The sequence below is a fragment of the Alligator mississippiensis genome, chromosome 12 (genome assembly GCF_030867095.1).
Source record: "Alligator mississippiensis isolate rAllMis1 chromosome 12, rAllMis1, whole genome shotgun sequence".
Classification (NCBI taxonomy): domain Eukaryota; kingdom Metazoa; phylum Chordata; order Crocodylia; family Alligatoridae; genus Alligator; species Alligator mississippiensis.
In genome coordinates, this window is record NC_081835.1 from 51,802,014 (window position 1) to 52,884,130 (window position 1,082,117).

General features: G+C 45.1%; 6 protein-coding genes across 25 annotated transcripts; 4 read left to right on the top strand and 2 right to left on the bottom strand.

The window, feature by feature from the left end:
* Positions 1-2,706: 2,706 nt before the first annotated feature.
* EHMT1 (euchromatic histone lysine methyltransferase 1) lies at positions 2,707-155,958 on the top strand. 8 transcript variants are annotated; one of them, XM_019475728.2, is made up of 28 exons: positions 66,212-66,313; positions 77,001-77,088; positions 77,998-78,193; positions 87,734-88,290; positions 98,966-99,143; positions 101,260-101,396; positions 102,101-102,289; positions 103,022-103,102; positions 105,328-105,448; positions 107,631-107,762; positions 109,808-109,953; positions 113,806-113,949; positions 116,774-117,000; positions 117,952-118,116; positions 120,018-120,100; positions 121,664-121,770; positions 122,330-122,452; positions 124,970-125,071; positions 126,459-126,563; positions 129,716-129,870; positions 131,062-131,229; positions 131,613-131,757; positions 134,628-134,705; positions 135,864-135,979; positions 138,347-138,433; positions 143,779-143,857; positions 151,728-151,903; positions 154,171-155,958. In XM_019475728.2, exons 4-28 carry the CDS (start codon positions 87,745-87,747, stop codon positions 154,352-154,354), a joined length of 3,774 nt encoding a protein of 1,257 aa, XP_019331273.1. In that variant the 5' UTR covers positions 66,212-66,313; positions 77,001-77,088; positions 77,998-78,193; positions 87,734-87,744; the 3' UTR covers positions 154,355-155,958. The 8 variants fall into 8 exon arrangements, with proteins under 8 accessions (XP_006273913.2, XP_006273916.2, XP_006273917.2 ...); XM_006273851.4 differs by lacking the exons at positions 66,212-66,313; positions 77,998-78,193 and adding an exon at positions 2,707-2,789; XM_006273854.4 differs by lacking the exons at positions 66,212-66,313; positions 77,998-78,193 and adding an exon at positions 33,886-33,909.
* Positions 155,959-206,315: 50,357 nt separating this feature from the next.
* On the top strand, positions 206,316-681,394 carry CACNA1B (calcium voltage-gated channel subunit alpha1 B). Of its 5 annotated transcripts, none has more exons than XM_059715542.1 (47): positions 208,826-208,926; positions 218,288-218,427; positions 385,091-385,182; positions 388,491-388,643; positions 398,123-398,310; positions 440,828-440,931; positions 460,693-460,808; positions 474,502-474,558; positions 477,580-477,669; positions 484,780-484,989; positions 512,617-512,729; positions 517,923-518,035; positions 522,429-522,560; positions 524,153-524,225; positions 529,483-529,600; positions 539,622-539,689; positions 544,925-545,031; positions 551,988-552,050; positions 562,163-562,984; positions 566,249-566,466; positions 571,449-571,575; positions 575,917-576,046; positions 584,949-585,008; positions 587,126-587,232; positions 599,783-599,879; positions 601,773-601,933; positions 603,367-603,504; positions 605,204-605,405; positions 607,232-607,396; positions 608,291-608,401; positions 608,562-608,645; positions 619,094-619,210; positions 624,040-624,105; positions 626,054-626,145; positions 629,381-629,531; positions 634,698-634,825; positions 644,535-644,631; positions 657,274-657,382; positions 659,617-659,724; positions 661,168-661,280; positions 663,715-663,842; positions 664,891-665,029; positions 666,560-666,670; positions 669,274-669,309; positions 673,167-673,374; positions 673,674-673,885; positions 677,941-681,394. In XM_059715542.1, the coding sequence occupies exons 1-47, from the start codon at positions 208,834-208,836 to the stop codon at positions 678,478-678,480; spliced, it is 6,807 nt and encodes a 2,268-aa protein (XP_059571525.1). In that variant the 5' UTR covers positions 208,826-208,833; the 3' UTR covers positions 678,481-681,394. The 5 variants fall into 5 exon arrangements, with proteins under 5 accessions (XP_059571529.1, XP_059571525.1, XP_059571528.1 ...); XM_059715545.1 differs by having other exon boundaries at positions 677,946-678,038; XM_059715546.1 differs by lacking the exons at positions 551,988-552,050; positions 669,274-669,309 and adding an exon at positions 206,316-206,799 and having other exon boundaries at positions 208,821-208,926.
* Positions 681,395-686,674: 5,280 nt separating this feature from the next.
* COL27A1 (collagen type XXVII alpha 1 chain) lies at positions 686,675-914,659 on the top strand. Of its 6 annotated transcripts, none has more exons than XM_059715547.1 (67): positions 686,675-686,891; positions 762,751-762,898; positions 765,805-765,963; positions 767,796-767,991; positions 769,742-769,888; positions 810,772-811,641; positions 826,439-826,483; positions 828,316-828,435; positions 840,958-840,996; positions 842,368-842,421; positions 843,251-843,304; positions 851,587-851,694; positions 853,606-853,659; positions 855,597-855,650; positions 856,375-856,419; positions 856,958-857,011; positions 858,063-858,107; positions 858,951-859,004; positions 859,123-859,167; positions 859,932-859,985; positions 861,588-861,632; positions 862,921-862,974; positions 865,193-865,237; positions 866,767-866,820; positions 868,143-868,250; positions 872,979-873,032; positions 876,130-876,183; positions 876,757-876,801; positions 878,295-878,348; positions 879,143-879,187; positions 879,925-879,978; positions 881,277-881,330; positions 882,506-882,559; positions 883,791-883,844; positions 884,711-884,764; positions 885,457-885,501; positions 886,901-886,945; positions 887,259-887,366; positions 890,049-890,102; positions 890,972-891,025; positions 891,416-891,469; positions 892,360-892,467; positions 894,004-894,057; positions 894,403-894,510; positions 895,540-895,593; positions 895,754-895,807; positions 896,362-896,415; positions 897,446-897,499; positions 899,313-899,420; positions 899,809-899,862; positions 901,092-901,145; positions 901,564-901,617; positions 902,202-902,255; positions 902,676-902,729; positions 903,111-903,164; positions 903,902-903,955; positions 906,052-906,105; positions 906,196-906,249; positions 907,199-907,252; positions 907,767-907,784; positions 909,011-909,064; positions 909,199-909,261; positions 910,026-910,191; positions 911,681-911,787; positions 912,492-912,572; positions 913,140-913,328; positions 914,188-914,659. In XM_059715547.1, the coding sequence occupies exons 1-67, from the start codon at positions 686,690-686,692 to the stop codon at positions 914,335-914,337; spliced, it is 5,697 nt and encodes a 1,898-aa protein (XP_059571530.1). In that variant the 5' UTR covers positions 686,675-686,689; the 3' UTR covers positions 914,338-914,659. The 6 variants fall into 6 exon arrangements, with proteins under 6 accessions (XP_059571530.1, XP_059571531.1, XP_059571534.1 ...); XM_059715549.1 differs by lacking the exon at positions 686,675-686,891 and adding an exon at positions 687,225-687,356; XM_059715548.1 differs by lacking the exon at positions 903,902-903,955.
* A 4,196-nt stretch (positions 914,660-918,855) lies between these two features.
* On the bottom strand, positions 918,856-941,735 carry LOC102560488 (ER degradation-enhancing alpha-mannosidase-like protein 3). Of its 2 annotated transcripts, none has more exons than XM_014608199.3 (20): positions 941,630-941,735; positions 940,293-940,338; positions 938,260-938,360; positions 936,662-936,701; positions 934,334-934,446; positions 933,730-933,883; positions 932,942-933,076; positions 930,522-930,627; positions 930,122-930,219; positions 929,017-929,142; positions 928,037-928,120; positions 925,992-926,075; positions 925,396-925,520; positions 923,997-924,201; positions 922,775-922,932; positions 922,548-922,668; positions 921,770-921,958; positions 920,688-920,853; positions 919,903-920,091; positions 918,856-919,401 (listed from the first exon to the last, which is right to left on the bottom strand). In XM_014608199.3, the coding sequence occupies exons 1-20, from the start codon at positions 941,656-941,658 to the stop codon at positions 919,238-919,240; spliced, it is 2,433 nt and encodes an 810-aa protein (XP_014463685.3). In that variant the 5' UTR covers positions 941,659-941,735; the 3' UTR covers positions 918,856-919,237. The 2 variants fall into 2 exon arrangements, with proteins under 2 accessions (XP_014463685.3, XP_014463686.3); XM_014608200.3 differs by having other exon boundaries at positions 924,036-924,201; positions 941,630-941,734.
* A 2,605-nt stretch (positions 941,736-944,340) lies between these two features.
* Positions 944,341-963,904, top strand: SLC31A2 (solute carrier family 31 member 2). Of its 3 annotated transcripts, XM_019475960.2 has the most exons (5): positions 944,914-944,929; positions 958,190-958,256; positions 960,273-960,463; positions 960,958-961,147; positions 962,505-963,904. In XM_019475960.2, exons 3-5 carry the CDS (start codon positions 960,400-960,402, stop codon positions 962,671-962,673), a joined length of 423 nt encoding a protein of 140 aa, XP_019331505.1. In that variant the 5' UTR covers positions 944,914-944,929; positions 958,190-958,256; positions 960,273-960,399; the 3' UTR covers positions 962,674-963,904. The 3 variants fall into 3 exon arrangements, with proteins under 3 accessions (XP_006271323.2, XP_019331505.1, XP_019331506.1); XM_006271261.4 differs by lacking the exon at positions 960,273-960,463 and having other exon boundaries at positions 944,341-944,929; XM_019475961.2 differs by lacking the exon at positions 944,914-944,929 and having other exon boundaries at positions 960,372-960,463.
* A 4,642-nt stretch (positions 963,905-968,546) lies between these two features.
* NIBAN2 (niban apoptosis regulator 2) lies at positions 968,547-1,065,164 on the bottom strand. Its single transcript, XM_006271264.4, has 14 exons — positions 1,065,019-1,065,164; positions 1,019,303-1,019,433; positions 1,001,059-1,001,187; positions 1,000,142-1,000,247; positions 996,523-996,690; positions 983,612-983,727; positions 980,902-981,006; positions 978,836-978,998; positions 977,795-977,982; positions 976,772-976,927; positions 975,937-976,053; positions 974,408-974,515; positions 973,833-973,944; positions 968,547-972,920 (listed from the first exon to the last, which is right to left on the bottom strand). The coding sequence occupies exons 1-14, from the start codon at positions 1,065,071-1,065,073 to the stop codon at positions 972,100-972,102; spliced, it is 2,475 nt and encodes an 824-aa protein (XP_006271326.3). The 5' UTR covers positions 1,065,074-1,065,164; the 3' UTR covers positions 968,547-972,099.
* Positions 1,065,165-1,082,117: the final 16,953 nt, after the last annotated feature.

Below are 1,082,117 nucleotides of genomic sequence, written 5' to 3' on the forward strand. Positions count from 1 at the left end.
TTTCATTGATGTTACCCCACCGATTTGAAATGAGCTAATGCTTGATTTATACTGGTGTAAGATCAGGATTAGATCCAATGAGCCATTACAATTGTTAAGTTTGATGGTATTTATCCCCCTACATACAGAGCCTGAAGTATCTTCTTCTTTGTCTTTGTTTTTGTCAAGGCTTGTAAAAGAGTTAATTGTTTCACATTAGTGGATTTACAATCCTGTGTATTAGGGGATTCCTTTCAGGTACTCCCAGAGTGACTGCAGTGATTGTGGCCTTCCACGTTTTGAAAAAGATAACAAAGGCTGATGTAAAATCTTATACAAAACCTAGTCAGCCCCTATATGGTGTGATTTTGTTTTTACTCAAGTAGTTAATCTTTATTTAAGAAAGGCTATTAACACATTTCACCCACGCTATAAAAAATGTGGGGGAGGTAGAAAGCTGAGGTAATGTTGCAAAGGATAAATCCTCTGAGCCTTTGACAAAAGGAAGAAGGAATGCTGAACCCTAAGAGAGATTTTAATGGGTGTTAGGTTTTTCAGCGGCCACTCGTACACTCTTTTGAGCATCCTCAGCCAAAACAATGGCTAACAGTAGGGAATCCTAATATGCTTTTTTTAAATTTTGGAGACCGTAGTTAGGTATGGATTAACATTTCTATTTGGTTAAGAATGAATGGATCTTCCCACCCCCAGCACATATCACAATGTTCTCTACTTTATCGAGGGAATATTCTGAGTTTTAGGATGAAAATGTAAATATTTGCTTGTTATAGGCTTCAGGCATTAAATGTAATTGTTTAATTTTAACATAAATCAACCCCCTACCCACTGAATACTAAAATTCTACTGTGTGTGGAAGCCCTGTGACAAAACCATAGGAATCGACATTTAGGATTTTGAAAAAATAGTAAACCTATGAATGTGCACTATGATTCTGCACATTCTCTTGGTTTCAGTTTTCTAGCTGCTTCCTTCTATATTTTATACCATCCTTGACTTCATTGGGAAGCTGCTGGCTACTCACCACTTCTGAAGATAGTCCACTCAATGAAGAACCAAAGTACAGATTTGGGAGCCTGAACCAAAAATCTTGGCCCAGGCTGCTCTGTAGTGCTCGCAGGCAAAGCAGCAGTAGCAAGCATCCAGAACTCGAATCAGAGCAGTAATTGCTTCATGATTAAATAACAAGGACTTGCCATCTTTGTATGAAAAGAAAAGCTAATGCGATTTGCCTGGAGACTGTCAGAAAGGATCAGAAGAGGCACAACTGCTTAGTGCTCTCCACTGTAGCTGTAGCACATGGCCTATAAATGTCTTCAGCAACTGATATAGTCTAGGTTTCCTCTGCTCTTTTGATTATTCAGAGCATGGAAGATCTCACGAGGGAGCGGCTGGCTACAGTGCTCTTGCTGCCCATTGCACAACAGTCTCGCTGTGGCTTCCTGCCATCCCAGAGGGAGCTGCTTTTCCTGGATAGTTTCTAAGTGTTTTGGGATGCAGCAGGATGAAGGGCATAATATAATCACCAGTGGGTTTATTTACACGTATAATTAAGGTGAAGAAATAAACTTTGACCTGGAGTGAACTGCTCCTGGGTGCAGCGTCTACATGTGTGTCCAGGACAGCAGCAATTTGAGGCAGGGTGGAGCATGCCTGGGCTGGCAGGAGGTACAGGGGAGGGTCATGGGGGGCAGTGTCAGGCTGTGAAAGGACTGACTGGGGTGTGAGGGTGCAGAACCTGTGGGGCTGTGTGGGTAGGTTGCAGGCGGAAGCCTGGTCCCTTACTCAGTCACCATCTACATGTGCATTTCAGTGCAGTTACGTACTCTACCGTAAGACGTTGGAGACAGTACTATCCTACGGCAGAGGTAATTAATTTACTGCATCCTAATACTGGTTCATGTGTAGACACTGATGCTTCACTGTGCCGTTAGTCTGCTCCACAGCAGCGAGGGTGGCGCAAGTACCTACTCCGAGGATCTGCAAAAGGAGACTGGACACACACCTTGCTGGGGTTATTTGACGCCAGCAGTCTGCAGAGCAGGGGGGCTGGACCCGATGATCTCCCGAGGTCCCTTCCAGGCCTATACTTCTGTGACTCTGTGAACACGGCACGACGCACCCAGGATGTATGCAGCAGTGGTTCTCAACCTTTTTAGACTCAAGCACCCTTCCTTAAACTGGAAGTGCTCCTTGGGAAAATCCCAGCTCTTATTTGCATTTGTTTATTGACCATGGAAAAATAGGAAGAGAAGGTTTCCTTCTGCAATGGCCTCCAGGCCGGTCAGGATGTATTTAACACTGTGGGCTCCTTGAAATCTCTGGGCTGAGTTCATGACTCGTCTTTGCCTCCTAACTGTGCTAAGTGGCGCAGCATCCTGGGGCACTCTTAACAAGATCTCCAGGCACCCCAGGGTGCTGCAGCACTTTGCTTGAGAATTGGTGTGTGCGTGTGCATGCGTGTGCGTGTGCAATTCCACAGAAGCCCTCCAAATGCCTCTGAGCTCCATCTGTCCGCATCCAACCTGGCCCAGGATCCTGGTTCCCCTCCCCCCGCAGCAGCGGCACGTGCTCCTCGCCGTACGGACCGCGGCTGCTGGGCGCCGCCATGACACTGTACGGACAGCGAGGCGCACCGGGCGCCGCCATGACCCCGCGCGCATGCGCAGGCGCCGCGGGTGCCTCTCCATTGAGAAGAATGAGGGGAAGCAGGGGGAGGAACAGGCGCGAGGAGCCGCCGAGGGGCGGGGCTACGCTCCGGGGCTCCGGCCATGGCCACAGTGGATGCCGAGGTGAGTGAGAGCGGCGGCGTCCATCTACCCCGGGCGGGGGAGAAAGATGGGGGAGCGCGCAGTGGTATCGCCCTGGGCCCGGCAGGTTCCGTGTGCGCCGGGAAGCGGGGCGCGCCCCCCCGCGCTGTGGTTCAGTCCAACTCTTCTGGGGAAGAATGCGGGCTCTCCTGCCATTGTGTGCGCGGGGGGGGGGCCCGGGACTCTGTATAACTCACACCCCTCCGCGGCTGCCCAGTGGTATGGGCCATGCCGGGGCCGGGGCGCGCGCCGGGAGCCCTCGCATGCAGGTTCCGGGGTTCCGCCGGGTGCAGGCGAGCCCAGCCGAGCCGGAGAGGGGCCCGGGCGCCCCCTAGCGAGGGGCGGGGGCAGCGCGCCCTGTTGGCCCATGCAGGGTCCGGGGCTCGCCGGCTGGCATGAGCCATGCAGGCTGCCGGGTCCCTCCCACGTGCGAGGGGCGAGCCATGCAGGGGCCCAGGCCCGGGCCCGGGCTGGGGCTGGCCATGAGCTATCCAGGGCGGGGGGCTGCCCCTACGTCCCTGCCCAGCTCCCTGGCCTGGGCGACACGTGGTTGTAGGCATGTCATGAGCCATGCGCCTCGGACTGGGTGCTGGGATGTGACCAGGGTTTTTTCTTGCCCCCTCTTCCCCTCTCGCTTGCAGCCAGGTCTAGGTTAGCACTTCCCAAACTTGGCCTGATTCTGGTGCCACGTCCTCAGCAAGGCCCCCCTCCCCAACCCCCGTGCCTGTGACCCCCATCTGCCGATTTATAGATTCATAGATGCTAGGGTTGGAAGGGACCTCAATAGATCGAGTCCGACCCCCTGCATAAGCAGGAAAGAGTGCTGGGTTCAGATGACCCCAGCTAGATACTCGTCTAACCTCCTCTTGAAGACCCCCAGGGTAGGGGAGAGCACCACCTCCCTTGGGAGCCCGTTCCAGACCTTGGCCACTCGAACTGTGAAGAAGTTCTTCCTAATGTCCAATCTAAATCTGCTCTCTGCTAGCTTGTGGCCATTATTTCTTGTAACCCCCAGGGGCGCCTTGGTGAATAAATCCTCACCAATTCCCTTCTGTGCCCCTGTGATGAACTTATAGGCAGCCACAAGGTCGCCTCTCAACCTTCTCTTGCGGAGGCTGAAAAGGTCCAGTTTCTCTAGTCTCTCCTCGTAGGGCTTGGTCTGCAGGCCCTTAACCATGCGAGTGGCCCTTCTCTGGACCCTCTCCAGGTTATCCGCATCCTTCTTGAAGTGTGGCGCCCAGAATTGCACGCAGTACTCCAACTGCGGTCTGACCAGCGCCCGATAGAGGGGAAGTATCACCTCCCTGGACCTATTCGTCGTGCATCTGCTGATGCACGATAAAGTGCCATTGGCTTTTCTGATGGCTTCGTCACACTGCCGGCTCATGTTCATCTTGGAGTCCGCTAGGACTCCAAGATCCCTTTCCACCTCCGTGTCACCCAGCAGGTCATTCCCTAGGCTGTAGGTGTGCTGGACATTTTTCCTCCCTAGGTGCAGCACTTTGCATTTCTCCTTGTTGAACTGCATCCTGTTGTTTTCTGCCCACTTGTCAAACCTATCCAGGTCTGCCTGCAGCTGTTCCCTGCCCTCCAGCGTGTCCACTTCTCCCCATAGCTTTGTGTCATCCGCAAACTTGGACAGAGTACATTTGACTCCCTTGTCCAAGTCACTGATGAAGACATTAAAGAGTATCGGTCCAAGGACCGAGCCCTGCGGGACCCCACTGCCCACACCCTTCCAGGTCGAGACCGACCCATCCACCACGACTCTTTGGGTGCGACCCTCTAGCCAATTCACCACCCACCGGGCTGTGCAGTCATCCACATCACAGCCTCTTAACTTGTTCACCAGTATGGGGTGGGATACCGTATCGAAGGCCTTCCTGAAGTCTAAGTATACGACATCCACCCCTCCTCCTGTGTCCAGGCGTTTCGTAACCTGGTCATAGAAAGAGACTAGATTGGTCAGGCACGATCTGCCCGCCACAAACCCATGCTGGTTTCCCCTCAGCATAATTTGCCCTGCCGGGCTCTCACAAATGTGAGCCTTGATAATTTTTTCAAAGACTTTACCAAGGATGGAGGTGAGACTGACCGGCCTATAGTTGCCCGGGTCCTCCTTCCTCCCCTTTTTGAAAATGGGGACCACGTTGGCCCTTTTCCAGTCCTCCGGGACTTGGCCCATGCGCCACGAGCATTCGAATATTCCCGCCAGTGGCTCTGCAGTGATGTCGGCCAGTGCCTTCAGCACCCTCGGATGGAGCCCATCCGGGCCTGCCGACTTAAAGGCATCCAGTTCTTCCAAGTGACTCTGCACCACCTCAGGATCTACGTATGGAAGTCTGGTGCCTTGCTGCTGCCTCTCTACAACCCCAGTGAGAGACTTGTCCTGCCCCTCGCTTAGGAACACTGAGGCAAAGAACTCATTGAGGAGTTCAGCCTTGTCCCCCCTATCTGTCACCAATTGTTTCTGCCCATTTAGCAGGGGTCCTATTCCTCCCGGGGCCTTCCTTTTACTCCCAATATATCTAAAAAACAATTTCTTGTTGTCTTTTACTTGGGTTGCCATCCTCAGCTCCATGGTAGCTTTGGCCCACCTAACTGCCTCCCTACAAGCACGAGCAGAGGAGGTATATTCATCTTTAGTGTTCTCACCCTGTTTCCACTTTTTATGTGCTCCCCTTTTGGCCCTTAGGCTGCCCTGGATTTCTCTGGTCAGCCATGGAAGCCTCCTGGCCCTTTCCCTTTTTTGCCTCGCTCAGGGATCATCTTGCTTTGTGCCCGAAGGATCGTTTCCTTAACGCACAGCCACCTTTCTTGGGCTCCCATCCCTTCAAAACTCCTACTCTGCAGTGCGTCCTTGACTAATCGCCTGAGTGCATTGAGATCAGCTTTCCTAAAGTCTAGCACTTTCACCCTACTAGTTACCTTACCCACTCGACGTCTTATGTTGAATTCTATTATTAGGTGATCACTGTCTCCCAAATGGCTACCGATCTGGAGGTCCCCTATCATGTCATCCCCTGTTGCCAATACCAGATCCAGTATGGCATTCCCCCTAGTGGGACCATGCACCTCCTGTGTCAGGTGGAGGTCCTGTACACAGGTTAGAAACCTGCGTGACTGATGGGACCTTGCTGTCTGCATCTCCCAGCAGATGTTGCAAGCCCATTTGGGGACTGCTGGTTTGGAGGTGATTGTGTTTCCACTGGGCTCCATGCGTGGGGCCGCAGCGTCGTGGGGGATGCCCGCCCGCCTGCCGGGTTCGGGGCCTCGCACTCGAGGTGGAAGAAGGATGGATGTGTCCCGTTCGCTGCTGGGAGCGGAGACCTGCACGGCAGTGGGGAGCGCTCATATCCGCTGACCGTCGCCGCTCCCCACGCAGTCAGGGACAGCCCGAACGCCAGCAGCTGCCTGGGACTGGCAGGTCAATATTGCCAACGAGTAGGTGGGAGGGTTTTGTGCCAGTCCTCTTCTGCCTCCTTCCCCTCCCCCCCCCAAATCAGCCTCATGTTTCCCTTCTTCCTCAAGGTAACCACTGAGTGCCTTATCAGACTCGTTAATCAGGCAGTGATGCTTAGCTACTGCCTCATTTACCCTTCTTACAAGGCACCTTGACATTTTGGAGGGATTTTTTTTTTTTTAAATTTGAATCCAAGGCCAATTTTTTTTTTTTTTTAATTTGTATCTGAAGCCAAATTAGGCAAAATTAATTCCATATCCAAGGGTCCAATGGCCCTACTACCGGCAAACATCCTCCACCTGTACCTGGGGCTTCAGATGTTTCCAAAACCTTTGGTGGGCATCCTACTTGCAGGCCCTTGGGGTTCGGATACCCCCAAGTTTTGCTTGCCCTTAGCTATAGGGCCGCAGGAGCAAGCAAGGGAGGAGAAATTTTGGAGGGATACACTTAAATATAAAACCAAACCTCCTCTTTCGTCTCAGTCCAGTAAGCAAGTTGGAGGTGTTACAAAGGAAATGCATTTTCATTAAACAGGTAGTTTCTAAACGACGCAGAGGAAAAGTATCTCCCAAAAAACCACCAGAAGTTAAAACCTTGCGCTCAGACGTGGGAACAATGGGCTGCAGGAGGAGAGAAGGCAAATTTTCCTTTAGTGAGAACAACTTTTTGGGACCAAGGGACTTCAGAGATTAACAGGAAGCTTGCCTTTGCAGGCTGGTCTCTGTTGGTTGAGAGTGCATCCATTGGTGTTCCTTTCACTTTCCTTTTGCCTACTTGGCAGAAATGGGTACAGCAACCACCCCAGGGTGAAGCTGATCAGGGAAAGGAGGTTGGGACACGCTTTCTGTGGGAGGTGGAGTACACTGCAACTTTTCAGAGATCTGTCAGTGCAGTTGGACTGTACAGCTTCCAGCCACTAAGCTTTTATTTCTGCTCAAGGTTCACATGGATATAGTAGTTTGAAACGTGCTATTTCTGGAGGGTGAAGGATTATTTGATCCAGAGCAAAAATCCCTGAAGAAAATGGTGTTTGCCAACTTCCCTGATCCCATAATGGCAATTAGTCATATGATGCATAACTCCAGGTGTCCCCAAAGGTTATAAAATGAAGCTCAAGGTATCCCATTAAAGAATATAAACATCTCATAGAGCTCAGATGCCTTTTTGCTTGCTTGCCATCTGAATGAAAGCCTACAGCTTTCTGAACGTCATTTCAGAATGTGTTACCTTTTTGTACGTCCACATGCAGATTAAACAGTAGATTGCAACAGGTTGAGCGGAGACCCTTCACAGGCCAAGAACGCCACTGTATATATGTGAACAAAATGCGCATAACGGTTGCATACTGATAACTCCATAGCTACTGAGTGCAGTTAATGATCAACATCCTCCAACAGGTTGGCTGCACCTTGCATTTCAGGTACACAGGAGGATAGGCTGTCACCTTTCTCAGCTTGCTATTCTAAAATTTTGCATGCAAAATGTTATGCGGTGGCAGAGAAATTTCAGCTACAAGTGAGATGAGCTACACAGATGGAAATGTCAGCAGATCTTTGTATAGCACTTTGAAGGTACATCCTGAATTTCTTTATGTAGGCAGAAGTCTCTTTGATTTCCGTGGGAGTTCTGCTCAAGGGAGGATGCTGTGTATTGGATTCAGTCATAACGGCAGTTCAGGGCCTGATCCTACTACCATTGCTCTTGTATAGCAATGCCTGTCAGGGGGATGTGGTATTAATCATGCTGTGTGACATAAGAATTAGCCTATGGGCAATTCCATCCTTTTATCTGCCAGCTCTGTGTTGAGTTGGTGCTGCGTGGTTGCAGCCAAGGCAGAGGTCTATTCTTAACACAGCAACTCTCAGCACACAGGTTAGTCTTACAAATACGCACATGCACACGCACACACACATGCTATTTTTAGGGGAAATCTCCCAAGGGTCTGGCTGAGGTCTGTTCCATATGTAATTTTCTGAAGAGATATTGAGAAACTTTGGTCTAAGGATGCTGGCAGTGGAATTTGATGGGAGGGAAGAATCATGAATTATTTGGTGACTTTCAGATCATCCCTTTCTTGCTTTTCTACCCCATCTCAGTTCCAAGAAATTAACAGACCAGATTTCACTCTCATTTGTACCCCAGGAAAACACACTGAAGTCAGTAGGGTTGCAGCGGCTTTAGTTCACAGCAGAATATGGAAAACTGATGCAGCTCTGGTGTAAATATTCAGCAGCTGAAATAGTGAAGCAGAGACTGGCATCCTTTGATCAGTCTCTATGACTAGATGAATTGACAGAGAAACTGGGTAGCATTAGGGAATGATGTTGTATGGTCAGAAGAGTCAGTCCCTTCCTTTATCCAGAGCTCAGTGTGCTGGATAGAAGGTGTTTCTACCTCTGCCCTTGGGGGTGGAGGGGAGGGAACAAATGTGTACCTGGTACAGCTGTGGGAAGTGTCTACACCAGCTTTTATGAGCCTGTCCATTGTCTTGAGCTATTGATGATCTGTTAATTCCAGATAAAAATGCCTTTAACCTGTCCTGCAGCTCACACCTGCTAGGGAGGTGAGGATCGTAAAGACAAGGTTCTTGTCCAGTGATTGTTATCTTGTGTCAAGTCATTCAGTTTTGTGATGCGGCAAGTAGACTGTGCATCCCAGTGAGTGGTTGAGTTTCCAGTTGATCAGCTATCCTGTGAGTGAATAGCTGGACTCTCAGCTGCTTCTATTGATGATTTTTACTGGTAACAAGTGCTTGCATGAGTTCAATTTGGTTCAAGTGACTAGGATAATAAAGGTTAAAGTTTGGGGGCTTGATTCTCTTTGACTTACCCAATATTAAATTAGTGTAGCTCCATTGAATTTGATGGTGGTGTTCCTCATTTATATTACCATGGATCAAAGAATCCAACCTGGGGTTTGGGCACCTTTTAAAACAGTAGTTTGGGGTGAGTTCTGTTGCAGTATGCCGGGCCCTCAAAACATTATGGCCATGTCCCCACAAGCAGGAACGTGGGTTCCCCAGGGACAGATAGAAGCTGCACATATTTGTGCCACTGCTAGTTGTCCCTGGGAAATGCCCCTGCACTGGTGCATAACAGGCTGCCCCAGGTTGGGAGCCAGCAACTTGGCTGGCCCTAGCAGCATTACCTGGGGTCCTGTGAACTTTGCTGGGCTCCAGGTACGCAGGGCCTGGCTGGCAGCTGGAGTGTGGCTCTGGCCGGCCAGGCTCTGGTTTTGGGTGATGCACACTGTCACCACATGCACCGTGCCGCTTTTTTCTGGCGTGGGTGTTTTTTGACACCAGGATCTCCCAGTGTCAAAAAAACCTGCTGATTAGCAGCACGTCATCCACCTGCATGCGCAGTAGTTTGTGGCCCTGAAGACAGGGCCACATACCGCATGTTTGCTCATCTGGACATGCCCTATTTGTGTCCTTAAGGGTCTCTGTGATCTGGATTGCATCATAACCACAGTGACTCTGGAGTGGGTACATCCCTCCCAACATCTATGCAGGTCTGCACTGGTTTGCTCGTCAAAACATGTTTCTTTCAGGTCTGGTGATGACAAGCTGGTGGCCTGCCTTTTACGGTGTACCGTCACCAATAGGTTCTGCAGTTTTTCCATCTCAGATGAGTGATTTTGATGTGCGTAAAAACAAGGAGATTCCAAGCACTTTCTTCCAGGCCCCAGTGCCTAGCTACAGAGCGTAGAAGACGCACAGCTTTGAAGAAAGCAGCTTTTCTTTTTTGACATGATAATGGATTTTTTTTGTCGTTTCCCCCTCCCATATCTGTCTGATCTGTAAAATCCTGTTCCTGCAGATGCAGCTTTTCCCCTGTAAGGTGAACAGATGACAAGACAGCTCTGTAGGGCCAGATTTCCCAGGGTGCACTACCCAGAGTTGGGGCCAGACCTTCCAAAGATCTCAGCACCTGCCAGCTCCGAATGTGGCCCCGATGGGCAGATTTTCAATAGAGAGCACTCAACACGCTGAGCAGTTCTGAAAATCTGGCTCATGGCGCTCACACAGCCCTGGCTTTGATTCCTGCTCTCATCTCCTTAGCCAGCTGGTGCTGGGAGATCTCTGTAGGCAGGCCCCTGTCTTGTATTGTTAACTCCCTAGCAGATTAAGGGAGCCAGCTGTAACTGGTCCCAGTGAGCTTCCTGTTCACTGGGTCCAGGCTGGAGGGAGGATGCTGTGGTAGGCCCATAATGGGAGGAGCTCTGGGCTTAATAAGATATGCTCCCGAGGTATCATTTTGTAGTTGATTTTCAGTTCCCCGCCTTTTCATTTTTGCAGGTGACATGATCTGCTGTTCTTTTAGTCTGCCCTGTTCTGCCTCCTCTCTCACTTACACTTGCTGGCTGGTATTATCAGGATCAGTGAGGAGTGGGATAATTTGCTTTCCCAGTGCCATAACTTGGGATAAGTAGGTTGCTTCAGGGTTCGTTAAAACATGAACACCTCTTTCTTTTCCTCATGCACTTGAAGGCCATGGCTTGATGGCCAAGGGGGTGTTTTCTTCCGTTTTGCTAGTTCTTTAAATTAGATAAACAATACGCCTATTTGAGCTCATGTACACAGATTTAAAAAAAGATTTTCAATTCATTTGGCCCCACTTCTAGGATAAAACTTGGCCAGGGAATCTGGCTTCTAGTGTTTCAGCCATGTACTTTTCCTTCCCGGGATGAAAGGTAGATTTTTTTTACTATGTGCAGGGAGGCATGTCATCTTCATTTTAGCAAGTTTAAGTAAACCCTAAACTCTTTTCCAAGGCTCATTTTGACCTGTTAACATATGCTAGAACGCCACGCTTTTTTGTTGACAGTAGGATTTTACCAAGTGTTAACCAACGTGATAAAAACCCCATCTTTTCTCCTACCATGAATCAAGCCAAGATAGAAAAAAGCATCTCTGTGCCATCAGGACAGCACCTCGGGCTTGGTCTACACTAAAAAGTTTTACCAGCATAACTTTAGTCTAGGGTGTACTATTATTTTACTGTATAGTGGTAAAAGCCCTAGTGCAGGCATATTTTACTAGAAGGGAGGTGAAATGCTGCTATAGTTTATTCTGCTTCTCAAACTGGAGGCTTGGTCTACGCTTGACAGACTCAGCTATGCCAGCAAATCTGCTAGGAGTGTGAAAAAATCACCTTACAACTGACATCACTCTGTCAGCAAAAGCCCTACTGAAAACATAGTTATACCAGCAAAAGAATACTTACTCCATTCAGGGAATGGGAGCCAGCTGAAGTTATGTTAGTAAAAGAACTATTTTGCAAGTATAAGCGACATCACCCTTAGGAGGGTTTTGCTGGTTTAAATCTGGCACAAACCCTTTAAGTGTAGACAAGGCCAGAATAAACTACTAGTATGGGTACTTTTATACTAGTATGACCATGCCCATGCTAGGAGCTTTTTGCTTTAATTAATACTTTCTAGTAGAGACAAGCCCTAAGAAGGACTGTTGTGCCCTCTCATCAAGTGAGAAACACTCCTTCAAAGGACTGCTTGTATCCTTACAAATACTCCTGGGCCCTGCCACCCTGCAGTCTGCTTCTGCCCCAAGTGGTTTTCTTCAAGTCTAAATTTGAATGTGGTTTAGTTCCACTGGGTGGTTTGTAGCACAAGAAAATGTGTGTTACACTATATGGCAACTACTGCATGAGGTGAGCAAGTATGGCAGGGGCATCAGGTATTTGCATGGTTAAGGAACTGGGCTGGCTGAAGATGAGCTGTTAAATAATAAATCCCACCCCTTTCAGTTTTTTATTTCCTTTGCAAAGGGTATTTCTCAAGCACAGTGGCAAATGGTGGCAATTTAGGATAGAAGGGGAAGACCAGTGGGCCAGGATGTTAGAGCCTGTATATTTAGGTCTAGGTCTCTGCATATTAATAGTCTCAAAGAAGCAGCATGCAGTAAAGGGGAGGAAAAAGGCTGAGAAAGTGGTTTTCTCCTTCCTCCTAAATTAAATTCAGATTGACTTTGATGACTAGGATTATAGTAAGGTAAGTGGTTTATGCCATCCGTATAGACCAGTGTAAAACAATGCAAGTAGGAACAAAGGTGCAAAAAGGGATTATGGTTTTTCAGGTCAGATAGGGCAATGGAGAGGTCGTGCATTTGGGGTTGATGGTGGATAGAATCGCCAGAACAAGCAGGATAGCATTCGGGGCAGAACAGAGGCATCTACAGGCACATTTGACAGCCAAACTTTGGAACAGCGTTTAGGCTGTCATTAACAAAATTAAGGGGACAGCCAGACTTCTGTGCGAGGAAAATGAAAAGGAGTGGGTAGCCAGAATTACTCTAATTTCAGCTGGACCAGAAGCTTAGGGTACACAGGAGTGGAATGGGGGCATCTCAGGGAGCAGCTCATTGTGACTTAAGGGAACTCAGAAATACTCTGTACTTTGGGCCTGCTTTGGCTGGGATAAAGGATATTCGTGAACACAGTAGCATTTGTGTTCTAGCTAACACAATTAAAACTGGTGTGTGCAAGGCAAATTGCACGTTAACACATGTCAGAAAGGAACCCTAATCTCCCTCTAGGCTTCACCTTACTCTGCTAATGTGTTACAATGCAGTTAATGGTGTGATTAGCTCTTGTAGTATTTGGTATTTTTTTTCTTTAAGCCTGAGTTTCTGGAGTCACACAAGAAACAAAGCTGCCAGCTTCTTTTATTTCAAAGTAAATTTCTAGCTTTCCTAGTTTGAGAGAGAGCTCGAAAACGTGATCCTCAGAAGCATATAAAACCACACCTTTAAAGCTCTAATTATTTTTAAAATGATCTGATTTGCCGAGTGTTGTGGGGGACAGGGACAGACGGGGACTGATTCCTGGTTTTTGGAATAGAATCATAGAATCATAGAAATTAAGGATACTTGGGGTTGGCACTGTAGAAATTGTCCTTTCTACAGCAGAGTTTCTACACGTTCATTACAACATTTTAGCTAACAGGTTGAATCTCAGTCTAGATAGTTTCTGAAAGTGTGTCAGTGGCAGTACTAAAGATGTGTGAACAAAACTGGGATTTTTCAGATGACCTAATGGGTTGAGGTGCCAAACTCCCTTTGATTTAAAGGGTGTGTCTTCAGTGTAGAGTTATCAGCCCCAGGGTTACCCTAGGGTGGGTGTGAACACCCAGACCCAAGTTACTGGGTCCTCCATAAATTGTCCTTCTGGGCATGTGGGGGGAAAAAGTGGGATCATGGGAAGGCATTGGAGGGACATCAGAGCTCAAGTAGACCTAGCCTCCATCCTTACCAAACAGCGGATGGGTTACTAGCCTAAATATAAGCACAACCTGGACTGTAGTCACTGTCTGAATTTCACCAGAAAGCCTGGGTTGAAAGCACCGTTGGATTAAGAGGGTTTTGTGCTAGTGGGAGGGCCGTTGCGGCAACACTCGGTGTGAACCCATGCTAACTTTGTTATGAACCCTGGATGGGAGCTGGATGCTCAACTCCCTTAAGATTATCAGAGAGGCTTAAAGGAGACTGGGGATAGGAAGTTGATGGGTCTTTTATGTACAAAGGATAGATAACAGATTGCATACTCCACCCACCAAAGGCGGCCAGTGTGAATGGTCTTTAAAAGGTGTTAAAGTAGTATGTAGTGTCTAGGAGACTAAATTGTTGAAGGCCTGACTGCTGTGTACCTCTCTTGTCCTCTTATTTCTTATATAAAGATGTTGAGATTACTAGAATATAAAGCTAATTATAAATAATGTATCAATTGAAGACCGTTGTTAATAATTGATAGATTGAATCCACATCTAACTGGCTTTGTAGAGAGCACCAGGACAGGCTGCTGAATTGGTGACTATGGTGCGAGGAGGTTTTAATTGCATGCTAATAAAACTCAGGCTAATTCACACAGACTATGTCTTAAGTGTTAAAGGAACATGACTGTCTTGCATATTAAACTTGCGTAGTGGCCTCAGGACCAGGTGAAAGACATTTTAATGCAGTCAAGTTGCTCTATTTCAGTTTGGTGCTGACAAGACACTTTAAAAGTAAAAACTCTCCAAACAGGTTGTTCATAAGGTATCTTATAGGATTTGGAGACTTCACTTCAAATTTTACTTCAAATATTTCAACTTCCCTCCAAAATACTGATGGTTAACAAATAACACTTATTTAAAAATGGACTTCATCTGTATGAAATTAGGTTCAATATTTTGCTTTTCCTTCTGTCCCTTCACATGAAGATGAATATTATCATTGACATAGTAACATGCTGCCAGTGTATCACCAAGGTGCTGCCTTAGAGCCTCTTCCCTTTGCTGGCAAAGCCTGTGTCCTAGAGGTTTGTGTACTCATAGGGAAGGAGAGAGGAATGGGCAAGTTTTCTATTCCTTTGTATTCCTTCTTCAACTGAAACAGGAGGCAGCAGCACTGCAAGCAATCTTGCATTAAGTATATTAGCTGGAAACATTTCTGCTTTTGCTGTGAAGAGTGTGTGGAGAGGTTAACACAGTGTCCAGGTTGCAGCATTTGAAGTAGTGGGGAAAGGGGATTTATTTTTTTTCTGTTTTTTCTTCAGTCCCTGGCAATAGAGCTCCTTGTCACTTATGAGTTGAATTGAATCACAGCTGCAGCCCCAACAGATCTGCTTTCTCTTGGTGCAGTACAAAAGTGGTGCTTTCTGCCTCAAACTTGGAATTAGTTCGTCCAGGATTTGTATGGCACTCCCTTCTGCACAGAGTACTCTTGGTGCCAGTTACCTGACAGGTCTGAGCTCCTTTTTGTTGTAGCATGATGCAGGTAGCAGAGTGCTTTCACGGCTCTTTTTAGCACACATTGAACTGATTCCTTTCCAAAGTCTCCATTACTACACCAACAATATAGGAAAGCTGTTTACAGATACCTTTTATGTTTCTCATACACCCTGAAGTATTAGACCAGAAGTTTACCAGTCATCAGAGGATCAAGGTGCTGTTTACTAATGCACACTAGTAGGTGTACATATTGGTAGTAGTAGTAGTGCTGTGGTTGGTTGTTTCCAGAGACCCCAGTCAGTGATTAGGACCTGCTGTGCTAAGTGACTACCTAAAACATAAAGATGGTTCCTATTCCAAAGAGTTTGCAGTGTAAATATATGACTTTATGGTCCTATATTATCACCAGTACAATCTGGTTGTAAAGAAAAAGGTTGCACACTTACAGTTGTTACCTGATTTACAGGTGACCTGATGGGTTAGGTACTGATAAAAGACAGAAGACATTGGTTAGCAGTCTGCCCTTTTATGGTTTACAATCCAGGACACAAGAACAAACACTTATGCCGGTGACCATCTGGCTACCCACAACAGGGCAATTAGTAGTTTCTTATCTATGCCTCCTGATGGGACTCAGGAGTGGGAAAGAGGCTGGTACACAGACTGGCAGCAGGTTTTCTTGGATTTGCTGGGTTTTCCCATTTTTACTCTCTTCTCTATACTCTTTGTTTATACATGACTTATTCTAACAAACATTCTCTGGTTGGTTTATTTAAATGTCTTTGTTGAACTGATACTTTGGGAACCAGGCTGAACCAATTTTTTGCTGGCCTCCGGAGATGGAATCATAGAAAATTAGGGTTGGAAGGGACCTCAGGAGGTCATCTAGTCCAACCCCCTGCTCAGAGGTGTTAATTCAGTGGGATTTATGTCCTCATGAAAATTAAAATTCTGGAAGGCAGAATGTCTTATCTCCTTCCTTTACCATCTTGGAATGCTACTTGTCACTGTCGTGTCTTCACCTTGGCTTATGGTTATCACTGACACACATACACACTATAGCAAAATTACATCTAATACGTTTGCTCACCTCAATTACTATTGCTAACATTTTAAAGATAAAGTTATGATATGGTATATTTGGATGATCTATTTTAATCAAATAGATTAAATAGATTCTGGTGGCCCTCCTGCATATTGTCTCCTTCTAGGCCTTTTGCTCTGTTTAATTTGATCTTATTACTGGCTTAGCTGCATGTATTGATTGTTTTCTTTACTTTGCTGACCAGGCTAGTTGTAATGTTTGCAAAAAAGGTTCACTCTGCAGTCACTTGGAAGCAGGCTTTGAGGCCTTTTGCTTTAGCCATGCTTCTGAAACTTTGTCCAGGCCTCTTGAAAATGGCCAATGCTGGCAACACAGGTTTGCTTTACCTTAACCAAGGTCTCATCTTCACTACAGATTTCTGTCAAAAAAGCTGTTTTATCACCATATGTTTGCATGTGTTTGTCAACCCATAGAATCAGAGGAGGATTGTTTAGTTCACCTCCTTGCACAAATACAGGATATACTGTTCCTAAACCATCCCAGACAGCTGCCTCGGTAGCCTGTTCTTGAAAAGCTCCAATGAAGGAGGTTCCACAGATTCCCTCGAGAGCTACGCTTCTTATAGTTAGGAAGGGTTTTTTGAGATTTGATTTAAATTGCTTTGTTTCAGTTTAAGCCCATTTCCTTGTGTCCTGTGCTTTGTGGCAAAGCCAAATAACTATTCTCTCTTTTCCTTATGGCAGTCTTTCAGACAGTTGAAATCTGCTGTCATGCCCCCCTGCCTTAATCTTCTTTTTTCCAGACTAGATGTACTGTACCTTGTAACTTCAGCCTTTCCTGGTGCTACTTATTTTCCAAGCCTTTTATCGTCATTGTTATTTGCCTCTAGAGTAAAAGAAAGGCAGACCAGAAGAACCTCCCCTTCTGGTTGCTGAATAAAGACTCCTCCTCTGATGATACAAACTCCCAGTGAATGTAGAGCAACTGGCAAAATGCCATTGTGGACACACTCCAGCGATGAAACAGTGTTGGCAGCTCTAAATGCTGGGCTTCTACCCATAGTGCACTGTGTCTTTTGCCAAAACAGTGCTTTAAAATGGGGATTCAACACTGGCAAGAGCAGCCAAGTATGCACCGGTCCAGTGATGTAGCAACGTTGGCAGCCCCTCGCTGACAAATTTCCAGTGGCAAAATGGCAGGGGTGATCTAAGAGCCAGGGGCACAGGCAGCATCATGAGACATCATGATATGCCAAGCACCCATGGGTGCTTTAAATGTTTGGAAAAATTGACAGATGCTCCCCTGGTCCCAGGAAGCCTAAAACTGCTGACCCCCTCCTCCCCCAATTACTTCTAGTGCAATGATATTTTCTTCTATAGGGAAGCCTAAATTGTGATATGCAATCCTTTGGTTTCCATGTTATTTCTCTGAGGAGTCAGGTGTCTTACCATGCACTAGGATGACAGTGCTTGTACTGTCCTTGTTTGTAAAGCAGGGAGCCCAACGAAGGAGTTACATAATTTCCCTTCTCTTCCACCCCCACCTTCTATTTATGAAACTTTTCTCCCTAATATATTATTAATTGACCTCTTATTTCTATAGCGCTGTAAAGATGGCTGTGCTCACTTCCTCAAATAACTTCTGGCCTACATATCAAGGAAAAAAAACAGATTTTCCTTATTTCTATGAGTAGATATCCAGCTTCAGGCTTGACCAGTGCTGCTGGGTGCAGACATGTAAGAAGAACAAGGAGCTGCAGATTCTCTCTGTGCAGGCCTGTCAGGGTGAGTTACCTGGAGTTATGTGCAGGGAGAGCTTGCAGAGGGTTACCCTGCCTGGGTTTGCCAGCACAGGTGGCACGTTCTTGATGTCTGATCCCTCAGCTCTGAAGTCAGTAGGAGGTTTGGCATAGACTTCATTGGAAGTGAGATTGACCCCTTTGCGTTCTTGTGATGCAGCATGTAACAGCTTACAGCAGCGTTTGGCCTTTTTCTCTTTTCAAGTTCTATTGCAGAGGTCTCATACATTTCTGAGAGATCTGTTGGATGAACCTGATTATGAGCTTTAGAATTTGCCTACAGCTGTGTCCAAAATGACTTAATAGACTTGTTAAATCCAACATTATCAAAATTCTGCTAAGTGGCCTTGCTTCATCATTGAATGGCTTTACTCTGTCGCAGAGAAAAGCCACTCGTATGATTAGAGGCCTGAAGAGCAAGCTGTACGAGGAAAGGCTGCCAGACATGGGACAGCTCAGCCTAGAAGACTTCAGTGGTGGGGGGATTTGGTGGCAGCTTACCAATATATCAGAGGAGAGCATCAGGGGCTAGGCAAGCAACTATTCACCAAAGTGCTCCAAGGGAAACCAGGAGCAACAGTCATAAACACCTAGAAGAAGGTTTCAGACTGGATATAAGGGAAAACTTCACAGTTCATGTGACCAGACTGCAGAATAGACACCCAGCAGGGCTGGTGCAGGCACCTACCCTGAAGATCTTCAAAAGGAGACTGGCTGCACACCTTGCTGGGGTTATTTGACCCCAGCAGTGTTTCCTGCCCAGAGTTGGGGGACTGGATCGGATCTCATGAGATCCCTTCCAGCCCTAAACTTCTGTGAATCTGTAAATACACACACTCTTGACTGTCAGAAGGACGGCATGTCTGAACTGCAGTGCCCAGACAGTGGCAAGCATATTTGTAGATCAGGGAGGGATGTGCCATCTTCCTGAGTAACTGCTGTACCCAGTGGATATTGTTAGATTTGTTTATATGTTTTCAGGTGTACAGGGCCTACTTGTGATTTTTCTAGTTCTGTGAGCACTGACAGGCATCTTCTCTTTGACTTGTACCAAGCCACTTGAACTCTTCTTTATTAATGTGAAGCAGAGGTATGCACAGAGGATAGAGTCATGATCTCTGCAGATATAACCTCATGGGTAAGGCATGGGAATGGTCACCAGGTGCAGAGTGGAATTCTGTTCCCTGATCTGTCACAGAGTTTGGGCAAATGATTTAATTGTTATCTCTGCCCCACTTTGCTATCTGGAAAATGGTGATAATGCTGCTAACTCACTGCTTGGAGACAGAATGTGAGACAGAATTCATTAATATATATCAATTGCTTGGCGATCCTGTGAAGCATCATGAGGGTGACATACTTATCATCTTTTCTATGTAATTGATGATAAGTCATTTAGGCTAGAATTTTAGCATGTGGTTACTTATTTTTTATTTTGTTTTGGTTTGTTTTTTTTTGTGATGCAGATTTTATCTGCTGAATTAGACGCATCTCAGACCTGACTTTCCAACAGCAATCAGTGGCCTTGCCTTGCATCTAGGTCAGTGGGAGGTACAGATGCTGAGTAATTGTGCAGGATAGGTTCTTGGGGTCAGAACTTAAGTACTGAAGATCTGAGCTACCTAAAATCAGAGCCTTCTTGAAAATATTTACTTTAATCTCCCTCATTTTCAGGGGGATAATGAACATCCCTGTCTAATAATACTCTGAAGGGAGAAAGAACTTTAAGGCTAATGATTCTTCCTTGTTCCTTCATTTATACATAATTAATCAGTTTCCCACAATCATAGCCCCCACTGCCTGTTTTTATGTTTCTCGTTAACAGTAAAACTTTCTTTGCATAGAATTAGCTTTGTAATTTTGTCATTGTTTATTACATTAGCTTGTAAAACAATGCATTGAAAAATGATACTTGAATGAAAAATATTAAATTAGTTATTTCCTTACCGTCAAGGTTTCAAATGTGACTTTCAAAGAGCATAACAATTGCATCGGAAGACCAAACTATTGGAAGAACGCTGATGTGCTACTAATTGATCTAAGCCTTGGAAAAAAAGGCTTAATATTTTTGGCCTGAATTCATAGTACTTCCTTTTATTCAATATATGGCAAACCTATACTTTACATAACCTCATGTTCAGTGTGTGTGAAATAATGAGGAGAGTACCATTATGAATCCAATATAACATAAGATTTATGTAAACCTTATTCTCATGTCACCTATGTGTAGGCTTTACTGTGGCCAAGAACACCTGGGTGGTTTCCACCTTTCATGAAGTAATATATTCCCTTTAACTGTAAATGCCTGTTAAATCACTCAAGTAAAGGGCCTCTTATCCTAATGTTACTTTGATATCTATTCATTAGTTATGTCCTTGGGTTTTCAGCCAGATTGGCTTCTAGCATAGCAGTCCAAGGAATGTCAGAAGCAAGCTACCTTTGGGAGCCCTGTGTTCATTCTGTACACAGATTTTAAGAGGTAAATCATTTCCCCAGTTCTGCTGTACAATTATATTTTGAGTCAAAGTATATTTTTCTCCCAGTGGACTTCAGGATGGTGTTGTCCAGAGCCTAATCACAGAACTAATTTATTCACCCAGATCTTATTCCGTGTGTTGTTTCACTGTACTGTATGCTCACAGCTGCATTGTGGTGTTAATTTTGCAGCTGGAAGGATTGTCTGTCTTTGAAATCAGAAAGCTATTCTTCACTGGATGCCAAAGGTGGGTTGGTAACATATTGAAGAACCAGTTATAGCCTACACCTTCTGCAGCAGATTTTGTGTGACCCCTCTGTGAAAACTGCAGGTTTTTCTCAAATGGGGAACCCAAATTCATTTTATTTTAAACCATCTTCTATGCTATCAGCACAGCGTGGTACCTCCGTCATGATTCAGCCATGTGGCCTGTCAGTGGCCAAAGACTTCTAATGACAGCACAGCTAAAAATGGAAATAAAACTGGCTTAGCTGTTACCAAGCTACGCTGTAAATCAGAACTGGGTGGGGGGAAGGGATAACTCGCATACCAAAATATTGCTAGAGAGCTAGGGTCTGAACCTTGCAAGCGTTTAGTCATCGGAGTTACAGTGAGTAATGTGCTTTAGCATTCATTGGATTAGCACTGGAGAAAGCTCCAAGCTCCAGCAGCCTATTGGCTACGGCTATGTCTACGCTAAGCTACTTCTGGTAGCAGACAGCAGCCACTACAAGCTGCTGGAAGGCATACACATCCGTCTGCCTCCAGCAGCTCTGTGTGGCTCAACTTGGCAGCTGTGCTGCTGGAGCACAGAGTGTATCCTGGGGAGTCACCAGCCAAAGAAGGTCCCTCGATAGCTGACTGAAGGCATTGCAGTGTCTGAAGAGACCTTCTTTGGCTGGCAGCTGAGCAGCAGTAGCCTTGCTGAACTTGGCAGAGGGGGATTCACTTTGCTGGCAGAAAGGAGGGCTCTGCCACCGTGGAAGAGCCCTGCGTGTGAATGCACACGTCGTTCTGCAAACAGAGCAGGAACTGCTGGCAAAACACTGTAATGCCAGTGTGAGGCACTGGATTCTTAAACCTGGGGCTATGAGATCAAGTCCCAGCTAGCCATGTAGTGGAGTCTGTGCCTGCACAGTGAGCACCTTGCTGGTGTGGTACAGTGCACTGGGAAAGCGCTTCTAGTTTGGTTGCAGCTCTGCAGGCACAGGACCATTTCTCATGAATTACGCAGGCACAGGACCACTTCCCATGGTATCAACCAGCAGTTTTCATGGCAGGACTGCACTGACACTAAAAGGCTGCTACTGGCACAGCCCTGTCGGTCAGCTTGCACCCCTTCCGCCCTTGCATGTAGACCTTTCTGGGATGCTTCCAGCTACAACCTGGCAGCTTGCAACTGCACAGTGTTGGGTTTGCACCCTGGAGACGACGATTAGATGTTCACAGTAGATGATCACCATGGCTCAGACTTTAAAATTTACGAGCACTGGGATTATGACCAGGTTAAAAGTGAAGGCTTGTTCACACACAGTTGTTTGTTATGATTTAACTGAATTGGTTTAGAAACTAATAGAAATATACCTGCATAGCCCCTGCTGGGGTTACAATTGATGAACTTTTTTCTTTAGATACACAGGAATAAGCCATTTTGACATTAAGCATATATATGTTTGCTTAACTGTGTCCATGCTAGATGGCTGTCCCAATACAAGTTTTTGTTATAAAATCACCCCACCCCCTCACTGAAATAGGTACATTTCATAGGTTCAGAGATTCGTAGATGCTAGGGTCAGAAGGGACCTCAACAAATCATCGAGTCTGACCCCTTGCCTGGGCAGGAAAGAGTGCTGGGGTCAGATGATCCCGGCCAGATGCCTATCCAGCCTTCTCTTAAAGACCCCCAAGGTAAGGGAGAGCACCACCTCCCTTGGAAGCCCATTCCAAATTTTGGCCACCCTTACCGTGAAGAAGTTTTTCCTGATATCTAGCCTAAATGTGCTCTCTGTCAGTTTGTGACCATTGTTCCTTGTTACCCCAAGAGGCGTCCTGGTGAACAGAGCATCTCCGATCCCTTGCTGCGTCCCCCTAATGAATTTGTAGGCAGCCACAAGATCACCTCTCAGCCTTCTCTTGCAGAGGTTGAAGAGGTCCAGGTCCCTCAGTCTCTCCTCATAGGGCTTGTCTTGTAAGCCCCAAACCATATGAGTAGCCCTCCTCTGGACCCTCTCGAGGCTATCCACATCCTTCTTGAAATACAGTGCCCAAAACAGGATGCAGTACTCCAACTGCGGTCTGGCCAATGCCGCATAGAGGGGAAGTATCACCTCCTTGGAACTATTTTTCATGCATCTGCTGATGCACGATAAAGTGTGGTCAGCTTTGCTGACCATTTTGTCACACTGATGACTCATGGTCATCTTGGAGTGCACTATGACTCCAAGATCCCTTTCCGCTTCTGTGCTGCTGAGAGGGTCATTCCCCAGCCAGTAGGTGTGCTGGATATTTTTGCACCCTAGGTGCAGCACTGCACTTGTCCTTGTACTGCATCCTGTTGTGTACTGCCCACTTTTTTTAACCTGTCCAGGTCTGCCTTCAATTGTTCTCTACCCTCTGGAGTGTGCACTTCACCCCACAATTTAATATCATCCGCAGACTTGGACAGAGTACACTTCACACCCACATCCAAGTCACTGGAAAGATATTGAAGAGTACAGGTCCAAGGACCGAACCGTGCGGGACCCCACGACCCACAGCCTTCCAGGTCGATACTGACCCATCTACTACCACTCTCTGGGTGTGACCACTAAACCAATTTGCCACCCACCAGACTGTGTAAAAACTACTGCTGATCTAATGAGGTTGAACTCTGATTGGACTTCCTTTTTAGTTCAGTCTGCCTGCCCAGGGTCTTTTTTTTATTTCTCCTTTTGCCAATTAAATAGTGATGAATGTTTTTTGAAAAGCATGTAGAAGGTGGAGCCCATTTCATTGCCTTTTCACCTTACATGCTGTGTGAAGGGTGTACTATTGTTGAGTAAAAGAGGGAAGCTCCCAGAACATGGAGGAAGCATGAGCTCCATTGGAGGTGTCTTTGGACTGTAAGCTTTAAGGAGCACTTAGCCTGCACTTTGTTTGCCCCTGATTTTCCGTTGTACAGCGTCTTGCATGTTTACAGCATTACCTAAATGAACGAGGAAAGGTACTAGGGCAGTTACTGCTATCATTAGTGGATTCTTTTGAGGGTCTTGATCCCAAGCCTGTTGAAAGCAATGATAGCTTTTGGATTAAGCCCCAGGTAAGAAGATACACAGATTCACCTGGAAGGGACCTCGTGAGATCATCGGGTCCAGCCCCCCTGCTCTGGGCAGGAAAGATTGCTGGGGTCAAATAACCCCAGCAAGGTGTGCATCCAGTAGGCCTGTGTGAAGCGGCTAGTATTCACTTTGGATTCGGATTTGGCCGATTTAGGGGACAGTGGTTTGATTCGGTGATTCGAATCACTGTCCCGAATCGATTCAGCCAAATCTGATTTGGAGATTTAGCCGCTGCCAATTGGCCATATCTCTGAATCAAACAGGCCCCATCCCCTGCCCGCTCTCCCAGCCCTGTCAATGGCTGCCTCGCCCAACCCCAGCATCCCAGCTCTTAAAAAAAAAAAAAAAGCAGCGCACTCATCTGTTCTTGCCAGGTAGGGGGGAGGGGGCTGTGATTTCCGCTGCCCCACACTGCTGCATGGGAGGGCTCTGCCATGAGCCCCCAGAGGCCCTGATGGCCACTGCAGCAGCTGGTGAATAGGAGCTTTTTTTTTTTTTTAAAGCGCTGAGACGCTGGGGCCAGGTGGGGCAGATATTGACAGGGCTGGGAGAGCAGGCAGGGGTTGGGGGGCACCTGGGGGGGCTGGGGGAGCAGGCAGGGGATGGGATCTGGCGGGGGTCCCGTCCCCCTCCACACCCTACTTACTGGCACAGAGTCTGGGTGCAGCTCCCTGTGGTGGTGAGCGGGGACTGCCCGAAGCTCTCTAAAGTTCTCCGAATCTATTTGGAGACTTCAAATTGATTTGGACCTTTTTTATTGGTCTCCTGATTCGATTCAGATTTGACTGCTGAATCGGGCCGAATCTCCTCTGAATTGAATCAGCAACCGAAGCTTTGCACAGTCCTAGCATCCAGTCTCCTTTTGAAGATCTCTAGAGTCTTAAAGTTTGCGCCAAATCCTGCAGTTGGTATTTAGGTCCCAATCCCCATGGAGTTCATTGGGAGATGCAGCTGTTAAAGACCATAGGAAGTGGTCTTTCATGTTCCACTTCCAGTGTTAAGTGGTCAGTCAGTTTCTGAGACCATAGGTAATTTATTTAATCTCTTTGTTCCTTTTTATTTAACTGCAGGACAAAGTAATAAGGTCTGCCTATTTCACTGTTGGCATTGTCTGTAATGGTTTAGTACCATGCACATAGGGCTTTGAAAACAGACAGAACTCTCTAATTGCTCAGTAATGTTATTAGTGTGAGATATGGATAACTCAGAACAGAGCTTCAGCACTTTCCTTCCCAGTGCTACACTTGGTGAGCCACCAGTCCATTTGACGAGCCTAGGTGAGAGAATTTACTTTCTCCAAGCTCTGATAAACCATGTGTCTAATGCTTAAGGGTGCTGTCCTTTTTTTTCCCCTCCATTTACACTGGGGTAATCCAGAGACCTATTTTGTACTCCTCTTACTTCACACAAGTCAAAGGAAAATGCTGCTCCAAGATATATTTTTTCAATCCTTTTTCACTCAGAAGCACCATCAACTTAATCTATGGCTGTTCTCTTTAGAGTCAGAAAACAAAGTGAGGACATTTGTTATTATGGGGTGGGGGGGAGGAGTGGAAATCCACGTGTGTTATGAAGTCCATGGATCATCTCGGCTCTTCCAAATTTCTAGAGCTGAAACAGTTATTACAGACAACATGCCACAGTGACCTCGGCCACCACGGACTGATTTTAGCCATAGGCCATAACCTTAAAATGTAATCAAATAGTACAGATCTGTTATTACAGCCCTTCCTTAAGCAGTCCAATAACTAACTTTTCCAGTTGAGACATAAATGCACCTTGACTAATCTTACTGGAAGGGATTGTATCAGCAATGCATAACTCCTGAGTCAGCCTGCATGATTAATAATCTACAAAATGCCCCTATTCGTGCCAAGCAATTGGATCATCCCATTAAAAGAAGAACCCTGGCAGATGGCTGTGATATGGTTGTACCTGTGGAGATATTAGTATTGGCTACCCTGCCTAAAGCACTGAGTGGAGCTAGGCCAAGGGTGGACAAAATATGGCCTGCAAGTTGCATTTGGTCTACCAGAAGATTTGATCTGGCCCTCAGGTCCACGGCTGAGTGTTGGGGTTCCTGGCAAACTACAGCTCCAGTCAGGTTCTGGAGAGAGAGAGAGAGAGAGAGAGAAAGAGAAAGAAGAAAAGAGACAGAGATGGATGTGGCCCTTGACAGGTCACCAAGACTCATTAAGTGGCCCTCCAGTCAAAATAATTGCCCATCCCTGGTTTAGGCCCGGCTACAGCATTTCTGTAAGAGATACTTAGACAAAATTGCCCTCTGCAAAGATGACCCCCACAAAATCCAGGAAGTAATCTGCACATGTATGCTACCAGCCCTATGTGTTACAAGCCATGATAGTCTCTCCAGGTCTAGCACATCCAAATGGGTCCCAGAAGGGTGCAACATATAGGACAGAACAGTCCAGAGCAATGGCAAGAAATTCCCTTGTGATGCAGAGCTGTGTATGACAGGGGGCTGTCCCCGGGGCCAGTCACAGCATTGGCCTGGCCACCTGCCTTTCCTACCACGCCTTTGTTGTAATAAAATCAGTAGTTGTTTGTAAGGTGGGAGGCTACCCATTTTCTGTCCTGATGCCAAGGGCATTATACATGGCTCTGACCTTTCCTTTACTGTGTCCCATGCCTTGCAGATAACATCCAAAGTACTCCGAACTCTCCCGGCCCCATTGCTGGGCTGCACTTGGCCTCTGGTCCAAACTTGGCCTCAGGCATCCGGAGACTTACCTTGGCCACTGGGGCCTCAACTCATGTTCTGGTCTCTGTGCCTCTCTACAGGCTTCTAGCCCCTTACAGTCTACCTCTCTCTGGGGTCACAACTTCACCCCCTCACTGGGGCTGCATGGCCTTATACCCTGTAGGCCTCAGGTGTCTGTCGACATGCCTGGACCTTGCCTCTAGCCCCACTCAATGGGCCTGGGCCCCTGTGCTTTTCTGTTGGAGTGTGCTCCTCTAGCCTTTCCTCTCCAAGGGGTACCTGGAAGGCAGTGGGGGCTGAAGCTTTCTGGTGCCCCATACTTGCCCTTCATTAGGGAGGCACAGGTGTGGCATTTCCTGGAAGCTGCCCTGCCACAAGCAGCCCCAACCCCAGCAGGGTGTAGTTGTAGGTCATTCCCCAGGACCAATGCAGGCCTACTTGCCCTGGTCTTTCTTTGCCCCTATGGGCGCCTGGGTGTTCTCCCTGAGCTACTCACTCCGGCACTCTATCGCAGCCTCCCTCTTGTAATAGCACTCCTCCTGTGGCCCATCTCTCTCTGACCCCTTAACTCAGGGTTGTCAACCGGGGATAGGCATACCTCTGGGGGTACTTGGGAAGGTCCCAGGGCATACACAGCAGCAGCACGGAGAAGCGGGGGTACTTGGAAAGCACCTATGCACTGCTGAGCCACCGTTGCGGTGCCACCGGTTCATGTTTGGCCACTGGGGGACCCCCCCCTGCTCCATGTCTGGAAGGGGGTACCCATCAGGAGAGGTACCCACCAGAAAGGGTACTCACTTAAAAAAGGTTGAAAAACCCTGCCTTAGCAGGTACCTCCTATCCAGAGGCTGTGTCAGCCTCCTTCGTCACAGCTTGCCATCCTGCTAAGCCTGTCTTTCCTTTGGCAGTGGTGTCCCCCCCATGAAAGGGACCTGCAGCCCCTTTAGGCTCTGGGTCTGCCTCCAGGCGAGTCAGAGTGCCAGATAGCTTTCCGCAGCCGTGGCCTACCCCTCATGGGGGTCTTACTTGCCCTTCGGCCTTTCAGCCATGGCCCCCTTGCTTTGACCAGCCGGGATTCCCTGGCATCAGTACAGCAACAGCTGACCTTCTTAGATAGCAGGGGTCCACACCCCACCATAAAGCCATCCTTTGATTGACTAGCTTGGTGCCTCAGAGGTCTTATATAAGGTAGCTTTTCACTCAACTGGGCTCATCTGAGTCCCTGCCGGTTCTAATCAGGGACTTGCCTCGCTATAAGCCCCTTCCTAGGCTGGCTTAGCTTGTCCTTGGGGCCAAAAACCTTATCTTCAGGGGCTTGGGACCCTGCTGGATCCCTAGGAACCTCCTCTATCCCCACAGTTCCTCCAGATGCACCTGGGAGCAGAGGAGCTCCAGCTGAGCAATGTTAACTTAGCAGCATCCCTACAGCAACTGCTGCTCTACTTCTCAGGGCCTGTTCTTATCCTGCAGTTGTATAGCCCTGCTCCAATCAGGCAGTCTTCTGATGGCCATGTGACCCTCCCTGATTGTCACTGCAGTCACCTGCAGGCTGCCTTGCTACCTGCTCAAGCCCTTAAAGTGGCAGGCACCAAAGGTGCACTGGCACACTATGCTGCCACGATTTCATATCTCCTAGGTTAGAGCTGTTAAAGTTCTTAGCATTTGGGCATTGTATGCCACGTGGACTGCACCAACAGGGGCTGCATGTTGTGGGGGCCACACCAGTGTAGGCTGTGGGCTCCCTGGCTCTTCCCTGTTGCAGTGGACATGTGCTCCCCTTTTTCCCCCTTTGCTGCTGTACTGTGCACATGGGTGCAGGTGCCTCCGCTCTACCTTCAGCTCCCTGGGTGCAGGCTCCTTTGCTGTGCTGTGCTGGCATCCCACCCCATGGGCTTTCCTGGTATGGCAGCCAGAGTAATGAGGGGAGCTGTGGCCAGGTTTACAGGCCTGGGGACTGTAAACTAACTGGAAGCCTGCAGGCTGCCAGTTGGACAGCTCTGTCCTAGATGATGTGCTTCCTGTCTTTATTAGCTGTATCAGGATTGTCATCACCACCAGCAAATCCATCATGACTGATGGATGGGCCCTTTCCATGGAAAAGTAAAGGTGTTTAGGTCTGGGCAGAGTGGATGTAAATCATTGCCACGACTGAGTTGTTCACTTGCATGTGCCCATGGAAATGTTTTGCATCTTCTTTGTGCTTTAAATGACTGCCCAAATTTCAAGGCAGTGGGGAGTTGGGTTCACGAGTCCTACCCAAACCTTCCAACACATAATTTTCACTGTAGTGCACAGTGACTTTATCTTGCTCTGAAGGGAACAACTTGTCCCCTATTTAAAGTTCCTGATGTCGTCTCTGTACATTCTCTGCAAGCCCACTGCAGTGCTCAGCCAGGAGCTTTTTCCCTTTTATTCACCACTTCCTTTGTTTAGAGATCAATTTTGGGATTGCCTGGTCAGACAGAGAGAGGAATGGCTCTCAATGGTGTTGGAAGTGGTTTATCTAAAAGAAAGTAAGCAAAATACTGTAGGGGCAAGAACACCCTTAGGGAAGTGCTGTGCAGTCAGATTAGAAGAAAATATCGGGTATTCCACCTCCTGGGCTTTTGAGCTGAAGAAGGGCTATAACAAGTACATTGATGTTAAAACCCAGCTGTGAGTGGGACCCAAATTTCTGTGGCGGACAACCCAATATGACTGAGGCCTTGCAGCTGACCAATTGGAGCCAGCACTTGGTAAGAGGATTAACATCTTTGTGAATCACTTTTTCCAGTTCCACATCCAGTGAAAGCTCTCATCCAGATAGTTTGGAGATAACTGTCACAGCCTTGAGTTGTTATTCACTTGACCTTTTATTGGAAAAAAATAGAGAGTTTTACATCAGAAAAGCAGCAGATATTCTGTGGATTGGTCACATAACCAAGGAGCTTGCTACTGTTGTGTAGTGTGGTTTGTGGGAATCTGTCATCTGGTTTGGCATTTTGTGGGTTTGCTGTAAAAGGTGGCAGCAGCTCAATACTGTAAGTGAATGTTTTGGTTTTTTTTCTGAGTGCTCCTGTGCTATGGTGTGTTAAAGTGAAAGGGCAGGGTCAGGTTGGATAGATGCCATTGCAAAAGTTCTGTGGGTAAAAGGAAGAAGAGAAATCCTTGCAGATTTTGGCATGCATCCCCACAGTTTCCTGTTATCCCAGGCCATGCCAAAACACAGAACCAAAAGCACTGCATGTAATAGTGATGAAGATTTAGTAAGTTCAGCTTTGCAGCGACTGGTTATAACGGTTTCACATAGGATGATCCAACTCTCAGGGGTGTTTGTGGAGCGTGATGCAATCATCATCTGCTTTTGTGCATCCGGACATTCTTCCCACAAATATGCGAGTCACTTAAAACTGAGACTGCAAGGTATAACGCACACCATTAAATGCTTGCATTTCGTTGGATGACTGATCCTGATGTTGCATTGAGTAAAGAGGCCAGAATAAAGTATGGGTTATAATAAGGACACAGCGGCTGCGTCCACACGAGTGTGGCCATTTGTTTTCCCGGGGACAAGAAGCAGTGGCACACCTTGTGCCGCTGTTGCTTGTCCTTGGGCACACGCCCTCTGGTGCATGGCAGGTTACCCCAGTTGGTGTAGGGGAGGCTGGCCCCAGCAGCCTTACGTGAAATCCTGGGGAGTCTTTTGGGGCTGCAGCAGTAGTGATCCTGCCACTTGGAGCCTGGCCGGCAGCTGGAGCATGGCTCTGGGTGGCCAGGCTGTGGTTTTGGGTGGCATGTGCTGTTGCTGCATGTGCCGCCCCACTTTTTTTTTTGTGGATGGGTTTTTTGACCTCGGGATCTTCCAGGGTCAAAAAAACCTCCCGCGCTGTTACCTTGAAGCGTGGAGAACAGCTGATTGTGTGGTATGTGGTGCGACAGACCTGTCTGCTGCGCCACATACCGCACGGCTGCATGAGTCTGGATGCTGCCAGAGGGATCAATCCTGCCTCCACATTAACAAGCCCCAACTCTTGCTCTTCATCTTCGCCCATTGAAGCCCCTGGGGCTGTCATGATTCAACCAGACTGATTTAGCCCTTAACATTACAAAAACATTCCTTGTTGAGAGGAAGCACAAGTGAAGGAAAAAGCTTTCTTGGGCTCTGTTATTCTGGAACTCCCAGGTTTTGTGCCACCCCTAAAACTCACAGGCCCTCTTCCCCTCTTCCTCTCCAGCAGTAGAACTGGGCACAGCAGACAGCAGCTTGTCAGATGGTGTCGTTTCCTTCAGCAGCAAGGGCAGAAAAGGGGTAATTGAGGATCTGTTACGGTATTATTGTTTCTATTGCAATACCACCTTTTGGCCTTAATCATGGATTATAGTAGGTACTATACAAACACATTATTAATATTTATACTTAAGTAGTACCTAGCAACCTCAGTCAGGAATTAGGGCATCATTGTGCCCTTTCCAGTGGCTTAGTGCATTGCAAGTCATACAGACCTTTCCTTGCCTTTGTTCTTTGAAGAAGTCTTTTGAAAGGTGTCTGCATTTTAATAGCATAACAGGCACTTCTGAATCTTTGGAGTGGGCTGTTTCTCCCTTTGCTTGTACTATGTTGGCATCAGTGTCATTCCATTGACTTCAGCGACATCACTTTTGATTTTCATTGGAGCAAGTGAGAGGAGTCCATGGTGTTCATATTTCTTTTATATAAAGCCCATGAAAGAACAGAGAAGTGTGTTTCCATCAGATGAGCAGGAGTATTGAATTCACTGGGTGTAAATGGTATTTAAATCTATTGAAGAATTTTAAGAAGGAAAAAGATCTTATTTTTGCCGCCTTGCTGCTAGTAAACACACCCCAAAGAATTGATTTGCGTGTCATAGATTCATAGATGCTAGGGTTGGAAGGGACCTCAACAGATCATCAAGTCCAACCCCTTGCCTCCTGAAGGGTTAAAGAAGTCAGAGCAATCCAGACATTTGACAAGGCTGCTTCATTCTGCTCTTGCCCTATAACTACCTATTTCAAGGAGAAGCATTTGGTTTCCCTCTCTCTCTCTTTTCCCACCCAACTGAAACCTGCATGGTACTGTCCCAGGTGGATTTCATTGTCTATAATCTTTTTTTTTTTTTAATAGAATTTTTTTTGTGTTCCAAGCCAAATCAAATTCAAATCCACGAGTCAGGCCAGAACCATAAGTGGCCCTACAACTGGCAAACATCCTCTACCCTCCTCCAGATATTTCCAAGGTCTTTTGGCAGGCATCCTACATGCAGATGCTCCCTAGTTTCGCCTGCCGTCAGCCATATGGCTGCAGGAGCAAGCTAGGGGGAGCCTCCCATTTCCATAAAGTGGGCTTTAAGCCCCAACACCTTGAGGGGTACTAAACTACGCCAGAAGAACAGTTATCCCCCGAGTGCTTAAGGAAAACCGTCTTCATGGACCCAATACATGGTTCTTCCCCTGCCACAAGGATAGACTAGTACATCCCATCTGAATAAGATATATTTCATTGTCTATAACCAACTCAATTTGGCAAATGAGTAATATGTCAGCTTTCTCCTTTCCTGAAATGTTGCTGGCTCCCTGATTCCTTTCAGACAGGTTTCAGGGTGGGTGTTTTTGTAAATTATGGTTAAAATGGTGAGCAACAGTCAGCAAGATCTGTGAATCCAGTTGTCTGGGCTGGCATCTGGAGATAAAAGCCTGTAGAATAATTGCTTATTATTGACTGATTGCCAGCTTGGGCTGTTTGCTTGAAGAAAAATCAATAGCAATCAATCTTCAAAGCCTAAACTTTCAAGGAATAGGAGTCCTTTCTAAATTGGGAGTGACAGGTCAGGATGATTCTGTATCTGACATCCTCACTTCATATTTGGGTGTAATCCCCTTGTGAAGGAAGAAGCACAACACAAGCTCTTCCTGCACCGAGGCTTTCACAACTGCCTACATTAATGCCTGGGATTTCCCTTCTGTTTCAGGGCTAGATCGTGGACAGTTCTAATCCTTCCTGCAAGATGCAAAGCACCCTCAACTCTTGGCGATCACGGGTGGTCAAGGGTGCTCAGCAGTGAATAGGATGAACACAGCCCCGATTTTAATAAATTGCAAAAGCATAGAAGAAGGAGGGGTGGGTGAACAGCCTGTGCTATGACACATCCAAACCAACCAGTTTGGATGCTTTATAAATAAAACAAAATCTCTATTTTAATGCCTGGTAACAGAGATTGCCTTTCAGTGGGTGAGTCTGTTTAGGTGACAACAGAAGAAAATATCCAATGTCACCATACGCTTTATCATTCCTTATGGATACTGTCACTATGGTTAGTGTTCATTTCACAAAGCAGGCATCACCCTTATTTAACACTCTCATGGCACATTGCTGCTTTAGTACCGTGTTGTGCACGCAGTCTGAAGCAGGGTTTGTGATGCTGTAGAAGTACAAGATTCTCCAAAGCACTCAGATATTTGGGATTAGGCGGGGAGGAGCGAAGGTTGGATTCTGAGCTCGCATCTCTAGCCTCAGCTTAGCCCAGATTTACATCAGAGTTCAGAGACCCAGACCTTAGCCCCTAAATCTTCTAGACCGAAGCAGCAGTTACAGCCCTGAAATATGAGCATTTATGGGGGAGGGGGGAGGCTTGGATTCCTATCAGCTGTGAAGAGTAATTAAGTAACAGGCCATAAAATAGATCAGAGGAAAAGGGAGGGAATGTTTTTTCCGTTGATAATACGAGAAGATGAAAATGGGAGAAGTCTAGAGAATGTATTTTTCAGAGCATAAAGCTTGGTGTTCATTCTCACCAGAGAGGCACCGTGTTTGAGGTGAGGGAGCAAGACTGAAGTTGCTCTCTTTAAGATATAATGTGCAAGGGCCTGGACTCGGTTGTTTCAGTCATGTTTAGATATTGGATTTGTTGTCTACTAGCAAATCCTCATTTGCATGGGCCCTTAATCTGTAGAGTTAAAAGCATCTGTTGCCTACTGTGCTGCAATATTGAGAACTCAATTTTTAAGCTGTTACCTTTGAATGCAAGCCTTTCCACCCCCTCAGATCTTCCGCCCAGATTTTTTTCTGAAAGCAGAGGTGAGCCAAGAAGTGGTACAAAGGAAAAATCTTGCCACTGTTTTGATTAAAGCTTCAGTGAAGAACCTGTCCACCACCCTGTAAAGAGAAAGCCAAGGGCAGACATTTAAGCCTATGTGTCTCAGAGTGAAACCATTAAAAAAAAAAAAATCTCTGAAAATGCATGTTAGTCTGAAGGCTGTTAAAGTCATAGAAGGTAAGGAGTTGGACAGAGACCCTTGCTAGGACTTTAGAAAGGCATTAGCACTTGTTTATGGGGCTGTTCAACTTTGCATGTAGTCCTGAAATGGCATTTCCTCATGTCTGCAGCAGCCCTCATTTCATGAAATGGATGCAACTGCTGAAAAAAGATCTCGCGTGAGCATGCTCACTGGAAGATTAATCCTTTAGAGGGAGTTGGAGAGTTAAGCTACTGTAATTTCTCTGCAGTTGGCTGCAGTAAACAACTGCTCTAAAGACACGAGGAAAAAAAATTGACGGAGGTACATGGGACTAATGTACATATCTTTTTGTATTTGTACTTTAACCTAGAGGGTTTGATGATGGTTTTCTCTGTAGAGATCTGGGGAAGAGGGATCTTTGTTATGATTTTATGGGTGACCTTCATGTTGTGGGTTCTTTTTTTTTTTCCTCTAGGCCAATGTAATCCTATTTCAGTGCAAGGCCATGCTGAGGTGCTGGTTTACTGTGTAGAAGTGGGATAGAGCACCATTTTTTTCCTACATGTTGAGCTAAATGAATATACCAGTTGAGGCCTGCTGCACACTGAGCTGTGTTGGCAGCAGGGAGCTGATAACCCCTAGCACTTTTCAGTTGTGATCATAACCCAGTGCAACTTTTTTTTAATTTTTAGATATCATGAATCTATCGAAAAGAACAATGATAGAGTGATTAGCTTTGATTGCTTACAGAATAATTCTCTCTTAAATTCTTTTTTCAAATGCATTGAGACCTGCAAAGCTGTTGTAGCAGATGGGAAAAGATCAGTGAGATATTTTAGCTTTGGTTTAAAGGGCAATCACTTTTACATGCTGAGGGGAGAGTGCCTTGTCAGCAAGGTAAGTGTTGTGTGCATGAGGGCTGTGTCAAGGTGAAACCAGGCCATTTTATGTAATTTTTTTCAATTGCCATTTTGTGGGTGCCGGCTGGAAGAGTGCAGACTCCTTGTCAGTGGAAGGAAGGCATTGTACCTACTTCTCCCCAGAAAGCATGGATGAAGAAGAACCTTATTTACCACCTTTGATGTCTTGATTAACAATATAATCAACAAGAAGCTTAAGACTGTAGAACAATGGCTAGATTGGGCCCTGTTGTAACTTCATTGAAGTCAAACTCTAACCCAGTTTAATTTATTTCTGAGGCTGCTTTAGCACCGTGCGTGAGAGCTGGGATAGGCAGAGCTCAGTAACCCACAGCTTGGGTCTTTGCCATTTAAAACTTCAAACTAATCTTTATAGAGGATGATGAAACTGAAGTGAATTGGTTGTGAGTGAAGCATGCTGGGGGATTTTTTTTGGAGGGGTTGGGTGGGTGACTAGCATTGATTATTACATAACTAATAATAATTCACTTGCCTAAAGTAGCAAGATTTTTTACCGAGTGCTGCCTACTATGTCTGTTTCAAGGCTGTATTTCTGGAACAATAGGTTAAAGCAGTACACCCCTCCTTTTTTGGGGGAGGGTGGGGGGAAGCTGAAGTGTCTTGAAATTTGATGATGAAGATTGAACAATATGCATCGTTTTTTGTACTGCCTATGTCACTGAGAAGCCGTGTTGGATAACTATAATGTTAGACCTGGCATGACCCATTGTTAATGTATTTCCAACAGCAGCAGTGTGTGTTTTCAGTGCTGTGTATGGGGAAAATGACTACTTATTTCCTTGGTGGTGGTGAGAAGGGGATAGTGCTTTAATGGGTATGCAAATTTCATTGGCTTCTACTAGATTCTTCCTGTGATTGCTGTCAGTTTATACACAATACATGGGTGAACACTAATACTGTCAGATGAGTTCAAAAGGACATCACTACTGCAGACTGTACTGAGCTGGAGATGTATTTTTATAGAAGATTTTGCCAGACCTGCATTGAGTTTCCTTGGTTTATTTTTTGCTTTGTCCTCCTTCCTTCCCTCCTTTCCAAAAGCTCTACCTAGCACAGATTGCAAGCGTTCTGTGGACATTTTTAGGAAATACTGATGGGTGTGTGCATAGGGAGTATAATTAGCTACAAAATGCAAATGGATTGCTTCTTACTGTTTAAAATACGGTTGTAATGTTTATGAGGTCGGTTTGATTATGTCTTCATTTTTTTAGGGCGTGAGGAAAGATATATATATGGGGATGAGCATTCATTTCAAAATCCGTTTTCAAATGTGAAAGAACAAAGACTTATTTGTCATCTTGGAAGAACGATAGTTCTGCTGGGATCCAACGGTTCTGCATATTTATCAATGTGTATGTGTATCTCCTAACATGGAATTTTTTATTTGATGTCTGATGCCAGTGAAGGATCTGCAGACATTAGAAGGAGTTTCATTGTGAGAACCACTGCAACTCCAGTGCCCGTGCAGCTGGCTCACGAAAAGGTCTGAGTTTGGTTTTAAAAAACAAAAAGCAAATGTAAGCAAGAAAACAAAAGTATAACTTAAAAATATATATTTTTTGTGGGTAGAACAGCCATCCAGCATTAATCTACCATAGGCAAATGCTAAAACATCTTGCAAGTATAGTATTCATAGGTACCATGGTACCAATGCTGTGGACTGTCCTATGAAAGAGTTTATTGTGTGTATAGGATCCATACTGTCCCTGGGACTCTCCAAAAGAGCAAACAGTTGTTTCTTCTTTTTTGCTGAAGGAGATTTTACAGACTCTGGACCAGGGTCTTTTGCTCCTTCATTTATCTCAGCCTTCTCCAGGTACTGCGCAAGAATTAAGCTCTTCATTAAAAGAAATCCAGATGTTCATCTCAAGACACCCTCCAGTCTGGGCCCCCCTTTCTTTTGTAGGTGGCCTGTCAAATCTGTAACTGGAAAAAAGGAGAAGAGTCAAGAAAAGGAGAAACACTGTACTGCCTCCTTAGTGCACCTGCCTTTTGGCTCAGGACCTCTGCTATGGCTGGCCCATGCAGTAGTGGGATTTAAGCTTTCTCAGCTTTTTAGTTCAAATGAAAAGGAGAAACTAAACAGTTTCTGAGAGCTTTCAGTAGGAAGTCCTGTCCTTTGGTGTCACTAAGCAGTTAGCTTTCCATGGTCTTTGTGCCTTCTGGTCAAAGCTTGGCCTGGCTTCATCCTGGAGGACTTCATCCTAAGAGAGCTACTTCCCCATCTATGAAGGACACTTGGTTTCTCAGTAAGACGGTGGGGCAGCTTCTGCATGACGGGCAGAAATCCTGGAACCAGGGATTAATCGCATCCCAGTCTAATTTAGGTTTCATCTGGACTAGGATTCAAAGACATGTTCTAGAAGCATTGGCTATCACATCCTAGTGAACCCAATCTGTGAAGCCTAGTGTGGACAAAGCAGTGAGGATTTTAAGATGTGAAGTGAAGCTTAGGCCTTCAGAGTAGCTGTGCTGTCAGCACTGTTACGAGAGGCAGACTGCCAGAAGCGTTTTAGCCACAAAGCTATCTCTACCCTCCGAGCAAGATTAGATGACACGATTTAAACACTGGCAGGTGGTCTAGAAGCAGTTCTCTCATTGGTGGGGAAGAAAGTTTTGGGAAACTGCTAAAATGCAGCATAGACAAGGCCTTGATGTCCTTAACTAGTCACCCACTCTGGAATTTTCAGTGGAATCTAAGGAAATTAGGTGCCAAGTCAGGGGGCCCCAAAACTATATCTTGCAGGGGGCCCCAGAAAATTGTGGGCTGGTCTTGTCTGTGTCAGGACATCAGCCAGTTGAGTATATTCAAAGCAGAAGAAAATGGACTTGACCATCCACTGAGCTGGTTCTCAGAAATGGTATTGGGCTATAGCAACTATGTAAAGGAAAAAGTAGAATGCATGGCAAACCCGCTTCAGTCTTTCCTAGTCAAATAATGTCCATAAGAGACCCATTGCCTTTGCTTCAGTGCCTTAACTCCTTCAGGCAGTCATTAACCAATTGGTGAAGACCTTACAATCAGACATTATGGCTTAAGCATTGTAATTATGCACTTTGAATCCTTTTTTTTTTTTGGTCTGAGAAGCCATGTGCAAGGGGTTTTTTTGAAACACATGGAGCCTGTCTGTGTTTGAGCCTCATTGAACCTTGCTCAAGAAGCAGAATTGTGTCCCAGTGTTTCCAGACGCATGTCCTGGATTGCTAGCCACTTTGGAAGTCGGTTCCTGACTGCACGTTGACTTCTCAAAACTGCTTTTGGCTCCTAGCTGCTTCAACTCTCCATGCTCCTGCAGCATTGCTCACTGCCATTCAGGTCCTGCTGTTTTACTTGTGTCACCTGGTACGAATCACTTCCTCACCTTCTGTCAGCATAGAAGGGAGCGTAGAATATCCTGGGGTGATGGGCTAAAAGGCCCTGTGCTGTATTGTAATCTGCCAGCAGAGTTTTGGCCTGGGGGGACAGGAGGGGAGCACACTCGCCCTCCTGGTATAACTTCACCCCTAGAAGTGGAGGGAACAGGAACTACAGTGGCTTAAAAGGAGCATCACCTGGTCTTGTCAAAGCAGATAGATGAAGAGACCTGTACTCTGAGGAAGTGTTTTGTTTTTTTTAACCCTTCTTGCAATGAGGATAAAGCCATCACAGTGGAGGAGGAGGAGGAAGCTTAATTAATTAATTGACATAGATAAAGTGTGTTCACATTCCTGGTGAAAAGGTATTACAGGGGAACAAGGTGTTGCGATTGTCCATAAGTTATCTTTGAAAGCAGTATACAGTGAAAGGGAGGAGAGGGGGAGTGAGAGCACTTTAGATATGGATGTAACAACTTTCAGGGGAAGAATAAATGAAGCATCAGAAGAAAAAAGTGGAAATGTAAATGCTGAAATTGTGAGCATACTGCTTACAAGGAGGCAACAGTGGAGTACTGGAGATAGGAAAGATGTGTAGGGTTTTGAATCAAAAGCAGGAAGGTTTTTAAGGTAATATTTTAAGGCAGGAAGTAATGTAGCTCATGAAAAGGAGGAAGTGAGCTTCAGACCATTCTTAAAGCATGATTTGATTCCTGACCTGCCTGCCATCAGTGGTTTACAATTAGAAAGGGAAACAAAAGAAACTGGAATTCTCCTTAGAAACCATAGATCCCTGTATGCATAAGGCTGTGAACAGACCTCACCCTTGTGGCTACACAAGAAGTTTTTATGGCAGGACAAAACACAAGCACATAGGCATCTTTGCTGCTTGTCATACCACAAATGCTCAAAACTGTTTGTGCAACAGTACCTCTTAACAGTTTGCTCTTCTTTATCACTGGGGAAGTCTATATGGTTATGGTGCATTAACTGAATTCATTGTTCGTTGATGGGTGGCAGTGCATCCTCCGTCTGTGGTGCACGCATCCCTGGATTAGAGAGCCAGTCCCTGATCCTGGGGACTCTGCATGCTGGTGATGTCTAAAATCTGTGCATGCAGCCCTCCTGGCCTGCACACATGGTTTTTAAATGTCCCAGTGCATAATCAACAATCAGCTGATTGTCTGCCCCAGCCCTCATGGCTAGGGACAGACATTCAAAAAGCCTGAGCCTGAATTTATTCAATCTTTGCAGGTTAGTCTAAGTTGGCTAGGCTAAACCGGTTTCTAATTGCACAGACATCCCCTTTGGACTGAAAAAATTCAGGCATGTGCCTGCAGTGGCTCAGGCTAGAAACCAGGGTGGGGGAGTGTGCTAGAGCAGCCATCCCTTCCCCTACAAGGGGCTGAGCTGAGGGGGGCATGGCCAGGCCCAGGCAGGATGCTCTGTTCCACCCCTCTCCTCTCCCAGCAGCCCAGCAGGGAATGTTTATCACCTCTAACTCAGTGTTTATCAACCCATTAAGAAAACAAAGCCTCTCTCCATTAGTTCAAACTCTTCTTAAACAGCTTTTCCAAGGAAAGACTTTATCAGCTACCTGTTGATTAGCTCCAAAAAGCCTGTCTGCCTTTGTCATTTCTTACAGCACAGACTGTAGCCAGCATGTGGTGTGCTAGCTAATGCTGAGAGGTGTAAGGCAGAGGGGTGGGGGGAATAATCTCTGTTTAACAGGGAGAAGCCAGGCAGATGCCTGCAGTCTCTGCCGGAACTGCAGCCAGGAAGCAGAGAGGAGGGGCCAGCCCTGCTGTGGAGCAGAGAGCCCCGCCCAGCCCAGAAAGCATGCTGGGGGAGTCTGGTTTATCTTAAACCAGCAAGGGGTCTAGGACAGACGTTGCATAAACCGGTTCAACCCAAATTAGTTAAGTCTGATACTACATTCAACCAGGTTTATCTCAAACTGGTTTCAGCCATTCTCAAACTAGTTTATGTGCACTGAACATCTCTTCTGTTACAGGTTTAAACTAGTTTCTGATCACTTAAACCAGTTTATGTGTTATGTCTGTTCCTAGTCCATGTGTCAGAACTGTTAAGAGCTGCATGTGCAGCATCGCAGTGAGGGAGATCCTGGGGTTCTCATGCACCAGTGATATCAGAAAACGGCATTTGTAGTTGGGTTGCACATGTTGTTGTTTTTTTTAAGTCCCAGTGCATTGGAGTGGGGTCAGCAATCAGCTGCTATTTGGGGTAGGGGTGGGGGATAGGGTGGGGGTGAGGGGAGCCAGAGCCGAAAAGCTTCCGCTCCTCCTGGGGACTTTAAACCCTGCACTCAGCAGTTCTGGCTGGGTTGTGAAGGATCAGAGGCTTCTGGCTGGGTTTAAAGTCCCCAGAAGGGGAAGCCCTTTGGGTCTCCCTGTGCAAGGAGCTTTTAATACTCCATGCCCTGGCCAGACCCAGGGTTGTCCCTGCTGGAGTCACCAGTCAGCTGATTGTCAGCTTACCACACAGGCACCTCCTCTTTAAACTCACTTCGAAAGATGATGCGGACATGCCAGTCTTCATCACAGGACGCTGGCACCAGGACAACAGCAACATCTGTTTTTAGACTAAGAATTCTTTAGCAGTCAGCGTCCTTCTTCACCAGTGCTGCATCATCTTTAAGGGGAACGGATGAGACCAGACATCTGGAATTTACAGAGAACCCTCAGGAGAAAAGTAGAATAATAAACCCAGCGCCACACGTTTCTTCCTGGTGTTATGAATCACGATAGTGGAGGACAGCACTGGAATCCTGAGAGCAGGCTCAGATTTATGTACCAGCTTCAGTACACGAGTCCCTTACACGCAAGGGTTGCTTGTTCCCTGAGAACGACACAGGGCGTCACCTAATTGATCTGCCTGGGGGTACAGCTCACCAAGAAACGTTACAAGCATTAGCAATTATTCATCCCTAACCTCCTTCATAATCTGCTGCAAACCAAAAGTCTGTTTCTCCTGCCTCCGCTCCTTCAGGATCTTCCACTAACTTGATAACTCTTAATCTTATCTTATTTTCCAGATCATCAATTTAATTTCTCCGTGCTTTTACAGTCCTTAGTGTTCCTTGGACTGTTTGTGTCCATCAGTTATTATCTTAGTGTCTTTGGGTTTTTTCTCGGGTCCTTAGGAACTGTGAACAAAAGTTCCTAAACTTTTTTAACATACAGGCAGTTTATAAGATGAATATTTCAGTAATGCCTATAGACTTCTTACCAGGTCAGCCTGAGCAAGTCAATTTCTTCTTTCTTGCTGGTATAAAGCATAGTCCCCATTTATGTCTCCTTCTTTCCCCATTGGAGATGGGGAGTTAAATGCCAGGTATTTAACAAGTACTTATATGTGAATTGACTATCCAAAGTATTTGAAACAACCTACTAACTTGATCCATTCCAAAAACGAGATCCAAGTAGTATGAACTACCATTAGATATTTAAATTGAACAAAGAGCAGCAACTTTCTTCTCTGCATTCACCAGCAAGCATTGTCTGTGTAACCTTCCTCCTACACTTAATTTAGGAGCAGATTCAGAACTCATCCACACTAGTATAAATTTTGTCCCTCGGTTCTGGGAAGTTACTCCAGATTTACACTGGTACAAAATGAGATCAGGATCTTTTCTTTTCTTTTCTTTTCTTTTCTTTTCTTTTCTTTCTAAATAGCTGCTTATAAAATGGTAATAATAGAGTCTGAAATGGCAGTCGTCTTTTCTCCCTTCCTCCAGATGATCACCAATAGGGGAATGGCAGGAGTTAGCTCTCTAAGGTTATTTACCTCTGAAAGTTCTGTAGTCATCTTGAAAACCAAGAAATCCAAGAATCTTTTCATAGGAATGAAAAATGCAAACATCCTGTTGTTTTCCATGTTGCAAATTGTGCTCTTGTCTAAGCTGATTATTTTATTTATTCCAATAATCCTCTCTTCCAGAATAAAAGAAAATTAATTGTCTATTTCCATAATGATTTGCCCTTCAGACAGAGTTGCCAGGCAAAGTGCTTAAAACCTGGGCCGAAAAGATGTCTGATTGTTTAAAATCATTGAGCTGCTATAGGAGAGGGTTTGGATTTTAATAGGCTGGTATTCAAGTAGCCCCAGAGAGTACCATTTGCTCTGTGTTCTGTAGGATTATGAGGGTTTTTTTCCTTCTACATATTAAAAATGGGGTCATGCCTGTTGTGGTAGATAGTGTGTCTTATGCAGGATTTTGCTAGCAATATGGACGGGCTGGAATTGAAGTCCACAAAATTACACAGCATCAAATACAAAACGTTTTTTTAAATGAGGAACATTGTCCTTGCGCATTGTATGTGTTTGCCAGCAAGTTGGTTAGCTGTCTTAAACTGCCTGAAAATGGTTAAAGATCTGTTTCAGTGCAGCTGTGATGGGACTATGAGACTCTTATTGCATATCGCACCTGGCTGTTTAGATTGCTAAATGTCACTTGATTTTATTTTTTGTACCCAGGGAGTGTTACTTGGTTAATAGAGCAAATGTTGGATGGCTTTTTCACAATTTCGTATTTGGTGATGACAGGAGGTATTGGAGAGAGAGAGACAGGTCAGCATGTATGTGCCTGGTGAAGAGACAAGTTCATCTCTGTCTCATGTTGTATTATCTTTGATCCTAGATGAAGCATTCAGGCCCATTCTTTTTACCCTGGGATTTACACCAACACAACTCCTTAACATCAGTGGACTGACTCCAGATCTAGACTGGTGCATCTGAGACAAGAACCAGCCCCTTCGGTTTCCCTGCCAAACTACAACAGCCATGTTTCCCTCATGCTTCTGCCACAAATCTAAGTTCAACACAGGACAAAATGGCTTATGAGCTGAACAAACAGCTCCGCTACTAACTGGCAGACGTGGCTTCTTGTGGCTGATATGATCAATCTCCTGCCCACCACAAATGCTAAGTGCTCAAGCCTATGTTGTCCCGTACACAGGTCATGAATGTTTTAGCTTGTATTCCAGTTCCAGTGCTGATCCTATTATACATTCAGGAGTTCTGCACAATTCGAATTGCAGTGAGCTTTGGGGATTACAAAAGATCTTCAAATCGTGAATACAGGCAAGCCCAAAGCATGATTATCGTGTGGGCAGAAGGGAAGAAGGCATGATGTGCTATACCCAGGCATCTTCCTGAGCAATGAGCGGGAGTCTTTTTGTCCCAGGTCCTTTACTCTATCAGCTTGGCATGTAGTGAGCCAATTCAGACCTGGTATAGGTGGATGCATCTCGACTTATTCAGTAGAAATACACTTGCTTATCTCCTTCCTCATCTTATTGCATGACCAGAAAGCATAAGGACAGGTTCTTGGCAGTTCCAAGGCAGTGTTTCAACACAGAAGGTTAGCAAGAAACCACTTGGCAATAAATCACCAGTATCTGTTGTATGTGTTTCCCCTTTCCTTATTGCTAGGGTGTCCCAAAAGTGCTGGAATAATCCATCACAGGAATGAGAGGGGTAGGAGTTAATTCAATTTCTTGATCTTTCCATAGCGCTTAGTCCAGCTAGTAGTAATTGTCTTACCTGCCAGGTGCAATAGTCCCATAAGGCACTCACTGGAAACAGGCTCTGCACAAAGGATCAAGGACCCAAGTGTATTTCCATCAGCCCAACAGTACAGGTGATAATCGTTTCTGTTGCCATCTAGAGTTTGGCACTGACTCCCCTTCTAGGAGGGTAAATCTCCATCCACTTCTTCCAGCATTGATCTTAGAGTGGTCTTTTAGTTTTATTTAAGCACCATAAAACTGGCATGACAGTTCACTTATGAGCCTCCTAGTAGACTTCTGTTTTGCCAAGGAGCTATTTAAAATCAATCTCCATTGCATGTTACAATGGAATGCTCTTTCTTTCCCACTCTGAAGGCCTCAGAGGACTTCCAAGGACTCCCCTGTAGCATAAAACTGTCCAATTATGTTTATTGTTTCTGCTGTAGATTATGATTATTATTACTTGTTGATGATGTGCTTGGCATTTCACATGCATCCAGGAGGATATTCTCCAAGCTCTAATGAACTTGCAGTCTGGTGGCCTGTTCCTATTCCCTTTGATTTCAGCAGAAAATCTCCCATTGACTTCAGTGTTTTAGGATCAGTCCCTTCATTAAATGTAGGGCAAGATTCATAATTACAGTAACTCAGTGTAGTTCTTTTGGAGTTAATGGGGCTATACTAATTTACATTCTCTGATAATCTGACCCATGCACACTATATTCCAGACATGCATGTAGGGGTATACCAATAAACATTTTCTTGGCCAATACCGATAGTTGATGATTAACCGACCATATTGGCTGATGCCGATCTAATAACTGATATTTAGTAATAGTGCAAGGCATTTTAAACTACTGACATAAACCTTTTTTATTTGTTTGTTTTGTATTTCTCTCTCTGTCTCTCTTACACACTCACATACACACACTCACACACCCCTACCTCCTGCCTGCCCTCGATGTGGAAGGTGTCAACTGCCTTATTCCCATGCATGTTGCCCTCTTGCCTGTAGCTCCTACCCACAGCTCTGCTCCCCATGCTGCCAGGCGGGGTGGACCCTTGTATAGGTAGCAGTGTCGCATGAGTTTGGAGGTCCCTGGTGCCCATTACCGCTGCTTGACAGGACCTGTACTCTGCTGTGGGCTTGGGCCAGTGGCAGGGCATGGGGACTGGACTACACTTGCCAGGTTGCTCTGGTCATGCAGCCATATTTATTCGGCTACAATGACCAAGAAAAGCTGATTGCTGATAACGTCATTCCTCCTTTTATTGGTGCTGATTTGATAGCCAGCTGATATATTGGTGCACCCCTACATGCATGGCAAATAGAGAGAAATCTAAATCTAGGAGTCATGCAGGGTTTTAAGTATATCTGTTCTTTCTAGGTTGCTGCCCAAAAGTTCACTTGAATAATTGGTCTTTTAAGGGAGGATCATGACCGGATGAAATGTCCAAGGTTGTGAAATGCTCTTTAAGGACCATGATAGGATTATTTGGACATCTTCCCAATAAAGAAGGGGGAGAGAATAGGTGGCAGGCACAAAGGTTTGCAAGGTGCTGTAGGCCATCCCAGGATGTTGGCTTATGTCTCTTTCAGTCATCTGGAGCCCAGTGTTTTACAGGTGTCTCTCTCTCTTTACCCTGAATTTTTGATGGTACATCACTGCTGTATCTATTTTAGGCAGCTGGGACACATTACTAGTCTGCTGGAGAAATGGTAGCCCCATATGCTAACATGGCTGCCTTATGACATTTCAAATTCTCTGGCTTAATGTCTGTTCCATACTCAATTGACAGTTCTCGTTCTTTCTAGCTCCCCTGCCATCCACATTCAGAAGACTTGTTTTTAATGCTTTTGCACATGCTAAATTCTAGCTGATATGAGAGAGGTTAACCATTGCTGTGTGCTCATAAGTACTTCCTCTTGGTCTTATGGTTGGAGCTCATGAGTCATTCTGTTCTGTATTGAACTTAGATTCATGGCAGGAGCAGAACATGGCTGTTGTTTTGGTTGGCAAACTGAAGGGTCTGGTTCTCCTCTCATACGCACCAGTCTAAATCTGGAGTCAGTCCACTGATATTATGGAGTTCTGTTGGTGTGAATCCCAGGGTAACAGAAGGGGCCTGCATGCTTCATCTAGGATCAAAGATAATACAACATGAGACAGAGATGAAATTGTTTCTTCTGTTTACAGTCTTGACACCTCTTGGTCTAGGGGACCACATTTTGCTCATGTGGAGGAGATGATGTTCGGGATCTAATAGATACTTTCCATCCCTGACAACTAGGATCCTGTAAATGTGTTCTGTTCTGTCTCCCTCTACACCCCACAGATGAGAAAATGATCAGGCATCTCCACAGAGAGAGACATTTGCCACTGCAGTCTTAGCAGTTCATCTTTTTGGTGAGCAACGAGACATCCCTTTCTTAAGGTAGTCAGTTCTGCGTTTGTGTAAGGCCCATTTCAAGCTTGGTAGTCAGGCCAGAAAATTCTTCTGCTATGTACCTTCTTAATGAGCTCCTGTGTTATAAGAATTAATACATTCTAAGACATTATCACAAACTTCAGATGATGCAGAAAGTGACAGTGTTAGACAGTTTTTTCCCCTGGTGTGGGGACATGCATCCCCATGATTTTCATAAATTGTGTTGATTGCTTTTTTCCTTTTTTTCCTGGTTGTGGCTCTGTGTGCATGTATGCCTCACAGTTCTGATCATGAAAGGACCAGCTATAGAGTTGGAGCCAGTGAAAGATATGGTATGGGGTGTTGCTGACAGCTGGTTAAAAATCAAACTGCTCTGTATCCCAGTAGCATTTGAGTGACAGCTGCTTGCCTCTCAGTACTTTGACTTTTGAATTTGGTGGCTTGCATATGCCCTTGATTCTGCAATCTGCTCTGGGCTGATTGACTTTGCTGAGACTCTTGAGTGGGCCTGTGGCACAGGGCTGGGACCTGCCCGTATGGCTTGCTTTACAGGTTGGTGACCGCAGTCATTTTTAATGCCAAGATACTGCCTGAAGATTTTCATTTTCTTTTCTGTTCCAAAATCTAGGGCAGCGAGCTAGAATAATCATTAAAAAAAATATCACCCTCAGACTGACCGAAAAGTCTTTCCTTTGCTTGAATCTTCACTGCAGTTTAAAGCAGGTGGAAAAGTTGGAATGGCTAGGATCATGGCTTTCTGGCCTTTTTCAGGCTACTAAAGCTGGGGTGGGGGTTGTAGAGGGGGTAGGGAATGGATTTTCTGGATGGGGGAAACAACCTGTAATGTTTCAGACTCTTCCCCCTTCTTTCCCAAAAATGTGCTTTTTAAGGAATTACAAATGCATGTTGGCATAGAAACTACAGAATCTGATTGAACCATGCAAATGTAAAAGGAGCTTTTCTGTGTGAACCACATAGACTGAGCCTCAGAAAAAGCTGGGTAAAATCTTTATCAAGGCACAGAGTTGTCCAGATGTTGGTGGAATTAAAATGGCACTAGATATTTCGTTTTTTTTAATTTGCACTGAAAATTTGAAAAAAGCCCTAATGTAGGGAATACAACTACATTACCACTGGTCTTTTCTCCCCCCCACACTTCCCCGCCCTTCTTTTGAAAGAATTTATGGTCCACAAATATTGCTAAAATCTGTTTGGCTTTGAATCGTGCCAAATCCTCATTAAAACATGTGGCTAGTTCTGTGGTTTAATCTGTTAGAAATGCATTCAGGATCCAGTTATGTTAAATTAAGCAATAATATTGGCCTGGATGTTGCTTGAAATAGAAAATGTGACAGTCTGATCATCAAGCAAAATGTTTGCACATTTTAATCACATCATTTTTTTTTAATTTTAGTCCGGAAAATGATCTTAGGGCATTCAGAGCATTGTCCAGGTCTGTTCTTCAGGGAAACATTTCCTTCCTTTGCCCTGCAAAACCCAGAGTCTGACGCTGTATCTCCTGCACCTTGCTTCCATTCACTTCCTCTTGAGCTAGGGAGCACAACTGCAGTGCCATGATCTGAATGAAGCTGTGGAGCATTGTAAGAAAGCTCCCACTGAGCATGCTCCTCAGCACCTACTGTGGGCTTGGGACTCATGGACAGACCAGTGTAGGCCTCTGAAATCCTCCATGAGAATCTGTAAAACCAGCACAGCCAAATAGAGGTATGGATCATGTCGGGTTTTATTTAAGAGGTTTTTACTGCTGATTCTTTAGCCTTTTGGGGTTTCCTAAAGACTGCCTTAGAGAAAATGCCTCCCTAAACTTAAATGGCTTAGCAGCACGTATCAGTAGTTGGTAGATGTTTTATCTCCTCTGCTGAAGGCCAGGCTACTGTTCTTGTGGCATGGAACCTTTGCACTGTTCATTCCTGCTGTGTAAAGTGCCATTTCGAAGGTGCTGCCTCTTGCTTGCACAATGCTGCCGTTGGAAATGTTTCCTTTTTCATGTGTCACTTCAGAACAGGTAAGGCCACAGATTGCAGAGTCCGCTGATGTTTCCTTTATTTATTTATTTATTCATTCATTCATTCATTAATTGCCTGTGCAAAGTCCCATCAAGCTTCTCTCTCTCAAGCGTGGCAGTATTTAAGGAAATGCCTTGTTGTTTTGAATGTCAAACTAGGTAGGCAAAAGGAGCCATGAAATGCAGCTTGCAAACCACAGTGCCTTGGGATACATTCATAATGTATAATAGGGAGAAAAGATTAGTGCTGAGTGGATTTGTTGCATGGCATTTTGGGGACTATGCACTTTGTCTGTTATATTTTTCAGAGTTCAGAAACAGTTTTCTATCTCATTTTTGCTTTGTTTTGATTTTTTGTTTTGTTTTGTTTTTTTAAAGATAGCCGTCGACAGTCAGCAAGTAGATAAACCTATTTAAAAAAAATTTTTTTTTAATTTTGTCTTAGCTTTTTACCTTGATTTTTTTTTTTCAGGTTACATTGTTTTAAAACGAGCACCTAGCTGAAGAGTCTGCAGGTTTTCAACTGCATGGGGGCAGAGAAATGTTACTAAACAACCTTGTGTTGCCGGTACCTCCTCTGTGACATTCACGCCCCTTCAGTTGCTTGCTCGTTCCCTCAGCCTTAAAAGGGGCATTGGTTGGGAGGCCCAAAATTCAGCTGGATTTTTTTCTCAACCTCTTTCTGAAAAGTCTGTGCATTTTTTTTTTCTATTGGATTAAAAAAAAGAGTTTCAGTGCCGTTCCTTTTTTAATTAAAACACTTGTATTAGTAGCCTAGCTCTCATGAGCAAATCAGGGTGCTTAGTGATAATGCTTAAAAATCAATTAGGGTTTTTTGGGATTTTTTAAAATGGTAATGGTACCTGGCAATGCATGGCATCAAGGAATTTTTTTTTCTTATAAACTCTACAGCAACAACAAACCCGTGTACTGTGAAGGAGAGTCAGGGAGTCACCTTCAGAAGGAAGCAGGCCTCAACCTTTCAAAGGGTCAGCTTTAGGGCTGTGAAATGCACCTTGTGAGCTTGCTTTTTAGCACTGGTGGTTTCTTGTCACTGGAGCAAGGGGGCTGGCTGAAATCATTTCTCCCAGCCTTTTCACTTTTCCTTCTTCACACCATACAAAAACACAACCAAGCTTTGTGTAAGGAATTTTGCTGAGGTTGGGGATGGTGGAACAAACCCATCCACTCAACATGAAGTCTGGATTGATAAGGGATCATACACCTCTTACACCCTGATGTGGGAGTAGTGGTCACTGCATCCAAGTGCCAATGTAGAGCCCCCCAAGACATCAAGCTCGGACCTGCATGGTGCTTTTTCTTTTGGTTCCAGTCCTTCAAAATACTTTAGAGTTGCCCAACTTCAAGTAGGTGTACCCATACGCTTAGAGTGCTTTGTTGGAATCAGAAGATCCAGAGAATATAATATAAAAGGGACCAGTTTTAAAAAAGGCTTCTGGGGCAGGAGCGCTACCTTTGTGTGTGCGTGTGCCCACCTGCGGTGTACTGCGCATATATGTGCATGCACACATGCATAGGCTTCTATTTTGACACTTAACAGGGAATCTTGCACATAAAATGAGTTTGGGCCTAATCAGCAGCTGGCTGGAAGGAGCGTGTCTGCATTCATTCAATGGCAATTGTGGAATTTTCTTTTGGTTTGTCTTTTTTTCTTTTTTGAGACAGGGATTTTTTTTTCAGTTTTCAAGGTCACACACTTGTGGAAGGCAGCCTCTGCATATGAACTTTTATCATCCACACTCCCTCCAGAACCCCGTCCTCACCTGCATTTGGCATGTGGACAGGTTTGTCTTCCAGTCATCACCCCAAGAAGAGGATCTTGAACAACACGTGTGAGCGGGCATGCAGATAGATTTGTAGGATTATACTGTGGGCTCATGGATAAAAAGGCTGCATTATTCATGTCTTCCCAGGGTATGGTAATGAGCTTGTTTTTCTCTAACCCTATGAAAAGACTGTATCAGTCTTAAGCTATCTTCACTGCTAAAAGAGGTGCATGTTTTACATCAAGATAGTTTAGCTGAAATAGCTATCTCAACATAAAGTAGCGTGGAGGAGATGCGGTGCATACGCCCTTCCAACCTTGATGTAGCCGGTCTAGATCAATGCTGTCCTCTGTCCAGGTGTTTGCTTCAGTTAACCACACTGAGGCATAATGCTGTATTGTCGCCGTATAGTTTTGAGACGGCTAGCTTCCATTAGCTGTCGTGGTATAAAAACACCCTTTATTCCTGCTGTGAAGATGGACCTGATTTTATAACCTTTCTCCTGAAGAGGTGCTCCTGATATCAGTGAGTGGAACATTTACAGAGGATTTTGTGACCCATGCAGTACGAGAGTTAGAGAAATTTGACATTGATAGGCATTTTGAGGTAGGCTGTGGCATGATACACTGAAAATGTCTGCTAGTGCTGGTACAAAATGAAACAATCTCTGCAATGAACAGTTTGACTTCCACCCTTCTAAGCACATTCTATAAATCAGACAAAGCACCTGGCTTAGTATTTTGCATGACAGGATGTGGAATATCATTGGGCAGACTAACCTTAAATCCATAATATTCTTGATGTAGCATTGCCATGGACACAGTCCATTTGAATGTACATAAGCAAAGTGACAGCCGCTGCTCCCCCTTCCTTTTCCTCAAGTACAATAAGAGACTCCTTCCTAATTGAAGTGAATAGCAGCATTGCAAGGGTGAAAAGAAATGCCTGTAACAGAAAAATGTTCTAGAAATAAACAATTGAAGGAAAAAAGCTACTGGCCTGTCTCAGCTGGTTAGCATGCACATGAGTGTCCTCCATCCACCATTTAGATCTGAGTGGAACATCTGATTTATGAGCTCCTCTAACTGCAGAGTGAGCTTTGCTTTATAAACATGTGGCATTCACATTACTTTACAGGCTGATGCATATGAATCATGTTGTTGTAGGGATAAATATAAAATATATTTTGAGCTCTGTCTCTGATGTATGGGATGGATAGGGGGATTGCTTTTTTCATATAGTTTCAAGTTAAACATTGATTCATGACATCCATTCCAATCTCCTTAGGAATGGTGCATATTTAGATTACTGATGTAATATACAGCACTTAATAGACACTTCTGCAATGGTTTATTCACTCCAGAAATGGGTGAAGAACATTACCTTTTATTTATTTATTTTTTTAATAGCAGGCATCTTGAGTTGCTTCAAAACTGATCTTTCAGACTATTATTTCCAAAGAGGGATTAAAAAACATGGAGCTTCAGGCATGTCAGTTTATTGACCTGTAAATATTTGCCCTTGTGGGTTTCACACCAATATCTGAGACATGTCAGGAAGGGGGAATATCGCAAGTCTTGCTAAAGTAATGACAATGCCCAAGGGTTTTTTTTTATTATTATAACCATCTGAGCTAATATAGTTATTATCATGACCTACCTGAGTGGGCTTTTTTTTTTCCTGAAAAGGGAGAAAGGCATAAAACCACTTTACAATCCCTCCTGTAATTGCACAACAATTCCCTATGAGCAGTTGAGGTTTAAGATGCATTTGCATTTACATCAGATGTCAGCTGATCACTGAAGCCCTGACCCTGCAGAAAAATCCATGCAGGCATTGAGCAGACCCATTGACTTTGGTAGTGCTCTAGGCTGGTTCAGGGGCCTACATATGTTGATCTTCTTGCAGGATCAGGACCTCATTGAAAGTTTGTACTGTTAAGTGCTCATGAAGGTGGAGTGCTCCCACAATTGGGGCAAAGCTTGTATGTACAGAAAAGAGTAAGGAGGGGTTCAGTTCTCTATGAACTGCATGCTGCAAGGCCTCTGCCAAGTAGCTTCTTAGTTTGAAGTAGCCCTGTAGATTTCAGTGGGATTGCATAGCGGAGGAGGCTGCAGTGAGCTTCAAAACCCAGAGAGGTGGTTCCCTTGCAGATGTTGGTTTCTGGTGAGACCTAAAGACACCAGGGGTACAATAAAAGAACTAAGTTATGTTTGCAAGGTGATCTACCACTATTTAGCTCAACAGTAACCTGTCTGGGGAAAATGATCAATCACTCTGCAGACTATGCTAAGCCTTAATGATTGTGCGGTGGTAATGTTCTCATCGCACTTCCTTGAAGATGTGTCTGGTTTGCATGTTCTCTGTTGCTGACTGCTAAGAGGGTGACTTTTCCTCGCTATCTTTCTTACTGGGCCAAATCCTGCCCTTAGTAATTGTTCTGTCCTTGCTTACAAACCATGTAATGCTAAAATTTAACTTTAAGTACAACATGAAGCAATTGGATCCAAGGCCTGCAGATATAAACTGGCAAACTGTTCAGTGGTGAGCTGAGTCAGAAATGTCCTAGCTAAGACTAATACTGGGGTGTTTTTTTTCTTTGTTTTTTTTTGTTTTGTTTTTAGTCAAGAGCAGGGCACCATGTGACAAGAATGATCTGACTGCTATTAAGCCTCCTGGAAAACTAGAGTTTTCACTCCACAAATAGGGTGTGTTACACAGCTGTGGGAGGAAAGTAAGATGACTTATGCAGTTCTTGATTTTGTTTAGCTGAAGCTGGAGTGAGCAAGCTGTTGACGACAACTGAAAAACTGAAGTTTGGTTTCTTGTCTTAAAGTATCTTGGAACTTTTTTTTTTATTGCCCAGGCACTTTCTGGGGTCATACCCATGGCACAGTGGGCATATACTTTCTCTAATTAGAATGGTCACATTTTACATCTTTACTCTGGCATAAGTATAAAGTGCTTCACAGTACTTAGGGAAGCAGGGAATCAGACCCCTTGGCGCCCTTGATGCAGGCTTGTACATCACTAATGGGCACATCTACACATTCATTAATGTGCGCCAATTATGGTACCATAAGGTTAGTTAGTACCTGTAATAATTACAGGTACTACTGTAATGCGCCATAATTGGCGTTACTGTGCATTAGTCACAGAGCATGCTTTTTTGGCGATGCTAATGCGTAGTAGACTAATTATGCTGAGTGTTAGCACAGGTTTTGCCTGCCACACTAATGTGCAGTAGAATTAGTCTACTGTGCTCAAAATGATGTCTTGTGTAGATGTGCCCAATGAGTTGTAAAGCTCAGCACTTGGGAAGCTAGTCTGAGCCTTGTATAAAAATCTGAAATGTCAAGCTCTCTGCTTTTGCACTTTTCTGGACGCATGAAAATAGGACAGCATTTTCTAGGATAGATAGGATAGTTTCTTTCTCTGGGCTAAGCTGTTCCCAGTCTATCTCTTGACTTAACTGCATTTACATCAAGAACTGATTTGGGCCGTTATGAGTGAAAGGAGAATGACAGAGAGGCTGTTTGCTGAAATACTTAAATTTAACCTTCTTGCAAGAAAAGTGGCCTACTTGGGCCAAACGAGCAATTTGGAAGCTGCTCGTAATAGTATTAATACCTTGTATTTATCTAGCACCTTTTACCTTAAGGTCTGAAAATCTCTACAGTTGCTAGGCGTCTGAAGGTCTTTACAGATTAAGCTCCACATCAACCTGGAGCACTATCAAAGTCAATGGGGTTCCTCAAAGATGGTAGCCCACATGGTTCTGTATGATTACAGAAGGGATTGTGAAGTGGCTTTAACTCCTTTAATACAGGGTGCAGCTATGTATGTCCTGAGGACTGGATCTGGAGCTGGAAGGCTTTGCCTATGATTGAGCCTGTGCTGGGACCCAGCTGTGGGGAACTGAGCTGGGCTGGGTAGTTTCTAGTTGCACCTGTGCTACAGCTGGGAGTGGGAGGTGGCAGGGAGACAAGGCTCGGCAGTATTACTGCTTCAACACAGCTCCCTTCTGGCTGGAAGTTGGGCTCACGTTCCAGCTGGGGAGCCAGGAGCTGAGAAAAATAAGAGCAGTGTGAAGGCAGCTCCAACTGTTGGCAAGGCCACTTTCAAAAGTAGTGGCCTAATTTGGGGCATCTATCTTTTGGAAGCACAACCTGAATTTTTCAGGGCCTGATTGTTAGTACAGCAGGCACAGCTTCCATTAGCATCTGATGTTGGACACCCAAGATCAGTGAGTACTTCTGAAAATTTGCACATTAGCCCCTGCCAGAATTAGGAACAGAACCTAGATTTGAGTTGAGAGGTGGTGATGGAATAAATCTTTGTCATTTTAAACTATGGAATATTTTTAATAGAAAGGTTTTATGATTTGGCCAGTAAACCAAATGCCATGACTACCTCCCCCCTTTTGAAATAATACACAGAAGCCTCTAGGAACACAAGTGGCCCCAAGCCTGCATTCTTTGTCACTTAGGTATTTATAAGCAGCACACAGTGGGGCACTAGCAAGGGTAGAAGGAAAGAAAGGACAATGGGAGGCAATTGTTAAACCTGTTAATAAGCAATATAATCTCACTACATTTCTGCAATATTACATTGTTACTTAAACATGTGTCATTTCATTTTGTTAAATCTTCACCAGCAATACAAAGTTACAGTTTGATTATCCTTACCTGACCCTTTGGGAACTGTATCCCTGCCCTTCCAACAGAGAAATCTTTTTCACTTTAAAAATGGCTTTTCTACTTTTGAGGTTACTGCCATTGGTGGTCAGTTTACAGAAAAATGACCTTTTGTGACACTGGCTGGATTGTATGCTAACCTACCAGGTTCCTGTGAGGTTAGGTATCCTGCTATGTTAAGTGCTGCTTTGACACTACTGTTAAAAGAAGCACAGTGATTGTGAAAATATGCCAGTTTAATTCTGTCTTCCCCTCTCACTAAAATATTTTTGGGTGGGGGGGGAGAATATTTAAGTCCATATAATATAAACTAAAAAAAAAGATAGTTGCTACTTCTCCTTGTGAATTTTTATTATTTTTCTAAATAATTAAGGATGGAATTTTCAAATGAGTTTGGTGCCCAGTCCTGTTCAACTTTGATGACAGGCCCAAGGGATCTCAAACTGGGCACCATATTTTATTTATTTTGGCTTAACTGATTTGCCTGTGGTGATGGAATGAATCGGTAGCAGAGTCTATAGTGAGTCCCATGAGTGAAGTACTCAGTACAATAAACAAAAGCCACTCTTGAAAGTTTTGGCCTTCATACACCATGCCTCAGTTGTTTCATCTGTAAAATGGGAAGAGATACTTTTCCATCCATCTTGAAGCACTTTAGCACCTAGGAGTGAAAAGTGTGAAGGACTTTGACCATTTATTGTTGGGATTTATTTAAGCAGACTGTAGTGACACCTATCTTTAGGTGTTTTTTGGGGGGGGTTTAAAATGAGGGTTTGGGCAGTAAATCAGCCCTGTTTGGTTGAAACAGAATGAGTTGTTCTCCCTTGATCTTTCCTCACAGTTCATTATATCTGGAGAAAAAGTCAAAATATCTAAAAAAATCATAATATCAGTTTGGATAAAACTAGTATCGTGAGAATGAGCCACAGGAGGTGAGGATGAACATATGCAGGGACTTGTCTGGGGAATTTGCCTTTGGGATCACAGTACTGGACAACCAGTGGAAAGCCACACGACTCCAGGAAAATGCCATTTGCTATCAGTTGAGAAGTCAATGTACTGCAAATGGATTCACTTTTGAGATAGGCCTTCAGGCTCTAGGGCAAGTCCCCTCAAGGCAGTTATGCTTGACACATGCAGGTTTTTAATTTTAAGTTTACCCTCCAGGCTATTGTATTGGTTCTACTGTAAGCACATTCCAGTGGGTTGCAAGGTTATTCTAGCAGTAAACTGGCATTTGCAAGTAGAGGGCTTTGTCCAAAGCCCTTGGGGAGACCTGACGTGCAAGAGCTATGGGTCTGATTTTTCAAAAGTGCCAAAAATCCTCATTGCATGTTAACTTCCTTGGAGCTGAGGCCAAACAGCACCGGTAAAAACCAGACTCTCAGTGGACAGGAGGAGGACACAATATCTTACTGTTCATTTGCAACAAGTAAATATGGTTTTGCTGGATTTGGTTGATGGATAATGGCCATGACCTGGGGGTCCATAATCTACATAATAGTAAATTGGGCAGAATGAGAACTTTAAAGGTGGTTTATTTTGGTATTTTAAACCAAGGACCGTTTTGATGCTTAACTTTAATACTGAGCAGTTTTAAAATAGAACAAAGGTTTGTATGTTGAAATCCCATTCCCCTTTCTCTTCAGTTTCTGTATTTTCTAAGACCCATGTTTCCTCCTTTGTTTGGAAAGAGTACCTAGAATACTCTGTATATTGCTGTTTTCAGGATAATTAAATGAGGTACATGGACACTGATGCTCCTTTCACTTACATCGGCTGACATAAAGCTGCATTGATTTAATTGGTGTCCTTGTGGAGGGACCCAGGTGTGAGTGAGAGAAGAATCGGGCCCACATCTGTTTGATATAAAGATAATCCACTTTAACTGAGATTGCAACCTGTCCTTGAGTCCAGGCTTGTTGGAAGGTGAATTCTGTGCTGAGCCAGTTGTCAGAAGAATATATATAAGGACCCATCGCTTTATTTGCTATTTTTATATATGTCCATATCCCCCACCCCCAACACGTACAGATCACAGAGGTGCTGAGTACTCCTAACTCCAGAGGAGGCGAGTGGGAGCTGCAGGTCCTGAGTATTTCTGCAAATCAGGCTCCACATGACTCAGCCCTGACACTTACCATTTCTCCCTCCTTGCCCTCCCTATCTGTCTTGTCCACACAAAGAGGTTATGTGTCATCACCAGAGGATTTATAGTCTTCAGCTCGAGGACCTTTCAGTGTGAGCAAACCCTCTGAGAAGAATTATGATTGCATATAAAAGCTGCCTGTGCTTGTAAACCCTAATGCATACCCTTGACTAAAAATTTTTGTAGATAAAATTGGAAACAAACCTGGGAAAGGTTATTGCTTTTTACTGGGTGCATATCTGCTCCTTAGACTGTATTGGTGGCAGGTATATTTTGAACTGCGTTAACATATCTTTTGGCGCTATGTAGTAAAGGACAATACATGGCTTTCCACTTAGCCTGCTCATCCACTGGAAACAGAGTACTTAGTTTAGGGTAAGCAATTAAATCTTGATTTCCTTTCTTTCGTTTCTCTTCCCCAAGGAAGCAAAGCAAATACCATTTGCCTTTAGCCTGTATCTACTCAAAAGGAGATTTTTATGTAGGGGCAAGTCTTTTCTCTTAATGAATTGGTTTGCTGCACTATCAGAATATGCTAATACTTGTGCAACAATCCTGATGATATGTGAAACGGCTTTAAGTCCTTCGTATCAACAAGAGTTCCAGGTTCATCTTCGTTATGTTAGAAAAAAAAAAAAAAGAAAAAGAAAAAAAAAAAGAAGAAGCAATGCTTACAAATGGGTCTTTGTTTCCAAGGTAACAAACTTGACATGCTTGAGCTGTGCTAGTTGCAAACATTACATTCAGCAGACGTACCTCATGATTATATGGTCTGAATATTATTTTTAAACTGCCTTTTGATTGAAAGGCATGAGAAGAGGGAGGGGGCTTGAGTTTGTTGGCAGGGTTTACCAAGCTGTGCTTTGTGAAAACCAGTTTAGTATATTAGGTTTCCTAATGTGGTGTAGAGAGAATAGAGTCCTGCACTGAAAAGTGGACAAACCTACTAAATATTCCCACAGAGAAAGTGCTACGGGGCCAAGTGGCTACTTCAGTTTGTGACTACTGGTGATGTCATGTAAGGCTTGAGTAGACACCATCATCCTATTATTTTTACATGGCATATTTATCATGCTTTGTCATGGGTCATGTTATCAAATGTTTTATGTTCCATAAAATCCTCCTGTGAAATACACCTCACTGATTCTGTGCTGAAAAAGATGGTATTCAGAAGTTAAATGTGAATGTCGTTATTTTTTGGGAAGTCATTGGCAGCTCTTTGAAACCTCTGATAATTTGCTTAAAAAAATCAGTAATGGGATTTCCAGTATCGTCTTAAATTTATGGTTATCCGTCTATGGAAAGAGAATGCATGAAAATGCAAATTTGTGCGTTTCCTGCATACAAGGTATAAACTTCCTGTGAAAAATGTGCCACTTGATAGTTACTCTAGATTGATGTCAACACTGACTGTATCTTGCTTTTTTACATTAGATATATTTAAATTCAATTTTTATCATTTAGAGGGATACAATTGTCTCCTACTTAGGTCATAAACACACATCTTTTTATACTATCTGTCAACTACTTCAGAGTTTTCTTGAAATACTATGCAGTGAATATCTGATTTTTTTTGTTTTTGAGGGATCAACATATTTGCATTAAAGTAGAAACTGTCCATGAACTCAAGAAGCATTAGTCATGGGATGTACAGAAAAAAAAAAAGTATCAAACTGTGCAGCCTGTGGACAGTTAATGGATATGAATGCCTAGAGCTTTTCTGATAAGACCCTATACATAGATTAGGTGTAAAATAAAATTTGTTGGGCCTACTGGTTACCCTTATGATCATTCTTACAATTTTTTGCTTATGTGAGTTGTATTGTGAACCAGGGTGACTCCTGACTGGCTAATGGGTGCTTACATGAAAGAGGGTTTCCAGGAGTTTTTTAATCTGTTATCACAAGAAGCATAATTTAGAAGATGCTTGTATATAATCTCTGCTTGTGAAAATGCCCAATGGACGTCAGCATTCTTTGTGCATATTTTGTCATTTGTTAGAAAAAAACAAAAAGCACTGTAGAGGGGAAAACAAAATTGTTTTCTGGACTGGTTTTCCTCTTTTAAAGAAAGCAAGCATTTAACAACAGAAGGACTTTATAGCAGAATGGATTAAAAAAAAACAAGTATTTTTTTTTCTTTGTTTTTTCTTTGTTGTCTTAAAAAAAATAATTCAAAGTATACTGTAAGTCCTTTTTTCCCCATGTCAGTCTTTCTAACTTTCTTGTGAATTGAGTAGATATATTTTTCTAGCTCATTGAGAATAAATGAATGTAGGTTTAGTTTTAAGAGGGATGGAAAGCACTATTTGCATAGGCCACTAAAAGTATCAGTTGAAGTCTTCTGTAAATACATTTTTAATGACATTTGATGAAAATCTTCTCATTTGTAGAAGGCCTAGGGTGAAAGTATGCTAGTTCTGGTGTCACTAGTAAATGCTCCTTTTTGCACAAGGTTTTCCAGAGAACAAAAAAAATTGTTCTCCTTGCTTTTGGTCTGAAATAATGTCTGCATTCTGCATATTGAAAGATTCACCTGGATGACAGTGGATGGAAACAGTGAAGTTGGCTGGATCATGATGAATTCTGCACTTTTTTTTTTCTTTTGCTAATGACACTTCCTTATGCTTACATTTCATTAAAGCTCTGAAATGGCTGAAGATCAGCCTTTACTGAGCATGCTCCTGGGTTGAAGCTGCACCCATAGAGTGAGATGGATTTGTGGCTGAAGGAGTTATAGGCCTGAAGTCAGGATCTGGGAGGAAACAGCAGCTGTCTTCAGACTGAAGCAGAGGTAGGGGAATTCTGGAAATTTCATTCACATGCCATGGGGCTCCCGTTGGGATTTGGACTTGGGAGTAAACAGGCCAGATAAAATGGTTCTTGAAGTAAAGTGTTGGAATTGATTCAAAAGCAGCATAGTTAAGCACTGACACGAGATGACTCCAAACTGCTTCCTGCTGATCTGTCTGGAAGATTTTAAAATAATAACCTTTACTGACTTGAAAACCTATATAAAGAAAGAACCTGTCTGATGTTAGGGTTATGACATGAAGTAACAACAGGCAGGCCGCTCAGAGACAGGTCTGGCAGCAAAGGCTTTGGGCTTGTTTGCTTGTGCCTTCATATTGGAGAACATGTGATTATACTATGATCCCGCGTACTCGGTTGTTAACTGTTGGTAATTTTAACACGCAGAATGGACAGATGTGCATTACAGTTTAAATCCAAATCTGTTGGGGGTTGTGGGAATGCAAAAGAATGTAAAACATCCATCTTTCTTTTTCATCTCAATACCAAACAAAATAACAAAATAAAATGTGCCAAGTCAGTTGTCGTCTTAATTTTGCAAGAAGTGAGTGTGTTGGGGGGGAGGGGGGAATGGGGATGTATTTTGTGTAAGTAGTCAGCCTGGAGCAAACAATGGTTTAGTATGTTGGTGAGTAAATTTCGAGGTAAAGAGCAAGAAGCTGTAACCTGCATTGATTGGGCTTTTGCACTGGGTATGCAGTTGCCAGCTTCTTCCCTGGATTTTATAACTATGTACTGGCAGATATGTGCTGTATGAAGTGACTGGCTTCAGTTGTACTAGCAAGCTGCATGGTAAACTGCCAATAAAACATTTGCATTGGCTGTCAATGTTTGTCTTAGGGAGGTGTAAGGAGGATTTGACTGTGTGGAGAAAGGCGAGAGATTGGTGATTACAGAATGAGTGCTAAGGTGGTGGATAGATCCTGTGGGGAACATTTTCTTGGGTGATCAAATTCATATCAACATGTCTTTAGAAAGCGATTTCAATTGACTATTTGGGACATTTGTAAAGACAGGAGCATGGCCTTAAAGTTGGTGTATTTTGCTTCTCTCTCGTTAATAGAAGTCTCTCTGATGTACAATCTGTCTTTAGTCTGCGTCAAGTAACAGATTGGTTCTTTGGAAGAATCTTGTTGCTCTACATATCATAGATCAGCGTGTGGTTGGTTAAGATCAAAACTTGCAGGTTTTCATTTTACTGCTCAGTCCCAGATGACTGTCTTACATAAAGTCAATCTGCTTGTTGAGTCAGTTTATTACCTAAGTAAACTTGCATATTTATTGCCCAGTCCTGCATTTGTTGAACATCCAACACACCCATTGCCTTCAGTGAACTGTGAGAGCAGAAGAAAAGCAGGATCAAGTCATTAAATAACTTGTTTAATGCAGCAACTTGGTAGCAACTTTTTGACCAATTTAAAATGCTTTGATAAAGTCTGTCTAGAAGCTGAGGTGTATGCCTTAGACTTGGATGTATAGAATTTCTAATTAGTAAGAAGTGTTGGCTTGGTGGTGGATAAATTCATGAGAAAAGCAAATGTGAATGTGAAATGAAGTGCATTGTAACAATGCATGTAAAAGCAAGGTTTTGATTTTCATTGGTTCTGATGTGGGCTGTATTAATAGCTTTCAGGATAGAGCTCACTGGCCTTTTCTCTGTCAGTGTCTCTGATGTTAATCATTTCAGCCTCGAGTTGTATGGTCAAGTTTCCTTGATGAAGAAATTTGACTTAAACAGTTTCAGATGCTGAAACTCATGTGATAGTTTCCTATTGTGTTTGTGTGAAAAGTAAGGTAGTCTTAAAGACCCACTGCCACCTCATGGCAGTTACTGAAAAGGAATTTCTTTAGAGATATCATGCTTTCTGTATTTCTCTCCCCTTGTTACTAATGCTGTTTGCATGAAGACAGGATCTTTTTTCTTTTTAGGAGTGCCTCTCCTCCTTCAGTTCCTTACACAAATTCATACTGTTGACAGAATCACTTATAGAGCCATCAACGCTTCATACTGCAGTCTGAAGTTCATGGTTTTGGGGAAGGAATAAAAAGCATTACGATCAGACGAATCCAAGAAACAAAGAACCTATTTTCATATGGATGTCTGTCCATAGTATTACAAAATTGGGTGGGAGGCCAGGAAAGGGAAAGACCATGAACTTTACCAGCAGCGTCGTCTGTAAAATGATCTCCAGCGTTTCGATGGAGTGTTGCAGCAGAAGTGAGATTGAATGTAAGCAGCCATTTTTACTGCCTGCTTTCCTGGCAGAAGACTATGATCATGAGCAGTATGGCTTTGCACTGCGCATCTACTGAAATGTCTCTGATTCCTACCCCATCTGTCTTTTTCCAGGTGTATAAAAACAGTAGCAACACCAACAAAACAAACTGTTGCTGTCATTAAAGTAATAAGCTTGATCTCTGTTCTTGAAGATGGAATATGCTTGATACATTCAGCACCCTTCTCGGGCAAAACTTTATTTGTACAGTAGGAGCTCTTACGTGCAGTAGTTGAATGAAGAAGGGAAGAGGTTTCAAAATGGAAATGCTGACTGCTAAGTTTACTATGTGTTAAAGCTGATGGATTTGGTACATTTGCACTGTGAGGGATACAATACCTTCTAAGTTACAAACCTGTCAGCCTATTAGAAAGTTAACCAGTTAGTTCTGGGTTACTGTATCAATGCAATGAACACTTGATTAAAACACAGGACCATTTCCTGAAAAGCTTGTATCTCACTACCTGTTGCCACTGTGTAGGTTTGTGTAACATCCTCTGTGCAGAGTCCCTTGGCATTTTTGCCCTTCAGACTGGCTTAAAAACAGCATTTAACTTTGTTGTAGTTTTGGCTTAAAATCTTTGAACAGACCCAGGTTTCAGATTGTGAGGTAGAACATGAGTCCAGGAGCCTGCTCAGTACATTTCAGACTGGGGCTTCTCGCCCTGCAAGGTGTTCAATGGGCATTTGGTGTCTCCAGCATTGGGAATTGAGGGGGATTCAGCACCTCGCAGGAACGTACCCCCCTAAAGATTCATTGAGGGAGGAAGGAGGCATTTTAATAACTTGTTGTGAAGCTGATGAGTAATTTTTAACAACAGGGGAAAAATATGAAAGCTCCTTTTGGAATCCTAATTTATTTTTATAGACGGTTTCTCTACCCCTTAAACTCTCCTGTTCACTATGTTTTTAAGATAGCCGAAAAGAGAAAAAGCAGCTTCGGTGCTGGGTAGGGTATGAAAACAGCAAGGGAGGCAAGGCAAAATCAAAAAAACTCCTGTATTTTGCTGGACCAAATATTGGTCATCTTCTGACAGTAGAAACATTTTCCCTTCCCTCCCACTTTTATTTCTTCTTTAAAAGAAGCTGTGAAAATGACACATGTAATGGTGTAATTAAGCAAAAGCCCTTAGGAACCATGTGTGCTTTGTTGAACAAAGGTTGTCGTTCTGCTGTCTTTTTCTCTCTTTAAAATGTGAGATCCTAAAAGGATATTCAAGCCTCGAATCTCAGAACAGGCCAGAGAGCCACGAGTTTAAAAATATCTGCTAGTTTTAAGGTCCTGGGCAGAACACATTTTTAAAAAGCAAAGTGATACAGTGTCCCTAGCAAGGCAACCCACACAAGATACAGTTTGATGATGACCTTGCTTGGGTTAATTTGAGAGAAGGGGGAAAGGAAACAAATCTTAATTGAATACAAATGGCTGGGTTTTTGGTGTTGTTTATGTGCTGGTTCATTCCACTAGCAACAAATCCTTAGGAAGTCCACCTCGGTCATCTTCATGACAGCCTTTCCTGGCAAAGGTGGGGAGGAGAGATCAATGCAACGTGATTCTACTTTTCTGAAGTCACCGAATAGTTAACTTGTGTAACCATCTTCTTCCCTGGAATGTCAGTTTTCTCTTTCCATCCGTGCCTGTGCGTGCGTGCACATGTGTGTCTGTGGGGATATTTGCGTGTGGGGTACAAAAGATGGCTCCTTTTAATGTCTTGCAGGATCTGTTTAAAAAGAGGTTGTATCTGTGCTCTCCCTGACTTCCATGAAATGGCTGCAGTTTCCACAACACTAAGACGGCTGAAAGGAAATGGTCTCCTCTCTGAGCATGCTTACTGTGGCACACGGACCTGTAGAGGGAGCTAGGTCATGTGGCCAAAGCAGGACTGTTGTTCATGTGGACCAAGTAGGAAACAGAGCAAGAAGCACTGTAGCTTCCATCAAACAGTAAGCACCTTAAAACACGACTACAGCTTCGTCCTGGGCATTAAACAGTAACATGACAGCATTTGGGTCTGTCACGACACAGTTAAACTCAAGAGCTGCGAACAAGTTTGTTGTTCAACTTCACTCCTAGGTATCGTAACTGATTATCTCCATGCGATTTGCAGCTTTCCATGAAACGGTTTTAGTTCCAAAAGAAGAGATTTATTTTTTTTATTTTTTTGCTCCTGAAGCAGACATGATGCACATACCAGTGTCGCTTTAGGAGACTGGCCTTTGAATGGCAGTGTGGTGCAGCTAATGATGTGTGAGATTTTAAGGGCTGCTTAGGAGCTCATTTTTTCTCTTTGGACTTCATAAATGTAAAGAACTTGACCATAACCTCAATAACTAATGCACAAATCATGTTGGTCCTTTTGTACAGTGTCACTGTGACACTGTGAAATGTGCCTGGTAAGATGCTAATTGATTGTTTTGCTTGAGTTTTCAGTGAATTGTTGAAGTGTCCCCAATATGCTGTTTGAAAATGTGTCCGTCTGTAAGGCTTGGGAAAAGATGCTTTCAAAATGGAGGGGAGACTTGAAAAACAAATTGGCATCTGCATTAACTTCTGTTTTCCATGTATTTTTAACTTTAGCAGTGAAAACATTTCTAGCGTTGAGCTGCAGTAAGAAGTGCTGTCTTTGTGAGCCTACTGAAAGAATGAATACTGTAACATGGTTTGAGAGAAATTTTAGCTCTAAAAATGTTTTGACTATATTACCTCTTTTGCGTTTGCAGTTGTTATGAAATTCGTTGTATCCCCTTCCATATTTTTTGATGTTAGGTTTATAAATTCATGCTGCAAAGAGGGATAACAGTAGACAGACCTATTTTAGGGCTGTCTTTGGTTAGAACTACAGTATTCCTTTTGTTGCAGTGGATAATATACCTTTGTCTGTCTTGTCAGGTTTTGTTGTTTTTTGGGTGGTTGTCTTTTGCGTTTTTCCTTTTTTATATTAAAGAGGTTACCGTTACATTTCCAGTGATTGAAATAAAGGCCAGAAAAAAAATCCCATTGATATGCCTTGTAACTTAAAGCTATTTTAGAAAAACAACCCAGGAGTAAAGGTGATATCCTCACTTCCTTCTGTCACCTTAAGTTTCCTTGATCAATTTTATCCTCTCAATTTTGCCTGGCATGCTTTAACCATTTGGTAGTGAAACGTGTCTGAAGTGCTTGGAGAGAGGAAAAGAGCATCATTTTAGTAGATGCAGTGCTATGGAAGATTGCTGTTGCTGTTTTAACCATTACCACTTTGCAAATGTCTATGTGCAAGATGGTGAAGTAAATGCATGGGGTGGAGAAAATTGATATTGCTTGTTTCCAGTGTGTGATAATAGAAGATCATGACAGTCTCTTGCATTGCTAAATAAAGGGAAGAAGGGCAATCTTGTAGGATTCGCTTCACTGTGAAAACTAGAATTTAGTGTACTTGATTCTCGTGCATTGTCTAAAAGATGTAAAATTGGGCTTTTCAGCTTCTCACTGTGAATTTTCATGTGTTTTCTCCCTTTGTGCAGGCCAGGCTTTCCCTCTTCATCTCAGTTCATTGTGATGCAATATGTTGAACTAGTGGCTATTTTAATGTTGAGCCTTAAAGGGAAACTTCTTCCTCAGTCCTGCTTTGTGGGAGAATTGCATTTTTCCATGTTGAAGAACAAGCAGGAGGTACTTGACTCCATTTAAGAATTTCCCTTCTTTCTCTCTTCTCTTCCATCCTCCCTTCCCCCTTTCTTGTGGGAGGTGCTCCAGAAAATATTAAACATAAAGAAACCCACGTACGTTGGCATTGTGATAAATATGTCACTTTTTGCATTTGAATCCAGTCCAGCTGATCTCTGCTTACAGATGTTCCTGCGAGTTGCTCAGGCAGTTTTACTGGGAGCTATAGCAGATATGAGGGTTGCCAAGACTTTGTGCTTAATTGTGAAACGGAACAGAGACAAACTACTTGTGATTTTGAAGCTAAAATTTCTTCTTTTATCCTGCTAGCTGGGCCAGTTGTATCTTATGGTTCGACATAGGCTCAGCTCAGGAAAGTATTAGGTGCAGTACTTCTATCAGTTCATTCGCTTTTTTTTCTTTTTGATGATTATGTTTCTGATACGTTTTTAAGGTTGGTAACGTAAGCTCACATTGTATTATAAATCTCTGAAGTGAAAAATTGACGGCCCTTCAACTCAGCGGATCAAATCTCAAATTCACTTTCAGTTGGACACTGTACATTTGCTGATTGACCCACGTGCATTTATCCCAGCATTCAAAAGGCGCACAGTTTTATTAAGCAGAATATAATTAGCACATGCGCCCTCAAATGTAAATGCTAATAGGCAGCATCTCTTTTTCATAGGCAAGGAAGGGCTACTCTTGAAGGCCACTGTAACAGAACACATTGTTGCATGGTTTTTAAGGGGGGTTTTCAGGCTATGATCAGTCTTAGGCTTGGCATTGTGTCAGAATGTTGACAGATTATCTTTATTAACTGTGTATTGTACCAGGACAGACGCTGTATCCCTCTGATGCCTTAGATAACAGTTGCTCCAATGGAAGCCCTTAAGTCTGCAGGTTCTCTGTGAAATGGCTGCAGCTTGGAGTGAACAGTGAAATGGTCTCCACTGGGCATGCTCACTCTGTAGAGGGAGCTTTTATCACATGAGCAGAAACTGAATCACTGTTCATGAGGATCTGGAATATGCAACTCTTTGAGTCTTCATCAAAAGAAGACAACAGATGTCTGCAGGTACAGTAACTTGTAGTGTCCATGCTCCATATGTCATAAATAGCAGATTCCCTCAGGTTGTGTCCGCAGACAGACTATTGTCAGGTAGAAAAGGAGAAACCTTTGAGAGGAGGAAGACAGTTAAGATAATCATGGCTGGATTTTGTATTTATTTTGTTGTCCTATGCAAGAAAGAACAGCACAGCAGAAATGTGTGTATTGCCTAGTGAGACAGCAGCGTGCAGGATGGGGTGTGGGCTTTCTTTCAAAGGAGGAGATTTAGAGAGTGGCCAGGGCAGGCGCATGCTTTGCAGACTTTCTGGCTGCTGTGATGACTGTTTTGTTCAGTAAACTTGTACACAGTTCTGAGTCTTAAATGATATGTGTCTGTCTAAGGAAGCTGGCACTCCGATTCTACAAATCCAGTGAGTGTCTACCTTGTCTTTTTGTTTGGAGGGGTGTTCCTGTTTAGCATGGAGTCTCTTTCAAGTGTTTGGTTCTACCTAGGGCTCCCCCTGCCCCTCTTTTCCATTTCATATTGGAGAAGGGGGGGTCTTTAAACTCTGGGAAGACCAAGCTTTCAAAGACAAGAGAGGGCCTGCAGAAGCATTTCACCTGCTTGCTAGAAACAGTTTGACAGCCTTGGCTGATGCCAAGCAAGCCTACAGTTCAGTTTTTGGGATGGCAGGAGGGCAAAGGTAGCCATTTATTCGGAGAGGAGAATCCTTTCTTCATTAGCCTGTCATCCAGACGAGGGACTGAGTGAACCATTGGGATTTTCTTTTATTTCATGGCAAAAGCTGCCTGCTGGCAGGCTATTTAAAATGTTGCTTAAAACTGTCACATCTCACTCTGCCATGTTGCTTTCCTGTTTACATTCTATGTTAACAGCCTCCTGGTCCTGTCTGTGATCGACAGAAATAAAGACCTTCTGAGCTAGGGTGTGTACTTCAGTCTTGACCTTCACTGTTGTCCCTTGATTATTGCAGAGCTGCCAGAACTGTGGGTGATGCTACCACCCCCTGCTGGCCTGAAAAATTTAGGCTGGAGTCTCACAGTTGTTGGTTTTAGAGAAAGCTTTTACTGTTACTTTAATAGATATTAATTTTTTATCTACGGGGAAGAAGCAAAAATGCCATCAGAAAGTAAGGGGAACGATGAGAAAAATGTCTGCCTGCTGGACTGCAAATGCTATCATGAATGTTGTCTTGCGAGTGCAGGTTGAAAGCATGTATATCAAAAATGACGGTGAAGAAACAAACAGGGTTTCTTTTAAAAACTATTGAGAAAAAGCAAATTCCTTGTCTGAAATCTTAAGCTGTAAGTTCCTTTCCAGAAACCTTGAGGTTTGAGTTGCAAATGGGCTTGTAATAAAGATGCTGAGGCAACAGAGATTACCACTGGGGCAGACATGTGTCCGTATGATATCATGACTGTAGCGCTATCAGCACGATAGACTATTCCTAAGCATTTTGAGCAGTCCAGGCATACAGACTGACCCCTGGTAAATGCCTTCAAAAGATGCTACCGTCCATCTTTATATATAGCTTTAAAATTCTGGGTCTGTCTTCAGCAGCATAGGGGTTAATAGCCATAACCTTGTGTGTTCAGGTCTTCATTTGTCCCTGTTATTTGAAACTAACCATTATGCTTCTTTTGTGTAGTCATAATGCATATGGCCTACAGTAGCCCTTCAAAAGACATGGAAATTTACTAGCCCAGATGCAATCTATTTGACTGTCCCTGTCACCGTTATACTAGGAGGACTGGGGAAGAGGGGTAAATTACTCTCAATATTTTTTTGATTGTCCCCAAACCAATGGGTAGGTCGAATTTTTCTAGTCTGATCTGTTTGCATTTCTGTACTGTTCTGTGGAAAACGCACAAAAATGTAATGCTGTTTGGTTAGATGTGGAATTCGGGATGTGCTGGAGGATTCAGCTGAATTTATTTATTTTTTAAAAATTTTTTTAGGGCATTCAGGCAACTGATTTGCAGAGGTGCTCAGTACCTGCAGCTCTTGTTGCCTTTATCTTCAGTTGAATGCTCAGCATCTTTCAGAATCATGCCCTCCATAATCAAGACTTGTCTGCTGACATTGTCACCCGAGGGTGGTCAGTGCCCTTAACTCTTCATTGAGCCAAGGGCAGTCCTCATCTTGCAGGATCAGGCTGGTTCTGCGTCTGGATATCATATGGAACACGAGCATTCGGGCTGGTTGTATTGCAGTGCTCATTTATTTCCTCTTCTCCCAGGATTTGAAACCTACCTAGTAACACTGGTATGCTGCAAGAATCCCAATGCCAGTGTGACCTTTCTTGTGTGGTACCATCTCCTAATGACAAAGGATCACATTCTTTTTGTACAATGGAAGGGAAATTTTTCATTCAGACGAATAAGGACATTTAGAGACCCTCTGCCCTCATGACCAGCAGGTTTGTGGGGTAGGAGGCAGATGGTACCTTTTTTTTTTTTATTGTTCCTGCTTTCCGCACCCCCCCTCCCTATACATTTCTTTCCTCCTGTTTCTGCTCCTGATACTTGGAAGGGTCAGACAATCAATTTGGAGACTTCTGTCAAACTGGAATGACAGAATAACCTTGCCTTTCACTTAAGGGCTAAATACTTGAAGTACTGAAAATCATATGCTAACTGCTGCAGTAGGCTTGAAGCTTGTGTTCTTCCTGTGCAATCTACCATCAGCAATTTAGAGACAAATCTCACATGTCACCCTTGCTACCTTTTTCAGAGCTTTTTTTTTTATTACTGAAAGTTTTTAGGGTTTTGAAATCAACTTCCCTTAATAGAGAAGAACCTGGAAGCTGTAACGTGATCTTCCCTTTATGTCCTGTTTCCGTCATTCTGGTATGAATTCAGCTCCCCCCCACCTCCTCCTCCCCTCCATGCTTTTTATTTGAACTTGATTTCTTGTTCTAGCACTTTTATGGAGTACCAGGCTGGTTCATTTGCCTCTGATGGCTATGTGGAAGTGGGGCTGGTGTGTGGAGAGGGTGGGGGGAATGAGAAGGTAGGCTCAGCGTATGGTAATGCACGTCAGAACTTAGAGTAGTCAGTAAAGCAGCAGGAGTGAGGCACATACTGTACACGCTAACAGGAATGTGTAAAAAAAAAAAAAAAAAAAAAAAAAAGTTGCTAGCAAGATGTTTTTTTCTGATGCTCTGGGAGCCATAATAACAGCTGTTTAGGAAACTCATTCCCTCTCCTCATATCCAAGGCAATTAGTTTTTCCTTCAAAATCCATCAGAAAGAAGAGTGGTAGAAGATGGGGGGAGGCAGCGTGGGTTCAGAGCATCTAACGGGCAAATGCTGCCATACTGTGGGGCTGAGCAATCGTCTGCCTTGCGCAAGGGAAGTTTTGAACAAATTGTCCTTGTTCCAAGGGTGAGGAAACCGATGGGTTTTCTGGCGTTTGTTCTCCTCCATAATGTAAAGCTGCTTTCACCTGTAAACTATGATGTAAGACATAAAGGAGAGAGAGAGAGCTGAAATGCAGAAGGACCCGAACAACCTTGCAAGGCTTTTCATGGAGCTCTTGGTGTTAAATGGGGAACTTTTCTCCCTCCTTCTCCTCTCGTTTTCCTGTGTGCCTGTGAAAATACTCTGGTTTGCATTTAAAGGAAAAACTGTATGTGCTGGGACTACGCCAAGTTGTTTATTCAAGGGAAATACCATCTTCCCAAGCTTTTTTTTTCCGAGGGAGCAGCTTGACAGAGGATGGCACGGTGGGCTGAATATTAGATTTTTGAGGTGACATCGAAGCACGGTTGTGATTTGAAGAAGCTAAAATCCCGGTTGACATTTTCCTTTGAAGTCCCTGCTCTCTGTTTTCCCTCCACTGCCCCCCAAAAGGGTTAACTTGTTCCTGCTAGATTGAATTTGTAGAGCAGGTGGTTTTTGACCTAAAACAAAACCCCACCGTGTCAGAATTTGCTCGTTTCCAGAGTTTTTTTTATCATTCTTTTCTTCATATTGGATTTTTATTGCAAGGCATGAACTTGACTGCATCCTGGTTGTAATGAGAGACTTGGTCTGAGCAGGGCTGTGAATTAGCTCTGGCTGTGAGAGGCACTAGTGTTGCAGATAGTAGCTTCTATTTTACTGTCAAAAAATGGCAGGTCACTGTGTGTCTGTAAACAATGCAGTTATGAAATGGCAGTAGAAGGCCGAGCTGAGCATGCTCAGGAACAGCCTGTAGGGGGAGGTGATCAGAGAAAGATGATCTAATTCAGTGCAATTCTTGGGATTGAAGGAAAAGATCAGGCTCCATCCTAATGACAGAGCAGAAAGAATACTTCTGGGACAAAGCCTGTAGGCCATGGCTGACAGACTCTGAGGATCTCCTACCTTTAGGACTTTGGCTACTGATCAGTGCTATCTTGCTTGATCGTTTTCAGGAAGAATAAAGTCTTGGTGAGGTTTGTCTGTAGATATTAGAGACAGGCCCTAAACTGCAGTCTTTTTCCCTCCCTTCTCCCTGTCCGTGTCTCAGTTTGCAGGAGTTGGTGTTTTGCTGCCTGGCCTGCACTCCAGCTTACTTGCAGGTAACCTGAAGTTTTGCTTGAAGAGGGAGCGATAACCGAACGAGGCCTTCTGAACTCCAAGAAATCGCACGCTCAGTTGAGCTGGGGGGGCAGGGAGAGTATTTTTGTGTGCCTTTCCCTCCTCCCCCCCCACTTCTCCCCGTGCCCTTGCACTCTCCCCAAACCTGGCTTCTGAAGTTGGAAATGCGAAGCAAAACCCTGTCTGCAACTTCCTCCTGGAGCTGTGAAGAGCTGAGTGGAAGAGAGAGCAAAGTGCTGTGATGGATATGATGATTTTGGGCATGAGGGGAGCCTCGCAGGTTGGAGAAGTGCTTCAGGTCATTTTAATGAGGACTACACACTGGACTTGGTCTTCGAAATGGGTCTCGTTTGTCCGCCATGGGCTTTCACAATCTGCTTTGCTTTGGGCACCCTTTTCCTGTTCGGTTGATATTTTCGCTAATCTTCTAGGGAACTTGAAGTTCCTCCAAAGGATGGTTTGCAGCCAGTGGGAGAGTTTTTAGCTTTTGCTACAGATAATGATGGGTTGCCAGGCTTTCTTTTCCTCCCCACACCCTCCCAGTGTTAAGGAGGAGAAGGCAGCAGCTGTGAATAATGGACCAGTACTTCTGTAAACCTCAGACTGTGTGAGGAGGAGATGCCTTTGTATGCTCAGGGTTTAGGGCCTGTCTATACATACCGGGTGTAGTGGTTTAACTATGCTGGGATATGGTTAAAGCAGTACAACGCTCCTACTGTGGACAAAGCTATATCAGTATGAAGTTAGACAAGGAAAGCAAAAAAGCTGTGGTATAATTACATCCAGGCTAGGGGCTAAGTTGGTGTAACTAGTCTGGTAGAACCATTGTTCCTCTGATTGAGAACGGTTTTTCTACAAAAATTGCAGGAAGACCAGGGTTAGTAGGAGGTGCTGCCAAAAACTTGTTTTGCATAAAGACTGAAGACCATCATCACAGATTTGTGTTGTGAAAAGTCACTTGGACTTAGGACCTTTCACCTTCCATGCCCATGTCTCTCTGTTCCTGGCTTTTGCATGCAGAGACTTGCACCTTCCCTTGTTTGCTAGTTGAGTGATTATAGCTGAATATTTAAAAACTCTGAGTGTGTGTGAGGGGGGGAGAGAGCAATACTGTTGTTTTATAGGAGGCAAGGGAAACCGTGCACTGAACCCGTCCCCTGAATTGCTTGGTTAAAACAAGAGAATCACAAGACTAATCTGGTTTGACAACAAACTAGAAGGAGAGTGGTGCTTGTTTTGAATATGGCATATTAGCCACAATTCACATGATTGCTAGAGGCTCCTAAGGAAGTGGCCTCAATCTTAAAAGGAGCTTTGAGAATGGAGACTGCTTTGTAGGCCAGGTACATTGTTGATTGCATTTCTTCCACTTCCTGAATGAAATAATTCAGCGGCCGTGAGGCCAGCATCTCCCCAACAAGGTTTATCCTAGACCTAGCCGGTGGACAGCAGGACATGATCTGTGCATAGACTTGAAGTTAACACTCTTCACATGTCAACAGCAGCAACAACAGAAAATAGAATCTCTCTTTCCCCAAGTGTTTTCTTAATCACTGTTTCCTAAATAACTAGCTGCTAAATGTCTATCTTTTTCTTTGTAAGCCAACGGATATTATTAGAAAGTTGATTTTCAGGAGGAAAAGGGAGAAAAATAAAGGGTGAATGAGAATCTGCTGCTGCTGGAATTGCATCATTATTAAGAGCTTTGCCTCTCTTTCTTGCTACAGTACATATTGCATACCTCGCCGCCGCCTTGCACAGTAGGTGAAATACTACTTTGTTGAAGTGCTTACTGGAGGTTTGCCTAGGAGTAGAATTTGATCTGTTGGGAGAGCTGGTTTTGTGGGGGTGGCTGGGTGGCCTGTGGGGGGAAGAGTGGTGTCACTGGCATGGAGAAAGGAGCTACATATCCATTGAGTTTTGAAGCTTCTGGTTGTAGGCTTTGCAGGCCATTCAGAATCATTCCTCTCTCTTTCTTTCCTAGTCTGCAAACAGATGTGTTGATGCGGCTGGTGCCCTGAATGTTAAATGTTAAATAATAGCATTTTCTATAGTGCACTGCATAGTTGGGGAAGAGAAGGGTTAGTCTTCTTTGATTGTTTCCCACATGCATGCTTCTTCAAGCTGACCTGTTTTAGCTGCATTTTTAAATTAGAAAAAGGTTTCTTCTAAGTCTCAGGTTCCTGGACAGTTCATTTTAAGACAATGAGGAAAAACCTGGTTGAAGGTAGACATCTTAGTATATCTCTTTTCATTGTCTGCAATTTAGAGAACTCTGGTTCATGATGTAACTCGCTGATCTCTTGGGGGCTTGTCAGCTACAAAATGCTGGATTAAAGTTTAGATATGCATGTGTTGTCTTTTTGCACAAAAGCTTTATCGGAACCACGTTGCTGGGGAATGAACCCAGCTGGCTGGTGAAAATCCCAAAGAGAAGCTTCTTTCTGTTCTTTTAGCTTTATTTTTTTCAATAATTATTAAGGAACCAGTTTAGCTTCTAGTTCTGTGTTTGGAAATGCTGCAGCCCCTCTGCTTGCATCTTCTTCCATTCCCTTCTAAGCTTTGAAGTAGCTAAGGAAGCTTGATTTCTTATATTCGAGGTGGAGAGGGGGGGAAAAAAAAACCCTAGTGCTAGCTTCATTTGGATTCTCATGGTTTTTAAAGTCCTTTCAAAGACCTACCCAGTCTCTTTTCACATGCAGTAATTTTTGTTTCCCTTGAAAGCAACAAAAAAGAAAAAAAGAGAGAAGGAAAAATAAGGCTTCATTGGTTGTGGGGCATAATCTTTGTGGAGGCTCCAGTGACTGAAGATTAATAATCACTCTGTTGTAGGCAGAGGAATGGAGACGGACGGCTGCAGGAAAGGGGGAAAAAAAGAGTGTGTGAGACTTTTATTCTGAAGCCGGCTGTGCTTGGCAGTTGGCTTTTGTTGGGACTGCTGTGAAAGCAGACATTTCTCTGCTAGGAGGGTGGGTATAAGATTTCTCTGCCAATCAGGAGCCGACAGATTGGGGCATGGTGGAGTGTGAGCAAAAAGGGAAGTTTGCTTTGAATTTAAGGGGAAAAAAATGGAGGTATTGACACTTACAACAAAGTTGCTGCTAAAAAGTTTGGGTGGGATTGTGTGCTGGATGGAAATGGATGGGCAGCCAGAATCCTGCTGCTCTGGAGGAGGGAGTGTGCGTGGTGGTGGTGGTGTGGGTTGTGCAGGACTCTGCTTCTGAATTCTGTCTTCAGGCTGCAAATGTGTGCCATAAACTTGATGCAACTGACTGTTGAGAGACCAAGGAGGGGGGGACTTGCCTCCTCCTCTGGTTGGATGGGGTGCAGGCTTCGAATGCTTTGCAGCAATTCTCCTTTTTTTGCTGAATGTGCTTCCAAATGTGCAGTGGTCTTTGCCCCCTCCACAGGGCTGAAGAAGCTTTGGACTGTTTTAGATGTTGATGTGCAGTGCATGCTGGTTTGGTTTTTTGGTTTTTTTTTTTATAGGTGTGGGCGCTGATTCTTTTAATGAGAGCCATTTGGATGTGGTTCTGAAATATGGACCACGTGAGCCTGTCAGAAGCAACCTAGAGTAATCCTGTCTTGTGTTTTGACAGTAGTATGGGACAGAAATGATATTTAGCTTCTGTGGCAGGGATAGGGATTCTCTTTAGAAAGTGACTTTTGTTTGCCAGCTTCTGGGCTGCCAGGTACTGGTCATGGCAGTCCCGGAGAGCGCAGGTCCGTAGGCAGGTTGCTGGGGTCTGCTCAGTCTTCAGGGTTCTAGCAGTGGCTTTTCTTTCAGGCCTCGTCACTTGAGCAGCAGCATCATATCCTCTGTCAAGGTGAAAGGGGGTTTATGAATGACTATTTGTGGCTAAGGACGTCACATTTTGTAATCCAGAAAATGTAGATCAATTGAACAAAAAAAATTGGCTAATCTGAAAACTTGAAGCTTTCAGTTGGAATCAGTTTAAAGGTAGGAGCAGGAAGAGATTTATTTGTATAACCTAAAGGTCTGAAAACAAACTGGCCACTGTTAGAGGTACTGAGGCTTTTTTATTTTATGTCAGTCACTGCTGCAAGGGCAAGGTTATTCATTCTTCAAGAGCAAGAGCCCCTGTGTCTGTGTGTTTGCATAGATACAGTGGGCCTGACTCTACTCTCATTTGCAGTAGCCTTCACCAGAATAATTCCATTGACAATTCCAGTGAAGTTGTTATTCCTGATTTACACGAAGGCAAGAGAGAGGAGAGTTGGCATTCATACATGCAAGTGTGCCCCACAAATAATTTTTTAACTCTTAGCTAAACAACGATAAGGTTGACCTACATTTAGTCTTCAGGCTGCACTAATGATCATTTCATGATGGAAAATCTATGATGCCTGTCCTTGCCATAAGCTTGTCTCATCTAAAACTGTTCAATCATAGGACTAAGCTGGAGTCTAAATCACTTTTTAAAAATATTTCTATACCTCTTAAAATTTGGATGCATTATTTTCAGTGTCTTGAGTTTCCTTTCTAATTGGGCCCTCATAGACATGCATCTTTGCAGTTTGTTTATGTCTATGGAAGAGCGTTTATGCATGAAGGGGGAAATGGGACATGCTTTACTTATTTGAGGCATGATCCTCTAAGATGCAAAATGTCTTCAGCTCCCCATAGAAGGACCTGCCCCTTGTTGGTTCATTTCTTAGATAAAAACAGAAGGTTTTCCTAGAAACTTTAACAAGTAGAGTTCCTCAAACCTGTTTCCTCTGCTTAGCTTAGTTGTTCACTGGTTTTCAAACGATGACAGCATTTTTTTAACCCCCTACACGGTGGCCTTAGTGTTTCCTGAGCTTTCCTGAATAGCCTGCTGCCAGTGATGTAGTATGGGTTGATACAGAGGACTTGCTAAACAGACCAGGAGTCTGTTGCAATACATAAAGGAAGGACCCTGCTGCTGTAAGACCTAAAAAGAACTTGGCAGTGCAGCTGAGTTTATATGGAAACAAAAATTGCAGAGTGGCTTGTAACAGTAATACCAGGATCAGCTGGGCTGCTAGCCTTGGAGCATTCAGACTTAAATGACAATAGGAAGGGCAATGTGCAGATCCTTGTTTGCATGGAAAGAGTTTTTAAAGCTAATGTGCCTGGCTCACATAAGTCTCAGTTCCTTTTGCTTGCTTTCTGGGAGATGGGCAGGTTTTCTTTACCCAGTGTGTTTTTAAACCTTTTCATTTAAATGGCTGCAGGCACCATCTGCTCTCTGTGTTGGCCTACAACAGTTGGCTTGACCTAGGCTTATTCTTCTTCTATGATTCACGCAGCATGAAATGAACTCTTTCCCCTCGTCATTCCCCAGCCCTTACGATGGATGTTCCTGTAAGGACAGCTTCATTGTAATAATGCAAGGCGGTCGTCATCTTTTCTTTTTACACTGGCTTGTCCCTTTAAACAGAGAACTGTGTCAAAAAGGCCTTCCTCCTACAGGATTTAAAAAAAACAAACCCTTTCTCTCCTCTGACTGTTGTGCTTTTCTTCATGGCCACGCATTTATAAATTAAGCAGAAAAAACACTGACCCTAGATAGGAGCTTGATGCCAAGTGTCTCAGTGGCAGAATAATATAGCTGGTGTTTATTTCTTTAAAAAAAAAAACCACTGTAGAACTTAGAACTGAGATTTTGGTGAGAAATGGCTGTCATAAATGTAGCAGTCTTAAATGATGAGATTTGAAATGTAGCATGTTACGTTTGAACAAACTGGAGAAAATACCTGAGTTTCTTAACATTGCTAGGCTGAGATCTTCAAAACTCGCTGGTGACTTTAGGGTGTCACTTTGTAGCCCTGAATAGGGCACCCGAAGTCACTGTTGAAGCAATCTTGGCCTGAGTCTTTACTAAGAAGATATAAATGACAACTGCAGAAGAAAATGCACACTCGAATAAGATGGGCTGGCAGGTCTGACAGGCCTTAGAATTTTTGATCTTTGATCAGGACCTTGCTGATAGTTTCCTAGAGGAGTGAGTTAGCAATATGCAGCATGTCCATGATGTTAGAAGAATTTTTCTGTAATTTGGTTTTGTTTAAATGCATATAGTATATATGAATGTTGGGCTAAACCCTGCCTATTTCTGTCTCTCTTCCTCCCCCGCCCCAGCAAACAGTGCAGAGTAAGGGAGAAAGTAGGAAAGACATCTGCATGAAGACTGAGCTGCTGAAAGATATCACCAACAATAAAGAAGAAGGTAAGCATGCTCTTTGATCATAAAGGAGACTCTGAATATCATGCATTTAGAAATAACCTGGTGGGTTAGTGATAATATGCTGTGTCCATTAAGGACCTCAGTTCTGCTCCCACTGAAAATGGTGGCACAGTGTTCCTGGGGGTTCAGTAGCACTAGGAACACACCCCACAGGATGCAAATGTGCTTCTCATTCTCTCTTTCTCCACGCGTCAAGATAATTATATTTACTTCTCACTTCTGCTTCTGACCAGGTTAGGAAACAGGAAGGAGGTTGAGTTACTTTGACCTCCTCATCCCTCTCAGGGTTAAACTGATGAAGTTTGACCCTTGGTTTCCTTATTTTTGTACTATTAATGGCTATAAAACAATGGACTCAATGGATTCCGATATCAGAAGAACTATTCTCATGCAAGCACAGTGAGCAGCTACTGCTTTTTGGCTTTTGTTGTTGCCTCTGCAGGGACTGATATACTTTGCCCTACTCAATAGATTAGGGGTTTAGAAAAGCACTGAACTGGCATCATCGAAATATTTCTGGTCTTGGCTAGACATGGAATATCAGATCTTTAAAAATTCACACCTTTCTGAGTACTGTGTTTCTTCTCTTGTCTCAGTACTCTGACACCATTTTTAAAAACCACTTCCTTACAAGACTGCTTTAGTTAGAGGCTAATGCCCTTGCCTAGCAAGCAGCCATGTACATAACTGTAAGCATGTGAGCAGCCCCCCTTGATGTCAGAGTTACACATATGATTAAGATTTGGAGGACTGGAGGTGAAATTCAGATGGGTCTGATTTGGTGTCATCTGCATAACAGAGAGGAGAATCTGACTTGGTATCTTCTGTTTGCTTAAGCCTGGGATATTAGGCTTCTTTAATATGATACAAACCATTGCTTTCTCACTCTAGCTGGTCTCAAGACAGCAGTCTCTGGAATCAGGTGGGTTAAAAAATCGTAGATGATGATCAGAAGAGAATGATACTTTGGAGTCTGACACCTCTTGACTGACTTGGACTAACAGCATACAGTGTGACATAGGGAAGCTGAGAATCCCAGCTGTGCAATGATATAAAGCATTCATTTCCAGTCTCAGTGCTTCACAAGGTATTGGACTTCCAAGCAATCCCCCTTCTTTCAATCTGCCAACTTTTTTTTTTTTTTTTTTTATTAATGCAATTTTCTGAGACATATGAAAATAATAAGTCCTGGAATCCAAGCTGTGTAACTTCCATTCCCTGTTGCAGAATAATATTTGTATTATCCTATATTTTTTTTTTTAAACATGCCTGACTATGATTTGCATGATGATTGGATTGTGTGGCGGTATACATTGTTCTTATCTGACCTTCATTTACCAACTTTGTCTGTCACAGGAGTTCAATTAGTTAATGTTCACCAGTTCTATTAACAATAAAACTTAGCACTTATATAGTGATTTATGTTTTCAAGTGTTGCCCAAACATTAAATTGTTACAACTGCCTGACAAGTTGTCATGAAATGGTTTCCTTAGAGACCACACAGAATGTAGCAGTGGAGGCAATGCACGTGGCTGGGAGGTTTGGTGTTCGGTGAAACATCCCAAGAACTGGACACTTCTCCAACCTATCAGAGTCTTTTGGGTCTGTCGAAGAATCTGCAAATCACCTAGGAAAAAAATTCCATGTCAGGTTTCTGATGCAGGTGGCTTTTGATTAGGCCTGAGACAGCTTGGGGTTGGGTGGGAACTGTCATCTGCTACTTGGACCAAGAGCTGACCAGACTTTGTTGTTTTGCGAGTATTCCCTGGCCTAAGTTATGTGCAAGGAGTGCACCCAGGATCTAAAACTCTGAGCATTGAACTTTTGATTGAAAAGCCTGAGATTTTACTGTTTGAGCTAAAGGATGCTACACTTCCTCATTATATACTTCCTCACCCCTCTCCCTGTAGTAGGAAAAAGTTCTGAGCACTTCAGAGATTGAGCTTAGACAAAATTCCCCATACAGGCAGTCATTGGTAACAGTCTACCTAGATGTCATCCACCTAGAGGTTAAAAAGGCCTTCGATACAGTATCTCCTTCTGTTCTTGGAAATAAACTGTGATGTAGATGATTACACAGTCAGGTGGGCAGCAAATTGGCTTAGGAGTTGCACCCAGAGAGTGATGGTGGACGGGTCAGTATCGACCTGCAAAGATGTGGGCAGTGTAGTCCCGCAAGGCTTGGTCCTTGGACTGGTGGTGCTATTCAGTGTCTTCACCAGTGACTTGGACGAGGGTGTGGAGAGCACCTTGTCCAAGTTTGCAGATGATACCAAATTAGGGGGCAAAGTTAACAGACCAGAGGGTAGGGAATGTATCCAGGCAGATCTGAACAGGTTGGAAAAATGGGCAGAAAGTAATAGGATGCAGTTCAGCAAAGACGAGTGCAAAGTGCTGCACCTGGGCAAAAAGAACCACCAACATGCTTACCGGCTGGGGGAGGACCTTCTCAGCAGCACAGCGGTGGAAAGGGATCTTGGAGTCACAATTGACTCCAAGATGAACATGAGTCGTCAGTGTGACGAAGTGATCAACAAGGCTAACCACACTTTATCATGCGTTAGCAGATGCATGACAAACAGGTCCAGGGAAGTGTTGCTTCCCCTCCTAAGCCAGTCCTGCCACAGACTTACTGCCTGATCTTTTATAAGTCATGCAACTCCTTGGTACCCAAGTCCTGTCCAACTGTAAGATGAGCTTGAATATTACCTACCTCACAGGCTTTTTGTGACACCTGATGCATTGAATGTGTTGAGTTCCTCGACTAAAAGATAATGTGGAGATGTGCCCTTTTTGTAAGGTAGCAATTGTGCACTGCTTGCTCTGGCATTACCAAGGAGTGCAAGAATGAGAAATAAATTAAACTAAAACCTTAACTTACACCGGTAGAGGTGAAATGTTCAAGTGTGTCTAGCGTTTTAGTTTCTTTTTCTGGGAATAATAGCTAGGCAAAATAAAGCTCAGTATTAGTTGCATGCTTTGAATAAAAGCTCTGTTTGATCTAAGATTGCACCCATTATAAAACCTACAGGAGACTAGTACAGTAGTGAATAGAGTGATATTTCCCACAGCCCTGGGGAAAGGTGCTAGTTTTGTTCTTTATGGGGAAAAGTTTAGGTCAGTTCCTGGGGTGGAAAGAGGTGAATGAAAGAAAAGTTGCTGTTGCATTTTTGAAGATTGTGTTGTATTTCGTTTGTTGCTGTGAGTAGCTAAGTAACGAATCACTTCTTTACAACTGAGTGACTTAAATTCTTCTGCTAATGTCCACACCGGAGACCTCCCTGCTACATCTCACTGGTTCTTTCAAAGCAGGCTGCTGCACCTGTTCTGCTCAGCTCAGCAAGTGGAAAGTTTCAGCTAAGAAGCTAGTTGCAGAATGAATGGGCAGAGAAGTGCGATTGAAAATGAAGTTCTCCACTGTGCTCAACCTTTCTGTGACTGCTGAGGCAGCCATCTTGTGAGAACGATAGCAAGGGATTCTGGTAGCAGAGGAGCCCGGAGCCCAGCGTCATCTTACAGATTTACAAATAAGACTCACTTCTGCTTTTAAAAGAAGGTCAACCTTAAACAGTTCTCCTACGTTATTTTTCTTTTCAGATGGGTTTCAATGCTGGTGGGAAAGTGCCAGTACAACACTTCTTTGTCAGAAGCAGGTGCAGCGTAGGGGGCATTGTCGCTACCTTTGTGCCTCTCCCCTTTAGAAAGGGAGAGAGGGTTGTTTGCTCTCCATGGCTCGGTTCTCACCAGTGTCCCCTGCTGTGTCTGTGCACAGGGAAGCCAGTCAGAGCAAGAAGTCGGTATTTATTTGTGGTAGCTGCAGCTACTTGGACGATGCCTCCCGGGTGTTCAAGAACAGTCCTTTCTGTGATGAACTCATGAACTAAGAACAGACAGACTAGTAGTCCTCTGTTAGGGGTAGGACAGCAATAGAAAACTGCTGCACAGATCAGCTCAGGGCACGCGGTGGTGTGGACAGTGAGGGTCTTGGGCTATTTCCCATTGGAAATAATCTCCCGCATTTCAGACAGGCCACCGAATAGGGACAATTTTCAGTCACTGTCATGGTTTGGTCCTGGCAATTGAAATATTAAAGCGTTTTCTTCTTGTTTGATTATTGATCAGTCTCTGAGTAGATTGGAAATGGTCTCTTACATGGAGACTTGACACCGCAAGTAGATGGCCAGATTCAGGGCCTGGTGTCAGCTGAGCATCTGGCTCAGAATCGCCAGCTCTGTTTTACCGCCCGACTTTGAAACTTTCAGGATCTTGGCTTGAAAAAATGGGTGGCAGCTTCTTTTTAAAGTGACTACAGAATTACTGTCTGCAGTTTTGATGCTAACTGGGAACCTTTCAACTAGTATCCCTCCTTCGGGTTTTCAACAAATTATTATTTCAATTATTATTTCTCTGCTTTCCCATTTCATTTTTTTTTTCTTTTGAGAAGGAGGGAGAGCTGTTCGTTATGACAAGCCATAAGACCCACAAACCCGATCAAGTGAACTGATGTGTTTGGGGTTCCTTTATTTCCCGCTGCAGCTGAAGATCTCCTTGATAAATCTGAGGAAGCACAGCTGTGTGCACTGTCTCTGTTTGAAGATGCCATCAAACCTAGAGAATAACCTATCAGATCGAAAGAATTGGGAGTCCTGTCTCCAGCAGCAGTCCATGTCCCTGTGGTTCAAAGGAATGTGTAAAAAAACCCATAATAGATAACTGAGCATTCACTTTCAGCAAGATTTTTTTTTTAAATTATTTTTCCCCCTTAATCCCAGTGACCGCAGTTGGCTTATGCCTTGAAGCAGGAGGGCTTGTATCTTTTATATTTTTCTGGCCTGTGCCACTGGGGATGGGAGCGTGTCACTTTTCCAAGGGGTCTAAAAGAATTAGGTGCTTATCTGAAGGCTGAGAACTGAACTGAAGGGGTATAAGTCCTGGTGGCCTACTCATCCCATTCTGTCAGTACAGATGCAGTACAGTTTCCCTCTGGCTGCAGTTTGAGCAGCTGGCATGAACCATAGTTCATTTGTCATACACAGTCTGCTTGGGGGCGGCTGTTGGCAAGTTGACCAGTAGAATGGAGCAGCTTTGTAGCAGCGGAAAAAACTAACGTGAGTTTTTCAAAAAGATAAAAATCAAGGAAAGCCAGAAAAGGAGCATAAACTACAGCAGGTGGGGCTGGGATATGTGGTGACTTGTATCTCAGCCCCTCTCTCAATATTTTCTTGTGTTCTTCAGAAATTCCACTTTCATTTGATTAAAAACCAGTTCCTAACGGTTATGGTTGAAAAGAACACTTCATAAAGGCCAAGCATGTGAAAGTGGTGCAGAGGGGGCCTGGCTGAGTCTGCGGAGAGCCAGGAGTGATAGCTGGGCGAATACAGAGACCCAGTGATGGTCGTTTACACGCCAACTTTGTTAATTGTTTAATTCCTGGTCTTAGAAAGGTGAGGGGGTGGGGACCATAAAGGTACACAATTTTCTGTGGTTCTGTCTGAGTTCTGGAAGAGGGACACATTCTTAATGTTAGTTGAGAAACGTTGAATGTTAAAAATTCAGCAGGTCCTAATGAAGCTCAGCGAGTGGACAAACAGGAGGACAGCAGAGGATTTTTTTTGTTGTGTAACCACACTGCAGGGTTCTTAATTAACCACTCAGGAAGGCTGGTCTAGGCAGCACTGTGGACAGCTCAATTAAAACCTCCGTTTGGTGTGTTGCAGGGGTCAAAAAAACAAAATGCATCACTGCTTAAGGAAAGGAGTACAGAAAAATAGTGAAAATATTAGGATGTCACTATAAATTAAAGGTTTACCCTCGCATGGAATAATGCACTTTGGTCTGGTTGCCTTATCTTAAAGCAAACAGACAAAACAAAAAAGCCCCAAACAAACAGATGTGGTTCTGAGATGGGTGAAGGAAATGATTGAAGGCCTCAGAAGAGTTCATGCAAGAAGAGACTGAAAATATGGGACTGTCTGGTGTAGCTGGGAACAAAGAAAGCCAAATATGATAAAACATAGGATGCATGTTTCTGTTCTGCATGTGTCCTAATAGAAAAGCAGAGAGACATTTAATGAGACCAAGAAAGACAACACACTACAAAATTTAAAAAAACCCTCATTTTTATGCTCTGCTTAAGGGCATTTATGGAACTTATGGCTGCAAGATAACTGTTCAGACCAAGACTGTAAGAGCGTTGAAATAGTGGCATATGATAGAAGACAGAAAAAAATTATACGGAATGGGAACGCTCATGCTGTAGGGCAGCGGTGACCAGAAAACAGCCTGTATGCCATATTCATACCACAGGGTTCCCCATGGGCAAGGAAATTTGGTGTTCGGGGGTCAGTGGTTGCATTAATTGCTGCAGTTCCTGGAGCTGTGACAATAATACTCCTGCTTTTCCTGTACCAAATTTCTTGGATCCATGGGGCCAGATGAATTGGGCACTGCTGCTTTAGGCCATAAATCCTAAATTTAATTGTCTGGGGCTTGCAAGGACCTTGTGCTATTGACTCCTTATTCAGTAGTTGTCTTTGTTTATGGGGTTTCCTGCTCCTCCCTGTGAAACATCTAATCTTGCCCTCTATCAGAGGTCTCAGTTCAGCAAAACATTTTATCACATGTTCAAATCCATCTCCATTCAGCAAGGCATCCAGCCACACTGTAAGCGCAGGATGAGGATTCCCAGGTTTCAATGATGCTTAAGGGTGTGCTTTGCTGGGTTGGGAGAAAGTGCAACCTAGCCAGAGGGGGATACCAGACCAGATGGACCAGCAACCTGAACTTGTGTGGCAATTAATATGTTTCTATCACCAGGTCTCCCATAAAAGGTGACTAACCTAATTATTTTACCATGTCTTAAGTAGTTTAGGGATGGACATAAAGTAGATCTTAGAGGGGGGTCTTTTTAATTAGATGCTCACGTAGCATCCTGAGAAAATCTATAGAGATTCCTGAATACATTCGTGCTAGACAGTCTTGGTGCATCTCATAGGGGATCTGTGCAGTGTATAGAACAACTTTGTAGGAACTGGTCAGCTTTTTCTTATCTAGGCAATACGTTATTAGTTGTTATCATTTTGTGCTGATGAAAGATGCCAGATTGACTTTCTCCCCTCACCCCAGAGCAGGTGTGTCAGAGGCAGCTGCAATACAAGCTTTCTCCCTAGTGTGCCTCAAATTTGACTGGGGGATCAGGGAGGGTTTTAATCTCCTTTCATATTCAGTCCTACACTTCTCTGTTAACATTACCAGCAAGAGAAACAAGTTGTGGCAATTTTTTGTCATGTGGACAGGTGTCCACTAGAAACCAAATATTGAAACCCTGTAAATTTGCTTTGCCTACTGAATGGCAGCAGATTTGAGATGAAAGCTCTAAGGGTCTGATTCTTCTTCCATTTCCATGAATTCTGTGTAGTCAGTTAGTCCAGGGCAATTTTTCTTTGCTTTGCTTTGTAAGATTTTTCAGTCATGGGAGTTTGGAAAGTTTTTTGTCTTTTTATAAAGATGAATGGCATTGCACAACCAATCGGATTGCAGTTACACATTTACTAGAAGTAGGAAATTGTAGGTGGCTTTTTAATGTTAGCTTAGTGACTTTTTCATAATGTGTCCATGTGCTTTATGGAGCAAGGCAGCTACTCTTTCCCCTAATGCAGCACTCTAGTCTGTCTTGATCTGGTCACTGTTGTGGCAGTTAAATTGAATGAACAGAGAACAAAATTGTTTTATCAAATAATCAGCTGCAGAAGCTATTGGACTGACTTGATGGGAAGCCACAGTAGCTTAAATCCATCCTGTGTTTAGGGTCTCGTTTTCCCTGGTGCCAGATGCCTCCCACAGATCCTCCACAATTCAGTATTCCTTCCAGGGCTAAAACAACTGAAAATGAAGAATGAAATAACTCTTCCAACACCTTTATTTAAAATGCCAGATATGAAATATGAGAAGTGAGAAGGGAATATGCATGATTGTGTGTTGTTTTTTTTTTCCCCCCCGATCTTTAATTTTAAGTTTTCCCTGAATGATTTTGTGAACAGTTTAAAAAATAATCTTTATTCTTCAGAGTCATTCTGGTTAAAATAAATACTTGTGCATTGTACTGTAGCTTCTATAGGTCAAAATGCATCCGTGGAAACTGTCCTGGGTTACTTAAGGTGGCAACCATTTGTGTTGCTCTGACTGAATCCTACTTGGAGATCCATTAGGCTGCCTAACTGAAGCATGCTTTTGCTTCTTCCCTCCTGCATAGTCTCTAGAGAGTATTGGTGAGCTATTTTTAAAAGCTAATCAGCTGTCCATAGTTTAGACTGGCAGTATGCACCTGGGGAGCTATAACAAGCCTTGGCTGCCTCTATTTGGGAAGGAAGGGTGTTACTGATGGAAGTTCCTTGCCAGGTAAAAATGCCAGTGCTGGGTCCCAAGAGGAGAGCTCTGTACTGCTTGCCATCAAAGTATAAAAACCCTTTCCACATCAGATATCCATTGATTTAATCATGAAACGACCAAAAGGGTGGCGGAGGGGTTGTTTTTTGTTTATTTGTTTTGTTTTTTTGGGGGGGGGTTAGGTGAGGCTGGCATGGTGCAATTATGAGCCATATTATGGCTAGTTTCATGCATCAACCAGTGGCAAATAGTGCTGATTCTTATGGAACAGTGTTTCTCTTTAAATCCTAGCTGAGTACTAAACAGAGTGGAAGTTCAGAGAACAGTACAAGTGCTAAGTTGGATCTTCTTTGGGGGAGGAGAGTTTAACTATCAAATATTGGCATGAATCTCTGTGTTAAACCTGTTCAAGGCAAAGTTGAGCTGAATGCAGAGCGTTTTAGAATCAAAAGGAAGAATGAGAATCTTTTATGGGGTCCCAAAATCCTGTTCCTACCACTGTGCTTTATATCCATACCAATGCTGCTCCAAGCAGAAGAGTGGGCATGTTTTTTCTTGGCCAAGGACATGTGAGCAGGTTAATCTGCTGTGCTGAGTTCAGTTATCTATTATGATTTTTTTAAACAATTTTTTTTAAAACCTGTGGCCACATGACATAGCCCTTGAGATGCCATCCTGTGCCAACAGTTGCAAATTTATCCCTGCACAAACTGGGCTATTGTCTCACTCTATCAAATGCACAGCCTGCTTGGTTGGGCACAGCTGATACATTGCAAGTTGTTCCACGTTTATGCTTCCAGCTCTGTCTCTATGTTCATGTGTCCATAGCGTAAAGCAGGGGTTGAATGGATTTAAAAGGATTCAGAGCAGCCCGATACTTGGTGTGCTGAGCTGTGTTGACATTCCAGCCCCTCCCCTGGGTTATGAGCCCTTCAGAAAATTCCAGGTTCAATTCACAGATATATACTTTGAATCAAGCTCTAAATTAGACCCACATAGTCTGACAGCCTAACTAGGCAAAGCTTAAGCTGTTTTTTTTTGTCTATACTTCTGTTCCTGCCTGGCATCTGGAAGGAAAACAATATGAGGAAGCCCTAACTACAGTTTGATTTAATCATTCTACAGAATGTGCCAGTGAATTGCTATCAGTTCTGGTTGTCTGGAGAGATGCTGGTTTTGCTTGGTAGAAACTTTTCTGTCAAGTTCACATTTAGATCTTTTCTGCCTGGGGCTGAAAACTCTTTTTTTTTTATTGGACCAACTGTATAGTTGGGAGAGATGTCAGACAAGGGAAGAACTTCTTACATTAACACATCCCTTCCTGTTTTGTCTGTAAATGAATTTACAGTTCAGTCTGTTTGCATTGAATCTCACTGTAATTTGAATGGGATAAGTGTTCCTAGCCTAGAACGGTGCTTAAAGTGATTTAACCTCATCCTTACTCAAATGTGATCTCTTCTATGACACGATGGTTCTTAACCCTTTGTTACATAGGCAAGACAAACTATCCCTGTCTAGGTTCTATCCTAAATTTTTGCAGTAGAGCAGTGTTGGCTAGGTTGATGAATTTTTGCTCAGCCATAAAAGGTACCAAAACAAAAGTTCTAGCGTATACGTAGTTGTATTGGCAAAATAATGTATTTGTCAGCATTGCTTATTTCACTTACTGAACAAGTGAAGCGGTGCCAGCGAAAGATGCTCTTTTGCCCTATTACATCTATTTTAGGAAGGTTTGTCAGTACAACTACCCCAGCAAAACTTTTCTATTAGGAAAGTGGCCTTTGTAGAGAAATCTTTGCCTGAGATGGGAATGCAGTATTGGATAATATTGTTTGACATGCAAGGTATTGATGGATGGCCCCATAAATGTAGTTATGAGAAAAACTGTAAAGTCAATTTTCACCTTGGCAATGTAGTTGGACGAAAAGGACCAGATCTGAGGCTGATTCAAATCAGCGTGATTCTACTTATTCCAATATAGCTATACCAGTTTATACCAGCTGGTGATCAGCCCCCAGTAACCAAGTAGATAAAGTGGTGACCAATTGGATAAGTGGCAACCATTGCTGTTGTTGTTGTTGTTGTTGTTATTATTATTATTATTATTATTATTATTATTATTATTATTATTATTTGGTGGAGGAGGGATTTGTTCTGATCTGCCTAGCCTTGTAGTTAGGCATGCCTGCCTTTTTAAGTCTCAGTAATGTGTGTAATAATTCTCTCTCCCTCTTTCTCCAGGGTTTAATGCCATGGCTGCAGATGAAAGTGCCACAGAAAAGCAAGTAGGGGAACCAAAAATGGCAGTAGATGGTGAAACGAATGGCTCCTGTGAGCGCAGCGAAGCTGGTAGCCACCCAAATCCAGCTAAAAACACTCAGGACAATACAAAAGTGAGCCAGCAGGACTCCAGTACTAAGTTAAATAGGATAGCAGAGAATGGCATTTCTGAGAGAGACGGTGAGACTGGGAAACAAAACCACATGAAACCTAATGACTTCACACAGACTTCTGTAACTGGGAGTAATGGATATATTTTAACTAAGCAGATGGCACAGGAGCAGCCACTAAGGACTACCAGCACCTTTGCTTCTCTCACGGGCCATGCTGCGAAAACCCTCCCAGGAGGGGCAAGCAAAGGGAGAACTGTGGGCACCTTTTCTCAGATGCAAGCCACAATGCCAGCCAAGCTCGGGGAGGGAAGTAAGGATGTGGATGCTAAGAAAGCCACCCCTGCTAATGCAGAAATCAAGGTCCACAGAGCACGGAAGACCATGCCTAAACCCACCCCTAGCCTGGTAATGTATATGTACTGCAGTCAGTTGTACTGCAATTGCACTGGGTTTTCTATGTATTCAACTTCTAGTGGGTGGTAGGGTATAGCCTCAATATGTGTGTATAAGTGTCATTTGGAAGTAGCCTACTGACCAGAGTTTCTTCCTCCTCCCAAGAGGCAGAGATGTTAAAATGTCCCATGATATGGGGCTGCCCCTTGTGTTTTCAAATGCATCATTAATCAGTTACTTCTGCCAGCAGATCCATGAGGGAAATTTAATTGCCTTTCTTTCTTGCCTGTTTTGTACCTTAAGCCCATCGCTGAAATCCAAAGGGCTATTTCTGAAACATGTCTCATCCTTGCAAGTTCAACCCAAAGATAAATCATGTACGACTAGTGAGATTCCAAGCCTGATAGGAATCTTTACATAGCAAGAAGTTCCTATCTTAGGACTTATTGCTATGCATCACTGTTGCCTTCAGCTGTCTTAACCAGGCTGGTATTCTCCATGTTTCTTACTTATGTTAATATAATGGTCTTAATCATAGAAGGTGCCCTTTGGAGTGAGTGCATGCCTGTCACTTAGTAAAGGATATAGGTCTGCCTTCTTCCAGATGAAAAATGGAATTGGGGTTAAGGGGAACATTCCCTTCCCATCAGTCTTGCTCCTTCCTCCTTTGTGCAAACCCCTAAGAGCAGAAATGGGCCTTGTTTTATGACATAAATGTTGGTAAGCTCTGGCTCTATTGGACCAAGTAGATGAGTGGTTACCAGACTAGAGGGCCTGGCACTGCAGATGACTGGCCTCCAGCCCCTCAGTGCTGTAAATCTAGGGGCAGTTAGCTGGGTCCCCAAACAATCTTCATTCTCATAGCTGATTATAGGGGGAGGGATAGATTCTTTGCCAATACCCAAGTCAGAGGAGTTTAAAAGCTAAGTTCAGCATTTTTAAGCCCAGCCAGAAGGAGTTAGAAAGAGAGGATAGCTGTTGAAACACTGGTGAAGTATTTTCTCATTGGGTACCAACAGTTCACAGACAGAAAAACTCTAAGTGATCCTCAGGCATCATTCCTATCACTGCAACACAACAGTAATCTTTTTTTTTTTTAGAGGTTGCAAAGATATGGATCACTGTGGTGAGGTAAGGATCAGAAAAACAGGTCCCAGGCACTTCGCCAAACACAGATGGCAGAAGGTGCTCTTGGTTGCCAACACCACCTGTGCTTCCGGAAGCAGGTGGGAGTCTAAAGAGCATTTCAAAATTATGAACCTCTTGGGTGCTTAGTGTCGGCAAAAGGGCAGAAACCACCCCTGCCATACCTTCAAGATCATTCCTTCAAACCACTAGCTTCCCCTCTGCCTTCCCCTGATTGCACTTCAGTTCGCTTGCTCTCACCCCTGTTCCCTTTTGGGCTTTTGACTAGGGAAGCCAGATGCTGTTCATGCAGGTGTGATGAAAGTGCAGCATCAAGCTCTATGTTTTCCAAGCAAAGAATTGCAGTCAGAAGTGCTCTGCAGTCTGCTACTGTGGCCCCTTATACACTTGGATTAAGGTAGGGAACCAATGCAGACCCTTGTGAATCCTCACAGGGAGAGGTTCCCCTGAGACAGAGGAACATGGAGTCGGTTTTCCTTTTAAAAGACTAGTACTAGGTGAGGAGACAGGGCCTCACATTTCTTGCCCACGTTGTTTTTTTTTCTTTCTCATTTTACTGTGAATTAAAATAACCTACTGTATCTGACTCGATAGGGTTGAGAGTCTGTTTTAGAAAACAGCCTGCAACATCTGCCAGGAATGCCATGGCATATTTACATGTACAGAAGATGTTGGCTTGTGCATGTGGCTGTTTTGGACATTTACATGCACACTTGTTTCTCCGCCCCCAAATAAGCAAGCAGTTGTGTGTACCACGTTTTCTGTAATCGTATCCCTGACAATTCAGTGTCCATTCTCCTTTTGGTTTCAGTGGGGAGAGAAGTAAAATACACAGTTCTGCCAAGATAAGCATGATGTTTAAGCTACTGTATTGGAGTCTGAATCCTGGATTTTCAAATGTTGATTTTGTTTCTACAGACAGTGAAATAACTGCTCTGTTTAACCTTCACGATAATTACTTGTCTTCCCCTTCTTCCCCCACCAGCTTTTGCCTTCATGTAATTCTCCTTAGGATAGCATAAAACATAACTGAGAAACTGAAAAAACATGAACTAGTTATTCCTCTCAAGCTACTTACATGACCCCCTCCCCACAGTATGTCAGCATCTTTTAAAGCATCAGACTCCACATTCACACCTGCCTTTTCCACTTGATTAAAGTAAAGCAGATGGGTAGCAGATGAAATATCCCAGGAAATAAGTGTTTACCCTTTGGAGATAACCGTATAAATTGGTTGGTCTTTGAGAGGCCCAGGAGAGGGTGGGGATAGTTTTTTCTCACAAGTGCAATTAGATTGAGTATTTCTCTGCCTGGGAACCTATTCCAGAAACAGCTGAAGATTTTATCATTAGAGCCCTAGTTTGAGGTTGTATTGAAATAGTGGCCTTTGTTGAGGTTTTGCATCCACTTTGATTAGGCAAGGTAAGAACACAGAGTCAGTATTGTCCGTTCATGTTTTTCTCCAGGTGGGGAACACTGTTGCTCTTTTCTTTAATGTTCAGTCCACTTACAACCTTGTCAAATTGCCTGAAAGCCCAAGGAAAGAAGGAAATCAGCAAAAAAAGGAAGGGTTGTTGCATGTTTTAGGCTCTGAAAATGCTTCTGTTGCTCACAGGCTTTCTGGGGAAGAGCTCCGTGGATGAAAATTTCAAAACTCCAGGGGGCTTAATCTCAGGCTGACATCTCTAAAAGAGACAAAAAGCCTTGATAACAAATCCTTCTCATACTTTATGTCCTGAAGCACAGGATGCAGTGTTGTCTGGTGGTCAGATCCAGGATGCTAAGTAAGGAGAAACAAGTACTGTTCATGAAACTGGCTTACTGAGTGATCTTGGGCAGGTCACTTTCCTTTCTTGTCCCATAGTTTCTTCTTCTTTAAAGCTGGGATGATGGCATAGGTCACTGAAGGTTCCCAGACAAAAGGTGCTCCTGTTCCTGCATTGGTTCCTGCATTGTTACCAAGTATTACTGCAGCCATGTGCTGAACCGGTTCCATGCTGTGCTGTTCAATGCACATGCTCAGAGTAGAGAATTACAGACAAGTGGCTAGTTAGACTCTTGGATTTTCCAGCATTCTTATATGCTCTGATTTTGCTGGGGATGGAGCTGAGAGAGTACAGGACATTTTGATTAAGGAGGTCATCTGTCTTTGCAGGTGGAACACTCTGTGAGAGCAGAGGGGTGTTCTCTCCTGTAAGAAAATGAACTGTATGTAACAACCCTTCTACCATGCACACATCTTCCCCCCCATCCCCATCCTGTTGTAGAGAGAACAGACAGGGAGGAAAAGGTGATGCCTGATTTAAAATCCTACGAGGCCTAAGTACAGAAGTTGCACCAGCTTGACTTTAAGACTGTACCTAGGGACACTTGGGGAAGTCAAAGTGAATTAGTAAATTGGGTGAAGCCAATGCACATAGGCTAAAGCACAAGAAACGTCTGTGTGAATGTTTCCACTCAGTTGCCAAGTGCTCTTAGCTCACAATAGTGTTGGGCTCATTGGAGCAGTTACTTTGCTCTAAGCCAGTTTGTGAATTTACAGTGCATCAGCTACTCTGCTTTAATACCCCATGTGGAAGTGGCTAGTGTGCAGGTAGTTTCCTCTGTCTTCACTTTGCAGTCATTGCTAATACCTTCAGTTCATTCAGAGGTGTGATTGCAGTACAGATAGCCATACAAAGCTTAGCTTTGATCTAGCTAGTATGGGTAACATTAGCAGCAAAGTTGTGGTTACAGAGGCTTCAGCGCTGGTTACACATCAGAGTTTATATCCAGGGACCCTAACAAGCATGTATATAGAATCATAGAAAATGAAGATTGGAAGGGACCTCAGGAGGTCGTTTAGTCCAACCCCCTGCACAAAGCAGGACCATCCCCAACTAGACCATCCCAGCCAAGGCTTTATCTAGTCGAGTCTTAAAACCCCCCAAGCAGTATCCACCACCTTTCTGGGTAACCCGTTCCAGTGTTTTACTACTGTCTTAGTGAGAGAGTTTTTCCTAATAGCTAACTTAAACTTCCCTTGCTGCAACTTGAGACCATTGCTTCTTGTTCTGTCATCTGCCACCACTAGCAGTCCAGCTCCATCCTCTTTGAAACCACTCTTCAGGTAGTTAAAAGCTGCTGTTTAATCCCCTCTCAGTCTTCTTCATGTACTGCAGTCACCCCTCTGAGTGCAGTGTTGAAAGAGCCCGTCAGGTTATGAGCTCATTTAAGCTTAAACACATGGAGCTTTTTGCATGGTCACTCTTTTGCTGGTTTAAACATGTCGTGTGTTGGTTTGGCTTGTCTGACAGACTAAACCAGCATAAATCAGGTTTATACAGATGTGTGTCCACATACAGGTCTGTAGGACTCTACCAAAATGCATATATAATTGCACCTCTGTGTAGATCAAGTCTAAGAGTGCCAGTGCTGTGGTTTGTCTGGTATGGCCAGAGGTCAGAACTTAGTTTGTGTTGTAATATTCTTGTCTATACAATTACCAAGTTTATATTTGTACCCATGTCAAACCTTCCCCGTCATGTTTGAATTTCTTTAAATATAATGGTATTTCTATGCCAATCCCAGCTTAAGTGTGTAGTTCTAATACTTGTCTTCCTGCTTTGGAGAAAGATTTTTTGATGCAGTTGAATGCTCATGATGAATCAATATTTCACATAACTCATGGCAAAGTCATTTCTCAGAGGCTGATAAAGTTGGGGGCTGCTTCTTGTGAATGGTTAGGTAGGAATCACCCTGTTCTTCCGTGTCACAGTATCTGGGAAATGAAAGGAGATGGGCTCATTATTGAGCGTGGTCTCTGGACTTCCCTTATTTGGCTATTCGGGTGAGTCTTTGGCTAATTTGTGTTCTCAAGGCCAGGACTAGCACAGGTTTGAGTGAAATTCCCTGAAATATCTTACTTCATTAATAAATGGGATGTGCAGCACAGTGTAGAAGAGATCTCATACTAGTAAGCTGTAGAAAGCCATATTGGATGTCAGGAATGAATGACGGGGTCCTGCTGATGAGTGCTCTAAAGCTCCTCTGTTATTAAGTGATGTGTGCTACAGGAGGCTTGCCAGTATGTTTTCACTAACAGAGGGATGTATTTTTGGTGTAGTGTTCTTTCATTGCTGCTAACGTGGTTGGTAATGAAGGGCCTCTTAATTGCCGTGTTATTGGCAGAGGGCTATGTGCGGTCTGCCACACTGACACAGAGCTTAATTAGCCAGGCTTTTGCCTCTGGAAATATGCAGAGTATTCCATCTTTGCCATCTTTAATAACTTCCTCTACTATTCTAAGGGACCTACATGCTCATAATAAATGCACAGTCGATCCCATTAAAGTACGGACAGCACTTGCATTCAGCCATGTAATGAATCTTTAACTGCAAATCCCTTAAAAAGTGTGTTTCTGTTCCAACTTAAGTAGTTTCCTCAGCTGGTCTCCTGATGCGTACATTAAAGATCTTTGTAGTCCTGCATCCTCTGTGACTAGACAATGGGTGTCTTGAAGTCCATGTGTGACTTTCAGTGTATTGCTTTGACTTCCTGGCTATCTTCCACAGTCCTTTCCATGAAAGAGTAAATTTGTAGCTCTTCTTACAAAGTAACTGATTACTCATGAGTAACTTTCTTACAGAAGTTAGAAACCATTTTCCTTCCCTGTCCTTTTAGTCCTGTCCCTGGTATAAACCCCGTGGACTTTAATAGATCCTGGGGCTGTTTTACAAACTGTAATCCTTGTGTGGTGTTAGAGAAGACCTGATGTTTAGATCTGCCCCAACAAGCTAAATATCCAGCCCAGAATTAGTGTATTATGAGAACAACCTGACCATTGATCTTGAACTGTGAGCTCTACATGAGGACAGAGTCAGATTTATCCGCATGTTTGTTACTCATCTTTAAGATAAAGCCTGTTGCAGAAGAATAATAAAAATGGAGTAGATTCAGTACAGTTCAACTCTACTGGCCTATTTCAGTCCTATTTTGTACTAATCCCCTGCCTACACAGGATTAGGTTACAGTGTGCAAAACTTTAAGTGAAGTGGGCCACTTGATGGATAGGTGCCCTGCAAAGGAGGTACATGTTTCCCTCACCAACCACAGTTTTGCCAAACACGGTTTTGAGTATCCACGGTTAATATGCTGTATATCATTTTGGCTACCACCGTATACAGTTTTGAGTACCCATGGTTTTCCATGGCCATGCATCAGCCTGCCAACTCCCTGGTCCTGCTTGTGCCTCTCTCTTAGAGGGATGTCAGGGTACACTTGTCCTCAGAAAAACCAATTAGTAAGTGGTCCCTGGAGTCCAAGATGGCTTAAAGGAGAGTTCTTCCAGAACGTGGGGAAGACATGTTGCAACTGGTTTGGTTAGTAGCTAGTCCCCATGTACATGTCCTGCCTGTTCTGCAGTAGAAGCCTTTATTGTCTGAGCATGTTTTCCCACAGTAGTAACTGTAGTTGAACGTCTGAAGTTTAAAATCGGCTTTTCCCTCCAAAATGTCCTGGAATGGTCTCTGCTTTTAGCCATAACTGAGAGCCATAGTGTCTCTTCTTTGATCAGAAAGAAAGAGAGAGATGTACTTATCTGGTACAAAGCCTTGAATAATGACTTTCACAGTTATACTCAGGAGCGCCACAGTGTGAGAGATGCAGCTCTGTTGTAACAATAGAGAGCCTCCAAAGAAGAAGAAACCTGTGCAATAGTGGACAGGAAAACCCTTGCAAAGGGGTTCCCAGTATAGAGCTACACATGGCCTGATCAGTGTTGATACCAGAGAAGATAGTCTGAGCAGGGCAGAGGAAGGAAAGGGTAAGAAATTAGTAGGTCTAGTGCTAGTCATGGCTCAGGACACAGAGCTTCATCCACAGAGCTTCCCAGTCATAGAGATCTGCCCCCACACCACCAAGGATAGGTTGATATTCCAGTGGGATGCATACTGCTACTTCTGTTCTCTGCTGATAAGCTGTGTTGAGTTAGGAAGGAAGATCTTCTCTGGTAGGATCATGTTGCAGTCTCTCCTTCCACCTCCTCTCTCCTTTTTTTCCCCCTCTCTCTAACAACTCTGTCCATTGTTTTCCAACATAATCCAGACCCAAATTGACCCCATGCTGGTCTCATTCTTATTGCTTCCCTCCCCCTGCCACACTCCTCTATTAAGCGAGATCAGTTTAGCATGCGCAGTGACCAAGCATGGTTGTGGCTGAGGCAGTGAAGGATGCACTGAAATAAGTTTGCGGGGTAGGATTGCAGTTTTGCTTGAGTATATCCTGGAATAACCAGATGAGGTTAAGGATATTGTAAGCTTACTATTCAAGGAAACTCTCTAACAATGAAATGCAACAGGCTCAGAAAATCTTTGCAGGAAAGGCTTTGTAGCCTTTATCTAGAAACCTGGACTGGATAGAGAAGAAGAAACTGCTCTAGGGTACATGCCCATGTTACTGGTCTCTGGTAGATGAGCTAGATGTGGATTTCATGACGTCTATGTAAAGAGTTTGCTTATTAGTTTTATAAGGAGAGCAGAGGATGGCACGGTTTCAGTTGCACGTATCCTCCTAGTCATCTGGCTGAGGTTGGGAAGAGCATAAGGAAAGTGTCCCTGTTTTCAAGCCTGGTTCCAACCTTTTAACACAGACCTTTTCTGTGTATGATGGTCCTCACTGAAGGGCTGCTGAGCTCTTTCTTACTCCCTCAGGCTTCAAGGGAACCAGTAGCACCTGTACATAGAAATCCTTTTTACGTGTTCAGCATCGCTGCACAAGCCTCCATGTATCAGATTCAGGGACTTGCATAGGCTCTGGAATGACATGACTTCAGACCTAATTCAATCTCCAAATTGTTCTGCAATGGTTGCTACTGAAAGTTGCTGTTTACCAACAGCTTCCATGTATCAGGAGGGACCTGAGATCTGATTACAAAAATATGTAGCTAATAGTATTTTTCTGTCTTTATTGAGCCTGACAGTGCCTTGCCTCACTTCCTCAAAGATCTGGTCACCAGTTCTCAAGGGTTAAGGGCAAAGAATATGAGCCGTACATGCAGGCTTTCTGTGTGGTGGGGGACTCTGGTGTGGGAAGCAATGATTTTTTTCAATGATTTAGGAGTTCTTATAGGAATTTTCATTGTGATCCTGGGTCTAAGGATTAATGAGATCCTTGGGATGTATAAGCAGGGGAATATCAAGTGGGCATATATCACATTGCCAAGACTATTATTGGAACACAGACAAGTGCTGTTGTCCATATTTTGGATGATAAAGGATGGTTTGGAAGGATCACGGGATTTATTTGAGGCCTAGAAAACCTGCCTTTAGAAACTACAGCAGTTCAATCTGTTGAATTTATCAAATAAAAAATTAAGAGGTGACATGACTGTTGTCTGTAAGCACCTATGCCTGGAGAGTATTTTTGATGATAATGGGATATTTACTTTAGCAGGGAAAGGCATAAAACATCTAATGTTTTAACAGAATAGTTAATCATTGGAACAGCTAACTAAGAGAAATAGTACATTACTTTAGCTTTAAATCAAGACAGATATCCCTCTAAAGTAGACCATTTAGCTCATTCTGAAGTAATGGGCTTGATGAAGGGGAATGGCTAGATGAAGTTCTATGGCCTGTTTTATTTTTTATTTTTTTTCAGGATGGTTTTGAGGATTATAACACCTGCTTCTGGCCTAATAGGTTATGGCCAATGCCTAGCTGTCTACATGTAATACTCCTCTGGCTGGCCAGATGTTCTTTTTCCATTTTTTTCATCTGGTCACATTACTTGAAAGCAGTATCTGAAGATGGATCCCTGATCCAAGTCTGGTGGGGGTGGCGGGGCGAAAAGTGGGCTTAAAGTCTCTCTCTCTCTCTCTGTCTGTAGCTGTTTTCACCTTTTGTTCATAATTCTTTGTTTCCCATATGAAACAGCCTCAAAACATTGTAGCAATCCAATAACAGGGCTGTAGGATTTCTGTAGCACCTTCCATCTACCATCTCCCTCTCTATGAGGCCATTTGATATCAAGCTCACTTGACAGCTGGGTAAACAGAGGTACAGCAGGTTTGAATGGGCTAAGGTTAGTGTAAAATGCTGTCAAATCAGAATGGCATTTGTATCCTCTCTGCCCTGAGGTCAATAACTGCATAGGTTGTAGGACCTATTAGGGATACTGGCTCTAAGTCTCTTCTGTAAGCATTAGAAAAGTCTTTGCAAATCTTACGGATGTACTTGAGTTAGCTGCAAAGTAACTACAGGAAATAGTAGCCATCTAGCCATAACAGCACAGTGCTTGGTTAAGGTTGCAAAATCAGCCCAAGAAGCTGGGCACATACTTGGATGGTGTTCACAGTCCAACCTGAGCTCTGCCCTTCTACAACTAGATTGCCACAGGTATCCAAAATACCTCCTATATCTATATTTCAGTGCAGCCATAGTAGATGGAGCACTTGAGATGTGCTCTTAAGAGTTGCATACAATGAAGATGCCTTATTTTCTTCTATTTATATTATTTATATTGTGGTAACACCTAAAAATCCTAGTTGTTGTGTTAGGCATTGTACAAACATAGAAGAATCCTTTCGCAATATTATGCATCTTCCTTAAGCCCTAGTAAAATAGTTCTGTGGGAGACTGTTGCCTTTCTGAATTCACCTTCTAATGCAGTGGTGCTCAACTTTGTTAGACTTCAGGCACCCCTCAGAAACTCTTTCCCTCATTTTTTTTTAACTACAGAAAAATAATAAGGCAATTCTTTTGTTGCAGAGAACTTAGAAAGATCACAAGAAATCAGAATGTATGTAAACATGGATTCCCATTTGAAATCTCTGGGTTTATCTTGTGAAATGTGTTTGCACACCTAACATAGCACTTGTGTTGCATAGTACCCTGCAGCACTGCTGAAAGGATCTCAAGGCATACATGGGTGCTGTGGCACACTTGTTGAGAGTTGTTGCTGTAGTGTGTCAGCTACACTCTGACTCCATTTCAGGGAACAGGCAGATGCGTTGCATTAGCTCATTTCTTCCAGAGGTGATCAAATGCCTGTGTATCTACTCAGACAGGGTTCCTTGGGTGAATCTGATATCTTTTATTAGACCAACCCAAATACTTGGAGAGTAGTTATTAAGCTAGCTTTCGGGTTCAAAAACCCTTCGTCAGGCTAAGGAAGTTTTAGCAGTCGGTGTGTGCTCTTCCTGTGTATCTACTCTATTTTTTTTTTTTAATCTATAGTTGCTTTGGATGAGCTATCTCTTTTCTGTACAGTCCTATGCTTTAAAAGGAATCCATCATCAAGGGACAAGTGGCTTGAGAGAATGTTGTAGGCATTAGACAAAGCAATATTGCATGGATATGACAGCTAAGGATGGAAATCTAAAATATTTACTTCTGGATACACACTCTCATCTTCAGCTGTGGGAGTGTGTGTTTGTGTGTGTGTGTGGCTGGGTGGGATTAAATTGGTTGCCTGTTTGTTTTTGATATATCTAGCAACCTTTAATCTGGATGCAAGGACTCATTTTAAATATTTTAATTTTCTTCTTCTTTCCTCCTTCCAGCATGCAAATAGAGACCCCAAAGAAGGGAGAGATGCCAGAGATCAAAAAGAATCAAAGGAAGAAGGCAACAAAAGTGTCTTGGAGTTTGGGAAGCCAGCGCCGTTGCCCCCTCTCCCAGGCCTTCATCAGTTGCTACCTCAGAACCAGAGCTATATGGCCACCACAAAATCACAGACGGGTAAAATGAGGAGAGCTAAAAAAATATCTCCTTTATTATATGTGAGAAGAGACAACTGAGGGCTGAGTCTTGCTATTTTTTCTCTGTAAATTTGCTCTTATAACTAGCATCAGCAGCAGTAGTAATGGAAATCAGACTCTCATGGATGCCAATTATTTAAATAATTTTACTTTGATTCTCTCTGAGTTGCATTTGTTAAGACACCTGTAGCCTGTTGACATGACTGCTCCTACCTTTATTAGTAGAAAGTGGAGTTGCAATAGTGGGAAATTTTTAGGGGAGAGAGCCAACATAAATGCGTCTTATCTTCAGTGTTGTAACTGAGCCTTCATTTACATTACAGATGCTAATTTTGTAATCAGGATTGTGATCAGACTATATTAGAATATTGTTCATTTGCCCTGGGCTTTGTAGGGAGAAAAATGTATTTGCTGTTAAAGAACCGTGTTTTTCCCTAGCTGGATAACTATGGTGAGATTCACTGGCCCCCTTAACACAAAGGAAAGAGAATAAACGAGGCCCTAAAAGCCCTGTATCTGGCCAGGGGAAAATTCCTAAATCCAGGCAAGAAAGCTGCCCTCTGAGGAGCTGGAAACCCCAGTGACCCACTTGGAAGAGCATGTGGAAGTGGAGACTCTGTCTCCTGCACTGTTGGTCCTGGACAGTGTGATTGTTCATAGTGTGAAGCTTCAGGAGGCTGCTGAAACATAGACAAACCCTCTTGATGAAGCAAGTCACGCTGGAGATCTTAGTACCTGCATCAGGCCAGGACTGGGATTAGAACTGCTTTAGTTTACCTTCTGGGTTCTCACCTTAGGCTGAGCCATAATTATAGTATATATCTTAATGCCATCATAGGCATGTTGGAACATGATTCAGCCATGGTTAATTGATTTTCTGATATAACTAGGGCCTAGAAAGACTGTACATTAAACCATAATTGGAAAAAAGTTCTTGGTGGCCTCCTTAGGGCTAGAATTTCTCTGCACATTTACTGCTATACTGGAGAAAGTCCCTGGATTTCAGTGGCTTCACTGTATTTACACCAGCATTTGAGAGGTGGGAATCTGGCCCAACGTGCTTACGGATTTACATTTAGGGGTGGGACTTTCAGAGGAGCAGATGTCTCATTAACTGTTTGTAGGAACTTTTTTCTTTTGAATCACTTGAGTATTTTTGGAAATCTCAGTCTAATATTATTTTAGCAGCTGCCAGTTTGTTATTTACAGGTTTGTAGGCATTACTGTAAGTATAAGTGGGTCTCATTGTACAGGGTTGGAATGAAGTTTCAGTTCCAAGTCCTAAAGTGAGAACCTTAGTGCCTAAGAGAGCTAGATCCAGTTGTCTTTACAACCCAAATTCTTATTGACTCCTCAGGTAGCTTTGGAGTGAGCAAGGCATTTCGGGCTGGGCCTTTATATTACAAGGATGAGGCTGTTTTGCATCCCGAGGTCAATTCTGTACCACTGGCCACCAGCCTGTGAATTTTGGATAGATAACATATGACTTGGTCCTGAAGCCCTTACTGAAGATGCTCCTCTACTCCCACAGACACTGGTATTATGTCTATATAAGGAACTAGATTTCTGAGCCTTTACTGGGAGGGTGTCAACTTCATTGGTTTCAGGCTGAATGAAGTAGTGGCCAAGAGCAGTTTTTATATGGAGAAAGATATTAAACTAGGCACATCTACGAGATGCTTCATGTGCAGTAGACTAAATCTACTGAGCATTAGCATGTCATAGCAAAATCTGTGCTAATGAGCTGATGCACAGCAGAATTAGTCACAAAAAGACGTGTGCCTTTGCTACTGCGCATTAGCGCCAACTACACATTTATGTAGTACCTCATATTAGAGGTACTAAACTTAATGCACCATGGCAAAGTCACGTTAATGCATGTGCAGACGTGCCCACTGAGTAGGTGAGTGAAAACTCTTTAAGTGCAACCTATCTGTAGCCTCTGCCTTCTAGAGTCTGTACATTTTGGTAAATATGGTAACCTGACCATACCTTGGGTGCTGAAGACATTAATAGGCAGACATTTGATTTACTTGTTTGCTTACCCGTCTTTTCATGCTGAATCTGCTTTATTGGGGTTTTTTTCCTTTACACAGCTGCTGCAGTATCTCGGAAGAAGAAACGAAGGATGGGAACCTATAGCCTGGTTCCCAAGAAAAAGACCAAAGTGTTAAAACAGAGAACGGTGATTGAGATGTTTAAGAGCATAACTCATTCCTCTGCAGGTGCTAAGGTGAGAGATGAACTAATAAACCCTTTCCAAGCTTCACCTTTCACGTTGTCAGTGGTTTGCATGCATCTGGGGGATTCTTAAGGGGGAAATGCTTTTTTTTGCCTTAAAGTCTTCAAGACAGCCATCCCAAGTGTTAGTATTTGAGGCTACAAAGCAAAATGGCAGACATCTCTAAAAGCCAAGGGTGGCATTCACAGCAGCCCAGGAAGTAGAAATTTTGCCTTTGGGTGCAATTAGCTCAACAATGAGCACTTTGGAAATCCTGCTTTTTTGTTTTGTTCCTTTTGGAGAAACCCTCCCAACAAACTCAGTTTTAAAGTAGATTTGGCTTTTTGATTGAGTATAAAAGTAGATGCTTTAATTGAACTAGTGAGTCTTCACTCGTGAGTTTTACTGGTAAGCAGTAGGGCTAACTGGGAGCCCAGTCAGTAATGCTCTGTACTGCCATGGTGAAGCCAGTGTGAGTAATTCTGGCCTCTCGTTCTTCAGGCTGGCCAGGTTAGATCATACGTGGCAGTCCTGCAGGCTAAGTTCATTGCAGCATCATAGGCTCTGATGGGAAATGCCTCCAACTCTCTCCAGGAGTAGACTTAAAAGGTGTCCAGGTACAAAGAGGGATAAGGTCATTTGAGGTTAGATTTGATTGTTTGGTAAAATGAGTTGATGCTGCTGCCTTTATGGTTTACTTTTTTTGGGTGTTTCAGAGTGAAAAGGACCTAAGTGATGGCAGCCCTCATGTGAATGGGGAGAGCATTGAGGTAGACTCTGAAGAGGAAGACTCTGATGAACTGGAAGAAGATGATGAACATGGAGTTGAACATCCAGCTGCGTTTCCCACAGAGGATAACAGGATTTCTAAAGAAGGTGCATCAGATGCCGACAATTCCAGAAAGGTATGTGCATGCCATCAAGTGACTATAAAAGAGCCAGAGGGAAGATTTTTATGTATGGAGATAGGGCAGGGAAAATAGAGATGAATAAAAATGCTATCAAGAGGGGATGAGCTTTCTTGGGTTTATCACTTGAGATGGCCTCTTTGGATGCCACCTGCTGCTGCTACTTGCTTGCAGTAACAATTTTGAAATTAGAAGCATTGTCCTACTGTGGTGTCCTCACTCCAAATAGTGGCCAAAACCAGTTGCTTTGTGGGTTGGTGCAAGCACCCTCTTCCTAACCTCCTTCACTTGTAGGCTTATTTATGCCCTGAAGCATAAGGGTTTCTGTTAAAAGCAATTAAAAGATCCCAAATGAGCCATTCATTCTTTATAACCCCTCTAAAGTTGCTGGAACACCGTGGACTGTAGGCAAACAGGTGGCATAGGCATGGAATGGACCTGCTTTCTCAGTGATTGCTAAGGCTTTAACTCTCACATAGAGGTAGAAAGGTTTTCTTTCTGTATGGCAGACCTTTTGCCCCTCAGTCTGTCCCAGTGGGGATATGCAAGTTAGTGTGTTAGTTCTGTCTTTGGGAAGCAAGTTCTGTTTACACTCTGGTTGGAGCATGGGATAATGCTTGATGTGTTGCAAGGAAATGACCAACACCTTACGAAGTCTGGGAAGGTAGTTTTATTTGAAATACTTGCCATGCCTGATTCTTTCTTTTCTTGGGTGAACATTGACTACAGATGGAAGATGGTGAGTCTGAGGAGGATCAAGAGTCTGGAGAATCTGGGGAGGAGGAGGAAGATGGAGATGAGTCTGACTTGGTAAGCCAAGCAGCAAGATGCGCCTTTGCTCTGGTGGCAGTGCATTTCCTTTCACAAGCTGCCTGAGAGAGAGAAGCACCATGGTTTCCTGTCTGTTTGACAAACTCATGCTATGAAACAAAACTGAACCACCTACACAGAGACCAGTTTTTCATAGGTGCTCTAACCATTATCTGTGATGAAACTAATTGCCTTCTAATTCTAATTAATGAGCTTTTGTTTGTTTTCTGTTTTCAACAAGGTGTCAAATCCTTTCTGTTTAATTTTAATGTTAGTAGGAGCATTTGATGCTTGTTCTCAGGTTCTTCAAATACAGAGTCAGCAGGCGTTGAGTCTGTAACACTTTTAATAAGCTGAAAGTGAGCCTGCCTTTTCAGGCACAGTTGGAATTGTTCACCAATCCACTGACCCAGCCACAGTGTTAAATTCACATTTACTTAGCATTCTACCTCACTGTGCCATGAGAGGCTTGCTATCTCATCGCAAGAGAGGTTTATAGATTTAAAAATGATAGAGATGCAGCCTGGGGAAGGTGAAGTGTTTTTCAGAAGCTGAGGACTCCTGTTTTTTTTTTTCTGAAAATCAGGCCCTTTTAAGATATCTCTGGTTGAGGCCCCCAAAAATGAAAGTATCTAAAATCATTAATCACTGATGAAAAATATTAGTCTAATTTTTTTCTTACTCTTTCTACATTGGTTTTCTTGGTTTCATTTGAAGGCAAAACAGATTGATCAAACAGATCTGTGATGACCTGTAGAATTTGGGAGCTGGCTGTCTGAGAGACTGCTGTTCCACCCAAACAGCCATCAGCACAGAAAAAGCAGCAGACACTCTAGAGCTGCAGACGGTCCTTGTATTTAAGCAGCTGGAACGCAGTATTGGCAGCAAAGAGCTTTTGACTCGAGCTGATTCCTGTTAATTGGTCAGCTGATGTCTGAATCTGCCCCAGAGAGCAAAGGTTCAGCACCAGATTTTGCTTGAATGGCTTCAGTGCTATGGTAGAGACTGGTACTAAGTATTTTGGAGAGGATGCTGAGGAAGATAGAAGCTGATTGGCTCCTGTTCAAGACTTTTAATTAATTTCAGTGAGAATGGGATTGGTCTTCAACAGACTGTTGATTTAAGTTTGAATATGTCCTTAGACCAGGAATGGCTGAACTTCCTAACTCTTCAAACTAAAATCTGTGACTCTCAGCCAAGTCCAGGTCATAAAACTTCTGAGATATGTAAGTCCCAGAGTCTACGATATGCACGCTGAACCCATCTTAAATCATAATTTGTTGTTAAATGACTGATTACTAAATCACCAGCAAGAACAGCAGAAAATGAAAGAAGAACTGTATTTATTTAGCTTCCTTGCTCTTCATGAACCACATTTAAACTGCCCAGGAATCTCATGCACTTTATCCCTGGCCACCCCAATTTAGATTAGGGATTACACCCTGGCCACCCCTGACTTAGATTAAGGTTTACAAGGCTGCCAAAAGGATCTGGAAACGCAGCTCTTGATGGTAATGGTAGCTTTGAAAACCTAATGTGGAGTTTGGTGGATACACACATTTTGTGTGTAAAATAAATCATTCTGGATTTTGTAGATGTCACTGAAGAGACTGGCCCCCAGAGTGCCAGATGCTTTGGCTGTAATGAATGTGATTAGGCTGTGTGCACAGCCAATACTTTGCATCTTCTTCAAGGGCTGGCCTGATACTGTGGAATGAAGTCCCCTGAGAACTGTCACAGAGCTCACCACCTTCTACTCCAAGTGCAAGGCATTATTCTTTGACCTTGCTTTCTCTAAAATAATTATATAGCAACATATTTATAAAAAGAAAAGCAACAAGCCCCACTAAAAACATGACACTCTACTGCAGATGTTTATCCTGCTGGGGAGAGGACGAGCAAATAGACACGTGACTGATTTTAGTCACATTATTCTTGACTGCCAGAAGGATCTCGGAGACTGTGTTGTGGGTGTGGCATAAGAACCTATGTAAAATAGAAAGTGAAGCCTGTGCTGTGGAAATGACAGGAAATGGGCCCACGTGTGTCTTTCTTTTACTAAGCTGTGGAGACTTCTTTGCATCAATTTTGGTTTCAAGCCCTGAATCTTGGGTATAAAGGCTCCTACACACTACTGTGGTAGTGGGATTTAAATGGGTTCAAATGACTGTCAGGCCACTGATACCAACATGGTTTGTGCACAAACGGCCTTTCTGGTTATTCAGAGCTCTGAGTCCAGTCTCAAGAAGAAGCTGCTAAAGAGGAAAGGAAAGACGGACAGTCCATGGCTGAAACCCACCCGGAAAAGGAGGAGGAGGAATAAAAAGAAACAAGCCAGTGCTTTAGGTAATCAATTTAATTTTTCTGATATCTATCCAGAACCAATAATGATAGTCAGTTTAATCGTTGTCTCTGTTCCCATTGTCTTGAACACTTGTGAAGGGAAGGGAACATGTTGAGGTAGCAGCTGTCTTTCATGAAAAGCCATTGCAAGTTAAAGGCTGTTCTTTTATCTGTGAACTGGCCATGGTAATGTGCACTAGCATTGCCATCTATTACTTGCCACTGAAGAGGGTCCATTTAGGACCAGGTTATGCTGGTTTTTTAGCCAGGTTCAGAAAGTTTGTTCCTACTGCGTTTTACGTATTGTTCCATTTTCAGTGTAGACAGAACATTAACTTTACCATCAGCTACCCACAAAGCTTGGAACTGTTTTGGGATTTTTGGAACCTTTTGGGGGCCAAATTGGACCGTGGTGAAACTGGGTTTCTTGACATGGCTGCTTTTGTGGATAGACTTTTAAAGTAAGCCTTCTGAGCCTCAGAACCCTGATGGTTGTCTGTGAAACACTTGAGATAACTTCTTCCTTTTCAAAGGAACCATCATATTTTTCCATAGGCAATATGGCAGACCTGGGACTAGCCTGTAGTATTGTTCTTTCTCCATCACAGAGAAACAATTGCATGGGCTTTAGGTAGAAGAAGATGGGGTCAGGTTGGCTGTTGCTCCTTCTTTGAAAGCCTCCCACCAGCATTCATAGAACTGTTCTTTTAAATGCCTTCCCAGTCCACAAGAAGAGGAACCTAGTCATATTGTTGAGAAGAGGGGGCTCCCCTCTAATAAAAAAGAAGTGCCAAAACCCACCTACCATGAACTCCTACTACTTGTGGGGTGAAAGGCAAGGAGACTTGGCTTGCTTTCAGAAGGAAAATGGGGATGCTTTGTTGTTTCTGACTGAATGCTAATCTGGCGATGTGGGACTTGTGGGTTGTCCATGCCTGTTCTTGAGTGACCCTCGTCATTTAGAAACATTGCAGTTTTGGAGTAGTGTCCTCTTGATACTTCCACAGAGAGGGCAGAATTCAGGGTATCTTCATGGCTTGACCTAAACTTTGCAACATACTAAAGAGCATAGCCTATCTGTCCTGCAGAGTGGAGATTTTGAGGGGAGGGTGGAAATGATCAGATTTCTCCCCTGCAGGAGGACTAGTAATGACAGTAAAAGATGGTGACAGTGTCCCATAGTGGAGCCTCTCAGTTAGCCAAGTTATTAAAAGTTCACACTTCTTTGCCAATCAATCAGATTTTCCCAATGGGTTTAGGTCTTCTTTCTGCAAACAGACTGAATTTATCAGCCCATTTGTAACTGTCCCAACACTAGTGAATGCATCAGTCCATGGGTTGATTGCTGGTGCGTTAGCTCCTGGTATTTCTGGTGTTTGGATGACTGAAGCTTTACTTATGGGCAGAGATTGCTTGAAGGGCAGAGAGCTAATATTTCATTTCAGACCCAGATCGCTTTTCAGGCCAGCAAATACAGAGACTGCTGTAAAAAAAAAACAACAAATGTGTTTGCTAGGTATTTGGGCAAACAAAAGCCCGTTGACACTAATCTTAGTGGGAGGAGCACGCAAAGGAGGAGTATAAAGATGGATAAATCTGTAGAGTCAGAATGAACTAAAAGATTCGCAGACATTCCCTCCATCTCTTCAGAAGCAGTCTTGCTCATTTAAAGGCAGGACCTAGCTTCTGACACTTCCCCACCCCCCATTAACTTGAATGTCGTCTGTCCCATTCCCTTCCACAGTGCTTTTATTGCATGTTATTGGTTAGTGTGCACTGCCTGGCTGGAGTGTACCTAGGGCCTTTCACAGCAGGTTGGAGACGGAGAACGTGGAGTAAGACAGGGCAAGCTAAGTTTCCATCCCTTTCTCATGCCATTTATGCTCCTGCTGCTGATGCAGTACAGCAGCAGACAGATGTGCGTTTGAAAGGCAGGACTTATTTGTGTCTCATATTCTTTTTCGTTACCTAAGTGGAAAATCTGGCTGCTCATACAGAGCAGGAAATAGGAGATAAGAGATCAATTGCACCCTACGTGCCCAGATGTTACATTTTCATTATTCTTTGTGCATCTGTATTTATAGACTCTCTCCTAGGAGCCTGCATACTGCCTGCTTGTGATAAATGTGGCCTTTACATACACACAATTTTTTTGCTATGTAAATATATGTATATTTTAATTTAGGTGCTGAAGCGTATAAACCACCTTTGGGAGGCAGAGAGGGAGCTGGGCAGGAGAATAGTATGGAATACATGGAAGTGTCTCTTGATTCTTTGGATCTCCGAGTAAAGGGAATTCTATCTTCACAATCGGAAGGTGAGTGTCAGCTTTCTAAATATGGCCATGTACCATTTTGGTTCTTTGTTTCCTTGGTCTTATCCTCTGTATTAAGATGATGCCCCCTGGTGGCTACTAATAAGAGAATTTGAAGCTATGTTTCAACTCCTAATGTAGCAGATCACACAGAGCACAGGGGTACAGGTGATGGTACTGTTGTCCTCAGGGAACTAATAGGGTGCACTTTGGGGTTCATGGGAGGGAACCCCATTTAAATTTGGCTCCTGTATTTTGGTGAATGTTAAACTTGCAATGCACCTGGCTTAGGATGCAATTTTCTATTCAGTGTTTTTTGGCTAGGTTTTTTTTTTCCTTCCTAGCTCTTCCTGGCAGTCTACCCAATTGTACAGCTTTTTTTTTCTCCTTTAGCTAGCTCTTATTTAACCAAAAACAAACAAGAAGGAAAAAAACATGGGATTTTACTGTTGTAGACCCAACACTGTAGTATGACACTGTTGCATGATGCAGTGCTTTGGTTTGTTTCTGTAAGTACTTCCTCAGAAGCATAGGTTCTTTTTTCACAGAATGGCAGAGTCCCTCAGGAGTCAGGGCCACTGGTGTGCAGGAGGTGCATATAAGAGGATGCAAGTACAGGGCCATCTCCCTGTTGGTTCCAGAGAGACTTTCTTTAATGAGAAGGCTGCTGTTCCCAGTGCTGAATTTGTCTTGGGTCCAGTGCTTCATTGTGAACTTGACTCTCCCCCACACTGTGCTTTCACTTTCAAAGTTTGTCTTCATTTTTTGATAATGATGCCATATAAAATTGGTAGGAGTATCCACCACTAAGGTACAGGCAATTTTTTTCTTGTCCCCCGCTTTTCTCCACATGCTGGTGATGTGCCATAGAAACAACAGCTTGGAAAGAGAGAAAAAAAAGCGGTTTTTTTTGGTTTTTTTTTTTTTTTTGCTTTTTTTTCCACTTTGTGCTCCTAGAAAGAACTCATTTTATTACAGCCTTTGTAGATTTACTCATAAGCTTTCAAGGGCCTTCATCCCACTTATATAATTTGAACTATAACATCCCATCTTTGGGTCACTCTTACAGCTGGTTGATTATAGCAAATATAAACTTTATCTTTGAATTGTGGTGTTGCTTGAAACTGAAAGCCCATCGTTTACAAGGTGAAAATGTGGGGTTTTTTTAACTCATTGTGCATTATCCACAGAGAAGAACATTAACTTCACATTGACAGCCATAGGGGAATCTCTACCAGAAACTGATTGATCTATATTGATGTTTTAAATTGTGCAGACAATGGCCAGAACCAAATTACTTCCCTTTTGAAGCCTTTAACGATAGTAGCACAGTTGCACCTCATTGAGACCTAAACCCTTACTAGTCTTGGCTTTGAGGAGCAAGCTAGGTTTGAATGCTCCAAGTGTGAATATATAGGAGCTTTAGAAAATGTATATGAGTTTCTGTAACTCAAAAACTTGTAAGGAAAGCTGTTCAGATTGAATGAAAAACATTTTTGCTTTCTTAGTAAAATCAAATTATGCCAAGGAATATTTTTTCAACCATGTAATAATTTTCATTGCAAACCTCTTTTTGAAGAGATGTTTTCTTCACCCATGCTTCAGACTTTGGACTGCAGTTGTTATCCTCCAAATTCTGGGATATTTAGGGTAGCATGTGGTGGTCAGGACTCCTGAGTTTATTCTCAGCCTCTGATGCAACCACGTTGTATAACCCTGGGCAATACAGCCATGCGGGATAAGATTAGATATTTTTTTTCGGTTTGAATGAAAGATTTTTCAGTGGCAATAAATGTAGACCAGTGCTGGGCTCCTTTGAAAAATCTCACCCTAAATTCTTTGGTTTCCCCTGTCTGTCGGACAGGGATAAGACCAGTGACATACCTTTATTTCAAGGTATAATAAGTGCTGGTAAAGCATTTGAAAACCTTGCATGCAAAGTGCCAGGGAAGGACAGAGCTATCATTAACAGTTTGTGTCCTTTCCATCCATATAGGCATTCCCAGAATGTAACTACAGAGCTGATCAATTTGTCTTTTGTGCTCTAGGTCTTTCTAATGGCCCTGAAGCAATGGAAGTAGATGGTCTTCAGGAAGTGCCTCTCTGTAGCTGTCGAATGGAAACACCCAAAAGCCGAGAGATTACCACACTAGCCAACAATCAATGCATGGCAACTGAGAGTGTGGACAATGAGGTAGGAGCCCTTCTTAAAGACCTTGCTCCTCTGGATGGGTACCCCTCTGTGTTTCCTTGGTTGACAACTCTTCCCTCTCTTTTTGGGGGAGAGAAGATTTATAACTGCGAACTGGCTTATAGCAGATTTTCGCTCTTGACTTTGACTGCACGAGTCTGGGAAGGTCTGTAGTGAACTTGTAAACACACCAGTTCTCAGTCCAGTGGCATTTCCCATAGGCAGGAACACAGACTGGTCCAGACAGGGGAGGGGCTGGAAGTGATGACCACAGAGAAAGCTGTCCAGCTCCTTAATACAAAGTTATTAGGCAGACAGATGGGTTGTCAGTTGTTTGAAAACCATCTGCCTTTCTTCTCTACTCCTTCTTTGTGCCTTAAGTTCTCCAGGCAGGTGGCTCAGCTGCAGGAGTATGCGTCCCCAGTGCACAGGGGTACAACTGGACTCTTTCTCCTTAGAGCATTTAAGTTCTTGGTGATGGAGGGATGAAGAGGGGACAGAGAGAGGGGAAAAAAAGAAAGAAAGAAAAAGTGCAAATGTAGTGAAGAGTTAAAAATGGAAGAGGGATAAACCAGAGGTAACAGAAAAAAAGAGAGAGAGAGAGGAAAATGGTGAAGTAGATTAGGGTAGCAGATGAAGAAAGTACAGTTCAGGAATTCTCTCTTAGGTCTCACAGAGGCTCCACCATGGGAAGTGTACTCCATCCATCCACTGCTTTGTGTGAGCAGCACGTCATCTCCATTTTCTCAGCTGAGAGCTCCAGTTTTCCCTATCCATGCCATATTTAAGGAGGAGATGAACTACTACACATCAGGCCACTTCAGCCCTAGGGGGTGGCACTTATTCGGAGAGTGAATGGAAGGAGCCTGGCAGGTGGTTTTATGCACTTCTTATAGGCTGTGCTGCTGAGTTGGCTTGTTAAAACAAATATGTTTTGAGCCATGTGGAATAAAATATTATGGCATGTGTCAAATTGGGAGAATCCAAGCAAAGGGAACATTGGAGCTAGTTTCCCTTGATTACCTGAGCATCAATACAGTCCTTTCCACAGCCAGTTCTTGAGAGATTCTTTTTTGAAACTGCTTGCTGCTTATCAGTTTTTTTTCTTATACAAGTCCCCACTACATTAAGTTTCTGCTACAAAGCTTCTAGTATCGCTGAATCCCTGTGCTGCCTCCAGGTTCATTTGACAGAAAATTGCTGCACTTAGGACTTTCAGTCCACTACAGCTGGGCTAGCTGGGTTCTAATGGCTGCCAGTAGCCTGGAAGTAAGTGGCAGATTGATTCCCTCCTGGGGCTTGGAAGGTACCACTTCAGGCAAGAAAACAACTCTGTTCAGTCTCTTTTATGCCAGAGGGCACTCATATTTCTTTCAAGCTTCAGTTGGGCTGCAATCACTGTTGTATAGGTTTGTAGTCTTCTAGTTCAGGGATGCTCAACCTATGGTCCATGGCTAAATCTGGCCCACAGCCATGACATCCAGTCTGCAGAAATCCCTACAGGTTGGAACAAATTGGCAGCTGGGGAGTGGGAGAAGCTCCATGCAGTTGGATCCACTGCCCAGGCCACTGCGGCATAGCAGGATCAGGGCTGGGCCTACTGTTTGCCTGTCCAGATCAGGCCACAGTGCTCCCCACCCCCTCTGTCCAGCCCCCCACCCTTCCTGTGCATTTGACTCAGGGCCAAGCTGCTCCCCTGTGGTGTGTCTGAATTGGGATTGGTCCTGCCTCCAGTCAGTGCATCTGGATCAAAGACAAGCCACTCCCCCCCACTCTCACTGTTGGGGATCAGGACGGCTGCTCTATTCCCCCACGTGCCTGTGGATGGATTAGGGTTGAGCTGCACATCTTCCTCCCATCTCCCACCCACCCACCCAATCCTGTGGTTGGATGGAGCCCCCTCGCCAGCCCCATGTGTATGAGCCCACCAGCCAGATGCAGCCTGCAGCTGGACCTGGCACTGCAGCCCATGGGGTGAAGAGGTTGGGCGCTACTGCTCTAGTTCTTTGGGGTCTGGAAAGGACTGAGAGAAGGAAGCAAAGAGAGTGGAAAAAAGAATAATTAATGGCCTTTCACAGACTATCTCCACTTCAGTGGCTTGCATCTGGGTGTGCCCCACAGAAAAGAAATTCCTGAAACAGAACAAGTTCTCATTAAGGGAGAACTTTCTTAGAGCCTTGATGAGCAAAGGCCTGGAATCCCATTGTTCAGGGTCCCTACATGGTGAGATGAGTATGCTAACAAAATCCCTTTCTGCTAACAAAATCTTTTTCTGTTGAATAGTTTTGTAGGAGCACTCTTTCCCCAGAAAAATTAGAAGGGAAAAATGATGACTGACTTTATGTTAAGATTTCATTTTAAAAAGGGTTAATAAGTAGTTAGGAGATATTAGAAACATGTTGCAGATGTGACTAGCAAGTATTATGGATGGCTATCATATCGCTGGATGGTGTTACAAGTAACCTGTTACGTTATTTATTTATTAGCAGTATAGATACCATTAATTTATTAGCTCTTTAAAAGTGGACTGTAAATGAAACCTTAATATTAAGTGTAATCAAAATAACCCAGGAACTCCTTAATATAGACAGGCCAACCACTTACATGCGTGATCAAATCTGTTACATTTATAAGTGTAATTTTTACTTAACGGCCGGTCCTGCAGTGGGATCTGACCATGGTAATCTAGTCTGTTTCTAGCCTACACATCTTCACCAGAAATACACTCTGCAGTCAGAATTTGGGTGACATTCTAGTTTGTGACTTTTTGGGTCATATGTGGCCCAAAGAAACTACAGCCAGTTCCTTCTTCCATAGCTATATTGACTGTGAAGGACAAATAGAATTAAAAACAACGCAGCCAAAATTTTTATTACAAAAGAAAGTACATCTTATCTGGGATGCACACAGAGAGCAAATCTGTTCAGTGAAAGGGTGCCATTTTTATTAGTGGCTCTTACAGCCAGAGCAGCAGTATAGGCTGTCAGATACGTCATCTTCAGATGTTTTGGATTTTATAGGGAGTATTTTTTTTCAGTTTTTTTAGGTGGGTGTGGAGGGAGGATTTAATTAGGGCCTGGGAGTTTTGGAAACCAGAACAATGTTACAAGGTTGAGAATGCAAAGGGAGAAACACTTGCTCATCCAGCAAAGCAAGCAGTGTGGGTGGTGAAAGGTGAATCTGAATTATAGATAATTATGACAATTGGTCAACAGTTGGAGGTGGTGGGAAGGAACCTAAGAATTTATTGAACCCTAACCAGTAGGTTAACTGCTGCTAGAAAGTCATATTTTCTTTAAAGAACCCAGCACCTAGTCTCTGTCCAGTGTACTAAATGCTTGTAAGAATCCAGCCGTGCGTTTGCATGGTTTGTCAAGGTCCACTGCTGGAACAAGTGCAAACCGTAACAAAAGTGGCAATCCAGTGCAATTATTTTCCCTTCATCTTGCTACGATTTATTTACTTTCAAATGGTAATAAGCAGTAGCACACAAGGTCTTGTCTCAGTCAGTGGCACCCTCTGTTCCTGGCAAAATAAGAGTGTGTGCATTGACGCAAACCCAGGGGACTGCCCAGGCGGCTGTTGCTGGATGCTTGCATGTTTCCAGTTATAAAATGGCCTGACGAGGAATGAATTACTCTGGTACGCATGTATGTTAGTAAACAATGCGTCTCTTCCTGGGAGAGCAGCTTTCTTGGCTTCCTACTGCACAGCTAATGCTATCTGGCATGCATCTGAATTGCTGTTAAAAGGCCAGGTCTCATCAAGGCAATGTGCAAAATCTTCCTCAGCACAAGCAAGAGGGGGTGTTTTGGTCTCTAGTAATTGCATTTCCTTTCATTCCTCCCATGCCAGCTGGGCCGATGCACAAACAGCGTGGTGAAATATGAGCTGATGCGTCCGTCCAACAAAGTCCAGCTCTTGGTGCTGTGTGAGGACCACAGAGGGAGAATGGTGAAACACCAGTGCTGCCCTGGCTGTGGATATTTCTGCACTGCAGTAAGTTCCTTGTATTAATCTGGGGATCGGGTCTCTGTTGTAGTAACCAAATAGACTGCAAGTGGCTTGATAGCGTGGTTAATCCTATCCAGCTGACTTTCAGGGTCTTGCTACACGTTTAAATTCATGTTGGATAGAAACCAGCTATAGAGTTGTTACACATTTTCAAGCACTAACTTTGGAGCTGGTTGGCTCTTTTTATAGCTGGAAAATCATTTTTATCCTGTGCTAATTACTCTGCAGATGTGGCTGGTCTAAATTTATTGTGTGATAAGTACTTTGCACTTATGGCTGGTTGTGTGGTTGCCCTACATTTATTGCGTGATTTGCCAGTTAACTGTGCGATAAGCATTTGCACTTACAGCCAGTCATGTGCCTGGTCTACGTTTATTGTGCAGTTCACCAGTGAATTGTGCAATATGTGTAATGTGTAGCAAGGGTCTCAGTGATCCAGTTCATCTCTTTCCTCCCTCTCACTGTTGGACAGTGCTGCTTGTAAACAGCTATAAGCTGTTTGCCGCAATAATTCTTAACCAGGGTGCTGCGAGATCTTTTTAAGAGTGTCATGCAATATTAGCACTGTTAGGTGTATGAACATGTATAGATGACTTGCAAGATAAACACAAAGATTTCAAATAGGAATCCATAGTGTCAAAAACATTCTGACCTGTTGTGGTCTTTCTGAATTCTCAGCAATAAAAGAATTGCTCTGTTATCTTTCCATAGTCAAAAAAAAATTAGGGAAAGCTACAAGATGGCATTTTCTGAGTCAAAAAGGTTGATAACTACCCCATTTACAGAGACAAAAAGGGAGCATATCCTTGGCCTTCACAGATGACAATGAATGTTGTTGACTGATCCTTGACAGCTTGCCCAGAATAGAGGCTTGGTCTTGAAATTTCCAGAGGAATGTTGGTTTTCCCCTGTTCTCACACACCGATCCCCTGCAGGGGCCCTTCACAATTTACTTTACTGAGTCAGTGAGTACTTGTGAATTCTTGAACCCTATCCGTAGTGTTTTCTTTAGACTGATTTATAGAGTAAACTTGTAAGTGATGTGGTTGCAGCAAGACACTGGGAGGTTGCCACTGAGGCTTTATGTGGCCTTGGCCCAGTCACTTAAGTTGTCTGTACTCTAATTTGCCTATTTATAAAGTTGTCATAACAGCATTTACCTGCATCACAGGGTGACTTGGAGGCTTAATTGACTAATGTTTGCAATGTCCTTTAAGATCACTTGGTGAAAGATGCTATACTAAGTCCAAAGCATTCTTATAATTGCAGTAAGTGGAACTATCATGAGTTTCATGCTGAGTTAAAGATCATTTAAAAGATAAAAATTCTTCGAACGCTTAAAGGCAAACTTCAAAGGCAAAACATAGATAATTATGATTCTTGGAAGGAAGATGCGTTCAGCTGAAAAGTAAGTTTTAACTACTCTGCCCTTTGATGTTCTTCTCACGGAGTGGCACATCCTGGTTCATAGATGCAACCCATAGGTGCTTCATACTGTGCCATCACCAATAAGCATAGGCATCCAAAGGGCTTCAGGTAATACTGATGTTATAGAACAATGAATTCTGGGATTGCTCCAGTTAATCAGGAAACACTGGAAAATTTTTTAGGCCAGGGCTGTCAAACCCATCTGACTCACTGGTTGCTGGGCCAGTCTGCAGGTCAGACCATGACTGACTGCTTGGGCAGCACCTGTGGCACTGGTTCCAGGCCATGTACCACATGCAGCACATGCTGGCTCCAGGGCTTCCTGTGTACGTCAGGGCTGGTACAGGGTTATGCACTGCATGCGGTGCCTTTCCATACCGGCCTTTCATGCTGGTTTTGGCAAAGCCTGATCTGGACTGGCCTCAAAGCCAACACTTAGCTGGTTCAGGGCACTACATGTAGCATGTCCATGCTGGGCCCCTGTGCTGTGTGGAAGGTGTGCGGCACCAGGTTGAGTCTTCATATGGCATGGAGCACTTGAGGCTGGGGCTGGCACGTGGGGTTGGTCCAGCAACCCATGGGCTGGATCCGATGTCATCATGGGCCAGATATGGCCAATGGGCTCTGTTTGACACCCCTGTTTTAGAGGGAGCAAAAAGTTTAAGAAAGGTAACTTGCTTCCACGCTGAATGAGTCTGGCAGCTAGGTTAGTGGAGTGGTACATTGTACAGATCTAGGGGCTTGTCTAAATACAAAAGCTGAACTCATTTTAACTAAATTGTATTAGAATCTAGTGAAGTTTTATCAGTGTAACCAGCTTGCATGAAGACCCTTAAGTCTGCCCGAAACAAGCCAACAGCATACCAGGTTGTATTAATAGAAGTGTCACTTGCAAATCAAGGGAAGTAATTCTGCTCTCTTCAGCACTGTTGAGGCTCCCCATCTGAAGTACTGTGTCCAGTTTTGGGCCCCATACTTTCTGAAACTTGTGGATAGATTGGGGAGTCCAACAGAGAGCGACAAAACATTATTAGAGGCCTGGGAAACATGATTTACAAGGAAAGGCTGAAAGGACTAGGGTTATTTAGCCGGGGAAGAGAAGACCGAGAGGAGATTTGATAACAGTTATCAAATACCTGAAGGGTGATTGTAAAGATGATGGAGATTAGACCTTTCTCAGTGACCTCAAGGTACAGCAAAAGAAATTTAGGTTGAAGATTAAGAGGATCTTTCTGAGTACGGTAGTGGTTAAGCACTGGAAGGTCTCAAATCTCCAGCCTTGGAAATTTTCAAGTTTAAGATGAAGCACAGTAAACAGAAGGGTGAAATTCATTGTTGTTCTTGACCAAATGTGGGAATTTCCTCTCTGTGACTTCTCCAGGGCACTTTCATGGAATGTCAGCCTGAAAGCAGCATCTCCCACCGTTTCCATAAGAACTGTGCCTCCCAGGTCAACGACATGAGCTATTGCCCACACTGTGGGGAAGATGCCTCAAAGGCAAAGGAGGTGACGATAGCTAAAGCAGACACAACCTCCACAGTATCTCTGACCTATGAGCAGCAAAAACCAGCAGCTCTGGAGGGAAGGGCAGACACTACAACGGGAAGGTGAGTCACTGTTCATGGGAGGCCTGATACCCTGCCATGTTGTATATCTGCAACCTTGCACTCTAAATAGTTTGCTATGACAGGCCAAGCCACACCAACAAATAGAAACTCAGGCCACAGCGGTGATATACTAAACTTTCACTTCTGTAAACCTGGCTTCTCGTGTCACAAGTGAAATGCATCTGGTGTCAGTCCAGTTCCCATCCTGATTTGCCTGCATCATAAAATTGCTGCACAATTCAGCCTACCTTGCAACATGTTCAAGCAGGGTCCACTTCAGCAGGGAGGGATTGAAGTGGAGTGGCAGATGTGAGAGTGGCGGCAGCTGGGCCTAGAGTAACAGTGGGTGATTGCACGTCAGAATTGAGGTTGGCAGTTCTGGTCACAAGACGTGGAAGCTTTCATAGGCCCTGCCCACAACACACTTGATTAACCAATCAGAAGTTGTGCATCGGGAAAATCAAAGCCCGTGCAGGGAAAATCAAACTATTATCTGTGCTGGAAGATCCTTCATATTGAACAGCATTCAGGAGAGAGCCTACTTCTTGACATCAGACTTCAAGAGCAGGTTAGACAGGCCCTTGGTTGAAATGATTTTGTCAGGGAGGATCTTGCCTTGAGCAGAGTACTGGACTAGATGGCCTTGTGATGTCCATTCCAATCCTGTTTTACCATGATCCTATGATTCTTTGTTGTTTGCTGCGCTGCTCTTTCTCAGCATACTGGGTAGTACCATCTGCCCCATTTTCCTGCAGTATTTGTTGCATGGTGCCAGTCTGAGTCTGAAGGCAAATCCCAGCTGAAGGAACCATGAAATACATTTGTTTATTTCTCAAATTTAAGGCCATTTTGTATTTAAAATTCTTTTTCTTGCCTCATTTGGCATAAGATGCACATATTCTTGTCTGTTTTTAATGGCTATGTTTGTATGTTTCCTTTTTTTCACTTTAGTGGCACCGGAATGCGGTTGTCAGAGGAAGACAAGCCGGAGAGTTCAGCTGCTGAGGGGTTTGACATGGCTGGGTCTTCTGTTTTTGTGAAGCCTGCCACTGGCCTGACCCAGGGACCAGTTAAAGAAACCTTGGAAAGCGCCTTGATTGCCCTGGATTCAGAAAAGTAAGAACTGGTCTTGAATTCTTTTAAATGGCACCTGGTTTTGTTGAACTGGAGCAAAGCAAGATTTAGTGTACCTGAATATGAGTCCACTTGAACATATGGTGTGTTTCTATTTAGGATGGTCGTTCTGCAGGCACTGAGGATTATGGATTTTTCCAAACAGTTTCTGCTTTTAACCTTTTTACTGATCAATTTGCTAGTGGGGAGTAGTTTGTCCTCCTTACCACTAAGGTTGACCTGTCCAGGCGTTCTCATTCACAATATTAACACCCCAGAGGTTCTTAGTCAAGCATCAGTGCCTCAGATTTAGCCCCCTATGAGCAGGTGTCCTTCTTTTGGCTTTATTTGGAATTATTTAATCCCATTTACCTCACTACCAGGCTGGGTTCATTGTTTCAAATTGAGAAATTGAAAATTTCCAAATATGTATTTTCACACAAGTATGTCACAACTGATTTTGGCTGACTGTGTACCCACAGCATCCTGCTCTTTGCAACTATCTCACAACATTTTTTCCATTAAAAAAAGAAAAAACCAAACAACTAGAAATCAAGATTTTTTCAGTTTGCTGTACAAAGATGCATCTTCACATGGGAACTTGAGGTTTTTGCTGGAAGATGGTCCAGTTTTCAAGGGGAACCCACACAACACAATGTTTGTGCTTTTTAACACCACAAATAAACATTCTGCTTGAATGCGTCATGCACGTGTACACGCATTATCACTTTTCAGTGTTGAGTTTTCCCATTACAGGGCTGTTGTAGTTTAATGCTCCTGAGTAAGAAAGCTAAGTTTCCATGTAAAATGGGATTTTGCCTTCTTCCCCTATAAACATGTCAAAGAGATGCTCTGCCCTGGTGAGCTTAATAATCTAAGCAAGCGCAGCACATCCAGGTGTAGTTGTAAAACATGATCTCTTGGTGACTTCCCAGTTAAAGATTACTGATTTGAGTGGCCAAATTTTTTTTTCCATTAGCCCTGCTGAGCCAGCAGAGCTATGGGAGAATGAGCTGAGTTTTGTTCCTCCTGTGTATCACCAACATAATTGCTTGCTAAAAGTCCAAATTGTTTATACATATGCCATACCAAGGAAGGCCACAGATCTGCCCAGTTACCCTTTGAAGGGCTATGGGGATGCACACATGCAGCAGAGTGCAGGATTTGTCCTGAAGAACCTTTCATTACTGGTTGAAGATCCATAAATTAGAGAGAACTCAGCTTTGGGATTCTGGCTTGTTTGCAGTGCTGCCAAGTGGGAGACACTGAACATCTTTTTAACTCATAGAATAGTGAAGAAAACATAAGCATGGAGCCCCAACCTGTTTTAAAGCCGCCTTACAGAGTAGAGCTCTGTAGAGCTTTTGCATGTTTCCAGCTCTGTAGAGCTTTTGCATGTTTCCAGCAAGGGTGAGCACCAAAGACAAGAGCGTATTATATCTAGCTGTTTTGAGTGTCTGCCTTCAAGCAATTATCTAAATACCTGTCCACCAAAGGGGCATCTAATGCTATCCAGGAGGACTCTGAGCACCTTCAAAACATGTTAACTGCCTCAGGTTAGCAAGCATGGCAAAGGTCTGTTCAGAAACTGAAGCACATGGCATGTTCTCACTAAAGGAAATGCTAACGAAGCCTGAAGGGTGCTAACTGCCTCTAATTTGTGTGTGCGCGCGTGCACATGTGCGCTTGGGAATACTGCTGTCCCAAAGGCGAATGGAAGCTGTTAGTTCAACAATGTCCTTCAGGGAAAGCAAATTCACTTTGGATGGTCCTGGACAGTCCAGATGTCCTGTATGAATAGTCACCAAGAAAATGGCTTTTGGTAATGGCAGTGAGGAAGGGATACATAGGGTGCTGAGAACTCTTTAATGACTACTAATAATCCCCTTTTTCTATCACAACAGACCCAAGAAGTTACGATTCCACCCAAAGCAGCTGTACTTCTCTGCCAGGCAAGGGGAGCTCCAAAAGGTCCTGCTTATGTTAGGTAAGTGGATCTTTCCTAGAATGGTACTAGTTTGGCTGTCCTCCCAGCTCCTGCTAGTCTGTTGCGAAAGTCCAGACTTGCATTTGAACCAGGCATGGTTTTATACAGAGTCCCAGAGTCCTATGCCCACAGATATCCTCTGTGTCATTTTCTAGTCTGGCAAAATTTGCCTGTCTGCATGTTGGGTATTCACATAAGGTGCTGACAGATGTGGGGGGTGGGGGGGAGCACTTTACTGGAAGCAGCAGTGTGTTACTTCGACTTGGCTCCGCAGCATCTGTATAGATCGAGTGCTTCGGTGGGGCTTTTTGGCACTTTTAGCTAAAACTGATTCAATCAACTGTTAGATAAAAGCGCCAAAAAAGCCCCACTAAAGCACCTGATCTACACAGACACTGGGAAAGCCAGATGCAAATAACGTGCTGTCTCTTGTGGACATGCACTTGGCTCGGCGTGGGAATGCGCCGAGTTTAAATAAAGCATCAGCTTGTTTTTTTTTTTCCCCATGTCTGCAAGCAGCTATGCTGTACAGAGGGTGTTTAATTAGGATGGTAAGTGGGTTTGCAAAGAGAGGAAGTTCTTCCGAGCATGAAGCATTATTGCAGGGAGGGGGCTCAGTAATATGCAACCAGAGGATAATTTTGAGCTACTGATGTTGCTTTTATCACTGATCACATGAGAAGGTATGCTCTTTTATATTTTTTCTTTTCAGGGACATTGTCAATAATTTTTCCTACAAATCTTTTTCTTTCCTCTCCAGTAGTGTGTAATATGTTCTTGCTAGTCTTTGAGGCTTTTCAGTGACTAAACATCTTTGCCTTTCTGGCAAGTATTAACTTCATTGTCTGCATCTTCAATACCACTAAAATTTGCTGCACGAGTATTTATTTAACTCCAGCTTCATCCTATATAACATGTTGTTATGCCCAGACATCTTTGCCTGGGCGCCATCCTCAACTGTCAGTTTCCACACAGCTGTGAGAACCCTTGGCCAGATCTAAGGTCGCGGTAGTTGAAGTAGCTCCATTAACTTCAGTGCAGCCTTCTTTTTGCAGAAACAGAGATGAAGGACCAGTGATCCAAAAATTATTTGCTGATAGAATGAGATGGTGATGTGGAGTTTTTCCTTCCTCTTTCCAGCTTCTATATTGCATTAATAGAAGCCACAATTAGATTTAAATAACTTTCCTCTTCACTTTTCCCTGTCAACAATTGTCTTTGCTGCCATCGGGATGTGGAGAAAGTGACTGGTGTAATTTAAAAAAAAAATCTGAAGAAAGGCATTCACAAAACGATTTCTCATTTAATAGTTAGCTCATATTATGTTTGAGAAAACCCCTGTCCTTGAAATAGCCACTTGTAATACCTTTGTGATTTGTAACAATGTGGACTTTTGAGTTGGGAACTTTGTAACAAGTGTAATAAATAAGTTAAAGGAAATTTTGATGCTGCCCCAAAAATATTCAGTTATCTCCCCTATAAGCTTCTTTTAGTGATGGTTTCCTATTATGCTGTCAGAAATCTTTGTATTCCAACTGGACCAAGTCTCTCTTTGTTTTTCAGTGGATGGAATTGACCCCAACTTTAAGATGGAGCATCAGAATAAAAGAACCCCTCTCCATGCAGCCGCAGAGTCTGGACATGTAGACATCTGCCACATGCTGATTCAGGTTCATCTCCTCTTATGTTCTCCAAACCAAGAAGTTTCTTTCTGTGCCTTGTTCTCCTTTCTTCAAAACTGAAAAACATTTGGGAATTTGTTTTTCGAACTCTCCTAACAACTCCTTAAAAATCAGGATTTCAGTTTCTTTTGCATTGCAGATGTCCTGCAGATGAAAGGTTTAATCTGTTTCTGGGCTATTGTGTCTTAACTAACAAGTCCAAGAACAAAGTTTGTCTTTCTAGAATAATAAGGATAGAGAGTCTTTTCTCTATTAAATTATACAGATGATGTCCAAAAAGCAGCTGTGAATGTTACAGCAGCACAAAATATGCAACTGTCGAGTACCACATGTGCTCAACAGTTCCTTTGTGAGCATGGAAGAGAGTGGCTAATGAGACTCTCTGAAGAAGAGATCAGTTTTGACCTCTCCTTTCCCCAATTCATCTTTATGCAAATGAATGTTCTTTCTGTGGATGACCTGGTTGTAAATCTATATATCCTCCCACTTCCTATTCTGAACACTAATAATAATAATTGTTTTTCTATTTGCCTTGGCCACTTAACAGGCTGGTGCTAACATAGACACCTGCTCAGAAGATCAGAGGACCCCACTGATGGAAGCAGCAGAAAATAACCATCTGGAGACTGTGAAATACCTTATCAAGGCTGGAGCACTGGTAGATCCTAAGGTAGTGAGCAGTTCCTTATTTGGTTCTTGAGAAGCCTTGGTGAGCCTCCCTTTCCTTTCTTGATGGGAGGCCAACTCTGGATGCCAGAGTCCAGTTCAGAGGAAAAGGGAGCCTCTTTCATTAGTGTATACACATTTGTGAAGGGGCTGATGGGTAATATCATTTTTTTAAAATGATTTAATACTACCTAGATTTTTAGCTCTCTGGGGCAAAGCCTTTCTTTTACTATGTATGTATGTGTACAGTGTCTAGTACAGTGGGGATCTGATCCCTGTCTGAAGCCTCCAGTTGCTTCTGTAATAAAACTAATTAATAACAGTGGGTTCTGAACAGCATGAGTGCAGGGAAATGATTTCAAGGGTTTTATTTTTTCTACCTCTGTGTACTCCATTACCTCAGAACTAGGCTTTTGGGGGAACATTTCTTTTAAAAGGCCTTTAATTAGGCACCTGTAAATCCACTGAATTGAAAGAGGGGAGAATTTAGATGTCCAAGTATTTGACATGCAACTGGTTGCAGGGCCTCTGCAGGGGCAAACCCAGAGGCAGTTTAAAAAATATTGCCCTCTAATTTAAACCAATACGATAAAAAAAAAAAATGGCTGGCTGTTTGCCCACAACCTGGTCTGGCTGTATTGTACTCTTGGAAAATACACGGATCATTTATTAGTCTCATAAATCAGATGCCATTTGGAGCTCAGGAGCCCCCCCCCGCTACGAACTTCATATAGTTACAACCTGCTCCCTTTGGCATGCTCTTCAAGATATTGCTAAGGAAAGGAGCAGTGGAACAGTGATGCTCTGCACATGAAGGAGCTGGTCTGCGCCTGTGAAATTATCTTGCTGGCAAACTCCTAGGTACCAAATGCACACTGGTGTTAGGCCTTTGACAATTCCCCAGGATCCCTGTTCCCCAGGATCCCTGTTCATGGAGGAGCATGGGGGTTCCAACTACCTGGTGTCAAGAGCAAAATCCAAGTGTGTCTTGTTTGATATGTTAAAGGTAGGGTACCAAGAGATTTTTTTTCCTTTTTGTGAAGGTGACGGAGAATAAACATGAACTAGCACAAGCAAATTAGTACTGTTAGAACCACAAGGCCATTATTGAAATAAAATAACTGGAAATCTAGACTAGTTTATTATTTTAATTAGCTTCTTGTAACAAATTAGTCATCTTTGAAAGGAGCAGCAATGCACTAATAAATCAATTGGGGTGGTTTTGCTGAGAGACGTAAAGATTAACTGCTGCATGCCTGCTTTTCCTCCTTGCTGGGGTAGGAGGATGATCTGACAAGATGGGGCGTGGGGAAAATTGTGAATTTCACTAATTGGGTCTGTGTCTACGACCCTTATGGGGAAAAGTTGCTGATCTTGTTAGTGTGATAGGTTAGGAGCCTAAACCTGGTTCTGTTTAGGTAAATGAGAGTTGAAATTACCTCCTCTCTCTGGAGCGTTGAGAAGCCGCAGTTACTCCATGAGAGCCTTGCCAGAGGAGTGCTGTGCTATTGGATGCTTGTGTCAGGCATTTTAAAGAGAGAGCAGAAACATCCTCTGCCCCAGTCAGCCCCTTACAGTGTTATTTATCTCTTTTCTGAAACTTCAGGCCCCTATGTGATTTAGATCATACCATCTACTAGGCATAGATGCTGTCTAAGCTCAAGACCTATGTGGGGTATGGCCTGCATCCCCTGACATGGAAGAGGTGTCTTTTGTGTTTTATGTGGAGCTCACTTGAAGACATAGCTTGGTTCTTCAGATTTTGTAATTTGCTTTCAGCCCTTTGGGGATTTCTGTGTTAAGTGTGTGTGAGGTAAGTTTAGATTTATCAGACCACGGCTGATTCCTGAAGTTACGCTGTGCATCTCCCAATGACACTCAGGCCCCCAACCCTTCCATTATGTTGAACATGTATTTTAAACCTGCCAGCAACCTCTTCTCTTAGGCAAGTGTAATCTGCAGTTCTGCTCAGCCTTCCAGGCCCTTGTGTGAGACCTCATGTCTTGGGCATCCATAACAATACTGCCCTGCTATGATGTACTGGCCAGCTTTATTTGAATAGCTACTGGTGTTAAAGAAAGTAAATGTAGACAGTCTTACATGTACGGACAAGACGGGCCAGACTCTTGAGGTAAGGCACAGTCCTCACAACATTACCAAGATGCCTGATGGGCAGGGATGCAGCACCTGGGGAGAGTTGGAGAATTCCAGACTCCGGCGTGATGAGCAGTAGGGATGGCCCTTTGAGGGTGGAAATGCCATCAGCAGTATGGGGAAGTGGGAGCTGCTAAGTGTCGACTCTCTGCAAAGCTATCCAGGTCCCCATTTCTGTTCCTCTTTCCTCCTGCATCTGTGCTCTTCAGTGGTTGTCCTTTGGGCTTCATTTAACAGCTCTTTGTTCTCTCACTCCTGAGCAATGGCTGTGGCTATCCTCTCACTTGATAGCCACAATGTGCAATATCAAGACTTTTAGTTGGGAAGCAGTTTTCCCTGAGTTATTCTATGTTTGTTTGTTTTTCAGGATGCAGAAGGGTCCACGTGTCTGCACTTGGCTGCCAAGAAAGGGCATTATGATGTCGTTCAGTACCTTCTCTCCAACGGGCAAATGGACGTCAACTGCCAGGTAAGGCTCTTCTGGACGGGGCACGAGTAAGATGGGTTGCTTTCCCTTAATCAGGAACTTCTTTCCTTGGGGCCCAATGTGTTAACTGCAGTGTAAATACTCATGCACTCAATTTAAAGCACCATAAAATGGCAAACCAGCCATAAAACTATTCCATATGTAATGTGAGCAGTTTTTGGCTGGTTTGTGTGGCACCTTAAATTGAACATGTGTCTGGGCTGACAATTAGCCTGTTTTTGGCTCAGTCTGGTAACTGCACCCAGGTCTGGAACTGGCCCCAATGTGGTCCCTGGTCTGAGCCAGAAATCGACTGATTGTTGACACCAGCCCCAGACCTGTGGGCACCCAGCTTTCAACTTACCAGTGTAAGGGCAAGGGAGATTATGATCCTGGGCTCCCCCTGCACTGGCAGATAGGGTGTGCTTAGGATCTGATCTCCAATCCCAAAATCATACCTCTTGCCATGCAGATGTGGTACATTTAAATGAATGTCTGCCAGGGGCCTTAGAATCACAGCAGTTATGCAAATACATGCTTCTGCAGGCAGGAGGATTTAGAGGAGCAAAGTTGCTTGGATAAGTGGGCCACAATCCATTTGCTGTTTAAATGTCATTTTGCAGCTTATAAGGCCCGTTCAGGGAGACCGTACTTCTCTCTCCCTAGCGGAAAGCTTCTAAACAGCCAGGCTATCTCATCAACAAGCTGCCTCCTGTAGTGCTTTCTGCCTTTTCTGACTGATTCCTCTGATTCACTGCTTTCTCTAGGCCCACTTCCTCCCCAGCCATGAGGCCCTTTTTCCCAAGGATCCCATGAGCAAGGCCTTCATCTTCCCTTGCAGATGAATCATTATCTCACTTCCCAGCAGCAGAACTACTGGGGGAGTTCACCTGTGGCCTAAAGTAACTTTTCTGGGAAGGGAGGATAGGCACTCAGCAGCCAAGCCATGTTAAATGGAGCATCCATCAATAAAAAGTGAGACAGCACTGCATTAGATACAAGAACTCTGGCTGGTAGCCTGGTCTTGGCTGCCTGATGGCCCTTCAGTCAATGTATTTGTGGTGCTGTCTTGACCTGCGAGCCCTGATGCTGCAATCTGAGCTGCACTGGCAGGCCCTTACTCCCACTAGGAGCCTCTGACCAGTGTGTGGAGCTGCACAGGAATGCGAAAATCAATCCAGGTGGATAGTTTGGAAACGCACTGTGCTGTACATGCAGCACAGTAGGACGCTCTTCCCAGCAACGTGCATTTAAGTGGCAGTGTGAGCCAGTCCAGTGGCTTCCTTAGTGATGGGACGTCTCTCATGGGTGCTGCAGGGCTAGGAGACAGTAATGTAGACACAGCCTTGCCTATTCTGTGTGCCTCATGCTTTCTTTTTCCACTCCCCAGGATGATGGAGGCTGGACGCCAATGATTTGGGCCACCGAATACAAGCACATTGAGCTGGTGAAGCTGTTATTAGCCAAGGGGTCGGACATTAACATTCGAGACAATGTAAGGCACTTACAGGAGTTTGTTTATTTAGTAACCCTCCCCACAATTCACAAAGCAGATTCCAGACCCCTGGAAAATACAGCAAGGAGCTGTGGCCTTGGGAGGCAGTGCAGTATGGGGGAAAATGGCTGGTGAGGGTTTGCTAAGGGAGCTCCCCCTTTGTTTGTATTTAGGTGGAACTGTGCAGGAGTTGGAGGGCTCTCTGCCCCATGTATTTCCTGTAACAGTATGGAAGAGTCCTGTACCTAATGTGGGCATATCTGTTGCCTTATGTGTAGAAGGAAGCACTACGCTGAAAAGGTCTTGCAGGTGTGAGCCTACATAAAGGAAGACAAATTCCAGGCTTCGGAGAATTGCACCTTCTGTGTGCTTGGCTGTCGGAGATGCTGAGCCCCTCTGACTTCAAGGGAAAGGCCACACAGTACCTCTAGGGATCAGGCCGTGAGAGCCCAATTCTGCAAACTCTTAATTATACGAGTGATTACAAATGGGACCACTTGCCTGTATAGGGGCTAATTCCTTGATCACACTTACTGCTAGAGAAGATACGTCATGGGTACTAATGAGGGACTTAGGAGAAAGGAGAGAGAGCATCTAGTCCTCCTCTGAGGAGAGGAGGGGACACTATGTATGACACTAAGATGTGGGGGGAAGTGGGTATGCTAGTAGGAAGGAACAGGCTGCAAGCGGATCTAGACAGGTTACAGGGGTTGGCCGAAGAGTACAGGATGGGGTTCAACACTGACAAGCGCAGGGTAATGCACCTGGGGAGGAAGAACCAGCGGCATACCTACAGGCTGGGGAACTCCCTTCTTGCCAGTGCTGAGACAGAAAAGGATCTTGGAGTCATCATTGATGCCACAATGAACATGGGCTGACAGTGTGGGAACGCTGTCAGGAAGGCCAACCATACCTTGTCGTGCATCCACAGATGCATCACGAGCAGGTCCAAGGAGGTGACCCTCCCCCTCTACGTGACACTGGCCAGGCCGCAGGTGGAGTACTGCATCCAGTTCTGGGCACCGCACTTCAGGAGGGATGTGGCTAATATGGAGAGGGTCCAAAGGAGGGCCACCCGCATGATCAGGGGTCAGCAGGGCAGGCCGTACGAGGAGAGGCTGAGGGACCTGAACCTGTTCAGCCTCCAAAAGAGAAGGCTGAGAGGGGATCTAGTGGCAGTCTACAAACTAGTCAAGGGGGACCAGCAGGCATTGGGAGAGTCCCTGTTCCCCTGAGCAATCCCGGGAGTTACAAGAAACAACGGACACAAGCTAGAGGAGGGTAGTTTCAGGCTAGACATTAGGAAGCACTATTTCACTGTCAGGGCAGCTAGGACCTGGAATCAACTTCCAAAAGAAGTGGTGCTGGCCCCTACCCTGGGGGGTCTTTAAAAGGAGGCTGGACAAACATCTGGCCGGGGTCATTTGACCCCAGTACTCTTTCCTACCATGACAGGGCGTCGGACTGGATGATCTCCTCAGGTCCCTTCCGACCCTACTAACTATGAAACTATGAGAGGTATCAGCCCTACCACCACTGCTATTTTTGGCAGCATGTCTCCCATTTTCCCTCTTTCCAAAGGTCTTCTGAGTCCCATGGATGTATGAAGCCATTTCCTGTTCATCTCCCCAGATGCTTCTTTCTGTGTCTGTCAGATGCTGGCAGGGATAGATGTTGGCACATTTACCTCACTGTGCTCAGATTGCCTCCAGCTGTTCTCTGCCTGAAAACCCTCCTCTGTTGGACCCTCCATTTATTTGGTAGCTGAAGTTATTCTCCAAACAGGTGTTGGTCTGACAACAAATGAGTGCAAGAGTCAAAGTAAGAGGGGGCTTTCCAGATTATTGCGATTAACTTCATAGGCATAATACCAGCTATGAACAAAATGATCCTTTGTTTGATCTGTGTTAAAAGCCTCCAGCTACCAGTCTCCCCATGATCACTTATTAAACTAGCGGTGAAAATAATATTAGTCTATCCAACAGTTTTTTTGCAGGGCAGCTGCTTGGCACATATATTAGTTTGTCCACAATTCCAGCATTTGCTGGTGTGTAGTTACTTAAGAGCCAGATCCAGCCAAGCTTACTCATACTGAATAGCTTGAGAAGGACTGCTGATTTTAATGAGGCCACTGCAGGAGTAAGTTGCTATTCTGTGAGGGTAAACAGGGCAGGATTTAGGTGGATGTTGGTACATTGTTTTTTGTAGCCTGATAAGCAGTAGGTGCCCTGGTGTTATTTGCTGTATCAATCTTCTTAATCTTCAGAACTGTGTGGGGTGTTGCCACTTATTTCTACATGTCAGGGAGTTGAAGGTACGTGTGGAATGTCCCCCTGCACCTGAGCATCTTTTTTTTCTAAAGGGTAGATGAATTTACAGAAGCTATAAGGTAGGAGGTGTTTGCTGTCTATGAAAAACACCATGTTAAATAGTAATCATCATCATGTTATCATAATCAGCATCTTTAGTTCTTGTCATGCCAAAGAATTCCAAGGTGTGCTATAAATTACATAGTAACGAAAATAGGTATTTTAAAGTGATGATCCTATTCAAAAAAGAATACTGTTTAGATATTTCTAGTGATTCAGTGAGAGATGATGAGCATATACAGTAGTTAAGAGATACCTGAATTGAGACAGTTTGCTCTCTCTCTCTCTCTGGCCAGTGACTTGCTTTCCAGCACCTTCTTACTCCAGAGAATGTGATCTGCTTGTTCCCACTGGGCTCTTTCTCTTTTGATGCTGTAGCTTTGGGATACATGCTAGTTTTGCTACATGTCTGGCTTGGATGGCTCAGCTTCCGGCCCCTGCCAGTGTTTGCTGGTGTCTGTCACCTCTCCCTGTGGATTGATTCAGATCACTCTGTGGCTTAGAGACAAATGACTCATCTGTACATGCAAGGAAAGTGATGCAAGAGTTTGTGTGCAGCCTCCCCATCTGCAGTAAGCGTGGAGGTGGTTGTGGTGAGAGCTCCCTGCGTGTCTCTGCAGAGAGTTCCTTGCTTGTCTGTGGTAGGGTGGTGTTCTCCAAGCTAAAATGAGAAATCCCATGAAAGGAGAAGGTAGGCCACATGTTGGAGGCCAGAAATGCAGAGCTAAGGATGGTGAAGTCCCAAAGGCACTAAGCAGCCTCTCCTGTGTTTTTCCCCTCCAGGAGGAGAATATTTGTTTGCACTGGGCAGCTTTCTCCGGCTGTGTTGACATAGCAGAAATACTGCTGGCTGCTAAATGTGATTTACATGCAGTAAACATTCATGGAGACTCACCACTGCACATTGCAGCCAGGGAGAATCGTTATGAGTGCGTTGTGTAAGTATAGCTCCTGCCTGCTCTGCCTCCTTTACTACTTGTTCCCTTCTCTGTTGAACCCTGAATGGGAAGTTAAGAAATGCTTTCCTCTTTGAAAGTAAAACAAAAGGGGGATTCACCAGTGCCGTGCACCTGAGCAAGGTAGTGTGAAATGTATGGGTCTGCTGCCCACATACACTGAGGGCATGCTATGCCACTCCGGTAACACAAAGAGTCTGGAATTTGGAATTTGGATGTACGTTTACCATGCATCCATTCTAAAGCATCTTTCAGCTGGCAGGGAACCACATCCTCATGTCCAATGTGGTAGCACTTTGCAGGCACTTTGCACAGGTGTCAATGACAGCACAAGGGACATGGCAGGGGGAAACAGGCCCTTTTCTGCAGCCAGGCAATTAGAGCATGTGATAGCTCCTAGCAGTGAACCCGTTTGTGGAGAGCAGTGCCATACCTTTTTAAAATGGTTGCAGGGAAGTCCTGATTGCATGCTACAATCCAGGTAAGAGAGGGAGAGAGCGCATATGGCATCCCTAAGGTGAAATTCGCTCCAGTGCAGCACGGGATCTGTCTCATTCTAAGCTCTGTTTATACTCTCAAAATAGGACTGAAATGGTGCATAGACCTCCTGCTGGGTCCTCTGCATTAGCATGTGGAACATCCCAGAGCAAAGCTGGTGTGTCTAATGCATCGTCACTCGAAATGGGCGCCAGCCTTATGGAGGTTTTAAATTGGTCGCTGTCGTTAGTGAATTCAGTAGGTACGGCCATAAGGAACTGAGAAGTACAAATTAGAGCCCAGAATAAATCTGATTTACCTGCCCTTGTCTCTACCACTCCTGAGCTGTGGTTCCAATCCTGTACTTCATGGGCCAAGAGGGTTTTATGTCCACTTGAATCTAGGCTTGTTACCAGCAAACTCCTCTTCATGGGGCAGGGTGTGGGCCCAGGTCTCTGGCACATTAGCCTGCCAGTTCTAACCTACTGGCCTGCCCACTTTCTAGTTAACCTCTATAAGTATTGTTCAGCAAACCTGCTTGTAGAAATGAAATTAAGGTCATTGCTTGCTTCTGTGGATTCTTCATCATAAGATTAGTCCTGCTAAGATTACCTTGAGGGGCATCTCTACAATGTCTGGTGCTTCCTTTTCTAATGAGCTGTTTCTGGGATTGCATCTTTTGTTGCTGTTTTGCAGCCTCTTTCTGTCCCGTGGCTCAGATGTCACCCTGAAGAACAAGGAGGGTGAAACTCCACTCCAGTGTTCAAGTCTCAACTCTCAGGTGTGGGTGGCTCTACAGATGAACAAGACCCTCAAAGATTCATCTTCTGACAAACCTGCCCAGATAGAGAAAGTAGTGAGCAGGTGAGAGTTCAGTTCATTACTCCAAGACTGAGGACTGAAGCCTTGATTTCAACTCATTTGGCTTTTTAAACTTGTGCTGAAGTTGAATGGAGCTCAGGGAGAATTAAGCACATGCTGATCAGGACTGCAGTTCATGCACTTATTCACATGGAACTATCCTCAAGCAAGAAATAATTCATGAGTCCAAGTGGGAAGAAACAGATTCGGGATCAAACCAAGTACCTTTCAAGCAAAATTACTTGAAGATCAAAGGCAGGGCTTTTCTCCCTAGGATGCTACTCAAGTTGCATAAGAAAGTTCTTTATTAGTTGTCACCTCATTTTTGGAAGTCTGGATATGTGTATATTAGATCATTCTGTGTCTTTTCTTTCCCTTTCTGACAGAGACATTGCCCGGGGTTACGAGCGGATTCCTATTCCATGTGTCAATTCAGTGGACAATGAGCCTTGTCCCAGCAACTACAAATACGTTTCCCAGAACTGCGTGACCTCTCCAATGAACATTGATAGAAACATCACCCATTTGCAGGTTTGATGTACTCCAGCATGTCTTCTCTCCTGTCCCAGTGTGGAATGTGGTTCTAGAAGTTACCATTCCCTCAGAAATGCAAAAATCTAGAATTCGTGGTTCAGAGATGATATCTTTTATTAGATCAACTGATAAATTGCCCAATCTTCTTCTGCAAGCTTTTGGGCTCACACACCCTTCATCAGGCTCAGGGAAAGTTAAAATGGTAAAAAAAAAAAGTCCCCATATGTAGGAAATAAACTTCATTTTTGCACAGAAGAAGCTGAAGCTGGAAATCTGTCCTCTGGGTCCATGAGAGTGTCTTGGTGAGGTGCTCTTGCTGTGCAGATCAAGCAGGATTCCTTCCCAGTTGGTATCAGATGGCAAGCAGGGAGGAGTATAAATGAAGTTTATAATCCAATGTTCCCTAGGTGGTTTCAGAGGATAGTGTGTATGCTGCTGAGAGAGTGCCTGGGAGAGAAGGTGGCATGTGTCTGGGTGGGGTCCAGTGATAACAAGCAAACATTGTGGCGCCATTTGATTGCTGGCTTCTATCCCAGTGACAAACTTGTTCTGTCCACCAATATCTTCGTGACGGCAGGGCAGAAATTTCCCTGCCCTTTTCTAGGATTTGAGAGAACATTTTGTTTCATGGCCATTTTCATGCCAAGATGAGAGGGAGTTGTGATGCTGCAGGTGCCAGTTTAGGGATGAGAGTGAGACCCTGGTCCACTATCCTGATTAAATTCTAGCTCAGGCACTGGAACTCTGATTCCCTCGGTTTCTTTAGCTGTTTCTTAGATGGAAGGTTGTGTTTTACTTCCCTTCCCAAACAATATGCTGCTTTTTATGTTGAATTTCACCAAAGAGTGTTGCATTTCAGTGATGGTTGATGTGGTTCCCTTGTACCCCATACATACCTCCTGTTGACGTTCGGGAACTTGACTGATTGATTGTACGTCTTCAGATGAGCAAAAACACATTTTGCAATAGTATAATTAATACAATTGGATGTGGTGGTCTTTGTTGTGTTTCAAAATTCACATGAGGGCAGTGTGCTGAGCTATCATTAGTAGCAGTCAGGTGTTCATGACCTCCTGGAACTGATTTATTGCCATTCATTGCATCTTGGAACGAAGCCATGGGCACATAAACTCTCCAGTTGGTACAAAACATAGCAGCCAGTTTGCTTAGCAGCATAAGTTACCACAGCCACTAAGTGCCCGTTTTCCAACTGGCACCACTGTTCCCCAGTGAATACTAAATCCCTACAATAGACTGGTACTGAGTAACTGGGACATTGCCCCACCATCTGTGATCCAGACTTCCCAAGTTAGTTGCACTTTACTGGAGTGGTGGCCCTGCTGGCCAATGAATTGGATCATGAGTACAGGAAAGACTTTCACAGAAGCTGGAGCAATCCTGTGGACCTGACTCTCGTGAGACATCATAAGAATGGATATACAATTCTGAGAACTAAACACAATACTCCTTGTTTTGATCTAGGTAAAATTGCATATGCCCTAGGGCTGTGCGAAACGGCACTGTTCTGATTCGACTTGCGTTTTGACGGAACAGCGTTTCATTTCGAGTTTCATATTGATTCGAAACCGCTGTTCTGTTTCGTTTAGTTGAATTCACTGTTTCGACGCTGTGTCAACGTTTCGCCCGTAGGCTATAATGGGGAAGCTCAAAACAGCCTATAATTTTGTCATTTGTGGCCTGATTTGGATGAGCCTTGCAGGAATGGTAGCCCCTTCTGAGGGCATGAAGTCTGCCAAGTTTCAGGGAGGTAGGTTTAGGGGCTTCAGGGAAAATGCACCTCAAAGTCTTGAAAGCAAAACTCATGTCACGTGTATGTGTTAAGCTACAATGGGGTCAAAACTGCAGGCATGCTCTAGCCCCTGCTGAGGCCACAAAGCCTGCCAAGTTTCAAGGAGATAGATGCAGGGGTTTGGGGGAAACTGCAGCTCAAGCTGTGGACAAGCAAAACTCGTGACATGGATGACACTGTGTGTTAAGGCGCAGAGGGGTGAAAGCTGCAGGAATGGTAACCCCTGCTGAGGCCACGAAGCCTGCCAGCTGTCAAGGAGATCAGTGCAGGGCTTCTGGGTTCTGGGGCCCTGCACCTCTAGCTGCTGACAGGCAAAACTTGTGACATGGGTGGGTGACACTCTGTGTGTGTGTGTGTGTGTGTGTGTGTGTGTGTGTGTGTGTGTGTGTGTGTGTGTGTGTGTGTGTGTGTGTTCAACTGACGCCAAGGCAGAAAGCAGGGCAGTTCAAACAATGCTGCCTTTTATGCAGTTTTTCCATCCCTCCCCCAGAGCACAGGGATTGGAAGAGACCAGAGGAAAGTATGACAGTCACTGGCCAGCTACACAGTCAATAATGAGCACTCCTCCCCCCCTCTTCCCCCTCCCTCTCCTTACTTTAGTTTCTGTTTCCCTGCAGACAAGCCCAGCTCGAGCTTCGAAACTCGAAACATTTCAAAACGTTGACCAAATTTAGAAACATTTCGACTTGCCCCGTTCCGTTTTGAGGCTGTTTCAAAACTCTCTGTTTCGTTTCAGTTTCGCTGTTTCAAGTTCAAAACAAGTCAAAACAGCATCGAAATGAAACTGCCGGCGAAATTTCGCACAACCGTAATATGCCCTGCCCCACTCGACAATTGGCATATAAGTAAAAATCCTTGAAACCAATGAGGCTGATTCTCCTGGAGGGAGGGAAATTCCTGTTTTTAAATCCTTGGAAGGCACTCTGGTTCTAGGTGACTGTACTGGTGATCAGTAAATAACCAAGTCTGCAGTTTGTTTCCTATCTGGCTCTTTAAAATAAGTTACTCTTTCAGTTGTGCTTGCCTGAATTTGATCTACTGTCTTTTTCTCTTCCAGTACTGTGTGTGCATAGATGACTGCTCTTCCAGTAACTGCATGTGTGGTCAACTCAGTATGCGCTGCTGGTATGATAAGGTGAGGGCTCTGCCATTGTTAGAATAGGCTGACAAGCTCTGAATTTTGCCAAATCCAGTTTGCTTAAAAATATCTGAGATTTTTCTAAACTTTATTTTATAAGATTAAAGTCTAGGCTTCCAAATATATATATGGCAAGTCACAAAACAAACTCAAGACATGGTCATGTCACTTGCATGCCAGTTGAGCCATTAATTAAACCCACATGATACACAGTGTTTAACAATCTATGCCCAAAATAAAGGCCCCATGGTAGGAAACAGAGTGAGCTGTTCAGTCCTCGAGTGGTTCTGTAATTTATAAATGAGGGGGAGGTGATAGTAATGCTTTTCTTGTCTTTTATTTATTGTGATTTTCTGCCTATGGAGGCAGAAAAAATGTATTTTAATTACAGCATTGTTTGATGCCTCATGTGTTCTTGTTTGCATGCCTGAATCCTCCAGGGAGGTTTTGAGGTTAATCCCTGGGCAGGTTCTACTAAGATCAGATGTTCCCTGAATCTCTGTGGGCCTCTCCCCTGGGAACATTGCTATTGTCTCGCTCTGCCGTGTATTCATTTTAATAGTGCATTAACAGGATTTGCATTCTGAAATGGCTTCACTGAATGCATCCTTCAAACAATTATGGCCAAATTTGTTAAATATGGTGTACTGTGCGACTGTTACTTTATTATTCCCATGCAGTTAGTGGATACTTGAATGTTAACTTTTCTTTATGGGCTCCTAATGAGAAGAAATGCGGCCTACTGGGTAGTGCACTGACCTTCAAGCCTATTTTATTCTAGGCTCTGCTAAAGCCTTTCTGTGTTTTTCCTTCTTTTCTTAGTTGCAAAACAAGAATAATGTTGCATGCCCATTTGGCAACATGGTTTGAGATCTACAGGTGGCTTGTACTGCATGCATGTGAAATATTGTTTGTTTTAACAATTTTATATAAATGCTGCAGTTCAGAGTAGGAAGAGGTTCAGTCAGACCAGCTATGAATTATCTCAAATTCTGGGAGAGTCAGAGGCATGAATCTGAGCTTGCTTGCTGCTCTGTCTTAAACAAGGGAAATTCAGTTCTGGATTTGCAGTTTCCATTACCAACCTAATCTCTGATTCCAAAGCAATTTAAGGATACATAATTAATCCACTCTTTGAATGCATCTCCTCTTCAGGATGGCCGACTCCTACCCGAATTCAACATGGCTGAGCCACCTCTGATCTTTGAGTGTAATCATGCTTGCTCGTGTTGGCGAACCTGCCGGAATCGGGTGGTGCAGAATGGGCTCAGGTGAGAGGGAAGGCTTCTGGCTTGGACTGCTTATAAAAGGAAAAAAAAAAAAAAGCTTCCTGACGTTCTGGGCTCAGCCTGTCTGCAAACTCACAAAGCAGAGATTTCCAAAGAGGAGGGAGAAAGGTCATGGTTGGATTGCCATCAAAACAGAGTAAGCCTCTATTCTGCTGGTGAGAAGCAAGCAACAGCAGGATTGTGAGATCAACTGGTATTCCTGTCCTGCACCTGGCTTTGTTGCTGGGAATCCCCAGCGTTGTTCAGACAACCTGACTGCGTTAAATTTGTTAGCTTCTTGGTTTTCCTTTAGGGAAAAAGAGGTACTAATTTCACTGACAACTCAATTGTAGTTAAGCTCCATAAAGAAAGGAGAATAAAAATCAGAACCCCCCCACCCCGTAGTTCATTATACTGAATAAAATGTATAAGTTAGTGGTTCATAACTGAAATACAGGCCAGAATTTACAGACTTTGCTTCCTACAGTTCTGTATAATTAGTCTGATTTTTATTTTAGGGCTGTTTAGCACCAGTTGAATTCAGTTCCATTTTTATTTTGGTGCAGAAGTATGGTATAAGTGCCTAACTTGAGGCTGCCCATTTGAAAATGTTGACCATCTGATTCAAGTAAGGAACAGCTGCTTTGGAAGCTTATAAATGAAACTGATAGTGTTAGTGGTTTCATTTTATTTGCTTTTCAAAAGAGTGAGAACCTTTTATTTTACCTTGCATTTTTTATAACATTCTGGGGAAAAGAACGTCAGGAAAATGGCAAATCAGTTTGGCCAAAACTTTTCCCTGTGTTCTTCAGCAGGTCTAGTGCATGCATGAGCAGGGTTGTCATAAAGTCTTGCTGTGGAAGGTGGGATAGCTCTGATCCCCAGGAGTGAGATGGAGGAGAAAGGCCCTGTGCATCACCTTGCAATGTCAGATGTTTCTCAAAGCTGTGTCAAAGGCCATCTTACCAGGAGTCAAGGAGGACTTGTGATTTGTCTGCCAAGTGACTGCTTAGAAATGACACTTGGGTGCTCCTCCTTCATTCTCAATGGTTCCCTTATTAAGTTTGTTCCAAATTAACTTTACACAACACTGCACATGTTTCTGTCTGGCAGACTTACCAGCTCAACATGGTATGTGAAAAATCAAGCCATAGTCCTTCCTTCTCCTGCCCCAGGCCTAACAACAGAGAGTCTGTGATCCAAGCTTAGCTATAGTTGTCTATTTTGCTTGTGATGAATGAAGCAAAGCAGAATGTGGCTTCCTCAGGTCTGAAGCTCAGTGAGACCGGCTTTTCTGAAACTGGTTCTGCTAATGAAACCATATGGGCCTTGCTTCATGCACCTGTAGATGTCTGTAGATATTTAAAGGATACATGGTATGAAGGAGCCAGAGGAGTTATTTTAACATAATACAATGCAAAGCAGGTATCAGAAGCAGTGATGGGTGAAGTTAAGGAAAGGGAAATAGAGGTTGAGCATTGGAATTCTTTTTCTTGTACTGATAAAAGTCAGTGTGGTTGGATTTTGGCTCCTGAAGGAGATGATGAGGGCTCCCCATTTATAGGACATCTTCAACATAAGCTTCTCTGGACCGCTCCATTGCTGGCTAGGCAGTAATCAGGTATTCTCTTAGCCAGATTTTATGGGCTGCACCAAATTCCACACAGGGTATGGAACATCTAGTAGTTTTCCAATTACAGGCTTATCTTCGTGCTAGGGATTTGGGTGGAAGTGAGCAGGAATTGCTCAACTTTCCAGTCCTCTGTGGATAGGGCAGGAGTATCCATGTTGTGACCCATTGTGGACTTAATATAGTCTCCAGCCTGCCTCTTTTCCTGTTGTGGCTTACTTTTGAGCTATTGGTTTCTGACTTCACCTTTTGTCCAGACAAGGAACAGCTACAAGGAACAAGAATCCTACTAGCTGACAGTCATGTTCCATATTCTCTGTAAATGCCCAGAGGTGTAAAGGGAGATGCTACCTTGGAAAGCATCCAGTCCCACAGCCCCCATCCTCCCAGGCACAAAGCCTAAGCCTCATAGTACGTGGCAAAGAAATTTATGCAGGATCAAGGTTGATGATAGCTGTCGCTTCCCATCTTTTCCATACCCCCTGAGTTTCCACTTGATTTTCCTTCCTTCCAGTCATATTAGCAGAGGAAGCATGCAGGCCTGTGACAATCATGGTAGGAAAGGAACTGGGATCACATTTTGCTTAATTTTGATAAACTTAGAAATTGTCTTTTGAAATGTTGGATTTTCCGTTCTTAAATTTGAAATTTCTGTGTCCTTCCCTCACAAGAGCTCCCATCTTCCTGAGAAATGCCACATCTGTTGCCATTAATTGAGGACTCTATTTCCTGTCTTTCAGGACTCGATTACAGCTTTATCGGACACAAAAGATGGGCTGGGGTGTGCGGACAATGCAAGACATTCCATTGGGAACTTTCGTGTGCGAGTAAGTCTGTCAGCTTTGATTAGTTCACATGAGCTCATCAACTCCTGAGCTCTCATGGGGCTGCGTGTCGTACATCAAAGTGAGAATGCTCCTTTTTTAGCGAGGTTTGCATTCAGTTAAAAATGGCTTCACACACAACCATTTATCCCAAATGGGAAATTTACCACTTCCACCGTCTCTTGTCTTTTGCATTTTTAAGCCTTCTGCATCCCATCCCATCCTGTTGGGGTCTTCAGTCAAGTCCATTATTCACCTTGGATTTATGGTCTCATTGTGTCCTCTTGGAACAGTTGTGGTGTTAAAAATTCAACTCTAGCTGCAGTTTAGCAGAATATCTCAGCATGCCTCTCAGTCCCCTGAACTTCAATAAGATTTAAATACACAATTTCAGCAAATCCAGAATTGGATGGGTCTTATGCGTTTATGGGCTTATGACTTGGTCACAGCCATTACTGGAGTTGGAGCACTGACTGACAGAGAAGCTGGTTTGTGCTCTGAACTCTTTCTTTAGTCACTAGAAAGGGAGGGAGGTGGAGGGAAATGGAAGGATGTGGGAAATGAAAGACTGAGGCTGGAAAATAATCCACTTAATTTGTATGGGAGATGTGTTTAGACTGGAAACTTCACAGCTGGATCTGGAACAGCCTGATGTTGTGAGCAATTAAAGGCCTGTCTGGTCTCACCATTCTTGGTCAGGCCCTTCTGTAGTCATTGTGATACAACAGACAGTTTTCTGTGTTATCAGTTCTGGTTTTGTACCAGGATGTAGGAAAATGGTAAAATCATGTGACCTTAAGCACATACGTAAGTTCTAAATGAGACCAGGGTGCTTTTCTTCACATAAAAGGGGATGTCTTTTTCTTAGTATTTTGTCACAGGTGCTCTGTGATATTGTTGGGCAGAGGCAGGGAATTAATTTTAGGGTTAACTAAAATTACCCGTTTTGCCACCTCTGCATTGCTGCCAAACCTCATTAAGAACCTCAAGAGCTTTGATGATGTTTTCATGGTTCAGGCCCAAAGCCAGGCTATGACTGGAGGGGGTCTTTAAATCCATCTTCAGGCCAGGCTGTTGAATGGAGCTGATAACCATGAAAAGTTCTGTATGCCTAGAGTGAGCTTGAAATCCCAGAACTAACCTAATGCCTGGAGAGGAGCTCTGTCTAATAAGGAAAAAGGCACTGACTTGTCAAAAATCAACCTAAAGAAATCCCTAGATTACAAATAAAAGAGAGAGTGAATTGACAACAGTTACGTGAAGAATTTAATTTTAGACAGGTGAGTGCACAAAGACTGGGAAATTCTAAGTTGCAGTAGAAGAATAATAACAATGATCATGGTGGTATAATTCATGGGACTTCAGAGATGAGCATAGTAAGACGCTTCATGCAACCTTATGCCTGCCCCTTTATCCTTGTTGATGTCTCATGACATCCTTTTTACAGCACATTCCTCATTACCAAACTGAGCCGAATATTAATGAACTCTGAGAAAATACATATCAACTTGAATGCACTGCGTGTCACCAGCGCAACCAGAGACCTTCCTTCAATTCTCCTTCCTTTGAGCCAGTTAGCTTCTTACCTTTTAACTCTCCATTTGCAAATAGTAGACATTATTATTGGTACTTCTTGTCTCCCCCGCCTCACCTTACTCTCACCAAAGTGAAGAACCCCTATGTAGGGCTTGTCTAAACAAGGAATGAACTAGAATAGCTTTTTGTGGCATAAGCTACTTCACAGCAGTTCTTCAGGATTGGGTAGACACTTTCTGGTCTAGAACAAAGGTTTCTTTATTCTAGAACAGTTCCTCACTTTGAATTCCTGAATAAAATTTACTTTCATACCAATGTAGCACCATACAATGACTGGTTCTAGAAAAGGTGCTGTAGACTGACGCATTCCCCCAAAGCTGTTCCAGTAATTTTCACAGTGTAGATGAGGCCTTTCTGCACATGAGGCTGCGACAAGTTCCAACTTGGCATTTACCATTTTCTTTTCATAGCTGAGATCAGATCTTAACCACACTCTGCTAAGTACCTTCCTGTGTTTTGTCTTTTCCTCTCCCAAATTTATCATCAGCATTGCATTTTCCCAGCTTTGGAATATTTATTTATTTTTATTTAAAATGGTTAAAATATTTTAAAATTGCTTTGTGCAAAGAAACCATGTCTCAAGAATCATTTGAAAGCAGAGTTTTTACCTCCAAATGGGAGAATGCCAGAGAATTCATGAAGCCCACTAGGGACAACTCCGGGTGCTATCGATTTGTAAGTGAAATGTGCTTGGACACTATAGTGATGATTGTCAGTATAAAGTCCTGAGATGTAGATAGATGTGTATTCATTTGCCAACAGAAAGCTGTAGAAGATAGGGAGACATTGCCACTCCCTAGCAGTGCATAATATAGGGACCTGATTCTGCCACTCTTTCACAAAGTGCCACTTAATTCATGTGAGTTTTCCCATTGATTTCTGACCTTGGGAAATCAATGGGACTGCCTGCAAGAATAAGCCTGTGTGAAAATGGAGAAGAGTGGCAGGATTGGGCCCTAGAGGAATATACGCTCTAACCCACAACTTGTGTAAATGAGGGCGGGGGGTGGGGGAGTTGGTCTGTGAATTGCATATTAAATGTCCATCACTAAGCTGAGTGCCTTTCCGTGCAGTATTATTTAGCTATTCTTTAACTGCCTTTTGGTTTTGGCTACCGTGTGACTGATGTAATCTCTCACCATCTCTGGCCATAATCCTCTTTTGGTCACTAATGATTTTGTGATTTCCAGTAATGCTGAAGTCTTACAGGAGCAGTTAATAAATAACAGGATGATACAGTGTGGGGAAGACCATAGAATTCCACACGGAGACAGTGCCCTAGTTTTGATATAGCAGCTTGGTGCCAGACTCTGGAGTCAGGAACTGCATCTAAATGTCCCCTCTGTTACGGAGCATTTGGTGGCTTTCAGGGTTAATGCTTCAGCCTTTCATCCCCTGAGCCTGAGGTCAAATGGTAGCTTGGGTCACAAGGGGAAATGCATGTGGTTTGTTAATGTTTGTAAAGTGCTTGGAGGCTAAAAATACTGTTATAACTGCTGCTTGTATTACTGTGGAGGACTTTTTCCCCTTAGAGGACATTTAGTTGTACTGCAAACCCATTGCATATTTTTTTTAAATCATGGTAGCAGCTAGAAGTCCTGCTCATGGGTCACTATGAAGTTATCTTCTTGTTCCCTTGTACCCCACTGTCCATCTCCAGCTGTTGTCCCTTGCCTTATACCTAGATTGCAAACTCTTTGGGGCAAAGACTGTCTTTTTTTGCAAGGTGCCTGAAAAAAGATAACTGATAGAGATGACAAATTGGGCTCAGGGCACAAGAAAACAGACAGTAGCACCAGGGGATTCTGGGCCATGATTAAGGCACCTAGATACCACTGCAGTACAAATTAATAATAACTGCACAAGCATGGAAGGGAAATTGACTATATCGGAAATCAGCCGGGAGTAGCTGATTATTTGGCCGATAAATGCCTGTGTGTGCATGTAGCTCCAGTGCAACGTGCAGTCAGTGAGCAGCACAGCCTGGCAGCATGGAGAGCTGCTTCCAGCTGGTAAGTCTGGTGTGGTGGAAGGGGAGGGGGAAGGGTGTCGGGGGGTGGGGAGGGGCAGATCAATGCCCTCTGCTGTGAGGGAGGGAGTGGGGCTGGGGTAGGCAGCTTGTCGGGGGTGGGGAAGCAGTTCCTGCCACTGCGCACCACTCAGCCAGGAGCTGCTCATCTGATGGCTCCCGCCACTCATCTAGGAGGGCAATGGGGGGGGGGGGGCATGTGCCCCCAGATCTGCATAGGCCAGGCTGCAGCTGCGGGATGGGACATCAGGCTGCAGCTGCAGGATGGGGCAGCTGCAGCCTACCTCTGCTCAGGGCGTGTGGCAGCAGTGCTGGGAGGGGGCTATGGGGGGGCTACAGCAAAATTTTAAGTGGCTGCTGCCTCTTCCTACCCCCCCCCGTAGTCCCCCTTCCAGTGCCACCTCCGCCTGCCCCAAGTGCAACATGGCCCCCAGCCCACAGCTTCAGCCCAGCCTGCCCCTGCCTGTGCCTTCCTGGACCAGTGGCGGTCACAGAAGAGCCATGGCTCCATCCCGCACCTGCCCCGCCCCAGCTGGGCAGTGCCTGCCCCAGGCCCACTCCCTCCCTCACTCAGGAGTTGATCTGCCCCCCCACAAGCTCCTTCCCTCCCCTTTCACCACAACAGACTTACCAGTTGGATGCAGCTGTATCAGAAATTGGAGTGGGGGGAAAAAAAGAGGCTCTGCAAAATACTGAGGTTGCAGATGCACAGCATGGTTACTATAGAGTAACTTGCTTTGGTTTTTACAGGGTGGTAAATTTACTCTGTATTAAGGAGTGGACACATGGCTAGCTTTCTTAAATTGACTACCTGCAGTAGGCGCTATTACAATGCATGGCCACTAGATGGTGAGAAAACCAATTTAAATTGTGCAAGCAGCTCTCCTCCCCACCCCCGATGAATTTGTCTAGGAGAGCAGACACCATTGTTACATCAGTGTAACTTACACTGGTATACAGTTACTCCTCTCCTTCTCAGGGGTGACTTCACCTTGGAGTCAAGTGACTTATGCGAGCATACGGCTGTATGTCTGGATCCTTCCTGATTTCTGTTGCACCATTTTTATACCAGTGCCGTTCCATGGACTGACTTTATTGGAGCCAGATTGGTTTCTTCTGGTGTGAACAGGAGGATGGTGAGGCTAAGTGTCTTAAATGCACATCCAACATCAAAGTTGTGTTAAGACAAGAACTTTACTTAACTTGCAGGTCTAATTTGTAAAATGCATCCTGACTTTATGCGTATTCCAAAGCAAACAGTTTTGTGTTGGGTTGTAAAGTTCCCTTAAAATATATGCAACCCAGCCATTGCAATAGGTACATGAGGACTAGAAAACAAAGGTGACAGTAAAGACAAACAAAACAGATTAGCCTGTTACTACTTGCTGGCTCAGAGAATTGCAAACGGAAATGGAGTTTGTTGGAGAAAGTAAATTGTTTTTAAATTAAATTCATTATTAATATTCAAAAGCTTTTTCAGTAACATGAGTAAGGGATTTTGGAGTGGGGGCTTTTTGGTTTTTTTTTAATGGAGCCAGTCTCAGCTGCTGTGAATTGTCATAGTTCTACTGGATGTACCTGTGCTGATCTCCACTAGCCCTATGGCTTTTAATCTGGAAGTGTCCCTTCCCTCTCACTTCTTGTGTATAAGAGGTAAGGTGTTAAAATACCAGCTGGCAGCAGCACAAGCATCTGATTGCTGCATTTCCTGTTTATCCTGCAGGTATGTTGGAGAGCTGATTTCCGATTCAGAGGCAGACGTACGTGAAGAGGACTCCTACCTCTTTGACCTTGACAATAAGGTAGTGTTTTGAAGGGACTCCCTGACAAAGCAAGAGCTGGAGCTTGCTGCTGAAAGGAGTGAAAAGAAAATTTGTCCCCATCTTTTGATGGGCAGAGCAATCTCCAAGCCTGTGAAATGGGAGGCACTTCTCACCTCATAGTAATGGAAAGCTATTCACAACTAGAGTGTGGGCTATATGGCTCAGGGGATTGGTAATGGAGCACAAAAACTGACTGTACTAGGTCACTAGTTTGAATGCAGCCCAGGTTGATAGCCACTGCACGTTATTCCACTCTGAAGCTGTTTGGCCTGTATGAATTAAATTGTCAGTGTATTTCCAATTTCTGGTGTCAGTATAGCAAATCCACCCCTGCAGCCTGCATTGAGCAACAGTCTTCTTAAAGAGCTTACCGGTACAGTAAGGGAGCAGGAAGACTGAAATACCAGCTTACCTGTAAATTACTTTTCAGGCACCTTGGCAGAGCAGTGTGGAACTGTTTATGTGGCTGCTACATGTTGAACACCTGTGCTGTGGGAGCCTGATGTCCCTAGAGCAGTGCCATCAAAGGCTTTAGGTGAAACTATTACATTGACTATCACTGACAAGTGTGCAGAAAACTGATAGAGACTTCAAGTGAATGAGGGGATTCTTCTTAGGGGTCTGTATGTCAGCTGACAATCACTGCTCTAAGGGGTAGGCCTCTCCAACCGTTTCAGAAGGGTTCACTGAGGAGCCTGGTAATCTCTGCTCTGAACACAGAAAGATAGAGGGACCACCCTCTCATCAACTTCAGTTTAATGCCAAGGATCACATGCACTCATATGCAGATCAGCTAGCAAGAAGCATCCTGCATTCCTCAAGGGCCAAGCATGTTGTTCTCTCCCTTTTGTATCCGGGCAACATCTGCCTAGCTGTGCTAGCAATTGGAATAGGGCAATGTGCAACTGCACTAATACAGCACAGTACTGTTGTGGAAAACAGAGTAAAACCATGCCTGAAGCAGCATGGTTAGTGTGGAGACTCTGTACAATGGGTATTTACACTGATGCTGCTTGATTCAGGTTTCTAGTGTAAACAAATCCTGAAAGATTTTCACATTAAGTTGGAGGCAGCCCAGGTGTTTACCTGGCAGATCTCTGTAAGTACGGACACGAAGGTAAGAAGTTCTCTGAGGCAAGATCAGGCAAGGCCCCACAGTGCCGTATGGCTAGAGAAGGTTCTTTTCCTAGAATGCAGGTCTTTCCAAATGCACAAAGGATGGACCTAACATCCCCTTCTCATGAGGGACTGGCTCTGATGTGCACAGATTCTGGAAAAGACAGAATATCTTTACCAGCCTCACAAGCCCCTGGGGAACCACAGAAGCAATTCCAGATGGAAGCTCACAGCGGTGATGTTCCTTCTCAGACGCTCCTCACGTTCCATTTCCTGCTTCACAGCGAGTGTCCTTTGGCAGGAGAAAGGCACTTGGGATTTCAGTTGGAGCCCATGTATGGTACAAAGAGGGGACAGTAGTTGCAGAGGATTACAAGGCACTTAATACTACCAGGGGCCGGGCATCCTGCAAATAATTTTAGCCTCTTCCAGACCGTGGAGTAAGAGAATATATAATAGGAACTGTTTATGTCTAGCGCTCCTGTGTAGAAGCTGGAGAGCTATGTACCCAACTGGAGCGACTGCTGGCCCTTCTCCCACCCCCAGCTTTTTGGGCAGATGGAGGCTGAGTGGAACTGGTCATGGAAACTGGATGAAAGTCACCTGTGGTTGTGTTAATTATTACTGGGCGAAACAAAAATGTAATCTAGAAGTTCCTGGAGAAGTAGCTGAGATGTCCTCAGGGTTGCATGTTGCTGATGCAAGGTAAACACCATCAGAAAAAATGTCAGGCAGAAAAAAAGGAGCAAGCTGGGCTTTCGCATTGTAGAGCAGCATTTCCTCCTTGCATAGCTCTGTTTGAGGAACTAACCAATCCAAAGGCAAACAGTGCAGTCTGAGGCTGCATGCCTGTTGTAAATCGGCAACAGCAGACAAAGAAATTATTATAAAGTGACTGTAATCCCAAGGATTGTGATGGAGATAACCAGCTGGTGTAAATCCCTGCAGTGTGCTCTATGGGGAGAAACTACAATTGTAACAGAAATGCCTGGGAAAGGAGAACCCTAAAGATTGTCTGGTAATAAGCTTGGTTAATCACCTGGGCTGCAGCTGATTTGCTAACAAAGGGCAGAGGAGCTGTAGGCACAAAGGGGAAGTGAATGTGCACAAGTGTGTCCTCAGCCTCTGCCATCTGAGGCTGCTTTGAAACAGCCCGCTAATGGAGCGAGACAAGTGACTGCTGTTTTTGCAGCCCTTAATGAAGAAGGTTATAAACCTTTTGGAAGCAAGTGGCAACATCCTCTTGCTTTTCCTTAAAATGGAGGCACAGTGTGAGTCTACACCTAAAGATGGAACTCTGTCTGGATCTCAGGGAGTACTGGTGACTCCAGATATGATGATAGGCATGATTAGAAGAGAAGTTAAGTTGGAAAGGGGTCTAAAGAGGAAGTCATAGGGCCTAGTCCAGCTCTGGTATAAGTAACAGCAGTTTCACTGGAGTCTGCTAAATGGGAAGCAGAAAGTGGGAGTAATAAGTAACGCTGCAGGGTCCTGCTGGGATGATTGTAGACTGCAAATCCCAGAGACATCAGGAGCAGACAGCACAGCCCAGCCCGAGACTGCAAAGTGTGGTGGGATGCTGGTGGACTCTGATTTAACTTGAGCTAGGAAGGAGTCTAGGACAGGAGTTTCATAAACTGGTTTGACCTAAATTGGTTAAGTCTGATAGTACATTCAACCAGGTTCATCTTAAACTAGTTTCAGCCATTTTGAAACTGGTTTATGTGCACTAAACGTCTGTTCTGTTACAGGATTAAACCAGTTTCTGATGACTTAAACCAATTTATGTGTAACTTCTGTCCCTTGCCCATGTGTTCATTCTAGCACCACCTGGATAGAGGAAATGAGGTTGATGTCATATATTTGGACTTCAGAAAGGCCTTCAGCCTAGTCTCCTACAATATCCTCATAGTAAAATTGGGAGAATGCAGCCTTGACTACGGTAGTGGCTAGGTAACTGGCTCCAAGGTAGGACCCAGAAAGTATTAATAGACTGAACTGAGTCAACATCTGAGGGACAGAATCCAACTAGATCTAGACAGGTTACAGAGGCGGGCAGATGAGAATAGGATGGAATTCAATGCAGACAAGTGCAGGGTGCTGCATCTAGGGAGAAGGAACCTGCAACACACCTATAGGCTGGGGAACACCCTTCTTGTCAACGCGGTGGCAGAAAGGGATCTTGGAGTCCTTGTTGACTCCAGGATGAACATGAGCCATCAATGTAAAGAAGTGGTCAGTAAGGCTAACTGCACCTTGTCGTGCATCTACAGATGCATCTCAAGCAGGTCCAAGGAGGTGATCCTCCCCCTCTATGCGCCGCTGGTCAGGCCGCAGTTGAAGTACTGCATCCAGTTCTGGGTGCCGCACTTCAAGAGGGATGTGGCTAGCATTGAGAGGGTCCAGAGGAGGGCCACTCGCATGGTCAGGGGGCAGCGGAGCAGGCCCTACGAAGAGAGATTAAAGGGCCTGAACCTATTCAGCCTCCACAAGAGAAGGCTGAGAGGGGATCTGGTGGCCATTTACAAAGTCACAGGGGGGAGCAGTGGAAATTGGGGGAGGCTCTTCCCTTGGGCACCACCGCGGGTTACTAGGAATAACAGCCAGAAATTGTTAGAGAGGAGGTTCAGGCTGGACATCAGGAGACATTACTTTACAGTTAGGGCTGCCAGGCTCTGGAATGGGCTCCCAAGTGAGGAGGTGTCTGTTCTGTCTTGGTCTTCAAGAGAAGGCTGGAGAGAGATTTGGCTGGGGTCTTATGTCCCCAGCACTCGTTCCTGCCTGGGGCAGGGGGTCGGACCTGATGATCTGTTTAGGTCCCTTCCAACCTTAAGCACTATGAAACATGGCTGAAGGTGACCAGTGGCATCCCTCAGGGTTCAGTATTTGAATCAGTGCTTTTCAACATCAATGATTTGGATTTGGGTATTCAAAGCGTACTGGCAAAGTTCGTGGATGACACCAAATTATGGCGGAGTGTGGTCATGCTTGAGGACAGGCTGGCATTACAGGTCAACCTGGACAGGCTTGCGATGTGGGTGGACCTCAACCTGATGTCGTTTGATTCAGAGAAATGTAAAGTGCTCCATCTGAGGAGAAATAATCCGCAACACACTTACAGGCTTGGCAGTGCTACGCTTGCCAGCACTACAATTGAAAGAGACCTGGGTGTCATGATAGACCACAGAATGAACATGAGCCACCAATGCGATGCTGTAGCTTTCAGAATGAATCAAACACTGGCATGCATCTACCGATGCATCTTGAGCAAGAGTAAGGATGTCATCCTCCCACTGTACTCACCTTGGTGAGACTGCAGCTGGAGTAGTGTATCCAGTTCTGGGTGCCACACTTGAGGAAGGATGTGGAGAAGCTTGAGAGAGCCCAAAGGAGGGACACTTGCATGATTAGAAGCCCTAGAGACAAGGCTATACAAGAAGAGATTGAAAGACTTGGGACTCTTCAGCCCAGAGAAACGAAGACTCAGAGGGGACTTGGTGGCAGGGGCTTACATTAGGGCCTGAGGGAGCATCTGTTCACCAAGGCACCCAAGGGGAAGACAAGAAACAATGGGTACAAACCAACTGAAGATCAGTTCAGACTGGACATAAGGAAAAACTTCATTACACGTTGAGTGCCAAGGGTCTGGAACAGACTCCCCCAGAGGAGGTACAGTCACCTGCCCTGGTGATCTTCAAAAAGCATCTTGATGCCCATCTTGCTGAAGTCATCTGACCCCAGCAGTCTTTCCTGCCCAAGTGCATTGAGGCTGGACCCAATGATCTTGTAAGGTCCCTTCCAGCCCCTAACATCTATGAATCTATTGTGTTCTTCCTTACAATAGCCCTAGGAAGTATGGGAGAGATGTTAGTCTCTGTGTGTCCTGTCTGGGAAACAGGAAAGCTTTGAGCTGTCTGCAGCATACACTGTCCACATTGCCAACAGGGTGATAGGGCTCTGCATACAGGAGCAGTCCCTTTGCAAGTGTCTTCAGAGTGAAACCGTGGGATTTCACTGCATCATCCATGGAGTAACAGACCCCAAATTGTAGTCATCAATCTTAGAAGGGAAACCTGTCATGCAAAACCAGACAAAGGAGGACAGTAGACAGTCAGGTGAAGGCAGGGAATGGAAAGCAAGCTTCTCTTGGCTACAGAGTGCTTCAAGGACTGAGAGGGTGGGAAGCCAAACCCAGCCAGGCGACAGCCTCACAGAACCGTTATTGTCGCTGGGGGCCAGCTGAGATTAAGTTTGCACTGTAGCACAATGGAGTGAAAGGGATGTTATTTTAGGCATCTTGATTGTCTTGATTTGTCACTCCAGACCATGTGGGCTGTGAATCACTTAATGCACTGGGTCCTGGATGCATATCCTATTTGCTGTTTGAAAGAGGGCAAACATTTGTTGAACAGTCAAAATTCACTGCCACTTCTGTCCTTTCAGAGAAGATGTAGTACAGATGTTTCTGGGCTTTCTCTTTCAAAGAGACAACCTCCTCATGGCTGTAGTAGTGAAATGTGGAGAAACAGAGAGAGAGAAGGTTAGCAGTGTTCTCTCCTCAATCAAAGCAGGCAGCTTTAATAAAAAATTAAAACGTCCCCCACAGCCTTTCATGTGGAAAAAAAATCAAAGCACTTCACAAGCACTAGGAATGAATCACTTTTACAGTATCCCTCTGACATGTATGGCATTGCTTGTTACATGTACAGGAAACTGAGGCAAAGAGGGCTTTCCAAAACACATCAGCTAATTAGGTATAGGACCACAGCCAGCTAACATGCTTTAAATACAGTCCTTGTCCACACAGCATTTTGCAAGATGTTAGTTTATATATTGCAACACAGTGCTTGTGAAGTGCTTTCCCAATGCGGACCTGCCAGAGATTGCCTAGCTAATCTGTCTCTGGCAGAGAGATTACAATCCTTACTTGGCAACTTCCAATGATGTTCCTTGCACAAATCCATCCTTCACTCCATTACTGAATAACTAAGTTTTGGTTGAGTTCTGGGTGTTACTGGAAATCACTTGCCACTTCCCATATGCGCAACCAGGTCTGGTAACTCTTATCTCCAAATTTAATTCTGCTGTAGTCCATTGGAACCGCTTGCCCATGTTCCTAACCTCCTGATGTGATCTCTTTACCAGATCATCAAGTCATCAGCGTGGCAGGGATGTTGGCAGGCTTGGTGCACCCAAGAATCACCAGAAATTTACCCTGTTGCTATTTTATTGCAGCAAAGCCAGGAAAAGAGCTGTGTGAGGGGAAGAGTAGAGCCTTTCCACCTTACTAACCAACTTGCAGGATAAACTAATAATAAATCACAATTTTGGCCTTCATAGTCCTTCTAATGTAAACAGCTAAGGACTTAATGTGGGGGACAGTAACATAGGGATGTTTCCTAAAGCCCTCTGCCCACGTCTCATTGTTCTGTTCCCTCAGTCGTGAGCAGTAAACTGCTAGCCTGGAATTCCAGTTTTATAGCCAGTGGGCTCCTCCACATGGGCTGAGCCACAGCACTCTCACTCATGTTTCCTTCCCTAGTACTCAAGACTGAAAAGACATGCTTCTTGGTATCATGGTTTAGAGACTGCTGCCCTAAAGGATTTGTTGTCCTTAAAATTCCTGTAAAGAATAACTATTTAGGATGCTGATTTAGCAATGTCTGGCCAGTCAGTACCACAGAGTGCAGAGACTTCTTCAGTGTGAGATGCTTTTCAACTTATATGGTGGGGCTGCCAGATATTTTGGATGACAGTTGTTGATGCCATGGAATCCAAAAAGACGTGGAGAGCTGTGAGTGGGGAGGAGTGTGATCTGGACTTGCTACCATGAAAATTATAGAGCTTGTAGCAGATAGCTCTGAATAGCTCCAGCCAGATATTGCTCCGCTCCATTTCTCTTATCTTTAGAAGGTTTCTTCCTGGGCTTCCCTGTAGTAGATACAAGGTGGTAGATTTCTGGCAGAGCTTATCCATTAAAGAGTGTGAGGTGCTTGCCCAGAAGGAAATGTGAACTCTGCTAATGGATCCTTTTCCTTTTGGCCTCTATGTGACTGAAATTATCTTCTGTAATTAAAGTCTGCTGCTTGCACAGTCATTCTCTACTGGAATAAAAAGCCCTGAAGGTGTGTGGGGGGTGTGTATTTTATTCTTAAGGAAAGCAAAATATTACCAGAACTGCTGTTCAGGCAACAGAGAATTTCTGAGGGTTTCTCTCTCTGTATCCCACTCCCTCACTTGAATCTGTAGGAAATGATATATCTTTTGTAGGCTCCAGCTTTGCACTTTTCAGCTGTCATGTTCAGTTAGGAGGACAGGAAGAATACTGTTTCATCCATTCAGTGGCCTTTACCCACAAGATGTTTGTGCTCATGGAACTGAAGTCCCACCATACCAGCTTGGTGTCTTAGTAGAATAGGTCTGTGGAGAGCAAGTGTGCCAGTCCAGCTCCACATATCACTGCTCTGGTCCGGAGCATTCAGAGCAGTCTCTGGGCACATCAACAGAGCTGTGTGAAGAGAAGACCTTTTTGTATTGTTAATATAAGGAAAAGGGTTGCATGTGTTGTCCTTTTAAGCCTTCCAGTAGATACCATGCCCTGATCTGCCTTCCCCTTGAAATTCTCCAGTGTGCTAACTGTGAAGTGACCTGTATTTCAATTGCTTTAAAAAAGCAACAATAAAAACATTAAAACAACTACATCTAATGAAATATTCAATGTTCCTCCCTCTAGGATGGAGAAGTGTACTGCATAGATGCTCGTTTCTATGGCAACATCAGCCGCTTTATAAACCATCTCTGTGAGCCAAACCTCATCCCTGTGCGAGTGTTCATGTCGCATCAGGATCTCCGCTTTCCCAGGATTGCCTTCTTCAGCACCAGGCATATAGAAGCTGGAGAAGAAATTGGGTATGTACTGTCCAAGGGGGAAACTGTCCCCAGATGCACAGTAGCTTCCTTTGCTGCTACCATTTTTAGTGGGGCTTAGGGGCATTCTGAAGTTTGAAACTGAATAGCAAGAAGCAACCTCTAAAATGAGCCAACAGCTGTGAAGCTACATCAGGAACACAACATGTTGCTTGTCTTTTAAAGGGGAGTAGAGAGGGAAAGATGGCTTGAAGGGCCAGATTCAGAGGTGATTTCAACAGTGGCTCAAGTGGTCCAGCTGGGATAAATTGGCCAGAAAATGGTGGTGACAAAATAACTGCAACATATGTGCAACTTGCACCAAAACAGTATTGAGGAGGAATCACATTCAGCCCTCAGCAGAACATGCTGATTCCAGATTCCTCTTAAAGTCAGTGAGCTGGTTTTGCTCCCACTTGCTGTAGTTTAGTGTCTGTGGGACTCTCCTGACTTCCATGGGGTTACCTCCGATTGGCACCCACAAAAATCGCAACAAAATTGGGCTTGGCTGAGGTTGCTCGTGAATACTTCTGTGGACCCAGAAGTGTTTGGAGATCTGCTACTTCATTTTGAGCCTTGTTGATTTACTTCTCTTGCTTCTGCCCCTTTCATTCTCTCTATAAGTAGATTAAATGTGCTGCACACACCTAGAGAACAGCAGATCCAAGCAGGTGGTGATGCTTTGTCATTCATGTATTTTGTGAATGGTGCATACCACCATTTGCATCTCTCCTGAATGTGTTAGTAGAAGATGCACCCATTCACTCCAAGCTGTCCCTTCAGCCTCTGTGTTGAAAGGCTACAGAAATCCAGGTGACATCCACAAAATAGATGCTATTTTATCTCTGTGGTGGAAGGTACCCTACCCCACCTGGGAGCCAGGACCTAGAGGCTGCTGCACAAGGATTTCCCTTGGGGCAGTGACAGCCTACAGCCACATACCAGACTCCAAGGTCCTGTGTCAACCCCCTTCCCTACCAGCTATCAATGCCAGCAGCTCATTCGCTTTTATTTGTGTTGAGTTTGGTTTCCAGAGGTTTTTTGAGAGCTGCTCCTCCTGATAAGTTGCATTTCTCATCTACAAGAAGATAAATGTGTTGTGATTAACTAAGGAAAGCTAGAGCCTGCCTCTGAGGCTTTATCCTTCAGGAGATTGACAGCCAAGACTGCAGATGCTTTTCCGTAGAGGGAAACAATTCAAAACAAGTTCTAGCCATAACTTGGAGTATGTAGGGTTGGGTGCTTTTGGGAAACTAGATGGCTCTGGGCCTCAGTGACAGCATAAGGGAACTTTCCACCAAAAAGCATCTCATTCAGCTCCCTCCCAAGTTAACAGAGACTGAAATCCATTTTCACCTGACATCTGTTTGACAAGTTTTTTCTGCCGAATTGGCGAGCCTCAGTTCAGTTCATAGTGATCCAGTACCAACTCACATTACAAATGCTTGTTGCTGCTGGGGCAGCATTCCTGTCCTGCTGTTCCTTCTGGCTCTGATGGCTTCTACATCTTGCAATGATGCAAGAGAGGGACGGGGACTGGCGTTTCCTGAGCTTCCCTCATCTCTTTGGCAGCATCTTCATAACAGTGGAAGAGAAGGAGTGAAACTACAGTGTAAGAAGCACTAACCCAAGAATGTAAGCAGAGGAGGGTTCCATGGGGCAGGAGGAGGAAGACCTTACAAAAGCGGAGAGAGATGCCATCATTCGTGCTTAGTGAGCTCAGAGATGCAGAGAGTGTCAGGGTTGTTTCCTTTAAAGGGTCCTACAGCTGCTCTAGAGGAGCATTGGTAGCCCTGGAAGAAGGACAGGAAATGACGACTCAGTTCACCAGGTTTACCTGAGATTAAAACCTAGAGGCCTGGCAGCCTAAATCGGGTGCATGTCACACCCTTGCTGTTTATTCCATGATTAACACATTATTCACAACATAAATGTAACATACAGAGGGGGCCTTAGGAAAGGGTTGGCTCAGCAGACATATATTCCATAGGGCAGGAAGCCAATGAGAAAGGAGGAAGCAGTTCTCCCCTCTAGGTTTATTTGTTAGCATATTTTATCCTTCAGTTTTCTCTTCTTAGGAAAGAGTACAAGCCCCAGATGCTGCTTGCTGCTGATTCTTTTAAGCTAACCCAGCCAGATCAGGCTGATGCATCATTCCTATTCCTTTAGTTCCACCTGCATATCTGTGCTCCCCTACCAGATCTGTATGCATGCCCCTTCCACGCAGAGCTCCAGTGACCAAACATTCCCCTTTTTTCTCTCTCCTTCAGCTTTGACTACGGAGACCGGTTCTGGGACATCAAAGGCAAATACTTCAGCTGCCAGTGCGGTTCACCCAAGTGCAAACACTCGAGTGCAGCGCTGGCCCAGCGACAAGCTAGCACATCCTCCCAGGACGCACAGGAAAATGGGCTCCCTGACACCAGCTCTGCCACAGCAGCCGGCCCTTTTTGAGGCTCCGCTCCCCAGAGACTGACTTGTTTTAACCCTATAGATTCACATACTGTTTGAATTCCCATTTAAAGAGAGAACTCCTTCGAGGAAAGCTAAGGGTTTGTGACACTTAGGGCTGTACCGCCGACTGTTACTTGAGGAATAAGTGAAAGCAAATCCTGACTTAATGTTGTTGTTTCCCCCTCTTCAGCCCTGGAAAGCTGCTGGTTTCACAGTGCGTGCGGAGGGGTGGCTGATGCATTTTTCCATGCAAGCTGTCCTAAGCCTCCGTCTTTTAATGTCCTAGGTGTTGTCAGAGCCAAGGGAGTGTGTCCCTTCCTCCTCTGAATATTATTAATTGAATAGAACGTTCATGCCAAGTCATCTCCAAGTCACTTGTAACAAACTTTGAATACTTGACGAAACTTTCTTATCAAAAGAGGGGAGCGGAAAAAAGATTCTTGTGTGTTGGTTTACTTGGCACAGCCCTGGGGCAGGTCCTGCCAGTCATTTAAACCATGAATTTCTCCTGCCTCCTGTCAGACGTTGCAGCATGGTCTTTCCAGGTCCCATTGCTGGGAGTTGGAGGGTGGTCACTTCTAACAGATGCCTGTCGGTTACCAAATCCACCCATTTATTATTCTCTCTTATTTCCCCTAAAAAGGGGGGAAGCTCCTTTTCCTTGATACCCTTCCAGTTCCTGTCTCTCTTCTAAGTCTGCCAGAGATTCTCTCCCCACTGCGTCCTGCTCCCTACCCAGCTTTCTCCGTTAAACCAGCCCTCACCCCTGCCTGTGGTTGGGCTTCTTACTGTTTCAGTGTTTGTTTCACCAATGGAAGGATTTCTCTCTCTATCCCATTAGTGATTTCAGAGAGGAAAGGTTGAAGGGGATTGTACAAGACACTAACTTCTTTTAAAAGAAGCAGATTGCTTTTTTAAAACAAAAAATTAAATGATCTATATTCTAGAGAACCTCTGACTGGCATTTCTCAGGAGGATGCTACAGGCTGGGGCAGACATCAGACAGGACATGTCACAGCGAGAAGATACAGACGCCACCAGCTCATCTGTACCCATCACTTTTCTCAATGCTGGGCACCTTCGATTAATTTTTAAAGCCACACGCTACGAGGTTTAAATAAACTGATTTATTTTTTACCATTATTAAAACATTGGGGACTAGCATTAAAAAACAAACAAACAAACAAAAACCACAAAACAAAAACGGTGCTGATTCTGGTGTGATTTTTACTCACCACGTGAATATAAACTATCAATTGTATAAAAAGAACAAAGTGATTTTAGTATAAAAATGCAGGAAAAAAAACAAAACCTTTTTTAAATTGTTAGTATTGTAGTGTGAATAAATTTGTCATCACCTTTTGTGTGATGGCTGGGCAGGTCATTATCTTAATTTTTTGGCATATATCTTTAAATACTGTAATTAGTGCAGTAACAGTTTTTTTTTTTTGTGCATCTCTTCTAAAACATTCATAATGCCGTCATGTTTATTATTTTTTTTTCTGTTAATGTTTTTGACAATTTTAAAGGAGCAGTCTTTTGGCTCTGGTCATTTTCTTGTTCTGTTTTCAATGAAATCAATAAAAAAAGTGCTTTAAAAGTGAGTTTGGTCCTTTTATTTGTGAGGCAGCATTGCCAACTCTCTGAATGTCATCACAAATCTCATGATATTTGGGGGGCAGCGGTGTGCGTGTGTGTGTTTTGGTTTGGGGCTTCATTTACTTTAAATTAACCTCTAGCTCCAGGAGTCATATGAGAATCTCAGCTAGTTTTTGTCAAGGTGATATTCTGGCCCTTGTATGAATGTGAATAAAATGTGAATTCTGATTGTTCCAAAACTAGAAAACAAATTAAAAGATCATCAAATGCTGCATGGCTGTTTTTTCATAGACTGTAATTTCATATTCACATACTGTAATTTTAAGCCAACTTTATGATATTTTGGGGGCCTGACATGATTTTTGTTGCTACTTGAGGTTGGCAGTACTGTTCCAGGGTGATCTGCCCCCACCAGTCTTGGCAGAATGAATTAGCAACATTTTGTTGAAAAAAATACCTGTCATTTGTTTAGATAGTTGTGCCCACAAAGAGCCCCCAGACTTCAGTCTACCTACTAGATCACGGTGCAGAACTGTGGCTGTAGTCGGGAAAGTGACCACCCCTGGGATTAAAGCTATTTATTTGCTCTTCAATTAAATAAATAGTTGCCTGGGGGGAAGTGGCTATAAGAATTTTGCAATACTGTCCTGAGAGTGCCCTGAGGGTATATCTACACCACTTCTCTGGTACGCTCTGCTCTCAAGCATACTTCATCCACCTGCCCACACTTGCAGGCCTCAAACCCTGAATTGAAGCAACTCCAGGCAATGCTTCCCACTGGAAGCATCTCAAGATTTTGTGAGCAGTGTCTTGATGCACCAGAAACTAGTTTCACCAGCTCATTGCCAGGTCTGGCACTTTGGAAACAGTGGTGGGTGAGTGCAGCATGCTTAACAGCCTGCCTCAGGAGCACTGAGGAAGCCATGCAGACATACCCAATGGCACTACTCCCATACCAGCTTGTTTGGGTCATCTGGGATCTCTCATTATTCCAGATTACATTGCCATGCCCTGGAGCTTTTGTGCCTGTCTTTACTTACGTATGATGTATAAAGAAGGACTTACAGGGTCTTCATACCTCCACCCCCGCAGCAGTCTTTTAAAAAGGGTCAGAGAAGGTATGGTGTTGGTTTCCTTTGGAATGGCATAGGAAGCTGGTTAAAAATATCAGGAGTGTCACCTGTGGGATTTCTGTTCTTGCTCAAGGACTTGCTGAATGACTCAGAGGTCAACTGGGAGCAGCCTCAGCCTGAAACGAACGGCTGAGTGGGGGTGGCAGAGAATCCCTAGCACAGAGCTTTGCACTCATGAGCTTGAGTTGAATTGGTGTTGGCAAAACACAGTATTTCTAGCCAGTCTGGACAGTAATTGCTTCCTTACCCAGTCCAGGTTTCTGTTCCTGCTTTGTCTCCACTCTCAGAATCCTGCTAGTTCCCTAGTGGTTCAAACAGTCTTCCAGAGTAAGACAAAGCCTGAATTTTTAATGCGAGAAATCAAGTGGAAGGGAAGGAGATAATGATATGGGGAACGGGGAGAAGAGCCCATCTCCAGCTCAAATCAATAACCTTTTTCCTGCTCACTTTTAAGATAGCAACTCTGAAGTTCCTTCCTTGGGAGCACCTGATTGAGAGACCTCCAAAGCAGAAGGGTGACAATGGGTCCAGAAAGAGGAAAAGGTGTCTGTGGTCAGCCCACATGCTTGATTTTTGAGGTTGCCTGCTCTATATTAAACATCGACCTGTGAGAACAGAGCCCTTAGGATCTTATGAGAGGGCAGTTCTGGCACCTTGAAGATAATGGACTCTTCCTTCAAAGTCCTGGTTCGACAGTGCCCACTCAGCTCGAGGTCACTGCTCAGACTCTGGCAGCAGGGGGAGAAGGGACTTCGATTCCCTTCTTAAGAGGGATTGATTTGGCTCCAGCAATCTGTGGGGGTCGAGAAACCCTTAAATCTCCCAAATGACTAAGCACCACCGTTGAGATTTGTCTCCATAAATCTGCCTTTGAAGACCAATAACAAACCCTCTGAGTCATTTGCAGTCAATATCTCATAAAAATATTCATAAATGGTAGTAAAAACTCAGCCCGACTCCAGCTGGAAAGATAAGGGGGAGGTTAGGGTTTCAGCCGCGTTCGTTCTTAGCCAGACGGCAGGAGCATTAGCTGACCTTGTCTCCCCTGCGGAGAGAAGGATCCCCTCCCCCTCAGTTCAAGGCTCTGCAGTGGGATGCAGCTGCCATCCTTTTGTAGGAGGATTGTACTGGATTGCCTCTGAAACTCCCTCCATCTCCCCCTTTGCCTAGAGCAGTGTTTTTCAACCTGTGGGTCGCAACCCAAAAGTGGGTCGCAAGAATATATGAAAGGGTTGCAAAAAAACTTTAAAAATGGACCAACAGACTTTAAACATGGATTCTCTTTTAAAGGAGAAAAATGTAGGAAACTGGGTTTTTCCTTACAGGTTGGCAGAGTTCGAGCCTGCGAGGGGGTGTTTGGGCCCCCTCTGTCCCACACATCCACTCCCTGCCCCATATACTGCAGGGCTGGGGCTGGGGCAGCAGCGAGTAAGGTTTGAGGGGCACTGGGTCTGGACTGACCATCAATGTTTACAAATGGGTCCTGGTGCAAAAAAGGTTGAGAACCTAGTGTGAGCTGGTCAGTATTATCAATCATGCTCTTTGGGACTTGTTTAGCCTTTTTCATTTTCAAGGCACTTGGTTAACAAGTGGCACAAATCAACCTCTATATCAGTGGGCAAGTAAATACAGCTCTGAGGGGGAGGCAGAAGCAAGGAGGCAAGAGGAGACTTCCCCAAGATTGGATAGACCATCCCTAGCAGAGGCAGGATTAGCAGGCCATGAGCTAATTGCATTCAAATGGCTGGACCACACTGCCACAAAACACTCTGCTCTCCCTGTTCTTGGAGTTGACATGGGTTGGCCCTGGAGTAAGGGACCAGAAAATAGAATTAAGCTAGTCTGACCTCAAGGCTTTTTGAGTCAGACAGACAAGCAAAAGGCACAAGAAAGAAATGTTTCACAGGGCATCCCTTCCCCAGCCAGCTTCAAGAGTGTGTCCAGCCCAGCAAGCACCTTTGATGCTCTTTCAGTCTGAATTTCTAACTGGGTCCTCTACTAGGCAGCATTTTCCTCGCCTACCAGTTATGGCTGTTCTTCCTCCTAGCCATCCCAGTTCCCTTCTGCTATTTGGGAATGGAGGGCTGCTACCCCTTGCTTTTGTCATTGCTGCCTCAGTACACATCCTCTGGGCAGCTGAGACTATTAACTATGCAGCTGGCTTTTTCCAGCTAGTTGTCCATTTGGAGGCCTTGGGGGAAGTGGCTGCATGTGTGATTTGTCTTTGGCCATCTTCTTACTTTCCATTTCCCTTGGGCTGCTTATTAATCGGTTTCGTCAGGAGGGCAGGTAATTAAGTCTTGCTAGTAAGCTACTGGTTGCACTTAGATGCCGAGCAACTGGAAGCCTATTATCACCTCCTAAACAGGGAATTTAGGGCTCCTCACATTTAACTTGAAGAGAGGCCTGTGATAATAAATACACTGGATAGCCAAAGGGACCTGGGGAAGAAGCAACTGCTTCTTATTAATAGCAATGCCTGGAGGAAATATGGAAACAGAGCATAGCTGAGACACCAGTTGGAGCTTTAAAGATAAAAGGGAAGAAGTGACATTGTAAGAGAATTCAGAGGGCCAGTTCCTGATCTGCCTCCCATTCCTGTCCTCATTCACATTGCTCCATGGATTTTGGTAGAGCTCCTCCATGTCAATGCTAGCACAAAATTTGTCCCACAGCAACAAGCCAAGAAACCCCTCCCCACACTATCTACTTTGCTTCACTTTAGTTTGTCCTCTGCCTACTTCCAAATATAAAGGACAGGCAAAGGATGTCTCAGGACAGACAGGGATGGGGGAGCACTTATTCGTGCCCAAAAATGACATCCAACTATTCAGGTAGGATTATATATGCGTCTTTATAGGGATTTGGGAAGAATCTAAAACATATGTATATGTATATGCATCACTTCTTCCCCAGGTCCCTTTGGCTATCCAGTACAGTATATTTACTATCACAGGCCTCTCTCCAAGTTAACTTTTAGGAGCTTCAAAATGTAGGAGGTGACAATAGGCATCTTCCAGTTGCTTGGCACCTACCAGCAGGTGCATAGAAATGCCTTCAATTCTTCCCCAATCACCAGGAACAGTTTGGGCTGGGATGAAATTTCATTCATGGATAGAAAGAGAACAAACTCCTGGGCTGGGAGAGGATGAAGGCTGTTCCTGGAGTCTGTTCTCTTTCCAGGCACTTTTCTGCTAACCAGTGGAGTAAGACTTTAAGCTTTTTGAACCTCTGAAGAGGCCAGCTGTGAGTCAGGGCTATTGGACAATTCTCCACAAGGCTCTGCTGGGATGCCTGAGCCCAGTGAGTCCTCAGAGGGATTCAGTCTCTTATCTCTGTTAAGTTGGTACTCCTCAGCCTTGCTCAGCTCCCAACACCCTGTCGGCAGTCTTTTTTCTTTTCTAGCCTCCTGGCTAAATAAAAAAATAATAATTTAGACCAAATGCCCTAATGAAGATCAGGGACTAGAGGGTGTCTATACAAGTGCTCAGGGTGGGGAGGGGCCGTTTTAATTAGAACGGTTCACTGACACCTGCTGTAAGTAAAATGGCTCAACATGATGTTTGTTAAGTCCCTGGTGCTGTGTGTCACCAGAAGAGGAAGCCCCTAGCAGCAATCCCACAGTCCTTCTGGCTCCTCCACTCCACTTTCTGTCTCTGCTGTCTGTAATTAGAGCCACGCACAGAAGGAGAGACGAACAGTGCCTTGCTGGTTCCTGGAAGAGCTTTGCTTCCAAGGTGAGGTAGCTACAAGGTAGGCTAGAGACAGGGAGAGGTGACTGATGTGACGTTGGTTGGTTGACAGGCATATGGCATGAGTCAGAAAGGGGCCAAAGGTCTGCCCAAGCCTAGTGGCCATTGTGGGTAAATTGCACCAATTCCTATAGCCAGCAGCATGCAAGAGGGTGACATGACTACCTCAGATAGTACCTCAGACAGATAGCTGCCTTTGAGTCCCCAGTCCAAATGACTATTTACAGATGGCTTAACTGGGAGCAGCCTTTGGTACCAGCCTTGGATGAAACCTCTGGAGTGGTTGTGAGACACCTTATTGCCTTTGCATTACACACAGACTGAGTACAAACTGCAACGTTCTTGCTTTAGCCAGAGCTGGAGTTGTATATGCTACAGCTATTTGGACTTAAATGGTGTCTGTGCCTTTAAAATTTAAGTAAAACACTTATTCGCTTTCAGTTACAGACTTCCTAATTTTGTCTCCTACCAAAACTCTGAAAACAACCTCTTAGAGCCAGAAGTCTGTCTCTATAATGCCTTAGGCTAAATCCACTCCTGGGGCCCTCTCAGGCTGTTATAACAAGGGACTATAGGCCAGGTCCAGAATCTACTTTCGGTATCCATAAAACTCATGGCTGAGTGGGGCCCAATTTGCAAGCTATAATGAGGGACCATAGAGGTTTAACACACTGATCAGCTGTCCACTAGCTGCAGTGAAGAGAGGGAATAAGTGTATGAATCTCTCACCCCTAACTCATCTCTGCTGGTACTCAGTACATTTCTAAAACTAAGCAAGCTTGAAGAAAAAAGAGGTGAGAGAAATTAGTTAGGAATTGCAATCTAGGGACTGCACTAAAATGGGGATTTGAATGAATAAAGACAGATGAGAAAAGTTTGGGGCCTGTTGTGTACACAAGTAAATTTGGTTTCTTTTTGGTGACAGGTAAGAAATAAAACCTAGGTCCAAAGCAAAATCTAAATCTCCTCCCATTTACACTGGTATAAAATAGGAGTAATCCCAGGTAAGTAAATGGAGTCTAATCCATTGGGCCTTATAGAATTTCACCTCTTAACTAACTTGTAGACTTCAAGGCTACATACAGACAGTCAAAAAGCCCAAGGCTGAATCCATTCAATCTTCACAGATTAGTCTAAACTGTGTAGACTGAACTAATAAGCAAGTGAACAGGCATTCACTTTTGATTCTGGAAATGCAGCCACATGCCCTCAGTGGCCCAGGCCAGAAGCTGGGGGGTGCTAGAGCATGTCTCTATGCTTGACTGGAGCAGACAGCTTGAGCCAAGCTTTGTGGGGGGAGGTTGCAAGGGAGCTGCAAAGTATCTTGGGATGCTGGGAGACTGAGGGTTAACTTGAATCTGGAGGGGATCTGGGATAGAAGTTCAATAAACTAATTTAACCTAAATCAGTTAAATCTGATACTACATCCATCAGGTTTATCTTAAACCAGTTTCGGTCAGTTTGAAAGTGGTTTATGTGCACTGAACTTCCATTGTGTTACAGATGTGAACCAGTTCCTGATCACTTATACCAATTTATGTGTAATTTCTGTCCCTAGCCCAAGAAAGGAAGACATATCAGCAGTTCTTCATTACATGCTCCAAAAGAATTTAAACCTACTATAAGAAAAGATTTCAGTCTGCTCAATTATTTCAGGTTTGAGAGCCATTTTTATGGACTCTTATTGGTTTCAACTTTAATAAATTCTTTGGGACTTCTCTTAACAGCTGCATCTTTTTCTTTAAATGTACAAGGTCAGATGCAGCATTCATGTAAATCACTCCACCGACTTGCAGCTAAATTAGTTGACACAAGCTGGCCCATTAACTTCAATCTTACCTTTCCAGGAGTCATTCTGGTACAAAGTGTCTTCCTTCCTTAGGTGGGTTTTTTTGTTGTTTTGTTTAAATCAACTCTAATTTTGAATGTCTCTAATTCACCTCTTCTGGTCTATAGTGGGAAGAACAGCTGTCACCTTGACCAGCTCACCTGTTAAAACTATATTCTCTGGATTTTAAAAAGCAAACAAAACCAATTGCTTTCCTGGCATGGGGGAACCTTTAAGCACCTATGTGAAGGGATGATTTTCAGAACTGCTTAGCAGGCCTGTGCGAAGCAGCTAGTATTCGCTTCAGATTCGGCCAATTCAGGGGACAGTGATTTGATTTGGTGATTCAAATCACTGTCCTGATTTGATTCGGCCGAATCTGATTCAGAGATTTGGCAGTAGCCAAATCTCCAAATCAGCCAGGCCAGGCCCACCCCTGCACCTCTCCCAGCCCGGCAATGGCTACCCCCCCTGCCCCAGCTCCCAGCACTTAGGGAAAAAAAAGCCCTGGCTCAGCAGGTGCTGCTGGGCAGGGGGCGATCCTCACTGCCCCACGCTGCATGGGGGGCTCTACACGAGCCTGCCCATGCCAGCTCTGGCGCTTTAAGAAAAAAAAAACCTGAAAAAACCCTGGGACTCACCTGCTGCTGGCAGGGGGTGATCCCCGCACCACATGGGGGGCACAAGCCCCCGAAGCCCCGAGGCTGCATCAGGAGCGGTGAGTCCTGGGGCTTTCCTCAGCTTTTTTTTTTCCTTCCTAAATGGCCAGAGCCCCAGCAGGTGGGGCAGCCGTGGGGTGGGGGAGCAGGGTGGGCACTGGAGGGGAATGGGAAGGGTTGCTCTATCCTGTTAACTGCAGGCACATGGAGCAATTGCAGACCTGGAGGAACTGGAGTCTCCCTGTGGTTTGTGAATCTACTTGTCACTTTGGTGACTGTCACAGGTCACAACCCCTAGTTTTCTCCTCCTCTGTAAGAGTCGTTTCAACACACTCTGGCTTCAGAGAGCAGAAGGCTAATTGATCCAAATTCACTTTCCAGGTTTGAGAAACCAAGCTGGGGATGGGAGATGGGAAGGGCTTCCTGTTGACTGTTGCTGGTAATAACTGTGAAAATATGAGAATCCCCTTAGCAGTCTCTGTCTTCCCAGAGGCAATGGGGCTTGCCCCATTGTGAGCTTTTAAATATGTGTCATGATAATTAATTTTCTAAAGAGCTTCTTGCAGTCTTAAGGCCCTGTGCCCTTATCTATTTAATTATCTTTCAGTCATGTCTGGATGTTTGTAGGGAGGACTCCAAGGACGCTAGTGAATAGCCCACCCGGGCCTGCTGCTTTCCTAGTCCCTGGTATGGCTGTCTGTAAAAGTTTCTGTACAGCTGCTTACCTTGAAATGGGGAGACATTAGGTTGTGTTGGATGATTAATATAAGGGCAGTTTGGGGCTCCTATCCGTGTTCTGCTCCTATTATTAACTTCAGTGCGTAATGGCTGCATATGCCCCCCGGCTGATGGGCTGTTCTGCTTCAGGGTGGTTGAAATGCTTGCTGACCTCTTCACCACATTACCCATTTGTGAGAAACGATGTCAGTCTAGGAAAGGTGTGGCATGGGTCTTTAATCCTGTGTCCTTAGCAAGACCTCTTCCATTCTTCACCAAAACTCCCCTTTGATACTGATGGGCTGGGTGGACAGACTTGGGACTGTTGTGAGTCCACCTGCTAGCCAGATGCATCATGAGTCGGGAAGTCTTTGGGATGGAGGAGAGAGGATGAATTGTGACTGGTTTGGGGCTCGGTCTTGTCTGCCTGCTCTTTCTTTGTGCTTGGGCCAATATTTTCAAAGTTAGGCATCTAAGACTTTTGTTGCCAACAGCTGTATTCTGGCATCTAAGTGGCCAGATTATCAGAGGGCCTTCAAGTCAGCATGCTGCAGTGCACATTATCTGACACGAGGCCATACTTATTCATGCACCCAGGTTGTAAGGTGGTGTCTTAAAAGACTGCAGGATGCCCAAGTGGTATGGCAAGAGCTGTCCAATAAATGTATGAATGAGCAATACATGCAGTTATAACGTTTTCCTCTCCCCACCTCCCACACACAGTGGAACACAGGGCATGTTCACGCTAACCCACAGGGGCGTTAGGGAGCTGTGGTGAGAGATATCAAGCTTGCTCCACACACTAATGCCTGAACTCAGTGCAGAACTGGGTGCATGCCAAGAGCCTCTTCTGAGAAGCTGGACTCATTGGTATTCCTAGTGCTATACTAAGTTGGCTCACTTACTTGCAGGTCAGGCGGCAATGTGTGCAGAGCAGGTGTGTCACTTCTCATTGCAGTGCTTCCTAGCACTGTATTGGGGTGGTGTAGCTGTGCCCTGAGGGGGCTGTTTGGGAGACTAGCATACCACCACCATCAAGATCAGCAGCAGGAGAGCAAATTATATCTTCACATATATAAGATACAAACACACATAAAACTCTAATGAAGAGACACCATTTAGAAATGGCATGGAACTAGCAAAACATATCCGTTAAAAAGGAGAGGTGAGGAAGAAAAACCCCAAGGATATCTGGCTTGTGAACACAGCCCTGGTTAAAGGATCATTCCCTGTCAGCGAGTGCACAAGAAACCGGGGTGGGTAGAGTCAGAATTATCTACAATTAAGTGCCAGCTGCTCCCCTTCCTCAGACATCTGCCCGTATCTCAGATACTAATGGAGGAGGACACTAGCTTGATGTTTCTGCCATAAGTCCACCATGAGAAATATTATATAATATTGGCATTTCAAGTCCCCTCAGCTCTTTCTGGAGTTTGCACAACTCTGAGGGAAAGGGAGGCAATTCACACTGCTCAAGACACTGTCTCAAGTCGGCTGCAGACTTGACATAGAAAAGTGCTTTGGGCCATTTTGTAAAGAAAAACTCCATGCTCAAGCTTCAGCAGTCATAATTGTGTGAAGGACCTGGAAGCCAAGGTGGTTTTGAAGGAGGGCATGCATGAGCGGTGGGGTGACTGTTGGGAACACTGGAGGTGCTTAGATCAATGGCATGAAGCTGAGGCTGGGGAGGGAGGAAAAATGGAGGGCCAGGTGCTGATCTTGGTTAGACTGGGCTGGCCTACAGAGAGCGGTTAGGAGATGTGATACTGAGAAGCTTCTAAAAGATGATGAGTAATCAGAGGCAGCGAGAGTCCATCAGCAGCTCATGTCCTGAGAAACAATTACCCGGTAATCAAGGAAGAATAGCTGGTTCCTTTCTTTGGCTGAGACTTGACTGATGCTATATGTGTAATATGCACTAAGTTTAAACAGGTGATAGAAAACCTGAGGTTCGCTGTCTGGCACCAGTGCGTATCTTGAAGCATTAATGCCTGTCCGTAACCCTCAGGCTAGGTGCTTTCTTAGCTCATGGAAAGCACATAGGCAATCTGGAGCAAGTGTTTCAAATAGGCATCTAGGTCCAAATGTTGTCACTAGTTTTTACTTTATAATGGGTTGGGCTAAAAGTTTGTAATACCTCCAGCTGGGGGGCAATCTGACACCAGGTTGGAACTGTGCAGCTTAGAGACCATCTATCTTGTTATCCAGTTAGAACATAAGGGGTTGGGTCAGTTCCCCTCTGTGCGCCTCAATTTCTCCATCTGCAAAGTAAGACTAATTCCTATGTTCTAGGGGAAGTTGAAAATTCAAGGAGTAATGCTTATAAAGCATATCTTCAGCTGAAGCAGTTAGCCAAGGGCAAAGTATCATTACTTTTTTGCCATTAAAATCTTGAAGCTAAAAGCCCCCTCCCTTTCACAGCTATAGTATCAATCACTCTCTGACATCCAGCCAGTCAGCGTTCTCGGTGCGACGGAGATCTGAAGCTTGGCACCCTGGGGTTAACTCTACGATGGAAGGTTCCTCATGAACAGTTTGAATTAGGTGCATGGTCTGTCAGCAAATGAAAAACCTCATAAAACAATTAAATGAAGGCAACCTTCAGGCAAGTGAGACTGACTATGCAGGGGGCATTTAAAAAAAGAAAAAGCAGGCAAAGGTCTTGTAATTTTTTTCCCCTTTCCCATTCCTGCCTCTTTTCCCCCAACCTAAATATGATTCTTCCAGGTCAGGTAGTTAGTGTGATGTTCTGAAAGTCCACCACCTCCTCAACACAGACCCAAAATTTGGTGCTAAGTTTTGGAACAAGTGCCTTCCTATAGGATGTAGCATAATGCAGTCTCAATTTTAGTCAGCACTTAGCCCTAAGCACTGCCATAATAAACCTAATAGCTAGCTCTTAATAGAAACAGCCCTGAAAGTCTGGCTCAGGTTTTATCCCAGCTCCAGTTTAGAGTGTGTAGGATATTCAGGAAAGTTCAGGGAAGCAGGAAGCTGTGATGAATGTGTCGTGTACCATTGCTAAAAATGATGATGCCTTTGGTTTTCTATGCCAGGCATTGACAACATGGAAGTGTTTTGTTTTATATATAATGTTTGCATATTTATAATGGGCTAAACTAAGGTCATATATAATGCTTCAAAATATACAGATATGAAAGGATAGATGGAGAATGGATGTCATGGAAAAATCAGTTCTTTGAAGTATTGTGTGAAATGTGTTTGCTGGTTGCAGGGGACTCGTGTATTCTAACGAAGTAAATTTTATGTATACTGTCAGCAAGGACGCAAAGGAGATGATGTGTGCAGTCTCTTTAAATCTGTTGCTTAGCACCCAGAAAAATCAGGCTGCTCAGTAGGAAGGTATTGGTCTGGCATTTAAGGCACTGAGCTCTCTTTAAAGAAATGGATGGTCAGTCCCATGCTCTGCTCCAGATTCCATGCGCGTCCTTGGGCAAGTCACCCAGGCCTAGATTCACACAGGAACTCAGATGCTGCAATGATTAACTTTCAAGTACCTGAAATCCACAGGTAAATACACATCTCTGAGTGAGTTGTCTGGGCTCCCTGTATAATAGGGTGACTTGGACACCTAGGAAGCGATCCACAAGAACTAGTACACTGAATGGGGAGTCCCCTAAGCTAGCTAATTGTGTGTGCCTTAAATTCTGCCCTGCTCTGGAGCTTTAATGCCTTGCTCAGTGCTATCAGGAAGCACCTTCCCTCTCTGGGGATGGACAGTTAGAGAGTCATACTCTTTCTTCCCTTTCTTGATGGTGCAAAGAATTTTAAACTGCTCTCTGCAGAGTGTAAGGGCTTCAGAAGATGAGGGAATGAGATTGCACATACCTCTAATAGCTCAGGGCTCTCTCCTGGGAGAGGGGAGATGAATTCAGGTGTGTTGCATTTTGGGTGAGTACTATCTGTTGAGGTATTGAGGCACCTAGGTTTTTTTCTGAAAGAGGACAAATGCAGAATTTTAAATCCACAAATTCTTTGCTTTACTAAAAGTAAGACTGTTTGAAATCATATTTTGCACAAAAAGGTATTCCAGGTGAAAAATGGGCCTTTTTTTTAAATGACCTAAACCTTTTGTAAAATATATATATATATTAATGTTATCCTTACTCTCTGTTTTTATTGTAGTTTTGTCTGCACTGTGTTAATGGAGATTTTAAGTGTACCAAACCCCTTATCTTGTTAACAAAGTGATTTTGATAAAAATTTTAGTATAACATTTATTATTTAGATTTATAATACTCAACTATTGCAGAACAATAGGTAGCAAACCGAGGTAAAGCCATTTGGAACCACACAAAACTAAACTAGCTTGGACTTTTTTTTATAGAATCCCTTTCCTTTTTTTCCTTTAAGCTTGCAGCAAGAGAAGCTGGTTTCCTGATTGCATTCTACCCCCTGCATATTTTTGCTCTTTTTTATCTATATCTCCTTTACTAGCTTGTGATGTTCTCTAAAGTTTACTAGACTGAGTGTGTCAATTTAGTAGTAGATTCTTAGCCCACTGAAGAAGGCTTATGGTAGGACTTCGAGCACCTAATTTGGTTGAGTATCTGTTATTGCTCTGTGAGGGTATGTGCATTGGCTGCAGAGCTCCGAGGTTCAGCCTAGGCATGGCAATGCAGGGCTCTGTGAATGCTCATCAAAACAGAGAGCTCCATGCTGTAGCAAGCACAATGTGGGTTGTGCGTGTGTAACCCATGCTCACTCAGTGCGCTGCTCTGCCCTACTGTAGTGTCGGGTAGGCAACATGTAAAGGTTGATGAGCTTATTATAACATTGGCTAACAGTACTGAATATAGGGGCAGCAGGTGTCAGGCTTTATGTTGTGATCCAGGTCATGAGTTCAGTCCCCATTGCAGATGACCTTTTCATTGGAATAGACTGACACGTGCTTTTCTAGATGCTTATAAAGTTAACAAGAACTTCTTAATTTATCACAAGCTCATTCCATTAATGAGAAGTTCAATGGCAAAGGTGGGCCTAATTCTGGTTCTGCCCTAACTAGACTCAAAATTGGATGTGGATAATAGACCATGCAATGTTTCTCCTCTGCACCTTGGAACTGCTTGGCCACCATGGCCGGAAAGAATCTTAAATCTGTGACATCCATCTGGCCCTGGTCTCCCTTGAGGATGTTGGTTTATTGAAACACTATATTTGAAAGGATGCAACCATTTTAATGCTGATATTTTGACTCACAGCCTGGAGCTTAGTTCTCACGTAGCCAATCAATGATTACTTACAAAATCTGGATCTAAATCCCTAGCCACAAACACTCTGTGCTGTTTGGAAGCATAGGAAGTGTTTGTGGTGATTGTTTTTGTTTAAAAGATATATATTAAAAAACATTATCAAGCACGTCTGATTGGGGCTTTGCTCGAAAGCTGCCATCTCTGATCCTCTTCTGTGTGAGTTACTGGTGCCAGAGGATTTTTTTCCTTTTATTCAACACCAAGTAATATGCAGCCTTTTCAACTACAAGGCGCTCAGACTGGCCTATTAGCATTTCTGTATTAGGAGATAGTTAAGCAGCCACTGTCCCTCAATATTCCCCTCATATCTGCTTAAGAAACAAACAAGGTTTAAATAATTCATTTGTTTGTTATGTGCATTTTGGCACTTGATGTATAACACTTTGGATTTTCTATGCCCTCCCATGATCGCAGAGTGCTTTAGAGAGATGGGTAAATATCTTCATCTCCATTTTGCAGCTGGAAGCAACCAAAGCCACTTGCCCAAGGTCATGCAGGAGGTGAAAATCAGAGCTGGAAATAGGACCCAGGTGTCCCAGTGCTCAATCAGTGGCATAGATGCTGCACTGCACACTGCTGGGAAGCACTTAGAGGATTAGCGCTCTGGGCTTCGCTGCACCCAGAAGTACTGCAGATTTTTTTCCTGTATCACTTCTTAGTGAAAAATGTCAGTGAGTAGATTAAATAGGACTGTTAGAAGGGTCATGGGACTGAGCAGCGGGGAAAATTAAGGCCTTGGGAAGTAAGCAGCTGATCTATGGAAGATAGAGCTTAGAGCTGAGGGGCCTGAGGAGACAGATAAAAGACAAGGGAGCTGGATAGAGCAGAGAGAGTGCTGAGGAACAGGATTAAAAGGAGTGCCTTTGGGGCTCTGTCCAGGGTTGAAGAGAAAGTTAAAAACCACAGATGTCACGAGCCTATTGCTGAGATTAGATGTCTGTCTGCCCCACAGAGCAAGACGTGGCAGTGCAGCTGCAGGAGAAGGAGGCGGTGGCTGGGTGGGTGGGTGTCCCCACCCACACAATCCTTGTGTAGCCTGTGTGGCCCAGCCCCTGTGCCACAGCATGTCTTCACAGCTGGGTTTCCACTGAGCTTTGCCTTGTCTTACATGACTGGGAAAGGGCTAAAGAGGCCTTGCCAGTGTTTATAGGGGAGGAAACCTGATTACACATAACGAATAGGGAAACATCTCTTTTCCCTCCACGTGCAAGCTAAGTACAGACAGTCAAAAAGCCCGAGGCAGAATCGATTCAATCTAGGCAGCTTCCTCTAAGCTGCATAGGTTGAACCGATAACCAGCTGAACTGATGTTCAGTTTTCAATTGGGAAAGGCAGGAGGAGGCCTGCACGGACCCAGGCCAGTAGATGGGGGGCACGAGAACACATCTCCCAGCCTGTGGCTATTGCCAGCCCAGCCAAGTGTCCCCAGTTGGCCCCCCAGTACATGCTCCCAGCTGTCCCCCCACAGATGATTAAGGAGCCCCTGTCCAGGTGCTGGCCCACCTTGGGGTAGCCTCCCCCCTCAGGAGGGTCCCCCCGCCTGGGGAGCTGAAGGGAATTCCCCCCTGCCCCTTCCCTGCTGCTGATTGCTGTAGCCACTGCCACAGGAAGGAGGAAGGAGTCCTTTTGGCTGGGTGCCTGCCCATGCAGCCCAGCATGGGGGCACTGGGGAGCCCCCACCCACAGCCCCAGGGAGCTGAGGGGATTCTTCCTCTTCCAAACCCCAACCCTGCTTGTCTTAGCCCCTGTGAATCTCAGGGATAGCCCAGGGCAGCCTCAGGGAGTGGAGGGAAATTCTTCCACTCCCCTGCACTAGTTTTGCCTCAGACTCGCAGCAATCGAGGCAAAACCAGCTGCGGAGGAGCAAGAAAATTCCCCTCCACTCCCTGAGGCTGCTGGGGACTTGCAGGGCTAAGATGAGTAGTTCCGGGGTTTGGGAGGGGAAGACTTCCCCACAGCAACCTGGGGCTGGGAGACCCTGGGCTGGGGTGGGGAAGCTCCCCAAGGCCCCGGCTGGAAGAACTCCTTTTCCCTCCCTGCCATGACAGCAGCTGAAGCAATCAGCAGCTGGGAAGGGGGAGCGAGGGGGCAGCCAATGGTCAAAAAGCTTCCACCACTGGGGCTTTCTCTTTTGCCACGTGCTGTGTAGACCCTGGCTAAGCCTGGGGTCTACTCCCCCCACCCCCGGTCCCTATGGGCTGACAGACCCAGGCAGGAAGCAAGCTAAGGGATAGAGGGGCAAGGTAGTCCTTGTTCTACTGCAGCAGACAGCACAGCCCAGGGCTGCAAAGTATCCTGGGATGCTGGGAGACTGTGAGTTAACTTGAACCAGGAAGGGGTCTGGGACAGAAGTTATATAAACCACCTTGACCTAAATCAGTTAAGTCTGATATTACATTCGTCCAGGTTTATCTTAAACTGGTTTGGGCCATTTTGAAAGCAGTTCATGTGCACTGAACTTCTGTTCTGTTACAGGTTTAAACCAGGTTTTGATCACTTCAACCAGTTTTTGTGTAACTTCCGTCCCTAGCCAAAAAGTCTCTCTTCTCCTTCCCCTCCCGCCACCTCCATATGCGTTTACCCTGTCAGGCCTCTTTACAAGTGCAGTCGCCGAGCCTGGGCAGCACAGCTGGGGTTGCAGGCCTGGACTGGAGAGTGTGAAATATAATTTCTGTGGTAATTCAGTTTTGACATCCCATTTCTGTCAAGCTGGAAAATGCCTCCATGTAGAGAAAGGCTAGGAGTGCCTGGAGTAGGTAAAAGGCAAAATGCCGTGTGGTGTGAACAGTATCTTTCTAGGAGTGCCAGTGTCTCATGCCATGAGGTGAATAATAGGCCAGGGCAAAGCGGCTAGGATTTGGATTCGGCCGATTCGGAGGACAGTGATTCAATCCGGTGATTCAAATCACTGTCCTGAATCAATTCAGCCACCGCCAAATTGGCTGAATCTCCGAATCAAACAGGCCCCACCTGTTCTCCCAACCCTGTTAATGGCTGCCTCGCCTGGCCCCAGACTTCTGGTACTTTTTTTTTTTTTTTTTAAAGCCCAACTCATCGGCTCCTGCCAGGTGGGGGGACGATTCCCACCCCCCCCCCCACTGTCCCATGCTGTGTGGGGGGGCTCTGCCACGAGCCCCGAGAAGCCCCGATGGCTGCTGCAGGAGTGGTGAGTGCAGGGCTTTTTTTTTTTTTTTTTGAAGAGCCAGGAGCTGGGGCCAGGCGTGGTGCACTTGGGGATGCTGGGGGAGCAGGCAGGGGATGGGGCCTGGCAGGAGTCCCCCCATGGTGTCCTGTTTCCCTGTCCCCCCCAGCCCATGACTTACCAGCATGGAGTCCGGGTCCAGCTCCCTGTGGCGGCAAGTGGGGACTGCCCAAATCTCTGGATCTCTATGAAGCTGTCTGAATCTTTTCCGAACCAATTCAGACCTTTTTATTGGTCTCCTGATTCGATTCGGATTTGGAAATTTGGCTGCTGAGTCTCCTCCAGATCGAATCAGCACCCAAAGGTTCACACAGCCCTAGTGAGTAGCTCTGTGTGCATTCACAGTGGACCCTGGCTTCGGGTGGGTGGAAGTGCATTAGAACAAGGGCATCTTTAAAAGAAAGAGCACAACAGAATACTGCTTCACTGGCAGGGAGCAGGGGTGTCTGCATCCTCCTCCCACAGCTGTGCACCTGGCGAGGGCTGATTTGTTTTGACGAGAGAGAAAAAATATAGGGCTAGGGAAAGGTGCTGGGCAGAAAGTGGACTGTTGGAGAGGAGATTGTTAGTCCCAGTCCTGTGGAGACTTACATGAATAGTCCACTTTGATTGGGACTTGCTGTGTATAGAGGGTGGAATTATAAACCACTGCTGATGGCGCTAGCCTGTAACTTGGAAGCATAGCCTCTAGTTCTCTGCCCTTGCCTTCCTGTGTGACCCTAAGTAACTCACTTGTTCGGGCTGTACCTTGGTCTCTTCCCCACTCTTTCCAGCTCCCCCCACCTCAGTTAATGGGGATAATAAAATTTCTCAACTGCCAGAGGCCTCTTGTAAAGATAGATGCATTAAAAATTCATTTAATCCAGGAAGAGCACACACCAATTGCTGAAACTTCCTTAGCCTGACGAAGGGTTTTTGAACCCGAAAGCTTGCTTAATAACTTTTCTCCAACTATTTGGGTTGGTCTAATGAAAGATATCGGATTCACCCAAGGAACCTTGTCTGCCTATGTCCTTAGACCAACATGGCTACAACCTACACCCCTTAAAAGTTATGAGGAGTTCAGATACTTTAGCTGTGGCAGCCTTATCTGTAACATACATGAGTAAAAATGAGCAAATTCCCAGTTTAAAATTAATTTAAAAATTAGTTTTAAACACACAGGGTCATTAAAAACAACACATGAGTGATGATATTTAGGCAGTGGGCCAGTCTCTTGACTGGTGTAATTGGTGTTACTCTGTGGACTGGAGCAAAGCCCTGCTGGCTTACATCATCCAAAGTAAACTGGCATAATTCTGCTGACTATAAAAGGGTCACGTAGGTTTCTATCTGTCAGTGTCAATGGGTGTGCTCTCTTGACTACACTGGAGCCACGCTCACTTATATAGGCTGATGTAAACTGGCATAAGTCCACTACAGTCAGTGGAGCTCCATCGATCTATGGTGGTTGAGGATCTGATCCATGATCTTTACAGGCAGAATGCCTCTTTCTGAAACACTGCTGAACCCCCCTTTGCAAAAACCTGCACATGAGTGATGATCATCTCAGACCTCAGGTGATATGAGGAAGGGGCAGGAGAGCAGATAGAGCTAAGTGTTCCACAGGTAAAAGTTATTCTATATATATATAATATTATATAATATAATACTACATATTATATATAGTGTGTATGTATATATGTATGTATGTATATATATATATGTTTGTGTGTGTGTGTGTTATATACACACGTGTGTGTGTTATACACACACACGTGTGTGTGTGTGTGTATATATATGTATGTATGTATATGTGTGCGTGTGTATACACGCACACACACACATATATACACACGTGTGTGTGTGTGTGTATACACGCACACACACACACACATACACACACACACACACACACACACACACACATATATATGCATGATATCGACTCAACTCCTTACTCCCAAAGCTTTTCCAGCACTGGAAGAAATATTAATTTATCTTGCTGATAATACATAGTATTTCATCTTCTGCTGGAAGAATTCTACTATCGCCTTTTTAATTTCCTTTTTAGCCATGCAGTGTGGGCATGTCTAGTGTGTTATGTACGGGAAACCATGGACGCTATCTCTGTCAGTTAGGCTGAAAACCCTAATGTCTTGAAATTTCAGTTATGAAAGGTTTAGACACTGATCAGCTTGAAATTCACATGCCACCAAAACTTATTATGTCCTAACACTAAGCAATGGATTTGTGTGTGTGTTAAGCATCTGTGACAGACTTCAGGGAACATCTCTGCTAGTATAGCTTTCTCTTCTTTTACTGGGCCAAATTCTGCCTTTGGATTACATCCATAGAGTCTCATTTATTTCAGTACAACGGAAACCACTTAAGTCAAGGCAGCTTCTATGCCTTTGGGACTCTAACTTTATTCTCTGAAGAGCTCAAAGCATTGTATAAACTTAAACTTATAAAGCAGAGATTCATGTCCAGGAGATCCAAGAGTTGATCGATTGCAAGTGCAAGGCCTTTTGTGCTTGTAAGAATTACATCAATTCCAAGCAAAAGAAATTGAATCGCCAGCAAGCCATGGCAGAGGTTCAAAGGAGGACCCATAATATGAAGGACAGATGATGGAAAGACAAGGCGAAGGAGATTCAACATTTCATTGACATGTATAATATGTGTGGTTTTTTTAGTGCCACCAAAGTCATCTATGGTCCGAGCACTCGGGGACCAACCCCCATGAGACCTAAGAATGGAGGAGACCTGATCAAGGAAAAGGGAGCCATTAACACCTGTTGGAAGGAACATTTTGAAGACCTTCTCAATTGAGACTCTGTTGCTAATGAGAGTGCTCTCAACTCCAACCTGCAACATCCAGAGAAGATCTCGGAATCGGTCCATCCCTTGACAAGATGAGGAAAGCTATCAAGCAGATGAAGAATGATAAAGCATCTGGAGCAGATGGAATCCGCACCAAAACCGTCAGGCAAGGGGGAGAGGAGCTCATCTCACAGCTCCACACCCTCATCTTAAGGATCTAGAATGATGAGGAAATCCCAGATGACCTTAGGGATGCCATGATCAGGGCAATCTATAAAAAGGGAGACAGTCTGACTGGGAATTACAGACACCTTGCTATCCACCACAGGAAAGATCACTGTGAGAACCCTCTTGAACTGTCTCCTTCTACTTGCTGAAGAAGTCAGTGTTGGTTTAGGGCATTAAGAGGCACAACTGACATGATCTTTACTGCTTGCCAGCTGCAGGAAAAATGCCAAGAACAGCATAAACCTTTCTATGTGTCCTTCTTTGACCTCACAAAAGCCTTTGACTCTGTCAACTGAGAAATGCTGTGGAGGATCTTTCTGAAGTACAGATGCCCACTGAAATTCATCACCGTTCTTTGCCTGTTCCATGATGGTATGCAAGCGATGTTTCTCAGTAATGGATCTATCATAGATCCTTTTGAGGTTAAGATGGGAGTTAAGCAAGGCTGTGTCATTGCTCCAACACTCTTCTTGATACTTCTTACTGTGATGCTACATCTGACCATTCACAAGCTTCCAGTTGGAGTTGAGTTAAACAACTGAATGGATGGTAAGCTGTTTAATTTTAGCCTAAACAAATTTTAGCCTGAACCAAAACCATGACCACCCTCACCTCAATCATTGAGCTCCGGTAGGTTGATGATGCTGTGGTATGTGCTTGCTTATTAGCAGACCTTAAGGCAATCTTCAGTGTCTTGACCGAGGCATACAAGAAAATGGGACTGACTCTTAACAATCAGAAGGCAAAGGTCATCCATCAACAAGCTCTTAATGAGCAGTCCCTAGCTTTGGTAATTCAGATTTATGGTGAGAGTCTGGAGAATGTTGAGTATTTCCTATACCTACGAAGCCATCTCTCGCAGAAGAACAACATCGACAAAGAAATCTAACATTGCCTTAAAAATGCAAGTGTAGCCTTCAGATGCCTGAGGAAACAGGTGTTCAAAGATTGTGACATCCGATCCACAACCAAGGTCATAGTTTATCCAGCAGTCATGATCCCCACCTTACTGTACGGAACTGAAACATGGACATTGTACAGGAGATGCTTCAAATCACTGGAGAAGTACCATCAACACTGTCTGTGGAAGATCCTTTGAATCCAGTGGGAAGATATGTGCACCATTAGCATCCTCTCACAAGCAAACACTCGAGCATCAAGGCAATGATCATCCAACAACAACTTCCCTAGGCTGGCCACATCTTTGGGATGTCTAACTCCAGACTCCCAAGGCAAGTTTTATTCTCCCAGCTCAGTCAAGGTGTATGCTCGAGAGGAGGGCAGAGAAAGCACTTCAAGGGCATCCTGAAGGCCAACTTGACAAAATATAACATCAGCATCAACTCATGGGGAAAATATCACTCAGGACCACCCGAAATGGAGGAAGAGTCTGCTGCAAGGATCTTAATACATCCAAATGTTATGATGACAACAGGAGATGGAAAAGGGGGAGCAGCGGAAACAGTGTTGTGGACTGAATCAGGAATCCAGAGCCACCCACCCCACATGGAAATACATGCATGAGTTGCAACAGAGTCTGTCAATCCTGGATCAGCCTCATCTGCCATCTTTGGACCCACAGATAAAGCAGTCATAGAAGACAACTCATACTTGACTGCAAGGGATTGCCGATAGATAGGTTTTGTCTTGTTAAGATCTTGGCTTTTGGTTCATTCCTTTAAACAGGCAAGAACCAGCTGTAAGCGTTGGATCAGGTATTTTATGCCTCATTGAGGAGGCAGCAATTCCAGCAGCAGAGCACCTGCCAAATTCACATGGAGCTTTAGATTGTCATCATCTAGCTGGGGACAGTCCTGCCTCCTGACTCGGGAACATCACTTCTATGTCACCCAGTTTCCCGTTGGTGCTGTACTGATCTGGCTGAGAGCTGCTGAGGATAACAGGCTGTAAGTCTTAAATGTAATGGGAGTGCTGCTCGTGCAAGTCAAGGGGAGAATTAGACCTCTACACTGGGCTGAAGCTGCATTGCCAGCAGTCTCTCTCTTCCCTTTAACAAGCAATAACATTAACTGAAAGAGTAAACAGAAGAACTGAATATTGCTTAATGGAGGCTGTAAGCAGAGGTGAAACATTACAGTTTTAATTGGGGGAAAGAGGTTAAACAATGTCACCCTAGCTACTAGCTTTGTTATTCAACTGTCTTTAATTTGTGTTCACCAATATGGAGAGCTGGGACTTTGAAAGAGCAAAATAACAACACATTAAGCAACTGCAGAACTTGCTGTGACTTATGGGAGGACGAGGGCAAGGGAGCAAACTTGAAAGAAGATATTTATACAAAAATAGACCCACTTTGCTGACTGTCCCATAATCCACACTTGGCAAAGATGAAATCCAACCCTATTTAACTGAATTTTTGTTATTGAACTCCACGACTGGGAAGCAGTAGGAAAACTATATAGTTTCTCTGCCTCTGTTTTAGCTGGGTACTTGATAAGGAGACCAGCTGCCTCTGTAAGAACAGTGAGAGTCCATGTTTCTCCCCCCTTGCAAAAACCTTGCAGAAATCTAAGAGTCACAGTCCTTGCTGGTGAAGTAGGTCATATTATCACCATCTTAGAAGGAGAAACTAAGGGAAAGAGCACTATCATGATCTCCAGTTATTTTTCTTTCTTTTTTTTTAGTCCCTTACCTGGGTATTCAGCACCTTTAAAAAGCTGGTCATAAGCGTCAAGTTTGTTTTCAAAGAGGTCAAGAAACAGATTTCTAAGTTCTCAGAACTCACAATTTTAAAGGTGCCGAGTATCCAATGTGCTGGGAACTTGAATATCTGGTCCCAAGAAACTTGAGAAAGGTAACAGAAGCCAGCACTCTCTGCCAGGCTTGATTAGTAGCCTCAAACCCATGCTTCCTTTCTGAAAGCTGCTATTAATATGAAGGGTTTGGATGTCCTCCAAAGAACTAAAGGTAAACGGTGATGCCCTGCTTTTGTTTTTGGACAAAAACAGTTCTGTCTTCTCTACATCTGCCTCTCCTCCATGATCCTGCTGTGCTATCAAGGTTGTGCAAAGGACATTTTTCCCCTGTTGCCTAGCTGGGCCTCAAGCGCTACAAATCCATCATTACAAATGAACTTTTTCAGATGACCAAGTAGGAGTTGGGATTTCATAGGCATTAGGGCTGGAAGGGACCTTGGAAGATCATCGAGTCCAGCCCCCTGCCTGAGGGGCAGGAAGTCAGCTGTGGTCATAGGATCCCAGCAAGATGAGCATCCAAATTTCTCTTGAGGGCGTTCAATGTAGGTGCTTGAACCACCTCCGATGGCAGGCTATTCCAGACCTTGGGGGCTCGGACAGTGAAGAAATTCTTCCTTATGTCCAGCCTGAAACAGTCTTGCAGAAGTTTATAACCATTTAACCTTGTCATCCCTTGGGGCACTCTGGTGAACAATCTTTACCTCAGATCTTGGTGAGCACCCCTGATAAACTTATAGGTGGCCATCAGATCACCCCTGAGCCTGCGCTTTTCCAGGCTGAAGAGTCCCAGGGCTCTCAGCCTGTTGTCGTAAAGTCTGTTTTCCTGACCTCTGATCATGCGCGTGGCTCTCCTCTGTGCTCTCTCAAGCTTCTCCACATCCTTTTTGAATTGTGGAGCCCAAAACTGGATGCACTACTCCAGCTGCGGCCTCACCAAGGCCGAGTACAACAGGAGAATGGTATCCTGGGATTTGCTTGAGAAGCATCTATGGATGCAAGCCAGGGTTTTGCTCGTTTTACTAGCTGCGGCATCACATTGAAGGCTCATGTTCATCTTGTGGTCAATCATGACCCCCAAGTCCCTTCCATCTGTAGTGCTAACCAGTGTAGCACTGCCGAGCCTATAAGCACGCTGCAGGTTTTTCTTCCCAAGGTGGAGAACCTTGCATTTTTTGGTGTTGAACACCATCAGGTTCTCATCTGCCCATTTCCTGAGCCTGTCAAGGTCAGCCTGGATCACCCTCCTGTCCTCAGGTGTGGACGCTTTACCCCAGAGTTTGGTATCACCGGCGAACTTGGCCAGTCTGCTTCTGACTCCAACGTCCACATCATTAATGAAGAAGTTGAACAGTATAGGTCCAAGAAAAGAGCCTTGAGGGACCCCACTGGTCACAGGGCACCATGACGATTGACTTCTGTCAACTACCACCCTCTGGGTCTGACCACGGAGCCAATTCCCCAGCCAATGGATTGTGGTGGACCCGAGGCTGCAGTTGGCCAGTTTTGCCAAGAGGTGATCATGGGATACCAGATAGAAGGCTTTTTTGAAGTCAAGATATATGACTTCATATACAAGGATGGACTAAGTGAGCCAACTCTTCATTTAAGTACTCAGAGCTCTGGTATCTAATACACATGACAGGATTAAATTTTAGAAAAGGCTTGCTATTTTAATATGCATCCACCTGAAGGCTTTCCAAGCTGCAAAGATCCTTCTCTGATCCCTGCACTACAACTGAAAGTGTTTGAGGCAAGTATGTCTTATGTTTCCAAATAACTTTTGCAGGTGAATGTTATGAAATGTATACAGCATGTCTGTGCGCAGACAAGGCTTGATTGGAGGCCTCTTTCCTGTGAGGCAGTCACTGAATGGATGGGGCTGTGATGTCCGTAGATGCTTTCCAGGTGAGAGAGATTTAATGCAGGATCCTGAAGTGGGGAAAGGTCGCAACTGTGTGTGGTCATGCGGGCCTTTGGTGGGAAATACATCTGGGTGGGGAACGGCTGGGGTGAGTTAGACTAGACATTTCACAGTGGCAGTAATCCCAGGAAGTAGCTCAGGTAGATAGTGGGAATGTGGTGAAAGGCGAAAACATGAAGAGCTGAAAAAACTCTCAGCTCTTGGCTGCACAGAGTACTCCTTTTGGGTAAACTACATCAGAGCCCAGGCTGCTGAAAGACCCTTTGGGTAGGCCTGACAGCACCGTTGCTGGGAAAGTCTCTTGTTTTTATCATGTGTGTGGTGATGTCCAGGGGTCTTGGACAAGACTGGTGCTCTGTCATACAAACTCATAGTAAAATATAGTCTTGCCTATGTAGACAAGGCAGATGGAGGGTGGGCAAAGAAACAGAAATCTAGTGAGGTGAAGGGCCTTCTTTGGTGCCAATTGTAGAGTTCAGACTAGATCCTCTTCTTCTGCAAGCCAGCTCATTGGCACAGGTGTAGATCCAATAAAAGACATAGGCACTTGCATGTTAGCAATGCCTAACCTTTAGGCACTGTGTCCCATACAATGAAACCGAACCTCAGAGCTGGGCACCTCTACTCCCTGTCCAAGACATAGGAAGAGTTAAGCATCTCAGAATGATGATGATTCAAAAAACTGAGATGCTGAGCAGGAAGCTGCCTCGAGCTAGCCCAGAGGAAACTTTAAGCACAGGGGAAAGTCTGAACTTGTGCTCTCTCTGGAGAGAGAGAGTCGCTTCCTCCTTTTTTTTTTTTTCTTTTTTTTTTTGCATCTGCTCACACTGTCTCTTGCACCGTGGATTTTGCATTCCTTTCGACATCTTGGAAAAGCTTCAACTGGAGAGGAGAGGGATATTATCTCACCCAGCCTAGCTTACAGCTTAGTGGCGAGCACTTTTCTGGGAGGTGGGAGAGGCTGGTTTGAAACCTCTCAGGTCATGGCAGCATTGAGCCTTCATCTCACACTTCCTGGCCAAGTACTCTAATTACTAGGCTATTATACATGAGGTGGGTAGCTCCTCCTCAAGCTGCATTTTCAAAAGAAAGCAGCATTTCTCAGGAGCCTGATCCTCTCGGTATGCTAGGAATGCACATTGGACCCCTCTTAGAGGGCTTAGGTACACCCTTCCTCAGTCTGAATCCCCAGAGGAGTTGGGCATGAGCTAGCCATAGGGCTGTTCCAGCTGGAGCAGTTCTGCACAGGTGCATCACCATCAATGCAAGTGCCGAAGAACCCCTCAAGCTGAATAGGAGCTACCTAGTGAATTTGAGGCACCTCCAGGATTAGGCATCCAAGTCCTTTTTTTGGACCTGGCTTTTGGTCACTGGACCATATGCCCTTGTCTCCTGTGCATACCAGAAAGTTAGATGCATAGAAGCAGGGGTATTTATTGTGTGGATGTACCAGAACACAGCTCCCCTAGTTTCTTGAGGATTTTCTCTCTGAGTTTTCAACATAGCACAAGTTCTGATGTTATCATAATGCATTTGTTTGTGTGTGTAATAAGCTTTAAAAAATAAGCAAAGCTTGTTTGAAATGGCAAGACCATATACAAGGGAATTATTGATTTTTTCTTCTGAAAACATGCCATTAATGACATTACAGGTGATGTGTAAATAATAATGTGCTTCTGCGTGGCTCAGTGTTGACTAAGTTGTCTCATGCTAAGTGTGTTATAAAATCCCTTCCATGCAATGTCCAGTGTGCAGAAAACAATTCACCTGAGCAGGAGCAATTAGGGCAGCTGGCTTTATCCTTGCTGCACTCTGTTCCACATAGGCATTATTCAGAACAGCCAATAAGCAGATAAGTCTTACCCGAACTTAATGAGACAAATATCCTTTTCTTCCGCCTCTGCTGGGAGGAAAGTTTCTCTCCAGTTGTGCAGCTGTCAAAGGAAAATAGCTGGAATAAATTGCTTAGGAATTTGTGAACAGCAAATGTGGCTTGCAACATTAGCAAAATTGCTGATATAAATGAGTAAAATGCTTGGGAAAAATATTCTCATTTATATCATGAATGTCTCTTAAAGAGGGGCTTGTGCTGGGGCAAACTTGAAGAGGGGGAACTTTGCTGGCATGAAAGCATTTTTACTTTGCTGATGATCTTCTGTGGCAAATGTATTTTCATTTAAATTGAAAGTATCTTTTCTGCGGGCTGTGTGCAGACGTTGCGCTGAAGTACCATTGGCTCTCTTAAGCAAAATAGGCTCAGCCCAGCCACTGGAAGGGAATCCTGAAAATTTACACCTGCTTGGGGGAAGTAGTTAGATGCCGGTTCCCTCTGAATTAATGCCAAACTAGTGTACTCATACCCATGTTAGTGTTTAGGAAGCGTTTGCCTCCTGGGAGAGGGCAGGCAAAAAAGGGTTTTTCCTGCTTGTAACTATTAGTAGGGGTCTACTTAACTCACGGTGAGACTAAACAATTTTCACAGCTTGGTCGCGGCACGAAGAGCGAATTTCGTGGGTATTTCCTGGCAGCCCCGCCCCTTGCTGTTGATTGGCAGAGAGGCATATACCATATAATTAATAGCAAATTCCACAGAAAGTAAATTATAGCATATTTCATAGATTCATAGATTTCATAGACATTAGGGCTGGAAGGGACCTCTGAAGATCATCGAGTCCAGCCCCCTGCCCAAAGGGCAGGAAGTCCAGCTGGGGTCATAGGATCCCAGCAAGATAAGCATCCAGTTTGCTCTTGAAGGTATTCAATGTAGGCACTTGAACCACCCCTGGTGGCAGGCTGTTCCAGACCTTGGGGGCTCTAATTGAACATATTATAAATCTAAATATTAAATTTAAATCTAAGTTTAAATATATTATAAATGTATATACAATATAAATTGTAACTTGTATCATCATCATGTATTATTATATGTAGTTTCTACAAAAAGTTTAGAAATACTTATTAATGCTAACCATAATAGAAACATTTTCACTTCACTGACTGGAGCTGTCGCTTAATCTACGACACTAGCAGACAGTAAATCTCAATCATGTGACGTATGGCTGCAGTAATTGTAGCATTGTCTTTGTATTGCTGTAAGCATTGGGAGATTCTAAAACAGGGTAGCGTGAATAATATGCGCTTTTTTTTAGGTTGATTTTTATGGGAAATCTTGGCCAATGCAATATTTCCTGGCAATTGCAGACAACACATTTTTTCATGGTTTCCACGAAAACCACCAAACCGCAAATTAAGTAGACCCCTCCATATTAGTTGTATCCATTTTACCCAAGATATCATTGCAGTTTTTATAGAATCTCTGGCTGCTATATTTATATAAACATTTATTAATAAATCTGAGTGGGATTTAAAAAAAAACTTCTAACATGCTCCTAATTCATAGAGGCTTTGAAAATCCCATTCTTAATATGTATTTAAAAATAACTATAACTCAACTGGAGGTAGAGAGACACTAAAATGGAAAACATAGACCAGATTTGCAATGATATTTAAGCATATAAAGATAGATACTTAGTGGTACCTGAGTGCATGTGAAAATCCCACTAAATGACTATGTGCCTCTTATGAGGCTAAAAATCTGGCCTCAAGTAAATATGAAACTATTTTCTTTTTTTTAATAGCAAGTTACTGTCATGCATTTTATTAATCTGCAGGAGGAAAGGGAAGATGGTGAACAGTATATTGTTTTGAAAGTGAACATTTGTTTTTCAACTTCTCCTTGCTATCTCTAAACTAAAATGCAATTTAATCATTAGCAAAAATATAAAAAAAAAAAAAAATCTATGTAGTGTTTTGTGGTTTGATTTCAGCAGTCCAGTTATACATTATAGATTTATTTGTTATCATGCATAAACAATACATTGCCACGTTATCTTATTCCTTTCCCGAAAGAGATGCCTTTCTGTGTGGAAAGACAGCTCCCATTATGGTTCATACACTTATTCAGTAGAAGCAGATGGTGACACACTTTACTGATAATTTGCCAAGTCAATAAGGTCAACTGCTACTATCTCCTTTCCTAAAGCCACCTTGAAGTAAAAAGATTTCTGCTTTAAATAGCAGATATATCGAACAATCTGCCAGTATGAAAGCCCCTTTTTAAGTAGACTGAAGCCTTTCACCCTTCTTATGTTGGAGTTTTATTCCCAGATGCATGGAAGATGACCATACTGGTTATGTCTCTAAGAATTGGCTGCCTGTGCATTTCTGAACTATGATATTTCTTGAAAGAACCCTTGGCAAGATGATCATCCTTACATGGGTATGTTATTTACTGCCACTCCATTTGCCATGGTTATGCATGGAAGCTTCCCCTGTAGGTAAAATGCATGATGTGTTGAATGAAAATTCAATGCTAATAAACCTCTTGAATCAGACTCTAAACAATAGGAAAATAAAAACTCAGGCTCAGGTTTTTCAATGGGCACCTAACATCCACGTTATTTACACAACACTGAAAATCCCAGGCTAAGAGCAAAATGCATGGTGGTGCTTTACATACCCCCAATTTAGGCATTGCAGCACCCAAAATGATGTGTCTGGCCTCAGCAGGGTGATTCAAAGAAATGGAGGTCAGGGGGCCTTGTTACTTTACAGTTAGATGCCATCAGAAGGTGAACTATAAAAACCCTCATGCTAAACAGGGAGCTATCTAGAGCCAGCAACTAGGGAATGTTGAACTTGGGTATATCTGAACTCCTGCCTCTTTCTGGAGCTGGGCCCCTCTATCCATTTGGTATATAGACCTTAGAGTTGTCTTCTGGGAGTCCAGGCCAAGTTAAAAGTCCATTTCTAACTAGGTCTGGGGGTGGCAGTTTGATACCTTCCCCAACAGGTGGGAGACTTAGGTCCTAGACACTCCTCAACCTGTGGGGATTTGAATCTTGTAGCAGAGTTTCCTAAACACCAGACTATAGAACAGACTAGGTAATTCCACATCTACCCTTCCTGTTGCAGTTAGCTACTGTGCAGCCCAACAACACCAAGCACCCTAGCACCAAAACAAGATCAGGCAAGAGAGTGCCTGTGTCTGTAGCCTTGCAGTCAGAGCAGTCAGCTGAGAGGGTGGAGACCATCATTCCTGTCCCTGGGATCAGGATTGCTTGTGCATTTTACATTAGACAGTCAATGAATTACAAACCTCCCAAATAATCCTGGGAGCATGGAGGAGAACTCTTAATCATGCTCTGAGCATGCCTACTGATCTGGAGCTCTCTAGGGACCTGATTGCCTGTACCTCTTATCCCAATTGTAATAGAGAGTAAGCAGGAGTTGGGTTCTTAGCTGCTCAGACTGAGGTGCTTGTACATGGAAGCCTGAGTTTAGGTGCTTTTGGAAAATTTGTAGTCAACAACATAGGTGCCAGGGAAATATAGGGATCTACTGGGTTTTGTGAGTGATGCCCTCTTAGGGGCTGTTGGAATTTGCATCGAATGTAGATGCTGAAGTCCAATCTGATGCACCCAAGGGGCCTCTCTAGATCTTGCATCTTTTTTGGGCTACTTAAATAAGATTTGCATATCTAGTAAACAAATATTTTTTGTGCCTCTATCTCCAGAGCTTTACACTCCATTAAGCACAACAGCTGGAATAGACTGGCTTGCAGCATAAATATAATGGATCCACATCTAATAGAGTGGAGAAAGGTGTTTTAAAAAACAATAATGAAAGACTCGCAGGAGGCAAAAATAAGTGTCACCCCAGAGGGGAAAAGCTCAGTGATAGCAAATTGCAGGTACTATCTACCATTCAGTCCTGGGATGATAGGGAAGGAAATAAAATAAGCTTGGTATCTCTGGGGAGCAGGTTTGACCTGGATCTGCCTGATTGTGAGTGACTCTGCTTAGCAGCAAGTCATGGCGTAGTTGCTAGAAGAGGGTGAAATAGCCAGGCATGTCACTGAAGTTGTCTGAGCAGAATGAGGGCCTGACCAGCAGGTAGCAGAGTGGGGCTCTGATAGGGCAAGAATCCCACCCCAAATAGAACCAGTTGCTGGGCACCATCTCATTGACTTAATAAGCCAAAGGATTGCATCCCAAACTTCCCTGCTAGTCTGATCAAAGTTTCCCTGGTAGGGATTCCTATTTCACATCTATGTGGATGCTGGTACAAAGTAACTCAGTCAAAGACCCTTCTGTGCTGGAGGGTATGACGCCATCAAGCTAGCGGACCTTTTTCAGGACCATTGTCTTTTGTCCTTTTTATCCCCCCAGGTACATACTTACAAGGCTCCTGGGGGAGGGCTCACAAAAGCAGGACGGATACTAGTTAAAGCATGGGTGCATCTAGAAGGGGGAGAGCACATATGAGAACGCAGGAGACCTGAGGCCACTTTCAGGGGCCTTGGGTTTAGCAAAAGATGGGGGAGGATGCACCCCTTTATCTCTCACTTTTTCCATGATGATGGGCCAAGGGCTTGGAGATTGGCGGGTTAGAGCTATGTGAATGTATCTAGTATCCACTGCTCTTACAGTCTCTTATATTTACTAAGATATATTGTGAAGTGGTTATGAGGTGGCTATATCTTTGCTGAGGACTAGACTCTTTCTAACTGTATCCAGAGCTGAATCCTAGCTTCCTGAAATGACTCTGCTGTAGCTATTGGGAAACAATGTGATGTAGTGGTTGGAACACAGGTAGGGTGGCCATCGAGGTACCTCGAGAATAGAGGACAGTTGCATTTAGTGCAACTGTCCCCACCACCATGAATGTCACGTGCCTCCTGAGGCTGGGGAGGGGTATGGCGAGCTCCTGCAGGTGGTGCCAGCGGTGGCATCGGCAGGGGTGTGGTGGCGGTGAGCAGGGAGCTCCCACAGGTGGTATCGGCGGCGGGGTGAGGGGAGGCCAAGCAGTGACAAATAGAGGACATAAAGGCATCTGGTTTTATATCAATAGAGACCAGAGGACCAGAAAACTGGACTGTCCTCTATAAAATCAGACGAACGGCCACCCTAAACGCAGGGCTGCTTTCATTACCATTCCTGTTACTGCTCTGCTCTGGGTCCTTGGCCGTCTCCCGTTACCTCTCTGAATCTGTCTTCCCTATCACTGAAATTCAGATACTGCCTATTAATTGATCTCTCCTGAGAAGGCTATGAGGACCAAATTAACTAATGTCTCTATGGTGCTTGGAAAACGTAAAGCTCAATGGGAAATGGCCTCTGAGTAAGAGACCATTTTGAGAAGTGGTGAGGTAGGAAAAAAAGTGAAAAAGATAAGGTCTTGGACCAAACCCTGTCACCTTCCATGTGCAAGAGGGAAACAGTAGGTTAATATATAATGGGCAGATAATGACTGAGGAAAAGAACCAGCCGGAAGATGAGAGATGCTCTGTGTCTGTGGATGTTTAGCAGACCTCTGCATAGCCCTGCTCCCAGGAATGGAAATCTTTACTTGCAAGTGACTTCCAAAGGACAAACCCCAGACTGTGTCTGTGCTGGTGCTTGCTTTCTCCCTGCCTTTTTTTGCTCAGGTGTGGATAGAGACAAGGCCCAAGTTCTTCCCCCAGGAGTGGCTGCCTGAGTTAAAGGCATTGTGGGATGAGGCTGTGCAACTGGCTGTGAAGCTCAGCTAGGCTGTGCATGCATTTCATCCTTTTTCTCCACAAACAGTTACTTGCAATTTATTCATAGCATTTTTCATGAATTATAGACAGAAAAAGCCAGACAAGTGACCTGTGGTTTGTTTAAGCACCAGTTTCCCTAGCCCTATAGCATGTGAAGAAATAAACGGCTGCTGGGATTGATTAGATGCCCAAGGGAAGTTCCCTAGTACTGTGCCTTCTTCCCCTGTGGCTTTTGCTGTTGCTGCCTGCATGATCTCATTGTCTGTCACTGGACCATGAATCTAGCCTGGAGGAAATGCATTTCAGCAGTGCCTGGCTTGAGTTATAATAGGGCAGGACTGACGTAGCTCAAGAGCTTTGGGAAGAAGAATCAAATGGAAAATGGGATCATTGAAAACTACTCCATCCACAAACCTCTTTGGTGATGATTACGTAGACTTGAAATGCTACGTTTTTCTGGAATAACAAAAGAATTCAAGTTAGACAATGTTATGCTTGTGAAAGTTATGTTTGTGAAAAAAACAGGTTGGCTAAATAACTTCAATTAACCACTCCAGACCTTTCTCATTAATGTGTCTGAAATCAGTGGTGTTTGGATTTAAAGATGCAAAGTCGACTCCCTTTGCTGCTTTGACTTCAGTGGAGTCAGTGTTGATTTCCTCTAGCTGGGGATTAGACCTAATGATGTGAGACTTATGTATCTGCAGATTCAATCACCTATAGTAAAATACAAATATAGAAATGGAATATTTCAGGCAGTAAAATACAGATAGGTATGATAAGTAATAATAAGAACTGACTATATAAGATTTAACTTGGCATGCTTAAACTTTAACTCACTGGTAATTTAAAATCAATAATACTTTGTAATTCAAATAGCATTCAGAATTAGTCACTGGCTTAACCTCATTCTCACATCCTGGGAATACAATCTGTATCCAAATATGGCTCTGTAATACAGATACTTCCTGTGGTCAGTCATGCTTATGTCAATTAGTGTTGATCAAAATTAACTTGCTAGCAATGGAAAATGATTTGAACAATTACTTAATTTTGTTTCATATTGATAGTATAAATAAGTGTCCAACATGTTAACAGACATGAACCACAGTTGAGCATTGTTCTTTTTCTTTTCATATTCCCTGCTCTTAGATAGGATTTCTAGGCAAAAAAAGCATTGTAATCCCAGGAAAATCAGAACTAAACTTAACAAGAAATTCAAACATTTGAAGGCATGGACATGTACAGTTATGATATCCTAACACACTTGACTTTGCCCCTCAATAGCACTGTTTTCCCACCTTCCCCCTCACTGCTTTTCAACTTCTCTGATTCTGCTACTTATGCATGAGGCATCCTTCCCAAACCTGGCATTAAAACCACCCTCTCTTACTCCTTCAAATCCCTCTTGTGATGCCTGTAAGAAATGGGCGATGGACAACAGCTAACTGAAAAACTGGTGGGAGTAGTTGGCACTTTTCATTCTTTTGAAGTAATTGTTTAACAGGCTGGGTCTTTCCTAGTCACTCATGCAAATGCATAGTACTTGTGTACTCCCTGTACTCCCTCCATTTATTTGTTAAACACTTATTGCATGGTGTCTGTAATTTGTTTGTAAGTGCTTTGGGACCCAAACCATGGTGTGGGAGTTGATACATCGAGGGCAAGCCTAGGACACTGCTCCCAATTACTGCAATGCAAATAGCAAGGATCTGAAAGACATAATGCAAGTTGTAGGATGTGTTGTATTTCTTGGTTTTTTTCAGCATGCAGAGGTTGGGGCTTTCCTGTTTGATGGGGCTTTCTCCTTGGATCTTATCACCTTTTGAAGCCTGCAATATTATTTGTTGCTCACACATGTAGAGCTTTTCTTGTATGCATTCTGCTACTGCAAAATCTCTGCTAGGCCTCAGTAGTTATTGGAAGATCAACAGTGTTGATTCCTGTACAAAGTGGAAAGCATGACCCGTGCCCAAAGGATCTTAGAGCCTTGAATGCACGATACGTTCTAGACATGTGATTAACCCAGGAGATGGGCTGATTTACCGGTAATGTACAGTTTTCTTTTTTCCACCATTTCAAATGTAACAAAACTCTTTTTACTGGGTTCATACTTTTCTGCTGCTGGAGAAATCCAGGCTTTCTGGCTGGGAAGCTGTCAGGACAGCTTCTTTCAAGAGCACTTAAAAGAAAATTCTGTATTGGTTTCTGAAGAGCAGATGGGACTTGTGAAGCTGTTTTGTTTTTTTTTTAATCTTCACTGCTTGTGTGTAGGCATGGTAGGGGAAAATGGGAATCTTATAAAGTACCACACATACAGCAGGAAACCATGAGCGAGGCCAACACTTGGTAGGATGAAAATGAATTCAAAAGCAGGATCTTAATTAGGTAATCTTAATCACTGCAGTGCAGGGAGATCTAGGAGGGAATCAGATGTTGTTATATTAACGATCTAGGAGAAAGGGCTCCTCGGCATCAGAGATGAACACAGCCCCCAGCTGAATATTGTTCTTCCCAGAAACTGTCTCGGAGTTTGGAGCTGCCTCGAGTACTTGTGCATTTCTTGTTGTGAAATGAGTGCTGTTGATATGCACATGCTGCCATAGCATAGGTGGGTTTTGTAGAGCTCCAAGCAGTATCAAGCTCCTAGGCCACAGATCCCTGCCAAAGGGATGAAGTCCACTCTTCTCTCAAGCAGACAGCTATCCACTGGCCTACTTATCCCACGAAATGACAGGCCAGACCAGACCAGACCAGGGGAAACCTTCTAGTAAATTCAAGAGCTACTGCTGAGCCCTTTCTGTGCAGCATTCTGCAGGCCAAAGTGACCGAGTTGGGGTTGATGGAAGGTAACATACTTGGCATCTGTGCCGAGGGGGTCTGCCATTCCCTTTTCATTGCATCCTTTTTAAGTCTCTCTCTCTCTCTCTCTCTCTCTCTCTCCAACCCATTAATTCCCATCCCAAATCTCCCAGAAACACCATGTAGCTCCTTCCAAGACCTGTCATCACCTGTCTGGATCTGGGCTGCAGGAGACAATGGACCATGCCAGGCTTACACAAGGTGCTTCCATCCTTGGGGGACCTGAGTGCTTGGCAGCATTTCCTCTTCCACAGGGACCAATGCAGCATGTGTATCCTGTCTATGCAGAGTCAGGCCTCAGCCAGGATTCCTATTATCCTAAGAATTGGCTTACTGTAGCATCTGGCTCTGCTGTCTCTGCTTGGGCTGTCAGTGGCAGGGCACTTGAACCCCTGCTTCTAACTAAGGCCTGATTTCAGGCAGATTCAAGTTACACAGCAATGGAGAGAATCACAACAACTGGGCAGGAGATCTCCTGAGAACAGCTACTTCGATGATGTCTGATTTGTTCCCTCTCTGGCAGAGCTGGAAAAACTCTTAAGAAAGTCTTATTCTTGCAGTGCTTCCAGTTCTTCCCAGCCCAAAGTGCAAAGGACTGAAAATATAATTGGGCCGACGGGGGCCAATTAACCAACTACTTTGGAACTTTCCAAAAGCTTGTGGTTCTTAAAATAAACAGGGCTTTTTAGCCTTTTCTGATCTGGTTCATCCTCCCTAGTTTCAAATGAGGTGTCATTTTTGGTCTTGGCTGTGCTGACATAGCAAAGAAAAAGAAAAAAAAAGGCACTTATTTGTCTTTTGTTGCTTCTCACACCCAACTCATTTCTGTCTCTCTCACTGCAGAAGAACTCCAGGAGTAGATGCATCAGAGCAGCTAGGAAATCTTAGTTACAACTGGGGTTCTCAAATGAGAAGAATATGGGTTGTTATGGTAGTAACTGTTGGTAGCATTAGCACTCGGCGCTCAGGAAGTAAAGGGGATCATCAGGGCCATGCTTTGAGGTCTGAGCTCTTTGATTCCATAGTATCAATTTGGTTTTGTTAGCAGAGGAAAAAGCTAGTGGTAGGTGAGTGAATGGACAGTGTTTGTAACTGTAAATTATTGTTTGCATTCTGGTAAGGCAAGGGAGCTGTTGTACAGAGCTCTTGAGTTGTGCTAATGGAAGCAGATGTTTCCTTTTAATATTTGAATATCCTTTCACTGATTTGCATTTTTATGATGCCTTTTATCCTTCACAAATACAAAATAGAGGTAGAGATGACCTGATGCTGAACTACATCCATTCTGCAGATGAAGCACAGTGGGTGTTCAGTGAACAGCAATGCTGCGTAACAGCGTGGAAAACCAAGGGAAGAAGCATACCGCTGAACCCCAGGGCAGGGGACTGTAGGTACAGGAGGCAGAAAGCAGATAGCTGAGTGCGGATTTCCTCAAGCTATTAGGGTTAATTCTGTTCCTCTTTTGAAATGTGCCCTAGAACCCATCACAAGCTCAAGACTACACAAATGCAAGGTTTTATATCTCATTCAAAAGGTGTCACCTCCAGCAGGATGCCCCCTAAAGCAAGACTCTGGAGAAAAGATCACCATCTACTGAATTTCCAACATTTTCAAAGGTTGGTTGGTTCCCAATCCTGGTTAGCTTGGCAGCTGAACTTGGACAGGTTTACAGCCCAAGGTGATCTGTCTGCAGCCTAAATTAAATTACCCCATGGGAACATGGCTTGGGGGAGCACTGGGTGCTATACTAACACTCCACATGCTCAGGTTTATTTCATCCTATGCTGCTCTTCTTAGTTTCCACATTCCAGCAGAAAGTGTTGAGCAGGCACCTAACTCCTTGTTTATGGACAGAGACCACGTATGTCCCTTAAATGTTGGTGAACCCTAATGATGATTTTTAATTTGCAGCTCTCTTGACATTGATAGAGTTGGCTGTACATTTGTATTTCACCCAGATATAATTTGAAGAGTGAGCAACATAAGTTGACAAGAACCTGAAGATGTTGGGGGGAGGTGGGAGGGCAGGGGAAGGAAATAGGGCAGAAAGTTGCTGGCATATGGAATAAAACTGACCAAGGGAGAGAGATGGCCTCTGTGTCTAGCCCAAAGGTCCCCCATTACTTTAACTGACAAGAGGAAATGTTTGATCTGCTGATCAGATATTCTTCTTAATGTTAAAGAAAATATCAAACAGTTTGGCATCAAAGGCAGGCTGCTAGTATGGGCTGACTTTGCCTATGTCTGATGTGAGTGATGCTGGCTTTGAGTCACCCAGTTTTACCTTATCCATAGCAGGACTAAATGCCCCCAATTTACTTTAATGGGAAAGAGAGTGTAATGTGAACTAATCAAACGGGGACACCCTGGTGCGTGTTTGTTTAGATTCTGAAGGCTTTAAAGGGCGTCCTATATATTATGTTGTTGTAAGACCTAGAGCAACTTATGAATCTTAAACTAACACAACCATAGCGCAACAGTGCTGTCTGGAGTGGGGAAGGAGGAGCTCAGGGGTAGAAAGTGTACCATGAGGTCACCTGTCTGTAAAAGGGAACAGATCCCAGTACTGTCCTAAGCTATCTGAACCTGCATATTACTCAAGTCCCTGACATAAGCTTAACCAAAGGCTCTGTAGTCCAAACACTTAAAGAAGCCATGCAGGTGATTTGCAAAGGTTGAGCCCAGTGGCAGTTTCCTGCATAAAACCCCCATGCATCTCTGGAAGAACAGAAGCTTACACAGATGATTAATGTATAATTCTGTCTGTGCTTTTGTGCCCCTGGGCTATGCCAGATGAAGTACTCAGTGAGGGACAAAGACTAAGGTTGGGGCTCTTACCTGTTTACAAAGTTGTCAAAAGCTACCCTCTTCCTGTGCGTTCTGACAGCTCTAGTGATAGAGGCATCTGCATATTTTCCCTGTTCAGCTGGAGTTTTGATGATGTGAAAGGTGAAAAGGAGCTTCAGTACCGTCTATGCTGAAATAGAGGGCACTAGAGTACAGTAAAAATACCAAAGCCGCAGTGAGCTGTTTGCCAGATACACCAACTCTTTGAACAGTTCCTCATAGATCACTCCTAAAAAAAATAACAACCCCAAAACCTGAACTGGGGTATCTGAGACCTGGGGCTAGGGATGAGAGTTTTGGGAAAAAGGGGGTTTTGCCTCTTGTCCATTAGTGACATGATTGTGACTCAGTACTATAGGCTGGCTGTTCAGTAGCTTATGTGGAATGAATTTGTCATTGCGGGTTCACGACTGAGTGGGCAAGCATCTTCCTGACAAAATCCCAGCCTCATCTGCAACACCTGTTTTTGGCAGTCTGAGAACAAAGGAAAAGGACTGGCCCACAAACCACAATGCTGCACATGTAGTCTGATGTAGTTGACCTCAGTTTTAGCATTTTAAATTACCTGAGCAAATTACCTGTGGTCCTGAGCAAAATTGGAGGGTCTCACAGACGACCCATAGTCCAAAAGCCACAGGTTGAGTATGACTGTTTTAATTCATGTTTACTAAAGCATACTGGGAGCCTATGTTCCCTCTCTTGAGAGCCACATACAGTAATTGTACCCACTTGGGTATTTCTAAGGTACCTGCAGTTATGGAAAATACCCATTCACAAGATGGAAATTTTCAGTTCCAGCTGCTGTGCTTCATTCAGGTCATCCTTTCCACCCATCCTGTTGACAGCCAAGTGCAGCATCTCTCAACGCATAGGTCGTGATCCAAAAGTGGGTCACAAGCATATATGAAAGGGTCACGAACAAACTTTAAAAATGGATCAACAAGCTTTAAAAATGGATTCTCCTTAAAGGAGAAAAACATGGGAAATGGTGGGTTTTCCCTTGCAGGCTGGGAGAGTTCCAGCCTGCAAGAAGTTGCTTGGGGCCCCCATAACACCCCCCCCCCACACACCTACCCCCTGCCCCACACATGGGGGGTTGGGGTCTGGGGGGCAGTGGGTCAGGAGCAAGGGGCACTGGGTCTGCACTGGCCATCAATATTTATAAATGGCTCCTGGTACAAAAAAGGTTGAGAACCACTGAGCTAAGGATTTGCCCCTTGTCCAGATCTGGTTTAATTGCAGCTCTGACTCTTCCATGACTGGAGCAAGTGCATCCCACTTAGGTGTCTTCTTTCTTGGTGTAGGGACTTGGGCTTCTCACCCTCCAGAAAGGAGCCTGACACTGTAGACTTTTCAAAATTAATTGAGATTATCTCAGCTAAAGATTATTTTAGTTTGGGGCCTGAAGTTGTGGTTTCTCTTTCAGGGGCAATGAGAAGGCTTGCAGGGACCAACCAGCTTTCAGAAAGCAATGTGCTATCCATTTGGCAGAAAAGCATTAGAAAAAACTGTCATAAACCAACAAACAGCTTGCATTTATGCTTATCTTACTTGGCAGTCAACCAGCTTCTGCATGGAGCCTCTCATAGGTCCAAAGATTATCAGTCCCTCTCATTGGGCCTGACTCTCTTGGCCACAGTCCAAAGTCTTCTTAGCTCCAGGGTGACGGTCCCCCTCCCTAGATAAGGGCTGTCATTTCATACTGTTTCTGGCCTTCATCTTCCTACTAACTTCAACCTAGATCATACTGGCCTGTGCTTTCTCAACAGGAGGGGTTGAAATTTTGAAAGGCACATTGATTTAGCATTGGAGGCTTACATTAATAATCCCAAAAGACTTCAGTTCCTGAAGGAAGCATACCTGTTTAGCATACCTATACTGACTTACCTGTATTTAGCTTCATGTAACATTCAGAACCTTAACATCAGAGTCTCTGCAGTCTCCTTCTTTGCAGAGCACATGTGGCGTCTTGATACAATGGTCTTGAAATATTCCATGCGTCCATCATAGTGCATCACACTTTTGTTAACCTAAGGGAGGACTTTCAGACCTTAGTCTGTCTGCTACATCTACATTACTTTTCTCTTCCAGCTTAAGGCTCCTTCCAGGTGTTCCCAAGAGCTTCTCTCTTCTTAAAAGCAAATGGAAATCTTAAAAGAATGAGGTGTTTGAGTTGCATCTTCTTAAAATATCAGCCTCCATTCATCCCCCAGGCTTGGGGGAAGTGATGTAATGAAGAATCAAATTATTTTGCATCTCTCTCTCTTCTCTTTTAAATTTCTCTTTCCACTTGCTACTGTCACTCCTATCTTCTGAGGCCTGACGTGTAGCCTTCACATGTAGCAACTTCTGGAGGGTCTGGGCATTTGTTGAAGGGAGAGAACAAAGCCATAGTCGTTTTGTAAAGGTCCTTTGGCCAAAACTTAGGTCAAGAATGTGACATTTCTGTTATTTTCTATGGCTATAAGTGAGGGGAAAAAACCGTAGAGGAAGATCTATCCCTGAAGGTGTAAGTGCCAGTTTTCTTGGTCTGTGCCTTAATTTTATTATAGTCTTGTGATCCTGGTGTTCTTTCATCGGTGAAAGAAAGGGAAATATCTAGTCCTCTGTTTTACTGTTGACAGGAGGTATGCTGTATGTTAAATGATTAACCCTACCTCTGCCACTGTTTTACTTTCATGTTTTAACCAACTGTGTGATTAAGATGGAAATTGTTGTCCTGTAGGTAACCACTAGAGTTTATTTAAATGCAGAGTCCTGATTACTTGGGTTTAGGATGACTGACTGAATGTGCCTTGGAAAAGAGCTCAATATTTAATTTTATATCAGAGTGAAGGCATAATTGCTATCACTAACTATATAAATGATGAGCATCAAATCTAAACATACTGGGTGCTGAATAGGTATGCCTTTACAAATGCAGCTAGCATACTGTGCAGGCGCAAAGCTGGCCTTTGCCTCACTGAGTGTTGCTAATGGTTACAAGACAGAATATTAGTAAGGGGATGACTGGGGGTGGGGAGACACTTTTCGGTGCCTCTTTCCCTCTTAAGGCTGGGGGATTCCCTGACTATTCCTGACTAATATTTAGCTTTCAGTCCACTTATCCAAGTGCTAGTCATCTGCATATCGGTGTGAGTTGAAAAGAATGAAGGATGTATTCACAGGCATAAAAACCCTAACTCCCACAACACGTCAATAGCAGTAGGACACCTAGTTCCTAGTTTTGCCTTTCAAGATCTCCCCCTATAACAGTAGTAAACAGTGAATGGCAATTTGTAGCTCCTGAGCATTTCATTGCCATGTCCTCTTCTACATATGTACATGAATTAACTTTCCAGATGTGAGAAGGCCTAAGGGTGAGATTAAATTTATTGTCCCATAATTCTTTATTTGTTGTGTAGCTTCTCTTTATCGGACTCTAATCTAAGTAGCAGTGCCCATTACTTGTAATGCATCTTTTGTATTTCCTGTGGTAATTAATATTACAGTATTATGAGAAGCTCCAGCTGAGATTGGCATCTCACTGTTTGCACACTGTACTTGCACATTGAGCGAGACGGTCCCTGCACTCTAGAGCTTACAGTCTAAAAAGACAAAATGTGAGTCAGAGAGAAGTCTCATCATCCCCATTTTATAGATGGGACCTGAGACAGAGGCTAATTGCCCAAACTAGCTGCTTTTATCCTCCATTGATTCTACAAGGCTTTGTGTCAGGCCTAAAGCAACTTGCTCAAGGGCACTATAGGACTCTGTGGCAGGGCCTGGAATGGGACTCAGATCACCTTAACCACAAGGTGATTAAAATTTTAGTCCCTTCATGGCCATACAAACTTTTGCAGCTAAACTTTTGCAAACAGTTTTGGGCAGGGAGAGAGGGAAGTTGCTACTATATTCACTTTGTTTTTGTGTGTCTAAAAATGGTCTTCCCACTAAAATAAATCTAATTAAAATGTCCTTTATTTAATACAATTTCTGTTCACTTCTTTGTACACTTTAATTTTAAAAAAATATTGTTCCCAGACCATAAGAATGACAGCAAGAGAAGTGGGCCATGGGATGAGTAGAAGGATGTGATATTGATCTTTTTATTTTCCATCATTTGCCCAGACTGCACTAAAATTGTAGTTCTCCCCATGTTAGAGGGCAAAAAGCATTAGAAGAATCCTGAAATAATGAAGAATAACACTTCATCAGTGGAAGGGTTAAGATCTCCCGGGGAACACTTTCTTGTAAAAGCAGAATGAGGACGAACACAGCATGTTAGGTTAGATCTTTCTTAAATTGTTCCCAGTTAAGCAGACCCTTAAATTTCCTACCGATGAGCGTAGGGTGGGAGATAGACAGCATTTAAATTTTTATGGAAGTCTTGTAAGGTGATCATCAAGAATTATTGCCCTAAGAGGTGAGTATTGCCTTGAATGAATTAGAGGATATGGTTTAAGCTGAAGGATAATAAATCTATAGTTTCCCAGCACATGAGTTTAGTTAACTATTGAATATGTTGTTCACGTCTTTATTAGCAACATCCGTGAATCTCTGGGCAATGTAGGGGCTTGGGGAGGAAGAAGGGCTTTGTTTGGACATAACACATATGTGATATGAGGTGATGATGAAATTAGAGTTTAAGAAATTCTAACTTTCCCATCTGAGTCAATCAGCATTTTTAAATGTAAACGTGCTGCCCCAGTCTGAATGCTTGCACATGTTGAAGAGAGCCTAGGTTGTCCTGCTGATTTCAGAGGCATTGCCCGTGGAGTAAAATACTACTCCAGACACAGGCGGCAGAAGATGGTGCTGAGGGAAATTTGTACCTAGCACAGCTGCAGCAGAATGGATGCAATGATTGCATATTAGTTAACTTGCCTTCATTGCTTAGTCTTGTTTTCTGGAGAGGTTAACTTCTTGCCTGAGCCCAGGATTGTTTTCAGGCACTCTAGAACCAGGAGTCATTTATTATATGTAAAAATAGTCTTTATACTGGTGGTGCTAGAATGATGTTTGTTATACTGCACTCATAGAGCTTAATCCACAGATGGGCAAAGTCAGGCTGGGTCGGGCCCACAGCAGACTCCATTTCCCAGCAGCCCCTGCAGTGCCATGGCAGTGTGGAGACCAGCCCCAGCAGCACTGGCAGGGCATGCAGCTGGGCAGGGAGCTGTTCTGGGGCTGAGACCTTGTGGTGACAGTGTGGTCTGGAGCAAGGACAGAGCTGCGATCCGCTGCCCACATGCCCCAGGCAGGAGCATGCAGGCAGCAGATCATGGCTCTGCCCGAACTCCAGACCACACTGTCAGCACTGCAAGACCCTAGCCCCAGCCACAGAGCCCCTCCCTGCCCAGCCGCACAGCCTGCCAGCACTGCTGGGGCCAGTGTCCATGGAAACCCTGGCCCTGCACTGTCATGGGACCACCACTGCTGGGGTCTGCATGGAAACCAGCTGCAGCGACACAGACACAGGCTGCTGGGAGATGATGTCTGGCTGCTGGTCAGATCCGTCATTTTGCCAACCCCTGACCATCTTCACCCCACCTACTTGTTCTAGGCATGATACACCTAAGTGGCAATGTAGCAACCTAACTTCTAAAGATGAGCACCAGCAGCATTTACTGAAGTCAATGAGAATTGCAGGTCTTCAAAAACCAGGCTATCAGTCTTTTTGTTCTTAGAGTCTCAGTTTACAATGTGCAGATCATTCATCTCCCAAATGAGGAAGGAGAGAACTTGAAGATCTCCCTCTGTTTATGTAAGCTCCTTATAGTCTCAGGTTCTTTGAAACCTGATAAAGGACCTTAAGATTTGTCCTTAGAACTGCATCCGGTCTTCAGATTTTTCATTCCAAGCTTTGGTATCAGTAAAATCAGCACCATTGAACTATTTGTTCCAATATCAGGTGCTTTCTCCACAGCCTTGGGCAATCTCCTCTTTGCTCCTTTAATGCATGAATGCATTTTCTTGCCTATCGCTGAGAAGAGGATGAGTCATAAATCCATGATCAGTCTCTGTTCAGTAATAGGGATGAAAATAAATTAGGCAAAATGTTTCTCTCTTCCGCTGTATAACATTACACACAAGTCCTAAGTAATGGGAACCTCACGAAGTTCACAGGCAACTTCTATTGTGGACAAGTTCATGTATTCCTGGTGATGCTAGGACAGTGCGTAGAGAAGCCGGTGCTATGTAAGTGACTTACTTCGGCTTACTTTGCACCTCAATCCTGATCTGGAATGACTTAGTTAACCCATTTCTGTCCCCCTGCACCTTTCATAATACTTGAGTGTTAAGGGATTTTTTTTTTTTTTTTGGACCAACTGTTTAGTTGGGAGACAAAGGACCTCAGATAGGTCCTAAAACTTGTCCAACTTCTCTCCTAACTATACCATTGGTCCAGTAGAAAATATCAAAGAAAACACCCTTGCCTCTCATACGTTTCCTGAACCATCACAGCTATAGCATCTCTTCAACCCTACTACTTTGATAAGACTCCTTATATGCTGCACCTACCGCTAGGCTAGTCAGAGGCCCATACATGATGCTGCTACTTCAGTTAAGGCCAATTTTTCATAGAAATCTACAGCTGCATTTTAGAATCTAGAGGGATTTTCAAACATGCCTGACGAGGTTAGGCACTTAACTCTGATTGATTTTACTGGGACTTGGCTGCCTAATGTGCTCAGGTACTTAGGTTCTAGGTTCCTAACTGCAACTATAAATATCTTTTAACAAATCTGGCATTTCTGTAACTAATTGGCTATGTCCCACTGCAACTAAGGAGGCTTTTTTTTTTTAAAAAAAAGCTAGATATTAGGCTGAGATCCAGTAAATGCCTCTCACTTGACCAAATTTCACATCCAAAGAAAGGTCTGCAGAGGCAAAGAAGGGACTGTGTTATCCTAGCCTGTTACTTTTTCTCTTATGGCTGCCAAGTCTGAAAAGGGTGAAGCACTTGGTGAAGGATGAGCTTGGAGATGCCAGTGAAAATAAATGTACAAAGTCAGAAATAAAAATAGCAGAGCACATTCTATTCATCATCTTGTACAACACCCATCACTGTGAGCACCTAGATGAGTGCAGGCAGGTGCATCCTCACCTGATTTAAGCTTCACTTGGCATCCACATAAGAAAAATGTAATCAGTGTCACTGGGGCTAAGACATTGGCATAGTAACATTCTAAATGGGACACTGGACACCAGACAGAAGGCTCCTTGCCCATCTTTGCCACTCAGTAAATATTGGAACAGACAGCATTGTTTTATTGTGCCGTTTTATATAGTAGTTATCCATCACTGTGAATTTTTAACACTTTATCATCCAATCACTGGCCTTCCTGTCCAAAGCATTTACCAAGCTGGCTGCCTGATTGCTTAGCTGTTTGAACCTTTTGCTCTAAGGTGTATGCAGCAGCATTAGATGCATTTAAACTGGCTTTTTCCACAGCAAAGGAATTAACTGCAAAGGGGTTTCTTGTAAAGTGTGTGAAGTGCAAAAACTGGGACTTAAGATTTGTGAGGTCTATTGCTGATGGTCACTAACCTGCTGTATGGCTTTAGGCAAGTCCCTTCCCCTCTCTGTACCTCTGTTTCCCCTCCCACTCATTGTGTATCTTGTCTATGTAGATGGTGAGCTTTTTGGGGTAGGCACTGCCTTTGCTATGTGTGTGTAGAGCAGTTAGCACCAAGGAACCCCAAATTTCCACTGGAGTTTCCAGGTGCTATTGTCATGCAAATAATAATATATTAATTAAAGCTACAAAACAGGAATAGTATCATCCAAGGATTTTCCTTTTAATATGTTTGATATTTTATTCTAGTCTTTTTTTTTTTTTGCTTGATACTATCTTAAAAAGCTGTATGGATCCTTCCATTCTGCCTCCCTCATCCTTAGCATTAGGCAATTATGCATGCTCTGACAGATCTCAGGGGAATCTTGTTATACCTAAGCAGTGTAGCTCTTCAGTAACAGTGTGTCTGAAGGACTATCCTCAAGTACAGTAGATGACAAATACATACACAACAGTTAAGAGCATAGTTTTACCCAAAAACACTTGGACAAGCCCTTATTCTTACCCAAAGGGTCATCAAGTCTTTTATGTGGAATGTAAGAGGTTGGCTTTGTGTTGGAAAGCACTATTGGCCTGGCTTTCAGAAATACTGAGCTGTTGGGAGCTGATACGTGGCTGATGTGTATCTAATAAAGCAGCTGCGGAGCCAGCCTCTGATAGATTGTAATACAGTTGTTGGTCTGTTTCTTGGCTATGTACAGCTCTGTGGGCATTTATCTTGGGTGGCAAAGAGGGCAGGATTTACCTGTGGCCTCTCTTGCCTTGTCTGAGTCCAGGTAGGGTATATACCAAGAGACCTTCACCTTCTTTCCAAACAAGCATTTAAGTTGTTGGCCAGTCCTTTATAGGAGCTTTCAGAATGCCGTGGCCTTTCCGTCTCTCTTAGGTTTGTGTATGAAACACATTTTAATTTCTTCCTTTTCACTTTTGCAAGGACCTACCTGCTACACTATAGTGTTGGTGGCCAGGCCCTAGGACATATTGGTGAGATGCCTCTTTACCTACAGACAGAAGATTGATATCAGGCCCCTAGGGCATGCTGAGCTATAGATTACCGTGGCAGTTCCATATAGTTCGGCCAAAGCCTAGGCATAGCATCTAGCCTTCATGGGTGTTTTCCTGAGCTCTCTTGTGATGGCTTATGGTATCCAGTGGCATTTTGCATTGTATAAAACGGGGGTGGGCAAAATGGTGGCTGCAGATGGACTCCATTTCCCAGCAGCCCCTGCCCACATTGCTGTGGCTGGTTTCCATGGAGACCCCAGCAGTGGAGGGGCCATGACAGTAGGGGGCCAGGGTTTCCCTGGAGACCAGCCCCAGCCACTCTGACAGGGCATGTGGCTGGGCTGGGGCTGGGATTTTGCAGCTGTGACAGTGTGGTCCAGAGCCAGGGCAGAATTATGATCCACTGCCTGCATGCCCCTGCCTGGGGCATGTGGGCAGCAGACTGTAGTTCTGCCCTGGCTCTGGACCGCACTGTCACTGCCCCAAGATCCCAGCCCTGGAGCAGCTCCCTCCTCAGCTGCATGCCCTGCCAGCACTGCTGGGGCCAGTCTCCATGGAAACCTGGGCCCCGTGCTGTCATGGCCCCACCACTGCTGGGATCTCCATGGAAACTGGCCACAGCAATGTGGGCAGGGGCTGCTGGGAAATGGAGCCCACGGTGGGCCTGATCCAGCCCCCTATATAAGACAACATCCCCTTTTAATACAGAAGGCCAGAATATTACCTCACCCTCTTCATTACACAAGAATTCTGCTGTCAGCCATGGATTGCTATAGGAACATAAGCTTTGCCATACCAGATCAAATACGTCATCAAGCCCACTACCCTTTAAGGCAGTGGCCAATGCATGCCAATTCAGAGAGAGACAACATTTGGTACCGTGCTTGGCTGATGATGCAGTGTTGTTCAAGGCTGCAGCAAGAGGAGCAAAAAATGAACTTTTTCCCTGACAGCAGAATTCTTCTTTGATAACAGCTGGTGCCATAAAAGCATAAGATGTGTTCACCAGCATTTTTACATGGCTTACTAAAAAAAGCTGTTCATAAGATGATCCAGTCCACTTTTACAACCAGCTGTTTAATGATTTTTGCCTTCCTGTAGTGATAGATTCCACAATGTTTCAAATGTTTTTCTTATTTGTTTGAAATACTGCTCCTCATTCTCCTTGTTATCTTCTTTAAGTGACCCTGTGGTTAGATGAAGTGTAAACCTAATGTTATTTTAGTCTTTTCGTAATCTTCAGCAGCCCAGTTAAATCCCTGTGCTTCAAATTTAAAAGCAAAATAATCCTAGTTCTTGCAATCTTTTTCTCCTCTTTAAGACTCTTCATGCTTCCTTGCTGCCTTTAGAATATCCGCTTAATCATTCCTCAGGTGTGATGGAACTGAGCCTGTAGCTGCAGTGAACAAGTAACATGCTATAGCTTATACCTTTTTGGCAGGTGTGTCACAAATTAGTCCCGCAACCTCCCCAAGTGCCACACTCATCCCCTTCCCCTACCCAGTCTGATGTTCTGCCCTCTGCTCCCAACCCAATCTGCTGCTTTGCTTTCCACTTTTCACCCTACCTGCTGCTGTGCTGTCTGTCCCCTCCCCAATCTGTCACAGTCCACACACAGAGGCTGCCAGTGCCACTTGTAGCACTCATGACAGGGTTGGTCACCGCCCCTGGTTTATACAATGCCACTACGATGGATACTGTATTGTTTTCTAGCCATTCTGAATGCATCAGACATCCTGTTTCTCATATTTCCTGCAGGTCCACAGTGGGCAGACTTTGGGAGAGGCAGCGTGGTGTACAGAACATGCCTAAAAGGGGGAACGAGGAAGTCAGGGATTCTAATTCTGGCTGTGGCACTTTGAAGTTGTCCTGATTAGGACCAGGTAAGATTTGGCAGAGGTGGTACACACCATTGTTTCTGCTAACGGCTTTGGGAACGCATCGAGAAATTAACACATACCTACAGCTGGCTGAACATTTTCAGTTACACTATTTTAATGGAAAATAATGGGGCTTTGTTGAAAATGCAATGGTTCAGGAAAAACTTGCTTTTGATAAAACAGAGTCAAATGTCTGAGTTTTTCCCATTTAAAAGGTTTTTTTGTTGAAACACAGCAGTTTTGCATTTATTATGTTTGTAGGTTTCTGGCAAGAAAGGGCTAGGTGAAATTCTGAATTTATAATAAAGAAACAAAAGCATTCACATTTTTGGGAGGAGGAAGATGAACAATTTCTTGACCGCACTTTCTTTATCCTATCTTTCTCATATGTGTCAGTTAAGTGATACTTGCAACCTGAAGATTTTAAAGAGCTATATAATTACTTACTACTTTTAAAGCTACTCCTGAAGGCTCTTAAGATTTCCTCTTTAAGGATTTTACAGAATCAAAGGAAGTCAGCACGTATGACCTGAAGGTATTCTTTGTCAGTTAACATGACTTTACACTTATCTACATGGAGAAGGAGGGGGAGATTGCTTCCAAAATGCTATCAGAACCACGCTTTTTTCAAATACCGAATACCCACAGCTGGGGCCACTGGGAGATGGAGCAGCTTGATGGCAGATAGAGTTTAGGGCTATATTTTCCAAAGGCTTACTCTCCATAATCAGGGAAAGACTTTTTAAAACAGGTAAGCATCTAGTATGCACCCAGGATCCCTGTCTTCTATGAAAATCTGACCTTGATCCTGGGTATTGAGCTCATTAGAAAACCTCTCTAGATTTCATATCCCAGATGCCTCTCGATACACGAATTCTCTTGAGAATTGCACCATCTCTTTGAGTAGAGACCTTTTATCACCCTTCTCCCTATAGACCTTAGAAATCAGGTCGATATGTTTGTGTTGGGTTAATGTCATGTTTGCCTTATTATGAAAGCAGGATATGACATCACTCATTTATTACATTTTTCCCCTTTTGGTTCCCTTGTTTACCTTGGTAACAAAACAGTGTGTTGTCTGTGATTACCAAGCCTCCATGCAGCTATAGAAGAAAGATTGCCTGATTCCAAGGCCCTGCAAAAGAAACCAGTGTCTCTTTTGTAATGCCACCGCAGGTCATAAAGCTTCTTGTTCCTCCAGCTTTCCAGATCCAGCGCTGCCATGCTCTGTCGCTGCGTTGGATACTGTCTCTCTCTCTCCCCACATTTTGACTTGGCTTGGCATAATAGCTAGGAAGTTGAGAGGGTATATAGTTAAAGTGAGGTCTGTCAACAGGGGGGACATTTTCTCTTCTCCCACAGAATTCAGGCTTTCAGGTGTTACCAGACACCATCTGACCTTACTTCTGAATATACTTTTCTGTCTTCCAAACCCAACAGCTGTTGTTGCTACGGACTTGTCTTATGGGTGGGTTAGTTTTGAAGCGAGACAGCTTGCATGACTAAGGCAAAAATACGTTAGCTGCTGAATGGAGATGAATCCAGGATTTCCTTCTGTGGGAGAAGAGAAAATGTCCCCCTGTTGACAGACCTCACTTTAAAAATATACCCTCTCGACTTCCTAGCTATTATGCCAAGCCGAGTCAAAATGTGGAGAGAGACGGACAGTATCCAACGCAGCGACAGCGCACGGCAGCGCCGGATCTGGAAAGCTGGAGGAACAAGGAGCTTGATGACCTGTGGTGAAAGGGGGACTAAGGGCCTGTTGGACAAAAGGGTGCTATTCATAAATACAGCATTGAAGACACTCAGTTGTCCATAGGGATCATGCAAACCAAGGGCGAGGAAAGGTAGTCGTTGCAAATGGAGCAGCAGACGGGGCTGGAAACCGGTCTGTTTAGAGGCAAGCAGAGCCCTACCAGCATGTTTTCTGGCTCAACTGATCCCTCCGATTCCTCCCAACCCACTTCCCCCAGCGAGGTGCAGAAAGCCCAGGCCCCTCGCTGCTCTGCACAGCTCCCTGTACCCCGACACAGAGCTGGGGGCCCGCGGGCTCCAAAGCGGGGCTGCTGCTGCGGGGCGGGAGAAGAGGCTCTGGGCGGAGGATGTTATCCCCCCCACCCTCCCCAGCACAGCCCTGCCCTGCCCTGCCCTGCCCTGCTGCTCGTGCTAGATGCGCTAGCAAAGCCGCGCGGCTGCACCGGGCTCGCTCCCCTGCTCCGGGACCCGCGCGGGGAGGCTCTCCCGGGGCATCTGCTCCCCCCGCCGGGGCTGTCCCCAGGGGGTCTCCGGGCCGGGGTGGAGCGGGCGCCGCGGATTGGCTGCGGGCAGTCACGGGGCTGCGCTCTTATAGGGGCGCGGGTTCACACGCGGCGGCGCCGAGCGCTCTCATTCGAGCGGCTGCGGAGTGACTCCGGCTTGCCCGGGCGCGCCGGCCGGAGGGCGGGGGCCGGGGCCGGGCGCTGCCGGCGGAGCCATGCGGACCAGCCGCGGGGAAGGCGGCCGCGCGGGGAGCTGAGCAGCGGGAGGGAGAGCCCGGGGCGCTGGGATGCGTCTTCCCCCAGCCTCGGCCGCCACTGGGGATTGCAGCGCCCGGCTCCGCGCCTCGCCGCGATGGCTCGCTTCGGAGAGGAGCTGCCCAGCCGCTATGGAGGCGGAGGTCCGGCCGCGGCCGGCCGGGGGAGCAGCCGGCAAGGCGGCCCCCAGCCCGGCCAGAGGGTGTACAAGCAGTCCATGGCTCAGCGAGCCCGGACCATGGCTCTCTACAACCCCATCCCCGTCAAGCAGAACTGCTTCACCGTCAACAGATCCCTCTTCATCTTCAGCGAAGATAACATTATACGGAAATACGCCAAGCGAATAACCGAGTGGCCATATCCTTTCTGGGGGGTCCGTGGCAGCCAGGACGGACCCGCCTGGGTGCCCGGGTGGTGAGCGAGGGTGTGCCCCGGTGTGTGTGTGTGTGGGGATGGTGCAGCTCTAGGGATGGGCGGAGATGGCTCTGCGCGTGTGGGGAAATATTACCCTGTGTTTCTCCTACGACCAGGGTGCGTGTGTCATGTAATGTGCGTGTGTGCGAAATGACAGGCATTTCCCTCTGTGGGTGTGGGTGTGCGCGCATCCAGAGATGCGTACGCCTACAGTAGACGAGCGCCTGTGTTTGTATTTCGTGCCGTTGAATCCGAGAGGACACCCGGGGTAAATCACGGCTCTTATGTACAGAGCGTAACCTTTCCGCTCCTCTGAGGGAGAGAGAAAATGTGGGGTAAAATGGTGACACCTTGGCAGGCAAGCTGTATTAGTCCAGGGACACCAGCAGTCTCAAGGTACCCTTACTGACATCTCCATACACAGTTGTTGCAGCCTGTTTGTGTGTGCTTTTTATTTTCAATACACCACCTTGCCCATACTCCTTCATGTAGAATCGACATTAGCCCTTGTCATTTTGAATTGGGTACCAAAAATACCCTTGATCAGGAGAGCTGGAGGGGGTAGTGCCTTTTTTTTTTTTAATTATATCGTGGGGGGAGAGTGAGGCAGTAAATGAAGAGAAGGGCCATCATTGTGTTGTGAAAGGGGCAGATGCTTTTAATCTTAGAACCAGCTCCCTGGCCAAGTGATCTGCAGAGATCTTGCTCTGAAGGGGACTCTGCTTCTGTGGTGATGCATGCAGCAGGGATCCAAAAGCTTGGCAAAGGGAGCCAGGTTCTTCCTCTAAGATTAGTGGGAGGTTGCCAGGGTGCGTGTGTGTATTGGACAATGTGCACCAGCAGGAGTACGTTGCACTGGGGATCTCAGGGGAGCTTGTTGTTTTCTTTTCATTTGAAATCACACACGCCTATTAATCCTCAGCTAACAGCAGCAAGGCCTCTTCACAGCCTCCTAGCAACATTTCCAACTACCACTGAGTCCAGTTCCTGTTCACTCCTCCACAGCATTAACTTTGAGGGCTGGTGGTTGTAATAAGGGGAGATAAATCCATTTGGAAAGCGTACATTTTCCACACTGATTTCCCTGTGTAATATTATAAGAGCACAAAAATCGCTTTGCTTCCCTGTCTGTGCCTACCTCAGGGCAGCTGCAATGAAGTTTTGAATACACAAACAGCAAAACCCCAGTGGCAGTTATAACATCGCATTTTGTGCATGCCTAGGTGCAGCCCCCGGCCCTCTCCATCTCCCTGCCAAGGTGTTCGGGGTGAATTCAGTAGCTTGAATCCAGCAGCACTATTGCAATAAAATTGGCAAAACTGTTAGTCAGCGCCTAGCGCTTTCCAAGGTGCTGAAAATCTCATTCACCTCCTTGAGCTACTGTTTAGTTCTGGGGTCAGGCAGGGATATGCCCATGTGCGTGTTGGAAGAGAGAGCAAAGGGGAAGATGCATTTACAATAGGTTTCACTGTGATGTGTAATTAGTAAACATTTTCCCTTCAGCAGCCATACAACCCTGTAGGGTACACTGAAAATATTGTTCGCTGTAAGCTGGAGTTGCAGTTCACGTTTTGGACTCTGAAACCTTGATTTCCAAACTATTACTTATTTATACAACACTCATGACTTCAATTATGTGGCATCACTGAACAATATTTCAGCCAAGGACATCTAATTTTACTATCCATTTTGGGACACTTAAGTGCCTTAGTCTTATTTAAAAGCTGAACTCCTTGGCTTTGAGGGGAAGAAAACCGCCTCAATTTCTAGAAGGGAAAACCCCATCAATTTGTATTTTCAGACAACCAGTGTGATTTTGTTTGTTTGTTTGTTAAAAATCTCCTGAAGCCTTGTTAGAAAGGAGCCAGGCCTTAACCACAGGGTCTCCATAGTACATGCATGGGATTTGAATGATCAACTTCTGCAAGTGTTTAAAGATGTTTTCTTTAACCATTGTCCCCCACTCCATTTGAATACATGATTTTAGCCACCATTATAGCCAACTGTATTGTGCTGGCTTTGGAGCAGCATCTACCAGATGGAGACAAGACACCCATGTCGGAGAGACTGGTGAGTTTCATTTATTTATTTAGATTTTTCTCTCATCTTTGGAAAGCAAGCACCCACCCACCCAGGGTATCCTTAACTTTAAAACTACATCTTATCAAATAATGTCATGACTACGCACATCTGACACAAAACTGATTGCAGCTCCTCAGACCATCTCCAGCAGAATTCCACATCACACCACACCAGCCCGCCCAACTTATCTTCTTAGAGTCAAAGCAGGAAAAAAACAGATGTTACACCATGTTTTGAAGACCAGAAAACTCAAGCTGTTAGAGACTAAGGTAGAAAGGGAATTCTAAAGTCTTCAGGACTGTATGTAGAACTGAATGACCCTCTTAGGTGTTTTCCCAGGAAGTTGTAGCATATAGTAACCTTCTGGCATTCTGTGTACTTCATATTGTCCTCTTACTGAGGGATACTGGAAACTCTTCAATGGAAACTTATTGGATTGGACAAGATTATGTTCTTACCAAAAAGAAAACAGTTTTACAAAGAAAAATAATTTACCAGCAGGCTTTATGGTAATGAGTCCAATTACCTTATTTCAAAAGCAAAAACAAGAATAGCTTCAAAATGGTTCTTTCATTTGTCATCACTCTAGGGGGGATAAAAGCAATATTTGGTTTATTTTTTGTTTCTCTTAACAAATTGGAACATCTTCCAGGCCAGAATGAATAGAAATTTTTGCTTGCTTGGTTTGAGACTAAATCTGAATCTACATGTGTTTTACATGTATCAATTAAATTATGCAAACTAAAATAAGATTAGGCTTAAAGCCAAAAACTGAGAAATTAAGGAGCCCCTGTTCCATTGTTGCTGCAATTTCCTAATCGCTGCAGCTTTCAATGTTCAAAATAGTCTATGGCACTGGGCAAGGTTCAAGAGCCAAGTAATTCTTTAATAAAAGATATAAAGTAGTAAGTGCTAGGAATGGAAATGTCTCTCCAGTCATTTATTTTGCACCTCTTGCTTGAGTGAATGTATCTTAGTGGTGCCCACTAGTCTCCTAATTTATATATATTCTTCTTTCCTCTGTAAAATATCTTTTGTTTAAGAGTGGAAAGTAAAAGTGGGAACTTGCGTGTAAGTATATATATGCTCAATCTTTTTACCATTATATGGCAGTATATTATAATGGGTCTTAATATGTCTTAATTGGAGAAGGATGGTTTTCTGATTAATGCATAGGCTGGGATGCAGGAGTTATGACTTTAAAGGGAGTTTTGCCTCTGCACAGACCAAGGACTAGTAAATTTTTCTTCTGTGGATTTTTCTTCTGTGATCCTTATAAGTTTGAATGAACAAAATGGCTTCGTAATCAGTCCTGACCCTCAAACACTTCAATGGTGGATTATTTCAAGCCACAAGCATCACTGTTAGCAAATCCCGTTTGTACCACTATCATTCTCCAGATTCAACAGGAGTGGATGTGGGTGGGGGAGAGTGAACAGAGTCCTGCACCCAGAATCTGAAGGTTGGAGGAGAATTTCTTTTTTGGTCCCTTCCTGTATTGCTTTAACTCTGTCCTTTAAAGCTGTGTCTCACAGATGCTGTCTTATAAGGGCTCCTTTCATTTCCTGTCAGTGTTACTCTTTTACTGAGTCAGAAAAGTCACCGCTGAGTGATATGAAGCACACCCAGTTCCTTTCTACCCCACTGTCGGTTCTTCCTATTGCTGGAGTAAGAATTCACCCCCAGGCTTATGACTCAGTGGCATTCTAAAGCAGTGTCTCTAAGCCAGCCCTGATAAGGCCATTTTCCCTGTAGCACTACTAGAGTCATAATAAAGATTGCCTGTGTGTTGCTTTAATTTCATATGATATTTCTGTCTTCAAAGTGTGCTGCAAAAAAAACCCCAGTGTTGCTAATGAGAAATATTTTCTGTTGACTTTCAACAGCTCCAAAACACTTTCCTCTTTCCCGTGTAAAGTGTAAATTATTTCATTTTGAAAATGGTAAGAATCCACAATAAACTGCTGAGTGGGAAAAATCCCAGTAATTTTCACATACATTGGAACATACCCTAATTCCATTCAAATCAGCAGGAGTTCTACTTTTGACTTCATTAGGACTAGAAATTGGTCTTTTTGGTTTAATGACTTTAGGGCTTGGCCTGTGTTTGCTAAAAACAAATAAATAAATTTTAAAAAATCCAAATAGGTGGTAGCCATTGCCTGAAGACAGGTTCCAAGAAGCTCGATTTGCGTCTCACCACTTTCTGGGGAATGCAAGAGAGAGATGATACTATAAAGGGATAAAATGGCTGTCCAGTTATCTGAAAGTCCAGTGGATCCTTGTACAGCATGAGTACAGTTTCTAGAGCTGGTCAAAAAGGTGAAGTGGGGAGTGGGGGAAGAATTGCAAAAAGTTTTACAGGATTTCTTTATTTTTTGGTCAATATTTTGTTGTTGTTGTAAAAATAAAGGCATAGCTCTTATTCCATGTCAAAGAGATCTAAGTGCCGGGTATGCAACTTTAAACATCTAAATACCTGCACACAGTTTCATCAAGCACAACAGCTACGATTCTGCTAAGGTGCCAAATATCTTTATGCTCCACCATCTTGTCCTGAATATATTGCTAGGTGAGCAGACTGAGGCTACTACTGCATGCACTCAGAGACAATCCAATATGGCCACCTCAGCATTTAACTTCATTTCAATCTGTTGTGATCCAGTTCCACCTGGAAATGCACATTAATATTTAATTCCTTATCTGGAGAAAATCTATGTGCAGAGGCTGTATTATACAAAGGTAAAGCATGGTAATACAAAGATAAAGCATCATGGTGGTATCACACATCTTCAGTCAGATAGCCCCATGGTTAAGCCACACCTGTCCAGGAACTGGGAGATGTGGATTTTAGGCTGAGCTCACTTGGAAGGGCCAAGATGAGAGCATGTCCCACTCTTCTTGTTGTAGTTGGGCCACTGGTCAACAAGGAGTGCAAAGTCACAGAGCCAGATGCAGAGCAAATGAGAGTGTCATTCTCATCCAGTGAGGAGGGGCATGGCCCTTTAGGAGTGGAGCCCTGTTCTGGTCCCTGCTGCCAGGAGAATTTCTGTTTTATAATCGTTGATTGTTGAATATAAAATAACAAACAGTGCAAGAGGGAGTGTTTTTCATAGATTCATAGATGTTAGGGTCGGAAGGGACCTCTATAGATCATCGAGTCCGACCCCTTGCATTATGCTTATGTTATAGCATAATGGTTAGGGCACTCAGCTGGGGGAGTCCTGACTGCTAGTTCCTCCTCTTAGGATTGTCTGTGCATATTGCATTAAAGTTATTAGATAAAATGGTTAAGGAATATTGGGAACAGGATCCAGAAGCCAGGTCTCCCTCCCATGGCAGTGCCTACCTTGCTGCGCATTAGGGAGTCACACTCCATCAGGCGTAAGTCACAGTCCGTTTTGCTTGGGGTCTTTCTGGTTATGTAACAGTTGCATTCCTTGTTTCCCAGTGGTCTAGTTTTAACAGGAGAGGTGGAGGATGCTGTCAATTTTGACTAGCCTATGGCCTGGGTATTTGGCTACTGTCCTGGGAAGCAGGAGATACGAGTTTGTCTCTAGATTTTTTGGTCTCCCACCTCATGGGCAAATGCTGTCATCATTAAGCTATTGGTCAAAAGGTGGGTAGCATCCCAGTTTCTCCTTTATATATGGCAGTCTGTACTATCAGTCTGTTAGAGGCACTGATAGATGTCCCCTCTGAGTTAGCTGGATCACAACACGATGCCTCCATTCTTAGCAAGTTGGATCAAATTGGATGTTGACATGATGTAAGGCTGCCCATAGCTCTGCTCATGGCAAAACTGGAAGAGGCATGTGCATATTCCTGGAATGAATAATATTATCTTCTGGAACGTAAGACTACCTGTTGCCCATTCTACATGATGCTGCAAGGGGGGAATAAATTGTCCTCTGGGAATACACTAGGTGGTGATTTGAGAGAATGGGACAGGTGGAGTGGGACTGGTTTCCTGAGGGAGATGTGTAAGTTTTGGGCAATTGAAAGCCAAGTCCTAGATGCCTGTATAGGTGGAATAGCTTCTGGGCCAGATTTCCACCTAGCTATAGTTATTCTCAATTTAGAGGAATACCAGTTTCTACCACCATCACCAGCCCCGCTGACTGTGCTGTCTTTGGCTGCATTACTCATCCATGGTCACAAATCTTTATACAACACATAGGAAGAAGTAATTGTGCACAGATTGGCATTTACATGTGCAACATTTCAGCGTAACTAAGGCTTTTGAAAAAAATGGAATAATGTGGACATGAAGGATCTTCCATGATGTCTTCTGTTGACGGCATACAATTTGTGTTTCTGCCATGCAAATGGTATGCAAAAGCTGGAGGCAGTTGCATGGTGGCAATATGTCATTCTTACTTGTTATACTTCTCTGCGTAGCCTTTGCAGGCTCTTTTGGGCATAACACATTGGTTTGCTTTCTGTTGTGCCAGACAAGAGAGTGGAGCATATGGGCTTCAGTGTTAATATTGTCCACACTGGTTGGAACCAATGTCCACTGGTTGGAAATTTTCCAATAAAATTATTTTTTGTTGGGAAATACTGATTTGTCAAAACCAAAATGTTTGTGCAGGATTGTTCCTGTTCTAGAAAATCTTTCATCAGAAATGTCTTTCATTGTTTAAAGACGATATTTCTGATGCAATCTACCCCTGACTAACTACTAGGCCAAGTGGGTGAGGGACACAGCTGAGGCATGGGTGATCTGGGCTCAAGTTACTACTTTTCCTGATTCAGACAAGAGACTTACAGCTAACTATCTTGTACAGCAGGTGAATGCCTCCACTCTTGTGCTGTTGGTTAGACTGGCATAGGAGTTCTCTCATATCTTTCTTGTTGTAGTTGTTTCACTTTGTTCTATTAATCAAATATTTATTGGAGAAGAGACTTGAACCTGGTTCTCATACTCTAGCTGAGTGTCCTAACTGTTGAGCAGTAGTGCCTCTTTCTTTGGCCAATACATATGCAATGATTTATGCGAAGTGGAACAACTCAAACAGGAAAGATCTTTCTCTTACCTCCAGTAGCCTTCCGCTTACGGCAGTCATCTCAAATGTAGAAGGACAACTGAGTGCCCTATCTGCTGGGCTTTGCTATTGCTGAGGTGGGATTGGTCTCCCTGGTTTTTTTTTTCATGACAAGGTTAAAGTTTTGAATTTTTTGCAGCATGCAATGTGAAAGCTTTTGTTGTTGTCGTTGTTAAATGAATTAACTATTTGTTGCAAGACTGGGAAGCTATTTATTGCCTACCACTGGTCCCTATTCTGTTTTAAGATGCAAGAACTTTCTATATTTTGATGGTTTGTGTACTGTTTTAAAACTCTAAAAGGTTGACTTTCCTGGATGTTTTTGACATGTAGGAGGGGCATAGGCAATTTCCTAATTATTCAGCATGACAGCTATTTCACTTGGCTAATGGATTTCATTCTTTATCCAAGCCACAGGTGCTCAATGCAGTCATATGTGAGCTGCTCACATTAACCTCTGTTTGAACAAAGCTCTGGTTTGCCAACACACCCAAACCTATTAGGTGTTTCATCCTAAGCCCCAGGAAAGATATAGGCAGTAGACTTGGAATAGTAATGAAATAACACTTAAAATGGGAAAACATTTCCAGAATCATAAATGTTTTCCCATTTGAAATTTTATTTCTTAAAAGGGTCTGGCCCAGTCTCAAGCCTGATTGCAGCCATAATTAGCAGCCTGCTGGCAAAGCTTATACAGATGGTCATAGTGGATTGTCATCTCATAGGGGAAAGGCTGATTAACTGGGGCTGCATGATGACCTGAAGACTTCTCCTTGAGTGACAGCAGCATTCCTGTTGTCAGATAGGAGCAAGAGAGAGGTCTCATTAGACCGACCCTGTGGCATTTGATGATAGGGAACTTGGAGAAGGCAACTTCCAGCAGTTTAACCCAGTCCTGATGCTTTATTTTCTTTCTTTTTTTAGGCAAGTATATTATTCTATTGTTGAATTTTTTTCTGTCACTGGAGCTGGACTTATGTCTTCCTCTCCCAGTTTGGCACTGTCTTAGCCGTGGGAGCAACTTATTCCATAAATTCCTGAAGTACATGCAAACATTCCAGCCTAGTGTATCTCTTCTGAGCTCTGGTCCCTTTAAACTAGGCCTTATGGTCAGAAGGGCACATGACTCATTAAACATGTGACTGTAGTAAATTTTATATGGCTTCCTGCTCATGAGGAAGCAGTTAGGACAGTGCCAGTTTGGAGATTTTGTTGCAGGAAGTGGGTGGAAGAGATTTTGTACTGGAGAAAATTTAGGATGGCAGTCTCCAAAGTAGTGAGGCATATGGAATTCAGATTTTGAAGGGGGTCATGGGACATTCTTGAAGAGCAAGAAGATGTTGTTTATTTGCTAAGTTTTTAGACAAGGAAGCCCTTTCTTCTGGGAGAAGAAAGGACTAAGCCCAAAGGGACATACAGGGAGGGTCATTGGTGACCCCGCCATCCCTGCTGCACAAAGAAGACAGAGAGTGATGTGGCAGCTTCATTTCTTGTGTCCCCATTGTGACTCCCAGATGATTGTGCATCCTGCTTCTTCCACTTACATGGGTCAAAGCTCATTCACATCATGGGTATGACTTGTCCTCCATCTTGGTTTCTTATCCTCAAACAAGCATAGCTCCTGTTGGAGAGAGTTGGTTAGAAGGATGTTTCTTTAAATCATAGTTTCTCACGCTGAGGATTTTGCAGTCTGCATCCCCTACTTGCAAAGGGATGTCAGTGTTTTCTCATATTGCTAGATGGGTGGGGGAGAGCTTGTGAGGTGGTTCTCAAGTAAAAGAAGGAAAACACATATACACTACAGCAAAGGAATCATGGGCTTTCTGCTTTAAAGGAGGAATAATTTGTAGAGTGCATTGGGGGCTGGAAGAGGTAAAGGCTGCAGAGGCGGGTTGGGCACGGAGCATAACTTCTGTCTAGTCTGCTCTTTCTTAAATTATGAAAGCAGTTAAAGTGGGGAGGAGGGAACCCCAGGGTAAAATTTACATATTATGTCTTCAATCTAATCCTAGAGGATATAAATGGTTAATTCCTTTTATTTCCATTGGGTTTTAGTCTCCAAATCCCTTAATTGTGTTGGAAAACTGCAGCTGAATAGGTCTTATCATGTAGAAGCTTGAGATTCCTTCGAAACTTGAAACATTTGATGCCCTTAACAACAGGAACTGAACACCCATCTGTGTGTGGATTATTTCTTTATGGGTAAAGGGTGGAGAGGGTGCTGCATACAAGTTTGAGAGTTTCAGGATTTTTTTTAGATTTAATTGCTGTTTCCAAAGATTTGCAAATTTCTTCAGTGAATAATGTGTTGGGCACAGATTGTTATGAGAAGTTTGCTGAATGTGGGTGCATGCTAATGCTGCTTTTGTAGCTGTTGTGTATGTCTGCTTGGGAGGGGTATTTTTTCCATCCTCCTCCTTTGGTAAGAACAAGGCTTTTGTAGTATGTACAATATAAAAAGTGTGAGCACATGTAGAGGGATTAGGTTGGCTACCTGAGCCAGAATTACCAGGCTTGCAAAGTCCATTTTTGTATTAAATTCACTTCCTTATTTTTTATCTTTCAGTCCTAAAGTGCTGTTGTTCCTGCCCAGAATATACTGAGTCAGATTTTACCACCAGTGGAACTGCACTAGGGTTTGATGACACTGCACTAGGCAGGAATCTGACTCACCGGGCACATCTACTTGAGATAATGCGCAGAAGACTAATTCTGCTAATCATAAGCACAGCTGGCAAAAACCGTGCTAATGTGCAGTAGATTTAGTAATTCACATTAATGTCACTCAAAACGTGTTCATCTGTGCTAATGCACAGTAGCGTCGATTACGGTGCATTTAGTACCTGACATTACAGATACTAAACTGAATGCGCAGTAACCATGGCACATTAATGAATGTGTAGATGTGCCCACTGGATACAGTGTTTTAAACTCTCTTAAAGACTTAGGAGCATTAAACTTGTGCAAAGTCAGTGAGACAAAGATTCTTAGGTATCCAGGACCCAGATTTTTATAGGTATTTTGGTGTCTCATTCCCATTAAAATCAGTGGGTTTTAGGCACTAGAATGCACAAAGCAGCGTGGGCCTAAGCCACTCAGAAAATGGGACAGTTGCATAGCTTATACGAATGTTTTTACTTTTGTTCCCTTTTTCTAACTCCTGGCTTATGTCTTAATTCCAGCACCAGTCATTTCTATTTCACATTGAAGATAATGTTCTGATATACAGATGAGTTCAGAGTTTCTCAAACTGAACTATGTACACCTTTGGGAGCAGGCAGTAAGCTTCTAGCAGTTATGTAAGATTTTAGAATCACTAGATTAAGATTCAGTATTGGCAATGCCACAAATATATATAGTGCTTAATAAAATAGAGAATAAAAATGGTCCCCACCCCATGAACTGACAGTTTAAATCCATCAACAAACTCCCTGTAAAGATTTCAGTCTTGTGGTGCTGGATGGGGCAAAACTCCAAATAAAGTGAATGGGAATTTTGAGTCACGTGTCAAGTCAAACAACAATAAGTGAGGGGCAGTTTTTAGGTAATGGAGACAAGGAAGAGAAGGGTAATGAGGAAAAACTGAAGGAATACATTATTTTGATGGAAGGCAGAGAAATTATAGTGCAAGAAATGGGGAGGTACTTCAAAATCCAATACAGATAAAAAATTCACCATGAATAATTTTGGTTGCATTTGCCTTAAAATTGTTAAAATCAATCATTTATTCTCAGGTCATAATTCTCAAATTATTTCACAATTAGAAGTATTTGCATCTTTCTCCAGAATAGGTTGCAATCAGTAATTCATTTGCCGATAGTTCTTAATCCCCGTTTGCGATCCATGCTGTACTGTCTGGTTGTGTGGGTCTTAAGCTTTTGTTTCTGTTTCCAAAATAGATGGCTTATGAAATTCACTAACATCAAAAGAACTTCTCATATTACAATTAAATCTCAAATTTGAAATTTTGCTTTTGGTAAATATTTAATCTTAAATTCTTTTTTTTAATGAGAATTTTTGCTTCTAAAGCTTGCATGCTCAGATGTTCATAATAAAAGAAAATGAAAGTTTCCTAAACATTCAAAATTCCATATAGAGAACATTGGAATATTTAAGAATATTTTTAAACTCAGATCTAGTAAACATAAAAAGACATGGATTTCCCTGTAAGCAAGAAATTGTAGGAGGCCTTGCAAATTGAATGTGTTATTGTTGGTTGCACAGAACTTGAAGCCAACACAGAAATGTTATTTCCTGCATGTGTCCTGATGGGTTGTATTTTTTTCTTCTCTCCTTTGCAGGATGACACTGAGCCGTACTTTATTGGAATATTTTGTTTTGAAGCTGGTATAAAAATCATCGCTCTGGGGTTTGTTTTTCATAAAGGCTCTTACCTCCGAAATGGCTGGAATGTGATGGATTTTGTTGTGGTCCTCACAGGGTAGGTGACTTCTCGTTGCTTTAAGTTTGCTAAGGGTTTGCTAAGAGTTAAGTTTGCTTTGTTTTGTATCATTCTTTAATTATGGCTTGGAGGAGGGGGTAAGGAGTTACTCTAAACCATTTGAGAAGATGCGTACTCTAAATTTGTGCATGGCTGACCTTATTGTCTTTAAATAATGGCAATTGTGTTGAATGAGTCATTTTTGAAGCATTGTTTGAACCACACTAAAAAGAGGTTTTGAGGACACTTATTTGTAGATATGTTGTCATGCATCTTACTCAGACACTATGAGAAACTTTTCCTTTTCTCCATGTTCTAAATAGTAACAGGTATTCAAAAGATATTTTAAATAAACCCTCCTCCAAAATTGCAGAAGTTTCAAAAGTAAGCACATAAAAAGCTCTTGGTTCATATAACCATTTTAACGCTGTTTCAATTCTGTGAAAGTCAGTGGAGTTTTACAAGTAATGAATTTAACACACTACAAAATCATAACTTAAAAAGAAGTAAAAAAGAGTGAGATTTTTGAGAGCTTAGTTGAAAATTCTGTTTTTTTTTCTTATATAATGTCAAGTACCAGATGTCCGAACCGGAATACAGCTGCTATTATGTCAGGGAGACGGCTATCATCTATGGTGCTTAGGTCATACCTTATAACTTGTCTATCCGCGGGGCTTTATGAAGTGTTTCCTTAAATTCCAAAATAGAAGTTAAGGTTTCTGAAGATCCATTTGAGAACCTTTATGCTCCTAATGGGAGCTTTGCTTACAGAAGATTATAGAATTGGCCCTTTGCATTGAATAGTTCCTCTTTTCACACATCCCTCTAGTCTATGGTATAGAGGGGAATACAGATGGGGTCTAAATATTTTGAATTGTCTATATTCTGGCTTGTGATGTGGAATAGAGTGCTGTTAAGAAATTCTGTGCATACTTATACAACTGTATTTATTGGATGCATTATCATTATAATTCTTTTGTATTCAGAGTCCTGTATTGATGTGGTTGTCAAGATGCTGAAGGGAATTAGTTATGCACTAAGATGAAGAAAATGAATACATAGGGTTTGATTCTCCTACCACTGGCATTCTGCGTAAATCCAGGGTAATTTGACTGAAGCCAAAAAGAGAATATGGCTCACATGCTAGGAATTTTAGGGGTTGAAAGCTGAAATATAGAAATTGCTACAACCACTGAAGATGTTAAGATGTTTCACATCCTATTTCAGAGTGTATCCTCATTTTTAAAAAAATGATCTGGAAAACATGTAAGCACTTACTTTAAGCACTTACTTAAACTTATCCTCATTTAGCAAAGTACTAACGAGTGTGCCTAAGTTGTATTGACTCACTCCAAAGGTAGTTAAGCAGGTTTTTAAAAATTAAGCCATATGTAAGTGTTGTTGTGAATTGAAGTAATGTTTTTGTTTATGTAGGAATGTTTTAGATTTAGCGTGGGGTGTTTTTTAAGGGCATGAAATGCAGAATCAAAATACATTGTTTTAAATGGTTCCTATTTGTGACACAGTTGTTCAAAGTTTGGCCACAGTATATGGATTACTTGTATATGTGCATCATACTTACAGAATTATAAATAAATGTGTAATGCCACATGTATGACATGGACATTTTATTAGTATAATATCTATCTGCAAGTATTTGTAGTGCTGTTTGATCTCTGAACATAGTTGTAGAATATCAGTTTGAGTAGGCAGCTGTAATTAGGAACCCTGTTGCCATCTGCAAACATGCATATTCTTTTGAAGTATGATCCTGTTAACGTCAAGGCTTCTGGTTTCCAATGGTGACACTAGCTGGGTTGTATTGAAGTTGTCTTGTACGTGGACTTCCTACCAGGCAAGTGATGCAGAGAGGACTTAGTATAAACTGAGTGACGTTGAGTACAAGAGCCATCTGTAGTGAAGAAATTCACATCATCTTTAAATACTACAATTTATGGCCTGGATTCAGCAAGGAAGTTGAGTACATGCCTAATTTCAGGCACATAAGTTGCAGTTGAGTTACTCATGAAGTTAGGTAGATAAACATCTTACTAGAGCAGGACCTGATTTTGCAATACTAGTAATGAGGAGGAGGAATCTGCTGGGACAGAAGTGGTATTGAAAGATCTTCACCTCCACACAGGGGATTAAATTAGTATTTTCTCTGATGCCTGCTGTAGTCTACTCTAGATTTCCTTGACTGTTAATAGGTTTGTAGTTTGCCATTCTTGCCACAGGAGCCCTAGACTAGGAGACAAGAACTCTGTGGTTGTTTGGGCATCCATGGCCAGTCAGAAATAGTTAATGTCACCCACTTTTCCTCAATAACCTGTGTGCGCAGGAAGCCTTGAGCAAGGCCATTTTATTACAAAGAGATATCATCATGACATCGCAGCAGCAAGGCTTTAAAGAAAGGTCACGGAGGGAGAATGTTTACCAATAACAAACCTGATTATTTCTCCAGGGAAGATTTTGCTACTTGGTGACATGAATGCAACTTTAATTTTCTTTTCTTTGTGTGTATATATCAGATCAGTTTATCTGAGAGTACTTGATCATTGTGTGTACGTCTGTGTATGAGAGAGACCCGTCAGACCATAATAAAAATGACTGACAGTAGTAAATCTGCATTTCAGGAAGCATTCAATCTGTATATGGAATGACTGCTTCAGTAATATTATCTTACTACACTTATGTTGCAAGGATCTCTGTTGCCAACTTTTTTCTTTACCATATGTACATCAACTCCCCGTGTAAAGGCTACGTAGGCATGTATTCCACAGCAATGGAGACAGACTCATTGAATTCTCCAGCATAGAACAAAATTAAGTTTCAAAAAACTGAAATATCACACATTGATTTTTGATTTCTCATGTTTTCTGCTTTATGTGACAACATAAAAACATTATGGGATACAGAAATTACTCTATACATGTACGTGTGCATGTGTGCGTGCACACAGAGTTTCTGTTAATCCTGTATTTTTTTGAAAAGATAAATGATGAACACTAGAAAATCTGATCTCAGTTTCAGCTTTCAGCTAAAATGCAGGAAAGCAAAACGTGGATTTGCTATCTCAGTTGCTTCCATAGGGAAGGGGCTAGTTTGTGTAGGAGAAAGGGCTGTTGTTATCAAATCTCTATTCCTTATGTACATTTTGACACAATCTGATTGCCTGTCTCAAAAGATATTCTTCAAGATGTTTTCTCTCTCATCCATTTTTTTCCATCCTCTTTTCTCACCCAAATCCAGATCCTGGAGTTTTGTTTTGTTTTGCTTTGTTTTTTTTTCGGGGGGGGGGGAGGGAGGTTGTGGTTGCCAGCAATGATAGACATTTTGTCTGTCAAAATCAGACATTAGAACTTGTTAATTAGAAAATAAATCACAGCTCTGGTATCTTCAGCCAGGATCAATATCCTGTTGAACTAAACTGGAGGCTAATAGATTGTGGCTAAAATGGCTTGTTTTATTGTTCCAGAAAGCACTCACTCAGTTCCTTACCACAAAAATGCTGTGCTGTCTGTTTCTCATTTACTTTTAGGGAAGCCTGCTGATTTGTTTTTAATGGAAGCAAAGGAAACAAATGTATTTCTGCTCTCCAAAAGATTTTCTTTCCTCTTTCTTTTCTTTTTCTTTTTCTTTTCTCTTTTTTTGGCAGGTCAGGGAAGGGGATGTGAGGTTGGGGATGTACCAGGATTTATTTTAAACACTTCCAGTTCCAGATGAGTAAAAGGGAAAGTTATATTGTTGTGATGTTTGTTGCTAGCTTATGTAGAACCATAAGTGTTTTTAATGATGTTTGCTTTTATTTTCATATTTTTATTGGCTTGCATTTAACTCTAGTGACATTACTTCCCATTAGCGGTTGCTAACTGCAAGAAATGCAGTTGTCCAACTGGGCTGGAACTGGATACGTTTGTTAGCACTCAAAAAGTGTAGCCCAGGTCCACCTGTATGTCTGTATTGTACCTTGTGATGGCAATGAAATGCTGCCAATTAATGTAATGCAGTCGTATCAGTCCAGGAGCTAAGGTTAAGGGACCTGGCCCTTAAATAACTGAAGTTAGTAGAAATGTTCTGTTGACATCAGTGGGCTTTGGATTAGGCACTCGGTGAGCGAGGCATGGTAAAGGTCCTCTGTTCTTTGTAAGGAATATTTTGCTGAACCTACTGCAGTTCCTTGCAATAAATAATAAGCATTAAGTGATGGCCATCACATTAGTGCATTAGTGTTGGGGCTTGCTTACAAAGTTAAGCTGCAAGTACTAAAAGGAAATGTAGTCAGACTAGCTTTAAAGATAACAGGGTCTACTGAACTTGAAGCAGCGGCCAACTGATTTCATGGGCAGATCCCGGGGCTGGCACTCATTTTTATGGACTGTGTGTGGCCTCCCCCCCCACCCCCATGCTGCTGATTGGCTACAGGGACCTGGTGCCCCCTTCCCGCCCCTACTGATTAGCTACGAGGGCTGTCCATCATATGACTCTGCCTCTTGCCACTGATTGGCTGTAAGGGCTGTCCTTCATCAAGCCACAAACTTTGCTGCCAATTGGTGGAGAGGGGCAGGGCTGTATGATGGATAACCTTGTATCCAATCAGCAGCAAGGGGCTGGGCTGCCAGCCACCTTGCTATGGTGGCAGCCCCCCTCTCTCCTCCCCCCCCCCCCCCCCCCAGCAGGCTGGGTGGCTGGGCTGCAGTGGCCACAAGGACTGCTGGCTCCCCAAAGGGAGCCAGCATTTTATTTTTGGTATGTATTTTTTTTTTTTTTTTTAGGGAGCCCACCAAAAGCACAGAACCTGCACTTTTTTCATAGAGCTCACCCGAAATTGTGGTTTCTGTAAAAATTGCACCATCATGACTTCGGTAGGTCCCTAGTCATTATAGCTATTTCGCGTAACATAATGTAGCCAATATAGGGCAATAGGACTGCACACATCTGAACAGTTCACCTGCAGAGGGCAATGCTGCTCATACATGTGGTGGGAGGACAGAAAACTGGAGACCCCTGTATTCCAGCAGAGCCATTTTTATCTCCACTGGCAAGGCAAGGATTGCTCTAGCTGTCAAAGTAAGCCCAAAAGTAGTTTGGACAATAATTCTTTCTCTGACCCTAATAAGAATCTGAGCATCCTTGGTGTGAACCAGGATAGTTACCAGGATTGTCCTAATGGACAAGCAGTTTGATAAATTACTCTAGTGGCAGGACAGGAAGAACAGTGGCCTCTGCTTCTCTGTGGTATCAAGTCCCCAGCAGTATTTGTCCAAGTACAAGGTAAACAAGAGGCAAGAACCTAGTTAGCTGCAGAAGGTAGAAGATGAGGATTAATGCATGGATTTCTGGCTTTACTGAGGGTCCAAAAACTGATTTTCTTATAGGTTTACTGAGTTTGACAATTGTCAGGAGGCAGGTGCATGTATTCTCAATAGAAATAATGTACAGCAGCATCTTAGAGCCCTGATCTTGTGAGAGTTATCTCAGTGTGGTCTCATGCATGCTCGTTAGCATGGGGATGATGCATATTTGCAAAGAGGTTGTGAAAAGAATGAAACATGAATCTCTTGATGTGTACGCGTAGGCTGGGATTTTTAAAACTGGCTTGCAGATTTAGACTCCCAATTTCTGTTAATTTTCCTTTCCCCACATGTCTCAAATCAATCAGTGCCCACTTTTGAAAGTTCTGCTGTGGGTTATATGCTCAGCATCGCTTGGGAGCTCTGTAGAGGAGGCAGAGGTAAAATCTAGTTCTTCACCAGACAGTCTACTCTCTCAGTCCTGAAATCTACCTTTTTCTTTCTGTATTCCCCTGCCTCAGTCACTGTACACCTTCCAACTTCTCCAAGGAATTCATTCCCAGAGCAGGTGTATCCTGCCTACTGGGTGGGGTAGAACTACAGAAGCAAAACTAGTAGATGATCGATTAAAGACTGTATCATTATATATAGGCACAAAAAAGCTAATTTAAAATTGCACAGGCAGCTCTAAGTTTGGCATTTCCTAACTTTTGGATGATTAACTTTGCAACCTTATGTCTTTTTCCTTTTTTAATATATTATTCATGTCAAAGGCTCTTTGATATGTCCATATATTTTGCGCACCTTTCATTATAGTCCTGATACTTTTGATGGTATTGCTTTGTGAGGTAGTCCTACGATGCTGAGTTTGCAGGTTAACATTTTAAAAAGATGTTTGACCAGGTTCTTAAAATTATGCCTGCAGTGTTTTCCTGTGTATATTTTCCAGAATGCAAAAAATTAGACTCACTGGTATATGTTGGACTGCTGTTGCAGTAACGTAATTAGGAATGGGTGAGCAGGGCACCAGCCCTGGTCACCTCTTTGGAGGGGTTGTACAAATGACAGCCACTGCTGCTGCCCAGCATGCAACACTTCCTAATTATGCAACTGTGCTTTTGCTTAGGTGTTTGGGGTTTGCATGTGCATAAAAAAATAGACTCTAAAAAACAAAAGTGTAGTTGCAGAGGCTGCTTTTGAAAGTATCTTCCCAAGTTGAATTTTAGACTCCAAATACTTTTGGGGGTGACAAGGCCCAGGGAGGAGAAATGCAAAGTTGTCTCTGAATTTTATGTTTAACTCTTTCTCTCTGTACTGCAGCAGCAAAGCCAAGCATCAGTAGAAATGGATACTTTCATGAGGACGGGCTTAATCTTGATTAGTTATTGGGAAGGAAGTGAGAGAACTTCTTTGAAATCACTGTACTGTGTATATGATGGTGGACTAAGGCTGATTGCTATTAATGTCGTGCATGAGTCACGCTGAGAATGAAGCCTCTATAGATTTTAATAGATCTGATCCCTTTTTCCAATTTCTTTTATGTTGCAATGATGGATGGTGACTTGCTAGCACATAAGAGCTAATGGTACCTTGTGAAATTAAATTGGATAAGAAGTGCAACAAGGTAAAGGGGCGTTATGCAATTTGTAGCAAACAATGAGTTAACTGTAATTTCAAAGCTCAGACTGGTGCTTGGATGGGAATAATGAAGCAAGACTGGAAAATGACCTAAAGAAAGCACAGAGAACCTAGGAAGTCCTTTGAAGCCAGTTGCTGGAGCGCTAGAGATGAGGAGGGTGTCTGAGGAGGCATAGCTCCATTCTCAGGAGCTAAAACAATCTCATCATTTTGACCTTCTAATGCTGTGCCCATCGCCCTGTATCTGAACTTCTTACATTTTCTGACACAAATCCAAGAAATGTGAAAGGCAGCATGGTTCAGTAGGGAGGGCTGTGGACTCTGAATCAGGACACCTGGGTACATGATTTCAAGTTTCTGTGTTTCCCCTCTTGTCCTTTGCTTATAGTGTTTTGTCTTCGTTTAACTCAAAGCCCTTTGCAATGAGCACTCCTTTTCACTCTGTCCATCCTGTCCCTGGGGCAGCAGAGCTCCTGTCTGTCTGCACTAGCGTAACGGAGAGAGTAATGGATGTATTTCTCTTTTCTTCCCGCATGCTGCACAGAAGCTTTTGTGGTTTGAAATATACCTTTTTGGTGGGGGCTAATGAAGGCAGGCTGGGTCAGGCAGGTGGGTTTTAATCATATGGCTGAGTTGTAAATTAACATACGCTTCTTCTAAGCCCTGTGCAGAGGGAGTCTCAGGAATGCAGCCAATTTTGTGAGAGACTTCCCTTTTATCTTAGATCAGATGCCCTATGTCAGTCTGCTAGACTGTTAGACTAGGTCCTCAGCTGATATAAAATGGTATATGATGGTTTAATATTTTATTAAATTTCTTATTTAATTTAATATTTATTAATAAGTATTATTCTAGGAACACCTAGAAGCCAGTGAGTTCATTGCTGATTGTGCTAGGTACTGGACCCACACAGAGTTAGCTCCTTTTGCCAGTGGAGTGACACTGATTGACACAAAATGAGGACCTGGTCCTGCCTGTCTGCTCTGCAGTATGACACCTCAGTTAATGAGCAAAAAGTATTCTGGGGAAACACCCCTGAACTATGACAGCACAGGTACTGATCCTGCATCCTCTTTGCTCAATGTCATTGGTGTCCAAATTGCTCCATGTAGGTGCAGGAATCCAGCCATGGAGGTCAAATTGCAGATTCGGGCTTTGGCTTGGACCATCCTTTCTCATGGTGCAAGGAGGCTTTAGATGATTTTTTGGATTCTGAGATTCCAACCCTGGAGTTTCTGCCTCTTTTTTTTCCTACTGTGCTAAGATACGAGTTCTAGGTGACAGTGTCAGAAGGGAATTAGCTAATGAGGTGAAGGTGCTTCTGATTTGCCATGTTAGCCATGAATATGGCAGCCTGTGACTACCTGGGCTGTGAGTGGATAAATAATGGGTATTATGCAACAACAAGCAAGAATGACGAGGTGTATGACAAATGACTCTTCTCCAGAGAGAGTGAGGAAACATGACAGAAGCATTTTTCAGATTTTCATCTCATGCTGATTTCCATGTTTAGTGCCTGTTAACAACTTCTCTGAAGCTTTTTATGTTAGCACAGAACCCCCCCGCCCCTCCCCCCCCCTGTCATTTCAGCTGTGACATTATTGGAGAGCTGCCTCCTCCTTCGCCCACGGCCCCTGCAGTTGGCTGTTGGGGAGAAAAAAAAAAAACTAGCCATGACAGCAAGTGAAATGAAGGTATACTTCCCATAACAGGAAGGTCATTATCAGAAACTGCCAGGATCATTAATCCAGGCAGTGGCTTTATACCTTTCATGGCATTAAGAAGGAGGTAAGTAACAGTAAAATGCTGGAATCAATTATCCAAAACATATGCGACAATGAAGGCTTGGGTGTTGATATGGTGAGGAGGCAGGCTGTGGTCTGTTCTTTAGTGAGCAAAGGAGCTAGTATTTACTAGGGCTGGACAAAGCTTTGGTAGCCGATTCGATTTGGAGGGGATTCAGCCCAATTTGGCAGCCAAATCTCCGAATTAAATCGGAAGACCCATTGAAAGGTCTGAATCAAATTGAAAGCCTCCAAATTGATTCAGAAAAGATTCAGTGCCGATTCAGAAATTCAGTCATAGACTAAACAGGCAGCAGTCCTCGGGGATGCTGGACACAGCTGCCTCCAGCTGGTAAGTCGGCTGTGGTGGGCGGAGGGGGTAAGGAAGGGGCGTTGGGGGGGGGCAGATCAATGGCCCCACATCAAGGGAGGGGCTGGGGCTGGGACAAGCTGCTCAGCCGGGGTGGGTGGGTGTAGGACCCGGGGAGAAGGGTTCCTGCCATTGCACATCACCAGTCCAGGAAGGCATGGGAGTGGGTGTGTGCCTCCAGATCTGCGCGGTCTGGGCTGGGCTGCTCTCCAGGAGTCTAGCCCCCTTCCGCCCAGAGCGAGCCGTGCCTGCATCGTGCCCCCCCTGTACCCCCACCCCAGTTGGGCAAGTGGCAGCAAGGCATAGCCCCTGCTCTCAGCACTGCTGTGCCCACATCCCGTGTCCCCACACCCTGGCTGGGCAAGCAGCAGCAGGGCATAGCTCCTGCTCCCAGCGCTGCCGCACCTGCATCCCACGGTACCGTCCCGGCTGGGCAGCTTGTCCCAGCCCCAATCCCTCCCTCGCTCCCTCATTGATCTGCCCCCTCACCCCGCTTCCTTCCTCCCCCCCTCTGCCCACAACAGACTTACCAGCTGGAGGCAGCTCTGTCCAGCATCCTCAAGGACTGCTGCCTGTTTAGCCTACGGCCAAATCTCCGAGTCGGCACCAAATCTTCAAATCTGATTTGGCCAAATTGAATGGGGGCAGTGACTTGAATCACCAGATCGAATCATTGTCCCTCGGAATCGGCCAAATCCAAATCTAATATTTGCCACTTCACACAGGCCTAGTTTTTACCCCAGTGGAAGAATCCAGTCAGCTGACAGTTGTTCCTCAAGGGACAGACTGTGTTGCACATCTAGCTGTTAATATTACTATATATGCAGTTTCAGGGAGGGAAGATACCAGGGCCTGTTTCCTCAAGTGCTAAAAACCCATCTATAATTCCAGCTGAATCAAAGGGGAACTCTAGGTGCTTAGCACCTCTGAAAACCAGTCTTCAAAAAGTGGGATGGTAATACTTAGGCCTACAGCTGATCCTGAAGGTTTTATGGTCCTTGGGAATGCTCTTCAGCCTTTTCTGGTGGATCACAGCCAGTATGAGTCTACACTACAACACAACTACAAAAAGGCACATGAGGTTTGGGAATGCATCGAAAGAAGCATTAAGTGCAAGACACAGGGAGTGATGATGCCTCTTTGTGTCACTGGTTAGATCTTATCTAAAATACTGTGTGTAGTTTTTGGGCTCCATGATTTAAAAAGGACATGGAGAAGTTACAGAGTTTCCAAAGGTGGGTGACACAAATGATAAAGGATTTGGAAGACAAGCCATGTGAGGAGAGGTTAAAGGAAATGGAAACGGTGTTTAGGAGAGAGGACATTGTAACAGTCTTCAAGTATCTGAAGGGTTATCATAAAGAACAGGGAAAACACATTTTCTCTCTTTCTGCAGAGAGCAGGACATGGACCACCGGCTTGAAATTGCAGCAAAGTAGGTTTAGATTAGATATTAGGAAAAACTTCTTCCCTGTTAGAACAGTGAGGCAGTGGAAGAGACTGTCTCAGGAAGCTCCTGAATCTCCATCAATGGAGGTGTTCAAGAAGAAGCTGGACAAGCATTGGTCAGGGATGATCAAGTAGTAGTTATCCCTATACTATATTATGGATATTTCCCAAGATCTTGGGCTTTACTGGTCAACACATGGAGCTAGGAATCTTTTCCCCCTCCCCTGTTGCTTTGGGTGTCAGGTTTTTTTGCCTTCCTCAGAAGCACTGGGTGTTGGCTGCAGCTAGAGCTGGAGATTTTGACTGGGGTGTGCCAGTGCTCTTGCTGGGACTAAAACCCAGAGCTTCCTGGCCAGAGAGTCTTGCCCCTCCACTCAGGGTCAGACTGATTGCCACGTTTGGGGTCAGGAAGGAATTTTGCCCGATGGTCAGGTTGGTACAGACTCAGGGGTTTTGCCTTCTTCTGTAGTAGGGCATATTTTAACAACCCCTGCACAGCAGGACACTGGTTACTATTGTTCTGCTGTTTTACCTGTTGAAGGTTAGGGTGCTGTGCCTTTTGATTGTGTGACAGTGTTCACTGTGCAATTTTACTAACAGGTTAAACAAGGATTTGTGTAGGCTGGATTGGATAGAGATGATCGTGCCTCAGGCAAGGGAGTTTGACTAGATGATCTCAAGTGCCTTCCAGACCTACTTTTCTATAATTCTATGAAATGTGCAGAGGCATAGGCAGCTCTTTCAGCGTTCAGGGCAGAAGTGGTAGGGAGCAGAATATGCTGACTGTTGGAGAGCGGGGCAGAGGGGAGAGGAAAAGGAATCTTATCTGCCCCAGATTTCCTCACTTGGGCTCCAGTGGCTGCTGCCATAGCAGCACAGGCTTGGGCTGCTGGCACTGGAGGACAAGCAACTGTGTGGACTCAACTCCATGCACTCAGGCCCATAGCCCCATGGCATTGCATGGCAAAGCTTTCCCAGAAGGAATGCCATTTCACCCCTCCTTTCCTCCAGATATGCTATGGGCATGGGGCTATGCCTACTTGGCCCCTATAGCCAGATTGTTCAGGACTGTGCCTGCTGTGGCAAAGGCTCCTGGGGGAGGGGGCCAGGCTGGTGCCCTACTCTCCCCCACCCTAGTTATGCTCCTGGAATGGGGATGATGTGCCAGAGAATGTCGGTGCATAGGGAATGCTGACTCCTGTTGTATTTGTGCCAGACTCAACACCTCTTAAGTTGTGGAGTGTATAGGCATGAGATGGGTCCAGTCTATGTCAAGAAGCCTAGGTTTGTGGAAAGTTGGGATACAGGGAAATAACATAATGGCTCTGGATCTTCATGTAAACATCTTGGGACTGTCTCATGGATCTTAAGTGACTTGTCAAATGCTCTGCTGTCTTCAGGCTATATTGTTCTTCTGATTTATTCTGGGCCACATGCATCTATCTCTGTAGATGCTGGAGATCCTCAGATTAAGACTTTAATGGGGGTGTGCTGATTCTCCTGCTAGGAGCAAAGCTGGAGGTTCCTGGCTAGAGGCTATTGCCCCTTCCCTCAGGGTCAGACCAATCACTATATTTGGGGTCAGGATAGAATTTTACCCCATGGTCAGATTGGTATGCATGGTGAGGGTTTTTGCCTTCCTCTGTAGTGGGGGCCATGACCCTCTACCTGCGGCCTCTTGAGTGTATATTGACAACATTTTATAGAAGTAAGACTGGCTGCCGTGGTTCTCTTGCTTTACCTGTGGCAGGTTAGGGTGTTAGGTCTATGCTGTGTCAGGGTAGTTTTATGTAGAGTTTAGATTATGGTTGTATAGGGATGATCCTGCCTCAGGCAGGAGGTTGGACTAGATGACCTCTGGAGGTCCCTTCCAGCTCTATTTTTCTGTGATTCTATGACTCTATAAAGGCCATGGCATAAAGGCAAAGTCTAGCTTATGTAGTAGTAGTGTAAACAAAGCACCGCCATAGTTCTTTGTGCTTATTTTTTACTTCACTAAATGTGAAGTCTTAGAAACACCATTCCAGTGGTGTGAAAACAGTAGCTCAAGAAGTATTCTCATCAAGCTCAAGACAAGAATCATCTGTTCCCTATCAGTGACATGTATCAGGCCTATAATGAGACCTGGAAGAAAGTTGGGCAGATTATTCCATGGTTGTTCTCTATCAGGTGTCTTTAATCTTCTGGCATTGACTACTGCCAGAGACAGTATTGGCACACTGGTCTAATCTGGTACAGCAGTTCCTTAGGGTGTGTACAGAAGTGCTCTGTGCATGTTTTACAGCACTTAATTTGGAGTACTTTTAATAGCACCATAAGGTCACAGAGCTCTTAAACATGACAGAAGTGCAGTGTTTGGTGGTGGCAGTGTGGTGGGGGGGGGGGGGGTGCTTTGAGCCTCCCTGTACTTTCCAGGCTAGGAAGCAGGGGGCACTCTGCAGCCTTCTGGGGCTTCTCTGTTGGTCAGAAGTTTGACCAGTGTACAGAAGTTATTTAAAGCTCTGTAGATTGTTAAAGTGCTGTAAAATATAGTGCTTCAAATTTAATGCCACATTTATCAAGGGTTAATTTAGATCACTGTACTCATTTATTGAAGTGCTGTAAAACCATCCAGTTCTGGTAAGTTATGGCAATAAAGCACATTAAATGGAGAAAAAAGCAACTTCTGTACACATCCTTATTCGTGTAAACTTAATACACATTGAGTGCATTTATACATGATATTAATGCGCCTGAATAAACTCTGATGCAGTTTGCAATGGAGTTGATTGCTCCTGGTCTCAGCATTTACATGTGTATTACATGCATTTACATTTACATGTGTATTACATGTGTGGTCCCCATGGGACCACAGTGCATTGAGCTGGGGCAGCATAGCTCCAGCTGGCAGGGTGCCCATGGGATTAGTCTGCCAGACCAGAGCTGCTCCATCCCAGCTCAGTGTGCTGCGGAGGGGCTGGCACGAGGGTGCTAACAGTGTGGGGCTAGCAGGTAGGCAGCCCCCACATTGTATCACTCCTGTGCCACAGTCAGCCCCAGTCACTGTCTACACATGCATTGTAGCACACTCAATATCTTCGCCATAGAATGGTATTTGTGTCAGGCAGGACTATCTTACAATGGAGTTGATTAGTTTTACTGCAGCATAATAGTGCTGCATGTGTAGATGGTGATGCTTTACTGCTGAGCTAATTAGTCAACTCCGCAACAAAATGCATGTATAGATGCGTCCATTGCGGATCATATTTTATTTTCAGATCATGAGGAAAGTTTTCTGTACTGTAAGTGGGTATTGCATGCTTCATTGCTCAACATCTTTAGATCAGGGCTAAATATCTTTCAAAAATATATGCTACAGCTCAAAGAAAAATTACAGGCTTGATGCAGGCATCATTGTGTTAGATTTTTCTGGCCAGGGTTATATGGGAGGTCAAACACAGAGATCACAGTGGTCCCTCTGCTTTTAAAGTCTGTGAATCTCTGTGAATCCTGGAGGACAGATATTGTCCCCAAAATTGTGACTCATTCCACTCAACAGTTATTATGCACCCTCAGTTTTTTCCAGTTGTATGGAAATAGCTTATGTGCAAGTAGCAGTGGGGTGTGGTGCACAGACCAGAGCTCACCCTCCATGGTGGGAAGGCAGGGTTCTGAACAGCAGGAGGTGCTACAGACTGCCACCGGCTCATGCGTGCAGTAGGCTCTCCTTGCCTTTTTGTGTAATGTTTAAATAATAACGGTGTTGCTCTTAATACAAGCTCTGTGTGCCTTTAGAAGAGCAGCAGCACAGCTTCCAGTTCTGTTTCTTCCCATGACAGAGCATTGCCTCCTTCTCATTTCAGATGTCAAATCCCTTCTGGTTTAGTTCATGGCTTTTCTATGACTTTTGACATGACAGCAGCACTTTGATGCTGGGAACCTGTAAACTCTGCACAGAACCTGGCAGCCAGACACCCTTCTACCCTGGGATTGTAGAAGGGAGGACAAAGTTGCCTGAGGTTCTGCCCTGCTGCAACTCAGCAGATAGCCTAATTGGAAAACAGAAAATGCTGGATGGGAGTGTCGACTAGCTGCCTCCTTAATGCTGAGATTAAGATCCTTATGGTAGCCTAAGTCATGGCATAAATAATGACGTACAAAGTCCATGTGAAGTGGCATTAAGCCATTTTCTAAGACGGGACCAAATGACACTAAACTATTATCCATGAGAGCACCAAGCATTGACAGGCCATCTCCAAAGTTAATGAACTTCTTCTCTGCATAGAGAGAAAATGACTGCCCTTGTTTGTTCGTCGGATATAAAGATAATGCTGTTCCTGGAATTCAACAAAGTTCCAGAGAAAGGACAGTTTCACAGTGATGAGCCTTGTTTAAACAAACATGTATATATGACCAAAAGTGCTGGAAGCCTTTTCATTTCCAGTTGCAGTGGATGTATGTACTGTATCTTCACAGAGATTATGTTGGGGTCAAAGACTAGAGTCCAAGACCCCAGTTTAGCAAATCCCCTAAGCAAGCTCTTAAATTCCATTGATTTTAAAGTGGTTTAGGTTTATGCTCAAGATTAAGCCAGCATTTGAGTCCATTGTTGAATCAAAGTCCAATATACAAATTCTGACGCATTTAGTGGGCGGTATTTGTATTCTGTTTGTTAATTTATATCACATGTCTCTAATATCTGACACAGAAGGAGACTTGACAGAAACATTGTGCATTTCTCATTCTTCTTTCCCTCCTAAATGCATTTTATCACTGCAGCAATGCAGAGACACTTTGGTGCTGAAGACTACTGTGAAGTCCTGTGACTGGAACTCAACCCAGGACTGCTCATCTAAAAAAGTTGTGCTGTGCAAATCCTGAGCTCTTTATATAGTCTGAATTCCCCATTGAATAGTAATGAATAAAGTGTTTAAATTGGATACATGTAATTTAAGAGGATTTGGGAATACTGAACTTGACTATCAATTGTGGAAAAAAATAAAACCACTACTTGATCCACTAAGTCCATTATAAAAATAATACCATATTTTTCCCTAGGTTACAAAGTTAATGATAATTATACCAGGTATAAAATTAAAGCAACCTATGATTTGATACAAGGGGTGCAAAGAGAGAAAGGACTCTTGGCATGATTTGATTTCCCCATTAGAGTTGGAATGCATAAAAGCAGGTAAGTCTATAACAGCAGGTAATCCTGTGTACTCACAGTGAGAGATGCAGGATATGAGTTTCCTTTGACGTTGTCCGTGTAGCTGAGTGTATTGTGGAACAGAGTCGAATTCAGGTGTCTTGGTGTGGGTTTTCACCTCTGCTCTTCACCTGCACTGTTCTGTGCCTTGGTTTCCCCACCTGTAAAATGGAGAATTCACGTTAAGCACTTTAAGGTATAATGAAAAAGAACTGCTGTTTAGCTGAGTGATGTAATTTTAATGTTCCACATTATTATTTTTTTATAAATAAAGATGCTGAAACTGAGCAGGGAACATTTGAATCTGGTCTAGAGTACTTGGCAAGAGCAGTCTTGTATAAGATGTACGTGGTTGCTCACACCAAGTGGGAGAGTCTTCCAAAGAATTCAATGTTTTTGTATTTCTGGGAACATATTAAAGCCTATAGAGAATTCAGCATGATGCAAGCATGTAAACCTGGATGAATGTGTGTCAGCTTTTTGCCCATTAGAAAGTCAGAGCGAGGGGCAGAGGACTGGTGGGGGGGGGGGAGGGGAGGGGAGGGGAGGGAGTGAAATAAATTATTGAGTCATACTCGTCAGAGCTTCAGTTATACACTCGTTAATTTGCCAGACCAGAGCAAAAAACTGTTGAATCAGAAGAGATGAGGTTTCATAGAAAAAGAACAGTCAGCCAGGAAGAACTTGGTTTTAAGGGTATTGTCCTGACATTGAGTAGCTTGAAATGCAGGTAGATTTTGAAGATATATGGCTAATAGCTCTATAAAGGGAAGAAATAAAAGTGAGATTGCAGGTGTCCTTGCCAGGCACCTTTTTCCAAGCAAAAAGGACAGGAAAGCTATATTTGTTTACTGCTTACATAAGCCTTGATAGAGTGCTGCCCTGAATCCATTGTGTACAATTATTTGCCAACTTCGTGCAAGTCTTCAAATGCTTTTCCAAGAAACTAGCCAGGGCCACTTTAGGTTCAAGGAACACTAAGATATAAGTGTATGATGGGCATATGTTTTTGCAAGCAGAATCAGTTAATTGATGGTAGCTCCCTTCAAACATGTACCAGCTGATTACTTTGGATGGTAGGACAAAAGAACGTTTACTGGGAGCACAGTGCTTCATGTGTCTTCCATTAGCTTGAACTCCCAGCCACTAGCTTTGGTGGGATTAGCAAATAGAAATATGCAGCCACATACTGGGATGTTTTTTCCCAATGCCTTCCCATCTTCACCACTCCCATGTCATCCCCTCTGTGCAAGAGAAAAAGGCTTCCAAAGAAGGAAGCTGTGTATTGTTATAGGGGAAGAAGGGTGGGTGAGGCTTTATTTCAGTTTGTCTAATAAGCCCGTTAAAATCACCTTTCTGAAAATGCCATTAAAAATCAATTACATTAATGGGGCTCAGTTGAAGATTTTCTAAAGCGTGTTTATGGTCAGAAAAGTGAGTTTGCAAAATTGGCCCCTTGGCATTGCAGATATTTGCTTCATAAAGAGCTCCCAAGTCATATCTGTGCATTTTACAGACAAAACCCAGTTTTTGTTTTTGTCCGCTCTGCAGAAGCCAACATAGCTGCTTGACTGCAAGCTTTAAATCATATGCTCCAGGGTGTCAAACCATCATCTTTGTGGTCAGGAAGGGACCTTTTTCTCCTTGATTGTTCTTATGCATATCACACCAAACGTGTGCTCAGTCATTTACAGAAAGAAAGAAGGCATCATTCCCAGTCCCCAAGAGCTTGCAATCTGGCCCTCTTCTGGCAGACTCTTACTTCAAAGCAAATGAATGTAGTCTAGTGCAGTCCCATTAAATTAAGACCTTTCCGTTTTTTTTTTTTTAATTTGCCTGTCTCCTAGGTATTTTCTAAAGTGCTTATCACTGAAATATGTGTTCTGTCCTTTGGAGACCTCTAGCACTGGTGTATAGAGTTGGGAAATTGGACTCATTAGCCTTGTAGTCTGATCTGGTATGCCAGATATTTCCATCTTGATTATACTCTTACACCTATAGAAAGAACAAAGAGTAGGGCACCATCATTAGTCAACAGAGGCCTGGATTGAAGTTTCTGGTCTGTTACAGACTTCCTACATGATCCTGTGTGAGCGACTTTCTCTGTGTCTCAGTTTCCCTGTCTGTAAAATAACAATAATGATACTACTATCCATGTGCTGTGCTATCTGCTAATGAACAGTGCTGTGGAGGGGAGAGAGGTGTTACTATAAAGTGTTTCATGCAGAGAGCTCTATGCAATAATAAAGGGACTCCATTTGGACTGTAGCAACTTGAATCTTCACTAAAGTGCACTGCAATCAGTGCTGCCACTTGTAGTCATGTGGCGCATTGTGTGCTTAGAGCTGTTGTGCAATCCACAAGCATGTGGAGCTTCCTGAATACTTCCTAGTGTCACCCTCCAAATCATCCCCCCTACAACTCTTGTTCCCGTCTGCAGGGAACCTGCAGGCTGTTGCATGGAGTAGCAGTGAAATGAGTCTTTGAAGGTCCCTACTGGTTTACACTGTATACATAACATTTATCCCCAAACTAGGGGAAGGGGAGGTCAGCTGCTGGCCAGAAATCTTTCCAGGGAAAGGTCTTTCTCAAATTTGAAGGGCCCCATATTAGGTTCATAGAATGGGACCATGAATAACCAGTGTTCCTAAAATCTACCTTGGTATCTGTTTATTTTCAAGCTGTTCATGTTCTAGGAATGTGTGTCCTCCAGAAAACCATCTTACTCAATTCCTGAGATCTCCCTTGCTGGTGTTGCAGTGCCAAGAGGGGAAAGATGCTACTTAATGTGGCAGGCTGGAATCCTCAGTGCGTGCAGTTTGGGAAACCTTGCTTTGACTTACAAATGGAGGGAACATCCTGTGGAAGTCACCAGGGAGGGAAAAATACATCATAATGTCATTTTTAGAGCTCCATTTTGACCATAACTGCCGTCTAATTTAGCTTTCCCTGCTCAGCAGCCATGATTTGCTGCTTAGTGGATATGTATATTGGCTGCTTTTATGACTAGGCCAGATGCAATTAACATTCATTCCTTTAACACAACGATTTAATGTAACTATTTTTAAGGCATCCATTACGTGAAGAAAATAATGCAGTTACTGGAATGTATGTCCTTCGAGTCTCATCACAGGTGACATGTGGGAGTTGAGGCTTTTCACGTGGTGTCCTTCAACCTCTTGTATTGATCATAGGAGGGAAGCAAAACTTGCCCACAAGAGAGTTTGCCTAGATAGGGCAGTTTGAACTACGAATGGCTTGCATTTCAGTGAGAGTTTCCTGGTGACCTACACTTTCTTGAAATGCCATTGAATTGTACAGCATGTTGAATGATCTGTTGCAGCTTAACCACCATTAGAAAGTGGAAGTTTTTAATGAAATGCAGTGGAGATGAGAAGTGCAGCTGGTACAGGCACCCTGTGGTAGCCAATTCTTTCATTCTAAATTTGGTTTATTTTTTCCTCTCCGCTAGGCAGCAGATGTGTATATAACTGATCTGAGATGGTGAGGAAGGAAGCTGCTAGTTTTGGGCGAGTGCAAGAGGGCAGCTGAGCAAGAATGGAAGATCATTTGGCTTGTTTGATAAACAAGTTAATAGTATGGCTCCTTTTTCCTCCATGGTCTTCTTGGCTAAGTACAGACAGCCAGAAAGCCTGAGGCTGAATCAGTCCAGTCTTTGCAGGTTAGTCTAAGCTGCAGAGATAAAACTGAGAAATAACTGGACACACATTTACTTTTGATTCAGGAAATGCAGCCACATGCCTGCAGTGGCTCAGGCCAGAAGCCAGGGGGCACTAAAGCATTGCTGTCTGGCATGTAGCCAGCATGGGCTGTGTGTTTGCTTCCTCTTCTTGCTGCCCCTGAGGCCGCTGTGATTTTCAGTCCAGAATCACAGCAGCAGGACTCTGCAGGGTTGCTCATCACTTCTTTTTCCTGCTTTCAGGTGCCTCTGGGATTTGTAGTCCCATCTGAAAAGATGTGTATTATGTATTCATTGGCTGAAGCAGGGCTGCAAGGAATGGCAGCCTCTAGAACAGAGGTTCCCAAACTTTTTCTTATTGTGTACCCCCTTCCAGATTTACCAGCTGCCTGTGTACCCCTACCAGCATATATTTTATATTTTAACCCCTTAAATGTGAATTGTAATGACAATTAAATCTGCCATTACACAGTTTCCCCTGTGTACCCCCCAGAGATGTCTTGCATACCCCCAGGAGTACATGTACCACAGTTTGGGAACCCCTGCTCCAGAAGACTGCTAACCAAATACCATTTCACAAAGTTGTCTTCTACATCAAGAACAAAGGCTGCTTTAATGGTTTGTTGCCCTGACTATTTCAATCCTGAAATCCAGGAAGGCATGTGAGGTTTTTCCAGGCAGGGCAAGCTTTCCTCAGCAGTGATGAATTCCATGTGATGCATGCAGTCTGCAGATTAAGCAGCACTCAGCGTAGCTTAGTTGTGTTAAAGGCCTTGGGAAGGTTATTTGGTGGATGTGCCTGTTGAAATCCCCAGGCTTTTCTTTTGCAATTCAGGGTCAGATCTCTGCACTTACAGGCAGTGTGTCTTGCAGGAAAAACAAACAGGGAGCCCTAAACTGGGCATAAGCAGTCAGCATGTGCAGCAGCATAGGGGTAAGATGTGGAGTGGGCCAAATACAGATCCTTTTGGACCTGTGCCTTGATAAACATTAAATAGGGAAAAAACCCAGCTGCTTCAGCTCTCTTATCAGACTTAACCCTATTCCCAGCTGCTGTGGATGTGTGCATGTTTGTATGTGAGACCTCCTGAGTTTGAGGGATGCTGAACACTCACCAGTAAAAATGAATTGAACCTGATGAAAGAATAAATTCCCTAGTGGAAAGGTAGCTGCTTTGGATTAGCTTTAGTGAGGTAGACTTGTGTGAGATATTTGGAGAACTTTATTTCTGAGCCTGATTACAGGACTATGATTCTGGTATTCCCTTTGACTGCCCAGGGCTGTTACTTTCTCCCTAGCACCAGTGCTATTCCTAGAATATTAGAGCTACATGGAAGAGACCCCCTCAAAGATGAAAAAGAAAAGGCCACCTGCCCTTTTCATAAAAGAGCATTGGTTCTCACTGTACAGATCCAACTTAAAGCCTTAAGTTGCAACTTAAAACATTAAATATGTCAGACCACACATGTGACATTATCCAATCAGAATGATAGGCAAGTGAATGAAAGATGACACCAAGCTGGGGGGAGTAGTAGATATGCGGGGGGGTGGGGGGACTATGATTCAGAGAGACCTAAAGGACTGGACCAAAAGAAATCTCATGAAGTTCAGTAAGGACAAATAAATGCAAAGTCCTGCACTTAGGACAGAACAATCCCATGCACCAGTACAGGCTGGGGACTGAGTAGCTAAGCAATAGCTCTGCAGAAAAGGATTAGAAGGGTACAGTGGACAATAAACTGAATATGAGCCAACAGTTTGCCATTGTTGCCAAGAAGGCTAATGGCATGCTGGGCTGCATCAGTAGGAGTGTTGCCAGAAGACCAAGGGATATGATTCTTCCCCTCTATTTGGCACTGGCAAGGCTACATCTGGTGAAGTACTGTGTCCAGTTTTTGGAGTCCAACAGAGGGTATGAAAATGGTTAGGGGGCTAGGACACATGACTTGTGAGAAGTGGCTGAGGGAACTGGTCTTATTTCATCTGGAGAAGAGAAGGCTGAGAGGGGATTTAACAGTAGCCTTCAACTACCTGAAGGGTGGCTCCAAAGAGGGTGGAGCTGGGCTGTTCTAAGTGGCAGCAGATGACAGAACAAGGAGCAACTGTTTCAAGTTTCAGGAAGAGAAGTTTAAGTTGAATATTAGGAAAAACATTCTCACAAGGGGAGTAGTAACGCACTGGAATGGGTTACCCAGAGAGGTTGTGGACTCTCTATCCCTGGAGGTTTTTAAGACCTGGCTAGGTAAAGCCTAGGCTAGTTGGGGATGGTCCTGGTTTGAGCAAGGGGTTGGACTAGATGTGACCTCCTGAGGTCCCTTCCAACCCTCATTTTCTATGATTCTATGAAAGAATTGTAAGAAGAAGGGAGAAAATATACAGGGAGCTTTGGTTTTGGTTCTGATAGGAAGGGTAAGCACCTTTCTGTTACCAGGTTTAGCCACTGCCTCCATATCCTGCTGTTAGATGGGTAATTGAGTCTTCTGACAACTAAATTAACGCATCTGGTATGAGCACTCCAGCTGTTCAAATGACCAAGTTTTTTTGTGGTTCATTTGCAGTGGTAAAAAAATAGCAATGATGAATGTTTTGGGTTGATCATCTATCTATCTATCTATCTATCTATCTATCTATCTATCTATCTATCTATCTATCTATCTATCTTCTAGTTTTTAGAGAGCTGAAAATAGGCAAAATGATAAGATCACAAGTTTGTTTGTTTTTTAAAGCTGATTAAAAAAATCTCTTGGCTAGCCTTGTTGTGGAAAGTGGCTTTCAAATTATTTTGCAAAAAAAGTTCAGCCTGGGCAGACACACCGCACAGACAGTTTTAACTTAAATAGTTCAGGAAAGTTTATAAGCAAATGAGAACAAGATCTGAAAATGGGAAGGTCTGCGCAAACTGTAGCCATGGTTTTCTTTTCCCTCCTCCCATATATATGTTTGCATATTGAAAATGTAAGTAGAAAGGAGCTCATGATTGTGTATAGTGATATGGAAAAGTCTTATTGACTGAGTTTAAAGATACAAGTGAGTTTTTATGCAGACCATCCTAAGTGAGTGCTCATACGAAATGTTATGTTTCTCCAAATTAACATGTATCCAGTATGGCACATGTTAGTGCAAGGTGATTTCTGATATATCATTAGAATCCTAGCTTTAATTTATTTATTAGTGGTAGTATTTCTTTAGCCTGCATCTATGGGTGCGTCTACACATGCAAGCACGTGCGCTTGCAGCAGCTCAAATAGAAGCGGTGCAAATTTGATCCGGGGCTTTTTGCTTCAGCACACGTGCTCGGACATGCACTTTGGTATGGAGCAAATTGTGCCACTTGGGGCAAAATGACCCTGCCTGGCTCCTCCTGGATCTGCAGCTGGGGGAGCTAGAGTCCGGGGCCAGCACCTGTGCTGTCCCCAACAGTATAAAAAGCTGCCCTGTCCTGGCCCCAGCAGTATAAAAACCCACCCTGCCAAGTAGCTCAGGACTATTGGCCTCAGGAGCTACTGGGGCCCAGCCAATTGGCACTTGGGGACATTACCCTTTGTGCCAGCTGGACTGCTGAAGCAGCCCTGAGAGTTCCCTGCACCCTCTACCCGCTGCAGCAGTCTGGCAGTGGGGGTTGCTGCCTGGCTGTGAGCTGCTGTGCACCTGCCAGACCCGGATGGGGACTGCATAGCCAGTAGAGGCATCTGCCCCTCTGGGACAGCTGCCAGTGGGCTGTGGCTGCAGGGTTGGCCTCTGTGTGGCACTACTGCCACGTGTGCCCCCTGCCCAGCCATCTGGGCAGCTATGGCCCGGAAGATGTTCTGGGTGTGGTAGCCTGCTTTGAACTGTCTTTGAAGGTCAGCCACAGCCAGCTGGGTCCAAGGTGCCAGCTCTGAGCAGGCAGGGTCCTGCCACTGGCCTCCCTAGCAGGAATTCTTGTGTTCCCTATTGGAAAACTGAAAAATCCATGATTAAAAAAATCCCAAAGTCAATCTGTAAAATACCCACAAGTCCATGTTCCTCCACAAGTAAAACAAAAGACCACTACAAAGAGAGAGTGAGATGGAGACAGCGGTCAGTTGGACAATGTTTTATTGATATATCTTACAGTGTTAAAGCATGTCTCTTATAATAATAAATTGAACTCTAAATACATGTTTCATGAATACATATTTTGCTGCCCTCCCACAGGGGCGATGGCCCCCACAGAGGGGTTATGGCTCCCCAACAGGGGGTTAAGCCCCCACACAAGGGTTACAGCCTCCCAATAGGGGGTTTGGCCCCCACACAAGGGGTTTGGCCCCTCAACAGGGGATTCAGCCCCCCAACAAGGGCTACAGCCCTCCAACAGGGGATTCGGCCCCCACACAAGGGGTTCGGCCCCCACACAAGGGATACAGCCCCCCAACAGGGGTCAAATGGCCCCTGCAGGGGCTACCACCCCCCTGCAAGGCCCACATGCCCCACCCCAGCCCCCTGATTGCTGCCCCACCTGGCCCCATCCCCCACCAGCTGCTGCAGCCCCCCCAATGGCTGTCCCACCCAGCACCACCCCCTGCTCCCCCAGACCCCCCAATTGCTTCCCCATCCAGCCTCACCCCCCAATTTGCACCCCCAGGCCCCCATGCCTACCCCCACAACCCCAGGCACTGTCACCTAAAAAAAAAAACACCCAGGAAAAAAAACAGAAAAAAAAATGGGGAAAAAAAAGCCTCTGCTTACCTTGGAAGCAGGGGTGGGGGGCTCCAGGGCAGAGCCACTCGGGCAGCACAGGATAGCAGTGGGGGGGGCTGCAGGGCCCGGGTTGGGGCTGCTGTGGCTGTCACCCTGCCCCGCTCTGTGTGGGCGGGGCCCCAGTCAGCCAGACTGCAGCCAGACTGCTGGTAAGTGCCAGGGTTTGGGTGTTTTTTTTAAAACTGGGGGTCCAGGGATTGGGGGGGCTGGGGCTGGCCAGGGCAGGGGTTGGGGGGGCTGGGGGAGTGGGCGGGGCCATCAGGGCCCCTCCCCATGGTCCCCTCCCCCCTCCTCCAGCCCCCCTGACCCCTTACTCACCAGCACTGGAGCCCTGGTGCTGAAACACGTGGCCTGGCTAGCCACGTGTTTCAGCACCAGGTTGAGGGGCCAACCATAGAGATGCTCTGGCAGCCAGAGCGTCTCTGTGGAGGACCCAGCCTCTGGTTGCCTCAGGACATGGACCGGGACTATGCCCTGCTCCGCTTTTTTAAACTTTGATTTTTTTAGATCCCTGGATATCCAGGGGTCTAATTTTCATTAATGCATGTGCCTGTTGCCCCACCTCAAAGAGGTTCGAGGTGGGGCAAGAGGCATGTGCAGGCTCGTCTGGATGTGCCCTATGTGCTTTTGGATGCAGTCATCCAGAATGCTTGAGACTAATTTTTCTGTACATTGAGATCTAGCAGATTTAAGTTCTGAGATATTCTGAAGCATAAAAGCTAAAAACAAAGGGCGTTTATCATTAGAAAGCCTAGAAACTCACCTGGATAAAGCCTCTGGCCGAGATTCTGTGCTGCTCCTCTTGGAGCAACGGGAATCAAGGAGGAAGGGCAAGTATGGTTAGTAGTAGAGTGGGGCAATTTTGGGGGGGCATATTCTACTTGACTGAAACAGTTTGTGGCTTTGTGTTGAACTGTTTGGATGGGGAAAAAATCTTTAAAAGGATTTTGAAAAAGTTGAAATGTTTCCATCTAATAGTCCCAAGATAAACCATTTTGATCTTTTGCTTTGAAATGAGGTTTTGGTTCAAAATTTAACTAAATTTAATTTTAAAGGGTTAAAAATAATTAAAAAAAATGTTTGGCATTGTGATCTGAAGAGTATACTAACTTATTTTGATTTGGCAAAACTACCTGCTTGCTGTATCTCATTGCTTCTCATTCCCAAGCCTAGTCCTTGTGTCAAGATTTGTAAGACGGTTTGTAGTATTGGGCTGTGGGTAGGAAGCATTTGTAGTGCCTACACCAGAGGAGTTATCTTTGTCTTCTTGTCCAGTGCCCACTCTATACACTGCTGCAAGCCTGTGTGTGAATGCCAGGCCGGCGACAATATCTTTGCTAATCCTGGTGCTTTGCCAGGTATCAGCCCTTAAAACAGTTTCTGTTCTAGGAATGACTAGGTCAGGTGTTATTTTCAACCCCTGCAGCCTGTTCTCTCATACCGAATATGAGTAAATCCCAGAGAACTCAAATAAAAATGCTTATTTTCCATGGCAGGTGAATAACACACTCTGATTTTAGCATGAACATTTGTGAGGGGGAAAAAAAAAAGCATTTCTTTATTGTAGGTTCTTTTAAAAGCTGATCAGATTTCCTCCTGCTAGGTTGAGTTAGAATTGCAGGTACGGGCACTACCATTACCATTATTGTTAGTTGTTAACCTGTATAATAGATGCTTCTGTGGATTCTGTACTTCTGCTCTCAGCATTAAGGGCAGTAGTCCTTTTCCTTAGTTTCCCTACTGATGTTAACATCCAATGGGCAAATATCCCTTTGATTACTTCCTTCCTAGCACTTTTTCCTCTGGAAAATCCACTTCGCAGTTCGCTGTCAGCTATTTATGAAGTCCCAGAACTCAGGAGTGCGTTTAAGCCAGGGGCGGGCAATTATTTTGGGCGGAGGGTCACTTACCCAGTTTTGGCAGGCTGTCGAGGGCTGCATGGGTAGCCCTGCCCTTTGACAGGTGCCCTGCCCCCTGGTCACCATCTTGGGACCAATGTCGCAATGTTTCATAGTTTCATAGTTGGTAAGGTCGGAAGGGACCTGAGCAGATCATGAAGTCCGACCCCCTGCCACGGCAGGAAAAAGTACTGGGGTCAAACGACCCCAGCAAGGTGTTCCTCTAACCTCCTCTTAAAGACCCCCAGGGTAGGAGCCAGCACCGCTTCGCTTGGAAGTTGGTTCCAGATCCTACCCACCCTGACTGCGAAGTAGTGCCTCCTGATGTCTAGTCTGAATCTACCCTCTGCCAGCTTGTGACTGTTATTTCTTGTCACTCCTGGTAGTGCTCGGGGGAACAGGGACTCCCCCAATACCTGCTGGTCCCCTCTGACTAGTTTGTAACAGGCCACTAGATCCCCCTCAGCCTTCTCTTGTGGAGGCTGAACAGGTTCAGGTCCCTCAGCCTCTCCTCATAGGCCCTGCCCTGCTGCCCCCTGATCATGTGGGTGGCCCTCCTCTGAACCCTCTCAATAATATCCACATCTCTCCTGAAGTGCGGCACCCAGAACTGGATGCAGTACTCCAACTGCGGCCTGACCACTGCTGCATAGAGGGGGAGGATCACCTCCTTGGACCTGCTTGAGATGCATCTGTGGATGCATGACAAGGTGCAGTTGGTCTTCCTAACCGTGTCCCCACAGTGTTGGCCCATGTTCATTTTGGCATCAATAATGACCCCAAGATCCTTTTCTGCCTCTGCACTGACAAGAAGGGAGTTCCCCCGCCTGTAGGTATGCTGCTGGTTCTTCCTCCCCAGGTGCAGCACCTTGCACTTGTCAATGTTGAAATCCATCCTGTTCTCATCCGTCCACTCCTGTAATCTGTCTAGGTCCAATTGCAGCCTTTTCCTCCCTTCTAGTGTGCCCACATCCCCCCACATCTTAGTGTCATCAGCAAATTTGAATAGGGTGCTTTTTACCCCCTTGTCCAAGTCACTGATGAAGATGTTGAACAGATGTCTTGGGACCAACATCCCAGGGCCAGCACCAGTGGGGCCCAAAGTGGGGCACAGGCTGGTAGGAGTCTGTGGAGCTGGGCTGGGCTGCGTCAGCAGAGAGAGGGGGGAGCTGGCCCAGCTCCATAGAGCCCCAGCCGGCTGGGACTCCATGCTCCTGCCACCCTGCTCTGGGCCTCACCAGCACTGGCCCGGGGACACCGGTGCAGGCCCTGTGTTCCTGCTGGCTCCCGCGCCCACTCACACTCAGTGCCCCCCAGCACCACGGTACAGGTGGGGAGCAGCGCACAGCCCCAACCCCCTGCTTGCCGGCAGGGAAGAAGCTGGTGGTGAGTGTGGGGAAAAGTGGCCCTTCACCCACCCCGTGGCTGGCACTCCCTGCTGCAGACACTCACGGCCCACATGGGGTTGTCTGGAGCAGGCACAGGCAGCCCCACGTGGGCTGCAAGTGGCTACAGTGCAGGGCACTGGCCATGGGGTGAGCGAGGGGCCACTTTTCCCTGGCTCAGCACCAGCTTGTAACCTGCCTCACTGCCAGCCTGGGCCCCATGCCAGGTCCGGGCTCGCCTGTCAGTGGCAGCAGCTGTGGCTCCCTGTTTCCTGTGCCGGGCAATGTTGGCTGCTGCTGCCCACCTGGAGCTTGTGTGCTGGGCAGCCCAGAGGCAACGGTGGCAAACATTGCCTGGTGTGGCAAGTGGGGGGGCTGCAGCTGCTGTCACCATGCGCAGCCCAGGCGGTTGAGGCCAGAGCTGGCACAGGGCCCAGGCTGGCAGTGTGGCTGGGTTACAAGGTAGTGGTGAGCACGGGGTGGGGGAGGGGGGAAAAGCGGCCCTTCGCTCGCCCTGTGCCTGGTGCTGCAGCTACTCGCAGCCCACCTGCAGCTGCCTGTGCCTGCTCCGGACAGCCCTGTGCAGGCTGCGAGTGGCTGCAGTGCAGGGCACTGGCCATGGGGTGGGGCAGGGGCCACTTTCCTCCACGCCAGGAAGGAGCCCGCGTAAAAGCTGAGCACAGGGAAAAGTGGCCCCTCGCCTGCTCCATGGCTGGTGCTCTCTGTTGCAGACAGGCTCACGGCTCGCGGGGCCTGTCTAGAGCAGGCACAGGCAGCCCCAGATGGTTCCGGTGCTGGGGCAGCCATGTGGTCCCAGGCCAGAAACCCCTGCTGGGGCTTCCAGTTGGGGGGGGCTGCTGTTGTGGGAGCCCTCCGGGTGTCCTCTGGGTCCTACTGCCCTTGGTTCCTGTCATTTTTTACAGGAACCAAGGGCAGATAAGTATTAATTTTCTAAATTTTTTAGGGGCCCTGCAGGCTGGGTAGAATGGCCTTGCAGGCCAGATATGGCCTGCGGGCCGTATTTTGCCCACCCCTGATTTAAGCAGTCCCATCTCTAGCCCTTGCAGTGAAGTGTTGTCTGGCTTCAGTGAAAGATGCACCTTGCCACTACCTTCCTGTTACTTTACCGAAGTTCAAATATATTTAAAAAAAATACTATGGACTTTTCCCAAAGAAGCCACATTTGCATGCCTGAGAGAGATCAGCAGTCTCTTTCAAGGAAAGAAATGTGCAATTATTTTTTTCACAGAGGAGAAGTGTTGATAGTTTTCTTTAAAACTAAATACTAGTGGATGGGTTTAAAAAAATAAAAATAAATGGGGGAACAAATCACTTTTCATCTGAAACCAGCCTGGAAAAATTTCATCTGGAAAATTTCTGTCTAAAAGGAGAATATTTCAGGAAGTGATAAACAGTTAAAAATGGGGTTACCACTTTAACCAAAGCAGTCCCCATGAAATGAATATTATTTATACTGGAGAAGAGAAGCCTCTCTGAAAAAAAACAAAACTGCTTTATTCTGCTTAATGAAAACAGTGGGCAAATGCCCTTATGTCCTAGGATCTATTAAGTTTATTTTAAATAAGCACATTAAATAAATAAAAAAGACTGTAGACTATTGTTCTTAATTTGTACTTCAAGTGAACTCATTGTATGTAAACATCACAGTTGCAGGTATTGTATACACTGGGGCATCAAGAGCATAGGACTAGTTGTATGTCTAACTGGCCATTTCTGAAACAGATCTTTTTGGTGCTAATGCAGAATCCTCTTTTCTCATTGGAGAGGGATTAGATGCTCCACATTGGTATTTTAGTAGACCATTTGATGCAGCAAGCTGCGTGTATCTCATGTTAGTGCCTGGTCATTTCTTGTTGCAGAGGGAAGTTGCAAGCCCCAGCTAGCTTGCATAATAGATGGACTAGCTCAGGGCTCTAGTGGAAGGTGCAGGTGGTGGGTTAGTCTCCCTTTTTTCCTTATGCAGTATTGTAGATGTCACAGTCCTGCTGTTTTCTGCTGGTGCTGGCTCTGGGATTCCTGCTACAGGCCCATTTGTTGCAGAGGCAAAAATACTCAGGCCGCTTTGTTTCATTCAGATGCTACTTAGAGAAAAAGGGGAGAGAGCTACTAATAATTCTCAGGCTTCCAAGCCCATACATTCATCTGTATTACAAGTTTGTACAACTCTCTTATGTGTTTCCAGTGGTGCTTTCACCCATCCCTTACGTGGTCCTTTCTGGTATTGCTTCTGATTATATACCAGCTAATAGCCCCTTCTAGCCTAATGCAGAGCCATTTTATTTCTGATGAATAATATATACCTGGTGAAAGGGAGTAATTTATTGAAAGATGAAGAAGGGTGCCTATATCACAGCAGTTTTGAGTTCTATTCCCAGCTCTGCCATTGCCTCCCTTGCACACCCTTGGTCCAATCTGTAACCTTAACAGGTGTCAATGGTTGTGTTAAGTGGTTGCCTCTTGATGTTCTTCCTTTTTGTTGGTGATCAGACTTAAAACCTTTAGCTTGTGCCAAGCTATTGTGTCTTCTGCATGAGCTTGAGCAAGCATCATTGAAGTCAATGACAAAATGCCACTAACTTCTGGGATGCAAGATTGGGCCTTGTAAAGAAGTCTTAACAGTATCTCTGTATTTCACCCCAAACATCCACTGCCATTCTGCTGAAAGGCAATGTCAATCAGGTTTTCAAAAATTCCTTTCCATGCTTCCTCTGTTTGTACCTTTAAAACATAAAATACCCTAATATGCATCAAAACAGATGTATTTTGGATAGCCCGGTTTGTTTAATTTGGTTTGGGGATTTAGAGCTAGATTCTAACAACCCATTCTAATAACTCATTGACTCCTCCCAAATCTGGCTATTATTAATTCCACAAAACAAATCCAGGAAGCCAAACATTGTCTTGCAGCCTGAACACAACTCCTTCATACAATGTGGAGGTAGGAAGGTATGCTACCTTGTCTTCTACTGGATGTATTCTTTTTCTGGTGTTTGTCCCAGGAATTATGTGTAGGATACCCAGCAAAGCTTGATGGATCTGTTGCACCCCACAGTATCATTCTTTGTGCAGTAGTCAGAGTGACAGCTACAATATTTTCTATCTTTGGAATCACTTTTTCTTAAAATTGATGCATCTTTTTATGCTCATAAAACATATAAAATATATTTGCCATTTTGTTTCAGCATCACTTGTGTAAATTTGATTCCATCACTTTGAAATGATATCTTTGCAAACAGGGTGCAGAATGAATAATGGAATGGCTTGAAGCCTTGCAATTTCAAAGTAGTATCCATTACTGCAGAGTAATTAGTACGCCATAAACTAGGCCTTTGTACATTTGAATAAGGCTTTCCATCTTTCCATATCACAGAGTCCTTCAGACAAACCATTTTAACTTGTTTTGAACCAAAAAGACATGTAATCTCACAGGCCTCACAATCTCAACAATTGTATTAATTAGCTTTGTGAAATATTTTGAATTTGGAAATATTGCCATAGTTTTGATTTGAATGACCCTGTCCCAGAGACCAGCGTACATTGCAAATGTGCTATTGCCTTATACATCTTGAATACAATAGGCCAATTTTTCAGTTTACTTTTGACCCAGTCAGAGGAAATATAAGGGCTTGTTGCAGATCTATGTCTTCTGTTGCAAATATAACCTTGCTCTGTCTTTGATTCTGTAACTTCCAGGAATGCCTTATGATGAGATTTATTTTGATGATGAAAATTGTAAAACAGTAATGCCAGATGTATTTGGGTGTCCTTATGTTTAATGCAGTGTCCTTCCAATATATCCACAGTGGGCTGGATTCTCAGCATAGCTCTATCAACATCAGTAGTTGAGAATCTGGTCTGAAATCAGTTCAAGTTTGGCAGTTTTTAGTTAGCATCTTCCAGTGAAAGTATTTTCCCTATTTTACATCTGTTTTGCCATTATTTTAACTGAATTCTGAAATTGCCATCTTAGTTTAGTGAAATCACTATTCACAATATCTAAAAAAGGGCATTAGCAACACAGAATCCAGGCTTCTGTTCCAGATTTGTGCTAACTTTTAGCCTATGAAACAGAATAGGTTTTTCCCACATTTTGATCTCAATTTTGGTTTTGTTTGAGATGACCCTGACTTTCTGAATAAATTAATGTGCTGCCGTTTGGCTATTTCATCTTCATAAGGACCATTTAGCACTCTTCTATTTTTTCTTTTCATATGAGGGAGCTTTTCAAAGTAAGGGTCAAGGAACTTGAAGCAGACAACTGATTCTATCCTTCCAGCTGTCCTTGCCAGCAGCCCAAATTTAAATATCTCAAGTGGCATTGTGCAGGACTCCAGTAAACTAACAGATCGCAAGCAAGCTATGAGAATCCAGGGCAAATTGAGATCTATGTGTTCATTTAGAGACTGTAGTTGATGTAGCTGGATGAGCATGAAGCTTTAAAACAAGAACTTGTCCTGACAGGACACAGGACTATGAGGATACGGATGAACATACACCTACATTTGGCAAAGACCTTGTGAGGGAGCCCCTTGAGAGGCTGGACATCCATAAGTCAGCAGGTCCTGATGGAATGCACCCAGGAGTGCTAAAAGAGTTGGCCAACATCATAGCTCTACCATTGGCATGGATAGTTAAGAACTCGTGGCACTCAGGAGAGATTCCTGAAGATTGGAAGAGGGCCCATTTGGTGCCTGTATTCAAGAAAAGAAGGAAGGAGGATCCAGGGGTCTACAAGCCAATCAGTTTGACCTTGATCCCTGGGAAGATCTGGGAAAAAATTGTCAAAGAATCAATCAACAATAGGCTGACAGAAGACGCCATTCTAAGAGACAGCCAACACAGCTTCATTATGGGTAGGTTGTGCCTGACCAACCACATCTCCTTCTATGACCAGGTGACATCATCTGGACATGGGGGAGAAGTTAATGTCATTGACCTGGATTTCAAAAAAGCCTTTGACTTGCTCTCCCATGATGTCCATATGGCAAAATTGGGGAACTGCAGCCTCGACAACCTTACAATCTGCTGGCTGGGGAAATGGCTTTGTGGTTGGACCCAGAGAGTGATAGTCGATGGAATCAAGTCAGCAGGGCTGTGCGAAGCTTTGGGCCCTGATTTGATTCAGTGGAGATTCAGCCCGATTTGGTGTCCACATCTCCAAATCCAGATTGAATCGGGTGACCCTTTAATCTCTCCGAGTTGAATCAGAACCCTCCAAATCAATTCACAAAGATTTGGCGATTTGGACACAGACACAGCTTTAAATGTTTTTTCTACATACCTCTAGGTAGCAGGGGCTCGTGAGTGCTGCGATGCTGGGGTGCATGGAGTGTCCCACAGGAATGTGGGGGCTCCCCAGCGCACTTGGCACCAGACCCAAAAGTGGACCAGCAGCACTTCTGGTCCACTTTCAGGTCCACCGGGGAGTGTGCTGGGAGGGGCCCCCTGCATCCTCCCGGCTGGGTGACTGGTGCCTCCTGGGTCTGGGCCCCCCCCTCCTGTGGGAGACTCCATCTGCCCCACCATTGCAGCATTCATGAGCCGTGCCTGTACTTCCAAGTATGTAGAAAAAACATTTAAAGCTGTGTCTGTGTCCAAATCGCTGATTCTCCGAATCAGCATTGAATTTTCAAATTCGGATTCAGCCAAATCGAATCAGGGACAGTGATCTGAATCAACTAATTGAATCACTGCCCCCGATTTGGGCTGAATCCAAATTGAATGGGGCCCACTTCACACACCCCTACAAGTCAGCATGGTGTATGGTAACCAGTATCGTCCCTCAGGGTTCAGTACTCAGACCAGTACTTTTAATATATTCATTAACGATCTGGATTGGGTGTCAGAAGTGGACTGGCTAAGTTTGCAGATGACAACAAACTATGGGAAAGTGTGGTTACACTGGAAGATAGGCAGGGGATTCAGACTGACCTGGACAGGCTCGCAAGGTAGGTGAATATAAACCTGATGTCCTTCAACATAGAGAAATGCAAGGTGCTCCACCTCGGGAGAAAGAATGCACATCATACCTATAGGCTCGGCAGTGCTACACTCACTAGCACTACATCTGAAAGAGACTTGGGGGTCAGGATTGACCACAAGATGAATATAAGCCACCAATGTGATGCTGCTGCTGGCAAAGCAAATAAAATTCTGACTTGCATCTACTGATGCATCTCAAACAAGACCCAAGATGCCATTCTCCTGCTTTATTTGGCCTTGGTGAGGCTGCAGCTGGAGTACTGCATCCAATTCTGGGCTCAACACTTTAAAAAGGACATGGAGAAGCTCGAGAGAGTCCAGAGGAGAGTCACACACATGATTAGAGGTCAAGAGAACAGGCCTTATGAGGAGAGACTGAGGGGCACGGGACTCTTCAGCTTGGAAAAGCGTAGTCTCAGGGGAGACTTAGTGGCAGCCTACAAGTATATTATCAGGGGTGTACATCAGGATCTGGGAGAACGTCTGTTCACCAGGGCTCCCCTAGGGATAACAAAGTCCAACAGTCACAAACTGCTGGAAGACTGTTTTAGATATAAAAATGACCATTTGGGACATAAGGAAAAACTTCTTTACTGTCCAAGTCTCCAGAGTTTGGAATAGACTCTCTTCAGAAGTGGTGCAAGCACCTACTCTGGACATGTTCAAGATGCGTTTGGACAATTATCTTGCTGGGGTCGTCTGACCCCAGCTGACTGCCGGCCCTTTGAGCAGGGAGCTGGACAGGATGATCTTGCAAGGACCCTTCCATCCCTAATGTCTATGCAATCTATGAAATCAATCAACTTCAGCAAGCTAATACCAACTGTGACACAGACCAGCCCCTGCCCTTCTGTGACCTTGGGCAAGCACTCTCTGAGCCTCAGTTCCTTCATCACAGGTGATGTGTTGGGATTAATTCATGTTTGAAAATGAAATGTGCCTTATAGGTGTTAGTCTGTAAGTTTTTTGTGGGGGACAGGAATCATCTGTCTGCTCTGTGTTTGCACAGTGCTTAGCACACTGAGGTCCTGCAGTACAAATAATAGTGCCACCGTTATAGCTGTCAGGTGCAGGGCCCAGGAGGAGAAGGCAGACTTTTCATCTGCTGTGAGTCATGTGCCAAGTTCATCTGGCACCATAAATGACGTACTGAACAGTTACTGAGCAGTCTTCATCATGTTTTATGTTGGAGGTAATAATGCTTAAAACTTGTACAGCACCTTTCATCTGAGGAGCTGAGAGCTGTCAGTAAGTACTACTTTATTAAGCCTCACTTGAGATACTGTTAAGTAAGCATAATTATCCTTACTTTGTAGATGAGGACACTGAGATAGGGTGACTGTGGTAAAGGGTCCACACAATGACTTTTTGTGGTAGAACACTAAAAAACAAAAAAAAAATGGGGACCTTGATTCCTGATCATAAAGCTACTCTATCCTCTTCTATAAGACGACGCAGAGTGATTAATCCATGATGGAGAGTGTGAAATTCTGTTTGCTGCCTCTTATAAGATGGAGGCTAGAAGGAGCCTAACTGAGGAGAGGAAAGGGAAGGTGAAGTAAAAGAACAACCTCTGGCAGAAATAGAAATAGACTGGAGACCGTTATAAATGTGCTTTCCCTATAATCCAGTGTGAAGTTCATCTTAAGCAGCTCATACGAGGAAAGGCTGAAAGACACGGGACTGTTCAGCCTGGAGAAAAGAAGACTTAGAGGGGGCTTGGTGGCAGCCTAGAAGTATATTAGGGGCCTACATCAGGGCCTGGGGGAGCATCTGTTCACCAAGGCCCCCCAGGGGAAGACAAGAGACAATGGCCACACATTGATTGAAGATCGCTTCAGGCTGGACATAAGGACAAACTTCTTTACAAGTCAAGTACCGAGGGTCTGGACCAGGTTCCCCGCAAAGGAGGTATAGTCACCCACCCTGACAACCTTCAAAAAGCATCTTGACGCCCATCTTGCTGGGGTCACCTCACCCCAGCAGTCTTTCCTGCCCAAGTGCATTGAGGCTGGACCCAATGATCTGTAAAGTCTCTTCCAGCCCCTAACGACTATGAAACGATGACATCTTTGGGACCTTTCTTATGGAGACATAAAACTAAGGCCCTATCTGCATGTTATACCTGGCCACATATTCAATCAATTAATAGCATGATAAAAAGAGGAATAAGCTACAAAATTATTCCACAAAATATGAGCAGTAACTTCATAACTGCTTCCTAATACACCATTAAGTGAACATGTAGTCAGGGGCCCCTGTGCCTAGGAGCACAGATCTCCCAGCTGTGGAGTGCATGGGGCACCCCTGCCAGGCAGAGGGGTGTGTGCTGCACCCCCATGGCTGGGATTCCTGGGAGCTGAGGATTTTCCCAGCCACAGTAGCCTGCTTCTTGCTGGTGCAGGGAAGTCCAGGATTGGGTTCCCCCTGCACTGGCAATAAGATGTGATGGTATCTGATTTATGATCTCACAGGGTAGGGACAGACATTACACACAAACTGGTTTAAGTGATCAGAAACTGGTTTAAACCTGTAACAACATAAGTTCAGTGCACATAAACCAATTTCAAAATGGCTGAAACTGGTTTGAGATAAACCTGGTTGAATGTACTATCAGACTTAACTTATTGAGCTCAAAGTGGTTTATGTAACTTCTCTCCCAGACCCCTTTCTGGTTTAAGTTAAACCAGAGTCCCCCAGCATCCCAGCATGCTCTCTGGGCTGGGCCATCTGCTCCTGGGAGCCCCTGTTCCTTCCTCCCTCCAGCATCTGGCAGAGGGGACAGGAGGGAGTTTACCCAGCTGCTCGCTCCCTACAGGAAGCAAGCAGCAACAGCGGTCAGGGCTGGCAGACCCTACTGTGGTCCACTGGGGGCAAGGGGGGAATAACCCCACTCCCTGCCCCCCCCCCAAGGGGGCCGTGCCGGCCAGCCTCTGGCCCTGCCCCTGCCCTGGAGCAGTAAGGGGGGAGCAACCCTGAACAGGCCTGCAGCCCCTGTCATGGTGTCCTGGAGCATGAGCCTCTTCCTAGGGGGGGGCATGCTGCGGAAAGGGAAAGCTGCCACAGACTATGAAAAGTGAGTAGTGGCAGTGGCGACACTGTGGGGCTTGGGGAGCTATGGCCCCTTCCAAGCCCCAGTGCTGCCATCCACCCCATGCAGTCTGCAGCGTCTCTGACCCCCCCCCCCCCCCGCAGCCCCCTCCCTTCCCACCAGGAAAAGCCTCATGCTCCCCAGACACCAGGACGGGCTGCTGCCCTGTCAGGGTCCTGCCCCCCCTCACTGCTGCAGTGGCTAGGGTTGGGGCATGGCCAGAGGCCAACCAGCAGGGCCCCTTAGGTGGGATGTAGGTGGTGTCTGGCAGGGGGCGCAGGGGGAAGCTTATCTTGCCCCTCTGCCCCACGCAGAGAGTGAGTGTTGGCAGTCAGGGTGGGCAGACCCTGGCTGCGGTCCCTGGGGGGCAGTGGGGATGGAGGTGGGGGAATAACCTTCCTCCCTGTCCGCCCCCCCCCAACCTCAAGGGCTGTGGTAACCGGTGTTTGGCACTGCAGCAGTGACGGGGGAGTGCTTGGTGGACCCTGGCCCAGGTCCGTGCTGGTGGGACAGGAAGGGCAAAATTAAATCCCTTCCCTGGCCATTTCAATCCAGGCTACTGCTGGGGCTGGCTCCCCCCAACCCAGCACAATCTCCCTGCAGCCGAGTGCTGCTCTAGCACCCCCCAGCTCCTGGCCTGAGGAGCTAGAATTTCATGAATATGTGTTCACTTGCAAATTGGTTCAGTCTAGGCAGGTTAGACTAACTTGCAAAGATTGAATCAATTCAGGCTCTGGCTTTTTGAATGTCTGTCCCTAGCCACAGTCATGTCTCCTGCCCTGCTCATGTGGTACGGCAAAAGGTACGATTGTGTGGATCATGCATTCGATTTTATTGAGCCCTTACCTGCACGTGTAGCGGGGCCCTAAATTCCTCCCTGGGGTGATGAAAGCACTTTCCATAGCACTTTCCTCAGTGTTGATACCAATATCCTGGTTGAACCAAGAGTTTTAGAGTTTTGCATTTCTGGTTAAAACGCAACATACATTTTATCTGCTTAAATTTCCCCTGCACTTTAAACCGTATCTGGTGTCTTAACTTCCTATCTTAAAGTATTAAACACCATTACAAACTGCAAAATAGCTGCTGCCTTCTACCACAGGGATGGCTACATCTGTGCGATGGATGAAATAGCTTGTGGTACCTACATTGCTTTAGGAGGATTTCTTATGAGAGGTTCAGTATAAATTTGATGATGATGGTGAAGTCTGGGGTGCCTTATTGAACAAAGCTTGTTTCTGCATAAAGCCAATTATAATTCGGATGGCAAAAAAAATGATCCGTTGCTGGATGAAAAAAAGTCTTTGGCTCTTGAAAAGCTCCATGCTGTGGCTGGCAGCTCCTAGTTATCCAAATTGGACATTCTAAGTAAAGAAGAGGAAATGTGTTATCTGACAGAAACGTAATTTATTTCTTCTTTACAGTCGTTGCACACTTGAACAATGGTACTGTCTGTGCGCTACAGAAACACAGGCACAAGCAGCTTGTATAATTCCCTGCTGCCTTTACAGAACGCTACCCAGTTTGGGAAGAGGAAACAATTCTATAAAAATAACGGCTAACAAGGGCAAATATTTTGGTGTTACTCTTATGTCAGTGCAGGAGATCCAAATCTTAATGCCCTTGTTCCCAAGATGTGGCTGTATCCGCCATAATCAGTTGATGCATTTGTTCCTCATGGTGGATTTCATTTTTTTTCTTAAATCTTTCTTTTAAATATGTATTCCCTACTCTGAAAGATGGAGGTCTGCCTCCAGTCTCACACTCTGGTGTAAATCACTGAAGTCAGCAGAGTTATCCCAGTAAGAGAGGTCAGAATCAGATCATGGTGCATAAGTTCCATAGTTCATTCAATCGTATGAAAATGATGGACTTGGTGAGGGGCATTGGTCGCTGCTGTATGCACCTGTTGCCTCTGAGGTGCTGCTGTGTGCCTGGATTTGTGTAAAAGAAGGAGCCTGTCTCTCTATATCCTTGAGTCGTTTCACTCAGCTGCATCAGCCTAATACTGAGACTTACAAAAAGCCTCATTTCACTGTATTATTATAAATTCAGGAAAAAATCCAGGGCTGCTTCATAGTCCTCTTATGCAGTGTGAAGGATGTCTCCTTTAGATTCCTTATCTCCCAGGGTCCTGAGCCATTCCTTTATCTGAAGGGGGAAAAAGCAATGGGCTGAAAATTGACATTTTTATGGAAAGGATTGGCTGCTATGTCTTGGTGGTCACAAATCAGAGACATCTCTGGTGGTTTTTTGGGGTCGGACACAGCTGGGTAAAGCAGTTCTGTTCTATTTTAAGAGAGTGATTCTTTTACATGGGAAATCTGAAAGAGATGGCTTTAGATCTCTCTGCCAAACCAGCCAGGGAGGATAGAACAGGAGCCAGGTAGTTAGTAATATTGCCAGAAGTGTCATGCATATGAAGATGGTGGGTGCAGATGGCATGACTGAAAAGGAACAATGAAGATTCAAAGCCAATGAATATTTATAGATCATGCTGCCATCCCTTTGCGGTTAGTGCCACTGTATGAAAGCTGGGCGGGCAGGACTCTACACAGCTCTTTTCCCCTGTAGAAGCACCTTGTGACTTTTGAGGTTGGATGAAGGGTTATTTTCTTACCCAAACTCAGGAGGGTGCAATAGGAAAAGAGTTTCTATAGCCATGTGCTTTGATAGAATATGGCGCTCCCAGATGAAGCATCCCACAGGAGTGCAGGGGGCCCCCCATATGCTTGGCGGCAAACCCGGAAGTGGCCGGAAGTACTTCGGGTCCACTTCTGGGTCCACTGGGGAGTGTGCAGGGGGGCCCCCCACACCCTCCCCAGCTCAGTGATCAGCCGTGGAGGGACTCCAGGTGCCCCCCCAGACCCAGGAGGCACAAGTTGCTGAGCCGGGGCAGTATGGGGGGACCCCCAGCGCACTCCCGGCAAACCTGGAAGTGGACTGGAAGTGCTCCAGGTCTGCTGCCAACTGCGCTGGGGAGCCCCCCACACTTCTGTGGGATGCTTCATGCGCCCCAGCATTGCAGCGTTCATGAGCCACCTGCTACCTAGAGGTATGTAGAAAAAAACATTTAAAGCTGTGTCTATGTCTGAATTGCCGAATCTTTCCAAATCTCTCTGAATCAGTTTGGAGGGTTCCGATTCAATTCGGAGAGATTAAAGGGTCCTCTGATTTGATTCGGATTCAGCCACCGAATCAGGCCGAGTCTCTGCCAAATCAAATTGGGGACCAAAGCTTTGCACAGCCCTAATGGGTATTATTCCCCCACCACTATGAACAAAGAGCGGGTCCAGATTACAGAAAGTCATGGCCATGTAAGTGCATATTAACTGTTTAAAACAAACTACCAATGATGAGACTAGAACTAGGCAACATTTATCTAACAAATAAAAGCATTCACTGAAAAATGGAGGTTCAGAGGAACTGAAACTATTTGTGGGGGGGGGTGTTAAAAAGGTTGAAAATATTTGTTTTGGATATTTGTTTAGACATTTTAAAAAACCAAATGTGTTTATTTCAAAATGGCATTTCTTCTTTACAACTGATTTAAAAAAAATATTTTTTTAAAGAAGGTAAATAACTCAAAAGAAACGAACCATTATGGGGTGAAACTAAATGTTTTGGATTGACCCCAAATGATTTTTTAAAATTCAATCAAAAAACTCTGAAAATTTTCAGGTATGACTCCAGCTAAATTTTTCCCCACAGTTTGATCACCGAACCAAAAAATCCCCTACTTGGTTGGCACTAAAAATCAGCTATTATTTGTCCAAACCTCACCCTTGAACAGTTTGGAAATCTTATTCCCTCCTGAGCTACCCAGATCTGGATTCACACTGCCTGAATTGCTGGTCTCTATCTGCCTGTCGGCTTTGAGTTAAGCAGACAGAGCAGACCAGATCAAAGAGGTTTGGAAAAACAGGATAAAACTTCACAATTTCAGATTGCTTTCTCACACAAGAGCTCCAAACTGCTATTTGGTGAGAATCGGTGTTTCAGTGTCACCTGAAAGCAGGAAGTTTTTGTTCTCGATGGACTGTTGAGGGGGTTGCCCAGAAAGACTGTATTCAATAATTGTACAAGTTTCACAAATACTTTTGATACAGATACAGTATGTAAGGCATAAAAATACTGTTGAAGCAAATTCTTCAGTTTGACATTTGGTTGTTGCTGGAGTTGACTTTCAACTGTTAACATCCAGTTTAGAATATCTGAAGGATTTAAAAAATAATTCAGGCCAAAAACCAAAGAAACAAACCAGGAAGGAACTAGAAAGTTCAGGAATCATTAAAGAGTATCTTCATGAATATCTTTGGAAAACATGGAGTGTTACACAGGAGCTTTTGCATAATGAGTGAAATGTCGGAAGGTCTTCAACTGGTTGCAGTCTAATGGGGTATATAGTCAAGTAGAAGATGTATCCAATCAAGATGAGAGTTGTAAAGATGAGTCTCTGAACAGTGTCCCTGGGAAATAAAAGCGAGACTGGATTTGCACCGTGGAGACTACTGAGCCTTTTATTCTTCTTCAGTGTTTTCATCAGGAAGGCATTGAAATGCTGCTCTGATTATTTCAAGTATAGGAGTTTTAGAAGAGGGCAATTTATACCATCAGACTTCTGATCCTCAGAGGGAATATGCATGTAGGAGAGCACTTCAATGGTTTATCTTCCTCCTTTCCCTGCTCATCTCTGCACTGATGGAAGGAGGGGTGCAGGATGACGACACCCCCTCTCTCATGTATTATACATTCTAGTGGACTCATGAGGAGGCAACCATTGGATCCTCAGGGGTTTCTGTCTTATTTTGGACATGGTATTTTAAATACTTGAAGCCATTCTTAACAGATTAGCTGCTTGCTTTGTAAGTTAGGGGCACATGGAGGAATGGGTGAAATAATGACCAAACCAAACTTTCAGAGGCTTGGCAAACCCAAACCCTGTACAAATAACCCATTATTTTAAAAACAGAGATGCTTGTGGAAGTAGCATTGCACTTTGCAGGCACCACCCAAACATTGTCTTTGTGTGCTTATCTCCCTTTTTCATGACTACGTAGGCTATAAGCTTGTCTGTGCTGCGTTTGTCTTTGTGTTTATTTGTTCTTTTATTAGTAGCACATAGCACCATGCAGCCCGGAGCCAGTTCCAGAGTCTAGTCATTATTATTAGAAAAATGATCACAGACAATAATAGCATTCCTAGTATTTTTACATTTACAAATAATCCTTAACAGCTTGTCAACCTCTATTGTCATGGTTGCTTATTTAGAAGAAGGAGCTGAAGGAGGCACCTTCCTGTGTCTTTGCCCAGAACTTTGGGTCAGGAATTTGAAAAATGGACCAATTGGTTTGGGTGCCTCAGTTTTGAGATGTCCATCTTGACTCCTCACAGGAGCCTGATTTCTTGGGGGATAAGAGCTCAGCATGTCCTGAAAAAACATTGAACTTGTTTGTGATGAGATGCCCCTAAATATTAGCCATTCTTCAAAAGTGTGGCTTTCATTATTTGTGGCATGGAAGCATCTTGTGATCATTTTAACATCAGGCCACACGTGCTGCACAATGTTTCCATCGTGTGACAAAAATAGCATCTGGAGGGGGTCTGCGTCCCCACTCCATCTTGTCTTGCAGTAATTGTCCTGCAGTAAGGTGGATACAAATCTACAAGACTTATGCGCTGTCATCCCTGCTTAATGGTTCAGAAACATGGACTATATATGCTAGGCACATCAAAAAACTGAACAGCTTCCTCATGAGATGCCTGTGTAAGATCTTTTAAATAAAGTGTGAAGACAATACCAAACATGGAGGTACTGGAGCGTGCAGGACTTACCCACTAAGAAACCACTATCAAGAAGAAAAGTTTGCAGTGGATTGCCCAGGTCAGGAGAATGGGACAAGACCGTATCTCCAAGAATATTTTGTATAGTGAGATTTGAGATGGCTCTAGAAAGCGGGGTCGCCCTCCGTGGCGGTACCACCACACGTGCAAAAATTCTATGAAGTCGTTCAACATCAACCTAGAAAGCTGGGAGGAGCGCGCAGAAGCCTGTCCGATCCGGAGGGCACATCTGGCACTGGGTGCAGCTCAGCATGAAGCGGCGTTGATCCAGAGGATGGAAGCAAAGTGAGAAAGAAAAAAGCGACGTGCTGTGAATTTAGATTCCAATTTAGGCAACACATGGCTCTGTGAAACTTGTAACAAGCTGTGTCACTCTCAAATTGGGCTTGTCAGTGACAAACGGATTCATCAGGCATCTGACTAGACCTCTTATGTGTATACCATGATCCAGAGGATCGACGGTTGCCTACTAAATATTAATCATGCCTCAAAATTGTCGCTTTCATTACGTGTTGTGAAACCTTAGGATTCAAGCAGGAATAATTGCAAAGGTGTTGGAATCACAGCATCCGTTATGTTATTTAACACCAATGAGTGTTAATTTTTTCCCATCTCTGAGCCATGCTCCCCACCCCCCCAACACGTTTGTTTGTTTGTTTTGGAGATGTAGAAGGACAAGAAGTGCGGTAGATTTTTTTCCTTCCGTATTTTATCAACACTTTCAATTTCCTTTTATTCAGTTTGCTTTAGCAGCTGCAGCCCCTCAGCCTATGAAGCCAGGCAGTGAATATGTGCATTGTGATGTCACAAAAGAAGGGGAAGCTTCAAATCTTGGGGGCAACTTGATTTTCCAACTATATTTTCCCCCTAAGCTAGAAAGCTGCTTACTCCATTAAGTCCGAGGGTTCCTTAAATGCCAGGTTAGATGTTTTCAAAGTTGAACCATTTTTGAGCTATTGCAGTAGAAAAGTATCTCTCTTTGCCTCCCTCCAATCTCTCTCTCTCTCTACATATGGATTAGTATATATGAGTGTATATATATATATATATAGAGAGAGAGAGAGAGAGAGAGAGAGAGAGAAAGTCTTAAACTTAACCTAAGTTGTCTTTTTCTTTCATTCACCACTGCTAAATCACAACAAATATATTAAAAACAAAACAAAAAAACCCCAAAATTTAAAAACAACCCCCACCAAAAAAGGTCTCCAAGCAGAGACCAAATACGGAGAATTTTAGCCTTAGAGTAGAATGCACCAATATTTTGAATATGTACAAAGTTATTTTTATTACTTAATGTTTATGTTATTTGTTATTTGTATTGCTTCTGTTATGATTCAGAACACTGTTCTCCTAGGTGCTGTACAAACACAGAGTAAAGATGGCCATTTATAGTAGCATCTACAGCCTCAGCTAATTAGAGAGAGTACAAATGTAATAAATGAGAGCCCTTTCCTGCTATTATAGACTCTGGTTTACAACCTTAATAAAAGTGGGCAACTTATGGTGCCTACAACATTATAATTGTTACACAGCTCTGTCTTGGCTGGGAAGTGGACAGGGGACTGGGGAGCATTAAGATTATGCATGACAGTACGTATTTTCATACTTATAAGCATACACAGGATCTATTCTAGAGCTGTTGTTGAATATATTAGTGGGCTAGGAAGCGGCTGAAGAGCTGAGGATCAAGTTTTGGAGTTGAGACATAATTAGAGGTGTGGCTATGCCAGCAATTTACTGCAAAACAAGATGGATTGGGAATGTAAACCCCCTCTAGATGCTATATTTGTTGCATGATGGAAACATTGTGAAATGTGTGGCCAGGTGTTAAAATGATCACAAAATGCTTCCACACCATTTCAAGGAGCACCTTCTCTGTGGCTGATCTTCCATTTTTATCCAGGGATAAACTTGTTTAATGTTCAGCATGTTACGATTTGTTGCATGATCCTCACATAAATCCTGAGACAAATGTGATGTCTGAAGTGAGCCTTATCTGATCCTTACCCCAGGGTAAAAGTGTGCCATGTGTACTGGAAATTCACAGGCTTGCTTACCTCATAGTAACTTGCTTATGTAGCCATACCTGAGGCTAACTAAGACTAAAGAGTTCAGAGGGATCTAAATCCCACTCATTTCAGCACATACTTAATTGCTTTCTTGTATTAGAACCAGTTATCAGATACTAAACCAATTGGAGCTGTGGTCTAATTCAGGATAGTACCCATCACTATTTAATCGTACTTCTACAATAGCTTACAAAGCCGTTGTAACTGCATGGCTTTGCTGCCTTTTCTTCTGAGCACTCGCTCTAACGGCTCTGAGGACAGGGTTTCACAGATAGTGAAGGACCTGCGATTGGAGAGATTCAGTGCTTTGAAAAACTAGTCAGTCATTGTAGTTGTGATTGATCACCTAGCGTATCAAACCCTGTCCTGTCCTGTCCCAGCAGCCACAGAAGGATGTGTGTGTGTGTGTGTGTGTATTTGTGTGTGTGTGTATATATATATAATGTGTGTGTGTGTGTGTGTGTATTTGTGTGTGTGTGTGTATACTGTGTGTGTGTGTGTGTGTGTATGTATATATATATATGTATATGTATGTATATATAGATCTATATAGATATAATATATATATATATAATATGGGCATCATCTTGTTTAGATATGGCACTTAACTGGTTAAAGTAGCAAAGGAGAACGGTCATAGGAAAAAGATGCATCTAAAACTAGAGGGCTACTGGGGAGTGAAGACATATGTCCAGATCTAAAGTAGAATTTCTTGTTCCTTCAGGTCTCTGTAAAGACTCCCCTTGGCAGATGTCCGCTTTAGACTGCTTCCAGGGTGTGTGTTTGAACTACTCCACCTTCGAAGACGCACCTCATGAAAAGGGGACCAGCTCTATTCAGGGTGTGTTGATAGCCAAGGTGCCCTGGGTGAGCTGAAGTGCAGCATAACAACAGTAACGTCAGGAAAGCTGCATCATGGAAGGGCTGGTGGGAGGCTGGGACGGTAGCCTGACTGCAGTTAAAAATAAAATTGAGCATGATATCCCTCTGCGTGAAAGGGAAAAAAACAGCCTCTTCCCTCTCCACTACCCCCATCCAGCCCCCTTCTGCAACACTTGGGTGGCGTCTGTGCTTCCACCCTGACCCACCACACCCTTGTCCGCCTGATGTGGCCTCTCTGCTTGCTGTCACATTGAAAGTAGCTGGGGAGAGACATGCCATCCATTTCCTCACATAGTTTCTATGGTGATATTCCACTCAGCTTCTTTCAGCCGGTCTGAGTTTATTTCCCTGCAGATAAGGCAGCCTATGGTAATATACTGCAGCCTGGGCTCTATAGCTTGGCATGTAGCCGAGGGCTTGTACCACTGGAATTAAATGGTGCTAGGTGGAATGTATTTCACGCTGGCTTTGGCAATAGCCTGTATTATCTTGTAAAATAATATTTTGATTGTTTACCGCTGCTGTTTGACACTCCAAGCTGGAAGGCTGGGAACCACATAGAAAATGTGCAGTCTCGTTTACTCCCTCCATGCCCAGGCTGCCAAACATGCAGGAACTGTTAGCAGTGGCTGGAGCTACCGTGGTGAGATTAGAAGCACGCAGGGATGGAGAGTTTAGGGACTGGTGGCAGAGAAAGAGGACAGGAGAATGGCCATGCAGTGTCTGGTGATAATTGTATTACTTGCATTTATTGAATCACTGACAGCCCTTTCCCTTTGTAGCAGGGTCTGGAGTGGCTGTAGTGCACCCCAAGGCCAGTCTGTAGGATTTAGGGAAAGGATCCTTTTGGGATTTCTTATGGGAAGCATGAGTGTTTCTGGCATATTTAAGGGAACAGGAATGAGTTTGTCACAGTGAGCAGAGGCAGTGCAATCTTCCTCCCAGCTCCTCACGCTGGTGACTCTTGATATTCCAGAACAAGAGGCCTTTTACAAGGAGAGGCCATCAACTGGGGCTGTTATCCAACCTGGAGAATTGGGGCAGGAATAATTTTCTGGCTGCGTAGCAAAAATCCAGACTTTCCTGGGGTGCAAAACCAAAACAGGACTTAATAGCACCTCTGTCACATGAGGATTTCAATCCTGCACACACATGGACTTATTCTCTGCTGGCTAGGGAAAAAGCACAGTCATTTTACAGGTCAGGAAACGGGGCCAGAGAAAGTGAAATAATGCTACCCAAAACCACACTGCAAGACAGTGGCAGAGTTGGCCGAGGTGTCCTCTCTCCTGGTTGGGTAGTATATTTTAACTATCCTTGTACTCACAGGGCTTGGACTTCTTTTTTGTCACTTCCTTGGGAGGTAGGGTGCCACTTCCTGGTCCATCTAAACTCTGCAATCAGTGTCTGAGTCCACCACTCAGTAAGGGGGTCCTCAGTTTTCATTGGTTTAAGTAAGGATGTTGTCAGATGTCACTTAGCACCTGGTAGGACCAGTCCTGCTGTTTGGATGCTTATGCTTACATGAGAAAATACCTGTGTTGGATCAATGTGTTTGCCAGTAGATCCAGGGAGGTGCTTCTCCCTCTCTATTTGGTTTTGGTGAGGCCACAGCTGGAGTACTGTGTCCAGTTCTGGGCACCACACTTCAGGAAGGATGTGGATAAGCTCAAGTGGGTACAAAGAAAGGCCACCCATATGATTAGGGGCCTGGAGGACAGGGCCTATGAAGAGAGACTCCGGGAACTGGGCCTGTTCAGTCTGAGTAAGAGAAGACTCAGAGATGATTTGATAGCTGCCTACAAGTACGTTAGGGGTGAGCTTCAATATCTAGGGGAGCAACTCTTCAGGAAGGCACCTCAAGAGAGGATGAGGCTCAATGGGCACAAGTTAATAGAGGAAAAATTTAGGCTGGACATAAGAAAAAACTTTTTTTTCTGTAACGGCTACCAGAATCTGAAACACTCCCAGTAGAGGTGGTGCAGTTGCCCTCCTTGGAGGTGTTCAAGATGACACTGGATAAGCTCCTTGTTGAGCTCGTTTGAGCCCAGTAACTTCCTGCCCGTAGCTGGGGACCAGACTTGATGATCTTGCAAGTCTCTTCCGGTCCTTCAATTCTATGAGAAAAATGTAAGTTTCTAAATCATAGTGCCATTTGCAGTGATACCTGCCACCTGTCCCTGAACCCCGTCAACACATTTGAGAGCGCTGATTGACATGCAGGCCCTTGCTCTAGCACCATGAGTCAGAGTACCCTCTGACCCAACACACATTTGCCTGCAGGGGAGCAGCCAGCCAAGGAGCACCTTGTCTCCCCAGCCGCACTCTCCCCTCCCTCCCTCCCTCCCGACAGGTCTGAGGCTGTCATCGGAAAGGGAGGGAGGAGGGGAAAGCCAGAAGCAGTGATCTCCCTGCTGGGATTTGCCCAGCCTGAGCTGGAGGGGAGGATCTGGGAGGGGGCCCCTCTGATCGACCTGCACCCACCCCCAGCTCAGGTCAGGCAAACCCCAGCCAGCACCTCCCTGCTGTCGGCTTTCTCCTCCCTCCTCCCACTCCGTTCCTGCTGACAGCCTGGGCACGGGGCTGGGCTGCATCAAGTCCAACTCTGAACACTTGATAAATTAACTCTAAGGCTCTCTAAAGAAGAACACCTTCATTCGATACTTCATTTGATGAGGGTTAATTCTTTGTGCAATTGGCCACTTTAAAAGTGCTCTTCAGCCATGCACATGTGTCATGGCACAGCTGTAGAGTGCTTTCAGGGGGCCAGTCACATGGAAAACTTGACTTCAGTCTGTGCTCTGATTGTTATTTCCTGATTGTCTACATGGCACCTTCAATGTTGCTTAACCACCCCATCCCCAATGATACATTTTTTCCTGTAGCTGCCAAAGGAACTGACAGGAAAAAGAAAAATTCTTCCAAAACTTGCTACACGCTCCCATTTCTAGAACCCAATGGACCTTTCTGTAAGTTCTCAAACATTTAGATAATTATTTTAATTACCTAGTTATAATTAATAATTAGATAATTAATTTTCTACACAGATGGGGTAAGCATGACTGGCAGGAAGAGCCTTGCATGTCCCAGTGGATTATGCAGTAGAAACGGAGACTCTGCTAAAGAGCATGGCACTGCTCTGAGCAGGGATGGGGTGGGTGACTCTCTCCAGAAATAAGAAGAACTTGCAGTAGAAAAAGGGTGGGAAGGACTCTGCTCAGGTTGCAATGCTGATGAGTCTTGGACTCACAGTAGGGGTGAGATCAGGCTTGGGGGGAGATTTTCTCAAGAGGTCTAGTTTTCAGTGATATGTAACTCCTAAGTACTTTAAAAGTAAAATTTCTGTAATTGTATTCCCTGCTTTCCTAACCTAAATACCTCTGAGGGAGTGTGCATAATTAATTGAAGAGGTTTCAGTAGGCCTTAAACTCATTTTGGGATGTAGGATAGCTGAGTAGTTTTACGCCATGTTCCAAGGAAGAATATCAGATGAGATCTTGGGTATCAGAAGTTATAGACCCAGGGATAGAAACAGTGGCTGGACCCTACTCAGACCCAGTTGGCTTGAAAACACATGAGGAACAGACTGGTGGTTGTATGGGGTCTAGAAATGACAGCATGACTCCAGGGACCATTTAAAATGGTATATCTTGAAAACCATGTTACTATAGTCATAGAAATCCTTCAACCTCCAGCTCACATCATGTTTGCCTGTTGGTCTCCGGGGGGGGCTCTGGCAGAACCATTCTGCCTTTGCCATTACTTAAGGAAGGCTTGAGTGAAGGGATGCACGTGAAGAAGGCAAATTTCAGGCATATCCCAGATTCCCATGCTAATGAGCTTTCCAGCTGAGGGCCTGTTTCTAGTTATTGAGCATAGCCCCCAGCATCATAGCTGCGGTGACGGTGTGTAAAGAGTCTGTTGCAGGTAGCGAGAACAACACTGTGTGCTAAGAGATTTCAGAGACCTGAGTTCAGCTCCTGGTCCTAGGCTTACTGTGTGCCCTTAGACAAGTCATGTCACCTACGTGTGCTTTAGTTTCCCCACCAGTAAAACGGGGGCAATAATTTTGCCTTAAACTATAGGAAGGTTCCAAGGCTGAAGTTACTAGTGTTTGTCAGATGTTCCTATGCTGAATGCCATGGAAACACGACAGCATATAAATAAAGTGTCAGAGTCCTGAGACTGCTCCTTTACTGGCTCGGGAATTCAGAGGGGTATGATCCTGGTAGTCTGTGTGACCTACTATACTCCTCTCCTTGGACCATAACCGTGTCGTGGTGCAGAGGCTTGTGTGTTCCAGTGAACCTCAGAGCTCCTTGTATTCCTGGTCAGGTCTCTCCTGGAGAACAGATCTGCGGTGCAGTCCCAGACTAAGCATGGTCCAAACTCTGGAAGACCCCAACAGTGGAACAAGCATACTTGAGGACCTGCTGGTTCTGTGTGGCCGTGAAGGGAGATGAGGGCGGCAGCAGGATGGAGTGTCTTAGACATCCCTGCCACTGGGTTCAGGGCTCCCTCCTGTCAAGCCCGCGTGGTTGTTGCTTGCGCACTTGCTTCCCCATGTTAAAAGATGTCATGCGCAGGCCTCTGCCAGGGATGTTAACATCTTGCTCAGGAAGCCAAGAAATGGCAGAGGAGGAAGGAAAGCACACAACATCCTGACCAACAGCTGTGCTCCCTCTCCTCCCCCCCAGGCACCGCTTGTCTTATCTGTGGAAAAACTTGCAGAGCATGGATTGGACTCCTCAGCCACCTTAAAACTCACCAGTAATCCCCACCCTGGAAGACATCATCCTTGTCTTGAAGGATAGTCCAGCATTTCCAAACTGATGTGCCACGGCACACTGATGTGCCATCAGCCACGTCCAGGTGTGCCGCAGAATCTGGGGCTCCAGGGGGGCATGGCTAGAGGCAGTGAAGCCATCGCCGCCTTGGCTGGCCCCGTGCTGAGACCCCCCTCCCCCTGCTTGGTGTTTGGCTGCTTGCCACCTCCCCCACCCCCTCAGTGTTTGGCCAGTGTGCTATGGAGTGGAGAAGGCCGGGTAAGTGCGCCATGGGGCAGAAAAGGTTGGGAAACGCTGGGATAGCCGATGATTACTAGTATACTGAAATTGTTTCCTCTTACCAAATTTACAATATTGAAGAAGCAGCCAAGGCTTTGCAATTTTGATCAGATGCATTGGTAAGTTCAGTGGAGCCAGAATTCTGCTATGGTTATGGAGGAGCTTAGATGATCCCCTCGTATTCTTGCTACACAAGCCAAGGCTATCCCCAGATATCCTCACTACTTGAAATACATAAATGTCTCTCATCACTTTAGGAAGTGAGGGTCTCTCAGTCTTTAGTACATTTGTCTGTATGACGGTGCTGTGGGACAGGAAAGTACAACTATCCCTCTTGTTGAGGTGGGGAGCTGAAACAGAGGGAGTAAGCAGTTTGTCCACGGTCACACAAAGAGTCTGTGATGGAACAGACAGGGTGTTTCAGGATCTAAGCCAGTTAGCACCCTAACCCTAACTACTGGACCATCCTTCCTCTCTGCTCGAAGCACAACTTCTGTCTTGTGCATTCCAGATATTTGGGCCCAAGTTTGCTCAGACGTTTCAAGAACCCACCTGAGGTTTTAGCAAATTCAGTCACAGACTCAGGTACATAGGTCCATTTGAAATGGAAAGAGCATTGGCCAGCTTAGTGTTTTCCTAGGAAAGTTTAGCTTGGTTCTTGTGATGGCCATTGAGCTCCTGCTGACTGATGACCTGTTCTGGAGCTAATTTTACTGCCTGGGTTTATTTTTGGCCTTTGCAGACTAACAGCTTGTATGTCTGACAAAAATCTCTTTTCCTTTTCCCCTTCCAGTGAAGAATTATTAATAGATGAGACATCAAGAAAGAAAAGACCATTTGAGAAATAAGATAGGAAAAAAAAAAAAAATCCAACAGAAAATCTCCATATAAAACCCTATTTTCAAAAAGGACATGAAAAAAGAATACTTTTTCTCTCTCTTTTACTAGGTATTTCTATTCCCCATTGTTTGTGATTCAACAAGCACCTCTGCCCCCTCTAAATACTTTAAAATCTGAATGATTTTTTTCTTTCCCTCACAGTAGAGCGATTTTAAGTTAGGTCAGATGTTGACTCAAAAAGCCTTGACTTGAATTCCATTTCCTTTTATCACTCCTGTCTAATATTAGTCTGCATCCCTTCAGGCTCTGAATAAACAGACTCCAAACATAATCAAATCTCATGCTTCAGGGCATTAGTTGATTGCTTGAAGGATCAGGAAGGAATTGTTTTCATTCTTCTACGTATACAGCCTCCTAGGTCCATTGTGTGTTTTTTGGTGGATGACAAGATGGTGATGGTGGCTTCCTCAGATGCAGGAATATTTGATGGACCAGTTCTCTGATCCAATGTGACAAAGTCTCGACCTCAGAATCAATTGTGAATGACTTGCCCCTTAAACGTTGGAAGGAAGATTTTTAGAAGCAAAGAAAGGTTTGTACCCCATGTCCTTGAGCCCGGTGGAAGTCCTGGATTCAGGCCTCCAAGATTTGGATCTCCTGGGGGGACAGGAGCTCCAGGTATCTGCAGAAGCTGGAAACACTCTGCATTACTTCCTCTTCCTGAGGGGCAGAGGTACTGTTGCTGCAAAGCTGGTCCCAAGAGCAGTGGCAGAAAAAGAAAGGGTGATACTGTCCTTCAACCTTCCCTTCTTGAACTACCCTATGCCTGAGGTTTCCTCCACAGTGGGGAGAGTGCCACTCAGCTCATCTCATCCACAGTATCCTCTCTGCAGCCCCTGTCATTTTCCTTTGGGACTAATGGGGAGGCAGGGACACAGAGGGCACGTCTACACAAGATGTTTTACTGTGCAGTAGAGCCAATTACTGCAAAGTAAGCATCACTTTCTACACGTGCAGACCGATACTGCACAGAAATTTGCTCTACTCGGTATTTAATTTGCTACCTGCAAATTCAAGTAGCAAATTAACTGCTAAGTAATTACTGTGCAGTATGGCACATGTAGATATTTGCTCCCAGTTAGCTGGGCAGGAGGTTGTTCCCTGTCCCTGGGAGCTGCCTGCTGATGGAGCAGGCTCTGCCCCTGGAGCCTGGATGGGCAGGGAGCTCCCAGCCCCCACTCCACAATCTCAATCCTGGAGCTGGGGCTGGGAGATTTGTTCCCAGCCCCAGGTCCGTGATCATGGAGCTGGGGCTGGGAGATTGTTCTGCAATCGGTGATCGTGAAATGGTGGCTGGGAGCTCCATGCATGGGAAGAGTTCCCCTCCTGGCCTGCAGCTGGCTGGGTCCTGCCCCTGACCAGGACTGTTCCCAGCCAGACCTGTGCTGCATGGGGAAGCCTGCACATGCAGCCTGGAGGTGGCTGGGAACTGTCCTGTTTTGGGCAGTCCCCAGCCAGCTCTGGGTTGCATGTGCAGACTTCCCCATGCAGCCCGGGGCTGGTCAGGAACCAGTCAGGGTCAGGTCCCAGTCCTGCAGATTTTTCCCAGCCCATGCCCTTACTGGGTGATCATGGCACAGGACTTGGAAAGAGCTGCAGGGGAGGGGCAGGTCCCAAGCTCACTGCTTGCTGCCCCACCAGCAGATCGGGTGGGACCTGCCCCTCCCCTGCAGCTCTTTCCAAGCCCCCTGCCCCAATCGGGAAGTCAGGACTGGGAGCTCCCTGCTGCCAGGGCAAGGGGACATTGTCCCTGGCCAGGCTCTGCCACCAGGGCCCACCCCAGCAGCAGGTAGCTCCCAGGGGCAGAGAGCAACCTCCCAGCCCCCACCAGGAGACAGCTGTCTTTCTGGCCTTGTGCTCCCTGCCAGCCCCTGGCCTAGCACCCCGGGGGAACCTAGAGCTTCCCCTGGCTGCTGCAGGGGGCCAGTGCAGGGCCAGAGGAGGTGGGAGCTGACTGCTGCCAGGAGCAGCAAATCTGTTCCCAAATTCTTGTTTGTGCAGATGTCTGCCCAGGGTGGGTTTATTCTAGAGTAATTTACTCTAGAGTAAGCCCACCTCTGCAGCGTTTGCATGTGTAGACATGCCCAGAGAGTGGCAGTGATTAACTGCAGTCATGCAGCAGGTGAGATTTTGTTCTGGAAATAGAACCCAAGGCTCCTGATTCTGCTTCATGGAAAAAAAAATCTATATCTATATCATTTATAGATATATGTATAGGACTTAAACAGTGGGCTTGCAGCTTTCTAAATGTCCACGTGACAAAGGCAAAATGTGTCACCAGCTGGTTGGAACAGAGACTCTATTATCCCATTTCCACAATTTTTTTTATAAATGCCAAATATCTGTATAATTTCAGACTCCTTTGAAAAGAAGCTTATTCTGGACAGGACATAAATGTCTATTAATGGGGATAAATTACTCTCAGGATTACTCTGTGCTCCAACCTCTAATAGCAAAAGAGCACAGTCAGTTCAGCCATCAGCGGTGCTGGCTTGGAGGTTCATTTCTTTCTGTCTGAACCCAAAGCTCAGTCTGTTCCTGCAAGTGGCTGACTGGCCTCATCTCCTACTGAAATCAGTGAGCACTGACAGGGCAAGTTCCTTAATAAGAGCCTTGCACTTTCTCAGGAAGCACAGCTGTGTGTTATCCCCATGCTACAGACAGACGTGGATCTGATGCATAGAGAAACCATGAGCCAGATTTACAAAGGTATTTAAGCACTCAACGTCTAAACAGGACTTAGACACCTAAGTACCTCTGTGATTTTTTGGGAGCTAAGTGACCTGCGCAGAGAAGTATGTCCTGGATCCCCTGATTGAATTCAGGTGTCCTCTGCCCAGGCCACTAACCTGGGCTGTTCTTTTTTCTGTATTGAGCAGCTGCTTGTTCATTTCCTGTAAAGTCTGCAGCTGGGAAACCCCCTCCCCCCCCTTTTCATTGGAATTTTTACGCTGACAAGCCCAAATTTGGGAATTCTTGCCCAATTCCAACCAAAGTGCTTTTTATCACACTCTGTCCAGAGACTCTCTGTACATATGGGTGATTGATATAAAGGGACAAACTTATTGAAAGCAGGACACAAGGGAAATTACTTTATCCTTGATAAGTCTGGGATTGCAGGGAATGGTTAGGTTCCTTCTTTCTTTTTTGATCTCTCTGGAGCACACACAGCCCTGTAATGCTGTCCCGTACCTGCTCCTAGGGTGTAATGTGGTCCCCATCCTGCTTCCATGCAAGTGTGATTCACATCCCCAGAAACGTACAGCACTTCCTCAGAGTGACGGGAATTTCAAGTCTTGGCCACTGAGCTGAAAAACTGACTGGGGATTGATAGATATGCTCCCTACTGTAGAGCCCTGGTGTAAACCGGGCAGAGTGATCTAGTGATTACAGCATGCAGGAGGAGCCAGGAGTCCTCAATTCTGTTACCAGCTTTGCCATTCCTTGCCTTTAGACAAGTTACTTCTTTTCTTCGGGTGCCTGCCTGCATCCGAACTGTTACATAACAGCTTTGCAAAGAGCTTGGGGATTTCGATGAGACATGCAACATGCATGAAAGCCATTTAAAAACCTGATTGTTACCTCTAAAATTGCTCCTTTCCTTTCATAGCCTCCGCCTCTGAATGCTTCAGTCACAGTTGCCGTGCCCAGGGGACTGTTATAGGAATACTGTATCATCGGCCTCTTATTCATTTATTTTTTACTGTAACAAAGGGATCTCTGGTGGTATGGGTTTGTGCTGAGGAAGTCTGGATTTCTGGGGACTAGAGAGACAGTTCTGGGAAAGGGCATCCTCCTTAGGGGTGGCATGTATCCCAATGAAACGTAATTTGGATGCCAAAAGTCTTGGGCTCCAACTTTGCAACCTGCTTTCAGAAAGTGGCAATCACAGGGATGGCTGGAAAAGATGACTTTACATAACCTTTGTAGGCTTCTGTATGCTGGGCTTGTATAACTTGCAACAGTAGTCACAAGAAGCAGGCTTAGCCCTTCTCTGGCAATGGCAAAGAGGCAGCAGACCCCGTTATGGGCATGTGAATAGGGCTGGGTGAAATTTTCATGGGAAGTAGTCAATTTGCCTAAAAGTGTGGTTTCTTGAAACTGTGAATTTTACTTAAACTCATCACAGTTTGGCTTGGAAAAAAAATATGAGGAGGAGAGGAGAGGGTTGAATCATAAAATGAAATAAGGAAGCAGAAAGGTCCCCTTCTGTCCCTTTCTATCAAAGGCGTTCACAGAAGATGCCAGAGAACTGGTTTCAATTCTTTTCTTTGCTTGCTGGATTATGAGTTGAGAGAGGTGAGATGTGAAAGAAGTAGCTAGCCATGTTAGTTTGAAGTTACTCAGAAGGCAGGGTAGATATGCACCTTTGTAGACTAAGTAAGAAAGGTATATTATATACATAGAACTGTGAATCCACATTGCCCATTCCCAAGGAGAAGTACCCTAATCATCTTTGATTTCTCCTCTTGATGTTCCGTTTTGAATAAATAATTAATTTTCTACCAGAACTGGAGTCCAGGTGTCCCAGGACCCAATAAATGTCCTAATCACTAGGGCTGTGCAAAGCTTCAGGTGCTGATTTGATTTGGAGGAGATTCGGCCCGATTTCGGTGGCCGAATCTCCAAATCCAAATCAAATCAGGGGACCAATAAAAAGGTCTGAATTGATTTGAAGCTCCCTGAATAGATTTGGAAAAGATTCAGAGAGCTTTGATTTGGGCAGTCCCTGCCCGCTGCAGCAGGGAGCTGGAGCCGGACTCAGAGCTGGTAAGCAGGCGGGAGAGGGGCGGTCTGGAGGAGGGGGGAGGGGACCATGGGGGGACCCCTGCCAGCCCCCACCTGCTCCCCCAGTCCCCACCACCCACTCCCCCAGCCTACCCCCGTGGCTGCCCTGCACACCCCAGCTCCCAGTGCTTTAAGAACAGGCCCGACTCACTGGGTGCTGCTGGGTGGGGGGGCGATCCCCGCTGCCCCCCGCTGCCCCCCACTGCCCCATGCTGTGTGGGGGGCTCTGCATGAGCCCCCCGACCCTGCTCCCCCAGCCACCCCCCAAAGCTGCCCACCTGGGCCAGCTCTGGCCCTTTAAGAAACCCCCCCCCTGAAAAAACCCCGGTCTCACCACCTCCTGCAGCAGCCTCAGGGCTTCAGGGGGCTCGTGGAAGAGCCACCCATGTAGTGGGGGCAGCAGGAATCGCCCCCCACCGGTCAGGAACCAGTGAACCCGGAGTTTTTTAGGGTTTTTTTTCCTTAAAGGGCTGGAGCTGGGACAGGTGGGGCAGCCATGGGAGGGGCTGGGGTAGCCGGGGGGTGGGGTTGAGGGGCTCATGCAGAGCCCCTCATGCAGCGTGGGGCAGTGGGGGGCAGTGGGGATAGCCCCCTGCGCAGCAGCCCTAGGTGAGTCAGGGCTTTTGTTTTCCAAATGCCGGAGCTGGGGCGGGCAGAGCAGCCATTGCCGGGTTGGGAGAGTGGGCGGGGAATGAGACTGGGTGATTTGGAGATTTGACTGCTGCCGAATCTCCGAATTAGAATCAGCCAAATCAATTTGGGACAGTGATTCAAATCACCGAATCGAATCACTGGCCCCCAAATCTGCTGAATCCAAAGTGAATACTAGCTGCTTTGCACAGGCCTGCTAATTACCAGGCTAGAGTTGTTCTCACTCCATGGAATGACTCTCCAGCTAGAGAGGATTTCCATGCTAAAAGGGACAGCTCAAACAGGAGAGGATGAGGGATCCCTACTGCAGAATAGCATGTAGTGTGGTGGTTAGGGCACTTGGCTGGGGGATAGGGGATTTAAATTGAGATTTATGTCCTCATTAAGGCAAAATGTATCTGGAAACAAAAGGTTTGGTTTGGGCTGAAAGAAGTTTGTCACTTGTATGAAAGAGAACTTTTTTCATTTTTCTGTTTTAGCAAGGAAAAAAACCCAACAAAATCAATTCAAATTCTGTTTGATCGAAACTGATATTTTTTTCCCCTGATATTTTGGTTTGGCCGGCTGAATTGAGAAACCAATTATTCATACAACACTAGTTACTAGGATACTCGCAGCTTATTGGCAGATCCTATATATTGATGGCCCAAGGGGCAGAATTTGCCTGTCCTCTGTGGAATGGGTCTATATACAACCCACTGTTCAACATAATTTTAATTTTAAAAAGCCTTAAAAGAAAGAAAATAAAAGGAGAAGGAAAACATGCTGCAATTTGGAAACCAAAATGTTATTGCACAGAAGTCAAGAAACTAATTTTCAATATCTACAGAAGTGCATTTAGCTTCCATCTAAATATTTATATCTAAACTGACATTGATTTCTCTTCCAGGAACGCAGGTACTAAAGTTAACAACGTATTCAGTTATACCAAACACTGCACACGTAAGAAGGGGGTCTCATGTAACAGTTGCTGAGGGATCCACAACTTTGAAATGACCCATTTTTTCCTGCAATTAAATTCTCAGCCTTATTAATAATTTTATTTATAAAGTGCCTCCCACGAGGCAGCTAAGGTGTTGCCAGACTACTAAAGTGCACTAATAAAGAAAACAGCCTCATAAAAAAACACACAGAAACAGTAGAGAAATGAAGCAAAGCACTAAAAATGCAGCATCATAAAAAATGGTAAGTGTTACTGTTTATACATTTATGTGAAAAAGAGCACTTTTCCCTTCAGTTTAAACAGCAATACCTTGCCGTTATGTATTCAGATCCTACAGTGATGGGTACATAATAAAAATCCTGAACTGATAGGACAAGATGGAAGAGACTAAAATAGAATTCTGTCAAATCCTCAGTTCTGAGGATTGCAAATTGCTATAATAGAATGAATTAATTATGTTTTGCAGTACCCTGAGAGGTAGGTAAGTGTGTTAACCTACTCTTGTACACAGTTAAATGCAGGGCCATGGATTTTCAACAGGAGTCAGATGCCTACTTCTTTTAGGCTCCTTAAAAAATCTCAGCCAGAATTTTTAAGTGACCCACGGCTACATAGGAAGTTTGTGGAAAAAAACCCAGAAATTATATGGGAGTAACATGTAGGGATCCCATTGATAGAACAGGTCTTTTTTGTGGCAAGTTGTATGTGAACTAACACTGCTTGTGTCTCGGGTCTTAGAATCATCTTTCCCCTTAGGTACCTAAGGCTTGCATGTAAGACTGCAAGTAAACCTACATCTTTATTACAATCCTGTGCTTTAGTGACTAAAACCATCCTTCCCCCTATGATACCTGGGGCCAAGATAGTGGATTGGTACTAGTCAATACGAAGAAAACAGCAAGAATGTGATGATGCTCACAATCAAATTGGTTATATTAAATATAATAGCAAATGTAGCATGTATATGTATTTGCATGTGTATAATCTTTCTACTCTGTGTCTTTAAATTTGCCCTTAACTGTACATTTTGTGTTAAACTGTTTACTTGCAGCGGGAGATGTGTGCATTTTAGATGTTTCCTCCTTGCCCTCCTCAGTAGCATCAAAGACTCCCATACTGCAGAGATTTGCCGTGCAGAACATGGCATGGATTCTTCCCTTCGCAGAGTTTAGACTGAAGCTTTGAAATGCTGCGTAATACCATAATAATGTCCAGTCCTGTAATGCAGCAAATGTTGACTTGAAAAAACAAAGTTCTTTTTTGGGCACCAATTGCTGTAAAATTTCCCAGATAGGGGAATAAAAGACGCCCTCCATCTACTTTCCCAGCCCCCAGTATATTCTGCCTATTCTATTTTTAACTTGGCATAGTTACTGGGAGAACACGATTAGCAACTGATCATTTATGTTAATTTTTGGAGTGCTGAAACATCTTTCATTAAAACTGTCATTCATGAGAAATGTTAAATTGTGCGTTCAGTTTCACCTCATGCTGTGACTATGGATGCAGCTTCTCTCCATGTCTCAGCAATTGCAATAGAAAGCTCTTGATACCTATGTTACTGCAAATCCCCTAGGCCCATAAGAAAGATAGGGACTGATGGCAATCTTGTGTGCATGACTGTCAGGCTCCTTGGTGTGCCACCAATGGCTAATCCAGAGTAGAAATGAACTCTTCAGATCAAAGCCCTGTATAATAGATGTAGACCTCCCTGCTGTGACAAAGATGTAAAGAAGGATGCATCCCCTGCCTTGAAAAAGCCAAGGACTAGATTTTCATCAGTGCTAAGCACTAGCGTCCAGTGCTAAGTTACAAGCAGATGTGTGCTCAGCACTTCTGGAAACCATGTCCTAATTACCATTCAAAGGCTAGGCTGGGTTTCTATCAAGCATAAGGCCAAGACTGGGGTGGAGGCGGGCAAGCAGGGTGTGGGATGGAGCTGCGAGTGGCTTGTTTTGGGGAGTGGGGGGGCACAGGCAAGGGGATGGGGCAAGGGCGGCTCCCGCCACTGCGCGCACTCCTGGGCAAGCATGGGGGGTGTTCCCCCTGGATCTATGCGCAGGGCAAGGGTGGGCTGCTGCTGTGGGCTTTGCCACAGGCGCCAAACTTCATTGCTACGGCACTGGGCATGAAGCTAGCAGAGGTAACACAGTAAGAGTTTCTAGAAAGGTTCTCAGAGCTCTCGGGAGATGTGCAGTATGTACAGCCACACATGCTCAGCACTTTCCTCCATGAGCAGACATGGCCTTGCCAAGCAAACATGGCTGGTCCTTGCATCAGGTGTGCGTAGACTTTGGTCCTTAGTGTAAATTGTCTCAAGCTCTGTTGAATCCTGGTCTTCCAGGCCGAGCCTCCTTCCCCCTGCTTCTGCAACAGCTCGATTGTTCCAGCTATGGTGCCCCACACAGCTTGCCCATGTATGCCCTAGGCTGATATTCTGCATACTTTGCTGTTCCAGTCCTTAGTGGGGGCCCTGCTAAACATAACTGGGAAGCAGATTGAAATGACCATGCTCATTCCACTTGGAACAAAGGCAGATTTGTATCCAGGGCTGAGGAATTGAAAGGCTGGTGCAATTACCCATCCTGCCTCTTGACTGTTTTCCCTGAGAGCTCCATTTTGATGTACACTAGCACTGGCAAGTGTAGCATTACGTACTAGTGCTTTGATGTTCAGAGACTGAAGTATGTTGGCGGCAGTGTAAAAATTGCATGTAATTATGCTCGGCCTTAGTCTGCAGGAGAAAGCAAACATCAATATTGATGTGTGACAGTTTTTTCCCTATGCAAGTACATATATAGATGCTTCTCTATATTCTACAGAATCTTTTGATCACTGCGTATGTGCTGAAATATTTGGGTGACAGCACTAGAGCTGTGTTTACCTTCCCAAGCTGATGCCCATTGGCTGAGGGGCAAAACATTAATCATATCTTCAGTGTCTTTGAGCAAAGGGAGCCAGTACCCTGGAATTTCAAGAGGCTGGGCATCTGGTCTCTTTTGGGCCTAGCTTCCTCTTTCCTGGCTGTGCTTTTGCATCTGCCCTGACATCCAATGAATAATTCAGAATGAAAGATGGAAAAGAGACCATTATGTTTGCTCACGACATAACAGAGGGGGAGGAGATGGTAAGGAATGAGCACTGGCAGCCCTATGACAGCCAGGATATTAAAAAAGACTGAGATTAGGTAGGAGTCTTTGAGAAGGGAGATGTGCAGAGCTGCGGGTGCACTGACATGTGCACAGAGACAAAATGGAAGCCAGTTTTACTTTTAGAGACAGCTGGGTGTTGATGCCAACAAGAGGAAAAATTCAGTTGATTATACCAAATGTTTAGGGGAAGAGGTGGCTGATTGGTGTAGAGGGAAGGGATGGAAGAGTACTGAAGGGCAATGCAGTGTTTAATTGCCACTGAACTCTCCCAAAAGATGCTGCTGCTCTATTTTAGATCTTACTTATTTGTCTTAAATCACAAATGCAGTCGGTTCAGCTTCTTTCATCACTTTCTCCTCATCCAGTCCAGCTGGTGCTGTTTTCTTTTTTTGGTTTCCTGGGCTTTATAGTGGTATGGATCATGGCTGGACTGCAGTACTTAGTATCCACCTGCACAGAAGCTACATAATTTTTACCCCTCCCCACAACCTCCTATTCTGTTTGGATCTCTCTTGAGCACAACAGCCTTACCGTTCCTCATCCTGACTTCTGGCCCCTTTGCACTCCCTTTCCTGCCTCTACAGCCTGTGATTAGAGCCAAGCACAGCAGGCAAGGCAAGTAGTGGATAGAATGATTCTCCTACTCCAAATCTCCAAATCCAAATCAAATCAGGGGACCAATTTAAAGGTCCGAATCGATTAAAAGCTCTCCAACTCTGGCCCTTTAAGAAAAGAAAACTCAAGAAAAGCCCCAGGACTCGCTGCTCCTGCCATGGCCTCGGGGCTTGGGAGGATGGGCCTGGCTGATTCGGAGATTCAGCAGCAGCCGAATCTCCAAATCAGATTCAGCCGAATTGAATCAGGACAGTGATTCGAATCACCGAATTGAATCACTGTCCCCTGAATCGGCCGATTCCAAAGTGAATACTAGTTGCTTCGCACAGGTCTAATGGATAGCTTTGTTGTGGAATGCAAGATAAGACAGGAAGGTCTTGCTTGGGCTGATTGAGGGAGATCATATGAGAGAGAGAAAAGGCAGAGCAGATATACACCTTATAGATTAACCAAAATGTGTGTGCATGTGCTTGCGTGTGTTTGCATCTATAGGGTTGTTGGTTGTAACTGTGTTGGTCTAAGGACATAGGCAGACAAGGTTCTTTGGGTAGATGTGACATCTTTTATTAAACCACCTAAATAGTTGGAAAAATTGTTCTTTGCAAGCTTTTGGGTACAAACGCCCTTCTTCAGGCATACAGGCTAGGGACAGACATTACTTATAAACCGTTTAAGTGATCAGAAACTGGTTTAAACCTGTAACAGAACCTAAGTTCAGTTCACGTAAACCAGCTTCAAAATGGCTGAAACTGGTTTAAGATAAACCTGGTTGAATGTAGTATCAAATTTAACTGATTTGGCTCAAACCAGTTCATGCAATGTCTGGCCCAGACCCCTTCCTGGTTTAACTTAAATTAGACTCCCCCAGCATCCTGGCATGCTCTCTGGGCTGAGCTCTCTGCTCCAGACAGAAAAGCTGGCTCTGCTCCCCTGCTCCCTGGCCAGAGCTCCATCAGGGTCTCCCTGGTTTCTGCCTCCCTCCACCCCTTTGCTGCTCAAGCAGGGATCCAATCCTCCCTCCCTCCCTCCCTCCCTCCCATCTCCCACAGCACAGACCCCAGCCCCAGAGAACCCTAGGCATGTGGTATGCTAGCTAATGCTGAGAGGTGTTTGTGTCTCCAATTTCACTGGGATAGCCAGACAGAACAGTGTCCACTTACGGCTTTTTGGAGTTAATCAACAGGTCAATTGGTAATTCCTTCCTTGGAAAAAGCTGTTTAAAAAGAGCTTGAACTAATGAGAGAGGCTGTTGTTTTCCTAATGGGGTTATAAACACTGTTATCAGCCCTCTGCTGGCTTGCCCACCTGTTAGTTTGCTGCAGATAGTATAAAGAAGCAGGAAGGAAGATTGAAAAGCTCTGTATTCTCAACAGATGCATGTATTACACCCCACCCCCTTGCCTCAGAGTGCTAGCCTGGGGCTGGCGGCTGGCAACACTTCCGTCCCTTGAGCAGTCAGCGGGGAAAAGCCTGGGATGGTGCAGGTAGACATCCCTAATCAGAACGTCTTGCCTGGGCCTGGCCATGCCCCCCGCTCCCCTGCTTAGTACTGTGGAAGGGAAAGGAGGGCTGCTTTAGGCCCCTCCCGCCCTTGCTTCTAGCCTGAGCCACTGCAGGCATGTGCCTGAATTTCCTCAGTCCAGAGAGACTGTCTCTACACATACAAACTGGTTTACCCTAGCTAGTTTAGACTAACTTGCAAAGGTTGAATCAATTCAGGCTCAGGTTTTTTGAATATCTGTCCCTAGCCATAGAGAGTTTTTTCAAGGTTTTGGGCACAAACACCCTTCTTCAGGCATATAGAGAGTCTCTGTATACCTGAAGAAGGGTGTTTGTGCCCAAAACCTTGCAAAGAACAATTATTTTAACTTATTTAGTTGGTCTAATACAAGCTATTGCATCTACACAAAGAACCTTGTCTACCTGTGTAGATATATGTATCTATAGATAGATATACCCATGTCTCTCTGTCTCTCTATATAAACCTATCGTCATCATTGGCAATCCCTCATAGCTGAGGATACTTATCTTCCATGATTGCCTTATATATATCATATGTCCACACACACACTATATATGTGTGTATTTGTGTGTGTATATAATATTATATAATTATATTAGTACAAGCTTTTGTGAGCTAAAGCTCATTTCAAATGCTGTGAAAGGATGTGCAGAATCAGAGTATAAGAAGGAGAAAAAATAGAATACAAAAGACAAGTGAGAGGGAGAGAGGCATGTGGGGGGTGGGGCGGGGGCAGTGATGAGAGAGACAAAGAAACAAGCAATAAAACCACCCTAATATCAGTTGAGACATACCTGAAGTTACTTGAGTGTGGCATGCAATAGAAGAACCTGTATAGAATAGAATGGAAAAGGACTAGCTAGTTCTTGTCTAGTTCAGATAGAAGTGAAGTTGGTTGGTATAAGTGTGTTGTAGGAAAAATGGATAAGAAATGGGCCTGTGGTGTTTGCTGTATTTGGTATAGAGTTGGATGCACAGACCCTTTGTTGCTGTTTGGAAGTGGCCCTGCTTGGCCAAACAGCAGTAGATAGAAGTAGCTGAACGCCTCTCCCCCAGGGGTTTTCGAAGTCCCAGCTGGAGAATGCTGGGAGCATGAATGCTCCGAGCCAATCTTGGTGAAGCTAGAAATGCTCACAATCTTAAGAAGAAGAGCCTGGGTGACTCTCCTGAGATAGATAGGGAAAGGGAAAAATGGTGGGGGCATTAAATATTCAAACACCATGAAAGGGAACTGGAAAGACAAGGGAGCTGCCTTTTTCATGCTAATGTATGTATTTATGGCTTTGAGCTGTATACAGGGAGGGTGAGAGGTGGTATTGGAACAGTGGAATTTGTCGATCAGTCTGTTGTCTCTTATTGGCACTTTGCTATAGCATTGACGAGGTTTCCAAAAGCCCAATGGCATGATAGCTTTTGTGACTAGGTCTAGCTGGAGGCAACTAAACTTATTTCCTCTTATGACCGAATCTAAACTAGCTCTGTAAGGGGTGAATTATTAATCCTAGTGTGCTGGGATCTTGATAATGGATGCTGGTCATGTGGAAAAGAACCTGATATTTATCAATGGGGACAAGGTTGGTAGGACAGTAAAGTGAGCCCTGCTGGAGCTATGATACCCGAGGTAAAGACAAATGGTGACTCATGGATGTGTATGGGGAAGGATGTTGGTTATGCAGGGCTGTATCTTTGATTCCTAGAGGCATTTATTTGTGCCACCAGACCTGATAAAACTGTCTGACTGCTGCAGATGGCATTAGCTTTGCTCTTAAGGTGGAGGCAGATGGTACAAGTCAGCACTCTCCTTCAGTTTGGCTACATATGGCACCTGACCTAGGCCGCTCCAGGATAAAGAGTGCTGGGATGTGCCAGGAATGCAGGCCAGTTACATAAATCCCAGTGTTTGTTTGGTTTTATAAAATGCTTCATGCTTCTTCTTTCCCCCCGAAACAAGATGTATTTAGAAGAAAGTGAAATGTTAGTTAGAACACCTTTGAATAGCTAATATTTAGTGGTAAAGGCTGAACTACCACTTAGATAAGATTAGGTAAACTTGGCTAAATGAACTAGGTGCAATTTACTCCTGTGCAGATAGTCAAGACAAAACACACTTTAGTCCTACTTAATCCCTATTTTGAGGCTGTAAATTTTGCCCAGGCCTTTGGAGAATTGAGTCCATTATGCATAAGCATATCTGAGAGCCATTTCTGGCCCACTGAATATATTAAACTCAAAGTATTTCACCAGCTTGTTCCAGCTAAGACTCATTATACCTTACCCTCCATTCCTCAGAGAAGTGATTGGCAAGAAATGCCATTGCTTTGTTATATCAGAATAGTGAAAGGTGCTGGCATCTCTCCCAGTGAAAGCTGCCATGTTGCTAATATTTCATCAAATTTGTCTTCCTTCTTCAATGGGGAGAGTAAGCTACATAATCATCATCATGAAAAATACCTCATGACCACTATACAGCTGTCTGTCCCCTCATTCTAGTGTGGAAATGCATTTCCTGTGCCTTAGTTTACTGTGGATTATGTGGATTGCATGTAGGTACTACTTATAGTGAGTATATAATATCAGACCTCAGTATTCCACATAGAGTCTACAAGGTGTACCTGGGCAACCATATTTCTTTATATAAGGACAAAACTGGCCACAGTGCATCATTAGACTATCCAGGTGACAGCTTCTACTTATTTATTTTTTCTTATTCCCAGTAAGTTATTAAAATTTGTTCTTGTGCAATAGTAAGTATTTACATTCATTTAAATGTCCTGTCTATCACAGGGTTGTGTTCTGCTAAGTAATTCTGTAAATACGATAGCATGGGGATCTCACTCTTTACTTCCATGTCAAGTCAAAAGTGATCTGTCCCCTATTCAGTAAGCTCCATGACATCCACAGTTTTTGTGTAAATAATTAGGTAAAAAGGTGGGTAAATAATTCACAAATATACAGGGCTTTGGTAAAAAAAAATGTCAATAAAAATTGCAAATATATCAGTTAATTGAGCAATGTTGGGTGGTATCTACAGCATGTCTTTTCATCTTACTGTTCCCAAAGAATGATTATTCAATGAGAGTGTATTCTGAAAATAAAAAAGTTCCTAGTATTTTATCATTTGAGTCTCATTGTATCTTATGAAATGGATTTGGGAGTGGAGTTTCAGTAGACAGTCATAGAAATCAGGTGCTGTTTCATGGACTTATCTGTGTATGTGGAACTCTACTGTAACTGTGACTTGAGTAGAGTTAAACAGCATTAGAACAAAACTTTTTTTTTAAATGCTTTTTTCAATTAAAAAAATCACAAATAATTTTCAACCTTGTATTTTTTCCATGATGATTTAAAAAAAAAATTGATATATAAATCTATTCAACTAGTTATCAACATTTTTATTTACAAAATACCATGCGTTTAGTAAACATTTTTAGAACATTTGAATGTTTCAATGTTCAAAAATAGTTTAAATCAATTTTGGAAAAAGTGTCACCAAAAATTATGACAAATTTTAATAATATCAATCAATTTCTACCATGTCAAATGAAAAGAATATTGATTTAAAAAAAAATAAAATTTCAGTTTTCAAACAGGTGCAGAATTGAGAGAGACATATTCGCTCACCCCTAGTTCTCCATCTGGAGTTTTCCCTCTCCTAAGGATTCTCAAAAGCATGCAGGATCATGCCACTATGGTTAGCGGTGGAGTCTGATGTTTCATTTTTGACTGACCTCATGAAGTATTGAGCATGATCCAGACTCAGTGGTAGATATGTAGAACCATTAGAATCAGCTTATTTGTTTGCCTGATTGTTACACTCTGAGAGCATGTTCATTGGTGCGATTACAGCTTGTGCAGTTTAACCAAAGCTAGCTTTCAACTAACTAACTCTGGTACTTCTAGCACTTCACAGCAGCAGCATGGAGCTCTGTGCAGTTGAAGTGTCCGAGTACTCCCTTGACTTCTTGGGCAGATTTTCCAGCCTGTGGTGTTCAATGCTAGCTAGCTAATTTAAAGCTAGGAGAGGGTGTGTGTGCACAAACTGTCACAACAAAGCCTAGAGTGTAGACATACCCTGAATATAGGTTAATTTTTTCCTTTCCAAAGGTAGTTCTGCCCTATGTCTCTATTAGTTTCTGGACAGTGTTAATAGAAAATGTATTGTCATCTATTTCCTTGTATCCAGAGGCACAACAAGCAGGGTGTATGCCCTGGACACACCCTGCAGGAACAACTGGGGCGGGGAGTGGGGAGGAGAGGGAAAGAGATGCTGCTGTGTATTGGAGGGGTGGAGGGTATGAGACTAGGGAAGGGGGAAGGGAAGGGTGCAGGAAGCTTACCTATACCAGGTACTCCAAAACAGTCCCCGGCTGCTTCTGCTGCTGCATGGTCTGTCTGCCCTGGCTGTTTCTCTTAAAGCAGGAGCTCAGTGTCTGTGCACTGGCTGTTGCTAGAAGAGCAACACTGGGTGGCTGCTTTTTGGTGCGTGTGTGTGTGGGAGGGGGGGTGATGCTGGCACCCCTTCTAATTTGGTGCCTGGTGGTAGCACTATGCTCAGTCATCCCTCACTGCTTCTGCCATTTTCTGCTGCAAACCATTCATCGCATATCACAGTATCTGACAAAGTAAGCCATTGCCTACTAAAGCTTGTACCTCTCTGAACTCATTAGTCTCTAAGGTGCTGCCCTGTCCTGCCTTCTTTCTGACTTCAGACAAACATGGCTAACTACCTCTCTGAAAGCAACAGTGACACGTGGTATGGATTAAGTCAGGGTTGGGCAAAATATGGCCCTCAGTCAAGATCCAGTCTGCCAAGAGATTTTCTCCAGCCCATTGTGGGTCCCTTGGTCCCCCCTAGGTGAGGGGGGGCAGCCTGTGAAGCCCAGTCCCACTGCTCCAGGGTGCACAGGAGGTCTAGGGCAGCGTGGTGGCCAGACTGTCTTCCCAACAGCCCTAGCACCTACCTTCCCTACACCTACTGCACTGCTGGGGTAGGACCTGCACAGACAGGGCACACAGCTGAGCAGGTGGGGTGGGGCTGTGGACAGGCAGGGAATGTTATCCAGTAGCAGGACAGGTGTGCAGGGCCAGGATCATGGGGTGGTGACAGCACGGGGCTTGGGTCTGGGGCAAAGCCGTGATCTGCTGCCCACATGTCCCTGCGTTGGGCACTGGTTCTGTGGGCAGGAGCGTGCAGGGAGTAGATTGCGATCTGCCCTGGGCCCCGGCCCCATGCTGTCACCGCCTCAAAATCCTAGACCTGGCCCTGCCTGCCTGTCCTGCTCCTGGACATTGCTCCCCGCCTGCCCGTGGTCCCATCCCATGTGCCCAGCCACGTGCCTTGTCTGTGTGGGTCCTGGGCTGTCTTCATGGAGACCCCGGGATGATGTGGCAGTGACAGCACAAGGTCAAGGCCTGGGGCAGAACTATAATCCACTCTCTGTATGACCCTGCTCATGGAACTTGTGCCCATTGCAGGGGTGCGTGGGGAGCGGACTGTGGCTCTGCCCTGGGCCCTGACCCCATGCTGTCACTGCCCCACAATCTTAGCCCCAGCCCTGCCTGCCCATCCTGCTCCTGGAAGCTGCTCCCCAGCTGCCTGCAGCCCTGTCCCAGCTGCCTGGCTTAGTGTGGAGCAGAGATGCTTAGGGAGTTTTGGTAACCTGTTGTGGGGGTGAGGGAGCATGCTGACTTGTAGAGGTGTGTGAAGCAGGCCCTATTCGGTTTGGATTTGCATTCGCATTTGGCCCGAATCAGGGACAGTGATTCAATTTGTTGATTCAGATCACTGTCCCCGATTCATAGACATTAGGGCTGGAAGGGACCTCGGAAGATCATCGAGTCCAGCCCCCTGCCCCAGGGACAGGAAGTCAGCAAGGATCATAGGATCCCAGCAAGATAAACATCCAAATGTCTCTTGAAGGCATTCAAAGTAGGTGCTTGAAACACCATCGGCGGCAGTCTGTTCCAAACCTTGGTGGCTCGGGCAGTAAAGAAGTTCTTCCTTATGTCCAGCCTGAAACAGTCATGGAGGAGTTTGTGACCATTCGATCTTGCCATCCCTTGGGGAGCTCTGGTGAACAAACATTCCCCCAGATCCTGGTGAACACCCCTGATAAACTTATAGGTGGCCACCAGATCACCCCTGAGCCTGCGCTTTTCCAGGCGAAGAGTCCCATGGCTCTGAGCCTCTCATCATAAGGTCTGTTTTCCTGACCTCTGATCATGTGCGTGGCTCTCCTCTACACTCTCTCAAGCTTCTCAATTCGTCCAAATCCGAATCTGAAGATTGATGCTGATTTGGAGAATCAGCGATTCGGACAGAGACACAGCTTTAAAAGTTTTTTTCTACATACCTCGAGGTACCAGAGCGGCCTGTGATTGCTGCGATGCTGGGGCGCATGGAGTACTGGGGACCCTCCACCTGCTTGGCAGTGACCCAGAAGTGGACCGGAAGTACTTCCAGTCTACTTCCAGGTCTGCCGGGGAGTGCGCTGGGGCCCCCCACCATGCCTCCCTGGCTCGGCAATCAGCTGCAGGAGGACTCCAGGTGTCCCCCCCAGACCCAGGAGGCATCAGTCACTGAGCTGGAGGACTTGGGGGGCCCCCCCTGCGTGCCCCCCAGCAGACCCAGAAGTGGGCTGGAAGTGCTTCTGGTCCACTTCCGGGTCTGCTGCCAAGCACGGTGGGGACCCCCCCGTGCTTCTGTGGGACGTTCCATGTGCCCCAGCATCGCAGCATTCATGAGCCGCCTGGTACCTTGAAGTATGAAGAAAAAACATTTAAAGCTGTGTCTATATCCGAATTGCCAAATCTTTCCAAATTTCTCCAAATCGATTTGGAGGGTTCCAATTCCATTCAGAGAGATTAAAGGGTCCTCTTATTCGATTCAGATTTGGAGATTTGGCCACCGAATCGGGCCGAATCTCTGCCAAATCGAATTAGGGACCAAAGCTTCACACAGCCCTACTGACTTGGTGTGACGGTGTTGGGAGGGGAAGCGGGGTTGACCTGGCCCACGACAGCTCACCAAAACTCCCTAAATGGCCCAGATAATTGCGCAACCCTGGATTATGTAGTCATTTTGCAGGTTTGTTATTGTGTTGCAATATAATATATTGCTAATCCAATTAAGTTTTCACACAGTACTTACATTGTCACTGCAGGGTTTTTTCTGGTTGTTTGTTTGCTTATTTTTGAAACTCCTTAGTATGAAGCCCTTTTACTAAAACCTTGAGAGACTGGAAATACGTTTATCTGATAAGAGTTAGAGATGATAGGAAAACCTGTAAAATGGAGGTGAGCAGGCTGAGGCTCCTGTCAGGGCAGGTGACTCCAACAAAGAGACTTGAGTGAGGGTGGAGAGGAGTCAAATTGAGGAAGCTCGGAGGCTCATAGCTGATTCATAATGAGATCTTCCTCATCAGAGGGTTTTCTTTATCCCTCTTCAATCGTTCCTCCCTCGCATTAAAACACAATCCTTGATTCTCAGGTTCTTTTCAACTGGAGTGGCAGTTGCTCTATCAGCACATTCTCTGTATTTGCAAACACAGCATCTGGTTTTCTTTTTTACAGTCCAAAAGATAATTACTGGTAAACTTGAGATCCATGGAAACAGTGTTACCAGAACTCAGTAAGCAATTCCCAATGAATATTTTAGTAGTCAAAGTTTAGTTCTTTATCCTTTTTGTCAGTTCTTCGATCTCCATCCTCACTTGTTTGCTCTCCTGAGTCATCAGAATTTTTGCTGCAAACACATTTTACTCTCCATATGCTTGTTGTGAGTATTCCTGCCATCGTTGTTTATTCACTATTCACTCTGCCTGATCAGTCGCTTAAGTCAAATGATGCAATCTCTGCTCTTTAATGGGGTAACCTATGGTTAGTGTACCAGAGGAAATTGTTGTAGGATAGACCAGAGCCTGTTCTGGTTTGTGAAAGCAAGAGATGAGCAGGTCTAGGGAACATTAGAACATTTTAAAAGCTTTTCCTTCTCCCTCATGCAGGCATTATATTTGGTTGGGAATCTGATTCCCATATTTGAAAATAAATGGGCTCTTTCCTGAACTAAAGGTATGGAGGGAGAGAAAGGGGTGGGGGTAGGTTTCTTGGCTTGTTAGCAATTTCCTCTTGTCTCAATGATCCAGTATATTTTTGCACATATGTGTACAGTTTTTCTTTGTCTTTCCATGAGGACTGACAGTATATAGTGCCAGGGTCTGGATAGGAGGATCTCTCATCCCACACCCTGCAAGTCACTTTGTAGAATGGAGAAACTGAATTTGACTTTCTCTACTTGGTAGCATGTTACCAACTATTAATGAGATATGTGTTTAAACCCCCCCTTAATGGATTTATCTCTGGCCTGGACCCAAAACCTCTGGATCTGAAAGAATGACCCTCCACTGCATGCGCTGAACAACCAAGTCTGCTAATATGGAAGGAAAGAACAGACTCCTAAACCTCTATGCATTATTCAGCCAGTAAAGGGGAACAAACAACTTTGCTAGCTCAGTGCAGGTTACACATATATTGTCCTAATGACAGATAGTCAAACTACCCCTTAGACTGGGGACAGACATTCAAAAGTCCAAGCCTGAATTGATTCAATCTGTGCAGGTTAGTCTAACCTGCAAAGATTAAACCGATTTGTAAGTGAATAGTCATTCCCCTTTCATTCTCGAAATGCAGGCATATGCCTGCAGTGGCTCAGGTCAGAAGCCCAGGGGTGCTACAGCAGCCCTCCCTTCCCTTCTACAGGAAAGCTGAGCTGGTGGGGTGGGGAGGGCATGACCAGGCCCTGGCAGGCCTGAGTAAGACTGAGGAGGAGTTTAAGCCTCCACCTTGGCTTGTGGGGTTCTGAGGGTAGGGGAAGAGGGAGCCTGGTCAGACCCCTGTGGCAGGGGAGGAGGAGGAGAGCTCTGCCTGCCCCAGCAGTTCCCTTACTGCCAGGAGCAATCTGGGCAGCGTGCCCAGCCCCAGAGGGGGACTAGAGGTGCTGTGGGGGCTTATGGATCTGCAGTGAGCCCCCGCGGTAGGTGGCTGCTGGGCTCCAGGCCCGCTGGTACCTCCAAGCCAGCCCAGGTAGCTCGCTGCCAGGCCAGCTGCCGCTTGTGAGTGCCAGTCTAGGCTGTGCTCATGGGCAGGGTTCGGCTTCCCTGTCACTGAGCTGCAGCCACTTGGGATGGCCTGGCCCTGCGGCCTGGCCTGACCCCACTGTTCAGCTGCCTTGGCCGGGGCTCATCAGGGCCAGGCTGGGCTGTGGGGGTGGGGCCATCCCAAGCAGCTGCAGCTCAGTGACAGCTGCTCCCCAGAACAAGGCTGGGCCAGGCTGGGCCGGGCAGTGCTGCACAGAACCACCCCTCTCCAACCTACTGGGGAAGAGGGTTGGAAGGGGATGAGTCCCTTTAACCTGGTTAAATGTAGTATCAGACTTAACTGATTTGGGTCAAACTGGTTTATGGAATGTCTGTCCCAGACCCCTTGCTGGTTTAAATTAAATCAAACTGTCCCAGCATCCCAGCATGCTCTCTGCTCCATAGCAGGGCTGCGCCCTCCCCTCTGCTCCCTGGCTGCAGCTCTGGCAGTCTCTGCAGGGGTCTGCCTGGCTTCTGCTCCATCCTTTCCCTCCCCACTCTCTGCTAAGCACCATTCCACCATCCCTCAAAGACACCTCAGCATTAGCTAGCAGACCACATTCTGGCAATCTCCCAGCTGTGGCACACAGAACAAAGGCAGAATCAACAGATAGCTGGTAATGTCCCTCTGTTGTTTTCTTACTGAGCTGATAAACACTGAGTTAAGGGTGATAAACATTCCCTGCTGGGCTAGTCAGGAGGGAGGAACCCCTCCCTAATCATAGCATCCTGCTCCGTACTGGCCACACACCCCTCAGCTCAGCTCAGCTCAGCTCAGCTCTGTGCAGGGGAACGGAGGGCTGCTCTAGTGCCACCTCCCCTCCCCCCGGCTTCTAGCTTGGGTCACTGCAGGCATGTGCCTGCATTTCTGGGATGTCTGTCTGGTCCAAAACTGATTTAGCCGAGCCAGGTTAGACTAACCGGCAAAGGTTGAATCAATTCAGTCTCAGGCTTTTTGAATGTCTGTCTCCAGCCCCAAAGTTCTGAAGCATGAGATTTAATTCTAAGTTTTGAGTTACTGTGGATCTGCTCACATATAATGAACATATTCATGGACCAAAAAGGAGGAGGGTGGAAAGAGGGGTTTCAGCCAGAAAGAAATGACAATCTCACCTCCTCTCCAATGCACCCAGATGCTATGTTTGCACAACCTTGTTAATTAGCACCAGCTCTCACACCCCCAAGTGTCTTTGTTTTGTTTTAGTATTTCTTTAAAAATGTAAATAATAAGCTCATTTGTGGAGGGAAAAAAGTCAATAGGGCTGGGATGCTATTGGGAAAGCTGATATGTTCTGTAAACCATCAAATAAACTTTTGAAAGGGGGGTTGAAACATGCCAAATTAACTTAGCAGTGTTTGTGCCATTTAAATGAAGGGGGTTTTCAAAAGTGCTTGGCCAATGTACAAGCAAGAGTCCTGGTGACTTTTCCTAGGGCATGTACTTTTAAATCATGAAGGTGTTTCTAGAAGTCCCACTTTGCATTACTAGAACCCTGATTCAGCAAGGCACTTGCACATAATCTTGAGGCTCTTCTCCTTCTATGAGATCACCATTGCATAGATAAAGTACAGTTTTATAACTTTGTTCTCTTTATTGGGACAGGAATTAGCTGTCAAAGGGAATGCCATTAGCCATGACTTAGACCCCCAGAAGGGTGGTGCAGGCACCTACCCTGGAGATCTTCAAAAGGAGACTGGGTGCACACCTTGCTGGGCTTATGTGACCCTGCTGGACCTGATGATCTCACGAGGTCCCTTCTAGCCCTAAACTTCTGTGAATCTGTGTGTGGGTAAAATGCAGCCCAGGCTTAACTTCATTCCCGTTGAGTAAAGCACTTAATTATTCTTGCCTCTGTATTTTGCTGACTCTGTCTCAAAAATGATAAAATTGATAGTTGTCCATACATATTGTTTTCCAGAACCTAAAATCAGTGAACACAGAAACATTACCTTTCCTTTTTCCTTGGTAGCTAGAGATTTCCATTTCTCTTCCTTCACTTTGTTTTCCTGTGTCTACCCTCAAGCAACTCCCAACAATCCAAGACAAGGAGGCAGTCTCTCGTTTAAAACAGCTTTCTCTGCTTAGATATTTACAACCATGCAACAAATCCAGTAGGGTTTTCTTTAAAAAAAAAAAAAAAAAAAGCTTGACTCTTCAAAATCTGTGTAGTGGGAGAGAAGGATGTGTGACCTACAAAGCACACTTCTTGCCAAGAACCAAAAATAGATAGCTGCTTTACGCTTCATTCCAGAATTTGTTCTGGCGTGGCTGCTTTCTTTTTGAAGTTTCACCTATAGTGCCTGCACCATCCTCTTTGAATATGAGATACAGCTAGCCTGAAAAGAAGAAAAATCCTGTTAGGAACAGAAGAGAGCAAAGCTGAGTTCCAAACTGGCCCTGTTTTGTCATTTAATTCACTTTCTGTTTGTGGTCCCACCTGATCATGTCGGTGGTTGGGGTGCTGGGCACTGAGGAGCAGGGGTGGTGCTGAGTGGTTTCCTCCTTGCATGGGGGCTGCTATGAGCTGTTGCTGCTGCAGCATGAGTTCCACAAGCATGGCACGGGAGGCGGTGGCTGGCAGTTGCATTCTGCAGCTCTCACTAAATTGGTGCCTGGGGCCTATGCCCTTCTCACCTGACCCTAGTTATGCTACTGTCGCTTATCGGATGTTGTGGCTGGCAGGAGAATGGAAGGGAGTGACCTTCCCTAGTTTGGTTATTTCTAAGAAAAAACATTGCGGTTAAATACCTTGTTCTCTTTGGCCTCATCATCTGCAAACATTTTGAGCAAAAACATGATTGCATCCCACTTGTTTTCCTGCTGAGGTTTTTTTTAAGAAGTCAGTCCCATGGGCTGTGTCACACAACGTAGACAAACAACTCCCACTCCTGGACAACATGGTGAAGACAGGTAAAATTCGGAAGTACTTTGTGCCTCTTAAGGACCCACAGTTCTTGCAGCTTTGCCCTATTTTTTTTTTTTTAATGCTTCAGATATTTTTAGATTGTGAACGACAAATATAGCTAATGCATTCAGTACTGACGTCAAACCCAAAGCCAGTGGTTGACGGGAATAGCTAACGTTTTATTTAATCATCTTGGTAAGCAATTTTTCCCTCCTTTCCTTTGCACTAGAGAGAGAGGATCTAGAATGTCAGTATGAGCCAGGCCAGTTCCTCAGTAGCCACAATGAAGTTTTTTTCCTTTGCTCTTAGCTACATTGGGGCCTAATGTATAGTCATTTATACCACAGCAAAGTGACCATCACTTTGGAAGTCCATCTGCATTGGTCTTATTATATCAATGCAAAAATCGCTCTGTGCACATAAGGCCTTTGGTATCAAAAGCAGGAAAGATAAGGCCCAGTCTCATAATATGTGATCCTTCTTAGCTGGGAATTTGTGGTGCTCAACACTGTTAATGCAAAATCATTGAATGATGAGGATGAAAAACAACAAACACGCCCGTAAAAGCAATTGCACCAGGCCTGGAGAGTGTTGATTGACACATTTGGAATTACAGGCTGTAAAACCACTTTATTTATTTGCTTTAATGAGACAAACATCTCTGAAACTTCCATTGTGCACCAAGTGGCAGGGGAGTGGTACAGGATGCCGAGCCTTTTCTTGTGGCTGGCATTGTCACAACCGGTTTATGCGTTCTGTTGCAGAGTGAGGAGCTGGTGGGGGAAGAGTCCCAGATGGGAGTGCTGGCTTAACGAATAAGTGATACAGAAGGATGGCGCTGTGGAGGCGGGCTGCTGTGTGGAACCACCAGCTGAATGACTTGCATGTATGCAGAGAAGTTCATCTCAATATCTCTGCAAATGGCTGGGCTGGTGACGCTGTTGTGGATTCATTATTCTAGAGTTTCTTTCTTTCCACCCTGCTAACCCTCTCCTTCTCCCTGCAGCCTGTCCAGTTCTTGCTGCATCTTTGCTGTAACATTTATTCTCTTTCTCCTGCCTTAGCCTCCTCAGTAGCTTTGCAACATGCCTGTCATCAGGCATCCCAGCCCGGAAGGGGCTGCCATGTCACATGGCTGATTTGGGGCAGAGCTGTACCAGGAAAGGGGAAGCTGTAGCACAGGAGGCTAGATACAAGGGGGTAGGTAGGCATGCTGTCTGTACTCGCAAACCATTGGGAACAGGTTTTCAGAGCATTGCTCTGGGATTTTCTGTGTCTGTAAAGCCAACCCTGGGGAAAAGGGTCTTGGACTAAATGTCATCTGGAGCCTTTTTTTTTAATCTTTTAGTTTATCTGTTCTTACTGGCTTACCTTGCCTTTTCCTTATTCTCGTCAGTGCTCAAGCCCATCTCTTCTCTTACTCTGAGACTCTCTTACCAGGCTTGGTCAGGTCTCATCCCTTGCTGTACTATACCATGCCATGTTGCTGTTGTCCCAAATGTTATTTTCCCAGTTGTCTTTCTCTTCAATTGATCTGAGCCTTCTCACCCTCCTCAAATCTCTCTTGGCTTTCAGGTATCTTACCATTTCGGCTTTGGGCTCCTTTACCCTTTCCCTATGCTGATGCCTACACTGCACCGGAGGGCATGATTCCACTTGGGCAGCCATCCCTGGTGTGGTTCTCTCTCTCTGGCTAGGGACAGACATTACACACAAACCAGTTTAAGTGATCAGAAACTGGTTTAAACCTGTAACAGGACAGATGTTAAGTGCACATAAGCCAGTTTGAAAATGGCTAAAACCGGTTTGAGATAAACCTGGTTGAATGTAGTATCAGACGTAACTGATTTGGCTCAAACCGGTTTATCCAATGTCTTTCCCAGACTCCTTTCTGGTTTAAGTTAAACCAGACTCCCCCAGCATCCCGGCATGCTTTTTGGGTTGGACGGGGCTCTTTGTTCCACAGCAGGGCTGACCCCTCCCCTCTGCTCCCTGGCTGCAGCTCCAGCAGAGACTGCAGGTACAGCAGGGTCTGCCTGGCTTCCCACTGCCCTACCCCCCCCTCACTGCTCGCTGGGCAAGCAGGCCCCCCCCCCGTCTCCCACACTAACCCCAGCCCCACAGACTCTAGGCATGTGGTATGCTAGCTTATGCTGAGAGGTATCTCTGTGTGTGAGTGTCTCCAGCTTCACTGGGATAGGAAGACAGAACAGGAGCCACCAAAGTCTGTGCCTGCTGAGCATGCACTGAGGTGGAGACTCATTCCTTGCTGAGAATCTCCTGCAAGAACATGGCATGCCCACGTTGTTACTAGTGATGAGAAAAGCAGCTAAAAAATACATGAGGTTCCACTCTCCCCAATCCCTGTCATCTCTTCGTAGAACCTCATGTGCTTTATAGTCCTGAAATGTTCTGGTGAGCTTCTGAATTGTTCTGTGTCTGATCAGGGCTCTACAGGGCTGCCCTGAAATGTCATAACAAATATCTGCTGTCTTGTTTCTAGTCCTATTGTGTAGAACTGGGTGATCAGTAAATAACTAACCACATTTTTCAACATTAAACCATACCAAAGAGGAGCACAGAACCAGTTTAGTCATTGTTAGTGCACCAGATTTCAGTGAAAAATGAGTCTAGAAACCTTTAAAACTCACCTTGTTTGTGTCGCTGTGTGTGTGTGTGGGGGGGGAACCTTACTGCATATGGGAGGCTAAGAATCTTCCTGCAGGACCTTTTGATCATACTGTAATGTTTCTAGAGAGCTGCTGCTTCTCAGAAGCGTCCATGCTGGAACTCTGTATTTCACAACACGAATCAGACAGTTATCCTCTCTCCTAACTAGCAGTACAGGAAGGACAGAAGTGTCACAACCCCTGGTTATATCATTCCTCGAATAGAAGGTTCTAAAAACGTGAGGAGTTGTAGTTATTTCCCCTTCCCAAATAGGCCATCGTTTGGCCTTAATGGCCAGGATGTTACACTAGGTTACCCATTCTGGACTTAAAGTCTGTGAATCTTCAGAGTTTTCAGAATAATTTCTATAGTATCCTATTGACTCAGGCTGAAATGTTTAAAGGTCCCACCTATGTCCCATTGACCTTCAATAATTAGCTGCCAATGAAAATGTAAGCTTTCATGCTTATTCTATTCAAAAGTTTTCCATTAGAGTCTGCTTTCTACAGATGTTATCTATATGTAGTCCTGCTCTGTGTTTGATCCAAGAATATCAAGTGTTAATTAATTAACTGCACAGCCCTCTAGTGAGGGTCAGGTGAGTTTAATAAATGGAGAAATTGAAGCGCGCCTAAATGGCTTGGTAGCAGAATAGAAGCTAAAAGCTGAAATTCTTGGGACCCCACCATTTCTCACAGCTTGCTGCTACCTCTATAAATTATTCTGGTTTGCCTGGTTTTGTTTCAGTTTGTTTGACTTGCTCCTTTGCGATGAGACTGAACAATCAAAGCTTTAGCTGATGCAGTTTCACAAATGAGAATACCCACCTAAAACGCACGCTCCAAGGAAGAAAATTGAAAATGCAATAGAAGTAATTGTTTTCTGTACCCAAGGCACTGGAAAACTCACGTATGAGGTATCTCTTTTTAAACAGAAGGTGAAAAATCTACAATCTAGCATCTTTTTAAAAAGGGTAGATTTAAGAAACCCTATGTTATAGTGGACTATTTAAAGGACTGGGAATCGGGAACTGCTGGGTTTGAGTCCCAGCCCCTGGCCTGTCAAACCTTTGTGGCCTGGATAAATCCCTCTCTCCCTTCTGTGATTAAGCTGAGGAATGGGGACAAGGATGCTTCCTGTACAGGGCTGTTGTAAGGAGCAAGTAAGTGATTTGAGATGCATCGAAGCTAAAAAGTGCTCAGCAATTAATTGAATGCCATTAAGATAAAGGCATATAGGAAATAGGGGAACAACTGAAACTTTGGTACACATAGGTAAGGTACTTATAGGCCCTATAATACCACATTGCAAGCACCAGATAATGCTCCTGTGTGTGTGCACATAAAGATCATTTTTGTAGGGTTTATAGAATACCAGCATCAGTTGAATAAGATATATGGAAATGCTCATAGAATTGTTAGTTCTGTTTGCATTTGGTTAGTTCAGGTTCACAGAATAACACTGTAGAGAGCATAGTAAGGGTGGAGTGGTGTTGTAGCTGTGATGGTCTAGGAAATGAGCAAAGCACTGAGGGTTGTTCTGGGGTTTTTTTAAGGACCAACTGAGTTGCTGCAACTCATATTTCCTGCCTAGTCCTTGCTTATTGCTCTGACACTTGTGACTATCAAACGCCTATGTCCAAATATCATTACTTTGGGTTTTCATAATAATTACTCAAGATTTCTCTTCTACTGTTGCTTCTCCCTGGCGCATTGTCCCCCTTTAAAAAATCCTTGTCTGACACTGCTCCTGATTCTTGCAGACTTAGAGCTTACCCATTTGGATAGGAGCCACCGGAGGCTAGTAGCAGAGAGCTTTGCCTAGTGCTACTCCAGTTTCAGGAAGAAACAAGGCAGGAGCAGAGCCCAGCTCCCATGCTATGAGGGGAAGGTTTCCCATGCCCTAAGAACCATTGTGACATCTCAGCAAATGCTGGGGAAGTGGGTTGTAGGTAATTATTAGGGCTGTGCGAAGCTTTGGTCCCTGATTCGATTCGGTGGAGATTCAGCTCGATTCGGTGGCTGAATCTCCAAATCCAAATCGAATCAGAGGACCCTTTAATCTTTCCGAATCGATTCAGAACCCTCCAAATCAATTTGGAGAGATTCAGACAGAATCAGCAATTCGGATGCAGAGCCAGCTTTAAATGTTTTTTCTACATACTTCTAGGTAGCAGGGACTCTGAACTCTGTGGTGCTGGGGTGGATGGAGCATCCCACAGAAGCACAGGGGGCTCCCCAGCGTACTTGGTAGCAGACTCTGAAGTGGACTAGAAGCACTTCTGGTTTACTGGGGAGCATACTGGGAGGCCCCCCTGCGCCTCCTCCCCCGGGTCGGTGACTGGTGCCTCCTGGGTCTGGGGGGCACCTGGGGTCCCCCTGTGGCTGAGCCGGGGAGGGGTGGGGGGCGCCCAGCACGCTGCCCAGCAGACTTGAAAGTGGACTGGAAGTAGTTCCAGTCCACTTTTGGGTTTGCTGCCGAGAACATGGGGGGCCCCCTGTGCTCCTGGGGGACGCTCCATCTGCCCCAGCATCACAGCGATCACAAGGTGTGCTGCTACCTCAAGGTATGTAGAAAAAACTTTTTAAAGCTGTGCCTGTGTCCAAATCACTGATTCACCAAATCAGCATCGAATCATCAGATTCGGATTCAGCCAAATCGGATAGGGCTCATTTCACACGCCCCTAGTAATTTTCCATCTCAAAATTGTTGCAGAAGGGCATGATGAGCCTTCATACCTCCTGAAGGGAATGGGGGTTTGATCCCTTGCTGCTCTTTTCATAGATCTGGTGCTACAGCATAAACCAGTCTTGCCCCACTTACACCTTCAGTACTTACTACATTAGGACTCATTTATTATTTAGGGAGAGATGTCTGTAAAATTGACTCAGAGACCCACAGCAGGTACCTCCTGGCTGTTCACCAAGTTGTCCTATCTTCTAACCATTGCCCAAAGCAACCTGTCTTTCTCATGCCCCTTTTTCTCTTCCTGCCTCTGTCTCAGTGCATCTTATTTCTGACTTCTCTCCAGCTGCATCCTCCAGGTAACAATGTTCTTTCTCCACAACAGTAAAACCAAACAGTTTTCTTAATAGAAATGTCTCTTTATGCTATTATGTGGTTTTTGCTTTGTAAACAAAAACTGCTGCTCCCTGGATTAAAAAAAGTTACATGCAGCAGCTTTGAGATTTAAAGGGTCAGGCTTCAATGTCAGCTGCAGAGGGTATGTCAATCCAGAGAGGGGTTACTTTACATTTACATGTGGTGCAGTCAAGAGTGAAGTCTGGACCTATGCCCTCACATTGATCAATCCACAGGGCAGTGATTTTCTGTTCTAACTCAGTTTCCTCATACATTTATGTTGTACATTATTATGGAATGCAATCTAATTTATGAGGTTAGAGAGATTAGTTTAGAATCAGGCAAGGACAGACAACATGTTTGCATGTGTAGTCATCATTGTACCCATGCAAAAAAGTAGAAGACATGATGTAAACACCCAACCTGGGGAAGTTTGTTCAATCAAGCCCAATCATTTTCTCAGTCAGAAGTAAGAACTTACTCTTGTAAATTATACTGGTTTAGGTGTTGTCTCCCCATGTCCATCTGGAAGAAGCCATTACCTGAAGGCAAACAGGCTGTTACCTGCTTCTCATCACCTTGTGGTGAGGTATAGTAATAGTGCTTACTGTATCAAGTTACCCCATGATAGCTTATAATAGCTCCCCTATGATAACTGCGGGTCTCCTGACCTCGGTATAATATACATTGGTATACAAAACCATCTGTCCATGCCCTTCATCTGTTAATTTGTCTAATTGATCCAACCTGTGTATGCCAGATGATAAAAGCATATCTCTCTGTTTTTTTGCCCTAGTCCTAGTCTTGTAGTGGCTCTGAATGTCCTGTTTAAAAATGAAGGATATTCTTAACTGTACACACCAGGCAGCAGTAACTCTATTTAGACTGTAGACTTTTAAGGCAGGGCAGATGTTTTTCCCCCCAGAAAGGTTCCTTATTGCTCTTGGGAAACCTTGAGTTCCTGGGAGGCAATGCTAATAAATAATTATCCATCTAACAGGAAATTTGAAAGAGGGAAAGGTCAGTTTTGTACCTTGTACTTGGAGTGATATTTGTGGGATTCGGAGCAGAACTGAACTCATCCTTTTAGTTTAGATGTAACCAGCTTGGCCAAAAGGACATGTCTTAACCATGCTACAGATACTAAAGAAGTTACATAAGCAACTCTATAAATGTGCCATAGAGTTGACACCTCCAGTTCTTCTGCAGACACCCTCTGCCATGGTATTTATAGTGTACCTGCTGGTGGGTGGTGTGATTCCTTTTTATTTTTTTTTTTACTTTCATTCATGAGGGATGATGCTGCACATCCCACTCATGAATGACACAGTCATCCTGAGCTGCTGCAAAACATAAAAGCTCAAAATCCTGCATGAGAGTGCCCACTCAGATATCCTGTGCAGGGCTCTGATCAGAGAGACTGTGGGTGCTGCTCAAGGTATATGTTCCGGCAAAAGGTTGCTGCCCCAATTCAGCTGGATCTCTCTCAGGGATTGGTGTGTCCTAAGGAGCTCTATGCAGAGCTGCTTTCCGGGTTCTTATGGGAGACCTGATTCAGCTCCCCTTCTTTGCCTGGCATCCTGTCTTCTCCTCTGCTGACCCAGGCTTCCTCTGACAAGTCTCAGCCTCCTCAGCTCCCTAAAGCCAAAGCAACTAAAGATATCAGATCTCCAACATGAGATAGATACCTGGTTATCAAAAAGTGCTGACCCACCTGCCCTTTAGATATAATGCCCCTTTATTGTAGTATTCAAAACCCCTAGTCACTTGAGATAATCTTACCTAATCTTTGCATTAGCAGGGACTGCTGTTCTACCTGCATGTCCCATCCCTGACATATTTTAGCACTTCTGTTCTTCTGCTGCATCCTCCTTTCCTTTTCCCAACAGGCCTCAACTCCCTCCCTTGGTACCTTGATATGAAATAGTCTCTATCTTCACCAGTCTCTCCTGAGGAAATACTTTTATTTTCATAAAGGTGCTTTGGGTAAATGTGATATCTTTTATTAGACTGACTAAATAGTTGCAAAATTGTTCTTTGCAAGCTTTTGGGCACAAACACCCTTCTTCAGGCATTTGGAGAGCCTGCTGGTGAACTGTGTGCTCTCCTGGGTAGAATAGAAGCCAAAATCTATTTTCATATGAGCTACTCACCCCCCTCCCCCCTCCTCAATCTGGCCTTTGCCCCTTTCCACCATCATGCCCTGAGTATGTCTGAGAAGGGAGTGGAGATCTAGACGACCTTTATGATTCTCAGATGGAATTTCAGTGTTTTTCAGAGGTTCTTTCTTTGCTGTGCATTTGGTGTTTTTTGTGGACCTTTGTGAGCAGCTGAGGAAAAACACACAAGATACAGAGACAGAAAGTAGAGAATTGAAAGCAATGACTCTTTAGAGAAAGGTGCCAGACTGAAAGCCCTGGTGTCTGAATGCTTCCATCTAGCCACAGAACAGGTGCAGCATGGGCAGTGCAAGCTTTCTTGCCAGCAAACCTCAAGGGACCCATCTCTATTCAGCCTGGCACCTGTTCAGCCCTTGGCATCTCTCCCAAGAGTGCCAACAAGGGAGCTACTTGTGGCAGTGACTCTGAGAAGCATGGATAACTGCCCACTGGGAACTGGACCAAGACCAACAACTCATTTCATATCAGCCACCAAACAGCCATCAGATGGTAAGTTTTGATCCTTGCTGCCCTGGGCTGGATTCAAACCAGCAACCAAATGGCTAGGTGAAATGCTCTCTGGCTTGGTTATCCATTCCCTTAGCTGTTTGGTGTCCTGGCAGACTAAGTGCTGCAAGGTATATGTGCCTATGCATTCTATACCTAAATGGCTACACTCTGAGCAGAGTAGCATAAAAGTACCACGGCAGTATTTTTTGCCATGCTGCTTTATGAATGTGAATGTCACAACAGTAAAATCCATTTAAATGTCTAATATGAGATTGAACACCCTTGGAGGATAACAGCATTCTGCAGCCATTTATACAGCTGCTGAGGGTTTGGGGGCTTTCACCAAGAGGAGTGGAGGAGAACAGATGAAATCTGTTAAATGGCTACAGCTTCTGGGTACCAACTGGTCAAAATATGAAAAGTCCTGGACACATTAAGCAGATAAATCCATTAAGTATGCAAATCCAATTGTAAGTCTCTTCCCTTTTGCCCAGTGATTGAACATACCAGAAATGAATCCTGCCTTGGAGCCTAATAAAAGAAAACAGATTTTAAAGAAATATAATTAAGTCAGTTAAAACAGCATGTTTAAAAGGCTGCTGTGCTTATGGCTCTCCAGTCCTTTCCCATTTCTGCTGTCAAGAAACCAAATAAGAACAAATGTAAGATGCCCTTGGAACAAAGCTGAATTCGGACTCTGGGTACTTTCTATGGATTCTTAGCAAATATGTCCTGGGGCAGGTTTCTCTGTCATATCTTAGTGAAATGGGGTGCAAAACTGTTCATCCTCACATTGAGGACTCGCAGGTAGAAGCCCACACTGTTTGGAGAGCAGCATTCTCAAATGCCCTGTTACTACTTCATCCTTCAAAAAGGTTCTTTGCCCTCGCATTTGGAGGGTGAGCAACTGGACTTACAGTCTCCATCCCAAGAGAGTGAGAGGAAAGACAAGAGGCAGGATTTTTGGAGAGAGGAGAGATGGAAAAAGAAAAGTGGAAGAAGGAAGAAATACGGGGTGGGGGGCAGGGAGAAAGGAACAATGAAGGATTTTTTTAGACAAAGAACCACACTGTTGAACCACTCTCAGTGTCGCTGCTGTCTTTCTTGAAGAGAAACCAGGCTCTCTGCTTGGCTGATGGCCTCTGGGTCCCTCCTCTTATTGACAGCTAGTGAGGAGGCTCCCTCATGAGATATTATCAGTGTCTGCCCACTGAACTCAGCTCATTGTTCTTGCTTGGTGTTCATTTGTGCTCCTTTTAGAATCATTTGTACCAATCCTAAGTGGAACGATAATACTACCCAGTTGAAATGGCAGCAGCCCCAGCCCCAGCCTGTAGCCCCTTTGCATTGCTGTAAGTGCAGTATGGGTATACAGCAGGGACGGGCAATTATTTCAGGCGGAGGGCCACTTACTGAGTTTTGGCAAGCCATTGAGGGCTGCACGACAGGCAGCCAGCGGCAGATAAATATATATTTTCTTAATTTTGGGGGGGCCCCGCAGGCCAGATAGAATGGCCTGCCTGGTGGGCCACATCTAGCCCCCAGGCTGCATTTTGCCCACCCCTGATATACAGCATAGTGAGTACTTGGTTTGCCCGGACTGGCGGCAGACCTGATTGAGGTCCCTTTTGATTCCCAACCCTGACACTGTCCAACCAGTAGGGCTTGAGGTGGCCACCAGCTGGACATCTTAACTCGTTCTGACTTTGCAGGGGAAGTGGGGAATTAAAAAAGAGAAAATAGTTCCTGCCTGTTCCCTCTCCCATGCTCTGGGGAGAGAGAAGACGTCTCCAGAAGGCTGGAGGGAGAAGGTTGCCAGCTGTTCTGATTTAACCACAAGTCTTCTTATATTTTTATATTGTTTTCTATAAAGCTCTGGCTCTTGGGCTTGGGAGTACATGATAATCTTTTGCGTTTTTTTTAATATATCCCTGGTCCTTGCGACTGGAAAAAGAACAAAAATCCAATAACACCCCCCACCCCCATTCTATCCTACAAAAAACCTTCACAACAGAATTGCTGGATGCTGCGAAGAGCAGAAGACAATCCCTCGGCATCACTTGATTTTTTGAGTCAACCTCATGAGCTTTCTGGGACCTGATTCTTTAAATTCGAATGGTTGGGATTGGCAGTAGAGCCACTGTAGGCCCAGAACCAAGCCATTAAACTTCACTTTTAATTGAATTTCTTAAATTAAAGACACTAAATCAGGCATGTTTCTGCCTGGAAGTGCTAGACCTCGCTCCCCTATTAATAATGCTGTGATTTGGTATGGCAAATCCCATGCCATAAAAACATGATTAGAAAAGAGACAATAAACAGAACAGCAATCATTAACACCACCTAATGCCTTGTATCCTTGACAATATTTCTTTTTCCATTTCCTTTTCTAATTTCTAGTAATTGAGCTCAATGAGCCTGCTTAGAACTGATTTCTTGATACAGTTTTCTTTACATCTACTTCTGATTTTTGGCCTTGCTCCAGCTTCTTGCTTGATGGTGCATTTTATTTTAGCTTCTTAATTTCCTGTTAGAGTTGTCAACAACATGAACCCTCCTTGCTGTTTTGCCTTTCCCTAAATACAGCAGATATAGTTCTTGAAAAAGTTAACTACCTGGCTGCTGCTAAGCCTTCCAGGTACAATCAGGTAGAGGGCACCTGCTGTCTGGGTAGCATGCTGGCTACACCGAGGCAGAACGTACCTGCTGCACTATTGAATGTTCCATGTACAGTCGGGCAGAGAGAAAGCTCTTGCTGTGCAAATGTATTCACTACGCACATCCTCACATTCCTTTGATTCTAGTGGCACCGTAATATAATTGAGAGTAGAGCAGTTGCATCAGAGGACCGTGAGCAAGGGGCTGATGTTTCTTTCCCTTCCAGAAAATCGTACATTTAACAGAAATATTATGAACTGGAAAGGAAACCTACATAGACACTGCCATTAAATCTAAGGGATGAATTCTCAGCTCGTGTAAAGAGACATTGTTCCAATGATCTCATTAAAGCTATGCTTATTTATGTCCACTTGGAGCCTGGCCCTCTTTCATTCTCTTTCTAGTTAGCCATTGTAATATAAAACACTTTTTTTGGTTTGTTTCTATCCAGGAACAGCAGAAATGGGGTTTGTGATACTGAGGTAATACATTGAAAATAGAGACAGGCAGAAGCACCTTTTGGTGATTTTCTTGTTCTCCCTAACTCTCCACAGCAGAGGGATATGCCATTTTGTAGTACATTTTCTGCTCTGAGAGCTTTTTCTTACATTTGCAAAACTTAGCCACTACAATCCTTAAGAAGCTGTTTTGTAGTTTTCTCCAGACATATTTTCTCTTCTTAGTTCTGTTTTTTTGCTGATAGCACACCATAGTCTTCCAGGGACAGACTGCTCTCCCAGACCTACCTGGAATATCCCAACCTGTGTGTATGTGCTGCTTCCTATATCCTGGATTTGATGCGTCAGTCTTGTATATGTAATCACTTCTGAGATGATGGGGCTACTTTTTATCCCACTAGATATGTAGGTTTCTTTGAGCTGGTGGTCATGTGATTCATTCTCAATGCCTTGTGCATGCTGTTGTCTGGTGGAACATGATGTCTGAATGTAGCCATTGCTCATTCTGGAGTCATTGTAATTGAGGAAATAAAACGTATGTTTTAGATTGTTATTCGAATGCTGATCCACTTCTTCAGCTGAATCCTCTCCCACATGCACATAATCATTGTTTATTGTTTACCTTGCTGCAAAAATTAACCAGCAAGTGCCGCTGCAGAATAGAAAGGAAAAAAACAATAGTTTAACCTCAATTATGGTAAAGATCTTTTAGGGTCTTCATTGCTGAAGACTATAGTGGGTATCTTAGGCAACATGTGCATCCACCTCCAAGTGAAACGGTTTGGTTTAGCAGTCTTTGGATTGGAGAACTGGGGGGACCCCAATATAGCACAGCTAGTGAGGGCTTGAGTAGGTAGTTGACATAAAACTGGAGCTCAGACCATTTCTGGTAATCACAGACAACAGGCATTTTTTTTTTTTGTAATGCAGATAGTTGTACCTAGCTCAGGGATCTTCCCAAGTCTTCTCCCCTGCCTCTCAGGAACCTGAAAACCACTGGAGACTTGGGAGGCTTCTCAGGGACAGAGTTGTCTCTCAGGGCTTAATACAAGGATGCCTACCTCTATCCCACTGGAAGGCCACATGGGGCTTCAGGACCAGGAATTTTTACCTGTGTGACTCAGTGGATCCTTGCTGAAGATGTTCCAGCTCTTTCCTCTGCCTCCAGGATTTTGGATAAGGTGAGATGAAGAGGCCGAATGCAAAGTTCTTTCTATAGCTGGAAAGGAGACAAATAAATGTTCTCCTTGCCTGTGTTCTTTTTCAATACTAAAATAGTTACAGAATATTAGCCCTGTGTGGGTCCATAACTCACCTTAGCCTCCCATTTTTAAAACACCTTAGTAAATGTAGTGGGTTTTTTTTATGCCGTTCATTTTAATAAAACCAATTCTGTGTCTTGGCCTTGGACCTACCTACCTGTGATGCTAACTTCTACCATTTTAAATTTTATTCTACTGTCCCATGTTGTGTTCTTTTTCCCCAGGCAGAGTGGGCTAGTTTTATGACTCTAGCCCAGGGCTAAAAAAACAGTTGTTTTAAGTTTCTGCTGATTGCCATAGAGTAACTATATGTGGCTTAGAGCATGTACCTTAATAGCTCTGTTATGATTCATCTTTCCCACGTATAAAGTGAAGATAATGAAAATGAATGAGTTGCTGGGAAGGAGTGCTGGATGGGGAGGGGGGTTATGAGGCTGAATTATTTAATTTAGCCTCATAACTGGTGTTATGTTAACTGGTGTTAAAATGGCCTTGACTTTTCAGATGGAAACTACTGTGCTCTTGCAATTTATTATGAAGTTGGCGGGTTTCTCTGTGGGTGCAGGGGTCAACCTACATGCTACAGGTTGGGGATATAATTACCCCCACAGATGCCCAGCTTGGCTTATAAAATCTGGTAGGGTCACAGTGCAGGGCAGGGGAGTTGCATGCCACAGACCATGTGAGCTGAGGTCAGTACTTACGTTCTTCTCAGGATGCACTTAAAACTATTTTTACATCCTCAGGTAAAACATTAATACTTTTTGGATGGTAAATTTTCACATCAAGTGTTCTGGAATTTGGTTTCAGGGCAGAACCAGGAAACGCACGTAATAATGGAGGGCATTCCTGGTTATGTGAGAAGCAAAATCTGATCCAGCAAGGCAGTGATCCAAGAGAAGCTCAAAATTTTAATGATACCAGGCACCTAATTCTAAGATGGCAATGAAATATCAAATATTTGAGTTCAGTCTAGAATGGTGACTTCTCTTTTTAGACAGATTTGGCCACCCCCAGATTAGGTTTTATGTAGCTTCTTGAATATTACACTACTTCATCCCCCTCCTTTCAGAGATACTAATTCATTCATAAATATACACTCAAACTCACTCACACTCACTTGTCCCCATGGCGTCATCCCACATGCTCAGTCATTTCTACTCAGACACACATACACACATGCTTTGCCAAGTTTTCAGCCCCCTCTTGACATGAAAAAATAGGAAGATAAATAATTGTTCGTGTTTTTTAGCACATTTATTTACGTCAAAGCTCCCCACCCCCACTCTGGCTCCATATAAAGGCATTCTGCCCATAGTTACTACTGAAAGGGACAGTATGATGCTGCTGAGTTGCTTCTTCTCTGAAGGGTAATTAAACTGTATGAGCAAATTGCTTTGAGCTACTTTTCTGCATGGAGCCCTGTTAACTTCAGTGGGGCACTATGCCAGCACAGCAGTCATAGGATGGAAGTATATCCACTTCTCTCTTGGGTTGTGCTAGAGGGGATGGTGGTGTGACATGGTGCTGTTCCTCAGAAAGGCCTTGTTGGGTGGTTTCAAAATAGTTGGTACTGGGAGGTGGCTGAGGGTCTCATCCTATTGTATTTTGGAAATCCCAAGATACAAAGTAGAATGAAGCCCGTGTAAACCTGTTACAGCAAATGGGACTAGAGTTAGGCCAGTGGGAACACTTTTGAAATTTAGCGCCAGCAGCAACAATGGTGATGCCTGAGAGTCATGTCATTCATATCTGTTCCATGAGATGATTACACCATGAAAAGGGAGGTGTCAACATATGCCACCTAGTTGAGTGAATGCTTTTAGAAGCTGATATGTATTTAAGGAGCTCTGAAGGATTTTTTTGGGGGGAGGAGGAGGGGGACAGAGGAATGGGTTGGAGTTTGTGCTTGCAAAATGTTTTAACATTTTTTTTCAGAGTTAAAAGTTTCAAGCATCCTTTCTGTCCCTGCCAAAAGCTGACACTGGAATACTCAATCCTGTTTTCCATCAAAATGGGTCTGATTGGCTGGAAATGCAGTAAACAAATTCTCTTCTTGCTCTCCAGATACTCTTTTGCCTCTTGTGCCTCCATCATTTCAGGCAGAATTACTCATTTTTGTTTAGGAGTCACTCACGTTCCATACAAATGTGGAGCTGTCTGTTATCATTGAAAATTATTTACAGCAGAAATAAAGAATCAAAAGGCACTCATGTACACCAGGCAGAGGGGGAGGAGGGTGGATTTCACTCACTGCATAAATCCTTCATAAATAATTTGTGCGTGCCCTCTCTTTTGGGGTTTTCGTTCTAGCCCTATATCTGGACCCGACCTGGCTGAGGGTGTGAAGCTCCATTTTAGGGGAATCATAACCAGCGTCAGCAGGTTATAGTGAATAGGTAGCAAGTTTATTTGTTTAAGGAAAGGAGACTTAATTTTTCTTTTTTCTCCCTGTGCTTTTGCAGAGAGCAGAGATTAAACTCTTTTTGTCTGCTACACAAATAATAGGGCCGTACAAAGCTTTGGTCCCTGATTCAATTTGGCAAGGATTTGGAGTGTCCCACAGAAGTGTGGGGGACTCCCCAGTGTGCTCAGCAGAAGATCTGGAAGTGGACCAGAAGCACTTCTGGTCCACTTCCGGGTCCACCGGGGAGCACATTGGGAGGGCCCCCCTCACTCTCCTGCCTCAGTGACTGGTGCCTCTTGGGTCTGGGGGGGCACCCAGGGTCCCCCCATGGCTGATTGCTGAGCTGGTGGGGTGCAGGGGGCCCTCCAGTGCACTCCTTGGTGTACCTGGAAGTGGACTGGCAGTACTTCTGGCCCACTTCTGGGTTCACCGCCAAGCACATGGAGCCCCCCCCCCCCCCCCCCCCCCACTCCTGTGGCACGTTCCATGTACCCCAGCACTGCAGTGTTTACAGGCCGTGCTGGTACCCTGAGGTATGTAGAAAAAACATTTAAAGCTATGTCTATGTCCAAATCGCTGATTCTCCAAATCAGCATCAAATCTTCAGATGCGCCCGAATTGAATCAGGGACAGTGATTTGAATCAATGAATCAAATCACTGTCTCTGATTTGGGCCGAATCCAAATTGAATAGGGCCCGCTTCACACACCCCTAATAAATAACCCTCAGTTTCATACAAGTTATTGTAAATATAATGTAAGATATTAGTAACTTTTCTTCCTCTTACTTTGCTTTTGTAGAGTGCTAAGCACATCAGCAGTGCAAATCAAATAATTAATGAAAACTTAACTCTGTGGGAACAGGCTTTTAGAGAGATCAGGCTGGAACAAAGAAGAATCATAACTGTGCCAGATGCCTCCCAGGGAAGCCTGCTCTCATGAGATCTTTCACACTCTAGAGGTTGAGAAGCATCCTAACTGCTGGAAGCAATAAGGAATGAGTCTTTTCCTTGCTGATTGTTGTATGGCATGCCAACTGCTAACCCTGTTCTCTGGCAGTTTACATAGGAACTCGGGGCATTTGTAGACAACACTTTAAAGCAGGTCAAATGCCTTTTGCACCTTTTTAATGGCATTGCTGTTTGCACATTCAGCGGCATATTGCATGTTAATTCTAGCTGCTGTAGCACATTCAGCAGCGTAATGCGCCTTAAATGACTTCGGGACGCAGCAAATGACTTTGGTGCAGTGCAAAGTAAAACACCTGTGAGGAGTTTTAGTTTCCTACCTACAGCTGCAGAGGGAAGCAACGGGCTCCGTGTGGCTCAGGGGCTGTGCAGGCAGACCATGCAGGCAGCCTGGCAGCAGCCCAGGAAGGTAGGCTCCACAAAAGGAAAAAAACCAAACAGCGGCAATCCTGATCTCCCCCCACCCCCACCCCTGAGCCTGCTTGCCTACCTGAGCTGCGTGGGGGCCCAGTGCTTCCCTCTGTGGCTGCGGGGCCCCCTGGGTACTGCCTGAGCTAGGTGCCTGCGGGTGGGTGCTGCCTGGGCAGGGGTGGACGCTGCTGCTTTGGAGGGAGGCACCAGCCCCAAGCTCAGGGATTGCTCTGCCCACCAGCAGCTCGCTTTCCCCTCCCCACTGCTGGAGAGGCAGGTGAGGATTGGGCTTCAACACAGATGTACACTAAGGCTGTGTGAAGCTTCAGTCCCTGATTTGATTCGGTGGAGATTTGGCCCAATTTGGTGGCTAAATCTCCGAATCAGAATTAAATCAGGAGACCCTCTAATCTCTCCAAATCAGATCAGAACCCTCCAAATTGATTGGAAAGATTCGGCGATTCGGACATAGACACAACTTTAAATGTTTTTTTACATACCTCTAGGTAGCAGGTGGCTCATGTATGCTGTGATGCTGGGGCAGATGGAGCATCCCACAGGAGCGCAGTGGAGTCCCCAGTGCATTCGGCAGCAAACCCAGAAGTGGACCAGAAGCACTTCCTGTCCAGTTCTGGGTCTACTAGGGAGTGCACAGGGGGGCCCCCCTGTACTCTCAGCAGTGGAACAGAAATACTTCCTGTCCTCTTCTGGGTTCACCGCTTAAAAAAACACTGCTTCAATTTAGGAAGAATTAAACCCCCATGTCGTGTACAAACGCTCATGGAGTGTTGGTGTGCTTACACCACTTGCCCTGGTGTTATGAATGAGGCTATTGGATCTCTCAGAGATGCCAATCTTTTCTCTGTATTATCTCTCTCTCTGTTTTTTCCCTTTTCTTTAAAGGCACTTACAGCATTATCAGGAATCAAACAGTTCTAAAGGTTCTGGAGAGCATCTCGGTGCTTTTATCTTGTGCCTAAAGCATTACTTTTTTTCTCCACATTTTTAATAATTGCTTTTTTCTCCACCCAGAGTCCTATGCTATCTCTGCAGTGGGTGGTCAGACCCTTGGTGCCACCTGTGGCTAAGGACTGGCACATGCTGCCTTTTCAAAGGGAATGTGAAGTTGGGAAGACATGTTAGTAAGCATTGAGGAAAGGAGATAGGGACTGGAGAGATGAAGTCTTCTGGCTGACTTAGAAAAGATGGACTTACTATCTGCACCTAGGAGAAGCTATTACATCATAGTCCATCTGAGGTGCTTTAAGTTCCAAAGAAGATAACACTGATACAGTGGCTCCTTTCTGAGCCTTGGCAGTCTGTGCGTTTCCTGTCTGGCAGATCAGGGCACTGCTGAGATAGCAGCCTCACTGCCAGTATCTTATAGACAAAGTACTTGGCATTATCCTTTATATTCAGCATTGTTATGTTATTTTTCACATTAAAACCCCTTGGGAGAGGGAGGGAGGGGAGAAGGGAGCTCTTGCACTGTGACTTTGGATCCCAAGTGGGTTTTGCAGTCCTTTTTGGTTTCACTCTGCGGGCACAGAAAGAAGCATGTAAAGTTCCTGTGGAATATTTCAGTTTAATGAAATAAACCAGGTAACCTGATAGGCTGTAACTGTGCTAAACATACCCAGGTTTTAACTATAATAATAGCAATGCACATATTTAGCCCCTTGAGATACTCAGGGGTATCTCAAAATGCTTTAAAACATTACTTACTTTATGAAAACCACAGTGAGAGAGGCCAGTATTGTCATCTTGATTGTACAGAAGGGAAAATTGAGGTACAGAGATTAAAGAACATGGTCAAGGCTACACAACAGATCAGTTGCAAAAGAATGCAGGCGTTCTGGCATGGAGCTACTTATTCTAAATGCTCAGTCACACCTGATGTCTTGCCTGGTTCTTCCTTCCCCCTCTTTAAATCAGTCATAGGTTCTGCACTATTTAGAGATTGGTACTGTAAATAATTGATTGCTGTCATTTTGTATCACTTGCTATTACACTGCTAGGATTGATGCACTGTTCACTGTGTCACTGTGATGGAGCGTTACATAAATGGAGGCAATGGATTGTTAAATATTCAAATCAGACCTGCCACTCCTAACGTGACAGACACGCAAAGAGCAGATTCATTTGCAACCTTCAGCTGAAACATCATCATCACTGAATTTCCATCTTTTGCTAGCAAGTCTAATTAAGAGTCCTTGGATTGGGAGAGCCAGAGCTCAGAATGCCTGTTCTGCCATTCTCCCAGTAATCTTAGCCCTTCCCTTCTTGTCGGAATAAGGTAAAGGTCCAGGAGCCATCTAAGATCCCAGAATGGAAGTGATCTTTTCTTTGACTGTGGTGGAGCTCTTGGGATCAGATAGCCATGCCCTTGAGATTCCAAATCCAGTGTTTCCCTCCTCCATCCTTTGTCAGCCCATCCAAAGCAAAAGAAACAGCTGTACAGTAGACACTCCCAGCCACCTTCTCACACTGTGCCTGCGCTGTTGTATTTGCACAATTTACGGTTACACTTCTACAGCAGCAGCTGTGCACACAAACCAGGCCAACTTCTGCATATGCATTTGCCACAAGTGCATCTAAGCCTGATTCAATAATTGTTATATCCTACAGCTGGCCAGCTCACTTCATCCCACAAGGGAGAGGCTAAAATAGCAGTGCAACATGTGAAGACTAGTTTTGCAGGCAGCACAAAGTACCTTCTGAGTGAGATCTCTACAAGATGACTCACTTTCCTTAGGGAATCAGGGGGTCAGGCCACAGGTTCTTCTTTGTAGCATTACTTCCTTTACTCTTTTTGGAAACAGATGCTAGGTTGGGTCACGTTCCACATTGTCCCTTGGAATGAAGCCCCATGTGAGATGGTGCAGAAGCAGTGGTCAGGTAGAAAGAAAAGACAACTCTTTAATCCTTGGGTGAAGGCTTAGATGTTTTAGAGCTCAGTCTGTGTATGCAAGCAAGGGATTATGTACATGTAAATGATTATTCATAGAGCAGATACAGGTTTAGACTCTGTGTATACATTCACCCCAACACAAAGGCCAAACTAGTCCCTAAACTTTAGAGGCAGATTTGGTGAGTTTGGCTTTTGTGTTGGGGTGACTATATACACAGAGTAAACAGGAATAAGTGTTGACTGCTGGTTGTACTTCAGCTCAGAGCTGTTGCTTGGCTTCTCATGGTTTTGCATTTTTCATGTGTTTTGCATTTTCTTGTAACATGTATTTGGCTTCTTTTGTTTCTTCTGATATACTGTTAATCTCTTCTGTTTGGAGTCAGATCAGGCCATGTGGCAGCAGGAGGTTTTAAGGGCTGGGCAGTATGATACTCTCTCTCACTATTCATATGGTAGAATGATGTCCTGGTACATTTCTCTTGTTAATCAAACTAACAGGTTTGAGGAATCCAGACAGGAAGTATTTTGTCAACCTGACTAGCCAGAGGAGCAAGAATTATAGGTCACAGGGTTAGAGACATTACGTTCCCAGCTGAGATGCAACTATTGTATAAGGGCCATGCTGGGAATGCTACCAAACTTTGGTTTTTCTAGGGTGTTGTAATAGCCTCTTGGGGTAATAGCTAGTTGGTGGATTTCAGGGAAGCCCTAAAGTTGCTCCAAACCAGGGGTTGGCAACCCTTGGCACACGTGCCAGAGTGTGGCATGTGAAGACATTTTCCTTGGTATACGCACCTTGCAATGTGGACCTTGACAGAACAAGGAGCAATGGTCTCAAATGGCAGCAAGGGAGATTTAAGTTGGATATTAGGAAAAACTTATTCACTAGGAGGGTGGTGAAGCACTGCAATGGGTTACCTACAGAGGTGGTGAAATCTCCATCCTTGGAGATTTGTAAGGCCCGGCTCGACAAAGCCCTGGCTGAAATGCTCTAGGTGGGGATGGTCCTCCTTTACATGACCTCCTGAGGTCCCTTCCAACCCTCATTTTCTAAGATTCTACGATTCTATGGGATCCATGGCAGGGGAAACATGAGGGGCCCAGTCCTTGTTGTGGCCCCTTTCCCGCTGTCTGCCCTGAGGCATGCATGTACCCACTGCTGGCAAGAAGCTGGACTGGGGATCCACGAACACCAGTGTAGCTTCTTGCAGCCTTTCCACCACCTGCTGCAAGCAGCCTGGGCTCTGTGGCGGGCAGCATGGGCCTATCCTGAGCCCAGACTGGCTGGGACAGGCAGCTGGGAGGTTGCAAGCGGCTGTACCGGGGTCTATGGAACCCCAACCTGGCTTGCCACTGGTGGTGGGTGCACACGTGCTTTGGGGCGGACAGTGGGGAAGGGGCTGGGGCTGTGTTGCCATAACAAGGATCAGGCCCCTTGCCGCTCCCCTGATATCTGCCCCTGGCATGCCAACATCTTACAAATTGAGGTTGTGGGGGTTTTTCGCACTGTGCCCAAAGATGTTGTTGACCTCTGCTCTAAACAGTGCAGGAGCTGAGGCCACTACTAACATTTCCTCAAGATCAGGGAGGTACAACTGTTTCCTCTTGGCCTTCCCCCAACAATTTGATTGTGCCCCAGGGATAATGAATGCAACTAAGGCTATAACCCCTATGTCTTGAGAAAATGGTTAAAGTCAGGAGATTCTAAACCAATACATATGGGGTGTGATTTGCAGTTTAAAAACCAGAGGTCACTGCAGCGATCGTCTGATCTGACCTCCTGCAGAACAGACCATCCCACCCTATAATTTTCATCTCACAGGTAGTCAAAAATCTGTCATTCACCTTGGGTGAGCCTCATTAAAAATCCTCCCATCATGTTGCTCTTTGTTTTCCCATCCCATGACCGGCACACCTGTAGGTGGGCGGGCAGGTAGGCTGTGGAGTGTGACAAGGGAAAGGCTAAGTTTGCTTCCAGGGTCTGAGCCATCAGAGACAAGTAGTTGTTTGGCCATCACTGTTGCTGGCACCTGATGCTGACTTAAATTTACACAGCAATTTCTGCTGCTGAAATTCCTTGTGTAGGTTTTAGATTGTCACAGAATGATTTTAGAAGGTAGAGGATGTTTAAATAACGCTGACATGCCTGAGAAGGTATATATATGTGTGTCATCTATATTTCAATCATAGAGACAAAAAGATATAGTGTTTCATCTTGGCTGTTTTATTTAACTGTAAATCTCAAGCTCCCTGGATCATTTCTGGACCTTTAATGTTGTCTGAAAATTTAACCAAAGCCCAGCCAGGGCCCAGATACCAGGGAGAGCAGCTTCACTGAAGAAGGGTGCTCAGGGTGTTAGCGGGGATCTTGGTTTTATGTATCTTTCAAAAGACGGTGCTTCCAAGAGGATAGTAGCCCCCACCTTAAAGTCAAATCCTTTCCTATCCTCTGCTGGTGCTTAGGACCAGTGTTGTTCTGCTGCCCGAGGTAGGAGATGGAACAGGAACATCCATTGCATGTCATGGATCAAAGTGGGTGTGGGGTCCCTTCTAAGCCAGCCTTCCTCGGTGCTGGAGTGAAGAGGACCAGTGGATTCACATCTTTGTAGGTCCACCATTTAATCCCTCCCCAAAAATGAGTCTTAGCAGGCCTTCTGTACTTGGCACAGTTTTTTCCACTCAGTGCTATAGCCCCAATTCAACCTTGACTTATATTTTGGAGGCAGCATGTTCCAGTGAGTCAGGCATTCAGGAGATGGGAGACTTTGATCCTTTTTCTGATTCTGGCACTAACCTGCTGTGTAACCTTGGGCAAGTCATTTCACTCACCTGGTCCTCTGATTTATCTTCTTTCCATCATACACACACTTCTCCTTGCCAACTGGATTGCAAGATATCTCATACAGGGGCTGTTTATAAATATGAAATCTGCCACAATGGGGCTCTAATTTTGGCTGGGGCCTCTAGATGCTACTGTACTAGAACAATAAATTGACCTGTGTATTTCTCTGGCTAAAGGTGAATAAGTATGTAAAGGAATATTGTGGATTGGACCTGCATAGGGGAAGAGGATATTTCAGGCTCACATACACTACTGTGGTACAAAGTACTACAGGCTAGTCAGCCTCCTAATGGTTAATATCTATTAAAGTTTACAAGTTAAGTAATCAAGCAATAATAAATCACACCGTGATGCATGTAAGTCTGGGAGAAGCTGGGGCTATAGTGAATTAAACACTCAGAAACCACTCTCCTATCATGTTCATCAGGCCCAAGGCTAACCGCCAGTCAGTATGTGTTACATATCCTCTTTGCTTCTTGATCGGCAGAGAACACAACCCTGTTACAGCCACCAGCTACAGAGTCTGGCTATAGAGAATTATGCTGTTCGCTCTGGTGGCCTTGGTTTGATCCCTGCTGTTTGGCCAAGATGGCAGCTGTTATACAGACTGTTCCCATTTTATTCCTCAGCACCAGCCCAGAAACCAGGTTGGGAAGCATTTCTGCCCGGCATGGCTCTTTAATTAAAGTCTGTCCCTCTCTCCCCTTGAGGAGGTCCTTCTGGAGCTGGGTTGAAGTACATTTGCAGGGCAGTACGTGGGAAGCTTGCACTGTTGCTGATTGTGTTGTACTTGCCCTGTAGAAAAAGCAGAGGACCTCAATCTCTAGGGCTGTGAATCCAGCCTTTCACCAGCATAAAATGCACTTAATGAGATTTTGTTTTTAACTGTCCCCTTCTCATGACAAGCAGCAGTCAGTAATCAGAAAAGGGAAGCGGACCGTTTTTCTAAGACTTGGTATTATTAACTCCTGCTGCCCTTTCCCAAAAAGCCTAGATCAAATTCCACAATAATGTCTAACTGGTTTGTGTCTGTTGTTAATATCCAAAACAGAAGATGTTGCAAACATTTCTTTAGAAGCCTAAAATTGCTCTGGGAAGATAAGGAGAATGAAGACAAAGATTAGTTAACTTGCTGCGTCATTGTGACTACACACGCTTTAGATCCGTCTCAGTGGAACATTGAGGTTAGTGATCAAAGTGGCTATTTCTTTCAGTTCCAAAAGCCAAGAAATCATCATCTCTGAGAACAAGTTTCTGATTGCCACAGCTGCTTCTGCACTCCCCAGAATATTCCTCTGTTTGGGAGTTAGCTGGGGATTACTGTTTCTCTTGTGATATTTCAAAGCTGGCCCCCAGTGGGCAATCAGATCTTAGCAGTGTATTTAGGCCTGAGGCCTGTCTTTTGTTGTCCCGTTGTCATTCCTCTTCTTGGTACCAGGTTTCAAAGATGGCAGTGATTACACAGGAGAAGAGGATTTGTCCTCCTGCATCAAAGCACCTTCAGCCTATCAAATCCTCCTCCTTGCCTTCCAGGTGCTGCAGTAGACGGCTCTCCGCAGAATGGCAACTTCCCATTCAGTGTAATGCATCCACCTAGCTGTGCAGCACTGTGCGTGCGTGCGGAAGAGCTGAGGACAAACAGATTACCTGTGGGGGAACATTTCAGGAGTGAGAATGGAAATGAAAATTGAAAAAGAGCACCAGGGAGCATTCTGAAAAGGCTCATTATGAATATATTTGGCTTGCTTACCACTTCCCATATATCCTAACAGGGGTGCAGCTGACACGGAGTTGGCTCTATTAGTTTTGTGCCAGAAAGGGGGTGTTCTGCTGTGTGAAGGGGACCTCACCACAACCTACTTGTGGCCAGAATCTGTATCAGGGCAAAGGGGCAAGCCAGGATCTGGCTCTGGACCGCCTACGCAGCATACATGAGTAAGGGGGTTCCACTGGGCTGTATGTAATAGGACTGAAATGCTGTCTCTGCTAAAATACAGTGAGTAGTCCAGTTTGGATTAGACTAAGAATTCCCTCCCGCCATCACTGGGATTACCCCAAACCTTTTCATGAGTTTACTATTGAACTGAAACCTCTGTGGAGATTATTTCCTCTCCTGTTTCTTCTCTCCCAGGTCTCTCTTCCTCCTCTCCCTCATTCAGTGCTAGAAGACCCAGTGTCACCTCTGCTGCACTCTTGGGCACTGCCAGTCATTTTGCTTCACAGGGCTCCTGGCAAGCCCCAAATTAGCAACTTCAGTGCTCTGTGCACAGACTGGGATGCTCCTGTCAAGGAAGGCCCAGAGACATGACATTCAAATAAAGGCAGAGCAAGCCCGGTAGCAGCATCTGATGTGTCTGCCAGGAGAGCTGTGGAATTTTCTTTCCACAAGGATCCCTGTGGGTGCATGTGTGCTGGGTGTGTGAAGAAACAGCTGGGGTATGTAGAGGGAGATGACGATCTGTGTAACCAGATGGAGACACAAGAGTTTTGTGATATCTTTTTTTGGACCAACTGTATAATCGGGATAGATGTTGGACAGGTTTTCAAGCATAAAGTAACTTTTTCACTGTTGCTGGCTAGGAGAAATAACCAATCTTGCTTCCATTTCTGTAAGCAGAATTGAGTTTGTCCTGCTTTAGGACTACAGACTCCAAACCCAGTCTCTGCCTCCTACTCTGAGGAAGAAGAGGACCTGTGTATATAACAGAAGAGGTAATCCACATACCCCAAGACTGGGTCCATACTAAGTTTGTTGGCTTGGGACCGGCTCTTTTTAAAGCATCTGGGATGCTGGGGTTAGATATACTCTCATCTTTGTTCAATTCTGCCCACTTGTGGACTCTGCTGGAACCTATTAGCCAAAATACTTTGAGAATTGAACTGGTCTGTGACCTCTTCAGACTGTTCCAGCAGCCAAACATCCTGATTCTTATTCTAATTGATCCCAAACACGGACTTTCCTCACCTTCTCCTATTGATGTACTGCTCTTATTGATTGCAATAAATGATATGGATGAGGATCATCTTGTTTCCTTGGTCATGTGCATTTAATGGTTGTGGTAATTTCCATATACTTTTTATGTTCTGCACTCTCCCTGGTATGGCTGGGATCTTGGCCAGGTAGTCCATGCTTTTGATTCTTCCTTCTTTGGTGGAGCTGGGATCCTTTTGCCACAATCCTAAATTTCCTCCTTTTTTTCCCTACAAAAAAAAAACAACAAAAAAACTTAAAAAATTCTTGGGGGGAAAACACAATTAAAATGTCTGCTATAAGAGACAGACTGTTCAAAGGGAATAGTTCCTGTGCTTCAATAAAATCCTGCTCTGTGGCCCAGACCCCTTTGAGTTGGAACCTGCTAAAGGGCTAAATGATCCATCAGGGTAAATCTCCTATCCTATATGGTGCTGTTGACATTGGATTTTAGGAACCCAGCCCTTTACCTTTGTTCCGGGCGGGCGCAACCCTCAGACCGACCGCACCGTCTGCCAGGTGATAATAGGTGAATTTACTGATACAGAGTGATAACAAAAAGCAACAATACAAACGATCAAATGATTTTATATCTACCAACCCTAGGGCTGTCATCAGAGTCAAAGTATGTCTGAACAGGATGCAGGCTGCACTCTGAGGCTCTCTCTTAGGTGTCAGCAGTCTGGAAGTGGGATGCCAAGGCCCAGAGCCCCCCTCCAATGGGGTGCATGAGCCGGGCTGCTGGGGTGCACCCTCTGTTCATGGTGGCCTCGGGGACCCTTCCCAGGGGATGGGATGGGAACCCCCCTCAAGGAAGAGAAGGTTAAGAGGATGACAAGGAGGGATGGGAGGGACAGGACAAAGGGAGGGACAAGAGGGACAGGGAGGGATACTTTGTTACTCTCAGGTCTCTGCTTTTGTATTCTCCTTCTCCCTTGATGACTCCTGATGACTCTTCATCCCTGACTATCTTTGGTTGATTGTGTCTCTGTTGTCACATGTCGACGTAACCTTTCCGGCCATCTCCTAATTTGGTCTGTTCCCCCAAGACTGGGACTTAGGCCCCACTGCTCTCTGAGGCCTTGTTGCTGATGTCACTTGTCTCGTGTCATGGGACAGTATGGTACGTACTTCCTTTGGTGCCCGGGCTGTTTTCTAGACTGTGTCCTTGTTGGCCTTGTTGTGTTAGACAGCCTGTCCGCCTTGAAGGCTGTGATCTTGTGTTATGGCATGCCCCCCGTAATTCTCAGGCTGTGTCCATCCATTGGCCTCATTGTGCTAGACAGCAGGTCTGCTTTCAGGGCTATGAGAAGCTGTGTGTGTGTCTCCCAAGCTCTTTAGAAATCCATTTAACCCCTGCTGCCCATCTTGACCCCTTGTAATACATATATCTATACCTATAAGCCAGTTCCTTAAAAAACAGGCCTTTAAACACCATTTCTAAGCCAACAAGCACCTTGAGAGCAATGTGAGAAAAACAAGAGCCCTTTTAGAAAGCACCTTAGATTCTGGGAGATGCACCCCTTGACTTGGAAGCAATTTTGTAGATTGTACCTCAGCAAACTTGCCTCCAGGTTCCTTTTGTTCTTGGGTTTGTGCTCAATTCTGGGCGAGTTTTGAAGAATATGCATCTATTTTAGTGTGGTGTGGCTGGGGTTTATTCACCTGGTAAACATTACTTTTCCTGCCATAACAAGGTGTTTATGGCAGGAAACCATAAGAAAGAAACCTACCATCATTTAAGATGGTAGGTTTTCTCAAAACCTTAAGAAAGAAACCTACCATCTTTTACGGCAGATGATGGAAACTCTCCTTTGACAGCAGTATCACCTTCTAGATTTTCCAGGAATAGAAGAAAGAGTCACCAAAGTGGGAGGAAATGACCTCAGAACAGGAGTCTGGCGATCGGGGCAAAAAGCCTCTCCTGAATTTTAACTAGTTTTAATGCCCACAGTTGGCATTGTGCGGGCAGGGTGTGCTGAGCAGGGTGTGCTCCTTTTCCCCTTTATAGTAAGGAAGAAAGCTGGTTCAGGATGCTTCTTAGCTGGTCTCACTCAGTTCAGGAGATGGCAAAACGTTTTCCTTGCTTGCAGCCTTGTTGGAGCATGGGACAAAGCAGTCTGTCACTTCAGTCTTGGTCTACTCTGACAGGTCCTGCATGTATTTTGCTTTCTAATCTTGGCTCTCAAGCAGTGATTTTAGGGATACAGGATCCCTGCTCTGTGCCCTGGATAAATGCTTTTTTAATACTTTAGGCAGAAAACAGGCCACTTAATTCATGCCCTGTGCTAGAATTTAAATGCAAACAGATGAAAAGCAGGGGCATTAGTGTCGTTTCCTCCTCACTCAGTGGGGATGTCCCTGGTGAATGCTGGAGAGCCTTATGCACGGCACTATTGCAGTGTAACAGCAGTAATAACAGAAAATCTGGAAGTACCTGTCTGACAACAGACAGGCAGAGGAGCTCAGCATGAGACACAATTATCTGTAGATTAGCTTGGGTTCATGTCCATTTTAGCTGAATATATTCCCCATTTCTTTTTATTTAATTTCCTCTTGGACGTCCTCTACATCCTGGATGGAACCTTGCACATCACCCCCTGTTAGCAGCTTGGCCTACAGCCCCGGTGGTGTTAGCCATGTCCTTGCTAATGAGAAGAAACCACTTGACTTGGAACTCTTCTTTGAGGTTGTAATGTGTAATTTATCCTAAATAGTTGTGTCTATGGATACTCAAATAAAGCAGGAAAAAACAAGTTCAATATACTCAGGAACGGTAGAGGGAGCTTGTGAGTAGGTGCAGAAATCCAAGCTGGTAGAGCTGTTATGTTTTGTGAATTACCTGAACAAAGGGCTCCGGGCCAGTCCTCCCAGGAGTGCTCCCTTCCTCTGGGAGCTTGACCCTCAGTCTCCCGAAACAAGGGGGAGTAAGGAACCGGCCTTTTGTACCTGGAATGTGGCTGATTGAAGCTTCAGCATTTATGAGGCATTAGCCTGTATATCCTTATTATCCTGCTTCAGGGATGCACTTAAACACAGGCTTCAGTTCATTCCTCTTTAGCGGAGTGTTTAAGCACAGACTTGACTCAAAGGGCTCAAACAGAAGTGACAGTTTTCTCCCAATCTGGTCCCTGAAAACACTCTACAGCCATAACCCAAACACAAGTGCACAGCTGCAGAGCGCTTTAAAAGGACTCAGTCCCATGCCAGTCTCATCATGTAATGAGGGTTCAGACGAAGACGCTCCAAAGCAGAGCACCTTCATGAACTGTGTTTGTACACACCAGGAGCAGGGTTGGGCTGATGTAGCCCAGTTCTGCTTCTAACACTGTTTTTAAAATGGGAAGGGAGGAAGGGAGAGGAGGAAGCTCATACTGGGGGTTGCCCAGCTGGCACTGGATGGTGGGTTGGATGGATTGGAAACCCCTGAGGGGTGCAGGTCTCCAATCCACCCCCGCCCCGCTACTCCACCACAAGCTGGATCAACCCCAGAACAGACCTCCCTTCCCTGCCTTCTCCCCCTCCCATCCTGAGACAGCACTGCAGGCTGGGAGGGGTGAGGGGGCAGGGCTAGGGGAAGAGGCTGCACAGACACAGCCTCTCTCCCTGGATCAGCTCCAAATGGAAGCTTGATCCCCCACCCTCCTGACCTGGTCAGAAGGATCACTTTAACTCATGCAGCTTTCTGTGAAGCACCGTGAGTTAGACTGGGGAGCTGCACTTCTGTCTGCACCCTACGTCTGTACTGAAGTGCTCTGCTGAACAGGGATCCTTTCTGGAGTTAGGGTTTGAAAGAGTGGGGAAGCACTGGTGAATACAGTAGGACTGGCAATAAATGAGGCTGTGTGCCCAAGTTGATCAACAGTAGTCTTGGGAGCCTGAGCCCATGGATTCTATTTTCAGGTTTGGTAGCGACTTTGTTTTGTGGCCTTTGGCGCATCAAGTAATATCTCTCAGGCTTGTTTTTTCCCAGGAGTAAAGTGGGGTGAATAGAGCTTTTCTACCTTCAGAAGCAGCATTTTGCTTCACAGGTAATGAGTGGATTACAAATGCAAAGCAGGTGGATTATTGGCTAAGCACCATCAGCGTGCTTGAGTCAAGATTGAGAGGTAGCTCTTACCTTGACTCTCACAGATGAAATTATTGTTTTCTGTTTTACACAATATTAGCTACAAAGCATCATGGTGTATTGTTGAAAATAAAAGTTTGGTGATTGTTAGGAACAAAAGAAAGGCAAAGCCTTAGCCCAGGGTGTTTTATTTTTGTTAATATCAGAGACAAAGGAAATGATGCATCGGAGAAATGGCTCCATGCCACGCTGAAGCTGATAAAAACACTCATTTTCAAAAAAGATATATTATATTGTCCCTGGTATCGGTGTTTGCATAGTTCATTTTTTTCCCTTTTCATTAATCACTTCAGATAGTTCTCGTTATAGGTCTCCTGCTTTGCTTTAGGATTGAGAAAAAAAAAAAGAGTTGGTTGGTTTTATTGTTTTTATAACATAGGTGCTGTCTAATCCCTTGGAGTCTCATTAAACCCAAGCTTACTCATCCAGTTACTGAGCTGCAGTAACTTGGAATTCATGCCCAACATCAGCAAGCAGTGTGGTTAGCTCCACAGATTTAACAAGCTGTTATTAAAGTATATAAAGCCCTATCTTGCTAAGCAAGAACGGCATTGTTGTAACCCATCGGTGAATGTGTTGCCTGTCCCTTTCACTGCCTGCTATGTCTTTTTCAGATCCCACCTGCACAGGCTGTGAGTCTGTTGAAGCCTTTCACTGCAAAGTCTAGCTCTTCAGCTCAGATTACTGAGATAAATATGCTTTTAGCTCAAGAAGTTAAGGGTTTAATCCATGGCTCTGGTCATATAGTGGCTGAAATCACACTTTCTTTCATTGTGTTTGCTTCAGCTCTATTAAAGCACATTTAAAAAGAGGCTAATATATTTGAAGTTCGTATGTGATCATACTGTAGCCCAGTGGGCAGTACAGACAAGCACAAAGTAAAATCCCGGTTCCAAATACTGAGAATAGTCAACAGTGATCTGAACGTTCGTGGCTTGTGCTTGCCTCTCAAACTCAAGCAGAACAACACTCCAGCGTGACTAAGCTTAACTTGCAATCTGACAGAGCAGCAGCGTATCTTTATAGCAAGGGCCTTTCATGTTTGTATATGGCTAGTAAGCAGTTATTTAGACCCCAGTTATGTCATTTGGTTCCCTCATATTCATAATGTTTTACGAAGAGCAAAGAAATGACAGTATTTGCCTGTTTTATTCTGGCATGATATTGCAGTAGTTTTACAGATGTGCTGAGAACACCATGACTAAAATAAGTGCTTTTCAATGTAATTATGAACTGAAAGAAAATAAACATATTCAGAACGTAAATGGAGGAAACCAAACAAATATCAAACAAAATTGCACAACAATTAAAAAAAAAAAAGACAGGAAAGGAAAGAAGATAATGAACTATAACCATTCAGGGTATATATAGAAGTTACATTTAGATCAACCTAAATGCCTAACTGTACAGGCATTCAGGGAGGTTAAATTGGGTGAAAAATGGCAGGTCAGGTGAACTAACTTAGATTGGGAATGGGTTAGCCTAATCTATTGAACACTTGTATAAGTTCAGAGCTCAGCCTTGGGGCTGAGCAAACCCAGCCACTCGCACCGGCCATGGGGTTGTGCTCTTCTGACCCCCACAATCCTAACTGGGCTATTCCCTCCCCCCCAGCCTGTGGACCTGCCAGCTCCCCCCCACACAATCCTGCCAAACTCTCTTGCAGACCTGCTAGCCCCCTCCCTTGATCCCCAGTGCTGCTTCTGGTCTATGATCAAACGGTTTAAAGTGAGACGCATGTATGTAGATTGAGTGCGGTGAACAACTATATACACCCTCAGTGCTTAAGTTTCTTGGCATGTAAAATGTCAAAATTAATGTTCTCTGGACAAAGCAAGTTGTCATGAGTCTCAGTAAATGTTTGCAAGGGCCTTTAAAATTTTGGGGGAAAAGTGCTACGGAGGTACAAAGGATTTTTAGGAATGGGTGAGATCAGACAAAATAAGAAGTGACTTGAACTTTGCCCCAAAACTTGAACTGAAGTGAAACATTTTCCAAAGACTATTCTGTTCCCATCTGTTTCTTTTCTCCATCTAACCACTGATTAGCATTGCATTACTGCGACAAGGCTGGAGCCTTATATCCACATGAAGCATTGCTAAAGTTTGTGAGATTATAAAGGGGCCCCAGGGTTATGCCTACCTTGATAAAACTTCAGACAAGCTCCAAAATGCAGTGAGGAAGTTTGTTAGGAAGGTACTTCCAGCCCGCCACAATCAGGAAAGACCACATCCATCATGAGAATTCTTGTGTTTGTGCCACTCAAAGGGCAGTTTTGCAGAGTCCGGGTTTGGAAAGAGGTTGAGTTTCTAAACCAGAGTCCATTTATCAGAATAGACCCTATAAGCCTTCAGCATGAAAAGTACAGTGTCAATGCTAAACATTACAGGGGAGTACATTAGCATTGGTCAACACTGAAGAAGGATTGGATCCAAACTCTGAATCTGAACAAACCATTGGAGTAAATAATTAACTCGGGGGTGGGCAATTATTTCAGGCAGTGGGCCACTTACCAAGTCTGGCAAGCTGTCAAGGGCCTCATGGGTAGCCCTGCCCCTTGACAGGTGCCCCGCCTCCTGGTTGCCATCTTGTGACCAAAAGTCCCACCCCCTCACCCCTGACCTTTGCAACCAAAAGTCCCTCCCCTTGCCCCTGGAAGTACTCCTTTCAGCAAGGGGTTTTGCCATCTCAGAACCAGCAAAATACCAAATTATATTCTAAAAATTGATCATCTAAAACATTCATTAATTTGATTTAAAAAAATATTTTTGTCCTGATTTACATGTGTTTGTGTAGTGTACATGGAGGTGATTGCACAATAGCTTCCCTGTTGTGGGGGGTGGGTGGGTAGAGGTTTGTGGGCTATGTGGGGTGTGGGTGGGTATGCAGGGAGGGTGGCCGGGGTTTGTGTATGGCAGTGCGAGGGGAGGCATAGGTGCATGTGTATGGAGGGGTGTGCATGTGAGACTTACCCTATGAACACACACACTCACACTCTGCCCCTGTGCCTGCACACACACACACACACATTCACACTCCTATCAGCGTGGTCCCATGCTCAGTGGTCTGGGGATGCAGCAGCCAGGTCGTACTGGAGCAGGGCAAGGGCGGGAAAGCAGGCAACAGGCTGGGGGTGGGCGGGGCTGGGCTGCTCAAACCTGCAAGCCTGCTGAGGGCTTCCTCTGGGTCCTACTGCCCCTGGCTCCAGGCAGCTTTGACAGGGAGCCAGGGCAAATAAATATTCATTTACTAAATTTTTTAGGGGCTCCGCAGGCTGGACAGAATGGCCTGGTGGGCCGGATGCAGCCCGCGGGCTGTTTTTTGCCCACCCCTGAATTAACTGATAAGTGTCAGGAATGTGACACTTATTGCCCACGGTCTTGAATTTTTGTTAAAAAAAATTACAAGCTAATATTTCAAAAGAATTTGGCCGCTTGCAGCCTGACAGCTCCAAATCTAGGCTGCAGCCTGCTCTTGCTGATGTGAGATTCACCACCTAACTCCCATGCTTCCTGTTTTCTGATTAGACGTGTTACATTTTAACAGGTTCATGGTACAAAGGCACATGCACAATTTGAAATGGGCTTTCCATTAAAAGGCACATCTTAGTCCCACAGATTTTTATGCAGAAAGGTAGGATTTTGCAAGGGATGGAATTGATTTAAAAGTTAAACTGAAGGGTTTACAGAATTTGCACACTTGGGATCCTCATCACAGGGCTTAATCAGTGCTTGAGCTGAGCAAACAATGGAAGAAATTCTGTTATTCTGAAATTTGCTTTAGTTCTGGAAGAGAAGGAAATGCCAGCCTTTGTAATTTTCTGTAAAATTACATATTTGGTTTTGGGCCAATTGAAACATTTTGCTCATTTTGATTTGTATATTACGCAACCGCTTGTAATGCAAAATACAAGCAAAAACAAGCCTAATTTCGAAGTGAAGAAGCTGAAACAAATGATTTCAACCTGATCAAAATGAATAACTTCAATTACTTTTCTGAACAAACTTTTGTTGAAATCAGCATGTTCCAGCAGAATGTTTTGATATAACAAAACTGGATTTTTCCTTCAGAAAACTTCTGTCAGAAAATCTGTGGCCAGTTCTGATCTGTACCTGCCTTTTTTGCCCAAAGGGTACTTAGTTCCAAAGTGCTTTGGCACGGTGCGTGTGCGTGTGTGCGCACGTGCACACATGCATGCATTCTCTCCTCTCGATAACATAAAATGGGAGGTAGATTTAGCTTCATAAAAGCCGATTCTCTCCTGCTGATCCACCTCCGCCTCAGCTTGCTGAGCTAAGCAGACTTTGCCTCTCTTTGATTAGACAGCTCCAGGGAAGCTGCAACATCTTGGAGCCTCTGCTAGTCCCAGCTGGTGCTCTATCTAGAGTCAAATCTTGTAATGAATCCCTCCTGGTAGCCTATGCAAAGCCCTCAAGAGCCGCTCAGAGCGATTGTTCACAGCCAGGTATTTGAGCTTGTGCTTTGCAGCTTTGCGAGCTGCCCACTCATCGGAGGAAACTTGCTTAGAAACGGCAGCGCAGAGTGACTAGGCAGAGGGGGAGCGATGAGTTGACAGGGAATGCTTGATCCCAGAGTTCCTTTGCGAGCAGGAGCAACTCAGTGTTGCTGCACTGTTAAACCTCAAAGAGTCGTGATCTGGGCTTGTGTGTTTTCAAGCACAAAGAACTAAAGGTGAAAACTGTTTATTCCCCGCAAAGTAACTAGTGTCATGTCAAACACAAAGCACATTTATTGCCTACTATGGTGGCACTGTTAACTCTGTGAGCCAGTTACAGACTTATGGAAGCTCCTCAGTTCCATGGGCGCTATTTACACTGTGCTTGTGTAAAGTTTACAAGGGGTGAGGACATGCTCGTTGCCTGCAAATTCTGTTTTGATGGTGGCCGAGAGAAAGCTGGTTTTGCTCCAGGGATGGGCAGGCCAGGCTAGAATGGCTGGGAGGGTGGCACCTGACCTAGCCTTTGTTGGATGGATTTTAAAGCTGTCCCATTCCCACTTCTCCACGAGGGGATGCAGACACCCAGGCTTTCCTAGTAGGTCAAGCATTACGGCTTCTGAACTTTCAGTCTGAAATAAATCAACGCATAATTGCCAATAATCAACGCCAATAATGCATAATTGGGCATGTACAAGTGTGTCTGGTCTAAAGTGGCGGCTGGATCTATCTCCTGTGGGGAGCAGGGGATGAGATGAAGAGATGTGTTAATGCCATGTGAGGGAAGGGAGATGTTTTAGGGGGTGAGGAGCGAGCGGTTAAGCTATGCTTATGTCATAGCTACCATCTTAATTGACACACTGGGGACTGAACGGTGGACTTCAGAACTAAGAAGAACGAGCTGCTAAACTGTGGGTTTGAGAGTCGAGACTGTCTAGCTAGCACGAGCAGCAGATTCATAGGTTTTATGGATTGGGCATAGCAAGGAGAACTTGCCTGCAGCTTACTTTTACCAGAAGAATTGCGACTGTTTGGGGACGAGATGTCTTTGCAGGGAATGCAACGGTGGGTGGAGGGGGAATCTGTTTGCTTGCTTTTAAGGGGTGCAGTGAGAGTGTTTCACAGGTTGTGACCAGGAGACAGAGCAATGGAGAGGGTGTAATCTCGGTGCCTTGCACAGGCAGAGTATGGTATTTAGAACAAATATAAAGTCTCTAGCCACTGGGTATTTCTAGGGCATGTCAGTCCCAGGGCAGCACTCCCAATTAACACATGTTCACCTGCCATAAAGTACAGTGGAAGGACACATCACCACCACATTAATGCCAAATCATTTCCTTTTGATTAGTGTGATTGCAGCGCAGTGAGCCTCAGCATTTTGGGCTCTTAATAGGAACAGATGTTTAATCATGAATTTGCAACCAGGCAACTACCCAAAGAAATACAATGCAGTGACTTCTTCCTTGCACGATAACCCCTTGCTGTTATCTTATTGCTCACTAGAGCAATAGAGGCAGATTAACCTTTCTCCTATTTGAAGCTAATGTTGGGTAGAAACAGGAATCCCTTTCAGTTGACTAGAATTGAAATCCATGTTATGTCAAGATGCTATGTCTAAGCAAGACAAGTTTTGAGGCTAACAGGGAAGCTGAGTCAAACAGTGTGCATCTAACCAACTCGAATCCTGGTGTACTACCACTCAGGTGAATGTCCTGATGACCAGGCTAGGGGATCATACTTGCTCTCTCTGTCTCAATGATTGTTTAGGTATTTTATACAAAGAGGAATAGTTCAGCAGGAAGGAGTGAAAGCACCCTGCCCTAACACATTCAACTGCCCAGTGGTTAGCACATTTGATCTACAGTCTCCCAAAACCTGGTTTATTATTCTAACCCCTGGATTAATGAATACAAGGGGATTATACTATCTCCTCTTGTAGTTTTGAGAATCTAGCGTGAGTTTTTTTGCAGCTAAAACTATTAATTGAATTCAACCTGACGTTTCAGATTGTTCAGGGATGACCAAAACTAGCTTTTCAGCAAATTCACTATTTGTCAAAAAAATTCACCCATCTCGGCTCACCCTGATTTCATGTGTCCTGCTGCTTGAATGCCAGATCCTGACAAATTGTAGAGACACAACATGTGGGTGGACAAGGCTTTCAGATCAGAAATGAGAAAGGGGTGGGTGGGGCTTGTCAGTATCTATCTTGAAATATTACTTTCCTTTCTCGGAGTCTCTGCAGCTCTGTTCATTCCCTGTGTGTGCAGAACCACCAGATTATGCTTCCTGCCTAAACCATGAGAGGGCCCCATGTTCTTGCTGTGAAATACAGTACTGCAAAAGGAGACTGCAGCCCCCTGCGTTACCACAGAACGGGGAGTGGCTTTGCAAACCTCACTACCTTGCTTCCTCTTTGGCATGGTAGGACCACACCTCCTAAAGCAAGAATGCTGCTCTTTATGCCAAGAGCGGTAATAGCATTCAGCTTCTATAGTCCCTCCATAGCCTTTCAGCGGATGCTACCAAATTGTCATGTAATTTTTGTGACGTGGACACTACCCTGCTAAAAAGAGACCTGTGAATCATCTCATATAGCATGCTGAAGCAGGTTTCATGTGAGAATAGATGCCTAGCACTGTGGGCTGACCTGAACTCACAAGCTGCAAATTAGTTAGTACCCCTGTTATCTATTGGCTATCCCAATAAACGTCTTGTTCTCTCTCTATTGTTTATAAGCTCTGTGTAGGCCAATGCACCAAATTGCTAGAGGGCAGCAGCCTTAATTTGCTGCATTTGGTTGTGCTAATCTCTTGTGTCTGCATAAGCATCTCTGTTCCAGAACATGCTGGTGATTCTGCTAGTTTATTTTCATCTGCATCCTTTCTTCTTCTTTTGTTCCTCTTGTTTCTGCTGTGACATGGATTCTAGCCTCTCTTCAGATGTGCCGTGTCTGACAGATCAGGTCAGAGCAGCCTGTGGTGCTTAAAGGCATCCTCTGGGCAGCTGGTCTGGTTGTGAAATTGTGTTAACAGGCTTGGAAGGACAGCCTTGTTTTTGAGACTCTGGGAGTCTCACTTGGGTTCCTGGCTCTGCTACAGACTTTCTCTGTAGCTTTGGGCACACTGCTTGATTTCACTGAGCCTCAGGTCCACAGTTATGAGCGATCAATTTTTTTTCCTTTTGCTGATACGTTTTTTCCGCATACTGAATCTTTAAGAAGAAAAGCACTTGTCTGGGTTAGCCCATTTTTTTTCTTTTAGTTTCATCATTAAAATGGAAATGAGAGAGGTAGTTAGCTGTGGTAGTCTAAATTCAGGAAGAAGTCAGGGCTGGGTGGCACCTTAAAGGCTAGGGAAATAAGTTGCACATAAACCAGTTCAGGTGATCCCAACCGTTTTAACCTATAACAGAATGGTGTTCAGTGCACATAAACCAGTTTCAAAACAGGTGAAACTGGTTCAAGATAAACTTGATTGAATTTAGTATCAGATTTAACTGATTTAGGTCAAACTGGTTTATGAAACTTGTGTCCCAGCCCCTGCCTGGTACAAGTTAAATCAGTGTCCCCCAGCATCCCAGCATGCTTTGCAGCCTTGGGCTGGGCTGTGCTGTCTGCTTCAGAGAGCAGGGCTGGCCCCACACCTCTGCTCCCTAGCCAGAGCAGTGAGGGCTGGCTGAGAAGGGGGTGGGCGTGGGGCAGCCTCTGCCAGGTTATTCCCCTCTTGAAGCTGGAGCAGAGGGGTTGGGGGGTGTAGGGCAGGGCTTGGGGGGGCAGGAAATAGCCTGAGAGGGACTGCCCCTCAGTCTCTGCTCCTGGAACGTATCTGCTGTGCAGAGGCTTCCCTCTCATTTAACCAGGCTCTCTGGCATGTAGGCTGCATGAACTGTGTGTTCATTTCCTCTTCCTACTGCCTCTGAGGCCACTGGGATTTACAGTCCAGAATGACAGCAGCAGGACTCTGTAGGGTTGCTCATCACTTCCTCTTCCTGCTTCCAGGTGCTTCGTAGTACACAATCACAGCCAACAGGACTCTGCCAGATTGTTCCCTTCTGTTCAATACATGCTCATTTCAGAGAGGACTATTTTTGTTCAAGTTTTTATTAATTCAATGCCACTGTCATTTCCGCCCCTGCCATTCCCTCAGCCTGGCAGGTGCTGCCCCTGCCCAGGCAGACCCTCCAGCTAGCTCTAGGCTGGGGCCTGGTCACACCCCCTCTGCTTGAGCAGGGACGGGGGAAAGCCTTGGAGACGGTCGGCTGGGAGGTGTGACCTAGCGTCTCCCAGCTTCTGGCTTCAGCCACTGCCAGCATGTGCCTGTGTTTCCTGAATCAAAAGTGAATGTCTGTTCACTTGCTTGCCAGTTCAATCTTTGCAGCTTAGATTAACTTGCAAAAACTGAATCAATTTAGCCTTGGGCTTTTTGACTCTCTCTACTTAGCCAACAAGTACTGGTAACTCATTCAGAAAGGCGTATGCCTTCCTACGTGTTAGCCTACTTCATCAGATGCTATGAATGGATTTGCAGATAATATGGGTACTAAATAGAAAGGAGCAAAGTAACTTAAATACAAAGGATCAATGCAGAGTACATTATCACTGGACCAAACACAAATAACATCCAGGCTTCATTCACCTGCGCTTCTGCCAATGTCATATACACCATCAGCTGCTTACTGTGCCTGTTCCTGTCTACATTGAACAGACGTGGTGATCCCTACATGAAAGAATGAATGGACAATGATTTAAATTGGTCTGTTCAGTACCCCTGCTCTCTGCAAGTCCATTCATAGCATCTGACCAAATAGGCTATCACCTACAAAGGCTTATGCCTTTCTGAATGAGTTAGGTTTCTAAGGTGCCACCCTGTTGTGCTTTCAAAATGGGAATGAAAGTGTGGTTTGAGCTAAACAAAGCGTTTTGTGTGGTCCGCACAAAACATGGTTTTATTTTCAGATGTATAAACCCTTTTGATCCAATGTAAGATTAAATGTTTGCATTCTTCAAAAGGAAAATGTTATCTTAAAATGACAAATCAAAATATTTTGTTCAGAATATGTCAAAACAAAATGTTTGGCCTTTCCAATATTTTTTTTCTGGCCAAAACTGTTCACCAAATCTGCAAGTTGTTTTGGTCTCTCTTGAAACTGGTTTTTGTCGTTGTTGTTTTTTAAATAAACTATTCAGTCAAAAAATTGCCTGGTTCCACTCAATTCCAGTTTTTAATGTGAGGCTAATAATATTTCTGAAGCTCAGAAAGTTGTTGGAAGGAAAATTCCTCGTTGGTCATGACGTGATGATGGTGATTATATAAGTACAGAAACAGAAGCAGCTGTAGCACATGTGAAGAGCCTTTCTTACTGTGCAGATACCCAGCGTTCATGTGGAAGCCAGGTATTTGCATATGCATTTGACTAGAGCCTTACTAGCTGTGCATATGCATATATGGCATTACTTGATTTGTACATGTACAGTGAGTTTCTCTGTAAGTAAGGCATGTGGAAAGTATATGTGCTGTTGCAACAGCTTAGACTTGAACATCTGTGCTTAATATTTTATGCAGCTGTAGAATTAGTTTTTTTGTGTAACTAGCATTGAGCTTAAATCGCACAGTTGGGTTTTTTTTTTTTTCATTTCAACTTTTACTGGGGTAATTACTATACAATCATCCTGGGTCTGCACTGTTTGGACTTGTATCAACTAATTTGGTTTTCCCTAGGAGTAGGGGAATGGTGGTCTCTGCCATCTTAGGTACATCGTGTAGAAATACATTCTCAGCTTTCTCTGATGTGCTGCTGTGATCAAGAGACAGAGGCAGAGAAACTCTTTTTTTATGGATAGCTTTAATTGAAATCCATTTACCCAACAAATGCTACAAATCTCAAAAGACCCCAGCACTCATTAGCCTTGGTGCACATATTTATTTTGTATGTGAGGGAATGCTTGTAGGTTTGTTGATTTAACCCTCTCTAGGCAACTGGTGTGTTAGGAGCAGTACAGGCTGTAGCATTGGCTAGCTACTTGGGGAAGATTTGCATTGAAGTCTGGGCAAACTCATTTTGCCTCACCCTGACAAAGTGGGGAGTTGAGTGTGATCAGATGTGAGGAAGGATGCTTATTTTTCTTTGGACAGGCTGAAAATAGACCCTCTTGCTTGTTGGTATGGCCTTTGCTGGTATGGCCTTCTGGCTAGGGGCAAGTGAGATTAGGGGGCATCTGAACCCCAAGGCTTGGAGCGTGCATGTAGGATGCCTGCCATGGATTTGAAAGTATCTGAAGCATCAGGCTGAAGAGTCTGGGTGGGAGGATACTTGCCGTTGGTAGCACCACGCAGACTTGAACGATTGAGCTCTGCGCAGTCGAAAGAATTCAGGACTAATTTGGCTAATTTTGCCTGAGATACAACAATTGAAAAAAAGATGCAGCAAGAGAGCAGAAGAGATCCAAGTAACCCATACAGGGAATAATGGAGCAAGAGAAAGAAATGTCAACATGGAATAATGATTGCAGATTGTATAGTGCCTGCTTGTGCCAGCCTGTACTTTGGGGAAAGGTGAAAGAGACTCCCCATCTGTGACCCAGGACACAGACTGCCCTTTGACCAGGAAATACGGTTTCATAGTTTCATAGTTGTTAGGGGCTGGAAGGGACCTTACAGGTCATTGGGTACAGCCCCCCTGCACTTGGGCAGGAAAGACTGCTGGGATCCAATGACCCCAGCAAGACTGGCGTCAAGACATTTTTTGAAGATCACCAGGGTGGATGACTCTTTGTTTTTGAATGAGTCCCTCTTTGGCCATCCAATACTCTTTAATGCCAGGAAGAAATAGTTGTGATCCAAAATGGCCATGCCATCTTCAGAACATCTGGAGTGATTACCAGACCCTTTGCCCATCTCTCAGCAGGCCAGTTCCTAATGAAGTGATTCCCAAAGGGTGTGCCATGGCATACTAGTGCCACAGGAGCAGTGGATGCATGCTGTGAGAAGTGCTACTTTATACGTGTCAGATCTACCCCAAGATGCGCGCACAAGTCACCACCATCATGGAGCTGATGCCGGAGCTGTGGAGCCCAGAGCAGTGTTTGCAGCCTGCCCACTGCTTGCTGCAGCTGCCCAAAGCCCAGGCTGGCTACAAATAGCTGTGCTGGGCTCTGGAGCCCAGTCACCAGCTCTGTGCCAGTAGCAAGTGAGAGACCGGGGTTGCGCTGACTCAGGCCGTTCCCCCACTGCCTTCTCCAAGGTGCACGTGCACGCAGCTGATGCCAGGGCACCGGAGCCTGGCGCAGCAGTTTGGAGCCTCCCGGCTGCTGCCAGCTGGGACCCCGGGCTGCTCCCAGCAGGCAGCTGGGATGCTGCAAGCCATGCTGTGAGCAGCCTGGGCTCCAGCAGCTACCCAGAGCTGGGGTAGCTGCTAACAGCCACAGAGCCTGGGCTGAGGAGCAGCTGCTTTGGGTGTAGGGCACAGGGCAGCAAGGCTGGGTGGCAGGGGCTTTAGGTGGGGGGGTAAGGGGCACAAGCAAGGCATCCTGCCATGTACCCCCTGCCCTCATTTTCTTTTTCTGGCTTGCTGGCACTCTGGCACTTTCCAAGGTAGGCATTATGGTGTTTTTTGGCACTCAGGCCAAAAAACATTACCTGCCCCTGTTCTACCAACACCCTGACACAAATACCATGCATCTTCCTTTTGTAATACACTGTTTGCAGCACGGTCCCTTGGGGAAATGCATTAATCAGCAGTGAGAATTACTGGGGAGGGTAATTATACAAGTTCCTCCTAAAGGAGTCCTCCAACTCCTATATAGAAGGCTCCAAACCTTTAGCATTGCCCTACAGCACAAAGGAAAGTGAGATGTACCGGCTTTATAAGCTACTTTCATTAACCCTTTGGCTCCCCTCCTTCTTAATGTACTTCAACTCTGTAGGTTGTCGTGACATTATAATGGTGTTCTGCCTCAGGTGTTTCAGCTAACAGACCAGCTCCTCCCAAAATATTTGTAGTTCACAGTTGCAGCCAGCAGTAAGTTTGAGCAGGGAAGGGGTATTTAATCCCCTTCCCTTGACCCAGACCCCAGCTGGGGTTTCCCTGGGGGGTAGTCCTCGCCCCTGTAGAGTGAGCTGCATCCCCAGCTGGGTTTGCCCTCCCATCAGTCAGCCCTCATTGCTTGAGCCAGGGAGCAGAGAGGTGGGGCCAGGTCTGCTCTCTGGAGCAGACAGCATAGTACAGCCCAGGGCTGTAAAGTATGCTGGGATGCTGCGGGGCTGTGATTTAACTTGAACCAGGAAGGGGTCTGGGACAGAAGTTCCATAAACCAGTTTGACCCAAATCAGTTAAGTTAATTCAACCAGGTTTATCTTAGACCAGTTTAAGCCATTTTGAAACTGGTTTATGTGCACTGAACTTCTATTCTGTTACAAGTTTAAACCGGTGTCTGATCACTTAAGCTGGTTTATGTGTAACTTCTGTCCCTAGCCAGTGTGTCAGGCTGATGTCATTGTCTGGGATTCCTACACCCCTAGTTTGTCTTTGAGTGTCTAATGATCACACTTTCATTTTATATGTGCATTGAGGAAGGTTATGTTGTGAGTTGGATTTACTCTATGCAGGGAGCAGATGTTGGCGGAAGCAAGCAATAAGGATCTCTGCAGAAGTAATCAAATAGACTTTATTTTCAGTGTCAGCCTCAGGCTTGCACCCATTTGCACTTGCTCATATTAGCATTTGATTGAAGAGTTAGCAGGTGTGTGCATAAGTGCTTGTGAATGTGTGTCTATCTGGATAGGGCTAGTACAAGGCCTGAGCTCTGCTCCAAACCCACTTCAGTTGCATGGCCTTAGACAGTGCAATGGCCATGTGCCAATCTTCTGCACAAGGGTGAAAATCAACTATCTTTAAGGAGTTTCGGGAGACTTTCTGACCTTTCCATGCAAATTTGAGGCCTCTTTGAACACAATCTATAGTTGGATATTTAGGAGCCAACCCCAATGTTTGTGCAATGCTACTTTTAGAGCCAGAGTGTGGTGACTGTATGCAAGTAAAGCATAGAGAGCCCTCTCCATGGCTCAGGCTTGGACCACTGCTTGAACTTCTCTTTGGTTGTGTCTTTCTCATTAGCAGGAGTCTTATCAGTAGCTGTTCTATACCTAGGAGTGTTGACACCTCATTTAAATAGGCATTGAGGCCTCTTTTCCCTTGTGCACTGTCATTCATTCCTTTGCAACCGTATCTTTTAGCACTGGGATGAGTTTCCAGGGGAACTTGGGCCCCATAATAAGGGCTAAAGAGAAGCCCTGAATAGACAGGAGCAGTGCCTGCCTTCACCCTTCAGTGAGCTGAGAATGGTTGAAAAAGCAGAAGGATGAGCAAGCACAGAGTGTATAGACTGGAGCCACACTGGATACTCCTTGGAATGAAATAATTGTTTTTGCATGTCAAAGAGGCTGCACTGGAGTTGCTGGTGCCTTTCCCCTTGTCTGTCTGTCTGACTGCCCATATCTATCTATTTTCTGACTTCAGAGCATGTTGCGGTAGCTCCCGGCAGTCTTGCAGAATTCCTCTCAGTTGTGCAGCCATGGCCAAAAATCTTTTGACAGGAGAGTAAAATATCATTTGTTTTTTCGGTCTGCTTCCAGCCTCATGGTGAATGGCAACTAAAGCAATTTTGCATTTGGGCTGCCCTATTCTCATGACAGTTTTGCAAGGTTGGCTTACTGTATCAGCTGAATTATCTCAATCCCAGGATGTCTATGAAATCTAGAGTGTCTATACACATGCTCTGATGTGCTCTCCTTAGAGCAGACTCAATCGAGTCTGCTGTGTTCTAATTCGCACGCTCTAGCAGCGCTGCAGTGTCGTGTATACAAGTCCCTGTGGGTTTAAAAATAGCTGCTGGGGTGCTTTAACTAAAGCTTGCTGCGGTGTTTTAATTAGAGCAACTCCCCAGGAACTGCTCTAATTAAAATGCATTCCCCCCCCCCCCCCCACACTTCCCCAAACGTGTGTAGGCACCCTAGTAGTGTCTGGTTACTAAAGAGTTTGGGAATTAGGAGCAGTCTTTTCTCTGCCATGCAAGGTCACTTCTTTAAAGGCTGCAGGAAGACCCCACCTTGCCCAATCACTTTTACCAGTTTCAGCTAGCCTTTCTACCAAGGAGGCAGAATTATCTTTGTGAGCCCCACAAGCCATATGCCTTGGCTGAAAGCCTTGTTTTACTTTTGGAATCAGTTTTTCCCTGTCCCAGTGGGGATCTTAGTCCAGGCACTGCATTTTCAAATGTGCCTTTCTGAAAATGGTACTTTCATCCTTACGTCACTTGGGTACTTTGGAAAAGAGTACCTTAACTTGGTGAGCAGGTCGGTCGGTCAGTCGATTTGTCTGTCTGGTGCTGTTATTCACTGGGAAAGCAGTAGATGCAAATCACTTTGCCCCTGGAAATATGAGGGCTGGGTCATCCTGCTGGCTAACATGCACACAGTTCAGGGTTTGGGGAAGATTTTTTGAGGAGATTCAAGTGCCTTTCTCCTGCTGTCCTATAGTTCAATCCTGTAATGTTGCCCCATTCCAAGGCAGTTCGGGTCTGTTGATTTACTAAGAAATCATCATAATAACTGTGGCCAGTCTTAGCATCTAGGCTCTGTGGGCCTTGCAAGCTGACTCGGTGTGCGAGAGAGGCCAGTGCACTGTGGAGTTAGGAAGGGGTAGAGAACACAGAGCGCAAGACGCTGCAGAATTGGGCTGGGTAGAAAGGCAGTGAATTGTGGGATCAGACACCAGTAGAAAACTAGTGCGTTGTTGGATTGGATGGGGTAGAAAGGCAATGTATGTTGGGTTTTCTTACAGGTAGGGGCAGAGGACTGGTGGACGTAGGACATCCTTTTAAATACAGATAATGGATTAGCAGAGGAAATAATACCCCTTCGTCTTCTCCCAGTCTGCGCAGTGCCTCTCCCTAATCTCCAGAAGCTGATGAATGGGCCACGGGGATCATTTTTCTTTGTTGTGGAGGCAGAAGGCTGTGCTGTTTCCCTCTCAACAGAATCCTCTTTGTTGTGACAAGGAGGAATAGTCACTGCTGGGGAGCGTGGAAAGGGAAGAAGGGTGTTTTGTTTCCTCATTGTGAGGAGCTTCCTGCTGAAGACATTGGGCCTCTCACCACTTACTATATGGCAGTGAAATATGAACGGGCAGCAGAGGCTGCTCATTAAAGTCCATTAATAATGAGATCTGGAATCCAAGCAGAGGCTTGTAGTAAAGAATTCAGAAGTGAGTCTAGTAACAAATGGGAAAGATACAGGCAAGATTAATATCATTCATAAGCATGACTGTTTGCATTACAGAGGGTGGGGAGAGGCTGCCCCATATGCTTGACCAGACTCTGTAAACATCTCCAAGCCCTCTTCTGGACTCTCCTTTGCTATAATGCCTAGAGAAACCTGAGAACAGCCAGGCTGTTGATCACTGCTCATCACGCTGAACAGGAGTCTCTCACTGTCTTCTTGTACTTGGCTTGTCTATCAAGTTATTGCCCCATTTCTTATACAGTACTTAGATTTTTAAGGTCTTTGGGCAAAGACTCCCTATGTTTGTACAGCAGCTAGCATGCTAAGTTTCTAATCCATGACTGTGGCTTTTAAGTGCTATAGTTAAACCAGCAACAGTAATAATTATGTAATATGGTTGGAGCATCGTACCCATCTCACTAGGAGGGTAGTAAAACACTGGGACAAGTTACCCAGAGAGGTTGTGGAAGCTCCATCTTTGAAGGTTTTTAAGACCTGGCTAGACAAAGACTTGCTTGGAGTAATCTAGTTGGGGATGGTCTTGTTCTGAGCCAGGGGGTTGGACTAAACAACCTCCTGAGGTCCCTTCCAACCCTCATTTTCTATGATTCTGTGATCCAGGACATATGCAAGGATAAAGGGGGTTTTGGTGGTATCTTCTATTAGACCATCTCTCCCAACTATAGAATTGGTCCGATAACAGATATTACCAAAAATCCCTTGCTCCTTTAATAGGAATAGTAGCAGTAGTTGTAACAATAATAAGGTCTTCTATCTGGGTTTTCATGACACAGAATCACCTTGCCATAACTAGGATGCAACAACCCTAATGGGACTCCCTGAACTGTAACTTTTTGCAATGGTCTAGAAGCAGGTGGAGTCAAAGGAGATGTTCCCCCTGGGATTTAAAACTATTTCAGTGCTGATGCAGTATTGTGTGGGTGAAGATGAACATTCAAGGAGGAACAAAGCTGAGAATGAGCATTTCATCCATACCCTTTCTGCATTTTGGCATAGCTTGTCATTGTATTGTATTTGGTCTTCTGTGTAATTAGTGGGGTTGCATCTCTTGAGGCTAGGAGACCATTGAGTAGGGTTACCATATGTCTTGGTTTTTCCAAACACGGCCTCGTTTTGGGTCCTCCAATCTCTGTCCAGGTGGATTTTTGAAATTTGAACAAACGTCTAGAATTATGTTCTGCTCCTCTGGCGGGAGCCAGGGGAGGGGAGGGGGGAATTGGAGACAGGGGCATCATGTGCTCTGCTCTCATGGATGCATGTGGCCAGTATGCAGCCTGGCAGGGTGGTGGGAGCAGCCCCAGCAGCTGGATGCAGGTAAGTCTATGAGGAGCAGAGGTTGGAGGTAACCCTACCACTGGGTATGGCACAAATTGCAAGGCACTGGCTCTGTAATTCTGATGACGACAGCAGTAGCCTCTGTACTGTTGACTTAGACCCGGTGTGTCTCTGTTGTGTGACTCTGATGAGTGGCATTTGGGCAGATGTCTGCCTTGGTCCCAAGCTTGGTAGTCCTCATGCTTTTGTTTCATGCTTGGTTCTTGGCTGACAGCATTTATCTGAGCCAAATCAGCTGAGGGGGGAAGGTGGGGTAGGGGAGCTGTGGTTTCTTATCATGGTGTTACTTTTAAAAGGTGGGCCAGATATGAGACTTCCCAAAGAGACAGGCTGCCCAGGAACACTTTGTCCAGCTCACCCAGCACACCTCAATCCCACAGAAAATGAACCATTCATTAAAGGCTTGTGAGGACAAAAGAACCTGCCTCCTTGCTGGCTGAGGGAGGTAATGTAAGCTTCCTGATGACACACAAGTTATTAGCACTCTGAGTCATGGCATCACCTGTTGATGACCAGGTCTGGGGCAAGCTAGGAGCTATTAAGGAGGCACTGGATTTTGCATCTCCTCTGGGGAATTGTACCCTGAGACTTTAGCATGTTAATCAAGTACTGTCTTACTTGATTATTAACTTCTGGATTCTGATTCTTAAAAATAAGCAGTCTCAGTTGTAACTATAAGAGCCCAATCTCCAAGTTAGACAGCTTAGTAAATAAATTTGAATGGACATGCTTATGTTGGCATTAACGGATAAGACATCTGAATGCCCTAGACCAGCATTTCTCAAGCTGTGGGTTGTGACCCGAAAGTGGGTCGCAAGAATATATGAAAGGGTCACGAACAAACTTTCAAAGCTAGATTCTCTTTTAAAAGAGAAAAATGTGGGAAACTGTGACTTTTCCCTTGCAGGCTGGGAGAGTTCCCCCCATGCCCCATGCACCCTCTCCCTGCCCCACACACTTGGAGGCTGGGGCCTGGGGGCAGGAGGGGCAGTGGGAGTGAGGGGCAGTAGGTTAGGACTGGCCATCGACGGTTACAAATGGGTCCTGGTACAAACAAGGTTGAGAACCACTGCTCTAGTCAGTGCAAAAGTAGTGACTTAATATGACTGCTCCAGCCAGTCAGGATTCAAAACACATCAGGAAAGCAGACATGGAAAGAGTTGGAAATGACCAGATCATGTAGAAGGCTGTGTAAGTTGTGGGGGTGGTGGTTGTGGAGGTGTGGTAAGGTGGTACGTGTTCAGGTGGTGCGTTGTTGGTGAGGGCACTTGCACATATTAGAAACAGAAGAGCAGCGTTCAGATTGTAGGGATGGCCATGTGCCATGTGTGTAGCTTGTGTGCTTGGTGGTGTGTGTGCTTTGGGGAACAGCGGTGATATGGAGAGGAGGTGGTGATACTGGTGGTGGTCTGATGTGTGTGTGGGGAGCATGGTATGGTGAATGTCAGGGCCTCCCTGACCTGAAAAGCTTTGATCCCTCTCACTTTTTTGTATCGCATGAGGAGAAACTGAGGAGCTTAGTTATCTTCCTCTCTCCCGAAGTCTTTCAGGAAACTTTCTGGGGAGCTTCTTGGCATGGACTCCAAATCCCTTCCACTCCTTTGTTTGATAAAACAAGGCATGGGGGGAACCCCCCTACTATCTCCAATATTCCCTCCAAATGCCCCTTAATTATGACCTACAGCTCATCTAGTCCTGCGATCCCTATAAAGAAACCACTGCAGTTGTTACTCAGTCCTGGCTGGCAGGCCCCATTTATCCTTCCAGTTCTGGTTTCTCCAGGCTGTGCTTCTGATGTCCCTCTTCCTCAGCCCCACAACCTGGTGTATTCCTTGCATATGCATCTGTCCTTGGCCCCCAATCCCAGCCCAGCCCAGTTTCATTTCTTTGGAGGTGTTTGTCTGCCAGAAGGAAGGAGGAGACCACATATACCCATTTCATCTTCGGCATCGGCAGAATCTGAATCCAGATCTAGAAATGAGGCTAGTGCCTCAGCCCAGTCTGTCTCCAAGACTCCTGTTCTGCACAGCACAACCTTGAAGAAGTGCAGTGACAGGAGACCGTGTAATGCTCTAATTACGAAGCTTCTCTACCCAGATATTTCATGCTCCTAATTACTGACACAGGTTAGGTCTGGATGTTTTTTCTCCTCCTGCTTAATAAATGCAGGTAAAGGGTGCTCAGGTTTTGCTGCAAAGTACGGTGACAGATGTGCAAGAGATTTCTGTAAATGCTTTGGCTTTCTCTTCTCATTGATGCACTCAAATCAAGGGGAGGAGGTGGGGCTGACTGAGATGGCACAAAGCAGCTTGAGTCTTGAAGGTGCAATTTGACTTAATCTTCCCAGTGGTGGGGAGAAGCAGACATCCTGCAGATGAGCCAATTATCTGGGCTGCTGGCAAATGCTAGAGTCCCAGCGACCCACAGGCTGAGCAGTGGAGGAACAATTTGCTGACCTTGCACCCCATGGAGAAGCTGCATATTGCCATGGAAGACGATCTGTCATTCACGTGGGGAGGAGGGGAAAACTGCTGCCTTTGGTGCAATCCAGTTCAGCTTGCTAGAGGGGAGCAATCCAATTACAAGGGAAGCAGTGGGGTCTGTGGGGAACAGGGCCCAGCACTGATGGAAGTAGTGCTGGGGCAATGGATGGGAGCCAGTTAGGTTTTGTTAACCTTGCAAATGTTGATGCCCCCTGTGCTGCATAATTACCGTCAAGCTGATGAATTGCACTATCGTGGCGGTGCTGAAGAGATGAGATAACTCTGCTCCTGACCTCAGCCTCTGTCTTCCCAAAGCAGGGTTGAAAAATCAGGAGGAATTTCCAAAGAGCAAAGGGCAAAAAAAGTATTGAATTCCTTATGATTTAAAAATAAGTTTCCTAAATGCTGAAATTGATGGCAAGTCTAGTCTCTGCCCTTTCTAGGCCATACATTTTACCTGGTTCTGTTCTGACACCCGTTCAAAGCAGGGACATCTTCACCACAGCCAAAGAGCTTGTGCTTCTCTGACGTCTGTGCAAAGGGGGAGGAGAATCAAGCCTCTTAAACCCCTCTGAATGTGATGCTTGCAGGTGATCTCTCAGGTGTGCAGATGGGTTTAGAAGGAATGGTTATAACAGTATGACAATATAACAGTGTATGGAGGGGGCGCAGGTGAGCCAGTGGAAATAACACTGTATTGACTGTATTGAGTTCCTCTGATTTTATCTGGCTTTAGTTCTTTCCTTCCTGCTTTATGCCTCCTTGAACTGTCCATCTGTTCCCATAAACTACCTGGGAGGGTGCTTATTATAGCTTGGTATAAGTTTCAAAGACAGCCACCTCGATGGAAACACCCCAGCTCCCCCCTCCCAGCAGCCCTCTCTCTCTGCTTGTCTGCTGGAGCTCTGCAGCTAACTGCCTCTCAGGCAGTTCCTGGAATTAGCTGGCTGGAGTTTTGAAAACACTTTTTGCAGAGCCGTAAACTGCCATTGCTGGAGTTCTGCGTTGTCAGATGATGTTTCAAGAGGACCAGGTGCTGGAGGAGGCAGGTGTTTACTTCCCGCTGTTTCCCTCTTTGGATTTAATTGTCTGCATTCTCTATCTCGTTCCCCTGATTTAGCTTTGGTTCTGCAGATTTTACACAATCACTCATCATGGGAAAATCATTCCTCTAGACATCTGTTTGCTGTGCAGTTCTCTTGTGTCCAGCACACGTGGGGGTAGAATGGTGCATTTGCTGGTACAAATGGATATGACTGCAAGTTGCCTGGGGCAAGCACCATGCCCATGTACATATGTGTGAGGCTGGTTACAGGTACAATGAGATCCTGATAGGAGTGTTGGGAATGCTCCAGCTGTTATTAAATATAAATAATTATCAAGGGAAAATACAGTATAATGTCTGCATCTCTCACAGCAGGGGTGTGAATCCAAATGCAGCAGTACTTGGTGGCCCATGAATTCTGGTGCTGCGGGAGGAAGATTCCAACTTCAAGATGAATAAAGGGGAATAACTATCAGTATCGTCATGCCTTTTTATAAATCCATGGTTTGTCCTTATCTAGAATCCTGTTTTAGTTCCCACACCTGAAAAAGGGTATAGAAGAATTAGAGAAAGGCAACAAGGATGTTTAGTGATATAGAGGGGCTTCAATACGAGGAGAGATTAAAGAGGCTAGGCCAGGGGTAGGCAAAATATGGCCCATGGGCCAGATCTGGCCCACCAAGGGATTTTGTCTGGCCTGTGGTGGGTCCTTTGGCCGTGTTCAGCCCACGCGCGGGGGGCAGCCTGAGCCATGGTATGTACGGCCAGTCCCTTCATCCCCAAGTGCACAGCAGGGCTGGGGTGGTGCGGCAGCTGGACTTGCTTCCTGGCAGCCCCAGTAGTGGCAGCTCCTTCCAGCTGCTATTGCTGCCAGACCCAGCCCTGCTGCCTGGGCACCCTGGCCAGGCTGCCCCAAATGCACTGTTGGGGGTGGGACTTGCGCAGGCAAGGCGTGCAGTCAGGTGGATGGGCTGGGGCCATGGGCAGGCAGGGAGCAGTGTCCAGAAGCAGGATGGGTGGGCAAAGCCAGGATCTCGGGACAGGACCATGGGGTGGTGACAGTGCAGGACTAGGGCCCGGGGCAGAACTGAGATCCGCTGCCTGCATGTTCCTGCGACAGGCGCCGGTTCCACGAGCAGAGGTGTGCAGGGATCAGATAGTGGCTCTGCCCTGGGCCCCAGCCCTGTGCTGTCACTGCCCCATGATCCTGCCCTGTGATCCTGGCCCCACCTGCCTGTCCTGCTTCCGGACGTCACCTGTCCATGGCCCCATCCTCTATGTCTGGCCGCATTCCCTGTCTGCTTGGGTCCTGGGTCAGTCTCCATGGAGACCCCGGGATCGCAGGGCAGTGACAACACAGGGCTGGGGCCTGGGACAGAGCTGTGATCTGCTCCCCACATGCTCCTGCCTGCAGAACCAGGGAATGGATGGTGGCTGTGCCCCAAGTCCTGGGTCCCAGTCCTGTGCTGTCTCCGCTCTGCAATCCCAACCCCAGCCCAGACCTGCCCTGCCCGCCTTCCCCACTCCCGGACACTGCTACCCACCTGCCCACAGCCCCATCCCAGCTAGTTAAGTAGTTTTAGTGAGCTGACCCACCATGGTGTGGGGCGGAGGGGCAGGAGTGGGATGCTGACTAGGGCTGCAACAGCTCACCAAAACTCCCTAAGTGGCTCTCGGACCCAAACAATTGCCTAGCCCTGGGCTAGACTTATTCCATTTAGGAAAAAAGGCACATGAGAAGAGACATGATAAGGATTTACAAAATACTAAATGGCAAAGAGAAAATAAATAGGGATTTATTTTTCATTCTCTCACAACACAAGAACTAATGGTCACAACATTAAACTAGTAGGTAGTAAGTTTAAAACTAACAAAAGGAAGTTGTTTTTCACACAGCCTCTAATTAAAGTGTGGAACTCATTGCTACCAGGTGTCGTGGAAGCTGACAGCTTAACCAGATTCAAAAAAGGATTGGACACTTTCTTGGAGGAGAGGGGCATCAGTAGCTATTGAGCGTGGGAGTTAGGGATAACAGCCTCTGAATCAGAACTTCCTAGATCTTAAATGCTGGAGGCTGCAAGTGAGAGGAAAAAGTGGAAAAAACCCTGGATAGACCCAGTTCCCTCTCCCTTTCAGAGAGTGACACAGAGACTGGGCAAGAAGGACCCATGGTCTGATCCAGTAAATAGCAATTCTTATGTTCTAATCAGTGAGTTAGATGCAGAGGATAAAGGGAAGCTGATGTGGGGTAGGAGGGATATTTTGAGTAAGCAGCGAAAGGAGGCTTTCTCGTTTGTCTGTGGAAACCACTAGATAGACCTGGTGTCTGGGAGTGCCTCCTGCACGTTGTGATGCCCTTTTCTAGAGAACCACTACAACATTTCAAGGAGAGCTGTGCTGTTGTTATTGAGGGTAGCATCCGCAGGCTCCCAATAAGGTCACGGTCATGCTGTGCTAAGTTCTGTTTAGATACCTTGTGACAATCCCTATCACAGCATGTCTACATCGCAGGCTTACTGTGCTAGCCAGCAGCATCATCACACATGCTATGCTGCTCTGTGTGAGCTATCTCCTGAACCAGCTGTAGTACAGCTGTGGTTATGTGGCACTGTGGATGAGCACTGCTGAGTGAGAGTTGCACGCTCTGGGAATATAGATCCACTGCTTCCTGTTCAGTAGGTAGCCTACTTGGAGCATATTGGAGGGTGCTAGTGCCTGGCACAATAAGCTTGGAGTGTAAAAATGCCCCATATGAACTTACAGCCTAAGTAAAGAGTAGAAGGGGAAACGGTGGTACAGAGGAGAGATAGAGGTATAACTACCTGGTCTATGCTTTGTATGGCGGGGGCCGGGCAGATTGCAGCAGTGGTGGCACCTGAGCTGACTGTGGCACTAGCTGCAGTTCTTGCATCTCCTCTAAGTAGACACCTGGGGTTGGTGTCCTGGTTGCCCACCTCTCATGCTGCTGAGGAGAGACGACTGTCTAATGTCACAGTGAATCAGTGGTAGAGTCAGGAACAGGGCTCAAGTCTCTTGACACCTGGTGCAGCTTATTTCACCATGCTGCCTGCCCTCAGTCCAGGACAGTGGTTCTCAGCCTTTTTTCGACTTGATGCACCCTTGGATAGACTCGGGGCATCTTTGTGGAAAGTGCCAGCTCTTAGTTTTCTCACGCCTTTTTTTGCCTACAGAAAAGTAATGAAGTAGTTTTTCTGTTACAAAGAACTCAGAAAAACCACCACTGTGGATTTCTATTTGAAATCTCTGGGTTTATCTTGTGAAGTATGTTTGTAAACCTAACAGTGCTAACACCCACAGCACCCTTGAAAGGATATAAGGTTGAGAATCACTGGTCTAGCAGGTAGTGTCCAGTATTTGGGCAGGTTAGATGCCAGTCAGTTTAGCAGTATGGAGACAGCTCTAGAGAGTATAAAAGGGATTAGCGGGATCTCGTCACTATTTCTAACAGCATACACTTCCCCTTACCTCCTGAATTCAGTCAGGGTCAAAAACCAGTTTAACAAATAGATCTTCAAGACAGCCTTTATGGGGTATTATAGTCTGTCCTGGAATGGGAGAGTACCAGAAATGTGCACTGGTTCAATATCACCAAACTTTCAGATCAGTTATGGAGACCCAGGATATTTGGAAATTTTGATGAAACAGCTGGGATAAAATCCTGGTTGCCCTAGTGTTGATGCGAGCTTTGCCAATGAGTTGAGTAGTGCCAAGATTTCATTTTTGACCTTTTAGGATGCGTTTCAAACCATTAGTTGATCATATATTAATAGGTAGAAAGTAGGACAGGGTGGCACCTTAGAGATGAATTGGTTCAGAAAGACATAAGCTTTTGTAGGTGACAACCTACTATGTTAGATGCTAAGATGTGAAGTACGTTGTTGCCTATGAAAGCTCATGCCTTTGAGCCAGTTAGCCCTTAAGGTGCCACTCTGCCCTACCTTCTGCCTGACTTCAGACTAATGGTTACCTGTGGCAGGGTAAGAAGTATAGCCTGCTCTTCACCGTGTCTCGTGACAAATAGGTCTATTGGAAATGGCAGCAAGGAGCTGTCATAATCCTTCATTTCAAATATGGAAAGGAGGTTGGAGGAGACATTACACAGGAGATCATGTGGTCAGTTACTCATAGGTACAAGACAATAAGTATTCAGCATATTCTGAAAATGAATATAATTAGTACAATTAGCTGCCTCAGATGGTAATTTATTCCTCTCAATAATAGTCCAAGGAATAAAAAAGAACTTTTCAAACAATAGGTCCAACATATGTGAGCCAGCATCTTCATATCTTGATATGCATAGCATTTGCTGATTCATAAATATAATTATCTTGATCAGTTCCAGAAAAGCTGTTTTCTATCAGAAAAATAGATTTAATTGTACTGAGCTGGTTATGGCTTTGGACAGGCAAACACATACCATGGTATAATTTACATGTGTGTATATGCCAATGTAGATTACACTAGGGTCTGGAGTGGACAGACCTGCAGTTTTCTCAGGGTAGCTGCAGGCAGTAGTCCCTATTACAATACCTGATCTGTCTGTCCAAGTGCTAGGTAGACACAAGTGATGAAGTCCTGAAGGTCCAAAGTTTCTGGCTGAAACTGACCCAAAAGAGGTTGGTTTAGTGACTGTCTGGACTGGGATCCTGCGGGGCCTGACTTGCCTTTGGCTACAAGGTGAAACAAAAATGATTAGGAGCCTGGGAAGCAAGATTTAGGAGGAAAGGCTGAAAAGAATTTGGGTTATTTAGTCTGGAGAAGAGAAGACCAAGGGGGGATTTGATTACAGTCTTTAAATACATGAAGGAAGGTGATAGAGAGGATGGAGATGGGCTTCCCTCTGTGACCATAGGGGACAGGACTAGGAGTAGTGTCTTCAAGATGCAGCAGAGGAAATTTAGGTTGGAAATTAGGAAGAACTTTCAGACTATGAGGGTAGTCCAGCATTGGTACGGGCTACCTAGAAAACCTGTGGCATCTTCACCCCTGGGAATTTTCAGGAGCAGATTGGACAGACGCTTTGGGATGGTATCGTCAGGGATGACCCTACCTTGAGCAGGGGGCTGAACTAGATGACCTTGTGGGGTCCCTTCCAGCCCTACTTTCCTATGATCCTGTGTGCTTGCTGTGAGATCTGAAACAAGTCATTTCACCCTTCTGTCTTTCCTTTTTCACTTTTTACATTTCTAAGTAGATTGTAGAAATGTTGCCAAATTCTGTGATCTTTGTAGCCTTGCAGGATTTGACTTATTCTTTATAGATGCCAGGATCAAAAGATGGCATGAAAATCTTAGCTTTCATTTATAAAATAGTGAGTGTATAAGAGAAGATTCGAAAGGGAGAAGCCTAAAAAGTCAGAAACCCAAAGGCAAGGGTAGAGATTATGATGATTTAAAAGTGTTTTAACTTTGAAGCCAATTTCATGATTTGGGGTCCTGACCCTTGACCATTGAAAGCTTGGAGTTGGCAATACCGATTCAATCTCTGCTGTGGGGATTATTTCTCATTGGGATTTGCGCAAAGGGGTCCTGACTTTCGTTCGGGCCCTTTACCATGCTGCAAATAACTACATAACCATCAGCAGCGAGAGAAAGGCTCTGACTTGCTCCCAATTTGGGGCCTCCCTCTGCCTTTTCTCCTTTCCTCAGTCTTCTGCTGGTATTTCTTAAATGCTAAACAGTCAATTAGCTTTTACATTTCCCAATGATTTCATGGTGGCAGGCCCCATTGCTGCAAACATTAGCTAGAAACTTAGTTACAGAAAGAGGAGCGCAAAGTCTTGTGGAAGAGGAGATAATTACTTTTCTAATATAATTATGGTCGGGTTGGTGATCCTTTTATTTCAATGCATGTACCTCAGGTGGTAATACAATAACAGGCAAGGATTAAAATTTACTAGGTTGTTATCAGTTGCCTGTAGCAATCAGAACCCATTTTCCTCTCAGTGGAGAGAAATTTGTCAGAGGAGAGCACAGGTTAAACATTAGGGAAGGGGAAGGTTTAGAGGGGCGTATGGGGGGAAAAAAGCCTGGTAAAACAAAATACCAAGGAGTTTAGTTGGCTTTGATAACAAGATCAGATTAATGGCACTTTAGGAGTAGCTGGCACCAGCCTGGAATTGGATACTCAGCCAGGCAAATACATTCCTCTGTAGTTTGCAAGCACTTGCATGGCAGACTGACAGACGCATCTTACATTCCTTGAGTGTGCTGAACCTAAGCGGTCCAAAGTTTTGGTCACTAGTCATCAGTGATCATTTCCCAGATGCAGTGATTTCGGGTTCCCTGTTCTAAAAGGAAATTAATGCAATTGACTGAATACTTCACAAGACAGTGGTTTGCTCCCCAACCCACCCTTTGCTGTGTGCTTTAGATGTGAGGGCACAGAACCAACTGTGCTGACTTTTCCCTATAGTGGGGACAGATCTGGTTGCAGCTCCTTTATGAGGAGGTTTGAGGGCAACTGGGAATCAGGTCCAAATTCTAAAGAGATAAGCCAAGGAGACAAACTGAAGAGGTAGGGGAGGATGTGAAACGGGACAGAGAGAATGGAAAGGGTGTTAGCCAGAGAAGAGGGGAGAGATGAGGCATGGGCCAGGGTATTGCAGTGCCTTCCCAGTGAGTGACAGGGACTTGTTCCTACAGGAAGCCTGGGATGAATTCTTTGTGCAGGGTTTCCTGGAGCATGGTTGCTCTCAGGCTGCTTTTCCACAGATGTTTTTCCATTCACTTCTGCATAAACATTTCTGATGTACGCTGATGTGAGTGAGTGCCGAATTGGGCACTGGGTCTAGCGCACAGAGGGGATCTTTGCCAAACAGTGGGCTTACATTAGAGCCTGGGCAAGGCTGTCATGTTGAGCTGAAGTTATCAGCCCACACTTGTCACCATGAATCAGCAGTAGATGCTTTCAACTCCTACCCTCATCTTCTAACAGCATTGCTTTCTGAGAATGAGGTTACTATGGTTATAGCTGAGTCCAGGAACTTCTTATGCCCCTGACTCCTTTTGCTCATCTAATGTCTTGCCCTCACATTTTCACGTCTCTCTAGCTGCTTCCTGAACATCCCTATACTATACCACCCCATATCCCCTAGCTCCAGTCAGCAACCTGCCCTCCATTTCCACTTGTAGTCTCACTTCCAATTCCCCTCCATCTCTATTGGGATTCTCCTCCCACGGGCAAGGGAGCACTTCTCACCCTGGGTACAACATGGGCTTAGTTATAGCTCCTGAAGGGCAAGTGTCTGCTCTGCTGCTGGCTGAAGGATGACTGACACCCGGCATAAGTGATTTCCACGCCAAGGGTTAAGCACGACACTGCCTGTCAATGCTCTCCTGCTGCCAGTTCTTTCGTGACAGCCTAGCATGCCAATCAATCCCTGGAGGTGCAGCAACAGGCTAGCTAAACAAGGAAGAGAATAAGTCTTCCTTGGATTGGGAAAGGAATCTGGGAATTTAGGAAGGATTCGTGTTCTGGAGGTGACAGCTGGGAAGTGGACTCCTGAGGCATGTCCTCACGAGCAGGAATGTGTGGTTTGTGCTGCCTCAGAGCCTTTTAAGGAGCTGCAAAATGCAGGTGGTATATGTGAATCAGTTCACCTTGCTGCATATTTGCACCACAGGGGCAAAATTAGATGCTGGGAAATCCTGTAATCTAAAAAAGCTACGCCAAAAAAAAAAAAATATGGCGCGGCACACATGGCAGCAGCATGCACCACCAGAAACCGGAGCCTGGATGGCCAGAGCCATGCTCTGGCTGCCAGCCAGGTTTCACGTGCCAGATTGCCACCACCGCAGCCCCAGGAGGACCCCAGGACCTCAGGTAAGACTGCTGAGGCCAACCCAGTTGCTGGCCCAAGCCTCCCCTACTGCCCCCGATGACATTTTGCATGCAGGGGCATGCCCAGGGACAAGTAGCAACAGCACAAATATGTGCTGCTGCTAGTTGTCCCCAGGGAAATGCACCTTCCCGTTCATAGGGATACGCCCTTGGGTACTATACCCAGGCATGACTTGCGGACTGAGAGGTGGGGGGAGGACAGGATTCTTACCTTTCAGTCCTCCAGGCCCCCACTGACCTGAACATGTGACTGCTCCAACCTCGATCTAGCACTAATACCCATCAACTTGTGTCGCTCACAGTGTAATGTGTAACAAGGTCTATAGAAAGGCAAGATACTATAACTTGATACCCCTCTAGAGGCCCAGGTCTCAGTTTCTGTTTTCACGTTCTGTGATATCATTGCTGACTTGACCACTTCTTCTTAAGCAGGGCACTTAGGAGAGGTGGCACAGAACTCGGAGCCTGAGTCCAAAGCTCTGCAATGTATTCTCTTCTGAGGTCTGTGCTGAAAGGGAAAAGCAGGGCTTCCTAGCCCCACACACTCTGAAAGGCAAGTGGCCAGGACCCTGTAGCCATTTTACTTCCTGGTTATTCTGCACTTTCATTATTTGCCCCCTCCTCCTATTTTTACCAGTGGATGAGGCTGTAAAAGGGAAGAGTGGCTGTGGACAGTCAATCAAATTATAAACCATTGAAAAGGTCAGAGTGGTACAGTTTACTGTTATCTTTCACAGAACATAAGAGGCATTAAAATTCTGCTGTCTCATTCTTGTAACAAGGGATAAAATTGTAACAAGAAGAAAATGGCACAAAGAAAAAGCCCCACACCTCCTTTCTAACTGTTGAAGCAAGCACAGAAAAATGGTGCAAACTTAACCCTTTGAAGCTTCAGTCATCACTTCAAAAGAGTAGGTTTGGGTGGTGATTTCCAATTCCTGCCATTGATTTCTGCCCTCCCAGCTCAAAGTCTTGCCTCTAGAACAGGATACTAGTGAACTGTATTGGGTGATGTCTGCAATCACTTGGTTTTGTTTTGCCCACTTCATTTCATCAGAGTCTGTGCTCGGAGGGGCTAGAGTCAGGACTCTTAGGTGAGAAGTATGGCAGATTGGTTAGGAAAAACTCAGGACTGGAATATCAGAAGGTGTGGAAAGTTAGCTATGGAAGGAAGGGGAAAATGGTGACAACGCTATGAGAGATGTCCAGGACTGGAATAGTAGGTGTCAACATAAATAGTATAGATAAGGAGGCACAGGGAAGTACAAAGTGCTTTAAGACAGGACTGAATGCATAAACCAGTATATGTGCTATAATCCTAGAGTAGAATGGCCAGGGTGCTCCAATAGGGAGGAAAGTGGCTGAGCTTTACGTTGGGATGGATTTTACACTATGTCAGATCAATGCCACAGGACTTTGCTTTCAAACCATGCAAACTGCAGTGGAAAATTGTCCCTTCTCCATTAACAAGCAGAATCTACCTAGGCTGTGCCCAGAGCTCGCATTTGTGAACCAGGCACAAATGGGTCTTACAGGGTGGTAACCATTTCCTCTTAATAACGTCATTGATTCCATTGGTTCTCTTTGTTAGTGATTTTGGAGTCCCTGGAGGAAAAGCAACCCCTTATTCTCTGAAGCAAAGCACAATCTAAAACCTAAGTTTTAGGGTCTGGAAAATCCAGTTCCAGATTTTACAGCTCTAGTTACATTGTATGCTCTTGGCAAACACACACACAGTTGATTTGTCTGAACCTGTTCCTCCTGCTCTGAATCTTCTGTATTCATGCAGAATCATTTCTGGAGGCTCTCAGCTTGAGTGTATTGTGGCTTACATAGTCTTAGAGACCTGCTGTCTGGGAGGAGAATGCAGCTTGCTGCTTGTATTCCTTCTGAACTTTTGTTGCCTGCCTCCGGACCTGCATTTACTCAGTTACTTGCTTGGTCCTGCCCTACAGAAGCAACTTTGAATCTGTGCTGAAGTGCTGTTTGTTTCTAAATGAAGTAGGTTAGTGTTTCCCTTGGTGTTTGACCACTCTTCCTCTCCCTGCCCTCTGCTGTGCCTCAGGTCAGGTTGCCTAGAAAAGCAAAAGGCAGCTGACAGAACCCCATATAAGTTCTTGCCTCTTAGTGCCCTGCAGAATGTGGACAAATGAAGATTACTGTGACAAGTGGAGCACTTATATAAATATCAGAGTACAATCAGTTATGATCTGGGCTGTCGACAGCTAAAGAGGCTGAGTAGGTTTCCTTGAGACCCCTCTCACAGTCCTGAACAGCCTTGTACAAAATCAGGCTGAGAATCATGTCCACATAGGCATACCTCTGGTACCGAGATCTCTCAGCAGGGTGCAGCATGCTAGCTGGGAGCTTTCACATCTCTGATGTTGCTGGTGAAAATGAAGTGAATATGCAGGGATAAAAAAAAATGTTGTCAAATATGTAAAGTCCTAAAGTGTATCCTAACTTAGAGTCACTCAGCAGCTGATGCAGGGACGAGCTTCCTTTGGGATTTTAAGGATTGCTGTTGGAAAGTCAACATTTTCCCTGTGAAAAATGTTATAATAACTCTAGGTTCAACATTCATTTTCTTTCAAAAGATGCTGGTTCCTCCTTCACTCTCCCCCGTTCCCAAAGTTTCAAGCCAATTGACTTGAAATCTAATTTGTTTAAAAACAATAACTTTTAAAATCAAAATGAACAATACCACCCCCACTACCAACAAGTATTTATTGTCTACTGGAAAACTGAAATAGACATTTTCCTGTGAAAAAAATTCTATTTGTATGAACCCGTAAGAGAATTTTCTTCAGAAAAAAAAATCTTAAGTATAATAGGGTCATAGAAAATTAAGATTGGAAGGGACCACAGGAGGCCATCTAGTCCAACTTCCTGGTCAAAGCAGGACCAGCCCCAGCTAGATTACCCACCCAAGGCTTTATCTAGCCAGGTCTTAAAAACCTCCAAGGATGGAGATTTCACAGCCTCTCTGCGTAACCTGTTCCAGTACTTTACTACCCTACTGGTGAGAACATTTTTCCTAATATCTAAACTAAACTTCCCTTGCTGCAACTTGAGACCATTGCTCCTTGTTCTGTCATCTGCCACCGCTGAGACCAGTCCAGCTCCATCCTCTTTTGAACCCCCTTCAGGTAGTTGAAGGCTGCTGTTAAATCCCCTCTCAGCCTTTTCTTCACCAGATTAAATGAGCCTCAGCCTCTCCTCCTAAGTCATGTTCCCCAGCCCCCCTCCAACCATTTTCATTCCCGTCTCCTGGATTCTCTCCAATTTGCCCACATCCTTTCTGTAGTGGGGGGGCCCAAAACTGGACACAGTACTCCAGATGTAGCCTCACCAGTAGGGCTGTGCCAAGCTTCAGGTGGTGATTTGATTCGGAGGAAATTCAGCCCGATTTGGTGGCTGAATCTCTGAATCCAAACTGAATCATGGGATCAGTAATTGATTCGAAGCTCTCTGAATCCTCAGAAAAGATTCAGAAAGCTTCAATGATTTGGACAGTCTCAGGTGGCTGCTGCAGGGAGCTGCACCCAACTCCGAGCTGGTAATTACTAGGGGTGGAGGGAGGCGGGAGTGGACCATGGGGGGACCCCTGCCAGGCCCCAGCCCCCCGAGCCCCTCCTGCTTCCCCAGCCCCCTCCATGGCTGCCCTGTCCGGTCCTAGCTCCTGGTGCTTTAAAGAAAAGCTCAGACTCACCAAGTGCTGCTGGGGGGAGGGGAGCGATCCCTGCTGCCCCCCACTGTCCCACGCTTCATGGGGGACTCTGCCATGTGCCCCTTGCGCCCCCTCCTCCTGCAGCCTCCCCCACGGCTGCCCCGCCCACCCCAGCTCTGGCCCTTTAAGGAAAAAAAAACCTGAGAAAAACCCTGGGACTCACCACTCTTGCAGTGGCCTTGGGGCTTCGGGGGGCTCATGGAAGAGCCCCCCATGCAGCGCAAGGAAGCAGGGATTGCCCCCCACTTGAAGGGATAGCGAGTCTGGTGTTTTTCTTGGGTTTCTTTTTTCTTAAAGGGCTGGAGGTGGCTGGGCCAGCCATGGGGGAAGCTGGGATAGCAGAGTGGGGTCACAGGGGCTCGTGCAGAGCCCCCCCATGCAGCGGGGGGCAGCAGGGATCACCCCCCCTTCCTGGCACCACCCAGTGAGTTGGGGCTTTTTTTTTCCCCCAGGGCGGGACAGCCATTGACGGGCTGGGAGACCGGGCGGGGGAAGGGCCTGGCTAACTCGGAGTTTCGGCAGCAACCAAATCTCTGAATCGGATTCAGCCGAATCGATTTGGGACAGTGATTTGAATTACCGAATCAAATCACTGTCCACCAAATTGGCCGAATCTGAATCCAAAGCAAATACTAGCTGCTTCGCACAGGCCTACTCACCAGTGCCAAATAGAGGGGGATATCTCAGTCTGCTGGCAACACTTCTGCTAATGCAGCCCAGTGTGCTGTTAGACTTCTTGGTAACAAGGGCACGCTGTTGGCTCATATTTACCTTATTGTCCCCTGTAACCCCCAGGTCCTTTTCTGCAGAACTGTTGCTTAGCCAACAATCCCAGCCTATACCAGTGCTTGGGATTGTTCTGTCCTAAGTGCAGGACTTTGCAGTTGTCCTTATTGAACCTTATGAGATTTTTTTTGGTCCAGTTCTCCAATTTGTGGAGGTCTCTCTGAATGTCAGCCCTACCCTCCAGAGTATCTACTACTCCTCCTCAGCTTAGTGTCATCTGCATACTTGCTGAGGGTGCACTCCATCCCTTCTTCCAGATCGTTGATGAAAATATTGAACAAGACAGGCCCCAGGACTGAACCCTGGGGCACTCCACTTGATACTGGCTGCCAACTAGGCATCGAGCCATTGAGTAGTACCTCTTGAGCCTGACGCTTCTGCCAGTTTTCTATCCACCTTACAGCCCATGCATCCAACTTGTACTTCCTTAGCTTGCTTGCCAGAATGTTGTGGGAGACCATATCAAAAGACTTACTAGAGTCAAAGTATATCACATTCCCTGTTTTCCCCACATCCACAGAACCAATCATCTAATCACAGAAGACAATCAGGTTAGTCAGGCATGACTTGCCCTTGGTGCATCCATGCTGATGGTTCCTAATCACCTTCACCTTCTCCTCCAAATGATTAGAAATAGATTCCTTGAGGACCTGCTCCATGATCTTTCCAGGGACTGAGTAGAAGCTGACCAGTCTGTAATTCCCCGGATACTCCTTTTCTTAAAGATGGGCACTATATTTGCCCTTTTCCAATCATCCAGCACCTCTCCCGATCATCACAAGCTTTCAAACATAATGGCCAGTGGCTCTGGCTGCCTGGCTCTTTGGCTTAGGGCACCCTGGTAGGGCTGTGCGAAACAGCACCATTTAATTTTTACTTCCATTTTGCCATTTTGAAGGGACAGTGTTTTGTTTTGCTGTTTCGAAGCGTTTTTCTGTTTTGTTTCATCAAAACTGTTTCGACGTTTCTCCCATAGGCTATAATGGGGAATCATAAAAATGCTTATACGTTTGTCATTTCTTGCCTGATTCAGATGAAAATTGCAGGGGTGGTAGCCCCTTCTGAGGGCATGAAGCCTACCAAGTTTCAAGGAGATAGGTACAGGGTTTTTTGGGAAACTGCACCTCAGGCTGTTCAATGAAACTTGTGTCACTTGCTGGCAGCAGCAGCCTGCAGATCTGGGGGCCTGCGTCCCCTGGGAAGGCTGCAGGGCTGAGCCAGACCTCTCCCAGGGGCACAGGCCCCTGGATCTGTGTGCAGGATCTGCAGTGGGTCCGAAGATCTGCATTCTGGTTTTCAGCCGGCTGCTGCTGCAGGCTGCTGAAACCCTGCACATAGATCGGGGTCGGCACCCCCCAGGAAGAGCTGGGGAAATGATTAGAGGGGTGCGGGAAGTGATCAGAGAGCTGGGGAATTGAAGAGGGAGCTAGATGTCAATATCAGAGCTGTCCATCCTTCCCTCTCCCTCTCCTTAGTTTCAGTTTAGCTGCAGCAAGCCCAGCCTTGAAGCTCAAAATGTTTTGAGAAACGTTTTGAAACATTTCGAGTGCCCTCGTTTAGTTTCAATGCTGTTTTGAAGCTTTTTGTTTCATTTTGATTTCACTGTTTTGAGCTCAAAAATGCATCAAAACAGCTTTGACACGAAACACCTGTCAAAATTTCACCATGCTGCTTGGCTTTCTGGTTTAGGGGGTTGTGTGCTGAGTCTTGAGCCAGAAGGTTGTCAGTTCAAGGCTGGAGGTGGGCCCAGAATGCTCCCTGGACCTGGGCATGTCACATTTTGTTTTCATAAACTATCTGGACACGGGTGTCAAAAGTGGACTGGCCAATTTTGCTGATGACACCAAATTTCGAGGAAGAGTGTCCACACTTGAGGATAGGCTGGTGATCCAGGTCAACCTAGATAAGCTTGTCAGGTGAGCGGATGAAAACCTGATGGCATGCAGTACAGAGAAATGCAAGGTTCTCCACCTTGGGAATAAAAACCCACATCACACTTATAGGCTCTGTAGTGCTACACTCACTAGCACCATGACTGAAAGAGACTTGGGGTCATAATTGACCACAAGATGAATACGAGCCACAATTGTGATACCGTAGCTGGCAAAACGAAAAAAAAACTCTGGCTTGCATCTACTGTTGCATCTTGAGCAAGACCCAAGATGTCATCCCCCTGCTGTACTCGGCCTTGGTGAAGCCACAACTGGAGTACTGTGTCCAATTCTGGGCTCCACAATTTAGGACAGATGTGTAGAAGCTTGAAAGAGTCCAGAGGAGAGCCACATGCATGATCAGAGGGCAAGAGAACAGGCCTTATGAAGAGAGGCTAAGGCATGGGACTCTTCAGCCTGGAGAAGCACAGGCTCAGGGGAGACATGGTGGCAGCCTATAAGTACATAAGGGGTGTGCGTCAGGATCTGGGGGAACGCCTGTTTACCAGAGCACCTCAGGTGATAAAACAGTCCAATGGTCACAAACTCCTGCAAGACTGTTTTAGGCTGGACATAAGGAAAAACTTCTTTATAGTATGAGCCCCCAACGCCTGGAACAGACTCTCCCCAGAGTTGGTGAAAGCGCCTGCTCTGGACACTTTCAAGAAACATTTGAATGATTATCTTTCTGGGATCCTTTGACCCTAGCTGACTTCCTGCCCCTTGGGCAGGGGGCTGGACCCGATGATCATACGAGGTCCCTTCCAGCACTAATGTCTGTGAATCTATGAATGTATCCCTCAGCACCCTTTGGTGCATTGCCCCTGGCCCCATGGACTTGTACATGCCTGGCTTTTCTAAATAGTCCCCAGCCTGTTCTTTTGACACTGCTGGCTGCTCACCTCCACCCCAAACTGGGCTACCAAGTTACACTAGTTTGGGAGCTGAACTTGCCAGTGAAGACTGAGGCAAAAAAAGGCATTGAGTACTTCGGCTTTTTCCATATCATCTGTCACTAGGTTGCCTCTCCAGCATCTGTGGTTGTAAACATTTCCTATGAATAAATTGCCAACTCATCACACGAAGCTCCAAAGAGGTGTTACAATCACCTACCTTGGAAATCTTTAAAAAACACTTGATGCATACTTTGTTGGGGTCATCTGACCCCAGCAGTCTTTCCTGCCCAAGTATAGGGGGGCTGGATCCGATTATCTTGTGAGGTCCCTTCCAGCCCTAACATCTATGAATGTTCATGTAGATTGAACGCAGAGATGCTAATGAAAAAGTCCATATGACCTGTATGTTATGCAGGAGGTTAATTACCTTCTCTGACCTTAAAATTTATGTGCAAGTCCTTTAAAAAGGATACTTGGCTATTTGCCTTCACTCATATCTAGCAGCCATACATTATCCAGGTACCATATTTAAAAGTAAAAGCCATGCAGTGCTAAATCATTATCTCTTCTCTTGCAATGTAGGGCTCTCTCTGTAGTTCTAGAATATGCATGAGACTGTTCATGTCTGGTTTTCCATCTGTGTGCTTTAGAAAGTAATAATTCTAAAAATAGGGCTGCTGTCTGGACAGATTAGGGCTTCAAGTTACTTCTAGCAAAAGTACTGGGAGAAAGGTCCCGCTGGGTACCTTAGGTCAGAATCTTGGATGTGGGGCTATAATCCTTCAACTTCTCTGAAAGACTGTGGCTAAGGACAGATGGTTAAAAAGCCTGAGGCTGAATCAGTTCCATCTTTGCAGGTTAATCTAAGCTGCATAGACTGAACTGATAAGCAAGTAAGCAAGCATTCACTTTTGATTCTGGAAGTGCAGCCATATGTCTGCAGTGGCTTAGACCACAAACCAGGGGGCACTAGAGCATGCTTCCCTGCTGGGCTGGAACAGACCACTTGTGCCAAGGCTAGCCAGCCTTGTGTGGGGGAGGTTTGCAGGGTGGTACAAAGCATCCTGGGATGCTGGAGGACTGTGAGTTAACTTGAATGCGATTGGGATCTGGGACAAAAGTGTCAATAAACCAGTTGAATCAGTTAAGTTTGATACTACATCTATCCAGGTTTATCTTAAACTAGTTTTGACAATTTTGAAAGACGTTTATGTGCACTGAACTTCTGTTGTGTTACAGATTTGAACTGGTTTCTGATCACTTATATTGGTTTATGTGTAATTTCTGTCACTAGCCTATAGGTCTCCCCCATCAGTCTTACTGTGCAGTGGAGTCTCTTAGTGGCTTATGTGCTATGTAGGCTGTAGAGTGGCTGGCGTGGGGGGTGTGCTATTTAAATATAGTGTTGTGGAGAACTAGGATACAGATGCATTGCTTTTCTTGTTTGCCTTATTGTCAAAAGGAGCTGTTCTTCTGGACATCTGGTCTGAGTGCTGCAGCTTCATGCCTTATGTTGCAACCACCTTTCCAGACTAAAGGGTGTCAAGGGAGGATGGAATTTACCTACACAGCTCTCTAATGGCCCAGGGTTTGGAGGTGTGAGTTATGGGGTGGGCTCTCCTCTTCCACCTTAGACACCTTGAGTTCTGCCTCCGTATTATTGCTCTGGACTATTTATTCATCTGTGTTTTCCGATTGCTTTGGCACATGAAAAGAAGCAACCCCCCTCCCAAAAAAGAGTAATATTTTTTCCCTATCTGTGGCTCAGTAAAATTGGATATCTATCACTCATTAGCAAAGGCTCCTTGTCCTTGTGTTTACTGAGGCTACTCATCAGGGCTTTATGGCCAGGAACAGGTTAGGCTAGGAGGATGAGGACCCCAGCAAGACCACAGGTCCTTGTAGAGGCAAAATAGTAGCAACAGGCCACACTGTTCATGCTGATCCATACACATCTGGAGCTGCCTCCTCCTAGTGGTTTCCACGGTTACCAGAAGAAAGAATCTCTGCTGCCCAAAACTAGAGGAAAGTAAATGACTAAGCAAATGTCAGAAATGCTTACTGTGAAAATAAAACTTTACCGCCATCCTCTTATCTCCTTTGCCTCCCCTTTTTGAATTTAATGCTTCCTACACTAGTCTCTGCTCTATGTAAATCCTCAATTAACTCAGGCTGTTAGACCAGAAAGCTGCTAAGAGATGCCTTTCTGCCTGGGTGTTAGCTGAGAATGCAGTTTCAGAGCAGCATTCTCTATTGTTTCCCTTTATTCTTGGAGAGCTGCTTGCCTAGTGAAATATTTGCAGGGAGATCTTAACAGACTTATATTGTAGATGGGGACTTGGAGACTCTTACATACAAATCCTAGCTATGACAGACTCTGCTGCAAAGAGTGTATAATCTTAACAGACAAAGCTTACGTAGGGTGAAAGGAGAGGCAGAGAGAAGAGGAGAAGAGAATTGTCCCCTGTTATCAGATGATGAGTGGCTGAACTGAGTCCCAGAGTTCCTTTGTGTCTTTGCCTCAGTTTACCTGCCTTTAAAATAGGTATAATCCCTCATACATAAGGGATGTGAGTTAATTTGTGCAGTTCTATGCAATGGCAGAATATCCTTGCTAAATATTTAAGCTGTTTTACATTTTGTTACACACTTGAAAACGGTTCAGTTTCACTGATCAAAATCATCAGGGCTGTTTGGAAAATATCAGCCTTACTATCCAAGGCCTTGTCTGTGCTAGAAAATTCCACAGGAAGTTTTACTGCTATCATAACACTAACCAAATTGTTTCTGTAGAATACATCCCTGTTGGCACATAATAGTGTTCCTACTATAATAGTTTGTATCAGCAAAGAGCATGTCACACAGTGGGTGCGTCTACACGTGCACATTTACTGTGCAGTAATTTTGGTTACTGTGCAGTAACTGAAAATTACTGCACAGTAGATATGGCAACTTAAGCCAATTTCGGCATAAATTTGATAGCCTGCATCATCCAGGTTATTAAATTTATGCCTAATTAGTTACTGTGCCATAATGCACATGTAGATGCCTTACTGCACAGTAACACTGTGAGTGTGGACTGACTTGGGACTAACTTTAGTCCCAGGGCAGTCCACACACATGTTACTGTGCTTTAACAGCTGCATGTGTAGACACTGGCCTAAATCGTTTATGCACAGCAAGTTACTGTGCAGTAAATGCACATTTAGATGCACCCAGTGGGTAAGGTCTTTTTCCACTGCCTTGTGGGGAAGCTGCAGTGTATTGTGGGATACTGGCATACCTCTCAGGGGATTATGGGATTTGCAGGACAAATGCCAGCAATTCCCTTTGTTCAGTCTCATAAATGACTGTTTTTGCATGCCCCTTGCAAACTTGTTGGAACAAAGATGAATTTGGTGCTCTTTCCCACTGTAAGAATGGGACACAGCCACGTTGTGTTTGCTGAGACTGCAGCCAGTCACAGAAACTGGTCTGAGGATGACTGGTCAGTGAGCTGAAGCTCTGCTGCTACAACTCTTTGTGGAACAACTGATGTAAGCACAAACCTGCTCAGAAAGCTGCAGACTTTCATATCTTTTCTGCAGGCTTGTAACTTCCAATGGGCCCTCAGGGACTGCTCAGGAAATTTGGAAAACACAAACATTTGCGGCTGCACTGGGACCTCGTGTCAAGTTTCAACCAAGAGTGTATTTTTTTGCAGCTGAATTATATAGCCCAGAAACACAGCGCTTATGATGAAAATGCTGCTGGACTTTTATCTACAGCAATTCCAGCATTTGTAATAGCCCATGAGAGAGCAAAAGCCTCTGTTATTTGAACTCCGGATTAATTTAACCACATTCCCTCGCTCTGTTACAAAGATGCTTCCACTATGCAGCAGTGAAATTGCACTGGCCTCAAAGAGAATGAGATAAATAGGGATGGAGACAAGTCTTCAGAGGATGCTTGTTTGCAGTCTTTGGTCAGCAAGAACACCCTGCGACATGGTGTTGGTGAAGGCAGGGGAGATGAGGGTACTGCATCGCTCTGCTACTGCAACAAGAGAGTAGTAGTTGAGTGCTACACAATCAGTTCCTTCTGGAAGTCAAGTCCCTGGTAGAAACTGTGGCTGTCTTCCTTTTTGGATGCTCAGATACTGTGATGAAGAGGCCTATGTAAGTACCGAGATGGACAGCTGAATGAATGGATCAGATTAATATTAATATTTTGTCCTTTTCTTGCTCTTTCCATATAAGTATCTCTCAGTATTTTAAAGTGCCAGTTAGTTAAGTCATGTCGCACCTCAAAAAAGTAGCCATCGTCTGGAATAATTCCTTCTTCACTGACACTTGCAGGGCTGGTAAGAATATTAGTAGGATATAAGAGACTCCGGGAAACATGATGCCTTAAGCCAATACTATCTCCCACCTATCTGGGCCTTCTTGGAATTTGTCCCACGTCACGGAGGAGGCTAGTTCTATATGAGGATGGAGCATTTAATATTCAAAAGATGGTGCTGCTTCCCAGCTAATCCTTCACAGACTGCCATAAACCACTTTAAACATTTGACTATTCTTTTGTCCATCCAAAGAACAGACTTTGCATACACTCATGGTTTTGGGACCTTTACCTATTGTATATAAGTGGTAGGAGTGCTAGGATAGATAGGGTGCTGGCTTTTTACCCCCTGTACCAGCGGGCTTCTAGATGTTATCACAGTGCAACGGTAACTAATCATTGTCATCCAGATCTTCCTTGCATCGATGAAATAATTTGAGAAAATACCTGAGCCAGATCTAAGAGCCGTAACTTTCTAAGATTCAGCCATTATCAACTACAGTTCCCAGAATGCACATACACAGTTGCTAACATGGCTGAATGATCTTAACACGAAAAAAGAAAGATTCACAGTTCCTTGTTCCATCATCAGCTGAATCAATTTTGACTTTCTCATGTCAGCAGCCTTGCTTGCAACAGTTTTAAAGCACAGCAAGGGTGGCTTTACAGTTATTGCCAACATCTATTCATTATATCAGATAAGGCCCTGAATTTATTTAACAGAAGCAGATGGAGGGAATACATAATATTTTAGACATCTTGGCAAGCTGTGTCTTTCTTAGAACAACATTACATATTTGCAGTAGTGGCTTTGGCAAAAAAAAAATCACCATCTGAGAACAAGAGAAAATATAATCTTTTGAGGGCTATTAAGGTGAGTGTTAAAGATGGGAGATCAGATTGGAATCAGTGTTGCCAACTCTTGCAATTTGATTATAAGTCTTATGACTTGTAGGTCTTCCTAGTGTTCACCATAAAGCCCCAGCTTCCCGATTCATGTAATTAGAAGAGAATTCCAGCCTTTGTTATAAAATGTACTACTAGATTTGCTTCTTGCTATTTACTAACCCTCAGGTTTTCAGAGCTGTGTGTGAAAATGTGACCCAAGTGCTTTCTGAAGGCTCAGTGAATAGAAGGCCACTAAACAGAATGTTTCTAAATATTATCTGTTTAAAAGTCATATAACTTTTAAGCCAATCTCACGGCTCTTGGGGTCCTGATTCATGGTTTTTAAAGGCTTGAAGTTGGCAGTGCTGAATCTCCGCATAAGAGGCTGCTTCTCCTGATGATGCAGGATAGAAAAATGATGGTTGTGCTTTGAGTCCTTTAAGTTGGCAGACTGGAACACAAGAGGCATTAGGAACATATGGGCCTGCCTGCTTGCTCAGTCCTTTTACTGGTCACAAAATCCCCTCTGGAATATAGTTATTCTCAGGAGGCCCTGTTGATATCAGCAGCTTGAGAATGGGAAGTAGAAAAGTTCTTGTCAGTCATCATTGGGAACAGAAAAAAAGTTTGCAGGTATGCTTCCACTACTACCTTCCATGCTTCTTTCCTGCACTCTGACAGCCCTTTCCTATGTGGGGTACTATCCTGGGGGAGGAGGCAAAATCTGGTTGGGGAAGGTAGGAAACATTGACAGGACAGGAGGTGGCTGAGGGTCCTGGTGATGGGCAGTAGAATGATTTGGTTCTTACTGGATATAAGACTCCAAGAGATGAACATCTGAAAATAGCCACCCTGATAAGCTCTAAAGAAAAGAACCCCAGTTCTTTTCTCCCCTCCTAAACAAGGTCATACTTTGTTCTCTTTACCTTTCTTCCACCCAAAAGTGTATCAAAAAGGGCTTCTGTAAATTCTCCATACAGTGGACTTCTTAGACACACCTTTCTTGCCATCTTACTAGGTTCAGGCATGACCCTGCTTACCAGGCTGAGCACTTCTTCATAGGAATCTGCCCAGGGTACATTCCCTGGATGAAGTTCCAAAGCAAGAAGAGATTTCTGTGAGCATCTGGTCTGACCTCCTGCATATGTAGGCTATAGCTTTTCTCCTTTCTCTGAATTAAAACGGATTTTTAGAACATCAGTTTCCACATTATTTTGCATAGCAGGTCACTGTCCACACTCAAAATACATTGGAGACCACCAGAAACTGTTTTATATTATCAAAAATGAAGGTGTGTGGGGTCTATTATCATCTGCAGACCACTTACCATGACCTCATTGACTATCAGGTACACAGACCATACTTTGGGAACCCCTGTTTGAGAAAGAGAGAGAACTAATTCTTGCTTTAAAGTTTTGCAGTGAATAGTAAGCACACCACCAGCCTGGGGGCATTTGTTAGAACATTTAACTGTCCTTGCTGCTGGGAAGTTGCATCTCAGCCATAGGACTGAATTTGTCTAACATGTATTGTGCTTTTGTCTGCAAAGCTATGAAGTCCCCACCTCCCAAAAACACTGGGGTTTCAGACTCAGACAGGCCTAGTGCTTGAGGCAAACACAGCTCCTCCGGATATTTGATCTATATAACTGTCATCTATGTCAGTCATATTGTTTAGCTTACTTTCTGCTGGTCACAATTTACAGGGTGCTCTCTGTAGTCATTGCAATAGTAATAGCAATAGCATGGAACAAAGGGAGAGAGGATGAATTTTCTCCATTCCCCCTTTTCATTCGGGAGCTCAGGGGCTGCATTTGTGGAACTTCAAGCACAGGCAAGTAGCATGTGATGAGCAATGGATGGAAGCAAGGGAAGAGGGGCAAAGGGGTCATTGGTGAAGCATGGTACTGTGACACCCTTCTGTAAAAAAATAACATAGCGACTTCCATTTCTCCTATCACTTCTCATCCTCCAAGGATGCCTGCAAATGCTTTACAAACTATAAACAAACTGCAGGGTGAGATTACCTCTTGTGTGGAACAAGACAACCATACAGCAGTGCACAGCTTCTGCCTGATATACAGTCCATATCCATAAGGACAGAAACAGAAGAATATTTTACAGTCAATTCTGCATGTTGGGAGGAAGAATACTAGGAGGTAGCCAGAGCACTGGGATTCATGTCCTTACTTTGCCAAAGAAGCATTTTGGGATTCCTAATCTGAAGGCTAGCACCTCTAACAACATGAAGCAAGTGCTTTCCTTGCTTGGACTCAAAGGGAATTTAATGAATAGTTAACCTGATTTTGTTCCTATGTTACCTACTGGTTTCTTGCAGGTCTCCCTTCCAAGAAGTGACTTGGCCCAACCTAGGTATGTGTTAGGTTGTGGTCTGATTTCATCAGATTTCATAAGCTACCATGTCTCAAGTGACAGGAGAATCTTCTACGTACTTATTTCAATTTATCATTTAACAGTATTGTACACCGAATACAAGAGCCAATAATAATATTCTTAAGATGAAGTTCACATTCTCATCCCCATGACTCTCCGTTGTATTGCTCAGCACTAGGCCATGCAAACAGCACTAGTCTGTTTCATAAGAAATCTGTTCCTCCATGAAAGACCACCTTAGCTGATTAGGATTTTGCTCCAGGTTGGGGAAGCATTAGATATTCTTCCCATGGGTTGGGGATAGTGACTGAGCTGTCTCTCAGTTATTGTAACGAAGTGTTAAAGGCATAGCTTCCCTGTGGGTGCTGGCTGTTTCACAATCCAAGAGTCCTACTTGGCTCTCCATTAGACTGGCAGATTAGAGCTCCCCGCTGGTCTTTTCTCTTGGAAAATCAACTGTATGTGACAGCTAGCGAGGCACGAGTTGCCCTCCCTGGGTACAGCATAGCCCTCCATGTGCTTCCACTGAGAGGATGACTGCAATGACAAGGCAGGCAGGAGGAGCTGTTGAATGACGTGCCTATGGCAGCAAGGCCCTCACAGTTCATTCTGTACTTGCTATATTTGTGCAGTGCAGGGGCACTATGCCAAGGTAGTCTGTGTGCAGGGGCGGACTGTGAAGGAGCTATTTCCAATGGAAGTCTAGTAGGAAGTGAAAATAGACAAATTAGTTGTAGCAAATTTGGCTTCTTTTTCTGCTTATGGTACAAACCAGGAACAGATCAGGGCCTGACATGTATGTATGCTTCATTTTGTTTCAACTCTGGAATGGCTGGGAATATTTGGAATTCCTGTCATGTACTTTGGCTCTGATTGCTCAGATCAATCACATGGTATTCTTTCTGTTACTTAATTGGCTGAGTGTCCGAATGCTTCAGAGTAGGAATGACAGTATTCTGCTTCTGCAAATCCTCACTCATGTATCTGTCCCAGTGAAGCTCGGTTGATTGAATGCTGGAGGAAAGCAAATGTAAAGGTGCCATGAATATTGTTAGCATAACTGAATTAAAAACCAATTACATGTATATTCTTGGCCTTTATTTTGCATTCTCTGCTCAGCTTGAGGCAAAGAATCAAGAATCTGTAAATGTAAATACCATATTGCAGCAGTGAGGGGAATGCATCCGTTACTTCATAATGGCAAAATAGTCTTCTTATTAATACTAATTATTTAATTTGTTATATTATACAGGGGCCTCTGTGGTGCATTAGGTTCACATTTATTAGGTGCCAGCTAACCATAGTGTAATGTGTGTAACACAAGGTAAAACCAGGGGGCAGTGTGCAGAGCTGTGATGTCTGTTAATTTAGACTGCAGCTCCCAGAAACCCCCATGGGCTGGGGGGCAAGGGTTTTGCCTTGAGGCTGTGATAAGGTGAAGAGAGAGCAGCGTGCATGTAGAACCTGGGCAGTCCTACGCAGAGGAGTTCGCAGTTGAGTTGGAGATCTCACTGGTTCAGTCAGTCAGGACTGAGAACTGAAGGAGCTGGACTCAGACATGGGGGCAGGTGCAATCTGCTGTTTGAGCACTTTGCGGACTAAATGCTTATGTAGGGACACCTCCAGATGTGTAGAGGAAATTAAGGTGCTGAATATATGATACCACAGTGTTGATATTACTTTACTATTTGCCTGTTCCCTCCTTTTGGCCCATTGTATTATGACCCCTAGGATTTTGTATATAAAAGTGGGAACTCCCCCTTGCTTCTTGTGCCAGTTTCTGGGGCTCCGTGGTTGGCACAATAGAAAAGAAAGAGGATCCTTGTCCCAAAGAATGTTCAATCTAAATGATTGTAAAGCCTTTTGGTGGCCTGTTCCCCAGGGTATCACATGCTGGGATAAGGGAACAGAAATAGTAGCTTGATGCCTTCTCCATGGTTTATCTCAAAAAGCAGATTTCTCTGGGAATAGGACCATTGTTTAGTGGACCTTTTGTCCAGTCAGGAAAAACTATTATCTGGAGCACAGTTCAGCAACAGTGAAGAAATCAGAAGAAGAATCCAGGAGGGAGCTCACTGTTACACATAGAGGAATAAGAGCATAATAAGTGGAGAGAAGAAGGAGAATGGATATATTTGGCTTGTTAGGAGGGAGATGGAATTATGTATGGGCAAAGCACAGGGCAGAGAGAGCTGTAAGTTAGATGATGATCGGTGGGGACTGCTCCTCTGCCATCCAGGCTAGGGACATCCAAAAAGTCTGAGCCTGAATTAATTCTGTCTTTGCAGGTTAGTCTAACCTGGCTAGGTTAATCAGTTTTGTAACCAGACAGACATCCCAGAAATGCAGGTACTTGCCTGCAGTGGCTAAGACTAGAAGCCAGGGGGTGCTAGAGCAGCCCTCCCTTCCCTTCCCTAGTACTGAGCTGAGGGGGGGAGGGGGCGTGGCCAGACCCTGGCAGGATGCTCTGATTAGCCCAGTAGGGAATTGATAACAGTGTTTATCACCCCTAACTCAGTCTTTATCACTCCATTAAGAAAACAACAGAGGGACATTACCAGCTACCTATTGATTCTTCCTGCTGATTCTACCTGTTGATTCAGCAGGGACCGTAGCCAGCATGTGGTCTTCTAGCTAATACACAGACATCTCTCTGCAAGGCAGAGGGGAGGGGGGAATTCCTGCCCAGCAGGGAATGTTGAGCGGGGAGGGAGGAAGCAGCTCGCAGTCTGTGCCAGAGCTGCAGCCAGGGAGCAGCCCTGCTGTGGAGCAGAGAGCCCTGCCCAGTCAAGGGAGTATGCCAGGATGCTTGGGGGAGTCTGATTTATCTTAAACCAGCAAGGGGTCTGGGACAGACATTGCATAAATTGGTTTGAGCCAGAGCAGTTAAGCCCATGAGCAACTGGTGCCTCCTGAGCCGTGGGGGGACTGGTCCCCCAGTGGCTGATAGCACTGACTGGGGGGGGGGGGAGAGGTCCCCCGCAGCCTATCGCACTGCTGGCACTCCCCCTCCCAGCTACTTGGATCACCTCTCCTGGCACCCCCACTCCTTGGCTGGTGCTCTCAGGGGGGGCCCCCTGCCCTCCTGCCTGTCACCTAAGTGGGGAATGCTGGCTGTCAGGGGGTGCTCCTGTGCTCTCAAGGAGTGCATGTGCACCCTTGTGCATCCCCTACACATCACCATTGGTTAAATCTGATGCTACTTTCAACCAGGTTTATCTCAAACTGGTTTCAGCCATTTTCAAACTGGTTTATGTGCACTGAACATCTCTTCTGTTACAGGTTTAAACCAGTTTCTGATCACTTAACCCGGTTTATGTGTAATGTCTGTCCCTAGCCCAAAAGACTAGGAGCTGGTCTCATTTTTTGAAAATAGAAAGAGTCAAATCATCCTGTGAACCAGTGCAGGGAAATGATGGCCAAAACAAATCCTCTGTAAAATGGAAATAGCTTTGGTAAGACATGGCTGTTATTTCCCTCCTCCATTTTCTCATTTTAGTTTTTACTTTCTCTTGTGATTTTATAAGGGTTTACTTTTTTGTGGTACTCTCTCATGAACCAGCTCCATCCCTACTTATTCTGTTCACTCTCTCTGCTGCTATGTGTCCCCTGTCCAATAGTCATCCTGCCAACCAACAGGAAACTAAATTACCTTTAGTTATCCTTCTGGTTTCTTTCTGGGATGAGGATGTGGAGTGTGTGCTGAAAAAGAAGCAACCACTACTGGCTGAGAGCAGAAATGATAACCCTATTAGATGTATGAAATACAAGTGCTAAGACCAGGCAAAATTTTCATGAAAATAATTTATATGCAGAAAAATAAACTGTTACCATATTTGCAGTTTTAGTTTGACTGGATGTATCTGCAAATGTAGGTTGAATTTGATTTTTAAAAGTTTTTCCCAGAAAAAAGAAAACCAAAAATAATTGTTGAGAGATGTCAGAATGTTCCAGTTAAACCTTTAAAAATGAACCATTTTGATTTATTTTTTTGAGGACAGGTTTTATTTAAAAAGGTAATGGGCTTTAATTTAAGTAGCTGGTCTTAATTTTAAATAAAAGGTAAAACAAAAAACCACCCCAAAACTAAATGTAAATGTAATATTTTGTTTGACTTAAGTAGGGGTGCACTGATAGAGATTTTTTGGGCTGATACCTCTAGCTGATTTTTAAGGAGGCATATTGGCCGATAACGATCTGATTTCTGATACAGCTGTGTACAGCTGGTAAGTCTGTTGTGGTGGACGGGGAGAGGGAGGGAAGAGCTGTGGGGGGTGGGGGGAAGATCAATGCCCCCTGTGGTCATGGAGGGGGAGGGGGAGGGGGCAGGGGCAAGTGCTGCCCAACTGGGTGGGGGGGGAGGCAGAGCTGTGGCCTGTTGGGTGGGGGGGGGGTGGCTCCCACCACTGCTTGCAGCCTGGGAGGCCACAGGTGGGGGGGTTGCCTCCAGATCTGCGTGGGGTGGGGTGGCATGGGGTGTGTAGGCTGCAGCTGTGGGCTGGAGCCGGGGCTGCGGCGGGCTGTTCTTGGTGGGGGCTGGGCTCAGGAAAGGGGCTATGGAGAGGGCTGCAGGCACCCTAAATTTTGCCGTAGCCCTGCTCCCAATGCTGCCAGAGCGCAACCCCAGCTCTTCCCGGCACGTGGGTGGAGGTCCGGCATTGAGCCAGGGCTGCACCAGGTGTGTGGCGGTGCTGGGAGTGGGGCTACAGCAAAATTTGGGGTGGCTGCAGCCCCCTCCATAGCCCCCTTCCCAAGCCCAGCCCCCAACGATAATAGCCCGGCGCAGCCCCAACTCCAGCCCACAGTTGCAGCCTGCCTGCCCCTCCCCCCCCCCGCGTGCAGATCCGGGGGCACACGCCACCCCCCCCACCCCGTGCCCTTCCAGGGTGCAAGCAGCAGTGGGAGTCGTCCCACCCGCAACAAGCTGTGGCTCCGTTCCGCACCCTGCTCTGCCCTGTCCCTGATGGGCAACACTTGCCCCTGCTCCTTTCCTCTCTCACTGCGGGGGGCATTACTCTTCCCCCCCCACACCCTTTCCTTCCCCCCTTCCCTTTCACCACACCAGATTTATCAGCTGTACGCAAGTTCTCCACGCTGCAGGGCTTGGCTCCTTGCTGCCTGCATGCTGCGCTGCGGCTGTGCACATGCATGAGCATTTATCGGCCAAATTATTGGCTGCATCGGACCCATTTCCGATGCAGCCAATTTTCTTTATATCGGTACTGATCCAATATCAGACTGATGTATCAGTGCACCTTTAATACTAAGAACTAAATCCGCTGCTATGTCTAATTCTGAGGTGGGAAGGCAGCTGTATCTCCATTTGTAGTGTTAATCTAGACCCAACAAACGGACCTAGACTGCTGTAGGAGCTGGACTGTTCTCAGTGGTGGCAGGTGACAGAACGAGGAGCAATGGTCTCAAGTTGCAGCAAGGGAAGCTTCGGTTAGGTGTTAGGAAAACCTTTCTCATTAGGAGGGTAGTGGAACAGGTTACCCAGAGAGGTTGTTGAATCTCCATCCTTGGAGGTTTTTAAAACCTGGCTAGACAAAGCCTTGGCTGGGAAGATCTAGTTGGGGATCGTCCTGCTTTGAGCAGGAGAGTGGATTACATGACCTCCTGAGGTCCTTTTCAGCCCTAATTTTCTATGATTCAAATCTAATGATACTCAAACTAGATGGGGAATGACCTAATTTCCCATGAGACCCAAATTGCAGAATGGTTTTATTTTCTCAATGCTTGGTTTTCTTGATGTGAACTCAGTGAAATATGGCTGGCACTTAAGTTTGTCTGCCAGCTTTCTTCATATTCATGAGAAGAGAGCACTCCGTGATACTTCAGGAGCTCCAAATATTAGTCCTGTCTTGTCTGGTATCAAGCAAGGAAAGATTATAACAAATACATCGTAGCACCAACACGTCCTTCTGGCTCCTAAGTAGCAGCTTTGCCCCTGGGTTTCCAGACATTGGGCATGTCTACATGAGATGCTTTACTGAGCAGTAGAGCTAATTATTGCATAAGAAGTGTCCATGTCTACACATGCAGGGAGTGGGAGCAGTCTGCTTCTAAGAGCAGCACATCTGCTCCTGCATCCTTGCACATGGAGATGCATGCCCGGGAGTGTTTACTCTTGAGTAGTTTGCTTGAGAGTAAACCACTCCCAGATCTTTTGCACATGTAGATGTGCCCACTGTGTAAAATTTCACCAATTGTGTTTAAAAATAGGATGTTTTATAGTTCTTATGGCTCTTGCTCCCATGGAGGGAATTTATGTATGTGGGTGTCTCCCCAAGAAATGAAGCCTAGTTCAGAAATTGTGTCTCAAGAAACTGGCTTTGGGTAGCTTCTCTGGGGGTATTCAACACAGATGTGGATCTGTTGTGTCTTTTCCTAAGATGCCAAAGCATTTTTTTCTTTTTTTTTCTGCACTGGAGTATAAAGAGGGGTTTGGGGGTAAATTTTGAAGTCAGCTATCCCAGTGTTGATGCCTCATGTTAATTTGCTAACATATGTAGCCAGGGATTCAAAAACTTGCCGACCCAGAATGTGTAAGATGTGTAAGAATTCAAAGGAAATGGGTTGCCGGTGAACAGGAAGCAGAGTAGCTCCTTCCCCAGATTGTTGCTGTCCCTAAGTGGTGACTCTTTTGACTCTCTGTACCTCTTCTTTTCTCCACTTTTGTCTATATAGTTTGTAAGGTCTTTAGGGTAGGGACTGTCTCTTATCATATGTACAGCCCCTAGCACCATGGGACCCTTAACTCAGCTGAGACATCTAGGCACTGATGTAAGGCAGTCATAGTGCTAAGCAGTGATAACTGCTTCATTATTGCAGACCGGTGGTTTGAGTGGCGAGAGTCGGCTTCAAGGATGTGGTAGCACAGATTTTTTTCATCTGGTTTTGCAGGCTCAGTTGTTAGGCTAGAAAGCATTGAGGAAATGTTTTGAGTCCAATGTGTAACGTTATTGTTATGCTTGGAAGGAGGAAGAAGGAGGAGGTAGAGAAGTAATGTGCAGTAATCTGTTTGGTTGCTCAGATTCCTTTATGTCATTCATCACATGGGGATAGAAAGAGCTGGCAAACTAAGTGCTTGCATGTCAAAGGGTTACAGAGGACAACAGATAGGGAGGTCTGTAATATGGAGTGATGGAACCAATAGGTGAAGCTAGTGATGCTATAAATTTTACAGCCATGATCAGCCCTCTATATCTATTTGTCTGCCTGGGTTTGGTGTCAACTGTGTCCCTTCTGCAGCCAAGATGAAACCCATATACCGTGAAATCAAATTGACTAGAAAGGGCATCTTTCCAGTGTCTACAGTCAGTGCGCTCATGCAGATTTGTGATGCAGCTGGGAGAACAAGAACAGAAGGAAGAGCCAACCTGACAGTGATGCCATCAGAGTTCAGAAACAAAGCAGCCTTGCAGGGCTGAGCAAAGCTGCTGCCAACATCTGACAGTTCCATTCAAGAGCCCATGTCCTGGCTGGTCACCTCTGCTGAACTGCCTTCAGATCAGTTTTCAGGTCCCAAGTGCTGAAATTAGTTTCACCTCATTAAGAGCCTATTTGCTCACATCACCATCTCTTCTTCTCTCACAGTTTGTGACAGTGGTGGATGACTCAGCAGTCTCATTTTAAAAAACTAAGCCTGGAATAAGAGGGGTTAAATATATTTTTATTTATACGTGCTTTGACTGGAATGATGTAAGTCCTGGGCATGATGCTGGAGCACCGTAGATGGAAGCTTGGAAATTTCATACATAGGGCACTGCAAAAAGCACGGCTGGTTTGACGGGCAAGCGTGGTGGTTCAGATGCTTCTAATTCTGGAGTAGTTGGGATTGTTGCAAATCAGCAAGACAGAAGGCCTGATTTTGCTGCTACTTATGAGGTCATTAGAAGTAACTCCACTGAAGCCGTTGGGATTATACACACCCAGCGTTGCATTAAATAAAATCAAGATATTGTGTAATAAGTTAGCACAGTATCTGAACACAAGGGGGTTCAAATTATTGTCATTAGTCCTTCTTTTTTGTGAGGATCATTTTGGATACTGTGAAAAGTTTGTTTTCCTGTTTTCTTTTTTTCTGGATATAGGCCTGTCTCTTCTCTAATTTTTTTCTGTATGCATAATAGTGAAGGCATGTTCCGAGCTGGGACAAGGGGGCAAGCTTACTGTTTTTCAGTAAGACAATTTTTCCAAGCATAGGGGACAGCATGGGATAAAATGGGAAAGCGCTTGTGGGTGATGACAGATTCTGGCATGAAGTGTAAATAGATATAATGAACAGAGCGCAAACTACTTGTGGTCTGGAGATGCATCTTTAAGCTAGTCAGCAAATATTTATGAAGAAATAATACACCTGACAGAAGTTGGAATGGCTCACAAATGAGTCACAGACCAACAAGATGGCCTGCATATGCCAAACATACTTTTTAGCTGCCTCTAGTTAGAAGCCACTCAGATTTTGCACTGGTTTCAGTCATAATCTAGGAGTTGTAGGTCACAGCATTTAGTTGTCTAGTACATATGGATTCAAAACTTGGTTTAGCTGCTCACTTATTATGTTACTTTGGGCACAACAGTCAGTTCTTGAGGCAGATTTGCTGCTTGGCAACTGAACATCAGTTTTTGGGTGAGGTCCTTAAAAGAAGGATTTTCCTGCATGTCATTTGTGCCCACCTTTGTTCCAGGACTGGTACACATAGGGCGTATCTACACATCGCCATACAGTGACATTGCTCCAGCACTGTGCTTTAGTACAAAAAATCATTGACTAGATATAAACATTGGATTTATGGCACATTATAACCTGCCTGCCAGCTAATAACCCCACACCTGCATTTTATGTATTGGTTTCTGTTTTACCCAGGAGAGCACACAAAACACCAACAGACTCACCCTATTCCTGCAGAAGGGTGTTTGTGCACAAAAGCTTCTAAAGAACATTTTTTTTCAACTATTTAGTTGATCTAATAAAAGATATCACATCTAACCAAAAAACCTTGTCTGCATTAAGAGTACCTAAAACTCATGCCAGCGTTTTCTCCTTCAATGAGAAGCTGCCCAGTACAGTACCACTCAGCATGGGAAAAGCATTATTCATTATTAATATTCCTTATTTTCAATGGTTTCAGCTGCAGTTCCCCAGAATCTCCTTACCACACTCCTCCAAGCACATATTGAATTGGCTGAACTTTTTACAACTCTAGTTCTCGTCTGGAGATCTCTCTTGGCCACTTCCACTGTAACTTTCTCGTTATCATCAGTGCCCCAGGAGATCTGACTGATTAAAACATGCTATATCATCTGTAGTCTAATATTTCTCTAACTGGTTCTGTCTGATTATTCTCTGTTGAAGTAGGACTTAGGGTATCATTGTCCCTTTTTAGGCACCCACAGAAAACCCATTATCTAGGATCATTCATTTCTTGTTCTTAACTCAGAAAGTCTGCCATGTTCGTGCTCCCCCTTTTCCTCCTCTGCTTGCCTCTAGAGAGATAGAAGAAAGCCTTTGTCATCTGTCCCCAGGAGATCCTATGGAAAAGATAAATTAAATCTGCTAACGGGCTGTAAATACAAGACGATTGCAAGATAGGAACAGTTCTGAGGAGCAAGGTTAGCTTTGCTTCAACCCTTTAAGCTTCTGGATTGAGAGATCTGGGCTCTGTTTGAATGAATTCTGATGCATTTTCTTGTAACTGTCTTTGATCAGCATTTCAGTAGGAAGCTATGAAATCTGTGGCATTAGGTGACATATTCTTACTGAGTGAGCACAATTAAAATAGTGTCCTCATGAACAAACAGCGGTTGATCTCTGATTATTTACCTTGGGCTTTTCTTTGCCTGATTTTTATGCCCATGACAAATAAGCTTTTTTATCTTATTCAAGGTTCCATTAGAACAGAACATGTTGAATATTTATCATAAGTGTGCTCTTGTTCTTTGGGAAAAGAAAATATAGGCAGAAAGCACATTACTGAAGGAGAAAGTATGGGGAGTTTTGTTTAACCAACCTATACTACAACAAGGTGACACAATGCAACACTATTGGGTGGTGGCACAATAATTTACAATAATGTATCTTTGGTTGTGTGGGTTAAAAAATACCTTGGTTTACTGGAGAGAAGTATTTAGTCTTTCAGGTCTGCTCATGCTGCACAAATAGACGCTGGAACTCATTGCAACAAAATGCTACTGTAGCTGAGAGTTCAGCAGAATTTCAAAAGAGATTAGACATTTAGGCGAATCTTAAGAGTAGCTAGGATTGACAGAGTAAATAAAACTGAACAAGGGTTTTAGAAGAGATTCAAATCTTCAAGCTTCAGGTCATAAGCCAGCCTTTGATTACTGAGAGGGAAGGGTCTCATAATTCTGCTTCTGAAACAGCAGGGTATTGTTCATTGTTGCAGACAGGATATTGAACTAGATGGACAGATGCTACAAAATTCAAAAGGCTTTTCTTGAATTGGGCAGGTCTTGATCTATGTAAGTAGTTCAAAAGGACTAGGTTCAGACATTCAGAAAGCCTGAAGTGGAATCGATCTAAGTTACACAGCTTTCTGTAAGTGGCGTAGGTTAGATCGGCAGTGAACAGAGCACACTTTTGTGGGGGAGCAGGAATCGTAGACCAGGTTCTGCCATTTTTAAACCAGTGCCAAACTTCTGTCCTGTTATGGGTGTAGACCAGTTTCTGATCACTTATACTAGTCAAAGTGTAATGTCTGTACCTGGCCAAAGTGCTCTAACACTCCGCAGAAGCTGAGAAATGTGCTGCATAGTATGAGAGTATGCCTCACAATAATACAAGGTTTTCCTTGGGGTGAAGAATGCTGGTATTGTTTCAGCCTGACTAAACTCTAGATCCCTTATCCTTAATCATGTGCACTTGAGCGAAAGCTCCTCCTGAGAGAGTGCTTTCACAGTCCCACTAGTTTTCCTGTCCTCGAGAGAGTCCTCCATCAAAACCATGGAAGTCAAAAACTAATATTTTTTAGGTAAAAGCAAACAGGAAGAAAATCCACAAAACCTACAAACTTTTCAGACTTCCTTATATCTTATCAAGAAACACTGGAGGGTACAGATTCAATTTTATTTTCTTCTTTGCTGGGTCAGCTGTTAAAAACAAGTTTTCCTCTATTTTTATGTTTTACCATCAGTTTGCTTCTCCAGCTCTGGCTGTTCAGTTACTTGTTCTTTGTTCTCAATTGTTATGTGAGCAGACAGGAAAGCTTCCGCAGGATTTTCAAGTCACACTTGTCATCTCGCTCCTTTGATCTTTCCCTTTCCCTCCATTTTTATTAATCATTTCCTCCTTGTTCCAGCATTGCTCATGATGGGCTCTGAGAGCTTTCAGCTGGAGTGCAGGGGGAATGGGAAAAAATAAAAAAAGAAACATGGCACTTCTGTGCATTTTATAAAGTTAATTACTGTCTTCCTTCATTAGGGGATCCACGTAAAACTGCAGAACAGTGTAGTGACAGGAATTGTCCATAGAAATGCTGTCAGTTATCATGAATTTATGTGGGATAAATGGCATTGTTATGGCTCTGGGAAGGCTCCCGTGTCTGGACACTCACCAGAACATTTTAGGCCCTACAAACTGGGTCTCTGGGTCTTTAAGCCTCTTTTGCTCCTTTGTCTAGGCTGCAGCGCCAGCTTTCTCCCTGGCCTCTCTGGAAGTTTTGATCTCTGAGTCTAGACCCTCTGCATACCAGAAATGGGATCTCAGAGCCTAGTGGTCCAGATCCCCAGAACCAATTTTGATCCTTGAGACAACCTCATAGCTAAGTCCTTTTCCAGAGTTTCCCTTTTGGTGTACTCTGGGATGACAGTTCATGTCTCCCAGGATGCGTGCTTCTGGAAGCAAACAGACACAAGCTTTATATAGTCTTCCATAACCAGTCACTTTGTACTTTTACTAGCACAAGAAATATATAAGGACCTAGAGAAAAGAAAACAATAAAGCATCTGTTTGTCTTTGTTTCCTCATTGCTCTAAATTGTTCTCTGCAGCATAGGCAGCAGCACCACTCTCAAGCCTCGAGGTGAATGTGGAGGGAGGCTTCACTGCCTCATTTCCAGGATTGCCACGTGCATGTGTGCGGAGTGCTTGAGAGCAGTGTTCCTGGAAGTGCTGCAGAAGATATACTCTAAAGCAGGACTCAGCAACCCCCAGCACGCGTGCCGAGCATGGCATGCAAGGTCATTTTGCTCGGCACACCACCGCCAGCTCAGGCTCTAAGCAGCTGCTGCCAGCCACGGAGCCCAGGTTGCTCCCAGCAGGCTGCAAGCCCTGCTGCAAGCAGACTGGGCTCCTTGGGCTGGCTGCAGCAAGGAGGCTGCAAATACTGCTCCGGGCTCTGGCATGTCAGCACTCTGGCACCTTCCAAGGTAGACATTGTGGTTTTTTCAGCGCTCCGGCCAAAAAAAGGTTGCCTACCTGTGCTCTAAAGTGTCCCAGATATGCTTCCCCCAGTTTATGACTTCTTTGCTACCAAACCCCCAATGTTCCTTTCTATGACCCCAATCTTTCTTTGTCTCTGAGCATCCCTCTGCATTCCTCCCTTGAGTCACCTGAGCTCTTTGCTTTAGCAGCCTGTCTCTGCTCTCCTGGTAAAGGGTTTCCCAGTTCCTTATCTCAGCCCCCTGTGGAGAAACTGGAGAAAAGTGACTTCATGCTCTTACTCTTTGGATTTTCCCTGGTAAAATTTGTTCAGGTAGAGAACCTTGTCTGCCTTTAGGTGCCGATGGTCTTTAATGATCATGATAGGGGAGAGGCACCAACAGTGCTAACTCTTCAATGGAAGGACCATGAGGCTATACATAGCAGAAGACAAGCCATAGGTCATAAGGATACAGACAGTTCTTACTGTCCAATTGAAATACATGTTTCAGGTTGACCAAATTGTCTAGAGCATTATCCCAGAATACCGTGAAAAGTGCCTTCCAGAAATTGTATTATCCTACACTAAGGAAGGACAAATGGCATTAACAACATGGGGGAGATGAATCACCGGGATCCTTGACTAGAGTGGCTGAGAGAGAGAGGGATACCATAAATCAGGGTTTGGTTTTGTTTTTTGTTAACTTCAAACCTCTTAAGAACTGGAATGAAGAGCTGCCTCTGAGCGGCAAGACAGTCAACACTGCCACCAGGGCACTTATCAGTACCATGGGACTAATTGTCTTTCTTGCATTCACTCCTGTGTTTTCTTCAACAAGTTTGGAGGCAGAACTATGGGAGTACAAGGGCTCCTCCTCTCAGCCTGTTCCACATAGCAAAGGGCCGGGTTACTGACAACACAAATCTATCTCGAAGCCACTAGAGACCAATCATACCTTCATCAGGAACATCCGAGGTGAACATTTAAGATTAAGTTTCAGTTTGAAGTGTGTGCTGCTCCCAAGCTGCAAAGGTTTTATAAATGAGCAATTAAATTGTGGTAGGGGCTTGTGGGGGAGAGAGAGAAAAAATGTTGGCATAAGCATAGAAGTTTTAAATTAGATGCCTCTGAAGTTCTTAGTTTAAATTCTCTTCAGTAGCTTATTTCCCAGCTACAGTAATACATACTTTTCTTATTCTTTTTTGATTGCTACATGAATCTGTTACTGATGAAAATGTAGGGCTAATAATACTGAGCAGAGCCAGGTTTAGTATAGATAAATGCTTTATTTCCTAGCCTAGCTTTCTTCATTCAGCCACTGCTACATCTCTTCTGGACTATTTTTCAGCTTTGAAGCTTACATATATGCTCACATTTTAGCCCCTCATATTTAGCCCCTCCTGATATTTGCATCCAGGGCTCCCTACACATCTATGCTAACATACAGTAGCTCTTCCTTTTTCTACACTTTTATTAGACCAACTAAAATAGTTGGAAAAATTCTTCTTTGCAAGCTTTCGGGTATAAATATCCATCCTTTGTCAGGCTGAGGAAGCACCGGCAGTTGGTCTGTGCAGATGCTTCCTCAGCCTGACAAAGGGTATTTATATCCAAAAGCTTGCAAAGAAGAATTTTTCCAACTATTTGAGTTGGTTGAATAGAAGATATCCGATTTAGGCAGACAAGGGTCTTTGGGTATGTCCTTAGACCAGCAAGGCCACAACCTATACCCTTGTTCTGCACTTTGCACACAAAGCTGTTTTAGGCAGGGGTGTGACTCTTATCAATATAGCTTTGCTGGCAAAAGCCCTAGTTTAGATGCAGTCATAAGTGTCCTTAGCTGCATGTGCACTAGGATATACCTAAAATTGTTTCTAGATCAGACAGAGCCTAAGTCCTTTGATGTCCTTTGCTGTTGTTACCATGGGATCTTTTATAGCAGGGGTGGCTAACCTGAGGCATGGGTGCCACACGTGGCATGGGCAGTAGGCCTGTGCAAAGCGGCTAGTATTCACTTCGGATTCGGCTGATTTGGAGGACAGTGATTCGATTTGGTGATTCGAATCACTGTCCTGATTCGAATCAGCTGAATCAGCCAGGCCGGGCCAATCCCTGCCCCTCTCCCAGCAATGGCTGCCTCGCCCACCCCAGCTCCCAGCACTTGGCTCAGCAGGTGACCTAGCTCAGCAGGTGCTGCTGGGCGGGGGGCAATCCCCACTGCCCCACGCTGCATGAGCCCCCGACCGCCCCCCCCAGCCTCCCAATGGATGCCCCACATGGGCCAGCTCCAGCCCTTTAAGAAAAAAAAAACCCTGAAAAAACCCTGGGACTCACTGCTCCTGCTGGCGGGGGGTGATCTCTGCTGCCCTGCACCACATGGGGGGCTTTGCACGAGCCCCCGAAGCCCCAAGGCTGCACTAGGAGTGTTGAGTCTGGGGCTTTTCTCGGCTTTTTTCTTAAAGGGCTAGAGCCCTGGCAGGCGGGGCAGCTGTCAGGGGGCTAAGGGGGGGGGCGAGTGGGCTTACGCAGAGTCCCCCATGAAGCGTGGCGCAGTGGGGATCGCCCCCTCACCTGGCAGCACCCAGTGAGCACCAGGGCTTTTTTAAAAAGTACCAAGCTGGGGTGGGCGAGAGCAGCCATGGGGGTGCTGGGAGAGTGGGGGAGGGGGTCGGGGGCTGGCAGGGGTCCCCCCATGGCCCCCTTGCCCCTGCTCCTAGTATTTAACAGTAGTGCTGTGCGAGGCTTCGGACAGAGCTTCGGATCCGGAGAAGCTTCCGATGCTTCGGGGTCGAAGCAGCACATCCAGGTTGAAGCACTGCGTTGCTTGGCTTCCCAAAGAGCTTTGGAGCTGCCTTGGAGATCTGGCCATAGGGTATAATGGGGAAACAATACAATATCTATAACTTTGTTGTTTTTTGTTTGATTTGGATGAAATTTCAGAGGTGGTGGACTCTGCAGAGAGGATAAAGCCTGCCAAGTTTCAAGAAGATTGGTGCAGGGGTTTGGGGGGGAACAGCAACCCAAATTATTGAAAGCAAAACTTCTGTCACTTCTGTGTGTTACAGCACAGGGGGGTCAAAACTTCAGGGGTGGTAGCTCATACTGAGGCCACAAAGCCTGACATGTTTCAAGAAGATCGGTGCAGGGGTTTGGGGGAAACTGCCCTGCAAGCTGCGGACAAGCAAAACTGGTGCCACGGGTGCTGTGGGACTGACTGTGTCTGGCGTGGGGCGGGGAGGGGAGACACTACTGCAGGCCTGGCTGCTGAGCTGCTGTGTTCCCAGTTACCAATCAATCACTCATGATTCACTCAGGGACCAGCTCAATACACAGGACCCAGCTACTACCTAACGACTTAACGAGCATCAATTAGCACCTACAAAACCAGGCTAAGGAGAGGAAAGAATCAATACAGACAATCAACTGCCCCAGGACAGGCACAGTCTTGGCACAAGTTTTGCCTGTCAGCAGCTGGGGGTGCAGGGCCCTAGAGCCCCCCTGCACCCATCTCCTCCACAGCTGGCAGGCGTCGCGGCCGCAGCAGGGGCCACCATCCCTGCAGCTGTCACCGTGCTGCGCCTTAACACACGCAGTGTCACCCATGGCACGAGTTTTGCTTGTCCGCAGCTTGAGGGGCAGTTCCTCCCAAACCCCTGCACTGATCTTCTTGAAACTTGGCAGGTTTCATGTGCTCAGCAGAGGCTGCCATCTTTGCAAGTTTCATCCAAATCAGACAAAAACCAACAAAGTTATAGGTATTTCATTCATTTCCCATTATACCCTATGGCTGGATCTCTGAGGCGGCTTCGGAGCCACTTTGGATGGATCGAGGCGGAAACCTGGTCCGGATCAGATTGCAACCATCTGAAGCGGCTGGATCCGAAGCCTGAATCGGATCGCTGCCGGCTCGCACAGGCCTATTTACCAGCTCGGAGTGGCTGCAGCTCCCTGCTGCAGCCACTGGGGAACGTCCATATCATCAAATCTCTCCAAATCTTTTCCAAAGATTCGGAAAGCTTTGAATTGATTCGGACCTTTAAATTGGTCCCCTGATTTGATTTGGATTCAGAGATTCAGCCACTAAATTGAGCCGAATCTCCTCCAAATCGAATCACCACCCAAAGCTTCCCACAGCTGCAGGTGGCAGGTTGAGGAGGGAACAGGCAGCTCAGTGGCAGATAGGGTACCAAGCAGAAAGCAGAGCAAATCAAGTGGGAATCACAGGGCAGGGAGCAGAAAGCAGAGCAGCAGCTTTCTTAGGGAGTACAGAGCTGAGTTCAGAAAAGCAGCAGATCAAGTAAAGGAAGGGGATTGGAATGGCACTTGGGAGAAGTGCAGGGCTAATTTGTGGCATGCATGCCAAAACTATTTATTGGCTTTCACTGTTTTCCAGCTTTTCCCTGACTGAAAGCCCATCCACTATACGTTATTACAACCCCTGGATTTGCCAACGCATTTTAATGCTGATTTGCAACACCCTCTGCTGTTCTACGTGTTGCTGTTTATTTGTATTTAGTTCTTGGGATTGAGTATAAACTTTGCTGTGTTACGTAGTGGGCAAGTGTCTAGGAATGAACTAGAATGGGCCTCTCTCAACAGAATCACAGATGAGAAGTTTAGAAAAAGCATCTTATTTTGAAGGGTTCAATGCTTTGGTCAAACAAGACACTTATGGTGTTTATAGAGGTGCTCCAGGAGGTGGGAGTCACTTTAATTAGCTAATTAAAGTGCCTGGAGCATCATGTGTATCAGCATCCCCACGCTGAAAAATGGTGTCAAGACACTTTGAACTCAAGCTCATTGAACGAGCTTTAGTTTAAAGCACCTTACCACCATTTTTCAGTGCAGGGACGCTGATACATGTGATGCTGGAGCGTGGTAATTACAATTAATCGAGTGTGCTCAGCACATTGGAACAGTCTCCCTGCGTGTGTATAGGAGACCTTATAGTGCCTTTGCATGTTTAAACTTAATTTAGCTCAGCATATAGGCAGTTGCACTGGCCACCTGTCTTTGTGGCCAAGACGTCTTTACTCTAATTGTTGAGTTTATCTTTCCTGAGGCAAGATTTGAACTCATCTTTCCAGTGCCCAACTATAGCATGTTAGCATATACAGCTATCTTGTCATTTTTCATGGCATTCTGCACTAATGTCTTGTGGAGCTCCTGCCTTCCTTTGTGTCACTGTTAGACCCCTGCTCTGCATAATGCTAAGGCATTCTGCTCTATTGACTTTTGCAATATCGTGTGCATTAGAAGCAGACAGCGATGGAGATGATGGCTGGACAGGCAGGAGGAGGTGGTGGCTTATAAGGGCTACATCACTGCAACATCAGTTCTTACGGACTTCATTGACAAGCCTGGTTCTTCAGCACCTTCCATTTTCTCCTGTTAAATTGGTCTCAGAACAAACCCATAAAAAATTAATGGAGATTGTTGACTCTAAATTGAGTGATCAATAGGGAGCCAGCGAGGGGCTTTCACTTTGTGACTGGTTGACTTGGTTAATTTGTGTTAAAGGGGAACTTTCTGAGGTCTTACTTTGAAGCATCAAAGGAAGAGCTGCAGTAATTATTGTTGCTTAATAGATAAAAGCTTACAGGGGGTCTGTGTAGGGATATTGTGTTTCTAAGTTTGATGGCAGAGGGGATCCTTGCTCAGGGAAGGTTATATTCAGGATGCTTTTTAGAACCAGTGGCATATTTTTTTTTTCTTTTCCTGAACTCTGGATAGTCAGAAATGATGAAGACTTTTCTGTGTATGAGACCTTTTACTATCTAAGAATTGTGCCTACCTCCACAGATGGAAGCCATTTTCTTCTTGCAGTTATTGCAGGTTGTTACTGAGAAAAGGCTCACAGTCATTCTCTCTGAAAGAGATGTATTGTTTTCCTTGCTCTAAAGTAAGATGTTTTGGTCTGAACTTAGATTTACACGTATTCATAGCAGAAACCTTACTCCTCAGCATTGCTGTGTACCTAAACAAGTGTTTCACTAGTGCGTGCTCTTGCTTTATTAGGAGATAATTCCCAGGGATAAGAGGGGTATGTCTTCCTTTCACCCTCACCTCACTAGGAAATGACATATGGTTCTGCATCTGTTTGGAGCACACTGTTCTCGACTGCATGGAAACAGGATTGCTCTTCTCTGTGTCATAGGCTCCATATATCAAACAGATAGTGGAGATTCCCCTTTAGTTTGAGTAGTTGGGGTCTGTGACTCTGATGCAGTGTGTGTTCACTGAACACTTTTACAAAGAACACCATATGCAATGTCATGGCAATTATAGAGTGTGAGACCAGTCTGAATTTGTAATAACTGTTCATTTATTCATATTGTAACTCAGTCTCTCTTTCTGTCTCTCTTCCTCCCCTTCATCTCCCTGCTCCCCCCCCCCCCCCCCCCCCCCACACTTATTTTAAACAGAATTCTAGCCACTGCTGGGACTGATTTTGACCTACGGACCCTGCGAGCTGTCCGAGTATTAAGACCACTGAAGCTTGTGTCAGGAATCCCAAGTGAGTGTAACATGTGTCACTGCAACATTATCTTCATTGTCACGTTGGCTCCATGGCTTTTGTGGCACTGCATATTTGGTGCTATCACTGTTGAACGATGTATTCGTCCCCCTGCTTCTTGTCACTGGGATGCCCTTGCTTTGCATCTTTGGGGCTTCATTCTCTATTGACTCATGTCTTGTTGTCAGTGGGCACATCTACACATTCAGTAACACTCCGTAGTTACTGTGCATTGTTTAGCACTTGTATAATCGTGTACTAAATCAATGGACAGTAACTGGTATTACTGTGCAGTAGTACCGGCACACACCTTTTTAGTGAAGCTGCTGCTCAGTAGCCTAATAATACTGTGCAGTAATCTATTAGCAGTAATCTATTATCTGTTTCTGCTGTGATGTGCCACTGTGCAGTATTATTAGGCTACTGCACATTTAGCACCTCATCTAGACACACCCAGTTAGAGCCAAAGAGAGTGCCAAGTGCTACCAGTTTGGAGTGGGTCTTCATATGTGTGGTGGTAGGAAGTTATCCCCTGGAATTCTTTGCCTTGGAACTTAACCTGTTGACAAAGGAGCAATGATTTTCTGGATGCCAAGTTTGTTAACCTATAGGCTCCTTAGGGCTAGACTTACCAAGGGAGATCCTTAGTTTGATCCAAAGGGAGCTATGATGATTTACATCAGTTAAAAATCTAGTTTGTCTCATTGTTTAGGCTTGCAAGTAAAAAGCAGGTTAAAGCAAAGCCCAGGGAAGGCACAATCAAAAGATAGAGCATGCACAATCAACCTTTCTTCATGAGCAACTCCATATTTCATGTGTGTTAGTCTGAAGTACCCAGATGTTCTGATATTGGGTTACACAGCAGTACTTTGCAGGAGGCCAAATAGCAATCTTTCTTTATTTGTTGGTTAGCAAAAGATCTCCAGAATGGCAGATTAAATGTCTAAATGTAGAACGAAAGCAGTTTCAGTCCAACATGAAACAGTGAGAAGAAAGCATGTTTCCTTTTTAAATGAGATGCTCTTCTATGAAGTTTAGCCGTTCACTTGGATTAACTCATTATTAGCAGTGCAGCCCCTTCTATTCTCAGGCAGCTGGCTGGAGTCTCTGCTGTGTAATTTATGGCTGCTTGAACTCCAGAATCCAAGGGATTTTATAGATCTGATGATTAGTTTTTTCACCTCTGAATATTCAAGATAGCTGCATCCTTTAAGGAAGCAGGGATTATGTCTGCATTTCCCATTCAGAAGGCAGCTCAGAGCTGGGCTTGGGAAAGGATGGCATTTATTTATAAACATGTATTTGTAATTAATAAGTCCTAAGGGAATGCCCTGTTAAGTACTGACAGTGTTCCTGTCTGCAAAACACAATTTAAACAAACAAGACAGAGAAGGCATGAGAGGGAAAATTTAAAGCTTAAGTGAATTGCCAAAGGTCACCTAGTAGGTCAGTGGCAAAATGCTCTGCAGTGGACCCGGAAGTGGACCGTAAGTGCTTCTGGTCCACTTCCGGGTCTGCCACCAAGTGTGGTGGGGACGCCCTGTGCTCCCGTGGGACACTTCATCCACCCCAGCATCTCAGCATTCACAAGCTGCGCCTGGTACCTTGACGTACATAGAAAAATACATATAAAGCTGTGTCTATGGTTGAATTGATTAAACTCTCCAAATTGAATTGCAGGCTTCCAATTCAATTCGGAGAGATTCATGGGTCTCCTGATTCAATTCAGATTCGGAGATTCAGCCGCCGAATCAGACTTAATCTCCTCTGAATTGAATCAGTGACCAAAGCTTTGCACAGCCCTAATAAACAGTAGAGTCCACTCTTCAGGAATCTGAATCTGGAAACTTTCACTATCATGAAACTTGCATGAACACCCACAAAAAATAAAAATAAGTAAAATAACCATGACACCCAATACCCCTAAGGAAGGCAAGGTCACAAATATGCACACTTCCTACAGGAGAATTCACCCTCCTCTACAAATTAGACATCTCCATGTAGAGAACTCAGCACAAGGTTGTGCGCCATGTGAGTCCAATATAAGCTTTAATGGGAATAAAGTGGCACATAAACCTTACAAGTTGCCCTTTGCACAGGGTGAATTTCATCATGCTGTAACCAAAATCCAACATATTCCATTTAACATTGTAAGGTGTCACTCACTTTTCAAGACTGATTACGTGGGGGAGGTGGAATTTCCCACTGTGATGATATTTCTGGTATAAAGAGACTGTCAGATTTCCCTCCATGTGTATTTGTGCCTTTTGGCAAGCTATATTTAAACAAATGTTTGTGAACATCTTCAAACCAGAGAGCGTATCCTTTCTGCTAGAATCAAACTTTGGTCAGCATCCTAACTGTATAATAGGGTGGCACTGTAGATTAAAAGCATAGCATAGTTCTGCTAGACATTTTAAATGCTGCTACGGAATCTAAGAGCTTTATGACTATGCCCTCCACCCTCAATATGAATGACTTAGTCATTTACAAATGTGCTGCACGCTTTTCTAATATTCTCTCCACCTATCTCTTTTATTTTCAAAATAGATAAAAGTTCTCCAGTGCTCATCTGTTTTGACCTCAGTTACATTTTACAAGGGAGTGGCACAATGACATTCTTTTATTCCTAGCATGGGCCCCATAGCCAAGATAGCTTTAAGCACTTGGTTATCACTACATTGTTTTTGTTATGCATGCCTGCATAAATTTATCTGAGACCTCTACCCCTTGAGCTTCTCTTATCTCACATATTTTAATTGAAACTGAATTTTAGTGCTGGTGAAAAGACTTAGATTGACAGCCCTGGAGATGGGTGTTTGCTGTTTACCCACAAGTTGGGTACAGCATGGATAATGGCACTGCTGCCCTTCTGTATGTCAGTTCACCAATGGGTCAAACTCTTGCCCTGCAATAAAGTCAGAGGATTAGCTTTCTGTCTGTGAAGCATTCCATTCTTGGCCTTTCTGGGAAATGAGAGTCACAAATTAGTTGTGGTTGTAGGAGATACCTTTTTGTATTTGCGCACATTCTCTGGTGATTGGCTTGGCACCATCAACACACTTCATATATACTGCTGAAAAATCTTTAGGATTGATTTTGCTCCTGTTGAAGTCAGTGGAATCCAGATCAGATTTTTAATCTCTGCTGGGTCTGAAGGAGTTCAGAATCACTGACTTGGAAGAAAGAGGCATTGTAGGACTTTTATCAGTCCTGAACATTTTTTTAAAACCCAGACTCTGCTACCTTCCAAAATGTCCATTGGTTGGTTCCCAGTCATGCCTACAACAGTTTTCTCTTTTCAACAGGTTTACAGGTTGTCCTCAAGTCCATCATGAAGGCTATGGTGCCCTTGCTTCAGATTGGGCTGCTTCTATTCTTTGCTATTGTGATGTTTGCCATTATCGGACTGGAGTTCTACATGGGGAAGTTTCATAAAACGTGCTTCTCCAATGAGACAGGTGAGATTAGGTTCTCTTGATCAGCGATGTTTGATCTAGTAATCTCATATGCACATGTACATACATACGTACTAGGCACTGGATTCTCATCTTGCTTATGCCTCTATTCTAACTTTGTTGACTTGGACGGATTTGCTTCCAAGTTGCATTAGTGTGATGTAACGAGGCTCAGGTCCTCAGTTCTCGTGTACATCAGTTTTATATCATAAATGTTGACTCCACTTCTTGGCTACTAGGTGCAATAACTATTTTGTTTCAAGGTGTGATGAAATCCTATTCCAGCCTCCTCCTCGCTCTGGGGCTAGCCTTTGTCCCCCTCCCTAAATCTCAGGTGTCTATCACTCTGGTTGCTAAGCAACCAGCTGTGCCTATGTGACTGATGGGGAGGGGAGAGCTCTCTGTTGTGCTAAGCAGTGACCTCATGGCGGAGGGGAAGTGGCTCAAGAGATGTCAATCTCTGAGTTGACCAGTGATGCTTTTTAAATTGGTTGGTTAGCCTTAAACAACACCTGCCTTGATTGGACCTGGAAGGTATGGTCAGAAAAGTTTATTTAAGAGCCCCTTCTTCCTTGAAGGAGGAGAGGCATATTGGGGAACATGTGAGTAACTGACCAGGCAGAGAGGTGGGGATTTCTTTTGAAACTCATGGACACACCATGAACTGCCAGCCTCCAGAGGAAAGCTCAATCAGCCTCTGAATGATACTTGTGAGTAACTTACCTAAAACTTATCTAGAGATACAGCTTGCTGTAAAGTAGATGTGTGTTCAAAGGCTACCTAGCCACACTGCTTGCCCTAAGGTTATTCTGCGAGACATTGCTATCCTGTACCCTTCCCCAAGCCTACTCTCTGTAATCAATAAAGTTCTCCGTTGTACCAAGAGTGGTGAACTGGCTGGGAGAGGGAGAGAGGCGTGCTCACATGTCCCCTGGTCTGGCTGACTAAGGGAGGCTACTTTTTGTGCTTCAGACTAAAAGAAACACTCCAAGTTTTCATAGGGGGTCAAGCACCCTCAAGGTCTACAAGGCCTGTGTACCCCAGAAAGCACAGGGCTGAAGACCGACCATACCCCTGATTGGTGGCAGCGGTGATCGCAGGCTTGTGGGTGTGCTCCAGGAAGGGGGTCAGCCAGATGTGATGCACCCCAGATGTGATGCACCTCAGGGAGGTACTTGGAGCTTGGTAGGTGGTTGGGCACAGTGAGGTGCGTGGCTCAGTGTAGGAGCCACCACACAAGGAGGCTTGAATTTTGATGAGCAGCTGTTTTCTTGTGAAATTCCTGTAAAGCTGCAGGGGCAAGCCACTGGGATAAAAGAGAGGACTATACCATATTGTAATGTGGTGCTGGTAATCACAGCACTGACTCTGGGCATCCACTCAGGGCATCTGAATGGCAGCTGTTGCTTCTGTCAACTCAGCTACTGCTACTGCCACAGCTGGCCTGGCCCCTGCCTCCACCCCTGCCACTGCTGTTGCCCAGGGCACATACCCTGGTTGTTATGTTTCTGCAAGGTTAAATATTATGGGAGGGGAAGGAGAGAACAGGAGTCAGGAGTGAAAGATCTTATAAATGGAGAGATCAGAGGAGGGATGGTGCTTCAAGAAAAGGAGGCCAAGAGGATGGCCATGGAGGTGGGTAGGAAAGACAGTCCAGAGATAGTGAAAAGGAAGAATGGGAAAGAAGCTAGGTGTGAATGATTTTGATGTGCTGATTGAAATCACCAGGAACAGGGAGAAGGACAGGGAGAAATCAAAGTCACAGAGGAAGAAGGTCCAGAGAGATGTTTTATAACAGCCACCTGTCTGAGGAAGAGTAAAGAGAGGGACTAGAGAATAAACAGCTCATAATAGAGGGGTGGGATATGGTAAGCTAGAGAAAGGAGATGCCCCATCACATCATATGTGTAAAGGGAAAGGAGAGGCCTAGCAAAAGAAAGCCAGAGGGAATTGCATGCAGTTTGGGAAAAGTATAACAAAGGCTGGTGGAATATGGCAGGGATTGCCTAAGTGCAGTCTTGAACAGCATAATTTCTTCTAAAGCAACGTGACAGTGCCTGTTGGGTGCTGTATTAGCGTTTGTAGTATGTAGAACGTATGCAGTGCTGTGTGCGCCATACTAGGAGGAATGCTCACAGCCAACACCAAGAAATATATGTGCATGCCGACCCTCCCTGCTGCTGCACTGCTTCCATAATTCCCCAGGGTAGCTCTGCTATTACATACAGTATGCTCAGCAACACAGCAGGTGTGTTTAGAGGGAGAGCTCTAGCAGTGTGTTAATAAAAGACCTGATAACGGATAAGGATAAAACCTGGCAGTTGCCACAAGAAATGTCGCAGCCAGGAAATTGGAAATTGTATACTGCAGTATAACTGACATGTGTCTGCCTGCAGATGAGTTACAACCCCAGAAAATAGATATGGAGGGTATCAATGCCTAAAGATTCTTAACTAAAGACAAGATGTGATTTCAAAACAGCTGCTTTTTCTCTATCATTTTCATTAAAAAGAGTAGGCAGTTTTTTCCACTCGATTCTTGTTTGTAATATTTCTATTTAAAGTAGAAGCATGCTGTAGTGGGTGCTGTAGAAACACAGAGTTAGGAATAGTGCTTCTCATGGCAGAGTTTAAAATCTGACACAGAACACAGTCTATTGCAACTGTTGTGTTTTCAGGGATTATTATTAACAGTCATTTATGCAAATAGTATTAAAAGTCCAACCAGATCAATTCTCTGGGGTATCCTTTGTAGTGTCTTCTAAAAAACACACTACAATAATATAACACATTAAGTTTATACAGGGGTTTGCAAACGTGGTGTGAGAGTTTTCTTATCTCAGGGATTAATGTGTATGATAAATAAGAAATGGCACAATGGTTGAGCTAAGAAAGTGTGTGGAGATATGAGGAGAGCAAAAGGATTCCTGGAAGAAATGGATTTCAACAGGGGATTTGTAGGAAGGGAGAGGGTTGTTTGAACTCTGTGAAACTCTGTTCTGTGTTTCTAGCATGATGGGGTCTGGGGCCATGACTGAGGCTCTTTGGAGCCCTCCTGGGGTGTTTGGTGGAATCTTAATATATGCCAAGTTGATGGTGATATGACTGACTGATTTGTAGGGTAAGCAGCACAGTTTTTTCATATATTTTGCTGGAGGGAAGCAAGGACAGCACCAGGGTGTTGCTCATAATCTCTGTAAAGCTTCATACTTACTGGCATAGGAAGATGGTCTCTGTTAAAGGGAGCCACCCAGCTTTCTGCTCAGCAGTTAATGCATTCATTTTCTGATAAATTATAGAAATTGCTTCCACCCAGTTTCCTCTCCTCCCTCCTCCACTCTCTCCCTCCACTAAGAAACAGAGTCATGGTATTTCTGAAAAGGCAGTGGGCGAGGTTTCCTGGATCTGGAATCCCTTGTGTGAGGGAAAGCAATGCATCCTGCTAATCTAATCAACCTAGCCTTTTAAACCTAAGTACCCATAATCTGAAAAGAGGTGCATTAACAAGTCCAAGTCCATTTGTTCAATACATTGACTTCACTGTAGAAATATGAACCCCTTCAAGGAGATAGATACTTCCCTGCAAACAACAGCAGGGTTGTGGTTCCTAAGCAAGGAAGGAGATACGGGATTGGTTTTGTTTTGAATCTCCAAAATGCTGCTATGTTTTGGGATTCTTATAGAAGCTGAGAGTTGAATAGCAGTGATTCAGGAAAGTGTTCCAGGTGAGGCTGGTGGGATCTGAATGGAAGTGTCCTGGCTAAAGTTGCCACAGTATTAATAATCTGACTGTAGAGAGGAGAGCAATCATTAAAAGCAATAACGAGGATGCAGGGGTTTGTTTTTCTCTTCTCCTTCACCTTCCCAAATATATGGTGGAAGTTTGCAAAGGGACTTCTGAATTTGGCACTGTAGGCTCTTCTGTACTTGCAGAAGCTGCTTTTTGTTTTGATGGAAAAAGAAGGCAAAAATATGAGACAAATCTATGCCTTGGTGTGCATTTTTCAGTGAATATAAGATTTACTTTCCCCTCCTCCTGTCCTCAGTGCTTTTATGTTTTGCTGACGCTGAAAATTATTTTTATGCACAGCCATTTGCACACAACTCATCCTCCCTTCCCCACTTACTAAGCACAGGTGCAATGAAACCATCTTGAGAGAGGAAGTCACTGCAGCCATTTCTTTATTTTTCTTGCAGCAACATCTCTCCTTTAAAAATATGCATTGGAGATTTTGAGCCAGTTTTTCTCTCTATTCCACCAGAATAAAAATATCCAGGATAACACCAGTGAGTTATTCTGTATTGGGATTTGCATCACTGAAGGTGGAAGCAGACGCTGCCTGATGTCTTATTTGTGTTTCCATAAACCTTTTTATGGTGGCACAAATGGTGAGCAAATAGACATAGCTACCCTTTGTCATACCACATCAAAGGAAAGTCAGCGGCGCAACAAAAGATGGTAATAGATTCTGCTGCTTTATTGTGGCCATTGTCTGTTATAATTGTGGCCAAACAGTACAAGTAGCTTGAGTTACTTGTACTCTCCCTCCATCCTGAGCACATACTCTGGGGCCACTCAAGACCCCAGAACCTGCCCTCTTTCGCTGCTTATAGAAAGGCACCCTTGGGAATTGTGGGATGCCTTTCCTCCATAAGTGGGGAAGTCGGGGTTCCCCATTCACGCAGACCCATCTTCTGCAATTGCAGGGAGTGGGTCTGACTGGGCAGGGAAAAGCTCAGTCAGAACTGAGTCCCTCAAACTCCCACATTGGTTCCACCCCCATGCTTGCAGGGCCAAACAGGGAAATCCCCTGCAGAAGGATTTCCCAGGCTCACCTGCAAATGCAGAGGGGGTGCAGCAACTGGGGGCATCTGTTTCCAGCCTGAGGTTTCTCACTTCGGATTTGTGTACACTGATTGCCTGTCAGTTCAAGTTACCAGTAAGTTTGTGAACAAGTAGTCTGCATGTGCCACAAACCTTTTTTTGGTTTACCTGCATCTTGAAAGAAGCATTTGTGGTATGGCCAGACTAACATTAACAGAAATAGTACCTAGCTTGAGTCACGTAGCAGCCCCCATTATGCTTGTAAAGCACCTAGCACAGAGAGCCATGCAGAGAGCCCCTGATCTGCAATGGGACTTCTATGCACTACTCAAATACAAGTAATAATCATGATTTTATCACCTCAGTTTGCATCATTAAACAAACAGCAAGTGGAGTAGCTAATATCAGTTCCTTCACCTGACCTTACTTTTCTGCAGGCACTTAAAGACTCTATTTGTTTCTCATGTTTCCTGGTTACATGCTAATAAATGCATTTAGTAATAGATATGTATTGCATTTGGAATGGATTATCTGGTAACAAATGGCCAGACCTCAGAAAGCACACTCTTTGAAAGTACCCCTGGAGTATAGACCTCAGGGACTTTTTTGTGTTATTTTTGTGGACTTGACTCACTGAGTCACAGAAGCTATAGCAACCTATACAGGAACCTAAGAAATATGGTGTATGCTAAGGGGTTGGGAAACAACTGGCTACACAGACATTATTGCACAGTATCACAGAGCCAGGCTGACAGTCTTGTTTTTCCCTGCATGATTCTTTCTAGGCATTATTATTATTAGGCCTCTGCGAAGCGGCTAGTATTTGCTTTGGATTCGGCTGACTCGGGGGACAGTGATTCGATTAGATGATTCGAATCACTGTCCCGAATTGATTTGGCCGAATCTGATTCAGAGATTTGGCTGCTGCCGAATCTGAATCTCTGAATCGGCCAGGCCCTGCCCGCCCCAGCTCCTGGCTCTTTGGGGAAAAAAAGCCCCGACTCACTGGATGCTGCTGGGCAGGGGGGAGCCCTGCTACCCCATGCTGCGTTGGGGGATCTGCATGAGCCCCCCAGCATCCCCCCTTGCTCCCCCAGCCCCCACACAGGTGCCCTGCCGGGGCCAGCTCCAGCACTTTAAGACCCCCCCCCACCAAGAAAACCCCGCACTCACTATTCCTGCCAGCGAGAAGTGATCCCCGCTGCCCCCCACTGCCCCGCACCATCTCGGGGGCTCTGCACAAGTCCCCCAAAGTCCTGAGGCCGCTGCAGGAGTGGTGAGTCCCGGGGCTTTTCTCCATTTTTGTTTTGTTTCTTAAAGGGCCAGAAATGGCCCATGCGGGGCAGCTGTGGGGGGAGGGGGGAAGTGATGGGGGGGTCAGGGGGCTCGTGCAGAGCCCCCCACGCAGTGTGGGGCAGTACGGAGCAGCAGGAATTGCCCCCCTGCCTGGCAGCAGTGGGGCTTTTCTTTAAAGGGCCGGCAGCTGGGGCAGGCGGGGCAGCCATGGTGGGGCTGGGGGAGCAGGGGTCGGGGTTGGGGTCGGGGGGGCTGCCCCCTGGTCCCGTCCCCCAGCCTCCCCTCCCCCGCCCCTAGTACTTACCAGCTCTGAGTCCAGCTGCAGCTCCTTGCTGCAGCCACTGGGGACTGCCTGAATCATCAAAGCTCTCTGAATCTTTTCTGAAGATTCGGAGAGTTTTGAATCTATTTGGACCTTTTAATTGGTCCCCTGATTTGATTCGGAGATTCAGCCACTGTATTGGGCTAAATCTCCTCTGAATCGAATCACCACTTGAAGCTTCACACAGCTGTAATTATTACCCATTATTATTAGCACTGATTTTTTTTTCTCCTTGGCGAATTTGGAAGCCTTATGTCTCATTTACACTAAAGCCTCATTACAGTGTATCACTGTAAGATCCCTTTGCACTGGCACAGTGGTGTAAAGGGATCTTAGGGTATGAACAGACATTTGTCCCTTCACCAGTTGGGCCTGTGTTTGTCCTGGAACAGAAAAGTCACAGGATTGGCATGTACATACATCACCTTCCAGTCAGGGTTTAGTGAGTGGCTGAATAAACTGCTGCTTTTCTGCCATTGATCCAGTGATGTAATCCTGGGACATCTGTTCAGATACTTTTTGTTTTGTCACATTAGTGAATTTTATCCTGCAACCCTTTTTGGGGTCTGTACAGGGACAATGGAAATAAATGTATGAAACATCAGTTTGTCCTAGGAGAAGATGAATCCTCTTGAGACGCATGTAATGTCTCTTCATAGCCCTAGTATAAATGAGAATGTAGCCCAATGCACTTAATGCACCTATACACGAGCTGGAATTCCAGCAAATCGGAGAAGACTTAATTAATCAAGCCTGCTGGAGTGTGGCAATTGCTGTGCTCCAGCAGCCTCCTGTGTCTTGTGTATCAGTGTCCCCATCCTTAAAAATGGCAGTGGGGACTCTTGAACTCAAGCTCATTCAATGAGGTTGAGTTCAAGTGCCCCCACTGCCATTTTTAAAGTTCAGGGATGCTGATACAGGAGACGTGGCAGTGCCTTAATTAGAGCAGCTCTCAGAGCCACTCTAATTAAAGCATGGCCCACTCCACCCCTGGAGCACATGTAAAGTGCCTTTATTTACTTGGATTTCCAAAACATCTCTGCTGATTGCAGTACAAACCACCAATGTAGTAACAGGATATCTGCAGTGAGTGTGAAAATGAAGAGGAATATGGACCTAAAGAGACTTTAGTTGTTGGTTGGAGTGGAGGAGGTTTGAATATCCATCTGGCAAATGCTTAGTTGCTCTTTGCTCAGTCAGGAGAACAAATGGCTATTTCTGATCTTGTTGAGATGCAGCTTAATGAGACTTCACTCACCCTGAGTTTTGATACTTCCACTGAGGTTTTCACCAGTGGTAAAAGCCTTTAGTTTTGCCTTCAGTGGGACTGGAGGTCACTGACCATAGGGTGCAAGCTAGTGTGTTTCTTATCAAGATAGTTTTACAAGTGAATTAAGTGTTGGTCAGTACTGTAGTTATAACTGAGGACATTGCTAATGTCATCTGTTGTTAATTATTTGTCGCATGTGTGTGGTGGCACCAAGGGGTTGGGGCCATATTGAGCCTGGCAGTATACAAAGATGTATCTGAGACTTTAATTACCCCAAAAACATATAGTCCATTATGGGAATGTCTACCTTGCAGAAAAAATGTGTTCCAGCTAGGGTGGCCATCATAGAGGGCAATCAGGTTGTCCTCTGTCCTCTATTGATATGAAACCAGACACCTTTATGTCTTCTATTTTTCTCTTGAAGAGAAAACTAGAGGACATAAAGCCGTTGGGTTTCGTATCAATAGAGGACAGAGTAGCAGAAAACCAGAATGTCCTCTATGATGGCCACCCTAGTTCCAGCCCAGATGTCTCTCTAACACGGCCTGCCCACTCTTTTCCTCTTGCATGCTCTAAACCCAGAAATTCACTGCTGGGGATGTTCTGGGATTGTTCCCAGTGGCTGTTCTTGGGCACTTTGGAGACTCGGGGCATGAGAGTGGCTGCAGAGGGAAGGCCTGGAGAGGACTGATTAGTGCATTTCTGAGTTTGGTGCATGTGAATGGGTGTGGGTGAACAGGGTGTGCTCAGGGGTGTCTCAGCCAAAGCATGCTGCTGCCATGGTGTCGACTTGTGCTGTGCAGTCAGAGGCTGCCAGCTGTGGACACAAAACCCTGTTTTGATGAGAGAAGTAACATTGATCAAGGTGTGCCGGTATACTCTTCTCTCTCCAAAATGTCCCTTGGGGGCAGCTGTTAAATCCCTTTCCTCAAGGGCTCAGTTTAATATATCCCCAGTAGATGCCATGTGCAGCAGTTCAATATTGCCCTTTTGCTGCAGTGAGCTCTCTAAACTGGGGACCAGTGCAAGGCTTGCTGAGGGCCCCGAGCACCACTGCCTTTTAACCCACAGGTGAGCATGCTCTTAAATGAGCCGTGCACACTGTGGTGTCAGGAGGCTCTGGTTTGTAATCTGAAGTCACAAGCTTCAATTATACACTCTATTCAAACAGGGGTATAATACCTGGCCACAGCAGAAATTAAAGCTGTCCAAGAACAGTTCTATCATAAGCCATTGGCAAAGAACCAGTCCTATAGCTGTGATACAATAGGCCTACTATGGTAGTGTTAATATAAATATTTAGCACTTATTCCTATTATGACATGTCTGTGACTCAGATCCAATGGGTTTTGATTCCATGGCCTTTCCACTTTATGCCACTCATTGCCCTGCATGCTGTGGCATTAGGGCACAGCGTGGGCTCTGCAGTATTCTGAATGAAACGCTGGCTATTAATACCGCAGAATGGATTGATCAGTTGTGGCTTCAGACGCTGCACTAAAACTGTTGTAAGCTCTGCAGCTTGGTTGCTAAGGGCCTGATTATTATTTACGGCTGACTACAACCCTCTTCATGCCATCATGGCAGTGTGAAGGGGGCTCAGGTGGATATAATCTGAAGTTAAATGTGGAGCGACATAAAAGCTTTATACATGTAAATTAAAATGAGGCACTCGGTTCCCTTGGGCCAGTGCAGGAACAACTCAGTGACACCCACCTGCTTGGAAGTCTTTGGTTGATAACTGTTTCTCCCCGCCCTCTTTTTGCACAGGTGAGGAGGTGGGAGATTTTCCCTGTGGAGAGGAGCTTCCAGCCAGGCAATGTGAGAGTGGAAGCACATGCAGGAAGTACTGGCAAGGCCCCAACTATGGAATCACCAACTTTGACAATATCCTGTTTTCCGTGTTAACTGTCTTCCAGTGTATCACCATGGAAGGCTGGACGGACATCCTCTACAACGTGAGTGAAACAGTCCTATCTGTCAAGAGTTCTTTGCATGATGGGTGACTTGTATTCTTTTATGTCACTGCAGGGGGGAGGGAGGGAAACAGGGGTGCTGTAGAAAACTAGAGACAATGAGAAATTTGTTAGTAGTTCATTCTTCCTAAGAGAGGATTGAATTCTGGCCTGCGCTGAGAAAAAAAAAAAAAAAAGCTGATGGATGTTTTGATCTTCATCCACCCAAGTTTCAAGATTGTTGTCACCTTCTTCTGGGTGGCCCTGTGAGGATTGTATCTGTAGAACATTTTTTGAACGCTAGTAATCTTCTTTAGGACTTGAAAATAATCCTGGTCCAAAGGTCTTTGGTCTTTTGAGGCAATAACCTCACATTACTAAAATGTGCATCAGTGACTTAATACGACATGATGCTGGATCAAAATGCTGTCAACTTGTGTTGCAGCGTGCTGATATGCTTTTGTGCAGGGTAGTTACAAACTCTGTTTGAACCCATTGTTGGGCCTGCATGGCAAACTTATGCTCAGGAACATAATCTTCAAGCCATCCTCCTGTTGTAAGTGGATGCCTAAACTGGAATATGTGCAGCCACATCTAGATTAACTAGAACTACCTAGCACTACTGAGTGACCATGCCAATTAGTCTGCCCTGGCACTACACCGACATGGCTATATTGCTTCTGGTCTAGGAGTTAGCCCATTGGAGCAGTGCAGCATGCTTGAGGGCACTGCTCTGGATCATTATACATTTATCTTATACAGGACCCATTTTATCAAAGGTCTGAAGAAGAGCGGCTTCAGCAGGAAAGAGCTCATATTGGTCTGCAAACCCAGACCAGAAAATGGGGTAAATATTTGGACAGCTTTTGCAACCCCCACAGGACTCAGTGCTGCTATAGCAACTTTTCCTGAGCCACTTGTTGAAGGGTAACTCAGCTATACAGTTTAAAGTCCTATCTGTAGCTGCTGCATGAACACACCAAAAGGTGTTTTATATTCAAATAAGAGTAGCCATGACAAGGAGCGTACCAGTGAGAAGTTTCTTGCATGCTGTGAGTAGCATTATACAGGACAAAGATGAAATTTTTTACTTAAACTACTCAAGCTTTGTGACAACAACTGTCATGAATAGGATCTGGAATGTTTCATTGCCTGTTATAGAGTGGAACTTATACATAAAGGGAAGAGTCGGACACTTACGTTTGCTAGGCATTATTGACATAAGCTTGCTGCTGCCAGTAGCCAGTAAGACTTCTGTTGTGTTCAGGTCTAGGCCATTTCATTATTAGCTGTATATCCCCACCCCGTTTACAGCCCAGGAAGCATGTTTATATGGCAGCTGAGCAACGTGATCAAGCACAATAAAATCTAAGGTATAATTCTACTGTATTTAAAATCATCACATCTGGTTTATTCTGTTCTTTCTTTGTCATGTAAATCCTCTAATAATTACATGTCTATTTAGAGAGGTGGTTGACCATGTTAGTCTGAAGTCATACAGAAGGTAGGACAGGGTGGCACCTTAGAGTGCAGACAGAAGTGACAACTTTCATCGGATCTGGCCACAGAAAGCAGCTTATAGCTGTGACCAAACACAAGCGCACGTCTGCAAACAGCTTAAAAAATGTCCGATTGGGTGAAAACCAGACCCTGCATTGTATGAGGTATCAGATAAAGATTTTACAATATGTCGTGTCTTTTGTAACTTGTGCCTGTGGAGCTCCCAGCATGTTGCTCCTTTTAGAATGGGGGAGGAGGGGAAGGGAGCAGAGGGAATGCAGTCTGGGAGTTTTTCAGCACTCCCCAGAGGGTGGGGTGAGTGTATTAGAGATTCCCCTCAAGGTAGGGGGGCTCTAATTCACCCACCCTACCCTTCAGTACCAGCTGGGGAGCCCCAAGAATGAGCTCTCTCCATTGCCTTTCCCTCCTCCCATTCTGAAAACAACCAGCACTGACAGAGAGCCGTGGCTGTTGCTCTGGGAACCTGGTTGCAGGCTCCCAGCCCACAGCTAGATTCCCGTCTTCCCCTGGAACCAACAGTGAACTTCTGTTTGGTCTGGGGCAATGGTGTAACTCAGAACGCTTTGCAAAAATCATTCCGAGTTACAGCTGGGAGCTGCACTTCTGTCTGCACCCTGGGGCCATGCGTAGACAAAACGAGAGGGGTGTTTGCACGGCACTTTAAAGCGGGCTAAATGTTTTTGCGCTGCTTTAATGGTGTTGGTGTTTGTACGCCTCGGCGGTGCATTGCGCATTCCAGCCGCTGTAGGAAATTCGGCAGCATAGTGCGCCTTAAATGACTTGGGGGCAGCAAACTAAAACTCCTTCAAGAAGTTTTAGTTTCCTGCCCCTACAGCTGCAGAGTGAAGCACCAGGCTCTGTGTAGCCCCACGACTCTGCAGGAAGCCCTGCAGACAGCCTGACAGCAGTCCAGGAAAGCAGCTCCATCCAAGAAAAGCAGCGAGCCTGATTTTTTTTTGTTTCCCTGCCCTGGAGCCTTCCTGCCTGCCTGAGCTGCATGGGGACCGGTGCCCCCCTGGGACTGCCCGAGACAGATGCCTGCGGGTGGGTGCCACCTGGGGGTGCTGCAGCTGCTGTGGAGGGAAGCACCAGCCCCTCCCCCTCCCTCTGCAGCCCAGGGACCGCTCCGCCCGCTGGCAGCTCGCCCTCCCCTCCCCACTGGAGAGACAGGTAAGTCAGCAGGGTGTGTTTATGACACGGGCGTTTAATCATCCCTAAATTGAAGCGGTGTTTTTTAAAACCCACTGCTTTAACTTAGTGCCCCTGTTTTGTCTATACATGCTCTTAGAGATGAATTAGTTCTGAGAGTCATGAGCTTGCATAGGCAACAACCTACATCTTCAGATGCTATGATTGGACTAGCCATTTCCACCTGTCCATTCATAGCATCTGATGTAGGTTGCTACCTATGAAAGCTCATGCCTCTCTGAATTGGTCTGTAAAGTGCCACCCTGCCTTTTTTTCTGCGTAAGCATTTTGAGTGATAGCAAGAAGTTGCAGCTGAGTTGTGAAGGTAAGGCCCCACTTAGTTGTTACATTCCCCAGCTACTCCCTCTTCGTTCCAGCACATTACCATTCCCCTCAGACTCACTGAATGCTTCTGAACCTTCTTCCCACAACCAGCAATCATAAGGAAAGCCCATTAGGCTCCTGGTTATGATTGATTAATCAATAAATAGCATATTAGATCATCTTCTCCCTGCCTGCCTTTTGTCTCGTGTGCAGAGAGCAGAGCTGGCTATTGGGGGAATTGATTCAGGATTACTTTGAAAGTTATTAGGATACCATTTTTAAAATGTCCATTGCCCTAATTGGACACAGGTACATCAATCGGCCGCACTGAAGATTGAATGTACTAATACTAAGCCTCAGTTGAAGGCATAGATGGAGGTGAATCTCACCAGCAACTATGCAATTCTAGTCATGACCTCAAATCTAGCATGTTGTTTCTCCAGCTGTTAGGGTGCCACCCCTGAAGGCCCCTCCCATATAGACATTTTAAAACTAGAGGTCTGTTTCTTCCCGCCTCTGCCCCCTTTCTAATTGTTCTTAGTAAGACTAGGTAGGAGAGTAAGCCTGCCATCCTGTCCTATTTCCAATCTGTTTCTTAGCATTATCTGAGGTCCGTTTGCCTAAAACAGGACTGCTGATGCCTAAAGTTAGATCACAACAGTCACCTAGCTATCTAGAGTCAAGCAGAATGAGGTTTCCCACTCCTGTCTTTGGTTCATCACCCGTTTCCTTCAGACATTCCACGTACTCACCAGGAAGATGTGTTCTTCACAGGGTAACAGCCAACACAGGGAATGAATGGGAGGGAGAAGAGAAGGGAAGATCTATTCCATGCACCTCCTTGACCTTTGACAACTGCAATTATTTATTATTTCACAGTTTCTTCTTCTTCATCTTGGTTTTTCCAATAGCCAGGGTGTGTTTGTATTATTAAAAACACACGAGTGACTTTATGCGCATCAGAGCAAATGCTTAGTGATGTATTTGTTAGTTCTTATCATTAAAGTAGCAAAAGCATGACTAGTTTCCAACTTACCCAACTAATCTTAGATTTTGCTGCCTGCACTGGCTGGTTCCAAATGCAGAGATGAAGCAGAAAGATATTGTAAATTGTATTTGCAGGTATCAGGGCACTGTACTCAAAGCGGCCTCAAAGGTTGGGAACAGACAGCGCCATAGCAGTGAAGTTTGGAGCCCGCAGCGGCAGCCTGCTCCTGCCCCATGCACAAATCTGGGTGGCACATGCCTCTCCATGCTTGCCCAGGAGCGCATGCAGCAGCAGGAGCTTCCCTTCCCTTGTCCCTATGGCCCTCCCCCAGATGAGCTGCCTGGGGCAGTCGCCTCACTTGCCTCCCCTTGCTACAGCACTGGGAACAGAGCTGGGAATAGAACCAGTATAGTTCTGTGCTCAGCCCAGTAGACCCAACTACCTCTGTGGCAGAGCACAGAGTCAGAATTAAATCTATGTTTCCTATGTGCCAGTCTCCTACAAAATACTGAATTGGGCTAACTGTTTTCCTCTAATTTCTCAATGACTGATAAGCATTTAAAACATGTACTACTACAGGCAACCCCCACTTAGCGCTCTTAATTGGTTCCAGAAAAACTGAGCGCTAAGCGAAAGCACGCTAAGTGAAACCCATTTCCCCATAGAAATGAATGTAAATATAGGTAACTGGTTACCACTGCTTCTCACTGCCACTGCCTTTCCCCATTAGCCTGCTGGTTGCTACAGTCCCACATGCCACCCTAGGCCTGCATCCCTGTTGCCTCACCCTGGGCCTCCGCCAGCCCTGGCCCTGGGCACCAACGCAGGCCCTGTGCTAATGCCTGTCCCCCCACCCGCTGCTTCTTACCGCCACCGCCTCTCCCCATCCACCCGCCGGTCCCACATGCCAGCGTGGGCACCAGCACTCCTGCTGCCCTGCTCTGGGCATGGGCCCCTGCCGGCCCTGGCCCCAGGCCCTGCACTTCTGCTGCCCCACCATTGCTACTACTTGCTGTTAAAATGGTCAGTCCTAGAGTGGGAGTTGTTGGTGGAACAAAACCAGTATTGTAGTGTCAGGCAATCTTGGACTCAAAGAAAATAAGGGAAAGGTTGAGGTTGCAAAGCTCTTGGAGAACTGTTAGCGTCCTCCTGGGAAATGAGGCAGTTGGTTGCTTCATTGGCTTGGATCAACAATGCTTTGTTACTGTTCATATTTTTCTGGTATGGCTATTGCTACTGGGCTTTGCTGGGGCCGGGGGGTCACCAGGAAGAATTAGTGTTTTTTGTCAGCATAGATCATTGTTGGAGTTGCTCATAAATCCAGGAGAGCAAGAGCTCCCAACCTGGATGTTTAGCCAGTTCATGGCTATCAAATGCAACTTTGGGGCTGCCAATATTGACTGTTTCAGTTGTCAGGGCCTAGGCTTTGGTGTTGAGATTTAGATGTGTACCTTAACCCTGAGGCTTTTGGCTGTGTGTTATTGGTGTTTCAAGAGGTGCTGAGTATGTGGGGGCTGAGGGCCTTGGCCCACCCTTGGGAAGAGGGCTATCACTTGACATGCGTAAAACTTTCCACATGTCCATCATCTTAGGGCCCCTATGGCAAAAATTAAAAGTTGGCACCTATGGTTCATCTGAGCTAGTTGGACAGATGAGCTTGAGGTGCAGTATTGGGATCTGAAGTTGAAGTTTACCAAACTTGTTTCATGTTCGACTCATTGCAGACCTCCCCAGCGTTCAGGAAAGGGTGAGCTTGTGATTTGTTGTATAGGTTGGGCTTGGCTCTTTAACAAGGAGCTGTTTAGTAGTAGCAGCCTTTTCCTATAGATTATTTAATTGATTCTAGAGCTGCCTTTAGATGTGACACGTATGTGACCTTCCCATTGGTTATTAGAATAATGCAGCAGGCAGCAGAAAGGGCTTTGCAATAGATAAGACGGATTTGGAAACCATTATACCCCTTGGCATCTCCCTCTCTGTGATAATAAATTAAGGAGTTATAAAGGCAAGGAAATCTTATGTTTTCACAGAGTTCACAAACTTCCCTCCCATTTGGCTTTGCTCATCTGCCATTTATGCTTTTGCGGGAGTTTCCCTTTAATTGGAGCCTATGAAAGCTTTCTAGCAAGACTTTATCTGAAAAGTGATTTATGCTTGAGGCAAAGAGATTAAAGCATCAATCAGGTAAAACGCTTCAAGAATAAGTTAGGGGAAGCTCATTCCTGAAACAGTAGCACAATAACATCAGGGTAATTGCTCCAAACAAGCACTTCTGCATGTGGCAAACTCATCAGTTGCAGCTTGCATCCAGCCAGAAAGGTGATGTAGATATGAAGAGTAACAGGTGATTTAAACAGTGTCCCCATCTCTTGTATACAGTGCAAGGGGAAGCATCCTTTTTCTTTTAGATGGAGTGCAGTTTGCTCTCAAAAAAGACCAAGGCTACAGCACAATTTGAAAATCTGATTAAAACATAGTTTGATCCCATCTTCAGTATCACGTTTGAAACATGTCAGCAAACTGATGTGTTGTAAATGCTTTCCTGGCATGATAGGGCAAGTTTTCATGTGCAATAGCCACCCTTTTTTTTCTTTATGGCCAGTTGAACAAAAGGTTCTGAAATGTTTTGCTATTGTGATATGGGGAGGTCACATAATGGAAAAGGTTAAGAACAACTGTGAAGAGCATTGCAGTGTTGAGGACCCTACAGAGATTTCCAGCTCACCTGCTAGGGGCTATAGCTACCCACTCAGCCAGGTAGCTTGTGTTGAAGCATATGTTACATTGTGCTAGATAAATTTGAAGCTAGTGTGGATATACCTCTTCTCTGATCACAGTGCAGGCATTGGGTTTGTACACAGTAGTAACTTTATTCAATGAGTTGCCCACTGCAGGGGGAAAGGAAGGCATTGTGCCCTGGACTAGGGAAGTTATAAGCCCTTTCTGTACATCAGAGATGTCTCCAAGTAATATACTGTAAATTGGATCTAGCACCTCAACCCTCAACATGTGCCATAGAATTGGAGTGAACTTGGGAAACAACAGCAGTGATTAAGCAGCTGGAGGGACTGACTGAAGAAGGATTAAAAGAACTTTACTGCACATAGCTTGACTAAATGATTGCTATGGGGAATTAGGAAAACCACCAAGAAGTGTTTATAATAATTTACATAGCTCTTTTCATCCTGAAGTGCATTGCAAATTATATATAGGACATAGCATACAGCAGCTCTGAAGTGTACCTCCTGTAGGGTAGAACTTGATAATCACCTAGTAAACAATTAAGGAAGGGGAGTTTTGGACAAGGACATTTGGAGAAAATACCTACTTTTTCTAACTGTTCTTTAAGATGTTTAGAATGGATTATTACAATTATTCATTAAAAATGGGTGGGGTTGTATTGAAAGAGTGTCTATTAGCTCTAGTCAGACATCAGAACACAATAGTGCCAGGTGCAGTATTAAAAAAAAAAAAGGCAGACCCTGTCCTAAAGAATGTACAATATGAGCATACGGCAAGAGACATGCTCATATACAGGCTGGTGGATGGGGGAGCACAAGGTAACAATGGGGTAGTGTTCATTAGGATTGGCAGTGGTCTCTGCACACTGACAGCCTAGCTGATGTCAAGTTTTTTATAGTTATAATGGCAAAGGAAAATTTTAAGGAGGGTTTAGAGGGAAGATAGCAAGGATGTTTATGGAGAGCTGCTCCCTGGAGTAAGGGGTAGAAAGAGTTGATGCGCCGTGGACTGTTCTGTGAATCTCATGCACAGTGAGCTCCCTGGGACTAACATGAGATCCTGAGGATCCAGGCTTTGAGAACAAATGTCTCCGTTGAGGGTTAGGAGTCAGCAGGACCTGGGCCTGCTTGTGTGTTCTTAGGCAACTCTCTTCACTTCTCTGTCTCTGTTTCCTCATCTGTAAAGTAGAGATAACAACAGCACTGCCTCTCAAGGGTGTTGTGTGGCCTAATTAGTGAATGCCTAGTGCTTTGAATAGGCTAAGTATTATTATACTGTGCCTGTCACCATGACATGTAAGTATGTGCTATTTGACATCAATCCCTTTTCTCTAGTGTTGGAAAAATGAAAATAGTGAGAGGAAAGAACTGTTTCAGGGAGGTCCAAGGGACTGTAAATAAGGGAAAGGGGATAAGTGTGGGTAAAAGAAAAACAGTTTGAATATCAGAAAAACGCCTTAGCAGGGAAGGCAATAGACTAGAAGTCTCCTAGGATGAGGAGTAGCATGTTTGCACTGCAGCTTACATGGATAAACCTATAAAAGCTATCGCTAGCTTGGGTTTTGCCAGCATTAGCATGGCACTAACTGTATTAACACGTGCTCAGCTTCTCAGGCCAGTTTTGCAACTCCTGCTGGGTTCTGTACTGCCAGGGTTATGCTGCTAGCAGTACTGGGGGGTGGCTAGTTGAAAGTTAACTTGAGAGCATTTACATGTAGACCAGGCACATCAAATGGAGCCAGACCTGGCCAAAGCAATAAATGCCAAACCTGCTAACTCATCTCCATACCCCCATGATGAATACCTTCACAACAAAATCATCTAAACCCAGGGTGCCTGTCACAACATGTAACAAACTTGTCCAAAACACTGATTACCCTTGCAGAAAGTATGTGAGAGAAATGAAATGGCCACTGCTTCAAAATGAAGCCCCATGGAAAACTGATAAAAAGACAGATGCATCCTGTCACCAGAAGGAGAGCACTTCTCACAGAGCAATCAATTTATCTCTAAACTCACAGCCGTTGTCCTTCAAAGAAATCTTCAGCAGGTGGGCCTGGGGACAGAAATCCATTACTTTATTGGTCTCCAAAACCCATGGATTTAGGACAGCCTTTGGCTTTATGGCTCGTTATTATTTGCCCATCACCTCTCCCTCTTCTAATTTCTCTTTGCTCTACAGGTGATAGCCACCCACTTTTCTTTCAAGTGATCAAATTCATTAACATAATAGGTTAAATTAAAATAAATTCTCTTGCTTGTACTTAACTTGGACTATGACCACTTCTTTCCTAGACTGGATGAAGGACACTTGAAGCTTGAAAGCTTCTTGTCTCCTACCCCTCTTGATTATACAAGTTGGTTTGATATAAGATATTGCCATATTCACAGATCTGCTTCTCTCATATCCCATGATCATGATGGCCCCTTGAATAATATTAATACAATCACACATTTGTCTGCAGGGTAAGCAGACCCTGAATTGCTGGGGCTTTGGCAGTGCAGTCACCCATCCTGTAGGAGGAAAGCAAGTGGGCTCATAGCCTCACCGAAGCCAGTGGGAGTTTTACCACAGTCTTCAAAAAAAAAGTTAGGGTTTTACTGTGTACCTTTATTTTAAAGGAGCTGAAAGCTGGTCACTGGAATTTGCCTTGCAAAATAGGGTATCTTTGCAGGAAAGGAGACACTTTGATACACACACTCTATCTCTTCTCTAATGATGAGAGATTTTAATGTTTCTTTTGAATACATCTGAGAAAATGTGTTTTCTCTAATACTAGTGTCCAATGGGTATTCCATTGCTCTGAACTAAGGCTAACCTAGTAGGCTAATAGATATGTTTCTGTGATTGAAAAAAAAGTAAAAATTGACGCAGAACTTGATCCAAACCTGAAAGTAACTTTTCCTGAGGTTTAGGACAGCTTTTGATTAACTTGGCATTTTTCTTGCCTCCCATATCTTTGAATTTTTTGATTGTGGATAGAAATGGAAATGGGAGAGCAAAAATATGATGGAAAAAAAATGTTTTTCTGTTTTAACCCTAACCAGAAGGTCTTCAGGGAGAGATGCTGTTCTTGTGAGATGTTAGATGCAGTTATATCGGAAGCTTGCCTTCCACTCTTTAGAATCATAAGCCCTAGAGTCTGGGGGTGTTGCTGGGATATTTGTCAGGAAGGATTTGAGCATGACTGACACAAGCTGGATGACCCAGGAGATTTTTATCTGAGAGAAGAAAAACTGCCCTCAAAGGGAAGTGTAGGCGGAACGCAGCTTAACATGGAGCAGACAGGAGAAGGGAAATAAATTATGTATGTAATACAAAGCTATACATCCCTCAGGCTCAGAGATTCAGAATAAGGGTTTCATCATTGCTTAATGGCTGTTGGTGAGACTCAGTCTTGCATGGACCACTGTTACACACTTATTTAGGCATCACTTAAGTCCTCCATTTGGAGCTTAAAGGTGATGTAAGTGTCTTTTTTGCTGATTCTTTATACAGGGATGTATTTCATCCTGAAGTTCTCTCTTTGGCCCTGCTTCTGTCTTGGGTCCTACTTTTCTTTAGCTACAGAAGGAGCCAGCAAACCCCCTGGGATTCTGAGAAAGTGGCTTTGACATCACAGTTCTCCTGTAACACACCTATAATACCACCATCTGTTGTCCATTAGAAGCAATTGTAACCTCCAGAGTGCATGAAAGCACAAATCCATAATTGTTAGATGCTGACCTGGGCATTGACTACGTGAGGCTTCATTTACACTGATATTTATGTCTGCCTGAAGCTGGCTGACTGCAGTGACTGACTGAAAGGATTTATGATGGGTTCAATATCTTGCACTTGTGTGTGTGTGTGTGTGTGTGTGTGTATCAGCTCTGCTTGTTCTACATTAACATATTGAGAAATAAAACTGTTTAGCCAGCAAAAGTATAGACAGTCAAAGAAGGAAAAAATATCACTTGGCAAAAGGGCTGCTTTGTATAAAGTCAGCAAGAAGAAGTAGGAAAGGTTTATTTACCCTGAGTCCCCAGTACATTTTGAAGGGTTTTTAAATTTGTTTTTAAAGCTACATTCTTTGTTCTGTCCCATAGGCAGAGTTTGCTCCATTTGAAAGCAGGGTACCATGAGTCAGGATTGAAGAGGACAGTAGAACTCGCACAATGAGCCAGGGAACCAACGTTTTGGAAGTACTATCTTTGGGACACTGCGGCCCTGAGTGTTTGGTGGTTGCTCCACCGTAGCACCTACGGCCACTCAAGTGTAACACAAGCATTGTGCAGGGTAAAAATATAGATGCCTTGCCCATCTGAAGGTATGCTGATGATGTGCTGGGTAATCTGAAGCTTCACTGCTTCCTTGGGAGTTTGAGACATAGCACAATTCATGCTGCCAGGACCTAGAGAATGGGCTGAGGCTTTGGATATTTAGGCATATTCTGTTGGAGACCTAATGGTGCAGTATGTCCTAGGAATTAAGTGGAGAGGACAAAGTGTCAGAATAGTAGAGGAGCTAAAAAGTCAGTCAGTCTCACCTCCATCCTTGCGTCAGTCTCACCTCCATCCTTGGTAAAGTATTTGAAAAAATTATCAAGGCTCACATTTGTGAGAGCCCGGCAGGACAAATTATGCTGAGGGGAAACCAGCATGGGTTTGTGGCGGGCAGATCGTGCCTGATCAACCTAGTCTCTTTCTATGACCAGGTTACGAAATGCCTGGACACAGGAGGAGGGGTGGATGTCGTATACTTAGACTTCAGGAAGGCCTTCGATACGGTATCCCACCCCATACTGGTGAACAAGTTAAGAGGCTGTGATGTGGATGACTGCACGGTCCGGTGGGTGGCGAATTGGCTAGAGGGTCGCACCCAAAGAGTAGTGGTAGATGGGTCGGTCTCGACCTGGAAGGGTGTGGGCAGTGGGGTCCCGCAGGGTTCGGTCCTTGGACCGATACTCTCTAATGTCTTCATCAGCGACTTGGACGAGGGAGTGAAATGTACTCTGTCCAAGTTTGCAGATGACACAAAGCTATGGGGAGAAGTGGACACGCCGGAGGGCAGGGAACAGCTGCAGGCAGACCTGGATAGGTTGGACAAGCGGGCAGAAAACAACAGGATGCAGTTCAACAAGGAGAAATGCAAAGTGCTGCACCTAGGGAGGAAAAATGTCCAGCACACCTACAGCCTAGGGAATGACCTGCTGGGTGGCACAGAGGTGGAAAGGGATCTTGGAGTCCTAGTGGACTCCAAGATGAACATGAGCCGGCAGTGTGACGAAGCCATCAGAAAAGCCAATGGCACTTTATCGTGCATCAGCAGATGCATGACGAATAGGTCCAGGGAGGTGATACTTCCCCTCTATCGGGCGCTGGTCAGACCGCAGTTGGAGTACTGCGTGCAATTCTGGGCGCCACACTTCAAGAGGGATGCGGATAACCTGGAGAGGGTACAGCGAAGGGCAGCTCGTATGGTCAAGGGCCTGCAGACCAAGCCCTACGAGGAGAGACTAGAGAAACTGGACCTTTTCAGCCTCCGCAAGAGAAGGTTGAGAGGCGACCTTGTAGCTGCCTATAAGTTCATCACGGGGGCACAGAAGGGAATTGGTGAGGATTTATTCACCAAGGCGCCCCCGGGGGTTACAAGAAACAATGGCCACAAGCTAGTAGAGAGCAGATTTAGACTGGACATAAGGAAGAACTTCTTCACAGTTCGAGTGGCCAAGGTCTGGAACGGGCTCCCAAGGGAGGTGGTGCTCTCCCATACCCTGGGGGTCTTCAAGAGGAGGTTAGACGAGTATCTAGCTGGGGTCATCTAGACCCAGCACTCTTTCCTGCTTATGCAGGGGGTCGGACTTGATGATCTATTGAGGTCCCTTCCGACCCTAACATCTATGAATCTATGAAAGTGTGTCCTCAGGATATGTAAAGGATCCTCAACCTCATGGCAGGGTACAGTTGCAAAGGCAAACAGAGTGAGCAAGAGTAATCATGTGTTTTCATGAACTCCCCTCTCTTCCATTATCTGAGGGGAAGATTTCCTAGGGCCTCCTGAGTTCACCCAGGTCTAACTTATTGTGACTGTGAGGTTGGATTTATTATGTTAAATTACTGAATGCCAAGAGATACGGAAGAGAAGAGAACGGCAGAAAACACAGCAGTTGTATTAACAACCATTGTAATGAACCCTGGAGGTCATGAATGTATTGCATATGCTAAAGGCTGATGGCTGAATACCAGTGTGTGCCCTCCATAACCTATGTTGGAGAGAGATGGCCTGTGCTGATAATACCCTTCTCTTTTTCTCTAGTTTATAGCCATGACAAGTCAGCTGAATGCCTGGGGCAGCTGAGATGCATGGAAGCAGCAGTGACTTCCAGCTGCTGCTGGTGTGATTGTGTGGTTGTAGTGACAGCTGCTATTTTTTCATGACCCCCTCCTCAAGTCAGCACCTGAGGCTGCTGCCCAAGTCACCCTGCTGCCATTACACTGTTCTAATGCAGCCAAAAATGTAACAGCCTTCTCAGCCCTTAAAATTATTAATATCAAATATCATCCTCTATTTGATTAGGGAGACTTTCATTTGTTAAAGAGAAGCAGCTATCACACACACAGGCACACAAAGGCAATGGCTCCCAGCCATTGCCACCTACGGTGGAAAGCTTTTGGATTCCGAAACCTTAGACAACAGCGTGTTCAAACCACACAGCAAAAGGAGTCACTGCTGCCAAAAACATAGCTGGATTGTTAATAAGCAGTGGATGGTGACTGCAGTGGTACATAGTGACTGCATGTCTCACTCATGGTGCACATGGCACTTGTTAACCCTTTCCTGCTTTGCTTATGCTTCCAAATGAACAACCACTTATAGTAAAATGGGGTGGTAGAGGAAGGATTAGGAGAGAAGATGCAAAAACCTAGCACTGCTTTGAGTGTGACATTAGCAAGGTGGTGAAAAGTTGTAGGAGAAGGGGAGAGACTTTTTTTTCTGTTACCATGAGTGGTTGCACTTGTGTGTCAGTGCTCACGCGGAGTTGCCACTGTGGGATCTTCAGTAGGTTTGACTGGGGAATCTCACAGGGGTGAGCAAGGCAGTTGAGCAGCAAGATAAGTGACCCAAACTTTTGCCTAACATACAAGATGGAACCTTCTGCCTGTAGCACTGAAAGGTGTGAAATTTGGCCCAATGAAAGGAATGGCGTGTACATCACTTATGTCTCATATGAACCATCTTTCAACCATCATATGAACCATCTCATATGAACCATAAGAGCTTTTGAGGTTTTGTGCTGCCCTCAGGTATGACTTTCACTCAAACCTTCTCTCCCTTGTCCTTGACTTCTCCCATGATATCACAATAAACATTTTGCTTCTGAGTGGCAGCTCAGGCTGTCATTGTATAGACAGCTAAACCTCTTGAATCAAGAGGTATTTAGATATTTCCTAGTATTTATCAAAGATGGTCCATTTGATGCTCTGGGCACCTTTTACAGTCTTTTGAAAATACATTTATGAAGAAATGGACCTGCCAGTTTCCTCAAAATCAAATCAAGTAACTCGGTGACAATATAAATAGATCAAAATTAACTAACTGCCTCACAAAATCCCCACTAAATTTCATAGCCTTATTACTTTGCTCTCCCCCTCTATGGGAAAAAGGAGAAAACAGCGCATCTTCCAGGATGCACTGAATTCCAACAACTTTAAGTTGTTACAGACTTAAATAGGGGAAGGCTATAATAGCAAAAGAACAAAATCCTTTCGTCTTTTAGTGCACATTGTCCCACTTTTTTTAATTTTTAGCCAAAAGAAATCATTAATCATGTCATAAAAGGAAGAAGCGCACTTTTTTTTTTCTCCAGGACTTTAATTGCCAGAACATCTTTATAGAAAGTGGGAATAACAACCTTGTTAATTATGGTCAGTGGTTTGGTATAGAAATTGTTGTGCATCTGCTTATTCCACAGCAGAATTTCTGCATGCAGTGGGTTTGATTTTTTTTTTTCCCCCCCATGACATGTGATGATAAGAATAGCAAGTGATTAACAAAATATAGGGATAGAAATAACAGAAGCAGGCTTTGTTTCATGAGGTTATGAGCATGACCAGTCTAAATTGTGTTGTTTTTATTCCGTTCCTATGGTGGCAAAAATCTGATTGGCATTCAGTGAAGTTTTGACTGAGTATGAATAGCATTGCATTTTGCAGCTGGCTCATTATTGTACTTTGATACTAAGGTGATAGGCCTTTAGAAATACCTGTGATACATACATAGTTGCTAGAAATAAAAGCCAGTCAAGCATATATAATACAGCTCTATTATTGGTTGCTCTATCTACTGCTTGGTTTCTGTTTTAGCTAAGGTCAAACACCGCTACTGGTTATTTGGATGATTAATATTAAACATTCAGAAACACTTTGAGATCCAACCACCACAAACTAGCATCACAACATTTACCTGTTTATTTAAACTTTTCTGGGGGCGTCAGTGGGGGAAAAAACCCTCTGACAAGTTGTGAAATTGATGTTCAACTTAAGAATCATGTGTGAAGTTATGAGCTTTCTGTATGCATCTTTGCCATGCTGCCAACTGTATTTTGAATAAGAAGCTTTGCCTTCTCTGTTGTGTTAGTACAGAGCTAAAAATACGCTATACCCTTTACATGTGGAGACTAAATGGAAAGCTAGTTGTTATTGGAGACAACTGGATTGTTGGAGAGTTATCTTGGCAATGAAGTTATGTGACAGAGGTGTGATTACTTGGTAAGAGACAGATCGGGAAATCTCTTGACAACGGTTCTGAAAATGTCATGAAAGGAGCAGGAGCTAAGTGATTTAGTGATTCAGTCTCTTTGGCTATATTCAGCAGTTCATGCTGAAGGGGAGCTACCTCTCTCAGTATTCCCAAAGAAAAAGAAGTCTTATGTTCAGGAAACTTTTCCTCCCCTAGAGATATGTTAATCCTTATGTTTTATCCTTAAGCAAAGTAATGATGTCATCTGAACCTCTGTACATAGCTTTCAGAGCCTCTCTGCTTGCTTGCGTCTATCATGGGCCTCTTGGAGGGTCAAGCTGTCAATGGGAAGGCTCACACCTTTGATGGGATTCTGGGAAAGGAACTACAGAAGTCAGGACTGAGGACAGGCCACTGGTCTGTGAGTTCCAGCTTTCAGGGGGGTGGAAGTGCTAGACACAGTACTCTGAGACTGTGCCTAAAGGCTTCAAGCCTGAACTGGGTCTAGACACTGGTTCTGAGTCCAGAGACATGAAACACCTGTGAACCTGGGGTCCCGTGATGGCAAACTAGTCAGTGGCTACAAGTGTGTGTTCAGCCAGGTGAAACAACCCATTTGAACCCAGAAGGTAAAATTTTAGTCAACAACAATGTTCTAATGGACTTCAGTGGTATGAGGATTTCATCCGTAACTTTCAAAGCTACCTAATTTTTATCATCTCAGTAGAAGTGTAATTTAGTTTTCTTTTTGGGCCAAAATCCAAGGTAGGCCTCTTTTACAAGATCCTTTTTTCCCATACCCATATTAAGGTCCAAATTTTCAAAATGATTCCCTGATTCTAGATAGTCAACTTGAGATTCATAGCATCTCACTTTAAACAGTGCTGAAATCCCCAAATCTCATGGAAATAACATGTCGTTTACCATTCTGGAGTTCATGATTCCTCCTTTAAAGGCTGTTGCCTGTATCCAAAGAAATAATAATAGTCATAAATTTGGATTTTGCCTGTGGCTGAAGCAGCCTAGAAATACATAGCTTCTAAGACATATCTCAGATCATGCACCACTAGAAATCTGGCTGGGAGCATGGGCTGTCAGAGACCTGATACCCAGATGGAAATGGTATGCTTACATATGTCTCTGTCTAGCTTTCTATGTCTGTTTGTCCGTCTATCTCCTGATTTAGCAAATTATTCCTATTCAGCAAAGCAGTTGACCAGATGTTTAAAGTTGAGGAAGTATTTCAGTGCTTTGCTAAACCTTCCCTTTATTTACTGTATCAGTGATTGTGTGTATGGCAGTTACATGAAACAAAATTACTGTGAGGCAGTCACCCTACAGGTTTTATGATGTACAGTAAAGGAGTGACAAATATGCAGATTCCTTTTAAGCAGAGCAATTGCTCTTGGAAAAGAAACCCAAATCTCTGCAAACAACAACTTAATCATTGATGCTTGCCAAGAAGCGAAAGCTCAATCTGAAGAAATTCTGTTGCAGCTTGACAACATTATCACATCTAGGGTACCAGCAGCGCTCTCATATGCCCAACAATTGGTTTCCTGCATGGGGAAATAAAGGCAGCTGCATGCTTTCAAAAATATGCCAGCCTGCTAATGCCTTGACTGTTACATCTGTGATTGTAGTGGAAGGAAAAAACAGAACACTTAGTAAAACTACAAAGCAAAAACTTTATGCACCCTTAGTAGATCTGACAGCAAATATGAATTCACAGGGCTAGATTCTTTGTGCAGGTGACTGAGTTTTGGCCAGAGGTTTACTTATGGAGGTATCATAGCTGCTTCCTCAGCTCCCCACCTTCTGCATCACTGATGGAAAGGAAGTGTTGGGATAGGGTCAGGAGAGGTATGGTGGAATATAGCTCCATTGTGCCTAGCCTGTTGGCATAATTCACTTGAGAGACCTTTGCCAAGTTCTAAGTTAGAGTTGCCCTTTAGCAGTATGGGATCAAGGTGCTGCACCCAGTTCCCTTCAGCACAAGCTGAGATTCCAACTGGTAGGTTTTTTGGAGATCCTAAAATCCATTAATGGTCAAAATACTCTCACTTGCAAATGTGAAATCTCCAGGGGCTGATGGTTTTAACAGCAAATCTCTCAGTCTTTTTCAGGAGCTTCTAATACTTCTGATATGTTAAATATATTGCTACTACCTAATTCTTTTGCCATTTTTTTAATGTTACTACTACCTAAATTTTTGTGTGTGTTACTACTACCTACATTTTTTTGCAAAAATCTAGTTGGTCTAATAAAATATACTACCTCTACCACGCATTGTGATTTCTTTTTACTACTACCTTGTACAAAGAAAACTGCCCATTTTTCTGTTTGGGAATAAGCATAGCTACTCTGAAAAAAGATAAATATTTAGAAGACTGGAGATCATACCAAACAATATTACTAATAAGTCTAGTAACACAGTGCCAAAGCCCTGGCACTTTATAGCTGTCTAGACAGGTAGATAGATATAACCAGGGATGCTGGTTTTCTGTGATCCATGATTTTCTCTTTTAAAAGAGAGAACCTGTGTTTTTCTCCATTAAAGGAGAAAATTGACGTTTTCCCACAGAAAATGGAAAATCTGGATCCCTGGTTATAACTATGCAGCTATATTAGTATAAAGGTTTTTATACTGGTATTCCTGTGAATTCACCAAAATAAGCTACATTGGTTATAGCTCCAAAATAAGTGTAGCCATATGAAGAGATTTTGCTTATTCAATTATGTCTGTTTCTGAGCCAGCTCATTTGAATGATACAGAGTATATAGTTTAGCCCTTAGCAAGCTAGACATCTCTCACTCTGGCTCTGCTAATCCAGCTGATCCATCTTGTTCCTAGGGGTGATGCAACTAGCTTGCTGTTTTGCAAATGCTGATCATTTAGGCCATGAAACAAATAAGTAAGAATAGCTTTCTTCTAGCATTATATCTAGGGAAGGTATTTGATAGGGAATTTTTTTGGACTACCATTTAGTATTTCTGGAAACATACAAGTTCAGTTCTTTATATACTGTCAGGTATTCAAATACCAACCAATCAGATAATTTCACTTTAAAAGATCATCCCTTGTGACCTCTCGTGTTTGCACTCTCCATTTAACTTCTTGCACTAGCTGGCAGAGTCTCCAGAGATTCAGACCATCACAGTTCATGATTAAGTAACATAACATTGCTTTTTATGCTCATGCATATCTCAAGGTACATGTACAATGAACTCAGATGTGCGACTACAATTTATGTAAACATGCCTAAGCCAGCTGTGACATCACTAGTAGTATAACCCCATGGAGTTCAGCAGCAGATGTAAAACTTATCAGAGAAGCTGAATGTGTACTTAGGCAGGAGGTTCATGCTAAGGTACATTGCTATTACTATCTGCACTAACTATGTCTACATGAGAAGCAGTTGCACCTTTGCAATGAAGGCTTGCCTTAGAATGGTCCAGCCAAGTCAGTCCTCTAGCCACTAGGACTGCTGGGGCACCTTCAGTGCTATAACAAGCCTCCTCGGTTAGATGAATTGCTTTGCATTATTGGTGGTTCTTTGGGCAGAGTGACCTGGTGGTACCCAATCCCATCTCCTCTCCAGGTATGGATTACTGTTGGCTCATCATTGACTCATCAGCCCTTTGATAGGTCTTGTTTTTAGTCTTGCTGGGTGTCCACACACCCTCCTTGCCCAGGTTAGCCCAGGTGGGGGTGCCGGTTTAGTTGCTGACACCTTGACCATGGAACAGGCTGTACTGGTTTACGTGGTATCAGAGATCTGACCAAGAGAGACCTGGGCTGACAGGACTTAGAATGCTTTAAATAAGTCTTGAAGGCTGTCAGTACTGTATCTGCCTTTTGTATTTAAATGATCAAATTAAAGGCAGTACCCTTAGGCCAGACTTCATCTAGGGCTGCTTTAATTCATTTTCCATGTCAGTGGACCTGTTGAAGAATTTGAATACCTGGCGGCTACAGATCTCACCCAATTTAACATAACCAGTAATGTTCAATCTGTAACTCCTTGTCAAGGTATTCAGCAGTAATATAATTTACAATTATCTATGTTTGGCCAAGTTGTCTAGAGAAAAATTAACAGCTTTCCTGCCTGTTATACTTCCTACAAACCTACCCAGTGCTTCTACCTATTTATTATAATTTACTTATACTAATATAATATATTTTATACATTAATATAAAGCAGAAGAGAACAAGATAGATGGGAGGGGGGGAGGGGGAAGGTAGCAATGTGGCTACAAAATCCTGTAACCCACGGCAGGGATTTGCTGATGTGAATGTTGCAGTCTGAGATTATTGCTTAAGGGTTTCTTATAACATATTCAGATATATGTCTATCCATTCTGGCCAAAGGCATAACTAGGAATTTTGGTGCCCTGGGCAGAACTGCCCAGGAGTAGCAGTGTGTGTGTGTGTGTGTGTGTGTGTGTGTGTGTGTGTGTGTGTGTGTGTGTGTGTGTGTGTGTGTGTGTGTGTGTGTTTGGGAGAGAAGGGGACAGTTTGCTGAGTTTCAGAGTCTTACATGGCACAAACTGCTGCTCCTGCTCTCTCTACTGCCATGGCACAGGTGGGTTGCACTGGCAGGTTATTTTTCTCCCTAGAGCAGAGCCATTTTCACTTAAAAACAAGGGATACCAAAGGACTGTTGCTTTTTGGAGACTTTGCCTAAAACCAGTGCTAATGGAGTTTGAAGAGACCAGAAACCAGCTCAGACTCCCTCCTTGAGAGCTGCGTACACATCTACAAGATAGATCTTTCCCGCATGTAGTTACTGAAGAACAAATTTCACAGTTACAGGACAACTAGAGCCAGCAGGAGTTGGGCAGTGGCCTGGCTAAATATTCTGCCCTCTATCTATACATTGCCTTCACAGAAGAACGCACCCAAGGGTGGTCCCAGTATTCCATAATTTAGACCTTAGACTCAAGGTCTTAATTTTTTTTTTATCAGAACCTTTCTGCCATTGAATACTGCTGGATGTTTTTCTTTGTATCTCTTGCAGGCAAATGCAGTACTTGGGGTACATAAACTTTTATCCTTTTTGTTCATTTTCAAGCAGAACGAATCTAGATTACATTTAAGATGTTGCAAATGTAATGATCAAGCCCATGCATTGTTCACAAGGCTGTCATTATACACAATGATTTTTAGGCATTGATCCATCATTTCATTAGTTCACTGTTGGCAAATGACTGAGTATTTAATTCTTTGTTAAAGATTCTGGGAATTGGCCCATAGGATCCACTCCCTGTCCTTGTCGTAGGAGTACAGAACATAATGGTTATGGCAGGGGGAAAAAAATACATGCTAAATCTATAACTAGACAAAGAAAGCCCACATTGCAGTCTAGTCAGTCCTTAGGTAGAATCACCACGCAACATCACGAAGACTGAGAGGCTTAAAAAACTAGTGTGTGTGAATGTATATGTATATTTTCATGTTCACGTGCTTGTGTGGACCCCCCACTTGTCCTTCGGGCACCAGCATTGCCTTTCTTATAAATTATAGCAGTTCTTCAGCACCTTGCAGGTTGTCTTCCCAATTTAGGAGAAATTAAATGCATGGATTCTGATATGTTCTAAGTGTAATTTGCTTTTATTACCCTGCATACAGCAGTCCTGCAGTGAGATGGTCACACAGGGCACGCCTTCATTCCAGGAATCTTAACCCAGCACCGATACCCAATCTCCAAGCAGTACCTCTTCCCCAAGCATAAACTCTAATCAAACCCCAAGTCTCTCTGATCCCTCTGCCAAAACTGCAGCTGAGCACAACAACAACACATCATGTCTCCCCAAGACTCCAAATTTGTTCACATGCTAATAAGCAAAAGAACTTGGAAGACAGCGGCACTTCGTGATGATGATACGTATACGTATCCTGGAACTTTCATAGATTCATAGATGTTAGGGTCGGAAGGGACCTCAATAGATCATCGATTCCGACCCCCTGCATAAGCAGGAAAGAGTGCTGGGTCTAGATGACCCCAGCTAGATGCTCATCTAACCTCCTCTTGAAGACCCCCAGGGTAGGGGAGAGCACCACCTCCCTTGGGAGCCCGTTCCAGACCCTGGCCACTCGAACTGTGAAGAAGTTCTTCCTAATGTCCAATCTAAATCTGCTCTCTGCTAGCTTGTGGCCATTTGTTAAATAATAAAACAATCGATAACCCGTATACAGTCTCAAGACAGCCAAGTTGAGTTTAAGTTAAGCAATCTGATTCCCAGCGTGCACACATTTGATATTTAAATTTAAATTGAATGTTTAAGAGATGCAATGGAAAGTTTGCTATTTATATTTTTATTTTAAATATTATGGATTTGGTGAAAAAAAATACAAAATGAGGCATTCAGGTATCCATCCACTGTACTCAGTTTCCAACGAACAGTTGGTGTTTTCCAAATCTCAGTTAGTGTCCTTCTTTTCAGGCTGTTTTAGAGCGAGCTTTGTGTGCTGGCTACAGCTCCAGTTTCTTGGGTTCTGTCTGCAGCGGTGCCACTGACTGGCTGTGCAACCTTGTAAAAGTCACTTCTATAAATTCTGCTCCATGCAGCTTTTATGGCATAATTGATTGGATATTGTTGACATTATGGACAATCACCTGGATGCTCTAACTCATTTATGTTCATAATTCATAATTAAAGTCTAAAGTTGTTTAAAAATGGGGAGGAGGAGGAAGATTAGCAAAAGTAAGAGTTACTTGGCTAGGCTTCAGTTCTTGACAGTGAATTAAAGGTTTAACAATGCCAGGCAGGCAGGCAAGCAGCTGAGCTCTCTCATGAATAAGGCAGCTGAGTGAGTCCACACTAGCACAGGAACGAATGAATTTTTTATGATGCAATCCTGTTAGCATATTGACTTATTGATTTATTAGTGCTATAAACCTTCAGATCAGGGCATGGAGTATCATATTTTTCTCTCTCTAGGTCTGAGTTGCTGGGGAAAATGTGGGGCCAGAGTATAGAAAGAGAGAGTAACAAAATAAGGATTTAGGTCCTGTTTACACTGTGTGCATCATTTAAACATGTATTTAACTAGCAAAATCCTAGTACTTCATTGTTGCCAGCTGTCAAGATTTTACCAGTCTTGTAATATTTAGTGGTTTTTCTTGTTAAGTACCGGCTCCTAGAATTATGTAATTACATAAGATTTGCAGCTTTCTTTCTTTCTTAAAAAAGTAACTTCTAGCCCTTGTGGTTACAGAGAAAATCTCAGAAACATGAACTGTAAAGTTTCAAAAATCAGAAGGCAAATTATGTATAATATATATATTTGAATATTTGTGAGAATCTTATGATTTAAACCTAATCTCATGGTTTATCACACAGCAGGTTGACAGTATTACACATATCTTGGTCAATCTGGATAGGGAGTAGGCAGCTAGCCTGGCACCCAGGAGACCTTTAATTACCTGCTCTACCACAGACTTCCTGTGTGCCATTTAAGTCTTGGGGGGTTGTAGTTGGTTGGTTATTTAGTTGGTCTAATAAAATATATCATCACATCTACCCAAAGAACCTTTCCTGCCATTTAGGTCTTGGTTCATTTAGGTCTTGACTCATTAAGGTCTTGTACATACCATAATGGTGGGATAGGCTGACCATGGCTGACCATGGCCACCCACCTGGAGTTGGAAGTTTGTCAGGGACTTTCAGTCTCCACCAGGTCTGAAAGTGGTCACTAGGGATGAGTCTGGAACAGATGCACTGGAGGACTTCTGGCTTTGCAGCACGTCTGTGGACACAGGTGAGAATGGCATGCTTGGCACTGTGCTCTCCATGACATGCTGCTGCTGCTGCAGTGTAGACAAGCCCTTAGCCTCCAGGTGCCTCAGGTATGTCTGTACCACATTGGTGGCACCCTGCACTGCACGTACCACTTGCTGATAAATGTTGTGGCGTCAGGATTTGGCATATGTTCAGAGACGCTTTCACTCGGCCATGTTCCTGGGAGCGGTGCTGGGTGTGCCCAGCGCTGCTCTAAGGGCTTTCGCACAATATTTTTTCAGTGTATGTTGCAAGTGCAGCAGGATTGAGGGAGGCTGCACTTGCAGCACAGGTGCTGCTGTCTTCCAAGTTTCTTGGCAATAGACTCCCTGTTGCCACAGAGGCACAAGCCTTCCACCTCCCATCTCTAAACTGGAACGAAAGCCCTGTCCTACCTCAGAGGGGGTTGCAAGGGCAAACAGTAAATTTTGTGAGGTGCTCCGATACCTCAATGCAGGAGTCGAGAAAGATCCCAAGATAGGCGGGGATGTTTTTTGAGAATGAAATTCTCTGAACAATGTGCTGTCACCCTGAGCTTAGTTAACAGTGTGGTTTGATAATAAAGGTATAATACCTTCTTTATTAAAAAAAAATAAGAGCAGAAACACAGCTAATGATGACCAGGGCTATTCTGCTAGCAGCAACTTTGTTTAAACTCAGCTGTGGCAAGGCAGGAGCTGCTGTCTGTTTGAGTGTGCAGCTTCTCACAAAATGGAGGTAACCTTTACTGGAGGGATGGTTTTGGTGCACCTTACTTCATTCTCTTTCTCCCCTTAGCCTCATCTTCCCTTTTTAATTTATTGGCGCAGCTGGCTCCTTGGCAAAATTAAATCTCATTAATGGGATTGATTTAGGGACAAGGAGCGGTAGCCAGGCTACAGATAGGACAGCATTGACAATGCCCTAACCATCACCATCCCTTTAGAGATTTACAGCTGTGGGTTTTTCATACCTGATTCAATACATGTGTTTGTTTGGAAATTTATAGAGCTTGTCTGTGTACATCAGCTGTATTTATAAAATGCTGGGCATTGACACTATTAGCAAGTGCTATTTTCTGCAGACAGATGCAGTGCAATCTTGGGTCACACTTTATTTATAAATAGTTAATAACGGGCTAGTAAAAGATATATAGATGTTTCTGTCAATGGTCAATCAGTTGTTATGCATCATTAATAGAGTCTGATGGGGCAATAAGTTACCATGGCTTTGCACTGTTTATAACAACTTCTACTGATGTGCTTAGACCACCTGTAAAATATTCTCCCCATGCTTTTAATGTACTTATAATATCCCTCACGCATTTTTAAAAGGAATTATCCTAGCTGGTACAATCCAATCACATTTGTAAGCAAAGCTGGAATAGCCAGAACTTCTTTTATAGTATTGTATTGTATTGTTTTGTTATTTTATTGTTTCCAATGTTTGGAAACTGTTAGAAGCCTGATATAATCAAAGGAATCAATGGCAGTTTTGGCTGTCTCCTAGTTACTACTCCAAAGGTGGAATGGCCTGTAAGTGCGTTCCCTTATAATCCTGGGGTGTGGGTTGGTATGCATTGCTCAGCCTTCTGGTGACTCTGAGTTATATTTCAGGTAAACCTGAGCCAGGTTAGGAGTGAACCAAGAGGTGGTTTATATTTTGTGCTAAATTGTACTCCCTGCCCCCAAATATTCCCTTGTATATTGGCATCAGTTTAAATTATCTTTCCTTGCCATCCAGGCTGCAGCCTCTATGGGGTTTTCATGTCTGGGTTGTAATGACTTAACTGCCCATGGGCAAACAGCAATATGGGAGGAGGAAGGAGAGTGTTTCAGTCTTAGCACCCAAACTGGAAGGCGCTTAGAATTAGGGACCAGCATTCAGAGAACGCTGCCTGTGGATCTCTACCTCCCTGACTGGAGCTGCATATGGGGTTGCTTTTAGGTTAATTCCAAAAGGTTGCTTTGGGGATATCCCCAAAGAGTCTCTGAGTATCATGAGTCAATCCCATGTCATCCCTGCCTAGAGCCTCCATTGAGATTGCCAGGCAGTTTTTAATCTGCATGAAAGCCTGGTTCTATTTCAGATTCAATGACTAGTGCAGGTTAGTTCTTGCTGCTTGGCCTAATGCTTTTGCAGCTATCAGGTGCTGCCTGCAAGCCACTTGAGACTCTTAACTCTTCTCAGTAGGGCCTTTGGGGAGAGAACACCTGCTCTCCCTGTACCTGCCATTCAATGCCAGGCTGGCATTGCAGTAGCTTTGCTCTCCTTTGTGTGTGAATCTACCCATTCCATGCTTGCTGGTTGGTTAGGCCTGGTAAAAGCTTTTCTCTGCTTTAATGCTGTTATTATTGTTTTCTTCCTATTTTAATTTTCCTCTTATTAGCTATTCCTAGATTTTAAAAAAATTAGCATTGAATGCATCGCTGCTCATGTTCCTTGGGCATGGGAAAAACAAACAATAGTGAGAAAGTGATGTGAAACATCTTTCACTTATATCCCCATCCATTCAGACCCAGCCTGGAGTTGCCTTTTGGTTCATCATGTCTCTATTAAAACTGGGTGATCAGTGTTAGGCAATAGGAAAATAGTGGCCAACTGTTGAGAATTTTTCAGGACCAGCCAGAGTTTTGGAGTTGGGTCATGGTATCCCCAAAGAATCTCTGAATGGGATTTTTATCCAACTTTGGAAAATTGGTTCTGGATCAGCAAATCCCCTCCAGTTATTCTCATGGTGCAAGGTAATGTTTTGCAAATGCATCAGCAGAGAGTGTGACAGTACTTAGCACCATGGAAATGTGACTATTTCTTTGTAGTGTTAGCATGATATTGTAGCTGTGACAGAACGGGAATTATGCAAGAAGCCAGGTTTTTTTGGATGATAGCTTTTATTGGCCCAAATGTATAGTTGGGATAAAGTTAGACAAGCTTTCAAATGTAAAGCATTCTTCTTCAGGTCTGAGGAGTAGGAGTCAGAATTTTAACTTCCCAATTTTCATTTGTGCCCCCGTGGATAAAAAATGGGAGTGAAGTGAATTACAGAGGTTCCTTCTTGGAAAGTCAGTCTTCTCTGAGATCCTTCTATACTCTGTAGTCTGTAAGCAGCTCTAGAGACCTTGCATTGAGATACAAAAGGTACTCTTGAGATCAGAGGCTATGTGGCTCAACTGGAGATGAAGAATACATTTCATCTAACTTTTTTGGTACATAACCCTCCATTTTTTCTATTATTACTTTTCATGTAATACAAAAACATCAAAATGGAAACACATTCCTAAGTACCACTTGATATGAGAGAGATGACAGGGAGGAAATTATGATGTTGAAAAGCGAGGAGGAAGGGAAAAGTGGTGAATACAATCTCGCTGAACAACCCAACCTTCCTGCCTTTCAGGTCTCTATTTGGTCTTCCCATGGTGTGAAAACTTACATTATTTGGAGTCATGGAAAGTCTGGAATTGCTAAACAGAACGCTGCCAGACATTTGTAAGAAAACCCAAAAGCCAGCAGAAGGAGTGTGACTTGGGGTTGTATTTACTGGCCATTAATTTCATGAGCTGATGAAAATCAATCAATTTTCACTGTATCCTTTGCAACCTCATGGACGGCCATCAAAATCCTCTGCCATTTCTTCTTCCTTTACTATACAATGGTGGGAGTTTTTCAGCATCTAGGCTCATTCCTTGCATATTTTATTTTGCTGGGAAGGGTCAACTGGTATCACTCCTCCCCAAACCATCATGCCCGAAGAGAGCTAAATACCAGATGCTGCCCATGAATGGAACTTAGAATTTGAAGAACAATAACCAGAGCATTTGACTGGGCCTATGCCAGAATTATATATAAACTAGACTGAAGAAGGAAGTGTGCAAGCTGCTACTCTGTGATTATGACTGGCTTTTATACAACTAGTTTAGTGGTTTGAGCAATAGACAGGAACTTGAGATATCTGGGTTGTGTTCTCAGGCCTCCCAACTGTCCTGTGAAGAGACTTTGGGTAAGCCAGTTTTCCTCTCTCTGTCTCAGTTTCTCCATCTGTCAAATCATGATACTGAGAAAAAATCCTGAAGTGATTTGATAACTATTGGTGAGCAGTGCTTTACAAGAGCTAGATGCCTTTATTACTGTGGCATTGAATGTTATGTTGAATTTACATCCACTTGTTGATACTGGCTGTGTCACCAATCATGTCTTTGGAAGCAGGAGATAGCGAGGTAAATTCTTTGTGACCATGACCTATTGATCTGGGCAGAGCTCCACAGGGAAGCACCTCTGGCTTTGCAAAGTCTTTGGTGAAACAGTGTAAAGCAAATGGGCTTTTCTGCCTGATAGCTCCTGAGAGCATGTTATATCTGCAGACACGAGCACTTTCTTCTATTTTACTAGTCATTGTAGTTTGTTTCCATTAAGCTCAGTTGAAAAAGGACCTATACTTCTATTTGTAGAGGAATGCTATTACAGCACATTTCTGTAAAGTATGGAACAAGAGGAAAATATGAAATATGAACCACATCCAGCATTGCCTATCTGAATTCACTGCTAATGTGCCCATCACTGACAAAGACTAGAAATCAGTAGAAGCTTTTCTAAAACTCAGGTCTCTTCTTTAAATGTTTTCTAAGTAAAAAAAAAAAAAAAAAAAAAAGCCCTTTTCAACAGAAAAATAGTATGTTTTCTATGTTCAACTGCTTGGATGAAATTGGAAAACAAAATATGTGGTCTTTTTGGCCTGTTTGCTTGCCTCTTCTCTGTTTCTAGTACCAAAGAGGCAAAAACAATTTATAAAAGCGAGAGAGAGGAAATGAGAAGAAGAAAAATTGAAAAAAAAATCACAACTGAAATTTTTCAATACTTCTATTGTGAAAAATATGAAGAGCAAAAAATTATTCTTGCAGAATGAACTGACTGCAGGTAGCTCAACATTGTATTAGCTGTGCTTCATTTGAGGTATCCGAGTTATCAGACGTAAGTTAGACAAAATGAATCAAGCACTGATCAATTCAGTGTACTTGCACAGAATAGCCATTGTTAGCTGAAACCCTGCTGGGGTTCCTAGAAAAATAGGGAACAGACTTAAAGATTCATGGATCAGCTGACCCGAACTGATCCAAAGGAATTAAGAAAATGATTTTTCTGGGCTCCTGAAGATCATTCCCAAGATTATATCTTGCCTGTAAGCTTGGTACAGGAGCTTTTTGTCCCGTCTTTGTACTGGACACATCACTTGGTCTATGTTTGGGGCCGTAAGCACAATAGAAGCAATAGTGATTAATAATTTCTGTGTAGAATTGGACCTGTTATTCTACAAAGGAGCTTATCACCATCAGTTTTTTTTGGAGTGTAGCAAAGAAGAAATGCAAAAGTGGGTGCTAGGTGTCTTCTCCAGTATTCATGCTGAGGAAGAGTTAATAGGCTGCTGGCAATTTGCATCCGATTAAAATTTTGCAGCCAACCCAAAGAAATAACTATCTAGATGTCCTATTAAAAGCAAGAAGAACAGATTATTGCATAGGCCAGTTTAGGGAACAAAGATAATAGAGGAAACAAAAGCTCTAATGAAAGGCTTTGTACACATGCTTCTCTTCTAGCCAAAAGGGATAAATTCTCAAAAAAGAACATTTACATAAAAGGCTCCCCTAATAACTACTTTGCCAGCAACACACATGCCATGTCCAGCTGCACCCCTCCTCTGAAGTTCATTCAGAACCTTTACTAGCAAAGAACGTGCTCCAATTATCTCATTTCACAGAAGATGCGAGATGCCTGAGAGGTTGCACTAGCTTCCAGTTTTTTTCTGGGTTGAACTCAAGGTGTTAGCCTGTAGAGCTCTGTGCAGCAGCATTGGCTGTGCAGTGGTAGGTGGCTGGGATATGGAAGAGTTCCCTGCTCTTCCATGGATCCCTTGTGTGAGTTAGGTTTAGTCGCTTAGTGCCTCTACATATGCCTGAGTCTGGGAAGGGGGGGCATTTTAATTAGAGCAGTTCCTGGACAGCTACTCTAATTAAAATGCCTTATTGTCATGTGTATTAAGGCCCTGTATGTTTAAAAATGGTTACAGGATGCTTTATCTAAAGCTTATTTGACAGGGTTTAGATAAAGCGCACCATGGCCATTTTAAAATACGTGGGGGCTTAAAACATGTGACACTGTGGCAATGCTGGAGCATTCTCATTAGAGTGTGGAGCAGATTCAATTAATTGAGTCTACTCCAATGCATTCTCATTAGAACACTGACAAACAGTCTTAGGGCCAGATCCTATAACTGAGTTAGGAGTCTACAATTTAATCACTGTAGTGCCTACATTTTACATACCTATTTCCAAAGTCAAATCCAAAACCCTGGATTAGGTACTAAGCCTGGAGAACAAATGGACTCTGACTGGGGAGGTGCCTGGTGCTAGCCAGCACTGAGTCTGAACTCCTGTCCCTCTGGAACTTAGGCCCTTGACTCAAAGCTGCAGGGGAGACACCATCTTCCACTCAGGACGTGGCACTCGGACCCACCCCGAGGGCCAGCACCTTCGATAGAACTGAATAGGGCTCATTCTTTGTAACACACAACTGCTGCAGGAGGAGGAGGGACCCTTTGCTTAGTTTCCTGGTCATTAGAGCAATCAGCTAGGAGCTTTCTTATGGAACTTCCAGGTCAACAAGGGAACCTCCTAATGAGGTCAGGTTCTCACTGGGTGGGGCTTCTTTGCATCACAATTTTGGACATCAGTTGCTTAAAAGTCTGCCTAAGTCTGTTTTGGGATCTGGACCATAGTCTCCCAGTAGCTCAGTTCCTTACCTATAGGATGGGTGTTGTGAGGACAAAGGCGTTAACGATTTTAATGCTTCCAGATGCTGTATCAATGGAGCCCGCATCCAGATCTCAGGTGGTCACTAGCTTGAGTTCTGGTTGGTTCTGTAACTGACTCCATCCTTGTGAGAGATTGTAAGAGGTGCTCAGTTAGTAATAGCTCCATGGATTTAACCAAGACGCAACTTTGGCAGTGTAGGGTGTTTAATTACCTTCCTCTCTTGGCTTGTAGAACCCCTATTTGTCCTGTTGGAAAGGCTGTTGCTCCTTCTAGGATTGAAGGCTCAGTGGATGCAACAGGTCCTGGAAGAAATTTGTTTGGGTGAAGAGATCAGGGCACCATGTGGACATTGGGCCAATCTGTAATGTGCTTGCATTTGATTTTGCAGCTTGTATGTGCATCTAATGCTATGAGTAGGAATAAATGGGAATAAATCAACCATAAATTGCTTTGCTAATTAACAGAAGCAGCAAAGGAGAATTGTGAAATTTAGATGAAAGGTAAATGGAGTTCAGATCTGTGAGATAGTTGGGAGTTTTCCTGTATGTGAAAGCACTTCTGTAAGGGAAGATTACACTTTAATTGCCCCAAATAAGTCAGCCTTTGCCAGTAGTTAAATTAAATAAAATGGAGTCAACTCTGGGCGCATCATGTGTTTTGTTAAAACATACTAAAAAGCTAATGGCCTGTGCTTATTTCCACCTCGGATATCTCTGTCAAATTAGATCTCTTCTCCATTGAATTCTTCTCCAGATACACTTACACACATTTTTGCTAACTTCCAAGTGTGCTAGTTTTCATACAAACAGAGCTTGCTACTCTGAGCAGCACAGTGACTATACTCCTTCCCTAGGAAATGCGGGGGCATTCAGGTCAGGTTTTCCATGCCCTTCAGAAAACCAAAAAACATGAAATGCATAAACCACTGTGAAACTCCTTGGGCAGAGATGCAGGGATTCATTTTCCTCTTAATCTGGAGCAGACCAGGAATAATGTTGTGAAAGTAAATTCCATCCTGAGGGAACAACTCAAGCCCACTTCATACATATACAGAACTCTAGGTCTGGATCTGCAGACAGAAACAGTAGGAAGAATGCTAATGTTAGATGTTGGAGTATTCTTGAACATCAGGCCTAAATTAATTTATACTAGGTTTGGACTTGGAGATAAGTCCTCAGACCTGAAAATGAATTTTTACTAGGTTTGGACCCCGAATGCTGATACAAACTAGCACAGAAGTGAGACTCCATCATTAGAGTTTGGCTGTAGTTGGGGGTAGCAGACAGAGGAAGTGATGCACATAAATGTTGGAAGTCAGATCCAGACTTATTCTGATTATTCTGATAAGAATGTGCACGTGTAGGTTTGCAACATTTTAATTAAACCATTACAAATTTGTGTACAGATAATCCTGAACATTATTCTTTCTTCTCCAGAAACAGAAGTAAGGGTCTGCCAATGGAGATAGTAAGGTTTTTGTTGGGATAGAGGGGGCATGGAGAATGTTTGTGTTTTGACTGAAAGCTGGGAATCCAGGAGCTTAAAAGAAAGATAAATATGGCTTTGTTCAACTATTCTATTTATTGTTTAAAGTTCACCACAGCATGACTGTCCCTGGAAAGGGAATTCAAAGTTGTTGGCATGTGCCACCCAGCATCTTCCAGTGGGGAGCCCTTTTTTTTGTTCTTCTGCCGTTATGTTCTCAGAGAGGATTTAATAGGCTCAGCACAATGTTTAATCGGTTATTTGAATACGTTATTTAAACATGTGCTGCAATTCTGCCTGTGCCATTCAGGTCTTGGCCTGTGTGAAATCAAGCTGTGGTACAGGGAGAAAGGGGCAGCAAGCATGTTGTTTCCACGGGCTACAAGGAACTGTGAACTCCAAGCTAGAGAATGGGGCTCCTCAGAGCTGTGGATGCCCTTGAGGGATGTATATAGAATCATAGAAAATGAGGGTTGGCAGGGACCTCAGGAGGTCATCTAGTCCAACCCCCTGCTCAAAGCAGCACCATCCCCAACTAGATCATCCCAGCCAAGCTTTGTTTAGCCGGGTCTTAAAAATCTCCAAGGATGGTGAGTCCACAACCTCTCTGGGAAACCTGTTCCAGTGCTTTACTACCCTCCTGCTGAGAACATTCTTCCTAATATCTAGCCTAAACTTCTGTTGCTGCAGCTTGAGACTGTTGCTCCTTATTTTGTCATGTCACCACTGAGAACAGTCTGGCTCCATCCTCTTTTGAACTCCCTTTCAGCATGAAGGCTGCTATTAAATCCCCTAAATAAACCCCATTCCCTCAGTCTTTCCTCATAAGTCATGTCTCCCAGCCCCCTCACCATTTTGTTGCCCTCCGCTGGACCTTCTCCAATTTGTCCACATCCTTTCTCCAGTGGGGGCCCCAAAACTGGACACAGTACTCCAGATGTGGCCTCACCAATGCTGAATAGAGGGGAATAATCATTTCCCTTGACCTGCTGGCAGCACTCCTACCAATACAGCCCAGGATGCCGTTAGCTTTCTTTGCAACAAGGGCACACTGCTGGCTCATATTCAGCATATTGTCCACTGTAACCCCCAGGTCCCTTTCTGCAGAGCTGCTGCCCAGCCAGTCATCCCCCAGCCTGTACAGATGCGTGAGATTGTTTCGTCCTAAGAGCAGGACTTTGTACTTGCCCATGTTGAACCCCATGAGATTTCATTTGGCCCAATCTTCCAATATGTCTAGGTCACTCTGAATCCTAGCCCTACCCTCCAGCGTAACTATTATTCCCCGCCCCCAGCTTGGTGACATCTGGAAACTTGCTGAGGGTGCACTCTGTGCCATCTTCCAAGTCGTTGATGAAGATATTGAACGAAACCAGCCCCAGGACCAACCCCTGGGGCACTCCACTTGATACCGGCTGCCAGCTAGACATCAAGCCATTGATTATTACTCTCTATGCCTGATGCTCTGGCCAGTTTTCTGTCCACCTTACAGTCCATTCATCCTTAGCTTGCTTGCGAGAATGTAGTGGGAGACCGTATCAAAAGCCTTGCTGAAATCAAGGTACACCACATCCCCTGGTTTCCCTGTGTCCACAGCGCCAGTCATCTCACAGAAGGCAATCAGGTTGGTCAGGCATGACTTGCCCCTGGTGAATCCATGCTGACTGTTCCTAATTACCTTCTTCTCCTCCAAGCGCTTAAAAATGAATTCCTTGAGGAACTGCTCCATAATTTTTCCCGGGACTGAGGTCTGTAGTTCCCTGGATCCTGCTTTTTTCCTTTCTTAAATATAGTCACTATGTTTGCCCTTTTCCAGTCATCCAGGACATCTCCTGAACACCATGAGTTTTCAAAGATGATGGCCAGTGGCTCTGCAAAAACATCAGTCAACTCTCTTAACATCCTTGGGTACATCCCATCTGGCCCCATGGACTTGTATTTGTCTATCTTTTCTGAATAGTCCCTAATTTGTTCTTTCACCAGTGTTAGCTGCTCACCTCCTCCCCAAACTGTGCTGCCTGGTGCAGTAGTCTGAGAGCTGACCTTGCCTGTGAAGATTGAGGTGAAAAAGTAATTGAGCACTTCAGCCTTTTCTGCATCCTCTGTCACTAGGTTTCTTCCCCAGTTCAGTAAGGGACCCACAGTTTCCCTGATCTTACTCTTGTTACTGACATAGTTGTAGAATCCCTTCTTCTTACTAGGCTTGTGCAAGTAGACAGCGGTTCGATCCAGCTTTAGATCCAGCTGCTTCAGATGGCAGTGATCCAATCTGGAGCTCCAGACTGGGTTCCCACTTCGATCTGGCCGAAGCGGCTCCGAAGCTTCGGAGATCCGAGCATATGATATAATGGGGAATCAATGAAATATCTATACCTTTGTTGTTGTTTCTATGATGTGGATGAAACTTGCAGGGGTGGTAGCCTCTGCTGGGAGCATGAAGCCTGCCAAGAAGATCGGTGTAGGAGCTTGGGGGAAACTGCACCCCAAATTCTTAAAAGCAAAACTCATATCACATCTATGTGTTATGCCACAGGGGGGTGAAAATTGCAGGAGTGGTGGCCCCTGCTGAGGCCACAAAGCCTGCCAAGTTTCAAGAAGATAGGTGCAGGGGTTTGGGGGGATCTGCACCTCAAGCTGCTGACAGGCAAAACTCGTGACACAGATGACCCTGTGTGTGTTAAGGTGCAGTGGGCTGAAAACTGCAGGGATGGTAGCCCCTGCTCAGGCCACAAAACCTGCCAGTTTTCAAGGAGATAGGTGCAGGGGTTTGGGGGAAACTGCACCTCAAGCTGCGGACCAGCAAAACTCGTGACATGGGTGACACTGTGTGTGTTAAGGCGCAGCAGGGTGACAGCTGCAGGCCTGCTAGCCCCTGCTGAGGCCATGAAGCCTGCCAGCCATCAAGGAGATCAGTGTGGGTGGTTCTGGGTTCTGGGGCCCCGCATCCATGGGAGCATGATGAGCCCATGGTGGCCTGGGCACCCCCATCCATGGGAATGTGCTGGGCCCGTGGGGCCTTGCACCTCTAGCTGCGGACAGGCAAAACTCGTGACATGGGTGCTTGTGCAACTGACTGTCTCTGTCTTGGGGCAGTTGATTGTCTGTATTAATTATTTCCTCTCCTTAGTCTGTGGTTTTGTAGGTGTTAATCCTTGCTAATTAACTCATTAACACCTAATTAACACCTACACAACCAGAGACTAAGGTGAGGAAATAATCAATACAGACAATCAACTGCCCCAAGACAGAGACAGTCAGTTGCACAAGCACCCATGTCACGAGTTTTGCCTGTCAGCAGCTAGGGGTGCAGAGCCCCAGAGCCCCCCTGCACCAATCTCCTCGACAGCTGGCAAGCATCGTGGCCTCAGCAGGGGCCACCACCCCTGCATTTTTCAGCTCACTGCACCTTAACACACACAGGGTCATCTATGTCACGAGTTTTGCCTGTCAGCAACTTGAGGTGTTGTTCCCCCCAAGCCCCTGCACCTATCTCCTTACAACTTGGCAGGCTTCATGACCTCACCAGGGGCTACCATCCCTGTAGTTTTAACCCCCCTGTGGTGTAACACATAGACATGACATGAGTTTTGCTTTCAAGAATTTGGGGTGCAGTTCCCCCCGAATCCCTGCATTGATCTTCTTGAAACTTGGCAAGCTTCATGCTCTCAGCAGAGGCTACCACCCCTGCAAGTGTATCCAAATCAGACAAAAAGCAACAAAGGTATAGATATTTCATTGATTCCCCATTATACCTTATGGCCAGATCTCCAAGATGGCTCCGAAGCTTTTCCAAAGCGGTTCAGAAGCTCCGAACCACTTCGGAAAGCCTAAAGAAGCCAGTGCTTCAGCCCGGACATGCTGCTTCAGATGCCGAAGCGTCCGAAGCTTCTCCTGATCCAAAGCATGGTCCGAAGCCTCGCACAGCCCTACTTTTTACCCTTCACATCCCTTGCTAGCTGCAACTCCAATTGTGCTTTGGTCTTCCTGACTTCATCCCTGCGTGCCTGAACAATGCTCTTCTGCAGGTTTCCCTTGCTTTATGCGGGTTCTGTGTGTGCAAATTCACTCTTATGCGATGACCCTTTTTATACCAAAAATTTGTTATATGTGAGGTAAATTCACTGTTATGTGATTGGCGTGTTGGAAACCCACGGTCAGCTGCTTTGTGCAGTGCATTGTGGGAGTGATGTGCACCAAAATATAGTCTCTTGTGTGGATCTGTGCTCCTTGCTCATTGTCTGTGACATGCGTTTCTGTAGTTGCCATCCCCATTATAATAGTGCCCTGTGCTTGTGCATACTGTACTGTCCGCTGTTGGTGAGTCCAAAAATTGTCTTGTAAAAGTGCTAGAAATGAGTCCCTATTCGTTACATTGTAAAGTGGGTTCCCTTTATGCGAATTCCAGTTATGCGCCATTTCCAGGAATGCATGTACAGTATAAAGTGAGGGAAACCTGTACTCCTCCCTAGTTGTTTGTCCATGTTTCCACTTCTTATAAGGTGTTCAGCTTTCTTATTAGTGTTCAGCTTGCTGGCTTCTGGTAGGTGAAATTATGTGTACCTGGAAATTCAACTTATTTTGTTCCATAAAAAAATGCACCCTTGGAAACCTGAAAGGGTAGAGTGCAGAGCAGTGCTTGTATCCAAGGAGCATTTTCTCCCATGGTATGTTAGTGCAGGTAGTAGCTGCTCAGTTAGCTCAGGCATTAGCTGCCCTTTCACAGAGACTGGGTCTTCTCTCAAGTATAGGATATTAGTCTCCTCTCACCACTATCAGCTGGTTTCTTTTGTTTGACCAAATGACTTGTCATATATGACTGGACACTTATTGTGCACCTTTATTTTCCTGGAATTCTGGCTTAGCTTCTGAGGCTAATGCAGAGAAGCACTTTTGAAAAACGGAGAGCTCTGGCAGTATGTGAGGTTTGTTGTGTGATCAAAGTAAAGGGACTGTGGGGTCAGCACTCCTGGGTTCTCTTCTCTTCTCTTGCACTAATTCACCTTGTGAGTTTATAGAAGCCTCTTAATTTTCCTATGTGGTGATTTTGCTATCTGTAAAGAGGGCTTAATCCTTGCCTACTAACAGAGTATGTGTGAAGCTTAATTAATTTATGTGCATTAGGAACTTCAGGATCCTTAGAACAGCGGCTTTCCCTTCATGCAGATTGTGATTAAGCGTCTGCACGCAGCAACTACCAAGACCTCCCCCTGCTGTTTGCTGCTGGGTGTGTTGCTGCAGGAAGCTTTTTGCAGCAAAACCTTCGTTTGTTAATGAAGGCATATTTGACAATGGAGGCTAAGTCTTTGGGAATGTTTATGCGCTGTCTCTATACCAGTGTTGGCGTGCGCTCTTTGATCATGGCTGTTTTGAAGTAAATGGAATATGGGATTTAGCTGCTGTGCTGAGATTCGTTAAGCTTCCCAGGTGTTCCCCTCCACCAGAGGAAGTACAGAACTGGAAGTAGGCAGGGTCCCTAGAGGGAAAACATTTCCTTGTCATGACATACATGGAGTAGGGAAGATCAGATCGAGCAGGCAGGTCACTGCTGATCTGTGTTGGCTGGAGAAGAAATCCCATCTTATGCTTGTTGGAACTGGGTTGAACTGAACATACCCGTCACTTCTGCTTAGCGGCAAAACACAGTGGTAACAATGACAACCTCCTCTCAGCACAGCTGGATTTGCGGGTTCTGTCTTCTTGCATTTTCTGTGTCACGGAAGCACCAGTGGGGTTGTGTCCAAGAACATGCTCAGAAAAGCCAATGGCACTTTATCGTGCATCAGCAGATGCATGACGAATAGGTCCAGGGAGGTGATACTTCCCCTCTATAGGGCGCTGGTCAGACCGCAGTTGGAGTACTGCGTGCAATTCTGGGCGCCACACTTCAGGAAGGATGCGGATAACCTGGAGAGGGTCCAGAGAAGGGCAACTCGTATGGTCAAGGGCCTGCAGACCAAGCCCTACGAGGAGAGACTAGAGAAACTGGACCTTTTCAGCCTCCGCAAGAGAAGGTTGAGAGGCGACCTTGTGGCTGCCTATAAGTTCATCACGGGGGCACAGAAGGGAATTGGTGAGTATTTATTCACCAAGGCGCCCCTGGGGGTTACAAGAAACAATGGCCACAAGCTAGCAGAGAGCAGATTTAGATTGGACATTAGGAAGAACTTCTTCACAGTTCGAGTGGCCAAGGTCTGGAACGGGCTCCCAAGGGAGGTGGTGCTCTCCCCTACCCTGGGGGTCTTCAAGAGGAGGTTAGATGAGTATCTAGCTGGGGTCATCTAGACCCAGCACTCTTTCCTGCTTATGCAGGGGGTCGGACTCGATGATCTATTGAGGTCCCTTCCGACCCTAACATCTATGAATCTATGAAGATTCAGGTTATAAAGGGTAAAGCTGAAGGGTGGCATAAAAGGGCTTCTACTTGCTGCAGCTGACTGCAAGGAAGAGTAACTTGTTTTCAAGAAAATTATTTTAAGACATAATTTTGAATGAATTAGCAGTCAGACAGAGACTGCCATCTTGCCAGTGGAACAAGGCCAATGATCTAGTGGCTATAGAACAGGTCTGGGTGATAGGAATGTGTGAATTTTATTTAATTCCAAACTTTCTTTGATATCAGTCAAGTCACCTGGGAGTCATCCTATACTTACTAATCAACTTCAATACTGTTTTTTGTCAGTGGGGGAGTCAGGTTGGGACTGTCTTCGATCAGCTTGACCTCCTAAACTACCTTTCTCTTGCTGTGGCATAGTTTGTAGCCCGTACCAGAGTCACCCGCATTGTGATTCTTATATTTTGAGCATGGTACTAAAATGTATCCCAGGATCCCTTTCAGTTATCTTCTGTGAATTAGTTTGCAAACTATTTCTCTCTTTTTCTGGGCCTTTCTCTACTTATGGGCTGTAGGCAGAAGAAGTGGAATGCAAAAGTCCCAGATGTCAAGAGCAGGGAATGGTGGGGTATCTGTAAGCAGACTTCCTGTGTTTCCTGCTCACCAGGGTAAGTTCTAGACAAACTGCAGAATGAGGCGAGGTCATCTTAACACCCTGATGTTCAACAGAGCTTCCAGGGTTAGGACATCCTGCTATCAGGAGTTGAGCATAGGGCTTACAGGCTAAGTACAGATGGTCAAAAAGCCTGAAGCTGAATCAGTTCAGTCTTTGAAGTTTAGCCTAAGCTTCAGAGATTAAACTGAGAAGCAGCTGGACAGACATTTACTTTTGATTCAGGAAATGCAGCCACATGCTTGCAGTGGCTCAGGCCGAGAGCCGGGGGGGAGGGGGGCACTAGAGCATGGTTCTCTGGCATGTAGCCAGCATGGACTGTGTGTTTGCTTCCTATTCCTGCTGTCCCCGAGGTCTCTGGGATTTGTAGTCCAGATTTACAACAACAGAACTCTGCAGGGTTGCTCATTACTACCTCTTCCTGTTTCCAGGTGCCTCTGGGATTTGTAGTCCACAGCTGCAACCAGCAGTTTAGCAGGGCAGGGCAGCTCTGTACTCAAGGGAAGGAGGGTTTAACCCACCTTCTTGGCCCCAGATCCCAGCCACGATTTGTCTGGGGGGCACAGACCCTGCCCCCCTTCTCCCCTCATAACTCTTTTTTGCTGGAGTAGACAGCACAGCTCAGCCCAGCCCAGCTGGAAAGCAGGCTGGGATGCTGGGGGACTGCAATTTAACTTAAACCAGGAAGGGGTCTGGGGCAGAAGTTTCATAAACCGGTTTGATCCAAATCAATTAAGTCTTGATACTACATTCAGCCAGGTTTATCTTAAACCCATTTCAGCCATTTTGAAACTGATTTATGTGCACTGAAAGTTTGTTACAGGTTTAAATCAGTTTCTGATGATTTAAAGCAGTTTATGTGTAATGTCTGTCCCTAGCCACAGAGTAGATGGTCAGCTTAGATGTTACCTGTTGACTGTTACCAACGTGCTTAGATCTGCATAAAAGGAAAGAGGGAGAATGTTGCTCTCAGGAATTTATTACAGATAACGCAAAGAACTAATGAGCGGAAGGTAAAAATCTACTCCCAGTGGTGCTGGCTGGTTCAAGCAGCACTGTGGTCAGTAAATGGCAAGAAAGGAGAGGAAGTTAAGGGGATGCTGACCTGAGAGAGAGAAGATCATTTAGGGTGAATGGCAAAAATGGTGGAGCAGGAAAACATCTGATTTGAATTAATAATGGCAGTTCATCTGAATATCTTTTACACACTGAATGAGAAAGCTGTGCCTCAGTTTCCCATGTGAATAATGAGAATCAAAGCAGTTCTTTCACTCGAAGAGGCAGTATGACTACAAGGTGTTCAGATCTCTTGTTGGCGAAGGGTCCATAGCTTGGTAGGCACATAAGGATTATTCAAATAGTACTCCTAACATGCTATATCATTGCTGCAGAGGATGTGAGTATCGCAGATGTTTGCATGTGATGAGGATGCTGTGAGTCTTCCATAAGTTCCCTTCTGCATTTTGATATAATACTGTCACATCATTAAAAGTCTTTTATTTCCAGCTCTTCCCTATCAAGTGAGATGCATGGCTGGGGCTGTGCATCAGAAACAGGCAGCCAAACATTAAACTAATAAAGTATTTTAGCTGGAACCATAAAAATTGATTTGATCTTTTGGCTTCCCCCACTTAATGAGCAGGACTGGAGCCGGGATGTGAGGCAAGCCCAGCTGCTCTGCTCATGGAGCGATGCCCTTCTCTGCTCAGCAATCTCAGATGTGGCTGCAAGGTTACAAAGTGTTTTATTGAGGGTTGGCAGTTCTGTTTTTCCTGGCAGTGCAACAATTTGATTCATTAAAGCATATCACCAGGGCAGAAGAGGTGCCATGGAATGGGTTCAGACTCAAGTAATTTTGGAGCCACTGAAAAAATATATTCTGCTTACAAGAAAAATCTACCCTTACAGGGGAAGATTCCTAGAGTACGTTGTCCTCTCTCTTGTGTAGTTCTGCCAGCACCTTGAGCCCTTTGTGCATGTGACAGCACAGAGCGAGATCCAGCCCAGCCCTGAGCATAAGGTAACTGTGCAAACACCCAGAGGAAGATGTTTAATTAGATCCTTTTCTACATGTTCTGCTTTAAAGGCTTTGATCATGGAATTGAAGCATGGATCTGTCACCAAGCTTGTGCTTCAAATGAATAAATAAATGATAAATGATCATTTGGCAGCACTGTAACCTATCATGCACTCTCCATATGAGTTTATATGGATTTCCTTCTGCCATCTGTTCCTTTCCTTCCTGCTCCAGCTTCTGCTCCCCCACCCCAACTCACCCCTTTTACTCCTGCCTGAGTTGGGCTGAGTAACTCCAATTCCCAGCTGTGGCCTGCCATTGGGAAAGAAGTCACTCTAGGTACAGCTGCAACAGTTGTCATGTTGGTCAAATGGGACCTCCAAAGGAAAAAACATGAGCTTCTACAGCTTGGGCTAAAGAGCCAAAGTTCTTTAGCTTATGCTGTCATAGAATGATGTTTTGCTATAAATGCAGCACAAGAGGGGACTTTTAATACTCTCTCGCCAGTCACTTACCGTTTAATATCAATACTAGCAGCATAGCCAAAGCATGTGGGAATAGAAACTTGAATAATGATGTAAGTGTTTGCACACCTTCCTTGTGTGCTCAAAACAATTTTGTGTAAGGGCAGGGGAGAAAAGGGGAGGAGAGCTGAAAAGACGGAACTAAACGCAAAAAAGAGGAAAAGTGGAGAAAGATAAGAAAACTGCAAAGGAAGGGAAAATACAGGGCAGCAAGAAGCTGACATCTGTTGGAAAGGGCATGTTTTTAATTGCTTTTATGGTTGGGACAACTGGTTTGTTTTATTTCTGCTTCTCTCTCTACCTGCTGCTGCTTCCTGTCTCCTTTCTTTACATTTCCCCTCCTTCCTTCCGTCCTTCCTCCTTCTGTCCTTAGAGGGTCTATGTCAAAGTGAATTAAGGGGTTTTGTTCAAACCAGCAGTTGTGTGGACACTTTTGTGAAGTAGCTGGCAAGTGCTGTTTATAGGCCATCGGGCATTTCAGCCCCTGTGTTAGAGATGATGGAATTGTTATTCTTTAACTACTGCAGATGGACCGACGCAGATTTCCTATGCTTTTTACCTTTAAATGCCCAATAGGCTGATTCTAAAGTTGCTGCATTTTTCATTTACAAGAGAAAAAAACTGAAGTTTTCCAGGACTTGGCTTGGATTGTGGCCACATGGCATTTTATTTTTCAGCAGTTCCTTAAACAACAGCTCCCTTGTGATCAAAGAAGGCAGAAACTTTGCCATAAACTAACTTTCCTTTCCAAAATACATGTAGTTGCTTATGCAGAGAGTTTGAAAGCCTGGGTTTGATGACAGAGTTCCAAAGTGCTGAGTAAGCAGGTGTGAAGCTGGCATTGTTCTGAAGATCAAATTGACCTCATTTTCTTGCAGTCTTTCTGTCAACTTCTCTTTTGTGGATATGTGTGAATTCTGGGCACCCTGCTGCATGCTGCATTAGTTGCATGCAGTGCATAAATTGACAGAAGACCGCATCTTCCTCATCTTGTTTTATGTTTTGATTCAGATGTAACATCGGGTAACTCAAGCGTTCGGTGGAAAGGGGGGATATTGGAATGGAGGGACTGTTTCTCCATCCCCAAAAAGGGGAATGACTGGATTAGTTAATTTAAGTGGGTATTAAGCCTCAGGCTTATGGTCCTTTCAATCAGAGATGGCTCTTTTTTTCTGGAGTTGGTAGTAGTTGTGTGACAGGGACACTTCATGCACAGTACAATGAGAACTAAGCCAATGCCGTTTGCTCAATGAATTCTCTTACTTGGATTCCAGACTTCATTTCAAGTCCTGCACATAGAAAAGTGCTAATTAATAATGGCATGGGGTGAAAGCTATCCTGTGGAAGTCCACTGCCTCTTGCACTGCAGGTCTTTTATGAGGGATGTTTGACTTTCTGGGAACTTGATTAAAAACTACTTTTCTTTCTGTTTCCAGACCAATGATGCAGCAGGAAATACCTGGAACTGGCTCTACTTCATCCCTCTCATCATCATTGGCTCTTTCTTCATGCTCAACTTGGTGCTGGGCGTCTTATCAGGGTAAGGCACCAATGACTTGTCTGTCTCTACCTGGAGCAAGGACAGTTTTACCAAGCTGGTTTGTGTGCTGTGTGCAGGGATTGGGGTAGAAGAGAGCAGAGGGGTGATGCATCACATTCAGTACATTGCTTGGGTTTCATGCACTACCCCTTCCCTTTTGCCGGTGATGGTGGGACCCTGTGAGGCCCCATACAGTTGAACTTTTAGGAGAGCAGATAGGTTGTTGAAAGATTAATAACTGACATGTTCCCAAACTGTGCTGTGCAAAACCAGACTCAAGAGTTAAGGGGCTTCCTAAAATACACTGCCTTAACCCTAGCCAGAAAGCACTTGTTTTTATGTTCTTAACTTTAAGCTGATGGATAACCCTGTTGAAGTGAATGGAGTATATCAGGCACTTGGTGCTGACAAACATGGACATCCCCCCCACAGTGTTTTACCGGAAGAGGCATTGCATCAGTTTGACCTGGCTTTCCAGTGTCTGTATAGCTCACATGCTGCAGCAGGTATCCAGGTTGTAGCCATATTGGTCTAAAAGAAAAAGCAGTCTGGGCTCATGGTAGAGGTGTGATTATCTTTTATTAGACCAACAAGATTTTTGCAAAAAAAAATCTTTAATTTCAATCAGTGATTCAGTTCAATAGATTCAGTCAGCTTTTAGATAAGTGCCAAAAAGCCCTGCTGAAGCACACGTGCTATACAGACACTGGGCGAGCCGGGTCAAACTGACACGATTCCTCTTCTGGGAATGTGCTACACTTGGTGTGAGGGCATGCCTAGCTGAACGTAAAGCTCTGGGTGTGGGTTTCTCCCCACATCTGTAGGCCACCCTTGAAGTTAAGCACAAGAGTAAGCGTTTGTAATGCATCTGATTATCTCCCTCTAGTGACTGACTTGTGTGACAGGAAAAGCTTCTTACACTCTATAACAGTGCTACCACTTTAGCTCATGCGGTGATAGTGTATTGAGCATGGAATTGCACATACAGTAGTATCTATGGCTGCGTCCAGACGAGCAGGAGCACGCGCTTGCAGTAGCACAAATTTGTGCTGCTGCTTTGTGCCTCAGCGCACACTCCTGCATATACCCTTTTTTGCAGGCCATATCCAGCTCCTCCTGACCCCCAGCTGGTGAAGGGGGCTGGCTGGGACACAGTGTGCTTCCGTGTGGGGCTAGCCAGCAGGCAGCTCCCACACTGATGTACCCGCACCCCAGCCAGCGGGGGAGTGGCACGCGGAGATGGGGGAGCAGGTAACCCTGGGCCGCCTGCTCCCTCGTCTCCACGTGCCTCAGTGTGGGGGCTCCACAGTGGAGCCCCTGCACTAAGGCATGTGGAGACAGGGGAGCAGCATCCCAGGGCTGCCTTTTCCCCTGTTACAAGGCACACTGCCCCCCAGCCAGTTGCTCCAGGGCGGGTTGAGGGGCAGTGTGCCTCAGCCCAGGGGCTCAGCAGTGCGCAGAGATGGGGAAGCAGGCAGCCCAGGGCTGCCTGCTCCCCTGTCTCCGCATTTATCCCAGCACGTGCAATTTTTGCATGCTTTGCACCACCTTTTTTGGGGGGGGAGGAAGGGCTACTACCAGGAAATCCCAGTAGCAGATTTTGCCCCCGCACCTCTTTCAGTTTAACGTGCATCACTTTCGGTTTGTGGCACCACATGCTTGTACATCTGAATGTGACCTATATGTGTACAGCCGCCAGTTTACAAGCTCTTTAAGTTTTAATGTTGAGTTTTTGGGCTTCTCTTAAGTCCTAGCTTCTGGAGACGTGGTTATATGAGAATCTCAGTTCACATGAGAAAAGGGACTATTTTAGTATGCACGTTATGGAGAAAAACAAGAAAATATGACTCCTAAAGACTCAAAAAACCAGAATCAAATGAAGAAAACCTAACATTTACTATTTCTGAAAATCCTGGGATGTTTTAGCAATTATCCTGATTTTGTGCGGGGTGTTTGACCCATAGGTATGGAACCCCTGGGGTTGGCAGTACTGAACCAAGGGTACAGGGGTTCACTGCAGGTATTTTAGTTTGGCCTATTGTAAATGGAGACCTGCCGTGGAGTTTCAATCCTAACCAGAACTTCCCCAGCATCTGTGAGTTTTGCCTCTGGGTTTATCATCCAGATCCATTTCAGTAGCGCTAGCATTCCTGCTGTGCATGTCAATGGATTCCTGAAACCTTTTAATTACATACTGGGTGTATAGGTGCAGATTATATTTCCCCTAATATAGTTGATGTAAATGCCATTTAACATTGCAGTCTTTGTTCTTTCTCTTTCTTATGTTGCCAGGAAAATAAACTGGTTTTCAAAGTATGGGCCCATGCTTAGCTTTTTTTTTTAAACAGCCTGAACATCCATAGGTCTTCCAGTTTTCAAAGCAGATTTGGGCTAAGGTAGAAGTGGCTTTATGTGAAGCTTAGAAACACTGCCCTGGTGGGTCTGCATTCTGAGGGAGGAAGAGTACAGCTGACACACGTTATTTGAGAAGGTCACAAAACAGGCTGGTGTTTTGTTGGCTGGAGAGCTCTGCTTCTCCTTGTTCTTGGATATGTGGTCAGAGCCAATGACATTCTGTTAGGGTCATTGGTAAAATGCCCTATGATCTCAGAGGCTTTAGAAAAGGGGAAGTTCATATACCTACCCATGGGCTACATAATGGAAAGCACTTTTACAGCGACAAGGGCTGAGAATGCTTCAATGATCCTGCATTATTCTCTGCCATCTTTTATGTATTTGTCCTCACAGTGCCACTAGTGGGCAGAGCTGTTTTCACCACCTCGCCTTCCTGGGGCAAAGAAAGATTAAGTGTGACTTGTCAAAGGTTCAAGAAAATTGGGAAAGAGTATGGATACCAAACCCAGATCTCTCTAGTTAACATCCTAACCATTGTACCAGTATTTCCTATGGGGACAGCGCTTCTGTGATAGTAGGCAGACAAGGTTCCTTGGGTGAATTTGATATCTTTTATTAAACCAACCCAAATAGTTGGAGAATATTTATTAAGCAAGCTTTCGGGTTCAAAAACCCTTTGTCAGGCTAAGGAAGTTTCAGCCGTTGGTGTGCGCTCTTCCTGGATGGAATGAAAAGTCTGTGATAGTAGTGCACTCATCCAACATGCTACATTGCCATGTATATCAAGCTTTTACAAATTATTGTTTAGATTTCTAGCTGTGCAGAAAGCTTCAGCATGTCACCATCAATAATGTGGACAGACATGGAATGGGCTTTTAATTAAACAGCTTCTAGATATTTATCATTGTTACTGGTTTTTAACTAATTCTCCTCTTATGCTTGAGTTAGTTCTTTCTCAAAGTAGCAACGGAAAAGCGATAGATTTTTGGCATGTTTAAAGAGACACTGTTGTCTTAAATAAACATCATCATCAATAATAATAATATTAAACAGACAAAATCACCCATGTTCCTAGCAACATTGGAGAGTATAAAATAGTACAGTTCAGATGTATTTCTTACCATTATGTCTGGGTTTCTCCTGCTTGTTACCTATTCTGTGCTCATTGCCATCATATATGAGTACCAGGCTCTCTTCCTGAATAAAAGTGCATTAGAGATATTTGCATCACTGTCAATATATTGATATAGTGACCCTGGGCAAAATTCTGTGTTAAATTCTGTGTTAAATATGGCCAAATTCTATGCACCAATGTAAAGCAAAGTTTTTACCATTTCATGAAATGGGTAAGCACGGTTTTACATAACTGCACTACAAACATGAGTTGTGATTGTAGTATGTGTAGCTATACCCAAGTTACCCTAGCTAACTTGGGTAGCAGTACTTGGAAGCTACAGCAGCCTAGGCAGTAGCATGGACTGTACAAGATTATTAGAAGGCTGCAGGTTACCTGGGTAGAGAGCCTGACTTGAAGTCCAGACCATTACAACTTGACTACTATAGGTACCCAAGTTAGCTAGCCCTTGGTCACACCTTTGATTGACATGTGGATACAGGCTGTGTCAATGCAAGCATATGGCAATGGTTTTCAAACTTCCTAAATCAAGGGTGGGCAAAATGTGACCTGAGGGCTGAATGGGGGTCGCCAGGCCATTCTATCCGGCCCGCAGGGCCCCTAAAAAATTTCGAAAATTAATATTTATCTGCCCCTGACTAGCTGTCATGTGGCTCTCAGTGGCTTGCCAAAATTCAGTAAGTGGCCCTCTGCCCGAAATAATTGCCCGCCCCTGTCCTGAAGTCATGGAACCCTTTCACATCACTTCTTCTGCCATGGAAACCCTACCCCCTGTCTCCATGGGCCAGGTGACCTGGTCTGGCTGTGGTGGCACATTGCTTCCCAACTTGCTTCACCATTACCTCCAGTCTCTTTGCAGAATGCCTGTTGGAGCACAGTTGGGAAACCACTGTTCTCCAGCTTAGTTCATTGACACTCTTTATCACCTGCTCCCTCCCTGTGGTGGAAGTCGGCATTTTGTTCTTTTCTTCTTTGCTTGAACAGTGCAAATAGACTTGCCTCTTTCACATCCAAGTTCATGTGCACTAGCAAAATTTGGCACTGTATGGGTTGTAAACATTGTAGGAGGGAGGTTTTTGTTTTGAAATAATGATGATAACAATTGCATCCTCCTCCCTATTTCCATTAAATTTAAAATAAAAACTCAATCAGCAAATCACGGGAAGTATTCTCTGGCTTTTAGGTGGTAGTAGAATCGTGACATAAAAATAACTCTAAATATTGGGCCACAGTTGATGTGACAGTGTCCCTTGAGTGTATGGCTAAAGATGTAATTAAAAGCATGTTGGCTCCATAATTCAGATTAAATTAGACTCTGCCTGCTGTACAGCATGCTTCACCCCCCCACCCCCCCACAGGCTGATCAAAGCGCTGCCAGTGCTCTTGTAATCAGTTAATATTTAAATATCCTCCTTGAATGGCCTTCTGTTCTCTTCCAGCTGAAGCGAGTGGCTGCTTTCCCTTCCATCATACAGCATTATGGGCCAGATTGTCGAAAGAGCCCTGCTCTCATCGCAGCCCCAAAATAAGCAGCCAGATTTTTGGGTGGAGCTCAGAATATTGGGTGTTGAATTCTTATGCAAATCTGGCCATGGCTATTACAAATTGAGTCGCTGGATGTTGTTGTAGCTTTAGTAAGGACAGCGAGTCAAATGGAGACTCTAGTCATTCACCAGGATGTTAAGGGTGTCTGTATAATTGCCCAACTTAGTACCAGTTTGCTAGCAGTAGCACAACCTGCACATATCTTAAATTGATAGCATAGATGAGAGTTTGGTGTTTTACCACCCTGGCCTGGATTTTCATAGCTGCACTAATGGAGCAGAATTCTAACAGTTGCTGAAAGCAGATGCTACTTTTGCTAGTATAGACAAGGCATAAGTATCTGCAGGTGGAACAGCTAGTCTACTCACTGCATTGTAATAGCTGAGAGCATGTGCATTTGTTGCTTTGGCTTTTCCTAGCTCTCTTGCCTTAACATTTGTGATTTTTGTCAGGAAAAGATGGCACTGCTAGACTCCAGTGCCATGCCTTTGTCACAGAGAGATGTTCTTCTCTCGCTGCTTAAATGCATATCCCTTCCTTGGACTGCAATGATTCATAATTGTTTTTAGTTTCACTGGGTATCCTATATGCCTCTTTTGGAGCCCAAGGGATCTTCACCCATTCATCTCATTTAGTTGCCTCCCCCATGGTCACATATCATCGGCACTGTCCCTCTGGCAGAGTATGAGTTGGGTAAGAGGCATTTCAAAGCCTGCTGATGCCAATAAGTCATATGGCTGGCATCTCTATTAGTGGGCCAGCCCTCCCACACATAAACAATAGTAGATTGCCCACTTGATCAAGTTGGACAGATAGTATGAGCCTTTGTCCAGCCATGCAGCTATCCATCCATCCAACCATGCACTAGAAAGCTCATCAAGCTGGCTTAAAGTGTCAGCATGTACTTCCCAGTTACAGAGATATAATAATGGTATTTCACAGGGGAAAATATCAGTATTAAAGAAACCAAGTTAAGAGTTTTAATCAAGTTCAAACCAAAGTTCTCATGAATCATTCAGCCAAGTCTACCCAAGTCTGAGTCGCTCAGGCTTTGTGTACCATAGAGAATTGGACTAGTTTATCCAGTTCAACCATAAATAGATTAATGTGTTCACACAAGCCTTGTGCCAGTTTAAATGCAGCCTCACATCCAAGTTAATGATGTCTTAAACTGTTCTAGTTGCAAATGTCTGTGGATACCTGTTCTGCAAGTCCCAGCATAGCTCCCAGAAGCAGCACTTTCTGGGACATCTCATGAGGCTACCAGTGAAATGTGAAATAGTAGCAGGGTCGGTGGAACTATTCTACTTGATTTACATCTGTACTGACACTGAGTCAGTTAAACTGAAACCTTTTTTGCAGCTTGCTGATACATGCATGCTGCTGTTATTGCACCATTTGCAAATCAGTTGTAGGTTGCTCGGTGGTCCCCTTTGTGCGAACACGGGCCGTTGATAGATATTTCATTTTCCTAGGTTTAATCCAGACTGCAGCCATTGCTATATACATTGGACGTCTGTAGTCCAAATTAAAGTTGGTGCCAGACTGAATTAATTAGTCCTCATTGAATGAGAATTAAAGTTAATGCAGACTAGGGCAGTCTGAGTTAGGCCATTTAAACTCTATTAATTAACATGTATACACAGCTTTTAGGAAAAACAGTCCTTACGAACTCAGATAAGTTTTCCTTAGCAACACAGATAAGCATTGCCAATATCAATCCCCTCAAGGGAAACTCAGTTGGGTTTTTGCAACACAACTGAGGGAGGCTCTCATCAGGCCCAAAGTAACACCTTTACAAAGTCAAATGTGCCAGCAACAACTCACTGTGACTTAGTATCAGTATCCTGACTCACCCCCCAGCCCTGCCAAAGCACATGGGCTACTTGTCTGTGAAGAAGTGGGCAAACTCCCTTGATCATCTATTAACCCTCAATTTAAATTGAAATTTGATTCAAATTGTGCGATGCGAATCAGTTAACATGGTTTAGAAAATCGTGAGTATGTCTACACAGTGTTTTATATGCTGTGTCCTATTCCTACAGCTGGGTGTGACTCTAAGTGTTGTGGTCTGATAAATGCTTGGTAGTGTGCTAAGTGTGTGCTCCGAGCTTAGAAGTAAGGTCTAGAGGCCTTTGAACTCAGGGATCTTCAGGGTCCAGGCTTTCCTTAGCACCCCAAAACACTTGCATGCTTCATAAGAATAGGAGGCCTGATTGCTGCCAGAAATAAAACTGAGAAGGTAACCAAGGCCTGCTGCCTACCTCATCCTCAACCTGTTCTATTATTCTTGTAGAATATTTTTCTATGATTCTTGTAGGTAGGACTTCCCTTACCAGGGCTGGTAGGACTTATGGAGCCAGATCTGCTGCATACAACAGTGGGCAATACCAGTGATAAAAAGGCCAGTTGCCGCAGAAGCTTTGTTTATTCAGCAATTCTGATGGGCACAGCAATAAGAAAGGATGCCGGTGTAGGCCAGGCTTCAGCCCTAACACCTTCCACTTCAGATCCAAGAAAAGTCTGAAGAAAGAGCAGATAGTCCATCTTTGTGACCATGAGAGAACAGGATGTGCTCACAGCCAGACAGGCAGCTTTTGCACCTAGCAGACAGGTAAGGAGTCTCCTCTGGCCTAGAGGGCTAGCTAACAGAAAATAACACATCCCAAACATTTACATAGGTAACAGCTCACATTATGCTGGCTCCCAGGCACAGACTTTGGTGGATTTTGGTGGATTTAATGAGCTTGTCTCTTGGGCTTGAACTAGTGGCTGGTGATTTTTCTTGGAGAACTGCAGCTTTCACGGTTCACAGGGACAAGCCATCTTAAGCCCTCTCAGCCATAGCTCATTCGGAGCCAGTTACACCCTGTTTGTGCAGAACTTTTATTGCAGCCGCCTTCCATCTTCTGATGTGTTGCCGGTGCTGAGGGAACGTGTGTCCTAGATTATCACTGCCTCCCACCTCAGACAGCCTCCCCAGGGGCTTTTTATTTTCATTCCTTACTGTTGCATGCAGGGTAACTGTGACTGCCAGGCTGATTAGTACAGCTCACTGAGTGGAAGCACAGAGGCACATTCAAACCCCGTCGACTCGTCTGTCTTAGTGACTTGATTTGCTAAGTTTTGTGACAGGTTTTCCTGTTCGCAGCATTCCTGCCAGATTGATATCATAAAACTTAAACTTGCAAGACATCCGGAGATTGGAGAAAAGTGAAAGACTGATTAATTTAGAATAATGGCAAAAAAATTCTCTGTCCTCCTTTTCCCTCATTATAAAGGACAACTGCTCATTTTCCATCCAGATTTGCTTCCATCCCACGCTTACCTGCTATGCTCTCACTTTGGCTGTTGTTAATTATTTGCATCAGGATGGCTGCGTCATGGAAAAAGACAAGTTCCTGTTCTCTTGCTTTTTGTGACCATCACTGTGGGTCGTAGCCCAACTTGTGTGCCACTGAAGATCAAACATAAGATATGTCTGCTCTGTCCTGCCCCATGCACTTTGTAACAACCCAGGTGTTGCAAAAGTCAAACACACCACTTAGAAAAATGATGGGTACTTCCAGTGGAGGTTTGAAGGAGAACAGCTAGCCAAAACCCAGGCCTTACTCAACTGAGCTAAACTTCCTTACCTAGGTAATAGATCCTTTATTCTACATGTTTGGGCTACCAAAAGCTATTAGGAGTCATCTATTAGTCACATTCAGTGGAACAACAGTTGAGGACAGACCCTTTAGTATATGAACCAATTTGAGGACCCATGTAAATTAAACTCCGGGGTTCTCCTTAGAGACTGTGATGGAGATCTGCTAGTTTTTGGAACAGTTTATCTCAAGCCCGTCTTTGATTTTCTGTAGCAAGTTGAAAATGGTACTGGATACTTTGTGAATTTATAAGATTTTTCCCCTTCACCTCCATCCCTGGCTTCCCCAGCCATGACTTGTACTGAAATAATAATATTTGTAATGCTTCCTATTGGACAGGTTAGCTAAGAATGAGACCAGGGCCAGCTGAGGATAAAGACAAGGAGGTCAAAGAGACATTCGAGGCCCTGCTTCTGAGCCTTCCCACTTCCCCATCTCCAAGAATACTTGATATTCTCTGTATTTGCTTCACATTTGAAACATCCTTGCTGCATGCTCCAGTGATGAAAGTGGCTGTAAAGCCTGGATTGAGGCTGAGAAATCTGTCTCCCAGTAATACTTTCATCCTCTTTCAGCTAGCTGAGAAAGAGCTATTTTTTTCTACTGTGCAAGCAATGAGTGGGAAGCAGCAAGAGCAGCAGTAGACCTAGCTGAGAAGGATTGATCAAGCTAGATCTTGGCCCTTTCCATGATAAATGTTGGCTGTTAGCAACAGCTGGTGCGTCAGCCAGCGAGGCCTGTACTGCCCTTCAAGTAGTCTTGTTAGGAAAGAATTGGGCTTCCTCACACACACAGTGTAACACAGACAGACTCCAGCTAGACAGCCAGATGAAGCTGGATAGCATTGGGCTGTCTGAGAATTTCACAGAGAATAGAGGAGCACTCGAAGCAGAGTTGCAGCGGCGTGCTCTGTCATCTTCACCATCAAATTGCACTCCTTCCTCCTGCTCCTTTGAAGCTTTCAGTTAACTAGCTGGAAGGCTTAAGTGTCTGAGTCACTTATTTGTGTTCTCACCAAATTGCCTTTGTGGTTGAGAAAAGGAGACCCTGATAAACAGCACTTGTTCACTTGGCACATCTGCCTCTCATGTCTTTTGAGCCCTAGCAGTTTATTGGTGGCAGTGCTACTTGACAACTGTTAATGTAACAGAGACAGGGCAGCTATGGGGCCAAACAGCTGTTGCAGAAAGCCCTGAATGCAGTGGTACTAAGAAGACACTGCTGTGTAATGGGGAGTGTGAAGTATGAAGAACCTATGCACGGAGATAGTGTATTGTAATGTTGAACTCTCTAGCAAATACATTCTCTTCAGGATGATGAGCGGTGAGGTAGCCTGGGTGGAGGGAGGTGCAGGGGCAGAGGTAGCAGAGCCAGTGCCTTGAGGATCCATCATTGTGCAGCAGCAAACGTAGAAACTCCCCATGCCCAGGGATAGGGATATGCCCTTCCCACCTCCCAAACGCTATGCAGCTTCCCTATGCTAAACCCTTTTAATGAGCTGATCTATCCCTTTAGCTGCCAGTGCAACTCTGGACACCAGCCTGAAGCTGGTACTTAAGACACATAAATCTGCTGCTCCTGATATTTGTTGATCTCCCTTCAATTTGCTAAGATCTTTTTGGTAACAAGGTACCAAAACAATATTCCAGCCACAGCCAGACCCAAGTCATCTAGAGATGGATCTTTCCTGCTCTGTACCACAATGAATTTGGTACAGGCAGCTTAAAATTGCATTGGCCTGTTTGTGTCCCATTATCACTCCTAGATTTCACTCAGCCTCGCTGTCTCCTGGACCTCTCCTTCCAATTGTATATGGACCTCTGATTATTTTTCCCCATGTTAGTTTTTTCCTAGCAAAATTTTGCTCTCTTCTATGCCTGGATATCTAACCTCTCAGCAGCTGTTCGGTTCATACATTGAAGAGACTAATCTTCTCTCCTCCTTTTCCCCAGCCTCTGTCTCTTGCATGCTGCAATAAATAATTCAGGCCCTCCGGAGCCTGCCTTTGTTCTTTTCATGGAGGAGCTTTAGTGAGGAACAGCAAAGGTTGGCAACTTTGAGGTGGCAGGGCCATGGCTGACACGCTGGGCCTTGTGAAGGTTGGAACAGCAGGGGTGTCTGTTCTCTCACTGCTGTCTCCCTGACCTGCCATTTTAGTCTCTCAGAGGTCTGCAGCAGTGCGGGGTGGATGCATGGGCCACTGCCTGAATTATTCAGCCTCTGAGAGATTTCAAAGTGTCACTGGCCCTGTTTTAAGTGATGCTTCCCCATTAAAAATAGATCCATGTGGAGCTAAACAAGCCTACAATCAAAGGGAAGACAGAGTGTGGTTAACCCTGCTCTGGTTGTGAGCCTCACTGCTGTGTTTTAAGTTCCCAGCATTTTCTTCCACTGCCTTTTCTTGCCTCTCTCCCTTGTCTCCCAGCCACTCTTTTCCCCCGTTCCTGAACTCAATCTTGTGGCATGCTGAGCACTCGCAGCACCCAGAGTAGTCAGTGGAGTTGGAGACATTGGCAAGTAACTGGCATTTTGTTAGCAAATGCCATCTGTACTGGAGGATGCTAGGCACTCTGCAGGCTTAGTCTCCTGTCTTCCAAATATTCTTTCCTTCTCATTGTCCTCTTCCTCATCTCTTCCACATCTTCCTCCTTTCCACTGTTGCTCTCTCCCTCTTTCTTTCCACTTTCTCTCTCTTTCCCTATCAGTTTTCTTACGGCATTCTTTGTTTTGTGTCTCTTTTAGACCAAGTTAGCAGGTGATAAAATGGATGTTTAAAGTCACCAAGGGTTGGTGTCCATATGTATTTTAGCTGTATAAACAGTTAGAATCACAAAGATGCTGCTTTTTGCTGCAGCTGGGAGGCAACTGCATGTTATAAAGGATTTACTGTGTTCCAAGAAGGCATAAGACTTTGCTATGAACCTGCAGAATAAATTCTTCCCCTACAGCAAGAATCTGCTTTTCATAAACACTAAGATGCGAATGCAGTTATGGAGCGAGGCTTAAGAATGTTAACGGGATCAGCTTCCTGGTGAAATGAGCTGCGGGAGATTTGAAGGACTTTGTAGCTAAGTTTCACAGAAATGTGCAGGAGAAAGGAGGGAGCTAGGTTGGTGCACAAAGGCCAGATTGGCATCCCAGGCCTTGATGAGCAGGCTGACAGAAGCAGCATAAAGCCAGTATTGTCATCAGTGGAGAATTACCGTAGAAGAAGCAGTTTGAACAGAGAGAGGCTAGAGAGGCTGAGTTCAACAGGGAGCAGCATCAGGCACAAGCATCCCCTGGGTTGGTGCAGTTGGCTGCAATGGAGGGACATATGGACTGCAGTGTTTTGCGTTGCTGGCCAAGCCATGCAGTTGTGCTGATGATGATCTTAGACAGGGTGACGCATCCCAGCCCTCAATGGCTTTCTGCATTACAAATGAGGTGGTCCCAGAATGAAATGGAAGTCTGAGCAAGACTTGCTGCTGCTCTAGTCCCACCTTGCAGGGTGAGCCAGGTGAGTTTTGGGGAACCAGCTCCTGTCCCATTTGGGCAATCAGATTCAGCCCCTTGTGTTCACAGGCACTTACTTACCCAAGGAATCTCCAGAATTGCCCCTTCAAACCCATATTTGTGGATATTGCCTTGATGTGGAAGATACCTTCATTCTCAGGCCTTGGGGAAAGGGTTAAAGTTAACCCTGAGAAGAGAATTAGTTAGGACACTCCCAACATAATGACTGGGTCCAACATGCTTCTCACTGCCAAAATAAACCATGTGGGAGTCCATCAGGATTTTTTTTTGCATGCTAACTTTTGTGATATCAGTTGCCAGGATCTATGTTTTAATCTAGGTTTATACTGACTAATGGAAAATATCTAATAGCTTCCTTGGGTACATCCACCCTGCCTCTGTGTCTACATTGTACTTACTAAATATTTCAGATGCCCCTATTCCAAAACACTCTTGTGTCTTTGTAAAACCTAAGTTGGTGCTTTTAGGGATAAGTTTCTGGGTTGTTCTCAAGTCCTGTTCTGGAATACTCAGGGATGTCATGTTTATCCTTTCTAAGGTAGGAAGGAAAATGTTGCCCTTACAATCTTAGTGGGCGCATCTATGCAAGATGCTACTGCACAGTTGTTACTGCACATTTATTTAGTACTTGTATTAGCAATACTAAATAAATATGCAGTAACTGGAGTTACTGCACAGTGGCACTGGCAAACGTCTTTTAGGTGAAGCTACTGTGCAGTAGTCTAATAATACTGCTCAGTAGCACTGTCCGCACTGTAGCATGCTACTGTGCAGTATTTTTTGGCTACTGCGCAGTCAGCATCTTGCGTATGTGCACCCACAATCATGTAATTGTTCACAAGCTCCTGCCAGCACCTTTTTAATTGCTCTTGGTCCTTCAATGAAAATGCATTTGATACAGCTTTCCTCCCTTTTCCTTATATCATAGCTCTTCCTCCTGCCACTCCTACTGCACCAGTTGTAATTATTTCTCTGTTCCATGCTTCTTCCTGGACATGACAGGAAGCAGAAGTGTCATAATATCACAAAAAGACTCATTCTTGAAGGCTTTCTAGCTCAGTTATGCAAGTCCTGAAACTTCCGGAGAAGATTATCAGAAGCAGCGAGCATCAGAAGAACTCTCGTGAGCCAAACTTTCTAAGGTTCCCTTATCACCGGTCACAGTAGGAGTGGCTAGAAGCTAAGTGTGTCTCCGATCCACCAGAATTTGGAGATGTTTCTCACTGAACTGCTCTGCTGCTTCTCCTCCTCTCAGATGATTTTTTTCTGTTCCATGCACTTCCCACATGTAGAGAAGATGAAAGGGAAAGTCAGCGCCTGCAAAAACATACTTCAAAAGTTGATCACCTCAAAGTGAGGAGCAAACCCAGCTACATCACAAACTACTGCTATTGCCTTGTATTACTCCACTGCAGAGTATGCATGTCCGGTATGGGAACAATCAGTTCATGTGAAGAAACAGACCCAGTTTTAAATGACAATTGTTGTGAAATAACAGGGTACCTCAAGCCAACACCAAAGGATAACCTATACTTACTAGCTGACATTGCACCACCTGATCTCAGAAGAAAAGTAGTAAGCCAAAAAGGAAGATCACAACAGATAGAAGACCCCAGGAAGACTCTGTGGTCACACAGAAGTAACTAAATGGCTTAAAAAGCAAAAGAGTTATATAATCAGTGTTGCACCATTGGACCTGATGGCTGACAGGTCATGACTAAGGTTATAGAAGGAAAGATTATGTGCAATCAGGTGTTCTTAAATGGACCAGGAACCCCATGAAGACCTTCCAAGAGGGGCAGATCTAGATTAACCAATATGATGCTGACCGTGCACACAAACCAGAAGATCGAAAACAAATATGATCAAATGGGGCTACTCTAATGATATGAATATATGCAAATACGGTGAAGTGCAGACTATGGAGCACATGTTCATTTGCTGACTCCTTAATGAGACCTGTATGAAGGATGACCTCACTACAGCAATGGAAAGAGCCATCGTTTGTGCACGATTCTGGAAAAACATCTAGTTTATGAGGAGGACACAAGAAGAAGAAGAACTTCCCACAAATGGTGATCGCCTTTCTCTCACTCTTCAGTCCTCAGTTTTCCTGCCAGCTGAGGCAACTTAACATGAGATTGTCTGGTACCACTCTGTTAAGCTTTGCTCAACCACCTGGTGCTCTAATAGATTAATTGCCACATCTGTTCTCCCTTCTGATTATGGGACTCACACCCCCAGGAGCCAAAGTCCACCTCTTTTTATCAGCCCGGATGACTCCTCAGATGTCATTCTCTCAATGCTGCTTAACGACACAGGTTGTTCAACATGCTACTGTTCAGTAGCAGTTTTGTTCTTGGGCACTGTCCTACTTTCAGCAACAATTGCTTCCAAATTTAGCCACTGCAGAGCTCATCCTTCTCTCTTGGCCTAATTTATTTTCCCACCTGGAAAATTCGGTTTGGCCAGTGACTAACTCAGATGAAATATCTGCTTGGTTTCCCAATTCTGGTGGGAAGGGTAACTCTTCCAGGAGCTGTGTTTATTGTGTTTATGCCATTGGAAGGATTATGCTTTTTCATGCAGGACTGTTTCCCATCAACTTCCACATACCACAAAATCAACGTAGCCCTTCATTACTCCCCTGCTTTTGTGAAGTGGCTTGAATCATAGGGCTTTAGAATAGAATTGTCTTTAACACAGGTTCTTTTTTTTTTGTCCAAAATGAAGGGGCCTTTGCAGGCTGCTAGCTCACTGCGGTGGATAGTGGGTGGTGATGAAGCTCCTTTGCTAGATCTACGTTTCATTTCCCTCTTTCTCTTGGCTTGCTTTCTGAGCACTGTTTTAAATTCAATGGCCTATCGCTGTAGTTCTATTTTAGGAGTCATGTTCTGATAAGTTATGTGCAGCACAGCAATATGCTTTTGAATAAGAAGTTAATTATATATAATAATAATTAAAAATAAGCAGTTCATTTATAGCACCTTTCATCTGGAATGGGTAAGAATTAATGTGCCCATTTTACTGATGGGGGAATGACACTTGGGGAGGTTGAGTGACTTGGTTAAGATCGCACAGGAAACCAGTAGGAGCATAGCCTGAGTGTATGTCTCCATGGCAGCAGTGGCAAGCTCCAGCTGGGTCACTCCCAAGTATGCTCCCTCTCTCCATTCCTGCTTGCATGCTCCAAATGTGGAAATACCTGGGTGCAGATGCTCTAGAGGTTGACTGTTCTTTTCTGTCTTTTCCAAGCATTGCATAAGATAGGCTTCTACCTTCCCTTCCCCTAGTATACCTGCCTGCCTGCTTAGGAGCACACTGAGGCAGGAATCAGTGACTGCTTTTCATTGCAAGTATGGAGCTGCAAAGATGCGCAACCCCAGAATGTGATCATTGTTGGGTTGAGTATGTGAGAAAGGAAGAGATGTTGTCTGGGGGTGAAATCCTTGAAGCCACTGGGTGTTAGAGCATTCACTGGGTCTCTTGTACTTGCTGGCACTGCATTTGTGGCAGTAGGTAAACAAGTTTAAGCAAAATTAATTCTGATGAATTGTATTTATATTTTCATCTATACTTCACCATTCTTATATGTAATCAATAGGCTGGATGTATACTGATGGTGCCTCTGTTGTACATGAAGGGGCTTATTTGCCTTGATGAAATTTGGAAAAGAGATATGAAAGACTAGAGAAACTGTAGGTATTGTAGTCCCCAGAAATCATAGGAAAGCAGAGCTGGAAGGGACCTCACAAGGTCAGCTAATGCTAGATCATCCCCAGCTAAATCATCCCAATCAAGTGTGTGTCTATCCTGTGCTTGAAAACTTCCAAGGATGGAGATGCCTCAGTTTCTCCAGGTAGCCTGTTCCAATGCTTGACCACCCTCATAGTCAAAAGGTTCCTCCTAATCTTCAACTTAAATGTTCCTTTACTGTACCTTGAGGCCATTGGTCCTAGTCCTGTCCACCATTGGCTAGAGACAGAAATCCATTTCCATCCTCTCTATAATTGCCCTTCAGATATTTGAAGACTGTTATCAAATCCCCCTCAATTTTTCATCTCCAAAGTAAATAGCCCTGGTACTTTCAGCCTTTCCTCATAAATCTTGCCTCTAATCATTTTTGTTGCTTTATGATGGACTGCTTCCAAACAATCCACATCCTTCTTGAAGTGTGGGACCCAAAACTGGACATACTACCCAGGTAAGGCCTCACCAGTACTGAATAGAGCAGAAGAGTCACTTCCCTAGTTTTGCAAGCGACGCTCCTCTGTGTGTTGCCTTTCTTTTTTTTCCAACAAGAGCACACTGTTGGCTCATATTCATCTTATAGTCTACTGCAGGGGCGGGCAATTATTTTTGGTGGAGGGCCGCTTGCTGAGTTTTGGCAAGCCATTGAGGGCCTTATGACAGGCAGCCAGGGGCAGATAAATATTAATTTTCTAAATTTTTTAGCGGCCCTGCAGGCCAGATAGAATGGCCTGGTGGGCCGCATTTTGCCCACCCCTGGTCTGCTGTAACCCCTAGGACCTTGTTTTCAGTACGGCAGCCCAGCCAGTCATTCCCCAGTCTGTATTTGTGCATGCAATTATCCTGTCCAAAGTGCAGGACTTTACCTTTGTCCTTCTTGAATCTTATCTGATTGATTGTGAACCATTCCTCCAGTCTATCTAGGTCATTCTAGATCCTAGCTCTACTCTGTGGGGTATCTGCAACTCCACCCAACTTGGTATTATCTGCAAATTTGCTAAACGTGCACTTGATCCCATCATCCAAATAATTAATGAAGATATTAAACAATACTGGACCTAGGGCAGGCTGTTGGGGAACCCCACTTGATACCTCCTCTCAACTAGACATTGAGCAATTGATGACTACTTGTTGAGTACAGTGATCCAATCAGTTATGCAGTACTTTAATCTAGTTTGTATTTCCTTAGCTTGTTAATAAGAATGTTGTGAGAGACTGTCAAAAACCTTTCCAAAGTCAAGGTATATCACATCCACTGCTCTTTCCCATCCACAGAGCCTGTCACCTTATCATAGAATAAAATCAGGTTCGTCAAGCATGACTTTCTGTGGTTGAATCTGTGCTGGCTATTCCTGATCACCTTGTTCTCCTCTAGGTGCTTCCAGTGGATTCCTTGAGGACCTGGCCCATGATCTTTTTAGGTATAGAGGTCAGACTGATTGATCTATAGTCTCCTGGATGGTTCTCTTCAGGACATGCTAGAGAGTTGTTGCTGGAGAACTGCAGTCCATACCGATTTCATTCTTTGGACAAAAACAGTGTTTCCATCTCCAGTTCATCTTCCTGCATTAGAAGAATAAAATTCATAATATAAGAAAACAAGGGAAAATTTTCCCTCCCAAGTTTAGAATCTAAGTAAGAAGGGCAGCCAATGTCAGGGAACAAGAGGCCTGGGTGGGTAGTTGGTCTGACTCTTGGATGAGGCAGTGCTGTGGCATTATAATCTTGAGAAGACATTTATTTTTTATTTGGTTGCTCCTGGCAAGGGTCACTATAACTTTGTGTCTGCAGGGCCTGAGTCTGTGATATGTGCTTATGTGCAGCGTACTCTGTCAGGCACTGTTGGCTGGAGCTTGTAACAAGGTCAAGCTTGATGACTTAGACTGACATCCTGCTTATATCTGGCTTGGTTCTTTTAACATTTTATATCCTAGCACAGTTTCTGCTTCATTTTATTACAGGGTCTCTCCAGGTCGATAAGGCAGGAGTATATTTAACCTTAATTAGAATTTGTTCTTAATTCCTTTGGGTCAGATTGTGTTGTATATGCAAGGAACCTCTTTGTCTAGGGTCTGGGGAGGCAGGGCTATAGTTCACATATGTGCTTCCTGCCTGCTGTGTATTGTGACTGTGCACCCATGCTGTACTGTATGGAAATACAATTCTTCATGGAGTTCTTCCCTCAAGGGCATTGCCTGACACCTATGTCTGGCACAGTCTATCCCTATATAATTTGCATTGCAACACTGTAGAGCCCAGCTGTACCTCCATGCGTGGTAGTTTTATATGCATGTTGTCACTTGGTCCTGTCAGATCGCATTCCTCCTCTCTCAGAGAGAAATCAAATCTGAGTGGAGGGCTTGTGGCCCAGACCAACAGGCACTGAACCAGAAAGGAGAACATTAAAAAGAAAGAATAAAGAAAATCAGTGTCCAAGTTGACATGTGCTGGGTTTTGGATCACAAAACAGACAGATGCTGAATGCCAAAGCTGGTGCTTGGTGCATAGCGTGATACTTCTGCTCCTCTGCCCAAAGAGCAGGGTCACAGGTCATGTTTGATGGGGAAGAGGAGACGGCAATCGGAAAACTGAGATGATGGGGCCAAAAGCAAGGGGCAGCTACTTCACTGAGGTGTCATTCTGCAGAGTCAAGCCCCCCTCTACAGACCCTTCTTAACAGGCTGGACAGTTCCTCCAGATGAAACAGAAGTGTCCATTTTGGCAGATGAAATGAAGATCATGGACATGATACGAAAGTGCCTCAGGCACCTGTAACCCCTTCCCCCCCACTCTTCCTGGCTTTAACTGTGGCATATGTTTGGACATTGTTTGGATGCTTCACATGGAAATACAGAAAAGAAAACAAGATTTAGCTGAAGGGCTGCAGGGACTGAACACACTGAAGAATGACTGCTGGGGTGGGGAGAAGAGAACCATCTGTAGGCATTTGCCTTGTGTGAAAACCAAGGCTCTGATTGTGATCTCCTTTATATCAGTTTTCATAAGCGTGTACTCCACTGGCTTCACTGATGTTATTTTGGATTAGAGCTTAGTGAGATTGAAATTTAGCCACTGAACATAGGGAGGGACTGTGTTAGACTAATGTAAACCTCTGTGACAGAGCCAATGATGGGCTGAAAATCAACAAAGGAAAATTCAGGTTGACTATCAGAAGCGTTGTAGAAGTGGAGTTGAACAGGTTGCAGAATAGCCCCATAGGGGAAGAGGTGGAGGCACCCGTATCATGGTAATTTAAAAGCAGGCTGGAAATATAACGTATAATCATTTTCTTGGCCAGAGGATGGATGAGATGGTTGACAAAATGGGTCTTTCTGTTTCTTGCATCTGTGATTTGGGTACTTCCTGTCAGCATCCTCTTTATGGTCCTGCTTGTAGTAAGCTTTAAATGTTCATATACTTCTCTCCCATGTAACTAGCACACAGCAGGCCCTTCCTCTTTGACCATAGATGCAAAGTGCCTGTCATCACTCATGGTTCAAGTTCAACTTGCACTTGTGAAGCTCAGCACAAGCCTAAGAAAACCCATAGACTAAAAGGAAGCAATAGAGATAAGGATAAGGCTAGAGATAGCAAGCGGATAGAGAGAGGCCTGCAGAGGAGTTGAAGGAAACAGTGAGTCAGTATTACATAGCATGATAGGCAGTAGTTTCAACATGCCAGCTGTGTAACCATTAAGTATTTTGTAAGCATCATGAGCTTTAAGAAAGGGTTTGAAGAAATGCATTGATGGAGGAAGGAGCTGTTTGCCCTGACTTTGTTTGACTCGCTTTCTCACTCTTTCTATCTCTCTAGTGAATTTGCCAAAGAGCGTGAGAGGGTGGAAAACCGCCGAGCCTTTCTGAAGCTCCGTAGGCAGCAGCAGATTGAACGAGAGCTAAATGGGTACTTGGAATGGATCTTTAAGGCAGGTAAGAAGAGAGCTCTCTTCCTGGTTTGTCTCAACATGTTTTATCGTTTATGCCACCTTGTGATGGTAAAGAATATTATGTCCAAGAATTAGAGCTCAGTGGTGGTGATAATAGTAATGCATAGTTTGTATGCAATACTTTTCATCAAGAAATTTCAAAGTACTTTATAAAGGATGCCCGTATTATCCCAGTTTACAGGTGGGGATATTTGACCATAGCAAAATAACATAACTTGTCCAGTGTTTGCCAACAGACTAGTGGCACACCTGGGAATAAAACCCAGGTTCTTACACTGCCAACCCTTATTGAAATCCATGCTGACACATGGGGCATGCTGTCTTAACAGTGCCCTATGGCGCAACCATAAAATAGGTCAGAAATTGTCTGCTGAAAACAAGCAACCACATATCCAAAATAGGCAAGTGAATGCAGTCTCATACTCCATGCACTTGTACATACCTGTGAACTTGTGTTCATAACTTTATGCCTGTGTTGAACATGCACAGTTTAGGACCAGTAGTTGAAAAAAACAGCCTTCCAGATCTCCAGTTGTTTCCTTTCCCTTTTTCATTGGATTTCTCTGCCCTTCTGCAAGCCCATCAGTCATAGCTCTGCCTCTCTATGAATTTCTCTGTGGGCTTTCACATGTGCTGGGATTTGAAAAGGAATTTGCAGTAGTCAAGACATGATATGATAGTGACTTGGATGGGAATTTTGATGGCTAGAGCTTTGAAATGTTAAATAGGAAGAAGCAACATCAGTTAATATATGTCCACCAAACCCATTATTTCACATAATACAATGTAAAGGGGCAATCAAAAGCAAATTGCATTGACCAACCTTTATTGAATGTAACTGCTCAACAGGAACTGTCCTCAATTAGTTAACCACATTTTATCTCCCTTTAATTCTGTGGTTCCCTAGCTTTCAAGAAAGGCATCATTCACATTATTTTCCATTTATGAATTGTGTCTTAATTATTTAGAAATTTTTACTATTCCAAATTCAAATTAAGGAAAGACTTAGCTAATAGGTAGAGCAAAGGATGCCTTGGTTTTAATCTTGACTTTTGTCACTATCTTGTTTTAGGGCCCTGTCACATGGGACACTTAGCACATGTTAAATGTACTTAAAGCACTGGTGTCCGTGTGTTCAAGCAGGATAACATGTGCTAAGTGATCTCCTAGCATACTGTATTGTAATAAAACTATGCCTTTTTGAGTGAGAAGTATCTCCAGTTTATATTAAGTAGCATGCACTGAGCTCATGTTGGACTGCTCCAGAGAGATAATTGTGGTCCTGGAGCTGGGACCTACAATCCACTGACTGTGGTTATCAGCTCTAGGACTGCATGGGAGTCCTGAACTGGCTCTAGTGCAGTCCTGGGGCTGAGATTGGCAATCAAATGATTTTCAGTCTCAGCCCCAGCACCTCACCACAGATGGTTCAAGATTCTGGTGCGGTGCAGGGGCTGGGACTGACAATCATCTAATTGTCAGTTGAGCCCCAGCCCAGCACTAGAGCTGGTGCACGATTCTGGTGCTGGGTGATGGCTGAGACCAACAGTTCTCGATCGTAATAAGCATTACTGTGCGACTGCTCTGAACGTATTCTTACTTTTACTACAAAACACAGTAATGCTTATTACAATCTCAGATAAAACACATGCTAAGTGTCCCATACAATTAGGCCTTAAGGATAACAGTGTTTCCTCTAGGGCTATGTGAAGCTTCGGTTCCTGATTTGATTTGGCGGAGATTCGGCCCAATTCAGTGGCCTAATCTCTGAATACGAATTGAATCAGAGGACCCTTTAATATCTCTGAATTGAGTCAGAAACCTCCGAATCAATGTGGAGAGATTTGGAAGATTCAGCGATTCGGACATAGACACAGCTTTAAATGTTTCTTCTACATACCTCTAGGTAGCAGGCAGCTCGTGAACGCTTCAATGCTGGGGCAGATGGAGCATCCCATAGAAGCATGGGGGGCTCCCCAGCGCACTCAGCAGCACATCTAGAAGTGAACCAGAAACACTTCCGGTCCACATCTGGGTCCACTGGGAAGCATGCAGCGGGGTCCCCCCGCACCCTCCCGGCTTGGCATTTGGTGCCTCCTGGGTCTGGGGGGGCACCTGGGGTCCCCTGTGACCAATCACGGAGCCAAGGGAATGCAGTGGAGGCCCCCCCAGCACACTCCCCGGCGGACTTCTGGTCCACTCTTGGGTTCACTGCCAAGCATGTGGAGGGCGCCCCCCCACACTCCTGTGAGACACTACATCCGCCCCAACATCACAGCAATCATAAGCTATGCTGCTACCTCAAGGTATGTAGAAAAAACTTTTAAAGCTGCATCGATGTCCGAATCAGCGTCGAATCTTCAGATTTGGATTCAGCCGAATTGAATCAGGGACAGTGATCAGAATCAATGAATTGAATCATTGTCCCTGATTTGGGCCGAATCCGAACCGAATAGTGCCAGCTTCGCATACCCGTTTTCCTCCACTGTGATAGGGGGTGGCTCTATGTATACTGGTAAAAAGCTTTGACATGTTATACTGAAAATTTCTCTGCGGCTGTTGTTAGTGTTTATTGTTTGAAAATGGAGATGCGTAAACTGCAAAACGTACAATGAAATCCATTCCTATAACTTTGCATACTGCATCTTCCGTCCCCCCAAGGGAATGTCTGACTGTTGCATCACTTTGCACCGAAATGCTGCAGGAGTGTGTGGTAGGAATTCTACAAAATGCTTATCTTTTTGTTTTATCTAATGACACAAGATCCAGAGGGACATTTAGAACTGCAAAACTGAAAGAAAGTAGCTGAATCAGGGAATAATAAAACAGTCCTACCAGGCAATGTTGAAATACAATAACAATATAATACACTCTCCTTGTGCTGCTTGAAGTAAGCTGCAGACAACTCAGAAACAAATCAGATTAATGAACGGGTATTGAAGTTTTGCCATTCACTTTACCGGGGCCAGATTTTCATGCCAGGAGTACATACAACGATAGGAATTGCCAGGCCAGATCATTCCAGTGTTTTTTTTCTAGTCCAGTAACCTGTATCTGATGTTAGCCAGAAAAAGCTGCTTCAGAGGAAGGCAAGCATGCCATAGTGGACAGTCATGAGCTATACATCTTGTAAGGGAAGTCTCTTCTTATTGTCCCAGTGATGATAAGTTATGCATCTTATTCATGAGACCTTGTATTCCAAGTAAGTGTGCATATATGTGTATATTTTGTTATAATATAACAGCCAGTATTCTCAATATTCATGTAAATGTCTGTATTTTAATTTTGCTAATCCTTTTGCCCTCAGTGATATCCTGAAGCAATGAGTTATACAGATCAGTTATGTATTGCATAAAATATTATTTACTTCCATCAATTTTAAGATTTGCATTTCAGTGTGGTTTTCTCTTTCCCCATGTGGGAATGTCAGTAGGAACACCTGATACCTTCCTTTTATACCATTCTTTATTTGGTATATTCCTACCACATTTCATCTGATTTGGCCTCCTTTTAAGCAAAATAGCCCAAGTATTTTCAGTCTCTCTCCTTTTATAAAAAACTCTCCAGGTTTCTAATAATTTTTATAGTATCCATCTCCAAGCACTTCCTATTTTTTCTGAGATAGGTACGAAGAAGCAAACACAATTTCCCATGAAATAGCATAGTGGTATTATAATATTTTAACACTATATTTAATTTGATTTTTTTTCTGCATATATTGTTTGTTTTGAGCTCTGCTGCCCATTGAATAGAGATTGTCATTGAACTATCTGCAGTAATGACCAAGTCTTTTCCTCAAGGGCTACAACTAATTTATAACCTAGCAAGATATCTGAATAGCTGAAATTATACCTTCCCATGTACATTCTCTTGCATGTGTCAATGATTAATTTCCTCTACCATTGTGGTGCTCATTCACTGAGCTGTGTTAGAGGTCTTTGAAGTTCCTGATAGCTCTCTCTATATTAACCTAAGTAATTTTATACCATCTCTAAATATTACCACCTTCCTGCTTGTCCTTTCCCCCAAATTATTGATAATTACATCAAAATAGAGGTTTACTTATCATTTTGCATTAAACAGAATTTTGAGGAATCCTATTATTAGCCTTTTGCCATAATGCAATTCAAGTGCTTTATCCCTCATAAAATGAAAGCAGTAAATCTTTGCTTTCTGTCCCTTGCCATTTTCTGACACCAAACAATACCTTATCTCTTATCCTGAACTAATTACTATCCTTAATAGACATTTGTGCATTAGAAAATTTAACTTCACAAATGTCTTGACTCCTCAGTAATTAACTTTTAGCCTAAATCTTTCAAGGATTCTAGTTTTTTTGCATTTCATTTTCCTATGTTAAAATGAAGGAATTAAAGCAAAGAAATTATTGCAATCATTTAAAAAACTCTGAAGAGTTGCTGAAGTAAGTGCTTCAGCACTATTAAAAGACTTCAAAGCTAACTGATTGTTGCTGAGTCACTAAATAAGTGCAACTCCATCTGATGCAGAAGCAGACCTAACTGAACCTACTATAACTTAGGAGTCTGTAGCATGGGCAGAGGCATGTCTAGCCAAAGCATCAATAACACAATCATTTTAACTGGTGGCAACTACTTATGAAAGTCATGCATAATACAAGAAGCCTTAAGGATTTTAGGTGTAAAATTGAGGACTATGTGGATGGTGGGGAAAAAGGACTTTGAATCAGGACTTTGTGTTGGGATTTTAAGAGCTGCAGTCTTGGGGAAAATACCCTGCCCTAGCTAGGAGTTATCCCTATAACAGCCTATGGTGCAGCCACTGAGGGACTGATAAGAAAAATAGAGAGGTGGCATTCATGACATGTTACCCTGGCTGTCAGAGGCAGTTGCAGCCTGCCAACAGCATATAGGAGCTCTTGGGGAGATGTACATACGGAGAAGACAGGCTGATTCAAGGAAGGCATTACATATGTAAAGAGGCGTTATGGAAGCAGAGTCTAAAGCAGGGGTGTTCAGCCTTTTTGAATGTGGGGCCGGATCAGGAAATATTTATCACCCAGTGGGCCGGCGAGCCATATTCAAAGACCTCACAGGAAGTGGTATCACATCAGGAAGTAATGTCACGTGACCTTTGGAGCCGATGAAGTAGCAGGAAGTGACAGTGAAATGGGTATAAATAACCAGTTCAAAACTCTCCCTCTATAGCATCCACCTGGGCCACTGTTTGGGACAGGATACTGAGCGGGATGGACCATGGGGCTGACCAAGCACGGCACTTTTTATGCTCTTACGTTCAGAAGCTCTTATGTTCTTTGGCTGAGCTTCCAAACTATGGCTGAGATTTGCAAAAAGGGGTAGATAGGCATGTTACAAAGTTGTCATAAAAGATTTGGAGCCCTCTAAATCCCATTCATTTTAACAGAAGTTGGCCTTTTGGCTCAGCTTTGAAAATCTCAGCCCAAGGTGCCAACCAAATAAGTCAAAATATATTTTGCATTTCTATGCAGTGCATCTATGTGGGGCTCTCCAAGCATTTTACAAACATGAAATGAACCTCAGGACGAGCCCAGCCGGAGCAGCAGGGGCTCAGCTGCACTTTCCCCCTACCTGCGCTGGTCAGTCCCGAGTGGCACATGGCTCTGCCGCCACTTCTGCTGGCTGGTGCCGACCTGGGCGGGTCTGTCCCATCCAGAGCAGCACGCAGCTGAAGCTGGCTTCCCACGTGCTACTGGGGATGGGGGGGCTTCTCCCCGCCCCAGCAGCACGTGGGAATCTGGCTTCAGCTGCATGCTGCTCCGGATGGGACAGACCCGCCCGGGTCGGCACCAGCCAGCAGAGGCGGTGGGGGAGCAGCATGCCGCTTGGGACAGACCAGCGCAGGTAGCGAGAAAGTGCAGCTGAGCCCCTGCTGCTCTGGCTGGGCTCATCCTGTCCTGAGCGGCACATGGCTACTCCTCTTCTCACACACACCGCATTGGCAACGTCAAGCTGATGCGATGCGCGTGGGAACCTTGTCCCTTCTCTAGCCCTTCAGCAGCCATTAGGAAGCAGTGTTTACTTTCATTTCCCGTTGCAGGCTGTATGTTGGACGAGCCTGGTCTAAAGGTAGAAGTGACTGATGTTTAAGTATGATCCTCCTCTCAAATGTTATTAATCTGGAGTGTCTAGGTTCAGGTCAGTAGAGTTACTTTAGGGTTAAACTAATGTGAGAGGAGAACTGACATATAGAGTAAGGTCAGAAGGAAACCTTTAATCAACTCATCTGACTTCTATATTGCATATGCCATAGAATGTAACCTAATGATTTGTACATCAAACCCGTAATCTCTGATTGGCTGTCTCTTTTAGAAAGAGAGCTCGAATAGCAATTTGAAGCCTGAAGAATGATAGTTATAAACTTAAATCTCTATAGAAGCATCAGCACTGCTGAAATGTAGGCACCTACGGGTACAAATGCCTGTACATTGCATTGGTTTATCCCTTACCCTACAGCTGCAAGTCTCTTAGCAAGTGTCACATCCTGAGTGCATTCAACAGAAAATTAAGTCTAGGTGGAAACCTGTAAATTTGTTGTTGTGTGGGAATATCTTCACTGTCTCACTACAAGATGGGGAAGGGTATTTTTTTAATTATTATTTCTATTTTGGCCAGAAGAGAAAGCAGAAAAGAGTTGATTTTAAATTGTCCCCTGTACAGAAATTTAGGAGGAGCATTGAGGAGAGACTGATGATGCAATCCATGAAAATGATCTTGCCACTGTTTTGTCATTTAACTCGTGGTCAGTAGCACCTGTTAGGCTGTCACAGTGCATTTCTAAGGCAGAACTAAAAACTAGAACTCTGTCTAGAAAAAGAAAAGCACTCATAAGCCCCCAAATATTCTTTTGAAGATGCTTTTCTTATCTTACATGAACATGCATCATTTGAAAACATTTGGCTGTGGAGACTGAAAGTCTTACAATTCAGAGCAAATCGGGCTGCTTGCATTTTGCATTTTAATTCCTTTCAAGTCCATTGCCTTCTCACAGTGCTTCAGCATCAATTCCTCTGTGTGTTTCTTTTCTCCCATAGTAAGCAATCATAAGGAAGTTACATTTAACCTTCTCTTCTGGCTCATTGTTGCATGAACATCATACTTCTAGCATCATGAAATTTTTAAAACATCAGGAGTCACTCTTTGTGAAATGCACAGAAAGGAAACCATTTCTTTGCACAGTTGGAAAAAGAAACCCAGGTTAATTAGAGATGAAGACATATCATAGATCAGGTAGGAAGGTGTTCACATAATGGGATAAATTGTGTGCCCTCATAATCGTTTACCGAGATTCTTTTTTAGACACACTTTTTTGTCTTTCCTATCTTACAGGTTTGAGCCCTAGCAGCATAATTAAATTTTTATGCTTGTTTGTTTTTCTATTGCATTCAAATATGTAATAATTTCAATAATCCATCCTTTTTCTGAGGACATAATGTCCTTTCTCCACATGTCAAAGACAGAGAAGTAGCAGTAGTTTCTCTGTTGCAGGGTACATACTGCGGGCTCTTCAAAAGAAAAACTATCTTTATTTTCAGTCCTGTGCTGTTCTAAGCCTGTTGTCAGTGCTTAACTAGGAGCAATAAATCTAAACTTGACGGCACCCATCACTCTGGTCTCTACGTGTGGATTGTAAGAGACTTCCGTGGACCCCTTGAGAACGAAGGGCAGAGGTTACTGATATAACATTTGCTCTTTTTCACCCTCTCAGTTATTCTCTCTGCTTTAGAAATATCACCTATCTCCCCTCCTCTGTAGTTTAGAGATTGCTTTTTTTTTATAGATCACCCAAGCCTTTTCTTTCAATCATTGTATTTCATGATGATCACTACAGGCAAGTCAACTATTAATCACTTGTCAGGAATTGCCAGGACGGTGGATGGAAAAATAATGCTCATAACAAGTGACACACCTCTTTGGCCCACAGCCTGTCAGTGAGCTTTCAACCTTGCATAAAAGCATTGGGTATGGACAGAAGAAACAGTTACATCAATTTTAAAGCGGGAGAGAGGGGAAAGACTTACTATGCATTATTTACTCTGCTATAACTGCTTAGTTCGTTCACTCCTTCCTATGGTCAGTGGAAGCTAAACTGTGGTAGTTTTTCCTTGAATGAAACACCTGCTAAATGATTATAGCTTAGGTACTGGAGAGACAAAACAATCATAGCAGATCTGCTTTCTGTGCAATAAGCCACTTTTGAGCTCAGTATAACTGTTTGGTTTCTCGTTACCTTCTGATGTGTTGTGTCAAAAATAGTATGTGACTGGTAGTGGCTGGAGATAGAGCAGGGGTGGGCAAAATGCGGCCTGGGGACTGGATGTGGCCTGCCAGGCCATTCTTTTGGGCCCACAGGGCCCCTAAAAATTTTAGAAAATTAATATTTATCTGCCCCTGGCTGCCTGTCATGCGGCCCTTGATGGCTTGCCAAAACTCAGTAAACGGCCCTCTGCCCAAAGTAATTGCCCTCCCCTGAGTTAGAGGAAGCTAGGGAGCTGGGGCTGAAGGTACTCTGAATGGAAACCCTAGTGAGAGTCAAATTTGGGTTGGATGTTTTGCTTGAAGATTCCTTTCTTCCACTTCAAGTTGTGGGAGCAGTCAATTCAAACCATGTTCGGGAATTCACTCAGGTCTGCATGCTCTGAGGAAGCAGAGTAAGGACCCGGCCAATTATTAATTCGTTTTTGAGAGAGAGGATGTATGACGTAGGTGGAACACATCTGTAGTATCACATAGCCCCCACTACATCTATTTTAGACTGGACATTAGGAAGAGCTTCTTCACAGTTCGAGTGGCCAAGGTCTGGAACGGGCTCCCAAGGGAGGTGGTGCTCTCCCCTACCCTGGGGGTCTTCAAGAGGAGGTTGAATATACATCTAGCTGGGGTCATCTAGACCCAGCACTCTTTCCTGCCTATGCAGGGGTCGGATTCGATGATCTATTGAGGTCCCTTCCGATCCTAACATCTATGAATCTATGAATCAGCATTTATAATTTTGAGTTCTGAACCCTCCTGATTGGGATTCACCCTGTAGTCAGCCTGGCTGATTATCTGTCATGTTGCGATATTGATATACCGGGTGGCTTGTTGTTGTGACTTATTGGCTGGGGACAGAAGTTACACATAAACCAGTTGAAATGATTGGAAACTGGTTTAAACCTGTAACAGAATAGAAGTTCAGTGCACACAAACCGTTTTCAAAATGGCCAAAACCAGCTTAAGACAAACCTGGTTGGATATCAGACTTAATTGGTTTAGATCAAACTGGTTTATGAAACTTCTGTCCCAGATCCTTTCCTGGTTCAAGTTTGCTCGCAGTTCCCCATCATACCAGGATGCTTTGCAGCTCTAGGCTATGTTGTCTGCTCCAGTGGAGCAGGGATTGCCTCACCCCTCTGCTGCTTAGCTTGCTTCTTGCCTGGGTCTGTCAATCTATGGGGAAGAGGGGGAAGAGGGGAAGAGAACCCCCCATGCCAGGGTCTACACAGCACATGGTGGGAGGGAAAGCCCCTGTGGTGGGGGCTTTTCAACCTTTGGCAGCCCTCCCCACTCCCCCTTCCCAGCTGCTGATTGCTTCAGTGACTGCCACAGGGGGGAGGGAGAAGAAGTCCTCTCAGCTGGGTGCCTGAGCCCCCCAAGGTGGGGGCTCCCTGATGCCCCCATGCTGGGCTGCATGGGCTGGCACTCAGTCAAAAGGACTCCTTTTCCCTCCCCCCTGTGGCAGCAGCTGCAGCAGCAATCAGCAGCTGGGAAGGGGAGGAGGGAATGCCCCTTGGCTCCCCAGGTCTGCCTGGGCTGGGGAACCCAGGCTGGGTTCCCCCAAGGTGGGCCAGGACCCAGACAGGGGCTCCTTAACCCCTTGTGTGGGGATAGCAGGGGGTTGGGAGCATGTGCTGGGGGTGGGGGGCGGGGACAATTGGAGACACTTGGCTGGCCTGGCAATGGCCACAGGCTGGGAGATGTGCTCTAGCACACCCAATCTACTGGCCTGGGTCCGTGCAGGCCTCCCCCTGCCTTTCCCATTTGAAAACTGAACACCAGTTCAGCTGGTTATCGGTTCAACCTACGCAGCTTAGAGGAACCTACCTAAATTGAATCGATTCTGGCTCAGGCTTTTTGACCCTCTGTACTTAGCCACTGTGGCTTTTTTCACAATGTTCACATGGCCTAAAAGGCCATCCTAAGACTTGGAATTGTCTTTCAAGTGATACCCAAGTATGATGACGAGCCTTTTGAAAATCTTACCTATAAACTCAGTAGACATAAGCCCAAGGAACCAAGGGGGAAGTAGGAGGTTTGGTTGGGTTTTTTTTCCTTTTCTAAATCAGTATAAATCCACTGTAGGTTCTTTATGGGGTTTCAGGTCAATCAGATCTGGGGCGGGTGGAAGGGAGGGGACGGCAACAGGACTGCAGTATGTAAATTAGTGGATTCTATAATAAAATAAAAAACAAGGTTGCTCATAATCACAGAGCGTTCACTCTTCTAGGCCTAAATCTGATTTTCCATAAGCACATGAAAACTCACAGAATTACGGTTACTTGCAACAGGTCTGAGGCTGGTCTAGACTGACTGTCCCTTGAGTCTCACCATTTTCTAGCTCAGTATCTGTAGCATTCACCCTTGTTGGCATGTCAGGGGTTTATTACCTGAGGTCCCACAGGCACAATTTAATCTATTCTAGTCTCTTTCCTGGTTTATCAAATTCAGATGTTTGAATTTGTGTTTTCATTGTTGCTTACATCTATGTGGCAGAAGTTATGGATAGTAGAGGTGTGTGAAGTGGGCCCTATTCGATTTGGATTCAGCCTGAATCGGGGACAGTGATTCGATTTGTTGATTCAGATCACTGTCCCCGATTCAATTCAGTCATATATGAAACTGAAGATTTGATGCTGTTTTGGAGAATCAGCAATTCAGACATAGGCACAACTTCAAATATTTTTTCTACATACCTCAAGGTACCAGTGCAGCTCATGAATGCTGCAGTGGTGGGGCAGATGGAGTGTCTCACAGGAGCACAGGGGGCCCCCCCACACGTGCTTGGCGACCAACCTGGAAGTGGACTGGAAGTACTTCCAGTCCACTTCTGGGTCCTCTGGGGAGCATGCAGGGGGCTGCCCCATGCCTCCCTGGCTTGGCAATTGGCTGCAGGGGGACCCCGGGTGCCCCCCTGACCCAGGAGGCACCAATCACTGAGCTGGGGGAGGCATGGGGGGCCCCCCTGCGCACTCTCCAGCGAACCTGTAAGTGGACCAGAAGTGCTTCTGGTGCACTTCTGGGTGTGCTGCTGAGCGCACTGGGAGCCCCCCACGCTCCTGTGGGACACTCTGTGCACCACAGCATCACAGCTTTCATGAGCCACCTGTTACCTAGAGGTATGTAGAAAAAACATTTAAAGTTGTCTATGCCCGAATCACCAAATTTCTCTGAATCAATTCAGAGGGTTCCAGTTCGATTTGGAGAGATTAAAGGGTCCTCTGATTCAATTTGAATTTGGAGATTTGGCCACTGAATCAGGCCGAATCTCTGCTGAATTGAATTAGGGACTGAAGCTTTGCACAGCCCTAATGTATATAGGAAGACCTACAGTGTTAAGGTACATAAGCCATGTTTCTGCTAATACAGGATTGCTCAGTATTGCATGTTTCCTAGGCTTTTGCTCAGGTCACTTTTGAATGGGCAGAGTGATAGGACCACCACCTTTTTCCTTTTGAGATTTCAGAATTATTCACAATTCCCTTACTCAGTTTGTCCCAGTTCTCCTGATTTGTACTGTGTACAATTCTGAGTTGTTCTGCTTTCAGTTTGGACTATTTTTTTTCTATTTTTCCCCTTCACTCCCAAATAATTTTGCAGCTCTTCTCTAAGCTGCTTTTTGTGTATAACTTTTGGATACCAAAGTGATTCAGAAATGAATACGCTACCTGATTAGAAATGCACCTGTGCCATTTAGAATAACGGTTTCTCTTTCTATGAACCTGGTGCCTCTGCAAATGTTCCCCAATTGTATCGACCTTTTTGATATCTTATATAACAGCAGACTGGTGTATAATTTGCTTTTATCACATGTAAGTCTCTTAGCACGATTACTTCCCAAAATTCTTCTTCCCATTGATGATATGTCTCCCCCATATTTTTACCATTAGATGCACTGGGTTTGCATTTTCCAAGTTGGGTATCATTTGCCCTCTTCTCCTTACAGTTCTAATCTCTCTCATCCCCTTTGTGCTACTTCTCTGTCCTTTCAGTTTAGTGACTTTTCATTAATGTAGCATTTACTACTTCTCCCAGATCATTAACAAAGATGGTAAGTAAGATTGGTTTTTAACACCTCTTCCTTTCTAGACTGATTCTTTGGCACCAGATTTTGATATTTAGCATGTTTCTTTTGCCTGTCTTCACTCTAAACTGATCTTTTTTTTTTATTCCCCAAGCAAGATTTTAGAAGGATTTTGTATCACTTAACAAAAATCCCAGTCAATACTGACATCAAGAAATGTGAAAGGACGTTGTTGTTTACAATGATGCAAAGTCACGTGTGGTTCAGCTATTAGTGATTTGGCACTGGAGATTTCTAGGTTTTCCTTCTTAAACATACCCTCCCCCTCAAAAAAAAATCACTATTTGACAGAAATACATCAGAACATTGTAGACCTGTTTATCTGAATTGTACTGATTTTGGAAGTGCTGCTATAGAATATTATGTAGTGTAATTTCTTGTGAATGAAACAGCAGTGTTTTCTTTTCATGTCCTTATGATATTTGTCCTACTGCCCACTCAAGAAAAGCACAGCAGGTTTCATTCTTTAGATTCGGTCAGTACTAAGTTCATACGTTGTAGGAAAGTAGAATTACTTATGCTTATTTTAGCAACAGTTTGTATAAATATGGGGAGGAAGGTGTGTGCCAAGCTATTTTATAGGAAATACATAATTTAACTAAGTTGCAGTGGCTGAACTGTCGAGCCGATGAGAGTGTAGGAGTTTTGCTGTTGATTAGCAGGGCCAGGTTTTCACCAGTTATCCAGCTGGTGACATCCCAAAGCATCATCATGTACAACTGTGTGTGGCAAGGGTGGCTTGTGTCTCCTACTGAGGAGGGGAGCCAGTGACTAACAGGCTAAGGTCCTGGCACTGACAACAGGGTGGCTTGGAGAATAAGATTGGCACAGATCTGAGATCTGCAGAGTGAGCACTTTCTTGCTTTCAATCAATTTTAAGCCATTGCCCATGAAGTGAAAGTTGCTGTATCCCATTACAACTACTCTGGATGTGCTTTTCTGCAATCTGAAGGGTGGAGACTGGGCAGAAAGGCATAAGTAGGGCTTTGGCTCAGCCCTTTTATTTGCCAGAATAGGTGGTTTAATGTGAGGGGGGAAGCAAGTTTGTGAGCAGGGAAATAAGAGTCAGTCTTCCAAGGTTTTTAATAACTCACTTCCTTACCTGAAGCAGGAGGAGAATGAAACCGGGGTGGGAGGGAGAGAACAGAATTGTGACTGAGGCTTTTACTCAAGACAGTATGCAAAAGCTTGCAGTAATTATGTGGTATGGCAAACTGAGATTGGTGAAACCTGTGGTACATGCCCACCCACACTCCATCCCAGGCAGTATGGCAGTGCAATATTTCCAAGGTTGAGCGCTTGCTGTTTCCCTTTTGCAGAAGAGGTGATGCTGGCAGAAGAAGATAAGAATGCTGAAGAGAAGTCCCCTCTGGATGGTAGGTCATTTTACCTTGTACGTTTCCTTTTGCAGTATGTGAGAGGTTCTTGTGCTGTATGCTGATTTGTTTTTTGTTGCGACTGAGAGGGTCATAGGCACTGTACCTTTGCATGCACTTGAAAACACTCATCCTAGCCTTGGAGGGAGTCCAGCTAAAAATTCCCTTTTCCTATGCAGGGCCTTCTCGAGCTTCCATGTGGATGATCAGTGGTTATGTGATATGTTAGTCTGGAAAGGGGATCCACGTTTGAGATCTTCCAGAGTCCCCATTCTAATTACAGGGCTATAGTATGAATGGGGCACCTATCAGTCTATGGATAGCACAGAGGAATGTGTCTATTTGTAGCCTTGAGATAAAAGCTTCAGTGTGGATACCAGCAGCGAAGAAGTAAGGGTAAGAAGGCAGGGCTCTAAATCTAAGCTTCCAAATGGATTTGGTAAACAGACTATAAGACCCCTGTTACTTGTAAGCAGTAAGACATAACAGGGTGTGGTGATCCTATCTAATGTCTAGTACTTGTACAGCTCCTAGTGGTACAGTGTTCGTAGGATGACTCAAGATATTGCACTGTTCAGCACAGGTGCAGTGAGAATATGGAGACTGTTCTCCCTGTGCCTCAGACACCGACCTCTAAGGAAGTTACAGTCAGTGAAACTTCAGTTAAAGACTCTTCCCTCTCCCTTTTCTGACAATCTTTCGTCCTCCCATGTCTCCTCCTCTTCCCTTCCCTCCCCTCCCCTTCCCTTCTTTTTCTTTCTCCTCCCATTCACTGTCAGGGAGGGCCGCCTCCGAAGGGCCGATTCAACCAGGCACGGCACCGGCGGAGACTAGCGGCGGCAGCAGCTACAACAGTGAGTGGATTGAAAATCAACAGGGGTTTAGGTGGCACAGTGGGTTAATGCTTTTCACTTGTGGCTTCCTGAGGAGATCTTGAGTATCAAGGTCGCTGGTTACAAGTGTTTGCTGGGATTTAATCCTAAATGACCACTGATCCAACATATACACTTAGCCTGAATTCTGGCAGGCCTTGGCATGTCTGGTGATCTGTGCTTAGAAGAGGCCCAGGAATGGAAAAGCAAGGAGTGCAGCAGTTCAGAAATGAGGCAATTTTGGGATGGTGAAAGTTTTTCATAGCACTTGGATGACACCAGTATGACCCATTCCTCTTTTTAACAAGTATCTGTTTGGGGGTGTGGATGCATATCACATTTACATCAGTCTAACTGACCTTTATACCAGTGTAAACCAGGAATGGACAAATGATGAAAACCTCTGCACCAGGGTAATGTCACCAAAACCAGTGTAAAATTGCTCCTGAAAGAATCAAGTATAAAACTACACCAATGAGGTATAGTAGTACATTGTAGACACACAAATGGCAAAGTAGCCATTTGCTTACTGCAAACAGGCTGTTATTAGCTCCCCTGCTACCAGCTGACATGACACATTAATAGCAGCCTACAGTCTGCTACCCTGGTATAAGATGCTCAATTGTCTTCCATAGACCTTGGAGTAATTTACACCAGTATATAAAACACTGGTGTTAATGTGTTGTTTGTCCCAGCTTTTCAAAACCCAGTTTGAAGAGAGTGGAGTAATGTAAATAAAATCAAGATGGGCTTAGGCTGCAGAATTAAGACCTAGACCTTACATGACCCAATGTTGGGAAGAGTTGGGGTCTAGGTTTGTTGTTTAGTTCATAGTAGTTCATGGTAATGTGTTTGCAAAAATTGTTTTCAGATCACAGTTTAGGGGATCCTTCCACCTCTAGCATTGTGAGGCTTATGGATCTGGGAGTTCTGCTTGGTCCTTTCTCTAAATTGAATCATGCAACAGTTATGAGAAGATGTCAGATACTGATGAGGTGGTGCACTTCTTGCTTAGTCATGTCAGTGTAGTTTGCTTAGGATAAGAGTCTGCTTTTCACATTAGTCTAAACCTTGATTATCCTGAGTATAGTTTTATATGTGCACTTAGTGGACAGTATGTATCACCACACCATGGAGTGTCTTACTGCTGTTATCAAGCTGTATTTAATTATTGTATTGTTTTTAAACTGTTACCAAAACTGTATAATTTTTTCCTGGTAATTCTCACAATTCCAAGGTAGGTAGTCTAGGGCTATAAACAATATGTAAGTGTTGACAGTGTCGGGGGACAACTCTGCGCCGCCACTCCTGCTGCTGCAGGGCCCTGGCTCCAGCCAGGCCCTACTATTGGCACAGAAATCTGGGGTGCATGTGCCCCCCTATGCATCACCTATGTGTAAGGCTCAGAATAGTGACTGGAAATCAGCACTTCCATTATTTTCATGGCTTCACTACTGATATGTGATGTGTCCATGGGCAAGTCAGTAAATCTTTGTGCTTTGATTTCCCCATTTGTGGAATGATACGGTAATAGAACTACTGTCCTACAAAGACCGTTCTGGACCAGGTTGATGTTTTCAGTGTCACAACATCCCCAGTTGGAAGATATCGTACAGGAGGAGAAATTCACAATATCTTTAGAATTTGCTTTTGTTGTGGTATTTCCAAATGATACAGGGGTAGAAAAACATTGTTGTTTTTTTTTTAAAAAAGCTACATGCTCTAGAAAAGCAGTATTAATGTTTTTAATAGATAATAGAGCTCCTGTTTCATATCTTGTCACAGCTCAGAATCTTTCCATTAAGCAAGAGCCATCTCTCTCCTACTCAAAGAAACCCATTTGATATGTTTGCTCTCCCCATCTTCCCACTTCAGTTACAATGAAGTGTAGGTGGGCAGAATTCTTTCCTGGCAAGCCTTCAAGATCTAAAAGATTAAATAAATAATGACCCTGACATCAAAGCATGCGGAGGCCCCAGTGCAAAGCTGTAGGCTGATCGATTTGCTACAGCTTATCCTTGTGCAGCAGCTTTAAAATGGCATTGGGAAGTAAATACAGGTCCTAGAGAGTGAGAGGCAGAGAAAGCAGAGAATCCACTACAAAAAACTTATAGTGCTTGGCTTTTTTTTTTTTTTAATTTGCATGCAGTGTTGAAAAGAGCTACGATAAAGAAGAGCAAAAATGATCTGATTCATGCTGAAGAAGGTGAGGATCATTTCACAGACATTTGCTCTGTTGGTGAGTACTGGCTCCATATTCATTTGCTGTGAAAATTACTTGGTCTGAATTCTTAACCTTGCATTCCTCTGAGCTGCTGCTTTGTTTCCACAGACTGCCCTTAATTGCCAGAGCCTTTGGGAATTGCTTGTTTCGAGCATACCAGGAGCTCTCCTTTACCCTTTGGCATTTCTAAGTGAGAACCAGATGTCATCGTAGTGTGAGGGAGTACTCAGGCTAGAAGACAGAGGGTGCTAGAGCAGCCCTCCCTTCCCTTCTACAGTACTGAGCTGAGGTGGGGCATGGCCAGGCCCTGGCAGGGTGCTCTGATTAGCCCAAAAGGGAATTGATAACAGTGTTTATCACCCCATTAAGAAAACAACAGAGGGACATTATCAGCTACCTGTTGATTCAGCACGTACTGTAACCAGCACGTGGTCTGCTAGCTAATTCATAGGCACATCTCTGCAAGGCAGAGAGGAGGAGGGAATTGCTGCTTAGCAGGGAGTAGTGGTGGTGGGTGGGGGGGCAGGGAACAGCCTGAAAGTCTCTGCCAGAGCTGCAGCCAGGGAGCAGAGGGCAGGAGCCAGCCTTGCTGAGGAGCAGAGAGCCCTGACCAGCCCAGAGAGCATGCCAGGATGCTGGGGGAGTCTGGTTTATCATAAACCAGCAAGGAGTCTGGGACAGACTTTGGATAAATTGGTTGGAGCCAAATCAGTTAAGTCTGATACTACATTCAACATGGTTTATCTCAAACCGGTTTCAGCCATTTTCAAACTGCTTTATGTGCACTGAACAGCTGTTCTGTTATAGGTTTAAACCAGTTTCTGATCACTTAACCCAGTTTATGTGTAATGTCTGTCCCTAGCCCATGGGTTCTCACCCAACTCTAATGCCTGGTTAAAGTGGCCCTGCATATAGAGTTGCACGCTGCACCCTTTAAATGGGCCATTCCAGAGAAATTGGAGGTGTCATGGCTCCCTTTGGCGCACACTGGCTTTTGAAGGACCTGTTTGGTGAGTTCTTATTCATGCAGATATGCCCCAGATAGGGCAGTCTCAGCTCTTCTGTGGTAGGGAGGAGATGGAGTGGGCAAAGAGCCAGTCACATCTGCCGTAAATGACCAGCATTCCTTTGGGATGCATTGCAGATTTCATTAGAGAATGGCTTGTAACCAGGATGCTCACAGAGAATCCCTGGGTTTGAGCTGTGTGCTAACCTTGTGACACTGGCCCCCTCTACATGTGTAGATAAAGGCATGATTAGATCTACTGCATGCTCCACACAATTGCGCTTCCTGCCATGCCACACGTATATGGCAGGAGGCACAACTGTGGGATCGCATTTTAGATCCAATTGTGTCTTATTGCCAATGCAGGGAGAGCCCAGGATTGGGTTCCCCCTGCACTGACAACAAGCAGGCTTCCATGTCTGGGAGCCCCCAGCTGCGGGATCACATGCAACTGGGACTGAGAGACTTGAGTGGGCTGTAGGTTTCACACACCCTCAAGCTTTAGGGATCATGGCAGCCACAATCCCCAGACCTTGGGGGTTTCATGCGGGGTGAGGTGCATCTCTGCAGCTGGGAGCCCTGTCAGCTGAATAAAGGTTGAAAGCAACCAGCTATAAAGTTAGTATGCATTTTCGAGGTCTAAATTTATAGCTGGTTGGAGCTAGCTGTCATGCGATAGCTACTTTGCAGGTATAGCTGGTCTTAAGGTAATTGCACAATTAACCAGTTAGTTGCATAATACTGTTAATGTGCAGAGAGGGCCACTGATCCTACTCTTGTGTAACAGATTTCTATGTTGCTAAAGTCACATGTGGAGATTTGTGCTCTGCACCACACTCATGCCCATATACTGAGAGAAGAGTACACCATGATTCATGCCTGCCCCAGTTCTCTGCCAGGACCACACAATCTTAGGCAGGAAGGTAACAGAACTCAAAGGCTCTGCTTGTTCTCCAGTGAACTGGGGGCAAATTCCTTGCCTAGACCTCATAGTTGTATATGGTAGAACAATGAAAAGGGGTGGAGGCTGCAATGTCGAGCAGGATCTCAGTAAGAATAAGCACACTATAATGGCAGCCGTTATGGAGCCAGGAAAGGGAAATACTTACACATGGTAGATCTCTTCCTTCAGTGGCAGTGAGATTACAGCCCAAGCTGGGGAAATGTATTTTCTAGTAAATCATTTTTTTCCTTCTCTCCCCAACTGAAACCTTATGAGGAGAGTTTGCTGGTTAAGTTACTATTATGCTTTGCTGCTGAACCAGTGGATGCCGTCATCCAGCTTCGGTAAATGCCACGGTACTGCAGTCACCGCAAAGCACACAGTCTGTGCTATTCATGTGTGATGTGTGAGCACATGTCGGTGTGCGCACACCAGTGTGAAAGCATGACGGACACACTCTACTCTCTGGAAAGGTGGCACTTAATCTTTAGAAGAGTTAAAGGGTTCTTACATTGAAGAGATGTTTTGCTGGGATTGAGCTTGTATATCATGCTTGACACTGTCTGCCACCCATGTCATATTCCTAGCAGTCCCCCCCTGACTAGCCATAAAACATGCCACCTGCTTAAACTGCTGCCATTGGTAAGAGTTTTCCTGCTGAAGGGGGAAGAAACTACCGTTGTAATGTGTTTTCTTTCCCTTCCCTGAGGGTATTTTGCTTGCTGTGTGGGTGGTAGGTAAACCATGCTGCTACAGTGTTTACTTATTGCCAGGATAACTTGTTGGGGTTTTTAATTCATGCCACAGTCTCTTCAGATACTAGCTGCTCATGCCACCTAACCAGGTCTCTGACCCTAACATTTTAAGTGGCAGATGCCAGGGACACAGAAGGATCTGGCTTCTTAGATATTCTGTTGAGTTCAGATCATCTGTGGATCATATGTTCAGGAAAATATCAACAGGCCTTTTTTTTCTGCACGACTGGCTCATCCACAAAGGAATATGTTCAATAATGTGTGGAAAATGGTGGAGAAGAAGAAACAAATACATTAGAGAGAAAACAGAAAGCACTGCCGGCTTTGAAAGGGAGACTCTCCCGTTCCGAAGAGAATGAAACTCTGCGTAGCATAATTGATCAAAACGTAAGGAGGATCGTGTATAAAGGGAAATTTTTTGGATGTTTTCTTCATGCTATCTGAATGTATCTCTGAATGTATCTCTGCTGTGTTCATAAGTATCCTAGAAGAACTAACAGTTTAATTGAAAAGTGCCAATCGAATGCACAGATCAGGGCAGTACATGCGTTGACAAGTCTCCTGCTGGCTGTTTCTTGAATAAGGTGCTTTGTAATTCAATTAAAAGTGACTCCATGAACCTTATAACCACACTGTAAAGCTCTATAACTATTAACATTACTTACAGTGTGTTTTCTGAGATAATTTTTAAAATCCACAGTTTGCTCCTATTCATCCCTTCCCTTTCTGTGCTATAAAGTCCACAGCGGTTGATGCAAGCTACCTCATTTCAGGCACCTCGAGTGCTGGACTGGAAATATCGGCATTGGAGTACTCTGCCAGGCAGTGGACTATGCAGCCCTCCAGGTTTCTGATTGCTTGAATATCTGTTATTGTTTTCCAGATGATAGGTAAAATTCTACTCTCAGAGCTATATTTCATATCTGTGATTTCCTATTGGAAATAGAAAATACACTTGATCTGAGCCAAAAGCTAGTGTATATTCAAAAAGACTTAATTTTCTTCAGTGAAGTTCTTCCAGATTCTGTTTAAGTGAATGCAGAATTTGGTGCATTTGTTTACCTCAGAAATCAATGCAAGTCAAGAGAGGTGAGGTTATATAGACAGTGGAATATCGCTGTGAAGATGTTTTCTGTGGCTTTGAAAGTTCAGTGTTGCTGTGGGTCCTTGAGAGGTCTTTATTTATAAAATAAAATGAGAATGCCAATGCAGCATCCTTCTTAGCCTGTGGTTAATTCTGTTGCTTTGAAGGACAATAGGACAGGGGAGTACCAAGGGCACCCATTGGGGTGGGGGGACTTAGGTGCCTCTGTACTATTGCCAGCGGCATGGAGAACAAGCAGGAGGAACTCGTACTCCTGCTTGCAAACAAAGACTTTGACCTGTTTGGGTTAACAGAAACGTGGTGGGCTCATACCCACAATTGGGCAGTAGGCATTTTTTGACATGGAAAAAAGATTTGGTCCTTGGCTCAGTGCTGTTCAATATCTTCATCAGTGACTTGGATGAGGGCGTGGAAAGCACTCTGTCCAGATTCACAGATGACGCCAAATTATGGGGCAGAGTAAACACACTGGAGGGCAGGGAGCAGATTCAGGCAGATTTTTCATAGATTCATAGATGTTAGGGCCGGAAGGGACCTCAATAGATCATCGAGTCCGACCCCCAGATTTGGACGGGTTGGGAATGTGAGCAGGACAGAATAGGATGCAGTTTAACAAAGGTAAGTGCAAAGTGCTGCTTCTAGGGAGAAAGAATCACCAACACACCTACAGGTTGGGAGGTGACTTTCTAAGCAGGAGAAAGGGATCTTGGAGTCATAGTGGACTCCAAAGTGAATGTGAGTCATCAATGTGATGAAGTGAAAAGTAAAGCTAACCACACTCTTTCATGCATTAGAAGGTGCATCACGAACAGATCCAGGCAGGTGATACTTCTCCTCTCTGCAGCATTGGTGAGCCCACAGCTGGAGTAGTGCATCTAGTTCTGGGCACTGCACTTCAAGAGGGATGTGGATAACCTTGAGAGGGTCCAGAGGAGGGCTACTCATATGGTTAAGGGCCTGCAGGTAAAATCCTATGAGGAGAGATTGAAGGACCTGAATCCCTTCAGCCTCTGCAAGAGAAAGTTGAGAGGTGATCTTGTGGCCATCTACAAATTCATCCGGGGTGGGGACAGTAAAGAATAGGGGGTGATCTGTTTACCAGGGCGCCTCTTGGAGTTACTAGGAACAATGGCCATTAACTGATGGAGAGCAGATTTAGATTACACATTAGGAAAAATTTCTTTACAGTGAGGGTTGCCAAAATCTGGAATGGGCTTTCAAGGGAGGTTGTGCTCTCCCCTACATTGCAGGTCTTTAAGAGGAGACTAGACAAGCACCTAGCTGGGGTCATCTGACCCCAGTGCTCTTTCCTGCCCAGGGCAGGGGGTCAGACTCGATGATCTACTGAGGTCCCTTTGGACCCTAAAAATCTATGAAACATATGAAACACTGTGATTCCTCATTACCAAAGGGAGTTTTATGAAATCAGTGATAATAACAGTTCACCACAGCTTTTGGTGAGATTACTGAATCTACAAGGCCAACTCTGCATTTGAAATGCTGTGGCACTACCGGTGGAGCAGTTGGAGTGTGGGCCTCAGCATGAAGCTTACTGTCTATTGAGCAAGTCCACACATAACACTCCAGTGTGGTAGTGAGACAGGGACAACACAGTGTTGCTACAGCTGAAAATGCAGTCAGTTCAATATGTGCTGTGTTCGCATGATCAAATGGCAAGATAAGATTCCCACCACTAAAATCCTTAACCATTGCCAGGTGTTTGGCACAGAGCCCGTTCATAAAAGCTCATCTCTGATGGTCTGGGCATCTTGTTTGTATAGCCAACTTAGTAATAACTGAGGGCATGCTTTATGATCAGCTAAACCAAAGTGCCTCTTCCTAAAATATTCAGTACAGATGGTATAAAGTTATCTTGAAATCCATCTCAAAAGCTTCCAGGATGACCCCCAAAGTTGGGGAGAAACAGTCCACAATAGAGCATGGTGGCAGCCAATTTATAATGTAGCCATAAATCAGGGGTGTCAAACTCATTTGGCCCCATGGGCCAGATGACTCTTATGGAACTGGTCTGTGAGGTGCATGAATGGTGTGGGGGCTGGCCACGTGGGCTGGATTGGGCCCAGGGACTGCTACCCCATGCCAGATCCTGCACACATGGCACTTGCTTCAGCTGGTCTGGGACCAGACAGGAAGAAGCATGATATCCCATGGACTTGCAGGAACAAGCCATGGTGCCAGGCTTCTTTTCACAGCGCTGCTGGGCTCCAGCACTGCAGCTCTTGCCTGGGTGCTTGGCTGCTGCTGCAGGAAGATCCCCAATAGAAGCCAGAGTCAGGGCTTGCAGACTGGATCCAACCTGCAGGCTGTATGTGTGACAGCCCTGCCATGAACCATTTTAAAACAAGGAGTGCCTGTAGACGTGCGGGGAGGCTGTTCTGACATGCTGTAATTACGGTGCATCGGAGCAGACTCAATTAATTGTGTCTGCTGAAGCATACTAATTAGCATGCTCTAGCAGCTTCCATGTCTCCTGTATCAGCATCAAAGCATTAGGAGAGGAGATTTGCTTCTATACTGTGCACCAATCCACAACTTCACAGGTATTCAGCCTACCAAGCTAAAAAGAGAGTCCAGGGCTCTTCCCTTGTACAGGGTGATGCTGCTGTGGGTAGGAAGCACTAGATGAAGTGACACACTTCCTTTTGTAAAGGAGCAGTAAATGCTCAGCATAGCAGTCCAGGGTAGTGATGGGGAACAGAGAGAAAGTCTTGCCCATTTTCTGTCCCAGGGTTTCTGGCAGCCAGAACTGAGTTCCCCAAGGAAGGTCACCACACAGTGCTGGGGCTTGGCCTGTTCCTCTTTCTCTGTGCCACAGAACCAGCTGTACGCGATGCTAACCATGGTATGCAGGCTAGCTAGTGAAGGGACAGCGCAGTAGACCTGCCCATACTTTTAGTTCAACCAGTGAGGGAGGAGTTAAGAGTGTAGGCTGGGACTTTCAAAGTTCTTTAACAGGTTTAGGTGCAGGATATCCCTGTTAGTGCTTTTTTATGAAAGAGATTTAATCTTTTAGGAAGGCTGGGACAAGTGGGTCTCTTGGCCCATTCTAAATGCAATCAGATGCGTGCTTAGTTGTATTTATTGTCATCAGCAATCCCTCCATTTGAGGATGATCTCTACCACGGCTCATGGATGAGTCTTGAAGTGGCTTAAGAATCCAATCCTTGAGCCAAAATCCATCCGCTGTATTTACGGAGATTGGAGAGGTTCTTCGTTATGAATGATTTCAGGTGCCCTCACCCCTCTTTTCTTCATGGGTTTAGTGTGATGACTCTCCCCTCTATTCTCTGTGCAGGGTCTCCATTTGCTCGTGCCAGTCTGAAGAGTGGAAAGAACGAAAGTTCCTCATATTTCCGGAGGAAAGAGAAGATGTTCCGGTTCTTTATCCGGCGCATGGTGAAAGCACAAAGCTTCTATTGGATCGTCCTCTGTGTTGTTACTCTGAACACCCTGTGCGTTGCCATGGTGCATTACGCCCAGCCAGAGAAACTCACCACTGCTTTGTGTAAGTGTTGGGCATTATAACCTTATTCCATCTAACCCTTGCTTTCCTGATTGCTCTGAGCCCTCAGTTCATATTTTCACTGTCTGCAAACTTGAGGTCTTTTTGCAGCTTCCTGCATTTCATCCAGAAATTTGCATGAATATATTCCTAAGTGCCCCTCCAAAACACTATTAGAAAAAGGGTCACATCCAATAAAAAGTAGTCCAGGATGCTTTATCTCATTGTTGGTAATGTTGACGTTTAATCTAGGCTCAACCCTAGACTTCAGGTCTGAACACCCACAAACTTGATGAACATTTTGGGGGGTTTGTATGAGGGTGGGGGAATGAGAATTACCTTGGGTAAATGTAACTTGATGATTTTCTCCAGCAGTTTTCCTTAGCAGCTGTCCAGGTAGCCTCCTGGATGCAAATGTCACACTAGAGTTGATAATTTGCCTTTGGGATTCTTCATGTTCTGGTCACTAAACCATTTTTATAATAAACATAAGACAGACACTGAAGTCCACATGCACCAGAAATATTTTTCCAGCCACCAACATTTAACACTAACTCAATACAGTTGTACTAATTTATACAAAACCCTCATAACTATGTGCTTTCACGGAAGTGTCCTTCCATGAGAGCAGTTATCTTAATAAACCAGGAGTGGTCAAGAAGGATTCATATAGTAGTATCCTTCTGTGAAAATATGTCTCGGGCCCCATAGATATGTAAGTCATAGCACACAAGAGTGCTGTCTGTTGGTTTTGCTTTAGGCTGATGCCTTCAGTCATCCATTAGTGTGAGCTTACAATACTACCTAAATGCTCTTGAAGTGTTACTGCATGCTTTGTTAAAACATATACAGTTTTATTCTGAAATGAATAGCCAACAAATCCTGTTTTCTGCAACCAAATCCATTATAAAGCTGCACCCTGTCTCTAGTGATTATATTCATGCTTTCACAATACCCTTTGTACAGAAGTCGGTACAGTATTTACTACAACTATGTTTATCTGAAGGCAGCAAGGCTTGACCCAAAACTTTCTGAAAAATGGGAGTTTGCACCAACCACATATTTATAAAGAGGTATAGTGATACTTGGTGTTTTTATTTACCTGCTGCTGAGCACTGACTTGATTTGTTAGTAAAATGTGCACAGCAACACCAAGATCTCTTTTTTTTTGTGTGGTAAAAGTTAATATAGAATCACCTCATATGTGTATTTGTGGTTATTTTTCCCTATGTGCATCGCCTCACACTTATCATAATTGAGGTTCACACATTATCCATCTTCTGTAATTGAGCTCCCTTGTGCACTGTTCTGTGTCAAGACTTCCAAGATCACTCCCCATCTTAGGAGTTCTGTTAAGAGGGAAGTTGTATAAATGAACCCAAAGTATGGCAGGCAGTGAAAACTGCATGATGCACATTTTATTATTCCTCCTGGATCCCTATCCCTGGGGAAGTCAACTGCAAAACTCATATTGGGATCGGGCTCCTAGTCTTCATTGGGGTTGCAGTAAACAGAAGGCATCAGCTGAGACCTGGGATCAGGTCGTTAATACAGGCAGAACTCCATGCAGGCACTTCAGAAAGTGGCCACGTATATCAAGCAGCATAGTGTGACAGGAACTCCTCTCCTTCTATGTATACAGTTTGAACTGGAGTGTGTTGTATGTAAGAAAATCTATTGTCATTTTTAGGGCCATGGAAGTCCATGACAACATCCCCAAAGACTTCAGTGCCTAAGATTAAACATGTGCTTAAAAGCTTTGCAGGCCTGGGCCAGAATGCTTAGTTTCTTACATCTCAAGCCTTTGGACCAATATGCAAAGTTCACCAGTGGCTGCTGGATTCAGGATCTGGGGGCAATTTTTCCAAAACAAAAATAAATGAGATAGAAAAGTAAGATAAGAATTAAACAAAATATTTAATTTAAAGCACCATAACTTAAGAACAAAGTCTTACTCCCTTGTAATAAGGAAAAAAGCTTAACTTCTAATGTCTTTCCTTTTAATTGACCTGGAAGCTGAGGCCACTAATTACTGGGCACATGTACATGTGTGCTCGACTGTGCAGTTGTTATTTAGTACGTGCTTTAGCTTTAGCAAGTACTAAATGACTGTGTAGTAATTGCCGTTACTGCACAGCCCCGGTAGCACATGGGTCATTTCCAACCCACAGTTACGACTGCTACAGCTCATTGCTGCTGCACAATAGCTTTGGTGTCACAGTTCATGCCCACTGATGCTACATTGCTGTAGCTCCTCACTATGGCGATGTAGTGTCTCATGTAGATGCGCCCACTGTGACTTCAAGAAATGTCTCTATTAAGGTTTACTAAAATATTTAATAGTGTCAGGTAACTAAAGCTATAATGAGGGATTTGTGAAAGGGTGAAAAATGTTTTCAACTCTACTTCTCTTGAATGACTCAGAGTGGAAATAGAGACAGAACACACAGGAAAATTAGCCCTGCCTATTCATTTCCTAAGTTAAACAGTGGAAATAATAAGCTAGAGTGGCAAAGTAATTAGAAATCTAAGCATTAGGATTTCTTGAATTGGGGCTAAGTTTCTAGAAAAGTATTTTAAGTCTTTCATCACTAAAACTTTAAATTTCCTAACTTGCTTTCTTGGAACTCACTAATGCAGTAACATTTCTAAGAGAATGTTTAAAAAGTCTGTGAGCTAAAATCCTTCTCATTTAGGAATTGAAGTGGATGGTGCAGGGAATATTCTTATTAATTAGAACACTCAATCCCCAATCCAAAGACCCACTCATTTTGTGGAGGTACTTTGTGTTCCTAGTATTCATATTATAAGAACATGGAAATATTGAACATGGAGAAAAAAACTCTGTCCATTCAAAATGAAAATGTAGTTTCTTTTGATTTGAGCCTTGTGCCATGCGCTAGAAATACCAGTGGTTTGGTTTGATGAACCCAAAGATTTAGATAGAATGCCAGCTAAATTCAGGTCTGATTGGTCAAGTAGGCTAGGGACAGAAGTTGCACATAAACTGGTTTAAGTGAACAGAACTGATTTAAATCTGTAACAGAACAGAAGTTCAGTGCACACAAAACAGTTTCAAAATGGCTGAAACTGGTTTAAGATAAACCTGGTTGAACAAACTGGTTTAAGATAAACCTGGTTGAACATAGTATCAGATTTAACAGATTTAGGTCAAACTGGTTTATGAAACTTCTGTCCTAGACCCCTTCACAGTTAAATCACAGTTCCCCAGCATCCCTGCATGCTTTTCAGCCCTGGGCTGCTCAGGGCTGAGCCATCTTCTCCAGAGAGCAGGGTTGATCCTGCCCCTCTGCTCCCTAGCTGGAGCAGCGAGGGCTGGCTCACTGCCTCCCCCCAGGCAAACCCTGGCTAGGGTCTGGGGCCAGGGAGGAGGTTAAATTCCCCTTCCCCCAAGTACAGAGCTACTCTGCCCTGCTTACTAACTGTTGGTTGCAACTGTGGACTACAAATCTGAGAGACGCCTGGAAGCAGGAAGAGGAAGTGATGAGCAACCCGGCAGAGTCCTACTTTTGTGATTCTGGATGGCAAAACCCAGAGACCTTGGGAGCAGCCGGAAGAGGAAGTAAACATACAGCCACGCTGTGTTTATAGTTCTTCAATTTATACTACTTCAGAGAGAGAACTATTTTCGTTCAAGCTTTTATGAATTAAGTGCCGCTACCTTTTCCCCCACCCACCCCCTCCTCAGCCTGGCAACATCGCCTGCCCAGGCACAGCTTGGGCTGGGGCCTGGCCATGCCCCCTCCACTCCAGCAGGGAGGGGGGAAAAGTCGTGGAGAGCTTGTGTCTTTCCTTCCCTTTGGCAGTGGCTGGCAGGCTTGCTCTAGTGCCCCCCTCCCCCCCCCCAGCTTCTGGCTTGAGCCACTGCAAGCATTTGGCTGCATTTCCTCAATCAAAAGTGATTGTCTGCTCATTTGCTTATTGGTTCAATCTTTGCAGCTTAGACTAACCTGCAAAGACTGAATCAATTCAGCCTTGGACTTTTTGACTGTCTATACTTAGCCATAGTGGTTAACCTTTTTTTATTAATAATTTTCATTTGCTTTTGGTTAAGAACAGGAGGGAAATAGCCACCATCTTGACTGAGAGAAGTCATTTGCGGTGGAGGTGATTTCTAGCATCTCTCTAATTTTAAAACAATAGAAATCGCATGAAGAAAATTGTTTTAAAAGTTTCTAGACTGAGGAGTTTGTAAAAGCATCCAGAAATGTAGAAACAAATTTTCCCAAATATTAAGTATTATCAGATTTATCATTTCTATTCTGGCCTGTCTTTACGCTGAATCATAGGCACTTTGAAGTCTTTGATTATCCTCACCTCTAATGGATTTGGGAACACACCCTATATGTAGGAGTCCTTCTTGAAGTCTTATAAGTACAATGCTTATAAATTTTACAAAAGCAAAGTATTTTAAGAATATCATTGAAACAAGTAATAACTTCTTTAGGCACAAGATTGAAAGACTTTAAACATGATTACAAATTGCTCCAGAGGAGGAACACTTTGCTGGTCTGATGGAGAACAAGAGAAATTCAACTGCTTCTAATTATATTGTTTCATGGAAAGTACCTATAATCGAACTAGAAAGCAGCCTTGTGAATTGCAGCAGGCAGGAGTGATAGGGGTGGAGTGGAGTCAAGGAGGGGCTGCTGCTCCTTGAAACTCAACCCAGGCACCCTGTATTTCAATTATGCCTGTCTCTCTGGGAAGCATTTAATTAAGTTACAAATGAATTTTCCTTGGAGAATGGCTAGTATGAATCTGTGGGTTTGCATTGATTTGTTTGTCCTTTTCTTTTAATTTTCCCTTTATTGAAATGTTCTGATTTACTTTTCTCTGCATATTTCCTATTGTCTCAGCTGCTTTGTTGAAGAAACTGTAGGCGCTCTAGGAAATGAATCAGAACATATGCTTATTTTCACTGTAGTGTCTGTGCCGTACCCTAATCTGTTTAGGTGAATTCTTGGGGTATAGTTCTTCAGTAAAGAGCCATAGATACCAGTATACCCGTAAGAATCAGTGCTTCACTAGTTATTCTGTTTTCTTTCTCAGTAGAGGAGGAACACCAGTTCCACCTGTTCTATGAGTCTCTGGGTCCCATTGTGTAGACCAAATTCTGTTCTTCAAAATAAAAACCTTTGTTCAGTCACATTGATTAAATTAGCCCCTGGTGGTAGGCGGTCTTTATACAACCATTCACCATTAGGGCTGTGCAAAATGTTGCCAGGTGTTTCATTTCAACGCTGTTTTGACTTATTTTGAGCTTGAAACAGCGAAATTGAAATGAAACTAAAGGCTTTGAAACAGCCTTGAAACAAAATGAGGGCAATCAAAACGTTTTGAAAAACTCGAAATGTTTTGAATGTTGAAGCTGGGCTTGCTTGCAGCTAAAGAGAAACTAAGGAGAGGGAGGGGGAAGGACTGCTCTCATATTGACTGTGAAGCTGGCCAGTGACTGTGATCCTTCCCTGAGGTCCCTTCCAATCCCAGTGCTCTGGGGGAGGGATGGAAGAACAGTTGCTCCTTAACTCACGCACGCACGCACGCACGCACGCACGCACACACGCACGCACGCAGTCATACGTCATGAGTTTTGCTCTGAACAGTTTGAGGTGCGGTTTTCCAGAACCCCCTGCACCTATCTCCTTGAAACTTGGCAGGCTTCATGGCCTCAGCAGGGGCTACCGTCCCTGCAGTTTTCATCCCACTGTGCCTTAACACACACACAAAGTCACACGTCACGAGTTTTGCTTGTCAGCAGCTTGAGGAGCAGTTTCCCAGAAAGACCTGCACCTATCTCCTTGAAAGCTGGCAGGCTTCATGGCCTCAGCAGGGGCTACCACCCCTGTAATTTTCACCACACTTACAAGTGACATGAGTTTTGCTTCCAAGACTTTGAGGTGCCCTTTCCCAGAAACCCCTGCACCTATCCCCTTGAAACCTGGAAGGCTTCATGCCTTCAGAGGGGGCTACCATTCTTGATGTTTTCATCCAAATCTGCCAAGAAATGACAAAGTTATAAGTAGTTTCATGCTTCCCCATTATAGCCTATGGGTGAAACGTTGAAACAGTGTTGAAACAGCGAAACATTTTTGACAAAATTAAATGGAACAGCACTTCAAAATTAAATGAAACTCGAAACGAAACACTGTCCCATCGAAATGTTGAAATGGAAGTCGAAATGAAACAATGCCGTTTTGCACAGCCCTATTCACCATTGCCTGTTGGTTACTATTGTTGCTGGCATTCTCAAGAGAAAGAGGTTTCTACTAGAAAGATCACTCTTTAACATTGAAATGAGATGTGGTGGCTGGAAACTACCAGTAGAAAAACTAAAAACAGTCTAAAAATGAGATGCATGTTCTTAACAGTAATTAACCTCTGCAACAACTTACCTATGCAAGTAGTAGATTTGCCATTGCCTTTTTAAAAGATAAGCAATAGCTAACAGAAGATATATGTTTGATGCAGAAAATATTAGTGGAGGTTCTATAGCCTGCTTATGTAGGAGATTAGATGAAATATTCATAATGACCTGGAAACTTATAAATCATAGAAAATTAGGGTTGGAAGGGACTTCAGGAGGTCATCAGTCCAAACCCCTACTCAAAGCAGGACCACCCCAAATAGATCATCCCACCCAAGGCTTTGTTTAGCTGGGTCTTAAAAACCTCCAAGGATGGAGAGTCCACCACCTCTCTGGGTAACCTGTTCCAGTGTTTTACTCTCCTGCTAGTAAGAAAATTCTTCCTAATATCTAACCTAAACTTCTCTTGCTGCAACTTGTTCTGTCATCTGCCACCACTGAGAACAGTTGATCTCCATCCTCTTTGGAACCCTCCTTCAGGTAGTTGAAGGCTGCTATTACATCCCCCCTCAGTCTGCTCTTCTCTAGACTAAATAAGTTCAGTTCCCTCAGTCTTTCTTCATAAGTCATGTCCCTCAGCCCCCGCACCATTTTTATTGCCCTCCACAGGACTGTCTTGAATTTGTCCACACCTTTTCTATAGTGGGGGGCCCAAAACTGAAGACAATACTCCAGATGTGGCCTCACCACTGCTGAATAGAGGGGAATAATCACACTCTTACTGATGCAGCCTAGTATGCCATTATCTTTCTTTGCAACAAGGGCACACTGTCGGCTCATATTCAGCTTATTGTTCACTGTACCCCTGTGGCAGAAGGCCACCTCTGTTTCTCCCCAAAAACTCTGCTCTGTGACAATTTGGTTAAGATGGGCCCAGCGGAGGATATATACCTTACCCTATCTTTTTAGGTAACCTGAGCTGGATACATTCCTGAGGGAGGGGGGAAACCTGCTCCCTCTGCCTACATGACTGGCATCACATACCTGGGTGAGGGGCTTGGGCTCCCTGGGGAGCTAGAGACTGTCAGTCTGCCAAGCAACTAGTGATGCATTTCAAATTGGTTGCCTGACAGCCAACAGGTGCTGGCCTCCATTGGACCAGGTAAATGAGGTCATAAGGGCTATATAAGTTAAGGACTGCCCAGGAGCAGGGGGCAGCAGCCATGAGGAAGACATAGAGAGAGAGAAGAGCTGGACCATTTGAAACTTGCTCTCTCTCAAAACTCATGATCAAGAAACTGCCTGCCTCCAGAGGGAATCTCCACCTGCCTCTGGATGATGCTCGTGAGTAAGCTTCCTGAGATCTAACTAGATATATAGCTTGCAGTAACTCAGATGCATGATCAAATGCTACCCAGCCATGCCAGTTTGCTCTATGGGATTTCTCTGATATTGCTCTACCCTGTATCCTATTCCAACCCTACCCCTTGTAACCAATAAAGTTATCCTTTGTACCTAGCATGGGAGACTTATTGGGTGTGGGTCTAGATTATGCCTTGGAGTCCCCTTGGTTCAGCTGACTAAGGGAGACCACTACTTGTGCTTCTGACTGAGGGAAGCACCCCCAAGTGCTTGAAGTGAATCAAGTACCCTTGAGGGCTACTAGGCCTGTGTTACCCAGGGGAAGTAGAGCCAGAATCAAGCCCAGCCCTGGGTGGTGGCAGTTTTTACCCCAGGCTAGTGGGTGTGCTCCAGGAAGGGGGTCAGCCAGACATGAGGTGCCCCCGGGGAGGAACTCGGAGCCTGGAAGGTGGTCAGGCACAGTGAGGTGGGTGGCTCAATGCAGGAGCACCCCCTACTGGCCTGCCACATGCCCCAGGTCCTTTCCTGCAGAGCCGCTGCTCAGCTAGTACTGATGCACAGGATTGTTCCATCCTATGTTCCATCCTCCTACAAGACTTTGCACTTGTCCTTGTTGAACCTCATGAAATGTCTTTTGGCCCAATCCTCCCATTTGTCTAGGCTCTGAATCCTAGCCCTACCCTCCAGTGTATCTACTACTCCCCCAGCTTGGTGTCATCTGCAGACTTGCTGAGGTTGCACTCTATGCCATCTTCCAGGTCACTGATGAAGGCATTAAACAAAACTAGCCCCAGGACCTACCCTTGGGGCATTCCACTTGATACCAGCTGCCAACTAGACATTGAGCTATTGACTAATATCCTCTGAACCCAATGCTCCAGCCAGTTTTCTATCCAATGAACCTTCCAGTTCATTCATCCAGCCTGTACTTCCTTAGCTTGCCTATGAGAATTTTGTAGGAGACTGTATCAAAAGCCTTGCTAAAATCAAGGTACACTACATCCACTGGTCTCTCTGCATCCATAAAACCAGTCACCCTATCATCGAAAGCAAGCAAGTTGCTTGCTTGCAGCATGACTTGCCCTTGGTGTTAATCCATGCTGACTGTTCCTAATCACCTTCTTTTCCAAGTGCTCCTCAAGGATTCCTTGAGGATCTGCTCCATGATTTTTTATAGGGATTGAAGTGAGGCTGACTGGTCTATAGTTCCCTGGATCCTCCTTTTTCCCTTTCTTAAGTATGGGCACTATGTTTGCCCTTTTCCAAACATCTGGGACCTTTCCTGATCACCATAAATTTTCAAAGATGATGGCCAATGGCTCTGCAGTCTCATCAGCCAAATCCCTCAGCACCTTTGGGTGCATCCTGTTTGGCCCCATGGACTTTTATATGTTCAGCTTTTTTAAATAGTCCCTAACTTGTTCCTTCACCAGTGTTGGCTGCTCCTGACCTTCTCCCTAAACTGTGCTGCCCAGTACAGTAGTCTGGGAGCTGACTTTACTTGTGAAGACTGAGGCAAAGAAGGCATTGAGCACTTCAACCTTTTCTACATTCTCTGTCACAAGGTTGCCTTCCCCATTCAGTAAGGGACCCATACTTTCCCTGCACCAGGAAGTTGTTCCCAACACTTTCCAAAAACTTGCTGGAATGCCTTAACACTGCTGTATTCCTCTCCCAGCAGATGTCAGGGTTATTGAAGTCCTCAAGGAGAACCAGGGCTTGTGACTGGGAAACGTCTGCTAGTTGTTTGAAAAAAGCCTTATTCACCACTTCCTCCTGGTCTGGTGGTCTATAGCAGACCCCCACCACAACATCACTTATGTTGCTCTCGTCTCTGACCCTAACCCAGAGACTTTCAGCAGGCCTATCTCCAGTTTCATACTGGAGCTCTGAGTGATCGTATGGCTCTTTTACATAAAGTGCAGCTCCTCCTCCTCTTTTCCCCTGCTTGTCCTTCTTGAACAGTTTGTACCCATCCATGACAGTGCTCCAGTCATGCGAGCTCCCACTAAGTCACTCTTATTCTAGTCATGTCATAGTGCTGTGACTGTGCAAGGACTTCCAATACTTCCTGCTTGTTTCCCAGGCTCCGTTTATTCATGTACAGGCACCTGAAGTAGGGGTGTGTGAAGCGGGCCCTATTCGATTCAGATTCGGCCTGAATTAGGGACAGTGATTCGATTAATTGATTCGGATCACTGTCTCTGATTTGATTTGGCTGAATCCAAATCTGAAGATTCGATGCTGATTTGGAGAATCAGCAATTCGGCCATAGACACAGCTTTAAAATTTTTTTCTACATACCTCAAGGTACCAGCACGGCTTGTGATTGCTACAATACTGGGGCGCATGGAGCATCCCACAGGAGTGAGGGGGACCCTCCATGTGCTCAGCGGCAAACGCAGAAGTGGACTGGAAGTGGACCAGAAGTACCAGATGGAGTGTCCCACAGAAGTGCGGGGAGGTCCATAGTGCATTCAGCAGCAGACCTGGAAGTGGACCAGAAGCACTTCTGGGTTCACCAGGGAGCATGCTGGCCCCCCAACTCCTATGCCTCCCTGGCTTGGCAATTGGCCATGGGGAGCCCTGGGGGCCCTCCAGACCCAGGAGGCACTGGTGGACCCAGCTGTGGACTGGAAGTGCTTCTGGTTCGCTTCCGAGTCTGCTGCCGAACACACTGGGGACCTCCCCACACTTCTGTGGGATGCTCCATCCACCCCACCGTTGCAGCACTCATGAGCCGCCTGCTACCTAGAGGTATGTAGAAAAAACATTTAAAGCTGTGTCTATGTCCAAATCTCTCTGAATCGATTTGGAGGGTTCTAATTTGATCCAGAGAGATTAAAGGGTCCTCTGATTTGATTCGGATTCGGAGATTCGGCCACCAAATATGGCCAAATCTCCCCCAAATTGAGTCAAGGACTGAAGCTTCACACAGCCCTTGTAACCAGTTGATTGTCCTGATTTCTCAAGAAGAATGAGAGCACCTCCCCTGTTGCCCTCTCCTGCTTGCTCTTTCTCCGGGTCATCCAGTCCCCCACTTACCTCAGGGCTTTGGTCTCCATCCCCCAATGAACCTAGTTTAAAGCCCTCCTCACTAGGTTAGTGAGGCTGCCTGTGAAGATGCTCTTCCCTCTCTTCGTCAGGTGGATCTCATCTCTTCCCAGCAATCCTTTTTCTTGGAACAGCATCCCATGGTCAAAGAAGCCAAATTCCTGCTGGTGACACCACCTGCACAGCCAGGTATTGATCTGCAGAATGCACCTATTTCTGCCCAGGCCCTTTCCCTTGACTTGAAATCTGTGAAAGAAGGACAGAAGATGAATGTACTGAAGAGACTGAACTCTTCTTTTCCCCCACTAGGTGACCTGGCAGTTGGACAACATTCCAGGAAGCCTTACCTTGCTGTTACTCGTACTGTCTTTCCCTTTAGCTGCTATTCCCCCTGTGGGAACTACAGGGGGATTTCCCTCCTGTCCATTGTGGGTAAGATCCTGGCCTGCATCCTCCTGAACCACCTTCATCCCATCGCTGAGGAGATGCTTCTGGAAATCCAGTGCAGCTTCCAACCATCCCGGGGTACTGCGGACATGTTTTTTGTTGCCAGGCAAATCCAAGAAAAATATCAGGTGCAAAATCAAGAACTTGCCTTCATTGACCTGACCAAGGCATTCGATACCTTAAATCATGAAGCTCTGTGGACCATCCTCCAATGTCTTGGCTACCCTCTGAAGTTTGTTACCATGCTGATGCTCTTGCATGATGATATGATTGCCACTGTCCTGAGTGGAAGATCTGAAACCAACTCCTTCCACATCCGGACTGGGGTCAAACAAAGTTGTGTGATTGCCCCACCCTGTTCACCATCTACCTGACCATCATCATCCACTTCATCTGAGATGATCTACCATCCAGCGTCAGTATCCAGTATTGACTGGACGGGAAGCTTTTCAATCTTGGGCACTTCCGAGCAAAAACAAAACTCACCACCAAGGACATCCATGACCTTCAGTTTGCAGATGATTGTTGCGTGATGGATCACTCTGCACAGGATGTGCAAGCAACCTTAGATCTCTTCAATGCTTTGTATAAGAGACTTGGCCTGTCCTTGAACGTCGCCAAGACAGAGGTTCTCCACCAACCCTCCCCAGGCCAGCTGGACATCCTTTGCACTATCTACATAGATGGGGAGACTCTGGAGTATGTGGAGCATGTTCCATATCTCAGCAGCCACCTCTCTCAACAGGCTACCATCGATGAAGTCCAGTGCCAGGTCAACTGCACCAGTGCTGCCTTCTTCAAGCTGCAACAGTGTGTTTTCAAAAATAGAGCCCTTTGGAAGTTGACGAAGGTCCTGGCTTGCAAAGCTGTTGTGCTGACCACCCTTCTCTACTGCAGTTAAACCTGGACTGTCTACTGATGCCACATTAAGACCCTCAATAGCTTTCACCAATGGTGCTTGTGACGAATCCTGGGATCAAATGGGAAGACTGCCAGATGAGTGCAAGTGTCCTCCATGAAGCTGTGTCCACCAGCATCGAAGCCTTGCTCTTGAGAAATCAACTTCAATGGATGGGCCACTGCATCCGGATGTCTGAGAACTGCCTCCTTCACCAGATTCTCTTTTCCCAGCTCTCCGTTGGCCAGTGCTCAAAGGGCAGTGAAAGGAAACAGTAGAAAGACACACTGAAGGTCACCCTCAAGCACAGAGGCATCGACACCAACAGCTGGGAGCAAGCTGCTGACTGTTCAGTGTGGCGCCACCTGGTCCACCAAGGCGCACACCACTTCAAGGCCCAGTGACTTGATACTGAGGTGGAACGGCCACAGTGGAGGAAAGAAGAGATCAGACTGGGGCTGCAAATCCCACTTCTCCACACAACAACATGCCCTCTTTGCCGAAGAATGTGTGTATCCAGAATTGGTCTTTTCAGTCACCTGAGGACCCAACAAGCCTGATGGACGTCATCCTTGACTCCAAGGGACTGCCGATGACAGTTGATAGAGTTGACATTCTCCAGGACACTCCATCTAGTGCAAGACACCCTGGCCTCAATATTATTCAAAAATTAAATTTTAAAAGTATAAAGATAAATATTTTCTTTGAGTGCCTACTTTACACCTGAAAATATGAAACTCGATCTAGATATTTTGGCCATAATGGTCTGAGAACTTATCTCTTCTCTTGTGTGTGCTGTACTATGCAGAACTATTTGCATTATGCAGTTAGTTTCTTGATGATATCATGTTTGCCTTTGAAGTAGAGACAAAGTTCCCTCTGGATATAAATATGCAACATTTGCAATTGAGAAAAAAGTCTTTCTGAAACAAGTATGCTTGTTTATGTCAACTGAATATTCCAGCCAGTTTTGTCAGAGGAGGGAGGTTTAGACGTTTATGGGATTCCTTTCTTGGTCAGACTTTTCTGTACGTAGGAAGAGCAAAGAAACCTGTTAGCAATATCCTCAGTGCCTGCTCTCAATGACATCAGATTTCAAGACAGTGCAGAAATGGAATTAAACCATTGGTGACTGACAAAAAAAGAGCCACTAACTACCTAATTCAAACATATGGGGCAAAAAGATACCAGTGTGGCCTTTGCCAATAACACAAATTTTAAATTAAATTAGCTTGTTTATATCAAACTTTTTTCCCTTAAATTGCATTACAAAATGCTTCTGTTTAAGGTAGATTAAATTAAATATGGGGCCTGAATACCAGGAGGTCCAAACAACAAAATTGCATTTTCAATTATATGGGCAGGGCCATGTCAAAAAAAATCCTGTTTCTGATCTGTCAGCTGGAGAAGCTGATTCATTCTGAGTCAGTCTTTTGCGCTTGAGGACTTTGGTTGTTCTGTTATTTCTTCATTCTTGAGTCCATCTTTTCTTGCTGCCCTGTGCATTGCCATGAAGTGCATGGCCAAAACATCTAATACAGGGGTGGGCAATTTTTTCAGCTGGAGGGCCACTTAACTAGTTTTAGTGAGATGTTGAGGGCTGCACACACACAATCTTTTAGAAAATATCATTTTAACAAGTTATAGATTAAAACAAGTCATATACTAAAAAAACCAACCCATCTACTGTAACATATTTTAATTTTATTAAAAAAAATATTTTTTGTCCCAGTTTTTTGAGTAGCATATATAGAGGCAATTGCATAATAGGTCAAAATATATCTAACTTGTGTATAGTGTGTGTGGGGAGGGGGCTGGGTGTGGGGGAGCATGGGAGGTGTTGGGGGGGGGGGGCTGGCCATGTGCTAGATCCCAGGAGCTGGCTGGGGGTGAAGGGAGGGAGGAGGGGCAAGGGGTGCATGCAGCAGAGCTCACCAGGGCAGTGCAGATGCAGGTACAATCCTCCCTCTCCACCCATCCAGCCCACAGCACTCCATGTAGGGCTGAGCCTGGCCCACTCCCTCTTGGGGCACCCTGCATTTCCTGGAGGGGTTGTTTCCAGTACAGCTGAATTGAGGACTGTGTGGCTTCCCCTGCTTCCAGCAGCTCCTCCTCCTCTTCCTGATGCTGCTGTGACACTCTGGGTGTGGGGGAAATGGCAGCCAGGCGGCTCCAGCTCCAGCTCCCGGCTGCATCCATACACTCCGCCGCCTTGGCATGATGAACAGCCACCTGCAGGCAGCTGAATGGGGGATGGCAGCCAGGATCTGGAGCTGGATCCCTGCATCGTGGGGCACGAGCCACCCAGGTGCAGCTCCCTGCCTTGCCTAACTGGGCATATGATGCCCAGCGTGAGTCTCCATGGCCACTGTTGCTTCCCTACATTGCCTGCTGCTTGGAGCAGTGCATCAGGGGCAGGAGAAGAAGCCACTGGAGGCATGGGGAGCAGAGCAGTACCTGGGGGGCTGGGGCTGGAGCAGATGGGAGCATAGTGCAGGCTGCCTCAGGTGGGGACGGGCAAGGCTCAGCCCCTTGTGGAGCACCGTGGGGGTAGCCATGGGCAGATCCAATCAACTGGCAGACACCCACCCTCAGGCCAATCAGTTGGTGGTCTGGATCTGTCCTGCAGACCCTATTTTGCCTGCCCCTGAGCTAATAGTATGTGTTGGGATACGGTTACCATTATCAGTGCTGAACTCCATTCCAGATGTAAGGTTCATCAACTCTGAAATGGTACATTGGTTTTCTCCTTCTGGGGTACATGGAGATGTAGGGTAGGCACTCAAACTACTTGGATGTCTCCTTTTCTTCTAACAAATGTCATTGTTTATTTTCATTTACCTTAAGGAAGTCAATCTTTCTCTTTCTCTTTCTCTTTCACATATTGTCAAGGGTTGGCTGTTTGCATGCATGTAGTACTGGACTGGGACTTGGGAAGCCTACGTTGCGTTCCCAGGTTTGCCAGTCACCTGCTGGGTGTTTTGGGGCAAATCAATTTTTTGTGCTTCAGTTTTCCCACCTATAAAATGGGGATAATGTTATTGGTAAAGTGCTTTGAATACTTGGAAGTGCTTTGCTGAAAAGCACTAGGTAAGAGGTAGGTGTGCTACTATTATCTAAAACACAGAATAATCCCATACATAGCTCAAGTTTATCTTCTGTACTGATCTTCTGTGTCTACTGTGGAACATAGCCGTTCGTTGAATTTTATAGGTGAATCTGGTTCTCTTGCATGTAGTAATTTTATGGTACTAGCTAGAGGTAGGTATAAGACAGGCAGATGCTACTCAGACATAACCTTTGCAGTACAGCTCAGACCTCACCCGCAAGGATCTTTGCTGTTATGGGTCTTATCCCCTCCTATTTTGGAACTGCTACCTCTGTCAGAGTCTCTGCTATGATGTGGACCTAATTTTTCTGTAAGAATGAAAGGGTTCTATCAAACCTTAGGCCAGATCCTTTGGTCTGTTTGAGTTATGCTAAGTGCAGGATCTGTGGTGGGAGAGCAAGTGTTTTGAAGCTCCTTTTGTGTTTCTCTGATCCTGGAACCAGATGTGAACCAGGATAATCAGCCCCTGGAGCAAGGTAGGGCATATCTACATGGCAAAATTCAGTGCTGTACTGAAATACTTAAGCTGGCTTCAGGACCAGAAGCAGTAGAGTTGCATCAGCTTGGTGATACCTTGGGTGAATTAACTCTGCCTGGTCTGGACTAGTTCAAGTGTCTCTGTCTGTCATTGTGTTGTGTAGACATAGCATTAAAGCATTGTCAGAGCTGGCTCAGGTTATGCCGACACTAACAATCCCAGATCACTGTTGTGCTGTGTCTGCTTCTGTTAGTCCTGGGGTGGGGAACAGGTGACTTAACACCAGCAAGGATTTGCTTTTGCAGTGGATATGTCTATTTGCTTTGTTAATGTCGTGGAAACACACGCAGCATACTTTTGGGTCATGTCAGCAGAAGCTTTTATTCAAAAGAAACTACAGCTCTGAGGGGGATTCCAAAGTGACATGGATTTCCCAAGCACTTGGAAGGGGTCCGTTCCCCCCCCTCCCCCCCCAAGAGCAAAATCAGGAGGCTTATATACTTTTTAACAGTCGCTTACAACTCACATGATCATATAGTGAAATTAGCTAGAAAAGCTGCTATAAACATTACTTCATTACTTCTTTGCTGTTATCAGGATGAGAATTATGGAGGAGACAAGGGAGAAATATCACTCCCTGCCTGCACCTGGAAATCAGAGTTGTACATACTTTTTGCTATCTTCAAGGCCAAGGTGAGCGAAGCAGTTGCAGAGGAGTTACAAAGAACAAACACTTTCCCTTATCTGTTCTACTGTACAGAGCCAGCAATTCTCCACAAAGCGGTTATGTCATCTTATAACTCAGATGATCAAAGTTTAAGGCATTTGTTTTTTTCAGATTCCACAGTCCCCCCTTTGAGACTGTTTAGTCTCACTTTAGCCTTAAACTTCCATTTTCATGAGCCCCTCTATTTCATCATGCAGCCTTTCATGTTTTCTTTCAATCTGCTCACATTTTTGTAACACCATTATTCTAGACTCTGCCGTGGGTTTTCTTGCCTTGCTAAAGCTTCTCCTGCTGGCTTTCACGCAGCAGAGGATCAGTTGCACTAAGACATAAAACATTGTCAGAACTATCAAGACAAACAATATTCCATACAGGATTTTCTTGCCAAGGGCCCCAAAATCTGGGAGCCAGGAGGTTAGTCAAGACCCATTTCTTCTAGACCCCAGTCAGTATTTTTTGAGGCCACTTGATGTAGGACCCTTAACTGATTTCGAATTTTACGAATGTCGGTTTCTATTCACATGTCCTGATTGACATAGACCCAACAGGTGGAGTTTACTAAGGCACATACTCCTCCCTGGAATACCAATAGGTAATCTAGGGCTATGCGGTGTTGTATAGTTACTTGTGAGAGCTGGGAGATCTCTTCTTGCAGAGCCTGAGTTGCATCCACAGTGGCATTTCCCATAGCTTCCATTGTGGCTGAAATGTTAATTATGGCTAATTCCAATTCTCTTATTCCAAGCCACGGTATGAAGGTTCTCACAAATTGATGGAACCCTGTGTTTCTGGTAGCTAAGGGGTTAACCCCCCTTTTCATGTGATGGTTGAAATTTTTACTTGTTCCAGATATATTGCAGTATGCATTTCGAAACCAGGGATAACACGTCCAAGAGTGCATGCCCCCACCCAATTCCAGGGCAAGATTTTATGAGCCCTGTTTCCGTAGAGCCAGTAAAGGCCTGGGGCAGAAAGGGTACTCAAATCTCGACAGGTGTTGTGCCATATCCGGCACTTTCGATTGACATGCATCGTATAGGACAGACCACGTTCGGCTGCTATCCTGCTGGACCAAGATATGTTACAAGAAGTAAAATTGGAGTGAATGTAAAATTCCGATCTGTTTGCAATGAGAGCAACATGAGGTTCATTAGGAAAGTTGCAGACCATGAATCCTGTACAAGTGAGAGGGTACATTACCCAACAGGAATCCACTTGTGCTATTAGGGCTATAATCTAGAGTAGTTAGGCAATGAGGGTAGTGTCCTACAGGTGTGGCTTTATTATAAGCTCCGGTGTTGTTGGATCTGTAACAGAAAGGCGCCTCTACTCTTGAGGAGATTATCCAGTTAGCAGGGGTGGCCCTCCATTCCTTAGGAGCAGACCGATGGGCAGCTAATGAGTAGGGTCTAACAAAGCTGCCGTTTATTTTTCCCCTTTGCTGGAGGGATATTGGTACTCCGATCATTGGGATTCCTTGGTGTAGGTGCGCTGGGCTGTGAGAGCATATCCAGCAGTCACTTTTATTTCCAGCTTGAGTCACCGTAAGGGAGATCTGCAAGTACAAATTTTTCTCCCACCCCGCTTGGGTGATACTAAGATACCCAAGTGTGATGTATAAGGATATCAGTGCCATTTTAGAGACAGGAGGGACAAAGAATTTCAACAACAAACATAACCAGCACCAGTAAGAAAAAGAACACTACCAGCCAAACCCAGGATGGCAGCCAAAGTCTTCCTTCATCCTCTGGGCTCAGGTTACCTAAAGGACTGATAACGTCAGCTCTTGGTCTTGATCAAGGTGGTGATCTTCCGAATGGGAGCATTCACTTTCTTCGAGGCTGGAGATGATATCTTCGTTCTTCAACTGATGAATCCGGCTGGGCTGAGGTGTTGGGTTCAGGGGAGAGGTTATTAGCACTTGCACCCTGATGCTCCTCACTTGCCTGAGTGAGGTCCTGAGGGTCTTTGTCCTTGGCCTCAGGGAAAGGTCCCAACCTTGGTTGGAATTCAGCTGCTTCGGGGTCCAATGGAGGTGATACCTTCTTGCAGTGTGAGGCGTGAGTCCACGTTTGGTGACCTTGGCAACGAACAGCAGAATTAGTGGTCAGAAGTACCTGGAAAGGTCCCTTCCATCTGGGTTGAAGTGCGTTTTTCTGTTGATAGACCTTTACGTAGACCCAATCTCCTGGTTCGAGGTTGTGACAGGGAACATCCAGTGGTTGAGGTAAGGCTTCTTGGACCTGTGAATGAACAGACCTGGCATACTTCATTAATGCCTTGCAATAATTTAGTACAGTTTTATCAGTTAATTGTAGGTCTGTTTGGTGTGGGGCAACAGGTGGTGTAGCTGGCATCCTCATGGGTCGTGCCATGAGTATTTCATAAGGGGTTAGGCCATGTTTTCTGTTAACAGCGTTTCTAATGTGCATAAGAGCAATGGGCAGCGCATCAGGCCATTTGAGGCCTGTTTCAGCACAAATCTTCGAAATGCGCATTTTTAAATCAGAGTTTTTACGTTCTACAGCACCACTTGATTGTGGATGATAACTACAGTGTAGGTGTTGCTGTATGTTGAGTGCTTGGCAGATGTTTTTTACTATCTGTCCTGTGAAATGGGTGCCGCAGTCACTATCTATTGTGAGGGGCAATCCAAATCTAGGGATGAATTCTTTGAGCAATTTCTTTGCTACAGCGATGGAATCAGCATGTACGCATGGGTAGGCTTCCACCCATCCAGAGAACACATCAATAATAACAAGAATGTACTCATAAGAACAGCACTTAGGTAGCTGCACGAAATCAATTTGCAGATTTACAAACGGTCCCCATGGAGGGGGATGGGCTGCGGGTGTCGTTTTTACCCGTTGCCCAATGTTGTGAGCTAAACAGATGGGACAGGAGCTACAGTACTGTTGTGCCATGGAAGGAAAATTTGGGGCAAACCAGTCTCTTTGTACTGTAGCAATCATCCCCCCTTTGCTCGTATGGGCCACAGAGTGGGTTAAACGAGGAAGATGTGGCAAAAGCTCTCTAGGCACCACCAGGCGGCCGTCCGGGGAGTGCCAGAGAGAGTCCGGGTGCAGTGAACATCCTGCACGCAGCCAGCCATTTATTTCCTTTTTTGGGGCCTGATTTTGAAGAAGGGCCAGACTTGAAAGGCTAGCCAAAGGAGACTGGTCTGCTGAAAAACAAACAAAAACAGAGTTAGGAGCCTGTGGGCCAGAAAGGGCCGTGTTTCTGGCAGAACGGTCTGCCAGATCATTTCCTCGTGTGACATCATCAAAGGGTTTCTCATGAGTTTGCATTTAACAATAGCAATAGCAGAAGGCAATTGAACAGCTTCTAAGAGCGCTTTTACATAACAACCATGACTGATTTGGGTCCCTGATGAAGTGAGGAACCCTCTTTGTTTCCAGATTTGTCCAAAACCATGAACAACACCAAAAGCATACTTAGAGTCAGTATAAATGGTTGTGGTTTGATTTTTTGCAAGAATGCACACACGTGTTAAAGCAATGAGTTCAGCAACTTGAGCAGAACGAGCTTGGGGTAAAGAATAGGCTTCCAAAACAGCATACTGAGTGCATACTGCATATCCCGCAACTAATTTGCCTGCATCATTTCTAAGACAGGAACCATCAACAAACAAAACAAGGTCAGAGTTCAGGATAGGAATGTCCTTGAGGTCAGTTCGAGGGGTTAACAACTGAGTTGTGATAGACAGGCAATCATGAGGCTCACCATCAGAGGCAATAGGCAGAAGTGACGCAGGATTCAGAATTGAACAGCCATTTAAGGTTACATTTGCAGCTGACAGTAGAAGTTTCTCATATTTAGTAAGACGGGAATTGGAAATGTGCTGAGTTTTGCCCTTGAGAAGAAGGGCCATCACAGCATGTGGAACTGCAACGGTTAAAGAGTGTCCCAAAACTAGAGAATCTGCCTTTTCAACCAACAAGGCAGCAGCTGCAACTGAACGGAGGCAAGGAGGAGTCCTGCAGCCATGGGATCAAGGGCAGAGCTGTAATACGCAATTGGGTGATGCTTTTCACCATGCAGCTGAGTGAGTACTCCTAAAGCGATTCCTTCCTGTTCATGACAAAACAAGGTAAAGGGTTTCTTATAATTACGGAGTCCAAGAGCGGGAGCAACAGTGAGGGCTTGCTTAAGGGCCACAAACGCTTGTTCGACTTCAGGAGTCCAAGGGAGGGGTTCCGGGCTGGTATCATGAGTAAATGCTTGCAAGCGTTTTGCAAAAGCAGCATAACCCAGGATCCACTGTCTACAATAACCTGTTGCACCTAAGAATCCCCTCATCTGTTTTCTAGTCATAGGTTTGGGAATGTTGAGGATAGCTTCAGCTCTACTAGGGGAAAGGTGTCGTTCTCCTGCTGAGATATCATGCCCTAAATAATGTACCTTAGACTTGCAGAGCTGCAATTTAGATTTTGAGGCCTTGTGGCCTTTCTGAGCTAAAGCTGTGAGGAGTGTCAAAGTATCTTGCTTACAGGCCTCCAAAATGGGTGAGTCTAACAACAGATCATCAATATACTGAACAAGGGTAAACCCCCCCTTTGAACATGATAGGATCCAGATCCTTTTTTAGGATCTGGGAAAACAGGGTGGGGGACTCTGTATATCCCTAAGGGAGTCTTGTCCAGGTATATTGGAATCCCTGATAAGTAAATGCAAACAGATACTGGCTATCATTATGAACGGGGATAGAGAAAAAAGCAGAACAAAGGTCCACTACTGTGAAATATGTAGCATCTGAAGGGATACAGGAAAGAATAGTGGCAGGGTTAGGGACCACGAGGAAAGCAGATAAAACAGCGGCATTTACAGCTCGAAGGTCTTGCACAAAGTGATAAGTATCTTTACCAGGTTTCTTGACAGGTAGGATAGGTGTGTTACAAGGGGAGCATATTGGGACAATAATCCCTTGCTAAAGGAGTGAGGAAATGACAGGCTTGATCCCTTCCTCAGCTTCCTTTGAGATAGGGTACTGTGGGACACGAGGAAGTGGCTTGGCAGGGTTCAAGGTGATACGCACTGGTTCAGCACTCAGCATGTGCCCCATTTCATTTGCATGGGTGGACCACAGCTGTGGAGGTACTCGTGCCAACAGTTCCTCTTGCAAGTAGGAAGTGTCGGGATCAGAGTACTCCTGGGTTAGCAAAGCCACAAACTCAGTTTCCCTATGTTCCGGTACCTCAAGGTAAACACCATCTGGGCTACAATAAATCACACATCCCAGTTTACACAGCAAATCCTTACCAAGAACGTTGACAGGTGCACAGGGGCTAAGAAGAAAGGCATGATTTTCAGACAAAGGGCCAATAGAGATGGAGACAGGTTCAGAGACAGGATGTGGGATAGGTTGTCCGCCTATACCAACAGCATTTACAGTTTCAGGAGAATGAGGTAGGAAAGGAAACTCAGCAGCCTTTAGCGTGGAGTGGGACGCTCCGGTATCAACAAGACAGGAGACAGGTTTACCAGAAATAAGGCATTCAACAAATGGACCAGATTGGTCAGTAGCAAGCAAAGGAGCGATGATGTCACTGTCCCTCAGGCTGTCCTATTCAACACTGGGAAGATTGACAGGAAAAGGAGGTGGGGGCTGAGGTCTGGGTCCTTGGCCGGGGCGGTTGGGGCATTCTGATTTCCAATGTCCTTCTTGCTAGCAATAATGACATTGGTTCCCATAGCCTGGTTTTTGTGGGCCCGAGGATCTATCTCTTCCCCTGAATCTACCCAGGCCTCCCCTTCCCCGTCCTCGTCCCCTTCCTCTACCTGGACCCTGCAACTGAGAAGTCTGTAAGGCCATTAACTTAAACTCGGCATTGTCTTTAGACCGTTCGAATTTGTTATGAAAATGGTTAGCCGCAGCAAGGACTTCAGTCAAATCTTTAGTTTCCCAGCCAATAATTACTGCTTGAATTTTCTCAGCAATTTTAGGGTTAAGTCCCTGGACAAATGCTGCCACTATTGCTTGTTTAGCATTTCCGACCGGGTTATCCATTCCTGAATATCGTTCAAATGCCTGTTTGAGGCTTTCCAAATAGTCACTGGGGTGTTTATTTTTGTTTTGTTTACAGGTATTTATTTTGGTCCAGTCTGCCTTTTTTGGGCAAATTGTGAGAACTGCCCGAACCAGAGCGTTTCTCTTGTCAATAAAGTCTTGGCCAATCACTGGGTTTTGATCTGGCCAAGTACAGGCAGTGTACAGACATAGCATAGTTTCCTTGGGCAAAATGGATCACATGAGCTGATTAATGTTAGCCCATGTTGGATTATAACAATTTATAACAGTCTGCAATTCTTCCTGAAATTTTTCTGGGTCTTCCCTGATTTTTGGGAATTTTTGAGTTAAATTGTAGAGATCACCTGGAGTCCAGGGTGCATGCATGGTTACTATATTTTGTCCATCGGTGCCAATGCCTGGCATTTGTCTTAGGGGGTAAACATGTGCAGCTCGGGATCTAAGTTTGATGGGAGCTCTTTCTGTGCCTATTCCCATTCTTCTAAATACACCTGTGGTGGGTTGTGACCCAGGAGTAAATTGCCACACTGGTGATGATTGAGTGGCAGGTATGGTGGATGAGTCCGGACTATTAAGCTCCATGGATGAATTGACCAAAGGAGCTTCAGCTAATGTGTTAGTTGCCTGGGCTGCAGCCTGATGTTGAACCAGTTGTTGCTGATGTGGGAGTCCCAGGACAGCAGGGTTCGAACAAAGGTCAAGGATGTCCTCTGCTGGCTCCCACGGTGGGGGTGCCCCGGGCAATGCTGGATACATCGGAGCGGTGGCCAGCATGTAATTTGGAGGAGCAGACAATTTCTCCCGAACAGCTTTTAACTGCTGTTTTAATTTTTCTTGAGAGTCTTTTAGACTTCTAGTTTGAGATTCTGTCCGCCTTTTGGACATCTCATCATACCAATAAAAGAACGCATTCCACTGGTTTTGTGGTGTTTTGGATCCACAGGACTCTAAAGCCCCTCTTAAGTGCACTATTTTATTCTGATCAAATGTTCCTTCCTGTGGAAATTGCTTCATGGGATCACCCTTAGTATACCAGTTCCACTTATCCAGGTACTTGCAAGCCTCGGGAGAATAGTATGTGTACATGAAGTACGCCGGAGTCCCCTTAGGGGGGACGGGAACTTGTTTAGACTGACTTGTTCCCATTTTCAGTCACACAGGGAGACGTAGAATAGGCTTATTTAGGATGTCCAGGCCGCTCAGTGCCTTGCCCCGCAGCTTTTCACCGCCCAGACAAAAGGCTTCTGACCTGACACCGGCTCATAAAATGGAAATGGGGAGGGAAACACAAGAGGGATCCTTTCATTCCTGCTCTCGGCAGAAGCTACTAGGACAAGGGATTTGGAAAAGACAAAATCACTCAGACGCCCTGTCCACTGGGTCACAAAGTTTCAGCTGGGCCCCCTTGCTTTCGACGCTACCTTTTTAGGCAGAATCGGGGTGGCTAGACCCAGCCTTAGTCCCAGACCTGGTCAGTGGCTTGTTTTTCTAAATACACTCACTCTGAAGCCCTGTCCACTGGGTCATGAGGTTCCAGTTGGGCCCTCTTGCTTTCAAAACTGCCCTGTCAGGCAGAATTGGGGCGGCTGAACCCAACCATAGTCTCAGACCTGGTTAGTGGCTCATATTTCTAAATACACACACACGCGCATTCATTCAGTCACCCAGACCTCCTCCCCCACACCGCCTTAGTTAATTAACTACAAGCCCGATGTGCTGTTGGATGAAGGTGCTTCAAACAGTTTCTCCCTGAATAAAACATACATTATCAAACACAAAATGGGATCCTTTACCAGACAGAAAATTTTAGCCGGCAGTAAGGTTCAGACTGACCTGTTTTAACAAGGTTCAGATCCAGTTACCATGGCCAAGTTGGGAGCCTACAGGCAGTCCTCCTCCGAAACCCCAATAGAGATTTTGAATTAGGCCTCTTACCTCTCAAGTTTGGCACCTCGGGGTTTGGAGGGGGGGCAGTCCATGGTCCTCCTTCCTCAACACGTGTTCTGGATCCAAGTCACAGCACCAGGAATTGTCGTGGAAACACACGCAGCATACTTTTGGGTGAGGTCAGCAGAAGCTTTTATTCAAAAGAAACTACAGCTGTAGGGGGGACTCCAAAGTGACATGGATTTCCCAAGCACTTGGAAAGGGTTCCCCCCCAAGAGCGAAATCAGGAGGCTTATATACTTTTTAATAGTCACTTACAACTCACGTGATCATATAGTGAAATTAGCTAGAAAAGCAGCTATAAGCATGACTTCATTACTTCTTTGCTGTTATCAGGATGAGAATTATGGAGGAGACAAGGGAGAAATATCACTCCCTGCCTGCACCTGGAAATCAGAGTTGTGCATACTTTTTGCTATCTTCAAGGCCGCGGTGAGTGAAGCAGTTGCAGAGGAGTTACAAAGAACAAACACTTTCTCTTATCTGTTCTACTGTACAGAGCCAGCAATTCTCCACAAAGCGGTTATGTCATCTTATAACTCAAATGATCAAAGTTTAAGGCATTTATTTTTTTCTGATTCCACATTAAGTACCTCTCCATCCACATCACTCCTCTCCCACAATACTGAGGGGACAGGGCAGATGCCAAGGAACTGACCTTCAATCTACATTTTGAACCTAGACCTCCAAAGGACCCAGAACTACCGTGCAAACTATTAGCTTTTATTTTGATTTTAATACCATTTAACCAAGGCAGTGTTTCTCGTGAGGACTCTTTCCATGTCAGTGGAGTGTGTATTTGCTTAAATTTTCTATTTGAAAAGTGTATATTCATTTTCTCTCTCTCGCTCTCTTGCTCTTTTCAAATGTGAAGTATTTACCCTTTAGAACCCCTTTAATTAAATTTCCATCAAACCCCTCTGTAGCCACAGAACTAGGCCCAGACGGTGTAATCAATACTGTCCTTGTATTTCCCACTCTGTATTGCAAATCTGTAGTCCACCACTGTGACAAGAACATTCCCTGAGGCTGCTCACTGAAGGGTTAATGAAAAACTACTTAACTCTGTTGGATTTATAACTCACACCACACGTGCAGTGTCTCACAACTGTCTTTCATTTAGAGTTCAGAATCCCCTTTATTGTTTGATAATTGAAAACTGTATTTTTCAAGTCGGCTTCAAAAGACACACACAACACCATGAGATGGATGATGGCCAAACAAATTCCCTAGTCTGTGTGTACAAGACAAGGGAAGTGAGTCCAAGCTATGAAAGTAAAAAAAAAAAAAAAAAAAAAAAAGTCTTTTAAATCAGATTATTTCAAGAAATGTGCAAACCAAGTTATCAGTTGATAAATACACCTTGTAAAGAATCTAGCATTCAAATACTACCCATGCAGCTGCCATTCGGTATCCAAAGCTGAAGAATCATGAAGCTCACAGTGCCGTTGTACCCAGAAGAGTGTCTACAAAAATGACAGTCAGGTTCTACGTTCTGTTTTATAGAGTTTCAGATCTACCCTCACCACTGTAGCATTTGGGTGCCTTCTAGTAGTGCCTTAAGCAATGTGATTAATCTTTTGCTTCTTCCTCTCATCCTCTTCCCCAGGGGACAATAGTGTGTGTTGTATAGCGTTTTGTTTTGGTAGGGTTTTAGTCTTTGAGGCTTTTATTTTCTCAACATTTTATAGTTATTCCTGCATAATGACCCCCAGCTTCAACTTGCTCAATTTACAAAGCAACTGATAGCTTTTTTATAACTATAAGGCCTAGTCTGGGGCCTGAAAAATCCAGCTGCACCCCTACTGCCCCTTATATTGTCTTAATAATAATTAAATCAAACCTTTGTTGGCAACTCATCAGGCAAAATGGAAACTAACTTACTCTCCTATAGCTGACTAGGTCGTGCGGCACTTGTAAACCTCTCAGCTTTGTACCACGAGTAAGTTTGGCATCTCTGAACACGCAGGGGAGCAATTCTATTGGGAAAGGAGGAATCATGTTTACAAAGGGCAAATGGAAAAATGTATATTAATTCAATTTTCAAATGTTCCTATCCCATTTAAACACCCAAGTCTCACTGACTTTCAGAGGGCTTTCAGCTTTTTGAGTGACTTGGTTTATTGTCCTTGTGGGGAAGTTAGGGTACAATAATTTACAGGAAATAACTACTCCCCAGTGACATCATCTGTTGGCGCTCTAAGACATACTAAATGCAAGGTAGCTTGCTCCAGTTTAGTATCCACTAGTAATGTCCACACAGGGAATTTGCACAGAGTGTATGCATCTACACAAGATGTTAAGAGTGCAGTAGACTAATTCTACTGTGCATTAGGACTTCACAGTGAAAACCATGCTAGTGTGCAGTAGATTAGTGTACTGAACATTAGTGTCACCTAAAAGATATGTGCCTGCACTATTGTGCTGTACTGCCAGTTACAGTGCATTAAGTTAGTACCTCTTATTACACGTACTTACCTTAATGCACCATAATTTCAGCACATTAATGCACGTGTAGACATGTCCAGTAAGTATTACCTGTAAATACTAGCTTACTATACACCAACCTTCCCAAGTGGACAAACCCTACATGATTTAAATCACTTGGGTGAAAGCCAGTGAAACTTATGTGCTGAAATGACATGGATTTTTTTAAAAAATGGACTCTGTGTACATGCTATTGATGCTTATGATTACATCCGTTTGCATATTTGAGTAGATTGAATAACTGCATCAAAACACCCATTTGGAAGGGCAGTTGGCTAGTCTGTATAAGCTTACAAAGCAGCTGTATCCAGAAGAGTGACTCTGTAAACATGACAGACAAGTTCTGTTACAGTCTATAGAGAGTAAATGCTATAGATGCAATTAATTTGAGTTAGTCTATTAAAAGATATCAGATTTACCCAAAGAAACTTGTCTGCTCATGGGTGCAATTAAAAATCTTTATGAACACCGTTAATCCAAAATCTCCTTCTCAAATTCCCTTTAAAGAGGTCGTTGCTATTTCTTACAGCAAACTTCCAACACTAGAACTTAAAATGCTTCCACATGTGCCATGCATGATGAGCATCCCATACACATGCAGAGAAACACTTACATGAAGCTATGCTAAATTAGTTTACTTCCCCTTTGCAGAGAAGACAGCCTTGTGCTGTGAGTAAGTGACAGTCTGTCTTAGCCTAGCTAAACCTCAGTAACTGATTCACAGCCTCTTTTGCTGGTTTCTAGATTTTGCAGAGTTTGTTTTCCTGGGTCTGTTCCTTACTGAGATGTCCTTGAAGATGTACGGACTGGGGCCAAGAAATTATTTCCACTCCTCATTCAACTGCTTTGACTTTGGGGTAAGCTGACATCAGCTTCACAGGCTAACTGTGAGTGTAAACTTTCTTTATTGAACAATGGGTGATTGATGGTGATGGTGGGAGGGCAAAGGTGAATCAGTTACTATTCTTTGACTGCCTTTTGTAAATCAGGTACAGCAATATACAATAAGAAAACTTACTAATCACAAAAGCATGTCTAAATAAACTTGCAGTAAGTATTTTCCTTTTAAGAAACCTGATAAGGAGAACTAGTTTCCTCTGTAAATTGTGTAGTAGAAGGTCACAGGGATATTCTCATCAGCAGTATCAGTAAGTGCTCTGGTTACTGTGAGATACTCTCTCCATTTAAAATGGAGGTTTTCTTTTTAAAATAATATTTCCCTTTTTTCTGTTCTCTACCATGCAATCAGACACCTGCCATTTAAGATAGTTGGTGGTGATTTTCAATTTTGAGTTCTCAGTGTTAAACACACAAACCCATAATCAGGCATCACTAATAAAAGTAGTAGGATTTGGGGGGGAGCTGCTGAGCATATGACAATGATTTAAAGATTGGTGCACTGCACCTGTAAAAATCAAGCCCTTGTTTCGGTGTCTAAATTATTTTGGATGGATTTTAATGCTTGTCTTTAACCACTACAATTTAAAAGTTTAGGAAATAAATACCCAATGATTGGGATAATTTGACTAGGGTTTTGAAATGATCATGTGGTATAGAAGGAGAGTCATGAATTTAGTCCCCCAGCAAAAAAATCATACATATTTAACAAAATCTACGGCAGTCTACACTGCTTGCAACGGCTACTGAAGTTTTGGGGGCAATTACTGAAGAATACTTCATGTTCTTTATGATGTTGGGGAATAGTTAGTTAATCATCTATGAAAGCAGTTTTTATTGTTTACTCCTCTTTATTTACAATTAAATGTAGGGCCTGATTTAGCACTGGCTGATCCTCACTGTATTTACACTAGTACAAAACTGTAGAAGTGCACTGACAAATCTAGCTCAGATTCCTCTCCCTCTGGTAATCTACTACTTCACCCCTGAAGCCAGTACAGGAAGATACAGTGATATCTGAATGAGTACATGGCTATGCAGGATGCAGTCATTGCTGTGCAACATGCCACAGTTGCTCAGAACTTATGATGACAGAGAATGTAACACTCAGATCCCTGTGTTTCAAAGCCAGAGGTCCTGTCCCCCTTCAGCTAAGGGGTAATCTTGGTTACATATGAACAGTATAAAATCCATGACCCATAGTTAAGCCATTTTGATTCCAGTAAAGACAAGTCTGTGCTGGCAACTTTTGCTTGTTAAGTTGGGCTAAGCTGGCTTCACAGGGGTTCACACAACTTCTGTCATCTTTAATGAGAATTGTGTACCTAAATCCAAACCCAAGATCTGTCTGCAGTATTTCCTGTCTTGTACACTAACTCTGAAACTCAAGGTGCAATTGCCATTCTCTCCACAATCATGGGCTAGGGACAGACATTATACATAAACCAGTTTAAGTGATCAAAAATTGGTTTAAACCTGTAATAGAACAGATGTTCAGGGCACATAAACCAGTTTGAAAAAGGCTGAAACTGGTTTGAGATAAACTGGTTTGACCCAAATCCATTAAGTCTGATACTACATTGAATGATTGAATGTAGTATCAGACTTAACAGATTTGGGTCAAACCAGTTTATGCGATGTCTTTGCCAGACCCCTCCCTAGTTTAAACCAGGCTCCCCCAGCATGCTTTCTGGCCTGGGTGAGGCTCTCTGCTCTCTGGCTGGAGCTTTGGCAGAGACTGCAGGTGTCTGCCTGGCTTCCCCCTGCTCCTCCCCTCCCCTCACAAATCCTTGCTAAGCAGGGATCCCCCATCCCCTTTGCCTTACACAGACACCTCTCAGCATTAGCAGAGCACATGCTGGCAATGGTCTGTGCTGTGGGAGACCATACAAAGGGAGACAGGACAGGCTTAGGGCTCTTTGGTGCTAATCAACACTCCTCCCCCAGCTCAACATTGTGGAAGGGAAGGGAGGGCTGCTCTAGCACCTCCTGGCCTCTAGCCTGAGCCACTGCAGGCATGTACCTACCTTTTGTCAGTCCAGGGGTGGATGTCTGTACAGTTACAAACCGATTCAGTCTAGGCAGGTTAGACTAACCTGCAAAGGTTGAATCAATTCAGGCTCAGCCTTTTTGAATGTCCGTCTCTACCGTCTGTCCCCAATAAGGGTGGGAGGAGATGACCTAGGGCATCTCATTTCTTTTTGTCAATTCTCCTGGGTGATGGTCTTTAGACTTGTGCACACTGATAATGGTTCCCTTTCCCCATTGACCGACCACGCTATTTTTCCACTGCTTTCAGAATCTCAGAATTGTGCTACTAGATCGCATTTTGCTTTTGGCAAGTGCACCCCCTCCCTGTCCCCCAAATTCATCCTCATAGCTGACATTACAACTTGGCATTCTTTGCAGGGAGACCAGGGATGTATTAGGTTAATGATTTGTTCCTAGAAGTTGTCTTTGTAGAACTAAATGAGGCACGGTCAGGGTCAGTCTGTGTGAAGCATCAGGTGTGTCATCACTCTCATGTGAAAAACGTTGCTCTGCAGGGGTTGTGATCCATTACCTTTCACTGCTTCTTCAAGGAAGAGGAAAATAAACCTTAGTCGAGCATAATATCTATTTTGGATTCTAGGTATCGTTCAGGATACACGGTGCTTAGGACTAGAGTTGCAGATACAGCTTCACAGTTTTGCAGCAGCAAACTGCAGCAGAAATGATTCGGGGTACAATATTGCATCTATAGTCACTAGCACACCTAATATAAAGGGTGCGATATTGCAGGATGCAGTCACTAGCACCCATAAGGTAAAGATATCTGTGCCCTCCCTTTGGAGCATAATTCAGGAAGGTTATCTAAACTAAAGACACCAGGTCCTTGTAAGTATAACTCTGAATCTGTAAGATAGAAGACCTGACAAAAAACCTGGTCAAGGACACACATTGTGGCTGAGATTTTTCAAAGACAGCTACAGAATATGACACCCAACTACCATTGAAAATAAATGGGAGTTAAACACCCAGCAACCTGACTCTTTTGGAAATCCTAGTTGGGGTGAGCTGTGCCAAGAAAATTAGTCAGATTTTTAAGACTTATAATTAGGCATTTAATTTCTTTGCTTCATTTTTGCCTTATATTCCATCCTAGTGAAAGGTGCTCTATTCACAAAAGAGGGACTGCTCCATAAGGTCAGGTTCCCTCATGATATCTGCTAGATTCCCCTTCACATATTTCATAAAACTCATTATTATTCACAATGCTGCATCCACAAGGAAGAGACCTTGTACCTGATCTTCAGGGACAGATGATTTAGGAATTTTATAATAAACACAGAACAAATCCACTGGGCCCATCTGCTTTCCTTCCTGCCTTACTCAGTGTAGCATTGGTAATAAGCTCTGCAGACTGTGAGTCCCCTAAGGGACAGGGGGCTGATCTTTTTCTAATTCTTCTTCTAAAGGAGAACCTACTGGGAGCCTATATCTAGCTGTGTGTCTTCCCCTCACCCACCTCGCCTCCCCAAATTAATTCAGTTTCTTCAGCCTCTTTGGAACAACACACAATTCTCTAGTTTGACAAACCATTGGGATGAAATAGTTCAAATGCAAAACAGAAAAGCAACAAAACAGAAAGACATCGGCCCCGTGAGGAATAGCCCCTGAGGGTCTTTTGTGGAATTATTCCCAAGAGGTCATTTTAATATGGCACACAAATTAACTATGAGTTTGAAACTCAGATCTGAGGGAAGTTATTTACTGATACAAAATGGATCCCTGAGACTGGTACATTATAAAGGAGCGGAGAGTTTCTTAAATCCTTTGATTAATTCTAATGGTAGCAAGTGGATGAGTGATTGGGTTTATACAAGAGGCAGACAAGGTTCCTTGGGTTTATACAATGCCCTTTTGTTTGCAAAACTTCTTGAACCAAGGAATTATTGGGTGGCATTTCCCTTTCCCTTTACCTAAACCAGTTTTAGCTTATCAGCTGAGTTTTGCTGAAAGGGAGCTGGAATTTTGTATCCAAATGGGGTGTCCAGACTGTTGACAATCTCATACCATTGCTCAGAATGTAGTACAGGTTTTTTGTCTGTTCATTATGGTTTTCCATAAAAATCCATGGATTTGGTATAACAACCCTCCCTCTTTCCCCCACAAAAAGAGAAAATGATAAGAAATGTCCATATTATCTTACCATCTAAGCAGTGACCAAATTACTTTTACCGGATTTACTTGAATATAAGATGACCCCCAATAATTAGCTTCTATATAAGGAAAATTTATAAATTTGTTATAATTTTTCAGGTGTAGAATCTAATTATTGGGGGTTTGCCTTGGATTAGTCCCCCTCCAACTGCTACAGCACAGAAAATCAATCGGGGCGGGGGGTAGCTCACTTATCCTCTGCACCACACCCTACAGTTCCTTCCCCCTTCCTCACTGTTACACCCTGCTCTCCCTAGGCACATGGAAGTGAGGTCCAAATATGAAAACACTGACCTTGAAATAAACAGACTTGTAGTAATTCATATATAAATAAATGATTACAGATACCCATAGACTTGGTTCATCTGGAACTCTTGCATTTTAACTTTCTGGAAACTGCTGCAAATTTTAGTACAGGTACTCCATAAACACACTTTTAAGCAGCACTTTTTTACTAACTTATATGCAGCACAAAATATACATTTTTAAAATGTTGTTTCCAAGGCCAAATCAGTTCTGAATTAAGTGCAATCCTTTACTGGCCTCTCAGCCTTCTAGAGCCTGCATAGTATGAGTTGTTATGACAGCCTCTGCTGAGCTGCTAGTCTGATCCGGGTGGGCTGCAGCTGAAATGGGGAGAGTCTTGGCTCAGCTTTTAATACGGTGGCCAGTGCACTAGAGCTGGATATTAGTGCTCCTGGAACAGTATAGCTATGGATTTTGCACCCTTTCAGGCTGGATTGTAAAATTACAAAGCTAAAGCTATTGTCTCTGAGAGTTTAGGGTTTTTCTTGCTAGTTCCTTGGGTATGCAAATTATATTGGCAGTCCCCATTAGAATCCCATCAGACTTCACAATCTATCCCTCTTTCAGTCCCCAGTCCCTGGGGAACCAATGCCGTGGCTGGTTGAGCAACTGTTTTTCCTTCTTAAAATGAATTATTCTTGCAGGTGATTGTGGGAAGTATTTTTGAAGTTATCTGGGCTGCAGTGAAGCCTGGTACCTCATTTGGCATCAGTGTATTGAGGGCTCTTCGACTGCTCAGGATTTTCAAAGTAACCAAGTAAGTGTGGGATTCCATTTACTCCCTTTGGATATTTAACGCAGTGTGAATATTCACATCATTACCTTATAAGCAGCAGTGTTCCCTGCTGGCCTTGCATACTTATAGAGTCATTCAGAATATTGGTCACTGTTGCTGTCCCAGGCTGCCTTGTTGCCAAACTGGAACAAAAGCAGCATGTCTGATGCAAGTCTTAACACTATCTGTGGCTAGCATACTAGGCCATCAGTGCTACAGCTGTGCAGGCCATGCTGACTAAGATACCCTGCTACTGTAGGATAAGATTAGGTTGCATTGATGCCATAGCAAAGACACTTGCGTTGCCTCTGCCTCGTAGGAATGTCCTGAGGTCCATAGTTTCCAAGTAAAACTTGGTGGCCAAAGCTTTCCACTTGTTCTTTCTTGTGTGTCCAATTAATGTGCATTGGAATGAACCACACACCTCTTGGGGAATGTATTAATCTATTTAGAGCAACATGTGCAGGCTGTTAAAATTGTTACTATAAAATTAATTGTTATAATTACTTCAAATATTTGGGTGGTCATGCTGGTTTGGTTTTTTTCATCAAATGAATTTACTCATCCCTTTCTTCTTTTTAATTATCTATTTGTTTTAGCAGGAGGAGAACATAGGGATTTACAAAGGGAAATCTAGTTTTTTTAACTTGGTCAGATTCTGAACTTGGATGCTTAAATTAGCCAACTGGCGCATATAAAATTACCACTGACGTACCCATATACTTCTCTGGCCATTCATGTGCACAGGTCTGATATCCTTTACGCCAGGGGTGGGCAAAATGTGGCCCGGGGGCTGGATGCGGCCCGCCAGGCCATTCTATCCAGCCCCCGGGGCCCCTAAAAATGTAGAAAATTAATATTTATCTGCCCTGAGATATCTGTCATGCAGCCCTCGATGACTTGCCAAAGCTCAGTACTCAGCCCTCTGCCCAAAATAATTGCCCACCCCTGCTTTAGGCCCTGTAGGATTAGCTGAATTAACATATATTGGTCACTTTGTGGAAACAGTTTTTAAATAAAAGTGTCTGATGAACTCCAAACTTTCATACATTGTCAGATGATCAAGAGATCAGGAAAAAAAAATTAAATTATAAGCAGACATGTCCAGAAGGTACCAAAACTTGTCTCATAGAAAGTGCTTAGTCAAACCAAAATTCTGATAGCCTGTAGGTGAATGATTCCACCTGTCTTAATAATTTTGTAGCAATTAATTACCAGCAATGAAGTTAGCCCAAGCCCACAAGAGTTTATAAACTTTTTTGGACTCCATGTAGTGCTTTCTTTTAAGAGTTTTAAAGCTATTTATAAGTTAAGATGATATTTCTACTATCTTTCACCAGCTTTGAACAATTGAATATTTCAGCTAAAGGTGTGATTTTACACAACAGAGAGAAGAATCATTTCACATATTGTCAGTAGAATCATTTCACATATTACCAGAAAGTCAGATACCCTGCTGTCTTGCAGCATACTGGCTGAAATCAATGTCAAAAATCCCACTAGCTTAACTGAAGCTAGGATCTCACTCAGTATCTTAAAAATTCCTGCCTAGGAGCATGGACCTGTCACTGTGTAGGTATTGGACCTCTTGGATTGGTTGACGTTTCGGGTGCACAGTCTGGTGTCTGACTGGCCATGTTGATGAGGAGGCACTTCCCAGGTCCAGCACAGCTGGCTACAGGATAGTTTAAAAAGTTAAAAGAGAAAGAGATACAAAGACTGCATTACTTCTATCCAGTTCTCATTACAGTTTCTCCAATGAAAGCAGCTTCACCCTGTGCAAATTCTTTCCTTTTTCTCTAGCTTTGACTGCAGACTTTCTCTGATGCATCCCACCCTTGGATTTTTGCCTCTCATTTGTTCAGCAGAAGGCAAAGGCATGCCATCCTGCTTTGAATAATTGGGGGTATTAAGCCTTTTGATTCAGAGGCCTATTCCTCCGCTTAGCACAAGCAAGGAAGATTGCAAAAGGCAGAGCAACATGATGGTTAGAAAGTTAAATTACAGCAGGCTGAAAAGGTCACAGCAGGATGGCACATCACTACAATGAGTGGGAATACAGCCGAAGAGGCATTGAAATTCAGAGAGAGGAAGATGAAAAAATAGCTCAACATAATTTCCTCCTTGTCATGACAGAACTGTAATGGTAACTGGCAACTGTAGAAATTTAACTCCTAGTTAGAGCCTGGGGGTCTATAATCAGCCATGGAGGGGTGCTGAAATAATTGATGTGTACTGAGGTGTTTCAGGATAATCTGGCACCTGTCCTATGTATTTGGTATCCAGTGAGGTTAACTGAGATATAGCAGCTTGGGCATTGACCGAGATTTGCTTGGTTCATGTTGGTGCAAAGAAGCTGTGGAAAGTCCCATGGAGTACTCCTGGACCACCTCTCTCCCTCATGTAAAACCAGTTCATCCCTTTTTACTATCAAAACCTGGCCAGGCTCAGTTTCAGCTGCTTGAGTTGTAGAGGCTCTGAGTCTATGAAGTTCTCCCAAAAACCCATGCTGCTGTCTGTGTGGGGCAACCCACTTCTTGGGGACACAGTGGGGATGGATGAAGCACAGATGCAGGTTCCTGTTGTGTGGACAGTTAATAGTGTGAATACTCAGCTCTATTTATGTTCACTTCTGTTCACCTTTGGCACTTTTGAGACTCGCACTGGTGCAACTCTCAGAGCCACATGATGGGACAGAAGGTGGTATTCTAGGAAAAGAGTGGGAAACCTGAAACTGAGAAAAGACATGGAAGAGCACGTGAAACAGAGTCATTATGAGCATTTATGGAAGCCAGCTTCCCCTGAGAAAGCTGCTCACAGGTGCTGAAGAAAGGGAGGAGATGAATCTATGGGCACCGTTTATCCTCACATACAAGCAGCTGCTCTGCAGTGAGGGCTTCACAGCCCAAGCCTACCCCAAACCCCAGCTGAAGGAGGTGCAGGACAGAATTGCTGGGCAGGTTGCCATAGATACTGGGCTCCATATGGTAGCTTTCAGGTCTAGATTAGGGAGGTGACAGAAGTAATTGGACAAAAAGAGTTGGGAGAGAGAGAGATCTGGAAAAAAAAATCCTGCCTAGGATCCTCTACTGATCAGAAAGCCTTTCACAGTCAGCATATAAAATGGCTCTAAATGACCATTTCGCATTGTCTGCCCTAACCGTGTTGTTTCTCAAGCCTGTCTGTCTAACAGGAGATTGTTAAAAGGAACTTGTGCTTTAATAGCTCTTTCTGCATTTTCTGATTCATTAGTTTTCCTAATATAAATGCTCCCTGCTTCTTCTCAGCAGGGCAATAAAACAAAGAGAAAGTGCCACTTCTGAGCACCCTCTCAGGACCTCCATTATTTAATGTGCCTCTCTGCTCTGTGTGTGTATGTGTGCATGCACGTGTACGCTCAGAGTTGTAAGGGATGGGAGCAGTGGTGGAGGGCTCAGCGGGGTAAGAACAGATTGAGCAGCAGTTTCTGGTCAGGTGGAACTTTACATGTGCAGGTCAGGTCTCAATCTAGGTAGTTTTCCTTCCTCCCCTTTGGCTTCTTGTCCAGACCGCACAGTTATGATGCAGTGAAGTTAATGCTCAGTCATGGGGTGCCTAAATAGGATGGGCAATCCCCCATAAATGCACATGCCATATGTGTAAATGCCTACTTCCAAAACCAGTTTAAGTGCTCTAATGTGGGATTTTGAGGCCTGTGACAATTGGGCTCAGTTCATTAAACAAACGAATGCAAGTTCATGTTTAAACTGTGTACAAAAGGACCTAATGGCTGGCTGACTGGCTGGGGGTTCAGGCTCTTATGGGAGTGAGCCATTCAATCCTGGCTTGTGTCTTAGAGAAATGCATTGTTTACAGTCACCTGATTCGTTCTCACCTTCACATCATAGACAAAACCCTTGTTCATGATATGCCTAGAAGTTGAAATGCATAGTACAGGACATGACAATACATGGAGGTATATGTTATATAGAACAAATTAAGGGAGGTAACCTCCAAAAATTCTGTTTTAGAGGATTTAAAGCAGGATTGGACAAAGTGCTGGGGAATTTGCTGTTTGTCGCAGTTCTCCAGTGGACGGCATACACTCAAGGTGACCGGTTAGGTGTTTTCAGTCACTGGCTTCTTGGATTCTGTACATGATTATGTTGTGGCATAGAATCAAATGGGCTGTAGTATGCCATTTGCTGGCATCATACCAGTTGGAGAGTTTGATCCAGATGAGTTTAAGGCTTTCTAATTTAGACTGTCTCCCACTGCAAATCCATCATCACTGTTCATCACTTCTTTGTATAGGGGATAAATTACCTTAATCTTTCCAGGGGAAGATGCCTCACTCAGTAACACCGTTTGTTTTTTGCTTTGATTTACAATGTAGATATTGGAACTCCCTGAGAAACCTGGTGGTGTCCTTGCTGAACTCCATGAAATCCATCATCAGTTTGCTCTTCCTGCTCTTCCTGTTCATCGTGGTGTTTGCTTTGCTGGGGATGCAGCTCTTTGGAGGACAGTAAGTTAAGCAATTACTCCTTTAACAATCATTGAATAGCATACCTAATGGTAAAGCACTGGCCCTTGGCAAAAGGCCCAGGAGGGACAAAATGGCTCTGAGTATTTGTAATGGGATACAGAATCTTTTGAATCTAGATTGATTTTGTCTGTTCTCTGCCCTACAAGAAATGAGTTGCCAGTTTCGGTCTCCTAAATGAACAGCAGTGCAGGCAGAAGTTTATTGAAGATGCTACATTTCAAAACGTCTTCATCTGAACCCTCATGCGATAAGGGTTCAGATTTTTGCAGGATCGGGCCCTTTTTAAAGAGCTTTGTAGCCATGCACTTCTGTTTGGTCATGGCTGTAGAGTTCTTTCAGTGGCCAGATCAAGAGAAAACTGTCACTTCTGTCTGCACCCCAAGTGTTCACAGTACAAAAGGAACCACCAGAATGGGTCAAGATAGGTGAACTACTCACTGATAAGTTCTCCTTTATGAAGTAAATGTTTAGGCTGAATAATAAAATGGTGTGGGAAAACTTGCATTGCTGCTGACAGGGTTGTATGTAGTTTATGGATAGATGGAGGACTTCACACGCTCAAGGGCTGTTGACTTAGCATCTTGAAATAGGAATGCATTCGTTTTCCTTTTTTTTTTTAAGAAAAAAGAAAGTATAATGAGCATTACGTTAACTTTACCAAGTAATTGCATTTGGGTCTTATGCAATGTAGACCTCCTGGATAGTGCACTGGATTGGAACTTGGGAGATCTGGGTTCTTGCCCAGATTTTACCAGTGACTTCCAGGCTGACCTTGAGCAAATCACTTTGCCACTCTGTATCCACCTGTAAAATGGAATTAAGGATACTTAACTCTCTTTTAAGAAGCTTTTGAATAGAAACTTCTATAGTATTAATCTTGTTTCTGGGTACCACAGTCCAGTAAGTATTGTGGCATTGTTCCATAATCTGGAGGCAAGGACATAGTACCAACTTCTCCTCTGAGGAGCCAGAGAATTCTTTCAGTGATGACTAAAGCTAAATCATTTTTCTCATGTGGAATTTTTGCATGCTGAAAAATAGGGTTTTCTCAAACCTGAATGTTTTAATTGGGAAAATATAATTTTTTTATGAAAAAATTCCTTTCTCCGTGAAGAAATGTAAAAAAAAAATCAGTTTCAAACAGAACTTTTGAAACTAAGGACACTTCTTATTCCATTTCAATGTAAACTATCATTTAATGAACCCCTCCCCCCCTAAAATAACAGTTATGTTGAAATGTTGGTTCAGAACTTTATCTGGAATTTTGACATTTCACATTTGAAACTTTCTGGCCTTTTTTGTGCCACGAATTTTACAGTATTTTCCCATTTTCATTTGAAATGGAAACTAATTTCAAAAGGCCAACATTTCTGTGGCACAAACATATCTGTTCATTCAAGAGCTGTACTAAATATATAACAAGTGGAATATTAACATCCTTTTGAATCTGACTACATTATTACTGCCATGTAAAACAAATATTGTCTTTTACTAAGGGTTTAGAATATTATGAGAGCATAAAAATGTATTAACCGTGCCTTTATTTTTACTTATTTTGTGCTACTCCTTAGGTTTAATTTTCAAGATGAAACACCTACCACAAACTTTGATACTTTTCCTGCTGCCATCCTCACTGTGTTTCAGGTAAAGCTGCCTCTTTTATTGTGTATGCACTTGAAGGACACCTTCCTGAAATCTTTGTCTGTTCCATTAAAACAGAGATGTCTCATTAAGGTATTTGGAATAGGAAGGTGGGAACTAAGTTTTGTTTGCCCATAGTCTGCTGTTCCTTAGAGAAGAATATCTATCCGTTGGATAATATATTGTTACCAGTAAAATTACCCATTAATCTAATGTTGAGGAATTTAGAATGTGGGTATCAAGAATTCTTTTACTGTAAAAATCTATGTAAACCAGCAACTCTATTGAATGTTCAAAGGACCATTTAAGGCCTTTTGGCATTCTTCTCACGGCCACTATGCCATAGTAACACGGGTCGCTTGTGACACCCTGCCCTGCATCTATTTATTGTAGCACAAAGGATCAACTGAACATGTAAGACCTACTTCCGCTTCCTCTGGCATTTACTGACATTTAATGAAGAAAGTAACCTAAGTTTGGCCCAAGGCAATGAAGAAATAATGTAGCATTTTGCACTATAATGTTTGCAGGATAAGAGAGTGCCACATAAGAATTAAAATCAATGGGGGGGCAAGGAAAGAGTCATCAGCTTTAGGCAACACAATGTGATGGTATGAGAGAACAGCAGTCCTGGGAGATTTGTAACTTAGATTTTAAAGGCCTGATTCTGCCACTCATTGACAACACCGCATCACTATAACAAGCACTACCCGAGCCTAGCTTTAGAGCCTGATCCCAGCACATTTTCTGTTCTTTCATACAAGGCAGTGAGCCAACCTACTGGTCAGTGTATCAGTGATACTCCAATCAGCATTGGTCAGTTGATCCCTTTTTCCAGTAATGCATTTATCATTCAAGCAGATCAACAACAATTAAAACAAGTAGATCCATCCTGCCCCTGGCACCCTTCAAAGGCTTTTATCTTGGGAAGTGACTGATGATAACTTCCATCAGATCTTACCTGATGTAAAAGCTCCTCCCTCCCCCTACCTTTTGGCTCCTGCTGAAACTGGCTCCCTTCAGTTCTCCCTCTGAACTTAGGCTGCCCTTTTCTTTTGTGGCTAGGTCACAGCTTTCTGCTATGGCATCCCCACAGATTATTCCCTACTTCTGGGAAAATGGCCTGGTACAGAGTATATCAGACTCCAAACTGTTACAGGGCCAACTTCCCTTGTGACAATCATGCATCACCGCTGAACCCTTTTCCGACTCGTGGGACCAGAGAAAGCTTTTGTGAACTGAATGCCAGGCATTGTATAGGGGAATATTATTTTATGGTAAATTGCTACATTTCTTTACACCAGTAGTCATGTGGAAAGCTGCTTAGCTCAGAGTATTTACAACCTCCATAAACACAGAGAAGCTGTATAAACTAGAAAGATATCTATTAACCATATATGGTCCACTACTTGAGAGCTGGCTGCCACTAAAACAATTAAATGCTGCCAGCTGCTAAGATGTAGGTCTGATGCTTGCCTGAAGGGATGTGGGATGGTAGAGGTGGGATGTTGCTGAACTTTGGTTCTGAGAAAGAACATACTGTTGAGCAGTTCAGGTCTGAGAATTCAAACCAGTATGCACATTAATGACCCTCTGCTTTTGGATGAGTGAGCTGCATTCTTCTATGAAGGGGTATTGCATAAATGGCTGATGCTGGCTTTAAATCATTTTGCTTTCATTCAGGCCCCAGTTCAGACAAGCATCTCCATTCAGGGTAGCTCTTTAACCATGTGCTTAAATGCTTTCCTGAGTTGGCATCCTATCTTTGATGCTACTAGCACACTAATTAGTCTATTAATATTATGGAACAGATCTTAAAAGCTATTTTAATTCCATTACTTGATGACTCTTCAGCCAGCAGTAGTATTCAATGATGAGAATTCCTGGACAAACTATTCACCAAAACCAATCTGGACTGTTTAGCCCATTCATCTTCTGAAAATGTTTCATAAGGCAAACAATTATTTTTATTACTTGGTTCTGTATTCAGTATGATATAGCAAAAAGTTTATATAGCCTACAGCTTGTTCATAAACTATTCAGTGCAACTCTGGCTTGCGTATTTACTGGCTGAAATTTGGTTTGCAACCTGTGATTGATTCCCTAAGTTACAAGCCTTCCCTGCTTTCTGAATTAATGGATCCCCAAAATTCACAATGGGTTTCCTATTGACTCTTGAACACTTCAAGCTTTAATTGTCATGCTTATACCTATGTATGCAAATATTTGAAATGTTTTCTATGAACATTTGTGAGAATAAAATCTGCTCTATGAATATTATTGGAAAGCAAATTTGGGAGCAGTTGCAAATACGTGCAATTCATTTGAACAAATGTTTGTGAAAATGCTTTTGCATAATTCATCACATACTAAAAGATGAGTGGCCAGATTCATATACACAGTCACTCATGTGTAAATACATAGCTGGGAATTATTTCAGATTTATATTGGTCTATAACCATAGGAGACCCTTAGGAGTCATTAGGATCATTTTACTACACTTTACCTACTCTTATGTCATCATCAGCATCACCATCATACCAGCAGCTAGAGTCATTTCCTCTCTCCAAGGAATATAGGCTGGAATTTGTGACCGTTTCTAGCATATTGTTTGCACATGCTACTTGATTGCTAACAGTGCACTAGACTTCTTTTTTCTCTTACAGAATATAGACACAACTTCCTGTTTAGAAGTCTGAATTCCAACAGCAACTAGAATTGACCATGCAGGGCAGTCAAAAATGAATAGATTTACTATGGAATAAGCAACCAATAATTGTGATGAATGTTGTTGTTATTCATTTACTTATTGTTAGTATGTTGTCAACCACTACAATGCAGTGGGAGCTGCTCAGTTGGGGAAGGTGGTTTATTCTCCCCCCCTGAAATGTGAAAGACAGTGTTGTTCAGAGGATGACCCACAGGACTGGAGGTTGGGACACCTGGGTTCTGTTCCCAGCAGGTTGCTGCTTCTGACTCTTTCAATTCTGGCAGCTCTGAAAACAGCCACATGCTGGCGGGAGGCTGGCTTCTGCCTCTTGCCCTGTCCTCCCTCCAGACCTCAGGGCTGCACCCAAGAGAGGACCCCTCCACGGCAGCAGATAGAGGGAGCACAAACTCTTTGCAGACTGGGTGGTTCTCTTCTTGTTTGACTAGGGCAGCCAGGTGTGTTGCATCTTGTGCAGCAGTAAAACTATGGCAACAGCCCGGACTAACTCGTGCTCATGTGGCTGGACTGTTGAGTGGCCGAGGGGAAATTCCTTGGAGTTGTTCCCCCCAGGGTGCTCTTGTGTTTCCTGAGCAGAAAGCCGGATGCCCTTTATGCTTGCCTTCCATCCTGATCTCACAAGTCATTTGGGAGGCACATGACAGCTGAGGTGAGGGCAGTAGCCAGTGAGGAAAGGGGAGGGTTTCACAGCTGGACTGTGTTCTGCCTCCATCACCTACCCCTAGGCTGACCAAAGGAAATCCAGGACATTCATCTGGGACATCTGGGACACTGCATCCCCCTCCCATTGCACTCTCACAAGTTGGCAGGGGTGGGGTGGTGTGCTGGGTAGTCACCGGTGCCTGCCTGCCCACCTGCAAAGTGCTCTGTGCCGCTCCACCTCCCAACCTGGACCACACCCCACGCTCCTGAGTTTCTGGGACACCTGTTATAATTTTCAGCAGGCAGCCAGGACCAGCCTCTGAAATCTGGGACTGTCCCAGCTAAACTGGGACATATGGTCACCCTCCCTATCCCCCACCTTCCCTAGCTACCTCCCTGTCATCCCATGCACTTCCCAGTTCCCTGTCTAGGATCCCAGCTATCTCAATCATGTCAGCACCTCCCAGACACCCTTCAGTTAAATCTGCTAAACTGCAGGTATCCCTCCAAACCATCAACTCTCACTCAGGATAGGATCCCCCAGCTTCCCCAGACACTCCTGTCAGCCAGCATAGGTCCTTACCAGAAGGCATCTGCTTGCACACAGAGAGGCCTCTAATATCTCCCTCTCAACTTTGGCAAAGGCAGGTTCTAGATTTATTCCACACGTTCCTTCTTCTCTGCCATGTTCTCCCTGCAATGCACTAATGTAGGGGGTGGGCTACCAGGTGTCCCCTTAGAAGGGAGCACAAGAACAGCAGCTGCTGCCACTGCCAGTGGAGAGGGTGATAGTTAGCATCTCTGGTGGAATGAATGGCTGTCAAGCTGGAGTTTGAGTGATCTGCATACCTCCTCTTCTCTCCCCTTCGCAGGAGAGAAATGAGAAAGGAAACACAGAGAGAAGCAGTGTTCATAGCTTTGGCAGCAGTTGCATGCAATAAATAGGGCTTCAAGGGAATTGGGGGCACAAGGAGTTTGACTCCCTGTGCTGTGTTGGGATTTTTACCTTCTTTGCCCAGTCAGGGCATTGGGTTTGGAAGTCGGTGACTCTTGTCCTCCTACAGGAAAAGTCACATATGGTGCTGCAGAAACCTTGGCCTGTGTGACAGGCTTATAGAAAGGAGCGGGAGATTCTCAGGGTGGTGCAGGCAGGGATGTAAAGGAGGCCAGCCCCTACCACTTCAGCATGCTGGCTGTCTGCACCTGGCACCCAGTCCTTAGTGTCAAAGTACAGATGCTACCAGACAGCAGAAAGCAGGCGGCTCCAGAAAGAAGGAAGAATCTCTGAGGTGGGACTAGAGCCACCATGAAGTGGTGCTGCTAGTTGCGTCCTGCCCAGTGGTGCCTGCTTTGGTCCTCAGAGTAAACCACAGCTGTTTCTGTTGCTTTTTTGGACAGTCAAATCCTAATTTTCTGGTTCCTGAGGTTTGGATGGGTTGATCCCTTGATCCGGATTGAATCCCCTCTGTGCCCCCACATACTGCCTCAGCTAGCTGGAAGGTACTTTCTGTATCCCAATATGTAATATCTACTTTCTCTTCTGAATCTCCTGAAATCATGGCATTATTTTGGTTTTATCTAAGCTGAATTAGTTTAGGCTACCTACGTCTGGAAATGTATTGTTTGGAGTTCTCAGGAAGGATCTATCCCTGTGCTGTTTAAAGGATGCAGGAAAAGATGCAGCCAATTCTGGGCAGAGAAAGGGCTGCAGAAGTTACAGATACTGGCTAGGCAAAAGAAGACTGAGTGACCAGAATGCTTGTCACACATTTCTACCACATCCTTTTCCCATAGTTTTCTCCTAGGAGAGAAAGCTACATACAACCGATGTTTCAATACTCCAGTCCTTGCATCAGCCTCTCTTCTCTTTTTTCTCCAATTACTCTGCAGATACTGACTGGTGAAGACTGGAACGCGGTGATGTATCATGGGATAGAGTCACAGGGCGGTGTCCACTCAGGAATGTTCTCTTGCGTTTACTTCATTGTCCTGACATTGTTTGGTAACTGTATCCTTGCCATTTTGAAATGAATTTTCAGGGGATGTCAGGCAGTCTCCTCACCAGCAAGTCAAGCATACAAGGTGCCTCAACCTCCTGAAGCATGAAAGACAACGCAGTGCAGAGGGATAGCACATAGGGCTAGGAGTCAGGACACCTGAGCTCTATTTCATTTCTGCTGCTGGCTCTCTGGATGACCTTGTGTAAGATCCCTAGGACTTGTCCCTGCACAGCCATGCTCTAAGCACTAACTAGACTAACACCAGGTAACTCTAATAGTAACTACTGCAATGGGAGGTATGATTGCAGCACAGTAGTGTGAGTAAACTGAGCAAGCTTTTATCTAGCTAATGTGGAAAAAAGTGTAGTGAAGATGCAGTAGTATAAGCTTCAGCACAGGGGGGTACAAACCAACCAGAGATCATTGGTACCTGCACAAGTGGTTGAAGCTTGCATTGCCTTGGCTTGGCTCCTGCTGAGCTTGTACGAGCAAGATTAAGCTGGCTCCAGTATGTCTACACCTGTAGTATGCACTGCTCCCTACTGCAGTGCAATCAGAGCTTTAATCCATGTCCATTCACATCTTTTTTTTTCAGTACAAAGTTGTGTGTGGACTCTGTTACATCAGATTTAGTGTCTTACTTTGATTTAGCCTAGACTTGAGAAGAATCATTGAATATCATTTGAAATGGGACCCTCTTAATCTGCCCATGCACATTTTGCACTGAAACACCGAATAAGTGTGAACAGAACCATTTTAGTTATACTGGTACATGCTTAGGGGTAAACTGGACCCCAGTTTCTCTGTACTTTGGTTTGTTTCTCCATTTGTAAGGCAGGGATAAGAATGCTTATTGTTGTAAGGCACTTCCAGATATGTGCGTGACAGTCTATGTAGAAGTGCAAAGTAACCTTATCAGACTAGTCAGTCGCTCCCACCTGAGAGACCATTGGGTTCAGCAGCCTTCACTCCAGTTCAGCAAAGGGCTTTTCTGGCAAATCCTGTTAAAGGGAGGACTGGGGAGAAGAGCAGCCTTGAGACATAGCATATAGAATCATTAAGGCTTCCACTTTTGAAGAAAGGTAAGAAAGCATGGACTCTGTTGTATATTTATCGTGCAGCATCACTACAGCCCTTTCCTCTTGCATAGTCCTCCTTATTCTGTGTGAGGAATTATGACAAGGAGCCACAGATAATATGGCACCCAAGTTGTACTTGTCATTTAAGTGGCTCTCCTCGGAATTACCCAGCTCTAATTCACTCTGTCAGTGAGCAGCAGGAGCTACTACCCAGAGACAGACCAGGTTTCTGCACTCAGGTATCCACCTCATGCAGTGTAGTATGCGACTCTAGAAATGCAAAAACCAGGACAGCAGGTTGGGGCAGTGGGAGGACAGAAGAATATCCCTAATTCCTTAGGGCATGGCATTTGAAAGTGAGATTAAACTATAATTAAGTTGACTGAGAGAGAGAGAGAAAGAGACCCACTTTTAACCTTAAAGAGACTGAGTTCTAATGTTTTTTTAAAAACCAGACATAGATTCCATTGCTCATTCTCTCATAAAAAGGGTAGTTTTTATAAGGTTTGAGTCTTCGCTTCTACCAGTGCAGGTGTAACTCCACCAAACTTAGTAGTGACACCAGCGTAACACTTCTGTAATGGGCAAGTGAATCAAAACCATAGTATTGTTTCCAACTAAAATCATTCAGTCTGAAAGCAACTGGGGCCAGATTCTGTCATTTGCACCATTCCCTTCAGTGCAGTGCTGGTGAAGACAGGACTAGTTCTTGGAAAATTCCCCCAGCCTTGACCAATATGAGCAGGTTTCTGAGACAGAGGTTGCTAGAGGCAGCAGGGGATGTGGTTGGAGCATTATGCTGTAGCTATTTGTCATTGCAGACAGCTATACAAAACCACTGAAAGTAAGAGCAGCTCTTGAGCCTAACTTAACATGCATCTGGAGCTGCTCTAGTCTTTGGAGTAGTCCAGGACCAGGCAGGTACAAAATCCTTAGTGATTCTGCAAACTATCAAAGAGCTGTCCTCTTTTCATGCTTGGGAAAAGTCCTTCCCTTTATGTAATGCTGTGGGGGCATGTGCCAATGAAGAAAGGGAAATGCTGATCTTCTCTTTATTAATGCTATTTTTGCTTCCATGCTACACACTCCATCAGAATCACAGTCCACGTATATTCTGGCCAGCCTTCAATATCCCTTTGTAAGAAGGCCCACTCCTTACATCTCATTTCCTTTTGCTGTCAACTGTTCCTGATATGTATCTGTTCTTCCACTTCCCTTCCACACTCTCCCAGAAGCAGACACCATAAAGGGATGCTTTGAAATGCTTTACCCTGTCACATTTTTATTGACGTCATTTAATCTATGAAATGTTTTTTTCAAGGTGCAGGACAAATCAGATGGGAAAGAGATAGTGTAATATAACAGTCATTATATCAAGTACTTGAACATGATCAGCTACTCTGTTATCAGGATGGACTGAGTACTCCTAACCATCATAGTTTTGCATATAAAGAGGACTTCATGCTGTGGAACTAAACTACTCTTAAATTAAAGTTCCATTTTAACTGGCAGAGGATTCCATACGGAGCTTACACTTGGGGGAGAACATTTTTAAAGAAATTTTAATAACTCACTCTTTCATTGTATGGTCTGTGCATTAGCTAGTTTTTATTACTTCCTTTTTTGGTGTTTGGTAATAAATGGGACTACAGTGCCCTCAGGGTTCAAAAGTTTATATAATCGCCCTTGCAGCTTATCCGAGAGAGAGACACCAACACTTTGCTTCATTTTTCTATTGCCCACAATCTGAACTGCTTGTGACACACCCTGTAATGAAGACAGAGGGATCCTTGGGCACTATATACATTTGTCAAGTTAGATATGTCATGTGTAGTCTTTAATTCTGTGTGAATACTGCAGATGAAATGAGTTCACTGCAGTAGAGGTTCTGCATGCATGAACTACATGGAGAAAAGAGCTAGCTGGATAATGTTTATGACATTAAGAAAACTTACTGTAACAGGTAGCAGTGCACCAATACATTGGTCCCATGTTGGATCGGCACCAATATAAAGAAAATTAACTGTATCAGCAATTGGCTTTTTTGGCTGATGTGGCCAATGATGTGGTCAATGTGGCAGTGCAGCACAAAGGCAGTCAGGAGCATAGACAGGGGTATGTGCAGAGGCGGGGGCTGCCCTTCCAGCCCTGCACCCCCTGGACGAGCCGCTTGTGGCTCTATCCTGTGCCCCACCCCGGCTGTGCAGAGCCTGCCCTTGCCCCAGCCCCATTCTCTCCCTCACCATGGGGACCTCAATCTACCCCCCTCCTCCCACCCCTTCCCTCCCCATCCCCCACAACAAACTTACCAGCCAGACGTTGCTCTGCAAGCTGCCCAGCTACATATCATCTGTCGGATCAGTATCGGCCAATGTGGTTCATTAAAAATCGGCCATCGGTATCAGACCAAAAACTCTCTATCGTTGCACCCCTAGTAACAGGGTTAATTCATCCTAATGAACTTCTTGACCCAAATTCTGATGTTAGCCCCCAGCGGCTGTTGTGAATTTGGAGGAAATCTGTTCACCTCAAAGGAGGTTCTCCAGCTCCACACTGGTAAGTCGCATCAGGATCTGACCTGTTTGGTCAGAAATCTGTGACCCAAAGTATTTTTGATCAGTATAAAGTAATACAGTAAATTTGGAATTATCTCCCTCCTGCCCCCACCCCCCGAACATATGACTTTCTCCCCAATTAACCTTAATGAGAACCTGTACAGAAAAGGGACAACAGGCATAGAATTGCTTTAAAACATTTCCCCCTTGATTACAATGACAATAGCAGTAGTAAATCCATTACTACTCATGCTGATATTTCAAAGAGAATTGCAGCAAGGTCGCTGCTATCTCTGCCTTTCATTGAGTGGAATTGGTAATGCTGACAGTATGCAGAGAGCATTCTTTTCTTATAAGAGGGGAAAACAGAACCATACAACTTTCAAATGGCTTCAACCATCAATTCCTGTCAGGCAAAACATTATTAGAAATGTCTGAAAATGAACTTTAAGTTTAGTTTGCAAAAAAACAACCCTCCCCCCCTCCAAAAAAACCCTTCTCACCCTTTTGTTCCACATTAAACAGTTAGTGGTACAAGTGTGTTTAACCTGCTATAACAGAATAAAGGCCCTTTTATACATGCAGGTATAGGTGCAATGGGATCTAATGCATGATCCACACAATTGCGCTTCCTGCCTTGCCACATGTACTTGGCAGGAAGCATGGTTGTGGGATTGTGAATCAGATCCCATCACACCTTATTGCCTGTGCAGGCAAAGATTAATCCTGGGCTTCCTCTGTGATGGCAAGAAGCAAGTTCCCACATCTGGGAGCCACCTCAGCTGATGGGGTTCCCAGCTGTGGGAGCACACTATGCCTCTCCATGCCGGGAGACCACAGCAGCTGATTTCCTTGTCGCAGTGGTATGTAAATTGCCCCTACAGCTAAGAGATCACAGCACCTACAGTCTCCCAGATGCAGGGATGCATGATGCTCCCCTGTGGCTGGAAGAGTAGCTGTAGTCTCCCAGGCACAAGGGTGTATGGGGCATCCCCATGGCTGGGAGCCCTGCCAACTGATGGGGCTCTTAGCTTCAGGGGTATGTGCTTCTGCAGCTGAGAGCTCCCAGGCTCAAGGGTGCACATGGTATTCTTCCCCCCTGTTCCCCCCAGCTGGGAACTCCAGTCAGCTGAGGGGGTCCCATCTGCAGAGGCACAGGCGACACATGCAAATTAAAGCTGGAAGGAAACCAGCTATAAAGTTATTCCATTTTCCAGCAATAACTTTACAGCTGGTTGTACCTTTTTAAGGCACTATACTTAATTTGCACATGTAACCAGTATTATTCGTGCAATTAACCAGGTACCATATTTCATGGTGAATAGATTGAGTTTTGACATCCAATTTTTAACTCTTAAAATTCGACCTCGACTTATCCACTGTATCACCATCCCCTGCAAGTGGCACCCTGCAAGTGGCACTGGGCTCGGCACTCAGCTGGCATGGCCCAGGCAGCGCCGCTTGCTGGGGATGGGGCCATGCCAGCTGAGCGCCGAGCCCAGAACCGCTCTTGGGATGGGGATGAGGACGGGGCCAAGCTCAGCTGGTGCAACCCCATCCCCTGTGAGTGGAGCTGCCTGGGCCGCACCAGCCGAGCATCTGCTGCACGCAGCGCTGCTGAGCACCAAGCCCAGCCATGCCAGCTGAATGCCGAGCCTGGTGCCACTTGCAGAAGACAGGACTGGGCTCAGTGCTTGGCAGCGCCGCTTGCAGGGGATGTGGCTGGGCTCAGTGCTCGGCTGGCACAGCCCAGGCAGTGCTACTCACAGGGGATGGAGCTGTGTCAGCTGAGCCCTGAGCCCAGCCCCATCTCCGTCCCTATCCCCTGTAAGCAGCGCTAGACTTGGCACTTGCTGGCATGCCCTCATCCCCTGCAAGCAGTGCTGCCTGGGCCATGCCAGTCAAGTACCAAGCCCATCCATGTCCCTTGTGAGCTGTGCTGTGGCACGTTTCCAGCCCCCAGGTGCCTGACCTGCAGTGAGGGTGCACAGGGGGACAAATAAGTCGCCCCCATATTTCTGATCCAAAAAGTTAGGAATTTCATAGATCTGGTGTATAAGTCGACCTAACTTTTTGGATCAGAAAAATGGGGTCAATTTCTATACTGCATCGTCCTATACACTCAAATACAGTAATTGTGTAATACATGTAATGTACAGAGAGAGACCTAATATTAATGCATGGCAAAATGGAAGGAGGATACAGTTATATTTGTTAGCCTGAGGCTTAACTTCCTAAGGAAAGCCCCATTCCTTAACAGATTTGAAGCTAGATTGGGTAGTGTATTGTAGAATACCCTTCAGAAAACAATCCTGCACTAGCTGAGTTATGGATTAGATGTAGCATAAAATGTCTATTCTGTTCCTAATTCTTGAGTTAAAGGGACGCTGACAATTATTTAAAAGAAAACCAAACAATATTTACCATTACTTCCCCCCTCTGTCACTGTAATACCTACATAGAAACTTGAACAGACTGCTGCTTTTCCAGTCTGAATTTTTCATTTGGCAAACAGCAATTTGCCACCAGCCTGTCTTGCATGGACTTTCACTGGAGCTGAAATTTAAATGGTCCTGCTCATTTTTCTTACTTGCATCACTGATATCAGACCAGCTCTGGGAATTGATTTTCTTAGCTCTATCTTGCTCCATCTGGGAGGCTGCGCAGTGGCAAAGTGAAAGACCTGGCAGTTTTTCTGTAAGAGGAATTTATGTTCTGTTTCTCAGTATTTGATAAGTTCCTGTTTATGACAAGGAGGTTTAAAAGAGATGGACTAAATGGTGCTCTCATTAGACTAGCTTCAGCATTTTGGGATGGGCCTGCAAAATAGTATTTTGGTGCTGCCTGGCTTCCTTCAAACATAAGGAATTGTGATCCTTATTCGTCTTCCGGGGTCTATTTTGACAAAATTCAGGTGGATTTCTCCCCAGCCTCTAACAGCATAAATCGAGTCCAGTTACTTCTTGGGATCACTTTATGGTTTTGAGTCTTTCTGCAAGGAAAAGTATAAGAAATTTGTATGCTTAAAACAAAAAGAGGGAAACTGAAGTTTTCCTTGATTTTTTTAGTTGCACAAAATCCTCCATTGTTCATAGGCCAGAAGATACTTGTCTCAAATAATTCTTAAGGGAGGTGGCATAAGTGGCACAGGAGCAGAATTGGGCTTGATATTTGGTAGTTTTTTAAATCATGTAAAAAGATTCTCATGGCTACAGCTGTACCAAAATGCACCAGTTCAAAGATGGAGCAGCTCAGCAGAGTCCGTTGTTGCAAGATACGTTTGCAGGGGTTGGGATATTTTCTGTGTGGATAGGCGTCAGGGACAGGAAGCAGCTTCATTATTTAGTTTCTTAGTCTCTGTGGGTTTTTGATGGGAATGCTTGGAGGCATTTTAAAAGCAGTGGAAGCACTGGAGTGGAAGAGTCCAGATAGTCTTTGTCACTCAGCACCAGCTAACAAGGGGTATCACAGCGTGTGCATCTGCCACTCCATGTTGTAACATTAGGCACTGGGTTTCAGTTGGCAGTTAAAGAACTGAGAAATGTAATTTCTCTTAAAAAAATCAAAAGTTAATGGAACTCACATTTCTGTCAGAAATGCAACCATTCAGGAGGCAGCAGCCTAGGCAGGAAATGGTGGTTTCAGCAATTTTATTTGTCATTGTCTGGACTCAGCAGGAAGGATATTCTTGCACCTCTGCTGGCTCTACCTGGAAAAAAAGAAAGAAGCAATTCCTATGGATCATACTTCAAAGAGGTCTCTGTGCCAGAGGGAACAGCTCCGTATCATAAACGCTACTATCTCAGGTGACTTAATATGTTCAAAACATAATGGGCAACTTTTTCTTAGTCTGCCTTGGCCTGGAGATGCCCCAGTGACTCTTCCCCTATCCCTTTAAAGTTGCTAGTGGGCAGAACACCCCTCCCCCCCATATGAATTTAGATATTCTTCATGTTTGCTGGTGTTCAAGTGATGCTGTAGCCATGATGGTTCAGGAAATATGCAGGAAGTGAGGTTTTTTGCAACTGAAATCTTTTATTGGCCCAACTGCATGGTTGGGATAGACAAGGTTTTGGGTACCACAATACACTTCCTCAAGTTTCTGGGAAAGAATCAGTAAAAGTTCCGATAAAAGATATCACCCACAAAAATCCCTTTTTCTCACATATTTTCCTGACCATCACGGTGACAATTTCACTTCAGCACTACCAGAACATGGACAATGTTGAAATTCACTGTTTGCGGTGGAAAATCCAGAACCTAAAGAAAAAAAGAAGTCTGGCTGCACATCGACACCTTCCTAAACATGCACTGCTTCTTTCCCAGAGATCTGAGAAAGGGTACCGACCACGCTACAGGTCCTTTGTCCTCTCCATCCTCCCTATATACTGCTTTTACTCTTTCTTCTGCATTGCTTTCTTCTCTAAATGTCTTTCCCACAATACAGTGCCCTGTGCATCTTACCAAGTGCACAGACCAAATCAGTAGTTACAACCTATGTACTCTTTATGAGATCAATTATAGTCTGTCTAAAATTCCCTAAGCCATTTCATTTGGCTGTGTTTATATCTTCTTTTAGTCCTAAACACTTGTGCCACAGCTACTCTCTTTTGGTTAGAATAATTGCTATACATATATGTATACCATAGTGCTGTAAAGCCCTTTGGAAGCCTTCAGTGAAAGAACACAATATATATGTATGAACCTCTAGGTTCCCTTTGGGCAGAGACATCACAGCTAATTATAGACATTTGGGGAGGTTAATCGGGTACAAAATGGCCACCCAATTTAAACTTAGCTCTTCCTGGTGCCAACCTTACACTTACAGACCTAGTCTATGACCAGATATCAATTAAAACCTGTAACGGTACAGAAGTTCAATGCACACAAACTGGTCTAAAAATTGTGGAACCTGGTTTAAAGTAAACCTGGATCTATGTAGTAACAAACTTACTCAATTTAGGTCTAACCAGTGCATGGAACTTCTGTACGCTTTCCCTGCACAACCCGGGAGCTGGGAATACCCAGCTGCCAACCCCCAGCCCCAGGGCTGCGCTTTTCATGCCCTCCTCTCCCGCACCCTGCACCAGACTATTTTTTGCACCCCAGTCTCTCACCTCTCCCCAAAGCAGCCAGCCCCCCACCCAACCCCCAACCTCACAAGCTGCTCCAGGCGCCACCACTGCTGGAGCCAAGCAAGTACCACCGCTGCTGGAGCCCACTGCTCCTGGTTGGGGGGAAGGATGGGGGGGTATAGGTTCATGGGGAAGGGGGGAATTGGAGCTAAAAAAAGGATCTGGGGACTCCTAAGGCCCCCCATGAGCCCAGAGAGCCCCCCTGATCGTGCCAGACCTTCCCAGACCCCAGCAACACCCCACAGATCACACCTGCCCCCCATCCCCTGATCCTCCTGTTGGTCAAGTCTGCCTGCCTCACCCCACCTCTAGGTTATACCTGTCCCCCCCCCCATCCCCTGGTGGACCTCTGATTCTCCCCAGCATGCTAGCCCCCTGCCGCACCTTACCTGCTATCAGGCAGCCATTTTAACAGATTTAACCCCCACCCAAATCCCACTGAATCTCTGAATTTAGTTCACCACACCCATGCAGCCATCACAGACTGTCTAGGTGTGAGCACCTTATTGCAGATGTATATCATTTACAACAGCTTGGTGTTCTTATTTTTAATTTTCTCTTGGCATTATTGCAAACTAGTAACTAGAATAATCGCAATAAAAAGATAGAAAGGGACAAAGAATAGTTAAAATCAAGACAAAAATGAAAATGTTCCTGCTCATAATAAATGAAGGAATAATAATACTGAGACCAGTTATTTAGTGCTAGGGAGAAAAGAAGTAATATTTTCATTGTCATGTTGACTTTGTTGTGATAAATTGTATTTTCCTTTAGTTGATATGTAAATATTGCAGTGAGATAAATTTTACCTGGAAAGATTAATATTTCTTTTTTAATGGCAACCACTGTATGAGAATTGTGCCCAGTCAGACTGTTTTTCAGTTTCCTGTTCAGCTAAAGGTTGATCTTTAACTAACTTCTAGTAAATGAGGCCAAAAATTGCATATATGTGTGTTTGTGCTGTGGGTTTTGAGTAGAGAAGCTGGGAGGGCATGGGGGGCTGAAAAGGTCACATCTGTTTTCTTCCACTGGAAGACACAAGGTTGGTTAATTGATAAATGGATTGGACAAAGCACTAGAAAATATTCAGCCAGGGAGTAATCCTATATACTGGCAGAAGAAAAGAGTTCATAACCTCATAAGATTTTTCCTTTTCCAATATCTAGCATGCTCTGTGGGTTGCAAGATGGAGGGACATGGGTGGAAGATTATTTAACTCCTTGGTATACAAAGATTTTTCCTTAGCTACTGTCTAAATAGACACACTCCTGAATGTCTTCCTGGCTATTGCTGTTGACAATCTTGCAAATGCACAAGAGTTGACAAAGGTATGTATGAGACATCTGGCTCTTCAACATGCATTGGTCTCTGTTCTGAAGAAGTAACTATAATTTCCTATTGGACTCTCACACCCTATCACCTTTTCATTTTTTATATGTCACAGCAACTGGATCTGAATTAAACCACCTACTTCCCCAAGCTTTAGTCACCTTAGGATACGTTCCTCCATTTCCCCCATTTTCATTGTAGCAGCCTTTAGTTCAAGAAGTTTATTTGATAGTCCCATTCATTTCTCCTTCATAACAAAAACTCGTTATTGTGCAAATCTGAATAATGGAACCTTCCATATTTTCATATGTGATTATTATCATCATCATCATCACTATTATTATTGTGTGGGCAGAGAACAGAACATTTTTTCACGTTGCTGTTGCACAGATATGCACAAGGACGTCTGGCATTAGCTGGCTTCAGGGCCACAGGTGAACCAGTTAAAGGTTTTCAGATGATTCAGTAGCATATTTGAGCTCATACCTGGGGAAATTCAGTTGCCAAATTGTTTCATGCTAATACTTCCTCTCTTAATGTAGTTTGGTACCAGAGAGTTAAAAATTTTCAATCAGCCCTGTGGAAAGCTGCTTGAAAGAGGCTTTTACAGGTTTTCAGGCAAGACATTAAAACCTTCCTGCCTCAGCAGAAGCAAGAGACATTTGAGACAAGCCAGAGCATTGGCAGAATGCCACAAACTGGCAAGAGCTTCATACAAAGCCAATGTAGCTTTTCTGTATACTCAGGTTTACACTGGAGGGTCCCTGGTGGGGAAAAAAGACATACCCTAGTAATGTACGGGACCGATCTGAAATGCTAGAGCTTACCCAGGTGTATCTCTACTGTTCTAGCTCTTTATTGCAAGACAGTCATCTTTATGAGGCACACTGTTGTTTTTTTTAAAGCGGGGAATAAAATAACTCCAAGCCAGTCACATTCCCACTGCTGTCACTCCCAGTGATCTACAGATGAAAAGGCAGAGCCATACCCTTCTGGGCAGTTATATTTTACAGACTTATACAGGTTGTTCCTTACATGGCATGAACGTCTCTAATCCTTGTGTTTATTGTACTCATTATCAGGGTAATTTTTTGCTTGAAATGCTTATAATAATGCTTGTGAGGAGTTCAGAGATACATACAATCCTAATAGTTTTTGAAAAAAGAAGCCAGACTAAAGTGAAGGTTTTCTATTCCAGCCCAAAGGCTGCCACTTGAATCCCAATGCAGTTAACTGCACCATAGTAAAATCCAGGGCTGCTTTATGGTTGAACTTTTCTCTTACAGTATTTCTTTTCTATTAGGCAGCTGCATTACTGCCTTTAGCCTACAGATTTGAATGGAGCTTTGTTTCCTGAAAGCTGATGTATAACATATAGAAAAAGAGAGGGATAATGAGTCTCAGGTGTACCATAAATGTTCCTGTTTCTGAGAGATCATGCATTCTGCCTCCCTTTTCTATAATAATTCATTTGACTGGTGAATTTAGGGGATGTTCTTAGCTTTATTGGGGAAGCTTTTCCCTTACAGAAATTCAGGGTTTTTTTCTGTGCATTGTAAAATCAACCAGACTCTTATCTCAGAGATTTATCATCTTCTCAAAAGTGTTTTAGCTTCACCTATCAGGATTTATGGCACTCACTTGGATGCAATGAGAAAAGAAGAGGCCCCTCAGACTTCTTGTGTAAGAAAGTTCATCCTGTTCCTTTTTAATCCTTTTAATAGTCCCATCTGAATATTTCAGAAGCTGACTATGATGGCTAGAAAAATGACTTTGTTAGTGTTTATGGAATACAATTAAATATTGATAGACACAAAAGCCTTGCCAAATCACAGAACTTCTTTTGAAACTCTCTTCACTTGAATTCATTTCAAGGATCCAAAAATCACTAGGGCTTTCAAAAGAGGAGGAAAAAGATAAAAAGTAATTCAATTATGTGGCATACCTAGAGAATGGGAGATTTATTGCTAAGTAAACATGATCATGCAAAATTCAAAATGACCTGGAGATATAATTAAGTTAGGAGCCAGTTGACCTCAAGAGACTTCCTTTGACAATTACATTTTACAGCTAATCTAGATCAATGCTGCATACAGCGTCATAATACTCAGTAACCTGTAAATGCCTCCATTTGGGAAAGTCAAAACTCTTTCTCCCCAACCTTGATGCTTGCATCATTTCAGCCAGCATTACCCAGTTTGGGCGTCAAATAGGATTTGGTTTGTCATATTCACATTTTTGTGGTAGCTTTAATCAGTGAATTGTCACTGATGGGAGGGAGGGTGAGTACAACAAACAAGCAAAAACAAAAAATACCCAATGAAGCAATTACATTAAACTAAAAACCTTCTCCCATTGCTGCATTTTAAATTAGTGTATTAAGCATTTTAATTTACTACCTTTACAGTCTTATCGTGAGTAAAGAAACACTTGACCCTCAAAATGATAGTACTAATAATGGTCGTTTTCATCTATGGACTCCAGGCATGCTTTATAAAATATTTTTCTAAGGAGATGTTGTGAACTGAAAAACAGCTTCAGGGAAAGAATGATGGGAGGTGGTTGAGAACACAGGACTAGGAGGCAGGAATCCTTTTTTCTCTCCAGATGTCCTCAGTGACCTCCTGCAAATAACTTACCTCTATCTTACATTTTCCATCTTAAAATTAAAGGAAATAATACAGCTCCTCTTCCTAGACCTGCCACTACCATTAGTATTATTAAAACTGGTTCTGCTATTAGGATTGCAGTACCACCCGAAAGAGTCCGAGTCATGTACCGTCATCCTGTTGTTCCAGGTAGTATTCAACCACAGAACAAGGTACTCTGTGTCCGAAAGAAATCTTACAACTTGAGTAAAAACCAGAAGTTTAATGAATATTTACATAGTGCTATAAGATTCCTAAATAAAAGATGCTACACTAATATTGTGACTGGGGACTTGCATACTGCAAATTTGTCAATACAGTATCAGTCTTCTGCTGTTATCTAAAGCAACAGAGCCTATCAGAGAACACAGTCGCAGGTCTAAGAGTAGATTAAGGGAACATTTTAGAAGGGACAGTCTAAATGCATGTCTAGTGCAAGAACATTTGAACCTTTGCAAATGTAACAAAGCTGGCTAGTCCTTGAAAGAAGAGACGGTGATGTGCAGTCAATAAAACCAAAACCTCCTTAAAATTATAGTACTTTAGGTTTTTATTTCTCCAAATGATTAATCTTCCACAGAATGAAGAAAATACACTTGGCTTATAGTAGCTGTTCAAGCCATTGATAAATTTACTGGAAGCTGGCAGTTGAGAAATATTGACTTTGTATAATTGTTTAATGGAGCATTTTCATCTTGGCCTGGATCAGATTGCTTCTTTATGAGCTACAGTGAAGATTTGCTCAGTGTAGATTTGCTAATATCTGGAGAGAGAGAGAGTAAAAAAACAAGCTTGAAAGCCTAATGGTTTGGGTTCATCACTAAAATTCTTTGTACTTTTTTCCTGGAAAAGAAGGGAAGAAAAGCAAATTTTCAAAACGAGTTTAATGTAAGTGAAGTCAACTATATAAAGACCAGGTAGTTCTTTATGTGTATAATATTCAGGGTGGAGAAATCTGTGAGTTCCCATTTTAGAGAAAGCCTTTGTATTCTGTACACTAGTTACATTTTGTATAAGAATAATATCTTACAAGGTTAATTTTCAACATTAAAGCTAATCAAATGTTGTTGCATGGAGTTCCATATAGATATGCCTGTTTTTTGAAGCTTGATTAGGTCCTGAGAAGTGATGCTTTAAGTGACATCATAGGACTCAGTGTTTATCCTTTCATAATTCTCCTACCAATTCTGAGTAGTTTGAAAGTTAAAATGGTGTTTCATCAAACTATCAGAACTGTAGCCTGACCTTAGGATTTGAGTCAGATTTGGTCCTTTGGTGCCTTATTACCTGTAATAAAAATCATGCAGTTAGAACTTAATTAACAATTCTGTTGATAATACACATGCTAGAAGCTAATAGATCACACTTCTACAAATGTATGGGCCCCTGCAGTGTTAATAAGAATAACAAGTAGTAAATCATTATATTTTTTTTAATTGAAAAAATGGCAGACATGTTTCTGCATTCGTAATGGGGTCAAATCTAATGACTAAGAAGGGGGAATTTAAAATTATATAACTGAAATAAGTGGAGTTATATGGGTATCAAGCCTGTATTAGTGAGATCAGAATCAGGTCTTCCAGTACAAAAAAATCACTTTCCATATAATTAGTGGAATATGGCCTCCTTTTACTTACAGTGTTATATTTCTTATACATTCTTTCCACGCTCTGCTACATCTTGCCTGACAATGGTGATGACACATAAATGGTGATGCTCTTAGAGATGACAGGTAACAGACAGGGCACTGGAAGAAGTGATATCTATCATGTGATCAGCCCTTGAAAGCACTTTACAGCCGTGTCCTGACAGAAGTGCACGGCTGCAGAGCACTCTTAAAAATGCTCAATCATGCGACAAATTAACTCTCATTTAATGAGGGTTCAGATGACCGTGCTCCAAAGCCCAGCCTGCACTTAAGGAAGGGGGTTGTGGTATGGTGCAGGCTGGGCAAACCCCAGACTGGAGCTCCCTCCCCTTGCCTAACCTGCAGACAGCACCAGAGCTGGCAGACACAGCTCCCAAGTGGAAATTGAGCTCCAAAACATGTCCCCCTTCCACCAAACAGCAGACTTCTGTTGGGTTGGGAATGGGGCGGGGGTCTGGTCATTGTAACTCATGGTGCTTTTTGTGAAGCACCATAAGTTACAGTGGGGAGCTGCATGTCTGTCAGCACCACAGTGTTCCATCTTGGCCAAGGCAAGAGGGCATTCAGTTCAAGATAAAACCTTGCGTTCTGTGTTTTCTAGCCTTTGACAGCCTGTGGCACTAAATTAAAGATGAATAGAGCTGCAATCACCTGCACATTTTACATGATAGCTGCAGTTTTCAGATTCCTCATAACTTTCCAATATGACTGTAAACAGGTATAGCTCGTGTGCCCTGCTCACAAAATATCCTATGTCAAATCAAATCATGCAGTATATATTTTAAAACAAACAAATGCAATTTTTCAGTGTTTTAACTGTTTTAGTTAAATGTGGCTACGGCAGCCGTGTCCATTGGAGAGTTCCACTGATTTTATCCCAGGGTTTTGGCGAAACGGTAAATGATATAATTCTGGATATGACTTGATGTTTGAAACAGGATGAAGAGGAAATGGAAGAAGCTACAAATCAAAAACTTGCTCTTCAAAAGGCCAAGGAGGTAGCAGAAGTCAGTCCCATATCTGCTGCTAACATTTCCATAGCAGCGTAAGTGTTATTTTATTTACTTGGGAAATATTATCAATTTGTTTCTGTTTTTCAGACTCGATACAAGTCTGCTCTATTTCAGTACCTAATACAACTTGTAAGCCCTGCCATAGAGTACAAAGGATTAATGGGCTTTAAATTGAATACTTGGTGTTAGTTGCTTAACCATGTGTGTGATTTAGTTTTTTTTGTAAATTATTTTTGTTTGAAATGTCATTGTCTGAAAAAATATGCGTTATCGAGGATTTTTTTATGTTGCGTTAGGAAAGACTTCACCAGGTGAACTGTTAACATTTCACTTAAGATTTTCAATGCTGAAAGGTGGAAATATGTGTGTAATATACATGATATTGTTCAGTTACAGTGATCAGTGCTTTCTGAATTAAAATGTAAAGACAGCCTCCTAAACTGTAGCCACAAAATCAGCTATGCACATTCTTTGCTTGCTCTCCCAAAAGTATTAGCATAATATAAAGCAGGGAACTTGCATATGAAAACAGACACTCACGCACACCTGGGGTACGTTGAGAAGCATCAGCTTGCAAATAAAGACTTTTATGCATGGACGTGGACATACACATGTATTTTGTTATCTCAGTTTGGAAGAAAAATTCACTCTTGGGGCCAGCTTTTAAAATAAAGAAACTTAACAGCTGTGGGTAGAAATAGATGTCCTCGTATCTGTGAGGTTAGCTGCAGTTTTACTAGAGTACGGACTTCAAAGTGCTCCCTTTTGGAAAGTGCACATTTTGTTTATGCTACTTATGGTCTGTGTTTGAAAATCTCGGCATCTTGAATATAAGTTCATACTTATGAGCACACATTCATTTGGGAATATTATGAAATTCCATGAGGGAAGTTTGAGAGTGTTAACGCGAAAAAGACACTATCCACCCTTTTGCTAAGAGCTGCACATATTTCTGGACAGTCTCCAGTCATAAGAAAAGGGCAGCTGGAAACAACTCCAAGGACTGGGGAAGACTAAACCTATTAAGAGTAATTTCCTGCTCAGTTTTATTCCAAAATATTTAAAGCCTTATTTGACTACTCTAGTCAATATATTTCCCTCAGTGTAAATTAATCTCAGGAGGTCTTGGTGTGTATTTAATGAAGAATTGCATTATTTTAGTGAGCGCATGCAATAAGGCAAATGAAACTGATTCACTGAATGTGAAAGAAAGTGAAATGGATTATGCATAAAAGGTAATCATTGTATTGCTATTATCATTTTTGTGCAATGCTTATTTTAATCAGCTACTACTGTTGGAGTGCATATTTGGTTGGCTTTATATATAAATATGCCCTTACAATGATTTGCCATTAGCCTTAAATAGAATCCACATGAGAAGTTATGCTCGTTTTTGACATACTTATTGTACTAATATTTAAAAATGGAAGGTGGTGTTGGTATTTATTTTATTTTTATTATTGTTATTATAAAATGAATATGTATTTAAGAATAACTTAGAAGCCCCGTATCCCATTTACTCCAGTGGGTCCAAGATTTCATATCAGCTTCTTACTTAGTATAATTTTATTCCACAATGTTTCATTGGCCTTTAACCTGGTTTTCAATATCTCTGGTCCAGTTTTGTGACCACAATTAAATGTAAGTACTAAATTGAAGGTTCCTTTTTATTTTGTCTGCCATTATGTCTACACAGACACTCATGTGCCTGTTTTGGAGGTACATTCAAGCAGTTAGGTTGACAAATGAATGCAGCTGAAGGTGCAGTACATTTTCCCCGTGTTTAATAGCAGCAGAAAATTGTGGAATACTAGAGGCCATGTTTGAACATTTAGGTCATCTTGTATGAACAGTGTGTCTCTAAAGCAGCTATATCTGCAATATAGAAGCCAGTGATATTTGCAAGTCAACTATAAAAAAAAGAATGTATGCATGAGTGACATTAGGTTAGGAGACAATTTAGGAGAATACAAGCTGAGGAGTTAAACAAGTAAACATAAATACAGAAAGATTAATGGTAAGGAGGTGGGTAGGCTGCGTGGATAAATTGTTGTTTGATGTAGGTCAGATGGTTCAGCAAACCTCTGAGTTGAGGTGTAAATCCATCCCTGAAGTTCCTTCCCTCCCTCCCCCTTTCCGACATTGGCTCATCTCTACAAAGGATCTTGGCTATTGCAGGGCTCAATGTCACAGCTCCTAGCATTCAGGTAAGTTGGTCTCTGTAGTAATTTAAACGTTTTCAGTGATAGCGTTGATGTTAGTATGCTTCTCTGCACACCTTTTAGTGGGACTCTTAAATGGTATTACTAATGTAGAGACTGTTTTTTTGAGTTCTGAGAACTTACAAAGGTGGCAAAACTGACCTGGTACAGTAGTCATTCCTTTTTTTTTCCCTTTCCCTCTGTTTAAGAGTAGGATGCTGTGCTTGTTGTTTTGCTCCTGTCCGTGGTTATTTTGCACAGTATAAAGGAGAAAATCTTGTATACTTTCCTGCTCACTCCTGTTTACTCGTCTCAGCAACGTCTCATTCGAGTTGCACTTTTGACGCTACTAATTAAATATATGCAATGTAATGCGTGGTGCTGCCTCCAGGTTTTCTGCCCTTTTGTGCATTGTTGCTATATGTATATATAGTATGCTTTCATTTGCATGTGGAAACATATACACATATCCATATACCTGTTACTTGTCTGTCTTAAGTGCTGCTGTTCTTCTGTGAAATATTGCCCTGCTGCCCTCTCTCCCCTTCTCCCCCCAACAACCAGCAAGCTCCAAGAAAGGCTCATTGTCATGTATGTTAGGTTACTTATTTAGTATGCCAGCCTGATTTCAGTGTACTGATACTTTAGAATTTTGCAGGTGCATAGGATGCTGCACGAGCCAAGAATTATTTGCAGTTGATGGATGGTGAAGTCCTACTACTGAAATTTGAAACTGTTTTAATAATGCATTGATTACTGCAGTGAAGTAAGGATATAATCTGTCTTATAACTGACTGAGAAAGCGCTTTCTTATAATATTGCATCTGTAACTGGAAGAAGCCATGAAGTAAGCTACTACACTTTTTCAGTTCCCGGTTCATTGCTTTCTGTGGTCTAACTTATGCTCTGCAAAATAGACTAATAGAAATAGATTGTTTTAGCTAAGGCTTTGCTTTTTCACCTGGTGAACTCTATCCTGACTAGGCTTTTTCTTTTTCAGGATCAAAGCTGTTGCAGGACATTTTTTTTCTGTTGCAATGTTTGTTTTAAAACAAAATATTTAATCTCTATTTTATTTTACATTTTAGTTTGAGCTCATTGTTACATTCTGGTTTTGTGATTTTGTTTTTTCTGTTTAGCATTTTCCTTGCTTTATTGTTTCTTGAGGTGAGTTCGAGTTTGTTCGGTTTCAAACATCCAGCTTTGTCTTTTAAGGCCCTCTGTTTTGTACAGCGTTTAAATTGCTCAGCCTTTGAACTGAGTTACTGTACTAACAGATTGGACTAATCAATAAGCCATTGGTGCAGCTTCCTTGGTGGTGACAGTGGAAGCAAGGGGGAAGTACAACTTACAGGAGTTCCCATTTAATTGTAAGGCTGACTACAAGTTAGAACAAGATATGGGGAGCTAGGAGTTAAGGTTTTGATCCCTGCTTTGCCACTATGGCCCCAAGAAGTCAGGGCAAGCTATTCCATGTTTCTCATCTAAATGGGGAAGAAAGGAGGATTAATTATTATTCTTGTTAAGTGTGACATGTAGTCAATGAATGCATGATGTACTGTGAGATGCTTATAGGAAAGGCACCAGGGAAGCTGATACCATCAGAATTGTTCATATTATGCTATAAAAAACCTTATTTTTAAATATAATTTTTGGTAGAAGACTTTGACTGTTCATAAAACTTCAGTCCTAAACTCCTCACTTTTGAGTTCCTCCTCTGCCTCCTCTTTTTCAGCCAGAGATGCACCAATGTCATGTACAAAAGGGGCTGCTTTAAATAGAAACACACACAAGCACCTTTCACAGTTCAATAGACTGGTCTGATGGGCAAGCTATGATTTATAAAGGAATTTGAAGCCCTGCACACACATCCTATTCACCACTCATGTTTGTAGAGTACCAGTGCTGAACTTCTATTTAAAATAAATCACCTTTTTACTTGTTTATTTGGGTGTTTCCCAGTGACCTGTCTCAAACTGTTCTTAGGAAAAGTCTTAAAATAGCCCCTGTAGCAGTAAAAATCAAATGCTAAATTTATACGAACTACAAATTTGTAGTTGAACTATTTGTAAAAAAAAAAATAGTTGTGACTATCATGCTAGTAAATGTCCTTGTTTGACAGTGATAATGGTTTTTAGTTGTAGCTAAATAAGCATATAGTCCAGTAGGTTCCCAGTGAAAGATTTAGATAGGGGATGAAATCCTCTCTTGTGATGGCTTAAGACTAGCAAATGGTAAGGTGACAGTTCACACATCGTATGCATTCAGTCCTGACTAGGATTTATCTACATGACTGACCACTTGACTGACCTCTTTTTGAAGTAAATCCATGTGGTTTCCAACTCAGTCTTATTCAACGTTTTGATAAAGGCTCACTTTCTGATTTTTGCTGGTCGCTTATATGGTCATTCAAGGCCATTTTGTCTATGATTTGCACACCTAGCTCAGACCTCCTGTTCCCATGTATATAATACTTCTATATTGATAGCTCTGACACAAAGGAGCTGTCAACTCATTTAAAGTGGCCAAATAAATATTTGAGACTGCAGACTGGAGAGCAAGTACAGTAGCACCTTGTCTTCACAAAGTTCTTAATGGTCCCTTTTGTACTGATTTGGGGTTGAAGACTGGGAGGGTCATTTTGTTTCCTCAAGGCATTGTCTGTCTCAAAGATTTCATATTTCCTTTTGTCTTTGGGATTTTTTGGTCTGTTCTATAAACATTGTTGGGCATGGCTGTTGGTCATCAGTCGAACCCTGCAAGAAATATGTCTGAACACCTGGCGGCTGACAACTAATGTACATGGTGATCCAGACTAGAAGAGGTGTTCTCTATATCTTGCTAGCTTGCCACTGTTTTACCTTCCTTTTTTTCCCCTTAAGTGTATTGGTATGTGGGTTTTAGTGACCTCTTCCTATTAGTTTGCCTTTTTGCCCGTGCTGTGGTTAACTGTGAACAAGCAAACAGCCTCCTCAATGAAAAAAAAAACCTCTTTCTTGTCCTTTCTTTCTTTGTCTCTCTTTATCTCTTTGGTAAGTAGCACCAAGCAAAGGACAAATACCTCCCCTATTTCAGTTCGAAAAAGCAGGCTGTTTTTGCTTTGTGGTTTTATATTGTTTCGCATCAGTATGGTATTAGTTGGTTGGTATTTAACAAGAAGGACTCTGGTAATGATACCAGAGAAATGAACATGAACTTCTGCAGAACTTGCATAATCTTGTTTGGCCAAGTGCAGGGATGTTTTGCAGCATCGCAATAGGGATCTCCATCCTGCACTGCACCAAGTGAGGCTATGATGAACACGATACATTTAAGTACATTGTCAAGGGGTTTTGAGATGTGCTTTCAGAAATAAAAGGCAAAATTCAACCTCTGATTCTTCCACAGGCACCTTTGCACAGTGCTGGTCTTTTTTTCTCCCCTCTGAATCGCCAGTAAATTAAGCCAGATAAGTACATTGTCCTCCATCCTGAGTTTCCCCACCTATTTTACTCAAGCTGTTTGTTATGTGTAGTTAAGATATTCGTGCAGTTTTAGTGTCCTGTGTTGCAGGCTTTACTTAGCATCCCGTGGATACCACATCTAGACAAATCAAAAAATGAAAGGAGTCACCAGCAGAGGTGACCCTCTCAAACAGTAATTCCTTTTTGAAACATGAGAATGTATCACCACCAACAGGTTAAATACTTCATTTGTTTCAGGGCAGGATGTTGCATAGTAATTGGAAGTCAATGCAAGATAACTTTATAAGACTGTTCTTTAAGTTTAGCTATTCTAAGCAAAACTAAAGAAGTATCTTTAACGATTGATCTGGCACATGGGTCATCTGAGGCCCTGTGATGTAGCATTCATGTATATCCTCTGCCTTGGTCTACTTTACTGTTATAATACTCTGCTTATTAATATCCTATTTTGGAACATATATATTTAAAACTCCACCTGATCATTCTGCTGTACACTGTCCATCTCCTCCTTAAAGACAACATGATAGGACTTTTGGGCTTTATAGGACCAATATTTAGCATGTATATCTATATAAAATTAGAACTGAAGCGTCTGCTAACTTGCTGCCTTAAGAGGAACAAGCCCCATCTCAGTGAAGTTCAGCTGTTTCTGCATTTAGAATTCCCTCTCTCTGTAGAGGCACACTATGCAATCACAAATGTTGAATGGAGGGGAATCTGCCAAATGAAGTGCAGATCAAAATAAGCTCCTTTAAATGCACAAGCTATTTCTTCAGCAGAAAGATAAACTCTTGTTTGAGACGGACCGTATTTCCCTGGTTGCCCAGACAGCTGGCATGTTCTCTGGGCTAAGCCATTTTTAACTAGCGTCGCAGTAATCTGAGTTAGCATTAGTAGGATTGCATCCTCAGTTTAGAATAAATCTTGGCGGCATATTCCATAAATGCAATCTTTACCTGTCTCTGGAAAAGCCTTTGCCAGGAGGCCCTGAAGGTGGCTTTCCTCAGAGAACTTTCACTGTGGGTGTACAGCATAATGAGGCATAAAGTCTTGGTACCATCTTGTGGCTTTTGGTTCACCTTTTTAATTTTTCTTTCGGTTCCGTTTTGATTCTTCAGTTGTTTTCCTTTAACTAGAAGACGGTGTCTCTGTGGCTTCTGCACTTTCTGAAGCTTGCCTGGGTTCCATCCAAGATGCACACGGCCACCTGCATTCGATAGGACACAGCCTGTATGAGTCTCCTCCCGATGTCTCTTATACTTTCTCTTCTCTTCTTTTTTTTTCTCACTTTTTTTTTTGTTTTTTTGTTTTTTGCATGTGCAGTTTTGTAAAGCAAACTCGAGGTACTGTATCTCGCAGCTCGTCAGTCTCCAGCGTAAATTCACCGTGAGTTGCTCTCTGTTACAATATTCAGTAAATGGATTTATGATATATATCGATATATTTATAAACCTCCCTATTCCTGACCTTCCTGATGCCTTCACCCTTCCCTTTTTTTTCAAAAGTCATTCACATCATTTTGGAAAAGCCTCCAGGCCAAGATACGGTGGAAAGGCTGGAAGGTGTGCCACTTTGCCATAAAATATTTGTGATTTGGTCATGAGCAACTCTGTAGTGTTTTGTACATTGAATGTGAATTTCTCCCACCTCCTTCCCTTTTTCTTTCTCTATTTTTCCTTTATTCTTTGTCCTTTCCTTTCATCTTATTTTTTCCTCCCCTTTCCTCTTGCTCTCTTCACCTCCTTTCTACTGTCTTATGGCCAATCTTGTTCTCACTTGATATTTTTTTTCCTATAGCGTTACGCACTGGGCTAATGGCTTTGATGTTCCACCAGTGTTTGCACTTTTTGTTCATATAAGAGAATGGGGCCTACCGTGAGCGTGCTCTTTAAAAAGAAAGCTGGAGGAGGAGAACTTCAAAGGGACCTAGCTTCTGGAAATGGGGCCAGAGCAAGACAAAATTTGAATGCTTTGCATAAGTAACCTCAGGAAATTTGTAATAACAAGAGCATCAATCAGTCATGCGCCCTCAGCCCTCTCCGGGCTTTGGGTTTAATGCTACAATATCGGATTGTATAAATGAGGCATTCAGCCAACTTCGCTATATCTTAGAAACTAGCAATACAGTGGGAGCCCCTTCAACCATTCCACCCTCCTGCAACAAAAAAATCCCATCAGCCTCATTGTGAATCACAGGGTCCCTTTATAGCACAGGTGCAGGTTTGTAGAAAATGCCTTTGTTCCCCATTGAGTCATGCAGTAATGCTTGTCATTAATCCATCCAGTGCCTCTGCTTTGAGTTGTATTTTATCACTGATGTTTTCGTTCTACTTTTATGCTTTTGGGAAGACAAGGAAGTACAGTTCAAACATGCTAGGCCAGACCCTCTTAAGGACTATTACAGAGTTTGATGCACCTGAGGAATTGGAAAACAAGAAGCTTTCCATCACCTTTCTGTCCTGTACCCACACTCCCTGATTCCCTGGGGGTCCATGCCTGTCAGGAAGCTGTGGCCAGGTCTACACAAGTAGCATTTTACTAAAATACTGTACTGTTAGTGTGGGTTCATCTTATGCCACTAAAATTATACATTTTGCTGACATGGCTTATTCTAGTCCTCCTCCAACCCTGAGTAAAGTTGGTTACACAGTTCTGCAAGTACTGGGTAGCACTAGGCCCATGCAAAAAACCTTTTGCAGGCAAGGCTATGTCCTTGCACCCTAACCAGCATGGTTATGCCAGCAAATACTTTGTAGTATAGAATTGGCCTTAGAGTAGATGGATCTGTGTTTACTTATATGGCACTGGAGAATTCCCTCCATGTATAGAGAAACTCTGTTGGCACAAAGTTGGTGGAAAGGACTCTGCTGTCTCCTAAACCTGCCTGACATACTTACACTAGAATAGAAGGAGGAACAGATAGCAGAGAATGAGGTGAGGGGTCACTGGATGGGCTGGAGCAAAGCAGTGCTATGCTACTCTAGAAGTGCAAGTTACAGTTTTCTTGGTAGGTATTAACAGAGCTTTCGCTTAGCAAAATGCTTGATTGACCAAACAAATTTCTTTGATCCTATAGGCACTTGTCACTGGGCACGTCTACATGAGATGCTAACTGTGCAGTAGCCTAATCACAGTGTGCAGTTGCATGCCAGACAAAAACCATGCTAAGATGCTCCTGTGCAGTAGTATTAGACTCTTGTGCAGTAAGTGTCAATAAAAACCCTTGTGCAGGCACTACTGAGCAGTACTGCAAGTTACCGTGCATCGATTTAGTACTTGGGTAACTAAATACTAAGTAGTAACTGTGGCACATTAATGAACGTGCAGACACACCCACTGACTGTGTTTAGTATTCAGGTTAGACCAATAGCATTCACTCAGTGCCTCTACACAAGATGCTATATTGCCATAGCAATGAGCTACTGTGCTGTAACTCATTGCTATGGTGACATAGCGTGACCGGGCACAAACTGTGACCCCAGCACTACTGCACAGTAGCAGCTAAAAACAACCGTGTGACAATGGGACTGCTGGTTACTGTGCAGTCATTTAGTACTTCCTTAAGTACTTAATGCTTTAGCACTTGCTTAAATATTAAATGACTGCACAGTAACAACTGCACGGTCCAGTGCACATGTATATGTGCCCACTTTGATCTAACCTATTAAGATCCTGATTTCTATTTATTATATGTTCTCTTATACACAGTCTTTATAGTATCATAACAGTTGAGGATAAGGATGATTTTGGTTTCTATTGAAATATTGTATTTATTCAATTCCAAGACAACCCACCCCCATTTAACATTTATAAATTTCCCATGCATAGAATCTAATTATGGGGGGTCGTCTTAAATTCAGAGTCACCTTGGATTTGGGTAAATATGGTATTTAAATTAAAACAACCACTGCAGTATCAATACAGTTATATGAGTATAAAGATGCCTTTAACAGATATAGTCTATTGCTCTTCCCTGAGGAACTTTTGATATTGGTATAGATACTTTTATATCAGAATACTTTCATCCACACTATGGGGAGTCTTACTACTATAACTATACTGGAATAGCTAAAGGGTTCACTATTTTTGTGTGTGGACAACTCTGAGATCAGGTTTTATTTATGTAATGTGCTAACATTTTATATTTTATAACCCAGGTTCATGTCAAATCAGATGTTTAACTACATAGTTAGACACCTAAATAAGATTTTTCTGAAGATGCTGAGCACCTGCATCTTCTGGTGAAGTGAGTGGCAGAGGTGGGTGTGCAGTCATCACATTTGAAAATGTTGGGTAAAGAGCACTTCCGCTAACCATACAGATACAACAGTACTAGTGATAAAGGGCACTTTTGTAGTGGATTTATATACATACAGTACCTAAAAGAGAGAAAGACAGGGTAGCCATGTGTATGTAGTGCAGTAGATAATGGAGCACTCTTGGAAGGCCATACAGGAAATTATAGCCATTACTGTTTTGTGAATGATGGGACAAATTCTGTCCATGGCGGCAGGCAGTTCCCACCAACGTAAAGAAATGTTGGTTTTCATGGATCAGTTACTTCCCTGCTTACAGTTCTAACACCATAGTGTGGCATCATCCATCCAGCTCATAAAAGAGTTAATATCTAGGAGGAAAATAACAAAGTTTAAATATCCCTTATGGAACCTATTTCCTTGTTTGCACCAAAGCTTTCTTCGTCCACATCACCTACTTCACTGTGGATTCAAAATCTGTCTTCTGTTTTATTTCCATTCTCATAACAGAAGGGGCTTAGCTTCATGGTGCTAATGTGTCTTGTCTTAGTACTTATATCAGAAGCTATGAGTTCATACTGGGAGCTAAGCCATAACACAGTTTGGGCTGTACTATTACTGCAGAATTGTTGAAATGTCTTACTGAGGTTATAGCATGAGTAATTTAGAGATAACAACTCATTTGGAAGGAAATGCCATTTGATAGGATTTAGGAAGACTTCTAGGTACTTAATGGTTCAATGTGTTTAAGCTAGATGTAGGTTTTTGTTGAATCAGGTTTAATACACTTGCATTTCGTTTAAAAAAAAACAAACAAACTAAGCAACAGCATTTTTCACCCTTCTAATTTTTTGCTAAATATATAATTGCTGTTCACAGTTCATAACATTGGTACCAGACTCTTGAGGTCTAAAAGAAGTTCTATTAACTAGTGGCATCATGTAATGCCATGGAAGTTAATAAATATGTTTCTGGAAATTTCTCAAGACTAGAAGTTGCTAAAAGTAAAAGTCTTTTATAAGTTTCCAGTGTGTAATCAGAGGATTCAGTTTAATAAACTAATAAGGTGTGGTATGCCTGATTGGCTATTTTATTGGCTTAAAAAATTGTGCAGTTTTTATTGAAACTAAATTTCCATGGATTACAACAGAATTTTTGCTTGAGCAAAAGCTTCAGGCTTCAGCACCAAGCGGCTGTACTACCTCTTTGGCTGTCTGAGATCTAAATAAATAGATGATGGCATCATTCTTTTTGATGTTTCAGGTGCTAAAAATGTGCATTGCAAAAGACTGTATTGCTAGTAGAATCCCTGGGATAGTTCAGTGAATTGGTAATGAATTATCAGAGTTTTCCTTTCTAGTTTCCCAGGTCATATTCAGCTCAGCCCTGCAGCGACCCAAAACTATCACCAGCACAAGGCTGTTCACTTCAGTAGCTTGCATAAAATACATTAACACTTTGTTTCCTTTTCCAAGTAGGCAGGTGTCAATATGAGATGGATTGGATTGCCTCATAGGTCTTTGTTTTAATCTTCTCCCACAGTGGGACAGTGAAGTACTACAGGATATCATCCCTTGTTCTAATAAATTAGTTGGCTGCATCTAATCATCCAGTGACCGTAATATAATAATTAAATGCCTTTCAGCCAATTGCTCCAGGCACAAGCTGCTCCAATACCCTCCAGCTATCCCAGAGCCTTTCTCTGCCTGGACAGAGTCAGGAGAGAGCAGAGCAGCATATTCACTATTTAACAAATTCATCAGAGTGACCTCAGCTGACCTCTTACTGCTCAGCTGATTCATCATGATACCTACCTTTTGTGAAAATCCTATATCAAACTGGCACAAGTGCTCACATTTGGCAGGTTCAGCTCTGTTGGAAGGCAGTGTAGGGGAGCCAGCATTTGGTATTTAGATGGATGTCTCCAGCTGCCAGAAATATCAGCAAAATTGATACCTTTCACCAGCACTACAATCAGTCCTTTTTTTATTTTTTCAAAGCGAATGAGATGGAAATGGAATTTCTATATGAGAATAATCATAATAAAAAGTTAGACTGCCAATTTTATTGCATCTTATTGATCTGCGAAGTTGATATCAGTTACAAATGTAAAGCCATTTCATAATTCAGTAATAAGCATCCAAAGGTTGTGTTTCTATTTTCAACAAATATTCTATTAGAATTAAAGCTGGTCAGAAGTTAGAATTTCCATATCCCAGGTTATTATAAGATGTAAAAAAATTTTCTTGCAAACTTGCAGCCCAGAATACAATACACATCTTGTTTTTGAAACGCAGAGAGAAAAAAAAATCTTTCCTTGTAAAAAGTAACTGAGTAGCAGCAGCAAGGGAGCTGAGCCTGCTCATTGTTCTTCTCCCTGTGGATCGCTGCAGGTGTTACTTTTTTGGTTTCATCTAGTAAGTGGCAGAAACTGCTTTCATCATATTTCTTGCATATAATACACATTACAGTTTCCAGTAGCTATTTTGTTTAGGAAAAAGGTATGTGTTGTATATGGGAGAAGATTTTTTTTTCTTTTTCTTCTTCAACTGTAACAAAAAGTTAAAGTGTCACAATTTTTCACAGAAGAGATATGCCATTATTTGAGAAGCTATCCTTCTTTTATGATAACAGCCACGTTAAATCTCACATGATGATCCATGATGATGGCACTCCATTGATGCAATGTGGTCATTTAACCATTTGGGAGACTACCATACGTCACAGGAGAAATAATTTAATCAAGTAGTCTGGTCCATAGACGAGAAAATGGGCATATAAAACACCCAACCACAGCTTTCAAGAAGTAGGTCAAAATCTGAACTAGAGATTCATATCTGACTGTCCTGAAACAAGGTGTTGTAGTTTGCTTTGACAAAGCACAATGCATTAGTTAGGTCAACCCTAGTGAAGCTAATTAGTTTTTCCTAATACAACTTGAAGACTGCAGCAAAATCTAAATCTAAATCAGAAAATCATTTTTATTTCGGTTGTGTGGGTATAGCATTTTATGTTGCAAACAATGCTTCAACAAAAAAATTCCATACCAGCTCCAGTCAGAAAATAGTTAACTATCATAGCTAGAGTCTGATATATATTGGATCAAATTCTGAACTCCTTCCTCAGCATTTCTTCTGTCTTTATTTAAATGAAAATCCTATAGACTTGAGAGCAGATTTTTAAAGTTTTTATTTATATAATATATTAAAATAGTTTTGGAAAGTAATGTGTGAATATTTAGATGAAGTGTTCTAAATTAGCCTGATTAAAATTCCCTAGCTGACAAAGAAGTTGTTTATACTTAAATGTACTAAAAAAATGCACCCTATTTTCTTGACTAATCTAGACTGATTAATTAAGGTATTATTTATAAGATTTATAGTTTTTAATGAGAAAATACAGATTCACTAGTTAGGAAACCAGTATACTAAAATAAACCCTATCAGTACGCTATTTGTCTTAAATGGCTATTTACCTTAATTGGTTAGACTAGAGCATGGTGGTGATAATACCAAGGTTGCAGATTTAATTCCCTGGTTGGACTAGATGATCTCTTGAGGTCCCTTCTAGCCTTACTTCTCTATGAGACTGATGCAGTGTAAGTTGTGTATATAATAAAGCTGAGAAATATAACATTTACGCACTGGTTTATTATCTGGTGTGTTAAGTGTCTTATCCCAAGCAATAGTACCAATGTCTACCTTGATATGTCAGGCCTGGGAAGAATTTCAACTGTTGTGTTGAACAACAAGGCAACAGGGAGAAAATATTTTTTCTTGTTTCTTTCTTTTCTTTTTCCTAAGAGAAATTAAACTCAGAGTACATAGATGATGTTCTCCCTAGCGCACACCAACAACAGATTATGGGCCATGGATTGGAGGTGGTCAGCACAACTTTTCTTGGTAGTCTTCAGAACAGAATATTTTGAGAACCAAACTATCCATCCTGGAGCTCTGGAAAGGAGGTGGATTCTTTTCTGCAAAGATATCTGAAGAATAATTAATAAAGGGAGCCATTGGTTTAAAGAATGAAATCAACAGTACCAACAAAAGGCATACAATCCAAAGGCTTATGGTTGTACCTCTTATTATAAAGGATTTACACCCACTTCAGACCTGACACAGAAATATTGTACTGTGCTGCTATGTGCCATATTTCGTATTCTAAAGAGATTTATGGTTGCCCTGTTACCTTTGAGTAATTGAAAACTGAACTTGGTAGAGCACTGGGGAATGCATTATAGAGAATAATCTCATTATAACTGCATTTCTCTGATCTCGTCTATGATTTTTGTGTGCAGCACACATGAACTGTCCCCTCCTATGCATGTAGTTAAATAATACTGTTTTCCCTTAAGTGATGCCCTTGTGATACCATTAATAATGCTGGTGAGTATGTTCAAAAGCTCCTTACTCCAAAGAAATTACAACAGCAGAGAAGAAGCTATTGAATGTGTCTGTGTTCCAGTTACTGTGAGAACTTGTAGAAAGCAAGAGTCAGCTAAATTTAATTGGACAAGCAGAGTACATGTTCCCTCCAGTTCCCGCAGCTTTCACTCTGAAAATCCCTAAATATTGTCTCTGGAAAGATCAAGCTGTTCTATTTCTTTACTTCCATTTTTCAGACAAGACTCTGCACACCATGAATTACTTGTGTTGTTCTTAGATAGTTTGGATATGATAATTAGCTGAAGGCATGCTTTAATTCTGTGGATTTTATCTTTACTACAGTTTGTATCTCTTTGTCCCCTTCTTTTTTATTTAACAAAAGTGTAATCATTACTTGCAAACATCACTGCAAACTAATTCTCTTGCTCCTTCTCCTGGGCTTATTAGTGGCTGGGAAAGCTCTTTTTTATTGTTTTTGGAGTGTCACCCTGTGCTAAATGTGTCACTGTTACTGTTGTGATGTTAGTATTTATAGATTCTGCAAAGCTTGGTGAGTCTGTAATTTTGCTGTCTGTGTTAAGGAAGCAAATTTTGCAAAATAGGCTTCATTAATATGCAAATTACTGTGCTCCTATAGGCCCCCCTCAGTAGTGTGTGCGCTTAGCAGCAGCTTCAGCTTTCAGTTATCTGTAGTCCAATAACAATAGAGCACTGCACCTCTGAGATAATTGCATTTTTAAATGGCTAATTTGTGGTCTTAACATGTGAAAAACAGATGTTTCCAGGGCAAATGCTTCCTGCACTGGTAGGTCAATAGCCGAGAACTGACATAAGAAGACTTTTTTATCAGAAGAAGCAGTCCTTGCTCCACAGGCCTCAAAAGATAACTATTATCACCCAAACAAGAGCAAGTTTAGTGTACACATTAAAGAAAAACTGATTGTGTACAAGCATACCCCAAATCACAACCAGACCTTATTTTCCCTGAGCTTGAGCATCAAGGGCCAGACTTTTTCCCTACCACAACCCAGTCTATAGGCTCACAACAGTTACTAGATGCCTCCAGATGAGCAGCACAGACGAATGAGCCCCCCTGGAGAGTTCTGAGAGCTGGGGAATGCTTATACAGGCACTGTATGGATTTTAGGTGGTGCAAATAGTCGGTGGGCTTTCCATGCTTTCCTTTAGTTCCCTTTAAAAGCTTTAACAAAATGTAGTAAGCTAATCTGAAATTAGCTCTCGGGCCGTGCTCTCTACACAGTAGACAGCTGTGAGAACAGGAGACTTGGTATTTGAACACAGGTGTGTTATTTCTGATTTTGGACTTAAATCAGATTCCTCTACATCTGCTTGAATGCCCTCCTCCCATCCTTTGTGAGCATTTAGGAACATTTTGGCCTCTTTAGCAAAAGCAGCCAACAGCATCCTGAGTAAAATGAAGGAACATGGCAGATATCTGAAATAGAAAGCATTTTGGACAGTTCCCATGATATGACATGACATCGTCTGAATGTTGCTTCCCGATGGGCCCAAGGAGGATGACAGATACTGCCAATCTGAATCGGTGTGCATAACCTCACTGCTGGTTTCTTCTGTCACTAAAGGAAACTGGAACGAATGTTGGTATTTTTTTAAAGAGTCTGTTTTCCAGGCTCTACTGCCTCTTCCAGTGTTGAGCAAACCTTGCAGATTTGCCATCCCCTTTCAGGGTTCATCTGCCTGTCAGGACTTACTAGGACTGACTGATACCTTGGTGCCCTAAATAGGAAGAGGTTATGGAGTACTACATAAGGGTGGGGAGGGGAGAGGGCTTTTTCGTGTGGAGAATCCTAGGATGAGCTCTGTTCTCGTTTAAACTGTTGTATATCCAGAATAAAGTCTTTGAAGTCACTGAGATTACCTTGGCTTTACCATTGCTGTAAATGCAAATTTGACTCAATTTTTTAGGATGTCTCTTTAAAGAAAAGAGAGCAATAGGAATAAAAACTTCTCCTCGTCTAGTTGGTTAGGCAGAATCCTTATTAGCGTATCATGATCAGAAGCTAGCATCTTGAATGGTGCCTTAAGTGGCTAAAAACCAAGGCATCAAGGTAGTGTCAGTGGAGAAGACCTTTTCTTACTTTTAAAAGGAAAGAGTAGAATAAGTCTCAGGGGCCTGGGGGAGGAGCAGTAAAGAAGCTGTCATCAGATCTGTGGGCATGCGTGTAACTCTTCAGATGCCTGTCACTTCTAACAGGTGTGTTGAATAGTTTTTCCTTTTCATTTACGCCTTCGCACAACCATACACCGATGGGACAGTTCAGCTTCTCTGAGATGCTTGAGTGACCCTTCCCCAGTTTAAATAGGAGGGTAATAGTGTCAGGGCACTTGGGGAAGGGTTCTCATCTGTGGATTTTACTTCTTGCCTCTTCACCACCAAAATCTATTGAGCTTCAGGTTGAATTATTTAAGGAAATCATTCACCCAGGCTTTTCCTAGTGAAAAGGGGCAAGCTTTTGGTTGAGGGTGTAGTCTGGGTTACTTAGTAAGTCATAACTGTTGTTTAGGATGTTTACAAGCAGTGGTTTTAATTATGCAATTGTACACATGACTAGAACATAAATAAATTAGTACAAAAGCTCTGCTAAGTAGTGCTGTTCATGTGTGGGGATGGGTATCCCACTGGCTTTATCTTCTCATGTGTTTTTCTGCCAGTCATTCTATCCTCATTCCTCTGTTTTCTTTGGCTCAACCCTATAGTTCCCTATTTCAGGTGAAAAAAATCTCCATTTTATTACATTTATTTTAGAGAGGTGGAGCAAAACCTGATCCTAACTAGCTACTGATATTTGTTTTTTCCTCCTCTGTTCTGCAGCAAGCAGCAGAACTCCTCCAAATCCAAGTCTGTTTGGGAACAGAGGACCAGCCAGATCCGAATACACAATTTCCGAGCCAGCTGCGAGGCACTGTACAATGAGCTCGACCCAGAGGAGCGGGTGCGCTATGCTACCACCCTACACATCCGACCAGACATGAAAACTCATTTGGATCGGCCTCTGGTGGTAGAGCCAAGGACTGAAGGTCGGAACAATGTCAATAAGCTAAGCCCTGGAGATGTCCAGGACATTGAGCAGACCAAGGCCATCTCTGCTGAGTGTGCAGAAGCTCCACGGAAACATCACCGGCATCGGGATAAAGACAAGACAGGAGAACAAGAGAAGAGTGACATGACCAAGGATGAGAACGGGGAATCTGGCACAAACAACAAAGAGGAACGACATAGGCAACACAGGAGCCGCAGCAAAGAAGCGGAGGGGAGTAGCAAGGAAGGGAAAATTGAGCGCAGCAGAGGCCAGGAAGCGGGGAAGAGGCATCATCGTCGTGGGTCAGTGGAGGAAGGGGCCGAGAAGGAGCACCGGAGGCATCGAACTCACCGGCACTCAGCTGAGCGGCAAGGCAAGGAAGGCAACGGAACAATCAATGGTGCCAGAACTGAGCGGCGTTCACGTCACCGAGGAGGGTCAAGATCGGGGAATCGAGAAGGAGATCCAGGCTCAAAAGGAGAGAATGGGGAAGAGCCTCACAGACGGCACAGATTTCGGAACAGAGCTCTGTCAACCTATGACCCAGTGGAGAAGGAGAATGGGGAAAAAGAAGGAGATGTTGGGGAAAAGGATCATAGGAACCATCAGCCAAAGTAAGTCAGCACTGCTCTTGTCGATGTGCCACCCGTGGGGGAGGAAATCCCCAAATACATCCGAGGAAACAACTTCCTCACCTTTTAAATGTTCCCTGTGGTTACCATTAAAATACACTGTACCATCCCCACGTATTGGCAGTAGCAATGTCAGCTAAACATTACTGAAGGAAAACAGCTTTAAAATATGGTGTGAGCTTTACTGACCAATGCAGTCTTAAAGATGTCTTGTGCCAAAATACTCCTGATTCAGCCCCACACAGTCCTTGCAGAGTACTACTCCTAGCAGAGTACTACTGTGACCCTGCTCTTTGGCAGACTTACCACCATACAACACACATAACAAGGGTTGCAACAGCAGAATGAATTGAGCATAGTAGCTTTTCACTGTGTTTTGGACTATTCTTATATTATATTGTAAGGTTTATTGGAATAGTTTTGTTTTTGTTTTCCAGCTTATGCATTTTTGTAGGGCTTTTCATCACTTATAAGTAGGTCTTAAAAAGTATTTTACTTCAGGATTTCAGAATCATTTATCCCCATTTTACAGAGGCAGAAACAGTTTCTGAGGTCTGATTAATTAATGTTTGCAAAATACTTGGAGACTGGCAAGCAAGGTACTTCACTATGTACCTGCAAATTATTGCACTTCAATGGTGACACAGGAAGAAAATGTTTTAAAAGAATGTGAAAATCCAACATAATCCTCGAGGAATGGGATACTAGTTATATTTAACTCTTAGAGTGCTTTCCAGATTGTCATTTGATGGGGTGCATAGAAGGATGGGCATATTCAGAGAGCCAGTTTCTAGGCTTTTTTCCTGGCAGTTGCACATGGATTGTAGTAAGATCTCCTAGATCTCTCCAGTGCAGGGGTAGGCAAAATGCGGCCCACGGGCCGGATGCGGCCCACAAGACCATTCTATCTGACCGGCGGGACCCTCAACATTTAGAAAATCAATAGTTACCTGCCCCTGGCTGCCTATCATGTGGCCCTTGATGGCTTGCTGAAACTCAGTAACTGGTCCTCCATCCGAAATAATTGCCCGCCCCTGCTCCACTGTGTAGTGAAGGACGGTACACACTGGGATGGAGTTGTGCTTCCATTTTTCTATTCCTCCTGTGTTCCCCCAAGGGAGCAGAGAGGGACTAGAAATTTACCTGGGTCTTACACTGACCCATAATGTTGTTGGGACCTTTGGTTAAAGCACCCGCACTGCCATTTTTCAGCACAGGGATGCTGATACATGTGACGCTGGAGTCTGCTGGGTCACAATAATTACCATGCTCCAGCAGACTCAATCAAGTCTGCCCCAACGTGCTGTAATTACAGCACATCAGAGCAGCCTCAGTGTACATATATAGGTGCCCCATTGTAGTATTTAAATACAAAGTAATCTCCGCTATGTCCCTTCTGTAGAAACTTGTGATTTATCCTAGTGACCTATGGCCAGAATCTGTCCTTGCATGTCTGTTGTATCCAGACGGGTTTCATGCCCTGCCTTATTTTACTGTATTGTCATGATAGTGATGTGCATTTCCGTGGTACTTTGTAAATTAATGTAACTTTGTAAATTAATGTAGTTGAAGCTCAGTATATGAGAGTAAGCAGCAAATACATATTATCTTGACTCCATCAGATTCTGATATCTCAGATTGTCTTTACAGGTAACTTACAGAGGGATTAAAATACATGTGATTGATTGGCTGGACATTTATGCCTCCCTCAAGCTTTCACAGTTTACCATAGAAACATGTTATAGCACTTATGGAGCCCATGTGGTTTTGAGCTTGCAGTAGAAATCTCTGCAGGCACTGACTTCTTTACAAAGGCAGTAGCTACAGTTTCAGCATTAACCATTTCTTCAGCCTTTTCTCTCTAACTGTTTTTGATCCATTGGAAATAACCCAAGAAATATCCCAGGCACAAATGTCTCTTGTGGTGCTAATTAACAACACAAAGGAGCACTGGTAGGGGAAAGGGGGGAAACTTCCATAGACTGCCTGAGGCTTGAACTTGCTTCCTCCCCCCAGGGTGAGCATACTTAATTTTTATCATTCCCTGGGAATAAATATAGATTTTGGCTCCTAAAATCCTCTTGACCCTTGGCTGTAACAGGTTAGAGATTTTTGAATTGCCCTGAATTCTGAAAGTTAATTTGAGAGTCACTTAGAGCATATAACAAATAAATCAGCATGGCTTATTGGAAAGCATTTTCATGTGTAATGCTTCTACGACAGAGTAGTACTGAGTGAATAAAGCTGTGTAAGGAGTCAGACATTAAAACACAATCCCTTTCTGCTTGATATTCAGTCAACAATTAAAGTTGTGGGAAACTAAGTGTTCTGCCTAACTTTCACTAAAAAAAAGTTTCTGCAGCACAGTCCTGTTCCCAGTGAAGTCATTTGCAAACCTCCCATTGATTTTAATAGGGAAAGGATGAGCCCATTATGCCCAGAGCTATTAGTTGGCATGCAGTGGATACCACATTCATTTATATAATCAATATATTGTTATCTCAGGGGCAGCAAGTGAGTGCACAAACAAAATTTATTATATTATGTTTAACTGTTATTGGAGTGAATGGGAAAATTAATAACCATGACACATTTAGAATATTTAATAGAGAAATAGGGATAGAAGACAGAATTGGCTTTACAGCTCTAATAATGTAATTTTAAAGGCTGCAAATCATTGGCATAGGATGTATCTCACCAATTGAAATCCTGGTTAACAGAGGTGAATTGACATATTAATTTTACTGTTGCACCTTTTATTCAAATGGATCCCAAAACACTTAACACATTTCATAGATTAATCATTCACACAGGGATCACTGTGTTTCTCATTGAAATACAGCCAATTCTGAAGTGCAATGCAATAGCTATTTAGCTGCATACAGTAATGTTATACAACAGTTTAAGATCGGAAATGCGGCATGTCATGTGAAACTTCAGGGAGAATGTAGGGGAGATGAAGGTAAACACCTAATCCAGAATGTGGGTGATAAAAAAGACTAACGTTACTACAGCTGTACAAGAGTCATGTGATCCCCACCTCATGGGACCTCAGTTTTATGTCTCAAAAAAATGGGGCTTCCAGCTGCATATAGCCTCCTCACATCATGTGTAGATGTTGGCACAGTAGAGAGAAAAAGTCGCTTCCATTACACTTTCTGCAGTCTGTAGGTTTTCCATAAAGGTCTCCCATTTACAAATGCCTTGGTTTTGAATAGGTTTATGATCACTATTCTTCCTTCTCAGGGAAAACCAGTGTGAGATCGAGGCTGGGGCGAGTGTCAGTGTTGTCCCAGTGCAAACCCTTCCCAGCACATACCTGCAGAAAGTGCCTGAACAGCCGGAAGATGCTGACAATCAGAAGAATGTGACTCGGATGACTCAGCCGCCGCTGGACAAAACCACCACTGTGAACATCCCTGTTACCATCACTGCACCACCGGGGGAGACCACTGTCATACCAAGTAAGTGTCTTGAATGGCCTCTCAGCCCCAAGGAAAGTTGCAGACACAAGTCTAGAGTTCCCAAAGAATTCTGCTGAGTGGGAGCTGAGCTCTTTTGAAAATATGAATGTATATTGCCATGTACTAGAGCAAAGGACCTTGGACTGATTTAAGTTGTAATAACAAACATGATATTGCTAGTGTGTATTTTCTTCCTTGCAATACACTTGGGCAGAGGAGTTGTCTTTCTTTCTACTTTTTTTATCTTTTTTTTTTTAACCAGGCTCAATCTCTAGAATGAGATGAAAGAGATAGCAACAAAAACGGGGAGAGGGGAGAAATGGCCTAGAGAAATGTCATGTCAAGTCTGCCTCTGCTTTCTGATGTCATTAGGTGACAGCTTTGTGTCACTCTTAGTTCTGAATTGTCTGAGGAGAAAGTCCCTGGCTTCTGCATGAAAGAGGAGATTTTTTTTCCCTTTTTCTCCTTTAAAACCAGGCTTTCCTAAGAAGCTCCTGGATGATGAGAGACTTGTTCAACCATTGAGCATGTTCGCTGTTCAGAGTGCACCTGCCAGTGCCCAGAAGCTGAAATACTAAGGTTTTTTTCAGTGTTTAGATGAGGGGAGAGGTAATGAAGTCTTCTTGATTCTTTTCACAGCTCCGAGTCTTGCTTGGTGTGTTTTGTTTATCGTGGACAAGTCACTTGGGGCCTGATCTTCAGAAGTTTTGAATGTTCACAACTCCTGCTGAAGTCAGTAGGTGCCTTGGCGATGCTCATCGCTTCTGGAAATCTGGCCCTTTGACCTATTAAAGCCTCTGAGTGAAAACTAAGAAAAATGCTTGCTTTGTAGCTATGTCATGAGCCTTATTTAATTCATGTTTGTCAAAGGCTTTGAGAACACCCGAGTGATACCATATGTTATTAAGATTAATACACTATTTCGCCCATTAGAAGTAAATAAGATTAGCCCCATACGGATACATCTCTATCAGGAGTATTAATATGGTTAGACCGTGTGTCTCTGGAGCAGCAGCAACTTTAAACTGGTAAAACTGTGTACCAGAAGAGTTCGGTTTATGCAAAACAAGTGCTTGTGGGAAGTTGTGAGCAGTTTGATTAAAGGTTGTCACTAAATGTGTTCTAATTAACAAGGACTCTTGTGACATGTCTATACTCCCTCATTATGACTCATATGAATGGGAAATTGGTGGTTAGTTCTTTGCCTTGTGGACTTATACCCTGGATATGTCCAATAAACACCTTTGCTGAAGAAGGTAAGAAAGTTCCTTCCACTAATACTCTAAATATACCTTTTTCTTTGTCTTGTTTACTTTGTTTTACATAATACCAGGTCCCGTTCATTCCTCCCCTCAGTGTATAGAGGATGAAATCCTCACCTAGAAAATACCTGTGGCATGGGACTGGGCCAGGGATAGAAAGGAATGTTTTGGTGGCATGGCTGAAGAGGCAAAAGGAGGATCTGTGAGAAGGGAGGAATGATCAAAAATACAAGTACACAACAGGCGACACTTAGCTGGATGGCAACACTACAGAAAATGATCTGGAAGTCTTAGTAGATCACAGACGCAATATGAGTCTGCAGTGTGATGCAGCCACACAAAGGGCAAGTGCTGCTTCGGGATGCATCAGTAGAAGCATTAAATGGGAGATATGGGAAGCAGGGGTGCATCTCTACTCAGCACTGATTAGGCCTCATCTACAGTATTGCGTACAATTTTGGGGTTCACGTTTTAACAAGGACCTGAAAAAGAAAGGCTCCAGAACTTGACAACAAAAATGATAAAGGGCTTGAAAGGCAAGTCATACAAGGAGAGGCTGAAGGAAATAGGCATGTCCAGCTTGTGGAAAATATGCTTAAGAAAGGATATGATAGCAGTCTTTAAATACCTGAAGGTCTGCCATAAAGAAGAGAACAACACCTTTTCTGTCACTGCAGAGAGTAGGACAGAGATCAATGGCTTGAAGTCACAGCAAAGTAGATTTAGATGGGAAAACTTCTTCACTATTAGAAGAGTGAGGCAGTGGAATAGATTGCACAGGGAAGTTGTTGAATTTCCAGCATTGGAGGTATATAGGAAGAGGTTGAACAGGCATTGGTCAGAGATGACCTTGGCATAGGTATGCCTGTGTTCTACTATAGGTATTTCCCATGCTTCTGGGCTTTGCTGTTTGCCCCATGGGGCTGGGATGGAGTTTTTTCCCCTCTAGCTGCTACATTTTCCTCAGTAACATTGGGTGTTGGCTGCAGCCAAGACTGAGAATTTTGAGTTGGGTGTACCAGAGCTCCTGCTAGGACTTAAACACAGAGATTCCTGCCTAGAAGGTCTTGTCCCTCCACTCAGGGTCAGACCAAATGCCATATTTGGGCTCAGGTAAGGGTTATACACCATGGCCAGATTGGTATAGACCATGGGGGCTTTTGCCTTCCTCAGTAGTCCTCTTCCTGGGATCTCTGCATATTTTAACAACCTTTGCAAAAGCAGGATGTTGGCCACCATGGTCCCTCTGCTTTATCAATGGCAGATTAGGGGGTTATGTCTTGTGTTGTGTCTGGGTTGGCTGTGTAGTTTTGCTAGGAGAGTGGACAATGGATTTGCATGAGATGGTTTGCAGAGGAGTGATTCAGGCAGGGGTTTGGACCAGATGACCGCTAGAGGTCCCTTCCAGCCCTACTTCCCTGTGATTTCCTTAAGTCCTTGTAACTGAGAGAAGCTCCTGGAGCAGCTGCATATTTTGCAAGCAGAGGCTGATCAGGAAACCAGGAGGTGCAAATTTAGGAAGCATGGCTCAGACCTGGCATCTTTTCCTCTTTAGGCTCTTGACCATATGAGATTTTTAACATTATTACTGTATTCTGATACCTTTGCCCATCAGTCACAATTTACCAGAGTCTGACTTTCCGTGCAACTCTGCCATGTATCTAACCTGAGAAATAGGAAAGAATTTTTTTTTTCAAAAAGTATCGAGCCATTCTTTTTCACTTATACTGAGCTATCATTTTTTGGGGAAAAAAAAAGTTTAATGCACAATAATAAATGCCACTGCTGAAGCATTGTAAAGAGAATGGACTTTTGGACATATCAACTGCCTACACAACTTCTATTTATCTAAGAGAAGAACCTGAAGCATGGACTAGTTTGCATGTCAAATACAGGGTATCATGGTTCAGTAAACGTATTAAAAACTGCTCAGGGATACATTTAAGTTGTAAATTAGAAGTTTTCTAATCCTCAGAGCAGTGAGGTTTGGGAACAGTTTCACAACGTGTAGGGGGTAGAGCACTTAACTAGCTTAAGATGGAGCTTGATCAGTCTATAAATGAGATATAATATGATACAGTTGCCTGTGAAAGCAAGGGATTGGACTCAGTGGGCATGTCTACATATACAAATGCTGTGGGGTGGATAAATTATTATAGAGTAAACCCACCGCAGGCAGGTGTCTACACATGCGGGGATGATTTGCTGCTCCTGGCTACAATCTGCTCCCGACCCCTCCAGCCTTTCCCTGGTCCCCTGCAGCAGCCAGGGGGAGCTCTAGGCTCCCCCTGAGTGCTAGCCCAGGGGCTAGCAGGGAGCGTGGGTCCAGGACACAACTGTTTCCTGGTCGGGGCTGGGAGATTGCTCCATGCCCCCAGGAGATGCCTGATGCTGGGGCAGGTTCTGCCACTGGAGCCTGGGTGGGAACAATGCCCCCCTGCCCTGGCAGCAGGGAGCTCCTGACCCTGGCTCTTTGATTGGAGGCAGGGGCTTGGAAAGAACTGCAGGAGAGGGGCAGAGCCCAGCCCCTGCCCCGATCTGCCAGTGGCGCAGCTAGCGGTGAGGTCCCAGCTGGTCAGTTGGGGCACAGGACTGGGACTTGTCCCTGACCAGGACAGTTCCTGGCCAGCCCTGGGCTGTGCGGGGGAGTGTACATGTGCAGCCCAGAGCTGGCTGGGAACTGCCCAAAATGGGGCAGTACCCGGCCACCTCCAGGTTGCACATGTAGATCTCCTCATGCAGCCCAGGGCTGGCCAGCCAGGAGCAGATCCTAGTCAGCTCCAGGCTGGGCAGGGAACTCTCACAGTGCAGGGGCAATCATCTCCTAGCCCCTGCTCCGCGATCGTGGAGGCAGGGAGCAATCTCCCACCCCTGGCTCAGCCATCTACACATGCCATACTGCACAGTAGTTACTTGTGAGTAAATTTGCTACTTGTATTTACAGGTGGCAAATTTACTCACGATTAGAGCAAATTACTATGCAATAAGTGTCTGCACATGTAGATGGTGAAGCTTACTGCACCAGTGGCATACTGACGGTGGTGGGGGCACCACCATGCAGGCATTGGCTCCCGGGTGCCAGAGGCCCACAAGATGTCACTGTACTGCACAGTAATTTGCTCTAATCTCGTGTAAAGTGTCTCGTGTAGATGTGCCCAGCAAGTCAGGAGCTCACTTCCGGAGTTCTGTCTCTACTTCAGAGAAATGTGGGTTTTGTGAAAAATCATCAAACAAAGTAATAGCTTGCTCATTTGAGTGTTCAGGTCTATTCCTGATCTTCATTTACATCCCATACAGCAGAAGGCTCGGGAGTATGTTGCCAGTTAGCTTAAGTATACAGCCCAAGCTGATTCACAATCCCAATACAAAATTGGGCAGATAAATGTAGCAGATTACAGAAGTATCTAGTAGTTTAGGATAGGGTTTCGGCCCTTATCTTGCCAGATCTTGTATGATAAATATAAGATTTCTTTGTTTATCTATGCTGGGCATATTAAAGTAGCTAAGGAATAATTTAATTGTTTTGTGTGTTATACTATAGTAAATAGCAGTGCTAATAATTAACCAATAGGTTTATCATACTTAATCAGCATTTTTGGAAGCGATTGTTCTGTATCCCACCAACATTATTTATATGTTTAATTGTTAAAAAAATACTTGACTACGGAGTGTGCTTTTGTGGCCTGTTTGATGCCTATTTCCTTCGATTTTACAATGTAGTGAACAGCGTTGAATTTGAAAGTAAAACTGAAGAGAAAAAAGATGTGGATGGTGATGACTTGACAAAAAATGGGCCGAAGCCAATCCTGCCTTACAGCTCCATGTTTATCTTGAGTCCTACAAACCCGTAAGTCTTCTGGCTGTATAACACCTCTTCCAAACTATGTGTATGTGTCCTATGAGGATGTATATGCAGAGAAAAATGGTGTACTTTAAATTCATTTAGATATTCTCTGTTTAAATATATTGGAAAATTAAATACAAAGGTTGCCTGGGTTGAAGAGGAGATGCTATGTTTGACCTGGACTTTGCTAGAAGAATAGGTTACCAATAAAAAAAAAAATCTATAAAGAGCCAGACTAGTAGCTCCATATCTCTGCAAAACCTGAACTTCTAGGAAAAAATTGTCAGGATTTCTTCATTTGCTCAAGCTGAGTAGAATACATAGGACCTGTTGGGGTCATAACACTTTCTGCTCATGGTGTCTTTGTCTCCTGAGGAGCTTTGTACTCAGACTGCAAATACAGAACCATGTCATCCCAAAATACTACAGGATTAAACAAGGCATAAAGGGCTTTGAGTCATTTCAAGAAGTAAATCAGGGTGGTAGAGAGTGTTTGGAATCTTTGCCATCCCAGAGTTTTGCTTGCACTAGTTGTCATTTAAATCCTAGTGCTCTGAATTTAAATCTTAGCTTATCTGTGGTCTGTATTCATACAGTCCAAACTGATCTGACTATAAGCATATATGCAGATTGGATATACTGTGGAAAACACAAGTTATACATGCATATGGAAGGGTAGATAGTCCCAGATCACCAGTGGTCTCAGTAGCCTTTTGGAAAATGAGATGGGTGCTCAGTTCAGTACCGTCTGGAAATATGGGCTTCTTCACATTGGTAACAGGAGATTTGTATTCCATCTGCATCTTTGCGGTCTGTGCCATCCACTGTTCCAGCAACAGATTTCATGAAGATTTAAGGTATCTGATTAAAAAGCCCACAACTATTTCTGAGATTTCTGTGAGAATGCAGTGATCATATTGTGCTAGCCCTAATAGTAGTTTCAAATACAACAACATATCCTTTGATGAAATGGATAAAGTGCAAGGGATATGAGGGAAGGGCTTATCTGATATGATGCACAAACAGAATAGCATAAAAGAAAGATGAACGGTTTGAATTATGGAAGCATTTGAATTATGAGTCTCAGATCCTGGCTGACTTGATAGTAAACATAACAGTGCCTCTAATTTTGGCAGCCCATTCTGCTTTGTATCATTCCTGGGTTGACTGCCTAGAGCAAGGATGCTCAATATCCGGCCTGCAGGCCAGATCCAGTCCCCACACTGGGTCTTCCAGCCTGTGGGGCTCCCAACGAGTACGTGTGGAGCCCCATGGTTCTGTGGCTCTGCATGCTGGATCCTGGCATGGCAGAGGTGGCATGGGGCGCCGGGGTCCTAATCATAGTGCATGGGGGTGGGTGGAGGCAGCATGAAGCCCCAGAACCTGATCCTGGCATGTGGGAGCTGGGCAGGGCTCGATCCCAGCACACACAGTCTGGTTTGGCCCATAGACCAGTGCCACTCCTGCAGGGCCAAAATGTTGAGCACCACTGACCTTGAGTGAGTGCACAGCTACAAAACCACAGGTAAAGCTACTAAGCCACAAAGTGGCAATAATATCAAGTCCTGAGCTAAGAACAGACTGTTTCTCACTTGTACAGACCAGTTAGGGGCATAAGTGCCCAATCTTTTTTCTAACCCACCTTTTCTTCAGTCATTTCCTCTTGCAGTATTCCAGTATCCTTTATGCTCTTTCAATCCCTCCTCTCCAAAAAGGAAAAACAGCAAAAGATGTAATGCATAGTTCATTGTATCATATATGGGCAAAGTAGGCATTAACATGCAGGACCATGCTGTCTTCAACTCTTTGAGGGTGCAAAAGATGAGGGAAGCTTACAAGAAGTCTCTCCAACTTCTGTTCCCATCTAAGGGCCAGGCACAATACCTATAGTAAGCACTAGGGGGTGTGCGAAATGAGCCCTATTCAATTCGGATTTGGCCCGAATCGGGGACAGCGATTCGAATCACTGTCCCTGATTTGATTCGGCCAAATCCAAATCTGACAATTCAATGCTGATTCGGTGAATCAGCAATTTGGACACAGACACAGCTTTAAAAGTTTTTTCTACATCCCTTGGGGTAGCAGTGCGGCTGGGATCGCTGCGGTGCTGGGGCAGATGGAGTGTCCCACAGCAGCGTGCGCATGCTCAGCAGCGAACCTGGAAGCAGACCGGAAGTATTTGGGGGAGGGGGAGTGGGGGGGTCGGTGCGATCCTTGGTGGACCAGGAAGTGCTTCTGGTCCACTTCTGGGTCTGCTGCCGAGCGTGCTGGGGACCCGCCCCGTGCTTCTGTGGGATGCTGCATCTGCTCCTGCTACCTAGAGGTATGTAGAGAAAACATTTAAAGCTGTGTCTACCTCTGAATCACCAAATCTGTCCAAATCTTTCCGAATCAATTCGGAGGGTTCCGATTCGATTCGGAGAGATTAAAGTGTCCTCTGATTTGATTCAGATTCTAAGATTCGGCCACCAAATCAGGCCAAATCTCCGCCTAATCGAATCAGGGACTGAAGCTTCACACAGCCCTAGTAAGCACGTCCTCCGGTCCCTGCAAATATTATGGCTGGTTCTTTGTACTTGGAATGAGGAATTAGCCAGGTGTGGGGGGGAAAGGAGGGAAGCAGGGGCAGGAAGGGCAAGCAGGTGCTTCATGCACTATAAGAGCAGTGTTGTTACCTATGAAACATGCTTCTCCCGAGGGGAGCCAGCCAGTTACTCCTTGACCACCACACATTAGAGGCATTGTAATCTTTACTATTAAGTCAGCCAGGATCTGAGATTTATAATTTGGGCACTTCCTGTCTGCTCCAGAAAATTTGTCTTTATTTTATGAAAGCTTTATCTTTCTTTAGTGCAGTACTGTCCTTTGGCACATCCTATTCAGTACATCCTAGCTGTAAGGGTAAGGATTTGGCTCACAGTTTGCTCATCATCCTTTAGTTTTCCTTCCTCTTTTCTGCTTTGAGGGCAAAACACTTTACCTCCAAATGGGCTGCTGCTTGGTTGAAGTTGCAGCACCATTGAAGTTGGATAGGAAGTGGGACCAAAGATATAGAGAGAGAGCAGGAGGGAAATGTGTCTCTCAGAAGGCTTGGGTGTTTGTTTAAGTCTTTGGCTCTTTTTCTTAGAGTAGCTCTTTCTTCTTTCAAAGGGTAGGATGTTTTTCCTAATATCTTTTTCTAAACCATTCTCTTTCTAAACACTGGAGGAAAATTTGCCTGAGTAATGCCAAGAGTGCAAAACATTTTTGAACAACTATAAATACAGGATTTTTCAAGAACCAGCTTTGAAAAAATAAATGTGCATTTTAATCGCTTTATCAAGAACCACTAGTAATTTGCAAACACTACTGCATCTCATTGACTGCTATGAATGATTATGAACCAAAAATAGCAACTTGTTACAAGTCCAAGTTCAGTGTGTGAATTACAGTTACAAATATTATTGGTAATGTTACCTCTCGCTTCTTTGGACTCGTACAACACCAGGATATGTAACAAGAGTTTGGGAACACCACAAAACATTTCCATTACCTTTAGTTAATAACAAATTCCCTTTTGCTATTTCTCTTCCTTGTTTATGTTCATTATCCCCTAAGAATCTGTTAGACAGGAATTACTTAAATATTTGTAAAAAATGAATTTTAAGGTAAACTGCTCAAATATTGTAACTGCATTATGCATTCACATAATTTAGGGCTGTTGGTTACTTACATACTGCATCCAGTTGGGGAAGGAGAAAGAAAAAACAATTATAGAACTAGCACAGTGTATTTTTATATTTACATGTTTGAGAACTGTATGCAGGCCAGGAAGTATTTGTTGTAACAGTTTGCTAGTAGTTTTGAATAAAATAGAAATTCAAGAATTTTACACTTTTCTTGTAAACACTTCAGGAAGGAAAAGTCCAGGTTAAATTGACCAAATAAATTACTTGTTATAAATTATTTGTTTGGTTCTCAAAAATTGCAGTAAACTATACTGTAGAGATGCCTAGAGAGAGATTTTAAAAATAATAAATTCTAGTAATGATTTTTTTAGACTAAGGATTTCCATTATCTAGCAAATGATATGGCCTCCATGTTTCATAATTTCAATGAAATTTTTGCATAAGAAAGTATTATTTTATGACCTTGGGAGGTGCAGAAAAGTGTGGTGACTTGCCCAACATCTGACAGTAATTCAGTGGCAGAACAGGAGTCTCAGCTCTCAGTTTCCTGATCTAACCATAACACCCTTCCTATTCGTATCTCTTCTAGGCAAGCCCTCCCACAGCTACTATGTTATCTGCACTGACAGACCGTAGCAATGGTAGCTCTTTCACATGATTTTTTTTTTCCTCCCAGAATCCGACGCCTGTTTCATTACATTGTGAACTTGCGCTACTTTGAGATGGTCATCCTCATAGTCATAGCACTAAGCAGCATCGCTTTGGCAGCTGAAGACCCTGTCCAAGCCGAGTCACCAAGGAATGATGTGAGTAGCGATCAAACAGAAGCACAGCACTGTTGTTCATTCTTCTGATCAGTCGTGTAGACAGCAGCACAATTCTGTTTCAGAGGATAGTAATTCCCCCACATGTTTAATTGACATCATCTTGTCTTATGGAGTGGGTGATTCTGGGTTTGGGGGTGCATTGCTAGTAGCCAAATTCTTTGCAGAGAAATGAACCTGAAAAGGGGCCCATAGATGCAACTGATTTTTAAATGTCTTATAGTCCAGCATCCTGTTTCTACAATTTTTAGGACTAAAGGTTTCAGAAAAGGTTTCAGGCAGTTGTAAAATATATTACCGCCAGGGAAAGCTTCTTCATAATCCTTACTAGTCGGAGGCTAGTTTATGCCCTTTCACAGGGGCGATTTCCTATCCATTCCTTACACTACTGAGATGTTCGCAGTACAGTCATGAACTGCTGGAGCAGGGCACGCTCATTTTGGGGCATAGGGAGATGAGCAAAGTAGGAAAGGGGTTCCAAATATTTTGACGAAAAGTGTATTCATTTTACCATTTTAACCCTGCTGGGGACACATGCATACAGATGCAAACACATGCAGAGAATATTCTGGCAAAGGTTTAAAACAAATTAACTTCAATTTCCCATATTTCCTCAAATATAAGATGAGGTTTTTTTCCCCCAGTCAGCAGGGGGGAAGCCCCTCATTTTACATTTGCATACAGGAAAACCCCTGTAAATACATTGCCTATCATTTAACTGCTGCCAGAAGCAGCATGGACTCAATCAAGGAAACCAACTGTGAAGCTGATTAAGTGCAGCCTACACTGAGCATGACTATAAAACACATGGCCCACAGAGGGCAAACATACTGATGAGAACCCTATTTTTGTGTTTTTTTTACAAATTTTATTAAAAAACACAATGTTTCATCCTACCCTTTACCAAACTTCACATATTAAGCATCCTTGTTTTACCAAAATGTTCTATTGCAAAAACAACTACATAGCAAAATTAAACCCTTAAACAACTTGCATTAACTTTCCACAAAAGAGCCCCTTATACACCTCTTTTCTTCATACAGAAACCCATGAAAAATGATTACCTCAGTAACCACATGAAACTTTACACCCTTCCCATCTGTCCTCTCTTGGTTTGTTGAAACAAGTGTGTCCAGTCCCTTTTTCTCCACTTTTTCTCTGCTTCTTCTTCTCCTCCAATCTCTTCCTTGTCCTGACTGATGTAGAAATTCAGTGCCCCCTCTTCAGGCACTCTCTTTCTGTGAAAGCCAACCCCTTAAAAAAAAAAGAGGTTTCTTGCTTGCCATAAACTAGTTTTAAAACATGTTAATGAAGTGCTTAATAACATTTCCTGGGGTCCCTTTGGTATGAGTCGATATAGTACCATCTCCCACGCTAACAACAGGTTCATTTTGGTGACACTCAGAAAATGGCAGACCCTTTCCTACACCCTCTTTGCATATGTACACTCCCAAAACACATCCCACCATTTCATTCTTGCCTGCACCCCTCCTTGGGCACCTAGATGAGCTCGTTAGGCCCCAAATGGGGGATTGACGAGCTCATCTAGGTTCATTTGTGTTGTACCTCTCTCGCTGGCAGGATATTTTTTACAACCATCCACACTAGGTCAGCTTGTTCCCTTTTTTGTTGTTTGCCCACCACCGCTCCCCGCACCCTCTACTTGTCCTTCTGCAAAGTGTCCCGCTGCTGCCATTCTCTCTCTTTCCCTAGCTCGCTTTCAGCAATTTCTTATGATCCTTCAAGACCTCCAGCCTTACCTTCCCAATTTCATACCTCTGCATGACACCTTCCGTCCTGATGTAAGGAATTGGTGGTTGCCAAGCCCATGGATTGGATTCAGAGAGGTCTGATATATGGATTCAGAGAGGTCCGATATATTTCCTAGAATTGCAGTTGTGTGAAATCAGGTGATACCTGCTGCGTGCCCCTCTCCCTCCATTACCGCCTTGCATACCACATGTACATATTTCACATCCATGAACAGTCACAAGTCTGGCATCCCCCCATCACCCATCTCTCTTGCTGCGTACACTTTAGATCTAAATAACCGTTCTCTTTGGACATTCCAGAAGAACCCACATATTTCTCTCTGTATTTTTGCTACCAGCTGCCATGTCGGTAGGAATACAATTCCCATATATAAAATAACTGTCAGTAGCACAGCCTTAACCATTGCCACTTTTCTGGCGTATGACAGCGTCCTTCTGGACCATGACTGAAATAATTGCTGTATCCTTACTGTCACCTTCCCCCTCAGCATCCAGCGGATCCCTAGCACTCTAATTTCACTCTCTCTTATTTGAAGGTCCAACTTTTCCAAGTCCCTCCAAATCCCCACTTGCATTATGGTGCTTTTCAATCTATTTAGTTTAGCCCCTGTTGTTTCTCCATACTCTGATGTATGCTTTAGCAACCTTTCCATTAAAAGTCTATCTCTAACTACAACATTTATATCATCGGTGTATAATATGCATTTTATCTCTCCCCCTTCTGGTATCTTTACTCCACATATGACCTTGTCTTTTCTTTTTCTTTTTCTTTGTGCTAATGGTTCCATGCCATACACAAATAGTAGTGGCAACAGGGGGGCACCCTTGCCTCGCTCCTGTATGACTTTTAAAGGGTCTGCTTAGATGCCAGTAATTTGGACTTGACTCTCCACTTTTCTATACAATAACCTTATCCAACATATAAATTTCTCTGGAAACTCCATTTTTCCTAGCACCTTGATTATTTAATCATGATGCACTCCATCATATGCTTCTTATAAACCCAGGTTTGTTATAACTGTGTTTGTTTTCCTCTCTTGGATGTGCTCGTACTAAAATGTTCTCTCTTGTTTTCCTTTTAAATCACCTTTCTATCTCTTGTCTTGTTTCTTCTAGTTTTTCTCATACCTGTCTTCCTTCTATGGCTTCCTTTAGCAGCTCCTGCATCTTTCTCTGTACCTCTCTCAGCTCCAGTTCTTTTCTATGTGGTTCTTCAACCTTCCTTCCTGAAGATTTCTCCTGTCCTCTTCTTCACTGTCATCCACCGTTCTCTTGTACTCTTAAAATATTTCTTTAGTATTCTCCATCCCTCATACTGACTTGTATATCCTTGACATCTCCTTATCTTGTATGTTTAACTTCCACACTCTCCCTCCCCTTACAGGGCTCTTGCCAAGACTCAGTTTTGCCTTCAGCATCTGGTGATCACTAAATGCTACACCTATGGTTTCTTTCTTCCTTATCTGTTTCTTTTGTTACAAACACAAAGTCAGTTCTTGATTGTTTCTTTCCACTGGGGGCATTTCTATTGAAAACTTTCTCCCTTGCCCACACATCTCTCATTGAGTCTTCTTTAATTATATTTGTTAACTTTCTGGATGAACTGTCTTAAGTTCTGCCTCCTCCTTCCCCTGTTCTGGCACCCGCTTCTATTATGCAATTGAATCCCCCACTACTGTCTGCGATCTCCCTCTGACTACATAAACTGTAGGCCTCTGCAAAGCAGCAAGTATTTGTTTCAGATTCAGCCGATTCAGAGGGACAGTGATTCAATTCAGTGATTCAATCACTATCCCGATTTGATTCGGCCAATTCAGATCTGGAGATACGGCCATAGACTAAACAGGCAGCATTCCTCCACGATGCTGGACACAGCTGCCTCCAGCTGGCAAGTCTGTTGTGGTGGGCAGAGGGGGGAGGGAAGGGGCATGGATTGGAGACAGATCAGTGCCCCCACAATGAGAGAGGGATTGGGGCTGGGGCTGGGACAAGATGCCCAGCCAGAGCGGGGGAGCATGGGACTCAGGGAAGGGGACTCCCGCAACTGTGCACCACTGTGCGCTGCTGGTCTGGGAGCTGCTCTTCCAGTGGCTCCTCCAGCGGCTCTCATTGCCAGTCTGGAAGGGTATGGGAGCAGGCGTGTGTGCCCAGATCTGTGTGGCTGGGCTGGACTGTACTCTGGATGGGCAGTGGAAGGTGCTGGGAGCCGGGGCTATGCCCTCCCGCCGCTCGCCCAGCCTGGGTGGGGAGGTGTGGGACAGTGCCACTGCACTGCCTCGGACAAGCGGTGCAAAGCAGTGGAAGCCACTCCAGCCTCCCCGCACCTTCCAAACAAGCCGTGGCTTCGCCCTGCCCTGCCACAGCTGGGTGAGCAGTGGCAGGGCATGGGGGCGAGCGTGAGCACCTGGGGTGGGGCAGGGTCGGTGGCAGAAGCTGTGGGGAACTTTAGGCTGGCTGCAGCCCTCCATAGCCCCTGCTCCACTGCGCTTTGTGGGGCAGGCAGAGCCAGGGCTGCACTCCAGGCGCCAAGGCCCCGTGGCTGGGCTGCGCTCTGTGGGGCAGGCGGAGCCAGGGCTGTGCTCCAGGCTGTGGCTGGGGCTAGCCTCCCAGAGAGCAGCCTGGCCCAGCTTGCCCTACGCAGATCTGGGGGCACACACCTGCTTCCATGCCCTCCCAGACTGGTGGCAAGAGCCACTGGAGGAGCCACCGGAAGAGCAGGTCCCAGACGGGTGGAGCACAACGGCACGCAGTAGTAGGAGCCCCCTTCTCCGAGCCCCAGCCCCAATCCCTCCCTTGCTGTGGGGGCATTGATCTGCATGCCCCCCATGCCTCTTCCCTCCCCCTTTGCCCACCCACCACAACAAACTTACCAACTGGAGTCAGCTGTGTCCAGCGCTGCGGACGACTGCTTCCTGTATAGACTATGGCCAAATCTGAATTGATGCCGAATCTCTCTGAATCAATTTGGACGCTTCCTATTCAATTTGGACCTTTTAATGGATCTCCTGATTTGATTCAGATTTGCAGATTTGGCTGCCAAATCGGGCTGAATCTCCTCCAAATCAAATCGGTTACTGAAGCTTTGCACAGCCCTAATAAACTGCTAGATTTCCAAGCAGAGCCTTCCTCCCCTCCCGCTCTGTTGGTGCATATACATTGAAAACTTCTAATTCTAATTCTGCTCCCCTGACTGATATTATCTGCAGTCTGCCACTATGATATCTTCTATGTGCTGTGCTTTCACCTCTGGGTTCTTCAATAGTATTGCTGCTCCAGCTGCTTTGCTCTCATTTGTCCCTGACCAAGATGGTCTGCATCTCCAGCTCTTCTCCAGATATTTATAATCCCACTCCCCTGGTATGCTCCATTCTTGTAGGCCGATTGTGTCTGCCTTTGTTCTTTTAACATTGGTTTGACCTGTTTCCATCTTTTCCTTGTTAAGATACTCCTGACATTATTTAAAGCTATGATATGTGCAGTTGTGCTTGTGTTAACCGAGTGCATCTGTCCTTTTAAGGATCATCTGTAGCGCTGCTCTTGGTGTCCGATTCTGCTCCCTCCTCCTCCCCGCTTCACCTGCCTGTTGCACTTGCAAGCTGCCTGATCCCTTTTGTAGCTAAGAAGGCTTCTGTTTTCCCACTTCCCCACTGCTTCCTGCCCTATGTCCTCCCCTGCTGGCTGGAGCCATGAGGAGTTAATGACAGGAAGATGCTCTCTAGCTCTGACTTCGACTCACCTCCCTCTTTATCAGGTTTCTTTTTCCTGACTTTCTCTCCAGGGAGGTGCCCCAGGGCTAACACTCTCTGTGCTGCCACTGTGTCCCAAGTGTCCCTCTGCTGCATGTGCCCTGGGTGGTATATGATGAGTTGTTTGTGCAGTCTGACCCATTTTTCCCTGCTGCTGCTGATCATCCTGGTGTCCTGGGCACACCTGCGCTCCTGGTTTGGGACTCTTAGTGACAACGGTCCAGGGGGCAAGCCTGGGCTGCACCCAGTGTCCTTGGCCTGCAGTGTGCAGTGGGTTGGCACCTAGCCAGGGCCCTTTTCTGTGAAGAGCTGGCACTTCTCGTGGCCATTTCTCATGGTGGGATCTGGGGGTGTGGAGCTGGTGAGGAAGCCACTGGCGGGTGCAGCAGCTGAGGAGGTGGGTGGGACGAGGTGCTGAACACCTGAGGGCCCCTCCTCCAGGGAGGTGTCACCACCAGAGGGGTCAGGGTGGGACGGGGGTTTGGGCAGGCTACCCCTGCTGATGGAAACTGCAGGGTTGTGGCCTGGGTCCTGGAGTACCAAAATGTTGGTCAGCTGCCACACAAAGGGCATGGTCTCATGGGCACGACCAAAATGATGATTGTGGTCAATCATGGGCAGCCACTGTGCCCAAAAGGCCTTGATCTTTATGTGGCACTGCTGTGCCATCCAGGAATACCCTTGCTCCTGCCTGCCACCTGACAGGGTCTCATAAATATGGGTGTTTGAGTGCCTGCCCTGTGTGAACTGCCTCTGAATCTCTGTACCCTCCCGAGGGCCACAAGGTCACCAATCTCCCCATCTCCTCCTGGCTCAAGTTGGGGTCCTGGATGTCAGGCTCAGGCATGCGCACCTGGGTGGGGCTGGTTCTCAACAGGAAGGACATGGTGGTGCATCCTGCGCGGGTTCTCTGAGCCCATGTGGCTGTCCCTGTGTGCCTGGCCCTGGACAGTGCTCAGGAGCGCTCAGCAGAGGGGAATGGCCAGGGACTAGGAGCCGCATGGCAGAGGCAACTGTGCCACAGCAAGTGCTAGCCCTGCAGCCAGAGACAGCCAGGCCACAGCCCTGAGGAGACCTCAGGGCTGGGCAGGAGGTGCAGGAGGCTGCAGCCCTTTGCAACACTCACCTATGGCCAAGCAGCAGCTCTAGCTAGAAGACAGGACTGGCAGAGGCAGCCTGGGTCCTATCCTGGGGGGCACACGAGACCTGCAATGCGCCAAGGTCCTGGCGTGTGTGCACAGAATGGCCACAGGCTTTTATAGCCTGCAGCTAGGGGCTGCCACAGAGCATCCCAGTCCTGGGCCAGGAGACGCACCCAGCCAGGAGCCCTGGGGTTGGACTCAGGGCAGCATCCTAGTGGCTAGGCAGACCCAGCACTGAAGTTAGTGCTGGGTCATGTCTACACGTGTGTTACTGTGTTTTAACTAATCATGCCTAAATTGTATTCCTGCATTTTCAGGTACCAAATTTAGTCACAGTTAGCCATTTTCACTGTGCAGTAAGGGTGCTCGTGTGTAGACACACGCCTGTACTGTGCAGGAAATTAGGCTAAGGTGCAGTAAAGCATCTTGTGTAGACGTGCCCACTGTCGTCTTTTCTCTCCACTTTTCCACCTTTATCCACTCTCCTTCTGTCTTTAGTCCTTCATTTTCACTCTTCATATCTCTTTCCACCTCTTGATTATCAGTCACCACTGCCATTGTTTTGGGCTTTGGGTTTTCCTCCTCCACTCCTACCACTCTGACACTTATTCAGTCTTTCTCTGCCCTTAAAGCATTGTTCAGGCTTTCTGCTGATCGCTCAATCTTAGCCAAAAGGCCGAGATGCTGATGGGAACCTACCACAAAGATAGGTTAGTGCAGAATAAGACATCAGCATACTGATGAGAACCTGACATAAAGCTAGGTTAGTACAGCCTATCTGAATAAGATAAATTCTCGTTATGCTCAGTCCTCCTCAGTGCCGACTTGTTTTCCACTCATAGCGAACCACCACATCAAATACATTTTGACTTCCTCTACGCTCCCACAGCTGAGCTGTGCCTTTCTTTCCCATGTCCAATGATTCTGATTTCTTCACCAGCTTTAAAGTCTGGCAAACATCACTAAACTTCAATGTAGATGAGAGGCTCTCTCGGTCTGTCACATATGACCAGTGTGACCTCATCCTCCATAGGGTGGATCTGGATCAGGCAGCTGTGCACCTCATCTGCATATGCATTTTTGGAGGATCCCAGGTCTCATGAGCAAGAACAAGAAGTTCCAGTCACAAATGTGGGGGAGGGGGGTAATTAGCACCTGGATCTTTTTTGGCGGGTATCTGGAGTACACACACATACTGAGTTGTGCTGGGCTTTGGGGTCACCACAGCTTGAAGTGCTGTTGACTCTGCTGGCTCCCCAGCCCAGTGAACTATATGATAAATCATGAGCTTTTTGGCTGTGGGCTAATATCATGCCCAGGTTGAACTATGTATAAATAGGTACAAAAGTGCTCCCCAAAAGTGAATTTATGGACTCTCTGTGCTGAAATGTATAGCAGTTTGCAACAAGTTAAAAATGATCAATTTTGGATGAACTAAGTCTGTAGGTACCTATAGTGATTTGCATATATGGGCGTGTTTAGTTTAAAGTCAGTGTCTTTCAATCCCTTATATTTCAAATTAACAAGGTTTCCTATATAAAGGGTCTCCTGCTCCACCATCTGATTGTCCTCTGCAGCTTCTGCCCCCCTTTCCCCCACCCCACTACTTCTCCCCTGTCCTGTCCTGTCACATGCAACTCAGGGCCCAAGCAGCGTATGAAAGTAAGGCAGGCGAGGGGAGATGGGGCAGAGGCAGAGACTGCAGGGAGCAGGGGGGAAGGGGAGAGTAGGAGGGAGAGACAAAGACTATGGGAAACTGGGGGTGGGGGCGTGTTGGTGGCAGGGGGAATGGCAGGAAGTTTGCAGGGGGAAGAAGTGGGGGGAGCAGAGAGCAAGGGGGCCATCTGACCCTTCCCAACCACATGACACCCCCACCCACTGTTTTCCCTGCTGTAGCAAGTGGGAAGGGGATGAACTCAAGAAAACCCTCTGATAATTAGATTCTTTACCTGGAAAATTGTAACAAATTTATACATTTTCTGTATATAGAATCTAATTATTGTGGAGTCATCTTAAATTCAGGTTCATCTTAGATTAGAGTAACTATGGTAGTTGAGTCAGATTTGGATCTGATTTAACTGACACCCTACAATGAAATATTTATTCTTCACTGACAGTACCATAGTGACATTGTTGCTTTCCTCACACCTTCATGTACTGTTATTACAAATATCATCTCTGGGATTCTGTACTTGTCCTTCAAACACACATTTCTCTATTTTAGGCTCTCAAGTATCTGGATTACATATTTACGGGGGTCTTTACTTTTGAAATGGTGATAAAGGTAAGAATCTCTCCATGTGTAATTGTTCAATATTTCAGATTTACTGTGATACATTTCCAGGAATTTGGAGCAAAGGATGTGAGCAGAAGAGAAATGCAATTGATGCTCATAATAAAGAATAAGAAGCAGTGTCTATCTCAAAAATAGACAGTACACGGGCATATGCCATACTAGCAACTGGCTTTAATTGCTATATTGTTCTCCAGTATATCAGTTATGGTTATGAAGAAAATCTCAAAAATGTAAATGAAGGGCAACATAGAAATGTGTGCATAGATCCAGAACTGTCTGGACCGGTAGTTCTGACAAATATAACTTGTCCCCTTCGTGTCAGAGAGCGGCTGATTCAGAGTTCCTTTTATGACAGCTGGAATATCAGCATCGTTAACTATTCCTTCTCTCACAGAAGAACAGAGGGAGGGAATCATCTGTCTGCACCATGTTTTGAGTAATGTCTTGTTTTTATGTCACTAACTATTTAAAGAAATCATTGTGAATGGGAAACCAAATTCAAAAAGCCTTTAGGTACCAAATAGCATGCACAGTTGTACCTTGAATCCCTGAACAGTCTCCTGTGACTGACTGAATCATTTTGCTCATTCACATGGGTTGGAGATTATTTTGTGAACTGAGCATGAAAGTACATCACAGTCTTTTCCCCCCTAATTTTAACTTTCACGAGCAATATCTTTTTATTTCTTACCTGGCATTTCTACATTAACCTGACTTCATTTAATTAAGGGCAGGACTGTGCCGTGTAGACACTGCTGGCATAACCCATATAGTGGGGCACCTCTCTGCCTCTGCAGGAGCTCCAGAAGACATTATGTTCCAGAATGAATGTCTTAGGACATCCAAACTTAATTCCTAGTAATAAAGCTAATGAATAGTAGCCTAAAGAATGCAGCCTCAAAAAAAGACCCAGACATGTATTTGCCTGCCTGTTGGACATAAGGAGGATTTAAAAAAAAAAAGTGTATAAGGTGAGCATCTCTTGGCTGGCCAGATTTGAAATCTTTGGGAGTCTATAGAAGAGCAGATACAAGCTTTTGTGAGCATCTTCAGGCCCAATTCCATATATTTCTTAGCAGAAGTATGAGTAAAAAGAAAAGAAGCCTCTTTCACAGAAATCAGCCAGGCTATTATCTAGTACTCTGTTTTTCAGCAGACACTACTAAGTGGGTATTTTATCTTCATTAGATGTTGCATTTGGTTGTTGGGCCTTGCAGGTCTCAGTTTTTTTTCAAATACTTGTTCATTTTTCTTCATCTTATCCTCTTTTGCTGTTTGTTAATTCCCATTAATCCTACTGGGCTGGTGTTGAATAAAAGCATCATGGTTCTTTTACATGTTGACTGAAGTTCTCATAAGCATGTGCAAGCTAGTCTGAAGATCCCCTTTTAGGTGTTAATATTCTTGTCTAGAATGATTCTAATTAAAGTCTATTGGCTTAAGCTTTGGGTTTGGTAGAGCTCTCTCTCTGCCTATTATAGCAAAGTAGTTTGTCTCCAGCAGAGCTGCCTCTATGGCTATGTTTTCATTTAATTTTATTCTGTGTATTTGGTAATGCACAAGAACATCACAATATAGTATACAGGTATTAAACAATGTGCAAGTAAACAGCACAGGCAAATGTTTATTTATGAGAAACTTAAGGGAACAAAAGTGCTCCATTCTCAGTGTAATCTCATTATTCATTGTACCCAACGTGAATTAGTTTCCTCCCCTCCCCACCAGTAAGAAAAAGCGAGGAATTTGAATGTGAAGGGGTGTTTTAAGTCATGATTAAAAATTATACAGTGCAGTGACAAAGCTGCGTGTAGGAAGCTTACCTACTATCTGCCCACACTGCTTATGCCTTTAGACAACATCATTCACTTCTGAAGTACTAACTGCTCTCTCTGAATTACAGAAACAAACCTCCCTTTCCTGCACTAATAAGAAGAAAGACATTGCTATAGTGTAACATTGAAAGGGGGAGGTTGGAAGGATCTAAAACATTTGATCCAGGACATAGATTTGTATCATTGTATGCACTGTATATTGCTGCTAAACATCTCCAATGGAATCAGCTCTCACAATTTTATATTTGGTGTTTTGATCTGTTCCCTCCAAAGATGATTGACTTGGGTCTGCTGCTTCACCCTGGCTCCTATTTCCGTGACCTATGGAACATCTTGGACTTTATTGTGGTCAGTGGGGCCTTGGTGGCATTTGCCTTCTCGTAAGTACATTTTCTTTAAAACCCAGATTTCTCAGAAAAGAGAGAAGAGGGCAGCCACTGAACTAGAGTCATATAAAGCTCAGGATTTGTGGTTCATAAATGGTTCCTGGTTTCTGCTGACTCAGTTTTTTATTTTAAGTTTCGTGGGTGACCAAACTAAAACTTTAAAATGAAACTTCCAGTGTCTTACTATTTTATCCTTTTAAACTTGGGGAGAAGAATGTTCATAAACTAGCCTAACTTTTCAGTATTATAGACTCCATGGAACACTTGACCCTGATTGATTTTGTTTCCACTTTCTTCTCAGCCAAAATTCAGCCATGGTTTGAGATCTAATAACAAACCTTTCCCACGTTCTAAGACCTCCTCATAAAAGTTCTTGCCATTTTTTCAGTCATGCTTTAAAGTTAATCTTATTGAGGAAAAATAATCAAAGGAGATTGAGCCACTTAAGAAAGTATACGTTTTTTCACAAAATAATTGCATATATTTTAAATGTTCATATGGAAACTTCAGATTTCATTGCATACACCTGTTTTATTATATACATCATGGCTTTACCCTAAAGATCAGCTGATGTTTTATCAAACCTTAAAAACAATATTTTTAGAATCACACTGCTACTTTGCTTCATGCATTTTCTGTATTTCTCTTTCATACTTTGTGATTAAAGATGTCTGCGTGACAACAATATCTTGGTTTCTGCCGAGTTCCTCTTCTCTTGCTGCTTGTTCACTATCTCCAACCATTATCCTCTATTTATGATATCAAAATAATTTCCCAAACCACCTACTGTACTCTTGCAGAGAATTTTGATCTCAGGTAGGGAATGAGCTATAGACATGTATCAATTATTAAAGTCAAGAATCCTTTTTTTATTCAACTATCCCCGTTAGGAGAGATTATAGGAAGAAAAATACAAACACTCACAATACAATCTGATTGCAGGAGGAGTCCAGGAGGAAAGGTTTCCCCCCTTTTAATATTGGGAAATTGTATTATGAGGGTTTTAAAGAAATGACCTAGATACAGGTTATTTGATTGACAAACCCAATTTAATATTAAATTAGCCTTGAAAAAATACCATGAGCATTAATCAATTTGTTTCCAAGATCCATTCATCCACTCATGATGATTAGCAATAATTAAGAAACTTATTCAAGTATTTTACTTGCCTATCAAAACGTGCGTTCCTTCTTATCAACTGGGTAAATGGAATTGTGCAAAAGGGACTTGTATGGTGCAGAAGTGTCATTGTTTTTAAACAAACGGCCAGATTCACTGATAAGTTGGTGAGACAAAACAAACATAAACTTAGCATAACCAACCAATCAGGGAAGCATCCTGGTTGCTTTTCATCCCTGGAGCTATATAAAGTAGCCAGAGCCTTTTTATGAACCTGGTTCAGAATATTTCCCAGTTTTTTCCTTCTTCTGTAGTGTCAGAATTCCTTCCATGTTGTGTTCAGGCCTGTGTTTTAGATCTTGTATTGTAGTTCAGCAGCTGCTGCTAGAAGAAAAAGAAGTCCAAGGTGATTTATTTTCAGCCGTGGAGTCAAGTAACATAGGAGTACAGAGTTTATATCAGGGGCAGGCAATTATTTGGGCCTGTGGGCCACATAGGCAGTGTATCATAGAATCCCCCACCCTTGGAATAGCCTGCAGCCCGTGTGCCCTGTGGCTTCTCCCCACCACCACCAACAACATGCAGCCCCAGCCCTGACTCCAGCCCACCTTACTCCTGCTCTGGACTCACCCCAGCTGGAGTGGCCCAGCCAGAACCTGCATGTACAGCCCTGACCCTGGCCTGTGGTGCACCTGCTCCAGATGGCCCAGCCATGCTGAGCAGCAGCAGCAGGGGCCAGGCAGAAGCTGCTGTTCAGCATGGGGGAAAAGCAGCCCCTCCCCCTCTTGCTGCAGCAACCCATGCCTGGGCTGCCCTGTGGCTCCTCTCTGATACCATCACTGCCACCTCCAGGTCACCCAGCAGGGCAGTGGTGGCAGTGCAGAGAAGCCACAGTTCAGCCTGGGCACAGGCTTCAGATGGCTGCAGCAAGAAGGTCCCAGCAGGGGAGGGGAAGGGGCCACTTTTCCCCCGTGCTGAGCAGCAGCTTCTGCCCAGCTGCTGCTGCTACTGCTCAGCGTGGGCAGGTGAATCTGGAGTATGTGCAAAGTGGGCTGGGGTCAGGGCTGTGCACACAGGTTTCATCTGGTCTGGAGTTGATCCACTCCACTGAGTTGAGTCTAGAGCATGTGCAGAGTGGGCCAGGGGTGGGACTGTGCATGCAGGTCCCCACCAGCACCACAGGGTTGAGGCCAGCAATGGCAGCAGCCAGAAGGCGCTGCCACCGCTACCTGGGCTGCCTAGTAAGGCAGTCCAGCTGTGGAGCCACCCCCACCCCACTGCATAACTAAGAGACAGCAGGATGTGCCACAGGCCAGACAGCACCTCTGCTAGGTGAGACCAAGAAACCCACTGTGAGCTGGACAAAATCCCTCTGTGGGCCAGATCCAGGCCGCAGGTCTTATTTTGCTCACTCCTCATTTACGTCATAGTATTTTGTTTTCAAATCAGTTGAGAAGGGGCAGCCTTTTCTCCCAGGAAGAGAAAACTGGAGATGGGGCATCAGAAAGTTGTAAATCAGATAAGCAAATTCTTTAATCCTCAAGATTTGGATTCAGCAGCTTTACTGCAACAGTTCTTTCTATTTCAGCATATGACCAAACTGGATAATTTGCTGCTACTAAATAAAGGTGACAATGTCAAGTATTCCGCAGAATAGAGAATTGGGACCTGGGATTTCTATCTTTTATTTCCAACTTGGCTGTAAAGGAGCTTTTTGATCTTTGGAACATGTCATTTAGATGCAGTAATTTCAGAAATGGGCTCTGATTTTGATTGTCCAATGTTTTGCAAACCCATCCTTTAGATACCTGAAACTTGGCTTGTAGAGAGGCTGAGCATTCATAACTCCAGGTGAGGTCATAGGGGATGCTCAACACCTCTAATGTTCAGGCGTTGGGTATGCAAAATTGGGTGTAAAATGTAGAGGCCAGTGTTGAAAGTCTCACTATCTTTAAAATTGTTCATTATAGTAACACTTACCAACATTGAGTACAGTGAGCTTCAGTTAATTATGGTTTGCAGTGTATTTTGATATCTGTAGAAGAAAGGTGATACTGAAGAGATAAATGTTTTTCAGTTTTAAATGTCATCTTTTCAGGAAATATTGCACAAGCACATGATCCATTCCAAATTCCTGATCTCATTCTCCAGTAAGAAATTCTATTTATTGGAGTGTCTGGGACAAGGGGAAACCAGGGAGATTATCCAATTAGAATAATTTTGTGTTCTTTGAACAAGTGTTAAGGGTTAAAACACTTTCCCTATAAAACTCTGATTCTCTTAAGACGTTATAGAACTGTTACAGATTTATGAACTCTTTTACCTTGCTGAGCAAATAATTTCTGATAAAAGTTTAATGGTTTCTGCTCATTTTAAAAGTCCATTGCTTTTCTGTTGGTTGCATTGGCTATCGATTTCTAAAGGTATAATATCAGTTGCTACAACTTACTTATGTGTCCCATAGCTGTACTTCATGGCAGTTTGTCTCGTCTTGCATCAGTGCTAAATATTCTATGAGTAAATGTTGAAAAGATGTTCATGGAAAGGTTCAGATCAAGGATACAGGACTCTTGAGCATGAATTTTTTGAGAGAAAGTAATGGCAGGTGGGTAAAATGGCTTGAATGAAATATGGACCCACCTAAACTTTTAGAGTTGAATTGAATCAAACTTTTTTGAAACCTGGAAACATTTAAAACATTCTTTAAGCTATAGGTTTGTCTATAGCCTCTATACCTGTATATTCTGACAAGGACTGGAGGGAGTGAAATCCCATGAGGGAGAGAACTCATGGCATTTCTGAAGTAATGAATACAGGAAGTACCACCAATCTGATGAGGCAGCCTGTTCGGCAGCGGTTTTTCTAGCCCAGTTTTGCAAATGTAAAAGACAATTCAGATGAAGTGTAAATAATCATTCCAGGTCCTTGGATGTTTATCAAAGGACACAGACTCAAGCAAAACTTTAAAAGTTCAGTATCATTAGAAATGAACTTGATTTGGTAAATGAGCAGGGTGATCTTTCTTTGCTTTGTTGGGTATTTCATTACTAAATATTCAAGCTGAGTCACCAAACTAGGATATTATTGGTTTTTATTTTGCATTTACTGATTGTCACGTACAACAAAATAATTTGACTACCTTTTGCCAAACTCCATTTAATTTGCAAATAAATTCTCTTGGCCTCATTTGAACATTGCTGATCTATATTAACTTTCTTACCTGATGAACATGTCATGGGGACCTGTCAAACTGGCTCATTCAGAAAACTTGATTAGTGGAACATTGAAATCAACTCATCTGTTTTAAGAATACAGTTGTAAATCTTTGTTTAAGCTTCAGTGTACTTGCCCCTCATTATCATACCCTACCTACCACAGTCTGCCAACTTCTGCTTGCAGTTTCCAGAATGTATCCGTACTTTTCTAAAGTGAGGCCTCCATGAGATGCTAGTAGGAGATCAGTAATAATGATAAAACTATACTTCTTCCACGTAATATCTTTCTAATTGGAAGTACCCTTCTGTCTCATGAGATAAACATGACATGAACACAGAGTTGTAATTTTAATCCATAGAGAAATGGAAGTTGAGGACTTTAAAAACTTCCTTGTACATTTATCATGAAAAGCTATTATCCAGAGGCATAAAATCTACTTATTTATTCTAACCAGGATGAATAGAAAAGAACTATAAAGTTATTGTATTTGTACATCAATCACAACAACAAAAATTCTGCCCCAGATGCACAGAATTTTGCACTGATGATTTAAACTGAATGGATTTACTCTACTTTGCTAACAATGTCATTTATTTCTTCCCAAAGTAACAGCAAGATAAAAACATATTGGTGCTATCTGTTTGTTAATGCAAGCTTAATACAACATCAGAGAGTGTGTGTGTGTGGGAATATGTCACATATCAAATCTATTGCTTCTGTTCTTGTTTATTTTTATGAGCGTTGAGTTGTAGGGGTGGGACTGGTTATTTAAAAGCCTATTTCTCTTTGTGCACTCGGTATACTGTACCTACCTATGTTTCTTTTTGTCATTGACTTTGTGCTCTTTCTTTGTCTTCCTGTTGCTGGAATCTCTCTCTAGGAGTTTCATGGGGTAATGCATTATTGCCATCTCTTGCTGCACTGTTATGCCTGTGAAATGTGTGTAAATATGCAGCAGAGTATACACACTTGTCACTTGTGGAAATGAACCATGTTACATGCATTGCACTGACTCCTTTGTTCCTCACACATTATTAACTGATGTTCCCCTCCTCTTCACTTCTCTCACTCATCTCTGTTTACCTGAGGTACAAGAAACAAAGCAGAGTAGAAAGCCAGCTCATGGCTATTTTGTTGGGCAAGAGTCACAGGTTGCAAAAGCTCAGTCAATAAAGCCTGGCTTATCTGAGGTTCAGGGTTCATGTCCCTGTTCCAGTGGTGAGTGCTGCAGTGCTTGCATGTATGTGTTGGGAAAGGGGGGACAGCCGTACTAGAGACCCTGGAAGTTTCCCTTGCTACCAAGGGCACTACTTTTTAAGGCTAGATAAACCCCTGTCTAGGATGGTTTAGATAGGGGTGATTGTAGGGGTGATTGCCTTGAGTAGGGATTTGGACTAGACAATCTCTTGAGGTCCCTTCTGGCATTACTTTTCTGTGGGCATGTCTACACATGCAACTAATGCAGCTGAATAAAGTCCAGCACTGCTTGCACTGGAGTTTATTGCTTCCTGACACCACATTTGTATATGCGCCTGGGACCACAGCACGCTGAGCCAGGAAAGACCAGACTCAGCTGGCAGGGACCCCCAGGGGTCAGCCAGCCCCATCATTCCTCATGCCCCAGCCAGCCCCATCAGCATCTACCTATGCTGCAGAAGGCACAATAAAAACTTGTTTCTGGCAGTACTGTCCTACAGTGGAGTTAATGAATTTATTGTGTCCTAATAGCACCACATGTGTAGATAGTGACATTTTACTGTGGAGCTAATTTGTCAACTCCGCAGTAAAAGTAAAGCCAGGATTATTCTAGTGTGTGTGGTGGGGGGGGGGGGGTGCCTGTGTGTATTCCATTAGTGCTGAAGGAGGTTTCACGCCTATATTTCTATATTCTTGAGGATCTAACTCAGCACGGATCCTGACTTCATGCAGCAGACTGTGCAGTAAGCTGAGAATTGAGTGACATTGGCTTCTGGGAACTCTGCACAGGGAGTTACAAAAGATAGAGTTTGCAAGAGTGGCCTTAACCCTCCTGTCAGCAATGCTCAGTTGTGGACAGTACAAAGTAGTTGCCCTTTCAGGACCAGGGAGAGCTCTTATTAGCAGAAAATTCTGCTGTCTCTTCACATTTTAAAAGAGAGCAGGAACTCTTATTCGTTTCCCCAGGAGAGGAAAACAAAGAGATGAAATAAAGGGGCTAGGAGGTCTGTGATATAATTCAAGAAGTGGTGGGCTGAACTTCTCAAAGAGAAGTTCAGTTGGTTAGGCATTGGAAGCTGGTAGCATCGCTCACAGACCGAGCTGGGAGACTGCATTTACTCTTAAGCAGGAGGGTTAACTTTCTGCCTTGGAAATTTCAAGTGATTGCAGGAGAAGGTGACTCCACCCTTCTGTGACTATTTGGTGATTTCTCTCAAAGAGACCGGTGTATGTGAAATCAGAGCTGCTGGCAGGAGCAAGAGAAACAAGAAGTTTCCACTTGAAAGAACTATCAATTTTTTAAAAGATTATTTATTTATTAAAGGAAGTCTCTTTTATTATTTGTTAATTATTTAAAGGCAGGAATATCAAACTAGTTCAGGATAACTAACAACCTGGTCTGATGCAATCTGAATTGTCTTGATGTAATCACACAGGCCTGTCTCCTGATTTTTATTCTCTCATGGTTTTTAAATTATTCTGTTTCAATCTTCTGTTTTCTATCTTGCTGTATGTTCATTAAGCTTCACAGTTCAATAAAGATCAGTTCTTCTATGTCTTTTCCCCCATCCCCACATTTTCCTTGGGCAGGAAGCTTTTGTCGGAGTTCGGACTTCCATAGTCAAATGCAGCTCAATGTGTAGCCCTTCATTGAAACATTATGATATTTGGCTATTTCAGCTTCCTTTCCAGAATTGTATTAAGGCAGTTGGCAAATCAAATTTGGAGAACCCCTCATTTGAAAACTTGCTTGGCATTTGAACTTCCTGATTCTTACTTGCAGGAGCTGTCACAAGATTGTTTTTATAGCCCAAGCTGTCGCTTGCACTAGTCCAGCGTATACCATTCTGGTCCCTTTGAAATTCTACGTTTCCTTCAGAAAGAGTCACATTTTCTTAACTAGAAATCAGAATAGTTAAGACATAGGAGCAAAAGTCCCATTGAATTTCGATATAGTTAATGCTCTTAATTTACTTATGTGCTTTGGGAAAGCCTATCTATGATGATTTCCATTGGAAGCCTCCTTGTAAGCAAAAGGAATTTTATAGGGCTAGAACTTCCTCTCCATCAGTCTCAACCCCTTCGCTAGGGTCTCTGGACATTTCTTGACACAGAGAAATTTGAACTATTTACTACATAAAGAAGGCAGGCAGGCTGTTACAGAGAGTCATTACACATTTTCATTAATGCCTATTAACCTTCTACCCTTTTGCTGTGAAGGCAGTCATTTAATTTGGGGTTATACATTGCTTATGGATGAAGCTCATTGGATCTCTGGTTTGCAGTAATCTCTCTCTACTGAGGACTGCAATCAGGGTCCCCCTCTTCAAGAGATGTCGCTTCCCTGTCATAGATCAGCCATGTGTCAACCTTCCCCTATGTATGCCCCTGCAAGAAATTTGCAGTGAATAGATTTGCTGGATTTACTGCAGCTCAAGAGAAAACATCCCTAGTGGCCCATGTTTTGTTATTATCCCAGGATATCAAGATCTGTAGAAACCAATCCATCTGCTCTATGTGCTTTATTGTGTGAGTGGACTGCCAACATCTAGTACATATGTCTGCAATCTAATTGAGAACACTAGAGTTTTATTTTAAAACAATTAAAATTGTATAGACCACACCCACTAGCACTTAAAATCTCTCTGTTTTCACAAGAAGCATGTATCTCATTGTGTTTGCAGTTCCAACATCCTTTAAAAAAATAGGTGATGAAAATAGTTATCTTGCTTTTGAATGCACTTTTACATCAAAGTGCCCTGTTTCAAATATAAAACGAGGCATGCTGTTAAGTGCCTGCAAGTATCTATTGTTTCTGCCTGAGGAATACAACTCAATAACTGGATCTCAGTACTTTCCATCCTCTGGCAGAGAGATGGCCATTATATGCTGATGGTGCATGGTCATTGCTTACTTGGATCTTTTGCTGTAAAACGCATATGTGGATCCAAACATACAATTTATAAACTTCAGGCCTAATTCTCATTTAAACTAAGACCACTTCCCTGAGAGTATAAAATGCATTTCTTAAGTCCAGTCCTTTATACAAAAGAGGAGCAAGAGCCTACAGCTGCCTTGTTTTCCTGCAACTTGGTTCCTACCCTCCAGCTCCTGTACAGAACTGCTAATACTGATATGCCTCACAACATCTCTCCTTCCTTGAGAAATCAGTGCAGTATTGTCAATGTAACCACAGAAGTCCTTCTCTTGTAATTCTGTAGTTCCCTGGTTCCTCCTCCTTCTCTTTCTTAAAGATGGGCACTATATTTGCCCTTTTCCAATCATACGGGACCTCTCCCAATCACTACTCATTTTCAAAGATAATGGCCAGTGGTTCTGCATTCACATCAGCCAACTCCCTTGGGTGCATCATATCCATCCCCTTGGACACATTCAGCTTTTCTAAATAGTCCCTAACCTGTTCTTTTGCCACTGTTGGCTGCTCATCTCCTCCCCAAACTGTGCTGCCAGGTGCAATAGTCTGGGAGATGACCTTGCCTGTGAAGATTGAGGTGAAAAAGGCATTGAGTACTTCAGCCTTTTCCACATCATCTGCCACTAGGGACACTTACACATGTGCTCCAGAAAGTGGGGGGCAGGGTGCTAAAGCACCTGAAGTATCATGTGTATCAGTGTCCCCTGCACTGAAAAATGATGGTGGGGGCATTTTTACCTAAAGCTTATTGAATGAGCTTTAGTTAAAGCATCCCTGCTGCCATTTTTCAGTATGGGGAAGCTGATACACGTGACTCTGGAGGCTGCTGGAGTGCAGTAATTACCACTCTCCAACAGACTTGATTAATCTAGTCTGCTCCAATGTGCTGTAATTACAGCACATCAGAGCATCCTCTCTGCATGTGGATAGGTGCCCTAGGTTGCCTCCCCATTTAGTAAGGGACCTGCACTTTCCCTGATCTTCCTCTTGTTGCTGACATATTTGTACTTGTTACCCCTCATGTCTTTTGCTAGCTGCAGCTCCAGTTGCGCTTTGACGTTCCTGATTTCATCCCTGCATGCCTAAGGAATACTTTTATACTCCTCCCTAGTCATTTGTCCAAGTTTCCACTTCTTGTAAGCTTCCTCTTTATGTTTTAGTTCTCTGAAGAGCTCCCTGCTAAGCCAAGCTGATCTTCTGCCATACACAATGCTAAAACTTCATTACTGACCTCTGTAAAAATCACTCTTAACTGAGAGCAGAAACTCTCTTGTCTTTCTACTGTCTTGTAGGTGTCTATGTGAATGTTTCTAGACTTTTCTGTGTGAGGCAGTTGGATGTCCTGTTAGCTTTCCCCTCTCCTTCACTTTGGCACTGTCCATGCAAACCTCGAAACATGGGCAAATAAGTAGTATGACTTTTCTTATCAACACAGACTGAGATTTATTTCATGGCTGGAGACCTATGTAATAAATCCAAGCTCTTGTCTACATAGATTGCATAGTCAGTAGTCAAGCTGGTATGCTTTGCAACAGACAGTATCTATGCTGCCGAGGGAAACTATGCTAGCAACACCAAGCTCAAGCACAGCTGTTACTAGATATTTTGCCAGCTGCATAATAGAGACAGGACCTATTAGTCATAAAACGTCTCCTAATCAGGAGGCAGGGATAACTCCATCAGAGCCCTTCTAATTCATCAAAGAGTAGTTATTAACATATTAACTCTCCTGACTAATGCAGTCCCATGGAAAAGTCTGGGCTGCCCCTGTATATTTCTCACTTAAGATAAAAAATTAAAATAATATTTTAGTGATTTATTTTAAAAACACATATTTTGGTCAGTCCTACACCTGGAGCACTTGGCAAAAGATTGGGCTACAAGGAGCCTTGCCAGAGTCTTGTCTCCCATCTCCATGCCAGAAAGGCTAAACAATTATGTATATTTGGAGTTAAGCTCATGAAATTCTTTAAGAGCAACTTAATTGCACAAAGGCATCCCCCTCAAGCCTTCAGCCCCTGAGAAAGCATGAGGATTGGTAATGCCTTTGTCAACTTGTAGATGTGGCCACCTACGTAAAGATTAATGCTGGAGCTGGGCAGTTGTTCCCAGTCATAGATCAGATTTCCTGCTTGTCTCATTCTAATCTTTTTACTCTGCTTTTGTGCAAGTTTTTGATTCCATTAACTTTTGTGGAGTTACTTCTGGTTTACACCGTTATGAATTAGAACAGCATCAGCCATCAATTAGCTCTGATTAAAGAGGTTCTAAAGAAGTGCTGAAAGACTTGGATGTCCTCATCCTCTTTGTCTCTGCAGTCTCTTCCTCTACTGCTTCGTCCCTCGTTATCCTGTCCCATAAAACAGACCATAAGCTGATTTATGAAGGTGATAGTGAAACAGGCAAGAGCCTCTCAGTTTACATTAGGAATATTCCTTTATCTCATTAGCTTATTCTTGCATTGAAAATGAACAGAAGTGACTGACCACTGAATAGAGGGAAAATATTGGCAATGAGATATAGTTAATGTTCCCCTCGTGGATGCTGGTTCAAATACAGCCTCATCAATCCTGGCCAAAACAATCCTCTGAGATAACATGACCACTGCTTAATTGACAGCATAAAGTAACTTGTTGGTGTCTCGATACTTTCTAAGTGGACAGTTGTCCAAAGTACAAAAAAAAGCTGTCACTACATTCACTAAGTTCAGAGGCTTGAGTAACCTATAGCGTATGATCCGTCCTCTTCTTTCTAGATATTGTTTCTCCAGAATCATAGTGTGTGCATGGGTGGGGCAGGGGTTACATTTCTAACTCTCTGAGCATAATCATGTTTTTCTTGGTATGTTTTCCCAATAATGAAGGTAAGCATTGCTTGGCAAATTGGTGAATGGGAGAGGAGACCATTCAGTGAAGGGTTCCAAAGCACTGCTCATCTGCACCTTTTGTTATTACAGTGCAAGTGTGTATTTAAACCAGTCCTAAGACCTAAGCCCATAGTCTAGAGGTCAGCTTTACTATCATTTTCCATCTCATTTTCTCACAATACTAAGTAAAATTGAATTTCATTATGTTCTACAAACTGGTTGGCAGAGAGCCTAGCTGCGTCTTTTCAGAAAAAAAGAAAACAAAACTTTAAACCTCTTTTCTTTATTTCGAGGGAAGGTTGAGGTAGAAATGGAATCCTTCACTTCCAACCTCCCTAATTGTAATAAAATGAACAGCCATGTTTGCATAAATGATTAATCATTTGCACACGCTTTTAACAAAACAGAAGTGACCTCTGACATCTGCATGCATGGACTGGAGAGTTACACTAGTATTGTTTCAGGCATGTAATATGTCTGCATATTACATGGCTCAGCATGGTATTGGCAGCATGTCTTCCAAAAGAAACCTGAGAACAATAGTGTAATGGTAAAGAGTGCAGAAATGGAAAGCTTATTCTGCGCCAAGAGTGTGTGCTGTCCATCTGCCCATCAAAGGATTCAGTTTCTTGTGTTCCCTGTCTGTTTCACTAAGGAAAACCTTCCCTCCAAACCACTTTGAAAACCATACAGACAAATTGCACTGAGAGGTATCAGCAAAATGTCTGTCTTTGTCAGAAGGGTAGGTGATACACATAATCCTGGCTAAGAAAAACTTTTGGTGTAGATTCACAAGACAGGCGGACAGATGCATCTCTTCCCCTTCTCCCGCCAGTGGTTGCAGCTTCACTTGTGTGATAGCTACTTTCTCTGTCATTACCAGACATGCAGATCTATTCTCATTCTGGTTATGAGCATTACTTTGGTGGGAAGGAAGAGAGTGAATACCTGGGAAGTGATGCAGGGATGGAGAGCACAAGCAGATAAACTTTCTAAGGGCTAAATTCTGCCCTTGGCTTCCTTTCTGCACATTGCTTTACACTTCCCAAGTGGATGGTTACTGCAACTCCCAACCACCACTGCTGTGTGCAGAGAAAATGGAGACGATAGCTCCAAACTTGAAAGATCTGGGTACCTGTAGGCCTTTTCATAAGTTTCGTGAGAACCAAGGTCCTTCCTTTTTCACTGTTGTATTTCCCCCCCACTTGCAGAGGAACCAAAGGCAAGGATATCAACACCATCAAGTCACTGCGAGTTCTGCGGGTGCTAAGACCCTTGAAGACCATCAAGCGTCTGCCAAAGTTAAAGGTTGGAGAATAATTGGAAATAGTTCCTCTTTGCTGTGGGTCTTGAAGGCAGAGCTGTGAGCAAAATGGCCTAAATAAACTTAAACTGGATGAATTATGGCTTTTTAATTGTATTTTGTGAATGATTGCTTATCCATTAAGTATTTTAGTGTTTTCTAAAAAAATCCCCCCAAAATGCAATCTATAAATTCAACACAGTTTTTGATTTTGAAATGTTTCAGTGTGCCAGAGTGAATTTTGGCATGCTCATCTTTGCCTGGCTGGTAGAAAACAAACACCACAGTTTTGCCAAGCTCTGTCTGCAGAAATTATTGACTGAACTTTGAGGAATTTTAGTCTGTTCAGGATTTGGTGGTCATAGGTTCATCTCAGGCATCCTGAGTCACAAAGTGAAATTAATAGAATTGAATGAATTGAATAGCTTGTGCTTAGTTATTTATATTATTTCAGGAATGAAGTTAGTGTTGTTTAGCAGTAGCCTGCTGCTGAAATTGTGAGGTGGGAGAAGTTACAGAATTGAAGTGATCTGCATTGTTAGGAACCTGTGCAGGAAATATTTACCCTGCAGAGTGATCAGTAACACTTTACGGCTCTTTCATTTGAGCTGGGCCAAAAAAAAAAAAAAGAGAATACTTTTGCTTTTGTGAAGCCATCAGTCATATTCTTGTTTTTACAAACTGCAAAATAGACAAAAGGGTTAGTCTTGATCTAGATCCTTTTTTATTCACATCACCATGCTTCATATTCAAACAGATCATTTGGGTTTCAGCTAATTTAATTTTCATGAGTGCTAAATTTGCCTCCAAATGTAAGTAAGAATACAATTAAACTGTGGAAAAGACCATGTTGAGTTGATTGGAAACATAAATGTGCAGCTCTATGGTCCTTGAAATCAGCAGCATTAGTTTTTATCTACTGCAGAAGGCAAAAGAATGTTTGCTTTTTATTAAACAAATTATTTATTTTCAAACCTATATTTGTGAGAGAAACTCCAATACTCAGAAGTCAGCAAATATTTATGTGAATAACAAATTGAATTCACATTGCGTGTCTTTACATCCCTTTTGCATTCATTCTTTGCAGATAACCTTGGTTTATGGGATTATTAGAAAATGTTTTCAGAGAGCAATTCACACTGTCTGCACTGTCATTTTGTGTTACTCTTTTCCATTCAGAGAAACAGAAACAATGCTACATCACCTACTTTTCCAATCAAGGCAAATACAACCAATATATTGTATCACAAAAGAAAAACTGTGCAAGAACAATCTTTAAACTTGCATTAATGAATTGATGGCTTATCAAAAATCAAATATATTTGCCAAGTGTTTGCAGGCAATTCACAAGTTATTTTTGCTGACTATAGTATTCATAGTTAGTTAACACACTGGTTGACTATTTGGTAAAAGTAATATATTCAAAGCATTCTGGTATTTTATCACTAAATATATTTTCTTACCATTCAAACAGTTTGAATAATAATCATTGAGCCATTTATTTTACAAGTTTTTCCCCCTATCAGTGGTTGACTATATTAAACACAAATGTATTTTTCTTTTAATCAACCAGCTATGAAAATATTTTGTTTAGGACTAATACTACTTACCCAGATTACCCAGCTGGCAATTTTAGTCACCATTTTAATTAGTAATACTACAGAATGCAGTCCCACATTTTTAACTCTTACAAGTAAAGAGAAAGCTATTAGTAATAGCTGTTAGTTGCTACTACTAGTAGTAAGAATTTGCAAGATCTGTTGTCCGAGTTAAAGGAGTCTTTCTAGGACAAACCCAGTATAAATCCGGTACATGCTCAAAATGAAATGTTTTTCTATAGGTGCTAGATGTTGAGCTCTCTCTCTTCTAACCTCTCCCCTATTCCCATAACTCCACAGGCGGTCTTTGACTGTGTAGTAAATTCCTTGAAGAATGTCCTCAATATCCTGATTGTTTACATGCTCTTCATGTTCATCTTTGCTGTCATTGCTGTGCAACTCTTCAAAGGCAGATTCTTCTACTGCACGGATGAATCAAAGGAACTAGAGAAGGACTGCAGGTACTTGAAGAATGGCAGGGGCTGCCTGTGCCAGAAGCAGGAAGTGTTTGGCCTCCAAGAGAAAATTCTGCATCCCTTGAGGAGTTCCCTGGGCAGTGATCACTCCTGTGTGATTGTGTACTGCTTCCAATTCATTCTGCTGTGGTTCTAATAAATAAGGGTGTTGTTTCAACAGACTTACACCAGACATGAATTTTATCCCTAGTAAAATTCCTTCAAGAGTTTAACTGTACATTGAGGGCATGTCTACACATTGCCCCATGGCAATGTAGCAATGCATTACGTTACCATATGGCATGCTACATCTCCGTAGCAATCACCTGGGCCTACACACTAGGTTTCTGTAGCGGCATGCTCCCCAGATATAGCGCACCCCAATGGCGACGTAGCGGGGAAATCTGAGTGCGCGCTGCCCGCACAGTGCAGTAACCACCCATGCTGCACCATGTTTTAGTACTTCTAAAAGGAAGTACTAGAGCATGGCATCATAGCAACGTCACCAAATTAAGTGGGACTAAGTTTGTGCTTAATGATCAGCATAAGCATAACTGTTGGAAAAGACTGGCTACTAGTTTCCTGCCTGATTATGTACTTGAGAACTTTTTTTTTTAAAACCTTATAATGAATAAGTGAAAAATGAATAAGTAAGAAGTTTCAAATATACTTAAAATACTTCAAGTAATTTTAAGCATGATATTATTCCATTGTTAACTATAGCATGATAGAAGCCCATCATAACATGGTCTCTCTTCCAGTCTGATTTGTTCTTTTCCATTAAAAGGTCTTACTGTGTTGTTCTTCTATACCTCAAACCAGCAGGCATCTTCCTTGCTCGCTGCTGCTTTTGTCACTCAAACCATTGAGAGTGGCCACAGTACGATCAGCAACAGTGCATCAAACACTGCTACCTGGGGCTGCTGTTTATAGTTTCTGTCCACTAGCTGGCTGGCTGACTTCACCGTAGCAGAGCAAATCTCTATGCAGTGTCTGGGGATTTTATTTTTATTTTCTCATTGCCAGTACAACTGCTTTAATTTTAAGCAGAAATATAGAACTCCCCAGCAGTTTATAATAATTTTATGCTATGTCAGAATATTACAGACCCCAAAATAAATAGTATCTTCTTAATTGCAAGCTTACCTCAACACTTATCTCCATGTAATGAACAGCCTGCAAGACAGTGCTTTCCCTTGCTGTTCCAAAGGTCACAGGGTCATATGCCTTGTACAGGTGTTAAAATGATATTTGTTTTAAATTAGAAACTCAGGGACTATACTTTTGTTCTGTGTTTGTACAGTGCCTGGCGCAGTGGGATTCTGGTCTATGATTGGAGCTCTGAAGTGCTGTTGTAATACCAATAGTAGAAATGATCATAATTAAATTCCTTTTGAGCCTTGGCTCTTTCACGTGTTTCAAACCTCTTTTCTTCTTAGGGGTCAGTACCTGGATTATGAAAAGAGTGAGGTGGAGGCAAAGCCCAGGCAGTGGAAAAAATATGAGTTCCACTACGACAACGTGCTTTGGGCTCTGTTAACACTATTCACTGTCTCCACGGGAGAAGGGTGGCCAACGTGAGTATGAGGAATTTATTGGGTTAAGTGACTTTATTGAGAAAAATGCTAACTCTTCATAATTCTCAGAGACAGAGAAATAATAAGATACTTGTGCAAAACGGATGGAGTGTCCTTTATGAGCCAAGAGTCCAGTTTTACTAATGTCATTATTGAAGGGCTCTAAGCGCCCTACTGAGATAGGGTGGTGTGCATTAGGCCTGTGTGAAGCTTCGGTCCCTTATTCGATTTGGCGGAGATTTGGCCCAATTCGATGGCCAAATATCTGAATCTAATCAGAGGACCCTTTAATCTTTCCAAATCAAACTGGAACCCTCTGAATCAATTTGGAGAGATTCAGAAAGATTCAGAGATTTGGACATAGACACAGCTTTAAATGTTTTTTCTACATACCTCTAGGCAGCTCATGAGTGCTGTGATGCTGGGGCGCATGGAGTGTCCCACAGGAGCGCGGGGGAGTCCCCAGTGTGCCTAGCAGCAGACCTCAAAGTGGACCAAAAGCACTTCTGGTCCACTTCCAGGTCCTCTGGGGAGCACCCCGGGGCCCCCTGTGCCTCCCCAGCTCAGTGACTGGTGCCTCTTGGGTCTGGGGGGGACCAGGGGTCCCCCTGTGGCTGATCGCCGAGCTGGGTGGGTGGGGGCGGCGGCAGGGCCCACATGCTTCCCATCAGACCTAGAAGTGGATCAGAAGTACTTCCGGCCCACTTCCGGGTTCGCTGCCAAGCACATGGAGGGGCTCCCCCACACTCCCATGCGCCCCAGCACCGCAGCATTCACAAGCCAAGCTGGTACCTCAAGGTATGTAGAAAAAACTTCTAAAGCTGCGTCTGTCTTGAATCACCGATTCTCCAAATCAGCATCAAATCGTCAGATTCGGATTCGGCCGAATTGAATCAGGGACAGTGATCCGAATCAACAAATCAAACCACTGTCCCTGATTCAGACCAAATCCGAATTGAATAGGGCCCGCTTCACACATCCCTAGTGTGTATTTTTTCTGCATAGTCCTGTGAAGTTGCGCAGTGGTATTTCACAGGCACTTTTCAGTATATAATCAGTCATTTCTGGTCTTCAGACTTGCACTGCTTTTTTTTGCTATGGTATAGATTACACGATATATACAAACTAATGGGTTTGAAAGTAGGGAGAGGGAGCAATGTGACCCATAACAAAAGTATTCTAGATTTTTTTGATCAAAATTGCATTTCCTATGAAGCCTGTGACTTTATTTTGGTATGCTTTGTCCCAGGAAGTATTAGTTTAAAAAAATGCAACATAGAAGTCTTTCCACATGGCACATAATCCCTTTCATTCATCCCTCATAAAATAACAAATGAACGCTTTCAGTGCCTTGGCCAGCTGTGTTAGTCCATATTCTTGGGGCAGTGTGCTCAAGGGACTGCTCACTCATTAATCACAGCCTTTCCACTACTCATACCTGTTGACACAAGAGTGAAGAAGAAGAAGAAAACAAGAGTGCCAGAGACTCCAAAGTATCCCCAACTCCTGTAATTTCTCAAGATTGATCACAAGATAGAAATGAGTTGAGCCTATACATGTAGGGAAGAATCTCTACAATGAAGCCTCTGAGGCAAGGCCACCCTATAGGAAAAATTGGTGCTATTATGAACATAATTGTATGTTGTGTTGTATTTTATGTCATTGGGGTTTTTTCTTCTCTCTCTGCATTTGTTTACAGTGTATTGAAGCATTCGGTGGATGCTACATATGAGGAACAAGGTCCCAGCCCTGGCTATCGAATGGAAATGTCTATCTTTTACGTGGTGTACTTTGTTGTCTTCCCTTTTTTCTTTGTGAATATATTTGTGGCGCTGATCATCATCACCTTCCAGGAGCAAGGAGATAAAGTGATGTCGGAATGCAGCCTAGAGAAAAATGAGGTAACCGGGCCTTATGAGTCCAGCAACCATGTGTAGATTAGATGCTCACATCTTTTTTTGGCTCAAAATATCTTGATATCTTGTGAATGAGATATTCCAGCTTTTTCTGAGTCACTAAACATTATTACATGTCTCTTTTGCCCACATCTTCACATTCAAAATGGAAAGATGCTAAGTGCTGGCACTATATATTTGTGTGTGTGTGTGTGTGTGTGTGTGTGTGTGTGTGTGTGTGTGCGCACATGCATGAATATGTATACTGTTTTGCTTTCTAGTGGCCAGACAGCAACAAGAATAATAAGTTGAACCACAACCATAATAAGTTGAACCACAATTTCTCCAGACAACTAAAAAAAATGTTTCTATCTACACTAGTAGAGATCCAGAATTTTTAATGGTGAATGTGTGCAAGGTATTTGCCCAAGTTACCCCTAGCTTTAATCCATGGTATCAGTCTCTGTCCAGGAAGTATGCAAGATAGGATTAACCCCAGGGTTGTTCTTGCATGGGGGATTGTGTGGCACCTACTCTCATGCCTGGCTCTAAGATATGGTTATTCACTTTCACAATCAATCCCTTATTTCTAAAAAAAAAATTTCTAAAATTAATATACATAAATGAAACCAGTTTACACCAGTGACTGTAGACTTAGATGTATTTTTCTTGAGGATGAACCCTGAATTTAAAGGATCAGTTTCCCTTAGGTACCAACCTGCATGTTCTTGATGCCCAAAGGTTTGCAGTTCTTCTTTAAGAAGGTATTTACAATTAGGGCTTATCAATAAACATTCTGTAGGATATATTTTGTTAGAAAATACTGATTTCATTTAACCTGAAATTTCCCATGGGAATATGTGAATTTAACATATTTTAAATTTTGAGTAAAAGTTGTGGAAAAAAGTTTGGAATGTGTTGGAATATCCTCCTTGGACATTTTTGGAACAAAATGTTCACATTTTCTAGTTCAAAACTAATTTTAGTTGATTTTTAGTTAGTTTAATAATCGAAAACAATAAAAACCAATAAAAAGTTTAAGACCAGAAACACGTTTTGAACTAATGGAAATAATGTATTTAAAATTGAACCAAAGGTTCTTTCGGGTTTCTTGAAAAAATTTGGAGATTTAAAATTCCTGTCTCAATTCAGAACAGGACATTTTTTCAAACATGCATCTTCTTGTAGGACAGGAAAGCTGTTTCCTGCCCAGCTTTACTCATGGGAACATGAAAAAATGACAACACCTGGAAGAGATGAGCCACTGACCTTCCATGGGTATACAATCTCACAGTGCCTTCCAGAGCTGATTGCAATAGTAGATGTGTTTCATTCATATTTCATGTGAATTATCAGCTGAGCATTTTCACTGTGTGTAAATATATAGAGATTTCACTCTTTTTTTGGTATACAAATGACATCTGTACTAATCACCTGACCCAGTTCTGTAGAATTAAGCATCAGAAATGCATTGGCAAGGTTTTCTCACTGGGTGCCCTGCATTTGTGGACTTGCTGAATGCTAGGGCATGATATAAAGCCCCTCTTTTCTTTTAGGTTTTGCTTAGGGGAGGACAGTAGATGATTACGGGGGGTGGTATGTGTAGTTCACTGCTTCAGGAACTATTCCACTGTCAGTGGTGGTCCACATACCATGTGTGCTATATTTTACAGTAGTTTTCTTCAGTGTTCAGAAACTATCTAAAACACTTTTTGAAACAATACATTTGCTGTCCATCCTCTGCAAAATACTCCAGCCAGCTCTCTGCAAGCTCCGTGGTTTATCAGAGGGTGCCAGCTCATTTTGATGTTTAACATGTTCCTGTTTTCTAGAGGGCCTGTATAGACTTCGCCATAAGTGCCAAACCACTGACCCGCTACATGCCTCAAAACAAGCAGTCTTTTCAATACAAGATGTGGAAGTTTGTGGTGTCCCCTCCCTTTGAATATTTTATCATGGTCATGATTGCACTCAATACAATTGTGCTGATGATGAAGGTTAGTGAGCTATTATTAGTTTGTCCAAACTTTGTGCTGCCTAGGCAATGCACAATTTGCTCTGGGAGTAGAGGGATTGAGACTCTCTAGTAAGATGAAAGGCAGAAGCTTGGTTTTTAACCTTGCTATAGCAATATCTGCTGCTTCAATCTTACTGAAAAAGCTTGCCTGGACATGAAATCCTATAAGAGTAGAATCCCCAGCTCAGGGAGCTGCTTAGCTTGCCTTGCTGCTTCCTGTACTCCTCTAAGCCTGTTTATAGAGGACTGGGACTCAGTTCTTGAGAAGCTTGGTACTTCTCATTAATTCTCTTACGACCAAATAGGGGTCAGATGCATCCCATTTACACTGGAAAACCAAATCAATTCCAGTAAAGTCAATAGAGTTGCTTAGATTTGCAATCAGAATAAGGATTGCTGGAACTAGCTAAGTTCTGTTTGCCACATTATCCAGAAGGGAGAGCCATTGTATCCCTGGTTTGAGTCAAAGGAACCTTAGAACAGCTTTTACTTACCTCAGGGGGAAGAGGGGAGTACTTTTTACTAACAGCAACCTCGGAGGGGTCATTAAATTGCTGGAGATCAGGGGAGAGCAGCAGCATTCCAGGGGGCACATTCTGCATACCCAGCCAATGCTACCCACAGGTCTAGGATGGCCTCCATTAGTAGAGGGTTCCTCGGTGCTGATCTGGCCTATTAAAGCAGTGTAATGGCCTCTTTATGCCTCTGGAGTGACACAAATGGTCCATGGCAGAAAGCAAGATGTAGCCATTGAGTATATACAAAATCTTACTCTCACATCGATAATCTTACAGGCAAGCAAGCATTTGTGAACATTTTATTCCATTAGCATAACAAGTCCTTCATTAACAGCCTTTCTTCCCTTCTGGTTTAGTTCTATGATGCTCCAGAAGCATATGAAGAAATGCTGAAATGCCTGAATATTGTGTTTACATCTATGTTTTCAATGGAATGTGTGTTGAAGATCATTGCCTTTGGTGTACTGGTATGTTCTTCTTTCATTTACCTTCTGCTGGTTTCCCCTCATGTCAAATATCTTTTTGCTTCTGGAATGATGCAATGATTAAAAACCAATTTGCAATCCACTCTGTAAAAGAAAATAACTTCTAGATTCCTTTTCCCTCTCTTGTGTTTTTATTTTGCAGAATTATTTCCGAGATGCTTGGAATGTCTTTGATTTTGTAACAGTATTGGGAAGTATTACTGATATTTTAGTAACAGAGATTGCGGTAAGTACGGTTTGCTTAGTTTGCCTCATTTACCAACAAAGCTGTATCCTGTCAAAGCACTGTACCTTCTTCCCACCAACCTGTTCCCTGGAGTCACCTCTAGGACTCATCATGAGATGATATTCTTTGGTGGCTTGGCAGCCCATTCACATCAGGTCTGCTCTTTCCACAGGGCTGAGCACTGCTGTCTGCCCTAAAGACTTCCATACAAGAAACTCTGATGAGAATGACAAAGCTAGTAGCTGTGCTAGGAAATGCTATTTCCTTCTCATTTAGTAAAAGCATCCTATCCTAAAGCCTTTTTTACCCCTTTATGGAAAAGTCCTGTAGAATTTAATAGAGCTGAAATCCCAAATGGTTTATGATGATGATTATTTCAGAGTACCACCCATGTACTACCTACTTCAGAGAGAAAGCAGAAAGATGCTGTCTCCTTCTCTTTCTTCTCAGTCTCTATTCTGTGTATGTATCACAGCCAATGGAGATAAAAAAACAGTGAGGAGAGGACAGATTAAGGAAGGAGGATGGTTACAGCATCACCATAGTCTTAGTTTAGATATGTTTGGATTATACTTTATTTTTTATCTACATAAAATGGTTCCAGGGAAATTATATTAAATAATTTGAAGGAGAATGAGATCCTTTCCATACAGCTTATCAACCAAGCTATAAAATACAGTAAAAATATAGCATTGTTACATAAGTATATGAGTATACAGACCTTATATTAAATTCTAGTGGACTTTTTTTGGAAGGACAGTGAATGAAGTGACTTCAGGCTAAGAACTTGGTCTTAGCCCACATTGATAAAGTTTGCCCATCCTAACCCAGGTACATGTTTTCAGCCCATACTGGTGATTCTTGGTGTGAGCATACTGAAGATGTAACGTCACTACTTTTCCTCCTTAATCTTTTAAACACTTGTTTACAGATATTTCTGTGTTGAGAGCTCAGACTCTTCCCATTTACTGGGAAAAGCCCTGTCCAAGGACTTGTTCACAGGAAGTATGGATGGTGGTGAAAATTGTATCACTGGTTCTAACCATATAGTTTATTATTATGTAATATCTCTCAATACAGTATCAGAAAACACAGAGAGAGTATTTAAACTGCTGTTCACGACATGAACAGTATTCACATGCAACAGACAAACTCCATAGACTTCTGATTATATTTTCCTATTGAAACATTGCCTACAGACAAAGCAACACTCTCAAACCTAAAGCAAGACAGACTTTTATCCCCGAGTGTCACCAATGTCCCCGATCATCGTTTTGGAACATGTATTGACTGCTTAGAGCAGTTACTTCTGTTTTGGGGGACACAGTTCTCTTGAATTTGAGCATCTAGGTTTTTTTAGGCAGCTTTGAATACCTTAGCCATAATATGTGACACGGGCTTTTTGTTAGACGAGTTTATTCAATATATGCTTAATACAGTGTATCAAGACAATAGACAGTGATCAAGAAGGATCTTTAAGGGTTTATTATAATCTCATAATCTATTACCTTGCATATGGAGGAATATATTTCATTTTCCCTAAGCCATCTCTGTCTTTTAATAATATTAAGCCCATAGGCTTTTTCTTTTAATAAAAGCTCTAGTTCCACAGAGAGCTGATAGTTGTAAAAGAGAGGATGCTAAATCACATGTCAGAATTGATCAGTTTATCCCCCTTAAATTACATGCCTATTTTTGATGGTACAAAGCTGCACCATCCTAGTAACAGCATAAACATTTCCCAACACCTTTGGAAACGGTTGTCCTTCCACCTAGATGGCTGGTGTTTTCAGGAGGAGGGACTTGTCACAAGGGGTTTGGGCTGGGTAAGAAATCTAGGAGTTGTTACCTGGGAGCGCAGTCTATGGTCAGGAGAACACAGAGGCCACATCCAGACCAGCGTGGCCGTGCGGTATGTGGTGCTGCAAACACGTTCACGTACCCCATATTCAGTTGTTCTCTGCACTGCAAGGGAACAGTGAGGAGGGGGTTGACCCCTGGATATCCTACGTATTCATGCAGATATCAGCAGCAAACTAACCCTTGAGACAATGGGATGAAATTTAAAGCTACCTATAATCATAACCCCCAGGACTAAGTATGCACACTGATACTCAGACAAACATAATTCCCTTGTGAGTTGTAACAGATTTATGTAGGGATTTTGAAGATGCAGTATACTAGGCATGACCTTTGATTCAGTATGTATGCCTACATTACTCTTTTATTTTCTGTAACTAATGTCTTCAGTCATAAGTATAAAGAGTGGCAGATAGAATAATGGTTGTAAAACATAGTGTAAGTTACATCTGAAAAATCACCGTATAGTGAAAATCAGAAGGTGCCATTTTACAGCCCTCTGTAACACTTTTTGCTCCTATTCTTAAGTTTCATTTTAGAGGCTCCTGATTTAACAGTAACTAAATATATTAAACCACCTTTCAGAGAGGTATGTGTAGTTTCTATTTGCAGTGATTCTGAAGACTCCCTAGGCTGCATGTTCCATTGCAAAGCTGTTCTGACAAACATTTCCCCCATGTTTAACTGACATGTCCCCTGTTGCAGTCGTAGCCCATTGCCCTTTGTTCTGCCTCTCACAACTAATGAGCCTATTTGATCCCTGTCCTCTTTAAATCATCCCTTTATTAAGAATTTGTATACAGCTATCATGCCTCCCTTTCAGTCTTCTTTCCCTTCAGACTAAATTTGCCCAGTACTCTCAACCTTTTCCTCACTAGACTTGTTTTTCAAAACTTCTTTCATTTTCATTGCTCTCCTCTGAACTCTCTGTAATTTGTCTCTGTCTACAGCAACACACACATCATTAATGAACAGTTTTCTCTGGCTTCTGATGAATTAGGGGCCAGAGAGGGTACACTTCAGAGAGGGTCAGTGGGCTAACAGTGCACAGGCATCACACAAGCTGCCTAAAGAAACATGAGAAATGAGTTATACTCACTTAAGGGTGATGAGGACACACAGATTCCTTGAAACAATTGCTTAATTATGTGTCTTGTATTTTGTAATGGTATGCCAGAAAATTACATCAGTAATAGAACCTAAATGCAATAAGCCTGTTATTTTAGGATGTCATCTACAAATAAAATGGTGCATGTGTAGTTACATTCTGCTGCACGCAGTCTTAGTCCTCTTGTAGCAGGATCATGGCTGCATTGGATCTCCTCTTGCTCTTCCTTCCCTCCATACAGCTCGTGGCACCCACAGGGGAACACAAATGAAAGAATTTGAATCTTTGATCTGGTATGGGTTCACGAACCCCGCTGTTGAGGGGAGGAGTGCAATGCACACCATTCTGACCACTGCTTCTACTGAGCACAGGTTCCAAAGCTGCCTAAATTACATTGTGGGCAGCTTTGGCCCCCTCCAATGCCCCAGAATCTGGAGCTTGTAGTTACTTGCAGACACGGTGTGTGAGTTCTGCAGGGGAGGTGGGTTGCATGTATAAACTTCAAGAGTAATAGTTCCAAACTTAGATCCTAGGCACATGTCAGACTTACACCAGTGCAAATGATTTTTACATTGTTGCAAAAAGGAATGGACACACCCTATAGCTCTACATGAATGTTACTCATGCAAATCTTGGGAAAAATTTTGAATAAAATTACACTGGTGTAAGTTACCCAAATGTCGGTATGCTATGTGTTTGACTTATTTTAAGATAGCCATTTGCTCAAGGCAAGAAGGCTGTTACCTGCTCCTCTTCCACCGCATAGCAAAACACTATAGTCGTGCGTACTGCATCCACCCACTTTGGAATTCAGTGCCATTCACATTGGTGCATAAAAATAATACTGGTATAAAAATGTGTGACGAGGCTACCAGTGACTTGAGAGCCTGTGTCTTCTTAAATTTCAGTAGGAGTTGATCTCCTAAGTCACTTACCAGTTTTGAAGAATTTATATCATTTAAAAAATGAGGAACAAGGACAATGAGGTAACTGAGCATTGCTGTGCAGATACCAGTGACTCTGCCTAGTAGCTGAAATGAGCCCTAGCAGGAGAGCAGGTACTGAGGTGTCTCATCAGCAAATTGAGAGCCATGTGTAAGGCCATGCTATTTTATCACGTTTAAACTCTTTTGATATGCAACCACATTACCTACCTTTGCTCTTGCATGCAGAGGGGTGTTATAGCAAAGAAACTGAGACTTACTTCCATGCAGCACAGAGAACTTCAGCTCATGCTCACCCTGACTTGAGCTCTTCTCTCTACTCATGCACAGTCCAGAATACAACAACCTGGTGCACAGTGTAAAGGCCATATGTTTCTATTGACTGCAGTAGCTGGACAAAGGAGGGGGACTCAACCTCTCAAAGTCATTCTTCAAAGGTCTACATCCACAGCATATTATTACTTTCTTAGAAGAAAGGTTCTTGTTACTGCTTAACTGGCCTTTTTGGAGCAGGATGCTTCCTAGCTAATAAATAACAGTCTGGACTTTTGCATGGCATTCTTTTCTAGTCCCATCATGGATGCTCCGTCCTAACTAGTTGTCAGTTTAAATTGACCTATTGCTACTTTGACTTGAGCGCAAAGCCCAGATGACATCTTTGCCATTCTTGGTTTGGCGTTGATTGCCTGCATGTGTCCATGCAATGAAAAGCAAATTCTTTCCTACTCTCCATAGGAGAGGAACTTCTCTGTGAGACCAGTCCTGAGATCACTGGCAAACTTTGGCTAGAGGTGGGCAAGGGATAGATCTAGCTGGCAAAACAGTGTTTCCTGCTTAATCAGTCTCCCCAGCTTTCACTCTCCAGTCTAAATAAACCAGCTAACCTGGCCAGTCTTGTGAGTGGTTGTATCCTCCACCAGCCTTTGAACCACTTCAGAGTAAAGATAAAAAGGAAAAGAAATGTGTTGATTAATTCCTGTATTTAATTTCTTAGCCATGTTGTGTGTAATTTACTTTGTGAATGCAGTGGATTTTTTTTTTATTTCCTTAGGCAAAAACATGTATGTCAGTTTTCCCCGTCTTTAGTATCCAAAGGAAAGTAGGCGGAGTTAAAGGCAGGCAGTCCTTCTGAAGGCAGCTGGCCTATAGGAGGCGTTCTGAACATTTGTGAAACTGACATCTATTTCTATGCCTGGAAATACAAAAAAAATAAAAATAAAAAGTGTTTGTGAATTGTCTTCTAATTTGCATTACAAAATGAATGCAAATAACTACTACACTGTCTGTGTTACCTTTAAGGTTTCAAAATTTATTTTGATTTGAAGCCTTTAAAAAAATTGTATAATTACCATAACAAAAAACATACCCGCCCCCCAAAAAGCCCAACCGTTTCTTTTTCCAGAGAAAATTTCAGAGTTTCCTTTTTTGCCTGTCCTGATTACTCATTTTCTCTTTTGTTTTCTGTTTTGTTCCTTATTTTCCTTATCTACCTGCTGAATCACGCCATCCAATCAACATACAATGCGAAAACCATGTCTCCGTCTGTATGTTGTACACCTGCTGCTCAAAAAAAAATTTGTAAATAATCTTGCAAATATTCATCCATGAAAACATCACATATAGGACACGGTTGGTTTCATTGAATTTAAACAATTATTTCAATTCTCTGCTTTTCTTTACTTATGGTTTTTTTCTTTAATTTTTTTTTCTTTTTAATTTTTGTTTGGATAAGATTGTACTGGTGAAAAGCCTCACTGTCTGTCTGCAGTGCGCCTCAAAACTAGCTTCTATTTTGCATCTTCTTCCACGGGCTACTTGGTGACCTGAGGCAAACAGAGTTACCAATAGTCTCTTCTCTGCTGCTTGTTAGAACTGATAAAGACAAAGGGGAAACGACACTTGCTTTATTTTGCTGGACAATAAAATTAGAGCTGAAAAGAAAGCTCCATTACTTCAAATAAGGAATATTGTTTGGGTTGGAAACCCTACATTTTTGCAGGTGATAGAATCAGATTTAAAGTTCTAACCAACCAGTCTTTTATATTGAGTTATGCTGGGCTTTGTGAAAAGGAAAGCAATTCACAAAGTATCAGATAGTTTGAAGCCACAGATTGAGTCATTTGTTTGCAAGACAAAGACTTTTATTAAAACGAATGTAAATGAAAATACTGATTTTGTTTGGCTTTGAACATCCTCTGCAAATCCAGCATAATTGTATTTTCCCACCATGTTCCTAGAAAGAAAAGATGCCTAGTAACAAAAGTGAAACTCTAAATAATGTAAATGAAGTTTGGATTATGAAAAGGTCTGAAGGGCATTATGCACCTAAATCCCATTGAAATCTAATGACAGATGTTCTCCTAATTTCCTATTCTGCCCTTGGAAATTTTAGCCCCAGTCTCTTTTCCTTGCCCAAGATGCCTGAAATGCAACAAGCAAGCAAAACAATATAAATGACAAGAAAAATGCATTTGACTTTTACAGACTCTTCCAATTTTAATAAGCCCATATGGTGTCAGTTACAATGGTCAGGAAATGTGTTTATTGAAATGGCATGCTTGTTAGGCTGAGATTATCTCTTTTAATCTGTATTAGCTTTTACATCTAAAGTATCTGTTGCACAATTGCTGTTTTATTTAGAGATGAATTTAGCTTTAGCCTCAATGTAAAAACACATGTTCTGTAACCAGTTTACTGGAGGTTTACAGCTGGGAATATCTGATAGGAAATGATAGCAAAGAAAAAGGCCGTGGAACGCTCAAACCCTGCCTTTCTAAAATATTCAGAGTAAAATTGGAAAGGAGAGACCTGTATGTGCTTTACAGTAACTGAGTTGTTATAGCAGCGATGCTGTAAGGACAGAATTGTGCCCCTTATGCACCCACTAAACTCAATTTATTCTTCATTAACTTGGGATTTTTTCCACTGACTTCAAAGAAACCATTTTTTTTCTCAAGGTATAGTAACTCCTCTTATGTACTAATGGAGTTATGTGTATTTGCAGGAACTATTCTGAACTATTCTGTCTGCACATATAAAATGGTTCACATGCTCAGACATAGTTTGTCTGTTTACTTTTTCTCAGCAGATGAAACGTTGGTTCCTGACTGTAAAGAGCAGTAAAAATTCCCCAAACATCCCAATCAGTTTGCTAGAACCAAAGGCCAAATGTTGTTGTCGTAACCAAATTTGTGAAGAAAAGCTTAAAAAATCTAAAGCTTGAAGTCCATTTTTTCCTGTTTTGTTTCTTGGTCACAAAAAAAAAAAAAAAAAGAATCAGTAGCAAACTAACATAATTTTCAGTGACTTTGCCATTCAATAAACATGCAATTTATGCAGATTTGATAATCCCTGGGGAAACCTATTCAGCTCTGGCATGAGGAATTGCAACTCAGATTTTGGATAAAAGATTTTTTAATTGACCTGTGATTTTGTTAATGATGCAATAGACACAATAAAATACAGATTGGTGTTGCATATCTTTAGAGCCTCTGATGACACTGCCAGCAGCTTCCCTCTCAGCAAATGAAGTCAGTGCAGCACTGTAGATAATCGGAGGAACAGATCTGTCCAGTAGCAGGTGCCATATTTACTGTCACTTATAAGCTTTCTAAGTATGGGGAACATTAAACGATAGGAAGGGGTAAAAAGCTAATATTTAAAACTGGGACCTAAGGTACCAGTCAGTGTTCAGCATCTGTGCAACAGAAAAAAACAAAGCAAGAACGAAGGAAATAATCCAGAAGAATGACATTTATCGTTCATACAGAGTAGATCAGTGAAAGGAAAATCAATGCAAGCTTTATTGAACCGAGAAATATTGCAATGTAGAGCTTCCCCTTTGATTGCATGCAATTCTAATAATGTCCTGGGCAGTCTTGTCATTGAGGGACCTGTTTTCTATGCAGTGAACTGGGATTTATGCACACAGTGCTCTTTCACTGCTTGTGAATAGTGTGAAGAACAATCCCTCAAAAGTTTTGTAAATGTTGAAGTGGTAGGATTACCCTGGGTTGCTAGCAGTCTCCATACTGGGTTACTCCTGTAACTGCAGTTTATGATATGATAACATACCTTGCAAGAGTAGGTGTTGGGACTAGTATTTTAAAGAAGATGAAAGCTGTTATCCTCCCAACACAGTGAATTTAGGTGAAACTCTGGAACTTACCTCCTTTCAACACCTTTGAAAATTCCACTCTGGGCCATGTGCATGCTATGGGGATCTATTTTTTCTCACCTGTCCCTTTCATCAGTCAGATCTGGCTACCATTCATTGCTGTACAGTGTTTTCCCATATCTGGGAAAAACTTTTAGCTAACAGAAGGCTAAAAGCAGTTAGTATAGACTAAGATAGATGTTAAACATCATATCGGCTGACTGGTTATGAAGGAGTTATATCTATAAATTTTATCTTTATTTCTGTTACGGAGCCAATGCTGTAGCAAAACTTAGTTGTAAAATTTATAAACAGGAACCTGGTTCTGCAAATTCTTGCTGTGTGCAGATGGAGCTATTCCTAAGAGTAAAATTTGTCCTGTGTGCATGATTTTGCACTGCCTGACCCAGATGCTACCATGCAGCTAGTGGCAAGGATTTTTTTTTGGTGATATCTTTTATTGGGCCAACTGTACAGTTAAGAGAGATGGTAGACAAGCTTTTGGCACAAGTTGCCTTTCTTTCAGTCTATCTGCTACATGTTCTATCAATGAGAATTAGGGGCCTGATTCTCTAGTACCACGAATCTTGTATAGTCAGACAAGGCCTAATCCACTAAGGTGGACTCTTTCTGATGGCTTCAGTGAGCTTCAGATCAGGCTCTTACAGTTATATAAAGTGCCGAGTGTCACTTTGCACAGGTGCAACAGACTACACATGCCCCAGGACAGTAGGGATTCAAGCCCTGTGCATTTAAACACCAGATTAAATCAGAAAATCAGGTATAGAGTTACACTGATGAAACTGCACCTAGAATCTGACTCCTAGTCCATGTACAACCTAGGCTGCTGAGCTGAGCTTAATTTATATTATGTGAAGGAAAAAATAACTTTCAGAAATGCATGGGTTAAAAAAAAAAATTTGATTTTAAATTCTTAGCGGCTGTTTGCTAACCTTGAACAACCCAGGGGAATCCTTGCTTGTGTTTTGCCTGCCAGGAGCTGCCTTCTGTTACTGACTAGAAATAACTCAGTGTTGTCTGCTCTTTCATTGAACATCCCTATGCTTTTCTCTTTTCTCTTTATTTGAGGATTGAGTCTGATATCAAGTCTATGCCTAACTCTGAGCTGCTTGTGTTTTACAAACAAAGCAAACCGAGTGCATGCCTGGAACTGATCTCTTGAACTATTTGATGGTATTGGTGGAATGCAGCGCTAATGGCCTAATAATGAAGCTGGCATTTAAATAAGTTAATAGATAAAACGAGCGCCCCAAAACTCAGCATGAGCTATGCATCCAAATTAACTAGAAGTTTGGATCAACTTAATCTTAGCAGTTGTCTTGTAGTAAAAGATGATGGGGTGGGACGAGGAAAGACTCCTTTCGTTCATCTTTACCTACAAGGCCTCTATGCTTGTGTCACCCCCTCCACTGCTTATGAAGTTAAAATACTTGGTGGGATTTCCTTTAGTTAACCCAGTCAAATTAATCATGGTGATTAAAATTTGACAATCAAGTGAATTTGGGTCAGTGCATGCAGGAGGAAATAGGAGGGCAGGAAGTCTCTGTCCTTTGCATGTTTTGTTTTGGAAGTAACCCCCTCTAGATTAGCTCATTGGATAACCCATTTTCTGTCACTAAAAAAAAAAGAGAGAGTATCTAGTAGAACAAATCCCATGGAAATCAGGATCTATCCTTGGCATTTCTTTGATCCACCTGAAAAGGAATATGTATGAATGATTTAAAAAATCAGCAGGTTCCTAAGGACAGCCCCCTGCTGTTCAACCTTCTCTCCATCAATTCTCTTATAAAAACCAGTCTTACTTCCAAACAAGGATGATCCCAGCTTGTTAAGCAGACATTTCTAAAACCCAGATTATAAAATATCCTTAATTTATAACAAAAGGTGCCTTAAAGTGCACTGGCTGATATCTTCCTTTGCCATGGAAGAGGCTAATACTTCCTAATGTTATAGCCCTTCTTGGCTCGTCTTTGGTTCCCTCTAATAACAATAAAATAAGCTACCTCAAACTTCAAAACAAACCTTTAGCAAACTATAATATTTCATCAGCACTTGCTCAAACTGTTAGAGGAAACCTGCTTTATCCAAAGAAAAGAAGTTTTCCAAGAAAAGCGTGTAAGGGCTGTTTTCTTTTTACAGTTTACCCAATAGTAGAAGGGTGGGGCTCCTGTGGAGAGGGGTTTTCTCATACTTGCTGCATGTGGAGTGATCTGCACTGACGAATGTTTCTTTTGGAAGGTTTTCTGGTGGCCGATTTGCTGCTTAGATCATGAAGCTGGTAATTTTAATTTCTTTTTTGCGGGCTGTGGTTTCTCATCACGTTAATTTCTGAAGGACACAAAACCTTTACTTTCTGCAGGACAACTTTATCAACCTCAGCTTCCTGCGGCTCTTCAGGGCAGCAAGACTCATCAAGCTCCTTCGCCAAGGTTACACCATCCGCATTCTGCTCTGGACATTTGTGCAGTCTTTTAAGGTGAGTAGTCGCCAGCTGTAAGAATAGAGAGATGTGGGCTAATAGTCATAAAGCTTTGTAGTACCGTAGCATCTTCCCAGAGCCTTTCAAAGTGCCTTACGAACTCTTCAGGGGTGCTGGTTGTAGCTGTGTTGGTCTAAGGACATAGGCAGACGAAACTCTTTGGGTAAATATGATATCTTTTATTAGACCAACTAAATAGTTGGAAAAATTGTTCTTTGCAAGCTTTCAGACACAAACACCCTTCTTCAGGCATTGAGAGAGTTTGTTGCTATTTGAGTGTTTTCCCGGATGTAATAGAAGCAGTGGCGATGCACAGGGGGTGCATGTGCACCCCCTGAAAGCGCTGCTGCACCCCCTGACAGGTCATGCTCCCCGCTTAGGCGACGGGCGGGGGGGCAGTACCCCCCCCCGAGAGCACCGGCCGGGGAGTGGGAGCGCCGGATGAAGCGCTGCGGCCACTTCTGGGAGTGCTGTGGCTGCTTCCCAGTCATTGAGATTGGGCACGGAGGGACCTCCCCCTGCAGTTGGCGTGATCACCCACAGGAGGACCCCCCCCCCCCCCCCCCCGCGGTCTCTGACTGGTTGCTGGGAAGGCATGTGCCCCACCCCCCCCGACTAAGGTGGCACCAGTCACCAATGAATAGGAGCCAATATGCAAAATGCAGGTCTGTGAAAATGCAAAGGCATGGCAGTAAGGATCAGAGGCCATGGGAGACATTAGGTATGAGACAGATAGGTGTGGGGGGGAAAGGTGGGAATGTAGACCTGGTGATAATATGTAGAGAGGTTGCCTGGGGTTATTGGATGGTAGGCAGGTTATAATGTGCCATAGATCCAATGTCTATAATCTCAAAATCTCAAAAGGGCTTTCACTCAACAAGGACACTCCTCCAGAGAGATAGATCACACTTTTGAAAGACACCCCCCCCCCCCACTTGCTCCCCTGGATACCATGCAAAGAATTGCTGCAGTACAAAAAGAAAATCCCCATGAATTGCAAATCATTAGTTATGACATATCATCCCCCCCTGGAACCTATATGGAAAATCCTCAAAGAGTTGCAACCCATACTAGAAGAAGACCCATTCTTAAAGAGATCTTCCCAGAACCACCCATCCTAGCCTTCAAACAAGCATTGAACCTTGCTAACCTCATCACCAGAAGCAAACTTCCTATGGGCCAAAGCACACTGAATGGATCCAGACCATGCTGGGACAAAAAATATAAAACCTGCCAACACATCTCCGCCACTCCCACAATAACTATACCCCACAACAGAACCATCAGCATTCCTGGATCTTATACCTGCAGCTCCAGAAATTGCATACATCTCATCCAGCTCGCTAACTGCCCTGATGAAAAATATGTTGGAGAAACCAAACAACAACCGTGCACCTGAATGAATGCACACCGAAAATCTATCAAAGTAAAAAATACCCAATTACCTGTGGGAGCACACGTCTCACACGACAGCCACTCTTTCTCCAATCTCTCAGCAATAATCCTCAAAGAGAATTTAGAAAACAGCTTTCATAGACAAGCCTACGAACTTCACTTCCTAAATCTACTAGATAAAAAAAGCATGGACTAAATCAAGATATTGGATTTATGGCACATAAGGTACCTCTACACGTCACTGCATGGTGACATTGCTACAGCACCATGCTTGAGTACTTCCAAAAGTCGCCATAGCAGCGCACTGTAGCCGGGGAGCACATTACTGCAGTGACGTAGCTGGCAGTCATGTATAGACACACAATCGCTATGTTGCCTTATCGCGCCATACAGTGACAGTGCATCACTCTGTCACCATAGGGTGAAGTGCAGATGCACCCATTATAACCTGCCTGTCATCCAATTAACTCCAAGTAAACTCTCTACATTTTACCAGGTACATTCTATCACCAGGTCTATGTTCCTCCCTTTTCTCTCTACCCCCAACCTGTTTCACACCTATTGTCTCCCATTGCCCCTGATCCTCACTGCCATGCATTTATATTTTCACAGACCTGCATTTTGCATATTGCAAGAGAACACAAAACATCAACAGACTCTCCCTATGCCTGAAGAAGGGTGCTTGTGCCTGGAAGCATATAAAGAACAGTCTTATGGACTCTTGAGGATTGGGTGTCCCTTTGAGGTACCCAATCCTCAATACCCATTTTATGGAAAGGATAATTTATATGAGCATATCATCTATAACCAGGTCTTTCAAAAGTAATGAACACTCCTAGAATACAGTAAAATTAGTGGATGTTGCAGGTGCCCAGTGCCTTACAAAATCAGCTACAAAAAGAATGAATTGCAGACAAAGCAGCATAACACAGGATTGCAAAATTCCAGTTGGCTGCTCTGATTTCATGAGAACTTCCTTTGAAAAAGCCCCATAAATTTATTTGGAGAAGAGTTGTGGGCAGGGAAGTGGGGAAGAAAAGAGAAAAGAGGGAACTTTACTTGAAAGCTTATAGCATTTAGAAAATGGTACCATCTTTGTAGAGGTTTTTTATTATTACTATCATTCTGAATAAGAGATATCATTAACACAGATTGCCATTTTCTTTCAAACTCTATCAGGATACCTCTGTGTAGTCACAAGCACATCTGCATTAATATTTAGTACTTATTGACAAATTATATTGTATTAGTGCTAAAAGCTCCCTCACTTTTATGCCAGGCTCTGTATAAACACGTAACAGAACAGCAAGCCCTGCCTCAAAAGCATAGGTTTTCCTTACATCCAGTGAGCTCAAATTGCTTTGCAAAGGAGAACAAGACTCATTAGACCCATTTTACAGTGGGGAAAATGAGACAAAAAGAGTTCAGGGGACTTGCTGAGGGCTATGCAGGGAGTTATCGGCAGAACTACTCCAAAGCTCACATCCACGTACGGCTAACTGTATCTCTTTCACTATGGACCAGATCTGTGATCTGGGTTGCATCAGTATGTGTGATGATCTGTGAGTCTGTGTACCATATGTTAGGCTTTCAAATGTGTGCATCATTTCTCCGTAGGCTGAGGACTGGTTTTTGCCTCTTTAGATCTTCGGATGGGAGGTTGTGTTTTGGGAGCTGTCCTGTGAACTCTGATGTTTTTGGTTATAGAGCAGTATAATATAATTTTATTTTGTATAGGTTCCTTTTATACAAACTGCCCTCCAAAATGCCTTAAAAAATCATTCGGCTATAAGAGCAGAGAGGAAGAGAGCTCAAAACACATGAGCATGTTTTCCAGATGAGGCTGGGAATGTCATGTACAAAGTGGTAGGATGATGCGGGAGACTGTGCCAAACAGCAGAAGCTTCAGAGAAGTCTTTTGCTTCAGATGTGCCACAGCAGCATAAGGGTCACAGCTAAGAGCATTGTTAGATGGCTCGGAGAAATTGAGAACAGGAGGATCAGAGGGAGGATGGCTGCAGGAAAGTTGAAGCAAGAGCCTGTGGGTTTTAAAAGCCGGGCAATTAGGTAATAAGATCTTGAGTTACGCAAGGAGGCATCAGAGCCTTCAGAATACAGAGAACGGGGGTAATGTGACAGTGCTTCTTGGTGTGTGGGAAGAGGAGGGCAGCAGTATCACATGCATGCTGTTGTCTGGAGAGCTGAGACTTGGGAAGTTCATTATAGGTGCGTTGCACTTAGTGTCCTTGGAAAGACTTACGGGCAGGCAGCCTGTGCTGTCCAGTATACTCTTAAATGTTATGTTTTCACCCAGCTATCAAACTGTGTGACTAAGGGGACCTTTCTTATGATTAAAAAAAATAAACACCCTGTGAGAGCTGTTTGATTGCCCTTTTTTTAAGGATTCAGTTCAGGAGTTGGGGGAGACCATTGTAATCCTATCATTGCTTCATTAGACACCAGAAAAGTAACAAAGAATTACCAGTACTTCCCAGATTCAGACTGTGCCTCACCAAAAAAGAAACCAGTGCCCACAGAAAGGTAGCGGGGATGTTCTTTTAAGGAAAGTACACAAGTGAGAATCAAAGGTCATGGTATTGCTTCTATCACAGACTGCATAATCCTGGATGAGTCAGGTGGGGCCTGATCCTGAGAATCAGAGTTTCTCGAGTTAAACGCTGTATATGGGTTTTCCAGAGAGCTGGATAACTGCAAGATCATTAATAACAGCTGTAATGATGCAAGACAAAGTAAAGTGATCCAAAAATATTGAGGGGTTGAGAGAGAGAGAGAGAGAGTCTGTAAGGAAGAGCTGCATCTAACTTAAAATAGAACTGTATCCAAAATTTAGTCTGAGCTAGAATAAACCAGTATGTATACTGCCGCCTAATAATACAGCGTGCTGCTAATAATGTGAGCATCTGAGTGTCTCAGCAAGACTTGAAGCTATTAATGAATGCAGCCTCCCAATTCCAGTCTGTGGCAGGTAATTATTGCTGTCATTTGGCCCAAGTGGTTAGTTGATTTACACAGTCTTCTAGGTTGCATCTTTATGGAAGAGAAAATGATGAGGGAGTCAAGTACTTCGATGATGGAGTCAGGCACTTCTTTAGTGCACTCCTGCTTATTTATAAAGCATGTTCATAAAATCTCATTTGCTTTGTTCCAGTGACAACCAAACAGCAGAAGACAGTTTTGTTGTTCACTGTTACAAGCCTCTTTCCAGTCAGCCCTCTACACAAGCTCATTCTCATAGCTCTTCTCGAGGTTACATTTACAAGTGCTTCTCTGACTGTCCATCGAGCTTCCTTACTGCTGCCTTAGGCCTGGTCACCCCTTACCTTGTTCAGCTGCGGTACCTCAGAATTAATACTGTTTCTCAATACATGCTCTTGCTGTCATTAATATGAACCTTGCTGGTTTTTCTACAGGCATTGCCTTATGTGTGTCTCCTCATTGCGATGCTCTTCTTCATCTATGCCATTATTGGCATGCAGGTAAAGTTTGGACTTCAGTCTTGAACATGAGAACATAGGATTTGCTGTGCAGAACAAATTGGATTAGATACTGGGAGAGCCACCTTACAGTAGTGAACCTCTGCTTGGTGTTTTAGTTTGGGGGAAGGAGTTTTTTTCATTAACTCAGTTCCAGAATAGAAGAGGTGCCACAAAGGCAAAATGCCACCTTTCTATCCCCACCCCCGCATCTTGTGCTAACAGAAGACAGATATACCAATACATTCACCCTGGGCACGCTAAATGAGTGTTACTTGCATCTCTCTCATTTCTTGGGGACTAATCTTAGCCTGGACATATAGCAGCTGTAACTCTTTTTGCAATCAGTGAAAGTCACACCTGCCTATGGTAGTGGTGGTGGTCTGGATATCAGTGAAGCAGGTTGTCCTGTATTCTCATGTTTGATCATTTTTTCTTTCACACCACCTTCTGCCTCTTCCTCCCCACAAGTTACTCCTATTTTGCATATCTTGCATTTTGCAAGTTACAGTATCACTCTCTCTCAGTAACATAAGAATGTAAGAAGTGCCATACTGGGTCAGATTAATGGTCTGTCTAGCCCAGTCTCCCATCTCTGACACTGGCAGAAGTGGATGCTAGAGGGAGAATATTAAACTGGATAGATTTAGAGTGATCTATCCCCTATTCATTCGATACCCTCCTTGGCAGCCACCATTATTCATTTACAAATGCCAGGGAAAACATCTCCAATCATTCCATTCAATAGCTATTAATAGATTGTATTAGCATACCCAGGTTCAAAAAGGGACTAGACAATCTGCATTTACCACCTCCAGTGGCAGTGAATTCCACATGTTAACTATGTATTGCATAAAAAGTACTTTCTCTTGTTAGTTTTAAACCTGTCTCCTACTAATTTCAGTGGGTGTCCCTACTTCTAGTATTCGGAGACTTGGTGAACAACCATTTCCTGTTCATTTGGTCCACACCCTTCATGATTTTATAAACCTCTATTTATCTCCCCTCAGCCTTCTCCTTTCTAAACTAAAGAGTCCTAGCATTTTTACTGTCTCCTAGTATGGTAACTTCTTCATACCCCTGATCATTTTTGTATTTTTTCTAATTCTACTACATCCTTTTTGAAATGTGGAGACCAGAACTGCACAATGTATTTGAGATGGAGGTGCCATGGATTTGTAAAATTACGTGATGATGATCTCTGTTTTGTTTTCTATTCCCTTCTTAATGATGCCCAACATTTAATGGCTTTTTTTTTTTGGTTGCCTCTGCACATTGTGCTGATGTTTTTAGAGAGTTATCTACAATGACGCTAGGGTCTCTTTCCTGAGTTGTAACAGCTAGTTCAGAACCCAACATATAGTTGAGGTAATTTTTTCCTAGGTGCTTGACCTTGTTCTTGTCAACACTGAAATTCATCTGCCTTTTTTTTTTGCTCCTCACTTTGGTTGGTGAGGTCTTTCTGCTGCTTCTCTCCATCACTTTGGGATTGGACTACCCAGAATAATTTGGTATCATCTGCAAACTTGGAGATTTCACTGTGTGCCCTTATTTCCCGGTCACTGATGAAAATGTTGAACAAAATTAGGCCCAACACAGATCCCTGTGGAACACCACATTTGACCTCCCTCCAGCCTCAAAAGTGATCATTTAGCCTCACCCATTGCTTCCTACCTTTTAATCAGTCCATGAACAAAACTTCCCTCAAATCCTGCAGCACTGATTTTTTTTTTTTTTAAGCCTTTGGTGAAGGACCTTGTCAAAAGCTTTTTGAAAGTCCGAATATATTATGTTAACTGGATCCCCCTTGGCCACATCAGCTTTATGACCAGTTATACCAGTTTGTCACATTTCTCATGGCTTACATCATTATTGACTCTGGCTCAGAGATTCCTATGGAAACTTCCTCCAGACTGTAACTGGCCTTAATTGCTTTTGTTTTCTTTTTCAGGTATTTGGAAACATTGCACTAGATGATGATTCCTCAATTAATCGACACAATAACTTCAGAACGTTCTTGCAAGCCCTGATGCTACTGTTCAGGTAAATAAAATACAAAATAAAAAGGTTTAGGTTTTCAGTACAGATAATTAAGCCACTGTATTCTCCGTTGGGTAGAGCATGCAACTTTCAAAACTTCCACTTTCTGCTCTTTTTATTCCTGGGCAAGTCTACTAGAAATATATCTGCCAAACGTGGAAAGCAAATTGTTTCTGTTTCCTTCCAGCTGTGTTCATAATACTTACATTTTGCTTTTATGTTATGTTTGCACCATGACTGACTTAAATTTTAACCTTTCAAAGCTATACCTTGTTCAGAACGTGTCTATTTTCATATAGGCTCAGTTTCATTTGAAAAGCAGCGTGTTTTAAAGTGAAAAGCTAGTGAAATATAGCATTCTTTCCCACCAACCATGAAGCAATTTTCATGGATCTAACAAAATAACCAAAAAACGCTCCAGAGTCGATAGTTTGTGTCCATTTCACTTAGACATGTATGTGTGCGCGCGCTATGTGCACACCAAATGGTTAATATTTACATAACAGTACTTCTAGCACCAGTGTCATGGCTACAGTCAACAAGTGAAATTATATTGTAATGATGTCATGCTTGTAACTCAATAGTCTATTGGGGGTTTTGATTAGCATAATTTCTATGCAGCCAGATAATGAAATTACCTTTCTCCAGTTCACTCATGCAATTTAAAATAATAAATTGAAATTAATCCTTTCATCTTAACAAAATCAGTTTTTTTCAATCTTGTTCCTGGACCTTTTTGTCCAAGTTCTGGTTCACGGCTCGTGATATAGCCCACTTTTCACTGCAGCGACACTGCAGAAGGTTAGAGAACCAGTTTAACCAGCTGCTTGAGGATCCTTCCAGCATACGGTAAATTTCTGGGTAGTAAAGCCTTTGTCTGGTGATCACCCGTGGTTGTGTCTCGCATAATTTATTAGAACTTCAAGGCTGATCTAATATGCATTTAGGTCCCAAAACCGCTTGATAGTTAAGACCAAGACACATGAGTGGAGCACTGAGTTGGAAGTTTTCCATGGATAAAGAGAATACATCAACGCTCAGGCATCTTTATCCATTACTTTCCCCCTTCATTGATATTTATTAGAATTTGTAATACCTAAGTGGAAAAACAAATCGAAGAGTAAAGATGTTCAGACTTTTCCAGTGAGCTTAAGTCATCATAGTATCATAGTAGCTAGGGTCAGGAGGGACCTGAACAGATCATCTAGCCTGACCCCCTGCCACAGGCAGGAATGAATGCTGGGTTCACAAGACCCCAGACAGGTGATCGTCCAACCTCCTCTTGAATTTGCCCAAGGTAGGGGCGAGGACCACTTCCCTGGGAAGTTGGTTCCAGATTTTGGCCACCCTAACTGTAAAATATTGCCTTCTGATCTCCAACCTAAACCTATTCTCCATCAGCTTATGACCATTGTTCCTCATCACCCCAGGTGGTGCTGGGAAGAAAAGAGCTCTGCCTATTTGCTGTTGATCTCCCCTGATGAGCTTGTAGGCAGCCACCAGGTCCCCCCTCAGCCTCCTCTTGCTGAGGCTGAACAGGTTCAGGTCCCTCAGTCTCTCCTCGTAGGGCCTGTCCTGCTGCCCTCTCACCAAGCGGGTGGCCCTCCTCTGAACCCTCCCCAGGCTGGCCACATCCCTTTTGAAGCGCGGCGCCCAGTACTGGACGCAGTACTCCAACTGTGGCCTGACCAAAGTCGCATAGAGGGGGAGTATCACCTCTCTGGACTGACTTGAGATGCACCTTTGGATGCATGACAAGGTATGGCTGGCCTTGCTGGCTGCGGTCTGGCATTGGCAGCTCATGTTCATCTTCACTTATTAAGTCATGGTATTAGCAACATTTTATGTACACTTCACAGTCACTTTCCATGGGTGAAGACACTTATACAATGGGTAGAGGCATCCGAGACTTAAACTCCTTCCATAAGTTATGGGCCTGATACAGAAATTATTGAACAAATATTTCTGGCCTGTGTTAGGCAAGAAGGCAGAGTAGATAATAACAATGGCCCCATCTAGCTTTAAAACCCATGAATCTGTGAATTATGGAGTTTCAGAATCTCGTTCATTTTATAAAAAAAGGTTCAGAGGAGGCAAACAGTGACTGCACTAAGAGCAAAAGCACATTAACTGAATCCTTCTGGAACTCAGTGTGCTTGTATGCTTGTGTTTATATGCATGTATGTGTGCACGTGTGGGTTTATGTTGTCCCTTACTTGCTTGGGCTTCTTTTAGTTTTGTTCCCCTAGAATCAAACATGGCAGCTGGATTCATTCTGGGAACATATAAACTTATTCTTACATCTTACTGCAGGAACTGCTGTCATGCGTAAAATGAGAAGAGGGAGAGGAGGTGGGAACAGATTAAAGAACAACCCAGAAGACTGTCATAAAAAATGTATCTGTGTCAGAGTAATCGACCACAGCATTCAGATGCTTTTGCATCTGCTTGAAATGATGGATTGAGATAGAAGAGTCTACTTTTGTTTCACTTCCTCTCCATTGGGTTTCCAGCTACCATCAAGGCAGAGCTGTTTGAGATTTATTTTTTACTTGTTTGATTACATTTGTCCTTTGTACATGACTTATTTAAATGAATTGGTCTCACTTTTCAGAAACAGAATAAGTTTACCCTGTCTGAGCTGTTAGGTTTATTTTGATTCCCAATGACATGAAAGAAAGTTTTCCTTTGCTTTTTCTTTCCTTTTCCAAAGTTGCCAATGAAGCAGATACAGTACATACCAGTAGAGACTCCTAATTCATGTTAACACTATTCCCTTCTACAGAGCTTTCCATCAAAGAATTACAAGTATTTGATATATGTTCAATAAGCCACCTGGTGCTCCATGCCTTGAGTCTAACCAAGGGTGCCTGGAGTTCAAATAGGTTGAGAACCACTGAATTACAGAAAAAAGGATTTAGCTGTCTGACAGTATACCTTGCAAACAAGGAATGTGGTTATCTAGGCAAGCTTAGAGGAACTTTATGAAGAGGTAGTAAGTAATGCATATTTTTACTCCTGTACACAAGCAGGCAATAGAAGGAGGAGTGTGTGTGTAACAGAATCTGATAACACTATTCAAACTAGAACTTAAATGGTTAGATAGGGTCTGTACTGTTGCTTTGACATGCTACCCAGTGAAAGGGCACTCAGTGGTCTGATTAGCTTTGATTGTGTATTCTGCTGGGGTCAAAACTACTCACTCACCCTTTCACTGTAACTTTGTCCCCACCTGCAGGAGTGCTACAGGGGAAGGCTGGCATGAGATCATGTTGTCATGCCTCAGTAACAGAGCCTGTGATCCACGATCTGGCCTCACCAAAGATGAATGTGGAAGTGACTTTGCCTATTTTTACTTTGTCTCTTTCATCTTCCTCTGCTCCTTTCTGGTAAGTCAATCCCACCCTTTTATTTCCTTCCACATTAGCAAGCTGCAGGCTTTATATCAGTCCTCCCTAACTCCACTGGTTCCCTTCCCACTTAACACAGAGCAGGTCCCTCTTGCCCTCTCTGTATCCTTGTTTCCTGCTGCTCTCTAATTATGATTTATACAACATTAAAAGACAATTCCATTAAAAAGCATTTATTATCATAGTGATAAAACCCCTGTAATACCCAAAGAGATAATTTAGTAATTAGTTTAATGTGAAGGTCTTCATCTTTCTCCCGGTGGGGGGTCTCATTTTTTGAATTAAACATTAATCTGTTTTGTTTCAACTCATAACAGGGTCTTTTGAAGAATGGGATTGGGAATGGGGAGGGGCTCAGAGCAGAAGGGACACTATTGATTCTGAATTGCTTTAAGAAACATTCTGGAAAGCGCTGTGTTAGTTTGATGGTTTCGACTGCAACTTTATTCATTCTTTGTGTTGTTTTTTTTAAATAAATAAAATGACCATCATTTTCCAGTGATGACAGTCAGGAAATCTTCGGGCACAAAAGTGAAAAGAACTCACGGATCTACTGTACTTGAGTCAGGTCATAGTTTTTGAGGCAGGACTAAAAATGATCTTTTAACTAGTGCTACCACATTTTGCAGAACCCTTTTCATTCTTGGGGCTTGTTTCCCCATTCTGGGACACAGGAGAACTTGGTAAAAAAAAAAAAAAAAAAAAAAAAGGAATAAACACAGAAACTGAAGGAATAAAAATCACAGCTTTGAACTTTACTAGAACCAAATGTGTTGTCCCCTACATATGACTCCTGACTGTATTCTGGAACACAGAAATGAGTTTCCTGTAAGTTAAGATCTGTTTATGAGTCAGAATTCCTAAATATAGTTAATCCCTGCTACCCACAGAAATATCCTTATGGGAAAATTAACTTCAAATGGCAGAGGGACATACCACCTCAGAGAAATGGTCACCATTGGGCCCCTTGGCCAGCTGGCACCCTCTTCATGACATATGGCATATGACACCTTCCTGCAAGTATTAAAATTCTTAGAACCCTGCGAATTTATAAAAAGTTATGGCTCCATTTACAGATTCCTTTAGAACTCCAGTGCTTTAAAGCACAAATCTTTCCTTATACAAATCCCTAATCTAGCATTAGACAGTCTCTGTGTTATTTTAAAGTCCATTAACTTTCTTACGGTTTCTTTTTTTTTCCCCCTAATGAAAAAAAAAATCTTGCCAAATCACATTGACTTCCACACCCAAAGAAGAGTAGCAAAATCGGGAGCTGTTGCACATCTGTGTAATATGCAGCCCTGCATGAATTTATTCTTTGAGTCAATGATCCCAGGAGCATTATGGGACTATACCCTTAGTTCATTGGCAGGGAATGCAAAGAGCCCACAAGGTAGGATTAAGTAAGGGAGGCCAAAGCACTCCAGAAATAGAATGTGAAAAGCAAAGCAGCTGGAGTGTTACTGGACAGACCTGTAACTCTCTGGAGCCATAACTTTTTAAAATGCATTTGGCACTTCATTGCAATAAAACATGTGGTTCCCCACAAATGATTAAATCATTCTAGAGCAGCAGGCTTGCCAGCAGGGTGTGGGTTTATGATTTGTTAGATCTTGTTACATCATAGATTTGGGGAAAATTATGTAACTTATTTGTTTTTCATGTTGTTTTAGATTCTTTATAGGTGTCCAGTCTGACGTCATATTCCCTCTTTAATTTACACCCTTTTACGAATGGGATGAAAAAAATGTGGCCACTTTAGAAGCTGCTATATAGCAGGCAAATAAAACCTATATAGGTCCAGGCTGCCATTTGGAGGGATGCAGAACACCCAGGTGGGACAAAAACGTCTCAGAGTTTCCCCGTGTACAGAGGGATTTTAGCTGCTGACTCAGAAATCCCGCCACAGAACTTCAGAGCATAGGACAGACGAAAACTGAATTCTGTTCTTGGCATTATTATTGAGTAAAGTCACTTCACCCTTCTCTGCCTCAGTTTTCCCACCTATAAAATGGTGTTAGTGAGGCCATTTAGTGAGTTCTTTGAGGTACCTACCTGGATGAAGTTTGAATTCATATTAAAATTGTACATTAGCATGGTAGTAAATTAGAGTTTCTAGTTGTCTTTATTAGTGGCCCTTGAATTAATGGCAATAACACCTCATATGCACAAACAACCACCAAAATCCATACCCCTCACCCAGCCAAGAATACCGAGTAGACTCCAAATCCTTTTAAATTACACAAATGCAAACCCCAAACTTAATTGTCTGATTTCATTTTAATGACTTGCAGATGCTGCTCAGCTGGAGACATCTAAATTCAGTTTAATTTTGTTGATCACAGCCAGTGAACTTGCAAACTGCTCCTCTGCAGTGTTTTGTTTTCTCAGTGTAATGCCAATAGGCAGCACCCACATCCAAATATCAACACCGCTCTGTGAACAGAGCAGAAATACAGAGTGCTGCTCTGTGCCAGTCAGGTCATTATCTAGCACAGGGGCATCAGCTTCATCTTCTCCATGAGGGACTAACATGTTCTTACCTCCCTTTGTGACCTCCTTATTATAGGATGACCTTCCTATTCCTGTTGCAGCCTGACTCATTCCCACTGAAGTATGGTTGGAGCGTTGTAGCCATGAGGGTCCAGGAATGCCACTGAAGTCATTTTGATTGTTTCCATTGACTTGAATAGCAGTAGGACTAGACTCTTGTGTAGGAGGAATGGTTGCTATCCTGCAAGTTACAGCATTCCCATTGTGAGCAAAGGTTTCTTGTGTGCTCTGCCTTTCATCTCAGGGGTCATTTGAGCATGCTAATCTTTAAGATGCTAAGAGTGGACACTCAGATGCAAGACACTTTTTCTTAGCTGCTTTGTCTTGATTTCCTTTGGTCTGAGAGGCACTAGGAAATATTTTCAGGAGAGCAGCTGGGAGGTGATGGGGTCACTGACTGGAGCAACTGTGCACCTTCTGCTGGCCTGATGAATAAAGAAATGATGTTTCTCAACACACACTCAGTGAGTCACATTGAACCAGGTGTGCCCTGGATTGTATCAGGCAGCATAACTGCATTGGTAATGGAGAAAAGTGTCTGATTAAAATAATAAATATGCAGTGAGTTTCACATTGGTGACAGGTTCTGGATTAGCAGCCTTGTCAGACAAACTGCTCCTGTCATCCACTGAAGTCAGTAGAATGGGCAGCAGTGTCCCAGTTTCCCTCTGCATGATTCAATCATGACATACAGGAGCTGTTGCTACAAAATAAGAAGATGGTTCACTCTCCAAGGTGCATTCAGCCCTTGACCTCTCTGCTGAGGATGTTGTAAAGAAACATAATTAGTGCCTTTGGTAGTTTTGCAGGTTTTTGATGTAGACATCTGAGTGCTGGAGTTAGACAAGCTACTCTTATATATAGGTTACAGATCATCCTAAAATAACTTTAACACTGCCAGGAAAGAGTTGAGTATTGAGTGACCCTGGGGCCATGCCCAGGCCACAAACTTATGCCCAGCAGCACTGCCCCTCAAACATGCTGTGCTGCTTTGGGCACACTAATGCCCCAGCGAGAATCATTGTAGCTGCATCGCCACAACACTGAGGTGGGAAATGCTGAGATAAGTTTTTATTGAGGGGATGCTTGTGGATTAAGGGGGTACTGCTGTATGTTGGAGGAAGGGATTTAGATCTTGGTAAAGGGATGGGGGAGGAGGATAGAAGGAGTGCCTCATATTATCCCTTGCTTCTCAGTCATCTTGTACCATTCTCTGCTTTTGCAATGAGAATACTATAAAAGGGCACTGTCTTCAGCCTCTGGAGTAAGAAATGGTGAGAATCTCCTAAAGTGCTTGGGGATGGGGAGGGGCCATTTTAGAGCAGTTCCCTGACAGCCATTCTAATTAAAATGCCTCACCATCATGTGTATTCAGCTCCCCTCCCCACTGGGTTTTAAAATGGCTGTGGAGGTGCTTTAACTAAAGCTCATTTGACAAGCTTTAGTTAAAGCGCCCCTATGGCCATTTAAAAATGTGGGGGTGCTGCACTTAATACACAGGACAGTGAGGCAAGTCACTCGTTCACATTCTAATTGGAATGTGGAGCAGACTCGATTAATCTAATTAGAACATAAACGGGCAGGTCTATAGGCAGCCATATTGCTGTGCCATTCTCAGTGAACCAGAAATGACTAGTTTAAGCCCCAAAGAAAGCGATATCCAGTAGGGCTGTGCAAAACGGGCCCTATTCGATTCGGATTTGGCCCGAATCAGGGACAGTGATTCGATCCGTTGATTCAGATCACTGTCCCTGATTCGATTCGGCCAAATCCAAATATGAAGTTTCGATGCTGATTTGGTGAATCAGTGATTCAGACACAGGAACAGCTTTAAAAGTTTTTTTCTACGTACCATGAGGTAGCAATACGACTCATGATCGCTGTGGTGCTGGGGCGCATGGAGTGTCCCACAGGAGCATGGGGGGCTCTCCAGCATGCTCGGCAGTGAACCTAGAAGTACTTCCAGGTCTGCCGGGAGTGCGCTGGGGCCCCCCTGGCTTGGCAATCAGTCGCGGGGAGATCTCAGGTGCCCCCCCACCCCCTGACCCAGGAGGTACCAGTCACCAAGCGGGGGGGACACACGGGGGGGCCCCCAGCACGCTCCCCGGTGGACCCAGAAGTGCTTCTGGTCCACTTCCAGGTCTGCTGCCGAGTACACTGGGGAGCCCCCTGCACTTGTGTGGGACACTTCATACGCCCCAGCATCGCAGCGTTCATGAACTGCCTGCTACCTAGAGGTATGTAGAAAAAACATTTAAAGTTGTGTCTACGTCCGAATTGCTGAATCTGTCCAAATCTCTCCAAATCGATTTGGAGAGATTAAAGGGTCCTCTGATTCGATTCGGATTCGGCCACCAAATCAGGCCTAATCTTTGCTGAATCAAATCAGGGACCGAAGCTTTGCACAGCGATAATATCTGGTTCTTTCTGACCAAAAGGACGGGTAATGGCTAGAATGTAGGAACCACAATTTCTGCTAAGCAAAACTGTTCTCAGCTTACAGCTTTATTGCTCTACTGTTTGCGGTTTGCATCTTAAATTGAATCCGTAAGGTAAAAGCCAAGTTTCTTTTTTCCTTTTCCTCCTGTGCAGATGTTGAACCTGTTTGTAGCTGTAATCATGGACAACTTTGAGTACCTGACACGAGACTCTTCCATCCTAGGACCCCATCACCTGGATGAGTTTGTTCGTGTCTGGGCTGAATATGACCCAGCTGCCTGGTATGTATGTAGCATATGTGAAGTACACACACGCACACGCATGTGTGCACGTGTGCGCGTGCGCACACACACACACACACACACACACACACACACACACACACACACACACACTGTTTTAATGAGAATACAACTCCATGAGAAAAAATTCCAGAGATCAAAATAACTGGGGCGGTAAATGTTACAACTCAGATTCACTGTGCAATTGAGATTAACAAACCTGATGTCATTCCAAGGGAATTTCCTTTTAAAACTGACCTGAGTGAAAAAGAAAGAAAGAAAAAAGACCCTTAAAATTGCCAGATGCAAATGATCATGGAAAAGGTGTTGATTGTCTCTGAAAACAAAACTGAATCCCTTTATTTTTTTTACTTTTCAGTAAAAGATAAAAAATATGTTGAATCTTCCACTGTCATCAGCAATTTAGATACTACTTAAAATTAAGATTCCTAAATGTGATCAAAAAGCATCTTATTCACGTAGCTGTTGTTTAGTAGCCTGGGGGCATGTCTACATGTGATATTAGTGCAACACTAATCAGCTTAGTTCATTCCAGGGTTTATAGCTCCCAGGCACCGCACTTACATGTGCGCCTACGATTGCGCCGGGTCAGAGCAACCCCAGCTGACGGGGCTCGGGTGATCAGCCTGCCAGCCCAGGGCTGCTCAGGCCTGGCTCAACGTGCTGCAAAGGGACTGGCTGGGGCATGAGGGTGCTTCAGTGTGGGGCTAGCTGGCAAGCAGCCCCTGGATTGAAGCACCCTCATGCCCCAGCCAGCCGTGTTAGTGTCTACATGTGCATTGTGGTGCACCGAACAACGCCGGTGTAGGATAGTACTTGTGTTGACAAGTACTAACCTACGGTGGAGTTGATTAGTTTACTGCGGCCTAATAGCATTGCACGTGTAGACACTGAGACTTTACGGCGGAGCAACTCCACAGTAAATGTCTTATGTATATGCGCCCATAAAGTACCTTAATAATTCTAAAAGAAATACAGTGTAGAGTGTATATGTTTTGAGGTAACAAAAAACTTGTGATGCTTTTCTTTTCACATTTCCCAGGTGCTATTTCTCCTTAGAAAGTGTGGACATGTGCTCAACAGCACTTTGAGTCATCATTTACACCTGCACAAACCAAGTGTAGAATGTTACTAAACCAGGATCATCCATTCACTTACATCTCTGATAGCATTTTATGCCCACTTTGTGCAGGTGGACATGACTACCCAAGATACAAGGTAGAGTTAAGTGATATGAGATTTGTTAAAATAGCAAGGGTTTAGGTAATATATATAGTTTAGATCAGTGGTTCTCAACCAGGGTTCCACACCACCCTTAGATGCCATGCAGGTGTGAGGAGATAAGCAGATCTGTGCAGACTCATGCTTGCCCCTGTCTGGCCAGTCCTTCACCGCCCTTGCTTAGCCCCTCTGCTAGGAGGTAAGCACTGGAATATATAAATTCATTTTTGAAATTGAGAAACATGCCTTAAGTCCAGTGAGGAGTGCCTTGAGTCCAAAAAAGGTTGAGAACTACTGGTTTAGCTATATAGATCATTTTCATTTGGAAATTGTATTGTGATCCTAGAAACCTCCATCTAATGACCTCAAGTTACAGATGAGAGAGCTTTGATCTTTTCAGGAATATGTTGGTAGGTGGATAATGGCTGAAAGCTGAGACACATAAAACAATGATGAGAGGGACAACAAACAATAAGCCCCAGTTCTTTGGAGCCTTTCAGTTCTCAGAGAATCTCGAAGAAAATGCCCTGGACGTACACGCTTGCTACAAGAGAGAGTGCTTTCCTCCCAGCAAGGAAGTGAGTTTCCAAATGAAATTTACCTTTGTTCTTATTATTCAAAGACAATAGTGGGAAAACCTACAGATAATTGACTGCAAACCTATAAAGTCCCATGTGGCAGGAAACTCTGAAGTAATAGGAGGAGAAGAATGTCGTAGCAGACCAAAGAGTCAAAATGAAAATTGTAGAGTATAAAATGATCTGAGAGTTTGCTTTGGCAAACTTGTCTCGTTACCATTTCTGAAATAAGATTTACTTTAAAACATTGTATCAAATTTAAGGGAGAAAAGCATTCTGTCAAGTGTAGCCTCTGAATTTTGCATATTACTTTGTGTTGCCACCTTTTGAAAGCACAAGACAGTTAGTCTCTGCGGGGAGTTATAAAAAGATAAAGAGCTATCTAAACCTGCATAAATCTTAAGGTTTTACATGCTCTGAGGTACAGCCAGAACAATTTCCTTCATCTTTTACAGCTTGGGGAAATTGTACGTGGGGCCAAATATTTTTTTACAAGCTCTCACCCCTTTGCTCCCCTTTTTTCTTGCCTTCCTCCCAATAAACCACCATGCAATATATTTCCTGTAAAGTATCACTCTCTGAAGAATAAACGTCATTCTTGTATGTGTACAAAACTGATTATAAAATGCTGCCTCCAGGCAATTTAAGCTTTTCACTCTGTTCGTGTTCCTTCCCAACTAGAGATGAAGATGCAAGAGAAATATCCATAAACAAGGTGTTAAACTCCTTAGCTGGGATGCTGTTAAGTTGGTTCAAGTCACTCCTAACCTGATTTTCTTCAATGCAGTAACACTGATGCTTGGCCTGATTTATCTTAATACTAAAATGACTTCATTCAAATAAATTGTGTGTACTTTACACCAGATTAACTGCATCCATATTGGGAGTTTGCATCTATATAGCTGGATTTGAGTGAATGCAGGATTTCTCATACAGGCAAGTCTTTACTGAATGTCTGACAGCCCATAAGTAGTTCTTTTCTTTGGTCAATCCAATCCTTTTTCTTACATCAGACAAAATAATTCAGTGAGACTGAAAATGTGGGACTATCCATTCTCCCTTTAATAAATAGACTTGGCTTCCATTAACCTCAGTGAGGGAAATTGCCTGTATGCAAGACAGAATAAATACAAAAACACTTCTCTTTAGATTTCGATATTGAACCCTTTGTGGGGATAAGGAGGATGCTAACTGAATGATCTGCTCAGTCTTTTTTTTTTTTTAATCATTATCATATAATAACAGGGGTTGGCAATGTTTTCTGGCATAGGGGCAGGAATGACCCAGCTTGGGTTAGAGATAGGTGGAGCACTTCTTAAGCATGGGCATTCATCCTGAGACCCACTTCTAGTTTAGGGCAAAAGCAGACTATTAGTTCATTTGGTCTGATCTGATAATACTACACAGAATTACATTTTGTCCATTTACCTCTGTATTTAGCCCAATGCTTTGCGTCTGGCTACAGCTTTCAGCCATTAGTTCCTGCTGTTGCAGTTCTCCATAGTACAGGTATTTACATGACGAGTGGAATAAAAAATAATCAGAATAATATAATTGGCATGGAACAAGGCAATATGATTGAGTGGTTAGATCCAGGTGACCTGGATTATATTTCTGCTTCTGTCACTGACTAACTTTGTGACTTTTTAGCAACTTCTGCATGTTCCAGTTTGTTCCCTGTAAATAATGAATACAACAATGCTTATCCACCTTGGTAAGCTATTTGAGATCCTCAGATGAAAGAGGCAGTGTGAGTGTAAAGTGCAGATATTTGCTATATGTTTGGTATATGATTAACATTTTAAATACATACATACATATATATATAGATCAGTATTCAGTGTCAACATATTTTTCTTGATTGTGTCCAGTTTTTGTTAAACCTTCCTGGGAAAACCTATTCAAAATGTTGAGAGAAGAATTAAAGATGAAATATTCGATATTGTATTTTGGAAAAAAAATATTGTGCTAAGTAGTGGGTAGCTATGGTAATGTTTATGGATTCAAGGACTGTAAAAACATCAGACATCAGAGGGAGGGGGGAGAGAGAGAGAGAGAAAGCTCTAAAACCTACCAGCTTGGTCCTAGGGGCAATGTATTGCATGTAAACCAATATTGAAAAATGTCAATCTCACCTTAACTAGCAGCCAAGTTTAATCATTTAAAAGAATATCACCCTTGAATATTGGATTTTTGTCCTTCCTGTTTTCTTTAAAAACATGTAAAGAAGGGCTGAAAGGTGCAGTATTTTTATCTTCTAAAAAGTTTTCTCCCTGAGTTCATTTTTTTTTCCTTAGAAATATTAATCATGTTGGGTCTTGTCTTCTTTTTTTAGCCAAATGCTTTCTTGACTGTCTAGAGATATGTTTCCATAATTATTTGAGCAAAACAATGTTTACAAAAGCAAACAAAATTAAAGAGCACTCAAAATACCTACAGATTTAAATAGTTTAAAAAAAAAATCTTATCCTCTATTCTCTATCGTGGTTCATTGCAGGGGTATTTATCATAAATCTGTTGGCTCTCAAGTCATCCATATAATCTCCTAGGACTGACAAGATCTGTGGACTTGTTTCCACACAATGTTTTTTAGTGGTTTAACAATACTGGTTTAGAAATATTGGTAAATTTATTTTTAAAACTTAGCCAATATAAATACTTCTATATAAATTGGGCCCATAAAAGAGGTTACACAGAAGTGTAACAGGAAAATAATGCACCTAGGCAGCACACAAGGTAAGCAGCAAGCCATGGCATGGGCAAAGTGTGTTATGGAGCACTAAGCGTTCTGGGAACTGTAATCTGGGAAGACTAGCAAGTATGGCAGAAGACCAATTTGGCTAAGCAGGGAACTCTTCAGTAAGCTAAAACACAATAAGGAAGTATAGAAGAAGTGGAAACATGGACAAACAAATAGGGAGGGGAGTATAAGAGTATTGCTCAGGCATGCAGGGATGAAGTCAGGAACTTCAAAGCACAATCAGAGTTGCAGCTAGCAAGGGACCTGAAGGGTAGCAAGAAAGGTTTCTACATGTATGTCAGTAACAAGATGAGGATCAAGGAAAGTCTAGGTCCTTTACTATGGGGGAGGCAACCTAGTGACAGAGGATGCAGAAAGGGTTGAAGTGCTCAATGCCTTTTTTACCTCAGTTTTCACAGGCAAGGTCAGCTCCCAGACTACGGCACCAGGCAGCACAGTTTGGGGAGGAAGTCAGCAGCCAACATTGGTGAAAGAACAGGTTAGGGACTATTTAGAAAAGCTGGATGTACACAAGTCCATGGGGCCAGAAAAGATGCACCCGAGGGTGCTGAGGGAGTTGGCCAATGTGTTTGCAGAGCCACTGGCCATCATCTTTGAAAACTCACGGCAAGCAGGAGAGGTCCCAGGTGATTGGAAAAGGGCAAACATAGTGCCCATATTTAAGAAAGGGAAAAAAGAGGATCCAGGAAACTACAGACCAGTCAGCCTCATCTCAGTCCCTGGAAAAATCATTGAGCAGGTCCTCAAGGAATCCATTTCTAAGAATTGGAGAAGAAGGTGATTAGGAACAGTCAGCGTGGATTCACACCAAGGGCAAGTCATGCCTGACCAGCCTGATTGCCTCCTATGAAGAGAAGACTGGCTCTGTGGATGAGGGGAGACCAGTGGATGTGATATACCTTGACTTTAGCAAGGATTTTGCTATGGTCTCCCACAACATTCTCACAAGCAAGCTAAGGAAGTATAGGTTGGATGAATGAACTGTAAGGTGGATTGAAAACTGGCTGAATCATTGGGCTCAAGGGTAGTAGTCAATGGCTTAATGTCTAATTGGCAGCCAGTACCAAGTGGAGTGCCCCAGGGGTCAGTCCTGGGGTCAGTTTTCTTCAATATCTTCATCAACGACCTGGAAGATGGCCTAGAGTGCACCCTCAGCAAGTTTGCAGCTGACACCAAGCTGGGGGGCTGGAGGGTAGGACTAGGATTCAGAGAGATCTCAACAAATTGAAGGATTGCACCAAAAGAAACCTCAGAAGGTTCAATAAGGAGAAATGCAAAGTCCTGAATTTAGGACAGAATAATCCCATGCACCAACCGGTACAGGCTGAGGACGGACTGGCTGGGCAGCAGCTCTGCAGAAAAGGACCTGGGGGGTTACAGTGGACAATAAACTGAATATGAGCCAACAGTGTGCTCTTGTTGCCAAGAAGGCTAGCGGCATCCTGGGCTGCATTGATAAGTGTGTTTCCAGCAGATAGATGGAAATGATTATTCCCCTCTATTCAGCACTGGCGAGGCCACATCTGTAGTACTGTGTCCAGTTTTGGCCCCCACAACAGAAAGGATGTAGACAAATTGGAGTGTCCAGTGAAGTGCAACAAAAATGGTTCAGGGGCTGGGGGACATGATTAATGAGGAGAGGCTGAGGGAATTGGGCTTATTTAGTCTGGAGAAGAGAAGGCTGAGAGGGGTATTTAATAGCATCCTTCAAGTACCTGAAGGCCTGTTCAAAAGAGGATGGAGCTGGACTGTTCTCAGTGGTGGCTGATAACAAAACAAGGAGCAACGGTCTCAAGTTGCAGCAAGGGAAGTTTAGGTTACATGTTAGGAAAAAGTTTCTCCCTACTAAAGCACTGGAACAGGTTACCCAGAGAGGTGGTGGAATCTACATCTTTGGAGGTTTCTAAGACCTGGCTAGACAGAGCCCTGGCTGGAATGATCTAGTTGGGGCTAATCCTGCTTTGAGCAGGGTGTTGGACTAGATGTGACCTCCTGAGGTCCCTGCCAACCCTCATTTTCTATGATTCTATGAATTAGCTCTGTAGAATAGCAGTGGGTTTCACTGCTGCTGTGGTGCAATTTCACCCTATTTTTTGCACTGAAGCCCATATTGGGAGGGCAAAAAAATTGCTGATTTCAGCGGCAAAAAATGGGGCCAGTTCTCTCCCCAGCAGAAGTGAACTTCCCCGCTGCTCAATGAAATTGTGGTTCCCAGAACACATTGCATGTCTTGATACACACGGCCCATGCTGCCGCAGTTTGCAGCCAGGTAGTTCAAGCAGGGCGCGTCTACACAAGACACTACATTGCCACAGTGATGAGCTATGGTGACATAGCGTCAGGAAGCATGAACCGTGACACGGACACTGTTGCGCAGTAGCAATGAGCTCAGCCACCCCACATTATGCAACTGAGATTACAATAGTTTAACTGTATTTGTTTCTAAATCAATATTGTGAAACTGCAATGAGCCCAAATTTTGAATGTAAAACAGATATTCAGCAACTTTGGAAATAACCTGAATGCTTTCTTTTTATATCATAAAGAAGCCAAATGCGAGCCCAATTTGCTTTTTTTCTGAGGTTGACTTGAGGCTCAGTGCTGCTAGTCATTTAAATAATTTGATTAATTATAATTTAATAAATGAAGTTTTATAATCCTACTGCTAAGCTGGAAGCTATATTTTCTGTATAGTATAATTTGCATTAGAATAACAGAGGCAGCCTGATTTCAGATGTGAAGAATGATTTCTCAGTTATCTCAGTCTTAACTACTCTCATAAGACTCTCAACCTGTGGCCTGATTTTAAATCTCTTATTGTATTTCTGGGTCTACCTACACTACAGTCATTACTATGACTACAGTGTAGTTCAGATATGCTTAAGCTTTTCAAATGAGCTAGCTCATGTATCAGTCACAATCTAGTTTCACGAGCACTGAGCATAGGGTTGGTTGCAAAACCTGCCCATGAAGCTGGGCAAATATGAAGGCCTTTAATCTTTCCTGCTTCTGCAGCGAGGCTGCCATGAGTACCCAATTGGCTATGTCTACGTTACATGTGTAGGCAGAGAAGTGACTCCAGTGTGGACATACTCTAGAAATCATTAGAAAATCATTAATATTGCATAGTAAGTTGGACTGTAACTGAAACAATTGTGTAGTTTTATGCTGTGACTGTTGTAAAACAATAGGGAGTTTCTCTCTCTCTCTCTCTCTCTCTCTAGCTCTGAATTAATATGTCACTTGGAGCCTAAGCATCATCAAATAACCTTTCTTTCTAGAGTGTGTTCCTCCTCTTAACCTGTACTATCCTCTGGTTTCTGTAGGAGAGTAAGCCTGTGGGGAGATGGCATCCCTCCATGCGTTTGCTGTTATAACTTCTGATGTTTTCTTTCCAGTTGCCGGATTCATTATAAGGATATGTACAATTTGTTACGTGTTATTGCTCCACCCCTTGGCTTAGGAAAGAAGTGCCCTCATAGGGTGGCATACAAGGTTTGGAATTTCAGAGACTCCGTCCAGCTTTTTTCTTCTTTTCTTTTATATTTTTTTCTTTTTTACCCAAACTGCAAGTGCAAACAATACAGAAAAGATACTGGAACGTGACTAACCCGTTGCCTGAAAAGGAATGATTGACTGACTGCCCCCCCTTCCCTTGATGCATCTACTCCCACACCCCAGCTGGCTGGAGACAGGCAGCCTTATGAGACAGTGAATTCGAAAGCTTCCATCTTTCATGGTCTAGGTGGGAAGTTGTGGGGAAGAACAATAGATGAGCTGAGCTTTCCATGTATGCATGTGTGCACACACAGGGAGTAGAGAGAAAGAAGCGGCTTATTAATATTTCCAGGGAATACTGCGGAAAAATATTTAGTGACATGGAGCATTTCTTTTTAGATATTTAGCAGGTGTTCAAGCTTCATTCTAAGTAGCTAACCTTTGAATCCTAATCCTTCCTGGGGAGTGTGGTCTAGTAGTCAGAAATATATAAGGTACCTCCATTCTATTCTGGAGCCTAAAGTTGTAGACTAGATGACATGTGATAGCACTGCTTTTCCTATTTCGCCGGTGTTATAGATTTACCAAGTGCAATCTGTGCATAACCAACTGGGAAGACAGGCCAATGCAATGAATTCGTGTTCAATTGTTGGCAGTTCCCCGTGGAGGCTTAAGGTGGTACAAACACCTATTATAACCAAACTCATGATCTGTGGGGATGGGGTACCAGGTGTCAAGACCCTGTACTCCCTGGTTTCTCTGACTGCACCCAAGTTAACAAGTTAGCTAGCGGATGTTATTAATGGGGCACGATTTATTGATGTGGTTTGAAGAAGAAATAGCCATGGGAGGGTGAAAACTATATCCTCTTCCTAGTACCCACATGCAGACGGGAGGTTGTCCTTGGTAGATTCAAATCTGTGTTGCTAAGGGAGCATCTCTGTGTTGGATGGGGTATCACAGAACTGCAGCTTTTTCTGTGAGTCACAGCACTCCTGGTCTGCCCACATGAAAAAGCAAAAAAAAAAGGATTCTTCTTCTTCTTTCTCTTTTAGCCTTTAACCTAAATTGGAAGCAAAACTTCTTATCCACTAAACGGAAACAGAAGCATTTAATATAATGTACATCTCTGGCTGTCCCATAACTCTGCCTACCAGCTCTCCCTGGCATGGTGAATACAACCGTTTCTTTGACTTGAAGACTTGGAAAAAAAAAAAAAAAAAAGCAACCTCCCCTACCAAAAACAAGAAACACCCTTCCCTACCTCTTTCCATGTGCATTAACTTGGACATCAATCATTCTGTACTGCTGCCACAGGGATTAAAGTGTCAAATTTTAACCGTAGATACGGGATTTCTCTGCAGTAAGGAGGAGATATGAGGGGGTTCAAAGGAATGGATGCTGAGAAATCCTTCAGTTTACCCTCTTTTTTCCCCCTCTTTCCTGAGAAATCTGATTAACCAGATATGTTTTCTTGTCTGCTTTTTCCCTTTCCCCCACCCCATTTTCCCTGGTTTTGTTTCCCCCTTTGTGTTGCTCCCTTTCTATTTATTTTATTTTTAAAATTTTGGTTCTGGTTTGATTTCTGTGTCCTCCTGCTTTTGCCTCTCCCTCTCCCTTCGATTCCAAGCGGGCGCATCAGTTACACTGACATGTATGAGATGCTGAGACACATGTCCCCACCTCTAGGCCTGGGAAAGAAATGCCCTGCTCGAGTTGCTTATAAGGTAGACCATTCCCAAAAAAACCCCCAAACCACCAGTGAAAGCTTCTTGTGCCATGGCTGAAGTGGGTGCCATTTTCCTGTGACATTTTTGGTGTTCTTCTGAGTTCTTTCTGGCTCTTTATCTTCTTTCTAAGCAGACTGGATTGTAAACATTCCTTTTCTTGATAATGTTTTTTCAGTCATTGAATCTATAACACATCAGTTTGTCTTTCTAGCTATGTCTCCACCTCTCTATATAAATGTCTCTCTCTATCATTCTGCTTCCTTCCCAGTCCAGTTGGCATGCAAAGGGGACCAATAAGTAATTTGCCCTGCTGTTAAAAACCCCACTTCACTTTGTATGCCTTTTTGACTATCTACTCTGATAATTTTCTAGTCGTATGGGGTTTTTTTTTCTTTTAATTAGATCAAAGTAATTAGGCAGGCAGTAATGTAGGAGGTAGCAAGTTATTAAATACAGATGACACCATAAGGGTTCTATAAATATACTTGTAGAAATAAATGAATTTCAATCAAATCATTTTGGTCAAAATTAAAAAAGAAGTGGCTCAAACATATAATTTGCTCTAAACAAGGGTTTAATTAAACCACAAAACACATTATACTCAAAACTGTGCTAGCTGATACATTTTAGATACCACTAGCGTGGAAGGAATGATAGATCAGTGGGACCAAGTGTGCAAAGAGTAGGCCAGTATTCCCACCAGTTGACTCCCATTGGCTTCAATGAAAGTTTTGCTGTCACCTTCACAGCTGCATGAAGTGTTCAGGGGTGAAGGGTCATAAGGAACTTCTCTTTATCTTAGGTTTCCGTGCTTTCTGATGTGGGATTTTAAAAAACTTCCTGCATTGGCATAACTCTGCTTCCATTAAAATTGATGGGAGCTTTACTGTTAACTGTAGCAGACACAAGTAGACCCGTACTGAGCCTAATTTCGCCAATGTACATCCCCAGCTTTGCTTTTTGTGACAGGATGGAATGATTCTAGGTCATACCAAACCTCTTTAGCATCTGATTTCTCATTTAAACCATGTGAAACTGTACGTTTGATTTGAGATGGGCCCAAACCCCACATCTAATTTCTTCCTGACTGCTTTTTGAAAGATCTGAACTTCACTGTGACATTTCTTAGGGCAAATAATATCAACCTGCTTTCCACATGGCCCTTCCCTAGTGAACTACATTGCAGTTGCATAGAACATAAAATGGAAAAAGGTAAAAATACTTGGCCTTGAAGAGTCTTTATTGTATGAATGGCCAGTTAGTTCATCTTGACATATTTCTGGCATAGAGGTCCAAAGGGACATGTGTATTATGGACACAAAATACCCCAAATGAAGTAAATAATATGAAGAAAACTGGCTACTTGGCAGACTTTACTGATTGGTAAATCACACATTTTTACCATTTACAATATTAATAAACTATGCATGCAACAATCCAAAGGATCAAAAATGGCCACTGGTTTTCAGTGCTTCCATTTTAGGGGCCAAAACACACTTTGGTTCTGCTTTTTAAGTGTTGATCACCTGCAGGTCTCTTTGACTGGAAATAGATTTGCAGTTCTTCAACACCTCTGATAATTAGACCATGGGTCTAACATTTGTAACCCAAAAGCAGTGACCACTTTTTAAAATGTTGACAGTCAATATATACTTTTAGGGTGTTTATGTGTACATCATGTGCACACATACTTATGCCCAAAATTCAGTGCTTTTGATTGTATTATATTTTCTTATCCTCATATAATAAAAAGAGACATTTTAAGAGGTTCATTGGCTGTTTTTAATTCTGTGTGGTTTAAAGTCTGCATGGTTTTGGTTTGACTGTTTGTTTTTTAACCTATGTATGCAGACTTTTTCCATACTGAGACCCTGGATACTTTTCTGCCTTCATTCTTCATGCAAGCTCTTTTCACGTTAGTATATCTAGATCCATTTTAACTTGCCTTTGTTTATATATGCCAATCCCACAGCATTTAGGTATTTGTTTTTAAGTGCACCCTCTTGATCCCCCATCCTTAATTTTCACTCATCACTTAGCATCACTCCAGAGAGATGGGCAGGAGTATAACTGAGACCCATAAGCAGAGGTGGGTTCAAGCACTGAAGGTCAGATTCAGATTGAGAATCTGAGTGTGTGGACAGGCACAATGTTTTCATTGGCATAATTTGCATTACATTCATACAAAAAAAAATAGTGGACAGATGATGCAAATCCCTGCTGTGGATTATTTTAGCTCAATTGGATAGAGAAAGGGTTGAAAGGGATAATATTCTGTTGGTGAAAGTTGCGTTGACTTATGTTTAGCCTATCTACTCTGATTCTGGGTAGCTTGTTCCTAAATGCTCCCTCACCAATTAGCCATGAGCCACAGTTATAGCTACCTACTATGTGCACTTCCCTGGGAGATCTGCACAACAATCTGTTGTGGACCTCAGTGTAAGTTATATTATTAAAGGGCTGTCAATTACTCACCGGTAATATGCACAATTAACACAAGAACCAATTAACACGTTAATTAAGCACGTGGTTTTGGAGCCTGCACCTGGGCTGCCCTGCCCCGTTGCTGTCACCGCTGCCTCCAAGCCACTCTGCAGGGCAGTGGTGGCAGTGCAGAGGAGCCATAGGGTAGCCCAGGCGGGGGCTCCAGGTGGCTGCAGCGGGAAAGAGGGGCTCACGTGTGCACCCACACATCCACCCCCAATTGCCATCCAGGGCCCAGAGCTGCTAGACTGGCAATGCTGGGGATTCAGGGAAGGTGGTACTGAGCTGCAGTGGAGCAGCCTAGCAGCCTTGGGCCCCATGGCTCAGGCTCGGGGCAGGTTGGGACCTCCTGGGAGCTCCAGCATGAGCCATCTCCAGGCCCATGCATCCCTGGTCTGGGCCCTTAGGGAGTGACAGCAACAGTGGCCCCGTACTCTGCACTCCTGTAGAGGCAACTGCAGCTGGCAGGTGGGGGGTGGGATTTCCATAGAGCCACCTTCCATAGCCCCTGGCCCCAGCCCAGTGCCGATGGAGCCTGAGCTGTGCCCAGCACTGCTACAACTGCAGTGCTGGGCAGAGCTGCTACTCTGCTTCCTGCACCACCCGGGCTCCCACTAGGACCCGGCAGGTCCACAACTCCATGTGGGTTCCAGCAGGAGCCCAGGCGGTGCGGGGAGGAGAGCAGCGGCTCTGTCTGGTGCTGGGGCAGCAGCAGCACAGGGTGCAGCTCAGGCTCCGTCTCTGTTGAGCTAGGTTCGGGCATGCAGTGTGGTGCAAGCTTGGGGCTGCAGGACTTGGCTCCACAGAAATCCTGCCCCCACCTGCTGGCAGTGGCTGCCTCCACAGGGTTGCAAGGCATGGGGCTGGCATTGCTGCCACTTCCTGGGGGCCCAAACTGGGGATGTGCTGGGACCCACAAGCCCAGAGGCAATTCATGCCGGAGCTCCCAGGTGGTCCCAACCTACCCCAAGCCCAAGCTGTGGGGCTTGAGCGTGCCAGGCAGCCCTGCTGCAACAGCTCCAATTGGGTCCTGGCAGGACATGGGCTCTTGGTGGCAGCAGGAAGGTGGGGGGCACACCCACCCACCCACAACCCCCATCCCCCGAGCAGCTGGGCTGGCAGCACCAGAGGTTTGGAGGTTTGGAGAAGACGACACTGGGGTGGGGTGGTGGTGCCTGGCATCCTCAGGCCCGAGGCCATTTGGGACCACCTGGAACCTGCTAAGCAAGTACATGGGGAAGTTTGGGCTGAGGCTGGAACAACTATACTCCAGCCCAGGCTGCCCACGGCCATCACTGCTGGAGCAAGGGTGGGGTGAGCCCACTGCCACTGGGGCTGTGTTCAGGCAGGGGGCACGCCCTGGCCCTAGGGCAGCTCCGAGGAGATCCTGCTCAGATTGGAGATCCTTCCAGGGCATGTGGTGTCCCCTCTCCCTGGACTCCATACCCGCTTGCAGGCACCCCTCTCCCCGTGCCCCAAACCGCATGCACACACCTCCCCACAGCCCCCGACACCTTCACACATTCCCCCCCCCACACCCACCCCTCAACTATACAAAGTACCTGCATAATTTTGCATAATTTTGAGTTTTTTGTTGTGCGATTAAAATTGCGATTAATCGCACAACTAATTGCGATCAAACTTTTTAATCGTTTGACAGCCCTAAATATAAAGGCAAGGCAAATATAAAAATCAAGGCAAACCACCATCAATATGTATTAGTCCCTGCCCTGCGTTTGAAGCAAACAAATTCATTGTTCTAGCTATAAAATAGATCCAAACTAGATCCAGACCTGCATTTTCCCTCAGAATACAAGAGGTTTGGATCAATGGAGATTGGGCCCATCTCTATTCATAACTATGGCAGTGCTATTGGAGCATTTCACTAATTTAACCAAAAACAAATTTAAGCATGTCTTGGGTAACAGTGATATCAGCATTCATTCCCTTCATTCTCCATTTCTATAACAGACCATATCTAGGAACTCTATATACAAGTAGATTTATTTGTGCTGAGCATCTGCCCTCAGGTTAGCACAGCATGTGAGGTGCTGTTTTCAGTTGCCATAGACTCCAGGGTGCAAAGCTACTGCCTCCCTGGTGTCCCATTTCTGCTGACCCTCATTTGTCCAGACCTGATGGGAAAACTCAGTGTGATGTTGAGGCACTGTGCATCCACCGTGTTACACCTTTCAGAGCACAAATAGAGTGCCTTTCAAATAAGCAAAAAAGTAAGCAAATGAGCATTCAAATGACCCTCTCTAGCCTTGCAGCTATAGCTCAGGGGCAGCTAGTGAGAGAAGTCAGTGTTTTGTCTCTGCACTCTGTTCTCTCACTGTCAGTAAAAGTGACTTCTTATTGTTGTTCTGTCTGGCAAAAAGCTGTTGCCCCTTTGTCCCTTACTTATATTTTACCCATCCCTCTGTGTTTGCAAAGATTTGGTCAGTCCGTGTTGTTTTCTCCCTGTCTATGGACCGTCTCAATATGTCTGCACAATGATTCTTTTTCCCTTTCTCCAGCCGTGAAGGGCTGCTGTCCTTTCCTTCTATTTTTTCCTCCTCTTTTTTTGTTCCCCTTTCTTAACTATTCTCCTTGGTTAGCAAGACCAATCCCTGCAAAGTTGTTGTGCATGTGGCTTGCTACTTGCCTGGAAATGCATGAATGGGAATCTTTATTGCCTTGTTCCTGAGGGTCCTCAGGTGATGGGAGAGCTCTATCCTAAGACACATGAGGGTTTCAAGAGGAGGTGGCCACCAACCCCTACATTGCCAGCATTGCTGTAGGAAAGAGGGACCCTTGACTCCATTTCAGTTCCCAGAAATTTCACCAGTAGCACACTTTCCAGTCAGAGCTATTGGCTCATTTAGAGGGGCACATTGAGACTTGACTTGAGGCATCCTAGTGCTTTTCAAACTCACAAGTAGCTGCCGGCATTCACAAGTTGTATACTGCATACTTAAAGCACAGACATTTTTAAGTAGTGACTATGCTCTTTTGGGCAGTTTTGTAACTAAATAATGATGGTCAGTCCTGTCCTTATGAGTATGTACTCATTTGCTCACACAGGACAAATGCCTAGGGAAATGAGTGGTGCATTACCCAAATGCATTGCAAGACGTTGTGGTTTCAGTGGGTGTGGGCAGCTTTGTGCTGATTGTACACCCTCTCAAAAATGTGTCCTTTAAATTAAGGCTCTCTGCTGCCCTCTGCTATACTGGAATGAGCATTTTGACAGCACACCTTGAGTCAGCTCGCAGAGCAGGAGCTGGGGACAGGTGTTTGAAATCACTGTGCTCAGCTAATGACGATGGTGTTCTCAAAACCAAGCTGTTTGTATACGATGTCGAGATTTCCATGCATCTGCAGAGAGAATGGGAGAATGAAACTCTGTCTATACTATATGATGATTCACTGCTATACATCTGATATCTACAAGAAGCAGTGTTTGGAGGAGAAAGGGGGCAGTGGAGTGGAGATTAGATTTGAATATGGGATAGGATTTTTGAGTATAAACAGTTTTATTTCTATCAGAAAAACGCACATTCCACCCCACTGAAGGCCACGGCCCCAATTTGCTGGGAATATTTGGGCCATCCACTGTCCTCGCTCAACTGGAACAGGAGTTGTAGCCCCTGGTGATAGTATGTTGCAGCCTGCAGACCTTCATCTTTGTCTGATTAGTCTGCCACTGGGATCAAGGTGAAGCCTTGCACACTGAGGTCTGTAGTGTCCATGAGCCTTAGTGAAGATGTGAAGGTGATTCCAGACTTTGTTTTCAGAAGTCCTTACACCATATCAAACCAGCCAGACTAGCATTGGAAAACTGAAGTATATATCTACTGCCATCCTATTTTCACTGTTGTCATATGTACAGGGGCACTTTATTCCAGGCTGGTTTTTGGAAAAAAATTGCCTCCTAAGTTTTATCAAGAATGGGTTGGCTGAAGCTTATTGTTTGGGTTAGGCTATGAAGAGCTCGAGAAAACAAATCACATGCTTTTAACTAGCCTCTGCACCGGCTGGCTGGCCATTCTGCCTTCTCTGTGCTGTGTTTAAATGGGGAAATGCATATTGCCAGCTAGACATTAAATAAGTCAGAGCAGTAGAGTGAGAGCTAGAACTGGGTGAATTATAGCAGAAAACGTATTCACCGAGTTCAGCCTCATTTTCTCTGAGCGATTGTCTGCATTCAGCTCTTTTGAATTTATTTGCCATTGGAAAGTACTCTGTGTGTGGTCCTTGTCCATAGGCTGCCATTGAGTAGGGACCTACTGAAATTGCAATTTTGCAGATTTCACAGAAAACACGAAATCCAGCATTGCCTGCAAAATCCATGGGAAAAAAAGAGAAAACTTACTAAAAAATAAAATGCTGGCTCCCCAGAGGAAGCCACAGTCTTCATAGTACTGAGGCCTGGCCATGCAGGCAACCAGGGCGGACAGGAGGAGTGCTGGCACACAGGGGAGCCCAAGATGGTTGCTGCCCCCGCCCCGTGCCACTGATTGGCTGAGAGGGCTGGCTGTTGTGTAACTGTGCCGCTCTCCACCAATCAGCAGTGAGGAACAGGGACAGTGGTAAAGAGCGTGGCCACCGGGGCCTCTTGGCCAATCAGAGCTGTATGTGGGGGGCAGCCACAATAAGCCCTCGAAAATGGCAGCCAGCCCTGTGATCTGCCTGCCAAATTGGTTGACTGCCTGTTTAATCGGATAGACCCCTACCAATGAATAGCTCCAGTTGTATTTTCAGGATCCAGAATTTGAGTGGATTTGGCTTGTGTTAAAGGGGTTCATAGATTACATAGTATTACTTCTTTTGCCATAAAATTTCCCTCCTGTGCAGAAAGCCTACCAAAGTTAATCCTGGAATGTATACAGGGCATAGATTTTATATGGTCCCTCGGCACTAAGATGATTTTCCCATGACACGCTCTAGTGCCTGTTTAAAATCCCCTGTTTCCAGGGCCATTCCACCCAGTAAAGTTTTCTAGCAGAGAGCGAGCAGAAAAGAGGCATAAACTGAGGCAATGATATTTCCACTTTTTATTTGAATGAATCATCATGTTTTTAGGTGTCTGTGTTGATTTTTTTTAGGCAGTATCAACCTGCAGGGACAACTTCAGTTACTAGGTGAGACACATTGGGTTCTCCCATCTGCAGACTTTGTTAGGAAATGGAGCAAAAAAGTGCTGCATCTGTAACCCAGGCTCCAGGATATATTAAGTTATCTTGTTATCTAGTCATTCTTGTTCTCCGATGCATAGAGTTAATTAAGGACTCTGGAGAGAATATCGCAGCTCCAGCCCCTGGGGTCTTTTACTGCAGAAACATTAACACGCTCTTCTCACACACCAGTTCTCTTCCTTGTTAGCCTCTCTTCTGCTCACGTTCAGAAGGGGGAATGCCTCTGAAACTCCTAATTAAAATCAAGGGATCCAAGGAGGTTTCTCCAGCTCAGGTTAGGAAATTGGAAGCTAGGACTACATTTACTGCCTGCTACTTCTCTTAACTTTCCATTTAAGGAAAGTAAGTGTGAGGTAAGGGGAGAAAGAGGAATGGCAAAAGGAGCAAAAAAAATCTATTTCTGTCAACTGCAGAGAGTGTAGGTTTTTCTCCTCCCCCCAGTGCAGCTACTCACCATTTAATTAGTGCAGTTAACCACGCTTTTCATTTGTGGCAGCCAGCCCCAAAGGGATCCTGGTGCAGTGAAAACGCCTTACCAGATTCTAGCAACATCTTGATCCCTCACCATCTGTATCAACACGCTCTGATGTTCTTCCTCAAGACTTAGAATAATGGAAAATTCTATAAATTATGCCCTCCTCCTCCTCCAGTCCCTTCTGGCATCTTTTTGCATCATGTTTCAAAGGAGCAGGCAGTGCTGAGGCTCAGGCAGTCTGAGAATGAGGTCTGAAGTCCAAAAATACTGCTAACGTGGAGATTTTCTTTAATTTTAACTGGGGCTTGAGCAGAGGAGTTAGATAATTAATGAAGTCATATTTTACCCTGTCTCTGAGCTGGACAGAAAATGGATTTTCCATTGCACAAACAATGTTGAGTTAGTTTTTAATCTCAATTTGAGATTTCAAAAAATCAGTGTTTTGAATGTTTTTCAAAGTTGAATGGCAGCATTCAGTTTGGATTGAACAAAACATTTAATTCTAGTTCATTTGAACCATTTGGTCTTGGTCCTTTTTCTAACAAATACATTTTGAAACCAAAAAGTCATTTCAAAATGAAAAATAGAAACTCCTCCTAAATATATCAAAATTGACTGTATGGGAAATTTTAAAATGTTTTCTCAGGATTTTTGTTCACCCAAAGTAGAATTGGGAAAATTGTAATTAAAAAAAAAATTCATTGATCCAAATTTTTCTAATGGAAATTTTCAGTCAAAATTAGATTTCTGAGTAGATTAACACTGATCACAGTACCCGTGATGTAATATAAGTGTCTTCTGTCTTAATACACACACACTGCCTTTTCTGTAAAAGTCAAATCAAATCAAATCAAAGGAAATGTTACTTTCTTGAAGTAGAAAGGCAAGGAACGCCCCCAGAAATATGATATAAGTTTAAACAACACTTTGATATCGCTGTCAGAGCAGAGGCTTCAGAGAAAGCACCATGAGTTCAAGTGATGTTCAGGGGGAGTTCAATGGGATACTTAGCACCTTTGAAAAACAGGCCATTAAAATATAAGCAGTCGGTATATCTATGAGACAGGGCTTCCCGGTTTTGAACTAGTCAATGTATGTGATTCAGCTGCATGCTTGTGCATTGTGAAATAAATGTCTCTAGAAGCCTGAGCAGAGTCCCAATGCACTGAGTGCTTATGCAGGGACTAAAAGTACAAGGCTAACCTCCTTACGTTCTGGACTGCCGGGTACCAGGTGAACATCTCAGTGTCAAATGACAGGAATTGCCGTAAGAGTGGTGAAGTGTGCTTTTCCTTCTCCCCTTTCTCCATGGATACATTAGGAAAAGAGCAACTGTTCTAAGGGGCTGACTTAGCCGTTCCAATAAACAACCCCAGATCTTTATCCATATATATTAGGTTGCAGGGGAGTAGGAGACTGAATTTTTGAAATTTTTTCCCCCCAGCTCAGCTACTGACTGTCTCTAACAGCATGGAAGTCACTTTACCTTTCTGTGTCTAATAGAAAGAGTAGCACTAACATACCTCTGAGAGCGGGGGTAAGGCTTGCGGCCAAAATGTTATGGGTGAGCAGGGAGGTTTACAAAGTGTCCAGCCCCTTAAAAGCTGATTTTTTTCAGTGGCCATTCTCATGAGGATAGAGCTCTCCTGGGAGGAATTCTCTCTCATCTGCTTGTTTTCACTTCCATGCATCTTCTTTCTCTCTCCATCTCTTAACTCTCTCTCACTGAAGTGGGATTCAGTGGGATTCTTTCAGTAAGTTAACCACTGGATTGCATTGCATACACTATTGTTGCTGTAACCTTTGGCGTGCTGAAGGAGCAAAGTCTAAACAAAGTGCTGTTTCACACAATTGAACACACAACATTTTTGTGGCTTTGCCAGCATTTGATATTGTTTGAATTATATGGGGAGGAAATTCTTGGCTTTGATTTCCTTATCCTTCCTGCATGTCAGGCATTGAAGGGAACTCCTTGCCTTTGTTTTTAAAGGCATTCTTTAAGGATGCACTGATTTATTTTAGCTCTGTGCTGATTAAACTAAGCATTAGGTGGTAGAGTGAGTTATAACACACATCCTTTGTCCTTCTGGACTTGGAATCAGATCTTAACTCCAGTAACAAGTTAAATAAATGTGGTGATCTTGGATCTTTTGAGTGTTTGTAGCATGACAGATGGGGTGGTGTAGGCTTCAGTGCAGATAAGCAAGCCTTATGAATATACTATGCATACTCAGGTTCCCTGGTAGGCTTTTTATAGCCCTTATTGATGTTCATGCTACCATGCCTACTTTGCTATTGTTATCTGTATGAGCTAGATGAAAGTAGCACACGTATGCCTATGAAGGCTGCACTCATTTCTCCCAACTGCAGCAGTCAAACCTCAGATAAAAGGCTATGGTTACATTGTCAAAAACATATCAGTGACCTATTTTGATAAGGGGCTTAACTGCTTAGGAGTCTAAGGCCTTTTATACACATAAATGCTGTAGTGCTTTAACTACTAGTAAAGATAAAGTGGTACAACCCTCCTAGTGTAGATGCAGTTGTTCTGGTTTAAATCAATTTGTACCTGTAGAGTTTATAGGAAGAGGAATAAGTTAGTCCGCTTTATGCTGGCATGCCATTCATATGCCTGTTACCTATGTTTACTGGCAGGGATGGGCTAGGGCTGTGGGAATGTCTTCATCTAACTCTGCTTCTGTTAAAGCATGTTGTACCCAAGGAGGCTGTAGAAAGAGGCTGTGATCATGTTTAGGAGAGCACAGGGGCTGCAGTTCTGGTTAGCTCCCATGACTGAACACATGCAGATTCATGGCTCATCGCATCTTTGCAAACCCCACTCACAGCCAGGATACTTTATCCTATGAGCTGTGGCAGTTTCCTACCTAAACCAATCTGTAGCCTATTAAAGGATCCCAAATGTCTTTAGTAAAGTGTTTAGCTTTATTAAAGAAAGAAAAGATTTCCAAGGAGAGGTAGGAATCAAAATAGAAGTGTAACCAGCTTCCAGACAGCTCTTTCCCTGAACGAAATTCCCCATGTGCACTGGGTCCCAAACACAACTAAAGCAAACCTATGCAAACTCCCTACTCATGATCAGAGCTTGGTAGCTTGCTTGTATTGTACGGATCCTTAGAAATATAGAGGCTTGTCTGATTTGGCTTTATTTTAGGATGTTTTTGAACTGTGTATGAAAGCTGAGGAGCTGGGAAATCACAAAATTGCCTAGGAAGATGAAATCAGTCTTTACAGTACAATGCTAAGGTTATCAGTCAGCCTGGAGGGCTCTGCTGCTAATGATCCTTTAATACTCCAGGTACAGACATGTTAAAAATTCAGGGACTCTGTGCCAAAATAATATGCGTAGCACAGTCTCATTGACTTTGTTACACTTGTGATGAATTAGGCCCAGGGACCCTAAACATAGATAAAGTCATGTAGTGATGGGGGAAGTGTTGCCACTGGACCTCATGATCCTTAGCCAAAATTTGGAAAAATGCTCAGTGACACTGTACTATTATGTTTTTCCAGTTAAAGGTAGGAAATGGAAATCTGTGCAAGCAGCACTCTACTCCCAGTGGGAAAATGCAGAGGAAGTCTTTTTAATGTTCACATATATGATCCCCTCTATGTGACTAGGAATTGATATTGATAAGTACTGACTAGGGGTTCATAGCTCATTGTCTGGAAAGATAGTGTAGGATGGTGGCAGTTCAAAGGTATTGCAGGGAGCTGAAGGAGAAGAAAGGAGAAATAGTTTAATGTGCTTGGGATAAAAGAGTTCTCCAACTCTGTTAGCTGGGAGCAGTCCTGTGTATCATGGTGGTCTCCATGTTGTGGCCTCAGTTTAGAAAACAGCTGTACAGAACAGTTAACACCCTCAGGAATGAGGGAAGAGGAGTGTATGATCAGAGCTAATCTTGGATGTTTCTCCTTTCTGTGCCATTTCATTAGGGACAAGAGGAATAGTGGCTTCTTGTGTGAGCAGTGGTGGCAGTAATTGGGTGGCTATGCCTGTACGCAAAAAACAAGGGCCTAATCATTCTGGCAGGTGTGTCATCAGTGCTGCTAAAGACAGGTGAAGAGAAAGTTCTTTGACTGTTATAGTGCTCCAGCCAGGACATGGATCTCACATGGTTGTAGAGGGTTAGAACTGGATATGAAGTCCTGGTATGGGATAGTGCTAAGAGAGATCAGACCTGTTCAGCAGGACAAGACATTGGCTTCAAGGATGGCAGTATAAATGCTGGCAAATTGCAATCTGGGAACACTGGAGTAAGCCCTCCAGCTCAGAAGCATTCCAGAAAAGATGCCGCCATTCCTAAGGGGAAGGTGTTTCTCACAAATCAGCACACAAAAGGTTAACATTTGAAAACATATTTGTAATCTTGGCATTTTAAGAATAAAGAATTTGAATAATAATAGAAGGAGAAGGAAAGTGGGTGGGGGTGGGGGAGAGATGCTGACTGGCACTGATGGCAACTCCACTTTTCTCCTCAGCGCCTTGTGCGGATGAACATGCCGATCTCGGACCAGGACTTAACGGTCCATTTCACATCCACCCTCATGGCCTTGATTCGGACAGCTCTAGAGATCAAACTTGCTTCAGGTAGGAGGGGAGATGAGAGAGTTATGATGCCTGAACATGTGTGAGCTCATAAACTAGGGACTTCACTGCTGGTCTTTAGAGAGGACCGGGTAGGTTTCCTATGCCAAAGAACCCTCGACGTGATAAAGGAGGGTATCTGAATCTGGGAGGATCTTTCAGAAGATCCATCCCCTTTCCTACCTCCCGCAAGAGCACATGAACTGATAGATATAGTCTTGAACTAGATGATCCCCAGCTTAGCTCTGACCTTGATGTGTTGACCTTGGACAAGCTGCTTCATCTCTCTGTGCCTCTAATGAGAATATCATTTCTCTACTTGCATTCATGGCTTTGAGATTAAAACAACCCACCATGTAAGTCCTAAGTGGTGTTTTTAAAACAACCTAGTCATGCCTTTCAGGATTTGTCGCTTTACACATGCCAGTAAGAAAAAAAAAAAAACCTCTTCCTGATAATGATCCTCTCTGCTGGTACTGGAAGCCATGACTCTGAGAGGCCAGAGCTGCATTATGCCCTAAGGAAAAAAAATTAATTATTTCAGTGCTTAATCAGGCAGATACTTGACTACCCAATTAAACAACACAATGCAATAAAATACGTCAGGTTTTACTTCGGATCATTAGACCTTTTAATCAGCCTTCAAAGCCATGGCTGCTGCTAGGACTAGAACCAGAGCAGAAATTGCCATTATACAGTCATGTATAATTTAAAAATGAAGGGAGACAGAAATGTTCATGTGGTTAAGGTGCAGGACTGGAAGCTGGGATGTCAGGAACTGAATCCACTTAACCTCTCTGTGGTAATTACTTTAAAAATGTTCTTTAACCTCTTTAGGTGGGCACTGCTAGAGGGAGGCAAAGGAGTATGCTTCAGGGGAGTTGGACTGAATCTGACCTGCTAACTTTGAAGCATACAGTTAAGATGGTCTCATTTCTAAGGGACTAGCATCCTCCATCCCTAATATCCCTGCATGCAAAGGGGACATTTAAGCCCTGAGAGTCTTGCTGCATTTCAGTGATGATAATTTGGTTGGATTCATCTTACTGAAAATGTCTGTTCTTGTGAGGTTTTTGGCCACATATAAAGAAAAAAAATGCAGTGCTTCCATAGAGGCAAGTTTGCTTCTGGGAATTTTGAGGGTATATGGGTAGAGGTAAAAGGGGTTTGATTTGAGGGACCTTGCTTTAGCTTACCTCTTCCTTACATGGCTGGGTTGGACTTTTTCCATTCTTTCTGATAACTTTAATTGAGAGTAGTTGGTTGGGCTAATGTTCCCATAATGAACTCTCCCCAGTGAAATGCAACATGGCACAACATATCATGGCACTATAACAGATAACAGCCTCCTTACCTCACTTTTTCTCTCAGAAGAATCATCACTATCATTTATATACTCCTCTTAGTTTCATACTGGGTGTGTCTACACGTGCATTTACTGAGCAGTAAGCGGTTTTTATACCAGCATCTACACGTGCAGGTGTTACGGCTCAGTAATACTGTGTGGACTGACTTGGGATTAAAGTTAGTCCCAAGTCAGTCAGATAGATGCCTATACATGCCTTACTACCCAGTAACTAATCAGGTATTAATTTGCTACCTGCATTATGCAGGTAGCAAATTTATGCTCAAATCAGTGTAAGTTGCCATAGTTACTGTGCAGTAATTTTGGGGTTTTGGTACTGCATAAATTCATAGTTTCATAGAAGCAGGGTCGGAAGGGACCTTGTAGATCTTCAAGTCCGACCCCCAATTACTATGCAGTAACTGTGCACGAGTAGACGCTCCTACTGTGTAGTGTATCAATTTGGGAAGCAGACTATTGTCTCATAAATATTTTACTCACTCTGTTTAATGAGAACCCACTTCAGCCTTTTAAATGATGCTGCTGTGTTTGGCTGTTTAATATTTAGCTTGGTTTTATGGCTTCCTTTTGATTATATTGTTATTTAATGGTGTATAAGGTATATGAAGAAGGCCATAGTCCCAGTTTAAGGGTAACAGTGACAGTGCATGTTGCTTAAGGACCTCAGAACAAACTGGTCCCTGAAGTTTCATTTGGGTCAGACCAAGTCCTATAACCCCTATTCATATCCACTACTGGAGCCCACCCTGAGGTAGTAGGATGTGAAGAAGGCTGCGCAGATGGGACTGGAAAAGAGAGGGTTGCTTGCACACTTGGTAATGGATAGCCATTTTCACTCAGCTTTACTTTCCTTTTTTTCCCTCCTGCCCAGGAGGGGTGAAACAGCACCAGTGCGATGCTGAACTAAGGAAAGAGATCTCACTGGTTTGGCCTAATCTGTCCCAAAAGACACTGGATCTGTTGGTGCCTCCTCATAAACGTAAGTGGCACACACCGGTATGTGTTTCCTTTAGAAGCAACACACAGACCAGATCCCTAAGAATCATTTGAAATACCCGAAGGAATCCAGCATAAGTTCTTCCCTTCTGATGGGATGAGCCTATTGTCCTGTCTATGTACAGCTGTTTCTACAGTACAGGAACCCAAAGAACATTTTAATTTCTACGTAGAGCCTCAGCTTTGACCTCCACAATGCCCATAGTCCAGAGACCCATTCAACTGTTATCCAAGTAGTAAGTGACCCAGAGTCGCACCAAAGTATAAGTCCCACATGGTAATATCATAGTACCTAATACCCAAGGCAGCAGAAACCTTCCTTTGCAGAAAAATAAAATGCAGAGCCGCAAGAAGAAAGCAATGCCAGGTCCCACCTCTTTCAAAGAGCTTGCTTTGTTACACAGCTTTATAGCTTTATCTGTTTTCACTTTATCTGGTTTAAGGGACCAGAGTTTCTACCAGCTGGGCTCTGTCTGCCTCCAAAATAATAAAAGGAACAGGTTAAAAGCTCCAAAGAATCCATGTAATATGCCCTAACGATGGCCTGTGCCTGTGGGAACACATTGAGAAAATTGAAAGTTATAATTCTCTAGATTGGCAAAAGGGAGGGCTCGGAGTCCCCTGGATTTCTGATTAATGAGAAACAGCTCCTTCTACTCAGGGCATGGTTCACTGAGAAAGGGATGGAAGTGTGGAGATGCACACAAGGGGGTAGTGACTACCTAACCCTGCCTTCCAGCCCATGTTTTCATGTCTGGAACTTTATAACCCTGTTCTGTAAGGCGTGTGCTATGCTGTACCAGAGGGAGAGATCAGCAGTATAATTGTTTTTTGTTTTGTTTTTTTAAAAGTGGGGGAGAGCCATCTGGAAAAATGCAATACAATTTAAATTTATATTAGCCCATTATCCCCCTGTTGACCATAAGTTAGAGAGAGAAAAATAGGGCCTCTCTGTTGATAAAACTACTGGTTGCAGATCTGGTATTAATTTAAATGTTCTTCTGTCTCCCATTCTTACGGTTTAATTGTCAAGGGCCCTTTTCCTGTAAAAAAGTCTATAAATATTTTCCCTGGAGCACTAGGCCATAGGGCACTTAAAGCCATGACCTCCACACAAGCAGAGAGAGAGGAAAGGTAATAACAGTCCAGGATGGGGTGAAGGGGAAAGCACTGTCTGAAGAAATCTGTTCTAACCACTTCTCTTTCTCTCCCTTCCTCTCTTCTTCCCCTTGATTCTGATGGGACATCTTGTGTTCCTTTTCACGTTTTTTTATACCTGTTGCACATTCCTCCATTTAATTAATTTCTTTCCTTTTCTTCCATTTATTCTGACCACTTCTTTCATTCTCAACCTATCCTCCGGCACACCTTCCCTGCTTTATATGAAACTCCCCTGCTGCATTTCCTCTTCTGTTTCCTAATCCAGCTGATGAAATGACCGTGGGGAAAGTCTATGCAGCACTCATGATATTTGATTTCTACAAGCAGAATAAAAACAGCAGGGAGCAAGTGCATCAACCACCTGGAGGCCTTTGCCAGGTACTCAGCTGAAAGATGGTGTTTCTGGGTTCTTTATACTAGCAATCTCAGCAATCAGAGGGTTGGAAGGGATCTCAAAGATCATCTAGTCCGGTCCTGAATTAGCAAACCTCTGACAATTCAAAGATTTCATTCTGTCTAACACCTGACAGTCTGGTTGCCTCCAAACAATTTGAATTGTCAGTGTCTTGTCAACTAAAAACTATGCTGGAAAAGCAACAACAAAATACCTTTTTGTGTAGTTTCTGGCACTTCTTCATTCCAGCAGTGCTGAAAATACTTTGGGTAAAACTTCCAGAATCTTCTAATGGTAAGCCTATATGTATGGCACAAATCAGCACCATTCAGAGACACCGTCTCTGGAGCTGAAAGGAATATGGCCACCTTAGGGCAGGCCAGATGTGGCCTAATAACATTTGCCAGTTGTAGAGCTAGCACAGTGCTATATCTCTGCACAGCGCTGCCTTGTGCCACATGGATATACTCTAAAGGAGTTAGGTTCCTAAGGCTAGGATCAGATGTTTCATTTGTCCCAGGACATGTTGTGCCTGTGTTTGTCTCAGAAAAGAAAAGTCCTTGGATTGATGTATACATGTCTCCCTTCTAATCAGGTTTTAATGAAGGGCTGAATGCACTGCCACTTTTCTTCTATTGATTCAGTCCCAGGAAACCCGTTCAGACATATTTTCTGACGTCCCAGGACAAGCTGTTAGCACTTCCCATCCTGTGAGCCTTTCTAACGTTTGTCTCGGGATAAAAGACTTGGACTTCTGAACAATTGCACTTTGTCCTGGGATAAACTGGTTTCTCATGGGACAAATGTGATGACTGTTTGTAGCTTAAGCCTAAGTGCTATTTCTAAAGTGACTTAGGTGCTTAGAAAACTAAGCCCTGTTGAAAGCCAGTGATAATTGGGCTTCAAAATTACTTTGATACGTCAAAAAAAATTACTCCTTCAAAATCTCTCCGCCTCCTACCTTAGTTAACCTGACAGTGCAGAGGAGCACAAGAATTTAAACCATGGATGATAACTGTGCAAACTTTGGAAGATGTTTAGGGAAAAGTTTTGGACTGATTCTTATTGTATTCAAGGCCATCTTGTTTATAACCTTTGTTATTAGCACTGTTATTACTGCAGTTAGCTCCTCAGACCTCGCAAACTTAGCAAGTTGTTACTATGAGTACTGGGCCAAATCCTCCGGTTCCCATTAAGCTTAGTAGAATTGTGACTAAATAAGATCTACAAGAATGATTCACATGATATATCCACTTGCATATTTTAGGGGCTTGTATGTACTGGGTAAAATCTTAGTTCCATAAAGTTTGTGGCAGAACTCCCAATGAATGTAATGAGTCCAGGATTGTACCCACCAAATATAATATGGTCAATAGGTCATTCAGGTAACTGCTAGCCAGGTTGATGAATAAACATCATGGGTATCATAAAGCCCTAAATCAAAAAAACCTTGGGATTGAAACCCTAGGAACTTGTAAACTAGCAGGCTCTTTCTGGACTTTAGGATGGCCTTGTGCAGCTGAGTATCCATGCAGCTAACAGTCTGTATTTACCAGTGGAGACACTTCCCCTGAAGAAGGCAGTTTGAGGGCATTGCAGTACATGACTCAGGGCCACCATCTAAAACCTGAATTAGCCCCTGACCCAAAAACCTCACCATTTTAATATGTGTAATCCAAATATTGGATTTGTAGCTAGTCCCATGAGTCCCAAAGGGTCTGGCTCCCTTATTGTACTATGCCAGCCAACCTGAAAGGGGAAGGGAACTATTATGAATTAAATTTAGTGCTGGGGAAAGACATGGGCTTTATATCCCTGGAGACTGATGTCTTCTGTGCATCACAGAGTGAGTACAGCAAAAAGAGTGGCTATATACGCTTTCTTTATACTTTTCTTGCACCTAGCCTCTTCTGTGATACATTGGGACAACATGTAAGGACTGAAGGGCAGTCCAGTCATTGTGATCCCAGGAAGCTTTGTCTGCACTGCAATGGAAAGTCTGACTGTAGCATAAGTAGACAGACCTGTGTTTACTTTAATCCAGCTATCATGGGTAACAATAGCATTGAAGATGCAGCAGCATGGGCTTCAGCTATACAAGCCTACCAGGGATGCTTGGGTTTGTGCTCAGGTGGCTATCTTACACTAAAGTCCATATTGCCACATCTCCACTGCTGTTATTACTCACAGAAACCAGATTAAAGCTGATGAAAGTGTGCTTGCATGTGTTGCAATCCCACCTTTAATGGCTGATGAAGATGGCAGCCTGTAACAGAGTGAAGAACTAGGTAGTGCCAATTGCAGTTTCAGGAAGGGTTTTTGAGGACATGGATCACAGCTTGACTAGAAAAGGTGGTGCAGGGTGTTCTCTAAGCAGATATGTCTTTCTCACTGATGCTTTTCCTTTGTGCACTGCAGACTGGACCAGTGTCACTGTTTCACCCTTTGAAAGCCACGCTTGAGCAAACCCAACCTCCAGCATTCAACAATGCTAAAGCCTTCCTTCGTCAGAAAAGTTCTGCATCACTCAACAACGGGGGCACACTGTGAGTATCCCGGGCCTTCCCACCATTAGAGTTCTCTGATCTCTCAGCTCCCGTAGGCATGTTGCGCTTAGGAATGTCCCTTTGTCCAAAGGTTAAGATGTGTGGTCAGATGACAGAGATTGGCAGCTACTTAAAAAAAAAAACCAATTAATGCTTGTATATTCCAGAGATTAATTAGGCCAAGGAACAGCCTCATATATGGTAACACTTGATGTCACCAGGAGTTTCCATGCATGTTTCTAAGGACTGAATCACTTCTGTAAAAAGCCATTGCAGTCTGTTATGCAAATTGCAACCCAAAGACTGATTACAACAGTCCCCAAATGCCCTTGCTATGTATTATGTTCTTCTAGGTCACTAGTGCTATGGATGTGTAATTATAGATATAAGAGAGATAAATATGATAATAAACTACAAAGTAAAAATAAAAAGGTAAGAAATCTCGAACTGTAAAAATGCAAGGCTAAATTTTCCCCTGATACTGCTGCATTTATTTCATTTGACTTATAAAATAGATGAACTTAGCCAATAATATGTACAGTTCTTTGCCTAAGCGGTCATGGTCATATAATTTTGCTCAGTCTGACATGCACAGACTAGCTTTTAAATCATACTTTTCATCCTCTACATTATTTTTGTGTATTTATATGTCTTTGCCTGCCAGTACCAATCTCTACCAAGACTTCCAGTCTTTTGTAAAAAGTATCCATTTAACAACATCAGCACTCCAAAAAAGTTCAGCAGTCTATACCAGTTGTAAAGCTTAATTACCTAGGGCACTGAAGAAAAGTTATTACTCTCCCTTCTGTGTAGGCTGGTTTTGTCTCCTTGCTCTTCATGACTTCCCAAGGAAAAGATCACTGTCAATGCTCAGGAGCCTTTCAGGTTTCTGACTTTGCCAGCCGCTGCCCCCACTCAGTGGTTCTTCCACACACCTTGAAGTGAATCCCTCAGGCTGCTCCAAAGCACTTTGGCATTTTCATCTGCTTAAATCTAACTAAATCTAAATCTACCCAGCTGTTTACCTTTTCTCTTTGCCTGGTAACAGACCAGCTCCAGAGGGTGGGATCAAGGAGTCCAGTTCATGGGGGATTCAGCGCACGCAGGACATATTTTACGAAACCAGGACACCGGCTTTTGAGCGAGGCCACTCAGAAGAAATTCCCATTGAACGGACAAGCAAACAGGTGATGACAGATCAGGATGCAGTAGGTCCCTGTGTTACTCCTAGGGCCCCATTTGTATTAGGGTCTAGGGCTAGGCACTGTTCTGTTGCAACCAGTCAGTCCTATTGGCTGCAGAAGATTTGCCTGGATGTAATTAAGAGCTGAATTCAACCCACTTTTCTCTGTGCTGCTGTATTTGACAGCTGCGTATTGTGGGTGTTTGGCTCATTCAGGCTTATTCCTAATGGAAGCATGGGTGCAGGGAAAGAATGGCTAAGCTTGCTGGACTGGGAGACAGGACACCTGGGTTTAGCTTTTAGTTCAGCCACAAGCTTCCTTCCTGTGTGACCTTGGGAAATCACTGCTCCCTGTCTGTTAAACAGTACCCTACCTCCTGTTGGTTTTGTGAGGATAAAATCTGTCAATGACTTCAGAGCACTGAGATACTACAGTGATGACAGCTGCTTAGGCACACAGATAGAAAGATGTTATCTGAGAACAGGAAATATGTAGAAAGGGACCTTCAGATTTGTGTCTCCTTACAAGGCAATGTTGGTATCAGATGTGGTGATGCAGTGTATCATGAATCTTCTCTTTCCAGTGCTGCCAGTCAGAGTCCCCACTGGGGGCTTATCCTGATAATGTAGAAACTTTCAAGGCCTTAATGTCATTGGCTGTGGGAGCAGCTCTGTCTTCTGGGAGCAGTCATTCAGCTGAAAGCTAGGGAGAAAAAGAAAAGTCTGATGCTATCCTGGGATCCCAGATATACACAGGCCACCCGTCAGATGTACACATGCCTGGACAGTGGTTAAGATAGGGATCTGTGAATGCTCCTCCTGTAATGAGTGTCATTTTCACAGCAAAACTTTTCAAAAGGTGGATTGCAGCTGGGGAAATCAGTCAATACGAGGAAATCAAAAACCAAATGTGTGTTTACAAGATCATGTAGCTTGTGAGATGTCTTTTTGGAGTCTTTTAACCCTGGGTCCACCTGTTCAAATCTAACTTAAGCCAATAGTTACTGTAAGTGAGTGCCACCTGATGGCTCTTCAGTGACATGCCTGAATGAGCTTTTGGGTCTTAGATACACAGTTGCCCATGGATGAAGGATCATATTGTAAAAAGCATGACCACAGTTAGCAATAATAGATCATTGGCCACATGGATTGTCACACTTATTCCAGAATAAGTACATCCTCATGTGGAATTATACAGGAGTAGTTATTTAGAGTCACATATTCCTGAATAGCAACTCAGAAATAACTGCAGCTGTAGACAAGCCCTGAGAAGGGGTCCCCCTGGGTCAGAATTAAGGCTCATAGACAGGGCAGTGTCAGCAGTTTGGCACCCGTGCTAGACATGTTCTGCAGTTCAGAAGTAACCTTTAAGGCTCAAGAGCTGTTGGGCAGTACCTTTTACTAGCTGTATGTCTTCAGAAACAAATTAAAACCCCTGCAATTTGACCTAGGCATGGAACAAGCCCATTAGGTCAGTGGTCTTCTGCTTACAGCTTACATTGACACTACTGAAAATATTTCTTAATCTATTCAGGTTGTAGAAATGAGAGAAATCAGCCCCACCTTGGCCAATGGAGAGCACCAACCTGGCCTGGAGAGCCAGGGACGGGCGGCTTCCATGCCACGTCTGGCTGCCGAAACTCAGGTGAGCGAGAGAGGCTTTACTGGCAATGGAAGACTTACAGTAAGTTAAGAATTCAACACATTCTCTCTTCGTGTTGTCCTTGTTGTGTTGTTTTTATGAAAGCTTCTTGTGAGTATCTTGTTTGAGGGACATTGATAAAGCTGGACCAGTGATCTTTGCCCGGCCTTTGGGTTTGTGTGTACGTGTGTGGTCCTGTTCCCTAGCAGCATTTGTCCTGGTATACAGGCAACAAAAAGGGGCATGAAAAATTCTGTTCTTTGGGCTGAGCACCTTATTGAGCAGGATGTCTACCTCCTTGAATGTGTGAGGTTCAGATTAACAGGGAATCATAGAATCATAGAAAATGAGGATTGGAAGGGACCTCAGGAGACCATCTAGTCCAACCCCCCGCTCAAAGCAGGAACATTCCCAACTAGATCATCCCAGCCAAGGCTTTGTCTATCCAGGTCTTAAAAAACCTCCAAGGATGGAGATTCAAAAACCTCTCTGGTTTACTACGCTCCCAGTGAGAGAGTTTTTCCTAATATCTAACCTAAACTTCCCTTGCTGCAACTTGAAACTGTTGCTCCTTGTTCTGTCATCTGCCACCACTGAGAACAGTCCAGCTCCATCCTCCTTGGGAACCCCCCTTCGGGTAGTTAAAGGCTGTTCCGTCTTCCCTTCTGCAAACTAAGGAAGCTCAGTTCCTTCATCCTCTCCTCATAAGTCATGTTCCCCAGCCCCCTTACTATTTTTGTGCCCTCTGGTGGACTCTTCAATGTGTCTACTGCATAGTTTGCAGAGATGTATTCCATTCCATTCCATTCCATATATGATAATACCTTTACCCAGGGTATATGGAAGGGTATAGTCCATGGCCTCAAGCACAAAATAAGCTGCATATTTTTCTTTAAGAACCCTGTCTATATGTGAAATCTCTTCCTGCCAAAAGGGCCAAACTTAGACATGGAGCATTTTCCATCTCTCTTCCTCCCCAGTAGGATTTACTGCACATGCACATGCTGCATTGAGGGATTGGTTGGTTGTATGATGTTTAGATCTTCACTAGCCTTGCTTATTTGGCATTTTCTGGTGCATAATTACAGCACGGTCTTCTCCAATCTGGGCATTTCACATACGCATTGCTAACATGTCCTCCAGATGCTCTCAGGTCACCATGCTGCCTGTTGAATGTTAGAATGTCTCCATCTTACCATACATAGTTGTCTCTTTAGTTCTAAGGGCCTGGTTCATATAATAATGAGTGATTATTGCACAGTTGTGCTGCTCTGGAACATATGCTGAATTCTGAAACGAGGGACTCCTTCAATACCGGTACCCAGCATATACCATGTGGTAAAAAAAAATGTCCTTTCTGCATGCAAAAGACAGGTTGAAACATGGTACCAACTGCATATAACTTTGATTTTTGGGATTCTGTGCTACCATAAGAAAGGAAGATTTTTCTACAAGAGGTCATGAGTCCATTTCCCAGAGTTGTTTGATTTCTCAGGGACTCTACTTGTCACATTTACAACCAATCAACCCACTTAGAAAAAAGCTGTTTCCCTGATGGGATGGACATATGTCAGGTTTTACCAAACCTAGAAGCATTCCTGATGGGAATTTTAATACACAGGCCTTAGAAGTATACCTTCTGCCAGCATTTAGCTATGGCTTTAATTCTTTCCTTCAATATTAACAATAATGTTATATTTGCACTGCTTGTTTTAGTCTGTAGTACCCCAAGGCATGTTAGAGCTATGTGTATGAACAATGGTTATAAGTGACTTATTAAACAGAAGTTTATTGAAATCTTCCACTATGATTTCAAGAGCAAAATTATAGATTTTAACAATGACTACTGCAAATATATTGCAGCTTGGGCAGAAATTTGGGCTTTTGAAAGCTTACTTGGCCCATTATCCCATGCTGGTGTCTGCTGCCCAATTGTCACAGCTTCTGGGATCTGGGCTAGCTAGATTAAAGCTGGTTTTGGTATCCATGCTGCAGTTGCATATCTGAAGAGTTACAGAGAAAGCCTGCATATTAATGAAGCTGGGGAGGCAGCCATAGAAGCCGTTCTTGAAGCGGGGGAGTGAATTTTTTGCTCAGAAGCATTTTGCACATTATCCAGAGCAAAGTATGCACCAGCTCAGCATTAATGCTGTGTGTAACTTATTTATGAATCAGGCCTGCAGTGTCTTAACAGATCTAACTCCATCAAATGATGCAATGTTTTGGTAGTTGTAGCTTCACCTGAATAACTGATGTCCTTTTTGTGTGTGTTTCCCCTTCTGTGCCCTCCACCCCACCCTTAATGTGCTACTCTGGTAACCCCAAATTTTAATTTCTTTGTAACTTTTATTAACAATAATTTCTTTTTTTCATTTATTTTCCTTTGTTTGCCTGTTCTTTCTCTTTTTGTGTTCCACTTGTTTTACTTTCTTATACCTTTGATCTTGCCTCCTCCCTCACTCTCCTTTTGCTTCCCTCCTTTTCCCCTGTTGCCCTCCCTCCCTTATCATCATCTCGTCTGCTGCACATCTGCCGTGATGTCTGACAATGGCTGTACTGTGGGCCTGCCACAAATATTGTCTCTCATCTTGTCCGAATTTTTGCAGAGGAGCAAAGCACGTTCACCTGGGAGTTACCTAGCAGTATGTAGTTTGCATTAAGTTGTATCCTATTAAATTCTTATTAAGAAATTATTACCCTGCCTCAACCTTCCTCTCTTATTCCTCACTTAAGTTATGACCTTATGCTTTAAAGATGTAGCTATTGTCTCTATCCACTTCCCTGCAGTTCTTTCCAACTTTCTTGATCCACAGTTGCATGATGCACATTGTAGTACCTTGAGTTATTTTGCATTGCCTTGGTGGCCAAAGATTTAGTAGGGAAAGCCAGAGGTGTTGGTAGTGATCAGCAATAAACAAATATCTCGAGTGCAGTGGCATATTCTCCTGAGTGTGTGCGTGTGCACCAGTGCCATTAATGAAAATGAGAGCACTGTGGGGAGCTTCCAGGAGAGATTATAGCTTTCTGTATAGGATAGGAGGAGAGGCTGTTTTAATCCACCTCCTATGAGTTCCACTGAGGGCTCTGTGCCTGAAACCATTGCAGAACCTGCATAGGAAGGTTTATTTCTTATGGACTTTTTGTTTGGAAAACCTTTGCCTTTCCTCCTTCAGTTCCAAAGAGGTTATCAGGTTGCTTAATGGAAGGGCTTTGTTTTTAGAAAGTAGAGTTTGCACTTCATTGCCTCGATTGCCTAGATTAGTTACTTTATTTCCCATATCTCAGCCATGTCAAATTTGGAAAGGTGTTGCCTTTGTCCACCCCAAAATGAAGCCTTCTGGCTCTGAATAATGTGTGGGAACCTAGCATGAGGCATTGGGAGGTCATACTACATATAGGGGACAGCAAAGGAGAAGACACAAGGTGGGAAGTGAGTAGAAAATGAGTTGGGTATAAAGTATGCTCTGATCTGTATTTCACTCTGGTGACTTAGTAGAGAGCTGCTGTTATAAAAAAAACCAAAACAGGTATGTTTGGGAAAGACCCAAGAAACTGGTCAAGCCAGGTTGGGGTCAAGTCTAGTGTTGAGCTCCGGGAGAAAGAAATAAAAGGGTGCATCTCTTTGCCTTGTGTTTTGCCCTAACAAAGTACATAACTAACCAGTCGCCTCTGCGGAAGGAATTTGCTTTGTGCTTACCACTCACCACTGCAAATCCAGAGCTGTACTGACTAATGCCACCTTATCAATGGTGCTGCAAGAGAACAAACCACTGTTATGACCTAAAACATTCCTGTTCGAAGGCTGCAACCAAAACTGTCTTGCTCTTGCAACATGCTGCAGCATCCCATCAGGAAGAAGAGTATTCTAAGGCATGTCTTATCCTTAGTGCCCAATCAGTGCCCTCCCAGTCTACGTATTTCTGTGGCAGGTCTCCTCCCAAAACAGCATCCCATCTTGGAGTCTGAGAAGTATCCATTTCTGGGCAGTTTCCTAGTAAAAAAAAAAAAAAAAAAAAGTTACTATGGTTAAAAGTTCAGCTCAGATTTCTTTTTTTCCTGCAAGATAAGATATTCAGTCACTGACACTGCCCACTGGGAGAGGAATGGTGTCTTCTATGAAAAATAATTAATGGAGCTGCATGCTAGCTAGCTTTGTATTGTGCAAATACCAGGAGGATAACAGAGATCTAAACTCCAATGTAAGCAGAGTAACACAGAGAGTAGAAAACAGATTACTTAGCAAATTTACAAAGAGCAGAATAAATGCTCTGGTACAGCTGTTATTTCAGGCGCATTTTGGAGTGAACGTTCAAACAAACATTAAGCTGAAGGGACTTGGGGAAATCCTGGTTTCATGTCCAGGAAGCCTGAATCTGCAATAATTAAAGATCTTCCATCCACCATGTTGCTTTTGTGTAATATCTAAACAAAGCAGAAACCTTAGAAGTTGGGAGGGACACCGTCTCATCCATAAACCAGGGCCGCAGAACAACTGGTGGCCAGAAATGAAAAAGAAAAGAAAGCAGATTGAGTCTTGTTGTTTTGTCAGCTTTGTAATTAGTGGTTGTGCAGGAGGTAAGTCTCAGACAGAGAGTAGCAGGCAGGGTAACACAGGCAAAGACCATGGCATTATAAAAAAAAACAGCAATGCAGCTTCGCTGAGGGTGTGGGCATACAATACATTTGCTTTGAAGTATGCTGTTTATTCTAGAGAAAAAGTAGAGTGAACACACAACGCACAACATTTATTCTGGAGAAAATGCTGGTCCCTAGGGGACTTCTCTGAGGAAGCCTCAAGTAAATTTACTGTGGAAAAAGTTTCTCCAGTATACATCCTTATGTGTATACTATCACTTCACTTTGGGGTAGCTGTGTGCTTATTGTATACCAGCTCCCCTCCAATCTAGTGGCCAAGTGTTATAATTGTGCCTGTTTTAGACAGCTTGGGGCCTTCAAACAATTTGCCCACTCTTTGCTACAGAGTAAAATCCAAGTTAAACATATTGTGTGTTTGCACCCTGAGAGCTATCCTTCCCACCAATTCCCAACTCTCGTCCCTTGGCATTACTATCAGTTCATTTCTCACCAAAGTATTAAGTACGTGGCTCTAAAGCTTCATCATAACAGATCTACCTTGCTTTCTGCAGGACTTTGGCAAATCCTTAAGTATTTTAGAGGGGTGTTGTTGTTCACAGAAAGTTAGTACTGTGATTGGCAGTGGGGGTAGCAAAGTCTGCATTATTTTTGTGGCAGTCCTAAAGTGAACTTATGAAACACTTGGAAAGCCTCTTGTTAACGCTTACAGTGTAAAGCCAAAGCCTGAGTTGGTACTAGTATTGGCAATGCTGGGAAAAGAGGAACAGAAAGACTTTAGCCAATGACTGACCAATCGTGGTGATGTGAGCAAAGAATCCCCCTCATAGCCTTCCTCAGCCAGAAGAGTGGTGTCTACAGGATCTTGAAGAGTGGCAGGGAAAGCCCAAATGACAAAAATCCCACCCAGAGTGGCAAAAGATGCACCCCTACCCTTTCGCTATGATGCTTAGCTTATGATGCTTTAACTGGCAGCCAGTGTCGTGGAGTGAAGGAGATGTTGAGGATGGAGAAAAAGAATGGTTACCTCCTTACTCCAAGAAAAAGAAATCCCTGTGCTAAATATAAATCCTAAAACAATGCTTCCTTAACTAGTGGGGCGGGATGCCATAGAAAGCTGTTGGGATTCCACCATTGCAACCGAGAGGAGGGTTAGCCACCCCCCACTCCCAGCTTCATCTTTTTGCTGCAATGTATTCCCCAGGAAAATACACTGCAGCAAAAGATGAAGCAGAGTTTCGTTTTCATCGAGAATCCTCTGCTCTCTCACCCTCAGTTCCAGCTAAGGTCACTTGAGTCTCCTATTTGAACTCCTGCAAGCCAGAAATAACAGCTTTTTTTGCCAGTCCATTGCTTTAACCACTAGATACCTGGTCTGTGTTTCTGCCCCACTCATTCATCATCATTACCAATTTGCTTACCTTTTGCATTGATGTATAGAGATTTCTTCCTGCTGTACTCTCTGGAATTGCATTGGGAATATCATAATCTCTGGACTAGCATGGGGTGAAATGGTTGTTGATGAATTATCTTTGTGAAAGAAACCTTTGGATATCCTGCTGCCCTGGGAGCCTCTTAATTCACTGTTGGTGACTCACACGAATGCTTATGTAAGGGCTGATGTTAAATGTTGCATATTCCAACATAGATACAATAATTGTGTACAATCTCCGAGTTAGAAGTAAATCCTATTTCAGGTAATGCTAACATTAGTTTCCCCAATTTGGCTCTAAATCATCAAGTGTGCAACTGCTTCTTTTGTTCTTTTCAATTCTGTCTAGCTAACATTTCTCTCCTTTCCCCTAACCCTACACAGCTCTTTCCCATTCTGAAGGCTAAACAATTAACTACAGTGTGGTTTCTGCTCTCTCCTACCCGCTCCCCCCTTCCACCATGTGTTTTGCAGCCCATCCCAGACACAAGCCCCATGAAGCGCTCCATCTCCACATTGACACCACAGCGTCCGCACCCCATGCACCTGTACAACTATTCCCTGGAGCGTATGCCACCAGACCAGGTCCACCACCACCATCACCATCGCTGCCATCGACGGAAAGAAAAGAAGCAGAAGTCCATGGATAGGCCCTCCTACCACCTGGCTGATGGAGATGCGGGTAAGAGCTTTTCTAAGCCATCTTCTTTCATATACTCCATAGAACTGTACTGTGAGGATCATTTCTCTCTAACCCTCATCCATTCACATAACACAGGGTTTGGGAAGGGTATTTGATGGGGCTTTCCCCCAGGTTAATGACTAGTGGTGCCCAGGAGTGGGGCTTACATTAAGTGCAGGAAGGAAGGGGCTCCATTTGAATGGGATCACTGTGGGGTACCCTAGACTTCTCAAAGGAAATTTGCTCTTAGTTGAGTATTTCTACTTCTGTCACAGCCTTAACCAATTACCTTGTTACAGTGGCCCAGCCAGGTGAGACTTCTTCCAGGGATAAGAAGCAGGAACGTGGCAGGTCCCAAGAGAGGAAGCAGCACTCCTCCTCTTCCTCTGAAAAACAACGCTTCTACTCCTGCGACCGCTATGGGAGCCGGGACCATTCTCAGCCCAAATCTGCCGAACATAGCCGACCCACCTCACCCAACGGGGGACCAGAACAAGGGCCTCACAGACAGGTGAGGAGACGCTTGGTGGGAGAAGGTCTGAGGTCTTCAAGGAAGGCCCCAGCTTGAAAAAAAAAAAAAAAGAAAGAAACCAAACAGGGTTGGGAAATGGAGCCTTTACAATAAGCTTGCTGGTTCAGATCCAGTGCAGCAACTGAAAATTGTTGCCACCAGAGGACTTCCTCTGATGACCTCCTGCAAAATGTGTTTCTGGTCTTAGTCCAACTTATAGTGTGCCCATACCAAAGAAACCACCCTCATGATTGGCATTGTTGTTGACAGTCCATGGGTATGGACACACCTGTATTTGGAGCTGTTTCAAAAGGGCAGTAGCTGTTACATTCTAGTTGTTGGACATATTACAAGTAGGGAATGACACACATATAGCAAAATTGCTCAAACTTTAACTGCCTTTTGGAAATGTTACACTTTTTGAAATGACTCTAAATATACATGGGTCCACGTGCTGTGCAGAGTAGCCAAAGGCTAACTGAAGCCTCCAGACAGGCTTCCCTTCCAAGTGCTCATGGAGAAGTGGTCTCACCATATAAGAACTGAAGCTGGCCAGAAGGGCAGAAAGGGAAGTTTGCCCAACTCCCTTTCTTTATGCTGAGGCTGTTGTACAGACTAAGATTTTCAGTCTCTAGCATTTTTAACTGTGTTCCTATTGCTCCATTTTATATAGGGCTTTATGTCTACTTGGGTGTTGCACAGTTGCACTAGCCAAAGAAATCCCAAGCACTACAACCCCTACCACAAAGACACAATCTAGGACAGTTCAGCAAAGAGCAAATGAGTCCTGAGAGTCCAATCCTACCTCAGCTCCCCCTCACTGACTTCTACAGGGTTCCTTGGGTGTAAGTGATGGCAGGATTATATAAACTTGAAAAAGGAGAGTTCTCAGAGTGAAGGGAAAAATAACAGGATCAAAAAGAAAATTTATCTGAGGAACAGATGACTATGGGATAGGATAAGATACACCGAGGGAGCTCAAGAGATGCAGCTGAAAGTAGCTCCTGACATAGTATGATCTTTACAACTGGCAAACAGTTGTGGATGAGATGCACTTACAGAAATGTTCCAAAGCAAGTTGGAAGGGCACCTAGTGCCATCAGCATGTCAGCTGTACAGGAGAAGAAAATGAGATAAATCTTCCATTGTGGAACTGCTGCTTCTATCTGTTTCAGTTCTGTCCAGGCAGCATTTCTCTTCTTTCCCCCAGGTAAGGGGGGGAAGGGAAGGAAAACTAGACCAGAAATGGAAGCTGAGGGGGCTCAGCAGTTGCCAGATAGACCCTTAAGTGCATTTCAAAATAATGTCTATCCATTGCTCTGGAGGGGGAGAATGCTGCAGCCAGTCTGAGAAGTCTGCCTAAAGTTACAACCTGTCAGTGGAGCATGACTGACGGCTTGTCTTAGCTGGGCTGATTGGTACTGTCAGCTTCACAGCCATGCATCCCCACGGCAATGTCAGCTCTCAAAAACCAGATAGCTGAGATAAAGAAAGACTCGTGCTCACTGTGTGGGTGAGAGCCTATGGAATAAAATAGGGAAGGCATAAAAAGGCATAATAACCTGTGCCACCCATTCAGGATTTCTCTCTTCCCTGATGTGTTTTCCACTCCTGGTCCCTATCAGGAAAATAGGTTATAGCCTCTGAAGCTGCATGTCAGCTCTAACACATGCTTAATGCCTTACCAGTGTTTACTACACTGCTTTGAAACACATTGCGATATCCAGGGAATGGACCACATGTTGTAAAATTATTGTACCTTTTTGGCTCTTTGGCTGAGTGTAATGTAAGTTTGATATCAGACAGATCCAGAAGTGCACCCTCTCCTAGGAGGGACCCAAACACAGTGATCCAACAGGTTTATTTCAGCTCCATCTCCTGAGCTCCCTCAGTGTATCTTAGCCTATCCCATAGTCATCTGTTCCTCAGATGAATTTTCTTTCTGATCCTGTTATTTTTCCTTTCGCTCTGAGAACTCTCCTTTTTCAAGTTTACAAAAAAAGCTTCCCAGAAGTTAATAGTTTTTCAGTAGTGAATTCAAGTTGCTCTTTATTAAGCCATTTGCACAAGTCCTCTAACATTTAGTTTGTCCATCATGTCTCTTTAAACACAAATACCTGAGATCATTTGGAGGAGGGAAGAAAGAAGCATCTTGTTTCAATGCCACATATTTTCTTAATACAAGATAGTATTGAAAAAACTCAGTGCCCCCCAACTCCCTTCTGGTGAATTCAATCTTCATCAAAAATAATTACCGAGCTCCACTCCTGTGCTCCAGGCTCAGATCCTGTCAGTATTAATATGAACAGACAATCTTCAAGTTGATAGTTTGCAGAAATTGTCTCTGGGTGTCTTGACCACCTTTCTAGCTAGTTCCACAGTCCTGTCAGCAACAGAGAACTACTGTCCTTGGCCAGCCTCACCCTGATGCTTATTTCCCAGAATCACAACTAATGGTAATGGGGATTGATGAAACACATCTAGACTGGGAGACAAAGGACAGAGGTTGAGAGTTTGGGGTGTACAGCTTGAGACACCTTAAAAGGGGCCAGCTTTTCAGTGAGACCCAGGCACCTGCCCCTTGAAAGACATCTCATGTTGGGCACCCAGTATTACTAGTCACTTTTGAAATTCTTGGCCTTAAGTTGTGTGTGAATAAGTATAGCCATTGAGGGGAGATGCATGGCAGAACTGAAGAGGAAGAGGAAGAAGGTGAAGAAAGAATACCAGAAGGCACAGCTGTATACTAAAAGGTGCAAATCACAGGAAATATGGCATAACAAATACAAACTACATATGAAGCCACATCCAAGGTTGTCAGCAAACATAGCTCAACCATGTACTATGACTCCCTTACCCCTTACATACAAATATCTGCGAATGTTAAATTATTTATATATTTGGATTTCAGGGGGACAAAGAGAGAGACTTTTGACTTTTTAAAATTTTATTATACAAATATTAAAATATCTTCTATTACCATTAAGGTAGTACCATTACTACACATATCTTCTACTACCGTTAGATTCATCCTTGAATATGCATTAAAAAAAATGCACAGAACAGAACGGGTATTTAAATAACCTGTTACTTTTATGTGGATGAAGAGCTTCAGTTCTTAAATAAAGGGTGTCTCTATCAGATGGTTTTTTACAAAATCAGAAGTAAGCACATTCTCATAAAAGCACTCTTTAAAAAGCTCATGTACTTCCATATGATGTTACAAATAGAAACACCAGCACAAGGACTTGGCTCTAATATAACTGGGTTGACTTCCACAGAATTACTCACTTTTAATAAGAACAAGATCTGGCCAAGAATGGAGACATTTATGTTGCTATATAACCTGAGACCCCAAATTAAATATAAAACTATTGGAAAGTAACAGACTCTAAGTTTTGCCCCTTAAATTTCCCCTTGTAAAGAATAAAGCTGGTCAGAACAGTTTTCATTTATTCCCACCCCCCCCCCCCCAAAAGTGGCTATTTTAATTCTACAGAAATTTTCACGGAACTACCTACAAAACAAGACGTATTGTTTATTGAGAACACAGAATCAGAAGCTTGATACTTTCCATTCCTAAGAACCTGAAACACTGTGAAATTTTTGTGAAATTATGAACAATTTTTCATTTTTTGTATGAACCTTGTACAAAAAATCAAAACTGAGTGTTTGACCTGCTCCATTTAATAGCTCAGGTAAGGGGCATGTAAAGACTATGTACAGTGTGTATGCCTTTCCTCTGGACAGTGTCCCTTTCTGTCGGAGCCGTCTTCTAGTTTGCGTCCTACTAATGCTCTGACTCTTTCTGTTCTAACTTACCGCTCACAGTATTTTGGTTTTCTAGCTCTTTACATCTCTGTTTTAACTGCTTCTTTACAACCTCCTTCCCCTGACTGTGCTTGTCTAAACTCTCTCTTTTTCGTTTTTCTTTCCTCTTGTGACTTGTCACTCCCTCCTGTCGCTTGTCCTTCTGTTTTATACCCACGTGCCTTTGTGTCTGTCTGGTGTTTCCTTTTTTATTTTTGATTTGCTTTGTTCCAATTTTCATGTAGGGTAGTGGTTCAGTTAATGGGAGCCCCTTGATGTCAACATCTGGTGCTAGCACCCCGTGCCGTGGTCGGAGGCAGCTCCCGCAGACTCCATTGACCCCTCGCCCCAGCATCACTTACAAGACCGCTAACTCCTCGCCCGTGCACTTCACCAGTTTCCAAACCGGCCTGCCCACTTTCTCCCCGGGACGCCTGAGCCGTGGCTTGTCTGAGCACAATGCTTTACTGCGTGGGGACTCCCAGAACCACTCACACACCATGGTGGCTCGCATCGGTTCTGACCCTTACCTTGGACACCGAGATGATAGTGACAGTCCATACCGTGTTGTTCCAGAGGACACACTCACCTTTGAGGAGGCTGTCGCAACCAATTCAGGAAGGTCCTCAAGGACTTCTTACGTCTCGTCCTTGACTTCCCAGTCTCACCAAATCCGCAGGGTTCCCAATGGCTACCACTACACATTGGGCCTCAACACAGGCCCTGGGACAGGCTCCAGAGGACGCAGCTATTACCATGAAGCTGATGAGGATGACTGGTGCTAGCATAAAGGCAAAACCATTGCAGGTGTGTGCTTTTAAAATTGATGAGTTTTATCATCTGGCAGTCTGTACACTCAGACACGCATGGTACCCAGGGCTGGGGAGTGAGGAAGCAACCCCCAGAAGGAAAATCCCACTGCAAGAAGTGTGTCTGTGCCCAAACCTGACACTGTCTGAGACACTCATTCAGCCTCTCTCTCTTCTTTTTCTCTTGCACTAGACAAATTAATAAATAATGAAAGATCGTTATTTGGGGAAGATGGGGGTAGAGAGAGCATTCTCTTTCTCTCTCTCTCTCTCTCTTTTCCCTCTCTCTGTCTCACCTACCTACTGCCTTGTCTAACATAATGACATGCACCAGATGCCAAATCTGCAAATGATGTGAAAAGCTGAGAGAGAGGAGGTCTGAACCCTGCCAACAGAAAAAAAGGACTGTTGATCCTTTTCAAGATTGGGGTAGCTTCTGCTGGGCCTTTTTTTTTTTCCTGTCAGGGTGGGCATTGGGGATGAGAATTGACAGTCATGTACAAAATCACATCTGTATTTTATCTTGTTCAAATGATAAGAAGGAAGTGATCTACCTAAGAAACTGAGAGAGGAGAAACACACATCTGAACAGAGGACAATCTTTTCAAGACTTGATGTTCAATAACAGCAATTGTTTTCAATGGAGCCAGTAACAAACCTTCAAGCTGACAAAGCACTCCGTCGCCTGTGACTCTCTGGTGTAACACTCTTCTGTGTGGATTTATTTTATTTTCCTTGCCATTTTGGGTCCTTCACATTGACATACGATAAAGCCACAGAGAGCTACTTTGTAAGGACTGTTTCCTTGCTGCTGGTACTTTTATTTCTGTTCCTCTTGTCAACTGCAACACACCCTCACTGTTTTGTCTTGTTTACAATATAAGCTTGATTTAGCAAAAAAGTTTAAAAAAAAAAGAAAAAAAAAGAATAAAACGTGTAGGGTTGGAAAGGAGAAATGTAATTGGTTTTATATCAAGCTATTAGATAGAACTTTAAATTTTCATTGTGTGCATTTTTGTAAATTGTACAGTAAAAAAGGAAACAAAAAAGAAAAAAAATACTCTTTATGTAGAAAATTAGTCCTATTGTCATTCCAGGTCCTACTGTTTCTATTGAATGCTCCAGTTGTTCACTACTAAGTGCCTAACCTTTGAAATCTCTCACAGCGACGATGCAACCTCTTGCTTCAACGCATCAGAACTTGGGGAAGAAAGTTGGGGGGAGGTGAAAGGAGGAGAGCCTGGAAGAGTTGTTTATCTCAGATAATCTACTGTGCATATGATACCACTTATATGTTTAATGGACAGTGTTTTCAAGTAGCCAGGTTGGAAAATTACCGGGGGGAGTAAGGGGTGAAAACATTTTTAAAATCATTTTATTGCTGGGATGGGAGGGGAATAATAGGGGCAAACAAAACTGGCCTTTTCTCATTGACTAGAATTTAGGGTCCTGCAGGAGAAATGCAGGTAAAAATATAGCATCAGCAGTGATGCTTTCACAGAAAACTAAGAGACTTTCACACTGCATGTCTAGTCTTATGTTGGTTGTGAAAGTTCTGCAAATGTTTCACGGTGCATAGTTTGTATCGAGGGCAGTTGGAGAGAGCCTCGTTGTTATTGCCTGTTGGGGAAAAAACTGACTCTCAGGGATGAGATTTCTGTATTCTTACGATTATTCTTATGTTGGATTGTTTTATTTAATTTTAAGATTTTAGTTCTTTTTTTGTGCACGAGCGCAGATTTTTCTGGGTTTTGAGCCTAGGGGAAAGATGCATATAACAAGAGTGGGAAGAAGTGCTAAAGAATAACTGACAGAACCTTCTGCAAATGGGTTTGAAGAACAGCCATGTGGCTGTTTTTGGACATAGTATGACTGGGGTTACTGCAGAGGATGTGCATATCACACTGGGAGAAGCAGAGCGTGGGAAAATGCATAGATGCCAACGATTGAAGAAGTGTTGATAAGAATACTGGCAGGGTTTAAGAGACAAGACATAGTGGGATGGCTGGGTAGATCTACCCAGCCCCAGGACCCTCAGCCTGGAGAATAAGCAGTCACTGGGGAAGAACAGCAATCTTTATGGGCCTTGTTTTGTTTTGTTTTGTAACTAAGTTCATATAAAAGGTATGTCGTATTTTGGGAAAGGATGCAGAGAGCATCTGAAACTATTGACAAAGCCCTTCATCACTGGAAGGAGAGCAGGACAGGTGTAAGATGGTTCTCCACATTTTGAGCCTTTATGTTGAGAAAAATCAACCTTGTGTTGTTTTGTTTTATAATCTCTTTGGCTGATCTCATCCCTGAATTCTGCTAAAAGATAATTCCTATTTATATCTATATCTTTATATTTATGTGCACTTTGAATAAAGGAAGTGCATTAGCCGAGAAATACATTATGGATAATGGATGTAATTTTTAAATGTAGGGCTATGCAACAAGATGACACTTATGGAAACAAATCAAAACAAAACAAACAAATGAAAAGACCTTCATCCATTCTGTAGCTTTACCTGCTGGACTTTCCTGTTTCAGGCTTCAGCATGATTGTGACCAAATGTTTTATACATTTTCCTTATATGAAGGCACAAACATTTTCTTTGAAATTTTAAAGAAAGCATTACTATTTTATTCCAAGAAGTAAAGGAGGAACAAAATATCTCTGATAATGCATGCAAACATTGTACCCACATTGGAAAACAAAAGGAAATGTCTTTCTGCATTTATTTTGTCTTTTCCTCCACTCTTGCCTTTCCCCTTCCTAAACCATTTTAGATATTAAAAGTCACAGCCCCATATAAATAAGATGGCTGGAATCATATAGCCATTGTTGGCACTGGATCATTTAAATTCTTGTATAAAAGATGAAGAATATAAAGTTGTCTAATCTCCACTCTTCTCGCAGGTGGTGTTGTTTCAAATGACGATGACAATGACAGACAAGCCTGACCACAGTTGTTCATAACCCCCTTTCCATATTTTTACAGCCTCTCTGCTGTCTCTCAAATGCATACATAATATTTCCCACAATTCTCATAGTGAGTTGCCAAACTTCAAATGCACCAACCAGTTTTCTGCATCCAGAACCAGTCTAGTAGTGGCTGTACTTTGAATAAGTAATGTTTGCATGTAAAATATATACATATATATATATACATATATATATATATAAAGTATGTGCATGGACAATGTTTATCTTCGTACTTTTTTGATACAATGTATTCATCAGTTGTTAATTTTTAATTATATTTGATATAAATTGGGGGTTTGTTGCAAAACTTTATATTTAAAAAAAACAGTGTTAAAAATGACAAAAGTTCCAACCATGCAACACAACTGGAGCTTTACAAAAAAAAAAGGTTCTGTGATTGCCTAGTTTGCTGCCTGAGTAATATTTATCAGCCAAACTTTGAATTCTGCAGTTGTTTCTACAATTACATTTTGTATGAAGCAAAGTCCTTGAATTAAAATAAAAACTTAGCAAAAAAACCTTACAGATCCAAAGGTGTGTGTGCCGCATGCATAGTGACTGGGAGACCAGTATCCCAAATACATTCTTGGCTCTAATGGTCTTGAAAGGAAAGAGCCACTATTAGGCAATTTGCCTTTTTAGCTTGAATCCTGTATACGCAGGTTACAATTTGTGGAGTTGAATATGTAGAAAGATTGCAGTGCTGGGATTGAATGCTGTACAGAATTTATTGTATCTGTGGTTGTTCTGATGCTGTCAACACAGGTTCTTGGGTTTTTTTGGTGACCTGTTTTTGAATTTGATGTTTCAGTAGGAAAGCTATTATTGGAGTCCAGTATGCAGCAAAATTGCGTTACTGAGTTTGAAAGCTGTAAGAAACTCACCACTGGTTGTTCCTTGCAGATGGATGGATGGATGGATGTTGCTGTTATGGAGCTACAGTAGTTAGGCATGTAAGTCCTATTAGCATTAATCCATCAACTGCACTGCTGCACCCCCTCCTCCCCACTTCCAGCAACAAACCCCCATACAGCTCTTTCAAATATACATTCCCAGAAAAGTCAACAGAGCATCAAGGCATATCACATCTGTTTGGCAGTGTGAGATGTTTACGTCACAGGACCAGCATACCAAGGTAATATATAGTACTTGTAGAGCACTTAATGAGCGTAGTTTGTATTTCTCTGGCTCTCAGAGCTTGTATTTCTGCAGAAGAAAAATCCAAGGAATGTTTGTAAATATAAATGAACATCCACAAATGCCTTCTTTTCTTCTGGCAATGGGACAATCTCCCTCCTCCCTTTACTAGCTATGTAAAGCTCCCAGGCCAGGTTCTGACATGGTGATACATCTGACAACCCTCCACAAACGTCACCTGTCCTAATTCTCAGCACTGAAAACGTATTTACAACAGAAAGGAACTTCAGAAAGGAGAGGATTGTTTGAAGATCATGATTTAAGGATTTCAAGATTCATTTCTTCTTCCTCATTCCCCACCTTCTCTTCCATTTATTGTGTGTTTGGGTAGTACTTTGAGCCCCCAGCTGAGATTATGGCAATAAGTGCTGGCCAAGGACAGTAATAAATTATCTGTGCTTCAAAGAGCTTATGATTTCAGTTGACAAAGACAGAGTGATTCATACAGCCTGGCAGTGGCAGAGCCAAGAACAGAGTTGCATCTTTTGACTCCTGGTCAGGATAGTTAGTTTCCCATTAGTCCACTAGCTATCTTATTGACTGCCCCAAATGTTTCATAGTTTCATGGTTGGTAGGGTCGGAAGGGACCTGAGCAGATCATCCAGTCCGACCCCTTGCCGTGGCAGGAAAGAGTACTAGGGTCAAACGACCCCATTTTGGGTACTACATACCCCAAACAATGGTCAGAATTTGAGGGATTGTGGCATATTTTCTTACCTCTCGATGTGTCTGACCAGCAGGAGTGGAAAGAACAACCAGCTGGTTATTCTGAGACTTGGAAGTCAATCTACACTTCTTACCTCTAAGGAAAAATCCCATCGAATGCATTAAGAAAATAAATTGTTTCCCTATAGAAAATAATGAACAAAAGATGAAGTCCCTGCTATAGAGTAGTTCCAGATACACTAATAGAAGCTATATTGGCTATTAAATTGCATACAGCTTTAGCATTTTTATAAAAAACTACTGGGTTCATCCCTATTACGTTCCAGAGGAGCAAGAGATTTGTACAATACCGCATAGTGATGCACTTGAATGAGGTGGTCTGCAGTTTGAGCCTGTATCTCTGAATCTAAAAGCACATGCCTCTACTGCCTAAGCTATAGGACAAAGTCCATCTGTTCAGCTCCAGCAGGAGATACATGAATCACAGCAGCTGTTCCCCTGCTGGGGACTGTATTATGAATGCCGGAGTACCACAGCAGGCCTGAACTTGACATTCTTAATATTCCTAAGGCAAACAAGTGACCTCTCTCACCTCCTTATCGCTGGAATATGCATTGGGGCCTTCTTATATCATAAGGAAACAAAGGGGGAGAGAAACATAACCCACCTTTGCAGGTCAGTCTTAAAAAAAATTGTCATAAATTCATGCATCTGTTGTACAGAGAAGTCTGTATTATGACCCTAAATAAATGTGTAATGTGGGTTGTTTTATAACCCTTTATTTACTAAATGTACAATAAAACATGAAAAGAGTTCTGAGGGGGTCCACATATAATTTGGAATTTTGTATTTACAGGCAGATGAAAAATCAATGCAATTTACTTGGTTCCAAATGCTATTTATATTTACATACAGGTGCCCATAGATTTCCATTAACCCCTGAGAGTGGTGTCACATGTTCAACTGAACACTTACTAACTGCAGTTAAATTGCAAGCAGATACATGTTCAAGTGGTTTAGCATGTGTTACATGCCCTCCTGGCATTGCAAAGTTATTCCTTTTCAGGCAGGGTTATCTCCTAACACCTACTAACTTTAATACATCACAACAACCTAATGATTTGCAACTGTTGTAAACTGGGTGTGTGACTAGGCCCTCTGAGTCGCATCTAAGACCTATGACTTACTTGTTCCAGTGACCTGCTAGACTTCATTTCTTGTGGGTATTCCTAACTTGATGCTATGGTATCTTTGATTTGAGATCTCTGAGAATGGTGAAGGTAAGATTTTCAGAAAGAGCCTAAGTAATAATGATGGTAACTGTCTCGGACATGGTGCTTTTTGTCAGTAGACGACAAAGTACTTCACAAAGGAAGTCAGTTTGATGATCTCCATTTCTGCAAGTGGTGCGGAGAAGATCACTGAGCAGACGAAGGGCAGAGCCAGGAGCAGGACCCCGGTCGTCTGAGTTCCACAAGACCATGCTGTCTCCTCTGGTGCTTGGCAACATCTGGAAAATTAAGCCATGATCTATTTAAAAAATACTGGTGAAACTGCACCCTAGGTAACTGCAATCATTACATAACACCTTAGTACAGACTTATGCTGATTAATGAGAGGGAACCCAGAGAAGAGCAACAACAAATGACTAGAGGGAAGGCTGCTTGGACACGCCGCAGGGGTTTACTTTGGTTTAATTCTCCCTAAATTGAAGTGGTGGGTTTTTAAAAACAGCGCTTCAATTTGAGGCAAAGTAAACCCCTGTGGTGTGTACACAAGGGTCAGGCCCAATCTTTACCTGCCTCTCTGGTGGCAGGGGTGGGGGTGAGCTGCCAGCGGGCTAAGCGGTCCCTGAGCTGTAGGGGGTGGGGTGCTTCCCTCCATGGCGGTGTCCCCCATGCAGCACCTGGCCCAGGCAGTCCCGGAGGCATTGCAGACATGGAGGGAAGCACCAGGCCCACATGCAGCTCAGGCAGGCAAGCGGGCTCCGGGGAGGGGAAAAAAAAAAGATCCTGCTCGCCGCTTTTTTATTTTTATTTTTTCCTTCAGTGGACCCTGCCTGCACAGCCCCTGAGCTGCACAGGGCCCAGTGCTTCCATCCGTGGCTGTAAGGTAGCAAACTAAAACACTTCGGACATGTTTTATTTTGCTGCGTCCCAAAGTCATTTAACACGCAATACATTGCCGACAGTGTAAACGACTGTGCCATTAGCCATTAAAGCGCATTACGCCGCTGACAGTGTAAACAGTCACACCATTAAAGTGGTACGAAAGGGCAATTAACAGCCAAATTTTTGCTGTGAATGAAAGCCCTAGTGACTGGGCTGAAGGATTGATTCATGAGGAGCAAGTTAAGTAGGTTGGCAAATGGAGGGTGAGAGTGGCCTGTGATAAGACAAAGATTTGTGGGGATGCAAAGGTGGCACTTAGGACAAGGGACAATTTTTAACAGAGGGGCCTGACTGCTGTGATTTCCCAAGTGCTGCAAACTTCATAGAGTGGGACTTTTTAATTGCAGGCAAAGAAGTACTTGAAAATGACTTTGGGAGCAATTCCATGTGAATTCAAAAGGGATGGGATAGATCACTGTTTCTCAACCTGTGGGCTGTGACCCAAAAGTGGCTTGCAAGAATATATGAGAGGGTCACAAACAAACTTTAAAAAATGATTTTCTTTTAAAGGAGAAAAATGTGTGAAACTGTGGGTTTTCCCTTGCAGGCTGGCAGCGTTCCAGCCTGCAAGGGGCTGTTTTGGGGCCTCCTGTATGAACAGACTAGTTCTGGTCTTTGGCCAGTTCATCCAGCACAAATCCATAGATTTGGAATTAAACCTGAAATACCCATCAGGGGTATAACCCCTGTATGTCTTCATGTGATGCTGAAGTAGGGAGTGTGTGTGTTCGTGTTCTTGGATTCACCACTTAAAACTACTTTGTTTGAAAGAGCAATAATACTAAACTGAGTGCACCGGCCTGTTGCAGTATGGACACCTTCATCTCACCAGGCTTTTTTGCAGCAAGGAGAACTTGAAGGGCCTGATTTTAAAGCTGATCCTTGCACACAGCTCCTGCTCTACAGGTCCTGGGAAGTGTGCATGTGAAAGGAAGACAAAGTTGACCCCTACAGCTAGTTGCGCTGAAGCTTGGCAACATGGCCTGCAGCAGACACCTGCTAGAAGAGGGATGCAGGGCAAAACACTGCCGTGCTGGTTTTTGAGAGCCCTGCTGCACCTTCAAATGCCAGCTCAGTAGAAACCCAGTCTAGAGCCGTTACACTTTTTCGAGCACTAATTTGTTGGCTCTTTTCTAGCCCCATTGTTATTTTTACTGTGCTTTACACATGTGGCCAGGTCCACATGCATTTTGTTGTTCACCAGCCGCGTGACTTGTGTGATCTATGTAACATCACGCATGGGGGTGGCCTCAGCTTGGCCAGCCGAGGGGGTGCAGGGACAGCTGCTAAGGAAAGACGACAGCCCCGTGACCCGTCCCCGCCGCACAGGAGGCTTGGCGCTGGGTCCCCTGGAGCAGGAGGTTTCTCGGGTTGTTTCTCAACAGGTGAGACTATAGGAGAGGGCTGCGAACAAACTTTAAAAATGGAGAAAAACCTGGCAGGGGCTGCCCCAGGCCGCTCCCTTCCCCGCACACCAGGGGCTGTGGGCAGTGCGTCGCGGCTGGTCGTGCTTTAAAAGACTTGAAGACTACTGCCCCGAGGCGTTGGTGCAGCCCAGACTTGGTCCCGGGGGCAGGGGCTGCACCTGTCCGGGCTGGGGGCGGGATGCGCTCGTGCGGGGAGGGGGGGTCCGCCTCCTCCCGCAGCCCCAGCCCCGGCGGTGGGTGGGCGCGGGGCGGGGCTGGGGGTTGCGCCTGCCCCGCTGCTGCCCCGGCCGGGCTGCGCTGCCAGCCCCTCGCTCCGGCCACGCACCATGCGGCGGCGGCGGCTGCTGCTGCTACTATTGCTGCTGCTGCTCTGCCACCTGCGGCTGGGGCTGGAGCTGGAGCCAGGCTCCGGGCTGCACGCAGGTAGGGTGGGGCGGGGCGGGGCGGGGCTGGGGGCGCTGCACGCGTGTCCCGCGGGGATGCGCTCCGCGCAGCCCGCGCCCGGGCTGCCCGTCCCTGCCCGCCCCGCCGGCGGGGGAAGCTGCTGCTTTGTGCGAGGTCGCGCAGGGCAGGCCTGGGCAGGGCAGGGACCTCTCCCGTCGGGTAGCCGGGAGAGCACTTTTGCATGCAAGAGCTCAGGTGTGGGAAGCTAGGCCCCGCTTCCCATGGTGAGGCATCTTGCAGGTGACTTGATCCAAAGACGGCCCTGAGAAATCCCGGCCTCCCCCTAACTCCTGGACTGTCCCGGCTCCAGCATCCCTGCGACCATCTCTGGAGGGAGAAATACCTGGGAATGATTTCTGGTTGCCACAAGCGTCCGAGGGGATTGGGTGCCGCAGGGGGCAGCCTGCGTCCTGCCGGGTGGCTGCGCGCGTTATTTCTTCTTCGGGGCTAAGTTGTGCGGTCTGGGCAGGGAGAGCGGGTGTCCCGTGGTGCTGGCTGGTGTCCCAGAGCTTGAGGTGTGCAAAGAAGTCGGTGATGGTGCGGGTCGGTGATAAGCTGTACAAAGATGTCTGATATTGTGGAGGCGGGCAGGCAGGAAAGTCGCTTGGGTCTTGGGTAAAGGTGGGTTCGCTTTAGTCTTTTGTCCCTGCAGCAGTTCAAAAAAGGCTCCTTCACACTGTAATCTCTTTCATCCGATCCCCTTGAAGTGCTCTGCCGAGACTAGAACAGGGAACCGCTTGCATAGCAGTGCTCTGCATTAACTAACCGAACTTCTCGTCTTCAGTCTAGGACAGGGGAAGCCACATTTCTGTTTTCTGCTTTTCTACAGACGTCCTTTGTGAGATTTGGCAAGTCACTTAGGCTTTCTGTGCCTCAGTTCCCCCATCTGTGAAATGGGCATAGTAGCACTACTCTACCTCTCAGAGAGGCGTTGAGGATAAATATATTACATGTTGGGAGGCTCTAAGATACTGCGGTCATGAAAGCCAGATAAGTACCTACGATAGTCTTCTAATCCTGTGTCTTGCTGCTAAACTCTAGTGAGTGATGGTTATCTGTGACCAAGGGAATCCATGACAAGTCACTTCTCACAGTCAACAGCAGACTACAATGCATGGGGTACAAAGCCTTTCCAAATGAATACACTAGCTTTGCTATTTTCTCCCCTTTATATGCTGGAATCTGCAGACTGGACTGTGAATACTGCTGAAGGTGGAGGGCAGAATAGATAGAGTTTATATCCTCAGCGGTTATGTCTGGTAGTTAAAGCCAGGAAATCAGACACTTTCTATGGAGTGGTAAATAGCTTGGCATTTTAAAGATGCAAAGGGGAATTTTATGCACTCTTATTTTATTTGTTTTTAGTTAAATCCATGTTTGTAACAAGACTCAATACATGGTTTTTTAATTATTATTATTTATTTGTATTTAAGTAGTACCCAGGAGCCTCATATGTGATCCATGACCTCCAAAGTGCTAGGTGCTATATAGATAAAGGACAAAGACAGTCTCTACCCCCAGAACCTGTACTTGGAATCAGTTAGAATTTGATTTCATCCTTCAGTTCATACCTCTGGTTCAGACAAGACAACAATGGCTTTTGCCAGTGTAGCTTCTCTCTGCTAAGAGCTTGGCTCTTAAATGAAACAGCAGTAGTGCAATTTATAGTTTGGGAAATTTGAACTCAAGCAGTTATTTCAGTGCCTGAAACTGGGGCTGAGGCGAAGTGTAGACAAGGCTTAAAGGAAACTCTTTGGGTTGAAGAACAGCTGTAAAGTTACTGATATGCAGTTCATCTCAGAACTCCAGGGCCATGGATTCAAGCTGAGTTTTCAAAAGGAGGAGGAGTAAAAGATGGGTCCATAGGTAGAAATGAAGAAGTGATGGGGTCATTAATTAGACATTCCTAACTGCAGGCTGTCATCAGGTGTTAGGAGTTGCTTTGCTTGCTACCACTTCCTGCTTTTTTAAAGTTCTCTTAAGGCCATTCCAATGGAAAGTGATTTAAATTGAGGTATAGCTTGGCACTTAACCTTCCTGCATACTGCCATATGTATTAGCAGAGGTAGCAAGCATACCTGCTGATATGCCAGCCTTGGAATGACCTTAGCCACTGACCTACCAGTGAATGAAGCACTTGCCTGGAAACGTTCAAGGATCTTTAATGTAAAAGAGACTAAACTCTTCAAGGCATGGGCTATATCATACTCTGTGTGTGGACAGCATCTTGCACAATGGGTCCCAGCCTCTGTGGAGACCTCTAGGCACTACAATAATAATAAAAATAATAATAATAATAAAAAACCCTAATATGTGTCCACTTGGACAGCTATGAAATGGCTTGGAAATGGAGCATTATGCTCTGATGAACTCTTCTTTTTGGCTGTAGCTTGTAAGCTTGGTTCACTTCATTCATTCAGCAATGTTTGGACAATGCTTCTATGATTCCCTTGCCCCTTCCTTACCTTTCTCCCGTGCTTCTCATTAGTGCTGATATTTCTAATCTGGACCAACCTTAATGAATTAAGTGGCTTTCTCCCTCCAACAGCTGTGGCTGCTTGTGGTTGGCTTGTGCTCTTGTTTCCAGCAATGCCCTGCAGTAGCAGAGGTTCTTCCTCCCCCAGATCCTCTCTTTTGATTTATCACTTCCCAGTTTCTAGTCTCTCATCTTTGTACCAAGGTTGCTATGGGTTTATTTTGCACCAAGGCATGGATTGTACAAGCAAAGATGTAAGCTGTCTCCACAGAAGGATATTCCTGGCTGGCCTTCCTGAACTCGGAACTGTGCTCAGCTCTGTAGATTGGTGCAATGACCCATGGAGCTCATACAGAGAGCAAGGGTGCTTCTCATGTTGGTCTGAGTCAGGTGGAGTATAACTGAAACAGAGAGCAATTGCTAAAGAACCCCCCCCCCCCCCCGAGTGCAGCTAAAAAGTCAAGTTACATGTGCTTTAAAAGTCCAATTTAGTTTGGGTCTTTTCTGTCCAATAGGATTAGAGCAAAGGAAGGGGTACATACTTCTTGCCATGAGGTTTTGCTTTTAGGGAAAAGAAAGGGAATTTAAGGCAGCTGTTTAGTTCAGAAGGCCATAGTCAATGAAGCTTAGTCAGAATGATCTCCAGCTGCTTGTTCATCTATATGATCCATAGTAACAATTTCCTTGTATTGCTATAGCAGCTCTCAGCCTGAGAGTTCACAATATTTTAGGTGGTTAGGCAGCCTGTTCTTTTGCCACCACTATAGCAATGATCACTGGGTTCATACGGTGAATGAGGAGAACTAAATTTTATGGTGGTGCAATCAGCAATCTCTGCAGACCCTTTGTCTGTTTCTAACTACCTTGAGGGAGAGGCCATCTCTCAATTCCCTAATTCTGTAGCCTTCTAAATAAGGGAGTCTCTAAATCATAACTTTCATCATTTACAGCCCCGAGCGCCTCTTTCATGCTCCCTTGGAGGTATTTTTGGATGGTATGAACAAAACTAATGAAAATAAATATAGCTGCAGGGGGAGACGGGACATGCCATCAGGTCTGTAGTTGTGTCCATAGATGGGATAAGGTGAATGCTTTTTAATTGGATATACAGGGCCTGATATTCTGAGATGCTACCACTGAAGTCATTCAGGGCTGACCTCAGTGTCTCTAGAAATGGGATATATGGTGACATGGGCCTCAGTGAAACAAACCAATGCAAGTGCCTTTTGAGGGTTGGACAGCTCTCCCACACCCCTCAAGGTGCTGCTACTCCTTTCATATGGGGGAGATATATATATCTCATTTATTTATTTATTTTTAATCAAGATTTGCTTTTTCATGTACTGCTACCGCCCTTGCCTTGCCCTGTAACCTTGCAAGTATGGTCTCTGCTGAGAGGCAAATCGCACGTTACCTAAGCATGCTTGGGAACTGCTTGTCTGACTTTGAGGGGAGAATTATATGGTATTGGGTGGGTGTCAGTCTTAACTAGAGGCACCATAGCCCCGATGAAAGAATATGGCGGTGATGGCACGCACAGCATGTCAAGATGAGGCTATTGCCAATGCTGGGTGTGCTTGGTTAGACTCTTCTTCTTTCATTATCGTTGAATTATTTAATACATTGGAATATTCGTTTGATGTTTTGAACAACAAATGTTCCATATGAAGATCAGGACTCTTTCGTATCCTTCCAGACAACTGTGAGGCTAAATGTAGTATAGTAAAGCTAATTGGGAAAGAGTAACCAGAATGTCAGTTATGCCTATTACCAGTGCCATATTCTTCAAAGTCCTGCTTGCTCTTAATTAGGCTGAGTTCCTATCACATAGGATATATTTGTCTTCTTTAAATGCACAGGACAGTTGAATTGTGAATAAGAAATGGAGAGGCCATCAGAGGTTTTATGTATGGGCTTTACCAAAGCTTTTGGAGTTGCAGGCTTTGTGCTGACAGAGGGTTAGAGCGGCAATTAATGTGCGTGTCAGTTTAGGTTCTTCTGTAAGAATGAGAGTTGATATGATAAAGAACTTGAGGAAAACAAATGATTCATATCTTCATCTTCAAATATTCATCTCTTGAATGAATCTTGGTTGTCTAAGTCAGATGGTGGTCTTCTTGCATGCACAGTTTGTCATTAGAAATTAATGTGAGACCATCTGGGTTTAGAACACAATTCAGAATATCGAGTATGGCCTGCCAAGGTGAAAGTGTAGGCGTTAGCCTAGTCTCATTAGACTTAAACACCCTCCTCTTTCCACCCCCCCCCCCAAAATCTTCTGAGAAAGTGACCCAAAAATGAATACAAGCAAACAATTCTGTTTTAATTGAAACCTAGTTACCCAGTTAAAATCCACTCAAGCGAATACTGACATCTAAAGCTGCCAAGTTCAGCTTCTACAGATGGCATTTCTTGCTCTAGGGCCAATGAAAGTAGCCTTCTTAAGTCCTTCTTTTCAAATGCCTGAGCCTGTAAAATATTGTGTGCAGCCCCATCCAGTAAATTCCTTACCTTCCTTCCCAGTTGTAGAAATGTCCTTTTATCGCATATAGTATACAAGCATATACTCTGCAAACTAAATAATGTTTCATCTGGTTTAAATATGTAAATATTTAAACACTGGCATTTTCCGTGTGTGTGTGCGCACACACACACATTACCAGCATATGCATTATATATTATGTAAAACAGTGAAATATAATGTGCATATATATATAATTTTAACTCCGTTTAGTGTGTAAGTGTTTAATTGGCAAAGGCAAGCACTCAAAAGTTCAGAAATACCAGGTTTAGTCTTTCTCTGGAGCCTTAATTCAGCCCCCTTGTTTGTGAGAGTCTCTAATTTTGTATGGTCACTTTGAATGTTTTTGTCCAGAAGGCCCTAGCTTGTGTTTAGGCTGGTTAAATATAGGGGTCACTGACTTTTTCCTAGCATATAAATTATCTTTGTGGGGTGGGGGAGGTGAGGAAGGGACGATTAAAGTTTTGATGCGAGTGAGGCTAGATTATTGTGCTAGAGTTTCCCTCTGGAGATCTGGATTTAAACTTGGGTTCAAAGTAGGGATAGCTTTACTAGGTCTGTTGTGAACACTGATTTGCACTACAAAAGAAATTCATGCGTAACTGAGTCTACGTAGGAGAGGCCTGCATTGGGAATAATGAGGCAGAGAGTGCGTTCCCAGTCAGGGTCAATTTGTGTGGGCAATTGGGCCCTGGGTCCATTGAGTGGCTGCTTGCAGGCCAGAACTGAGATACCAGTGGTAGATCTGTGTTGGGAGAGTTTTCTTAGAACTTGAACTGTATTGCATCCCATCTCCAAACTGCCCTGTGTATGAAGTAGGCTACACTTGTATGTTAAATAATAACACAAGAGTCTGAGGCAGGTTTAATACAGTGGGATCAAATTCTTGCAGAGCTATGTAGCCATTCCTGCCCAGCTATCCACTTTGGTAGTGTCGTTAGCAAGATACCGTTTAGTAGGTGCGCGTGAAACGGGCCCTGTTCGATTTGGATTCGGCCTGAATCGGGGACAGTGATTTGATTCATTAATTCGGATCACTGTCCCCGATTCAATGTGGCCAAATCTGAAGATTCAATGCTGATTCAGAGAATCAGCAATTTGGATGGACACAGCTTTAAAAGTTTCCTCTACTTACCTCAAGGTACCAGCACAGCTTGTGAACGCTGTGATGCTGGGGCACATGGAGCATCCCACAGGAGTGGTGGGGGGGCCTCCACGTGCTTGGTGGCGAAGTACTTCTGATTCACTTCCAGGTCCACTGGGGAGTGCATGGGGCTCCCCCTCCCTGCATTCCCCCCCCCCCCCGACTCGGCAATCGGCTGCAGGGGAACCCCGGGTGGGTGCCCCCCCAGACCCAGGAGGCACCAATTGTTGAGTTGGGGAGTGTGGGGGGGGCCCCGTACTACACTTCACTTCCGCATCTGCCTAGGGATCAGAAGTGCGCTGGGGACCCGCCCCGTGTTCCTGTGGGACACTCCGTACACCCCAGAACTGCAGCATTCATGAGCTGCCTGCTGCCTAGAGGTATATAGAAAAAACATTTAAATCTGTGTCCGAATCGCCGAATCTCTCTGAATTGATTCAGAGGGTTCTGATTCTATTCGGAGTGATTAAAGGGTTCAGTTCGGATTTGGAGATTTGGCCACCAAATCTGGCCAAATCTCCGCCAAATTGAATCAGGGACTGAAGCTTTGCACAGCCCTACTGTTTAGTTGCATTCTTTTCTCTCTCTGCTTATGAACGGGGGCTTTGCCGACTTTTCTGTATTGCCTGAGAGGTCAGCGTGATGCTGATCTCTTACTTCTTTTTGACAAGCTGTCCCGGTGTTTCACAGGGCCTTATGGGATTGCTGTATTCTCAGCTTGGATTACCTACTATTCTTCCAGTGCCTTAACTTCACGGCAGCCAAACCAAGCCTCAGTGAAACCTTATCTCATGGCTCATCCCACTCCACTTGTGTACTGAAGAAAGGAAACAATTAAATGCCTGTCACTAAAGCTTCAGTGGCACCAGGAGTTGCAACAGACCTGTATCAAGGGGACACAACAATCTATTTTATATTCACAAAGCACCTTTCATTTTAAAAATTCCCCAAGGCATAAACAGGCTGGTTTAAATGTATTTGAGATGGTCACCATGTTGGTCAAAAGCAGGGTCTGAACTGGCTGTCTCCAGAGCTAAAGCCAGGAGCTCCTCTGCTGCTTATACTAAGGCACCAGTCTGTGTTGCTGGAGGATGTTACTTGCATTGTTTGCAGACTATGCATAAAGGAGAAGGCATGACTTGTGCTCTCCTTGGGTTTCATTGGAAGAAATAAGGGGTGCATGTCAAAGGCACTCAGAAACCCACAAACACACCTGAGAGTCTGGCTGCATATTTCCCTGGCATGACTGAAACCACCACTTCTGGGTGGAGGGTGGTGACCAACTTGTCCATGACATGATGCACAGTGACAGGGGGAAATGTTGAGTAAATATCTGTCATGCGGTTTTGCCTGGAGTACTTGCAGCTGAGGAAGCAAGTGCCATTGGCTCTGAATTGACTCACTACAGTGTTAACTCCTGGGTGTTTAATGCTCTCATTGGGAACCTTGGTACTCATTGTATTGCCAGATTCATCATTTCTAAAATACTAATGTCTTTTAGGTGAAAATGCATGGCAGGTGTCCATCACTCAAAATACTGGCCTTTGGAGAGTTTGTTGCAGATACAGTGCTGACGCCAGATTAAAGCTCAGACCCATGTCTGTTCATGACCCTGGAATGTGGCGCTACTTTTTAAACTGTCCTTGAGTGCGCTTTGTCTATAACACACACTGGGAGGCAGTGAAAAGAGCTCTGAATCCAAGGGAAGACACTGGTCTCTCTCAAACTCCTGGAAAACTTTAGCAATTAATTTCTTCAAGATATTTAGACTTGCTAAATGACCAGGCCAGTTCCATTTTTCGGATGCAGGTCACTGGGAGCTTTCATAGACTTCTAAAGTTAGACGAGACTGTTATCACAGTCTGTTCTGATTTCCTGTGTAACACAGGCCAGAGGTATTTTGCGTCATAGTTCCTGCATTGAGCCTGTGGTTGTAGTAAATTATGAAGGTATTTTCTTGAAAGCTGCCCAGTCACAGCTCCTGGTAAGTTGTACCAGTGGTTAATTACCCTAGCAGCTAAAACTACGTACCTTATCTCTGCTCTGAATTGGTCTAGCTTCAGTTTCCATCCATGGGATATCATTACACCTTTTATCTGCCAGATGAAAGAGCCCTCAACCACCAGAAGTCTTCAGATTTCTTTATGTACTGATTGAAGAGGAAACGGGGAGAGACAGGTGATACTGCTGCTTCTCTTGTCTAAAGGCATTTAACATTAGTGCCCTGACCTGCACATGCTAAAAACCAAGAATGTAAATATTAGCTATAATTCAACTGAGCTGGCACTTAAAGGAATCTGCAGCTGAGCAGTTGTGTCCAATTTCTAGTAAAATTCAATGGGATTGAGGTGCCTGACTCCTATGGGAACTCTGAAAAGCCTAAATTTTATGAGGAGCCACACTCCATTATTTCTTCTCCAGTGGCAGGTAGAAAAAGGCAGTACCCCTGAATGCTTATGATTATATCTTGATTATTTTTGCATTGTGATCATATGTGCAACTTGACTTTGTTCCTTTTATCTGACCTGCTGCCAAGTGAACAGCCACACCTTTAGTAGTGTACAGCTGGCCACTGGGGTGATACAGGAATGTCAGCTAGGGTTTTAAAATAGTCTACCTCCTTAGAAAGAGGTGTGTGGGTGTGATAGCCTGATGCTTTCCATTCTATGATCTTGTGCACTGTGGCTTATAACTTTGCCACACTTGCATTGTTTAGGGTGAAACTTCTCATGCAGAGTGTTTGCCTTAGCCTGGGTTTTGGAGAATTTCAGCCAGAATGCCTCAACCATTTCATACTATCACAGAAAAATAGGACTGGAAGGGTCCTCAGGAGGTCCACTGAGTCCAGTTTCATACTCAAAGCAGGATCATCCTTGCTTTATGCTTGTCTAAAGCATCCCAGATAAATGCTTTGTTTAACCTGCACTCAATGCTTCCAGTGGTGCAGATTCCCTGCTAAAGTGTTCCAGTACTTACAGACAAGGTTCTTTGGATATCAAGATTAAAGATATCTGGGTATTTAATAAAAGATATCAATCTTTTATTAGACCAACTAAGTAGTTGAAAAAAATGGTTCTTTGCAAGCTTTTGGGCACAGAAAACCCTTCTTCAGGCATAGGAAATCTACTGGCGTTTTGTGTGCTCTCCTGAGTGGAATGGAAGCCAATATGCAAATTGCAGGTTCTGTGAAAATGCAGATGTGTGGTAGTGAGGATCGAAGGGAATGGGAGACTATAGGTGTGAGACGGGTGGGTGGCAGGAAAGGGGAATGTTGAGCTGGTGATAGGATGTGGCGGGTAAAATGCAGGCAGGTTACCTTGGGTTATCAGATGGCAGGCAACCAATGTTTATATTTACTCCATAAGTTTTTTTTTGTATCCACTAGATTTATGAAGTGAAGCTCGTAGGCTTGTCTATGAAAGGTGCTTTGTAAATTCCCTTTGAGGATTAGAACTGAGAGATTGGAGAGAGAATGGTTGCCTTGTGAGAAGTGTGCACCCACCGGCAATTGGGTGTTTTTGTCTTTGATAGATTTTCGGTGTGCGTTCATTCTGGTATGCAGTTGTTTAGTTTCTCTGACATATATATTTTTCATCGGAGTATTTAGTTCGCTGGATGAGATGTATATATTATGTTTCTGGAGGTGCAGAACCACCCGTCCTAGCCTTTTAAACAAGCACCGAACCTCACCAACCTCATCACCACAAGCAAACTTCCTATGGCTCTAAGCACACCGGATGGATCCAGACCATGCCAGGACAGGAAATGTAAAACCTGCCACAACACATCACCACTCCCACAATTACCCCACAAAAGCTTGCAAAGAACAAATTTTCCAACTACTTAGTTGGTCTAATAAAAGATAACACATTGACCCAAAGAACCTTGTCTGCGTATGCCTTTATACCAACACAGCTACAACTATTAACCCCCCAGTAGTTAGTTCTTCTGAATATCAGTCTAAATCTCATGTTGTTTTCTGTGTCTACAAGAGACAGTACAAGTAATAAGGGGCCAAATTATAGTCTCATTCATTTCCAAGAATAAGACTAGGAAAAAATACGGGGGTTTCTACATTAAAAACAAAATATTGATCTTTTTCTTATAAATGCATTAGTATTCCCATTATGTGCAGTAGGATTTGAACTGTGTTTGGGGGGGGAGGGGGGGGGGTTGACTGTCATGTCACTGTATATTTTGCCATCTCTGTAAAAATAAATAAATAAGTAAAAATAAATAAATAAAATCTACCCAATGTTGGCCTTGTTATAAGTCCTTAAAAATGCCTGTTTGTACGTGCATAATAAAAACATTGTAGATTATTGTCGCAGGGCACCTTAGTGCCTGCTCCTAAGAGAGGAGAAACTGCCAGGGAGAGAGCCCTGGCAGAACCAAGTGAGCACAGCTGCGGGTTGCCGGAGCAACTAAGGGGAGCCAGCTGCCTGTAGGGGGCAGGGCCTGGCCCTTATAAAGCCCAGGGAGGCAGGAGCTCTGGGAGTGAGGATGTGGAAAGGAGCCTAGTAGCAAGTACCATTGTCATATGTAGCAATGTTATTATGGCTATAGGGCTTCGGGTTTGAGTTACAGCCAGATGGCTTGAGCTAGCATTTGTGTTACAGCCTAGGGGCTTGTGGTTTTGCTTTGATGTTGTGATACTGCACCCGGAGGCTTGGGTGAGGCTGTAGGGGTTGGAGGAGGCCTCAACTATAGGGACCCCAGAGAGTGTGGGGTGCCCTAGCTCCAAGAGGGCGCATTATTTGCATAGCGCCAGGGAAGGCGCAGCTCGCACGCCAGGGCGTGAGCAACTGGCGGCGAGGAGCGCGGCCAGTGGGTCGCGGGCGCAACCGGTAGGTTGCAGACGGGGGACCGAGACCCCGGATTGCGTGTGGGGTACATAGACCCCAGCCCCAGGGAGAGGGGCGATCTGATTGAGAAGCCCCATGGGGGCACGGCGAGCCCCGAAGAGGGGGAGCGCCAGTGTATATGATAAGCCCCGTGGGGGCGCGGCGAGCCCCAAAGAGGGGGAGCGCCAGTGTATATGATTGAGAAGCCCCGTGGGGGGCGCAGCGAGCCCCAAAGAGGGGGAGCGCCATACTGAGGAGCCCTAGAGAGAGGGGCAATTACTGAGGAGCCCGAGACGGGCATAGCGAGCCCGGCCGCAGGCTAGTGTGGTAACACCCCTCAGACTGAGGCAGGGCGCTGCGGTTGCCCCGAAAAGACGGGGAGTAGCAGCGCGGTGAGCCGGGGTCAGAGAGGGTGCCCGTGCGGTTGGCCGGAAGGGCCGGGGCCCGCTAGGGAGTCCCTGAGCGGGACCGCGCCATCAGGAGAGTTCCAGTGAGAGGCTGGGTGCGAGACAGAGAGCCCAGCGTGGGCTACACTTTAGAGGCGGCCCAGGAAGCAGGCGTACAGACCCAACAACCTCTATTACATCTGCGAGGCTTGGGGTGTGGTATTAGGGGCTGGTAGGAGCCACGCATAGCCCATAAGGCTGGGGTGCTTGGGTAGCGCCCATCGTATGGGGAGACCCACGAGGGGTCCAGGAGCTTACGTGCCCGAGGAAACACAAGGCAGCCTCCCTATTACATATTCCATCAAGACGTGGCGGGTGAGAATGGAGGGTGCCCTCGGGCCGAAGTAGTGCGGTGAGAGGGCCTCAAGGAGATCACGGCCCTCCGTGAGGACCCCGCTGTGACAATTATAATATAGGCTGCCTTAATTCTGGCACTTTCTAGTTTCAGAGTATATTATTTTGCCGCTTTTTAATAACAATATTTTTGTCTAATATAGCCAATCTTTTAATTTATCCTTTAAACACTTGCACAATGTAGAAGAATTTCATTTTTAAAATTTAAGTAACTAAAAAAAAAAAAAGGGGGGGGTTTAGACAAGGAGATGCAATGTATTCAGAATGCTGTGTGCTTATGATCATATAAATATACACATGCAGTGTAGACAGGTGGTATATGCAAAGTATCCATGGCAAAATAAACCATTTGAATTAGCCTGTGCAAAACTGTGGAGAAACTGGTTGTCTTTCTTTCTAGAAATATTTATAGAAGCCCTGCTGCTCTCTCAGGGAGTGCATAGTGCCAGTAATAAGCTTGAACTCCCATCACTAATGTGCCCAAACTAAAACACCATCTATTTTTATATGGGGTAGACACTGCTGTGGCCAAATAAAACAGTCTGAATGAGCTAATGAATCTCTGGGGACACAAAGCTTTGGAGAGTGATAAGGAGGTCTTTGCTGGGATTTGAAGCACCATGGGGTAGATGTTCCCACCCCAAAGCAGGCTCCAAAATGATCAGATCTCATAATTTATACTACGGGAAGCCAGCAGCTGATCCTAGTTGTGCAGATGGCTAACAACACCACAGCCACTGTGTCCAAGGGAGGCACCAGGTGATGTAATGTTGTTCCTCCTCAAACCAAAGCAGACTGAGCTGGGCTTTATACATATTCACTGTGTACTGCTTTAAAAAAAAAAAGGATCTTTCACAAGTCTCACATTCATAGCAGAGCTGATGTCACTTCTAATCCACATTAGCTTTCAGTAAGTGTGAGGGATGCTGTTTTTAATTCCAAGATCAGTAGCTGCAAATGATTAAAGTTCACCCTCTGAAGAACGGGCTTCTCTCCCCAATGTTGTTTTGCCACAGCTTGCTGACAGGATCCTTGGTTCCCCTGCAAGCTTGCTTTTATCTAGGACCAGACCAGAAAAGGAAACTATGGAAACTTTTGTAGAACAGAGGGGTGGGGGCAGGGGAAGTCCATACGTTATCATTTGTCTTAGGGTAGTTCCCTAGGACCCTCTCAGTCAGGGCCATGTTGACCTATCAGATTTATTGTTGTACATAAGCACTTGGAGACACCTGAAAGTCTATGATTTAATTTAAAAGGCTTGGCAAGTCCAACAAATGAGGGAGTAGATGGTCATGGGGAAGATGATCATGATAAAAATAAAGATTGCTGGAAATAATCACTGCAAATTAGGATTGTTTTGAATTTTCTTAGCTCTTATTATTTATTTTCACGATGCTTGCTGATTCTATTTGCATCTCCCTCTGATGGTTGTTAATTTTTCCTTAACTTGTATGGTTCCTCCCCCACCAAAAATGCCACAACTGTCTTCCTATTTCCTCTTACCACAGCACTGCACAGCTGGTAGAAGATATCTACTTGGGTTTCCTTTTACTCCTAACCCCATTCTGCTGCTACTACCTGTAGACAACTTTATAGAACAGCTTACCCAAAGATGATTATAAGTATATGGTGTCCAAAGCTTCCTACACTACCATTCATAATACTTGTCCTGTGTTGGGGCAAGGAACAAGCAAAGGTCTAACAGAGGCACTCCTGCAATTGGCATATGTATGGCTCGTGAAACAGAGCGGAAGGTACAAGCTGTGCATGTAAGAGGATTGGATGGATCCTGGCTTCTCCGGAAATGCTGCGTCCCTGCTCCTGTCTGTGGTTCTCTCAATGGTGAGCTGAGCCCCTGCTTTCAGCCAGGAAGGGGAAGCTGGGACAAGGGAAAGGAAAAATATGGCCAGCCTGCACCACGCTATCCCCTATAAAACACAAGGGAATTTGTTCAAAAAGGCCTCCATCTATTTTCAAAGCGGGGAAGGAAGATGAAGCCACACATTTTCTGGGAAGGGTTTAGAATTCAGCTGGGATTTGTTACGGAGCGACTTAAAAGCCTGCAGGGCAGGAAAATGTGAGATGGGGATTCTCAGCTAGGGACAGACATTACACATAAACCATTATAAGTGATTGGAAGCCAGTTCACATTTATAACACAACAGAAGTTCAGTACATATAAACTGTTTTCAAACCGGCTGAAACTGGTTTAAGATAAACCTGGAGGGATGTAGTATCTGACTTAACTGATTTAGGTTAAATCGGTTTATTGAACTTCTGCCCCAGATCCCCTCCAGATTCCAATTAACTCGCAATCCTCCAGCATCCTAGGATGCTTTGCACCTCCCCATAAGCCCTGCCTTGAAGGATGGGCAGCTAGCCTTGGCCCAAGCTGTCTGCTCCAGCCAAGCAGGGAGGTGTGCTCTAGTGCCCCCCAGCTTCTTGCCTGGGCCACTGCAGGCATGTGGCAGCATTTCTGGAATCAAAAGTGAATGTTAGTTCACTTGTTTATCGGTTTGCTCTACGCAGCTTAGACTAACCTACAAAGATTGAATGAATGCTGCTTCAGGCTTTTTTGACCATCTGTATTTAGCTCTAGTGTCTAGTACTACACTCAGTTCCCCAGTACTGGATTCTCTTGGGTATTTATTGGTACTGTGGTTGCCAACAGCAGCCAGCCTTGATTCAGTACTCTACACCTCTTTGAAATGGTCTGTATTCTCATGCACCCATATTCTGTTCCGTTCACACTTGTGTGTCAGAGACTTATTTCATGTTGAGCCACAGCTGGTAGTGGCTGTGAGAAGAGGAGTAAGCTGGGATGAGATTCATGGTCTAGCTTCTTCAATGATATGCGCATTACAAACAATTGTGAAAATCATTTGAGAATGTTCTTTTTTTTTGAGGCAAGCCTAGCTAAACTTCATGCCATTGACTGTTTCACTCTGTCTTTCAGGGCCTTCTTTCTCAGTCCTTGTCACCAGCAATTTTTAATATTCTCTGTTAGCCACTGATGTGACACCAATAAATTTAACAGGAACTAGTATCAGAATTTTCAAACCCAGTTGCCTTAAGTTACGTGATTAAATCCATGTATGAGCCCCTACCAAAGCCCTGATTTTCATGTGTCCCTTTGGAGGAGTGGTGCATGTTCAGTTTAGTAAGTATAAAACCCAAATAAAAATGTTGGGTGTTTCAGAAACGTTTGTTTGAAAATCTTGGCCTGGAAGTGATGCTGTTGATCAGTCCAGGAATCCTCTATATGCCAAGGCCCAGGATCTTACATTTATGGTTCTGATAGTGTAAAAAGGCTGCTTTTGAAAGTCAGTATATAAAGAGCATTTGGTTCTTGGGCTTATGTAAGCTGATTGATCTTTGAATTAAAACACACCCATACACCTCATCCTGGGCTAGACAGTGGGAGTGTGGGATCACTGAGGCAGGGGCAACCCAGAGCCTGCACTTCTCTACTTAGCTTAACTGTTTATCTCCTTGCAACATGTGGCAAACTTTGAAGGGCCTGGTTGTACCCTGGCATCCTGATTGAAAATCACTGCATTAATGGGTCCAGAGTATGATAGGGAAAGTAAGTCTCAAGTAAGAGGGGATATAGCACTACCTGTATGGATGTATTTCCATGCATTTTTTTTAAAGCCCTGCTCCTGCCAGATGCTGAGCATTGTCCATGTCCTTTGACATAAGCAAATATTCAAGGAGTTTGGCAGCTTTGAGCAAAGAGTCGGTCTGAGCGTTCTGGTGCCAAGCCTTTCATACTGTGATATTTTTTTTCCTCCTAGCATGCAGCTCAGTGAAAGATGGTTGAGGGTCAAATAGCCTTCAGCTCTGTCTGGGTTTCCATTACTCTTGGCTAGGTCTGTACAGGGTATTGGTTTCCATGTCAAGTCTTGTTTGATTAATTGCAGTGTAAGCCGGGGAAGGCTGGCATTTTGGATTTTTCAACACTGAGTAATCCTGGCACTCAGGAGTAATTTCAGGAGGACGCAATTCAAATTTAGGATCTGCGTTGAAAAGAGAACATAAACTACTCAGAGTGAAATATTGTGTGAAAGCCAATTTCATCCCCTCTAGGGTTTGACTCTAATAAAGGCTGTCCAAACTGACACTAATAGTCATCTCTCTGCAGGACCTTTTTTTTCTTCTTTTTTTTTAATAACCCTGGGTGGTGAGCACTAATTCTCAGTACTTCATTACCTTCCTCCTGGCCTTATGTTGTAGAATAAATACATAGAAGGCAATGGCTGGACTGTAAGAATGCACAGCTTCTCCAGCAGCGGCAATGGGAATAACAACACCTACAGAAGCTGTGAGGGCTGCCGCTGTGGTTAACCTATAACTAGAGCTAGCCTCTGTCACATTTGTTCTGCTCGCTGCTTTCTTGAAAGCAGGGGCATGATGTTAAAATTAATAATAATTGTTCTGGGGCAGCATGTGAGCCCAGAGCAAAGTGTAGTCTCTCTGTCAATAGTAGCAAAGCACAAGCAAAGGACAAGGGAGGCTCCCTCTACAAATCTGATCATCCTTCACAGCCAAAAATCGAACTAGCAGCCTTTGGATGGGATGTCTAGCAGAAAAGTTGAATTTTTCTCTCTTGTAGTCCCTGCTTTGCAAAGCTGGCTCAGAGTTAGGAAATCTCTCCAAGGGCTCAAGAGAGTAATACAGTTATTAAAGTCTGCTTCTGTTTACGACATGCCAGCCTTGACAGTGTGTTTCTAGTCCACAGTGGCAGTAATTAGTGCAGCTCTAATTATTCGAGTTGAACTTTGCCTGGCTCTGAAATGCCCAATGGCAACATAATACTGAAAGGTGAAAAGCTGCTTTAGGTTACACAGTGTTGAACCACATGCCCTAGGGGTCCAGAGTACCCTTCCGGGATGGCTTTTTAGGGATGGATGGATGGATGAAAGGAAGACAAACAAGGATGAAATCTGAACTGAGTGCAGCAATAGAAGCACACAGCCCCCTTCTCAGGTTTGCTCTGTTTGTCTGTCATGTGTGGCATTTGTAGAACAAATGCAACGATTGCCTATGGCCTTTGGCTTGTACCAGAGTCAACATACAGACATTCATACAGGGTTTATCTTGACTTATCTTAAATCTGCCTGTAATCAATTTAAGACAAGCTAGGAGAACTCCTGGGCTGTAAACAGACCTTCAACTTGAGGCAGTCCTGACTGATCCAAGTCAAAACCCTTCATGGTGCAGCTTTTCACATAGGTAGCCCTTCTGAGCTGCATTACTGCTCAGTGCCCAGGGAGAGCACACGGCGCCTATACACGTACAGCCAGGCTGCTCCGCGTGCTGTAATTACAGTGCATCAGAGCAGACTTGGTGGTCATTACCGTGCTCCAGCAGCCTCCACATCATGTGTATCGGCATCCCTGTACTGAAAAATGGTAGTAGGGGTGCTTTAATTAAAGCTCATTAAATAAGCTTTAGTTAAATAACCCCCGTTGTCATTTTTCAGCACAGGGACACTGATACGCGTGACTCTGGGCGCTTTAGTTAGGCCCACTCTTGGAGCGGGTCTAATTAAAGCACCTCCCCCTCTGCTTCTAGAGCATGTGTATAAATGTCCACAGTTTCAGGGTTGTTCCTGACAAAAACCCCATTAATTTGAATGAGCCATGATTAGCTTAGGGACGTATACACAGGGATCTACCTAAATTGTGCTGAGGCAAAAGAAAAATTGGGCTGTTCGTGGCACATGGCACCATTTCCACAACTTTGTGTGGTGCCCCCACTCCCCCTGCTGCTGGCTCAGGCAGCCCCACCCCTTCCCACTGATTGGCCAAGAGGGCTGCCCATTGTGCGCCCCCGCCCCTTACTGCTGATTGGTGGAGAGGGGTGGGGCTGCACAATGGGCAGCCACTACCTTTGCTGCTCCTCTTCATGCCAGTGGCTGCCCCGCCTTCCCCGGCGGGCTGTGAGTCCAGGCCACGGGCCCTGAGGACTGCTGGCTCCCACTGGGGATTTTTAGTAAGCTTTTTTTTTCTCCTGGCGATTTGGTGCTAAAATCATGGGGATCACCATTTTGCAGGGTTTGCAGAAACTGCTTTTTTTTTTTTTTGCAGTTTCCGTGAAAATCACAAAACTTTGAATAGGGCAGATCCCTATATATACAGCATTGTCCTAAAAAAGTGTTAGAGCATTTTCCCTCTCAGACTTCACAGGTACGTGAAGTGGGTCAATGGACAGGTAGTTTGTAGGATCCTGCAACAAACCTTTCTCTTGAGAGAAATGCAAGGGTTGGTTTACAGCTTAGAAGTCCTGGCACAGTTTTAAACCAATGTAGATCTCCCTTTGGCATTACCAGCCCGAAGCATTAAAAATGTATCCCCCTCAGAATCGAAATTAAAACTGTGATCTTACAGAGACCGTAAGTGTATTTTTATTTTCCTTCTGGTTTTTGAGAGTTTTGCATTCATATTTCTCTAATGTCATGAAAGCTAGAGATGATTTCTTTTTTAAAATGAAAGCTCAGCTTCTGGTTCATTCACAAGGCTCCAGGAGCTGGGGCTTTAAGAAAGGTTCCACATATCACACGGTGTGTGATAAAATTGTGAGAGCTGGCAATACAGGAGTTTAAAATAATCCAGTTTAACTTTCTGGTGTAAAGCAGCCCCATCTTCTGGAAATGGCTAATTCACGCTGGGCTGTCTCAGCAGCTTAACACTGGCATTAGCACCAACTCCACACTAACATTGCACCATCATTCATCCTAGCTACTCCCCTGCTGGTAATCAGATACCTTTCCTTGGAAGTCCCTTTAGATGACCTGTGATGGGGAGCAGGAAACAGTTGGTCCTCTGTAGACAAACATGGCTTTATTTTTAAGGTTACCAGCTCTGTGACTTCCTTTTAAAATGAAAAGTGTGTATTATAAACCATATGGTTGCAAACTCCCAGAGCAGAAGGGAAGACAGCTGCAATATTTTAACCGTCTGGCCAGGCCTTTTGGGAAGCAAGGTTGGCATATAATGTATTCAAACCAGACCAGTGCTAGGATCTCTTTAAAATGTTAAAATATCAGAATACTGTCCCGTGTAGTAGCATCAGTCATCTTCAAGCTCTGTCTAGAATTTTTGCCTATTCAGATTGGAGGTGAACTTCCCCTATTTCCTTCATGCTGTGCCCTGGATTTGCTTGCCTCTGTTTATAGGCTCTACGGCTAAAATCTATTTCCCTTAAAAGTAAATGCACCCAGTGCTGTTTGTATGTGGTGGTATATAGCCAGCCATTTGGTTAAGAAATATTCCCTTCAGTAATGGGGAGGCAGGAGAAGAGGACTGGGTTATTGGGCCAGAGTTTTATCCTTTTGGTTTTCCAGAAGTTTAAGTCCAGAAACTGCTCTGGATTGCAGAGAGAAAATAAAGTACTCTTTTCCCAGGCACTTTGTTCAAACCTGAAATGTTGGCACCACTGGATCAGACTTGATGCAAGAGGCGGCTTTTCAAAAAAAGCTTGAAATAGCAGGGGCTTATAGCAATCCAAGGTTGAGATGAAGTGGGAAAGCTGTGGAGAGTCCTAGAAGCAAGACAACAGGGGTGGCTGTGCTGCAAGTGTGAACTGACCAACGGGCTTGAAAGAAATGGAGGCCAGGAGTGGATCCTGCAGTGACTTTAGAATTCCAGGGTTGGACTAGAAGGGGTTTGGGTGCATGTAAAACCTGATGCGTAATGGCAGAGATGTCTGATTATAGCTAGGTCACACTGCGGGGGAGCATGGTCCTCTTTACGAGTTTCAGGCCATGACATATTTATATATTTTTTATGTATCAGGGTGCAGACAGGAATGCTGAGGCAGCTCTAAGGCTAAGTACAGACAGTCAAAAAAGCCCGAGGTTGAATTGATTCAATCTTCACAGGTTAGTCTAAGCTGAGTAGATTGAACTGATAAGCAAGTGAACAAACATTCACTTTTGATTCCAGAAGTGTGGCCACATGCCTGCAGTGGCCCAGGCCAGAAGCCGGGAGGTGCTAAAACATGCCTCCTTGCTCAGCTGGAAGAGACAGCTTGGGTCAACGCTAGCCTGCCCACCCTGTGAGCGGGGTGGGGTGTTATAGGGGAGGTGCAAAGAATCCTGGGATGCTGGGAGATTGTGAGTTAACTTGAATCTGGAGGGAATCTGGGACAGAAGTTCAATAAACCGATTTAGCTGAAATCAGTTATGTCTGATACTACATCCATCCAGGTTTATTTTAAACCAGTTTTGGCCAGTTTAAAAGTGGTTTACGTACACTGAACTTCTGTTGCGTTACAGGTTTGAACTGGTTTCTGATCCCTTATACTGGTTTATATGTAGTTTCTGTCCATAGCCTAGATGAGTCAGATTGTGATCTCCTTGCTGCTGAAATTCTGAAGGCTTTCAGGGAGTGGCCGAACACATGGGCTGCCAAGGAGCATCTCTGAGGTAGCACAACAAGGTCTAGTTTAAGCTGGCTGAAAATCAAAGGCAGATGTTGCTCAGCGGGGCTGTGTGCTACAAACTATTTTAGTGTGCATCCATCATGGTGAAAGGGCCCAAGTGATGCTTGAGGAACTGCAGTGGTCTGGCAGAGTGGGAACATGGCCTTCACACCATGAATCTAAGGAGGTTAGGATTAATTTAGATCTCCTTTAGTATTGCATGCCCTAAAGAAATGCAGGAAAGTCTCCTGTTTTGTACTTTGTTCTGCCTTTCATTAAAATCTTTGCACCACCCATGTAGCGTAAAGGCATCGGCTGCTTAATTAAGAATTGTGAAGTGGATACTGTGGGTGCCTATATATATATATATATATGTGATCAGGGGTGAGTGGGGTGTTTTAATTAGACCTGTTCTTGGAGACCTGCTCTAATTAAAACACCTCAGCCTCATGTGTTTTAAGCCCCTGCACATTTAAAAATGGTTATGGGACACTTTTTAACTAAAACTTGTCAAATGAGTTTTAGTTAAAGTGTCCCAGCGACCATTTTTGATTAAACCCATGGGGACTTATACATGTGACCCTGTGGCAATGCTACAGCATTCAAATTAGAACGTGGAGCAGACTTGATTAATCAAGTCTGTTTGGATGCATTCTAAGTATAACATGTCAGCGAATGTGTATAAGCACCCTCTGAGTTAAAAAAAGAAAACTACGGCTGAATCTGAACTCTCCAAGGATGTTAGAGATCCGTAATATATCCACACAATCCCCAAGCATGGAAAACTCACAAGGCGGGCTCTGGAAATCCTGCGTTTTATGTTAAAAAAAATGGCAGAGGGGGTTGTTTAATTTACCTTCCAGTTTTTGAACATTCAGGTTCCACATTTTCAAGCTTTTCTCAACAATGATGAGGACAAGGAATCCAGACACAATTCTTCTGTATCACGGGATGAACCATAGCAGGACAAAGCAGCCCACCCCTGTCTCGACCTGCAGCACAGGACAGGGTGATTTGCTGCCTACACATCCCTGCTCCCCGCCCCGGCAGCATGACTTTCACCCAAGCCACAGGGCCCCCCACAGCCTTGCTGGTGAGGGCCCCCACCTGCCACCCACCCTCAGGGCCCAGCCCCAAAAAGCCCTGCTTACTTCAAAGGCTGCAAGAGGGAAAGTGGGTCTGAGCCAGCACTGGCTGGTCACAAATTCTCAGGCCTCACCCCTGTCCCCTCCAGACAGGGCTTAGGGTTTCCCATCTTTTGCAAGTAGTCTGCCAGCCTGCAGAGAAATGTTTGCAAAAGGGGAAACCCATGGTTTCCCACTTTGAAGCGGGAAAATCTGTGGTTTTCCTTTGGAAACAGAAAACCCAGATCCCTGCTCATTACAATGTTGTGGCCTGTCTATGCAGAAGCCAGCCTGCTGGGTCCAGCGGTAAAGCACCAGCAGCTGCAAGCAGGTGGGGGAGTCTGTCACTGCTCCCCTAGCTGCTGCTGCTACTTACTCAGTGGCAGACTTGTCCCCAGCTTGCTGAACTCAGTGGAAAAGGCTGCCGTGGACTTTGGTGAATGTTGCATCACACCAGCAGTTGGGGGCAAATTCGCACTTTATCTCAACAATGAATCATCTGCAGTTTTGCTGGGCCTCCCTGGTGGATAAGAGCATAGTAGGCCAATGGGCTCCAGTTAAATCCATTTGCATGCTTTATACAATTTACTTGTGGTTCTGGATTATGATGTGCTGCATGTCAGTCATCTTCCAATCGTTGCTTAATCTTTACTTGGGATCTTCTGTTTGTACCATTATAATAAGCTCTGCAGAAACTTATTGTGGTCCTTATCCTGGTTTTTAAGTGAGGTTTGGGATCAGAAAGACTTAAGAGCTTAACAAGATAGCCTGGTGACTTGTGTAAACTAAATTCCCAGCAATACGGCTTTGATAGTTTTGTATAAGCTAACAGTTGAGCCTTTAAGCTGTCGCCTGATGGCTTGTAAGTAGCACAGCCGTGCGTACAGCCTAGGTCAGGGGCAGACAAAATACAGCCCGTGGGCCGGATCTGGCTTGCCAGGCCATTTTATCTGGCCCACAGGGCCCCTCCAGAAACAGTTAGTACATGATTTGGGTTATGATTTGGTTTATGATTTTTTTCTGGTTCAAAGATGGCAAACCCTGCTCCCAAAAGGAGCACTTCTGTGGTCTAGGGGAAGGGGGCACTTCCACTGGCAAAAGTCAGGGATTAGGGGTGGGATGTTGGTCCCAAGATGGTGACCAGGGGACAGGGCACTTGTCAAGGGGCGGGGGTACCCGTGCGGCCCTTGACAGCTCACCAAAAGTCATTAAACGGCCCTCCAGCCGAAATAATTGTCCACCCCTGATCTAGGTTCATCCAGTGCCTACTGTTGGGTCAGGTTTGTCTCTGCTTTCAGCACCTTGCGCTTACTGAAGCTTGAGTGAGAAGTTGAAAGCACCAAACTTAAGCATCACCTTGCTGTGTATTTTCTCTCCCTCCTGCAAGTGGCGCGTTCCCCAAGCTGTTTTGTTCTTGAAAACCTAGCTGAAGTATAGCTAGAGACTGGTCCCCCACTGCTAGTGCTGGCTGAAAAAAAATCCATTTTTTGTAAACAGTTCAGCTAATAATTCTGTATCTAACGTTATCCCACCTATGCAGTTGGTCCAATAAAAGGTATCACCCCAAACGTCCTTGTCTGTTGCATAATTCCTGGACCATCATGGCTACAACTGTCACTTCAATACACTCTAGTACTGCATGACTGAGTGAAATTTTCACTGAAGATTTCTGCGTTCCAGGGGAATGTGTGTGTTTAACTGAAAAATAATAAGAAAAAAATATGTCCTTGGCTTCCAGTGGAAAATTGAAATTTTCTGTTGAAGAAAATGCCTAATTTTTCTGACCTGCTTTACCCAGTTTTTAACCAGCTGACCAAAAGTACTGTTTTCTCCCTATAATGACTCTCTTATCTCCAAAGGGATTTGGGGAAATGTTGACTTACTGTGGGACAGAGTTGTTCAGTCCTTGTTTTGCTTGATCTTGACCTGAACCTTTTTCTCTAACTAAGCTCTTTGACATCCTGCCCTTCACCATCACTTACTCTTCTTTTTTTTTCTTCCTTTGCCACCACCAGCCTGTCAACTTTTCTGACATTTCTACCCCTCTCTTTCCTTCATGTTGACTCCATGTTCCTTGCCAAACCTACCATCTCCTGCTCTTTGGAGCTATATTCCAGACAGTGTGGATGAGGGTCAGGCATGCATGTTGCAACGATGGTTTGTAACTATGTCTTATCATTGAAAATGTATTGTTATTATGCCAAATACATGACCCAAATAAGCCAGCAGCCAGCCAGCTGGGTCTCAGCTTTGTCCTAGAGTGGCGTGCAGGCATCCAGCCTGTTGAGTCTCAGCTCCATCCCAGTGTGATTTGCATGCAGCGAGCCTGCTGGGTCTCAGTTCTGCCCTAGTATAAATACTAACTCAAGCCAATACCAATTTAGTGAAACGTGCAAGATTTTAGTCCTTTTTTGTTTAATTCTTTTTTTCACACCTTTCTCTTTACTTCTGCTTATTCATCTCAGTCTGTTGGGTTTTTTTCCCCCCAAGACTTTTTCCCCTCTCAGCTGTAGCTCCAGCCTGCTCCAAGGGAAGCCAAAGCCGGTGGTTTCTTCACCTCTGAGCTACATGGCACCCTACCTGCTGCTCTCCCACCCCAGAGGAGGGATCGAGTCCTGGCTCCTTTCCATGCCTCTGCCTGCCAAATCCTCTAGTGGCAAGTCACAGTTGTGCAGATTTGAGACAGCATTAAGCCTTAACCTGTGACTGTCCTGTAACTTCACATTTTATGAAAGCAGAGCTTCCACAGATTTAAAACGTTTTAACGGTAACCTGTAACAGCACCCTCAGTGAAATGGAGCATTAACATCTGTTGATATGCTATCGCAGTCTGTATATGTGGGATACTGCATTCTGTCTAATGCTTTTGCTGTATGTTGGCAGGGGGAAGGGAAATAAAAATTACACTGAATGTTATGTCCAAGACTTACATGGGTTTAGCTGAATATCTTTTCATGAAGTGTTGCCTTCATTGTGCAGTCACTCAACCGTATTTGTTTTAAGAAGGCAATTAGATGAAGGGAGTTAGGAAGCTAATAGCATCTTTATGGCATGTTGGAGTGTAATCAGCTACTCCATTTCTATCCTTTGAGATCACCTTGGGTTTTACTTATAATGCACAGACAAACCTTAGATGCTGATTGCAAACCTTCATGGCTGTGGCATTTATTGCCAACCTGGGAGAAGCCACAACTGGAAATTAAATCACATAAAGGGAGATAAACCTCTAAATCAGAGGATGACGATAAACTGCAGGCAGTTACTCATAGGGCTGGGATTTAAAAGGATTAGATCAGCCTTCAAGGAGAGAGAGATTTCTCAGTCGTGTTGTTTCAGAGAGCTACTTCCAAGAAGCCCTGAACACCTATGGCATAATATAAAATGACCTGAGAGATTGCACTCCCAAGGACGTGCACGCTTTGTCCAAGCTTACAGAGTTCTGGGCATTGGATGTATATGAGTTACTAGCTTTGGCCAATAGAATAATCCTGTTCCATTTGTCACAGACGGCAATGAAACAAAATGCAGCCCCGGAGTCTTCCCTGCCTGTCTGCAAAGTTACTTATTGCTACACAATAATTATGTGAAGTTAGATTGTTGCTGCTGCTACTCCTTCCATCATTAGCACTGACATAAGTATGAAACAATCAGAGAGGTTTAAGTTTTTGGAGTCCTTAGGAGGAGGTACGCACGTCAATCCACACATGTATTGCAAAGGTATATGGTTGGTTATGACAGTTTGACTCCTTTCTCTGTGAAGAGAGCATAATTTGGTTCAAAACTTAATCTATTTAGATTCCAAAGCACAGAGCTTTTTAAAGGGAAAATGAAAAATTTGTACGAAAATCATGTATTTATGGTAAGTGAAGATGATTTTCCAGAGAAACCTGAGCAAATGTAATTAGGAAACTTTTCTCTATCTCTTACTACTCTTTTACTGATTGTTTTTGTCCTGACTGTCAGGTTGGGAGAAGGAAATCTTTGGATGTGTTCTGGGAGACTTGAGGGTATGATTTGAGATGAGCATTATAGATACTGTAGATGGTAAAGATTTGAGGGTGTTTCAGTCTTAGGGATAATCAAATCAACTTCCAGATGCTGATTTTGTTGTTGCAGGAGCAACTAGGAAACTTAAATGAGAATTTGGGCTCCTTTGTATCGCACGACTAAATAAAAAAAGCATTCCCTGTGATTATTTTCCAAAAAGAGAAAATGGAAAGGGTTAGATTTGTGTACTATGAAGTTGGGTAGGAGTTTCCACACACAATTCTAGTGTTTTCTCCATGAATCAACTTGTTACTTGTAATGTGGGAGTGATTACTAAATAAAATATGTGTAGTAGAAAGCCGAGATTCATCAGTAAGAGCATATATACCTGAATGGTAGAGCTAACCAGGCATGTTCCAGTGAAATGACTTTCAACAGTCTATCCAGTTTCTGTACAACTGAAGCTTTCCAATGGGGAAAATTTTGCTGAAAATAGTGGTGTGGGTGTGACTTAAATTGGACTGACCTGAAGTATTTAACACTGAACAGACTTAACAGAAATTGTATTTCCCCATAGGAATGCATTGCCACATGCAAATTGGGGGTTGTAATTCTGGTGCCCTAAGCCCCTGCTCATCCCTTTGAGTTGATAACCTGTATGTGCATAATGTCCCATGGCTGAGACACGAGGGGAGAATGGTGGCACGAGGAATCTGACTGATGTAAGTCTCAGGAGGCAGCCAGCACAATGAGGAGATGCAATATGGTTTTTCCCTTTGGTTCATTGAGCTGCATACACTAACAGTAACTACTTTCCTTTCTATCTAAGGAATTGTCTAAATAGTTTTTTTCATGTTTACTATTACTTCCTAGAGTATCTCTTGCAGCTTAAGAATTGGGTAATCAGTCTGTTGCATAGTGAATGACTTTAACAAAGTCTTGACTGCACCAAAACAATGTGTAATATCCTGCTGAGGCTGAATGTAGGCGAGCTGTTATTAAATGGTCACGGCTGAAAGATAGCTTTAATGACTGCATTTTTATTCTATCACATAATTGACACTAGGATACTACAATAATTCCACCTAGTGATTTCCAACTGATGAATCATGAAAGCCCTCTCCCCTCTGGACTCCCTCTTCGTATCCATGAAGAAGTGTGGTCCAGGAAAAAGGTGTTAACTCAGAATTCACCTAAATTGAATCCCTTCTTCTGTAGATCTTATGACACTTTTAGCAGGTTTCTTAGTCTCTCTGTGCTCTGTTTCCTCATCTATACAATGAAAATAATGAAGCTTCCCTGCCTCATAGGGATGCTGTAAGACTAAATGGGTAAAATTGGTTTTCTCAGATACTCTAGTAATGCAGATGGGTATATAAATCTAAGAGAGTTAAGAAAATGTTTCTTGACTTGGTGGGGTGGGGTGGAGTCAGGGAGTAAGAGATGTAAATTGTTATCAAACTCAGCTTTACCAGTATTCTCCCAAAGAGATTGTTAATTTGGAAGTTGTGGTACATACAACCTTCTAACATTGGGGCTGATTAAAGTTAGATGCATGCTTAAGTACCTATGGGAGTGACAGCCAGAGAAAATAGGCCACTACTGGAAGCTGTGATGTTTCATCTCATCACAAACTGTGTGTGAATGTGTGGCTGTCGGACAGGGGCTGATGATGCATGGTAGCAAACATGAAGCAGCTGCCATCTCCTCTGCTTCAGTACCAAAGACATCAGAGAAAGACTTAACACCCCTAGAAAGAGAATTAAAGGCATCAAGTACCCATAAGGGAGTGTTTTTCTTTTGGAAGGTCGACACAGCAGCAGCAGAGTGCTTAGTTTTACTACTGGGGAAAGAAGTCCCATTCACCCACTTTTACTCTGCATGTGCTAAGCTGAGAAATGAGGTGCTGAGAAAACAACCTGGGGTGCCCCAGTCCACTGCATTTAGGTACCTGGAAACCACGATATTGCATGTGATGCTATGGGCACCCTTCGGTCAGCCTTATCACCTCATTTCAGGGGCTGACTCATGCAGAGTAGGAGCAGGTAGATGAGGCTTGTCTCCTCCATGGTAAGACTGAGCCCTGTATCCCTACAGTACACAGGCATCCTTTGCAACCCTGAACAAGTGGTTGTCCCATGCCATGTTTACATTTTTATATTCTCTTGCCTGTGAAGGAGGGTGGTCCAATAATGAGGTGTTAGGTGGGGGTCAGGACACCCGGGGTTCTTATCGTTCACATTACTGTTTGTGACTATCATGTGTCCTTGTCCTAAGCTTTTGGATGCAATGTGGTCTTGTGACAGTGACCAAAACTAGACAACAGGAAGGAAAACTGAGTTTATATAAAGATTGATTTCTGCTTAATATTCACATTGCATCTTTTGGAGTTCCTAACACTAATTTGCTTACTTTAATCTGGGTTGTCTAGCCAAATGGTACGGAATGACTAGATGCTTTCAAATCACTTCAACCATGAGAGGCAAACAACTCAAGTTTTGAGGTTTTGAAATGTTGGTTGTGTTGCTTATGGTACGTTTCTGTTCCCTTAGGGATTTTTGTAGCAGTAGCTGAGATCCAGTATTTTGGGTAGAGCTTGCTTTTCAACACCTGGAATTACTTAATGTACGTTAATGGTCCCATATGCCAGGTGTGCATTTCATCTTCTGGTAAATGTGCTGTGTAGGAATTATAGGTGTTGGGTATAGGTCAAAGACATTTAAACCAGGGAAAGCTATTGACATTTTTTTCTCTCTTGACATAGAGTGCAAGTAGAGTTCACATTTTTTTACTCTTAAAAATTGAAAGTAGTAGTTTGTGTGTGTATAGCATATATATAGAATATGTATGTATATGTGTGTGTGTATCTACATATTGTTAAGAAAAAGGGTCTTTAGAACTTTATAGATTAGCTTTTACAAATACCAGTACACACGTGCATGCACACCAAAGCTCACAAGGATTCAGTGTATTTTTCTTTAATACTTGTTTTACCTAATTTTGTCAGGGTTTGGAGCAACAAGATCAGCAGGTGTAAAGGCTTGACTTAGTGTGGTTAGCTTGTGAGACCTGATGGGATGAACACCTTATGTAGGGTGTTTGAGTGAGAAGCAGAAGCTGGTCATCAACTTCCCTTCCATGACTGGAAAGATTTGAGAAGCTTTTCCTCCACAGACATGTCACCTACCCAGTCATTGCAAATCTTGTTTCCCTTGTGCTTTATGAAGGAACATGAGTGTTTATCTCCTTGCAAGCCTTGGTAAGATTGAAGCAATGGGGTCTAGTTGTTACATCAAGGAGCTGGGAATTAGGGTTCCTGATTTCTGTTTCCAGCTCTGTCACTGCCCGTCTGTGTGACCCCCGCACAACCTGCTTTCTCTGTCTGTTCCTCAGATTTCCTGTTCATGATACTTGAGCTTCCTTCTCTCATGTGTCAAGTGAACCTTTTAGTTTCAGAATGCATTAATAGTGCCTCCCAGTCCAGTGATCTCTTCACAGCTGAAGGCAAAATCAGAATTGTATGCAGACAGGCATATCCTTTTAATTAGTCCATCTTCTCTGACTTCTCAAGCACTAGAAGACAAGTGTAAGAGAAATATTCTTATACCCCTTGTCCTGCTGTTGGCTACTCAGAATCAGCAGCAATTAAAAACATTTCCTCCTTCATTAGTGCCAATGTTAACTGTGTTGGAGTTTTTGGGTAGCAGGAGTTCTGAGTGAGAAATTGCAACTAGAACGGTTCTTTGGACTGAAATCCTCAGCCTTGGATGCTAAAGTACAGCAATTAGAAAAGTGAAGAAGTCCAGGCAGAGAAGTTGAAACGTCTCACAAGGCATGCTTCGTTCTGGCAGGACTTGAGTCCATTTACAAGCCTAACTGACAGAGAGCCATGGCTTCCCTCTGAGGACAACTCATGTGCGCTCCTTCAGTCAGCCGGCTAATGTAAAAGGAAAAGGCTCTGATGAACAGCAGACAGCTTGTGTTCTGCTGTCAGTGTCTATCTCCAGAGGTTTTATTACACTGGTCTTGGCTCCTCTGGTGGAGTTGACATGCTAGTAAATGAACACCAGGCCTGGGTCTGCAGGGGATTTCTGGTGGCCTCAAGGCCTGCAGCTAATTACAGAACTACCTCTTGCAGATGTGGCATCATGCATGGCCATGGCAGCTTAGCATGGGACTGCAGGAACTGTCTTTGTATTTTGGGCATGAGGGATGGACAGGAGGAGCTGTTGCCACAGTATCAGCAACACGCATCTCTGTGAGGGGAAGCTGGGTATGATGGGTCTACTCTCTGTGAAAGTGTAAACTCCATGGGAGGGACACAACTCACTCGCCCGCCACACCTTAGTTTTTATAATAAAAGTATAGAGGAGTCAATGGTGTCCCACGGGTTACTCACAGTACAACGTCCAGGTGTTCTGGGGCTCTGCCTCCCCTATACCCCATCCACTTGCCTGCCGCAATGTTTCCAGGTGTATGTAGTCTCCTTGGTTAGTGATGTCAGGGACAAATGGCTCCACAGCCCTGAGGCACCTGGGCTTTCTTGGCATTTTGGTACACAAAAATCAAATTATCAAGAATTGTTAACTGTCTTAACCCAAGAAATATTCCTCTGGACTAGCAGGTTTTGCCTCTGGCTTTGGGCACAACACCTTTTAGTAAACCTGATGCCTCTCTGGCTAATGAGGGCGCCTGCCTTGCCTCAAGTCAGGCAGTCCTGGTGGGCTGCGTTCATGTGCCTTCCTATTTGGGCTTCTCTCTAGCCTCTTTCCTGTCCCTGGCTTCACTAGGGTTTCCCTGCCCCTTCTTCGCCCCGGCTCTTCCACCCAGGGCTCCTTCCCTAAATAGCACGTGGGCCTGTTGGGCTCCTGCTGGTGTTCCTCATCCCCTGCTCCCCACTGTGTGCCAGCTCTGGCTGCACTTTAAATCTCCCGGCTCGGCGCAGGGCTCTGACATCATCTGCTAAGCTCCCACCCAGACGGATGGTGCAGGAGCTTATAAAACGCTACGGTGGCAGAGTCTGGTGCTCTCCATCAGTCTGCCACATCCCTGTGGGTAAGTTTAGTTTGAGTCTGGCCTCAGCTGGGCTCCGTTGAGCCGGGGCTTGTTCACTGGCCTCGCCATTCACCACAGTGTGGCTTTGAGCAGCCCCTTATCAGGGCTTCTCCGTCACACTAGGTGATTGTCTTTGGCTTGTGTGTCACACCAAGATTTCAGTTTCCAGGGAAACTGTCCACACTCAGTAGAAGCAGCTCCAAGCTTCTTTGCAGATGTGCTCACCGTACACAATACAATGGCTTCCATGTTGGGTGGTTACAGATAGTAGCAACATGCTCTTAACCCCAGGAGTTTCTTTTAAGAGGCTGCTTATCCTAACCTGGTATGACCTTGAATAATTGAAGCAGGGGGTCAAAGTCTCCAGTTTTATGGACTTCTTCTAGGTGCTGTTGTTTAGTAGTTTTGAGCATGTGGCAGTGAATGCAGGGGGAGGGGGAGGACTGGGAGCATCTGTAAGCAATTGAAATACTTCCCTGTTTGATCTCTTCAGGGTTGGAGTATAAAGGAAGGAGGTGACCAGAGTTGCCTTGAATTACCAATTCAATAAGTGTGAATACGTCAATTTATTTCTCCCCATAAAGTTTTTTCTTCTTCTGAGCAACAGTCCCAGCAGAAAACATCTGGAGTCAAATTCTAGTTGTGTACTTTGTAGAAATCCCTAGGAGTGCACGAACTGCAACCACCTACCCTCTTCAAGCCCCCTAAACAATACCTGCTTGTCTGTCCTCTTCTTGCGCAGTTTACATCGGTGCACAAAATTGGTATAAATGGGCTTGCATGTGTGTCTAGGGCCACTTTGTGCGAATGAAACTACTCCCTTCCAAATCCTGGACCCTGCATTCAGATTGCTTCTGCGCAGACCATGGGCATACAAGGAATGGGAGCAGGGCAACGCCCTTCTATGGCGCTCAGTGGCAAAACTGCCATCATCTTGAATGTAGCTAAAGCCAATCTCCGCACAGAGTTTCAGAAGCTCCGTGCTTGGAAAGGGGTAAGGCACGAATGACAGAAACAGGAGCTTGCCCAACATCTGTTGAGCAGCAGCATCTGTCATTACATTCCAGTTACAGTAAATGTTTCTTCTGCATTTCTCTTTCCATTCCTCTCCTCTCCAGCTCTTAAGGCAAGAGCACTACAATCTACCAGCTATACCGCCTTGATGCAGGGAGAGCTGCCCAGGGGGGGTCATGCAGCTGCTTCTCTCTCATCAATCTTACTTGCTGTCAAGGTCCTTGTGTGTGAGTCAGAGAGAGTTATTGCAGCTGTGGTTGTGTAGCAAGACTGCAGAGAAGGACTGAGGTCTTCTTTGGAGTCTAAAACTGATTTAAGTAGAGAGAAGGAAAGAGGAGTTTAGAGTAATCCCAGACATTGAGACAACAGCTTGCACACTACAATGAGGAGCAAGTGGGGAGGGAAATTGGGGTCCTGAAAACTAAAATGTTCCTATAAATGGAAGTAAGATATGCAAAATAACTCAAACCAATGGGAATGGTACTAGACACGGAGAACTTGGTGCTGTTCTCATCTACGACTGGTGAGCTTTTTCAGATGCATAGCTGGTACACTGGAAAAATGCTATTTCAGATCAATAATAGAGATTGATGAATTCAACCTGAATTTGGAAAAAAGGTTTTGGCTTCCAAAAATAGGGAAGAATTTTAAAGAAGGCAGTGTTTTGACCTTTACAGTGATGTTTGGCAACTGAATGTCGCTAACTTTAGTTTAAAAACAAGAAACTGGGGGGGGGGGCATTGTACAGAGAGGTGGGAACATCACGGAAACAAAAAGACTTTTTGTAAAACTAGAAATATTTTTTTTTTATTTTTGTTTTAGGATGAAAACTGAAAAATTGTCAGTTCGAATCAACCCCAGATTCCGTTTTTCTTGTTCAGTTGTCAAACGTTGTTTTCCCACATAGCTGCAGCCTCAGCCCTGACCAAGACTTCTTGTATCATCTCATAGACAAGAAGCATACTGTGACATCATGCTTAATGTCTTTGGGCTTTTCCATACCACAGCAGCAGCCCACTCTGGGGATGGTGGGAGTGCGCACATGCTAACTAACTGAGTCCATTGTTGCACTCCAGTGGCAGAAGTTCACTAGTGAGACTGCTCTGAGCTCATCTGTAGAGACCAAGGGCTCGAGAAGGGCTCATCCGGAGATGAGCCTGGTGCAGCCTCACTCACAGACTTCTGCCTCTGGACCACATTAGCAGCTGGACTGGCAGCCGCCACAGCATAGGGATGTTCTCCATTTGTATGAGAGATGCTTGCCCAAGTTTGTAGCAGGAGTTGATATTCACAGATGAGAAGAGTGGCAGGAAGGCCTTGTGGCTGAGGCACTGGACTGGGACTCAAGGTTTGGGTTCAGCTCTCAACTCTTGCACAGACATCATGTGTCAGGGATGGATTAGTACATTTGATGACTTCAGTACATTTGATGCTGGGGTCATTAGACCACCTGGGCATAAATGTCATGATGTGCTGTGTGCTGAGACCTTTTCTAGCACCGATCCTTATGTAGGTGCCCCAATGGAAACTGTGCTGTCTTTCAGTTGCTCCATTTTTATTTCCCTCATATAAAACAAGTTTGATAATCCTGTTCATTCATCCTTTGTCAGTTTTATCTATTTATTTGCAGGTTCTCTGAAAGGAGGGACTATTCCATGTGGTACCAAGTTTGGTACCAAGGCACTCTCCAGCTGTGCTACTGTAATAATATAATTATAAATTCCTATTAAAACCCCTCTGCATACAGTTTCTTATAGGTCATTTAAAGCAACTTACTGGGTGTTGTGATTTTTTTGGGGGGGGTATTGCTAATACCTCTTGTTTCTCTGATCCACATCTACCCAGAAATGACCCCAGTCTTCTACCGGGTGTGAAAAAAAATGTTTGATAAAGAGTAAGATAAAACTACTTTGCCATCCAACAAATGCCTCTGATATGCAGTAATAAAGCCCTTTAATTTGACACAGTTTCATTGTTAACACTTTTTTGAAGTCCTTGAACCGGATAATTTAGATGGCTGGGTTTTGCCTATGGAAATGATAGTCTTTGTTTTCATATGGGTTGGCAGGCAGAGGATGTACTGTTGCTGAATGAGATGTCTTCTAATGAGAGCCATTAAAGGGTCATTAGGGATGCAGAGGGTTTTGAAACTGTTTGAGTGTTTGAAGTTGAATTGTGCGTTCTGTGAGGGAGGTCCACGTGAGTGGATTTTCAATTGCCCTTTTTCTCACTCTCCATAGTTTTCTGAGCATGTTTGCTTTAAAGATGATACGTTCAAAGGCTGAGTTGGAAAGGTGAGGGGAAGATGAGCTATCCAGTCTCGTGTGGAACTCTTGAGTCCTCAGGCTGTCCCTGCTCACCAAAAAATTTGCTGGCCATATAGAGGTATTTTTGGAAAACTGCTCTTTGTTTTCGATGTAAATTAATGTATCTGAGGCTGAGGAAGGAGGAAGGAATCTTGCTGCATTTCAGAAGTTGTGCGAGTGATCCTGCATATCTATCACTTTGACTCTTTTCCATGCACTGCCCCCCGCAGCTGGGCCTTGTTGGATTGAGAGGTACAATCCCATTCTCCACCTTAGTTGCCTTGGTGTGAATTAATTCACCCTTTCAGTTGCCCATCATGCCTTGCTTCTAGTGGGTCTTTCTCACCCATGATTTGGTATCTGGATTCCCTTGCTATAATGCAACAAAAATCAAAATTGTGGTTTAATGTTGGCAAAGGGGGCAAAAGTGGCAATGTCTCAACTGCCTAGGCACTGGAGTCAGATGCTCCAAGGAACTAATGAAGAAGTGGGCCTACACCATAGGTTCAACCACCTGCGGCTGCAGCACAGCTTCCGACTCTGCAACGCCTACTGCAATGCCCACTGCTTGAAGGCACGGGTGCAGTGAAAGATCTCACAAAGTACAATAAACGAGCATAGGCATGCATAACAAAATAGTCAAATGTTGTGTAGAGACACAAGAAGAAGAAGAATGCAGCAAAGAGGCCAGAATGGCCTAACATGCTTGTTCTGTAGGTCATGGTCAAAGTGTGACATGAAAAGCACCTCAAAACCAACATCTTACTTTTTACTGCTCTCTTGTGAATGAAATAATTCCCCTTACTGCATCCCCCCAAGTTCTGTGTCTGGGGCTAATACTTACTGAGGAACAAAGCTACATTTACAAGTGATTGGAAACAAGTGCACTGTCTTTTTTGTCAGAGTGGAGTTTGTTAATATCTAGTTCTAGCTTAATTTGCAAGTGGGGAAAAGCTCTCAAAAGAAATGAATGGCTTTAACTTGTGCTAATCCTCTAGGTCAGTGGTTTTCACACTGTTCGATGATACCCTGGGGTTCCGTGATTGGTCATCAGAGGTTCTGCAAAGAGATGAGGGTAATGGCAGAGCAGGCCAGGGGGTAGTGCACCACCACTGCAGGGCTGGGTTGCCGGGACCGTGTGATCTAATGCAAAGCCATGGAGTCAGGGCAGGGGTAGAAAAAGTCATATGAAGGGGTTCCAACCCTTTAAAAAGTTTGGAAACCACTGCTCTCGATAAAGCTTGCTACTGTACAAAGAGACAGGTCTTCTCCCCCAGCATTATTGTGATGTTAGTGTTGGCATTCAGCTGGTACTTCATTGTGCTGAGTGGTTGATGAGAAGGCCTAGAATTCAGGTTGCATTCCCATAGCTGTACTGCTGCCTCCAAGCCCCAAAAGAGTCAAAAAGAAATGTGGTCAGTGGTGCCCCTGAACGGTTGTGCAAGTTTGAGGTGTGGAGAGTTGAAGCAATTTGCTTCTTTTTAAACTTTTCATCCTTTATCTGTTTAAAGAATAAGCTCCTCGGGTTAGGGACTGCCTCTTATATTCATGTACAATGTAGAATTGAAATCCAGACTTGGTCAGGAGCTCCAGATGTGACTGTAAGACAGTAACAAAAATGAACTACTTTAGCACTGAATAGCTGAGGTAGTAAGCCACATGGTTAACAACCCAGAGGTTGTATGTTCAAGGCCGTAGCAGAAGCACTTATGGTGAGGTCAGATTCTAGCGAATCTGTGAGTTTTGCTAATACCTTGTCACAAAAATACAAGGAAGTGCTGAGCCCATGCACAGAGCAGAATGTGACCAGGAGGCAATATTTCAATATAGCTGCTTTGCAGCAGATATGATCCCAGCAGGCTCCCAGGGCCAATCAGCCTGTGTGGGGCCAGGATGCGAAGAAGCAGGGGTGATGAGCAGCCAGATGTGAAGGCGGTGGCAGCAGCGCGGAGTCACCAGCACTAGGTGGGACCTGCAGGAGGTGGCTACGGCTGCTCTGCCCGGCTCTATGGGGCCCCCATGTAAAGGTGCCCTGATTCACCCCTATGCCCCCCAGGGACTGCTTTGCAGAATAGAAATTGTTGCTGGCCACAATTGTTACCTATCCAAATTGTTGACACTGCTTTATCCAGTCTGTGGGGGCATGCTGGAAGCATGCCTTGTCCCTGTCTGAAGTATGGGTGTTTAACTTGGGGCTTTTTTAGGACTTGGTCCTATGTGTAGCCTGCTCCAAGCCATGTTGTTATGCTGGTGGGAGTTCCAGAGTAACCTAAGAGGTTTCCTCTTAGGTTACTCTGGAACTCCCACCAGCATAACAGGAATCAATGGGCATTGCACTCCTAGATCACCTAGGCATTTCTGTAAATCTTACTGAGTATATTTAGCAAAATCATCAGTGTATGCCCTAACCTTGTGTCATGGAAGCATACATTCGAGCCAAGTGGTATTGTACTAGAGGTAAAAGTTGAAAACCAAGGATCAAAAGTTCTTTGCTGGGAAGAAGTGGGGCCCTAACACTTTCAGCCTTGGGGCCAATGTGTTTCAAAGTAAATGAGAGGGTCAGTCACAGCATTGCCAACTGTTACAGTTTGTGTGTGTAACTTAAATCCTCATTTCCTGTAGCCATGTGACTATATGGGAAGATGTTTTGACTTTTATTTTAAAGAACTAATTTCCGGTTCTTGTGGATATAAGGCAAAGCTGGAAAACAGGAGCCCTAAAGGCTCCAGGGCTAGAAACCAATTGAAAAGAACCCAGCACTTATTCCTATTTTAAATTATTTTAAACTCAGTTTCCTGGGGCACCTTTACATGAGCAGTGAGGCTGCTCCGATGTGCTGTAATTACAGCATGTTGAAGTAGACTCAATTAACCAGATTAATCGAGTCTGCTGGAGTGTGGTAATTACTGCGCTCCTGCAGCTTCCAGTGTCTTGTATATAGCATCCCTGTACTTAAACATGGCTGTGAGGGTGCTTTATCTAAAGCTCGTTTGACGAGCTTTTACTAAATCACCCCCACTGCCATTTTTAAGCATGGGGACACTGATACATGAGATGGTTGGGGCGCTTGAATTAGAGCGCCCAGAGCTGCTCTAATTAAAGCATCCCCCACCCCCTCCCAGAGCACATGTATAAATGTTCCTGGTTTTTAGAGAACTGACTTAGGATTTCTGAATGCTAACCAAATACTGCAGTGGATGTTTTGCGGCAGATTGTTCTGTTGTGAACTTCCTGTGCCATTCGGGTAGTTAAAAGGTGAGTAGAAACCACTTGCAAGAGTCATTGCAATGGGGCATTGCAGTGGGGGAGCAACAACAGTGCTCAGGTCAGTCTTCGAACACACCAGAGCTGCTGTTGGGGCTGCACAGGAGATGCTTAAGAGACATCTGGGGAAGCAGTGATCCTTATTTCCTGGCTGGAGTAATGGGACTGATTACAATGTTTCGGTTTAAAAAACAAAAAAAATTCCCATGCAGGTTCAGGTCAGGGTCAAATACACGCTTCCTTATTTGCTTGGTATCCCTTGAGAGCTGTAGTTGGGAGCTGTCATGACCTTCAAGAAGGTCAGTGCAATACCTGTGCCATAGGTCCTCAGTATTATTTAGGGAAGGCCTGGAGCGAAAGGCAGTATGATGCAAGTCCTGAATCACAGTGGAATTGTTTTATTTTTTAAATAGGTTACCTGGGAACAGCCTGTGTGCATGTTCCATGAGTAGCTGAAGATAAATGGCTTTGCCAAGAACTGTCATCTTGATGTTTATAAAGGAGGAGTACCTGAAACCCAGGAAAATATGGTCCTTCTTCTGCCATCCACATGCCATTCTCCACTCCAACAATTGGAACAGGGGGTCGGACCCAATGATCTGCCAGGTCCCTTCCAACCCTAGAAATCAATGAAATTACCAACAAATGACCTGTGGCAGGCGTATGCCAACCTTTTAAAAAGTAACTGCAGTCTTCCCAGCTGATTGTGGGTGCCTTTCAGAGGACTGATCCATATTTTAATGACCATGCAAGAAGGAGTAAATTTTGCTCGAAACTTTTTTTGTTAAACAAAACTTTGTGCTGTGCCTGTTCCTCTGCTGCCTCAGACCCTGCATCCTGCTTGCTGAATCTCAAATGGGCATCGTGCTTCTTATAATCCCCTTCAGGAGATTCTGAATTGAAATAGGTAGACATCATTGGGAGAGCTTCTCTCTTCACTGGCTGATTCCCTCTTGCCCAAATCAATTATTAGAGAGCTTTAATGCTCAGAGTGGGTAATTTTTATACTTTGTATAATGGTACTGTCAGCTGAAGTATTCCAGATCATAAGATAGGCTTGAAAATTGTGTGACTTAAAAAATAAATGTCAGGGAGTGGGGAATCCTTGTCATTTCACCCGTGAATTTATAAAACTCACTCATGCCATGGTTTCAGTCTTTTGTCCACAAATGTGAAGGCAAAGGTTTACTTTTTAAAATTGAAACTCTCATGTAATCACTGGACTCAAGGAGCTGGGACTTAAAGAAAATCCACATAAACTCTGGACAAAACCATGACAGTTGACATCACTTCGTGATTGTCTCTGAACATAGAGCCACAACTACAGTGTCCTGCTGTGGGAATCTGGGTGTGGACTGGTATTATAATATTAGTTAACGTGTGTTCTTGTTTAAAATACTTCAGAGATGTGATCCAATAAATCCAGCGTATCATAACGCTAAAATATTACCCATTTTTTAGCAATGAGGAAATGGAGACTCTGTTGAGAGACTTGCTGAACAGCAACAGAGCTGGGGGCAGAGCTGAAATTAGAATCCAGAAGCCCTTGATCTCCTCCCTTTTGCCGATACTGCTGCATCAGTGGTTTTGAACCTTTCTTCATTTGCAGACCTCTAAAAAATTGTGAATGGAGGTGTGGACCCCTTTGAATTGTAAGGGTGGGATTTACATACTTTTGATTTTTCACAGTCATCTTTTGCGGATCCCTTAGACATAGTCTGTGGACCCCCAGGGACCTGCAGACCACCAGGGGTCCACAGACCACAGAATAAAAACTACTGTGCTAGATAATGTGTTGCTGTATAGCAGCCATTATGAGTGCATCTACATGTGCCATTAAGGTGACTTGATAAACTCCAGTGCAATTTGTGCCTGTCAGCTGCTCCCAGGTTCAGCATCTGCACATGTGCCTGGGACCACAGCAGTTGGAGACAAGGTGGCCCGGACTGGCAGCAGGCTTGGGGGGGGTCAGCCCCAAGCTTTGAGTGGTGGCATTGGGTGGTGGAGGGGCTGGTTGGGGCATCATAGTGCTAAAGTGCAGGGCTAAGCGGCAGGCAGCCCTTGCACTTTAGCACTCTCGTGTCCTAGGCAGCCCCTGTCACCATCTACATGTGCGTTTCAGCACACCTAATTACTCTGCCATAGGATAATACTTTCTCTGACAGTACTATCCTACGGTGGAGTTAATTAATTTACTGAGCCCTATTACTGGCGCACGTGTAGATGCTGCTGCTTTACTGTAGAACTAATTAGTCAACTCTGCAGTAAATTATATATGCAGATGCACCCTATCAGAGCTCCAAATGGAAGGGACTGCCATGCATTCGTTCCTTTGCCACAGGGTCTCCGTACTGCTAAAATACTTCTTTTTGAGAATGGTCCCAAAGAAGCAGGCCTGATAAATAAGGCTGTTGTTCTGTTTCCTGCACACCAACACCACAAATGCTAATGGAGCGCTCTTCGCAGAGCAACCCCAAAATAACCATGGCACGTACCTCACAATGATAGCATGTCCTCACATGAAACTTCCGTTTGTGCTGAATAGATGCTATATTTGTAATAAGGTGACTTTGATTTGGAAAGGTTCCCTTGAATCTTTTAAGTCGCTTTCTAAAGTGAATATGAGGGAATATGCCAGAATGAGTATACTGGAAAAAAATCCCATGTGGTGAGGGTTTTGTGTATAGTGGGGTGTTGTTCCTTCTCTTGCTGCTAGTGAAAGGTTGCATGCTTTAAGTGGGTAATGTCAAAACAGGTGGAGCCAACAGATGTTAACTAGTCTGTATAGGCAGCAGAGATGGCCTCTGGTAAGATGGGATCACAGAAGATAAAAAGGAGGTGTTTTTTAAAAGGAGGACAGCATTTTTTAAAAAAGGAAATAAGATGAATTGGAAGTACATTATGATTTCTATGCACGTTAGGGGATGTGACTGCACTGAAGTCTGAGATCAGTTTTCATCCCTACACTTTTGCTTCTTTATATGTGATACCCACACACTCCCTTCCGCCTGCTTGTAGCATGGGGTCATTCAGTTCTGCATTTCCAATGGCATGGAACATGTCTGTAGTTTCTAGCTGCCATAAAATTTGACTCCCCATAAGCTGAACTCTTTCAGATAAAGATAAACAATTGCTCTGTTAGAGGGAATGAAAATGCTGCCAATAACTTCTGGCACAAGCTCCTGGCAACACTTTTTTAAGGGGGGGGGGGTGTGCATGTGTGTGTGTGATATAGGGGTTCTAATCACTGATGGAACAGAAGGTGTTATTCAGCCTTGTTTAGGGTTGACCTTTTTGCAAGTTGAGATGACTGCACACTAAGGTGCCAATAGAGATTGTAATCATAAAATCGTAGAAGTGTTACTCTTGCAAATACAAGATGCCAAATAATACTCAAACCACTGGAAGGTGCTCTGAGGCTACAGCGATATTAGGACTGCAGAGAGCACTTCAGGTTAGACCTTAGAAATATGACAAAAGTATGTTTCCAGATCTTAAACAAAATTAATAAAAATAAAAAATAATAAAAATAATAAAAAATAAAATAAAAGTAATCAAAAATAAAAATAAAAATAATAAATAATAAAAATAAAAATAATAAAAAATAAAAATAAAAAAAATAAAAAATAAAAATAAAAAATAAAAATAATAAAAATAATTAAAACAAAAATAATAAACAAATAAAAAAATAAAAATAAAGCAGGGGAGGGGAGATTTCAACCACTGAAAATAAATGTAGAGTCCAGGTCTTGGAAATTAAAACATCAAAGCAATAGCTTTAATGTGCCTATTGGAGTATTCCAGAAGGTGGGATGTGTGCTTGTCTATGTGTGGGTGTACTGCGATCCTGATGCATGTTCATTTTGGATGATATGGACACACTGCCTTGTAACTCTGTGTTTGCCTCAACCATGCAAATGAGAACATGACCACAACTCCTACTGCGTATGTTCTTTATACATATGAACTAGTCTCTCCCACTTGGTAAGGCCCTTTTACAAAAAATTTAGGGCCTTGTCAGACCTTATTCCGTAAGCCGAACAAACATTAATCAGTGTGGTGCTGTTCAGCTTAGTGGAGCAGTCGTATGCTAAGGTAAAAAACCTGCTCTGACTGCGCCTCACCAGCACAGCTGTGACTTGCCACTTGAGGCTTGGTGAGCAGGGGCAGGGCTAAGAGCTGGGGGAATGACAAGACTTGTTGATCTTGGCGCACAGAGAGAGTGCTTCCACCGCCCCTCAGATGGGCTCTGCTTCCAGCTCTAGTGAGCCAGTCTGAGGGGGTAAGGGGAGGGAGGAGGGCACGGCCTCCTCATCATTGCTCACACCAGCCCTGCTCTCAGCTTTGCTCCAAAAGCAGTGCAAACCAGTCTGAGTGCTGGGAGGAAGTGGGGGAGAGGGCACTGCCTCCCACCACCGCTTAGACCAGCTCTGCTCCCAGTTCTGCTCCGGAAACAGAGTGAATAAGTCTGAGCGGGGGACACTGTCTGCCCTCCATCGCTCACACGGGTTGTGCTTCTGGGAGCAGAGCTGGTGTGAACAGGGGCAGGGGCAGTTGCCCCAACCCTGCCCTTGGACTGGCTCATGCTGCCTCTGCCAGGAGCAGAGCTGGTCTAGGAGCAGAGTGGCAGCAGGAGCTGCTATGACCACTAAGCGCTCTTGGGCTGTGGTGCTCACTCTGCCATAGGCATCCCAGCAGGCAAGACCCCACTGTGCCCTGGATTCCCCCCCTTGCCCACTGCCTCCTGGGATGCTGGAGGACTTCAATGTGGGCAGAAAAGCTGTGGAAAGTGGCCCCAAATTGATGGAACAGGAGCAAAATTAGGTGGTTTAGAGATCATCGTGCCCTGGAGTGGTGTAACTTTAAAATGATTAATTAGTGCTTAACTTAAAAGGTGTTAACATGCAGCCAAGTCCAGGGGTTAAGAACCCCAGAAGCTGCCTAAAGTTCCTGTGTAACAAGGCCCTTAGTCAGTCCTTACTTGTAACCCTTGCTTTTTAAACCTCTCTTTCCCCTTCTTCCTTCCCTCCCCCCCCCCCCCCCAAAATATGTTGAGCATCTGGCACTCATGTGCTCTCTCATCTGTTTGATAAGTGTGGTATAAATCAATTGATATAGAAGTGGATGCAAATTGTAGCTTGTTTCTGGACTCCATCCCATGGCTTTTCCCAGTAGGGTAAATTTGCACTAAAACTGGGAGAGGAATGCCAGCTGTTGGCACAATGGCTGTTAAAGTGCAGAGAAGAGGGCAGCAATCTCACAGAAAGGGGTGGCTTGTATGTTTGTATAGCCTTTGCTTTGCTCCTAAAAGATTTACTTGAGCAGTAGAGTAGATGGACCATTTGCCCATCAACAAACTAATGCTGACAAGAAATATCTCACTACATGTGGGAGATCTCCTGCACACTACCCACTCGCCTGAGCACTTTGCCTGTTACAGTATGGCTTGTTCCAGCTCATGCAGCACTGATGGCTTCAGCTGTGGATCTGATGGTTCAGATGAAGAGCATAAAACCCCAGGATGGCTCTTCTCTGGAGGGAGAAGGGGGTCAGCTGCAGTCATAGCACATCCCTTTGCTGCCCGCATGTGGGAGTTGAAAAAAAAGGGATTCCCAGCAACCTTTGATTTCTTTGCCCTCCTTGTGCCTTCTCTTCTTGGGGGCTGGTTGTATAAATAGCATACCTATAAGTGCATACAGACTCAGACAGCTACTAGGCACTTCTGGGTCTTGAGATGACAAAAAGAGCGTGTCTGTGCTGCAGTCTTGCAGTCAGCACTTGTAGACATGCACGAACTAGCTTTAAAGTGACTGGTTCAGGTACTGCTAGCCACATAGTTGTAGTAAAATGAGGTTTGGTACAGGTTAACAATCTGAGTATTTACGTGGTTTCTCTGTCATATTTTGCAGCCCTACAAAGTTTGGGGCTAATACAGCCAAACTGCCAACAGTACCTAAGGTAGCTAGTTTAAAGCTAGCTCACGTCTGTTTACACTATAGTCTAGGTGTATCCGAGAGCGTGAACATTGTTTCCTGTGGGTGTTTGTAAATCCTTTGTCTCCTCCCCAGTGTTTTACAGGGGGATCTGTGAGAAGTCATTTCTCATTTTGCATTTGTAAACTATGAACAGTCATTTTAGTCCTGTAAAAATTGTTTGGAAACCCAATTGGTTAATTGTCAATAGGACTAGAGCTCTGAAGTTTTATGGTGGGCAATAATGGAGGCATCTGTGCAGAGCAATCTGTATTCATTATTTTTTGGGGAGAGGAGATTGAGAGGGGAAAGGGGAACAGGTCGTTCATGCCTCGGAGAGCTTGAACATTTTACCCACCAATTTTACCCAGTTGTTTCCAACTTGCCTGAGGAGGATGCAGCTCAGAAATGTATGGTTACACCGATAAAGATTTTCTTGGCCAATACGGATAGCCAGTTATCAACCAGCCGTATTGCTGCAGCTGTGTGCGTGCATGTGACATTTATTAGTGACATTATCAGCTACACTGGGCAAAAAAGCCAGTGGCCGATTAATGCTAATTTCCTTTTATTGATGCTGAGCTGATATGTGACCAATATATCAGTGCACCTCTACCAAAATGCTAAGAGCTTTTCTTCCTGTGGTGTTAAGGAAAACAGGGCAGAATGCCTCCCTCATGCTAGTTCTAATTCTGCCACAAATTAGCTATCTGGAAGGGGCAGGAGCCAGGAAGTCAGTGCCTGGAAAGTCGCGGAGGAGGACTTCTGATGAATTGCTGTTAACATGCGTGTCTGTCAGCCCAAGCATCTGAAGACCTCAAGTGAGGCCTTCAAACACCATAAGATTGTCAGTCTTAGAAATTGTGAAATGAAAAAAAATAGCAGGTTTCTTTTTGTGTCTTCCATTATTTGCACATTTAACAGTTACATTTTTCTGGCTTTTCTCCATAGTTATGAGAGCTAGGAACCTTAAAAACTGAATGCAGCGATTCTGTCATAAGCTTATGACTCCAGTAGTTGGAGCTGTAAGGAGAAAGAAAAAACCCTTCTGCAGCATCCAAATATTGCACCAGGCTAGTGACAGAATTGGAAGAATGGTCTGGATTGGACCTTTAGGTCTGTTTCCAGCTCTGACATTCAGTGGTGCGGTGGCCTTGGAAGCCACTGAACTCAAACTGCTTCTCTGTGCCTCAGTTCCCTGTCTGTGACAGGGGAGTTGCATCACAGAGATCTTGCAAGGTATCTTGTGATTTTTTTTTTAATGCTTATTCAGTATGCATAAAAGGGAAATAGACTTTAATTAGTTAGTTAGGCTTATATGCATGGTCTCTGCATGTGTAACTAATATATTGTAAATACATTAACTCCAAAGGATCTCGTATCTGTAGTCATAACAGTTCCATTTATTCTCACAGCTTGCCAGTGGTGTGTGTGGCTGATGTTGCCCTTGGGAGACAGAGGGGAAGGAAAGCAGTTAGGATAACTTGCGTTCATGCTGTAGGCAAAGTCCTGTGTTCAGCAAGAAATGTTCCCCCACTTTCAGCAGGGAGAGGAGAGAGAGAAAAAAACAAGCTGATCTTCACAAAATGTAGTTGTCTCACCTGGCTTTAATCCCTCTGAGTGTGTTTTTGTTTCATTTTTATAGTCCTTTCAGGCCTTTACTTGTATTCCCAGAGGGCCAGGGCCGAAAGGGTAATGGGTTGTGATTGGAAACAGAATAGAACTGGAAGGCAATTTAGATCAACAGGAGAGAATCCTGACCCGTGGACGCTGCAAACCTTGCTCCTTCCAACCTGCTCTGAAAAGTGTTTAATGCCGACTTACAACATGAGCGTCAAGTGTGCTGATGAAACAGAGCTCATCTTTTAATTCCCAACCTGTCACTGACTGTTTTCCATTGTTTCTTTAATACCAGCTTGTGAAGTTGAAAGGATATGACCAAAGCATAACCAGCAGCAGTGTGGAAACTTTGTGCTTGGCCTGGACACTCTCTGGGGCAGGCTAGGTCTCTTGGTTGTACACCACCACCCCGTACATTGCGTTAACAGTCCATGACTACTTCCCTAGATCAATGATTTTCAAACTTCCTGAAGTCACTGAACCCTTTCATGTCACTTCTGCTGCTGCAGAAACCCTACATCTAACCTAAAGACTGATGCAGAGCCAGGCGGCCTGGCCTGGCAGTGGTGGTGCACTGCCTCCTGGTCTGTTCCACTATTATCCCAATCAATCTCTTTGCAGAACCCTTGATGACCTATAATGGAAACCTATTCTGAAACCCACTCCCCTTGATGGTACAATAAAACACATAGTAAAAGGAATGGGTTTGTCCTGACTCCGCTTCCATGAAAGTCCGACCAATTGTGTTGCTTGCTTAACATTACAATCTATTTCACTCATGAAATCATTTGCATTGTTGGATGAGTTTTTCTCCTCTTTATTCACATGCAGTCTTGCCATGAGGGTGTTTGAGGGCTTGGCTGCTGGCCCTGAATAGCTATCTTTTTTTTTTTTTTTTTTAACAAAATGAAAAAAACTGCATTATTTTGGCATCAGCAGAGATGAAGAACACCCAGGAGAAAGGCCGTCAGGGTTATTTAGAGCTTAAATAACCTTGCTGTCATCATTTTTAGAAATAAGAATGAATTCTTCCCTCACCCTTCATCCATGTTCAGACTTTGGGATGAGTACAGTGGTTGTCTTTGTAAGCATCCATAGTACCAATTGTGTATCAGGCTTCATATCAAAGGCGATACTATTTAAATGTCCACTCTAAATGTAGGAAAAATACTAGCTCATCAATTGTAGATGGTGACTTGATAAGTTATTGATTTGTCAGAAGGATAATTGTATGTATATATCAAATTCCTCAATTATTTTCCCCCTCTATAGTTAGGGACTTACCAAAATCAGTTTAGCAGATTTTACAGAAAATACAAAATCTAGCATTGCCCGTAAAAGCAAAGTCTGCAAAAACCATGAAAAAAGAATATTTACTGAAAAGAAAATGCTAGCTTCTCAGAGGGAGCCAGCAGTCCTCACGGCGCTATGGACTGGCCCCGCAGCTGGCTGGGGGGCAAGGAAGAAGGGGGGGGGGCGCTGCAGGCACACAGGGCATCCCAGATGGCTGCTGCCCCACCTGACTGGCTGAGAGGGCTGCCTGTCATGAGACCCCACTCCTCTCCACCAGTCAGTGGCCATGACAGAGCACTCGCAACCAATCAGCAGTAAGGGGCAGGCCCATATGATGCGTAGTCTTCACAGCCAATCAGCAGTGAGGGGCAGGGCCATTGAGGCCCCAAGCCCAATCAGAGGCATGGGAGGGTCCCAGCCATGATAAGCACTTAAAAATGGCAGCTGCCCCCCCGATTTGCCTGTTAAATCGACTGGCTGCCTCCTTGAGTTGGGTAGACCCCTTTCTATGGTATCCCTATGGCAGGGGAAAGAAAGGACTGAGCTGCAATGAAGAATATAAAAGGGCAGATGTTTTACGTAGACCCTGGCAGGTACAGACAGATCCTCTGGTCCTCTATGATTTACAGACTGGCTCAGCCTTCTGCTGCATGTTGAGACGCAAGGTCTCCCTAAGAGTTGACCTGGATTAAGCTGTTATGATTCCCCCTTTTCTTCCCCCATTTTTGCTTTTTGAACCAGAGTAGGAGCTTGCTGGTCTTTCTATTCCAAACTTCCAAAACAAGCAACAAAGACATTGGGAAAGGTATTTATTTGATACCCAGAAGAGATCTAAACGTTTCTGTGAAGTGGCTTGCATCCAAACAGAATTTTCCTGAAGATCCCAACAATTACGCTTAGGAACGTCTCCTCGGTCTCTCTCTTTTTGGAGGGGAGGGAGGAGGGAAGAGGGCATCATTTACTGTTAAATTATTTAACAAATGAACTTCTTTTTTTTCATAGGACCTGCACAAAAATTCTTCGGTCTCTTCCTCCCCTTGAAAGACAGTTACCTCCCGAGTGCAACTCTCAAACCTCTCCGAGCATGCAGTTTGAATGACGATGTGAATTAAAGCATTCCCTGTCATTTTGGCTATTGTAGTGGAAATGAGTGGTATCCTGCAAAACAGTCCCAATTCCCCATCCCTCCTTGCATTCTCTAGCCAAAAATCATAGGATGGAAAAGATGTATAAAGCCAAGCAGTGAAAGACTATTCCCTGTTATTACTATTCTTGTGTTTTCTCCAGTCTAGTTTAAAATCCAAGGGGCTTTCCTCAGTTTCCTTGGGAACGAAACCACAGCTGAGGTCAACCACTGACTGGGTTACCTTCCTTGGGGCTGGCCTCCTGTCACCCCACTGAGTGCCTCTTCATGGCGGGCTGTCAGTATTATCTCTGAGATATCAAGCACTTAAGTGAGTCACTCTAGATCCCACAGTGAATCTGTGGCTGATTGAGGAATTAAACCTTCACTCTCAAGACTATTGAATCTCAAGATCATCCTTGGTCTCCTGCAGAACTGATTTGGGCACTGTGTAAGCAAGCCTCCTATGTTATGGAATTTTATGGGGGGCCCCGAGCGTCCTTCTTAAGTAAGTTTTTGGTTTTTACTCAATCATCATTTTTGTCATGTCTCTTTTGATAGGGCCTGGAGGACCAGAGCCCCCATACAACCTGGGCAGAGAGGTCAGGATAGCTCTGAAGCTTCCTCCACCCCAGGACAACAGGGAAAGCAGCAGCAGCAGCAGGCAGAGGAGGGGGAAGTGGAGGGGATGGGACATGCCTTTGAGCACCGAGTGGAAGTGGGGAGGATTCTTATGTGCTTTTGGGACTTGAAGAAATTCCCCAGAGGCTCTCACTGTGTGGTCCAGTCTGAAAGTGGGGTGCAGCCACACCACTGCACCCTGCTGAATCTGCCCCATCACCTGGTATTACCTTATATGAGGTTGAAATGTTTTGTGTCTTAGGGCAAAGTTTGTGGAACAAGGATTATTTTTCCTTGATATCAGATACAATGTGATGCTTAACATATTTCGGAAGACCTTGGAGGATTAAGCAGTTAGTTTTCTTTTAACAGGCCTTTTCCTTTCTGGCAGTCCAGAAGATTTCAATACTTCTAATTATAAAGAGCTGGTTATATATTAAGTTAATGCATTGCCCACTTCAGTAGAGCTGGGATGAGATCAGTTTACATCATGAGGGTTTCAAGTGGAGAGTATTTGTGGCCTGAAAGCAGCAAGGTATATGGCTGAGCATTATGGCTGGATCCAGGCATGCAGGCATGTGTGGTTTGTGGCGCGGCAAACCTCTTTGCCACACCACAAACCGCATGAGTCGCCGTGCTGCTAATTTGCAAAATTTGCTACTAGGACTTCCTGGTAGCAAACCCTCCCCCTCCAAAAAAAATTGGGAAAAAAGCAGTGCAAATCATGCCAATGTAGCGAGTGCCAGGACAAACGCAGAGATGGGGGAGCGGGCAGCCCTGGGCTGTCTGCTCTCTTGTCTCCGTGCATTGTGGACCCCCTGTACTGTGGCACCCTGCACAAGCTAGTCAGTCCCCAGCTGGCTGGGGCACCTTGAGACAGGGGAGCGGGCAGGCCGGGACTGCTGCTTCTGGGTGCTCCACTGCAGAGCCCCCACACTGAGGCACATGAAGCCCCCGCACTGAAACGCCCTGTGCTCCAGCCAGCTGCTCCCTGGCTGCCTGGGACTCAGTGAGCCTCAAGACGGGGGAGCAAGCAGCTTTTGACCTACGTCCATGAAATGCCAGTTTCTTTGCCTGTGAGAATTTTCTGTCAAATTATTTTGCAGAGGAGCGTGCATATTGGGACCTTCCAAGCAAGAAAAATTAACCTTATTGCAAAGCTGGTAGAAAACACTGTGTTACTATCAGTATGCCTGTCTTACGAAAGTTGGGCTGGCTTTAGTGTGTGATGGATAGCTTGTCAGACATGGGGGGCTGTGGAGCGGGCATGGAAGAATCTGCAGTTGTTCACCCAAACCTCAAACTTTTTCTCATATTCTCCCCCTCCACTTCCCGATATCCCTGAGAACTGGGTTCTGGGGTGTAGACTCAGGTCCACAAGAAAAGTGATCCAGATAAAGGCCAGTGATTAATAAGGACTGAATCTCCATGTGCCTCAGCATAGGGGTCTCTGCAATGAAGCCCCCACGCTGAGGCATGTGGAGACAGAGGTGCGGCCACAGCCAGCCCAAGGCTGCTTGCTCCCCTGTCTCAAGGCACACTGCGCACCAGCTAGCAAGGGGGCAGCTAACTGGGGCACAGGGTGTCTCAGCGTAGGGGCTCCGCAGCACACGGAGTTGGGGGAGCAGGCAGCCCTCAGCTACCTACTCCCCCATCTCCATGTGCCGCTCCCCAGCGCAAGGTGCCACAGCACAGGGGTGGCTATCTCCCTCCCTGTGCCTCAGCCAGCCCTTGCCCTGCAGCACGTGGAGCTGAGGGACATTGTCCTGCTGCAAAGCATGTGGGCAGAGGTGTGAGCTGCAGCACAAAATAGTGGCATAAATTTGTGCCACTATTTGTGCTGCTGCAAAGGCATTCCCCTGCACGTGTGGATGCAGCCTATCAGTGGTTTCTGCACTGGAGAGAAGCACTGCTGACTTCTTTGGGGTAGAGAAGACTGATGGGTGCAAGTGGGACAGCACTACAGTGGGGAGATTGCTGGAGAGATGACCGCACTTGCAGTGGGAGAGGAAAAATCTAAGGAATCTATACACACATTTTTCTCTTTTTGCTGTATTTTTAACTCGACTTTACCAGTGTGGGTTAAAATAGCAGCAAAGATGAGGCAAATGGTAAAAAGCTATAGACAACAGGAAGGCCTGAGACTAATCCAGAGTTGCTAGCATAGTTTCATAGTTGGTAGGGTCAGAAGGGACCTGAGCAGATCAAGTCCGACCCCCTGCCATGGGCAGGAAAGAGTACTGGGGTCAGAGCTGGATGGCTTTTTTTCCTCCTAATAAATAGTCTTAATTTGCTGAAAAATGCAGTTTGGGAGTATGTCTAATTCTTTGAGTAGTTTCAGCCAAAAAATGGGGAGGAGTGATGTCAAAATGTTTTTATTTTAACATTTTCTAGATGAAATGTTTCATTTTAGAAATGCCAAAATGTTTCAACACTTCAAGAGGAAAAAAATAACTTTTTCGCTCTGTGTGCCAACACAGTATTGTTTAAGATTTAACTTAAAATTTTAACTTTTGGAACTTGTCTTAATAACCCCCAAATGACACCATTTTTTCTCTCCAAGTCACGTGAAATAATAAACCCTCAGAGTCTGAACTACAGCGTGGTAAAACCCCTCCTGTGCCCCCTGTGCTAATTAGCATTTGTCTTTGGGGCAGAGTCAAGAAGAAGTGTTGAATGCTGCCCTCTGTTTCTGATCAATGGGTTCCTTGAGGGAGTGATGAGAGATTAAGCCCCTTCTTTGTGGTACAGTAATGACCTGGATCTGCCCAGTGGAGAGATGCTGAAATGGCTCTCTTTGGATCAGCAGGGCTGGAGAAGATTGTTTGCTGCAGATGTTATCTAAGACTGGTTCAGTTTCCTTTGTTCCAGTGCAACTGAGGTTTCCTCTGAATGCTAATTGTGTAAGTTGGTGCAGTTTCATGCTAGATCTGATGCAGAGACGATTGGTATGGACTGTGCAGGGTTTTGGTTTCTCTGATCCTTTTCCTTGGTTCTCTCAAGTGTGTTTTAACAAACTACTGGACATACTTATTTCCAAGATGAGTTTTTTTCCCATTCCACATGGAAAGAAAAGCCCCTCATCTTGAATCTGAGCACAAGGTGGAGAGGTGGTAGGCAGGCAGCTGCTGTAGCTCCCACTCTGCTCCAGGCCTGGGCTCCAGGTCAGAGCTACAGCTGCTGTGCATCCACCTTCTCCCCTGACGCATCTGCCTCCTCTTTTCCCACACACTGCCGCTTCCCAATAGTCATACTCTGGCCTAGGGCACAGAGCACATGTTTGCTCCAGGCCTGGTCTGACTGTGCAGCAGCAGGAGGCAGGGGGGGCAGAGTCTGTGGGTTGAGGGGGAAGATTGCAGGGGTGCAGTCTGGGGGGCAGAGGCTGCAGGGCATCAGATGGGGGATACAAGCACTGTGGAAAAGGGTGCAGGTGGCAGGGGACAAATGGGGAGTCAGGTGCAAAGGGATGGGGTTAGGCCCCTTGTCACTTACCCCTCTTATTGCCTGCACCCCTGCTGCTGCTTTTCCTGCTGTAGTAGTTTGGGGGGGGAGGAGGGGGTACAAATTTAAGATAAACCTCCAATAATTAGATTCTATGCATAGAAAATGATAATGAATTTATAAATGTTCCATGTATAAAATCTAAGCATTGGGGAGTCATCTTAAATTCAAAGTTGTCTTAGATTCAGGTAAATATAGTTTTTCCTGATCTTGCAGTGACAGGACACTGAACATGTCCCCATCCCCTGCTTTACCTGTGGCACATTAGTGTCTTCTTGATGCTGTAGGATACTGTGCCTGGTAGTTGTGAATGAGGGTTACTTGCACAATTTTAAGAATAGGTTGGACAAACACTTCTATAGGATAGTTTGAATAAGGATGATTCTGCCTTGGTCTAGATCAACGGTTTTCAACCTGTGGTCCATGGACCCCTGGGGGTCCACAGACTGTCTAAGGGGTTTATGAAAGATGACTATGATCAATCAATAGTATGCAAATACCAGCACTAACAATTCGAAGGCGTCCACACCTCCATTCGAAATTATTTAGGGGTCCGCAAATTAAAAAAGGTTGAAAACTACTGGTCTAGGTGACTTTTTGAGGTCCCTTCCAGCTCTTCTTTTCTATGATTCAGTGCCTTCCGATTGATAAATGTCCCAATTCCTGCAATGGTTTCATATGGCAATCTAAAGATATTGCAGGTTCAAGGATTGTGATAAAGTCATAAAGATATGTTCCTGCCCGGAGTTCTTTGTTTGTTTGTTTTTCAGTTTTCTGAAGTAGTTCTTTTCAGTAAGTAGTTACTCTTTATGGGCACATCTACATGAGATGCTATGGCGCTGTAGCGTCACTGGGCATGAACCATGACGGTGACGCTACTGTGTAGTAGTAATGAGCTACTCTACAATAGCTCGTTGCTACTGCACAGTAGCATGTAAAAAAATAACGTGCAGCGATGGTACTGCACAGTAATGCTGGTTACTGCACAGCCATTTAGTACTTAGTTAAGCAAATACTAAATGACTGCATAGTAACAACTGCGCAGGCTGCTGCTCATGTAAACACAGCCTATTTGCAGCTGCCAAGGTTACCCTCAAATGACGCCAGTCTTGACTTCAGTTGTCTTTTCTTGACTATACTGTATACCTATGTAGGTGCCTTTAATAGTATGGCAGTGGGTGAATGGGGCATAAAAATGCAGCAAATATATATTTTTTCCTTCTGTCTCAATGTTTCTTGCATTAGATAGCAACCCAGCTGAGTAAAGAAAATTACAGTCCATGTGGCTTTTGCTTTATTACTCTATTTATTTGCATGACCCTTGCTGAGGGACAGAGCAGCTGCTGGTCCAATAAACTGTATTTTCCATGTCATGACTGGTCCAAGTATAACAGAATACGAACAAGTTGTAGATGTTTTTGATAAAAAGGGGTATGTGCTACTGATGATCTGACAAGGATGGGGTATGTGTTTTTATGTTCGATGTCTCACGGAGTTGCTAGCAATTCAGAGGGAACTAGTGTCTGGGGAAGCAGTGGTTGGTTGCATTGCTTTGCTTGCAAAGAAACTTAGAAGATCACAAGCACTCTGATTAAAGGAAACTTTGGGTAGAAAAATCACCTTAGAGTGAGAAATGAGCCAAGACTAGAGCTAAGAAAATCTTTATATAGAAAAAGTTATGAGAATTCATGTAATTGGTGAAGATTGAAACCCTCAACAATTCAATATTTTATGGAGGGAAGCTGGCAGCATTTTACTCTGGAATGAATCATAAATGTGCATGTTTTGCCTGAGGTGAAAATTTGACTTTGCATTTGAATTTGACCTATGTCCATGAAATGCCAATTTCTTTGCCTGTGAAAATTTTCTGTCAATTTATTTTGTAGAGGAGAGGGCATATTGGGACATTCAAAGCAAGAAAAATGATCTTTTTTTTTTTTTTTTTGCAAAGCTGGTAGAAAACACTATTACTATCAGTATACCTGTCTTATGAAAATTGGGTCGGCTTTAGTGTGCGATGGATAGCTTGTCAGACATGGGGGGTGAAGAGGGGATGGAAGAATCTGCATTGTTCACCCAAACTTCAATTTTTTTCTCGTATTCTCTCCCTCCTCTTCCCCATATTCCTGGGAACTGGGTTCTGGGGTGTAGACTCAGGGCCACAAGAAAAGTGATCCAGATAATGACCAGTGATGATTAATAAGGACTGAATCTAAACATAGAAACATGCAGCAGCAAGGCCAAATTCTGGGAGAGCAGAAGAAGAGATCTCCATAGTACTGTACTGCACACTTTCCTTGACTGTAAAGGAAAGCTCTCCTTTGTCCTGTTTTAATTGAAATGTCTTGACACTTGATTCCAGTTTTAACTTTGGTGATTTGGTGTTGGGGGCAGGTCCAGCAGAATTAGCAGGAGTAAGTATTGTCTGAGAGGAGTTTGGAAGACACAATGTTAGAGATTTAACTCATACTGACATATCTAGTTCCCTAGACTCATGGCTTTGGCGGGCGATGTGGGGTTATTCAGCACTGAACTCTATTTATTGGAAACAGAGAGTCTGTTCATCCCTTCCCTATGGAGTGGGAGCTTTGCCACTCAGCAGGGATATCCAGGTATCTTCCAAAGCAATTATGCACTGCAGCCTTAAATTGCTTTATTTTAGCTGACTAAGCTAGTTCACTTGGCCACCTGTGTTCAGATGCTTTAGTGAAAGGATTGACCTCTCCGAATGATTGTTTAGATACCGACACTTCGAACAGTGCGTGTTTCCCCATCATATGTCCTGCATGGCCTATCTCAACCCCTTATATCCCAAGGGTATTAAGGCAGAGGGGAAACTGTGATTTAGCCCTTTTATAATATCAGCAGTGACAACCCCACAAGCTCAAAGATCTTGAAGCAGGCCCTCTAAGTTAAGAGATTTTTTTTAAAGACAAAATAAAAATTGTGTGTGTTGGCTCTTTTGCCTTGTGGTTTCTCAGCTTTCAGGGTCACATTGTTAAGCCTTTCCCTGCAGCCCAGAGGACAAGAAACTGGCTGTTTAAAATAAAAGCTGAGGTTCTCCTCTAATCATGAAACACCCACGGCTTTAAGAAGAGCCCCAGATACTTCAAGCCTCACCAAATCACAGCAATTGGCAGGGCTGTAGTCATCATGTGGAAGCTGAAAAGAGTTCGTAGCAAAAGCTGTAGAAATTTTTGTCCTTCCTGTCATCACATGCTCCCCCCTAATTTGTGAATCCTTCTAGGCAAAAAAAAAAAAATCAAAGATTTAATTGAAAAAATATGTATGCAGGCACGCACACACATGTACTGGGAGTGGGAGCTGGAAGAATGAAATTTTATTGACTTATACACTTAAGTTCAGAGACATGTCAAGTTTGGTATCTCATCATCATGGTGAAGACCCTTCATTGACATTCACAGCCATCAGAAGTGCTATGATGAGACTCTTTTAAACAGTACAAGGGAGACCCAGGCCCACAGCTGTGGCACACAGTATGTCCTGGGTCAATTAATCGGCCCTTCTTATGGTAAGAAAAAAGAACCATTTGAAATCAACCAGCCACCTTCATCTTCCAAGTTTCAGAGGAAAAGTTTATAATGCACTTTTGTCATAAATATGCTGGGACCTAAGAGTAGCAGGGGTACAGGACCTGGTCCTAATGGGAGGCCAATGGCTGTACTGTATGGAGGAAGACTCTTGTTAAAACGATAAATTTTGTGTGGGGCTGGGAAGGAAAGAATGGTAAAGCTGCAAGGAGCTGCACTGCTTTGTTATAGTTCATCTCCTTTTAGAGGCGATAACTTACCTGTGCATCTCCACAGTCTTTCTCCTAATCGTGAGCTATCTCCTTACCACTCTGAACATCCCTGCTTCCTGGGAATTCTCTGGTGCACTAATAAAATACCTGCCTTATGGTTTATTTGGAGATAGGAGTTCCTCGGTAGAATATTACCTAATAGGGTTATAATGTTTAGGTTTCAACTTTCCCATAAAATGACTTCCATATTGATTTTGATTGTTATTGCTTTTATTTCTCCCTTGGGTACAGTGGAACGCTCCTGCTTCCATGTGTGTCTGACTGAGTGCATGAGTAATCTCTCTCTGCAGTCTTTTTCTCTTGTAGCAATTTACTTTCCATTGTTGATAAGAATAAGCTTTCCTTGCCCTCCTTCTCATCTTCTCTCTCTCTTTCCATCTAGCTGGGTTGATGAAACAGTTCAATTGCCCTGTGCCCTTTTGCTAAATGTGATCAGAATGTGCGGTGAATAATTAGAGTCAGTGCCTTATTACACATCTTGCAGACACAATAGGCAAGGTGAAGGGAGGCTGGTATTGCCAATGTAACTACCAGAGGTTTTGGCCTCTTGGGAAAGAAGGGCCCTGAGACTGATTTGTTTACCATGACAGTATGTTGTTAATTAGTGCTCTAATGCTTAGCTCTGTGTATTGAGGATTGTTTTAATACCACCTTTGGGACAGCTAATGGGATTGTTCTTGACTTTTCAGTATATATGAAACTAAGATTACCTTGCAAGTCATACAGCCTCCAGCTTGGCTGGCACAAGGGGCTGAACTGGGGATCATGAACTTAAAAGTGACTGTTGTAGCTAAAAAGTCATGCTCTGTAACGGGCTTGCGTTTGGAAGAGAAGGAAATATAAAACACCGAGCACTGTTTTGCAAGGATACGGATATAGCCTGTCTACCTTTTTTATGAGGTATTTATTGACTACAATATTTGTATCTGAGTGTCTCTGGTCTTTAATGATTTTTTTTCTTCCCAAAAAACCTGAGGCAGGGCAGTGCTGTTATCCCCATTTTATAGATTGAGCACCAAGGCCAAGAGAAGTTAAGTGAATTGGCCAATGTCACGTGGAAAGTTGGTCATGGAGGCAGATAATTGAAGCCTGGTGTCCCAAACACCAAGCTGACACACTAATCACCAGACCATCCTTTCCTTTAGAGGGTGGTAGAATATACTGTACAGTGACTAAATTGTGTAACTGAAGCAGAACAGGTTGGGTTATGGAGAACATAGTGACCATAATCTGTTGGGGCTTAATTCAGACATGTAACACTGAACTGGCCTTCTCCAGGAGAACTAGACTTGTGGCAGAGCAGAAGCCTGGGAACAAGGAGACTCTGGTTCTGTTCTTCTCCGTGCCTCAGGGCGACTGTGTCAGAAAAGCAGCCTGCTAATACCCCAGTCCTGTCATGAGCTCCATAGAGGCAGGCTCTGGACATCAGTTGGGTGCTGTGCTGGTTAGGGGATTTTAACTGCAGGGCTTCATAACTAGGTAGGGACATTAAGACACAACTGGGGAGTGAGTCTCCCTCGGTTTGTCTGCAAAATGGGGACGTTTCTAATTCGAAGGGGTATTCAGTGTGAATGTTCATTAATGTCATTCATGCTGCAGGGTGAGAGTCAACATCTATTGAATTATGTGCTTGGGAGACTCTTCTGTATCCTCTGGTCTTGGCCATTGTCAGAGATGAGCCAGGACGTGAGGGGCCAATGATCCGTCTGAGTGGGCAGCTCCTCTGTATTTATGTCTATTAGTTAGAGATCCTTGATTTGAAGGAGAAAAGTAGCATTTTAATCTTTTTATGCTTTTGTGGATAAATATGCTATTTTGGTGTAATTATTCAATTTTAACTTGGCAAGTAAGAATCCTAGAAATCCCAAAACGATGTTCTGTTTTTCTCTGGATAGCACATGTGAGTTCATACTCCACTACTTTGTTTGCTGTCACCCAGTCCAATTATATAAGGTGCGTAACTTTTAAAGTTTTAAGAAGTTATATGTAAACTTTAAGAATGCTGTTAGGCTCAACCTAGTGAACCCAATGTCTTCTGAAAAGAATGTGAGCAGGATAGTTTCAGAAAGAGATTCATTTTCTTTGTATGTTGAGAATTTTTTTTCCTGAAATGAATGGAGTTCCCGATAGAAACTCTCTAGCTATTTTTTATAGCTTTACTCTCCCACTGCTGTGCATGTCTGCAGCAAAAGATAACATTAACCCCAGCCCGGTTTTGCTCTGTCGTTACTTGGGACAGTTTTCTAGAAGAGATGAAATAACAGCCCAGACTGAGTCTCTTTCATGTTTTAAAATAGTTAGTCCAAGACATTGTGAGGCTAACTAGAAATATTTGCAAAGCTGCACTTCTGGGAGGGAGGAGGCTAGATTATTTGATGAGATGTTGACATTTCCCACCAACACTGCTCTCTTTTTTGTTCTTTTCTAACCCCCATCTGCTGATATTTATTTCCCCTCATGATATGTTTCCACCGGGAGTGGTTCAAGACCTTGGGTTGGTCCCTGGCCAAAGCTGACACTCAGCTGATTGTCAGCCTGGCCCAGGACCTGTGACCACCTAGCTTCTTTTAACTTGCCAGTGCAGAGAGAATCTGAGCTCATAATCCCCGACTCCCTGTGCACTGACCTGTAGGAAGGCTATGACTAGGATCTGATCCCCAACACCAAAATCACACCTTTAAATTAACATGCATCAGGGGCCCTTGTTCTGACCTGAAATTGCATTTTGAGCCCGTGGAATTTTTCACAACAAGAGGCTTGTTGAAAACCTACAACTTTGTACCTCCTTAAAATAAAACTTTTCTTCTCAGCAGCGGAGCATAGTTCTGTTGGAAAGTCCCTGACTAGTGCCTTTTCACATGTTCTTGTGATCGACTGCAGGCTTCACAGAGCCATGTTCTCTACCTCAAGAGCCCTTTTTTCCCTCTAATTGGAGAGCAAATCTATACCATTGAGCTACTACTCCTTCCTCTCCCTGCTTCCCCTTATAATATAGGTGTATAAATATCTTATGCCACCTGTTTCTCATTGGACCTTACCCCATATTGAGCCCTTGCACTAATTTATCAAGAGCTTTGCATAGTCACTGCACTTCAGTTCTGAAATGGGTCTTGTCACAACCAAATTAAGTAGTGCCCATGTCACAAACAAGTAAAACCATTCAAAACAGTTTTTTTCTGCACTAGGTTAACTAAGGGTTAACAATAATGATAGTAACCGCTTTTTTTTTGCTGCGCATGTCAAAAAGAGATTTATAACTGCGACACTAACATGAAATGAAACTTAGTCTTCTGTGCTGTACATAAATCATTATAACTGGTCAGAGAAAACAGGGAGTAACCCTGTGAGATAACACCCTAGCAAAGACCGCTAAATAATTGGCGATTCTAATTAAATTTATGACGTGGCAAAAAGCAATTGGCTATTACACAAATAAAACCCATCTTCACTTCCGTGAAGAACGGGAGACCTCCGCGCACACACCTGAAAAACCTCTGAACGTATGTGTGAGAATAACTGACAAATTGATCACTTGTCAGTCTCCCCCGTCTCGACCTTATCAGACGTAAATCAACGACCTGCCGGCCCAATGTTTTTCTCCGTTTATCTGCCAGACCAAAGAACTTTTATGCAGACCGACCTTCGAACCTTAAGCTGTAACTAACCAAGTATCTCTGACCTCCGCTATTCACCACCTTGATGGCTTGAGTAAATAATCTTGCTTTGCAACCGATAAGCGTCTGCCTAATTAATTCCACTCCAAGCGTCACAAGTACCCGCCTGACAGCCTTCTAAGGCCCCGGACCCTTATCTGCCCGGGTGGGAGTCAGGGAGAGCTGCTGGCCGGCTGCCCTGGGTCCCGACAGGTCTATTGTATGGATTGCTTGGCCTTTCTCTGCTGCAGTTTCCCTGCATGTGGAACAGGGATAATCCATGCTTACCCATTTTACTTGCTTTGAATATGCAGTCTAAGCCACATTCCCTCTGAAGAGTGAAAGGAAAGTAGGGGATTATGAACCTTGCAGAATTGTTCGTTGAAAATTCAAATTTCCATCAATGTCTTGGGAAGATTTGATTGACTTTGTTGTTTGTTTCTTTGGAACTGCAGCTAAAGATTGCGGGTCACTCAAGTGCTATGGCAGCAGGGAGTCATGTAGGAACCTAGAGAGACAGATAGCTAAGCCACTCTAGAAGCAGAGGTCAGAAACATCAAAGGGCTGTACAAATGATCTACTGTGCCAATTAACTGAGGACAGACTCAGTGGAGGTGGCTGCATTGAGAAACTGGACCCCTTGGGTGCATCTTCATGAGCATGCACGTGCATTCCCTGGGACTTGTCCCTGGGGAACACCCCTGCACACATGCTCTGGCACACACCAAATTGCCCTGAGTGGGATAGGGGATGCTGGGGAAAGCACCTGGGCTGGCCCCTGCAGTCTTACCTGGGGTCCTGGGGACCTTTCAGGATTGCAGTGGCGGCGATTGGTGATCTGGGCGAAAAGAGACTGGCCGGCAGCTGGAGTATGGCTCTGGCCAGCCAGGCTTTGATTTTGCGCACCGCCTTGCTAATTTTTTTTTAGGTGTTTTTTTAAGATACCGTCATTTTAAAAATTGTGTTCAACTGATACCAATATATATAGTGGCATTTCATTTTAATTGTGGAAAAACACAGATTTGGGGTTTTTTAATCGGAGTAGTTAGGATTTTTAATCAGAGAACTTGGGATTTTTAAATGGAGAAAACCAGGATCCCTAATGATCAGGTGTAGTTTGGAGTGAAGGATAAGTATTAGAACATGATGTGGAGGAATTTGGCTCATGCAAAACCTCTGTTTATTTGCTGGAAGTTCCTGAAAGCTTGTGGAGATGACAGCTGTCATGAAGTTCAGTATTCTGGGCGAAGGCATGGAAATGCAACTGTTTCTGTTACCCATTAACGTGTTCAGAAGTTTTAGTATTGCCAATCTCAGCCATTCAAAAATTATGAGTCAGGCCCAAACAATTCATTTGGCTAGGTTAAAGATGACAAGTGTTTTGAATAGCACATGTTGGGTTCTTCTGGCTGGCCTCATGGGTGTTGAACCTTCAGGGTGTTCAATCATTTAATCTTTTCCAAAGATTTTCTCTGAAGCTACAAATGCTGGAAACATCTTGTTTTAATTATGTAAGACAAGATTTTCAAGCAGTCTCCTGATTCTAGCAGCTATGACTTAAAGGAAAAGCATCACATATCACAAGATTTCTGATTAAATTGCAAGATCTGGCAGGGTTGAGTTATTACATCACCACCCAGAGGCACAGAGAAGAACCTTGGAGACTGCCTGTGTCACAAGGTACAGTTCCCTGCTGTATAACCATGACCCTAAATTTATCAAGCTCGATCTTAAAGATAAGTAGTTCTTTTCCCCTATACCAATGCTATTGGCAAAATGATTTCAGAACACTCATGATTTTGACGGTTCAGAGTAGTCTAACTTCTAACCTCAATTTCTTTATGGCCAGTTCGTACATAGTTGTTCTTGTCTACATTATTCTTTATCTTAAATAATTCTTCTTGTTTTAAATAATTCTTCTTAAACTGCCTGATTTTTATCCCCCTCTTCTATTTGTAGAGAGCAGTCCTATCCTCATTCGGCACTCTTCTTGCTATGCTAAGAAAGCCAAACGTCATTATTTTCTTTGGGCATGCCTACACATGTAAATGCTGCTGGATGGATTTCTTCCACAGTAATTTACTGTGGAGTAAACCCACCCTGGGCAGGCATTTACATGTGCAGGCATTTGGAAGCAGATTTGCTCCCACCCTGCTCTGCTCTCCTGCAGTCGCCAGGGGGCGCTCCGGGCTCCCCCAGGCCGTGGCAGGGAGCAGTGGGCCAGGAGACGGCTGTCTCCTGGCAGGCACTGGGAGATTGCTCCCTACCCTCACAAGCTATCTGCTACCAGGGCGGGCTCCGATGGCAGAGCCTGGGGTGGGGCAATGCCCCTCTGGGCCTGGCAGCAGGGAACTCCTAGCCCCGGATCCCCAACTGGGGGTAGGAGGCTTGGAAAAAGCTGTGGGGGAGGGGCAGGTCTCAGCCCCCTGCCCCAATCTGTTGGTGGAGCAGCTAGCAGGAAGCACTCAGCTGGGCAGAGATTCCTTACCCAGCCAGGGGCTTGCTGCTAGCTGGCCCACCAGTGGATTGGGGCAGGGATCTGGGTCCTGCCCCTCCCCCACAGCTCTTTCCAAGCTCAATGCCTCGATCACCCAATTGGGGTAGGAGGCTGGGAAAGAGCTGCAGGGCTGTGACCTGCCCCAGACGGGGACAGTTCCCAGCCAGCCCTGGGCTGCACATGTAGACTTCCCTGTGCAGCCCAGAGTTGACTAGGAATTGTCCTGGTCTGCATATGCAGCCTGGAGCTGGCTGCAAACTGCCTGAAACAGGGTCGTTCCAAGCCAGTTCTGGGCTATATGTGCAGACTTCCTTGCATAGCACAGGGCTGGCTGGGAACTGTCCCGGTTTGCACGTGAAGCCTGGAGCTGGCTGAGAACTGCTGGACACGGGATTGTGGAGCCGGGGCCAGGAACTCCCTGCTGCCAGGGCAGGGGAACATTGTCCCAGCCTGGGCTCTGCCACCAGAGCACACCCTGGCAGCAAGCAGCTCCTGGGGATGAGAAGCAATCTCCTGCCTCCTGCTACCCAGCTGACTAGGAGCAAGTTTGCTCCCTATCAGCCGTCTACACATGCCTTACTATGCAGTAACTACTTCGCAGTTAATTTGCTATCTGCGTTTGCAACTGCGGAGTAGAGCACATTACTGCACAGTAAGCATTTGCATGTGTAGCTGGTGATGCTTATTGTGCAATAATTTGCTACTGCACAGTGTAGTCATGCCCCTTGTAATATGAGCTTTCCAGGCCCCTATCATACCAGTCACTCTTGAGGTTATACATCATACTACTATATGGTAAATAATTACATCCTATAAAACTTTATAATTGATTTTTAAAATAAATCTTGTGTTCTAGGAGAGGCTTCTCTCTCTTTCTCTCTCTCTCTTAAATTTGCTTCTTTGGGTTTGATCTTTTCAGATACGGGACTTTGCACTAATAGATACAGCATTTTCAGAGAGAAATGTGATTCCTTTTTTTCAGCAATGTGATTCCTTTTTTTTATATGACTTAACTTGCAGCCAGTAATTAGAAAACTACTTACCTCTGGTCTTCAGAGTATTAGGGACTAGGTTTAAAATCCTGTGTGCATAACATGCTAGATATGGTACATCATTGTGGCTAGCTTGGCCTCTGTGTGTTTAGGCTTAACCCTGTTTTGCAGATATTCTGGGCTCCTTTTTAAAATCGTAAGAGGAATGGTAACAGCAGGCAGTGGATATAAAATAAGTAACACTAGTGAACAGCATGAAGTTCTGACATGAACTTGAATTTTAAAATAAGATGTGGAAGAAGTGAGAATTACAAAGAAAATCTTTGAGCGAAGGAAAGATATACAGTATTGATGATTTTAGCACAATTATAATTTTAATATAATTTTATAATTTTTTAGCCTTAAAAGTTACATGTTTAAAATGATCTCTGAGGCAAGGGAGCTAGAGACTTTTATTTTTTTAATGAAATATAGGAGCTTCATAGAATCACTTCACACCAAGAGCTGCATATTGAAGAAATGCCAGGTGTCACAAGAATGTCTCTGATCCCACAGTTGTCACACAGGGGTAGAATTCACATGCATCTAGGTCTGCTGATATGAATTTTAGGACTAGAGCCAAATATACTGTATTTACTTAAATATAAGATAATCCTGAATATAAAAGTACCCCCTAATAATTAGATTCTGTATATGGAATAATTATATATTTGTTATAATTTTCCAGGTATAGAATCTATTATTGAAGGTTTGCCTTTGAATATGTCCCCCCCCCCCCTCCCCAGCTCCTATAGAAGGGAAAGTAAATCTGGACAATCAGACCTATGCTCCTGCCCAGCCATTGCTGCACTCCTGTGCACTGCCACTTGCCCCCACCTATAGCTGGCAGCTGCCGGTCACTCCAGCACCACGAGGCTCCCGGTTGCATTGCCGGACTACTGGAGCATGGGACCCACGCTGGTACCCTGGGGACTGGGGCGGGGTGGGGGGTGCAGGGAGGGAGAGACAGGGTGAGTGTGTATGTGTGTATATGTGTGCATGCACGCATGCGTGTGCATGTGTTTGTTCACAGGACAAGTCCCACACACACACCCAACCATACACACCACCCCTCACACTGCCATTCACGTAGACACACACAGCCCCTCACATACCTCAGCCACCCTCCCCTCACACACTGCCCCCACAAACCCCATATCCACATGCACACCCACATCCTCCCTCACCCCACACCCTCCACACCTATCCCCCCCCCACAGAACCTTCCTCACACCGCACATACCCACCCCCCACGCCCCCACATTATACAAGAGTAAGACTTCATTTTAAGCTATTGTGCAATCACCTCTCTGTGCACTACACAAACGCATATAAATCAGGACAAAAATATTTTTCGAAATAAAATTAATGAATGTTGTAAATGTTTACTTTTTAGAATATAATTTGGTATTTTTCTGGTTCCGAGATGGCAAGCCCCTTGCTGAAAGGAGTACTTCCAGGGGCAAGGGAAGGGACGTCTGGTGACAAAAGTCAGGGGTTAGGGGTCAGGAATTCTGGTCACAAGATGCCCTGCCCTCTGGTGATCACCTGTTAAGCAACGGGGCTACCAATGTGGCTCTGTACAGCTTGCCATAACTCAGTAAGTGGCCCTCCACCCAAAATAATTGCCCGCCCCTGGTCTAGTTCAATCCTCTTTTGAACCCCTCTTCAGGTCATTGAAGGCTGCTAGTAAATCCCTGAGATTAAGGAGCAGCAGCTTAATGATAGGCAGTATATTTAATGAAGTTCCCTTGTATGCAAATATAAAATGAGGGGCCTTATCCACCATGCTAGTTGGGGAAAAAAACCTTCTCTTGTATTTTAATAAATAAGATATATATTATGCCAGAAGAAAAAGCAGATTTTTACCACAAACACATATCTAGAATGGTTAGCATGGCTAGTAGAGATAGCAAACACTGGGCGAGCCTACACAAGACACTATGGCACTGTAGCATCTGTTGGTGAAAACCGTGACACTGCCTCTACATAGCCATAGCAACACACTTCCTCATTATAGCACATTGCTACAGTGATGTAGCGGCTAAAAATAGATGTGCATGGCCAGCATGGCACAGTATGGGCTGTTACTATACCATCATTTAGCACTTCCCAAAGTGCAGTAACAGAGGCGCTGTACAGCCAGGTGTAGATGCACCCACTGATATCCTCCAAACTACCCTGGTCCAAAACAGAAAGACCAATGAGACCTAAACCTACGGAACTGAAAAGGATGCAAAGCAGTCCCAAGGTGCATATGAGCCACCTTCATAAAAGCCAGTGAGTGATGCTGTTGTGTTTCCAAGGACCAACACTGGCACTTGAAATTTGAACCCTTAGATTCAAATTTTCAAACGTCTCTAATAACTTTGGATGCTTAACCTGAGACATGTTGGGCCTGATGGTCCTGAGTAGAGACCAGAGAATGAACTGGATTTTTCAGTTTGATGGCAGTTCTGTAACACGGCGGGGGTGGGGAGTACTGTCCAACCCCAAGTAAAGCATTTTGTGTCAGTTCCAAGAATTTTAGATATTAGTACTTAACTTAAAAAAAGCTTAACTATTTTTCTGAATATGTTTGCTTTTTAACTTAATGTTTTGGTAAAATCTATATGAATTCACAACAGCGGCAACAAATATGAGTGTTGCTGATTCAAAAGCTTTTCACTGGAAGTCGTTTAATGCCCCTGGAGTTCTGTGTACCCTATTCTCCAGTTTGGGTTGAGGGCTCCCCTTATAAACCTCTCTTTCATCTTACTACTGCTATGCTGTCAAGATAGGAAAGTAATGTAGGTCAGTGTGCGCTTGGTAGCAGCCCTCCATAATCATGCTTGGCAAATTACTAAATGCTATAGGTTGTTTAAATTATGCCTAATAATACAGGTAAGCGTGGGGCTGTCTGTGCTAGTTGCTGTTCAGACGCATAGTAAGAGACGGTCTCTGACCCATATATTGTACAAGCTGCGGTCTGGTCTACATTTCACAGCTGCACATGACATAAAGATGGAAGCAGCATTTTGTAAAGTTCACCTTCAGTGATGTCACTGTGTTGACAAAACCTCTGGTCTGGATCTGGTTATGCTGACAGAAGAGAGTTTCTGCCAACTTAGCTCATGTCATTCAAACAAGGGAAGGTTGTGGTGGGAGTAAAAGGAGGAAGGTGTAACTGTGCTAGCAGAAAAAAATGGTATAAGTATGCTAGCAGTGCTATGTTTCCACTAGAGGCCTTTGCTAACCTAAGTATGCAAACTTAGGTTTGCCCCGCTATAGCAGCCCCGCTATAGCAGCAGCAACTCAGCAACGAACAGGCAAGAGATGGACTGTTGTCTCCATTTTTTAAATGGGCGGAACTTAGGGCAAAGAAGTAAAGTTATTTGCCAATAATCACACACATGGTCTGAACCCCCAAGTCCTAGTCTAGTGTTTCAAAGGACCACTTGTTTGGTTAATGGGTGTTCACATGTGAATTTGGTGTTATAACTCTTTGGAGCTGCCGACAACATCAAAGCCTCTTTATAATGCCTTTTTTGCCAGCATTTGCTTCAGTGGGTTTTATCTGGTATATTGTTTCTTTTAACTTCATATCAGAAGCCATATTTGGGAATCTATGAGTCTGTCTGATTTACAGTCTGTAAACATTACTAAAGCACATGGCTCATGATGCTAAGCAGACTCTGAGCAGGATATTTTCACAAGGGTAATCATAGAAATTAGAGATGGAAAAGTCCTATTAGGTCACCCAGTCTGTTCTTTTGCCAACACGTGATTGAATTGTTTCCTACAGCTTATTCTCCCATGCTTTGTCCAGCCTGGTTATTTAAATTACTCAAAGAATGGTGCCTTCAACACTTCCCTTGGGAAACAACTTGCTCTAATTCATCTTCCTCTCAGGAAATGTCTCCTGATACTCAGTTTACATTTTACTCTGCTTAATTTCATCCCATTATTCCTAGTCAGGCTCCCTTGGAGAGAACATAAATAAATCTTAGCATGTATAAATGTAATATCCTTAAACATGCTTGTCTTTGTCAAATCTTTGTTAAAAAGTGCAGAAGCCAAAAAATTGTGGCTGTGCAGATGAATACAACGTGGTGTGAAGGGACACTTTCTTCATGAAAATCACCTTGGGGAGTTGCTGCTTGTCATAACCCTGGTACGACACCCGCAGACTGGATGCTTGTTAGGCTTCTGTGTTCACATACCACCGTACTGGGCCGTGTACTTTAAGCGTCGTGAGCCTGAGTAAGACCCAGCAGTCTCCTCCCTGTCTGACATGTCTCTTCAAAGCAGGCTTTTTGGGACTTTAAATTGGACTTTATGGTCCAGTTGCCCTCGGCTCTTGGAACTGGTGCTAAACTGTAGACATGTCTGCAGCATAAGCACTGCTAGACCCTTCCTTCCTGATGTGTGGTTTCCTTTCCAAATCATGGAGCATTTCCCCTTCTCTTGTATGTCTGGGGAGAGATCCTTTCTCTTCTAATGTCCTGAGCCATTTGTTCAGTGATACTTTCTCTGTTTTGAACTGTTTCATCAGATGATCAGAGTCTTTCAACAAGCATTTAATTGCTTCTTTACTTTGTCTATGAAGTTGAGACTTGAACAAATCATTTTCCCTGACCCAGCTCTGTCTGGTGGGCTCCAGCTGAATGGTTGATCATCACAGTTTAATGACCCTTGTTGTTAGCTCAGTGTCAGGTGCATCAGTTTTTCCAGGTATCTTTTGTGGCTGTTAGCTCAATATAGTGGCAAAGGACACAAAAATAAGTTCCACATTCAAAATGGACTTCATAGTCTGATTAAAATACACAGAGTCCTTGGTATCAAACGGTGCTGTACAGAGATACATTTCCCAACCCATTACATCATCTAATGTCTAGATCTTACAAACAGTTATTCATATGTGTAACTCTACTTGTATGCTGAATGTTTGCTGAAATAAGGTGCAAGTTTGCTTCATAAAGGAAAAATTACAGATATTTTCTATATGTAATCTTTTTCTTTATTTTACCTCATTGAAGCACAGCTTAATTTTTAAAAAAGGATTTTTTTGGTTAAAAACAAGCAAACAAACAAAAAAACCCCAAAGCAAGGCAGATTCTCATAGGCCACAGAACTACTTTAACTTAAAAACCCCCCCAATGATTAGCCTAGAATCAACTCTACCTTTTAAGAACAGACGTGCTTGTTAAGAACAGCTATATTGTGAATCTAGCAGTGGTGAAATGGGTTAACTGCCTAATGTAATAGTTGGTCTAATAAAAGATATTAGATTCACCCAAAGAACCTTGTTTGACTGCCTAAAGCATTTACCTACAGAACAACTCACGCAGGCATCCTACTCTATTCACCAGCAGGACTCGTACTGCTTGGTACCTTCACCGGTCCCATGTTTAAAGCCTTGTTATGTTTTGTGTATAACATGTTGCTGTTGGCCGTCCTGGGCCATTTTGTGACAAAACCTGCATAGAAGCCCATTTTAGAATCTATTATCTTTGCAACACTGAAACCATTTTGTCAGCTGTCTGCTTTCCACTCCCCCCATCGCATTGCACCTTACTGAATGTGATGGAAGATGATTGTCCAAATGCAAAGTATGTGTAAGATTGCATTCCTCGGTTAAGTATCATTGTTTCCATCTGGCATCTCAGCAGCAGATGCCTTTTTTATGTGACTCCAAGCAATGTAATTGATTCATTTGATATGACTGAACAATGAGCTATGCTATATCTATAATAGGTGTTTATAAGGACCCTTTTTGCATGGGTTGCTGTTCGTTGGCATCTCCACTCCAGCTTGGAACTAGGCCTCCCTAAATGCGCTTGGCGCCAGTGACCACTGGTAAATTTAAGATTGAGATGACACATTCTTGGCTGCAGTCTCTCTGCCCTGGGCTTGCTCCTGCTAATGTTGGCCTGTGGACAAGTCTCCCTGGCACTGGGCTGGCTGGGAAGGTTTCTTTGTTACTTTGGCAGCCCAGAGGCAAATTAAATTTGGCAGTAGATGTTGATCTCTAAGAATGTATCTCTATTAATTGCTAGGAGATGGCCCTTACTTTGTCTTCTGCTTTGGTGGAGAAGAATGTAGAGTAGGCATTTTTTTTTTCCTTACAGGGTGCACTGAAACTGGTTTTGAAACAGTGAGTTAATGGACATGAAGTGGGCCAGTGTGCAATGAACTGGGAACATTTCCTCTCATTCTAGTAGTCTGGAAGGTGTAAATAAAGGTGTAGGCCCAAGCTTGAGATACAGCTAGAGCAGGGGTGCTGGCCCATGATGTGATATCCAGCCCACAGGGTTTCCTATGGGTCCAGAAATTTGGCAGCAAGGGAATGGTATCACCGCTCCCTTGCTGCCACGTTTTTGGGCCCGAGTGCTTTACCAGACACCCAACACAGTGCACAGCACTGGGTGCTGGGTCCTGGGGTCCAATTCTGGTGTGTGGATGTGGGACGTGGTGGGGTGTAAGGCCCCCAGTACCCAGTCCTGACCCACAAGGTGCATGAGAGAGTAGTGCTGGCCTCCTGGTCTGATCCTGGTGAACAGGGCTCAGTCGTGGTGAACAGGACTCAAGGGAGGCAGAAGCTCATGCATGAAGAAACCCTGTGTGACAAATGGCTTTAGCAGTTGCAGATGTGCAAGGGCAGTGCAATGAATTTAGGAGGCTATTCAGGAGGGCTGCATGAAAGTTGTCACCATGACACTCATGATGCAGAAGTAAGCCTGAGCTGCACAGTGGGACTGAGCCTGCTGGACAGTACATCCTGCTACCTCTAGGGGAGGATTGTTCTGAAATATATAGGCTTAAACAACCCTGGCGTGCATCTAGAGGACCCTACAAAGTTACGAGTGGCTTTCATTGTAGGTGTTATGGCTAGTGAGCACAGGAAGTGTGTATCCACCCTTCCTCTGTCAGCACTAGTAGCAGCAGCAGCTCACTTTTTTCCACTGCTTTTTAACCTATAGGTCTGATTGGTGGATGATCTTGATGAATCTCGTTCTGCTCATAGCGAAACTGAGTCATAGAAAGGCAATGTTACATTGATTTTGGTAAGGACCCAACTAACTAAGGGTAAACTTCCCCTTAAATTTTTTTGAGCTGTGTTTAGGGCATGGAGCACAAGGTAAATCATAGTTGGAGGGAAAAAAAATCTTCTTTCAGCATGAGATAAGCATACACAAAAGTTTCTAACTATGAATGCGCTAGCTGGGTGGCTATTATCAGGGGTGGATCCAAACAGGGTGTGGTAGCACAGTCATACTTTCCATTTCAGACCATACTATGAAAACAGCAGCTGGGGACTCTCTAAGTCCCTGAATCAGGTAAGAATCCCTCCCCTACCCCACACTCTTGGCATCCCCTTTCCTTCCCTTCTGTGCTCAATGGCATGTCTCCTCTGATCCCAGTTCTCCCCCTTTGCTGCCCGCTGCTGCCACTGCCCTGGCTGACCCAGGGGCAGGAGGAGTTCCCAAGCCGATCCTGCCCTGCTCCAGACTGGCTGCATGGGGACCTGGGCTCACCTGGGGACAGTGGCAGTGACAGCAATGGGAGACATGTTCCCTCTCTGTTCCCTGTCAGGCTGGAATATAAGGACAGTTATGCTGGATCAGACCTGTGCCCCATCTGGTCTAATATCCAGCACCAGCTGCTGTAGAGGAAGATGCAAAAAGCCCTGCAGTAAACAGATAATCTGCTACCATGCAAGTCTTCTTTTCTGTTCTCAGTGTAGCACAAGCCCTGAGGTTCAGTATCACTTCCTAAGGCAGCATGTGTCATTTTTCAGCTTTTAGTAGATGCTGATTTTCAATGGAAAACAACAGTTTGAACATTATACTGAATTATTTAATGATGTGATGTCCTTATAACTGCAGAATGCCATGGACAGAGGATGGGCTGTTTCCCTTGGCTAATCTTGGTAGAAGCTGTAGAAAGAAGCTTCAAAATTCAGCTTGGCTGAACTCATCACTAAGATTGTTGAATAAATGAGCTTACGTTGCCACTGCCTCTCTTCCAAGGCAGTGCAACCCCATGGAGATATCAGTACCATGAGCTGCATCTACCACAGCCAGTAACTGTCCTAAGCATCTGCAGCGGCTCAGTCTTGCTTGGTATTTGCATCTCATGTAGCACAAGTCTCTTTTCTTCCAGTTCAGGTGGGTTTCAGAGGCTCTCTGGCTTATCCTAACAGTGCAGAACCTAGCCAGATAAGGCTCCACTAAAATAAATAAATGGAAGCCTGCTTCAGGAAGGCTGGGAGGCAGGAAAAATAACCAGTGGGAAAGCACTGCAGTCTGAAATCATTAAACCAGAAGGGCAGTGTCTGTGCTCTGCAAAGCGGATGCGTTACATACTTTGGATCCAAACTAACCCTCCCTTCCCCCTGTTTGCCTCTTCATTGGTGTTTTCGACATCTTGTTCTCATTTATTTAAATCTTTCTCCCTGTTATCATTGGGATGGGGGGAAGGTGATAATGGTATCTGATCTTCCCAAAATATTTCTGTAGTGTTAATCACCATGGTTTCTAAAAGCTAATCTCTTGCAGGGACCTTTCCTGTAATACAAAGATGTATCATAGATGCCAGAAATTTAACTACTCTTGGATTCTTGTGTTTAGTGGGTTTTTTCCCTTTCTATTCCTTCTCTCTTTCTCTGTGGCCTTCCCTCTTTGTGGCACCCTTGTTACATGGACTCGGGAAGCTCTCTTGGCGCTACCACATGTGGGTAGTGATGATGGGGAGTAGGGCTGTGTGAAATTTTGCCGGCCGTTTCAACCAATTTCAAGGTTGAAACAGCAAAATCGAAACAAAACAAAGGCCCTCGAAATAGCCTGGAAACAAAACAAGGCTGGACGAAACATTTCGACCTTCAAAATGTTTCAACCATAGGCTGGGGATGGGAAATCAGTCCAACTGGGCTGGCTTGCCATCCCCAATGCAAGATCTGGGAGGGGGCTGCAAGGCAGCCCAGCTGGGCTGCTTCTCAGTCCCCCATGCTAGATCACACCGGGGGCAAGAGGCAGCCCAGCTGGGCGGCTTTCTCATCCCCTGGCGCGATCTAGCATGGGGGCTGGGGAAGCAGCCCAGCTGGGCTGCCTCACCACCCCCGGCGCAATCTAGCGCTGGGGATGGGAAGTCAGCCCAGCTGATCTTACTCCCCATCCCCAGCGAAATTCAAAACAGCGTCAAAACAGCCTTTCTGTTTTGATGGAACAGAACAGAACAGCTGTTTTGATTCGAAATGAAATTTGAGACGAAACACTGTTCCGTTGAGCCATCGAAACTCAAGGCAAAACGGAATGGTGCTGTTTCGCACAGCCCTAATGGGGAGCCTCTTCTTGTGAGCAGACTGATTTGGTGGTCTTTGGGTTGGGATGGACTGTGTGGCATGTTCTGGGCTTTCACTTCATGGGCTTCTCTTAAAGCAGTTCTATTTCCTTTGGTGATGTGTTTCCTCTACCATCTGCACCTGGTTTTCAAGGTGCCCTGTTGATTTCTTGCAAGGGATGTAGGCCATACTTAAAGGATACGAGAACTCTGTCCTGGGAAGTAGTGCCTTTGAAAGAACTTGGGAGTCATAATGGATAATTGTCTGAACATGAGCTTCTACAGGCCAGTGGGACTAATGTGGTTGTGCAGACATATAAACAGGGAAGTAATGAGTAGGAGAAGGGAGGTTATTTCAGATCTGTAGCTGGCATTGGTGTGATCACTACTGGAATATCAGTCCAGTTTGGATGTCTAGACTTCAGTATTCATGATGGGCCATGAGAATGATCAGAAGACTGGAAAACATGCCTTGTAATGAGAGCCTTAAACCCCAAATCCAGTCCCATTCATCAAAGCACTCATGGTTAAAGTCAAATATATACTTGCGTGCTTTCCTGAACTGAAGGCCTACATGAGGAGAGAGAGTTCATTCTGCAGGGTTCCCGTCAGTGTGCCAGTTCAGCTGAGATGAATTAGTGGTAAGATGAACTGGTGTCCATTGGGACATACTCTGAGATTTGCCAAAACTCACTTCACCTGTTCTGACTGACCCCTGGGCAAAGCCCATTAAATTCAGAAAATTTCCAGCAGAGGAAGGAAACCAGCAAATCTTTGTGATTTTTATTTTTTATTTTTTCCCCTCTAGTTCCTGTTTGGATTCAGATTAAAGGCCCTTCTGTGCTAGCATGCTGGTTGCAGTACAAACATTTACCGAAACGGTGGTGAAAATTCTTAAGCTCTTAAGACAAGAACATGGGATCCTTTCAGCCTGGTGTGTTTCCATTCCTTTGTTCTGAAAGCCATCGGCACTTACTCCTCTCTTTGCAGGCTGGGAATTGCCTCTGTGCTTCTTCATCTTCCTCGTCACATGGGGAGCTAGGAAAAGGCAGATGAAACCCAAATTTATCATAAAAGTAGCAAGTCTCTCCTAGACATCCCAAATGTTCCCATGGGGCTGTTTTCCCTAGGAAAGCCTTTCTAGGAGACTAAAAGTAGAATTGATAGATTAGTATGTCAGAGCTGGATCAAAGCAGCTTTCTGCTCAATTGACTTGTTATTCACCAGAGCAGCAGATCTGTACCTTGTGTGTATACATGCTGACAAGCTGCGGTGTGCCTTGGGGTCTGCCCTGGAATAAATCTCACACCTCATCTACAGTGGGAATTGGAATGAACACAGAGGTTGGATTCCTCCCAAGTGATGGCAGATGCTTATGCAGATGGGATTGGCAGGGATCCCATTGAAAAGTAACCAAGTCAGACTGTCCACGCCCTCCCACCTAATGGATTACTGGCTCCGTGACAACTCAGTGCATTCGTGCAGGTTGGCCCCAGCAGGGTGTCATCTTGGATGACTGACTACCTCTTCCCAGCCTCCTGGCTGGTACTGTGTTATTTCTCTAACACATATAGGAGAAGACAAATCAGAATGAACACGGGGCGGGGGAATACTGTGTGTTGGGTAAAGATACACAGATGCTATATTTTTCCTTGGTTTGTGTGAAAAAGTTGAAGCAAGCCCTAGATTTGGGCTAGTGAGATGTTTTATGTCAGGCAATTCAAACACAATAAGAAGCAAAGGAAATTTATAAAGCAAAAGTTGGAATCATGAGGGGACTCGGGTGACTTTCATAGATTTGAGGTGCTGGTGTTGCCATGGCCTGCTTCTCCTCCTGGTGAGGGTACTTAGCTGGGATGAGGAAGACTCAGGATTAAATGCTTCCTCTTCTTCCTCTGCTCGATATAAACTGGACTTCCCAAGCTCACAGACCAAAGCTCTTTGCCTACCTAGTTCAATATTGCACAGAGGTAGAGGTTTTTGATATAACCAAGGAGCAGGAGAAAGGGAAAGATCATGTTTTTAAATGTGGTAGCATGTAGAAGCCCCATGTCAAGGAGCAGAACCTTATTGTGCAGTACAAGAAAACAATGCATGCTTTGGGCATAACAGCGATAAAAGCCCTGCAAGTATCAGAGAGACATGAGATCTCAATGGTCTTTTTCACCTGTGATTCTCCAGTTCAGGGAGAGATTCTGATAGCAAGGCACAAACACTTGTAGGCTATGAAGGTGATGCTGGAAGACGTATTGATTTGTACTTGGAAGGTGAACAGATACTGCAGTGAAGGACACCTTACACAGAAATGCTCTTTAGTCTGAGAAATGCATGTATGTGTGTTTTATGTTTGCTTATATTGGTTATATCTTGTTAATGAGATTGATATGACATGTCTGGTTCTAATGTTGGAACAGATAGAAACTGCTGCTTTGAAGTTCAAATAATCCTAAACTTGATTCCAAATACTGTTTAAAATGGGACCTTTGGTTTCTCTTAAGAGACCTGGCTGTACCTGAATCTGCTATTACCTCCTGGTTGCTGTTCTTTTTCTGGGTACATGGGCCCATTGCACCCAACTTGGAGTTAATATTGTCCTCGCTGTCCCAGCATGTTGGCTGAACCTGTCTTTTTGTAGCCTGCTAGCTGCTGGCTTTGCTAATATTTTGCTCAGATTATTATTAACCTTTGTTCTCCTAAACTGCACTGCTTGCCCACTGCCTTCATTAAGAGGAGTGGCTAGAATTTCATGCTGGATCCACACTGTTTGGAAACTGTGCCCTATGAACCATGCAACCCTCCCCATCCCCTGGTGATTTCCAGAGCTAGGACTGTTCAGGTCCTGAAGCCAGTATTTTCATCCTCAGCCATGATTAAGACCCAGAATAGTATGGTTTCATAGCAGAGTGTCAAGGTTTCTGTCATTTTTTGTTTTCTATCCAGTAAAAATTATACTTCTTGAACTCTTTTCTGAAGGCTTAGTGTACAATGTGAAAGGCCACAGTCCCTGCTGCCGTCTACTGGTTAAGGGAGGAGCAGGTTAAGGCAGCGCAGGTGGGTCCCGCAACACTTGAAAGTGCTGTAGTGACACAGCTGTGTTTCCTGCGGCCGTGCAGTCTGATGCTCGTTCCAGCCTCCTGGCTAAGTAAAGGGGGTTAAGTCCCAGTCCATGGCCATGTGGTTGACATCTGAGATGTGATTTGACCTTCCTGGTAAAAGGTGTATGTGGAAGACTGCTATCATTCAGGCTGTGGTGTTGCCTGGTCATGTCCTTCTCTCTGCTCACTAGGGTTTCCAGCCAAGGTGATGAAGGTCTCACTGATGTTACAAACATCTTTCCTCCTCTGTTGCTTACAGTTTGTCCTGGGCCTTTTTTAATGAGCTGAAACAAGCTTGTAAATGCAAATTCTAATATCCAGGCAGGCAGCAGCTTAGTGCTGCTACAGTGAGTTTCTCTTACCTGTTGAAAGGTGTGTGAAGCTATTCCTTGGTCCCAGGGAAGTGAGCTACAATTTACCCCTACAAGATATGTGATATTTTTTATACAGGATCCTTTTCTTGTGCTTGCAATGTTACAAATGCCCTTCCTTTCTGTGATATGGAAAAACTGCTTTGGAGGAAACTGGGCGGCCTCTTAGTAGAGTGCACCATAAGGCTAAATAGGATGCATTTGTGCCTGTAGTCAGAGTGTAATTGTCTCCTTACAGAGACTATAATGAAAAACTAGAGGAAAATAGCCGCATTCAGCTGTTGTAAGCTGTCCTGAGGTGTGAGTCCCTCTCCCTCCAATTCAAAACCATTTTATTGTGCTGTTACCTATTCAACACCACTTTGTTGTTGATGTCCAGTGCAGTAGCAAGTACGTTGCTGGTAGTTTAATGATGAAAACATTCATCATTAAAGCATTCTGGCTGAAGGAAGCATTACATATTTTATATCTTTCTGTTTCCCCATTGCAGATGAAGTGAACTTGCTGGATAAACTGACTTCATATGCCCAGGACCTCAGCAACATTTCTCTCAGCTATGATGAAACCAACTGTAGCATCTTGGAGATAGGGCAGTACTCCACTCTCAGTGTGCCCACCAGGGAGGTGTTTGGAGACAGGTAGGCTGATTTCCTAGAAGTTCTTAAAATCTGGTTTCCTGCACACCTGGTTCATGCTTTGTCCTGGGGGTTTTTTTTTTCCATCTCTGTTCTTCTAAGGGCTTGCTTATATTACAAGGTTGCTGCCACCATGCCTGTGCTGGCATAGATATGGTGGCAAACAACATTTTGGAGATACTCTGCATAGTGGCGGAAGGCATTGCAGAAATTTAAATGGTTAAAACCCACTTTTGTCAACTCAGTTGTCTTCATACAGAGTGTTTGGTTGGCATAGGAAAACTAGCTAAGAGATATGATGCTTTCGCATCACTGTTCAACATAGCTGTGTCAGCAAAGCTGTCGTGTAGTTAGAATCCAAGTGTCATTTCTGTGTCGTAATGGCCAGAAGGTAAAACTTCTTTGGTCTGCTTCATGCTTTTCTCTTTCATCAATAGTTCAATGCAGCTTCCATTTCTTTTAGCTCTCCTGACTGGAGGTCAAGGTCAGGGAAATATTTAGTGTCGGGCACTTTTTGCTGAAAGGAATTTTTTTGTAGGAGGAAATGCTAATTTCTTGGAAGTGAAACATTGCTTTGGAGTGTATCAGTTTTATCACAATGTTTGTCAGGAAGTTTTCTTTCATCTGGGATGGCATTTTGAGAGGGAGGGAGCTTCCCAATAACCCTGGAATAGTGTGAGCTGTCTTTCAGGCTCAGTGAAAACAAGTACTATATTATCTTCTTTGTATATACAAATAGATACTAATGACATAATTACAAAAAAGGAGACCATGAGAGAGACTTCCATCCCAGAACAGCCAACTCCCTGGGGTTTGAACCTGGATCTCCATATTCCAGTTGAGTGCACCAGCCATGGGGCAGCTAGTTTGTTCTGGTGCTTGTATGCGTGGGAGATCACTTCCTTATTTTTGTTAAAAATGTGAATGTCTTGGGTTTGTCCTGATGTGGACCAGGAAAAAAAATGGAAAATGACAATGTTTGCAAGGCAGGAAGACCATTCCAGTCCAGTTCTTTTCAGATGACACGTTTCAGCCCCTGGCAGACCCAGAGTCGCAGTGGAGTATGCTGTCATCGCCTGATTTTTCTCAAACAGTGGGTGCTTAAGTTTTTTAAAGTTCTTTTTCAATGAGGCCATTTTAAGGTGTTTCAAATCAGGCATCCACAATCACTTGAAAATCTAGCCTATAATATGTAGCTTTTGGCAAATGTCCTCCTTCCAAAGTTCACTACAGTTAATTAAAACTACAAATTGGCCCACCTTGTAATAGGTAACAACTTATTACTATTTTCTGCATGAAATAACTTGGACACAGAGAAGTGAAGTGGCTTCCTGGATGTCCCTCTCTAACCCAGTTCTTGGCTTCAGCACAAGAATGGGTGTAGTGCTCAACACACTCTCACAACTCCTTTGCATTGGCTAAAACGTGCAGAACCAATTAGGGTTTTCTGTCACTTCCTATTATAAGATCCTGTTTTCAATTGCTTTTAATTTTGCCAAGGTTTAACCATTTGGCCAGAAATGTTATGTTCAGAAGGTCTGTCTCAGGCTGAATTAGTATCAGGGAAGGGATTTCAGCTAAAAGAGTTCAGTTTGTTTCTGAGAATGATTCTAAGGAAAATTAATTGATAAAGTAAAGATATCCAGATGTTTTGTCTTCTCCCCCTTCATGTTCCATGCTTTGGAGCAAGGACTACGTGGAAGGTATTTTCCATCAGAAATATGCTTTTTGCAATCTCTTTGAAATTGCACACAAATCTGGCCAAGTGTTAAGACTTTGAATAATTGCAGCCCATGGAATTTGTGTTTTTGTGGGTTTTTTGTCATTAAAATCCCCACAAAAGACTGGGATAAGTAGACAAATAGGACAAAGAGCAATTTCAGGAAGAGAGAGGAAGCCTTCATTGTTAAGGCGGTTTAATGCTGCTTTGGAGAACCGGATTCTTTTTGATATTAAGTCCCTGTGGGATGCTGAGCAAGATGTATATCAACCACCCTTTTTACTTTTGACCCCAAATTGCATTGCCTGTGTACCTGATTTGCACAAATGAGGAGCAGACATAGCTGCAGCTGATGTCCATACAGCACCATACCTAGACTCCTGGCAGTCCCAGGTGAATTTTTAGCATCAGGCCCCCCTTCGCCAGAGATAATGATAATAATAATAATAATAATAATAAAAATTTCCATTTTTGGGCGCCTTTTCCATCCAGGCCCCGGGCAGCCACTCAGTTCGCCCATACCTGTGTCTGGCCTTGTGTCCATAGAAGCTGTCCTTGGAACATCTAAAGGTCCATAGACTGCTAAATTCTCTGTAAAATTAGTACCTAGATGACTCTGAGCATCCTGCATGGATGGGTACTTGAACCTTACTATTGTTGTGCCTCTGATTCTCATCAGGAAAATGAAGACACTAATACTGTTTCACCTCATGAGGTGTAGTGAAAATAAACTCAATATTCATAAAGTGCTCATGTAGTACAGGGATGAACGTCTTAGAAAAACCCTGCAGAAAATCAATAATTTTGCTTTCAGGGCAGGATTTGTATCAACTGTGTGGTCCATACATTGAACAATAAAGGGAAAGCAAAGTATTAGATAGCTGTTCTTTAAGTGGACAGTATTTTCCTGGGGCAACAAAAGATGCTAGGACCTGGTGGAGAAAAAAATATGCAGCCATTAAATACAAACAATATCAGACTCCATAGGGGAAGGGGATGAATTAAGGATACAGGGGTAACTTGAACTCCAAAATCTGGCCTTTGCTAACATTTAATTGATTAACCTTGCAAGGTTAATCACTCTATAACTTAGTTTTCTGTGCATGATCATATATATGAACAGACGATTGCCCAGTTTGTTACACCAGATGATATAAAATACCATGCTTGGTTTCTCTCTGTCTCCTAGGTTTGCAGATGAGCTGAGTGTGCTGCTGAAACTCAGGTACTCTCTGAAGGAGGAGACTAGTCTCTTGACTATCCTCAGTCATCACAGCCACATGCTGTTCCAGATAAGGATTAACCCCTATGCCTTAGTCTTTGTCACTACCAGGAGGCGGCATTATGAGTAAGTTCTATCCATTTTTTTTCTTTCTCTGCCCCAAAATACAGTCATTTCCAATGGGAGGCACCTAAGATGAGCATGACTGTGCCAAGTATGTGTTGGTGAGAACAAAAGGGTGACTGTTCATGCGAGTATTGTCTTGGGTACTAGACTCTCCATTATGCTCCCATTGCTGCTCATTTTGTGTGCATTAGCATGTGATGGTACCCAGAGGTCCACCTTTTACACACTCAAGGGGTGTGTCTACATGAGGTGCTACTGCACACTGGTTACTGCACATTTGTTTAGTGCTTGTATAAGTAAGTACTAAATAAATGTGCAGGAACCCAAGTTACTGCGTCATAGCACCAGCAAATGCCTTTTTTTGTGATGCTGCTGGACAGTAGCATCGTGGCACAGTTTTTGCCATGGGACGGTACTGTGCAGTAGTATCAAGCTCCTGCACAGTCAGTATCTCATGTAGATGCACCAACAGGTGTTTAATTATCAAGCCTGGTTTTTACTTGTAGAAAGATGTTCCAACTTGATCAGAGAGATATCAGAGAGAAGTGTGAGTTGTTGTCCCATTGCCAGGGCATTGATTATTCATCAAGAGCATGCCAAACTGAGCCCAGGCAGCTGATCATGCTGGAGAGAGATGGTGGTCTTTTGAATTCAGATCACAAGAGGTTAGAAGAGACAGTTGTTTGGGTAGTGCAAAATTTTTGCTGTCAGTGCCTCCTGGGCATTGTGTTCAGTCTCTCTGGTCCTTCACTATCCATTTTGATTAACGAGCTTTATTTTGGAGGTCTTTGACCAGCTTTTTAGCAGGGAGGTTCCCCTGTCTAAAGCCTCACAATTTTGAAATTTGGATTCAGGAGGAAAATAATTTGCTACACCAGATGGTTCACATCTGGTGTGACAGGCCCCAACCACCTCAACATGGCAGCTTGAGTGTGTTGTTGTTATTAGGCCAGCAATCTTTTATTTCCCTGTGGGAATTACCTGCTCCTTTGGGGAGGTGGGGATGCAGTGTGGCCTAATGACTAGAGCACTGGACCAGGACTCTGAATACCTGGGTCCTAGTTTGTGTTCTGCCCCTGCCCTGCTGGCCTCTCTGCCTTTGTTTCCTCCTCTGCAAAATGGGGATAATGATATGGACCTCCTTTTAAGAGCTTTGTGGCAATATTTCTGGATGTGTACATAATTACACATCTGTTTTAGTAAGGAAGTCTTTAAATCCTGTTTCCCATAGAGCCAGGAATCTTTCTTATCTTCTTTTTTTTTCTTGGGATTGAGGAAAAAGAGGCTCCCTCACTTGCTTTCTTCATTAGCACCTTGGAACAAGTTTCTCTGAACTATTTGCCTGCTCCCTGCCAGGCAGGAAACATCCAAAGCAGCAGCTGGAGTTGCCTTCCCAGTGACAGGTCCCTGTTAACATGTCTCCAGGTTCAGTCATGCTTTGGCTCAGTGCTGCAGATGACAGGATGATGGCAGGGTTCTGGTTGGAAATGGGTTATGCGACGTGTGTCATAAAATCTGGCAGCATGAAGTCAGGGTTGTGTGAAAGAGGTGGGCGGGTGGAGGAAATGACAACCTAAAGGAGAGCCAGCTGACACAACCTGTGAATCAAGGATGGGCTCACAGCCAAGGTGGGAAAGGTGTTAAATTGCCATCAGAGTTTCCTTTGGCCTCTAAACAGCATCTCTCCTGGCACTACACACCACCTGCTTGAGTTTTTGCGCAGTCCTGTGGCAATGGTAAAAGGTGAATCCAGCCTTGCATAAGGTGTTTGTCATTTTGCGTCTGGCTGAACCTCAGTCTGTCTGTCTTCTCCCCAACCCTGGGGCGTGCAGGTTCCCAATTACCACCCTGGGAGATGGGGACTGGCACCGAGTTGCTCTCAGCATCACTTTGGAAAGACTGGAGCTGCGTGTGGACTGTCAACTGGTTGAGAGCGTGAGCTGGTCCAATTACTTTGGGATGGGAGTCACCACTGAAGGGCTGGTCATCATTGGAGGCCTGATTGAACCCTTTGAGATCCCTTTTGAGGTGAGGGCCTGCTCCTTTTGCACACACTCTCCTTTTCCAGCTGTAAAGGAGTTATCTGCAGGGGACTGGGTTTGGGGGGGCTTCTGTTCAGGCACTGCTTTACTGGGCTGCAGTTGCATTTGCTCCTGAAGATCCTTATCTCTTGCTTTGCTGATAAAAGCCGTTTATTTTCAGTGCTTAGTGGACCTGCTGTATAAAGGCTTTGACAAGCACTGAATTGTTTGCCTAGAGAAATACAACACTGGCCACGCGCCAGTCCATAGAGAGAGACCCTTGGCAACCCACACTTTAACCTACTCCTCCCTCTGTGTTAGTTACACACCTTTGCCCACACTTTGCAGGGAGAGAGGAGGCTGCTTATGTCCTCTCTATTATGTGGCTTTTCACAGGAGGCTTATGCAGAAATTCATGAGAGCTATTCATTATTGGAAGAATGAAGTAGTGGTGTGTCAGGACTGTTCTTTAAAGCAGCTGGAGTCAGAGCACTGGGGAGTGCTGCTGTGGACTTCTCGTTTCTAGCCAGGCCTGTGTACTCATGACTTCTGAAATTTTAAGAGGAGAAAAGAAAAAAAAAATACCATCACACCTCTTGGCACTGTTACGTAGCAGCCTTCCTCTGAGGGTATCTTCTCTTTATCATTGTCCTGCTCACCCTCCCAGAGATGTATCATTGTCTCCTGCTTTGCAAGTGGATAAGCTGAAGCCAAGAAGTGGGAATGAATGGCCCAAGGTTGACATCATACTGTGACAGGAGCTGGGGTCAAGCCACACTCCTTCCCACTACTACATCTTGTTGCCTGCAGTTAAAATCACCTGTGCTGCATGGATGGTACTTGTGCTGTGTGGCTAACTTTGTCATTTGCATATCCATGGGGTCTATGGAGGATTCAGTGAAAGATCTGGGCCCCTTTATAATTAAGCATTATACTCACATGCATCAAAGTTACAGTCCCTTCTCCAAAGAACTTGCAGCCTAAGATGTACAGAGATTAAAAATAGGACCTCTGTAAAAGACCTACCTAAATCTTACTGATTTAAAGTTTATCTTGAGGCATTTGCATTGAAAAATCCCAGTAACTAATGTGAGATATCAGACTGCAGAAGCCATCAATGCCAAAGTGCAGCTCTGAGCTCCCATCATCTTGCATTAGGGGTCCCTTCCTTATTTTTTCAAGAGCACATACAGCTGTAATTTCCCCCCTTTTCCAGCTTAGGTTTGCAGCCAAACCTAGGGTCTCGTATTAAGATGGTTTCTCACTGGAGAGATTAGCTGGCAGCTTCCACATGCTCTCCTTCGCTTTTACCACTGTTTTTCTGCAAAAGAGTGGGCCTGGGTAGGGCAGGCTCACTCAGATGATTGCTCTGGACAGCCGTGTCATGTGGAACAATATGAATTGATAGGCATGGCTTGATGGCACCACAGATAACAAGTTACCGCACTAATTACCCTAGATGTACTATGCAGACAGCTGAGGAAGAATAGGAGGAGTATCAGGAGGAGGAACCAGCTCTGACTTTAAGAAATTCAGAACTTGAGTGTCATGAGCCTTCTGGCTGCCCCTGGCAAGCAGGAAGCAACCCACTCCCTACCTCTTCTTTGTTTTGTCTCTCCCATGTAACAGTCAATGTACCGGGTCCAAATAGCCTCATTTCAACCTGCCCCACTTACTTTTGATTCAGTCCTCATGTGGAGCAGGCATTAGGGTTCGTATGTAAGCTACAGCCTTTTTTTGTTTTCTTGCCTTTCCAGGGCGCTCTGCAGGAGCTGACCTTCGTGATGGGAGACCCAGGGGCTGCCCGTGAACACTGTCACAGCTACAATGCAAGCTGCACCAGCGCTTTTGGCATGGCAGCTTTCCACAACTGGACCCGCTTCCTGTGGGAGCTTTCCACAGAGGTACAGCTGAGGGCTGGCAGAGAAAGTTTCTGAGTTTTTGGTGTTGTCCTCAAAATGATGGGATCCAGTTCATCCTAGGGGTAGCATCACTTAGGTCAATGGAGCAGCCCCTTTGATTAATTTGGCCCAGAAAGGTTTGAGTGTATGGTGTCTTAGTGTTGCCCATTCTGTGGTTGGATATCAGTGTGGTAGTGGTCTTTTCTCTCCCTGTGTGAACATGATTACCTGGTCCTACTGAACCTGCGCCCACAAAGCACTGGCAGGCAGCAAGAGCTTCATTTATGGCAGATGATTTTGATGTGGGGACAGCTGAGAATCAAGCATTAGCTTTGCAGTATTTGCTCTCTTGTCACTATGTCCAGTGTATCTGTGGCAAGAGCAGCTGACAGCTGTGCTGCTTGGCCCGTTCGGGTGCCTGAACAAAACTGGCTTGCTGGTAGTACTGTAGAAGAGGACAGGGGACAGCACTGCAGGGGGTACCAGGGGGCATGGGGAGAAGCTGAATAAGACCTAGCTTGGAACAAGTGTGGGGGCATGGGCATGGAAAAAGAAGTCCTATATTTTGCCTACTGGGGTTGAGGGGCTTTAAGTGATCCCAGATCCTGGTGGCTCTCACACTGAGCACATCCGTTCTGAACAGCCATGCACAATTCACTGGGAATCCAGTAGGCTATGTGGGAGACATTATCTTGGCCTCAGTCTCTGCTGACATCACAGTGACCTAGGAGGTTTCATTAAGTGTAAGCTGTCAGTCAGCTACCTCTTTCTAGTTGGGATTGTTAAATGCTGAAGTCCTAATGGCAGACAGGTTTCATGCAAAATTTGAGGGGGAGGAGGAAGAAATATGGCTTGGAGGGAGGGAATTGAACTGTAAGCAGTCTGTGTGTGCCCACATGTATAAAATGGAAGAGGGGAGTATGGAGCAGTGCTCCAGCTGAATCAACAAACTCGGCCAAGAAGAGCATGGGATGAATACAAAGTGTTGCCCTCGGGAATCCCATTCTTATTCATGCCTGTGAGGTCTCTGCATTGAACTCCCTGATGTGTCCTCCTCACCATGCTTTACTCTTCGAAGGTGCTGACGTCCCTGAAAAGTGGCAGCTTGGTGGATTTGGCTTTTACTGGGGTTATTTAATTTTTTGCCAAGAGTTCCTGCTTTCCCTTGGTCCCTCTGGAACCTGATCCAAAGACGCCTGCCTCGGTCCTGCTACAATCCCTGCTGAGCTGAGCTGCTCAGGTTGGGCTCAGAAGCCAACTGCATAGCAGGGGAAAGTCTTGATCTTTACTTCCTCTCTTTTATTGTCGAGGTGCAGGAGGTTAATCTATGCTTTCTGATGATACCCCTCAGGTTTTAAATGATGGAGAATAACAAATACTAATAGACCTGCTTGTTCTGAGTAGAATAATAGAGTCTCTACTCGATGAAGGGACCAACTGACTACTTCTCATGTAGGGCTAATAAGCACTTCCATTCTAGGCCGGGTGCTGAGGTCTCCTGCATATGATTCTTAATGCCATAAGTACTGTAATGCTTAGCAGCAGGGATGAGAGAGAGTTGAAATTTCAGCTATCCTTGATATAGGTTGTAGAGGCAATTGTAACTTCTTAGAAAGGTCTGGATGTCATAGTTTTCCTTTGGAGAGAAGCAAGTTTTTGTGCATGGCTCTAACTTCCTTTTGCATTTAATATCCTCTGAAAGTGGATTATGAATGACTTGGGAAGGTCTTCAGAAAGGGGGTCATGCAGGGTTAAGGAAATATGATCATGGGATGAAGCAGGTATCTTTCTTGACCCTCCCAGGAATTATGAGGCAGGGGAAAGACTTCCTGGCCCCTTGCTGCTCTTTTACATTCATTTCTATTAATCAGGATTTCTCTCATTAACGAGCCCAAATGGTGAGGGTGAAGGAATGAGGTTGTTGTTTGTTCTGCTTTCCTACAATGTCAGGTCCTTGCCTTTGGCCTTGGAACAGTCATTGGCTTAATTGCTTAAGCACTGGGACATATTGCATCAATTTCCATATTTATTAGAAAACCAAAGTTTAAAAGAAACTTGAGCATGGAAGATTAACTAGAGGTTTGTATTGCTGGACCTTAAAGGCCAAATGTGTGACAAAGACAGTAGAGCAAGAGAAGTGATGGAAGTGTTTGCTATAATGCATGTTGTTGCTTTCCCATGTTAGGGAAAATGGTATTTGGTTCACCTTGTTTGAGTTCCAGCACAACAAGTATCATCCACAGTTGTCCCTAACAATAATGGCCCCTGGTGCTTTTAGTGAAGCTTTTTATACTTACAGTGCTTCACAGATCTTAACAGCTGCATTTTCTGATGCTCACCACAGGTTCACATGGAGTAGGAGTTATCCTCGTTTTACAGAAGGGAAACTGACCCATAGTAGTCTTCTCCAAGATGATTAGCGAAATCCTTGGACATACCTGAAGTTTTTACTAAAACCTCGCTTCAACATAGCAATGGGAAAATTGCTAGATGTTTCTGCCTGAAACACACGCATTAAATTGCATTAAAAAACAAATTCCCCAGTCTTGCTGGAGTAGCATGAAGATCCCTGCTGGAAAGACCTTTCAACAAGAACCAGTACTTAGCTACCCAATTCACTCTTAACTACACAAACAAGACATTGCTAACCATTCACTTTATAAATGTAGCTATTTAAGTAGTGATATCTACCCCTCCAATTGTGTAGGTACCACAAGAAACCAGTGCAAATCAGGAAACCTATGCTCAAGTGTGACTTTCCCAACCAAGTGGGAAGATATATGCAGGGGTTATTCCAGTTTGTTTTTCATAGTTTCATAGTAGTTTGGGGTCAGAAGGGATCTAAACAGATCATCTAGTCTGACCCCCCCACCACTGGCCGGAGCACATGCTGGGATCACACGACCCCAGACAGGTGTTCATCCAACTTCTTTTTGAATTTACCCAAGGTAGGAGCGAGGACCACTTCCCTAGGAAGTTGGTTCCAGACCCTAGCCACCCTAACAGTGAAATACTGCCTCCTAATCTCTAACCTGAACCTATTCTCCAGCAGTTTCTGGCCATTGTTCCTCGTCACCCCAGGTGCTGCTGAAGGGAATAGGACCCTTCCTATTTGCTGCTGGTCTCTCCTAATGAGTTTGTAGGCAGCCACCAAATCCCCCCTCAGCCTCTGCTTGCTGAGGCTGAACAGGTTCAGGTCCCTCAGCCTCTCCTCATAGGGCCTGGCCTTTTGCCCTCCAGCCAAGCAGGTGGCCCTCCTCTGAACCCTGTCAAGGCAGGCCACATCCTTCTTAAAGTGCGGTGCCCAGAACTGGACACAGTACTCCAATTGTGGCTTGACCAACGTCACATAGAGGGGGAGTATCGCCTCTCTGGACCGGCTTGAGATGCATCTTTGGATGCACGACAAGGTGCTGTTGGCTTTGCTGGCTGCGGTCTGGCATTGGCGGCTCATGTTCATCTTGGAGTCAGTAATGACTCCAAGATCCCTTTCTGCCTCTGTGCTCTCAAAGGGGGAGCTCCCCAGCCTGTATGTATGCTGTGGACTCCTTCTCCCCAGGTGCAGCACCCTGCATTTGTCTATATTGAACCCCATCCTATTACCATCTGCCCACCTCTGTAGTCTGTCTAAATCTAATTGCAGCCTCTCTTTCCCTTTGAGCGTGCCTACCTCTCCCCACATCTTGGTGTCATCGGCAAACTTGGACAACGTGTTTTCCACCCCCTTGTCCAAGTCGCTGATGAAGATGTTGAACAGTGTAAGCCCCAGGACCGAGTTCTGGGAGACCCCACTATTCACATCCCGCCCGGTTGAGTACAACCCGTCCACCAGCCAGCTTTAGAAAATCAGCTGTTGTCCTTCCAGACTTCGCTGATGCATCATAATATAATGATGTTTCAAAGAAAAGCCGATTAATTGTTTTGTAGAAGTCATAAATTATCAGATCAGAGGAGATACTGTTCAGCAGAGGTCACAAGTACTTTTAAGCATCCTGAAAGTGTAGGAGATATTTCTCAGCACAGACTGTAAGCAAGATCTCTGCTCTGAGGGGCTTGCAGTAAAAGTGGACATTATCCTATGCCCTCTAAACTAAGCTTAACAAGACAAACATAACAGATTATGGATTTGTTTAGGATTGTTCAGGCAGTGTGGGTTTTTTTCAGGTAATAAATTAAGAGGGTGGTATAACACTGGTAAAATAGATCAAACAGCTACAGATAAGTTTATAGGGAGATACTGTGCAGGTCATATAGGAATGGGAACAACATTTGACTGTTGGATAGTCAAGGTTGCCATGAGTTCTCATAAGTAAGGGAAATGCAAAGGATGATATCAGAAGTGTGGTGAATCCTGAAGAAGGCATCAGGGCAACAAGAGGCTTGAAAGTATATAGATGATTCAGAGATGCTAGGGTCAGAAGGGACCTCAATAGATCATCAAGTCTGACCCCCTGCATAGGCAGGAAAGAGTGCTGGGTTTAGCTGACCCCAGCCAGATGCCTATCTAACCTCCTCTTGAAGACCCCCAGGGTAGGGGAGAGCACCACCTCCCTTGGGAGCCCATTCCAGATTGTGGCCACTCTAACTGTGAAGAAGTTCCTCCTAATATCCAGTCTAAATCTGCTCTCTGCTAGCTTATGGCCATTATTTCTTGTGACCCCCAGGGACGCCTTGGTGAGTAGAGCCTCACCAATTCCCTTCTGTGCCCCCGTGATGAATTTATAGGTAGCCACAAGGTCACCTCTCAACCTTCTCTTGCGGAGGCTGAAGAGGTCCAGGTGCCCCAGTCTTTCCTCGTAGGGCTTGGCCTGCAAGCCCTTAACCATATGTGTGGCCCTTTTCTGGACCCTCTCCAGGTTACCCACATCCCTCTTGAAATGTGGCGCCCAAAACTGCACGCAGTATTCCAACTGCGGTCTGACCACCGCCCGATAGAGGGGCAGTATCACCTCCTTGGTTCTATTTGTCATGCATCTGGTGATGCATGATTTTGCAGTTAGCTTTTCTGATGACTTTGTCACACTGACGACTCATGTTCATCTTGGAGTCCACTAGGACTCCAAGATCCCTTTCCGCTTACGTGCTACCAAGCAGGTCATTTCCTAGGCAGTAGGTGTGCTGGACATCTTTCCTCCCTAGGTGCAGCACTTTGCATTTCTCTTTCTTAAATTGCATTCTATATCTGATTGCATTCTATATCTGCCCTAGGAAAGTGTTTGCTACTGCTGTCATTTTTGGTAGAGGGAATGGGAAAAGCAGAAATCACTGGTCTACTGTACAATCATAACAACCCAATCTTTTCCCAGTACTAAGGTGAAGAAAATTGTCAAAGTCATTTCCCCAGGAACAGGGAAGGAAAAGATTTTACCCAGTGATGGAACTTTAAAGGTCTGTATGGGTAGCTTAGAAGTTTTGTGTAGGACTTCATTATTATCTGGCATATAGTAGATAGAATCTCATTAACTTGATAGTTTCTGCAAAAATGTTAGTGTCTTTGAAGGCAGCAAAGATTTAATTATGCAGTTCTGTTGTAAGGTCTCATACCTTCCAATATTATTAATTTTACAGAAATGTTGGAATTCAGGAATGCCTTATATATTGTGCGAGCAAATTAGGGGCACGGTTTAGCTCGGTTGCATGTATAGTTGAAGCAAATGTATGTGCATGCCAAATTTACATACATCCATTAAAAATTGGTCTATAAACCTCTTCAGGATACACTGCAGGAGGTGAACGATCTATGTGAATAGCTACAAATTAAGTTATTTAAAAATTGTCCAAACAAGCTTCCTAGTTCAGTGTTTTTGCCTGTCCTGTTGTCAGTCTCTGCTTGCTGATTTGCAGAGCTGGCTGGTTGGTGGGGGACCCCGTCATGGCTGGAGTGTATTAGTAAGGTTCTGCCCCAGTAAGAAAGCTGGTGAACGTCACAAGTCCAAAGGGGATGGGTAATGAGATTCTGGAGCTAGGACAAGTTTAATTTTTTCTAGCACTTAATCAGAACCAGAGACTCTGAAGGATTTTTTACTCTGACATTAAAGACTCATTTGGACTCATTAACAGCATTTTTTTTAATGTGTTTATAGTTCCAAAAATAACAAGGAGCAGATCAGCTGCTTATGGAGAGAAGCGTTCCCAACTCTGCTGGAGGGACCATCCAAAGTTTGTAGTTACTGTTTCCAAACCTTTATATGTTTAAGGAGCTCCAGTGTTTTCAATAATGACTAATTAAGCCTAATTAATTTTAAAGGACTTAGACACTATGGGCACTTAGACACTGGTGCACATGTGCTCCAGGGGTGGGGGGAGGGCGCTTAAATTACAGTGGCTCCAAGAGCTGGATGTGCACATGTGTGCACCCTCTTCCATCCTGTTAGTTCTGACATAGAAATTGGGTAACCCTGCTCATCTTTATTTTTTTCTCTAGAGGAAATGGTTTGATCAACTTATTTTTACAGCCTCTCTATAAGATAGGGCAGTAAAACTGGGAAAGGGAGGAGTCGTCGAGACATAATTCTTCCGACTTACCTCTTTCAGACAACTCTTAAAACCATTTCCTGGTTTAGACATGAGTTGGAATCACTGTGAAGATAAGCCCCAGTACCCAGAACCAATGTCCGCCCCTTTCAGAAGTTTGCCTTTAATTCTAAGCAACTAAAAAGAGGTAAGATGGGTCTGTACTCTAAAGTCTTAGTCTCTCTTAGCTCTCTCCTCATCTTCCTGGCTTTTAGGGTTTCTGTGTTAAGCTTTGATGCTGCTCCTAATGTTTGCATCTATATATTGCACAACGCAACATCCTTTCAGTGAAGGAAGGGCAGGGAGATTTCTATTTCAAGAGTGATGGGTTTGGTATGGGAGTTGGGGTAGACAGATTGATAGGTTTATCTGTCATTCCCCTGCAGGTTGAGATGAAAAGTGAGTCATATTCCACTGTTATCATGATGTTTGCCATGAAAAGAATAAATGTATTACTTTCATGGCATAAACCCAAAGGCCTATGTATCTTGTGGGGGGTGCACAGATTGTAAGTTAAAACAAAAAGTCCTATAGTCAAGGTGGCCAAATGAAAATTCAGAATGAGACCCCATCTCATAACACCAAATATAACAAGGAGATAGATTGCACTGAGTAAACTACCTTTGTCCCTGATTTTGCAAATGCTTATGCAGGCGGGTGAACTCATTGGGATTACTCCTGTGTGTGAAGTTGTTCACATGCATAAACATTTGCAGGATCAGGTTTATAAGTGTCCCCTTCCAGACTGGAAGAAAAATGTGCCTTGAGTCAAATGGGTTTGTTTAAATATGATCTGCAAAGTAAATAAGATCATATCTGTGCCTTCACACAGTTTTCAGCTGAGAGTGTTTTCAGTACACTGTTTTCAGCTGAGAGCGGGAAAAGCTGATGCTGAGGTTTCAGGGATGTGTTAGTGTATATCTTGTTAGTTTTCCTAGGGAGTTATCCCAGCAAAACTGAATACCTTGCATCTTGAAATTTCTGATGAACCTATGATTATTCTTGAGTAGAGGAGAGAGCAGAAAAGATCATTTTGGTCAGGAAGGAAGCTAAGAATGGAATACGAATCCTTGAAGGGTACAAGAGAAGACCCACTTCCTCTGCTGATCATATGTGAGTGTTAAAGTATTTGAAGACACACACAAAAAACTAGGACTCTTGGTTCCAAAATTATACCTTTTATTAGACCAACTGGGAAATCGCAAGAAAATTGTCCTTTTCTGCAAGCTTTTGGGATCTGAGTCCCTTCGTCAGGCTCTGGGAAAAGTATAGATGGCACAAGATGGTAAAAAGTCCCCATAGGTAGGAAATAAACTTCATTTTTGCACAGAGGGAGCTGAAGATGGAAGGCTGTCCCTCTGGGTCCACGAGAGTGGCTTTGGGAGCTGTGCTGAGTAGCGCTGTGATGTGTAGATCAGGTAGAAGTCCTTCCCTGGAGGTGTCAGATGGCAGGAGGCAGGGAGGTAAAACATCGTTCTTGTTGTCCTGCAGTGAAGTTTAGAATCCAAGATCAACTAATATTCAGCATCTTCCATGTGTCAGGGGTGTACTTGGTAGCTGTGCTGGTCTGAGGCAATAGTATTTGAACTCTTTTCCAGGGTACCTTTTCAAAGTGGTTGATGGGGATTTTACCTTTAGCATATGGGGGAGTCAGAGTCTAATCCCTGCAGGTTGTCTAGTGCAGTGTGTCCTGTAACGAACTCTGTATGCACCCTGTATGATAAAGACCAGACCTGATAGGGTGAACCAACAATTTTCTCCTCTGCTGCTTCTCTGCAGCATCTTTGACTGCAGCAGTCGAGACAGGGAAGTCCCTTTGGTTGTTCCACAGCAAAGGCAGGCCTGGAATGTGGGAAGTTTGACTAATGGTTTGAGCACAAGAAGAGACATTCCTGCCTTCCAAAGCGCCTGGCTTGAAATGGTGCAAATAAAGAGGAGCTCTAACTTTCTCCTATAAACACTTCCATATTTCAGCCATTGACAAAGCACTGCATTGATAGGGTATCTTTGAAACGATTTGTCCTAGATCCATTCATCTGTATGATTTACTTCTAAAGAGTCTGTATTGAAAAGAAATAAGGAGGGGGTGTTCTGGAACTTCTCTCTTAATCTTTATTTCAAATATAACAAAATAAATGTCGTTCCATTTAACCATGCCATGTGGCGTCATCTAGAGTGAGTTACAGCCAGTATTAAACCTTTTATTAGCTGACCTATTGCAGGCTTTTAGTTCCCATGCCCTTACTGCCTTTTATTGTTTACCATATGCTTGCAATATTCTAGTATGTTTTCAGTTAAAACAATGACTTCTCTGCTCCTGAAGTAGCCCCTTTATAGAGCATTTCAGCTCTGCTGGGTTTATTACAGTACACTGGGGTCATACTTTGGCCACACAATTGGAGACCAAATGACCTCTGTGCATTGTCAAAAGAACAGCTGTTGATCTTTGGCTGGCTTTTTAAAATGAGAAATATAGTTTGCCCTTGTTTCTCAGTGGTGATGGAGCAATGGTTTCAGAGACGTACATTGTGATGTGGTGAGGCTGGGGGGAGATCTTTTTAGATTCTTTTTATTTGACTGGTCTCATTTGGACAGTTATGTCTAACGTTTTCAAGGGTGTTCTGCGTGTTTGAATTTCTGAGTGTTGCCACCCTCCTCGCCACCCCAGAGGTTTAATATGCAGCAAGTCATAGCACCTGGCCTCTGAAAATCAGGTACCTGCATGATGTCTCAAATTGGCCAGCCCAAAATTGAGGCACCCTGAAATGTTAGTCACCTCTGAAAGTTTAGGCCTTGAATAATTAAGACCCGCAGGGTATTAATTGTCTAGCCACAGCACGTGGACATGTTATATAAATTCTAACGGATTAAAACGTGGTGTTTGGAGCCACAAGGGGAAGCAATGTGTTGTATGACTTGATTCATCATAGTAGCTAGCGGATGAGGCAGGAACACGTATTGTACTTATTCCAGTTATTAGAGCTGTGCGAAGCTTTGGGTGGTGATTCAATTCGGAGGAGATTCGGCCCAATTTGGTGACTGAATCTCTGAATCCAAATCGAATCGGGGACCAATTTAAAGGTCCAAATCGATTCGGAGAGCTTTGATGATTCGGGTAGCCCACAGCATGGAGTTGCACCCGACTCCAAGCTGGTAAGTACTAGGGGCGGGGGAGTGGAGTGGGGACCATGGGGGGGCCCCTGCCAGCCCTCCTGACCTCCCCCAGCCCCTCCCATGGCTGCCTCCACCCAGCCCAGCTCGGTACTTTAAAAAAAAACACCAATGTAAAAAAAAGCTTCCAGGTTGGGGCAGGGGGAGAGGGGTGATACCCACTGCCCCCCACTGTCTCATGGTGCATGGGGGGGCTCTGCCATGAGCCCCTCAACCCCTCCCCTGCTCCCCAGGCCCCCCCATGCAGAGTCCCCCAAATGGCATGGGGCAGTGGGGGGCAGCGGGGGTTGCCCCCCACCAGCAGGAGCCGTGAGTCGGGGTGGGGGGGGTTGGGTTTTTTTTTTCTGGAAGGGCCAGAGCTGGCCTGGGTGGGGCACCCGTGGGGGGGCTGGGGGAGTGAGGGGGGGTCAGGGGGCTCGTGCAGAGTCCCCCATGCAATGTGGGGCAATGGGGGGCAGCAGGGATCGTGGCAGCACCTGGTGACTCGGGGCTTTTTTTTTTTTTTAACCAGAGCCGGGAGCTGGGGCAGGTGGGTAGCCATTGCCAGGCTGGGAGAGGGGCAGGGGATGGGCCTGGCCTGGCTGATTCGGAGATTTGGCCAAATCGAATTGGGACAGTGATTCGAATCACTGAATCGAATCACTGTCCCCTGCATCAGCTGAATCCGAAGCTACTACTAGCCGCTTCGCACAGGCCTACCATTTATGTCTCTGAACCTGGAATAGGTAGTCCCTTTTGTCTGCTGATCTGCTAGGGAGCACTGCTGCTTAAGGAAATGCCCCGCTATGTTAGGAGTTGTTTCCCTGAGCACTCAAGCCATTGTTTCCACTTGCTTGGCTTTCTAGGACACATGATGCAAAGAAGTGAATTGATTTCCCTAGTGGCTGCTGTAGAAAGCCTTGCTACATTGACAGACAAGCCACAGACACTTAAATTAATCCAATGTCAAAGAGTCAATGGACTTCCTGTAGTTGTGTTGCATGAAGGAGTGGTTGGTGATAGGAAGGAGTGGTGTATGGATGCCAGAGCCTGGGATGTTTGACTCCCTCACATTCCTGCTGTCAGAGCTCATTAAATCAGACTTTTGCTATTGTGACTGACTTGGAATTGGCTGTCATGGTAAAGGGTCAATATAGAGACAGCGTCTTGTGCTTCAGGGCATAAAATCTTTACTCAGCAGTTGAAACTTCCTCCAGTAAAGTAGCTGGACTTTTGTGAAGGGTACATCAGGGTCATTGTGTCCAAGGGACATCAGAACAGTTTACCAGTGATTTGTACATAGTCAGCCTCTAACAACTGACATCCCCTTCTCATTGTAGGAGTTCAATAGCTCATCATGCACTGAGTATTCAGTGGGGTTTACTTCCTTTCCCTTACTCGGTCCCTGTGGATCATTAATCTTCCTTCTGATTGAGACTCGAAATGTCTTGTTAATAAGGCCAGAAGAAATTACACTGCTCATCCTGTTTGCTCTTCTGCAAAAGGCAGGCCACAGGATTTCCCTGGATTAGCTCATGTTTGAATTATAGGAAGTTTTAAGAGAAACATCCAAACTTGATTTAAACATTTCTAGTGATGGAAAATCCACCACAGCTCTTGGTAATTTGTTCCATGGTTTATTATTCTCACTGTTGAAAATATGCACCTCTTCTTCTAGTTTGGATTTGCTTTGCTTTGTTTTGCTAGACTGAAGAGCCTTCTTACTAGATGTGTTTCCTATGTAGCCACGCTCAGATTCTTGCCAAGTTCCATAGCCCTTAGTAGTTCTTTGTTAAGCAGCATGGCCCATGCTCTTTAGATCTCACACTAGAAGGCAAGTTTTCTAGACTGTGAAAACTATAAACTAGGGATATCTTCCTGTTGAACATTGTTGGAAAAAGTGGCACTCTCATCATACTTCCCAACCTGTTGAACATCATTCACTCGTTGCATCAAAGTATGAAGGCAACTGTAAAAGCACAATCTGGTGAGGAGGTGAGCAGCCAACAGCAGCAAAAGAACAGTTAAGGGCCTGTTTAGAAAAGCTGGATGTGTACAAGTCCATGGAGCCAGGTGTGATGTACCTAAGGGTGCTAAGGAAGTTGGCTGATGTGATTGGAGAGCTGCTGGCCATTATTTTTGAAAATTCATGGTGATCGGGGAAGGTTCTGGATTGGAAAAGGGCAAATATAGTTCCCATCTTTAAAAAAGGGAAGGAGGAGGATCCAGGGAACTACAGACCAGTCAGCCTCACCTCAGACCCTGGAAAAAATCATGGAGCAGATCCTCAAGGAATCCATTTCTCAGCACTTGGAGACAAAGATGATGATTAGGAACAGTCAGCATGGATTCACCAAGGGCAAGTCATGCCTGAGCAACCTATTTACCTTCTATGACGAGATGACTGGTTGTGTGGATATGGGGAGAGCAGTGGACATGATATACCTTGACTTTAGCAAAGTTTTTATTACAGTCTCCCACAACATTCTTGCAAGCAAGCTAAGGAAGTATGGGCTGGATGAACAGATTGAAATGTGGATAGAAAACAGGCTGGATGGTCAGGCTTAAAGGGTAGCAATCAATGGCTCAATGACTAGTTGGCAGCTGGTATCAAATGGAGTGCCCCAGGGTTTGGTCCTGGGGCTTGTCTGTTCAATATTATCATCAGTGACCTGGAAGATGGGATGGAGTGCACCCTCAGCAAGTTTGCAGATAGCACTAAGCAGAGGGGGGAGTAGTAGATATGCTGGAGGGTAGAGCTAGGATTCAGAATGACCCAGAGAAATTGGAGGACTGAACCAAAAGAAATCCTGCAAGCTTAGATAAGGAGAAGTGCAAAGTCCTGCACTTAGAACAGAACAGTCCCATGTACCAGTACAGGCCGGGAGCTGACTAACTAAGCAGCAGTTCTGCAGAAAAGGACCTGGGGGTTACAGTGGACAATAAGCTGAATATGAGCCAACAGTGTGCTCTTGTTGCCAAGAAGACAAGTGGTATACTGGGCTGCATTAGTAGGTGTGTTGCTAGCAGGTCAAGGGAAATGATTATTCCCCTCTGTTCAGCACTGGTGAGGCCACAACTGGAGTACTGTGTCCAGTTTTGGGGCCCCCATTACAGAAAGGATGTGGACAAATTGGAGCGAGTCCAGCAGAGGGCAATGAAAATGTTTAGGAAGCTGGGGAATATGACTTGTGAGGAGAGGCTGAAGGAAATGGGTTTATTTAGTCTGGAGAAGAGAAGATCGAGAGGGGATTTAATAGCAGCCTTTAACTACCTGAAGGGGGTTTGCAAAGAGGATGGAGCTAGACTGTTCTCAGTGGTGGCAGATGACAGAACAAGGTGTAACAGTCTCAAGTTGCAACAGAGAAGTTTAGATTAGATACCAAGAAAACCTTTCTTACTAGGAAGGTAGTAAAGCAGTGGAACAGGTTACCCAGAGAGGTGGTAGACTCTATCCTTGGAGGTTTTTAAGCCCTGGCTTGACAAAGCCTTGGCTGGGATGATCTAGTTGGTGATGTTCCTGCTTTGAGCAGGGGTTTGAACTAGATCAAGGGTTCCCAAACTGTGGTACACATACCCCTGGGGTGTACACAAGAGAAATTGTGTAATGGTGTACTTAATTTTCATTATAAAATAATTGTCATTTAAGGGGTTAAATTATACTGGTAGGGGTATGCGGGCAACTGATAAATCTGAAAGTGGGTACATAATAAGAAAAAGTTTGGAAACTTCTGGACTAGATGATCTCCTGAGGTCCTTTCTGATCCTAATTTTCTATGATTCTATGACCTTAAGCACAGGTTTGCTTATCCACTCTGGTGAACAACTATTGTTTCAAGGCCATTGATTTCCATGAAACAGTCCCCCATCCTGCAAGTATGGTCTGCTTTTATTAATCCTAAATGGACAGTAGAACCCAAATTCACAACACACTTATTTCACATTCGGTCACCCAATTAAGAATGAGACCCTCAGCTGCTTGGTGGGGTTTTACCCCCAAAGAGAGCATCATTCTCTTACGCAGTCGTTTGTCTCTGGAACTTTCCAATGTGCCAGAAGTTATTGGAAATTAATATTAAGCAGTCAATAGAGTTCCCCAGTGGCTACTTGAAAACTCTTAGGTGTATCAGGACCTGCCGCTTTTAAACTGTCCAGCTTTGGTTAGTTACTGTTGTAATGGAAAGTGTTTAATCATTGAGCTTACAGCACCTGGCTTCTTGTGCAGAGCCTAACATTTACTGAGCACTTCTTCCTCTTTTACATTGTTATCGGTGATTCTACTGTTTCCATCTAATTATGGACCAATGCTATTACTAGGATTCCTTTTCTTCCTAATAGACTTAAACTCCTTGTCTTTAACTCTCTTGGCAGTAGCTTTAAACGTGTATTCTTTTGTGTCCCTTCACTTCTGCTTTCCTTCATTTGTTTTTAATCAGTAGTTTTCACTTCTCTCCTAAACCAGCTTATTTGTTTTTAACAAAAATCACTGTATTTCTCAATTTTAGCTTTTTGGGGCATCTCATAAAAGTGCTTTTAACCAGTTTCCAATCACGATTTCACATTTGTTCAAATTTTTCCTCCCAGATAATTATGCTCAGCATTGTTAATACCCATTTGAAATCAGCCCTTTCTAAAGCATCAAACGCACATATTACTGGTTTGTACTTGAATCTGTTTCATTGTAATCCAGTCATGATCCCTTATTGCTAAGTTTCCCCTGGCTTTTGGGTCTGAGATTATTTCTCTTTGTCAGTCAAGATGAAGTATAAAAAAAAATTCTCTTTGCTTTGGCTATAGCACTGTTTTAGTTAGAAAGTTGTCCTTAATAATTTTTAGAGACTCCAAAGATGTTTTGACTCTGGCTGCCAGGATTAAATTCCTGGCTTCTTACCGGGAGCCTGCGTCTCTGTGCTTTGTAGGTATAATACTAATGCATTTATTTTGCATTAACTTCAGCTATAGCACGCCACAATAGTTTTAATTTCTGTTCTGCTTGCAGCTTCTTGATAATAACCCATGTGCTCTTGGTATAAATAGCCTTGAAATATGGTTTCTGGGAAAGAGCTGGGAGCAGAGCTCAGAGTCTTAGCCTAGAGGCACATAATACTCATGGCACATTAGATTTAATGCCCATCCTGGTGCCATCATCCAGCTTTAGATCATATTCTCACTTTTTTTTTGGATGTTTAAAAATCTATCCCATTTTACTTTAGCAGCGGGAGAGCCAGCCCTTTCCAAGGCATGGGGGAAGGGTTTTATGTTCCAAAATCAAATGGCTTGGTCTGTAGTGAGCTGCTGGCCAGTAGAGGGGTTTTTGTTTTGTTTTCCTGTCCTACCCTCTTCCGTCAGTGCTTTAAGGTACCAGCTTCTGTTTTATTCTCAAAAGTTGAGACAAGAATATATTTCTCTTTTAGTTATTTGTTCAAGTACAGGTGATTTTTTTTTTCTTCCTCTCTGAAAGAGCTGAATTTTAAATCCAAGATTGTTTAGGAGCTTCCAGCGTGCCATGGTCTTAATGATCTTTTCCAGTGAGGCTCTTTTATTCTTCTGTTCTGCTCAGACATATTCTGCCTATGGTTTTTATATGACCCATCTTACTTCACTGTCCTGGACCCCAAATTAATGAGCTAAATGCTAGATGTTGCTAAATGCTTCTCTGAGACGATGTTGCAGACCCCCAGCTACCATCAACTCTCAGCCACAGGGGCATAGCTATGCTACATGTGCAAATTAGAACTGGATAGAAACTAGCTATAAAGTTAGTACACATTTTCTAGCTGTAACTTAATAGCTGGATAGATCTTTTATGGCATGATAGTTAATTTGCATGTGTAGCTGGTATAACTTAATTGTGCAGTTAACCGGGTAATTATGTGATGCATGTAATGTGTAGAGGGGGCCTAAATCTTCCCAGCTTGACTTGCCATGTATTAACATCTCCATGTGTCCTTAGCCTAAAATGAGATACAGCAGCTGATGGTTTAGTCCTAGTTTTGACTTTTTTGTGCCTCACCTACCATTCAGCTGTTCATGATTTTGGGATTGAAATGGCATAGAATGTGCATTTTCCTGGAGGTTTAAATACATTCCTTTCATTTGGATTTTTCCTCTTCAAATTGTAGGCCAAACCCTGAAATTCTTAATCACTTTTTACTCGTTACCCCAGAAAAGCTGTCAGTGAAGCTGGTTAAGGTTGAATAAAGAGACCAAGATTTGGCACCAGTTCTGAACTATTTGATCTTACGGACTTATCTTATGTACTGCGAGCTCCATTACCATAGCATCTGAGTGCCTCACAATCTGTAATATGTTTATCATGGCAACATTCCCCACCTGTAAAATGGGAATAATAGTCCTGCTCTTCCGTAAAGGGGTAGAGGCACTGAATAACTTTGCTAAGGTCACACAGGAGGTCTATATTAGAAAGGTTACTTGACCTTGGGTCTTCCAAGTCCTTTAGCAGAATATCCACGTTGCAGAACATTCCCACTACTCATTGCCATGATTTTAAAAGAATATAGGTGAAGACATTGGCAATAGAGAAAGGCACAAGAAAGTTTGCATTCATGGAAAAACCTGGAGAAATAAGTGCATCTTTTTAGCATTGTCTGAATAAGGCTAAGATCAGAACCTCCACCAGGAGTGAATTCCTGAGATGAGGGCCTACAGTACTGGTGATTTGCTTTCTTGTCTCCTTCCAGCCTTCCCTTTGGCCCACACGTGGTGCTACACTGGTTTTTGTCTCCCTTACATACATCATTTATAATGATATTTTGGAATCCTGATAGTCTATTAAACTACATGCATGGTCTTCATGATATGTTTATAACCTAGAGCTGGCTGGGAATTCTGAGACAGCAAATCGCCTTTTCTGCAAAATTAAAACTTCCTGTGGGAAAATGTTAATTTTGCTAGAAGACAGCATCTTTTTCTGTTGGGCAAGATCTAAAAGATAGCCCTAAACCCATAGATTCATAGATTGTAAGGGGCTGGAAGGACTGCACAAGATCATCAGGTCTAGTCCCCCTGCACTAGGCAGGAAAGACAACTGGGGTCATTTTCCACGGGAACGGATTTCCGTTTTCTGGTCTATCTATAAAGGTAAGTGTGAGCCTGTTGGACATGTCCAACAGACTTTTGTTTCCCCAGGTTCAAGAAGCAGCGGCATAGGTCTGGAATAGCCTGCCATTGGAGGTAGTTCAAGCACCTGCATTGAACACCTTCAAGAGAAAACTGGATGCTTATCTTGCTGGGATCCTATGACCCCAGCTGACTTCCTGCCCTTCGGGCAGGGGGCTGGACTCAGTGATCTTCCGAGGTCCCTTCCAGCCCCAATGTCTATGAAGTCCATGAAGTCTATGAAGGTGTGCTTCTGCTACTTGTCCCTAGGGAACACTCACATCATGTGTGCTCTGGCATGCAGCAGGTTACCCCAGGTAGGGTCGGGGAAGCTGGCTCCAGAAGCTTGTCCTGGGGGCCTCCTGGGGCTGCAGTCATGACAGAAAGCTTGGCCAGCAGCTGGAGCGTGGCTCCAGCCAGCCAGGCTCCAATTTTGAGCAGTGCATGCTGCTGCCGTGTGTACTGCTCTGCTTCTTTTTGTAGTGAGTTTTTTTGACCCTGGGATCTCCTAGGATCAAAAAGACCCCTTATACCGCAAAGTAGGAGCGCAGGGAACACCTGCATGTGCAGTGTGTGGTGTTGCAGGTGGGTCTGTGGCACCACATACCGCACATCCATGCCCATTATGTCTTAATGGCTCCCAGCTGTGTGCCTTTATTGTGTGGAGAAGCCCATAAAAGAACTGTTGTGAATCATAGTCTTTAAGACTACGTTGCTTTTTAGGTCTATGAATTAAGAACAGTGGCTCAAATCCCATAGTTTTTGCCAAACGTTTTATATCCTTTAATACAGAAAGCTTGACAGAGCTCTTGTCCATTAAGCCCTAGCTCTCACCTATGGCAACAGCTACTGAGTTGTGATCTACCCATGTTTGGGAACAGGCTGGAAACCTCAAGCACATTTTCTCTCTCATACTTTCAAATGAAATAAAACCCTTCTGTTTGGTAAGATAACAAATGACATCAGGTCAGGCTTTGTTTTATCAATGACTCAATTTTTATGATGCCACCAGGCAGCGTTTAAAAGCTGGGGCAAATGTCAGGAGTCTTTGGTCGGCTTGTGGACAGCTGGCACTGATGGGTGGGTCAGTTTATGAATGCTTGGATTCCAAGGAGCATTTTTTGTTGTTATTGTTTAAAAAAAAAACACCTCACCTCATGGTTTCCTGCAGAAGTAATGCCGAGGATGATTCATTTCAATTAAGTTAGCAGGACACTGAAGACTGTTCTGCCTGGACTTTAAGGCAAATTTAAATGTTGGGTGATTTCCTTCCTTGGATGTTCCATAGTGAAAGAAAAAGACTCTTCTGTAATAACCTATTTTATGTCATAGTACTGTAGCTGCAGGCTTGAAATATTACAGCTTGTGAAAACCAGCACTGGGTGGAAGATTTCATCTCCACATTCATGGTGGCAACAATTAAATGTTCTGTTTGAACAGAAGTTCTGCAGCAATAGTAACTTGTGCTTAATAACATCTTCCATCCGATGGGCTCAACGTACTTTTGTAAACTTTAAGCTTCACAATAGCCTGCTGAGGTAAGGAAGGGATCTAGAAAGATCTCTTCATCCTTCCTTGAAATGTCACCATGTCTTGGGACAAAAGACAGCAGCTATTCAGCAGCAAATGGTGTTGCCATGAAGGGTAAGAGGCTAGAAATAGTGCCATAACTCCAAGGCAAACAGAGGTTCCTGGAATGTAATTGCCTGAATTGGAAAGTTGGCAGGAAACTTGGATTTGTATCTCTTTATCCTTCCACCCTTCTTCTTGTGCCCCACCGCCCTCAACATGCACTGTCAGTAAAGCTTTGTTCACCCCAGCCCAGTTTTTGATTTTACATCTTACTCAAATGATGGATACCTCTGACACATCCTGCTCTCCTCAACTTCCACTGGTCATTGGTTAGTTAACTGTTGATTCATACAGAAATAGTGCCTTTTACCACTGCTTCCCAAAGCCCTGAATCGATACCCAGGATAAGGCTTCTTTTGCAGGGTCCCAGCTCAGGGGAAGCAGTAATTACCAAAGCACATGAACACTAAGCCTTGATGCAGCTCACGTGGCTTAAGGGTTAACGTTTTAACCTAGATCCCAAAAGCTAGCAAGTTCTCACTTTCGTTTCCCACCATTATTTCCTCTAGCCTGATGACCATTAAGAAAGAAATGTGGCTTAGTGCCAGATGCCTGTTTTAAGTCCTATGTGCAGTCTCTCATGCATAGTTTAAATCTGAAGTCTTCTAAAACCTGACATAAAAAGAAGAGGAAAGGCATCAGTCTGGCTATTTCTCTCACTGTAGCAGGTTATGCTTTGAACTCTGCCATCCTCATTCTTTAGTGAAACCTTAAAAACTGAATTAGAAAGCATTTTGCTTCTGCATCATATGTATTCCTTTTGAGTCCCTGCTAGTCTGTTCCCCAGTCTGGGACCTCCTGAGTAGTGTATTTGAAGGAGCAGGCCAGCACAGGCTTTTGGTTAAATGTCCAAACCTCTCCTTTATATGGTCCTGTTGGGAACTTTATTTCCCTTATTTTTTGTTAGCAAAGGCATTGACCAGTAGGGAGCTCTGGATGTGAAGTCCTGGCTTTAAAGAAGCAAGCAAAAGTTTTGCCACTGACTGCAGGGGAGCCAGGATTCTGCCGTAGGGCCCTCCCTCCTTTAACACAAATTTCTCCCACTGTGCAAATCCTTAGCAGAAGCTGCGAGTCTTCATTTAATATTTCAGAGCTTGGTTGTTGAGGCTGACAGCCTCCGTGATAGGAGCTGATAGGAGCATGATAGGCTGCATGATAGGAGCATGATAGGCTGGCAGAGGCTGATAGTCTCCATGATAGGAGCTGAAACTGTAAGCAATGGAGCCCCAAGTTTAAAGTCCTCAAGATCAAAAAGAAAGGAGCAAGTTGTTGCATAACTTCCTATTGCAGCATTTCTTGCACCCACCTTGCATTTGGTAGGAGTTGTCACTAGAGACTGGATAGTGGCCCAGATAGATCCTAATTAAATCCACTTGGGCAGTTCCTATGAAACATTTAAAAACAGGTTATATAAGCAAGCACTTGTTTCTAAGTTGAATATTCTTCTCCAATTCTTGCTAAATGTATAACTTGCCTCCTTGTCCCTTAGTGTGACTCAGTCCTCTGCTGCCTAGGTACTGGTCTGGGGAGTGTTGTTTCCTGGTGCTGTCCACAATGGAAGAAGGAATCCCCAAACTGTTAAAATATGTGGGCAAGAGTGATTATAATTTGGGTTTTTTTTCCCTTTTCTGAAATGTTGTAGAAAATGGAAAGCTTTAGAGCCTCCTTGGTGTAGAGCAGTGCAGCTCCGCGCTCTCTGCTCATCACCCCTCCCAGGTTCAGCACCCCACTGGGGACAGAGTTTATGCATCCATTTCCCTGGATTAGTGCACAGTGGGGTTGGCTTGATGCTGTTTTCGTTGTTCTGGAAAACCCTCTGTGCACCACTAACCTGATTATATCTTGCTAATTCCTCATGCCTCAAGGTCAAGCTGCCTCTTCCATCCTTCAGGGGGTATGCTGAGTTGTAGATGATGATCCCATGGGAGTTAGGGAAGAGCTGGTAGCATAACAATGCCCTTGTGATTGAATGGATTCTCTATAGAGTTAATGTGATTTAATTAATTAGTATCTTAATGGAGCACTCACCATGTTGCATTGCTTACACACCTTGTTTTAGCTTTTTTTTAAATTATTTCATTCTGTGGGTCCCTCTTGCTTGGGCAACTTGTGACTGACTTCAGATTTCTCTGTTGTCCTGTGCTTCTTCTTAGTGAAATCTGGGAATGTTCATTTATCACTAAGGAATCAGAACTCATGGTAGAGGTGATATCTTTTATTCGACCAACTAGATTTTTGCAAAAAAAAAATTCTTTCATTGCAAGCACCCTTCATCAGGCATAGAAGAAAAGATTGTAAAAGTTCTCCTAGGTAGACATGAAAGTTCATATTTCATAGGAGTTGAAGGTGTGGTAAAATCTCCTGTTTGGAACAGTTCATTTTATGCAGGTTAGGCTCAGAGAAAAGTTGGAATAGTCTGTTTACCTCAAAGTTGTTTGGTGGCAAGCAAGATGTAGTCTTATTTCCTTCTGGTTATGGTGTTTCCTACTTCACAAAGGGTAAAAAGGTGGAATGTTCTTCTGGGCAGGAATTTCTTAGGTGGTGAGGTTTTTATCACTAAGTCACCTACACCAGTTTGGGAAGTTAGGAGATGGGGTGTAAGGATGGCCCCTGATTTGTGTATTTGCAAATATAATGAGATTCTAGGAGTTGTATGAGGCAAGGGGTTTTGGCGTGATATCTTTCTTTGGACCAACTGCATAGCTGGGGGAAAGGTTAGACAAGCTTTTGGGCGCATGCTGCCCTTCTTTAGGTCTTGAGCAATTGGTCCAATAAAAGATATCACAAATATGTCACTACGTATTTTTGCCTCAATTTCCCAAGAGCTTGTGAGGCACGTGCCCTCACTTCTCTGTGCACTTGTCACACTCTTAGTAAGATGCACAGGCCTTGCTGTTGGCAGGAATTCTTTTCTGCTCCTTTGAAATGGCACTGTTTGAAGAGCAGCCTCGACCAGAATTAGGGTGATTTTTAATCCGTGTCTAGATACTGTGCAAGCTAAGAAAGCCTTCTAGTGGTTAGGCCTAATCGCTGCCTGATTTACAGAACCTGGAACCTTTGTAATGGCATCTGTTCTGACAGGGCTGGTCTTAATGCCCATCAGTGAGTTTCAAAGATGCCGAGGATCTCTTCATCTCTTATCTAAAGATCATTTTATTTTTCTTTTAGCCCATACTTTCTGAAAGCTACAACTAGACAAAGGCAGTATCACCACAGACACGAAACCAGCAAATGAACTCTGTCACCTCCTGCCAAATGGTACTATCACGGTGCTCCTGTTAACCATGTTCTTTTCACAGACAGGGGCAGTAGCTCTTTAATACTCTGTGTGTGTGTGTGTGTGTGTGTGTGGTATATTATGTAGCAATCTTAATATGGTTAGATTGATGGTACTTCATGCTGCAGAACATCTCCAGGTTGGAGCTCAGCAGAAGTTATTGCTCAGGAAACCAAATACAATTTATATGTGCTGCCATCTGGCAGATGACAGAACAAGGAGCAATGGTCTCAAGTTGCAGCAAGGGAAGTTTAGTTAGATATTAGGAAAAACTGCCTCATTAGGGTGGTAGTAAAGCACTGGAATGGGTTACCCAGAGAAGATGTGGAATCTGCATCCTTGGAGGTGATTAAGGCCTGGTTAGACAAAGACTTGGCTCGGATGATCTAGTTGGGGATGGTCCTGCTTTGAGCAGGGGGTTGGACTAGGTGTGACTTCCTGAGGTCCCTTCCAGCCCTCATTTTCTATGATCCTATGAGCCCTGTGCAAATGGCAATGCAGAGGTCTTAAAGCCTCCCTGTTGCTGTGGTTACTATGTTCTGGTCATATCCCAGGTGCTTGGTCTTGCAAGGGGCTGAGGATGCCATTTCTGGTTTAGCACAACACTTCAGCTAGTGCCTCACTTCAAGATCAAGTGTCCCATTGAAATCTTGTGTGCTTAACATTACATAGGTTCTTAAATGCCTTGCCAGGTCAGAGCTGGTGCCATTCAGTGCCCTTGCAGTGTGGACCCCCAACAAAAAGGGTATGTTTTCTATAGTTGCTCCACCACACAAGGTAGATATGGAAAAGAGACTGTACTTAACCACCAGGCTTTTGCTCTGCAGCATGTGGTCTCTGCAGCCTGCCCTGATTTTCAAAGCACCAGGCCACAGCGTCCATCATTGTATCTGTAGAGGAGGAGGCTAGGAGCGGGGCTGTGTCCCAGTGCTCCTACATGCCAGATGAGATCTCTGCTGCTGGAACTAAAGAAGCCTGCCTGCCAGCCTAGGGGCCTGAAGACCCTTTGCCCAAAAGACCAGGCGCTGCAGAGAAGAGAGCATCATTGATGCTGTATCTGGCCAAGAGTTAGGCCATGGGAACCCAAACCCACTGGATTCTAATTTGACATTTTGGTTTGCTGGAATTTTTAATGATACCTTGCAGAGAACAGGCAGGCTCAAAAATACCCTTCCTGATATTTATATATCTCTGCTGGAGCTGGGTGTCCCTCTTTGGCAGGCAGCACCTCAGCTGTGGTTCTGCAGAGAAAGGCTCCTTTTTAATTAACTCACAGGGAGCTTTCATTTGATTCCTCTTTAGAGCAGTGGCAAAATTAATCCCAAGAAGGGAAGCTGATGGATACTGCAGGAGCACTGTGTTTTGTTGGAGGATAATGGCACCCTTTGAGGAGAGCCTCCATTGAAAAGCTACGTGGTTTTGGAAATGTCAGGCCAGTGACATTAGAAAAGCAAACAACTTTTCCTGGCTCCTCATTCTCTATTTCCTGAAGGGTTTGTACCTTTCCTTTTTCTGACTTGCATTGGCTACTGCGAGGAAGTAGGCGAGAAGGAGTTGCTTTACCAAACCGGATGAGATCTTTGATGGACAAACCCCAGCTGCTTCAGAGGAAGATGGGGGGGGAAAAAGCAGGGAGGGTGGGGGGGGACAACACAGAAGTAGGCAGACATAGGATAATCTGCCACGATAAAAGCATCATCCTTATCCTTTATAGTTAATAATTTGTGAGTCTTTTGTTTCTGTTCCAAAACATTTGTTGTTTGTCTGTAAGAGCCGTTTTATCATTTTTGTTACCTGGGATTATTCGGTTCTGTTTTGACCTCACTAAAGTGCTGTGCAAGGAATTCTACAGTTTACTTATTTTATGTGGGGATGTTAAGTTTCCCATAGGGAGATCTGTCTCCTGGTTTGTCCTTGCAGTACAAATATTTATTTAAAAGACCCCGGAATGAATCTTAGCCTAGAATAAAGATGGATAAGCTATGCCCTAATCTTCCAGCGGCACTTTGGAGTTACCCTTAATTCACAAAGAGCTTTTGCCAGTTGACGACTATTGCTGAAAATCACCATCCAGGGAACTAGGTCTTGTTCTGTTGCTTTCATCAAATTGGTACCATCTGAAGGAACTTGATTCCTTGAGGCATTTTCATGATCAAACTATTACTTCTATAAAATAGATGAGTGATTCACTGGGGCTGAGTTTTAATCCGAAAGCATTTTTCTGAAATAGTTACTAAATCAATTCCTGGTTTACATCTTTCATAAAATAAATGCCTGGACTTTTAAAAGCATTGATCTAAAAAAGTATCAAATAAGATTTGAAGAAAATCTATCAAAATAGATTTTTTTTTTATCCTTTTGTGATCAGTGTCTTTCTTTTAAATGAACGTTTTGGCTTTGTACTCAGATTTTATCTCAATTCTAAATTGTGTCAGCTTAGCTGAAATCTCTTTTTCAATTAAACCACTGAAATAAACATGTGGAGGCTCTTACTTTGATTTTAAATGTGGCTGATGTCCAGGTGAAAATTGAGTTGAGTACCTAAATCAATATAAACTGAATGAAAGGTGTTGATGTAGAATTTTGGATCAGTTTAAATGTAATTGGTTTGAAATACTAGCTGTAGTCCAACTTTGAATATAGACAAGGAGTAAAAATTTAAAAAGCCTAACTGTTCCTTGGGATTTTGCTTAGATTTAAAAAGCCTAACCGTGTCCCTAGAAACACAATGGCTTTTGAGTGCTGGAGTCATGTGGGTGTTTGTGAAAATGTTACCTAGAGTCTCATCCTGGTATGAATGCTTATGGGAGGTGAGGGGTGACTGGAGCTGGGGAGAAAGGGCAGAATGGGATGGGATGCCTGGGATTAGAGTGGAATATACCCAGATGTTTGGACTGGGGGAGGATTATTAAAGGTCCCGAGGTGGAAGATGCCCAGGCAGTCGGAACAAGGTTTATAAGCAAAAGTATGAAGGTTTGCTCAAAACATTTGGATCACTTCCAGACCCATCTTAAAGCCATCACCAGGCAGCTTGGGTATTGATTTCTAAATCTGACATCTGGAGGCCTTTGGTTTAAAATTTACCAAGTGCTGAGAACATGATCCCCCTCATGTGGGAAGAAAGAGAGCATAGTAGCTTAGCTTTCTGCCAAGTAACTTTATGCTGGAATCCCCATTTAGGGCTTGCACACTGCCTGCACTTCTCTGGCACGGACTAGGACAGAAAGGATTCTGAGCAATACTGTGCACGTGTTGAATATGTAATATAAACACACTAACACACACAATCTTCTCTTCCTAATTGGTTTCAGGTGACTTGTACATTGACTGAAGTGTCTGGTAATCCATGATGTATAAAATGTTTCCATTAACAGTAAAACACTGATTAACTCCTTGGCTTTCCAAAGCCAGTTTACTTCAGTGCATTAGTTGGAGGGGGGAAAGGGAAGGGAAGGGTGAGGAGGGTGGCAAAGGAATTACTCTGATTTATAGGAGAGACCATATTAAGAGCTAAATATTATCCGGTAGTCCATGACAGAAATCGGCCTGTTAACATGTACTATGGAAGTACTAATTGTCTTCATTTCAGTGTTTGACATCTCACTGCTTTTTACTTGCCTAAATGAGACGCAGTAAAACATGCCAGAGGACAGGCTTTGAGTGGCAAAAGCAAAGGACATGGGTTCTGTTCCCAGTTATAAGCTGCTGTGACTTCAGGCAAGCTCATTTTCAGGGTTGCTGAGCGCTTGCAGCTCCCATTGACTTGGCCTCATGCAAGCTGCAGATTCTCTACACCTCTGAAAACCAGGCCAGCCCACTCTGCGTATGCTGCCTGCCCTGTGAGACTCGCTTCCTGCAGCTAAAGTGCTGCAAGTCTTTGAAGAAAAGCTGCAATAAAGGTGCCAATGATAATGGTTAGTGATGCATACTCTTCTTCTCATGCTGGGACAATCCTGTCCCTTCAGCTTTATAGCATTTGCTCTTCCAGCTGTCACAAACATTTTCACCCACCCCTCCTCTAAATGGAAAGGAGGGCTGTCAAAAACCCAAACTAGTATGGTTTTAGTTGAATAACTAGCAGACGGTTGTCTGTGGAGACTGAACCCAACTCTCCTTAGGCCTGGTTGAGCACCTGTATTCTCTTCCTTTCCAAGTAGTATTGGGATGTTTCTTGAATCCTTGATTACATTTGCCAGTACTTCCTATTTAGGGTGCCTGCTGATTTCATCAACATGCTTTTAAGCACATGTGGGTTTTTTTCCAGAATATATATATATATTAGCAAACCCTAACTCCTTCAGCATCTCCCCAGGTGTGCAGTGGGGGTATACACTCACTTGCCTGTGGAAGGGCAGTGTGCTCTCTCTGCAGCACTGTACTCTTTCTCCTTCGGGTCCTTTTGTTTAACACAATGCAGGCTCCTTTTCTCACTCCATCATCTGCTCCATCTTGATTGGATGCAGAATCTGCTCTGAAATAGCTTTGATGGATGCTCTGTCATGGTTTGTAACTGTGGGGTTGGCAGCAGCGATGGCTGAAATGGATGGCAGTGCTTAAGGGAAAGTTTTCCTGTTCTTTTTCAAGGAGTGTATCATGAATGTCTGGTTCCTGCTCTATTTTGAAACCTGGCAGTGAATTACACAGTCTAGCAGCAACTCAGTACCTGGCTCTCATCCTCAGCTTCAGGCAAAGAGATTGATCACTTGCACCCATTTGTGTGTACAGTAGAAGAGAATTGTTTAAATTTCCCTCAAGGATCCTAGTATATAAAGATAAGCACAGTACTGTGATATCAAGTATATTAGGAAGAGTGAGACGAGACCACATGGTCTAAAAGTCCAACACACTTCATCACAGGCACAGACCTCAAGCAAAGTGAGAGTTGCTTCTCATGAGACTGGTGGTAGATCTGCCTCTGTCTCTAACCCCCAAATAGCACTTTGTTTCAATTTCTGTTCTTATTAAATGTTTAAGACTAACTGAGTGCTTCGGGAGCCTAGACCCTATCAATTTTCAAATGAAAAATTGAAATCATTGGGATGTCGACTTTTGTCTTTAGACGGGTTTTTTTTGTGTGTGTAATGTAGGCATAAATTTACACAGGTAAGAGTTACACTGGCTCATCCCTGCCCATTGTGGACTCGTATATCTACATAAGACTGCCCTTTTCTGGTGTGGTGCTTGTGAAAGTCTTCTAGCAATTCTGATTTGAGAGGAGGGGCTCTAATAGCATAGCCACACTGGTATTTTCCATGCAGGCTCCAAAGTCACTTTTAAATATGAGTCTGAGGTTACTGAATTATTTAGGTGCTCTTGAAATTCCCATTGCATCTCTCAAACCATACCTGCCTGTAACGCAGCTTAGGGTGGAGATGAGCTCCATTAGAATATAGTTGTAGTGCTAATTCTCTTGTAGGCCTCTTCCAGAGCCCATTGAGGTCTGAAGGGAAGGGCCTGGGCTTGCAATTGCCTTGTCTTACCAAGGGGAGGTTCATTGATAAATAATTAGTTTGCTCAATTTATGCTGGGAGAAAAATATAGTCTAGGAGGTGAGAGAAGCCAGTCAGCAGCACTGCATGGTTCTAGAGCATCATTTAAGGCATATTTCTGTCTCCCCAGCATGGAGAAGGTGCTGAGACAGAATGTGCCCACTTTGTATGCATTGCTTCCTGAGCAGTGCAGCTGGCGTAGTGTGACTCTGGATGGGCTCTGCTTCTTGGAGAGCTCACTGTGTTGTGTGTTCATTGCTGCTGCTAAGCTGGCTATGCAAGCAAGAAGCAGTGTGTGTGTGTGTGTGTGTGTGTGTGTGTGTGTGTGTGTGTGTGTGTGTGTGAAGTAAGAACATCATGTCTTAATATCCTGCTCCCTCCTGTTGTGTTGGAACAGTGGAGCTGTGCCCTTGCAGTAGACAAATCGGTCAAAAACCATGAAGTTAGCTAGGGAGAAAGGGTTGAAGCTGCCAGTATGAAGCTGTGTCAAAGTGAATTACTTATTTAAACTCTTGCCGTCCCCTTTGAGCTGAGTCTAGGGGTGGAGGAAATGAGTCAGAAATAAAGCCATAAGACCAGAATACTGCCATGACCAACACACACCTGGGTGGCTGTCTGCTGTATACGCTGCTGCTATTTGCATTAAGCTGCAGCAGGGGAGAGGGGCTGGGAAGGCTCAGGGACTCCTGATGGCACATTTCCCCTCTCAGTGGGAGTTCATATTGGCTGGGTAATGGCTGCTAACTAGATTGCCTTGCATGCCTGCATTTCACTTGGCACATTGCACAGGTAGCTTTCTGTCCACCTCCCTGTTGCTAGTGGAGAATCAGGGCCCAAACAGGTCTAAAATTAGGCCCCTAAGGCTTCTATACATATGCTGTGGGGTGGAGGGAGGGCACTTTAATTAGAGCAGCTCTGAAAGCCATTCTGATTAAAGCGACCACAGCGTCATGTGTATTCAGCATCCCGTGCTTCAAAATGGCAGCAGGGGCACTTTAACTAAAGCTCGTTTGACAAACTTTAAAGTGCCCCCACCACCATTTTAAAGCATGGGATGCTGAATACACATGACATGGAGGCTGCTGGAGCATAATTAGCTTGATTACCAATTAGCTTGATTAATCAAGTCTGCTCTGATGCATGCTAATTAGCACCTGTCAGAGCAAACATCCACCACGTGAGTAGGTGCCCCTTGATACTCTGATTTGCATTAATTGGCATGCTGGCTCCCCCGACCTTGCCCTCTGAATCCTTTTCAAGGGCATTCTTCTGGCCTATGTTTTTTTTGAGCCCAGAATGCTCCAGCCATATCTCTGATGTCCCTGGTCCAATGAAGAGGTTGGGAGCAGGAGGTATAGAATTGGCTAAGCCAAGTATCCACCTCAGCGGGATTCACCCCATTAAGCATGCAGCTGTGCAGTGACCTGGGGAGCACATTTTGTAAATTTCTAATGATTTGCTCAGTATGCCTTACCCGTACTGTTCGATCATTTACATTTCATCTGTATTTCACTTTAAATTTGCTATTAAAAATTCAGCATTGCATTCAAAAGCTTGTCTAAGACTATCTTAACCATGCAGTTGGTCCAATAAAAGATAACCCCCACAAAAATCCTTGCCTCATAAACCATCATAGCTACCACGTCATTCCAACATCATTTCCTTTAATGCTTGTGAGTATTTAATGTTGGTGGGACTGTCTCTTGGAACTTTTCTTGGTTCTCCAAATGACTCTGGGAGTCACCAGCACTCACTCTTAGTATGGGGCCAGTAGGATGGTTGTGTTAGTGAAGAGAGGATCGCAGAAGTTTGCCGTGCTGCTTCTGCCAGTGCAGACCGGCTTTCTGGAAAAATGGGGACTGTCAGTTTACTGCTAATACCCAGCATACACATACTCTTCTGCTTTAAAATACACCTTCACTTCCTGCCTCTCATGGTTTAATTGGCAGCATATTTCAAGTTGCTCTGATCCTTTTAACTCTACAGACTTGTCCAGCATACATTCTTGTTTTCCTTTAATGAAAGCTATTTCATTACATCTTGACCCCTGAGGTACTTCAGCTTGATGCTTGCATGGTACTTTTACAAAGTGCATACTTCCCTTGTTTTCCTGGCCCCTTGAGTTGTACCCAGTAGCTAGGCATTGTTCAGAAACCATGTTGTTTTATCTTCCCAGCCTCTGTTAGAGCTGAAATGACAGAGCACCTGTATGACTATTGAATTGTTAGCTCAAAGGCACCCAGGGGAGCAGCTGAGAGAATCTAGCTGTAAAAGCTGCTAAAAAAAAGTGTTTAGAGAGGCTTGCTGTGACAGGGGCCAAGAACCATAGCGTACTGCCGTGAAGCTGGATATGAGCTTTCCATCATCAAGCAGCTTTCACTCAAAGGTGTTATCTTCCCTTCATGATGCCATTTCTATTCCATCCCTTGCAAGGTGTTTCATATTAGGCTTTGCAGACACTACACACAAGGTAACCCACAGCTCGAGCGCCTGGCATTTGCATTACACTATAGCTAGAAAAGACACAGCTAGTCCCTTTCACTCAAAGGTTTGCAAATGTATAGAATGAATAACTGGAAAAAGCTGTGAGTGATCTGTTCCTAGCAGATTGGTTGGGAACTGATCTGTTGGGACCAAGAGGTTCTTAAAGTCCAAAGTCAGGCACTTCCTTGCAAGAAAAGTATCCATTTATTGGTAATCAGTATTATTCATAGAATCATAGAAGTAGGGTTGGAAGGGACCTTGTAGATCTTCAAGTCCGACCCCCTGCCTGGGCAGGAGGAAAACTGGGCTCAAGTGACCCCAGCCAGGTAGGCATCGAGCCGCTTCTTAAAGACCCCCAGGGTAGGAGCGAGCACCACTTCCCTTGGAAGTTGGTTCCAGATCCTAGCCGCCCTGACTGTGAAGTAGTTCTTATGGATGTCTAATCTAAACCTACTCTCCAACAACTTGTGGCCGTTATTCCTTGTTATCCTGGGGGGCGCTGGGGGAAACAAGGTCTCCCCCAAACCCTTCTGGTCCCCCCTAGTGAGTTTATAGACGGTCACAAGGTCCCCCCTCAGCCTTCTCTTGTGAAGGCTGAACAGGTTCAGGTCCTGTAGCCTCTCATTGTAGGGTCTGCACTGCTGTCCCCGGATCATGCGGGTGGCCCTCCTCTGGCCCCTCTCAATGTTGTCCACATCCCTCTCGAAGTGGGGTGCCCAGAACTGGACACAGTACTCCAGCTGTGGTCCGACCAGTGTCGCGTAGAGGGGGAGGATCACCTCCTTGGACCTGCTTGAGATGACCTGTGGATATACGATAGGGTCCGGTTAGCCCTGCCGACCATGACCTCACATTGTCAGCCCATGTTCATCTTGAAGTCATTGATGACTCCAAGATCCCTTTCTGCCTCCGTGCTCTCACGAAGGGAGTTTCCCATCTTATAAGTGTGCTGCCGGTTTCTACTGCCCAAGTGCAGCACCCTGCACTTGTCCGTATTGAAACGCATCCTGTTTTTGTTAGCCCACCCTTGCAACCTATCCAGGTCTGTCTGCAGTCTTTCCCTCCCTACTAGCGTGCCCACCTCACCCCAGATTTTGGTATCATCAGCGAATTTAAACAGGTTGCTTTTCACCCCATCGTCCAAATCGCTGATAAAGAAATTGAACAGCGCAGGCCCAAGGACCGAGTCCTGGGGGTCTCCACCGCCCACTTCCCCCCAGGTCGAATATGACCTGTCCACCACCACCCTCTGAGTATGACCCTTCAGCCAAATAGCAATCCATCTGACCGTGTAGGCATCGATGCCACAGTCGCCTAGTTTTTTAATGAGGATGGGGTGGGAGACAGTGTCAAAGGCCTTGTTGAAGTCCAGAAAGACTACATCCATGGCGACACCTGCATCCAATGCTTTTGTGACCTGATCGTAAAAGCCAATCAGGTTGGTCTGACATGACCTGCCCCTAATGAAACCATGCTGGTTGCCCCTGAGCATAATCCACGATGCCGGCCTATCACAGATGTGCTCCTTGATGATCTTCTCAAAGAGTTTCCCCAGGATTGAGGTAAGACTGACGGGCCTATAGTTGCCTGGGTCCTCCCTCCTCCCTTTCTTAAAGATGGGGACCACATTGGCTATCTTCCAATCATCTGGCACTTGGCCCGAGCACCACGAGCGCTCGTAAAGCTGTGCCAAAGGCCCAGCAATAACCCCTGCTAGCTCCCTCAACACCCTGGGGTGGAGAGCATCTGGACCTGCTGACTTGAACACGTCCAGCCCCTCCAGAAGCACTCTAACCCGGTCCTCCTCAACCTTAGGTCTTGAGGTGTTCCCCTCAAGTCCGTCTTGAAACACGGTGGGGGAGTCCTGGTCCCTGCACAAGAAAACAGAGGTGAAGAATTTGTTAAAGATGTCTGCCTTCTCCTCTGGCGTAACCACCAGATTGCCCAGTGTATCTTGCAGGACCCCACATTTCCCGGTGCCTTCTTCATCCTCCCTATATATTTGAAAAAGGACTTTTTATTATCTTTGATCTTGGACGCTAGTCCTAGCTCTATGTCTGCCTTAGCTTTCCTAACAGCCCCCCTACAGGCCTGAGCAGTGGAGGTATACTCTTCTTTGGAGATAGCACCCCCTTCCACCAGGTGTATGCCACCTTTTTGGCAACCAGGCATTCCCGGACTTCCTTGGTGAGCCAGGGAGGCTTTTGGGCACTCTTGCCCCCCTTGCTTTTTGTTGGGATTATCACCCCTTGGGCCCCGAGTATCGTCTCCTTAAGGAACGACCACTCATCTTGGGCACTGAGTTCCCGTGCCCTTGGGAACCCCAGCACCTCTCCCACCAATCTCCTCAACTCGTTGAAGATGGCCCTCTTGAGGTCTAGGGCTACCGCCTTGCTGCAGGCCCTTGACACTGCTTCTCTTTCTCTCAGGCCACCATTCATTTTCTTTCTTTCTTCCTCCCTGTTTCCTCCTTCTCAAGTGTTTTGTCCTTTAACAGCATGCAGAGGCATCCAGCTTGCAGGGAGTGAGAAGCCAGGAGGTCAGTAATTAGTAAGGGCTGTGCATTAATTCAGAATCTCAACAAACTGCAGTTATGGGCATCACCACATAGGGGAATAGGCTGGTGGTTCATTTTTTGCCTTCTCTTCCCAAACCCCTACTACTTCCTTGCACACACACATTTTACAGATTCTCACTGCTCAGGTTGGGTGAGATTGACAATAAAGGCCAGTTTTGCTTCCAATATGGCATTTGGCACTTCTTCAAATATGGTTTCTGCCAGTGCCAGATGAAAAGTGTTTTCAGTAGTTAAGGTGGTAGGCTGAGACTCTTTACACACAGAGCACTGACAGACATGCAAGTCCCTGCTCTAACTCATGGCACGTTGCATAAAGCGCCATGAATTAGAGTGACTCCCTCTGATCCAACAGATGTTGCTCTGTTGGGTGCTCTGTTGGGTGGGGTGGGGGTATCGAGCTCCACTTTGGAGCCCATCCAGTGGAGGACCCTGCCTGCAGCCACTCTCCCCTAGTCCTGCCCTCCCTCCCAGCTCTGATGCTGTCTGCAGGAAGGGAAGGGGAGGGGTCTAGCAGGGAGCTGTGGGCTGGGATTTTCCCAAACTGAGCTGGAAGCGGGGAGGGGCTGTGCGGGGGGAGGGAGGACTTGAGTGGGGAGGGAGGAGGCTCCAATCCACCTCCCTCCCCCACTTCAGCTCAGGTCAGGAAGACCCCAGCCTGAAGCTCCCTCCCCCTCCATTCTCCTCCCTCCCTTCCTGCAGGCAGTACCAGGGGTGGGGCTGGGCTGCATCAGCCTATCCCCGGTCATGCTGACAACTCAGCCTAGGGAACAGAAGTTCCCTAAAATGCTCCACTTTGAAGCACCTTCATCTGAACTCTCATTAGATGAGTCTTAATTTATCATGCAATTGGTCACTTTTAAAGTGCTCTTCAGCTGTACGCATGTGACGCAGCTCTAGAGTGCTTTCAGGGGCTGTGTGACAAATGTCACTTCTGTCAGCTCTCATAGGTTTAAATCCCCAAGCTACAGAATACTTCCTCTGTATGTAACCTCAAGGCTTAGTCACATAAGCACCTTTCTTATATCCCCTTCTCCACAGCTGCAGTTGAACCTATTGCTGCAGCATCAGAAGAAACGCATACATACCATGCAAGGGGCGCCACTCTTGCCCAAGCCCCACCTCTCATTGCATGTACAGCCCAGCTTCTCCTCACTACCTTAGCCTCTCATGAGCTGCCAGTTGGACAGCCCTGTCTTAAGAGAAGTAGTTTAAACCAATTGTGTCACGTATAGCCTGTGGGCTGGACACCTCTGATTCTTTATCAAAGTGATTATTTCAGACTTAAACCTCACAGGTAGTATTGTTTAATATAGGAAGATGGGAGAGTATTAGAGGTCCTGACTTTAAAATTTGTTGCAGGGGAGGGGAAACCAGTCAGGAGAAAGAGCAGAAATAATCTATGCAGTCACTCAAATTTTAGTGAATGCTTTATCTTCTGTATTCTCTTCTCTTCCTTGTCCCGACCCATGCCAGCTTTTGTTCCTTTGCAGCTAGATGGCCATGTGGCTATTTGAGTTTGATTTTAAGAACCAACCTTGGAAATATAGCCGACAGGGGTATTTCTGGAAAACAAGAATACCATGCCAGTGATGCTTTTGGTTGTATGGGATAGTGCACTACCAGAAAGTAGAATAACATTCATGGAGACTTCCACAGCAACCTTACTATGTCTCTCATCACGCATCAGGGTGTCTTGGGCACTTGAGCCAATTTGGATGAAGTTACTTGGCTAAGGATAATGAGGGAAAGATGAAGTGTCAGTTTAATAGGGGAAAAAGCAAAACTTCCTTGTTGTTTCTTGTTGTTGAAACGAATGGGTCTGTCATGACTTCCATTTGGGAGGTGGTAAAATAGACCCATGTTGGACACCATTGCTTTCTGTTCTGTTGAGGTAAAGTCTTTCTCCAGTCAAAACTGACCACATCCTTGCCACCGGATTCTTCTAAAATGTTGAGAGAGCCAGATCAGGCCAATGCCAAAGGGTGAAAAAAAAAAATCTTCCTTAACTGCTCTCTCCTTCAGTTTTTAAAAAAACAAAACAAATCAGCAATAGCTTTGCATTTAAAGGGGAAAAAAATCCATGATGTATGCTTGGATCGCAGCCACACCTGCTGTCTTTGCTTCTATTGAGAAAAACAAGAGCATTTGTGGGGACTAGCTTTGTGGTAGTAAAGTGGGCAGGGCTCTCTAACATCTCTGGAGTCTAATGCCGACTGCTCAGTGTAGCCTTTCCATTCCATGTGGTTGGTTTTGCACCAAGCACTCAGGCTGGCTGAACATGAGGAAGATGCTTGTGCTGAGCTGTCTGCTGCTGCATTTACAAGCAACTGGGGTTGCCTCTGGCTTTCCCAAGGTAAGGAGCTAGTCCGGAGTTCCTGCTAATCTCTCCCATGTGCATTTTACCATGGAGAGCATAGCTGTTAAGTCTTGCTTGTTGTAGCATTTGATGATTTATTCTCATTATTCAATCCTAGTTTCATTCAAAATATGAAAGGCTTTCTGTGCATGTACTTTCCTCTACTTATGCCCTTTAAATTGTTGACGTGTGCATGTGTATTCTTGAAGGCAAACTTGTTTTACCTCCCTAGATAATGCTGATATCAGGCTCTCTGAAGGTAAGTAATTGCTGCATTTAAATTGTTTTAAAATGTCCACAAAGAGGGTAATGATATGTTGGTTGGAGTTAAACAGCACGTAAGAGTGAAGGGAAATTTTGCCATATGTTTATCTTATGTTCATAAATCTTTTCAGGCAAGACAATCAGAGCGCCAGAATGACACGCAGTATATCTGCTCTTGATTTCAGAACTGAAATCTTCATTTAGTGAGCTGGGTAGTTACAGCTGCTGTTTATAACCAGACTTCTTTCTGAAGTTTGACATGAATGGATACCTTGCTCTTTTTCTGATGATATTTCACAGTGCTGTCAACTGCAATTTAGTTTATTCTTAAGACTTCATTTTAAAAATAGAGTGATTCCCCCTTTCCCTCTTTAGTTTGGCTCAAACTGGTTATTCTAGCTTGTTTCTCTGTTTATCCAGGCTTGGAAAAAAAGACTAGGGGTACGTATATGTGTGATATACTTAAATACCCTTTATTACAGTGCAGGATAGCAGGCAACAGATGGCAATATGTTACTGGCCTCCTTTTGTGTGGATTGCTGGAGTGCTGTATGTAGCAGCATGGAGTTAAGATATTGTTTAGACTATAGCAAAGCAGTGAATAGTGGATGCAGTACATTGCCATGGGGCAGCAATTGCTTGGCTACAGAGCTGGGGATTTTACTGCCTGCCATGTTCCAGTGTAATTTCTTCCTCATAAATTGTGTGCATCTAAATTTAGGAAGGCAAAAATTGTAGCCTGGAGAGTGGGCGCGATAACCAAGATTGAAGCAAGTTGCTAGCCTCTGCTTCAGTTGCTACAGATGTGTTAGGATTACAGCTTGCAGATAACAGCAGGTAGCCAGTGAGAACAAGTAACTTGAATGCAACCCTTTGTTATAAAAGCAAGAATAAAATGTTATATCAGCAAACTGGAAAATAAATGAGAAATAAGATGCACTAAACAATGCTTGCTCCAGTGAAAACTCCTGCACTCCTACAAGAGTTTCCCTGGAGGAGGTAGGAAGCCAGAGGCAGACTCTCAAGTGTTGTCTTGTCTTCTTACCCAGGGCTCCATGCTTTCTTTTATGCTCTCTCCTACTAATTTACTTATGCATTAGTTTGTGCTCTTTGACACTTTCTCACCTCACAAATCTTAAAAATACCTAAAATTTAAAAGGATATGTACTAAGAACATAATTGACTCATTAGCATTCAAGTCAGCAGGTTTTTGTGGCAAAGTGTGGTTAAAAATTGCAATGTTCAATATCTTTATTTTCCCCAAACTGTTCTAAAACTGAAAGAAATGCCTATTCTGTAAATGCATATAGCTTATCAGTGATCCTGGTTTTCTCTGTTTAAAAACTGTAAATTTTCTGCTACCCCCCCCCCCAATTCTCTGATTAAAACACCCAAAATCGGCGTTTTTCCATGATTATAATGAAATGCCACTCTCTGTCTGTCTGTCTGTCTGTCTGTTGAACACAATGTTTTATTGATATATTATCAATTTTAACGCAATTTGGAAGCCTACCAGTGCCTCAGTCATTATGATAAAATAAATTCTAAAGTCGTACATATTTTGATGTTTGATTTTGGTTTTTATATCGTAGAAAATCAGAGTTCCCCCTGCCCCTTTCGCTCACCAGGACGTGGATCCAGCTACGGCTTTCTCCCCTACTGTTTTGTGGAGCTGAGCAGCCCTGATATGCTGGTGGCCTGCCCTTGCTTTTGCCATTGCCCCTCACTCCTGACCCACAGTCCCTTGGCCCTGCCGATGCCCGTCACTTCCCACTCTACAGCCTGCCATCTCCCCAGCACTGCTGGTGCCCCTCACTCATGACCTGCAGCTCCCTGCCCCCTCAACCATGCCAGAGGGGGCTCCCAGCTGCCAGAGCTACAGGGCCAAGGCCAGGGCCCGCAGCCCCCGACTCCCACCCCCCAGCAATTCCTGAGTCCCGGCTGCTGCCTACAGGAGGTGGTGGCTGCTGCAACCGGAGCACCCCCCCACTGGTGCTGTGGGTGGCATGGCTGAAGTGGAGCCCATGGGTGTGGGGAGGATGTGGGTTGCCCACTGTGGACTTAGGGGTTCCCCACCCTGCTGCCCTCCCTTGCCTCTGCAACCCAGCATGCAGGACCCAGTACAGGAGGGTGGGGAGGCTTGGTGGTGCCACTGAGAGCCCCATACCAGCCACCCTGCCATGGCAAGATGTCCCCTGGCCACCAGACAGCAGCAGCAACAGCATGGAGCTGTATTCCCCACTGCTGCTGGGTGGGCAGGGGGTGCCTTGCCATGGAAGTGCAGCCAGCTTGGGACTACTGATGACAGCACAAAGCCTGCCCGCTTTGCTTTCTCTTCTGTGCCAAGTCCCACCCATTGGGCTGCAGAGGCCCCCGGGGGGAGGGCAGCAGAGTGGGGAACCCCCAAGCCCACAGTGGGCAGCCCACATCCACCCCCTCCGCACGCAAAAATCTGGGGGGCACTGTCTCCCCGATGCCCCTCTCATCAGCAGTGTGCACAGCACGGGGAGCTGCCACCCCCACTCCGCTCCACCATCCCCTGGACAAGCCACCTATGGTTCTGTCCAGCTTCCCCAGCGAGGCCCCGCAGTCCCGCCTGAGCCCCAAGCTCCATGCACCAGCCCAGCGTGACAGCACCCCCAGCCCTGCCTCCCTCCCTCCCTTGCCATGGGGCCTTAATCTGCCTTCCCCCCCGATAGGTGTACCTGGAGGGAGCTGTGGGAGCTGCTTTCCACACTGCCTGGCTGCCACGTGCATGTTGCACTCACATGCACATGATGCCCCCTACCTGATTGCCCTCCTCCCACTCCCCCCCAGCCCCAAGCAAACCCTTGCAGGCTGTAACTCTGCCAGCCTGCAAGGGGAAACTCACCGTTTCCTGCATTTTTTCTCCTTTAAAGGAGAGGAATCAGTGCTTTTCTCCCTAATATAGACAAATCCATATTTTTCTCCTTTGAAAGAGAAAAATCTGTGTTTTTCCACAACAAACAAAGAACCCAGATCCCTGCTTGTTATGACACCCTAGCTATTCATTTACCACCTTAGTGTTCATTTTATGACTAAATTTTAAATATTGGTCACCTTTACTAATTTAGCCTTATTTCAAATTAAGGTCTACTCGTGTTAAGCCTTTATTTGGCTAATATTTGGTCCCCTTTGTTTCCACCTTGCATTATAGCTTTTGCTGCCTCAGCTACTGTTACAAGTACTGTATTATATCTTTTACTACTACTATAATAGCATGTTTCAGGATAATAAATGGCTACAAAACCGAACTTGTTCTGTGTTCCCAGGAGCTATCTCAGTAGAAACATTCTCCCCCCTACTTACATTCATGTTGTATTTGTAGGGAACATTCAGGCATTTCTCGTGTGGTTTAATATTGTGGATGCATTTAGTGTTGGAGGGCATAAACATTGGAGCCATTCCAGTGAGGTCAGTGGAATTACACTAGGGTCAAAGAGGCATGAGGTGAGATTCGTATCCAGAATTAGAGGTAACCAGAACATATTAGGTGAAATAATTTTTAAGGGAAATGCTTTTTTGTTGAAACAAGAGCTTTTCACAGGCAAGAATCAATTTAGAGAAATTTTCCCACTCTAAATTTTGTGGGGGAGAATAGAAATGATCAAGATTTTCATGTTGACGCTTTCAAAACAAAGTATATTAACCTTCTGATTGAAATGGGGTTTTTCTTGGATATGAAAGCAGCTAATACTAATAGCGTAAAAATTGGACAATTGAAATTGATTGCTTCAAAACTTTCAAAATGTTTCAGTTCACCCAAGCCAACCATATTGGTGAAACTTCAGTGCATTCTCTTAAGCCAGGAAGTTGCCTTACCAGAGCGCTACTATGTTCACACCTCTTTGGAATAAAGAGACTCTAAAATAGGGTTTTAAAAAGGAGACAGGTGGGTATGATGTATGAATATGGCACCAAGCTTTTGGTTCTACTTTGATTTTTATCACCATTCTTCTGAGGTCATACCTGTTTGAACAGCTGTAGGAACGATAAATTCATGGGGAAGGAAGTCTGTTTTCCCTCTTATTCTTAAGCCCCAGCCCAGCCCCTTTCATGTATTAAAGGAGGAATTGTAGCTTCTAGAGGTTAATTTATGTTTCCCCTCCTTATTTTGCTGCTTGGCACACTTGTGTGAAAAAAAAAGCAGCCTTTCCAAATTAGAAAATCTTGTTACTTAGGACTTGGAAAGCAGTTGGACCAAATAGTAATAGTAGCCAGTTCTGTTTAAAAAAGCAAGTTCCTGGCAGATGCAATTAAATAGATGGGTTCAAACACATTTTGTTTGAGCAGCTAATGTTGTTTCCCTTCCGATTTAATGTTACAATAATATAAGCCATGCTCAGCCACTCTAGGCAAGTGTGGGCATTTGTCTTCTCTAATGATGGCTGTAAGATGACTTTTTATATTGTGGTAGTACAGAGGAGCTCCAATTCTGGAATAGGCGGACTCCATGCTGGGCCTTGTCCAAACGCTGAACAAAAAGAAAGTCCTTTCTAAAGCATTCGTAATCTCTATGTAACAGAGGAGACACTATATGGCTACACACCGGTGGGGAGAGAACAAGGATGGAACATCAGCTGTTCTTTCCAGAGGAGTGAGTCAACCTCGGGTAGTAGACACTGGTATGTCTACAATTGCGATTAAAGCTATTTGGCTTTCCTGCGCAGTAAATTTACTGTGCAGTAAACGCCTACACATGTAGATGGTGACTCTTTACTGCACAGTAGACTAGTCTACTGCACAATAAAGCATCTCGTATAAACATGGCCACTTAAGAGTGCTGAAAGGCCTAGGTTCAGACATCACTCTTGGCCCAATTTGAGTAAATTAAAATAACCCTGGTGTAAAATGGATTACACATTCTAATGCACTTAAATTAAGTGGAGTTTAGATTTAGATTGTAGATTTAGATTTTTCTTTCTTTCCAAGGAATTTTGTTAATGTGATATTTTCTTTCCCTTCCCTCACCAGCTTTCTGTAGGGGAAGAGCATGTGCCTGGTCTCCATCTCTGTTGTATGATAGCACTGCAAGAGCAGTTGCTAGTTGTGCTGTCCTAAAGGTGCTATTTAATATGATAGGCTAGGGTAGAATGAAGACTGCAGATTGCTGTGTTAAATTCATTCATTTGCCACTAGTGTCCAAGAAGTTATTCTTTCCCTTATCTTTCCATCTTCCTCTCTTTGTCCCAAAGGAGAATTGCTGCTTGAAGAGTTATTCCAGCTGTTATTATATGTGGGAGGAAGCGTTCAGAGTAGGGTCTGGTAGTTTACCAAATTGTCCTTGATTGAGACATACCTCTTTGTGAGTGCATAGAGGCCGCAAGGGAGCTTCTAAGTGCTTTGAAAGCAGTTTCTGCAAAGACTTTGGGGCCAGATTGTTCCCAGAGTCCCAAGTGCAACTTCCATGGATTTCTGTTAAATCTGCTTCCCCTAGGGTTGGATTTCCATCTTCAAAACTTCTGACCTCATTCCTTTTTCCCCTCTAATGTGGCATTCAAGTGTGTTTGTAGCTCTTGTTTTTACTCTTTAGTTTAGTTTGAGATTAATGCAAGAAGTGTTTGTATCTCACGCTGATGTGTATGGCCTAGAATATCACCAGAAAGAAGCTTTTGGGCCAGTGCTCTGGACAGTCTTGGTAATCTTTGAAAAATGTGTGAATTGATGATGAAAGGACCATGGGTCAGGTATCCCTAGTTAAGGATAATTTCCATATTCCTCTGAAATTAGGGTAAAATGAGTGCATCCCCTATATTAAACCACCCTGCAACAAACATAGATAAAACGAACAATTAATTACCCGCCTCACACCTGAGGTGTATCCGGTGCCTATCTCTTCATAGATCAAGAAGAAAAGGCCCTATGAGCTAATAAGCAGATGTTGTTTCTGGAATGGGTGGCAATAGGACATGTTTTCTAAGTACCTTGTGTCTTGACAGAGAATATCTTGCCCGATTAAAATTATGTAAAATTTCCTTTGTTCTCTTTTCCCCCTTCTTTCAGGGCTCAAATTTTACCAATCCAGACTTGACCTCAAGGCCAACACAGGTGTGGGAAGATCCACAAAAGAGCCAGAGCCCAGAATCCAGTGGAAGTGCCCTCACATCAGCCACTGCTACTAAGAGGCCCTTTGTCGAGGAGGAGGAGGATGAAGGAAATCTTTCTATTGAGGAGGAAGGCTTTGAGCTTTTGAACTACACATACAATAAAATCACAGGGCCTGGCAGGCCTGGAGTTGGTAGGAGCAACCTGAAGGAAGCAAGGAATACTAGTGAATCTCTTACCTCAGTTACCTCTGTTTCTCCCACTGCACCTGAAGATGCTCAGGTGGCCAATGAGGATTTGAATCTGCCTGCAGCCTCCATTAAAGTAAATAGATTGGCTTCTAAGAAACAGCATATCTTAAAAACCACAGATGAGAATATCACCACTGAAAAGCTGAAGGGAGACATGGGCATCTGGACCTCATTCTCACCCAGCAAACCTGTCGATACTATCGTAGACCTTGACAGGTCTTCTGCCTTCTCCAAAGTGTCTATAGAGGAAAGCGAGACAGCAGCCTCTTCGGGAAATATGCCCAGACTTCTTTCTTCCATCTCCCATGGGATGGTAGAGGTACCAGTGGGAAGAGGCATGCTGGAAAACCACTCCAAAGCTTCTGGAAGCCGCAAGGATGCTCTGAATCCACCCCAGACACCACTAGATGCCAGGCTGGTCCACACACGGTATAGAAAAAGGATTGTGCATCAAAGGACTACTGGGACTGACACAAAAGATGGTACCTCTGTAGACCGCGATCAGAGGACTGGTGACAGGCAATTGATTCGAGTGAAACCAGGACCCCCTGGGCCACGGGGACCACCAGGTTTGCCTGTAAGTGGAAAAGAGTGTGTGCATGTCAGGGTGGGCAGGTGGAGGGCTTTCGAGGGAATAATGAGGACAGTTCTTTATACAGTGGGCGGTATAGGCCTGGAATAAATAAAGCAGTGAAAAGTACATGGATTTGGGGAAAGAGAGGTAGAGATACTGGAAAGCTGTCTCCTGGGTTAGTATTTGGTGGGTTCAGGAGGCTTTCACCCCTTAGCCCATGGTCTGCTTTGCCATTACTCTACCTCCATCCATAATTACAGGAAGCAGCCAGTAATGCCAGGTAGAGTATTCTGCTGCAGCCCAGACACTCACCGTTTCCTTCCTTAAAGTCCCTCCCCCAGGCTGTGCTCACTCCACTTCAGAACAGCCAGGCCTGTAACCCTTGTGGCACCGTTTCTGGTAGATGCATGATCATGGAAGAGAGGATGCATATACAGCTCTGAGCAGAGGGAGTTAGTCTGGCTCTTGGGTACAAAGGAAGGGAAATGATGACTGCAAATTAGGGGGATGGGCAATGATTGCAGCAGGAGCTACTGCTGTTTCCTTGCTGTCTGAGAAGTGCTGGAGGCTCTGGCACATTCCTAAATATTTCTGAGCAGTTTCACATATTCCTAATGCTTGCTTTAGCCAAAGTGTTATTTGAGGTTTCCAGTAGCATAGAGTGAGCAAGTGTCCTGATGGTCAAGTGTCCTCCACTGACCCGTTAGTTGCAGGCCCCCTTGGTGCTTGGTAAATGGGGTCTTCCTTGTGTTCCAGCACCATAGCCCGGAGCACCTGCTGCCTGCTCTCCCCTCACTTTTTTTTCCCCTCTTTTTTTTCTCTTTCATTATTTATATTCACTATTCATCCAAAAAAAATATCTCCTAGTAGTACTGGTAGCAGTCAACATACATGTAATCTTAGCTCAGTTGGTGGATTACTATGGCCAGTAAAAGCTGGCTTGGACTGTCAATGTACAGGCGAAACCAAGAGTTTTGAGTTATATGCTTTTGATGTTAATAATATGAGTGCATCTAGTTTTTCTCTGCCAACAGCTGTTTTTCATGACTGTACATTTATTCAGATTTGAAGTAATTGTTATTAAACTGTCACCCTATACCCGGAGTTCCCACGCAATGGCATCACAACTCTGGGTGGCTTTCAAATGGTGACAGCTATATATGCTAAAAAAACCAAAATCATCGCAGTTGCTAAGTTCGTTCCACTCGGTCTGTCCTCCCCAGACAAAATTTATTGTATGAATGCTCATTAGGTGTTCATCACCATGGTTTCAGGCATCACTTTCTAAAGTTTAAATTTACATCTGTTAGCGTCCCCTCTGGAAGCCGTCTTCCTGCTACCTGCAAAAGTAAAATAGGGAAAAGAACAGATGTTAAGAATGCTGAATACATCGTAGCAGTTGCAGATCTTAGGATGTTTGACATCCCTCTTGCCTTTCCATCAAAAGAATGAAGAAAACGTGAGAAGAGAGTATTCGAGCTAGGATGGAAACAGTTTCCTATCCTGCAAACACTTTCTAGATTTTCTCTTGTTAGGGTGAACCCATAACGTTTCACAGAGTTGTCATGAGACGAGGATGCACCCAGAACAGAGTAGCCAGTAGGTTGAGGGAAGGGGGAGGGCATTCACCTGAGATATTGGAGACACAGGCTCAAGTCTCTGGTCTGAACAAGAAATGAAGGGGCTCGAAACCTCCCTTTCTGGTTCCCACAACACAGGTTACAATGAATGAGGTGTTTATTCCTGACCAACTCTAGAGAGCACAGAACAAAAGTATCAACCCCAGCTGGTCTGCGGGAGGCATGGCTTGGCCTAGGAAAACCCAGCATGGTTAAACCCAGCAAAAAAAAAAAAAATGCTGTGTTTTCTTCAAAATTGGTTTGAACAAAATTGATATTTTTCATTCAATTATTTTTTGGGGGAAATTGTTCCATATTTTGCTAATTCTAAAGATGAAAATATACCTGCCTTAGGTTACCCCTCCCACCTTCCTCTGAAGAAAGAGGAGGAAAAATTCACCAGAAAACTGAAAATGTTTTCCTTTGTAGGAAATGGAAACATCTACCTAAGTAAAACGTTTCCCTCAAAATGTCAGCCAGTTCTATCTCAGACTTATGGGTCAGAGCTACCCCAGTGCATATAGACATGCCCTGATGTCTTTTCATTCATCTGCTTAAAGCAGGAGTTGAGTTTTGGGCCAGTAATGTTTCACTCTTCTCCCTTTAGTGCAGCTAATATGTGCAGCACTTAATTTTGTCTTAAAGATGACAGCTTCTAAATGGAAAAATCAAATTTGGCTTTAAATCTGAGCTAGGGGCTTGGAGGTTCTTCAAGCAATTTTTGTAAATCCAAGATCTTGCTATTGAAAGCTGTCATTACCACTGCATGCAGGGGTTTCCCACTGCCCAGCTCTGCCAGGTTTGTTTTGTGCACAAACGACTCGGTGAAAAGTTATTAAAATGCTTTTGTGCTCACAGTGACTTCAGCAAAGAAGTGATGGGTTTTTCAGGTGTGTAAGTGTGTCCCAGAAGGCTTGAAATCAGGAAAACATTTTTCTTCAGAGTTGGCTGTAGGCCTATGCTATTGCTCAGGGCCCCACGCAATGTGCAGACCCCTGAGCGTGTGGCAGTAAATTCTGATGCTCCAAATATGTCTCTCTGCTGAACAAGGCACATTTATCCTTGCTGTAAATTTTCCAATTTGACCTAGTAGGTGGTGTTCAGCTCAGCCTGGCTCTCTGCTTCAGATTCTTGTGTGTCAATTTATCAGTTGCACAGTTGTCCATAGTGGTTTGCACAAAGCATCAAGATCAAATTCCTGGCAGCTGTTTGGCATGATGGGAGGGGAGAAGTGACTATTAGGCATGAAGGAGAAAGGGGTGATACAAAGCAAAGTTGCTAATTATTGCATTGCGTACATTGCATTAGCTTCTTTCTTATTAGTACAAGTGGCAGGTGTCACAAATGGAGAGACGGTGAAAAAGAGAAAGCTTTGGAGAAGGCAATGGAAATCGGGTATCACGTAGTTTAAAGCATTCCAGGTAGAGTGGGTAGCAAAGGAAGGCATGCGCCAAGCAGGGATATAGATCTCGGGTGAGGGAAGAGGAACAGGAACACTTGTAATTCTTACTCTCCTTTTACAGGCGTTCTTTTCTCTAGCCAGTAACAACTGGTGCAAGAAGACTGTTGAGACAGGCAGGGCTGGAGAAGCCAGCATCAGAGGGCTTCCTCACCTGGAAGGATGTTGAGTCAGAGAAGTGGTCAACACAGAGGAGAGAGAGGACTGGCAGCTGGATGGAAGTTGACTTCTTGTTGTGTAGACTTAGAGTTGGTCGGGACATTTGAACCAAGATATGCTGTTCTGTCCAAGTATTTTACAGAGAGGTAGTGGTTCCATAAAAGTTGGCAACCAAGCTTTTTTTTTTTTTTTTTGAGAGAAAGAGAATTGCATCAAAGGAGAGAGTGCAAGTTGTGTTTCTGAACCTGGCTTGGGATGTGGGAGGCTCAGGTTCAAGTCCTTCATCACTTCAACTCTGGAAGGGCAGGGCCTTGAGCTTAGGTCTTCCACAGGCCAGGCCAGTGCACTCTCTGTCCCCACTCCCCTCTTCCCAGTTCCACACATCCACTCTGGGAAAGTGTCCTGAAGTATTAAGGGAAGGGGAGGGAGTCCAGTGTGGATTGGAAGCAGGTTTCAAAATCTCAAAAGTCAGCGGCACTTGGGTTTTGGTTCTTGTCTCTTGAAAAGAGCACTGGAGAATTTGGGCAGTTAGGAGGGAAATGGAAACATTTGTCTTGCATTGCATCATAGAAATGCAGGGCTAGAAGGAACCTCAAAAGGTTAATTAGTCCATCCCCCCTGCACTGAGGCAGGTTCAAGAAGGGTCCTTGCAGCAGAGTGGAATGAGGGTGGCACATGGTAGGAACCGTTTTAAGTGTAGGTCTGTCATAAATTTTCACGTAGGTTTTTACTGCTTAATAATACTTGTAGAATTAGCATACAAATAGTGGAGGGATTGGATTAAGTGCCTTCTTTTTTTAAAAGTAGCTCAGTAGAGGAAAGCAGGGTTATGTTCACATTTGCAAAGAGGGGGAAGAAGGGAGGTGAAGAACAGGCCTGAGAGCTAATTAGCTGATAGCTCTGATTTGCATTTGGATTTAAAGTTTGTGCTATCATGGGAAAGGAGGTTGAGGCTTGTGAAAGCAGAAGTGTCTGAAACTCAGAATTTCCATTTTGCAGGACATGACAGGTTTTTTTAAATAATTTTCATTCTGAATAAGATACCCCCAAAAGTTCTGTTTGTACTATGTCGGTTGAGGGGAAAATGCAATTTGGTTTCAAAATGGAATTTTAATTTTCAAATATTTTTATTTTTTATCCTATAATGTTCAACAGTACTTAATGGGAGGGCATGTCATGTTATGCACTACTAGGGACACAGCATGGCATGCAGTACAAATAATAGTTGTGGAAAAGGCAAGAAACTAAACAAAAGTTTCATCTTGAAACTTCACATTTATTTTTTCTGAATGTATTTTTTTCAGAAAGGTCATTTTTGCTTCATTGTTTTTCACTGGCAGCATTTTCAAAATCAGTACTGTTTCATAAAAGAACAATTTCATTCAAATGTCATAGTTAAAAAAAGAAAAGCCTGTTTCTGGACTTATAGGATGCCAAAGAAAAGAAAAGGCAGCATTTTGAGAAATGAATGCTGCTTAGAAATCTTTCAGCGTCCTCTGTGTTTAACATTGAAAGAGGTGACTTTCATACCTGGCTGGTTTGTCATAGTCAACTAAGCAAGACATAAGGAGATGGGCTCCTTTGAGGCAGCAGAGAATAAGAAATTAATCCTCAAATTATTTGTATGTGGTGCTATAGCCTAAGCAATAGAGAGGGGCTTAGCAAGAAAAAGAGGACAGCATGACTAAAAATGTTAATTAGTGGGGGGTGTGCACAGATGCATGTACACCTGCCTGAAAAACTACATCTGAATGGTGTAAAGGTTGCTGATTTCCATGTCAAAGTAATACATCCAAAATTAAGGCTGATCAGGTTCATTAATCATTTTCTCTTTCATGTGTAGCACCCGTTTGGTTTCATTTAAGGGTTTTGTATAACCACTCATCACAGTGAATCCTAGGACCTTCCATGTAAAATCAAGAAACGGGTCTATAAAGGCTGATGTGTTCCCTTTCTGCAGTCAACACTCAACTGAGAACACACTTTTGTTTTCTTTGAAGGCAGGGTCAATATTGCTCAGGGTCTGGAAATTAAGGAAGCATTTTTTTGATCAGTCCTGACGGAAGGAGCCTATGGAAAAGTCTTTCAAATAAAGGCATCAGACTCTGGTTTCCTTTGAAAATGTTTTTTATCTGTAGATCATGTCCCCTTGACTTCTCCACAGTGCGAGGTGTGGAGGTGTTCTAGAGCAGGGCTGGCCAGGTGTTTTGACCTGTGGTTTTCTAAACCAGGGCTGTCCAACGTTGGAGTGGCACAATGCACAAGTCACAGGCCAGACTTCACACAGGCCGCAGGGGCTGCACGTGCTCCCCAGGACCTGTCCTGTGTAGGTCCCCTGCTGCGCAAGCAGTATGACCCACTCTCTCCCACCTACTGTGCAGGCCATCCCTCCCTGCCTGCTGCCATACAATCCTCATGTCTCCTGCCCCCACTATCATCTTGTGGGTGATTTCCCTCCCTCCCCGTCTCTGCTGCTGAATAAGCCTCCTGCCAACGCTGTTCCCTGGGCAGTGAGCTCACGAGGCCTCCTGCTGTGCTGTCCTAAACCTGTCCTTAATTATGTTTCAAATTAGGATCAAGTCATTAAGTGGCTGGAAGCAAGTGGTTGGATTTGAGCACAGACCTGATGTGTTAGAGCCATCTGGATGAGACAAGAAGCCAGATTCTGTACCAGTTTGGGCCTGTAACTTGCCTCCATGTTTAGTTGCATCTTTCTGGATAGATGAAGCACAGACTGTGCAATGCAAAAACTGATTTCAGGGGTAAGAACTGTATTGTTTTGGTTGGGTTTTCAGTTATGGCCCTTCACAGTGCAACTATCAGACCCGCTCAGTGTATATCAGCCTGTATAGTTGTCCTGCCATCAATTCATTGCACATATGCTCCATCTACTTGGAAAACCTTATGGCTCACATGGAGACACCAGACCCTGAAAATGCCCCAGTTACCTTGCAAAGCCCCAGAGAAGCTTCGCTTTAAGGGACAGGTATGATAACCAAGCGCATTACCCAAGAATAGGGGGAAAACTATATGCTCCAATTGATTTGGAAACACACCTCTGCTGTCTCCAAGCATCCAACCTATGCTAAGTTTGCAGTTCACATCCAGACTTTTGCAGTACTTCAGGAGGGGTTTTGACTTCTCATCTGCTTTGCATCAGTCATTGAATGAGGAGATTAGTGAGATGAAAGAAACATATGTGAGTAGAGGAAGTTGCAGTCCCTGATCTAGGTGGAGGATGGGCAACTCCAGTTGTCTGTGGGCATTCAGACACTTGGTCCAAATTTTACATATGGATGCACATGCACTGTCTCAAAGAGAGACAGTAGTGATTGCCTTTAAATCTACCTCCCCTTTCCCTACACATCCCTAAAACAAATTAACTAATATATTAGTAAAACAAAACCCTAAGTCCAAGCACAGTCTTTGTCCTCAAAATGGGAGAATACTGGGATGTCCATGAAGTGCATTATGGATTTTGCTGTTGCTACTGAATTTTGCATGGAAGGTGCTCTCTGATGATAGTCTAAAACAGAGATATGAAATTCTCATCTCAGCCACTGATGTGATGTATAATGTTCATTACATTGTTTCTCCTCTCTGTGTCTCTCTTCTCTCCCCCTCCACCACTGCCCTGCACCCCCCACCTCCACCCTTTATCTATGCTCTCTTTAGATTGCAAGCTTTGAGGGATTTCACAATGTGGCCTCCTATTCCTGCTTGAGGCATCAAAGTGATACTGCAACGCAAATTGTGATTAATACCGATGCTATACGTAAAGAAACTGGAAGCTGGCAGAATGAGATGCCCGAAGTCACTGAGTCTAGAATTAGAACCCGGGAGTCCTAGCTCCCAGCCGAGGGCTTTAACCCTGGAGTCAGGGGTGTAAATTGTACTGGCTTTCTTGCATATGTACTGGCCTCTGGCTGCCTTACTATTCCATCCAGGAAGAGCACAGACCATCTGCAGATGCTTCCTCAGCTTGACAAAGGGTATTTATACCTGAAAGCTAGCAAAGAAGAATTTTTCCAACTATTTGAGTTGGTCTAATAAAAGATATCCAATGAACCTTGTCTGTGTTAACCCTTAAATCACACTCCTCCTTCTGAGTGCATGTAGACATGTGAGGGATACTTCCCACAGCTGTGGGGACTCAGAAAGTGGCTGCTAGGACAAAGGAGAATTGTCCTTCTGGAGATGGAGCAAGTTCCCTCTCTCTCTCTTGCATGTTCAGTTGTCCTGTGTCTCCAGAGTGCCCTCACTGTCATTTCTTTTCTTTCCTGCTCTTGTATACTCTGACTTCTGCTTATTTCATTCCCAAGTCTTTGCTTCTAGGTTTGTACATTCCTGATTCCTTGAGTAAATGGAGCAACTCAAGTTTCTCTTTCTTTTGGGAAAATTGAGAAGTCCCTTAACTTCCATTTAATGATGCGCACAGTCTGACATTTGGGTTCTGAAGTCTCAGTCTGCAGCTGGTCATTGAACTGATAAAATTAAAAAGTGGTGGGGTCTGCTCCATCAGCTGGCAGATTTAGTGCCTTCAGCAAGGCAGTAGAGCACAGCCTGGTTTGTGGGCAGCGGTTGGTGCTTGTGCGGGAACCAAATTAACATGTGGTTTCCTATGCTAAGTGATGGTGAGGATACCCATAGCAGGTTACACCGAAGTCCGTCTGCCTGACCAGTCAAATTTAGCTCTGCTTATTTAAATTCACAAGCATGTTTTGTGGACTTAAGCTGAACTCTGATGTGGGAGCACGTGGCATTAGAGGGCAGCGTGTTCTCCTGAAGAGGAAAGGCAGAAGCACAGTTCTAGTTTTCCCTAAGGAGTTATCCATTGTTTCATGTCATGAGCAATTGCAATTGTGGGGCCAGTGTGAGAGATGAAGAAGCATGTTCCAGAGTGACACTACGTATGATTTGCAGAGAAAAGTATAAATTTTCTTTTTTAATAGATGCTTTGGATCAATTTTAATTTTCTATCCTGAAATGTTATAGCCATTTAGTCCATTTTTCCTGGCACACTAAACCCATTTTTTTTCCTGCTTGGAGTGATATAAACTTGAGAGGCATTTAGCTTTGAAGGGAAGAGAGATTTATGGTATAGAATTTTAGCTGATGCCTTAGTGACTCTTGCATTTCGCAGTAACTGCCAAATCTTCCTCTTTTTTTATCCCTCACAAATCAGGACTAATATGTATTTGTCTGCAGGTTGTCCGGCCAGAGATGGCATTTATATTGTGTATTTATGGAGATTATTCATTGATATGGGAGAGGAGATGCTGCTCTAACTAAGTCACTGTCCATCATAATGCAGAAAGACAGAGGATCTAAAATATAACAGCAGAGTGTGTAACATGGAACTATTAGGCAAAAGCATAGGGAAGGAATGATTTTTATGTGGATATACCAGCCCATTGTTATGACCTGAATATTATTAAAATTGCTATGTGTCTATTGTTTATATTTGGCTATACCTTAGGACCAGGGATCCGGGTTTTCAGTTTCCCACAGAAAAAAATGGAAAAAATGTGTATTTTTCCCTTTAACTGGGAAAAACGCGGATTTCTCATTTTAACGGAGAAATACATGGATTTTCCACTGTTGCAAAGAGCCCTCTGCAGGCTGGCAGAGTTTCAGCCTGTAAGGGGCTGTGGGGAGCAAGAGGAGGGCAGTCAGCAGGGCGTGCCATGTGGATGTGTGCACGTACACACGCATATGGCCACCAGGCAGCCTGGAGAGCAGCTTCCATAAGTAAGTCTGGCAGGAGGGGGAGCAGGAATTGAGGCCCCCATAGTGAGGGAGTGAGTTGGGCAGGGCTGGGGCTGTTGCTGCTGCCCAGCCAGGTGGTGCTTGAGGCTGCAATGGGTGGCCGCAGGGCCCTGGCGGGGAGTGGGACAGGGCTGCAGGTGGCTCATATGGGATGGGGGGGATGGGGCAGGCTCCCCACCACTGCATGCACTCCTGGCGGAGGCATGGGGGTCCTTTTCTGCAGAGCTGCTGCCCAGCCAGTCAGCCCCCAGGCTGTACCAGTGCATGGGATTGTTCTGTCCTAAGTGCAGAACTTTGCACTTGTCCTTGTTAAACCTCATGAGATTTCTTTTGACCCAATCCTCCAATTTGTCTAAGCAACTCTGAATCCTAGCTCTCCCCTCCAGCATATCTATTACTCCTCTAGCTTGGTGTCACCTGCAAACTTGCTGAGGGTGCACTCCATCCCATCTTCCAGGTCATTGATGAAGACATTGAACAAAACCAGCCCCAGGACTCACCCCTGGGGCACTCCACTTGATACTGGCTGCCAACTAAACACTGAGCCATGATTACTGCTCTCTGAGCTCAGATCTTCAGCCAGTTTTCTATCCACTTTACAGTCCATTCATCCAGCCTGTACTTCCTTAGCTTCCCTGCAAGAATGTTGTGGGAGACAGCATCAAAAGCCTTGCTAAAATGAAGGTACACCACATCCACTGGTCTCCCCATGTCCACAGAGCCAGTCATCTAATCACAGAAGGCAATCAAGTTGGTCAGGCATGACTTGCCCTTGATGAATCCATGCTGACTGTTCCTAATCACCTTCTTCTTCTCCAAGTGCTTCAAAATGGATTCCTTGAGGATCTTCTCCATTAATTTTCCAGGGACTGAGGTGAGGCTGACTGGTGTGTAGTTCTCTGGATCCTCCTTTTTCCCTTTCTTAAAATTGGGCTTTATGTTTGCCCTTCTCCAGTCATCCAGGACCTCTCTGCTGATCGCCATGAGTTTTCAAAGATGATGGCCTATGGCTCTGCAGTCACATCAGCCAACTCCCTCAGCACCCTCGGCTCCATCCTGTCCATTCCATGGATCTGTACATGTCCAGCTTTTCAAAATAGTCCCTATCCTGTTCTTTCAAATAGTGTTGCTGCTCATATCCTCCCCAAACTGTGCTGCCTGGTGCAGTAGTCTGGGAGCTGACCTTGCCTGTGAAGACAGAGGCAAAAAAGGCATTGAGTACTTCAGCATCCTCTGTCACAAGGTTGCTTCCCCCATTCAGTAAGGGATCCACACTTTCCCTGATCCTCCTCTTACTACCAACATACTTATAGAAACCTTTCTTGTTACCCTTCACATCCCTTGCTAGCTACAACTCCAATTGCACTTTAGCCTTCATGACTTCATCGCTGCATGCCCAAGCAGTGCTCTTATATTCTTCCTTAGTTATTTGTCCAAGTTTCCACTTCTTATAAGCTTCCTTTTTGTGATTTAGTTTACTGTAGAGTTCCCTGCTAAGCCAAGCTGATCTGCTGCCATACTTGCTAGTCTTCCTGTGCATCAGGATGGTTCATTCCTGCACCTTCAGTAAGGTTTCTTTAAAATACAACCAGCTCTTCTAAACACCTTTCTCCCTCAGACTGGCCTCCCAAGGGATCCTGCCCATGAGTTACCTGAATGAACCGAAGTCTGCTTTTCTGAAGTTCAGGGTCCTTATTCTGCTGCTCTCCATCCTCTCTTTCCTCAGGATCCTGAACTCAGTCATCTTGTGGTCACTGCTGCCCAAGTTGCCGTCCACTACTACAATCCCCACCAATTCATCCCTGTTTGTGAGCAGCAGGTCAAGAAGAGCATGGCCTCTAGTTGGCTGCTCCAGCACTTGCACCAGGAAGTTGTCCCCAGTACTCTCCAAAAACTTTCTGGATTGCCTGTGCACTGCTGTATTGCCCTCCCAGCAGATGTCAAGATGACTGAATTCCCCCATGAGAAACAGGGCTTTTGATTGGGAAAATTCTCCTAGCTGTTTGAAGAAAGCCTCATTCACCACTTCCTCCCAGTCTGGTGGTCTATAGCAGACCCTCACCACAGCATCACTCATGTTTCTCTCCCCTCTGACTTGAACCCAGAGACTTTCAACAGGCCCGTCTCCAGTTCCATACTGGAGCTCCTGGCTGTTACTGGAAGGAACCTGCAAGCTGTGGTTTCCACAGCGCCAAACCTGGACCAGGGTGGAAGCATCAATGGTGAGCGGTCCTGCCTGGACAGAAACCTCACAGGTGCAAGCAGAGGCAGTGGCTCTGGCATTGTGACATCCTCCAGCCAGTTCCCTGGGTCTCTTAATCTGCCTTCTCTTTCTTACTGCTCTTCTTCCAAGCACACTTTCCTTAGCGAACTCACCTGGAAGCTGGCCTGTTCGTTGCTTGTTGGTCCCAAAGGATTTCTTTTTTTCCTGCTTCCTCATGCCAAGCTGAAAGACTTGCCTATCAAAGGGGTAGGGGGCAGGAACTGGCCTGCAAACTGCTTACCCTGTTTGCAGCCCCTGTTTGCTGGCTCCCTGGTCACTGCCTGGGCCAAACCCCCTTCCCCCATGCAGCTGGAATGGGGCTGGGCTGCCCCTCTGCATGGCCAGGTGGGGCCCTGCCATGCCCACCCTGGGCACCGGATTGGGTCTATCAGCCATATCCAGCCTGCAGAGGGGTTGGGAACTGCCCATCTAGCCCACTGGCTAAAAATGTTGAGCACCATTAGTCTAAGTTAAGCATATAATATTGGCCTCATTGCCCAGATACCATCGTTGTTGACACAATATACATGCTTATGCCCACAGCCAAGCACCCATCATTCTTACATATTTGAGCTTCTGTGCGGAGGTCTGTCTCTCCCAGGGGCTCTGTATGCACGGCTCATTAAATGGCCAACCAGTGCAAATAATCAGCAATGCTTGCTCATGCCAAAAGCTGTTAGGATTGGGAGTCTGCTGTGTTGCATTTGAAGAGCCCAAGGCTGCTTTCTGTTTTACCCACTCCAGTTCCCTTCAGTAACACCCAGCTCCTGAATGTCAGCCAAAAGTGTCCAATAGCACTTCAAGTCTCCTGCGTTTTCGAGAGGACTGTAGTCAAAGATAAACTCCCACAAGGTGGCTGTCATTCAGAACAAATGTGCACCATATGAATGTCACACTGTGCTTATGCCCAGAACGCCCGGGTTCAGGGAAACACAAAGCCTGGAACCATTTTGTACTATTTTGTATCCCAGATAATGGACTTGCCTTGAGAGTGATGTTTGAATTGTCTTTGTGCCAAAGCAGCTGCTCTGAAATGTAAGCGGTCAGTATAGATAGAGAAGTGTGGTAATTGTGGAATAGGTAAGTGTGGAATAGGTAATTTTCACTAATCTTGATGGTCCAGAGATGGATATTGGGGCAGTCTGTGCCTCTTTGGGCCTCATTAGGGCTTTGTTACACCTCATGCTGTAAGGTGAACAAATGTTAATTAGCTTAGTGTTGTTCGGCTTAGTGAAGCACTTGCATTTTAAGTGAAAAACCATCTCTGACTGTCCTTCACCTGCACAGCTGTGGCTTGCCACTATGGACTGGATGAGCATGAGCAGGACTAGGAGCTAGGGGCAGGACCCTCTCACTGTTCCTACTGGGCAGAGCAAGTGCTGCGGCTCTGGAGCACCCTGTGGACACAGTGTCTCCCACCACTGCCTGGACTGGCTTGCTGCTTGGGCTCTGAGGGGCCTGATCCTTTTTTTCTCTGGAGCCCTCTCCCCTGCGCTGCTTTGGTTGGGCTGCCAGCCAGCCAGGCACCACCTCAGCTCCGCCAAGGATTGGGCCCCTCAGGCAGTGATTGGCTAGCTGGCAAGTTACCTCCCCCCACCACATTGCCACCTCTGCCCAGGCTGCTGGCCAGCTGTGCACTACCTGAGATCCCAAAATGATCAGGCCCCTCAGAGCTCAGACTGTACCCAGCTTCCAGCTGTGCAGGGGAAGGACAGTCGGAGATGTTTTTTTGCCTTAAGGTGTTACTGCTCCACTAAGGCAAACAGCACTAAGCTGATTAATATTTGCTCGACTTACAGTGTAAGGTGTAACAAGGCCCTTCGTTTCCTTTCCCACTCAGCAGGACAGGAAACTTTCTGTATTTCTCCCTTTGGCTGATATCCCCCTTGTCAATAGCCCCCTCTAACTAAACTGTCACATCAAGTGAGTGTGGTGGCCTCTGTTCAGTACTTAGTAAAGCATGATTCACATCACAAAGCCACCATACACTGGCCTGGCTTGAAGCTGTGCTCAGGAAGAATCCCCAGACCCAGTGTGCACAAGTACTGCTTACCCTAGAGACACAGGGTGTTTGCTTTCTGCTTTAACTAAACTCACAGCTGTAGTAGTTCCTCGCATCGCATGCATGTGTGCGTTGGGTTGTTGTGGGATAGCTCCTCAACCAGCATTAATGGACACAGATCCGGTGATTTCAGTGGAGCTGTGCTGATTTACAGTGGCTAAAGATTTCACCTTGGATTTTCTTTGGCTAGACAACTTGAGATAGGAGGGCTTTTTTCATTATGAAACAGAAAATGGAGGTGCAAGTCCCAATGGTTACTGCACTTCATTCTTTTTTATGGGAGAAAAAAACCCCCAACAACACACGAAACCTTTTACAAATCACATTCTGGAACTATCAAAGGGAGATGGGAGGTAATGTTTTCAATGGCTCCAGAGTTATTTAGGAGCTAAAGTTTCATTTTCAAAAGTGATTTAGACTTTCAAGAGGAAAACATTTCTTTCTGTCCTTGTAATCCAGTATTAATGAGACTTAGATTCATAGACAGATCTGTGGAAGGCTTCTGAACTTCCTAAAACATTTCTGAAAATAGGATTTGGACTTCTAAGTCAATTAGGCCCCTGTGACAATGGTGTCTATTGTCTGTTAAGCATCCAAATAATTCAGGACTAAAATAGCCTGATCTCCAGCTCCCAGGCTCACACACAGTATTCAAATAAAGCTGTTTACAAGCATATGATACAGAGAAAGAACAATATAATTAAACCCAGCAAACATGCAATGAACTGGAGACAGAAATGAAAATGTGCTGTGCCAAGGGATGCGCCAGGACCAGAACCGTCCATTTCAACAAGACCTGCGGCTACACAGATCGATTGCCTTCTAGGTAGCTTTCTTTAAGAAATGCAGAGATCTCCAGGCAGAATTTATTTCTGCAAAGAGAAATGGCTTGGGAATCCCTGAAGTAAAATCTATTTTTTGGTCAGAAAAAAAAAAATCTGCTCATTTTGCTAAACCACTGAGAAAGGAACAACCACAAATGTCTAGACCCTGATCCAAACAACTGTCCAGCCATGTGGCTTTTTTTTTTCCCTTTTGGTCCCACCAGTGCTGCATGTCTGATGTCTTGGCTCCATTTTCTTACTGAATGATAAAATGCTCGCAGCACAAAGATGCCCTGCTCACATCAGTTGACCAAATAGAAATTATTCTTTCATATGGAGGGAATGGAATACAATTAGTTGCACTTTCTCTGTGCCATAGTATCCATCCCATGGGGTTTTGTGTGTCATTCATGCTATTGGTTTTCTCTTAGCTGAGGAATCTCAGCCCTTCCAGGTGAGTTATTTGCTTTCTGGTCTTGGTTGGCAGTAGCTCTGCTTAGCAAACTGTGTTGGCTGACCTGCTTGGGGGCTCTCCACAAGTCAAGATGGTTCTTCCGTTCCAGCTGCTTCAAACTTTTTCCCAAGGGGTGCAAGGGGAACAAACACAGCTGAGAGATTCATCTCTGGTTTGTGCTCTCTTTTCAGGGTTGTCCGGGGAGACGTGGACCAATGGGGCCAAAAGGAGACAAAGTGAGTAAACTGGAAAATGCATGAAGTTTGTTAGATGTGGTATAGATCCCAAGAGCAGCACAGCTCAACCATTCCTCCCAAGAAGAAGGTGCCTGTGCATTTCTAAAAAGACCAACTATCCCTACTGGCCCAATACTTGGATTTGGAAGGGGACAACGATACCACAATTTTGACTGGATATTTTAGGATGAGATTGGTGTGTACATTTTGAGATTCTGTTTCTGTACAAACAAGTGTCTCGGTTACTTGCTTTTCTTTGAACCACCACTAAATGTCAAAGGGAGGTTGGGATTATTATCTGCATTTTACATTCTAGGGAAACTGAGGCACATAGTGACTTGCCCAAGGTAACCTGTCAGGACAGTGGCAGGGCTGGCCATCAAACCCAGGTTCCACAAGTCTCTGCCCAGTGCTCTGTGTGCAGGTGATCCTAGCCTTTCAACAACAATAAATTATCATGCTTCAGGAGTAGCCTCTCAGCTTCTGCTTGACCTGCAAGGTGAATATATCCCTCTTGATTTTGTGGAGTGCTATGTAGCATTTTGACCACTATGAAGGGCCTGTGAAGGGAGACTTTAGCCACTGGGCAAGATTATTACAAATGTGTCGTTGATAAAGATGCCCAAAAGTTTGGTTGAGCTTGGAGGAAGTAGGCATTGCTCCAGCACTGTTGCACATTCTATATTTTGCTTCAGATTTAGCCTCTTACAAATCACTACAAGGAAGAGGGAGCGTTCATATGTATTTCCCTTTCACCATTCCAGAGAGACTGTCCGAAGGTTGTGTCCTGGCACAGCACCTGGTGTTTCAGCTTTAGACTCCAACTTCAACGCTTGGCACTGTTAAATCCTAGTCTTCCTGGCTATCCAGTCTACTCGGAGTGTTTCCCATGATAGCTTTAAATGACCGTGTCTTTTCTTAAAAAGGAAGTTACATGAAAGGGCAGTGCTTGAAAATGCAGCCAACAAGGCCACAAAGGAAGGTTGGTTTTTTAGATGTGGCCTACAATTTTGGCTATTCTGGTACATAGATAATAGTGATTTTGCTGCTTGATATATTTGATCTAGCATCATTCAGTGTAGTTTATCTGTATACCTAAGGTGATATATACAGCGCTTACAATCTAATAGATGCTTTGAGGGATGGCGAGGGGTATAGTAATTTTATTGAGATCAAAACCTCTTATGTGCCACTTTGGAGAGAGACCTGGGCGGAGCGGTGCAGATGTAACATGCAGTACTAGTCTGGCCAAGCTGCAGGGAAGTTGTGCTGCCTGATGGACAGAGCACTGGACTTGAACTCAGGAGACCAGGATTTTTCCATTGGCCTGCCGGGTGTCCTCAGGTAAGTCAATCCAGCTATCTGTGACTCAGTTTCACGATCTGTAAAATGGAGATAATGTTACTAACCCCCTTGGTAACCTAGTGGTGGCTCAAAATAAAGCAAGTAGTTCAAAAACCACTCTGGTGTTTGTACAGAGATTCAGCCTCATACTCCATTTATGAACCTGGCCTGTTTTGTATGTTTGAGACCTACTGATGGTAAGCACTATTTAATAACTCATGTACAGTTTCCTTCTCTCTGTGTGGGTTGGGTTACATACAGCGAAATACGACTGTATTCTTCACATTTGTTTGTGTTCAGTGCAAATGTCAAAGGTCACTCCTGATTCTCCCAGAGTGCCAGGGTTGCTCGCATCTGGGGATTGGTTTAATTGCATTTTGTTCTCGGGGCTTGACATAGACGTTCCTATCTGAGTTTCCCAAAAGTTGGCTTTGTGGTTTGGGTTCCCAAATCCAATCCTGTCTTGAGAGCATTCTTCTCTTTTCAAGGGGCATCCTGGAGCAATGGGGCGAACAGGTGTCCCTGGAGATCCTGGCCCTGCAGGCAGCCCTGGGGTACCTACCATTGTCCTCTGGAGGAATTCTGAGGAGGACAGGCTGGCGTTCATGGTGAGTCTCAGACAAGCCCATCTCAGTTAAAAACTCTAGGAAAACTTAAATTGTTCACTTTTGGGAGCGATCTTGGGGAGAGTGGGTAAGGGCACTGACAATAAGGCCAAGTGGTTACTTAGCCTAGGCATGTTTATATCTTGAACACATGTAAGTTGGGTATGTGGAGTTTTGGTTTGGTGTTTTTTATTAACTGGCTTCTGGCAAGTCCTAAAAGGTCCTAGGATCTTCCCATACAATAATCATCCCAAAGACCAAAGGAGTGAAGAGCTTATCATCACTCGATGCAAAATCTGGGGAGCAGCAAGATAAAATCGTGCTTGCCTCCCTGTTAGAAATGCACACCAAAGCACAGGTGCCCACCCTTTCTCATCTAGGGGACTTTCATTACCTGGTACCAACAAGAAGCAATTCCTTGTCTGGGTGGACTAGCCATGAAATGGACTGTGGACACAACCTTCTTACCAGATGTGTGTGGGGCAGGGAATGCTAAGGCGAGACAGTGTGCTATATGTTCTGGTACATAGCTTTGATTTGCTATAACTTCACTGGCAGACTTCCTGCAAGGGCTTCACCCAGAAACAGAGAGACGTGTTTTGCCAAACAGCAGGGACAGGAGCAGGGGCAGTTTTCCCCTTTCACAAGCCCAGGTTTCCAAAATACCCTGCCTTTAAATACATCTTTCAGCTTTGCTAAAGATCAAAGCTGAGAGGAGTGGCTGATGGGCTGCACTGGGATTCCTAATCTGTGGTTTTCTATTTCAAGCACTGGGTTGTTTTTTTTCATCCTAACCTACATTCAAGAGCTTTGCCATTAAGGGGGTGGGGGAAAGCAATCCTAATTAAAACCACATGGAGAGAAGAGCAGGCATGCTAAGGGGAAACACGTTCCAAGCCAGTGACAGTTCCAGCTGAAGCTGTCCTCGCATGAAATGGATTCAGTATGTTTTGTATTTATTACTTTTTCTTTATTAGGGTTGCACGCTGCTGCGACATAATGTTAGGAAAGGTATATTAAAAGCCTTTGATGTTTTAATGCTTTTTAAAGCCGCATCGTATTCCCTGCTGGCTGCGATGCATACAGCTTGAATTGCTAGCCAGCAGTAACACATGTTGCTATATCAGAGGCTATGGCAGCCCTTTTTTAATGCTGAGCTAGTGTTCCTAGATGCTTCGTGTAGTGGCTACAATCTCTAATCTCAAGAGGTAGAACAATTACTGTAAACCTGGCTTTCCAATGAGGTCTCATCTTCTCTTTTCAGAGTGGGAAAATTTTAATTGTAACTCCGTGTTACAGATGGGGAGGCTGGAACCAAACACTTTGCTGTAAGAAACAGGCCCCATGTCATGATGGCAAATCACTGGCAGAACCAGGAATAGGACTGTTAACACCTAAATAGTAGGCCTGTGCAAATAGGGAACTATTGGATTTGGGTTCGGATTTGGCTGATTCGGATGCCAGCGATTCGATTCGGAGGTCTGAATTGGTTCCCCGCTTCGATTTGGCCAAATTGCCTCTGAAGCTTCGGCGCCAATTCGGAGATTCGGCCATAGGGTATAATGGGGAATCAATGAAATATCTATAACTGTGCTTTCTTTTGTCTGATTTGGATGAAACTTGCAGGGATGGTAGCCTCTGCTGAAAGCATGAAGCCTGCCAAGTTTCAAGAAGATAGGTGTAGGAGTTTGGGGGAAACTGCACCCCAAATTCTTGAAAGCAAAACTCATGTCACATGTATGTGTTAAGCCACAGTGGGGTCAAAACTGCAGGGGTAGTAGCCCCTGGGGAGGCTACAAAGCCTGCCAAGTTTCAAGGAGATAGGTGCAGGGGAACTGCATCTCAAGCTGCTGAAAGGCAAAACTTGTGACATAGATGATCCCATGTGTGTTAAGGCGCAGCGGGGTGGAAACTGCAGGGATGGTAGCCCCTGCTATGGCCACAAAGCCTGCCAAGTTTCAAGGAGATAGGTGTAGGGGTTTGGGAGAAACTGTACCTCAAGCTGCGGACAAGCAAAACTCGTGACATGGGTGACACTGTGTGTTAAGGCACAGCAGGGTGACAGTGCAGGGATGGTGGCCCCTGCTGAGGCCATGACGCCTGCCAGCTGTTGAGGAGATCAGTGCAGGGGGGCTCTGGGGCCCTGCACCCCTAGCTGCTGACAGGCAGAACTCATGCCATGGGTGCTTGTGGGACTGACTGTGTCTGTCTTGGGGCAGTTGATTGTCTGTATTGATTCTTTCCTCTCCTTAGTCTGTGGTTTTGTAGGTGTTAATCCTTGCTCATTAACTCATTATGTAGTAGCTACTAGTAGCTAGCTACTGTGTATTGAGCTGGTCCCTGAGTGAATCATGACTGATTGGTAACATAGCAGGCCTGCAGTAGTTCCCCCCCCACCCCCAATGCCCCAAGACAGATGCAGTCCCACAAGCACCCATGACATGAGTTTTGCTTGTCTGCAGCTTGACATGCAGTTTCCCCCAAGCCCCTGCATCTATCTCCTTGAAACTTGGCAGGCTTTGTGGCCTCACCGGGGTCTAGCATCTCTGCAATTTTGACCCTGCTGTGACTTAACACACACACACACACGTGACATGAGTTTTGCTTTCAAGAATTTGGGGTGCAATTTTCCCCAAACACCTGCACTGATCTTCTTGAAACTTGGCAGGCTTTGTGGTCTCAGTAAGAGTTACCATCCTTGCAGTTTTCACCTTCTTGTGGCTTAACGCACACACGTGATATGACTTTTGCTTTCAGAACTTTTGGGTGCAGTTTCCCAGAAATCCCTACACCTATCGCCTTGAAACATGGCATGCATCATGCTCGCAGCAGAGGCTACCATCCCTACAAGTTTCATCTGAATCAGTCGAAAGACAAGAAAGTTATAGATATTTCATTGATTCCCCATTATACCCTATGGCCGAATCTCTGAATCTTTTCCGAATCGATTTGGAAAGCTTAAAGCTTCCCGTGATTCAATTTGGATTCATAGATTCAGTCTCCAAATCATCCGAATCATCTCTTAATTTGAATCATGATCTGAAGCTTTGCACAGCCCTACTAAATACCTGAAGAGGCAAAGACATACTCATGTCCACTGATAACTGGCTGGAAGACTGGACCTTCTTTTCCCTAATTTAGACCTGGCCATGAAGATCCTACTCCTACCTAGAAATGAAGGCATACAGCCTGGAGAAGGCCCCAGTTGTATAAAATGTGGCAGCCCATCTGCTTAGTAACACTGGTTGTTGTGAAGGAATAACCCCAGTTCTCTAATCTCTTTCTTGAATATAGAGTCGAGATCCAGATTGCTCTTCTTTTTTGGTAAAGCCTTTGGTGAGACTGGATTATCATTATCTGAGAGAATGGCTCTTTTTACATTGCTGTGGTGTTTCCATAACAGCTGTGTTCCTGTGGATCTATGTATTAAATGATATTGGAAGGCTCATGGTTGCAAAGGACAGAATGTGCTGAGTACTAGGACTGTAGGTCCCAAAAAGAGAAGGGGAAAAGTGGAGGTTCTTCAAAACTCATTACAAAATTTAACTCTTTAACTTGGTTTCCTCTTGGTTCTCTGTAATGAGCACACACTGTAAATATCCAAGCTATGTCTCATAGGTTGGGAGACAAGGTAGATAGTAGGGCTTTTATTGCAGTTTTGTCTTGGGAAGTAGTCAAATAGTCCTGTCATTGGATCTATAAACAACCTAGATGTTCAGATGCAGAATTTTTCACTTAGTTTACAATCTCACTCATGCTACCCTGAGTTCTCAGTGACCTCCAAACTCTCCTTTATATTCTGAATCTAATTGTGATGGACAACTATTTAAATATACTTAGGAGTCTAATGCCTGCCAATATCTTTAGAGATCTGGGTTTAAATTCTGTGGAGCAGGGACTGTCTTTGTGTTTTGTATTTGTACAGTACCTGGAGAGGGAATTTGATCTGTGACTTGTATTTCAATGGGCCACTGCAGTTCAAAAGAAAAATGATGATGGCAGCACTCGTGTTTAAAAGGCTCCAAACAGTATCTTGCCATGGTCTGGAAATGAATCTTTTTCCCATGCTGCGCAACGCTGTGGTGGTGACTAGTTGGCTACACATTTGAGGAGAAGGAAAGGGCAATGGTTTGGGTGACAGCAATGGTGCAATGGTTTGGGTAATAGGAGACGGGGTTTTTTTTCCTGTTCTGCCTCCAACTCCTCTGTGACACTGGGCATGTCATATAGTTTCCCTATGCCCCAGGTGCTCATGTGTAAAATGGGGATTGTAGTATATCTCTGTCTCATGGAAGTGGTGTGAGGATAAACAGATTAAAGACTGAGAAGTGCTCAGGTACTAGAGAGTGTTGGGGCCATATAAGTATTTTAGATTGATTCCTCTGAAGAAGCAGTGGTCTGATATGGTAGGATTCATCCTGTGTTACAACAGCAGGCTAGGCACTAGGCAGGTGATTGCATAGGTCCCTCTTGAAGTGTACGATGCTATTGGATTGTGTATTTTGGTGACTCCATGACATGATTTCACCATCTATAAAGCTGATGTGACTTTTATTATTCAAACACAGGGGGTGGGGGGCAGTAGGAAGGGCTGAAGCAGTTCAGGTTTTACAAGGCTTGCTTGTAGCAGAAGCCCTTCCTCATTGCCACCTCTGCCTCTGGCTTTGTTGGCCGTGGGCAGCCATGCACCATAAAACCCGATGCTCTGGGTGCTGAAGAGGGACCAGAGCATACGTGGCTCAGGAATGCATGTCGGAGCCTGATTGTGCAGATTATGTGGTTAGGTGCTCTCGTATATATTACTGAGGCAGAAGAGCGTCTTTCCCCATGACAAAGAATATCAATGGGGAAGGAATACACTGGGAACCTGTGGCTGGAAAGGAGTAAGATTATGATCTGGGGATATACCAAGAAACTTGGAGGTTGTTAGGCCAATCTTGCTTGTACTTTTCTGTAAGGAATGTGACAGTGGGGGAAGGGTGAGTGTTTCTAGAGGGGGAAGGGATAGATACGCATGGAGGAGTGGGCTGTAGAAGTGCAGGTATTTGGCAGGAGATGAGAAGGAAACCTTTAGGCTGTGAGTAGTGCCTTTTGTTATTATTCATCATCAGCCAAGCTATCAAAGTGATTTTTCACATGTGACCTGTTTGACATGCTCAGCAGTGTTTCCAGCAGAGACATTACCAGATCTTTTGGGCCCAGCCCCTATACCAGTATCTGCTTTCCTACTGCACTGTTCCACAGGTGGTGTCATTTGGGCACCCTGCAGAATGGGTCTGGTGAAACGGTTGAACTGCTCCACAGTTTGCTCCTGAGAAATGAAGTGTGTCCCTGTCATTCACTGCATGGCATCAAGATTCCTGCAAAAATCCAGATGTTCCAGTGTAATGCATTTGCACTGCATCTTGGGTGATGGAGAGAAGAGGGTTGTCATTGCAAGAAGTGGTCAGAATTGATCAAAAGTCTAAGGAGTGGAGCACTTTTATCCTCAGTGTTTAGGACTAACGATAATCTGTTACTAATGGAGACAGAATTTTAATGCGCTACAAAGCCATCTTTGTGATGCTGTAGCTCTCTGTTTAATGAGATCAAACCTAAGATCTGGAACCTCTTCAAATTTCAGAGCACTTTGGACACAAACCTGTCCCTTTGATCTTTGTGTCAGGTCAGATCAAAAAAGACTAGGGACAGTGGGTACAAGCTCAAAATGTGCTTTTGGGAAAAAACCATGCGACCATATGATGAACCCTTTGTTCCCTCCTCCTCTGCTGACAAAACTGGTAGCTTTCCCAAGGCTGCAAGTAGTGTTTGTGTTAGGATTAAAACACTGCCGGTGACACCTATTCTGTGCTCTGATCTGCTTTAGAGTTATGCTTTTCTCTTTCCTGCATCTTGTAACACTGCTTTTGTTCAGAGTCACTTTGTATTAAATTTCCTGCATTAGCCTTGTACACGTGCGTGCTGTCTAACATTCCTAAACCTTCACACCTGTATGGATTGCCTGAAGCCATATTTCTTCCCAGTTTTTGTGAGCCTGAAGTAAATGTTGGTATTGTTATTGAAGGGAGTACACAGTATCTGTAACAGGTGTCTGGAGATTGGATCTCAAGTGCTCTGTGGAAATAGTGTGTAATGTTGCTCTGAGCATCTGCTGAGCAAAAGACGGGCCTTCTTTTTAAAAAAAAACCTAGGAGCCAGTGACTGGCCCAATGCTTTTAGCTAATTGCAGATGAAAAAAAGCATCTGGGAAAGAGGAAGCTGGGTCCATGAAAGGCTTCTCCATTGATTGTACAGGCAAAAGAGATTTAGCAAAAGTGTGGTAATACCGTTGTTTCAGCTGTACCGTAAAGGAAGGAAATAACCCGTGCCGACATGCATGCAAAATGCAATGATGCAGTCAAACTCCAGAACTGCAGGCCTCGTGTTTGCTAATCTCTGTCCTGACAGAACGTAGAAATGTTCATTCCCCTTCAAGTCTTTTTCACTGAACACAGACGCTCCGCTCCTATTGGAGGACGGGGCCCAGCGCTCTTTGTGAGAGCATCTAAGCTGTCACCTATTTGGTTCTGAAAAGTGTTGTCGCTCAGCATGAGAAAGAGAGAGGACCAGGGAGGCATAGTGAACAGCGTGATGTATTCGTGGCATTCAAGGTTTTGTTGACTTTTCGACTGGCCTTTTAAAGTTTCAGCCAAAAAAGCAGCTTCTTTGGCCAGCCTGCTCAGCTACTGAATTGGCTTTTAAACCCCACGTTTGGTTTTCTTTCAGACCATTGTTCCTTTCTGTTACTTGGCAAAAGAGGTTTTCCTCTATGTATGACAGCTTGGTGGACTCCCTTTCCTTATGTTTCTTCCCAGTTTTACAACCTTTCTTCACCCCTGAAGCTCCCATTGAGCCTCCGATTCCAAAGATTTGGACATAGCTCCTTTTGGATCCCTTGGAAGCATAAATTAAATTTAAGTGTTGAGAGTGAATGGCACAACTCTGCAATGCTACCACTGCTGGACACTGTCTCCAGCCAGGCTGCAGCCCTGTGCCCGTGCCTGTTCCCTGCTGTTGGGACAGAAATCAAGAGGGACACGTGCCCCCCCCCGCCCTGATGCATTGTCAGTGCTTAGAAGCATGTTTCAGCCTCCTGTGATGTGGCCTGTTGGTCATTTGCTGGTCAGTAGTTGAGTATTTGAGAGGAATCAGGAGAATAGTAAGGACACTTCCAGTGCTTCCAGCTGTGCCATGTGGTTGGGAAAACAGTGCAGTGCTGAGGAGCTGGCAAGTAGAAATTTTAAGGGTCCTGTGGTGGGTGATCATGAAGAACACTTGTGATTAGGTTTTTGAACCCTCTCCTCTCTCATGCTCTCTCTCTCTCATTTTTTTCCAAGAGAAGCAACTGTTTCCATTTTTCTGGCATAAATGTTGACACTCAGCTTCTGACAAGTGTGTCAGTAAGCATACAAGGCTTGAATTATTTTCAAAAGGGATCCAGATGCCCTTCGTGGCCCAAAACAGCTTTCTGCCTGGACTGTCCCCAACCTTGAAGATAAGCATTCCCCTATTGCAGTGGCAGCAGCTGTGAAAATCAAACTGGTTTCATGTTGGATTCACTAGCCCACAGTCTTCCTTGCTGGAGACTGAGTTGTTGTCTGTAAAGCAGCTTGCAGCAATCCAGAGCTGGAAGTGTTGGAGCTCACTTATTGAGTTCTGATAGTGCAGGATATTGCAGAAAAGCAATAGCTGCACAGAGCTCTCCTGTGATAAATGCAATGTGTTGCTTCTGCTGCCCATTTTTGAAAGCTGTCTTCTTCCAAAATAATTGGTAGAACATGTGTTAAAGAGGGTGAGGGGCTTTTAGTCTGATCAGAATGAGCTACAGAAATATATATTTGAACATAAATTGTTTCAAGATGACCATCCAGGACTTTGACTTTTAGCAGAATGGATGGTGGATGACTGCTGTGGTTTGGTTGGAGTGCTTTCCATTGAGTCTGTCGTGAGACTCATGAGAAAAATAAGTCACCATAGGGTAGGTGTTATTCTTCTCATGGACCAAAAACTGCATAAGTATTGGCCTAGTGGCCACTGGGGAGTTGTGATGGACAGGTCCTCCTCAGAGTGAGACCTTACTCACAGATATTTTCAAGGGTTGATGCTGGGACTGAATACTGTTGATATTTAATAATGTTTTGGAGAAGGATGCTGGAGAAGTTTGCTGGAGCCTTGGATCTCAAATATGGATGAAAAACCTTTATAGACTGTGAAAAATTCCCAGTAGATTAAAATGCATCGATCAGCAGCGCAATGACTGATGAAAAGTGATATGGACAAGTCTAGCATGATGGCAAAAATGTTCTATAGGTAGCTATGCCCACAGTATCTGAATCTTAGGTGAAGGCCAATATATCTGTAAGGGTTAGGATCTGAGAGGGCCATGGGTTAAGGTATCCACCAAAGAATGTACATCTGCAGCTGGCAAAGGAGACAGAGGGCGTATCCACACATGCAAGCACGTGCTCTTGCAGCAGCTCAAAGAGAAGAATTGCAAATTTCAGCTGGGGCTTTTTGCCTTAGCGCATGTGCTCAGACATACACTTTGTTGTGGAGCAAATTGTGCCACTTGGGGCAAAATAACCCTGCCTACCTCCTCCCGGATCTGCAGCTGGGGGAGCTAGAGCCCTGGGTCAGCACCTGTGCTGTCCTCAGCAGTACAAAAAGCTGCCCTGGCAAGTAGCTCAGGGCTACTCGCTCTCAGGAGCTTCTGAGGCCCAGCCAATTGGTACCTGGGGACACTACCCCTTGTGCCAGCTGGACTGCTGAAGCAGCCCGGAGAGTTCCCTGCACCCTCTACCCACTGCAGCAGTCTGGTGGTGGGGGTTGCTTCCTGGCTGTGACCTGCTACCCACCTGCCAGACCCGGATGAGGCATCTGCCCCTCTGGGCCAGCTGCTAGTGGGCTGTGGCTGCAGGGTTGGCCTTTGTGTGGCACTACTGCCATGTGTGCCCCCTGCCCAGCCATCTGGGAAGCTATTGCCCGGAAGATGTTCCAGGTGTTGTGGCCTGCTTTGAACTGTCAAAGTATGTCCTCTTGGCCCCAGTTGGCCAGAAGGTCAGCCACAGCCAGCTGGGTCCAAAGTACCAGCTCTGAGCAGGCAGGTCCTGCCATTGGCCTCCCTCGCAGGAATTCTGGTGTTCTCTGTTGGAAAACTGAAAAATCCCTGATAAAAAAATCCCAAAGTCACTTTTTAAAATACCCCCAAATCCATGTCCCTCCACAATTAAAACAAAAGACCACTATAAAGAGAGAGAGAGTGAGTGAGACAGAGAGATAGTGATCAGCTGGGCAATGTTTTATTGATATATCTACAATGTTGAAGCAATTTGAAAAACTACCAGTGTCACTATCATAATATTAAAGTGAACTCTAAATACATGTTTCATGAATTCATGAATACATATATATATATATTTTGCTGCCCCCCCACCCCAGGGGCTACAGCCCCCCCTCAGGGGCTACTTCCCCTGCAGGGCCCACATGCCCCTCCCCACCCTTGCTTGGTCCACCAGCCCCCTAGATTGCTGCCTCACCAGCTCCTGCAGCCCCCCCTGATGGCTGCCCCCAAGCTCCCCCCACTCCCCCAGCTCCCCCAATGGCTTCTCCACCCAGCCCTATCCCCCACTTGCACCCCCAGCCCCCCATGGCTGCCCCCCCAAGCCCAGCCTCCGGCACTTTGAAAAAAAAAAAAGCCTCTACTCACCAAGCAGGGGCTGTGGGGGATCCAGGGCCTCCTGGCAGAGCCCCACCGGGTAGCACAGGGCAGCGGGGGACAGCAGGGCCTGGGCTGGGGCTGTCACCCTGCCCTGCACTGTGCGGGTGGGGCCCCAGTGACCTTAACGGCAGCTCAGAGGGTTTTTCTCCACATGCTTAGGACATTTTCAAGCATGTCCTGCCCACCTTCTCCCTGTTCCCATACTCCAAACTCAGAAATACATGAGGGGGGCTGCTCTGGGTGCTCCCTCTCCCTCTTTAGGGCCTCATTGTTTGATGTGCCTGCAAGCAGACACTGAAGGTGACTCTGGACTTTTCTCACCTGCTTATTTTGGGGTTTGGAGCAAAGGGATGCAAGCAGGTGGGTGGGGTAGCTTGCGATAGTCCTAGCTGAGGCATGCTGCTGCTACATAACCTAAAGAGTTTTCCTACCCAGTGATAACCTGGCAAGAAAGTGTAGAAATATCACAACATGACTTCTAACTAGGGTTATTTAAATCAGTTCCTACCCAGTGTGGATGCTCTTATTCAGAATGAAAGTGGCCTAGCTTAATTCACTTTGAAAGTACATAATGGTGACTGAATTATGGCTACTCTAATTTTGTGTAATAATATCCTCACAATATTTTATTTTTCCTCAACTAATCCCCTTTAAAAGCTAATTTAAAAGCTTGGAGTGATATAAAACATGAATAAAGGTACTGAAAATTGGGCAAAATTATTATGGAAGCCAATCGGTCCATAATTTTTTAACCATTCCCCATAACTAAAGGCAAGAGGTTGTGCTAGAAAGTGAACAGCTGGTAACTTGAGAACAAAAGACCACATTGCTTCCTGCAAAGTATATTCTACCTTTAGGAATTTACTGCCAGCAAAAGTTCAGCGTCAAAGGCTCTTCTATACCAGCTACTTTTATGATTGTAATAACTTTTGTTAGTTGTGCAACCTGAGACAATGATGGAGTTAATCAAATCTCATGCCCCAGTGCATAAATTTTTCCTCAGAGGGGGAATCAGCAGGGAATTTTTGCTCTGGTGTTCAGTTGGGCTTTATTACAGCTAGGTAGATGCTGCCCATATGTAGGCTGTAGTGTATGTGTCACTTTACCATGAAGCACTGTATGCTGGCAGCTGCCAAAGGCAGGGTACAGGGGTCTGGGTCCTTTCCTGGGTGCCGTCTGATCACTTGGTGTTCTCGTGAAGAGTTTCTAGACTAATTGCTCCTCTTATCTGCTGACCACAGCCCCTCCAAGCAAAGTGTCCTTATTTCCTTAAAATACAGAAAGCAATCAAGTGCTCTCTCCTCTTAGCTTTTGAGATAATTGGTCAAACTGAATTCAGGGTTCAGCTCTCCCTTCTTTTTTTTTTTTTTTTTTTTAAGTTTAATGAAATCAGCTCAAGCCCAGGGTGAACCCGAGCTCACCATTTCAAAAGGCACCAGGCAGAAACCCTGGCTGTGCTCCAGCCATGTTGAAGCCCCTGAAAAGTTGTTCTGAATGAGTTTCTGAGGGAAATGAGACTTGGCTGCGCAGGGGCCGCAGCCTACCTTTGACAGACTGTCAAGGATCTTGCGCATTTGCTCACATTAATCAATTTGGGATAAACTTGAAAGGAACCGAGATGCCTGGTGCAGCATTAGAGCCACTTAAATTTAGCCATCCGTCATCTATCAAAGAGCCCCACTTATTATTAGAAATATTTCCATCTGTTGAAAGACCTCTGTTTAGTTTTGTAAAAGAGCTCTCTCAGCTTTTTCCCCCTTTTCTCCCCTCCTGTGTCAGAAGTATAATCTTTGCTGGGGAAAAGGTTTCCCACAGCTCTGAAGACTGGCACTGGGTAAACAGCCCAGTGTTCAAATGGAAACCCTGTCCAGTGTCCTACCAATGACGTTTGAAAAGTAATGCACGTTTTTGCCTTTGGGCTAGGCTAAGGTTTGAGGGGACCTCACTGTATCACCTGCTTATCCTCACTGGAGACCAGTGCAAAGTGAGAATGGGTGGGATAGCAGAAGGGACTGACATCTTTCTGCTGTCATCTCTTGCCATTTGTATTGCTGAGATCATTTCAGCAAAACTGATGACTTGGATAGATGTCCTAGAAACTGTTTCTGATGCTTCTCCAAACTTCCCTGAACCTTTCAAGAAGACTGGACTTAATGGCTTTTTTAACATCTTTCTAAGTCACAAATAGTGCGAGATCAGCTTTCAGCATTGGAGTTTGGTGCTTTTCTTTTGTGGTGTTTTGTCCTTTTTTTCTCTGAATTGCTTGTATTTCATGTTCTTTAAAGGCAAAGGAGAGAGAGAACTAAAAAGTGCAGTAACTCCTATGCGAGTGCCAGCAGGAGGGAAAGTTACTTACCAGTTTAGGTTTTAAGTGGAGCTGGTTGGAAAGCAGAATTGGTGTCACATGGGAAACTGATATTTCAGATCGTTGTGGTTTGGGTTTTTTGCCTAAAAGAAGGTGCAAAGCTGAAATTTTTCATGAAACAGAAATTCTGAAACTTTCCATTTAAATGACCTTATTGAAATGTTTCCTTTTAATGACAATACAAAATGAATGATAATCTAAAATGTAAAATGCAATAGAGTATTGTATATGTAATTATTACATTTATATTCATCTAAGCCGAAAACATTTCCTTAATTTTGGTTTGTTCCACTGAAAATCGCTGTGTGTAGCAATGCTCTTGTGTGTGTTGTGCTTGTGCCCTGATCACTGTTGGAATAATACCTGGATCTTTCTGATGGACTCTCTTTTCTTCTCCTTTTAGCAATCTTCCTTTTACCAGCTTCTCTATGCAGGGTGGCCGGTGAGTATGTTGCTTACGTAAGTCTACGTAGGAATGTCTTGCCTGAAATATTAAATCAAGATGAATATTTGTCTTTAAAAAATGCTATAGCTCAAACCAGTTGTGGGTTTGACCCAGAAATTATTGGGTGAGATTCTCTGTCCTGCGTTATGCAGGAAGTCAGATTAGATGGTGTTTAATGAACCGATCTTTAAAAGTTGGAGCAATTCCAGAAAAGTGCATCACAGAAGGGTGAAGTGCCTCAAACTCCCCTGTGCATCGTAGATAAGCCTCAGACTGAAGAATGAATGGAAGCAGAAAATGGACAACCCGGTGTTAAATATCATACAAGTTCTGTTCTCTGGTGCCTCTGCTGGGTCTCCCTTTTTTCCTTTAGCTAGAAATTAATCTCCTTTTTATCGTCTTAAATGCTCTTTCTCTAACCATTTCATGGAGTTTATTTTCATCTTTCTCTCCATCTTCTAGCCACGTAGCACTGACCATTACTTAGCCACTTTTGAAATGAGAACCTTCTCCAGAGCTTCTCTATGTTACATCCTGTACCATGTCTCAGTTAAAGCATATCTTTCCCTCTGTTCATTAACTCAGTGTGATGTTTCTGAATGGGACAGAAGGGTTTGAACCTGGAATCTCTATATCTACAATCATGAACCCTGAGTACCTGAGCTAAGAACCCAGGTTCTTTTGCTCCAAAGACTATACCAATGTCATAAATCCCTATGCAAGGAATAGGTAGCAGATGATGACGAATCAACTTAGTGGGTTAGCATGGGTTACCTTAATCGGAGTGAGAAATTCAAAAGCATATTCTATTAACCTGTATATAATTCTGTAGGTGCCTTCAAAACATTATGGGATATATTTCAATCAATGATTCTGTAACAGGACCTATGGGGATGGGGGCGGAGAGGGGCAGGATTTGAACAGAAAATTATAAAGAGGATGGTGATAAGATATTCTGCCTGTCTTCAGGGGACAGGACAATAAGTAATGGTTTGTAATTTCAGCATTGGAAATTTAGTTGTGTATTAGGAAGAACTTTCTATCTATGAGGAAAATTAAGCACTGGAATAGAGCCTCCCTAGGTAATCTATGGCATCTCCATTCCTGGAAGTGTTTATGTACAGATTGGACAAATACTTGAGCTGGAATGGTTTAAACAGAAATTATCCTTCCATGAGTAGGGGGTTGAATTAGATAACCCTATGGAGGTCCCTTCCAGACCTGTTTTCCATGATTCTACCACAAAAACACAGGTCATATGTCATAAATCCTCCAAGAAAAACTTTCAGATTTCATCTGTGTGATTCTTTCTTTCCAGATAGTTTGATACCTGCACATATTTTACTACCTATTTTGTTTTAAATCCAGAGACAGCCAGGACCTCCTGGACCCCCAGGACATCCAGGAAAGCCAGGATTGACAGTAAGTAAGAGTGGGGGAAAATCCTTTCACATTTTCCCAAGCCAGCTGAGTCCTCATAAATGTCCCCTCAGATGTTTCTGCTTTCACTGTATAAACTTTTTAAGGCATTGTTTAGAAACTGCTTGAACAATTTAGGCCTCAAATTTGATTCCCCTATCTGGTTGGTTTGCATAAATTGGTTTGCATAAACTAATTTGCATAAATGTTTTTATAGCCATCTAAAAAAAAGAAAAGCCATAATGATATAGGTCCTACACAACCAGTCTTTGTGCTGACTCTGTGGCTGCAATTAGCAGGTAATACCCCAAAGGTTGTTGACCTATCTGATAACGCCAGCACACAGACAGGAAAGCAAGATAAGCGCTTTCAAATCAACTTGAATGAGAAATAGCGATAGGGAAGCAGATTGAGACTACACAAGAGGCAACTTCTGCCAGTGAAATGAAACAGGACAAAATTGGGGAAGAGGCATTTTATATACTAGCTTCCTGAAAGTATTATTAGTAGAGTGAAGCTTTTAGCCTCTTGCCCCCACCGGCGTACTGGATGGTGTCCTTGTCATAAAGTAGGTGAACACTGGCAGAATAGCAAAGCAAGGGCTGTCTCTGTAGAACATGCAGAGAGCTTTGATGCAGATCACTCTGTCATGAAGCCTTTGACTGAGGTTTCCAATGGTACCTTTGTGTATTGTTCATTGTTTACCCTGTAATGGTATCTTTAAATGAGGCTGAAAGGCCCAACATTCTTTCAGCACGGTAAATACTGCAACGTGATCCAGGCTTGGTGGGGGAAAGGCTGACTTGCATTGATTTCACCTGTGTGTGTGCAGGGTCCACCCGGATATCCTGGGGAGCCAGGTGAAAAAGGCCAGCTGGGGTACGTGGTAAGTGCAGGCTTCATAAATCTACAGGCATGAGTTTGTGTTGGCATGCTCCACGTCCAGGAGATTGCAAACTGTAGGGCAGTAGGACGCATTCTGGTGTCAGGCTCCTCCATACAAAGGACCCTATTCAGAGGTGCTGAACATATGCAGCTCACACTACAGTCACTGGAGTTTTGGGATCTTCTTAGGGGTCTCTATAAATGTATATGTTAGAGATATCTATAAGACACAGTCCATTCATGGATCTGAGACCTTAAACCTGTGTAGCAGGCCCATATGTCTGGCCCACTCCACAGACCTCAGCTGAAAGTTTCTAAACTGTCTAAGATTTGGATGTCTGATATGCATTCAGATGGAAGGGAGCTGGGTGTGTGAGTCTCCTAGGCACCTTGAATTTCAACCCTCTCCCTTCCTCCCCACCACCATCTTATTTAATGTGTACCTGCTTTGTGTAAAGGGCTGGTCTTTTCTGAGTTAGCAATACTGTTCTCTAAGTGACTTTTCCTCTCACCACTCCTCAACTGCTTCCGATTCACCTTCTCCTGTGTAGTCTTCACTTCCTTCTCCCAGTGACCCGCCTCCTCCAATACACCCATTTGTCTCAACTGCTACAAATCCAGTTTTTGTGTTCATATGGACCAGACTTTTTCCCTGAACTCATTGCTGCTTTCTGGCAATATGTCTAAGAGTGTAATTATGACTCCCCTGTTCTTATCTCCAGAGCTCTCCCTATCCTTTGCAGTCTCTGCCCCCAGCATTTCCAGTGACACCATCCAACCCACCCCTCACATGCCTTGTGGGAAGGGGCTTTGCTTCCTCATACTCTTTTTTCACTCATATTCCAGCTCCTCTTCTCTCAAAGGAATCAGTCTTCCCTTCCTTTTGCTTCTGCTTTGGAGATGAGGTATCTCCTCCAGCCTAAGTGTATGTAGGATAGAGAGGAGGGAGATGTATTCTAATCTTGGTGAACGTCAATTTAAATTGTTAGCAGATTGTCCATACAGAGCCATGAGGAGGAGCAGGCCTCTAGATATATTTTAATGTGGTGCTTGTCCTAATTTCTTTTGCATTGCTGAGTTTCACTTACTGAGTCAGGACTTACTGACTGTGTTTCAGACCACCGTGGAGATCAACAGGGAGCTCAGCCTGTCTCCAGTACAACCAGTGCACAAATGGAGCACAAAGCTGACGTCCCACAGCTAAGCCCTAAATGTGATCTCTGAGTCTGAAAGAGGTGTCCAGACAAAGCTGGCGTCTCTTGGGCTTGCAGATGTCGAGCCCAAAGCAAAAGGAGCATGAGATTGGCTGGCAGGGGAACGCTATCAAGATTTTGCTCAGATAAACCCTGTGAAATTTGATTGATCTGAACTACTAAACCCACTTGTGCTTGCAAACGTTAGGGTGGTCACTATTTGCAGTACTGATCCCTGACAGTTAGAGTCAGTGCAGGGAAAAGAGTGAGCTGAATTTGTTTTCTTGAATCTCCATGGTGCTGCTACCAGTTGTGCAAAAACTCAGTTCAGCCCACAGAGGCACCCAGACAAGGAGCACAGAGACATCGCCAAAGCCTTTTACAACATGAGATTAGATAGCAGAAAAGAAGGCTTCGTTTCTTTTTAAGCCCTTACCGAAGTGTGTTGTCACAGCTTTATCATTCCAAGCCCTAGCAAAGGAGCTGCCCCTTGCACTAGCTTTTGAGAGACAGGCTGGAAGAAATGAGCAAAGATATTTAATGCCTTGGCCCATTTGGGCAGGTGAAGAAAGGGCTCTAACGAAGTGACCAGCCGCTATTGGAATGGAAAATCAGAAATCTCTTTGTGGCAATGTACAGACCATGCATGCAGCCTGCCTCAAGATGTCTCCTGTTTCAGGAGAAGAGAGGAGGGCAGTGTTGGGGAATACAGTAGTGATACACATGGTGTTGTGGCAGCATGTATTACCAGCTGACAACATCTGGAAGGTTTCACCGCTCATGCTAAGGAAGCAGAATATAAACATTTGTGTCTGTCAGTGTAACTTAATCAAAAGGCACCAAAAGTTATTCACCCATTTGTGTAAACAGGATTTGCAAGGGGGTCAGCAATTCATGGAGGGATTAGTGCAGAAATGAAAAGGAACCTTCCCCCCCGCCTCTCTCTCACAGTGCAGCTGTGTCCCTGATGTATTTTGGAAACAGGTCTATATCCTAGGGAGGGGAAGGGGGTAAGAGTAAGCTCCCAGCACTGGCTGTCTCTGAACAAGACCCAGCTTTGCAAGGGGAGCTAAGTTTTGAGTTGCAGAGATTTCAAAGGGAAGCTAAGCTTTAGATTGCAGAGATTTGAATAAGCTGCTTTGTTTTGTACTGGCCTCACCTTCTCAGCTGCCGTCTTTATTTCTGAGTCCTCTATCTTTCAACCTGCTCTCCCCACACACACCGGGAATATATGGTGTTGTGTGCCACACATATAGAAAAGACCTGTTCTTTGTCACTTCCCAGAGACACATGATTATTTTCCAGAGGCCTAGGCTCAACAGACAGAGGAAGCCTCAGTCAGGTCTGACTACATGGGACTAATCCTGAATTCCCTTGCCCTCCTCCCAGCAGCACTTCCATTGGTTTGGGGAATTCAGCAATATTCCCAACCTCTGGCAGTGGATTAGTGCCCCGGGGAATAAAATCTTGTACACTGACCATCTCTAACATGTTGCTATCGGACTGATCTTTACATGCGGACGCACAATATGTTGACTCTGCGGTAAAAGTGGAGCCAATGCATGATGCACAGTCTTTTTTTGGGTGAAAGTCACTCCACTGTGGGGCAAAGGTCCCCCTTGGCATGTGTGTAACTAGATACCAAAGTAAATTATAGTGGCACCCCAGTCATGTGCCTGCTTCTCAAGCCAATGTCATCTCAGGGAAACCTTTTGCTTAATTCAAACACCTTTCCCTGCCAGCTAGTAGCAGGTGCTGTAACAGTACTTGGTTTGGGCAGCTTGGCTGGGGAGCTGATTGTACATCTGTTACTTATGACAGAGTAAATGTTACTGTGGAGCAAAATCTGGAGCATATTACTTCATAATGATCCTGCCCTGTGCCCACATCTTTTGGCTCTGCAATTCTAAGGGGCAGAATCCTGTTGCTAACCCAAGGCTCCAGTAGTCAGTACTGGGCAGCACTAGTGGGAAACAGTGCTGCTGTGCTTGTATATAGTTGTGCGGGTACTTATCCATATTCATACCCTGCATGCTTTCCAGAGTGGGGTTGCTCTTTCTGCTCTGTTTGCATACCTGTAACACAGCAGAAACTTGGACCGTCGCTTGGACTTCAAGGTGGTACCACAATGCAAGGCCATAAAGAACTTCTTTTCTGAGGGAGTTGCCTGATAAGATTGCAGAGCCACTGGCCATCATCTTTGAAAACTCATGGCAATCAAGAGAGGTCCTGGATGATTGGAAAAGGGAAAACAGAGTGCCCATATTTAAGAAAGAGAAAAAGGAGGATCCAGGAAACTACAGACCAGTCAGCCTTACCTCAGTCCCTGGAAAATTCATGGAGAAGATCCTCGAGGAATCCATTTCTAAGCACTTGGAGAAGAAGCTGATTTGGAGCAGTCAGCGTGGATTCACCAAGGGCAAATCATGCCTGACCAACATGATTGCCTTCTGTGATTAGATGATTGGTTCTGTGGACATGGGGAGACCGGTGGATGCGGTATATCTTGATTTTAGCAAGGCTTTTGATGCGGTCTCCCACAGCATTCTCTCAGGCAAGCTAAGGAAGTACAGGCTGGATGAATGGATTGTCAGGTGGATAGAAAACTGGCTGGAGCACTGGGCTCAGAGAATAGTAATCAATGGCTCAATGTGTAGTTGGCAGCCGGTATCAAATGGAGTGCCCCAGGGGTCGGTCCTGGGACTGATTTTGTTCAATATCTTCCTCAAAAACATGGATGACAGCATAGAGTGCACCCTCAGCAAGTTTGCAGATGACACCAAGCTGGGAGGGAGTAGTAGATACGCTGGAGGGTAGGGCTAGGATTCAGAGTGACCTAGACATATTGGAGGACTGGGCCAAAAGAAATCTCATGAAGTTCAACAAGGACAAGTGCAAAGGCCTGCACTTAGGAGAGAACAATCCCATGCATCAGCACATGTTTGGGGCTGACTGGCTGGGCAGCAGCTCTGCAGAAAAGGACCTGTGGGTTACAGTGGACAATAAGCTAAAAATGAGCCAGCAGTGTGCCCTAGTTACCAAGAAGGCTAATGGCATACTGGGCTGCATTGGTAGGAGTGTTGCCAGCAGGTCAAGGAAAGTGATTATTTCCCTCTATTCAGCACTGGTGAGGCCGCATCTGGAGTACTGTGTCCAGTTTTGAGCCCCACGCCCGCCCACTACAGAAAGGATGTGGACAAATTGCAGAGAGTCCAGTGGACGGCAACAAAAATGGTGAGGGGGCTGGGGGGCACTTATGAAGACAGGCTTTGGGAACTAGGCTTATTTAGTCTAGTGAAGAAAAAACTGAGGGGGGGGGGGATTTAATAGCAGTCCTTCACTCTCCAATTTGTCCATCTGAAGTGACTTTCTTAAGAGGATGGAGCTAGACTGTTTTCAGTGGTGGCAGATGACAGAACAAGGAGCAATGGTCTGAAGTTGCAGCAAGAGAAGTTTAGGTTAGATATTGGGAAGAATTTTCTTACTAGGAGGGTAGTAAAACACTGGAACAGGTTGCCCAGACAGGTGTTGGCATCTCCATCCCTGGAGGTTTGTAAGACCCAGCTACACAAAGCTGTGGCTGGTATGATCTAATTGGGGCTGGTCCTGCTTTGAGTAGATGACCTCCCAAGGTCCCTTCCAACCCTCATTTTCTGTGATTCTGTGAAACACCCCAAATGTGTGTTAGCGATGGGCTGTTCAACAGGGCATATGTCTACACTAGAAGTTGACCCTTACATCTTGAAATCCAAATTACACCAAAAGAGAATCTCCATTCTCCTCTCTACACACTCCCTCCTGCTCTTTTTCTGCTGCCTATACACACCTCTCTTCTCTGTGCCTTCTGTGCTGGGTGCAGTGTGTCTACCACATGTTCCAGCCCTTCTTCTACATGCAGGGTTCAGAGCATTAACTGTGTTGGAACAAGAAGACATCTCTATATGGCTTCCTCTCCAACCGCCTCACTTTCCCTGGGTGCACCACAGGCCAGCAGCTAGGCTGAGCAGATGACTTGGAGCAGCCCTGGGTACACATCCCAGGGCCTCGCACAGTTCGTCTGTCTTGGAAAGCCTGAGAGCAGCATTGGGATGCGGCACTTGGGGCCACTCCTGAGCTGTCTACTCTGTCAATGGCCACCAGATTGGGACCAGTGAACAGGACTTTATTTTGTCAGCAGCAGACCCAGGGTCAGGAAGGAAGCCATGCAGACGTGCCCAGAGGGATCTCAGGCTTGCTTGAGTTAAGGATCCTTGTGTTTATCTGCTTGTGGTTGGGGATGAGGGTGGACACTTGCCCACATACATCAGAACCTGGAAAAGCTTAGGTTTGGTTCAGACTGGGCCTGTTTTTCGTTTTGCCTGTTATTAGTTCACAGGCTCCTTGTCAGAGGGACCTTGAGGAAGACGTTGATAAGGAGTGGTAGGTAGGCTGGCACTGGGCCAGCTGCTCCAGGTGGTGAGGTAGTGGAGCTGTTGAGCTGACCTCTGAGAGATGCAGCCTGCACTACAGCCAAAACACTGCAGTGCCGGCAGCGAATGGGCTGAGCAGTCTGGCTCCAGCTCAGTTTTGACTGTCAAAGTTTAATAATGACGGGTGCCCAAATGACCCTGAAGCGAACTCATTGGTGACGTGTCTCATCTTTCCTGCTGCTCTTTTGCTGTCCTTGCTTGCATCATTTTTTTTTGTCCGTCTTCAGAGCTGGTGTCACATGTCTGATTTTTTTCATGGAAGCTGAACAGCTTGTTCTCATTCTAACTTTTCATTCCAAGTGACACCCCCTCCCCTTCTGTCCAGCACATGGGGAGCTGGACCAGGGACCTCCAAAGCTAAAGGCCTTGGCTGCTACAGCTGAAACTTAAGAGTCAGGCCTTTCTAGCTGGGGGCTGTTACAACTCATATCCTCTATGCTCAAATAGACCATACAGAGTCATACAAACCAGTAGCAGAATCACAACCAGACCTGGGGACCGTTGGTTTTTATTGCTTCTGCTTGTAACATTTCTTTGGTTTTGATGATATTATTCTAAGATGCAATAAGATCCACTGGACAGAGCCCTAGACTCAGAGTCAGGAGACATCCATTTTTTTCCAAGCCCCACTATTGAGCAAATCATTTCACTCCTGCCTCCATTTCTTCTCACTACCCCATATCTCTCTTGTCTATTTGGGTTCCAGGTCTTTGGAGCTAGGTCAGTGCTGCACTTCTATGTGTAATGTGTACAGCTCAGTGATTTCCTCTGAGGCCTTCCTTGAACCACCAAAATAGAAATAACACTCATTGCACCCCAGAATCAACATTTAAAAGCAGCATTGAATAAAATGTTTCAACCAGACCTTCTTTCAGTGAGAAGAGCAAATTTAGCAGCAGCAAGATGTTTCCCAATTTCATATCAATTGTACTGAATTCATTGTTTTGGGGAAGGGTAGAATCTGAAGAAACTGAGATGTTATCATTTTCTATGTGATGCATTTCACGTTTTTAAAAAGAAAGTTTTCCTGTTTCAAAATTTGCCCATGATTTTATTTTTAAAAATATCACATTTTAAAAAGCATTCAAGATCAAAGTGAAACATTTTGTTTTGGGCAAGACCAAATGTTTTGCTTTGATTTGCAATTCCTTAAAAAATGTGGGGGAAAAAAACTTAATTTTGGCTTGACCTATTTTTTTTTTCTCCAGGTTTTCCAGCCAACTGTAAAATCCTTTTAGTTGTCTATATCTAGTTAACAGAAACAAGGTCAGAGAGTCTGTATAGAGTGCTGCATGTATTGGAGAGCCTCTAAGTTCAGTGCCTGGGATCAGAAACAGATGTGCAAGGCTTTTGCTTGACCTTCTTCTAATGTATTTCTACTTCTTTTTTTATCATGTGGCTTCTGCTTTTTTGGTTTAATATATCAGTTTTGACAGGGACTGTGGACTCCTGTGTATTTTAAAGTTCTCTCACTGGCTAATGGATAGAAGCACTGTGCAAGCGCCTTGCTGGCACCACCTGGGTGCAAGTTTCCAAACACTTTGCACCACCGCTTTGGCACTTGCGTATGCTCCTGCTGAGTGCTGTGCACCAGTGTGGGGTTGGAATACACCCACTAAGTTAATGGACTCCAGCCTTAACAGCATCATGAGGACCATCACCAGATGCCTATGCCAACTCCAGTTGACTGCTTGCCAGTCCTCTCCCTGACATCTGGAGACAAGCTACTACCAAGGCCCTAGGCCTCAAAGCCCAAGATCTGGACCATTCTTTGTACTCCAGCCTAGTAGCCACAAGCCAGAAAATCAACTACCACCTGAAGTCTCAGAGCCTGTTCTCCACTCAGGCTAATAAGCTTATCAGATCTGCAGATGGTATGTCACCTACAGCATGGACCTCCCATCAGTGGAGCAGACAGTATGCTGCACAAGAACTGCAGCTACAGAACTTCATTCCCAATACCAGCTTACACGCCTCAGGCTGGCAGCTGCCCCGCAGGGCCTGGACTGCTCTTAACCCTCTTAGAACAGACGCTGGATGGTTTAAGGTGAATCCATTCTTGGGGCCTCTCCAATGACGCTGGCTGCAGCTGTGCTGCTCAAACTCAGATGACTGACCTCGCCATCTATGAATGGCCTTATGGCCCTCATTTGGATGCCCATGGTCTTATTGACATTGAGCAGTCTACCTGTTGCTGGCTTTCTGACCTTTATGCTTCTGACATATGAGTGTGTGGCAACATTCGTTTCACCATCATCACTGTGCAAGTGCTGAAATCTATCACCGCATATGGTAGTGTGCAGGGCTTTTCCATCTCCATTGTACAAAAAGACAGGGAAATCTCAGCATTTGGCTTATGAGCTTTATAATGATTTGCATTCTTGTTAACCTTTCTACTCCATCCCTATTTCCTAATCCCTTCTGTCCCTTCATTCTTAACCATGCATGTAGTGGAAATTAAACTCCTTTGACTCCCTGGATGCAGCTGATTTCCTTCATTCACACACAGATCTTATTGCTAAGTCCCAGGGTAGCACTGAATGACCAAGTGGAACTATACCACTTCACTTGAAACATTCCTCTGTCTCCTCTCATTGATTCACCTGCTTCTTTCTCTGCAGGGGGAGCCTGGACTCCAGGGATTTCCAGGAAGGGCTGGTTACCCTGGTTCAGATGGGCTTTCTGGCATGGATGGAAAGCCTGGTCCATACGGATTACCGGGAGAGCAGGTGAGAACATGGCCTTGTGGTGAGAGGATGAGTCTGTTATTCATGAGGAGGAATTAGATGCAAAAACACCTAGCACAAATGGACTGAGAAGGCAGCAAGAGCCAGCGCATTGTAGTCAGCAGCTGCTGAGAGTTGTGGACTAACAGCTTGCTTAATAAGAGATCTTTGCAGCCAAGAGGTAAAGTGGCTGCCCCAGTGTCCCAGCTGGAGGTGTCTGTCCAGCCAGGAAGCAAAGACTGCTTAGCCTTCCTTCATCAAAGGATCCCCAGCCTATCAACCATTGACAGAGCAGCTAGGAGAGGCTTGTAGGCACAACTGGAATAATTATGCCACAAGGCATTTGAAAAGGGAAAGAGAAATAAAAATGCTTTTTCTCTTGCACAACAGGCCAGAACTGGTATTGCTGGAATGTCCTGAACTCACTCTGGGAATTTCTCCGGTATTGAGGGCTTGAGCTTACCACTGCATAGTATCCAGGGGCTTTTGCATTAGTTTCCTAGGTGGTTTTTATAGGAGGGATACAGGAAAAATATGAGAGAGAAACTGTATTTCATGTATTTGTCTAGTTCACAAGCTCTGCTGGCTTTTTCTGTGGAGCTTATCAGTTATATGAGTTGACAGCCCTGCCCTTAGCTAGCCATATGCAAAGTGTGGCATGTCCTCAGACAGAAGTGTATGACCTATGAGTTAGGGTCTTGTAGGAGGTGAAAAGGAGAAGGATATAAAATTGTAGGATTCTGGCAGCTCCATATGAGCACAGTAAGATCCCTACTTATACCTTTTGGAGGTGTATTGGCGGGGGGCATGTTGAGGTTCTGCGTTAATTCAAGAATATATTTAGGCTCAGCCCAAATGAGACGGCTCTTAAATGCCCCATTGTTCAGGGAAAGCAGAAAAGGGGGGATTGTTTGGACTTGCATCATTTTGCTTGTGAGAAGCAGAGAGCCACCAAGAAGGTAGACAGTGGGTTGCTTTTGGTGCTGCGCAGGGAGGAAACCAGAAGGTAGCTACTTTTGGGCAGAGGGTCGATGGAGAGCAATATGGATTTGTTGACTAGGGACCTTGTCTCCTGCTATTCTCATGGTGTTTGAGGAAACAAAAGATGCCAGCAGAGCTTGCACACGTTCTTTGTAAACAGGATTTTACCCAAGAAATGCCTGACTCTAGGCTCAGTGTCACCTAATAAAAACAGCCCCCACGGTTCAAAATATTTGGTTACCCATTCAAGCCAAATAGGACAGCTGTATCATTCAATTATATTGCAAACAGGTTCTCTGGGTTGTAACTGGAACGGCATCAATGTAAGAGCGTGACTTGGATGTGACTTTCTGAAGTGTGAGCCTCATTAGAAACTCACAGCAGGGGAGATGCCAGGTGGTATGCACAGTATAAAGGCCCAGACACATAGAGGAAGGGGGTAATAAAGTACTAGGGATATGGAGAAGGCTCAGACTGAGGGCTCCCTAAAACTTGTGGAGCATCAGCAGGCATTGCAAGGGCTCCTTCTGAGCTAAATGATTTTTGTGCATGGAGGCACTGCTTTCAAGTGTATTGTAGGCTAAGCTTTCAGTCCTTAGATATAAACCACCTACAGATAAAAAGCGCGGCTCAGCTTTTCTCACTGCTGACTGATTGCAAGGCCTTTGCAGTCACAACAGCCCAACTGCTCTGAATTCAGTCTGGAGAAAGCACTGGGCTCATAAAATTGGCCCTTGGCTTCTGTGAGTGAGACAAACTTGGGAGAGTCAGCATGTTGCACCTGCTTGCAGCAGGCTTTAATTGGGTCCTGTGAGTGTAGCCGCAGCAGTCTGTGAGTTGCTGCCTTGTTCTGCCACACAGGGTGTGTCAGACGTGTTCAGTGCATGATAAGCCTGTCTTTCATGTCTTCCATTCTTCCTCTCTTGTTAACAGGGTCCTCAGGGATTTAAGGGTGACCAGGGGCCAGCTGGAGAAAAAGGAGAGGAGGTGAGTTCGCTGCAATGCTCTGGGGCCAGTAGGGAAGGTGAGAGCTAATCTCTTGAGGGATTTTACTTATCTGGAATATGAGAGTCAGGCCTCAGTAGAAGCCAGAATTAATCTCTTCCCCTGCCACCACCCACACGCTCTCTCATTAGAGGAGATGTCATGTTCAAATAACAAGCTCCCCTGGAAGCAGAGTCTCTGTGGTTTTTCAGGTGCTTGTTTCTCTTGTTTTCCCATGTGCCTGCCTGACTGGGCCTGCAGGTGTGAGCTTGGGATGGGCAGGGAAACAGCATGCACCTGGATATACAGGGAGGTTGGTTTGCACGTGGCTCGTGGACCGTATGTGTTTATTTTATGCTGGCATTTTGGTGTCCGTTACCACCTCCTTTCCAGCTCTCCCCTCTGGCAGTCTTCCACAGTTTTCAAGTGCATGCTCCATTAAGAGTGGTGTTTATAAATGGTTTTAAAATGATGGAGATGTTACATGCATATAACCCACAGGGGTAGCGTGTGTAATAGAAAGCTATAAGCCCATCAGTAGAGTGCATAGAAGATGCAGTTATAAGTAACTTGCTGGGCTCTCTGGTAGTCTGTAAGACAATTACCCCTTTATTAAAGCACATATTCATCATTTATTGAATGTACCTCTAATACAAGGTCTGAGATGGTTTCTCTGCATCCTTCCCCCTTGGCTCTCTCCTTTTCTTAGTCTCTTTACCTGAACCCCCTTTGTGTCCCCTGGTTGGCCCCTTGGAGCTCATGGGCAAAGGGCAGTGAGTGCTTAAAGCAAGAAGGACCCATCTGAGCAGTGCTGAGCTCCCTTTGGGAGCTTCAGGCAGAACAAGGGACCTACTTAGAAGCTGTTAGGAGTTGTTACAGATTGTCATGGTGATGTTGGTGAGCAGGGATCCTACATCATGGCACTAATTGATGGCCTATCTCTTCCCCTGACTTTTTGTCACCTTGGGCAAGTCCAGTGGCATAACCATGGCAGCAACGCAGGCACCAACTTAGTTTGGAGGCATGATAAAAAATAGCTGCAACTGGAAGGCACCGCTGCCCGCATGTGTGGCAGCTGCCCCAGGCATCCAGCTGTGTTGTTACACTTCTGGGCCAGTCACTTGGGCCTCAAAATTTTCCCAAGTGTCATTTAATATGGGATGTCTCCACTTGTGGGAGTCAGTCAGGAGAAGCCCAGTGCTAAATGCTCTTGGTGCCCATTGGCTTCTCCTGGAGGTCAGTGCTCAGCATCTCAGATCATCAGGCCTTTTAAGGTGCCTCAGGTCCCCCACATGGAAGATGAGCTACCCAGAGTCAGCAGGGACTTCTGACTACATTTTCACTGATTTCTTTGAGCTGGTGTCCCCAACTGTATGAGAGCAGTGCTGTTTTCCTACCTAGGGCTTGCAAAAGTTATTTATTTAATTATCCCACAGCAGAGGCAGATTTTCCTAAGCACCCAGCACAGTGGGTGAACACTGTCTGCTAATCGCTTCTGAAAATGTGAACCCAGTTGTGGGTGGTGAGTACCTGAGAAAAATCAGGAAGGAGCAGAGTTTGAAGGTTTTGGTAGCACTTGTGCAGCACTGAGATACAGGAGATGCTTCTCTGGGCCATTTGCATAAACCACAGGGGTCATTAACTAAGGAAGTTGCTGGCAAAACCAGTCCAGCACACCGACTGCTATCTCACCCATCTATTTAGAAACTCATATACACACGTTTGCAGGTGGTTTCTGACAGATGAGGCATTGCATTGCTTATGCTGGCCTTGTGTTTTCAAATACACTGCAGCTGCTAGTGCTGGGAGAAGCTGCGTCCTCTCATGGACCAGCTTTGAGTCCTGTCTACTGCTGTCAAACTACCAGCCCTCAGTCAGAGGACTGATCATCTCCAAGGGGCTCTGCTGTGGTTTTCATGAGTTCCATGTACCTGTTTCAGGGGTTTGTGGGTGACCCTGGACCACCTGGGGAAAAAGGAGAAAAGGGGGCCAAGGTGAGTAAATTTGTTCTGAGCTATAAAAAGGGGATGTCATGGGGCTTAGATCAGGGCAAGAAGTATTGCTAACTGCTGTGGTGCTGACTCTGTTTCAAGCCTAACCTTCCAGCATCCTCCTTGACCGACATACCTACTGCCATGCTGCACAGACATTGGCTTTTGCTCCTTTCTCACCTAGACAAAGCCAACCCTGGATCTCCTTCTCACACAGACCACAAGCTTGATTCTTGCTTTGTATTTTCATGTTTGTGCATCCCACATGTCCTGAACTAGCTCATTGTCATGATAGAGACCGTATTGGATCTTCATGGCTTCCCTCACCACTGTCCTCCCTACGTATCCCACCTGCAGTGCCCATCTTTCTCTACTTCTATAATGGGGGATGAAGCTGGAAAAGGGGGAATTGTAGCTACTTCTCACTGCAAGGAGCCTAAATCAGAGGAGGTACTGGGCAGATATGAAGGATGGGTAGTAAACTGTCTCTCAGGCATGCCCGAGTTTGAAGGCTGCAGGTCATATCTTTGCCACTGAGTGACTCAGAAAACACCCAAAGAAGAGTGAGCACTGTTTTCTCACTGCTCACAGCTCTGTGGCCCAGTTCAAGCCTGCAACAGGCAGAAGACATCCCTTCCAGGTTAGCCCTCTTTTCTGCTGTGTGCCTTGTGTTTATTGAGCTGCTCTTGTGTTGCTCAGTCACTGTTTGTACTATTTGCTGTTCCAGGGGGTGAAAGGAGAAAATGGCCTTCTGGGACCAGCTGGACCTCAGGTAAGTCAGCCAAGAAAGTGACTTATCCTCTTTTGAGCTATCTACCAAGATTGTTTCCTTTTCTTCTTTCTCTTCCCCACAACCTTCTCCCGACCTGCTTGCTGGTTTCTGCTGCCTGTTTTGCTCTGCGTTCCCAGTTTGCTTGAAACTTATAAAATGAAAGGAGGCTTTCACAGGCCACATCTACTTGCCAAATTTATCACATCAGGCTTTGGTAGTGTTAGAGTGATGTTGTAGCCATGATGGTCTAGGAATTATCAAGTGGCAAGGATTTTTGTGGGTAATGTCTTTTATTGGACCAAATGCATGGTTTGGGATAGTTAGACAAACTTTTGAATGGATGATATTCTTCATCAGGTCTGTGCCACTTCATATTTGGGGCCCTCAAGCATGCCATGCAACTACACACAGGCTTGCTTCCAACCTGGAAGCGTTGCTGTGTGTGAATGTGGTACTTCAGGATGACTAATTAGTGCAGCTGAGTGACACTGCAACTCTTCTCTTCTCTTCAGTACATTGATTTCTCTTTCTCTCCTAGGGGATGATGGGTGTGAAGGGTGCACCAGGATTTCAGGGCCCTCCAGGGCCTCAGGTGAGTGATTTGCATTTTTCTCAGTTGATTTCCATGTGTATGTGCCCAGTCACATTTACCTGATCTTCCTGAGGCCACCTGAGGTGCAAACACCCCAAGGAATAATGAGTCATGCAATGCAGGACATTTATGCAGCTCATCTTTTTATATCAACACCTTCATGCTTCCTTTGAAGAAACAACTAAACTACTTTGTCTTGGTCCATGCTTTGCTATTGTATTTTTAAGTTGGGCTATACCTGGCTTCAGTGGCGACACGTAGGGGGTGCACGGAGCGCTGGTGTACCCCCTGAGGGCCATGCTCCCTGCTTAGGTGACAGGCAGGGGGGGCAGGCGGGAGCACAGGTGCCCTCCCTGCGAGCACTGGCTGGGGAGTGGGAGCGCCGGATGAAGTGCCACAGCCGCTTCTGGGGGAACCACAGCCACTTCCCCTGTCAGCGTGATTGGCCGCGGCGGGGACTTCCCCAGTTGGTGAGATTGGCTATGGGGGCCCTCCCCCCACCAGTCAGTGACTGGTCTCGGGGGGGGGGCACATGCCCCACCCAACTAAGGTGGCACCAGTTACCCATGCCTGGTTTTTCCTGATATGAATGCTATTCTGGTATAGTCATGCCCTTTTCATCTGCTGGCATCAGAGGTCCTTATTATGTCCTAGTGTCCACAATAGGATTCCTTCCTTAATTTTCTTTTGTGAGTATAAAGCTGGCAGAGAAACCCCAGTCTGTCTGGCCTGCTCCATGGCTTTGCAAACGTTTTATGCAAAACCAATGGGCAGTTTGGGAGAAAGCATGGAGATGCATGTCTGAAAATACAATGAGTGAGAAACAGAGCCTGGCATCATGGGTCAATTGGAGAAACTCAACAGAGAATAAGAATTGGTAGATAGAGTAGGATATGGTACAAAGTGCCTTGAGTGTGAAGAGAAGCAGCTTAGAGTGAAGTGATGGAGAAGGAGAGCCAGTGGAAGGGCACAAAGAGAGGGGTAATAGGGTCAAAGCAGCAGTCTAGAAAAATAGTCTTGGTCTCTTGGGTGTCTCTCTATCTTGTTCCAGGGAGGAACTGGCTCAACAGGTTCATCAGGGCCAGCTGGACCAGTGGTAAGTTCTCAATAATTTTTCAATATGATATAATCCATGTTTTGAAGTACCTGGAATGCCATTTCGTGGCTGGCTCAGGTGCAGACTGTTGGCTACCCCCACGCTGTGCTGATGGGAAAAATTTGGAGGCAATGCTTTTCCATCAAGATCTGGCATTTAACTGAATTTGAAACATTCTTCAGGCATGTGTCAATTTTGGTTAAAACTGTGTTTCACATCACTCCTTTGGTAGTTGTTGGCTATAGGATTTAGTGTCTGAACCTTGTTGGCCTGATGGGCCATGCAAGCCTGTGGTGATCCTCTGAGCTTTTTACTATTTTGTGTCAATGTGAAATATTGTTTATTATTTGTATTGCTATAGTGGTGCAGAGCTCTAGTCACAAACCAAGTCCTCACTGGGCCAGGTTACTCTACAGACCCAGAAAAAAAGGAGATCCCATGAAAAAGCTTGTGTTCCTGTCCTCTAGAGGTTTACAGCTATATTCAGCTCTGGGAAATGATGGAAATCCCCTCTAGTTTTCTGCAGGAACACTCAATTCATAGGTTTTAAGGCCACACAGGGCCTCTGTCTGTCCTCCTGTTTAACACAAGAGAGAAGTGTTCACCCCATAGCTCCTGTATTATGGAGCCTAATAACTTATGTTTGACGAAGACATTAGTTTTAGACAAAATGACCACCTAAGTTTCTAGTCAGCATTGCTTTAAGCAAGTGCCCGACTCTTCAGGGTGAAACTCATTGATGAGTAACAGTCAGGGAACCTACTATGAAACAATTATTATTCAGAAACTAATTTTCAGAAACTATTATTCAGAAATTAATTTACCTGTGCTGCTCTGTTGTAGGGAGAGCCAGGGCAGCCGGGGCCAGTTGGATTACAAGGAGTCAATGGCTCTCGGGTGAGTCTGTATCGGGCAACCTCAGGAAAAGTCGTGTGATTTATGCTATTTTATACCTCTCTTTCTTTTGCCTCCTGTGCTGCTTGTATGAATCTGTGTATTTTTGCTTTGTCTGTAGGGAGAAATGGGCCCTTCTGGCTTGCCAGGCCCACAGGGGCCCAAGGTATGTTGTCAACATTTCTCCTTCCAAGTTAAAATTTTGCCTTGTAATGAAAGCAGTTGCTGTGGAGGCCTTTGTGAAAAGAATTTAGTGGTGTACCCAGTAACGAAACCCTGCACTCACAGTACAAAATCCACCAGCATAGTTGGCGCTAATCAATAGCCAAGAAAGTGCGTTGGAGGGTGGGTAGCAAAGAGTTAATGGGATTTAACTACCCATCTCAGTATTTGCAACTTCAGCCCATGCCATGAGCACTTCTATTCATCTCCTGAATGCCCAGATTGCAACATGCATTGTAGATTTTATCAGACAGTGGGAATTAGAGCTAAGCAGGGAAGAGTTTTCCTCTAACCCAAACTTGATGGGATTTCAAATATTTTTCATATTTCACCTTGGGGCAAAACAGAAGCCTCTCAAAGTTTGTCCCAAAAATGCATAGAGAGAGATCCATGCCTCCAATACAGATCCAGGACTTAACCTGGGTTTCCCATATCTGAGGTGAGTACCCTGACTGGGTAAATTGGGGTGAGGAGATGTGGTCTCTCTCTCTCTCCTGGTTTGGGCAGAAATTCCATCTTGGACCCAAGCACATTTGCTTGACGGGAGTTTGATTGAAACTGGTATATTGAAAATTTTCAGATTCAGTCATTTTCCAATGAAAACCTCCTCTTTCCTGGAAACTCCCAAAATGGATTTCAGGGTTTTTAATACAACTGAGTGATGTTATGCTGATTGTCACCTGCCATTGTCCTGCCCTCTTTCTGTAGGGACCACAAGGTCTGCAAGGGAGACGTGGACCCCCAGGGCCTAGGGGATCACAGGTAAAACTTTCTTTGTTGACTTCCTGTATGGAGGTAGTATCATCTTGCTGCAGGCAGCACGGCATTTTCAAAGTTATGCGTTATGTAGAGTCCCCGATCAGATTTGCTAAGAGACGGGGTTGCTCACCGTAAGTAATGTGCCCTGCCAGGAATTTGGAAGGCCCTAATCATCCAGACCATGTTAACAGCTGTCTAAAGGAGTGCCCATAGTGTGCAGAGGTGGGAGGCAACATGCCTCAGTGAAGAGGATGCTGACCTGGGAGTGAGGAGTTCCCTTTCCAGTATCACCACTGGATTTATAGTTTGACATTGGGCAGGTCATTTCACACTCTCGTCTCTTCTTCCCTACCCATCCCATATTTATGAGTCACTGAGATGGGAGGCAACTTGCCCACAGTCATGCAGTGAATCAGCTTTGACACTAACATTGAAATCCAGGTCTTACGGCTCACTGCCCTTTTCTCTAGACCAGACAGCTTGGCCAGAAAGCATACTGTTCACATGAAGATTGGGTATGTTTCCATTCCTACTTATACTCCAGTAATGCCTACAGGCTCCAACCAGAACTGGGGTCCAATTGTGGTAGGTGCTGTATATAAACACAATGGGAGGCAGTCCCTGCCCCAAAGAACTTACAGACTAAATCCACCTGCAGATTGTTGATAATGTGGTTTAGCACCTCTGGAAGGTACTTGGCATCTTTAGATGAAAATTGATCTTTGAGATTGAGACATTAGGCATGATATTGAAGATGAAGAGATGTCTGATTGTTATCCAGTCTCCAGAAGGGGCTGTAATAGAACACGTTGCAATGCCCAGCTCCTTCTCTTCACCTTCTTCTGAGGACTGGGTCAGATTTGTGGTGTTCAAAGACTTGCAGCGAGGTAGTGTGGAAGGAAATCCATTGAGAGGAAGAGGCTGATAGAAGAAGTTGACTTCCATACCTACAATGGTGGTGGCAGGTAGTGACACCTGGGAGTAGTGGTAGACCAGGCAAATGGGTCAGTGTTGGGGGTGAGAGCACAGGAAAACTTGAATGTAAGCAAGTAGTATCCAAGATGAACTGATAACATGAAAAATTGTTGTCATTGATGTGGACATGGACACCTAGACATGTCCTGTTTCTGTAAGGGGCTATAGGAAAACTTAGGTCCATATTTGCAAAGAGCATATTTATATGTGTTTCATAGCTCTGACTTACCCCTTGTCTCAGAGAAGGCCATCACCTGAGAGCATTTCCCTTATAGAAAATCTCAATGGAAACACTTCTAGTGTGGAAGTCTTGAGAGGCTTGTAGGAGGGTGGAGCAAGGGATGATGAGATTAAACAACTAAAGACCCTACTTTACTCACGGGTATAAACTACTGAGCACAGGGCCTGAGGGTACATGGCATTCAGACAGACTTGTGAGTGAAAGTAATAGCCTGAGATGCGTGAACAAATGCTGCCCTTGATCTGTAATGACAGCTCCTTCCACCCTGAGTGGAGGGAGGCGGGACAGGATTCCTTTAGATTGTGGTTTCATTTAAAGTCTAATTTTAAGGAACTAGGTCTGTATCCATGCCTGTATTTGTTTCTTATTTGCTTTTTCTTTGTCTCTAGGGTCCAGTTGGGATAGAAGGCCTCTCTGGTCCTAAAGGAGACCCTGTAAGAGTCTCTTTTTTTTTTTTCTCCCCCTCCTTTTTCCTATTTTAAAGTCTTAAAATACTCTTCCTCATCAAGCTGCCAGAAACCTGCAGCTATTGCAATCATCTCTTGTAGTGGTTGCTGATGCTGCATGCATCATAATGGGCCCATCACTGTAATGTATGGATCTTTATCCCTGAAGGAATTAAAATGTGCCTGCCTTCTCCATCTTAAGTGGGGTGAGCTCCAGGCTGGCTCTCAAACTCCATCTGGCCTAAACAGAGAGTGGAGTCTTCCCTTGTGCCCGGTGAGATTAGCTTGTTTGTTGATGAGAATGAATTCCAAGGCCAAGGATATCTACTGAGAAGACCTTGCCTTTTGCCCTGAAGCAAAAGAGGAGGGCATTAGGGGCAATGGCTATTGCTATTGATTTTGCATGGAAAGTAGTCAGAAACTCTGGTAATGGGCATTAGCATTAACACCCCAAGACAGTGCAGGGGTTATTTCATGATCCCCTTACATAGTGATTGGGTTTCTCAACTTTAATTCTGGTCCCTTTGTTTGGTGAGCCCAAGATTACCCTGAGTAGAAAGAGATACTCTCCAATCCTTTTCCCAGTTGTGGTCTGGCACAATCCTGAAATTTTCAGTCTCCTTCTGCCTTCATTACTGGCATGACTAAGGGCTGCTAGCTTGCCATGGAGGTTCAATAGTGATCATACATGCAGCAGTAAAAGCATGATGGTATTGGTGGGAACACCTAAATACAGAAATGTTCAGATGCAGGTCTTGGAAGCTACTTGCCAGAAAGTTCTGCCTTATTGGCAATAGGGTTTCCTCACTTGGCTCCTACAGGATACCACTGCTAAGCTCATTCACACAAACAGTGTATATGAAAGTCTTAGACTATTCATATTCAATATGGGTTTCTCCACTCACCTCCTTTCCTGTAGCTGCTTGCATTGTGCCTTGTCTGTGTGAGGTGTGGCACCTGGGAGTCTAGAGGAGACCAAACACTCCTGACTGCCAAGTGGGCAATATAAAGATATAACAACATTTCTGTCATTGAAAAAAGAACTTGCCCTTATGGAAGCCTTGTGTGCTCCCTTCCCTTCAATTCCTTTTCTTTCTTTTTTCTTTTCTTTTGTATTTGACTCACCCTACACAGCTTCCCCTTGATTTTGTCAGTCAATTTAGATTTCTTGGGGTTGAGGCCTGTTACCTCTTAGTAACAGTCAACCTTGGTGGACTAATTAACAGCAGGACAGCTTTTTCATTAAGGCTTTTTAATATACATAGTTCTGTTGCAGGGAGAAGCTGGTCCTCCTGGGCTAAGAGGAGAGCAGGGACAAGAAGGCCCCATGGTAAGTCTGACAAAGTTCTTTGGGTGAATCTGATATCTTTTATTAGACCAACTTAAATAGTTGGAAAAAAAAATTTAAGCAAGCTTTCGAGTTCAAAAACCCTTTGTCAGGCCGAGGAAGTTTCAGCAGTTGGTGTGTGCTCTTCCTGGATGGAATGAAAAGTAAAGAAGCCAGAGGCTGGGCTGGGCTGCATGCAAGACAGGCAGTCAGTGAAGATGTAGATTGAGGAGTCAATGGGTGAGAGACAGGCTGGGTGGGGGGAGAGACGGGGGATGAATAGTGGAGAGGTACTTGGGGAGTCCGATGTCAGGCAGGTTATAATGTGTCATAAACCCAATGTCTATATTTAGTCCATGATTTTTTTACTATCCATGGTAAGTCTTACATGAATGTAGACAGCCCTGATTTTTTTGAGAGAGCTTACTGAAGAGGTGAGCAGTTGAGCATGATGAGCACTATATGCTCTATTCTTCCAGCTTGCAGTTACCTGACATGTATTGCACGGGAGTGAAAGGAGTGAACGTCCTTCTGGGGTTTTCTCTTAGACCCAATTTTTGCCTTTCTTTCTGGAGTTTGGCCACCCCTCTGCGAGCTCTCTAGACAATGTGTATTCCTGCCTACTGCATAGATGGCACAAAGTAAAACAATCTGGCTTTCCCCATTGCATGGACATGTTGCACATTCCCAGGGTACTCCACCTGTGGTAGAGGAGACTCAGCATCTTGCATTCCCATTTCAAGAGGAAAGTCAAAGGCCAAGTCTTTGCTGATGCCTCCTTTTCACTGGTGTGTTACGAGAAGTGGCCCTGTCTGACTTTCCCAAGCAATTCTGGTTCAGTGCTTCCTTTCCTAAAGGGTACCAGTTATCAGGGTGACAGAATAGGTCTTGCTGCTGACTTGACCCAAAGCCTGCTCCCTATCTCACCTTTCACCAAATCAGACAGGGTTTGCTAGTAGTAGTAGTAGTTTGTGGCTGCTCTCAGGGACTAAGCTAAAGCTGTATCTCAGTGTTTGGGATCTGCATAATCCACTGCCTGGTCAGACATGTGTATTCTAATACAGTGGTGCCCAATCTTTTGGCCCTGTGGGCCAGATGAGTGGAGTGAGGTCAATCTGCAGGTAGGATCTGGTCCATGGGCCTGGTCTGGCTGGCCTAGCTGGGGCCAGCCTAGGTGGGGCCTCAGCCCTGTGCACTGGATTGGGCCCCACCTGCAAAGCAATTTAATCTGATCCATGGGAATTGGAAATTTGGGGTGGAGGAGGGCACTGCCACCTCTCCCCCAGTGTTAAATCTCAGAATCAATGGAGATCCCTCTGGGCCAGATGACATGGCTCTAGGAGCTGGATCTGGTCCACCAGTCAGAGGTTGTACCACTGTCCTAATATGCAAAGCAGAGAGTAATTTTTAGAGTAATTTTTTAGTTCAATCCCTAGTTCATCCACAGACTTTGTGACCTTTGACCCATCCCCTAAGCTATTGTGCTTCACAGTTGCTTCTTTGTAAGGTGGGGATAATGCTGCTTTTCTCTCCAGGGTGTGATGAGGCTAAGCTCTGTAAATGATTGCAAGGCCCAGAGATGCAAAGGTCACCAAGTTCTTGCATAAAGAGAATTAGCCTACCCTCATGGTCCGGCTGTGCTGATTTTCAGAAATTAGCCCAAACACTCAGTTACTCAGACAAATATGCCTGCTCCAGGCTGTAACATTTCCCAAGATGTTAGCTCAGCAGAGTACACATACCTGGGAACCCGCTCGCTTGCACACTTGATGAAAGAAATGGGGGGAAAAAACAAAACTTTTCTGACTTTTATTTTTCAAGGCCTCCTGTGGATTGCTAATGAGTTAGCCTAGCTGAGGGGGTGGTGAGGTACTGTTTAGAGAACCATTTTCCTCTCTGTTTCTCCTTATCTCTTTTATCAGTGGATCAAAGCTTGAACTTGACAGGCATCCGATATGGGAGAGCCATGTGAACGTCACCCTGGGTTAAAGGATGGCTCCCTTTGCTAATAGTTTCCTGGTGCTACTCCCTCCTGGGGAGTAAATCCTTGCTAAGGCATCAGCCACAAGGACACTACAAATTAGATTGGTGTTTCCCCATTGATCATGAAGTTCAAATGCTCCTTTGCTGCCACATGCCTTTTAGTGTGGGAGTGTTTGAAGGTCTGCATGTGTTTTCATCTCTTGCTCCTTTTTAACTGTACCTTGACGTGTCTCTTTAGGGGTTGATTGGAATGCCAGGTCCAAAGGGACTCTCGGGGGAGCAGGTAAGTCTCTGCACCTCCATAATGCAATTAAACTCCATGATTCTGGTTCTGATCATATTGGAAAGTCTTGTCAGAGCAATTTGACATGCTACAGAGTTGCTGGAAGCTCAACCTTCTGTATCAGAGCTTAGTCTTGTCAGCATCTGAAATCTTAAATAGGGTCGATTTGGGGGAAAAACTAGAAAGTCACTTTTGTGGTCCTTTGAAATGATCTGAGCTAGGAAAGCTATCTGGAGGGACAGAAGGAACTTTGCTATGTTACCTGAGGGAGGCAAGGGGAAGGGTGTCTTCTTAGCAAAAGTCAATTCATGTGGTAACCAATATGAAGAAAAACGCTAAGAAAGATCAGACTGTTAGTAGGTTTCAGGTATATTAATGGGTGGCAAAAAGGCACCTCCACTCCAAGTCTGCACACACTGAATATACGCAGAATGGCACAAAACCTGGGAGTTGGATTATCGTCACCCATCAGAGAAAACAAGGACATTTCACGAGGTTATAGCAGTTTGGCTGCCCTGTCCCCTGCTCCTTTTTCCCCATATTGACATATCACCCCTGTTGTATAGATGCAGTTAAGTGTAGTGACTCACCCAAAATCTCCCATGGTGAATTTGGAAATATAACCCAGCTGTCCTGTCTTCCTCCTTGTGGGAGAAGGATGGTTAGATAGGAAGGATGCTTGGTGTTGGGGAAAGTACAATTTATGTTCAAGTTTAGCCAGGACAGTAGTCATCAGCACTCTTAGATGCTCTTGGCTATAGTCTGGGGAATATTTCAGCTCACTGTGGTTTGGGGGAAGCTCTGTGACATGGAGGGGCAAGACACTGACCTTTTGGAGCTTTGAATTCATATCCTTTCCTGTAGGGGGTCACAATTAGCTCCCATTGCACATGGCAGAGACTCCATACAATCTGACACGGGTGACCACAACTTGCAGTTGAGGCTTGGTGAAGCCCAGAGCTAGTATAACAACCTTGCTGTGTATCAGCATCGAAGTCAGGAAGGTGTTTCTCTTTTGGGAGGTTTCCGCAGTATTTACATAACTCATATTTCCCCCAAGGCAATGCTGATGGTCTGTGGTTTTTTTATGAAAATGAAGGTCCGTGTCCTCAAAGGTATTTAGATGTCTGAAAACCCCTGTAGAAGCTGGTAGCCTAAATTCACAAATGAAAAATTGGAGTGCCCTACATAAAACAAATAGGAAGCGACTTTGATATTTGTTAATAGCAGTGCAGCATCCTTCTCTCTCATCTAAGTAGTGGATTTTTTTTTGCCTCAGCTCTTAACCACAAACTCCATCATCTTGCAAGAGCAACCCATAGTAGGTGTAAAGTTCAGACTTTTATTTAGCATCTGGAATGCAGTGCAGCCTTCTGGTCAGTGTTTTCTCTTCCAAGGTATGGAAAGACCCACCAGAAATGAACTCTCAATTATAGCTGGTGCCTGCTCCTGAAATCAGATTGCAGTGCTGCTCCATCATAAAGAGCATCCTAGTTTTGTCACTCTTCACCTTAACTGTTATATTGCAGGGTAGCGGAGGTCCAGATGGAGCAAAAGGGGACATAGGAGCCAAAGGCAATAAGGTACAGTACATCCCATCACTAGTTTGGAAAAGGGGAATTTCCGTGGCCTTCCCATTCTCTCCTGCTATTAAAATGAATTCATGTTTTATGTTGGAGCATGTTGGTCTGGTTGCATTTCACTGGTATGAAGAGGGAGAGTTCTTGTGGTTGGGACATCCCCATTTTGGGTTTGGACCGTACTGTGCTGGCATGTGAAAAATAAATAACCAATAATTAGGCTCACTAAAGACTGTTACCCCAATGCCCTTTGAACTAGGATAAGTTCTTGTGTCTCATAAATGTTATCATCCCTGTGGAGGAGACTGATAAGAAGAAAATCCTACTCTGTGAGGCAAGGTAATCTAGCATCTCACAGAGCAAAAGGAATAGCTTTTATTTCTCTTCCCTCTGACATAGGGAAGCCTCATCCCTATTGTAGAGATGGGGAATGGAGGCACAGGGGAAATTAAGTGTCAAACTCAAAGTTCTACAGGACATCCATGGCTGAGCAGGGATCCCAGCCTAGCGATCTATATCTTACAATGTTTTTCTTGCCTCTAAAAGGGTTGTGTTACCCTGGCTCCATTTAGATGAACCTGATGGATGGAAAGAAGTCATGATCTGTCTGTTCCCCACTGGCTTAGGAGGGCAGAGAGGTGGGATGTGGTACTAGACCACCATGAACCTAATTTAGGCTATCTTGGGCCCTTGATAAGAGAAGATTCCCCGCTCTAACCTAATGCTTACCTGATGACATGCAAAGCAAATGCCTTCCTCTAAAAGCAGTAAGCTTCAGAATCCCATGTGTAAAAAGCTGATTGGGGAACCTGGACCTGCCCTCCAGAATAACTCATCATTGCCAGAGACCTGGCAGTAAAAGAAGACAGGCTCTCCAGAAGGGAGGGAAGGGGGACGGGAAACCACAGAGGAGTGAGAGAAGCTGGGATGAGGTCACCCCAAGTGCCTCCTACCAATTCAGACAAGGTTCTTTGGGTAAATTTGATACCTTTTATTAAGCCAACGGAATAGTTGGAAAAATTGTTTTTTTGCAAGCTTCCAGGTACAGACACGGTTCAGGCTCAGAGAGAGTATGCCGTTGCTTTGTGTGCTCACCCTGTGCCTGAAGAAGGGTGTTTGCACCTGAAAGCTTGCAAAGAACAATTTTTCCAACTAATTCGTTGGTCTAATAAAAGATGTTACATTTACTCAGAGAACCTTGTCTGCTTATGTCCTTAGACCAACACGGCTACAACCAACAATCATAACAATGCACGCTCTCTCCTTTGTTTTCGTTGTAGTCCCTGTGGGCTGTCCATGACATCTCCGTGTCTTTTTGTTTCCAGGGGGCACAAGGGCTTCTGGGGACAAAAGGCCCCCCAGGAATTCGAGGTCAAATTGGTTTGCCAGGGTTCCCTGGACCCAGAGGGCTGGCCGGGCTCCAAGGACCTGATGTAAGGATTTTTTGCTTCTCCAGATGTTAAATGTTCTGTGAGAAAATGGCTGCAGCACTACATAAAACAAAAAATACCCAGGAAACATCGTCTTCTCCCTGCCTTGACATTTACCTTGGAGAACAGAGTATGATCCCTGGCTGTTGTAGTCAATGGCTAATGAATCTGCATGATGATCCATTTTCCTGTCTCTGTCTTTACCTAAGCCCTCAGAATTGCTTTATTGCCCTCTCCCTTTTCACACTGGTTTCCTGAGAGAGGCGGGGTGGCGAAGTCTCTTGTCCTGTGTCTGTCATTTCTCAGCAGCTGTACGTGCCGTTGGGTCTAATGTAGCGGGTGGGAGTTGATGAGGTCTGTACCTTAGCCCCCATATACTGCACTGAGAGAGTGTTTGGGACTCAGTGCCTCTTTCTTTGTGGAGATGAGCAGTCACAGTGCAGGTGTGAGTCACACAGAGGCACCAAGCAGGCCTGATGCCACACTGAAACAGAGTGGAAGCCGAGCAACTCATGGAGGATGGTGTTTGAGACGTGTGTCTATTCAGGAGTCCCCCCCTTGTATTATGTGTGTGCTTCTGCTAAGTCTTTACTCCACGGTGGTGTGAGCTTGTTCAGGTTGCTGCTGCTGTATGTGCCTTTGGGGCCACTGATCAGCAGAAAGGATCCAGTCAGAAATCCTCGCTGCACTTTCAGATTCAGATGCTGCAGGCTTGCCCTCACCCATTCCTCCTTCCTACCACTCCCTTAGTCCCTTGTGTCCATCCCACGGCCCCCTGCCTGGTTAGGAATCTCCATTGTATTTCAGTTCTGCTCTCATCCAAATGTCTCTCTCCTTCCTGTCCCCCGAATCCTTCAACCGCTCCTTAGAACCATAGAAAATGAGGGTTGGCAGGGACCTCAGGAGGTCATATCTAGTCCAACCCCCTGCTCAAAGCAGGACCAGCCCCAACTAGATCATCCCAGCCAAGGGTTTGTCTAGCCAGGTCTTAAAATCCTCCAAGGATGGAGATTCAAAAACCTCTCTGTATAACCTGTTCCAGTGCTTTACTACCCTACTTGTGAGAGTTTGTCCTGATATCCAACCTAAACTTCCCTTGCTGCAATTTGAGACTTGCTCCTTGTTCTGTCATCTCCCACTGCTAAGAACTGTCCACCCCCATCCTCTTTTGAACCCCGCTTCAGGCTGCTATTAAATCCCACCCCCCCCATCGTCTTTTTTCCAGACTAAATACGCCCAGTTTCCTCAGCCTCTCCTCATAAGTCATGTGCCCCAGCCCCCTCACCATTTTCATTGTCCTCCACTGAATCTGCTCCCATTTATCCACGTCCTTTCTGTAGTGGGGGCCCCAAAACTGGACACAGCACTCCGGTTGTGGCCTCACCAGTGCTGAATAAAAGAGAATAGTCACTTCCCTCAGTCTTCTGGTGACACTCCTACCAATGCAGCCCAGTATACTGTTAGCCTTTTTGGCAAAAAGGGCACTGTTGGCTCATCTTCAGCTCATTGTCCACAGTAACCCCCGGGCCCTTGTTTGCAATGCTGCTGCTTAGTCAGTCAGCCCGCAACCTGTACCGGTGCATGGGATTGTTCCATCCTAAATGCAGGACTTTGCACTTGTCTTTCTTGAATCTCATGAGATTTCTTTTGGTCCAATCCTCCAATTTGTCAAGATCTCTCTGAATCCTAGCCCTACTCCCCAGCATTTGTATGACTCCCCCTAGCTTGCTGTCATCTTCAAACTTGCTGAGGGTGCACTCCAGCCCATCTTCCAGGTTGTTGATGAATTCACTGAACAGGACAGGCCCCACGACCAATCCCTGGGGCACTCCACTTGACACTGGCTGCCAACTAGACATTGAGCCACTGATTGCTACCCTTTGAGCCCAATGATCCAGCCATTTTTCTATCCACCTTACAGTCCATTCATCCAACCTGTACTTCCTTAGCTTCTTTCCCTCCCATCACCTCTTGCTGTCTCTCCTCCCACTGCCTCCTCCCACTTCCCTTGCGCTGAGCATTCTCTCCCTCCTAGCTCCTACTTATTTTCTGCATCAGTCACCCTTTTCCAGCTGACTCCCCACCCCCATTATCCTCATTCCCTTATTACAGCTTCCTGGCTTGTGGGGAATCATTCTTGCCTTTTACCATGTCTCTCTCCCCCCACCTTCACTTATCTAGGAGAAAGCAGAACTCCCTTTGGGTTCTGCCCACTTCCACTGCTCCACATCTGCCTCTTTTGTGGGCAATGGATGCATATATATCCATGCACTACAGTTCAGAGCATCCTGGTGCTCTTAAGGCACACCCTGATGAGAAATGTGTGATGTAAGGGCTCCCTCTAATGGTGAACCATTGTGCACTGTCCTGCTAAGAAAAGAAGCCGTTGCTATTTTCTTGTTTTACACCCCAGGCAAATTTTACAACAGTGAACTTTCTAGTGGCTAATCCCTACCTCTGCCCTAAGTTTCCCTAACCCTGATGGAGTGGAGAAGAGAACTGATGGACAGTTTCCTTCCCCATCCTGATGGCTGCTGGCAAAACCTTGAGTCTGTGCCATCATTTCCTTCCAACTGGGTGACATCTTACCAGGGCAGAAATGCAAGGGAACTGAAAATGAGATGCTAAGGGACTTGCATGCACACAAGAGAGAAGCAATGGGACTCAGATACTATAATAAGGAGGGCTACCTATTTTGTTGGCACTGCAACCTCCATATCAGATAACAGGGCAGGTAGAAATTAAAGCTAGATTCTCTGTTGGGATACACAGGCAGGGTCAGGGGAGTTGAGGGAATTTGCACCAGTTTGTACCAGCAAGTAACTTGGTCCAAATTGCCCTGGAATTTTCCAATTGCTGCCTCTAGTTGATTCTAAATTAGCTAGGCAATTAAGTGATGCACTGGCACTGCTGTGTTAAGCAAAATTGGCCAAAGGGGAGGCAGCCACTGGATATTAAAGACAATTTTCCCTGGATCGTGTGGGGCTCGTATGAGTCTGTATGCTGGTTGTCTCTGGTGGCTCAGATCTGCTGGTTGCTCTACAAGTGCTGTTTGTGAGTCTTTCAGACTATTTTCAAGCTGCCAGCGCATCATCCTGCAGCTGAGACCCATTCTGGGCTTTTTTCTGGCTTTCTATCACTGGAAAGAAAAATGCTGCAACTGGGATGATGTTAACAATTAAGGAGGTGAATGCTCACACCCTCTCAGAGTAAGCCAGGGGACTCAGTCTCCTGTCTCTGGCCTGTTATGCTGGTCAGGTACAAGCCATCTCAGTTTGCAAGACTGGAAAAGATCCAAGCTGGGTGGGGGGCAGTTTCAAGAAGGAAGATGATTTCAAAAATGCCTGTCGTGCAATGCAGATTCAGTGCAGAGCTCCAGGGCTGCACCAAAGCTGAAGTGTTTACCATACCATTGAATCCTTGCTGAGCATTTGATCTCTGTTGGGCCCAAACACACAAGGAAAGGAAAGAGAAGCAGGGATTATTTTCTCTCTGCCTCCCCCTTTCCTTCCTGACAAACCACTCTCTCTGAAACACAGCATTTCATTTTCAGGAGGGAGCAGGTTGTGCCTTACTGTGGATGCCTGATTGGGCCCTGATAGCATATTAGCTATTCAGACTGGGTGTAGGAACCCTCCTTGTTCACTGCACAGAGAATAATTACTTACACGCTATCTCTTCACTACCCAGTGCCCTTTTCAGCTTAGTTTGCAGCACACCCCATCTGGAAACTACCCTGACTTACAGATAGGAGCTGTGTGTGTTTTTCTGTGACAACCCCTCACCACTGAGTGAGGCTCCCTGGCTTTGTGTGCCACTCAGAGGGCACCTGGGGCAGTTCTTAAGCATCCTCTTGAATCAGTTTTGTTGCCAGGAGACTGAATTAATGAACCAGGTGATTGCAATGAATCAGCAGGTTCCACTTAGCTTGTTTGCTCTCGTTAGGTTCATGGTTTTACAAAATGAAACACTGGAGGATTTGTTCCAGGGGTCAGCAGCATTTTTGAGCAGAGTGTCAAAAAACACCTGCAGCCTGGCCTTGTAAGATGTTGGTGTGCCAGGGGCAGATGGCAGGGGAGCCGCAAGGCACCCAATCCTTGTTGTGGCGCTGTAGTCCTAGCCTCTTCTCCACCATCTGCCCCAAGGTGTGTGCCAAACAAGATGCCTTTAGATGCCATGTTCTGGCACCTGTGCCAGGAGTTACCTGCTTCTGTTTTTTTTCTTTATTCCTTCCTTGGATAAACTGTTCCCATGTCAGATCTTTCCCTCAGAGGCATGGAGGAGCAGGGGGCTCTGTTTTTGTTCACACTATACGTGTACAGCCCCACGCATCAATATTCTTGAGTTATTGCCTTGGGCCCTATGCCAGCATAATTAGCAAATAAGCCCAGACCCATTCTCTCAAGGGCTCTGATCGCCACTTGATGTGCAAGAGATGTGAGACATTCTTCATAGTGATAAAGCAAGGGGGACCTAGTCTGGCAGGGGGATTTATCTGGAGGGTTTCTTTTTTCTTAAATATAATATAAGTGGTTGTCCCTTGAGAGCTGTATTGGGTGCAGGGGGGCGGGGTACACAGAGAGAAAAGAAAAATCTCCATGCACCAATTGGATCTAGTTCAAGTAACAACTAATCTAAGCACAGTCTTGCAGGCAGTAAACTCCCTATGATAAATTACAGAATAGTTACCAAAGGATTTACTGACATAATGCTGCTTCTTTGCTCTTCTAGGGGGAGGAAGGACAGATCGGTCTGCCTGGCCAGAACAGCAGTGAAGGAACAAAGGTCAGTCTGAGCCTTGTTTTTGTTTCTCCTCTGCTTTCTTTAGTAGCAAGGATAAGCCTTCTGCCTAGCAGCCTTCGTCCATGGATGTCAGAACGTGTTAAGCTCTTTTGCTTCTGCAGCTGAATTTCAGCAGTGGTTGTGCTAAACTCCCCTACACTCCTGGGAGAATTCCAGACTCCAGGCTGGATGTCAATGGGGAAACTGAGGCACGGGAAGAAAAGTGAATTGCTGATGTCGGTGCCGTGTTGCCTGTTTGCTGGCATGACAGTTGTAGGTTGGCACATTGCAGCCTCTCTTTGGAGGAAGCTTGAGCAGTAGAGACATTTCCTATGATATGTCATTTTGGTCAATAGCCTCCCAGCGAGCTGCTTTGTCTGTGGAAGTGTGTCAGTTCCAACCTCATAATAAAACAAAGCAGATGCCCTGTATTACATACAACATCATAAACTGGGTTGAGAGGAGGGCAGATGAGTCTGTTAGCATTCACCGTCTGTCATGCAGTTTGCACAGAAAGCATGCACAGATTCAGCCATTTCATTATGTATCCAGTTGTTTTCCCTGTCCTTGCTGCAATTGGCTTTGCTGATGCTGAGAGCAAGGGAATCTTGCTTGTTAATATGAAATGGTACTTAGTTCGGTGGTTTAAATGAACAAATATTCTAGGAGACCTTTCCCTTTGTTCTTAGATTCTGTTAAAGCTTTTTTTTACCTATCATTAACTTTGTATTATGTCTGACCTCACAGGATACTTTTTTTTAATAAATCTATTTGAGGGGTAGGCAGCCCCTGGCACAGGTGCCAGAGCATGGCACATGAAGGCATTTTGCTTGGCACGCACATGTCGGAGCAGACAATGGGGAAGGGGCCGGGGCTGCATTGCTTTAACAGGGATCAGGTCCCTTGCGGCTCCCCCACCACCCTCCTCGGCACACCAACATCTTGCAAGTCGAGGTTGCGGTTGTTTTTGGTACTCTGCCCAAAAACATTGCCAACCCCTTTTTGATATGTTATTGCACGGGGAAGGATCTTCAAGGACTGGCTGGTGGAGGCAAAGGTATAACCTCAGTTTTTCCCCATAGAAGCAGCTCTCTCTATACCGCTGGTTGGTAGGGTGATATCAACTGGAGGAGTGACTTTTTTACAACATTTCTATACCAGAAATCCACCCATCCCCTGTGTAGATGCAATAGCAGTGCCTTGCAACCACAGTTGAGTTTGCTCTGGGAATCAGTAGAGCTAGGCTGACAAGCTTTTGTGTTACTGTAGCCTAATCCCAAGTGACCGGGTGCTACAGGTGCAAATAAAACCTTCGAAATATGTTATGGATGCTGAGGCATCTGCTTGACTTTGCAGAGGGCTTGAGCAGTAGCTCAGGAGCGTGAGCTGCCTTGCTCTTTCCAGTGGGGGCTCACTCGATGCTGACAGCTTTACAGTTAAACATCTGCATCATTAACTATTTTATTGATTGTTCATTGTGCAGGAGAAAGTGGAGGAAGGATTATGTCCAAGATCCCCTGAAGTGCGGTGGGGCATGACCCTAGAAAAGCTAATGGAGTCATTTTGGAGGGTGGTGGGGAAGCATGGAAGATGTATACATTAGGGCACAGAGGTCTTTAACAACACAAGCAGGGCTGCAGGCAATGATTAGTTTTCATTTTCCTGTAAGGAGGCTCAGCTTTTATGAGCCTGGGAAATACTAGTGTATCATTTTGGCCCTTTTTACTCCAGTATCCACTCTGAATGACTTACCTTGTAAGGGGTTAGTTTCAGGCACTCCATGGCACTGAACAGGCACAGCAGTTTTCACCAGTCCCAGAGGAAACATGATGATGATGCTCATGTACAAGGTCCCGTTATGGCCTTATTCCCTCTGACATTTGACTCACTCCTAAGAGGATTATGCTGGTCCCTGACAGTTCATGAGTCCAGCTTTCAGGCACATTGCTCAGTGCCAGGTTTTTCCTGAATCATCTCTGTGTTATGAAAGCGCTGGGCAGTAAAGACTGAAGAGTTCATTGCATTTGTTTCTGCCAAATGCTAATTTCCCTTTTTTTCAGTATCCTCCACCTTGAGGTTCACATTCTGTCCCCAGTGTCCAAACGAGTAGTAGCTACTGTGTGTGGGCACTTTGCTGTGATGAACCTCCAGCTTGTCCTGTCCGAAGAGGGCCTGGGATCATATTTTGTTTGCTGTCTAAAGATGCTCTCCCGATTCCAAGAACAAATTATCTCCACAGTCCTGTCTGCAAGTGTTTGACAGGCCTCAAGCTGTGAGAATGAAATCTGCCTCCACCTGGTGCATGGCTTAAAAGAAAAAAAAAATCTTCCTTCCTCAGCGAAGGCAGAGCCAGCTGAATTATAAGCTGCAGAGTGAAGCTGACTGGCTAAGTGGAAAAGTACCAGCACCCCCACCCACCCTTTCTCTTGCTCACAGCCTCTCTGCATTGACTCATGGAAGTTGGCATAACAGGTATATCTAGGATGCCAGCGATCCACAGGCCTCCAGAGGGCAAGGTGCTGGAGGAGTTAGTGGGGCTGCTGCCCAATGCGGCACCCGTGTTTGAACCTTACGCAGAGATTTAGAATAGGGCTTCACATTATGTACCTTTCTCTAGGGAAAATCCTGGCATAGGGGTCAAGTATCTTCCTCCAGTTCGGGTCTGCTTGCAGAGACCTCCAGGTTTGAAGTCCAGGATATCTAAGACTCTACATCCTGGTTGCGTGTGGTTTGCTCTGTGTGTGGTGTGGGCATGGAAAAAATCAATCTCTCCTACTCCCCTCACATGTCAAAATAGAGCTTCTTCTATCCACTATCTCAGGGGGACCTGACGTGGTTTGCAATGCAAGTTCTAGCTGCTATCTGAAGTGCAATGCACATTACGCACATCACAGTATTGTTCAAATAGAGAAATCAAAATCTCTCTCTCCAGTTTGGTCCAAAGCTCAAAAATGCATTGACTCCAGTGGGCTTTGCCAAGGGCTCCTGAAACGTTGTAGAGATGTGCCTGCCACTGGATCTGTCAGGGAGCAAAGGCAGAGGGAAGTTAGAAATACACGCAGCGGTGTGACGTGACTGGGTTGTCCCCTGTGAATTTTAGGGCAGTCGAGGACCAGATGGCCCAAAGGGCATTGCGGGACCAAGGGGACACAGGGTAAGTGACACTGCTTTTTATTACTTGTCAGTGAACGTTGGAGCATTTTTAGGTCTTTAACGATCCAAACCAACACCTTCAGTGAATCCCAAATGAGAGCAGCACAGGTTGTTTGGCCTGGACAAAAAGCATCCCCTGTCTGACGGATCATATAATGAGGTATCTGCCTTCTGCCAAAGCACCGATTCAGGACAAAGCTTAAGAGCATACTTAACTGTGAGCGTGTGCTTGAGTCCATTGAATTTAATGATACTTGAGGAGGAGAAGAAGCAGACAGAGCCATGTAGCAACAATCTGCTGGCAAAGATGTGGGTAGTGGTGGTCAGCTCTCTGTACCCAGGAGTGAATAAACTACTCAGTTCAAGTGCTGGTGAAGTGGAAATTCCACACCAGAGAGAAGCCTAGATAGAAGGTGACCCTTCATTGAGGTATAAATGAATCCATGGTTGTAAAAGTCCATTAACCCACGTTACTACTAAAGCTCCTTCCTGATACTAGATTGGGACTGACTCATAAGTTGTGCCTTATTTAAGGAGCGGAAGGTGCCTTCGTGTAATGCTTGTTTCTTTACAGGGGCGTATGGGCCAGCGTGGGCTTGTTGGAGTCCCGGGACCCCCAGTAAGTAACACTAGCCCTGCACTTGGTCTACAACTCATCTAAGTTTGCTTTAACGAAGACACTGGACAAACTGCCCTAATAACACAAGTCAGGTCGAGAAGCAAGGAAGGGTTCGACATCTCCCTGAAACATAAATTGCTGGCCCTGAACACATGATAGTGCAGCTGAGCTGAGTATACTTAAATACACCTGCACCAGCACAAATGAGATCGGGGTCCAGACCCATGTTTTCTCTTAGGTCTGCACTGCAGCTTTTTCAACAGGCTTCACTTACGATTAGCAGTTACTGCATACCTGAATGAGAACACGGCACCATACAGGCTCCATGCCCACTTCCATACCTAGGTCTTCAGACTTGCTGGTTATTTCCCAATAAAAGTAGGCACCCTGATTATACCCTAGCTGCAGTTTGGGCTTGCTTGTATTTCACTTCTTTGTTTTCATGGCATAGATCAGGTAGCAGGTAAATCCTGTGAGATAACGTGGCTTTCAGCTGCTATTGGATATTGCACACGGGTGAAAATGTGCCACATTCTCCTCTTGGGGACTCATGTAGTAAAGTCAGTGGTAAGGAATCCACTTGAATGGCAGTATAGAGGATGTGTATCCTTTTGTGCAAGTACTATATAGCTAGTAAAAACACTAGCAAAATGCAATGAGCCCTGCTATCAGGGAATGTAGGAAATAGAGCACACTCACAAGTAACTTTCAGTGAAACTTTTATTAGCCATGTTACATGTGACAAATAAGCTACAATTAATAGCTATGGAAGTGGGCACAAGGGGATTGGAAGGAAAATATTTTTCAGGTATTCAACATTCTTGTCTGCACAGTGGTAAAAATAGGTTTTCACCCACTGCTATTTTTTATTTTTTGGTTATAGTGTTTAACAGCAGAGGTGGGAAAGAGCTGTTACAAGCTAGTTGCATTTGAGTGAGGGTGCAATTAGAAGACAAGACGTGTGTTAACAAGCAGGCTGCAATGATGAGCACAAACTTGTCCTGTTACATCTAGGAAATCTTGTACTTTGCAAGTGATTATTTCTGAGGTACTGACATCTCGTGACCTTGGATGAAGATTAGGGTCTGACTGCACCAAGCTCTAGACAGGCAAACACACACAGTCCCTGCCCCAGAGAGTTCACTATCTGGGGTGTAGGAAGTAGGCAACAGGTGAACAAACAAAGAAACAGTGGGGAGGCGCATTTAGAGACTGCAAAACAGCAGAGACGGGCAACTGCGTTAGCTAGTTGTTTCCTTTCCCAGTAGTCAGGATTGAACAACCCGAGGGCAAACAAGTATGCCCATGCAAATGTCTTTCATCCCCATCTCTTTAAATTGTTCTTGTGAAAAGGTCTGCATTTCCTTTGTGTATGCAGGCACCTCCTCCTGTATTATTTAAATACATCCTGCACAGTCCAAATTTGCTGCATGTAAAATAGAAGCACGTGCGTTTCATTTGAGATGCTAATCCAACATAAACCTTTTTGACAGGGCTTACGAGGCGCTCCTGGAATAGAAGGCCCAGAAGGAAAGCCTGGTACACAGGTTCCCATTCTATACTATATACTTAAACCTTCTCTGTCGCATTGTAATTCTTGGGCTGGCTGGGAAAGACTACAAGTGAAAGTTACTGTATTACAACCTGTTACGTTAACTTCAGAGTTCTCAGTTGGTGCTGATAATTCTTGTTGCTAGTGAATATGGAGGGTCTCTTATAAATATGCTTCTATAAAAAAGGGAGATGGATCCAAGTCAGTCCCTAGAACTGAATGTCCTAATGCATTGTGGACTGTCACAGCTGAATACTGTGACACGACCATATGAGCTGGACAGCACTGAGCTGGGACTACGTAGCACATGCACATCATTCACCCACTTGCAAATGTGTCTTTGCCCCCAGTTCTCTCGCTAGTACAGCTCTGCAGATTCATTACAGCTTTCCCCTGAAGTTCACTGCCTACATATGCATATTCCAGTTCTGTGTCCTACCAGTCCTCAACCCTTGCTTCCCTATACCCTGAACCCCTTGACCATATAGTTCCAGTCCTGAGCCCCTCATGCAGACACAGAGATTTTCTAGTGGTGATTTGATGTGGACAAACATCTAATAGGAGCAGAGGTGAGAGCCAGAAACCCCGTGCTTGTGATTCTTGTCTTTAGCAAGAAATGAGGTGAGTCAGGTTTCCACATAAATCCTATGGATTTCAACAAGGTGTTGCCCTACAAGCAAAGTGGAGACCCGTGTATGTCCATGTTCTTATGCTATGGTCTTGGGTGGGAATTGGCAGAAGCTGTATGACATTTTCTAGACCTTATTATCTGCCTGACTTATCCTGCAGGGTGGATCAGGTGTTGTGGGGAGCCCTGGCAGAAAAGGACCAGCTGTGAGTAGAATTCCTTGTGTGCAGATGTTTTAAATTTTTCTAGTCCTTTGAGTCCGTCCTGTGGGAGATTCTTTGTTTTCCCTAGCCTAAAATTGAGTAAAAGGAGCATAAACAGTGCTACTGGGGCAGACCGGTGGTCTGTCTAGCCCAACCCAGTCTCCAACAATGGCAGAAATGGATGCTGTACTGGAAGAGCAGCACTGAACTGCATAGATCTCGGGTGATTTATCCCCTTTTCAATGCCCTCCATGGCATCTACCATTTTTGATTTAGAGGGGGGAAAAAAAAAAGGAAAAAACTATTTGTTTTCACTAAGCAAAACTATGGAAAATATTTGGGCTGAACAAAAAGTTGCACGTTGACAGTTGCCTTCTAACTATGACTTTATTTTACATTAGAGAATGCAATTTTTTTTTTTTAAATTGAATGTAAAAACTTGCTTTTGAACAGAAAATCACAAGATTTTGTTCAGAACACTCTGTTCCATTTTTCCCCTGAAAAAAGGGCCTCAAAATTGAGACAGCCAGCCTCCTGTCAGGAAATCCACAGACAATGTGCATGAGTCAGCCACTACACTAATAGAAGGCTAACCCAGAGAGGTTCAGGGCTATGAGTTCACCCAGTGTAACAGGGACATCAGCAGCAGTCTCGTGGCCAGCCCTACCTATGTGTATTTGCTTCCACTTTCTCTCCCAACCGTCATCTCACATGTTTTGACTCTTTGTGCTTCTCCCCAGGGCTTTTTAGGCTTACAGGGTGACAGAGGGCACAACGGACCTCCTGGATTACTAGTAAGAAAACCCTATGTCCTATGGTGGCGGTCCATTCAGTACAGCACTAAAATGGGCAGTTCACTGTTTTGTCGCGTGTTCTGGGAGGATGGTGGATAGCAGATATGAGGCTGAAGTCAATGTTGCTCTCAGTAGGGAGTCTTATAACCTCTAGCTTATTCTTTCAGTGCCTGAGACAACTCCCATTAAAATCTACAGAAAAGCCACCATTGGCTGAATTAAGGCCTGGTTCATACCCCAAATGGGAAAGAATAGAATATATTATCCCTGGGCTTGTCTAGCTAAGAGAGAGTGCAATGTGGAGGAAGTTCTGTTCTCTTAATTGTAGAATTATCTTTCATGCGGAAAGGCTGGTGGGCTGGGTGTCTGTACAGCAAGTAAGGCTGTAGTGGTGCTCTTGCTTTTTGTAGTAACTCAAAGAAAACTAGACTGTGCAAATCTCAGCAGAATGTATTGCTGCATTGTGCACACTGGGAATATTTAGGGTAAAGCTTAGTAAAGCATGTCTACATGCTTCTGAAGAGCCAGCAGCGACCAACAGCACCGCCTTGAAAGGAAATGCAACGATAATTGTTGTTGGACCAACCTGAAAGCTAGCAGCAATCCATGAATAGCTATGCTGGGGCAGGAGTACTGCATCTTGTAATGTCTGTCCAAGACAGCCACATAATCATGTACACCTGAGGATGGGAAGTCTTTCAGTGCCAATTAAACAAATACTTGGCTGGGATGGTTTAGACAAGGTTGATCCTGTCCTGAGCAGGAGGTCAGACTTGATGACCTCCTGCAGTCTCTTTTAGCCCTGTTTCTGTATGATTCAAGCACCAGCTTTCAGGTTGAATCCAGTAGTGTGCACCCACATTATGGGAGAATAAGCAAGCCAGCAGTGCTTGTTCACTCAGCTGCACAAGCTGCCAGACCCCAAGATCCCAAGCTATTTCTTTCTCCTAGACATAAAGTGGTTGTTTTGCACTCTCTCCAGAAAGAGTATCTGAGACTTCATGTCCTGCTGTATTGTGGCATCGAGCACCAGGTGCTCTGCATCCTCCCTGGTGCCAGCCCAGAGATGCTGGCATTGGACAGCAGATGAATGGTGCTGTGCAGGAGTTGCAGTGTCAATCTACATAGATCAAGTGGATGCATCACAATCAAATATCTGCATTAGATCTATAAGGGGGAACCTATAAAGGACTAGATTGCTTTCTTAGCTGATCAGAGCAACACATACCAGGGCTTAAAAATGCCTTCATCAAGGTAAATCTTTTGTTAATGACACCAATCCCTGAATGTCTTTAAAGGGTCCTTCAGGAAAACCAGGACCTGATGGAGACCCAGGTTCTCCAGGACTGAGGGTGAGTTTCACTCGTGTAGTGGAGCACACGTGGGGGACCATGTAGCTCTTCTGTAGGCTTGTTCTAAAAACAAGAGCTTTGGATTTCACTCATTTCATGTGTTTTTGAGTGTTTCCCTCAGAGCAGGCCTCTGGGGCAGTTTTCAGCATTATCATGGTGCCACAGAGGGGCCAGTGGTAGATTAGATGGGCTCTCTGATGTGAAGCGTGCCACACAACAGATAACTAAGGGCATGGACAAAGGTTCTCGCCACCTCTGAGCCTGAGGATTTTCTGCATCTCTCAACACATGCAAACAAGTGCCTTGTATTCTAGCTGCTGTGCTCCCTGTGAGACTATAATTGCCGTTTCTGAACGGTCTGGCTTGACTCACAGCAAAGAAAAGTGACCCAGCCTCTTCTCCCTTCTCTATGCTTTCTGCACCTGAAGTGCTCATTCTTTTCCCGTGTTTGCTGCAAGCAAAGAGAATTGTGTCTAGGTGTGGTTTCTCATAGGAACCATTCACCAGTGGTGCTTAACCATTTTGGCTGAAGGGCTGAATGGGCAGTGGTTGGTCCATCCGTGGGTTAGATCTGGCTGGTGGTCCCAACCTGGCACCTGGGGTGGTTGCGGTGGGACCCCATCCAGCCATGGGGAGGGAGGGCACCTGGCCCCAACCCAGCCCTCTGAAGGAAGAAGGGGATTTGACACTGCCCTGATCCAGCTGCAGGGGGAAGGAGGCATGGTCCAGCCCTGATCCAGCTGAGGAGGGAGGGGGAGCAGTGTGGCCTGGCCCCAACCTGCTGCGCACAGCTTGGGGTTAAGGAATTTGGCAGTGGGGGGAGAGTGGCTATATTAATTGCCAATGCTCACTCACTGCTAAATTTCCCAACCCCTGGAGAGCCCTGCAGGCCAAATGCCATGGCTCCATGGGTTGCATTTGGCCCATGGGCTAGAGGATGAATCCCTGATTCAGAGCATTCTTGGTCCCTACTGAAGCCAAGAGGAGTATCAAATATTTGATACTCTCTTAGGATTCAGACTAAACCATGTCTGTTTATCTGAGTTTTTAGTAAGAAAGATCCCTGCACCCTGCCTCTGTAATCCACTATACTGCTCCTGTCCTGCTAGCATTGGCAGCAGGACTGGCCTTGTGCATTCAGGCAGCCTGTTGAATTTTAATTTCCTTTTTGGCAGGGTCTGCTTGGTAAACCTGGCTTGGAAGGACCTCAAGGACCTGTCGGCATGTATGTAAGTGATAGCCATGCCCACCTGTTACCAGTGCACAGTGGTGCTGGGCAGTGAGGAGGCAGATCTATAACAGCACATGGGCCAGAGATAGAAAAGGGCTGAGCTTGAAAGAAAAAATAGCTGTCCAGATGCCTGGTATCCAAGACCAGTCCGAGAAGGAGTTTTCTGAAAGCATCCTACCCCACACCTTTGGCTTCCTGGGATATCACCCTGGAATTTGCTGTGTGTTGATACCACTTTTTCTCAGGCCAGCTGCTGGCCAGGTAGAGGTTGTGCCAATGAGAGCTGCTCGAGTCAGCCCATTTTTCCAGCCTTGGTCTGATGCTTCCATACAAAGAGCACCTGCCTTCCTGTCCCAGTCCCAAGCCATGGTTTGTGTCCTGAGGGGCTGGCCAGATGGTGTTCCTGGTATTGTGGCATCAGTAAAAAAAGAGCTCTTCCTCCAACGTATGTGGAAAACCCCCACTTCGAAGCAAAGTGGTGCTGGCTCCTACCCTGGGGGTCTTTAAGAGGAGGTTAGACGAACACCTTGCTGGGGTCGTTTGACCCCAGTACTTTTTTCTGCCATGGCAGGGGGTCGGACTTGATGATCTGCTCAGGTCCCTTCCGACCTTACCAACTATGAAACTATGAAGTTACTTTGTGTAGTTTTCAGTCCTGATTCCCAGGCTTTGGTGCTGGGTGGTTGCCTGTGTAAACCCTTCCCATAGTGATTGGTCATAAGATCTCCACTTTTCCTTTAGCAAGATAGCTTGAATGAACACCATCTCTTGCTCAGACCCTCTCTACTACAGCAACATAGTATTAGACAATCCCCTCGAGTGGCACGTAGTAGTTGGTGTGGGAGGGCAGTGGTCTGTTCCATTTTTAAATTACCAGTTGTGTAAGCTTCTCCTACACACGACAAGGGGAGTAGCTAGCTAAGCACCGTGTAGCTGGCTGTGCAGCTGGAAGGAAGAGCTCTGTTGCTATGTTTGCTATGTTTGTATGCTCTGTTGCTCATGCTTGTTATAGGAGGATGTTGAAGTTTGTTTGAGAAGAAACAAAAAGGCAGGGAAAGTTTTTTGTAAATGCTCTACTGTTGATGATGGCTTCTATCTCCTATCTTCTTTATGAATGGTGTCATTTCTGGGAAGTGAGCTCTATACAGTTGGCTTCCTCCACCTCTACTCAAGGTGAATATGGTGCGTTAGACATAACTGAATTAGATTAACGCGTTTCTCTCCACCAGGGCTACCCAGGACCTGTTGGTGACAGAGGGAAACCAGGACCTATGGGTGAAAAGGTAAGACCATAAAAATTTATTGGTGGGAACTCAGGGGTGACCTCCTGAGACCTTGCTGTTAGCCATTTGCTTGACAGTCACTCTAGGGAGAGTGAACTTCTTCTAATTTGAGGGACACCCTGGTTTAGGGTGTGACGTAAAAGAAGGGAGTCTCTTGCATGGGAATAGCTTCTGTAGGGTGAGACGCTACTGTGCTTCCAGCATCTGTTACCTCTTGTATCACCTACTTGTTCTTCACCCCTTTGCATTTCTTTCCTGAGTGAGACCAAAGTTTGATGTCAAGGGAGGTAACAGTGGCTGTTGCTCAGTCAGCCTGTCTGCTTGCTAGCCCTGTTAAGAAAAACCATCTAACAGAAAAGTAGGGCGGAAGCAGTCAGTATGAACATGCTGAAATCCTGCTGCCTCCATTAATTAGTTTGTGTTAGTACCTGAGCGAGGGCTGACTCATTACATTACAAGCTAGATGTGGATTTTCCCCTGGATTAGGAATATATATTTCTATGGGATCTTTTTTTGTTGTCATTTGGCTCATAATAAAAAGCATGTTAAAAATGTTGGATGTTGACCAACATGGATTTTGGCTCAGGCCTCTCTCTAATGAGTTCAGGATACTTATTTGTATTTATAGCTGTGAGGCCATGTTACAATCTCAACCCACAATCCAACTTTCTGTCTCCACCAATATATGCGCCAATAAAACTCCCACCTAGAATTGAGCAGATAAGGCTGCGTTCTGCCTGGATCGATTTAAGCCTCATCGATTCTCCTCTGCTGTTTACAAAGAGGTGGTTACCCGTGTTGCTTTTACATGAGAGGTTCTTTACCAGATTGTAATGGATAAAACCTCCTTCTACCTCTTCGTACAGGGAGAGCCTGGAGTCCAGGGCCCATCGGGATTTCCAGGAAAAGCTGGACCCAAAGTAAGTATTGTTCCTTAACTGTCTGTAAAAATCAGCCTGTAAGTGATACATGGCTTCCAGTGGTAGGCTGTGGTAGTGATCTGCTGTCAATTAGCGCAGTAAACTATGGTGAGAAAACTTTCCCCACCATCATCATGGGGTTATAGGAAGTGTGGAGTTAGGTTCAGTAGCTGCCTAAATGTTTCATGTGGGACTGTGTACATAGGAGGCAGAAAGGTCTTTAAACAAGCCATAGTGCAAAAATATTCAGGAGAACCAAGGCAAGCTTTTCATCCTGGAGAAGCAAAGCCTCAGGGGTAATCTGGTGGCAGCCTGCAAGTACATCAGGGGTGTGCATCAGGATCTGGGGGAATATCTGTTCACCAGGGCACCCCAAGGGAAGACAAGGTCCAGTGGTCACAAACTCCTGGAAGACCGTTTTAGGCTGGACACAAGGAAAAAACTTCTTTACTGTCCGAGTCCTCAGTGCCTGGAATAGACTCTCCCCAGAAGTGGTGCAAACACCTGGTCTGGATGCTTTTAAGCGACACTTGGATGCTTGTGTTACTGGGATCATTTAACCCCAGCAGACTTCCTGCCCCTTAGGCAGGGTGCTGGACCCGATGATCTTGTGAGGTCCCTTCCAGCCCTAATGTCTATGAAATCTGTGAAGTTACCAAGGCTGTTCTCTCTGCCTCTCTCCTCCCTATCAGGCTCCACCTGGCCCTCCTGGTTCGAGAGGCCCCCCCGGCCTCCAGGTATGTGTTGCCTTGTTGTTCTTCTCTGTGTACGTGGTGAGGAGCTTCAGGTGCTGAAAGGATTGGGCCAGTTTTGCACACTCAGTGAACACAGGCATGAAAGGCCAGGGCACAGTCAGGGCCCTCCAGCAAGGCCAAGGCTTTGCTCTCTACCCTCATTACTGAGCACTTTTGTAGCTTCATGGAAAAGAAAACCTCTCAGTGCTGGAGTTAGCCTAGCCCCCAAACCAGTCAGGAGGCAGTAGGGAGCTGCAGTCATCCCTCTGTGGTTTCCCAGGTTTCCCTTTAAAGAGGCCACTCCTGACACTTTTTTGGCAAATGTGGAGAAAGGTATTTGTAGGAGCTGTCTTTGGCCTGCTTGCATGAGCACCCTGGTTCTGGATTGTAGCTCTTGAAGGGAAGCAGAGCTGGAGGAAATGACCCTGAGGGAAAGCAAGAGGCCAGGGATTGAGACCTGCTGGGTGCAGTCAAAGTGAGAGTGAGGGCGTCTCCAGCAGTGTCCCTGCACAGCACAGGGTGCATCACTTCTCACACCAGGTGCTCCTGGACCATGCTGCAGCAGCATTTGCATCACTTCCCACAGAGCACATGAGGGGGTCCTGACAGGGCAGTCCTGGCACTTGGGGAGAACCAACTGAATGGGCCATGCACCCTGCTGCAGCGGCATCGTGCAGGTCCCAGACTCCCTCCCCAGGCTCATCACCCCTGCCCAGGCAGTGGGGATTGATGATGGTCCCACCCTGGCCCGCGACAGGCTTTGACAAAGCAAGGGGGACATTGTTCATCTGCTCCACCCCGAGGCCGTTGCTGTGGAAGAAGTGCCAGGCTGCATTCTGGAGCACTTCTGAAATGCAGATGCAATTCATTAGTTCCAATTAATCTGTGGGAGCACTTGAGCTGTGTCAGCTCAGCATGAGATCCTCATCCTCCTGTGCAAACAAGCCCTCTGCAAGGGGAGCCAGAATGTCTCATTCTGCTGGTTCAAATGGTGCTGCACTGTGAGGCCCTGCTGAGGGACCAGTGCAGCACCAGTAAAATCCCCTCGGCTGCCAGGGGTGAGGAGAGGGCAGGGCATGAGGCACTGCCTTGGGGATGGGGATAGGGTAGCTGTGGCAGGCGATGCTGCAGTGAGATTGCAAATAGCACTGTGTGAATGGCTCCTGTGCAGGGGATCACATTTTCCAACTGAAAATTTGGGGACCCAGGGCTGGTGAATGGCCCAAGGGAAGCTTTTTGCTGTGCAAGATGGGAATTGACAGGAGGTAAAAATGGTGGCAGCCAGAAGTTGCTGCTACCTCCATGCATTGCTACTGCCCCAGGTGCTCAGCTTTCCCTGTTATTGTCTCTGCCTCCCCCCTTTCACTTGCTACCACTCAGCCATTAACAATCTTTGTTGCAGGGGAGACTAGGAGACCCAGGTCCTAGAGGGCTTCCAGGATTGCCAGTAAGTGAAAAAAGTATCGGGGTGTGAATGCAGAACTGCCCTTTGGGTAGCACTGGTGGAGATGAGAAGATCCATCCAGATCAGAGACATGTTTATTCATGTCAGCAAAATAACGTGGTGGTCTCAGTCCAGTTCTCAGTGGATGTAGATCCCGAGCCACCAGCCCATACTCTATTCATGACCTTCTTAGTTCTGGGCGGTTGCATTTGTTCTTTGGGAATGGCATCTCCAGCTGCTCTGTGTGTTGTTTGTCAGGTACATCTGAACCCATGGATATATTTATCAATGCCTAATTGTTCCTTCTTCCATACAGGGGCTTCCAGGTAGTCAAGGGACAGATGGCATCCCTGGCAAACCTGGTGTGGTGGGAGAAATGGGACTCCCTGGACCTAGTGGGGCTGCTGGACCTGCTGGCTATATGGTGAGTACAGATGCCGGTTCCTTTGGTTGGTGTATGACATAAGACCAATGCCATCAGCTGCTACTTCGCTGCTCTTTCTCCTCTTAAGACATGCTGGTGGTAGCTGTGATCAAAGCCAAAATCCCGAAAGGGCCTTCTCCTCCTCCTGTTCAGCTGTGTATCTTCTTTGCCATAGTTGTAGCCTGCAAAGCTACAGGTTTTCTGGTTGCTGATTACCTCAGCTTCCTAGCTAAGGTGAGATTGGGTACGTAACCTTGACATGCAAAGGTCTGCAGGAAAGAAGCTACCTAGTTGCTTCCTATTCTCTGACTACTTTCTGGTGAAAAGGCTTTGAGATAACCAAGAAAAAAAATCCCAGTTTTAGGGCATATGCCACAGTGATCTTTTTACCTCCCATCTGGGCATGCTAAAATGCTTTAGTGCAGTGGTCACCAACCAGTGGATCTTGATCCACCAGTAGATCTCAGAGCCTCTTGGAATTGATCTGAGGCTGGGGTGGAGGGCTGAGTGCCCGCATGCATGCACGTGCATGCCCCAGCCCAGCAGGTCAGTCTGGTGGGGAAAGGAAGTGGCAGGGGCTAGATGGAGGCTCCTCATTGAGGGACAGTGCCACAGAGGCAGGAGCAGGGGTAAGTTGAGTGGAACCCGCTCCATTTGGGACTTACTTGCTGGGGAGATGCACCCCCAAATCATTTTTTCTCCCTCTGCCTCGATTTGCCTCCCCCTTCCCTTCCCACAGACTTACCTGCTGGGTGGGTGGGAGGGGGTAGCAGCAGCACATAGTAGATCTTGGGTTGCTTTTAAATGCTAAAGGTGATCTCGTACTTAAAAAGGTTGGAGACCACTGATTTAGTGGAGCCGTTGGTTCCTGTCTCAGATGGGTTGGCAGCTGCAAGAATAAAGGCTGGATTCTAAAAAGTGACTTGAGATGTTGAGCTCTCTCTAGGACGTGATTTCCAGGGGCTGGGCACTCGGCAGTGTCTGACAAGCAGCCCGCTTCTTATGGTTTCTCAGGTTGGTTCTCTCAAGTCACTTGTCTCTTTAGAAAATCTTGGTCAGTTTAGTATCAGCTTCTCAAGGTAGCTGGAGCCAACCAGCGTGTGAGGTCAATGTTGTCTTGTCTTACAGTCCTGTCAGATGTGTTTGTTTGATGACAAAGGAAAATGCACTTGCTGTGTAGGGGTTTACTGGGTCCTTGTTCTTCCTGCGGGATTCAAAGCATTCTTCCTCCCTTGTGTTGTGCAGGGTACACATGCTATCAAACAGCCTTTGCTCACTGGCTCCCTCACTAAGGCATTTGACTCATTGACCTAATGTTGTACACTCCCTGTGGGGTCTTCCCTGGGCTCTTTAATGATGTTGCAGGCCAAATATTCAGCCTACAGTGTGGGTGGTATCTGAGAGCAGTGGTGGATTATGACATGCTGAGGCCCTAAGCTATGTCCAGTTTAAGAGGCCCCATACAATAAAAATAATCCAATGTATGTATATTTTTGTCATATTAGAATGAAAATGTCCATATTTAGAGACTCATTTCCCCATATCTCCTTTATCTCCTTTATTTACCAACTTACTTCTCCTTTATTATCTCTTTTATTATAAAACTTGATATTGAGTCAATTTTTTTTTTTTTTCTGATTCAGAGGCCCCTCATATTTTGAGGCCCTAAGCTGTAGTTTAAGCTTAAATCCGGCACTGTCTGAGAGACCTTTTTATGCTTGAATCATGGCACATAACCTAACCTAACCTAACCTTTGGGTTTCTGACATAACTGGAAAGTGCATGAATTTTGTAGCTTGGTGTTCACTTGCTTTGCCAACTGACCTTGGTCTTCCTCCGATCCAAGGAGGTGATACTTCCCCTCTATCGGGCACTGGTCAGACCGCAGTTGGAGTACTGCGTGCAGTTTTGAGCACCGCACTTCTAGAGGGATGTGGAGAACCTGGAGAGGGTCCAGAGAAGGGCCACTCGCATGGTTAAGGGCTTGCAAGCCAAGCCCTATGAGGAGAGACTGGGGCACCTGGACCTCTTCAGCCTCCGCAAGAGAAGGTTGAGAGGCGACCTTGTGGCTGCCTATAAGTTCATCATGGGGGCACAGAAGGGAATCGGTGAGGTTTTATTCACCAAGGCGCCCCCGGGGGTTACAAGAAACAATGGCCACAAGCTAGCAGAGAGCAGATTTAGACTGGACATTAGGAAGAACTTCTTCACAGTTCGAGTGGCCAAGATCTGGAACGGGCCCCCAAGGGAGGTGGTGCTCTCCCCTACCCTGGGGGTCTTCAAGAGGAGGTTAGATAAGCATCTAGCTGGGGTCATCTAGACCCAGCACTCTTTCCTTCCTATGCAGGGGGTCGGACTCGATGATCTATTGAGGTCCCTTCCGACCCTAACATCTATGAATCTATGAATCTGGCGTATTGGGTGCTCCGTATGAGGCAGTGATATTTTTTAATAGGCCTCCTAATTGATTGCAACAAGAAGAAGCAGGCCAGGGGGATGAGCCCAAATTGAAGAGTGATGAATGTAGATACATGAGACCCTAAATCAAAGCAGGAGCCTGGCTCTTCCTTTTAGCTGGCAGGCTGTGCAGCGTGTTCTGTCATTGTTCCCATAGGCAACCTTTGGGAGTGGAAGAAAGTCTGAATAAGAATGTCTTTGCTAAGTTAGTTCATCCTCTTACAGGGTCGGGAAGGTCCAGCTGGACCTGAGGGACCTTTGGGCGAGGAAGGAGAGAAGGTAAGGAAATGAAACGGGGACTTGGCTCTACATCCATTTAATTGCATGGGCAGGAATGCACAGCCAATACCTACACTATTTTTGGTGTGTTATTAGTGAAGTCCATATGCAGACAGACGTGGCATATTCTCCCTTATAACAGTAAATTAAATCGTTGGGACTGGGTGAGGAACAGGAATTTTGCCTGTATCATATGCGTCTTCTCCCATGTCGGGATGCTTTCCTTCCACAGTCAACAGATGGCGTTCTCTGTGAGTGGACAGCATAGGGGAAAGTGGTGCACAGTAGGCAAAATTGGATTATGGAGAAAAGGTTGAGGGTGAGCTCTAGCATTCAGGAATGCCCTGCAGCCTTACTCCACTAACACTGCAAACATAAGACCTTTGGTTTTGGTTGATTTATCCACATGCAATACACTCAGACGAGCCAGCATGCAGAATCCTCACCTTCCTTTAAAGAACTGCATCTTTCACAGTCACCTTTGAGCCCAGACTGCCTGCTTGTGACCCTGGAGCACCTTATTTTCCTTGCTTGCATCAACAGCCTCAAAATCCCCAAGAGAAGCTGCTCTTCCTTCTCGCCACTGGAGGGGACCTTATCAGGCTGGGAACTTCTGTATTGCCCCGTCCTGTGTAGTGAAAGTGCCACTCTTTGGAGGAAGGGGCTCTTAACATGAAGGGAAGAGGGCATTGAGCATCCAGTGGGAAGTCAAATATTGCAAACTCTCCTGACATGTCTGTGACAAAATATGACAGCCTACTGTAGCTGTTCAGAGACTGATATTGCCAGAGCTTGGAGGATGGGGCTTCCTCAGTGTCAGTCCTCCCACGTGGTATTCTAGTTTCAGTTGAATGTCCTGGTTTCTCTAGGGTGAAGCAGGAGATCCTGGAGGAGCTGGCATCGGTGGTCTAGATGGAGAGCAGGTATGCTAGGTGCCAGAGGAAATCCTGATCCCCATCCCCATTTCACTCCTTCTCAGGGGCCCTGGTGAGAGAAGGAGGCTTAGGACAGCTTGTGCTGAACTGAAATGGAAGGTCCACGTTGGCACACATTGTTTCAAGCAAGTGTTTTGTCCTGCTTTGGGAAGGGCCTCAGACAGATGCAATCTGGGTCACACAGGATTTGGCAACCTTCCCCAAGAAAGCATAGCTGGCACGGGCACTCTGTAGCTGTTGAGGAACTTCTTGGATGGTCCAGCCTTCTCTGGTCCTGGCCCTGCTAAGTCACAAGTGTGTTGTTGGCCAATGCATAGAGCCAGAGGGTGTGTAAATTCTTTAAAGTGTTGATGAGTTAGTCTATTCTTTCATTTCTAGGGTCTTCCAGGACTGCCAGGAGTGGAAGGTCAGCCTGGTGTCAAAGGGAAACAGGTCAGTCTGTAGGCTCAGTTCTGAAGTTCATGTCGTGTTTAATACTTGCCTAACGAAGTGACACATGGAATGGAAAAACCAACAGGCTGCACTGGCTGCCTAGGTTTGGGAAGGGAATACTCATTCTTAACATACATTTACAGGCCCGACGCCTGTACAGCACTCCCCCAGGGACACCTTGGGACTGGGCTTTCTGTGAAAGTGAATGCACATATTTCTGTGGCCAGACATAGACCCTTATGCTCTGTCTTCATCTGTGGATCGAATGGGTGCAGAAAATAGAACTTAAAGGGAGACCTGCACCCCTTTTTGATAATAGTGCATTTAAAAAAGAAATGCTGCCACCCATGTTACCAGGTCCCTTTCATGCTGCTTCCACAACAAATGCAGGCAAATGTGTTTCACTTTCAGATTTGCACACTCAGCATATGGAGCTGTCACACCACAAGGTGGGCATATGCTGGTTCTTTAAGGGCAGTTTGCAGATTTGTAGTGTTTGGAATAACAGCAAAACCTCCCAAGCCCTTGAGATTTCACTGTTGTTACTGTCATTACTGCAGGGTTAGGTTTGCAGAAGTGCCTGGGGAGCTAGGTACCCAATTCCCTTTGACTCTAAATGGGGGTCAGTCACTTCAGTGCTTGAAGAGCTTTTGCAAATCCCAAACCACAAGTTACAGTCAGTCCTTCTGGGATTTTTCGTCAATTTGTTACTTCATATTATAGCAAGGTGTGTGACAGCTTTGGAATCCCACAGAGTTTTAGCATATAACACCTATGCAGAAGAATATGTCTTGATGAGAAGGTAACAATTTATAATGAAAGACTGTGTATGGAGTGCATCTAGCGCTGGCTAGATTATACTAAATGCCTGGCTTTTTCCTCCTTTCCAGGGAGAAGTTGGACTCCTAGGAGATCCAGGTGTCAAAGGAAGCTCTGGAGAACCAGGAGATGAAGGGCCAAAGGGACATCCTGGGAGACCTGGGGAGCTAGGAAAAGAGGTACACTTGTAGATGGTCCCTGCCTTATGGGCCACTACCAAGGTAGTCATTTCATTGCAACCAGCTCAAGGCAGAGTATGTGTCTGATTCTTGCCAGAAGCTGAAAATAGGGTGGAGTAAAGTGGCAGAGATGATTCTGGTAGTTGCAGTTAGTAGACCAATCCAAGCAAAAAGAGGGCTCTGAGTTATGAAATTGGGTGGAGAGTGTCAAGGTCAAGAGTACAACGGCCCTTTCTGATTGGCATCTTTTGATGCTTTATTTTCACACTGGTTTTTTGCTCTTTTGGGGGCAAGATGTTATCCATGGAGGCATCAAGAAAAATTTAGACCTCAGAAGGGGAGAATTAGGGATCCTTAGGGACATACTAGTGTGATGGATGGCAGCAGAAAAGTTTGAGAGAGAGGCATTCAGGACTCTATTATAATAGAGTTGATATCTTTTATTAGAACAACAAGATTTTTGCAAAAACATTTCTTTAATTGCAAGCTTTCAGGCACAAACACCCTTCATCAGGCATAGGAGAAATATTCATCAGGCATATGAAAGAGCGTGCACATGGAGTGGTAGCATTAGGAACAGGATCCATGTGCTTTTCAGGTTAAAAAAAATGCTGCATGGAGCTGATTGAAAATTACTCGGTATGTGCTGGTGTTGCATATTTTGACTTTGCACTGAACTGCCCCTTTCCTGCCCGCCAACCTAATTTGTTTTTTCATAATGTTGTGGCTAGAAAGTATCCAAAATTGGGAGAAGGGGGAAAGCATGTCCAGCCCCACAGTTTTGGTTTTCAGGTTTATTGTCCAGTTTGTTTTTGGTTTGGTTGGGGTTGGTGTTGGGGAAGAACTGGAGACTATCTGATTTTTTTTGGTTATGTTGAAAACATATTTCCTCCTCAAAAAAAGGACGTTTAGCTGAAACAATTTTGATCCAGCCCAAGCATCATAGGCAGGTTGGACTTGACTTCTGCTTTCCAAACTCATTTGGTATGACAGTACTCTCCATTTCCTGGTCAGGGATTGTTGCTTCATACCTTTGAGCTGCCATCCCTTCCATGGGTCCCTGTGCTCTGGCTTCAGAGTATGTTCCCTAATTGGAAATTGCCAAACTCTTTCTGTTCCCTGTCCAGCCTGATTCTGCTCTAAGTACTGTATCAAAACTACCTCTCTGCCTGTCCCTTGGATATGATAGCACTGGAAATAAATCTCAGTAGACAGTCCCAGCTATAAAACCCTAAAAACAAGTGAAATTCTTTGGTGCAACAGGGACAGACCTGGGAACATGAGATCTCCCTTTCATGGGTCAAAGGATAGAGTTTGCCGCTCAACATGTGCTAATAACTCAAGCTGGCACTGCTAGAAATTTACCTGTGCAATGCACAGATTCTCTGCCAGAGGTCTAAATCCATTGGGAGTCCATGTAAGAGGCTTCAAACATCTGGGACTAGCTGGGATAGAGAAGAGAGGACCTGCCAGGTAGAGGACCTGAATGATTGATCACTGTAAATCTGTGCCTAAGAAATTGCTTCTCCTTCACAGGGTGATGTCGGTGACCCTGGAGATCCGGGCGAGCCAGGCCTCAAGGGAGAAAAGGTGAAGAGCGTCTCTTCCTTGATTTCCCTTTTGGCTCCTAGGTTGCCACATGTGAGGTGCTCAGCCCATCCTTTGTGATGTGGTCCCCAGGGAAGATGCTAGTGGTAGGCCTGGGTTGTGGATAGGCCTTTATAGACCCAGTGTTAAGATTGAGATTTACAAATAACACAGGGATTATAAACCTCTTTGTATATTAATGCTGCAGGACCAGATATTCAGGGTGCATTTAAAATTACTCAGAGCATTAGCTTAGAAGCCGGTGAATTGCTGTCTCATTTTCTTTCTGTTTTTTTTAACCTTCGTTCAGCTCTTGATCAGAGTTCCTTTGTTTCAATGAATGTTCAGGGTGACGCTGGCTCCCGGGGTCCTCCAGGAGTGCCTGGATCAGGTGCCAGTACGGGGAATATTGGAGAAAAAGGACCCAAAGGAGATAAGGGACAAGAAGGTTTGCTGGCAAGTACTTTGAGGAGACCTCCTCTCACATGTCATCCTGAGCTCTGGTAGGAAACCTAGGGGAACCCGTGAGGATGGGAGGTCAGGCCTAAGTGGGAATGTGGGAGACTCTCCAGTGGAGTTGTAGTGACGTCAGAACCCTTCCAACGGAGGGTTTTTCACTGCATCAAAAGTGTCTAATTTTACACAAAAGCAATGTTGCATTTCTTTGGCTGAAAAGGCTCCTATTTATCAGCACAAATAAGCGATGAAAAACATAATGCAGTGCATCACTAGTTGTGAAGAAAAAAATGTGCCTTTTGACAAAGATCAGCTTCTGTGCTGTTTTTTAAATGCTCACATCACACAAGATTTTATCCAAAAAAGTTTTTTTTTAGTAACTGCCCCTCTCTCCCCCCCCACAAAAAAAGACAAACAAAAAAACAACCAAAAACCAAAAAAAGTCTGTCTATAAAACATCCAGCCTCTGAGCCAAAGAGAGACACCATGCTAAGGGTTTCTTCATAGCTCTTCACCTCAGTTAACTTTCAAGTTTCACCCTAAGTTTGAGAATCTCTCTGTCTAGCCAGTTGAGTTCCTAGGGTTCCTTACTGATTTAGGAGTGTGATTTGTCCAAGCATGTTCCTTGTACCTGGTTAAAAATAACTTGACCATAAATCTCTCTTTCCTTTTGCTATGTGTGAGATGTTGAGGGCTGTGCTTTAGGATGAGTGAATTCATTTGCCTAATGTTTTGGAGCCCCATGGGGACTGTTGGTGTTTTCCATTAGGGAGTAGTATGGGTCTGTTTCTGTACATGTGACTTTCTTATTCCCTGGCAATCCTCGGGCATGGGATTTCAAAGTTACATTGGTTGTCTTGCATGAATTAATTTTCTCAGGCTTCTGGCATAGGGAAAACAACTTTGAATGCAGTTGCTGCTGTGGTTGGCACTACAAGTTCATGCTAGGCTCAGTCAGGTGAGACTCCAGGATTAGTTTTCTGGGGGTTTTCCAGACTCTAATAACCAAAACTTTTCTCCCCTTTCCAGGGCCAGGTCGGTGTGATTGGCCTTGCAGGAGCAATTGGAGCCAGAGGACGAACTGTATGTCAGCCTTTGTACCATTCCTTCTTTGCTGATTACAGTGTTTCTGATGTAGTAATGTAGAGTTTGGCCATGTTATTGGTTGTAGAGGCTGAGTAGTTCCTCTGCATAAGCAATTGCTTGCCTGACTGTGTGCAACCTTTTCTTTTATTCTTTACAGGGAGAAGCCGGTCTCCAAGGTCTACCTGGTTTAGACGGTCCTGAGGGAGAGAAGGTACTGAAAAGAAATTATCCAATGTGAAGTAACCTTCCCTGTTGTAATAGTGTACCATAGGTGATGGGAAAACTGGAGTTCTCCAACATGTGGTGGAGAGTTGTCTTTGGCTGGGTGACTAGCAAGGCGCTTACCTACTGCCATGGGTCTGGGATCTCAGAGAGCTTCGGCAACCACTGCAATGCAAATCCCCTTTTTGTAATGGAGAGAAGTCAGTGAAAAGCACATAGGATTGAAGATTTAGCTGTTGTATTCATTTCCCAAACCCAAGTTTCTAGTTACTTATGTGCTATAGTACAAAGGGGTAGCCCTGTGCTGTAAGCAGAGTTTCCTCTGCAGATGCCATTTAGCCAGTCACAAGGGAAAAACTGTTACTGGGATAGTATTCCAAATGGAGAGGGAGTTGTCAATGGCAAGGCCTATAACACAATAAATTATGCTAGAGTCTAACCTTCGTCCTTTGTATGTGGAAGTGCAGTGGAGATGAGGAGCTTGTTAGGTGCATTTAGTGGCTTGGAGACCAGAATTTAATCGATCCCACGTATTCCCCCCAGGGAGATCAAGGACCACCTGGAGTGATTGGACCATCTGGTGTTGCTGGATTAGAGGTATGTGGAATTGGTGTTGTGGAGAGCCACTCATGGGTCTTTGCTAAGGAGTGCTTTGTCCTCTTTGTGTGTGAAACTCAGGTCAGAAGAATTTTCCTTAAAGTCCTGGAGCAGGGTGTGATGAAGTGACTAACAGTTGTGGATATCTCAGTTCTTGGGTGTTCATCACAGGCATTTTCAGGAAGTGCTGGCAGTCGCTCTCTGAAAATTGGAACATGTAAGGTGTCTCAACTTCAGCCCCCCAAATCACCAGTCCCTAGATATATTTGGTGGAGCATTGCCTTTGAAAAGCGCATCTTAGTTTACTTGTAACATGGCAGCTGGGAGACAGCCTGTCTCTATTCCAAGATTTATCCAGGAGACTTATACAGCAGGGGGGAGTAACAGTGAAACCCTCCATCTGTTGGGGACAGAACTCAGTGACATTTTTCAATTCCAAATTTTTAGGTAAAAAATGCAGATTTAGCAACAGCAACATTTCATAAATTAGTGTCACTAACCCCTCAAAACCACAACATGATTAAATGTCTGAAACTTTTGTGGTGGGAACTCACATTTTGTCGGAAAGTGACCTTAGTTTTAGCTTTAAAAAAAAAAAGGTGAGGGGGGAGGGGGGCAGTTTCTGAAAGATCTTCGGAAGCAATGCAGAATGTTCCCTTTGGCCCACGGTGGAAAGGTTTTCAACTTTTTCATCTGTTGATTTTTTTTTTTAATCTTTTTTTTGTAGCAGATCAAGCCAAAACAAAAAAGGGGTGTACACCAGCCCCAGAACTGCCAACAAGCAAAATCAATGGGTTCTTACACAGATCTAGTCAGGGATCATCTGTGGGAAGGACAGAGTAGTTAGTTCCCTGTGATCTAGGCTTCCCAAGAAAACTGGGTCTCCATAGCCCAGGACTTGGGTATCACTGTAAGACCAGATTTTGCACTGTGTGTATATCAGAAGATATGGGTGGGTGATTACAAGAGAACTTAAGGACACATCCTGTAGGAGAGACTGATTCACAAGAATTCCTAAATGTTCCTGCAGGGAGCCCCAGGAGAGGATGGAATAAAGGGGGACCAAGGCAAGCCGGGTCCTAGCGTAAGTACCAGCTGCAGTGACTGAACAATTGCTGAGGACCATGCAAAATAATTTCAAACCAGGTTTTTAAAAAGACAGCTCTTTTAGTCAGCTTTTTCAGTACTCTATTCCTTTTCTTCTTTCAATGTATTAGTACTGCTGATGGTTCAGCAAGGGCAATGATGCTATAAGCCAGGCAGAATCGCACAACACCAGACTTTGTCACAAATGGGACATGGGCATCTGTAGTTCCATGCAGGCTGGAAATACCACAAAGAAGGGCCTTTCTCGGAGGGCTTTGATGCTTTTGCCTGTAGTCTGGGTTGGAGCTGAAAAGTACACTGGGACAAATGGGGTGCAGATAGGAGTTGACAGAAAGTTTACCAGCCTTGGGGGCAGCGATTCCAGGATGAGAAGAGTACCCGAGTCCAGACATCCCTGAGCCTTGCATGTCGCAGAATCTGAATCCAGCTAGTGCATTATCTCTCTGGACAGAATGATGGCATTCATGGTAATGCCCTTACATAATTGCTCAAAGTAGCATACGGGCAGTGCAAAAGGAAATTCAGGAAGGAATCAATCTAGATAAATGCTTTCCAATCAAGTCATTATTTTCTGGTTTGCTTTAAACTTGTAGTCTATAATAAGCATTTTAAGTGCAGTTGTTAACTAGACATGTGGCTAAGTATAGCTGTCAATGTGCAATTAGGATTCAGTTACCAGCTCTTTTTGGAAAGGTATGGTCCATTGTGGTTAATTTTTTTGGTTTTGTAGAACAGTTGTGAGTGAATCATTAAGACCTGGAAGTTCACCAGAAATGTGCCTCACTGATGGCCCATGGCATGTCATGTTCCTAAAAAGGCCTATCCATTAGGTCTAAAATTATAGGGGAAAATGACTCACTCGCTTCCAACTGTGCACTGCCCGGTGACTGGCCACACTGCAGTGACAGTCTGTGATTGCTGTGCTGACATGTACAAAGCTCTGCAGAGGTATTAATGATGCTGCACGACTTAATTGAAGAAATAAATCTTGTCTGGATCCTGATTGTTACATTTTCAAAGATGGCAGCTCATTTCCTCTGGCCACAATTACTTTATGACTTCAGTAGATTCTATTTGCAACGAGAAGATGGAAAGCAGAAGAAACTCTAGCAGTACTTTAAAAAAGCCTGAAAGGTGCCTGGTGCTTAGTCATGGGTGAAGAATCTAAAATGCCTGGAGCAGGACATTATTGGGCAGCAAGGCAAGGGTTAGGGTTGTGCTTTTAGAGTTGGGCACAATCAAAAAAAAAAAAATGAGCTGGGTGTGTCAGAAGACAAGCTCGAGCCGACTGTTTTAGGTCCAAAGCTGGCCATCCACTTAGGTCATGAAGGGTTGGATCATTTATCTGATTTGGGCCCCTAGCTCTCTTCTCTGGGTATCCCATGTCTGGTAATAAGTTGTTTGCAGCCATTATTATGTAGACAAAGTAGTTCCCTAGAGGTTTTTCCACTGTTAATGCTTCCAAGTCCTATGGAGAATGACTCTTCATGCACTTGTGCAATACACTTACAGTGAAAAAGGGTTTTGGGTAGGTATTAGAAGACATGTCCTGGCTCTAAGATTAGGCAAGCACTTGAGCAAGCTGCCTTGGGAGGTTGTGGATATTGTTTAAGTGAAAACTTTAAGAGTTTTTATACAACAAAACTCTGTCATGAATGGTTGAGATGGGCAGGGATTGTTGCCTCACAGCAGACAGGTGGCCTATATGACCTCTTGAGGTCCTTCACAGCCTGTGCTATGAATGACATTCCTAAGGCTGTTGCATCTCCCTTTTCCTCCATACACTCTAGGGTGCACCAGGTTCTAGTGGGGAAAAAGGCATCCAAGGATTCAAGGGTTTGTTCGGGCCAGAAGGACCCAAAGGAGATCCTGGCAAGAAGGGAGAGACTGGCCAACAGGTAAAATTATTTTTCCTGCTCTGCTCCGCCCCCTTCACTCACTTAAAGAAATCCCATATGAGACCAGACTCCCTACCAGCACCCCCTCTGTAGGCACCTCTGGACCTATATGGTTCATGAATACGTGCACATTTGGCCTAGCCCCCTGTTCCCCTGTCCCTGCAAGGGCAGATGCATGGTTCAGGCTGATGCCAGTACAGAAAGGATATGCTCTGTGAATCATCCCAACCTCAGTAGGTTGGTCTGGGTTTTCAATGTGTGCTCTGAGCACCCGCAAGTTGGTTACTCACAACACTTCCATAGGCACCCTCAGTCTATTGTCACCAAGGCAAGATAATGAGTGAATGTCAATTGTTTTGTCCTTTCCCCCACCCCAAAATGAATTCAGGGGTTGCACGGGTCACCTGGCGAAACAGGAGCACCGGGACCACTTGGCAGTGAAGTGAGTAGGCTGCATTTACTGCATTTTTTAGTAAACGCAGGGCACATGGGTTGAATCTGCCTTCATGGCGAGGAGTCTGAACAGGTAGTACATGTGGGTACAGCAGATGGCTGAGACTGCATCGGATCCCATAGGTTAGGGGGGTGAAGTGAATAGAATACAATAAAAGTAGACTGCACTTGATTGCACAGAATTCTGGTTCAGCAAGGTATTCACCACAGCAGGAGTAATTGGACATGAAACCTTTCATCTGGAAAATCATAAAGTGTTGCTCAGTTTTTACAACCTGATGTGGATTATATTACACAAAAGCCAACATGAAAAGAACAGTAATAAGGTTGCAGACTAAGACCCCAGCCTTGTTCTGTGTCCTAGATAGAGTGTGCTTGTTTAATGAGCTTCTATTTAATATCCTTCTAATGGGTGACCCTAAACCTTATTTCTGCTCTTCAGACAGAATTTATCATTTCCTTGTGCGCTGTTTCAGTGGTGCTTATCACTGTAATAGCCGAGCGCTGCACAAGTGAGACCTTTCGCCTTCCACAGCCCCCCTGGGCAGTAAGAGAGTCTCATTCCCATCTGAAGAGGAGGAATTGGGCTCTGAGGGCTAGATCCAAACCATTAGGCACCTGGCCCCACAGTGTGCAGTTCCTGCATTCCCTGCTTAGTGCATGGGGAGATTTAGGCAACCCACATCCAAAATAAACCATGTACCAAGCTCCTTAGTAGTAGTCAGTAAACAATGCTAAGCACAGGGGGGTATCTAACAGGCCACACCTCTCTGGAAGTTACTACCTGCACTACTCCTGTCACTACCTGCAGTGTTCAATGCCACCCTCAGCGCTCAGCTTCACTGAAGAAGCAGAGCACATAGGTCATGAAGCATTCGCAAGGAAGGGACCAGCTGTTGTATGGACCAAAGTGGCTGATAGAAGGTCTCAAGTGTCCAGTTATGTCTTCTGCCAGCTACTGGCTGGCAGCAGAAGCCATCTTTTTGTTGGAGGGGTGACCTTACTCCACCAACAGAAAGAAGGGGGTCTGCTTCTCTGGGGGAGTGCTGAATGTGGACACGCACAAAGTTGTGCTGGGAAAGGTACATAGTGCTAGTGTAAAATGTTGATAGGATAAAGGGGTCTCTGTAGTCAGGTCACCTCAATATGTGCTTTAGAGAGATATGTGTGTCATGGATTGATCATCTGTTTTGTATTTGGGTTTTTTTCTCCCACTAGGGCCTGGCAGGCAAGAAAGGGGACCAGGGTGAGCCTGGAGAGCCGGGGCAAACGGTGAGGGCATGGAGAAACAGGCAAGCCACACATCAGCTCTGGGTGCATCAGATCCCCTCTTCCCGAACACTTATACTTCCTCTCTTCTAGCTCCTCTTGTGTCTGTAAAGTGTACTTCCAATGCCCAGCCTTAGAGCAGGGCTTTAAAATTTGGCCTTGTGAAGACTCCCTGAGCTCTCAAATACTCTTTCCCATATCTGAATACCAGCTTTTTCCCTGCTTTTTTTAAGATCTTGTAGAAACAGGGAGAAGCTGAGTCACGGGGTTAGCAGAATGGGTGTGTGAGCGAGAGGGTGGGAACAGAACCCAGGGCAAGGGCAGTTGGGACCTGTGCTAAATTACCCTCCATCCCTGGGTAACCTGCTGCCACATCTGCATCATTTTGATGAAGATGATTCCTTCTTCCTGTCGATTTCAGGGGCCTCAAGGGCAGTCGGGTCCAGAAGGATGCAAAGGTCAGAAAGGAGAAAAGGTAACATCAGAAGTCTTTCTCTTATGATCATTCACATGGGGAAATGAGGTATCCTCCAAAACGATAGAGAAGGTTTCTATTATACAGTGAAGTGGACGTAGAGTGCATTAGGTGCTCAGTGTCAGAGGCAGTTCCACGCAAGCAGCCATGAACCTTATGTCACTGTTATCTGTCAGTAATAGTTTTCACATGTATAGCTCCTTTCATCCTCAAAGAAAAGTTGGTGCTTTGTAAGCAATGTTGGAATGGCTATATGCTGTAGGGAACACTGCACAGGAATATGCCAGTGACAAGAAATACCATATCTGGGTGAGGTAGCAATGGGAATCTGGGTGGGCAGGAGAGCACTGTGCCAACTCACATTGCACCTTTATTGCTGTCACAAAAGAAATGGGTAAAAATGGTGGAGTGACCCTTCTTGCTTGGAGAGCGTAAAGTAAATGCAAATCCATTACAGCTGCTTCCCTCTCATCCCTTGGGATTTTCTGTTCCCAGTTTCCTTTGTGTAGAAAGCAGTCAGTCCTTCCCCCTCTTTTAGCTCTCTGATGTCATCTGCTGTCTGAATGATGTCTCTGTTTCCTTAGGGGGACATTGGGCGTGATGGGGACACTGGCTTCCCTGGCAATCCTGGCAGAAGGGTAAAGTGGCACTGTAATCCTGGAGGCCAGTCCAGCACCAATTTCTAAAGGCTTTTTTAAGCTACTGGCTAAAGCTAGCCCAGGCATACTGGTCTGAGTGTAGCTAAGCGGTGGTCGTGCAGCATGACTGGGGAGGTGCTGGGGTGCTGGAGAGAAGGGTGGGGGGTGCCTGGGAGCTGTAGCATGGTGAAGGGGAGAGCACAGCAGGACTGGAGGTGGCAACGTGGGGGCAGCCTCAGGGTAGGGTAACAAGGAGGGTAGCACAACAGCTCCAGAGGTAGCCTTGGGATATTGTGGTGCTGCGGAGGGAAGCACAGTTTTACTGAGAGCCTGAAATGGGGATGTGAGCAGGGAACTGGGACTTGGATAACTCTGGGTTGCCTGGATTGCCAGGAATCCTGATTCTTTATCCTTGTCCAGGGCAAGCGAGGCAGAGCTGGACATCGGCCCCCAAGAGGCCCCAGCGGCCCCAAGGTAGGAAAACCCACTTCTCCACTGGGTGTACCGTCCTGTCTAGTGCCTGAGTCCCGTACTACTTGTCCGTACCCTGTACACACTTGCCTGGGCTGTACGAGCCTCCGTCACTGCTGAGCTAATGTGGACCCTTCAGTTCTGAGTGCCACACACAGCCAATCTGCAACACATCGCCATCAGATGTGTGGGTTTGTAGCTAGTGTGGGTTAGATGTCTCACTAGACATAAAGGCAGGCCAGGGCCCCTTCCCGTCTCTCTAGCACTTGTTCTTCTTTCCCAGCTGTCTGTTTTTCTATGGGCAAAAAGTGCACCAGGAGGTGTTCCCACCTCACTGGTACACTGACCCACCTGAGAAAGGTCTCTTCTGCTTGTACCTTCCAGGGCTCTCAAGGTGAACAGGGGCCAGAGGGACCAAAGGGACCACAAGGAACACATGTGAGTATTGAGCCCAAAATTGGCCAGGCAGAACCAGGACCAGGCCAGGCAGGGGCTTTTCCTGAGCCTGCTTTTACGAGGCGCAGATTGTAAAATACTGACAAACTTGCTAGCAGAGAGGAGTGGTCTTGTGAGGAAGGCACTTGGAAGAATGAGGGTCATATCTTGGCTCTGATGGAACCATTTTCTCAGAATCTGTGCATTTTCATTTTTCCCCTAAAATATGATGGACTCTGATGTCCAGCAAATAACATAGCCTTCAAGTAATTCTGCATGGCTGGCCCTGTGATGGTGATGGTAATTCAGAAATGGTCACCTTCATTCACACTGTGGATGTAATAGCAGGCGGAGCAAAAAGCCTGCCACTTTTTGTTTTAAATGCAAACGTGTAAATTTTTTTCTACCTTTTCTTTCCTCAAATGGCAACCAAACTGAAATACCAACAACATGTTCTCATCACTGCCCTCTGCTCTTGTCCTCTGTAAGAAAAGGGTTGGAAAAAAATATTCCAAGGCCCGATCAAAATTTTGGTGGAAAGTGTCACCTCCAAAAGGAGGTAGTTGTGCTTGGTGAGGTTCCTGGGGGTCATAGACCTTGCTGATGGTCTCTCTCTCTCCAGCAAACTGTTCCTCAGTAGGGAATGAGCAAGTCTACTATAGGCAGAGTGCAGCAGCTGATGGGAGTTTTGCAGATACAACCTTCTGGTTTGGTTTTTGGGGTTTTCTTTTCCCTCACAGGGCATTCCTGGACTGAAGGGGGTAAAGGGAGACCGAGGTCCAAAAGGCTTAAGGGTATGTAGCGTTCTGCTCCATCAGTCCCTTAGTCCCAGTGAAGGCTTTGTCCTCTGAATGTGATGCTGGGTACGGTCACTTATTCTTTCCTTCCTCCAAACCTGTCCGGTTGAGTTGTCTCACTTCTTCCTTTGTTGACATAACTGTTCCCATGACCCAGTGGAGATTCATGTATCAGACTCCTCCTTTTCTCTCCATTAGCTCTTTCCACCCCACTCTGCCCACGAGGTGAGTAGTGTCCCAACCAAGGCTAGAAACCAGACCCTGGGGGTGTTGGGTCATGTAATATCTATGTTGTCCCTGCCCATTATGCCTCCTGACTTTCAGATGCATGCACATGCACATATACGCTTTATGTGCTAATCAGGTACAGTACACAGAACTGGCAAATGTGCCCTGGCACCAGTCAGTCATGTGCAGCCCTCAGGAAAATGAACCTTGCAGTAAAGAAATTGTTTCGGTATATCATAATATTATGAGGACAGCCCTTGTTCAATCAAGTCCAGGGCAGTCAGCCCATCCATGGAAAGGCAGTTCCAGCAAATATAGGGTCATTCATCCTTTGCTTGCTGCAGCAGGAGAAGCAGTGTCTGTAAGCCAGGTTGGGAAATCCTGGTTTCAGTGTAGCCAGGGTGAGCAAACCAGAATTTCCCTTTCTGTTTGCATAAACACATTTCCTGGAAATGTGCCGAAGTGTAATCCAGAAGCCAGAACAGCTGGTGTTGTGCTTTTGGACCCGAAATTCTTTTGCATTTCCAGTAACTGGAGGAAACTGAAAACATGACTTGCCCTGTCAAATCTGTCAGTTGAAAAAATAAAAAAAATGCAGAAGCAGAAATAAAGAAAAATGAGTTTTCCAGTTTGCTGTAATTGGCAACAGCACAGCAGGGCTTTTGTTTTTATCATGGTGGCAAGTCTCCCTCTGCATGGTGAGCTTGTGATAAATGCATGCTTTTAGCAGAAGCTTTCTGCTGCGTTCTTAGCTAGAGTTCTCACCGATGACCTGGCAAGTATGAACTAACAGGCTAGAGAAAGTGCCCCAGAGGTAGGCAAGTGGAATAAGTAGACTCGCTCTCAAAGTAGCTTTCCTCCTCGCAGAGTTAAAGTGGAAATAATGTGTATATAAGTAGTTTATAGATTTCATATCGAGTCCAGCTCCCCTGCCAGAGGCAGGAAGTCTGCAGGGATCAGACGATCCCAGCAAGATAAACATCCAAATGCCCTTTGAGTCCAGAGTAGGTGCTTGTACCACCTCTTGGGGGAATCTCTTCCAGACCTTGGACACTCGAACTGTAAAGAAATGTTTCCCTATATCGAGTCTGAATCGGCCTCCTACAAGTTTATGGCCGTTAGACTTAGTTTTCGCTTGGCGTGCCCTGGGAACAACTGTTCTCCCAAATCCTGATGCACCCTCCCTTATATACTTATAGGCAGCCACCAAGTCCCCCCTGAGCCTTCACTTCGCCAGGCTGAAGAGTCCCATGTCCCTCAGCCTCTCCATGTAAGCCTTGCTCTCTTGGCCCTTGATCATGCAGGTGGCTCTCCTCTGGACTCTCTCGAGCTCGAGAGAGGAAACATTTTGAGGCTCTGAGCCCTCTGAAGATAATGGCTGCATAGAGACCTGTATCTATTGACACCGCATAATGTAAATGTACATCAAACTCTATGTCCCTTATGGTTAGAGTGGATGCTTTTGGTCCAGGAATCCCTTATCTCAGCAGCTAGCAAAACCTCCAGATCTGTCTGCTGTAGCAAGGTACCAGAACTGATATTTGCAGGGTTCTACGTGTCTTCTTTTCACCTTCCTTAAAGTGATTATTAAAGGGGATGCGGTAACATGGATACCATCTGACATGTCAGTGCAGGAGCTGGGGGTTGGGGTGACGCGGGCACTAAGGTGCATGCCTGACAGCCCAGAGGTTGCAAGTTTGAGGCCATAGCAGAAGCACTTGTGGCGCGGCCTGTCAGATTCCAGTGAAATCTGTGAATTCTGCTAAATACCTTTACCAGGATGTGAAAAAAGAAGGAAGTGGAGGGGTTGCTGAGGCTTGTTGCGTCTTCTAGTACTGATTTCCAACCTTGACTGGTCTTTCTAGGGAGAGAAAGGCAGTGTGGGATTTCTGGGGCCGCAAGGAGATGATGGATTCAAGGTGCGTAAGAGGGTTTTTTTCCTTTCCTTCCTCACTCTCTGCCTGTTCCATATCCTGGAGCGTTCATGTGGTACCCTTTGCTTCTCTCAGGGCAAGCCAGGACCCTCAGGCCCTCCAGGGAGGTCAGGACCCAAGGGAGACCAGGTAAGATTGCTACATCCCCACCTACCCTGGCTTGAGTGGTTTGTGGTCATGCAGCACTGTCCCTTGTCAGGCTGTGTGGCCCCTGTCAGGCACTAGATCACAGTTCCCATGGGGGATGGAAGAGGTTGATGCCTCAGGGAGGCCATGAAGCAATGAGAGAAGTGGGGAGTAATTGTCATGAGAAAAATGTAGATTGCCTGCCTTGGAAGGAGGGATAAATGTATGCAGGCAAAAGCAGCCATATCAGAAGGAACAAAATGTAACGTACAGCTCTTTCTTTGGGTGTTATTAGAAGAAGGGTCTCTTCCCTGCAAAATGCTCTGAGATGAGTAGGAAAATGAGGCATGGTGCTAGCTGTGTGTTACAGAATCGGGGCCTCAGTGGTAGCAACTTGTTGAGGAGTCTCCAGGAGACTGAGCAGAGCAGAGGGACTGGGAATCAGGAGTCCTGACAGCTGACAGCAGCTTACCAAGTGGTCTGGGCAAGCTGCGGACCCTTCTGAACCCCGAGGCAGTCTAACACTGCAAGCAGAGGTGCCCAGTACGTGGGGGCCCAAGGGCCCCAGCCCCACTTGGAAAGGGGGCTGTCACCTAAAATGCATAAAACTTTCCACACGTCCATCAATAGGCACCTCCCTCCACGGCAAAAATAAAAGCCAGCACCTGTGACTCCAAGCAGTAATAAGAGCAGCCTTAGAGAGGGGTGCCAAGGTCTGAGTGCTTAGCAGGAGAGGGCCAAAGAAGAACCAAGGAGTGTAAGGTTTCTTTCTTGACCGGGGGGAAGGAGGGAAGGGAGAACCCCTCCGTGGCTCAAAGGTACAAGACCTGACCCCCACAGGGTTGCATTGGGGAGGGAGCGACTCCAGAGAGGGTTTGTAGAACTACAGCGGGGACCCCGCACGGGGTTAATGCAGTGTCCTGCAGCAAGGGAGTGTGTGCTCTTTTTGCAGGGTGACATTGGCCTGTCAGGCCCACAGGGATTCCCTGGGCTCCCTGGGACCCCGGTAAGTTTTCCTCATCCTCCTAAGGAAGGAGGGAGCGGGCAGGAATGGCAGCATGTGGTAGATGGGATAGTGGTCTCTTGTCCTGTGACAGGTGCTGTGAACTACAGGTGCCTGACACAGGCAGCTGGAGTAGCAGGCCTGCCTGCAGAATAACTGCAGCAGCCCTTAGCTCTGTTGTCACTTTGGAGCTGTTAAAACCCAGCAACCTCTAGGCTGGAGGACATCCAAGCCCAACTACTGAAAACACATTATGCTTTCTCCCAACATTAGCCTCTCTTGCAGTTTTCTGTAGTTTCTCATGCTTTGCAGAGAGGTTGTGCCTGCTAGGGGCAGAGTGGGGGGGAGTTGGGGTGCCCTATCCTACATAGTTTTTGTGCCAACTCCTGAGTCCTTTGGCAGTATTCCTAGAGCTCTCCTTGTTGCATTGCTACAGGGGGTCACGCTCTCTCTAAAGGAGGCATGGGTTTGTTCATCCCAGACCATGTTTATTCTTTTTTCTGTCTTTCTCTTCCAGGGCTTCTTTGGACAAAAAGTAAGTGGGGCATATTGTTGGACTGGATCCTCAGTCCTGTCTTTAACTGTTTTCTCCCCTCCCTGACAGAAGTTGTGTTCCCACGTCCCCTGTTCATCCCGTGACATGCTGTGCACAGTGCAGGGGCAGCGTTGCCCGGGTTCAGAGATGCTATTGCTGCCTGTGGAAAGAAGTGGGGGAAAGTGGGAGCAACCCCTTGTGTGTGCCCCAAAACGTGTCGATGGCCTCATGTTCTCTGCTCATAGATTTCATAGACATTAGGGCTGGAAGGATCATTGGGTCCAGTCCCCTTCTGAATGCTGCAGTTGGCCCTAGAGCCCTGTGTCCCAAGGAGTGGAAGGCTGGCTTTCTGGAGGTGCAACGATTTAACCCAAGCGTCTGCCACTGACTGCCCGTGTGGGCACATGGAAGGCTGTCTAGGTCCGTTGGCCCTGCTGTGATAGATAGTTTGAGTGCATAGGGAGCCGGCCAAAGCTCTGAAGCTGAAAAGGGGCGGAGTGGTGTTGCCCAGACCACTGCCTTTAGTGTTGTGGTCAGGGCTGCACAATTTCCCCAGCCAGCAGGGTCTCTGGGAAAGGGCAAGGCTGGGGGAGTGAGGAAGTTGCAACAGAAAAAGCCACTGACCGTGGGAGCACTATTCCCACCAAGTCACCACGAAGGCAGTTGTCCAGTGGTTCCTGTGAGCTTCCCCACATGTGGCAGGAGGATTTGGGGAAGGCAAGAAGGCTGAAGGGATAAGGAAACACCTAGCCCTCCTCCAGGTGCTTCCTTGCACGATGGGGTTAGCAGTACTCTGAGTAGTGCATCCCAGGCTGCTGCTGCCTTGTCAATGTATGTCAAAGGATCGGGCCAAGAGCACAGAAGTACAAGTCCTCCTGGCTTCTGGTGATGTAAAGCCAGGGCCAAGCCCCATAGGCCTGTCTCCAGCCTGTGATGCCTGGCCCCCAAGGAGGTATTGCAGCCAGCACTGCACTGTGCCTCAGTGATGTCCTCCTGTCTGGTATGGTGATGCCCAGACTCTCCATCACCCTCTGAAGCTCTTACTATGCAGGCTCTCAACCTGGGAAGAATTGAGAGTGGGCACTGGATACTGGGGGGCCTGAGCTGGTGGGGCTACTGACTTTGTGAATAGGATCAGCAGGGGTCATAAGTGTTTCTGCAAGGCTGTCCCCAGCAGCAGAGCACCTTGCAGAGGATTTCTTTTTTCCCATCCTTCCTGACGGCAGGGGCTGAAAGGGTTGCAAGGCCTCCCAGGATGTAAAGGCAAGCCGGGCCTGCTGGTAAGTTGAGCTGTTTTTTGGGGGTTTTTTTTACATTGTCTCCTGCCCTTTGGTTTCCCAAGCAAAAGAGAAGTGACACCAAGCTGCTGACAGCGTGCTAGGAGGGTTGTAACATTGGTGGTGTTGTTCTGTAGGGTTCACCTGGCCTTCCCGGTCCACGTGGACCAGCCCTAAACCTCTCCATGGAGGAACTGAAGGTGAGTAGTGTTGGTCGAGCCTGTGACAACCAGACATGATGGGGGCTATTTCCTTTGGTGGGGAAATGTCTGTGTCCTCTCCCAATATGCTGTTCAGGCTGGGGTCTGTAGGAGGCCAAAGCTTGTGGTAAGCAAGGCAGGCCTGTCAGTGCAGTAAGCGGTACCTAACAGTGACGTGCTGCTCTCAACCCCCAGCTTGGACCCTGAAGCACAGGGGTGTGTGCAATGTAGGAAGGGTTAAGCAGAGCTTGCAGGTAAAATAGAAGTGGGAGAACAGAGGGTGCCACGTGACCAAGAGCCTCCACTTTCCTGTATTTGCGTGACAGGTTCCAGAGCATGGGGCTCCCCTCCAAACCCTCCCTTTTGGTTTCCCAAACATGGCAGAAAAGCTATAAACCAGGCTCTGCTTTGGGCATCACAGGGTTTCCTCAATGAAGAACCTCCATGGAGAAAGCAGCTGAGCTTGGTAGTGCTGTGGCAATAGGACAGAATAAGCAACAGATGTTGGGGTAATGTGCTAAGGCCTGTGATTGTATTAGGGAGGTAGTAGGGCAGCAGGTGTTTTGGAGAACAGCACTCCCCTCCATCCCCCCTGAAATCAGGGTCCTGTTGTGCCGCGTGTTGCTCCAGCCCACGGCCAGTGGCAGTCCCTACACTTAAAGCCTAACTAGACAACTGCAGTGGCAGCATATGGGGGGGTTGGTGGCTGGAAGGAGGGCAAGGGTAGGGTAGGTGTAAATCTTTCATTTTGTGTCACCTCTTAGCACCTGATTTATTCCTCCAACAAACTGAACTACGACACGGTCTGGGCTCTTATGGGCAACCTGAGCCATGAGTTGAAGCTGCTCGTCGACCACCCAAATGGCACCAAGGACAACCCAGCGACCACTTGCAAGGAGCTGCTCTTGGCCCAGCCTCACCTCCCAGACGGTACAGGAATAATCTCTTCTCCTCGGGGCAGGAGAGAGAAGTTGGGACCCAATATAGAAGTTGTGAGGAAAATGGGCTCCATCTGGCTCTCAGGAAACTTGGCTTATGCTGCAAAGTTGTATTATTCACTGGTGTGTAGCTTATGATGCAGCCAGTCAAGAATAGGATCTAGAGAGAGGCAGGATCTGCAGAGGGTGCCTCTGAGCTTGGTTCCAGGCAGAGTGGTCAGTCCCATATTTCCTTGAGCACTGAGTTCTGCTACTGTAAGTAGGTGATCTCTGCCCTGCCCATCCTGCCCTCCTAAGGGGAGGGTAATGGCAGAGCATGCAAGCAGCCAGGGGTCACCGCAAAACTGTTTTCCTTCTGGACAGAGGGGCTGTTGGCTGTACTGATCAGAAAATCTCTCTGAGCATATTATTCCTACACATGCAGTCTCTGCATCTCTTCCCAGTCCTCTGCCCTGGCATCAGCAGGGCCCACTTAGAAATATCTTTGTTGGTCCTGATATATTTTGGATGCCAGGGAAGTCTAGCATGGGGCATGGAGGTGTCCAGGTCATCCCGTCAGACTCAACAGGCCTGTGATCTCCAAGGCTATGGTCACACAACAGGTGTCAGTGATGATAATTGCTGTAGGGTTTGTACCCTGGTATCAGTTGCAAGAGGCTGGGGACAGACAGTGAGCCAGATTACAAGGCATTGGTCAGCAGGGCCAGATTGACCCTTTAGTGGGCCCTAGGCAAACAAACTCGTGGGCCCCAGGCAAGTTGAAACCCCACTCCCCACCCCGGCGCTGCCGCCTGCAGGGAGCGGGGCTGAGAGCTACTACAAGGAAGCAGCTCCACGGAGGGAAGGGGAAGAGAAAGGGAGGCAGATGGGGCCATTCACGCTGCCACTGCGGAGGGAAGGACCGCGCCCCTGCGCAGCTCAGGTCTCTAGGCATATGCCTACCTTACCTATGCATTAATCTGACCCTGTTGATCAGCTACTAGTCAGGAAGCGGCAGAGAGCAGGAAATAGGCTGAGCAAAAGGCTACCCTGGGATAGCCAATGATGTGGATTAAAACTGACTGCGCATAGTACATATGCCATGTCCCACTCATACATGGGAACTATGAGGGTTATCAGGACAGTCACTGTACACAGGTGTTAGATTGTCCTACAGCAGCATAGGGTCCCCTCCACTATGGTGCCAGTGGAAAGCCAACTAGGCCTGCATAGATGTGTCACCTGTCACGGCTCCAGTCACAGGACGGGAGGGTGAATGCAGCACAAGTTCCCCATGGAAAACTGAGCCCTACTTGTTTGAGAGAAATGGTGTGGGGAACAAAGGCGACCTCACCACAGGTGCCTTGGGAACGAGTGCCCCGGGTGTCAAGCTGTGAAGCTGACCTAGGTAACCATGCTCACGGCCAGCTGTCTGGTCCCTGCTGTGACTGGCTCCCCTGTATTTCTGGTGCCCTAAGTCTTTTTTCTCTCCTTTCTGTTAGGGTATTACTACATAGACCCCAACCAAGGCAGCCCCCAGGACTCTCTGCTGGCTTTTTGCAACTTCACAGCTGGGGGAGAGACTTGTATCTCTCCAGTGCACAATCAGGTAGGACACGCGGCTTACAGCAGGAGGCAGAGCGGTTGCTTGACGCAGGGCTCAAGCTTAAGGAACAGGCAGGAGCAGAGCCTGGCAGGATGAGTGCAAGGACCTGAAATGGGGGCAGCGGAGGGGAAGCAAAAACTAGAGAGGAGGCTTGGGAATTGGGAAGGAGGAGAGAAGCGAGCGCAGGGCACGGGCTAGAGAGCTGGCTCGAGGGAAGGATAAAGGAGCCTTGAACCAAAGCCTTGAGCATCCAAGACTAATGCCACGCATCTTTGTCTCCTGTTACCCTTCATGTGGTGGGCAGGCAAAACTAGAGCAGCCAAACCCACAATTTAGTCTTGAGGACCTGATTTGCTGAGGGGAGAGACATGAGGAAGAGTAAGGAGCAGCAGCTCTTCATCCCAACAGGGTGGTACCTAAGGGGGACAAATAATCTTGTATTCCTGCTCTAGCATCCAGGACATACTGTAGGATGAGTTAGGTAGAGGCCCTTTGAAGTGCAACTGATACTGCCCATGTGGGGACCAAAAGTTGCATTACAGGGAGGGAAAGGCAGGCTGGGCTTTGCAGTCAGTGATAGGGTTTTTGGCCATCGCACTACAAGTCCAGCTGTGTAAACCTAGATGCAGGCATGATCGGAAGTCCAGAGCAGTGAGGCCTTCTTCTCACTCACTGAGCGACTGGCAACACTCTGCCCTTGCCCTTAGGTGCCCATCAAGGCCTGGCTGAAAGCATATGCCTCTGAGGAGACCTTTGAGTGGTTCAGTTCCCTGCCTGGGGGCTTTCTGGTAAGGTTTCCCATGCAACTGCAGAGATGTGGGGATGGTACCCACACATCTCATGGTCACGGTGGTGGCATGGCTGTGTGGAGCAGGGTTGACAGTGGGAACGTGCAGGGATGTTCTGGCAGAGGAAGTGGCAGGATCCCAGGTGATGGGATCAACTGCTGCAGGGTTGGGGGAAGCAGAGGTATTCTGGGGGGAACTTGCAAATCCCCTTGCTCTTGTGTATGTGACTAAGTGGGAAGGGACTGTTGGGGTAGCAGGGACTAGCATGTGTCCCTCTCTCTCTGGTGAAATAAAATGCCAGCACCTCGAGAAAACCAAGGCTACACAGTCATGTAGGTGTACTGCAGCTCTCCTGGCTATTCAGCTGTAGTGGAGCAAGGACATATTCCCTCCAGCTGATTATTTCAAGGTGGATTAAATCTGGTCCTGGAAAGAGTATCTCAGTCTAAACTGTCTGGCTCCGAGAGGGTTGGACTCTGCAACACGCTATGTAATCGGTGGGCCATTGAGGTGTGCGCCATAGGCTCCCCCACACCAAGATAAACGGTGCTTACTCTTTGGTTGCAGCTGGAATACCAGGGTGCTGGCACAGTGCAGCTTCGCTTCCTGAAGCTGCATAGCAGCATTGCCACGCAGAAGGTGTCGTACTCCTGCAGGCCCGAGGGCGACAAGGATGAGCCCCAGCCAGAGAAGGAAATTAAATTCCTGGCAGATTCACGGGACCAGAGCTACCTAGCCACCCTGCAGGGCTGCGTGGTAAGTGGAGCACGAGGGCAAAGTTGGGCGTGCTAGGGGAGGTTTGTGAGGCGGCAGGGCTGAGAGGGGCATGTCTAGTGTCCCCTGAATTGTGGGTCAGGCTCCTTTGGATTGCAGACATTTTTTTTCTCCTTGATGGCTGAACCAAGCAAAGGCTGAAAGGGCAAAGGCAGAATAGGTGACACTCCCAGGCTGGTTCTCAGGATGAAAGCAGCCACAATGGACCTTTTGGGAAGATTACAGGGGGCTTCCCAGATGTGGGGTGCCAAGGATAAGGCACGGCAGGACAGTGCGGCTCAGTTCCAAAAGCCTTGGGGCCAGAGGCCAGACACCAAGGTGACTGGTGCCAGATGGATGCAGAGGCAGTTGTGTGCAGCAGTTGGAGGTCTTGTTTTTGCCAAGAACTAATTCTGTTGGAAGTGGCTGTGTGAAATGCAGCTGCAGTGAGTCCTGGCCTCCCTCTTGTGAGGAAATTGTGCAGACTCCTCCTGGGTCAGACTCCAGCACTACCAGGCCAACTGTGCCAGGTTCATCCTTAACTCAGAGAATCATCCTAATGTCCAGTGGAAAGAGGTGATGGCCAAGTCGTGGTGGTGAAACCTTTTTACCCCAGGGCAGTCAAGTGCCTCCAGGGGCAAGCAGGTCTGAGGAATCACTCTGGAATTGCTGGGAATCCATCTGTGCCAGCACATGTCAGTGCTAACACTGTCTTGTGCTCAGGAGGATTTTACCCAGCACTATGTACCACATATGAGCTTAACAGTAAGTGATAATGCAACCTGCTTTTCAGTGTGGCTACTAGCCACGTAGCATGCAGCCCAGAGCATGGCTACATGGCATGTGTCTCTGCATATTGCAGCTGGACAATGAGTCGTCGATCACGGACACGATATTCCAGTTTTCCACGGAGGAGCTGGACCTCCTGCCTCTGCGCGACCTGGCCGTGTTTCACAATGGAGATGCCTCCCACCAATTTGGCTTCACTGTGGGACCGGTGTGCTTTGCCTGACAATGGCAGCTGTTGCCAACCTGCTGCTTTTCCAGGAAACCAAAGTGCTGAGGGGAGAGTGTTTATTGTTGCAACCTCTGGCCTCTGCCTGTGGAGCACGGTACAGCTGGTGATAGCTGTCAGATCTATTTATGACATGTTTAGAGCTGCCTTATGCCATGGACTACACCTCCTCCTGAAGGAGAGTAATGTTTACAAAAGCAAGTCTCTATAAATTATATATATATATATATATGTGTGTATGTATATGAAAAGGTGCTAATTTAACAAGTGATGGAAGAATTGTCATGTAATTACATCCAGCAGGGTCTGTTTAAAACAATCCAAGCCTCTGGATATGATTCTGCGTCTGGCCTAAGCAGACAAGAAATTGCAAGCCATTGTCTGCCAGAAAATAAGTAGATATCCAGGACCAGAATCCGTCAGGATAGGTGAATAGCATGGCTGGTGGGGGCTGTGGGGTATGTGCGTGTGAGCTGTGTCCAACAAGAGCATCTGCAGGGTACCAGGATGCTGGCCTCAGGGAAGTAGTGGCATGTGAAGACCATCAAGTATCTGGAAAAATGGTCCAGGCTGCGGAGGGGGCTGTGTCCATTTCACCGTGGGAGTCATCGGCATGGTGCAAAACACTTGGTGTCTATTATCCAGCAGTCTGCCTGACTTGTATAGGGCTGAAATCCTCTCTGTGCACTGCAAAATGGTCCATCTGCACAGCTCCTGCCTAGGAGTGCCTAAGTAAAGAAAGGCCTGCCTATTTGATAGTATAGCAGGGCCAAAAAATAGGTGCAACCCCCACTGTAGTGGCCAGATTGACAGCCTCAGGAATGGTACATAGATGGGCACAGTGGGCGGCAGATCCACATTAATAGTGGTTGTTGGTTTTGTGCCATTGTTGGAATAAGTCTTCAAGGCTGCAGGTATTTCAGTGGAAAGTGCTCTTAAGTGGGTGATGGGTTGAGGGAACGGCAGTAGTTGTGCTGGTGAGACAAGGCCATGGAGGGTCCTGGCCACATAAGTCTTGTATTGATGGGAGAGGTTATGGGGAGAAGGAGGCCTTGTTGTTTTGCACTTCAAGTGATCAGGCAAGCAGGATGCAGGAGAGGTGGCTGTAAGGGAGGATGTTTCTGTCTGGGACTTCTTGTCATGCTGCCTTGCCACAGCTTCAGGGCAAGGTTTCCCATTGGTAGGAGTGACTCCTGTCTAGAGGAAGGTGGCAACATTGTGAACTGGGACAAGCTGGTGCCTGTCTGGTGTCCCATCCTTCTGAGAGCATGGTGGTAGAGTAGCTAAGCTATCTTGCCAGGGGGGGCAAGTTGTGTTCCTCACTCTGAGGGCCATCACCACTGGATACAGCCATAAATGGGTATAAGAGCAATGGGGCATGGCTTGCAAAGGCCATGGCCAGTGGCAAATGATACAGATGTTGTGCGTTGCCTGCTGACACACACTCTAACTTACGTGCATCATTCCAGAAGGGTGGAGGACAGAGTGGCATGAAGTATTTGGCTCAGTGCTGAGATGTAAAAGGGTGCTAGTGTCCTTTGCAGAAACCCTAAGTAATGTATGCAGGGATGAGGCTACAGTGGGGATGCGTGCTGACATGCACCCAGGCCCCCAGATTCCCTGGGGTGGTGCCGCCTTTCCAGCAGGTCGCCTCTTTGGGATGAGTGCACGTGGCTGCACCACCATAGGGGAGCTGCTGCTGCACCATAGGGGAACAGCAGTGGGATATGTCAGCCAGCTTGCTGTCCAGGCAGTGTGTTTGGAAGGCTATTGCTATGCATCCTGCACAGTGTTTGTGAGCCTTCCTACTTGTGCACGTGTGATTAGACGGCCCAGTATTCTGGTGTGCAGAGCAGGGGCAAAGTAGGGGAATAACATTGGACCTGGGACAGACTGCAGGGGAACACTGGTAGAAGGTGCCTGCCCATAAGATAAATGCATGAACAAAGACCGCAGAACACTGCCTGGAAATCAGGAAAGAGGTGGCAGCGGGGGAAGCCCTAGCCCTATTGTCAGGGCACCGGGCAATGAGCCAGTCACCTCAAATGGGTATACAGTAAGATGACAAGGGCAGAGAGTAAGCAGGAAGAGGCGGAAGTTGTAGCACACCCAAGAAATGAGGATGTGCTTGGGTGAAGACCTACTGGGATAAAGCAGAGGACTAAATACTGTCATGGGCACACATGGTTCTGGAAGGTATGCCCTAAAAGATGTGAGGTATGTCTGGTCTGAGGAGTAGTACAAAGTAGGCAGCGGACCACCTACGGAATGGGGCTGAAGGAAGGACAATAGCTGAGCATGGGTCCTGGTCCTGGTCCTGAAAGAAGCAGACTGCTACAAACTCAGGGATGTGGCTGGCAGGATCCCCTGGGAGGCACATCTGAAGGGAAAACAACTGCGGGGGGGGTAGCAAAGGCTTGGGGTGTTAGGATTGGCAGGAGCAAGCTGTCCTGATGCAGAGAAGGAATGGAGTGCCTGGGCTGAACAGTGCCTTGCCAGGCAAACGCAAATGTGAACTGGAACGGTGTGACTGGGAAGTCCGGGGCTGCTCCTGTACCCTCGGGGATGCGTTGGGACTTCCAGGCCAGGCGGCAGGAACCACGGAGCCCAGGTACCCCCAAGCCCCCTCCCTGGAGCCTGCCTCCCTGGCTGAGCTGCACAAGAGCCTGGTGCTTTCCTCCATGGCTGTGGTGCCCCCAGGACTGCCCAAGTTGGATGCCTGCAGGCAGGAGCTGCCTGGGGGTTGGAAGGCTGCCACTGCTGCGGAGGGAAGCACCAGCCCCACCCTTCAGCTCAGGGATCACTCTGCTCAACAGGTAGCTCTCCCCCCCCCACCACTGGAGAGGCAGGTAAGGATTAGGCAGACATGGGTGTACACAACACAGGGGTTAACTTGGTCCTAAATTGAAGAAGTGGTGTTTTTAAAAATCCACCACTTCAATTTAGAAAGAATTAAACCCCTGTGTCATGTACAAATGCCCTATTTAGTTACCTACTTAGGAAGGTAGCCCTTTTGCACATATCATCTGCCCACCTCCTGACACCTTGAACACAGCAGCACTTCCACCTCTATCTCATATCACAGTCAACAGCTCACTGTGCCACACGGCGCTTGCTTCAATAGCTCTGCAGGAGCCAGCAGCCACCCATCACCTCCCAGCGACATTTGCAATTGCCTACAGACCATCCTCCCTGACAGCATACTTACAAGTCAGAAAGCCTAAATGCTGCTGGTGACCCCTGTCCAGTCAGGCCTCTTATGGCAAAATTAAGGGCCTCCCCCATTGCCACAGGTAGTCAACAAGCCTTGCAGGTACCCATAGGGAAGTGCCCACCAAACCAACCCGGAGGGAGCTCCACATTGAGGATGGCCGCCCACAACACAAACTCTTATCCTCTGTGAACAGATACATTCCTCACCGCTCCCCTAATCAATCACCCACTCTCCCCTGACCACCCTCACTGCCCAACGACACTGGGACTGCCCTGGTGTTGGTTGCTGCCTTCTGCATCACAGTCACACCACACCGCTGAGCAACACCCAGAATGAGAGCACCAGAACCCCCACCCTGCAAGGCCACAACCCCCATGTCCCACTAAACATGACTCGGCAGTCAGGACCTCCGTCAGCCTCTGTTCCTGTCCCCCATCACTAAACCACAATACGGGCATAGAAGTTCCCACACAGAAAGCAAGGTCGCTACCTCATTTTGTGATTGACACTTAAACTGCACCTATTTCCCTTGGGCATCGTCTTCAAGATGCTTATGCCAGCCATACTCCATTGAGACAGGCAGACAAACCCTCCCTGTGTGCTTTCATTCACAATCTCCATCCATTTCAAAGTTCCACAGGACTAACAACTGCAAAAGTGGTAGACAGACCACTTAAGGACCACCTGCTTGTCTCATCCCAGGGCAAACACTGATAAGGGGCTTGCAGACAGTATTGACAGGCAGGTTACTGCATAGTGTCATCAGGTACTAAAAAGGCTTGGGACCGTTCCTGGAGATCAGTTCCCTTTAGAGCCTTTTCACAGTGCAAAGCAGGTCATGTCCCTGCCACTTTGCCATTAGAAAGGCTGCAACAGGTGACAGATCACTGCACCTAGACCCCTTGCATAGGTTCACCCCTCCAGCACCTGCTATGTGCCTATCAGATGCAGGATCTGAGGCCACACAGGCTCAGTGTGCCCCAGCACTGCCCTTGCTTCTACTTGTTACCTTTGCCTTTCCCATTTCCCCCAGAGTTCTTCAGCCCACCCCTCACGCTCCCATGACATATACCACCCCAGACTGAAGGCTAACCCCAGCCACTTGGGTCCATAGGATGACTTCCCCCACCCCACTCCTTGCTTTCCATGAGTGATACACTATGACACACACAGAGATCTCTTTGCAGGTTATGTGCATCTTGTCCGTGCTCACTTCCCCCCTGCAGACGCACATGCAGCACGTTGACACTGCCCACACTGCCCAGCCAGCAGCCCTTTGGTCTCGCCAGCACACACACAGATTGGCACATCTTCTGCTTTTATACTAAATAAATAAAACTGCTGTCATTGTGCCCTTCCCTTCCCCCTTACCCTTACAGCCATGACAAACACCAGGGAAAAAAACCTATGTCCTTCTCCAACGTGTGCAACAGCCACCTCCCCAGGGTCTTCCCCCTGTCCTCTTCTCCGGTCCTTCAGCACAACCCCTCCCCCCACCACAGGCCATCCCCTGCACCTTCACACAAATTTGCATACATAAAAGTTCCTGAGGTTGTAAGTGGCTAGGTTCCCAACCTTGCCAACGCCAACTCCTGGCTGCACGGCCAGCTTGTGGTCACGTGGCACCATTGTTCCGAGTTCTCAGCATCCCCGATCTGGGGGGCGGCCAATGGCTAGGCCAGTTCAGTGCTCCTGGGTCGCAGGTACTGGCTGCCAGCTATCATCTGGGGCACTGAGAGGGGCCTCCTCCATGACTGCTTGGTCCCAGCCACCTCGATAGCATCTCTCTTGCTCAACGTGCGGCAACTCCAAGGCATCTTTTTGAGATGCAGGACTCTCTTCTTTGTCTACAAAGTTGAAATAGCCACTAGGTGAGCACTCTTAAATGCGTATAAAAGGAGCCAACTCATTTTACATGCATTAGTCATTCTCACTTGAGAGTCAAAGCTGGCATTTGCCTGCTTTCCTGTACCTTGTCTCCCACACTACCTGACCCTTTCTTTGCTGGCATCATGCCAGCCACAAAGGGGTTGTGCCAAAGCTCCTCACAAAGACATTACAGTCTTGGGTACAATTCGATCCCACGCAGGAGAAAGTTTTCCCCTTTCGCCATGCATCATCCCAGCTTGCTTCCCCCTACACTGCATAGGTCAATGTTTTTGCCACTCTGGCTTCCCACTTGAAAGTTGTGGATTTATTTTGTATTCATGTCTAAGTACTTGTATACTTCACAGTGCTACTACTGGGTGGCACCCTTACCCGATCTTATGACACCCTGGTTGAGTATCTCTCGAGTGGTGTTGTTCCCCACCCCCTGCCCAGCCTTGGCTCCTCTGTCTTCTACCTACCTTTCCCAAGCAAGAAGAGTTTGGCACCCAACACCACTTCCACATTGCGATGATGGGCCAAGGCATCCAGGAGGGTTTGGCCCTCCTTCCAAAAGAGGAAGACAAGGGGGATGACAATGTCATCAGTGCTACCATCTCCCGCCATTTGGAAAGGCACCATGTCCTCGCTGCGGCTGCCTTCCGCATCATCTAGAGACAGGAATGGCTTTTCAGGGTCCGAGCTGGAAACGCTTCACCTCGCCCCCACCCACGCATGCTGTCCCCCATGCTGGTTTAGACCAAAGCCCTATAACTTGGGGCACTATTCCCTGCCCGCTCTAGACGCATTATTGATGGGGACAACAGATAAAAAATGCTATTCCTATTCTGATCCCTTCTGACTCTCCGGCTTAGGGCTTCTGGGGTGCACAAGACCAGCAGCTCTCCCCTTTCCATTGGAGACTAGCTATGTTTGCCACTTGGGCTACATTTCCCCTTTATTTCCCAAGGCTGCAGGCAACTACTTTTTAGTGACAAGAAGGGCTGGAGGGCCTGACTGGGTACATTGTGTCCCATACCAGAGAAAGGCTACAACCCCAGGTGATCCCTGTTTGCCTGACCCAACATCTAGCACTCACTTTACCCTTTCCCTTTCTGTAAAAAAATGCCCCACCTACTTACCAGCATCCACCCTCTTACCCTGCCTCCTCCAGTCCATACTGCACGTTGCCCTGATAAACAGCACACCACTAACACGCGCTTTGGGAGGCTCTACCTGTCAGCTAGTGACAGCTCCAGACACTCACCAATAAAAATCACTCCTGAGGCACCCACTCCCTGCAGGTTCCTGGCTTTGGCAGCAAACATGCACCCCCCTCGCTGGGCCAGCGCAATTTTGCCTTGCACTTCCTCCTGGTTGGCAATTGTGGAACAGGCCTGATATGGTTCGCTCTGGACCAAGCTTCCCTTTACCTGCGACAAGACACATGTCAGCATGCTCTTGGGGGCAGTGACCCTCCTTTCCTTGTGCAATGCTTTATGCTGTCATAGCTTTGGCCCCGTTTCTGATCCCAGGTGTTTCTGTAGGTTCAGCTGCACGGAGTGCGTATAACTAAGCCTCTGCAATGTGGTACCACTACAATCACTTTACATTTCCTAGGGCTGTTACACCTTCTCTCTACTGTGAGCACACACAGGTCAGTTTGTCTCTTAGGGCCCCATCCTGGCAAACAACAGGACTCTCTTGCATCACAGGGTAACAGATATCCCCAATGCTTTGGATCGCTGGCAGCATCCAAGCACCACAAGGGGCACAGTCCCTGCCTCAGCACAGGTTCCAGCCAGGCAGCTCAGACTCCCCAGTTCAGACTTGGTAAGTGCTGCAGATATGGACACCATGTGGGCCACTTAAATTTGCTCAGAGCAGCTCTCCATCTCCCGCCCCAGGGGGCTTATGTAGCTCCATTTGGCATGAATGCTGCTTAGTTCAGACATGACGTAAGACGTCTGGACTGAATGTACAATCCACTTGAAAAAAAAACCAGACAAACCAAACCGAGCCCACAGGCACCTGCCATCGCATTAGTAGACTTCAAGCTGGACTTCTTAGGTTTCTACCCAGAAGTCCTGAGGAGTCACCACAAGAAACATTTTACCACCCCACCAACCTGCAGGCTGAAACACTACCCAGCAAATCCTCTCAACACAGCTTTACAGAGGAGAATCACCTGACTATGGGTGCATAACCAAAGAGACAGCGCTGTCCTCATTCACTTAGGCACAACCACTGTCACATCCCCCACAGCCCAAGGTAGAGAGGCATCACTACTCTCTCAGACGCTCTGCCTACCCTGTTCCAGAGGTCGAATTGCTGACAAACAGCACTCACCCCATGCTCCTCTTTGGTCAGGTCCATGCCGAACTGGGCTGGCCCGGCAGTGAGTACCATTCTCCCTAAAAATGGGGGGGAAATGACTTGGACAGCAAGTGGGGAGAGGCCTGGAGGCTCTTTTGAAGGAGGGCTGACCAGCTCCGCAATGAACTTCAGGGTGAACACCCCCACAGGAGACACTTCATGCTGCAGAAAAAGAAATGCACTTTTTGCTCTGAGGCCATCAGCTGCTAAGCCTTGACACTTAGGTATCATAGCACCTGTTTGTTGTGGGTGCCTCCAGCAGGAAAAGTCAAGGCTCTTGTCACCTAATCCATTGTGGAACACAATGCCAACACAGGACTGTGGGCAGGGAGGGAGTCAGAGCACATATTAGGGACTGTGATGTTGAATTATTCTGCCCCCTGCTCTATGGCAGCTCCCCAGCCTACCTACTGCAGGTAATATGCCTGCTCTCCCCCCCTCAGGTCTGTCTCTGACATGACTTGATTACCAAATCTCCTTGTAGCTTACATGGCTCCAGGTACAAGCCAAGTGCTCAGGAACATGTCTTCAGTAACTGCCCAAGAGCTGTGATTGCTTGGCAGGCCACGGTATCTAGACATCATGCAAAATGATAACAGCCCATGATACAGCCCTTGGCACTGCTGTAGGAAACCTGTCTGTCTGCAGAGGCCTCAGGACAGGCTCTTACCAGCTGCCCATAGTAACATGGCACTCTTGAAAAAGCTGAAAATAAGTATGCACAGCCATGCAGGGAACCCTCGGTTCTCACCCTGTGCTGGGCACCAGCCATATGCACACCCCCATCACCCAAGGGAATAAGGGTGAGTCCCAGGTGCTTCAGAATCTCCAAGGGCTCCGCCCTGGTGTCATGAAGAGGAAGCTCAATCCCGCTGAGGAAACACAAAAGTCAGAGTCAGGGCTACTAAAACAGAGTAAAACAGAGGGTGCAGTGCCACAGCACAGGCCCCAGTGACAGCCTGTGGGACTGCTGCTCACCTGAACAGCGTAAGGCGCTCCGTCCCCAGTGACGGCAGGTGCTTGTGGCTGTCACGTATGGTGTAAGGGAAGGTTGGGTTATTGGGGAAGAGGGTCTGAGCGCTGGGGCACGATCGGGTAAAGATCTCCTCTTCCTCAGCAAGGCCCTCGTGAAGCATCTGCAGGGAAAGATGCACCTCCATTCCCATTGCTCCCGAGGACGGTACACACATGGTGCTGTGGGATGGGTCTTATTCTCACACAAACTACAGCAAATTACAGAGCCCAGGGGGTCCCATCACCAAGCCACAGACACACAGTTAATGGGCATGGGCACGTGTGCATTTGTACACCACAAAAAGCAAAGGCTAAACTTCAGCAAAGCTCTGCCGTCCCTGAAGGAGAGCTAAGGCACGATGCTTTGCCTTCTTAGGCAGGAGCAGGCACAGAAGAAATTGCTGTGCAATGGACACACAGCAAATCTCTCTGTCTTCTAGCTTGCTGTAATTTGTCTGTCCATACTAACACTCTTACCCAAACCCTGTGATGGTAATGCCACATCCCTTCCCTCCACACTGTTCCACTGACTGTCAACCCAGGCCTGAGGCAACTGTGCCACAGGACAATACTCTAGATGTTACCAGCACCTTCCACCATAGTACCACCACACTTCCCTGTCTCTGCTGAAAAGCCCCAGCCAAAAACATCCCAAAAGTCCACGAGACTTATTCTACAGCACCTCAAACAGGAAGCTCACAGCCCTATCACAACCTACCAGCATGCGCCCATGGCACACTGCTCTGAAAGAACCCCTGCCAATGACCTCCAGCTGTGAAGATATTCACAACTCCAAACTCTGGAAAGCTGCTCTTCAGGCCATAGCATGGTCCAAGGAACAGCACAATGGAGACTACTCAACTTCTTGCCCTGCTAGGTGACTTTGCCTACCACACTTCACATCTTGGTGCCTCATTGGTGGGGCAGGGAAGTTCCTGATGTGGATAAACTGCTTTCTTTGCATGCAAGCTTCATGGAAACACAAGCCAATTGTGCCATGGAACTACATGCATGGAACTACACGGTTAAGCTACAGTTTTCATGGATGACTAGAGCCCTTTAGAGAGCCAAGCCCGCACAACTCTCACTCTGCCCCAAGTTCCAAACCTATACTGACTTCCTCCCCTGAAGACAGTCCCGTGCACAGGGCATGCTGGACTCAACCATAAGCTGCAGCAAACCTAACTGTGCCCCCGCTGCCTTGCTGAGCCCGAGGCCGACGTACGGTCGCATTCCTTGGGCAGGAGGGCCGGGTGGTGGAGAGAGACAAGGGCAGCAGGTGGGCTTCTGTAGTAAAGATGTAATCGTCAATGTCTAGAGGCAGATCTCGCTTCTCTGTGAAAAGCAAGTAGAGGTACTTAAACATCTCGGCCAGGAAAAAGGAGTCCATCCTGCATGACAAACAGACATGGTGGTTAGAGGCAGCGTCTGCCGCCACCAAGGAGACGAGAATGTGCGCACCCACAAAGGTTTATCTGTAGCCCCATGGGTCTCTGCAGAGGACACTGCTCCCCACTTCAACATTTACTATGCCCCATCATGACAAGGGAAACGTGAGAAACACATGAAATACTGAGGCCTCTGTGATCTCCCTCTGCCTTCATGCCTCGCTCATCTTCCAATTTCATACAGAAGAACCACCAGTAAAGAAGGCTGTGCCACTCCACCCCCTCCAGACAGAATGTACAAGGAGGGGGACTGCTGCTTCTTTCTCCATCACCTAATACCACTTGCCCTGTTCAAGGACAACTTAGGTCCAAGAGAGTCAAACACTATTGTTACGCTTGTCCTATCCTTCTGTTGGCTCTCCCATGTTAGCCAGGGCTCAAGAGAGCAGGGGGGCACCTCTCTAGATATACCTCTAGAATCATGCAAAGTCACAGTGCTAGAAAAAGCTGTTAAGTTAGGGAGTTCCAACCCCACAGCATTATTTTCAGGAGCAGGATGGCAATTACAGCTTTCACCTCTTTGTCAGGCTCTAGAAGACGAACCTACTTTTAGTCACCTCAGTGCCTCTGCCCGCCAGGGCAGAACAGGTGCATTTAAAGCACCGTCCTCTCTAGACACAGTTTGCAATGCTCCTAATGCAATGCCAGTGTGTGATCACCGGCAAGAGCATGGAGAGGCTGGTAAACACCTCTCATTTTGGCATCCTGCAGTGCACTGAACACTGGGAACACGTTGGAACAGCTGAACGTGTGTGCCCGGGTGGTTTTACTGCCTGCCTGCCAGGCTGGTGCAGCAAATGCCTAGCATCCTGAGTCAGGAAGAACTTTGTATACTCATCTGCCTGGCCTGCCTTAAGGAGAACTCTCATCCCCTCTTTACCTAATGACGGAAAGGAAAGCCCAGGGAACTGCATGGGCAAACCCCACCCCACCCATCTAATGGGCACTGGCTGCAGGCACCACCCATGCATGTCTATTTAGTCCATTCCCAGTACAAGAACCAGTGGTTTACCCAACCCCAGGACTGTGCAAGTGCTGGGCCTCTCCCACCAGATACCAGCCATGTGCCCATCCATATATATGCCCCAGGTCCATCCTACTGCTACTCCATATCACCCAGGGTGGGACAAGGTTTACCTATCCTCATGTCGGCCCGTCCGCACGTCCTGCACCGCCGCAAAGCCGCACTCTACCCGGGCATGCCTGTTCAGGCTCTCTACTATGGATTTGCCCACATGGAGGTAGTAGGGGTCCCGAGTAGCCTTTGAAAGGAAGTAGAGGAAGATATTCCACACCACCCAAGTTGTTCTGCCCACACTAAAGTTCCGCCACACAGGCATTCTGGGTAAGGAAAGAGGACGGTAAGGCACGCTTACAAGGGGGACAAGAGGAGTTCCGTTTGTAAAGGGAGTCCAGTCACGCTCCCTTCCCCACGCCTCCTCAAGGCTGAAGGAACTTAGCAGATCTTCCCCATCTCCAACACTCATGCAGGAATCTTGGGTGTTTAAAAAACATGACCAAATCCCATTCCCCAAGCACCCCAATACAAACCTGGCACCTCCCTGTCCACCCTTAGTTGACAGGCTACTACCAAAGGCTGATGCTCCCTCCAGCCTTTAGTCCTCAATAAGAGCACCGAGCCCTCTGGTCTAAGTCTTCCTTCCCTCTTTGCAGGCACTGCAAGGGTGTGTCATCTTGTCAACAGTTAGGCTGACTCATGGGAAGGGACTAACCTTGTACAGAAAGTAGGTGCTTTCTGCAAACTCTGGCCTCAAAGGATGCTGGGCCCAGTACACAGCAAAGTCTGATGTGAATGCCTTTGACAGATGAGAGAAAAAGCATGCTAAGATACAAGCTGCCAGTGCCACGCCAGACAGCCTGCTATTAAGGAAGATGCAGGAGGTAGACTCTGAGGCTCAAAGCCATGGTCTAGAGAAGAACACTGCCCTGGGACACAGGTATCCAAGTTATACCCTCGGCTCTGCCACAAGCATGCCAGGTTGCCTTTAGCAAGCCACTTTGCTGCTCTGTGCCTCCATGTCCACCTCCATACAGTACAGGCACTATTTACCTGCCTTTGTAAAGTGCTTGGAAACATGTTATATAAAGCAAGGCAGAATTATTATTATTACCCAATCCTCCCTCTCCACCCCTCTTGCTTCTGGAAAACAAAACAATTTTGTATTCAAATCATGCTTCACATGTTCCCAGAGTTGCATAACCGCCCCCCACCCCTGCCCCATCACCATCTGGCATGGTGTTTTTGCAATGTTAGTTGCCTATGGAATCCACCTGGGTTTGTTCTGTACCAATGAGAATGAAAATTATACCTGTATCAGGTTTAATTCCTCTAAATCTTCCCCCAACTTGTAAAGGATTTCAGACCACACAACCCAGGAGGAATAGGCAAAGAAAGTAAAGGTGAGAGGAGATTTAACCAAAGTGGAAAGAAAGGGGAAGAAACGCAGGCCAAGGCTGGTCACAGTAAAGGCAGATGAGAAGGGAGAGGTTTGTGTCTCGCTTCCTTTTTTCATTTAAGAGACAAGGGGAAATATGCACATACCTTTCAGTACTAAAGCCCACATGTATACTGAAAGAGAACAGCATGCCCCTCCCCACATCTCTAGCCAAGATGTCGGCCTTCTTCAAGGCACAGTAATTTTTCTGAGAACAGCATGTCAGTTTATCCAAAAAAAGGATCAGCACTAGTGGGCACTTCGCAGCCCTGCAAACCTTGTCTAGCAAGGGCCAAGTGACAGGTTGGTTTATCAGGGAGGTCCATGGGCCCAGTCATTGCAAATGTATTGGCCAGTCTTGATCCAGTTCCTTTACCTGTCTCAGCTTCCTCTCTTCCCCTGTCCTTAGTTTCTGAGCCCTTCAGTTATGGACTGTCTTTCTCTCACTGTGCATATATACAGTGCCTCTCCAGTGGGGCCCCCATCTCAGTTGGGAGCCACAGAGCCCCAGTCAAATATATATATGCCGTTGCTCAGGCAGCCCTATTGTACAGTTTTGGTGTAGGTATAGTAGTCTGCCTACACTTTATGCCTAAGTCCTCCAATCCTCTTCACTTCCTACATAGGGCAATCTTATATTTGCTGTGGAAAGGTGGAATGCAGGAAACAGAGACAGTCAAGGACCCAGAAGGTCAGCGGTCCCATTACAATATCTCCCTGCCACAATGATATTGATCCTGCAGGCCCTCCTACCCCTTCCTTTCTCAGCAAGGCTATGCCCCTGCCTGTCTTTCCCTAGGAGGCCTGCATCCCAGAACCTGGGAGCACCCTTCAGACACTTCAATCCTGGAGACATGAGGAGGGTGTTAGGAGTCCCGCTCAGATGGTGCAACAGTTAAAAGCACAAACAAGACCCATGGATCCCCTGCTACACAAAGGGCTTCCTCTACACCCACTAAGGTCAGTGGTAGTCTGTGCTCATCAGTGGACTGGGGACCTTGTTTCTAATCCTTTTTATGGAAGCTGAAGAGATGATGCAAGTTCAAGAGCCGGAGCCATGGGCCACTGGCACCCACAGAGGGAGCTGGAATACCACACCTGTTTTCCACCCCATCTGGCTATCTCCTGGGGGTTCATAATCCTTTCACAGCCTTCACCAGCCAAGCCAGTCACTCACTCCCCATGGCAGAAAGGAAACGTCTGGATTACAACATTAGAACACAGGGAAAGATGCCTCCCTTGTGGCAGGTACAGTTGGCCAGAACGCTGAACACCCACAGACCAAAGGCAGAACAGACTTGTGCTGCTGCTCACATGCTCACCTCAGGGAGGAACTTGTGCTGCTTGGTGACCTGGTACAGCATCTCATGCGTCTCGATAGCAGGCTTCAAATCCCCTCTCAGCACCTAGGAGACAAGCCCTTTTCTCACCATGCACACAGAGACAGACATAATAATGTTCTCAGAGGAAACAGAGGTCTCAGAAATGCTTCTGGGTCATAGCAGGTGCAGTCTGTGTCCCACAGGTGCACGGGATCTACCCTATGAAGCACCTTTACCACAGGGACCAACTTGCCATATTTTGGTCCAGCATTTGCTTGATGCCCGGAGCTATAGGTTCCTGTTCTATGACTTGGGGCTCCTAGGCACTCAAGTAATGCACCTAAAAATAATCCACCACTCCACAAGCTTCCTAGCAATTTTAGCAATGGCAGAAGATATGACACACATGTCACTATCAGCAGCTTATCAACTGTGTGCATTGCTCATCTATGGCAAGGCAATGTTTCCCTGAAAGAACCAGTGTAAGGAGGAGACACTGAAAGGCCTCCAGTGTTGACCCACCATTTCTTGGGACCCCAAACCTCCCTCTCATAGGTTAAAAGAAAGGAGGGTCAGGCGCAAGGCATTGGGCACATGGTGCAGAGGGCAGGGTTTGTGGTGCAAATCCTCATCTACAAGAAGCTGGCTCAAGACCCCAGCAACTCATTTCCCCTCAGTATTCTCAGTGTCCCACAGACCAGACTCAGGATGCCCACAGCTGTGTCCCAGCCAAAGCTGCACACTATTTTTCCTCCTCACCATGATCAGAGGGTCACAATCCCATCCTCACCCTAAAGTGAGGTATTTTTATAATCAAACCATCGTTGCCAGTCTTATTTCTGCCCCTTCTCTGTGCCAGTCAAAGTGAAACCCATGAAACATCTGAACAGAGCCCTGTCAGAGTCAACAGTTTGTCTTTACCTGGCAAAACCCCACACTGCACAGTATAAACCCACCTGCCATACCCACAGCAGCATTACCTGAAGCCCAGGGAAGAAGGCTAAGAGGGAGTCCATCCAACTCCGAATGCTGACAGTGGGGTTGTGCATATGGACATTGAGCAGGAGCGGAGGCTGGCTGATGTACTTCATTATGGCCACGTAATGCTGTTGAGACACACGTGCGCACACACACACACACACACACACACACACACACACACAGTGCATTAGCTGAACAGCAGGAACGAGATCTTTATCAGTCCACCGAGAGTCAGCAGGGTACTGAAAGGTTTACAAATCCCATATACAAATAATTAGTTATAAATGCAACTGCTCAGCTAGGTGCACCACTAATTTCCAAGAACTAAGTGACGATTCCCCCTGGAGTCTCATTTCCATTATGCAGGTGCAAGTATGTCAGGCACAGGACACACTGGGGGCACCTCCAGGCATTTCTCACACTCCTCAAAATGACCCTAGTTGAACAGACCAGGGAGCAGCTGTCTCCTAGTAAACATCTTCACCTTTGGGCCCACTGCCACACACAGTTCATTTCAGTCCCCATGTAGTTATTAGCCAATGGAGGAGAGTTTGCTGGCAGCCACAGACTAATACACACAAAGGACTATCAATGCTGCACAAACCTCCCTGCCATTTATCTCACAGAGAATGCCAAGCTCTCTCTCCTGTCAACCAGCCATGCAGGCCCTGAAAAGGCATTCACTAGAAAGCAAGCAGCTATAAATCTGTGGGAGACTGGAGAAGGAAGAAACGATGCACTTCCCCCAGACCTGGCCACAAGTTTCTACCAGCAGAGATGGATGAGGAGGTGCCCGGGGGGGGGGGGGCTGGCCAACTCTCACCCCCTGCTGTGTCCCTGGAACGCTGCCACCTTTGCTTCCTGCTTACTGCAGAACACAAGCAATTGGATTCATCCTGTGTCCCCTAGTGGCAGCAGGCGTTCATGTGAAAGGCAGGCGCTGCAGATGGGCTGTACTGCAATGGGACTTTCATACCTGGGTCAGGCTGGCTTCATGCCCCAAGACCAGACTTTCCAATCAGAACAGGCAGATGGTAGGGCAAGGGCAAGACTCCACAGGGAGCAAAAAAAAAAAAAAAAACAACTGGTAGGCTGTGTACTTACTGCATTGAACCTGTCCAGATAGGTGTCATCTCCAAGCAGGATATATGCCTTCATGAGGTACTCATAGTATGAGTCTATCCCAGCACCGACCCCACTGTCTAAGGGAAAAACATCACATTATGCAGAATAGGGGCCCCTTACCCAGAACTGCCTCCTCTGCCAAGTATCACCCAGCTAGCCAGCTGGCAGTGTGAAGAGTAGGATGTTGTCAGAAAGGGTTAATTTTCCTCCAGGAGGGGAGGGTCTTTATGTATTATCTCATGCTCCCCTAACCCCCAAAGAGAAGCCCACAACCTACAGAGCAGAGGTGAGTGACAGTGGTCAGTACATCTCTGCTCCAGGCAGGTCCAGGAGCCTGGAATCATTTGAGCATCCAGCCCCAAGCCTGTGATTTGCTTACCCCTCCGGACCCAGTCTCCGTTGTGAATGTTGATGACCGTGCCCACCAGGTTGTTCCCTTTCTGGCGCTTCTCCCAGAGGACATCCAGCGCTCTCCGGGCGGTGTCCTGAAAACGGGGCCGAAGGAATGGACACAGAGAGAGAATTCACTCACTTCATGTGCAGGTGACAAGTCGCTCTCTCCACCTCTCACCTCCTCCCATCATACAACACACCAGGGACAGAATGACTGAAACATTTCTAACACCTTCAAATCAACTTGCCTTTTGAGCCATTCCAAAAGCAGCTGAAGTGCTCCAAAATGACACCTCCTTAAATTAGGTGCTATTTTAAAGCATTTCAACTCCTGTCATGTATGTAGGGCAAAGATGGGCAAAATGGCAGATCCAGCAGGTAACTGGACTCCTTCTCCCAGCAGTCCCTGCCTGCACTGCTGCAGCCAGGGTTTCCAGAGAGACTGGCCCCAGCATCACTGGCAGGGTGCGGAGCTGTTCCAGGCCAGGGCTGGGATCTTGCAGTGGATCCTGCTCCAGGCCTGGGGCTTGTGGCCAGTGGATCACAGCTCTGCCCTGGCTCCGGACCATGCTGTCACAGTCGCAAGATTCCAGCCCTGGAACATGCCCTGCCAGTGCTGCTGGGGCTGGTGTCCATGGAAACCCTGGCTTTATGCTGTCAGGACACTGCCTCTTCTCCATGGAAACTGGCTGCAGCAATATGATATGGGGCTGCTGGAAAATGGAGTCTGCCATGAGCCCTATCTAACCCGTGGGCTAGACTTTGTCCGCTCCTGATATAGGGGCACAGGGGACCCATAGATGCTCCACAATCCCACAGTGCTGCACACTCCCTCCCCCTCTGTGCCTGGAGAGGCAGTGGACAGTCAGCAGATTGAGTGCCAGCTGCAGATTTCATAGCCACAGGTCCCAGCTGCTCCAGCAACTGGGGTCCACCACCACCACTGGTATCAGGCTCTTCAGTCCCAGGCTTTTCAGTCCCAGTCTCCTCTACCTCACCTCTCCAGTGAGAGGTGGAGAAGTTAGGCAGAGAGGACTAGGGCTGGAGTGTCAAAATCCTGAAGTGTCCACTGCTAACCCCTCCCCTTCTGCCTCTGCCCCGGCTGACATTTCCAGAGATGTCCTCCACCCCTCCTAGCACCCCCCTGCTGTAAAGCTGTGGCTTCAATTTTGAAAGGTTCCAGCTGGGGCACCTGGGGTGGGGGAGAGGACAGCCTGCACAAGAGCTGCAATGTTCCCTTTTTTATGGATTTCCAAACACATTTAACTGGGAAACATCTCAAACATTATTTCTGTCCACATCCAGGGGGTCATATTACTCACACAATCAGGCCACTGGGCAGGGAGGACAGACCAAGTGGTGCCAGCCTGGGCCTGACAAACTCAGTGCAACCCTTTGCCCTGCCACTGACATCCTGCAAGACCCCGAGCAAGTCACTTAGGGCAGGATTCCATTTCCCTTGGCACACCTAAATGGCAGCCTTCCAGCTGAGCAAACCTATTTCCCCTTCACTGTGGAGGAGTACACAAGTGAGGGCAGAGTGGGTAGGTACAATACACTGGCTGGCAGTTACATACCTATATCTACATGCCCATTCCAAACACACAAGTGCACCCAACTCGTGCAGCCACACAGCAGGCCAGAAACCCAATAACTAACAGATGTTAGATGCTGGAGGAGGATGCCACGTTGTAGCCTCAACTGCTGAGTGAGAAAGGCACTTGCCCAGGAAGCAGGAGACCCAAGATCTAGGCCCACCCTGCCCAAGGGGAGATTGACCCTGCATTTCTCCCACTTACCAGCAAAGCACTCTAAACCAGCAGCACATGGATCAGGCATTCTCTGGCCACTTCTCTGGTGTTTGTTTGAAGCTAACTGCTTAGCCAGCCAACAGAAGGAGACTATGTGGGGCCAGGAAGAAGAGAGCAAGCCAGAGAGTGTGCAGCTCAGTGAAATGGCTGCTTAGATGGACAGACTGGCAGCTATCAGTCTTCCATTGTACCCATTTTGCCTTTGAGAGACTCTGGAGGAAGGGAATTGCAGAGCTGATTCAGGCAGGATTCTATCAACAATTAATTGGCACAGCAGCACCAACTCTGCCCTGCCTGATGCAGAAAGGATGGCTGCAAGACATGGAAACAGGACACGAGAAAATGTATCCAGTCCAATCCAGACAACACAGAGTGAAAGGCTGCAGTAGCACCTGGGGGGGTGGGCTAACAGTGTAGTGTCCACTTCCTTAGGGGTATCACAGCCTTTGCTCACATTCAGGTGAACCAGTGGCCAGCATGGCCTGTGAAGAGGCACTGTTGATCCTGTGCAAAGGACCTGCAAGGGCTCCCCGGGGTCTCCATAATAACTTGGGAACCAAATGCGATTCATTTTTCCCCACTCCAAATCACTTACTTCAAACACTGTCTCTTGCGTCAGGCGGCTGAGGGCAGCAAACTCCAAAATCATGGTGCCAGCACAGGCCGTGCAGGTGTCCAGCTCTGTGCCCGTCCGGGAATTCGGGCTCAGGACTCCATACCTCAGGTTCACCTGGTTGGGAAGACATCCCATGCATTCACTGTTGCTAGATGCTCTCATTCACACTATCCCACACATAGCAACAAGATTACTTCCCTTGCCCAGCATCTTCCTTTCTGCGGTACTCTGCAAAGCACCTGCATGCAGCACTGCCAAACCACAGCCACCTCTGGGGCAGAGGACACCCAACAGCCAGCCAGAAGCATGTGCATCCTAGCAAGATCTGGAGCACCTGCTCATCTCAAGGGACTTCCATCATCCACACAGGGCAGAAAGGCTTTGAATAAGTACAGTTATCTGAAAGTCCCTCCACAAGGAGCAAATGTTACATATTACAGCAAGAATTTGAAGTGCCTAACACCTGATGCAATACTCAAAGCACCACAGGGCAACTGCTGAAGGGAGGACTTTGACCTCCTTTCGCTCACACAGGGAATGCTGTAATTTCCAGGCTGCTGGGAGAGGTCAACACCATTCCCTGACTTCTCACTCACAAAGCCAGTTTGTCTAGGGTGGTAACATTCAGCCTGAAGCTCCGGAGCACAGCCTCTGGGGCCCCACATAGGGCTCTGAATGCTGCAGGCCTTAGCAATGCCCTATTAGGGTCACTCTGTGCAAAGCCTCAGCCCCAAACAAGCCAGTTAAGACCATCCAATCCACCTTACCCTGGGGTAGGGCAGTCCACTGGTGGTGTTGAAAGCAGGCAAGAGACGGTACCCCAGGTCCCGAGCCAAGTGCAAGAGCTCATCTTTATACCACTGCAATCGTTCACCTTGCACCTTCAACATGTCGGCCATGATGTGACCCCCTAGGAGACCCCTACAGGGAAAGGGGGAAAGAGGTCAGGTAAGGCTTTTTAGAGGTTCTTGCAAACGTTGCAGTAAGAAAGCCCATTTATGAACCAGTTGGGCCTCCTTGGTGCCCAGAATGTCTGTCCCTGCTCTCAATCCCCTGTATATCCACCCATCACTAGACTATTTCTTACACAGCAAGCAACCTTCACTCTGCCCTCAGTGGCCCTTTCTTGGCCCTCAGATACCACCCACTCAGAGCATTCATGGAGCAGAGTCCCACTAGGCATCGAGCATAGTCCCTGAGCTGAAGGAGTTTGGAGGGGGGGAGGGGCAAGGAGCTATTTGGGGACCCAAGGCACTGGAACAATATTCTAAAGGATGAATGAAGCAGGAGGGATGACACCTGCCATGCACCACAGTTCCAATGGCACTGAGCAATAGGTCTTTACTCTGCCCATCCAATGCCCACATTCACCCCAGCACGCGGATGTTAGTTTCAAACACAGAGACAACCACGTCATTGTCCAGCCGCACGTCCAGCACCACCTTCCGCACGGCATCCTCAAACTCGTCCAGCTTGTTAAGGACCTGGGTGGGGAAGGGTTGAGACTCAGGTCAGTGATCTGAGGCTTTTTCACTGCCTATCACCCCCATAAGTGCTGCACCAACCCCTTTGTCCTATATTCTGCTAAACCCTGTATACCATTATGACTAGCCACTCTTCCTGCTGAAATCTCTCAAGCAACAGCCCATCTGTTGTTCCCCCTCAGCCCTGACTGACCAACAGCCCATATGTCACTGGCTGCTCACTACTTCTCTTGCCTGAATGATAGCTATTTAGACTGCAAGGTCTTAAGGGAGAGAAGTTGATCTTGTTAGGCCTGTAACACCCTTAGCAGACTGTCAAGGAGAATGCAAATAAAGTCAGAAGAGCAATTCACAATTCACTCCTGACTGAGCTTGCTTGCTTTGCAATACGCCCATTTCAGGCTTTGATTTCAGGCAGAGCTGGGTCTTTCCTTAATCCAGCAAATGAATCTCTCTAGTTTAAAAACTGATGTGGCCTCTATTACTTGATCTTTTCTGCACTTATCCTCCCGCCAACCTTGTGAAGGAGAAATGTGCTATCACCTGCATGGTACAGATGGGCGACTAAAGCCCAGAGAGACCAGGCACCCTGCACAAGCTCATAAAGGAAATCTGTGTCTGTCTGAGCAGGACTTTATTCTATGTCTTGCAATCCTTAGGTAACTACTTTAGCCCTCTCCTGGGTGTTAAGCAAGCTTAAACACCTGAATCAGCTATTCCTTAAAAGGCTCAAAGCCCCAGCCCCAGGATGTTTTTGGTTTGCTTCACTATATTTCAGTGCTCAGGGTCAGCCATACTGGCAAATCAGTATGGGCAAGTAAAACAAGAGGAAAGTTGTCTGCATCTGTGGCTTTTCAGGGAAGTGGAAGGATGAATGTCAGCTCTTTGGGGCAGGGACTATCCTTTCTGTTTTGCGCTTGTACAGCAAGCCTGGCACAAACAAGGACCTGGCACATAATGGCAGCTCCTACTTGTTACCCCCATAAACATAATTGGTTGCCAATAAATTATTATGAATGCTAACAGTGATTATGTAGCAAAGGTTAATACCAGCAATACAATAAGGCAGCTCAGTTAACTAGGACCATGGCATACAAGCAAAAGGATGAGGAATAAACAGGAAATAATGAGGGGAGAAACAAAAGGTTCCAGAAAAGCAGTGGCACAGGAGGGAAAACGTGTCATGCATTCCTCTCCAATGTGTCAATCAACCTAGCATCTGGGTCCCATGAGGCAGCAGAAGGAACATCTGAGAGAACAAGTGTTAACTGAACAAGAAACATAAAGATGGTAAACTACTGCAAGAAGAAAGACTGCCTAAAGAAGGTGCATCAAAGAAGAAAGAAACAACAAGACAAACGAAGGTGTTACTGAAGATGTGTGTCAGGATTATTATTTGTAAGCCCAAAATTCTCACAGTGCAGGGTACTGCATATACTGCGAGACAGCCCCCCACCGAGAAGCCCAAGATGTATATGGAAAGGCATCCCCTACCACCAGCCAGAATTCTACATATTAAAATAAAAGGTTATTTGGCTTTAGCTGCAGTGCTTTTGAATACACAGCTCACTTACATGTATCCCCTGTAGCCATATACAGAGGTCAGAATTCTACAAATAGATCATATTCATCATCCCTACTTTTCCAGCAAGGAAAAGCAAAGTGAAAGGAACTTGCCTGAGGATCTACAGGCAGCAGCTGGGCCATAACCAAGGAGTTCTGGCCCATGTGAAGGTGCTGTAACCCTATGATTCTGAGTTTTGGTACAATCTGGTGGCTTGGGACCAGTTAGGGCCTGGGCTCCAGTGTTTTTAGACAAGCTGGTCTCAAAAGAAATCTGATTAAAGCTTGTGTGCAGATTCCACTGCCTCTATCAAGTGCTGTTTTATCATCAAAACCTGAAGACGAAACAAACCATGAAAGCAGAGGACACCCAACAACACTTTCACTGCTAAGCACATTTTATTCATGCTTAAACCCCAAGGTCTCCCACAATGGACATGAGGAAGGTCCTATAACTTTACAGGCACATTTCAGCCCATTTGTAAAAAGCCAGAATAGCAGAGGGAAACATACAATCCATTGCACAGGCACGACTGTAAACCCTGTGCATCAGGAACCCGATCCTGATCTTGACAGATATCGCTGCCTAAATGCAAACATCACCCCCACCTTGCTCAACAGCTCTGACACAAGAAGGAGATCACTGACTTACCACGAGAGTATCCAAGGTGTCAATCAGCGTGAGGGAAAACCTACAGATTTAAATGCAGAGCAGAAGGTATACTTTGAATCACAGTGAAAATTAGATTGTGGAAAGAGGATCTTGGAGACTTAATGGATCACACTAAGGGAGATTTTCAGACCCTGGCACTTGCTCCCTAAAATAGAAGTGCTTGTGTCCATGCGCATTTATTTGCATAGTTGCTGCCACTGCACACCACTGTGTGCATAAGGGGCCATCTCTGTGTGCAGCCACAAAGGCCAGAGTCAAAAGCACTGGGTGCTTCTGAGTTGCACAAATATTCAAAGAGTTTTGCAAATCTGGCCTTTTCCATCCTAGAAAGAGCGGGTTGCCATTTTTTCTTTGATTGAAAAAGAGCTCTTTCATGCACTGCAGCTACTGCTTAGGAAGTGCCCATTTTCAGCAAAGCTTTCAGATCTTAGATGGAAGAAATAAAGAAGAAAACTGTAACGTTTTGACCAAACCCTCAAACAGTTGCCCAAACCTGAAGTTTGGCTTATGGTTTTCCATTAAACATTTTGAGAGCTACTGTCACGTTAAATAAACCACATTTTCATTTTTGGTGCAATTCTTCATGTAAAACCCAGTATTATGACCAAACCAGCTCTGATTCTCCAGCTCTTCAGTCATGAGGACAATGCACTTTATGACAAGTGACATTACAACTGGCACCTCTGCTGCCCACTTTGTGAGACCTCTTCAACAGTTGAGCTCAAAGCAATTTGCAAATATATGGGATTCCAGCCTCATGGTACCCAAGTAAAGCAAATGTCACCCCTTGTTTGACAGATGCAGAAACAGGCACAGAAAAGTGCAGTGCCTTGGGTCTTGGAGTCATGACAACAAGCTCTAGCACATGAGCTTGCTATGGAATCCTGCAGCCTTAATTTCCAGACTGCTATCCTAATTGATTACCTAGAGCAGGGGTGCCAAACTTATTCAGCCCCATGAGTTGGATGAGGGACATGGGGCCAGTCTGCAGGCTGGAGTAGACAAGCAGACGAGCTCCAGACACCCAAGCCAGCTCACAGGGCTGGTCCAGAGAAGGCACCTCATGCAGCATGCAATGGCCCTGGTCTGGGGCTTTCACATACAGCTGGTCTGCAAGCTGGCTCTGGTGTGTGGGGATGGTCTTTGAGTTCTCTTAGTGTGATCTAGATGCAGTACATGCTCCAGACTGGCTCCCTGTGCTGCGAACAGCACCCACAGCACTGGATGCAGCACATGCCAGACTGGCTCCATTTGCTGCATGGAACACATGGCCATTTGCTCCATTTGGTGCAGGGAGCCAGCCGATACCACATGCAGCATGCAGGGGTGACCTGAGACCCACAGGCTGGATCACAGGGCTCCACAAGCCAGATCCAGCCTGTGAGCTGTATCTGTGACACCCATAAGCTAGACCGTGACAGACTTACCCAGGAGATCACAGAAACTTTCCTAGTGGCCTAGGAACGGGAGGACGACTGTAGGTCTGCATATTTATTTAGCACATCCTGCCCCTAATAGCCACTCTCTGGCCTGCAGGGCAAATGGAAGATCTGGGGAGAGCCGTCTTGCACACTCACTTGCCAAGAGCATCATCGATATCTCCACGACTTGGCTCCAGGCCCCGCACTCGACCCCGACAGCTCAAAGGCATCAGCTCATCTGCAGGATATGCATACTTCTGCAGAAGAGAGGGGAATGAGCACAAAAGAAAGATTCAACTGAAAACTGCTGACAGCTCCTTCAGGACCTGGAAATGTTTGACAAAGAGTAAACACTGAGCTTCTGATTTCTAAAATTGGCCACTTTTGAAGTTAACTAGGCTTCTTGCCAGTCCTGTTCCAAATGAAATGCATCTTGCCTTAGAGCAGAGGTTTCTAAACTGTGAACTGCGTACCTCTGGGGGTATGCAAAAATCTATGGGTGGTACAATCTCTGGAGAAATTGAGTAATGGCAGATTTAAATTTTCATTATAATCATTGGCATTTAAGGCGTTAAAATATAAAACGTATGCTCGTAGGGGTACACGGGCAGCTGGTAAGTCTGGAAGGGGGTTCACAATAAGAAAAAGTTTGGGAACCCCTGCCTTAGAGCATGGAAAAAATAGCTTACACATTCCTTATCAACTTCTGTCTGCTGTATACAAAGCAATGCAAACAACCAGCTAGGTCAGCCAGACATTCATTACTCTCTCTAGTAAAAGTATGGCTCTAGGATCAGCCCTCCTGGCCTTCAACAAACAGACTCATTTACAACCACACACTTTACCCGTGGGAGTGATCATGCTCAACGGTGAGGGATCACCATCCCCAATAAGGTCTAGACCAGTGGCTCCCAACCTTGGGGCGTGACCCAAATCAGGGTCACAGGGGGTCTGCCCTTCCTGCCTGTGGGGCTCTTTCGGGGCACAGTCCATGCGGCTCTCACTGCCACTGCCCACCGCGATCCCAGCCTGGGCTCTGCTGGCACTGCTGGGCATGAGTGAATCAGCGGCAGGGGTGGGGGTCATGACCCCGGATTTAGGGTCACAAAAAAAAAAAAAAAAAAAAAAAAAAGGTTGGGAACCACTGGTTTAGACCCTAGAGAACACTACTGGGAAAATTCAAAAGCACTTGCCAACAAGGCTCTCAAGGACTTTGCAAACGTGTTGGGGCCCGATGTTCCTACATCAATGGGATTTGGCCAAAGTTGGGCATTAGGTGTCAAGATTTCTAGATTTTGGCCCTTTAGCTCTTACCGTTTGTATCCCAAAAGCAGCTAAGAAACACATGACCAGTTAGCAGCAGAGCTAGAAGAATGCAATTCATCTGACTCCCAGTTCTGCTTGCTGACCAAAATACATACATACCAAAACAATGGGCACAGCCAAAAAAGGGGTCAGTAAGAATTGTGATCAGAATCCACCCCACACATACCCACCCCACCAACCATTTTGACTGGGGAAACTCGCATGACTAGTAAGTTCTCCCTTGCTCAGGGGGAGAGTTGTACCACAGCCTGCTGGCCCGTATTGTAGACACAGCATGACAGAATGGCTCCCTGCTCTGCTTGGAAGTCTGCTGGGGTGGCATGCAGTGCAGCCAGAGCCAGCATGGTGGTCAAGGCTGTTTCCACGCAGGATTTTCCTTGGTACAGTCTTAGCATTCATTTACAGAATGAGGAAAAAGGTCAGCTATTTTGGTTATTATGTTCATGAAGGAAACACTCAAAGGTGGAATACAAACAGCCAAGATAAGCAGAAACGGTGGGCTGCTTGAAACGTATGCCAGGCGCGCAGTCTTCACCCCTTGCATGTCATTCAGCTCTCCCAGCATTGGGGCTGTGACTGAATGTTCCCAGCTAGCCCTGGCAGGAAACTAAAACCAGTGCAGAGAGGGTGTGGACGTGCCTCAGTGAGGTTTCCTGAGCTCTCACTTTGCAGGGATCGTTTTCTTGTCACACACAGACTGCCAAATTGTTTTTATTCCCACCCCCTCCCTGCAGCTGTGGAACAGTCCCAGCCCCATGACAAGTTAGCGAAAACAGAGAGACCTCACATAAAAACTGATTTCATACAGAATCAAGAGTTGTCCCCATGGACGCATGAATAGGGGCAGAAGACAAACTACATACCATGTAGCTGCCATATGCGTGGTCAAACATCTCCACGACCTGGTCCCTGGAAAGAGAACAGCAGAATGACAGTGGGAAGCCAAAGGCGCAAAACTACTTAAAGCAGCAGCCGTGGATCTACTGTTCAGCCTATTTCATGAAACTCCTCTGATCCCTGCTCCAAGAAACATGACAATAAATATCCAGCAGCAAACACGGCCCCATATTCAGAGCAGCTTATTAAGCTGGCGCTGAGGTATTGACCCCCTGCCCAACTAGTCATAGAAAAGAAAGGCAATCTAGACAGGAGTGTCCTTTACATGTGGCAGGTTAGGGTGTTAGGTCTAGGTTGCGTCAGGGCTGACGGCAGCATTGCGCAGAACTTAGATTATGGTTGTCTGGGATGGTTTGGACAGGGCTGATCCTGCCTCAGGCAGGGGGGCCTGGACTAGACGCTAGATGACCTCTGGAGATCCCTTCCAGCCCAACTTCTCTATGACTCTGCCAGCAACAAACACATAGGATGTCACCGTGCCAGACAAAACATGCCGCTCAACAGACGCAGCCATACCGCTTTTTACATTTTTAGAGCCGACGCGCTGCAAACTTTTTATTTTTCACCATGGGCATTTGGAAATGGACTGCGCGGGGGGTGGGGGGAGGGCAGCTGCTGGAAGAAGGTGTGGAGACTGAATGGTCTGGCGGCCTAACTTCCAGGACCCGAGTTATTTGAGATCGGCAGTTCCCAAACTCGGACAGGTCGCGCACCACCAACGTAAAACGATACGACCTTAAGTACCGCCGGCAAATTTCTCAGTGCAACCTTGAGTTTCAGTGCCACCTGGAGTACCACCAGCAAATGATCGTCTGATAAAGTAACGATAATACATCTGTTACCGCGTGCCACTGACAGGCTGCCTGTGCACCAAGGGTGGTGGCCGTGCGGCACGACGGGGAACCGCCACATTGCATCGTTCAGACTTTAAGGTCTTTGGGGCACACGCCATCCCGCCAGGCTGCGCTCGTCCAGCGCCTCACGCAACGAGGCAGCAAATCACAGCCCGGGCTCCCTAACGCCAGGAAACTGTGCTCGGGCACCGCGCAGACGGACGGAAAGCGACGGTGCGGGTCCCGGGAAGGCGCGACAGCGCGGGCAGCCTGCTCCCACGCGCCGCTCTGGTCTGGGGACGTTTGCAGGGGCATCCGCGCGCACGCGCCCCCTCGCACGAGAAACACGCGCCCACGTGCGAGCAGGCGGACACGCACGTGCACAGCACACACGCGTGCGCACACGAGGCGGGCTCGCGCTCAGGCCCCGGCCCCGGCCCCGGCCCCGGCCCGGGGGTCTCCGCTCCTACCTGAGCTGCCGCTTCTCCGCCGCGCCCATGGCCGCACCCCCCGCCGGCAGCAGCAGAAGCAGCAGCAGCAGCGCCCGACCCCCGCTGCTGCCGCCGCCGCCGCCGCCCATGGCCCCGCGCTACCGGCCCCGCGGGCCCCCCCCGGCCCCGCATCCGGCCGCCCTCCCGGACCGCCGCGCGCGGCATTGTGGGACAGCGGTTCCCCCGCCGAGGATGCCGGGATGTGCAGTTCCACCCACCGCTCGCTACTGCGCAGCCGCGAGCGTGAATGACGTCTCCCGCCCCTTAGCCTGCACCAATCCCGTGCGTGGGAGGAGGGCTCCAGCCAATCAGCACCTGCTCCTGCTCTTTCCTGAGGAGGCCCGGCCTGGTGTCCAGTCAGGCGTGGGGGTTGGGGGGGGTTGTCACGTGCCCGCCCTGGCTCTGACCTGCTGCGAGGCCCCTGTCACACGTGACCCGTACCACGCAGTGGAGTGGCGGATGGTGGTGTAGATGCAGCCTTTGCTCACAGCATTCACTAGTGAATTGTGTAATACGTGTGAGCCCGGCTAGGCGTGCAAAGCAATTCTCGTGTCACTGAATTGTGCAAGAAATGTAGCCCCGGTTGCTGGTGCAAAGTGTTTCTCACACTGCTTACTAGTGAATTGTGCAATAAATGTAGCCCTGGCCACTTGTGCAAAGTATTTCTCGCATTGCTCATCACTGAAGTGTGCAATAAATGTAGCTTCAGCCACACGTGCAAAGCATTTATCACTTACCGGTAAAGTGTGCAATAAATGTGGATTCAACCACATCTGCAAAGTATTTCACACCACTCACTAATGAATTGTGCAATAAATGTAGATCTGGCTGCATGTGCAAAGTATTTATCACACCACTTACTGGTGAATTGTGCAATAAATGTAGATCCGACCGCATGTGCACAGTATTTCTCACACCACTTACTGGCGAATTGTGCAATAAATGTAGCCCCGGCTGCTAGTGCAAAGTATTTCTCACGCCACTTACTAGTGAGTATTGCAATAAATGTAGCGCTGGCCACAAGTGCAAAGTCATTCTCACACCACTCACTCAGTAGTGAATGTTGCAGCCTGCGGATGGTTTCTAGCTCGTTCCAGTGGAGTTACATGTGTTTTTGCTTTTTCTTAACCTGAGTACCGCAGCCCCAGGGTACGAGTGAAGCTTCGAGTTTCTTCTCACCTGGAGAAAAATGTGTGTCGTGTCCTCTGTGACAACGCCCCTCGCCATGGGCACCCCCTCTTTCAAAATCCTAGATCTGCCCATGCCCCGATGGAAGCTCATACCAGCTGCCTTCCCGGGGCAGTCACAGGGGGCAGGGACTGCAGTTAGGGTAGCCACCTTTTTAAAATCGAAAGGTGGAACACACGGCCAATTCCTCCTGCTCCCCACCCCTGCCGCCGGTGTCACGGCCAGAGCAGAGCCGAGTGTGACGGGGGCAGATGCAGGCTCCCTGCCCTGCTGCCTATCCCCGGGGAGCCCTGCTGCATGGCCCCTGCCCACCCAGCAGCAGCTGCTGCCAGGCGGGCAGGGGACACCTCACCATGATAGCATGAGGCCCCCGAGGGAAGGGCAGCAGGGCATGGAGCCCTGAGCCTGCAGCAGGCAGCCTGCATCTGCCCCGCTCACAAATCTTGGGGTCACATGCCCCCCTATGCCCCTCTCCATGCAGTGGTGGGGAGCCACCCTCCCCCGTGCCCCTTGGAGAGCCTCCCGTGGCTCTGTCCTGATCCCTGCCCCAGGGCCACATGCACCACCCTGGCTGGGCAGCACTGTTAGCCCCAGGCCCTGCCCCACTTCCTCGCTCACCATGTGGGCCTCAATATGTTGCCCCCCACACCCAAATGTCTTCTCTGCCCCCACCCCATAGACTTACTTGCAGGGAGCTGCTTTCTATGCTGCCCACCTCTTTCCCAGCCACATGCATGTGTGAGGGTGCGCATGTCCACATGGTGCCCCCTGAGTCCTGCTCCCGGCAGCCCCAAGCAGCCCCTTGCTGGCTGGAACACTGCCTGCCTGCAAGGGGAAACCCAGATCCCTGCACAATGCTGCGAATCGCTGTCCCCAAGTCATGCAGCCCGGGACCAGGACTTGATGATCCCATCCTGGGACTGTACCGCCCAATTAGTGATGGGTGGTCACCCTAGTTGCAGTGTGGCACAGTCACACCCACCTTAGCTCTCCTTTTGGACAACAAAGGCAGTGAAGCAGGGGTTGGGCAGACCGCCAGGACTAGCCTGTATTTACTTGGGGCCCCTGGTAGGTTGGCACAGCCCAAGCCAAGCTTTACACCCTGCTTTCACAGCTCCTTTTGCTGGGTCTCTGCATTAGAGCTGAGACTGTGGTTCTCCATAGGGCCTGCCATGCTGCCCCGGGACTGCAGAATAAAGGCACCCACTTGTTTTAAACACTTGCTTAGAGGCCTTTGCTAGTAGGCCAGCACCTCCCTTGGGCTCCAACCCTGGGATGTCCCTGTTCACCTCCCGCTTTGCAATGCCCCGACAAAAGCCCCGGGCTTCCAGAGAGATGGGGCTGCAGTTGGTTCCTTATTCCCAGTTCCTCATTTCTGGTTCCCAGTTCCTTACTTCAGGGGAGAGTCTCCCCGTGACATCGCCGCGTGGTGTGGGCTGACCTGAAAAGGATTTTCACCCATTATCCCAGCCCCAAATCAGCTCTTTCTACAGGGCAATGTACACCGCACACAGGGCCTGGAACATAAAAACCAAGCTTCAGGTTGGGCAGCAGCTTCTTTAGGAGAGTCTGCTTGTGGCAGTGCGGTTGGGGCTGACCCGAAAAGGATGTTGCCCCATAATCCCAGCCTACCTCAGCTCCTCCTTCAAAGTTAAATGCCTGATACATGAGATTTATTTGACGTGTGCGTGCTAGCAACTCAACGCCGCTGATGAAATGCTCCTAGTTTAGCAGGTCTCACCCACTGCACCAACCTGGGATTGTGGCCGGAGCAGCTTTAAAAAAGGACTGGGAAGAAAGGAGCGAGCGCAGTCTTATCGCAGAGAGCAGGAGCATCCCTGCCCGGGGCGGGGCTGGCCCGGCAGAGGCACGAGCTCGAGCCCTTCCCCGGCGGCTGCAGCCCGGGCGGCTCCGGGGATGCCCTGCTGTGCTCTGCCCTGCGCCCGCCCGCCGCACTACAAGTCCCAGGCGCCCGCGCCCCGCACGTGATCGCATCTGGCTTGCAAGAGACCTGGATGGGAGCAAGCAGCGGAGCGGCTCAGCCAGTGCCCCGGGCGGTCCCGGTGCATCCCCCCCGGCAAGATGATGGCAGTGAGTACCCTGCCCAGCCGCCCCCGCTGCGGGGCAGGGACCCCTCTTCTTGGCACAGGGGGCGGGTAGTGCCAGGCTCTGCTGCTGCGTCCCTCGTGGCAGCCCCCCAGGGAGATTTCCCCCAGCTGGCTGGGAGAGCGCTCAGACCCCTGGCAGCCAGCTCCGCTCTGTGCCTTGCAGCAGATCAGTCCTAGGGAGGCTTTCCGAAGGCAGCAAGCGGGGTGGAAAAAAAGTTCTCTGCTGCAACAGGTGGGCTGCTCCTGTCACTGTCACTCCGCTCAGCTGCTGCGCGGAGCTTTCTTTCGCAAGACAAATCCTCCCTAATGTTGCCTGGAGCTTCCTGCGGGGTCTGGCTCCCTTCTCCATCCCTTGCCCTTTCTCTTATGGGTGCCCCCTTGCATCCTGAATTTTATCCCAAAGAAACTGCAGGAAAAGAGATGGGAGTTCGAGAACCGCTATCCTGGTGAAGACCGTTTCCATGACTCTTGTCTCTGGGTCTCTCCCCCCGCCCCCCAGTTGCCAATTTTCATTTCTTTGTGCAGTCACAAGTCGCATTTCCAGTTGTTAAACTGAAATACAAACAACCTCCCACACATCAGTCATCATTTTTAAGCCGTCTCTAAAATGTGTGATACCTCCTTGAATGCAATACTAAATTACAGCTCTCCGTTTGGCCTGCTTAGATTATTCATAGTTTCATAGATCGTGAGGCTGGAAGGGACCTCAGAAGATCGTTGGGTCCAGCCCCCTCAACCAGGCAGGAAAGAGAGCTGAGGCCAGGTGACCCCAGCAAGGTGACCATCCAGTCTCCTCTTGAAGATTTCCAGGGTAGGCGATTGCACCACCTCTGGAGGGAGCTTATTCCACAGTCTGGACACCCTAGTTGTTAGTTGTGAAGTAGTTTTTCCTAATGTTGAGCCTGAAATGGTCTTCCAGGAGTTTATGGCCAGGTTTTCCCCACAGGTGCCCTGGTGAACAGTTGTTCACTGAGCCCTTGATGTACTCCCTTGCTGTAGCAGTAAGTTGCTAACAAGTCTCCTCTCAGCCTTCTCTTTTTCAGGCTGAAGAGTCCCAGGTCCCTCATTATAAACTGTTCAGGACAGGGGCTCTCTCTTACAGTGAGTATACACAGGGAGTGACACAGCAGGGCCTGGCTCTCAAAACAACCATACCAGAGATGACAGCGTCAGTCAGGAGTGCTACATAGTGATGGTTTTCTGGATTAGGGGGTGATTGGATCTAATCCCCACATGTTAAGAATGGGAAGAATTTTCCTGCATGCAGAATTGCCTCTTAAAAAAAAACAGTCTAAAGCTATTATGTCTACTAATAGACTCTTGCTGACATTTCACTCACGTTCTCACACTTGTGGATACGGAATAATTCAGTCCCAGATTGTAGCCAGGGAAATCTCAGGAATATGAGTTTGAGCAGGACTACTGTGTAATTTGCCTATTTCTGTTGCATTTCTTTTAAAGATACGGCTCTCCACAAGGTGTAACCATAGCAATAACCTGAGATTATCACTCTGTTTATTCGCTGGCAGCATTTCAGAAAGTGACGTCTTTGTGCACTAAGGAATAAATGACTTTGGAGATAAGATTATCTGCCATTTTAGATTTGTTCCCTCCAACCTGCTGAACACCCCTATTTCTTTCACTGAGAGAATGATTCTTGGGATCAGGCATCTAGCGCTTCCTCTGGCCAAGTATTAGCATTTTTCTTAGGCTCTAGTTTATTGGATACATTCCACTCAGTTAGTAATACATTTAATCAACTTTGTAGGCACTGTAACAACAGCCTTGACTACAGGTCTGACTCAGTGCCCCCTGAAGACTGTTTAACAATTCAACCTGATATCAGTGAAATTTGGATCAGACCTTATGTGACTGAAGCCCAGAATGAGATGCAACAGCAGCATGTAACACTCTAAACAGTAAATTCACATATCAACAAAGTGAAGTTATTAATTTAATCCACGGCGATGGAAGGTGCAAAGGAGTTAAAATTTTGCAGTTTCACTGATCTAGTAAATAAGCCTGCTGTTTGGAACCATGTTCAGAGTGCTGCCTTTCAACATTGTTTCCAAGAAATCTTGTTAATTTTAAATTTAATTTTGCCTTCCTGATTTGATCATCTGTTTCTTAAGGACTGATTTGCTTGCCAGATAATTTGATTGAAATTAGAGGCAGGCATTTAAAAAGCAGAGGGGAAAACCAAGTGGTACAGTTCAGAACCCAGACCTAAGCTGAGCTTTCACAAATGGTAAGGCATGCTTGGATCCAGAGCTCTGGGTTTGGGCTCTTCTCTAACCAAGAGACAGCCAAAGTCACTGAACTGGCTCCTCCATGACTCTTCTTTTTGGACATTAGTGAAGCTTGGGGCACTAGCCTTCCCTCCATGCAGCTGGAATCTTGTGTAGGGTTTCATGACAATCTAGGGAGGCAGGTCATTAGTCCAGGCTATTGCATCATAAAACTTAATGATCAGACTAAGTTCCTGTATGGTGCTTTTCATTTATAGATCTCACAGTGCTTCAAAAAGCAGGCATACTTTGACCCAATTTACATTTGACAACACTGAGCCATCCCCTTGAAGTGCAGCCTCCCTGTGCCTAAGCCAGGAATAAGACTCATCTGTCTCCTGATTCCTAGTCAAGTGCTTTATCCAGCAGACTGTGGCACCCCCTCAATTGGTTGACATGGAACCAAAGAGATAAGTCTGTTTTCTCTAAACCTTCCTTAACAGTCTGTCAGCCACTTCTTTTCTAGACCTGACGGTGCACTGGTCCCAAACTGCGGTCCACAAGGCCATGGTAAGTGTTCCATGGATCACAGTGGCTCATCCTCTTTTCAATTAAATGTTTGATGAGAAATTGCTGAGTCTAGGTCATTCATTAATCCATTGCCCCCCCAGAATTCGGGAACCTGTTTTACTGACTTGCTGCCTGGCCTTTGGCACATCACCTACCCTGTACTTGTTTACTCAGATGCACACTGGGGATGTTGCTATCTTCCTTACCAGCTTTATGTGTAAATCAGTCCACCATCTTAGTGTTCTTTGAGGTTTGCAGGTGAAAAGTGTTATATAAACACACAGTATCACTTAACAGCTGGAGAGCTTTGACTTGCAACTCCTGGCCATGTCACTTGTGCATTTTCCCAAGACAAACACAGCGCAGAAGGATCTGTCTTGCTAGTTCTTTTTTTCACCATGTGATCAGTCTTCCTGTTTTGGCTGTAAGTGTGGAGATTCCTTGTAAACAGAACTAGTTTTGGTTTCGGGAACTGGAACACACTTGCTATGCTGTTGTTTATACCACTTCTTGTACCCACCAATTGTCAACTTCCCACGCCTCAAACACCCATGAGGTGAGTCAACTAGTATGCATGATGCAGTTTAAGGAACTTGAGCTCACTATATCAGTTGGTCCATGGTAGAAAACTTGTACTGTGAAACAAAGATGATTGAAAGCAGTTAAAATGATCCTTAAGGCTCTTTAGCTTAACTTCACTACATTAAGGGCAAGTCTACACATGTCACTATGGCAACATTGGTACTGCGCCGTGATTTAGTACTTCCTTTTGTACTAAATCACGGTGCAGTAACAGCCCATACTGTGCTGCATGCATGGCACGTGGTAATTTTTAGCAGTTGCTTTGCCATAGCAGCGCACTATACTGGGGGAGTGCATCACTATGGCAAAGTAGCTGCTGGTCACCTGTAGATGCCCATGGACACTACGTTACTGTAGAGCGTTGCTACAATGACATGGCATCATGTGTAAACATGCCCCAAGACTGGTATATGCTGGATCAGTTTTGAACTGACATGGTTAAGTTGGTGCAATGGTATCTAGGTTGTACTCTCCATGGGTTTGTCTTTGTTGTGAACCCTACATTACATTACAACTCATGTGTTAACCCTGTCTCAAGCCCTTTCTGTTGGTAAGCACCCCTGACTTGAATGTGGACATGCTTTTAACTTGAGCTGTCTGTTCCCTTAAGGGCATAGACTGCAGCCCCAGCAAGAACTCTTAGCTGCAGATGACCATTTTGTAACATGGGCAAAGGCTATCTCCATCCTAGTAGTACTAATCATCTGATGTCTTCCTACCCCACTCCTTCCCTTGATACCCAGAAAGACAAATTCTCCTGCATTTTACTGGAAAGTATAAAGCAGCTCAACTTCTAGCAACCCAAAGAGCTATGAGACACATCCCCAGAAAACTCAGCATGCACATGAGTAAATGCAGCACCAAATTATGGTATAGCATGGCCATTATTGCTCATAGCAGGCTTCCTTAAGAGCAATGAGCAGAGCACATGGCACTCAGATTAACTTTGCAGTGGAAATGTACATAGTACTGTACCTATTTACCTATGCCAGTTGAGTTAAATGGGTGCTACTGTGTGCATGGACATTTAACCTACTTACATTTACAGTGGCTTACTTTGCACAGGTAAACCAATTTATATTTGCAAGCTAAACCAATAAAACTAGTCTTAAAACAGACAGAGGCATCCTCAGGAAGCCGGCTATAGGGCTTCAGCCAACTGTTATTAATTAACTGTAATTAATTTGCTGTTTGTGAAATGAAGGCCATGTGCATGTGTGTAAACAAACCTGTAGATTATGGTCCTTTGAATCTTAGAATCATAGAAAATAGTGGTTGGCAGGGACATCAGGAGGTCACCTAGTCCAACCCGTTGCTCAAACCAGAACCATCCCCAACTAGATCATCCCAGCCAAGGCTTTGTTTAGCCAGGTCTTAAAAACCTCCAAGGACAGAGATTTCAAAACCTCTCTGGGTAGCCTGTTCCAGTGTTTTACTGCCCTCCTAGGAGAAACTTTTCCCTTAAGATGTAACCTAAATTTCTCTTGCTGCAACTTAAAACCATTGTTCCTTCTTCTCTCATCTGCCACCACTGAGAACAGTCCAGCTCCATCCTCTTTGGAACCCCCTACAGGTAGTTGAAAACTGTTATTTAATCCCTTCTCAGTCTTCTCTTCTCCAGACTAAATAAACCCAGTTCCCTCAACCTCTCCTCATAAATCATATGCCATAGCCCCGTAACCATTTTCATTGTCCTCCGCTGGTCTCTCTCCAATTTGTCTACATCCTTTCTGTAGCGGGGGGCCCAAAACTGGGCACAGTACTCCAGATGTGGCCTCACCAGTGCCAAATACAGAGGAATAATCCCTCCCCTTGTTCTGCTGGCAACAATTCTACTAATGCAGCTCACTGTGCCATTAGCCTTTGTTGCAACAAGGGCACACTGTTTGCTCTGGTGTTATTCCTGCTTTTATTTCCATGGCTTGCTTTTGTAGAAAGGTAGAAACTGCTTTTTGGTTCAACCTAATAGCATCCTGGTCAATGAACAGAACTCATAGGTGTGGCAGCACTGCAAATAATAATGTGGGGTGTTGGATACCCAATCTCTGGGCTAAATTTAGCCCCACAGGACTATGTTTCTCTTCTGCTCGTGGGTTTATGTCCAAGTGTACACTGTCAGCTAGGTCAGGGATCCTGGACAGTGTGTGCACGCGTATAATCATCAGTTTGGGGGTTTGCATAAACACAGCTATTTGTGGTAACTGGAACGCTTCAGCTGGGTTATTTTCATCACCATCCTCCTGCACCAAGATACCTAACACATTAACTCCCTCTCTTGGAAAGGGTCCCAAGGCTTGTTGTTGCTGCTAAAAAAAGCCGTGTGTTCTGTTTTGGGGTAGCTAATGCTCTTCCCCTATCTGAGTTCTACCACAAAGTAAACTCAGCAAGGTCAGCTGTAGACCCCCTGCCTGGGCCTGTCTTGTTTTTGCTGCAGTTGTTTTTTCAAGATGGGAGACTTGTGTTAGTGACCTCAAAAAAGAACATGTGGCTTTTTTTCTTTCAGCAGAGAAGACAAGCCTGTGCACCTTGCAGCTTGTCTTGCGTTGACACCAGAATTGGCCATGAGAGGGCCTAACAAAAACAGTAATATAATGGAGTTGTATGTGCAGAGCGGCTGCTGATACCTGGCTTTAGGCAGGTTGTGTAGGACATCCTTCACTCCTAGGTGAGGTAGGGGTCTCAGACACAAAACCTAGTGAAACATGATAATCAACCAAGAAAGGGGAACTCAGCATCTATTGCCCCCTACCAAAATTCCTTGATCTGTGCTCTCATCTAATGCTATGCTGCTCTGGCAGGTTATTTTTACTCCTGGAGAGAGACAGAGAGAGAGTGGGAGAATATTTCCAGAGCCTATCCCTAGGGTTAGTGAACATCTCTATTCTGCCCGTGACTGGGGATCGTAGGTGCTAACTCACAAGAAATAAATAATGTCATGACATCTCAGCAACAGTGTAAGAATTCCTAGTCACAGCCCTCACTGCTTTAGTGCCATATTATCTCAAATTACTAGACAATAATGAATTAAGCCTCATTACAGCCCTGTGAAATAGGAAAGTATTATCCCATTTTGCATCAGAATTAAGTGACTTGCACAGTGTCACACTGGAAGGAAATGACATAGACCGGAATCCAGATATTCTGGTCCTGTGCAATAACCCCATGACTCTCTCCCTTCTACTTCCTCATGGCAACAGCAGCACAAGTACTGAGGCCTCACTGAAGCAATGGCCTTTTTATTGTTGCCTTCAAGTGGCAAAAGACAAGTGTCCCACATTTCTGTGTGTCCCAGGGTGTCTTTAGTGCCATAGCCAGCATAAAGGAACCATAGTGCAATGCTAAGATACCCTTAGGATGCAAGGGGGCGGCCAGGAGGTGTAAGTACTTTATACAGTCTCTGACAGGAGCCCCTATTCAAGAAGTGTCAGGGAAGGGAGGTTTCCTGGCAGGAGTGTTCCTACACCCTGGCAGCCAAGAATAGTTGGAGCAGACTGTAAGGGCCTTTGGTACGTACAGCAGTCCTCTATCCTGAGTTAGGAAATTTCTCACACAGAGGAGGTGCAAAGTTAACTTGACCCAAGAAACACAGTCCTGCCCTTATAGACTTCCATAGCTTATATAAAGCATCTTCTTCAGGGATGTGGATATCAGTTTGTCATGATGAAGTGTGCACAAAAGAGAAGACCAGTGTACTGGCAAAATGCAGTCTTGTTCCCAGGCAGGGCTTACAACCCTAATCCTTCAAATGAGAACCACTAGCCCCAGAACAATAAGGTCTGCCCGGGGAGCTGCAGTCACCAGTGGGACTTGTGTCTCTTTCACCTGCTCTGGGAATTGAACACTGGGAGAGGAGATGTGATTAACAAACCCAAAAGTAGGGATGAGAGTCAGGACAGTTGCTTTCAAATCTTGGCTGTGACATGCCAGGCAAGTCAATGTTTTCTCCTCAATTTTTCCTACTTGTAATGGGCAAATGATGCCACAAGTGTGGTGAAGCATTCGAAATTTATGGGGCAAGTGTGCCAAATATAAATATATTCTCATTTAACCACTATTAATTGTAAACCTGCTGCCAATGAAAACTGAAAAGAATGAACCAATTACAGGAGACAATGTACTTTAGGCAGTGCAGAGTGAGTATATCATTAGATCCTCTTCATTGGATGAATACATATATTTAGGCAATGTTTCTGACTGAAGCAGGCTGCTTCAGATGTACAGTTGAGATTGCTGTCCAAATATATCATCTGCTCCTGCCAAGAACACTGCAGTGTAGCATATAATAGATAAGGCAAAAACATCTCCACTACACAAAGAGGTATGTTTTTACATCTCTTAGCACAGACAAGGCAGTTTCCCCTTGATGTAATTAGTTGCAGTCAATTCCAAGTGTGAGGAGTAGAGTGGACTTTAACAAGATCTGTGCAGGGAAGAACATTTCTGCTGTGACACCAGTAGCTATCCAACTATACAAATGCACCTCTTGACAGTCAAGCCAGAGAGAACCATAATCCAAGCAGTTAAGGCACTAGATGCATGGAAAGATTGCTGCACTAGACAAGAGAGACATGTGTCAGCATTTTAAACATCCACTTCCTGCATGATAAAATCTCTTTTGCTACAGGAAACACCAGCACTTAAAAAACAGGCATGTAAGTTAGACTGGTGGCTTCCAGGGAGAGGGACTTTGTAGTATTGGGGATAAAGAGTCCAATTTTATAGACAATCCACAAAGATGCAGGAATGGAAAGCAGAACAGCAGCCACACATTTATTTGTAGGCAAATAAATATAGACAAACCTTACTGTGCTGTAATACTTGCTGCCTAATCCTTCCCTTGCTAGCAAGAAAGCCTTACACTTTCTTGCAGGAGCATGCTCTGGGCTCAGATGAAGCAGCACATCTCCATTTCTGGACTGGATGAAGTGTCTTGCCCATGGTGTTACAGAAAAATAGAGTCTCGTTACTAGGAATAGAGACCTGGGAGAACCCTGCGTCAGATCTTATGCACTTTCATCCATACAACTATTTTGCTGAAGGCCCCAGAAAAGGAATCATGCATCCCCTTCTACAAACCCTACCACAGGAGCTGCCTGCATGTATTGTGCTGAAGTCACAGTCCCTGTTACGGCTCTGCTAGAGCAGATTTTGGCCTTGTCTAGATTAGAAAGAAAGGTTTTCGTAGTACAGAGGGTCTAGGATTCTTCTGGGCCTGATTTGAACTCCCAAATGTGTTAAACTGGAATAATACCAATAAACTGGAGAGCAGGCTATACAAGGAGAGGCTGAAAGACATGGGGCTGTTCAGCCTGGAGAAGAGAGGACTTAGACGGGACTTCACAGTATCATAGTACTTAGGGTCGGAAGGGACCTAAACAGATCATCAGGTCCGACCCCCTGCTGCAGGCAGGAACAGGTGCCGGGATCATATCACCCCAGCCAAATATCTGTCCAGCCTCCTCTTGAAGACCCCCAAAGTAGGAGAGAGCACCACCTCCCTTGGGAGCCTATTCCAGAGCCTGGCAGCCCTGACTGTAAAGTAACGTCTCCTGGTGTCCAGCCTGAACCTCCTCTCTAACCATTTGTGGCCATTATTCCTAGTAACCGCGGGTGATGCCTGGGGGGAACAGAGCCTCCCCCAATTCCTGCTGGGACCCCCTGGTGAGTTTGTAAACATCCATCAGATCCCCTCTCAGCCTTCTCCTGTGGAGGCTGAACAGGTTCAGGCCCTTTAGCCTCTCTTCCTAGGGCCTGCCCTGCTGCCCCTTGACCATGCAAGTGGCCCTCCTCTGAACCCTCCTGAAGTGCGGTGCCCAGAACTGGACGCAGTACTCCAACTGTGGCCTGACCAGCGCTGCATAGAAGGGAAGGGTCACCTCCCTGGACCTGCTTGTGATGCATCTGTAGATGCATGACAAGGTGCGCTTAGCCTTACTGACCACTTCCTTGCATTGATGGCTCATGTTCATCCTGGAGTCAGCAATGACTCCAAGTTCTCTTTCTGCCACCGCGTTGACAAGAAGAGTGTTCCCAGCCTATAGGTGCGTTGCAGGTTCCTTCTCCCCAGATGCAGCACCTTGCGCTTGTCTGCGTTGAATTCCATCCTAGTCTCATCCGCCCACCTCTGTAACCTGTCTAGATCTAGCTGGATTCTGTCCCTCCCCTCCAGCGTACCCACCTCGCCCCACAACTTGGTGTTGTCAGCGAATTTGGACAGCATGCTTTCCACACCTACATCCAGATTGCTGATAAAGATTTTGAACAGTACAGGCCGCAGGACCGAGCCCACTGCCCACATCCCTCCAGGCTGAAAAGGACCCGTCCACCACCACTCTCTGAGTGCAACCATGTAGCCAATTTGCCACCCATCTGACTGTGTAGGCATCAGTGTCGCAGTCACTTAGTTTTTTTAAGAGAATGTGGTGGGAAACAGTGTCAAAGGCCTTCTTAAAGCCCAGGAGATGATATCCAACCCGACACCCTCGTCCAGGGACTTTGTGACCTGATCATAAAAAGAAACCAGGTTAGTCAGGGAGGATCTGCCCTCAGTGAACCCATGTTGGTTGTCCCTGAGCATTACCTCCCTTGCTGGGCTCTTGGAGATGTGCTCCTTGATAATTTTCTCCAAGGACCGAGGTAAGACTGACTGGCCTATAATTGCCAGGGTTCTCTTTTCTCCCCTTCTTGTAAATGGGAACCACGTTGGCCCTTTTCCAATCTTTTGGTACCTGGCTAGTGCCCCATGACTGCTCATAGAGCCATGTCAGGGGCCCCTCTATGACCCCCACCAATTCCCTCAGCACCCTCGGATGAAGAGCATCTGGACCTACTGATTTAAACATGTCCAGCCCCTCCAAAGGTTCCCTAACTAGGTCATCCCTGACCCTAGGCATGGTGGTGCCTCCCCTGGGTCCATCCACAGTTCTAGTGGAGGAGATGTCCCGGTGTCTGTTCAGGAATATGGAGGCAAAGAATTCATTAAAGACTTGGTGGCAGCCTATAAGTATATAAGGGGTGCACATCAGGGCCTGGGGGAGCATCTGGTCACTAAGCCACCCCAAGAGAAGACAAGGAATAATGGTCATACATTGCTAGAAGATCGCTTGAGATTGGACATAAGGAGAAACTTCTTTATGGTTTGACTGCCCAGGGTCTGGAACAGACTCACCCAGAGGTGATACAATCACCTACTGTAGAAATCTTCAAAAAATGTCTGGATGCTCACCTGGCTGGTGTCATCTGACCTCAGCAGTCTTTCCTGCCCAAATGCAGGGAGGCTGGACCTGATGATCTCATGAGGTCTCTTCTAGCCCCCGACATCTATGAATCTATTAAAATTGACCAACTGGCTCAAATCGGAAAAAGCTCTTCTCCCACCGTAATCTGAACAAGTCCATAGACTAGTCTGCATATAGTAACATTTAAAGTCACATATTGTATTGCAAATGTCTTAAAAAGGGTCTGTTTTGATTAGAGGACCTTCATAAGTTAATATAAAGACAGACCATCACCCTCCATATCCCTCTGTACTTGCACCTCATCCCTGGTTCTAGGTTCCAGTACCTTGCTGTGATAGTCTATGCCAATTTATCATTTTCTCTTGCTTTTTGAGGAACCTGGTATAACTCCTACCATCAGTAGGTTTTCCCTAGCAGTGTTTGCACATCACTGTGCAAACCTCCACCCACCCTCTCAGAGAGAAGATTCTTCTCGAATCTTACTGTCCAAAAGGAAGTACAGTTGAGAGCATTACAAAGGTAGCTTCCTGCAAATGCACTGCAACCACTTGACCCTACTGAGAAAAGAAACTATCTTCAACATCCTCTTCTAAAGCAGGACTTCATTGCCTGAGCAGCTGATTCCCCACAACCAGCTCATGTTGGCCAGCTGAGTGCAGGGCAGAGCCATGGTGCATGTCCACTGAGGGTTATATTGAGAGAGGCACAAAAGGGCACATTAACACTGCCCTCAGTCGGTGCCAGGGGATGCTGCCACAGCCTGCCAGGCGTCTCCACAAACTGATTCTTGAAACCAGTGTAACATATCTGCTTTAGAGTGGTCCCATAAAGTGTGCCCAAGGTACAATGCTCTAGGGTGGCAACTTTTCATCCGTTTAGGTCCATCTAATGGAAAGTGGGTGTGCTGTGCTTCACTGTACATTTGCAGTAAGCATGGTCTGTAGGCCAGGGAAGTGTGCCCAGGGGATGATGAACTGTTAGTTAGGCCAGGACTACATTTCTGAGTCCACACTCAGAAATACTGATGTAAATCCAGTCAACCGCCATGGAAGCCAATGAAGTTACACCAGTGTGAGGGAGCAGGAGCAGGCCTTTAGAGGCAGTGTCTTCTAGTGGAGAGTTGCAAACTAGTCCTTAGGAGATTTTTATTTCATTCTTGTCAGGCAAGTTGCTTCCTCTCTCCGACATCAGTATCATCACTGTGTTACACGTGGGAAAACTGACCTTTTCTGCAAAGCACTTAGGGGCTACAGAGTTCAAGTGCTTCACGATCAAGTATTATGCTATACCAACCCCTGGACTCATGGGTTCCAGTTTGAATTCACTGTGTGATCACAATCTTGCTTTTTTAACCTCTCTGGCCCTCGGTTTATTTACACCATATAACTCTTCTAAAGTCCCACATCTCATCACAGACCCACGAGACTCTATTCAGACTCACAAAGAGTCTCTGAAATCTTTGAACAGAATTTGCTGGAAGTGCAAGGATGTACCATGCATCAGGCTCACTTAGCTTGCAATATAAGGAATAATTTTGATCTGGCTCTTAAGTGGCTTTAAGCACCCTATTGACTTCACTGGGAGTTGGGGATGTTCAGTGGTTCCAGAAAATCAGCTCTTGCTCCATCGCCCCCCTACCCGCTCCCCACTCAGTTCTTCTTTGTGCAAGGTGAATTTCCAGTCCAAGATGCTATCAAAGAAAGCAGGGAGCTTAAACAAACAGTGCTGGAGCAAATGGAATTTGCCCTTTGAAGTGAAGATCCAGTACATTCACGAGCTCCAAAAAGGCAAAAACGTGCTCAAAGCCTTTTGTTTTGATTCTGCCAAGTTATGCAGTTTTAGGCAGTCTCTTTAATCCAGGGCTGTAGCTGTAAATGAAGAGGAAAGCCGTCCAGGACACCAAATCCCTTGAGAGGTAGAAATCATCCATCCATGACACTTCTCCAAGCAAAGGGGCTCTAGAGAAATGGAGACAGAACAGAGGCTTACTTTCTAGTCTGGAGCTATTGTGGGTTCAGGCTTCTAAGAAAGCTTTTCCTTGTTGATTGAAGCATCTTGCTTTTCTACAAATCATAGCAATGGATTTTGCCAAAGGTTCTGGCAATTAGATGAAAACGGAGGCTGAGGGATTGAAAAGAGCAGAATGGAGGAGACCTAGATGGCAGCCAGGGAACATGAATAGAGAGTTGATGGCAACCACCTAAATAATGACAAAGGTGACATCCTGTGGCTGTCTGAAGGCCTGTGGAGCAGGTGTTGCTGGATCAAAGTCAACCTCTATCAGATCAATTGACCTTTCATACAACCAAAGAGGTGTTGGTACTATCAGAAAAAAAGCCAAGAACCACTTACTTCTAAAGGGGGCAACTTCCTAACCCTGTCTGGAGCACTGGTGGTTAGTATCTGGGGTATCTGTTTTGTATTTAAGTAGGACTTTGCTTTCCACTGTCAGCCAGCCAACCAGCACTACACTTATTTTAAACAAAAGAGGATTCTGCAGTTCTTGTATCCTAGTCTCTGGTGCAGTGGAGCAGGGATGAGCTAAGCAGGAAGCAGTGCTACTGTCTCCACATTGCCCAACATCAGTCCAGCTCCTATTTCACCTTTGCTTTGATTCTCTTCCAGATGTATTTTTTCTTCTCCAACAAGGTGGTACTTTTGTTTGACTTCTGGAATGTCCACAGCCCGGCAGGTAAGAAAAGCCACTTCAGGCTCCCAATCATAACCAAATGGCTGCTGCTCAGCACAGCTGATTCACATGGGGATTCATAAACAAGTCTGTGCATAGGGGGCTGGAAAGAGCTTTAAAGAGTCTGTAGATCAGAATCTCTTCAATTAGTTGTGCATAACTTCTCTCTGTCACAGCCTCTCTCAGCAGGATTACCTGCCAGTAAGTCTCTCTAGCAAAGAGGGAGAGAGTGATAAAGGGAGCATGCTGGGTGAGAAAGACTTCTGTTTTGGTTAAAAAAACCCAGGGGTTTACCCTCCTTCAATACTGGTTGAAGGTATAAGGGCCCCTACCTCTGGAAAGGTTTGTATAGAATAGTATCTACACACATCTATACAGGCAGATTCCCTTTTGACATTTCCTGCATGTCCCAGGATATGCTCCTAAATTATCCCAACATGGATACTCAAGGGACTATATAAGAGAGAAAGCCACTTGTTTTGGCCAAGTAAACAAGTGACTTGGACCTAGCATCACACTGATTCTTAGATCAGGTTTGAGAGCCTGAGAATCAGATTCTTCCCCAAAAGGAGAGAAGTCTCAAAGATGAAACAAACCTGGGCTTGCAGAATCCTGAATGCACTTTGGGAGCTAATCACCAGGGAATCGTGTGCTGTGCTACAGCAAACTAAGCCTTAATCAAGCTAGTGTCAGGACCTCCTGGGGTGAAGTGAGCTAGTTTTCTTTACCAGTCTTGAGGGTGTCTATACATGTGCAGTGAGGCTGGCCCAATTACAGCGCAGCAGAGCGGACTCAATTAATCGAGTCTGCTGGAATGTGCTAATGACTGCTTCAGCAGACTCTAGTGTCGTGTATCAGCATCCCTATGCTGAAAAATGGTGGTAGGTGGCACTTTAACTAAAGCTCATTAGACAAGCGCCCGCCACCATTTTTCAGTGTGGGGACATTGATACACATGATGCTCAAAGCACTTTAATTAGAGCAGCTCTCAGAGCCACTCTAATTAAAGCACTTTGCCTCCTCCCCTTCCTGGAGCATGTCTATAAACACCTGCAGCTGTCTGGTGTCTCCCAGATTCTGTGGCACCAGCCCCTCTCCAGGTTTTGCTCAGTGGCATACATATTGTGAATGCTGGAGGACTGCCCTGCCCACAGGACCCAGCAAATGGCTTTAGACAAAAGACTTTTGCAGCCTGGCATGTTGTTGAAGTCCAGCCAGTCTCTGTGGTGGGATGAACTGCTGGAGGCTGAGACTCTAAACTAGCCATTTGTAGACTAGTACCCAGAAGCTCCCTGCACCTAACAAGGGGCTAACCCCCACCTCCCTGCTTCTTGCTGAGTCACAGCATACTTAGAATAAAGCTGTAAACTGCAGCGTGTGAAAGGAAGGACCTCCTCTCTGGAACATGTCATTAAGCTCCAGCCTGACCGGAGAGACTATTATTTTTAGATCCCTGAACTAGCTAGATTTTTGGGCAGAGTTCTTAAGAGAGGCTAATTAGGGATGGCTGATAGCCAGATTCATTCATAACAGCTAGCAGAGGCCATGACCTGTGCTGCTTGGGTGATAATTGAAGAGGGGGATTAAAGGCAGCTACTGTATGTACTTAATTTACCTATCTATCTAGCTGTAGAGGAGGGAGGCACACAAGATGACAGGAATTCCAGGTGCAAAATACCTGAATCCTCAGGAGCTTGCCATAGAGAATGTATCCTCCCGCGTGCTTTCCATTCCTGGTCTTGAAAGAGCATGAAAAGCCCTGTTACCCCATTAGGAAATTTCTGACTACCCCACCCACCTGCCACTGGCGTACCATTGCAGGCAAAGATTACTACAGTGGCTTAGCCCAGGCTGATCATCAGTCAGCTGATTGAGTTACCACAGCTGGTCGTCTCTGTTCCAGGGAGGCCCAAGATTAGGACAGCAGGGGGAAGCTGCAGTCACAGAGTGAGGTTTCTTGGAGGAAGCAAGACATAGGGTACTTTTTTTATAATATGCCTGTTTTGCACACTGTAACAGTTATACAAGCACTAGATCCATGCATCAAACTGCAAGACTAAGTGGTGCAGGAAGGACAAGCAGAAGAGAATGGTGAAACTCTGCCTAACTCTCTTACAGCACAAGAGGATCATCGATAGTCTTTATCATGGACTGGGGTGTGACACAGGACAAAATGCACAGAAAACATGAGATTTTATGCTGTGTAATGGGTCAGTGAATCATGTAGTGCTCTGCTGTTGCTCTCATGCCCCAGATCTGCATTAAAATTAATTTTGTACCTCATTCCCCAAGTTCACCTCTTTCATTTGGATGAGGCTAGAGTGAGCCTCTTGCAAGATAAATTGAGCAGAAGACATAAAGAAGGTCCACAGGCATTGCTAGAGTCAGATGCCATAAGAAGCACCATTTAATTCCTATTGGACTGGATCTTGGCAGCCTGATTCTTACCTGGAAAAGACAGGGATAGGGTGGGGGTGGGGAGGGAGTAAAAGGGGCAGGGGACAAACTTGGGCCAAGAGCCAGGTGTTGTGTGCTTAAGATGATGCTCTTTCAGTTCCTTATACTTGAACTCAGCCTTCAAGTCTTCCATGCATCACTTGCTACTGAGGCTTGGTCGCAGCATGGGTTAAGTGGCGCTTATGTTGTGCAGGGACGGCTCCATCTGAGCAGGTTGCAGGCCCTCTGAGTGGTGTTTGCCTTGCAGGGATGGCACTGTCGGTGGTGGTGATCCTGCTGCTGGCAGCATTGTACGAAGTCATCAAGGTCACCAAAGGCAAACTGCTTCGTCGGACAGTGTCGTCTGTCCCCACCAGCATCAGTCAGGAGTCATTAGCAGAACGAGACAGGGCATCTGTCAACTCAGAGCGAGATCAGCAAAACTCTACCCAAAAAAGGTAATCCAAGCTCAGTTGCAGGCTCTCACAAAAGCTGTCCAAGAGACACTAGCTAAGATCTTTCTGCTTTATGGGCTTCCCAAACTAGACTGCTTGGCCTGTATAGTTATTAGAGTGGGGCTGACTCCCATCCCGCTCCCACCTAGTTTTCCCTCACTAAATGCCCATTCCACAAATGATGTGGCTGCTCTTCTGGCCCCAAGGAAGCCTTGCTTGCTGTTCCCAGGTGCAGTAGCAATCCTTAACATCAGAGGAGATTTCTCATTCACATGTGCATGATTAAAACCAGCAAGACTAGGAATGAATCATCTCTTTGTCACAATGTCAGTAAAGAGTGTTCTCCCCTCAGCTTCCCCTGTGGGCAGGAGGGGCAGTCTGGGCAAAGCATTGTCTGGGTATGAACATGAAAGGAGGCTGAACTCCAACTCTTATGCTCTGAGTTACTCATGAACAAGGGTAATTAGCCTAAATTGCTTGGCACAGCTTGTCTGCCTAGGCAGCTTTGTCAAATGGAGCCAGCCATTCCCTCTACTGCCCCACATCTCCCTACTCCATCCCCGCTGAACTGGACTTGATCTGTCTGGGGGCTGGACTTGATGATCTTCGAGGTCCCTTCCAGCTCTAACATCTATGAAACTGCAACAGTGAGTGGGGAATCTGTTTGATCAGGCAGGCCTGGCCAATGTGATCAGTGTCCTTCTCTGGCCTGGGTGGGGGGTGATGGAAGTCGGTTTATATAGCAAAACCTGTTCAGATAGCCCTTTGCCTCCTGGAGGCAAGCATAAGGAAGCATTTATCATCTTCACTGGGAGGCTGTTTCCAGGCAAGCAATATCTGCCTTCAGTTAAGACTAGTTTCACTGTAGTTTTCTGGAGACCATATGTTTTTCACAAATACCCAAATACTATTCATAGAACATCAGATGAAAACATACAAATAGCTACCAAAATGCTTGAGAAGTAATACATGAGACCAGAGCTTCACACCCAAGGGCCTGTGTCCTCCACATGACTACAAAAAGCCAGAGAAACCCAAGCAGCAGAGGCAACATATAAGGCAAGAAGATGATGTGATTGTGAGCCAGTCAGGATCATGCCTTGCCTCTTCTGTTCTACATGGCTGTCTGTTTCTCACACGATCCAATGTGATGATGGGAGATGGAAAAGAAGATCCACATTATGGGTTTGAGACTACCTAATACAAGCCAGCCAGCTGGAGTGCTGAGATCACTGCTGCCTAGAATATCTCACCGTTTCCAGGTGTAATGCCGTCTTTTTGCATATACCAAGGGCTGCACAGGGCTCATTGGCAAGGCTTGGGCTCTCTATGTCTTTCTTTGCTTTTCTTTTTTGCACAGGTGGTTTCTGTACCATGTCAGCCAGACACTGCTCCACGTGATCCAGGTGGTGATTGGTTATCTGGTGATGCTGGCTGTGATGTCCTACAACACTTGGATCTTCCTGGGTGTGATTGTGGGCTCCACAGTGGGTTACTATGTGGCCTACCCAATGCTCAATATGCGGTAGAAGCTCCTGGACCTGCTGCATTCAAGGATACTGTTGCACGGACGAGGGCAGCATCTCCCATGGGAGGATGGCGACTGATTTTCCACTGGAGAAACTACTCATGGCCTCTAATGCTGGAAAGATTCCCAGGGCACTAGGGAATTTCCCACTTCTTTCATTGCATTTCGGCTCATACTGTTATAAAAAAATCTACATACATTTTTAAAATCACATTTGAACCATTTCTGCTGGGCCTGCCCTCCTCCCACTTGCTGTGCAGGCAATGGCACCAAGGAGGACCTAGGTTGGGTCCAGGACTGTTTCCTGGTCTGTGGCCACCATTATCCCCACTGCCACTCACCAGCATGGGAGCTGCCCTCAGCAGAAAAGCAATTAACACTGACTTTGAATCCACCCTCAGGTCTCACTCAGGAATCCCAGGAACCTTTTCCCATTGACCAGGGGTAGCGTAGAGGTTTGTGCCCTTGTCAGCATTGCTTTGGTTTGGTTCCAAGTTGAGCCAGCAAGTGGGTGACAGGCTGTATTTAAATCAAGGATGTGGATGTGATGGAAACGACTCTGGCATGACTTTATCCTCCCTCATATGTCTGTACAGGATTCTGCCTGGTCCCATTCACTTTTCCTTACTGCTTGTGGTCGGGGGAAGGAGCAAAATTAGAAAGAGGTGGTATAACCCTAAGGTTATCTCTTATCCTTCAAGGGTTTCTTTACAAACCCTGCCCCGTGCCACCCTGTGCCCTTCACCTCACACGGTGCCTTCCGTGTTCCTGTAGCACTACCTGTGACTGAGCATGTCATGGCATGCAGAGGTGGATGCAGTGCAAGCCGCTCTTGCATTGGTTTCCAGAATCTCTGAAGGCAACTGCATTCATGTGCCAAACAGGAGATTTTACCACACCTTTAACTCTCCTATGAAATATGAACTTTCATTTCTACCTGGGAGAACTTTACGATCTTTTCTCCTAGGCCTGAAAAAGGGTGCCTGTGCCTGAAAGCTTGTAATTAAAGAATTTTTTTTTTTTTGAAAAAATGTAGTTGGTCTAATAAAAGATATCACCTCTATCACGAGGTCTGACTGCATTAATATAGAACTAGTAGGTGTAGCTCTTACATGTGTGCAATGACTGAACTGCTGTGGAAACAGGTTTGCCAAACTCCTACTGTGTCTCTCTGGTTCTTCCTGTTCTTCCCAGAGAAGGGCCCATTTTAATAAAGCCATCTTTATCAGTTATTTGCTTGTATGTGTGCATGTGCCTTAAGATGCTGGCCCTCACCTCGGGTACAGCAGACTTAGTTTACTTTATATATATATATACTTTTAAAATAATCAATATCCTCTGACCCGTGGACAGTCTGGCTGCCCGGGAGCCAGTGAATTATTCACCCCATAGACACTGGGACTCTGCAAGGCTCCACCAAGGCCATAAATTATAGGTACAATCCACCCTGTTTAAGACACTAGCTACAGCTGATCTCTGGACTCCAAGGACTTCCCATCATCTTTCTGGTAATTCCCAGGGTCAGTGGTGCTTCCTAACCCAGGAAACTCCACTACAATTTTGACATTTTTCATGGTGGTGCAGAGTCTTCAGTTATGCAGCCACTTAGACGTACTGTGGGAAATGGGAGAAGAGCTTGGCATTCAAGTGCATCGTGTAGGCATAGGGTTGTTGGTTGTAGCCATGTTGGTCTAAGGACAGGCAGGCAAGGTTCTTTGGGTAGATGTGATATTCTTTATTAGACCAACTAAAAAGTTGGAAAGAAGTTGAAAAAACCTGCCTGACATCTGACACCCCAGGTAACCTGTCTCCAACTGACCACTTGCCTTCCTTCACACATTTCCCTACCTTCCCCTCCTCCCCTCCTAGCTCTACCCATGGTCTTCCTCACTTCCACTCATTTGCATTTTCACAGGCAAGCTTCTTGTACATTTGCTTCTTTTCTACCTTGGAGAACACGTAACACCAGCAGAGTCTCCCTGTGCCTGATGAAGAGTGTTTGTGCCTGAAAACTTGCAATTAACTTTTTTCCAACTTTTTAGTGGGTCTAATAAAAGATATCGCATCTACCCAAAGACCCTTGCCTGGCCTGTGTAGGCATATACACTTCTGCCAACAGAGCAGTGAGCAAACAGGGGCAGCAAACAGGGCAAGCAGTTTGCAAGCAGTTCACTGGGACTAAGAGGAAGGGGAAGAGGAGGCTGGCATGAAGTACCAGATCCTGCTTTGGAAAGGTAAGTGAGCCAGGGCTGTCTGTGTGTTTGGCTCCTGCCTATTTGTTTGGTGGCCTGTGTGTGTTTGAGGCGTGTGCTCTGAAAAACTGGGAGTGCCACTAGCTGAATGATTGCTAAGTGATTGCTGGGTGATTGATGTCCCTGTCTGACAAAAGCCCAGTTTGGCTTAGCAGGGAACACGCCAGTCAGCTAAAATACAAAAAGGAAGATTATAAGAGCTGGAAACTTGGACAAACAACAAGGGAAAACTAAAAGAGCATTGCTCTGGCATGCAGGGATGAAGTCAGGAAGGCCAAAGTGCAATTGGAGTTGCAGCTAGCAAGGGATGTGAAGGGTAACAAGACAGGTTTTTAGAAGTATGTTGGTAACAAGAGGAGGATAGGGGAAAGTGTGAGCCCCTTACTGAACAGGGGAGGCAACCAAGGATGCAGAAAAGGTTGAAGTGCTCAATGCCTTTTTTACTTCACTCCTCACAGGCAAGATCAGCTCCCAGACTATTGTACCTAGCAGCACAGTTTGGGGAGGAGGTGAGCAGCCAACAGTGGCCAAGGGACAGATTAGAGATTATTTAGAAAAACTAGACGGGAAGTACCCAAGGTTGCTGAGGGAGTTGGCTGATGTGCAGAGATCTGGGTTTTCAGTTTCCCATGGGAAAATGGAGAAAAACATGGGTTTCCCCCTTTGCCTGAGGAAAACGTGGATTTCTCATTTTAACAGAGAAACCCGTGGATTTTGCACTTTTGCACAGAGCTTTCTGCAGGCTGGCACAGTTCCAGCCTGGAAGGGGCTGGGGGGAGCGGGAGGAGGGCGGTCAGGCAGGGACTGCCATGTACACCCACATGGCAGCCAAGCAGCTGGGAGAGGAGCTCCTGCAGATAAGTCAGGGTGGTGTGGGGATTGAGGCCCCCATAGGGAGGGGCAGGGGAACCTGTGCCCCCAGATCTGTGTGCAGGGCGGGGGCAGGCATGTGCTTCCTGCTGTGGGCTCAGGCTCCCTGCTCTGCTGCCATCCCTTGGGGGCCTCCACAGCCCCATGGGTCAGACCCAGCGGGTCAAGGCAGAGCGGGAAAGTTCCTTGCCTCTGCAAGCTCCACGTTGCCCTGGCAAGGTGTCCTTTGGACTGCACTGCCACCCCTACAGCTCCTTGTGGCTGCCCCTACCAGCCCCAGTCCTGCTGCCTGGGCACCCATTGCTGGGGGGCAGAGCTGGGTGGCTGGGATGGGGCCAGGAGTGAGATGGGTAGGTGGAACTGGGGGGACCTGGGGTCTTGTGGCAGTGACAGCATGGGGTGGGACTGGGGCAGAACTGCAATCCTCTGCCCACGTGTCCCTCTGATGAGCGCGGGTTGTGTGAGCAGGGGTGTGCAGGCAGCAGATCATGGCTCTGCCTTGGCTCTGGTCCTGCACTGTCAGCACCACAAGATCCAGGTCTTCCCTGCCCTGGAGCAGTTCCCTGCCCAGCTGGGGAGACCCCGGGAACAGGGGGCACTGACAGCACAAGGCCGTGGCAGCGCAGGGCTGGGGCACAGCCCTGGTTCTGTGGCCCTGCACTGTTAAAGCCCTGTGCTGTCACAGCCCCTTCGCTCCCGGGGTCTCCATGAAGACTGCCAGCTGTGTGGGCAGCTGTTGGGAAATGGAGCACGGCTGCTGACCAGATCCATCATTTTGCCCACCCCTGAGCTAGACGGTTGTCAGCAGTGGCAGATGACATAACAAGGAGCAAGGGTCTCAAGTTGCAGCAAGGGAAGTTTAGGTTAGATATTAGGAAAAACATTCTCAGTAGGAGTGTAGGAGAGAGGTTGTGGAGTCTCCATCCTTGGAGGTTTTTAAGGCTAGACAAAGCCTTGGCTGAGATGATATAGCTGGGGATGGTCCTGCTTTGAGCAGGGGGTTGGACTACATGTGACCTCCTGAGGTCCCTTCCAACCTTAACTTTCTATGATTCTATGAACACACAGAGCTGGGGCCACCTGCTGTAGTACATCTGGCCTCTTCATCATTTGGGCAGTGGAAAGGACCAGATCATAGCTTTAAATGGCTAGCAGGAGACTCCCCTGGTGAATGAGAACTCTTCAACGATGTACAGCTGACCAAGTTAATGCCAGCTACTCCCTTCTGGCCAGTGGGCACAGATGATCATTGTTCCACTATATTTATTCTCCTCCACAATGCAGTCCATTCTGGTTCCTTCTATTGCTGTAACAATGCCTGAGCCAGACCAGGTCTTGACCTCAATATCCAAACAGTGTGCAGCCTCAAGACAGAACTGTCTTTGGCATGGATGTTCCCTGGATCTTAGTTTTAATGCAACCCATAGAGCTGCTAAGAACTTGCTCTCACGGAAATGGCTGCAGACACGTAGATAACCCAGCCATCCTCGTTCCAAGCTCACCATCTTGATGCAATATAAGAAATAACCCTCCTTAAAAAAAAAAAAAGTTGTTCGTGTTTTATTTGTCTGGCTCCCCAGACTGTTGGAGGGCCACCTGGGACATACTGCCCCAACACATACCTCTCCTCAGGAATCAGAGCGATGTGGCTTTGCTTCTTTTGAATGGCAAGACTTGCTACTCTCATAGGTAGTCAGTCCACGCTACATCAGGGCACAGCATAACCTGCCAGGCCGTTCTTTCCATCCAAACTGTTCTATTAATTTGTCCTTTGCTCTCAGTACTTTCTACCCCAGGATCTTATTGCAAAGTGAGTATTATCCTCCGTTTTACAGATGGAATCAAGCACTGAACTGCTCCATGCTTAAAGCCACACAGCTAGTCAGGAACACAAAGATTCATTTCCAGCTCTTGAGGTATCTCCTCCTCCTGCATACATGGGACTTCCCATAGTAGGGTGCCATGCCACAAGGGATAAATGGCTCTCGGCAGCCACTAAGCAAACGGATGCTTGGGGAAATTGCTATCCCCCTCCCACACACACCCAATAACGTCTGAAGTACCTGAGCTAGCTCAGGCATCTTTGCCTGGCACTGCGTGATGCAGCATAGACATATATTTAGAATGACTTAGAGCTCATTATTTTCATCCCCAGAGCAATAGGAAGGTGGTCTGGGTTTAGAGTACAAAACCGGGACACACACATTTGGCCACAGGTTTCTTGTGCAAACTCAGTTAGGTCACATTGTCTTGCTATACTCCAGTTCCCTATATCCCCTTCCTTGTGCTCTTTCTTGATTCATCTTACATGCTTAGCATAAGAAGAGATGGCCCCAGTCTCCCAAAATCCTATTGCTTGTATCGCACAATGCCTAACCTAATGGAGCGCAGACGTGGTGGCCTGGGTCTCTCAATGCAAATAGCATACAAGTAAAATCAGACATAAGCCACAAACCCTGACACATGACAGGCTCTCTAGGACAGTGCCAGCTCAGTGCAGTCCCAGCCACCATTTACATGTTACCATAATATATATTCGCTAAAGCAACCTCTTAGCTGACCCCAGACTCCTTGCCACATTGAAGCAGTGCACTAGTTCTCAACATAGAGCTTCAATTCCAATTCAATTCTGGACCCAACCATTTTGGCTCAGTCTGCTCCACTCCCGAACCTTCATGTGTAAGGTCTCCCAGTCTTTTGGGAAGCAGTTGTCTGAGAATGATGGTGAATCAGTCAGGAACGAGACTCTCGATTGGCTTTAAATAAGGCTGATTTTTATTTAATTCTTCTAAGCATATTTTAAACATTTGTATAACATTCTCAATGTATTGCGAAAGAGACAAGGTTTTTAATCCCCAATGCAAGGCACTTGTTGGGAGAGCCCAAGTTGTTTAGACTGGGCATTCCCCAGTTAAAAAAGAAACAATGGCATTTAAAATATACACGGAAGTTGGAATGTCTTTGTAGATGAGGAAAGGGCCTCCCTTTCCATTTGTGTTGTAAGAAGAACTGTCCTAGTCAGGTGACTTGACAAGTCATGTCAACCATATGCCACATTTTAAGTATAGGAACATGTCATTTGTCTGCTGAAATCCTTCCCACAACCCAAGTCCCACCAGCTACATGCTCCCAGATTCTCTGAACATTAGGCATCTGAAACACACCTATCACCTTGAGGCCCCAGGTGCCCATTGCATACTGGGCTATACTACCCCAGTGCTCAGCGCAGTGCCCAGCTGAACCTCAGTTGCTCTCTCAGTGCGACTATCCTCTGATTGCTGGAGTGCACCAGAGATGCCCAAGAGAGCTTTGGGGAAACCCGTTCTGGGAGCGCTGCCTTTTCCTATACTTGGCAAGAGAATGTATTCGTCTCATGTCTGACATACTGAAAATGGTGCAAGTGTGGCAAGTTGGACTGTGCCCACATGGAGGAGTCATTTGTCCAGCACACATAAAAGCACCTGGTTAACTTCATGTGAGCTAACAAGCCCTTTGGTTACCGTTACCAACATTGCCAGATTCATGTGCACATTCCCATCAGGCTTGCCTTTGATTGAAAGGCCACAGGGTTCCCATGGCCCTCACACTTGGTGCAAAGGTGGTGGCATTTGTCTATGGTCATGGGAATGCCCTCCCGCATCTAAGAATTTGTTCTAAACTTACTGAAACCAGGGGCATGACCTATTTGCACCAAAGACACAGCAGGGGGAGGTAGCATATTGGGAAAGTCACCTCTCTCAGGATAGGCATTTCCAGAAGACCTTAAGCCCTGCAGTTTAATAAGAGTGAAACCCAAGGGGCACAAAGCCATTCGACTCATTGTTAAAAGGCTCATTTGCCATGATATTTCCCATTGGGAGTCTTATTACCCCAACCGGGTCAAACACCTCCGTGGGACTGATGTAAATTTACCTGGATTGCTTGGACAGCACAGCCTCATCGCAGGAGACTGACCAAAGTAAGAGGGGAGATCTAACCCCAGCCCACGGGCTGTTTGGGAAGAGCTGAGCATGTTGGCACAACTTTCCAGATGAGTCAGGCAGTAATAAGGAAATGATGAGGAACAGCTATGAATTCAGCAGGTAAAGGTAAGGAAACGGCCTCCATCCCACCCCAAGAGGTTTTCTGAGGGGCTAGAAAAAGTCTTTCCTTAAGGTCGGTTTGTCTCTATCCATTCCTCCCTTGCTCTGAAAAGGTCCGAGAGTTACCCCTGGGCTGCCTGCTCAGAGCTATATGTGTCTACATAAATATCTTTGTCTGCTTGTCTCTCTCAGTATTAGGAATTTCACAAAGCATCCCCCAGCTGACCGCAAGCCACCTCCTACCCACGGGCAATTCAGCCATCTCTAGAAACAAGCACAATGAAAATAAGAGCTCTAAATGAACGTGTGCCACATGCAGAAGGGAGATGCTAGTTAGCAGCAAGCCAAAGTCCTACAGCTTCAGCAAGTCAGACTCTTGCCCCACCTCCCCCCCCACCCCACCCCGCGCCCCTTTTGCCACCCAGCAGCTGCACCAGCTCCAGAAGCTCTGTCTACCCAAGACAAAAGCTTTAAACTTTGCATAGGTCAGTTATGTCCCGCACGGTTCTCTCTCCAAACCACGCCATCTACATGTCTAGCTTTCTTTGGCCTCCCCTTGCTCTCTGCAAAGCCAACTTCCTCTCCCCATCCAACTTAAAAGCCTTTAAAAAGCACCTATTTCCTCCCCATTTCACCTACCACAGCCATCCTTCCAGGGCTCCATTCCATCCCTCTGGTCCCTCCTCAAGTTTGTAAGAAAGGGCAGGCGACCTGCTATGAAACACACTCTTGTGAACATTAGTATTTAAAAGCCACCAGCTAAGCTTGTTTTGGTGCTCTTCGGGAATAACACTGCTGGGTGGTAGAAGTCTTGGAAGGAAAAGAAAGTGTGGCAGAGTCACCACTCATAGGGACTTAATAGAACCCTGCCCCCTGTTTCTGGCCAATAATATCGATTTAAAAGTGGCTGATTTTAGACCTCTGAGATGTATCAATAACTATTTTCAACCAGGAAAGACAATCAGACATCTACCCAAGTGTCCCAGGAGCACCATGACACTGGCTGATACGTTTAGACCAACCATTCTCTGCTTCCTCCTTCCAAGCACACCAAACACAAGATTTCTTCACTGTCTTACCCTGTCTGTACAGACAGGGTAGGAGGGATGTGGTGGCAGCAGTATTTAATTGATTTGAAAAATATGCTGGCTCCTTCCATTCCCATACCAGTCCTACAAAAGACAACTGCTTTGGCACCATGAGTAGACCCTACAGTCCAAACAGTGCACACAAGAAGCCACTAGCAAAAGAATTAAGGTGCTGCCCAATCTTCTTTGTATTCAGGATAGTTCTGTTTCTGCCTCAGTCTCTGTGATGTTGGAATCAGACATCCATGAGCTCAGAACCATGTGAGCAGCAATCCCATCCTCTTCTTCTTTGGGGCCAATCAGGAAAGAAGGATTCCAGTTCAATTTAAAGTTCATGTTGGAGAAAGTTATTCCTCCTTGTGCCAGAGAAGATGGAAAGACCCACATTAAATTCATGGCCCTGGCTTTAACAGTATATATACAGGCATATAAAGGGGCCTCGTCATTTGTTTGGAGAAAGGGGTGCCAGTGTTGAACATTCACAGAGTAGAGGGGATGTCCACAGCCTAGCTCATCTGGGTTCCTGAATGCAGGTTCATGGACAATAGGTACAGGCTGTGGGCCTCAGACTGCATTCGACATCCTTGGCACGGTGTGCCAGAATGACCTCTTTGGTTAGAGCAAGAGTAACAGGTTAAAGGAACAGCCAGATGGTCGTAATGGTTATAGAAATCCCTAAAAACCCCGGACCTCCCCTGATGTCGATGTACAAGACTGCTGCTCTCTAGTGGCTACTCCAGGCATTTGCAAACTTATTTTGAAGTAAAGTGTCTTCAGTAAGAAGGAAAAACAAAAGACAGGGCGAAGTGCAGGGGAGTGGGGAGGAATGCCCTACATGAAGAGGCAGAGCCCTGGGAGGCTGCTGGGTTTGGACCAGTACTGAACTGCTGCACCCATCAGCAGAGCATTCTTCCCCAAGCAGGGCTGTGATTTAGGAGATACTGCATCTCGGTGGTTCTCCCCACCCCCTTCCCCAAAACGATGGAGTCTGAACCCAGGAATGTAACAGCTTCTAATGCTGTGGCTGGACCAGCCTACGAGTCCCCCCCACCCGAGTCCCATGGTGTCCTTGACTCCAGTTTGCCTTTGGCACACAGTGTACATGCTTGACAGGAATCCTGAGAGGGCAGCTGACCTAAAACTCAGTCTGCATCCCCTCACTGGTTTCTGTGGTCCCCATGCTGGTCTCTGTGGTCCCCACGCTGGTCTCTGGGGCCCCCACGCTGGTCTCTGGGGCCATCTGGGCTGGCTCCACGTTCTCCACACAGGCCTGGGTGGACACCTCCTCCCCCGTCTCCTTGTCACTAGGTTTGCAGCTGTTTGCTTCTGCTCTCTCCTCAGCAGGTGACAGGGCAACTCCCAGGGAAGGTGGCTTGACTGGAGAGGCAGGTGCTGTTGGCACAGCTTTTGGTGCCTGTGCCTCCTCGCTGACTGGGCTCTGGCAACCTGCATCGTGGTGGGCAGTGAGTTCTAAGGGGGCCGGGCAGTCGGCCTTCTGGGCAGCTCCCTCCGCCACGCCACTCTCCTGCACTATTGTACCATTCGTCAGGTGTTCTTTCGCCTCGTCTCCAGCAGGGACAGGGGTCTCCATTTGGACCTCTGTCACCAGCATCTCCCGTATTTCTTTCACGTCATCAGAAGACCCTGGTGTTCCAGGAGCAGAGCAGGTCTCCAGCTCTGCTGACTCTGTCTCCTCCTGGGAGCTCTGATGCATCAGCCTCTCTGCACCAGACTCAAAGGACAGGGCTCCCTCGTCATCATGGATGACCGACACCACTTGCTTGGCTCGGCGCCGCTTCTCGGCAGATGGATCTGCATCTGGCTCGTTGCCATACTCCTCTCCCCAGTCGATGGGCGCGCCCTCTCCCAGCAGGTGGAGATTTGGATCACTGTTGTGCATGACCATGCTGTCACGGTACAGGTTGTGCTTCCTCTGGACTGCTGCTTCTTTCACAGCTGCAATGGCATAGACAAGGAGGTCAGGACAGATCCAGTGATAATGGAGGAGCACCTACAGACCCCATTCTAGATCAGGACTGCACTGTGCTCTGTACCAAGTGAGGAAGGTACCAGCCCTCTCCAACGTTTCCCAAGACTCAGAGCAAATGACATGCAACATGCATGGGGACATGGGGTAATGAGCAACTCTACCCTCTGCTAAAGGTATCATGTGCACACAAGAAATGCAGCATCCTGTGCACCCCTCCATTCCAACTGAGTCAGAAGCCTGTAGCTGGGAAACAGATGGACAGGCAGGTAAAAGGGAGGACAGAATTGCAAAGAAATGGACAAAGAGTTTGAACCTGAAGCAGTGGAGAAGATGGAGATGACGGGGATTCAGAGAGTGGGGCAATGTGGTCAGCTGAACGAGTTTGGAAAACCATTTTGACAGATGTTTTTTGCATGGTCTGAAAGGGGCGATAGGCAGTGTTAAGAAAGCCAGTGAGATGGCTTTTATGGTAATCAAGAAGAAAGATTATGCAAGGCCTGGACAGAGGGAAAGGATGGATCCTGGGAAAGTTAGAAAGGACTATGTAGTTGGATTTGAAGCAAGTTCGGATGTATAGTACAATACGGGTGAAAGCAAGAGAGAGTTCCTACATAATGGAACTGAGTGACATGGAGGAAGGTGGTTTGAGCTGACAGTCACAGAATGGGATGGAGACTGCATGGACACCTTTCTCTACCATGAAACAGCAGCAGCAGCATGGATCCTGAGCTCAGCCAAGTTCTGTTCTAGCATGGCTTTCAGAGATTATAGGCACCAGCTGCATCACTAGACATTTCATATACCACCCCTCAACCAAAACAGTGTAGTGCTGAGTGAGTACACAACTCACCACCCCTCCACACCTCTCCCTTGCTTACCTTGCATGATGTCTTTCATGACTGACTGCAGCACAACCTCTTCATACGTGTTCTCCACCAAGATGAAGCTGGCAAAGTCCTCAAAGATCAGTTCCTGGAACTTGGGTAATTCCTACCACAAGGAAAAAAACAGGCAGGATGCTAATGTGGCCTTCAAAAGATATCATGCCTCAAGCAATTGAGATTTGCCCCTTCCCACAAAAGCCATGGGCATCACTAGGGCCACTGAGCCAGTGTCTGGAAAAACCTACGCCCAAGGTTGCCAGGATATTCAAGACCAAGGCATTACAAAGGTCATTGGTTAGAAGTGATTTGTACATGGGTAGGCACCAAGTTCCAATTACACCAAAGCCTTTGATGTCACTCTAGCAACACATCGCATTTGCTCTTTCCTTAACAATGGCAGAGTGGGATAAAAGGGTCTCAATAGTAGTGAAAACTGGATCTGTGTTCTAGTATTGTGAGCAATGGATAAGGAGGACATTTGTTCACGGCAGCACATGATCGAGTCCATTACTCAACAGGAGTTTCTCAAACATGGCACTACCCTGTGCCAGCAGGACTCAGCCCCTTACCCCCTTGCAGGTTGGCGCCAGTTTTTTCAGCAGGAAGGGGATAGTGATCTGCAGCAGAGCCTCCCTGAAGAACTTCTTTCGCACGGTGCTGCTGTCATAGTCAAACTTCTATAGATGGAGGGAGAGAGAAAGTGGGCTGGTTACATGTTTGGCAACTCATATGAAGAGAGAAGAAAGAGAAGTGCAACAGTTAAGAGGAATAGGGTCCTTGTAACTTTCCTTTCATGTTTAATTCAGCCTTCAAGAGGGTTACGTAAATGCACTTAAGTATATATTTTTTCGATACCTCTTAGCAGAGGTAGGGATGCAGTGTGGTCTAGTGGAAAGTCTGAAGACCCACGTCCTCCTATCACTAGCCTTATTAATCTGAACAAGTCACTTGCCTTCACTTCCTTTGCTTTGTCTTCACATAGATTGTAAGCTCTTTGGGCTGGACCAACTAATCACTAGGTTACACCTAGGGTGGCAGGATCCCACCATGCTGTTACTATTTTACCATAATATAAAGCAGTACCAGTATTATTCTGTCTCTTCAGAGTCACAAATGTCCAGTATCATTCTATACAGGGGGTTCAGTCATGCCCCACTGCAAATACACATAACTCCTGAGCATTGAGGGAAGTCTCAAGTTCTCTTCTAGGCAGAGACTTCTCATCTGGAACTGGATGCAGTATGGAGAAGCCAAAGCTGAGTGCCTTCCAGTTCGAAAGCCAGCTGACTCAGCAGGCCTGATCCTGCCAAGAACCTTGGCTTTGCAGTCTCCAATAGGTGTGTTTAAAAGTATGGAAGCCTTTCAATTATGGGTGAAGCCTTTGCATACTGCAAACTAACAGCTCAGTCTAAAACACACTGAAGTCATAGTACAAGGGGATTTGGCTACAAATATGGAAACGACTGGAAATAACAAGGAGTCTCCTTATGCTCACCCAGCACACAGCACTTCCAGCTGAAGGGAGGCATTTCTATTTCCCTAACAATTTTTGTTACTTGTTTTGGTGGAGTGAGGGAATTTCTGTAAGTTTACTAAAACTGAATATTTTGTCTCTCACTCACTCCCCCCCCCCTTCCCTCCTTAATATTTTCATATACACCCCTGCTACAGAAGGGACAAAACACAAACGATTTCACCACAAACAATAGGAAAATAAAAATAAGTTTTAAAAATGTTTAAAAAACAATGAAAATCTCACAAAAAAGTCAGTTTTGGTCAAACTCCTTTTGCTGGAGAATATATTTACTGAGACTTTTGCACCAGCTTTCATGGTTTTGTGCAATTGGTTCATAGAATCAGAAAATTAGGGTCGGCAGGGACCTCAGGAAGTCATTGAGTCAAATTTCCTGCTCAAAGCAGGACCATCCATCCCCAACTAGATTGTCACAGGTTGATTGTGAGATCAGCAAGGTGAAGGTTCTCCTCATTTGTAACATCAGGTATCTGCCACTGCCATAAGCTGGGCACCAGATGAGATGAGCCAACTGTCCAATTCACCACGAGACAACCTATTCAATGGCTTTGCTGGCTGCCTTACCTTGAGCACCCTTTCAAGGATGCGCTGGATTGATTTGCACAAGTCCTCTTTGCCCAGCATCTTCCCCAGCTCTTGATGCAGGAGGGTCTCAAAGGTGTACACAGCATCATCCATTTGCTACAAATGAGATGTAAACCATCAGAAAACAGTTGCCAAGGGAGGCCAAGGCAGAGCCTCCTGTACCACCTCTGTACCAGCAGCAGACTGGAAGAACCAGATCCCCCATCTAGTGAACCATCATAGTCCCTCTTTACCTTACATTAGGGTTTTAATAGCCCACACTAAGTTCATAAAGAGATTTTGTCGCTGCCTCCACTAGGGGGCATTGGTAGTATGATTCCTGAAAACATGATTGCAGTGGTGCCTGGGACTATTGTACAGCCCTTGCCTCCTGCTATGTACATCTGCGGATGGCTTCTCCCCATTAGCCTCTAGAGGAAGTCACAAGGCTCCTAACGCTTGCCGCATCAGGAGACAGAAATGGAGTGCTTCATCTATAGGTGTGCATCAACTCTTCTTGGGTTCCCCATAAAAACCAAACCCATGCAATCAATCTGCCCTCATACCCATCCCATGCATCCTTCTCATCTGTTCTATGGGGTTGCTCTATCAGTGGCAGGATCCATGGACCAGATGCACCTAGACTGAAGCCCAGACTGCCCAGTACACATGACCACAATGCAACAGGCAGCTGCCAGCAGCAGGACTTTGAGCAGTCCAATTACTACTACCACAGGGCACTCCCTGGCACTTCCAAACAGGGCCAGGCCTGCTCTCCATGGGGCAGTGAAAGTGAGGGCTCACTGCCAGCAGAGTCTAGCCATCAGTGCCTTACCTGTCTCATATGGATCTGAGCCCTCTGCTTGAACACAGAGGGACTGGAGACATCAAATCTTTGCTGAAGCCCCTCCAGTTTCAGCTGGTCCATCTTCTCATAGCAGGACTGCATCTTGACAGGGTGGAAGGCCAGCTGAGAGAGCTTCTCCATGTACTGAAAAGAGAGTCAGATAGCTCAATGTCTGTAGAGAGATAGTTCCAATTTCCCAGTCCTAAGGCAAAATGGCATCAAAATACACAAGGACAATGTGGCTTCTCCTTACTGAGAGCAAAAAATCCAGATATCTGAATCCATTCTCTACAATTCAGAATACAAGGACATTTCCAAGTGTCCCTGGGTCCCCTCACAGCCAAGATGCCCACAAGTATCTGGGAACCAGACATGAAAAAATCTGAAATCTGTCCTGGGAGCTCTACCTGTAAGTGTAATGTTTGAGCACTTGAGGCTGCTGAGTCCTAACTGCATGTGGAAATTTGATGCCATGTGCCAGAGACTGCCGCAGTGGCCTGGACTGAGGCACAGCAGCTGGGAATTCATTTCCTACTCAGCTGAATGCTCTAGCTTTTGCTGGCAGAATAATGGAGCCTACAGTACCCCTGGGACTGTGGCTAGTGTGTCCAAGCCAGCCTTGGGCTCCAGGCCACCTAGGATATCTGGTTTCCAATTACAGGAGAGCAGACACCCTCCAGGTCAGACCTGAACAGACTGGGGTGGGCTCATGGGTTTTTTCTCATCATTCAGCTTCAGGTGTTAGAAGTAGTACATGCTTTATGCCAGGGCAGCTGGAAATGGAAGCCACACTCCTCTCCACTAGGCTTTCCCAGGATCTCCCAAGCCCAGTGCTCGGTATCTCCCATGTTTCAGGAAGGGCTGCAGAAGCTTCAGTTCAAGTGGCCTATTCTCATAGCGTATTGCCCTCCACCCACGGCACTTCCAGCCTACAGTGGCCAAAATATCCACTTCTCTTTGCTTCCCTGGCTAGCCTATTAGACCCCAAGCAGCATTCTCACCAGGTCTTACCTCTCCCAACTTCTCCATCCCACCCTCATTCACAATGTTCATGTTCATGTCCGTAACCTCCTTGAAGAACACTTCCCGCACCTCAGCGAAGCCCTGGCTTGTAGGAGACATCAGCGCCTCCAGGATGGAGGAGATGTAGGGCTGGATATGGTTTCGGACACAGATCTCCGCTTTGGGAAAGACAGAGGCTGGACAAGAGGCAAACAGTGAGGATGGGATGGCTCCGACAGCTCATTTCTATCTCAACTGAGTCTGAGCTACGGAGGAGGGTGTGATCAATCCGGCTCTGTGCTCTCGCTCCCCAGCTCCACCATGAAAAGGACAAAGCAGCAACTCTACCTTGCTTCTCTTAGGCCAGGACCAAGATCAGCCCTCAGTCACAGACTCTATTTGCCAAGGCCGGCAGTATTTGGATGGCAGTTTTCCAAGGCCAGGAAACATGGGGTGCTGCAGAAAGTGCTACAGACCATTCGGTAGGTGGCACTGTTGAGTCAGTATGAAACCTGTTACAGCCCTGCCAGGGTGTGGGGAGTCACCGAGCTGGGCAAGGCACCAGCTATTGCAGAAAAGGTCACAGGATTTTGTGTAGTTCTAGACTTGGAGAGCAGGAGGACTAATCCCAAAGCTCTGGTCAAAACATAAGTTTGGATAACTACAATCTAGTGTTCAAAACCCTGCACCTCTGCTTTCAAGAGTGCGTGCATGGCTTTCATAGTGCCTGACCTGCAATGCTGTACATTAACAGAAACTGCCCTCCACCCCGGAAGCAGGCATGTTTTGCCAGATTATGACTTGTATCACACTTGGGACTCCTGCAACATGAAGGCACTATGTATACTATGGAAGGACTACTCCAACTCTTGGCCTCCTAACACCCATATCAGGAGCCCAGTTCACAGCCCTAGTAAGTGCTGTTAACTCAAACTATCAGGGTTTTGACTAACAGTGGCAAGCACTGGAGCCCACTTCTGCTTCCACACCACACAGGAGAGGAGGTTTGAACCCCCAGCTAGAGGCTCCAAGGGGCTATACGTCCTGTACCTCGTATTTTGCTGGCCAAGTGCTCCTTCGACGTGATGATCTGGTCCATGTCTGTGCGGATGGTGCTCGCCATCCTGGGCTGCTCCAGCTCACACTTGGTCACAACTGCTTCATAGTGTGCCTTTGTCTTTTCGAAGACTATCCTGTAGACCGCATCCGAGATCTAGCAGGAAGGATAAAGAGCATCTCCAACACTCTGCTCTTAGACAGCATCTGGCCAGAGTCTGATAGCACAGTCTCAGTCCTCCCAGGAACCTCTGCCAACTCTTTACAAGACAGGTGACTGAGTGCTCCCCATTCCCTAGCCATGGAAAGGCTGGAATGTCCAGTAATATGTTTTCACTGAATGCAAGGAGGGCAAAAAAATCTACAAGCACCATTAAATCCCCTCTTATGAAGGAACCTGGTCTATCTGAGAGCAGCTGCAGAGTAAGTCTTGTAAAAGCCAGCCTGTCAGGCCACATCCCTATATCATCCCCTATCTCTGTCTCCATCCAGTCCTGAGTTCTAATCAATCCTAGATACCCACCTACTTTGAGTGAAGCTTTCTTTAAAAGACAGGCTCCACCTCCACATTTTTGGGTTCTAGCATAGCTCTGCAGTATTATTTCCTATAGCTCTGATCTTACATTGAACCTATGTAGGTGCCTGCAGAGCTCCACTGAATCCATTTGCAGGGCCCCACTAGCCTGTAATAGCCCACTTCAGTGCAGGATCAGTGTCTGGGACAGTGGCCCAGCAGTTCATGAACTTTGAGATGCTTTAATATGCCATCAGGCTGCTCAAGGTCAATGTTATTAGTTTGCCATCTAGGGACTGGGTGAGCCTGTTGGAGATGTCACTCTACTATGTAACCCCCTTTCATCCTGGAGGCCTTTTTAGGATGTCAAATTGGGCCTCCAAATATCAGCAGTTACTATTGTGGACCTAAGTGACTGGCCCCAGAAATGAAAGAAAGAAATGAATCCAAATCTTTTCAGTTTTACCCTATTATCTTGGCCAAGAGACCATCTTCCCTCACCCATTCTTTCTTCATCTCCCAATCCACTTCCCAAAATTTCAAGGCCAAAATTTCAAGGCCACTCATACCCTTTTCTCCAAGAAGCAGCCCACACCCTTCCCAAGACCATCTCCACCTTCACTTTTCTCTATTTTAACCACCTAAGAATTTGATGCATTTCCCCACTATTGATGCTGGAAGTCTGCCATCTCCAGCCGAGCCAAGGGAGACAGACTGGTTCCCAGTCTCGTTTCTTTCTAAGCTCACAGACATTAGGGCAGGGCTGCAGTGTTCAGCGGGCTGATACTCTAGGGCAGTGTTTGTTTCAGGGAGGTTTCAGCTGGCATCTTGCTGTGAGCCTCACGGAAACAGCTCTACTGGTTTTCAAATTCTATGAGAAATATTGTTTTTACAAAACCAAAGTTTGGGGGCCAGATTTAGCCTGTGGTGGTCTAAAAATGAATAGCTAAATATAGCTTGAGTGAGCTGTGTTGCTGGCAGAGCCCTGGATTTGTGTTTTCTAGTGTTGGCTTCCCCCCCAACCAGGCAGAGAAATCGCTGGTCTGGCAGAATTTGCATGTTGTGGACTCGCACATAAGCGACAGAAGAGCAGTGGGAGCGGCGCTGGAAGAAGCTGTTTACACTGACATGACAAGGAGCTCTGAGAAGGCGGCAGCCAGGAATAAGGAAGGCTTGTTTCCATGAAGCCTCGGGGGGATGGCATGGAGGAGGGTGTGACTCTGAGTCACACATGCCAGCAGAAAGAGCCTGGGCTCCAGACAGCAGGCTCAGGGGATCCGTCTCCAAAGCTGACTGAAAATTCCTGGGAGCCGGTGCTAATGTGTCAATAGAAATGGGCCAGAAAACTTGAAGGCCAGCAGCAGCCGGAGCTGGAACTTGAGAGATACAACCTGATCCAGATAGTCCCTCAGCCCAGGGTTTCCACCAAGTTTCATCTGCATGCTGCTTCCTGACAGCAATGCCCCAATGCTGCAGCCTTCCCATCCCTTCTCTGTCCCCTCGGGGACCTCTGCCTCTTACCGCTGCTCTCCGCACACATGCTCACCTGGATCCAGATTCTTTGTCTCTCCTGGGACTTGCCCTTTAGCCTGGGTCCAATCGTGCTCTTCAGGTCAGGGACCAGCTCCTCCATCACAAGATTGCTTAGGATCTGGATGGGTAGAGTGAGGAAGCAGTCAGTGACTAGATCTCACATACCCCTTCACCAGATTTCCACCGGATCTTTTGCTCTCCCATGATTCTCCCCAACTGTAGGCACAGCTCTGAAAAGTTTCCCTATTATGAGCTGCTGCAGACCCTCCCTTTAAACTCTGCCTTTTGCAAAGGGTTCCACACACATACTGCTTCCACAGAAGGCCAAAATGCCTGTCTAGAGCATGAGCCAATCCCCCAGCAAGTGCTAATATTTCAGGAGTTTGGAAGGCTGCAATGTCCAAGAGCTCAGAGGAGTCTGTGCACTCTGTGCCCCTTATTTCCTACTGACCTTTTGAACCCCGAAGCTTTTCCCCAGTGCCTGAGTGGCATCTGTTCCATCAGCCCCAATAGAGCAGCAAGGGCAGGTTTAGCAAGTTGTATGGGTCTGACACTCGAACCACCTACACCTTGTCTCTCATGACCCAGGAGGAAACCCCTATAATGCTCATACATGAGTTAGAAAAGATCAGGCTCTTATTGCTACTTAGGTGCGTTTCTTCCTACCCCCTGGACAGCTAACAGGTCTCCTCAGCAGACTCCCTGGAGGTATCTGCAGGTGCGCTGATCCTGCACATCTGCTGAGAAGGGGCTGACTGGATATAGTTGTGCCCTGAACAATGCTTGTGCAGGAAGAAATAAAGCCATTCTTCACCCCATCCCACCACCAGACACTGTCCAAAACCCAACTGGGGAGGACTTGGCATCCTGGACAGCCAGAGGCCAGCACCCTCCTCTCTGCCTCCCATCCACTCTTCTGTTGCAACTCTTGGGGAGTGACAACCCCTTTGTATGGGGGAGCAGGTGTTTACTGAGCAAGCAGGGACATCTTGCCCCAGAGATCCTATTTCACACACATCCATCTCTCCCCCATAGGTTTTTCTTGTCCTTCCTTTGCCCTCCATATTACAGCCTCCTACTTCCTTGCACCTATTCCACTCCTTAAAAAAAGGAGGGGTGGCCCCTCCTCCTACCCCCGTCCCAGCTGAGTCCTCCAGAGCATTCAAGAGGGATTTGGGCATTCAGCCCAACAACCGCCTCCAACCTGCCAAGGGTATCACATTAAAATGCACCAAGCAAGCCAGTAAGGCCACCTCCTTGACATTCGAGCTACAATGCAGAACAGCCTGCCAACACTGCCAGGCAGCCCCCACAGGAGATTCCAGTGCTGGCGTGAACACCTCCCTTCCCCCACAGGAGAAGGGAGACTCCACTGAGCCCCGGCAGGCAGGAGGAGGGAGGAAACGTCCCCTCCTGTTGATGCTTGCTCCTGGATGGGGGCTCTGGTATGTGCAGAGGCCAGGCGAGTTCCCAGAGATCTAGCCAGCTGTGACCTGAACTCCCATCTGGACACAGCAGCCTAATCCAGACTGAACTGCAGTTGCCAGAAGGGGTGGATGTGATGGCTTTAAGTAAGTTAGGAAATAACAAACAAGACAGGCAGAAGTGGGTGCACGTGTGCTTGGAGAGGTGACACAGGGCTGTAAGCAGAGGATCTTGGGTGGGAGGCGGGGGGGAAGGGGAAGGAGGAGAGGGCAGAAGTGCTTGAGGTACCAATCCCAGCCTTGTGCTTGCTTGCATGCATCCAACTCTCCCTCCCTGAGCTTTGCCTTTCTTGCTAGCTCAGCCATAGGAAGCTAATGGAAGCCACGTCCTCAGTTAAAAATCAGAGGTGGCACCTGAACAGTACATCTAGGGGGAAAGATGAACAAGTTGGTGTCTGCATGCCTCCTCCTTCCCAAGTGGGCACCCCCTCCACATCTCCAGTGCTAAGTCAGGGTGAAGACACGCCATACAGTGTGTGAAGGGATAGGGGAGAAAGAGCAGGAGAAGGTAGAACTAGGACTGCAGCAAGCAGCTTCATCTATGGAAGATCTTGAGTTTTCTAAGAAACATTCAGGGTCGGGGGGTAGGTGGTGGGGAGAAATCTTCCTCCCTCACTCGAGAAGTTCTCCGGTCAGAGCCATCTTTCCCTCCCATACCCAGATAAAACACTAACCAGCCTACAAAGGGCAAGAGACAACTCCATGTCAAGCTTCTGAGAAAGGGGGCCCAGGCAACCTTGCTCCTTCTTGCCGTGCAACAGGCAGAGGGGGAAAGGTGGACAGGCAGTTGCCGAGAGGTCCGTCGGCGATACACAGCTGGTGTCTGATGCAGCACAACCCACCTCTGAACCTTTCACACAATGTTGCTTGAACATTAGCTGTTTACCCTGGGCTGGAGGGTTAGGAGGCTTGACTGAGCCAGATTGTCCCAAGAAACTAACTGCCAGAGCAGAGAGACAATGGGTTTATCCCTCAGGGCAGCACAGCTGATGGGACACACTCTGCCAACCAGCCCAGCCCAGCCCAGCCCAGCCCAGCCCAGCAGCTTAGGAGCAGCTAACCCATGAATGCTGGTAGCAGGAATGCCAGTTCCAGTCCTCCAGCTGCCGGTTAGTCACCAGTTGCAGTTAATCCTAGTTGATCTGTCAGAGAGGCTGCTTTGGCCATTTTCCCTTTCAGCTGGAATCTGGCTATTTTGGATGCAGCAACCTCCCAGCCCAAGGTGGCCCCTACCCTCACCTGGATTTCATTGCCGCAGAGCATGTCCCAGGTGCCGTACTGCTCCTTTGACTGGCGGTACATGCGGACGGCATCTGTAAAGGCTGAGGCTTCCACCTTGGAGTCCTCAGGGATCCCTGAAGGACAAAGAGAGTTATTTTCACTTGGAGTTGGGAGAGAGGCAAAACCACAGCAGATTTTCCGGTTATGAACTTCGGCAAAAATTTTGTAATCTGCATTAGTTCCACATTTTCTTCGTCTGTGGTGAGTCAGGCTGGCTGGACCTGGAAGAGCTGGATGAAGAGCTGGTCAAGAAGTTGTGCTTTTTCTTTGGAGAACAATTTTTAAAGATTATTCTTGGGAATGTGCCAATTTGGAGGCTTTTGCTAGGAAACTCCTTATAACCCCAGGATGGAATTGCTGGTCCAAACCGAAGACCTAACCCAGAAAGGCCAAGAGTCTAGTGTTAGGGCACTCACCTGGGAAGTGGGTTTAGGGAACTGGGCTGAAATCCCTGGTCTGCCCTGGGCAAAGCAGGGAACTGAATCTGTGACTCCCACTTCCCAGGTAAGTCCTAAACACTGGATGGACAGACTAGGTCTCTGGCTTTTCATGGGCAATCATCCAAAAGTCCGAGGTTCATCCTGATGTGGAGCAGGGATGTGTTTGAACCCTCAAGTTTTCACAGCTGCTGGAAAGCTCTTGCCAATGGTCCCACACCACTCCTGAGTATGACCCTTGCTGGCTGAGTAAAGGGTGGCTGCTGCAACCACTGCCCCAGTCACAGGCTAATTATTTAGAGAGGCGCTTGAACCAGAACCCTAGAGGCTTTGGGACCTGCCAAACATGGATCCCAAACTTGTGATCATATTCTGTTCTTCCCTCTAGTGCCATTAGCTCACGGAAGAGGATCCTATTGGCACCACCATCATTTGGACAAGGGCAATCTCACAGTAAATACAGAATGGGCCGCTCTGGATGGGTTTTTTCTGTTCTTAGAAAATGATGCAGGTCTACTTTCTTTGAAACCCAAAGACCGGTGCTAAGTGGCCCAGACTGCTCCAGAAGAGCTTCTCCAGAGGCTCAGGAAGCTGGGCTTGGTTTCTGGAACCGGGGGAGCACACGCCCCAGGTATTGTGGTCTGAAGGAAGTTGCCAAATCTAAAGCAAGAGGAGATGCGGGGGGGAGTGGAGGGGGGAGAAAGTGGTTAAAATTAAGGCAGTGGATGAGTCATGGGAAGCACAGTTCCCAGAGCCAAATGCTGCACGGGGATCTGCACTGTGCTGCAGCCAGCTCCACTCCCACCGAGATTTCACTGACATGATTCACAGCAGCACGAGTCATGGCTCAAGACCACAGAAAGCAAAGGAACTAATTGACGGGGAAGGAGATCTTTTGCTCCCTAAAAAACCTAGCAGGCTCCGCTGAACATGGTGGTTAACATAAGGGCCAGGCCGTGACCGCAGCTGTGTGCGGATTAGACAGGGGTAAGTAACAGCAGGATACAGCTTGGCTTTGGGAGGTACCAGGCTGGGGGCAGAAAGATTTAGAGTTCTGGGAACCAGTTTGCATAACCCATTGCAACATTCAAGAGACACAATACAAGGAGGAGGGTTGGCGGGAGGAGAAGGCGGGGCTAACCTTTCCAGAGCTATTGAAGGGGATGCTAAAATTCAAGCTGAATAGGCAACAGGGCATTGGAAAGAGTTGCTGCCAAGGCTTCACCCCTAATATAGAGGTCCTGTTAACTCTTTCCACCTCCAGCTTCTCTGCATAGGGATACAGCTGTGAAAGCATACGCAGAAGAGGCCAGAGGGATGAGCTGGGTAGTAGAGATGCCAGCTGCCTGAAGCCTTAGAGTGTGCATTTCCCTTCTGGCAGCTTTGACCAGCAGGACGAGGAATGCAGGATGTGACTGGGACTCTAAGCGCTAAAGTCTGGGGCTTGGCAGTCTCCAGCCAGGCAGGGCTGAGCCTCCAGAAGCTGCAAGCCAGCTCTGTCTGGGTGAAATCCTGAGGGCAGCGTCCTTCCCACTCCACCCCTCTGCATCCCTGCAAGGCAGTGAAGTGTGCAAATCACAGGCTCCAGAGCACAGGCTCTGGGCAGTCAGACGCAACAAAGGGATTATGGCAGCACCGTGCCTGGGGCAGGACCAGAGGCCACAAATGGGGAACAGCTGAAGGAGAGACACAGCAGCTACTTTCACTAGTGCTACCTGGGTAAACTGTTCCTGCATAGAAAAAGGAAGGTCAGTGTGTCCTCAGTATCTTATACAACATCTCTCTACCATGAGCACGCATGCACACACTCACAAATGTGCATGCACCCCTCCAGGTGACAACAGAACTAGCCAAGATCTGCTGCCTATATATATTTCATAGACATTAGGGCTGGAAGGGCCCTCAGAAGATCATCGAGTCCAGCTCCCTGCCCCAGTGGCAGAAAGTCAGCTAGGGTCACAGGATCCCAGCAACATAGGCATCCAAATGTTTCTTAAGAGAGTCCAGAGTAGGTGCTTGCACCACCTCTGGAGGCAGTCTATTCCAGGCCTTGGGGGCTTGGACAGTAAAGAAGTTTTTCCTTAAGTCCAGCCTGAAACGGTCTTGGAGGAGTTTGTGACCGTTTGACCTTGTAATCCCTTGGGGTGCTCTGGTGAACAGGCGTTCCGCCAGATCCTGATGCACACCCCTGATGTACTTATAGGCAGACACCACATCCCCCCTGAGCCTGACTTTTCCAGGCTGAAGAGTCCCATGGCTCTCAGCCTCTCATCATAGGGCCTGTTCTCCTGCCCTCTGATCATGCATGTGACTCTCCTCTGCACTCTCTCAAGCTTTTCCACATCCTTTTTAAATTGTTGAGCCCAGAATTGGATGCAGTACTCCAGCTGCGGCCTCACCAAAGCTGAGTGCAGCGGGAGGATGACATCCTGGGATCTGCTTGAGAAGCATCTATGGATGCAAGCCAGAGTTCTGGTCGCTTTTCCAGCTGCGACATCACATTGGTGGCTCATATTTATCTTGTGGTCAGTCGTGACCCCCAAGTCCCTTTCGGCCGTGGTGCTAGCAAGCATAGCACTGCTGAGCCTATAAGTGTGCTGCAGGTTTCCCGCCCCACCCCCAAGGTGAAGTACCTTGCGTTTTTCAGCGTTGAATGTCATCGGGTTTTTATCCACCCATTTTCTGAACCTGTCGAGGTTGGCCTGGATCACCAGCCTATCCTCAGATGTGGACACTTTACCCCAAGTTTGGTGTCATCGGCGAACTTGGCCAGTCTGCTTCCGATTGATATAGACCTGGGCAGTATCTCTCCAAGTGATAGAAGAGACGGCTGGACCTGGGCCAGAAGGCTGAGCAGCCCTCAGTATTACCAAATTAGAGGTGTCACGCCAGATCTCGCACAGCCTAGCAAGCTACCATGAAATCCTGGGTCCATCAAAGTCATGGGAGTTTTGCCTTTGACTTCAACAGACCTAGGATTTCTCTGCCTGAAGGAAATTACTGTACTAGTGACTTAATCTGGGTCAATAGGGAATATTTTCCCTGGCCAAGTGGAGATGGAAGAATCCAGCTCCCTAGAAGTACAGGTGTCTGTACATCTTAATGGGTTGCGGTGGTTCCAGAGGTGACCTCCACAGTTAACCAAGACACTTCTGCCCTGGATACACAGCGTTGTGTCAAACACAGGTTCTCAAGATATTTCAGAGCAGTGTAATGAGCTTCACTGCGGTACTCACAGACCTGGCTTTGGAACAGACTGTACAAGACAGACATGAATTTCAGACCCTCCAACGTGATACTGTACGGTGAATAACAATCTAAACAAGGGAAGCCCCTTTTGGGGGCTCTGCTGAATCCAGCTGTGCTTTTAAAGACTAACACTTATCCTCAGAATAAAGTGGTCGAGCCCCCCAAGTGCTCATTTAGGTTTCATTCAGCCAGGCCTCCACAACAGTGTCTGGGAGGCATAGAGTGAAGCTAGGTGAATTAACGGATTTTTTGGGGTTCAGTGGGCAAAGTAATCGCCCCCCCCCCCATATTTTTTATTTGATTAATTGATTGTGGCCAAACCAAAGTGTATTTGGGGGCTTTTTTTTTTTTTTTTTTTACTAATAAAAGTCTGAAACACTTCATCTTGGATCTACTGAAAAAACGGTATGTTTTTTAAAGGAAAAATGCCATTTTGAAACAAAAAAATAGTTGATCATCTTTTTCCTTCTCTCCAGTCAAAGCTTTGCTGAATATGATCCAAATAGCCTCAGTCCCTGCAGAATACTCTTTCCCCATCTTTGAACAAGCTATTATTCCTTATAAAATTTTCTCCCAGTTCTTATAAAGACATCAGCCAAGGCGTTTCCTCCATCCCAGCTGAGTGTCTCCAGTCTAACTAAGTTCCCGAGCACTGTGAGAGGCTGGGAAGTTAGCCCAGCTGGAGGAGGCGCTTCCCCCAGCTGGGCTCAGTTCCGCTGCGCTGGGCCCCAGGTGGCAGAAGCAGTGACCTGTGATCCGGCAGGCAGATCTGGGACCTACCTGCACCCCCGGTAGGGCTGTGGGGGCTCTGCCGGACTCATCCCAGGGGTGCGGCCCCCTGATCTGCCTGCTGGATCACAAAACGCTACTCTTGCTCCCCAGCTCCTGCTTGAAACTTGGCAAGCTTCATGCCCTCCTCAGCACCGATCTCCTTGAAACTTGGCAGGCTTCGTGCCCTAAGAAGGGGCTACCATCCCTGCGAGTTTCATTGGAATCGGGCAAGAAATGACAAAGTTATAGGCTGTTTCATGCTTCCCCATTATAGCCTATGGGCGAAACGTCGAAACAGTGTCAAAAAAGCGAAACCGTTTCAACGAAACGGAACAGAACAGTGCTTTCAAAACAAAACAAAACTCAAAATGAAACACTGTCCCGTCCAAATGGAAGTTGAAGCAGAACGCTGCTGTTTCGCACAGCCCAACTGGGCAGCATCATCACATACACAGATGTGGCCCATGGCTTTGTCCGTGGTCCCTGCTAAAGTGGAAGAAACCTAAAAAGTTATTCAGAAAAAAAGAAAACCTACATTTGCTGAAACTGTTGCTAAGGAAATTAGATTCATTTCTTTTTAAAGTTCTTTTAGGAACAACACATTTTATAAAAAACCACCTGTTTGGTGTCAAATTAGCAGCAAAAAAACCTAAAACTGAAGTTGGACATCATTACTCTTTACCGCTTCGAAAATGTGAGTTTAAATCAGTGTCATTATAGCTCTGGTGAATTAAGCCACATGCTTAGACCAGCTCATGCATCAGCAACATTAACTGTCAACTCTGCAGCTCTTTGTACAATTTCTATTGAAGTACGCAAAACAACAGAGAACCCGCTTAGTCATTCACCCCACAGGATGCTAGGCTAGTAGGTTAACATATAAGTGAACAAGTTCTTTTTGTTGCTGTGCTGAGCACTTGTTATGTGCATATAGAAAAGGATGCAAGGTTATGGGAAATCCAGAGCTGTTTTGTATTTTTTTTTTACAGTGTGCATTTCAAAATATAGACTGTTAAAATGCAGCTGATAAATTCAAAGGCCAGAGCAGACCTTTGTCGATCATCTAGTCTGACCTCTTGCATAGCACTGGTTGAAGGATTTCATGAAGGCTAGGGGCAGAAATTACACATAAATTGGTATCAGTGATCAGAAACCAGTTCAAATCTGTAACACAACATAAGTACAGCACACCTGAACTGCTTTCAAAATGGCTGAAACCAGTTTAAGATGAACCTGGATGGGTGTAGTGTCAGACTTAACTGATTTAGGTTAAATTGGTTTATTGAACTTTTGTCCCAGAGCCCCTCCACATTCAACCTGTCTGTTCCAGCTGAGCAGGGAGGTGTGCTCTAGCACCCCCCAGCTTCTGGCCTGAGCCACTGCAGGCATGTGGGTGCATTTCCAGAATCAAAAGTGAATGCCTGTTCACTTGTTATCAGTTCAATCTACGCAGCTCAGACTAACCTGCAAAGATTGAATCGATTCAGCCTCGGACTTTTTGACTGTCTGTACTTAGCTTAAGTGGGCATTTATACACATACATTTGTCTGCTCCAACGTGCCGGAGATCCAGTGCATCGGAGCAGACTCAATTATCGAATCTGCTCCGCATGCAAGCTGATGCGCCTGGCACTGTTTCGCATCCAATTGTATAGAAGGTGAAATCCATGTCAGTTCTGAGAAAATGGCGGCAACGCACTTTTAAACCAAAACACCTTTGATGTGTTTTAGTTCAAAAGTGCACCAATGCCATTTTCTCAGCGCTAACGCACATTTTGCCGTTTACACAAATGCACGCACTGCAGTGCTGGGTGCTTTCACTTGGTGCTGCAGTGCAAACATATGTACAATGTCCAGTGATTCTTGGCCAAGGCTATGCCACTTCCTTCAGGAAGTCAGTCGGTCACTGCAGTCTGGCTTGATCTGCAATAAAGCCAGGTGAGCAACACAGAAGTAGGATCCTTATATCCAAACCTCTTTAACAAATGTCTCTCACAGCAGCGACTCCCTAAAATCCAGTCTGGAGAAGGTTTAAGGAGGCATGGATGTGGGTGCAAAGCTAGCCACTGCTATAACTCCAAACAGGTATATCTAACACTGCATTCAGGGGTAAACATGGCAACTTGAAACTACAGCCTCTCCCTTCAGGGGCTTCAGCATCAAGGCAACCTAGGTGGGCATCTGCCTAGTCGCTCAGCCAGGATCCTACCATGGTACTGATGCACACTAACACTAGCAGCAATCTTATTGGGACAGCAATACCCAAAGGCCCTGTGCATCAGAAATTCAGGGCAAGTTACAGAACAGTGTACAACACTCATCTACAATATGCCTTTGATGCAACTGTCCTCACCCCTCCAGGCAAAGTTTGCTACCTTCACCCCAAAGAATGATGCATAGAGGCAATTCCTTTCCAACCATCTGGCTCTCACCTCCAGGTAAAACCCATTTCATGGGCAAGTTAATTCTGTAATCAGATACTGGACCCTCTCCTCCAGTCCATGGTCTGGAAATAACCTTTGTGATGTTGAACATCAGTGGCATGTCTGACAGTGATAGAGATAAATAGAGACGAAAGGGTCCTCATCTCATGTATGCTGGATTTTGAACAATGTTCGGCCCCATTTGGGACAAAGTAAAAGTAAAAAAAAAAAAAAATTAAAGATTTGTTGCAAATGCCAAGTTATATGGTTGATATCAAAGGGGGGCCATTCAGATTTTGGTTATTTAAATATATATAAAGCCAGAGAGCCAAATCTATCTATCTATCTATCTATCTATCTATCTATCTATCTATCTATCTATCTATCTATCTATCTATCTATCTATCTATCTATCTATCTTTTTGTTTGCTTGTTTAAATCTCAAAGCCAAGTTTTCACCAATAAAACTAGAGCTTCTTATTTGGTACATGCCCAACAAGTTTGTTTTGTTCATTTTGAAGTATTTCTAAGAATTCTTTTCTTTTTTTTTTTTAATTAAAAATTGATCAAAACCAATGCTTTTCCAAAGGAACAAATCCCTTCCAGTAAGCTTGGTTCTCCAGTGGAAAGACTGTTTCCTGCCAGCTGAAGAAATAAACAATGCCAGCACCCTCTCTTCTACCAAGCCAGTCAGGCTTTTGCTGCTAGATGCTTTGCAGCACAGATGTTTCTCTTTCTCTCATTAAAGAATGCCCAAGTGAGGGAGGAGGAGGAACAAAACCAACACACACCGCTCATCCTGTTGCTAATGGGGAGCAGCTTTTTTGTTAGCAGCTGCTAAATTAGGGGGCTCAGCCTCTCTTCACTTATGCAGCGCCTACGTGGCTCCCCCCCCCTAAAATCAAGGAAATAAGCAGAGTTCAAGAGTGTGTACATGCAACTGGGAAACACATGCAAACCAGGAGAAGCAGAGGGAAGAGATAAAACTCAGATCCATGTCAGTCTTTTAAACATGTCACATGGGCTAAACAGAGCAGGCTTCAATGTGGAAAAACACCCTGTGGTTGACCCCACAACCGAAAGCTTAGTGAAGTTAAAAGCCTGGATCAAATTAACAGCAGCTCCAGCGATCCACTGCCCAGATCACGAACATATTAGCATCATTGGATCTCCAAGCACCATGCCCCTCTCCTATGAAGCGGGCCGTACTCAATCAGCCCCAGGACGGAGCTGCTGGCTCTTGACATCTGCCACCACCTCAGCTGCACTGGAAATTCTCCAGTGGCGATGAGACAGGCAGACAGCAATAAGGCAGCTGTGTGAACACAGCAACCCATAGACCTTGATTTTGGAGACAGCACTGCACCCGGGAAATAAGGCCCCATGGTCCCTCCTTGCCCTTCTATTTCCACCTTGGCTCAGAGCACCGAGTTCTCCCGGCATGGCCGAGAACACCAACGGGGCCCTGCTGAGGAGGGAGGAGTGTGCGGCACAGTGCTAGGTGGGAAAGAAATTTCACTGTGGGGGGCTGGCAGTGGTGAGGAAAGGGGGTGATTGATAGCCTTGGCCTCGCAGAGCCAGTTAACAAGCTCCCCTGTGCAGCAAATTTCAGCCAGGCCCCAGGAGGAAACTCTCCGAACAAGGAAAGCTTAGAGCAGGATGGGCGGGGAGAGATGCAAGCAAATGCCACTGTGCTGCCTGTGCCAGCAGGGCCTCGCCCTCGGTGCTGCCATGCAGGCTGGGACTGGAGAGCTGGCTGAGGCCAGGGAGAGGGCTCTGTCTTGCAGGGACCTGTCAGAGCTTGCAGAGGCGAAGGAGGCGCCCAGGAGGAGGCTTCTGCTGAGTCAAGGAGGGAGGAGGAGCAGGAGCAAGAGCATCTGCTGCAGTTCTGAGCGCCTCTGTTCCCAGGTTATCAGAAGCAGATGCCAGCAAGGACTGCAGGGGCTAAAACCTGAAGCCCAATGTCTTAAAGGGAGCAGAGCCAATGCTGCTTGCTGGGCGATCTGTCATTTTATTATTTATATCCCGGTAGCACCTCAAACCTTTGAGAGACTTCTTTCCTCTCTGGCACCTTCAGAGTTTTACAAGAGGCAGGATCATTACCCTGTTTCCAGGGAGGGAAACTGAGGCACTGAGGGTCAGTGAGTTGTCTAACATCACCCAACAGGCCGGTGTCCAAAGCAGGACTGGAACGTAGGCTCTCCTAAGTTTCCGTCCGGTGCAATATTCACTAGGCCACAATGCCTCCTTACAATTGGGCCCATATCCTAGGTGCTGGACCAGACACATCTCCTACACGACCCTGCAGTCTAAAGGCACAGAAAGATGAAGGAGGGACATGCCTAGGGTTACCGATCAAGCTAATGACTGAACTGGGAATAGGACCAGGTCTCCTAACACCCAGACTGCTCCTCCCTTCCCACTCCTTTCTGTGACAAGGTGTGGAGCAGGGTGGAGCAGGTATGTTTCCTCGGCTTTCCCAGGAGAACCACTGACTGGCCAAACCAGCATCTGCAGAGCCATTTGGACAATACCGTGCACTCAAAGTTACCTACCACTAATCCCCTTAGTACCTAGGTGGCAGCTACATAAGGGACAGCTATTTTCAGGAGTCCTAGAGGAAGGGGAGTCTCCCTGCAAATATAGGATGCAGTTTGCAGCCAGTAGTAACTCCACCCTCAAACAGAGCTGTACCATGAAAAGACTAGTGTTCCTTGGACTGTAAGCACTGTGCAATAGGCAGTGGCTTGCACAGACAGCCCCTAGACTGCAGATGGCTCTGTACAGAGTTGCATGCGAACTAATTTATGTTACAGGCCAAGTACATGTGATATGAGAGACAGAGGCCATGGTCATTAAAGAGTCCATAAAATTTATGAGTAGGGGCCATTATTCTTAGCGGGACTCTTGTCTGCTGGACACAGTGATTATGTTCTGCTTCCTGAAACCTATCCTCTCACTCCAACCATATGAAGCGCAGCTTTCTTTACTATCCCACCCCCCTCACTGGCACTGTTACAACAGCCACATTATGGTGGCGGGGCTCCGCTGACGTTAATCCCAGTTTTTGTATAAATCGCAGGGCTGTGAAGTGCTTCAGGGCTTGCAGAAGGCACGTGAGCTGCTACTAAAGCAGCTAATTCAATTAGGATGGCAGCACCAATTCTCAGCCGGCCCTTCCTGTCTTCCCAGCCCATTCCTGGGTCTCTCAGATGGCCGGACCACCCAGCTCATCTCTCGCTAAGTCATCAAGTGCCACAAAAAACCTGTAGGAGGATGGAGGCAGCTTTAGGGGGTCACCAGGGGGTGGGAATGATAGGAGAGTGGCTCTGAGTTTTGATCAGTTTAATTACAAAATATTTTTTGCCCTCTGGGGTAGAAAATAGTAATTACATCTCCATGTGCTGGATGGCTCTTAACAAGAATGATCCAAGCTGGATTAAACAACACATACTATTGAAATACTTGGTAGTTTTTAAAGTGACAGCCCATAATTAAAGCAGGAGGGCGGCTGCTTTGGAGTCAGACACCAGGCTGCCTGGAGACAGCTGAGCTGGCAGGCTGAGTGCAAGGCCTGTACGCCAAGCTGAGCACAAAGAGCTTGGACAAGCAAACAGAGCCCGAGCAAATCTTGCCACATTCAGCCAGAGCAGCAGCTCTGCCAGAGCCAACCTGCTAAGACCCCTTCACGGTGCGTTGTGGCTGCTCTGGGCTGGCTCCCGTGCCCGGAAGCTCAAGAGCGACAATAGAGAGCCAGATGGGGCTCCACGCCAACTCTCCTAGGTCACAGGCCAAGGACGTCAGCTTGTCCTCACATTGCCGGGCAGCCAGGCTCTCTCGTCCTGCTCGTTCACCTTTCCCTCAGGATCTGGAGTCCTGCGATTGCAAGCAGTGCTCTAGTGCTGCCGAAAGAGTAGTATATGGACTGACCAAATCTTCCATATGGGGCTTATACCCTCCCCACTGCTAGTTTCGTTCTGGAGGAGGACCAGGGAAATGGACAGGTGTCTTTACTTATGCCCCTCCAATCCAGAAGTCACTCACTGAATCCTTCTTCCTGACTCCTAAACAAATATGGCATGACCCAAATATGAAGTGGGATGAAGCTCTCACCACTCAACCTGGAGCCCAGACTTTGACAGGCCAGTTATGCCTGCTTTCTCCTCCAACTCTCACTTTCTCCATAAGTTTTCAGGTTAGCTTTCAAGGAAGGAGAGTTTCTCTACAACACACTGCAGACTTCAGTGCATTGGTTAAGCACAGAACAGAGCTGGAATCGAGTCCCGTCACATCCCAATACCACTGCAGCTGCCCCAGACTGCAGAGGTCTCAGTAGTGGGCAAGACGCCCCAGAGTGGCTGCCAACGTACTAGTGGGAAGGGGTGCAAAACGGCACCCTTCCTATTTCTGCCCCTGCCATCCAGATCTTAGCTGCCACATGGATTTCTGGACCTTTAGAGAATATTTAAAACACTGTGGGTTCTCTGTCATTGTCTCTCCTTGCAGATGAAAGCTGTTGAGTGAAAGAGGCAGGGACCCAAGACACATACTGGGCCCTTTCCAGCACAAACTCAGCGAGAGGTTCTGCTGTCTGAATACTGTTAGTCATTCAGAGGATGCGTCAGTCACGCTAGAAGCTGGCCCCTCTTGCAGAGGGAGTCTGACTACACAGAGCACATGGGAGAGTGAAGCAGTTAAAAGCCTTCCATGTGCACCTACTTTATTCTCTATCAATAAACCTCCCAGCCTGCTTTATTCTCTATCAATCATGTCAGCAGAGATGGCTTTTAATACACTCTGGGCACAAGATGCTACTGTGCAGTAGTTACTGCGCATTTATTTAGTACTTGTATAAGCAAGTACTAAATGAATGCACAGTAACTGGAGTTATTGCACAGTAGCACCGGTGAACATCTTTTAAGTGATGCTACTGCGCAGTAGCCTAATAATACTGCCCAGGAGCGTATTAGTGCCATCCATGCTATGACAGGCTACTGCGCAGCGAGTGTCTTGTGTAGATGCACATAGTGAGACTGTGCAGTTGGGCAACAAAGGAACATTTTCAAAGTCCCTGCTTAGACCAGAGCCATGTGTTCAGGCTTATTTTCACAACCAAAGCCATCAAATTGTCCTCTTAAACCTGAATGCAAGAGGGCTACTGTTCCATTTGCAGATCTGGGGGCCTGCATCCCCTGGGAGGAGTCTGGCACAGCCCTGCATCCCACCCAGGGGGCTTGGGCCCCCAGATCTGTGCACGGGATGACAGCAGGCTGCCGCTGCCAGCAAGTGATACGAGTTTTGCTTTGAACAGTTCAAGATGCGGTGTCACAGAAAACCCTACACCTATCTCCTTGAAACTTGGCAGGCTTCATGCCCTCAGAAAGGGCTACCATCCCTGCAATTTTCATCAGAATCAGGCAAGAAATGACAAAGTTATAGTCATTTTAGTGATTCCCCATTATAGCCTATGGCCAAGTCACCGAAATGGTGCTGAAACTCCAAAACAGATTAAGTCAAATCGAAAAGGAACAGTGATCCAAAACACCGAAACTAATTGCCGTCTCTCCAAAATGGCTGAATCTGAAACCAAATCGAAACATAGCCATTTTGCACAGCCCTAGCATGAATCCCACTTGTGCATACCAAACAATCCCACTCTACTGAACAAGAGTATTTAACCTTTAAGGAGAGTAAGATTAATAACAGCCATAGCAGAAGTGCTCACGTTGTGGCCCTGTCAGATTCTAATGAATATGCGAATTCTGCTAAATACCTGTCATCAACAAGACAGGACATGAGAAGATGGCAACTAGTTCAAAGACAGACACAAACTACTGCAGAACCCGATGATAGCATTTCTTAAGAGAACTGCCTCTCAGCCTAGGACTGCACAACACATTCACAACCCAGGACTTGAAAGGTAGGGAAGGAAGAGACTGAGACACATGAGGTCCCATTTCTTGGCATCAAGCTCCAAGCTCTGAGCTTACCGTTGTTGCAGTGCCTCACGCAGTCCTGGAACACTGCTCGCCACTTGTCCTGCTCTTTTCCAGTCATCAAGCAGAAGTAGTAGTGCCGGGCATAGGGGTGCCAGAGGATGAGGGGAAACTGAGTGGGGCACTTCAGGATTGGGGCATTGCCAGATTTGGATGTAGTCCCTGTTGACAGGAAAAAGAGCACCTCAAGTTACAGGTCTATGTTGCAAGGCCATGCATAACTAGCCTGGAAGGAGGCCTTAGGCTTTATAACCGAAGACCAGGGTTTGAATTACACTTTGACTCTGGGGGGAGGTCTGCAAAAAAAATTGGCCAGAGTCGGGGCTGTGTGCACAGGTCCCCGCCAGTACCATGGGGCTAGGGCCAGTGGTGGTGGCAGCTGGAAGGAACCGCCGCCACCTGGGCTGCTTAGAAATGCGCAGGGCAGGGGAGTCCTTGTCTCTTATACAGGGCTTTTGTTTCTTATGGGGGGGCTCAGCCTCTCCCCCCTGCCCCCCCCCATAATTCGAACCCTGCCAAAAGCAGGAACAGCACAGTGAGCTTCCCACACCACCCTGCACTGGTCACAAGAAATGCACATGGGAGGCCAGGATCTAGAGATGGCCAATGGGATACTAACTGGGTGTTGCTCATCCCCCTCCAGCTCACTGGCCCATAATCAGAATATTTCCTCATCTCCTTTCCAGCCTCCATTTGCACCATATGATTATATCCTGTTCCTGGAGTCTCTGCAACACAGCCAACCATCACAGGGGGATCATTTAATGGGGCTGGCACTAAGCCATAGTGGGAAATTTAAATGCTGGAAATACTTGTATTGGAAGGGGAGATGGGGGAGAGAAGTGTGTGCCAATTGTGTTTTGCTACCAGCTGTGGAGTAGGTCCTCCCCCCCTGTTTTCTTGCAGGAACAGGTCTGGATGGACTCTGCTGATCAGGTTGGGTGGCATTGCTTCATCTGAACATCCGCACAGTAGAATTTGCCCTTGCCCCAGCCTCCTAGCACTCCAGAACAAGCATACTTCTCCACCCCACCTTTGCCTGAAGCACGAATAGCAACCCAGGCTCCCCTTCCTGTTCAACAACAGCATCCCCACAATGAGTGGGACCACTGGAAAAGCAGTGACGAGTGACAGGTCAAAACAGAGAGGCAGCTCCACTCTTTCCATTAGGCAGAGTAGTCACCAGCCACAGCCCCAAACCAAATGGAGGAGTAGATAAAGGCCACTGGTACATGTCATAGATCAATGGGTTACACTGAGCCTTATTTCAGCCATTATGCAGCCAGAGCAGATGGATGGATGGGTGTTGGGCATGTTGAGTTTCCAATCAGCATCTCTGGATTTTATTAAGGCTTAGATTATCCCAGAGGAAGAGGCAGCAGGGAAAGCATACACATCTGGAAAGCTCAGCATCTTTAATAAAGAAAGAGCTAACAAATTCGAAGCAGATTTCCTACTAGGGAGCTAACAAGGCCCTTCCTTATGCTGCCAAGGTCAAGATCACCTCACTTTGCTCACAGGGACAGAAGAACTCACCCACTGGCGCAGAGCAGAGCACACAGCAACCTGCAGCTGCCCGAGAAGCAGGTTTCCTCTTGGAGGGAAAGTCCCAGGGTGGGAAGTATGGCTCCAGGTTGAACCAAGCCAGGACCAGTGTGTTTCTTTTTTTAATTTCCCACAAACTGCAGGAGTGTTGTTTCCAAATGAAATAAGCTTCCTGGATATTGCAGCTGCTCAGCTAAACTGACATCACCGAGTTCACCGAGCAGCCGTGGGGGATCCCAGGGTCTGGGAAGCTTGCTGAGAGCCAGGGCTTTCAGACCTCCATGCTCCACAGAAGATGCCCTGGAAGCACTGGGGTCCAGCCTCTGGATTCCTAGTAGCTCTGTTCCCAAAAGGGTTACATGGAAACACGGCCTTGAGTTCCATGAAAATGCACGGATCCCAAGAGGTCTCAGATGAAGAATTTATTTCTGACTCAGACTGGCCAGGCTGCCAGTGAAATGTGTTTCCCCAGATTTGTGACCAGTTCTCCCCCCTGAGCCTGTACTGTCATTATCAAACAGAGGTGGCATTTTAAAGGGCACCAGGCTCTGACTCATGGACCAGAGGTTGGATCGCAAACACTGCACCTCACTTTCAGCAGTGACCAACACTCCTGCCCTCTGTAGCTCCTGGGCAGAGCAGAGAACAAAATGCTGCCACCGTATGCAGGATGATATGCTGGGGTAGGTGGGACAAAAGGTTCTGCAGGTTATAAAGGGATTTATTTTGCTTATACATGGGCGCTCTTCAGAAGGCTGCATGCATCTGTCCTTGCCCTCAATACCAGGTTCTGCCCACCCCATTGCCCATTTACTTCCCTCCCACAGGAAGTCTAAGAAAAGGTGACACCATTTCACTGGGATCTTGCTATTCTAGGCCATCTATCCACCACCCCGGCTCCTGCTGGAACACACTTGTTCCACCCCCTTCGTCATACCCCAAACCATTTTCCTCGCTCCCATACTGGCATGTTGGTTAAGCTGCTTATTTACAAATGACTGGGCTGAGGCATCTTACTGCACACCACAGCTCCAGAGTTTGAGATACCACCGCAGCCGCTGCATTTTGGAAGAGACACCCCTGCACAATGCTGAGCAGCAGTATTTGGAAAGAAGTCACCAGGGAAGGACAAAAGGACAGTTTCTCAACAAGGAGTGGGGAAGGCTTCTTTGGATGGACATTAATGCTCCAAAAACCTGCTCCCTGAAACCAAGGTTGGGATTATGCCTTTTAAAACAGGGAAGCTATCCACAAGTAGCTGGCCAGTGGCAAGTCAAGTAAAGGAAAGACAAGCAGGGTGGAAATAAAAGCAAAATCCCCATGTCCCCACTGGCCAGATTTTCAGCGGAGCTCATTTCTCAATGTGCATCAAGCACTTTTGACAACCTGGCAGCAGTGACTAGTGCTGAGTCCTTGAAAACAAAAAGAGGGTTGCCAGTTTGCACTTTTTTCTCCCCCAACTCCAAACCCTCTTACCATACTGTAAAGGAGGAGGGGTGAGGGGTTTTCTGTCTGCCAAATTAAATTGTTGCAGAAAAATTAATTGCCTTGCTCTGGAGAACAGAAGCTAGACAATAAGGGAGCCATTCCTGCACTCCTAGAAGAGAACAGGGAAGCAGCACATCCATCCCAAGGGCAGTCTCGAGGGATGGAGCAAGGAAAGGTCAGGAGAAACATGTGCAGCAGAGAAACCCCACCCACACATGAACCCCACCATGTTAGCATGCATGGTGCTGCACAGACTCATCACTAAGGGGTACTGTGAACTCCCCCTTTCCCCTGCACACCTTCCTTCCTTCCTCTGCAACCACCTCTCCTATGAGGAAGACTGAGATCAGGACAGCTAGAGGAGACAAAAATAAATCAAGATCAAACATCTTTGTCTTCCTCAACCTCTTGTCCTATATAGGCTGCACAGCATTATGGGATGCCAGGGGCAGGGAATAAGACATGTAGGCCGGCCTAGAACAATACAGTGGCCAACATGCAGGCCAGTCCTCCAATATCCCATCTCACTTTTCACCTGAATGAGGAAGAGTGCTGAGAAAGAGGACACGGGTAGTCTTACCTGGCAAGCTGTTATTGACAAGCTCAAAATACTGTTCCAAGGAGGTGAGGATTTTGTAACCAGCACTGTTGATGAGTATTCGAGGCTGCATCCCTCTCTCATATGCCTGGAGAACAGAAGAAAAGTCGGTTAGTCAGTGGGAGAGGGTCTCAAAGCAGCCCACAGCTCTATAACTTGGTAGCATAGGTTCCCCTGAACACTTATCACCCTGGTTTTTGGAAGGGGTTTAATGTACTAAGGGGGGTAGTGCATGTAAGAAAGAAATTCACTGGCATGCAGAACAACTGGGCAATCAAACACCCACAACCCTTGCATGTGGGTTGTGATGGGGAGGGGAAACTGCTCTCTTGAGAGGAGCAGAATCAGATATTTCCCTTTAGTAGAACTCAAGAGAAACGGGATGACTCCTTGTGGTGGACTCCTTGACGTGTCGGGGGCCACATGGTGCCCCTCTGGCCTCCAACAACAGTCAAGGAAGCTTACATCTTACCAGTGCAGCATTCCCCACTGGCAGGGGAGAGTTACTGCTCTGCTAGCTCAGGAGGCCTCTCTTCACAAGTGAGCAATACAAGGACACTGGGAGGAGGTTCAGAGCTTCGTCTTTCCCAGCACTGCAACCCCTGCCAGGTCACTGAAGACCTCTTGGGCACACACATAGGGATTGTTTCACAATGCTAAGTGCCACTGGTGTGCAAGTGCTGGTGCTGCCAGGTCACTGAAGACCTCTTGGGCACACACACAGGGATTGTTTCACAATGCTAAGTGCCACTGGTGTGCAAGTGGTGGTGCTGGAGAGTCCTTGACAGGACGAGGAGCTGTACTTCAGAGGAAAATTCCCTGCATCAAACAGGCCTGCAATACACTCTTCCCACTGCAAAGTGGAGAGGGAAGGGGATGAGATGTAGTGACGGCCTCACCGGCTTGTTCTCATACAGCACCAAGCCATAGTTGTGCGGAACAACGCTGAAACGGTTTCGCCATTTCTTGTTCTCCTCCAAATACTGGAAGAGGTTCCCAGAGAAGATGACGTGGTCCTCCAACGGCACCTGCCAAAAGAAGGGAACAGCATGGTGAGAGCCTGCATGCCAAGAGAGGAAGGACAGTATGTTACAGAGGAACAGGTTGCTAAGGCATCTCACTCATGTTCTAGAGATCAGCATTCAATCTTCACTCTAGACTCATGCCATAGGCTCCCTCCATTGACCCAACAGTATATAGGCACCTGGTCATTTGAACTGAGAAGTCTAAGGTGACTGGACATGATGCCCATCACATCACTCCCTTGTGTGCCATTGGCTGTAGAAATAACCATGTCTTAGGCAATAGGGCACTTCAGCTTGGGGTGGTCTTTCAGCATTGAAATGAAGGCTTTTAAGGTAGCCACCTCACTTGTCTCAGCTCAGATTCTGGCTTCTGGCACCTATTCCTTTATGCTTAGCTCTTCTAGTATACAGGGTGTTTATAAAGTCCTTGTGCAACTTTAAACTTTGGATGGACACATGATAGAAGCAAAATATAAATGGCAATGGAAAGCATACAGTAATCCATTAAGTTTTAACACAATACAGCTTAAATTTCTAGACTTCAACATAACATCTTTTGTGATACATTGCTCAGTCTGATTTTCCAACTCATAGACAACATTTTCCAGTTGCTGCTGAGTGATTTCATGAATTGCATTTGTGATCCTTACCCTATGCATAGCTTACACTAAAAAACTTAATGAATTATGCTTTCAAGTGCCATTTACAGTTTGCTTCTATCATGTGTATATCCACAATTATTAAAGTTTAAAGTTGCACAAGGACCTTATAAACACCCTGTATATCATTTTTCCTTCATAAATAAGTAGCTTTTTTTGAATTAGGCAAGTTTCATCCTTGCTGTTTTCCCAATGGATGGGGAACTAGAGGCAGAGAGGGCAAAGTGTCTTTCTCCAAGACCACACAGCAGGTCAGAGGCAGAGCCTGAAGCAGTCTGAAAAATGCCAGCCAAGCTAAAGAGGTCAAAGAGCATAGTGGGTATTCACATACTAATGAACTTGCATCATGCGCCACATTCACACCCCCGCCCCCCCTGCACTAAAAACCCCCCTGGTATTTAGTTTATTAGTGTATTGATCTGTACAAGAACTGGAGCCTTGGCTCCCATGAAGATCAGGCTATACTTGTTCAAGGCACCATACAGAGCAAGAATCTAAATCTAACCTAATAAACTTATAATTAGGGGTGCACCGATAGAAATTTTTGGGGCCAATACCAATAGCCAATTTTTAAGGAGGCATATCAGCCGATACTGATCGGATTTCTGATACCAACCTGGCAGCTTGGAGAGCTGCATGCAGCTGGTAAGTCTGGTGTGGTAGAAGGGGAGAGGGGAGGGAAGGGGCGTGTGGTGGTGGGGTGCAGAACAAGGCCCCTGTGGTGAGGAAGGAGTGGGGCAAAGGCTGGGGCAAGCTGGGGTGGGGTGGGCGCGGGATGGAGCTGCGGCTCGTCCAAGGGGCATGCGGAGGGGGTAGAGCAGCTCCTGCCACTCCATGCCACTGGTCTGGGAACCGCTGGTCCAGCGCTTATCCACCGGTTCCTGCCGTTGCTTCTGCTGCTTGACCAGGAGGGCATGGGGAGGGGGGTGTGCCCCCAGATCTGTGTGGGGTAGGGTGGAGCAGGCCAAGAAGAACCCTGCACAGCCCTGGCCCCAGCCCACCCTGCCGCGCGCAGATCTGGGGGCACATGCCACCTTCCCCTGTGCCCTCCCAGACAAGCAACAGGAGCAGCGGCAGGAGCCGCCGGACAAGTTGGCAGGTGCTGAACCAGTGGCTCCTCAATGAGCACCGCGCAGTGGCAGGAGCTGCCCCCCCACGCCCACCAGACAAGCCATGGCTCCATCCCGTGGGCAGAGTGGGCCAAATTATCGGCTACATCAGGCCAATTTCCCATACAATCAATTTTCTTTATATCGGTGCTGATCCAATATCAGACCGATGTACTGGTGCACCTCCACTTGTAATGTAAATAAATGAAACAAAAAGCAATGAATAAATGAAATTTATGAATAAATAAATGAAATAAATAAAACAATGACGGAGAAACAGCTGGGGTTAGCTGCTCCCAATCACACGGCAAGTGAGTTCAGAATACTGGAACATACCAATTGGCTCATCATCAGTTACAGGCAATCATATAAGAGATGAATGACAGAGCTACAAGAATAATACTTGGGTTTTCTATATCCTGGATGTTATAAAAACTTCCCCAGTGGACTACACTGGCTTAAAACCCTTCAAAACTTTTCTGTCTGAGCTGGCTGTGAGGCAAAAACTTGTTATGTGACTCTAAACACAGGCTTGCCTAATGATCCAAAAGAATTTGCATCCTAGGAGAATTTTTATGACCCAGGGAATATAAACAAGGCCAAGGAGCACTTCTTGCTGACAGTCTGTGTATTCGTCCTGCAGCCAATTCCTTAATAACGGAAGTCAGCAAAAGAGTCAGCCTTTAAGAGATTAGACAGGCCTCGGTGCTCCAAATGCACAGACCGCCAGTAATATTTAAGTGGAGAATGGAAGCAGAGAGCCTAAAACCATGGCTAGAGTTACTCTACGCTCTTACTCACACCTCAGTGCCCCTCTAGTATGTATACACATGCATACACTTCTCATCCAAGTGGTGCTTTCAATCTAGGATAATTAAGCTGTTTGGGGCATGTATTGAAACCTTGGTCCTCTTTCACTAGTGTTGGCAATCCACTTGCTTCATAGTGAGGTCACAAAATAAATTATTTAAGTGCTAATAGTCTTCCAGTGGCTTCCCACAATGACTGTGAATTCAGAAAGGCAGATATACCACCACAATTTATTGGCATAAGTCAGAGCAGCTCTGCCACATGCAGTGCATAATCATGGGATGTGGCCTCAGACGTCCTAGTGCCGCACTAGGGTGAGAGTAGCACCAGGATGGACACAGGGAGGGGTCTGCAGTGTGCCTGTTCAAACCTGGCCTAACTCAGCCTCAGTGACTTTCCTAAAGTGCATGGTAGGGCAGTCTCTCCCAAGTCCCAGAATAATTGCTTAGGCATTCAGCTACCACTTGGAGGGCAATGAAGTTAAAATGAGTGACCTCAGCTTGGATTCTACTTGTTTTCATCTCACACCAGTTCATCACCTGTGTATGCCTCTGTATTTTGTGATTTAACTTTTAAAAAAATAGGTGGCATTTGACATCTGTGTGTGCATGCACACACACTTTGGGGATGTGACAGGCAACATAAAACTTGTTGGCACGTGCACAAACCTCCAAACCACCACACAACACAGAATTTCTCTGTTCCTCTTCCCATATTTCTTTACGTTGCTTGGGCCAACATTAGGTACCAAATATCCAGAAGTGTGACTGGTAAGTTAACAGCATTTTTTAAAGTGATTAGTCCATTGTCTAAGGCAAAATTGGAAACTGAACCCAGGTGTCCTTTTTGTCCTGTGTTCTAACTGCTAGATCATGTCACTAATTAACACTTCCTTCTATATCATTATCCTGTGTTTATGCAGATTGTAAATAGATGTTTTGTTCCTTAAAAAAAAGAATCATGCAGTTCTCCCATCTGTTTTCCCAAAGCACCTGTAAGAAAAATGCTAGCAAAAATACTAGATCAAAGGAAGGACATTTTACACCTAAAAGCCTGTCCAGCATCTCTCCAGCTACACCATTGGGCCAAAAAAGAGATATTACTTCACCTCACCAATTTTACTTCTTGTTTATTCCCCACGCCATCCTAGTTACACCACAACCACAACAGGGGAAAATAAGATAGAGGCGTTAAAAAGAGCTTGATAGGAGATGGTGAGTATTAGTTAAGAGTTACTAGTAAGAAAAACTGAAAATGTAAAGAAACAACTGGGTTTAAGCTACGAAAGCCCACACATATGCACATCTGGATAAGAAATCATAAGGCAAATCTCAATAGTCCGGATTAAGTGTCTCTAGCAGGGTGGCATGTCACAATCTGTGCTAGGAGCACCACCCTGAAATGAGCCCCATAAACCAATTTCTCTCTAAAGGCAGTCTGCACAGCCTTGAGCCATTCCAGGGGCATGATGCAAACGAGTTATTCGTGTATGGTGTGTTAAGCCCTAAAGTATCCGTTCACAGCAGACACCCCAGGCCTCTTGGGTCAAAGCCTGACAACAGCCAGATAGTCCCTTTTGTTGAAGAGATTGATGGATGAGGCTTCCTGTAAAAGGGCAACCTCTGAGATGTTTGAAAACTGTGATCATGTTCCCCTTTAATCTCAACTAAACAGACCTAGTTTCTTCAGTTTGTCCTCCGAGTCATGCAACTTCCATTGCAACGCTGATCAAGTTTGTTACACACCTCTGGATCATCTCTACTCAAAGAAAGTCAAGAAGGCTGTGGAGAAGTAGTGGCAGTCCAAAGGATTTGCCAGTTTTTAGAAGAAACAACAAAAGAGGAACCAATGCTGACCCTATCACAGCCAGGAACACTCAAGCACAAAAAAATGGTACCAACAGCTTGCCAGCCACAACCACCGAGGGCCTTAAAAAATAATCTAATAAAGGCAGCTATTCATAGTTAGAGGAGATGGGGGTCTCAGCAGAATCAAGCAGAAGCTAAGGGATGATGTGGAAGAGGAAAGGAGAAACTAGTCCTGTCTGGACTCACAATTCCACCTTGCTCATTTCCACTTTCAGACACGCATGGCACCTCCTACTCTACCCAGGATATTTCATAGATTTCATAGACGTTAGGGCTGGAAGGGACCTCGGAATATCATCGAGTCCAGCCCCCTGCCCCAGGGGAAGGAAGTCAACTAGATAGGCATCCAAATGTTTCTTAAGAGTCCAGAGTAGGTGCTTGCACCACCTCCGGCGGCAGTCTATTTCAGGCCTTGGGGGCTCGGACAGTAAAGAAGTTTTTCCTCATGTCTAGCCTAAAATGGTCTTGGAGGATTTTGTGACCGTTAGACCCTGTCACCCCCTTGGGGCGCTCTGGTGAACAAGTGTTCCCCCAGATCCTGATGCATAACCCATATATACTTATAGGCAACCACCAGGTCACCCTTGAGCCCATGCTTTTCCAGGCTGAAGAGTCCCATGGCTCTCAGCCTCTCTTCATAAGGCCTGTTCTCCTGCCCTCTGAGCATGCACGTGGCTGTTCTCTGGACTCTCTCAAGCTTCTCCATATCCTTCTTGACTTGTTAAGCCCAGAACTGGATACAGTACTCCAGCTGCAGCCTCATCAAGGCCAAGTACAGTGGGAGGATGACATCCTGAGATTTGCTTTGAGAAGCATCAATGGATGCAAGCCAGAGTTCTGGTCACTTTACCGGCTGCAACATCGCATTGGTGGCTCATGTTCATCTTGTGGTCAGTTGTGACCCCCAAGTCCCTTTTCGCCGTGGTGTTAGCGAGAGTAGCCCTGCTGAGCCTGTAAGTGTGATGCAGGGTTTCCCCCCACCCTGGCGAGGTGGAGTACTTTGCATTTTTCCTTATTGAATGTCATCAGGTTTTTATCCACCCACTTTCTAAGCTCATCAAGGCCAGCCTGGATCACCACCCTATCCTTGGATCTATGATTAAAAAGGGTCCCAACACCAACTTCCACAGCAAGGGCTGACAAAATACAGCTTGTGGGCTGGATCCAGCCCTCCAGGCGATTTCATCTGGCCCATGGGCAGGTGCTTACCAATTCATTGTATCCAGCCCAGCTCTGGGCTGCCCCTGCTGTGCTCTAGTCGGGCTGTGCCCTGCTCACTCCTGGGGGGGCAGCACACACTGTGCTCCCACCTTCACCCACCAGATAGTGCTAACTCTGGCCCCACAGGTAGGGAAGTGGCGATAGGTAAGCGGGCTGGGGGGAGGGTGGTGGCAGGCAGGCGGGCGAGAGAGAAGGTAGGAAAGCAGAAGGGGAATGGTGATAGCGGCAGTAGGCATGGGTAGGGGAGTGGCAGCAGTGGGACCTGCACCAGTGCCCTGGGGCCAGGGCTGATGGGGGCCCAGGGTGGGGTGGCAGAAGCAGAGAGCCTGGGCTGGTGGGGACACGGGGTCTGCCTGGCTCCATCGCATGGGGCTCCCGGGGATTTGCAGGCCTCTGTGGGGAGCCCCACGTGATGGAGCCAGTGGCTCAGCCCCACTCACTGCCACATGCAGGCCATGGGGAAAGGTGGGGACCTCTGTGCCATGGAGCCAGGCCAACTCCACCCCTCTCCCTGTCACCCCAGCTGCACTTCATGATCTGCACTGCCAGCTTCCTCATGCAGGGCTTCTTCCCCCAGTGGCGCAGGGCTTGGGCATGTGAACCTCACACAATGGAGCTGGTGGCCCAGCCGTGTGTGATCCTTGGGCTTGCTGGGGCAGGACCCCTCGCTGCCAGGGGGCTCTGCCTGCCATGGGCCACGAACACCTCAAGGGCCTGTCTGCTGCTGGCCCTGCCGGCAGGAGCTGTGAACAACGGGGGGCGTGGCGTGTGAGCGGGGCATGTTTGTGGGGGGGTCCCACATGCACAGCCCACCATACACATGTACCCATATCCCCCCTATGAAAATCCCACACCCACACCCCCAGCCACCTCGCCCTCCACATACCCCACAACCTCCCACCAGCCCCATACCCACCCATACATCCCCACACACATACCCCCTCACAATCCCCCCCAGACCCTACACACATGAACCCACAACTCCCCCACAAACCCCATACCTACCCAATCCACCCACACATCCAAACCCTCCCCCCACCCCACATAAACACCCTCCCAGAGCCACTGGTGACGCATAGGGGGTACATGCAGGTGCACGTGCACCCCATGAGATTGGTGGTGCATCCCCTGATAGAAGCACAGCTGACACTGCTGGTGGGGCCTGCGGACAGTCACTGCTCACCACCCCCCCTTTGCCGCTGACACCACTACCTATGGGAGCTCCCCTCTTGCTGCTGCCACACCCCTGCCACAGCCACCACTGCCTGTGAGCAGTCGCTGTGCCCCCCCAGCCTCTGCGGGGGGACACACGTCGTTCATGCCCACAGCACCACCACAAACCCCCTACCCATGCACCCATACCCCCTTCACCCCTTCATGCCCCACCCCCATAATATACAAGGCAGACTTCATTTTGAGCTATTATGTAATCATCTCCACGCACACTATGCAAACACACAAATCAGGACAAAAATATTTTTTGAAATAAAATTCAAATATGTTATTGTAGATGTTTGATTTATAATATATAACTTGTTTTTTGGGTTTTTTCCAAGATGGCAAACCATCTTCCCAAAAGGAATACTTCCAGGAGCAAGGGAAGGGACTTCTCGTGGCAAAGGCAGGGATGGTGGAGACGCCTGGTCACCAAGATAGCGACCAGGGGGCGGCGCACCTGCCAAGGGGCAGGGCTACCCTTGGCCCTTAACAGCTCACCAAAACTTGTTAAGCAGCCCTCCAGCTGAAATAATTGGCCACCCCTGCTACACAGTCAACACCTACTGAACACTGCCTTAGACTAGGGCTCCAAGAAGTTATTGCCCATATGAGGTCAGTAAATCAATACCCTTGAACTCTATGTGCTATTCACACACACAGACCCCAGTTCAATGTACTAATTATGTGATGGCAACTCGCTGTGGACCTAGAACAGCTACAACAATGCCACCACCATCCCATATAGACCCACTTGCTGATTCTTTCAAAACTGTGAAAGTCCCAGAGATGCAAGCTGTGATGCAAGACAACTAAGGGCTTGTCTTGCAAGAATTGGATCAGAGCAGCTATCCCACTCAACTTCCTTGTGTACCTAGGCCTGAGGAGCTCACATCTAGGGAAGCTCACTCTCCTGGTAGTTGAAGCCACTAGCCCTGCCTGGTGTGTACAGTCAGTTAAGATCCCATCACTGGTACCAGAAGGTGCTGGGCCTCTTGGCCAAGAGGCCCCACTCAGAGTGCCAAACACCTCTTTGCTGTTCCCTTCTCCTGAAGCCTCAAGTGCATGCATAGGTTAAGAGCTTTGGGATCCCAAGGACTCAAAGTCTCAAGATAAATGCAAGTTATTCTATGCCTAGTCTGTTGGTCCAGAAATTTGTCCCTCATCAGGGAGACAGCAAGGCAATTAAGTACTTTGAGAGTTTACATTCTAGAAGGCAGAGGATCAGCTGCAAAGCTAAACTGTAAAAAAACAACTGGCAGACCAACGCTAACAAGCAGCTGGAGGCAATAGGTTCTCCCTCCTGCAGCTCTTGCTTACCATAATTACGCACAGCTCATGTGTACTAAGCCTTTTAAGCAGAATACAGGTGTAGGGCAGCTCATTTAAGTACACGCAACACCTTGTCCAATGGCTCCTGGGTTTATACTTTTGACAAATTCCCGCAACCTACTCCTTCTGGATAAACATGGTCCTGCCCACAGGCTTATTCCAGGAGGCAGGTGCACTGCCCTTTGGCTATATCACGTGAACATTTGGGATATGAGATCATATATACCCTAACACAAAGGAAGAAGGAAGGGAAGGAGTTAGCCCTGAAAACTGGCTGTTAGAGGGTGGATGATGGATAAGGAAGCATGTGTGAGGGCTTGGGATGAGGAAGGTCTGAACACCCCACATTCTTTTTGGTTTTATATTAGTAATGAGACCTGGAAAGCCTTGTTTGTTTACAGCGTTGCAAGAACAGTCCAAAGAATTCACTATTGCTTAGGAGGCCAAAAGTACTTTGCAGCATCAAGGATCTCAAAAGAACTGTGTCCCAACCTGGAGGTACCCTGTGCTATCTCCCAGTTGTAGACTGCTAAAGCAGCTTGCTCCATGTCACACTAAGTAAATTGCAGAAATGGGAATAGAAGATGGAATCCCTGACTTTCAGACTCATGCTCTGATCAACAGGTTATGACTTGATGCTTCAGAGATAACATGGCCGTGTTAGAGGCATAAAAATCTATGAACCCTGTTGAATTTAAGCAGGAGGTCCTAGTACAGACCAGGACATGGATGCCCCTCTGTATCTCAGCTCATTTCTGACTCTTGGCAATGTATCATGCAGTGAATGGCCTGCCATATCCTGCAGTCAATGGTTTACAGCTCATTGGCAGGATTTTGAAAGTCCTGACACAATCTAACAGCTGACTGAGACCCACAAAGCCAGAACCACTCTCATTTCAGGAGCAATAAGCTTTAAGCACAGGTCATTTGGAGCAGCAGCTCTCTCGATGCAAGCAGAAAGGAAAACATTTTGTGCAAAGCCAGGGTGAGATGCCTTTCAGTGAATTGGGTGGACACCTAGACCCTGAATTTGTAGGCTCACGGAGAACCCCCAAGACCTTTCCCCATACTTTAGCTCTTACAATCTGTAATCCTAAAATACCCTCCCTGAAAATCCAGCTCTTCCCCATCTCGGAGGCAGCCAGTTGTGAAACCAAAAAAAAAAGGTAGCAAGGGAACACGAAAGGTCACATCCAGGAGGGAAACTCTTTTGTGGGAGAGTGTGAAAACAGCAAGGAGATATTAGTTCTATGAGCAGAGAGCAAGCAACTAAACTGGACAAACCGCAGCAAAAAACACCATGTTTATCCATCAGTTTGATCTGCTTTAGACTCTAAAGTTTCCAAACTAGAGATTATTTTTTCCAAAAATTTCTTGATGGTCCTTGCCTAGTTTTGAGCAACACCACCATTACCAGAGGAAGATCTATGACCCTTATAGTCTTCTATAAAAGCTCATGATTTGGTAGGTGCCACTGGGATTCCCAATGGGCAGACTCTGGTAACAGCAAAGAAAAGTGGATTAGCTTTCTTGACAGAAGCCAAGATTAAGGCAGAACAGAAATTCAAGTCCCCCGTTCCACTGCTACTGCCAAAGAGGATCGATCTCACTGCGGTTGCATGGTGTGATGCTCTGTTGGGTGGCTAGAGGAATGACCAGTAGTTCAGCACTTACACCTGCGCTAGAAGAAGCTCGTGCTCCATTTGTTTCACCCCACTCACCATGACATGGGCAGAGGGCAGTCAGCTCACCTTTTATTTAGGAGTCTCTGGTCAGCCCTGGTCATCTTTATTAAAGGTGCAGGCCCCAAAGACACTGTAGGACAGGGGTCGGCAACCCCTGGCATGCATTCCTGAGCATGGCATATGACACTATTTTGCTCAGCATGCCACAGCCAGCCTAGGCTCTTGGCAGCTGCCACTGGCCACAGAGCAGGGGCTGCTCACAGCAGGGAGACTGCGAGCCCTGCTGCAAGCAACCTGGGCTCTGAGGCAGGCAGCAGCTACCCCGAGCTCAGGCTGGCTGTGGCAGGCGGCCAGGACTCGGCAAACAGCTGCACCAAGCTCTGGAGCCCCATTTGGGCTCCGTGGCTGTGGTGGGTGCACGTGCACCTCGGCGCAGATGGTGGGGGAGCAGCCGGGGTTGCGCTGCCCCAGGCGCCTTCCCCGCCGCGCACCCCAAGGTCCACGTGCAGCCACGGACCTGCCAGGGCTCCACAGACCTTGCCGCAGCTGTTTACAGCCTCCCAGCTGCCTGCCACAGCTATCCCGTGCTCTGGGCAGCTGCAGCAGGTGGCAGGCAGGCTGCAAACAGCTGCACCAGGGTCTGGCACCCGGGGAACTGGCTCGGTGGCGGCGGCCGCACGTGCAACTCAGGGCACATGGCAGGGAAGGAACCAGGGCACCACAACCCCAGCCGACCCCTGCTGTAGGACTTGGCTTGCTAAGCACTACCTTCAGCAGAGGAAAATGCTTGTGGGAACAGGGCAGATCAGTATATGGCAGGACCTGTACTGTCCCCATGTTGCTGCGTATCTAAGAGTAAGCTAGTTGCAATCTTCTATTTTACATTACATATGCACTCCTGAGAACGTGTTGATATGGCCCTTGACCAGGAAAGGGCTGGTAGCCATAGTTTTAAAATAGTATTTAAAGGTAGCCAGATTAAACCTTCTTCAGAGCCTGAATTGCAATTCTCCCACCCATGTTGACTGCACATGTTGCAATGCTGCTTTCTTTTCTCAGTCTGCTCTGGAAACACAGGCCACACTAGGCACAATCTGGCCACACTTTCCCTGAAGATTGTCTTCATGAACAGAAGCAACAGATCAGCTCACACCTTCTCCCCCAAAGGCTTGGCTCCTCCAAGGGCTCCTCTCTCAGAACTGCTCAACTCGTGCCCTAGATCCTCATGCCGATATTCTTCAACTGCAGCAATAAGTTTGGTAACTCGGTAAAGCTTACCCCACCTTGGTAACTCGGTAAACATGCCTGACCCTTTCTCGACAAAGTAGAGTTTCAAGCAGATGCTGTCTGCTTGTTAGGTTCTCCTGTCCTCACAAAGAAACAATCAAGGAGTTGCTGGTCAAAACCCAAGGCTGAATCTCAGGAGACCTTGACAGACTTTAATCTATACTTAAAAGGCAATTTAGAAGCTCTGAACCTCCACCCCCTTCCTCCCAACTTCCATTCAGCAAGGCCTTGGTGTATGCTACTGACACTTAAATCCACAGGGCCTCCTTAGCCGGGATACCATTGTTCTGGCAGGCTGCCCAGACATGGACATCAAAGGCCGGTTTTGAGCAAAACAGCAGGGAAAGGCAAATTCCTCCTTCAGGTGCCTCGCAGGAAGGATGGAAGCTTGTTGCTGCCCCAGAGCTGCTTGCTTCCTGGATGGCTCCCAGCTCTCACTTGGCAGTGCTGCATCAGGATCAGGCAGTCACCAGCTGAGTGACAGCAGCAAGTTTTTTGTATGAAGAAGAAAACCTATGCAAAAACACAGGAGGCCACATTTCCATGGGTCCCCTCCCCACCAGTAGCAGTCAGATTTTCAAAGGAGGTCAGCATGCAAACACACCAATCGCTACATAAAATGTCCATAAGCTGCAAACGTTTAGCTCCTATTCCAGTGCTCTGCCAGTACTTAGACTGGAGTTAACCATGCCCTGTTACAAGTCTTGGGAGGGCTGAAGAGGAATGTATATGTTTGATCTCCCTGCACCTGGCATTGCTAGGGAGGACAGATGCTCAGGACCACTCAGGATCAGGCCAAGAATTGGTCCCGGCCAGCCAGCGATCCCTGCTAATTACCCCAAGCCAAGCCAGGCTGCAGGAGGTTCTACGGCCCTGCAGCAATGAGGAACAAAATGAATTTCCTGAAGCAGCTCAGCAGTGGAATGTTCTATTTATATAATCTCACTTTAAAGTGGCACTGTGTCCCTGACCTCAGTGACTCACTCCCATTTCTCATACACTCCTTGGCGGCTGGCTGGGTTTTATGACACAGGCGCCCTTTAAGAGGTACTCCATGCATCAGCGCCTCCATCAGACACCCAGTGTTGAAATAAAGCTCTTGTTGTGGACACTGGGGCTTCATTCTTCACAGGGGCATCATTCATCCCTGGTTTATTTTGCTTCACACACCCATTGACTGGACTAACACTTACCCACACCACTCACTAGTGCACACCCATGCTGTGATGGAGTCCTAAAGTTATACATACCAGGCAGTTTATGCGTAGGTCTGGCATATTGTATTCTGGATTGAGGCAAACCCCTGCTATTAAGGAAAGTGTTATGGGAACTTCTGAGTGATCACGGTGAGACTTTCCTCCTCCCTGAGAGTGTTTGAAGTATGTTGGCTGCCCTCCACTCCAGCAGGGTACATCAGAGCAGTGGTTTTCAACCTTTGTTCATTTGCAGACAGACCCCTAAAATGTTTTTAAAAGAGCTGCAGACCCCTATGAATTGACAGTGTGGGTATTCATATACTTTTGACTGATCGTAGTCATCTTTCACAGATCCCTTAGACATAGTCTGTGGACCCCCAGGGGTCCGTGGACCACAGATCAAAAATGACTGCATTACAGCAATGTGCATTTAGTATGGTGCACTGACATGACACCCAGCTGATTTCACTAGCAAAATTCCAAAGACTTCAGTGGAGTTTCAGGATTAGCTGGAAACAAGAGCAAAACCTGACCCAGACTTTGCAAGGATTCCTCCTTGGATCTCAACAGTGGGACCAAGAGCATGAACAGGGCTGTGGCAGCTGTCATCAGGGTCATCTACTGTTATGGACTCAAATATGTACCAAGATCAATGTGGTACAAGCACATAGTGATATTTTGTGGCCTGGAGAGTTCCAAAAATGTAGAGTATAAGTAAGTAATGGTGAAGAAACCTTGTCTATACCACCATCCCCATCATTGGCCACAGCCATGGCAGAAGCATTAGGGAAATGCATTAGTGTAGATACTGCTAGGGAGCCTGTCTCATGAGAATGCTGGATTTGCTTGGCATAATAGCTGAGCTCCCTTCCTCTCCAGTAACTGCCATTTATGCTCGGAAAGCCTCGCTTTAAGGCATGAAAGGATGAAGCCAAACAGTTGGGTGATGGATATGGAGCATTCAAACGATTTAATTCACATAGGGTCCAGAGCTAGACTGCACCTGAGATCCAGCTCTTGGAGGAGAAGAAAACAAAAGTCTCCATAGAACTCCATGGAACAAAAGTCAAGATCTCAGGGCCTGCTTTTATGGCAGTAGCTGTATTCATAACTGTTTGTGCATGCATTTAAGCTACTGCTCTATATTAAGCGTATCTTCCTATGTCCCTGTATTCACCTGGAAAGGTACAACCTGTCAAGCTCATCTATTGACCTGTCTAACCCTATCAGGACAGACAGACAGCTCTGCAGAAGAAAACCTGTCTACATTTGGCTATGGAGGAAGACTGACCAACACTTTTTAAAATCTTTTCCAATTAAATTGTGCCTCCAAGGCCATTATAGAATTATCTAAATTACTCAATTATAGAGCTAAGTAACAAGAGCAGAGAGAGACAGAAGGATTTAGGAGGAATAGGCCAGGGAAAAGAAGGAGATAAGAAGACGCAGTAGCTGGAGAGCTGAAAAAACAAGCAACTATAGAGGCTACTCAAGCTCTTTCCAGTCTGGAGCAGAAAACGTGACTCTTATATGTTGCAACTCTGAGACAACAAAAGCCAAGAGCACTAGTTGAACATCCAGAGAAGCAGGAAAAAATCCACCCGTGAGACACCCCACAAAACAATTTTATTACCCCTTACTGCTTCATGAGTTAGAAAAGATTTCTAACACCCAACATAGATTTCCTCAGCGTAAATTAAACCCATTACTTCCCATGCTATCCCCTACAGCCATGCAGAAATATTGATCACCTTCCTCTATTTCAGCCTTATATCTCTGAAGATGTAGGACCTCCCTCAGTCTGCGTGACTAGAAGAAATAAACCCAATCTTGCAATCTTCAAAATGAGTCATATTTTCTAAGCCTCATCATTCTTATTTTTCTCCTCTGAACTCTCTCAAGTTTGTCTACCTTTTTCAGATCCAGCTGAGAAGGACGGAGAAGGGGGTGCAAACCAGTTTGACTCTGCTGGTCTAGATGAACTCCCTGTATTCCCCTACTTATGGAGAATGCCATGTGGGACAGTGTCCAAAGCCTTTTAAAGGTCAAGACTTAATTGCATCTATTTCTTCCCTATTACCAACTAGACCCTGTCAAAGGATAACATTAGATTTACTCCTGGCTGTTTCTTATTAACTTACTGTCCTTTGACTGCATACACATGAATTAATAGTTTGTTCTAGTATCTTCTGAGTACTGAAGTTAGGCCGACTGCTCTGGAGTGCCCTGGGCCCTCCATTTTTCCCCTCTTATAGAGCTAAGCACTATGTTTGCCTTTCAAGTTATCTGCAACCACCTCCACCCTTCAGAAGTTCTTGAAGATATACTGCTGATGGTGCTGATATTCCTTCAGGTCATTCTGTACGAACACCACTGAGAAGGCCTTGCTAACTTCAATACAGCCAAATATTGCTTAAAGCCTGAGTTTTCCCCCCCATTCTGGATTGGGCTTTTATTTCCTTGTTAAATGCACACATGCAGACACACGCACATGCACGCACACCAATTACAACATTTGCGTGGAAGCTGAAACAAAAAAAGAGGCACTGAATACTTCAGCTTCCTTTGTTCTGCTATTTGCTCCCTTTTCCCAATAATCAAAGGCCCCATGTCTCTTCTATTACTCCCAGTGTATTTATACAATCTTTTCTTATTGTCTGGTGCGTCTCTTGCCAACTGTAACTCATTCTGTGCCTTAGCCTTTCTGATGTCTTCCCTCCACAGTTGTGCAATATCTTCATACTTACTCATCCTTAGTCACATTTCTGTGTTTCCACTTCTGGGATGATCACATTTTTTATGTTTCTGACCATTAGAGAACTCCCCATGGGCAACAGTAAATTAAATTTACAGAGGGAAAAGAAAGAGGTGCCTGTTCTTGCTGCTAATTAAATCTGGCAAGTATGAACTAAACGCTATAATCAAATAGTATTATCCAATGAGATTTCATTTATGAATCTCTACGTCTAAACACTTAATATGAGGGTTTGTTTTATTTCCTGAGAGTAAAAGAATAGAGAGTCAGGCGACAACAAGTGTAGCATGGATGCTTGCTTCCCAACACTCGACAAAAATCAAAGCTAATCCGTTCCAAGCTAATTATAGGCCAAAAAGGAGCAATCTCCCTCCTCTCTTCTAACTAACGGCTTCCGACCATGCAGCTTGGGATTTCCTGTCGCTGGTTTTGTTTATGGTCGATGCTGACATGCTCTTCTTCTGCAGCGAGGGCACGTCTGAGCTGCAAACAGGATAAGCAGCACTGCTGAACTGGTAAAGAACTGAAACCCAGGTGCTTCCCTCTCCCACTGAAAGATACCCACTGGCATGGAAACAAAATATCAACCTACCCAGAGGTTTAGACAGCATTCAGGTTGTGTCTTGGCCAAAAGCCAAGGAGGAGGAAGACACCAGTATCCGTGGGTAATAAATACCACTGGATGTCAAGACAGGCTAGAGAATCCCCCCTTCCCCAACCTCCTTTCTCATGGTCACTTATGAGGCATAAGAGATGGGGCCCCTAGTCTCTGAGATTGAAAGCTGCTAACCACTTACTCCATCTGTGCAACCTCCGCAGAACCAGTGATCCATCTTCTCAGAAGGAAGGAGGAGGCGGGGAACAGGGAATAGTTGTGTTTATTGTGAGGCCCCACAATTGGTAACCACAGACACTACAATACACATCCCATGTCTCAGACATTGTGTATGGATGAGAAGGCAGCCACAGCAAGGTTTTTCTGCAAGCAATAAAGATGCCCCACAAAAGCCAACGCTAGGGTTTACGCAGAGCAGGACAGGAGTCAGAAGAGCCATCAACCAATCCCCCATCTGAAGCAATTTGAATGCTGCAGCAATGCATTCCCAGATTGTGCCTAAATCTACCTAACCCACTGTCTCATTATTGGAAAAAGAAGGCTAACATTGCACTGAGAGATGACCAACTTAACCCTTTAGTTAATGGATTTATTGATACAATTCAAAGCTAGTAGGGGAAACATTCTGAATTTCCTGCTTCAAGCAACTAGCCTTTTCTCTCCTGCCTTTCCTGCATCTCCAGTCAGATACGCCTCAAGTGCTTTATAAGCAACCCAACACCTTATCCACTTGAGTATGAGCTCCCCCACAATTTATGGATTAAACTAAACAGGATTCACTATGGAGCTGGACGCTTTAATGCCATACTCCATGAGACTGGCTTAAAGGACAGTCCAATATGTGACTGTGTTGATACACCACCAACTGCTGACCTCATGTGAGCAGCACACCTGCACACCCAGGATAAGGACCTGGCAAGTGTCAAAAATAAAGCAGGAGCGTGGCTCTGCCACGTGAACGATGTGTAGAGTGGGAAATGAAGTATATAAGGGAAGAAGAAGAGTCAGATCCTATCAGACTGTTTTTCAGGGAGTGGGCAGGAGAGAATGGGTGGAAAGACCAGCTCTGAACAGATAAATAGCTAGGCTGGGTTTGATCCAAGGTCATCTGGTCCAGTATCCTGCCTCTGAGGGGGGCAGAACTGGATGCAGAGGTACATTTACTAAACCCATAGCAGGCAGACTGTGGCAAAATTATCGCAAACATCCCAACTTCTCCTAACTCCTAGTGAGAGACTGGCATGGGCCCTGAAACAATATTTTCTCTTCTTCCCACAGTCTCTTAGCCAGGGCCACGTCCCCAACCCTGCATATTCATGGTAACTGTGACATGATGTGGGAGATCTCTGAATCCTGCTGCATACAAGGTCTTCCCAATACCCCAGTGCTGCAGGAAGCATGCACCTGGACACTCAGCATTGGAGCCCATCTACAGGTAAATCCAACAAAACCACAATGTGCACGCGCAGGAAGTTCTCTCCTCTAAGCCTGCTTTATCTATGTATTGCTCCCTCCCAGTAGCATTATTCAGTGGCCCTTCAGGCAGGTGCTCATATTCTTCCATCCACAGAGTTCAGACCCATGTGGGCTCTTCAGCCTCTGAATTCAGATGCCAAGGAAGGCATTGTGTCAAAGCTTTGTGTCCCGCTCTCCAGGGAGACAGCTTCCTCCCATTCTGGCTATGTAGGAATGAATGAATCACATTTCAAAGCTGTCATTAAGTCACACAGACTCTGCTTGGAATAGCCACACAGACTCTGGAGTCTGCATATTTGGTTCTCCCAGAAAGAGCCCCAAACCCTCCTCTGTTCCCAGCTGGACTGACAGCTTCCCCAGTTGCACACATCCTGCAGGCAGACAAGTGGGTTTCAAGCTCTGCTCCTTCGCTTGGACTGTAAAGCCTTTGGGGGAAGGCACAGGCTTTATGAAGGGTGAGCTTCCCTGCTGGTCTCTTTTCCTTACCATGGAGGGAAAGTTTTCCTCTCCAGCTTTTATTCCCCCATCCATGTCTCCCTAGTCTTACACTGGATTCCTAGTTCTCTAGCTAGTTCTCTAGCTTTGCACTTGATAAATGGATTGTTCCTGAAGTCCTGGTTACCTTCAAGTCAGTCAGTGACAATACACAGACCTAGTGGCTTTGCCCTCCTACCCCATATTACAATCTCTGCCTCAAAAATAGATCTAGACCTATGCAAAGCTCCTGGAACTGAACATCCTTGGACTCCAGACCTAGTTCAGCTTTACAGGCTACCTTCATCCCTACATTTGAGGGTCTGCAGTAATGCAAGCCCAGTGTTTGGACAAGAGCACAGATCAGCTAAGGATCCCAGGACAAACCAATGCTATTGAGGAGGTGCAGCCCTACCTTCCGGTGGAGCAGCTGGGACTGCGGCCCTCCATTGCCTTCGATTTCATAGCGGACGCTGTTGAAGAGCGCGACTCCGTACTGGTCTTTGTAAAACTGGCAGAATTCTCCTAGCACCTTCGCTGTTTTCTCTGAAAGGGAAAGAAAAATCAAGTTTAATCAGAGAGCACAAACTTGAGAAGAACAGATCCAGGGACCTCCAAGCATGGATGATCGAAGCCCCATCCCCCACCTGCTTGGCGTACTCCTCCAGCCAGCTATCCAAGCATTAGTGTGGGAGATTAATAAGCAGATGTCTCATTTCCTGCAGCTGTGAAGGAATTTCAACCCGCTAAAAGCACCCCTACCAGTTTGGCAGCATTGACTCTTCACGAGTCACTGGCCATCAGTTTGGTTACTGGAATCATATTGCTAGGATGAACTACGGGTTATTAAACAAACTGTGTATGTGTGTTTCTTTTTCCAGTAGGAGTTTTGCTCATTTCATCTCTCATACTAGGCACCAATTAGCAAAACCAACTCCCACTCACCATGGTAGAGCCTTGTTGATTTGACTGCACCGTCTACAGAGCTTAAGAAAGCTAGGCCTATGCAGAAGTCCTGTATGCCTGGGCTAGGACAATGCAGGGTCCTAAATGGCAATGAATTGCAATTTACTTTTCTGCAGGCATTTCTAATCTAGAGATCCCCGTGCCAGATAAGAGTCATTTCATTTTGCCTGGCGAGAGATGGGTCTTTTGTTCCACGCCATGACCAGCTCACCTAGGGCAATGATCGTTGGGAATCCCACCACCTCCACATCCCGGTAGTTGAATCCCCAAGCTGAATCCCATCACCTTCACATTGTTGTCTCCAAGCCCCTTCCTAGAAGGGCTGGAAGAAGCAATCTGAAGGGAGGCAACTTGTAACTTCTCCAGTCTTCACTATCCTATACAGTACCCATGAGCAGCAGCTGCAGTGCAAACCAAAATGTTATTCACGTGCTGCCCATAAGGGCCTCCCTGCCACAGGGATCCATCTCATTATAAGGGAGGGGCAGAGATTCCCAACATATTTTGTCGGTATGTTCCCAGGCTGGCCCTGGACCCAGCCCTTGCCGGTGACAGTGTGGGACAGTTCTAACCACTACCTGCTACCTGTTGGGCGGGGCAAGCGCAGAGCATGTAATGTTGAATCAAGCAGCCACAGGTCAGGTGAGTCACACTTCCACCTGCCCCTGCTATGTATGCAAATCTGTCACGGGCACACGTGAAGCAACTGGAACATAGCTGTGAGGGCCAGCATGGGGGCAGTGCCACTTGAAATGTATTCCCTGTCCCCAGTGCCAGCAATGCCAGTGCCCACTGCCAGAAGATGGAGCCAGCCAGCATGCAGCCGACCCTGCAGTGAGTCAGAAGCCAACATACAGAACAGGAGAATGCGGCAGAGGCTCCTATAACTGGCTGCAGAAGCTTTGATTCAACTAGAGATTTGCTGGTACAAACTCTAATGGTCTTTCACGTTACAAAGTCATGGATGTTCCTCAGGCAAGGGAGAAAGTCACTGGGCACTTGACACATCACACGTGGGAGCAGTGAACCAAAGGATCTCTCCTATCAAGGAATCAGTCTGTTAACACACAAGCACTGCACTCAGCTGGGTCTCCTAGGTCCCACCTTGGTAGGAATGCAATATTTCTCATGGGCTCTCTTGGCAGGGTTTCTGCTCTTAGAGCACAGAAATCCGCATTATATCCCTGACATAATCATGAAGTTTCAGACAATCCTAAGAGGCCACCTGATACCAACTGTCAAGTATCTGTTGGCCCCAGGGATGTTACGGTATATTTGGCCAGGGAGAACCACACACCTGCTTTTGCCTATCTCTTGTTAGAATTACACAGGGAGAAACACACACTACCTTAATCTTCTTTAAAGAACACCACATAGTTCAAAGTGCCAGGGGGCCAGCTATTGCCTTGGCCAACACCACAAACTAAATAGTTAACACATACACACGTGCACACAATCTCTGTAGTCAGGTCTGCAACACACTCACATCCTCTGGCACCAGAACACCCCTAGAAGCAGGTTCTACCAGCAAGAACATTATTTTCTAGCATGCCAGTGCCATTAATCTTGAATATACCAGGCAGGTCTACACAAGACACTTAATGCGCAACAGCCTAATAACACTGTGCAGCAGTGTGCTGGGTGAAAACCGTGCTAATATGCTACTGCACAGTAGTATTAAGCTACTGCGTAGTAAGCGTCACTAAAAAAACCATGCACCCAGCGCAAACTGTAATTACTGCACATTTAGTTAGTATTTCATTAAGCAAGTACTTAACTAAATGCAAAGTAACTAGTGCGCATTAATGAACGTGTAGACGTGCCCATTGGGCCCAATTCTCAGCTACACCAATGCTCCTTTTATTAAAGGAAACACCTCCCCCTAATTCACATTTATTTGTTGTCAGCTAACCTTACATTAGATGTCACACATCCCGTGCTTCCTTTCCAAACAGAGGAACCATGGTAAGCTTCCTGCCTTTCCAGGATTCTCATAATAGCCATCTGTTGCCCCCCCCCCCCACCAGTGACTAAGGTCTCTGCCATGGAAGTTGCACTTATTCATGCAAATTAAGCTTTCCTGGATCTGCCATCACCTTCTCGTTCTATGTCCACAGACATGAAGTAATGGCCTTAAACTGCAGCAAGGGAGATGAGGTTAGATATTATGAAGGGCATTCTAACTTGGAGGGTGATTAAGCTCTGAAGCAGATTTACAGGGATTTCACAATCTCTCTAGGTATTAGAAGTTTTTTAAAGTGCAAAACAGCAGTGATCCTGCCTTGAGCAAGGGGGTTGGAGTTGATGACCCTCTGACATCCCTTCCAAACCTATTTTTCTATGATAAGGGCTTCTGCCAGGGAAAAGGAACGGCAGACACTATCATTATGGCTCTGATGTTGCAAAATGAAACTGAACATTAGACCTTGGCTGCGTTTATTCCTGGTAAGTACAGGGTCCATATCAAGTTTGTCCCTAGTGTCCCACCACTCAGTGTTGGACCAGAAGAAAGCAGGCACTGTGTTTAACTGGAGACCTAGAGAGAGAAAAAAAATCTCTCATGGACTTGAAGGCAGGGTCTGAATGCACTAATGATGTCTCTCAGCCAAGGCACCTATTGCACTTTTTGTCCCTTCTCTAAATTTGGCAGTTCAGCAGATGTCAGCAGCTCATTTACGGAAGACACGTAACAGAGTCTCCCCGCTCGTCATCAGCTATCACTATTAGTCAGTGTTTCTAGGAAGGGATTTGTCAGTGTGGCCTGAAGGAACTCAGTGAGATTTGAGTAACAAACCCCCCTTGGCTCATTTGAAAAATCCCAGGCACAGTCCACATTAGGACCCCGTCATGTCCCTGTTGAAGTTAGAGACTTTGGATGTTGTTGGTCCCTCCCCACCCTCCCTGTGCTTAATACACACTTAAACTGCCCATGCACATGCATGTTGGCATTCTAATTAGAAAGCATGGGAGCGGACTCAATTAATCGAGTCTGTTCTCTGTTTTAATTAGAAGACTCCAGTGTCGCCGCAGCATCACACGTATTAAGCCCCTGCGAGTTTTAAAATGGCCAAGGGGCACTTTATCTAAACCTCGTCAAATGAGGTTTAGATAAAGCATCCTGCAGTCATTTTTAAATGTGCAGGGGCTTAATACACGTGATGGTGAAGGGTTTAAATTACAGTATCCGTCTGGGAGCCACTCTAATTAAAATGCCCCTCCTCCCCCACAACCCCTGAGCACATATATAGGCAGCCAATGTGCCCAACTAGGGTGGATGTGATCCCTGCCCAAGCACCAGGTTCAGGATGGACAAGTCCATGCAGAAGCACTAGCATACAGATTTCCCTATACCATTCACAAAACAGCCCGTTGAGGACCAGCATCCATTTCCTGTGCATAGGGCACAATCTTTCTCCTGAGAAACTGCAACGTGTTCAGCAGCCAGCTGTGCAAAATGAGGCTGTTTTAATACATACCCCCTCCAGGAGCTGCTAATCACAGACTCTCCAAAGAGATGCAACCATTTGCTTCCAGCTATTCTGGTCCCTGGACAGTATATAGGGTGCATATAAAGGGAAGGCCCCTTTGGCTCCAGCACGAATGCCATGGCACAGGTAGCCTCATCCCCTGAACCTCAAATCACGAGACCTGGGTTCTATTCCTGGCTCTACCACTTGCCTGTCACGTGAGCCTAGGCAGCCTGTTCCCCCTTCTGCGCCTTGCTTCCCCTCCCTCACCTCTCAGATTTAATCATCTGACTACCATTGTGTTGCCACTTTAGAGTCCAGCCCAGCAGGATTACAATTCCCACCCTTCTTGGAGCACACCACACCCTAAAGGGGGTTGATTATGGGTTACACGGTCTTTGTTCAGCATTTAAACATCAAATGCCTCAGATTCCACTTGAGAGGCAGGAAATTCCTGATGTTCAGATTGTTCCAACAATGTTAGCATGCCCATATTGCACATCCTGTACATTGCATAGCATATGTTACTAGCAGAGTGACATGTTGCCAGAGTTCGGGGAGAAGAACAGCCTTGTTAGGGTATAACCAAAGCCTGCAGACGACCTTCTCCCCAGCTCTTGCACTGGTATGTAACCTCAGGCGAATCACTTCCTCTGTGACTCATTCTACAGAGGAAGCAGCAGATGCCAAGATTCACCTACCCCAGATAAGGCTTTGTGTAGTAATGCTCTCATTAAGTCTTCAAGTTCTGCATATAGAAAGTGCCATGGGGTTGTAAAGTAACAGCCTTTAAACAAGGCAAGTGAAACCAATACAGAAGTGGAATGAGGTTGCACGCAAAGCTTGCTGTGAAGGCATTTCCTAGCTGGAGTGTGATCTTGCAGCTTGCCCAGGAGAGAGGGCTGCACTTTCCCTGAGGTTCTTTCAGTGACAGAAATAGGATGGAAAATGTTTGGGAGAACTTGTAATTCCCTTGTCCCTTTTAAATGCATTGGATAAGGTCCTGTCTCGCTGCTTCCTTACACTGAAAGCACAGACCTAACTGAGCATGCAGGCTGGTTCATGAACACAAGAGCCTTCCCCGAGGCTGCCACCAAGGGTGATGCAAGTTTCCAGAAGACAGATGACATAAGGGTGTGGAAGGAAGGCAAAGTCCACTGTACAGGGGCTCCTCCTCTCCACCTTTCCAGCTAACATGCCTCGCTAATAGTCCGAATGCTCTTGCTGCAGCACATGACATCAGTATACCCCATCCAGCTAGGCCAGGGGTGGGCAATTATTTTGGGCAGAGGGCCACTTACTGAGTTTTGGCAAGCCATCGAGGGCTGCATGACAGGCAGCCCAGGGCAGATAAATATTAATTTCTTAATTTTTTAGGGGCCCCGCGGGCCGGATAGAAGGGCCTGGTGGGCCACATCTGGCCCCCGGGCCGCATTTTTGCCCACCCCTGAGCTAGGCGGTTGCTTTTTCAACCACAATCCAGCTCCAGGTGTCTCTCCATATCAGGATCAAGCCACCCCAGCCTCTCCCAGGATCCTCACCTGTAGGAGGACTGCTCATCTACATGGAGCTATTCCTGATGGGGAGTTGATGGCTAGTGTTAGGGCAGGTGCCTGGGAACACCTGGGCCCTAGCCAAGCAGTGTTTTCCTGCAGGTGTGGAACAAAAAGGTGATGACAGAGACCGTCAGTTTGCTAGTGTGGGTGCTTCTAAAGCAGAAGGTGTCTGCTAGATAAGAGCTAGCCTCATTTCTCAGGGGCTCTTCAAAAGGAAAAGACTTTGAGGCAAACAGCTGTCATGGAATCAGAGGAAAGGTTCTCACAGCCAGCTTAGCAAACAAGACTCCAACCTCTATGCAGAGAGCACACGCCCCAGGCAGGGTGCCCTGCCCGGCTCCACTGCAGGGGGAGAAGCTGGAGGATGGTCTGGGGGTGAGCCGTGCACAGGACAGCGTGGTAGAAAAAGCTTGCAGTGGATGTTAGGAGGGAAGGGAAGCACTACGGGTGAAGCACAGAGCTGGTTCTGGTCCTAGTCTTTGGGAAGGCCAAGACAGATGGATGAGTCACCTGGACAAGCCACCCTCCTGACATCTGCAGACCCGTGAGGGCAGTGAACAGGCGCAGCACAGGGAAGAGGTACTCCAAACAAAGCAAGGCTGTCTTGGGACTCAGTCTGGACAGAAGACTCCAGACACAAGGAGTTAGAAAGCTGCCCCACTGTGAACAGCTCAGATGTGGGACACTTCTGTTGCCCTCCAGCTCACTGAGGATCTGACTGGTGCAAAGCCCCAGTGGAAGATCCTCAGCTTAGTCCAGCTGGGATTTTTAGTGTTAGAACTGGGCTCAACCAGACAACTGTCCCTCCAGTAAACTCTGTTCAGCTCAGTTCTAAAGAAATCATGTGGGATCCACCACAGTGGAAGACTGCTTGACCATCACAACCACCAACAGCACCCACCTTCCCCTGTACTCCTTTCTCCCAATGGGAAAGGAGGCAGCAGTACAGAGATGGGGTGTCATCTTCACAAGAAGTAAGAAAGGGAGAATGGAATGAATCCTCTTCCCCTTAAGTCCAGGTGGTTTTGCAATTATAGCACCGGATTGGGATCTGGGAGACTTGAGTTCAAAGTCCCAGCTCTGCCAGAGGCCCATTTTGTGGCCGAGATGGGAAATGAAGCAGAGTTGTGCTAGTTTTTTCTCTAGTGAAGCTAAATTTGATCATTCCTTGGAGCAAAGCTTACATCACAGTACAGAGCTGCACTGTGCTGCATGCAGACTTGATTAAGGCCTCCAAGGGCTACTGTAATTCAATGCATATCAACACTGAATTCACAGTTTGAGTCTTCCCTCCCCAGCTCCAGAAAACAGGGAGGTACCTCAGGCTCCAAGCAAGAGAAGAAAAAGTCCTCTTCCTTCCCACAGCTCTGTGGCTGGCAGTCAGACCATGAACAGCAAGGAAGCTGCTTGTAACCTGGGTGCTGCCATCCAAGATAAAACCAACCACCGTTTGAGCCAGCTGGAAGTTCTTCTAGCTGCAGTTGCAGATACTCCAGAAGAGCCAAGAGAAGCCCTACTTTAAACCAGGACTTTCTTTTTCTCTCCCATTTCAACTGCACAGAAGTATAGGCAAGTGTCCCTCTATTCTTTCATCACCAGCACCAGAACACTTGAAAAGCCCTTGACCAGGAATGGCGCGTGGCTGTGGTTTGGAAAGAACACGCAATTAATGTATAGATTCAGGCAGCTCAATAAAGTTGATTGCACAGACAGGGCCCTTGCAGAGGATCATTTCCACATACAAAGAGACACTCACTGGAGGCAAAGGAAAAAACCAGATTGGCTAGGATGCCTATCTGCAGCAAGGATACAGCAGAGCACTGCAGACAAACTCATCATGAGGATTTAAGAGATTTAAGGCTGCTTAATTAGCCAGACTTCCAGGGTCAGCCCTAGGCAGCAGCAAACTTTATACCCACATGCTTCCCACCCTTGGGCAGAAACAAGTTTGCACACGACTGCTTTCTCATTGCCCTTGCCAGAAGTCTGACGTCTGCAACCCCCAACCTCACTCATCCATGCAACATCTGCAAATTCTGCATACTGCTCTCCCCTATGGGATTTGCTCTCCATCTTGCTGGGAGGACAGGCACCTGGTAGGGAAACATTCAGCAAGACTCCCTAGCAGATAACATACAGACAGACGAAGGGCTGTCTGCTGAACCCAGCTGCAGTGGTCAAGATGAATCTGGATTGACTCCACCCACAGAGAGAGGGAGGCTCTACATGGGATGCAAAAGCTAACTAGGGCCCCTGCCCTTACCCTGCCAAACGTGTGAGTAAGATTGGTCCTCTCCTCCACACACAGCACTTCCACATTTCTCAGGGAAGCAATGGGAAGACAGACATGCAAGGAATCTAGTTCATGGTAGTCTAAAAATGTGTCAGGAACACCTTTGTGCAACCCCACAACCTCAGCACAGACTCCCAATCAACGCAGAGGGATCAGTGCAAAGTCTGCTTAGTGTTTAGAAACCCCCTGGGTCCTGCTCTTTCTTGCATTCATGGGACAGCATCAGTGTGGCATTTAGTCACTATACAAACAGTTCAGGATGGCTTTTGGCCTTTCCTTGGCTTCCCGGCTAGCTGATGTGGCTTATAGTCACATTTTTCCTATTTAAAATTCATTTTTCCCCTTTGCTGATGTGTCAAGGGCCCACGCAACTAGGAGAACCAACCTTCTGGCAACAGGGAGAAAACAAATCAGTGTGACTATACCATGTAGCAGTGAGGCCACATGGGAACTGTAAGAGAGACGGCCTCGCTCCAATTTTCAAACTTCTGACGGTTGAAAATTGTTTACAGCAGAACTGCAACATCGAGACGCATATTTATATTTGAGAAAGAAATCCCACTGCCACTGAACTATGCGTATGCAACCATCTGGCGTGCCATGGTCAGCTCTGGTGGCGTGGCTAGTAGAGAGGGATGGTTGACGTACAGAGCCAAACAGAACAAAGACAAATAACTATTCTCTGGTCATGACAGTAGGACACATATCACACCGATGTAAAGCAATAGGGAATCACTGCTGCTGCACTCTGCTAGGACAGAAAGCAAGTGTTCGATAGAGACAGCAAGTATCAGCCAAAGGAGAGTGCTACCATCTTGATCTCTGCCATCCATAAAGCCGTCAGTGCAATGCCAGACACAGGCCTAAGGCTGCCTGCCTTCTTGTATCGTGGTGGTAAGGGCCAAGTCCCAGGTTTGCAAATTCAGCATTAAGGCCCCAGTATTGTTAGCTTGATAAGAGTAACCGATGATGCTTGAAAGGCAGCAGAGTTTTGCTAGTCAGCAGGTTTAGTGCAAATACTAAGCAAGTTATATGATCTCCCCCACGATCCCCAGCTCTACTGATATATCCCTTCAAGTATCATTTGTGATGGCCACTGCTGTCAGAGCCACCTTCTTTGGTCACACACACTTCCCTTGAGAAAACACGCCCCACGCTCAACCAATGACCAGAGAGCTCAAAGTTTCCTGGTCTGGGATGCAAAAGAATCTGTGCCCAGTTCTCCCAAAGTCAGTGCACTGAAACCACTTCTATGATGGCTCCAAGCCAAGCCTGCAATCACCACCCAGAACTATGCACCACCTACTCACTCCCATTCAGCACAAACCAAGCCCAGAAATTAGGTAGCACAGCTGGTTTTGTGCAGCCTTGAGCACCTGCCAAGATGCACACCCAAGAGAGTCCATGAACAGCACTGGATGTCATTTATGCATGAGACTGCAGTATTGCCAACCCCACCATGGCAAAAATCACGAGACAAACTCTTAAAAAACAAGAGATTTGGAAAGTAAATTATGAGATGCTATTTTTGAAGTGTTGTTGGAGGGGCAGGGGGAGCCTGTGGGTATGTGTCGAGGGTTTGAAGCCCGGGGAGGGGGGTGGTCCCTCCCCTTGACATACCCTGGCAAGACGAGGGGTACTGTGGGTCAGGAGTGACGGGCAGACACACCAACATGCAGACACACACAGACAGCTGCACGTGGCTCTTTTGCATGACTCGCCCCAGCCCCCAGGCCCCATTTACCCCAGCCCCTGCCCCACTCCCTCACCATGGGCCCTTCCATCTGCTCCCTGCACCCCTTCCCTCCCCCCCTGCCCCTTCCCCTCACAGATTTACTAGTCTGGAGCTCTCTACACCCTCCAGAAGAAAAAATCCCAAGATTTAATCTCTCTATCAGGAGATCATGAGTCAAAGTTAATTTGACTTGAAAATCAGAAGCCTCGTGATTTTTTCATGAGTTGGCATTACTGAGAGTGAGAAGAAAAGCCAGCCCACTTCTACCTGACTCTCCCTTGGACTTTTTAAAAAGCCAGAAGCTTGGGCTCTTTTGCAGCTTCCTTAAGGGGCTGGGTAGTACCGACAAGGCTGCAACACTCTGCAATCAAATCCATTGTTAGCACTGCTACTCTGTTATTGAGCCACCTGAATTTGGCAGTTGGAACAAAACTGAGCTGTTCTCAAACACTTGAATGGATCAAAGACATTTTTTGGATGCAAAATTGGCTTTTGACCAAGATAAGAGTTTCCATCCAGAGCTTACATATTTCTAAAAAGGAAAAAAAAAATCATGGGAAAATTTAAATAAATATTTATTGATGTTTCCTGCAAGAACATGTTATATAATTTTCAGCCAACTCAAACTGAGTGACCTTGCAAAAGGCTGGCTTCAGAGCAATTATTGGGCATTCTGTTAACTGCCAGCAATAAGAGACCCACTAATCGTGAAGCAGTTGGCTGCCCCTTTGTGTGCCAAGCAGGGGACACACATGCAAACAAGGAGCAGGTGGCAAGCCCTCACTGTTATGCTTTCACTTCCCCAGCTGCTTCACTGACAGATGTCGCTCTCCATGGACCGAGTTAATTGAGTGATGATTTGTGGAAAGGGAGAAAAAATGGTTTTAGATCACAGCACTGCGAAGGAGAAAACTTGGATGCAACACCATGCAGTTGGATTGGGAATTCTGCCTCTAAAGTCAGAGGAGAGTTAGGATAACAAGTAAGATTCAGAGTTTAATTTAAACTGCATGAGGAAGTGGTGGAAGTCATACTTCACAAGATGGTGAGCAATAGTTCAACCAGCAAGATACCATCTCACATCTAAACTCATTGGTCAAACATTTTTGGAAGACAGGACAATAACCAGCTCCAAGTCTAAGAATTAGTCCATTTGCTATTAGAAAAGGACAGCGCTTTTCTAAAGCAGTCCTTTGCTGTCTACCCCCACCTATGAAAGGAACTAGAATTTCAAAGTCCATTGGAACATATATCTAAAAAAAGGTTTCGTGACTGGTTAGTGAAACCTCTGCTAACTGATTCCAGTGTGTCCAAGCATTCATTCCTGGACATCCACGTAGCCGATGGACAATGAATGAGTTTATGGCACTGGAATTCTGAAGATCCAAAAGGAAATCCCTTTGCTTGAGTCACGGAAGAGTAGTTCTGACAAAGCGCTTGAGAACACGTTGTAGGAAATAGCCTTGCAAGCCCCATACAGATGGTGAAGTTGAGTTGGATAAAGGGAGTCGATAGAAAAGATCCATCTGTTCCAACAAGTTTGAAACACTGCCTCCAACAGTGGGTCAGTTCATGCCTTTAGCACTATGCTGTCTACTTCATTCCATATTCAGGATCCTTTACAAATCAGTCCTGATTGTGCTATAAAAGCTGATCCTGAAGCATTAATGGATTCCACAGATGTTGGCACAAGAGGCTTCCCCTCAAAAAGACGGCCCTTTGGTGTGATTCACAAAGGTTTCCTCTGGCAGGTGGGCCCTTTGTTTTGAATTCATCTTGTTCAATTTTTGCCCTGGAGAGAGAGATTTAAATTTGCCCATAAACCTTTCAATCCCTCCCTGGACTCCGCAGAGCAAAAGAACGCTGTATCTGCATCCTCATCAAGGAAGCCAGCAGTGTCTTGGGAGCAATAAGCCAGACAAAACAAACGCTGGCCTCTGCAATGCATGTTGTTTTAAAAAAAAATAAGAGCCAGACAAATGAATCTTCCATTTCAGCTCCAATTATAGCCCCTCCAAAATTATACTCTGGGAACAGTCACAGAATAGTTAGTGAGGGAAAGCACCGCCTTGGTTTATATGTAAAGGGCAAGCAAGCCCCTTATTTACATAGACTGGGGCCACGGTGAACGTTACAGAGAAAATGATGATGTTCCTTGGCCTGACAATGGGATGCAAACAGATAAGCAACTCCAGAAAGACTGCGACATACCGACAGTGCTTGACATTAAGGCAGTGCACACTGGGCAACTGCATGGTGACCAGCTGGGGTCAAGGGCCCAGGATGTATGAACAGTGTGAAACGGAATAGCTGCTGTCAGCTTTACACCCATTATCAGTATGGTTGTCTAGTAAAAAGTAGGCGCCTGATACATGGGTAAACCCTGGTCCTGAATATTCAGGGTAGGTGCAGTAGACTGGGATTGAATGCGAGCTCCTTCCTCTTCTTGATGGTTTGCCATGGTCCTTTAGGTTGCAAAGGGAGTAAGGCCACTGCAGGGAGACAGGGGGCTGAACTGGCTCTCCAAGCCCCACGCACCTCCATCCCCACCACAGACTGGGGGATATTGAGAGTCTCACCTCCGAGACAAACCAGTCCTTCCTTGGTGACTTGCTCTCATCCCATGTTTCAGAGTAACACCCCCGGGGATGTAACCTATAGAGCCAAATTAAGCCAAGGTTCAGAGTTTGAGCTAAGGTTGGATCAACGGCTCTCGAATCATTCCAAGGGGTGGTTCTCACAAGACTGTGGCTCAAAGCAGCAGATGAGTTTGTGAGGTCAGATGCTTTTCGGGAATCCTAGCCCCACCCCAATGGGAACCAGAAGCCACCAGGGTGAGCTCACAGCTATGGCCAAAACCACTCAGAGATGTGAAATACTTGGGGATGTACAGGTTTTGGGCCCAGCTTGAATTCCCAGCTTCTTCTCAGTCAGGCCTTTTGTTCCCATTGTTATTGTTACGATGCCAAGTTGGCCGCTAGGTTATGAGATGGGGTCTATTTTTACATCAGGCAGCTAAAGCCAGACAATTCAGACAGGCAAGAGATAGCGTAGGATTATGGAAGGTCTGGGTTGAAGGCCAAGGAAAAGTTGTTTTGAATTTGGACTACAAATGAGGAAGCCTATTTTGCATGGGAAAGGAGGAAGAGGAGGAGGAAATAGCGACTGAGAACAGCAGCACACACATCTACTCTGGCATCCTCTATTGCAAAAAAATTAAAAATTGATTCATTATTAGTGTCGGCTACCTTTTCTGTTGCAAGTCTGAGCACACTCATATACACACACACCCCTTATCATCTTCCTTTAACAAAGCTTGGAAAATATTGATGACAGACTAAAATCAAGGGGATCATGTTGAATTTTCATTCTTTTTGTTCACTGCTGGGGGGGGAGGGGATCATCTACTTCCCTGGCAATCAAGTCAGTTTACTTACTTTTCAATTAATGACCATTTACTAGGTCTTCAGCGAATGGAAATACAAAATCAATTACTTGCACAGGTACCAAACATTCAATGGTTATTCTTTGTTATAAAGAACTGAAACATTTTTTCCTGGCTCGGAAGCCAGTAAAGGAGCTAGGAAACCCAAATAATTCCTTTGGCAATTTATTAGGTGGACAAAAAAAACCCCTGTGGGAGGTTTCTGAAGTTCCCTTCACATCCTAAGGAGATGCAATGAATGCTCAAATCTCTACGTACTCAAGCTAAAAACTTTAACTTCCTAGCATTCCACAGCACCATTAGTAGAATAGTCAGATTTAAGATCTTCTCAGGGCCCAAAAACATCCAAGCAGTTCTTTAGCACGAAGAATTAGTACCCTAAATCAGAAGCTGGGGTTTACTATTTCCACATTCATGGACAGAGAGATGTAGTCAACCCTGTTAGTTTGAAGTCAGGCAGAATGCTGGGTAGATTTGCAATGTCTAGACTACCTAAATCAAAGCTGTCCTAAGCAGTAGCTTACTTCATCAGATGCTAATTAGTGCATGGAGGTGTACCAGCATGAAAGCAAAGCTTTACCTTGCTTCCTTAATTAGCATGTGCTAATTGCTTCACAAACAATTCCAGTTGACTGATTGGACAGCAGGAAGAGGACATTCACTCTTCAGATTGTTTCTCATCCAGGTCTCGTGTTAGTTTCCCCAGTGAGGGTAGGCAGTTACATACCGATGCCAACTCCATTTCAATACCCTCTCTGCAAAGCACTATGGTGAACAGGCTAACCCAGGGGCGGGCAATTATTTTGGCTGGAGGGCCACTTCTTGAGTTTGGTGAGCTGTGGAGGGCAGCATGGGTAGCCCTGCCCCTTGACAGTTGCCCCCCCCCGGTCACCATATTGGGACTGGACATCCTGCCCCATAACACCTGACCGTTGCCACTGTAAGTCCCTCCCCTTGCTCCCCCCTCCCAAATACTCCTTTTGGGAGCGGGGTTGCCATCTTCAAACCAGAAAAAAAAAATCATACACTAAAAGTCAAACACCAACTTTTGTTACAAAAGTAATTTTATCAGTCATTTTATTACAAAAAATATTTGTATAAAAAAAAATACACAAAAAGCCTTTTGAGTGTGTGTGTGTGTGTGTGTGTGTGTGTGTGGTGGGGCATAGGATATGTTGGGGTGTGTATATGTCGATGGGAGTTGTGGGGATAGGGTATGGATGTTTGAGGTTTGTGGGGTGTGAGGGAGGGTAAGGGTGTGGGGAGCCCCCCATCACTCCCCCACATGGTGCACAGCCCCCACTGCTGGGAGCAGCAGCAGGAGGGGGAGCTCAGGGCACTCATGCCCAGCAGGGTGCAGCTCTGGCTAGCACCGTGTGGGAGTGCAGCCTGTCTGGCTGCCTCTTTCACAAGGGCTCCGCACTGCATGCCTGCAGCTCCCATACTCACAGCAGGGGAAGCCCCACGCTGGACTCTTCAGGGAAGCAGGGGGCAGGGCTTCCTCCACCCCTGGCGGAGTCTGGGGACCTGCTCGGCAGGGGCTGGGGAAGGCAGCTGGCTCTAGCCCAGGGCTTCCCTTGCTGCAAGTGTGGGAGCTGCACACACGCCAGGCGCCAGTGAGTGCGGGAGCTGTCAATGCACTGGATGTCAGTGCCAGCTCCTGGCACGAACACCCTGAGAGCCCTGCCTGCTGTTGCTGCTGGCAGTGGGGGCTGCACACCATGTTGGGGAGCATGTGGAGGGTCCCTGCACTCTCTACCCTCCCTCATACCTACTCCCTGCCCAGTGCTGCTCTTTCACCCAGATGCAGCTGCAGCTCCATTGCCCCCACCCTGGCCCTGGCTCCCACCCCTGCTGCCAAGAGCAAACTGGAAGCCAGAAAAGCCAGGCAGGGGCAGTAGCAGCAGCCCCACCGGGAAGCTGCGTGCTGGCGGGGCCAGGCCCTTCTGACCACGAGGGTGGGAGCGAGGCAATAGGGTGTGTGTATGCATGGGCACCTTGCTCCTACCCTCGTGGGAGGAAGGGCTGGGCCGGGCACAATTCACTGGTGGGCACTGTGGGCCAGATGGAAATGTCTGGTGGGCCAGATCCAGCCTGCGGGCTGTATTTCGCCCGCCCTTAGGCTAGCCACTTTAACCCCACATTCAGAAACTGGGATCGCTGTCTACACTACTTAGCACAGGGGTCGGCGACCTGTAGCACATGTGCCAGAGTGCAGCATGTGAAGACATTTTGCTTGGCGCACACACCTCAAGGGTAGATGGCAGGAGAGCTGCGAGGGACCTGATACTTGTTGTGCCAGCTCAACCCCATACCCTTCTCTGCCTTCTGCCCTGAGGTACACATACATCTGCCACAGGCAATGAGCCAGGCTGAGGCTTCGCAGACCCCTGATGCAACTACTTGCAGCCTCCCAGTTGCTTGCCACAGCTGGTCCAGCACCCGAGCAAGTCCCTGCCACTCACCACAGAGCCTGGGCTGCTCACAGCAGGCGGCAGGGAGGCTGGAAGCAGCTGCACTGGGTCCGCAAAGCCCCATACCAACTCGCCTTTGCGGACAGCGGGGAAGGGGCCAGGGCTGAGCCGCCACAACAAGGATCGGGTCCCTCGCAGCTCCCCCAGCACACCAACATCTTACAAGTCGTGGTTGCATATTTTTTTCGCACTCTATCCAAGTACATTGCCGACCCCTGACCTAGCAGCTTTCCTATGCCTGTGCAGGTAACGGGAGACCAAAAACTCTGGGCATGGGCAGGAAAGTATACTCTCAAACACAAGTGCTTCTCAGAGATTAGCACCCCAATTTGCCCAATGTCTCTCCCTTCTGGAAACTTAAAGCAGAAATATCCTACGATACCAATGAATGCACAGATCAAGACTTGCCACTGCTCCATTGCTGCATTAAGGCCATCCCACAAGCTGCCTGAAAGCCCCTAGACAACACATGCTCACCTGGCAAAACCATCTCTGGTCAGCCCCCTAGCCAAGAACTGGAGGGGATTTGGAAACCAAGTGGGTGCATGGCAGTATAAGGAGCTGACGCTGGAGCTCAGACAGGAGCCTCTCTCAGCTGCAGAACTAGGCCAGGGCTATTCCCCATGACTGATATACCACCTGACAAATAGCAAAATCCAGCACTTGATTAGCCAGAGTGGGAGTGGGAGTGGAGAGAGGGCACAGGTGTTTTTCACTACTATCTCCACCCATGCTCATGCACCAAGCTCTTCTAGCATGGGCAAGGAATGTGCACACAGGCCATGATGAGACAATAGAAATATGCAGTTCTGCTTGATTCCATCCAGCCCAGGAGCAAACACCGCTTTCTCAGTGTGACTATCAGATGCCCAGACTGAACTGCTTAGGCAAGCCAGCATATATACTACAGGGGGGACAAAGAATTTCATTACAGGCATGTTTTCAGATTTCCAAGCACTTCTTCAGTACTGAATCTCGTTTCTCCCTTAACCCCAAATCCCCTTTGCGGCTGAGGCAGGAAGAGCGAATGGACCAGGTGCTTTTATGATCAGGCTGCATCAGATTCCCTTGAAGTGGAGCAAAACATGGGAAGTCAGTCACAAGCATGGGAGGTGCATGGTGTTAGGGCTGGCTGGGCATTTTTTGACCAAGTGTTTCCCTACTACCACTAGAAAAATGCTCATTTGTTCAAACAGATGCATTTACGTGACAGAGTCTTGGTCCAGAAAGGAATTTGTGGTCAACAGCTGGAAAGAGAGACCCATCTTAAACAGCCTGTAATAAAAGCATGATTAGGACATTCATCTGGGAGGCGGGAAAGTCAGGTTCTTGCCTCACTAAATCAGGAAGAATAGAGACTAAAACTCAAGCCTCCCACATTGCAGGGGAGTGTCCTAACTAGCACTGAGCTATTGTGTCTCTTCCCACACCAAATTATTTCCAAATGTCTCAGTTTCAGCCTAATATAAAAACCAATACCCAAACCTCAATTTTTCCCAAACTGGAATTTGTTTCCAAACTAGAGTGCCTGAATATGCTGTGTAATAAGCAGTGATAAACTTATACACGTATCTCAATCCCAATAAACAATTTCCCCTCCAGTTCCAGCACCAGGCCTCTGAACAAAATCTGACAGGGAGCCAACAAGGCTTTATTTCAGTTTGACTATTGGGAAATAAGGGCAAGATTCAAACCAAGCCGTTAGCAATTAGTTGTGCACTGCCTGACATACGCTGATAGCTCAGTTTGATTTGGAGCTGCTGCCAATCTTACCTTGCAAGGTGTTCTAGTTAAAATCAGAGCTAGTCCTTTCACCCCAGGCCTCCCTCCGTTAGCGCAGACACATAAGGACTACAAAACTCATGCTGTTTATTTGTAGGCCAATGCTAACCTCATTCCAAAGCTATAACGTTTTGAAGAAGACAGAAAAGAGCTCTAGTCCTTGAAACAATGGGACATTTATGCTTCTATCCAGATGAAGCAAGAAATGTTGGAGGAGCCATTACAAGAAAGGGTGTGGAGAGTCTGGCCACAACTGGAGATTTCCAAAACCCACCTAGCTTATTCTGAAGTTTTTGCCATGGGCTTCCAATGGAGCCTCTCCCCATGCAGTGAAGCAATGGAAAAAAGTCAGATTCTTGGTTAGCTTAATCCTGCATTTCTTTATACTGCTCCCCCAATCTACTCAACCTCCAGCACTAGAGTTGTTGCCTCCAGTGTGAATCTCTTTAGGACAGTCCAGCCTGGATAGGTGGGTCATGGGGTCTGATATGTCCTTTCATGCCAAGGTAAACAGAGAGCTAGATAGAGATAATTAAAGTATGCTCAGAATGCACATCCTGGGGTCAAAGCATTGTTCCTTTCTCACTGCGATTCCCTAGGTCACCCTCAGGAAGACCATGTTTATGGTTTGCCAGATGATGAATCATAACCAAAGACTGCAATGTTTACAGGTTCAAAGGCCTCCTCCGTCAGGTAGAAGGGAGCAGCTTCACCCACTTCCAATACTAGTTGTGCAGTAGCAGTGCAACAGATCGTCTCAAGCAAAGCAAGTTGGGCACAGCTCCTGCACTCACCATTACGTGAGGAATCAGGGGGAAGTGTTTTCTCATTTGCCGCCAGTGCTGTGGACAAAGTTCGGTGTCATTTATAGATCCTACCTGGCTCCACAGTCAGACAGTTAAAGGCCTGCCAGAGGCATCACTTTCTAGCCCCTTTGCAATATGGCTGCAGGACAATGCTGAGGATCTTGGACAGAAAGATGCCATTGCAAGTTGTTCCCTTAACACGGCACATGATCAGAAACAGCAGAGCAGACAAGAGCAGAGTGGGTGGGTCAAGTCTCTCAAAGTCTCTTCTGTGACACCCCCTGACCCTTTTACTATTATCTTATCCTAATCCTTTAACATTTAAATATATTTAACTCCCTTCTGAGGAAGACTTCAATGCACCTAACCAGAAAGAATTAAAGCTCTAGCATTACCTATTGAATATTGACCAGAACAGGGAAACCCAAACACACCTGGATTTCCCTGTTCTTTGCTGCTCTAGCCCAGACCTTGCACTGAGATTGCATCATCTCCAGGGGTAACATGGAAAGACACTCAGACCCTGCAGCTGGAGTCTGAGCCCACAGAGAAACAGGTTCGCAGTAATGGCCTGACAAGAGGGATTTGGTCCAAGCATTCAAAATCCATTGTGGATGGGGAGCAGCAAGGGAGGGAACCAGCAGGAAGTCACCATATGGAAAAGTTTTATCAAGTTTTTCTTAAGAGAAGATGTCTTGAATCCCCACCCTCTTCCAAGATCAGGTATCCAGGTCTCAATGCAAAGTTCAAGGAGGTTATCTAGAGATACACCTGGAGCCCTGGGGGTGCAGGTCTGCTGAGCAGGTGATGTCAATCCCTCCCATCAATACCCTGTTAGGAGCACACTGAACACAGCATGGTAAATGTATACACAATCCTGGAACCATGGTACACATCAAATTGCAGACAGCTGAAATGGCAGAAAATTGGAAAGATACACCCTGACCCTAACCCTGCACAAGAAGAAAGTCTACTGGACATGGAAGCAAGTTCAGAATAGCTGCCACAGCCCTCAGCATTCCTCTGACAAAGCCATTTGATGCAGTCAGGACTCCAGATGCATTCTGCACACAGCATACTTTGGCTGTGTAGAGGGTCTGACTCAGTTGTAATGTGAGGAACTCCCTTGTCTCATCCCCAAAGATGCCTCCTGCAGATGCGACCATCCCACCATCTGCTCCTCAGGTTGGAAAGAGCCATGCCAGGAAGAGTATGGCAGCCTATTTTCTTCCAATTACCCTGGAAAGCATGTGAAAATGAGTCCACTGCTTTAAATAGCTCAACCCATGGCTGTCAGAGTCAGCTGACTTGGCAGCCAGGAGATGAGATCCTGCACAGTCACCACAGTAAGTAATAGGATGCTGCCGTCAGCAGCTCTGGGGCTCTCAGTACATCAGCTATGAACAGTTATTTACCCAAGAGCAGCTCCACCAGGAGGGTGATGGGAAGGGTTAGCTGGCCTGCTTCTTTCTGCTTTGGCAAAGCTTGGGCTGGGTAGGTCCTACTAGAGTAGAAGGGACAACTGAGGATCTAATCTCCCAGTCATCGTGTGTGTGGGAAGCCGCAATACAGCAGATTCCCCTGGACTCCATCCTTGAGGGGGGACTCCATCCTTGAGGGGCTGGACCTCAGCTCCTTCACAAGGAAAGTGAACATGGCAAGATAGAGGAGAATAAGTAAGGCAGACCTGCCAGCACTTCTGTTTGATGAGTCAGACGCTTCACTCCCACTGAGGCACCTCAGCAAAGTGGACGTTTTTGCAAAGAGCCCAGTACATGCAAGAAGCAGCTGCTTGGGGTTAACACCCTCTTTGCCTTCCCTTTTCCCTTTCCTTTTTTGTTTAAACAACTTTATGCCTGCCTACCTAGCACCCCTGCTTTCTCCAAGTCCTATTCAAAGCATCCAGCAAAGTAGGCTGTGGCCTACAAAAGCTCATGCCACTCTGAACAAGTTAGTCTATAAGATACTGCCCCACCATCTTCCTGACTTTAGATCAACTCAGCTAACTACCTCTCTCTTCCCCATAGATTTTGACTCTCATCCACCTGATTCAGGTAGGCAAAATTAGAGAACACAACTGCATCCTGCTTTTGGTGAGCAAGGTCCATGCCTGCCCGTCTGTGTGCTCACAGCTAATATCTAGAGTGCTTTTGCACATAACCACCCACTGTACTGGAGATGCGAAGGGAGGCTGGGAGGCAAGTGCTTTCCTGTGGCTCAGTGGTGGAAAGTCTTAGAGAGACCTTCACCAAAGGGACGGATACAACCAGTACATGTCATCTTCAATCTGGCTCCCAAGTTTCTTTCCCATCCCACCCGTCACCCCCATCATGTAGATCTAGTCCTCTCTATTCTGTGTTGAAAGACAGGATCTGCCCAGGGTATGGCTGAGTCATTTCTGTGGCCTATGCTGTTGTAGCAACTGCAAACAGTTTCTAGGCTCTGCTGTGTCTCCTGACTCACTAAGGACTTATGTTTTTCTTCCCGCTCGTGACATGTATTTGTTTCCTGCCTCCTTCCCCACCCTGGGAGCCCGAAGGCAGCCACAGAGAGTGTATTTTAGAAGCAGAGAAAGCCTAGGAGCGTTCACTGCTGCCAACATTCATATCTCACCTGCTTTTATAAGCCACCTTATCCCAGAAACCTCACCCAGAGCTGAAGGAGCAGCCAACCCCTTTGTATTTCCCCTTAACCATGACTCTAGCCACAGAGATGCATGGACTCCTGTGCCAGCGCTTGATCCCCTCCGTTGCATCACTGGCCAAGTTTTTGTCTTCAGAACCAGGGGTGAGAGGTTGCCAATTGAAGCTGTCATGTCAAGGCTCTTCAATCTCCGGAGAATAGGAGGGCACACATGAACAGAACGAGTTGTTATAAGAACAGGGGGATCTTGAATATCGCAGCAGCGCAGCAAGGCAGGCCTGTGCAGTAGGCACCTCCATTATTGACGCTCACTGGGAATGCCCCAGCATGCACAAAAGCAGGCCATGTCTTGCTGGCTTTAGTGCTGAAACCAAAGCTGTCCTGCAAAAGCCCAGCAGTGTGGTTTCAAGCAGCTGCAGGCACCTGGGTGCTCAGCTTGCAGGGACTCTATCAGCCTGGGATTTTAGATAATAACTATGGGAATTAGAGTAATAACAGGCTTCTGCAGGCTGACATGGCATCAGCTGTCTAGGCAAGAGTTGCTTTCATCCCCATCTCCTCTGGGGCACATAGAAGCCTTCCTAACCTCAGCAGAGCTTCCTTGGGGACTATGTAAATGCAAGACTTCCATGCAGAGCCGTGGCACAACTGCTGGATCTCTCTACTTTCCCCAGCCTCATTTCCTTCAGCTCTCTTCCTTGGCTCCATCCCTCCCTGAGGAGTGCAAGAAATGGGGATACAAGTACTTTAAGTGGGTAACTGAAGAAAGGCTCAGGAGATCCAGTTTATCTCACATTACCAGTCCCTAGGTGGGTCTTTCATCGCTGTAACTGACTCTGCTCTAACACCTATGATTCATTTTATGCTAGGAACAGCACACAGTATTAATCCTGCTGCGCCGGCCTTTCCTAATCTATGGATGCCTCATTTGTTACCCAGGACATCATCACTGTCCCCACTTTCTTAGCCACGGCTAGAGGTTGGGTGTTAAACCGAGCTCCCTCCCTATCAGAGGCAAGGCTAGTATGGGCATGACCTAACCTTCCTCTGTAGAGTTGGACAAGGACTGCTCAGATGAAACACCTCCATGCCATGGAGCTGTGGGCTTAGTCACAGGCTCATCTCCTCTCACAGAAGGGTGACCAACAAGACATGAACCAGACCTGTTCAACTAAATATTCACCATTTTCCTCCAAGAGTATTTACCATAGGAGAACTGACATTCCCCGCAACTACTCCTACTCATAGCTTTCACGCTTGGCGACCAGAGGCCTCCTCCCTGGCTCACACTGCTTCCAGGGATAGCCCTGCAGAAAACCGGCCAAGCTGCTAAGCCGCTCCAGCTCCAGTGGGTACGCCCCAACCCCTGGCAGGTTCAGCAAATATCCTGTTTAGAGGGAAAGGGCAGTTATGATTATAAATTACAGCCCTTAGCTACAAAGAAGAGACACACAAACCCTAGTATATTCTGGCAACAACACCAGAATAAGGTATATTTACACCTGAAACCTTGTGGCTCTCTTTGTTTGGTTTGGGGATTAGCAAACAAAGCCGTCTCCATATCCGGTGAGTGCAGTTAAAAAGCCTATTTGATACCAGGTACAAAAATATCCCACGCCCTGCTGAACCTTAACTCCTTCTGGTCCGGATTGCCCCATGTCGCTCAATATAATTTTTAGGGCAACATAAGACTTCTTTCAAGGTGGGGCACCTCCTCCTCGTCCTCCAGTTATGTGGGCCTTTGGGCAGGAAGAAAAGGGTTAGGTCTTGCTCATAGTAACCTTGCCTCTGAAAGGGAGGGAGCTTGGTTCAACACTCAACCTCTAGCCATGGCTAAGAAAGCAGGGACAGTGATGCTGTCCTGGGTAACATATGAGGCATCCATAGTTTAGGAAAAGCCAGCGCAACAGGATTAATACTGGGTGCTGTTCCTAGCATAAAATGAATCATGGGTGTTCAAGGAAAATGGAACAGAAGCCATTTGGATGCTAACTGTACCTCTCCTTTTAAAGGTGCATTTAATAAAACCCTGCTGCATTAGCGAGTTGAGGGAGGTTCCAGGCACCTGCTCCCTGCCTCTGAAGATGGCATGTCCATGGTAGCAGGGGTCTGTGCATATCCTCAAACCCCAACTAGCAGAGCTGTGCCAACAGGAGTTTACCATAGATACAGGTGACCAGGAAAGCACAGCGTTATCATCACACCATGATTTGCTCACGAGAGGCATGGGGCTTGGCTGTACAAATACCAGGTGCTGCTTTGCAAGTGTGTGCAGTGCTCTCTGCGCCAGTACGGAGCAGTGGTGAAAGACTCCTATTGTATGGAGATCCATCTGCTTTCTAACTGACTGAGGGTAACAGGGGGAAAATTTACAAATGAGAAAGGAAGGGGCGTGTGGCCACACTGCACCTCCCTCTGAGTGAGATGGAATCACAGTGCTGCCAGCTCCTGCTGGGACATTACCGGTCTCGAGGTATTTGGCATCTTCTTCAAGCCATAGTTAACAGAGGAAGGAGATGATGGAGAATCTCTGTTTTCTTTTTGAACATCTTAAACTCTCTCTCTCATGATTTCATAGTTTCATAGTTGTTAGGAGATAGAGGGACCTTACAGATTCATAGATGTTAGGGTTGGAAAGGACTTCAGCAGGTCATGGAGTCTGACCCCCCTGCGCTGGGCAGGAAAGAGTGCTGAGGTCAGAGGATCATTGGGTCCACTGGATCATCGGGTCCAGCCCCCCTGCACTTGGGCAGGAAAGACCGCTAGGATCAGATGACCCCAGCAAGATGGGCATCAACATGCCACTTGAAGATCACCAGGGTGGATGACTGTACCACCTTCGGGGGGAGCCTGTTCCAAACCCTCGGCACTTGGCTTGTAAAGAATTTTTTCTTTATGTCAAGCCTGAAGCGACCTATGGGATGGCTTGAAACCACAAACCTGAGGTCCCCTTACAGGATCCTAGATCCAGACACCAAATAAAACAGACAACAGGACCATTTCAAGCTAGTTCTCCAATGACATAGCAACCAAATATGACTTGGAGCATTGCTGCTCAAGCCCCTGGAGATCACCACCCTGAAGTCCTTATGCTTTCCCATTTCACCACAACTTCACTGGATGATGCATCAGCACCCTAGTAGCCAAATCTCAACCAAAAAGGCAGGGATGCCCTTCCTAGATTTAGTTATACTTACTACACCTCCCCCACAACTGCATGGGGAACCCTGTCAAGAACTGCAATTATGTTTGGTTGCCCAAATAATCAGGATTTCAGTGTCTTTTTCCCCCATCACATTTTTGGCCCCTCTTATTCGCTTATTTATTCAGGAGAAAATAAGGTGAAAATAATATCCAGGTTTGAATTCTGGGCATTTAAAAGCCAAAAACAATTGCAATCTGAATAGAAAAATAGGAGGGAAATGGTTTTCAATTCCTCCCTCCACTCATGAACCATTTCTTTGAGATTTCCACAAAACTTCATTTTTAGCAAAAAAAGAGATGTGGAGCAAAAAATGTTAATCCTCTTAATTCCTGACCCCTGCCCTGGTGAGGTAACAAACTATTTGTTTTTATTTCTAGGGTTTTTGATAACAGAATCTACCCCAGAAGGAAAGAGAATATACCCCAGAAGGGAAAGTTGAGTCACTAGAAACCAGAGGAAAACCACAGCCTATGCTTATGTGGGGTCCAGGCATTCAAAATAATTTATACAATGATATCTGACTTTCTCTTCTTGAACAAATCAGCATTTCACAGCACTTGCCTTCTTCCTGAACTAGGTGATTTCTGTTCTGATAGAGCTTAAGAGGAAGGATTGCTGTCCTCTCAAATGATCAGTTTAGCTGGCTGACAACCTGGTGTGCAGGAAGGGGAGAAAGAGAGGAAGCAGTGGCATTGGTAATTTGTTTGGCGGCGGGGGGGGATGGGACGACACACTTGTTTGCATCTGGTCATTGCTGCACCCAGGAGATCAGGAAAAATGACAAACCCTGGTAAGTCTAACAAAAATCCCCAGTACCTGATGCTAAGGGCACATCGGCCCTTGCAAGGCTGTATTATGACACAACGTCAAGCTCAGGAAGCCTCCAAGAGATGGCTCAAAGTCAAAAGCGAAGGACAAGGTAGAGATGCACCGTCAGAACTGAAATCCTTGCAAGTGTTAAGAAGGAGCAAGTGTCAGACCCTGGTTCCTGCAATGCTGCTAATGTGGTAGAGAGGGAAGGGCTATGGGGAGGCCTCTGCCACACTGCCTCCCTCCATGCTCTGCTTAACATTGCCTATGTTGAGAGAGCTGGTGGGAGGCCGAGGCAGCGAGTGACCACGTTTGAACAACTACCTTTGTCATGAGGAGCACTCAAGGGAAGAGACCTATCTGAAGCCAGACTTCACCTACAGAGAGTCCAAGAGAGTGCCATGGGCATCTCAATTTACCACCATATAAAGGACACCCTTTAGTGACATTTTAAACCCCTCTGTGACTAAATCCCAAGGGTTCAGACACTACCACTCCAGCTGCAGCCTGGAAACCATCATTGATTCAAAGACAGAGAGACCGCAATGTCATGCCTAATGGAGCAGATGAAGAGAGAAAGGACTTGTAGAGGTCAATATATAGGTAAGTACTTCCACGGATGGTAACAGGATCTACAGCCAACTCAACTACTCTTTAGCCAACTCAGTTAACACAGACATATTAGCTTAATTACTGTATTAGTTTTTATTCTTTTGGTTAACTAGTTAACCACTATGGGGATAGAAGCCCTCCACCATAATACTTTGCACCCTCACTAGAGCAGGACTTGTCTCATACCATCTGTCTCTGGTCTCCTTGCATTCAACTGGGTGCAGCAATTATGTATCCTGCTCTAGCTTAAACAGCACCTCCAGGTGGGAATTAGTAATAAAACATCCTGGGTAGGGGGTGCCCACCTGCACATGTGTCTTGCCAGCACAGCAACCAGTCTTGCTCACAGCTGCTTGGGAATTCATTAATCTATAATCGCATTTAGTCAATGTTTAGCGAGTGCGTGACTGCTGTGCTAGGTAGGTTGATGGGTCGGCAGTGGGGGGGAGGAGTACATGTTCCAGCAACCTGAACTGGCAGCAATGAAAGACATATCCTACACACTTGGTGTGCTCAGCTTCCAGGCCTTTCAGTTTACATGGAGATCTCATGAATGGACGGAAGCCGATTTCAATCTCAAGACAAACAGAGCAAAACAAAAGGGCCCTGCCTCCAGAAGCCATGCAGCTTCCATGTGTAAACAGCAAAGCAGCCAGAGTAATCTGAGCTGGACCCACAGCCCCCAGCCTTCCCAGACAGACGATGCTGCACCAGGAGACCGCGCCAAGGGAAGCCTCAAGGGCAAGTAGACACCAGTGGCTTTGCTGTTCAGACCGGGCTCTATCCATTGGTAGCAAGGTATTAGGTGACCAGTTGGTGAATATTATGCATTCCTCTTGGGTAAGACCCCATGGGAATGGAGTGTGTTTGTGGCTTCCAACTAGGAGATCTTGGTTTTGACTCAAGCTATAGAGACTTGCAAGCTTAGTGGAGGAGAACCCCAGGATGGCAGCCATTTCTCTGAACTAATTTCCCAGCTTGCATCTCTGGCTTGCTTTCAAAGAAGCATAGAAAGTGAGGGTTGGAAGGGACCTCAGGAGGTCACATCTAGTTCAACCCCCTGCTTAAAGCAGAACCAGCCCCAACTACATCATTCCAGCCAAAGCTTTGTCTAGCCGGGTTTTGAAGACCCAAGGATGGAGCTTCTACCACCTTTCTGGGTAGCCTGTCCCAGTGTTTTATTACCCTCCTAGTGAGAAAATTTTTCCTAATATCCAACCTAAACTCCCCTTGCTGCAACTTGAGACCGTTGCTCCTTGTTCTGTCATCTGCTACCACTGAGAACCCAGCTCCATCCTCTTTTGAACCCCCCTTCAGGTAGCTGATGGCTGCTATTAAGTCTCCTCTTCTCTAGATTAAATAAGCCCAGTTCTCCCAGTCTTTCCGCATAAATCATGTCCCCCAGCCCCCTCACCACTTCGACTGTACCTCTTCTCTCTAGCCACATCACGTTCCCTCTTCTGCTGTTCTGACCCCTGAAGCCACCACTGGCTCTCCACCAAATGAGACAGTCTTCACCATCTGCAGCTCAGCCAACTCCCACCACACCCAGCTTAGAACAAGAGCCATGTTTTTGTGGTCCTGTTTCTTCCCCGATCACACTCGTGTGAGCCCAAGTAAAACAAAGCCAACTAAAAGCAAAGCATACCTCGGTGTGAACCATACAGGAGCCACCACTACAGTGCAAGAATGACCGCTCAGCTACACTTCAGCTGAAATAGCCCTGCCCACAGTAGGAATAAACCGTTCTTCCAAAGACAATGTTAACCTGGTGCAACACTGGCATCAACCCAAGGCTGCAGGCAGCATCCATGCTGCCATTTTTCTAGAAGGCTTCTACCACTGTCACTCCACACAAGCCAGTACAGGCATCAAAGAGCTTATCTATTCCTTGGTAGCGGCAGGCCCTGGGCACACCCAGCCCATAACACACTTACAGCCACACTCCAGTTTACTGGTGAGGGCACATATGCAGAACGTAAAAATGTCTGTTTTTTTGAAGGTGCTGGACATATAATTTGTAGTGCTTCAGTGGTGTACAGTGGTACAACCTGCTCCCAGTTCAATTGTCGCTGTGAATTACCGCCCCATTTCATCCAGAACTATTTTTGTATGATTTGGGCTGATCTGCAGGGCTATAACATAGCACACGATTTGTTTGCTCAGTTCTTATAGTGCTTTGAAGTTGCTTAAAGTGCTATAAACGTTATGTGGGCCTATGCCAGGGATGGGCAATTATTTCGAGCAGAAGGCCGCTTACTGAGTTTTGGCAAGCCATCAAGGGGCGCGTGACAGGCAGCCAGGGGCAGATAATTATTAATTTTCTAAATTTTTTAGGGGCCCCGCGGGCTGGATAGAATGGTCTATGCCCTCTAAGGTATTTCTTCGAGGCCTCTCTGAAACTCTGGTCTCCAGTGAGCTTGCAACCAGCCCCGAGGAGGAGCTTAGAGCTGCCTCGCTGGCCAACTGCCGAGTTTGGGGTGTGCCTGAATGCTTGCACCTAGCCTGGCTGGGACCCATGGTGACTGTGGCCTAGCCAAGCCCCAAACCACCATCATCTAACCCCTGCTGAGCACACGTAAGATAACAGACCAGTAAATATATCCATCAGATCTGCTCTTCTGCTTCTGGCAGCCTGGAGCATGCCCGCATCTTACTCAGTACAACAGTATCAGTTCCATTAGCCTCACTTGTTAAAAAAAGTCAAGTATCAAGAACGTGCCAGGAAATGTAATTTGGCAGCATCCTCCGCAAACAGATAACAGCCTCCCAGAGGCTGGAGCGCAGATCTCCTACATCTCAGCAACAAGGGATGACCTGGGAGCACTCCAAGCTCCTTTCTGACCCTGTCTCCATGAGAATTTCAGTTTTGTTGCATCACAGTGATTAAAGTCATAACATAGCCCCTCTCCCCACGCTGAGCCACACTTGAATGCCCCCTGTCCCTGCCAGGATTGGAGATAGCAAACCCATTAAAAAAAAAAAACCCACAACCCAGGATGATTAAACCCTAGGGCAGCAGTTCCCAATCTGTGGTACGGGTACCACCAGTGACATGCAGACAACCTGTCAGTGGTATGCATTAACAGGTTTATTATAATTACTTTATATGACAAAAATTTGCTGGTGGTGCTTAGGTTGAACTGAAAATTTTGCTGGTGGTCCTTACGGTTGTATTGTTTTAAATTGGTGGTACACGATCTGTCAGAGTTTGGGAACTGCTGCCGTAGGGCTAAATGCAGCTGAATGCCCTGGTGCAGAGAGAGCCCTGAGACGTACGTGCAGTGGTCTTTCAGAGTTTTCCCTGGGATGCATCCCCAGCAGTAGTGGGGAACACTGTCATGCCAGCATGTGAGCTACCTGCTGGGAGCAGGGAACAGAGCCAGGGCACCCATGGCAAGTTATCCTTGGAGGTCTCACCTACTGCTAAAAGTTGAACAGCAGGAAGAAGCTTGTGGATCGGGCCCCAGCTCCCTTCTGTTATGCTGCACTATAAAAATATGCAGTCACAGACAGCTATGGACAATAAAGCAAACTAAAAAGGTAGGAAGGGAAAGAGAGAGGAGTTTTGCCCAATGTATGGCAGCAGGTTAGGGCCCAAGCCAGGGGCAGAATCCTGACCTACCTCTCAATCCAGGTCCCTAACTGCTAGACTGCGCTGCCCCCCAGTAGCTTAGACCAGCGTTTCTCAACCCATGGGCCGCGACCCAAAAGTGGGTAGCAAGAATATATGAAAAGGTAGCAAACAAACTTTAAAAACGGATTCTCCTTTAAAGAAAAAAAATGTGGGAAACCATAACTTTTTCCTTGTTGGCTGGTAGAGTCCAGTCTGCAAGGAGCTGTTTGGGGCCCCCCTGCCCCACACACTGGGGGGCTAGGCCCTGGGGGCAGGAGGCAGCCGGGCAGGAGTGAGGGGCACTGGGTTGAGACTGGGCATCAATGTATACAAGTGGGTCCTGGTACAAAAAAAGTTGAGAACCGCTGACTTAGCCCATTCCCGGCCACATCAGTGCTTCAGATGTTTGAGGCTGGGCTTGCCACTGATTTTTCCATTTTCTCCCTACAGCCAGCAGTCCTCCAATGGGTTAACTTTCAGCCTGCAGTTTAAAGTTTCAGGATTTGAATCCTTCCCCAGTTAAATTCCATGCAAAATACACAAATACTTTCACATGGACCTAATCTGGCTCAGAGACGTATGATACAAGATAACGTAGTTTTCCACAAAGACGCATAGAAGTTGATACATGTAGGATTTTTTTCCCCCCCTAAAGAAAAGACGTCAAGGTAAAAGCCATTTAGTTAAAAGTTGTTTCAGATATTATTAATGTAGCTCTAGTTACGACCTGTGTTTTGGCCAAAAACAAACTCCTGAGAAGCTTTGTTTCCAGTCAAGTGAAACATTTTGGCGTACCTGAAGCATGAGTATTTTGCTTTTGTACATTTAGGCCAGTTTTGGAGCAGTGTCATTTCAAACAATGGGGAAATAAATCAAAATTATTTCTGGTATTTTTTCTAAAAGTAACTATGCCTTTAACTTCTGAAAATCTCTCCCCTTTTCTGTCTGCCAAGTTCTGCAGTTGTGGTCACTGTGAAATGGCATTTTTTAGAAGGTAAACTCCTAGCCAGAAAGATTTCTGCATCTGCATCTTCCTGGCCATTTCACCCACCTGCCCATCACCCAACCTTTCACTTTATCAGACTGGATCAGAAGCTCACCTGACTGAGCAAACAACTAGATCCAGATGATTGTCAAATAGCCAGAGGCCTTGTTGCCATGCCACTTGCACCAGTTCCATGTTTACCTACTCCTATTTCAAGCCAGTTCCCAATTGGCTTTAGATAAACCAAACATGCCTGGTTTAAATAAGTACCCAGACAGCCTTTTGCACCCATTTATTTACCATTGCTTAAGCAGTGACAGCTCAGATTTAGCCAGCATGGCCGGGTACAGACATTACACTTTTACCAGTATAAGTGATGAGAAACCAGTCTATACCCGTATCAAAACAGAAGTTTGGCACACACAGACTGGTGTAAAAATGGTGGAACCTGGTCTAAGATTTGCACCCCCCCAACCAAAGTACGTTCTGTTTGCTACTGGTCTAAACGGCACCACTTACAGAAAACTGTGTAACTTAGATCAGTTCCACCTCGGGCTTTTTGAATGCCTGTACCTAGCCCATGACTGCCTTTAGACGATTATAAAGTGGACCCACTGGAAAACAGTAGTTGGGATTTCCTCATCTTCTCTTGGGATTTTAGAATAACTTTAAACAGCTGTAGGGAGAAGTATTCAGTGCCTTAGAGTTGGTGCTCTGTAAGTCACAGGAAGTGCATGGGTGCTTTTTGTGACTGGAAGCTTCAAAACCGCCACCCGCGGCTGGTCCGCTGGCTGTAAGAGCAGCGCGTTCTGGACACATCACTGCAGAAGGTCAAGGTTGACGTATCTTGTCAGACTAATATGGAAGGAAGTTGGGAGAGGAAGAGTTGAGACATCGCAAGAGGAGATGGGGATAAGGAACCACAGAGGCAGAGGCCAGCTGGTTCATCTTCCATCCCTCTGTAAGACACCCCGCAACTGGCAGCTCCACCCTTGCAGTGAGTCAGCCAGCAGCCCGTTGTGCAATATAAGCTTCGACAACCACATGAATGGTTTCTAAATGGAATTTCTTCAGGTGCATCAACAGCACTAGCCCTTGCTGGGAAGACCCAGTCTACATGAAAGACCCAAGCAAAAATTAAATGGATTCACTGTCATAGGTTCGGAACCTGCACTGGTATGAGTTGGTGTCACTCGCGTGGAGCCTTACCAGTTCACACCAGCTGGCCCCGTGGACATAGCACATTTTTAAACACCATAAGGCAGACAGTCAAGAGTTCATGGATTTTTATTTTTTTTGCAATAGTAAGTTTGCAAGGTCACCCCATGAGCTTGTGCTTGCGCTGTGAATCAGGAAAGCCTGACCTACCCAATTTCTTATATTATGACAACACCTCTCAAGGGTCACTGCGTCTTCCCTCTTGTACAGAATCCTTGACTCAGGGCTCCCAGTCCCGGAGCTGGAGTCTCAGAACAGCAGAGACTCCCTGTGCCTGAAGAAGGGTGATTGCACCCGAAAGCTGGCAAAGACCTTTTTTCCAACTACTCAATTGGTCTACTAAAAGATCTCGCATCTACCCAAAGAACCTTGCCTGCCTGCGTCCTTAGACCATCACAGCTACAACCAAAAACCTATCAGAGAATGCCATTTTTCATAATGCTGACACTGAACTAACCAAAAAGCAGATACATCTTGCTGCTTTGAGCAGCTTCGACCCCAAGACACTCCAAGGATACTTCCATAATGCTTCTGAGCGTGCCATGAAGAGGCACATCCTACTTGCCCGCTTCTGCTGCCCCCCCGCCCCAAGTCCAGTAGTTAGGCTCCCAATGCCACTTTGCTACCTCATTTCCAGGTTTGGTGTGTGCGGAGCAGCAATGGCAGGGTGGGGTACAACATACCTCTTGGTGCATCCAGGAGGACCACATAAGCAGTGAACACATACCCCGACTTTCCTGACAGTTTGGCTGGAAGAATTATGTGGTGACAGACTGCAGTATTAAACCCCCACGCTACATTCACAGCCGGGCCTGGAGAGCCTTTCTGGCAAAATTACATATGAAGCAAAAGCAAAATGAATTATCCCCACTGGTAGGTCAACAGCATGGGAGATTAACCTCTTCTCGCACACTCATCTGAACACACAACTGAACAAGAAGTCTGATCCCAGGCACCAGCTCCATTCCTGCTGTTTGGGATACCCCCATGAACTGTAATAATAGGGATTAGAGGTCGGCTACGTGACTTGTTGTATTTTGTGCAGTACAAGTCCTGTCTCCTGCTGCTCATCTGGAGCAAGCCTGCTTGGAGGCATCTGCGAGGAATGTGCAAAATGGTTTTTACATAAACAGTATTCACAGCCTTCCAATAACTCAGGGGAGTCAGGTCATGAACAGAGAGGGCATAGGTATGCGGGAACGGGAAAGGCTGACACTGGAATTCCTCCGAGGATGGAATCCTGTTACATTAGTGGTCGGTGTGAAAAAACCCTCGTTAAAAGGAGTTTCCAGAACAAACAGATCCTCCCTGCGCCCCTGTTCTCCTCAAAACGAGCTTCCTCCACCCCTCCACGCTTTGCATGTAAACCTCCTTTTTCATTGCTGCCACCATTTGATGAGGTCACAGCACACAGCTGTGAATAGGATCAGGACCGATGCCAGAGAAGCGTGAAGAATGTCTTCCCCTAGCCCTCTCCAGGCACTCCTTTAACTGGTCTTGCCTCAACAGAGCGTCAGTTCTTTGGGGTCAGGCCTTGCATTAAAAGTGGGTGGAGAAAGACCGTCTCATTTGATTCAGGATATTGATATTTAGTTTTGTTCCAATTCAGAATAAAGCCAGAGGTTTAGAGGTCTCCCTAGCCCCGGGAGAGCTCAGGAAGTATCCTACGGAAAACTGCTCAAGTGTTTGAAGAAAGAAAAGTTGGCTCGATTTTGCCAGCTCAGCAAGTTCTGACCAAAAAAGTGTTTTATGGTAAAATTTCTCTGATAGGCCTTGCTGTTATGTGACGCACCAAAAACAACAGGGTTCTGATCTCACTTGGAGCTCTGGATGCTCCCATGACCTACCTAAAATAATGGTGCCTCATGGAGCTCCAAGGCAAGTAAGGCTTTTGCCCAAGACAGCAGCCCCGAGGCTCAGCTGCACATACTCCCACACCTGACCTTTCAAAATCTAGAGTCTCCCAGTCAAATTTAAAGACGGAAGTAAATCAAAAGTGCAAGGTCAAACTCTGCCAATTCAGCAGAATCACTCTCTAACTCTGATCAGTACCAGCCAAGTTCCCTCATGCAACTACCTAAGTGGTGACCAGATGCTTCTTTACATGATGACTGCCGAGTGAGCCACAGAAGCAGTCGAAGAGTTAAAACAGGTTTGCACCTAGAGTCTGTACCTCCCAAAATGTAGGAAGAGACCAAAAATGGGACATTCACTCGTGACATGCTGTACACTGAAAATGACTCAACCTGGAGTTTCAGTGTCCTACAGCATTACATGCAGATTACCGGGGAATCAGTGAGGGCTCGAGGAGAAACAACAATTCTTAATAGCAATTCAGAAGTGGATAGAAGTCAAGGACCCTACAATGGCAATGGCTCTGGTGGCCTCCCTTTCTTGCTCTGTGCTGCAGCCGTAAAGACTGGAAGAACTCTGTCTTGTTGCAACGTATCAGCCAGGCAGCGACACTGCCATTCTGTACAGGGAGATGCTCCTCAGCCGCAGAGTGCCCACTATCTCATAAGCAACTTCATTCAGTTATCACCTGCCTCAGAATGACCTTAACCTTCCTGCTATTCTGAAGCCCCAGTGCCATGGCTAGGCAGAACCAGGTTATCAGAGCTGATCACCTACAGTCTTGCCTATTGCTCCTTTTGGGAAATTTGACTAGAAACCTACCCTCAATCTGCTACAGGGAGCCAGGAGATAATGGCAAGTCACTAGGCCCAGGAGGGATGATGGATAAATGCACCGCCCTGGAAGACATAGTAATCAAGAGCTAGAAATGCAATGGAGAGGCTTCTGTTCTAGTCAGGTGGCTCCTAATTCAGGGGTGGGCAAAATACAGCCCACCAATGGATTTTGTCCAGCCTGCAACAGGGCCCTCAGCTCCTCCCAACCCAGGCACGGGGGCAGCCCAGGCTGGTTCTGCCGCCTCCCAGGCACACAGCAGGGCTGGGGCAGCATGCACAGCTGATGGACTCGCTTCCTGGCAGCCCCCCAGAAGCAGCTCCATCCAGCTGCCACTGTCAGTCTCTGCCACTGCTGCCAGACCTGGCCTCACTGCCCGGCCACCCCAGCCCATCAGTCCCATACCCGCCACTGGGGGGACTGGATGGAGCAGGCAGGGTCTCCATGCAGACTGTCTCAGATCTCCCACAGGCAGGGCACACAACCGGGCAGATGGGATGGGGCCACAGGTAGGCGAGCAGGTGGGAAGTAACGCCTGGGAGCAGGACACGAACTGCTGCCCACACATCCCTGTGACGGGCACCAGTTCTGTGGGACAGGGACATGCAGGGAGTGGATTGCGGCTCTGCCTCAAGCTGGCCCCATCCCTGCCTTGTCACACCTGGGGGATCCTGATCCCAGCCCTCTCATCCTGCTCCCAGATGCTGCTCCCTGCCTGCCCATGGCCCCATCCCATGCGCCTGGGCCACACGCCCTGCCCACGTGTGTCCCAGCTGGTCCACAATGGAGACTCCAGGATCACTGGATGGTGACAGCATAGGGCTGGGACCTATGGCAGAGCCACAATCCACTCCCCACACACCCCTGCCCACAGAACTGGTGTCCTGGGACCTTCCCTGTAGTGTCACAGCCCCTCAACCCCGATCCCAGACCTGGTCCCAGTCCTGCCTGCCCGTCCTGCTCCCAGATGCTGCTACCCACCTACCCATGGCCCCATCCCATCCACCCAACCAAGCACATGGAGTTTTGGTGAGCTGTTGTGAGCAGAGGGGATGCTAACCTGGCCTGCAATAGCTCACCAAAACTCCCTATGTGGCCCTTCTGCCAAAATAATGGCCCACCCCTGTCCCAATCCATTCCTGAAGCATCCTATTGTGAACTCAGCATGAAACTGCGTTAACAAAAACATGCTAGCAGCCCTCAGCTATTCCACATTGGCTCCCAACGTCATGCAAGTTTGGACTCCATGCAGAGAGAGCTTCTACAAATATCCACTCTGTGCTTAAATCTTGGCTTCAAGCATGGTAGCAGCTCATTCAGGGCAGTCAGCAGGCTGCAGTAAAACCCAGAAGGATACCTCTCAGCCTCTGACATTTCCATACAGGCCAATCTTTGCTACAACTATAGCCACAGTTTGAAGCAAAAATTTGTTGTCACGAGTTCACGAGGGATGTGTTGAATCATCACCACTGCAGATAATGCAGCATTATGGAGCATCAGCTTATTAGCCAGTTTCATGGCAACTTTGCTTGCTACATGAGACAGGCCCACAGGCCCATTTGTGCTTGTGAGGTTTGGCAAGGAGACACGTCTCTGCAATGCAAAGTGTGGACAGCAGTCGTGAGACACAAGCCACGTGCTACTCAATATACTGGGCTGTCTGTAGATGCCAGTAGTTTTTTAGGTTTCTACAAAATTGTAGGTTTCTTCCCAGACTCTCCGAACCCTTGAGTCTCTCGGCCCCTCCTCCTCTCGCTTCTCTCAGATTCTTACAAGTTCCAACAGTTCTCCAGCTGTGTACGTGCCAGACACGCACTGATGTAAGCCTTGGCACAGGACCCAAGACAGAGTTTTGAGTCCCTTACCTTCAACAAGACTCTACAAAGTATCGCCAAGAAGGAGCATGGTATCAGTACTCCAATCACCCGTTGCATAAACTTCCCTTTCTTCCCAAAAGGGAAAGATCCAGCTCCCTATGCACTTTTAATCCAAGAGAGAAGAATATAAAACCTGATATAATTTTTTGGGGTCTGTGGAGTTGCTTCATGCCAACAGGAAACCCAATCCCACATTCCAGCCTCAGGAAAAACAAAGACTTATGTATGTCAAAAAAAAAAAAAAAAAAAGGAGAAAGTTTATTCAGACAACAAAGCAGCCTGGAGCCAGTTTTCAGCTGCTGAGCAGAGCCTGGTGCTTCAAGAATGATATGCACTCTGCATCCAGCTTCTCACTCCATCCTCAGGTTCACAAACTTCTCATCTATCTCCAAGTCAAATACAGCTTGCTTACCTGGTTGGACTCTCTATCCCCCAATATCCTATACAAACTCTACATCAAATCCAGAGACAGTCATTCAAATAGGCAAACGTCTTGTATAGGTCTGATCCACAAATATTACTTGCACACCCATCTCCCCACCGTATCCCTCCAAGCAGAAAGTAGCCACATGACCAGGCTGATGTCCACAGCTAAAGGGAAGAGTTTGCTGTTGTCAAATGCGAGCCCATGGCAAGAGCTTTGCCCACAGATCACCGTGGGGCAGAAAACAAGGAAGGAGCCGCGGGAAAGCAGTTTTCCTTGTCATGGCCACATGAAAGGAGAGGGTGAGAAGGAAGTGCTCACAGAACGAGATGTTCAGGACAGAGACTCACAGGACAGAGGAGATGCCACAGCTAGCTAATCTAGCACATCAGGCGCCTCAGGCACTTGGAGGCATTCACACCTAGCTCAAAGATATAAAAGGAAAAATGGCAGAGAGCCTTCCCACTTTTCCAAAACTTACTGGAAGCTTAATCTCTGCACAGGCATTTTTGCCTCCAGCTGACTCACTGTTAAGGTAGATCAGAGCAGGGCTAATTAACAGAGGTTCCCGCGCTTCCTTGAGCCAAGGGGAGAAAACCTGTGTGCATGTCAGAAAATTGGGGGGGGGGGGCCACATGTGCAATGCAGGGATATGTGTATACCCCAACGTGTTATATCCCTCTGGCCCCAACCAACACAAGACTCTGCTTGAGAGTTTGAGCTTCAGCTGTACAGACTGGTGCTGTCAGGAGTGCGGGTCCACAGCAGTGGCCTGTCTGGTGCCTGTCTCACTTATGTCACTTGCCACTGAGTCCCACTGAAAAGCTCTCCCCACCAAGTTTAAGGGCCTTTCCCCCAGCCCGGCAATGGCCACTTTGGAACAGCAGTTGCTTTTCCAAACAGAGCCCTGAGAAATTTGAGCTAATGTTCCCCGGAAAGCTCTTGGCTAGCGAGGGCGAGATCTCAGCTGGTTTGGCCATTGCAACAAACCCAGATGTCTCTACCATCGTGCAGACACAGTCTTTTTAGGGCAACAGCTTCCCTGCTTTGTTTTGACGGCAGATGGTGGGGCCCATGCCAGGAGGGGGTTGTAAGTGCTGGAGGAAATGCAGCAGGATGAACCCGAGGGGGAAGTTACATTTTTTTACCATTTTTAGAAGTTTTCCAGCTTCAGCCTAGCCAGACGAGACCACAAAGGTGTGAGGAGAAGGAGCTGCTGTGGCTGCTCTGGAGGACAGCCCTGGTACACGGTTGCTATCTCTGGGACCACATTTCACAGTGGGGTGGGTCAGGAGGGTGGCAACAGGGAAACGAATGTGCTGTTACTTATGGTGCACACACCCAGCATCTCCCAAGCACTATGCCAATTAATATTTCATAGATGGCCCTAAGGCAGGCCTATGCCATCACCACTTTACAAATGGGGAAGCTGAGGCAAAGGATACCAGCTCCTCAAACTGCAGGACAAAGTCAAGGGAAAAGATGGGACTGGAACCCAGGAGGTGCAGCTCCCACCCTCATCACCCAAGGAGGGCAGTGGGCACCTTGCTGCGATTTCTAGCCCTAGTGCTCCATCATCCTCTCTCCCTGTCCACCCCGGCTTCTGCTCTCTCACCTGGGGATCAGACAGCAGCCAGGAGTGGAGGCAGCAGTTAATTATTTCAAGTGTCACAGCAATACAAAACAAGCTGCAACATGTACCTTCCTTCAGTAAGAGACACCAGACCATCCAGTTCTCCCACACCTCTTCCCTTCTGCTGGCAAGATAGCACCACAGACAATTCCTTCCGAGTGCTTCACAGCCTCTTGGGGCTGCGGGCAGGGGAGAGATTACCCTTCCCCAGGAAAGGAAACTATTAGGAGCCACTGCTGAGCTGCTCTCCCACTACAAAGCAGGAAGAGGCAGGTGTACAAGCCCATTCAGGTTGAACTCAGTCCTATGACATCCCCCTGGCCCCTGAATCTGCCTCTTGAGCTCTGTATTATCTGCATCAATGCTCCTTCCCCAGTCTCTGGCTGCACTGATCACTGAAGACGGGAGTCTGGGGTCTGCTCCCCTGGGAAGAGAAGCACGCCAGCAGAATTTTGCCAGGAAGCTCCAAAGGGATTGAGAGACTTTGGAAGCTGCTTATGCGCAACAAGGGCAGTTCTCTGCCTACATGGCAGACACTTCCCAGGCTACCGTAGCAAGAAACCCGTCCAAAAGAATCCCACCCTCTGCAGGGCTCTGGGCTCGTGTGACACGTGGCCCGGTTTTCAGAGAGGCTCAGTGTGCTCCGCAGGTTGTGACCCCTTCTGAAGATCCAAACCTTGGGTAATAATAACTAAGCCTGAGTTTCCCTTCTCTCTGCCCACTTGGAAACCTCCTCCATGCAGTGCCACGACACCAGGCTTAAAGAAACACACAACATCTTTAAAGTCCCCTTTAACTGAAAGGCTGCTGTTACACTGCTCCCCTTCCAAGGGACACGTCACTCCTTCTCCCTCCCAGCCCCAAGCTCTCAACCAAGCATGACCTAGAGTTTGTGGAAGAGCTGGCACCAGGTCCACTGCCCGATGCTACAGGGAAAGCCCTGCCCCTTGGAAGCTGGAGAGTGAGGAAAGGCCAAGGCAGAACCACAAATTGCAAGCAGGCTTCCTCCTGGGGCTTGCACTGAATTAGAAGGGAAATGGGAAGAGGCTCCACCTTCCTGCCTTAAGAGAGACAGTGGCTGCATTTGGGGTTGCTCCCAGCTGTAGGCCAGCTCAGCACATGGGACAACACAGGAGTGTGGTGCAAGGTACAAGAGGAGTCCTCCCAACCCCACCATGAGGCCAGAAGAAGGGGAGAGAACAGCAAGTCTCCATGCTCCCGCTCTCCTGCCCTTTCCAATCTTACCACTAAGATTTTGCCCTGCGGCCAGTTGTGTTTATTCTTTGCCCTGTTGCTAAGGGACTCAAATCCCCTCTGATGCTGGAAGTTTGGGCTCAGCCTACTCAGAGTTTTTCTGCATGGGCGCCTTTTATGCAACAAGAAACTGCAAAGCACTGTGGAGCGAAATGTCTCTCTGTAAGGGAAGGGCCATACAGATGGATTCGGCCTTGGGCAGAAACCTAGCAGAAACAGCCAAGGGCTAGAGAGTTTGATACTTAACGATGCTTAGCCTGCTCCAGGCACCAGTTTAGTGAGGCTGCATGGGCCAGGCACAGGTCTGAGAGCTGGGACCCTCTGGAGTTCAAGGCACCATGTGACTGCCACCTCCCAACACACTCCTGACCCAGGAGAAATACTGTCAGCCCCGAAACAGAGGGAAGTGCTGTGAAGATCTAGAGCACTGTCTTAATGGTACAGAGAGGCATAACTGTGACACTGCAGAGCTCCAGAGGCATGTTGCAGGGGTTGCAGAAGATTGGAACAGGATGGAGAACATCTACTGCAGCCATGGGGCGGCACCACTTAGACCCAAGACAGTTCTCCCTCTACTTTTGCTTCTTCCCCTCCCTCCAAAGGGCAGCTTGGGGCACTGTATGGAAGTGTTTAAGGATTACATGGATGGTTAATAGCATCAAGCACTGCTATGTAGCTTCTTTCCTGCCCCCAGCCACCTCCTCCCAAATCTGGCACAATACAGAGCTTGGATCCAGATGCTTCCACACCGAGGGCATGTTGGGTAACTAGACAACATAAAGACAAACTAGAACTGCACAACAACATCGCACTGCCCGGAGCTTGCTGGGAGGCAGACATCCCATTCTGTGGGGAACTGTGATGTCCTGCAAACAATACTTTATTCTGAACTGGAATGACGAGCCATCATTTCACCGTTCCCCACAACATGAGACTTCCAGAACATGGACAATTTGAAAACGTAAGCAAAACTATCTTGACTTTTGCATCACAGACAAGCCACTTCATCATCCTCAGTATTTCCCACAAGATGTTTCTGTTGTGCTGAAGCTGAACTTTTTAAGGATTGCTAGCTGGCCAAATATGGGACCCGCTCTACTGACAGGCTTTGTCTGGACTTGGTGAAGCGGCAGAGGTTAGGTTTGACTTTGGGCACTGGAGATAGCTAAGCCAAATCCCTTTCCCTAGGGTAGGCTTAGGGCTTTAGCAGATCAAATCTTAGGGCAGTGGTGGTCAACCTGCAACCCATGGAGCAGGGTTCCCCATAAGACTGGAAATTTGGCAGCGGAGAAGTGATGGCACCGTTAACTGCTGCAGCTCTGGAAGCTGGGACAATTAATGCTGTCACTGCTGTCCCAGTGATGAATTTCCATCCCTGTGGGGAGCCCACAGGTCAGCCTGGATCCAGCCCAGCACAAAGGGTTGGTCCATGGCTGGATTTGGTGTGGGAGCCAGGCCAGCATGCCAGATTGCACTCACAGACTGACCCCGTGCAACCCATCTCTCCATGGGGATGGATAGGTTGGGTATCATTATCGTTGGCTACATGTTTGACACCCAGGTTAAGTACATGCCAGTACTGGTGGAAATTAACTGTAGACATGTGTGCCTGTAGTTCTGGCTACACAACAGGCTTGGCCAATCATGGAACAAAAAATGAAGTTATATGACCAATGGCAACCATTTGGCTCCCAGACTTTTGGGGCCATTAACTGTCAACCTTCAACATTTCTCCTAGATCCCCATGCACTTTATCAGGCTTTGAATTGAAAAGGGCAGGAGGGGGAAGGCTGTGTAACCCAAAGAGCACTTACCATGGCTCACACCAACCACCAGCAGCCCACAGCCTACAGTCAATAATCGACTGCTCTAACAGCGTAGTCTGCAATCCATACGGGGGAAGGCAGGAAAGCTATGCCCCATGTTGCATTTGAGAAGACCACACATAGCTGATGCTCATTCCATGTGCCGAAAGCAGCCACAATGAGTCAATTGAGTTAGTCGTACCTAACGATTCACTGGGCTCCAGGGTGACCATGGACATTTTGAAATATAAAAGTATTTTTTTTTATTTTGATTTAATAAACTTTTAGCTGAAAACTCACTCAAGGAAAAGGCCAATGAGTCAGATTATTGATGGTTAGACATGACCTGGACTAGACCCAGAACCCCAAATTTACCCTCCAAACTAGGGGGAATTCCAATGCAAGCCTGGCTTCAAGCCAAGGCAATCACTCAAGCCTTGCTATGCTAGGAATCAGCCACCAGCAGAGTTATAGCAGTGTAAGGATGGGGTTTGCATTGGCTCGACTACACTAATTAGATGGGTTAAAGTGCGCCAGTACCAGGGGCTAAAATACGAGGAGACACAAGGCCTTGGTGGCCAAACATATTGTTTCCATTCCCTTCTCCCTCCACATACCTGAGCAGTCACACACCCTCCATCAGAGGGACAGCAGAGGACTAGGGAAGGCAGGGCGCGTTTCGGCATGAAGGAAACTCAGGTAGAAACTAGCTCTAAATGAAAAACAAATGATGAGGCCATGGGATTATGGCACTCTGGCCCCAGGGCTTGGCCTCTTTGAGCTCAAGGAAGCCATGACATTTGGAGGAATTTGGCTCACAGCTGCAATACCAAGGGCCTCACCCACTGGATGCCTCCAGGAAACTAACCCCAAGCCTTCACTGAAAAAAAAAAAAAACACTGCTACTTTCTTTAGGATGGACGGGGTGGACAACTCCCTCACCAGAAAAAACGTTTCCCAGAGCAACATACAAAGTCATGAGTCTGCAAAGAAACTCTGCCAGGGCTTCGACAGAGGTGGTAGGGGAGAAGTTACACCCAGCATCATACTCATAAACATGTTTGATGCTATCTCCTCCTCCCTACTATAGGTGAATCAACTTAGCACCAGCCTAGAGAAGGTCCAAGCACTAGCAACACATGCCCATATGAGCCACTGGATCTAGTGCAAACCCATTCCACATACCCGCACACAGCACTCCCCCCACACCCACTGCTCTAGCAATACAATACAGGCCCCAAACCCTAGAGCATCCAGCCCAGATCTCTAGAGGGAGGATTTGTGGAGGCAGGAAACCTGCAGTTACAGAGACACAGCGCTTATTTTTTACTGGAATACCCTGAAGGGCTGACAGGTGATGGATCTGCTATAAGAAGTGGCATGGGCATCACATAAAATTTGGATTTACTTTAGAAGGCAACTTGTATCAAGTAGCATGCTGAGCACGTGGCTGGGATCCCAGAGAGGGACTCCAGACTCATGCTCTATTCTGCATCCCCAGGCATCTGTTGCATGACTTTGAATCAGTCACTTCACCCTAGTCATCTGCTGCATGTGTTTGAATCAGTCACTTCACTCTACTATGCCTCGTCCCTCTCAGCTTTGGGATCCCGTTTAGAAACCCTGGGGTGGGACGTCTTCATATTATGTTTCTACAGTGCATAGCAAAGCAAGGCATCTGGGTGCTATAGTGCCCTAAGATGCCAGTCAAGGCCAGGAATCTGCTGCTTTGAGTAGTTAGAGAACTACATACCAGGACAGAAGGAATAGAGATGCTGCGTATAGCACAGGAGCGGCTATAGGTCCAAGAGCTGGGCAGGAGAAGCACTCAAAACAGGGCAGCCACATCACTGGCACTTCTATTGTTCAGTGATCCTGAAGCAACCTCAGTCAGATTGGAGACACGTGGCATTTGGTGAGGTACAGGGAGACTGTACGAGCCCCTGTCCTGCGAAGCTGAGTTCTAGGAGGTAACAAGTGAAGGCCCCCAGAGCTTCTTAGGGGGAAGAGAAGTAGACTCCAACACTACACTACCAATAGATCTGGCTTCATCCTGTCCATTAGACTGCTGCCTCCTCTCCCTTCCTCCCCAACAGGCGAGCAATGTCTGTGATTATGCTGGCAATTTTCAGAGCCTTCCCAGAACAGCACCACTGGCAGAAGCAACCACTTAGTCATCCCCTGGTATTCCCATCTCCACTGCAGCCTGAAGTGTGTATAGCAGATCCGCGGTTAAAATATATGTGACCCTTCCATGTTAATACTCCCTTCCTTCAGGACAAACTTCCTGGACAAAAATATAGGAAACCCCTTTAAGAAAACACATTATCTGCAACCCAGAAACACCCAGAGATGTTAGAGCTGTTTATCCAGGTCAGCTATGAGAGCCCTGCCTTCAGCTCTGTAGAAAGTTTGGAAGAGTGATACCTCAAGAGCACTAGCAGATATGAACTTCCCAATGATCTGTACCAGCTGCACCACTACCCCAGCACGCTCACTGCATACCTTCAACCTACGTACATCTAAACTACGTAATGGCACAAGGAAGCACCAGGTAGTCAATCCTCCAACTGCTGTTTTGTACAAGTGCTGCCCCAATTGACGGGGCAGAAACTCCTCCCCCCCCCAGCACCTCTTATCCTCACCCACTCGAAAGCACGGGCAGCCATCACTTATCTCGTAGGTCAATTAAAAGGGGGAAGGAGCTTGACATACCTGAATTTTAGCAAGCACCACTACATAAAATACGCCCTGCTTTTTAAATACCACTCTGGCTTTACAGTGATGATAACTGGGTGAGAGCAAGCCCACCACATTTAGTATTCCATGTGTGCCAGTATGCAAGAGCTGACTTTCTTCTCCAACTAGAAACCAGCATCTTGAATACCCTCAGCTTTTGGCCTCTGACAGGCATATCGCATGACTTTACCAGGGAACAGTCCAATTGTCTAAGGGCTCTAAACAAACCCATGTGTTCCTGGCACTTGGGAACTGGAGAAGGGCATTGATGCACCAGACAGTAGAACACTGTTGCTCACGAACACTTCTGAAGAGCTCATTAATAAAGCATTAAGGAGTAATGGTGGCAGTGATGTTACAAGCTGGGGAGTGAGAACTGGTCTGACCTAAAGGCCGAAGAGCACAACCCTCTCTCTACACAGGCATTTTGGCAGCTGCCAGTATCAATAGCAGCCAGGACTCCTAGGCCTGGAAGAGCTTGGAGGAAAAAATAAATAAGGTATTTTTCTTGCATAGTTATTTGATTCTTCTGACAGCAGCAACTTGTGCTCAGTAGATTTCCTCATAGCCAGTTCTCCGTCCTCCCCCTCCATTTTCATAGGTCTCTTAAACAGACGCCCAGATTTAAAACCAAAAATAGGAACCACATTTTAAGGCCTTTTGTACAGCACCTACAGGCGGGAGGACTGATCCTGGCTCAGATCCCTAGGTACTTTTATAACACTAGGAGTAAGTTAGTAAGGGGACCCAACAGTACTTCCAGGACACAAAACTTGGGCTGGGATAGAAAACAAAATAACATCCCACAGAAAGAGCAGCCAATCAGCCCAGCCTCCCTGTGCTTTTCTTCATTGCAAAGAAGTGCTGGCCTTGACACTCTAAGGAGCTGTCAGTCTCATGAGGGATTTTAGATGATGATGATTAAGCCCAGGGACACCCCTTTGCTGTGCACAGTATAAACTGTCACGCGAGTGATACCCTGGTTGGTGGTGTTGAACACAGGATGCTGAGCGGGACAATCCTCTACAGTAAGTGGCAACTCATCAATTCCTTTGCCATTTAGCAAGGCAACCAAGTGAACCACGGGGAGACCCTTTGAGATTAAAGCAACTGCAACAGGCTGTTACGCTGGCGTGTGAGTTGTAGCTTGGTGTGGCACGGCTGGTGCCAATGGTGGCCAAGTACACAGGCCTTGTGAGGAAGGGGATAGAAAAACGAGGTGGCTCCAAGGAGCTGATGCAACTGAGGCACCTCGGAAAATTAAAAAAAAAAAAATAATCAAGCTTTCCAAGTCATCACAGTCCATCAGTTAGCCATATCCTGTATCACGAAGGCTGCACCCCCTGGACCCACCTAGTTTGGAGAGACTGGGGGTCTCCAGCAAGGCTGGGATTGAGCTCTTAGTACTTCAGAGACCATTCAAAGGCAGTATTAGTTAGCTGATGAAGGGAAAGGACAGAGGTCAAAACCCTGTCGCTTGGAGGCCCTTGGGAGCCATCGTCATAAATCACGATACTTGTTTCCAGGGAAGAGGGAGAAACAGAGGCCAAGTCACAGAGCCGCAGGGCCACACTGACCCCACTTATTAGGGGCCAGAGAGTAACTGCAGGCACCAATTAGCATCTCTGCTGGCCCCCTCCCCAACCAGACAATCGACAGCCTGTCCTGAAGCCCCGACCCCACATTACAGAGAGGACCCCAACAGGACTCACCAGCCCTCGCAGTCCACAAGCCTGAGGTGGAGACAGGCTGCCCCGGGGGCTCAATAGCACCATTGTCACCGCAGAGACAGCCCCTTCCCTCCCCTACAGCAGCACCCGGGGGTCGCGGGACCCAGCAGCTCCCTCCCCGGGTGGCGGAGCCCCCTCTCCCAGCCAAGGCTGCACGAACCGGCCCGTCCCCGGCACCTCCCGCCCCTGCCGAGCCAGGCAGCTCCGGCCCTGCAACGTGGGACGGGCTGGGGGGGGGAAGGCAAGGCAGGGAAAGGCGAGCTCGATGCAGAGGGGCTCAGGCGGGGGAAGCTGCCCTGCCCACCGCCTCCCCCGGGCACAGCTGGCCGCACAAAGGCTCGGGGGAGGCAGGAGCGCCCCGGCCTCACCTGCGATGTGCTGGCGGCGGCTCTCGTCCAGGTGCGACGAGATGACATCGCCCATGGCGGGAGCGCGAGGGGTGCGCGGGGCAGAGGGAGGCAGAGACGCGAGCCTTGCGCCTGCCCGGCCGGCGCCTCCGTGGGAATGGGCAGGACGCGGGCGCGCCGGCCCGTCCCTCCCTCCCTCCCCGCCCCGCGGGGGAGCCCGGGGCGGGCGGGTCCTGCCGCGACACACCCTCCGCCGCCGGGCTGCGGCTCCGCGAGCGCGGCGGGGTGCAGGGTCCTGCCGCTGCTCCTCCAGGCGAGCAGCCGCTTCCAGGATCCGCGTCCAAAGGTTCGGGCAGCCCCGCGGGGACGGGCTCGGAGCCGGGCGCGGACACACTGAAGCCCGCCGGACGCCGCCGCCGGCTCGCTGTGCAGCCCGCCGGCTGTTTTCGTGGCTGCCGTGGGGAGTCCTTTTGTATTCCTTTGCTCCTGGGACCAGGGCTGTGCTTATGGCACGATTCACGGGTGAATGGTGTGAGCACTGTATTGCACCTGTGGTGCACTCTGCATGTAGTGCACTATCACTTGTGAATGGCGCGAGCATTACTTTGCATGTGCGGCCCAAGCTGCGTTTACTGTACAGTTCACCAGTGAATGGTGTGAGAACGACTTTGTTTGTGCGGCCCAGGCTGCATTTACTGTGTGATTCGCTGGTAAAGGTGTGCAAATTTCTTTGCATGTGCAGCCCCGGCTACATTCATGGTGCAATTCACTTGTGAATGGTGCGAACATTACTTTGTATGTGCAGCCCAGGCTGCATTTATTGTACAATTCACCAGTGAATGGTGTGAGAATTTGTCTGCATGGCCCAGGCTGCATTAATGCATGATTCGCTGGTGAATGGTGTGAGAATTCCTTTGCACAAGCAGCCCAAGCTACATTTAGTGTACGATACACCGGTGAATGGTGTGAGCATTACTTTGCACGTGCGGCCCAGGCTACACTTACCGCACGATTCACCAGTGAACGTGTGAGAATTCCTTTCTATGTGCGGCCCAGGCTACATTCATTGCATAATTCACCGCTCAGTTGCATGATATATGTAACCTGTGGCAGGGGCCTAGGGGATGGAGCTAGCCTTTGTTCTGCCATGCTGCTGCTAGTGGAACATCAAGCCCATTAAAAAAAGAGAGCTGTTAACACTGGTGGAAGGAAGAGTTTAGAAGGGATCAGGGAGACGATAATGAGACATGAATTCAATTGGCCCTCTCGCTGCTGCTGGACTAGAAATGTTGCTGCTACTGCCAGGCAGTTGCTTTGAAACTTTGGATGGGGCAGGAACCAAAATGGGGTGCAGGGGTACCAGTGCCTCCTCCCTTTGTCCACCCCAGCTGAGCCCAAGACAGATTCCCCTCCACCAGTGGATCTCAAGCTTTTTTAGACTTGTGGCACCCCCAGAGAGACTCACAGGCCCCTCAGAAGTTGCCAGCTCTCCCTTTTCTTTCTCTTCCCTACCACAGAAGAAATAATGGAACCGTTTTTCTGTGGCAGGGAATTCGGGATGAACACCATGATGGACAAAATCGCTGCCTTTTATCTTGTGAGTCACATTTGCTCACCTAAGCATGCTAAGGTTGCCTGGCATCCCACAGCACCCTTGAAAGGATCTCAAGGCACCCCAAGGATTTGTGTCTCCCTGGTTGAGAGTCACTGCCCTACAGGAATGGGCTCCACTTACCCTCAGCACTAAGGCCCTGCCCCTCTCTCTCCTCCCCCAACAGCAAAAGAGCCACCTTGAAAACCTGCTTGCTCCACATACTACACCAGTTCTCTTGGCTGGGTAGCTGCCGGTGCTAAGAAAACCAGCTCCTTGCTAGCAGCCAGCTTGATTTCTGACATCACAGGGGATTGCAACATTTCCCCCACCCCCATTCCTCCCAACCAGTCTGCTCCTGTACAGGTCCTCATAAAATGTGGCCTTGATTCCTCACCAATGTCAAGGTGCATTTCCCAGCAGGGCAGGATGTGGGCTCTGAACTCAGTAATGGGACAGGGAGATTCTTTGCTAGAGGCTCCCATCTGCAATACACCCTATGTCTCTTGCCCACTTTGCTGCTGGTTTCTCTTTAAGGGGGACCTGGGACTGAGAGCAAGTTGCAGAATAAAGCAGGCAGGTGCTGGTGCTGAGGAAGGAAGATGGCTCAAGAAGCCCAAAGCCTGGAGCTCAAGGGAGGGTACAGCATTGGGTGCAACAGTGCAAACGAGCCTGGGTGTGGAAGGAGCCTCAGCAGTCTGGGCTGGGGAAACTGGGAGCAGAGTTCACTTTGATACAGTTCTGCCAATGCAAACCTCAGGCACAGCGCACTGGGGTAATCTGTCTGTCTTCCAATGGCTTACATGAGCTGGTGCAAACCTACAGGGCCCTAGGGGACTTCAACACCTGAAGCACTCCTGAGAGCACCGAAGGAGGACAACTTGCTCCCACGACACCAGAATGAAGCAGCAAAATTGATCCAGAGCTCCCTCTGCCACTGCTGTCAAGAACGACAGAGATGAAGGCCTCCCCCCACTCCCTGCTTCATTTGGGGAGGGGAAGGGGGGAGAGCGAGCAGAAGCATGAGAACACCAGGGAAGCAACGTGGACCTCCCCCTAGTTTCGCTAACCCACTCAGGTTCTGCTGAGGCTGCCCAGTAGGGTTACTTGTTGTGCCTGAAGTACTCTCAGAAAAGTTAAGTATGTAGGGGCCATGGATTGGAGTCAATAAGGCTGTTTGGGAAGGCTTCTTTTGCCATCTCATGCCGGCCTTTTGGTCACGTGTAGTCTTGGCTTCTTGCAGGCTAAGATCAAGCTAGGGCATCCAAATCTCAAAACCTTCAGACTTGGGTCTGCACTTAGGATACCTGCCAATGGATTATCTGAAGTCCCAGGTTGAGAGCCAGGGACAGGATGCTCACCGGTTGTAGCACTGTACATGGTGTTTAGAACGACTGAGTTCTGCCTGCTCAATTGATACGGGTTTTGGAACAACTGAGTTCTGCTCAGTCCATATGATTTGGCTGATTTGGCCTGGATCATAAAATATATTAATAGGTAAAAAAAAAATCATGCCAACAGCCAAGAAGCTAGGTTTTGTCCTGTGCTGACACCCCTTGCAGCTGTTAGACACGTCCCCAAGAGAACCCCCCACTTCCAAGAGAGCAAAGCTGAAATTACACCCACCTACAAAACCAGGGGCATGGATCCAGAAGGTGGAGGAAGAATGAGAGTGTGCTACATGCCCTAGCTGTTCTGGGTTGCCAGAGAGCCCTATAGGGAGTTACTACTGGCTGCCCTAAAATAGAAGCAGCCATAGGCCTGCTGTAGTCCACAGCACGAGGCTTGGACACAGCCTCCCTGGCTTGGGCTGGGCTCAGCAAGAACCCAGCCATCTAGTGTGGACAAGAGCACACACAAACCTACTGACATGTCCACACCACATGCCTGCTACTCTCAGGGAGGGAAGCTCTTGCATATGCCCCACCCCTCCACCCACATCAACACCAGCAATGTCACTGGGAAGTCACTCTGGGGCTGTCCATGGAGGTTCGCAAGCACATTGCAGACAGAGGATGGAAGCACTGTTATGCTGGGCACCTCAAGAGAAGCCTCCCTGCTAAATCTCGGGTTTGGCATGTATGAACAAGCGCTGGTGGTAGAGCAGGCTTAGGGTTGCCCTGCCCTGACAGAGCCAGGACCATGGCATGGACATATCTGAAATGGCTGTGGAAGCCTCAAGTCTTTTTGCGGAAAAACAGTGCCTCCACCCAGCCTGCATCCCTTGGTGGGAGCAGGGGTATGTGGCCTGCTCTATAACTGTTCTGTGTACAAGGCATCCTGTTTTTCCAGTCTGAAATAGCTTTTCTTGGCACACTGAGCTCAGCAATATTTTTGCAGAATCTGCCAGCCTCAGGAGGGGCTGGTAGGCTGCTCAACTCCCCGCCCCCACCACCCCTGTTGCTGGCACGGCTCCCTGCCCAAGAATGGGCTTGCACAAACACGAATGTCATCACAGCCTGGGTGGGGTAAAAAGTACACATGTAAGACACATCATGCTGGGAGATCATGCGCTCAAGTACACGCCTTGTGCAGTGGCCTTTCAGTCCTGGCTACCACAAACTGCACTGGAGGGAAAGGTAGACCCCCACAGGGGGGCTGAATCCCAGTGGTTTGTGGTGGCTTGGGGACCTGCTGGTTTGTTCCAGCAAATCTGTTCTTTCAGTCTGTTGTCCCAGGCCTGTATGCACTGTCAGGCAAGGAGGGATCTTTATACTTAGGATCCAGTCCCAAGTCTGCCTATACCATGCTTTGCCCCAGTTTAAAGCTCAGTAAACAGGAAGGGGAGGATGTCCCCTTTTCAGCCGGGATTTTGGTACAAGAGAGAAAAGGCTCCAGGCTCTGAGTCACCCCCTCAAATTGGACCATGGTCAGTGCCACCTGGAAGCTGTTACCATTTGGCAGTCTGTCTAAAACAAGCTAATGATCCAGATACCACAGAATCCACTCTCATACTCAGCACTGACTAACTTTCTCCATTCTCAGTCACCACCAAGAGTCCAGGCCATGGCATGGTACATGCACCATGAGAATCAGCCTCGTTTCCTGTGGACATTTGCCTTCTGTAGAGGAAACTGGAGGCATGCTGGGATGACACGGGTAAAGTTAACACTGTCCTTGTTTCATTGGTTTACAGCTTCACACTCCAAAGACACTCAAGCCAATGCCTTCAACATGCACTAAAACAAGTCAGAGGCCTATTGCAATGGCTGGCATGTTAATGGTGGCCAGAAGACTGGCCCTGAACCCCAAAAGACTTAGTAAAACTTCTTAATTCCTTAAATAAGGGACTCTCCCAGACAGGGCATCTAGAAAGTTTGAATTCAGAGCCACTTGAGCTCAAAGCACGAGCTTGTATTGTTTGAGCAAAAGACCTGTCTGAGCAAAGTGGAAACACATCAATGGGCATGTCTACACAAGACACTTAATGCACAGAAGACTAATTCTATTGTGCATTAGCGCAGTGGACAAGTCCTGTGCTAATACAATAATGTGCAGCAGATTTAGTCTAATGCACAGTAGCATCACTAAAAAAAATCATCTGCGCTAATGCACAGTAACTCCAATTACAGTGCATTAAGTTAGCACCCGTCATTACAGATAATAAACATAACGCACTCTAATTATGGTGCATTAATGAAAGTGTAGATGTACCCAGTGAGGCCTCTCTGGGCTCATCCATACTTAGTCTCAGGTGGGTCTGAGAGCAAGCACTAGGGATAAACCCAGGACAGCCTCACTGATGAACTTCTAGCTCTGGATTGTGACTGAAGATTTGGCAGGGGACCAGAGGGGTATGGGGTTGGGGGGCGCTCTAGCCCTTAATGTCAGGGCCCATCACCACAGCTGTGTAGACAAAGCTCTACATACAGCGTAGCTATTGGAGGGAGACAAAGAGAAATGTCAGGGTAAGCTTATTTTTCCAGCCCTCTTGTAGCGGTAGTTGTCAGTGTCCATTCCTACCAGTGGCAGCCTCTGTTTCTGGTTGGCCACTAAGACTGTTTTCCACACAGTTCTTCTAAATTAAGCAGACTCGCTCTGCGCTCCATAGCTCATCATCACTGATCCAGTTGACACTCACATGCTGCTAATGACTCAGGATCACACTGGAGTGAAATATCTCCAGAAGCAGTTAGGTCTCCTCTATCATACTTCATTCCTCCTCTTTCTGACTGAAGACTCTAAGCACCAGATCTTCCAGATGACCTCAACACAAAGACTGCACAAAGTTGACTTCCTTGGAAAATCTGACTCTCCGCGTGGGCACGGAACACGGTTGTGCAGGAATCAGATATTCCATTTGACGGAAAATTCTGAGATCTCCAAATCTGCTGTTTCCATAATGGAAACAAACCCAAGGGATTTAGAAATTGCCAACAAAACACAGATTTCTGCAAACCTATGGTGTTGGGTCAGTTAAGAATGTTGATGGAACAAAATCAAACCACTGCAACTTTGAAATCTTTATATTTGATATTACATAAAAGAAATATCAATGCAACTTTTCATTTTGGAACAATTGAAACTTTTTGTCCTGAAAATGTCACGACAGAATGCTTTGATCTTATTAAAATTCTTACTATTAGTCTCCCTTCCTAAATTAAATTTCCTTGAAATTGACCAATTTATGGGGGAGATTTGGTTTCAGCTAAACATTTCCAGTGGAGACATCTTCCACTGGAAATTACTGGCCCAACTTTAGTGCTGAGCCGATGAAAAATCTAGTCCTGAGTGTTTATGAAACACGGTCCCAGACGGTGATGATTTTACTTGCTAACTCTGTATGAAGAAATCACACCTCTTGTCTGGGTCACAGAGGTTAATGTGTAATTTGTAAATCCACCATTGGGGTCAAGGAAATCTGTTTGCAATGACCAACCAAGAAATGCAGACATTAAATCTGAGTAACTTTCTGTTCCCTCAGACATAAACTAGTTCTTCCCAGTTCCAGCCTCATCCCACTTTTTTCTGTTTCTCACTTGTATCATACCTAAAATTAGTACAGCTGATTGTGAAATATTGTTTTTCTTAGAAAAAAATAATCTTGTATTCAATATTTCCTGTTAAAAACTGATGTTTTCAGTTTCTTCCCCATCTGTCTCTCCCAGCTGCCTTTTCCAGTTGGAAAAAAGCAAAAAGAGGAGAAAGAGCAAAAGGGAAAACATGAAATCCACCCCCCGATAGTTTTTAAAAAATGACTATTTTTGTTTTTAATTGTAAAACCCAATATTTTTAGATAAAGCAAAACTTTTTCACTTAGAATGAAACTGTCCTTTTTCACCCCCAAAATGGAAAAATGTTGCATAGCCTAAAAGCAGAATGTAAGCAGGGGACATGTTTTGTACAAAGAACAGCCAATTAGCCATCATAATAGCTAATATCATTGCTCTCCCCCCTTCTGTTGAAGAAAGTATTTTGTAACAATATCAGCTGCATGGTTGCAAATAAACAGAATCGCAACTCTACTGCAAAGGGCAGAGATAACTGCTCCAGTTCCCACTGACTTTAGATCAGGTCTTACACATATCATATATCATGCAGATGTGAGAACAGGTTGTACAGCACCTACTACACTGGAAACCTGCTCCATGACTGGGCTCCAAGGAGCTACTGCAATGTAAGGTACTGCAACCTAAAGAGCAATTAATAAATAGACATTTGGCTCTTAGACAGTTTAAAGACAGATTATGGCATCTAGGCCCTGTTTCAGAGAAGCAGTCTCTTCTTGGCCTATGGCTAAGATCAAGTGAAGTATACAAGAGGTCCTATTGAATTGCTCTGGGAGAAGCAGGTGGTTTTAAGTTCTTTGCTGGTACAAGGTCAGGAACCATCTCTGACAATGCAAGATTGTTCCCTACTGTCTAGGCTTGATAATTAGCCTGGGGGCTAAACCTATTTGCAGCTCCTTCTCCCAAAGTTATTCTCCTTAAGGTTTAAAGGCATCAAGCAGTTAAAGTCTAATCCAATGTCCATTAACCTCAATGGAAAGGCATTAACTGTAATAGAGGTCAGATTGGTTTTTTAGCATTGATGTCCCCTGTGCTATATTCTACTGTAATATGGTATCACTCAGGGCAACAGGGAAAATTCACCAGGCACTAGTCAAGTTGCCTCCCCTTGCAGCTCAGTTTAGGCATGAGCAGTAACAGAAGCACAGGGAAGTATTTCCAGACTCGGACAGATCTCACCACAGAAAGTGACCAACTGTCCCGATTTTTCCCAGACTCTCCTGAATTGGTTGGTTCTCAAGGACTCCTTGAAATGGGACTTTTGTCCCAAATTTGGTCCCAAATCAGTGCCAGGCAGTGTCTTACTGTGACTGCTGAGAGGATGAAGCATGACAGCACAGAAAGGAGGGGTGGGCAACCAGGGCACTGAGTTTTCTAGGCCCTATTTCTGGGCTATTTACTTGGCCCATGATTCAAAGCCTACGATTGGCTATTCACTGTCTTTTCGTTGACTTCAGTGAGCTGTGGATCCAGCCCTTCATTTTAGTTAAAGACAAAGAAAATAAGGATTTTAAATGTAACACTGTAAAAAAGATCCTAATCGTCACAGCTAATTACATGGGGAAACAAATCGCTAAACAAATGTAAGTGCCTCTTATCTGTTGGAGCTGACTGAATTACCCATTGTGAGAATTTTATCCTGAAAATTTGGAAACATTTCTCTGAATAAATTATTCTGCCATAAAGAATCTTATGATTTCAGGCAGCTCTCTCAGGACTCAAAATGTCACGGTGATGAGTCTGAGACTGTCCCCGTGTTAGCAAGGGCATTCAGAGCATGTGCTTATAGTTAGGCAGTTGAAGTCCACCCTGACTTGACAAAGCACTGAGCCCTAAAACCAGGCTTGAGTCTAGTTGAACATACTTACGAGCTTTCTTAATTCAGAGCCTAAGTTCTTTAAAAGAAATGGTCAAGAATTATATTGTGACATCCCCCCACCCTTTCAATTGTCTAGTAAGTTATATAACCATCATTTTTGTCACTGGATCATCAGATCCAGTCTCCATCTTAAGGGTTTCAGCAGCATCTAGTTGTCCTGGCTTAACTATATCTAGGTAAAGCCAGATGGGCCTTGTCTCTGCTTGGATCTTACACTCAGCTAGCTAGCTGGTTTGATAATTTGCACACCTTTGTTAGAGACAGCTTATGAGGTTTTTTTACAGCCTCTAAAGCACTGAGCCCCTAGTCATTTGGGACCTTCTGTAACATAAAAATCATTATATGCATGAGTACATGCAAGATCATGCTTTTATGTAGTAAATATTTATTTCCCTCCCTCTGACATTATGACTAATCACTGGGGTTTTCTTTTGAGTCTAATTGACCACAGGCAGTAATGATCTATGTTCACAGCCGCCAAGATCAACAAAGAAATCTTATCAATTAGGCTGAAGAATGTGCAGAGAATTCAAAGAAGGGCTCTTGTTGTCTCATATGTCAGGCCTGGTCCCTGAGAGCACCAGGCCTGGCATAAGTGAGGCTTGGAACCACGTGGAGAATGCATTACAAATATCCGATCAGGACTTGTAGTAGAGATGATATCTTTTATTAGACCAACAAAATTTTTGCAAAAAAAAAAAAAAAAAAAATCCTTTAATTGCAAGCTTTCGGGCACAAACACCCTTCATCAGGCACTGGAGAAAAGATTGTAAAAGTTCTCCTGGGTAGAAATGAAAGTTAATATTTCATAGGATTTCACAGAGGAATCAACAGATGTAAAACTCCTCTTTCCATCTATTGACTCCTCTGTGACAGCCCAACTCAACGCAGTGATGAACAGTACCAGGGCCACAGGCAGGAATATTGCCGTAGGTGGTGGCTGAGGGTGTCGTCTCACGGCATAGACACTGCCTGCATAAATGTGCTGAAGGCCATGCAAGGTGTTCCATGTATACCAGAGACAAGAGCACTGGCAAGTGGTTCCCAGACAACATGCTGGCCAAGGGGCACTTAAAAGCAGAAGGATGCTTTACAATGTTAGCTTGTCCCATACTTAGCACGTGACTTTGGGCAAGTACCTGTGAGTTGCTGCCACAGGAGATTTTATCAGCACAGCTCTAGTCAGATTAGTATAATTATGTCAGTAAAGTTCCCCATGTAGATAAATCCTGAGATAGCTAAAGAGCAGTGTAGCCACTTAGGAACCCATGGTACCTGACTATTGTTTCAGCATGTGGCTGCAGCTCTCATGGATCCGGGTCAAGACCCTGGTTTATACTTAAGCCCCAGATGAAGTCCACGGGACTCCTGGGACTAGAGCACACACTCAACGTGAATCGTGCACTTAAGTGTTCTGCTGAATAAGGGTGGACTTGAACATGAATTTTGCTGAGTTAGGTTTTGCTGAGCACGGGTGGGATTCAGTGCTTGGGAGCAGAGTCCAATGAGTTCAATGATGTTTGTCATTTGAGTAGGGATCCCCATATGGTGATGAGTCTTGTTATTTAGATTTCAGTGAAGCTACAGGAAGGAATGAGGCCAGGTCCTGGGAGACAGGAACCTGCAGTAGCCCTATCAAAGTCAAGGAGTCAAATATGAGTCAGTTTGTAGCCCTAAATGGCAGAGATACAAATACAGGGGGAAGTAACACAAATCCAAATGACCAAGGGGCAGCATGCTTTGGCAGGGTCAAGGGCAGAAACGGTTCTTTGGGTAAATGTGATATCTTTTATTAAACCAACTAAACAGTTGGAAAAAAATTGTTCTTCACAGGCTTTCGGGCCTGTGTGGAGCATTGGTATGGATCACATGAAAGTCTCTTGCGTGGGTGCCCAGTCTCCAAGCCATGCTCAGCAAGCCGGTCCACCCTCCAGGTCTAGAAAGCCAGATGAGGGTGGCTGTGTGGAACACTGTTGCTCTCTGGTGGCCATCGGTGAAACATCTGATCTAGAAGAGATGGGAGCTCAACACCGCAGGAACTTCTTGCCCTGGCAGTGAGAAGCCAAGGGGCACTGTCTCCCTGATCCTAGGAGTGCTGTCTCCTTGTCAAAAGAAATCAACCTGTGTTCATCCTTCAGGATGCCTTGAGTCCCTTTGTGCCCCCGATTTCAGGCACCGCAGCCTCTGGCAGAAATCAGAACACCCCCAGCAGCTGCTCTAATGTACAGTCGCTCCCTTGAGGGACTCCTGTGTGATCCCAGCCAGTTCAGAGCTCTATGGAGCCCCCGTGCTATGGCTCTGCCCATGGCATGTCCTGGTCATCAGGTCTGGCTGGAGGGGAGCATTAGACTGCTTATGACAACCTAAGGCAGCGCCTGCCCCAAGGGAAGTCTGGCTGGCCTCTGGCAGGCTATTTATGACCTCCCGAAGGGCTGGAGCTGGGAACGGGGGCTGTGCTGATGGTCCCAGAATCCTTCCTTACTCTCTCATCAGCCCTGTCCTTGAGCCATTAGACCTTGTGACCCTTGTTTCCAGATAGCTAGACCCTGGAGGGCACTGCAGGGTACTGAAGTAGGTTGTTGCCTCGGAAAGCTCATATACATTTGAACCAGTTGGTCTCTAAGGTGTCACACTACCCTACCATCTGCCTGGCTTTTGCCCAGGAAGGTGCTCAGGCACTACAGCAATACACATCAACAAATAAATCATCTTTCTTTGATGCCCCCTTGGTTCCAGCAGCTCTCTGGGCATGGAGGGGAGGCCAACACTGATCATGTCCCACACCAAAACCCAGCTTTGGCAGACAGACGGGAAGAGACAGGCTCAGAAGAGCATCTTGTTCTTCTTGGGGTCCACCCACCCACTTGTTAAACACAGAGCAGGGACCTGGTGCTAGCCTCATTCCTCCCTGCATCTGAAAGCTACTCCTGACACTGAGTGTATTGTGAGCAGATGTAAATGCAGCTTCTGTGTCAGTGCCAGGAAAAGCAAACTTGTCAAAGCCTCCCAAGGCCAGAGAGGGTCGAATTCTGCCCCCCCTGAATGGTGCCCAGGTGGGAGTGGTATGCCCTGGGAGGCCTTTCTCAGACTAAATTGAGTGACACACTTAGAAGGAGGCCTTTGTCCAGGAATCACCTGGCACAGGCCGCAAACATGAGTCTCTGTGTGTGGAGAGATCAGGTGATCTCCAGGCTGCATCTCCTGCCCCCTCCCCAGGACTAGGCCCCACTGCCCTGCTGCCTCTGGCAGAAGGAGCTGTGAGTGGCTGGCATGGATTAATCTCTCTGCAGAGAAGGGCTGGAGGCTGCTGCTGCAGCACCTGGAAACCCCCTGGCAGGCTCAGCATTCACAACAGACTGCAGCCTCCCCTTTCCAGCATCACAGGGACACCCTGATGCTGCAGCCTCCTCATGGAGAATGTCAGCCTCCCACCCCACACCCCTCGCCTCCCAGGTTGATTGGCAAGGAGACTGGGCTGCGAGCAGCTGCTTGCTCTCATTCACGTGAGAGCCAGGCTGTGGAGCTAAGCAGGGAATGGTCTTTCTTCTGCTAAGCAGAAACAATCCTGCACCCACATCTGAGCCCCAAGCAGGATGGGGAATATCACTAGAGTTGGGACCCTAGCCAGGACAAAAGTAGGGAAAAGCAGGTTCTCTACTGCTTTTCATTGTGGTTTTCAACCTGTGCCCATCACTCTAGCAGTCCTGGCACAGACTCTGGGTGGCATTCCCCTTCCCAGGGCTGCATGTCACAAAAGCCCTGCAGCCTGTCCTCACCTGCAGTGGGGTGTGACATAACCCTTGGTCCCCCAGGCTTGGGTGATGCAGTGCTTCCTCCTGGTGCCTGCTCCAGCCTCTGCTCTGACACAGCAATGAATTCTGCTTGGCAGGAGTGAGCCTGGCAGAGCCAGGCACAAATGCAGCAGGACCTTAGTGCAGAGGAGGAAAGAGACAGATATGGCACCCTGGCAGTCAGCCTCAGATTACAGACTAACAGCAAAAGCAATGGGTTTGCTTCTCTCCAGGGCCTGAAAACTAAAGATTTTGAAACGCTTTCAGCACCTTGTGAGTAAAAGAACCCTGCAGCACCCCTGGAAGCAGATTTCATCATTCCCATCCCACCAATGGAGAAACTGAGGCCCAGGGGCAACATGACATAACTGAGGCCCACAGTGAGTCAGTGGCAGAGTCAGGCTATAATGCAGCAGCCCAGATTCTCAACATTGTCTTTCTCTGCTCCTCTCAGTCTTTGTCTCAGCAAAACACCTAGGCCATACAAAATGCTGATGGGTAATGGGTTTAGTTATGTTGCTCTATTCACTAGTCTAAACTTCTGAGAGCATCCAGTGTGGGGCTAATGAGTTCAGCAAATTCTCCAGCCCATGCTAACAGCCCTTAGTCCTATGGGAAAGCTGCCTCTGCCAGTTCTGCCTGGGCAGCTTGGGGCTCAGGGTTTTTTTCCATATAGGTTTGGGAAGATACTAGAGTGGTAGTAATTCTCCAGGAGATGACTAGGAGCAAGCTTAACTAATGGTTTGCCTCTCTGACTCCCTCCAGTGGCTGGATCACACAGACCTGAAAGGAGCTCCTGTTCTTGGGTCCAGAGGCACTTGCTCAATCCCCATTGACTCTGCACCCTTCTCTCCCACATGCATATTGCACCATCAGCAAGAGCCAATTCCCCTCTCTGCACAAATCTGCACATGCCATATACTCCCTACTTCTCAGACCACCACTCCACCTTGCCAGTTAGTAGGATTATTGCTAGTATATATTTCTGTAGCAGTGGCACTTAGGGACACCAGTGACAGAACAAACACCTGCTTCATATGGCCCCATTGTGCTGGGTAATATGCAGAGACACAAGTGACAGCACCTTTCTTAAGAGCTTAAAATCTACAAATACAACAGGAGTGGAAACTGTCTCAGATGCAGAGAGGTGATGTGATTTGCCCAAGTTCACAGAGCAGTCAGTGGTAGAGGCAGCAACAAAACTCAGCTATCCTGGTTCCTAGTCTACTGCCTTGTCCACGAGACCAAGAGAGCACCATAGCAATCACACCACTGGAACCGTTCTTTGTCAGCCCTAGTGCCAACTCTATTCTGAGGTTCATAGGAGGTCATCATCCACTGTGCGTGCAGGCTAAGTGGCATCCATTTGCTACTCTATGCGTCTCTCTCAGGGACAATGTGTGCCTGACACATGGCACTGAGCATATGGTTTCTTGTATGAATGGGACTGCTTCATGGGGGATGGAGCAGTGGGTGAGAAAATACAAGGTCCCAGTTCTTTGACTTGGACAAAAAGTTCTCAAGGGGAGGCTCCCCCTTTCAGTGCAGGTAGGGACTTCAGAGGCAGTGGAAAATATAGCTACAGGCACCAAGCACTTAAAAAGATACAAATAAAAACAAGGAGCCATTTGAAAATGCTGGAGCGAACTTAAAACCAAGGGGGCATACCCTCTTGCCCCTTCCTTAATGTGGCAGCTATTAACTTCACACATCTCCATGCGGGTATGTGGCCCAGTATCAGGTTCCCTCAGTGCTACATGCACTGATTACTCAGGCCAGCTGCAGGTCTTTGAGTTCCCCAGTGAAATAATCTGTAGATACCCAGGAGAGGGATACCATTATCCCATCACTTCCATCTCTCCCCACTTGTCCCTCAAACTCACTGACCTATTAGACACTGTGAACAGACACCCATCAGAGCTGCAACGCACACCTCTCCAGGTCAGCCTCTGTCCTACTTGAGCTCAGCAGAGGGCCTATTGAGGCACATACTTACCCCCCCCCAGGGCTGGTCAAATTTTTTTTGAGGGGACAGTTCCTTTGGTGGGGTAAAAATCAACCTTTAGCAACAACATCTGGATTTTGTTGACATGTGGACAGGAAATCATCCCCTTAACTGATTTGGACTTTGCATGTAGTAGAGCATAGGGTGCTAGTGTCTTGCTAAGATTTTCATTATATTACTATTGGTGTCAAAATGACAAGGTCACAATGAACTGTACTCACCAGGTATTTGATCCATTCCCATTTGACCCACTTCCATTAAGATTTCCATTTCACAGCAAAAATACTGCATGTCAACTTTTTGGTCCCTTTTTGAAAGGCTGGATTTTCCCAGGGATCAGAGCTTCTAGTTGCTGATCAGCTCTTGTCCCTCCACAGAGGGATGATGCTCACCCCAGGGGTCACCAATTCCCACAGTGCTGAAGCATTTGAGTGTGGAAAGCTCTTCCCCATGGTTCCAGACTGTGGTTATTACAAGTTACCCAACACAGCAATGATAGAGATGCTCCCACAACTAGCCAACTTGGCTACAAGGGGCCAGAGGAGCTTGACTGATTTTCAGCAGTTTAGGACTTCATCCCAAGTTGCCAAGGTCTTCCTAAATAGTCTCAGTTATGCCATGGATGTATTTCTAGCATGCCAGAAGTAGGAGTTCAACTGATTTTTGGTAAGCTCAGAATCCCATAGTTTAAGTGACAGGCTGAACCTATACTGTAAGACTTAACAGAATGATCCAATTTCATTTTGGTGGCTGACTCCATCCCCCAGCCACATAATAAATGTGTAGGTGACAAGGCTGGTGTGTATAGGAAGAGGTGATACAGGGTGTATCTACATGTGCAATTACCCCAACAAAATAAACTCTGGCTCAGTTCATGCCTGGCTGCAGCATTTACATGTGCGCCCAGGATCACAGCAATTCGAGCCAGGAAGCAGCAGCCCCAGGCTGGCAAGGGGCCTGGGAGGTCAGCCCCCAGGTCAGCCTCTGGGTGATGGGAACAGGCAGCGGAGAGGCTGGCTGGGACACAAGTGAGCTACAGTGCGGGGCTAGTGGGCAGGAAGCCTCCTCACTGCAGCACCTTGTGCCCCAGGCAGCTCCGATCACTGTCTACATGTGTTGAGGCAGCATAAATTACTTCTGCAGAAGTCCCCAGCACTGAAATTACTTGTTCAGGACAGTAATATCTTAGAGTGGAGTTAATTAATTTACTATGCCCCAATATGGGCATGTGTACATGGTTATGCTTTACTGCGGAGCTAATTAGTCAACTGCAGTAAAGTGCACATGTAGATGAACCCACTGTGCACATGGCTGCACCAGCATCTGCTCACTACTGCCCAACTGAGCTACAAGAATAGTCTACCTGGGAGTCTGGAGGCTAGGTCTTGCTGTTCTCATCTTGGCAAATCTGCCCCTGAATTAACTGGGGACTTTTGTATGAGCAGAACTACACGGTCTGGGTTTTAATTCCCTGGCTAGCCAGCAAGAAAGGTGAGGTGGTTTGCAATGTGGCCAACTGTTACCATGTTAAGTTTCACAGTAGTTAGTATTTTCCTCCAGCACCGATCTCTTGGCATCAGGTGATCACAGGAAAATCTTAGTACTTCCAAGTACATTCCTAGTACTTCTTTTTGGGATAAGAGAGGGACCACGTGAGCCCAAATCAAACAAATCAGATATCCGCATTGATACTGAAAAGGCATTTCAGGATTTTTAAGACCAATCTAAGCTTTTGGAATCAGATACAAGATATCTAAATGCTTGGGATCAGCAATGGTGTGACTGCAAACCCCAGCTTGAGAACCTGCAACCTGCACATATCCAGAGAAGCCCAAAGCTGAAAGAACAAGGTCTGTTTCCCATTGATGTATCCAGAGAACTTATTCTTTGTCTTCCCCCTCTAGGTTTGGCTTAATTTGTTTGATCTTTTGCTTCACTTGAATTTCCTGCCCCAGAAAATTATACTTATTCCTTGACTCCAAATACATCTCATCCTGCAGACAGAGCAAAAACAAGCAACTGGACTGACTGACGGTGCTCTGGATTTTCCAAAGGGATGGCTCCAATTTCAGAAACTTTTATGAAGCCTGATTTCCACCGGCAGCACCATCTGAAAAGCAGGTTGTGCAAGGAATTTCATCCCAACTACCAGCATAATACCATTGTCGTATCTAGGGGCTGCAAATGAGATCACATCCCCACTCTGCTAGTTGCTGTACAAGCACACAGAGTTAAAGCTGATCCCTGTTTCAGTGGATTTATAATCCCAACAGTCTACGCAGAGAAAAGAAAGAGGCATAAAAAAGGGAAGCGACTTACCTATAATCACAGAGCAAGTAGGTTGCCACAGTGGGCATAGATCCCAGGTTTCCTGACTCCCTGTACAGCTCTTTATTTGCTACAGAGTTCATATATGTAAATCCAAGGACCAGACCCCGTGGGAAAAGCTCTTTGGATTGATTCACCCTGTAGCTCTTTCTAAAGCATAGACAACTGGTAGGACGTGCACAGGGGTGCATGTGCCCCCCGACAGCCAACACTAATGCTGTTGGTAGGGCTGGCACCCCCCTGACAGGGCCGGCGGCTTCTGCGGGTGTCCTCCCAGATTCAGGACACACCAGTCACTCATGTTCCCAGGTCAGCTGCCTCATTCCCCCTTTCCCTGTTCTTACCTAAGGATAAGCAAGAGCTTCCTGCCTTGGTCTATTTTGGGCAAAGACCAGCTCTGCAGGGCCTCCTCTTTGTGGCGTGGGAGGTCATCCTCCCTTGCTAAACTATATCCTCATTAGTCCTGCTGGTTTTTTTCCTTGATGCTCTTGTTTCTCAGAAAGAAAAGCTAATTACA

Excerpts from the sequence above, each read along its gene's own strand:
- COL27A1 (XM_059715547.1), top strand. The coding sequence starts at position 686,690 with ATGCATTTTGTTGTTCACCAGCCGCGTGACTTGTGTGATCTATGTAAC. Across the intron at positions 857,012-858,062 it reads AGGGCCCTCCAGGGCCTCAG|GGAGGAACTGGCTCAACAGG; the intron begins GTGAGTGATTTG and ends ATCTTGTTCCAG. Across the intron at positions 879,188-879,924 it reads CTGGCAGAAAAGGACCAGCT|GGCTTTTTAGGCTTACAGGG; the intron begins GTGAGTAGAATT and ends GCTTCTCCCCAG.
- LOC102560488 (XM_014608199.3), bottom strand. The coding sequence starts at position 941,658 with ATGGGCGCGGCGGAGAAGCGGCAGCTCAG. Across the intron at positions 933,884-934,333 it reads ACTAACATCCGCGTGCTGGG|GGGTCTCCTAGGGGGTCACA; the intron begins GTGAATGTGGGC and ends CTTTCCCTGTAG. Across the intron at positions 929,143-930,121 it reads ATCTGGACAGGTTCAATGCA|CATTACGTGGCCATAATGAA; the intron begins GTAAGTACACAG and ends GTGTCTCAACAG.
- SLC31A2 (XM_006271261.4), top strand. Across the intron at positions 958,257-960,957 it reads GAATGTCCACAGCCCGGCAG|GGATGGCACTGTCGGTGGTG; the intron begins GTAAGAAAAGCC and ends TTTGCCTTGCAG. Across the intron at positions 961,148-962,504 it reads CAAAACTCTACCCAAAAAAG|GTGGTTTCTGTACCATGTCA; the intron begins GTAATCCAAGCT and ends TTTTTTGCACAG.
- NIBAN2 (XM_006271264.4), bottom strand. The coding sequence starts at position 1,065,073 with ATGGGCGATGTCATCTCGTCGCACCTGGACGAGAGCCGCCGCCAGCAC. Across the intron at positions 976,054-976,771 it reads CTCAGATCCATATGAGACAG|CAAATGGATGATGCTGTGTA; the intron begins GTAAGGCACTGA and ends TCTCATTTGTAG. Across the intron at positions 974,516-975,936 it reads TCCTTGAAAGGGTGCTCAAG|AAGTTTGACTATGACAGCAG; the intron begins GTAAGGCAGCCA and ends CTCCATCTATAG.
- EHMT1 (XM_006273850.4), top strand. The coding sequence starts at position 66,251 with ATGAGGATCTGGAATATGCAACTCTTTGAGTCTTCATCAAAAGAAGAC. Across the intron at positions 121,771-122,329 it reads TCTGCCACATGCTGATTCAG|GCTGGTGCTAACATAGACAC; the intron begins GTTCATCTCCTC and ends GCCACTTAACAG. Across the intron at positions 125,072-126,458 it reads AAATGGACGTCAACTGCCAG|GATGATGGAGGCTGGACGCC; the intron begins GTAAGGCTCTTC and ends TCCACTCCCCAG.
- CACNA1B (XM_059715546.1), top strand. The coding sequence starts at position 206,540 with ATGGCTCGCTTCGGAGAGGAGCTGCCCAGCCGCTATGGAGGCGGAGGT. Across the intron at positions 539,690-544,924 it reads ATGCACAAGAGTTGACAAAG|GATGAAGAGGAAATGGAAGA; the intron begins GTATGTATGAGA and ends TGTTTGAAACAG. Across the intron at positions 629,532-634,697 it reads TCTTCCTCTGCTCCTTTCTG|ATGTTGAACCTGTTTGTAGC; the intron begins GTAAGTCAATCC and ends CCTCCTGTGCAG.